General features: G+C 40.1%; 4 protein-coding genes across 5 annotated transcripts in view; 3 read left to right on the top strand and 1 right to left on the bottom strand.

Annotated features, from left to right (window-relative positions):
• LOC136863684 (roundabout homolog 2-like) overlaps nt 1-23940 on the top strand; it is a 231455-nt gene extending 207515 nt beyond the window's left edge. Inside the window, exon 18 of the mRNA XM_068226035.1 lies at nt 23437-23940. Within this exon, the coding sequence (XP_068082136.1) occupies nt 23437-23889 (453 nt within the window). The 3' untranslated portion in view covers nt 23890-23940. The remainder of the gene's footprint in view (nt 1-23436) is intronic.
• Nucleotides 23941-188370: 164430 nt separating this feature from the next.
• Nucleotides 188371-653496, bottom strand: Aps (diphosphoinositol polyphosphate phosphohydrolase 1 Aps). Its single transcript, XM_067141466.2, has 4 exons — nt 653110-653496; nt 371506-371661; nt 234726-234810; nt 188371-188572 (listed from the first exon to the last, which is right to left on the bottom strand). Exons 1-4 carry the CDS (start codon nt 653206-653208, stop codon nt 188454-188456), a joined length of 459 nt encoding a protein of 152 aa, XP_066997567.1. The 5' UTR covers nt 653209-653496; the 3' UTR covers nt 188371-188453.
• Nucleotides 653497-653775: 279 nt separating this feature from the next.
• LOC136864456 (inositol hexakisphosphate kinase 1) lies at nt 653776-835735 on the top strand. Its single transcript, XM_067141467.2, has 5 exons — nt 653776-654061; nt 654166-654413; nt 681436-681635; nt 719535-719710; nt 834866-835735. Exons 1-5 carry the CDS (start codon nt 654029-654031, stop codon nt 835571-835573), a joined length of 1365 nt encoding a protein of 454 aa, XP_066997568.2. The 5' UTR covers nt 653776-654028; the 3' UTR covers nt 835574-835735.
• A 130570-nt stretch (nt 835736-966305) lies between these two features.
• On the top strand, nt 966306-1099653 carry LOC136863106 (transcription factor grauzone). 2 transcript variants are annotated; one of them, XM_067139444.2, is made up of 4 exons: nt 966306-966505; nt 1060435-1060578; nt 1060690-1060943; nt 1098928-1099653. In XM_067139444.2, exons 1-4 carry the CDS (start codon nt 966359-966361, stop codon nt 1099505-1099507), a joined length of 1125 nt encoding a protein of 374 aa, XP_066995545.2. In that variant the 5' UTR covers nt 966306-966358; the 3' UTR covers nt 1099508-1099653. The 2 variants fall into 2 exon arrangements, with proteins under 2 accessions (XP_066995545.2, XP_066995546.2); XM_067139445.2 differs by lacking the exon at nt 966306-966505 and adding an exon at nt 1010479-1010583.
• The last annotated feature ends 53780 nt before the right edge of the window (nt 1099654-1153433 follow it).

Below are 1153433 nucleotides of genomic sequence, written 5' to 3'. Positions count from 1 at the left end.
TGAATTTTTGACAGGAAGTAACATGCTGAATATCCATTGGGAGTGTATAACAGAGTCTTGATGCAGTAACTAAAAAAGAATGACTGTTTTTTGCTATTTGCTTTATGTCGCACTGACACAGATAGGTCTTATGGCGACTATAGGACAGGAAAGGGCTAGGACTGGGAAGGAAATGGCCATGGCCTTAATTGAGGTACAACCCCAGCATTTGCCTGGTGTGAAAATGGGAAACCACGGAAAACCATCTTCAGGGTAGGAATGATTGTAAGAATTAAGTGGAATTTCAAGCAGGGAACCAGAATGGGTACTAATATCATGGAATGAGGAAAGAAAATAAAAATTAAAGATAGGTAAGTAGGAGTGTTCATCAAGAGTACTTGGTAAACAAGTGTCAGTAGGTGAAAATTCCTTTGTTCATTTATGCGTAGCCATTCCAATGTTTTGAAGTATGGTGTAACATGAGCATCATGTCGCAGTTGGAAGGCATATTGCATGAGTTTTGTGTGATCGTTGAAGTCTCAAATTTTGTTCAGCATTTAGATTGACCAGTACCATATCACAGTAGTCTAAAATTGGGAATAGTAGTGCTTGGATTAATTTTAATTTAAGGTTTTGAGAAAAAACATTCTTGTGACATTTCAGGGGATATAGAGCTACATGAACCTTTCTACATACATTACTTACGTGTTCATTCCAGGACAGATTCTCATTGATGGAGATTCCTAGATTAGTTACATTTTTTAGGTACGGTACAGCAATGTCATTGACGATGATTGGAGGAGGATTGATATTGCTTATAACATGTGATAATCTAGAGTTTCCATTGATAATACTTTGTGTTTTATGAGGACTTAGGATTAAGTGGCTGTTTTTAAAATATATGGTAAGCCTTTCAGTATCTGAATTAATATGCTGAATAGTTTCATGTAAATTGTTTATGGTGGTGTGTTTGTATATCTGCAGATCATCAGCATATAAGTGGTAGTTACAATACTGAAGTGTGGAGGATATGTCATTAATATATAAGATGAACAATAGGGGCCCTAGAACAGACCCTTGAGGGACACTGGATGATTTTACAACCCATTGGGATCTTTGATTGTGTACCACTATGCATTGGTGATAATTTGTAAAGTATAACTTTAAAAAATTTAGGGCTATTAGGCCAATATGCGGAGAGCAGAGCTTGGATAATAATATGCCCATATTTACCATATTGAACACCCTACTAAAGTCAAGGAGTGTCAATACTGTCACCTGCCATTTGTCCATTGCTAGTCTTATGTTATCGGTTACCCAAAGAAGGGCAGTCATAGTACTGTGTCCCTTTTTGAAGCCAGATTGCAATGGGTCAAAAAGAGATTGACTGGTTAAGAATTCTATTAGCTGCTCGTGTACAACTCGTTCAAGAACTTTCGAGAAAGGAGGAAGAATCGAAATAGGCTGGTAATCAGCGCATTTGCTGTAGTTTGCTTTAATATTGGGGTTACTAGAGCATCCATCTATGCAGTTGGAAATGTCCCTGTGGTTAGACAGTAGTTTATAATATGGGTAATGATTGGTGGGACAGCGCCAATAATGTTTTTTATAAAACCAATTGGGATGCTATCTGTTCCTTTGGTTTGTGACTTAACTGAATTCAAAAAATGCTTTACATCATTTACACTGACAGGGTGAAAAGAAAAATTATGTTAATTTTCTGTAGGATCACCGATTCTTTTATTTAGGTGGATATGATTTTGAGGTTGAGATTCCTTTATTGGGTTAGTTACGAAGTGAGAGTTTAGTGTATCGAGAGATATAGTTCGCAAATGAGGCTCCTTACATTTTCCAACTCCCATAGCTCAAAGTTGGTTCCAGGTGTCACGTGAATTTCAGTTCCTTGTTACATTTTTAACATACCGTAACGAATTAATTGCTTTGTTCTGTTACGTAAAATACAATACTGTTCAAAATCTATTTCATTAGTTGTTTCCTTGTATTGGCAAAATATTGTGTCATGGCAAGCCATTGTTGCTTGTATATCGCTAGTTAACCAAGGTGCAGGCGAGTGACTCTAACTTGCCTAACTGAAGCTTGCTTGTCATATAGTTCTATGAGCAGAGAGTTAAATCTTGTCACTTTCATGTCTGTGTCGCGTAATTGTTTTATATCTTCCCAAGGTAAACTGTATGCATCACTTTGGAGTTGCTGTAAATCAATATTTTTCAGATCCCTATAACTAATGTATTTAGCTTTGTACTTTGGTACATGTAGAGAGTAGCACAGGAAAATTAAGTCAAGAGTTGAAATGCCAGGTACAGGAAATTGACCGTACTTAAGAACTTTAGGCAGGTTATTTGTAATCAGGAGATCAATTTCAGTATGGCTTGTATATCTAAGTGTATGAACATGATTAGTTACATTTAGTGGTAAGATCATCATGTCAACGAAGTTAAATAGGTTTCTGATTCGCTCTGATTTGCCAGTCAGGGCTAAGATATTTGTGTTAGTCACCAAGAAGTAGTATATGCTCATAGGTTGGTACTAGTTTGAAAAGGTCAGATTCAAGGTCAGAGATGCTAGTAACATTCGGTGGTTTATAGACAACTTCTATCAATACTTTTTGATGGTTAATTTCAGTCTCAACAAACATATATTCCGTATGTGGAGTGATGACAGATGATGATTTACTAATTATTCTACATTTAGTACCATTTCTACAAAATACTGCTACACCACCTCCACGGCTCCCAGTGTGATCATGCCGATAGAGAGTATATCCTTCCAGTTTTACTGGGGTAGAGCTAATGTTGTCAGACATCCAGGTTTCAGTAATGCACATAAGATGCATGTTACAGGTTGACATTATCGAATGAAATTCATCTGTGTGACTGAGGAGAGAGAGCAAATTGATATGGCAACACTGCAGACTTCTCGAGAACTGAGACAGAGTTTGTTTCAACGGCAGTTCAGTAGGCTGAGTGTTGGAGGAAGTTGGTGAAGGTACACAAGGGTTATCATAGTCTTCGAATACACTCGGGTTAATGACATTCAAGAATGCCTCATCTACTATAGTAGTAGTTGCTTCAAGGACACCAGTTCCTGACATGCTTCAAGAGTAGGTGACACATTCCTGGAACAAAAACTGATAACACACACACTGACAGACATATGCAAATAATTACATTCACATAGAATATGATTGAACATTTCAATAAAGACAAATATTTTTAAAAAATAAGGACATTAATAAAATTTTACTAATATATGGTTAAAAAGTTAGCACAGAGTAGGGATTTGCTAAGGAGCTGTATTCTCAGGCTTTAACTGCTCCTGCCAGGGAGCATTTCAGAAGTAAGCAGAAGAGAAAGAGCTTGTAGGTGTGGGTGGGATTTGTGAATACTACAGGACTATTTTATGAATTTGTCACAAATTAAGAAGTCACATTGGAAGAAACAGTTAAGGAACTAGACAGCTATTTCACAGTAGAATCTACAGACACAGGGGGAAATGCTACACTATGGTATTGTTCATCTACTTGAGAGAGTTCAGTTCATCCATTGTTGTTATGTGGGGTCTAATTTCCCCTGTCTTTACAACAACGCATCCCTGTATGGTCCAGATATTTCTCACTCCTAATTTATCTACCGCTGCCTTTAATATTACAGTGTGAGCTGCAGTCAGGTCCTCTGATAATGAAACATTGCCCCTAGAGATCTAAGGACCTACCTTGGGAACCTCTGTGTTAAAGTCAGTACTGTATTCTCAATCCTATTAACCTCCAGAATGCAATGCTTCAAAGTAGTAAGAGATTTCTGAATAACTACATATTGTCTTCATATGCATCTAGAATTTACTAATGCTCTGGTCTAACTCAGAACTCAGGCATACTAATTTAATCTTAATAAATTCAACAAAGTGGGGAACATGTAACTGATGAAATGGAAACATGGCAAGGTGAAAAGTAAATTGAATGAATGAAAATCCACAGCCTATTTCCGGTCATTCGACTGGGTCAGGGATGGAATGAATGGAACCCCATCTAGCGGCGAGAATAGGAAATGTGCCAGCTGCCGAAGCCTGTCGCATTCCTCTGGGGCAATGATATCTGACTGGTAGATGAAATGAAATGTTAATGGAGAGTGTTGCAGGAATTAAAGATGACAGGGAAAACTGGAGTACCTGGAGAAAAACCTGTCCTGCCTCCGCTTTGTCCAGCACAAATCTCACATGGAGTGACCAGGATTTGAACCACGGTATCCAATGGTGAGAGGCCCGCGCGCTGCCACCTGAGCCACGGAGGCTTCAAGGTGAAAAGTAACAGCTACAAATAAACTTGACAAACAGGTTTAATACACACGAAAATCATTGATATAAGGCTGGAACACAAAACGATAAGAGAAAATGTGCAAGTACACCATTCAGATAACTGGTGAATTGGTGTTATAAGTTGAGTATTCTGTCCCTTTGCCATGTAAAACCGTGATGGGATTCTAACCATGCTTGTTTATGCACCTAGGGATTTTGTTACTACTGAGATTGCTGCATAAATGAGTGAGTCAATAATTTACTTTAAAATAGGCACACAAAAACTGGAATCAAATTATTAAATCTGAAATATAATGCTGGTGGATACAAACCACTTACTTTACACTAAAATTTTTAAAAATATATCAGAAAAACACCTTCAAATTTATAAACAAGGACCAATTGCTAGAACATGTAATGAAATATGTACACTTCATGCTGAGAATAAGTAGACATCAGAACAAATTATAGCTGTCTGTCACAATCATATCAAAACAAAAACCAGGATCACAACATCAAGTACCAAAAGATGAATGTACACTAGTGTACAAAAGTTAAGCATAATCACTAAACAATTCCATACAGCCTGATAGGAATGTCAGATGGATTGCTGAACAAATGGAAGGTGACTCACACACCATATTTTACACAACTTGTCCACAAAAACAGTGTCAGAAAGGTTCTGATAGCTAAGGTATAACTTTGACAACACCTAACAAAACTTGGTAATGTCTTCCAAAGGAAAATATGCTGTTAATAGGGTGTATGGTTACCCCTAACAGCCACACATGCTTCGCAGTGACGTGCCATGCCCACTATCAGGTGGTCCAAGAGATCTTGTGGCAGTCGATCCCATTCCTTGGAAAGGACTATATGAAGGTACTGAAAGGTCCTTGGTAGAGGCTGACGGGATGCAATTCACTTCCCCAATGCATCCCAGGTATTTTCTATAGGATTCAGATCCTCAGACCTTGCTGGCCAGTCCATGCGATGAATGTCTTCTCCAGCCAGAAATCCATCCACCATAGCAGCACTGTGCGGTCGGGCATTATTGTTCATTAAGAGGAAGTTTGGACCAACCGCACCTCTGAAGAGTCGAACATGTGGTCTCAGTACCACATCCCTGTATCTCTGAGTGTTAACAGTGTTCCTCGGAGCACCCATGAATACATGCAGGTCCATACGGCCATTCAACATGAAGCCCCCTCACACCAAGATGCCACCACCACAATACTGGTCCCGTTCCACAATGTTCCTGTGGTTGTATCGGCTACCCGGTTCTCTCCAGATTAATGTGCGATGGGAATCGTTCTGCAAACTGAAGCAGGATTCATTTGTGAAGAGCACATGCCTCCATTCATTCATGGTCCAGGTTCGATATTGACGGCTCCACAGTAAATGGGTCCAAATCTGTGCTGGAGTGAGCGGGACACACACACACCACTGGACGTCAGGCAAATAGCCCTGCTGTTCTGAGCCTCCGGTACACAGTTTGCCGGGAAACGGCAACCCCTGAGACGGCGACAAGCTCCGCCAACAATTGTCTTGCAGCTGCACTCCGAGTTTGTTGGGCAGTTAAGGCCACATATCGGTCCTGCTGTGGGGTGGTTAACCTTGGTTGACCTGGTACTGGCCTATAACAAACATCTCCTGTCTCTCAATATCGTCTCCAAAGTCTGGAAATGACACTTTGTGGCACATTCAAGGATATGGTGACTTTGGTCTGTGTCTGGCCTGCTTCCAGGTGGCCAAGTATTCTACCCTGCAAAACGGGGTCCAAATGGTGGTGTTGTGCCATTATGTTGTCACGTTTACCACAATGCTACACTCTGCGCACTATAACAGGGCAAACATGACTGAGGAAATATGGGGCGCAGGCACTGGCTATGTTTACCTTGCGGTTACGCTGCTAGTCAAAGCAGGGAGCACTCTTTACCTATACAGAATGAACACGTAAGGTTGGTAGGTGCATATGTCGTGCGACTTGCGGTCTATTTCCTCTTGCCCTGCTTACTCATAACTTATGCTTAACTTTTGGACACTAGTGTAGGTCATCTGGACATTAACAAACACTTCTTCTTCTTCTGTTTCATCCATTCCCTTTTCCAGATTCTCTCTGGGTAGGGTAGTGTACCAAAGCCCACCACCTTACTCGATCTTTCCACCATTCCTCTTCTAATACTTTATTGCTATCGACTCCTCTATTTGTAATACAGTCCACACAGAGCTCCTCCTCCACCTCCTCATTCTAGGCTATCCCCTAGGCCTCTTTGCAGTCTCTGTATCCATGAATGTTCTCTTTGGTATTCTTTCTCCTGGCATTCTCATCATGTGTCCAAACCATATTAACTTCGCTATATCAATCTCTTCTTGAAGTTTACATACTCCACGTTTCTCCTTATTTCCTCATTTACTGGGCGAGTTGGCCATTCAGTTAAAGGCGTGCGGCTGTGATCTTGCATCCGGGAGATAGTGGGTTTGAATTCCACTGTCGGCAGCCCTGAAGATGGTTTTCCATGATTTCCCATCTTCACACCAGACAAATGCTGGGGATGTACCTTAATTACGGCCATGGCTGCTTCCTTCCAACTACTAGGCCTTTCCTATCCCATCATCGCTGTATGGCCTATCTGTGTTGGTGTGACGTAAAACCACTAGCAAGAAAGAATTCCTCATTTCGTATTTTACCTTGTCTTTTCTTTCCCTGTATGCTCCTCAAGTACCTCATTCCAGCTGCTTGTTTCTTATTCTGGTTCCGCTTAGTCAACGTCCAGGCTGCTGAAGAAGAGGTCAGTATAGGTTTACAATAGGACGAGTATAAAACGTTCTTGCACTTCATTGGCACATCTTTGTTCTATACAATGTTTCTCACAAACCAATAGAAACTTGCAGACTGCTCTATTCTTAAATCAATTTATCCATTCAAATTTCCATCTTGTCATATGATGCTGCCCAAATATTTAAAAATTTTCACTACATCAAGAGGTTCATTTCCTAGTTTTATCACTCTCCTGAATTTTCTGTTACCTCTTGTCCTGATCAAAGTCTTGCTTTTCACAGTACTAATCTTCATTCCAAAATTTCTTATCTCTTCATTCCATCCATCAACTTGTGCCTGTACTTGCTCTCCATACCTCCCCAAACTATGATGTCATCAGCAAAGAGCATAGACTGTACTTGTTCTCCCATCATCTTCTCCTTGATATTATGTAGAATTCTCTCCATGATGACAATGAAGATTAATGGAGACAATACAATGTCTCAACTCTGAACCATTCAGTTTGACCCACTTTTGTTCTAACACAGCTTTCACAATTTTGATACAATGCTATTATCATCTACATTGTTTCATTCCCAATCTGTGCCTCTCTCAATGTTTTCCATACCAAATTCCTTTTTCCATATCTAGAAAAGTTACTACCATGCCCTTTCCATATTCCCAATACCTTTCCATCATTTGATGCAATGTAAATATTGGGTCAAATGTGGACCTGCCTCTTCTGAATCAATATTGGTGTTCTGAAAATTTTTGCTCTACTCTGTCTCTTATTCATTTATCCAAGATTCTTTCAAGGATCTTAGCTGTATGAGGTATCAGTGTCACTCCTCTGTAATTTTCACATTGCTTCCTGTCTCCTTTCTTGAAAATTGGTATAATGACCCCTTTCGTCCACTCTTTTGGAACAGTCTTTTCTCTCCATATCACTCTGAGAGTCTATACAACCACTGTAGACTAACTGCTCCTGCTGCTCTTATCATTTCTATGGTGACCTTGTCAAGTCCAGCTGCCTTGCCTCATTTCATTCTCTTAGTGGCCTACTCAATCTCTGCCATGGACACCTCATTTTCCTTATCTTCCATCTGCACTAAATCTGGTTCTTCGATTTCTCCTTGTACCGAGGTATTTCGCACATTGTAAAGCTGTATAAAGTTTTTTCCCCACCTCTGCAATATATCCTGCTTCTCTGTCATTACTTCCTCTCATTCATTTTTAATGAAGTTAGCACCTTTACTGGGGTTTTTCTTCTTTTTTTACCCCTGGAATAAGATCTTTTTGCTTCTGGTTGTATCTTCTTGCAGATATTCTGTGAATTTTTGCCATCTTTTCTTTTTCTCTTCTTGAACCACCTTGGAGCACACCTTCTTGCAGTGCTTGTATTCTATTTTGCATTCTGTTGTTCTGTTTCTCAGCAATCTTTTCCAAGCTTGTTTCTTCCGTTTAACTATATCTTTTACCCTGACATTCCACCAGGGCATTTATTGATATTTGTTCCTTCCTGATACTCTTCCACAGGTCTTTTCTGCAGACTCCACCATGACTGTTTTAAAGTACGCCCGTTCCTCTTTGACCCTTCCGATGTCAGTTATACTTGTTTTAATGTGTGTTTGGAACTCTTCATTTATTTCCTTCTCCTGCAATTTCCATACCCTTAGCTTTCTCTTCTTAATCTCAGTCATCTTTTGCATCTTTCCCATCTTTAACTTAGCTATCACAACTCTGTGATCTCCTTCAAAAGATTCACTTGGGAGGGCTGTTACATCTACCAACATTGTCCTGTTACCTTTCTCGACCAAAATGTAATCTATCAGGGTTTTGATTTTGTTATCCCAACTATATCTTGTTATCTTCTGGCTGTTTTTCTTTCAAAACCATGTGTTAACAATGATCAGCTCATTTCTTCTAAACATGTCTACCAAAATATCTCCAGCCTTGTTTCTCTTCCCATATCCAAATGGTCCTATAATCTCTTCATCTCCTTTTCTTTCCTGACCTACTTGGGCATTCACTATTCACAAACACTACTGTCAAGAAAAGTGCTTATAACTTAACAATGACACAAATTAACACAAATGCTTCAGTTCATTTACAAAAAAAGCAAGTTCACAATTGACTGCACTAACTAAATAATACATTAGCCAGCATGATCTTGAACACAACCAGAGATTATACAAACAAGATGAAGAGTAGTGTGTCCCATGTAATGTCCATAGATACACCAGTAAGATATGGCTTGGCAGTCTATGGAATAATTGAGGTTTTGGAACATCCTCCCGCTTTGCAATTGTATTTTAATTGCTAAACACTCAATAGAGCAGCTGAAACACAAACACATAATACATTAAATAATCCCCTGCAATGGCACAAGAGTCCCGAAGGGCCATGGTCTACCATGCAACCGAAGGCCTGCAGATTACGCGATGTCCTGTGGAAAGCTGATGGAGTTTTTTTTTCGGTCTTTCTAGACTGGGGCCGCCCTCTCACCATCACATAGCTCCTCAATTGTAATCAAATAGGCTGAGTGGACCTCGAACCAGCCCTCAGATGCAGGTAAAAATCCCTGACTTGGCCGGGAATCGAACTGGGATCTCCGGATGAGAGGCAGACATGCTACCCCCATACTGCGGGGCTGGCAACACATTAAATAAGTGAACAGAAAGGCAATGCCACATCAAGAGTATTCACAAATAAATTCTCAATGGCGCTTTAATTCTCTGCCCAAAATTCTTGATGATGATGATGTTGATGATGTTTAAAGGGGCCTAACATCTAGATCATTGGCCCCTAATGGTATGAAATGAGATGAAATGTAATGACAATTTAAAAGTCCAAAATCATCCACTGACAAGAATTCAAAACATGATGACAAAGAATGAATGGATTAATATAAATTTAAACAACCAGTGGATCCGACCCGCAATGCCCTTCCCAGAAACTAGCGTAAAAAAAATAGTACCACTGACCAAGGGACTGCTTCTAAAGCGCAATCCTGAATCGACGGTGCTTGTTGTCTAAAGGGGTCCAAAATCCAGGTCATCACCCCCTCATAATGCTAGTAAAATGGAACGATGGTATTTGTCATGATGCGGTACTAATCAAAAGTAGCGTATTCCACACATTATGGTACTACTCACAGGTAATGTAATATACACATGTAACGCAGACCTATGGTATTTCCCACATTGCGGCACCACTTACAGGCAATGCAAACCTATGGTGTTCTTCAGATAAGTGTACTAATCACATTGACTCGTACTATCCTGTGGAGTTCCTTACATAGTGGGTACTAATCATACGTAATGCAGACCCACGGTGTTGCTCATATAGTAGTACTAATCACAGGCAATGCCCAGACCCATGGTGTTTCTCACATAATGGTACTAATTACAGGCAACATAAGCTTGTGATGTTCTGCATGTGGTGGTACTAATCACAGGTACTATAAAACCCATCCTGATTCACACACTGTTGCTACTAATCACAAACCTATTGTTTACCTAACATAGTGGTACTATTCGCAAGTAAAGGCAACCCACGGTGTTCCCCGTGTGATGGTACTAATTACAAGTAGCCTTATGGTCCTAATTCAATCATCCCTTGGTTGCGCCTTTTAGTAGCCTCTTACGACAGGCAGGGAATACCGTAGGTGTATTCTTCGTCTGCATCCCCCACGCACAGGCTGTTGTGTGATTGGTCCACCAGAGCTATTTTATTTTGCTCAAGTCTGCCAGCAAGCCGGTTAGGAATCCGCTACCCGCCACTTGGGATGCGCCACGTGGGAGTGTCATCTCTCCCCCTTCTACGCCAGCGGAGTAAGTTTGTAGCCAAAATCTTGACAACTTGAACTCTTCATGTGAAGGTTTTGTATCAGGCGAAGTGATCGTCTCAGTTTCAGGCTGCTTCCATTCCTCTGGAGTTGTCTGCACCTCTAATGGATAGAGACTCTGGAATGGTCTGATCAACTCTCCCACAAATGTCTTCAGTTTAGCTACTCTTGCTACTTCATCCTCCCCAGGATACACTTCAAAGATGACCGCAAGGAGCCGCTTGATGCGTTTTGTGGAATCTGCTCCTATCAATACTACGAGTACATCTCTCACTTTGATGCTGTTGGTCTTCCTCTGGCCGTGGTGAACTAGGAGTGCCAAATATTCACTCCTGAATCTTTGCCGTAGGTCCTTGCAGAGTTTCTGGAGCTACCTACAACGTTTGCCACAGTTACCCTCATCAACTGCATCCAAATCTGGAGTCTCATTTGTAGGAATTCCCTGCAGAAATGTTGCTGGTGTCAAAGGCTTTAATTCAGCCAAATTATCTGCAATGTATATAAGTGGTCTTGAGTTGTTAGTTACCTCGCAATCACACTACACAGTATATAATTTTTTGTAGTATCAGAGGCACACCCCAAGATTCATCGTAGCAGTTCTTTCACTGTTCTGACTAGTCTCTCCCATCATCCTTCCCACCAGGCTGTTGTAGGTGGGATGAATTTCCAAGCAATCTTCCTGATAGCCGAGTGGGTGACAATCTCATTCCAGTCCAACGTTCTCAGAGCATTATTAAGTCCTACAAAATTGGTCCCACTGTCTGAGTATAGAAATTCTTCCACGCTGTCAAAGACTGCACCAGCGATCCAGCATAACCTACCCCCAAGATCTCAAAAGCTGCTGTTGAACCCACTCTATCCTTGGGCAATGGAGCAAAAGCTGGTGCTTTAGGACTAGCCTTGTACCATTTACATTTCACACATTTTGCTATAACTAGTTTTGTCACTTTCCTAACCCTAATAATCCAGAGTCTTTCCCAGAGTCCAGCTAACAGCATCAGTAGCCCCGCATGCTGTGAGTGATGATGTTCATCCCAAATTAATCTAGTCTTGATGGCATGGTTTGACGGCATCAAGATGGGTTTCATGAATGCTTAACTCTCTTCCCCCAACGTAAGTTTGGTATCAACCTCAGAACTCCCTTCGATGTATCCACAAATATGCACACAAAATGCTGTCAGTTGCATACCGGTACACTAATTTATTTACAAACTGTTATAGATTTGTCACACATCAATAAACCAACATATTGAACAACTGCCTGTCATAATAAGAAGAAGACTGCACCAGAGGCATGTCAACTACCAACTCAACAAAACCAATTCAAATACCTCAAATACTCACTAGCATGACTTCTACACAAGTCACATCAAAACAACTCCTGTTAAACAATAACTCAACTGTACCATCAAGACTGCCTCCTTATAGATTTGTTGCCTGGCCAGGCTTCTAGGAGGATATGTCACAACCTATCTTCTTGTAAATTCTAGAGTGCCTAATAGCCTAGTTATAATGTAAGGAACTTTCTACAACCATCTAGTGTCAAGGATATGCCATTCTGGATATTACAGTATGTTGCACAATATTGTAGTGGATTATACATCATATATACAGGTAATAATAAATTATATACCCCATTAATTATGGTTTCTTACAGTAAATAGACTCATATTAATATGTATACAACACATGTTTCATGACAACCTTTTACAAGTAATAATAATAATCAGCCCCTTGGCAGAAGATATGCTGCGTTCAGAGACCCCGGTAGGTGATGTCAATCATCAGTATTGGTGTACTGTCATATTTCTTGACAACTGTTACCCATGGATATATTCCAGTTGTCTGCCTGCTTTATCCAAGTCAGGGCTACTGACGAGACACTCCAAAAGAATGTTTCACACTGTTGTAGTCCCAACGCCTCTTTCACCTGTTTAGAAATTCTGGTACGAAGGACTGCTGCCAACATTTCCAAACATGGTATTGTGACATGTTTGACAGAAGCAATCATCGCCTTAGCCTCAAGAATACACAAGCTGCATAAGCAAGTTTACTCACATCACAAAATACATGAAGACATCTTCCACTCCCCAGTCCACTTGTATCATTCTCCTTGAAAGGTGACATCTAGTTAACCACTGCATCTGCTCCCTCCAGGTCTTGAATTTGCTTGTAATGCTATCATGAAGCTCTTAATCCAATCAAAATTTGTGTTTCCATGTTTCTTGCTGCATTAGCTTCGGTAATAAAGTAGACAGACATGTGAAGCCAATTGGGTAGAAAACTCACTGAGCCACAGACAACAGATTCCTCTTGGTAACTGGACAAGTGGTCATTGTAATGGTTTTGACATCACAGAGAAGCTCCTCTATAATGATATCCCATAAGAGACCTCGGACCAGAACAACTCCATCTTGCTTTATAGCTCTGTCTTCTTGATGAATGGGGCTGCTGATCCATCTGCAAAGTTCAAATTGTGCTGTAGACATCAGTGTGGTAGCTTATATCACAAATTTCTGTAGTTGTTCTTCGTTGGCCACACTGGTAACACAGTTGTCCACTTAGAAAGAGTCTCTAAGTTGCACTGTGGTACTATTCAGTTTCTCAGGTGCATGTCTCAGATGATGTGTTATAGTCACACCCAGTAGGAATGGACTAGACGACACTCCAAATACAATCCCTGCAGTGCCTGAGGATTACCACCTCTTTGTTGTGGCAGTCCTTCCACCAAAGAAATCTTAAAAAATCCTTGTCACCTTGGGCTAGCTTGATTTGCAGAAATGCCTTTCTGATGTCAGCTATCACTCCAAGAGCATGTTTTCTGAACTGTAGCAACAGCTTGGGTATTAAATCCACCAAATTGGGCCCTTTTTCCAGACAGCTGTTACATGAGTTGCCTCTTTTATCTTGGGCTGAGGCATCAAATACAGGCGTAATTTTTGTGGTCATACTGGACTCCTTTATTACTGGCTGGTAAGCGAGGTATGGCCATCATTCTTGCTGGCAGAGAGTATCATTTCCACTATGCCCCTCCACAGCCATTCATGAAAGACTTTATCATACTCTTCCAACTTGCCGATGGTCTCTAGTCTTTTGCTTACACTCAACAATCTCTTCTCAGCTAGATCTTACTTGTCCCTCAGCTGTTGATGCCCCTCCTTCCAGGGTAGGCATACCTCATATCTTCTTTCTTGGTCAACTTTCACCATCTTCTCGAACAATTCAAGTGTCTCTGCTTCCAGAATTTCTTTGGTTTTCAAATCTGCTGGGTCGCTAATGCTTATGGCTTCCAGACACCACAAATCAGCTGCATTAAAATCTGCCATACAAAAGAGGTTATTTACAGCATTGCAGTTGCTGAATATTCTATGCTGCCCTATCACCATCAGCTCAGTTTAGATTCGAGAGCCACCATCGCGTCCTCAAAACCGCTCTCCAGCCTGTTAATAGTTGCCCAATTATGTCTGCCCCAAGTAATATCTTTATCTCAGGAACATCATAGCCTACATCTGATAAGGTTATGTTGTGGTTTCAAAGCACTGCTGGATCTCAATCCAGGGTACAAAATCACAAATTTTCTATTGATCCAACATAGGGATATTGCACTCAAATTTTTTATCTAAACTTCTAAGAGTAACCTCACAAATACCATGCACTTTTTGCCCCTGTCTCTACTCCACCAAACAGATTATGTATTAATGTCTTTTCCCCTACCTTCTTCAGCCCAAGCTTGTGAACACTGTCCTTCGTGAAGTATCATCTTTAAGATCCCGAGTCGAGTAGTACTCTAGCCAACTTAACAACCTTGTTTACCGACACTTTAACTACCAAAGTTTGCAGCAATGTATGTCCCTTTTGTTGAGACAATAAGTTTTCTGTTCTACCTGGTTCATTTCCTTTCTTGACTGAACTTTTCTTGCTGCTATCAACTGGAATTATTTCCATTAAACCCTTGCACATAATGGTGTGATGCCCTTTACAACAAATCAAGCATTTGAGTACAGATTTGCACATTTTTTGCACAATGGCCCACCTTGAGACAGTGGAAACATGCTATTTTTTTTTCAAAACTTGTCTTTTCTTTGTAGTGAGGCCCCTAGCTTTAAAACTGTCCATGTACATGCCCTATCGCTCCTTTTCTCTTCACTCAAGAAAATGACTGCTGCTGTGGGCAGTTTAATCTGTTATTTTGAGATGTATCCCCACAGTAAACCTAGGAAATTGGTATGAGCCAGAAGGAGATGTTCTTTACTTTCTACCTCTTGTCTTATGAATCTCAAAAGTGTCTCCTGATACTTAGATTGGTCACGCTTCTTACATGCCCGCAACGTACAAGATCGTTCTCATGCTTTCAAATTGTCATCTGGTAGTGGTGATTCTACAAGCGGGTAAAGCATTGCCACATATTTATCACTAGTAACCCCTAGTGACTCTAGTGCCCTTAACTGGGTCTACAGTTTATCAAAAAGGCTATGTAGACTGATATCATTTAGCATGTTACTCTTTTGAAGTACTAATTGCAAGAGTTCTATCTCGCGAACCTCGATTTTAACTGCTCTGTGGCTTTCTGATAATTTGATGCTGAGGGTGGGAAACATTCCACGAGTTCTCTAGCTGATGTCCCAGGTGCAGTAGCTTGGCAGAGGTATAGGAATTTATCCTCTTCCTCGATTTTTTCATCCTCATGTACCTTTTTGAACTGTCCCCAGAAGGCTACCCAGTTATGTACATCTCCTTCAAACTGTGTAAGTTCTAGTTTAGGCAATCATAAATTCCTTTTACACCTGAATTTACTGGAACCAGTACTAGCAGTACTATTTACCCCATTGCCACTGAGTGTATCATCATGCAAAATATTCTCATACCTGGTCTTTAAGTTTAACCACCTTTCGCGGTATCCCCCTTCCCATGATTTCGTATTCACCTGTGATGTCTTCTTCTTCCTCTTCATGCTCATCGGCGTACCAAACCACACAAATTCTTTCATCGCATCTGAATAATCATTCAGTTTTGTCCTCGAAGATCTCGAATCCTGAGAAGACCTCTTCTCTTGTGGGTTGTTTTGCATTTATCTTCTGTTCAAAGTCATTGCCAGCATGTGTAAACAGTCGGAGCAATTGTGTTCATTCACTTTTCAACTTCGTACTTTCTGCCAATACACAAATTAACACAAATGCTCCAGTTTATTTACATAAAACTAGTTTACAATTCACTGCACTAACCAAACAATACATTAGCCAGCATGATCTTGACCATAACTAGAGATTATACAAACAAGATAAACAGTAGTGTGTCTCTTGTAACGTCCATACGTACACCAGTAAGATATGGCATGAAAGTCCATGGAATAATTGAGGTTTCAGAATGACTATGATGACATTTAAAAACCAAATATTACAAGTATTTCAAATGTGAACTTCCACAAATTCTATCAATGTTACAAAATCCAAAATTACACTATTTTACCTCTCCTGTGGAAAAGATCACACATGACTTCATGCAAATGTCACATCAGAACTAGATCACACCACTGCAGCAGGAATTCTTTCATTATGACCATAGGGCATACACAGATAATAATTATGGACATGGATGATAATAAATACGGTAACACAGGTCTATACTTTACAACGTAAGACACTCCTTGGCAGCAATACACAATATCTGACATGTAGGGAAATACCTCAACAGTGAAACTCGATAAAGGGAGATCTCTTGCTCCTCCATAAATTTGTACACACACCTAGGGGATTTCTTACTACCAAGATTCCTATATAAAACTGGAATCAAATAATTAGATCTGAAATATAATGCTGGTAGATTCAAACCACTTACTTTACGCTAAAATTTTTTTAAAATATATCTGAAAAACACCTTTAAATTTATAAACAAAGACCAATTGCTACAACATGTAACCAAATATGTACACTTTAATACAATAGTACATTAGTGACCTGCTCATTCCTAAATCAACTACCAAGGCTTGTCAACAACTCATACAGTTCGTAAAACAATATTCACTGGCCTTTATCTGATGACTCAAGTATTCTTAATACAATAGTGCGAACATCCACACACCCCATACTCACGTATTTATGACATCATCTACCCAGAATTATTAATACTGAATTGACATTACCTCAGCAGTATGATCTCAAGAAAACTTCAATTTATCACAACAAGGAAAACATACATAGAAACGATCAGATCTTACATTTGATATGATATCAAGAAAAATTTTAACTTACCAACTTACCAACTTAGACATAAATTCCCTGAACAATTCCACAATGGAATATAATTAATACCTTTCAATGATCCTGAATATGCCACCGAGGGGTTACACTAAGTCTGAAATACCTCGACATCCCTATCATGGTAAATTTATACTTGTTAAATTATCTCCCAAGAATTTATAAACATTACAACATGTTAAAATTTACAATACTATATCATTTATTACCGTCTGGTGTCAAAATGATAACCTGTCTGTTAGCTGTGTGCCAGTGATCACTATCAAATTGCATGAAGAAAGAAATACAATAAAACCCTTACTACATGACCAACATTCATTAACAATGTTGCTCCTTCTGAAATATAACATTGAACTGAGGACTCTCAAACATTTCCACATAGAAATCATCATCCAAAACAAACCATCACCTACTGTATCAGCACCAGACACAAATTATCTAAACACTAATATTTCCACCTGGGTTTCTGAGACTCCTCATCAAGCATCAAAGCGAGTACAATCGGTCACTCTACACCTGCTCTCTTTAGATCACACGTTCGAGCAATCCCTAATTTGAACATTATTTACTGGTATATCAAAAGTGACTTTAGTGCTTATATTCTTTACACTATATTATAATATATTATAATACATATTATATAAAGATTATATATTATTACAGTATATTATAATTTAAAACTAAATAGCATTGACATAAAATTAAGAAAGGAAAGATCCCACTTGCCCTATATCATTATAAGAAAATATTGCCAGCTTCAAATCTGTGGCTGTATCTAGATAGTTATATGGTTGCATATATTTACAACATTATTACTGGTTTTCTTTTTTTATTGTTTGGGTCATCAGTCCGTAGACTGGTTCAGTGCAGCTTGCATCCCACCCTATCCTGTGCTAACCTTTTCATTTCTATTTCATTTCATTTCTACTTAACTACTACATCCTACATCACTAATCCAATCTGTTTGTCATATTCATACCTTGGTCTACCCCTGCCGTTTTTATCACCTACACTTCCCCCCAAAACCAACTGAACAAGTCCTGGGTGTCTTAATATGTGTCTTATCATTCTATCTCTTCTTATTGTCAAGTTTTGCCAAGTCGTTCTCCTCTCACCAATTTGATTCAGTACCTTTTCATTCGAGCCTCCGTGGCTCAGACGGCAGCGCATCGGCCTCTCACTGCTGGATACCATGGTTCAAATTCCGGTCATTCCATGTGAGATCTGTGCTGGACAAAGTGGAGCCGGGACAGGTTTTTCTCCGGGTACTCTGGTTTTCCCTGTCATCTTCCCATCTTTCATTCCAGCAACACTCTCCATTCTCATTTCATAGCATCTATCAGTCATTACTAAAATCACTTTGGGAGTGGCGACCCCATCATACTAATAGCTTATATATGATTCATTCATTTCATCCCTGACCCGGTCAATGACTGGAAAACAGGTTGTAGGTTTTTATTTTTCACCTCTTCATTCGTAATTTGATCCATCCATCTCACCTTCAGCATTCTTCTGCAACACCATGTTTCTAAACCTTGTTTTCTCTTTCTTTCTTAGCTAGTTATTGTCCTTATTTCAATTCCTTACAATGCTATGCCCCAAACGAAAGTCATAAAAATTTCTTTTTAATTCCTACATGAATGTTCGAAGTGAGAATATTCTTTTTCTTAAGAAAGGCCATCCTTGCTTGTGCTAGTCTGCATTTTATAATTACCTTACTTCTGCCATCATTAGTTGTTCTACTACCAAAGTATCAATATTCATCTACTTCCTTTAAGACTTAATTTCCTAATCTAATATTTTGTACATCACATGACTTTGTTTGACCATATTCCATTACTTTTCTTTTGGACTTGCTTATTTTTATCTTGTACTCCTTCATGAAGACTGTGTCCATATCATACAGCAATTTCTCCAGATCTTCTGCAGACTCGGATAAAATAATAACATCATTGGCAGATTTTGGAATTTTTATTTCCTCTCCTTGGATTGCAATTCCTTTTCCAAATTTCTCTTTGATTTCCCTTACTGCCTGTTTGATATAAACAATGAAAAGGAGAGGGGACAAACTGCAGCCTTGTCTCACTCCTTTCTGGTTTGCTGCTTCTTTTTTCATTGCCTTTACTTATCACTGCAGACTGAATTTTGTACAGACTGTAGATAATTCTTCTTCCTTGGTATCTTATACCAATCACCTTCAGTATCTCAAATAACTTGGTCCAATCAACATTATCAAATGCCTTTCCTACATCTAAGAATGCTATTTAAGAGGGCTTTTTTTTTCTTAATTCAATCCTCCAAGATGAGAAGTAAACTCAGGATTGCATCACATGCTCTTACATTTCTTCTGAAGCCAAACTGATCTTCTCCCTACTCAGCTTCAGCTTGTCTTTCCATTCTTCTGTCAATAATACATGTTCAAATTTTACAAGTCTGAGATACTAAACTAATGGTGCAGTCGTTTTCACACTTGTCAGCACCTGCTTTCGTGGAAATAGGTATAAAAATACTGTGTCTAAAATCGGAAGGCACTTCTCCTGAATCATATATCTTACACACTAAATGCAATAACCTCACCATGCTGGTTTCTCCTAAGGCAGTTGGTAATTCTGAGCATATGATATCAATTCCAGGTGCCTTGTTCCTATTTAGGACTGTCAAAGCTCTTTCAAATTCTAGCCTCAAAATTGGGTCTGCCATTTCATGAGCATCTACAGCCTCTTCTTGCTCCAGAACCTTATCATCTACTTGTCTGGCTCCATGGCTAAATGGTTAGTGTGCTGGCCTTCGGTCACAGGGGTCCCGGGTTCGATTCCTGGCAGGGTAGGGAATTTGAACCATAAATGGTTAATTTTGCCGGCATGGGAGACTGGGTGTATGTGTCATGTTCATCATCATTTCATCTTCGTCATGATGCACAGGTCACATACGGGAGTCGAATCAAAGGACCTGCATCTGGCGAGCCGAACTTGTCTTCGGACACTCCTGGCACTAAAAGCCATACGCCATTTCATGTCATCATCTACTTCTTTCCCTTGATACATTAAGTTGTACAATTGTAGGATATATTTCTGCCATCTTTCTGATTTGTCTTCCTTCCTAATAAGTGGTCTTCCATCTGACCTCTTAATATTCATATGCCTAGTTTTCCTTTCTCCAAAGGTATGCAGCATCTACTTTTCCTACAAACATACACCCTTCAACATCCTTGCACTTCTCTTTCAGCCATTCTTCCTTAGCTGTCCTGCATCTCCTATCTACTTTATTCTTTAATTGCCTGTATTCTTTTCTACCTTCTGCCTTCATTTGCAATCATGTATTTTTGCTGTTCAATCTGGTATAATATCTCCTGAGTTACCCACTGATTCCTTCTTGGTGTTACCTTCCTTCCTAATTTATTATTATTATTATTATTATTATTATTATTATTATTATTATTATTATTATTATTAATTTTCCCGTAGGTGATTAAACATGCTTTACATTCCTAAAATAAATGGAGTACTCATCTTAGAGCATATGGACTCAAGTCTGGATCAGATGGCCCCATCCTTTTACTCCTTCATAGTGTCAATATCATGCAAAAACGTCATGAATGGTTCTTGGGTCATCCTGCTTGGGTTACAGCCTCCAAGCATGGCTACTGAGCACATTCTGTCTGGAACATACAATTCGTTCTTTCTTCCGTGTATGAACAGGTAGCATCACAAATACCAGCAAACATAAAATGCTCAATTTTAATTATTGCTGTTTTTACTATCTGTTAACACATTTTTAACTTGCTCAGTACTATGATCTGAATATCTAGCAGTATAATGTCTACTTATTACACATTTTCCTCGCTGACTAAACAGTTTGTAATTCCATTACGGTACTTGTCCACATCTGGTAAGCTCTCAACTTGAAACATTTATCGATGCAGCTGGTATGACAGTGGACATATTTAAACAGTTATAGTATATAGTCTCATTCACCAATAAATTAATTACAGTCACTTGATTTAAAATACTGGCATCACTAACTTATGATTTCACTTAATATTATATTCTTCAGCTCTGTTCCATTCTATCCTGGTGTCTTTTATTTGTTTTATTTTATTTTATTAGTTTCTATTTCTTCTACCACTTTCATCCCTGATTCATCTGATGTCCTCTCTGATACTTCTCAAGCATGCATGGTGTGATAGAACATTTGATTTGGGGTTAATGTTGCCGTCAGCTCCCACTTGGAGCCCTGTGCCTACATACAGTGAGCCACCTGGTGATGAACCAGCACACCACTACATTTCTCCAACAGTAAAATATTCTTAAATTCAAACCCTCATTATTGTAGAAGACTTCCTCAGGAACAATCGAGATTTTCTTCTGAAGACGTGGAGCAAAGTTCTCCGTGGAACATAAGAGTTTCACCTTGTTTTCTTGGCACAGCATAAGCCCAGAAGCCCATATCATGTCTACAAGTATGGGCCGTGAAAGCATCAATGTTAGCATTTGAAGAAATCTGCTCAAAAGCAAAGAATCTTTGTATGGGAAATGCAAAACCTGCCACAAACAATGGTTATTATCATTTTAAAAAAACTTAGACTTTGAGTATGCCAAAGAAGCATGGGACAGCAACTGACAGCAGCTTCTCAGATAAGAACCACAAGAGCCAAGATACAGTAGGAGAAACATTCAAATGGCAGTCACCACCAAAATTCTCTTCATGGATGAGAAAAAAAATTTTTTGGAAGAAATATTGAACAACCAGAATGACTGAGTGTGTATTTACAGCTCTCAGGAAGTCCCAGCCAACTTCCCAAAAATGGAAAATGGTCACACTCCAGTGTCAGTGATTGTTTGGTAGATAGTATCATGTGAGGGTGTGACATCACTGCATTTTACCAAACATTCTAGATGAGGTTGTGAAGCCCTTAAACACCACTTTGTCTGCACATGAGCACTAGGTATTTCAGCAGGGCTCAGGACCTGCCAACAAGACCATATCAGCACAATGCTAGCTGGAGTACAATGTGCTGGAGTTCAACACTGCTTGTCAAAGCTCAGACCTTAATCCACTGGACTATCACTTTTCAATACAGTATTTTAGAGGAAAAAGTCTGATCTAAATTACCTCAAAGTATTGATTTCTTAAAAGCAGATTTGGTGAATGCAGCTGCCTCAGTTCCACTAGAAGTAATATGTGCAGCAATATTCAAGTAACTGGTTTGTTTGAAGAAGTGTGTCATGGCAAAGGGTAGATATATTTTGTGATATATGTATGGTATATTGTGTGTAGTCAGTAATGAATAAATAATATACAAACACTTCTCTATACATTAGCTGCTCTTGTACAAGGGACAAAACTAGTCTAGACTAAGAATTCAAACATCCTTCAATGTCAACCAACTGCACTGGAATTTAATCCTGGAACCTTGAGCAAAGATAATGAATGGCTATGCAACTGAGATGTGCAGCCATTTAAATATGAATCACATTCAAATTATGGTCTATGAACATATTTTAATTTCTTTTTCTATGTTTTAATACCAAATGGTCAGCAAGGCAAACACACAATTAGATATAAGTAGAAATCAAAAGCTTCTACAGAATTGAAGGTTTACATATCAATGGCTTACTTCTAATACCACATACTGTATGTCCCAATGCTCTTCCTAGCCATTATATTCCTGAAAACTAGTCACACCTCCCAGCCACATATGAATATGCAGCCCATCAGAACAATTTTCATTGTATACATTTTCCTATGCTTATGTGTAAAGGAAAATTAACCTTAAAAACATTATACTGTAGGAGTATGTAAATACATCATTCAAACAACATCCTTGCAATTCAGTATGATAAGGTTCATTTCCCTTTAAATGTTAGCATAGGTAAATTAACACAACAAAAATTATTCCGATGGACTGCATATAAATATGTTGCTGGAAGGCGTGACCAATCTTAAGGAATATAATGGGTAGGAAGAGCATTCAGACATACGTGGTATTAGAAGTAAGTCATTGATATAGGTATATAGGTTTCTTGAGGCATGGCCACATGATTTAAATTGTTGAGCTTTTCTAGATTTCTATTGTAGCAACTGGTGAGACAATCTGTGTTTATATGCTACTGGTACCAAACTTGGAAAACTCTCACTCACTCTCACTTACTAGGCTAATTGAAACATGTATTTCATTTAATACAATAGATTTTAGTGCATGTTTGTTAAAAGGAGGGTTATATTGCAGTTTTATATGTCAAACAAGTTATTAACTGTGATTATTGACATAGTCAATATGTTTACAGATGCAGAAGACTGGACCTGTTGGAAACTTCCATGGATCTCAAATGGGGCAGCCTCCTGCTCAGTTAAATAACTCTGGTTACCCAGGCCCAAGAGAATGTCAACGATTCTCTGACCCTCCGCCAGATGTTATTACACCTTCCAATGAAAATGCAATTATTAATAATCGATTATCTCCTCAGTCATCCCAGCCATGGAAAGGACACGGTAATTCAAGTGGAGTTAAACCTATGCTGCTATTGACTTCAGTTCTTGGGGGAGATCCTTCAAAATCCTTTCAGGTTTCTAAAGACTTAACTAATACTGGGAATTCATATAATGCTCACAGTCTGTCCAGCTTTGCAATACCGTATCCAACATATGCTCCAGTAACAAGGCATGGACAGTATCAACCAGTTTACCATCAGTCATCACGAAGTGAACCTGGGGGTCACCATAGCCATGCTAATACTTAAATTTTAAGATTGTAAGTAAGAAATTTTTCATAATATTTTCAGTGGTAGCTGTAAAGTAAACATGTGATATAATTTAAAATTTGCAAGGCACAATGTTTTAAACTGATAATATATGAATAAATATAAATATTTGTTCACATATAGGCAAAGTATATTACTGCAGGTACAGTACACAAATTTAAAAACTCATGAAAATTCTGAGTTCACAGTATGGGAGATTCCCAAAAACCTTTGCTAATAAATTAAACGCAGTGTCTTGGAAACTGAAACAAATTCACTCTGTTGTGCTAATGTTCTATAATAGAATATAACACTATTATAAATCATTCAGGGGCTGATAATCCTGTAATTTTGCCACTTAAAACAACAATCACCAGCACCCAAATCCATTCATCATACTCAGGTGTGCTTGCCTGGTCTGAAAGTGGGAGATGACTATTACATATACTGTATGGTATCTCACTGAAGCTCAAAGATATCAAATTTAATCTTCAGCTGGAATAAAGAATTGCTTTCTTGAAATTTGTATTACTTTCAATTTAATTTCTAATTCTACCACCCTGGAAGATTATATAAGAAATAGCCCACAGCTACCAATACAGTTCCTAAAGGGCAATTTTCAGTATTATTACAGATAACATGTCAGAAATGCATTTGTTTGCATTATGGAAGTTTACATAAGAGATGCATCACTCATTACTAAGTTACTCCCAGGTACAATTAATAAAGTTTAATTACAGTATGTAACATACCTAAGGGTGCTCAGGTCTAGGGAAGCCACTGGCCATAACATTAGGTAACCAGTCTTTCTTACCATTCTCTCATCTTGCTTATCTGCCCCCTCTCAATACATCACAACAAAGTCTACATTTCAACAAATACCACCATCATTCTCATTCCATCCTCCACTGATAAGACTGCAGCCCAAAATGTTGACCCATTTTTTCCTCTTACATATACTCTATCCACATGAGTTTATACACAGGAATTCGCTGGTCTACATCTGTTTCCTATACGTATGACGGCTGTAATATGAAGTAATGGCAACATGTGCATATATACTAAACCTTTTATCGTAGAACCACCATACCTCTACAGGCCTTCTATGTAAACCCCTGCAACATATTGCACCCAATGTCACATGTGTGGAAGCAGGATACCAGTAGCAGTGCTGCCTTTCTTGGTGTCCACGACAGAATGCCCTCCCACTAGAAATATGGCAGCTCGTATATGGAAATTCTTCCCTTGGAGTGGTTCCTTTAGTTTGTGGATCAGATCAAAGTTACAGGGACGTATGTCTCATGAATAAGATGGATGCTAGAGGATTTCCCACATCCATGATGCCATTGGGCATTGTAATGTGGGTGTCAGTAGTTTCATATGATCAACCCAATCAAAAGCCTTGGAGAGGTCAATAACGATACAGTAAATTTTACTTCCTGAACCTAAAATATTGGCTATATCTTGCTGAAATCCTGCAGGTTGAGTCTCAGTGAAATAACCATTGCTGAACCTAAACTGCCATCTATCAAATCACGTTGTAATTTTTTTTTATGTGTCCAATGTTATCAGAAAAAAATTCTTTCCCAGAGCTTACATGCAAAACAACTCAAGCTGACTGGCCTGTAATTATCTTTTCTATATATACTGGAGTTACTATAGCAACTCTCTGTTAATTTGGTATAGCTCCTTAATGCAAACAGTAATCAAACAAGTAATTCAGGTATGGTACTATGTCCCCAGAAATCTTATCAATTCCAGCTGGTTTTCTAATTGTTAACTTTTGTATCTTATTATAAATATATTTGTTATCATAGGCATTTCACTGCAATTAGTCACCTCCTTTACCTGGATATTATTCTTATGTCCAACTGTCTTAACATACTGCTGACTTCTGCCTTCTGTAAATCCTCACATATATACAACCCTTGGTCATTTATGATTCCTGGAATGTCCTTCATGGAACCTGTTTCTACCTTAAGATACCTATACACACCTTTCCATTTTTCACAAAAAATATTATGACTACCAATTGACAAGTAACAAATATTTAACAATTCATTCAGACATAATTCATTCAGTACAGGAAATGAATTTTTCAGTTTGCAAAGTTGTAACATCATGTAGGATGAGTACAACAGTACTCAGAATAAGAGACCAAGAAACTTGTGAAGCTGTTCAGACTTATCTTGCAAACAGACAAGAAGACTTCTTTAGCAGAAGTTGTTCAGCACTGACCGTCTTTCCAATGTGCATCTTTATTCTCATGTATCTGGCGTATCATATCATAGCCAGATTAGACCAGTATATATGATAGCCAATCAGATAAGGTTACCACTTTGCTTCCCTCAATTCAATAATCTGGCTCTTCTCTGTTCTAATAGGCTGTTCAAGGTGTCATGTATCACATGTTCATTTCCAGTGAAAATAGAAACACTCTGCATCACTACCTTCAGCATAATTTGTGAACATTCCTTTCCTTTTTAATTTTTTAGATATTTTTTTTTTTTTTTTTTTTTTTTTTTTAGGATTCCCAGCTAAACTACTGGAAGGCAAGTCAATTGTACAAAAAGGGACAAAAATTGCATTAGTGATTGTCAATAATAGAGTAGGTATTATCAGTTGGCTGAAAGTGAAATTGTGCTAAGAACATGATTAGGAAAGGAAAGGAAATGATTTTTTTTTTTTTTTTTTTGCTATTTGCTTTACATTGCATTGACACAGATAGGTCTCATGGCGACGATGGTACAGGAAAGGCCTAGGAGTGGGAAGGAAGCAGCCATGGCCTTAATTAAGCTACACTCCGAAAACCGTAAAAGAGCAGTTAGTTGGATGTAAAGCAAATAGCATTATTATTATTATTATTATTATTATTATTATTATTATTATTATTATTATTATTATTATTAATTAAGCTACAGCCCCAGCATTTGCCTGGTGTGAAAATGGGAAACGACAGAAAACCATCTTCAGTGCTGCTGACAGTGGGGTTCGAGCCCACTATCTCCCGGACGCAAGCTCACAGCTGTGCAACACTAACCACACAGCCAACTCACCCAGTAAAAGAAGGATCAGGGAGACTGATAATGTAAAAGAAAACCACCAGTAAATCCAAAATATATATTATGAAAACTGGACACTGGTATCAAAATTTCAAAGGGGAAAATGAAAAGAATTTAATAAACTGTAAAATAAGATAAGTTTTTTATCACATGTAGATGTGAGGCTTGTGGAAACAGGAATTTCAAGAAAGTGGCCCATTCCTCAAAGATATTTCAAAAGTAGAATTCATTGTAAAATAGATTCAACAGATGAAAGAAAGGGCAAAGGTATACAATGAAAGAATAGCTAAAGGTTGAGAATACACAAATCTGTTCCAGGTAAAAAATCAAGAAAGTACGGAGCTATAACCTGTACATCTCCCATTGGACACTGGGGTTAATACCTTCTGAAGAGGTATAAAGATTGCATTAATGAAAAATGTCCACCTGTGAATATGCCTTTTATCTTAAATAGCCCATATCTAAGCCCCCTTTCAAATAACATCACCAGAAGCTTCTTTTCAAATTGTCATCTTTCTTGCAAATTCATCCTCTTATCACTAACATCAAACATAATAGTTTTCCAGTACATATACATAATACCCAGACAAAAAACTTCCACTAGCTATAAATATTCATGGACCTCAATGGCAACCTAATCCTGTAACACACGTACAGAAATCTCTATGCAGAGAGCTACTTAACTCTCTTAATTCTTTGTTGCCAGCGATTCTGAAGAAACGCTCAAGGATCACTAAATTATATGCTATATCACAGATTAAATCAAGTGTATGCTGCATTTTAAGCTCATGTCCCTTTTACACCTCTGTTGGTGCCCCCTCCCTTCATTTAAATCAACACCTCTCATTAGTAGAACCATCACTAAAATATTTGATATCTACTTACCAGCTCGTCTTCCATACTTATATTGTGCTTACACATAGTAAGTCACTGTTTTCCTTCTTACAAGTGAATACTTACATGTGTCAATTCATCAATGTAGCATAAGTTTATTCATTGACCTAGTGATTGCTGGCTGATGGTAAATGCATACTAAATATTTTACAAGTTCGGTTTCACTGGAGACCTGTAACAGGAGAAGGTACACAGAGTGGCAAATATCCCTAGGGTTCATCACGATGTATTTTACAGTTACCATCATGATAATATTGTGGAGAGACCACTGCAGTTGTTACATCAGTGTTCATGATATGTCTATACCTCTTTTTCTTTCCTTATGTTATTACCAAAATTCAGCATTTTATGACCCTAAAGGCTTATCTGTGAATAAGAAAGCCTTGAGAGTGATAAATTTTATGCTGAATAACTTGAGGTATCTAGCTACCGAAATGAGTAAGCTATAACGGTAATATTTGTATGTTATATTATATCAGATGAAATTCAACACTTATATGCTTGTATTGTGACTTATATTTCGAGTATGGTATTTCAGTTTACTGCTCAACAGATGTAATTTGGTGAGGTTTTGAACCCATATATACTTCAAAAGTAATACTGAGCTCTTACATCTCATTTTTAATTAAATAAAGAAATTCATTAATTTCCTTCTTTGTATAATTTACATACATTATTATAAGTATTCTCTCCAAATGGTATAACATATAAAAACATTGGTGTATATGTAAAAAAATTTACTTACATTGCTAAAACGTCCAACTGAGCTCTAACGCTGTAGGTATTATTAATTTTACAAACTGAGGGAGGAAGAATAATGATATTTTATTTATTTATTTAATGCTAAAATAATATGAATTTTCATGAATATGTCCATAATACTTGTTCAGGAAAGAAGAATACACATCCATATTAAAACTTTATGTACAATTAATTGAAGTGTTTGATGGGCTGTATGTATTTAGTGTTCACCGTGAATGTGTTGATGTAAACGTCAAAGAACATACCTGAATTTCGTATGTCACATTTAAGAGACCATATTTGAGGAAAACTAATTTTTGCACCCGAATGCACATTGTCGAAAATTTGGTATTTCTAGGATTATGTTAAGAAATTAAAGTGCTCAGGTTTGGAGTCATATTACTCAGTTAACAAACAAATCAGTTTGACATTTGCAGGATTGGAATTTCTTCATATAAACTCTACGTAAAAGCAAGTATAGAGTTAAAAATACTAGAGCTGTGCAAAATAACATGTAGACTCACTCAAATTCATTTATAAGATCCTGGTCTCGCTCAGTATAGACTCGTTTAAAGCTTCCCACTTGAAAAGATGCCCAACTTCTCTGAACAAATTAGTCTACTGAACTGTCTATACTGTCAGATCACAATGACCAGAAATGAGTCTGGGCACAAATGAGCAGCTTGGAAACTCAAAAGCTCAAAAGCCTCACTCGCTGGTACACTGTTGACACATGCATTGGCTTTCAGTGCATCTTTATTGTACAGTCTTCTTCATTTTTTCCATCACAGCACAACCAAGCAGCAGCAGCAGCAGCAGCTATGTGGAAACAGAAGGACCTTGTCTCTGCTAGCTGCCTAGTGCTTGTTTATATATCAGTTATTACTGCTATAGTTGTACTGTGACAGGATAATTGGAGGTGATGGTATATGATTACTGGTACTTTATGGTCGCTTTATACTTTATAAGGTTATTAAAATACAAATCATGATTGTTGCTTAGTAAAAAGAAAATAATTACTCCTTACTCAGTGGACATACATTGATAAATATGAAAACATAAATGTATGTTATTACTTCAAGACTATTATGAAAATAAATATATAGACCATTTCAGGTGGAATGGAAGTCAATTGCCATGCCTTTTCTGGCGAGACCTAGTTTCTACAGTGCACTTTGTCTTCTGGTATGGGTTATCACAAATTTGTTACTTCCATTAACCGGCAATATGAAAGTGAATGAGGTATGAGCTTTGCTAGTAATGCCATTCCTGATGCATTTAGTCCCTGTTATGAATGGTGTGAAATAGTCACTCATAGGGTCAGTTAGTTTGTGCCAATGGGCTCGACAGACTGATATTGTAATAGCAGCTTCTTACTTGGTGAGGAAGGAATGAAAAATCACCTCACTCAACTTATTCCTCTAGTACACCTCTTCAGTGATGCGTAAGCTTTAAACATATAATGCCTTGATTCTGTATCCAAAGCAGTAGCGGCGATTGGGAGTTAGAAGTGGGGGGGCAAAAAAAATGTACAGACAACAAAAAGTACCCGGGTTTTTGGGGTATAGCATTCGGAGGGGTGTAAACATCAAAACTGAAAACAAAAAGCTACAAAATGATAAGTTTTTTTATGCTCTCTGCATGAATTTTGACATGGAGGTAAAGGTTGACAGTTTACCAACTTAAATGCAGTAATAATAGTTTTTTGAGATTTTGATTCAATACTATACAATAAAACTTTCACCAAAGGAACAATATTACACATGCATTACAATTAAAGAAAAGTATGTTATGAATATACAGTTAAAAATCATTTAGTCTTTGACTACCCACTAAAAAACTAACAGACACTAAAGAGACTGCCAGACTGACAAATGTGTGCAGCAAGTGGGTGTATCGTACCTCAGTGCCCATGACCCTGGCAAAAATATATACCCCTGCTGCCCTTCCTCACAGCACCTGCAAAGTCTCCATTACATGCTGTGCCGTTATAAAATTTGCTTAGGCACGATCAACAAAATTTTGTGCATGTTTCTGCATTTAGTTAAATTTGTTAATAATTAAAGAGAATAAAAGAAAGATTTAGCTGATAAGACAACAGGGTTTGCTTTATTTAATAATTTCTATAATTCCTAGATTCAGCCAGATAAAATGCAATAAAAATGTATTGTTTTCCCCATAAACCCTCAACCTCACTAATTGCCACTACTGATCCACAGTACATAATTATTGGCATAATAGGATCATTACTTAAAGCCAAGATATCAAATACTGTTTAAAAGCCAAATCCTGTACTATGAAGCAGTAAGAAACAAATTAATTAACCTACTAATGCAAACCAGTATCTATTTTGAAATGAGAGTAACAACTACTTTCAAAACAGAAACATGTTGTGAATTTACTTAAAAATAATAACTTACAAATGAAATAATATTCTTCAGCATTAATATATATATAGCTGATATATAAGAAAATGTGTGAATCATCCTCTCAGGGGCATATTCTGACTTATTGCTCATGGTTAAGAAGTTACCATATGTAAATTGCCAGGAATAAGTAGATGATCGTCTATCTATAAATAAGCATGTACAAGAAACCATGTGCCCAGCTGCACTGAAGTTCTGCTAGCAGACAGCACTAGTAACTGGTAGGCAAAGCGCCTGACTTGCTAAAAATGACAGATGTGGAAATGTAGTTTCTCTTTCTTGCCATGCTTTTGCTGGTGAGACGTAGTGTTTACAGAGGACTTTGTCTTCTGGTATGGGCTAGAAAAAATTTGTTACTTTCACTGACCGGCAATATGAAAGTGACTGAGGTATGTGCTATGCTAGTAATGCCATTCCTGATGCATCCAGTCCCTGTGATGAATGGTGTGAAATAATCGCTCATAAGGTCAGTTGGCTTGTGCCACTGGGCTTGGCAGACTGATATTGTAGTAGCAGCTTCTGGCTCGGTGAGGAAGGAATGAGAAGCCACCTCACTCTCCTTATTCCCCTAGTACCCCTCTTTAGTGATGCGTAAGTCATCTGTGAGAGCTAATGGCGGAGCTATTGAGGATCAAACAAGCCTTTCCACTGAATGCTCAACATCCATACTTTCCTGCCACCCTTTCATAATATTCTCATCATTACCAACATTATTAAGGGCTAAATATGTATATGTGTTCCACTCTTCACAGAAATATCATTGTTTAGGGGGAGAAGACAGCCCACTGGCAGCAGTAGAAACCTCCCAAGCATGCCAGGCTGAGTAGCTCAGGCAGTAGAGCACTGGCCTCCTGAGGCCCAGGTTCGATTCTGGCTCTCTCTGGTGGTATTTGAAAGTGCTCAAATACGTCACCCATGTGTCTTTAGATTTACTGGCATGTAAAAGAACTTCTGCAGGACAAAATTTTAGTACCTTGGCATCTCCTAAACCATAAAAATTTAGTTAGTGGGGCATAAAATCAGTAAGATTATTATTGTTATTATTAAACCATCAGCAAATCATCTGGAATAGGAATATTCAAATGCATATTCTGAATAGCTGTATAAGTTTTGTCTCTGTCTTAATCAGAAGGCTCTGGAGGAGGGCCACAACCTTTGTAAATGGATTTGCTAGTTGAGCCAAATGCATCAAATGTTAATAAAAGTATATACATAATGATAGAGCAAGCAAAGCAGTCATTCATCCATAGAGAAACAGTCTTTAGAAAATTTAATCATAACACTAACCATTTCACTCTTTCTGTTTCTAGGACACAATGAGTCAAAATTGTATTAAGCTTTTTTTTTTTTTTTTGGGTGAGTTGGCCTTGTGGTTAGTGGCACATGGCTGTGAGCTTGCATTCAGGAGATGGTGGGTTTGAGTGCCACTTTTGGCAGCCCTGAAGATGGTTTTCCGTGGTTTCCCATTTTCACACCAGGCAAATGCTGGGGCTGTACCTTAATTAAGGCCATGGCCGATTCCTCCCCACTCCTGGACCTTTCCTATCCCATCATCACCATAAGACCTATCTGTGTCGGTGTGATATAAAGCAAGTTGTAAAAAAAAAGGTATTTTTTTTTTAGGGAAAGTTTCCCTTTTTATCAACAGTTATGTACATTCTGGTTGATTTTCTAGTATAAGGACAACATTCCTATTTTTTTGAGTACCAGACTGCATATAAGGTTCCTCACAAGTAATATAAACATCTACAATGTCCTCAGACACTTAGTAAGTTCTAATCATACAATCTCATGAAGTAATTTGTTATTTTACAGCCTAAATAGGAGCAGGAACTTACACAAACCAATATAATGATCTGTTAACTAAATATCCTTAATACCTTCTCTCCAAGGCAGAAACTGCTTGAATCCTGACCAATGCATAGAGGAATTCTAAAATGAAAAGTCAAGTCCATGCAATATGAATTCCATGTAATACTGGAGGTTCTATGGCTATGAACACAATTTCAATAGTCAAATAGAACTAGGAAGTTGATAAATTAAAACACAAGTTTGACTGATTTGATTAGTCAAGAAGAGGGTTTGTGATTACCATGTAGAAAAGAAATTAAAGAACTATTGACAAAGACAATCCCTGGATAGAATATTACATAGCCTGATTCCTCATCCAGAAGCTAAGTATAAAGATTGCCTTGTGTGTGCAGACAAGGGATGAAAAATGAGTTAGGGTTTATATGAAGCGTCAAGGGGGGGGAAAAAAAAGAAAAAAAAACAGGTAAGTCAACTTTTTGTTGTAATTTACTTACAGGTGATATACTGGGCATTGGACCAAGCTTAATTCAGTTTACTACATTTTGAACTTAAATTATTCAAAGCATATGATTTTATAACCTTGAATTCCTTTATCTAGTTAGTAATGTCTTGAAATTAAAATGTTGATTCTTCTGAGTTCTGAAGGGAGTTGACATACCTGTGTTCTTTTTCTCCTGGCCCTTCATATATAATATGTAAGCTATTCCTGGCTTAGATATTGACAAGTGCTACAAGAAATGGTGAAGCCGTAGGAGTATAGAACTCTATATAAATAATGATGTTAAGGTCATGATTACTGTCTGTTAAGATGGAAAACTAACAAACTTCATATTTCATATCAGCAAGTTAAAGAATGGGCTTTACAGTACATACTGTTTCAGATTTATAAAATTAACTCAGAGTGTAAAAGAAGATCTTACAGCCTAATCATGATGCCACAATGTAAAGCAATTTAAAAAAGTTGGAAGGAAGTGAGTTAACACATAACATTTCATTTTATTTGCACTCACATTTTATTTTAAATACTGCACTCTACTTTGGAACCAACATAAGAGTTTTGAGTTCTACATCACTCACCAGACAAATTGTTCTTTGATAAGATAGTTAGAACATTATTTTATAACTCTACATGGGTAGATTACATCTGCCGGCTTAAAATGTAACACTTTTGATTATAATATGTCTTTGCTATTTCATAAAAGATCCTTTAAAGAAGGTTGAAAATATTCTTATTAATTTTTAAAAAGAAAGACAAAGGATCTTTGCTAGTTACAATTTGTGACCCGGTTTACCTCTTGAGTAAAGTACAAAATATTGAAAATGGTTAGTGAGAAAAAAGATATAACAGCCTGTACAGTATAAAAGAAAGTAAATTCCAGTTTCCTGAATTGGGACCATAATATTTTATAGTGACTTGAGTGAGTCCACATCTCTTTATTCCACCGTATGTTCTTTGTTTACACTTAAATAAGCCAGTGTTTCCCTGCTTGACAAGCTTATAGGTTTCTCTTTTTTTTTTTTTTATCTGATTACAATACATACTGGATCATTATCCACGTCATTTCAAATTATACCTATTTATCCAATAATGTGACTCCAAAGGACAATCTTTGCATTTACTGGCATGTTTTGGAATCGCTAGCTGCTAAATTATGGAAGCCATTTAATAGTACATTATGCAAAAAGCCTATAATGGCAATAATTAAAACACGAGTGTTTATAAAATGAGCGAAGCAAGTTTTATAATTTCCATATGAGTGTCTTAATTACCATTATAGGCGAGTTGCATATGACTGTTTATGCTCGACGATAATTATAACTCCATTTCTTAAATATTCATAAATTTCTGTCGAGATGTCGCTTGACAGTTGAGTTTACTAAACAGAGAGCAGAGCGCAAGTGCTGGGTTATTGATTTTCCGTGAGTGCATCAGAGATCTTGACAATGTCATATGTTTTCAAAGCTTTGATAAAAGGTTGAGCGCAGGTACGATGCTATCCTTACCTAATTGCTCAAACGGTTATATCATAATGAAAATCTGAACTCTGATTGATGGATAACCTGTATCATAATGAAACTTGAACTATAATGAGCCTCATTAAGATCCAGTTTTCTGGCATATAATATTTATATTTTGGCATAGTCGAGCATAAATTATTAGTCCCAGGCTACCAGCAGAAGTACTGCAAAACATTCTTTGAATTTATGTTAATAACAAATGATCTGCAATGTGTATTAAAACGAAGTTATATTCATGTAAACTGTTCCAAGGCTGTGAAATGAATGTTTCCCATGGTCTCAACCTTTGAAGTTAGTATTTGATCATCTACATGCAAAAAATTATCATTATCCCCCAGAAGATATCCTCTAATATTTTGAAAGCCCAGTGAATCTAGGAGTCATCTGGAAGATTAGAGCAAGGCAGTACTGCTGATCATGCTTGTACTTGACATTCGGATCTCATAAGCCAAAGAAAAGGCTATTTATTCAATAATTAATTCATTAACTGAGGCATTGACATGGAAAAGCATGTACGGTAAGTCACAAAAATGAAAGTTTATAGGACAAGCAAAAAACGTTTGTGCATCTGTTACAAATGACGTTTATTAGCATAAACTGGCAGCAAACCATATAAAATACATGTCAAACTATAGAACACACATAATATGAGTCAGACATGTGTTTCATATGAACAATACAAATTGGAATGAAAACAAAAAGTACGAACAACATGTAAGCACATGTTCTAAGTTCAAGAGCAAAGTTCTCTGTAAAATATTTGATATTTGCAATCCAAAAAATCAAGCATGGCCAATAAATCATTCTTTCTGTGTTTATTAATTGATGATGTAGCTTCAAGAGGTGAAAGAGGTCCCATGTAAACAATGGTGTCCAACAAACTTCCTCTCTTGGTAATCTTGATCTCCTTCCATGTTTTCAGCTGAATAAATGAAAGGTGTGCCTTCATGAGGGGCAAATCTGCTTCTGATACCCTGATCCAAAGGATTTTCAGAGTGGTTGTCCTCAGGTATTGGTCACTTGCCTTGCCACATCTTGAAAATCTTCAGGCTCCATGGAGATAACCTAGAATGGTTGCAATTCTTTGCAGGCTTTGCAACCTCTTCCAGCACCATTGTTTTACATAAACATCTTCCTTTTCTTGGTACCTATGCCAAGGTCTCTGCCAGAAGACGTAAAAGAGTGACCAGGCAGTAGGAATTTTAAGTCAACTGTATCGAAGTAGTTATAAGCTACAACCAAGATAAGTGTCAACCAGGCAAGTTGGCCGTGTGGTCAGGGATGCACAGCCATGAGCTTGCATCCAGGAGAGAGTGGGGTCAAACCCCCCTGTTGGCAGCCCTGAAGATGGTTTTCCATGGTTTCCCATTTTCACACCAGGCAAATGCTGGGGCTGTACCTTAATTAAGGCCACAGCTACTTCCTACCTATTCCTAGGCCTTTCCTATCCCACCATTGCCATAAGACCTATCTGTGTTGGTGCGTCATAAAAACAAATAGGAAAAAAAAAAAAAGATAAGTGACATAAGAACCATGCAGTTCTTGTTTTGTCCCGCACAGTAATCACACCAAATCTGCAGGGATTTTTTAAGAGTAAATCCTGGTGATGTGATAACTTTTAGTAGACAGGATCCGACCTCGTTCCCGCTCCGTCCTACTATGACCTCATGCCAAACACACATGTAATTTTGCCCATTATCACTAATGTGCAAGCATAGATTATATGCCAACTTTGAGGGGCTGCTGTAACTGAATGCTTGCTGCTAGCCACATACTCCTTTTACCATGTCTTGGGCATTAGTTCTTACCATCGTGTCTGTCAAAAAAAAATTGATTTTTTGTAACTTACGTGCTTTTCCATGTCAGCGCTTCAATTTAATCACTCATTAATTAATTGAGATCATTGTTTCTGCATTGGTAGAATATTTGAAGAAGGGATGTCTCTGTTGAAAAGGTTCTTCTCAGCCAGTAACTTTCTGTTGTTCCTGTTCTCAGCTCTTCTTTTGATGTTAAAGTATGTGATTACTGATTATGAATATTTCCATGTGCTTCTGAGATGTTACATATGTTATATTGTGATAAGTAGAATAACTGTGCATCAACTCTTCTTACCTAAATTTGTATTACGGTCTGTGTTTTGTCGTCAAGCTGTACTGAAATTCCTACACTCATAATATTTTGGACATTGATATTAAAGTATACTTTGTATAGGCTATATGACTATTACAAGAAGTCTCTCCTGTTTGTTTATGAAAATGTGTGAAACAAAAATGTAATCCTCCCTCAGTAATGAATGTTATATCCTGTGAGTTGAAATTATACCATTGCTCATAAATACTGCATTCAGTTGACTCGACTGGAAATTTTGTAAAAAGGGTATGTTTGAAAATGTGAGATAAAATGTGAACTGTTGCTTTGCAGGGCCAGCTTTGTGTATATAGATGGAAAGAGTTGCCGGTAAAAAAATTGAGCATTTCATACAATACATGTTATAACGAAATACAAGATGAGCAACTTAAAACCAGCTCACTGCACTCTGCTACTCAGCACAGACCAGCTGAGCATGCGTCAGTTGAGCCAGTGCTAAGTTACTCACCTAGTATAGCGCATTTCATTCAGGCACCATGATTACTCCATTTTCATTTATTTACATTAGTTTAAATTTTAACTCCTATCAGTGACTGAGACAGTAAACCAAATACAATTAAAGTTGTTCAGTGGTGGTTCATAAAGTGAAAAAGAGTAGGAAAAGGAAAAAGAAAACTCACTGTTCCAGCTTAAACTAAAATATTTAATATTCACTTTCTTTAGAATAACGAGAACTTCATTAAAGCGAAAATTGAAATCAAAAGTTATATCCTTAACATTTTCTTGTATGCTTTGGACTGTTAGGGTGGTGCTTTTCTATACTTGATATAAAAATATGCTTTTATATAATTATGAAATGGCGTATGGCTTTTAGTGCCGGGAGTGTCCGAGAACAAGTTTGACTCGCCAGATGCAGGTCATTTGATTTCATGCCCATAGGCGACCTGCGTGTCGTGATGAGGATGAAATGATGATGAAGACAACACATACACCCATCCCCCGTGCCAGCAAAATTAACCAATTATTGTTAAAATTCCCAACCCTGCTGGGAATCAAACCCAGGGACCCCTGTGACCAAAGGCCAGCACGCTAACCATTTAGCCATGGAGCTGGACTTTTATATAATTAGAATAATATGACAATTCCTTGTATTTAATATCTCTTTAACTCCTGGTGGTCCTAAGGGATGGTAGAGAAATGTAATTTTGACGTGAAGGAGGTTCTTTAAGGTGCCAGCATATCTACTGTGGCAAGTCTCCCATGTTTAAATATTTTTAACCGTGAGTTCAATTGATGAATGCTAAACCAACTCTACTGTATATGTTTCATAGACAAAAAGGTATGACTCCATTGTCACAGATGTATTGGGTAAATATAGCAGCGGGGCATCATTGGTTCAATATGCCATCAGATTTTCCTAGGTCTAAAGATAATTTCCCCTGCCAGTAACGAAGACTGATAGATCCTTTCCACTCTTTCTTAATTATTACATTTAATTGTCTTAATCAGCTCTTTCTTGTGTACCCTGGTTGGTGGGTTGATCATCACTATAAAGATAACCAAATGACTAAAGTCATTTTACATATATTCCAATTTTTATAACAAACTAATTTTTACTTCCTCATGAAGTTTAAACTTACCAGTTTGAAAAAGAATATGTTCCATTTCTTCATTTTCTGACTGACATCATTCCCATTTATTTCAGTTTTCAAGTGATAATGGTAGAATGGTAGTTTTTCCATATGTGGTATGTAATTTAGGTGATAGGGCCGATGACCTAGATGTTAGGCCCCTTTAAACAACCATCATCATCTTTATATGTTCAATTATTTTCTTCTCATGCACTGCACTCAGTGTCTTCCAATAAACTATCTATAGCCAAGATTATTATGTAATCAAAGTTAGTCACAAAGGCAGGAACAATCATTTTGATTTAGAGACTCTGTATCATGTGATGAACAGTTCTGTGTACCAGTACTTAATGCATGCAAAGCCTGTGTACTGTGATATCTGTACTGATGTGGGTATTTCTAATTAAGTAGAGGTAAGCAGCTTATATGTTAGATATTATCCTGGCATTTATGTAGAGCTGAAGATGAGGAATACTTCTAGGATGGCTAAGTGTGGAACCTGAGAGCACATCTCAAAGCAGTTGGTTGTTCTCACAGCAATGAATGTACCCTGTACCAAACCTTTCTTTGGATTTAAATTCTCCATGGCAGAGCAAGGAATTAAACCTGAGTCAACCCAAAGGCAAGGTAATGTGTTAACTTGCAAGATCATTATAGTGTCTAACAGGTGAAATACTATCAGTGAACAATAGTCTAATATTAGAAGAAAATACAAATTGACAATGGCACAACACTATATATGGTATTATTTTAAAATGTAACTCAGAATACCTAACTATTGTTATGCCATTAATTGTATTAGAAAGATTGTGATCTGAAACTGTTGAAAATGTTCATGAATGGTGAAGACACATTTCTATATTAAATGTACTATAAAGTGCAGGACATCAAGAAAGCCAAGATGATCAATCTTTTTATCTATTCATCTTTCAGCAGATTTCAATTACGGTACATTTATTTTGCTTTCTACACAGATTTGATTGAGTTAAACCTTCTAAATCCAGATTTAGGCTGAAATGTCCCATGTCCCATTCTTAGCTAGAAGGTCATTAAAGTACAGCTGAACCTTCAAAAACTTTACTCCTCTTTCTTCTCCTGCTCTAGCAGTAAAATTTTACAAAGACTCCATTTCAAAGTTGTACGAAACTATCTTTTAGTGTTAAATGAATTACCTCACTGGAGGTAAGACATTAGAGCACTCAAACACTTACTAGATGCAGGACAGCATAAAACATAGTTATTCTCCTCATTGTCCCAGAAGAAAACATTATTGATACTCAAAAACAATATCCAATGTAAACACATACACTATATCTTAACGACAAATGGCCTAGAGTTTAGGTCCTGTAAAACAATAATTATCAAGTTATCACTACTGGTATATTTGAAAATAACAATATTCTCAATGAACTGACATGTTTTAAAATAGGGTAACTTTGGTCCTTTTTTTATTTTTAAATTTAAACATGAAAATTCCTTCTAATTTTCAGAAAAAAAAATTTTAATTCTGCTGTGTTTGTTCTTCATTTTTATGTATGTACATAATTGTACTTGCTTTTCAGTAATGAATTATGATTATGGCAAAAAGTGGCTGGAGTTACCCTATGCTTTGGGGTAACTTCAGACACCATATAAATAACTCAAGAAAAAATCTTTCTGTGACTTAAAGTTACTTCGGCCACTGTGAATATTTTAAAAATCTGCAGGATAACCAATATCAATAATTGGCAAGTAAATTAAAACAATTCATGGTGAAACAGATTTATAGTTATCAAATTTACAGGATATTTCCAAACAATTCACATTTTCCACGATGAAGGAACAATTTTATTTATCCTAAGCAAACAAGCATTAAAAATACATATTATTATATTGCATAAATATTTTTAATGGAATGAACAATAATAAACTTAATATAAGATACCAACATCATACTCTCTTGAAGTTCAATTTACGGAGAGTAGAAAGGTTGAAAAAGAAATAAAAGCTAATACATATAAGCATCTAAAGAAACCATAGCTGAAAGAATGCATGAATGTCCTATTTTTCTCATATACTTCCCATTTAGCTTGACTTGCATGGTTGATCACGGAACAGCACACTTGTCAGAGGCTTGTCAAACAGTTATACCTCTGTTCTTAATTCCTTCTAAAGAGTTCTTGAAGTAAATGGGATTGTAATTACAATACACACGACCACATAGATTTTGCTCTATGTTCTTGGCATGGCTGAAGTTATCCTGGAAGAGGAAAACTTTATCACAAAACCATCATAACAAATGATAGGAGCATTCCTGTGGCACCCTTGCTCTGTGCAGCTTAGCATTATACTGTTACAAAATGCCTCTTGGAAGCTCTGCCATGAAAAGCAATACATGCAGCTGTAGTATATCCTGCACATATTGCTGTGTTGTCAAAGTTCCTTATATCATTACTAGGAGTGAACGACTATCATATGAGATACCCCCCCCTTCGACCCCCTCCCCCCGCCGGTTCCAGTCTGTACCAGTCCAGATTTGTCGTTCATGACACACCAATGCAAATGGAGATGACGGTGGATTAGTGTCAATAGCAGGAGAAATAATGGGTACAATGAGACTAAATTTCCTCCAACCAAACACCTTGAAATGGTTCCGGCAGGGACAGGCGCCTATAATGATGATGCTGGCCTGTTGGAGGATCTGATGATCCTCTTCCCTGGTGGCAGTCATTTGAGGGCATCCTGAGTCCGCTGCTGTGCGTGCGCGCGCGCATGTGTGTGTGTGTGTGTGTGCGCGCGCGCGCAAGACAGAGAGAGAGAGAGAAAGAGAGACCATTGTAACCATTCAGGCTCACCAGCAGGGATAAAGGTACTTGCCCAGCCCCTAAATCCCATGAGTCCTACGACAATAATCCAAGGAAGACCTTTACTGCTGGAGATTAGTCCACCTAGCTGGTTCACCATCAGATTATCTGGGCTATTAATACAGCTTAACCGAGCAAGTGGCTATGCAGTTTGGCTCACGCAGCTAACAGCTTGCATTCAGGTGATATAGGGTTCAAACCCCACTGTCGGCAGACTTGAATATGGTTTTCCGTGGTTTCCCATTTTCACATCAGTTAATGGTCACTTCCTCCCCACTACTAGCCGTTTCCAATCCCATCATTGCCATAAGACCTTTTCTGTGTTGGTGCAACTAAAGCAAAGTGTAAAAAAAAAAAAAGAGGAAAAAAACAGCTCTAGGCTTCCCAAGCAACCTAATCTAGTTTCCTTCATAATTACATATCATACCACTCGCCCTGGTCTAGAAAGCCAAGAATAACACCCAAGAGGATTTGTCATGCCGACCACACGACACCTCCCAATCTGCAGGCTTGCAGGCTGAGCAGCGGTCACGTGGTAGGCCATGGCCTTTCGGGGCTGTTGCACCATGGGGTTTGATTTGTTTTTTTTCATCGCCTGCGGAGACAAGTTCAAGACTCTTTGTTGTCCTTCAGTGTTTCTGCAGTAAGTGTGGTTTCTGCAAAGTGCCAAAAATGAACATTTGGCATTAGCGCTAGACACTGGGATAGTTAAAATCTATGCATATAAATTGAACAATTCAGAAAAGGCAGAAGATGATGCTAAGATGCCTTAAGCAAATTATTCACACCATCAAATCCATTACAATAGAGTTTTGATGTTCTTTGATAACACATAACCAAAATGCAAAGTCTAAGTTCCCGATGAGGAAATTAGATTTTTCACACCAATAGAGCATATTGAAAATAAGATGTAAGAATTTTCAGGCATTCGCTCTATAACTGGCATTTCATCTTAGGTCTGGCCCTAGACTCATTAAAATGCGATGTGTGAGGCCCTCCCAACTGATGCTGGGGTGTATGCAGGTGAATTAACTACTGCTACTACTGCTGCTGCTACTACTACAAGTTTTCATTTTATCACTGAAGGTGATGGCAGGCCTTCTACATGGTAACACCACCTCTCAAGCCAGGTAGATTTGATTCAGAAAAGGAATTGTTCAAAGAAGGTGAGGGGCTTGACTGTCATAGCCTATACTATGAACTGTCCTGGCATATGCCTTAGTCCTTAGTGCAGGAGAATGGAAAACCACAAAAAACCATTCTTAGGACAGCCAACAGTGGGGACCAGCCCCTCCCCATCTCCCAAATGGAGAGCCATGGTAGTGCCATGGCCACCAGTAAGCCAAAGTTCGCACAGTTCCTTGGTCGCAATGCAGGACTTTAGAGCTACAGTCCAGCCATGGTCACCAGTACAGCCAAAGCTGACTCTGCATCCGCCGGCCATACGTGAATTAACTAACTACATAAGTTTTCATTCCATCCCTGAAGGGGATGGGCACAGAGATTTACTATGGTGAAGATGATCTTCGGAGAAGGTGAGAGGGTTGGCAGCAATGGCCTATACTGGGAAATATTCCAGCATTCACCTTAGTGCAGGAGAATGGAAAACCATGGAAAAGCATTCTCAGGACAGCCAAAGGTGGGGACCAGTCCCTCTCTATCTCCCAAATGCAGAGGTGTAGAGCTGTGGCAACTTATAGGCTGAACCCTGCTCTGCAACTGCCAACGTAGGTGAATTTATCAGAAGCCCATTGGTATAGGCAAAATCTAATAGCTGCATACAGATGAAAAATCTCCCACAATTGAATTATTGCCTGCCAGGCAATTCCTAATGGAAAGTCTAAGTTCCCAATGAGGGAATTAAATTTTTCAAACCAATAGGGCATATAAAAATTTAGATGCAAGACTTTTCAGGCACAAGTGTCAAGCCTAAGATCCCTTCTGTGTGAGCAATGACAACTGTTCAAAAAATAATTCACCTGCACATACCCTAACATCAGTGGGTATGGTATGGTATGACACATCTCACTCTGATGAGTTTAGTGTCAGGCCTAAGACGAAACACTTGTTTATAGAGTAAATGCCTCAAAAGCCTTACATCTACCCACATAACTAGCCTATTTTCCAATACTAAACTGCATTGAAATGGCAAAAACATCATTTTGTTTTAGTTTTTATAGTGGATAAATCAAGCATTGGTCTGCCACCAGCAATTATACCATGCTTCTCCTGCAAAGTCCTCAAACTCATGCCCTAGACTATGAGAGCTTCCAGCACTATCCATACACCCCTCTACTCTCCTCACTTGTGCAGGCAGTTGCCATGCATAATGACTCAAACACAGTCAATGCATTCCCTACTCAGCTAGCAGAATTGCAGTATTGCTATAATTGATATGTATACTTTTTCAGCACATAAATTTGGTACATTCTTAACAAGTAACACAAATGAAATATACTAATACTACTCACTACACTAATTTAACGTTGTTTAAAGACACAAGTGCATTAAAACCTTTATTTTGCGACTTTTAGCATTGTATAAATACTCACGAATGGAATGAAGTAGTCAGGCACATTCCACTTGCTGATGAATCATGGGCCCAAATAAAGAATTATGGAGGAAGCAGAGTTGGAGATCGTTGCTCCTGGAACTCTAGCTGGGCCTGTCATACCACCTGCCCAACAAATGGCTTTGATAGCACATGACTGCACAGCTCTTGGAAACTGATGTATGTTTGCAACTCTCAACTGCCTATGCATCACGGTCACATTAAATCAACTTTATAATTATATGTTATATAAAATGCCACAAACTTTAAAATAAATATTGGTTACAATAACATGCTTAAATATATTGGCTTTTGTAATAATTTTTAAGGGGTTCCCTTCAGTCCATAGAATAACCTCCCCTGCTGAAAATTCTGGATTCATGTTATGTTTCCCTTTGTGTGTGGTTGTCTGGTAAGTTGATGCATGCCTAATGTTCAGCATTATAGCCAAGATTCAACTCCTAAAGTGTGATATGAGGTTTCTCCATTAAACTATTCCTGGAATATGACTTTTTGGATATGTTACCATCATCATAATTATTCTTTTACATTCCTGACAGTTTAAGTTTCAGAAGCAAGATTTTATGTAAAACTTCTCACATGACTATTTCACAACATGGATCCATCCATGGATGTGTTAGTTTTTTTTGTAAAAGTTAAAATTAAAGTGTGTAATAAGGTCAAAAGTTATACACACTGAATGAAAACATATTAAGTATGCAACATTATAGGAAAGGTACTGTATGGTAATAAAACGAAGGACAAACTCAAATGCATAGCATTTTTAATGATAACTAATTTGTACATAGAAAGCATCAGTAATTATTAACACAAAGTCAAGCATTTACCATTATCTGTGGTCATATTTAATATTTACTTTTGTTTGAATTACATCTCTAATATTATATGGATGTAAATAGTTCAGAATTAATTCTTGTACATAAAACACTTCACCTGATCTCATTATATTCTTCTGGTTTTCACTCATTTCCTGCTGATACAGTTGCGCTTGTTGATTAATGTTATGTAGCCTACTCTGTAGTATGGGCTTCACACAGAAATTATGAGAAGTGACACTTGGAGCAGTAAGAAGGAAATATCATCTTGTACTATTTTTTCTCTCATAATGAACTTGAAGTACATTTCTTTGATTGCTTTTATTATGTTTCAATAAAATTATTCACCATTATTTATTGATAACTCTATTTTGGCACTGTCCCTTCTTCAGGAATGCACTTTTAAGGGAAATACTTTTCAACATAAAATGAACATTCTATTGGGATATTTCATCAGATTTTTTCTTTCAATTACTACAGGGTAGAAGAGTTCATCACCAAACATATTAAATTCACTGCATAATCATTGTTTGTAGCCTCATATAAAGGAGACTGGATTAACACCATGAAGGTATCCTAATAAACTGAAGAAAGTATTTTTTGTTTGCTCGCCTATCTTGTCTGGTTTATCATCACACTAACAGATCAAAGGTTTTGGGTGATGCAAGGATGGGAGAGGCTAGGATTGGAAAGGTAGTGGCCATAGCCTTAATTAACGTACAGCCCCAACATTTGTCTGGTGTGAAAATGAAAAACTATGCAAAAGAAGGTGTTCTTGGATGGTTCAAACTTACTTAAGCCCATTTCCTGATACATGGTCGGGGATGAGGTGAGAAGAAATGAAATTTGTATAGCATATTTTTATGGCCAGATGCCCTTTCTGATGCCAAACTCAGATGAGGAGCTAATGAAGATTAAATGAATGATGGTAAATGAAAACTGGGTGAGAAGGAGGAGGAAGGGATAACCCATGACCTATAAATAGGAACTGTCCCAACATTTACCTGGAAGTGGAAATGGGAAATCACAGAAAACAATTCTCAGGATAGCTAAGGTTCAAACCCACTCATCTCCCAAATGCAGAGCTTGGCTCCATAGTCATAGTGCATTAACAGACGTGGCCACTCTGCTCAGTAAGGTTCAAACTTACATTAACTCAGTCATAATAATAATATGGCTTAAAATATGTAAAATAAATTGTATGATGGTATGACCTAAGAATGCTATATACGTCCACAACTGTTAGGGATTATCAACTGTTCTCAGGTATCATATCTTAAATCCACTTGAATACATAGCCTTTTAAAGGTTCCAGTACTCTGAAACATCTATCTAAAGCTGGCCCTGCATGTCTTAGGGATAGAGTTACATATCAGTGTGATAAAGAATTTGTATATATGGAATGTGTTATAAAACTCCCAATCATTATATTTCTCTCTCTCTCTCTATCTCCGATGTATGCTGTTTCAGTCATAGAAGGACACATTTTTAACCTCATCCCGATGTATGCTGTTTCAGTCATAGAAGGACACATCATTTTTAGCCTCATCCTTGTACTACATTTACTTCATCAAAAGGGAATAAATGTAATGACAATGACTGTTATGTTGAAAATGTCTGTAAAAAATTCTGTAATATGATTTATATGTGTGTACATACTATATTAATGACATGTATGCATGTGAATACTGTGGATGAATGAATGTAGTTTGATACAGCAATCAGCTGATAGCTACCCCCATTGAACTGTACAGCTGTTATTACCTAAATCCAATAGATACATGGCCTATATGTAAGCCATTATTGTAGTCAAATTCTTTTAAAAAAATAATATAGGTTATCATTATTTCACTCTATGTCAGTTTATGTTTACTTGTGAACTGCTATAAGTGTTAAAAGTGAACCAAAAGTCATGTGCCATAAAAGCAAAAAATGAATATATGTTTCCTAAGATGTTGCAGCTCAAAAGGATGTGTTATTCATCACATGTGCATGTACCTTGTTTGCATATTGTTCAGAAAAATGTTGATTTTTTATGTGCATTGTTTGACAGTATGCTGTTGGAGCTAATCATGTATACAGTTGAACAATTATATACAGATTTTATGAAATCTGATATGAGACATCAATACACTAGAAAGGTAATCAGCTCAGTTGTCCATACATATTTCAGAAATTAGCAGCGTTTCTTGAATATGTAACTATTAATGTGCAAATATGAGAATATTGTGAATATGTTCGGAGCCTATGCTTTACACAAATTGTCACTAGGCTACAGGTTTATTATTTGATTTTAATGTTCTAAGTATCTTTCCATCACATGATGTGTTGACAAATGTTTTAGGGAAATTGTTAACATTTGTTGATGAGTAGAACTGGTTGTCAAATATGGTGTTACTGAGAAAGGCTCAAAAATATGATGTCTTCATGTCTTCTTCACAGCTGAGATAACTGTTGTATTAGCAAAGAACCCATGCAAGGATATTGACATTGTAGTTTAATAACTTTTAGAAACCTCCTCTCCTCTAAAAACAAAAGTATTTCAACTTCAGGCCACAATGAAAACCATTGCTCATAAACGCAGTAAGAAATCTGTTTATTGAAAACATCAGTGCCCTTTCTATAAGTGATTACTTAAGAAAAGAGTTGTTTGGATTACCTAAGTTACTTCATGTATCTATGGTATACATTAACTGGAAAAGTACTCAGAACTTGAAATACTACACACACTCTCTCTCTCTCTCTCTCTCTCTCTCTCTCTCTATATATATATATATATATATATATATATATATACGCGAACCTTTCCTTGAGCCCTGAGCTCCCTAGTGCTGAATCGGTAGACCTCGGTTATCTTTGACATCCATATTGGCAACCTTTGAAACACAAACTATGCATCGCTGTGCGACATCTGGCGTACACTTTACGAACTAGTACTGATGTTGTTTTCACAGCAAAGCCAAACTATATAATTCATGCTAGGAACAAGATTCGCATTGAGAAATGTTATATAATGTTAAATAATGTGTGTGTGATAGAGTTGTTGGCATAAGATAATAAATGTTTAGAAAATTCGTATTGATCGATCATATTATCGATTCAATTCAGATTTCATTTCCATCCAGTTGGCAGTGTAACCGGAACTGTCAGCGCTCCCTCCTTACTCCTCACCCCGTAAAAATTGGGCTCAAGAAAAGGTTTGCATATAGTACATACATAAAGTAAAATATGAGCTGTTACGCCTTTCAGTATTGTGTGCAGGTCTCTATGACTAAACTAAGCATCTCCATACTTCTTACATTTAAATTGTTAAATAAAGGGTCTAATTGTCATCTTCTAGGTCTCCTTCTGTTTACCTTACGCTTTACAGCCAACTTTATTCACTCCCTAGATAACTTGGAGCACTATATTTACCAAGTTTAAGGACACCTTCCAGTCTCTTGCTTCTTCAGCTGAAAGTTGAAGGTCTGGTCCTATATCAGAAAAAAGAGCCTTGCTTCCTGTCTAAGGCTGAATACACTATCTATTACTTCAGCAAATGTGTTTCTTTGTATCTTAGCCATTATCTCTTCATTATAAATACCCACCTGCTTTCTTTCCACTTTTTAATATCAGCAATCATTATTGCTACTTTTATGCCTCTTACCACAAATTTAAGATTAACATAAATGTCCATTCTGCTTTTGTTCTCAAATAGCAACATCAACCTGAAAATAGATTATGTAAGGCTAATTAAAACTGTCAACTCACTCTCTTTCTAAAATGCATTGATCCCCCAGGTTTGGGAACTAGCAAGGTAGCTCCCATTAGTTTGGCCTGGATTCATTTCCTGTCTCTGCCACAAATTTAGGTTTTATTTGAGGATCCAGAATGGGCTGCACTTAGCTTCAGGGGAGCCCTTAAGAAGGTAATTGAATTTGGCCATTCTGTAAGTGCTCCTTTCTTATTTTTCCATCTATCTATTCACTCACTTACTCACTCAGACAACCATCACTGATCTGCATTTAAGACAGTCGCCCAGATGGCAGATTTCTCATCTCCCCCTCTCTCTAACACCCCCCACTCATGAACTAAGTACACATCGATGTTGACTTCACTTTTCACAAAGTAATAACTCATTTCTGCCAACATATTCAATGCAGACTGTAATATTAAATGTGCCTAACTTCCTGTAATATCATATCTTTGATAATGTATGCTAATCTCTCAACTCAGGCAATATGTTTTCCCACAGAACTCTGTAATTAATATCTTTTTTTTTTTCTAGATATGTTACATAAGCACAGCTCTCATATTATTTCTCAGTCACTTGGTTCAATCTAAAGACCTGAACCTCAAGACTTTATGATATAAAACTAAATTAGCTTTCATAGTACTGTCTTTCCTCAGTGCCATGAATATTTTGACTGAAATCCTTTTCTAATACATCAACAGTAGTTGTAATGCTTCATGTTCTCTTTTGTGGTATATTACTGGTTTCATGGCCCAAATTTGATGCTATGAAGTCATTTAATTCTTGCCTTGCACACAATTTGACCAAATGCAAGTGAGGATGTAGTAATATCCTCCTGCAATTTAACACTGTCATTTTACTTCAGATCCTTTGACAATTCAATAACTAATATGATATCACTCCAGAACATGACTCTGAAACATCAGATTAGTATATTTTCTCATACTTTTATTTGTTCTCTAAAATGATGAGCTTCATAGCTACAATAAAAGGCAAAGCTAAGTAAAAGAAACTGAGAGGTAATTTCAACTTTGTTATTCCAACATATTCTTTGATTGTACGGTACTAAGAATTTTCATTTGTTGAAGTAATCTGTAAGCGAATACTTGCCTGACATCAGAGAACTAACAAGTTCATCTATGATATTGCCTGCCAGTTAACTTAAATGTATTTCATTATAGTTTGCAAGACCTTCGTTAATATTGCAGCAGCAAATCTAATGTCTCTTGCATATACCTGGAAAATTATTTCAGTGATTCTCACCGTAACATGATTTGTAAATTTGCAAAGGATACCATTCCTGTTTTAATGAGGTTCAATATGGTGAACCATTATTAAACCATCATCATCATTTATCCAAAGAACTGTTTTCTACTTGCATAATTTTCAAAATTTTTGCGTGATTACATTATTGGCAGTACATATATCAGTTAACTAGATATTTAGCTTGTCTAAGTTCCTGTGTCAAACCTTCAGTTTTACTATAAGATTAACCACTCCAAATCTACAATAAAATACAGTATATTTCAAACCTTGTTATTTAAAGAATCACAGAAAGAAAGCTCCAATAAATGATTCTACCTCTGTGTAATTAAGTGCAGTATTTTTTAAATTTGATAACTGTTAGGTTATTCAGTCAGCCAAAACTAATTTTGAGTAATACATTTATAAACTACCTCCAAGAAGACATATGGCAACGGTATTATACCTGAAAAAGAAACAACTGAAGTACTCAAAACTAGTTTTGGCAAAACTGAAGAACCTATCAGTTATAAAATAACTAAGTGAAAACTGAAAAGAAATTATTTCAGATATTACAAATTAAGTGAAGTTATAACCATAAATGTATTTCCTTTAATTTTAAAATGTGAAAAACATATTAGATGGAGTTACTGGAATTTTACTTTCTAAGATTTCTCAAATTTCTGCATAAATAATTATATGAACTATTGTTGTATGGCAAAATATTTTAAAACATTATATTGGTTTATAAGAGAAAGTTAATATGTTACACTAGCTTCAGTGAAATATCAGTTTCAATCCACCAGCAAGTTCACTGATGTGAAATTATTAACATTTTATCCTCCATTATAAAACTCCAGTAGGTAATAAATTACTGGCTTAGTCATGTGGATAATAGCAACAAAGTGAGCAAGCAACATAATTTGCAATTAAATTAATATGCACATGCATATGGTACTGAAATATACTGAAGCATCGAAAATCAAATGACCTAACAAAAGTACACTGATACTAGATGATACTGAAGAAGACTAACCATGTAAGTAACTGGCTACTAATAATTCTAGTACTCCATAAACTTATCAAATGTTCCAATGAAAGTTAATTCTATACATCCCAAGTAGTTGTAAAATGTAGCTTTGATTTCATCACATGACAAACATTTGGAGACAACTAGTCATTTTCTAATTTGGATTTGTCTTCCTTGACTGCAACTTACATCTAAAAAATGCATAGCTTTAGTAAAACAAGGTGCATAATAGCACAAAGTGAAGTAAGAAACATTAAAGGTGTTTATATTTTTATAAGATGATGTTTTCTGTAAAGCTGTTTTATGTAATGTAGTGCAAAGTAATAAAGGTTCTAAAAAAACATTGTTTTCTTTGAAAATTAATGTTAGTGCCTACAAAGCTGAAGATAATGGGAGTATAGATGTGCATTAAAAGTGTACCTATGTGTGACATTCTCCCACTAACATTTTCTTTTAAACTCAAATTCATTTTGTAGCCATTTCTGTAGACTGCAAAAGTAAGCTGTAATCATATGAAATCAGAGGCATCTTAACAGGAAGAGTTCAGCAATATTAAAAGCTGTTAGTTTACTCTTTGCTGGTGTGAGTGGCTCAGACAGTTGAGGCGCTGGCCTTCTGATCTCAACTTGGCAGTTTCGATCCTGGCTCAGTCAGGTGGTATTTGAAAGTGCTCAAATACACCAACCTCATGTCGTACATTTACTGACATGTAAAAGAATTCCTGCAAGACAAAATTCCAGCATTTTGGCATCTCCAAAAACTGTCAAAAGTAGTTAGTGGGACATAAAAACAATGAAAATGAAATGAAATGGTGTATGGCTTTTAGTGCCGGGAGTGTCTGAGGACATGTTCGGCTTGCCAGGTGCAGGTCTTTTGATTTGACTCCCGTAGGCGACCTGCGCATCGTGATGAGGATGAAATTATAACGAAGACAACACATACACCTAGCCCCCGTGTCAGCGAAATTAACCAATTATGGTTAAAATTCCCGACCCTGCCGGGAATTGAACCCAGAACCCCTGTGACCAAAGGCCAGCACGCTAAACATTTAGCCATGGAGTCGGACATAAAAACAATGACATTATATTATTATTAATTTTAATCTTACTACTCTGCACGCTCTGAGAAAACCTTGGTCAGCTAACATGATGGTTCTTTTACCAGAAGTAGCATTGTCTAAGCAAGGATCATCACATATTTCAGCCTGCTCTGCACTTAGACTTCATTTAGTGAGAGTAATGTCTACAAAAGGTACATGAGGTACCATCAGGTCAATCCCAACTTACTAGTTCTCACTGCTATCTGAATAATGCCATTGAATCTTTGCAGATCTAATGCTTTTATTAGAGAGTAATAATCTCAACTACAGTACCTGTGTCTTGTGGACTATGATACAAGACTGAAGACTGAAATTACATCTTCCACTTTTACATGATGCTGCTAACATGATGCTAAATACCTTGAGTGGTCAGAAAAAACAGAATGGCCAATATCTTTCCTAAAAAGCAAATTGCTAGGGAATTCCAACTTCTGCACAAGATATCAGCCACACTGAGTAGTATTAAGGTATGTCATGGCAAGTACACGGACACTCTCCTTAACATCTCCAGAATGCGAATATTCAGCTTCACAATACACCATTCTTAATATCGTGACAGAATGTCAGTTGTGGGCTTACCCAGGTAAGTGGATAGATTTTCCATCAGTAACAGTACTTCAGTGGACAGAGCAACTGGATGTTCAATTTTAATGACATCCTAGTGCTGACATAACTCAATGTTCTTTGCTACGGTACTGTAATCTATGCAATTGACATACTGTACTTGGTATTCCAGTAAGAATATGCAAAAATTAAACAGGAAATAGGCGGTACTCTACTGAACATTTTGAGGTAGGGAACCTACAGTCTGAAAAGCCAGCTTAAGGAAATGCAATCTTAAACATGTCTATCACTATTACTGTCTACAACAATTACTGTTTTCTGCATTATTTACAGCTAATTTTTTACACCTATTTGTTTACATTTTAAATGGTGCAGCAGAATCTAGTGCACTGATGTCATACTTACATTGAAGTTGGTAGCCATCATTTTGAGCAAGTGTTGTGAGGTACAAAATGGTAGGTCAACTCGGATTTTTCGATGATATGGTACTATATGATAATAAATGGAAATAATGTAAAATCTACACGTAAAAATTAACTGCAAATAATCCAGAAAAGAGTAATTGTGATATACATATTTAAGCCCATACTTCCTTGTATACCGAGCTCGATAGCTTCAATCGCGTAAGTGCGGCCAGTGTCCAGTATTCGGGAGATAGTGGGTTCGAACCCCACTGTCGGCGGCCCTGAAGATAGTTTTCCGTGGTTTTCCATTTTCACACCAGGCAAATGCTGGGGCTGTACCTTAATTAAGGCAACGGCCGCTTCCTTCCCGTTCGTAGGCCTTTCCTATCCCATCGCCGCCATAATACATATCTGTGTCGGTGCGACGTAAAGCAAATAGTTAAAAAAAAAAAAAACTCCTTGTATTGGTTTCTGAGATCATAAGTTCCTTACCTTTAAATGTTCAGCAGATCAACCCCAATTTCGTGTTTAATTTTTGCATGCTTTTACTGAAACACACTGTATAACTTATACAGTGTGAACCGAAATTCACGCACTCGGGCGTCGCAGCGCAATTCCTCACATGCCAGCATTTAAAAAGTGTCTCTCACAAAAGTTCGTCCTGCCAGTATATCCGGCAGAAAAAGGATGTTGAAGAGTGGCAATCTGGCAGCACTGTAACCACATGTAGGGTAACTGCCTCTGTCAGCACATTTTAGTCGCGCTGTACAGTTCGTGCAGTGGATAGAGTTTTGGGCAAATACGTAGAGATAATACGCGACACTGAGCGAGATATCGAGGGACAGCTACTGGAGCTCACTCTAGCGGATAGACCTGAACAGTACTGATTCTCTCATAAGAGCACGTGTATTTTTGTGTGAAGTTTTTGGTGTTATTTATGCGTTTTCAGTGAGTTGACATAAATAAATAGTAGTGTGTGTCATTCCTTGATATCTCCTCTCAACATGAGGGGAAAGGTATGTGCTGTGTTTGGCTGCAGTAATTACGAAGTAGAGAAAAATGCGCGGTCGTTCTTTAGGTTCCCTCGTGACAAGAACATATAAGTAATATTGTGTTTACGTGTATATTCTTCCAGTGACAGAGATGTTTATAGTACTTCATAATCTTCTGACCTGCTCGACCCATATTTTAACTGGCATAAAATGTAATAGGCCCTACGCATATTTTATTCTATAGTGCAGCAGTTAACCTTCAATACCGATGCGTTGTTGTAGGTGTGATGTGTGGATTTTGAAATGTCACAGAAGCGATTTGGATAAGGTGTACAAGAAAGAAGGGACGTTACGCTTATGTAAGAATTATAAGATCTGTTCAGATCATTTCCAGGCCAGCGACTTTAGAAATCCTCGACAATACAGCCAAGAGTATGTTACATTTTTGCTCTAGTTGTACGTAAATATTCCTTAAATCATCACTATCGACAACATTTTCATACTTTTCTTTCTTTATCCCCCTTCTCAGATTAAAGCCGGGATTTTACAGATTATCTTTCTGTTAGTAGGCTTCATGTTAGGAGGAAAATTGTCCAGCTATTAAATGTTAATTCGCCAGGCTGAGTGGCTCAGACGGTTAAGGCGCTGGCCTTCTGACCCCAACTTGGCAAGTTCGATCCTGGCTCAGTCCGGTGGTATTTGAAGGTGTTCAAATACGTCAGCCTCGTGTCGGTAGATTTATTGGCACGTAAAAGAACTCCTGAGGGACGAAATTCCGGCACCTTGGAGTCTCCGAAAACCGTAAAACAGTAGTTAGTGGGACGTAAAACAAAAAACATTATTATTATTATTATTAAATGTTAATTCATTGCATCATATGTGTAAGGAATATCTTTCTGTTAGTAGGCTTCATGTTAAGAGGAAAATTGTCCAGCTATTAAATGTTAATTCATTGCATCATATGTGTAAGGAATGTGCCGATATTTTTATTGACAAGTGTCTTAATGTGATGATACAATGTTTTTAAATGAGAAAAAAGACAAATCCAACCGTAAGAGTTCAGGCAGGAATGCATAAATGAAAGATCAAGCCATTTCACACCAGTCCATTTCACTTCTTGTTTATATGTCTAATTTCAGTCTTTGAATAATTCTTCGGCCGGGCTGAGTGGCTCAGACGGTGAAGGCGCTGGCCTTCTGACCCCAACTTGGCAGGTTCGATCCTGGCTCAGTCCGGTGGTATTTGAAGGTGCTCAAATACGTCAGCCTCGTGTCGGTAGATTTACTGGCACCTAAAAGAACTCCTGCGGGACTAAATTCCGGCACCTCGGCGTCTCCGAAAACCGTAAAAGAGTAGTTAGTGGGACGTAAAACAAATAACATTATTATTGAATAATTCTTCATTCATTTATCCAGAATTTCTTTAGCAACTTCGAAGTTAATATCTCAATAACACTTTCTTTCTATACGTAATTTATTTATCCATTTCCGTATATACATTTCCATTGATATTTGAATTTAGCGCGATTTGTTCAGGTCAAGTCACTAGGAGCGCCACCGTCGAATTGTCTCCCATTTTAGCAAGGCGAAATCCGGAAGTGTCGCGTATTATCTCTACTATATTTGTTTTGGGTTAGTATGCAAGATGTCAAGGGGTCAATGCTGGGTTGAGGCGTATGTTTTTTATTTCATTAATGTAGTTAGGTGGTATGGTATCTGGCATCTTAATCGTCAACAGCGATTGCAGCGAGTCCTCTCGAAACCATTTGCACTTACATACTATGATCCCAGAAATGTACAAACGATCATTTTCATTGGTCAGCTTTGAAAGACGCCCTTTCCACGCCGTGAAGAATCCCATCGTCGCCATAAGACCTGTCTGTGTCGGTGCGGCATAAAGCCAATAGCAAAAAAAAGAATTAATAAATAAATAAACAGGAATGAATTTCCTCAAGCTATAATAAAACATTAAATTCACCATTCCGGTAATACAAGTCCAATTTCAGCTGATACCTTCCACAATCTTCAGTCTAATAGAAACCTGTCCTACTTTTTTACACGGTGGGAACGTACATTATTGTTGATATTGTTGAAAAGCACACATAAGGTATACTGGCATGTGCAATATCAGATTTATTAGTTTTACGTCCCACCAACTATATTTATGATTTTCAGAGATGCTAATGTGTTAGAATTTTTTCTTCAGGAGTTCTTTCATTTGTAGGTAGATCTACTTACACCATGCTGGCATATTTGAGAACCACCAAATGCCACTGGACTGACCAGGTAGGTTCAACAGAACTTGGGTAAATGATGAATTAACAGGTAATGGAAATTATAATTTGCCATAAAATCAATGGTAGTTCTATAACACACTTCTGAAAAATAGCCATGCATCTTGGAGCAATTAGCTGATGATGACGTACAATGACATTTCATGTGCGCTGTAGAAAGATACCAACAGTTCTATTTCAAAGTAGATAACATAAAACACTTGATGTGGAAAGGGTGATTTTGAAAAAAGCAAACAGAATTTCATGCTCTACAAAACTTATTTTACTAACAGATGCAGTATGTGAATATATAAAAATATTAGGGTTTTAATATTCCTGTGATGTTTACAGTAGAAGCTAAAGCATTATGTAGCATGAAATGTTGGTCATCTACATTCACTGCCTGACAAAAAAATTGAAGCACCCAAAAGGGGAGGAGGAAACAAAATGAAACTTCACGTGTTGAGAGGGTATGTGATGTTATTTCAGTGATTACAAAATCAAGTCAAGATTAAAAAGAACTTGGAAGTTTTTTTTTTTTTGCTAGGGGCTTTACGTCGCACCGACACAGATAGGTCTTATGGCGACGATGGTATAGGAAAGGCTTAGGAGTTGGAAGGAAGCGGCCGTGGCCTTAATTAAGGTACAGCCCCAGCATTTGCCTGGTATGAAAATGGGAAACCACGGAAAACCATTTTCAGGGCTGCCGATAGTGGGATTCGAACCTACTATCTCCCGGATGCAAGCTGAACTTGGAAGTACGAGCCCACTTATTAGTATGATGTTGCACCCCCTCTGCTTTGGATACATGCACTGTTTCGGTTGTGAAGGGTGTCATAAAGGAGCTGTGTCCTCTCCTGAGGTCAGCTGACCCACAACTGTTGTAACTGGTCCGTGATATCCTGGATACTGGCACTGGGACAGAGTTGACGTCAAGCTGGTCCCACACATGTTCCGTCAGGGACAGATATGGGGATCTTGCTGGCCACGGGAGTACCTCAACATCATGCAGACAGTTCACAGGGACATGTACCATGTGTGGACAAGCATTGTAAAATTACCCTTAGAATTTCATATTGATTGAGCATAGCAACAATTACATTACATTCAGATCAGTTACACACATTTGAAGTTCATCCAAATTAACCCAGATTATGTTACCTTTTGCCAACGGCCGTAGTCGTGTTGAAACACCGGATCCCGTGAGATCTCCGAAGTTAAGCAACATTGGGCGTGGTCAGGAGTTGGATAGGTTGCCACGCGCTGTTGGTGGAGGATAAGGGAATGGAGGAGCGGAAAGGAACTGGCCACCCTACCGCACGTAAACTCCGGCTCAGGAACACATCTGCGGAGGTTCGGACCTGCCTTCGGGCAGAATAACCCTTACCTACCTATATTACCTTTAATAAAATCACAAATTTCTTGTCCTGTTTCTTTCCTTCATAAATTAACGGAACAAATGTTTGCAAAGAGTAGACACATATGGTGTAGTCTGTTTTATATGTGATTCTAAGAACGCACATAATTTAGGACGTTCTATTTTATATAACGGAATCAAAATTTCACATAGTTCTTTAATAAATGTTGACAACTGGAACCCCGAAGTTCAACAAGCTGTTTCGTTTGGGGTAATTGCCTTTAGCAAACACTGTTTAGCACTTTTTTAGAGGAATATTTTTTAAAAAATATTTTGCTGTTTTCAAATGCTGCGTTACATGTCGGATCCATCCCCTTCGCGAATTCCCCGGCCTCATCTAACCTTTATTTTAATTTGTTTGTAATCTTTTTTCTGTTAATATTTTACAAAGGTACTGGTACCGGTACCGGTAATTAATTATGTTTAAAACATTTCCCTGTGAAATTCGAAAAAATGTGTATAATTGTAAGGATATCTCTACATATTACGCAGTATACGAAAAGTCCATAATATGCAAAAACATGCACAATAAACTTCATATATTCAGACTGGGGAAACTCTGTTTCGTGCATATCGGTACCGTATTTTGCCATATGCATATGTTCCAATAAAATAGAAAAAAGTTGTTATAACATGGTTTTTTCGGCAGTGTATTTGAAAATCGCAAGTTAAGGCATATATTGATTTTTTTATATGTCGTGAAAGGAATATTGCATACTTGTGGAAAAATATATTCTCTACCAATCTCATAATAGGCCCTATAGGGTCATCCAATGAACGCAGAATCGAAGCTGAGACGAGTCTGAGGCTGAGGCCGGCAAACTGTCGCGTTCCGCCGAACGGCAATACGAGTGCATGCTAGAATGACTGCCTGGTAAATTATAATTGGAAGTCCATTGTTGGATGCGCTTGTGAATGGTCGGCTCTTGAGAATGTTCTTGCATTATCGTAGTGATAAAGTAGTTAAAGTCGCCATAAGACCTATCTGTGTCGGTGCGAAGTAAAGCCCCTAGCAAAAAAAAAGTAATTAAAACCTATTGAAATTGTTTGATTTTGTGTATGTGTGATCCATTTAGTGCTATTTATGTATTGGTGTTTAGTGCTTGTCGGTAGAAGTTGGGAGTAATATTTACTTGAATTTTATAACAAATAGTTAAGTTGGTGTTCAGTAGAATACGTTTTTTAGGTTAAGTAGACTAGCTAGGTGTACTATGTTTCGAATTTAGATTTAGGAAATACTTTAGGCAATAATATTAACTTAAAAATAGTTTTAAATATCAGCGTTGGTATAATACTTACAAAAGCAGATAATCATAAAGTGTTGTAACTTCTGAAGCTTTTCCGGTAATTCGTATAGGTATCCGTTCAAACTGTCACGAAGGTAATAATTTATTCAATTAAATAACACGATACGCCTGTAAACTTCGATTTTAAAGGAAGGTAAAGAGATTAGACGGTATTTCACTGGATAATTACTCAACAGTCTTTGGATTGTTGACGATTGTTGCTGCATTCCGACGAGATCAAAGAGTATATGCACATGGTAGTTGTGTAAACAAATACAAAAATCAGCTGATTACTGCATTCGGATAATTTGTGGTCTAAGTTCCCGGCATACTTTGTACTTTGCACCGTCGTTTATTCATCAAGAAAAAGTTAATAATAAAATTCCTATATCCCAATAATATTGCACTTCAAGCCCCCGCCGTAGTTTTGACAGAAATGATTGTAAACAACCTCTTATTTTTCAGCATTTAAGGACACTTTTATTCTCCGTCCCACGTAGTAGGGAAAATAATAGTATCCACCTGCTGTAAAAATCATATAACCACATTTCATTTGAGAACTGTAGCGTAGATACGGTAGGCCCTATATTTAGATAGTACCTATCTTGCCTGTTATATTCGTGTGTATCTTTGTGTGTGTATCAGGTAGAACATAGTAAGATAAAAGAGTACTAATAATAATCTGTCTACGCGTTTAGCTTTGTTGGTTATTTTTGAGTAGTTCGTGCACATTTCAAACTCGCAATTTTCATTTCTGTTTGAACTTAGTAGTAACATATTGTAATTAGGATTCGTCTGAACGTAGTTTTTTCTAGTGGCTTTACGTCGCAACCGACACAGATAGGTCTTATCGGGACGATGGGATAGGAAAGGCCTAGGAATTGGAAGGAAGCGACCGTGGTCTTCATTAAGGTACAGCCCCATCATTTGCCTGGTGTAAAAATAGGAAACCACGGAAACCATCTTCAGGACTGCCAATAGTGGGAATAGAACAAACTATTTCCCGGATGCAAGCTCACAGCCGCGCGCCCCTGACCGCACTGCCAACTCGCCCGGTAAACGTACTTTAAAAGTATCGTGGTGTACTGTAGTATACGAGTAATATCTTATTAGAATTTAGCGTGCTTATTCTATTATTGCAAAATATTTGTGTAGTAAAGTAAATGTATCCGTGGAAACTCTCTTACTAGAATTCTGTTGTTATTACTAGGATATACCGGGCGAGTTGGCCGTGCGCGTAGAGGCGCGCGGCTGTGAGCTTGCAACCGGGAGATAGTAGGTTCGAATCCCACTATCGGCAGCCCTGAAGATGGTTTTTCCGTGGTTTCCCATTTTCACACCAGGCAAATGCTGGGGCTGTACCTTAATTAAGGCCACGGCCGCTTCCTTCCAACTCCTAGGCCTTTCCTATCCCATCGTCGCCATAAGACCTATCTGCGTCGGTGCGACGTAAAAGCCCCTAGCAAAAAAAAAAAAAAAAAATTACTAGGATAGGCTTAACTGCAGTTCAGAATTGTGTAATTCTTGTATATTCCTTTCGCTATTCAGTAATTAACGGCAGTTTTTTATCCCGTAAGGTTGTTATAGGATAAAAATAGAGTAGGACTAAGTAGTGTTGTATTGTAGTAGTATATTAATTACCTTATTGTGATGTGATCTTTGTGTACTATCCTAAACATTATTTCTTTCCTTTCGTTTTTTGCATATAATAAGTTATTTTATTTTTCCTTCCTTTCCTTTTCATTTTTCCTTAAAGGATGACTAAGGAGTGCAAGTGTAGGAACTGTGGGTGTGGCCAGACATTAAGGAGTACGGGGGAGGAGTTGGATAGCTTGAGGGAGATAATTAGGATTCTCTAAGAAGACAGGAAGGAAGGTAGGCCCCCCTCGAACAATGTTCAGGATACAGTAGGTGTAAAAGAGGGATGAGAAGGTAGGGAGGAATTGTAGAAGACAGGTGGTCTAATGCTCTAAGGGGAAGGAGATTGCAGGGTAAGGGCTCTATTCAGGATCAGAATTCAGGACAGGTGTCTGTGAGAAATCGGTACAAGTCACAGCAGGAAGAGCAACAGAAGGAAGATGAGGAACACGGGGGAACTGTTGCTGAGAAGTGTGGACGGAGGAGAAGGGGAAAAGGTAGGAAAGGGAAATGTACAGTAGAGGCTAGGAAAAAAACAGGTGGAACAGATTAATGGAAGAGAAAAAAGGGTGGACGAAGTAGCTTCTGCAGCTGTCAGGAAAGATAGGGCTGACCAGGAGGAGAGGAGATCAAATGAAGTGAGTAGGGTTGAGGCTCTGGTCATAGGGGATTCCATTGTCAGACACGTGGGGAAAGTGTCTGGAGAAAACGGAACCAGAGTAGAGTGTTATCCGGGAATTAGGTTGAGGCAGATGTTGAGGAAAGTAGAAGAGACGGAGGAGGGGAAGGAGAAGGTGGCAGTGTTTCACGTTGGTACCAACAACGTAAGGCTAGCAGGTATAAGTACCAACATAGTTGGGGATGTGTGAGATCTGATAAATGCAGCACTGGTAAAGTTTAAGGAAACGGAGAATGTTATCAGTGGTATACTGTGTAGGAGGGATACTGACTGGACGGTGATTGGGGACTTAAATGAGACTATGGAGTGGGTATATGGGAAACTGGGAGTGAGATTTCTAGATCCTAATGGGTGGGTAAGAGGTAGGGATCTCCTCTCAGATGGCTTTCACTTAAACCACAGTGGTACGTATAAGTCAGGAAATGTGCTTGAAAGGGTTATAAGGAGGTACATTCAGGGAAATGGGGTGGTCTAGGGGGTAGTGATAAAGGTACAGGGATCTGAAAGTCAAGTAGGGATGACATAAAATTGTTAGTGTTGAACTGTAGAGGTATTGTAAGAAAAGAATAGAATTAAGTCATTTAAAAGTTATATACTTGCCAGATATTGTAATAGGAGTTGAATCATGGCTGAGAAATGATGTAATGGATGCAGAAATTTTCTTACGGAACTGGAGTGTGTATCGTAAAGATAGGAAAGGAATGGTGCGGGGGAGGGAGTATTCATTCTGGTGAAGGAAGAATTTGTAAGCTACGAAAAAGTTAAAGATGAGAAACATGAAATTCCAGGTGTAAGGCTCATTTCTAAATATAATAGGGAACTTGATGTATTTGGAGTGTACAGACTGGGAATGGGTAGCGCTGACATTGATTCAGAATATTTGGTAAGTTAATCAGCTATGTGGGAAACGACATGGAAAGGAATATGATTGTAGCGGGAGGTCGTAATTTACCAAATGTCAATTGGGAAGGTAATGTGAACGACAGGAATCATGACCAACAAATGGCAAATAAGTTAATGGGGGAAGGACAGATGATTCAGGAAGTGATGGAACCAACTACAGGGAAGAATATCCTGGATGTAGTGCTGGTAAAACAAGATGTGCTCTATGGAAAATCAAAGTAATCGATGGTATTAGTGATCATGAAGCTGTTTTTGTCATAATTAAAAATAAATGCAATAGAAAGGAAGGTCTCAAAAGTAGGACTATTAGGCAGTACAATATGGCCGATAAAGCAGGCATGAGGGAGTTTTTAGAATGTAAATATGATCAGTGGAAAACGATAAAAAAAGTAAACAAACTGTGGGATGGGTTTAAAGCAATTGTTGAGGAATGTAAAAACAGGTTTGTACCCTTAAAGGTGGTAAGGAATGGTGAAAACCCACCTTATTATAATAAAGAGGCTAAGAAGGAGGTGAAGGTTAGAAAGAAATAATTCTTGAGGAATGTGAAAACAGGTATGTACCTTTAAAAGTGGTAAGAAATGGTAAGGACCCACTATATTATAACAAAGTAGTAAAGAGAATAAGGAGGAGGTGAAGGTTGGAAAGAAAGAGAGTTAGAAATGGCTGTGGAAGTAAGGAGAAATTTAAGGAACTAGGAAATTGAATCCAGCAAAAAAGGCAGCCAAAGATAACACGATGGTAAGCATAATTGGCAGTCACACGAAGTGAAAAATGGAAGGGTATGAGTAGGTACCTTAAAGCAGAAAACGGTTTCAAGAAGGACATTTCAGGAATCATTAATGAACAAGGGGAGTGTGTATGTAAGGATTTTCAAAACGCAGACGAATTCAGTCAGCAGTATGTTACAAGGATAATGTCCAGATAGAGAAGGTGACTAATGCTATGGAAGTATTAAAATTTACATATGATAACAATGACATGTGCAATAAGGTACAAAAGTTGAAAACTAGAAAAAGCAGCTCGAATTGATAAGATTTCTAGGGATATACTAAAGACAATGGGTTGGGATATTTGATTATTGATTGCATAAAGGATCTATACCAAGGAATGGAGAGTTGCTATAGTAGCCCCTGTATATAAAGGAAAGGGTGATAGACATAAAGCTGAAAATTACAGGCCAGTAACTTTGACATTCATTGCATGTAGGTTTTGGGAAGGCATTCTTTTTCATTATATTAGACATGTCTGCAAATGAATAACTGGTTTGCTAGAAGGCAGTTCGGGGTTAGGAAAGGTTATTCCACTGAAGCTCGACTTGTAGGATACCAGCAACATATAGCAGATATCTTGTATTCCGGAGGTCAAATAGACTGTATAACGATTGACCTGTCTAAAGCATTTGATAGGGTGGATCATGGGAGACTTCTGGCAAAAATGAGTGCTATTGGACTAGACAAAAGAGTAACTGAATGGGTGGTTATATATTTAGAAAATAGATCTCACAGAATTGGAGTAGGCAAAGCTTTATCCGACCCTGTAATAACTAAGAGGGGAATTCCTCGAGGCAGTATTATTGGACCTTTATGTTTTTATACGTATAAATGGTATGAGTAAAGAAGTGGAATCAGAGATAAGGCGTTTTGCAGATGCTCATATTCTGTATAGAATAATAAATAAGTTACAAGACTGTGAGCAACTGCAAAATGACCTCCATAATGTGAGATAGACATCAGGCAATGGTGTGATGATAAACGGGGTTAGAAGTCAGGTGTGAGTTTCACAAAGAGGAAAAATCCTCTCAGTTTTAATTAGGTACTGCATTGATGGGTGAAAGTTCCTTATGGGTATCACTGTAAGTACCTAGGTGTTAATATAAGGAAAGATCTTCATTGGGGTAATCACATACTGGGATTGTAAATAAAAGGTACAGATCTCTGCACATGATTGTGAGGGTATTTATGGGTTATAGTTCGGATGTAAAGGAGAGGGCATGTAAGTCTCTGGTAAGACCCCAACTAGAGTATGGTTCCAGTGTATGGGACCCTCACCAGGATTACTTGATTCAAGAACTGGAAAAATCAAAAGAAAACAGCTCTGTTTATTCTGGGTGATATCCGACAAAAATGTTGCGATGTTTAGGCTGGGAAGACTAGGGAGAAAGAAGACGAGCTGCTCGACGAAGTGGTGTGTTCGAGCTTTCAGTGGAGAGATGGTGTGGAATGGCATTAGTAGATGAATAAGTTTGAGTGGTGTCTTTACGATAGATCACAATATGAAGATAATGTTGGAATTCAAGAGGACAAGTTCGGGCAAATATTCGTTTATAGGAAGGGGATTTAGGGATTGGAATAACTTACCATTGGATATGTTCAATAAATTTCTAATTTCTTTGAAATCATTTAAGAAAATGCTAGGAAAACAACAGATAGAGAATCTGCCACCTGGGCGACTGCCCTAAATGCAGATCAGTATTGATTGATTGATTGATTGATTGATTGATTGATTGATTGATTGATTGATTGATTGATTGATTGATTGATTGATTGATTGATTGATTGATTGATTGATTGATAATGCACTTTACAAGTACTCACCCGTGGGTTTTAACTTAAGTAACTTCCTAGCCCGTTGTACGAAACCGTCAGAAATTCCCGTTTGCTGAGAAAGACGGCTAAGTGAGAGCAGAATTTTTCAGAAGTTATCATATGTCTTCAATATTGCCTCTTTCGAAATTAACATCATTTTTTTCCGTTTCGTAAATTTATTAACTAATCTATCAAATGTCAAACGACTCAGAACTGGAACATCTGTGAATTTCCCTTGAAGTAATCTCCTAACAGCACGGGTGGATTGCGTACGGACATGCGAACCGTAAGTAATTACTCGATGTGGAATGGAATAATTACGCCTGTTATTATTTTCCATTTTGTAGAGCCTCCGCGGCAGCACGTCGGTCTCTCACCACTGGGTTCCGTGGTTCAAATCCCGGGCAGTCAATATGAGATTTGTGCTTGACAAAGGGGAGGCGGGACAGGTTTTTCACAGGGTACTTCGGTTTTTCCTGTCACCTTAAATTCCAGCAACACTCTCCAATATCATTCCATTTCAGTCAGTCATTAATCATTGCCCCGAGGAGTACGATAGCTTTTGGCAGCCGGCACAAATCCTATCCTCGCCGCTGTATGAGATCTATATTTATTCATTCATTCCATTCCTGACGCGGTTGAATTATTGGACACAGACTGATGATATTCATTTTTCATTATTTACGATTTATTCTCACTTCACTTTGCACACAGATGTTTCTCGCAATGAAATGCGAAACAAACTGTGTTGCGAGACAAAGCCAGAACCGGTAATCCCCGCAGGCTCCACTCCCTTCCGCGTAGCTGTCGGCCTGGCTACTCCCAACCGCCACTCCGGTTCCAAGATAATTGGATGACCCAGTATAGAGCCCATGCATGCTTGAAAGTAATGAATTAGCTCCCTCTGTGGATCAGTGGTGGAGTGTCAGCCACCGGAGCCCTAGACCACGGGTTCAAACCCGGCAGAGGTAGTCTTACTTTTGAAGGGCGAAATATGCCCATTCAACCTTCCATATCGCGTGATGTCCGAATGTAAAAGGTGTCTGTTTACCCGACAAAGTTTATTAAAACAGTCATAGATCGTCTAAGAAAGATCCCGTTTATTCTACCATCTGGTAGAGTAAAACGGTACGTTGAAACTGACGCATAGGCAGCCTAGGTAGCGTCAAAATATGCTTGCACACGGTAAATTAGGCCATAGATCATGATGATGATCATCATCATCATCATCATCAATAGGCCTATTATTATTACAGTAGTAGTAGTAGTAGTAGTAGTAGTAGTAGTAGTAGTAGTAGTAGTAGTAGTAGTAGTAGTAGTATGGGCTAGGCCGTTTCAGAGCCATGGTTTCAGCATTTTTCTTCTGAATAAGCACCCGAGGTCATTGACCACGGCCAAATCACTGACCCTATTACGTCATGACCACGTGACCGTCACGTCACATTGTTTGTAAACAAAGCCACGTGCTTTTGGACAGCTGTCATCTTGACAAACCCTAACCTCACTTTTTCGGACAAGAGAACATTGCTAACCACACTGCTGCCATCTTAACAGACTCTAACCTCACTGCTGCCACCTTAAGCGCGTAGGGGCGCGGAATTTAAAATCCACGTGCTTTTCACAGCTGTCAAGATGACAGCTTCTAACCACGTGGGCGCGGAATATAAGCACGTGAACGTGGCTAACCTCAGTGCTGCCATCTTGACAGGGCCTAACCTCATTGTTGTATCCGCGTGCTTTTGATAGCTGTCAAGATAACAGGTCCTAACCACGTGGGCGCGGAATTTAAACAAGAGAACGTGGCTAACCTCAGTGCTGCCATCTTGACAAGGCCTAACCTCATTGTTGTCACCTTAAGCACGTGGGGGTGCGGAATTTAAAATCCACGTGCATTTGACAGCTGTCAAGATGACAGGTCCTTACCACGTGGGCGCGGAATTTGAAGAAGTGAACGTGGCTAACCTCACTGCTGCCATTTTGACAGGGCCTAACCTCATTGTTGCCACCTTAAGCACGTGGGGGCGCGGAATTTAAAATCCACGTGCTTTTGACAGCTATCAAGATTACAGCTGCCATCTTGACAGGTCCTTTGAGCACGTGGTGCGCGGAATTTTACCAAGTGAACGTGGCTAACCTCACTGCTAGCATCTTAACAGTGCCTAACCTCACTGCTGCCACCATAAGCACGTAGGGGCGCGCGGAATTTAAAATCCACGTGCTTTTAACAGCTGTCAAGATGACAGGTCGTAACCACGTGCACTTGTTGAACAAGTGATCGCGGCTAACCTGACTGCTGCTATCTTGACAGATCCTAACCTCACTGCTGTCATCTTAACAATGTGGGGCCGCGGAATTTGAACAGCTTCCAAGATGAAAGCTGCTGCCTATAACCACGCGCACTTATTGCAGCTAACCCTACTGCGTGACCGATCTCTGTAACCTCACTGGTATTATCTTGACTTCACTATGCGCAGACGCGGAATTTTTGAAAAAGGGACCATTCTAATGGAACATAACCAGGGGGGGCCTAACCTCATAGGATTAAGGCTAGCTGCCCTTCTCTACACTATCTTGCTACAATTCATAATTTTGTTATTAATACAATTAAAGAGCTAACTGATGACGATCTCCTAGTCTAGTTTGGAAAGAATACCGGATAAGAGGATTAGTCAAATATTTATCGTAAATATTACCTTTTTCTGATGCAGATATACTTACGTTATTAAACTAGAAAGCATGCTGTAGCGTTGTCCTCTTGTTCTTTTTACCTCCTAATATGATGCGTCGCATAAGTGTTTACTTACCCTTTTTACTCTTTTCGTTTGATAAAAGAAGTGGGGAGATCTTTTTGTTCTAAAAATCATAAATAGGTGGAAAAAGAAGAAGAGATATGTGTGATGATAATCTAATTTAATAAAAAATATACCATTTTTCCTCTTCGACTGATAAAAGAAGAGGAGGGAGCGGTAGGAGGAAGATGCGGTAAGGAGAAGGTATTACTTTTTTACATATTCATAACAGGTTTTTTGTTCTAAAAATCCTAAATAGATGGACGAAGGAAGAGGAATAGATATGTGATGCTAATCTATTTTAGTAAAATAAAACAATATGTCATTTTTGTATTATTTGTCATCATCATTATTGACATTATTATTAGTGATTTCTGAATAGTTCAAGTGATTTTGATCCATTCTGCAAATGCTTTACATATTTATTATTTTTTGAAAATAAACATAATGTTACATTTGGAATATGTGATTGATATTTTACATCTTGAATAACTTTTATAGAAAAATATAATTTTTAAATAAATGATGATGTAATAATATTTTGTAGATAAATTTTACCCTTTTTACAGATAGTTATAATATTTACAATAATAAAAGTTTTATGAATATTATTTACACATGAAATCATGGCATAACAAACAGCTATTGCAACGCCATGGTACACTCGTAAGAGAATCACTATTCTACACACGTTTATTATCAAATGGAATTAATGTACATTTATTCTGCTCAATTGTAAAAATATGATGTCTGCGTGACTGTATTCCTTTCTGCGCACGAAAAGCAGAATTTTTAGATGTTAGTACATTACAATAGTGTTGAACATGTTAAAGGTTAACTACACTTGAACATACGCATTTTGCCTTTTTCACAGATTGTGAATTTTCTGTCCCATATGCATACATTTTTGGTGTTAAACCAATAAACTCTGTCATAATACTCATACCATATTCATCTTTCATAAGACCTATGACTTTTTCATTATGTGGCTTAATGTTAAATTGATTATTAGATGATAAAAAGGAAGAAGTGTCGAAGTATTCAGAATGGTTTCGCATTACATCGTAGACGTTTGTATTTCGAATATGATAAATAAAACTATCTGTATCCATATACAAAAGTGAATGATCTGAAAACTGCTGCTCTGCAAATCCATAATGAAAATCATACATTTTTAGTTTTGAAAAATCTATTATGACCATTCGTAAATAAATTGGCTTCGCATAAACTATCACAGTTTTTTCATTTCAACAGAAATAAGGTCGCGATCAATGACATGATAGGATTTAAAATTCGGCTTCGAGATGTACTTGCGTGCCCCATACCGTCCGTCCCATTTATTAATTAAATGAATGTCGCGATGTTTGCGTACCTTTTCCATACTTTTTCGATAGATGGAGTTATTCATAAGTTTGAAAAACGTATTCTCAAATGTTAATGTAGCACACTGACGATGCTCTGTATTTAAATCCATGTACGGTTTAAGCCTTGCTTCCTGTTTAAACGCAATAATACGGTGAATACACTCTGACTGTAAGCCTTATTCTAGACATTGAACAAGACATTGTATGTGAATAACATACCGCCTTTTCGGAAAAAAAGAAGCTAGCAGTTTAACATGCTTTGATGTATTATCAGGCGGAATCATTTTTTCAACACAAAACGGAAGGTCAGAATGTGAATTATGCAGATTAGAAGGGTATGCAAGTGTAACCTCTAACACGAAACCGCGATTAGGATCTTTAGCAGCTAGTAAACATCAAACTGTTCAATATCAGTTTCTGTTAGCCATACAAAATCTTTATATGGTAATGCCTGTGACATTGCATACCCATACAGGTCATTAACATCCAAATACATTAGATAAGAATCTTCTTTCTCTGAATCATAATTCTTGAGGTATGGATTATTTGCAATGGCATGCCTGTTAACAAGCGAAACAAGTCCACCGCGAATTCCGCGTTCAAAAAACAAAAGCATGTCAACATCAGTAACAAGATCAAGTTTAACTCCTGTATACTTCAACATAGCATCCCACGAAAGACCGGGAGACGTGTAGTAGTAGCAAGGGCCTAATCCATAAATAGTTAAATACATTTTACGGAACTTTTCAAACAAATCACAGAGTAAAAGTTTGTCTACCTTTAAATACACAAGTCTGCATATTCAGCTAATGACTTTGTATTAAATGTTGACCACACATTACATGCATGCAAAGAGTCTTCATCTGAAATCCTAATACAAAGTTTAAATTTCTCAGGATCTGGAAAATACTCATGAATGTATTTTAAGTCCTCGCTTGTAAGTCCATTTACAAGTGTATCAAGAGAAAAGTTCATAAATTTATAGGAATCTAGAAAGGGAATGCTATTATATTATATTATATTATATTATATTATATTATATTATATTATATTATATTATATTATATTATATTATGAGAGAGCCTCCGTGGCTCAGGCGGCAGCGCGCCGGCCCTTCACCACTGGAAACCGCGGTTCAATTCCCGGTCACTCCTTGTGAGGTTTGTGCTGGACAAAGCGGAGGCAGGACAGGTTTTTCTCCAGGTGCTCCGGTTTTCCCTGTCATATTTAATTCCGGCAACACTCTCCAATATCATTTCATCTGTCATTCATTTATCATTGCCCCAGAGAAGTGCGACGGGCCTCGGCAGCCGGCACAATTCCTATCCTCGCCGCTGGATGGGGCTTCATTCATTCCATTCCTGACCCGGTCGAATGACTGGGGACCGGCTGCGGATTTTCATTTCATATTAAATTAAGTTCACCGTGGTTCCTTGTTGCAAATTTACTCATTATATCTAGAGTTGGTATGTAAGGGTTGGTTTCTTGCTTCCCTTACAACCGACAAGATAGACAAAATAATAATAGTAGTATGGGCTAGGCCGGTTCAGAGCCATGGCGTCAGTATTTTTCTGCTGAGTCAGCAACAGAGGTCATTGACCCCGGCCAAGGTCATCGATCCCGGTCACGTAACCGTGACGTCACGACCACGTGGTCTTGTTTACATCATTGCTGCCATCTTGACAGGTCCTAACCTCACTGCTGCCACCTTAACGACGTAGGGCAGCGGAATTTAAAAATCCACGTGCTTTTAACAGCCATTATTCATGTTGCTGCCTACTGGTTACCCTGTCTACGTCGTATCATATGAATAAACAAAGGAGTATTGCAGTACGTCAGCACAGTACAGATACTGTTTAGGTACTTGGTCTGTTCAGACGTGTTTTTACCTGCGCATTTTATATTATCGTAAAACTGAATACTTATTATTGTGTATTCGTGTACAAGTAATTGTGTGCGTGTGTGTGAAAACGTGGAAACACATGCCAGCCATGAAGATAGTTTTCCTTGAAGGTGTAGGTCACAAATCAATATATACTTATCTCAAAATAGTTTTCCGTGGTTTTTCATTTTCATACCAGACAAATGCTAGTCTTCCGTCCTGAAGATAATTTTACGCATAGACACTTGCTCAGTTTATCAATGCATGTTTTATCGTAAAATTATTATTGGTTAACAGCAGTGAACAAAATATATATATATTACCTGTGCGTGTGTAAAACGTGGCGGCAGACCGCAATCCAATGTGCTCATCGTAAAAAATGCTGTCAGATATTGAACTTTGATCGATACGTGGATATATAAGCAGACAAGCACTTCTGCCCTCTTCTCTTACTTTCCTCGAAGCCAGCTTTAAAATCTTGCGGCTTGATTTTCAACATTAATCTGAAAAAGTAAGTTTGATTTTTATTATTATATATATATAACTCGCTGGGGCCATCAATGACCACGTTAAGTCTTGTTGCATTTGACACTGAACTTGGCCTTCTTTAAAGCCCAATTTACCTCATTCTTTGTGAGTGGGCCTGCTTACGCTCCTCTGTCCAAGGGGCACCGTGTCTTCTCTTCGGTTGCTCGTCTCGGTTTAGCCCGTTCGTCAATATTTTCTTACGGTAGAGATCTCTGTTAAGGGTGTCTTCAGCTGAGATATGTAGCATTAGCAGGTCTTCTTTGGTATTTCTAAACCAGGGAATTGTGGTTTTGGGGTTTGAATCAAAAAAGTGAAAGTTTTCTTTAGTTAACTTTCTTCCGTCCATTCTTTTCAGATGACCGTAAAATCGTGCCCGTCTTTTTCTGATTGTGTCGGTAATTTTCTCTATTTTGCTGTAGACTTCCTCGTTGGATCTCTTTTGATGGATTCCATTTCTGTACTTTGATCCCAAGATTCCTCTCACAATTTTGCATTCTTTTTTCTCCAGTTCTTCAAGGAGTCCTTTTCTGGCATTTAGAGACAGGGTTTCGGCTGCATATAGAACTACTGGCTTCAGAACTGTTTCATAGTGACGTATCTTGGTGTTTTGGGAAAGGCATTTTTTGTTGTAGATTGTGCGGGATGTTTGGTAGGCTATTTCCAGATTGCGTACTCGCTCCTGAAGTGCTTCTTTGTCCAGTCCATTTTTTATGATGATCTCACCCAGGTATTTGAATTTGTCTACTCGGGTGATGCCCCGTATTTTGTATGGAGTTTTGGTGGAGGCTCTTTGATGTTAGTCATTACTTCTGTTTTCTCAAACGATATCTGCAAACCAGTTTGTTCGGCAATTTCCTTTAAAATTTCAATTTGAGCCCTAGCGGTTTCTATGTCGTTTGAGAGAACAGCAATATCATCGGCAAATGCTAAGCAGTCTGTTGCGGTCCCTTGGATTTAGTTCCTATTCTCAATGGACTGTAGTTGGTTTCCTGTAATCTCACCCGCCAGGTTCTGATGATCTTTTCAAGAACACAGTTGAAGAGTATCGGAGATAGCCCATCACCTTGTCGGACTCCTGTTTTGATGTCAAAGTAATGCGAGAGACATCCGTGGAACTTCAGCTTGGATTTTGTATCGGTCAGGGTGGCTCTAATTCATGCCAGCAGTTTCAAATCAACTCCAAATTCATTAAAGACGTTTAGCAGGACGTCCCGGTCAATGGAGTCGTACGCTTTCTTAAAGTCCACAAAGACAGACACATACTGCTTGGACCCTAGAGTATTTTTTTGGCTTTTTTTTTCTATTGGCTTTACGTCGCACCGACACACATAGGTCTTATGGCGACGATGGGATAGGAAAGGGCTAGGAGAGGGAAGGAAGCGGCCGTGGCCTTAATTAAGGTACAGCCCCAGCATATGCCTGGTGTGAAAATGGGAAACCACAGAAAACTATCTTCAGGGCTGCCGACAGTGGGGTTCGAACCCACTATCTCCCGAATACTGGATACTGGTCGCACTTAAGCGACTGCAGCTATCGAGCTCGGTAGGACCTTAGAGTACAATATCTGATGATCGTTTTGAGATTTTGGATTTGTTCGGCTGTTGAGCGACCTTTTCTGAACCCTCCTTGGTATTCACCTATTTGATGTTCAACTTGTGCTTCCAAACGCTCCAGGATGACAAGTGACAGAATTTTGTAAGTCACGGGTAGCAAAGATATTCCTCTGTAGTTGTTGACGTTCTTCATGCTGCCTTTTTTGTGTAATGGATGGATCAAAGAAGCTATTTTCCAGTCTTCGGGCAGGGTCTCCTTGTTCTTCTATTTGCTTTTGCAAGATATCAAGTGATTCCTCTGGGGCATATTTCCATAGTTCTGCTACTACTGTGCCTTCACCCGGCGCTTTGTTATTTTTGAGACGGGCAATGTGGCGCTTGATTTCATCCCTGTCGGGTGATCTGGAATCTGGGTACCTGAGTAAGGGTTCCTTGGTCTCAATGGGGCTTTGCGGTTTAGAGCAATTAAGTAAATTCTTGAAGTAGTCTGCCAGAATGCTGCAATTTTCTTCATTTGACGTCGCCAGTGTGCCGTCCTTTCGCTCAAAGCATAGAGACGCTGGTTTATGGCCAGTGAGTTTGCGTTTCAAGGTTCTTTTTTTTTTTTTTTTTTTTGCTAGGGGCTTTACGTCGCGCCGACTCAGATAGGTCTTATGGCGACGATGGGATAGGAAAGGCCTAGGAGTTGGAAGGAAGCGGCCGTGGCCTTGATTCGCAGGTACCATTCCACCAGGCATGCTTTTTGCTTCTCTTGATTTCTGCAACGTCCTTGGCGGCCTCAACAAGGAGACTTTTGGAGTTGTTAAAGTCACAGTAATTTAGTCTAGCCTTCTCCTGGAACTCCTCGACCCTTTGCCGAAGTTTATCATTGTCGAAGCATGTGATCTATTTGGTTGTCTTCCTTGAGTTTGCGGGAATTGGTTTGAATTTGATCAGAGACATACAGTGATCTGAGGCCACATTGATGCCTTTCTTTACCTTGACATTCATAATCTCAGGGCTGTTTCTCCTGGAGATTGCAACATGATCAATTTGAAACTCTCCGAGAGTTTGGACGGGAGAACGCCAAGTCATTTGCTTTCTGGGTAGATGGCGAAAGTGGGTCGACATGACCTGCAGGTTGTGAGTTTCGCAAATGGACACCAGACTTTTGCCATTGGGATTGATTCTTTTGTGAGCAGGGTAATTCCCTATAACTTTCTTGTACTTCTGTTCACAAACTAGTTGGGCATTGAAGTCACCCAAAAGAAGCTTGACATGGTGTTATTGAATTTTGTTTAATTTTTCATCCAGTAGCTCCCAGAAATTATCAACTTCGTCTGGATCAGACTTGTTCTTATCGTTTGTAGGAGCATGTGCGTTAACTAGGGCGTAGGTTTTGTTCGCGCATTTAATTGTGAGCATAGACAATCTGTCATTCACAGGTTCGAAATTTGCAACCGATTTAAGGATCTTGGTTCTAACAGCAAACGCGGTTCCAAGCATCACAGCTCCATTGAGGATTCCTCATTGCGCTTTGCTCTTGAAAAATCGGTAGCCTTCGGATTCAAAAATCTCTTCATCTGGGTACCTTGTTTCCTGTAGGGCCATTATGGATATCTGATTTTCGTGAAGAGCTTTGTTGAGGGTTTTCAGCTTGCCCGTTTGTGTAAGTGAATTTATGTTGAATGTTGCTAGAAAGGTTTTAGATTTTGGCCTGAGTTTTTGACTCTTCGGGATACACCGAGACGCTCCGACTCGTCTCTTGCATGATGTCGAGTCTCCCCCAGAATCGGAACGAGACTCGTGCGCCGTGGCGTTCACGACGAGGGATTTATCCGAAGATTTACCCCCTGAGGTATGTTTCTTGAAATGTTGTGCCATCATGCTTTTTGACTTGACTTTGCTTTGGACGGGTACCCATCCTTTTACAACTAGGGTTGTTAGTCCTAGAGGTTGTCTCAAGATGTTTTCTGGCTTCTGGTCATTTACCAGTCTTCGCCGTAACCCTGCCAAGGGACCAGTTTTTTTCACAGTGGTATTTTATTTCCCTACTACCCTCTGACTCTGCTGGCGGCAGAGCCAGCGAGCTTCCCCAATTCCAATGGGACGCGCCCGATGGAGGTAACTGGTAAATTATTATTATTATTATTATTATTATTATTATTATTATTATTATTTGATTCTTATCTTTCTTTTTTAGATATTGTCTTCATTTGTACAGAGCGACCATCGTTTACTGATTGGAGTATTTTTGCCGTATCCACATTGCAGAAAATGAAAAAATTAGAATTGTTTTTCTCAAATTTCGAAATGTTTGTTAAGTCCATTGGAAAAGTAACACAGTCAAAATTTTTTGCTAGGGGCTTTACGTCGCACCGACACAGATAGGTCTTATAGCGACGATGGGATAGGAAAGGCCTAGGAGTTGGAAGGAATCGGCCGTGGCCTTAATTAAGGTACAGCCCCAGCATTTGCCTGGTGTGAAAATGGGAAACCACGGAAAACCATCTTCAGGGCTGCCGACAGTGGGATTCGAACCTACTGTCTCCCGGATGCAAGCTCACAGCCGCGCGCCTCTACGCGCACGGCCAACTCGCCCGGTCAGTCAAAATTTAACGTCTGTTGCAACTCAATAAACATATCTTTATACTGTGGAGTTCTTGAAGGATGATGTGTTGCTGGCATTAATGCCATTGCGATACACCATACAAAGCACTAGTCATCTTTATTCTGAATATTGATACCAGCTTTTTATCTGCAATGGCTTGCGGAAGTTCAATATATTGTCTACCTCAATTTAATGGATCAAATTTTCAGACATTAATCTGAAGAAGAGAAATACTTTGTAGAGCTTTATTGCTCGCGCCCTCTTCAAAATTTTGAAATTTAGCAAACAATTCGTCTACAATGTGTAAACGAAACCATTTTGAAGTATTATCAGAACATAACAGTTTTGTCATTTTCGAAGATATATAAAATGTTTCAAGAATTTCATCATTATCTTGAAAAAGAATAAATGAACATGCAAGTGAGGCAGTTTGCGCAGTATGCGTAGTTAGCAAAGAAGATAATTTTTCTTCAGATACATTATAGGATGATATTAAAAACGAATTTGGATCTAAAATATTCAATGAATTTCTTATAACACCACTTAGTATACGTGATGAAAAGTATAAATGAATAGTTTCCCAATTAGATGCCATGACATTAAATCAAATATCAACGAAACAAGAATACATATATTGTTTTCTATTCCATGGTATATTAAGGCAAATGTTCGTTGGTTTATATTACCTTATTCTGAATCGCAGAAAGGGCTTTCTGTGTACGGTGTAAACGGAGAGAGTATTGTAGGACCCCTTTATACATACAGTTTCTTCTCCAAAACAACACCACATTCATCCTTTGTATGTTTGCGATGAAGATACACGCCACTACTTTATAAAAACCTTTCACGTTTGTTAAACTCTCAGCTGTGTATTAGTCAGTAGCGGTGCCTCGTAACTTAGTAGCGAAATAAAATATGGGCTAACAGCAATTCATATTTGAATAGTTTACATACTATTCAGAGATCAGAAATTATATTCTACAAAATTAAGCATATTTATGTCGGGCACAAACACCGCCTCCAAAATTCTTCAACCACTGAATCTGATAACGCATTAAATCTATTAGGTAGAAAGACTTCAAAGTCTTCGCAGTTACATAATATTCTAACACCAAATCTTGTTGTTATTGTCTGAAGTAAAATAGCTTTAAATTGTTGATTAACAGGAAGATCACTTAGCCGTCTTGTAGATGTCCCTGTAAATCGTCCTAGAATGTTAATCCTTTCCATTTTTCTAAAGAAGTACTATTTTTAAATGTTTTAATTTACATAATTGAAAAAATAAAAACATACCTTTAAATGATCCACGAGTTGAAAGAAGATATAGCAAAGCACTCCCTAGTCCCAGCTGCGTCTCGTGTATAAGACCCCAGGAGCGAATGAACACCCACGTTATTTCGGTGATATTACATTTGATAATTATTTTGCAAAAGCAGCAGTTATGTATCGTTTTGGTGATCCAGCTGTTAGTTTTAAAGGTCCGTTTTCGCTACGCAAGCATTCAAATCTAAAGCTGCGTTTACACTAAGCGCTTAGTGTAGAAGCTCCCCCACCCCTGAGTAATTGCGGAGTGAGGGCCCTCGCTGCGAGCCGGAGCTCAGTCGGTTTTTGTCCGCGCATCAAACCGTTTCGCTCATCGAATTTCGCTCAGTGTAAACGTGGTCCCCATAGTTGCGCGAAGGATGTATCAAGAACAGTGCTTGCAGCTCATCGAACTCTTCAAAAATCGAGATTTCATGTGGAATCCGAAAAACAAAAACTATTTCAATCGCAATAAAAGAGAATATGCGTGGAAGGAAATTAGTTCTCACCTAAACTTTCCTATTCCTACAGTGAAAGGGAAGATGAAAGAGCTACTGAGATCATATCGAAGCGAAAGATCGAAAGAAAATAAGAGCAGCGTCACTGGATCAGGTAAGCAATGACTATTGGTTTATAATGCAAAATTATGTCATTTCATTACTATTTTGAACCTACCGTTACCTATTTTGAAGCATTCTTGGGTCATTGTGAAGAACTTACACTGTCCGGCACGAAAAACGCAACACTTCAATTCCTTACAAAAACTAAAATTTCTTTTAACTTTGACACTTTTATGTCACTAATCTACTATATGATGATGAAATATTGTAGCGGCTGGAGGGACAAAACAAGTTTCCATGTTGGCTGCAAAACCAGAACTGCAGCTTTCAGGGTTGTCGAAGGCGGCTCACCCCACTCGCGCTATTTTTCGCTCTGAATTGCGCTCTGTTTTGGGTAGAGCGAAATTTCACTCGAAGCGAGTAAGTTTCGCCCGAGCGACTTTCGCGAGGGAGTTTCGCTAGTGTCAACGCAGCTTAACGCTCCTGCCGGACGATCACAAGCGAGTAGACGAGAAAGTTTGGCAGCGTGCATAACTGGGGTGTGTAGGGGCCAATGCTGTTCGAGTTTGTGTTGGCTACTGAATGTATGATTCAAGCAGTATATCGGTTTATTAATCTGACCGAGTGAATCGATTAAAGCAATCACGCTCAGAGGCGTACCCAAGGGGGAGTTACTGGGGTTAGAAGCCTCCCCTCCACCAATGGAAGTTTTGCAAAAGAAAATAAACGGAAACTGACAATAAAGAAGTGAAAGTCGACTCAATGGTTTGGCTCTTTTGAACATTCACAGTGACATAATATTGTAAAACCAATAGATCTCTCGAATCAATTTTCTAAGAAGCCTTGAAAGTTGGATTTTAGATTATAATCTGAACATACCATTCGCCGTAAAACTGTTAACTTTGCTCATATTGTTCCCGTTCTGTATTTTTTTTTTTTTTTGCTATTTGCTTTACGCCGCACCGACACAGATATGTCTTACGGCGACGATGCGAGAGGAAAGGCCTAAGAATTGGAAGGAAGCGGCCGTGGACTTAATTAAGGCACAGCCCCGGCATTTGCCTGGTGTGAAAATGAGAAACCACGGAAAACCATCTTCAGGGCTCGAACCCACTATCTCCCGATTACTGGACACTGGCCGCACTTAAGCGACTGCAGCTATCGAGCTCGGTGCCAACATCTAAGGTCATCGGCCCATTAGTGAAATAAAATCATAGAATTACAATAGTGTCGGATAACGGAAGTCGTTTATACATCACTAAGTAGTGTCGTCAGCACGAAAAATTACGGGATGAAAAAAACATAAAACATAGAGGAACTCAAAAAATGTAATGGAGTAGTCTACGAGCGAAGCAATATATCCGTGTTGGTATCAATGAACATGGAAATGACTACAATGGTTCTAAAGAACAATGGCAAGTCCCAATATGTTCTAGTGCGCACGCGTGAGCATGTGATTGCTTGCAACCAGTCAGTAACCAGAACCAAATTTTGGATTTGTTGATAAATGTAGGGCCAAGGGTGGGCTAATGAATGGGAACACGTCGAAGGCAGATGTCGGCTGACCCCAGAGGGGAAACCGGAGCCATTACCCCAGCTGTCTAAAATACAGGGAGGTCTCTATGTCGGTTTGTTTAAAAGTAGGCCGTTGACCCCCTGATGTGCGGGTTACCTACCTCACAGGCGCTACCCCCCCACCCTTAATACAACCCTCGAACAATTTCCCTTCCTCATATCGTACTTCTGAAACATTTCCTGGACATTGTCGTTTTTCAGAATTCTTTAGTTCATATTTTCACATCCGCCATATTTTACATATTTGCTTCTAAGTTCCTGAAGCCATCAATGTCTCCGCCATGACACCTACGCAGATGTTGCATCCAGCTGGTATATTGGCTGCTCTGCACCTCTCACTTCCCTGGTACTCGATTATTCAAAGTTATATTCTTTTACTATTCAATAAAAATTGTCAGCCCGACCACGAGTCGATCTCCAAGTGTTTTGCATTCCCACTCCAGTGGTCCCGAGACCATACTTCACTGTCGAGCATGGGTAATGAAGTGTAATAAATAAAAGGCTTAATAAAATGCATTTCTAGAAGTAAAATTATAGTGGTCCGCCTCTGTGATGTAGTAGTTAGTGTGAATAGCTGCCACCCGCGGAGGCCATGGTTCGATTCCTGGCTCTGCCACGATATTCGAAAAGTCCTACGAGGGCTGGAACTGGGTCCACTCAGCCTCTGGAGGTCAACTGAGTAGAGGGGGGTCCGGTTCCCACTTCAGCCATTCTCGAAGCGGTTTTCCGGGGTTTCCCACTTCTCCTCCAGGCAAATGCCGGGATGCTCCCTAACTTAAGGCCGCGGTCGCTTTCTTCCCTCTTCCTTGTATATCCATTCCAAACTACCCATCCCCTCACAAGGCCCCCGTTCATCATAGAAGGTGAGGCTGCTTTTGCGTGGTACTGGTCCTCTTGCCCAGTTGTCCACTTTGTACTCTATGTGTTAAAAGGAAAATTGTATTTTAACCTTGAAATTTCTTTCCAGATATCCCAGTTCAAGCCTGGCATATTTATTTTCACGTATCCATGTGCAAGTTTTATTCAGTATAAATAAAACTGAACATGTTTTTCTGCCCTTTGGCACTTAGCCTATATGCAGGGGTTTGTTCGAAGATAGTCAAACTAATTTTTGTGATTTTCCAAAGCAAATTACAAAAATTCAACACGTAAACAGTTTAACACACATTAAAATAAAATAAATCACACTAATACAGGAAACTATGAGCATTTCAGAAATGAATATACCTAGGGCGTATTGTTATTGGTAAAGCCCAAAGAGTTATTAAATTTCGAAAATAAATTTTAAAAATAAATTATGGTTTCCAATGACAGAAAAAACAGACATTATTGCGTCGTCCTTCTTTACTCTTAGACGTGAAAGAAAGAACATTTAATTCTGAATAATTTGATATCAATATGATGTGTGTGCTGCAATTCACTCCTGAAGCATGGCACAAAGTTATTCACTGTACATGTAACGGTCATCGATGTCAGGTCCTCGCGGTCCGATGCACGGTGAGCAGCTGTGACTGTGTCATTTCCCACATAATGGGAATCACTTTCGGCAAAAGAAGGTCATTATTACTGTCTAAACCATCTGAAAATTCAAGGATATCGGCCTCATTCGGCCTTGAATATGGCCTAGCCATTACGATAAAAAGATGACGCAAGCACGTGCAACAACGGAGTTATGAAAAGGAGTAAAATTTTTGTTTACGAAGTACATACATCGAACACACGATATACCAAAGAAACGAAATAAACTCTAAACAAAACTCATAGCAAGATCAAATTGTTGTATTCATAAGCCAACCAAAACATATCCACGCAATAAGAACTTCAAATAACAACAACATAAACATTCACGGTCAGCAGATTTCATTTGTCGAAAATTAAGATATTTTGTAGGGCTGGTGGATATACCTGTTGATTAAAACGCAAATTCAACGCTTTAAGGTACCGTCACGATCAGGTGTTACGATTTAACAGCCACGCAAATGACCAAAATCCGTAAATAGGACAGAGCCGATGTATCGGCGCCGTGAGCTTTCTCGCCATAACCTCTCGCGCCGATAGATCATGGAACTAAAATGAAATGACAAGGTTGGCCTATCAGAAAAACATTTCAGTTTTATTTATACCGAATAAAACTTGCACATGGATACGTGAAGATAAATATGCCAGGCTTGAACTGGGATATCCAGAAAGAAATTTCAAGGTTAAAAGACCATTTTCCTTTTAACTCATAGAGTACAAAGTGGACTTATATGAGAGTTAGTTCCATGATTTCCACTATTGTTCAAAAGTCTGCCAAGTTCTTTTCAGGTATTTGTGTTTCTTCTTTATTAGAATATAACAGAATAACAGAACGCAGTTCACAAGCGGACACACTTTCAAGTAGTAGCTCCATGGCAGCTGGCGCTGTACTGGCGAACGCGGAGCAAGCACGTGCTCTTGAAGGTTAAGCACAGTCATTATACACCAACGAAATTTCCTACAGTATCAACTTAATATTAAAACACGTGGTTTGTAGAGAAAAACATAGGGAAACTTAATTATTGCATGGCCTTCGTCATAATATTTCGTTATGGTCTTTTTGTCTGTCTATGTCCCATCAATACCAGTGTGAGTAAACCACACTTTGTGGCGTGTCCTATCCTTCAGTTGTGATATAAGATCTATTCTCTCACTTTATGTTCCTATGTGCTCCGGGATGGACTAAAATGAACAAATGCCTTATAGAAGCTATTTCTTCTAATGTAAATAATTATTTCAACTTTAATATACCACGACCCGTATTTTCTTAAGTAAATATATAGTGTTCATGACACTAAATCCTGGTATTTTGATCTACTGCTAAACTTAGGTAAGTATGCAAAGAAGCAGCACAGATTATAACATTTAAATAGAATGATTTGAATCCGAACGTAGCGTATAAACTGCGAACTTTTACCTAGGGTTAGGATTGAGAATTATTAGGAGAGAGAAATTAAAGCATTGCACCATACCAGACAAATAAATGAATATCTCCTAGTTATTAATGAAGAAGAACTTCTACATTATCATGCTCGTATATCCACGGGCGAGTAAGCAGGATAAAAATAAAATAATTAAGTAAATAACTCTTTGAATACAACGATAACAATACAGATCACATGAGCTAGAGATTTAAATTACTCCCCAATGAATGACGCAAAGTGTAAGTGAACAATAGTGCACATGCGTGAGCATATGATCGCTTACAGCCAATTAGTAACCAGAACCAAATGTCGGATTTCTTGTCTGCTGTTCGGGTTGCCTGTCTCACAGGCGCTAACCCGATTTTCAATTCAACCCTTGAACAAATTTCCTTATTCATATTGTATTTCTTCTGAACCATTCCCTTGACATTGTCGTTTTTCAGAATTCCTTAGTTCATATTTTATCATCTGCCATACTTCGGATATTATCTGCTTCAAAGTTTCTGAAGCCATCCATGGCGCCGCCACGACACCTTCTACGCAGCGGTTCCTACTGGGTGCTCTGCACCTTTCACTTCCTTGGTAATCTATTTCTGAAAGTTGTATTCATTTACTATTCAGTAAAAATTCTCCGCCCTACTGGGATTCGAACTCCAGCGTTCGTAATGCATTGCGTTACCTCGAAACGACACATCACCGACGAACGTTGGTTTTGAGATGCTGGGTAATAACGTTCAAAAGAGAAGGGCGCTAAAAAATCCATTCGCGCTGATAAGCGGAAGTATAGGGGCGGGCAAGTTATTGAGAAAACGTCAAAAGCAACTGTCGTCAGACACCAGCTGTCTTAAATACAGAGAGGACTCTACGCCGGTTTATCCAAAATATGTCGTTGACCCCCATTGTGGGGGTTGCCTACCTCACAGGCGCATGTTTCACTTTCAGCCCAACCCTTGAAAACAGTCTTTTACTCAAATCCTATTTCTTTCTAACCACTTCCAGGACTACCTTTCTTCAGGCTTGTTTCTTCGTTTTCTCACATCCGTCATATTTCAGACAAGCTTTTCCAAGATTCTCAAGCCCTGCATATTGAAGGTATGACATCATCTATTCAGCCCTGGCGTCTAGCTTCCTATTGGTTGCTCTGTTCCACTACTCCCTTGACACTCTCTTACTAAAGGGTACCGTGCACTAAAAATAGAACACTTAAAAGTAAAATACAACGTGTCATTAACCTATCCCAGACGTGGGGCGTGTTGCTCTATATAATACACAGTTGTTTTAAAAAAAATATTTTACTATTTTATGAAGATTAGGGGCTATGAATGTTATGCATTTGTTACATCTATGCTGAGTCAACTATAGGTGTGTGTCATATCAGAAATATTCAGTTGGTGCGGAAGCATAGTTTTTAAATATTCGTTTTCAATGTTATCATTGAGTATGTGTTAAGGATCTATTGATTGATGCCAGTAGTATAAGTGGGGGATTCGGGCGCTACCCTCCGCAGAGGCCTCCTCCTCCTCCTCCTCCCACGCTCTCAGGAGATGCCTCATCTTCACGCTGGCTAAGAGCGCGAGCCTAACCTCACATCCGCCATCTTGGAGGGGCTTAACCTAACTTTTTATGCGTAAGAGAGTTAGCCTAACCTCATGGAAGGGCTTAACCTCAGTTTTACAGCCGGATGCCCTTCCTGGTGCCTAAGAGCGCGGACCTAACCTCACATTCGCCATCTTGCAGGGGCTTAACCTAACTTTTTATGCGTAAGAGAGCTAGCCTAACCTCACGGAAGGGCCTAACCTCAGTTTTACGGCCGGATGCCCTTCCTGACGCCTAAGAGAGTGAGCTTAACATCACATCCGCCATCTTAGAGGAGCTTAATCTAACTTTTGACGCACGAGACAGCAAGCCTAACCTCATGGAAGGGCCTAACTTAGTTTCACGACCGGATGCCCTTCCCGACGCCAATTACACAAGACGGCGGCTATACATGGCTCCTCATGAGACGTCCTAGGGATGCTTGCGCAAGATGGCTGCTATAATTAGACTTTTATGAGACGCCGTAGGGATGCTTGCGCAATATGGTGGTCGCAAAATGGCTGCTATACACAGCTCCTTATGATACTCCCTAGGGATGCTTGCGCAAGATGGATGTTACAAGATGGCGGCTATACACAGCTCCTTATGAGACGCCTTAAGAGTGCTTGCGCAAGATGGCGGCTATACATAGCTTCTTATGAGACGGCTTAAGGGCGCTTGCACAAGATGGCGGCTGCAAGATGGCTGCTATACATAGGCTCTTATGAGACGTCCTAGGGATGCTTGCGCATGATGGCGGCTACAAGATGGTGACTATACATAGGCTCTTATGAGACGCCTTAAGGGTACTTGCGCAAGATGGTTGCCGCAAGATGGCTGCTATACATAGACTCTTATGAGAGTCCATGCTTGCGCAAGATGGCGGCTACAAGATGGCGGCTATACATAGCTTCTTATGAGACTGCTTAAGGGCGCTTGCATAAGATGGCTGCTATACATAGATTCTTACGAGACTCCCTTGGGATGCTTGCGCAAGATGGCGGCTACAACATGGCGGCTATACATAGCTCCTTATGAGACGGCTTAAGGGCGCTTGCACAATATGGCTGCTATACATAGGCTCTTAAGAGACTCCTTAAGGGTGCTTACGCAAGATGGCTGCCATACATAGGCTCTTATGAGACTCCCTAGGGATGCTTGCGCAAGATGGCGGCTACAAGATGGCGGCTATACATAGCTCCTTATGAGACGTCTTAAGGGTGCTTGCTTAAGATGGTGGCCGTAAAATGGCTGCTATACATAGACTCTTATGAGACTTCCCAGGGATGCTTGCGCAAGATGGCGGCTACAAGATGGCGGCTATACATAGCTTCTTATGAGACTGCTTAAGAGGGCTTGCACAAGATGACTGCTATACATAGGCTCTTTTGAGACACCCTAGGGATGCTTGAGCAAGATGGCAGCGACAAGATGGCGGCTATACACAGCTCCTTATGAGACGGCCTAGGGGTGCTCGCACAAGATGGCGGCTGCTCTTATGAAGAAAGTTAGCTTAGAGGCTACTGCGCAAGATGGTGGCTGCTGTTATGCATGCGGTGGAGGGCAATTTCTACGTGCTCTTCAAAGCTACTTTCTTTTTGACATCGGCCATCTTTAATCAACAGAGCATCGTGCTGCAATCTTTACAGCACTAAACCTCATACCTTTGAAATGTGGTGGCGGGTAATTAAAAAAATTCCGTTAGCTATTATCTTTAAACAGTAAAATCTTAGCGCATTCGCGAACCTAACCTCTCATCTACCAGCTTGAAGGAGACTATCCTTAGTTTACGACAAGATGACCTTCCCGACGCTAATTACACAAGATAGCACTTAGAGGTTACTACACAAGATGATGGCTGCTGTTATGACCTCCTCTATTAAGGTACAAGTTTAAACATGCATCGCGGAGGCTAGAGTGAGCATGTGCTACAGTGATGACGTGATTGTGCATGTTTAGACTTGATCGTTTTCTGAAGAGTAAGGAGGCAAAGGAATGCAATAAGTGTGCATCATGAAAGCAAGAGTGTGCATGTGCTGCAGCGATGACGTTATCAAACTTGTGCATGTTTAGATTTGCAGATTAAAAAAGAAGTGAATGAAACATAACAAAACTAGAATCGAACACTGTACTCGATGTCGTTAACTTCAACATGTGTTCAGAACATTGTTTGATGTGTTCAGATCACTAAATAAGTAATAACAAGACTAGCACCGAACACTGTACTCGACACAACATGTGTTTAGAACACGTCAGGGGTACGTTTGTTCAAAGAAGATCAGATTACCGCACATTCCTTGTAGGGCTAAAGGGCTAACAGGCTAATAGGCTAAAGGGATAATGGGCAAAAGGACTAAAGGGCTAAAGGGCTAATGGGCTAAAGGGATAAAGGGCTAATGGACTAAAGGCCTAATCGATTAGGGTGCCTCTCCTCTCTTTATCCGGGTTGAGTCCGGCTCTACATCTAGAGGCGGAGTTAACACCATAAGGAAGGGAGAATGTTGGAAAATAATCTATACGAATATAGCCACTTGATCGACTACATAATACAGGATGACTCAGGAGAGGGAAAGCTCTGGGATTGCAGGAAGGTGTTTAAGCTGTTGTACTGTCGAGAGAGAGCATTCACGGTACTTAATAATATCTACACGACGTAATTCTTGCTCTATTTCAAAAATATCTGCTTTGAACTCTGTGTAACCAGCATCATGAGAGGCTCTTAGCAGTTGCAAACGTATTGCGAGTACGTTGGGGTCTTTACAGTATCTTATGTCTACATAGGGTAACAGAGGATTGTTGTGAACTTTGAGCCTATATGCAGACAGTTGATGTGTAGGGACTTGTTTTGTTGTAATACGTGCTTCAGCAGTAGCGTTTCTAGGTAAAAACTTAACTTGTTTTGATAGCAATGAAGCATTGAAATTTTCTTCTTTTTCACCTTGCATCTCTTCTCGAGATGTTTGCACTGCGACAGAACGTGTAGTAGGCTTGGAAAATAAAGTAAAATCATCAAGCTCTAATGGCAATGAAATATTGAGATCTTCTTTTTATTCTTCTTCTACTTTCCCTTTACTACTGTTTTGATCAACATCATTATCCTTACTATCATAATCATGAACTAGCCTCTCTTTATCTTGAAGTTTGTGCTTAGTAACAGAACTTGTATCAGGCCTAGACAACAAGGGAGAATTAAAAATCTCTTGCAGAGGCGTACTTTTTAAAAATAAATCAGTGTTCGCTTGACTACGGTTGAGCTCTTTGTATTTTCTTCTTGATGAAGCTACATTACACGTGGATTCATGACGTTGAGAGTTGTATGCGTGCTTCAACTCTCTTCTACACATTATTATTATTATTATTATTATTATTATTATTATTATTATTATTATTATTATTATTATTATACTTTAACTTGCGGACTCACAAAGCATTATTCTTATTATTATTTCTCCTGACCATCCATACGCAAACACATAAATTAAACACCCTGGCATTTTCGTGTATTTGGAAGTCTGGTAACAAATATGCCTAACTAAGATACCAATAATCACCGCAATATTGATAAATCAAAATAAACTGGGTTAGCATAAAAGGAAAACCTGACACTTGAAATGAACTTCAATGAAACTATTTACAAACAGCATGCATTAATTGAAAGGTATATCTCATATTTACATTATATACAACAAACAAATAATCAATTAATTAGTCTACGTTAATGTAAATTAGTTCGCCCGTCTATCTTAAATAAATCATGGATTCGGGAAGCGAGCCATGCGTTACGTTAAGCAACCATGATTAATTTACACTTATCCTCGTCTTATCGCGATAACATCCCCAAATATATCAAATTTGTGCACTCATTCCTGTGTAGAATTCCATTGTCTCGTGGCGGTTTAGAAGCCTCATGGCCCCATATTGGTTTACTCGTTCATCTTGCGGAACTTTACAATACTAACAAAAAATCTCTCCTGGGCGATTACCCATTATTGATACCTTAATTATGAATTTATAATGATTTATACAATAAAACACTTATAGGTGCCTAAAGACCCATGACACTTTCACAATTCTTTTCTTCACTTGCGACAGGAACCACAAGCTGTGACACTTTACGACGATGTGTCGTTTTATTCGACCCGGCGCGTATCGCGGTAGTCAACCGGCACTTCCTGACGTATTTCTAAGCCGTCTAGTGATCGCCACGCTCCTACAGTTCCCTGCTACAGATAATTGTTTCACCGTCATCTTTAAATTATTAGTTCAGGCTCCGCACACTGCCTTCAAAAAGCACTATCGGCGTTACGTTAATTATTTATTTTCAGTCACATGAAACCTTTATAAATGTATTAACTTCAATATACAGTTATACTGATTATTAACACTTGGTACTATGAATAATCACACTGTTCGTCTTCACTCTCATAACGACTCACGTACTTTCAGCTCTAACTGACTTAGAATGCGTCCCGAGGTACTGACTTGCAGAGTCAACGTGTCAGAGTATCAAACTATTTCAAACGACTGATGATGTGAGGTTCCACTCCCTGGTTTTCATGGACGATATGGTTTCCCGCCTGGGTTATCCGCGGTCATACCAGAGGGAGGGGGGTTGTTTATCCTAAATCGGCACTTGCATGTGGATTTGGATATCTTAATTTATCCCACTTAATAAACTGGCGATACACATTCACGTGTCGTATTCTGATTTCATATCGTTCGGCGATCATGAAGATATTACTTGATTTCCGTCTTCCACTTTTCCGCGCGCTAAGTCGGCGTCTATGCTGGTGTGATCTTCCTAACCAATAACAATACAGCGTGGGTCTTTTCCTAGAATTCTTTATTTTATTTCCTCAAACTTACAATTAATCAACATGCGGATGGTATCAATAAAATCCCATCTGTTCAATTCGGTGGTTGGAATATTTTTATTATTATTATCTGGGAAGAAAACTGGAGTTCATATTGTATTCTGTCATGTTGGTGCATCTGTGAGACCTTTAGAAATTTTATTATTGGATTACACTTCGGCAGTTAGATTAAATATCTCCCCCTAACAACTTAACAATATGCCTGGAGGTACGGGAAACTTTACTGCGACATTTTTTCCGTATTCGTGACGCACGGGCTGCACCCTTGTTCAGGAATAAATGCTCCCTCACTTCCTTGTAGCAATCAGCACTGTTGTTCTGAGTGCTCGATTTAATCATTTTAGCTTTCGACAAGGAAATATATCACCCATTATGACAGGCTTAATTCATGGCGACAGATTGTTACGAGCACGCCTGACAATGCTGAAATCTTTCCGTCCACACCACACTGACAATGTGTATATTTCAATATTCTCATATGCCTGAATTTATTTTATAATATCAAATCATGATACCTATGGGCCATCTCATCCGGGTACAGTATGCTACAGAAAACGGTGTATGCTTCTTTACATAATCAGTATATGGTTGAGTCAAGTCTGATTAGCAACGAAGAAAAGGTGCTATAAAACATTCGAAATCTGCATAAACAGTAAACGGAACAGGTTCCTGACTATAATAATTCTCAAATATCATTTCGTCATTTTTTCTATTTGGAAGTACAATTTTTACGGCTGGGTGTGTTGTACAATCATCTAAGTATGTAGCTAACATGCATTCTGGTGAAAGGTATTGCAAGCATGTGTCACATATAAACTTCTAGTGATTTCTTGATGAAAGTTACGAGCTCAAAAACATGAAAGGTTTGATACAAGTCAGTAGTGGCTTGTGTTTTCATTGCAAACACACAAAAGATGAACATGATGTTGTTTTCGAGAAGAAGCTGAATAAAGTGGTCCTAAAAAACTCTCTCCGTTTACACCGTACACAGAAAATGAAATATTACGATTGCCTTTCTCAAAGTAGGAAATGATTTTTAAGTCCATTGGAAAAGTAACATCGTCAAAATTTAATGTCCGTTGCAACTCAATAAGCATATGTTTATACTGTGAAGTTTTTGAGGGATGATGTGTTGCTGGTTTTAATGTCATTGCGATACACCATAGAAACAATAGTCATCTTTATTCTGAATATTGATAACAGCTTTTGTATCTACCATGGCTTTTGGAGGTGGGATATGAATCGTCTACTTGAATTTAACGGATCAAATTTACAGACATTAATCTGAGGATGACAAATACTTTGTAGAGCTTTATTGCTCGCACCCTCTTAAAACATTTGAAATTTGGCAAGAATTCGTCTACAATGTGTTCAAGAAACCATTCTGAAATATTATCTGAACTTAACAGTTTTGTCATTTTCGATGATATATAAAAAGTTGCATGAATTTCATCATTATCTTTAAAAAGAATAAATGAACCTGCAAGTGAGCATTTAACTTAAGCCCAGTATGCGTAGATAACGACGAAGTCACTTTTTCTTCAAATACATTATACCAAGATATTAAACACGAATTGGTATCTAAAATATTCAATGAATGTCTTTCAATACCACTTAGTATCCGTGATGAAAAGCATGTATGAATAGTCTCCCAAATACATGCCATGACATTAAAAATATTAAAATTAATATCAACAAAACTAAGATTACATGTACTTTTCCTATTCCATGGTACATCAAGGCAATGGTTCGTTGATTTTATTATCTCATTCTGAATCGGAAAACGCATTAAATCTACTACGTAGAAATAATTGAAATTCTTCGCAGATACACAATATTCTAACACCAAATCTTGTAGTTATTCTCCGAAGTGAAATAACTTTAAATTGTTCATTAAGAGAAAGATCACTTAGTCGTCTTGTTGTGGTTCATGTAAACCATCCTAGATTGTTAATCCTTTCAATTTAAGAAAATAAAACTGCTATTTTTACAGTTTTTTAACATTTACATAACAAAAATAAAAAGATAATAACATACCTTTAAATGATATACGTGTTGAAAGAAGATACGGTAAAGAACTCCCTAGTTCTTTTGCGATCCTTGAAAGCACCTCCCTACCCCTTTCTGCGATGGGGATACGGCAAAAATTACTCCAGTCAGTAAACGTTCGTCGCTCTGATGTTATGCGCCTTCTTTTACAAAAGAAGATAATGTCTAAAAAAGAAAGATAAAAATCAAATAATAATACTAATAGTATTTACATTTTAAAAATCAAGCTTACTTTTTCAGTTTAGTGTAGAAAATCAGGTAGCTAGAATTTTGTAGAGAGTAGATAACAATTATTGATAATGATGGAGTAGACAGAAGATAACAGCTCCCTAGTCCTTTCTGCGATGTGGATAAGACAAAAAATATCCCAATCAGTAAACGTTGGTCGCTCTGATAATATGCGGCTTCTTTCACAAAGATAATATCTAAGAAAGAAAGACAAAAATAAAAAATTATAATAATTTATACAAGTAAAAATGTACAAATTCAAGCCGCAAGATTTTTGTAGACAGCAGATAACAATCACCGATACTGATGGAGTATACAGCAGATAACAAGCGAAAGAGAGGGGAGAAAATAGATTGTTCGCTTATATACCGACGTATCGATCAAAGTTCATAAACTGTCGGCATTTTTTATGATGAGCACATTGGACTGCGGTCTGCCTACACCTATGTCTGCCTGCACATCGCTAGAGGCTAGACCGGATGTAATGACACAGCATCATCAAGCAAGTACACAGCACTTTAACTTACATACAGTACCGATTCCATAATGTGACATCTCGAATAATAATACTATGTATCCCTCTGAGCAGCAGTCGCTTCAGGCCTAGCGACAGTAGGATTCGAACCCACTATCTCCTGGATGAGGACTACTCAAAATACTATGTACCTTCTGAACAGCGCTCGCTTCAGGACTAGCGAGATTGGTATTCGAACACATTATCTATTCAGGACTACACGGCCTACGTAATTACAATTAAAGAACGGTAAGATATCGACTTCGGTCTAGTGAATACTGTCGTAAGGATTTATTATGCTGACCTCACATTACCTCGTAATCTGCAGGTCTCCGGGGCTAGGCACCAGTCGCTTGGTAGGCAAAGTCCTCCGTGGTTTAATATTTTCACCCAATGCAAAAAGATGCTACGAATGATCTATCCGCAGCACACACAATGGCTTTCTGCGGTTTCACATTCTTAAAACAATAATCACCAACATTACTACTATTCAAAATATCTTGATTACTATTTAAATGAAAGTGTTATTCGACATTGTGGAAATAAACTGTATGTCAAATGGCTTGGTCAGAGGGCTGTGTGGTCAGGGCTAGCGACAGTCGTATTCGAACCCACTATCTATTCAGGACTACACAGCCTATGTAATTACAATTAAAGAACGCAACGATAGCTTGGTAGGCAAAGTCCTCCGTGGTTTTACATTTTCAGTCTACGCGAACAGAAGCTACGAATGATCTATCCGCAGCACACACAATGGCTTTATGCGCTTCCACATTCTTAAAACAATAATCACCACCACCACCACTACTATTCAAAATATCCCGATTACCATTTAAACAAACGTGGTATTCAACGTTGTGGAAATAAACTGTATATCAAATGGCTTGGTTGGAGAGCTGTGTGGTCAGGGCTAGCGACATCCAGATAATAATATTTAAAATGCGAAACCACTGAAAACTATCTTCAGGGCTAGCGACAGTGGGATTCGAACCTACTAACTCGTGCGTGAGCTGCACAATGGAAAACTATGTACACACACGCATTGATCTATATAACATCAATCTTTATACCATAGGTAAGCCGCCCTCCCTTGCACACGTAGCTCAGGTGGCAGGGCCTCTGACCGCTGGGTTCCGTGGTTCATATCCCGGTCACTCTATGTGAGATTTGTGCTGAACAAAGCGGAAGCAGTTTTTTCTTCGGATACTAAAAACTATAATCACCACCATTGATGAGTTAGTACGTCGTAGACCTCGGAGCTTACACACACAGCCCTACTGTGAATGATTACAGCGTTGTGGTTGCACTACTAAGTAAGATAGTATTTACGTGTTCGATTTCCAGTCAGAACAGAGATTGTCTTGTAACAAATTTCGTTAGAAGATGGTGTCATTACACAAGTAGGCTGTTTTGTGTGCCGGAATATTTTGTGATGTTGTAAATTCTAAACGAATATCGACAAAAGATACAGTCGCAGCATTTGCTTGGTATTTACTATGGGCTAGTTCATAAGGCCAGCAGAAGAAGGTATATTTTATTTATTTTCTTGCGTTAGAAGATGGAAGGTATCATCAAGAAGGGCAGCGCCATCCAAGTCACTCAGTGTAAGTATAGTCCATTCTGTGTAAAAAATCCTCTCTGCAGCGAGAGGACGGTATTCATAGTTATTTGCCTGTTGGATGGGGACATAAAGCCATATGCTACCCTCACAATGCTATTCGTCTGACGATAAACAGGGTTCGAATCCATGATTTCTACAGGGTTCGAAATCCATGTTTTAGAGTGTTTCATTCTAATGATAAAGAAAGAGAGACCAGAGTTCGAATCCATGATTTTTATTCTTATTACGGTGACTATGGGAGAGAGAGATAGTTTTATTCCATGCAATTATCATATGCTTGCGTGTTAATTTATCTTGTTTCAAGATACCGTGCGCCCTCCTTCTATCATATAATCAAAGTAAGTTTGTTCTGTTCAGAACACGATAGGGAATGTATGCTGACTATTCAAATCTTTACTGTAAGATAACAACAGTACCTATATGTTCTATGTCCTCTGTAACAGGATTGCCAACATGTTCTGTCTTGTTCAGGTTACGCGTCGGATGGAGACGTAAAGCCTTAGCGTTGGTGTAGATAGTAGACGGGGAGGACCATCTAGCGCAGGAGGACATCTGTCCGTAAAACTGTACGGAGGAGGAGGAACGCGGCTAAGCCCCGTCGGAGGAGCAGGACGCGGAAGAGGAACGCGGCTATGTCCCGTCGGAGGAGGAGGAGAGGGAGAAGGAACGCGGCTATGTCCTGTTGGGCGAGGAGGGATTCAACTAACCTCCGTGTCGTTAGGCTGTCGAGAAAGGCAGATAGCCTTAAAACTATAATCCTCTGTGGTTAGGCCCCCTGGCTATGTCCTCTAGCAGCAGTGAGGTTAGCTGCGTTCATTTGTTCCGCATCGAAAACACGTGCACGTACTGTCAAGACAGCATCTGTCATATTAACAGCTGTTCAAATTCCGCGCACCTACGTCGATAAGATGGTAGCAGTGAGGTTAGGGCCTGTTAAGATGGCAGCAGTGAGGTTAGCGACATTCACTTGTTTAACAAGTGCACGTGGTTAGGTCCTGTCAAGATAGCAGCTGTCATCTTGGCAGCTGTTTAAATTCCGCGCCCACGTAGTATGTTGCCAGCAGGGAGGTTAGGATGTGTTAAGCTGGCAGCAGTGAAGTTAGTCACGTTCACTTGTTCAACAAGAGCACGCGGTTACGTCCTGTGAAGATAGCAGCTGTCATCTTGACAGCTATCAAAAGCATGTGGATTTTATATTCCGCACCCTCTACGTCGTTAAGATGGCAGCAGTGTTGTCAGGCCTTCTCAAGATGGCAGCAGTGAGGTTAACGACGTTCACTTGTTCTACAAGTGCACGTGGTTACGTCCCGTCAAGAGAGCAGCACGTAGATTTTAAAATCCGCGCCTTCTACGTTGTTAAGGTGGCATCAGTGAGGTTAGGCCGTCTCAGGATGGCAGCAGAGAGGTTAGTGACGTTCACTTGCTCAACAAGTGCACGTAGTTAGAACCCGTCAAGATGGCAGCTGTCATATTGACAGCTGTCAAAAGCACGTGGATTTTAAATTCCGCGCCCTTTGCGTCGTTAAAATGGCAGCAGTGAGGTTAACGACGTTCACTTTTTTGTCAAAAGCACGTGGCTTTGTTTACAAATAAGCTCACGTGATCATGATGTAACGGTCACGTGGCCGGGGTCAATGATCTTGGACGGGGTCAATGATCTCGGGTGCTGACTCAGCAGAAAAATGCTGACGAAGTGGTTCTGAACCGGCCTAGCCCTACTACTGCTATATCTCGTTTGTGAAACTAAAAGGTTACATCACCAAATTAGGTTTGTGATAACTACAGCTGATGCCAATTCAAAGGAATACGTCGTAATAACACTCAATATGTTCAAGGTACAATTCAGTGAACCAATGAGGGATAAATTTCTTGTACAACTTTTTATGTTCTGTCAAGAGGATTTCACATTTTATGCCTAGAGTTTTCTTCAGTTATAATGCCAGAATTCTTTCGAATATTGTAATGGTCATAGCGTCCACCATGTCAACTGGCATTGGGCCCGGCCCGGCACCGTACAGACCCACACCTTACGCTTCAACTGCGCCAATCACTAGCAGCGCTTAAGTGCTAGGCCAGCCCCACTCGCTTCCGCTCGCGGTTCCGTAGCAGAGGTGTATGGAAATGACTCCACGATTAATCTGGAGTGTTCCATCTCGCGATTTTCTGGATCAATCCAGCATCCGGACGATTCTAGAAGAGCCAGCGCAGGTATATAAGAGAGGAACGACCTGCCTGGAGTTAGTGAGAGTTAGACTGAGTTAGAAGTTGGTGTGGTTCAGTCGTGAGCGACTGCCAGTGTAGTGAAGTATGTGAACTGCCGTGATTATCGGACTAGTGTGCTACAGTGCGGACTGTCGGCGAAGGAGAGAACGTGTAGCCGTGCGACGCGGGACCTTGTGTGTGAGTGTAAAACTGTGTAGTGTGAGAACAAGTGAGAAACGAAGGGAGAGAGAGCGCGCAAACTGCGTAAGTGTGTGTTATGAGCAAACGTTTTGTGTAGTCTTGTGTAGTTTAGTGCCTAGCTAATACATCTTAGTATTGAAGCTACCAGTCTAGTGTTAATTGATCCTAATCTCTCGAAAGAAAATTAAAGAGTGACATTATGCAGGACGTACAGAAACTGGTTGAAAAACAGATCGAAGAAAATACCGCAAGTTGTGGAGTGAGGGGTTCGAGACCTGAAGGAAGAAGTAAGTGCCCTGCGTACGAAAGTGACAGCTATGGAGACTCGTGCTAGGGCCACCCGCAGCAACAGCGGCTCCAACGCCGGGAAAATAAAACCCCCGCGCTTCGACGGGACAACATCTTGGCGGACCTTCCGGGCCCAATTCGAGACCGTGTGCGGGCACAACGGTAGGACATCGGAGGAAAGGGCCGTGTACCTAATCGCCTCACTGCAAGGACCAGCAGCGGAAGTACTACACAGCCTTCAGCCGGTTGCCACTTACGACGAGATCGCTAGAGCAGTCGACAACCGGTAGGGTGACCACCAGCTGGTAGACGCCTACCGAGTCCAGCTAAAGAAGAGGACCCAGCGCGCTAATGAGACGCTGCAAGAATTCGCGCAAGATGTGGAGCAGCTAGCCCACAAGGGTCTGGACGGGCTGCCTCTGGACCACATTCAGCGGGAGGCAGCCTATACATTCATTGATGGGCTCCGCGACGCTGAGATCCGTCAAAAGCTGATGCTCAGCGGGGAACATGACCTCAGAGGGGCCCTGACGTTAGCCCTGAGGGTGGAGGCAGTGAAGGGAACAGTGGCACCGTCACCAAGAGTACGAGCCGTCAGAAGCGAGGACGCACCGGAGACCCGCGCCGTTACGGGAGAACGACGCACGCCGCCGCCGAGACGCCGACGCACCAACGAGATCACCTGTTGAAATTGCGGCGAGCGTGGCCACCTGCGGAGGAACTGCCGTATGGAGGCGGCCTCTGATCAGGGAAACGAGTAAGGGCCGACAAGGAGAGGGCCAAGTCGGCACCGTCACTACCGTCCCCTCGTTTCACGCTAAATGTGGTCACCGAGCGGAGCGACGACAGCTTGATCGCCGACGGGTAGCTCGAAGACAGGCCGTGCCGAGTCACGATAGACACGGGGGCGGCATTGACCATCGCCAGGCCGGACATCGCTGAGGGACAGCCAGAGAGAGAACCCCACCGCCCTTATCTGCTGCGGATGACCTCAGGAGACACCATCCCTGTCTTGAAGGATGCGTTACTTCAACTATCGCTGGGACAACGACGCCTACGAGTCTGGGCCTTCGTCGCCGCCATCACGGATGAGGTCATCCTGGGCCTAGACGCGCTACGGAAAAACGAGTTGACTGTCGACGTGGGACGACGTGTATTGTGGCTCGGCAAACAAGAGGTAATTCTGCGAAGCCCGCGGACGCAACCTCGAGTAGCGCGGTTAACGTTGGCCAGCGACGAAGTGATACCAGCCAACAGCGAGGTGATGGTTACGGCACGGTTAGGGAAACCCATTCAAGGGAACCCGGTTCGCCGACCACCGATCAAGGACACTACCTGGCCAGGATGCTCGTTCCGGCACGAAGCTGCGTGCAGGTACGAATATTGAATTCGACGTCGCGTGAGCAGAGGGTACCCAGTGGGACCAAACTTGGGACTTGTGAACCAGTCACGTGCGTCGTGCCAGTGGACGACGAAGACGCACAGACCCTGGAAGAAGACGAAGGATTGGATAAGCTCTGGACGATTATATCCGACGCCCGGAAACATTTAGAGGCGAGACACCTCAGGGAGGTTAAGGAACTAATCCATGCGTTTCAGGATATTTTCACTGCTACCGGACGTGACTACGGAAAGACGGACAGAGTGTACCATCGCATTAACACCGGCGACGCCGCTCCAATCCGACAACCACCTCGTAGAGTGCCCCTGGTGAAGAAGGTGGAAATCGACCAGATGCTAGATGACATGAGGCTGCGGGGAGTCATCGAGGAGTCGAACAGCCCGTGGACATCGCCAGTCGTCCTGGTGAAGAAAACGAACGGTGAACTCCGTTTCTGCGTCGATTACCGGTAGTTGAACGACGTCACAAAGAAGGACTGTTTCCCGTTACCTCGGATAGATGACACCCTGGACACGTTATCTGGAGCCCAGTGGTTTTCGACTCTGGACTTGAAGTCTGGATACTGGCAAGTAGCGCTCCATCCGGAAGACAAGGAGAAGACGGCGTTCTCAACCGGCCAAGGGCTCTACCAGTTCACCGTGATGCCCTTTGGCATCTGCAACGCGCCAGCGACTTTCGAGCGACTGATGGAGGCCGTGCTGAGGGGGCTAACTCACGACGCTTGCCTCGTGTACCTGAATGACATAATTATTGTGGGACGCACGTTCAAACAGCACGTGGAGAACCTGCGGAAAGTGGCCGTGAGGCTACGTGGGGCTCACCTAAAGTTAAATCCCGGAAAATGCCAGCTGTTCCAGAAGGAGGTCCGCCACCTGGGCCACGTCGTGTCATCGGAGGGAGTAGCCACGGATCCGGATAAGTTAGAAGCTGTCAGGGACTGGCCAGTGCCGAAGGACAAGCGAGAACTAAGGCGTTTTCTCGGCCTTTGCACTAATACCGCAGATTTATAGCTGGCTACGCAGACATCTGGAAGCCTCTTACACGGCTCACCGAGGAGAGGAGATCTTTCCAATGGTCAAGCGAGGCGGAGGCTGCCTTCCGGAAGCTGAAGGAGTCGCTGTGTACTGCACCCATCCTCGGATATCCCAAGCCTGGGGAGAAGTTCATCGTCGATACCGACGCCAGCGACGTGGGAATTGGTGTGGTACTGTCACAAGCGCAAGACGGCCAGGAGAAGGTGATCGCCTATTTCAGCAAGACGTTGTCAAAAGCTGAGAGAAATTACTGCGTGACGCGTCTGGAATTGCTGGCCATCGTGAAGACCTTGGAGCACTTCCACAAGTATCTGTATGGGCAGCATTTCCGCCTGCGCACCTACCACTCCGCATTGACTTCGCTCCTAAGCTTTAGAAATCTGGAAGGTCAGACAGCTCGCTGGGTGCAACGCCTTCAGGAGTACGACTTTACTACCGAGCACCGATAAGGAAAGAAGCACTGAGACGCCGACGCTCTATGGAGAAGACCATACACTGCGAACTGTACACACTGCCAGAAAGTGGAGAGACAGGCAGGCATCGTGGACGTCCGGGCCGTGAGAGCCAGCGCCGCTGAAGGATGGGATCGAGACGCCCTCAAGAGGGAGCAGCTGAAGGACGACGACATCGGGCTGATCTTACGAGAAGTAGAGGTAGGGCAGAGGCCGGAATGGAAAGACATCGCCGAACGCAGTCCAACCTATAAGGCGTACTGGGCCCAGTGGTCGTCTCTCATGGTTAGTGACGGGGTACTTACCCGCAAGTGGGAATCAACCGACGGAAAGAAGCACATTGCACAGCTGATAATCCCCAGGAGCATGAGAAAAGATGTGCTTACCGAGTTGCATGCGGGCGCTACTGCCGGCCACTTGGGAATGTATAAGACACTAGATCGTGCCCGACAGCGTTACTACTGGGTGAACTTGAGGTACGATGTTGAGAGGATGTGCCAGCTGTGTGACACCTGCACGGCGAGCCGGGGTCCACGTACCAGGAGTAGGGGCCAAATGATGCAGTACAACGTTGGAGCACAATTCGAGAGGATCGCATTTCATGTCGCTGGACCATTCCCCGAATCTGACGCCGGGAACCATTACCTACTCCTGGCTATGGACTACTTCACAAAGTGGCCGGGGGTCTACGCCATCCCGAACCAAGAGGCATAGACAGTGGCCGACGTCTTGGTTAAGAACTTCTTCTGTCGATTCGGTGTCCCGAGGGAACTTCATAGCGACCAAGGCCGAAACTTTGAGTCCAGGTTGATGCAAGAGGTTCTGCAACGCTTAGGAGTGCGGAAGACACGTACGACGCCTCTCCATCCTCAGTCAGATGGTATGGTGGAGCGTTTTGTGAAAATCGTCGAAGAGTAACTCAGGAAGGTGGTTTCGGCTCACCAGAAGGACTGGGACGAGAGGGACCCCTTCTTCTTGATGGCCAATCGAGCGTCCACCCGTGAGACAACGGGAATGACACCTGCCAACATGGTCGTCGGAAGGTAGCACCGCCTGCCATGCGATCTAATGTTCGGGTCTGCACCAGACCAGCAGCAACCAGCGACAGACTATGCATGCGAGTTGGTGGATTGTCTCAACGACATCCACGATTATGCCCATCGTCTAATTGTAGCCAGCGACAGGATGAAAACCCGCTACGACATGCTCGCGAACTCTGTGGGTTTCCAAGAAGGTGACAGAGTGTGGCTGTACCGTCCGGTCCGGACGAAAGGGAAGTCACCGAAACTGCAGCCACAATGGGAAGGCCCATATACAATCGTCACCAGGATCAACGACGTCGTCTACCGGATCCGGCGGCCTCCCCGAGGGAAGATGATGGTTGTTCACCTCGATCGCTTGGCACCGTATCGTGGAGCAGCTCGGGACGAGCAGCCTTGAGGAGGGGGCAGTGTAATGGTCGTAGCGTCCGCCATGTCAACTGGCAATGGGCCCGGCCCGGCACCGTACAGACCCACTCCTTACGCTTCAACTGCGCCAATCACTAGCAGCGCTTAAGTGCTAGGCCAGCCAAACTCGCTTCCGCTCGCGGTCCCGTAGCAGAGGAGTATGGAAATGACTCCACGATTAATCTGGAGTGTTCCATCTCGCGATTTTCCTGGATCCATCCAGCATCCGGACGATTCTAGAAGAGCCAGCGCAGGTATATAAGAGAGGAACGACCTGCCTGGAGTTAGTGAGAGTTAGACTGAGTTAGAAGTTGGTGTGGTTCAGTCGTGAGCGACTGCCAGTGTAGTGAAGTATGTGAACTGCCGTGATTATTGGACTAGTGTGCTACAGTGCGGACTGTCGGCGAAGGAGAGAACGTGTAGCCGTGCGACGCGGGATCTTGTGTGTGAGTGTAAAACTGTGTAGAGTGCGAACAAGTGAGAAACGAAGGGAGAGAGAACGCGCGAACTGCGTAAGTGTGTGTTATGAGCAAACGTTGTGTGTAGTCTTGTGTAGTTTAGTGCCTAGCTTAGTATTGAAGCTACCAGTCTAGTGTTAATTGATCCTACTACCCCGCCAAATCGTTACAATATATTTCGTTTAATATCAAATAAATTAATTGTTTCATTGCAATAGTAGATCATTTAAGCTCACATTTTGATGGGGGAACCGAACGCCAGTCTCTTTTTCCCAGAGCTTATATGTAATACTGTCAAAATAAGCTTATTAACACCCTAGAGATATTCAAGACTCTCATTGAATTACCGTTACATCTATTTGTAGCTGGCGCCCATCAACAATTGTATGTGTAAGTAATCAGGTAAGTACTAAGTGTGAGTACATAGTCCGATGATTGAGTATTTTATTTAATGAATATTTTAATATTGTTTCATTTTAATTCAGTTTCATATTGTAAAATAGTGAGAGAATAACGAGTAATCACACTACTAACGTGAGGAGCGTGCAATGAAGCCAAAGCATGGGCACATACGGGTAGTTGCAGTAATTTTAGGGAGATTTTAAATAATTCATCGTAGGATCTGCTAATTTATTTCTTCCTGTCCCGCTCCTTTAGCAATTGCGTTTATTTTACTACACTTGGATATAAGGTTTGATCTCCGTCGGTTAAGTTTATAAGAGATGTTCCTAACCGTTTCAGTTCTCCATGAAATATCACATTGGCACTATTGTTAGTGAATTATATTATTTAAAATGAAAGTATGCTACCTGATTTCATGAAATAACCTATTGGGCGACATGAATATAAATGATTTACAATACTTGTAAATTGTTAGGTTAATATTTGGACAATTCTTTTCAGTGGCTTGGTCTTAATTTGGTTCGTACAGACAGCATGAACACGCTCCAAACATTTATTGTGTAGTACTCTACCGCTTGTGTTTACTATTGGAGCTCGCATGTGCCAACCTGTGTTCCGTGATTTGAAAGTTGCGTTAAGAAAAGGTGTTCACACGATCTGGAAACAGGCATAAAAGTAAACAATTGAGGAACTTGCCTTATTTATGAAAAAGGGGTTGTTCACACCAGCTGAAAACAGACAGAAAGGTAAACAATTCTGGAAATTATCTTACTTGTTACAAAAGCTCACCGATACCACAGAGCCTGAGTTAGTGAGAGTTAGACTGAGTTAGAAGTTGGTGTGGTTCAGTCGTGAGCGACTGCCAGTGTAGTGAAGTATGTGAACTGCCGTGATTATTGGACTAGTGTGCTACAGGACAGCTTTTACAAAAACGCGTGAAAACTGCATTCAATGCACCTAGTAGCAGTGGACTGACAGCATTGTTTTGACTGCAGTCTACTATGGGTTGCGATAGTAATTAAAGTGGCCTTTATCAGAAATGTTTTGAAGCTTCAGTATAATATAAAATTTCCACAGCATGGTTGGCCATACGTGTGCAATGTATACAAGTTTAGTGGTGTGAAAAATCGATGCAATTCTTATTTTTATTTTCTAAGGGACTTGAACGGGTGCTTATGCACATGATTTCTTTATCCTGACGGACTGATATTCGGCTGCATTTACTTATGCTCTATGCACTTATTTGTTTCTTCTGCTGATCCCGCGGTCTAGGAGTACCAGGCCTGCCTCTCACCCATAGAACCCGTGTCTGATTCCTGTCCATTTCATGGATTTCTACTTGGACCTGAGGGTTGGTTTGAATTCCAACCAGCCTACGTGATTTAGTAGCCATGTAGCCATTCTACTTTCAGATCCTTGTTTTACTCTACCGTACAGGATAGCAATGAATATAATATATGTCTACTCTGAGATTTCTGAAGCCTCCGTGGCTCAGGCGGCAGCGCGTTGGCCTCTCAGCGCTGGGTTCCGTGGTTAAGATCCCGCTCACTCAATGTGAGATTTGTGCTGGACAAAGCGGAGGATGGACAGGTTTTTCTCCGGGCACTCCGGATTTTCCTGTTACCTTTCATTCCAGCAACAGTCTCCACTATCATTTCATTTGTCAGTCATTAATCACTGCCCGAGAGGAGTGCGGCAGGCCTCGGTAGCCGGCACTATTCCCATCCTCGCCGCAAGATGGGGCTTTATTCATTCCATCCTTGACCCGGTCAATAACTGGAAAACAAGTTGTAGGTTTTCATTTTCACTCTAAGTTTCCTGATGTCACATATGATATACACTCATGTTCATAAAAACCAGTACACCTTGAAAGATTAGAGATAGGAAGTTCATATTCACAGGACATGTGCATTCGTATGTTCTGAAGAAATGATTAGCATTTGAACCAGGTCGGCCCTCAGGTTCAAGGTCAACATCGATACCTCGGCACACAACCACCGACTGATAAAAAGTGCCTGCTGCTCTCGTTGTCACTATAAACCGAAGGTAATTGATCAGTGTGACTTGAGCAAACGTGCAGGATGCCTTGCAGACGTATGCAAGAACCGTTTGAAAGAGGGCGCGTTATTGGCATGAGAGAAAGTTATGCATCCATCCGGGAAATTGCTGCTCGCGTGGGACGAAATGTGTCGGCAGTGCAACGGGTGTGTACAGAATGGTTCACAGAAGGCCCTAGAACACGACGAGAGGGGTCTGGTCGCACCACACAGACCACCCCCCGAGAATATCGATGCCTCATCCGAATGGCATTGCAGGACAAATCTGAGTCCTCCTCGGCTCTGGCGGAACAGTGTAACACATCATACACTATTAGGAGTGACAGTCCGTCGCCGTTTATTACGGTCTGGGTTACAGGCGCTTCGTCCACTTCTCCGCCTACCTTTGACTAACGTGCATAAACACGCTAGATTGCAATGGTGTATGGAACGACGTCACTGGGAACAGGAATGGCAAGAGACAGCGTTTTCGGACGAATCCAGGTTGTGTTTGTTTGAAAATGTGGGTCGCATTTTGATTCGCCGCAGACAGGGGGAGAGGCATCACATTAACTGCATTCGCACAAGACACACAGTGCCAACTCTAACACTTATGTTGTGGGGTGCTACTGGGTACAACCACAAATCACAGTTGTGCGTGTCCAGGGCACAGTAACCAGTTTGACCTATGTGAATGACATCCTGCGACCCGTAGCCATACCCTTTCTGCACGATACACCAGACGCCATTGTTCAGAAGGGCAATGCGCGACCACACGTTGCTGCACGAACACGGGCCTTCTTGTTGTCAAAGGATGCCAGACTGTTGCCCTAGCCCGCCCGATCACCGGACTTGTCGCCAATCGAAAATGTGTGATATATGGTGAAACGACAGGTGCGGCACTGTGACCCAATACCAACCATCAAAGATGAACTGTGGAACTAGGTGAATGCAGCATGGATGGCTATACCCTAGGACGTAATTAGTGCCTTATACGCGTCGATGCCATCACGCATGGAACATGTTATCAGTGCCCATGGTGGACCCAGTGGCTACTAGTCAACAGGACACATGCTGAACCTAGGTGACTGAAATGATAATCGTTTCTGCAGAACATACTAAAGAACATGTCCTGTGAATATGAAATTATTTCTAGTCTTTCAAGATGTTCTGTTTTTTATGAACACTAGTGTATATACAAATTCAATGAATCGTATTTATAAATCCTTGCGGCAAATATGTCCACTAACGCTGTAGTCTAATTAAATAATGATAATATTTGTTAGCCATTTCCCCACTTTTGGGTGCCAAGGGAAATATGATTAAAATAATGAAATATGAATAAAATAAAAATACTCAATCGCCTCACGCTTGGACGTCATTTGCAATATATATTAATAAATAAGACATCTGAATAAGTGAAATAATTGAAATAACTTAATAACATAATTGAAATACAATATATTAATAAAGATAATCAATCGCAACGTCCGTTGTATGGGCGCCAGAGCTCAACAGAATGGATGCCTCAAATTTTAATAAAGCAAGATAGGTAATTCTCTCTCCCAGAGCGTGTACATTAAGCTGTGCACTGGTACATCTGCTTCAGGCCTTACCAAACCTTCTGAAAACGACTATATACGTAGGAACTGCACCTAGGTTCATCAATAACTCCATTTATTCTAAAATAACTAACTTTATTTTAATAATATCCGTGCATGAGCACCCCATCAATACACCAAAATATACATAGAATACACTCACAAAACACTGCCAGAATACTCTATATTTACACAATTTTCGAACAACAAAAACAGTGGGAAACCAAGAGCGAAGACCAACCTACCATTTGTAGTCAGCCCGATGAACATTAGTTACAAAGCATATACAGTACATGTAGATAAATACACTTCACTGTCTCTGTGTATCAACACAACTTGTATATTCCCATTATTGGCACTTGTTATATCACATAGATACCGTGTCTTTATAATTCTGTGTTCATTGATTCTAACACTTGGTTTAAAGATACTTTCACTCGAGCAACACACGCTTGTTGTTCCAGAACATAAATTGTGGAAAGTCTGCGATACTGTAGACCTACCCCATAGCTTTCACCAACATATAAGACACCAAGCTGCCACAAGTGATATATCAATTGCCTAACCACTCCACAGTTTGCAGGTCAGTACTACACATCACATTCCACAAAATCTCACGTCAACCACGTTCAACAAAGGTTTAAAGGCAAGTTTACTCCATCGTTTTCTCACATACCTAAATAGACCTCAACTTCCCCTACTCTCACATAGTACGTCTAGATTGATCCTGGCCATCCAATCACGAGTGGAAGATCCTCTTGCCATACCAAGACCACGCCCCGAGCCTCTTCCGAGTACCAAGGCAATAACAACCTGGCTGCGTTAAAACATTGAGAATAAATATGCAATTGAAATAATAATAATAATAATAATAATAATAATAATAATAATAATAATAATAATAATAATAATAATAATAATAATAATAATAATATCTCTTACTTTTGAATACAGTGCGAGGGTGTGATATAAATGTACTATCAAAATATATGTATATTATTGCTCTAACTTACATCCTATAGTTATCCAATATACACATAGGCCTATACAATTCACATAACATGGTCTGCTTATTATTTCAGTATATATTGCAATTAATTAATTAATTAATTAATTGTATAATATTTGTAAACATAGCTGTAAGCTCTTTTAACCTGATCCAATCTTTGTACACGCAAATTTTATTATATGATTCTGTACTTGTAAAAAAATCATAATTAAATGTCATGTGTATATTTCCATGAGCACATTACGTATAATCAATACTTCATTGTAAATCATACAATTAGTATGTAACTTCAAATAACTTTGAAAAACTCAGCAAAAAGGTCGAATGACCCCAACACCTCCTTCTTCCTCACTTTAATTTTACCCTCTGCTTAACACCATTGCTCCTTCCTAAACCCGCCACATCTCTTGGCCAGAGAGAAGGTGTAACCCTCTAAGTGGCCCGCCCCTCCCCTTCAGGGAGGAGAAAGAAAACTGTTGAAAAACTAAAACCTGCCATTTCGGCCTCAGAGGCTGAAGTGCACAAAAATGAGGCCGGCAATTTTTTTAGATTCCACTGTTTTAGAACGTACATATTGCTTAATATCCAAAGGAGTCCATTGTATTACGTGCTATATTATATGGTATTTCAAAAAGTAAAGGATAAGTACAGCGGTGTGCACATAATTTAAATAAAATGTTTATACTGTAGTAGTATAAGTGGTCAGTTCTGCGGCCGCCGCTACCACAGGCCCTCCGCAGAGGCCTCCTCCACATTGACTGCTTGGGGGGTTCGACCGCCTCCACCTCCACAGGCCCTTCGCAGAGGCCTCCTCCTCATTGCTATGCTGGCTAAGACTGCATGCTTAACCTCACATCCGCCATCTTGGAGGGGCCTAAACTTACTTTTTACGCGTAGGAGAGCAAGTCTAACCTCAGGGAGGGTCCAAACCTCAGTTTTACGACGAGATGCCCTTCCCGACGCTTAAAACAGCGAGCATAACCTCACAGGCGCTATCTTGGAGGGTCTTAACTTGCTTTTTACGCGCAAGACAACAAGCATAACCTCATGGAGGGGCCGAACCTCAGTTGTACGGCCGGATGCCCTTCCCGACGCCATATTGAGTAGTAGGGCATTGGGTATTCTCGGGACGTTATTTTGAGTAGTAAGATAATGGATATTATTTTAAGAGATCACACCTAAAGGCATGGAGGAGCCTAACCTCAGTTTTACGGCTGGATGCTCTTCCCGACGCCAATTGCACAAGATGGCGGCTATACACAGCTCCTTATGAGACCCCTAAAGGGCGCTTGCGCAAGATGGTTGCTGATCTTACGAGACTACCTAGGGGCGATTGCGCAAGATGGCGGCTATACACAGCTCCTTATGAGACGGCCTAGGGACGCTGGCGCAAGATGGTGGCTATACATAGGCTCTCATGAGACGGCCTACGGGTGCTTGCACAAGAAGGCGACTACACATAGCTTCTTATGAGACGGCCTAGGGGTGCTTGCGAAAGGTAGCTGCTATACCTAGGGTCTTATGAGATACCCTAGGGACGCTTGCACAAGATGGCGGCTATCTAATTCTACAAGATGGGGGCTATACACAGCTCCACATGAGACGGCTTAAGGGCGCTTGCGCGAGATGGCGGCTATCTAATTGCACAAGATGGCTGCTATACATAGGCTCTTATGAGACACCCTAGGGACGCTTGCGCAAGATGGCGGGTATCTAATTCTACAAGATGTTGACTATACATAGCTTCTTATGAGACGGTCTAGGGGTGCTTGCACAAGATGGCTGCTATACATAGGCTCTTATGAGGTGACCTAGGGACGCTTGCGCAAGATAGCGGCTATACACAGGCTCTTATGAGACGGCTATGGGTGATTGCACAAGATGGCGGCTATACACAGGCTTATATGGAGAAAGCTAGCTTAAAGGCTACTACACAAGATGGCGGCTATCTAATTCTACAAGATGGCGGCTATACATAGGCTCTTATGAGAAGGTCATAGGCGATTGCACAAGATGGCGACTATACATGGGCTCTTATGGAGAAAGATGACGGCTATGGACGCTTGTGTAAGAAAGCTAGCTTAGAGGCTACTGCGTAAGATGCCGGCTATACACAGGCTCTTATGAGGCTAACTCCTAGAACTTGGGTTAGAGCAAGATCGCGGCTATACATAGGCTCTTATGGAGAAACCTGGCACAGGGGTGATATAGCAATTAAGGTGTCGGCCTAAGGCTGATTGCGCAAGATGGCGGCCGCGTACAACTTCCTAGTGCTAGGGACCCCGAAGCAAGATTGTCGCTATACATTGGTTATATGAGACTAACTTTGGGCTAGGAGCTAATGGCGATACATTGTTCTTATAGGCCTAACTCTACAGAGCTGCCTCAAGGGCTCACAACTTGTAACTTATGACTTAATAGTTTGATCAGCTTAACATTCGAGATATGAGACAAGGGCTACTATGCAAGATGACTGCTATACTGTATTCGTATAGGCCTTAACTAGAGGGCTGCCTCAGGGGCTCATAACTTGTATCTTATGACCTGTTAGTTTTACCAGCCTAACTTTCGAGGGACTGAGGTAAGGGTAACATAACTGCTATACTCTATTAGTATAGACCTTAACTAGAGGGTCACCTCTGGGGATCACAACTTGTAACTTATAACCTATTAGTTTGATCAGCCTGAAATTCGAGAAATGAGGCAAGGGTTATTATGCAAGGTAACTGCTATACTCTATTCGTATAGACCAGATGGCGACTGGTCTTATGGAGAAAGCTGGCTGAGGAGGCCTACTGCACAAGATGGCAGCTATACACAGGCTCTTATGAAGAAAGCTAGCTTAGAGGCTACTCCACAAGATGGCTGCTATACATAGGCTGTTATGACTTCCTCCTCCTCCTCTTCCTCCTCTGCCAAGGCATAGCTTTATGTCTCTATCAAACAAGTTTAAACATGCATTCTACTGTGCAAGATGGCGGTTATACACAGGCTCTTATGAAGAAACCTAGCTTAGAGGCTACAGCACAAGATGGCCGCTATACATAGGCTGTTATGACCTGATGCTCCTCCTCCTCCTCCTCCTCCTCCTCCTCCTCCTCCTCCTCCTCCTTTGTCAAGGCACACCTCAATCGAAGAAGTTTAAACATGCATCGCGAAGGCAAGAGTGAGGACGTGTTTTAAACCTGCAGCGATGACATCATCATAGTTTTAGATTTTTAGACTTGATCGTTTTCTCAAGAATGAGTAGGTGTAAGGAGGCAAAGGAATGCAATAAGTACAACATTTTGAATGTAGTAAAATATTTATTTACAATGTACTACAACAGTTTTCGTTTTGCTGCTGACAACGTTGCTATGCTTCTTCACAGCTTTCTGCGAAGAGGTAGCATGCTTCCGAAATTGTAATGCCTCCTGCAACATTGAAATTAAACAAAAACATTTAGAAATATACTATACTAAGTATGTTATGCTTTACAAAGAAGATAATTCATTTATTACCTTATTGTTATTCATGAGGTTTGTTCCTTTTCGGAATCATCGTCATCATGCACTAGGAAAAGTTCATCCATACACTGTGTGCAGTGTTCAATCCTCGAGTTTGGTCCATCCCAATCATCATCACCACTTTGTCTTCGATGCTTGTAATGACGTTGACAGGTTCTGCATAAAGCTACATCGATTGACATCTTACTATGGAGAGGAAGGATGTCTCGAAAATTATTTACGAAACGAGCGGCGTACGTAGATAAAAACCCTGGTGGTAAACATTGGATCAGATGTTTCGGCATCTGAGATAAAGTTCCATGTTAATAGAACATCTTAATAGCCTTACTTACTCGTGTGAGATAAATAAGATGTTGCGTATGACCATGCGAAAAGCATGCGCATTGACAGTTACCGCACCTTCCTCGTAGGGCTAAAGGGTTAATTGGCTAGGGTGCAACCTAAGCAATACTGTACATATATAAGGATGTCTTAAGTGATTTGATAGAATCTGAGGCTGTTCTTGTAGAATGAAACATGTCATTCTTTGTATAATAGTGTGTATTTTATATGTATGTTTATAGTGTTATAATTTATATTGTAATTGCAGTGTGTTTGACTGGCTGGAAAGTTTTGTAACATTCAGACACGTCGATACTGAAAGGCATGGCTTCATTCTTAACAAATCAATAGATTGTAGCGAGTTCAAGGAGTCTGTACACAGCAGAAAGTGCCGGCGCTCATCAGACAACGTGTGCCGCAGTGTTTCACAGACAGCATAGAGCTCTGCTGTGTACACACTACAGGCTTCCGGGAGAAGAAAAATTTACCTGTTATTGTCGGCAACGAACGCACAAGCTACTCCCGTTTCTGCCCTCAAACCATCCGTGTAAACGACTGAATTGGGATATCGGCCAATAACAGACAGGGCGAGTCTCCGATAAATGGACGGGTACGTGTTCCTCCTCGGGCCGGTGTGTAAATCTAGAATTATTTCAGGTCGTCGTATTATCCACGGAGGTACCCTACCTGGTCGTCTAACAAGACAAGGAACCGAAGGTACATCAAACAATCTGTGAATGCTATCCAGACGTATTCCAACCGGCTGCGTTGCTCGGGGATAAGCAGTGTACTGTCAAAGTTTTCCATTGTGGAATACGCAGGGGTAGCTTGGGTGAAATAACATCTGCCCCAAATTTGCAGCATAGGACAGAAGCATTTGATGGCGCCTCAGGTGTAAAGGCAGCACATCAGATTCAGCGAGCAGGCTAGCAACAGGGCTTGTACGAAAAGCTCCCGTTGCCAACCTAAATCCGCCGTGGTGGTTACTATTCAGTTTCGCAAGGACGTTTTGCCTTGCTGATCCATATGGTGCACTGCCGTAGTATAACCTGGATTAAATATGAGCCCTATAGTTGTTCGGCTATGAGATTTCCAGACCAAATCGGCTTCAGATGGTCAGTTTAAGACGGGAAGGCTTGTGATTGGCTGTTGAGCGTATGGCGGGAATTTGAAGTGTAGCGCACGGGTAATTTGAATGTTTGGCGGGCTCTAGGTGGTGTTTGACGTCTGTCAAGATACGTGGAGTACAGTTACTCTATATATGTACTGTGGGGCCACTCAGTGCTTCATTCTGATTGGTTCCGCCAAGTTTTAGCCAAATCTCCCGTCAGCTGATTTAAACGTATGTATTCCGAACAGAGTAAGATCACAGTTTATGTAATTTCAGCGAACAACAGGCTACCTGTTTTAACTTTAATACTATCGAATATATGTTTTTATTAAATAAGGGAGATTATTTAGTATTAATAGTTTCGAAATGTGTGAGAATTTACGTATTTCTGAGGTCTGAGTTTTGAAGAAAATTACGCCATGCTGTTGTACTTATGGATGCAGGAATTGATCGGAAAGGGATTTAAAATGAAATTGGACAATTGCTTGGTTTTAGCTCTGAAAGTAGCAGGTTATAAGACGCTCCCAGCAACGAGTAGAGTTATCTCATGCATTATAATGGTAACAATAATAACAAAATGGGATTGTAATTTTATGGCGGCCAAGGCAGTAAATGTCAGATTTCTCCGTTAATATTTGTCGTATCGAAAACCTGTACATAACGAAGGGTGTTTGGAATATCATTTCCGATCTTTTGCGTTTCGTGCGATTTACCGTGTAAGGAAAAATAACACATTTTCACGATTATGTTTTTTCATAAATTTCTGAATATCCCCGAAAATATCTCTTTTATCTAACACCTGTACATAACAGATTTTAGAGGAAAGGTCGCTCCCGATCATTAATGTCTTATTCATTTTCACCGAATGAGATATCATGATTGATATATCCTCGAATTCAAGCTTTTATGGCTATTCACTTCTTAAACGACGTGATTATAATGCCGCTTAACGTCAAGTTGAGTTTTCCCGTACGTTATAATGATAACAATAATAGTCCGACTCTGTGGTTGAATGGTCAGCATACTGCCCTTCAGTTCAGAGGGTCCCGGGTCGATTCCCTGCCGGATGGGGTATTTTAATAGCTTGGCTTGGGGACTGGCTGCTTGTGTTTGTCCCAACAATCTCCTCCTCATATTCAGACAACACACAACACTAGAAACCACCACAGAAACACGCAATAGTGATTATATCCCTCCATATAGTATTAGCGTCAGGAGGGGCATCCGGCCGTTAAACAGGTCCAAATCCACATGTGTGACGCAGTCCGCACCCACAACCCCACAGTTGTGGGAAAAGCGGTTGAAAAAGAAGAATGTAGACATAACATAGGCTTTTGGGCTTATGCCGTGTCAAGAAAATTAGGTGAAATTATTTACCTTTCGAAGCCCAAAAGCCTATATCATGTCTATAAGCACGGGCCGTGAAATCGTCAATGGCAACAAGAAGAATGTAATGATAACGGTAATCACGATGTATTAGCGAAACCGATAGAAGCAAATAGAATGCTTAAAATCCAGCTGATATCTACTAGTACAAATTGAACCGGGGCACAGAACTAGTCTCACATCACGGGGATCCAACCGCGGGTGGTCGGTAACCGAGTCCTGAATAGAAGTACTCCGAGACCAGGATAACTGCTGGTTTTTTATCCAGAAAAAAGTAGTATTTACTCAAACTACACTAGTGTCCAAAAGTTAAGCATAATCACTAAACGAGGCCATACCGCCTGATAGAAATGTCAGACGGATTGCTGAACAAACGGAAGCTGAATCACACACCATATGTCACACAACTTGTCCAAGAAAACAGTGTCAGAAAGGTTCTGATAGCTAAGGTACACCTTTGACAAGTAACAAAACTTGGCAATGTCTTCACAAGATATGCTGTTAATAGGGTGTATGGTTACTCCTAACGGGCACACATGCTCCGCAGCGACGTGGCATATTCTCTATCAGATGGTCAAAGAGCTCTTGTGGCAGTCGAACCCATTCCTCCGAAAGGACATGCGAAGTTCTTGGAGGGTCCTTGGTGGAGGCTGACGGGATACAATTCGCATCCCCAATGCATCCCAGGCATGTTCTATAGGAGTCAAATCCGCAGACCCCGCTGGCCACTCCATGCGATGAATGTCTTCCCCAGCCAGAAATTCATCCACCAGAGCAGCACGGTGCGGTCGGGCATTATCGCCCATTAAGAGGAAGTCTGGACCAACCGCACCTCTGAAGAGTCGAACATGTGGTCTCAGTACCTCATCCCTGTATCTCCGAGCGTTAACAGTATTTATCGGACCACCTATGAAGATGTGCAGGTCCGTACGGCCATTCAACATGATGCCACCCCACACCATGACGCAACCACCACATTGCTGGTCCCGTTCCACTATGTTCCTGTGATTGTATCGGTTACCCGGTACTCTCCAGATTAATGTGCGACGGGAATCGTTCTGCAAACTGAAGCGGGATTCATTTGTGAAGAGCACATGCCTCTATTCATTCAAGGTCCAGTTTCGATATTGACGGCTCCACAGTATACGAGCCCGCCTCTGTGCTGGAGTGAGCGGGACGCACACCGCTGGACGTCGGGCAAACAGCCCAGCTGTTCTGAGCCTCCGGTACACAGTTCGCCGGGAAACAGCAACCCCTGAGACGGCTGCAAGCTACGCCGGCATTGTCCTGCAGGTGCACTCCGATTTCGTCGGGCGGTTAAAGGCCACATATCGGTCCTGCTGTGGGGTGGTTACTCTTGGTCGGCCTGGTACTCGCCTACGACTAACATCTCCTGTGTCTCGAAATCGTCACCAAAGCCTGGAAATGACACTTTGTGGCATATTCAAGGATACGACGACTTCGGCCGAGTGTTCTACCCTACAAAACGAGGCCCAAATGGCGTCGTTGTGCCATTATGTTGTCACGTTCACCACGAGGCTACACTCCGCATACTATAACAGGGAAAACAAGACTGAGGGAATATGGGGCGCAGGCACTGGCTGTGTTTACCTTGCGGTTACGCCGCTAGTCAAAGCTGGGAACACTCCTTTCCTATACAGAGCGAACACGTAAGGTTGATAGGTGGACGGCATGATTTGATAATTAAAATTTTAAAATGTGTCCACTGGTTAGATTTTTTTAAAATGGTGAAGAAAAACGATTACGAGATTAAAACAATCAGTGGATCTAACTCGCAATGCCTTATCTTCTAATAAAAGTATAGAAAATACAGGTGATAATGGAATAAGACATTGCCTAGAAGTACAGATATATATAATTCATGTTAGAAGTTAAAATAACACATTAAAATACGCAAACACGAAGAAAAACGGAGTCAATGGGATAAAAGCGCAGGTCAAACAAATACACTAAGACACAGGACAATATTACAGACGATAAAAAAGACCACTATCCCTCATAAAACGGATGACGAAGTCTGCTGACTGTTCGTCATCTCGCAGGATGAGGGAGTTGGTACTCGGGAATATTAGCCTACGGCGCAGATCGACCAGCTCCACGCACTCCGTAAGGATGTGTATCACGGTAAGATGATCACCGCAAGTACACACCGGAGAGTGTTCTCCGTTCAATAAACAGAAGTGCGTTAGTATGCCGTAGCCGATCCGAAGACTACATAATACCACTGCTTCCCTACGAGAAGGGAATTCCTCATACCTTCGTTGTACATTTATCGCTCTCAGCTTATTTGCAAGTGGAGTGGCCTGCCACTCCATCTCCCAATGGGACATAACCAAACGTCTCAGCTGAGAGCGAATATCACTTGCTGGAACCTTGTAAGGCAACGGGAGCAGTGTAACTGCCTCCTTGGCAGCCTTATCTGCTAAACCGTTTCCCTGTGCACCATGTGGCTTGGGAGCCACATAAACGTGATTCTGGTGCCGGCATCCGAACATTCGGCCACCAGGTCCCGGATCCGCTGCACCAAAGGGTGCCGAGGGAAACAGGTATAAATAACTGTAGCGGGCTCAAGGAGTTAGTACACACCAGAAAGCGTCGGCGCTCATCGTACAGTGCGTACCGCAGAGCTTCTGGCATAGAGCTCTGCTGTGTACACACTACAGGTTTCCTGAAGAGCAAAAAGGAACCTATCTGTGTCGACAACGAACGCACAGCCCACCTTCGTGTCTGTTCTCGAACCATCCGTGTAAACGGCGACTGAACATGCGTACCGGCCAACACCGGACAGAAAGAGCCTCGATAGATCGAAGGGTCCGTGTTTTCCTTCAGGCCGGTGTGCAGATTCAGGATTATTTTAGGTCGTCGTATTATCTACGGAGGTACCCCACCTGGTTGTCAGACAAGGCAAGAAACCGAAGGTACACCAAACAATCTCTGACAGCTATCCAAGTGTATACCAACCGGCCGCGACGCGCGAGGACAAGCAGCGTAGAGCCGACGGTGTCCATAGTTGAATACGCAAGGATAGCTTGGGTGAAGTGGCATCTGTCGCAAATTTGCAGCATACGACAGAAGGATTTGCTGGCGCCTCAGGTGTAAAGGTGGCACACCAGATTCTGCGAGAAGGTAGCTATGGGGCTTGTTCGAAAAGCTCCCGTCGCCAACCTATCCCCGCTGTGATGGATGCTGTTCTGTTTCGAAAGGACGCTTGGTCTTGCTGAACCATATGCTGCACTACCGTAGTCTAACCTGAATAAAATATGTGCCCTAGGGAATCGTAGGAGCACCGTGTGGTCAGCTCCCCAATTAATGCTGCTAAGAAACTTCAAGAGATTTAGCTTCTTGGTGCATAGCAATTTTAGCTGCCGCACGTGTGGCTCCCACGATAATTTGCTATCGAAAAGGAGCCCAAGAAATCGGTGTCAACTACGGGAACAGCGACATTTCCTAAATAAAGCTCAGGATGAGGGTAAAGTGTACGTTGCCGACAAAAGTGGACAACAGATGCCTTTGCGGTGGAAAACTGAAAGCCATGTTCTAAGGTCCACTGTTCGACTCTCCTAGTAGCTTGCTGTACATGTCGCTCGGCGACTGCCATATTACGCGAGCTATAGTGCAAAGCAAAACCGTCAACATATAGCGACGGTATTAATGCTGAACCAGCAGCAGGACAATGCCGTTTATGACAATCGCGAACAGAGTGACACTAAGAACCGATCCCTTTGGGACTCCATTTTCTTGAACGTGGTACTGTGAATATGCCGTCTCTCCTCGGACACGAAATAGACGGAGGGACAAAAAATTCGCAATAAATACCGGCAAATGACCACGGAATCTCCATTGATGCAGGACTGAAAGGATACCATATCGCCATATGGTATCATAGGCCTTTACTAAGTCAAATAAAACAGCTACCAAATGCTGTTTACGGAGAAACGCATCCTGGATAGAGCTCTCCAGGCGTACCAAGTGGCCAGTGGTCGAGCGAGCGGCTCGGAAACCACACTGGTACTCGGACAAGAGTCCTTGATTCTCCAGACACCACACAAGTCGGCGATTTACCATCCTCTCAAGTAGCTTACACAGGCAGTTGGTAAGACAAATAGGTCTGTAATTTCCTGCTTACTTAGGTTTTTTTGTCAGGCTTGAGGACAGGAATGACTATGCCCTCTCGCCAGAGACGGAAATTCACCCTCTATCCAGATTCGGTTGAACACACGAAGGAGATATACTATCCTCATTAAGGTGTTTCAATATCTGATTATGGATATTGTCTGGTCCAGAAGACGAGTCCTTGCAAAGCGCTAAGGCGCTGCGGAGTTCTCACTCCGTAAAGGGCACGTTATAGTCCTCTGAAGCTTGAGTGGCAAAACTAAGGTGATGACGTTCTGCCTCCCGCTTCAGAGCGAGAAAATCACGGTGGTAATTCCCGGAGCCAGATACATTCGCGAAATGACTAGCTAGGTGGTTCAGTGACGATACTACCTGCAATGGAAATTCCCGGTACAGAAGATGATCCTTGGATATCGAAATACGTCGAACTTTAGTCCACACTTGAGATGATGGAGTATGTGACGTCATAGACGACGCATATCTCTCCCACGAAGCTTTCTTTTTTCTTTCTTTCTTTAGCGCAGAAAAACTGTCCCCTTAGCGTGGATTTTTTAAATGTTACCATGTTGACCACAGTAGGCTGCCTACGATAACGTTTATGAGCGCGACGGCGTTCTTTGATAGTTGCTGCAATTTCTGTGTTCCACCAAGGAACGAGTTTTCGGCGAGGAGTCCCTGAAAAGGACGGAATGGACTCCTCAGCAGCAGCAAGAATAACTTGTGTGATGTAAGTTATTTCCTCGCCGACGGTCCGCCTGGTATCGACGTTAAAGACAGCTGGTGATGTGTACTTTGGCCAATCAGCATGTTTAAGAAACCATCGAGGAGCAGCCACGACGGATTTTTGTTTCAACAAAGTAAAGATGATGGGAAAATTGTCACTGTCACAGAGATGATCATGTGTATTCCACCGAAACCGCGGAACCAACGTTCGGCTTAATAGGCTGCGGTTAGTGCACTTGTACGGAGTTGTGCACTCCTCCGCTCCGTGAGCTACTCTTCCATATCTCCCACACACAGACTGATTCGAACAACGAGATATCATTTGTCCGAAACTCTGGCACTGACAGCATCGCATAGGAGGCGCGATATACGGCCTCACATTGCAAAGATAAGTTGTTACCTTGACTTTGTCTGGCAACACCAACAAGTTGAAAAAGACAATGAAGGCACCAGTGGCAACGTCTTCACCGTTGACCTTGCGCGTAATGCGCCGGACGTGTGTCACGCCACGGTGCTTCATGTCTTCCATCAATTCTTCGTCAGTGTTCAAAATGAGGTCGCGGTGAATGTTGACTCCGCGAACCAGATTCAAGGATTTGTGCTCCTCCACTTTGACGCGGATTTCGCCAAAGTGGTCGCACTTAAGCAACTGATCGGCTTGCAGTGCTGTACGAATCGTCAAAAGCAAACCACCGTTGCACATTTTCTTGAGATCCTCAAGTTCGCCGTAAACGCCTTCAATGTGTGTAGATACTAGAAAGGATAGCTTTTACCAGATTAAAATCGTGCCCATCGGTTCTGGTAGCAACGAAAAACCTAGGGAAGCTGGATCCCATTCCTTCACGCTTCGGTGGGGGACCACCTTGGGCTGGGCGATGACGTTTCGAAGCCATGCTCGAAATCATCTTCCCCGAATGCCACCCACTCCGATCAGTGGTCTCTGTAGCCGAAACAAGCTGCCAAGGCAATACCCTCCTGGTCATAGCCGGTACTGCCCAGGGTACGATGTTGGACGATGCCTAAAACGGGATGACTGAGGCAGTGAGGACTAAGACTCCCTTCCTCCAGTCACTCGCAATAGCACGTACCTCATAGCGTGTACAGAGCACTAAATACAGAGAAAAAATGAAAAACAAAACAATAATAATATATCCTTCTGGCATTCGGCTGTGCGCGGACCTGTGTTGTCAGGCGGATACTACTGCAAAGGTACATGACGCTCCCATCCGCAAGATACCTGGGTGTTCACAAGCGGGCTTTCGGGCGTAATCGCACACGTAAGAAGCCCATCTCCGAGCAGCACGCACGTCAAAAATTTTGAATCGGTCTACAACTAACCCTCTAAAAACAATAAAAAGGAGGGGACCATGGCCACATGACTCTTTTAGTCGCCTTCTACGACAGGCAGGGATTACCTGTGAATGTATTCATCCCCTCCCATCCACGGAAGGTCCAACACGTGATATCCAACAGCAATCCATGTCCGCGCCTAGGTCGCCCCTTTTACTCATCTCTTACGATAAGCAGGGGATACCGCGGGTGTACTGTACTTGTGCGTCCCCCGCCCGCAGGGGGTTACAATAAATGAAACCTCGCTTGTCATGGTCAGGCACACGTCTCACGCTGACAAAGACAGAGACCACCGGGCGAGTTGGCCGTGCGCGTAGAGGCGCGCGGCTGTGAGCTTGCATCCAGGAGATAGTAGGTTCGAATCCCACTATCGGCAGCCCTGAAGATGGTTTTCCGTGGTTTCCCATTTTCACACCAGGCAAATGCTGGGGCTGTACCTTAATTAAGGCCACGGCCGCTTCCTTCCACCTCCTAGGCCTTTCCCATCCCATCGTCGCCATAAGACCTATCTGTGTCGGTGCGACGTAAAGCCCCTAGCAAAAAAAAAAAAAGACAGAGACCAGGTGATGCACACTCGAATAAACCAATGCATTGCCTTCTCATAAGAAGTATACTGTCACAATGGTAACCATTATAAATGCTTGTGTGACTTATTTGAAAAACCAAAATTTCGTGTACAGTTTTCTTCACCCATATATAATTTTTCAGCCAGATTATCAGCTTAAGAGTGTTTAAATCTATCTTCCACAGTAGTACTGCTACTAAGTCCTACAAATCAGTACACACCACGGAGAGTGCACTTCTCAAAAGTGATAGCAGACAAGGAGCACTAGGTTAGCATTGTTATTAGATGCGTTACGTCTATTGTAACTGTTCCGAGGTATCTGTGGAACAGCAGAGGTGAAAGAAGGTGCGGGGGTGAACGGGTCTCAAACTACGAAATTAAAGTTAATTTAAAATTTAACAAGGTTATATTTTCTTTTCAAAATTCAAAATAACAAGAATGGCAGGTACAGAGTAGCAAGGCAACAAAAGTACAATTACAGTATTTACAGGATTTGGGCTTCGAGCCCCGAACTCACAATTCTTGAGCAACTAGCCCAACTTTACCCCAAAACAAGATTTAACAGAGGGGCAGAAAACCCCATTCATGCCCAGGAGCACTTGCTCTAAATTACACAGAAAAGCCTCCTCGAGGCATACATACTCAATTTTCAAGAAAGAGCCACTCGCTCTCAAAATTTAAGCCTGTCAAAGGCCACACCAAATTCCACCTTCAAGCTGTCCTCTAAGGACATAAACACAGGGGTAAAATACCCAACCTACTGAGGCCTATTAAGTGAGAAAAAGGTTAATTACATGACCTCCAAAATAACAATTTGAGAGGAGGCGATCTGCACTCCTAATACCTTTTATTTAAAACCTAATCTGGCTCTAGGCCGCTAATGCAAGGGCTAATCCCATACTAAAGAGGTGACTTTAGAAGGAAACAATTTACAATACGTTAAGGAAGAATCGGTTATGAAAAATAAGTTCACCTCAAAACAATATGAGTGGGAGCTCGAGAGGGTTAAGCACTCTCTATCCCAATATGTAGCTTTAAAAGAGAATCGATACTAAGAGTCTTTACATTTTAGGGAAAGTTACATGGTGGAAACGCTTCGGACTCGCCCCGAGAGTTAAACTGCTGAGCTAGCAAGAAAAGAAGTTATTAAACGGCCATTACCTTGTTGTTGAACTGCTGCCCGAAGAAAGAGGCGCTTCCCGCCCCCTGCTACGTACTTTACACTTTGAAAGTTGGTACTGAAGTGGCGCAGAGACCCGAAAATCAGCAGTTTATATACTCTCGTGGAAGGTTCGAGGCGTTTCGGAAATGAGAACACCCGCCCACAAAAACTTTATTGGCTAGGGTTAAGCAAGATATTCAAGTTGGAGAAGATACATCGGATTGGTCAGAAATTAATTAAAGAAATTCGGGATTGGCTAAATTCAAAACAAGGGGAAGGAAAGGGTTATATAGCCAACTTAAACAATAACAGAAAGAAATTTAACAAGGAACAAACTTTTGAAATAAAAATTTCTCCAAAAAACAGTTCTTTCACTTCGCACTAGGGTGCACCATTGTAGTTCTTCAGTAGTGTCCTCTAGAAGAGAAAGTTCACACTTCTTACTACAGGTAAAACAAAAATACATCGAAAACGACCCAGTTCAGAAACTCCAAAATTTCCAAGTAGTGACATCTTCTGAGAAACTTGAAAATTAACACAGTAGATAAAGTTCAGACTTCCTCCAGCAGAGGAGTTTCAACTGGCGCAAAGTTTGAATTAGCGGCGTGGAGGTGTACCGCCCGGTACAGACCTCCCCCCCAAAAGTCCCTCCAGGGGTGACACATGAAATTTGTTTGAAAACCAGGTTCAAGTTATGATGTTGATATGGAGATTAATTGCAGAAGCATTTACAAAAATTTACTAAATTTGGTTTGATCCAGTTTCAAAATTCTTTATAGATATTGCTGATGTAATGTCTTTATGTTTGTAGAAGTTGAATTCAGAAGGAAAAAGTTTAAATTCTTGAAAGAGAAGAAAATTTTCTAAGTCCACCAGATATTGCAGTAAAATCCAAAAAAGTAATAATTGTTGATGTGAAACTTCCATGTAACTGACTAAATATATCAGTTGCCGATGACTTTGACGGCCAGGCCAGCCGCCGGTGCTTGAGTCCAGGGGAGGCCGCTCGGACCCCTCAAGTACCCTGAGATACCGCTCGCCCGCACTATGAGAGGAGTAGAGGTGTTGAAGCACGCCGCGCCCGCGGCGAACATATACAGGCTGCGGGCAAGTAGCAGGTTGTGCGCCGCACATCAGCCTTGGCCGGGAGGAGGGCTCTGGCTCGCCGTGCACAGGTCGACCTCGCTGGAGTAGAGGGGGCCCTTCCTCTATCCCAGTCGCGGCACGGCGCCGCGCGGCTGCGGGGGCACTGAAACATTAAAGCTCGACGGCAGAATTTTTGTTGAACCAGAATGATAGGAGGGTACATTCATTGTGGTGAGGTTGAGGGGCCAGCGGCGTGGAGAAATTCTTTTCATAAGCAAGCCACAGTGTGTTGTGGAGCAGGAGACGGGAGCGTGGTAATGGCCGTGGCAAGGACAGGATGGCAGTTTAACTGTGCGGGGAGGGTTTACAATAAATGCTTAAATATAAAAAAATATTATAGAAAGGGCAGAAGGCCTTAAAAGTGAAACCCCTCAAAAATATAACCTTCATATTTCTTTCAAAATCATATGAAACAAACTAGTACAGAAATTATACCGGTTTCACCTGCGACAGGTGAACCCTAAATATCCTCTCGGTGGCTGGATTACTTAATAACAACGTAACCGGCGTAAGGAAATCGAGAATGATACACGGCCCATGAAATCTGGGGGCAAGCTTGCCCGCGGGAACAAAATTATTGACCATCACCTGGTCTCCTACCTTCAAATGGGTGGGTCTCCGTCCACGATCATATCTTTCCCTAACCTTTTCGTGAGACACTTTAAGATTGGCTTTAGCCTTCTTCCAAAGATCTTTAATGTTGTCCGGGTCAATTGTCTCAGGTAGAATGTCACTCAGAGACCAGAGGTTAGAGAGCGGCGAGTTGGGAACAAACTTGAACATCAAAGAAGTTGGAGTAAACTTGTGAGATTCATGAACCGCCGAATTCAAAGCAAAAGCTAACCAATGCAGGGACGTGTCCCACCTGGAATGATCTTCATAATGATAGGCAATAAGCGCGGACCTGAGATTACGATTAACCCGTTCAGCCAAGGATGGTTGAGGGTAATAAGCAGAAGTCGTCACATGAGAGATGGACAGGTCAAAGCAGAATTTACGAAATAGATTAGATGTAAAAGCCTTAGCATTATCAGATACAATATATTGACACGGACCAAAAGAAGCAAAGATAGAATTTAGACAAGTAATGGTGGACTGAGCGGTAGCCAGCATAGTCGGAAATAACCAGGAAAATCTTGCAAAACCATCTACACATACAAAGATGAACTTGTTGGCATTTCCCTTTGACTGGGGGAAGGGTCCTACATAATCAATATACAGGCGTTCCATGGGGCGCGACGCTTGATGAGAAGACAACAGGCCTACCTTAGTGGACATGGTTGGTTTACTAAGCAAACAGGATTTACAAGCCTTAACTAGTTCACGGATTTCACCGTCCATACCCTTCCAGATGAACCTTTCACGAATCTTTTGACGAGTTTTAAAGATTCCAAGATGCCCCCTAATGGGGTCTCATGATAGTACTTGAAGATCATAGGTACAAGAACAGCTGGAACGACCACTTTCATCATCTTATCATGCCTCGATGGGCAACATAAAACACCATTCCTCAGAACATAAGGGACGACATGTTCCCCAGAAGAAAGGGTTTCCACTATCGGAGCCAGCGTCGGATCTTCACGTTGGTATTTCTCAATATCCCTAAAGAGCATGGGAGCATCTGTTAAGATGGCATTAACATCAAATAATATGGACTCGGGAGGTGATGAACTGTCGACCGGTTTATGGGTCTCAACGTCGTTGGAAAACATACGGCTGAGTCCATCAGCAACAACATTTTCGGTACCTCTGATATGCCTGACATCGAATTGGAAGGCAGAAATACGGATGGCCCAACGGGCTATACGACCAGTACGACGCGGCCTACCTAAGACCCAGCTTAAGGCTTGATTATCTGTCTCCAGGTCGAATTTGACATGTTCCAGATAGAGACGGAACTTTTCTAAGGCAAATAAGACTGCCAAACCTTCGAGCTCATAGATAGAATACTTGGTTTCTTGAGCCGACAGAGTCCTAGATGCATAGGCGATGGGTCGCCTCCCTAGTTCAGTCTCTTGAAGAAGGACTGCAGCTACCGCCGACGACGACGCGTCGGTTTGGACGATGAATTTCTTTGAGAAATCAGGCATAGCAAGGACAGCGGCATTACAGAGAGCTAATTTAAGATCTTCAAAAGCGGCTTGTTGAGAAGGTCCCCACTCAAATTTGATGCCTTTCCTACGAAGAAGGTTTAAGGGCGCCGCTCTATTAGCAAAGTTAGGAATAAACTTCCTGAAGAAATTCACCATACCAATGAACCTGGCGATACCTTTGATGTCCTTGGGAGGTTTAAAATCACGGATGGCCTGTGTTCTAGAATGATCGACTGCAACACCATCAGGTGAGACAATATACCCTAGGAATGACATGGAGGGCTTAGCAAAGGCAACCTTGGACAACTTCACAGTTAACCCAGCCTTACGAAGGCGATTGAGAACTTCTCGCAGATGATCTAGATGTTCTTCAAAGGTTTCCGAAAATACGACGACATCATCCAGGTAGTGATACAAGTACTCAAATTTGATGTCGGAGAAGACCCTATCTAGCAATCTAGTGAGTACAGCTGCTCCCGTGGGGAGCCCGAAAGGCACGCGGTTGTATTCATACAAATTCCAATCCGTGGCAAACGCTGTAAGATGTTTAGACTCTTCGGCAAGGGGAATTTGATTATAGGCCTGATTCAAGTCCAAGATAGTAAAGAACTTGGCCTTACGAAACCATGAAAAACAAGAATGAAGGTCAGAAAGGGGCACAGATTGCAACACCACCTTCCGATTGAGAGCGCTATAATCAATGACAGGCCTGAAGCCACCTTGGGGTTTCGGGACTAGAAAAATAGGCGAAGAATACGCCGACTTAGAGGGCCTAATAATACCATCCTTCAACATCTGATCGATGATTTCTTTCAGAGCCTTCATTTTAGGTGGAGATAGCCTATATGGTGGAAAACGGACAGGAATCGAATCCGTGACCTCAATTTTGTATTCAATAAGGTCAGTAACACCAAGAGTATCAGAGAACACCTCTGGAAACGACTGACACAGCTTACGAATACTATCAGCCTGCTCCTCAGGTAGATGTCTAAGGTCTAACAACATCTCATCCTGGGTAGGCGAAATAGATGAACATGATGCAGAATTACATTTCAATAATGGAATCTTACAATTAGACGCAAATTTGAAAGTGCACGACCTACTCTGAAGATCGAGCACAAGACCAGTGTGAGAAATGAAGTCAGCTCCCAATATAATGGGGCAAGACAAGTGCTTGGCCACAAACAGTTTAATTTTCCATGTAAATTTAAAAATGCGGATTTTGACATTTACAGAACCTAGAATTTCTAATGGAGATGAATTAGCCGAAACATATTGAACAGGAGATGAGTCATAGTCAGGTAGTTTACAAACAGATTTCAATTTTGAATACCATTCAGCCGAAATAATAGAACAAACGCTGCCTGAATCTAATAGAGCAGTTACAGGTTCATTATTTAGTTCAATTTTAAGAAAAGGAACAGGTGCGGGGGTATCCGCCGCAATCCTAAGACATTCTTTGGGGCATTCAAAAGATGAATTTGAAGGCTGAACTTTCCCTGAATTTTCGACCTGTTTACCAGGGGCTGAGACTCGGAAAGATGGATTAGTCGACTCAGCCGAAGCCACTAGTCACTTTTTGTTATTGGAATTGGTGGAATTTGCACCAGAAGTTGAGCAGGAGGGGGTGCTATTTGAATTTGGGCAATTCTTGGCGATATGTGAGAAAGCCCCACATTTAAAACAGTCTTGTGATGAACCAGCTCCATTATTTGCCCTACTAGATTTGATCAATGGACACTTACTGCGATGATGGTCAGGTGACCCGCAAGCATAGCATTTACGAGGTGTGACAGGTCGGCGGGGTGGAGGCCGAGGATTACCAAAAGAAGGAGGAGGTTCTTTCGCGACACGCAAGGAATCGGCGTATCTAACTCCTTCCGCTGAGACAGCCAATGCTTCAAATTCAGAGAAAGTTTGCGGGCACGCCGCGAAACACAAATATGACCTATAGGATGGTGAAATGCCTTCCACAAAAGCCTGTACAATCTGATCTTCAGGGAAATGAAGAGCAAACACCCTAGTATAGAATTTAATATCTTGGATGAAGTCTGCCAAGTTTTCATCCAAGCGCTGTACACGATAATAGTACTTCTGAATAAGGGAGGACCTTGCCCTAGCCGGGATGAAGTTAGCTAGCAAGTGGGCGTGGAAGTCTTCAATAGATGATTGCTCGGCAATGGCTCTTACTATTTTGTCTGAGAGAATACCAATTGCATAGGGATAAATGATTTGCAAAATCTGACACGGAGAAAGAGAAAAAACAAGAGCATGGTCCTGGAACTCAACTAAAAACCTTAAAAAGGAAATAACTTCACTGGTAGTGTTAACCGAAAATTTCGAGATACCTCTGAGCAACATTGCCAATGGATGAGGCAAGCTGCTGAACCCAGGTGACATAGTAGGTAAAGGTTTAAGTGGCAAAGACGTTAATTCAGAACGTACATTATTCAACGAGGTTCGGCGTTCAGACTCGTTGTCCAATGGGGCAGAGGTTGTTTGAGCTGCAACGGTTTTCCTATTGACATCTCCCTTAGGAGGCTCTTCCTCGCTATCTACATTCACCGTGGTGGGTTGATCGATTTTGGGAGGAACTTCCCCAGTTAACAATTGGGTAACCTTACTAGATAATTCAGAAAGATTTTCAAGAACCATACTAACTTCCTTCCTCTGAACGTCATTCAACTTTAGAGACAACAGATCGTTAACTCTATTTGAAAAATGAAATAGCCTGGCTTGCACACGCTTAATTTGATTAGGCGAAGGATCATTTTCTTCAAAAAAACTAACTACAGATGCTAGCTCAGTAGTATTATCAGTGATCGTGGAAAGAGAGTCGTCAATTTCTTTCTCTCCCGAAGTGGGGATGGAAATGGGCAAATCAAGGGACTCTCTAAGCTTATTTGTGTCTACCGGAACCGTGCCTCCAGATTGCACATTTCTGATAGTTAACTCATAGATCAACTCCTCCTTGCGCAAATAGTTAAGATGGAGAACATCGCGAGGGCCGGGCATGATGACAGAACAATTTTGAAAAAGGAAAAAGTAAAAATTCCAGCGAGTGAGAAAATAGTTAGAGTTGTAATCAAAGCAATGTTTAGCCGTCAAAATGGGCTAAATTGAGACCCATTCAACCACGCTCTGCTACCACTTGTTCCGAGGTATCTGTGGAACAGCAGAGGTGAAAGAAGGTTCGGGGGTGAACGGGTCTCAAACTACGAAATTAAAGTTAATTTAAAATTTAACAAGGTTATATTTTCTTTTCAAAATTCAGAAATAACAAGAATGGCAGGTACAGAGTAGCAAGGCAACAAAAGTACAATTACAGTATTTACAGGATTTGGGCTTCGAGCCCCGAACTCACAATTCTTGAGCAACTAGCCCAACTTTACCCCAAAACAAGATTTAACAGAGGGGCAGAAATCCCCATTCATGCTCAGGAGCACTTGCTCTAAATTACACAGAAAAGCCTCCTCGAGGCATACATACTCAATTTTCAAGAAAGAGCCACTCGCTTTCAAAATTTAAGCCTGTCAAAGGCCACACCAAATTCCACCTTCAAGCTGTCCTCTAAGGACATAAACACAGGGGTAAAATACCCAACCTACTGAGGCCTATTAAGTGAGAAAAAGGTTAATTACATGACCTCCAAAATAACAATTTGAGAGGAGGCGATCTGCACTCCTAATACCTTTTATTTAAAACCTAATCTGGCTCTAGGCCGCTAATGCAAGGGCTAATCCCATACTAAAGAGGTGACTTTAGGAGGAAACAATTTACAATACGTTAAGGAAGAATCGGTTATGAAAAATAAGTTCACCTCAAAACAATATGAGTGGGAGCTCGAGAGGGTTAAGCACTCTCTATCCCAATATGTAGCTTTAAAAGAGAATCGATACTAAGAGTCTTTACATTTTAGGGAATGTTACATGGTGGAAACGCTTCGGACCCGCCCCGAGAGTTAAACTGCTGAGCTAGCAAGAAAAGAAGTTATTAAACGGCCATTACCTTGTTGTTGAACTGCTGCCCGAAGAAAGAGGCGCTTCCCGCCCCCTGCTACGTACTTTACACTTTGAAAGTTGGTACTGAAGTGGCGCAGAGACCCGAAAATCAGCAGTTTATATACTCTCGTGGAAGGTTCGAGGCGTTTCGGAAATGAGAACACCCGCCCACAAAAACTTTATTGGCTAGGGTTAAGCAAGATATTCAAGTTGGAGAAGATACATCGGATTGGTCAGAAATTAATTAAAGAAATTCGGGATTGGCTAAATTCAAAACAAGGGGAAGGAAAGGGTTATACAGCCAACTTAAACAATAACAGAAAGAAATTTAACAAGGAACAAACTTTTGAAATAAAAATTTCTCCAAAAAAACAGTTCTTTCACTTCGCACTAGGGTGCACCATTGTAGTTCTTCAGTAGTGTCCTCTAGAAGAGAAAGTTCACACTTCTTACTACAGGTAAAACAAAAATACATCGAAAACGACCCAGTTCAGAAACTCCAAAATTTCCAAGTAGTGACATCTTCTGAGAAACTTGAAAATTAACACAGTAGATAAAGTTCAGACTTCCTCCAGCAGAGGAGTTTCAACTGGCGCAAAGTTTGAATTAGCGGCGTGGAGGTGTACCGCCCGGTACAGTAACAATGACTAGGATGTTAACAAATGTGTGCTTTTCTTTCCAGATTGTATGCTATGGACATTACCACTACGTGGGACGTTCATACTAGCGTGGCACTGCTGCTGTGCGAAGGCGGTTACAATTACCTGCAGGCACTTCGGTAGTAGTCCACAGTTACCGTACAGTCAACACATTGTACGGACGATGCATAGTCGCTGATGTGTGCCTATCTGGAACAGATATACCGTCTTCTTGTCATCCATCTTGAAGACGCTAACCGGCGGTAATGTTAGTGAGATGAATCAACAGGATTTGCAGCTGGTTTTTCAAAGGCATTGTGAGCAATCGCAACCATGTGAGGTTTAAATCTGCCCAACAGTGACATTCTGTTCAACACATGCATTGGAAGCATATTCAGTGTGGGCTCAAAAGCCACATAAGTATTGCCCCTGCATCTACTGACTGCTCTTTACACGATGAAGGAGTCGAATATTGGTGCACGCCTTCAGGCAACACAAACTGGCTTCGTATCTACACATCGCATTCTTCATGTTTTTTTTAACATCTGAGCAACGTAGAAATGTAGATTTACAGGTAAGTATTTTAACTTTATCATCACCGAGCGAGTTGGCCATGCGGATACGGTCGCGCAGCTGTGAGCTTGCATTCGGAAGTTTGTGGGTCGAAAACCACCACCGGTAGCACTGAAGATTGTTTTCCGTGGCTTCCTATTTTCGCACCAGGATGTACCTTAATTAAGGCCACGGCTACCACCTTCCCAATTCTCGCCCTTTCTGATCCTTCCGTCACCGAAAACCATGTATGCGTTAGTGCAACGTTAAATAAGTATCACAGTGATACTTTAAGACTTCGTGGTAAAAAGTGCATTATTTATTCATTTGACTTTTCAATGATAAATATTATAGGTTCGGGTCGTATATAGCTGTATTTTCTGATGACTAACTATGCGTTACAGCTACACCAAAAACTGTTAACTCACATTCAAACAACGTGTGATACAGAACATATCAACTGTACGTTAGAGACTACTCTGCTTTCTGAGTTTTGGGTTCAGTGTAAATTAGTAGATTGTTATTCTAATATCAAAGTATTCTAAATTAATTGTTACCACTGTTTATATACACGCAACCATGGATAAACGTATTCGATAAGATGATAATATCTCAGACGAGAGTATAACACAGGACTTCTTAGCTCGTTCTAAACAGCGTCTAGTTAGACAGCTTTGTCAATGTTGTGGTTGTTTCGGAATAAATTTGTGGGCAGATGGTCTTACAACTATACAGGCACAAACGCTCATTGACAATATGCAAGACTTAATGCTTACTGGGTTGTGTTAATAAACATAGTAGGTGATTACTGGATATCTAATATCTAAATACAAACCGAACCATGTAGCTTAAAGAGTGTTAGGTAATTCTTGCTTGAAACAATGCATATACGGTACACATGTATTATTCACAAAACCAATGCATATTCAAAGACCAAACATTTTTCTCCAATCTAATCTCACAAGTTTTAGAAACTATGTGCAACAAGTTTTACGAAAACCAGCTCTCAAAGTGAACACGTCCCTTGGGACAGAATTTTTTAACCCCTCGATGAAAGAGGTCAAGCAAATTTAACACCAAGAACGAGATCCTTACAGCAACAATCAATCTCCGCGAATGGAACACTGATAGTGACTAGTAAATAAAACCACTCTTCACGAAACAGTATGAATTTCAAGAGACTCCGGGTGAGCATTGCGTGAACTCTTAAACTTGTCTATAAACATCGACCATTATTCTGGACTTCATGTATGTGGCGCTGTCAAAGTACAGAACGTTATTAACAACCGACATGCGGTGGTAAATTTTCAAAGTTACGATGAAACCCGCTTTTCATGGTCTCCAGTATACGCTTTGCATCCAGCAATAAAAAAAAATAAAGTGAGCTCCTGCCCACACTAGAGCGCTTTACTTACTTTACAAGGAATACCGATGCCGGTGGAGCTGTAAAATTTGACACAGTTCGAACGTCAAAATAATTTGTCTCTTAATGTTTATGGAGCTCAGTATGAAAATGGGGACTGGCTTGTTTGTGGGTATACGGAGAGAAACCCCTTTAACACTAGCACCAATCTCTATAAAAACACATCATCATCATCCAATACGTCGCATTAACTTGCTCTTGCTTTAGGCGTTCGAAAATAGCTCGAGTGACTACCAATATGCGTGGATTAACGACATGTCTTGTATTATTTTTTCGGAATTGTTTACGAGAGAAAGTGCTATACACGTGTGTGAAGGGTGTTTGTCCTATTTCCAATCTCAAACCAAACTTGAGCTACAAATGTTGTCTTGTGATTAGTTTAAACCGGCTACTTTAATTCTCCAGACAGAGACAGTTAACATCACACAGTCTGATGCATTCACACGGAAAGAATTTTTTTTCACTATTTACGCTGATTTAGAGAGCTATCTTAAACCAATATATGTCGCAGAACTTTCTAACGCTAAACTATGATCATACGAGAATCAGCATGATGCACACAGCATTACCTACTATCTACGATCTCCATTGTCGTTTTAACCTGGAGTATTGTCGTTTGATCTTTACGATTGTGGCGAATGTTTCCGCAATCGACTATGCTATATCATCAAAACCATCACCGATTACTGCACTTCACCTTCTCCAGTGGAGATGCTGACCACCACTACGATTAATTTAATGGCGTATGGCCTCCGGAGAGGCCTGGTGCGCGTCTTTTTCTCGTAGACGGCCTGTTAGGCGACCTGCATCTCTGTGAAGAAGAGGGCCCTAACAAGTATGATTTATAATGCTGAATACGCCACACACACCCAGTCCCGAGTCATTGGAATTAACCAATTAAGCTTAAAATCCCCGACCCGGCCGGGAATCGAGCCCGAGACCCTCTGAACCGAAGGTCAGTACGCTGGCCATTCAATCAACGAGTCGGACACCACTACGATGATGCGACTGCATTGTATATTTGCGAGCAGCAGCCTTTCGACCATAGTGCAGATTATAAAGTGCGTGATATATCATCTGGCGGGAAAGTTTACAGTATAGGCGCGTAATTCGTGCAACCTTCTGTGCAGGCTTCCACTTTTGTGCCCGTTATCTTCCACAAGCTCTCCGCTTATGATAGTCAATTTATCATACGGGCTATCTGCGAAAGACGTATCTGTAGAGGGGTTTACCACCATGCTGAATCCCGGCAATGAAACACACATTCCTACCAAAATGGAACGGTATAAGTCCTTCCCAAACCGCAAAAAGAACTCTCAGCAGCTGCGTTTTATTTACACTTTAATTGTATCCAATGTTCTTTTGAAGTGTACGTCTCGTATTTAAACCGAGAAGACATGCGCATCACGCAATATTACTTCCCCGAACAATCCGAATTCAGTCTCGTGCATCAAAAAGGCCTGTTACCTTCCGAATACATATCTGACATGAGTGTTCTCGACGAGATACAGCTGCCTCCTCGGCAGTATGAGTGACCGAAATGTGTTGGGAAACGTTCCGCAGTGGCACCCTTGGTGACTATTCCGATATCTAGCGAAGAGAAACATATTACTACTCACAGACATGTTTGAGAAATTTCGGATTCTGTGCAAATAGTGAAGTATAATGGGAAGCCAGGGATGAATTGGCTTCACAGAGTAATAAGATTAGTATGAAGTGTTGACTGGACAAATGCAGTACTTGCAGGAAGGATTGCAACAACCATCGAACTATCTCATTGATCAGTATATCAGGCATGGCGTTCACTGGCATATTGAAAGGGAGGATGCGATTAGTGGTTGACAGGATGTTGGATGAAAACCAGTGTGATTTCAGACCACACAGTGGCGGCCAGAATCAAATTTTCAGTATGCGTCAGGTAATTGAAAAATGATACGAGAAGAATAGACAGTTTTGTTTATGTTCTGTCGATGTACAGAAGGCATAGGACAGAGAACCGAGGGAAAGTAGGTTCGCTGTATTGTGTTAGATTACTCCAATCAATCAAAGGCATTTATGTTAACAATTGGGCTGCCGTGAGAATTGATGGTGGAATGAGTTCTTGTTTCAGGGTATTTGCAGGTCTTAATGGCAGATTGTGCCGAAAGCCTGCAGTCTAATATCTTGGAACTTGAAAATAGGCGCAATGAGTATTGTAGGAAAATTAGCCTCTCGAAGGCTAAAATGATGTCAGCACGTAAGAAATCCAAGAGAAATGAAAGCCAGATTGGGGATACAAAGCTGGAACAGGTATATAATTTCAAGTATTTAGAATGTGTAATCTCCCAGGATGGTAGTTTAGTAAGTGGGATTGAATTAAGGTGCAGCTAGCTAATAAAGTGAGTTCGCTGTTGCAATCAACTCTATTTTGTAAGAAGGAAGTCAGCTCCTGGACGAAATTATCTTTATACCGGCCCGTCTTCATACCAACTTTGCTTTAGGGGAGTGAAATCTGGGTGGACTCAGGATATCTTTTTCATAAGTTAGAAGTAACAGACGTGACAGTAGTGAGACTGATTCCTGGTACAAACAGGTGAGAACAATGGAAGGAGGTATTCGGAATGAGGATAGAGAATATGTTAGGAATTAACTCGATGAATGAAGCGGTACGCGTAAACCGGCTTCGTTGGTGGGATCATGTGAGGCGAATGGAAGAGGATAGGTTACTTAGGAAATGCCGACCAGTCCAAAATGAATATGTATGTATGTATGTATGTATGTATGTATGTATGTATGTATGTATGTATGTATGTATGTATGTATGTATGTATGTATGTATGTATGTATGTATGTGCAAATAAACTTACGGTCTAGGTCCAGCTCATTACATTAAGGGACCTATACTGTCTTGGGTTGCCTTGCTCAAGGAAACAAACGTACAATTGAAGCTCCACACCGCTATAGACATGGATCATTTTACTCAACAAAGCATTCGCGGAGGTTGTGTTTTCTGCTCTAATAGTTACGCTCGAGCTGCAAACAAATATATGAGCATTTACGATGCTAGCCAAACAGATTCATACCTTTTGTATCTCGATATCAATAACTTGTATTGGTGGGTTATGATGCAATCTCTTCCTATCAGTAACTTTTCGTGACATTTTTTATATGATGCAAGTCGACGATCAAGTCAAAGTCAGTTTTCTTTTAGAGTTTGACCTTCTTTATCCAGAACAAATTCACGATGCGCACAAAGACTTTGACCAATTACAATCATTACTGATCTGCATTTACGGCAGTCACTCAGGCGGCAGATTCCCTACCTGTTGTTTTCCTAGTATTTTCTTAAGTGATTGCAAAGAAATTGTAAATTACAGAACATCTCCATTGGTATGTTATTCCATTCCCTAAAACACCCTCTCACAAATTAATATTTGTCCCAATTTGTCCTCTTGAATTCCAAATTTATATTCATACTGCGATATTTCCTACTTCTAAAGACACCACACAAATTTATTCGTCTACTAACGCCATTCCACGCTATTTCTCCAGTGAGAGTTCGGAACATACAGTTAGTCGAGCAGCTCGTCTCCTTTTTCCCAAGTCTCCCAGCCCAAACGTAGAAACATTTTTGTAACACTACTGATTTGTCGGAAATCACCCAGAACTAATCGAGCTGCTTTTCTTTGGATTTTTTCCATTTCTTGAATGAAGTAATCCTGGTAAGGGTCCAATATACTGGAAGCATATTCTATTTGGGGTCTTAACAGAGACTTACATGCCCTCTCCTTCACATCCTTACTACAACCCTTAAAAACGCTCATAATCATGTGTAGAGATATGTACCCTTTATTTACAATCCCATTTATGTGAATAACCCAATGGTGATCTTTCCTTATATTAACACATAGGTACTTACAATGATCCCCAAAAGGAACTTCCACCCCATCAACGCAGTAATTAAAACTGAGAGGACTTTTCCTATTTGTGAAAGTCACAGCCTGACTGCTAACCCCCGTCTATCATCATACCATTACCTATTGTCCATCTCACAACATTATCGAGGTCATTTTGCAGTTGCTTACAATCTTGTAACTTATTTATTACCCTATTCAGAATAACATCATCCGCAAAAATCCTTATCTCTGATTCCACTTCTTTATCCGTATCACTTAGATATATATATATATATATATATATATTGAAACGGGAACGCCCTACGAGCATTCACGTTTCATTCATTTATTAAGAGGAACTCGCTAACACCCGGCCGTAAGCATTTAAAACTTGCGCCGAGCGCACAGGCATAGTGGGAACTGCAAGCAAGCTCGCGCTGTTCCAGAACACCGGCCAAGGTCAAGCGACGTCACGCAGAAGGTTCTTTCGTGTTCCATAGCATTGCAGCATGAACGAAATGTGATATCAATATTTCAATAACGTCACCTTGCAGGCAGGAATAATGAACGCTGCTAGCCGAAATTTCATGTCAATCGGTGTAAAGATGGCCAAGATATAAAATTTTCTTGGGGCCCACATGTGTAGCCACGCCCACCGACCTTCGGTAATATAAGCGAATCGCCAGCCTGGGGTAAAACAGAGAGTGTGCAGTGTGGGCAGTGTGCAGCTGAAGTGTGCCGTAGGCAGAGAGAGTGAGGGGAGTCGGCAGTAAGCCGTGAGTTCAGTGTGTGTGTGCAAGTAAGCACGTCGCGATATAATTCGTCACTCGGTCCGGCTGTATACTTGAGTTCAGAAACGTTAGTGTTAGAAGCTTTCACCGTGGGCTTGAACTTCGTGCATGAACAAAAACGTAATTTCGTTTTTATCAGTCTGTACGACTGGGCGATTATATTTCGTTTGTGGACTATGAGTGTTTCTAGCATAAACTGTGCCAGCCTTGATTTCATTTAAAGACTGTGTGAAAACAGCGATAGTGTTTCTAGCATAGACTGTGCCAGCCTTGATTTCATTTAAAGACTGTGTGAAAACAGCGATAGTGTTTCTAGCATAGACTGTGCCAGCCTGCATTTCATTTAAAGACTGTGTCTATCCATTGAACTGTGTTCGTAATAAAACTGTGCCAGCCTTGATTTCGTTTAAATACTGTGTCTATCCATTGAACTGTGTTCGTAATAAAACTGTGCCGACCTTCATTTCATTTAAATACTGTGTTTATCCATTTTTCGGAACTGTGTTCGTAATAAAACTGTGCCGACCTTCATTTCATTTAAAGACTGTGTCTATCCGTTGAACTGTGTTCATAATAAACTGTGCCAACATTCCCTCTTAAAGACAGTATTAACTTGTGGAATACGGTATCGTGATTTCTTTCCGAGGGACCATGCCAATTCCCATCATAACCTGTTCAGAATCACGTATGATCTTAAGTGCCAGTGATAATCTTCTGAAAATTACGACGTAACAGAACTTGGACTGTCGTTTATTTCAACAAGTGTGTGAATATTGTGCTCATGGTGTACAGTGCAGAGACTGTACCCGGTGAATTTAATTTTCTTTGTGAAGTGCTTAATCACTGCACCTCGGAAGGTCCTAGATTGTTTTCGTTTGTTTATTATTCCAAATACGATAATTCCTTCCATCTTATTCTCGTGGAACTGTGACTCTGGCTTCATCCTTGCTGCTAAAGTGCGTTCAACATCATTGACTGTGGGAACTATTTCGGTGTGCTTCGCCTTAGAGAGGTGTCACACCAGAGTCCCATGACGTCCGATGTGGAAGCTCCACATTTCCCCGTTCCCGCCTCAGGTTCGAGTCGCCATCAACACTAATACAGAGAAAACACCAACGACGGAAGACAACGCCGACGCCGACCGCAAGACGACGCAGCCGCCGCAGGACGACGTCCCCTCCACGCCTTCAAGGGCAACTCCACGATTCAGCTGTAAAAGGTGACATAATTCTTTGCATATCTATTGAATAAACTGAAGGATCCACTTAATCATTAAAAAAAAATTTCACTACCCTTCTCTCTCTCACTCTCTTAGCATGGGCCGTACACGCCTTGTCGTTTCTCATGCTCTCCGATAAACGGAAGTACGGGCGTTCCTGTTTCAATATATATATATATATAAGAAAATATAAAAGTCCAATAATACTGCCTTGAGGAATCCCCCTCTTAATTATTACAGGGTCAGTTAAAGCTTCACCTACTCTAAATCTTTGACATCTATTTTCTAGAAACACAATCACCCGTTCAGTCACTCTTTAGTCTAGTCCAGTTGCAGACATTTTTTTTTGTAGTCTCGCATGATCTACCCTATCAAATGCCTTAGATAGATGACTTACGACACATCCCATTTGACCTTCTGAATCCAAGATATCTTGCTGGGATCCTACATGTTGAGCTTCAGTGGAATAACCTTTCCTAAACCCGAAATGCCTTCTATTGAACCAGTTATTAATTTCGCAAACATGTCTAATATAATCAGAAAGAATGCTTTCCCAAAGCTTACATGCAATGCATGACAAACTGATTGGCCTGCAATTTTCAGCTTTATGTATATCACCCTTTCCTTTATACACAGGGGATACTATAGCCCCAAACCTTACATGCAATGCATGACAAACTGATTGGCCTGTAATTTTCATCTTTATGTATATCACCCTTTCCTTTATACATAGAGGATACTATAGCAACCCTCCATTCATTTGGTATAGCTCCTTCATGCAAACAACAATCAAATAAGTACTTCAGATATGGTACTATATCCCAATCCATTGTCTTTAGTAAATCCCGCGAAATCTTATCAATTCCAGCTGCTTTTCTAGTTTCCAACTTTCGTATCTAATTGTAAATGTCGCTGTTATCATAGGAAATTCTAATACTTCTTTAGTATTAGTCACCTCCTATATCTGATTATCCTTGTAACCAACAATCTTTGCATACTGCCGACGGAATGCTTCTGCCTTTTGAAGATCCTCGCAAACACACTCCCCTTGTTCATTAATGATTGCTGGAATGTCCTTCTTCGAAAAAATTTCTGCCTTAAAGTACCTGTACATACTCTTCCATTTTTAACTAAAATTTGTATGACAGCCAATTGTGCTTGCCATTATGTTATCCGTATCTGACTTCCGTGCTAGATTAAATTTCCTAGTACATTCCTTCAATTTCTCGTTATTTCCTCAGCCATTCCTAACTCTAATTATTTCCAGTCTGCAGCTCCTTAGTCTCTGTATTCTCTGTTAGAATATAGTGGATCTTTACCATTCGTTACCACCTTGAAAGGTACAAACCTGTTTTCACATTCGTCAACAATTGCTTTAATCCCACCCCAGAGTCTGTTTACATTTTTATTTACCGTTTTCCACCGATTAAAGTTACTTTGTAAAAGAACTCCCTCATGCTTGTTTTATCAGCCATATGGTACTGAGTAATAGTCCTACTTTTAAGACCTTCCTTTCTATCACATTTATTTTTAACTACGAAAAAAATAGCTTCGTGATCACTAATACCATCTGTTACTTCGGTTTCTCTATAGAGCTTATCTGGTTTTACCAGCACCACGTCCAGAATATTCTTCCCCCTTGTCGGTTCCGTCACTTTCTGAATCAGCTGTCCTCCCATACTAATTTATTTGCCATTTGTTGGGCATGCTTCCTATCGTTGGCTTTTCCTTCCCAATTGACATTTGGTAAATTATGATCACCCGCTGAAATCACATTCCTTTCCATATCGTTTCACACATAGCTGATTATCTTATCAAATAATTCCGAATCCGTGTCAGCGCTACCCTTTCGCGGTCTGTACACTCCAAAGACATCAAGTTGCCTATTATCTCTAGAGATGAGCCTTACACCTAGAAGTTCATGTTTGGCATCTTTAACTTTTTCGTAGCTTACAAATTCTTCCTTCGCCTGAATGAATACTCCCCCTCCTACCATTCCTATCCTATCTCTACGATACACACTCCAGTTCCGTGAGAAAATTTCTGCAACCATTATATCATTTCTCTGCCATGATTCAACTCCTATTACAATATCTGGTAAGTATATATATTAAATGACTTAATTCTATTCCTTTCTTTATAGTACTTCTACAGTTCAGCAATAACATTTTTATGTCATCCCTACTTGACTTCCAGATCCCTGTACCCTTATCACCTCTCGCTAGACCACCTCGTTTCCCTGAATATACCTCCCTATAGCCCTTCTAAGCAAATTTTCTAACTTATGCATACCACTGCAGTTTAAGTGAAGGCCATCCGAGCGCAGGTCCCCATCTCCTACCCACCCATTAGGATCTGGAAATCTTACACCCAATCCATAGTCTTATTTAAATACCCAATCACCTTATAGTCAGTATCCCTCCTACATATTATTCCACTAATAACAATCCCCGCTTCCTTAAACTTCACTCAGTCCTACTCAGAAGACATCAGCCACGGGGTTTCCTCCGAAGCTCTTCAGTACGCCGTACAAAAAAGAGCGCTACATACTACAACACTGAGCGTTGAAACAGAGTCTTCAATACGTACTGCAATATACTCGCATTTATGGAATACTGCAGTTTAAACCGTATGGATGGTTCCCTGTATTGAATTGAACACAGAAAAATGAAATTAAAGCACGTCTAAGTTCTAAACAATTTTTTTAAATTAACGAACAACTCAGTTTTCGTTTCCACGTTAATCATACGAATATTTCATGACGTAAAACTTGTTTCACAATGAGGCGGTAAGTACGGAGCAGCGCGTCTTTTTGCTCAACCCAATTTCAAGAAGCGGGTCTTTTCGATCACCATTGTGATGCCACTGAAATTGACAATCTCAGGCTTACAAGGACAACCTCATGTTAGTATTATCGAATTGGCAATACCTAAATTAGCCTCTGTCCACTACCATTACACGAAATCGAAGTACCCGCGTGATGGACAACTCTTTCTTTGCTACACAGACACAGTTTGCTTTATCTTTATTTCATTCACACCGATGATGTGTACCGAGACATTAAGCCAGACGTTCCTCAATAACTTATAACTATACCGTTTGTATATGTGAACAGTATTACATACGTATATGTTCGCGATTATATCATGTGTACGCTGTATGCTAAGAAAAAGGTCGTGCTCTCTTCTGATGACGACAAACGGTGTATACCTGATGATCAGTTTACACCTTACCGTGGGAGCACTATCAATTGCAAGAACAGTACCATCAGGAAGACATATAATACTGTATATTTAAGAATATATTTCAATTAGGAGCATGTACAACATCAGGCCACATGTTGGAATAAGTTATACGGTAATTCATTTGAGAAATGTTATTGTATATTAATTATCAGGAAAATGGACTAAAGTTTATTTAACAATTTTATGTACATTTTAAACAGTCCTTTTAAAGATATAAACCTGGAGTAAGGTGAGTTTCTTTGCTTTGAAATAAATATATTTTAAGAAATCAAGGGGGCGAATTGCAGCATGTATCGTGTTAGGTATGTGTTACACAACTGTATTGGGTATTGAAGTAGACCAAAACAACTTGATGTAACTACTAATAAATTCTGCAAAATAATAATGGGCCTTCCAGAATGTACAGCTAATAGCGGAGTTAGAGAAAACTATGTGAAGGTATAAGCATACAGGGAGATAAGGTTAACGAGGGGAGATAGGAGGGATTATTGAATTTGGCATACCAAAACCAGATGAAACACTTAAATGACTACTATTGTCTTGTTGTTATTGTTTGAGTTATCAGTCCATACACTGGTTCGATCCAGCCCTCCGTGTCACCATATCATGTGCTAACCGTTTCATTTCTACATAAATGCTGCATTTTACATCTGCTCAAATCTGCTCGTCATATTCATACCTTAGTCTATCCCTACAATTTTTACACCCTACACTTCCTTCAAAATCAACTGAACAATTCCTGGGTGCCTTAGGAAGTGTCGTAGAATTCTATACCTTCTTGTCAAATTTATCCAAATCGATCTCCTCTCACCCATTCGATTCCGTACCTCTTCATTCGTGATTCGCTCTATCCATCTCACCTTCAGCATTCTTCTGTAACACCACATTTAAAAAGCTTCTATTATCTTGATGAAAGTTAAAAGGATTCTGAGAGAATAGGAATGGAAGACTACTGGGGTAAAGGGATTCAGAATAAAGACAAGAAATTCATCAAGAAAGTAAAGATTAGATTGAAATATATTGAGAAGCAGATGATAATGGCACAATGTAAAACTAGAAGAAAATTATCGGAATTCTGCTAAATTATCCAAAAAAGCCATTAAGGAAAGAAAGGCTTCCAAGCAGACAAATAAGAGGTATGGTGTAATGGCTAATGGGAATATATAAAGTTAAGGGCCCGAAGGAGAAACATAGCGAATGCCGTTATTTATTTTGTGGAGAAGTAATGGAAGAGGCACATGTGTCGAAAGTATGTAGGGAGATTGATGCACATAGAGTTATAGAGGATGTTGGGTGTAGGAGTGTAAATATACCTTGCAGCAATCGAGAACGATGTGACGAACCAATATACAGTATATATAAATTTTAGTAACCGTCAGAAGTTACTTTCGTGAGCAAAGGGATACAATGTTTTTATCGTTGTGAATTAATAGCTTTGCTTCAATAACAGCCGAATTAAACCCCATTCTTGCCAAGCTAGTTTCGTTTATCTTTAAAAGCATCTGAACTACAACAGCTGAAGGCTGTGGCTGCAGTGCCACGAGTAGTTACGTAACATTCTGGCATAACTGGTTTTATTTATGTTCAGGGCAGCCGAGCTACGATAACATGATGAAGGTTACCGCTTCCATGGAACGTTAAGTACGTAACATTCTCGCCAGACAGGTCGTTTGTTTGTTAGTATTTCGTTTCCGTTTTAGAGGCGTCAGGCACAACTGGACATCGGTTACGGGTACTGTGGACGTATCGAATAGCCGGTGTTAATGCGGGTTCTTCTGCTATAAAGTTATTCAGTGGATTGGGATATCTGTTATCATTAGCCCCATCCTATAGTGAGTGTGGAACTGACAATCTAGGTCGGTACGGGGTCTGCACGAGTGTGTGTTATTATAGGTATTCGAGTATAGTTTTGAGATAGGCACTCCAGGAAGTGAAATATGCCACCATCCTCGTTTGGCATTGCATAAAGGGTAAACGACCAAGGCAAAATCGTGTTGACGTGTACGTATTAAAAGTTCCTTACGTCAAAGGAAGAATGTATGGGTTAGAATGTCCAAATAAGTAGTATAGGAAGTGAATTGTCCAAGCATTTCCAACGGACATTTTAGCAAACTAAATAAACCAAACGTACCTACAATTCGTACTTCCAAAGGAGAAGAACATGAGTGATGATAAAATACAGCATTATAACCCTCTCTCGCTTTTGCAGGGCGTGTTAAAGTGTAAAAATCAAAGTTGATGGGCTGAGTGTCTCATACGATTACAGCACTTGCTTCCTGGCCTCAACTTGGCAGGCTTAATTCTGGCTCAGTCCAGTGGTATTTAAAAGTGCTCAAATACGTCAGATTCCTAGGCATATATTTACTGGTACGTTAATGAACAACTGCGGGGGACATTCTAGCACCCCGCAGTCTCTGAAAACCGTATAAAATAGTGTGACAATAAAAATAACATTTTGTTATTATCATTAAAATAGATTTAACTGTAACACTCAAAATTTGTAGCACTTAATATGTCAGAATAAACGAAAAAGAAAATAATGAAGTCTCAACAAGTACGAATTATTAATCTTATAATCGTGGACATGTCTCCGGAATGACTGGAACATACACTCGAACATCGAAAGTCACTGATCTGCTCCTCCATACGAAATGCTCGAAATATCGTCCGTTATCTCGACGGCAAGCTTTCATGCGGTGATACTCCTCACCCGCTTTCACACCTTCACGCCAGCTCCCACATTTGCGACGAGATTCCACATACGCTGCCGTAGAGTTGCTTCACCAGTAATTTCCACATCGTACACCAAGCCTTTTGCTCCCAGACATAAAAGTCTAATGGATTTAAATCGGGGAACGTCGATGGCCTGCTAACGCAACCATACCTACAAACCCAGGGATTCGGGAAACTGCGATCTAGAAATCGACGAACGCCAATACTGAATTGAGGAGTTGCCTCATCGTGCAAGAACTATAGCTGCTGACGTATTAGTTGTGGAACGTCGCCCAGGTCTGGCAGAGAAGACTGCAGAAAATGGAGATAGTTAGAGACAGTCTTTCAGGCAGCTCCAATGGTCCAAGAAGACCTGTGCTAAAATTACCTTTGTGAATGGCATGAGTTTTTCCCTCCGCCCGTGTATGGACATTGTGTAAATTAATGACAATCTCCTGGGTAAAGAATGCCTCATCTATATCCATCAAGTCATACGGAAAGTCTGCATTACGTCTACATAGTTGTAAGAACCATGAACAGAATTCAACTCTTGGTAGGTAATACGCTTATTGGAGATACTGACAACTCTGGTACTTTTATGGGTACAATAGTTGTTTAAGCAATGTACGGTGATCAGTCCAGTTAGATGAACCTATTTGCCTTGCCAAGATCCTCGTGCTTATAGCAGTCTCTATTCGACAAGCCGTAAAATATATTCTTCCCGCGGGAGCACCACAGGATCACGGTGCGGTCCACGAACCTCAGTCCGAGGATGAAGCGAGCCTGTGTTACGGGGCCTTTGGTGCACAGCGATAAACGCTCGGCTAATGGGAATACGGCGGTATGGAACTAGCTTTCTATACAACTCGCTCACCGCATGCGCCGATTCACCAGCAGCTCGGTAAACGAGGTGAATATCAACTAATTCGACACAAGTTAACGCTTACTTTATGTAATCAATTGGCTACAGTGACGATAACTCTACAACTGCCCCATGATTGCGAGACAGACAGCGAAAGCCTGTAAGCAGTGACAGTGGGGCAGGTAGTGGTGTCTACATCGAGCGCCGTTTTCACATGTTCACGCGGCACCATTGAGTTTAATGCCACTTGAATTGCTTGCGTAATAGCTGCGTGAGAACGTTTCCTCGCCTGACTGGTATACTTTGACTTAACAGGAATCAATAAATCAACCAATCAAACAAAAAACAAACAAGCAATCACCACTGATCTGATTTAGAGCAGTCGCCCGGGTGGCATATTCTCTATCTGTTGTTTACCTAGACTTTTGTTAAATAATTGCGAAGTATTTGGAAATTTATTGAACATCTCCCATCGTAACTTATTCCAATCATTAACACCTCTTCCTATAAACTAATATTTGCCCATATTTGTCCTCTTGAAATCCAATTTTATCTTCATATTCCGATCTTTCCCACTCTTAAAAACATTCAAATTTATTCACCTTCTAATGTCATTCCACGCCATCTCTCCGAAGACAGGTCGGAACATACCAGTTAGCTGAACAGCTCGGAAGAACGCTATCTGCGGTTTCTTCAAGGTGAACTACCACCGTTCTTGGAACGTGTGTCACTCCATGACCGCTGAAAGATGTCGTTTGAACATCATGAAACTCCACTGTCCGGAAACATCTCCATGCTACGTATCCTGATAAATGGCTACAAAGGGGAGAACCTGTCCCCTGGCCCGTCATACAGCCCCAGGATTTCTGTAGGAACATCTAAGACAACTGATGTAAGCATAGGAGCCGAGCAATCCTAGTCACCTTAGAGAGCTCACCACCAAGGCATGCCGTTCCATTACGCCGGTGATGTTGCAACATACCAGAGGGTCTTTATAACACCGCGCGCAGCTCTGTATCGACCACGGAGGTCAATTCAAACAGGTGCTGCTTAAAAAAGACGCAGAGAACTGAAATCCTCCCACAAACTAGCCTCTTTCAACCCCTCTCCATACCATATGCTACCATAACAATGGCCCTTTTGAGGGCCAAATATACAAATTAGTCTGTGGAAACTATTAAGTATCCAACCTTGCCGCACCTCAGTCAAAAGGCTGCAAAAGATTCTTCCGAGGGATTTGAACCTTCAAGCATCTTCCACTATCACAATTCATACCGCTCTCCTGCCAAGTGATCTATTGCGTGGCTTGACATGCAACTTAAAGTTTTCAGCCAATATAATAGTTGTTCCTGGTCTGTGTGTGCACCTCCTTTTGTAAGATACATCATATTTGTATCTGGGCTCGTTTACGGGTAATCCCAATAAATTAATAGTGGTGCTCATGATGACTGCTGGCTTTTAGCCCATAAACACACATTTCGTTACATTATCACGGCCGGGCTGAGTGGCTCAGACGGTTGAGGCGCTGGCCTTCTGACCCCAACTTGGCAGGTTCGATCCTGGCACAGTCCGGTGGTATTTGAAGGTGCTCAAATACTACATCCTCGTGTCGGTAGATTTACTGGCACGTAAAAATAACTCCCGCGAGACTAAATTCCGGCACCTCGGCGTCTCCGAAAACCGTAGTAGTTAGTGGGACGTAAACCAAATAACATTATTATTAACATTATCACGATTTACGGAGAGGAAGCGATGTATTACAGCATTGTAATAAACGCGGCCGGATGTATAAAACTAAATCGCAAGGGGCTGGTGATATCGCAGGGTATATGCACGTATACCCCTCACACCCTGTTATATTTGGGTAGTGAATATAAAACAAAAATAGAAAGAGAGAAAGACTTCTATACAACTGTTCAATTATTAAACAGGGTGCATAGCACCGGGAAGATTTACAAGTATTTTGTCATTTAAAAATACGTGGTAAAAGGAAGTAAGAAAACATAAAATAAGCTCTAAAATAATGATGTCCGTGCTACATCATGTATAAAAATGAAGTGAAAAGAAAATAATAAGGGAAGCTAATTTGTAGAATGAATATAAAATTATTTAAATGTTACCGCAATCATTTCACTATAATAGTCACTGCTACTGTTATGTTTGGCGCTCAACACTATTTTGCTTTGAGAAATGAATCCAGAAACAGCGCAACCAGCGTGACACATTATTAAACGACTACCCTAAGAAATTGGAACTGCCAGACCATCTAGCCAACATTCGACTCCCAAGTACTTCTGCTATGGTTCTGATTTACCCGAGTTTCATATAAGTAAGAAGAGGTGGGAATATGGAACCCTGCTGGTAATATGGAACCCCTAATTATCTGGAGAACAATAAGATGCTCCCTAGCGGTGACAGCCGGAACCAGTTGTTTACGTGCCCAATGGTTAGTGGAACTGCTGGCGGCGCCAGTTGAGTAATAGATTTTTAGTGAGCATGACATGTATTTTTCGGCTCCTCATAAAACTTTAAAACGTATGTAAAGTTTTGTTTATTCCTTTGTCTTAGCCTTTTTCAACTATCTTTTAAATGTGAAGACTTGTTACACAGGCTTTATTTAACCTCATTATGTAGTTCCAAATGGTATAGTTGTATTTGTTGAGGTCATATATAGTGTTCATTTCAGCATGCCGATGTCGATAATATGTAACCCTTCAATGCTGGTAATATGGAACCGGGTTCCATATTACAGGCATACTACAGTACATTTCTATAACTCCATCCGAATGGTGTTCTTTACACTTTTTTAGATGCCACGAACATCGCTTCAGACGAAATCGTGTAAAAAAGGAAGTTATGGGATAAGGAAGAGATAAAAGGGGCTGTTATGGCTGTACGGTATAAGAAAATGGGACTGAAGAGAGCGGCGAAGCAGTTTCGTGTTCCAAAAACAACATTAAGAAGACTGGCCCTCGATACTGTGCTTTCCCCTGAGAATGTGGTAGTGAAAAAACTAGGAAGGAAACCTATTATTCCAGAGTGTATAGAAAATGAACTTATGGATTACCTCCTTCTAATGGAAGCCAAATATTATGGATTCACGCGCATGGACGATCGTCAAATGGCATTCCAGCTAGCAGTGAGTAATGGTGTGAAGAATCCGTTTGGAGGCATTTAATTATCGTCTAATTAGATTCATTGTCGTCAAGAATGTGGCACTTCAAGCAGCGATATCGGAACGTTCCATAAGGAACAGTCTTCCGTCACTACACTTCATATATCTGAAAACCGTACCACCGGGCGAGTTGGCCGTGCGGTTAGGAGCGCGCAGCTGTGAGCTCCTAGGCCTTTCCTGTCCCAACGTCGCCATAAGACCTATCTGTGTTGGTACGACGTAACGCAACTAGTACAAAAATCTTCTTCAGACAGCAGCTTTCTTCCCACAGTTCAGAAGTGTTATGTTTTCGTTTTGTAGTTTAATGATATTTTTCTAAATATGTTTAGGTTCTGCCGGTAGTCCTAATTTACACTTTGACTACATATGATTAAAGTTAATATGATGTCTGAGAGTATCATATCTGCTAAATAAGTCTGTGGAATAACAGCAAACAACAGTTTTTGAATTTTCTATCCTTTTTTGATGCTGAAGGTTACCGAACTTAAAAACCCATTAGCATATGCAACAAATATTAACATAATGGTTGTTTCAGAAATGGTATCTTCAATTCAGTAGTTCACTGCAAACTGATGATTACATTCACGAAAAAATCTGTGCATTCCCTTATGCTATTGACACGTAACAGGCGTGCATGCAGCTGAATAAATCTCAATAGATTTTAGTCTAAATTAATAACAGATTATAAAATAATTAGTTTTTCTAAGATACGCTATATTAGTTATGCTCTTTTTGCAATATTTGACAGTGCATGATCATGGTGTAAAATACAGAAATAAAGGAATCAGCCGAGGCGAACCTAAAAAAATAGGTTTAAGTTGTACCATGCATCGACGGTGTGTCTAAAGCAGCTCATCTCATTCCCTGATGATGACAAGAATGTAATCGAAAAACACAGACTACTCATGCTTATGGCCATTATGCTATTATTAGCTCTACAAAATATTGCAAGCAAGTAATCAGTAATGTTAGCAAAAATGAGGTAACAGTATCGTATGCATTCTTTCATGACTCGTGGTATCAGTTCCTAAAACCGATCGTACTCTGTATTTTTCAGAAATATAGATAAAATAAAGATAAAATAAGTCTACCTTTCACTTTTAGACCACTCGTGGCAGGTTCTACTTTCATGGCAGCAGCAACAAATAACGCAGTTCCTCTTTCTGTTATCGGTGGCCCAGATGAGATTGAGATATGCGTTGAGAATTTTAAGTAGAACTCGGTCGGCTATACGACTTAATTCGGGGGTTTAATTTTGTTTTCTTGCTCTATATGCACGATCATGTTCTTTACAATCTCCGCCAAGATCATTCACACCCAAATCACCAAGCATCAGTCGTACGTTCACTTAGGTTCCGGGGCCACAACAATGGTAGTCTGGAAAATGGACTTCACCACCATGGCTAAGTCGTACCCGGGGCTTAGGGGTTCACTCCCCCGAAATAAAACGGAACTGCACAAATTTAAGTTGTACATATGGGATTTAGAAATTTATATTAACCAATATTATTAAGATATCAGGCATTTGGTAAATAAAACAATTGATATTAACCAAAAAACTCTGCGATGTTTAAATACCTCTCTAAGAATATATATCACATTTTTAATGAAAAAAGGTTTTTAAAATTAAGTGAAAAATGTGTACTGTTTAGCTTTCCTTGCAAGCTTATTTTCATGCTTCTGAGTCAGGGCCTGGCCTTATGAAAACGGCCTGAATCAGACAAGGGCTTCACGAATGAAGTTCCTCAAACGAGAAATGAAAATTATAAAATAATTTGTTTTAATGACCAAAAAATACATACATTTTGAGCGCGGCAGCTATTCCAGACGAAGTCTAGTAGGGTACTAAAACTGGAGAGGCCAACTGCATATGATGTTCTGAATGCAAATCTGTTTAATTCGTTACCATAGACTACGGAAAATACCTCTAATTTCCTCTTTTAAGATTCTTAAATTTATCTGAAAGAATCCGCATGAACATTTAACACGTGTGACAAAATAGAAAACTAAGAACTTTTACAACTTATTATAACGTATACAAATAGCAATAAAATGTTTTAAATATTTTCTTGAATTAAGTGTTATAGATTGAGTGTCGTGATAAACAGACACTTAAAGTACGCAGCATAATGCTTATGCAGTGGCGGCTCGTGGATATCAGCAGTGGGAGGCGCGCCTTAGTTTGATCATTCCACAAATATCTCAAGTTCTTCAAACCATGTTGTCAAGATACACACTTCGAATATTATACGGTGCAATGCATATGCAATCATTATTATTATTATTATTATTATTATTATTATTATTATTATTATTATTATTATTTGCCTGTTCTAGTCCACGATCGAATTATGTTTACGAATAGTTTCACTGTAGTGATCACTTAAACAAGACACGACATTGACTTTACCAAGCATTTCAAAGTCCATGGTACTATTGATATCACCCCTGTGGTGATCAATTTATATCCTTTCCTAGAACAGGAGAATAGCAGGCGAGAAAAGCAGTAAAAGGTTTCTGAGATATCACTTAGAAATGTCCGCGGGTTTTTGTTATATACGTCAGGAGAATTAATTTGTCTTTGGAAAGCCCTATTTTCATTTTTCTTGGTCTCCGGTTTTTTCAACGAGAAATCTGGTGTCGGCCTACCACACTCCTTCAGTTCGACTTTCTTCTCGATAGAAAGAGAAGAAAACGTTAGTTCTTTAATATGTTCGACGGTAATCATACTGTACGAAGTGCAAACATAACACTACGCCTACATATAAATCACAACCTTTCTCCTAATTTCACCTTGTCACAGTCACCTCACGAGATCATTCATCAACACAAATCTAAACATCGCGCTCCCCAGTGAGTATGGCCAACATGAGTCAAGTGCGAGGAGACAGTAGTTACAGTCGTTATTCGTCTCGTTAGTTAATAGTCCTAAAAATTACAAGACTATTTTAAATATATACCGGCATGTTTATCTCAGTGCCTCAGTAAAATAGTCCCTAGTTTTAGGAGAGAAATGGCACAAACTGACCCCTGTTAAATAGAAATCAAATCACCAATGTTTCGGGTAGGTTGGCTGCAACGATAGGCCGCGGCAGAAACGCGCCGGAATCTCCGTTCGAACAGCACATTTCTACTGTGCCTCCGATTGGCTCCCTCAAGGCCAGTAGCGCATCGGGCCGCAGTACAGTACAACTCGCGCCCTTGATAAAAATCTTATAGTAAGATATTCCCCTTGTTAACATTTAAGATTAAAATTCCCGGATTTAATGGAACCCTGTGGGGGGCACGCGCCTTAGCGCCTCCCAAACGAGCCGCCACTGTGCTTATGTATATTCATATTAAAGATTTGGTGACGACGCTAATCAATTTGCCATCAGCAAAGAGACGAACTTGCAGACTTACCAGCAAGACTGAAAATGTGAGCACAGTGTATGAGCTCAACATTAACCTTAGTAAGTCCACAGTAATGAGTACAGATCCAGATCATAGGTAATTTAAGGGGACTGAAGGTAGTACATGATTTTGCCTATTCTTCATCAACTATCAGTAAAATGGTAAATTGGGAAGCATAAACTAGACGACGGTTCAACATGGGCATAGTTCTTGTGAAAAAACCTTCCAGAATCTGAAAACACCAAACAACACAATATCCGACTTGTTGAAGCTCTTGCTTTCTGCGTATTTCTATACAATTGTGAAACATAGACCCTAAGACCAGAGACAAACAACTCATCGACGCCTTCCAGATGTGGTGTTGGAGAAGAATACTGCGTGTATAGGGGATTAAAAGAAGAATGGATATGTCCATCATTGAGTATCTCAGCTTCTCCAGACATCTTCCTTCCCGTGCTAGAAGATCATTCCGTTCATCGGGCACATCACAAGAAGAGACGGAGAAAGTCCTAAGAAACGAATCATATAAGGGAAAGTGAGCGATTCTAGTGCCGATGTCGGTAGCGTTCAAAACGGCCAGGTGGGAAAACGGCGAATTTTTCACATTGATAGAGAATGTGTGTGCCGTATACCGTTTCTATTCTCCGCATCTAAATAAAATTGAAATGGCAGGTTTAAAAGGAAGTCAATAAATCGTCTTGTATCGGAAACTGGGGTTTGGGCCGTCATTTTAAGCATGTTTACGGCGTCCATCTCGTTAATGAACCATAAACTAGAAATATAACTAACAAGAGCCTTGAAGTATGGCAAGAAAACTAATTGTTTGGACTGTGGATGATAGTACTCTTACGCCTCGTGCATGTGACAATAAGTCGCCCCGTTTCATGAAATATTTTCCATCGTTTCAATCTCTAGCCGAATATCGTCAGCGTTTCCTTCATTGCCTCGTCCAGATGCGAACAGTCGAGCAACACCAGAGGCTTATTGGCCATACAGTCCACCGGCGTAAGCAATGGGCATGGCTCTTTATAATAAAACGATGTTTAGAATTTTGAAAACATGTATAATGCTCCAAACATTGATAGGGAAACGCAACGCCCTTCATGGAGAGGCGTACGTTTCCAAGCGTGATGTGATTGAATTACGAGGCATCTATCGCCTATTCATACTTGAAATCGGTTTGAAAACCAATACTGACGCGGAGTAGGCCACCTCTCTATCGCAAGATCTTTACAGACAATTTATGCTTATCGGAAAGTTGTAAAACCGGATAACGTTTTTTGCAAAATTTTGCACCGACACAGATAGATCTTATTGCGACGATGGGATAGGAATGGGCTAGGAGTGGGGAGGAAGGGGCCGTGGCCCTAATTAAGGTACAGCCCTAGCATTTACCTGGAGTGAAAATCGGAAACCACAGAAAATCATATTCAGGGCTGTCGACAGTAGGGTTCGAACCCACTATCTCCCGGATGCAAGCTCACAGCTGCGCGGCCCTTACTGCACGGCCAACTCGCCCGATAAACCGGATAACTAGTAAAGCTTCCCCTTGTACACTGAATGGGTAAAGTCATATCCGTCTCCAGAATCTTGAGCAGGCCTAATATTTCCTGATCGGAAAGGGTTACATTAGACATCTTTCATTATAGTCGCTGCAGGTGAAACTTTCAGTCTATTATTTTGGCAGCTCCATTGAGCACATTTTAATCACTCCTGCTTCGAACAAGGATGAGCTCTGGTCTCGCATAGTCCTATACGAAGCCTAGTACTACTTTCCGTGCTAGAGGGCTCATAAATGTCCCATCCAGTCGTTGGTAGACTCGGGACACCAACCTGCTATGTGAAGTGCTTTACTTTCGTCATTCCCGTATGAGGAGTGAAGTTTCATGAAACTTGTTATACCAACCTTTATGGTGCTGTCCATTTCAACACCATTGAGCTCGTAGCGCACCTCAGAAAACAGGAACGATAGCTCATTGTTAGCTAAATTCGATGTCAGCGGTGTGATCCGGTCCACATTTTAGAAATGGCCCTCGATGTGGAAATAACTCTCATGCGGCAGGTTGCAAATACCTTGCTGATTGATGATGGTACGAATGTCATCGTTTCCTACAAGGTGTTTTACGTCGCACCGACACAGAAAGATATTAATGGCAACAATTGGAGAGCAAAAGCTGGAAGTGAAAAGGAAGCGGCCGTGGCCTTATTTAAGGTACAGACCCAGCATTTGCATGGTGAGAAAATGGGAAACCACAGAAAACCATCTTCAGGACTGGCGACAGTCGCGTTCGAACCCACTATTTCCCGAATACTCGATACTGGGCTCAGTTAAGCGACTGCAGCTATCGGGCTCGGTATCGTCATCTTTAAGATCGTGTGTAAAATGATGGTAGGAATGATGTTCAATTCTTACGATACCTTTCGGCAACTCGATCGGGTGTGTCACATCTAGAACCGAATTCATGGTTTAAAGCAGAGGTTCCCAAAGTTTCTGTGCCTGAGGCCCCTCAGTATATCGCATGCATATTTAACGGCCCTTAGCCGCAGAATATAATACAGAATTCATTAAAACAGAATGTGTGATCTTGCCATGCTCGACTTTATTCGCATAACTTAGGGCTAATATGTACTTTCCTTTCAGGTTAAATTAATTTACATGAAGACACTTTATGAATGCACAGAAATTATAAAACAATCTGATACTTGGTTGTTAATTACAACAGTCTAGATCTGGAAACTTACTTGAGAAAATGTACTTGATGCAGTTGTTGTATCAATGGGACGGATATAGTGCAGTTTTCCAAAGACCAAGCGTTTTACAAGCATATTCATTCGAACCGAAGGTCAGCCTTCCTATTAGCTCTGTTTCTGTACTTCATTTTAGATTGTGCGATATCAGAAAAGGCACACTCACAAAGGTATGTTGTCATGAAAGGCATTAAACACAGTATTTCCTTTCCATAAATTGTAGGATATAAGGAATGCCATGGATCCAAAAGTCGATCAGAAACCCATAGTTGTGATACAGGGTCTTCAAAGAAGATTCACAAGATACTTCGGCCACTTGATCTTCCTCCAGGAAACGCAGTTAATGTTCATTTTCCGAGAAGGCATTTTTGGATCAACGAAATTTTCTCAAGCAGGGGCGGAAAATATTGTCCAATTTTGGATACTAGTAATTCCAAGTGTCTCACCATCACATCACCTACACTGCCTTGTAGTATTTCTTCATTTTCAAACAGGAGATAATGGAGTGTTGGGAAAGAATCGTATTTGGATTTGCTGATTAATTATTGTTCCATCTCTTATGTTTTGTACTGAGAAGTAGATGATTTGCGTTCCTTGCAGACTTCAATTCATTCAAGTGACTGAATAAGTCTGCTAAATAACAGAATATCGCAAGCCACGAGAATTATTGAAAAAGCCCTTGAAATTGTATATCTCATCGAGAACAAATAGCCTAAATTCGTCATTAAGTTCAAACAAGCGGGTCAGAACGTTTTCTCTCGACAACCACCCAACTGTTTTCTGAGCTTATCTGAACAAATCATTCATTTCTGGGGGCATTTTGCGAGTTGATAGTGTTTCAAAGTGACACAACAATGCGTCCACGTTACACGAGTAGCGACAGATTTCAGATGCGCAGTTACGCCATTACATTTTGCAAATTAGGCCTCCAGTGCCGACGGTAATTAATCCAACCTATTGCTGCCAGTTAAGTCTGTTTTAAGTCATGAATTTGTTGAGAATCGCAAAGATACTTTTGGCAGTCACATGGGGGGGGGGCATGATTCTCCAAAACAGCAAATCCTCGTGGGTGATGTTTTCAAATTCATATAGAATTGAATTCAATAATTTTGAATTGTTATATTCGTCGAAATGCAACGCGCAGCATTCTCTTGTCTTCACACGTTGCTGCCATTTCTTCTATTATTCGCTTGACGGTGTTATCAGACAACGATATAGGACCAAATTGTTTCGAGTATTTTTCACCAACTACCATCAGTTTTGCTGCAGGTCTTACTAGCTTCCTTACACTGGTATGTGGTTGGCCATGTTTCGCAATTAATATGGAAACTTGATATGATGCTAAAGCAACACTATTTTCACCTCACGTAACACTGTATGAGAGTACTTTTTTACGTTTCATAAAGCTCAGCGAGATTTTTGTGAATGTTGACGATTGGATTGTCACCTGCACAGGCATGCATGATTTGGAGATGTTTGAATTTCGATGATTTCTTACTTTCCTTAGATAAAAAGTCACCACACAACACACACTGGGGCCTTCGATCACATTCAATATTCCCCATAGTAAATCCCACTAGAGGTACTCATCGTCATATTTACAACGTTCTTTGCATATGTTTAATAGTTTTCCGGCTGGGGGATTTGGTTTCCAAAACTCACTCAGTCGTATCATTGTTTCGAGTAAAACGTATACTACTTTACTCAAAATTTTCATGAAACTTTCTTCAAACAGAAATCCATGTTATCTTCTGCGAGTACAGAATTATTACACTTACGCGACATTACTTTCGCTTCTCGATGCAGACTGAATATATAGAAGAACGAAGATAGAATCTTTTTAATAATAGAAAATGATGGCATCAGGTGTGACACTTGACTGCGCTGGCGCAAATGGCTGTGTACCAAACCAGACTACCAATGAAAACAGTCCATGGAATCTATCGGCCACGTTCAGATTTACTGACAGCCCGCTGCTAACTTGTATCATCTATCAGCCAAATGAAGAGTAATATACATGACAGTGAAGACATAGTTCCTAAATGTAGAATGTTTATATATGAATTGTGCATGTACAATAAAATTTCACTCTTTAATAACAACTTATATTATTATTGCCGACCACTTGTCGCTGACTGCTAGGGGTCCGCGGACCACAGATTGGGAATGTCTTGCGTAGGATACACACAAATTGTTGAAGATTTTTATTTTTTACTGACGCGTGATAGCTTGCGTTGTTGGAAACTGACGGCGACCTTCACAAAGGGTTTTCCTCTATACAATAACTGAAGAAATGTAACCGGACACCCCTATTTAATGTGGAATTGAACCCTAGATGTCACGATAGGCGGACCCGCTAGTATAAAAGGAGGCAGAGAGTATTGTGTTGTCAGAAGAGAAACAGTAACAGCAGAAAGGGTCGGTCAAGTGAGCTCAGGGACTTCGAACGAGGACTACACATTGGATGTCACCTGAGTAACAAATCCATCAGGGACATTTCAACCCTTTATAGCTGCCCAAGTCGACTGTTGGTGAGGTGATTGTTGAGTGGAAATTCGAAGGAACAACTGCAGCTTAGCCAAGAACAAGCAGACCTCATTTAATGACAGGCAGGAGACGTTGAGCTTTCCGGAGGGTGGTTGTAAAAAATCGCAAGAAATCAGCGGAAGGAATCACACGTGAGTTTCAAAGAACTACCATTTGTCCAGACAGGACAATGACAGAGCGTCGGGAGTTAAAAAGAATGGGTTACAATGGCCGAGCTGCTGCGCATAAGCCGAACATTTCTGTAGTCAATGTTAAGTGACGCTTGCTGTAGTGTAAAGAGTGACGCACTGGACAGTGTATGACTGGAAACTAGTGATGTGGAGTGATGAATAACACCATATCCTGTGGCTACCCGGTGGAAGTGTTTGGGTCTGGCGAATGCCTGGAGAACGTTACCTGCAATCATGGGTAATGTCATAAGTTAAGTACGAAGGAGGTGGTGCCATGCTATAGGGGTGTTTTTCGTGGTTATGGTGTGGTCCCCTTATTGCGCTTACGGAAACTCTAAATGCGGCAGGTTATGAAGATATTCTAAACTAAACCATTGTTTACTGCGTACAGTAGAGGACCAGTTCCGAGACGATGATTGTTTATATCAGCATGACAATTCACCTTCCATGTAACTGCGTCTGTGAGGCAATGTTAGCAATACAATTCCTGAAATGGACTGGCCCACTCAGTGTTCCGATCTCGAACTAATGGAATACCTTTGGGGTGAGTTAGAACATCAGCTTCACTCTAGAGTCCAGGGTCAAACATCACCTCATTCTCTGCGGAACTTCAAGTATGCTATACCGGCTAGGCGAAATAGTGATGCAATCGTGGAGCGAACTATGATACGCCAGTTATGATTTTACACGTGATGGTCTTCCAGCAATTTTGTTGGCTGGTCACAATGATGTGACACGTTCGGTGCAAGTTCCCGTGCCGAGAAACCGAACAGTGGGCCGGCAGAATCTGGTTCTGATTTAAAATCGATTTTAAACGTCGATAGAATAATACAGAGGTCTTTCATGTTGTCTACAAAACGTTCAAACTTACGGTTTCCCATAAGGAAACCTTTTTCACATAATCGTCTAACGGGGACCTCGTAGATATTGTTATATACATCGTCTCTGGAATAGCTACCGGGCGTGTAGTGGACGTTGTAGTTTATGCTACGTACGTTATAGATTCTATTACAACTTTCAAATGAGACAAGTCCCAGCACAAAGGGACGACGTCCCACTTAAATAATGGTTTAAAGTAGACTATTAGTTAGGGTCTTTCTCCGTGCACCGTGAGCGTTCTACTTTCAGTTAACATACTATCTTTATTAAGAAGGTTTTGTATACGAAGGTGAGTTATAGGCGTCTGCAACTCTGACTTTAAAATCTGCTTGCGTTTAACATTGTAATGCGTCGTCGCACTGCTTCCGAAATAACTCACGAGCTCTGCCGGAGGAGAAAAGTTTCCGAAACTGTCAAATTAGCACACGGTGGAACCGTGTTTTACGTAAGCCAGAAAATGAGATCCCGGTCCATGACAATTGTCTAGATCCAGATTAATGACAGCGGTTTCATAGTGCCATGGATATAACGGCAATCACCCACGCGTAAAAACGGGTAATTTGCGATTTGTTTGCATATTTCATTACTTGGCGTCATGTAAATACCAAGTCTCTTTTTGTAGGCAGCCGTTTACATGTTTACATATTTTGAGCGCAAAGCAATAGCCTCAACGGTTTGAATATGACGTATACTTTACTTTTCTCCAGATGTTGTTCTGCTTTTTCGGGGGCCTTCACTGCCTTTGTGACTGCACCCGCACCGCCCAGCAGCGAGACCCGCAAATATAATCTGTAAGAATCCTCCTCATTAGGCAAGGGTATAACTCACGTGTGCTCCTTCTGCATGCAGCGGGTTTTGAAGTGCCAAACGCCGATCTTTTCTCCTCGGTGTGCTTTGCTGCCGTTTGTAAAACAGGTTGAAGACCTCCTTTCGCCTTCCTTATCCCGTAACTAAGGGAAGGTAGCTTCACCATGATTTAACACACTTTTATGTACTCTGTAATATCATACAATAGCTCACCTGCTATCAGAGGTGGATCAAGGATTCCCTAAAGGGAGGGGCTAAAAAATTACCATTACCACGAAACAAAAAACGAGTAATTGGGATATTCTCCTTCCGTAGTGATGAAATTTCCCAAGTTTATTTTAAGGAAATTGTTACAGTATTGTAAACGCCAGTTAAGGTAATATATTGATATTTATTTCATCACAACATTCCATTAAATAATGTTTAAATTACTAAATCAGCTTTACTATGTACAATTACGTATTAGCAGCTGAAATCAATCAACATTTGACCCGTTAGAAACATCCAGCCTTCGTGGTTTTGAATTAAGAGTTCTTCAACATTTACTGGCCCTTTCCTTGTGGTTATTACATAATGCTAGGCCATTAAGCCGGATCTCTCCCATTGTACTTGTAGGTTTTTAGCTTACCTAGGGCCGAGAAAAATCTCTCTGTAGAGGCTGTCAGGACTGGCTGGGTGGCAATTACGTATAGCAATAGTCTAATACTGGGGAAGAAGTCTTCGTTACATAGAGCTAAATAATGCTCATTTTGGGCCTTCTATTTCCTTCTAGATGAGACGTCCCATTATATCTGCATAGTGATGTTTCTGCTCTTAATGCAGCACTTGTTGCTGTGCAATCTGCTTCATACATCTCTGCTGCTTTAATAATTTCGTCTACTGAAAACTTACAAAAATTGCTGGAAATAACCCCTTCTTTGTTAACATTTCCACAAAGTCTTACTAAGGGGTCGATAAAAGGCAAGAACAGCCAACTACCTTTCTGAAGTATTCCTTAGGATCCTTACTTGGCATATTCGTTCTCTGAGTTGGGCTGCCACAAATACGTGAGAGACGGATTTCTTCACTCACTGAAGCAGCAATATCACTTGCTGCAATAAGAATGCCTTTACACTTTTCATCGGCATTTTTCTCATTATCTTCAACCTGCCAATGCAAGACATGCAGATGTTAAATAGTGTTTAGGATTTTGCAAAAAATTGCTTAGTTTCACAGTGTGGGTCAAAGAGTGAAAAGCTGTTTCCAAACCAATGATAAATTCACTTCTTCTCAAAGCCGCGCCTAAGGCTTTACCTTATGTCTCACAATCTGGATCTTTTTAAATTTCTTCAAGAAGCCTTACAACATGTAATATTAGCTCCTGAAATACAGTAAAGCTAGCTTATCCAGAGCCGTATTAAGGCTTAGGCCTGGCACCAGGGTGGTAGAAATGAAAAGCTCTAATAGTTGGAAAACGAGTTTTTAGAATGCGCGCACTTCCGTAAAATTTGAAGCCGAAACTTCCCGACATGAATAACGGAATTTTCGTTCCGCTTATGTGAAAGCTGTCGGTAATAATATTATAAATACCTCCACAATGTTGAAACACAGCCCCCTTGGTTCTTCGTACGGGTATCAAGATGACTTCGGGCTGCAACTATTCAAGCGGGCGGCGAATCAACGCCACCAGGAGACAACTGCGTGGTGTTGAATGAATCGGAACGGCTGCTAATTTCACGTAATACCAAGAGTTCCGGAGAATTCCATGAAAGTGAAAGCCATTTTATTCATTTTGCGAGAGTTTTATTAAGTGGTTTTCGTGTTATGTACACAACACGGATGATCGAAAACGATTACGGTAAGTGGCGCATACTGTCGCAGATTAGCAGAAGAAAGGAAGATGAGGTAAAGTGAATTGTTTCTCAGACACCAAAATTAACTTGTTTTTCCACAGGATCTCAACTATAGCTCAACTTCCTCTCATGCAATGACTTAGAAAAAGAATGATGGTACAGGCACAGAAAACTTAGACGAGTGTACGCCAAGTTTTAGTTGCGTTTCCATTGGTCTGCTATTGGAACGGTAAGTGAAAGTCGGAAGGCAGTCTGGTACCAAGAGAAGATATTTTAAAACCAAACGATTACCCTTATTTTTGGCTTATGAATAGTGTTACTAGAGACTACTATGCTAAAAGTGGAGTGACACAGTATAAAGACAATATGTGTAATTCTATGCGGATTTATCCAGACAATTAGCGGTTCTGACGAAAGTGCTGTTTGAAAGAAAGCTTTTAAATGGAGACATTATGAAACGTGTGTAGCTCTGGTTTATTCTTGATTACATGTTATGTTACGACTAGTATTATTCCTGATCACGGAAATCAGCGGTTAACGGAATATGAGAATTTCCACTTTCATCGTGATTACGTGTTAGTGTTTAAAAGACGGGGTAGCTAATAGTGTACAGTTGATAGCCGTCTGCTCTCCCAGTTGAATTATTATTTAATGGTATTAATGTTGTATATTTAACTTGGAGGAAATTTTGGTTAGGGAAGGGCAGCTAGTGAGGAGTGAAGAGGCGCCAGAACTGTCACGAATACACTACTCCACTTGACCGAGTGACGCATTGGGATGCAAGTTCTGCAATATTCCATTAGTTACCCCTCATACTGGTCCTCTGATTGACTAAAACCTGCACAATTCGCACCAAAGTACTATACCTGAAAGTTAAGAATGAATAGCCCTTGATGAAAAACAATAATTAATATTTTGCATTCGTTCTTTTGGCCTGTACGGTATCACTTTTGAGGTAGAAACCAATCGAGGTCCGATAATCACATATTTCGCATTTAAACAGTTATCACCATCACTTAAAACAGATTTTAAAACACTAGATAAATGTTGAGTATCTGCAACCCTATGGAACATACAGTCCATGAATGGGATTGGCCTGTCAAGACTACCCTGTCCAACTAGATGACATGTATATATTGGAGTTAAGGTTACCTGCGTAACTATTCCCTCAAATAAGGAGTGACCGTTCAAATTGTGTCATTTCCACTTCCAAAAAAATAAATCAGTATTTTGTCCACATATAGTACAGTAATTGAATATTATCGACTGCCATGAGCAATCCAGGCAAGGAAGATTTAATTCATTAAAGTTTGTGACAAGCACGATCAGGGTACGTTTCAGGTGTTTTCCCTGCAACTTTCTTGAGGAGGAAATGGCACCTTTTGAACAAACACTTCTCAAATATATTGTTTGGTTCTCACGAGTGGGTTCGCTGCCTATTACAGTATATTAGAGAGCTCCTACTTCATGTAGGTGAATGAGCCAGTTCGTACTCTCAGTCCATGATTCAAATCCTTGGACGAGAAGGGAATAGCACCCAATGCTTCCGGGTAAGAAGCAGACATGCTACCCCTACATCAGCAGCCTGAATCTAAAATATTTTCATTATTCTATTTAATGTGGACAGTGAAGCATTGAAATGGCTTGAATGAATAGAGTTACAATGTAGCCTAAGTTTAATTGATGCTGTAGTTGCCAAACGCACCGATGTTAGTGTTCTGCAATTTTTACCAAACCATAGCTCTACAAATTAGACACCTCATACACAAAAAGCCGTGGTAAAAACTGCCAGACTCGACAGGTTGCGACTTACCTTCATTCCTGAGAGGTAACAATCCTCAGATGGGGCAAGATATTAACATTTTCCGGCTCGGTGGCAGATCCGCTTTTATGTAACTCCAAACTTCTTATACTATTGATAAGTTACACGATTTTTAACATGTCACATCAAAACTCTTGAATAAGTTATCTTGACTCACCTGGTATTTCACATTTATATGTCAGCTTCTATCAAAGTTTGTCCATCCCAGAATTCATCACTTACCTTTTACTTTTTCATAGATTTGTCATCATACTGTCGTAGACTAAATCATACAAAGATCAGTTCTCTGAATACAGAAGTACCTTAATTGATACAAGGAAAGAGGTCTTGTATTTATTCATCCACAGTAATTCTTAACTAGGTTTGTGACGTTTTAAATAAAACACTAAAGAATTTCACCAAATATGCAAAAGAGAACACAAGTAGTAACTGGTAGGGTAAAACGTAATGCAGACGCATAATAAACCAGCTAGCGAGTTTGCGATATATCATATACTGTTTTCATTCTTTACCTTTCATAGTTTTCACAGATCGACTAAAAATCAATAGTGTCGAGAATGTAAGTTTCGGAGGTGAAAACCTCCGGTCGGAGATTTCTGTACAATAAAATTTAAGGACACGTGCATGAAGAGTAAAGTATTCGAATAGGATGACTGGGGAATACTCACCCAAGTGCTGACTGGCTGTTGAACGCGAAACGTCACAGCGCGTGAGATTTGAAAATTGTGCGGCGCTATGTGGATGTGATATCACCTGGCCGGCGATTTCAAAAGTGGGCGACCAGCAACGTGTGCAAGCTTAACCTTACAGGCTTGGATTCTAACCCAGGCTTAACCTAACTGTCCTACTAGGCAAGATGGCTGCTATACCTTATTCTTATGAGGCCTAACACTGGAGGGCTCTCTCAAGGTCTCACGAGATAACGCAGGCCTATGGAACTCTTTTGGATTCTATGGGAATGCTTTTGGGTGTAACAGGACCTCCTCTGAATGATATAGGGACTCTTATGGGCGCTCCTTTTGAGCAATTTGGCACTGTGGGAACCTCTTTTGGGTGCTACGGTTTCCTTAAGGGCGCTAATGGACTTCTTTTGGGTGCTATGGAGCTTCTTTTGGGCATTGTGCGACCTATTTTGAGTACTATAGGCCTCTTCTTGACGCAAAGGGGCTTCTTTTGGGCGCTACGTCACTCTCACGGGTGTAATACGACCTCTTTTGAGTGCTATTGGGGCTCATATGGGCTAAATGGCTCTAATGGGCTAGGAGAGTTCATATGTGTTCTAAGGAGCTCATTTTGGGCTCCTCCTCCTCACCATGAGGGTCTCAATTCTCCTCCTCTTCCACCTCCTTCTACTCGATCTCCACCACCTCACAAGGGACTCTTTTCACCACCTTCAGCTACATCTCGTTCGCATCCTCTTTCACCTACTACTTACAAAGGGTTATATCCTCCTCACAAGCACGAAGTTTTTGATACTTTAAGAAATATTGGATATAGAAGAAATACATGTGTGTGGCGGTGTGAGTGACAGGGTAACTTGTCTGAGCACGTGTTTCTTAACGCTCACAGCAAACTCATGCGGTAATCGCGTGGCCTGCTGTTCTACCCTCCCATTTACCGTTACGCGTGACCCTACTTTCTTGGTAACGAATACTCGATTTCTGATTTTAACTTTCGTGCTTATAAGATTTGAAACCTGGGGACTTCTAATAGCCTACAGCAGCTTTTATATCACTCAGAGATCGAAATATTGTTTTCAGAACACACTAAGAACTTCCATCTACTGAGACAGCTATGTCTAAGGCGTGAGACAAGATGGCCGAGCAGAGCTCTACAGATAGCTTTTTTCTAGATATCAGTAAACGAATCATAACGGCAATATTTTGAAGACATAGTTTGTAAGCCAATCAGGACGTCAGAAGGTAGAAGCTGCGATTAACACCACGGCGAGGGTTCTAGCCTCGTCTTAGCGAAGTGCATCGAAGTACTCTCTAAAATTACATCCCTTACACAATTTACGTTGAAGACAAGCTCAGCTAAATTAACCACAATGCCGTACGTCAGCTCTCATTATTGACATACCAACGAGGTTTACAGGCTCCGATTATGAGTGTGATTCCGAGATCTACTCTCATCGTAAAGGATACAGCGCTATATAGTTAAGTTTAAAAGAGCAAACAATCTCATAATAAATCATGTGTGGGGATAACATTATACTCAGCTTATCGGAGCACAACCAACTCCTAATTTCTAAAAGAACTAGGTAGACTAAGGCCTAAAGGGTAGATAACGATGTAAGATCGGCTATGCAATGTACCTTAAAACATCGTTACAGATCTTACAATTCAGCAAGAGTAGGAACTGGAGTCATTGAAAAATACATGTCTTCAACTGTTCAGCACTGCTCCGAATGGAAGAGTTGACAAGCGACGCCTATCAGCTGTTGTTCAAGCATACGGATAACCAATTATGAACGTGTTTTAAATACACCCATCCATGAACTGAGTAACAATAAGCAGTGGGGTACAAGACTCGGATACTTACTCACTTGATCTTAAGTTATCATTCCCACATTTTGATACTATGACTTTACAGAAATATGAGCCAAAGACTTACGAGGGTCTACTTTGTTTTGCTGAGCTCAGATGCGTTTAATACACTGACTGACAGAGCAAATGCAACACCAAGAAGGAGTGGTCAGAACTTTATGCCAATTGCAGGGTAGACTGACGTCACTGAGGTATGCTCATGATGTGAAATGCGCCGCTGTGCTGCGCACGTAGCGAACGATAAATGGGACACGGCGTTGGCGAATGGCCCACTTCGTACCGTGATTTCTCAGCCGACAGTCATTGTAGAACGTGTTGTCGTGTGCCACAGGACACGTGTATAGCTAAGAATGCCAGGCCGCCGTCAACAGAGGCATTTCCAGCAGACAGACGACTTTACGAGGGGTATGGTGATCGGGCTGAGAAGGGCAGGTTGGTCGCTTCGTCAAATCGCAGCCGATACCCATAGGGATGTGTCCACGGTGCAGCGCCTGTGGCGAAGATGGTTGGCGCAGGGACATGTGGCACGTGCGAGGGGTCCAGGCGCAGCCCGAGTGACGTCAGCACGCGAGGATCGGCGCATCCGCCGCCAAGCGGTGGCAGCCCCGCACGCCACGTCAACCGCCATTCTTCAGCATGTGCAAGACACCCTGGCTGTTCCAATATCGACCAGAACAATTTCCCGTCGATTGGTTGAAGGTGGCCTGCACTCCCGGCGTCCGCTCAGAAGACTACCATTGACTCCACAGCATAGACGTGCACGCCTGGCATGGTGCCGGGCTAGAGCGACTTGGATGAGGGAATGGCGGAACGTCGTGTTCTCCGATGAGTCACGTTCTGTTCTGTCAGTGATAGTCACCGCAGACGAGTGTGGCGTCGGCGTGGAGAAAGGTCAAATCCGGCAGTAACTGTGGAGCGCCCTACCACTAGACAACGCGGCATCATGGTTTGGGGCGCTATTGCGTATGATTCCACGTCACCTCTAGTGCGTATTCAAGGCACGTTAAATGCCCACCGCTACGTGCAGCATGTGCTGCAGCTGGTGGCACTCCCGTACCTTCAGGGGCTGCCCAATGCTCTGTTTCAGCAGGATAATGCCCGCCCACACACTGCTCGCATCTCCCAACAGGCTCTACGAGGTGTACAGATGCTTCCGTGGCCAGCGTACTCTCCGGATCTCTCACCAATCGAACACGTGTGGGATCTCATTGGACGCCGTTTGCAAACTCTGCCCAGCCTCGTACGGACGACCAACTGTGGCAAATGGTTGACAGAGAATGGAGAACCATCCCTCAGGACACCATCCGCACTCTTATTGACTCTGTACCTCGACGTGTTTCTGCGAGCATCGCCGCTCGCGGTGGTCCTACATCCTACTGAGTCGATGCCGTGCGCATTGTGTAACCTGCATATCGGTTTGAAATAAACATCAATTATTCGTCCGTGCCGTCTCTGTTTTTTCCCCAACTTTCATCCCTTTCGAACCACTTCTTCTTGGTGTTGCATTTGCTCTGTCAGTCAGTGTACTTGGTTCTACGAGACGTGTGGTTTATTTTGTCAACGGACGCAAGTTAAGTTTTGAACCTGTGTTCTGGAGAAATTATTTATTCCTTGGTCGTGCACAGATAATAATGCTATCTGTCAGTTTCAGTGCATGAAGAGGATATTCTCACCACGAGGGGTTAATAAACCTCCAATGGTACTGGCCAGCGTCGAAATGCTGTTCAATTCGATGAAGACGACTTTGAAGGGGATCTCCAGCACGCTTGACGCAGCCAACATGAATTTTTAAATGGTAGGAGCTTTCCCATCACCTAGAATGGAGCTACCGGAGCCATAAGGACAACTGACGGCGGTTCGAGCCTCGTCACCAGTTAATTTAAATACCTGTACAAATTATATTTTCTTTCAAAATATTACAACGTAAAATGATCCTTCTAGATAGTAATTTTGTTTCTATTAGTGAGTTACATACTGTAGTATTCTTTCCTACTTTCCACTATCTTGGTTGAGGAAGAATTGGTAGTATTTGGGGGCATATGGTGTGCGCGATCTTCAGTCATCAGAATTAATGCAAACCGTTGTGTTAATGACCACGACTTAAACAGATTACTCAGTTACGTAAACTAAATTCAAATAAATCATTTATGTATTTCCACTATGTCGATGGAGGGGAGTTTTATTTCATGGGATAGTTCTAGACTTTCCTCGAAACATTTCTACTAGGTAAAGTGAAATATTCATCTGTGTATTTATTTCAGCTACGGTAGATATGTGGTACGATTAATAAACAGTGATTAATAATACATGAGCCTACCGAGTTAACGTGATTATGTAAATGATGATGGGTGTTTAACTGACATTTACCAGAGTTTTAAAATGGGAAATGAGCTCTAGATATTGTTATATTAGCCGGCTGAATATACAGCATACGCCTTCAATGGATGAATATTTGGGCACTTCGCACTTGAGTATTGGGTACTTGATCAGTTATACGACCTGTTGGTGGTGATGATTACCACGTCGCACTGTCCAGTAAATTAAATGTAGGCCTAACATTAATCACACTCAACTATTAATCTGTTACGTTACAATTTTGCCCACAGGATGTGAATGCTTATTTAATAGGAGGTTTAGCCTAATGGTGTTCGAAATAAAGTTCACGAAACGTGGTTGGGATTTTGATGATGATGATGATGCTTATTTTTTAAAGGGGCCTAACATCGAAGGTCATCGGCCCCTTGGAATTTTGAGAGGATGACTTATTTAATTCGGTCACCACTCCACAGGTAAGTGTTGATACATGACACAAGCCGGCGATCTTCCCTAATAGACTACATTGCGCAGTATTAATTAAAAATCACGACCTAAATGTAGATAAATTCGCGGTCGCGTAATGTTGAATGCAAAAGCATGTGCCTCTTGGTGTTGTGTGTTATATTTTGTGCCGATTAAAATTGTGCTACTTTGATTTATTTTGTGATATTTCGGAATTTGATGCTTCCCGTGTTCTGTCACAATGATGAACATTTCGTCATTGGTTAGGATTTGTTTGATTGGAAAGAGTGTTGCAGTTATTTTTAAATAATAAGCCATGTATAGAAGGCTAATGAATTTAATTCCATCTTATACCGTTTCTTACCAGTTAGAAATTATTTAGATAGCAGAATCAGTCAACAATCTAATTGGCAAGGCAACTCAATACGATTCAATAAGATTCAACAAGATTCAATAGGATTCCGTAGGGTTCTATGAAACTTGATACGATGTAAGTTACTCATTACGATTCATTGCGAGGATGTGAACTAATTTACAGCGTGTATTGTAACTCAATTAGATGGTCTGAATTATTGTAAATTAACGCAATGAGCCTGATTAATTGCCAAGTGATACAATTAAATTCCAGAGTAATTGAAACTCAATAAGAACTGGTGTGACTATTAGTTGAAATAAACGATTTTATGAATTTTCAACTTGAAGTTCCACTGAAAAGAGATTGGCTCAGTGAGGAATTACACTTAGTTGATAAAACTGTAAATAAATTATACAGTCGATGTGAACATCAAGGGAATTACCGGTAGTTGATTTGTTATTAATTAACTGAGGGATTAAATATGTAAATAAGTTACTACGAAAGGTTAAATTCAATTCAATCTTGGAAATATTTAATTTACTGCAAGGATGAGCACTCTTCATTACGGAATTAATTAATTTAGGGGACTATTAGGATGACTTCTTCTGAATATCAGATGTGTGGATGTTATTTCCAGCAGATGTGGAAGTGAATTAATTTATATTGTCTGCATTTGACTTTCCACGTCATCAATTAATTGAAGTCTGTTTATTCGTAGATTGTATGGGAATGAGCGTTAATCCAAGGAAGGATCCTGCCAGTCATTCGAGCCAGACACTAATACCGAAGATTTATTTTGTAAAACCATTTTCCTCCCACAACATGTTTGTAAATACATTTGTAAATATATTTGATTGGTGAGTATCATTTATGTCTTGTTCATCCTGTCACTTCGTTATGTCGTCAGGTTGGGTTGGCCAACACGAATGGTCCACTCCTAGGGATCCACGTGTTCGCCGGCTAAGTTTTACCGGGTGAACGGGGACAGAGAGAGAGAGAGAGAGAGAGAGAGAGAGAGAGAGAGAGAGAGAGTGTGTGTGTGTGTGTGTGTGTGTGTGTGTGTGTGTGTGTGTGTGTGTGTCGCAGGACGAAATTCTGTCACTTCGGCGTCCATAAAAATTATAAAAGTTATTAGTAGTACGTAAAACCAATGCAAATGTTTGCACGTTTCTTTACGTCGCAGCGATATTATTATTTCTGCTTCCTTTCTTCTCACATCATGTGTCTGGTCATTCTATTCTGTTCAGCCGTGATGAGCGTTAGTTAGAAAGACCTGTACCAGACTTTTCCTTTATTAATAATATTATTATTATTATTATTTCTGCTTCCTTTCTTCTCACATCCAGTGTCTGCTTATTATATTCTATTCCGCCATGATGAGCGTTAGTTAGAAACACCTGTAACAGACTTCGGCATTTTTATTATTATATTATTATTCCTGCTGTATGTGTATTCGTGTGCCGACATCAAAAAGTTAGGAATCAGGCTAAGAACAACAACAGCAATAATAATAATAATAATAATAATAATAATAATAATAATAAACACACATGGTTTAATATTCAATTGCTTGCTTTTCTAAACTTAACTACACTGCGGTGTACCCTTTGCGAAAGAAGAGTTGACTTCAGAGTCAATCGGAGCTTGCAAACCTCGTTGGTATGTACATAATGAGAGTTGACATACGGCACTGTGGTTAATTTAGTTGAACTTGTCTTCAACATGTATTGTGTAAGGTATATAAGCTTTGATCGGTTGATATTGGAGCCCTCACCGCGGATAGTAGAGTAGTTTGCTACACTTCGCTAAGGCGAGGCTACAACCCTCGCAGTGGTGTTAATCGCAATTTCTACTTTCTAACCTCCTGATTGGCTTACAAACATATATCTTCAAAATGTTGCCGTTACGATTCATTTACCAATATCTAGGTAGGAAAAAAAGCTATCCTGTAGAGCTCTGCCCGGCCATCTTGTCTCACGCCTTAGACATAACTGACTCAGTATATTTAAGTTCCGAGTGTGTTCTGAAAAAAAATTGGTCTTTGAGTGATGCAAACACCGCTGTAGGCTACCAGAAGTGTCTTGAGTTCAAATCTATAAGCTCAGATGTTAAAATAAGAAAATGAGTGTTCCAGTCACCAAAACCATAGCGTCAAGCGTAACGGTCAACTCGGAGGCTAGCACAGCAGGCTGCGTCATCACCGCAAGAGTTTGCTCTGAGCGTTAAGAAACACGTGCACAGATAAGTTACCCTGTCACTCCGAAACACACACACACGTTTTTCAATAATACTAGTATTAAGAGGATTGAGCCCACTGTGGGAAGGAGGAGGCAGAGGAGGAGTGTAGACGGAGGTGGAAGATAGAGTCCCTTGTGAGGTGGTGGAGGTAGGGGCGGAAATAGAGTTGATGGAAGAGGACAGAGCCCCTTGTGAGCAGAAGTCTAAAAGAAGCTCCGTAGCAGCCATATGAGCCCTTTAACCCATGAGAGTCCTTTAGCCCTTCAGCCCATCAGCGCCAGAGTGCCCTTTAGGCCATATCAGCCCCAATTGCGCTCAAAAGTGGTCCTATAGCCCTCATGAGAGGCATATAGAGTCCGAAAGGCCAAAATGATTCGTATATTACCCAAAATAGGTTCTATAGCACTTAAAAGAAGCCACGTTTCATCCAAGACAGGCTCCATACACCCAAAAGTTGTCCCATAATAACCCAAAAGAAACCTCGTACAGCTATGAAAGCCCTGTATCATCCAAAAGTGGTCTCGTAGCACCAAACGAAATTCCTATAGCTCTGCGCCAGTTCTGAGACCTTGAGGCAGCCCTCCAGATTTAGCCCATTTTGCTGAGTAGGACAGTTAGGTTAAGACTGGCATCGAGTCCAAGCTACAAGTTGTCAGCGCCTGAAGTAATTCTCCAGAGTTAGCTCCATACGACCCTTGTTTAGCAGCCATTTGCCTAATAGGGCAGTTGGGTTAAGAGTAGGATTGAATAGAGGCCTGAACGCTTAAGCTTGCTCTCTTATGCAGATAGCCTGGACATCGAACTTAGGTCTATCATGTTGCGTCCCTGTGAAGTTAAGACTGGAGACGAATCCAACCCTTCTAGGTTAAGCTTGCACACGTAGCCAGCTGCCTCCTTTTCAAATCGCCCACCGGGTGATGTCATACCCACATGGCACCGCACACGTTTCAAATCTCTCTACTGTGACGTCACGCCCAACAGCCAATCAGCGCTTGATCCACAGTCGGCACTGTCATCCTACTTATTCGGATACTGCCTATCATCCACAGAAGAAACAGTACTTTAACAAGCACGCAAATACCGAGTGCCAAATATTTGCATAGTGCCAACCATGGTTATTACCTACGTCAATAGTTTATTTACAACACTTCGTACAATTTCCTACAAGAGAGTATCTAATATCTTCAACATGTATAGTTGGTGATATCATCTATATCTTACCACAGCGTTTCATCCCGAATCCGACAAGGCTACTTATAGCTCGCAAATATTCTGAACCATTGAAGATGTTTTATTTTCACTCAAAGGGAATAAAGTTACTATAAAGCAATGATCTACATTCTTCTTTGGCGTTGTTCCTCACCTAGATATCACCACTAGTTTATGTAAATCTAGCAGTAGAGTTAATTTCTAAGTCTGACAAGAACAAGAAAAGGAGTATTCGAAATTGTATTTTCTTCGGCGTGCCTATTAGCAGTGGTTGGTACAGGAATAGTAGAGGCAGCCAGATCTCTAGGTGAGAGTGAAAACTTTAAAGAACGGTTGAGGTTGGTATTGGTAAAATAAAACAAATACTTGTCATTCGAATGTGGTTGCACCTACGCAGTTTCGTTTTGACTCGCCGTGGTTGGAAGGCTGTGCAAGAATTATTGCAAATTTAGGAACTCTCTTAATGTACAAGTATTTGGAAAATAACGGTGCTACTAATTTGATTATTAAATCAATATTGGTTATATATATATATCATAATTTTGGTGATAATGCTATGAACAAATGTTGCACCGAGCAAGTTGGCCACACGGTTCGGGTCATATGAGCTGTGAGCGTGCATTCGGGAGATGGGCTCGAACCTCACTATCGGCAGCTGTGAAGATGATCTTCCTTTGTTCACAATTTCCACAGCAGACACATCTGGGGCTGTATCTTAATTAAACCACGGTCGCTTTCTTCCCACTCCTAACTTCTTACTGCTATCTATCATTGCCATAAAACTTATCTACGTCAGTGCGACGTACAATAAATAGAAGAGAAAAAGAAATGTTGCACCTTATTACAATTCATCCTGTTGAAAACAATAATGAAAGTGCTTTCGACGTGTAGGAATATATTCAAGCCGAGCAGCTTAGATAAATTATCGGGTGCATTAGCCCGTTTTATCGCTAGGAAGCGTGTTGTCAAGGAAGGAAAGAGAACGTTCGTTGATAAAGAAATCGACACAAATATTTTCTTAGACTTTACTTTAAAAATAAAAGCACTGTAATGAATTACACACAGCATAGTTTCATTTATTCCACATTCGTAAATTAACATAGTAAAATTATATTCACAACAACAGCCATAATTTTCTAAACTAATACAACATAATGAAAACCTATTTACTCCGCCTCAGGTAATGAATTAAGTAAGCGTTACATAGGAAACAATGGCTTCATTTTAAAACAAATCATATTTAAAACAGTATAATTTCACTTTTCTACGCTTTAGAAGGCAGTAGTTAAAAGAAAATGGCATTGTATCTTTTGCAAACGTTTGATGTGTCCAGGAAAATAGGAAAATGGAAGCTCTGTTATGTTCTCAAAAGTAGACAATTAACAGATCAGAGTCCCATTTGCAACATGCTAGACACAAATTAACTCAGTGCTCTTACGGAACATGAGTAAGATGAGATGGGATTTCTCACATGAGTAGACCAATCCATTTCCACACTGCCACATTTTAATGTAAGAGAATAACAGAAAATACCACCTAAATAAGTTTCTACAATCTGACTGCCACGGTAAACATGTCCATGCAACCAAAAATTTGGCTTCCGATTGAGATAGCTAAATAAAATTCAGGAAACTCAATCGCTAAAAATTACCAGTGTGTCGCCCCAGTGCGCCACAGGCTAATCAATTGGATACCGCACCTTCCCAAGACACTGACCGGCTAAGCACGCCGGTCTTAATCGGAAGCCATATTTTTGGCCATGCTAGCCCGGGAGGGAATATATAGCAAGTGGAGATACAATTCTCCCCTAGTACGTCGGCACTGCGCTGTGCTTATCACATGCACAGCTTGCAGTGGTGTCGCTATTGGCGTGCCAGTCGGCCAGTGTCCTGGTGCGGTATCCAACTGACGAGCCCATGCCGCACTGGGGCGAAACACTGGTAATTTTTGACGATTGAGTTTCCTGAATTTTATTATGTCCGTAGAAGTTTAACACGTACTGTCTGTATGAAGTACTTCAAGGAAATTAAAATATACTAAATTATGTATCATTTTATATTAAGATACATACTTCATTTCCAACACACTTTACAGCCCCTGGTGCCAAAATGAACTTTATGTAAACCTCAGTACACTGCATTTTATTACTTGTATGTTAATTGTCTCTACGTTAAAATCCATCCAGTTAATATGCGTAAAGAGATGGTCACATGAACAGGTTAACTTCATTTAATAAGACCGGAACAAAATTACTCTCTTCAAATGGACTTCAGTCCGTTCTGAACACAAAATTTTCACTGCTTCACATGATGTTGAATTAAGTAAATTTTGATATTTTTTAAATATTTCTATGATGATGGCATTTATATAATAAAAAGGGACCTGAGCAAGAATTGCATGAAAAAATGCGAGTAATACAGAGTTAGCAGCATAGAAATAATCGCTCAGGTCCTAGACTACTTATGAAATTGTGAAATTTACATTAACAAAGAACTATTTACAGAAACTATTGCATTGCGTTCTAAGCAGAAATGCGAAGCCTACACGCCTAAATGAATATTATCGAAATGAAAGCGAGCATTATTCTTGCCTGACAGAACTGATGTATCTTGTCTATTCTTGGTAAATTAGAGGCATAACATTCACGATTTGTGGGAGCTGAACGACCATTGTTACACATATCGTAGAGCAAAACGTTCCTGATAAATCGGTTATAAGGTTTTCACATAGTGCACCCTACATAGCTTTCACTTAACTATTACCTCAATAATTGGAGTGTATGCCAATTTTGACTAAACTGTAACTCATGTTAGTGACCTCAGGGAAACCGTTTGTTTGCTTCTTTGGCTACCATCTTGATTACCTGACTTTAAAGAAACTTAAGATTTTTATTCTAAAACAATCTCAAGATCCTCATTTAATATATAAATGTTCGATTGTGTGAGTCTCACACAACATTCCCTGATCATAAGTTACATTACTTTTATTTCTTCATTTGAAGGACGACTAGGGTTCGATTATAATAATAATAATAATAATAATAATAATAATAATAATAATAATAATAATAATAATAATAATTACTACCCATTACTACTTTTACGGTTTTCGGAAACGTCGAGGTGGCGGAATTTAGTCCCGCAGGAGTTCTTTTATGTGCCAGTAAATCTGTCGACACGAGGCTGAGCACATTCAAATACCACCGTACTGAGCCAAGATCGAACCTGCCAAACTGGTGTCAGAAGGCCAGCGCCTTAACCGTCTGGGCCAATCAGCCCGGCATAAGAAAAACAAAGTACCCCATATTGCTCAATAAGTTACAGGTGGGTCATGATGACTGTTTAGTTACTCTGAAAACCAATAGTAGTTTATATTTCCTAATCATGTTTCACAACATCGGGCTGGTTATTATTTAAGGGTTAGCCTATTTCTGAGGTCATACTTTCAACTGTATGACTTTCCGTCAAGACAAGGCTAAACAAAACGCTAACAATCCGGTTGAAAATATCATCAGCGCACTTAAGTATAGGATATCTAGCAAGTCTTCCAAAATCCAAAATCTAGGACAGCAACTCTACGAGACACATTTGGTACACAATGAATAGAGCAAGAGAAATGTAGAAATATGATCTGATCAATTCTTACAATACCATACTTTAAAACAAAGTTAATGAACAGTCCAATCAATAAAACTTGCCATCTTTGTATCAGTAAAGCTTAGACATTTCCGCCTTAAATAAAAGTTGTAGAAAACATTTGCTAAAGTTGTCTGAGGAAACAATGGGACGTTCAAGCTACCACAGTCTCTCACATATACCATTAGAAAAACATCCTCAAAGCAGAAACACCCTCATCCTATATAAAATCATATGCACGCAGCATATTTACAAATGAAGGTGGACTTCAACACATTACGATACGAAGGTTCCTTGATGAAACTCAGGACAAAGAAAGGAGCAATGAAAAGCATTTGGTGACAAATTTGAATGCAGAAAGAAAGTTGGCGATACCACCCTGCCTGCTCGTGACATATCTGCGAAAGTCTACTGTATATCCTGTTTTATTTCCAGTTTTCACTCGCAAAATCAGGATTAGGCATTCAGGGAGTTATAAGTACACTACTGAAAAAAGTCAAAGTAATTGTAAGAGAGGTTTTTCTACGATTAGGAGTAAACAATTCATGACATGGAAAGATCCTGATAATGATGAACAATAGGTTCTCTACAAGTTGATATCAAATTTTTAAGGTGGTCTCACCGATAGAATGCAGAATTACTTTTTCTTCCTGACTACAATTTATAGGGAATAGTGGGATGAAATATATTCTTACATACAACGAAATATTATATATTATAAATCCTCAGTCTGTTTCCAGTCATTTGACCGGGTCAGAAATGGAATGAATGAAGCCCCATCTGGCAGCAAGATTAGGAATTTTGCCGGCTGCCGAAGCCTGTCGCACTCTTCTGGAGCAATGATTAATGAGTCACAGATGAAATGAAATTATATTGGAGACTGTTGCTGGAATGAAAGATGACAGGGAAAACCGGAGTGTCCAGAGAAAAACCTGTCCCGCCTCCACCACAAATCTCACATGGAGTGACCGGAATTTGAACCACGGAACCCAGAGGTAAGAGGCCGGCACACTGACACATGAGGCAAGGAGGCTCCTACAACGAAATATTGTTATAAAATTTATCATTATTTTACACCAGATTTAGGAAAATACAACAAGAATAGCTTCTGACCAGTACTTAAATCTTTGACAAAACATTAAGCTGAGAATGATTTAAAGGTAAGAAGTAGCCTATGGATATAAACGAGACCAAAAAGTTAGTTACAAATAGAGAATGCAAATGGAGGCGTTCTGTAAATTCGCAGAGCCTTTCAGACTGAAACCGGGGAGACACTATAGTTTATAACGAAGATGGATGTATGTATGTTTCAAAAATCCCATATGTGTTGACCGGTACCCGAAACGCGGCCACTTGTTCGGAAGGTAGTTGACGAGTAACTCCCATTTCCTCCTCCATGAACACTTGATTAGTGATATTAGGAGAAGGAATACTGTAAATATTCTTCAATTATTACTTGAGAGAAATGTATGTCTACCCCTTAGTCCTGTTTCCTAATACGGGTTCGGGGATGATGTAAGATGAAATTATGTGGCATATTTTTACGGACGGATGCCCTTCCTGACGCCAACCTCAGTTGAGGAGCTAATGAAGATGAAAATGATTTGTAATGAAACTCGGTAAGGAGGTGGAAGGAATCGGCTGTGGCCTATGAATAGGAACTTTCCCAACATTTTCCTGGAAAAAATGGGCAACCATTCTCAGGACAGCCGATGGTGAGGATCTGAAATAAATGTAATACTTTTGCCATATTGAAAAATGTATTGTTTACGATAATTGACGAATTTGTACCTCCAGCTTTACGCTTCAAAAATAAAGGGAAAGGAAAAGAAGTAAACAAGTATCCGTCGTTTTGTTTATTAAAATGCTGGGCGAATGACTTTTCACAGAAACTCGTTAACTCGCCAAATATGAATACAGGAATTCTACATAAATAACCCTTAAAAAGAAAGACATAAATATACAAATGATTATTGTTTATTCAGCTATTAAATCGCTGTATATATTTGTCTGAAGAATGGGAGTGATATGGTCAAACAGCTGAAGAAATTCAAACTTTTCATAACGGTTGATAAGAAAATGCTACTAGTGAAAATAACATCGAAGAGACTTTGTTTTGACAAATACCGGCTTCCTGAACGTTATACATACTGTTAAAGAAAGTTCCGTTAAAATGACCATTATGGAATAGATCTGACGGCGTCGTCGTTACTGGCAAGCTGGAGTGGTACGACTCCAGTATTCTAAGCGCCTTGTTTTAAATGTAGTTTTAGTATTAGTACAGAATATTTACGGTAGACAAGCTATAATCACTGTCTCTTCACGAGAGCAAATACTACAAAAATAACTGATCATGAAGACATCCCAACGGGAAAAAGAAATTCCGACATTTCTTCTGTCCATTTGAAATTCTGCTTAGATTTCCACGCAATTTCTGGTTTTCGAACAACATTAGCTATCATAAAATATACTTCTTTCCACGGAAATAATATCATATCAGAGGGTAACCAAGCAAATATAATATTAATGCTGTAGATCACTCTGAATCAATTAATGACGAGAGATTCGCTACGTAAACTCAGCAGATTAAACAACAGGGTTTAATTCATTAAATTCAAAATGGAGGCATTTTAGAGATAAGAGCACCGGGCGAGCTGGCCGTGCTGTTAGGGTCGCGCAGCTGTGCGCTTGCATCCAGGAGATAGTGGGTTCGAACTCCACTGTCGGCAGCCCTGAAGATGGTTTTCCGTGGTCTCCCATTGTCACACCAGGTAAATGCTGTGGCTGTACCTTAATTAAGGCCACGGTCGCTTCCTTCCCATTCCTAGGCCTTTCCTATCCCATCGTTGCCATAAGACCTGTCTGTGTCGGTGCGACGTAAAGCAAAGAAAAAAGTTAAGATTGAGGTTTCCTAAAGCTCTTGTTTAAGGTTTCAAAAACTGTAACATAAATAATGCCCATTTATTTACACATTGAATTTTCTCCTGCATACAAACGCAACGCTGAAAATAGAGGGCTTGAATAAAGAAACACAACCGTGTTTTCCACATGAGTATCCAATCACGCGTTTCGGAGAAAAATGTATCTATGTCTCGAAAGTCACTTCTCCCATTCCCCAGTTCAGAATCAAGCAGCAGCATGCACATAACTTGATTACTGCAGCTCTTAAATAAATCAGTGATTGTATGGTGTTGGGTATGTGGCTACAATTCTAATCCTGAAAAAAAAAACCTTTTTCATCGGTTTCCTAGTCGTGAAAAGTTACCAACACGATTTAAATACTTCTAGAAAGAACCTGAAACCTTCGAAAAAAAGTATAGTCTATTCAAAACACTTCATAAATCGATCGTCTTCGAGACTTCAACAAAGCAAATTGCAATGAAAGGCTGTAAAATTAACGCTGCACTGAAAAGAACAGCGGTGCAGACTCTTCAACTGAAAGGCAGATCTTCCGATTTTCTGCAGAAACTATCTCCGAACGTATGGAAAATAAAAAATTTATTCAATGGGAGATGAGTGGGGAGATTTTTCATAACATTGAGGAATCAGGCCAAGAAAAGCCATCGGTCTTTGTTTCATGTTCCCGAACTGAAGACGAAGAATCGGAAGAGGAAATAACTGAAGAAATGGCAGTCATAAGTAGGAGATAAAGATGAAAAGTTTAATAATAATAATATTTTTGACCTTTTCCCAATTATCTGGAAACGGCATTTTGTATAGATTTAGCCAATTTTTACAGTCTTTCCTGACGCCAAACCCACATGGAGGGATATATTCTCTGTTGCGTGTTTCTGTGGTGGTACGTAGTGTGGTGTGTTCTATGAAAATGAAGATGTGTATTAAGACAAACAAACACAAACACCCAGCCCCCCGAGCTAGAGAAATGTAAATATCCGCCACCCGGCCTAGAATCGGACCCTGGACCCTCTGAACTGAAGGCCAGTACGTTGACCATTCAGCCAAGGATTCGGACAAAAATGAGAGGTGTAATGTGTTTATTACTTATGGTACTTCATTTTCTTTACTTAAGAGCGCCTGCTGCAAGCTCATATTAATACGTTTATTGTTTTATTACTTCAGACTAGGCTCCGTGTAGCCAAATGTGAAAGAATCTTCTCACTTCTAAAATACCATAACGTTTCGAAACTAACAATAACTCTGCACAGTGAAATAGCGACGAAGAACTGCTCCTCCGTAGAGAAATTGTTGTATCAGGCAGAAGAAATAGTATTTCATGGTGTATTCCCATGTCAACTGATATCGAAAGCCTGTGTTGTCAGAGTTCCAAAATACAATGAACGAAATAAAAGGTGTGTAACTGTTGTTCCTTCATCCTATAACCTTATTCTTGACATACAGGTGTTCAATATAACACAACTCGGCCGTAAAAACGAACAACTCTACACACAAACAAAAAGCGTGACAACCCAGGAAGACGTGGAGATTCGTAGCATATGAACAGTTCGTAAGCTGGACTAATTCATGGACTGCAGCTGGTCTTAAAAATCGTGTTGTTATACCACCACGTACAGTGAATCGGGTTAGAAACAAGTTGCCAGAACCTGGTCGAATTTATCAAAGGTTAAGAGCTGCTGAAGATATTCTGCTGGCCTAAGTTGCTGTTTATTTAAAAGATGAGTAAGTAATAATGAGTGATATGAATAAAAATGAGATGTATCTTGTGAGACAGATCTCAAAGGAGGATTGAGATTGAAGTCAACTGCGAGAGCGATATCGCCATGAAGATGAATAAAGTTTGTTTCCCGCCCACGAGATGGATCTCGCACGCTGATCTTTATATCCGTCAGCTGACACCACAGATGTATAAACAAATACCACCTAATAGAGGAAGGATTTTAGACATCTCGTGATGCGCCTCGGTCATTTACAATTCTCCTGATTTAGTTACTTGAGAACAATGGCGATGAAGGCAGAAATTGCGGAGATTCAGGCTCATTTGATGAAGATTATACAAAAAAAGCACGGTGAAGGGATTTTCAGTCCCATCTTCCCGAAATGTGCTGCAGGAGAATCGCCGCAATGGGTAGATATACGATAAATGCCGTGATGTTCTTAATACTGAGCTGACGGCGGCTTAAATCTAAAACAAAGAAAGTAATAAGTACGAAAATCATGTGAATAAAGCGGTAATTTTCTGCCTTGAAATATATCCTTGCATATACAAAGTGAGACCATTGAAACAAATCAAAAGCAAACTCCATGGTTCTACAGCCTACCAAATGACCGCTAATTAGCCCGAAACCTTCGGGTTACGAGGAGAGGCGTCTTCAGCGCGATGGATCCACTCGAACGTTTTTCTTGGTTTTACGAGACCAAGGCGCTATTTCAACTTTTAGAGAGCTCCTCGGTCGTTCTCGTGTAGGCTAAATTGACCTCGAACCAGCTCTTATATTCAGGTAAAAATCCCTGTCCTGACCGGTAATCGAATCCGAGTTTCCAAGGTAAGCGGCAGACTCGCCACTCCTAAAGCGCCACCTTAGAAAAAAGATGCTGTCTCATTTTGTGATGGGGAAACTGATGGCGTCAAATTAAAATATCTGCAAACGGTAGCTGAATTATTATTATTATTATTATTATTATTATTATTATTATTATTATTATTATTATTATTATTATTGCCATCCTGCCTGGCGTTGTAGGATTTTAAAGGGGATGCCAGGGGCTATCAACTTGGAGTTGGCGACCACGAGGTCCTTAGCTGAGTCTGGAGTTGCTTCCACTTACATGTGCCATGCTAGTCATTTAAAACTTTACTATCCGCCCTGCCTTGGTTAACTGTTGTTCTTTTCAGACCCCAACGATATTGGTTTTGCGAGTCCTTCACGTTCAAGTTCCTAACGGTCCTTCTTTTTCTTTCGCTGATACCTTGACTCTTCTTAAGGTTGATTAGAGTTATTAAGAGAGGACGGTTGCCCAGTTGTATTTCCTCTTAAAATAAGAATCACTACCACCACCAGAACGATGGTACCGGCAAAAGAAAAGTAAGGATCACAAAAGGCGCAAAAGTGAGAGTTCCTACGCCTCGCAAACCTAACACTTTCAGGACAGATGAACCACCAGTACCAGACTCAACTAGGGCCTCGTGGTCACCAATCATCGCTTCTAACTTTAGAGCTGCTGGGGCTCCCTTATAGTCAATTCTTACGACAAGCACTGGATACCATGGATGTATTACATCACTCCACCCAGATGAGGAGTACAATCGACTGTTCATATGGCATTTTGAAATACATAATTTCCTTGCAACTCGATCTTTACATTTCCTAATGCTTGTGTAGCTGTTGGAAATTGCATCCAGGCTCCTGCTTGTGACCTAATTGCTCAAACTACCTGCCAAAGCGTTCTGGCCTAAACCTATATCTTAGGCTAGGTCACACCAATTTGAAACCCTGGGTCACCTACGTTACGCCAACAAAAAGCTCCACTTCTTTTTACGTTACGCGAACAAAAAGCTCAACTTCTTTTCTCGTGTACTGGATGCGGAATGCTAGGATAATTCACATTTTATTTGCGAAACACATAGAGAATTTTATAATTATGTTCAAGATAATCTTTGTGTGTGGGGGGGGGGATAAAGAAAAAGCTACCCGCTTGCATTCAAGAGAAAATGTATTCGAATTCCAGCCCTGAAAATGGTTTTCCGTGGTTTCCCATTTTCACAGCAGGTAAAGCAGATTGTAATATTCTTTTTTACATTACCCCAACACAGACAGGTTTTATGGCGATGATGGGGGGCAGAAACAGGCCAGGAGTGGGAGGGAATCCACCGTGGCCTTTATTAAAGTACAGATGTGAAAAGGGGCAAGAGAATCTCTTCGTGCTTTATACATTTTTCTCCTCTGTTGTAAAACGATCATGAAGCCTGCCATCACGTTTTCAGCCTGATGTCTCTCACTCTGAGTCACCTACTGGGCAGTCTCAATAAATTCTGAGATCCATCTCCATTCAGTGAGACTAAGCTCCAGTTTATTCACCTACATTTGAAGATGTATCTCCGAGGGGATCCACTATCGAGATGTATTTCAAGGGGCAAAGGTCAATGCTGAAACGAAGCGTTTTCATTAAGTGTGATTTCTTACGCTTCGTGACGAGGGTGCTAAAGGTCAGCAGTTCCCAGGCGAAGGCGCAGGGCTATATATCACTCATTAGGCCAGTCCTGGAATAATGAACAGCCGTATGGGACCCATACAAACAGGACTCATTACGGAACTTGAGACTATACAGTGAAAGGCTGCATGATTCATGCTTAACGATTTCAATCCTTGAAGCAGTGTGACAAGTAAGAGAGAAAAACTTGGTTGGGAGACACTGGGGACTAGAAGGAAACGAACACGGTTATGTGCCATGTACACGAATAAGCCAGCTTGGGGAGAACTGAGCAGTCGACTAGAAAAGCCCTGTTACCCAAGTAGAACAGACCATCTGCATAAAGTAAAAGGTAGATCGTAGAAAACTAAGGTAAATATTTATTTGCATATCGGGGAACTGATGATTGGAATACATTACCTGCCTTTTCCCAAAAATGAAAGATGCTTCAAGAATAGACTCCAGCATTTCGTAAATTATGTGTAAATTTCTATGACATGTTTTAACGCAACGCAACGCTCATCCCACTGTAAATTGTAGTATTAACGCATCTGAATTCTTTAAGGTATATGTGAATTTGTATATGACGGTGTTGTAATTCTAAGCCAGTAGTAGTAGTAGTAGTAGTAGTAGTAGTAGTAGTAGTAAGCTCAACCTATAGTACTGTAAGCCATAGTGTTAAGCACTGGAAATACTTAAGTTGTGCATTAATTTGTATATGATGATCGTGGATTTAGAACGTTGAACTAGTAGTATTTCTTGTAATATTTTCTTTCTATGGAATTATCTGTTGTACTCTAGTAGTAGTAGTAGTAGTAGTAGTAGTAGTAGTAGTAGTAGTAGTAGTAGTAGTAGTAGCAGCAGCAGCAGCAGCAGCAGTAGTTCTTGTTGTTGGGTAATTATGTTTTAACTTTACTTTAAAAAATAATTAATACTTATTATTATTATTATTTGAGATGTATCTTAATATTTAGGAGGCAAGAGATAGATCTCAACTGTATTCATATCACCCAATATCATGCACATGTTCTAAGAATCTCATACGCCTATTAACACTTACTTGATTGTACTATTAAATGCCTCTACTACGTATTCGACTGACAGAAAGCGGAGTAAGTGACATCACGCGTATTATTTTATCAAGCTCCGTATTTCCGCTTCTCTTAATTGCATCGCGTTGGGACAAAAATGATATTCTTGTCATTTTTCTTCTACTTCTTTAGGTAAGGTAATCATACTGGCAAGTGATCTTAAACCGACTGCTCCTTTAAGAAGGCAATGGAATGGAGGAGATTAATCCCATTTCATCTGTATGCACCATATAGCATTCCACAACGTTATTGAGGATTAACCAAACATTAATTGAAGTAATTCATTTTTGTGAATACATTGCTTACATAAAAGGAAAGATACAAGTATGAGACATTCAGTGTGGGAATCACTTGATTCTTTAATACAAATTATAAAACAACACCGCTACTGTATTTAATCGCATAACTCATGAAATTCACAGACTTCATTACTTTACACTTAAGGAAAAAAAGGAGGAAGAGGAGGAGGAGGGTATTTTTCAAGTTTGTTGATTTTAATTAACCCCATGAATGCCAAATTGCAGTAATTCTTAAGTTAAACGAAGGGCTTTTCTTGATATGAAACAGGAATTTCATTCTTAAATTATAATGAGATGCGGGAGATCGCAAGGGCAGATCCCAGCAGGGCTAAACAGACCGTGCCATGTGCGAACAGGTAATTTTCGAGATCTTAGCAACCGAACGGAATTTTTGCGTGCAGTGGGGATCAGGTCAAGTGCAATAAATGCTAATATAAGTTACATCAGAATTTGCTTTCTATGTTATATGTATCGCTCGTATTTAACCGAGGACCACATTGTTTTTAATCTTCTTTTGTAGGTTTACGCAGCCAGTGCGGACAGCATCAACTTATTAACAGTATTTACGGTATCAGAAGTTACGCTGGATCGCGTCTTTGTCGTTTGAGAAGCTGAAAGAGAGAGTATCGCAACGGTTTAAGTTAGCGATAAATTAAAGTGAATAAAAATTGAAAACGGAATTCAAGTTTTAGGTACTGACACGCGTTTTCAAAACAAAAAAACATGGTTTTATACAAGAAAAGCAGAATTAAAGTGAGCCGGCCATCTCGTTAAATGACGTGAAAACTCGTGTGAATAATAAAATAAATCTTGCCGTCCAGCTCGACACCTAGTTGCACGGCGAAGCACAGCGACTCCGGAGCTATTTTAATTCTAATAGTGTGTGTGTTTAATATCGGTTCGCATCACGACGAAGGCTCCAAATAAGGAACAGTGTAGTGTAATTTTTGACCACCGAAAGTGCATGCCGCGCTCAAATTCAATATTTAATTTAACATTTTAAATAAAAAGGTTAAAATATCTGCCCATAAAAATTCATCATTTTATATACTATGCAGTATCTATAGCAGTGTACCGCAGAAAAATAACTTTTTGACTTCATTACAAATATGACAACGTTTTTATAAGAATTGACGGCACTGGCAGATAACAATTATGATACACCACTGTATGTACAATGACTTGTAAGCCCAAGCCCATTATACCAGGATAGATCCGATTGGATTAATTATATTAGTTTAGATTAGATCTAATTACGTTAGGCTAGGCACAGTAATATTAAGTAATGAATATTTATAATTTTACTTTGTATCAAAAATAATGGTACTGCAATTAGGATGAAAATCCCCTAGAATGCAATAAAATAAATTATTTAAAAAAATATTCAGGGAGACTACGAAACGATGGTGCCAATGCTTCCAGGAAGGACCTACCAGCTTCAGAGAGGATCCTAGTCTTGGACAAAACAATCGTGCCAGTACATCAGACCCAGAGTATTCAGTGCAATAGAGAAGAAACTAGAGTTACTCCGTTTCAGGTAACAAAGTCCAGACGGATTATTTGGAAATAATGTGTGACTCCTGGCCGAAGAGTCAGCGGTTTAGTCTTCGGACTGCGGGGTCCCGGGTACATTTCTAGGCCGAGTCATTGGATTTTAACCTCCCCCTTTCCTGGTACTTTTTGCCAATTATCTATGGTCGGTAATATTATGGATTAAGCCCAGTTTTACTGCCAGATATCCCTCTTGACGCGTGTTTCTGAAGTGGTTGGTAGTAGAGATGGGCGAAGTGACACTGCGAATTGCTTCGAGAGAGAGAGAGAGAGAGAGAGAGAGAGAGAGAGAGAGAGAGAGAGAGATTATATATATATATGCCCAGCCAAATCTATGACACGCAGAGATCTCTGAAGTTTGTAACATAAGTAGATGGAACGGGGTCCAAATGCACCTCAATTCCTGAAATGCTTTTTATTTTTATTTAAAATAAATTGTTTTAAAACATCTAAGGCTTGAATTAATAAAGGCGAAGGCGCGGGTACATTCTAGTCCTTATTTATAAAGTTCCTTCTTTTAACTATATGAATGGAAGTAAGCCCCAGTACTACCAATACTACTAATTGACGATTTCTCTTAACTAGCAGTAGGCAATATATCTACTTTAATTTTATGTTGAAGGAAAAAAGTAAATTACACTAGCTTTAAGGTCACAGTAAAGTATAATAATAATAATAATAATAATAATAATAATAATAATAATAATAATAATAATACAGCTCTGTTTCTTTCATTCACCAACCATTATTTTCCCCTATGGGTTGGGGCGGTAGAATAACAGCTACGGTATCCCATGCCTGTCATAAAAGGCAACTAAAGGGGCCCCAGGGGCTCTTAAATTATTTAAGAAAAGACTAGATAAACAACTGATAGGAAATATGCCACCTGGACGACTGCCCTAAATGCATATAAGTGGTGACTGATTGAGCGACAGTGGGTTGGCGACCACGGAACACTTAGCTGAGTCCAGACATTGCTTTCACTCACTTATGCTGTGCTCCTTATTTTCATCTATTCTAACCGATCTTCCTTAGCCAACTCTTGTTTTTTCCGTCCCCGAAGGTATTAGGTTTCCGAGGCCTAGGGGGTCTTTCAATTTCTCGCCCTTTGTGGCCGTTGTCTTTCTTTGGCCGATACCTTCATTTTCCGAAGTATTGGACACCTTCCATTTTTTCACTCTGATTAGTATTAACAGAGGATGGTTGCCCAGTACTACTTCCTCTTAAAAATGAATCACCACCAGAACTACCACCACCACCTTCATTGTTTAACCGTTGAGCATTTACACATTTTCTTGGCCGGGGAAAGATCCACCATCACAAATCATCATCGTCATCATCATCATCATCATCATCATCATCATGTGTTGCCAACTCCAGCGATCTATTATCTTTCTGAAGCCATTTAGCGACAGAATTTCAAAGATCTGATAAGTATTAACAGAGGATGGTTGCCCAGTACTACTTCCTCTTAAAAATGAATCACCACCACCACCACCACCACCTTCATTGTTTAACCGTTGACCATTTACATATTTTCTTGGCCGGGGAAAGATCCACCATCACAAATCATCATCGTCATCATCATCACGTGTTGCCAACTCTAGCGATCTGTTGTCTTTCTGAAGCCATTTATCGACAGAATTTCGAAAATAGCAACTAGCGACTTCACCATTTAGAGAAAATTCTAGCGAATTTTAATTTATGACTTGAAATATTTGGTGAGCCAAGCAGTCAACACTAGTATTGCGCTTCGCGTAATAGCGTAGGCGCGTGAGCAGTATATTAATCTATATATTTTAAGTAAGTGCATGACTCATTCACACGTGTGGAGTACGAGTTCGTATTATTTTCGGAAGGCGTATCAGAGACCGATCGTCCCACCCACACACTTCTTGCAAGGAAATGGAGGTGAGTAATTTTAATCTCCCTATGATGAGATTGATGAGTTGATAACATTCGGATCAATTTTCATTTGATAAATCAAAAGCATTCACTATTCGATTGACTCATTCATTGGAATTGAGTTTCGAAAGAATAATTACAAAAATCGAATGAAAAAACAATCGAATAAAATGAAATAATCGAATGTGTCGGTGCGACGTAAAACAAATAGCAAAAAAAAAGTTCTTATCACCTCATCCCCGACCTCGTATAAGGAGCAGACATACTTAGGATGGATTCAAGACTCTCTGTCAAGGCCCTGAAATCTGATGAGCCTTGTATAATTCACATGATTAAGCTTCCTTCAAATAGCGATAATAATAATAATAATAATAATAATAATAATAATAATAATAATAATAATAATATGGGGCAGTAATTGGGCTGCTGGCTTCCCATACCAAGGTTACCGACCAAGGTTGGAATACTGGGTTGTAATCATCGCCTGAAAAATCCTGCGGGGTCAGGAATGGTATCCGGCCTTTAAATCTCCGCCCGAAACCAAAAATGAAGCAGGATGCTTCCAGCGATCCCAGAAATAACTGAAAGAAACTGAAGAAAGTTTAGTTTATTCTGGTGATAACTGTAGTGTCCGAATGTAACTAAGTGCCGCGCCCACAGAGACTAACAACAAAACAAACCCGTGGAGCAATATTTCATTAGGGCCTTGACCTACAAAGGTGACTGGTGCTCAGCTCGATGGTCTGCAAATTCTGGATTGCAATGTGGACAGCGTGACGCTTTCCTCAATCTGTTGCTTGGCTTTGTTGACCGGGTCCGCTATATCTCTTATCAGAATGCTGCTCAGTTGATCGCACGTGGTTGAATGAACCCCATACCAGTTCTCAGCCCAGAATTACATTTCTAGACTGAGTAGGAATCGAACCTTGGGCAGGCATTCTACCCCTATATTTAGGGACTGGCTACGAGGATGTAACACACACTAAAGAACTTCCTTCGTCTGAACCTAAAATTTGACCACGAATTTCAATTGAAAATGATCTAGAGAGGCGGCTGCTAGAGCGGAGGCTCACCGCAGATACACCAATAGAGCTAAATAGTGATAAATAAAATTTCATGATAATCCAGGCTCTGAGACATAATTTGAATTTTAGGAGTACTAAGTTCTCAGAGGCTCAATAGACATGAAGCAAGCTTCCAAATCGGAAAACTGAGGTTCGATTCTCTTTTGTGACATGGTTTTAAGAACTGTCCTCTACTTGCCAGGCGACTGCTGATCGACTCCATTAATTGTTCAAATAAATATTGGAGGGTTTTCCCTCGTAGACGGATGTATTCTGAGAGGAAGACGGCTAACAGGGGTGTAATTCTGAACACACTGCCCTCACTTCCAGTAGTGGAATTAATAAAAATGCAGTCTTACCGTCCACATCTCTGGCCACAAGACTAGAACGAATAATTGGGCTTTTATACATATTACAATTTGCTTTACGTCGCACCGACACAGACAGGTCTTCTGGCGACGACGCGATAACAAAACGCTATGAGTGGGAAGGAAAAGGCCGTGGCCTTAATTAAGGTAGAGCCCTAGCATTCGCCTGGTGTGAAAATGGGAAACTATGGAAAACCATTTTAGGGCTGCTGACCAAATGTATTTAATAATTAATTAATGTTACATTTTACGGTTTTTGGAGACGCCGAGGTGCCGAAATTTAGTCCCTCAGGAGTTCTTTTACGTGCCAGAATATCTGCCGACACGAGGTTGTCGTATTTGAGCACCTTCAAATACCACCGGACTGAGCCAGGATCGAACCTGCGAAGTTGGGGTCAGAAGGCCAGCGCCTCAACCGTCCGAGCCAGTCAGTCCGACTCAAATGTATTTATTTAACAACGTCTGTAAAGGCAAACTCGTGTCCTGTTCCCGAGAGTCTGTGCGATTACATCCCTTTGACTACTAATGCTCTTACAAGACATCTGTTTGAGTCGTAATCACAAACGAAATCCGTACAGACCAACAAATGAACGTGTGCGGTCGCAGCAAATCTACAGGAGATATTTATCTCGCCGTAGTCATAATATTAGCTGGAAAAAATATTTTAACTTCAATAGTTTGGAAACTGTACACGCCACACTCAGCAAGTCTATTCAGTCTTTCAATTGCCTTCAACCTGCAAACAATAGAATAATTTCAGTACTTTCTCTCCACATTTAAAAGTGTTTTGCATTTCACGGCTACCAAATACGTTATTTCGGTGGGTGTTCGCCAGTTGCGCCTGAAAATATTTAAAATATTTGCCCTTGAAGAAAGCTCCAGTTGCAGATAGACAGCTCGATTTTAAAGGCATCAGCTTAGTTTTAAACTATGAAGGGAAGTAAGATGTGACCAACACAATGATTCAATAGTTCAATGGTCAAAAGTGTCTGATTTTTGTATCACTGATCCTCGTGAATAATGAAAACAATATGGATCATAAAGTTGAATAACAACAGGCAAAGGAGAAGATGGAAAGCATATATATGAATAAGCGGTTACAAAGTCCATAAAAAATTACACTGTGCTGTGTAGTGGCGGTTAAATAATGTAAGAAAAAGATACCTCAATGAAAATACGACTTTGCCTTGTTCAGTAATGAAGGTTCATTGTACATGCTCGGTAACTGGTTTGCCCGAAAGGGCGATGAAGTTTCAAAAGCAAAGAACTGAAATTATAACCGAAGTTGTTTTGAAAATTCAACGAAGTTTTCACTACACAAAGAGATTTATAGTACTGCTTTCGCGAAAATATATTTATGAAAAGTACACAGATTTTGCAACAAATTAGAGTTTCAAGTGACCAGGGAAAACTCGGTGGGTTTTAATGATGTAATTTAGATCTAGTATGTTTGTCACAAACTCTTCTACGATGCCTTTTGAATATGATAAATTGTATATTAACCGAACACTTGAATTTTGTTGTAACTGTTCATGTTCCAACTGTGTTCCACAAGTAAACCATCTGTCGCCTAGCCAAACGACACGCGCCCGTGAGAACGTATTCTATGAATTAGTTGAAATTTGTAACACCACCACCAGGTTTCAAACGACGTTCATTCTCACAGATTTCGGAGAGGCCATTCATGAATGAATTGTGGTTATCCTTATGAATGGTAGGAGGTGGGTTTCGCGTAGCTCGGGTTTGGTGCAGAAGAATCAGAAGTTAGAACTTGCCTATGTGTATAAAACAATGAGGTTCGAAAATGGACCTGTAGGGAGTTCTGAACATTTCTCAGTCCTGAAGGTCCGAATATGCTGTTGCAAAAGATACAGATAGCATGAAACAGTCATCAAATATCGCAACAGACATCACTGATTATTTGGTGATAAACTTCATAATATACCTGGCGTTATTCCTCCCGAGATTGGTAATTCACATCAGTTAACTTCTGTTAACAAAATGTTATGTTTCTGACAAACATCATGTAAAACATTTTTGAATTACTGAGAAGTACAGATGTCTTAGTACGTGCATTTATTCATTTTGACAGTTACCAAATTACTTATATGAGCTTTCTGATTCCTTCAGAAGTAATGTTATAGTGCGAGAATGCTGTGCTCCGCTGATAGTGAATACCAAGCAACAGCAGTCTGCTGACTATCTACTAAGGCTGCCATAAAATGGGAAGTGACATCTTGCATATACAACTGATGTATACTGATATCCGTCCGCAAGTGACAAATTCCGATCAGTGATGAGCGGATATTTCAATAAGGTCTTGTTCAAAGAATATTAAGCTACTTATGAAAAAGCCGTTTATATGACTTCACAAGGAAGTGTAATCATCCCTAAATATTTGGCACATTCTACTCACTACATGGCAACATACTGAAGTTTAAGTTGATAGCCTCGACTTCGTGCCCCACTGAACAAGGAACGGGAATATGTGTAGGAAGATAAATTGGACTTATTCTGACAAGAATACGAAAGAATGATATTTCTAACAGTACTAATGGAGGAGTTTCAAGTCTCCCAATTACAATAATCTTATGTTTATCAAAATTATCCACACTTCGTCTACTTCGCTCCCTTAAAACACCCGTATCTGCAAACTAAGACGTTATATACAAACGATATTCGGTTGCATGCGATTAAATACAGTATTTACATATGTGGGGTAATTCCGACACTTTTTTTGCGCTTCCTATGAAAAGAGAGGAAAAATTTTAAAGCACAACCTTATCTGCACCACACATAGACATGCATTCATTGATTGATTCATTCATTCATTCCCTATCTCATCCATTCATTCCGTACAAATAGTATTTCACTGAAAAAAATATTACTTCACTGAAAACTTACCAATCCAAATATTTCACCTTTACATTCATTTTATTCCATACACACACATAATCACATTAAGGATATTTAACACTTTCTATGCTGTATCTCCATTTCAAGGCACCTTATCATTTGGATTGGATAACAGTGACTGTAGATATGATAACTGAACTGGTTTGTGCTGCGACAGCTGAGCAAGAGCATCTTCAACTGTGAACCATTTCCGTTTACGTCCTGAAAAGATACAAATTGAATTTTATATCACACAAGTTCTACAAATTTGCACTTGGAAGTTAAAAGCAATAGTAGACCAAAGAAATATTCAGGGCACAACTGAATATTTTGTTTCCACGACCGCATTTTATCTGAAACAAGCTTATAGCTTATTACGTCGTTTTGAGAACAAAGTACTTACTGAAGGGATGTTACGTATAGAATAAGAATCTGTGCTGGCAGTAGTGGCACAACTGTAGCTCAGAGCGTTGCTAACGTAATACATATGACCTAGGCCACCATCACGCAATCGGAAGAGATTTCGACGCGAAAGCGGGAGGTTGTGGGTTCGGTTCCAGCTGGTATCCGGATGACCATATTTATTCTATACTGAACATCTCTTCGGCATGAACTATATGTACTCAACATGACTGAAAATGTATTTCAAATATCCAGGTACATTTATAAACTTCCGCATAACTGGTCTCACTATTCAAAAGAATGCAGCACAGCGGTAATTTTAAAAGAGCAGCTATAAAAAAAGCCAGAATTCACAATTTTGAGAATAAGAAAGGCATTTTTTTCACTAGAAGAGGGAGTTTGTTTATAAAGTAAGTATATCCATTCAAAATATATAAAAGAATACATCAGTGACATGAGGCAATGGCCTAGTACGAGTAATACCTTGCATATAAATAGGGTCCATTATTTAATCAGTTCTAAATGCCCGACTCGATGGGTGAATGGTAAGCGTATTTGCCTTCGGTTCAGAAGGTCCCGGGTTCGATTTCCGGCCGGGTCGGGGAATTTAACCTTCACTGGTTAATTTTTTTGCTACTTGCTTTACGTCGCACCGACACAGATATGTCTTATGGCGACGATGGGACAGGAAAGGGCTAGGAGTGGGAAGGAAGCGGCCGTGGCCTTAATTAAGGTACAGCCCCAGCATTTGCCTGGTGTGAAAATATTGGTTAATTCCAATGGCTCGGGGGCTGGGTGTTTGTGCTGTCCCCAACATCCCTGCAACTCACACACTACACATAACACTATCCTCCACCACAATAACACGCAGTTACCTACACATGGCAGATGCCGCCCACCCTCATCGGAGGGTCTGCCTTACAAGGGCTGCACCCGGCTAGAAATAGCCACACGAAATTATTATTAGTTCTATATGCCGCATTATGTGACATTCACTCTCATGACTCTCATTTCACTGAAAAATAACACAGAAATCAGAAGATAAGTCACAATAATAATGGCGCACAACTGGAAATGCAACGTCCGTCGAGATAAAACCGGCTAACACAGACACGCGTTCCATACACTTATTCTTTATAACATTCGATACATACAATCGACATACAGTTGTGACTTCCCCGCTCGGAGAACCATCATCAAATGATAAATGCAACCAAGCAAGCAAAGGGCGCCAATCTTTAAGTTGAGGACTTAAAGATAAAATTTATAATCAAGCTTGGACAGACTCTTATCACAGGGGTGAGGTGATAGTACACTAATCATTAAGTAGGAGAATTAGAAATCAAAAGGCTAATTAAGGCAAATTGATTAAAATAAACTAGAAAAATACTATTTATTATATTTAATATGAATGACGACGGTTTAACGAGAACTGAATTTAACATAGAAAATGAATTTAACAAAAAATTGAATGACTCTACTTCGCGAAAACTTGCAATATCTTTAACTCGCTTGCTCACCATGTCGTCTTGTTCTGCTGGTCCTTGGAAAGCTTCCCTCCTTGCAGCTGGAACATCACCGGTCGTCTTTGATATCTCTTCATCTGCAGCTCAGTACCATTCCTGCCTTGCAAATTGCACCCACCACTAATTGGAAGATGACTTCAAAACTAACACTCCCTATTATGCTTTATCCCATAGATTGGAGATAAGCCCTATGTCACAGTTAGAAGAACCACCTTGGGTTATATGGAGAGGATACTCAATTAAGAATCCTTCCAACTTTACTGATAATGTTCTCTGAAGTTTCATTTCTATCTAGATTAAAACTATCTATTGACTTAGACTGGTTCACACCGGTCTTGTAGCCGTGCTGTACGTACTTCCTCATGAGAGTGGCTATACACCCCTCATTCAGAATTTCTAAGTATCGAGACGCAGAATCAAGTAGAAAATCAAGTAGAAGCCTCGTAGAAGATCGTAGAATAATGTAGAGAGACTCGCAGAAGCGAATAAGACGTTGTAGAGAGACCCTCCAGGAGCTCCAACACGCCCTTTTATAACTTTCTCTCGCGCTAATTACAGGTCGCTTACACGTGGTCCAATCAGATGACACTTCTCTCCCCACTCTAGATTTTAGAGTAGATGGGTCCCACACAAGATATCAACTGTTCTTCTATTCGTCCTTTCAATCAGTATCCATGGCAACATGACGCTCCTTTGAAAATATAGGCGTTGATCAGTTCGAATAATTCTGGTCGAAATACGGTAGCTTACGTTAGGACGCGTGAACACGTGCTCGCTTTTCTCAGAACTTGATGTCTAAATTTGTCCTCCCTTCCTCCTCGGTGATGTGGCAAGATAACTGAAATCTACTGCAAGTTAATTTTAACCAACTGTCGCAAGAATCTAAGTGAATATTAGGATATTCAGCCCTCGTTTACAGGTCGTAGTTACAAAGTAATGAAATGATAGTGAGCAAATGATTAAACATGAATTATAATACAATTACATACCAAAATAAATATCATGACGTTAACTTCCTGAATTAATTACACATAATAAAATTAACATAATCACACTGTAACGTCTGGAACGTTACACAGTGAATCACAATGAAATACATCAGGATTTTTTTTTGAGAATTTACCAACAAATACATATTTTTATTTCAAGGTGGTTTTAACTCTGTTCTAACCAATACATAATTTTCTACCACAGTATTCAAAATTAACATACATATATTACATCTACAAAGGGAATTAAAAAAGCTTTCCTCAAGCATACACAAAAATAGATCACGGTGAAACTCATACACCCTATACGGTACGAGAGCCGCGTCAACATTTTTATTTTTATTTTTATTTTCTATAGCTTGGCCATCTGGAGTTCCCACTTTGGGTACTTTCATTTCTAGCTAAGCCCTACATGTTCGATAAATTTGAGCGAAATCGGTGGTGACGACTAGGGAATGCCCCCTTGTTAGCTATGAAGCGTGGTTCATGTTTCACAAAACCATCGCGAAACACTGCTTCTCCTGCAGTCCGAGACGGAAGTGCACCGTGTGTAGACACAGTGCTTCACCACGCAATCGCGAAACACTGTACAGGTACTGCGTATCGGAACACTGTTTCCGTTACAGTCCGAGACGGATGTGCATCGTGTGTCGACACACTGCTTCGAAGCAATTCGCTGTGCCGTATCGAATGTTTCAAAACAGCAGTGTCGCTTCGCCCATCTCTAGTCTAATATAATAAGAACGAATGCTTTCCCACAAACGATAATCAACACATGTTAAGCTGACTGGCCTGTAGTCATCGGCTTTATCATTATTACAGTTTCCTTTTATTTGGTGCAGTATGTCTTGCTGTGGCATTCTGGAAGTTAATTTTTGCAAGAATGATATCAAATCATCAGCTTATGTGTGCCAAAAGCAAAGTGATATGAGAAGTAGAGCAGGGAGGATTCAAAATCACAGCGTCAGCATTTTTGCCGAGTCAGCACCCGAGGTCTAGGTTCTGACTCGAGGTCATTGACCCCTAGTTGAGTAGTAGGGCAATGTACGTTCACGGATGTTGCATAAGAGAGCAAGCCCAACCTCACAGTCGGTATCTTGAGGGGCCTAACTACACTTGAACGAACAGTTGCACTTCCCGACGCCTAAGAGAGCAAGCCCAACCTCACGGAGGTGCCTAACTTTAGTTTTACTGCTAGATGCCCTTCTGGACGTGGACAGTCGTTATCCTGGAGGGGCTTAACCTTACAGGACGTAGTTTTACGGCGTGATGCTCTTCCCGACGCCATCTTGAGTAGTAGGACAACGAAGATTCTCGCGACGCTATTTATGTAGTAGGGCAATGGGGATTTGCAACAGAGAACACACGTAACTACATGGAGGAGTCTAAATACACAGGGGGCCTAGTTTTACGGCCAGATGCCCTTCCCGACGTGAACTGCACAAGATGACGGCTATACACAGGCTCTTATGAGAGTAACTCCTGGAACCTGGGTTAGAGGTTACTGCTCAGGACGGCGGCTATGCACAGGCTCTTATGAGACGTCCATGGGCGATTGCACAAGATAGCGGTTACACACGGCTTCTTATGGGGAAAGATGCCGGCTATGGGCGATTGCAAAAGATGGCGGCTATGCATAGGCTCTTATGGAGAAAGATGACGGCCATGGGCGACTGCACAAGATGGCGGCTCTACACGTTCTCTTATAGAGAAAGTAGACGGCCGGCTATGGGAGATTGCACAAGATGGTCGCTATACATAGGCTCTTATGGAGAAAGGTGACGGCTGTGGGCGATTGCACAAGATGGCGGCTTTACAGAGGCTCTTATGAGATGGCCTAGGGGCGCTTGCGCAAGATGGCGGCTATACACATGCTCTTAGGAAGAAAGCTGGCCTAGGGGCTACTGCGCAAGAAGGCGGCTATACATAGACTCGTATCGAGAAAGCTGCACAGGAGACATAGGATTTAAGTAGAGGGCCTAAGGGCGCTAGCGCAAGATAGCGGCTATACACAGGCTCTTATGGAGAAAGCTAGCCTAATGGCTACTGCGCAAGATGGCAGCGATACATAGGCTCTTATGGCCTCCACCTATGACGGGACACAGCCGCCCTCCTCCTCCTTATCCGTATAGCAAAGGGGCACGGGACACGGCTGCTCTTCTCCTCCTTATAAGTATAGCAAAAGGGAAAACGGGCACGGGACACAGCCGCCCTCTTCCTCATCCATATCGGTATACCAAAAGGGCAAAGGGCTTCTCCTCTTGGCTACACATAGGCTCTTATGGCCTCCTCCTCCGAAGTGGCGTAAGAGGCCAAGAGAAAACATGTTGACTATTGAACAGAAAAACTTATAACAATATAGTTACTGTGCTCTATGTTTTAATTCGACAAGAGAAGTTCAATTCTGTTACAATTAGCACACACTAGAATTGAATGTAAAACAAGATAAAACATGTTGACTATTAGTGTTTAGAACAGAAAGAACTTACAACGCAAACACAATAGTTACTGTGCTGTATGTGTCTATTCGAATGGACAAGTACAATCCTGTTACAATTAGCACACACTAGAATTGATTGTAGAACAAGCTAATGTTGTATGTCTTTATCCGACATAACAAAACATGTTGACAATTAGTGTTGAGAACAGAAAAAACTTTTAACGCTATTGTGCTCCATGTTTCTATACGACAAGACAAGTTACAATTAGCACACACTAGAATTTATTGTAGAACAAGAAGAAACATGTTTACAATTAGTGTTTAGAACAGAAAAACTGATAACGCAAAACATCATGAGATTTAAAATCTGCATTATAAGATTAATCCCTCTGTTGATACAAACGCACTTCTATGCAATCAGCGCGCACACATGGAATTGCAAGTGTTGTATACCTCTATCCGACGTACAGTTGTACTTCTTAATTACTGTAGATAAAATGATTACTACAGAGAAAAATCTGTATAGTGATTTCGTTACCGTAACAGAATAAAAAAATCATACTACTGTGCAGATAAAATGATTTTACTACTTAGCACGGGATACCTTTGTCCTATATCATATTGTGTTGAGGAGAAAAATCATGGATCAAACCCTGTCCTAACACTATAAAACATTTATGGGATTGAAAATTTGTTTACACAGGGGAGATGAATAGAAGTGTACTTCCTCTTAAGTCAATAATCACCGAGCTCGATAGCTAGAGTCGCTTAAGTGCGGCCTGCATCCAGTAATCGGGAGATAGTGGGTTCGAACCCCACTGCCGGCAGCCCTGAAGATGGTTTTCCGTGGTTTCCCACTTTCACACCTGGCAAATGTCTGGGATGTACCTTAATTAAGGACACGGCCACCTCCTTCCACTTCCTAGGCCTTTCCTATCCCATCGTCGCCATAAGACCTACCTGTGTCGGCGCGACGTAAAGCAAGTAGCAAGAAAGGTCAATAATCACTAGGTACCATTATCCAGATAAAATGAGCTATGAGAGGGATCGAAAATTTATATTGTTACCTTACCTTCATCTTAGGGACGTCTTAGTGTTTAGAACAGAAAAACTTATAACGCAAAACATTATGAGATCCGAACTCTGCAGTATGAGATTAATCTCTCTGTTGTTACAAACGCACTTCTATGTAATCAGCGCGCACACACATGGAATTGCGAATGCTGTATATCTCCATCCGACGTACTACTTCTCAATCACTGCAGATAAAATTATTTTACTACTTAACACGGGATACTACGAAAAATCGTTGGCCTTAGGAGATGGATTTTTGGGGAATTCGAACACATGCAACAGAAAAAAGTCTGTGTTGATTTCGAACTCTGGTTTAGTTACAATAGAAAAACATGGATATGACCCCTATTCTCTTATCGCAAACATCATAGAGAAAGAAAAAAATTATAGCATTCGAACTTAGATCCCATGGAGAGAGGAACTGATGTACTTCCTCTTAAATCAAAAACCACCACTACTATGCAGATAAAATAACGCAAAGCAATACGATTTTCTGCAACTATATCTTCGGTCGATATTCTTATTAGAATTTTAAAACATCTCAACAGCCTATATTTACCATCTTCGTGTAATCGCGGAAATCGAACACGTGATTACTTAATTGGGCAACGATAACCCTGTAATCATTGACAGAAGGGCAACTCCATGTCAGCGGAACGATACAAATAGAGGATAGATGTACTTACTCATAAAACAATAATTACTACTACTACTACTACTACTATCGATGTGATTAGCGCGCACAAGCTATAAGCTTCTAGGAATCGAACCTCCAGCCACATAGTAGGACGGTATCAACACAACAGATCTTTAGAACACACAATGTATAAAATCGATCTACGAAATACAGAATTAAATGTTGCATTTCCCTTAAACAGTAATCACCACTACTACGATTAACATTACAGTTTGAGCCGACTGTCTTACGATCCGGAGGCTAACACGTCGCCAACCCCTCAGTCTCAAGTTGATTACAGCTAAGCTACAACTTCTATTATTTGCCTGGTGCGAAAATGAGAAACTACGGAAACGCATCTTCAGAGTGCGTTTCGAACCTGCCCGCTCCAAGCTGACAGCTACACGCACTAGCATGTGGATTAACGGTAAAACAATAATCACTGCCTAGTATTACTATGCATCGTAAAACTATGCACGCATACACATGATGCATCCGGTTTTCGAAGGCGTTGACGTGTAAGTTATTAGCACTGCACAATAGAAAGGCACACACTTACTTGAGGTTAACAATACTTACATACTGAAAGGGAAAAGAACAGATCTGCATTTAAAACACAGTGCACTCAAATTAAATATTTGCAAGCAGCGAGCTGGCTGGCTCGCGACCGGAAATAAACGTTAAATTACTAATGACGCAGCAGTGTGCGTCGATTGCATGTTGTGGCTCACAGAGGAATATTGTACCGAGTTAAGATTACGTGTATTTTAAATTTGCCGCCTCCACATGCATAAGGTGGCAACAGTGAGGAGGAGGAGGAGGAGGAGGAGGAGGAGGAGGAGGAGGAGGAGGAGGGCGGCTGTATCCCGTGCCCTTTTGCCGTTTTGCTATACGGATGAGGATGAGAAGGAGGAGGAAGATGAGGAGGAGGAGGGCGGCTGTGTCCCGTCAGAGGTGGAGGCCATAAGAGCCTATGATTAGCTGCCATCTTGTGCAGTAGCCACCACTGGGCCAGCTTTCTTCATAAGAGTATGTGTATAGCCGGTATCTTGCACAAGCGCCCCTAGGCCGTCTCATAAGAGCTTATGTATAGCCGCCAGGTTCCAGGATTTAGTCTCACAAGAGCCTGATTACAGCCGCCATCTTGCACAGTTTACCTTTGACCCAGGTTCCAGGATTTAGTCCCATAAGAGCCTGAATATAGCCGCCATCTTACGCAATCGCCCATAGCCGTCATCTTTCACCATAAGCGCCCGTGCAAAGCCACCATCTTGTGCAATCGCCCATGGCCGTCATCTTTCTCAAGAAGAGCCTATGTAGAGCCACTATCTTGTGCAATCGCCCATAGCTGCCATATATCTCCATAAGAGCCCATGCATAGCCACCATCTTGTGCAATTCACGTCGGGAAGGGCATCTGGCCGTAAAACAAGGGCCCTGTGTAGTTAGACTCCGCCATGTAGTTACGTGTGGTGCTTTTTGCGAATCCCCATTGACCTACTACTTAAGATAGCGTTGCGAGAATCATCATTGTCCTACTACTCAAGATGGCGTCGGGAGGGGCATCATGCCGTAAAACTACGTCCTGTAAGGTTAAGCCCCTCCAAGATAACGACTGTCCATGTCCAGAAGGGCATCTAGCCGTAGAACTAAGGTCGAGCCCCTCCATGAGGTTAGGAGGGCTTTCTTAGGCGTCGGGAAAGGCAACTAGCCGTTAAAGTGTAGTTAAGCCCCTCAAGATAGCGACTGTGAGGTTGGGCTAGCTCTCTTATGCAAAATCCACGAACGTACGTTGCCCTACTACTCAATTAAGGGTCAATGACCTCGAGTCAGAACCTGCATTGCCCCTCCACTAGACCTCGGGTGCTGACTCAGCAAAAAAAATGCTGACGCTGTGATTTCGAATCCCCACTGCTCTACTACTGATGTGTTCTCTTGTAAAGTCTTTAAATCAAACTTTGTTTATCCGGCAGAACTGGAGTTTTCAACGGGGCACTCCTCCAGCACACAAAAGCCTAAATCACTCAGGAATGGTTGCAAGCAAGCGTTTCTGACTATCTCCGGTGCTAACTAGCCATCTGGCAGTTCAGATCTCAAGCCTGTGGATTACAAATCGTAGTCAGTGCTTCAGGAAATGATCTTCAATTAGAGACATCCAAATATTGACAGCCTAAAAAGAGCCCTGAAGACGCAGCAGCCTATTTTCCCCCATTAACATACAGCATGATGCAACCGATGCGTGCCAAGGAGAAATAACGTCAGAGGTTCGAGTCCTGCTGGTGATAAGTAATAATGGCATTGGCTTTCCGACCTATTAACAATGGTTGCGGTTTTCGGAAACGCCAAGGTGTCCCACAGGAGTTGTTTTACATGTAGACAAATCTATCGACACGAGGTTTGGATATCTGAGCATCTTCCTACACCATCGGACTAAGCCGGGATCGAAGTCATCATTTTGGTCTGTCTGAGCTACTCAGCCGAGCAGTCCAACCGGTGTAAAATACATTTCACAAGATATGTTATTGTTACGTTGACAGCTTAACGGGCGACTAGTGCCGAAGTGAGCCCAACATCATCAATTTGGTGGACACTTTAATGTTATGAGACAATACTTTTCGTATCCTGGTACGATGTTTCATTCATCGCAGACATTATCCAGGTGGCTCTTGGAACCAATTTACTGCTAGCTTCGAGTAGTAGGGTAGCAATATCTTCAGAATGCGCTGGTAGTCATAAAATATTTCGAAATAGTTGTATAGAATAGAACAGAATAGAATAAAATATTTCCCTCCCCCAGTTCCGGATCGCCAGATACTGAGGAGAGAGTATTCAGTTTACTGGCAATTGGGCATATAAGTATTACAGCCAAAACAAACCAGCAAACATAAAAGTATAATTTGAAAGAAATACACTACGAAGTACATACTAACGAACAGAAATACTACTAGCTAGAAAATAGACAATATTAAAAAGAGGACTACGGAAACTGTACAAATAAAATAGAAGGTAAGGTAAGGGTTATTCTGCCCGAAGGCAGTTCCGAACCTCCGCAGAGGTGTTCCTGAGCCGGAGTTTACGTGCGGTAGGGTGGCCAGTTCCTTTCCGCTCCTCCATTCCCTTACCCCCACCAACAGCGCGTGGCAACCCATCCAACTCCTGACCACGCCCAATGTTGCTATACTTCGGAGATAATACCAATATAAATGGTCCGTTATTGGACATTATAAATTTTCCAGCTAGCTCACTCTTGGTTGCCAGCGTTTCGCCCTCGTGTGCTAGGGTGGGCTCATCAGCTGGTACCTAGCACACCTACCAATACGCTGGCTAGTGCATACCGTGGAGGCCACTGTGTAGGCTAACTGGAGCCACCGGCAGTGCCAATGCACTAAGAGACTTTGTCTCATCACTAAAAATTGATGCCTGCTTGGCCATCAGATGATATAGATGTTGATTCCCATAGGGAATCTGAAATATTTGTCCTGAATGAGCAAATTTATAATACCAATATAAATGGTCCGTTATTGGACATTATAAATTTTCCAGCTAGCTCATTCTTGGTTGCCAGCGTTTCGCCCTCGTGTGCTAGGATGGGCTCATCAGTTGGTACCTAGCACACCTACCAATACGCTGGCTAGTGCATACCGTGGAGGCCACTGTGTAGGCTAACTGGAGCCACCGGCAGTGCCAATGCACTAAGAGACTTTGTCTCATCACTAAAAATTGATGCCTGCTTGGCCATCAGATGATATAGATGATGATTCCCATAGGGAATCTGAAATATTTGTCCTGAATGAGCAAATTTATAATACCAATATAAATGGTCCGTTATTGGACATTATAAATTTTCCAGCTAGCTCATTCTTGGTTGCCAGCGTTTCGCCCTCGTGTGCTAGGGTGGGCTCATCAGTTGGTACCTAGCACACCTACCAATACGCTGGCTAGTGCATACCGTGGAGGCCACTGTGTAGGCTAACTGGAGCCACCGGCAGTGCCAATGCACTAAGAGACTTCGTCTCATCACTAAAAATTGATGCCTGCTTGGCCATCAGATGATATAGATGTTGATTCCCATAGGGAATCTGAAATATTTGTCCTGAATGAGCAAATTTATAATACCAATATAAATGGTCCGTTATTGGACATTATAAATTTTCCAGCTAGCTCATTCTTGGTTGCCAGCGTTTCGCCCTCGTGTGCTAGGGTGGGCTCATCAGTTGGTACCTAGCACACCTACCAATACGCTGGCTAGTGCATACCGTGGAGGCCACTGTGTAGGCTAACTGGAGCCACCGGCAGTGCCAATGCACTAAGAGACTTTGTCTCATCACTAAAAATTGATGCCTGCTTGGCCATCAGATGATATAGATGTTGATTGCCATAGGGAATCTGAAATATTTGTCCTGAATGAGCAAATTTATAATACCAATATAAATGGTCCGTTATTGGACATTATATTATAATATATTATAAATAGAAGGTATTGTATTATAAATTTGCTCATTCGGGACAAATATTTCAGATTCCCTATGGGAATCAACATCTATATCATCTGATGGCCAAGCAGGCATCAATTTTTAGTGATGAGACAAAGTCTCTTAGTGCATTGGCACTGCCGGTGGCTCCAGTTAGCCTACACAGTGGCCTCCACGGTATGCACTAGCCAGCGTATTGGTAGGTGTGCTAGGTACCAACTGATGAGCCCACCCTAGCACACGAGGGCGAAACGCTGGCAACCAAGAATGAGCTAGCTGGAAAATTTATAATGTCCAATAACGGACCATTTATATTGGTATTATAAATTTGCTCATTCAGGACAAATATTTCAGATTCCCTATGGGAATCAACATCTATATCATACTTCGGAGATCTCACGGGATCCGGTGTTTCAACACGGCTACGGCCGTTGGCTGTATAATAGAACAAGATACTCAAATTAGAGTTATTATCGACAATTTTTATTGTCCTAGACTCTACTTTTGAGTCAATTTTCTGCTGTGTACTGCACCCATTTCCGGCACTGATACGAAATTTATAATCATTCTAATCAATATCTAGTCGTAAATATAGTCAGCGCAGCGAAATTCACTCAAGTGCGCCATGGTACTTCCAATAAAAATTTGGGACGGAAGCCTTAATCCCAGTAGGCAACGTTAAATCACGTAGCAGGAAGCTTTTAACCGACAGCACTTGTTGAGATCCCCCAAATAAAACTGTGATGCCGACAGGCTACCTGTTCTGTTTTATGTTTTCACGGGAACCGGATGTCGAGAGCAATAAATACACTCCCAGTCGCTGAACAAGGGCAGAGCCATAGACAAGGAAAGGAAATTTGCATTAAGGGATAGAGCGATACCAGACACCCCTTGTTCACCGGTGGTTTCGCCCATACGGAAGCACGTCAGAAACCCCCAGGCGAAGTCAAGCCAATCACTACGCTCAAAATTACTCGTTTGAAACCAACGCCTCAGATAATTCAGCGAATCTTAAATGTGTGGAAAATGTTAAAGGATAAATAGTTTGATCCTAACAGGAGGATAAAATCTCATCTTTTCTGTACAGTTTATGTTAATTATACGTGTTACAATTACATTTGAGAAAGTGCGTGGCTGTAACGCACATGCCGCGCTCTTAATCACGTGTTGCCATAATACACCAACCTACAGTGCGTTCCCAAGGGAAGATACTGCTACCCAAGCCGATAAATTAATTAAGCATTCTGCGATCGATTTCCGAGGTAAAGTTCATCAGGAGTAAGCACATATATTGTAAGTGCAGAAATACCTGAGGTGAAAATACACGACGCGTGAAATGAAAGTGAATTCTGCTAAGGAAATCCATCCCCACAGGGGAGGAATACCAAGTGCACGAAACCCCTGCGGTTAGGAAGGAAAGCCCTATATTACTCACGCGACTAGAAAGGAGACCCGATCACCGCGCTCATCCTCAGTGTGCAGTATACTTTCAGTCTATTCTCAGGGTGTATCCTCAGTGTGCAGTATATTCTCAGTCTACTCTCCCCAGTGTGCAGTACATTCTCTGTCCACTCTCAGTCTGTATTCAGTTCTCAATGTCCGTTCGTGTTACGTGTCACCTGTAATCGTCTTGAGTGAGTAAGTTACTTCAAAACTTTGAGTTTTTCTGTGTCAAGCTATACGCAATGATTAGCAACATTAACTTTGAATCAGTCATGCTGACAACTAACTTCAGACCATCAGAGTTTCAGTGCTCATTGAGTTAAAGTATTCATTCAGAATAATAGTTTCCAGTGAGAAAATAAACAATCTAAGCCTAACTTTAACAATTAGTAATTCCACGCCTTGCCGCATAAACTATGTCATTAGCAAACGCAATAGCAACTTATTTTCCAGTACGCCTGATGTAAATATAAGACAGGTAGATTGCAACGAAAGCAGACGGGCAGTGGTTAAAGATACAGACACTTGGTCATAGTTATTTGGTCGAGGGACAGGTAGGTGCCAGGAGAAGAATGTGTGCAATTACCGTGCAGCTGGCTCAGTTTAATTCAAATTCCGAGAATAGCAGGGTGACCGACCGACAAACGTAAACAAATGTTAAGCGACCTTGTGGGAAGGCAGCGGAACTTATACGATATGACTGACCACTACTTTGGGGAGAATATCTCAATGTCCAGCTGATCAGGATGTTATGAAGGCGTGTTCCAACAGTAGTTTCACCATAGGAGCAATATTATACTCGTGTGTAGAGGCAGTTATTCATAATCAAAAGTGTTAGTATAAGATAAATTGTGTAACTAGTAAGTAAGTTCGTCAAGTTTCGTGTGTGTGACGAAGTGTACTTGCAGATGCCAATCATGTCTGGAAACGGCGGTTTTACAACGATGTCCCGTGTCTCAGTCGCCATGGGCTAAACGAAGCATGACAGCCGGACAGACTTCAGATGACACGCCCAGCAATCTTCAAATGAGTAAGTGAACTGAAATCTAAGATGTTTGTTCTAATAATGTAAATAATACTGTGTTTAATAAGCGAGTTTATCAAAGATAAATCTCAGCAAAATTTGCACTCAATGTTAGTCATGTAGTGATAATATCGCAGTCGTCACGTTGTGAATAGTTTTTACCATTTACGCACTGGGATACTAATTATGTTATTTATTTTGAGATCGGTAAGTTGCCAACGAAGACTAGAATTTCAGGATGTACAGAATTAAAAGTATATTTCAGGGAGAAAAAATTATTTTTACATAATATCTTCAATTACAGTAAGATCAGTAAATTTTCATTCCGAAAGAATGATACTGATAATAATATTTCGCAGAGGCAGATATTTATGACGTTTTGACAGTCTTCATGTTAAGCTGGTTGATGGTTACATATTTTTCGTGATCGTTAATAATCGCGTAAGTTCTGGAAACCAGTTGAGATTGTTTTTGTTCTCTCGAAAGAAGTAAAGGAGCCATTGTTGCTGTATTGAAAGCGATGAGTTAGTTGTGGAAGGTTGTTGAACATTGATTGGTATGTTATGATGGAGAATGACGAACATTTCTCGTAAATTTATCCTGAGAGTAAAGGAAGAGACAATTTCTATGCCAGCGGATAATCTGAGAGACAAATGATATACATATTACAAGTATGAGAAGTGCGCGAAGCTCTGTCTACGAAAGAAAAGGGCAATAATTTGCATAATAAGGAACATGAATGTCATTTGAGGTCTACGATAGTATAAATAAAGATAATAATGGAGAAATAAGGAAGTAAGAAAGTGCTCACTTCTTTTCTTTCTTCTTCTTTTCCTACTGCATTTCCCCACACTTGTGGGGTCGCAGGTGCGAACTGCGTCGCACATGTGGACTTGGCGCTGTTTTATGGACGGATGCCCTTCCTGACGACGGCCATACATGGAGGGTTGTAAGCACTATTGCGTGACTGTGGTGGTTGGTAGTGTGGTACGTTGTCTAAATATGATGCGGAGAGTGTTGGAACGGACGCATACATCCAGTCCCCGAGCCAGAAGATTTAATCAGAAGCGATTAAAATCCCCAAACAGGCCGGGAATCGAACCCGGGACCCTCTGAACCGAACGCCAGTGCGCTGACAATTCAGCCAACGAGCCGGACAAGAAAGTGCTCACAGCAGTGATAAAAATGACCTAGATAAGGAAAGAGAACCCATGCAACCAATCATCGGACATCTACTTAGGTAACGGTTATAGAAGGCTCGTTGACCCTTGCGGGTAGGCTAAGATCATTTTTAACGAAAATAATATCAAATGGTTTTCATCTGAAAATTTTGTAAAGCATAGGTTGTAGCAGGTTTAACTATATATTGGACTAGCTGATTTACCCGTGCTTCGCTACGGGATTCTCAGAAAGACTGACTTTGTGGTTTTCCTAACTGAAGTCAACATCAGAGAGAGAGTCATCTTCGTACAGGCAATGGAAGGCCCTTGGAGGGGTGGAAGGTAAAGGCTTCCACTATCCGTAACCTCGGCACTTAGTGGGGTAGAGTGGTTAGCTCTACGCCCGGCCTTCTTTGCCCCCACTCCCCAGAAATTAACCTGGTACTCATTTTTTATGTAGGCTAAGTGAACTTCAGGACCATGTGCACCTTCGGAAGTGAAAACGAAGTTTCTTAAATTTTACGACTTCCTGACGGGGATTCGAACCCACGTCCTTCCGGGCGAACCGAGTACGCCTTTACCGCCTCGGCCAGGCAACATACGTCATTAAAAAAAACGCCAGTAGGAATGTAGCGACTAAATGCAATGTTATCATATAAAATACTCGATCGAATAAAAAACTGAACATTTTCTCAATTTTAACGAACAGTACTACGGTGCCGATCTAACAGTCCAAAGTTCCAGAGCTGGAATGACCAGGCCGCAGACAGCAGTGAATACTCCTCTGCCATTATTCCGTGAAACATGCACACTGATCATTCCAATCAAGCCTCAGATTAGGGATTGAACAGCTGGAAAACTATGATGAATCAATGTGTTACATACCAGTAGTATCAGAAAATTTATGAACCAGAGATTTATTTAATAATAAATAAATATGAACCAGAGGAATGGCATCCTAAAGAAGAAAGTTATCTAACTCCCCAGCTACTTCCCGCAAATATTCAGGTAGGCTGTTACACTCAGTACGACCAGGCGATTTGGCCGTGTGGTTAGGGGCGCACAGCTGTGAGCTTGCATCCGGAAAATAGTGGATTCGAACCCCACTGTGGGCAGCCCTGAAGATGGTATTCCGTGGTTTCCCATTTTCACACCAGAAAAATGTTGGGGCTGATCCTTAATTAAGGCCAAGGTCGCTTCCTTCACAGTCCTAGCCCTTTCCTATCCTATCGTCGCCATAAGACCAATCTGTTTCGGTGCGACGTAAAGCAAATTTAAAAAAAAAACTCGGTACGCAGCAGTAATCCTATCTATCGGTGAATTGTCAACAGAAGACACAAAGCACATCACAACAAACAATGGTCGATGAAATGTTATTGTTGATCAGTTTTATGAGCTTTCTTTATTGTAGCCCTTCACATTTAGTTTTCTTTCGAGTCTGCGATATTAGGGCGTTTTATAAAATTATTTTTTAGCGTAGACTGTAGTTCCTCATTCTCCGACTTTACATACCGATTTTTATTAAGTTCGGTTTACCTATTTTCTCGTGACTCGGCGTTGATACGGACTTAGTAACAAAAATCCAAATTCATGAATATTTCTGTGATCATAGCCTGGACGGTAACAATATATAAGAGATATATGATCGAAAATTTAATTCTATATAACTTTAGTTATGTAGTATTTATCGATACGACCATTAGTAACAAATATTTGAGAATAAAATTGGAGGCTTTCCCCTAAACTACCATTTCAATTAGCGTGAATAAAATTATTTATGGGCTAGATTATAGCGAACTATTCCCCGACTTTGTATACCGATTTTCATTAAGATAGGACCGCTAATAACACAAATATTTCAGACTTAAATTTTAGGCCTTCCCCTAAACTACCGTTTTTCTCAGCGTCAATACAATTATTTACATGCTAGATTATAGAGACTTGTTCCCTGACTTTTCCTACTGATTTTAATTAAGATAGACCACTAATAACATTAATATTTGAAAATTACATTTTAGGCCTTACCCCTAAACTACCATTTCACTCAGCGCGAATAAAATTATTTATGGCCTAGATTGTAGCGACTAATTCCCCGACTTTACATACCGATTTTCATGAAATTCTCTTCAGCCGTTTTCTCGTGATGCGTGTACATACATGCATACATAGAGAGAGAGAGACAGACAGACATACAGAAATTACGGAAAAGAAAAAAGTGCATTTCCTTGTTACTGTGGACATGACCGATACAGAAATACAATTTTGTTCTAATTCTGAGCAATGTACAGACAAAACTCTTATTTTATATATATAGATTTTATGTTGACATCACCCGAGAGGTTTCTTTGCGCCAGGTTTTGAACTGATAATTATACTCCATGCTGTTATGAGAGATCATTAAGTTGTATGCCAGGAAACAGCCACGAATAATCCACATCAAGGTCATGGTCGACGCTGATTTCAATGATAACATCCATAGACACTGAAATCAACACGCGTCGTAGAAATCAGAAAATTAACTGTTTAGTATTTTTGTATTGTGTATGTGTAACCATGTAGGGTCCAAAATTAAAGTCATCGACCCCTCAAAATGGTACTTACCGCTAGGAAAGTAGAACCATTTTATTTGAGTAGTATAAGTGGGGGATTCGGCGGCCACCTCCACCTCTCGGGGAGGCCTAAACCTCACTGACTCTAGCAAGGTTTTTGACTGCGCTGGCTAAGACTGCATGCTTAACCTCACATCCGCCATCTTGCAAGGGCTTAACCTAACTTTTGACGCGTGAGAGAGCAAGCCTAACCTCATGGAGCAGCCTAACCTCAATTTTATGGCTAGATGCCCTTCCTGACACATAAAAGAGCCTAACCTCAGTTTTACGGCCAGATGCCCTTCCCGACGTCATCATGAGTAGTAGAGCGATGGCTATTATCGAGACGTTATTTCGAGTAGTAGGGCAATGGAGATTAGCATAAGAGAACACACCTAACTGCATAGACGAGCCTAACCTCAGTTTTACGGCTGGATGCCCTTCTCGACGCCAATTGCACAAGCTGGAGGCTATCTAATTGCACAAGATGGCGACTATACATAGCTTCTTATGAGGCGACCTAGAGGCGCTTACACAAGATGGCTGCTATACATAAGCTCTTATGAGACCCCTAGGGACGCTTGCGAAAGATGGCGGCTATCTAATTCTACAAGATGGCGGTTATACGTAGGCTTTATGAGACGTCTTTTGTTTTGCTATTTGCTTTACGTCGCACTGACACAGATAGGTTTATGGCGACGATGGGATAGGAAAGGCCTAGGAGTTGGAAGGAAGCGGCCGTGGCCTTAATTATGGTACAGCCCCGGCATTTGCCTGGTGTGTAAATGGGAAACCACGGAAAACCATCTTCAAGGCTGCCGACAGTGGGACTCGAACCCACTATCTCCCGAGTACTGGATACTGGCAGCACTTAAGCGACTGCAGCTATCGAGCTCGGTATGAGACGTCTTAAGGGCGCTTGCGCAAGATGGCTGCTATACATAGGCTCTCATGAGACACCCTAGGAATGCTTGCGCAGGATGGCGGCTATCTAATTGCACAAGATGGCGACTGTTCTTATGAGAAGGCTTAAAGGCGCTTGAAGATGGCGGCTATACATAGGCTCTTATGAGACAGCTTAAGGGCGCTTGCGCAATATGGCTGCTATACATAGGCCCTTATGAGACGCCCAAGGGCGCTCGCGCAAGATGGCGGCTATCTAATTTTACGAGATGGCGGCTATGCATAGGCTTTTATGAGACGGCTTAAGAGCGCTTGCGCGAGATGGCTGCTATACATAGGTTCTCATGAGACTCCCTAGGGCGCTTGCGCAAGATGGCGGCTATCTAATTGCACAAGATGGCGGCTATACACATGCTTATATGGAGAAAGCTAGCTTAAAGGCGACTGCACAAGATGGCGGCTGCTCTTATGAGACGGCCATAGGTGATTGCACAACATGGCGACTATACACGGGCTCTTATGGAGAAAGATGATGGCCATGGACGCTTGCGCAAAATGGCGGCTATACACAGGTTTATATGGAGAAAGGCAGCTTAGAGGCTATTGTGCAAGATGGCGGCTATTCACAGGCTCTTATGAAGAAACCTAGCCCAGGGTCTACTGCACAAGATGGCGGTTATACATAGGCTCTTATGGCCTCTTCCTCCTCCACCTTCTCATCTGTATAGCAAAAGGGCAAAAGGGTACCTCCTCCTAGCAAAAGGACAAATGGGCAAAAATAACACTTCTTCCTCATCTGTAGGCCAAAACGGCTACTCTTTCTGTTAAAAGGGCAAAAGGGCTAATCTTCCTGTTAAAAGGGCAAAAGGGCTCCTTGGCAAAAGGGAACCTCCTCCTAGCAAAAGGGCACTCATCCTAGCAAAAGGGCAAAAAGGACACTTCTTTCTCATCTGTAGGGCTAAAGGGCTACTCTTCCTAGCAAAAGGGCTCTTCCTTATCTGTATAGCCAAAGAGCGCTTCCTCTTGCAAAAGGGCGAAAGGATTCTAGCTTACAGTTACTGAGGTTAGCTCCATTCCCCCTCTTACAGACAGATGATTTCCTCAATTAAACGTACATTACAAACAAATATACTCACGTTACGTAGCGTTGTCCTCGTCGCATAAGTTTTCCGATTGAGGAGAAAGCGGTAGGAGGATGAGGCGCTAAGGAGAAGGTAATACTTTTTCAGCATGCAAAATTATTGTAGGATAAGCAAATGCTGTATTCGACAAGAAAAACCAGGTTCAATCTAGTTACAGAATGCATTTGTAAAAATATAGAATCGACATGCTGTATGTATGACAAAACATGTTGACTATTAAACAGAAAACTTTTATGGCTGCTGTGCTATATTTCTATTCGTCAAGACAAGTTACAATTAGCACACACAAGAATTGATTGTAGAACAAGACGAAACATGTTGGCTATTAGTGTTAAAACATTATAAGGAGAAAATACAAAGAGCTCAACCGTAGTCAAGCGAACACTGATTTATTTTTTTAAAAGTACACCTCCGCGAGAGATTTTTAATTCTCCCTTGTTGTCTAGGCCTGATACAAGTTCTGTTACTCAGCACACACTTCAAGATAAAGAGAAGCAAGATCATGATTATCATAGTAAGGATAACGAAGTTGATCAAAACAGTAGTAAAGTAGAAGAAGAAAAAGAAGATCTCAATGTTTCATTGCCATTAGAGCTTGATGACTTTACTTCATTTTCTAAGCCTATTACACGTTCTGTCGCCGTGCAAACATCTCAAGAAGAGATACAACATGCAGAAGAAGAAGAAAATTCCAACGCTTCACTGCTATCGAAACAAGTTATGCTTGTACATGGAAATGCTACTGCTGAAGCACGTATTACATCACAACAAGTCCCTACACATCAACTGTCTGCTTATAGGCTCAAAGTTCACAACAAGCCTCTGTTACCCTATGTAGACATAAGATACTGTAAAGACCCCAACGTACTCGTAAAACGTTTGCAACTGCTAAGAGCCTATCAAGATGCTGGTTACACAGAGTATAAAGCAGATATTTTTAAAATAGAGCAAGAATTACGTCGTGTAGGTATTATTGAGTAATAGCTCTCTCTCGACAGTTCCCGCAGAATCCATCTCCTTAGGACAAAAGTATCCTCTGATATGTATTTTATCTGCAGTCATTAAGAAGAAGTATGTCGGATGGAGATATACAACATTTGTAATTCTATGTGTGCGTGCTGATTGCATAAGAGTGTGATTGTATCAACAGAGAGATTAATCTTATGTTTTAACACTAATAGCCAACGTCTTTCGTCTTGTTCTACAATCAATTCTTGTGTGTGCTAATTGTAACTTGCCTTGACGAATAGAAACATATAGCACAGTAGCAATAAAAGTTTTCTGTTTAATAGTCAACATGTTTTGTCATACATACAGCATGTCGATTCTGTATTTTTACAATTGCATTCTGTAACTAGATTGAAACTGTTTCGTCTTGTTGAATACAGCATTTGCTTATCCTACAATATTTTTGCATGGTGAAAAAAGTATTACCTTCCCCTTACCGCCTCATCCTCCTACCACTTTTTCCTCAATCGAAAAACTTATGCGACGAAGACAACGCTACATAACGTTTTTTTGCTAGTTGTTTTACGTCGCACCGACACAGATAGGTCTTACGGCGACGATGGGAGAGGAAAGGGCTAGGAGTGGGAAGGAAGCGGCCGTGGCGTTAATTAAGGTACAGCCCCAGCATTTGCCTGTTGTGAAAATGGGAAACCACGGAAACCATTTTCAGGGCTGACGACAGCGTGGTTCGAACCTACTATCTCTCGAATACTGGATACTGGCCGCAGCTACATAACGTAAGTATATTTGTTTGTTATGTAATGTTTAATTGAAGAAAGCATCTGTCTGTACGAGGAGGGACGGAGCTAACCTCAGTAACTGTAAGAAAGAGTCCTTTCGACTTTTTCCCAGGAAGAAGAGCCCTTTTGCGAAGAAGAGGAGCCCTTTAGCCCTTTTGCCAGGAAGAAGACCTCTTTGGCTGTAGAGATAAGGAAGAGCCCTTTTCCTAGGAAGAGTAGCCCTTTAGACTTACAGATGAGGAAGAACTGTCCTTTTTGCCCTTTTGCCCAACAAATGAAGAGGAAGTGTTCTCTTTGCAAATTTGCCCTTTTGCTAGGAGGAGGTACCCTTTTGCCTTCTTGCTATACATTTGAGGAGGAGGAGGAAGAAGATGGCTGTGTCCCTACGGAGGAGGAAGAGTCCATAAGAGCCTGTGCATAGCCGCCATCTTGTGCAGTAGCCCCTGGGCTAGCTTTCTCCATAAGAGCCTGTGTATAGCCGCCATCTTGCGCAAGCGCCCCTAAGACGTCTCATAAGAAGGTATGTATGGTCGCCATCTTGTGCAATTAGATAGCCGCCATCTTGTGCAATTGCGTCAGGAAGGGCATCCAGCCATAAAACTGAGGTTAGGCTCCTCCATGCGGTTAGGTGTGCTATCTTATGCTGATCACCGTTGCCCTGCTACTCAAAATAATGTCTCGAGAATAGCCATTGCTCTACTTCTCAAGATGGCGTCGGGAAGGTCATCCGGCCGTAAAAATGAGGTTAGGCCCCTCCAAAAGGATTAGGCTCGGTCTTGCGTGTAAAAAGTAAGGTTAAGCCCCTCCAAGATAGCGGATGTAAGATTAAAATCGCTCTCTTAGGCGGTAGGAAGTGCATCTAGCCGTAAAAGAGGTTAGGCCCCTCCGTGAGGTTAGGCTTGCTCTCTTACGCGTCAAAAGTTAGGTTAAGCCTCTCCACGATGGCGGATGTGAAGTTAGGCATGCAGTCTTTGCCAGCGCAGTCAATAACCTTGCTAGAGGTCAATGAGGTGGAGGCCTCTCCCGAGAGCCGGAGGTAGAGGTGACCGCCGAATCCCGCACTTATACTTCTTATTTGATATGTTGCGGTACTAATCAAAAGTAGCGTAGACTCGCGGTATTCCACACACTGTGGTAAGACTCACAAGTAATGTAATGCGCACATATAACACAGACCTATGGTGTTTCCCACATTGCACAGCCATTTACAGGCAACGCAAACCTATGGTTTTAATCACATAAGTTTACTAACCACTGGGTCTCGTACTATCCCGAGGTGTTCCTCACATAGTGGATATCATAGGCTAGGCAGAACCATAATGTCGCTCATATAGTGGTACTAATCACAGGTACTCTAAAAGCCGAAAGCACACACTGTCACTACTATTATGTGCCTAAGTGGTACTACGCGGAAGTAAAAGCGACCAATAGTGTTCCCCGCGTGGTGGTACTAATTACAAGTACTCTCATGGTTCTAATTCGATCATCCCTTGGTCGCCCCTTACGACAGGCAAGGGATACCATGAGTGTTATTCTTCGTCTGCGTCCTCCACCCACAGGGGTTTTTGTGTTCGGTCCTCGACAGCAATTTATTTCCCTCAAGTCCGCCGACAAGCCGGTTAGGAACCGCTATGCGCCACCTGCTACGCGCCGCGTGGGAGTATCACATCTCCCACTGCTACGCCAGCGTAGTAGGTTCGTAGAATAATATTTCGCGCAGAGAGATGTTTATGACGTTTTGACAGTCTTCATATTAAGCTATCCCACTAGTTGTGATTTTTATGTTGATGGTTACATATTTTAGGGGATCGTCAATAATAGCGTAAGTCCTGGCAACCAGATTAAATTGTTTTTGTTCCTTTAAATAAAATTAAAGGAGCCATTGTTGCTGTATTGAAAGCAATGAGTCAGTTGTGGAAGGTTGTTGAACATTGATTGGTCCGTTCTGATGGAAAATGACGAATGTTTTGTAAATTTATCCTGAGAGTAAAGGAAGAGATGATTTTTAATAATAATAATAATAATAATAATAATAATAATAATAATAATGTTATTTGTTTTACGTCCCACTGACTACTTTTTAAGGTCTTCGGAGACGCCGAGAGATGATTTTTATGGCAGCGGATAAGCTGAGAGATAAATGATATAAATATTAAAATATTAAAAGTATAAGAAATGATCTCAGCTCTGTCTACGAAAGAAAAGGGCAATGACTTGTAGACTCAGGGACATGAATGTCATTTGAGGTCTACGATAATATAAATAGAGGTAAATGGAGAAATAAGGAAGTAAGAAAGTGCTCACTTCAGTGATAAAAATAACCTAGTTAAGAAAAGAGAACCCATGCAACCAATCATCGGATGTCTACTTATGTAACGGTTACAGAAGGCTTACTGACCCTTGCAGGTGGTCTAAGATCATTTTTAACGACAGTAATATCAAATGGTTTTCCTGTGGAAATTTTGTAAGGATCAGAGTCCTTCAGAGATGCCCACCACGCAGCACTTCAAACCCACGGGCTCCGGCAGCCCAGCCCGTGCAGTGTCGTTGCCTTCTGACGCGGCCGCTTACTGGCCCATAGCACTGGTCTCATACAGCCCACCGCAGTCCACCGCACTGGACGGGCTCAGTACAATAACCTTGACTACTTCCCAGCAATAACGCGTGTGCCGCGCACAACGAAATGTACACTTCTATTCGGATCCCTCACTATACGAATTCCTGTTCGCTAATAATGTATTCCAAAGTAGGCTAATGACATTTTGAATAATAATAATACTAATAATTAAAAAAACACAATCACGAACTTTATTATAAACTAATATTCACCTGCGTTTAACTCAAAATAAAATACAAACTGAAATGACGTGCAATATGCCAACAACAATACAAACCTTAACATGGTTTTTACTTACTGTGCCTAGTTTATTGGTCATTGATAATGGTGTTGGAATGAAATTACTGAGAATGAGAAGAGCGTTAACATTGCCTGAGTATAAAAGAGGCCGTCGTACGTTGAGAATGGAACCCGCTGAACTGAAATTTCTCTCTGAAGCTGAACTTGATGCTTGCATACATAATACTTTCTTAGCGATCTGGTGAAGATTTGGACAGTTTTGTCTATTTCTTCTCCCGTAAGACGCTCTATCTTCTTCCATTTCACAATTTTGGTTTAAACATCTTTCAAGCTTATCTGTTGAAATAGGACCATCATCAACGTCAGCCCACGAAGCAAACTTCATTACTTTGGCAGGTTGTGGCATAGTCGTGGGGTCCGATTACTCGGAAACATTAGAATGCTCGTCATTCCTGCACCCCTGGTTCATCATAAGTTCCTTTTTCATCTAATCAGAAAAGGACAAAATCAGACCAACTCCTTTAATGTGTATATAAAGTTCACCGCAGATCGTACAGCACAAAAATTAACGTCTTTCCCATCATCTTCAACTTCAGACTTGAATACCGACAAAACACTACTTTTAAGTTTAGGATCCGGTTCAGAAGTCTTGTATTGTGAAGTTTCTAGTTCGTTTGTTTCTTTTTGCTTCACCTTTTTTGCACGGTTTCTTTTCGTTTGGAACTACAGTCTAAATTCGTTTCCGTAACAGGATAAACAGGGAAGTCAAATTGAAAACCACAGCAAACGTGATCGTCTCCACTCGACCATAATGCAACGCACTCCGCTGACAAGCAGTACACTGTACACATTGAAGCAGTCAGCCCATAGAACTACCACAGCGCGGTCCTTGGCTCACCGCGTAGGAATGACATAGCGCTGCCCAGACCGGCCCGTGCGATGACGCCACGGTCTTCTTATGTTCGAGCCTTCCGAAACCCATTGCGGTCTATTGCCGAAGCAGCTCATGGGCTGGGCCGCTGTGCAGGACTCTGGTAAGGAATAGGATGTAGGAGTTATAACTATATTTTGGATTTTATGTTAACGTCATCCGAGGTTTTCTTGTGCCATGTTTTGAATCGATAATTATACTTCATGCTATTATGAGAGATCATTAAGTTGTTGCTGTATGCCAGGAGACAGCCATGAATAATCCACATCAAGGTCATGGTCGACGCTGATTTCAATGATAAGATCCATAGACATTGAAATTAACACGCGTCGTAGAAATCAGTAAATTAACTGTTGCCATTGATGCTTTCACGGCCCGTACTTATAGACATTAGACATGATACTGTATAGGCCTTTGGGCTTATGCCGTGTCAAGAAAATAAGATGAAATTCTTTACGTTTCGCAGAGAACTGTGCTCTGCCTCATCAGAAGAAAATCTCGACTGTCCGCGAGAAAGGCTTCTCTGCGAAACGTAAAGAATTTCACCTTACTTTCTTGTCACGCCATATCAGTATATAGACAGTATCATGTCTATAGTAAATTAACTGTTTAGCATGTTTGTATTGTTAATAACGATGTGCGTGTATCAGCGTGTATATGAAATAGTGTAGGATATTAGCATAGTTGTCCTTTTATTTCAAGTGTTTTCGCTTTGATTATTTTATTTAGCATATGTGGTGACTGACTGTGGTTATAAATGTAAATAGATTTTCTTTTACTATGAAGGGTTTTTTCCACTGTGTATTGTACAATGTTAGGTTCATGATAGCTCACGTCAATTTAACTAGATAGCAATTAAATTCACTTCTTGTTTAAATAATAACAGCAAACATAATTATAAACGTGACTGAACACCGTTCCCCATCATTATAAATTTTCTCATGTGTAAATGCAGACAAGGTTGATCGAGAAATTATAAATGAGTGTCATGTATTTTTGATCTGTTCAGGTAGTTTGGATCCCTGTGAGACCAAATATGATCAACAATGTCATATAAATAGAAACAATAGCCGTTCAGATGACTAGAAACTCAATTAAATTTGAGGTGATTGACCTATCATGGAGACATTCAGACATTTATCTAAGTAAAAATCACTGCAATTTAATTTAGATGAAATGTGTAAAGGGGAGCAATGAATCCCAAAGACTATTGAATGTTGTGAGTTATATAATTGAGTGTGTGAACACCACTAATTGGCAATTCGTAATGAATAATGCTAATTTTTAGTTACCCAGTTTCGGTCATTAATTCATATTCAAGGTTCATGTAAGTGAATAATAATTCATATTATAGAGGGTCATGACTGTCTAGAAACGACGTAGTTAACTAGTGTAAAATTTGTTTAATTAACATTTGGTGAATTAATTAGTAATGACACCTAATTTTGAGCCTCCATTTTTAAATCAGTTCGTTGATTTGGAGGATGAACAGTTGTATTTTTGTATGTTTACTTTGCGCTGACGACGGTTACACTTGTTACATGCTTGAATCAGATTTATATATTATTTTAATTCAATTGTTTATGGTTATTCGTTTGTATTAGTAATTTTCTTTCATAAATAAACACATTTAAACCTAACCCTGTGCAAGTATTTCTTTTATTTCGGTAGAATAGATTAGCCTATAGCCTAACAGTCTCTTACCCTCCTATCGCATCGCACACTGACAGTCTAATGAACGTGACCACCCCTGCAGAAAAGAAACGTCTGCAGTGACTACATTTTATTACAGGGCAGCTGTGGCGAATCCAGAAAGAAGAAATTACCGCAGAGGAAGAATTGCGAAGAGTGCAGTATATGCACGGTTACAAAACCTCGTTTTTCCTTCCCCATACAGGCATGATACTGCACTTAAAAAATTAGAATTTTCTCTATATTTATTTTCAACTCAAATATGGCCAATCTTTAACTGTTTACTTACTGTACAGGTAAATAATGAATTTTGGCGTTCCTCTTCCAACTTCGGTTGATCGAGGCAGAAGATACGAGAATTGGTTCATCCTGAAACGTTAGTATACACAACTATCTTCTATTACATTTAACCACGTGTATTCTTGCTGATTCAACCACGTGTATTCTTGCTGATTCCACTATTTTCAGACTGTTACTTGACAATATTAAGTCCCTAATTATTCGCATCTTCGACTGCATGTACCATCATCACTCAGTTTTTCTCCCATGAGCTTTTTACAATTACCAATAATTTCGATAGTTTCCCTGGCCTTCTCCATTCCCTGTTCAACATTTCAACTATACTATAATATTCTCTTTCTAATTTAGTTCCCTCTTCTGTTTATAAATATTTAACCCGTAAATCCCTTATACTTTCGCACTGTCTCTACAAAGGTGCATTTCCTAACTCCTTCACGCAAAATAAACATGTATTCCCAGCTTCTTTTAATGCCTTACTTTTATAAATCCTCATCAGCCACCATATCATTAACCTGTATTCTCTTTTTGTTAATGTATTATTTGTAGTTCTCATGCCTGGATATGTATTCATGAATTCCTCTAGAGTTCTCTTATTTTTACCCTCAGCTCTTTGCATCTGTATTTCTATATCTGCTACTCTCTGTACCCCTTTCCTACAGTCCTTCCTTTCTTCTAGATTTCCGTCCTAATAGTTCCCCTTCCAATTTCTTTATCTGCTTTCAGTATCTGCTTTAAGTTACTCTCCCAGTAATCGCCCTGGTACCTCATTTGGTTTCGGTGAGCTATATCTAAAGTTTCTCCTCATCCTCTACTTTTTAGCACGAGCCAGTATTCTATTAATCTCGTAATTATATCCACCTCTATATTAACATCCGCACATAGTAATCTTACACCACTATTTGCTACACATCTTGGTAAACCTGTAATTATCTTAATGAATTTACTTGGGATCAGTGGCGGCTCGTGAAAAATTCGTCCTAAGTGCTACCAAAAAAAAGCTAAATACGCTGTTTTAAATCTGCATATTGCCATGATGAACAACTCATAGTTCAAACTTGTTAACAACAACAACAACAACAACAACAATAATAATAATAATAATAATAATAATAATAATAATAATAAAGCTTTTCTCACCGAGCTCGATAGCTGCAGTCGCTTAAGTGCGGCCAGTGTCCAGTATTCGGGAGATAGTAGGTTCGAACCCCACTGTCGGCAGCCCTAAAAATGGTTTTCCGTGGTTTCCCATTTTCACACCAGGCAAATGCTGGGGCTGTACCTTAATTAAGGCCACGGCCGCTTCCTTCCCACTCCTAGCCCTTTCCTGTCCCATCGTCTCCATAAGACCTATCTGTGTCGGTGCGACATAAAGCAACTAGCAACAAAGCTTTTCTCACAATTTATAACTCAGAACAAACAAAAACAACATTAATTTGGAAGCAGATGAATACTTCGACAACTGTCTACGAGATAAATAATTCATTCGAGAAATATTGCTTTTACTCCCCTAATGGCGCAATATGAAGTCCATACAGCGATCTTCTTTTCTGCAAAACTTGTCAATCACCTTTTAGTTGAAGTTAATTATTTCCGAGATAAGCATTTTCTCGATTGATAGCATCGCTAACGCATTCAACCGTTCCTGACACATACTATTTGAAGGAACTTTTTAATCCTTTTAAGACTAGAAAGGCATCTTTCCGGTTCTGAAGTGGTCATTGGAATAGTTATCAAAATCCTGAGTGATTCTGTTATTTGGGCGAAGGTATCTTGCAGGATGAGTTGAAGCAAGGGAACTGCACCGTCAGTTTCTCTGAAATCAGTTCCTTCATACAGAACGCTAAGCTCAGTCATTAGTCTATTCTTGTCTGGGAGTCTGTATACGTCACGCACGGTGTTAACTCCTTTTACATGGAACTGTTTTGAATATTCGCTAAAATTAATCGAATCGAATAAATTTGCAACCTCTAAATAAGAAACATACTCAAATCTAAGACTTGCTCTTCAGTGATTCGATCACAAACATCCTTAACATCAGCCGTCCTGTAGGATTCAGTTCTGCGTCTTTTGCTTTGTGGCATTTTTTAAGAAACTTCATTTGCAATTTTATCGACAGAATCCCTGACTGAAGCAACAGCCTTCGTAAAAATGCCAACAGCATTCCCTATTTTGATTGCATCTGTCGATCTTGGGAGTACAAAATATCCACATGAGGCATTATTCTGTGAAAGAAGGACAGGCAAAATAAAAACTCTTCATCCTCCAAATTGTGTCTGAGTCCACGTGCTTCTTGAACTGCCCTTACAGATTTCGACTTTTCCAGGTCAACAAAGCATCTTTGTTTTCAAACACGACATCGACGGTTCTAGTATTGAAGTTCCATCTTGTTGATGAACATCCTGGAATTCGTTGTACTATCACTTTTTCCAAAGCTGCCAGACGTTGAGGAGATTTCGAAAAAATGCAGGAAATGCAGATAGGCTGCAGAAAATACGCGCGCAGCTTGATTTTGAGAGACTGCGTGTTCAAATACGACGTTGAGCTGGTGGGCGTAGCAGTGAACGTAATTGGCTAGCTTTGATTATCCTTTGAACTCCACCTCTTTCACCACTCATCACAGATGTTCTATTGTAAGTTTAGGCGATAATTTTCTCTGGATTAACCCGAAAATTACTATTGACCTGCTGCAGTATGCACTCAGATATTGCATCTGCGGTTTGTCCGCCTGGATTTAAAAATCCCCCAAATCTTTCAAGTGGTTGGCCAGTTAATATGTATCTGAACACAATTGCCAACTGTGGCTCTTCAGAGACGTCAGTAGTTTAATCTGCCGTGATAGTAGTGTATTTAGTGTTAAGTACTTCCTCCAGTATGTTTTCTCGGCATACTTCCAGCATACAGTCTAGCAATTCATTCTGGATGGTTTTTGATGTGCCCTTAAATACCGGTACCTTATTGGCTTCCATGTGTTCCTTAATGGCACTGTATAAATTGCTCATGAAATCAACTAATCCCAAGAACACTCCTTTATTTTCAGATCTATCACACCATTCGTACTCCAGATATCATTATCTTCCAAATAAGACGCAAGGAAAACAAAACGAAGCATTTCTTACATCACAACCACATATCCAACTGTTATCATCGTAGACTTTACAGTTGAAATGCCTGATATAACTGGAATTTTTCCCGCTCGAAGTCTTCTGAGTTGAATTTCAGACTGAAAAGGGACGACCTATAATTTTTATGTTCACATTTTCTTCTACCGTTCTCCTAGAAAATGGGCCTTTCATTAAACTGACCATAGTATTCGTGTTGTATACTCACTTCCCAACTTACATCGGTGCAAATGGAATATAGTGTAGATCCTCACTAGGAACACAAATTTAATTTCATTTTATATACATTGCAGTGGATAAATAATTTGATAAATCTCCGTATGAACTTTAGCACTAACACAATGATAGAAAAACACGCACCAGCAATATAACCGCGAGATCTGAAACAGCACAAAGCAACTGAAAGAGCTGCCAACTGATTCATTGAGACCTCCCCTATTACGAGCATAAATTACATCGTAATGCGGGATAACATTTAGGGTCAGTCAAAGATTCTTTGACTCACCTACGAATTCCTTATTTTTGACACAAAAGGAAGATGGATATTTTAATAAGCATTGTTTGGTTACCTTAATAACAACATTATGTGTGCGATGGATTGCCTCCACTTACGCTTCACTTTCGAGCCCAGACGATGTTACTCTCTAGTGGCAGAATCGCGTATCACGTTCAACATCAGTACCGCCATTTCGATCCTCCTATCAGGGTAGCAGGAGACATCGAACAGTTCTACCCCCTTGCGGGAGGGGAAGTAACTATAGACGGGATCAGTGAAAGTTGATCCCGGTTTACGGTATACTCCACCGGCTACGGGGTGTGTGGCAAGCTCGGCTGCGCCTGCGTATTGCTTCCTTCAGGCTACAGGCAAGGGCTCACTTCACATGAGCACGAGCCTCGTTCCCCGGGAGAACAGAACTAGGTGTTCGACAGATCTCGTCTTGATTTTCACAAAACACAAATTCATATCGTACTCAAAACAAAGAAAGGGCACCAGGATAATTGTACTGTACATAAATATTATTCCTTACAGTTCCAAGCTACGTGCTGTAGCCCGGTAGCACGAATTGACCGGCCGCCACTGCTTGGGATTAAATCAAACATTGCGGTGTCTTTTTTCCGTGCCCCATATTTCTGAGCCGTATAATATGTTAGATTTGATCACATCAATGAATACAATTCTTTGCATCCTAAAACCAATATTAGGCATTCGGTTTTCTAATATTCGTATACCTGTAGACTATCAGCTAGAGCTATTGCGCTCATCATTTTTGCCCTCTTGGCGTGTTCAGCCCATTTCCCATTTCCTGATATTATCATTCGTAAATATTCTATCTTATTAACTATACTGGATTTACTCCTCCTAGCAACCATTTTTTCCTTTATTTCCTAATTTGCTCCCTTTTCAGCACACCATTACTCTGGTTATCTGTGCGTTAATTTTCATATTCTAAACCTTCCACATACTCATACTATGACTTATACTGCTCCCCCCTGCACCCAAGCTTTTCTTGGTTATCTGATGTATTTTGTCGCATACTTTCTTGCTAATTTTGTCCATACAATTTTCATTTATGTCGGTAGCCATCTTTTAATGCCATTTCAACTTAGTCTTTATTAACAATTCTCTGTATGCTTTAATTTTTTCGCAAAATTCGTTTCTAGCTACTTGCCCTTCAACAGCCCACTATCCCTTAAGTGCCTTCATAACTACTGTCTTTTTCTTTGCACATTCTATATTATACTACCGACTTTTTGTCTGCGCTTGATAGTTACTGGCATGTGATTTGCCTCCGCTCAATCCCTAATTATTATCTCTTCGATAACTAGCAGACTATCCCGACAACATACAACTACGTCCATTGTACTGCTGCCCCCGTATTATACTGTATAGGTTAACACGTTACGATCTTCCATGGGAATAATGTCCACCTGTTCAAACGTACTTCTCGTTCGTCTAATTTCAGCTGCCAAATTCCACAAAAAAATCACTCTCTTCAAATACTGTATATACAAGCTCATAGGTGGATTATATACCGAAATTCCACCCGACGTTCCTCTATTAGTTATCCGTGATCCACTTTGAATCCATACTATATGTTCATCTATCTTTAGGACTTTCTACTAATCCAAGAATGTCCATTTCTTCAAGTAGTAATTTAAAAGCCCTCATTGCCTGTATTATTCAACATTCTGTCAATATTTACACATTCTACTTTTAACTCTACTTATTTTTACCTCTGTCTTCCACTGAAACCCCAGCCTTACTCCCAGTCATCCTAGATCTGTCAACTTCCATTATGCTCCCTTCAGGAGAGCAAATAACTTCCTTCTCAGAGAGCTCTTCTGTGATTTTTATTCTACTACCTGAACCCATGCACTTCTGAAAAAAGACTCAACCTCACGCCTTAGGCGCCTTTGACAGGATCCACTGCTTTCCACGCCACTCCACTCCATCAGGTGTAGAAAGGGGCCCAGAGCATCCGCACAAGACACTTCGCGTGGCGCAACCTCCCTGTACTCCCGTCAACAGAAGCCTGCTGTCAACCGGCATAAAGTGTATTCCACTCTTTGCGATCGGAAGCTCACTAAATCAGATTGGTAGGCCTACATCATGATTATCAATGTGCTTCTACACCGACCAGAAAGAAGAAAAATACTGCACGTTTACAGAGAATCGTCTTGGTAACAAACAAAAGAGTGGATGTGCAACCTGTTTGTCTAGCAGCGAAACTAATACGCTACATCTTATTTAACTCTCTCAAGTAAGTGAGGCTATTATGATGTTCTATAAACACAGAACCTTGTATCAGATGCCAAATCAGCTGATTCAGTGTTTACCACCAGCCTTTTTATCTACATTCGGTGCTCCTTATGAAGATATTTTTTGGGACACGCTACCTATCCACAGTAAGGTGTCAATCGATGTAGCTACATGCAGACTCTGTCGACTAAATTACAAGCACCGAAGTGAAAATCGTATTGATTGGGATGGATCTAATCCGACGATTGTAAACTATGTACAGAGTATGCGTGAACTTTCACCCTTCTTTACAGTAGATGATGACGATTCTGAAAGAAACTAACAAAAGGATGACATCAACGTAAGAACAGCAACAACTTCTTTGCAAAGCATAACATGCATCGTATAATATATTTTGAAAACTTAATTACGTAAACAAGAAATAGTTCGTTTCATTTGAATGTTGCAGGGGCTTCACAATTTCTCGAGCATGCTACCTCTGCACAGTAAGATGTTAAGGAGTATAGCAAATTTGTCGACATTACAAGGATTGTAGTAAAACCGGTAATATTTAACATAGTTTTGCAAATAATTACACAATAACTAATTCGTTAAATTTAAAAAGTACTTATTTCATTCCCTTCGCCTCTTCGCACCTACCGCATGTTTTCTTAGATGTCGGCATTTTATATTAAAGAAAATGTAGGCTGAAAACTTTCTAGTCCTCTCTTCATTACCTATCCGTTGTTCGCCTTATGGGCTCAAGCGGATACGAAGCAGTAATTAGTTGCATCATGCACGCTGCATAAGATTCGAATCCCAAACCCAGAAAGCGAATATTTTATTTCTTAAAACACAATAGAAAAAACCTGCACAAGATAGTCTAATGGGCTAATATAGAGAGAGAGTGCCTATTAGTGAACAATTCTAAACATGCATAACCACGTCCACGTGATCACTGCATGTCAAACCAGCGTGACCATAGTAAGACACATGATCAGTCCCGCTACTTTGTTACACGCGTTAGACATAGTTGCAAAAATAAATTATAGTTTCTAATGTGTTCTATAACACAAGGGTTTGGTCTCTAAGTGACGTAAAGAATACGCTAGGCACTATATAAGTCTCCACAGTTCAAATCTATAAGCTCTAAAGTTAAAATCTAAAATTGAGTGTTCCAGACACTAAAAGACATAGCGATACGCATCAGCTCAAACGCTAGCGTATTTGACTCCACAGCAGCTCGGATCCGAGACCCTGAAATATCTCATATATAGCCGCTAAATTGTCTGGTTAGTTTGAGCTTCACACATGGACATCAAACATGAAGTTTGTAAGGTTAACGGTCTTGTACAGGGATTGAAACCAGGGCCTGTAAGGTGTAACGGTTCAAATCCCGTTACAAGTATTCATCTGTATTATTATTATTATTATTATTATTATTATTATTATTATCTTATCTGTAACATTATTATTGTATCTGTATTATTATTATTATCATTACTATTATTGTAACTATTATTGTTCGATTCGATTCTATAACCTGACTGCGCTATGTATTAATTTATTATCGCTTGCTTTATTGTATTTAATTTATTGCGTATATATATATATATGTGTGCGTGTGCGTGTGCGCGTGTGTGTTTGTGGGTTACTGTAGTCACGTCCTAGTTCGTGAACCATGGGCAACGGCTGAGTGGCCTAGTAAGTGGTCCTGAGTGTCGGGATACCAGTTGCTATGGAATGGGAGTGGGCATCTCGGACATATTCTTAGTCATGGCCCACCTTGTGCTCAGGCGGCTAGGACTATACAATCCACCGGTGGTCCATAACCCGTTAGAAGAGAGATCCCCACTTGGACTATGTGCAAGTAGGGTAGCATCCTGCTTCATGAATTTACCGAGCTCCAGAACATTTTAAGCAAGCCTCGGACCTATGGGAGTATCGGAGTCCCACTCCCATTTGACAGGCGAGGGACTTCTTGGAAACAACTTGGCGAACGAAATGGAATTCGATGGGGAGCTATGAATATTAATAGGGCTTATGGAAGAAAGAAGGTAGAACTGGCTGAGTCAGCGAAGAGGATGCATATGGATGTTCTAGGAGTAAGTGATATTCTGGTAAGGGGAGATAATGAGGAAGAGATAGGAGATTATAAAGTGTACTTGACGGGTGTTAGAAAGGGAAGGGCAGAGTCTGGGGTAGAGCTCTTTATCAGGAATACCATTGCACGCAACATAGTTTCTGTTAGGCACGTAAATGAGCGAATGATGTGGGTAGATTTGTCAGTTGGAGGAATTAGGACAAGAATTGCGTCCGTGTATTCACCATGTGAGGGTGCAGATGAGGATGAAGTTGACAAATTTTGTGAAGCATTGAGTGACATCGTGGTCAGGGTCAACAGCAAGGATAGAATAGTGCTAATGGGCGATATGAATGCGAGAGTTGGGAATAGAACTAAAGGATACGAAAGGGTGATTGGTAAATGTGGGGAAGATATGGAAGCTAATGGGAATGGGAAGCGTTTGCTGGATTTCTGTGCTAGTATGGGTTTAGCTGTTACGAATACATTCTTCAAGAATAAGGCTATTCACCGCTACACATGGGAGGCTATGGGTACCAGATCCATAATAGACTATATCTTAACAGACTTTGAATTCAGGAAATCTGTTAGGAATATACGAGATTTTCGCGGATTTTTCGTCGATACAGACCACTATCTGATCTGTAGTGAACTAAGTATCTCTAGGCCTAGGGTAGAGAAAGTGAAATCTGTCTGCAAACGAATACGGGTAGAAAATCTCCAGGACGAGGAAATTAGACAGAAGTACGTGGATATGATTAGTGAGAAGTTTCAAACAGTAGACAGTAAGCAGGTTCAGGATATAGAAAGCGAATGGGAGGCATACAGGGATGCTGTAGTAGAAACAGCAAGGGAATGTCTAGGAACAACTGTGTGTAAAGATGGGAAAAGACGAACATCTTGGTGGAATGATGAAGCGAGAGCAGCCTGTAAACATAAAAAGAAGGCTTATCAGAAATGGCTCCAAACAAGGGCCGAGGCAGACAGGGATTTGTACGTAGATCAAAGAAACAGAGCGAAACAAATAGTTGTTAAACCAAAAAGAAGTCATGGGAAGATTTTGGTAATAACCTGGAAAGGCTAGGTCAAGCAGCAGGGAAACCTTTCTGGACAGTAATAAAGATTCTTAGGAAGGGAGGGAAAAAGGTAATGAACAGTGTTTTGAGTAATTCAGGTGAACACATAATAGATCCCAGGGAATCACTGGAGAGGTGGACGGAATATTTTGAACATCTTCTCAATGTAAAAGGAAATCATCCTGGTGGTGTTGCGAACAGCCAAGCTCATGGGGAGGAGGGTAATTATGTTGGTGAAATTATGCTTGAGGAAGTGAAAAGGATGGTAAATAAACTCCATTGTCATAAGGCAGCAGCAATAGATGAAATCAGACCTGAAATGGTGAAGTATAGTGGGAAGGCAGAGATGAAATGGCTTCATAGAGTAGTAAAATTAGCGTGGAGTGTTGGTAAGATACCTTCAGATTGGACAAAATCAGTAATTGCACCTATCTATAAGCAAGGGAACAGGAAGGATTGCAACAACTATCGAGGTATCTCATTGATTAGTGTACCAGGCAAAGTATTCACTGGCATTCTGGAAGGGAGAGTGCGATCAGTCGTTGAGAGGAAGTTGGATGAAAACCAGTGTGGTTTCAGACCACAGAGAGGCTGTCAGGATCAGATTTTCAGTATGCGCCAGGTAATTGAGAAATGCTACGAGAGGAATAGGCAATTGTGTTTATGTTTCGTAGATCTAGAGAAAGCATATGACAGGGTACCGAGGGAAAATATGTTCGCCATGTTGGAGGATTATGGAATGAATAGTAGATTATTCAAATCAATGAAAGGCATTTATGTTGACAATTGGGCTTCAGTGAGAATTGATGGTAGAATGAGTTCTTGGTTCAGGGTACTTACAGGGGTTAGACTAGGCTGTAGTCTTTCACCTTTGCTGTTCGTAGTTTACATCGATCATCTGCTGAAAGGTATAAAATGGCAGGGAGTGATTCAGTTAGGTAGAAATGTAGTAAGCAGTTTGGCCTAAGCTGACGACTTGGTCTTAATGGCAGACTGTGCCGAAAGCCTGCAGTCTAATATCTTGGAACTTGAAAATAGGTGCAATTAGTATGGTATGAAAATTAGCCTCTCGAAGACTAAATTGATGTCAGTAGGTAAGAAATTCAACAGAACTGAATGTCGGATTGGTGATACAAAGCTAGAACAGGTCGATAATTTGAAGTATTGAGGTTGTGTGTTCTCCCAGGATGGTAATATAGTAAGTGAGATTGAATCAAGGTGTCGTAAAGCTAATACAGTGAGCTCGCAGTTGCGATCAGCAGTATTCTGTAAGAAGGAAGTCAGCTCCCAGATGAAACAATCTTTACAGCGGTCGGTGCTTTACGGGAGCGAAAGTTAGGTGGACTCAGAATATCTTATTCATAAGTTAGAAGTAACAGACATGAAAGTAGCAAGAATGATTGCTGGTACAAACGGGTGGGAACAATGGCAGGAGGGTACTCGGAATGAGGAGATAAAGGCTAATTTAGGAATGAACTCGATGGAAGAAGCTGTACGCATAAACCGGCTTCGGTAGTGGGGTCATGTGAGGCGAATGGGGGAGGATAGGTTACCTAGGAGAATAATGGACTCTGCTATGGAGGGTAAGAGAAGTAGAGGGAGACCAAGACGACGATGGTTAGACTCGGTTTCTAACGATTTAAAAATAAGAGGTTTAGAACTAAATGAGTCCACAACACTAGTTGCAAATCGAGGATTGTGGCGACGTTTAGTAAATTCTCAGAGGCTTGCAGACTGAACGCTGAAAGGCATAACAGTCTATAATGATAATGTATGTATGTATGTATTTTTTAAACATTGCAACACATGTTGCAATACTGCTAGCATAACTGTTGAGGTATCGCCCTGTTATTGTATGCATTAAGCGATGAGCTCATATTCAGGAAAGCACCTAGTCGCCTTAGGCTATTTCACTACAACCTGTAACACTTTGACTTGGGTGGGCGTGACATCATTGCTATTTTTAGAGATTACGTGTGGGTGTCACCTAGTGGATATATATATAATAAGCTGTATATTACAGCGGCAGTCATTTGGATGGAGAGGTCTCAGTCGGTCAGTCAGATGGAGAGTTCAGTTAGTTGGAAGAAGTTGATTGGAAGGAGATGAATGGAGAGACTTGCCATGAAGTTAGATGGATGCAGAGCCTTGCCATACAAAGTACTACTGAGATGGTAGTAGTCAGTCAATGAGATGGAGAAGGAGGAGTCACATGGTCCGGCTCCATGGCTAAATGGTTAGCGTGCTGGCCTTTGGTCACAGGGGTCCCCGGTTCGATTCCCGGCAGGGTCAGGAATTTTAACCATCATTGGTTAATTTCACTGGCACGGGGCTGGGTGTATGTGTCGTCTTCATCGTCATTTCATACTCACCACGACGCGCAGGTCGCCTACGGGAGTCACATCAAAAAGACCTGTACCTGGCGAGCCGAAAATGTCCTCGGACACTCCCGGCACTAAAAGCCATTCGCCATTTCATTTCAGCAGTCACGTGGATACTTAGTCGTCAGTCACCATATGGATTAAATGTTCGGAGTGTGTTCCGTATATATCTGTTCGGTCGAGTTTTTGTGTCTGCGGTGACAGCCGAATATTGAGTCGTCGTAATTCAGACTAACATTTATCAGTGAATTACTTGTAAAGTTGATTGCCAAGTGTGAATCTAATTTCAAGCCATGCTATAACTCGTCAGTGAAACAAAAAGGATACATCACCAAATTAGGCTTGTGATACCTACAGATGACACCAAGGAATACGTCGTAATTACACCCAAAGTGTTGAAGGTACTGTTATGTGAACCAGTGAGGGATAAATTTCTTATATAACTTTATATTCTCATCTCATATTCCCATCTGTTTTATCGCAGCAAATCTTACTATTTTAAAACAAAATTTAAATAATATACTTTGTTGAATATTATACTGATTTATCGTTTTATTTCAATAGTACAATTAGATAACCTAAAATTTAACGGGGAAACAAAACGGCAATCTCCTTTTCCTAGAACCTATATCTTATGCTGTTTAAGTAAGCTTATTACCTCACATCCTAGAGATAATCAATTCTATTACTGCTGCATTGAGTGGTAGCTGGCGTCCATCAGTAATTGTATGTGTAAGTAATCAGATAAGAACCAAGTGTGAGTTCATAGTCCGACGATTGAGCATTTCATTTCATGAATATTTTAATATTTTTTCATTTTACTTCAATTTAATATCTTATATCAGTGAGTAATAGTCACAAAGGTTACACCTACACACGTTAGGTTGTAACGTCATGCACTCTTAGCCAACAGTCTGCATTTTAAATCGCCCGCGCTGTGGCTACATAGCTCCACCACTCCTCCAAGGGGAGACTGCAAAGAGCCTGCGTGAGGTCAGGTTACCTTTCGTGGCCAAGGATAGGTTAACACACGACTTGACCACACCTACAAGTCACCTCATCAGTTCGGCTCCTCCAAGGGAAGCCCGTAAAGAGCCTGTCCGACGTTACGTTACCGTTCCTCGTAACGAGGTTAGGTTAACACATCATCATGGCATCATTACCTCAACTACAAGATATCTAACCGATTGGACTCCTCCAAGTGGAGCCGATAAAGAGCGTGTGTGAGATTGAAAGAAAATTTCAAGCAGCGCTATTCTGTAAGTATTAATGTTTTAATTTTGAAATGCTTGTTTACAAACGGGAATGAAGAAATGATTTAATTATCTAAAGAACACTAAAATTGTGACTTGCCGTATTTTTGTCCAACAGGAGATAGAGGAGAATGAGGTCGGTGGACCCATTTTACGAGCAAGCTACAAATGTTCAATGCGAATTGCCAAAGGTGGGAAGCCTTCGTGAAACGGAATTTAATCCAGGAGTGTCTAATGGACGCGGCGGTATGTATTTGTCCTATGGAGCTAGTTGAGAAATTTGACAGTATCTCTCCTCAAACTGTGGCTCGCAGAATAGACGATATGGCCGTTGATTTAGAACAGTAATTAATGGAGAAGGCAGCAAATTTAGTATCATTTTCCATCGCCCTCGACGAATCAACTGACATTGCGGGCACAGCTCAGCTCGTTATTATTATTATTCGAGGGGTGGATGACGATCTTCGGGTCACCGAGGATTTCCTAGACTTGGTAGCTCTCAAAGATATCACTACCGGTTTCGATATTTTCCAAGCTGTGGAGGGTGTTTTTGAGTCAACGGTATTCAAATGGGGCGGTTGACGAGTGCAGCGACGGATGGAGCTCCTGCTTTCGGTGGTCTACGCACGGGGTTCCTCAGCTATATAAAATTAAAAGTGGCTGAGAGCGGTAATATCCTAATGGGGGCGATCCATTGCTTGATACACCAGGAGGCAATCTGTGCAAAAGTCGCAAAGCTTAAAGACGTAATGGGAACAGTTGTGCGAATGGGAAATTACCTTCGCTTTCATGGACTCACGCACCGTCAATTCAAAGAGTTCTTGGATGACATCGAAGCGGAGTATCCGGATACCCCGTACCATGCAGAAGTAAGATGGCTGAGTAGGGCGAAGGTGTTTCCTCGTGTTTTTTGCCTGCAGAAGGAAATATATACCTTTTGTGACATGAAAGGGAGGGCCGAAATTCTTTTGCGTAATCCCAAGTGGGTGGAGGACTTGGCATTTTTAAGTAACATTACTGCCCATGTTAATACATTGAACACTTCGCTTTAGGGCAAAAAGCACAATATCTGCGATTTGGTGGAAAAATTCAAGAGTTCAAAATAAAATAGATTTTTTGGGAAAACCAGTTGCGTGCAAGGAACACAGGACATTTTCCATTGCCTGAAACAGTGAAAGAGGGTGTCGACTTTGATAAGTACTTGCAGGTAATTCGCCAATTGCAAGAAGAGCTCAAAAAGAGAGTTTCAGAATAACCAGAACTCCGAGCGCTGTTAGATATATTTGATCGACCATTTTCTCTTACTGCGGACAGTGTTCCACAGCTATTTCAATTAGAGTTGATTGAACAGCAGTTGCAATGTTCGTCTCGAATTTTACACCGGCTTTCCGCAAGATGAATACCCCCTTTTGTATAAACATGCATGTAAAGTACTGTCAATGTTCGGCTCAACGAACATTTGTGAGCGTTTCTTTTCGGTTCTTAAGCTTACCAAAAGTAAACATCGTGCAAATATGAGCAATAGAGACTTTTAAGAATTTCTGTGTCCAGAAATATAGTACCCAATTTGGAGAAGATTGTTTGCTCTAAAACTAAACGCTGGTAAAAACGACTGAGCAAAAGTCACTCAAAGTCTGTACTGTCTGTTCATGTTTGTAAAATTTTGTTGAATATTCCTCTCAAATATGTTAACATTTCAGTTTTGAATAAATCACATTATTCTTTACTTAATACTTGAGTTCGTTTCCTGCACAATCCATACATCGGAGTATCATTCAATTTGTATATGCGGTATATATGTTATGGCAAAACAGCCCTATCCCACAAAAGCCGTCGGCAGCACGACTGTACGTACGTATTTAGTCAGCGCGATCCGAACACCGTCCGTCTCAGGTCTCCTCGCTGCCACAGTGTAATGGTGATAGGGGAAGGAGAGCTAGTCTGACTGCCCAGTGCTCCCCGAGCGCGGCGGCGCTCTCCGAACGCAATCACTGGATGGCCCTGATCTAGACCGACAGTTGCAAACAGTGGAGCAGTTTTAGGACGATCCTATTTTAAGTTTGGTTCAGAGCTTTTAAATACTACTTCGACTCATAACAAGAGTTCACTAAGGCATTTTTTCAGAGGTACTGGGGACTCGAAACTCACCAGAACCTTCGTTAATTATTATATTGTAAGAGATAAGCTGCTACCACACCATCTCGGTACGCAGAATATTTCACTTCGCAGCGTCTCAAATTAAGGGAGTTTGGACAGCCTTCCGTCGTAAGCGGAGCTTATAGCCGCTATTCAAAAGCAACTTCATACCGACGTTCAAAGAATGATGGTTGCGGCGAACGTTAAAGCAGCCGTAGAAGCCAAATTGGCAATGAGGCATTTGTATCAGACCTCAAATTCTGGTCACTCGAGAAGTCAACGAAGCGAAGCCGTACATGTAGATGGCTCGACTTCAGATGTTAGTCCACCCAGACACCGAAATCAAGCAACTAATACAGGGCAGAGGGACCAGACACGGAACCCGAGCGATGTGTATCCAAGGGATATGACCCGGAAGAAAGTGGAACGGACCTAGACCACAGCATGCAGACGGAACGAACTATACACCATATCGACAGGATAAAATATTTTAAAGTTTTGTGTATCGTCCGAGAGTACGGTAGTTCGGAGTGCAGCGTACGTCATATCCACGTTGGGAAAGTAGACCACAAGACAACCGGAATGTAGGATCAAAGAGCTTTTATGAAGAAATGAATGAAAGGAACGAGGAAACACGAAGTTATATCCAAGAATTGGAGAGAAATAATCGGTCCCATGGTCAGGAATAACGGAAGGGTCCTATACGGCAAGATGCAGGTGCAGGGAGTGTGAAAGGACGGAGAGCATGGAACTGCTGGCCCATAAGGAAGAACGATTGGGCAGAAGTTTAAACTCGTACGCACCAAATTTTGACGCGAATGGCGAAGCGTCCGAAAAACGTAATTATTAGTTATCTAGCGGGGCTACCATTCTTTTTATTCCAGTTGGATGGTTGTAGATACAGATGCATGGGTAGTACAACCAGATGACTGACTCGAAGATCCAATTAAACTTAACAAGAAAATTATTAAAGAAATATCAGTTTTAGAGTTGGGTGTCTACTGTACATAGGTGCTAGTGTATGTGTTGTCTCCCAGGCTCTAATATCTGAGTTACAGTCTCGAATCCACATACAATCGTCCCAATTTCAAGTTTTAAAGTAAAAGGTATATGTATGTTCAGTCTTCAGTCCTAAGGCTGGTTGGATCCTCAACAGCTCCGCCATCAGCTGTCATAGATGGCCTAGGCATTACTGAAGAGGCGTACTAGGGAAATGAGGAGCGAGGTAGTTTCCCGTTGCTTTCCTCACCGAGCCAAAAGTTGGAATTACATATCAGTCTGTCAAGCCCACTGAAATGCATGCATCAACCGATGCTATGAGCAACATTTTCACACCATTCATAGCAGGGACTGGCTGCAGAAGGAACTGCATTACTAGCATCGCTCATACCTCAGTCACTTTCATATTGTCAAAGCCAAGGATAAGACAGAGACAGATCAATGAAAGTAACAAAAATTGCTACCGAGCTCAATAGCTGCAGTCGCTTAGGTGCGGCCAGTATCCGGTATTCGGGAGATAGTAGGTTCGAACCCCACTGTCGGCAGCCCTGAAAATGGTTTTCCGTGGTTTCCCATTTTCACACCAGGCAAATGCTGGGGCTGTACCTTAATTAAGGCCACGGCCGCTTCCTTCCCACTCCTAGCCCTTTCCTCTCCCATCGTCGCCATAAGACATATCTGTGTCGGTGCGACGTAAAGCCAATAGAAAAAAATGCTCTAGCCCATACCAGATGACATAGTGCACCGTAAGTAAAGGGTATCATCGCAGAGAATCTACAATTTTCAGAAGTCAGACATATTTGGACATTAATATTGGAAATCCGGATGTCTCCTCCTTGCATAATTCTCAAGAAGATGGAATATAACCTCATTTTAAGAGCCGACTTTCCACGAGAACACGAAGCCATTATTGACTTAGGATGTAACGTCATTCGGTTTAGGGACCAGAACAATCTAGAAGATCTTTACGTAAACGGACCAGCAGCTGTTAATAGAGAAGAGTTTGGCTCGCAGAAATGCATCCGGAAGACGAAGAAGTAGAATAATCAATGGTAAGAACAAAGCGATGGAATTGGTTCGAAACTGAGGCTATAGTCGCTGCCTTGGAAATAAAAAACGAGGAGAGATTTGAGGAAAATGTTACGGAGAAAGCGGATGAGGCCATGATTGGGGACGATGACAAGAAAAATGTTCAAGGAATCATCAGCCATCATAATACAGTATTTGGGCCAACGCCAGAGAAGATTCCTAATTTCAAGTATGACATTGTGGTTAACAGCTGGGGACACCTTTCAAACAAAGGCCATATCCAACACCGAACAAGTACTATCCAAAGGTTGAGAAGTCATCCGTGAAATAGAGGGAAAAGATATAATTTCTAAAATACTGACACCATTTTCAAATCCACTGGTATACGTTGGAAAAAGCTAACGGTTCAATGAGACTGAGCTTGAATGCTCGAGCCGTTAATTCTCGTATTATTATGAATTATGATAGATCTCCTACAATCAAAGATATTTTAGTGAAATTTCACAACAAAAGGTATTTTTCTTCTGTCGACTTACCCGTTTCGTACAATCATATAGAATATGTTTATCTGGTCACGAGTTTGAACTCTGCAGAGTGTTTGTTAAAAACGTACATAGGTATATAAATTGCTTAGCCATCGCAGAACGTTCATTCTATGGCAGTATGAATGAAATACAAATAAGCTGGGGACAGATACGGAGCTGGGCGATTCGAGTGTCTTAAGCTGAGTCGACACAGAACGAGACGATATGTTCGCTACGCACGAGATGAATACCACACAGAAAGCTATGCTTTTACGGGACTGCTTAGTCTTGGCCGAGATGTTGGCTGACAGTGTGCCATGGGTGAGCAATGATGACTCCGACGATGAGCTATTGTTGTTACCTTCCGTACAGCGTAAAAGGAAGTGGGTGCCTGGCGTGAACATACAGAGAACAAAGTTTTGTAAATTTAATCACTTGATAAAGCAGTTACGTAATGATGAAGTTAAACTTAAAAATCAATTAAAGGGTCAGTTTTAAATAAGCGAATACTGCGCTGAATGAGAGGTAATAACACGGGTTGTAAGTAGAGTGGAAAATGACCGACGAGGATCAGACGCGCAATACACTTTGCAGCTATGTAGTCCAGTGCGCAGGACCATCCAGCGCGACGTTGTCCAAATGTAGCCGAGAATCATACACTCCCCGACTCTGCTAACGTATCGAAAAAACGAAGGTAGCGTATGGAACTTGTGTGGCCAGGCACATTGTGAAGAAAGGTAGGTATGTTTCTGTCCGCATAGCGACCATCGTGTACGTAGCGTGCATCGCGTTCGTAGCGCTCTGTGTAGCAACACCTTTAACCAGTCGATATAGCGCATGACGTAGAATATGTTTACGTTTGTAAAGACACAAACTCAATTGACATTTCCATTCTACTTGTAAAAGTTTAAAAGTTTTCGATTTGACTAGGGCTGCACCTGAGAGACCTATCTGGTAATCTGACTACTAACAAAACTAAATGATGTATGCTCAGCACTGAAAGAATAACGTTCATATACAGTGAGTGGCTGGTACAAATGGGGCAGGGGGACTACACCACCGAAGACACACAATGGCCTTTTCTTACAATTAATTATTCAATTAAGGAACCAAAGTCGATGCAGTTTACTTCGAGAGTAGTACGTTACCTAGACACGCAGCTTTTCCAGTCTGAAAAAAGCAATCGCTACTTTTCATGCCCTAAGTGTAAAGAAACACTCCACTCGAGATCACAGTTCAGAAGTAACTTAGGTTACTTTTCACTGCAATTTCTTATTCTTGCTTTCAAGAGCTTAGCATGAACGTTTATTAAATTAGAATCTGACGAGGTTCGATCACGAAGTTCCCTTGGAAGGTAGAAGGATCCAAGAAGAAATCAATATTTTTTAATATTTGTTTTATGGCCTATTAAGTACTTTACCGTTTTCAGAGACGCCGAGAGAGCGGAATGTTGTCCCGCAGGAGTTATGTTACATGCTGGTAAACCAACCGACAAAAGGCTGGCGTATTTGAATACCTTCAAACACCACCGGACTGAGCCAGTGTCGAACCTACCAACTTGGAACTAGTCACCCCGTAAATAAATTAGTTGTTCAGTTTTAGAGACAAATTTTTCATAATTACGTACTGGTCTTTCGCGAATTAAACCACTGATTCTTAAAAGTCTTACCCATAACTTTGGAATCCTCCCACTCTGGAAGTTCTTCGGTGACGAGAAGAACATACACCTCAGTACGATGCTTCCTCTCGGCGTTCTGAAAGAAATAGAATAACTGGATGAATTGCAGAAACGGCAGAAAGTTTTGTTTTAAAAGAGATTGAACTGAAAAAAAGAAAACGCACACCTCACGGTAAACTACATCATGATAGATCTGTTCTCAATTTTTCCATTTAATGGAAGAGAGGCTAGTAAAGGATCGAAGAATGAGAAAAAAGATGTACTAAGTATTGACCACCACATTACTGACGAGTATTGAGTAATGAAGCAAATAAACTGTCTCTCAGGCGAGTTATTTATCACTTTAACTTTAATCTTGGAAACGCTCATTTCCATTTCCACTCCATACTCTCTCAAGCTCGAAGATTACGAACTGCAAGCTGTCAGCACAGTCTGCCATTAAGATTTAGTATTGTTTACTACAGATCCATCCAACTGAATTTCTCCGTGCCATTTTATAACTTTCATTGAATGATTCATATAAACTATGATTGAAAGTTGTTTAAGATACAGTCTCATCGAAACCGAGCGGAGTGGACGCTATGAATGTGGAACCAAGCTCTGCATTCGGGAAAATTCGACAGAGCATTACAGGCCGAATTAGGAACAAGGCACCTGGATTGATGACATACCTTCAGAATTACCTTAGAGGAGGTTATTCCATTTAGTGTGTAAGACGTATATTACAGGAGAAATGCCATCCGATTTTAGACAGAATATTTTTATACCTATTCCCAAGAAAGCAGGCGCTGACAAGTGTGAAAAGTACAGCACCATTAGTTTAGTATCTCACGCTTGCAAAATTTTAACTCTCATTATATAAAGAAGAATGGAAAGACGAGTTGAAGCTGAGTTGGAAGAAGATCCGTTCGGGTTCAGAGGAAATGTGGAAACACGTGAAGCAATCCAGACTTTTCGTGTGATTTAGAGGACCGAATTTTTTTTAAAAAGCCCACGTACGTGACACTCCTAGATCTTTTTTATTTGCTAGTGGCTTTACATCGCACCGACACAGATAGGTCCTACAGCGATGATGGGAGAGGAAAGGCCTAGGAGTTGGAAGGAAGCGTCCGTGGCCTTAATTAAGGTACAGCCCCAGCATTTGCCTGGTGTGAAAATGGGAAAACACGAAAAACCATCTTCAGGGCTGCCGACAGTGGGGTTCGAACCCACTATCTCCCGGATGCAAGCTCACAGCCGCGCGCTCCTAACCGCATGGCCAACTCGCCCGGTGTTTGTAGATCTAGGAAAGGTATTCGATCATGTTGACTGGACCAAGCTTTTTGAGATGAATAAGCTGACAGGGATCAGATACAGAAAAAGAACAATTATCTACAATCTGTACAAAAGTTAGAATCGAAGGCTGTGGAAAAGAAGCAGCATTCCAAAAAGGAGTAAGGCAAGGCTGCAATTTATCCACTCCTTTTCAATGTTTATATAGAACAAGCGGTAAAGGAAGTCAAAGAGGAATTTGGAAAAGGAATCACAATCCAGGGAGAGGATATTAGAATGAAATTTTCCGGTGATATTGTATCTGAGTCTGCAGATGATCTGGAGAAATTGTTGTATGGTATGGACACAGTCTTGGAGAAGAAGTACAATATGAAAATAAACAAATTCAAAACAAAATTAATGAAATGTAGTCTGATGAAGTCAGGCGACGCAGGAAATATTATATTAGAAAATGATGTCTTAAAGGAAGTAGATGAATATTGTTACTTGGGTAACGGACGAGTTGGCCGTGCGGTTAGGGGCGCGCAGATGTGAGCTTGCAACCGGGAGACAGTGGGTTCAAACCCCACTGTCGGCAGCCCTGAAGATGGTTTACCGAGGTTTCCCATTTTCATACCAGGCAAACGCTGGGGATGTACCTTAAGACCACGGCCGCTTTCTTCCCAGTCTTAGCCTTTTCCTATCCCATCGTCGCCGTAAGACCTATCTCTGTCCGTGCGACGTAAAGCAAATAGCAAAAATATATATATATATATATATATATATATATATATTACTTGGGTAGTAGCATAACTTCTTGTTGTTGTTTGTGCTTGTTGTTTAAAGGGCCTAACATCGAGGTCATCGGCCATGAGAACAACTAATGATGGCTGAAGTAAGGACGATATAAAATGCAGACTAGCACAAGCAAGGAAGGTCTTTGTTAACAATATAAATTTGCTCACCTTGAACATTGATATAGGAATTAGAAATATGTTTTTGAAGACTTTCGTCTGGAGCGTGGCATTGTATGGACGTGAAATATGGACGGTAACTATCAGAAAGAAAATATATAGTTTTGAAATGTGGTGTTACAGAAGAATGCTGAAGGCAAGATAGGCAGATCGAATTGCGAATGAAGACGCACTAAATCGAATTGGTGAGAGGAGAATGATTTGGCGAATGTTGACCAGAAGAAGTGATAGAATGATACGACATATTTTAAGACACCCAGTTATTGTATAGTTAGTTTTTGATGGAAGTGTAGGTGGTAAAACGGTAGGGGCAGAGGTATGAATACGACAGATTAGAGTAGATGTAGGATGTAGCAGTTACCGGAACGTAAAAATCAAAAGGTTAGCACACGATAGGGTGGGATGGAAAGCTACATCACAAACCAATCTATGGACAGATGATCCAAGTAACAACATGCATTAGTTAGTCGCAAAATCACAACCTGCATAAATGAAAGAAAAGTTAAAGGAAATATCGAACATGATCAACTGATCCAGGCATTTAAAAATGACGGCAATATATTTACGAAGAATTTTAATGCGGCTCAGATATACAACGCGGATGAGCGTGGCTTCAGTAAAGGAATGGCAATGGGAAGAACTATGGAAGTTAAAGGCACGTCTGAAGTAATTTTTTTTTTTGCTAGGGGCTTTACGTCGCACCGACACAGATAGGTTCTTATGGCGACGATGGGATAGGAAAGGTCTAGGAGTTGGAAGGAAGCGGCCGTGGCCTTAATTAAGGTACAGCCCCAGTATTTGCCTGGTGTGAAAATGGGAAACCACGGAAAACCATCTTCAGGGCTGCCGATAGTGGGAATCGAACCTACTATCTCCCGGATGCAAGCTCACAGCCGCGCGCCTCTACGCGCACGGCCAACTCGCCCGGTCGTCTGAAGTAAGAGGTGCTGAGCAGCCAAAGAACGCAACCACATACCGATACACCATCATGCCTATAGTATCAACATCGAGAAAACCGATACCTAAATTATTTGCTGTTTTATGTGAGCACTCTGATATAAGTAAAAAAGGTTGTAGAAAATATGTTCAAGGCTGAAAATTGAATTCTGAAGTGGAATGCATCTAAGAAAATGACAAAAGCGTAGTTCAGGTCATTTATGAAAGAAGTATTCCTTCCTTATTTAAGTGCAAGAAACTTATTTCTTCGGGACTCTTACAATGTCCATAACGACTCAGAAAATGTATGAAAAATTCTCGAGGAAGAACATCACGACCCCGGAAGACTATAACAATTAATTAAGAAAATACCGTACCTCCCAAAACTACGCATGAATTTCAACCTCTAAACAGATAATTTTCCGTATGTACAAGCACATGTTACGAGAACTATCACATAACATTGATTTTAATCAGGCAGCAGGGAAAACAACCTGAAGCTATAGCACAACACTTAGTATTCCCTCAGTTCCTCTCTCCGCGATATAATCACGCACACCAGTACAGTTGCGTTCTGGTTGGACCTTCAGAAAAGAACCCATAAACATTTCCAAAACAGAACGGACTACTGCTGTAAGAGTTTGAAAGGACTACGTGATAAATGAGAAAAAGCGGCAGTTATTAAGTACGACTGGTGTACAATGAAATTATGTTTTACATATCCTTTGTGGGATATCATTAAGGATAATAATAATAATAATAATAATAATAATAATAATAATAATAATAATAATAATATTATTTTTTTACGTCCCACTAAATACTTTTACAGTTTTCGGAGACCCGAAATGTCGGAATTTCGTCCCGCAGGAGTTCTTTCACGTGCCAGTAAATCTGCCGACACGAGGCTAACTTATTTGAGCACCTTTAAATATCACCGAACTGAGCCAGGATCGAACCTGCCACGTAGGCCAGCGCCTCAACTGTCTGAGCCACTCAGCCGTGCGGGATATCATTACTGAGGGTTGGCGGGTTGCATGTTCAGGACTAACTGCATTTGGAGATGTGATGATGATGATGATGATGCTACCGGGCGAGTTGGCCGTGCGGTTAGGAGCGCGCAGGTGTGAGCTCGCATCCGGGAGATAGTGGGTTCGAATCCCACTGTCGGCAGCCTTGAAGATGGTTTTCCGTGGTTTTCTATTTTCACACCAGGCAAATGCTGGGGCTGTACCTTAATTAAGGCCACGGCCGCTTCCTTCCCATTCCTAGGCCTTTCCCGTCCCATCGTCGCCATAAGACCTATCTGTGTCGGTGCGACGTAAAGCAAAATAGCAAGATGATGATGATGATGATGATGATGATGATGATGATGATGATGATGAAGAAGCTTGTTGTTTAAAGGTGCCTAGTTTTACGAGATGAATCGAAATGGAATAATAATTACAATTTAAAATTTACCCCTCACTAGAATTTAAACGAAGATGATGAATATGGTTATGAATTTAATCAGTGGATCTAATTCGCAATGCATTACTTTCTTACAAAATGGTTTAAAATTAGATCGGAGAATGACGGAGATGGTACTCAAAGCACATCGGTAAGGATGTGTACAACAGTCAGATGACAGCCGCAAGCACACACTACTGCTTCTCTCCAAGAAACCCGAAGGGAAGTCTTCCATACCTTCGTAGCTCCTTTAATCGTTTTCAGCTTATTTGAAAGAGGAGTGGCCTGCCATTCCAGCTCCCAATGGGACATAACCAAATGTCTCAGCAGAGAAATATCACTGGCTGGAACCTTGTAAGGCAACGGGGACAGCGTGACCGCCTCCTCGGCAGCCCTATCAGCTAACTCTTTTCCCGCTACATCCATGTTGCTTGGGAGCCACAAAAATGTGATTCTGGTGCTAGCACACCAACACTCGACCAGCCGGTCCTGGATTCGCTGCATCAGAGGGTGCCGCGGGAAAGATGCATCAATAGATAGTAACGAGTTCAGGGCGTCGGCACACAGCAGAAAGTGCCAACAATCATTGGACACCGTGTACCGCAGGCTTTAAGGATAGCACAGAGCTCTGCTGTGTACACGCTACAGGTTTCCGGAAGAGGAAAAAGAAACCGCTCATTATCAACAAAAAACGAACAGCCTACTTTAGCTTCTGCCCTAGAATCATCCGTGTAAATGAGTATTGAACTTGGATACGGGCTAACAACGGACAAGAAGAGTCTTCGATAAATCGAGGAGTCCGTGTTCACCTTAGAACCGATATGCAGATCCAGGATGATTTCAGGTCATTGAATTAACCACGGAGGTACCTTACTTGGTCGTATAATAAGACAAAGGAGGTGAAGGTTCATTAAACGATCCGTAAATGCTATCCAAGTTTATGCAAACCAGCTGCGTTGCTCATGGATACGCAGCATACACCCGATGGTTTACATTGTCGAATACGCAGGGATAGTTTGAGTGAAGTGGCATCTATCGCAAATTTGCAGCACAGGACAACAGTATTTGTTGGCGCCTCGGGTATAAAAGCGGCATTTGGAGATGTGTAGTATTCCCGAAAAGCTTAAAATCACATTAAAATTCCAAATTAAAATTGTTTATTCACACTCAAAACTATACGGCATCCCCTCTTATTATTATACAATTAAGGAGCGAAGTGATCACCCTCGCTTTGCAAAAATTTCTGTAACTACTTATTTTGCCATTACACATATGATGGAAGAGAAATTTCACTTTTTTATCTGCCCCAATTATAGGGTTTGCTTGTCAACTAATTGTAGTCTAACCACTAACAGCACAGCTCTCTCACAGGGATGTCCAGCCGCGCTACATTGCTTGTGTGACACCAAGGACTCCAACTTCGATTTTGAGATGTTGCAGAGGAAAAGAGCAGCTCATTTTGCTTCATGTGGTCTTCTCATACCATGCGCAATCAACTATCAAAATGAGAGGTGGTTTGCCACGTAAGTTGTGATACTTCCCTTGTTAGAAGAAACTTGCCTAGCAGAGTATCGTAGTAATTTAGGCGCTCGTCTAAAGGTTCATCCACACTTGTATCAGATCAGCATCCCTGCATCAAGAAGTGATACGCGGTCATGATACAGCCGTCTTTTGACAAGAATGCCCAATCTATATCACATATCTGTATCTCTATTCGTATCTGTCAGTTTTCCACCCATCGGGCTTGTATCATCACTTGAGTGTTGGTTCCAATATAGTGACAATGAATCTCCAGAAACAGTTGGCTGGTGCCAGCTATTCAAAAGAGCCACGAGCAGATGCTCCATTTTCGTTTTGCACTATTCGATAGGGATCCCAACGTCATTCGCGGTTTCTTCCCATGCGTCATTCTTTTTCATCCGATTACAATGGTGCGGATCCTTTGGGCCCCTCAAAACGGTCTGTTGTTGATAATAATCGACTGATTAACATTTTCCCTGGACCAAATCAAACCCCATGGTGCATCAGCCCCGAAGAACCAGTGCCTACCAAACGACCACTGCTCAGCCCGAAGGCTTACAGATTACGAGTTGCCGTGTGGTCAGCACGACGGATCCTCTCGGCCGTTATTCTTGGCCTTCTAGACTGGGGCCGCTATCTCACCGTCAGATAGCTCTTCAATAGTAATTTCGTAGGCTGAGTGGATCTCGAACCAGCCCTCAGATGCAGGTAAAATCCCTGACATGGCCAAGAATCGAACCCGGGACCTCCAAGTAAGAGGCAGGCACGCCCTCCCTACACCGCGGGGACGGCTTTCCCTGGACAACCCCGCATCAATTTTTCTTCAAATCGGACGATTCCCAAACTAAGACTGATGCAAAACTAAACGTAGTCGGAGGGACGGTGAACAAGGTAGGGGCGAAGGGAAGAATGGCAGAGGCTCTGAGCAAGCGCAGCACACGAGGCAATGCTAAGGAGTGCTGATCGGGGAAATGCTCCTTCCAAAATGACCGTATCTGTATCACGTATCTTCGCTTTGATAGTAGATGGGCTGCGTATGTTCTAAAATAATGGGTGCTCTGTCAGCATTTTCCTACCCTTTGGCGGGGAAATTTGATTTTTCTGAGTCAGCATTTTTCTGGTGCAGACAAGGTCATTGACCCTTAGTCAATGACATCACCATGACGTCAAACCTTACTTACGTGGGCTGACCTAACCTCACGTAGGTGAGGTTTATGACGTCTCGATGATGTCCCAGTGAGGGAGGAGAGGATGCTCTGTACCCTCCCAAAAAACCTCGGTCCTTAACCTAACCCAATGAGGTCAGATTAGCGTCCGTGGTTGCAGGTTAGGTTAAGATGTCATCGTGACGTCATAACCCCACCTATGTCAGATTAGGCGAGGCCACGTAGGCAAGGTTTGATGTCATGGTAACGTCAGTGACTAGGGATCAATGACCAGTTGTGCGGACATTTGCAGTCACGGACATTTGCGGTCATGACAAAATCACGGGCATTTGCGGTTACTGAGATAAACTTGTGCCCACTCACAGAAATTCCCCACTTGTCACAGGACATTTGCGTTCACTGCAGCAGGGAGTGGGCCTCATTAACTAAATCTTGGGGTATCCCCTCTAACTTGCCTGAGCTTTTGCTCGCTCCTTGCAGATCAATATTTTCCTCTCGCGGGCATTGTTTAGAGACTGATACCTTCAGACAAACACAATTCTATAATCGAAACTTCCTGGTGTATTTACTGTTGTGTGATGTAATGGATTTGACAGCAGCTAATAAGGCAAACTGTTAAATGTTCAGAAAGTATAGGGAAAATCAGCATGAAATTGTCACCTGGGTGTATCTGAAGGGGAAGAACAAGTCATGTCATGTTTTTGTTAACATACAATTCTGTAGATGATAAATATATTGCACCCGCTCAAAGCCTGAGTCACAACCAGCATTTCTCTTAGGGGTGTTACGGTTCGAATCTAACGCAACTAATAAACAACAAAAAAGATGAAGATACGGAATCTCCAATTAAATATCTGCGCGCCATCTAATCAGTACTACAGGGTTGAACGGGACACTCAAATTATTAACATTAAGGCTCTTTATAAAAACAAATAAAAATGCATTACAACAGATCAAAGGAAAAAAATTGGAGGTTCCGTCCTACTACAGGGGACAGATATTTTTAACGGTCACAAAGGGTTTACTATTCTATAAGAACAAGAACTTGGAACTGTTTCCTTGCAAATGCTTAAGGAGCATTTTATATAAATTATCTTCTGGAACATACACAAAAATTCGTTGACCCTTATTTTTCCCATAATTTGGCAAATCATTCCTGAAATTGTACATAGTAAATTTGACACTGCAGACCACCCATCCACTTGGGTGGTGAACCGCTGATTGCCGAGGGTTGAAACACAACCCTCGTGACAAAACCACGACCACTTACGGTCGACACAATTTACCTGTTGGCAAGGTGGGTGCGACGACATGAATTATGTCATCGCTTCCACCTTTATTGAGATGAGACCAACCCGGGATAGTACAATACCGTCCCAAGGTTCTTAACCAAGATATGCTATCGTTAACTGAAGGAAACGACAAAGGGACTCTAACCTAATGGTCCAGATGTAGGGATTTGACATCACATTTAACATCACAAACTTAGCTTATTATTTACAACAACTCGAAATTATTACGTCATTTCGCCCGCTGACTTCCCTAGTCTCCGCCCACATCATTATCCTAAATAATTCATAAAAATATATTTTATTATTATTTTTATTTTCATCAGTGGAGATAATCATTATTGCAACACTTAATCATCATTGATTTAATAGTTTCATTTCATTTTTCACCATTATTATTATGCTAAATTAATTTCACCTGTTACACGGCAGTTAACTATTATTTTTTAATGCATAACCCTTTACGGTTCCGGTCTTGTTTGGCAATAAGCAATAAGTTAAGACATGATTTACATGGAATATTATTCTTATTATTTTTTATTTTAATTTCCAATCTTTATAATTTAGTCACAAATGTTATATTCCCATATGAACAACCAAGATCAGATTTCACATCGGTCGGGACACAATAACGGTATTCGAACCACAACCTTACTTCCTTTCGTACTGTCATTAATGTATAGGGACACCATGTCCTCCCAAGACAAATCTCAAATTCATGGCACCTCGCGGCTGGGAATCTCCATCCAGTCCCTGCGAGTGCCAAATTGTTCTTTCCTTCTCATTTGAAGTCCATTTATTACACCGGAATTTTTTAAAACATTTCATTTATTAATCCTCGGTGCGTGGACCCTTCTGCCACTCATAACACCGGAATCGGCATATAACATCGACGTAGGCCTCGGAATTCATCTATTTTATCATCAATATCAGTATGACTCAATTTTATCTCATGCTGGATTTTTGTCCCGCTCGACTTCCAAAATCAACAATGGGTTTAACCCACTCTGGACTTTCAACATAGCGTCACTATCATATACAAGTGCCTCTATTGCTTCCAAACAAATTATTATGATTATTATTGAGTCCAAAACCATTAAATTAACAATATAGAAATCAAATTTACTAGTCGAATTAAAGTCTTCCACGTGCCACAGGTTATCTCCACATTTAAAATACTTTCCCTTGCAATCAGTCTATAAAATCAGGCCCGTGCCTTACTCACAAAGTATTATTAAACACTAATTTAGACATCACACATCCATTTATAACTCCAATACTTCTAACGATTATCACTATTGCTGTTCACTGGCGAAACTTCGCGGTACACATAATCATTGATATTTACAGACAAACAATCGGACTTAATCCAGTCCCAAAAATATTTAAAATCACTGGCACCTCTGGATAATCTTACAACATGCCTTAACATCTACAAAATTTACAAGAAACTGACCCAAGTCAGACAAACATCACTGGAGCAATTCTAAAATGAATCCCAGTTTAGCTTTAAGTGAAACATCCTCCTATACAATCATGAACACTTCAAGCACCTGAGCAAAACAAAATCAACCCTAATTTATTCTACTAAATTATACAAGAATATTATGAGTGCTTGATATAATTATTTACATATTAATTTGTCCCTTTGTCTATCTATATCTGAACTGGACGGGCCGGGAAGCGGTTCGTTTAACGTTCAAGTCACCATAATTAATGAATATAATTCTCCCGTTAACGTTAGCAATCTACATAATTACATTGATACGGTACTCATCCCTGCCTGTAGTTTGCTGATCCGGACGAGGACCACATGGCCCGTCCAGTTTACCATGCCATCTTACTAGTCTCCATGCCAGCATGTAGAGGTAATCCTTTACACTTCTGAATTTGACACATTTTAAATTGTAGAAAATAAAATAAAAATCAACACTTGGAAGATTTAATACTCAAATTTTAACATAGGATTTTTTTTTAAATTTTGATAGTTGCTTTACGTCGCACCGACACAGAGAGGTCTTATGGAGACGATGGGACAGGAAAGGCCTAGGACTGGGAAGGAAGCGGCCGTGGCCTTAATTAAGGTACAGACCCAGCATTTGCCTGGTGTGAAAATGGGAAACCACGGAAAACCATCTTCAGAGCTGCCGACAGTGGGGTTCGAGCCCACTATCTCCAGGATGCGAGCCCACAGCGGTGCGCTCCTAACCGCACGGCCAATTCGCCCGGTAAAGGAATTTTTACACTGCTGACCTTTTATCTAGCCCACATAATGAAAACATACATTCTTCCTTCCTTCCCGGCACAAAGGAAAGCGTGATACACTGGTATCGCCTTCAACGGCTCGACACGCACTCACGTTTCGAACCCGGCACTTCCGTGTATATTCACGTTTCGGCCGGCTGACGTTCGCTTGGCTGCCCAGGTATCAGTTCGTAATCGACTGTTCACTGGCGTCTAATTATGCCGAACAACCACGAGCGTTCTCGTGTAATATACACTGTTTCGTCGACATATTATATCACTCCTACCCGTATATTTATATTTAATTAGTTCCGTAAATGATTATACATTTCTATTGATTTGACCGTAGGCAACTACTTGTAACTTTCTCCGGTGTTCGATCTCATGATACTGCTGAATGTTCAATAACGTAACGCGTACTACTTCACTGTGCTAACGAGCGTAGTAACGGCTAGAACAAACTTTTTCAAGTCTGTCTACATGCACTGATGTAGTGATGGTTCTGATAACTTTGAAAGAGTGTCTACACGCACTGACGTAGTAACTGCTCGACGTACTTTTACCAAGTGTGTCCTCAGTCGCCCTGACTTAGTATTTAAGTGAATGTTCATCCCCTCTCCGACATTACGAGAGGTCACGTTAGAGTGAGCAGTTCCAATTTCCCCATTTGACTATATGCAGACCTGCCGAAGGCTTTAACTTGGGATCCGCCGATGTGATTATATGATTCTTGCCTCAATGTCAAATCTCGACTAATTTCGATCGCTGGTAATTAATATAATTGCGAATTTAACTCCTGTATTCTTGGTGGGTAAATACGCGCCATTTGTGGCGTCCCTTCCCTTTAACCAATCAGCGAACAGCGTCACTAATTTCTAAGAATTATGACAGTAAATCTTTATTAATTAATAACTTAATATTTGGTTATGTTTCTAAAATTTTTCTGATTACGAATCTGTATTCAGTTTTCCTTTATAAATTTAATCGGCGCAGTTACTTTTTATAGCGCCTCCTATAACATGGTGTTGGCATGACTGCTTTTCCCCGACGACTTTTTCCATTGGTCCATAGCTAAGCGGAAGTTTGAAATCTCATGTTTTCTTTAAATACCAACGGCCAGCTGCACACCCGTCTCCAGCCCTGGACTTTCCCTGACGTCATTTTCAAGAATCCTGCGCGCCGTAATTTCCATCGTTCTAAATATCACTTGGCCCTCATGCTCGGGATTTTCCGCTGACTCGGAAATAACCATCCCCTTCTCTTTCCAACTTAGCAAAATTTCTGAGAATACTAATTTTGCTGGCCATTGTTTTTCATAATCTCTAGTGGAGACAAGTTTGTGTAGGTTTCAAAATACCCTCCGAACTGGCCAGTAGGCCTACAATTAATAATGTAAGATATTCTCGCTTAGCGAATATGAAATATATTCCTTAATAAATCATTCTAATTGAATGACACAGCTGACGCCCCACCAGGGTACAATATTCTATTTTCTCTCCTCTTGTTCTCTTCCGACCCCCAAGGTACGATGTTTACCAAGCTCAGGCAGTCTTACATTTTCACGTCCTTCGTGAACTTCCGCTTCCTTTTCCGTAAAAGAGAGTCGCACCTACTCGACTTTTCTTCTGGTTAGTTTTAACTTGGCAGGTTCGATCCTTCCAACCCACGCTCCCAAGTTGTAAGCCCCCGGAGCCCCATTTCGTCGCCTCTTACGACAGGCAGGGGATACCGTGAATGTATTCTTCACCTGCGTCCCCCCTCCGACAGGGGGTCACAACCTCCAAACTCGAGTACATACAATAATTTGGTCGACAGTAAAGTCTTGTTTTAAAATGCTGATTCCCATCACACTTTATCCACGCTTTGGACTGGCATAATGATTGTAATAAAATCATTTTGGCGTGTTTAAAATCAGCTGTAACTAAGCTTCGTCAATTATTTTTATCGGCTTAAGGTAAGCGTCGTTATAATTTTGTTGCTTTGTGTATACCTATTTACATTAGGAATACCTGAAGCAGAAAGAAGATTACGTTATTTTTCTATGTAAGAAATTGCCTTTAACCAGGACCTGATGTCGCTGGTTTCTTCATATTTCTTAAGGGTTCATTCAATCCGCCATCTTTCTTTGCATATTTCGACTTCTTCCTCTTACCTTCAAGATTGAGCTCCAGATTCAGGTACATGCAGTTCGTCGCTTCTGATTCCTTCTTTACACAAACCACCAAATCGTCGAATTGAGGATGTAGATTTTCAACAAAAGTGTTGATCTTGTGGTGGCATCCCTCTACAGCATTTGTTGTTCGATGTCGCTTCTTGTAACAGCTCCACATAGTGATTGGTATGTCGCTGTTTTCAAGCCATAAGCCAACAAAATAGTGGAAGAAGCCAGTAAGTTTTTCTGTAGGAGCCTAAGAATGTATCACCAGCCATTCCTCACTGACGTCAACCACCTTCAAAAATGCCAGAGCAGCGCACATTCGGATGTGGAGACGTATATCTTCGTTCTCCTTGTAGTCGCTCGTAAGGCCAAGTACCTGTCCTTTTCTCCTCAGACATTGCTTCATGTGAAAAAAAACAGCTACTTAAATCTGCTGACGGAAATGCTTCTCGTAGAGCTGATATAATAATAATAATGCTATTTGTTTTACGTCCCATTAACTACTTTTTAAGGTCTTCGGAGACGCCGAGGTGCCGGAATTTAGTCCCGCAGGAGTTCTTTTACGTGCCAGTAAATCTACCGACACGGGGCTGTCGTATTTGAGCACCTTCAAGTTGGGGTTAGAAGGCCAGCGCCTTCACCGTCTGAGCCACTCAGCCCGGCAGAGCTGATATCGTAGCTGATTCGAAGTCAATACTGATTTTCTTAGGATTCCATTGGGGAACAGCTCCCAAGATAAGGTGAAAGAAACGAATATAAGTGTATTTCTTTTTGTTAGGCAGGAACGCAAAGACGACTGGATAAACGTTGATTTCATCACTCCGGCCTCCAAGGTCTGCGTGAATGTGTATATCTGGGCGAACTGTTTGCTGCAACTCTTGAACGTGCCATTCATAAGAAATTGCGCACAATGCCTAAAACTTTGTCTATCCTTTTCGGCACTAAAACTATAATTCTTTCTCCCATGCCGTCGTCAGCTAAAGGAAACTGGCTGCCATTATTCATCCTTAACGCCTCTTCATTAAGAATTATCTGAGCACTTGTTTTTCGCTCTACTTGAAGTCCGTGAGCATGATTTCGTTGCCGACGCATTATTATTTTTAAAGTTTCTTGACCGGGTCAGTTGGCCGTGCGGTTAGGGGCGCGCAGCTGTGAGCTTGCATCCGGGAGATAATGGGTTCGAATCCCGCTGTCGGCAGCCCTGAAGATGGCCTTCCGTGGTTTCCCATTTTCACACCAGGCAAATGCTGGGACTGTACCTTAATTAATGTCACGGCCGCTTCCTTCCCATTTCTAGGCCTTTCCTGTCCCATCGTCGCCATAAGACCTATCTGTGTCGGTGCGACGTAAAGCAAATGGCGCTTTTTCTCTTGCTCTCTTCTTTGCCGCTTCAACCTGCTTTTCCACTGTGAAGACCGCTTCCTCAGGTGGTCCACACTGATGAACGACGGTATGAAGTACTTCTTCGCCTCTTGACCTCAGCCGTCCTTTACACTTGTTCTTCTCCTTCAGACACACTCAGGTGACGATACCAGGTTGACTCTCCCTTTTCTGTACATATAACCTCTGTAAAGTGCACAACGATTTTCCTGATTAGAAACTGTCAACTCCATTGCAGCACACAATAGTAAATACAATACTCACACCAGGAAGTTTCGGTATAGAATGGTGTTTGTGGCTGAAGGTATCAATCTCTAAATCATGCCCGCGAGAGAAAAATGTTTATTTGCAAGGAGCGAGCAGCTGCTCAGGCAGGTTAGCGGGGATAACCCGAGATTAAGCTAATGAGGCCCACCCCCTGCTGCAGTGACCGCATATGTCCTGTGACAAGTGGGGAATTTCTGTGAGTGGGCACAAGTTTATCTCAGTGACCGCACATGTCCGTGACCGCAAATGTCCGGCAACCGAGTGACCTTGTCTGCAGCAGAGAAAAATGCTGACTCAGAAAAATTTCAAATTTTCCCGCCAACAGCGTGGGAAAATGCTGACGCAGCACCCATTGTTTTAGAACATACTTTGCTATACTACTTTTGAAGCGACGGCAAAAGACCGACTCTCAGTGGGACCTTTTCCGATCCGATCATTGTATCATATTTGATACACGATCTGATAAAGAACTCTGTGTTCACAAGGCCGATCATGATACAGATACGGTTATCTGATACAACTGTGGACGCACCTTAATATGCTGAAAGTTGCGGTGTCGAATTGCAGCTCAGTCGGTTGGTATAAACGGGTGTTAAGTGCAGAGAATCGTGGGCAGATTTACGCGTATCCGGATGCCTTTTCTGGGTGAAATTCAGATATTCTGGTGTCCCTTAAAGTAAACAAGCATGTTAAGCATGTAACGTAATTATTTAAAGAAACTTGTTCTTCGTATCACTGAAAGTATTTGTTTGTTAACCGCAAATATTACAATTTACAAACTGCACTGCATGCCATACTTTATAGAAATATCATAAAAATTTTAACATATGAAGAATTTTCACAATAAGTGATGGACAATTTTATGAAAAATAGTGTTTACTGTCTTTAGTGTATTCTCAAACAGTTCGTAAAGGACATGGGTTCTTCCATTTTTTAAATTATTAGACAGCAAAAATGATTTATCGTAATCTATTACGAGACGCTATGGCTGAAAAAGTCTTAAATTAGACGAAACATGTACCAAAGAATAATATATTTTAATACTGGCAAGATACCTGTGCTTCGCTACGGCTTTAAACTGAAAATTATTATTCGAAGTTTTACATTTTGGAGAGTCCACTGTCAGCTAAGCTTATACAATACGCCCTCAGTTCGTACGTCAAAGGTTTTTGGGGAAATGATTATTTATTTTCTGATCTAACACTCATTTGAACCTCATATGGAAGAATCTGAATGTTTAAACCCTATCTTATTTAAAATCTGGGATGTAAAAGCGACCAACCTGTGAAATTTTGATTTTGTACGTCGAAGAGTAATGGATGAATGAATACCTTTTAAGGGGGAAATGTTTTTAAATATTTATTAACATCTACAGTATAGAAGACCAACATTCATAAAAAAATGTTAGTGCCCGAAAGAGTTTCGGAAGAATGGGTATTGTGTTTTTGAGGATCACCCACCATCTAAACCCTTTAGAGTAGAAATATATTGAAGTATACGTTTTTTTACACCTAGGACATAAAAGGACACCTTTCTCGTAAAATTACAAATTTGTTCGTCAAACATTTTTGGAGCGATGAATAATTTCATTTAACACTTTAGAGTTGGAACGTTAAAAATATTTCCTATTTCACACCTAGGATTTGGAATTGGAATTTTGTGTTCCTACATTAAACCGTTTCGGAGGAACGAATTAATGTATTTGTTTTCGGATCTTAACCCCCATTTAACTCTCTGAGCGGTTAAATTTGCTTCAAACCTTCTGTTATCTAACGCCTAGGATACCATTAGAAATTTTAACTTCATAATTCAAACGGTTTCATATAAATGCATATTTTTGTCATCATTCCTCACCGTCAGACAAAACCCCCTTAGGGATGTCAGCGTTTTCCGGGCTTCCGGAATCCTTGACAATGCCGAACGCAGTCTTCGGTGAAACGTCGGGGCATTCACTCGCTCCTGGACCACGGCCTACAAGCCCGGAAAACGCTGGCATGATTTGTATCGCCGGCCGTGAAAGCCTCAATTGCTACCCCTTAGGGATGTCCACCCCCTTAAGGATGTGTTTTAAGTCCACTTCTCATTTGTATCCCCATAAAAATAATTCAACTCCTTTTACACCCCCTTAAGTTGATTCCAACCCCCTTACCCCGCCACAAAATACGTGTGTCTTTATTTTTAAAAGGAGATTCCAAATACAAATTTTCATGTCAGTGTCATCTTCAGTAAGTGAGATGCAAGTATCGTCATAGATATAATTCATCCCCTTTTACAATCCTTTTTACAACCCCCACAACTTAAGTGTTATTTCCAAACAAAAAATACGTGTTACTTTATTTTTACAAGTAAGAGAGATTAAACATTCCAATTTTCATGTCTGCAATATAAGTTTTTTGATATAATGTAGATATGCTCATTTTAAAACTTAACCCACTTTAACACTTCCCCTTAAGTGGATTTTCAGAAAATAAATTATGCGTGTTCCTTTACTTCTACAGGAGATCAAAATACCAATTTTCATGTCTGTAATATGTGGTAAGATTTTTGATGTAGTGTACACTACCGCTCACTAATTTCAATACACCCAATAATTGACATCTAGTTTTCTGTAGATAAGGTCTAATACCGTGGGTACGTTTGAGGAAGCAAAGGAATGGTACAACAGTTGTACACAGGTCATGATTTTTGTTTGTGGTCATCAAGATACAATAGTATCCAACAAAGAATTTTGTGTACATAAACGTTATGTACCTATCGGATATGTTTGTTTACCTATTTGCCGACGGACGCCACATTTGGTGCATCTGTGTTGTTCCCTGCAGTGATGTGATATCTGCAGCGAACGGCAAGCATTGCTACGATACATAACATGTGGTTCCTGCATGTCAGTTCCTTCGTGACAGTTGAAGTGCGCACATCGCTAGTATGGCTCCACGAGTTGAGATATCCATAGAAAAACGTGCTGCAATTGTAGCACTTAGCCAAGCAGGTTTATCTATTCGCCAATTTGCGAAACAGTGTAGTGTAGACAACATGTAGCAATAAGGACATATCACGACCAGGACGACCTCGTAAAACAACTAAAAGTGATGATAAATATGTCAGAATTACCAGTAAGAGAAATAGATTTTAAACAGCGCCCCAAATTCGTGCAGAATTGGTAGAAATGAACACAACAAAATCTGTTGCAACAGTAAAAAGGAGACTGATTGAAGCTGGCTTGAAATGATGGGTCACAGCAAGAAAAACCCTTCTAAGGCCCATAAATAAACAGAAGAGACTTGAATGGGCTAGAAAACATCGTAATTGGACATCGGAAGAGTGGACGAAGGAGTTATTCACCGATGAATCGAAGTTCGAAATTTTTGGAACCAGAAGGAGAATATTTGTTCACCGATTTGTAGGGGAGAGGGTAGCTCAGTAGTGTGTTCTACCTACAGTTAAACACAGTGGAGGTTATATTATGGTTTGGGGAAGTTTTGCCGGAGATAGTGTTGGCGACATTGTGAAAATAGAAGAATGTATGGATCAGAAGCAGTACCACCGCATACTTCAGTATCATGCAATACCAAGAGGACTGCGCTTAATAGGGAAAGGGTTCACCTTACAACAGGATAATGACCCAAAACATCGGTCGGCATACTGTACGAACTACATTGCATCAAAGGAAAAACAGAAAGTACTGAAAGATATTGTAAGGCCGTCCCAAAGCCCCGATTGTAATCCCATTGAACTGTTCTGGGATGACGCTGACAGATGTTTCAGGGAAGTTAATATATCCACCAAGGAACATATCTGGATTATTGTTAAGGATGTGTGGAATCATATAGATTCACGATACCTACAAAACTGATTGACCGCATGCCTCGAGTTTGTGAGGCAGTCATTAAATCCAAAGGAGAATACTTTGATGAAAGTAAACTATAATGATTTGTCATTGTATTATATATGTTTAAGTTAATATACGTATCTTTTGTGAGAAATAACGTTTGATTTGTGTTGTAAATCTGAAATATCAGGGTGTATTGAAATTAATGAGCGGTAGTGTAGATATGCTCATTTTAAAATTCACCCACTTTAAGACTTCCCCTTCAGTGAATTTTCAGAAAAAAATTATCCGTGCTCCTTTACTTTTACACGAGATCCAAATACCAATTTTCATGTCTGTAACATTTTCAGTATTTGATATATAAGTATCCTCATAAAAAAATAATTCAACACTTTCTTCAGTTCTTCACACCCACCCCCTAAATAGATTTTCCGAAAACAAAAGAATACGTGTTTCTTTATTTTTAAAGAAGATTCCAAGTACCAATTTTCACGACTGTAAGATCTTCAGTTTTGGAGATACCAGTATCCTAAAAAAATAATTATCCCATTTTCAGTGATATTAACCCCTCCCCCTTAATAGTTTTTTTCCGAAAACAAAAAGCACGTGTTTCCTTATTTTTAAAGGAGATTCAAAATACCAATTTTCACGTATGTAATATTTTCAGTTTTGGAGCTACCAGCATTCTAATAAAAAGAATTCAACCATTCTTCAGTCATTTACCACCCCCACTTAAGTGTTTTTTCCGAAAACAAAAATTCGTGTTACTTTATTTTTAAAAGAAATTAAAAATACTAATTTTCACTTCTGTAATATGTTAAGTTTGAGATATACTGCAGATTGCTCATTGTAAAAATTCACCCCCTTTAACACTTCCCCTTAAGTGGATTTTCAGAAAACAAATTATACGTATGCATGTTCCTTTACATTTACAGGAGATCAAATACCAATTTTCACGTCTGTAACATGTTACGTTTTTGAGATATATCGTAGATATACTCATTTTAAAAATTTACCCCCTGTCTGACTCCTGATGTTTAATATTTTCCAAAAGCAAAAAACACGTGTTTATTTATTTTTAAAGAAGATTTCAAATACGAATTTTCAAGACTGTAACATCTTCAGTTTTTTTATGTATAAATGTCTTCCTAAAAGGAACTCAACCCCTTTCTCAACTTTTTACACCCCTTAAGAGGATTTTCCGAAAACAAGAAATACGTGTTTCCTTATTTTAAAGAAGACTTTAAATACAAATTTTCACGTCTTTAAACTGTTAAGTTTTTGAGATATAAATACACTCATTTTAAAAATTAACCCCCCCACGTTTCACCCCTCTAGCGACGGAATATCCGAAAATACTCCTTTAGCGAACACCTACAGTGTAATACAAATGTATCCTCAAAATTTCGTTTCTTTATGTCCAGTAGTTTTGGCTCAGCGATGGTGAATCAGTCAGTCAGTCAGTCAGTCAGTCAGTCAGTCAGGACATAGAGATTGAATGCGTTTTCATTTGTAAAGTGAAGTGTATTGATTAAACCTAACACTAATTCTTAATTTCAACCGCAAATATACCAAAATATTTAAACCCATCGATAGGCCTAGAGCTGGTACAGTATAGTGAATAGATTTTAGAAGTTCCGGTTTCTTCTAAAGGTCCCAATACTCACAAAAAAGCGGATATCCTAATTTTACTCTCCTCTCCGCACTCTCAAGAAAATGCTGCTTCAGTTTTCGACTTCAAAAATGAATCAGCAGCGAGAAAATAAACATGTTTAGCTGTGTGCATGCATTTAAGAAAGTGGGTGGTACGCACAAGTTCTCATGAATGGTAAAGGAAAGACTATACAGGCTGTGCCTTGGACGTCTCTCCACGTTAACAGACAAAAATACATACACGTAAATCGAAGGGCACGAGTAGCTTCTAAACACGCGAAGTAAGGAACATTGCGGCCGATGAAATATCACAGGTCAAGTTGGAGTCGGCACGTAAGAACAAAGTTATGGGGCCTACTGCCTACATTGAAGAAATAATGAACTGCAGGATATGCACTAGTAGGGAACAAATTAATCAACCTTAAATATAAGCCTACTTACCGAGTTACATTTCAGTTCGTTAACAGCTACCTGAATTAACGTTCGTCACATGAGTAGGACCACGGTTTACACACTTTGCTCTTACGCAGGCTCAATCAATTTCAATTTTCGAATGACAATGCAAAATGCATCTCTACGAAACTCCAGTAAGGAGTTTGAGGAAACAATATTTGGCTAACGCCCCTTCAATTGCTACAGATTTTGGATGACGCGACGGTCTCAATTTTGTAACCTGGAAGTTATTTCAAGTGAAGAAAGTCAACGACACGGAGTTGTTGCATTTAAACACATTGAAATATCACAGACTTGAGCCGGGATCCAACACAATATCCTCGTAACAAAAGGACGGCGGACGACAAACCGATTGAACTACTGAGGTCGGTAGTCTGATGAAACGTTGAAATATAATTCACCGTGTAAATGGTTGCGCGGTTTGGATCACGTAGCTAACAGCTTGCATTCGGGAGATAGTGGGTACGAACCTCACTTTTGGCAGCCCTGAATATGGTTTTCCGTGATTTCCCATTTTCACACCAGGCAGAGTCTGGGGCTGTACCTTCATTAATCCCAAGGTCGCTGACTTCCCACTCCTAGCCTTTTCCTCTCCCATCGTCGCCTTAAGATCGGTGCGACGTAAAACAACATATAAAACGTACACAAATTTAGAAAGGTGTCTGCTAGGCCTAATAATTATGATCAGTTTTCCTTTTACTGTCTAGAACGACTGAAATTATCTAAAGAGGATCAATGTTTTCGAAATCAATAATTTGGTTTAAAATTATCACCCTCGCGTGTAGAAAGTAAGCAATAACAAAAGGATTGAACATTCCTTCACCTGTGAATGCAGAGAAGAAGCTGAGGAGTGTATCCATTAATGAGTTAAGGATTTGATTAGATATTACAGTCTAAATTTGAATTCGGCTAGTTGGATACTTTCAAAAGAAGAGCTTCATCTCATCCATCTGGTTGCCTAACGAGGAGCTTGAATCTTTCATTACAACCAATTCTTTAGCGGAACTCGACACTAGGATCGATAACCTACAGAAATGACAGTTGTATAATACGAAGGCCGAGGAAATCAGCAACATTCGTAAGGAAATACAACTGGTTATTAATAGGCATTTCCCCCGTGTAATCCATGCAGCTAATAAATAATAACGGGCAATATTTTATCCGTGTGATTTGTTTAGTTACGTATTCGTCTGAAAGTAACCATTAAACGCGAACGATGCTTGAACATTTTCCTCTATCGCACACGTTCTGAGCTGTTAATAGGCCGACTAACACGAATGCATGCAGTGCTGCCGCCTCTTGTTGTACTTTCTCTTAAAACAATTACCACCACTACCACCACTTGACTGTTCCGTAATACTGGTATTTTATTATTGAAATCGGTGCCAAACTTAATCCGGAAGTACACGATACACCGAATTCTACAAATTACACTGCGTAGATTTACAATTTTCATAGTGGTCAGCATGTTTATGACAGCGATACCCTTTTAGTTTGAAACTGTTACCAACACAGGACAAATAGAATATGAAAAACTTGGCAGGATAGAAAGATACAAAGGGCACTAGGAAAGTTTTGCAATACGCTAAATCGGTAGGCTGGACACCTCTGTATGGTGAGGGATGAAAAGAGGGGTGAAAACCGGTCTAGAAGCAAGGCGCGACCTTCACACCAGTTGTTACCAAGCAGTGGGATTGAAAGCAAGTTAAGATGTTAGTGTGGTCTAAAGGTGAATATCGCGCAATTATCCGCTTCAATTTTGCTCGTGGATTACCTGTTGACCAGTGCCTGGAGGAAATGACTCCTGTGTGTAGGTAAAAGACTGTCCACGTCCGACAACAATTTTCCGCTGGTACAAAGAGTTCTAGAGGAAAAATTTAGGGGTTGAAGACGATCCTCGTTCTGGGCCACAGTCTGAATCAATGACTGAGGAAAACATTGAAGCTGTGTGGAACATGTTGCAGCAAGAGAGGCGGTTGACATATCGGCAGGTAGAAGAGACCCTCCACATCCCTGCACCAGCTATTCATTCAGTTGTACACGACCATCTCCATGTTAGAAAGGTTTGCTCCCTTTGGTGCCCCATTCACTTTCAGAGGAACAAACGGCACATCGAGTGAAATGGTGCCGAGAAATGCTAAAACCGTTTGAAAATGGGACTTCGAGTAACTTCAATAGCATCGTTACAGGTGACGAAACTTGGTTTTATTATTACGATGTCCCAACAAAATCCCAGAACAAGGTGTGGCTGTTTGAAGATGAGGGTACTCCTATGACTGTGCGAAAGTCAAGGTCAGTGAAGAAAAGGATGATTGCAGTATTCTTCACAAAACCGGGCATCCTAACTCGGGTTGTGCTAGAAACACAAAGGACCGTTACTGCGAAGTGGTACAGTGAGACGTGTCTGCCTCAGGTCATCCAGGCTCTCAAGCAGCTCCGTCCAAGGTCACGGCTCAACACTTGACTCTTGCATCACGACAATGCTCCAGCTCATCGTGCTAATGTAACAATGGCTTTTCTTGCCAGATCAGGGTTGACTGTGCTTGATCACCCTCCATACTGTCCTGATCTTGCCCCATGTGACTTCGCACTCTTCCCAGAAGTGAAGATGAAGCTGAACGGGCGGCGTTTTGCATCCGTCGAGGAGCTTCTGGCAGCATGGGGTCAAGAATGTGAAAATGTAACCGAAGAAAAGTGGCAGAGTTGGTTCAGTAACTGGTTTCGACGTATGGAGAAGTGTATTGAGTGTGGTGGAAATTATTTTGAAAAGTCTAAACCGTTCACTCACATTGCAAAACTTTCCTAGTGTCCTTTGTATAACACGACCTAACTTTTTTCAATTTGCTTTCCGTCGCACCAACACATACAGGTCTTATAGCGAGGAGGGTGCAGGAAAAGGCTACGGGTAGGAAGGAAGCGACCGTGGTCTCAATTAAGGTACAGCACCAGCATTTCCCTAGTGTGACAATGGGAAACCACGGAAAACCATTTTCAGGGCTGCCGACAGTGGGATTCGAACCCACTGTCTCCCGGATGCAAGCTCACAGACGCGGGCCTCTAAACGCACGGTCAACTCGCCTGGTCGTACAGAAGAATTGGAATGGTTTAAATCCTATCTCATTTAATATCTAGAACGTAAAAGGGACCAAACTGTGAAATTTTTATTTTCTACGTCGAACAGTACTAGAGGACTGAATGCTATTTTGGGCGTGAATGGTTTAAAATATTTATTAACATCTAGGATATAGAAGACCACTCTTCAATAAAATTTTAAGTTCGTGCCTGAAACGGTTTCGGAAATGGATATTGTGTTTTTGAGAGTCAACCACTATCGAAACCCCTTAGGGGAGAAATATTTTGAAGTATACAATAATTTACACCTAGGACATAAAAGTAGAACCTCCTCGTAAAATTACAACTTTGTACGTCAAGCGGTTTTGGAGGCATGAATAATTTCGTTCCCGAAGCTAACCCCTTTTTAAGTCATTAGGGGTGGAACGTTTAAAAATATTTCTTATTTCACACCTAGGATTTAAAATATAGGCTATACCGTTATTTGGAACTTTGTCTTCGTAAATTAAACCGTTTCGAAGGAAGGAAGGAATATACAGTATGTTTGCAGATCTTAACCTCCACTTAACTCGCTGAGGGGTTAAAATGTTTGAAACCTTCTGTTATTTAACACCTAGAATATCATAGGAAATTTGAACTTCGCAATTCAAATAGTTTCATATAAATGCATATTTTGTCATCATTCCTCACCCCGCAGTAAAAACCCCTCAGGGGTGTATTGTATTGTTATTGTTTATTTAAAATCTAAGAGAGAATTTCATGTTTATAGAGGGCAGCACCGATCTCGAATAAAAATCGAGATAAAACCTCCATTATTACTTAGGCCTGGTAGCCTATATGTATTAAGCGCGTGGAATTTGATTAGTAATTTGAGAGGTTTAAATCTTTAAAAATTAGACATTCAACGTGCGTAAGAATACGTAGGTACCATTAATGGTACACTGTCTCAAAAAATGTTCCCACAGTTGTGTACTAATATATAAGATTATTTCAGTTCAACCGCTAAGTTTTATAAATTAATATTTTTGGCAATAAAGATGCGAAATCGGAAATTCGGTTGAGTACGTTAGCTGTTGTGAAGACTTAGTTTTATAACTTCAACTTCTACATGGTCCCAATAATTATATACTTTAAGTATTTTGAATTATATCACAATTGACACCTATCACATCCATGAGTCTTCAGCCTCCCTCCCCCCCCCCCCCAGCCTAAATCCCTCACGGTTGCGTTGTTTTAAGACCTGTATTATTTAAAATCTAAAACGTATAGGAGAAACCATCACGTGGAAGTTTAACCTCCTATGTCAAACGATTTGAGAGAAATGAATATTTATGGCAACAGGACTACCCCCCCCCCCACGCCAGTTAAACCCGAGTAAGGGAGTGTTGTTTTAAGGCCACCCCTTAGTTCAAATGAAAGGCATACAGGAGCAATTATCATGTGAAGTTTCAACCTCGTACGTCAAGCGGCTTCAGATAAATTAGTATTTTACCATAAGGTCCCAAACCCCGGTCAAAATACCCCTTAGGAATATATATGGTTTCGAGACCACTTCTTAATTTAAGATATAAAGGAGCAACAATCATGTGAAATTTTAACCTCTTATGTCAAACGGTTTCAGATAAATAAATATATTTGTCAGCGGACATAACCCCTCCCCAGTCAAAACCCCTTAGGGGTGTATTGTTCTGTGTTTCTTTATTTCTAAAGGAGAATGAAACTACCAATTTTCACGTCTGTAACATTTCAGTTTTTGAGATACAAGTATCCTCATAAAAAGAATGTTAATTAATTTTTCACTACTTTTTACCCAACCCTTACGTGGATATTCCGAAAATAAAAGAATGTGAGTTTATTTTTAAAGGAGATTCAAAATACCAATTTTCACGTCTGTAACCTTCCGTTTTTGAGATATAAGTATCCTCATAAAAAATTCAAACTTTTCCACTTTCTTTCAACCCCCCGCCCCTTTTGATTTTTCGAAAACAAAAATGTAGGTGTTTATTTACAAAGGAGATTCCAAATACCCATTTTCACCTTTGTAACATCTTCAGCTATCCTGACGAAAATAATTCAACTCATTCTTCCCCCCCTCCCACTACCGCACTTAAGTGGCCTTTCTGAAAACAAAAACACGTGTTTCTTTATTTATAAAGGAGATTTCAAATACCAATTTTTCATGACTGTAATATTTTCAGTTTTTGAGATATAAGTATCCTCAAAAAAAAAGGATTCAACTCCTTTTTCAGTCCTTCGTACGAACCCCCGTAAGTGGATTTTCCGAAAACAAAAACTAAGTGTTTCTTTATTTTTAAAGGAGATTCAAAATATCAATTTTCACGTCTGTAATATATTCAATTTTTGAGATATCAGTATCCTAATAAAAACACGTTCAACCCCTATTTTTATCCTTTTTATCCCCCTTTAAGAAGTTTGTCCGAAAACAGAAAATTACTTCATTCTTTATTTTTAAAGGAGATTCCAAATACAAATTTTCACGTCTATAACATGTTAAGTTTTTGAGATATAATGTAGATATGCTCATTTTAAAAATTCACCCCCCTTTTCTCTTCCCCGTAAGTGTATTTTCCTTAAACAAATTATGCGTGTTTCTTTACTTTTATAGGAGATTCTAAATACAAATTGTCATGTCTGAAATAGTTTACGTTTATTAGGTATACTGCAGATATACTCATTTTTTTATAATTCACCCCCCTTTTCTCACACCCGTTCACACTCCCCTTAAGCGAATTTCACAAAAACAAAAACAAAAAAACAAAAAAATACGTGCTTCTTTACTTTTAAACGAGATTCCAAATGCCAATTTTCATGTCTGTAACATCTTCAGTTTTAGAAATATAAGTATCGTTATGAAAGGTTTTCAACACCTCTTTCACATTTTTTCAACCCCTTAAGGAGATTTTCCGAGAAAAAGGAATATGTGTTTCTTTATTTTTAAAGGAGCTTCCAAACACCAATGTTTACGTCTGTAAACCGTTAAATTTTCGAGATATAGATATGATAATTTTTAAAATTCACCCCCACTTTTTACCCTCTTAGCGAAGGAATATCCAAAATTCCTTCCTTTATGAGCACCTACACTGTAATATAAATGTATCCCCAAAATATAATTTCTTTATGTCCAGTAGTTTCGGCTAGGCGATGACAGTCAGTCAGTCAGTCAGTGAGTCAGCCAGGACATGTTACTTTATATATAGAGATTTATAGCCCATTTTGGCCAATGAAAATCAGAAGCAGTATTTTGCACTACACGTAAGGGATTGAAATAGCCTATTCGCTTTCAAATTATTTTCTAGAAAACCGCTGGGAATATCATTTAAGGAAGATATACTTAAATGATTAATTCTTAATCCTCTCCTGTGAACCATGTGACCCTGCTGCGTTGAGGAGGCTTGTGCGTCCCAATGAAGCAGATAGCTGAGCCGTAAGTGCTTTTATTTTTTGCTAGTTGCTTTACGTCGCACTGACACAGATAGGTCTTATGGCGACGATGGGACGGGAAAGGGCTAGGAGTGGGAAGGAAGCGGTCTTGGCCTTAATTTAGGTACAGCCCCAGCATTTGCCTGGTGTGAAAATGGGGAAACCACGGAAAACCATTTTCAGGGCTGCCGACAGTGGGGTTCGAACCTACTATCTCCCGAATACTGGATACTGGCCGCACTTAAGCGACTGCAGCTATCGAGCTCGGTAGCCGTAAGTGCAACCATATCGGATGGGTACCAGTCGAGAGACCAGGCTAACAAATCATTCATCGAAAGGGTGCAGCAGCTTTTCGGAAGTTGCAACGGCGGCAGTTTGGTTGAATGACTGACATTGCCTAGTAATAATTTTAACATGGCTTAGATGTGTTGAGCCGGCCCCGTGGTGTAGGGGTAGCGTGCCTGCCTCTTACCCGGAGGCCCCGGGTTCGATTCCCGGCCAGGTCAGGGATTTTTACCTGGACCTGAGGGCTGGTTCGAGGTCCACTCAGCCTACGTGATTAGAATTGAGGAGCTATCTGACGATGAGATAGCGGCCCCGGTCTAGAAAGCCAAGAATAACGGCCGAGAGGATTCGTCGTGCTGACCACACGACACCTCGTAATCTGCAGGCCTTTGGGCTGAGCAGCGGTCGCTTGGTAGGCCAAGGCCCTTCAAGGGCTGTAGTGCCATGGGGTTTGGTTTGGTTTTTTAGATGTGTTGATACTGCGACACAGCTGAAAGCAACGGAAAACTACTGCCGAACCTAACTCCCGAGGACGTGCAGTTCTCAGTATGAATGATGTACTGATGATGGCTTCCTTCCCGGTAAAATATTCCGGAGGTAAAATAGTCGCCCGTTCGGATCTCAGGTGTTGACTGCACGGGAAAGGGCAATCACCGGGAAGATGAATACCGGCATTCTGAGAGTCGGAGAGTGGAAAGTTAGAAGTTTGAATCGCTATGGTAAGTTAGGGAATCTGTACAGGGAAATAGACTAAAGTTAGATGTAGTTTGTAAAGTACGTTGGCAGGAAAGCAGGCGACTGTAGAATTTTCAACACAAAATCATACATGGGAAATGCAGAAGTTGGTTTAATAACGAATAAGCGGGCAGCGGGTAAGTTACAACGACCAGCATCGTGAACTAATTAGTGATGTCAAGATAGACACCAAGCCAATGTTCACCACAATAGTGCAAGTCTATGTCTGCTAGTTCAGCAGATGAGGAAGAAATTGAAAAAATATATGAGGAAATAGATTTAATACAATACGTAAAAGAAGAAGAGAATGTAATTGTGATGGGAGACTGGAATGCAGTAATAGGCCAAGGAAGAGAGTGTAATGCCATAGGAAAATTCGGACTGAGACAAAATAATGATAGAGGAAGTCGGCTGGTTGAATTCTGCACCGACCATAATTTAGTCCTTGCTAATACTTGGTTCAAACACCACAAACGACGGCTGTATACGTGGATGAGACCTAGAGACACTGGAAGGTATCAAATAGACTTCATTATGGTTAGGAAGAGATTCAGAAACCAGGTGTTGGAGTGCAAGTCCTTCCGAGGAGCAGGCGTGGACTCTGACCACAACTTGGTGGTCATGATATGCCAATAAAGTTGAAGAAATTGAAGAAAGGAATGCAAGAAGTTGGGATCCAGATAAGTTGAAGGAAAAGTGTGTTTGAATTCTTTCACTGAACATGTTGCACAAGGACTAAATGAGAAGGCTGAAAGAAACACAATAGGTGGAAAGTGGACAGTGGACAGCTGATGAAGACAAGTTAGGAAGAACGATAAGACTAAGTAAGAGTCGATGGATAACTCGTGAGATATTAGGCCTGATTGATGAACGGCGAAAATCCAAGAACAAAGAATTATGAGAGCAGAAAAGAATACAGGCGATTAAAAATGAAGTAGACAGGACGTGCAAGACAGCTAAGGAAGAATGGGTGAATGAAAAGTGCAAGAATGTTGAAGGTTGCATGGTTGTAGGAAGATAATGCGGAAAGATTGCGGAAACAAATACAACTGTATCAAGGGAAAGAAGTAGATGATAAGATTCCCCAAGAAGAAGAGGCTGTTGATGCTGATAAAAATGGGAGACCCAACTTTGAGGCCAGAATTCGATAGAGGTTTGACAGAGCTAAATAGGAACAAGGCACCTGGAATTATTTATGACATACCCTCAGAAATACTGTCTACCTTAGGAGAAGCTAGCATGGCGAGGTTATTTATTTAGTGTGTAAGATGAATGATACAGGAGATATGCCGTCTTGATTTTAGAATGTTGTTATACCTATTCCCAAGAAAGCAAGCGCTGAGAAGTATGAATAGCGCACCATTAGCTTAGTATCTCATACTTGCAAAATTTTATCTCGTATTATTTACAGAGTGCCTCCGTGGCTCAGGCGACGGCGAGCCGGCCTCTCTCCGCTGAGTTCCGTGGTTCAAATCCCGGTCACTCCATATGAGAATTGTGCTACACAAAGCGGAGGCTGGACGGGTTTTTCTCCCGGTACTCCGGTTCATTCATTCCAGCAACACTCTCCACTATCTTTTAATTCGTCATTATTCATTGCTCCAGAGTAGTGCGACAGCCTTCGGCTGCCGACATAATTCCAATCCTCGCCGCTAGATGGGGCTTCAATCATTCCATTTCCTGACCCGGTCGTATTGCTGGAAACAGACTGTGGATTTTCATTATTTACGGAAGACTAGAAAGACACGTTGAAGCTGAGCTGGGAGATGATCAGTTTGGCTTCAGATGGAATGTAGGAACACGTTAAGCAATCCAGACTTTACGTCTGATTTTGGAGGAACGGATTAAGAAAAACAAGCCCACATCCATGACATTTGTAGATCTAGAAAAGGCATTCGATAACGCTGACTGGACCAAGCTATTTAAGATTATGAAGGTGATCGGGTTCAGATATCGAGAAAGAACAATCATCTGCAATCTGTACAAAAATCGGTCTGCAGTAATAAGAATCGAAGGCTATGAAAGAGAAGAAGCAATCCAGAACGGAGTGAAGCAAGGCTGCAGTTTGTCCCCACTCCTTTTCAATGTTTATCAGTGGCGGCTAGTGGTATCTGAAGTTGGGTGTTGCAAACAATTGTCAGTGTCACATTTTTATAAAAGAAGCTTACAGAAATAACAAGAAACTCTATTATCGTTAAGTAATTAACTACATTCCTACTAAAACTGAAATATATCTGGCAATTACAACACAGAAAATAAGAGGCTAATTATACACTTTAACTACAGTACTCTTAATAATAATGTTATTGGCTATACGTCCTGCTAACTACATTTTTACGTTTTTCGGAGACGCCGAGGTACCAGAACTTAGTCCCGCAGGAGTTCTTTTACATGCTAGTGTATCTACTGACACGAGGCTGACGTATTTGAGCACCTTCAAATACCACCTGTAGGCCAGCGCCTCAGCCGTCTGAGCCACTCAGCCCGGCACAGTTACTCTTGCCTCACTTAAATGGAAAATTTGCCCTCCTGTTTTTCATTGAAGCAATATGTTGATAAAGTTGTGGGTGGTCTGGTATGGCGTGGAAAAGAAATTACCGAGCGAGTTGGCCGTGCGGTTAGCGTCACGTAGCGGTGAGCTTGCATTCGGGAGATCGCGGGTTCGAACACCACTGTCGGAAGCCCTGAAAATGGTTTTCCGCGGTTTCTCATTTTTACACAGGCAAATGCTTAATTAAAGCCACGGTCTCTTCCTTCCGACTCCTAGCCCTTTCCTACCCCATCGTCGCCGTAAGACCTATCAGCGTCGGTGCAACGTAAAGCAAACATTGTAAATTTAAAAACAAAAATGGAAATGAAATTACCGTTGCGAGAGGAGAGAAAGTAGGAATTAAGTAATCTCCGCAGAGTGGCGCAATCTAACGGTGACATTTTGAACTGCTTCTCGGTAGGGGACTTGCTAGTCTCGTGCAACATCCTGAGAGCGATACCGGCGAGCATGCTACCTGATGCTATACAGGTTTAGACTCGTCCCTGCTGAGGTACATTGCGCCGCGCTGTCCCCCAGGGAGTTGCCGTAGGAAAGAAAACCCCCTGAGTTTGATTCGAAGCCGGCAGCGCTTATTGGTCCGTTACGTAGCATTAGTACAACGAACGACCAAAGATAGTTGATTTTAATATGTTTTAGAACATATATTAGGTTTATTAAACTAAAACAGAAGAAAAGAAGAGAAATGAAGTGCAAAATTACTGGGAGTTTTGCAACACTGCAACAATACCACGCACCGCCCCTGGTATTTATTTAGAACAAGCGGTAATGGAAATCAAACAGCAATTTGGAAAAGGAATCACAATCCAAGGAGAGGAAATCAAAACTCTGGAGGTTTGCCGATGATATTGTTATCTTACACGAGTCTGCAGATGATCCGGAGAAATTGCTCTATGGTATGGACACTGTCATAGAAGGGAGTACAAGAAGAAGAAATCCAAAACTAAAGTAATGGAGTGCAATCCAACGAGGAAAAGAAATTAGCTCACTTCTAACACTGATATAGGAATTAGAAAGACGTTTTTGAAGATTTTCGTCTGGAGCGTGGCATTATATGGAGCTGAAATATGGACGATAACTAGCTTAGAAAGAACGAACGAACGAACGAACGAACGAACGAACGAACGAACGAACGAACGAACGAACGAACGAACGAACGAACGAGAATAAACGATTTTGAAATATGGTGCAACAGAAGAATGCAGAAGGTGAGATGCATAGATCGAATTACGGATTAAGACGTACTAAATCGAATTCGTGAGAGGAGATCGATTTGGCAAAATTTGACCAGAAGAAGAGAAAGAACACATCTAAGGCACCCAGGACTTGTTCAGTTAGTTTTTGAGGGAAGTGTAGGCGGTAAAATCGGCAGGGGTATACCAAGGTATGAATATGACAAACAGATTACAGGAGATATAGGATGCAGTAGTTACGTACAAATGAAAAGGTTAGCACAAGATAGGGTAGGGTAGAGAGCTACATCGCACCAGTCTACGGACTGATGGCCCAGGCAAGAACAATTCTATTTTTTTTTTGTTTTGCTAGTGGCTTTACGTCGCACCAACACAGACAGGTCTTATGGCGACAATGGAATAGGGAAGGGCTAGAAGTGGGAAGGAATCGGCCATGGCCTTAATTAAGGTACAGCCGCAGCATTTGCCTGGTGTGAAAATGGGAAACCACGGAAGACCACCTTAAGGGCTGCCGGCAGTGGAATTCGAACTCACTATCTCCTGAATGCACGCTCACAGCTGCGCGCCCCTGACCGCACGGCCACCTCACCCGGTATTCTGAATATTGACAAAGGACTCCTGTTATCAAATTGTTATAACTTGATTGTTTAGTTATGTTGTCCTCGTTTGACTGTGAGAACCAAAATTAAGGGTAGGCAGACAATCAACAGAAGCGAACTGCCAGAACCGTACGCGATTTGAAATACGTGCACTCGTTGCTGATTAACTTAATTAATTGCTTATTTTATGTAGGTTATTATTATCATTTCTATTTTACACTTATATAACTTGACGGGGAGTGTTGGCCATGCGGTTAGGGGCGCGCAGCTTTGAGCTTGCATCCGGGAGATAGTGGGCTCGTACCCCACTGTCGGCAGCCCTGAAGATAGTTATCCGTGGTTTCCAATTTTCACACCAGCTGGGGCTGTACAGTACCTTACCTAAGGCCACGGAAGCTTCCTTCCCACTCCTAGGCCTTTTAATATATTTTAGAACATATATTAGGTTTATTAAACTAAAACAGAAGAAAAGAAGAGAAATGAAGTGCAAAATTACTGGGAGTTTTGCAACACTGCAACAATACCACGCACCGCCCCTGGTATTTATTTAGAACAAGCGGTAATGGAAATCAAACTCGCCATAAAACCTGTGTTGGTGCGACGTTAAAGAAATTGTAAAAAAAAAAAACTTATGTAACTTATATGCATATTTGTACAACTCTTAAATTCATAGTCAACCTTAACTCAAGTAGCGTTTTTATTGTTTGTAACTTTTTAGTTAGGTATAAATAATCTAATTATTAATTACAAAATAATTAGTTATTTTATATTATTAATTACTATTTTCTTATGCATAACCATTGTAAATGTTTTCATACGTAAGACACAATTTTCATGTCTATTTATATATATATCCTAATTGGTTTTTAATAATTTCAGTTAATATGTAATTTTAATGTAGGCATGTAGAAACAGTAAACTGGTTAGATGTAACAGAAGGCCACCTGACCTTAATCTTGCCACGATAATTCAAAACAAATTGGTCCGCTGAAACACATCAGTAACTACTAATTCACAGATTCATAATTATGAAACAAGAATTATTCATAATATTCACTACAATCAGATTCATTCCACTAGTTATGGTCAAAATTCTCTTTGGCATTTTTCTATAACTATGTATAACTCGCTTCCAAAAAGTATAAAAATATTACCAACTTTATTTATCTTCAAGAGTAATGTAACTAAATACTTGAAGTAGTATGGTAATTTTGGTTAGGAAGCTTTGTCCTATCTTATCTATTACATCATGTTAAATTATATACTTACTGTATTTTATTTTGTAATTACATTGTGAATATAGCTGCCATTGTAATTTATTTGTATTGCACCAAGAAGAGCCTTGGCTTAGGTGCCTATATTGAAATGAAATAAAAAATTAATTAATAAATCAGCATTATGGAGGTAATAGTGAATGAACGTACAGATCCGTGCTATGGGTACAGAAGGAAAGATCCTTGTTGAACGGAAACTAGGTTGATACAAACTTTATAGCATTAAAAAAACTGCAACATTTTCTCCAACGCCGCGGTGGTTAGCGACCTACGATGTGTTATGTTTTCCGTTGTTGAAACCCGGCACTGGCATAATATGTTCAAGAATTTATTTCAATCCTATGTGAACCGCAATAATGAAGACCAATATTTTTTATTCGATACACTACTATGTCGGAATGTTAGGCAGCCCTTAGAAGGGCTATTTATAGTGGAACGGCAATGCGATGGAGTTGCAGATGACCATCCGATTCCTTCACCTAACAGTGAGCTGATCAATGGAGCCTTCTCCTTCCCTACTGCAAATCTGAGCATGTTGAAGAAGCCATTGAATGAAATGGCGTATGGCTTTTAGTGCCGGGAGTGTCCGAGGACACGTCACCCGTAGGCGACCTGCGAGTCGTGATGAGGATGAAATGATGATGAAGACGACACATACACCCAGCCCCAGTGCCAGAGAAATTGACCAATGATGATTAAAATTCCCGACCCTGCCGGGAATCGAACCCAGGACCCCTGTGACCAAAGGCCAGCACGCTAACCATTAAGCCATGGAGCCGGACTGAAGAAGCTATGTTCGTGTACGTTGCAACATGCTTGGCGTAACTTGCCTGCAGGCTTCAATGATGAGTCAGTCGTCGATGTTTCGGGCTCTCCAGGCTCCTGCGCGCAGACCCTTTTATTTAGTTGAATGGAATGTCGGATGAAATGTCTGCATCAATTTTCTAAGATTGCTGTATCCATAGAGAAAATGCTACTGAGTGGTTGCGGTCATAAACAAGTGTGTGTTATGCAAAATTTCCACTAAGTCATCCTCCTCATTGAGGGAAGGCGAGTTAATATATCTTGTTAGAGAAAAGACTCAGCCTTTAAGACTGGATACCTGCTTCCTTGAAGGGGGCGGAAGCTTAAAGATAGGGCATGGGAGACGGGCTGAGAGTAGGCCAACACAAATTTTGTCACTTGCAGCAGTCATCAAGTTTCAGGAGTGCACGAGTTAACTAATTGCTTAATTATTATAGAAGCAGGGAGGATTCTCCTCATTTTGTAACACATTCTCGTAATTACAAGATATTAATTACCAGCATCGTTTAAAAATTATGATAGGCGTACCCTATTCGTATTTATTATAAAATAAAATGTGCTTTGATTGAAAAATAGTTAAATTAGTTTACCAGGTGTATGCATAAGCCTTTTCTGGTTTCACTAAGAGATGGCGCCAGCGAATGTTTGTGCCTGAAAAAGAACATTTGTGGCACGCTTTGCTTTTCTTAATCAAAAGAAAAAAAAAAGCTGTGGAAAGTCATCGTTTGCTGGTAGAAACACATGGTGAACAAGCTCCATCGGTTAGAACATGGTTTTGACAATTTAAACGTGGTGATTTCAATGTGAAAGACAGTCTGCGCTCTGCATGATGACCCAACTCTATCTCAACAGCCATTGGCACAAGCATTATGTACGTCACAAGAACTAATCATCAGACGTTTACGAGCAATGGGTAAGATCAGTAAACTCGGTAAATGGGTCCCACACGATCTGAATGAACGGCACATGGAAAATCGCAAAGTCACTTGAGAAATGCTGCTTCAATGCCACGAAAGAAAATAATTTTTGTACCGAACTGTGACGGATGACGAAATATGGAATTATTTTGAAAACTCGAAGCGGAGAAAATCGCGGCTGTCACCTGGCGAAGCCGATCCTTCAACATCAAAGCCAAATCGCTTCGACAACAAGACCATGCTTTGTGTTTGGAGGGACCAGAGCGGTATTGTGTATTATGGCAAGGGAGGTCTCAAGACACCACAGGGAGCAGGACAGGGCCATTGCGGTAGCAAGCAAGAGGAATCCATTTCTTCCAGCTGCAGCGATTGCAAGAAATTTCAATTCGCCAGTCTGTCCGATGACAGTCCGTCAACTCTCCATGCTGTTGGTACCTACTGTAACAGGGCTGCAAGAAAGGAAGCCTTTAAGCCGGAGTACAGAGAATCATGCTTGGGCTTCCAAGTGACAGTCTTTCACCCAGTGACCCAGGAATCTGTGAGTCAGTTATCACGAGAAACAGAAAGGTCCTTCGATGACGAGGACGCGCTACTCTTCGGGAACACGTTATTGCCATGACATGGAATGGAATAGCCTTATGTTTGAAGAATGTATTCGTAACTGCTCATAACATGACAGCACAGAAGTCCAGTAAATGCTCCCCATTCCTATTGGCTTCCATACCTTCCCCACATTTACACATCATCTTTTCGTAACATTTAGTTTTATTTCAAACTCTCGCACTGAAATTGCCCATTAGCACAATCCTATCCTTGCTCTTCATCATGACTACGATGTCACTCCGTGCTTCATACAACGTGTCAACTTCATCCTCATCTGCACTCTCACATGGTGAATACACTGAGACGATTCTCACCCTATTTCCTCCAACTTCTAAATCTGCCCACATCATTCGCTCAGAAAATACACTAGTGCCTAAAAGTTAAGCATAATCACTAAACGAGGCCATACGGCCTGATAGGAATGTCAGATGGATTGCTGAACAAACGGAAGCTGAATCACACACCGTATGTCACACAAACTGTCCAAAAACCAGTGTCAAAAAGGTTCTGATAGCTAAGGTAAACCTGTGACAACAAGTAACAAAACTTAGCATGTCTTCCACAACAAAATATGCTGTTGATAGGGTGTATGATTACCCCTAACGGCCACATATGCTTTGCAGCGACGTGGCATGCTCTCTATCACATGGTCCAAGAGCTCTTGTGGCAGTCGAACCCATACCTCCGAAAGAACAATGCGAAGGTCTTGGGGGGTCCTTGGAGGAGGCTAACGGGATTCAATTCGCCTCCCCAATGCATCCCAGGCATGTTCTATAGGATTCAGAACCGCAGACATCGCTGGCCAGTCCATGCGATGAATGTCTTCCCCAGCCAGAAATTCATCCACCAGAGCAGCGCGGTGCGGTCGGGCATTATCGTCCATTAAGAGGAAGTCTGGAACAACCGCACCTCTGAAGAGTCGAACATGTGCTCTCAGTACCTCATCCCTGTATCTCCGAGCGTTAATAGTGTTCCTCGGACTACCCATGAAGATGTGCAGGTCCGTACGGCCATTCAACATGATGTCGCCCCACACCATGACGCCACTACCACCATACTGGTCCCGTTCCACGATATTCCTGCGGTTGTATCGGCTACCCGGTTCTCTCCAGATGAATGTGCCACGGGAATCGTTCTGCAAACTGAAGCGGGATTCATCTGTGCAGAGCACATGTCTCCATTCATTCATGGTCCAGTTTCTATGTTGACGGCTCCACAGTAAACGGGCCCGTCTCTGTGCTGGAGTGAGCGGGACGCACACCGCTGGACGTCGAGCAAACAGTCCTGCTGTTCTGATCCCCAGGTACACAGTTTGCCGGGAAACGGCAAACCCTGAGACGGCTGCACGCTCTGCCGACAATTATTTTGCAGGTGAATTCCGTTCTTGTCGGGTGATTAAGACCAAATATCGGTCCTGCTGTGGGGTGGTTACCCTTGGTCGACCTGGTACTGGCCTAAGACTAACATCTCCTGTGTCTCGAAATCGTCTCCAAAGCCTGGAAATGACACTTTGTGGCACATTCAAGGATACGGCGACTTCGGTCTGTGTCTGGCCTGCTTTCAGGCGGCCGAGTATTCTACCCTGCAAAACGGGGTCCAAATGGCGTCGTTGTGCCATTATGTTGTCACGTTCACCACGATGCTACACTCCGCACACTATAACAGGACAAACACGACTGAGGGAATATGGGGCGCAGGCATTCGCTGTGTTTACCTTGCGGTTACGTCGCTAGTCAAAGCAGGGAACACTCCTTTCCCGTACAGAGCAAACACGTAAGGCTGGTAGGTGCATATGTTGTGCGATTTGCTGTCTATCTCCTGTTGCCCTGCTTACTCGTAACTTATGCTTAACGTTTGGACACTAGTGTATGTTGCGTGCAACCACGACTGATACACAGTCTCGCCCCACGCTTTGCCCTTCCATTCTTAACATCTGTTAAGAATACTTCAATCTCTTCCTCGTTATCTCCCCTTACTCGCATATAGTGTCTTTTTAAATTTTCTTTACGTCACACCGACGCAGACAGGTCTTACGGCGACGACGAGATAGGAAAGGTCTAGAAGTGGGAAGGAAGCGGACGTGGCCTTAATTAAGGTACAGCACCAGCATTTGTCTGGTGTGAAAATGGAAAACCACGGAAAACCATCTTCAGTGCGGCCGACAGTGGGGCTCGAACCCACTATCTCCCGGTTGGAAGCTCACAGCTGCGCGCTCTAACCACACGGCCAACTCGCGCGGTGTTTTACTTTCTTCCATAAGCCCCATTAATATTGATAGTTCCCCATCGAACTACATTTCGCTGGCCAAGTCGTTTCGAAGGAGCCCGCCTGTCAAATGGAAGTGGTATTCCGTTACTCCCATAGGTCCGAGGCTTGCTTAAGAACATTCTCAGCTCGGTAAATTCTGTGAAGAAAGATGCCACCCTACTTACAAATAGTCCCAGTGAGGATCTCTCCTCTAACGTGTTTGGGACTACCGCTCCTAGCCGACTGAGGACATGGGGGGGCCATGACTGAGAAAATGTCTGAGGTGCCCACTCCTATTGTATAGCAACTGGCATCCCGACTATCATGACTACTTACAAGGCCACTCAGTCGTTCTGCATGGTTCACGAACCAGGACGTAACTACAGGAACCCACACCACGAAATACGAGGGAGTGCAAGATGAAACATTAAAAAAAGAGAAGATGCAGAATAATGAAATATGCGATTAGAAAACGAAGACTTAAAGGAAGTAAAATTATAATGATGGTAGAAGCAGAGAGGGCATCAAATGTAGACTACCCCTAGCAAGAACGGCCTAGCATAAAAAATTCCCTCGCCTCAAACATCCTGTAAGCATATTAAAAAGTATTTCTGAAGGACGTTCGTGCGGAGTGTCTACGGTGTTATTATGCGGAAGTGAAATTGTGACATGCACTAGTTAAATGAGAAGAGCGGCATTAGAAATGTGGTGTTTCAGAAGAATGCTGAAGGTGAGATAGGTAGATCGGATCACAACTTAAGAGGAATCAAGGTGGCCAGTGGAGAACGATTAAGTCAAATTTAACTAAAGAAGGAATATATTGATATGATACATCCTGAGACATACAGAAGATTTTTTCGGGGGGGGGGGAGGGGGAGTGTATAGGAATGAGAATTGTGGGGAGAGGCCAAGACGTGATTGTGACTAAGATTAGAGTACATGTAGGATCCAACGAAGAGGACAGGACAGGGTGACATGGAGAAGAGGGTGGAGGGCCGCAAGAAACCAGTCTATGAACTGATAACCCGAAAAACATCAAAAGACTTCAAATACCGTACGTCCCCTTCTGCCCGTTTTGAAATTCCAACCATGCTAGTTTTATTATATTACAATTTACAAGTTGTTTACGTCGCACCGACACAGATAGGTCTTATGGCGACGACGGTACAGGAAGGGGCTATGCGTGGGACGGAAGTGGCCGTGGCCTTAATTAAAGTACAGCCCCAGCATTTGCCTGGTGTGAAAATGGGAAACCACGCAAAACCATTTTCAGGGCTGTCGACAGTAGGGTTCGAACCCACTATCTCCCGAATACAAGCTCACAGCTGCGCGACTCTAACTGCACGGCCAACTTGTTCGGTCAATCATGTTAGCTCGAATGCTGCCATGACATGCGAAATCATTACAAGGGGAAGTCGCAGCTCTGTGCTCCGGTTTTCTCGTGTAATTGGAGATCCTATGCCTTACATCCATAAAACAAGTGTCACCTTGAACTGCAACATTACTTATCACTTTCTATTTAAGGGGACTTTTCAGATAATGTACTACTGGCAAGGGACAATATGGCCATGAGCACCATGTAGTGCGAAAGCTTTTCGGCATTAATTAGTTTTGAAACATCAATTGAATTAATTTGCGGTTCCAGTAGATAAATGAATCGTGAAACACGCTAGTTATAGTTTTCGCATTTCCTTGGCGAACATTAAAAAATCCCGGAAAAAGTACACACACAATGGCCTCTGCCTGAACTGGAATTAGAACCTTGGATCTCCGGTCGATGCAGACCCCGTGTGACGCTGTAACAGTCAATGCGTGCAACCGCTGCAGCTCTCCTTGCAAAGCTTTCGTGTTACCCTCAAGAGACGGAACATCTGAGCACATTAATCGCAATGGAATTAACTGAATTGCAAAAGTAAGCAATTTTAAACCAGTTTGGTGATATAAGTCTTATTTATGAAATCCCATGAAAAATATTCTGTAGCTTTATTGTCTCTAGCGTAGTCTTGACTTTTAAAAGTAAAATCGCAGCCCTGTCTTTCAGAAAAACAAGTAACCTAATACTAATACTATAAACAAACAGCTGGATACACAGTGAACTTTTGTCATTTATGAATCTATAAACACATACACACACGATATAATTAGATTCCACTGAAGCCATCAACACTTCGCGAACGAAACAGACATAGTACTTTGATGCTATATCTGTCTGGAGGCGGCGATGCACCTTTTCGACAAGGGAAAAATTAACTAGAGTGCCAAAACCACACGTCACAGGACATTCACTTCACAAGAATGGACAATAATGAGTAGAAATGTGTTTCAGTCTGACAACACAGGACGAATGAAAGCTAAAGCAGAGTGAGTGGCTGAGCGGTTTGGGTCACGTAACTGTCAGCTAGCATTCGGGAGACAGTGGGCTCGAACCCGACTGTCTGCAGCCCTGAAGATAGTTTTCCATTATCTTTTTCCATTTTCACACCAAGCAAATGCTGGCTGTACTTCAATTAAGGCCACGGTCACTTCCTTCTTACTGCTAACTCTATCCAATCCCATCGTCGCCTTAAGACATACAGTAGGCCTATATGTGTCGGTGCGACGCAAAGCAAATTATATATTTTAAAAATAGCTACAAACTGAGCACCGTAGATTAGTAACACTGCGAGGTATCCATGGACGAGATAAACCAGGAGAGGTCGTCATACTACTCTTGCTGCGCTGAGTTAGTCGGTAGAAAAGCTGGTCTTCTGAGCCCACGATGACGAGTTCGATCCCAGCTCAGTTGGATGGTATTTGAAGGTGTTCAAATATGCCAGCATCAAGTCTGTAGATTTACTGGTACATAAAAGAACTGCTGGAAAAAATATTTTATAACATAGTCTACGCCACACACTAATCTGAATGAGTACTGATTTTGCATTGTGTGGCAAAGGAAAAAGTTATGATTTTTTTTGTTGCTATTTGCTTTACGTCGCACCGACATAGATATGTCTTATGGCGACGATGGGATAGGAAAGGCCTAGGAATGGGAAGGAAGCGGCCGTGGCCTTAATTAAGGTACAGCCCCAGCATTTGCCTGGTGTGAAAATGGGAAACCACGGAAAATTCTCTTCAGGGCTGCTGACAGTGGGGTAATTATGAATTTAACATCGATAAAGCGTACGGCTTTATTAGACATTCTTTTAGAAACAGTTGTTATTTCGTGGTGAATGGGTCATTTTAAGAGAGTCTGATGAATTAATTCGGTCCGATACATGAACACTAGATGTTAGAGAATTGATCAAAGGAATGCTGCCTAGATCCAGTCAAGATTTCGCTGTTAGTCGGAGCAGAATTTATCACTGGACAGGCGTGAATTCTATGCTTTAATATCCAGGCTTAAACATACGAAGGAAAATGAGGTGGAACCGACAATACTTGTATTAGTACCAAATTCTATGAAAAAAAAAAAAATACTAATTTGAATTTACGGACATTTTAGTACATGATCAACAGACGCCCGCGGTCTCGATAAGCTTAATGGTAGAGTTGTAGAGAGCAGCTGCGGATTTAAAACAGACCGCTGAAACTCGCTATCGCCGTTTTCTCGAGTTAATTCTCGCGTTTTATGAACGCAAAACTCAACGACAGAGAAATAGCTGTACACTGGAAAATTATTAGTTTTTCGTTTTACATTAATACCCTATTCTGCCTCGCTTCCATTTTGAAAATGTTTACAGTTAAAACAAATTAAACGATGACCTTTCCCGTTACGTAACGGCTCGCAACCTCGATATTTACAAGGTCAAACAATTTACCAGTTTTGCGTTTCCCATAATATAAGCCTAAACGAGAAACTGGTAAACTTTAAATATAAATTATTTACAACTGAAAAATATAACTTACAGGAACTCATGATGTAGTTCTCTCTACGAGATCTTCATTAGGGGAAGTCTAATTTACTGCCAATGTCACCAACCCTGCTTGACGAATGCTACGAGAATAGGAAAGGACTATAAAAATATTGCTAGGCCAAACTCCCCATTAAATATTCTGTCACCGCAGAAATACCCCTTAATAAATTATGCTATCAGCCAATAATTAACATAAATGTAAAGAAACTATTAGGTGAAACAATGCTTTGAAATTAAGGAGGGAGAGAAAGAGAGTGCAAAGGAGTATTTATTCGCAGCTGAATTGCTAACCTGGAGCGCGAGAAAATGTGGCGAAACGCCAAGACGAAGTTGGAGGAGCTAACTCTCTCTAGTTTAGTAGACTATGAGTGCCGGCAGTGGTGAAAATTTTGAACAAAATAAACCAAACAAAGCAGAATAGGCTATTGCAGCACGTGCATATGCTGCACTTAGCGAGTTGGCCTGCTAATAAAAAGAATGCTCATGTCCTTTTAGTGGCTGAAGCCAAGAACTGACGTGACGATTTGGATCCGTCTCCGCAAGGAACACGCTCCTTTTGCTGCCGTCTAATTGTTGGATCGTAAACAACACCAACAGGACTTTGTAGTGAATATTTGCTATACGAGTGAGAACAGGGCACTTCCACATTTTAGGACATAATGCAACTTAACTGCCAAGAGAATGGTTTCCCTTGCATACCACTACACTGAATTGTTTGTTCCATACTATAGACGCCTATTCGAGTATAGCTGCTGACCAATCCATCCCATTAAGAAGAAGCCACATTAATTTAACAAAACAACATCAAAAATACAGTAAATGATATTTTGCTAGTTGCTTTACGTCGCACCGACACAGATAGGTCTTATGGCGACGATGGGACAGGAAAGGCCTAGGAATGGGAAGGAAGCGGCCGTGGCCTTAATTAAGGTACAGCCCCAGCATTTGCCTGAAGTGAAAATGGGAAACCACGGAAAACAATCTTCAGGGCTGCCGACAGTGGGATTCGAACTCACTATCTCCCGGATGCAAGCTCACAGCCGCGCGCTCCTAACCGTACGGCCAACTCACCCGGTCAGTAAATAATTATAACAAAACAGAACATTACAAGGAACTACCGAACATCCAAAAAAAATTCGCGATAAGGAAAGTACAATTAGAATACTTTAAAATAACAAAAAACATGACAATTAAAATTACTTACGAGAAGTGTAACACAATTCAAAGCAATTGCACAGATTTTCATATGAAATGTACAGAAAATAACTTAAAAATATTATTTGGTTACATGGAGCGTAACATTACAATGGAATCACTAAACATTTTCAAAATGTTTAATACAGAATATTGCATTTCGAGCAGTGTAGCATAGTAATTAAAAGGAAGTCGCATACAAATTCACAGGTAACTCTATACTATGATCTATAGTTGCTTGGGCAGTGCAATGACTTACTAATAGCTTCCAATTGTCAATCACAATCACACGGAAATTTGCACAAAATTCACAGGATATTGGAGTCTTTCCTTGAAGCAGCTTACATTTTATTCATTGCAGTCGATTATATTTAGCACTTATCAAAGAATGAACAGAATACACTTGTCCGACCTTAATTGCGCTTAAAATTCTTACTTCGATTGTGTTTGCCCAAAAACCTTCAGTGCATAAATGCAATGACGTATCACAAGGCCTAGGTATAGATTTCAAATTATCTGATCATGAAACAGATCAATTTAATTTAATTTAATTACCCCTAAATACCGTCTCTGCCGGCCCCGTGGTGTAGGGGTAGCGTGCCTGCCTCTTACCCGGAAGCCCCGGGTTCGATTCCCGGCCAGGTCAGGGATTTTTACCCGGATCTGAGAGCTAGTTCGAGGTCCACTCAGCCTACGTGATTAGAATTTAGGAGCTATCGAACCGTGAGATAGCGGCCCCCTTCTAGAAAGCCAAGAATAACGGCCGAGAGGATTAGACGTGCTGACCACACGACACCTCGTAATCTGCAGGCCTTCGGGCTGAGCATCGGTCGGTTGGTAGGCTAAGGCCCTTCAAGGGCTGTAGTGCCATGGGGTTAGTTTTAAATACCGTATGTGTCAGAATTCGATCAATGTACAGAAAGGTGCAAAATAAATTAAAATAAAGTACCGTCTCGGGATTTAGAACGAGTGTCCGGCTTCATGGCTAAACGGTTAGCGTGCTGGCTTTTGGCCACAGGGGTTCCGCGTTCGATTCCCGGCAGAGGGTTAATTTCGCTGGCATAGGGGCTGGGTGTATGTGTTGTCTTCATCATCATTTCATCCTCATCACGACGCGCAGGTCGCCTACGAGCGTCAAATCGAAAGACCTGCACCTGGCGAGCCGAACTTGTTCTCGGACACTCCCGGCACTAAAAGCCATACGCCATTTCATTTTCATTTAGAACGAGTGAGAGAAAATAAAAGTAGTAATGCACACTTCAGTTAAATAGTAGTTAAATAAGAAGGGAAGATTATTACAGCTGCAACACATGACGGGTTTGTACTTCAGTGTATGTGATTAATACATCCCGACACAAAATTCGTACGGACACTTGCACAGAAGAATCAGCGTCAAACCTTGTACGGTATGCCTTATCTCATGCTATGGTCCTTCTTAATATTCCTTACCTTACCCTCTAATATCCATTTTTTCCAGTACACACTTTGCTAATAAACTTGCGTGGTTCTCTTAGGTTAGGACAATGACTAGCAGCGTTTTGTACCATTAGTAGCGAATGTTATTTAACGACGTTCCAAAATAATAGACTTGCACCATTTAACTAGTGAAGTGTAGATTCATATTTGAGTATTAGCTAGCAGAGAAAGCTCTACCATAGTGTGGTCCTTCATCTCCACAGCTCTTGTACTCTGATACTTAGAAATTTTCAGTTGACCGCATTTTGTGTAGTCAAGTCGGATAACATGTGTCGATGTAGTATGTGAAATTAATTGGAGCTAGGCTTCGGAAGGAAAAGGTAACGGCCGATATGTTACGCATCACCCCGGCATTTTATAGAAACTGATCCGGGCTGAGTGGTTCACACGGCTGAGACGCTGACCTTTTGACCCCAACCTGGCAGGTTCGATCCGGGCTCAGTCCAGGTGGTATTTGAAAGTGTTCAAATACGTCAGTCTCGTGCCGGTAGATTTACTGGCACGTAAAATAACTTCTGTGGGACTGAATTCCGGCACCTCGGCGTCTCCGAAAACCGCAAAATGGTAGTTAGTGGTACGTAAAGGCATTATTATTATTATTATTATTATTATTATTATTATTCTAGAAACTGAAATCCTAGAAGTGACTTTAACCCACTTTTCTAACTGAAATGTGCTCCCTGAGGCTGACTGCATCCTGTTCCTGTCCCTCGAATAAGTCATTTTCTTCGCAAAACCAGGACTTTATTTTTTACTATTTGTTTAACGTCGCACCGACACAGATACGTCATATGGCGACGACGGGATACGAAAAGGCTAAAACCGGACATAGAAATCGAACCAACAAGGCGGGAAGCTACTATGCTCAACTCAAGATCACGACGGCGGACAGTAAATATGGATGTGCTACGGATATGTGATCAGTGGCATGTATCATAAACAGTAACTACAGAGATTATAGACGGAAATATGAACACTATTACAGAACGAACAGAAGTAAGAAATGAAATGGCGTATGGCTTCTAGTGCCGGGAGTGTCCAAGGACACGTTCGGTTCGCCAGATGCAGGTTATAATTTGACTCCCCGTAGGCGACCTGTGCGCCGTGATGAGGATGAAATGATGATGAAGGCGACGCTTACACCCAGCCCCCGTCCCAGCGGAATTAACCAACGATGTTTAAAACTCTCGACCCTGCCGGGAATCGAACCCGGGACCCCTGTGACCAAAGGCCAGCACGGTAACAATTTAGCCATGGAGCCGGACAGAAGTAAGAAACTGTTCTACAAGAGCGTTCGAACTTTAAAACGCAGTACAGCAGTAATGGGATAATTCACCCCTTTCTTTCCGTCCACTAATGTGGCGGGTTTACGAAATGTGCGTAAATTTGAATGTTATGTGTTATAATAGGTGAATATACAGTTATGCACACAACTGAAGTCGCGTCTGATGCCGTTAAATAATATATTCTAATATTAAAAATGAAATGCCGGGCTGAGTGGGTCAGACGGTTGAGGCGCTGGCCTTCTGACCCCAACTTGGCAGGTTCGATCCTGGCTCAGTCCGGTGGTATTTGAAGGTGTTCAAATACGCTATCCTCGTGTCGGTAGATTTACTGACACGTAAAAGAACTCCTGCTGGACTAAATTCCGGCACCTCGGCGTCTCCGAAAACCTTAAAAAGGTAGTGGGACGTAAAGCAAATAACATTAAAAATGAAATAAGCTCTACTGCTTGGCTGATATTTCTCCTCCAGACATTCGGCGAGAAGTTTTTGCAAGGCAAGAGAGGTCGAAGGTGAATCTCACAAGCAACCACCCGTTATTTGGACATCGACCTCCACCCAGAAGACTGAAGTCCAGGAAAAGTTTCCTCAATATCTCCAAGGCTCTGGATAAACCAACAAGAACAGCACGTTGTGATATGTGGCGAGCAAAAATGCATCTTTCTGATTGGATGGTGCCTTCTGTATCTCCATCCCCTGGTCATCATTTGGAATGGACAACCTGGAAGGCACTGCATCGTATGAGGAGTGGAGTAGGTAAATCTAAGGATAACCTAAAAAAATGGGGTTATCTGAAAGATCAGTCAGACTTCTGCGATTGCGGGGAGCAACAAACTACCCAACACCTGTATGACTGTCAGTCCTGCCCTGTTCGTTGTACACTTCAAGACTTGATTCCAAGCCACTGAAAAGGGAATTTCTGTTGCCCATTTCTGGGAAGACATTGTGTGAAACATGTTTTGTGACATAAAATGTACTTTGTTTTGTCTGTATATAATACCTTATTTATATTTTAAGTTTTTTCAACACTCTGACACGAAATAAATAAATAAGCGTGAAAATGTTAATATAATGGAAATTTTCGCCAAATGCAAAATCATTGCGTGGAACTTATCATGCCATTACTATATTTGTAATTTTTCATTTCTGGTAAAGAAATATTTCAGCACAACGTATATATATTTGATTTTAACATCTGAATGATAAGAACATGCAGTATGTGTCTTTCCTTTTAAGTCACGTTCAGGAATGTGTACGTGCGAGCACGAACAGTCAGTCGCTGGCCAACGTCTTTGCTACTGACCTTACATGAGGGAAGGGAGGTGGTGGGTCAAAGTGAGGCCAATGGTCATCGGATACGGAAATTATTTTTAAAACAAACCCAAAATTCTTATCTTGCTTTGTTCTTAATTTATGACAAGAAGAGAGTCTCCTTAGTTGTGGTTTCTCGCGTGGCGCGGTTGGCTGAACTGCCAGTAGAAATCTCACAAACAGCACGCATTTAAATCTTAAGACAGTCGCATGCAATGCTGTGTTAATTTTATCTGTAGTATAATACTGATAAAATAAAAATCGGGGCCGATGGCCTTCGATGTTAGGCCCCTTAAAACAACAAGCATCATCATCATCATCATCATCATCAAAATAAAAATCCGTGATAAATTTACAGTTCATGAGCACAAGTCGACTATGTCTGTGTAGTTTGTGAGTTCGTGCACGTACGTGGGAGTTCTTAGTTCAAAGAACAAATGCAGAAGTGTACAATGGATCCTAAAATTAAGAAGGGCAGTTCTATAAGTAAAATTAGGGGGAAATGATGATGACGCTTGTTGTTTAAAGGGGCCTAACATCTAGGTGAAAATCAGGGGGAAAGAACGCAGTATTACCGGGCGAGCTGGCCGTGCGGTCAGGGGCACGCAGCTGTGAACTTGCATCCGGGAGATAGTGGGTTCGAATCCCACTGTCGGCAGCCCTGAAGATGGTTTGCCGTGGTTTCCCATTTTCACACCAGGCAAACGCTGGGGCTGTACCTTAATTAAGGTCACCGGCCGCTTCCTTCGAACTCCTCGGCCTTTCCTCTCCTATCGTCGCCATAAGACCTATCTGTGTCGGTGCGACGTAAAGCAACTAGCAAAAAAGAACGCAGTATTATTATAACGAGTGGACTGGGTGATATTTTAAAGATAAGTAATGTTAGTAGCGCAGTCAGAGAAACGGCTAGAGCTACAGGTTGTTCCGAAAGAAAAATCTATTGTATAAGGAATGAATGCACTTCATGAACTCCCGACAAGAAAAAGCAAAAAATGGTACGACGGCAGAAAAATGCAAGGGAAATTAAAAATTAAAAATGATGATATTGTGCAAAGTGGAGTGCGTCGGGTTGTATACTCTCTTATTTGCATTTTGCAAGCATACCACCGAAATTGTACGTGAATTTGACTCGGATAAGTGGAAACGATTCTTTGCCACAATTTTCCAAAAGTATGTTGTATTACTTATTACATGATATAGGCTTAATAAAGGGGTAATATAGCAAGCTTTCGTCGAAACCGACGAAATTATTAATTGGAGGCACAGATACCTACGGGACATAACAGGTTTAAGGGCATAAAATAAATACATAATTTACACAGACGAATTCTGGGTAATTGTTGGGCAGACAGTGGCAAAAATGGAAGGATACGACGGTGAAAAGTGCACGGCAGACCGCTATCGAAGGAGTGAAGACCGCAATTCGCGTTAGTTCACGCGGGTAATGAATATGGTTTTGTTCCAAATGCTCAACTAGCACGTTTATGCTATAAAAACCACGGGAGACGCCCACGAGGAAATAACCGGAGAAATTTATGAGAAGTGGTTTGCGGAACAGTTACCAAGCACTTCTAAAGGTCTTTCCCCCTGTGTGTAGGTGCGGCAGAATACAACTATACCGAGCTCGATAGCTGCAGTCGCTTAAGTGCGGCAAGTATCCAGTAATCGGGAGATAGTGGGTTCGAACCCCACTGTCGGCAGCCCTAAGGATGGTTTTCCGTGGTTTCCCATTTTCACACCAAGCAAAATGCTGGGACTGTACCTTAATTAAGGCCACAGCCGCTTCCTTCTCATTCCTAGGCCTTTCCTATCCCATCGTTGCCAAAGACCTATCTGTGTCGGTGCGACGAACAAAATAGAAAAAAAAAGAATACAACTATGGCATTCCTGAGAGTCGAACGAGGCGACTGAAAGGGGGACTAGGGGCTCTGTACTTTGGAGCACGGGTTGGCGACCACGGTTTCCCTAGCTGAGTCTGGCATTGCTTCCACTTACTTGTGTCAGGCTCTTAGCTTTCACCTTCCCTATCCGGCCTCCCTTTGTCAACTCTTGCTTTTTTTCGATCCCAAGGTAGTAGGATTCCGAGACCTAGGGATTCTTTCATTTTCATGGCCTTCGAGACCCTTCCCTTTCATTTACCGATAACTTCATTTTTCAAAGTGTCGGGCCTCTTCGTTTTCCCGTCTGATTAGTATGAATAGAGGATGGCTGCCCAGTTGCACTTCCTCTTAAAACAATATACATTACCATAACCACCACCATTCCTGAAGGTATCATGATCATTACAGATAATGCCACTTATCATTCCCGTAGGCCTAAGTGGGACTCTTTGCCGCCGGCTTCTTGGCAAACAGATGATTTCGTACAATGGCTAGGTAAAAAAAAACCTGTTTTGAGAACGGAATGCTGAAGTGGGAGTTGTTGCACATCAATTCTCACCATAGGGCCCTGTAAGCAGAAGCGGAACCAGGGAGAGGTAAATAGGGGCTTTATCCACCCCCTCCCCCCAGTTACAATTAGAAGTTAAAAGTTTAAAAATTTGATTACATTTTCAAGATTTTCGGGCTCAGGGGTTTGACGTCGGATCAAGTACGTCAGGGAAATTTATTGGAACCCAAGCGCTGATTTTAAATGAGCAACCTCTGGTATTTTATACACACTGCTTCAGACATCAACTTGTGTATTATAAAAAGCTGTGATATTAGGCGAATTAATAATATGTTAGGGATTATCTCATCAGTGACAACGTTTGTCCCTGTTTCTGCGAAAAGCATGTCTGCTCTTCAAAGAGTGTTATTAGTGAACACAGAGTCAAATAAGACCAAATAAAAAGCATTTTGTCTCACTCGTTGGGTAGATTGCCTTACATTACCTTACACTGGCACCGTAATAGTAAGGTTGAACATATTAGAAAGAATATCGATGAGAAGTGTAAAGGCATTTTTATTGCATGGCTGCTTCAATGGGTGAAGAAATCCGAGGCAGGCAAACTCAAACAACGAATGTGTCAACTAAGAATCCTGATTGTGAGGAATACTTCAGGAAGGTAGTAGGTTACTTTTGCCTTTAGTCGACCCCTTAATAAGACTTTGTGGTAAAGTGAACAAAGTGGCCACATAAGAAGAGGTTATTCCCAATAATTGTTCTATGTTTTCAGTAGACGAAAGTGTTTAAGGCAGCAGAGACGTATGAAGCAGATTGCACAGCAACAAGTGCTGAATTAAGAACAGAAATATCACAATGGAGAGATAACGTTTGCAATTTTTCTTTACGTCGCACCGACACAAACCGGTCTTGTGGCGACGATGGGACGGGGGAGGCCTAGGAATGGGAAGGAAGCAGCTGTGGCCTTAATTAAGGTAAAGCCCTAGCATTTGCCTGGTGTGAAAATGGGAAAGCACGGAAAACCATCTTCAGGGCTGCCGACAGTGGGATTCAAACTCACTATCTCCCGGATGCGAGCTCACAGCTGCACGCCCTAACCGCACGGACAGGAGAGATAACTGCACAACGTCTCGTCCAGAAGGAAATAGAAAAATTTGCGTTATTAACTCTATGTAACGAAGACTTCTTTCCCAATTTAGATTATTGCTACAAATATTTGCCACCCTGCCACTACACAGAGAAGTTTCTCGGCCCTAGGTAAGCTACAAACCTACAAGTACAATGGGAGAGAACCGGCTTAATGTGGCCTTGCACTAGCAAACATGTTGATCTTTTGAGTCAAATCAACGAAGGCTGGTTATTTCTAACTGGTCAAATGTTGACTGATGTGAACTGCCAATACGTAATTGTAGCCTACATAGTAAAATTGATGTAGTACTTTAAAGTTTAAACATTATTTTTCGAAAATTCTGTGGTGATATAAATATCAATAAATTACCTTAACTAACGTTTACTATACTCTAACAATTTCCTTAAAATAAACGTGGGCAATTTCATCACTAAGGTACGCAAGTAAAATGTCCCAATTACCTGTTTTCGCTTTGTTGTATAGTATTTATTTTTAAGTTAGCCCCTCCCTTTTGGAATTCGTGGATCCGCCTCTGCCTGTATGATTAGTAGGGAGTACATAGATAAAATGACAAATGCTGCAGGTCGGCAGATCTCCGCCTCCCGCTTTATCACTGCAAGTTAAACCCCCTATGAGACGGTGTGGGCCCAGGTGAAGAACTACATCCGATTTCATAACGTACCCTATCATTCAAGAAAAAAATTATGTAAAATTTAATAACCGCTGCTTGTAAGAATATTACGGCGGACAACTGGGCAAATTACGTGAACCACGTGAAAAGAAAGTTTTGTAAAACACACCAATTGCAGGACCACGACGATGAACAGTTTTTAATAAATAAGACACCATCATCCTCAACTTTATTTCCCAAAGCCAGTTCATCCAAAGCGGGAACAACAGGCCTAGGAGAAATCGTAGAAGGTGTACGTCCGCTATCTGAGAGTAACGGCAGTGATTGCGGTAATTTTTATTTAATTTACCATCTTTTGCATATTCATTTTTGAGTGAACTTTAAATGTTAAACGAAAAATGTGTAACTGTGACATACTGTTGAACTACACTCGAGCGCGATTTAGCAAAGGCGCGCTCCATATATGCTGAACTGCATTTTAAGGTCCAAACGCTCTACATTAGCTGCAAATGTTAAAGAAAACTTTCTTATAATATCTATGTAAAGCGTTTAAATTAACTATGCATCTACAAACACACTATTCCAAGAGCAACTGACCGAGCGAGTTGGCCGTGCGGTTAGTGGGGCGCAGCTGTGAGCTTGCATCCGGGAGATAGTGGGTTCGAACCCCACAGTCGGCAGCCCTGAAGATGGTTTTCGTGGTTTCCCATGTTCACACCAGGCAAATGCTGCGGCTGCACCTTAATTAAGGCCATGGCTGCTTACTTCCCATTCCTAAGCCTTCCTATCCCATCGCCGCCATAAGGCCTATATGTGTCGGTGCGACGTAAAGCAGTTAGCCAAAAAAAAAAAAAAAAAAGAGCAAATGCACCGCCACACATACAAACAACAAGAAATTAAAATTTAGTTTATGCACATATATTTTATTTTATTTGCTAGTGGTTTAACGTTGCATTAACACATCGAAAGTTTTCGGCGGCACAAGGATGAGAAAGGGCTAGGATTGGGAAGGTAGTAGCCGTGGCCGTAATTAAGGTATAGCCAAATGTGAAGATGGGAAACCACGGAAAACAGTCTGCAGGGCTGCCGACGGTGCGTTTCGAACCTACCATCTCCCGAATACAAGCTCAGAGCTACGCGACTCTAACTGCATGGCGAACTCGGTCAGTAATTTATTAGACTTTTTGCTTCAAACTATCAATGACTTTATTTTTCTAAATTATCCGATCATTACAATATAATCTGACTCCTTGGCTGAACGCTCATTGTAACGGCCTTCGGTTCAGAGAGTTCCGGGTTCAGTTTCCGACTTAAGCCACGTTTCGGGCCCGGGGACTGGATGTTTGTTTTGATAGAGTCACATTCTTCTAGCTCCTCCAGCTCTATCTCCTAAACTTTTCCTCAAAATTTTATTTATTTATTTATTTATTTAATTTATTTATTTATTTATTACTATGATGAACACAGCTTGTCAGATGTTAAATAATCGAGAACAACGATTACTACAAATATTATTCTCAGAGAGATAAATCTTCAGGCAGAAGAATTAAACCAACACTAAACATACAGGTTTCTGAAGACTGTAAAATGGTCCTCAAATAGAAATTAAGTAGCGCATAACTTGCTGGTATCCGTCATGAAATCTTAGTTCACGCCCCTACGAAGTATGTCTGTCTGAAGATCTGATCTCGGTCCTAAGCCGATGTTCTATTCCTGCCTGCAGCGGAACTCACCCACAAACAGGACGGTGGGCATTAGAAATATCACACAACTTCAATTCAACTTCAGTACGACTTGTAAAATGATTATACACAGAAAATGTCGTACGAAGTACCAGTATACATTGTTACACAAGAAAATAAAATCTGAGAATGAAGTAAAACCGTCTCTGGGCGGATGATATCTGTTAGAACTGATACTATGCAACAGATACCGAGAGAAAAATAATTTTAAATATACAAAGTATGGTAGAGATCAATAAATAAGAGAACATCATCTAACGAAATACACTTAAGGAGGGGAGTATCGGTAATTTTCAATCTTCATTAACAACTGTCCTTACACGCTGTGTATTATTAAGTATGCAGATTTCATATTATTACTTCGGATAACACATAAGAGTCTACGGAGAAAAGGGAAGTGGGCATCCATCTCTTTCATGTGTCACTTGTAGCGCGGTTAGTTGGTACTTCTCATAATCCTCAGAAGATTTTTAACCATTCGCGTAACTATGAGTACGCCCAACTATCAATGGTTTAACTCTTACCATGTTTATAAACATTTCGAAATTAATTGCTACTCTATTAAACTTCAGAAAAATAAAGAGACTGGAAAATGGATGACGTAAGTAGGCATACTACTAAAAGGGAGCAAAGCAAGCAAATTTGTAGTTTCACGAGATTTTTCACATCAAGATCATAGTCACAGTACCTACGGTTCCACGTGGAATCTGAATCATAGAGACATTAATTTTTCATTTCAAACATCCCCCGTGCATTCATTGTCCGACTCGTTGGCTGAATGGTCAGCGTATTGGCCTTCGGTTCAGAGGGTCCCGGGTTCGATTCCCGGCCGGGTCGGGGATTTTAACCTCCATTGGTTAATTCCAATGGCCCGGGGGCTGGATGTTTGTGCTGTCCCCAACATCCCTGCAACTCACACACCACACATAACACTATCCTTCACCACAATAACACGCAGTTACCTACACATGGCAGATGCCGCCCACCCTCACCGGAGGGTCTGCCTTACAAGGGCTGCACTCGGCTAGAAATAGCCACACGAAATTATTATTATAGTGCATTCATTAAAAGAAACGTGATAATGTTAAGATATTAAAAACGTACGCAGAAAACAAATTTAAAACAAAAGACCACGATGCTTGGAGGTCACACCTGGCTAATGGGAATTACAACTAGCATAACATTTGTGATCACTTGCGGATATGCACAGCCCAAGGACTGATCTGTAATACGACCTAACAGAAATGGTTCAAAAACTTTCAGTCAGCGGTGGAAATATCAGTAACAATGACCTAAGCGAACAGCCAGCTGGGAGCTATTTTTATTTCGCATTTGACAGTTCCAAGCAGTGACGATATAGCCGCTCCTCTACTGGCAACTCTAGGTCAGGGGCACGGTCGAGCAGTCTCTCTCGTTTCTACGTCGTGAGTACACTGCAAAAAATATTCGTACAGCCAGTAAAAAAATGTTTCCGTACATTGTCCTTTAATGTACTTTCACAAAATCTATATATGTAAAATAACTTGTCCTGACTGACTGACTGACTGACTGACTGATTCATCATCGCCGAGCCGAAACTACTGAACATAAAGAAATGAAATTTTGGGGATACATTCATATTAACATGTAGGTGCTCGCTAAGGGAGGATTTTTGGATATACCGTCGCTAAGGGGGTGAAAAGTGGGGTTAATTATAAAAATGAGGATATCTATATCTCAAAAACTTAAAAGTTTACAGATGTAAAATTTGGCGTTTGGAATCTCCTTTAAATATAAAGAAACACGTATTTTTTGTTTTCGGAAAATCTCATTAAGGAGGGTGAATATGGGGGAAAAGTGGTTGAACACCTTTTATGAGGAGACATCTCAAAAACTGAAGATGTTACAGACATAAAAATTGAAATTTGAAATCTCCTTTGAATATAAAGAAACACGTATTTTTGTGTTTTTGGATAATCGGATGAATAGGGGGTGAACAGGAGTGACAAACGGGGTATATTTTTAAAAAGACGGTATCTGCAAATTATCGCAGAAACGTAACATGTTACAGATTTGAAAACTGGTATTTGGAATTTCCTGTAAATGTAAACAAACATAAATATTGTTTTCGGAATATCCGATTAAGGGGAACTGAAAAAGAGGGTGAATTTTTAAAATTAGCGTATCTACAGTACGGTATATCTCAAGAACGTAACATGTTGCAGACGTGAAAATTTGTATTCGGAATCTCCTTTAAAAATGAGGAAAAATCTATTCTTTGGTTTACGGAAAAGACCCTTAACGGGGGTGTGTGAAAGGAGTGAAAAATCAGTTGAATTATTTGTATGAGAATATATACCAAAAAAATCTAAAATCTAAAAAAATTAAAAACGTGAAAACTGGTATTTGGAATATACTTTAAAAATAAGGAAACACGCATTTGCGCGGTGGGGGTGGGATAATCAAATTGGTATAGAGGGGATGAAAATGGAGATGAGTTCCTTTTACGAGGATACATATATCTCAAAAACTGAAGATTTTACAGAAGTGATAATTGGTATTTGGAAGCTCTTTTAAAGAAAGGACCGGGCGAGTTGGCCGTGCGCGTTGAGGCGCGCGGCTGTGAGCTTGCATCCGGGAGATAGTAGGTTCGAATCCCACTATCGGCAGCCCTGAAGATGGTTTTCCGTGGTTTCCCATTTTCACGCCAGGCAAATGCTGGGGCTGTACCTTAATTAAGGCCACGGCCGCTTCCTTCCAACTCCTAGGCCTTTCCTATCCCATCGTCGCCATAAGACCTATCTGTGTCGGAGCGACGTAAAGCCCCTAGCAACAACAACTTTAAAGAAAGGAGTACTGTTTGTTTTTGGAAAATTCACTTGAGTGGGAAGTGTGAAAGAAAGTAAAAAAAATGGAATACCTTTACTGGAGAAACTTATATCTCAAAACTGAAGGTTACGGATGTGGAAATAGAAATTTTGGAATCTCCTTTAAAAATAAACACGAATTTTGGGTGGGGGAAACCAACTTAACGGGCGGGGGTGGAGTGATAAAGGAGTTGAATTCTTTTCATGAGGATACTGTACCAGGAAGGCATTGGCTCTGGCACATATAAATTACAAATTTTATTTTCTAGCATACAATTCAGTTCTGATACGTGAACAGCTGTGTGAGATAATGTTCTCGTACCTACTGCACTCCACGAGCGAGAAAGCAAGTCAAGCAAGGTCAAGTGACGTCACCGCCGCTTGCAGCTTACTTCCACTACCGAAGTTTCTCGATTGTATTTTTACGAACTTTTTAACACTGAATTATAGCTAATGTTCTGGAAGTTAAAACCCTGCAAATTTGAAATCAATAATCCGTCCAGTGGTTTCTGAGATATGACAATTTAAAGCTTGGGAGAAATACTCGCCCCTTATCACCTGATTCTAAGCGCCGCCCGCCTGACGTGTATATATAGGCCACTCGGCCAAGGCCATAGCCAGTGCAGTCCCGTGTACAGAGTCATGTGTGCACAGTGTGTGTAGAAAGTATGCTCCGTCGCGATTCGCGAGGATATAATAGTGGCCGTACTCAAACGCTGTTGTAATAGTAAAAGGACGTCGTACCGTACGTAAAGTTTCTGCCGCGCTGCGACGACTGTAAGATTCTAGACATTTTTCAAGGTGATAGAATACTTACAAATTTTTTATAAAGGTGAAGCTATAATAGGAAGTAAGAATAGAAGTATCTCATATTTCACTGACTAAAATACGACACCGTGAACTGTGCAAGTTCCACATAGTTCTAAACTGTGCTAATATCATAAATCATTGCGTGTGGTAAACTGAAATCTTAATTTAAAACTACTTCTAAGACATATTTCCCTTACAGTGAACTGTGTGAGACTGTCTTTACTCGATATTCGTCCCAGAACAGGGCAAAGATTAACTATTTTAATTGTGCACTTTCTCGATCTTTCGATCACTACGGTGAGAAATCCAGTGAACATTAAGGACATGTTTCAATAATATTTGTTCAGAGACTGTGATAGAAACTGTGATAGATCACGTTTTCAAGTGCTTATGAACTGTGTATATAAAAACTGTGTTTTCTGCAGCATGGACTGTGAATGTTAATTTAACGCCGTAAAATCAGTATAAAAATAGAATTGTGCATTACGACGGTGTGTAATATTAATATCCACAATATTTATGAATTCAATAGTGCCAATTGAACTTTCCGTGTTCCGACATTACTTCCAAGAACAACGGAAATCTTGGCAAAAGTGGTACGAGATCCTGCTACATTAAACCTCACTTCCAACGAGGGATTTACATGGTTTCTTCAGTTATGGTACCCATCGAGGGACGTCGACGAGCGAGATTGACGTGGTATCTTCACTGAACATCGCCGGTGCTGAGTTCGAGTCTTCGTCCGCACTCCGCGGAATGTTCCAGACACCGTACAGCACAACTCCAACATTAGTAAGCAGATCTTCTTGTAATCTGAGTGAGTAATCACAACTGACTGACTTTTTACCAAGCACTTTGTTCAGTACAGTGTTCTTACAAGTGCTGCGTCTCGATATTAATTCATAATTTCATCGTCAGTTAAAAAGTTCATATTTTGCTATAAATTCTTTTCTAATCATTAATTAGTTGAAGTGCTTTATTCATTTCATTCTTTCAATATAAACAAACTGAAAGACATACTGCAAGAGTTCAAATATTTAATTTATCAAACTTTCCATGACAAGTGTGTGTTTATTTTGTGTTTCAAAATTTAGAAAGACTGTAGGTCAGCACCTTAAATGATGAACTGACAATTTCCAAGGTGCTAGGCAATATTTGTGTGTGTTTGCATTTAAAATAGAAAGACTGTAGGCTATTCATGATCTATAGAAGAACAATAATTATTTTTGAAATTCTCAAGCGAACAGACGTCAAGAAAATCATAACATAAATCTTTTCTTCTTCATTTTGGCAAATATTAACTACCAAGTTGAGTTGCAATTGCAGGGTGATATATCTGTGACTATTATTAATAAATTTTATAGAAAAAAATACCATCTATTATTCGCCCTGCGATACTATCCGTCGCTGTACCTGCTCCAAAAAACACCGGACACTACCTGAGATCCTTCGCATGCTCAAACCCCACAATCATTTCCCGGTACAATACTTATAACTCAAAAACTGAAGATGTTACAGACGTGAAAATTAGTATTTGGAATCTCCTTTAAAAATGAAGAAACGCGCATTTGGGAGGGGAAGGGGGGGGAATCAACATGGGAGCATTGGCGGGGCGGGGGCGGTGGAAAAGGAGTTTAATTCCTTTTTATGAGGATACATATATCTTAAAACTGAAGATGTTACAGTCGTGATAATTGGCATCTGGAAGCCCCTTTCTAAACAAAAAAAACCAAGTTTTTTGGTTTACGGAAAATTCACTTAAGGGGGAGGGTGAAAGGAAATGAAAAAATGTAATTCTTTTTATGGTGACATTTATATCTCAAAAAACTTAAGGTCACACACGTGAAAATGTTTACTTGGAATCACCTTAATTTATTAACTAACACGCATTTTTGGAGGAGCGGAGTGGGGGGGGGGGGTAATCAACTTCACGGGCTGGGGTGAAAAAGGAGTTGAATTCTTTTTATGAGGATACTTATATCTCAAAACTGAAGATGTTAGAGGCATGAACATTTGAATATGGAATCTTCCTTCAAAGTAAAAAAAACCACCTGTTCTTTGTCTATGGAAAATTCACTTAAGGGGGTAAATGAATTGAAAAATTAGTTGAAATCTTTGTGTGAGGAGACTCATATCTCAAAATATTAAAATTTTTGTCCGGCTCCATGGCTCAATAGTTAGCGTGCTGGCCGTTGGTCCCGGGTTTGATTCCCGGCAGTGTCGGGTATTTTATCCATCATTGGTTAATTTCTCTGGCACGGGGGCTGGGTGTATGTGTTGTCTTCATCATCATTTCGTCCTCATCACGACGCGCAGGTCGCCTACGGTAGTCAAACCAAAAGACCTGCACCTGGCGAGCCGAACCCGTCCTGGGATCTCCCGGCACTAAAAGCCATACGCCATTTCATTTCAACTAAAAATGTTAAAGACGTGAATATTGGTATTTGGAATCTCATTTTAAAATAAAGAAACACGCATTTGTTTTTTCTTCGGAAAATCAACGTAAGATGTGTGGGTTTGAAAATAAGTAAAGAGTTGAAATACGTTTATGAGGATACATTATCTCAAAATCTGATGGATTCACAGACGTACAGGCACGAAAACTGGTATTTGAATATCCTTTTAAAATAATGAAACACGTATTTCTTTTTCTTTTATTTTGCTTTCGGAAAATCCAATTGAGGGGCTGACAAGAATTGGAAAAGCGGGTGAATTTTTAAAATGAGTACCGGTATATCTACATTATATGTTGTCAGGCTCCATGGCTAAATGGTTAGTATGCTGGCCTTTGATCACAGGGGTCCCGGGTTCGATTCCCAGCAGGATCGGGAATTTTAACCATCATTGGTTAATTTCCCTGGCACGGGGGCTGGGTGTGTGTGTTGTCTTCATCATCATGTCATCCTCATTACGACGCGCAGGTCGCCTACGGGTGCCAAATCAAAAGACCTGCACCTGGCGAACAGAACCCGTCCTGGGATCTCCCGGCACTAAAAGCCATACGCCATTCCATTTTACATTATATGTCAAAAACTTAATATGCTAGAGACAAGAAACTTGGTATTTGGAAGGTCCTTTAAAAATACAGGCACCGAGCTCGATAGCTGCAGTCGCTTAAGTGCGGCCAGTATCCAGTATTCGGGAGATAGTAGGTTCGAACCCCACTGTCGGCAGCCCTGAAGATGGTTTTCCGTGGTTTCCCATTTTCACATCAGGCAAATGCTGGGGCTGTACCTTAATTAAGGCCACGGTCGCTTCCTTCCCACTCCTAGCCCTTCTCTGTCCCATCGTCGCCATAAGACCTATCTGTGTCGGTGCGACGTAAAGCAACTAGAAAAAAAAATTACAGGAACCTGTACCTTTTTTTCTGAGAGGGCACTTAACAGGGGGTGAAAAGTAGTGAAAAATAGTTGAATTATTTTTTTTATGAGGATACTCATATCTCAAAACTAAAAATGTCACAGACGTGAAAAATTGATATTTGGAATCTCCTTTTAGAAAAAGGAAACATGTATTTTTGTTTTCGGAAAACACACTTAGATGGGGATAGGGGGAGGACCGATCAAGGGGTTGAATACTTTCTATGGGGATACTAATGTATATCTCAAAAACTGAATATGTTACAGATGTGGGAATAGATATTTGGAATCTCCTTTAAAATATAGAAACATGTATTTATTTTTTGATTTGAGAGAAGACTGTTTCTCACATGTAGAGTTCTATGTCGCATGATCGTCTAAGCCCCATTTCTCGAGTAAATGAAACTCATTTTTTTGGGTGAGTTTTTATACTTTAGGAATTTTCAGATAGTCTCTTAGTACAATGCCGAGGAGCGATTACTCTGACCAAATTGCGAAATCCACGCGAGTGAAGCCGCGGGTAATTGCTCGTTTCGTATATACAGCACACATCATAACGCATGGTGTATCTATAACAGTTCAATAATTGGTCCACTGAAATTACTTATAACATCTTTAAGTATAACACATATTATGAACGAAAAAAATACAGTATGTGTGTCTGTTATTCGTACAGACTTCATTTTTTTATTAAGTCTCATATATTCACATTAACAATTGAGAAACTAAAATAACGCGTACATTACAGGTAAAAACATGGTTTGACAATGATAATTCGTTAGTCAAAACCATACTTATTTAGATACAGACAGGAAGATTTGATATGAATGTGCCGGCATCGACAAACCGGGTGTACCAGTTGTATCCATACGCATGGGCAGGATGATGCGCACCGTTTGTTTGCGATGCACGGAAAAGTCTCAGTGACAACATACGACTGGTCAAGAGCATTAGTCTTCTTCCCAGTGTATCTGTGGTGGGCATGGGTAGGAGTGTAGAGTTAAGTACGAAGCGTAAGAACGCTATACTTAAACTGGCACTTAAAGGATTTTCATTACGAAAGATTGGGCAGCTGGTCAATAGAACACATTCTGCGATGCAATATGTGGTTGATAAATGTAAATACAATGGCACTATAAAGAACACGCCAAGGAAACCCAGGAGAAAGTGAAATGAAAAGAGAAGAACGTTTTGTTGTTGGGCCGATTAAGTCAGATTCCAAATTAAATGCACCAGTATAGAAGCGATTCACAGAGGAACGAACTGGAAACAAGATTAGCAACTCCACCATCCGTCGGAACCTGTATCGGCATGGTTACTATATGGAAGAATCCCTCGGAAAAGGCCATACGTAAGTAGAAAAAACGGACGGCTTAGACAGACAATCGCTAAGGAGCATATAAGTAAGGAGAACGAATTCTGGAATGATGTTATCTGGTCTGATGAGACAGAAATAAACCTTTTCGGGTCAGATGGCATCCACAGAATATGGAGAAAAATTGATACGGACAGTGATGTGGCAAATACACTTCCAAATGTAAAACAAGGTGGTTGGTCTGTAATGCTTTTGGGCTGTGTGTCAGCCAGAGGTGTGGGTAACACGCATTTCATTAAGAGAATAATGAACAAGGAGGGCTATAATGCAATCCTTGAGGGCAAATGTGAACCAGAGTGCCGAAAAATGGGGATGCCACCTGTTTATATGTTCCAGAATGATAATGACCCAAAACATACTGCTGAAATTAGAAGACATGCTTCATCTGGAACATTCCTAAGCAGCTTAGAACACCTCACCAGTCGCCGGATTTAAATCCCATCGAACATCTTTGGGCTACGTTGAAGAGGGATATCCGTAGGCAACGTGTGCTTATGAAGGAGGAACGGAAGAGTGTGATTATTCAGGAATGGCAGAATATTAGCCCGGACATGTGCAAGAAATTAGTGTATTCAATGCTGTAACGATATCACGCAGTTATAAAGGCTAGGCGACATTCCACTAGATACTAACATGTTCCAGGAACCCTTTACTTTTTGTTTACTTCAAGTGTTCAGTTTGCTTGTACGAATAGGAAAGATACAAGATTATGGGCGCGCTTTTCTTTAATAGAAGCGTATGATTTGTAAACCTTGTTGTAAACAGATATAGTAGATATATGTTTTCTGAAGGATTTGCTGAATATATGTTCAGTGAATAAAATCCTTTTGAGTTTATTATTTTCTGGCAGGGCGTTGAGGTACTAATGCAAACAGCCCGTACGAATAGAATAGGTACATACTGTATATTACAGATTATAAGGCAAAATAAGTTTCCGTACACTGAATTTTGCGTCACTGGCTTCACGTCAGTTCACATTCTTCATGGTTTTAGTGATCCGTCGGGCCTTCTTTAGACTTGATGATGTCCCTCATTCTCTTGTGCATAGCTGTGACATGTTTTCGAGTTGTTTCAGGCTCGAATTTATTCCATTCTTCTAGCAATGCCAACTTTAATTGTTTCTTGTTCCTGATGTCATGTGCCGTCATTCTCCTTTTTAGTTCCCCCCCATAAATGTTCGATGGGGTTCATGTAGGGTGATTGTGGGGTTGTACGAAGTTGTCTTCTGGTGTTGTAAAGCAATCACAGCTTCACATTCAACGCTGTATCCTTAGGATCATTATCCTGCTGAAAGATAAATCTCTCAAACTGAGATTTTGGGCACTTGCGCGAAGATTCTGTTTCAGTATGTCTACATACTGCCGCTAGTCCATGTTTCCTTCCATAAACACCAGGTTTCCCACACGAGTAGCATTCATGCAACCCCAGACACAAACACCACCTCCACCGTGCTTCACTGTTGGCTCTGCAACTATTGATTTGGTATCCGCCACACCATAACTCTGCCACCCGTGCCAAATATCCTAAAGATGTTTTCGTCGCTAAATATCATTGACTCCCAGAAGACCTGTGGTTTGTTGATATGCTCATTTGCGAAGGCTAATCACTTCTGTCTGTTGACCTTACTGACGTAGGGCTTTTTCCGAAAAACCCTACCATTATACCTAGTTTTTTTAAATTGTATTACGGATGGTTTGTGCTACTATATTTATTCCGTAATCCCGTTCAAGCATGGCTGCCAACTGTGGGGCACTCATCTTCGGATTTTACCATATACACCTCAAAACGGCACGTTTGTGGCTACTTTCTAGTTTAACTGGTCATCCCGAAAAACACCTGTTTTCCACAGATGTTGTTTGGCGGTATTTTTCTAGCACATAGGCCTACTGCACAGAAGACTGTGGTTTCTTAACATTTTCGGCCATTTTCCTTATGGACTGTCCTTCTGTTCGTAACTCTCTAATAGTACGTGGTATTTCCATCGTGACGAAGGTTATGCACTGTGCTGCTCTGCATATAGACAACTGAATCTCCTTACTGAGTGCTGTTTGGATTTCAAATAAGTAATGAGCAGGATTATAGGAACAAGCGTTATGTATACGAAGACTTACTTGACGGTCAAACAGTGCTCTGGGAAGTAGTCCCAAGTTTATCTGTACATGCAGTGAGATAACCTCGCCGTTATATGTGAAGATAAATTGCACATGCAGTTAGCTTATTATTAAACAACTTTAAATCCATGTACTACGTATTTCCGCAATACCGTATGCATTCCAAATCATCGGAGGCTAGTGTACGGAGAGTTATTTTACTCATTGTACATTATTTGCGCTATAGGAACAAAAAAATGTGTGTCCGGGTTTGCGCTTTTAACACCAGGCATGACAGGCTATGTCGATACTAACTTGTACGAGACGAAAGGATAAGCAGCAGTCACGATGTTAGGCGCTCGCACTCACTCATTCTCTCCACTGGGTTATTCGGTAAGGTTAAGTGGCAATATGTTTTTTAAATGCACATTTCACTACTTGAGAAGCTAACGACGTACAATTAATGTCCGTATTACCAAACCAAACCCCATGGCACTACAGCCCTTGAAGGGCCTTGGCCTAACAAGCAACTGCTGTTCAGCCCGAAGACCTGCAGATTACGAGATGTCGTGTAGTCAGCACGACGGATCCTCTCGGCCGTTATTCTTCGCTTTCTAGACCGGGGCCGCTATCTCACCGCCAGACAGCTCCTAAATTCTAATCACGTAGGCTGAGTGGACCTCGAACCAGTCCTCAGGTCCAGGTAAACATCCCAGACCTGGCCGGGTATAAAACCCAGGGCCCCCGGGTAAGAGGCAGGCACGCTACCCTTACATCGCGGGGCCGGCAATCTCCGTATTACTGCAGCAAAAAACGAGCGAGCTGGCTACACGGTTTGAGTCACGTAGCTGTGAGCTTGCTTTCGGAAATGGTGGGTTCGAAGCCCACTGTCGGTAGTTCTGAAGATGGTTTTCTATCATTTACCATACAGCAGACAAAGGCTGGGGCTTACCTTAGTTAAGGGTCCGGGCGGTTTGTTCCTATTCCTAGACCTGTGGTATCCCATCGTCGCCGTAAGACCTGCTTGTGTGTGACGCGAAACAAACAGCAAAAATAACTGCAGAAAACTTTTCAAAATGTGCATACCTATTCGTATAGTGTACACTATTTAACATAATTCAGCCATTTGCGTCTGGTGACAAAAAAGTTTGAAACGAAAGAAATTAAAAATATTTACGACTCTTGTCTTTTTCGAAAGAGCGGCAACTAATTAACCAATCCAATTGAACCTGCCAATTTACATACCTAGCGAGAGAGTGAGTGAGAGAGAAGTTCGGAAGGAAGGAAAGAAAGAAAGAAAGAAAGAAAGAAAGTGAGTGAGTGTTTGGACATGAGGTTGTTGTGGTGTCTGTAGCTGCAGGTATTAGGTCTAGCTGTGAGCGTAGATGGCCAGAGAATTGCTAGAGTGCTATACAATCATCCATAAGAGTGGAGTAACTCCCTCTCAGCAAGGCGAAATCCGTGCCGGAATTTTAACTTCTGGTTTTCGAGCGGTGTATTTTTCCCCAGGCCCACCGTCTTTTTAACTATTCAGCAACGAATCTCTATTAGAAATTTCGCAATGGAACGTACCACAACCCAAGAACGTCGCCAGAGCCTAAACACCAAACAGTGCAAATATGTTCATTCAATAAGGAAAATGGAGATGCCCGGCTCCTTGGCTGAATGATCAGTGTGGAGGCCACAGGTTCAGAGGCTCCGGGTTTGATTCCCTGTCGGTCAGAGATTTATAACTACCTCTGATTAATTCCTCTAGCTCGGGGACTAGAAGTTTGTGTTCGTCTTAATATACATCTTCAGGAAACACACACGGGCGTAAAACTGGGCCCAACTCACAAATTCCTACCCCAAGAAATTTGGAAAAGGCCAGACAAAGGAAGAAATGTAGAGATGTTAGGAGCCAGGACTCTGTCAAATAATTTGGCGATAATTTTTCTTTCTTATAATGTTTCCTCACCTTACCTTGCTACTAAATAACGTTCATGGCTTCTAAGTCATATTCACTACTTTGGTTTTCGAAGACGCCACCTACCTTATTATCCAACAGCCCAACGCGATAAATGTTTCTCACTAAAATGAACTCGAGACAGCTAAATTTGAATCTGAAGACAAAGCATGCAAGCTAAGTGTTTTAACTGACACATATGTAAATGAACAGCAGGGTTATGGCTTATTCAAAAATACCGCATACACTGGCCAGAATTCAAAACGCGGCCGCATGGGTGAGAAGCCAGTGTCGATGTAACTTAAATGAGCACTCTGTGTGAACTAGAATAAAAATTATATGCACGTGACGGGTGCTTCACATATCCAACTTATATACAGAGTCTAATAGGACTACTCCCAAGTTACGTAATCCGAAATCAAAACCAGAATACTTCAAACATTTCAAAATTCAGGATGATGATGATGACCTTTTCCACACTGAACATACTTACCTTCACTTTCCTTCTGTAAACTATTAACCGAAGTTCACCGGAACATTGAATTCAATTGGGACATAACAATGAATCAATTATACTACTAGCAATAAACAAATATTAAACTTAGTACATGGAACACAACTTAAAGTAATCCTGCCACTTGATTGTCTATATGTCTGTCAAGTCTTCAGCCCGAATGCTGGTTGGATCCTCAAAGAGTATCATCAAAACCAAGCTCGATAACTGAAGTGGCTTAAGTGCGGCCAGTATCCAGTATTCGGGAGATACTGGCTTCGAACCCCACTGTCGACAGCCCTTAAGATGGTTTTCCGTGGTTTCCCATTTTCACACCAGGCAAATGCTGAGGCTGTACCTTAATTAAGGCTACGGCCACTTCCTTCCCACTCCTAGTCCCTTCCTATCCCATCGTCACCGTAAGACCTATCTGTGTCGGTGCGACGTAAAACAACTTGTAAAAATAAGCACCACCAAAGGTTGTACGATTATAAGAAAATCGCAACAACAGATTATGGTTCCATAATGAGGCGTACTAGGAAAGATGAAGAACGAGGTAGTTTGCCATTGCTTTCCTCACTGGGCTAGAAAGCATTATTGCCGGGCTGAGTGGCTCAGACGGTTAAGGCGCTGGCCTTCTAACCCCAACATGGCAGGTTCGATCCTGGCTCAGTCCGGTGGTATTTGAAGGTGCTCAAATACGACAGCCCCGTGTCGGTAGATTTACTGCACGTAAAAGAACCCCTGCGGGACTAAATTCCGGCAGCTCGGCGTCTCCGAAGACCTTAAAACGTAGTCAGTGAGACGTAAAGCAAATAACATTATTATTATTATTATTATTATTATTATTATTATTATAGAAAGCATTATTGCAGCAGGACTAACCCTAACTGGCCTTTCATAACATCCAGACGCACTAGCCGTGCTACGAATGTCATTACTCAGCAGCTTCCATACAGTACTGTCACATCCATAAATGAGACAGACTTCAGTGAAAGCAACATTTTGTTCTGCCTGTGCCAAGAGACAGGTGCAAACGTACTGTATTCATAAAGAAATAGCAGCAGGCGGTTATATCGTATAGCCTACTTCATTTTCACTCACCTTTAGGGTTTGTATTTAATTATATTTAATTTTTAAGTTAACGAGTCAAGAGTTTACCAGCCACGCTGACTATAAAGGTAATAGGATAACTTAGAACACAACCAGCCATACAAATATGCATTTTCCTGAATTAAATTTCTGGGAGTATCTTCACAGGTTTCTTCTTTGGCACTCATTAAATTTAGTTGCGATAGGTAAAAGGGAGCCTGTACATTTTCTAAATCAGATTTCATTACCACCAGTGTACTGGCATCTAACGAACAAACAATTGTCATCTGAAGGGTGTAATAGCTCATTTGTCATTGCTAACTTTAAAGCAGATCTAAACTGGCGTGAGTCCGGGGTTACATTACAGCTCTATACTTATAAATAACATCAAAAACTTCGCCAACTAACTCACACTTTCTTATTAGAGGGTGGGTTTCTACAGGTCCTACCGCTAGAGAGTGCTCACATCTCAGGCCCTCGATATCATGTAGACTATTCTGTATTATATGCATTCTAACTGGGACTGCCTAGTTCAATCTAGCCAAACAATCGTGTTGAAATATCAGCACATTACCTCAGCATAATGAGTCCTAGTTGCTGTACGGCAACGGGGCTAGGTGGTCGTGAAAGGAAGCCAAAGTGATTTACAGCAGCGAGAGTTTTATTTCTTGCTAGTGGCTTTATGTCGCACCGACATAGATAGGTCTTATGGCGACGATGGGATAGGAAAGGCCTAGGAGTTGGAAGGAAGCGGTTGTGGCCTTAAGGTACAGCCCCAGCATTTGACTGGTATGAAAATGGGAAATCACGGAAAACCATCTTCAGGGCTGCCGAGAGTGGGGTTCGAACCTACTTTCTCCCGAATGCATGTTCACAGCTGCGCGCCCCTAACCGTACGGCCAACTTGCCCGGTAGCAGCGAGAGTAATTAGGGTAGTAATATCAACGTCTGTGATGAGAAGCCCAAAGTAATTCTTACCAAGTGTCAATACTAAAAGTAATAGAGCGAAAGTGTTGCAAAATTAGCCATTTTAAACGCGCGTTTTTAGCCTATTTTGGATTGATTTCGTTTTAATAAGCTTTAAATCAACTTCATTAAACTAATCAAAATTAAGGGGTTGATATAAAAGCACGTCAATAATTAAAGCAAGTAAAACCGTTCTTAAACATACTGTTTGAAGTAATATTAACTTTGCATGACGTAGCAATCTTAGGTTTATCTACGGGTTTGTGTCATTGGCTCTTATCTAACAAGAAAATGGTCCTTTAAATTTAAGAGCCCACGAACAAGTTGGGAATGTGCGTGCGAGTACCCGAAGAAGCATCTCTAGTCTAGTGGTTAGCATCCCCAACTTCCTTGCGGGCATCTCGGGTTCGAGGTGATCCAGAGCCTAATGTTTTCTTTACTTCATCCTTTTCTTTTCACTTTTATAATTGTTGTACAACGTAAAATTTCCAATCTCTCCATCTCTTATCATAACTGCAGCAGTGGTTATAAAATAACAGAAGAAGCGAAGAGCTGACGTAGATCTACATAATAAAGCATAGTTGTGGCCTTCCTTTGTCGGTGGGGTAAAGCATAGTCGTTTCCTCACGCGATGGCTCTGCTCGTCACAATGGATTCGATTATTCGTGACTCCATTCCCATCTGAGATGCCCCCAAGGAAGTTAGGGATGCTAACCACTAGACCAGAGATGCTTCTTCGTGTACTCGCACGCACATTCCCAACATGTTCGTGGGCTCTTAAATTTAAAGGACCATTTTCAAAACGTACCAAATCCCCTCCCCCCCAAAAAATCAAAATTGAGATGATGATGATGATGATGATGATGATGATGGAACATACGTTGGTAGGAAGTTCAATAATATGAAAAAAAATTGACAACCTGGCCAAAACAGACGTCAAACAGGGCGTTCAAAGTTACGTTTGATGCCAGTAAGTACCAAGTCCCACAGGATGAACTTAGCAAAACATAAAGTATCCATGTAGCCAATGAGGAGCCATTTCCAGAGCACCTGACCCGCAGCAACAGGAAACTTAATTTACATTGTTGTGTTCGATGATTTCATGATAAAATCAAATTAATTTGTACGCTCACTGTAAATAACTTAATTTTTATCATTGCATATTTAAATACAGTCAATTTTCTAATGACTGAAGTGAAATTTATGCCTTTCACATGGAAGTAACTTATTTAGAGTTTCAGTGCCAAAAAGTATCAAATCCATCTTTTTCATTAATATTTCTTAAATTGCAAAAGTTATAACTGAAATACTTTGTATAATAATGCATATATTCTATCTGAACATAATAATAGTGCTAAAATGAATTTTCAGTAGAAATGTTACACTCTCATCGTTTTTCCTCTCTCCCGTAACATTTTACTTTTCGATTTGTTACCTTTTGGAAATGATCCTTTCATTGTACACGAGAGTATGTACAAGCATCCCTTGTGTTTATGAGATGTTTTTACGTACTGTACAGCACGAGTTGTGCGGCTCGGATCATAATAAGGAAACAACTTGCGTGAAGAACGTCGTCTCATGTGACAAGGCGAGCAATCGTTCTGAGGCACTAGAACCGCAAGCTGAATTATCACTTATATTTCAAAAAGTGAACGTCAGATACTAATCAACTACATGTCTGAAATCGTAATAGTACAAACGCTTCAGCTAGTGTCAGAAATTACCTTAATTCCACTTAAAAACAAAGTTAGTGACAATATATCCGTTATTAATATTCCCACGGAAGAATGTAACGTGATGTTTCACGACTCCCTTCATATCATTTAAGAATATGAAAACAGAATACCGCTATTTCTAACGGATTAGAAGTTTTTGGTGTAACATCTCAGGTGAATAACACTATGAGCTGTACAACGGTTGTGTTGAAACAGGTTGTGGTTCATAGTATATTAAAGGGCCGTGTTATTACTACTTAATTTATAATGCCTACGGGGAAAATAACTATTCGTGATTTATTGAAAGCATATGTATGCGAGTATGATGACTTCTCAAATTACAGAAATATTTTGTTTTGTAAGTATGTAACATAGCCGTAACGGCAACTAAAACGTATCAAGTATCATCCTCAAACGGCGAAAAACAATAAATGAAAAATGGTAAATTTGAAGCAAAAACACCAGCCCCTTGAAACCACAGCTTTAGTTAAACCTGGACCAACACGAAGTAAAATCAATGAAGTCTTGGGTACAGCAACATAGCATTGGCTAAACCAAATAATAAGAATTTCGTTCACTTTCTGGGAGGAGTATACGAAACACCCCGTCCCAGATGAATCAACAGTTAGGAAGAATTAGGTTACGTTCCTGGGTTAGATCAAGTAAGGGAATAGGCTGATGGGAAATATAGTTGGGTCTCAGAAGATGAAATAACGGACGTTAATCAAAGATCTGTAATTAACTTCGTGTTTGGAATTGTACGAGAGGAAGAAGAGAGAGACAAATCATATCCACTAAGTATGGGTGTGTTACCTAACAATAACGGAATCAATCAACAGTTGCTGCATTTTTCAATGATGCACTTAGTTTTTGTGGCCAACACGCATTCTTTACAATCATGTTCTCATGGTCTGCATTGATGCTGCACCTTACATGTGCAAAGCCATTAGAGGTCTTGGGATATTATATCCTAAGAGTATACACGTCACGTGTGTAACACATGGACTTCATCGAGACTTCACAGAGTCACTGAGGCAGTCCGGGCTTCCTTCTCTGAAGTAAACGTTTCGATCTCTACAGTGAAAAGAGTACTTCTGAAGGCAGCTCGAAGCTGTTGCTTATTATGCCAATTATTTTGCAGTAGTAAAATAGGTAGTTGAAGGCCACGATTCTGAAGCAGCTGCTTCTATTAAAGAAGCTCAAGGAGTTTTCAGCAAATTTGGTGTTCGCGAGCAACTTATATTCATTCGTTCCAATTTGATGTGCATGATTTTAGCCATCAAAAAATTGCTAGACAAATGACTGTCACGTGAAGTTGGTTCAGAAATTGTTGAAGTTGGACGATCCCTAATGAACCTAACAAATCAATTTTTCTCGGAAAAATGCAGACTGTAGTGTTAAAAAACTTCGGTCTCCGCAAAATTAAAAACATTTCTGGTGTTTTTCATGGCAAAGAAAAAATTGACGGTGCATCGATACTACTGGAAGTCTCTGGTTTCGTTCATTGTGGCATGCGATGTAGAAAGTGTATTTTCTGAGTACAAAATCATTTTAAGTGAAAATATGCGCAAGTGTGTAATCAAGACTTGCGAATTTCATTGAGAAACTGGAGCACTTTATTGTGGTACGGTACGTAATGTTCCTTACTTAGGCGATGTTTAAAGTGAAACATACATTTTTATAGTATAAAGTTATTGCTAATTGATATCAGATGTATGTTTTTCAATGCATATTTCAACATTTTTAGGCTATTGCATATTTTGACACTTTCTAGTACATATTTGCAAGCATATTTTGGAATTTTTAAATGCATAACTATCCAAAGTCTGGTCATAACAGTAATGGTTGCTACCTGTGAGTGCTCTAAAGTTTCAGTTCAGATTATCTTGGATAAAACTGTGCGCCTTTCGTGTGGCAAATTTGACTCCACCTAAAGGATTATTCAATGAAAGAAACTTGAGAATATTTAAAGCATCCGTCTGGGTGAAGCAATGGCTTATTTCTATATCAAGTTAAGTTTCAAATTTACCCGTACCTTCATTGTTGGATGTTGAACAGCTTGCATCGGGATTTTGAAAAATCATAAGCAGCTTCAACTGTTTTGCGTATTTTGGGTTAGGGTGGTGCAGATTTAGTCATTTATCTTTGGGGACTCTTGGTACTAGTCACTTTATAACTAGGGTAGTTATGGAACACTGATGGTATAGAACCATTTTTTGTCTCCTACTTTTGTCTACAAATGAATAATCATCTTCTTTGAAATGAAGGCTACAGACGACAGAGGGAGAAGAATTACTGATTAAGAAAAGTTTTCGTGAGAAATCGCTTTGAGACACTCTTTAGATTTGCCCTGGTCTGCAGGAAATTTGTGAAATGATAGTCTTAATTTGCTCCTTTTCCTGCTTGAAGTACCTGAAAAGCACACACTAATATGCCATGATCGAATACCTGCAAGCACAATTCAGGAAAACTAAGTCACTACACTACAAAATTAAAAAAGTATTAGCGCATAAAGGAGAACTATTGTAAAGGATGAAGTTACTGCAGGAAACCGCTTTAAGCCAATCATTAGACATTATTGTAGTTGTCCTCGTTTGAAGGAAATTCGTGAAATGATACAACTCCCTTAGCCTTTTTTCTATTCGAAGTACAACAAGGCACACAACAATGTTACATATTCGAAGAATTGTAAACACAATTTAAAAAAGTAAAATAACTACATTACACAATAAAAAATCGAATTAGTGCATAACTATCAACACTCGACAACAAATAAGCATCTTATTATGAACCCACTAAAAAGCAGTCATCTCCGTACAGGCCATGAAGGCCCTTGGAGGAGTGGAAGGTAAAGGCTTCCACCATTGTTAACCTCGGCACGTGATGGGGTAGAGTGGTTAGCTCTACGCCCGGCCGCCTTTGCAATCAGGAATTAACCTGGTGCTCATTTTTGGTGTAGGCTGAGTGAACTTCAGGGTCAATTGCACCTCCAGAAGTGGAAATCTCGTTTCTTAAATTTTACGACTGCCTGACGTCTTCGAAACTGAATTTGCGCGCAGTGCGCCGGACGTGTGTCATGCCAAGGTGCTTCATGCCTTCCATCAACACATCGTCAGTGTTCAAGATGAGATCACGGTGGAAGGTAACTCCACGAACCAGATTCAAGGTTTTGTGCTCTTCCACTTTGACGAGGATTTCGCCAAAGTGGTCGCATTTGAGCAACTAATCAGCTTGATATGCAGTGCGAGTCTTGAGCAGCAAACTGCCATTGCGCATTTTCTTTAAGTCTTCCACTTCGCTGTAGACAACTTCAATGTGTCTACTGAACAAGACAGACTCCAAAGCTTAAAATCGTGCCCATCGGTTCTGGTATCAACCAGGAACCTAGGGAAGCTGGAAACCTAACTAATACGCTGGGCTTTTTCCCATGGAATTGTCGCCCCTGAGGGAGTCAAATGTTAAAGCCTTGGGTGGCGAACCATCCTGGGTAGGCTGAAGACGTTTCAAAGCCATGTCCGAAATCATCCTCCCCGATTCCCACCCACTCAGGTCAGGGGCATCTGTAGCCGAATCAAGCTGCCAAGGTAATACCCACATGGTCGTAGCAGGTATTGGCCGGGGTCCGATGCCTAATACGGGCTGGCTGAGGCAAAGGGCACTAGGACTCCCTTCCTCAAATAACACGCAAGAGCATGTACCGAATAGCGTGTACACAGTAATAAATGTAGATAAACAAATAAAAATAATAATAATATGTCCTTCTGGCATCCGCCTGTGCGGGGACCTGCGTTGTGGGTTCGAATCCCACTGTGGGCAGCCCTGAAGATGGTTTTCCGTGGTTTGCCATTTTCACACCACGCAAATGCTGTTGCTGTACCTTAATTAAGGCCACGGCCGCCTCCATCCAACTCCTAGGCCTTTCCTATCCCATCGTCGCCATAAGACCTATCTGTGTCGGTGCGACGTAAAGCAATTAGCAAAACAAATAATAATAATTCTTAGTTCCAGGTGGCTAAAGTGAATATGTAATGTTTACTCCACAAAGTGGCGAGGGGCGGGGGCGACTTTCCCTTCACGCCCCACCCCCTAATCGCCGCTACTGTTTGTTAACACGCCAAAGATGCAGAAAAGGAAATTTAATCATTTATTAATTTAGACACGTGTAGACATTCAACTCGATAAAAGAGATGATTGTATGGAACAAAAACGAATACTGTTAGGCGAAATATGTGTGTAGAAGTCGTACGTCTGTTTGGAGCTTCTGCTGCATTCCGACCAGGTTGTCCAGTTTAAAATAATGTCTATGTATTCACCGCTGCTGATCACACTAGCCATTGCCGATATGCAGACAGCAAATATAGTGCGGCTGTACCATACACCAGCCTAGAACTATACGGTTGAAAACGATGTTTACGAATGCAACGGATGCATTCGACCGGCCGCGCTGAGTAACATGCTGCGAGTGTGACTCTGTTTCTTATCTCTACATATTCTGACGTAACCTGCCCGCTGGCAGTAGTTCCCCTGTTAAAATCAGTTGGCATGCGGGACATTTACAAGTAGAAAGTACGGCGTCCGTGAGCCACCTTTTATATCTATATCTATATATATAGGAGAAGACAGCGTATCGTACTGATAAACAGCTGATGGCAAGTTGCTAGCTTAGTCCTTCGACTGTTTGGTCAAATCTCCGTCAGAGCGCAGTACCTTCCATCCACACGCAAACTATAATTCTAACATTTAAGCATTTTGCTTTCTACTGATCCAGTTTAAAAAACCAGCCTCACATTATTACCCGGGCATTTAATAAAAGCACGCCCCATACCCTAGATCTTCCACTATTCGCATAATACGTTCCGATCGAAGTGATGTTATCAAATATACCTACTCGTACATACCGCAGATTGAACCCAAGTCTTTGTTACAAAGAACTACCTTCCATCGTTAAATCATTTCATCAGCGTTGGCCCAAACAGACTATTATTAGGGAAGGCACTGATTGCGTGTAATGGATGGATACGTCGATAATGGAGCTGTAGTAGATGAATAATAAACTTCCTAACAACCCACTATCGCAACCCCGTTACCAATAATCAATGACCATGGAGTGACACTTGTCAACTAGGTTACGTAAAAAGAAGTTAAACATTGAATCTGTCCACTGTTGTTATTACCAACTGATTTCTTCAAATGGAATACTGAAACAATCTTATTTCTCTTTTTAGCCAACAAGGTCTTCATGAAGAAGAGTCAATGACAGAACGAATCGATGCACGTCACCATTTTCAAACTCGAATGACGCAATAAACATAACTAGTATGAAAATGATACAATCATTCCCCAAGTATTTTTAAAAATTCTTACCCAACTTATCAAAACGCATTGTTCATTTTGGATTAGTAGCGGCGATTAGGGGAGGAGGGCTAGGATTTGTATCCCGTTTTAGCCGGCTGAAACTAGGAATCATAGGCATTATTAATAAAAGCAATTTTACAAGCCCTGTTGTCTTATCTGCTAATTTTTCCTTTGTGTATGTATGTTTAGTCCTCAGCCCGAAGGCTGGTTGGATCCTCAACAGCTCTGCCATCAGCTGTCATAGATGGCCTAGGCATCACTGAAGAGGCGTACTAGGGAAATGAGGAGTGAGGTAGTTTCCCGTTGCTTTCCTCACCGAGCCAGAAGTTGCTATTACATATCAGTCTGCCAAGCCCACTGAAGTGCATGACCAACCGACCCTATGAGCAATATTTTCACACCATTCATAGCAGGGACTGGCTGCAGAAGGAATGGCATTACTAGCAACCCTCATACCTCAGTCACTTTCATTTTGTCAAAACCAAGGATAAAGCTGAGACACATCAATGAAAGTAACAAAATTGCTCTAGCCCAGACCAGAAGCACTGTAAGCACTAGGTTCCGCCAGCAATTTTCTTTAAATATTAACAAAATTTTTAGGGGTAACACGCATAAAATGCCGTTGATCGCGGCTAATCAATTCGTATAGCGCCAAAGCAAGTAGTGAAGATTTTGCATTTGCTGTGAAGAAGGGTAGCAGGGGTACCTTTTTTGCCAAGGTAATGAGTCTGAGGTATGATTCACTCACTTGCCGCGTGCATTCGTCAGTCTGGCAATCTCTTTAGTGTCTGTTAGTTTCTTAGTGTGTAGTTAAATACTAAATTACTTTTAACTGTAATACATGTGTAATATTATTCCTTTGGTTTAAGTTTTATTGTAGTCTATACTATTGAATCAAAATCTCAAAAACTATTGTTACCGCATTTAAATTGATAAAGTGTCAACCTTTATTTCTCTATCGAAATTCGCTCAGAGAGTATCGGAGGACTTGCCATTTTTTTCAGTTTTGATGTATGTATTCCGCTCTTCCTCTCTTGCCCGCTATATCCCAAAGACCCGGGTATTTTTTGTTGTCTGTACATCCCCCCTCCCACATCTAATTCCCAATCGCCGCTACTGTTTGGATGTTTAGATTCGCCTGGAAGCTAAAAAAGGGAAGAAAACCCTTGTACCTACGTATGCAAAATCTGTCTAGAACCTTTAATGTCTGTAGCAGTCTGAAAAATGATTGCGCCTGCTACTGTACCCGAGTGTACGCGCTTAAGGAAGAATCCGTTTTCAATAATTTCATAAATCCGGACACATCGGGTGTCATATGCTAAGCTTTGATATTTTTGAAAATCAGCGTTGTGGGTTCGATTCCGGCTGAACTCGATGGTACCAAGGTAATTAAATGAAACTGTCGTGTCAGTGGATTTAACTTTAAGAAACAGAAATCTGGGGAAGATAATTCAGGAAATTCGGGGTCTCAAAACTACTGGCATATTACAAGGCATTAGTGTCTTCTTTTTCTTATGTATTTGCTGTTGCGTGTTTCCATGATAGTTGGTAGTGTGGTGTGTTGGAAGTACTCGTAGATAAAGAGAGGAGTGCTAAGACGAACACACTCAGTGCCCACCAGGAATTGAACGCGAGACCCTCTGAACCGAAGGCCAGTACACTAACCATTCAGCCAAGAAGCCGGGCTAATAATAATAATAATAATAATAATAATAATAATAATAATAATAATAATAATAATAGAGATAAATATAAAATAACGTTAGTGTTGGTGCAGCGTGCAATTCTAGATTGTGTGTTTTCACCTGTGACTTTTGTAAAACGAAATATTCATTGAAGCAATTCCGAATTATTTACACCAAGTATCGCTTAACAAAATGTAACGCTCTCGGCATTAATCATTTTCTGCATTATCATAAATTTTTCAGACACTCGTTCATTTGAATAAAATTGTGCTATTTCTCGAGTTTACCATCTCATAACTGTTTTGTCTCCCAGTAAAACAAATTCAGCAATACATTTCTGCCGACAAGTTACAACCTCACCTTCAAAATACCAACTTGCCACTTGTAATCACAGTCGAGCGCGACATAGGATCACCACTTATAAGTACACCCCGGATTTTAGGCAAAAAAACTTTGTTCCCGAATAGATAACTTAAAATGAAGTTTTATTCACACGTTTCATGTATGTATAAGGTTAAAAATGTTGATTCTATAGTGCTTAAAATGCCTAATGACGTTAGCACCTATATTTGCCTATTTTCCAATAATACCAATTTTTCTCAACCTGCTTTTAATTTATTCCGAAAAACGGAAATATTTGCCGATTCGTTCTCAGTATTTTCTTGAAATGCTTTTCAAACGAAATCTTAAAAGTGGGAAGCTGTAAACCACACTCACCCGAAATCCTTAAAAACCTTCTGCGATACACAACGACCGCAGTCTGTGTCACAAGAGTGTGTCCGTTGACCTGCTGGAAACAAAGTTTTTAAATTTCATTCTGCGAGAACATTTCAGTGTGTGTGTGTATGTGTGTTCGTGCATTATGCTGAAATTGTCAGCTTCCAAGTCATCTTTAATTAAACGCTCGTTACACGAGTTTACCTATTTCACATCGGATGGTTTGCAGCAAAGAGATGACTGAAATTTGTTTTATATTTCCCTCTAAAGTGTTATCATTAATCTAGAAAAAGAAAAATGGCATTATTAGTGATAAATGCTTATTGAAATACGTAAAATTGAAGCTGAATAAAATATATTTTTAGAACCTATTTTTCATATTTGAGAGCCTATTTTAGCCACCTAAAATAAAAAATGTAGTACCTCAAATTCCGAGGTCTACTTATACGGCAATTAAATTGCTACAGAATTTTGAGAAAGTACAAGAGAGAACACGTGCTTCTGTTATTGGTTACTTCATATTAGTGTGTTTGGACACATTGATCAGTAGTCCCATGTACTTAAGAATTCGTGACATGATTCTGATTCCTACATCGCAATAGTACACATATTTTCGAATGATACCATATAGTTAAATCAAACCACGTTAGCCCTGGTACAGCGTATAATGTGTTTTCACCTCTGACTTTGGATAACGATATATTCATCGAAGCTATTCCGAATTCTTTACACCAAGTACCATTTAACAAAACGCAACGCTCTCGGCGTTAACTATATCCAGCTACATAACTCCCGAACTATTAGGCAGAACTATAGTACCGTTGTAGGGAATTTTTTTAAAATGTGCCTCTACCTTAAAAGACAGTACGCTTTAAATGGGGCGCACTGATGCCAGATAGCCTGCACACACGAATTTGTACAATGCCAGGCACGTGTGACAAAACTTCTTTTTTTGCTACTTGCTTTACGTCGCACCGACACAGATAGGTCTTGTGGCGACGATGGGACAGGGGAGGGCTAGGAGTGGGAAGGAAGCGGCCGTGGCCTTAATTAAGGTACAGCCCCAGCATTTGCCTGATGTGAAAATGGGAAACCACGGAAAACCATTTTCAGGGCTGCCGACAGTGGGGTTCGAACCTACTATCTCCCGAATACTGGATACTGGCCGCACTTAAGCGACTGCAGCTATCGAGCTCGGTGTGTGACAAAACTACTATAGGGGCGTGTTTAGTGAAAAAGCTCGATATTTCTGACATATTTGTTCGTTGCATATAACTGCGTCTCATGTCCTACATATCAAACGACGGTACAATTATTCAGGTACGATACGGCGAAGTTCAGACCGCCATTTAAAAACATACATTACAATAAACTAACATTTTAATTTGATTTTAAAATTAAATTAAATGTTAGTATTAATATGTTACAATAACAAAATTTTAACGTTTTTTGTTGTTGTTGTTTGTTAGCAGCATTATGTCGCACCGACACAGATAGGTCTTAAGGTCTAGGATTTGGAAGGATGCGGCCGTGGCCTTACTTAATGTACAGCCCCAGCATTTGCCTGGTGTGAAAATGGGAAACCATGGAAAACCATCTTCAGGGCTGCCGACAGTGGGATTCGAACCCACTATCTCCTGGATGCAAGGTCACAGCTGCGCGCTCCTAACCGCACGGTCAGCTCGCCCGGTAAAATTTTAAGGAATATATATCTATATATATAAAATAACTTGTCCTGACTGACCGACTGACTGACTGACTGATTCATCATCGCCGAGCCAAAACTACTGGACATAAAGAAATAAAATTTTGGGGATACATTCATATTAACATGTAGGTGCTGGCTAAGGGAGGATTTTTTGGATATTCCGTCGCTAAGGGGGTGAAAAGGGGGTTGAATTTTTAAAGTGATGATATCTATATCTCAAAAACTTATAAGTTTACAGACGTAAACATTGGTAGGCCTATGTGGAATTCCCTTTAAAAATAAAGAAACACATATTTTTTTGTTTTCGGAAAATCTCATTAGGGGGGATGAAAAAGGGGGAAAAGTGGTTGAACACCTGTTATGAGGAGACTTCGTTACAGACATGAAAATTGGTATTTGGAATCTCCTTTGAAAATAAAGAAACGCGTATTTTTGTGTTTTTGGAAAATCCGATGAATATGGGGTGAACAGGAGTGACAAACGGGGTTAAATTTTAAAAAGACTATATCTGCAAATTATCTCAGACACGTAACATATTACAGATTTGAAAAACGGTATTAGGAAATTCCTGTATTATTAAAGAAATATAAATTTTTTTCGGAATATTCACAGGGGAGCTGAAAAAGGGGGTGAATTTTGAAAAGTTGCCTATCTACAGTATATCTCAAAAACTTAACATGTTGCAGATGTGAATATTGGTATTTGGAATGTCTTTTAAAATAAGGAAACACGTATTCTTTGGTTTTCGAAAAAGCCCTTAACAGGGGGGGGGGGGAGAGGTGAAAGAATTGAAAAATTAGTTGAAGTATTTGTATGAGAATGTATGTATATATACGAAAAAATCTAAGGATGTTACAAACGTGGAAACTGGTATTTGGAATCTCCTTTAAAAATAAAGGAACACGCATTTGGGAGGAAATCAACTCGGTAGGGGGGGGGGGAGGATGAAAACGGAGATTAATTCCTTTTACGAGTATACATATATCTCAAAAACTGAAGATGTTACAGGCGTGATAATTGGTATTTGGAAGCTCTTTTAAAGAAACTGGTACTGTTTGTTTTCGGAAAATTCACTTGAGTGGGGATTGTGAAAGGAAGTAAAAAATTTGAATTCTTTTTCTGGAGAAAATTATACCTCAACACTGAAGGTTACAGACGTGGAAATTGGTATTTGTAATCTCCTTTAAAATCAAAGAAACACGCATGTTTTGGGTGGGGGAAACCAACTTAACGGCGGAGGTGGAGTGAAAAAGGTGTTGAATTCTTTTCATGAAGATACTTATATCTCAAAAGCTGAAGATGTTACAGACATGAAAATTTGTATTTGGAATTTTCTTTCAAAGTAAAGAAACACGGTATCTTTTTTCTTTGGAAAATCCACTTAAGGGGGATGAATTAATTGAAAAATTAGTTGATTTCTTTGTATGAGGATACTTATATCTCAAAAACTGAAGGTTTTACAGACGTGAAAATTATTGTTTGGAATCTCCTATTAAAAAAACAACACAGATTTGTTTTTTTTTTCTGAAAATTGACGAAGGGGTGTAGGGTTGAAAATAAGTAAGTAAGGAGTTGAAATATGTTTATGAGGATACTTTATCTTAAAAACTGAAGCTGTTAGAGACGTGAAAGTTGGTAGTTTTAATTTCCCTTCAAAATAAAGAAACACGTATTTTTTGTTTTCGGAAAATCTACTTAAGGCGGGAGAAGGGTTGAAACAAGCCAAGAAGAAGTTGAATTATTCTTATGAGTATACATTTATCTCAAAAACTGACGATGTTACAGACGTACAGACATGAAAACTGTTTTTTGGAATTTTCTTTAAAAATAATGAAACACGTATTTTTTTGTATTCGGAAAATCCAGTTAAGGGGCTGAAAAGAATTGGAAAAGTGGGCGATTTTTTAAAATGAGTATCGGTATATCTACATTACATGTCAAAAACTTTATCATTTTGGAATTTGGAAAGTCCTTTAAAAATACAGGAACATGTACCTTTTTGTTTTCGGAGAAGGCACTTAACGGGGGGTGAAAAGAAGTGAAAAATAGTTAAATTATTTTTATGAGGATACTTATATCTGAAAAACTGAAGATGTAACAGACGTGAAAACTGCTATTTGAAATCTCCTTTAAAAATAAAGGCACATGTAATTTTGTTTTCGGAAAACACACTAAGATGGGGGTGGGATTGGAGGAAGCACTGATCAAGGGGTTGAATTCTTTTTATGTTGATACTTACGTATATCTCAAAAACTGAAAATGTTACAGATGTGGGAATAGGTATTTGGAATCCCCTTTAAATATAAAGGAACATGTATTTATTTTTTCGACTTGAGAGAAGACGGTTTCTCACATGTTCTATGTCGCATGGTCGTCTTAGCCCCAAAAGGTAATACCACAAACATGGTTTACAAATAATTTCTGGGGTAAATGAAACTCAATTTTTGGGCGAGTTTTTATACTTTAGGAATTTTCAGATAATGTCTTAGTAAAATGCCGAGGAACGATTACGTTGATCAAATTACGAAATCCACGCGAGCGAAGCCGCGGGTAATTGCTAGTTTTATATAAGGTAGTAGATAAGATATATACACATCAATTTTTTGTGCATAATGACGAACAGTAGGGACAATAAACATACAGCATTGTTTTGAGCCTCCTACACTGCCATTCATGATCTTGCACAGGGTAGGCCTATTGTTTTGGAACATCCGCGTGCTAGCACAATTTTCAGCGATCAATCGCTTTCCCCATTTTCGGCTGTCTACGCAGGAAGAGCAGACAACTAATGTTTGGGTCTGGTCGCATTCGGTGCATGTTGTCAGTCACACCAACATGCCTATACTCCGGGCCACTTTCTAACACTGAAGTAACGCCATTGTCTCGTCACATTCGCCTAATGAACCGGCGCGCGATTGAAAAAGTTGTACTCCAAGACTAATACACAGGACAGTTCACCGGTTGTAACTTGAGCACATTTGAAAGAATCGAAGCATTAAGGCATACGTAGAAGCGGAGTCCCATAACGCCACTGCTGTTTTAAACTTAATATGATAGTAACTGCACCCATGTGATCAAGTCCTCTACTGAATAAGTATGGCAGCTCCGCATTGGGTAAACCGTTGCTGTAACTCGTGCTGTCAGGAGGCCTGAAACGCGCGCCACCCTTGCCTCTATCCTACCATATGACAATACCGCAGGCACAGCCCCTCTCACCCGCGTTTTGCCTTGGCCTGTGAACCTCTCTTCCGCTTCAGTCTGCTCAAAAGTTGGCCCGGGGAATAGGCGATTCACACAGTTTGACCGGGCACAGATCTTTGCACTGATTCAGGAAGACCTAATGCAGACGAAGTTGTGACACTTGCACGGAGTGACACTTGCACGGAGATGGAATGTGTTGACACTTGCACGGAAAGCCAAAAATACCGGGAAATTACTAAGCATGGCTATTTCAAACAGTGACACTTGCACGGAAGCCCAAGGAGGTTTGGAAAACCAGAAACAGGGGAGGGGAAGCCCCACCCGGTAAGTGGAATTCATTGCTACAGTTGATACCTGTGTGACAACTAGTGTTCCGTGTTGAAGTGGTGATAATTGCTCTGCAGCCATGGAGTTCACTGAGACCGCCTTTATTGATTTACCACGGACATCAGTATATTGTGGACTATACCAATAAAGATCAAATGACATATTGGCGGTGCGTATATTTCAAGAAAAGTAAATGTAAAGGAAGAATAACAACGAAAGGTAATACAGTTTTAGGCGAGACAAGTCATTAAAATACGTAGACTTTCACGACCACTAAATGACATTATGATAATTATTTGGGGATATTAGGTGTGTAATAATAAATAAATACCAGCTGACGCTTTTCGATCCTGCGACCAGGATCGTCTTCAGAGCAACAACAAAGCAAAATGGCTACGGTCACTTCATAGTAACCAGACTCAAGATAGAGAGACCCTGTTAGAAATATAGTTCATTCCAGGGCCTCCGGACGACGCGGCGAATGAAGTGAAAAAAGTGTAGTAAATGAAAAAAAAACGTGCAAGGGAAACAGACAGTATGATTTCAACAGTTTACACCGGAGAAGTAGGCCAGCAGTTCAATAGAGGCTATGACCTTGTGACATCGCCGCCATCACATAGAAGTGCCAAACAATCATTACATCGCATCCGACGGAAAAGAATGGGACCTACAAAAGACCCGATCAATTCTGGAGGTGCAATAATACAGGAAAGGCACATAACAATGAACGACGGTGGAAAATTCCTACTTGATGACAGCAACAGGGGGCTTAAAGACAGGATATTACTGTTGTGATAGTACATATATCACACCCCCGAATTATATGTAGAAGGTAGATATATTATGGTCAGTATTCGATTTATTATTATTATTATTATTATTATTATTATCGGTATTTCATTTGTATGTTTTGTCATTTATATTTATAAGCTGGAAGATATCAACATATGTAGGTATGAGTAATTTGTTTTGCACGAGTGGGAAAACATTGCTTTAATAACTCTGGTAATTTCAATGAGTCATATGGCTGCCCCAGTGTTTGTTGTGATGTACTTGAGTCGGGAAATTCATGAGTCATGTATATATCCCAGCCTGATGAGATGAGCTTCTTGTTGTATTAGGAAAGTTTGGTGATTCATGGAATATACCACAGAGTTTGTTATTGTCTTGGGAGGAAGAAGTAGTTCAGGGCTTGGTCTTGACTAGAGATCACTCATGATTGGTGGGCAAGCACCAATCCAGACGTATCATCTGAGAGGAGGGGGATGTTGATGTCTATAAAGGTTGATGATACGGCGGCAACCAAAAACATTGTAAAAACATTGTAAGGGTGATTGTAAAGGAACGAGAAGGAAGATAACTACAACTACAACTGACGCACTGTACGGGAAGGAAGTGGTGCTGATACACGGTACTGGAGTGACACGGCTATAATGGACTGGACTTCAAACGTTCGTGGAGCGTAGTCTTGTTATGTTCGTGGAAAGTGGCTGATTGTGGAGAGTGCTTGCGCATTAAGTATGGTAGCACTTGTGGCGGCCTAGCATTATATGTTGGTGAAAGCTATCTCAGACTTTCCATAAATTTATGTTGAGGATCGACAGACGTGTGTGTATATCTTTACAACAAGTGTTAAAATATGTGAACACAGTAGTACAAGGTACAGTATCTGTGTGATGTGATAACTGCCGATTATGAGAATCGGTAAGTCGAATTGATATAGAGACAGTGAAGGGTATTTATCTTCATACATGTACATTGTTCATCGGACTATCTACAAATGGTAGCTTAGTTCTCGCTTTCGTTTTCCCACGATTTTCATTATTTTGTTGTTGTTGTAAATATGGAGTCTTCCAGCAATATTTTGTGTGTGTATTATATGTATAATGTTGTATGTTGATGAGGTGCTCATGCACGGAATTTGTTCACAATATAGTTAGCTATTTTCGAATCAGTGTTATTGATGAACCTAGGTGCAGTTCCTACCTAATTAGTCGTTTTCAGGAGGTTAGGTAAGGCCTGCAGCAGATGTACCAGTACGCAGCATTATGTACACGCCCTGGGATATAAAGTTTATCATGCTCTTATCTAAATTCGAGGGATCCATTGTGGTGAACTCTGGCGCCCATACTACGGACATTTCGGTTAATTATGCTTATTAATTTTATTAAGTTCATGAGTAATTGTATTTATATATTTTATTCATGATTTTATTTATCAGTGGTCATCAACTTATTACACTGTTTGCCAGCGAGAAAGGAAAATCTGCTTCTTTGTCGACGGGACCTTCAAAAGTTCAAGCAAGCAGTTTAGGCAGTTATTTAACATCCACGCCGATCTTGGAAGTTCTTGGAAAGAAACCAACACGATACCAGGTGTCTACGCGCTGTTACCAAACAAGAAACGGGAAACATTATGCTCGTTTCTTCGAAACTGTTAAAAACAACATACCAGGATAGAACCCTGTGACACCCTGTAAAACGCTGTTTCCTGAAGCTGAGATTTTTGGTTGCAACTATCATTTTTGTCTATGGAGGAAAGTATTAGATTGTGGCCTTGTTACTGCGTACAGGGAAAATGAAGAAATTAGACTTCATATTCGAATGTGTTCGGCAGTAGCGCACATTTCCCTAGAAATGATTGATGATGGTTTGCTTTGTATTCAGGAGAGCTCCCCTGAAAATCAGAATCTACAGGTGTTTTACGACTATGTCGTCGATCAATGGCTGGATAACGAGCACATGCCAAGTAATTTGTGGAAGGCGGCATCGGACCAATAACGTTTCTGAAGGCTGGAACCAAGGAATAAACACTTTAATTTAGAGAGCCCACCCGAATGTATCTTCGCTGATCAAGACTCTTCGAGATGACGCAGAGTACTACGGTCACCAATTTGACAGGATAGTTTTGAATATCGATGGGAAGATAAGAAAAAACAGCAGTGAAGATCGATGAGAGTATTTCAAATGTCTTAAAAATACTTGAAGTTGATGGCAAACTAAGATCATTCCTAGTTTGTGTTGCTTACGCTCAGAAACTGCAGTGAAACTACCCTGGAATATTACAGGATTTGTAAATCTTGTAAATATTGTAAATATACAAATATTCTGATTCTTAATAAAGAGAAAACGTGACAGTGGAATATCACTGCATACCCATGCAAATATCTTGAATCAGCACTTAAAAAATTAAAAAAACTTGAACTTGCACAAAGTGAAAAAAATATATCTATGAGGAACGCGAAGAGACTATCTCCCCGTGGTGTTCCCTGGAAACGGCGCCAAGTCGGCTAAATGTCTCTTGCAATGTATAAAATTAACCAGAAAAACAAACTCCATGGCGCAACAGTCCTTGAAGGGCCTTGGTCTACCAAGTGACCGCTGTTCAGCCCAGAGGCCTGCAGATTACGAGGTGACGTGTGGTCACCACGACGAATCCTCACAGTAGTTATTCTTGGCTCTCTACACCAGCGCCGCTATCTCGCCATCAGATAGCTCCTCAGTTCTAATCTAATCACCTCGAACCAGCCCTCAGATACAGGTAAAAATTCCTGACCTGGCCGGGAATCGAACCCGGGGCTTCCGGGTAAGAGGAAGGCACGCTACTCCTATACCATGGGGCCGGCATGTATAAAATTAACAGTTACTTATAAATTGCATCTAAATTCACTACCGTGATTACCAGAGCTAGGATTTTTGATTACATGTAATCTTTTAATTGGTTCTAAATAGACATTGCTAACTTGTATAAAGATCCTTATCATAGCTCCCACATTGTAGAAATGCTAATTACCGAGCAAGTGTCCGTGCGGTTAGGGTCGTGCAGCTGTGAGCTTGCATTCGGGAGATAGTGGGTTCGAACCCCATTGTCGGCAGCCCTGAAGATGGTTTGCCGTGGTTTCCCATTTTCACATCAGGCAAATGCTGGGGCTCTACCTTAATGAAGGCCACGGCCGCTACCTTCCCAATCTCCCACCCTTCCGTCGCCGAAAACCTTCGATGTGTTAGTGCGACGCTAAACAAATAGCAAAAAGTGGTAATTTATTAGGTCATTTTTGTCATTTTTTGCCATTTTGTATTATTAGATCATTTTATAAAGTTGTAAGTCATTATGCGGTCAGTTTATGGAATTTATTGTCCGATTCCATGGCTAAATGGTGAGCGTGCTGGCCTCTGGTCAGAGGGGTCCGGGGTTCGATTCCCGGCATGGTCGGGAAGTTGAACCATAACGGGTTCTGGGTTCGTTCCGCAGGCACGGGAGCTGGGTGTACGACCCGCAGGTCGCCTACGGTGGTCAAATAAAAAACCTGCACCTGGCGAGCCGAACATATTTTATACTTCTTGAGCCATTTTCTTACATGTTGAAGCATTTACGCGTGTGGTATTGGATTTTCAGGAGAGGCGAGTCTTTATGTGCATCTTCGTCAAAGTACCTGTCAAATTAGATTTGTAATGTGAAAATGGGAACTAATATTTACTGGACATAACTGAATTATTACATCAAAGCATCTAAGAGTATTTATTTATTCATCTGTCGTGTCGACTTGTGTATCCAGCCGTCATCTATATTATCGGCTATTGTTGGAACTGTTTCCTAAATGTGGAAGTTACCAGACCAATTTAATTCAAGTTATCTATCCATTATTGTCAGGCATTTGACTGGACTATGTGATGCGCTGAATTATCATTTGTAACTTCTGCGCACCTTCGCGGTGCACGCGTTGAATTATGGGACTGGCTACTCGCCTAGCTCGGTGTGAGCTCAGTAGTCTGTAGCAGTCTGCTCGCCGCTACACTCCAAGATGGCTGTGTTGTGTGAAGCTCCCAAGTGGACGGTTTGGCAAGAAGTTAAAGCGATTACAATGGAGCCGGACTCCGGCGGTTAAAGAATAATGTTAGGGCTAGGCCCTGTTATCCTTTGAAAGTTATCCAGTGTGCTCTAACATTAATATTTTCTTAATGTAACATGTAAACTTGGTGCTATGAGTTAACCGTTATCGGTATGAAAAGTTTTAAGTGTCTTGTAAGTTGGATATCTTAACTCCAAGTAAGTACTGAAAATTATAATTTATTGAAGGGATCCCGTTCGTTCAGACACTAGTGTGAGTAATTTCATCGTGGACATGACCAGCATTATAAATGCAACATTTGGTATAGTGTAACCTTGTAAGCAAAATTTGATATATATTTGAACTGAATCCGTTGGAAAAAGAAAATTAATGTAATGTAGGGAGCTCGGGATCGCTAGTTATGCACCTATGAGGTGATATTTTGTGTAAGTGATTTTATCTTATGCTTTTGTCAGTGTGCATTATTGCCTACTGTTTTTCTTGATGTTCATTATGATGATGAATCTTATTATTATTATTATTATTATTATTATTATTACTTTTATTCTTTGTAATTCATTTCGGTGCGTGTTTTCTCCCTTAATTTTTCCCTGTTGGTTGTATTTGCTGTCTGATTTTGTCCTATTGCCTTCGTGGCTGATTATTTGTACGTGATTATTGTTGCATTGTTACGGGCGTTAATTAATGACACCTCATATTCGCATCGTAGCGCATTCCACGGCCCCCTCTGTTCTAAAGTAGGTAGACAGCAGGTGAATTGATTAACTAAGGCTAATGTAAACTGGTACTATCACCTCTTGGATAAATAATAATAATAATAATTATTATTATTATTTTAATAACTTAAAATCTTAAAATTGAAATTTGCTGGTCGAAATTAAGTTTAATATGGGGGCTTTCTTTGGTTGTCTTATAACGTGTCTCCCTTTGTTTGGGTTCCTTGCTTTTGTCTTTATTACGTCATGTCACCCCTTCTTATCTAATCTGATGATACGCTATTTTTTTGGGTGGCTTTGATGATTATGGGATCTTGGGTTCGCGTCGGTAACGGGTAGCTTCTGTTGGGTGCTTCAGTGTTCTTTAATTATTTTTATGTGCGCACCGTTAATTGTAAATTTCCTTTAATATACTTCATTTTGTTGGTGTTGCTGTGCGCTATTCTTTTATTGTTTTCATCTAGCTCGTTTCTTTGGTGTAATGTTTATTCGCGGTTGGAGCCACTAATTTTTTGTTCTTTTTCGTGTGTCCTTGTGTGCGTCTTATAATTCAGCATTTTAGTAGTGTAGCAAATTTCAATTTTAAAGTGATTTTATATCGCAGGCCCGCATATCGGTTGCAACCAATTTTTAAATAAATTTTCATTTTCTGCATGTAAGGTAATGAGTTATTAATGAATTTTCAAACCTTAATTTTGGCGGAAGCCTATGTTAATGTGAGCTTCATTTCACCTTAATGTCAACTTTATTTTAAAATATTGTTTCTCTCATTTAGTTTAATTGCATTTTTAAATTTTAGAAAAAGAAATATATATTTTTATTGTTCTTATTTTATACCATTTTCAAATTACATTTACTTAGTAAATTTTCTTCATTTTAAATTTATCTGGTGTGTCATTTAGTAGCTAGCAATATTTACCTGGCAACCTGTCAAAGTTATGCAAGACCCTGGCCTTTTTATTCTCGCTTTTGCCCTCCACGCTTCATATTTTATGCTACTGCCCTTACGGTAAGTATTGTGCTTTTCATTTGGAAGTTTTGTTTACTAATTGGTAAGGTTGCAAGATTAGGTATCCAAAATTTATTTTAGTACGACCATCCTACTTCTGACTCATCAGGTAGAGTGAAAGCTCCGTGCAAGTGTCACCATCCTACTTCTGACTCATCAAGTAGAGTGAAAGGCTCCGTGCAAATGTCACTCCGTGCAAGTGTCACTCCGTGCAAGTGTTCCAACCCCATGCAGACATCAGTGTCGGATCGTCAGAGGCAGGTCGTTCTCGCAACACAACAGTCGCACAAGACCGCTTTGTTATCATAAGCGCCACATGGCACCCACTGCCTAGCGCCAAAGAAATCCAGGCTGACCCGCGACAGGCCTCAGGTTGTGCATGTACCCAGCTGGACCATCATGAATCGTTTGCATGCGAGGGTATTACACTCATAACGAGGCCCCGAGGCCCTCCGTCCTGCCTCCCTCCTTCACCGCCAAAGAGCTGCTCGTCAGAGATGGGTCCAAGCATAACGTGAACGCGGACAAACAGAGTGGCGTTTTGTTCAGTTCATGGAAGAAACCAGGATCACCCACCACCCGAACAGTCGTCGTCCAAGAGTCTGGAGGAGTAAGGGATCTCGTGCCAAGCTGCAGCATGTCCAAGAAGTGCACGCTCTCCAAGGGGGATGAGTCATGTTTTGGTGGTGGGATGATGCTGGGACAGCGAATGCCGCTCGTGCCTTTTGACGGTACGACAGGTGAGCGTTACATTCATGTGGTGCTGCGACAAATTGTGCGTCCATTCCGTGAAGAAATCGGAGATTAATTCATTATTTTGGTCGACAACGCAAGACCATACTACGGGAGGGAGGATGCGAACTTTTCGACTTGCCCGAATGCAAAGGCATGTGATGCCACCGGAGAAGAACTGTATCGGACATGCATAGAATATAGTTATTGTGAAAAGTAGGTCTTGTATTACGTACTTATGACTTCACACATGACATCATAGACGGCAGAAAAATCTGTATAAGACCACGCAATTATTTTACTCTACCACAGTGGATTATTTAGAAATAGGCAAAATCGCGGGGGTAAAATAGGACGAAACTAATTGCAGGACACATGAGTGAGCGTGAGAGGCACACACCGGGTGGGCAAAATAATACTGGCCAGGAAAATATTTATAAGACTGACGCAGAGTTGACATTAATGAACAGGAGAACTGCCCACCACAGGGAACGCTGGATACCGTGATTTTGATGCACCAATAGGTTGCAGTTACATGTCGGCGCGTGCGCATCTCCCGCATGCCCTGGCCCGAATACGTCGCTGTGCCATTACGTGTGAGTGAGTGAGTGAGAGAGAGAGGAGCAGACGTGTTTAGTGACCAGTTGAATGCACCATAAAATGGGGCTCACGATAAAACAGCGCGTGTTCATTGTCGAGTGATACGCGAAACACGATTCGTGGAAAACTTGTGCGAAACTGTTTGCGCAAGAGTTTAAGACCGGAAGTGTTTTGGCAAACAACGTCTGGAAAAAACTTAGTGGCAAAATGGTGCGAAACTGGCTCTGTAGCGAATAAAAACTATCCGAAAGGTGTTCGAATACCATAAAACATTGCTCGAGTGAGGGAAAGCCTGGAACGAAGTTCGACGAAATCTCAACGTCGTTTATCTGTGCAAGTCGGAATTAAGAGATCGTCGGGTCGAAACATTATAAAAAAGACCTGGATCTGTATCCTTACAAATTTACTGGTGTGAATGCGCTATAGCGTCCAGACGAACCTTCGCGTTTTGAGTTCTGCCGGTGGTTTCTGAGTGAAGTGAGTCAGGAATTCTGGATCCTCAGTTTATCATTTCATCGAATGAGGCCTGGTTCAATCTGTCATATATGGGAACTCACATAACACGCGCCATTATGCATCAGAATATCCCCATTAGTACGTCAAAAGCCGTCGCATAATTTCAATATTGGAAAATGGTAGGCACTGTCTGGTGATCGCATCGTAACAGGATTCTTTCACCAAACTGTTAATGCTAACCGGTACGTCCAGACACTGTTTAATCCGTATGTGGATCAACTCACAGAAGATGAATGACTGAATGGATATTTTCAGCAAGACAGAGCTACAACACACACCGCCTTGGCAACCTTGTCACGAGTGCGTGAGGTGTTTGGTGAAGAGTACAATCAGCAGAGGCAGTGTAATCAACTGGCCGCCTCGACCGCCTGATCTCTCTCGGTGTGATAGTTACTATACCTACCTGTGGGGCAAATTGAAGGGTCAGGTGTAATTCAATAATCTTCACACACTGGAAGAGCTACAGCAGAACATTGAAAATGCTATTGTTGCTATCCCTCAGAGAGAGCTGCTACGGCTGTCTCACAGTTTGATGAATCGAGCACAGCACTGCATCGACGTCAATGGTGGCCATTTCCAGCATCCTCTGCAATGTTCATTAACAAGGGTCAATGCCGCATCAGTCGTATCGTAAATATTTTTCGGGAGAGTTTTATTTTGACCACCCTGTACTACACCTAACTCCAAACTCTCTTTTAAAGACAGAGACGCACTTTATAGAGGAAATGACGCCGCCATTTCGTAAGAAGCTCGAACTGACAGCCGTCATGATTTAGCGTCAAAAGTCAGCGGAGAGAGGGCGCGACTAACATGGAGTGGGCCCAGGAGAGGTATCGGTGATGAATCGGTATGAATCACTGCCTGCAGCTAGATCAGCAGAGGGAAGACCGAGATCAGGGAAGTATTACAGATGAAGTGCGAGGCAAGAGGAAAGGGAATGGTAAGAAAGCCAAACGTAGAGTAGAGGGTAGGAAGAGGAAGGTGGAACAGGATAGTGAGAGGGAGAGATGGGGAAAGGAAGTAGGTTCACCAAGGGCCACGGAAGTTAAATGAAACCAGATGAGGAGGGGATCTAATAAGGAGGATGGGGTTGAGGATCTGGTCATGGAAGATTCAACTGTTAGGCACGTGGGAAAAGTGCATGGATGAAAGGGAACAAGGGTCGAGTATAATCGACGAATTAGGTTAACGTAGATGTGGAGAAAAATAGAAGGGAAGGAAGAAGGTTACGGAGAAAGTGGTAATTTTCCATGTTGGAACCAACATCGTAACGCAAACCAACATAGTTGGGGATGTGTGGGAACTGGTTACGGCAGCACGGAAAAAGTTTAAAGAAGCAGAGGTTGTTTTCAGTGGGATAATGTGTAGGAGGGATATTGACTGGAGGGTGATTGGGGAAAGGAAGTAGACTATGGAATTGATATGTAGGAAATTGGAAGTGTGATTTGTAGATCTTAATGGGTGGGTTGCGTATACGGATCTAGGTTCAGATGGCTTTCACTTGAACCGCTTTTTTTTGCAAGTTGTTTTACGTCGCATCGACACAGAGAGGTCTTATGGCGACGATGGGAGAGGAAAAGGCTAGGAGTGGGAGGGAAGCGGCCGTGGCCTTAATTAATGTATAGCCCCAGCCTTTGCCTGGTGTGAAAATGGGAAACCACGGAAAACCATCTTTAGGGCTGCCTACAGTGTGCTTCGAACCCAGTATCTCCCGAATACTGGATACTAGCCGCACTTAAACGACTGCAGTTATCGAGCTCCGTCACTTGAACCGCAATGGTACATAAAGGTTAGGGGGTTTGTTTACATGAGTTATACGGAGGTACTTGCAGGGAGTAGGCAACGGTGACGACAGTATAGAAAGCAGGAAGTCAAGTAAGGATGACATAAAATTGATAGTGTTAAAATGAAGAAATATTATAAAGAAAGGAATAAAATTAGCTTATTTACTATATATATTCACAGGATATAGAAATAGGAATTGAATCATGGCTGACAGGCAATATTATGGATGCGAAAATTTTCCCAGGGAACTGGAGTATTTATCATAGAGACAGGTTAGGAACGATAGGAGGGAGAGTATTCATAATTGTGAAGGAAAAATTTGTAAGCTACGAAAAAGCTGAGGATGAGAAACATGAAATTGTAGTTGTAAAACTTTACTCTTAAAGATAAAATATAAATGTCGTGTGGCTTTTAGTGCCGGGATATCCCAGGACGGGTTCGGCTCGCCAGGTGCAGGTCTTTCTATTTGACTCCCGTATGCGACCTGCGCGTCGTGAGGAGGATGAAATGATAATGAAGACAACACATACATCCAGACCCCGTGCCATTGGAATTAACCAATTAAAGTTAAAATCCCCGACCCGGCCGGGAATCGAACCCGGGACCCTCTGAACCGAAGGCCAGTACGCTGATCGTTCAGCCAACGAGTCGGACACTCTAAAGATAACAGGCAAATAGAAGTTTTTGGGGTGTACAGATTGGCAAGGCTGGTGCTGACGCTGATAATGAATTATTTGATAAGATAATCAGCTCTGTGGGAAAGGACACAGAAATGAACGTTATTGGAGCGAGTAATCTGAACTTACCGAAAGTAAACTCGGAAGATAATGCGAACAACAGAAAGCATGACCATCAAATGGTAAGTTATTACGGGACGAACAACTGAATCATGAAGTGACGGAACCAACTAGAGGGAAAAATATTCTAGATGTGGTGCTGATGAAACCATATAACCACTATAGAGAAACTGACGTGATAGATGGTATAAGTGATCATGAAGCTGACTTTGACGTAGTTAAACATAAATCTAATTGAAAGGAATGTAAAAGTAGGAGTATTAGGCAATACCTATGGTTGATAAGAGAGGCATGGGGTAATTTTTAAAAAGCAATCATGGTCAATGGTAAACGAACGTATAAATAGCCTATGGAATGGCTTTAAAGCAATTGTTCAGGAGTGCGAAAAGAGGTATATTACAACAGGGAATAAAGAAATTATGAAGGAGGCGTATATTAGAAATAAATAGATTTAGGAATGTTTACGGGAGTAAGGAGAAATTCAACGAGCTTACTAGAAAATTGAATTTAGCAAAGAAGTCACTTAAGAATAACAATGGCAAATATTATTGGCAGCCATACGAATTTTAGGAAGTAATTCAAGAATATGTATAGATACTTTAAGGCAGAAACAGGTTGCAGGAAGAATATTCCAGGGATCATTAATGGACAAGCGGAGTGTATAGGTGAGGAATTAGAGAAAGCAGACGTATTCAGTCTGCAGTATGTAAAGGTAGTTGGATATAATAATAATATCCAGATAGAGAATGTGACTGATATCCGCTAAATACTGAAAAATACCTATGATAATAAAGACGTTTACAACAAGGTACAAAAGTTGAAATCCAGAAAAGCAGCTGGAATTGATAATATTTCTGTGAATATACACTGCCTGACAAAAACGTTAAGCACCCAGGAGTGGTTGCAAGTGAATGAAACCACATGTGCTTTACTGAACTGATTACAATATCAGATGAAAGAGACAAGGCCTTTGACAGTTACAGGTGGAATGTTGACGCCGGGTCAGTAGGGTGTCGCAACCCCTGTGGCCGCAATACATGGACCTATGCGGTTCGGAATGGTGTCAAACAGCCTTTGGATTCTCTCCTGAGGCAAGTTTGTCCACAGTTGTTGTAGATGTCCCTCCAGATCCAGCAGGTTGTTACTGGAACGGAATCCCCTTCCAATGTCATCCCACACGTGTTCAATGATGGAGAGGTTCGGGGATTTTGCTGGCCACGGGAGAACCTCAACATGCTCTAGGCAGTCCACAGACACGCGTGCTGTGTGAAGACGTGCATTATCTTGCTGGTACACTGTCCCAGGGTGCTGTGCCATAAGAGATAAGATGTGCGGACGCAGAATGTCTGTGACGTATCGCTGTGCCGTCAAAGTCTGCCGAAGCACTATTAGAGGCGACCTGAACCCATATCTTATCGCAGGCTGTTCCAAATCTAAGAGTTTGAGTATGCATACGCGCGAGTACGCAGCAGTGCTGCTCGAACCACGGCTGGAGGGGGATTGGGGACGGAGGGTGATAGCCAATATGTCACAGGGCGAAGGTCATAGCACAGGTCCATGGGCTTCCTGGCAGTCTTGATGTTGTGTTATTTCCCACCACTACGTAACATAATATTCTGTCACTATGAAAAGCCGGGAAGGCCCGTTGCCTTGGACGTGGTAATTATTATCTGTTTTATTCACCAAGATGCACTTTGCGCCGCAACAGTGGAACTGGATTTTGTTACGAAAGTAGTAGTGACGTGTGTAAATTGTGTCCGGCGTCACAGTGTTAATCACCATCAGTTCAAAGGATTTTTAAAAAATCTCGAAGCGGCTTACGATGATATACCCTACCACAGCACTGTCAGCTTCCTAAGTCGGGGAAAAGTTCTTAACTTGTTTTTTTCCCATTCGCTTTCTAGACCGGATTGAAATAATAGACTTACCGAATTCTACCCTACTAAAATAGAGGTATTTACAACACTCTGGATCTGTCACGATGGTATCGTTCTCTGCACCAAGAAACCATTCCCAGGTTGCACAAGAACGCAGCACAGCTCATTTGTAATGTTTAGGTCCATATACTGTTGCGAGCAACTTTCGTCGTATACGAACCGAATAAAATGCAAAGAACGATCAATGCACGGAGATCCAACACTGAAGAACGCTCTGCGTATTATGTCAGCAAATGCAATGACTCCCGATATATCAGCATTTGTGTATGCAGTGAAACGTGTTCATTTTGATACTCTATATACTGTATTCTGTATCTTGAACTTATCTCACGAATAGTTACTACATTCCCATCTTCACAGTGATACAAACACATTCGACCGTTTTCTCCGTCACAGCTCTCCGCCAGTATCCACCGCACCGTGACGACAGCTTACCCCAGACCAGAGCTGTATTACATGTTGCAGGCTTACTCACGCAAGGCGGCGAGTACGCCGCTACTCACTGGCGAGCAGCTCGGCTGGAACAGCCTGTCCTATGGCTCCCCACACTATGATGCTAGGGATTACGCCTACGTGTCTTTTCACAATATGGGCAGGACCTGGCCTCTGCCGTCGACGCCGCCAAACCCACAAACGATGGTCATCGGAGGTTATGGAGAAGCGGGACTCATCACTGAACATGATGCGACGTCAGTCGTCTTCTGTCCATGCCTCCCGGGCAAGGCACCGCTCCAAACGCAATCATTGGTGTTACGGTGTCAATGGCAACCGACGCATGGGACGGCACGACCCCAATCCGGAGCATGCGAGTCGTCAAGACACTGTGCGGGAACTCACAGGATGTTGTAGTCTCCAGTGCATGTTCGCGGATGGCGGGTGCTGAAGTTATGGGATCCCGCAATACTTGGCACACCATATGACGGTCCTCCCTCGGGGTAGGATTTCTTGGTCGATCCGAACCTGAACGACATGACTGCGTGCCCTCATGTACCCATTGAGTCCAACATAGGGCCACTGTGAGATCCGAATGGTCCACATGCCTGGCAATTGCACCATATGACCAACCAGCTTCATATAATTCTAAAATGCGCCTCTGTCAAATGCTGTCAATTTGTGGATAGGCTGTCTAGCACGTCTGCGAGGCATCGCGGGTGCTTCGTACTGTACGTAGTCCTACCTGCAGGTCTTGCTTAACTGTCTGACTCACAGCAGTTGACTGGTAACTGAACCCATCATTCACACTCATCAATAGGGACCCCTATACTTACTAGCCACCGTAGTCGCAAGATACGTTGTTGGGAAAGGAGCATCCATTTTTGCATCATTACTTCAGGAGCACCCTGTGTCTTCATTTTTCGTATCCACGAGACAAGAGCTTTAAGGTTGGATTGTAATCTCTTTGGGCAGGAAAGGAATCCAGATTTATAAGATCCTACGGGAGAATTTCGGATGAATTCGAGTATACCCGTGGCTAATTTCTAAAATACGATAATTATCCCGATGTAAATTAAAACTTGGATTGGTACAGTGGAACGCCCAGAAAATTGGAAGGAATTATCATGTTATAAATTCCCTTCTGGCCAAAATTGGAAAGATTGTGTTAGGCCGTGGAAAGACGTGTACGTCGTCATAGTGGGGGAAAATTATTTATCCGACCCACGCTTCAGCATTTTAGACCTTTTAGAGGCAAATTAAAATTATGAAATCATGAGATTCATATTCCTCGAATTTTTATGAACATTATGAATATCAACAACAAAGATGAGACCCGTGGGATAACAGAGTTGTCTAATGTGATGCAACCTTTTTATCACTTTACCGCGCCAAAACGCAGGCATATACTATGATCGCCGACTGAGAGCCAAGCATTCTATAATTACCAGTTCGGGAGTTAAGACCTATGTTGGTCTTGGTCATTAATTTATGTGCGGATGGTATTGAATTCTCAAGATTGGTCATGGTAAGAATGAATACCAGCCTAGAAGTAGTATGATAAGAACTGGCGGAGTGCGAAATGAACTAAATACTCATATTCGTGTGAATATAAATTTCGTCTTGTATTTGGCGAGGGAAAACAGCATACAATCAACGGCATATCTCAGCACGCGAATTTCAGTATATTCCTCTTGCCTGTTAAATGTGTCGGAAGAAGAAATGTGTGAAATGTGCATACTGTGTGTCAACATGGTGCGTTAAGCCCTAGTTGAGCGTTCGGCGAACGGCAATGTCTGGCAACATGCCAATGTTCAGCAAAACTCCAGGTGGGTTACATGATTCATATCTTCTCTAAAGTGTGTTTTGCATCGTAATGTTCTGTGTAAATAATGGCCAAAGTTTCAGACCGATAGCTTGTTGTTTCTCTTTGCTTTTGTGTAAATATTATGTGCTGGGTGGCACAGAGATGGTTTTCGTGTGCTCAGTAGTGAGAAGTTTTCGCAGATTTTATGTTAAAATCCCAGACGTTCAGATAATGATTTTAAATCGGATTAAAGAAGGCATCGGATAAAGATAAGTTCTATTCCAGTTTGTCGTTAGATATTGCATATAGATATCGTCATATCTAAATTAAGTCAAAATCAGCGTGATTTTCCTGTCATTTTCAGTTTGATATTTGTTCCAATAGTTTACGTAATTTCAATACGATGACGAATCCGTGAAATAAGACACGATATAAAAATAAAATAAAAATGGGATTATGATAGGCTATACAAAATTGTGTAAGAATAAATCCAATAGCCGTGATGATGAAGGGACGGACCGTTAGGAACAGTGTTAAATAAACTAGTGGAGTTGAACTCCGGGATGATGTGATGCCCCGAAGGAAATAATAGAAGTCAGGATGTGTGATGCTCCTGAAAAAGGTAGTGAATGAGTTCCGGGATGATTCCCCAAGGAAATAATGTGTTAGAATGTCACGGAAGTTATTTACAATGCCCAGGGTTCGAAGACTGTTTGGTTCGAGGAATTATGTGATGTCAAAATGTTAGATGTTATGAGAAATAAATTCACTTGGAATGAGTATATATATAATCTGCTTGTTTCAAAGTGTTTCTTTCCGTGTAAAGTTACCGCAGATATAAAATGGCAGGCATTTAGTCGGCTAGGAGCGAGAACCGGCAACCCGTTAGCCCGAAGGGATGATATATTTAGAACACTGCAAGCCCGTTATCAGACGACTGGAAATATTTAAGAATATCAGAAGTAGTAATAGTATTATGTAAACCTCATAAATGATAGACTCGATGTTTTGTATACCGGATTAATGTTCTTTGAGATGTGAGAGAGATTGTTACAGGGAAATCTTGACATAGTTAGTTTGGTGTGACAGTAAATTATTAGTGTGTGTTGTGGCGAATTTATTGAATGGTAAAGGTAACTCTGACGGTGCTCGTCTGTCACGCACCAACATTTGGGATTTGTGGTTTAGTTATTAGATGGGATCAGTTCTGGCTGCCTGATGGACCATTATATTATTTGAGTTGTACGGCAGTGGTCAGTTAAAACGTAGTGAGTGCGGCTAGACTTACACGTATTTTTTATTAGTTTGTTAGCGGATCACACGGATAGTTATTGTAAATAATGTTAATATTTTAGGGTTAAAAAGACGTAAGGATGCAGAAAAGATTTTGTCATGTCATTATTTCCATACCTTGTAATTGCAAAGAATTAACATCCAGCACTGGACAGATCACTAGTTTAAAAAGTTAGTTTATTTTTGATGATATTTGTTACCAAAATAAGACGATGAACTCAGTCTGCAATGATAGTGCGTTAGCAGTTCAGTCTGCAATGATTAGCGTTCAGTTTATTTTTAATGTTAATCATTTTTCAAGTTAGATAGTCAGTGTAGTCTGCAATGATCGGAGTTCAGTTTACTTTCATAATCATTATCCATTTTCAATGTTAATCATTATTCAAGTCAGATAACCAGCTCAGTCTGGAATGATCAGTGTTCAGTTTATTTTCAGTGTTAATCATTATCCGAGTTAGACATCCAGCTCAGTCTGCAATGATTAGGGTTCAGTTTATTTTCAATGTTAATCATTATCCAAGCCAGATAGGCAACTCAGTCTGTAATGGCCAGTATTTAGTTTGTTTTCATGGACGATTGTTAGTCAAATTAGACATCCAGTTTAGTCTGCAATGATCAATGCTTAGTTGTTTTAGCGATATTCATGAGTTCAATTAGATTGTTAGCTCAGTCTGCAAGGACCAGTGGTTAGTTTATTCCAGTGAGAGTTAACATTTTGTGAATAATCATTACACGATCAGTTAGTCTGTAATGATAGTCCGTTAGCTAATTTTTATTGGTGTTTATCACCGAAGTTTAATGTTTGAGGTAAAATTTAATTCTGTTTATGATAGTATTAATCATAGTTTTTGAGTAGTACACATCTCCAATGGTCATGATGATGGTTGTGATGACTGAAATAAACAACAAATCGTTCTTTTATACGAGTGAGACGCTTCTCCTTTTCTTACCACAGCAGCGGTCATGATTATTGTAATGAACTATGTTTTCCACATTTCAATGAAGACCATTTGTTTAATATAGATTCGCGTTAGTTGCTATTGATAACTTGGTGATGTTTGTTGTGAAACCGTCCATTGGCGTTACTCTTTCCCAGTTTAGATTTTTCTTGGTACCGTTCATACACGGTCGGATGAAATTAATTTAATTATTATTCAGTGAAGCGATAAGATTAATTTTCAGATATCCGTGCTTATTGATTTATTCATCTTAAATTAATCTATTATGAACTAACATGACCTGAAAGTTATTTGTGTGTTGACTGAAATGTAAACTCAAGATTTATTTACATTTTATAAATATTGCAGTTCAGTGGAACAAGATTATATATAATTTACAATAATTAATTATTGTAAATTATAACTATTTCTGGGAGTCTGGTTATGACACATGGTGCGATCATGTATTTTTATAGATATCAGGGGTTGATAACATTGAATTTTTGAGCACCATGCCTTGCCAAGGAGCAAGTCAACCTGTGAAGTAAATGCCTTTTTGTGTATAACTAACCGGTTCAAATACAACCGGAGGTTGTTTCGGTTCGATTAAGGGTCCATTCGGTGGCTGATGATATTCTACGTGGTATTTTATAATCGGTGGATAACCTTAGTTAAGAAAAAATTGGAGTCCGGTTGCGAAAACTGAATCTTCACAGACCAAGTGAATCGACCAATGACGTTACTTATAATCCGATAGCAATTTTCACGTTTTACTCTTTTCATTTTCTTCTGTTATTGAATTATATTCTGGCAATGGCAATTTAAGTTAACTTAACTCAATGACAATAAAACTAATTTTCCTGAGGTCTTCATTTTAACCACATTTAGGTCAACTTTCTGTCAGCTGTTTCATTTGTCAATTTTTTATTCGATGCTTCACACCAATTGAACTTAAATATTATAATACTAGCAAGGTACCCGTGCTTCGCTACGGTATTATACTGAAATTTATAATTGAATGCTTATTGTTTTAGATATATAATCCGCCGAAATTCGCGATCTGACACGTTTTCAGCGAGAATCCACCAAAATTCCCGATCTGACTCGTTTTCTATTAGATTACGGCACGTTTCCTCCCATTTTTCAATCTTCCTTTCCAGCAATCGATTTCGTACTTCCCGGGCTAGCCTCAGGTATTCTTCCCGGTCAGTTGGGTCCGTAAATCTTTGCCATACCGAATTTTCCTATAATCATTTTAAATCTGGATAAAATCCTTCAGGAGATCCGGCGTGGTGTCATATTGGGTGCCTTGGCGGCACTGAACCCGCGGCCGGACTGCATTCTTAGTCATTACCCGTCCAGGAGCCGTTTCCAGCGCGGTCCACACATTTGACGACGGTCCGGAACATTATTATTATTATTATTATTATTATTATTATTATTATTAATGTTGTTCTTATTCTTATTATTACTATTATGTGTTGCTGGGATGAATGATGACAGGGAAAACCGGAGTATCCGGAGAAAAACCTGTCCCGCCTCCGTTTTGTCCAGCACGAATGTCACATGGAGTGACCGGGATTTGAACCACGGAACCCAGCTGTGAGAGGCCGGCGCGCTGCCGCCTGAGCAACGGAGGATCCTTATAAGTACATTAAGAACAGTAAAATCAATTGGTCTCACCTCCTTTTACACCCCACCGCCGTTAGTTTTTACTGCCAACCCCCCCCCCTCCATAAAAAATTGAAAGAAGGCGTGTTTCTTTATGTTTAAGGGAGATTCCAAACACCAATGTTCACGTCTATTACCTTCAGTTTTGAGATATAAGTATCCCCATAAATATAATTTACTTTTGTCACTTCATTTCAAACTACCCCCCCCCCCAAGTGAATTTTCCCGCAAAAAATACTTGTTTCTTTAATAGTGAAGGATCTTCTAAATACCAATTAGCACGACTCTAACTTCTTCACTTTTTGATTTATGTGTCCTCATGAAAGGAATTCAACTCCTTTACACTCCCGCCCCCCAAGATGGTTTCCCCCCAAAACGCGTTTTTCTTTGTTTTTAAAGGAGATCCAAATACGAATTTTCACGTCTGTAACAACTTTAGTTTTTATTAGATGTATATATTCTCATACAATTAAAGTCAATTAATTTTTCAATTCTTTCACCCCCCTCCCCCCCCCCACCGCTTTATTGGATTTTCCGAGAATACGTGTTTCTTTACTTTTAAAGCAGATTGCAAATATCAAATTTCACGTCTGTAACATCTTCATTTTTAAGATATCAGTAGAATAATTAAAAAAATTCAACACAATTTTCAGTCACTTTCACCCCCCTCCACCCAAGTGGTATTTCCGAAAATTAAAAATACACGTTTCTTTATGTTTAATAGAGATAAAAATACCATTTTCACTTCTGTAACATGTTAAGTTTTTTTAGATATACTGTAAAAATTCTCATTTTAAAATTTCACCCCTTTTGGGTTCCCCTTAAGTGGAGTTTCCAAAAACAAATCACCTATGTTTCTTTACATTTACAGGAGATTCCAAACACCCACTTTTTACGTCTGTAACATGTTACGTTTCCAAGATAATCTTACAAAAAATTCACCCCAGTTTGTCACTTCTGTTTAACCGCCATTAATAGGATTTTTCAAAAACTAAAAAAATACGTGTTTCTTTATTTTGAAAGGAGATCCCATATACAAATTTTCAGTTCTGTAACATCTTCCGTTTCTGAGATATATGTATCCTCATTAAAGGCATTCAACCCATTTTTCACCCTTTTACACCCCTCCTATTGGGATTTACAGGAAACAAAAAAATACGTGTTCCTTTATTTTTAGAGGAGATTCTAACTACCAATTTTTACATCTGTAAATTTTAACGTTTTAAGATGTAGACACATTCATTTTAAAAAATTCACCCCCCTTTTCACCCCTCAATATTTGGATTTTCTAAAAACAAAAAAATACGTATTTCTTTACATTTAAAGTAGATCCCAAATACCAATTTTCAGGTCTGTAATATCTTCAGGTTCTGAAATATAAGTAGCCTCATTAAAGGCGTTCAACCCATTATTCATCCTTTTACACCCTTCCTATTGGGTATTTTCCGCAAACAAAAGAATACGTGTTTCTTCATTTTTAAAGGAGTTTCTAAATACCAATTTTTACATCTATAAACTGTAACAGTTTTGAGATATAGATACACTCATTTTAAAAAATCACCCCCTTTTCACCCCCCATTAATTGGATTTTCCAAAAACAAAAAAATACGTGTTTCTTTATTTTTAAAGGAGATACCAAACACCAATTTTCAGGTCTGTAATATCTTCAGTTTCTGAAATATAAGTAGCCTCATCAAAGGCATTCAACCCCTTTTTCACCCCTTTTCACCCCTCCTATTGCGATTTTCCGAAAACAAAAAATACGTGTTTCTTTATGTTTAATGATGATTCTAAATACCAATTTTCACATCTGCAAACTTTAAAACTTTGGAGATATAGATTCACTCATTTTAAAATTTCACCCCCTTTTCACCCTCCCATTAAATGGATTTTCCAAAAACAAGAAAATACGTGTTTCCGTATTTTTAAAAGAGATCAAAAGTACCAATTTTCAGGTCTATAATATCTTCAGTTTCTGAGATATAAGTACTGGTATCCTGATTAAGGGCATTCAACCCATTTTCCCCATCTTCACCCCTTTTCACCCCTCCTATTGGGATTTTCTGAAAACAAAAAAATACGTGTTTCCTTATTTTTAAAGAAGATTCTAAATACAAATTTTTACATCTGTAAACTTTTAAACTTTCGAGATATAGACACACTCATTTTAAAATTTCACCCCTCTTTTCACCCCCTTAGCGAAGGAATATCCAAAAATCCTCTCTTAGCGAGCACCTACATCTTAATATGAATATATCCCCAAAATTTCATTTCTTTACGTCCAATAGCTTTGGCTCTGCGATGATGAATCAGTCAGTCAGTCAGTCAGTCAGTCAGTCAGTCAGTCAGTCAGTCAGTCAGTCAGGACAAGTTATTTTATATATATAGATTTAACCCACGTCTTGAATTTCACTCCAAGTAATAATGAGATTCCCTTATGCCACCCGCCGAATCATGTCAACAAGTGACTGAAGAACCCGGAACCCCTGAGAATAGAAGAATCTACATTTACAAGAGCTAGAGGCAGATGTTGACAATCGGTAAGCAAGGGTGCAGTAACAACTTAACAACAGGACGGTGCCATCATGAATGCAATCTGATGGGCGTTCTACACATTACATATCATTGTAAATCTAATAATTTACTCACCGAAATGGGATAACACTGGATCACTCCTTCTGGGTGCTTAACTTTCTTTGTCGGGCAGTGTATTAAATACAATAGGTTGGGATATAGTGCCATATATGAAATATTTATTTGATTACTGTTTGCATGCAGGAGTGATACCATATGAATTGAAAATTGCAATAGTAGCCCCAGTATACGTGAAAAAGGGTGATAAACACAAAGCCGATAGTTACAGGAGAGTCAGCTGGACATGTGTTGTTTGCAAGCTCTGGAAAAAGCATTGCTTCTGATTATATTAGACACGTTTGTGAAATTACTAACTGGTTTCATAAATGGTAGTTCAGGTTTAGTTACTCCCATGCAAGGGAATTTTCGTTCCGTCAGGTTGGCTGCGAGATAATGTTTTTTGCCGTCAGGTTGGTTTCGCTGCGCCGCCATTTTGGTGGGCTAGACGAGGCTTAGTATGAGTACTCACGGCCAACTCGCTCGGTCTGTAGTCGTCAAAATGTAACGCAGTTTCAAAGTCCCTTACTGGGATACTGTATTAGATGTCATGTCATGTTGCAAGAGACCAATAATGTATTCGGGATGTTATAAAGTCCGTTCATATTTTGGATATCGTACGTTTTGATCAGTTATATAGGACATTACATGTTTTGATGAGTTTACTGTACTTTTATCATCAAGAGTTCATATTAATTTTAATACCTGAAAATTATTACTTCAAAATTAGACTTTAAATCACTTCAAAATTACAGTTCCTACTTACAACAGTATAAAATTTATATTTACCTCAAGAAATTCAATAAAGAATAAAATTATTTTGAAAAACTCGTTCAGTACAGTAATTTGTTATAAACAGAATATTATTGTCCAGAATGTCCAGCTCCACGGCTAAATGGTTAGCGTGCTGGCCTTTGGTCACAGAGGTCCCGGGTTCGATTCGCGGCAGGACCGGGAATTTTAACCATAATTGGTCAATTCCCCTCGCACGGGGACTGGGTGTATGTGCCGTCTTCATCGTCATTTCATCCCCATCACGACGCGCAGGTCGCCTACAGGAGTCAAATCTAAAGACCTGCACCTGGCAAGCCGAAGTCCTCGGACACATCCCGGCACTAAAAGCCATACGCCATTTGATTTTCATTGTCCAGAATAAATTGATTACATGCTATGCAGTCCAGTTTCTTCCTTTAAACAATCAGATTTTGTATGTTCCATAGTGGTGCTGATGCTTGGTACCTCTAAAGCCCTGTAAAATATAATAGAGTTATCGTTCTTTCCAATTTCAGCAAATCTTACAGCGAGAAATGTTTTCACATATTTCCTTTTCTCTTCTTTTATACTTCTCGATAATGACAGAGCATGTCTGTCAGTTGCAGAGAGAATCATCTTAGAATATGTCCCCGTTTTGCTAATGTTGCGAACGATTTAGAAGGCTCATCAAAGTAATAATGAATTTCTGTTTTAAATTTTACATCATGATCACTGCCTCGATTAAATTTTGACTGTTTTCAAAATTATTATTCTTACTTCATTATCATTATTACGTCATTAATTTCACCTCATTAACTCCTCTGGTAAAGTTGACGTCAGAAAGGGCATCCGGTCTGATCCTCGTATCTGGAGATCGCTTTCATTTTATGTAGATTGGGGTATTTCTTTATGTAGATAACATTAAGCAATTCATTGATATCTGAATTAGGAGTGTATTATTATAAATCAGCCTGTGAATCACTGACTGTTTATTTAAATAGCTCATAATTCCTTCAGTGTATCCGTGTTATTTCTGAGGTCGCTATAGCTACTGGTTATTGCTGGAGGTTTAAGGCCTTATGCCCTTCCTGACGCCACGTGAATTTGGAGATGAAAGTCTCAACATAGGATTGACTGTGTTTCAAATCACAGCCCTCCAAGAGGGAAGCCAGTTGCTAAGCTACTGACCTAATCATATAAGATGGTAGGGACATTTCGGCGGCTCTGTACGTACAACTTGTATTTTACATCTGGCAACAATGGTCCTGCATAGGAATCTCGTCTGAACCCCTAAACACTGGAAGATCGGCAATTTAGGCATTAGCAATTCAAAATTTGTATTTTTCCTATTTTTTTACAATTGGCATTACGTCGCACCGACACAGATATATCTTACGGCGACAATGGGACAGGAAAGGGCTAGGAGTGGGAAGGAAGCGGTCCTAATTAAGGTACAGCCCCAGCATTTGCCTGATGTGAAAATGGGAAACCACGGAAAACCATCTTCAGGGCTGCCGACAGTGGGGTTCGAACCCAATATCTCCCCTATTGGTTTCAAGCCGCATCAACGCAGACAGGTATTACGGCAATGAAGGTACAGGGCAGGGAAGGAAGCCACCATGGCTTTAATTAACGTACAGCCTACTGTGAAAATGGGAAACCGCAGAAAAATATATTTAGGGCTGCCGACGGTGGGGTTTGTACCCACAATCCCCTGAATGCAGGCCTATAGCTACAGGGCCTGAACCGCGCATCACTCGCTCGGGTTATCCTATGCAAATATGTCTTTTTTTCTCCGAATGATGATCATGATTACATTATTATTTACACTGGGCGCTCACTCAATTATGAACATCCCTGGGGAGGGGGTGGGGGTAGGGGTGGGTAATATGCGGCCCTTTTAACACATGACTAAGACAGTGCATGGTTCGTCGCTCCACATAACATAGATAACAGATTTGTAGTTCATATTGCAATTACTGTACTGATGAGACCGTCTGGAAAGGAATACACGACGTCTGGACGTGCCATTCACATTAATAGTCACGATGGACGGAGTACTGCACAAAACATAGTTAGGAAAGACAGTTACTGCCATCTTCTTGATTCAAAGTCACATCAGGACATCCCGTAACTACTGTAAGGAGGGAAGAACTTCCAAAGTAATAGACAGGTAGTCATAACTCATTGAGAACTTACTGAATCTCTCAAGGTGGGTAGATTATAATACTACAGATATTCTGCTATTAACTGTTGCGTCATAACAATTTGAGTGGTCGGAAACATTTACCTAACACGACGGTCTAGAGTTGACGTTCTAGAAAGGGTTTTTCTTGAATGTTTATCATATTGTAATGGTTATAGCGTCCGCCATGCCAACTTGCTATGGGCCGGGCTCGTCACCGTATTTGGCCCACCCCCTTACTCTCGACCGCGCCAATCACGAGCAACACTTAAGTGCTAGGCCGGCCCTCTCGCCTCCGTCCGCGGTCCCACAACAAAGGACTATGGAAATAACCCGAAGATTAATCTGGAGTCTTCCATCTCGCGAGGTTCCTCAATACATCTAGCATCCGGACTCTTCTAGAACAGTCGGCGCAGCTATATAAGAGAGCAGTTACTTGCCTGCAGTTAGTGAGAGAGTGAGTGAGTGAGTGAGTGAGTGGGTGAGAGTTAGATTGAGTTAGAAGATGGTGTGGTTCAGTCGTGAGCGACTGCCAGTGTAGTGAAGTGTGAACACCGCCGTGATTATCGGACTAGCGTGCTACAGTGCGGACTGACGGCGAAGGAGAGAACATGTAGCCGTGCGACGTGGAACCTTGTGTGTGAATGTAGAACTGTGTAGCGTGAGAACACGAACCGTGTAAGTGTACTTGTGTAAGTTGTAAGCTCGGAAATAGTATGTGTGCGTGTATAAATGTGTAATTGTAGTGCTTAGTTAATAAATCTTAGAAATAGGACGCTACCAGGTTCTGTACTCATTTATTTACCCCGCCAACACGTTACAATATCATACTACCTTTATGTAATATATTTCTATTAACTAGTAGGGGATTCCCTCAGAATTCTCTAAACAGAAATGGTGGGACGGTTCGCAATTCTGCGATCGTTTTGGACTTGAACTGACATACACGTGAGACCGATGACAATAACACAGTATACAGTATGTGAGATGAATTCGTCACTGTTAGGGCAAAAGGTCATATCTCACAACCTTAGGTGCATTATACTGTAGGGGTGCGTAAATAAGTCATGCCAACATATATTAATAGAGTGCGGTACGCTAAGGTTCATTTTCCTTTACACATAAGCATAGGAAACAAATAAGCATAGAAAAATGAACACAACGAATATTCTCCTGATGGATTAAATATCCATATGTGGCTGGGAGGCGCGACCAATCTTAAGGAAAATAATGGATAGGAAAAACATTGGGAGATATGCCCTTCTGCTCGAACAGGGGCGAATTCTTCCTTTCAGTAGTAGCCGATTTGGTTGCCGCAGAAGTGCGAATAGTTTGAAATCGGCAGTAACCATTCATAATTACAGATGAAAAGCTTGAAGAATCATTCGTCAAAGAAAGAAGTAGGCTATACTCGTAGTTACCTGAGAATAAGGAAGCTCTACTGCTTATTAATTTAAACAATATTGAAAGCTAACTTCGTCAACTCCTGAATTATCTGTGCTGATGGTTTAACGTCGTACAAGCACATGGAAGGTTTTCTTCGACGCAAGGATGGGAAAGGGTAGGACTGGGAAGGTAGCGGCCGTGGCCTTAATTAAAGTAAAGCTCCAGCATTTGACTGGTTTTTATGGCGTGTAGCCTCCAGAGAGACCTGTCCAGATCATTCGAGTGGACACCATTTGCCTGGTGTGAAAATGGGAAACAACGGAAAACCATATTCAGGGCTACTGACGGCATTCGAACCCACCATCTCCCGAATGCAATCTCACAGCTATGCGTCCCTAACAGCGCGGCGAACTCACTCGGTCCCTGAATTATAAGTCGAACACTTAACACATTAAGCCACATACAAATAGAAGGACTGGTATTTTCAACAGATATATTACAGTTTCGAATCATTATATTAGACGAGGGACAATAACTAATTAAACTAGTTTCAGGACAATACTGCAATTTAAAAGCAAGCTGAAAATACTGTATGTAAATTACCTACCAGTTATGAAATACAGAAAGTTTAAGAGAACTGAAGACTAATTGCAGTATCACAGGCTGTCCATTGTGATGCTGGCTGCTAATCATAGTGTTATTCCCACTAAAACAATCAAATGCCAACACAGGATTATAACACTCCATGCGAATCATCAGGAGAAGTTGATAAGCAAAGTATCGAGATGGAAAAGCAGAAACTAAATAACTTAACAACGCTGCACAATGTTCGAACTTAATCCGAATTTCTTCCGCCCAAACTAGTTGTTAATACAAGTTCATATTCAAAACTTCAGCTGCTGATACACACTAAACGATTTTCTGAAGTTAATGAAATCAAGCGTTGTTTCTCCACTTAGCAGTCTGATTGAAGAGCTGGGTATCACTGTAGAACTGCAAGCCGAAACTCAAGCCTGTGGCTCGCGATAACATTGTTAGCGATCTAGGTAATTATCAGAATATACGGTTCTGGATGAAGTTCATTCTAATGAGTGGGCAATAATTACTTTTCCCAGTAAGCCTCTCTCACATCTAGTATTGGATATACGTGAAAGCTTGTAGGACAGTAAAGCAGTAATTTCCTTTATGAAACTTCAACAATTGCAAAAATATATTCAAACAATTTTCATTAAAGGTTTTTCAAGCCTAGGAAGCTAGACGCAATAGACTCGGCTATATGCCTACTAAATGTAACAAACCTGCTTGAAATTACAGACAAGTACAGCAAATTAACGCCAAGAACAAAAAACAGTTCATTTCGTTTGGCTAATATAAAACCAGAAGACGACCATGACTAATATTCTACAAATCAACATAAGGTTTTAGGGCCGGTATTATAATAGAGGTTTAAACTGTTGGTTCAGTTTAAACTTTGGTTTATCTGTTAGTCACGTATTATAATACTTGATCTTAAGTTTAACTAGAGATTAATTTTACTGTCACTTATCTACCGTTTAAAATGAAGTTTAAGAATACATAATCTTACAACATGAAAGAACGAATGGATCTCGAAGATATTTTTGAGGTGTTTGAAGAAATACTAAGCGATGATGAAGTGGTTCAAATTATTGAACGACCACGGGCCCCACGAGTTTTTCGAGCAAGGGACTTTCATATATGTAATGAAAGGCTTACAAAACATACTATCATAGCCCTATTTCAGCAAATAGGTGCTAGATTAAAACATGCGACGAAGAGGTACTAACGTAAAAGTGACTTTTTGAACTGTTTTAATGTCAAAAGTGTAAATTTTAGAAAATAAAGTAATTTCCTTCTATTTCAGAAATCATGCTGTAGAACCCATCAGTCAGCTACTAATAGCATTGTGGTTTTATGCCTCTGGCAGTATGTTCATTACAATGGGACATTTAAGAGGAATTCATAAGGCCACTGTTTCAAGGACTGTATTGCATTTGGCAGATGTTACAGCTTCTCTTGCTCCACAGGAAATAAAATTACCAACAGAGTAAAATGACATGTCAGTAAGTAACAATCAGTTTTTCAAAAGTGCTAAGTTTCCCAGAGTGATTGGTGCCATTGACTGTACCCACATCACAATACAGTCCCCTGGAGGAGATTCTACAGAGCAATACAGAAACAGGACGGGGTTCTTTTCATTGAACGTGCAGGTTGCAGCTGATGCAAATCTGAAAATCAAGAATATTGTAGCAAGATGGCCAGGATCGGCACAAAATGCTACCATATTCAACAATTCACGACTGAGAGCTCAGTTTGAAGCAGGTGTGCATGGCAGTTCTCTATTGCTTGGAGATTCGGGGTATGGCATCAAACCATTTCTAATGACATCACTCGCGGAACTTGCTGCTCCTGCTGAATCGTAGTATAATGAATCTCAAATAAGAAGAAACGTTGTTGAGAGGCTCTTTGGAGTTTGGAAGCGTCGATTCCCTGTTTTGTATCTGGGCATAATATAAAAGCTGAAAACTACTCAGATGGTTACTGTTGCAACTGCGGTTTTGCATAACGTTGCAAGATACATGAATGAACCTGAGCCAGACTTTGTTCATGTGGATGAAGACAGACTAGAAGATATAATGGAAAGAGCGTTAGGGATTGAAGTAAACAGAGGTGGAGACTTTGTTAGGAAAATGCTAATTCAAGATTACTTTTCAAATTTATTGTGAAACTAATGTAACGTGTAACTAAATGGCCAATTCGAGCAAAAAGTAACCGATCGGTGAGTTGAAAAACCACAATTATTATTATTATTATTATTATTATTATTCCTGTATTATCATAGTACGGTAGTTCAATTATTGTCATATAATAATCATGTATCATGCTAGTGGAGTGTTGACTGTTTCATTCAGAAGTGTAATTATACCACAGCATTGTGTAATTACGTCACTACAAGTTGATGCGCACTATGTAATAGCATGCAAAGTACAATGCCCACATAGTGTAATTACGTCACGGCATATTTGATATTTATAATATAATTAATAATTGACTTAAGAGAAATCAAACTGTTACCATTTTTTCGTATCTTATTCCTTTTCTTTCAATAAAAGTTTTATTCCAATATGTACTTCATATTTCCATATATTACGAAAATTAAGCATGAACATGTGTATAAAAGTAATTACACCACACCTGGAATTGGCCCAATGCATAAATATAAACATGTTAATTTTCACTTAATTGTTTTTTCAAAATCATTATTTCTAGGTGTAATTTCTCTTGGTTCATTTCAAATTCCTTCCTCATAAAATCCAGTCCCATCTCATGTCTTTTTCTCTTCATCTGAGCATCCTCTTCTGTTAACCTCAATTCTAAATTAACGCTAGCTTTTTGCAGGTCAATCAGTACATCTCTTGCACCAGACAATTTGCTATATTTCACACGGCATTCCTTTGTCAAATTATTCTTCCTCTTCCTAGATCTTCTGTCAGTTTCTCCAGAAGCCCTGTCTGTAGCATCTGTAGTCTCCGTTTGTTCAACATCTTCGATCACGTCATCAGCAATCAGCGATTGCCTTAACATTATGGGGTTCCAGCTTTTCCAATGCAAATCACTACCTTGAGAAGTGGAAGCTGAGGGCATAGAGTCACTATCATGCTCAAGTTCGATACCAGCACTGCTTTCACCCATCAGTTCTATCACGGCATTACCTACTGATAATTATTTTACAGGATGGAATTGACCCACCTCCAGTCTTGTACACTTCCTGCTTTTCAACCGCGAACTTTTTCTCTGTAGACTTCTTCACATTTTCATACTTCACTCAAATTTTACCTCACCTGGGTATACCGCCACTGCAAGAATTGAATTTCTCAGCAAGTTTCTCCCAGGCCAATTATTTTTATTTCCATGTCGTAGCTTCTGTCTTTCTGTACTCAATGATGCCACTGTATTTCTGTACAAATTGCACAATCAATTCTATTTCCTTACAAGTAAAATTAGGACAACGCTTATTGTTTTTATCAGCTATTTTTCCTACCACAAGTAAACAAAACATTATCGATAGTCATCTTTCCCGCAAGTCACTGCAAAACATTATCGATAGCCATCTTTTCTCGCAAGTCACTGAAAAACATTATCGATAGTCATCTTATCTCGCAAGTCACTGCTGCCAACATCGTATAATTCCTTGTTCACCTCAGTTTAACTTAGGCAGGAGCGATTTTCAACAGTATGAGATATTGTGAGAGTAGTCTCCCAGCCCTAATATTGAAAAATTGTACGTTAATTAATTAACTGAGCTCAGTTTGACACTCTCACTTTACCATATTGTAGATTCATAGGATTCTCAACTTGGTAGCGTGAGAAAAATGGCTCGTAGTTTTCATAAAAGACTCATTCTTGTTTCGATTCGTTGCGGTCCTTATCATACACACCCTGCACTCGTAGTACACGTAATAGCGGTTCACTGTCATCTTAAGAGGCTTTAAAATTCTCACCTAGAAACACAGTCATAGCTAAGGGAGTACGAGGTGAAGATTAGGACCACTGAAACTGGAAAGTGCATATAAATTACAACAAAGACCATTTTATAAGTATAATATAGTATTTGCAGTGAAATAAACTGCATTTAATTACTTAACTTGTACCAGCAGGGTAACTTCTTGATTTATGACATGGTAAGTAAATGCTCACGCCTATCTAACTTCACATAACAATGCTATTGTTTTTATATCCCGCTAACTAACTTTTTACGCTTTTCGGAGATGCCGAAGTGCCGGACGATTTCCCCACAGGCGTTCTTTTATGAGCCAGTAAATCTTGCCAAGGTGCCGGACTTCTGTCCCACAGGCGTTCTTTTATGAGCCAGTGAATCTACCGACATGGGGTTGGCGTACTTGAGCACCGTCAAATACCATCGTACTGAGCTGGGTTCGAACAAGTCACCTTGAGCTCAGAAGGCTAGTACTGTAACGTCTGATTCATGACACTATACCTATCCCAAATAATCACTTTCAATCTGGTATACTGAGCTACTTATTCATACACAGTGTTTAACTGGGAACGTCATTATATAATAGTTGATGTTACTTCTGGATTGGAAAGATTAGCCGGTGTTAACACCTCACCGTTGCCCATGATAGCAAGCTCCCTTCTTCTTTTAACAGTGGTAGATGGAAGCGGGGTTATAATCCAGACTTAATATTTGTGAGCGAAAACATAGCACATCAGTGTGTTAAATCTGTATGTGCTCCTATTCCGAATACACAACATCGCCCAATAATCTGTCAACTGGTAGCTGCCGTTAGACCTCAAGACGTCTACTTTAAAAGGAGATATAATTTTAAGAAAGCTAACTGGGAAAGATTCACCAACTTACTGGACGAGAAGATCAAACCACTCAATCCAATTCCAGAAGCATATGAACAGTTTAATAATATCATCAGGGAGTGTTCTAGAGCTACAATCCCTAGAGGATGTAGAACAAACTACATACAAGGTCTAACTCAAGAAACCTATGCCCTCTTAACAGAGTATCATAAACTCTTCGAAGAAAACCCTTTCAGCAATGACACCATCACAATGGGACAACAAGTAATCTCTTCTATTTCTGAAGTAAAACGGGCACAGTGGTTAAGGTTGATGGAAGAGATTGACATGGGTAGAAGTAGTCAAAAAGCTTGGCGATTACTTAGACGACTCAGTAGTGATTCTAATAAAACTTCAACACATTCCAGTGTCACAGCAAACCAAATAGCACATCAACTTCTACGAAATGGACAACCATCAAATCCATGTCGGCTTCAGAATAAAGGAATTGAGAGGGATTATGAGCAGGAGACAGATACACTCACTAAACCTTTTACTTTATCTGAGCTGAACAGAGCAATCAGTGTAAGAATGGTAAGGCTGCCGGCCTAGATGAAATATGTGTTGAGCAAATTAAGCAATTTGGACCTGTTGCTAAACAATGGTAACTAGAACTGTACAACAATTGTAGAAACACCTGCAAATTACCACGTGTGTGGAGGAAATCCAGAGTAATCGCAATTCTCAAACCAGGAAAAGACCCAAATGATCCAAAAAATTACAGACCTATCTCACTGTTATGTCATCTGTACAAGATCTTAGAACGGATGATCCTGGAAAGACTTACTGTGATCATTGAACCACTTCTTATTCCAGAGCAAGCAGGATTCCGTAAAGGAAAAAGTTGTACTTCACAGGTCCTCTATCTGACACAGTATATCGAAGATGGATATGAAAATCATAAAATCACAGGGGTGGCTTTTATCGACTTATCTGTTGCATATGATACAGTTAATCATCGTATACTGTTGCGCAAATTATACAACATGACAAAAGATTACAAGATGACTCAAGTAATTTGCAATCTTCTCCAAAATCGTAGGTTCTTCGTTGAATTTCAGGATCAGAAAATTCGATGGAGGAAACAAAAGAATGGTCTGCCACAAGGCAGTGTTCTCGCCCCTATGCTCTTTAATATCTATACGAATGACCAACCTCTTCCAGTTGGCACCAGAAGCTTCATATATGCGGATGATCGAGCTATTGCTACTCAAGCAAACTGCTTTGAGGTTGTAGAAGAAAAGTTATCAGAGGCTCTTTCTGAACTATCCTACTACTACAGAGGAAATCAATTGAAGCCTAACCCATCTAAAACTCAGGTATGTGCCTTCCATTTAAAGAACAGACAGGCGTCAAGGAAATTGCAGGTAGTATGGGAAGATACTCAACTAGATCACTGCCCAACACCTAAATATCTAGGTGTAACACTGGATCGTGCTCTCACCTACAAACAACACTGCATGAAAATCAAGCAGAAAGTGTCGGCTAGAAACAACATCCTTCGCAAGTTGTCTGGAACCAATTGGGGTACACATCCAAAGACATTGAGAACTACAGCCCTGGCTCTGTGTTACTTCACTGCAGAGTACGCTTGCCCTGTTTGGTACAGATCAAGTCATGCTAAACAAGTTGACATTTCTCTAAATGAAACATGTCGACTCATTACTGGCTGCTTGAGACCAACTCCACGAGATAGAATCTACTGTTTGGCTGGAATCGCCCCACCAGATATAAGAAGAGAAGTTGCATCCATGAATGAGAGAACTAAAGCACTTACCTCATGTGCACACCCATTGAATGGATATGAACCTGCCCACCGAAGATTGAGGTCTAGGAGGAGTTTCCTGAATACAACCGAAGATTTAAATGAATCTGCTCAATCCACAAGGTTGAGATTATGGAGAACTAGAAATCCTCAACTTGCTGATTGGATGCTACCAATTGAACATCTCCCCCCAGGACACGAGGAACATTGGTCTACGTGGAAATCGTTGAACAGGCTTCGCACTGGGATTGGTAGATCAAGAACCAATATGGTAAAGTGGGGCTTTCCTGGCACATCCAGGCAATGCGAATGTGGTGAAGACCAAACCACAGCCCATTTCATGAACTGCAGTAAGTATCCTTTAAGTTGCACAATAGAGGACTTGATGGGTGCAACACCTAATGCCCGTGATTTGGCAAAATTCTGGGCAGACACTATTTGATATGTATGTCATTAAGTACCATTATGCTATGCAAAATGTATGCTTCTGATACGAATAAATAAATAAACTGGGAACGTCCATACTTTTTGTATTAAACACCGCAGCACATAATTGATTTTCAACTGCAGTTTTTCAAGTCCAAAGGGCTCGCTAATTCATTTTCCGTGGTGGTTGTGTTATTAGATCTCACGACTAAGCTCGTGTAGATGTGACGCATGAAGCGGTGGAGACGAAAGTCTAGTGACGCGACTTCTCCCAAACTGTTTACAAGAAGTTATTTCTCTTCTTTCTTATCTATGTATCGAGCATATTACTCCCATTGTAGATGTACAGTATGTTACCATTTGTACTTGAGCTGCTCAGGGTAGTTCCCGTTAATTCATTCTTCCTCTTTTGCTGGAGCTACCTGAATTAATAGACATTATAATATTTTACAAATAATACTTGTATAGCCCTTTTGGATAAACGTGAGTTTGTTTATTATAGCGGCCCTTAAAAAGACTGAGCATTTGAATCATGATTTAGAGCTGCGCTCCGTCTGAGTCACATATTTCCTTCCAAAAGAAAGAAGTGGTTAACGCCCTATACACTGTTTGTTTGAAACTAATAAATACGACAGTCCACATGGCTATATGCAAAACGGAACATAAAAATAAAATTAAGTAATCATTGACTACAAATTGATGCAGCTTCTGTAGGCTTCCTCAGTCACAACATCTTCGTATATAAATTTAGACCTACACATATTCAGAAATGTCACGTGCATCGCACATATTTTCCACCATGCAGTCACCATGTGGGAAGGGATAACACTCATTTCGTTCAACTGTTGTCAATTAATTTACCTACACAACAAACCTTTTCCAGGAACCATGCTTGTACCTGTATGTTGTTTTTAGTACATTGGTAAGTCCGCCTCCTTGGCTGAATGGTCAGAGTAGTGGTCTCCGGTTCTGATCCGACCAATTTCTCTAGCTCGGGAGCTGGGTGTCTGTGATGTTTCTTAATACATACAACAGCCACCAGTCATTCTTCCGAATAAAAGGGCCGCTAAAATAAGGTTAGGAAATGTTCAGATAGGTAAAGAGGTCTAAACTAACCTAACCTAACTCCATGGCAGTACAGCCCTTGGAAGGGCCTTGGCCTACCAAGCGACCGCTGCTCAGCCCGAAGGCCTGTAGATTACGAGGTATCGTGTGGTCAGCACGACGAATCCTCTCGGCTGTTATTCTTGGCTTTCTAGACCGGAGAAGAGGTCTATTTTAGCATATTATTAGCTAGATCCACGATCGGTAGGTCTAAACAAAATACGTCTAAAGATAGAGGGTCTAATAAAATACGTCTAATGAAGGGAGGTCTAATAAAATAAATCCAATGACAGTAGATCTAATAATAGAGGTCTAAGGTGATTTTGTCTAATTAGTACTTTCGTCCAGATAGAACATACCTCTAATGAAAGTAGGACTAATTAAAGAGGTCCAAAACGTGTTGGTCAGAAAAAAATCAAACTTGTGCTAAGAACGTTTGATTTTTATTAATTCAGATTGCCTTGTGAACTTAAACAATACTTTTTTTTTCTAGTTGCTTTACGTCGCACCGACACAGATAGGTCTTATGGCGACGATCTTAAACAATACTGATCCTAGTTTAGATTTTGTTGCTTCCCTTTGGAATAAGGGCAGCGAGCGCCAAGTATGTGTACTCGTAAGCCTTGAAGGTTTCTCTTTGGAAATAAGTTAAGAAAGAGCCTTGGTTTTGGGATTAGGCCCTTAAGGTCTTAAAGGCTGGGAGCTCGTTTTCCCTGTGGAGTAGGCTATTAAAAAAACAGAGAAAATCAAATTGCGAGTACACTCTCCCTGGTTGTGAAATGTACCAAAGAATTGTATTTACAGGGTAAATGCCAATATGCCAAGAGAAATTGGGAGCTAATTCTCCCCAGTTGTTAGTGAAGCTCTGAGAGTTATAAAACATGTGACAATAAAGTTCGGTGAATAGAGTCAGAACGGCCGACCCAACAACAGAGGCGACACACAACGCTGCACCTGCGTAGCAGCAGGTTTTGACCACCTGCTCCCAACGTTGTTCAGTTGAGCATCGTGTGTGTGCCGTGTAAGACCTGTTAGACACAGTGCGTGTTTAGTGCGTTGGTCCTGAACTGCGAATATGAACGACCAAAAGATGGTGATGCTTGTTGTTTTAAAGGGCCTAACATTTAGGTCATCGGTCCCTGATGGTACGGAATGAGACGCAATGTAATAAAAAAATAAAATCCAAAATCCTCCACTGACCAGAATTCAAAGAGTGAGGACGAAAAATGAACGGATGGATATGAATTTAAAACAAACAGTGGAGCCGACCCGCAATGCCTCAGTCTCAGAAAGTGACGGAAAACAATAGTAATACTGACCAAGGGACTGCTTCTATAGCTCAATACTGAATCGGTGATGCTTGCAAGCTAAAGGGGTCCAAAATATAGGTTATCGGCCTCTCATAATGGTACTTATCGCTTGGAAAGTAGAACCATGGTATTTGTCATGGTGCGGTACTAATCAAAAGTATCGTAGACTCGCGGTATTCCACACATTATGGTACTAGTGACAGGTTATGAAATTCGCACATGTAATACAGACCTATGGTGTTCCGCACAGAGCGGCGCCATTTACAGGCAACGCAAACCTATGGTTTTCGTCACATAAGTGTACTAACCACAGGGACTCGTACTATCCCGTGGTGTTCATTATATAGTGGGTACTAATCATAGGCAAGCCAGAACCCTGGTGTCTCTCATATAGTGCTACTAATCACAGATTCTGTAAAAGTCTGACCGCGCGGTGCTCCTGTGTGCTAACCTGCTAATCACAAACCTATTTGGTACCTAACATAGTGGTACTACGCGCAAGTAATAGCGACCCATCGTGTTCCCCGCGTGGTGGTACTAATCACAAATAGTTTCATGGTTCTAATCCAATCATCCCTTGATTGCCCCTTTTAGTCGCCTCTTACGATTGGCAGAGGATAAAGTGGGTGTATTCTTCGTCTGCGTCCCCCACCCACAGGGGGTTGTGTGTTTGGTCCGCGAGAGGTATTTTATTTCCCTCAAGTCTGCCGGCAAGCCGGTCAGGACCCCCATATCCGCCACCTGGGACGCGCTACGTGGGAGTATCACCTCTCCCCCTGCTCCGCCAGCGTAGTAGGTTCGTGGAACGACCAAAAGATCAATGTACAGATTTGTTTTAAGCTTGGTAAGACACCGAAAGAAACGCATGCGATGCTGGTATGTGTTTATGAAGATCAAGCACTGCCTTTGAAGTGTGTACGAGTGGTTCGCCCGTTTTCGAGGAGGCCGGGAAAGTGTCTCTGACAACCCCTGTAGCGGAAGTCCGGCGATCGTCGTCAGTGACAAGTTATTATTATTTTTATTATTATTATTATTATTATTTCGTTTCACCCTCTTTGGGGTATGTCGAATCAATCCTTTCTCTGTGTGTTGTGCTTTTCTTAGTGTCCAGTATTTCTTCATTATTTGTGATCTTCGTTTCCTCTTATTTTCCGATATAATAGATTTGGCTTTTAATGTAGATTTGTCTTGGAAGCTTACACTTTCGTCTTTAGTTATTACTTTAGCTGTTCGGCCGAACAGTGAATTTTCTGTAATTTTTAATTCTACCAGGTCTTTTTCAGTTTCTTTGAACCAGTTCGGTTTTGTTTTGTGGAGAAATGAAATGTCGTATGGCTTTTAGTGCCGGGATATCCCAGGACGGGTTCGGCTCGCCAGGTGCAGGTCTTTCGATTTGACTCCCGTAGGCGACCTGCGCGTCGTGATGAGGATGAAATGATGAGGACAACACATACACCCAATCCCCGACCCGGCCGGGAATCGAACCCGGGACCCTCTGAACCGAAGGCCAGTACGCTGACCGTTCAGCCAATGAGTCGGACATTTTATCTCTGAGTTACCTTATCAGTTATCCTTTATTTCATGTTTTGTTTCTATCTAACTGTTGTTTCTGTATATTTGTCTATTTCACCACTTACCAAAAGTACAGTAATTTGGAACGTTATTTATTTATTTATTTATTTATTTATTTATTTAGTTGACGGACCCCAACAGGCAAATTATCACATTAAGATGCAGTGTGAACATGGCAATCTTCTTCTTCCTTCCCCTCTTCTCATTTTTAGGTTCGGCGCTTAAAGAAGTTTAAACCCATCTTCACGGCCGACCTGCCCTATGTGGAGGGATATATCAACTAATGCATGTTTCTGTAGTGGTTTGTTTTATGTAAATGAAGGTGTATACCAAGACGAACCCAAACACGCAATTCCCGGGATAAAGAAATTAATCAGGCACGGCAAGATCGGAAATCGACCACGGGGCTTTCTGAACCGAAGGCCACTGCACTGACCATTCATCAAAAGAGCCGGACAATTAATTATATTTCAATGCAGTTCACATTTAACATGGTGATTGCCACATAAACCGCTATATAAATCTAACGTAGACGCTGTATAGTACCTGTATCGGAGGTACACCCGCCCTGCGCATTTAAAACTAGCGCCTTGGAGAAGGCCATCTAGATCAGGAAATCTGAAACTCATTTTGGAAGTAGTTTGAACATTTCTCGACAGATGTCGCTACTATCAAATTCGATTGCGCCTTCTGGGGTGAAGGATGAACTATTAACTTTCAAAGTGTTTTTGTATATCAAGGTTTCCTAAACTGAATTGTTTATAGTTTGTTTTTGGTAATCAAAACTTATCAACACTTCGATCTCTTCGCGCGAAGTTAATTTGTAGGCCAATTAGAAAATGTGTACATTTAAGTAACCAAACGCACATTTTTGACATTTATGAAATTAACCAATAGAAATGGTGGGTGTGTCAGGGTTCCGACCTTGAGATATTCTGGAACCTCCTTCTCCACTATAAAAGCTGTGACATTTCGGGTCATTCTGAGGAGAAGATGACCGTAAAAAATTATCCTCCTGTTTTGAATTTAGCCAGTCGGTAATTTCTGTAATTAATTTTCCTCCAATCATAGCTTTCTTCTTCGAATTTCCATGTGTAACTCTTAGTCAACCAATAAAAATTGAGTGGGTGTGTCTACTCATTCCTGAAAAGTCTCGAATTTTCCACGAGGGTATAAAACTGCTGATTTTCTTGTCTCCGGGCCATTCGTATAACATCTTTCTCAGTGTGTGAACATGTAGCAGGGGGCGGGAAGCGCCTCGTTCTTCAGGCAGCCGTTCTTCAATAAGGTAATGGCCTTTTAACATCTGTATTTCTTGCTAGCTCAGCAGTTTAACACTCGGGGAAGGTTCGAAATCTTTAATATGTAACCTATATCTTTAAATATGTAAGCCTCTTCTACCCTTGTAAAAACTTCACATAACTTGAACTGCAATTCGGGGATAGAGAGTGCTTTACCCTCTCGAGCTCCCCTTCATTTGAAATTGAGGTGACTGCGTTTTCGTGACCGTTTCTTCTCTTCCGTAATGTATTAAAGTTTTCTCATACGAGTCACTTCCCTAGCTTGGGATTAGCCCCTGTGTATCGGCCTAGCGCCATTTAGGTTTTAAAATGTGTACTTAGGAGTGCAAGTTCACGCCCCCAGTCCATTCTGTACTTTGGGCCAGTAACTTAACCTGTTGTTTTTTTTTCTTCATGCGAAGGCCTTGTAGGTTGGGTACAAATACCCCTGTTTCCTTGTAAGTGTGCCTTGAGGGCAGTTAGAAGTAAAGTTTGTTGTGGCCTTTGATAGGCTTGTAAAATTGAGAGCAGGTCAGCTCTTTCTGGTATTTTGGAAGGTGCCTCTAGGAGGCTTGACATTACGAGGTGGGAGCAAATGCTCCATGTAATTAGGGGTTTTCTGCCCTTTGGTAATTGTGGCTGTGAGCTGAGGGCTCAGGAATTGTAACTTGGGGCACGAAGCCCAGAACTTGTTGATACCCGAAACTCTTGTTTTCGTTTGTAAAAGCATTATTGTACCTGAATTGTCATTGTTATTTCACCTAGTGAAAAGTTGTTATATATTGTTGTCTGTTGAATATATAACCTTTTAAATTTTAAATTCATCTTTCGGACTTAGACCCATTCCAGCCCGCACCTTCTTTCACCTCTGCTGTTCCACAGATACCTCGGAACAATTATTATCATCATTATCGACGTATTTGACATGACGTGGCTCAGGTTATGAAGCCTATTGTTATAGCAAACCATATTCTACACTCTGCATCTACATCGTCGTAAAGTTAATTTTACATGAAATTATAATTTAAAATAATGACTACGCAAATTGATATACGAAAACGATTTTCACAGCTACTATAATAAGAGGTTAAATTACGTTATCTACCATCTGTAACACTTGTAAATAAATTCATTTCAGCTAGGTATGTCTGTAATTTACAGCTCGAAGAGAATTCCACTATCTAAAAATCTGCGGAGTGTTACATGTCAGTTATAACAAATATATCGGGTCAACTATACGTCGCCACAACACTAAGCGAGCAGGGGAAGTCAGCGTTCTCGCTCCCGCGGCTCTGCTTTCTCGCTCGCACACTTCCCCTCAACCAATGTCTACCTAGCTGACCCGATCTCGGTATTACTCGCTCCGTTCCCAGCTCTACTTTAACTGCAAGTGGGGTCTAACGCGCTCTATCGGCGCGATCGGCTGGTTATTAGGGTTGGGCACTATGTCCCTGTTTCGGCACACTGTGCCGGTGCACAGTTATGTTCCGCTGTTCCAGAACACCGAGTGTCAATTGTTCCGAAACATTCTCAAGCGAGACGTAGAGACGTAGACACTGACTCGCTCTCCCGTCAGAAGCGCCACTGTGCACTGCCCTTCACCTACTAGCTGAAACGTGCAGTGGGCGCACGGGACACGGGACTGTAACTGCGCAGTGTAGAGAGAACTTCGAGAGGCAACATTACGTGCTCCACGCCAGCGGGAATGTGCATGTACGGAACGTGATGTGTGGTGTGTGCCTGTGTGTAGTTATGGCCATGTTTAGCATAAAGCAGCACGGAACGTGAACGAACAGTCGGAACACTGAAATTCGCGCCCAATAATCACGTTTAAAGGCTGCTTTTAGGTTAAGATTTTTCCGGTCAATATGAAATACACATAACACGGTTACAATGGCAGTGCAGCTGTTTAAAAGTAACTAATTCAAGAATATTTTCACCAGTTGAATGTGTTGGCCTGTATTATGTGTAATTAGGGCCAGGATAAAACTCCACGGCACGTGAGAAAGCAGTCGGAACTCAATGAAATACTCACCCTAAAAATCATGTCTAAATTTTCTTTTTTTTACCGAGCTCGATAGCTGCAGTCGCTTAAGTGTGGCCAGTATCCAGTATTCTGGAGATAGTAGGTTTGAACCCCACTGTCGGCAGCCCTGAAGATGGTTTTCCGTGGTTTCCCATTTTCACACCAGGCGAATGCTGGAGCTGTACCTTAATTAAAGCCACGGCCGCTTCCTTCCCACTCCTAGCCCTTTCCTGCCTCATCGTCGCCGTAAGACCTACCTGTGTCGGTGCGACGTAAAGCAACTAGCAAAAAAAAAATATTTTTAGGATAAAAATACACCTGTCACGATTACACTGGTAGTAAAGGTGCTTACAAATGTCACAATGTTATTTTCACCAATTAAAAAGTATACCCGCACAGTTGAAGAAACATTCGTCAGTGCTCTATTCACGTACACAATATACAAGCGGAACACGAAAATAAAAACGGTGAGATGTTTAAGTTTGAAATGTCATGTCAATGTGCCGGTTGAAGGTCCTTTTGCAGACAAAATAGAACATAAATTGCATTTCACTCTGTCCGGTTTTCTTCTAGTAAAAAGTCCTGAACAGGACTCCGATGCGACATTATGCAAGTTTATCGTCTATCGTACGGTTTAATTACTTTCGTGCTGTTATGCTCTTTGCACTTCGAATTCCTTCCCTCTCAGCTTCCATTTACCTTCTTAAATATTTCGAAAATCTCCCTCAACACTTTCTCGGGGATTGACGTTAAAAATTAATTTGGACTTTAAGGAAACTTTTAAGCCCAAGAAAAATATAGGTCATCGCTTTGGAATTAAAGATCTAACTGGATGAAAAAAAATGTTTACACTCCAGCACAGGGCGGCACACAGTCGGTATCGACAGTCAGACACAGCCAACGCCAACTAATCTATCTAGTGCGGCCTTGACACAGCACGTTCGGTACAGGCACATTGCAGCTGACGCGGAGCGTGTCAAGTTGTCTCTCGAAGTTCTCTCTACGACGCAGTTACAGTCCTGTGTCCCATGTCCCGGCACTCTGTACCGAAACACTCCGCCTCAAGCTTCTAATGTTGCGGAACAACTAAATGTTCCGGTCTGCCCAACCCTACTGGTTATGATTGGCTGTTTACTAATTCCCTTAATCTCCTCCGAAAGGCAGAGCTCAAATGCCAAGTCAAAACTCATAAGACAGAACTATATATCATTATGGGAATCTCGAAGTTAAACTGTTTTTCTCACCAGTGGTGTACTGAGTATGAAAATTTAAAATTTTAAATATCATCGACATGGCAGGTTAATTTTCATGCTTGGATATTACAGAATTTCATGGTAAAACAGGGTAGTGCTGTCTATATTCCTTGAGCTAATTATATTCTATTCGTTTTCTTTCCTGTCGTTCACACCTGATGTATAAAAGGCAGACTGATGCCTAACGGGACATAGGGTGGCGTGCACCAACCAAGAGTAAGTTCTACTTCGGTAGTAAAGTACTCTTGAAGTGAGCATTCAGCGACTTCCATACGAGGGTAAATTACTTCCGAAGTATTTTAGTCCTTTCAGATACCCCTGGACTAAATTACCACAAGAGTAAAATCATGAAGAGCACCATCTTGTAGTATTTTACTGAAGTAAATAACGCACGAATATAGGTTAGAATTTACTCTCACGTCGTGCATGGAGTAAGCTAGGTTTAGACTTATTGACTAATGATAATATCGTGTCGTATATGAAAGGAAGACTTTTCAAACGTGTTTATGGATTACTTAGATTATATTGACGATCTCGACGCAGAAAACGACGGGAAATGTAATAGTGCGTGAAAGGCGAGAGCCGTATGATGTGCACACGGAGAGAGTTTAAGGAACGTTTCGTCTTAGGAAGGAATCCTTTACTTTCCTTCTAAATCTACTTGGAGATCACTTACAGCTGAATTCCTGTCTTAATTTTGTTGTATCTCCCAAATTACAGTTGTCATGTGCCCTACGCGTGTTTCGTACCGGAATATTTCATTTGGTTGTCGGTGATCTAATTAACGTTTAGGCCTACCGCACGACTCTGGCCTAATCATTCATCGCGTAGTTAAAGCACTAGTGAGGTTAAGAGGTAGGTAAGCCTGCAAACGATGATGATTGTTCGGAAAATAAAAGGAAATTCTCCATGTTGACAGGTTCCCACACATCGTGGGTGCAATTGACTGCACGCATATTCCCATTTTTGCCCTCCCTGTGACAACGGTGAATGTTTCAGAAATAGGAAGCAGTTCTTTTATACAATTTGCTTAACGTCGCACCGACACAGATAGGTCTTATGGTGATGATAGCGTAGGAAAGGTCTAGGAGTGGGAAGGAAGCTGCCGTGGCCTTAAGGTACAGACCCAGCATTTGCCTAGTGTGAAAATGGGAAACAATTTCGCTGTGGATGAAGGCGATGCGTATGAAGAAACCACCATCAGTTTTAATTTTTCCCGCGTGTCCATTACTTTCTGCTTTTTCTTTGCCTTCGCTTTTAAGTCCTTCCACAGAATTTTAGCTTGCTCTTCACTGTGTTTTCCATCAACCAAGCAATGAATTGTTCTGTCACGGCTTTCCATGAATTTCTTTTCTTATCCAGCATCTTTATGTCGTGTTTCTTACACACTATATCCTTTGCATAGATCTTCATTATCTCTACTAACAAGCATTTATCTTTTTCGCTTAAGTTTTTCCCCCGTTTCCTATCACACATAACTTTATCTACTTAGATTTCTTTAAAGAAAACACGGAAACGCAACTACACTCCGCGAGTAACGAACGCTACTTCTATAGTAGTACCGGTAACTAAAGTACATTGTACTTCAACTTTCCGACGTTACTTCCGGAGTAAATAACTCCCATACTAATTTACTTCTGTAGTGCGGACTTCTTTAGTAAATGCTAGTTCCGGAGTAATTTAGTCCAAGATGGTGAACGCCACCCATAGTAACCAATGTTGGTGATTGTGCTGAAAACGGTACAAGAGCCAAATCTAAGGAATTTGTAAGACTATCAAAGTTTCAACGCATAAACCTCAGAATAATTATTTCAGATTATTTTTAAAGCTGATAATACTGAGCAAGGGATAGGTATTTAACAATCGTGTATTTGTCCTACGACGTAGTCGACGAACAAAATCAGGAAATTACTGGCTTCAGTCACACTACCGTCCCCCGAATGATGAGGCGTTGTTTTCATCAAAGAATTTATCGTAATATAAACAAAAAAATAGGTTTCTCGGGCAAATGTATGTAATGCAATTGCAGAGCGGGAGTATTTTGTTCTAGACAAATTCACCACGCACCTCACGAGGCGGCAACAGAATCTTTTGTGCAAACACGTGCGTTTTGAGAGGGAAGATTATCAGACCTATCACCGTTATGATTATAGCGGTGATACATTGATAGCCAGATGTGTAATTTACAGTATTTAAATTCAAAATCAGATGTTAAACATAACCAAGTAATTTAAAAATTGGCATGAAATTGGGCAAGTTACAGTGCAGCACGACTTAAATTTCCGGACTATGAGCCACCGTGTCAACAATAGTTTTTCATGGGATTCGATGGACACAAAACTCTTATTTGAACAATTCTATATACGGTATTGCCGTGGAAGCAGTGCCAAAAGTAAGCGACGAAGGCACCACGCTACCAAAGTACACTGACTGACAGAGCAAATGCAACACCAAGAAGGAGTGGTCAGAACTTTATGCCAATTGCAGGGTAGACTGACGTCACTGAGGTATGCTCATGATGTGAAATGCGCCGCTGTGCTGCGCACGTAGCGAACGATAAATGGGACACGGCGTTGGCGAATGGCCCACTTCGTACCGTGATTTCTCAGTCGACAGTCATTGTAGAACGTGTTGTCGTGTGCCACAGGACACGTGTATAGCTAAGAATGCCAGGCCGCCGTCAACGGAGGCATTTCCAGCAGACAGACGACTTTACGAGGGGTATGGTGATCGGGCTGAGAAGGGCAGGTTGGTCGCTTCGTCAAATCGCAGCCGATACCCATAGGGATGTGTCCACGGTGCAGCGCCTGTGGCGAAGATGGTTGGCGCAGGGACATGTGGCACGTGCGAGGGATCCAGGCGCAGCCCGAGTGACGTCAGCACGCGAGGATCGGCGCATCCGCCGCCAAGCGGTGGCAGCCCCGCACGCCACGTCAACCGCCATTCTTCAGCATGTGCAAGACACCCTGGCTGTTCCAATATCGACCAGAACAATTTCCCGTCGATTGGTTGAAGGAGGCCTGCACTCCCGGCGTCCGCTCAGAAGACTACCATTGACTCCACAGCATAGACGTGCACGCCTGGCATGGTGCCGGGCTAGAGCGACTTGGATGAGGGAATGGCGGAACGTCGTGTTCTCCGATGAGTCACGCTTCTGTTCTGTCAGTGATAGTCACCGCAGACGAGTGTGGCGTCGGCGTGGAGAAAGGTCAAATCCGGCAGTAACTGTGGAGCGCCCTACCGCTAGACAACGCGGCATCATGGTTTGGGGCGCTATTGCGTATGATTCCACGTCACCTCTAGTGCGTATTCAGGGCACGTTAAATGCCCACCGCTACGTGCAGCATGTGCTGCGGCCGGTGGCACTCCCGTACCTTCAGGGGCTGCCCAATGCTCTGTTTCAGCAGGATAACGCCCGCCCACACACCGCTCGTATCTCCCAACAGGCTCTACGAGGTGTACAGATGCTTCCGTGGCCAGCGTACTCTCCGGATCTCTCACCAATCGAATACGTGTGGGATCTCATTGGACGCCGTTTGCAAACTCTGCCCCAGCCTCGTACGGACGACCAACTGTGGCAAATGGTTGACAGAGAATGGAGAACCATCCCTCAGGACACCATCCGCACTCTTATTGACTCTGTACCTCGACGTGTTTCTGCCTGCATCGCCGCTCGCGGTGGTCCTACATCCTACTGAGTCGATGCCGTGCGCATTGTGTAACCTGCATATCGGTTTGAAATAAACATCAATTATTCCTCCGTGCCGACTCTGTTTTTTCCCCAACTTTCATCCCTTTCGAACCACTCCTCCTTGGTGTTGCATTTGCTCTGTCAGTCAGTGTAGTAAGATACAGTTACGTTCATCTGGAAATCAAGAATGTTAACGGTTCAGTTACTCTTAATTCCAGGACTTTGCTTCATGAAACTAACAAAGAATATAACCTAATAATATTAGAAGTAATAAAAATAATTATTAGTTAACCAAATTCTGTTTAATACAGATTTACACATGACTAATAAAATGTTTTCACTCATAATATTAGATCATTAGCCAGCTGATCCAATTGGAGGTTAAAATCGGTTTGTTGCATATATACTTGGATTAGGTTAGTTCCTAGCAAGAGGCTGGTGCTGGACTACAACTGGCTATTAATCTATCTGTTCAATAAGCTTACTTAATATTCTCGTTGTTCTGACCCTGATACGTAGGAGAACGGGTAAAAGAATTGAAAGCAAAGTGAATGAAAAAAATTTCTTTGCAGAAAGTTTAGGTTAAAGAGCCAACTATTTGCAGCCTGTACATTCTATAACCCTCCTTGTTTTTCTTTCTTTATGTGCTCTTAGAAATCTCTGTTGAGATGGACTAGCAAAAATATTGGTTTACTGGTGGTATAAGCCAAGCATTTAAAGGTAGATTGAGTCTCTGAGCATTACTGCACCAGGAAAAGGTCTCCAACCATTAGTCATCTTATTGTTCAAGTCACTTAGCCCCAAACACTACCAGGCCAATTTGCACAAACGTAGAATTCTAAATTTGGTCCACATATGAGCATTATGTTCAAGGAATGTTTCCCATATCAATCAATAAATGCTGGTTCATACGCAATTTGTGCATCAATTTTGAGCATTCCATCAAGTACTACACAAACTAAAGGAATACCACCAAGTTCAGTGAATATGGCAAATACTTCACCATAGTAGGAAGGGTGTCATATCGCCTTCACAACAGACTGTCGCTTTAGAAATACCATGTATATGAGAAACACAATAATACTGTGCCCCACTAACTAACAAGTGGCATGCAATCTGAAGCTGCTGTTTTGAGGTTAGTGCTTCATTCCTTGCAGTGGAACGTTATAAGATATTACCCATCATATCAAGCACGTATTAAAATGTTCTGTAATCTAGCCTAAATCTCTCATTGTATTCACAATACCATATCAATACAGGCTGCTCTTGGCCTAAAATTAATTGGACAGTGAGTATACAGTCGCTCCTCATCACTATTCGAATCAGAGTCAACCATTTCACTGATCTTCACAATTTTATGCCAAAATATTAAAGTAACACTCACCTTGGTTTCACTAATAATATAGATTATCAGTCAAAATACACTCATGGAAACAATACCAATAATATGAGTAACTTTTATTAGCCATGTTGTCTATGAAACAATTTACTAATCTACTAATAATTTTGACTCATAAGCTAATAACTAATATTAAAGCTAATGACTCTATGAAACATAATACTCATAATATTGGTTAATATTATTGGTTTCTTACTAATAATATTAGTGAAAATAACTAATAACTAACTAACTAACTAAAATATTACCTAATAATATTAGAACTCATAAAAATAATTATTAGTTAACCGAATTATGTTTCATAAAGATTTACACATGACTAATAATATGTCTTTACTCGCAATATTAGTTCATTAGTCAGCTGATACAAATTGTAACGGTTCAAATCCAGTTACAAGATGATATCTGTATTTTTATTATTGTATGATTTTATCTGTATTTTATTATTATTATTATTATTATTATTATTATTATTATTATTATTATTATTATTATGTCAGTATTATTATTATGTTATCTGTGATATTGTTACTATTATTGTAATTATCAGTCTTATTTAATTCGATTTTGCAATGCCTGTTGCTTGCAAGATTGTACTTAAGTGTATGCATATATAAGTATATGTAGATTAACATTAAATACCTGTACAGTGAAGTTTCGATGTATCAGATGTGGAAGTGACGTTGTTATATTGCTATACCACTGGCGATTCTGCCAAGTCATTGCCAAGTCATGGCTACGTCATCGTGAGCTTTTAGAATATGCGCTCAGAGAGTGGCCGCCCCGGGCTATTTCACCACTGTATGTAATATCTGTCGCGTAGGTGGGAGTATGTCATTGTTATTTCTGGAGATTACGTAGCTGTGTCAACCAACGTCTATAAAAGGTGGGTGCATATTGTAGCGTCAGTCATTAGTTATACGGATGCAGTACAGTGAAGAAGTCTACTAGATCAAGAGGCCTTAGTTGGTCAGTCAACGATTGTGAACGAGAGATGGAGAAGACTCAGTGAGCCATTAATTATTGGTCATTGAGAGAGTGAGGCCAAAAGTTAGTTGGTTGGTCACTTAGGTGAAGACACGGACGCAAGGGCTTACCATGGAGTCAGAGAGGGCAACCCTGGACCTGCCAAGAGGTGATATCATATTGACTTAGAAAGAAGTCAGATGATATGGAGAAGAAGCAGTCACAAGGATGTATCACCAAGTTAGGCGTGACACATCTACAGTAAACACCAGATCAAAGGAATACGTCGTAATTACACTCAAAGTGTTGAAGGTACAGTCAAGTGAATCAGTGAGGGAAATATTTCGTATAAATTGTTAAATGTCCGGTCAAGAAGAATTCAAATTCATGCCTAGTTTCTTTCAGTTGCAATGTCATAATTTCATATTCTCATCTGTTTTATCGCAACAAGACTCACTATTTTTTGATATATTATTTAAAGAATATATATTGTTCTATCAAACGAATTCATAGTTTCATTTCATTGACAGTAAAATATCTTAACCTCAAAATTAATGGGGAAACCGAACGCCAATCTCCTTTTCCCAGAACTTATATGGTATGTTGTCAAAAGTAAGCTTATTACCCCACACCCTAGACATAGTCAAGAGTCTCATTGTATTATTGCTGCACTGAGTGGCAGCTGGCGCCCTTCAAATAACGTATGTGTAAGTAAGCAGGTAACAAGTAAGTGTGAGTACAAGGTTCGACGAGTGTGTATTTTATTTAATGAATATTAATTTTCATAATTTCCATGTTAAATGCAGATATTTAGTATTTTTCCATATTAAATTCTGATTAATTTGTTTCAAAAGCTAGTAAGCAATGTAGGAAAATTCTCAAAATGGAGGTTAGAATCGGTCTGTTGTGTACGTTCTTGGTTTGTGTTTGTTCCCAGCAGTAGGCTAGTGCTCGACTACAACCGGCTATTAATCCATATGTTCGATAGGCTCACTTGATATTTTCGTTGTTGAGACTTTGATACATATGAGAATGGATAAAAGAAGTGAAAATAATGTGAGAGAAGAAAGTTTCTTTGCGAAAAGTTATTGAGTTAAATCGTCAACTATTTTTTGCACTATAACCTCCTTGTTTTTTACTTTATTTTACGTGCTATTAAAAATCTCTGTTGATATGGACTAACAAAATCTTGGTTTACTACCCCCTGTGGGAGGGGTAGAATAACACCCACAGTATCCCCTGTCTGTCGTACGAAGCAACTAAAAGGGGCTCCAGGGGCTCCCAACCTGGGAACGTGGGTTGACGACCACGCAGCCCTGAACTGAGCCCTGGCACGCTTCCACTTACTTGTGCCAGACTCCTCACTTTCATCTATCCTATCCGACCTCCCTTGTTCAACTCTTGTTCTTTTCTGACCCTGACGGTATTAGGTTGCGAGGCCTAGGGAGTCTTTCATTTCACGTCCTTCGTGGCCCTTCTCTTTCTTTGGCCGATACCTTCGTTTTTCGAAGTGACGGATCCCTTCCATTTTTCTATCTGATTAGTGTTATACAGAGTATGGTTGCCTAGTTGTACTTCCTCTTAAAAAAATAATCATCAACATCACCGCCTTGGTTTACTGGTGGTATAAGCCAAGATTTTAAAGGATAGCTGGAATCTCCGAGCAGAACTGCACTAAGGATACACAATCATACTGTGTGTCACTACCAACGAGCTAGAATAACATAGAGGGGCTGTATGCCTGTCATCAGCGCCTGCTTGAAGCAAGTTGATAAGGGGCAGCCATGTTAACGGTTGTCAAAACAAAGTGAATTGGCGCGAGAGCATATGTTGAGGTGAGAGGGAGATCGTGCATGCCAATTTAATTCCCTAAGTTTTAAGAAGTGAAAACACAGATTCTCGCTTTCAAGAATGCCAGCCGTAAGCTCAGCGTATGGTTGTACTAATCGGAGTAATAAAACCAAGGATATATCGTACTTTAAGTAAGTATTACTGAATTATAGCCGAGATTCCTTTTTTGTAATTTCTGTTTGTAATTAAATCCATTTTATTGTTTACTTAGCGAAAGTACGGATAGCCACGGTAATTGTTTATCGAATTTTGTTTCGGATTTCGTTTAAAGAACAAGGAATTAACGGAAAAATGCGTTATGAGGGCGAAAAGAGATAAATGGTATCCCACTCAATTCAGTTGCTTATGCTCTGTACATTTCCAGCCCTATTTAATTTTCATTCACATTTACAAATAAAGGAAATGGAGCACCCACCACCAAGAAAACGTAACCACAAAAAAAAAACACGTATTTCGTTCAAACGTACACCAAGTATGGTAAATACAGTATTTTACTGCTATTTTTGAAATTATACAGCCTTTATTGTAGATGTCTGTTGCCTTGGTTTTTAAAACTATGCCACACTTCATAATGGACAACTTTCAAGCTTACCTTTCAGCTAGTAATCCCAGTATGATATGGTAATGGGAAAAACATCATATCCCCCTATATTATAATAAATAATTACACTAAACGATTATTGTGGTAAAGTATTCATGGGCCGCCTCTGTGGTGTACTGGTTAGTGTGAGCAGCTGCCAAATCTGGAAGCCCGGGTTCGATTGCCGGCTCCGCCACGAAATTTGAAAAGGGGCACGAGGGCTAGAACGGGATTCTATCAGCCTGAGGAGGTCAACTGAGTAGAAGTGGGTTCGACTCCCACCTCAGCCATCCTCGAAGTGGTTTCCGTGGTTTCCCACTTCTCCTCCAGGCAAATGCCGGGATGGTACCTAACTTAAGGCCACGGCCGCTTCCTTCTCCCCCCCCACAAGGCCCCTGTTCAGCATACCAGGTGCACCCCTCCCTCACAGTTGTATCCCCCGACCCAATGTCTCACGCTCCAGAACACTGTCCTTGAGGTGGTAGAGGTGGGATCCGTCGCTGAGTCCGTAGGAAAAACCAAGGATAAACAGGGTAAACAGATTAAGAAAGGAACACAGTACTCATGAGGATGAAATAATTTTTAAAATATTAACAGAATGAGGTTGTAACCTATTGTAGGTCCCTATGATTTTAAGGCTTCCTGTCATAAATATTTATGTCCATCGTTTTTATTCTAATTTACGCTTAACCACAAGAGCCAAGCAGGGTAACACTCTTGTTCCGATTTCGAGGCCTATTCGTATGTCACTGTGCGATGATTTCGAACTACCCTACAATCAACTGATCGTGATGTTGGCCTCGTGCCGCAATATGATGAAGTGGCGGTATTCGCTTTAATGCTTCAAGCTTTCGGCAACGGTCTTTAATTCTAACCCAGTGATTCTAAAATGCGTATTTTCTACACTTTTCGTCATTTAAAGTCCATGCTCCCTTGCTTGTGTGACAACAGGAAACATGGCAGACGTTCGTTCTATTAGCTTCACCCAGCCAGCGCTTCCGCCTCTCTATGTTATTCTAGCTCGTTGGTCACTACCAACCCGTGGAGTGCAATGTGAAGCTGCTGTTTTGAGATTATGTTTCATTCCAAGCAAATACTCAAACGTTCTGTAATTTAAACTAAATCTTTCATTGTATTAATATGTTTATTACGAGGGGGATCAAATAAAAACGGGATTTTATTTTTTGTTTAAATTCATTTATTGAATAACACAAGGCTATTACAATTTATTTTTCCACATAGTTTCGTGCTTTGGAAATGCATTTGTCCCAGCATGTAGGCAGCTTTTCGATGCCCTCATCGTAAAAAGAACAGGGTCGTGTCACCAGCCAGTTGCGCACGAAGTCTTCCACACTCTCGTCATCTTCAAATCGTCGCCCTCCTCGAGCTTCTTTAAGCGGTCCGAACAAATGGAAATTGCAGGGCGATAAGTCCGGGTTGTAAGGAGGATGACCAAGTGTAGTCCAGTGCATTTCCTGTAGCATGGAGACAGAACTGCAGTATGGGGCCGCGCACTGTCGTGGAGGAGGATGACCTGTCGAATCGATGGGTCTCGTCCTTTGCGGCGATATGCAACCCTCCCCTTGTTTAACAGCTCGCAGTGATAAGCAGCATTGATTGTGCGTCGTTCATGCAAAAAAAAATCAATCAGCAAAATGCCTCACCGATCGAAAAAATGGTTGCAGGAACCTTGCCAGCTGACAGTCGAGTCTTGGCTTTCACTGGTGCTGCCTCCCCTTTCCTCCGCCACTCCTTACTGGCTTCTTTGGATTCGGGGGTATAGTGGTGGACCCATGTTTCGTCGCAGGTGACGATCCGACTCAAAAATGCATCACCTTCTTCCGCAAACCTTGCTGTCAGCGTCTGACAGACCTCCAAACATCTCAAATTCAGATTTTCGGTCAATAGGCGAGGGACCCATCTAGAATACACTTTATGGAACTGTAGGTCGTTTGTGATGATGGCTTGACAGCTCCCATAACTGATTCCGACTTGTTCTGCAATTTTTGACACTCTCGCCCGTCGATAGTCGTCAATAATGTCTTTAACCGCACGAGAGTTTTCGCCGGCAATGCTGGTCCGAGAACAGCAATCGTGTTGCTGATTTTCCACAAGTTCTCGTCCTTCCTTGAACTTTTTATGCCAGACAAACACACGCGTCCTTGACAATATTTGATCACCGAACTGTGGCAGTCAATCTCTGGCAAATTTCCGCCGCTGTAACTCCTTCACGAGCAAGAAATGTTATGATTATGCGTTGCACAGTGGAGGGGTGCACCTCTTGCTCCGACATCGTCAGCGTTATTGACGGAACGGCGGAAATATCTAACAGTACGCTCTCCCCACTCATAACGGTCCCGCCTAAGCATAGCAAAAGCGCGGGGCCAGTCCTACCAACTGTTGATGTTCACGAACAAAAATCCTGTTTATAGTTGATCGACCTTCATACATACCAGCACAGTGTGTTTTTGGCTTAACATTTATTGAACGGTGAATACCTACACTCGTTCCCCACCACTATTTGAACCAGAGTCGACCATTTCACTGATCCTCGCGATTTTATGCCAAAATATTAAAATTACACTCACTTTGGTTTCACTAATAATATGGATTCTGAGTTACACTCATGGAAATAATCCCAATAATATGAGTAACTTTTATTAGTCGTGTTGTCTATGAAACAATTTACTAATATTATTACGAATATTTACTAATAATTTTGACTCATAAACTAATTATTAATATTATTAGCTAATAACTCTATGAAATATAATACTAATATTATTAGTTAATATTATTGGTTTCTTACTATTAACATTAGTGAAAGATGTTTAACGAAACAGGGCCCAGGAATAGAAATAGAATAATCAGCACTGTTTGATGGATGAAGGAAGGATTGTTCCTTTCCGTGCTTAGGCCTAACTAGTGCAATTGTTTAAACAGTGCCGATATCTATACACTTTACCAAATAATTCTTGACCTTTGTAATATATCCATGGTACTTCAAAGTTTTATGCTGTCTATACTATTCCACCATAGCAAGGGAAATAAGTTCTTCGAACAGTAACTCTATTTAAATTAAAGCACACCGTAATAACACTTACCTCGAATACACCGAGCCTCCGGCCAAGAACTCCAGACACGCCGGCTTCCTCTAAAACTTCTCGAGCAGCGGTAGTCTTAGGCTCCTCATTTGGTTCTACCCCACCTCCAGGTACAATCCAATGATCAGGGCGTCGAGACGACGTAACCAGAAGTACCTGAAGATACAAAGTGTTTCTATTTATCATAAGGAGAGGAGTGGCGGAATTCTAGCATAAGACAAATTGGTACCAGCAAAACGTGGCCAATAAAGTTTGAATAATTTTTGAGACAATGGTCACAGTCAATTGTTCTCTTCAGTGACACAGATCTTGGAAGTATTCACAAAACGTTCTTAGATTCACAGTTCAGAAAAGTATCTCAAATTTGTTCGCTGTGTTTTTCCTCTCACGAAAAGATGCTAGCTGACCGATTGGTCAGAAAAATATGAGCTACTAAATAAATTCACAATTATGAGGATGAACAGAGTAATCTGTAAAAGTTCTAAAAATATAACACGCATTTTTTATAAAACTCCCCAAGTACCAAGCTGCATTGATGGACAGAGTATATTAAAAACACTGGTACATAAAATAAAATACAGTTTCAAAATTAATTATGCCCTTATTACAATTATGCCTTATTACAAAAAGTCCTTTTTAACATATATATCAAAATGGTTCCATGATCGCTGAATTTTCCAATCCATACAGGCGGTTCTTAAGGCAGGATATGGAACCCTGCAAGGTGCTGATTGCAACGTCATTTATTACGCTCTAAAAGGCTTGGGCGTGGAAGCCAGAACTGTGTGTGCAGAGCTGATCGAAATGATGACTGACTGTTATTCTAGCCGGGGATGGGGAACCTATGAAATGACGGGAATTCACTCAACTAATTAAGGACTTATCCTTCCTTTCAGATTTTCACATACGTAAGACAGCTCAACATTAATTACATCGGACAACGTTTTGACTGTTGCCCATTCAACCAATAAAACTGAAACCCCATACTTCAACAACATAAACACACGGAGAAACTTAAAAACACTAGTCAATTGGGAAGATTTAACGACATTTCAACCGCCCTCATTCAAGCCATTATTTTTACTGTTTTCAACATGGTTCGTTTTGAATCAAATATCAACTGTTGTTTACATGCACTAGGGCGCTCTCTTCATAGAGAGTGTCCAACGGAGGTGATTAGCCCATGGATACTTCGACGAACTATTTTGTTTGAGTCTAATATATAATTAGTCAACATAAACATCCAAGTTGAATTGCGACGTAATGCAACATTTTTACATGAGCTGATCATAAATCACATACAAAATTTCACATCTTGAAGTCATTTCTGATTAGACTGCACCAGGACCGTAATATTGAGGTCCGGAGTAAAAAAGAATTTTTTCCATGGAAATTAATACAAATTTGGAATGTTTTTTCCACATTATTTTACAATGTAAAATACACGTACAGTAAATTGGAATTATATGTATTCTGCATTCATTCTCAACATGTGTACATAAATTTTAAACCGTCTTCGAACATAGGACCAAATAAGACTTTAACTATCATTATTGTCAATACTGTACATAGGATGGCCTTGTTTTGAGTGAAAATTCACCAACGTGTTCACTAGTGTAACATTTAAAATTAATTTTGACATTTTGTTAATGATAAGATCTTGTAAATGTTTTTTAATCTATCCACTCAGGTAACATATTTTTATAATTTCCAACCAGACGTCTGGTAGAATTTTGAAGTATTTGATATGACTGATGATGCCCCACAGAAGGGGCGAAATATGTTTCAACGATTTTTAACGATGTTTAACTAATATGTTAACATCTTGTACTGTATTGAATAGGTTGAGTTAAAATAAATGTCTTATATTATTATAAATTAAGGTTAGGGTTATCGAAGGAGTCGAACTTGAGTCTGCGAGGTTTCCCAAGAAGTCGGAATCGAGTCTGAGAAGTACGCCAATGAGTCGATGAACTCGAAGTTACAAGTTGTGAGCTCCTGAGGTAGCTCTCCGGAGTAGTGATGGGGCATTCGATTCATTTTACTGAATCGATTCATTTGATTCCGTTCACGTTACTAAATCGATACAGTGATCCGATTCACGGCACATTAGAGTCACCGCTCCTACTGTATCTGTGTAGTATGTACTGGCAAGACAGCAGCAACAGCATTCAGTGTTCGCTGCTGCCATCTGGTCTTCATACTATGAACTCCTTTCTTAGAAAAAAATGCTAGTCACTAACACATCGAAGGTTTCCGGCGACGCAGGATGGGAAAGGTCGGGGATTAGGAAGGTAGCAGCCATGACCTTAATTAAGGTACAGTCCCAGCATTTCCTGGTGTGAAAATGGGGAAACTACGGAAAACCATCTTAACGGCTGCCGACGGTGGGATTCGAACCCACCTTCCCCCGAATGCAAGCGCATAGCTACGCGATACCAACCGCACGTCCAACTCTCTCAGTCATTTTTGAAAATATGTATTTTTCTATCAGCATAGGATTTTTTAAAATCGTCATATTTTGTATAGGCTACCCGAGATGTACAGTAGCCCACTGGTTTTCTGATTCAACATACTGTTGGTTAAGTTATTGCATCAGTCGGCTCACTTACTGTCCACATATGATTGAAGTCTTGTACAACGATGAGACATACGAACTGAGAGAATACTGAGCCGTTCTTCCCAAATTAAAACAGGTACTTTTGAGTGGTCATGAGCATGACTTATAGTCATAGGGCAGGCTAGAGTCGAGTTTAATTAATTGTCAAATGTCAACTAAGTTATGATGCTAAGATTCATTAAACTAATAAACAGTATAACCTAATAGCTTACCTACTTACTAGCTACATTATAATTATGTTTTGACTACCTTTTTAACACTGCAAATAAATCCAGCTATTATTTAAACGTCCCTGTAAGAAGAGGACAGTGAATGCAAGTGGGTATTATTTTCAAATGAGCTGAGCTCGAGTCCATTATAGCATACGATTCTTTCAGTGTACCATGGCTCTGTATGTACTGCTTCAGAGGAAGTTTGGCTCCCCGCCAATGTCCAGTGTACCGATAATGAACTGTGTGTGTGTGTTGTGTCTCACTAATCCGTGACTGCGTACGATTCTTTCGGTGTGCCATGGCTCACTGTATGTCTCACCCCAGCGGAAGCTCGGCTCTCCGCCAGTGTCCGGTGTGCCGATAAAGAGCCGTGTGTATCTTGTGTCTCACTGAGCCGTACGATTCTTTCGGCATGCCATGATTCACTGTCACGCTGCAGCGGAAACTCGGCTCCCAGTGTCCCGCTAGTGAGCCGTGAGTGCGCCACTCAGCACTGTCCGCTGGGAGTAAGCTGAATCGTGTGCCGTGAACTCGCCGTTCCTGTGAATCGATTCACTCGGACACTTGAATGAATCGATACACTGCTTCGAATCATGCATTCAGCAGCCAACACTACTCCAGAGTTAGTCCCATACGAGTAATTTAGAGCAACCATCTTGCTTGGCATGGCAGTTATGTGAAGTCTGGGATCGAATCCAAACCTGTAAGGTTATGTTTGCACACTTATGCGGTTAGCCCGGGCATCTAACCGAGGTCTGTAAGGGTAGCGTCCCTGTGAGGTTAAGCCTGAGGTCGAATCCAAGCCTGTAGGATTAAGCTTGCATACGTAGCCAGCCGCCCATTTTTCAAATCACCCGCGGACACATTTTAAAATCTTCCGCCCTGTAACGTCGCGCCCAACAGCCAATCAGATGCCAGCCCGCTCAATAGCGAATCAGAGCGCTTTGGTCTATTACTAACGCGCATAACCTACTAACATCGTTATCTAATGTAAGTTCCTCCCTCCGACAAACCATTCTCTACATTTAAAAATATTATAATTTACTAATTGCGGACATTCATCCTTACCTTCCGTAAGGTCATCTGTACTTACCTCCTAAACACCCTGTACACTAAGACCTCTTTCACACTAGCCTCTTCTTTCTACACCACGCCACGCCACGCCACTCAGCTAGTTTTTACTTGTGTTCTTCTTGGACTCTACGTGTATAAACAAATTAAAACTTCAAAGAAAAAGAGGAAAAGACAACTGTGGGTTCATCCAATGCTTTGTAACAGACAGGAACGTGGTGCATTTAACGTTATGTTTGACGAGTTAGTGCAGTACCCCCAACAAGTTTTTTGGATATTTCAGAATGAGTGTTGAAACGTTCAATGTGTTGTTCAGAGTGCTAGAAAACAGTTTACAGTTTCAAGACACCAGAATGAGGAAGTCCATCTCAGCAAAAGGAAGGCTTGCAGTAATAATAAGGTAGGCTTATGCTAAAATAAGTAAATCATATATGATATAAGTATTTATTATGAATTAGATACAAACAAGATACGAGAAAAGTTGTAGGAGCCATACTATTAATACAAATACGAAAACGTCTGTACACCGATACACACTAATGAAGGAACCTTGAGAGGGAGGAGGAGAAACGATAAGATATATATTAGGTTCAACCTTTTCAATACTAATTAGGTACGTGTTTATGTTACAAATACCTTTTATTCAACTTTGGGACCGGTTTCGACATATATAATGTCATCATCAGAAATAAAAAGATCACAATATATAAGCAAGGACACAATCTGTAACTGACTATTCACACCATGTGTCATAACAGAAGAGTAACGGCTTAATAATTAAATCTGGCGCAGTGACACATTGAAGTAAACATAAAGTCTCTCATTATTCAAGGAATAAAAGAAGGTTCTTCGATATGTAGTCTTTGTGCATCCGTTCATATCTTTAAATAAGGGAGGAGGAGAACAATAACTTTTGCTGCTATCAAAAGAGTTGTAGGTGGTGGTCGGTGATAGCTGTTGCTGTTGAATGACGGCACCATCTGACATTCGAAAATGTACATATGAAGTAGTGGAGGTGGAGGCGAAGTACTGATTATGAAATGCAAGGTTTGGATTAAAATGCTGTGGGTTGATTGCTTAGGAAAACTGTTGTGTGAATCGCTGGTACTTTCCAATAATGGACATTATTTCCATTTTGAAGTCCATCTGTTGCTCCGGGTGTACGTTATTGAACTCTGGCAGTAAAGACATAAAAATGTCCCCGTCACCATCGTCTTCCTTCCCATCCAATTTATTTTGGAGAGTTTTGTGCATGCTCTCCAGCAGTTGCACTTCTGATAACGCATTTTTCTGCTTTTTACTGACAGGGCGTGGGTGACTCGATTTACTTCCCTTCTACCAATACATTTTCTTCGGCATTAATAGATTCTTCTTCCACATTCGTACCGGTACTCTCATTCCTTCAATCATCGGCCTCAAGTTTAGGAGCTGTACTATTGGAAAATAAAGCATAACTAATCTACAAGAATATCTGCTAAATAAGCTAAATGACAAAACCACAGTTAGTCTGTAAAACAGTCCTTCAATATCAAGTTGGTTTCAGATAAAAAATATCTCAACCTGATTGCGCAGCTCGAGGATTCAGGTTAATAATTTCCCTCTTAACAAACATTTTACCTCAGTGTGCAACAAGAAGTGATTGCCATGCTGCCCATTTGATCACACACGATTAAAAACAAACAAGAATCCAAATCACGGGCCTTACTAAAAGTGACAGTAGAAAAAGTAAACTTTAGTCCTCGTACTGAGGTGGTGCAGCTCTTATCAGGTACATCCCCAATAGAGGTGAGCCGCTTGTACCATTTTAACAACATACGAGCCCTCCTGCCATTCTTAAATTTCTGGCAATACCGGGAAACGAACCCGTGCCCCCGACGACGGCAACTAATACTGCTAACTGTCACGCTACAGAGGCGGACATTGAAAGTAGTGACAACCTTATTTAATATAGTTGTAAAGCTTCTTGACATCTCCTCTTGGAAACCAAAGCTTCCCTATTTAGATTGCAGTGTACGTATTTTGCTTGAGGGGCTACCTGCCGTATTTGAGCTACAATTCCGTCATGATGCTCGTCATTGCGCCTGTACCATCCGTGCAGATACCAACGCATTTCATCCAGTCTAGTTCACATTTAATCACAAATTCATTTATTTTCTTGATAATGTTTTCCCTTGATGTATTCGACGGGTTTTTTGTTCATAGAGAAGGATATCTTCATATACCTGGTTATTTTCATTGTTGTGACATATTTGCAATGTCTGTGGTTTCATTAATCTGCATCGAAAAATATTTACTGTTTTTGATATGATCAAATAATCTACTTTTTACGTACAATGCCATGTCATTAATCCTCCTTAACAGACTATTAGCCAAGGAAACAGTATCTAGTTGTTTTGCCCCTTTATCTCCCAAAATACACGAAACTATACAGGGTGTTTCTACATTCCCATTACAGACTTAGAGGGCTTGCAGTGGGGACCAAAACAGTTAAATTTATCATAGGAACTTGTGCCCGGAAACGTACCGTCTTCCCGCCATCCGCACAAAAACCACTACAGCACATGTTCACAGCTCCCCCCCCACTTCCGGCGCTCTGTCCGACTCCTGTTGTTTGTCGTCTGGGACCAATTACAGGTGGGGCTCGATGCGACGACCACCGACGTCAACACAGACACGGTACCTACATGCCATGTTCTCGTACACGTCACCAATCCCACGTCCTCCAATATCCGCCGTAGCCACAACCGGCGCCCGTAGGTCATCCTCGGATTCTACAGTGGTCTCGTAAATCAAGTTTTCATGTGACCCCACAGGTAGTAGTCTAGCGGTGTCAAGTCGGGTGAACGTGCCGGCCAAGCAATCGGACCACCACGACCTATCCACTGTTGCCCAAATCTATGGTGAAGATGAACTGCTGTAAGTACAGCTTACTACTGTGTACGTAGTAAAGAATTACTGCTGTACTGTAGTATGAACGAAGATCACAAACACAACAGCAAGTACAACACGTCTCCGTGCGGATCACACACTCAACTTAATAGCATGGAATGTCAACAAACCTGTAGTGGTATGAGACATTACGTGATCGTTCAATGACGGACGTACTCTAGTTAGTGGCGCAGACAATGCGGGAGATTTGAACGTGTGCTGTGGTGGTTTTTTGCGAGTAGCGGGAAGGCGGTACGTTTTCGGACACAAGTTCCTATGCTAAACGTAACCGTCTTGGTCCCAACTGCAAGCTCTCGGAGTCTGTAATCGGAATATAGAAACACGCTCTACATTCAGCCGCAGGCAAAATCAAATCCTCCCCAATTGCATATTACTTACCTTGCATTTGGGAATTTTTGTACAAACTTTATGAGATGCCTCCACAGCCCTTTTATTTAATCCTGTAAAAGAAGTACTCTGTGTACTTTCTTGTTTCCCTTAACTTAGATCTCTCTCTATTTCTCATATACGCAAAACGCTTGTTATTTGAACTACTATGCTTTTTTATTAAAACGCCTTGCTAATAGGTAAGTCCTCACGCAATGATTCGATAACGTTTGTAAATCATTTATACACTAGTGTACGGATTCATCCTTATTCCCGGTAAAACTAAATCCAACGACTAAGTAAGCTGGATCATACTTGCCTTTTGCTGATGGCGAAAAATTCGGTTGTTGGACATCTGCCGAACTAGTTACTTCAAGTTCACGTTGATTGTTGTTAGAATCAAATGCTGGCAGGTTGAAATGAATTGTCTTGGACCGTTTTCGGCAATTCAGGATCATTTGCAATGGTAGAAGGAAGTGGTATACGATGGTTTAGCCACTTATCCGTATTTATTAAAAGGCTTTGCAAATCTAATGAAGACGTAATAAACACTAGCCGTAAACTGGAAACAAACGGCCGGCAATACTAACTGAAAACAGAAGCCTTAGGTTAACCTGCATAGGTGCTCAATTCAGCCCATTGCGCACGCATGCAGCACTGAGAAATACAATTTCCCTTATTAGACTGTGTCCATGCCCAGTGCAGCCAACTGCGAAAGCAGACAGAACTCAGAATTAACATTTCCGTCCTTCCAAAACTACAGCGATATCGCGTACCATCTGGCAACCTCGTGCATACCACGCTTTAAGAAGCACTGGAGTAAATCATGAACTAGTCCACAACAAACTGGACCGAGCTCAATAGCTGCAGTCGCTTACGAGCGGCCAGCATCCAGTATTCGGGAGATAGTGGTTTCCAACCCCACTAGCGCAGCCCAGAAAATGGTTTTCCGTGGTATCCCATTTTCCCCACCAGACAAATGCTGGGCTGGGGCTGTACCTTAATTAATGGCACGGCTGCTTCCTTCCCACTCCTATCCCTTTCCTGTCCCATCGTCACCATAAGACCTATCTGTGTCGGTGCGACGTAAAGCAACTTGTAAAAACTGGCATAGTTTTCATCGAACATTTCATTAGAGTCTTAAAACATCCAACACCATCTTCCAATTCTATATTTTAAAAACACCTTGTAGACATTTTGTACATATATCTTCGTTCTCCAAGTATATTCCGACCCAAAAGTAGCAAAACATTTACTGCGTTGCATCATAAATATCTGAACAGATAACAGGTTGTCTCTCTCATTTGCGAGCCCACAAATCTCTAGTAATACATTTCAACGAGCATCAAAATATAATCGAAAACGGGTAGTAAAACAGTACATTAATAGGCTGAAAATCATTTATGCTACCAGTTCAAAACCTCTTGTATGGAAGGACAAAGACAAATGAAGAACTTTCTTCCAATATGCAACTCAAAAAAGCCTACTTACAAAATAACTGTTTAATAGTAACGACCTCGCAGGCACAGTCATCGTCTCCTGGAAGGGATCACCAGCAAGCCACGTCTGTATGGAGTGCTGCCCAAACAGTCAGGCGCCATTATAAAGATAGAGATGTGTTACTACACCATTTCACTAAAAGATCATTATTTTAAGTCAACTTCGAAGAGAATACCTTCAGGGTTCAGCACAAATTTGAAGGTAAACTTCATGTGTGGTCACCGAGAAGAAGGAAAGCAATATGGCAGCCGTGATTCGAATAGCATTTCTGATGGGTAAGGCCGAGCTTTCGACGTAAGGCCGTCCTCCATTTAGAATGAACATCACTCGACTCTAGCAGAAACAATCACTTCTAGTGTTCAAGCAGCGACGGACGTTTTAAATCTAAAATACAAAACGGACAAGACTCTCAGAACGTTTTCTCTTTTACTATTTGTTTTACGTCGCAGACAAAGACAGGTCTTCTAGCGACGATGGGAGTAGGACAGGGCTAGAACATGAAATAAACAAAACTGTGGCCTTAATTAAGCTACGGACCTAGTATCCATTGTTGGATGCGCTAGCGAGTGGTTGACTGTTCCAAGAGCTCTGACTGTTCCAAGAGCTCTGTGTTATCTCAGTGATAAAGTAATTAATATAATTGTAGAAATTTACCAAATTTTGTGTGTGTGATACACTTAGCTCCACAAATAACTGTGTTTAGTGTTTGTTTGTAGTAATTTGCGATTAGTGGCATTTATTTACAGTTTTCACACTGAGTAGTTCCGTAGGCGTTCGCTAGACTACAACCTGTAATTTAGGTCTGCGTTGAAGAAGAAATATCTCTTTCTTTTAATAGTATTATTAAAATATCAATAGGTTTGTTGATAAAATACTTACAAAGACGGGATATTAAAAAGAGTCGTAACTTCGGCAGCGCTTATATCTATTAGTGCAGGCATTTGAAAGGGCATTTCAAACAGCAGTTCAACGGTCCCACCTATCACGAAGGTAATAACTTCTTTTAATAACGCGATAATGTTGTAAATTTTGTTTGAAGAAAGGATTTCAACAGAATAGACAGTATTTCACTGGCGAAATAGTTAACAATCGTGATTGTTATTGATTATTGTCGCTCTTCTTATTCAAATATTGGCACAGTTGTGAACAAAGGGTGTAGTGTATCAAGAAAATAAAAATAAAAAATAGCTGAATCTTGTATTCCGATCATTTGTAGTTCTGAGTAGGCAGTTAAAGTATCCGTAATTTAGATTTCACACGCTCGACATTTCAGTATTTATGAGCGGTTAGCTAATAATCAAGTTCCTACATTCCAATAACAGCAATTCAAGTCCCTGGCATAGTTTAGACAGAAATACTTTTAAGAAATTATTGTAAACAATTATTGTAAACCACCTCATATTTTTCAGCATTTAAGGACACACTTATTCTCCGTCCCGCGGAGTAGGGAAAATAATACTAATCCACCATCTGTAAAGATCACATAACCGCATTTCAGTTGAGAATTGTAGTGTAGATATTGTTATATTCGTGTGTATTTTTGTGCAAACGGCAGGTTTCATTTCTATTACAGTACAGTAGGACAGAGAAGTACTAATATTAATCTGTATGTGTGTTTAACTTTGTTGGTAATCTTTGAGTACCTACCGGTAGTTCTTGCGAATATCTAAATTTAGGCCTAATTGGAATTTTCATTTTTATTTGTGCTTAGTAAGAAGCTAGGATACGTCTGAATGTAGTTTTAACATTATTGTAGTGTAGTAGGTACAGACTGGTTAACTTATTAGAAATTAGAGTGTCTATCCTATAATATTGAGTAGTTTTGCGAATTTCGAACTTTAATGGTAATTTTTCTTTTCTGTTTTCGCTTGGTAATAACCTGTTGTAATTAGAATACGTCTGAACGTAGTTTTAAATTATTGTAGTGTATTGTAGTATCTGTACTTAGTCTGAACGTAGTTTAAAATTACTGTAGTGTATTATAGCATCATATTGGAAAGTAGTGTGTTTATTCTATTACTGTGAAATATTTGTGTAGTATAGTGCCGTTTCTGTGGTATCTGTAGTAACTCTCTTACTAAACTTCTGTTGTTGTAATTAGGGTAGACTTAACTGCAGTTAAGAATTGTGTAATTCTTGCGAATTATTCCCTGTTTCCAGTAATTAACAGCAATTTTCATCGTGTTAGCGTGTTGTAGGAATAAAAAATCGTACAATTAAGTAGTATTGTAGTGTAGCAGTAGCCTATATTAATTAACTTAGTAAGTCGTGTGATCATTGTGAACTAACCTAGACAATATTTCTTACCATTCATTTTTATTTTGCACGGAATAAGTTATCTTATTTTTCCCTTTTCTTATTTAGTAAAAATGGCTAAGCAGTGTGAGTGTAGGAACTGTGGGTGTGGCCAGACATTAAGGAGTATGAGGGAGGAGTTGGAGAGCTTGAGGGAGATAATTAGGATTATCTCAGAGAACAGGAAGGAAAGTAGGCCTCCCTCAAGCAATGTACAGGATACAATAGGTGTAACAGAGGGATGGGAAGGAAAGGGGGGAATTGTGGCAGACAGGTGGTCTAATGTTTTAAGGGGAAGGAGATTGCAGGCTAAGGGCTCCATTCAGGAGCAAAATTCAGGACAGGTGTCGGTGAGAAATCGGTACGAGCCATTGCAGGTAGAACAACCGAGGGAAGATGAGGAACAGGGAACTGTTGCCTAGAAGTGTGCAAGTAGGAGAAAGGGAAGAGGTAGGAAAGGGAAATGTGGAGTAGTGGATAGGAAAAGACAGGTGGAACAGGGTCATGGGATGGAGAAAAGGGAGGAGGAAATAGCATCTGCAGCTGTCAGGAAAGATAGGACTGACCAGGGGAGGGGATCAAATGAGGTGGGTAGGGTTGAGGCTCTGGTCATGGAGGATTCTATCGTTAGACATGTTGGGAAAGAGTGTGGAGGAAAGGGTGCCAGGGTAGAGTGTTATCCAGGAATTACGTTAAGGCAGATGTTGAGGAAAGTAGAAGAGAAGGAAGAGGGAAAGGAGAAGGTGGTAGTGTTTCACGTTGGCACTAACAGCGTAAGACAAGCAGGTATAAGTACCAACATAGTTGGGGATGTGTGGGATCTGGTAAATGCAGCACGGGTGAAGTTTAAGGAAGCGGAGATTGTTATTAGTGGAATACTGTGTAGGAGGGATACTGACTGGAAGGTGATTGGGGATTTAAATGAGACTATGGAGTGGGTATGTGGGAAACTGGGAGTGAAATTTCTAGATCCTAATGGGTGGGTAGGAGATAGCGATCTGCGCTCAAGATGGCCTTCACTTAAACCGCAGTGGTACATAAAAGTCCGGAAATGTGTTTAGAAGGGTTATAGGGAGGTACATTCAGGGAAACAGGCTGGCCTAGGGAGCGGTGTTAAGGGAACAGGGAACTGTAAATCAAGTAGGGATGACATTAAACTGTTAGTGTTCAACTGTAGAAGTATTGTAAAAAAGGGATAGAATTAAGTAATTTAATAGATATATACTTACCAGATATTGTAATAGGAGTTGAATCATGGCTGAGAAATGATATAATGGATGCAAAACTTTTCTCACGGAACTGGAGGGTGTATCGTAGAGATAGGATAGGAATGGTAGGAGGGGAGTGTTCATTCTCGTGAAAGAAGAATTTGTAAGCTACGAAAAAGTTAAAGATGACAAACACGAAATTCTAGGGGTAAGGCTCATCTCTAAAGACAATAGGCAACTTGATTTCTTTGGAGTGTACAGACCAGGGAAGGGTAGCGCGGATGCTGATTTAGAATTATCTGATAAGATAATCAGCTATGTGGGAAACGACAAGGAAAGGAACGTGATTGTAGCGGGTGATCTCAATTTACCAAATGTCAATTGGGAAGGTAATGCGAACGACAGGAAGCATGACCAACAAATGGCAAATAAGTTAATATGGGAAGGGCACCTGATTCAGAAAGTGACGGAACCAACTAGACGGAAGAATATTCTGAATGTGGTGCTGGTAAAACCTGATAAGCTCTATAGAGACACCGAAGTAATATATGGTATTAGTGATCACGAAGCTGTTTTTGCGGTAATTAAAAACAAATGTGAAAGAAAGGAAGAGATTAAAATTAGGAATGTTAGGCAGTACCATATGGCTGATAAAACAGACATGAGGGAGTCTTTAATAAGTAAATATGATCGGTGGAAAACGGTAAATAAAAATGTAAACAGACTCTGGGATGGGTTTAAAGCAGTTGTTGAGGAATGTGAAAATAGGTTTGTACCTTTAAAGGTCGTAAGGAATGGTAAATATCCACTATATTATAACAGGGAAGTAAAGAGACAGGTTGGAAAGAAATAGAGTTAGAAATGACTGTGGAAGTAAGGAGAAATTGAAGGAACTTACTAGGAAATTGAATGTAGCAAAGAAGTCAGCTAAGGATAACATGATGGGAAGCATAATTGGTGGCCATACTAATTTCAGTGAAAAATGGAAGAGTATGTATAGGTACTTTAAGGCACAAACAGGTTCCAAGAAGGACATTCCAGGAATCATTAATGAACGAGGGGGAATGTGTATGCGAGGATCTTCAAAAGGCAGAAGTATTCAGCCAGCGGTATGTAAAGATTGTTGGTTACAAGGATAATGTCCAGATAGAGGAGGTGACTAATACTAAAGAAGTATTAAAATTTACCTATTACAGCAATTACATTTACAGTAAGATACAAAAGTTGAAAACTAGAAAAGCAGCTGGAATTGATAAGGTTTCGGGGGATATACTACAGACAATGGGTTGGGATATAGTACCATATCTGAAGTACTTATTTGATTATTGTTTGCATGAAGGAACTTTACCAAATGAATGGAGAGTTGCTATAGTGGCCCCTGTATATAAAGGAAAGGGTGATAGACATAAAGCTGAAAATTACAGGCCAGTCAGTTTGACATGCATTGTATGTAAGCTTTGGGAAGGCATTCTTTTTGATTATATTAGACATGTTTGCAAAATTAATAACTGGTTTTATAGAAGGCAGTTCGGGTTTAGGAAAGGTTATTCCACTGAAGCCCAATTTGTAGGATTCCAGCAAGATATAGCAGATATCCTGGATTCAGGAGGTCAATTGCACTGTATCGCGATTGACCTGTCTAAGGCATATGATAGGGTAGATCATGGGAGACTACTGGCAAAAATGAGTGTAACTGGACTTGACAAAAGAGTGACTGAATGGGTTGCTCTGTTTCTAGAAAACAGAACTCAGAGTAGGTGAAGCTTTATCTGTCCCTGTAAAAATTAAGAGGGGAATTCCTCTAGACAGTATTATTGGACCTTTATGTTTTCTTATATATATCAATGATATGTGTAAAGAAGTTGAATCAGAGATAAGGCTTTTCGCAGATTATGTTGTTCTCTACAGAGTAATAAATAAGTTACAAGATTGTGAGCAACTGCAAAATGACCTCGATAATGTTGTGAGATGGACAGTAGGCAATGGTATGATGATAAACGGGGATAAAAGTCAGGTTGTGAGTTTCACAAATAGGAAAAGTCCTTTCAGTTTTAATTACTGCGATGATGGGGTGAAAGTTCCCTTTGGGGATCACTGTAAATACTTAGGTATTCATATAAGGAAAGATCTTCATTGGGGTAATCACATAAATGGAATTGTAAATAAAGGGTACAGATCTCTGCACATGGTTATGAGAGTATTTAGGGGTTGTAGTAAGGAGGTAAAGGAGAGAGCATATTTGTCTCTGGTGAGACCCCAACTAGAGTATGGTTCCAGTGTATGGGACTCTTATCAGGATTACTTGATTGAAGAACTGAAAAAAATCCTAAGAAAAGCAGCTCGATTTGTTCTGGGCGATTTTCGACAAAAGAGTAGCGTTACAAAAATGTTGCAAAGTTTGGGCTGGGAAGACTTGGGGGAAAGGAGACAAGCTGCTCGATTAAGTGGTATGTTCCGAGCTGTCAGTGGAGAGATGGAGTGGGAGGACATCAGTAGACGAATAAGTTTGGATGGTGTCTTTAAGAGTAGGGAAGATCACAATATGAAGATAAAGTTTGAATTCAAGAGGAGAAATTGGGGCAAATATTCGTTTATAGGAAGGGGAGTTAGGGATTGGAATAACTTACCAAAGGAGATGTTCAATAAATTTCCAATTTCTTTGCAATCATGTAAGAAATGGCTAGGAAAACAACAGATATGGAATCTGCCACCTGGGCGACTGCGCTAAATGCAGATCAGTAGTGGTTATATGATTGATTGATTGATTGATTGATTGATTTCCCTGCTGTGAAAATTGGAGACCACGGAAAACCATCCTCAGAGCTACCGACAGTGCGGTCGAATACACGATCTCCCAAATACAAGCTCACAGTTACGTGACCCAAACAGCGCACTCCATACAGACGTGGCTCGCTGGTGATCCCTTCCAGGAGACGACGACTGTGCCTGCGAGGTTGTGACTATTAAATAGTTATTTTGTAAGTAGTCGCAAAACTAACTTACTAATATTACTCCTCTTTATCACGGCACGATTATACCTCACAATAGATGTGATCTTAGTGGAAGAGTGATAAATGATTTGCCAAATTTTGTCGAGATATTCAGTTCCAACCACGACAAAATAGGATGATTTTCGACACACAGCTTACCATATCATAGAATTCGACATTTGAAAGAACACTGGTGATACGATGATGATAGCCTCACTCCAGAAGGCCATCATCCGAAAGAAAGATCACAGCTTAAAGCAACACAACTGTACACATCTGTCAACACACCGCACTTTTGAAAAAAAAAAAAAAGCCGTAAACAGTTGAGACGTTAAATTCTGAGGTAAGCTTCCGGTATGAAGTATGCCTACAGACTTCGACGGAAATCAACACGACTCCTAGTATAATTCAGACTCATCATCATCATCATCATCATCATAGGTTTGCCCTTCCAGCGAGCCAGGTAGGATATTTGAAAACGAGAGTCTTCCAAAGTTGCCGATTCAAAAATGTTTTATTGACCATGACAGATTTAGAATTCCATACTCTCCTCTCCACGTCTTCCCTCAGTTGGTCCATCCATCTTCTTGGTCTTCCAGCTAGTCTTCTACCTGTTCTCTTTTCCAGATAAACACATGGTAACCGTGTGCTATTCATTCGTTTAACATGCCCAAACTAAGTCTAGATGACCTAAGACTTTCCTCCATCGATTCATTTAGACCTAGGTTAGATCGGATGTTGCATTCTGTGTTATGTCTGCTGATTTTCAATGCTACGGTTTTTGATGGGATAAATTTCATTCCATAATCATCAAACTTCTTACAACATGCATTCAGAATATTTTGCACTCCCTCCTCCGTTTCATCCCATATTGCCATATCTTCTGCAAAATCTTCTAGCAAGGACAAGTTAATATATTGACAACAAAATACTTCTCATTTAACACAGACTGTACAATGAATACTTGCTAATGAGATAAGTAGCATGAAAAAAGGGAACATGTAAGTGCAGTTCCGTAAGTATTAGTTTGTTACAGCTCCCCATGAGGCCATACTCGGTCGTTACTCAAGAAGATGAATTGCATTTTTAAGTTTGTTCTTTCTCCCAGGCCAAACAGCAAGCGAATTTTCTTGAAATCGGTTCATGTGAACATGCAACCCAAGGAATAAAATAAATACATACCTACAGTAATTCAGATATACAGTTTTAATTACGAACTAGGGATATTCTGCCAATCTAACAAAAGTGCTGGTGAAGGCAACCTCGAATGTGGTATTGTGAAGTCTGCAGTAGTTTGTAACATATTTTAGATTATGAGTTTTTTTTTACAATTTGCTTTGCGCCGCACCGACACAGATAGGTTTTATTGCGACTATGGGATAGGAAAAGCCGATGAGTGGGAAGTAAGTGGCCGTGGCCTTTAAAAAAAAGTTCAAAGATGTAGGGCTCGAACCATCAACGATACGTTCCGCAAATCGCTAGGCTAGCATCTAACCCCATGCACTACGGCGGAACAGCGCGTGCGTGCTTGTATTAAGAATAGATTAGAGTGCATTGCTCAATCAATTCACTATTTCATATACTCCTCACATCACTGTACCTAATTTTAAGTATTAATTTTGCGTTTTGCTACACCCGTTCATTAGGCATGACATATTAACATAGTAACTGCTTCGACGAGAGACCTGGCACCATTGCCTTTTCCAGTAGGCATTTCTGAACAAAGGGGGCATCGAGGCTCTGCATTCATGTCCCAAGAATTAAAGACATCCTGTACGACTGTTGGTGTGACGACGAGCAAGAAGACTCCATAAATAATTCAAAAATGATACAAAAGTTTATTGTGTTACAAAAGTATAACACATATATTTCTTTATTCAGGATCCTAATTACTCTAGTCAAAGTGTTACAAAGTGTAACACATATATTTCTTGATGTAACACCTTTATTAGAGTAATCAGGATCCTGATCTTTATCTTTTACGCATGAGGTTATGGCTGATGATGCCCGTACAATGGGCGAAACATGTCCCGTTAAATTAGAATGACAAGATGTAAAACTTAATTTTTAAGAACCCAATGTGTATTGAATAGGTCGATATCAATACACTTTTGTATCAATGTTGAATTGTCCGCTTCTGTGGTGTAGTGGTTAGTGTGATTAACTGCCACCCCCGGAGGTCCGGGTTCGATTCCCGGCTCTGCCACGAAATTTGAAAAGTGGTACGAGGGCTGGAACGGGGTCCACTCAGCCTCGGGATGTCAACTGAGTAGAGGGGGTTCGATTCCCTCCTCAGCCATCCTGGAAGTGGTTTTCCGTGGTTTCCCATTTCTCCTCCAGGCAAATTCCGGGATGGTACCTAACTTAAGGCCACGGCCGCTCCCTTCCCTCTTCCTTGTCTATCCCTTCCAATCTTCCCATTCCCTCGCAAGGCCCCTGTTCAGCATATCAGGTGAGGCCGCCTGGGCGAGGTACTGGTCATCCTCCCTAGTTGTATCCCCCGACCCAGAGTCTGAAGCTCCAGGACACTGCCCTTGAGGCGGTAGGGTGGGACCCCTCGCTGAGTCCGAGGGAAAAACCAACCCTGGAGGGTAAACAGAAGAAGATCATTGTTGAATTAGTGTACATTTTAATACGGACCAGTCATGAGAATTGTAACATGTAATGACTCCATACAATCCAAGAGGCAATGGCAAAGCAGAAGAATACGTTGGAGTTGTGTGGAAAACAGCAGAGCTCGCCTTGAAGTCAAGGGGAATGGATATCCTACAGTGGGAAGAAGTTGTACATGATGGCCTCCATGCAGTCAGATCACTCCTATGTACTATTAACAAGGAAACTCCCCATGAGCGGATATTTAAGCACCAGGGAAAATCCAGTTATGGACACTCAATCCCGTCATGACTTCTGACACCAGGTCGAATACTCCTAAGGAAGCATGTCAGGCAATCGAAGTACAGGCCACTCGTGGATGAAGAGTTCAAAATCTTCAAGTCCACCAAATATTGCCACTGTCATACTATATATTCTGCTTTTTTCTCCACTGGTGTGTGTGTCTAAAGCTATAATACCGATCAGTTTGAATGGAATAACGCCCGGTAGTCACCCAACCAGAAAGCCACAAGCGTCGAATGGTAGTTGACTATTCACGAACAATAAATCAGTATGCCAAGCTAGATGCTTACCAACTCCCGCGTATGAAGGATATAGTTAACAAGGCAGTAAATTATGAAGTTTTCACTTCAGTTGATTTGAAAAACTCCTATGATCAGATCCCAATCTGTGAGGAGGATCGCCCTTACACAGCATTCGAAGCATCCGGTAAACTTTGGTAGTAAAAATGGATTCCATTTGACCCCACAAATGGAGTACCTTGTTTTCAAAGGACAATATATACGATCATCAAAAATGAAAGACTTAGTGGGGTTGCAGCTTACCTAGAAAATAACATTGTGGGTAGCAAGAACAAGGAAGAATACGACTTGATTTTGAAGAAGAACTTGAAAGCCGTTGAAATATATGAACTCACGATGAACGCGAAGAAGAGTTTTTATTCGGTCAAAACAATAAAGCTATTTGGGTTACATCATCTCTAAGCATGAAATTCGCCCAGATCCCGATCGATTGATACCTTTACAAGAGCACCCGTTACCAACTGACACTGCTTCACTTCGAAGAGCGACAGGCATGTTCGCTCATTTTGCCAACTTCATCCCAAAATTCTCCCAGAAAATACATAACCCTTCAAGTGGCAGTTTTCCGTGATATGACAAAGCTATTGAAGCATTGAAAGCCCTGAAAGTAGATGTAAAAATGTACTAGTTTCGCCTATAGATAATAATGCTATTCTCACTGTGGAGACTGATGCTTCAGAACACGCCATTGGAGCAACACTAACACAAAATTGCTTCCTTCTCTCGCACACTTAACCGATCTGAACAACGACATTCATCTGTGGAGAAAGAAGCACAGGCTATCATCGAATCTGTGAAAAATGGCGACGTGACCTGCTAGGAAGAAATTTTCGACTCATCACCGACTAGAACAGACATCTTGGTAGGGTGAAGAATGAGAAGATACTGCGCTGGAGGCCGGAACACTCGTGTTTTGATTATGAAATAGTTCAAAGACCACGACATCATAACGAAGCTGCAGATGCCTTATCCACCGGGCGAGTTGATCGTGCGGTTAGGGCGCGCAACTGTGAGCTTGCATTCGGGAGGAGTGGGTTCGAATCCCAGTGTCGGCAGTCCTGAAGATTTGTTTTCCGTGGTTTCGCAGTTTAATACCAGGCAAATGCTGGGGCTGTACCTTAATTAAGGCCACGGCCACTTCCTTCCCACTCCTAACCTTTTCCTATCCCATCGTCGCCATAAGACCTATCTGTGTCGGAGCGACGTAAAGCAAATTGAAAAATATTGATGCCTTCTCCAGAGTGTTTGGCTACTCAGTGTTGCGGACCTAAACTGAAGATCCTCCATGAAGCTTTACGTCACTCCGGTATAACACGGCTTAAGTAATTTATTAAGTGTTGGCTACGGAGTGATTCAAAGCAGTGCATCGATTCATTCAAGTGTCCGAGTGAATCGATTCACAGGAACGGCGAGCTCACGCCACACGATTCAGCTGACTCGCAGCGGACAGTGCTGAGTGGCTTACTCACGGATCAGTAAAACACAACACACACACGGTTCATTATCTGCACACTGGACACTGGCGGGGAGCCAAACTTTCGCTGCGGGCGAGACATACAGAGCCATGGCACAATGAAAGAATCGTACGCAATCACGGCTCAGTGAGGTACAACACACACACGGTTCATTATCGGCACACTGGACATTGGCGGGGAGCCAAACTTCCGCTGCGGGAGAGACATACAGAGTCATGGCACACAGAAAGAATCGTACGATAAGACGGGCTCTCGCTCTCATCTCGTTTGAAAATAATACCCCTTTCCATTCACTGTCCTCTTCTTACAAGGAGGTTTAAATAATATATGGATTTATTTGCAGTGTTAAAAAGGTAGTGAAAACATAATTCCAAACTAACTAGCTAGTAAATAGGTATCAGTATTATAACTTAGTTGACATTCGACAATTCACCTGAATTCTCTAACCTACCTTATGACTATAAGTCATGCTCGTGACCACTCGAAATCGTCTGTTTTATATTGGGAAGAACCGCTCAGTATTTTCTCAGTTTGTCTGTCACATCATTGCACAAGACTTCAATAATTAAACCACGAGATCACCGGTGTACGTGGAGAGTGAGTAATTGAGCCGACTGACACAATCACTTGAATAAAAAGGTGTTGAATCAGAAAACCACAGAGCTACTCTGCTTCTCGGGTAGCCTATACAAAATATGACGATTTAAAACATCCTCTACTGATAGAGACATATTTTCAAAGAAGACGCCATAAGACCTATCTGTGTCGGAGCGACGTAAAGCAAATTGAAAAATATTGATGCCTTCTCCAGAGTGTTTGGCTACTCAGTGTTGCGGACCTAAACTGAAGATCCTCCATGAAGCTTTACGTCACTCCGGTATAACACGGCTTAAGTAATTTATTAAGTATTGGCCATGCGGTTAGGGTCGCGTAGCTATGAGCTTCCATTCGGGGCATGGTGGGTTCGAATCCAACCGTCGGCAGCCGTTAAGATGGTTTTCCATGGTTTCCTATTTTCACACCAGGCAAATGCTGGTGTTGCACCTTAATTAAGGCCACGGCCGCTTCCTTTCCACTCCAAGCCCATCGTCGCCATAAGGCCTGTCTGTGCTGCTGCGAGGTAAAGCAATTTACTTGATTTATATTTAATATGTAGGCTACTCATTGGGAACACAGGTATTTTACATCTAATTCTGTATATATAATAGAGTTGTGACTTTCAGAGAACTGAGGGACAATTATTAGTTTGTGTATAAAATTTGAGTTATGTCAGTTCTTCTTCTTCTTCTTCTTCTTCTTCTTCTTCTTCTTCTTCTTCATCATCATCATCATCATCATCATCATCATCATCATCATCATCATCATCATCATCATCATCATCATCATCATCATCATCATCATCATCATCATCATCATCATCATCATCATCATCATCATCATCATCATCATCATCATCATCATTATTATTATTATTATTATTATTATTATTATTAACTACGTAAAGTTTTGTACTGTAATATATTTGTTTTGTATTGTGTACTTACCGTGGTGTAGGGGTAGCGTTCCTGCATCGTACCCGCAGGCCCCGGGTTCGATTCCCGGCCAGGTCAGGGATTTTTACCTGGACCTGAGGGCTGGTTCGAGGTCCACTCAGCCTGCGTGATTAGAATTGAGCAGCTATCTGACGGTGAGATGGCGGCCCCGGTCTAGAAAGCCAAAAATAACGGCCGAGAGGATTCGTCGTGCTGACCACACGACACCTCGTAATCTGCAGGCCTTCGGGCTGAGCAGCGGTCGCTTGGTAGGCCCTTCAAAGGCTGTAGTGCCATAGGGTTTGGTTTGGTTTTATTGTGTACTTACCGTGAATACAAATGAAATGTCCATGTTCTCTGAGATCATTTAAGAAAAGACTAGGCAAACAATTGACAGGGAATCTCCCAACTGGACGACAGCTTTAATGCATATCACTGATGATTGTGCGTACATATATTTTTTCATCTAATTCTATATACTTATTTAATGGAGTTGTCACTGTGGGGGAAAGGCTTTGTAACATCAAAATTTGATGCGAAGAGGTGGTTGCCAGGAGAAACCTGAATATGAAAGTTAGATGACGTGTAGGAAAGTAGTTCACAGAATGAAGACCAGATGGCACAGCAAGCTTTGAATGTTGCTGCTGCTGTCTTTTCAGTAGACACTGCACAGATGCAATAGGAACGGTGTCTCTTTATGTGCCGTGAATCGGATCACTGTATCGATTCAGTAACGTGAACGGAATCAAATGAGTCCATTCAGTAAAATGAATCGAATATCCCATCACTACTTGCCTTATTCACCGGAAGATGAAAAGAAGGTCATATCAGCTTGTAAATTTTGTACTGAATTGAAACCAAGAAGGCATGAAGATAATGCCGTCAAACCTACCCGTCGAGCAACATTCACGCCTATCGCAGACTGGGTGAGATGAACTAGAGAAAATATCCTCCTGGACAGTATTGGCAATAATAGATGGACAACATTCCCATGGAAGTCCAGAACATTGCAACGCCCCTGCCTCATCACCCAGATTTTCAGTTTTCCAGCTCCATGCGAGACGGAATCTCTAGAATCATCGAAGTCAGAAGAAAGGGGTCCAACCGTCTCTCCCATTCCTGACCAGCTACCTAGACGGAGCACAAGAACCCGCCGCTGTCCTATCTACCTTAAGGACTATTCCTTAGGTGGGGGTGAATTATATACATTCGACCTCATTTGTATGATCTCTTTGATACCGGTACTTCTTAATCCGGATTTAGAGTTGCCTTGTCTGTATATTTTCCCTGACACTTATTAGTCAGATGTTACTGCTGCCATTAAATTGAATTTGTTCATGTACCACTTGGTCATGCTGTTTAATAAATGGAAGTAAATTAACGTGTAATATCATCTTTTAAAAGGTTTTAATGAGGTCGAATAAGAATATATCACCAAAATAGTAGACTGACGTAGATAAGTGATTTAAATGGTGTGATGTTTTTCGAACGAACTGTCGGCTGTGGTCATTAGAGATGGGAATTATAGGCACGAATAGGTTAGAAAACAAAAAATATTTGAACAAGGCGCAAGTGTAATCTAGCCACTTTACAGTTATGCAGGTGAGTTGCATAAAGTTTAGGGGTCTTGATAGTTCATATCGCTAACATTTAAGAAAATCTCACTGCAGAACCGTCATGCGGGTATATGGCACTTGGACCTTTGTTAAATACGTTTGCATTCTAACCTATTCGTGCCTATAATTCCCATCTCTAGTGGTCATAATCGCTTGCATGCTGGGTTTAGTGTTAGTATTATATATTTACCACAATTTCTGTACAGAAATATGGAAGGTCTATAGAAAAAGAGTGAGCCGCCATGCACATTTAAAATATTCCCTTACGAGGCTTTAATATCACGTAGGATGCCAGTATAGAAATATCGACCTTACGAAGTTTTCACACGTTTCTTGGGCTGCGTAAACCAACATTAGTACGCGCAAGAGAATCGCCCGATTATACAGGGTTATTCACCTAACATGTTACACAGAAATAACTTCTAAACCATTAAAGATATCGGAATTCTGTTTTCATATTCGTAAATGGTACCCAGGGTCTTGTAAAATAATGCACTACTTAGTCTCATGGGATGATTAACAATCGAGATATTGATACTAACTCCATATTTTTAAACGGAACGGCACAAATTCATACAGCTGGCCTAAAAGTTCAACTGAGTACAAGTTCAAACATGTAAGTATTTTCGAAATTGGACAATTACTTTTTGAGATATAAATAAGAACAGCATGCGCGGTTTTGCATGCCGCATCAGACGGCGCGAAGTCGGGCAAGGGCATATTGAGGCGCAAGCTGCTTCCTGGCCTTGATTCCAGCCACAGAACGGATACCAGGCATGTACTGTAAACATGATGTGATGTACCGTAACATATCCTGGGTGTGCAACGTTATTGTATGACAGGCGAACACAAAACGGGGAAGGGAGATTAAAGTTGTGTTGTTTTGTTTTGACATGTAATAGGTTGCGCTCAGTTTAGGATTTGGAAAGGAAGTCGGCCGTGGCCTACCACAAAAGTACCTATCCGCTATTTGCCTGGTGTTGAACATGGGACACAATGAAAATCACTTTCAGGTTGGGCGAGGCAGGACTCGAACCTACGCTCTCCCGAATGCACACTACTACAGTCGTGCTGGAGCTCTGCAGAGATTAATGCGTGTAAAATAAAACATAAATAATAGTGTTGCTGCCATCTCACCACGATCAGCTCTGAACATTTGCTTTTCTAGAAGGAGCTCTTCCGGTGTTTTGTGTTATGTTTATTTCTCAACTCATAGAAGTAGTATGAACTGTACACTAAAACCAGTGGCAATTATAGCTTTCGTTATGTTCCTTACAAGGCAAAGTACTTATTTTATTCCTTTTAAACACATCAACCCTTTCTGTCCTGTCATGTGTTCGCCTGTCATACACACTTTGCAAACCCATGGCATGTGTACGAGGTGCTTACATGCCTGGTATCCTTTCTGTGGCTGAACTCACTCCCAGGAAACTGCTTGCGCCTCAATATGTCCTTGCCCGACTTCACGCTGTCTGATGCGACATGCAAAACCGCGCATGATGTTCTTACTTATATCTCAAAAAGTAATTGTCCGATTTTGAAAATACTTCCATATTTGAACTTGTACGCAGATGAACTTTTACATCAGCCGTATGATTTTGTGCCGTTCCATGTAAAAATATGGAGTTAGTATCAATATCTCTGTTGTTAATCACCCCTTGAGAATAAGTAGCACGTTATTTTACAAGTCCCTGCGTACCATTTACGAATATCAAAACAGAATGCTGATATCTTTAATGGTTTAGAAGTTATTTCCGTGTAACATGTTAGGTGAATAACCCTGTTTATAGGCTATTATAATATGAATCGAAGAATGCCTGAGAAGTGATACTACGGATGCGGAAATGTTCTCATTGAACTGGAATGTTTATCGTAGACAGGTTAGGAACGATATGAGGGGGAGGGTATTCATACTGGTGAAGGAAGAATTTGTAAGCTACGAAAAAGTTAAGGATGAGGAACTTGAAATTCTACGTGTAAGATATATCTCTACAGATAATCGACAACTTGTGTACCCGATCAAAGCCTGAGTCCCAACCAGCATTCATCTTAGGGGGTGTTACGGTCCGAATCTATCGCAACTAATAAACAATAAAAAAAATTATGAAGATATACGATCTCCAAATAAATGTACAGGGTTGAACGGGACACTCTAATCATTAACTAGGGCTCATAATAAAAAAACACAAAATATATTAAATCAGATCAAAGGGAAAAGTATGAAGGCTCCGTCCTAGGAATGGGGACGGATATTTAAACGGTCACCAAGGGTTTACTATGCTACAAGAACAAGAACCTGGAACTGTTTCCTTGCAAATGCTAAAGGAGCATTTTATTTAAGTTGAAAAATTTTACACACAACAAAATTCATTGACCCTTAATTTGCCGGTTATTTGGCAAATCACTCCTGAAAATTTACATAATATTTTACACTTTTGACCACCCATCGATTTGGGTGGTGGAACCGTTGATTTCTGAAGGTGTCAGTTCGACCCTTTTGAACACAATGACCATTGATGGTCATGGACCAAATACCTGTTGGCCAAGTGGGCACGATCACATGAATCATGTCATCGTCTCCACTTTTATTGAGATGAGACCAACCCGGGACGCTACAAAACTCTCCCCGGGTTCCTATGCTAATCGTTAACCGAAGGAAACGACAAAGAGACTCTATCCTAATGGTCCAGATGTAGGGATTTGCCATGACTTTACAAATAACAAACTTAACTTATTATTTACACCAACATGAGAATATTGCGTTATTTCGCCAGCTGACTTCCCTAGTATCATTCAACATCATCATCCGAAATAATAAAAAAATTAATTTAATTTCATTATTATTATTATTATTATTATTATTATTATTATCATCATCAGTAGAGATCATGATTATCGTAACCCGTAATCATCATTGGTTTAATGTTTTTATTTCATTTTTCACCATTATTATTATTATTATTATTATTAATCTCAATAAAATAAATTCTTCTTATTCTTCTTCAAATTATAATAATAATAATAATAATAATAATAATAATAATTAGTTTAAAAATTCTATATTTTAATTTCAATTCTCCCAACTATTATTATTCTCAGAAATAATATAATAAATTCTACTTCTTATTGTTGTTCTTCCAATAATAATCATAATCATAATAATAATAATAATAATAATAATAAATTATAAATTATTATTATTATTATTAATTTGAAAATTCTATATTTTAATTTTAATTGTTACGTGGCAGTTAACTATTATTATGTTTAAGGCATAACCCCTTTTACAATTCCGATCTAGTTTGGCACATAATTTAGACATGATTTACTTGGAATATTATTATTATTATTATTATTATTATCATTATTATTATTATTATTATTATTAGGTATTAAAGGTAGATTATTAAAATCAATCAAAGGCATTTATGTTGACAATTGGGCTTCAGTGAGAATTGATGGTAGAATGAGTTCTTGGTTCAGGGTACTTACAGGGGTTAGACAAGGCTGTAATCTTTCACCTTTGCTGTTCGTAGTTTACATGGATCATCTGCTGAAAGGTATAAAATGGCAGGGAGGGATTCAGTTAGGTGGAAATGTAGTAAGCAGTTTGGCCTATGCTGACGACTTGGTCTTAATGGCAGACTGTGCCGAAAGCCTGCAGTCTAATATCTTGGAACTTGAAAATAGGTGCAATGAGTATGGTATGAAAATTAGCCTCTCGAAGACTAAATTGATGTCAGTAGGTAAGAAATTCAAAAGAATTGGATGTCAGATTGGTGATACAAAGCTAGAACAGGTCGATAATTTCAAGTATTTAGGTTGTGTGTTCTGCCAGGATGGTAATATACTAAGTAGGATTGAATCAAGGTGTAGTAAAGCTAATGCAGTGAGCTCGCAGTTGCGATCAGCAGTATTCTGTAAGAAGGAAGTCAGCTCCCAGACGAAACTATCTTTACATCGGTCTGTTTTCAGACCAACTTTGCTTTACGGGAGCGAAAGCTGGGTGGACTCAGGATATCTTATTCATAAGTTAGAAGTAACAGACATGAAAGTAGCAAGAATGATTGCTGGTACAAACAGGTGGGAACAATGGCAGGATGGTACTCGGAATGAGCAGATAAAGGCTAATTTAGGAATGAACTCGATGGATGAAGCTGTACACATAAACCGGTTTCGGTGGTGGGGTCATGTGAGGCGAATGGAGGAGGATAGATTACCTAGGAGAATAATGGACTCTGTTATGGAGGGTAAGAGAAGTAGAGGGAGACCAAGACGACGATGGTTAGACTCGGTTTTTAACGATTTAAAGATAAGAGGTATAGAACTAAATGAGGCCACAACACTAGTTGCAAATCGAGGATTGTGGCGACGTTTAGTAAATTCTCAGAGGCTTGCAGACTGAACGCTGAAAGGCATAACAGTCTATAATGATAATGTATGTATATATGTTATTATTATTATTATTATTATTATTATTATTATTATTATTATTATTATTATGATTTCGAAATTTTATATTTTAATTTCAATCTTTAGAACTTAGTCACATATGTTAACTCCCAAATATGAACCACCAAGATCCGATTTCATATCGCTCGGGACATAATAACGGTATTCGAACCCGCAACCTTATTTTCGTACTGTCGTTAATTTATGGGAACACCATGTCCTCCCAAGACAAATCCCATGGCACCTCGCAGTTGGGCAAATATATCCAATCTCTGCAAGTGCTAAATTATTCCTTCCATTTCATTTTGAAGTCCATTTATTCCACTGGAACTCTTCAAACATTTAATTCATTCATTAATATTCGGTGCGTGGACTCCTGCCACTCATGATACCGAATCGGCATTTTATATCGACGTAGGCATCGAGATTCATCTTTTTCATCATCAACAACAGCACGGCTCAATTCTCACCTCATGCCGGATTTTCGTCCCGCACGACTTCCGATCTCAGAAATGGGCTCAAACCACTCTGGCCTTTCAACATATCATGATCATCCTATACACGGGCCTCTATCACTTCTAAACAAATATTTATGATTATTATGGAGTCCAAAAACGTTTAATCAACAATTAAGGTTAAAATCACATTTACTGCCTGAATTAAAGTCTTCCACGCCATATGTTATCTCGACAATGAAATTACTTTAACTTGCAATCAATCCATCAACTTAGGCCCGTGCCTCTATTCACAAGGCATTACTATAAACACGCATTTACACATTACACATGTTCATTTATCACTCCGATACTTCTACTGATTATTATATTTCTGTCCACTGGAGAAACTTCGCGGCACAAATAATCATCGATATTTACAGACAATTGAATGGACTTCATTCCGTCCCACAACAATTAAAATCTCTTGGCAACCCTCTACCTCTGGATAATCTTACAACATGCCTTAATATCTATAAAGTTTCCGATAACTGAAATTACATTTGAGCACTTCTAAAATGAATATTAAGCTTATCTTTACGTGAAACATGCTCCATATAATTTCAAACAATTCAAGCACTTGAATAAACAAATCGACCCTACTCTACTCTATTAAATAATCAAAATTATGATGAGTGCTTGATCCAATTATGTACATATTAATTTGTCCCTTTGTGTATCTATCTCTGAATTTATACGAGCCGGAAACGGTTCGTTTCACAATCAAGTTACCATAATGAAAGAATATGATTTCCTTCCGCTAACGATAGCAATCTACAAATATATATTAAGGGGTACTCATCTCTGCCTGTAGTTTGCTAAACCAGACGGGGAGCCTAGCCCCATCCGGTTTTTAGCACTGCATCCTATTGGTATTCATGCCAGCTTGAAGAGGTAATCCTTGACACTTTTTATTATTACACATTTTCAATCTTATAAAAACAAAACAAATAACTTTTGCACTTGTAATAATTTGCACTCTAACATATAAATTTAACACTCTTGGCTTTTTATCTAGCCCACTTAATGTAAATATACATTATTCGTTCCTTTCCCGGACACTAGGAACACGTAATACCTCGGTATCACTTTCTGCGGCCCGGCGCGCACTCGATTTCTCCCGTCTCACGTTCGCGTAGCTGACCAGGTATCAGTTATTAATTGACTGTTTACTTGGTGAAATTCCGTCGAACACCCACGACCGTTCTCACGTAACGTACCTCCTATTCTTGATAGAGAACCTCGCACTCCTATCTGTAGGTGCTGATTTAATGAGTTCTGTATATATTCGAACTCCTCCTGGTATACTGTTCAAGACTGTAATATGGACTACTTCACGTCACGGTTCACTGTGCTACGTAACATTATAATACCTCAAACAATATTCCACGAGTGATTACACACACGTACCTGCGTAGTAACAGCACGAACAATTTATCACAAGTAAGATACTTCCGTCTCCATGACCATGTATTTATATTCGACTCTCCTCTCCTCCAAGTTCACGAGAGGTCATCTTAGGGCACGCAGTTCCAATATCCTCATACCACTATTTGCGGCCCAGCCAGTGGCTTAAACTTGGGATTTTAGCCTCTATGCCAATTCTCAAATAATATCGTTCGCTGGTAATCAATAAAATCGTAAATTTAGCTCCTGTATCACAGGCTGGGGTTTCGCGCTGTTTTGTAGCGTCTCTTGCCTGCAGCCAATCAACGGATAGCGTCCATGAATTCTCAGAATTTTTCGAGTCAATCTCCCTCAATTAATAACTTTTATTATATGGTTAGGCTTCTAAATTTCACCTTACCTCGAATTTATAAATCACTTCCTTCTATAACTTTAATCCATGGAGTTAACGTTGATAGTGTTTCTTACAATACGAAGTTGTACCTGCTTCTGGTCTGCGAATTTTACGATTGGTCCAAGCTCACGCGGGACTGAGAAGTTACATACTTTTCTCTTTAAGTACCAACCTTCCATTCATCCCTCGCTAGTACATTGGAGATCCCCTGACGTCATTTCTAGGAATTCTGCACCCGGCCCCATCCGGTGTGTCACACTATAATTTTGCCCGCGGCTCTGAAACCTTTCCACTGACTTGGAAATAACTCTTGCCTGTCTCTTCCCCCTCGTCACAATTTCTGAGAATTCTAATTCTGCTGGACATTGTATTTCTTAATCTTAGAGGCGACAGCAGTCTGTGGCAGGTTTCACAATACTATCTCGGCCTGGCCTGTACTTACAATATATAAAGTAAGATATTCTTGCTTCTGAAAATCAAATATATATTCCTCAATAATTAATTACAATTGAATGACTCCTATCACACCCCCACCAGGGCGCACTGGATATTTTTGGGGTAAAAGGCCTGGCAAGGCCGGCGCTGACGCTGATGCGGAATTATTTGAGGAGATAATCGGGGAACGGTACAGAACGGAGCGTTATTGAAAAGTGTGATCTGAACTTACCAAATGTTAACCGGAAAAATAATGCGGAGGACAGAATATATGACTAACAAATGGTGAATAGGTTAATATGGGATGAACACCTGAATCAAAACGTGGTGAAACTAACTAGAGAGAAAAATGCTGCAGACGTGGTGCTGATAAAACAACCAAAGACACCAAATAAATGTGATAGAAAGAAATGTCGTAAAAGTAGGACTATTAGGCAATACCATAAACGTGGTTGATAAGAGAGGCATGGCGAAATGTTTAACAAGCAATTATGATCAACGGAAAATGGTAAATAAAAATGTAAAAGACTTTTGGGATGGGTTTAAAGCAACTGTTGAGGAGTGAGAAAGCAGGCATGTACCTTTACAAGTGGTAACGAATTGTAAGAACACATCTATATACACAGTTCAAAATCTTAGGGGAACATGTTTTGTAACGTCTGGTATGTGAACGTTAATTTGGTAGATGGGGTTCCAATGGTCATACAGCATACCTTGAGACCTTAGCTACTCAGGGTATGTAAATTCGAAGTTATACTCAATCTGTAGGCGTAGGCATGCATTACACTGTCAGGTGACCCCTCAAAACAAACTGAATAGTAGTATGTCCGTGCGTCGTTGTGAGGTACAAAGATTACTGCGGTCATTTGAGCATGCTGTACGTAAACAAGCACATCCCATGAAACATCTTAACGAGGTCCAAATCTCAAGGGTCGTCACTGTGATCCAGGAACGATGGACTTTTCGTCCTGTTGCTGTGAATCTCAATGTCTTCCCGTCAGTTATTCAACGCTTTGGGAATAGCTACAATGAGACAAGCCATTTCACAAGGAGCGGTGGACAAGTTCGTGGATGCATGGCAACACCACAGGATGACCGATATCTGACCATCTGTGCGTTGCGGCCTCGTTCAGCAACTGCCAGATAACTGCAACAAGACCTCAGGAGGGTCTCTGGAGTCACAGTGTCTGACCAGACAGTAAGGAACATGTTAAGAGAAGTGCCGTTGCGACCCAGACGTCCTGTTCGAGTTCAACGGGGAACTTCGCCAATGGAGAGCTGTGTTGTTCACAGACGAGTCCAGATTTCCCCTGATACACCGTTATGGACGTCAACGTGTATGGAGACGCCGCGGGGAGCAGTACATGCCAAATGTTTTCCAGGAAGGCGACCGATTCGGACAAGGTTCTATGAGGGTGTGGGATGGCATCAGTATTAATGGCCTTACGGATCTTGTCGTCGTCTGTGGTAATATTAACGCTGCGGGGTACATCGAGCAGATACTGCTACAGCATGTGTTGGTTCCCGCATACGGTGTTGGCCCTGAAATCGTACTCATGCACGACAATGCCACGGCTCATGTAGCGCGCTTCACCAGAGCTGTCTTGCGAGAACTGGACATTCAAGAGATGGAATGGCCAGCAGTGAGTCCTGACCTTAATCCCATCGAGAATATGTGGGATAGGCTTGACAAAAGTGTTCGTGGGCGCCCTGTTCCACCACAGAATCTCCAAAACCTCGAACAGGCTCTCATTGAAGAATGGGACCTGATACCGCAACGTGACCTTCGTCGACTTATACGGAGCATGCCACGTAGGTGCCAAGCTGTGATAAATGCTCGTGGAGGACATACACCATACTGAAGCTCTCCAAGTGTGATAAAAATCCACACTGGAGGACAGTTATCACTTTGTTTTCGCCCCTATTTGGACAGTTCCGTTTGTGTTCTGAAAATGAACGCGAATCCATCCATGTTCATTTGTATACTTCAACGGTAAAGAATAAAGGTTTAGTTGGTAATATACCTGGGTGTGAGGTATTGTTTTGTGGAGTATGGCATACGTTCAATAACATGTTTCCTTAATTTTTTTTGCTAGGAGTTGTTCCTTTGTATTGACCATTGTCTCTTTTCCATTATCGCATCGAATGATAAATTGCTTATTGACTGATCGTCTGATCTTGGCAATGAGATAGAGAGAGATTTTCTCTCTTTCTATGAGGGAAGTGCCTTTCACGTGCTGACGTAGTTGTTCTAGGCTGCTTTTCTTAATACCTAAAATAATTCTCTTAATAAAGTTTAATGGATGAGAGAGATTTTGGCCTGGCTGTTCTTTGTGATGCAGATCAAACATAGCTCTGTCATAAAATTCAATTTTCCTACATGTATCCTGGTTGTCCTCATACGCTATTGTTCTTCCGAGCGATCTAATTGCAGGTATAAGTTTATACCGTATGTTCACCAGTCCATAACGCTACTGTAGCGTTTTTGCGCCAATTTGCATTGGTGATAACACTCCCTGAAACGTTTGACATCCTGAGTATAGTTGAAAACAGACCTATTCATCTTCCATATTTCTTTTGCCATGGTGCATCTGTCACTCCCTGTTGCCTTTATCATTACTAGAACGTTATGGTGATCGCTAAAGGCCACTGGAATCACCTTACAGCTATCGAGGTGCTGTATTTGTGCCGTGGATACGTACATCCTATCTATCCTGGATTTAGACTCTCCACGGTAATATGTAAATTCGACATGTGAGCCGTGTAGCTGCTGCCAAACATGCTTGAGCTGCATAGACTGTATGAGTGTCTGAAGGCCTGGACAAAAGTTGAAAGTGCCTGTTTGGTCTCGTGGGTGAAGCGTACAGTTGAAATCACCTACTAGAATTATTGGACCAGGTGTCACTAAATGGGGCACTATTTCATTTGTAAATAATAGGTTTCGTTCCACATATTCCTTCACGAATCGACTAAGCAGCGCTTGAGTTGTAACACTTCTTCTACATTAATAGTAAGGGTGGCATAAGTTGCAAGAAGACTCACCATAAAAAGACAGAGAGGGAAAGCAAAATGCCAAGAAACTATACTCATGTTTGCGTAGGCGGTTATTTATAGATACGACAGGTAGTGGTTGGTGCAGGATCAGTTAGGTACAGATGATTTCGAATTAGACCCTTTCCGCTCGGCACGCTTCTTTCTTGTACTGTATGTATGCGTGGGCCCCTATGGCTTAAGGAAATGTGTGATGATACTGATGATTGACTGTCCTTCAAGATTTCGGTCGCCATGGATGACGTGCTGTGTGTTTTATTTATGTTTTACATTCTAGGTGAAGACACTTTACTCTGTTTCTCTGTTCCCATACACTCTTCGTTTTCCACATCTTCCTCTGCCATTTCAGTATCTATTAGGTCCTTATCTGACGTATCCGCAATTTCCATAAATTCGTTTTCCGTCCTAGAGGGGGAGGGATGTGTTGTTCGGGATCTGGCTAAGATCCAGGATTAAGGGGATGCTTGGTGTATCTAGCAGGTAATTCACGGACTCCTGGGCAGGCATGGAGCTTACTGTGGCCAAGGATATGGAAGGCACGTCTTTAGTTTCACTAATTTGTCCATAGATTTCTTGAGGTAGGGATTTGGAAATGCCATGTTGCAACTCAGTCTTCATACGCTTATTCTGGCTCTCCCTGACCGAAGGAAATTCATTCCTATCAATAGCCGTGTTGTGTGCTGTGTTTTCCTCATTTTGTATATCCGCCCATGGGGCTTGTTTACCGGCTGTGTTGTGCGGCTAGCTTAGCGAGGTTGAAACTGGTCTAGTGGGGCCTTGCTCACTGACGGTGGAGTTAACAGGTGTGTGTGTGGCAGTGTTTATATTCCTTCTCTCTGCCAAGCGATTCTGGCGTAGCGGACAATCCGGCTTCAAGTGACTGGGCGATTTACAAGTAAGGCATGTCATGGTCTGGCCGTCATAAATAACCTGCGCATGAAAGTCTTCTATATATATGAAGGGAGGTATGGGTCTTCGAACTCCGTTCTAATAGCAAGTATACCGTTGCGTACTTTGAAGGGGTATTACTATGACCACTCCTCTTCCCTGTGTTCTACCACTTTCCCGTATTTACCTAACGCTAATGAAATGGACTCTATAGGCACTTGCAGGGGAACATTCAGTATTCGAACATTCTTTTGTACCCTGTCAGCTGGCTCACAGTAACTTTTCCTACACTACCATCACTTAACATTATCTTCTGAATCCCTGAATAGTTACATATCAAACGTTCGTAAATCACTGTTGAAATGACCTTAATATATGCTGCGGTTTACAGATTGTCCAGCTGAATCATGTCGATTTAGTCTGATGAGCTTTTCAGCAGTGACTGGAACCAATTAAATAAATAAATAAAAATAAATAATGTACATCCCACGCTGAAGACTTATTCTAACGTTCAAATATGCATTTCAGAGTATTCCTCCTTGCACATTTTGTTGCCATGAATTTACTTATCTTTTCACTGTTTCACTGAAAATAATTGCACGAATTCACAAAACTTAACAAGTACATTTGTCGTGACACGAGCGACTAGCTGGAGAATGCAGAGTAGATAACCTTCTCTCACCGCTAAAAGCGGCCAACTATCACCTCTTCGCACAGTGAGGAATTAACACTTAAAAATCAGTAGCATGTGTAAAAACAGAAACAAAATTTGGATTCCCTACGTAGTGCCATATGAACGGATAATATGTCGTGTTTATTCACATCTGAAAGAGTGCGACGGGATGTAAGGTTGCAACGTGGATTTTAAGTATTCTTAAACCATCTATCCTCTACAACTCTCAGTCACTGCATGTCTTCGAATACAAAGGTAGTCAAACTCCTATCCAATTTATTCTTTCTGCACTGTCTCATCCATAAATAGAAATTGAATTGCTTTCACCATGTGTAACTATATCCTGTACCATGCGCCCGTTTTATGCGATTCCATAAATTTGACTCAATCTTGTGTAATAGACTTTATTGCAAATTTTACACGTTGCGGATTTTCTACATGGACTGCAAGTAAAATAATACTGCTATGCTTGGAAGGTCTTTCGTGGCATTATTGCTTCTTTCTTATTACAACCATCGCCGGGCTGAGTGGCTCAGACGGTTGAGGCGCTGGCCTTCTGACCCCAACTTGGCAGGTTCGATCCTGGCTCAGTCCGGTGGTATTTGAAGGTGCTCAAATACGAGAGCCTCGTGTCGGTAGGTTAACTGGCACGTAAAATAACTCCTGAGGGACAAAATTCCGCCACCTCGGCGTCTCCGAAAACCGACAAAGTACTCAGTGGGACGTAAAGCCAATAGCATTAGCATTATTACAAACATCGATAGAAAATACAGCGCAACAACTTTAGACAAATATATATCTATAAGAAAAGAGACAAATAGAACAGCCGTCTCCGCCAGAAGTCGGCACAATAGCACAGTTCTGTTGCGAGTGTAGCCCTGCTGGAAGTAGTGAAACACACGCAGCGTTATTCGGAGTATTCGAGTTGAATTGGTGCTCCGCTGTGACGTCAGGTAACCTCAAGACCCGAGTTACTCTATAGTTCTACTCGCTCCGTCCCCACCACTAGAATATGTGAGAGCTTACAGAAGGCAGAAGTATTAAGTCAGCAGTAGGTACAGGTAGTTGGATATAATGTCCGGATAGAGGAGGCGACTAGTACTGGCGAATTACTGAAATTTACCTATGATAATAAAGACATTTATAAAAAGGTACAAAAGTTGAAACCTAGTGCGCTGGGATTGATAAGATTTCAGGGAATGTATTAAAGTCTATGTGTTGGGATATAGTGCCATATCTGAAATACTTATTTGATTACTGTCCGCAAGAAGGAGCAATTCCAAATAAATGGAGAGTCACAATAGTGTACAAGTGATAGGGTGACAAATATAAGGCGGATGATTACATGCCAGTCAGCTCTACATGTGTTGTTTGTAAGCTCCAGAAAAGCATTCTTTCTGATTATATTATATACATTTGTGAAATTACTAACTGGTTTGATAGAAGACAGTTCGCGTTTAGGAAAGGCTATTGCAGTGATGCTCAACTTGTAAGATATACAGCAGATATCTTAAATTGTATGGACTGTATCGCAACTGACCTATCCAAGACATTTGATATGCTGAATCATGGAAGATTACTGACGAAAATGAGGGATATTGGACTATACTAAAGATTGCTTGAATGGTTGGATACATTTCTAGAAAACAGAACTCAGAATTAGAGTAGTGGAGTGTTATCTGATCATGTAATTATTAAGGCAAGGGTCCCGCAGGACAGTATTATTGGACCTTTATAATTTCTTTTATATATATATATATGAGTAAAGAACTGAAATCACAGATAAGGCTATTTGCGGATGATGGCATGGTGAGCAACTCTACGGGCACTTAGACAATGTTGTGAGATGGACAGCAGACGATGTTATGATGGTAAATGGGATGAAAAGTCAGGTTGTAAGTTTCATGAAGATGAACAGTCCCCTCATACTAATTACTGTCTTGATGGGGTGATAGTACGTCATGGGGAACAGTGTAAGTATCTAAGTGTCAATATAAGGAATGATCTTCACTGGGGTAATCATATTCACGAGGTTGTTAAGAGAGGCTACAGATCTCTTCACATGACCATACGAGTATTTGCGGGTTGTCGTAACGATGTAAAGGAGAGGGCGTATAAGTAACTGGTAAGACCCCAATTAGAGTATGGTTCCTTTGTATGGAACTCACACAAGGAGTACTTGATGCGAGAACTGGAAAAAGATCCAAAGTAGCACAATTTGTTCTGGGTGATTCCCGACAAAATAGAAGTGTTAATTTTATGCAAACTTTGGGCTGCAAGGACTTGGGAGTAAGGAGACGAGATGCTCAACTATGTGGGTATGTTTCGAGCTGTCAGTGGAGAAATGGCGTGTAATGACGTCAGTAGACGGATAAGCTTGAGTGGAACTTTTAAAAGTAGGAAAGATCATAAAATGAAGATAAGGTTGGAATTCTAGAGGACAAATTGGGGAAAATATTCATTTATAGGACAAGGAGTGAGGGATTGGAATAAACTAGCAAGGGAAATGTTCGATAAATTCCCAAGTTCTTTGAAAATGTTTAAGAAAAAACAAGGTAAACAATAGATAGGGAACCTGCCACCTCGGCGACAGCCCTAAATGTAGATCATTGATGACTGATTTGATTTATTTATTTATTTATTTATTTATTTATTTATTTATTTATTTATTTATTTATTTGTTATTGAGCCAACATTTTGACTTTTAATGACCTGCCAGTAAATATATTGGCAAAGGAGCCCTTCACACCCAAGTACTTCTAAACGAATCCACTGTACTGAGATTAAATTCAGCAAACAAGGGCCAAACCAACTGAGCTAGCCAAAGGTCAAATCACGTAGAAAGTTATGACGATGAATTAACTTGGAAATGGAATGGAATGCCGTTTTAACTACAATTAACTCCTGTTTACGAGCCCAGTGATCCGGAAGAAACGACGGCAGTGTCGTATACTTTGGCGGCAAGCCGAAAAGACAATTCGTTAGTAAAGCAGTGTCCAACAAATGTGAACTAAAATAGAGTTGCCAACTTTCCCGAAGTAGTGTCGTCTCTCAAATGTTAAAGATAGATTTGGATTCTTTGGAACAACCTAACAATTAGATCAACCAGAACGGTCATAACGTAAGCAATGCAACGTGACCATACACTAACACATAAGCACAGGAAGATTTTTAAACAGCATGTGTCCAAAACAGGAGAATTGTGCTCGGCTTACCCAAGAGAAGGACGGTGGAAAGTGGGTTCATACAAGTGGAAGACATAGACAAACAGGCAGACGGACAAGGGATTAAAGCACCAAGCATACTCCAATGACACTGGTATCCTATCAGTTCTCCTTGGAAGGTAATTCCGCGGGAATTTGAGGGAACAGTGTCTGGGCTTTCTGCGGACCAAAAACGCGTCCAAACTCGGACTTTCTAAAAATTATACCTTTGTATTTCTAATAATAAATAATAATGCTATCGGTCTTATGTCCCACTAACTACTTTTGCGGTATTCGGAGACGCCGAGGTGCCGGAACTGTGTCCTACAAGACTTCCTTGAAGTGCCTGTAAATCTACCAACATGAGGCTGGCGTACTTGAGCAATAGAGGAGGCCATATCACGGTTTCTAGACCGTTTGGTTTGCTTACGGGAAAAACCCAGACAAACAGAATAGCTTGACTTGTCAATAAGCAAGCTAAGTTGGTTCGCTTAAGGTCGGAGGGTTGCCGAAAACACTTCGTGTTTGGCGGGTTTAAGAATATTCGTCACCGGCACTCTCGCCATCGTGCCACTTCGCCACCGAAAAGAAAATCCAGCTCATCTTCTGTAATGGTGACGTAATATACAACAACCTAAACACCATATTTAACGCTGAACTTCAGCGGGCTTATCATTCATGCGTTCGTTTGTATTAGACATGCACAGGTATGGTCATATATCGCCCTGTCTCGATCAGCTGCCGTGGTTGTATTTGGCAGAGAAGAAGCCTTCACTCGGGCTCGCTTGTCCAAAACATCCTGCGCACAGGCACACTCAAGTTATCAGAGAGGTCAGAAACCTCTGCCCTGCTGATCTTCAAAATTTACCGCACGACAAATTACGGGAATTCATCCATGCCTGCAACCATACACTCCCGGAATTCCCTTTCGTTTTTAATTAGACGTACATAGTAGAAATGTATTTAAAGAGAGATATTGCAAATGCTACATAGACATAAATTAGTATATAACGTTATGTTTTTTATAGTAACCGTGAAACGTATCTTTCGTTTGTGTTGTTTGAGTCATCAGTCCATAGACTGGTTTGATGCAGCCCTCCATGCCACCCTACCCTGTGCTAACCTTTTCATTTCTACGTAACTATTTCATCCTGCATCTGCTCTAATCTGCTTGTCATATTCATACCTTGGTCTACCCCTACCGTTTTTACCACCTACACTTCCTTCAAAAACCAACTGAACAAGTCCTGGGTGTCTTAAGATGTGTTCTATCATTCTATCCCTTCTTCTCGCCAAATTTAGCCAAATCTATCTGCTCTCACCAATTCGATTCAGTATCTCTTCATTCGTGATTAGATCTATCCATTTCACCTTCAGCATTCTTCTGTAACACCACATTTCAAAAGCTTCTATTCTCTTTCTTTCTGAGCTAGTTATCGTCCATGTTTCACTTCCATACAATGCCACGCTCCACACGAAAGTCTTCAAAAACATCTTTCTAATTCCGATATCAATGTTTGAAGTAAGCAAATTTCTTTTCCTAAGAAAGCTCTTCCTTGCTTGTGCTAGTCTGCATTTTATGTCCTCCTTACTTCTGCCATCGTTAATTATTTTACAACCCAAGTAACAATATTCATCTACTTCCTTTAAGACTTCCTTTCCTAATCTAACATTTCCTACATCACCTGCCTTCGTTCGACTGCACTCCATTACTTTTGTTTTGGACTTATTTATTTTCATCTTGTACTCCTTACCCAACGCTTCATCCATACCATTCAGCAATTTCTCGAGATCTTCTGCAGTCTCAGATAAAATAACAATATCACCGGCAAATCTCAAGGTTTTGATTTCCTCTCCTTGGACTGTGATTCCCTTTCCAAATTTCTCTTTGATTTCCTTTACTGCCTGTTCTATGTAAACATTGAAAAGGAGAGGGGACAAACTGCAGCCTTGCCTCACTCCTTTCTGGATTGCTGCTTCTTTTTCAAAGCCCTCGATTCTTATCACTGCAGACTGATTTTTATACAGATTGTAGATAATTCTTCGTTCTCGGTATCTGATCCCAATCATATTCAGAATCATAAATAGCTTGGTCCAATCAACATTATCGAATGCCTTTTCTAGATCTACGAATGCCACGTACATGGGCTTGTCCTTCTTGATTCGATCCTATAAGATCAGACGTAAAGTCAGGATTGCTTCACGTGTTCCTACATTTCTTCTGAAGCCAAATTGATCTTCTCCCAACTCAGTTTCAACTTGTTTTTCCATTCTTCTTTAAATAATACGTGTTAAAATTTTTCAGGCATGAGATACTAAACAAATGGTGCGGTAGTTTTCACACCTGTCAGCACCGGCTTTCTTGGGAATAGGTATAACAACATTCTGCCGAAAATCGGATGGGACTTCTCCTGTCTCATACATCTTGCACACTAAATGAAATAACCTTGCCATGCTGGTTTCTCCTAAGGCAGCCAGTAATTCACAGGGAATGTCATCAATTCCAGGTGCCTTGTTCCTATTTAGGTCACTCACAGCTCTGTCAAACTCTGACCTCAAAATTGGGTCTCCCATTTCATCAGCATCAACAGCCTCTTCACGTTCCAGAACCAAATTATCTACATCTTTACCTAGATACAACTGTTGGATATGCTCCTGCCATCTTTCTGCTTTGTCTTCTTTCCCTAGAAGTGGCTTTCCATCTGAGCTCTTAATATTCATACACCTAGATTTCCGTTCTCCAAAGGTTTCCTTGATTTTCCTGTATGCAGCATCTACCTTTCCCAGGACCATACAGCCTTCGACATCCTTGCACTTCTCCTTCAGCCATTCTTCGTTAGCTACCTTGCACTTTCTATCCACTCCATTCTTTAATCGCCTGTATTCTTTTCTGCCCTCTTCATTTCTAGCATTCTTGTATTTTCGTCGTTCATCAACCAGGCCTAGTATCTCCTGAGTTATCCACTAATTCTTAGTTGATCTTTTCTTCCTTCCTAACATTTCTTCAGCAGCCCTACTGACTTCATTTTTCATGACTCTCCACTCTTCCTCTATAGTGTTTCCTTCAGCCTTTTCATTTAGCCCTTGTGCAACATGTTCCTTAAAACAATCCCTCACACTCTTTTCTTTCAACTTGTCTAGATCCCATCTTTTTGCATTCTTTCCTTTCTTCAATGTCTTCAACTTCAGATGGCATTTCATGACCAACAAGTTGTGGTCAGAGTCCACGTCTGCTCCTGGAAAAGTTTTGCAATCCAACACCTGGTTTCTGAATCTCTGCCTAATCATAATGAAGTCTATTTGATACCTTCCAGTTTTTCCAGGTCTCGTCCAGGTATACAGCCGTCGATTGAGGTGTTTGAACCAAGTATTGGCAAGGACTAAATTATGATCAGTGCAGAATTCAACCAGCCGACTTACTCTTTCGTTCCTTTGTCCCAATCTTAATTCTCCTACTGTACTACCTTCTCTTCCTTCGCCTACCACTGCATTCCAGTCTCCCATCATAATTAGATTCTCGTCACCTTTTACATATTGTATTAAATCTTCTATCTCCTCATATATTCTTTCGATTTCTTCATACTTCACTTATACCAACTACATCTAACTTTAGCCTATCCATCTCCCTTTTCAGATCCTCTAACATACCACAACGATTCGAACTTCTAACATTCCACGCTCCGACTCGCAGAATGTCAGTATCTATCTTCCTGATGATCGCCCCCTCTCGTGTAGTCCCCACCCGGAGATCCGAATGGGGGACTAGTTTACCTCCGGAATATTTTACCCGGGAGGAAGCCATCATCAGTACATCAGTCATACAGAGAGAGCTGCATGTCCTCGGGATGTAGTTACGGCTGTAGTTCCCCGTTGTTTTCAGCCGTGTAGCAGTATCAACACAGCTAAGCCATGTTGAGTATTATTACAAAGCCGTATCAGTCGATCATCTAGACTGCCGCCCCTGTAACTACCGAAAGGCTGCTACCCCCCTTTCGATGAACCGTTCGTTAGTCTGGTCTCTCAACAGATACCCATCCGATATGGTTGCACCTGCGGCTCAGCTATCTGCATCATTGGGACACGCAAGCCTCCCCACCGCGGCAAGGTCACATGGTTCGCAGAGGAGGATCTTTCGTTTATAACTATTATTGAAGTTTATTTTCATAATTAATTACACGTAACTAGGAGACCTAAGACTGTGTAGTTTGTACAATGTAGTACATATAAGATGGTTTGGCATAACAGCAGGCTTTATATCCTGAGCCACGCCACATAAAATAAGTCAATATTGAATACATATTCGTCAACAGTGCTTTGCTCACAAATTACACTTTCGTCACCGGCATCTTGGTAACCGACTAGAATTTTGTTACCTTTCTTAGTTATACACCATGTTATTCAATAACGTTTTGTACTGTAATGTTCCCTAACCTACTCTACGATGTTAGTAGTATTAATAACGTTAGTACATTGTCAGTTTGTATGTGTAGTTACGAACAAACATCCATCATGTTTGGCATATAAATTTTAGTTCGTTCAATTATAAAGCACCACCAAGGGAAATTGCTGTTAACGAGAACGAAAAATGACTTATCAAGAATAATAAAGCGCTCGTGGGTTGCAATAGTGGCACAACTCAAAAAATACGAAATCGGAGTTATTGCTGACTCTAGCATTGCCCGCACACTTATTTCTTCATTATAAAACCGCAAACTCAGAAGACAGTCCAACAATCTATAAAATAAAAAACTGCAACAATTGTAATACATTTCAAAACGTCTTGGACATGGCTTCGGCAAAGGGAATGAAGGAACAGTATTTAAGTAACATGTATGATTTCTTCATTTCAAACTAAGGGAAACTTTGTACTCATTTATCCCAGAAATTGATTTTTTTAGTTGTGCCATTATTACACCGAGCGAGATGGCCGTGCAATTAGGGGCGCGCAGCTGGCGGCTTGCATTCGGGAGATAGAGGGTTCGAACACCGCTACCGGAAGCCCTGAAGATGGTTTTCCGTGGTTTCCCATTTTCACACCGGACAAATTATGGGGCTGTACCTAAATTAAGGCCACGACCGCTTCTTTCCCACTTCTAGTCCTTTCCTATTCCATCGTCACCGTAAGACTTATATATCTCGGTGCGACGTAAAGCAGATTGTAAAAAACGTGCCACTAATGCAGCCCATGAACGATGTGTACACTAGGGTTGGGCAGACCGGAACATACAGTTGTTCCGCAACATTAGGAGTTTGAGGCGGAGTGTTTCGGTACTGAGTGCCGGTACTCGGGACACGGGACACAGGACTGTAACTTAGGGTTGGGCACAACGTCCCTGTTTCGGCACTGTGCCGGTGGACGGTTATGTTCCGCTGTTCCAGAACACCGAGTGTCAATAGTTCCGAAACATTCTCAAGCGAGACCAAGACAGTGACTCGCTGTCCCGTCAGAAGCGCCACTATGCACCGCCCTTCGCCTACTAGCTGACTGTCGATACCGGCTGTGTGCCGCCTCTTGGTGGAGTGTTCCTTGTTCTGTCACATCCTCTTTGTTCTGTGAGTTCCGCTGTACCGGCAACTGGCCTCCGGTACATGCGAATAACGTAATGTGTTCTATATTGTTTTCAACTGTTTAGTAAGAGTGTTTTCATTGAAGCCTAATAATATAACCGTACGAAAGTCCCACAGTTCTTACTTTCGTGTTCTGCTTGTATATTGTGTTTGTTTTATTTTCATGTTCTGCTTGTATAGTTTTACTCTTAATCACCTCCTCCGCTTGTATATATAGTGTTTAATTTTTATTTTCTTATTCTGCTTGTGTCCGCCTCTGTGGTGTAGTGGTTAGTGTGATTAACTGCCACACCCGGAGGCACGGGTTCGATTCCCGGCTCTGCCACGAAATTTGAAAAGTGGTACGAGGGCTGGAACGGGGTCCACTCAGCCTCGGGAGGTCAAATGAGTAGAGGTGGTTTCGATTAACACCTCAGCCATCCTGGAAGTGGTTTTCCGTGGTTTCCCACTTCACCTCCAAGCAAATGCCGCGATGGTACCTAACTTAACGCCACTGCTGCTTCCTTCCCTCTTTCTTGTCTATCCCTCCCAAACTTCCCATCCCCCGCAAGGCCCCTGTTCAGCATAGCAGGTGAGGCCGCCTGGGTGAGGTACTGTTCATCCTCCCCAGTTGTATCCCCCGGCCAAGAGTCTGAAGCTCCAGGCCACTGCCCATGAGGCGGTAGAGGTGGGATCCCTCGCTGAGTCCGAGGGAAAATCCGACTATGGAGGGTACACAGATGAAGAAGTTTTGCTTGTATGTGTTAATTTTTATTTTCGTGTTCCACTTGTATATTATGTAGGCAAATTGAGTACTGACGAATGTTTCTTCAACTGTGCGAGTATATTTTTAATTGGTGAAAATAACATTGTGATATTTGTAAACACATCTGCAGCCAGTGTAATTGTGACAGGTGTATTTAGGAATGAATGAAAACATTCTTATCCTAAAAACATATAGACATGATTTTTTGGTACGTATTTCCCCGTTCCTACTCCTTTTTCACGTACCGTGAAGTTTTATCCTGGCCCTAATTACTCACAAAACAGGCCGATACATTCAACTTGTGAAAATATCCTTGGATTAGTTACTTTTAAACACCTGCACTGCCATTGTGACCTGTTATGTGTTATTCCATATTGACCGAGAAAATCTTAACCTAAAAGCAGCCTTTAGACGTTATTATTTGGCGCGAATATCAGTGTTCCGACTATTCCTGCACGTTCCGTGCAGCTTTACGCTGGCCGTAACTTCACAGAGCAGTCCGGTACTGGAGCACATTCCTGCTGACGCGGAGCATGTCATGTTGCCTCACGAAGTTCTCTCTAGCGCACAGTTACAGTCCCATGTGCCGTGTGCCGGCACACTGCACCGAAACACACCAACTCAAGTTCCTAATGTTCCGGAACTGACTGTTTCGGTCTGCCCAATCCTACTGTAATTGGGTCGTAGAGAGAACTTCGACAGGCAATATGACATGCTCCGCGTCAGCTGGAATGTGCCTGTACCGAACGTGCTGTGTCAATGCCGCACTAGATAGATTACTTGGCCTTGGCTGTGTCTGACAGTCGATACCGGCTGTGTGCCGCCCTGTGCTGGAGTGTAAATATTTTTCATCCACTTAGATCTTAAATTCCAAAGCGATGACCTATATTTTTCTTGGGCTTAAAAGTTTCCTTAAAGTCCAAATTAATTTTTAACATCAATCCCCGAGATAGTGTTGAGGGAAATTTTCGAGATATTAAAGAAAGTAAATGGAAGTTGGGAGGGAAGGAATTCGAAGTGCAGAGAGCATAACAGCACGAAAGTACAACAATGTTTTCATCCAGTTATATTTTTAATTCCAAAGCGATGACCTATATTTTTCTTGGATTAAAAGTTTCCTTAGAGTCCAAATTAATTTTTAACGTCAATCCCCAAGAAAGTGTTGAGGGAAATTTTCGAAATATTAACGAAGGTAAATGGAAGTTAAGAGGGAAAAAATTCGAAGTGCAAAGAGCATAACAGCACGAAAGTAATTAAACCGTACGAAAGACGTTAAACTTTGCATAATGTCGCATCGGAGTCCTGTTCAGGACTTTTTACCAGAAGAAAATCGGACAGAGTGAAATGCAATTTATGTTCTATTTTGTCTGCAAAGGGACCTTCAACCGGCATAATGACAAGCCATTTCAAACTTAAACATCCCACAGTTTTTTTTATTTTCGTATCCCGCTTGTATATTGCGTACGTGAATAGAGCAATGACGAATGTTTCTTCAACTGTGCGAGTATACTTTTAATTGGTGTAAATAACATTGTGACATTTGTAAACATCTGTACTGCCAGTGTAATCATGACAGGTGTATTTCAGAATGAATGAAAACATTCTTATCCTAAAAAGAAAATTTAGACATGATTTTTTGGGTCAGTATTTCATTCAGAGTTCCGACTGCTTTCTCACGTGCCGTGAAGTTTTATTCTGGCCCTAATTACTCACATTACAGGCCAATACATTCAACTGGTGAAAATATTCTTGAATTTGTTACTTTTAAACATCTGCACTGCTATTGTAACCGTGTTATGTGTATTTAATATTGACCGGATAAATCTTAACCTAAAACCAGCCTTTAAACGTGATTATTGGGCGCGAATTTCAGTGTTCCGACTGTTCGTTCAGGTTTCGTGCAGCTTTATGCAGGACATGGCCGAAACTACATACGGGCACACACCACACAGCACGTTCCGTACGGGCACATTCCCGCTGGCGCGGAGCATGTAATGTTGCCTCTCGTAGTTCTCTCTACACTGCGCAGTTACAGTCCTGCGTCCCGTGCGCCCACTGCACAGTTCAGCTAGTAGGCGAAGGGCAGTGCATAGTGGCGCTTCTGACGGGACAGCGAGTCAGTGTCTCCGTCTCGCTTGAGAATGTTTCGGAACAATTGACACTCGGTCTTCTGGAACAGCGGAACTTAACTGTGCACCGGCACAGTGTGCCGAAACAGGGACATAGTGCCCAACCCTAGTGTTCACCAGGGAAAGTCCCTGTATCTGGTACTGTATAGAGATGTGATCAGTGAAGGAGTGGCAACGATGCAATAATTGTATCTGGCAAAAATCATCCGTTATCAATGGGCCTTCTGAACATTCCAGTTATGTGGAAGGGTGGTGAAGACTGGGAAAACGTGCATGCCACTGAATGCGTTGAGTTAACGAAAGAATCTGCACGAACACAGGATTCACTACCTTTAGCCACTGTCAGCCATCACGTTGTAGATTATCCAGTGAAACAAGCATGAAACTGTCCAATGAAGAAACTTTGACGAGGACTATATGGAAAGTACCTAGATAGAATTTACTACTGCAACCCTCGAATATATATATATATTTGCTAGGGGCTTTACGTCGCACCGACACAGATAGGTCTTATGGCGACGATGGGATAGGAAAGGCCTAGGAGTTGGAAGGAAGCGGCCGTGGCCTTAAGTAAGGTACAGCCCCAGCATGTGCCTGGTGTGAAAATGGGAAACCACGGAAAACCATTTTCAGGGCTGCCGATAGTGGGATTCGAACCTACTATCTCCCGGATGCAAGCTCACAGCCGCGCGCCTCTACGCGCACGGCCAACTCGCCCGGTCGAATATATATTAATTAGTGGAAATAGGTTTAAGGCAACTCTAGACGGGGATCGATTGCTTTTAGCCACTTCATGAAAAAAACTGCGATCAATGCAACCGACACTCATATCAAAATGTTAAAATATAGGTTAGGGCAGCCGATTAGGTTAGGTATACGAGTGGTAAGCGAGAGGTTAAGCCTGCACTCTTAACCAGCGTGTAAGGTTTGACCGCGCAAGTAGCTAACAGCACACTGAGAATTGCCTTCATAAACTACAATATTTCCACCCTAACAATTAAATTGTTGAAAATGCAAATCTCTGGTATAGACCATAACAATTCTTCTATAGGACTAACACATGAAAGGATGATGATGGTGATGATAAATTGTGGCTTTAGGTTCATGTTATCCATTAAAAGATCAGCATCTTTGTCTTTATCATCTAAGAATTCATCCTTCCTAACAAAATAATCCAAAAATGTTAGGTTACCTCAGTTCATAAATTGGCGGAGTAGAAAAGTTACTACCAACTCTACTCAGTATGTTCTCACAGAGAAGCGTTATACCAGATGAATTTTGTAAGTATCGATAACAGTGAGGCGATATTAACAGGTACAAGAAACAAGTGCACAAGATATTTCCAAGAGTATCTTAAATTCGATTTGGTACAGTACCATCAAACACTGAATAACTTCTACTGTATCAGCCATGCAAGGTCGTAAAATACTCTACATGTCCTGCATAGCGTTAATTTTCTCATTTATTGAATACGAAAATTCATTACTTTGAATAACATATTCAAGTAGGCCTATAGCAAGTAATTGGTTAGTATCAGTTATACTTACCGGATATTTTGTTATGCTTACCTGATTCATAAGTGAGATCTACCGTGCAGCATCAGGTTTGAGACATTGACTTCGCCACGCAGTTATGCTTTGCTTAGCTTAGCTCAGAGAGAGCTTTCGGATAAGATAGGGAACTTAGCGTGGAGTGAGAGACTTGAAGCCTAGCCTTCTAAGTATATCTTGCTTTCAGATTGCTATAATCTTCACATATTCTGATCTGATACTGAGAGCATTAGTAATCTACCTCCAAAAGTTCAAGCTGGCTAGTTCCTTCACTATTAAGGTTCTCACCCAGTAAGAGTCCATGTATACGACAAGAGCACAAGGAGTCCGAAACCTCGAATACCACCAGACTGAGCCTGAATCGAATCCGCTAAGTACAGCTCAAAACGCCATCGCTTTACCACTTGAGCTACTAAGCCTAGCAGCAGAAGCTAGTAAGATAGTACACAGATTCAAGTCACCGAGTCATAAAAGTTCAAATCTGCAACCCAGACGAATCCCCTGTTTCCCTATCTATAAATAGATAAAATAGCATATCCTGACTGACTGACTGACTGACTGACTGACTGACTGATTCATCATCGCTGAGCCAAAACTACTGGACATAAAGAAATGAAATGTTGGGTATACATTTATATTAGAGTGTAGGTGTTCACTAAGGGAGGATTTTGGGATATTCCGTCGCTAAGGGGCGGGGCTGAAATGGGGGTGAATTATTTAAATGTGTTTATCTATATCTCAAAAGCTCAAAAGTTTAAAGACGTAAAAATTGGTTTCGGGAATCTCCTTTAAATATAAAGAAATATGTATTTTTTGTTTTCGGAAAATCCCATTAAGAGGGGTGAAAAAAGGTGAAAATTTGGTTGAATACCTTTAATGAGGATACTTATATCTCAAAAACTGAACATGTTACAAGCATGAAAATTGGTAATTGGAATCTCCTCTAAATAGAAAAGAAATCCGTATTTTTATTTTTGGAAAATCCAATTAACGGAGGGTGAATAGGAGTGACAAAGCGGGTGATTTTTTAGAAAGACTATATCTACAGTATATCTCAGAAACGTAGTATGTTACAGACGTAAAAACTGGCATTTGGTATTTCCTGTACGAGTAAAGAAAGATAGGCAACTTGTTTTCGGAAAATCCACTTAAGGGGAAATAAAAAGGGGGTGAATTTTTAAAATGAACAGGCATATCTATAGTACATCTCAAAATCTTAATATGTTATAGAAGTGAAAATTGGTATTTGGAATCTTCTTTTAAAATAAAGAAATACTTTTTTTTTCAAAAATCCACCTAAAGGGAGGGGGTGAAAGTACGGAAAAATTAGTTGAATTATTTGTGAGGATACTTATATCTCAAAAACTAAAGATGTTGCAGACAAGAAAGATGGTATTTGCAATCTCCCTTAAAAGTAAAGAAACACGTGTTTCTTTAATTTCGGAAAATCCAGGGGGGGGGGTGAAAGAATTGAAAAATTAATTGAATTATTTGAATGAGGATACTTATATCTAATAAAAATAAAGTTGTTACAGACGTGAAAACTGGTATTTGTAATCTTCTTTGTGGGGGGGGGGGGGTTGAAAAGGAGTTGAATTCCTTTTATGAGGACACATATATCTCAAAAACTGAATTGTTACAGTCGTGATAATTGGCAGTCTGAAGCTCCTTTATAAATAAAGAAGCATTTTTTTGTTTTCGGAAAATTCACTTAGGTGGGGGTGAGAGGAAGTGAAAATGAATTACTTTTATGGGAACCCTTATATCTCAAAAGCCGAAGGTTACAGACGTGAACATTGGGTGATGGGCGATCAACTTAATGGGGTGGGTGAAAAAAGGAGCTGAATTATTTTTTGAGGATACTTATATCTGAAAAACTGAAGATGTTACACACATGAACATTTGTATTGGGAATCTCCTCTCGAAGTAAAGAAACGCGTATTCTTTTGTTTTCGGGAAATCCACTTAATGGAGGAGGGTGAATGAATTAAAAATTAGTTGAATTCTTTGTATGAGGATACTTATATCTCAGAAACCAAAGATGTTACAGACGTGCAAATTGGTACCGGTATTTGGAATCTACTTTCAAAATAAAGAAACCTATCTTCTTTGTTTCCGAAAACTCCACCTAAGAGGCTGGGTGAATTGAAAACTTAATTGAAATATTTGTATGAGGGCACTTATAGATATAAAAGCTGAAGATGTTACAGACGTTAAAATTGGTATTTGGAATATCCTTTAAAAATGAAGGAACGTGTACTTTTTGCTTTTGGAAAATCTACTTAGGTGGGGGTGGGGTAAAACTGATGAAAGGGTTGATTTTTTATTAGAATACTTATATCTCAAAAACTGAAGATGTTGCAGACGTGGAAATAGATATTTAGTATCTCCATTAAAAATAAAGAAACATGCTTTATTTTTTCGACCTGTGAGATGACTGTTTCTCACATGTACAGTTCTATGTTGCATGGTCATCTTAGCTCCAAAAGGCAATACCACAAGCGTTGTTTACAAAGAGTTTCTGGGATAGATGAAACTCTAATTTTCGGTGAGTTTTTTACTTTAGGGATTTTCAGATAATGTCTTAGTACAGTACCGAGGAATGATTACTACTAACTAACCCATGGCACTACAGCCCTGAAGGGCCTTAGCCTACCAAGCGACCGCTGCTCAGCCCGAAGGCCCGCAGATTACGAGGTGTCATGTGGTCAGCACGACGAATCCTCTCGGCCGTTATTCTTGGCTTTCTAGACCGGGGCTGCTATTTCAGCGTCAGATAGCTCCTCAATTCTAATCACGTAGGCTGAGCGGACCTCGAACCAGCTCTGATATCCAGTTAAAAATCCCTGACCTGTCCGGTAATCGAACCCGGGGCTTCCGGGTAACAGGCAGCTACGCTACCCATACACCACGGGGCCGGCTGAGGAATGATTACGTTTATCAAATTACGAAATCCACGCGAGCGAAGCTGCTGGTAACTGCCAGTTAGCTAATAAAAGAACTTTAGCAACCGTGTCCACAAGAGACTTTTAGCCATTTAGCTTGTATGTGCCTTTTAGCCTATTAGAGGTCTTAGATCTTTAACCTATTAACCTATATAAGCGTTTTAGTTCATTAGATCCTTTACCGCTTAAGCTCATACGAGTCCTTTAGCCTATATACGCCCTTTAGCCCATTAGCCCTTTCGTGCCCTCTAGCTCTTAAACCCAAGTAAACCCTTTAGCCCATTAGAGCCCTTTAGCGCATTAATGATATTTTGCTCTTGTGGCCTATACAAGCCATCTAGCACTTTAAATTATGAGTCATTTAGGCACATTCAGCCCATATGAAAGCATTATACATTATTAGAGCCCTTTAGAACATTAGAGCACCGGGCTCGATAGCAGCAGTCGCAGCCAGTATCCAGTATTCGGGAGATAGTAGGTTTGAACCCCGCTGTCGGCAGCCCTGAAGATCGTATTCCGTGGTTTCCCATTTTCACACCAGGGAAATGTCGGGGCTGTTCCTTATTAAGGCCATGGCCGCTTCCTTCCCACTCCTAGCACTTTCCTGTCCTATCGTCGCCATAAGACCTATCTGTGTCAGTGCGACGTAAAACAACTTGTAAAAAACCATTAGAGCCCTTTGGACCGTTAGCCTATACGTGTGACATAGCCTTAGATGCACTATTTCAAGCGAAGATTGATCTAGAGTCCCTTCCAGCAACAGAATTAGATGAAGGATACAAGAATCGAACCCTTGAACTTGAGGTAGTTCTCCAGAGTTGGCCCCGTAAGAGCAATTTGTAGCAGCCATCTTCCCTAGTATGTCAGTCAGGTTAAGCTTGGGATCGAATCAAAGACTGTAAGGTTAAGCTTGCCCCCTTATGCGGTCAGCCAGGACGTCGAACATACGTCGGTCGGGTTAGTGCCCCTGTGAGGTTAACTCTGGTGTCGAATCCAAGCCTGTACAGTTAAGCTTGCATTCTTATACTCTTAGCCCGGGCATCAAACTTAGGTCTGTAAGGTTAGCGTCCTTGTGAGGTTAAGCCTGGAGTCGAATCCAAACCGATAAAGTTGAGCCTGCGTATATTAACAGATGCTCAATTTTCAAATCGCCCACCGGGTAACGTCAAACAAAGTGGCACCACACACTTTTAAAATATCTCGCACTGTAATGTTACAGACCCAACAGCCAATCAGCAGTTGGTCTCGTTCCGGCACCGACCTCCTACTAATATTGTGTTTGATTTTTTCAGTATTGCCATTAATTAAGTTCTAGTATCGAGTTAGCATGCTATACCTTCCGGGTTTTATTCCCAAAATCTTTTAGCTCTTTCTTCTCTGAATTAATCATTTGAATCACACCAGCGCTAAATAGTCTGTACATACTATATTTTTCTCCACTTGCCTATTTGAAAATTTAAACTGAACATATAATTCGCATTTAAAGAAGAGAGAATGAGTCTATTGATACTTTCATTTTGTACTAAGAATCAAATCTTCATTTGTGCCGTTTGTATTTGCCTCTTTTAAGTCGCAAACTAGTTTCCCCGCTTGAGTATAACATGTTATTGCTTGAAACTCCAGCACCAAACTGAGAGAATATTATCTTATAAGCAAGAGGTTTTTCTTTTCCGTTTTTCCTTCTAGTGGTTTAACGTCACATTAACGCATGTCAGGTTTCCGGCAGCGCAAGGATGGGAAAGGGCTAAAATTAGGAAGTTAGCGGCCCCGGCCTTTATTAAAGGGCAGCCTGATGTAAAAATTTGAAACTACAGAAAAGCATCCTCGGCTTGCCGACGGCGGGATTCGAACCCGCCATCTCTCATACGCAAACCCAGAGCAACGCTACGCGAACCACGCAGACAACTAACTCGGTGGAGTGAGAGTATTTCAAGAGGAAAAACAAGGTTGCGACAGTAATAAATAAATAAATAAATAAATAAATAAATAAATAAATAAATAAATAAATAAATAAATAAATAAATAATGTATTCCCAAAGTGTTTGAGTTAACTTTCGCCATTGCGTCCTTGCTGGAGTCCTGCAAGAACTGGTTTAGACTGGTTGACCGGCCAGCGAACGCGACGGTTATACCCGACCAACATTTCACAGTGGACCGATCTTGCCCTGCGTATACCGTACCTTAAGGAACATTGCGTAGCTAACATAATACAGCCAAATGCAGTGGCTCAACAACTCGTAACTAACATGGACAAATAAGTACAGGTTTTTTAAATCTCTTACTTACGTTGTAAAAGACCAATTCCGAAGACTTTTAGATCATTTTTACAATTCTGCATCAGTTTTTTCCCTTCTGGTGTAAAACTTGTATTTCCTTCTTGCGTGGTACTCTTCTAAAGCAACCATATAGATTGTGTCCATATGCATATGTGACTCGTAACTGTGGAAATATTATCACCGAGAAGATCTATTATTCTAAATTTATAATGTACTTTTTGTTTTCTCACGATACCCTCAATGTATTGATCACGAACTAGCAGGGGGAGAGGTGATACTCCCAAGTGGCGCGTCCCAGGTGGCGGATAGTGGGTCCTAATCGGCTTGCCGGCGGACTTCAGCGAAATAAAATAGCTCTCGCGGACCAAATACACATCCCCCCTGTGGCTGTGGGACGGCGAAGAAAACACCCACGGTATCCCCTGCCTGTCGTAAGAGGCGAAAAACGGGGCTAGCAAGGGATGATGGAATTAGAACCATGAGGCTACTTGTAATGAGTACCACCACGCGGGGAACACCATGGGTCGCTTTTACTTGCGCGTAGTACCACTATGTTAGGTAGTACACAATAGGTTTGTAATTAGTAGCGACAGTGTGTGAATCAGGGTGTGTTTTACAGTACCTGCGATTAGTTTCTTTCAATACAATTTGCTTTAAGTTGCACCGACACAGAGAGGTCTTATGGCGACGATGGGGTAGGAAAGAGCTAGGAGTGGGAAGGAAGCGGCCGTGGCCTTAATTAAGGTACAGCCCCAGTATTTGCCTGGCGTGAAAATGGGAAACCACGGAAAACCATCTTCAGGGCTGCCGACAGTGGGTTTCGAACCCACAATCTCCCGGGTGCAAGCTGACAGCTGCGCGCCCCTAACCGCACGGCCAACTCGTCCGGTCTACGCTACTTTTGATTAGTACCGCAACATGACAAATACCATTGTTCTACCTTCCTAGCGATAAGCACCATTATGAGAGGCCGATGACCTGGATTCTGGACCCCTTTACACTACAAGCATCATCGATTCAGTATTGTGCGTTAGAAGCAGTCCCTTGGTCAGAACTACTATTGTTTAACGCTAGTTTCTGAGAATGTGGAGCATTGCGGGTCGGATCCACTGACTGTTTGAAATTCATATCCATCCATTCATTCTTCGTCATCGCGTTTTGAATTCTGGTCAGTGGATGATTTCGGAATTTTAAATTGTCATTATATTTCGTCCCATTTCGTACCATTAGGGGCCGATGACCTAGATGTTAGGCCCCATTAAAAACAAGCATCATCATCATCATCATCATCATGTCAATGTATTAACAAAAATAATTGTAATCTATTAAATAACGACTACTGCATAATAACTGGAAGAAAATTATTTTCTCAGGCATAATATCAATTACACAGAAAATAACACGATGTCGTGTAGTGGTGGTGGTGGTGGTGGTGGTGGTGGTGGTGGTGGTGCGATTCCGGGGCAAATGACGGAATTACTTGGAGGGACACGTTTTCCACAGGCAGAAAGGACCGAACATAAACTCGGGCGAGTATTTCATACTCGGTTGTAGCAATATATAATACAGCTTCACAAACGTCTGTAGGTTTGCCAATATAGCAAGTTGCCAGGCTGATTCATTTAATGTATGGTCTTCTTACTCGTTCATGCAGATGTATTCCGCACCATGGCTGGCCTTCTAATACTATATCGCTTGCTGCCTATGCCCACTGGCCAAGAAATTTACAGAAGTCTACCAACAGAAGACAGCCCACGTTCATCTCTGGTAAGATATAGTGGATACAGTGCACCATGTTTTCTGGTATCAGAAGTTTGTTACTATAATCGACGTGCCTGCCTGGTCCTTGGCTTTAATAAGAACGAAGTGACTGAGTATGAGCAATTATAGTAACACCACTTCTCACGCAGCCAGTACCTAAGCCGAATTCTTTGAAATTGAATCCTATACAGTCTAATGGTGCATGCACGTTAGTAGGCTTGTCAGATCGAATGTAAATGTACCTTCTGGCTCTGTCATTTCCCTAGGAAGCACTTTGAGCGACATCTAGCGGTAGAATTATTGGAGATCAAACCAGCTTAGAGACTGAGAACTCAAAGATAAACAATTACAAACCCAGAATGATAGACTGGTAAAGACGGATTGTTAAAAGCCTCCCATAGATAGGATATCTATACCGTTCATTCCTCACGATAACATCGATTTTTTCTCTAAAAGTAAGAAAAGGAGTGTGTTTAATGTAAATGGCATAGTTAAGATTAGCTGCGTTATTTATCTCCGCGACGATAAATTTCTATGTCCTCCATGACGCTCAAAGACGTATTTATTTTTTCGTCGGGTAGAATATTTAGATCTGCTACGATGTTCGTGAAAATGTGGTCGTTACTCTACAAGTGATCTCAAAGAAACGAAGGCTTACTGTTTTTCATCGCGTTCTTGCAGTCTTATTGCCTTATTCAGAAAAAAGTCCGGCTCCATGGCTAAATGGTTAGCGTGCTGGCCTTTGGTCACAGGGGTCCCGGGTTCGATTCCCGACAGGGTAGGGAATTTTAACCATCATTGTTTAATTACTCTGGCACGGGGGCTGGGTGTATGTGTTGTCTTCATTATCATTTCATCCTCATCACGACGCGCAGCTCACTTAGGGGCGTCAAATCGAAAGAACTGCTCCTGGCGAGCCGAACATGTCCTCGGACACTCCCGGTACTAAAAGCCATACGCCGTTTCATTTCAGAAAACAATTCTACAGATTTGTTCGCGTCGCAGATCTGTAGCTGGCAGCTTGGCATGCATACACCTGATAGAGAATGGGGATATTGTTATGTTAAACTGTTGTTAGGCAGACGTCTGTGTAGTGTATTGGTGGCCTTGAACGTTACTTGATCGTTAATCCCTGTTGTTTGAATGGATTTGTTATGCCGTAACTTTTGTATAATTATTGACAAAATTAAATCGTAAGTACAAGGTAATGACAAAAATATTCGGACACTTAACCGATATGAATTGTAGTTAATATTATGAAACTATCTTCTATAAGAAATAAGAAATTAAACCTTATAACACATTAATACTGAAAGAATATATCTATATTAAATATAAAATGACCTTGTTAATTTAAATATTGATCAAAATGATGAGAAATAGCAGTTCCCTAACGCAAGATAATTATTTGAAAACTGTTTATCATCCCGCTTTGTTCAGCCCTGGATGGCAGTGCCCTTGAAGGTACAGAATTCCAGCAACATGTCTGTGAGCTTAGTATTTACCGCACTCTCATTGAAACCGCAGTATGGGAAGGAAGGAAAAGAGACGAGATTTAATCATAGTACGGCATCACGAGGGCGGCAAAATGATTAGAAACATTGCCGAAATTCTGCAAATGAAGAGAAGTACCCTGGGCGATATCACCCATAGATATAAGAACGAAGACACCCTGGTGATCCTAATGTCCTCACAGACAGAGAAGAATCTATGACTGTTAGACAAATGAAAATAATCCTAGGATAAGTGCTCCTAAGTCGGCTATTGAGGCCGTGGTGAGAGAATTCATGCCCTAACAATTAGGACACTGAAATAAAGCCGGCTACAACGGCAGGGTTGCACGAAAGAAGCCCTATATTTGCGAGAGAAATAGGCGTAAACTATAAAAGTTCGCAAAGAAGTGTGAAGAAATTTGGTGGGAAAAGTTTGTTTGATAATGAGAACTTTATGAAACACAGCGGTGGATATGTGGTGGTATGGAGCTGTATGTCAGCTTCGTGTGTGGGTGAGCTGGTGTTCACTGAAGACATATTTAGAAAGGAAGGCTACTTAAACATTCTTCAGAAAATTTACGAAAACGTGCAGAAAAACTTGGAACTGCTGGGAAGTTCATGTTCTATCAAGACAACGACCCCAAGCATTACTCCCATATTGTTCAGATGTATCTGCTCTACAACTGCCCTAAAGTAATCGAACCTCCATCACAAAGTCCAGATATGAACTCGATCGAACACCTATGGACTGAACTTAACAAGGTTCCATGTACACAACCAAAATCAAAAGAGACTTCTTGAAGAAAAAATCTCCTCACAAAAAGCAAAACACTTTGTCCACACACGTTTGAAGGAGTTTATAAAGTGGAAGGGTGATCCAACCAGCTATTAACTTGGAAGTATTAAAGTGAAATTTATTTGTACTGATGTGTTCGAATAATTTTGTTGTCCGGAAATTATTGTTACTTATTTTCAGATTTCGATCATTACAGGAAATGTTAAATCATTTATTTTATCATGACTCTTAGCGTACAGGAGCACGAAATGGATTACATGTTTAATTAGTTTTCAAAATGTATTCGACAATGACAGTGTTAAATAGTAAGTGCCCGAATAATTTTGTTATTACCTGGACCTGTCTTCGCTCATAGTACTGGAGTCTATTTACGATTCCATCTCTTTTTCCATCACTATTTATTTTCAGTCCTGATTTCCCTTTTCGTAATTGCTTAGTAATCGTTCTGCGCAACAGAGAATTGAGCCCTACTATTTTAGCAAATTTTTGGCGATCTGACCGATTGTCAGTGTCGTGGGAAGTCCGAATCAGTTTGGGATATATTCCGCAATGGTCATAACTGTAGGTGGTTAAATCAAGGTAATTTAGTTTCTGTCCTATTCCCGCTTCTTTAAAATTTCATGGAATGGGTACAGCATCTACTGTTTGTAGAATGGTCTCCCCGGTAATTCGTTCCCTATCATTCATGTAGTAGGGCTACAATTGGAAACATTTTATTATCTTCATTTGAACAATTCTGTCATAAATCAGATCGGGTTCTCTTTAATTAAATGTTCCGGTTTGTCCAAGGGACTTTAAATTATTTCAGAGGTCAATCTGTGTGAAAAATGTGTAATATAGCTACAGGCGAATGAACACGAAACGCAAGGCCTCATTCGTCCAGTCACGAAACGTGGTACAGCAGTACAGTAGTTTGTTTACAGCCTGCTCATCGATGTACGGAAGAACACACCCCACCACACGAGTGACTAATGCCTTAGAACTGACTGTATGTTGATAGAGGTGTATGAATACAGCAAAACTATCGGAATGAATAAAAACTGAGTAGAATAAAGTGTTCAGTGCGTCGGAGAACCACAAATGGCCTCCGAAGTGAGCCTAAGAACCCAGAAAAGTATGCAACAGACAGGTGAAGAATAATTCCAATGGTGTGAAAGACAGCCCATGCTACTGCGTTTCCCAATAGTAAATATGTGAGAAGACAGTGCGTGTCGGTGATGGTGTGGAGGTCTGCTGCGCCAAGGATAGCGCCCGACCGTGACAGCTTTCCAATGGTCAGACGTTCTAGACTAAGCACTATTCTCCCGGACAATCCCTCCGATGTACATTTCTACTTCCTCACAGTAGTGGTAACAAAGAGATAAATATATCGTAAGTCATTAATATTATCCTAATGCCGCTTTAAAAGGAAACGTATAAATCCACGTCACAAAGCTAATATTAACAGACGACACAAACTACCAAAGAAAATGCGTTCCATTTAAAATTTCTACAAAAAAAGAACTTCCAGAATTTCTTCAGAAGATTTGAAGAAAATACGCACCTTAAATTTACAGTGATTCAGTTTCCTTACCGCACACAAAGATGGACCACCGGAGCAGTATAGGGTAGAAAGAGAAATGTGAAGATTAGAACCCTTTCAAATCTAATAGCAGTCATTCATCTTTACTGGGACTCTTAGGACCAAATGCATCAAATGGGCCTCCCAGGTATGCGTCATGCCCATAGACATGCTCACATACGAAGAAATCTAAAGGTACTAATGTGCTTCAAAAAACTAAACCTAATTAGCAGTACAGTGAATATCACGCCATGATACATGCACGTAAATACTCGTATCTCCCAAGCACTGAATCAACATTTTTACCAACAATTTGTCATGTACCGAGTTTATTGGAGAAAAATCAATAGCCAAGCTAATGCATATTATAATGGAGGGCTAATTTGGGCCAACTAAATCAAAAGACTTCTGAATAGAGTTCACACGAAACCTCAATGAGGTCATTCACAAGTTTACAGAGAGTCTATATGTATAAAACTCTCACCCGAACGGTTCTATACTGCAAGTTTAGTCGGTCTGCAACGTAATCAGTCGAACAACTGGTTGCTTACACGCAGAACTGATCTACTTATGAGCTCCTCCGACCTTCGTAGATAGGATGATACAACACTAAAGGTGACAGGATACAGCAATACAAATGACTACAAGAAGCACTGAGGACTTGCATTCGTTCAACTGTAAAACTCTAAAATAACGTCAATTTCATATAGTCGAAAATATTATTTTTATGTATTTACTCAAGTTGACTTATTTATTTCTGTATTTATTTATTTAATACCATTCTTATAAGGTGAAGCTCAGAATATGAAGCCTGCTTGTATACCAAACTATATTATGTAACGCCGTCATAAAATGAAAATCCACAGCCAGGTTTCCAGTCATTCGACCGGGTCAGGAATGCAATGAATGAAGCCCCCATTTACCAGCGAAGATAGGAATTGTGCCGGCTGTCGAAGCCTGTCGCACTCCTTTGGAACGCCACCATACAATTTACAAAATATTGTACATAGCATACATATATCTATTATCTGAATATCCAGAATAACGACGAATCGAACATTTAGGTGAAAAAGAACTACTAATTTGCGTAAAGAAGGCTGTATTCCGTTACAAAGACTGTATTCTGATATTTTCGAAGTCGCTGAATCAATTTCAAGCATCGTCCAAAATATGAGCGACATAAATAATTTTCATTTGCCTACAAGCCTGAAAACAACGTACGTTGGATAAGGTTAACAGAACAGTAACGTCAAACAGAAAAAAAATACCTTATTCGAAATAGAATATAAAAAATAATAACCATTTAGTCCCTTTAATCAAATTTTCTATCAAGCGTCGATTTTCCATTACTTACATAGTAATATGGGACGCAAAGTAAATGACAAAATGTTTACCAGTTTTACTTATTTAGCAGGACAAAGGGCTCATCAAGGTTCATTCATTGATATAGAAACTTGGCAGGACATCTAGCAACTCGAGTGCTTATGGAATGAAACACGTGGGCATTTCTCGTAGTTAAGTTCCTGTATTTATTTATCAGCGTATCGGACAACACTGCAATCAAGTCTTTGTTCATGGAACCTCTGTAACAATGAAGAGAATTTACTCCTCTTCTTCCAGCTTTCTGTAACCTTTTGCTATTTGTTTTACGTCGCACCGACAAAGAAAGGTGTTATGGCGACGATGGGATAGGAAAGGCCTAGGAATGGGAAGGAACCGGCCGTGGCCTTAATTAAGGTACAGCCCCAGTATTTGCCTGGTGTGAAAATGGGAAATCACGGAAAACCATCTTCAGGGCTGACGACAGTGGGGTTCGAACCCACTATCTCCCAGACGCGAGCTCACAGCTGCGCGCTCCTAACCGCACGGTCAACTCGCCCGGTCTCTGTAACCTTCCATACATTTTCAGGGGTGTCAGTCTTTGTTGTTGTTGCTGGTGGTGTTTGGGTCCCAGTCCCAGTCGAACTACACACTCGAAACTTGAAGACAACTCCTCGTTCGCAGGGCCTTGTATTTATATCTCGGGTGATGACGTTCTGGAATCTTCGCGATGCGGATAGAGAGGGAAGTTTCTCGTTTCCCGTTCCATGAGAACGATGGGAAATCCGACGAAAGCACAATACAAGGAGAGGCCTTCCATGCTTTCCAGGCCAGCTGAGAGGTCCGCGGTCTTCTTAATCCTCTTCAGGAAATACCAAAATGGGCTACGACATGGCTGAGTGTCGTTTGGGCATATAATAGTAATTTAAGATTAATCATAATTTAAATAAGTGGCATCTGCTGATAGCAACAGCATAAAAAATAACGAAAAAATGGCGTATGGCTTTCAGTGCCGAATGTGTCCGAGGACAAGTTCGGCTCGCCAGATGCAGGTCTTCAGATCTGACAACCATAGGCAACCTACACGTCGTGATGAGGATGAAATGATAATTAAGACAACACATACACCCAGCCCCCGTGCCAGCTAAATTAAACAATTATGGTTAGAATTCTCGACCATGTCGGGAATCGAACCATGGACCCATGTGACCAAAGGCCATCACGCTAACTATTCAGCCACGGAGCCGGACGAAATAACGAAAGACACGCATTTCTAATCTGATCAAATGTCTTATTCTTTCCTTTGCGTAGTTTGTAGTGAAGGCGTTGGCTGCATAACCCAGACTCACGTTGACTGTTCGAATCAGTTCTGTGCATAGACGTACATTCCTAAATTTAAAATAAATAAATAGAAAAATAGATAATTATTTTATACCATATTATTGACATATAACCAATAAGCTAGGTTGCTGAATGGTTGTTAAGATCGAATTAATTTGCCATTGCCATTTTATTTCATTTTAAGAGATGGAGACATCGTAGTTAATACACGAGCATACTAATTTCATGACAACTTGAAATACATTTTTTATTAAATACAGTCCAACTTCGATATCTCGAAATGATTGTGGAGGCTGAAAACACTTCCAGTTACCGAATATTCGAGGTATAGGAATACATGCATAATACTTTGGCTCCACCAATACCATTATATTTTCTCTAAATTTACAAGTTGACGTTTTAAAACAATATTATTTGTTTTACGTTCCATTAGCTAGTTCAACGGTTTTCGAAGACACCGAGATGCCAGAATTTAGTGTAGCAGGAGTTCTTTCCCGCGCCAGATTTTTTTTTGTTTTTTTTGTTTTTTTTGTTTTTGCTATTTGCTTTACGTCGCACCGACACAGATAGGTCTTATCGCGACGATGGGATAGGAAAGGCCAAGGAAGTGGAAGGAAGCGGCCGTGGCCTTAATTAAGGTACAGCCCCGGCATTTTGCCTGGTGTGAAAATGGGAAACCACGGAAAACCATCTTCAGGGCTGCCGACAGCGGGGCTCGAACCCACTATCTCCCGATTACTGGATACTGGCCGCACTCCGCACTTAAGCGACTGCAGCTATCGAGCTCGGTGCCAGTAAATCTACTGACGTACCGGCCGCACTTAAGCGACTGCAGCTATCGAGCTCGGTACCAGTAAATCTACTGACGTATTTGAGCACCTTCAAATACCACCAGACTGAGAAAGGATCGAACCTGCCAAGTTCGGGTCAGAAGGCCAGCGCCTCAACCGTCTGAGACACTCAGCCCGTAAACAATACACTCTGACTAAAATATAGAGAATGCTTATATTTGTATAAGAAGATGACATATTCAGGTTCCTTCTAGAGAAACTTGGGATTTTTGTGAGGATGTGTTCGCATAAGCGTAATGTTACGCATTAATTCGAGTTACAGAAACACATTTTACATCTAGGCTTGAAATCTCCTTCGAGGAAACGAAAAATTTCAGTAACAGAACATCGAGTTATAGAAAATCTGTAACACGTAGGCCTAAAACACACAAGATTCCGTCGGGAAATAAAAATCCCTTCGTGATATCGAAAATTCGAGTTATAGATGTTCGAGATTCAGAAGTTTGATTGTAGTTGAACACAGATTCTTTGTAGTGGTTTAAGGTCGAGCGCATGGATGGTTTTCGACGGCTTGAAGATGGGGAAGGGATAGGACTGGGAAGGAAGCGGCCTTGGCCTTAAGTACAGCCCCAGTATTTGGTACGAAAATGGGAAACCACGGAAAACCATCATGAGTGCTACCGGCGAAGGGATTTGGGCTCGCATTCTATTGAATTCAAGCTCACAGCTATGCGACCCGAACCGCATGTCCAACTCTCTCACTAGATAATTTCTATTATAAAGGAGAAGGTAAGGCCAAAAATGAGCTAAATATATAACGTTTCTACTAGGAGAGAGAGGTAGAGGTTGCAAGAAAACGACTTGTAATTCAATACATTTATTTTGACAGTGATAGATACTTAAAGGAATTATTTTTTATATACAATTTGCTTTACGTCGCACCGACACATATAGGTTTTACGGCGACGATGGGATAGGAAAGGACTAAGAGTGGGAAGGAAGCGACCGTGGCCTTAATTAAGGTACAGCCCCAGCATTTCCCTGCTGTAAGAATGGGAAACCACCGAAAATCATCTTCAGGGCTGCCGACAGTGGGGTTCGAACTCACTATCTCCCGAAAGTAAGCTCACAGCTGCGGGCCCCTAACCGCACGGCCAACTCTCCCGGTAAAGGAATTATCAACAGATATTTTCCAATTGTCACATGGTAAACATGGTGACAGGTGTTTCAACGGTTCTCCTAGTAGCATGTTCACAACAGGAAAATAGTAGGAAAAAGTATGTTTTCACAATTTTCCTGTCTGAAAAGTTTTATCAATAAACTTCCATCAGCCCAGTGTATTTGAAAGTAATTTTAAACTTACTTAAAGTGTCACAGCCAGTCGTGGAGCAGGAAACTCACCTGAAAAGAAGAGAGGAGAAATTAAACCAGTTTTCACAAAGTATTTCATTTGGCTGTGCGGTATTTTTAAATAAAATGTTACAAGAAGTCATAATAACAGCTTTGGTGAATAAAATCTGTAAATACAAGAAATATTCCAAATATAATTCTGTCCGGGCAAGCGTAGCTCAATGATCATTATATAACAACCTGGTTCTAACTCTAATTTACGTTCCAGGCTGGCTAAGAGGATATCGGGTAATATATACTGAGTGGCCAAAAGTTACGGGAAGGGCTGTCCCATTAGAAAATGTGCCGTGTATGACCTCTGAGCGTTGCGGCTAACTGCGACGTAGCTGAGCAGTCTGTCACAGACACCAGTATAGTGAAGATGGGAACACGTCGCGTGTTAACCCACTTAGAATGTGGGATGATCATCGGCGCACGGCGCACGGCGCACGGCGCACGGCGCATGGATCATAGCACTGCAGAGATTACACTCGAATTCGGGTTCCCAAGGTCAACAGTGTCGAGGGTGGATCGTCAATATCACGTAAACTGCCGCAAGGGAAGACCACATGTGTTTAACCAACGGGCATCACGTAGGATGGGCAGAAACATACTGGGCGTCCGACGGGCTACTGTCAGTCAGATCACCACCCAATTGAATGTTGGGAGTTAGGAAACCATTTCTACCAGGATTGTACAGAGGCAACTGTACCGCATAGGCTTCATCAGCCGACGACCAATTCGTGCCCATCGCTGACACCTCGACACAGAGCTCGCGAACATCGGCAATGGACCACGGAACAGTGGCGGCATGTGGTATGGTCCGACGAATTCCGCTTCCAGTTGTATCGAGCTGATGGGAACGTAAGAGTGCGGCATATGCTCCATGAAGCTATGGATCCTGCGTGCCAACGGGGTTGTGTCCAGGCGGGAGGTGGCTCAGTTCTGGTGTGGGCGGCGTTCTCATGGTCGCAATTAGGGCTCCTTGTCCGGCTGCAGGGAGCGCTGACAGGTGAACGTTATGTGGACATTCTTTCAGACCATCTGAATCCCTTTTTGGCCCTAGAGTACCCTGATTGAGATGCCATGTTTCAACAGTACAATGCGCCATGTCACCACTCTGTGGCAGCACGCAGGTGTTTGTAGGAGCACTCCAGTGAAGTTACGACCATGGATTGGCCCTCCAGATTCCCCGATCTTACACCAATCGAGCATTTATGGGATGCTGTCGATGCTGGTGTACGCTCCATGAACCCCACACCAACTATACAAGGCCAATTGTGGGTAGCAGTGCAAGATGTATGGGTCCAGATCCCTGCAGAACTATTCCAACACCTTGTAGAGTCAATGACTCGCCGTATTGCTGCCGTTCTGAGGGCTCGCGGAGGAGCAACTCGTTATTAACATCACATTCAGTATCTTCCCACGACGTTTGGCCACTCTGTGTACATAAAAAGGGAAGAGCTTATTTGTAGTTCCTGCTCGCTAGTAGAAGAGGGAAAACACAAACTCACAAGTGATAACTGTATGCATAACATCTTGCTGCGTTACCCTAGTCTTTACATCATGTTCTGAGCGACAACTCACGCTCGCCGAAAGATAGCTTCCTGGAATTACGTCTAAAGTGTTAAATCTCCTACACAAGACCCAATCTGCTGGGTCCGATCTACAGGATCCCTGTAGATCGGGTGGTGTGTAGGTTTGTCGGGACCGGTCGGGCCGACATAACTCATGTCGGGTGGTTGGTCGGGGCGACCGCACAATCTCCTAACTCACTATTGCGGCACTCTGCACGTTTGGTCGTGTGTATGGCTGTTGTACAATCGCGATCACGAGAATTCCGGGTGGAAAAGGAAACGTTTGGGCGAAGTTTTGGCCAACCCTGAGGATGAAGGAGAAGTAACCAAGGCAATGTCACATGTGTTCGTCGTCCAGGTGGTGTGGCCTGTCCCGTTACGCACTCAGAGGTCACTCCCAACACCATTTTCTCTTGAACTCATTAAGATGTTTCTATGGTTAAATATCTGTTATACTGGCTCTCCTAATCAAGGAAAACAATTAACTGTAATTTAATCGTGTACAAATGTGCACGATGTAATTCCGCCCCAATATGTGTGGCATTTAATTGTTTGATCAGCGCTGACAATAACTCAACAGGGACGGTTTTCCGAACTCTCTTGCTATCAACAAAGTAACGAAGAACCATTCTTTCCATTTTTTCCTAATTACCTTAATCCAAACATTTGAATTGCTAGAAAATCATTATTTTTATGGAAAACTAATGCACTGTTTAAGATTATACAAATACTGTACAATTGTTTTCGTGAGCAGGAAGCGTTCATTTTATTTTACATTTTTCTTGCAAAATGCACCCTTTTGGTTTTTTAAAGACATTTTACTCTGATATTCTTATTTTTATTATTACCTACCAGTTTTTATTGTGAATAATATTCCTCATTTACATGTCTGTTAAATGTAAACACTGTTTCTGTTCTTGTATTTTTATACGTTATTTTATCCCATTTAATTTCCATCCCATTTCTCACAATGATATTATGAAAAAAGAATGGTATAATATTTCAGTAAAATGGTAGGCCCTACATCTTTATATGAACCAGTTAGCTTCTTTCATCCTAATTTCTTGCGTTCAAATTTAATATCCGTTATATTTTAGTGCAAAGTATATTAATTCTTCTTTTGACAGTGTCTGCATGAGTGTTAAAGTAGTTTAATTTAATAGGGCCAATATTGACGAAAATATGGATCATTCTTCCTTACAGTGGTTGAGCGCGATGATAATAAAGTCATGATCGAGACAGCCTTCGCACACGAGAATTATAAAGAAACTGGAGAATCTGACCCTCAATTAGTTGATATACACAGTACGTCTGTTGCCTTTTAGGACTCCCCTCATTCCCCTCTCTCATCGTTGTCAAGCCAGGGGGACGTGTGGGCAAGCGGGGAGCAAGTACCTTCCCCTCCGCGTGTTTCGTTCATGCTAGATATCCAGTACTTCGCTCTCTCCACCTCCCCTTCACTCTTCAGATTTGTGAATGTGTTAAGTGTCTAAAGGATGTGGCCAATGAGAGAGAATGTATAAGCAGGTACTGGGCGGTTCTGAGGGCTGTACTGATTTCTTGCCAGAAATGAATATATGAATAGTTCTCTAGTGTACAACTCGGGCCGATTTCTCATCAACTATCCCGCAGCCAGCTAGCAAGTGTTGGGTATTAAGTGTGTGCAGTGAATAGATTATTTCAATTAGATTAGTATATTATCACAATGGCTGATGACGGAAAAGGAGAAAGAGGTTTGGAAGGAGCCTTTGGAACTATACAAAGATATGCTCTATCTATGGGATGTTTCAAGTTCCTATTATCTCAATGTAGATATACGCAATTAAGCGTCAACATTTTTTCTAGATAAATATAAACTGGTCGATGAGGACCTGACAACCTCTATTTTAAAAAGGAAAATGGAATATATGCGAACGTCATACAAAAGTGAAATGAAAAATTTAAGTTGTTAAAACCAAATTGTTATTATGCCATTTTAAAACTGTGTTAATTTAAGTAGGTGCATGCATAAGGGTGAAGATATTGTAATATGAAACTTGTCCATACTAATAATAATACGGTCAAATTATTCATAACTATTATGAATTAAAATCGTGATAACATTTTTCATTTTCGATAACGGGTATATAATTACTTCAAGTACCGTATTTACTTGTGACTGAGGGCTTTCGAACTTCTGTATACTGTCTGTAATTTTAGGTCAAAGTTTCACAGAAAACTGATGCTGATACCGAAAACATTTACGCCCTACACTCTGGTACTATGATTCATTAACTTTCCTCGACGAAAAAATGAACAGAGCCGTAAGGACATACACACTTTGGACAGTGATATGCATAAAGACAAGTAAGTACTTTCCACTCGCGTATTTGGAGTTTCAACTCTTAGTCCCTTGCATAAGAAACGAGTGGCAAGTCCACTCACTGTGGGTGACCTAATCCAAAGGAGCGGGGGAAAGCAGACACTCACAAGGGAGAGGCGCGTACCGGGGAATCGCTGATCTCATGTAAATTTTGCACACACGTTAAATGAGCCAAGAATAACACAATGGCCAAAATACCATTTCTGGAAATCAACTCGTGCGACCTACAGAAAGCGTTAAAATTCGTATGTTGAATTACCGAGAGTGGTATGCACAAAGATCGAGTGGCGATAGTGTATACTCAGAAATCAGCGATTTACCTGTGCGGCTGACTCATTTTTGTAAATCAGTAAAAACCGCTAAATAAATAAATTTTGCTTAAAAAGCTCACGAGGAATTATAAGGGCTATGCGCTCAATAATGCAGTATTTCATGAATGTACCAGGAAGAAGGAGACCTATAAACCTTGCCGAGACTGATATATTTAATTATAAAGAACTTTATAGGTTTGAAAAAAAATATGCGTTGGATGGCGCAGTATTTTCCGGACGAAAATGATGAAACATGAGGCGGTGTTCTTATCAATGAAGGAAATATGACGGTTTTCTGCGCTACGTTGGCGATCCTGGCTTTCAGAGTGGCGTGGCTGAAAATGTAGGTGTTAAAGTACAGTACAATTTTTCCTAAGTTTCTATTGCGATTGAAGTGAAATTTAATTACCATCATGCTATAGGGGCTGTTGACTGTACACATGTTCTAATACAAATGCCGTATCGGCATGGTGATGAATACATTAATAGGAAAGGGGTGCCCAGCATTAATGTGCAAGCCACTTGCAACGCGAATGAAGAGTTTACAAGTGTGGACGTCACTTGACCTGGTTCAATACACGATTCCAGAATCTGGCGAAACACTGACGTTTGCAAAAATATCAGGCAATCGTGCAAATGCTCTTCTTCTTGGGGCAGCAGGTTATGGTATTGCACCACGGCTTGCGACCCCGTATCGAAATCCTGAAATCCCAGAACAAACATCCTACAATAAGTACATAACAAAAAGGAGGGTGATAACAGAGAGATGTTTTGGGCAGGCAAAACAACTATTTCCAATACTTCAGGATAAAACACGACTAGCTACAGAGAGAGCACCGTTAGTTATTTTAGACCGTTTCCTTTTGCAAAATGTAGCAAAATATCTCAGGGACCAAGATCACGAAATTCTTGAAATTGTGAATGCAGATAAAGAGGTCGTGCCAGTCAATGGCGGGCGGATTCGTGAGAGAGGGCAACAAGGACGAGATGAAATAGCAAGGATTGTAATCCTACGTAAGTACTTGCAGAATGTGTTCCTTTTATTAACAATAATTTATTAACTATAATACGTCGATCAGTCATCTCATTTTTAACCCTGTATTAGTCTTGCGCATGTGGTGATGAAGTAATTTGTTATGCACTTAATTATGGCCTTCAAACCGTGCTCTCAACAAGTGATATTTCGTACCAGGGCTTAAGAGTACGTCATTCTGTATCTGGATTCGGATAGTACAAATCATTCTCTTATTTTAATTGAGCAAAGGAAACTATTACCGAAAAATCGATTTCCTGATACACACTGACTGACAGAGCAAATGCAACACCAAGAAGGAGTGGTTCGAAAGGGATGAAAGTTGGGGAAAAAACAGAGACGGCACGGACGAATAATTGATGTTTATTTCAAACCGATATGCAGGTTACACAATGCGCACGGCATCGACTCAGTAGGATGTAGGACCACCGCGAGCGGCGATGCACGCAGAAACACGTCGAGGTACAGAGTCAATAAGAGTGCGGATGGTGTCCTGAGGGATGGTTCTCCATTCTCTGTCAACCATTTGCCACAGTTGGTCGTCCGTACGAGGCTGGGGCAGAGTTTGCAAACGGCGTCCAATGAGATCCCACACGTATTCGATTGGTGAGAGATCCGGAGAGTACGCTGGCCACGGAAGCATCTGTACACCTCGTAGAGCCTGTTGGGAGATGCGAGCAGTGTGTGGGCGGGCATTTTCCTGCTGAAACAGAGCATTGGGCAGCCCCTGAAGGTACGGGAGTGCCACCGGCCGCAGCACATGCTGCACGTAGCGGTGGGCATTTAACGTGCCTTGAATACGCACTAGAGGTGACGTGGAATCATACGCAATAGCGCCCCAAACCATGATGCCGCGTTGTCTAGCGGCAGGGCGCTCCACAGTTACTGCCGGATTTGACCTTTCTCCACGCCGACGCCACACTCGTCTGCGGTGACTATCACTGACAGAACAGAAGCGTGACTCATCGGAGAACACGACGTTCCGCCATTCCCTCATCCAAGTCGCTCTAGCCCGGCACCATGCCAGGCGTACACGTCTATGCTGTGGAGTCAATGGTAGTCTTCTGAGCGGACGACGGGAGTGCAGGCCTCCTTCAACCAATCGACGGGAAATTGTTCTGGTCGATATTGGAACAGCCAGGGTGTCTTGCACATGCTGAAGAATGGCGGTTGACGTGGCGTGCGGGGCTGCCACCGCTTGGCGGCGGATGCGCCGATCCTCGCGTGCTGACGTCACTCGAGCTGCGCCTGGACCGCTCGCACGTGCCACATGTCCCTGCGCCAACCATCTTCACCACAGGCGCTGCACCGTGGACACATCCCTATGGGTATCGGCTGCGATTTGACGAAGCGACCAACCTGCCCTTCTCAGCCCGATCACCATACCCCTCGTAAAGTCGTCTGTCTGCTGGAAATGCCTCCGTTGACGGCGGCCTGGCATTCTTAGCTATACACGTGTCCTGTGGCACACGACAACACGTTCTACAATGACTGTCGGCTGAGAAATCACGGTACGAAGTGGGCCATTCGCCAACGCCGTGTCCCATTTATCGTTCGCTACGTGCGCAGCACAGCGGCGCATTTCACATCATGAGCATACCTCAGTGACGTCAGTCTACCCTGCAATTGGCATAAAGTTCTGACCACTCCTTCTTGGTGTTGCATTTGCTCTCTCAGTCAGTGTATGTTGATATTTTTGTCGTTTCAAACTCTCTACAATTAATGCTGTCACAGTCTTTAACCCTGGAACCGGCAAGCGGTTTACCTTCAAGCGGCAAGCATTTAGGCGAGTTTTGCAAGCAACTTTTTAAAAATTCATAGAAATGTTGTTTTTCAATTTATTTTCATGTATAACATGTCATTTTATTCAGAAAAGGACGAAGATTACTGTAGTAGGAAATTTAACTTACTAATTTAGTATCCTGAAGCAATATGGGCGAAGTATTCAACGCATGCTAAGTATTCGAAAATAATCCGAAAGTTCTGCGCAGCGTGTACGTAAAAAGTAACATTATATGAAGATTTTACTATATACAAACTTTTCACAACTTTGTGCTGATTAAAAGTATGTAGAAAGGTTTCACTACATTGAATTATTGTAAAGTCAAATAGAACTGAAATAACACAAGCACATCGCACCAAAATGTGAATCTACTTAGTCAGATTCATCCTCGCTACCTTCGGGGTGGCTCCTCTTTCTTCCTGCTTTCATAGGCCTCCAAAAATGTTTTAATTTATGGTAGTACTGTTTATGTATACCACAATTACATCCTAGGCACCAGAAGTGGGTACGTGACTTTTCTCTGCAGTCGAACACAAAGGGCACAACCGCAGTTTCTTCCCTAGGGGGCGTACCAGCTAATGTCCCATTTCTCCTGAAGGTCCAGGTGGAATGTTTCGAAGAGTTTCTTCATCTACAAGACCTTCGACAATACTAATCATAAATTTCTCATGTTCAAGGGATTTGTCGGTGTTCAAACTATATAGTATGTAGGCATCAAAAATTACCATTACCAACAGGTTATAGAATATTTCTTTCCATTCAAAACGTTTTAGTGACACGACATTAGAAAAATATGGAAATATTTGCGATTTTGAGTGCACCACTATTTTTCAATATTGTTATTAGGGTTCAGACCCATATTTATAAATAGAAAAATGATTTTTTTAAATTTTTGAGTGTGTAACGTCAACCCATCTTTGCGGACGAGAATACGGACCCATATTTCCGAAATTAGTTTTATTTCGAATAGTTTCCTGTGCGTATTTATTAGTTTCAGTCACTAAATGATTCCAGACAGCATTAGAGAAAAACAAATAGAAATATGTTAGAGGAGGACTGTTTCCCGGAGGGCAATTTCGTACACCCGCGTTTCGAACTTTGAACTTCTCTTCCACTTTTATTTTTGGCTCTGGAGGATAAACTCTTGTCCACTTCGGTTCTGTTTGGTCAACTGCATTACGGTCATTATTATCATCAGTGGCTTGTTCATGGTGTTCCACATCATCGTCGATATCACTTGGCCCAGGCTCATATAACTCGCCACTACCTGACGAATTATTGTCAAAATCATCGTCAATTCCTTCTAAAAATACGTCACTATCACCTTCGACGTCCAGATCAAACAAACATTTACGAATTTAACTACTTCCTGACAATTCAATAATTTTGCGCCACGAAAGCTAATGCACATCGTACAACCATAGCAAGCACAACAGAATGATAGTCTGCAAAGCGTTCTCGTTTTTCCACGTGTGTACCGCACACACTGTCACACTAAACTACTTCAGAATTGTGCTGTAATATAGAGTAGAGTTTCCTCTTCAACATGATGCAAGATATGTCACAAAGGTGTTGAATATTAAGGCGCTATCTCGAAATTAGTCAGCTTTGCGTAATGCATCTCGATAGCGACTCTGCCGGTTGAGTAACAGGGAAATGAGTCGCGATCGCGACGATTACCGGTTCTAGGGTTAAAACTACGAACCTCTGTCCAGAAAACTACCAGTTTTTGACATACTCATTTTAAGCCCTGACACGGAAGATTATCCCTGGCAAATTCACAGTGTACGTAACAATAGAAATGTAAAAGGTGTTTATACAAGGAGGGTAGCAAATCCGATCACAAACCAAGGAAATACACAGCAAAGTAGAGGAGTACGGAACAGAATTCTACGCGTTTAAAATACTGCTAAAAATAAAAGCTGTCAGGGTAGATCTTATTTAAGACCTTCAAACGGAAAGCGAAACAAGAAATACATTAACTTGAGAAATAACACAAGTACAGATTTGAACGTTGTGTGAACACATTTAATATCTTGTCACTACATTTCTCCATGACCTCTTTTCGCCTTTTCTCCACAATAACTTCTCTTCTTTCAATGCCAACACTCGCAACTGTTTAATCAGCATTCGTTTTCGCAACTATGCAAATGACATTTCCGCAACGGCTTTTCTTTTCTCTCCTTTCTGTACAACTTTCTTTCCTGGGTGCGTTGGTGGACCCTGGCATTGCTCCAGATTCTCGGCGTGGTGGTTGTGGTGGTGTAAAATTTAATGATGTACCTGGTTCATGTGTTTATGAAGAAGCGACTTATGCTCATCTTCCCCCTGCAATAATATTAGAAATATTTACTAATGCAATTATAATTCATGTTGTACGGTAATTATAAATATTTTAAATTTAGTAGAATTTCTCTGCCTGACAAAAAAGTTAAGCACACAGAAGGATTGGTCCAATATCATCCCATTTCGGTATAAATGCATACCACTGATGTGTGCGTAAATGACTAGATTGACAAGGATCTGTAAAGTGTAGAACGTCCACCAGAGTGCATTCGTGATGGTACCGTCCTGTTGTTGAGTTGTTACCAGTCAACTGCTGTGAGTCAGTTAAGCAAGGCGTTCAGAAAGGACTATGTACAGTACGAAGCACCCGCGATGCCTCTCAGACGCGTTAGACAGCCTATCCACCAACTGACAGCATTTGACAGAGACCGCATTGTGGGACTGCATAAGGCTGGTTGGTTGTATCGTGCAATTGCCAAGCAGTGGGCCATTCAGACGTCACAGTGGCCCGATGTTTGACTCCTTGGTTACATGAAGGCACCCAATCACGTCGAGCAGATTCGGGTCGACCAAAAAGCACTACCCCGAGGGAGGACCGTCATATGGTGCACAAAGCATTGCGGGATCCCATTACTTCGGCACCCGCCATCCGCGAAAATGTACTGGAGACTACAACATCCTGTGAGTTCCTGCACGGTGTCTCGACGACTCGCATCCGCCGAATTGGGGTCCTATCGTCCCATGCGTCGGTTGGCTTTGACATCAGAACACCAACGCCTGTGTTCGGAGTGGTGCCTTACCCGGGAGCCATGGGCAGAGGATGAATGGCGTTGCATCATGTTCAGTGATAAGTTCCGCTTCTCCATAACCTCCGATGACCATCGTGTGCGGGTTTGGCGGCGTCGAGGGCAGAGGGCAGTTCCTGCCCATATTACAGAAAGACACTCAGGCGCAATCCCTGGCATCATAGTGTGCGGAGCAACAGGATACGCGTTCAGGTCACCTCTAAAGGTGCGTTTTCCAAGGTGCGATTGTAGCCGCACGGCGACAGCAGTCTTCCATCTCCGCGCATGCGCAGTTTGAATTTGGTCTGCGACTCGCTGCGATTGCGGCTTGAGCCGCCACACTGGTGCAGTGAGCAGTGCTGGCGGCCGCAGTCGCTGCGACGGAAGTGACAATTGCTCAACACCACCTCCGCAAGCACTCTCCTCTGTCAACCAAGGGCTGATAAAAGCCCGAGCCGTGCTCAGATGTAAACAGTCTTCATATCTTGTCAAGATTACTGGGTCATAATTTATAGGAATGAATATACAGTGTAATATGTACTTTTAAATAAAATTCAAATCCCACACTGCATTATCATTTTTATGCGTTTTTATTGATTCCTTCATTCCCTAGATTACACCCACGGAATGGCATGCAAATAATTCACATATTGGCGCAATTAATGTTGTGTCACTCAATTAAGTTGCGGGTTTGTTAAACTTGAACTTTAGCGGGCCAGTTGACTGTGCTGTTAGGGGCGCGCAGCTGTGAGCTTGCATCCGGGAGATAGTGGGACCGAATCCCACTATCGGCAGTCCTGAAGATGGTTTTCCGTGATTTTCCATTTTTACACCGGGCAAATGCTGGGGCTGTACCTTAATGAAGCCACGGCCGCTTCCTTCTAGCTCCTAGGCCTTTCCTATGCTATCGTCGCCATAGGACCTATGTGTGTCGGTGCGACATAAAGCCACTAGCAAAAAAATCTTGAAGTCTATTACGACCACAGATTTACTGATCATTATGTCTTACTGTAAAAACACTTATTCAGCTGAGCTAAACACTGTTAAAATAAGATTAAATATCCGTACCTGAGAGTGAGTGCAAGTTTCTCAGCTGGGCCGATAGGCTTCTTGTACCGATTGCACGGGGTTTTCAAAATTTCACTTTTTAAAAGTTACAGAATATAACTAAACACTCAGTCTGAAATACTTTGTCCCATCACTTAACAAATGCCTGTTAATTAACTTGTTATAGCGTCCTTCCTCATAGTGGATTCAAATATACTGTTGACTTTCCTTCTTTTCGGGCCGAGATACCACATTGACAGTTCTTCTCCTTCTTCTTCTTCTTCTTCTTCTTCCATTAAAATGTCAAGGAAATCCCTGCCACTAACGAAATCGCCCGTGCTCTCGTCCATTTCTGACGGACTGGACTGGAGTCGTGTCTAGGAAAACACCCCACGTGCCCGTCGCTTGCGGCTGCTGTGGCCAACGTATATGGCGACCCCAGTCGTTGCGGCTCTGGCCGCCGTGGCGGCTATAGTCGCACCTTGGAAAACGCACCTTAATAGTGCTTCGGCAGAATTTGGCGGCGATTCATCACAGACATTCTGCGTCCGCATGTCCGTCCTACCCCGAACTGCACATCACCCTGGGACAGTGTTCCAACAAGATAATGCACGTCCACACACACCGTGTGTCTATGGACTGCCTAGGGCATGTTGAGGTCCCCCCGTGGCCAGCAAGATCCCCGGACCTCTCCGTCATTGAACACGTGTGGGATGGCATTGGAAGGGGCTCCGTCCCGGTAACAACCTGCGGGATCAGGAGGTACAGCTACAACTGTGGACGAACTTGCCTCAGGAGAGGATCCAAAGGCTGTTTGCGACAACCTACTGACCTGGCGACAACATTCCACCTGTAACTGTCAACGGCCTTGTCTCTTTCATCCAATATTGTAATCAGTTCAATAAAGAAACATGGTCTTTCAGAGTGTCTTTCATTCACTTTCAACCACTCCTGCGTGCTTAACCTTTTTGTCAGGCAGTGTATTTATTGTTTCATGCCTTTTCTTACCTTGCAGTCTGCTTATTGACGGATTTGAGTCACTCTCCATTATATCGAGTAATTTCTTTTCTCACGGTTTTAGGTGGATTGGTTCGTTTCCCGTTCCTTACAAGTCTGTTTTGCTGTAATTCTGCTTTTCATATTTTGAATTATTTTAGACACTTGACCTTCAGATAATACGATCCCAATTTTATTTCTTGTTTCCTGGATGATCACCTGAATTGTGGCTGTTTATTTTTTCAATGAACATCTGGTAGCTGAGATTTCGAAATTATGATTGGTTGTGACTTCAATCTACGAAACCTGCCTGAAATTTAGCACCGTCCTGCTCCATGGTGACACTTAAAATATTCTGGAAATGGTAACTCACTGTTGTAACCTACCTCACTGTGCCTCAATTCCCGGAAGCTGTGTGTTAGCGAGCGTCATTTGACACTCGGAATATTAAGCAGCGAGATGTTATGATTACCGTTTATCACTTGTTTCCCACTACTTATGCTTATCATTCATTAAATTATTAATGGCACCACACGCATCATATCCTCCTGGAATGAAATTCTTTCTTGTCCATTGAAATAATTAGTAAAAATATTTCGTATAATATTTCCTTCTTCGTTTCGTTGCCTTACATTTAATTGTTCAAACTGTATTAAACCATCTATTTGACGACAGTCACCTTGTCGAAATGTTAAATTGCCAATGTCTCCACAATCAACAGAACTATATGTTATATTCGTATATGATTCTTTCCGTAAAAGTTATGTACCGCACAGCAAGCCAACACGATAGGATCAACATTATCGAAACCGTGCTGCTAATATGCCTAAAGCATTTTCGACGACTCGTCTTGCACGTGATTGTCTAAAATTAAATATTATTTTCTCATGAGATATATGTTTAAATGAGTATTGTTTTAATGAAGTTCTTGTTTATTGAAAAGGCACTGCCTCCTAAAGGAAGGAATGGTACTGAAATACAGTAGCGGCTCGCTCTAAAGGGCAGAGGGGCACGTGCCCCTCCAGCTAAGTAACTGTTAATGCATGGTTTTATAAATACTGACAATTTGAATGGTGATGCATTCAGTTTTGATATTAGGCGCCGCATGCAGCTAGAGCGTCAATGTTTTCATCATACACGTACTTTGCTTCCTCCGGCGGGCTCTACGCTGGGCCCTGTGCCCTTAGCTGCTGACTTTCTCTTAGGTAATTTTCGGTCACGCATGCGTGCAACTAACTAATTTTTAACATGAACTGAATGGGAGATTGGGTCATTGCCGAAGCCAGCCCGCTACGATTCCGAAAATACACGAAGGCTTATCGCGCAGAGCAGAACATCGTGTTCCAAGTCTGTCATCTGCGGTCTGATAAACATGCTGTACTGGCTAATGAAATTAGTCAGAATCCTATCTCGTAATATTTAGTGTGGTGTCGTTAAAAGTAAATCTGTCGTGTTTTGTGTGCGGACATATAGAATCCCTATGAAGAGTCGCTTAAGGTATATCACACAGGTATGATTAACCTGTAGGCTACGTAAAATGAAATCTGTAAGTAAATAATTTAAATAGACCTTTTTCTCAGCTGTCCCTAATGGAAAAGACTGAGATAAAGACACTCGGTCGACCAACGCCTCATTTACAACTAGAGCAAGTCGGACAATATAAAGGGCGAGAATATCGACGTAGATTCCAGCCAGGGGTGTATACAGAATACGAGTGGTTGTGTGGCTGTGATTCACGGAATTCGTTTTTCTGTTTTCCGTGCATGTTATTCGGACATGACCTCACGAGGACGAAAACCGGAGTAACAGATTTCAAACATTTGAAAGAAAAAATTAAAAAACACGAAAGTTTCTCCCAACATATCAATTCATGCATAGAATTAGCTGTGCTAGGGGAAGTTAATATAGTGACTCAACTGGATTCTGCTTATCGCCAATCCATTAACAAACACAATGATCAGGTTAGGAAAAATAGGCACATATTACGCAGAATTATTCAGTGCATAAAATTCTGTGGCGTATTTGAAGTGGCACTCCGTGGCCATGATGAGACAGAAAATTCTTTAAATCCTGAAATTTTCAAAGGTCTCGTTAATTTTACGGCTGAAATAGACGTTGGTATGAAAGAACACCTGGCCAAAGCTTCTGTATTTAAAGGTACTTCAAAGACCATTCAGAAGGAGCTTCTTGACTGTATGTTGAATGTGTGCAGGGAACAAATTTCTTCAGAAATTGGGGAATATCAATTCGTTGCAATAGAAGCAGATGAAACAACGGATGTTTCAAACAAATGCCAATTGGTACTTGTTTTTTGATATGCATTAGAGGGTCACGTCCATGAAAGATTCTGGGGGTTCATGAATCCAACCGACAGGACAGCGGATGGATTGAGTCAATGTCTGTTAGAGCAAATTAATCCCATATTAAGGGACAAACCGCATAAACTTATTTGTCAGAGTTATGACGGAGCCAACGTAATGAGCGGAAGGACAGGGGGTGTGCAGGCGAAATTGAAAGTACATTACCCTAACGCACATAACATTCATTGTTATGGCCACCAGCTAAATTTGACATTGCAGAAGGCTTGTTCGTACAATCCCCAAGTCAAATTATTTTTCTGTAACCTGTCCGCAATTCCTACTTTTTTCCAACTCATCTCACAGAAGTGACCTCTTGAATGAAATAATGAAGACTAGACTCCCTCGGACAATCACCACTCGCTGGAACTACAACATTCGTACGGTGAATATAGTTTACGAGAATAGAGATAAACTGATTGAGTGCTTTCGTAGAATAGAAGAAGAAGGTAAAACATCTGTTAGCGTAAATGAAGACAGTGGACTGCGACGTGCTCTTGAGGATACCATATTCATGTTCTGGTTGTCTATTTTTCACAAATTAATGCCGCATGTTGACATTTTGTACAATCAGCTACAAAAATGCGAAACAGATTCAGTCCAAATAAAAAAGGCTATTTCTGACTTCGCAAAGTGTGTAACACAACAACGTGAAGAAATACATACAATTTCATGTGATCTCACGGACTACAATAATTTCGATAAAAGACGTAGAGTAAGTGACACTAGGACCATTGCAGCGAAAGAAGTATGTGGCGTTGTAATGAATCAGGTGCATGATAGGTTTGCATTTACTGGGTATACTGAAGCTGCAACACAACTGTACTCCGATTCATTTGACAAGTTCTCTATAAACTTTCCACAAAATGTATTAAATTCTACTGTGTTACATTATCCAATGTTGCAGAATGAAAGGCTAAAGACGAAATTAGAAGTGATTTATAAACGGACAGATTTCAGGCAAGTCAAAGGAGCTCTACCACCCCTCACTTTTATTTTAGAAAATAATCTGAAATCAACGTTCAAAGAAACGCTAAAGCTTCTCAGGATAATTGTAACAACACCCATGTCCATAGCCGAAGCAGAGCGCTGTTTTTCGACACTGGATCGTATTAAGACATTTCTACGCAACACAATGACCGAAGAACGACTATCTGCTCTGGCAACGATTTCTATTGCGAAAGACCTTATTTACGATATGCCTGACTGACGATAAAGTCATTTCTAAGTTTGTGAATTTAAGGCATAGAAGAATGGAATTCGTGTTTAAATAAAGGGATAACACTGCGGTCGTTGAACAAGGCCCTACCGTATTCTTCACTTGTATGGCCAGGGCGAGTAGACTGTGCTTCATTCGTCCTGTAGACTCAGTAGTAGGCCTATCAGTCGGTACAGTAATTTTAATGGACTTCTGGATTACAAGGCCATCCAACGGTAGTTCCATAATGTATATAGCGCTGTGAACGTATTTCAGATAGACCTCAGTGGCAGTAAGTACACTGAAATAGTTCAAGATACATTAGTGACAGTAGGTACTGTACATTTAAATAGTTCAAGATACTTACGGTGATGAAGAGTCTGGATCGCTGCCTTCTTCGAATGGACACCAACATTTCATTCCACAGTTTCTCTTAAAATGAAGAATATGACAGTGAAGTAGGTGAGTAATGATCAAGTATTTAACATTGTATGATATGTATTCGGGTATGCATTTCTTTACTCATGTGTGCTTAGTAAGAACGTAAATTTGTGAAAGTATTGTGCCCCTCCGCTAGTTCCCCACAGCAGCCGCTGCTGCTGATATATCGTTGGCAAGAGATAAGGAAATACTTTTTATAATCGGATCTTAAAGGGGTGAAAAGGTGGATGAAAAAGGGGTTAAACCCCGTTTCAAAAAGCACCCGTATCTTAGATCCATTAAAAAATTAAACATGTATTTGAACGTTTTTTGAAATTCAACCGTAAAAGGAGTGAAAACGGGGCGGTTTTTTAAATTAAAGTTATCTATATACCACGATTCGTTTAAGCTAAAGAGGTGAAATTCCGCGTATGAACTCATCGTTAAAAATAAACAAATACACGTTTCATCCCTGATAGAGACGAAAAGAGAGGGAAGTTATTTCCTTAAGATATCCGTGTTACACTAGTCGCTCAATTTGAAGACTACAAAATAAACCATTACGTGTTGGGCAGTTCTCAAAATTGCGCTCTCATAGCTGTGAAATAGTCTATGTTTACTGCTCAAACACAATCAGATGGACATGATTTTGGTCGACTAGAGCATTCAGCCAGTTAGTAAGCTAATTTGATTTGTCTTATTCAGGCATACTTTACAAATGTAAGCTACCTATGAAATGATTCGTCATGATTATTCCTTTTCGAAACAGTGAAATGCATTATGTTATGTCGAAAACTAAAGTGGGTGATCAACGATGCACGTAGTCCCTACGTGACAAGCTCTTGTGTACCAGCTTGTTTACAAGCTATTCGTCAAAATGAGGGGTACCAATGATGAAGATGATTTTTGTTGTTTAAAGGGGCCTAACATCTAGCTAACCGGCACCTAATGGTACGAGGTTGAAGGACATGGAATGTAAATGAGGTACCTACGTAACGGAGGCAAAATGTGCTCGTGCAGTCATATTGTTGCAGGAAGGCAGGTTTATTCTTGCAGTAGCTGCAATGCTTCATGTGGCTATAGATGTTGTACACGGGGCCTAGAAATGATTCAGAGAAACGGAATTGTACTCTAGTAGACCAGGGTAGGATAGAAGGCAAAAAGTACGGTCCGAGAGGATCGATATGTGGTCAATTATCACTTCGACAGCGCACTGGTGCGGCTCGGGAGCATCAAAATTATGGTGTCGTGCTAGATGCGACCGTGTTGCGTGGGACGCTAAGAATTAGAGGGAAATGGACAATCAGGTAATTCTATACTGGATACTAGAATAACTAGTTCAGTTATATTTTAACAAATATTATACGTTTTACAATTACCTGATGTAAAAGTATAGTTCTTGGGGATAATCAGGATTAGTCCCTGGATTTTCGGGAAACAGATATGACACAGCAGCATCTTCGTTAAGTTCCTTTTGAAGAACTGTACCTTGAAGTATCGGGCACTAAGTTCAATGTCACCTGAACAACTCCTGTAAGCAGCTACTGCCCCTACTTTGCGTAAAGCTCTTGAGGAAACTGGTAGTGTTTACAACACGAAATATGGTGATGCGTTTACGTCTTATCCTACAACATGTCCATATATGGAGCTGCGTTTCCATGTCTGGGAGAAGGTACAAAACTGATTATCTCACTGCGTTATGGCAGGCCAGTTACGGCTAATTCGCAAGACGGCTGGGTTCGAATCCAGCGACGCCCATCCTCGAAAATGGTTTCTCCTGGTATCTCATTTTTATCTTCAGTCAAATGCCGGGATAGTACCTTTTTCAAGTTCATGCGCACTTCCTTCCCATTCCTAGCTCGTACAATTACACCTGCATCCACAGATAACACCTTCACACAGCGACTCGTGTGGTTCACTCCCACTGGGTGCACCGTAAAAAGCAGCTACAGAACCGACGAGCCGAACATGTCCTCTGACACTCCCAGCACTAAAATCCATTAGCTAAAAAATCAAATAAAACGTTCAAGGTAATCATAAGAAGTGGTAGCATTTTTCAGATACTTCGAAGTTTCGTGAGATCATGTTACATAATCAAAGTACATTCCAGTATATATAGGAAGGAAGATAATTGATACACAAAATTAACTCAAGTAATAGATCTTGTGCAGAGGACCACAGTGCCGCAATTTTCACTTCTGTAGCTTGCAACGTTACGCTAAAACATGGGAGAAAGGAGACGAGTTGCTCGACTAGGCGGTATGTTACGAGCTGTCACTGGAGAGATGGTATGAAATGACGTTAGTAGACGAATAAGTTTGAGTGGTGTTTTTAAAAGTAGGAAGGATCACAATATGAATTTGGAATTCAGGAGGACAAATTGGGACAAATATTTGTTTATAGGAAGAGGAGTTAGGGACTGGAATACATATTTTTTTACAACTTGTTTTACGTCGCGCCGACACAGATAGGTCTTGTGGCAACAATAGGACTGGAATAACTTACCAAGGGAAATGTTCGATAAAGTTTCAAATTCTCTGAAATTATTTAAGAAAAGACTACGTAAACAACTGTTAGGCAATATGCTACTTCGTCAACTGCTCTAAAAGCAGGTCAGTGGTGATTGATTGATTGATTGATTGATTGATTGATTGGTCGCATGCGACATGAACATTAATCAACTCGGTCACTAGCAGCACGATTTTGGCGTGGTCACATCCAGCAAGGTCGTTTCTGGCACGTAACCAAAATTATCTGCGGGCAGCAACTGATGCAACTATGAGTGACCACACCGTTCACAACAGACTGCGAGACGAAGGCGTAAGGTCACGAAAGCCGTTAGAAGGTCTGCGATTAACGAGTCGTCACAGGAGAGAGAGATGTCCGGCTCCATGGCTAAATGGTTATTTGTTGGCCTTTGGTCACAGGGGTCCCGGGTTCGATTCCCGGCAGTGTCGGGAATTTTAACCTTAATTGGTTAATTTCGCTGGCACGGGGGCTGGGTGTATGTGTCGTCTTCATCATCATTTCATCCTCATCACGACGTGTAGGTCGCCTACGGGAGTCAAATCAAAAGACCTGCATCTGGCGAACCGAACTTGTCCTCGGGCGCTCCCGGCACTAAAAGCCATACGCCATTTCATTTTTTTTTACAGGAGAGATCGACTGAGATTTGTGCATGTGCATGCAGACGGGCAGCTCCGACACTGGCGCACTGTGATGTTCACTGATGAATCGCGCTTTCGCCCAACGCAGTGTGATGGATGTCTGCGGGTGTATCGCCGCCGTGAAAAGCTGTATACAGGACATATCAGCAGTCCAGGAAGTGCTGAAGTTCTGTGCTGGGTCTGTCATGGCTTGGGGCGACATCACTTTTGACGGTCGAACGGACCTTGTGGTGATGAGATACAAACTTGCGGCTGCCAGGTACATAGAGGACATTGTGCTCGATCATGTTGTGCTCATTGCAACTGTTATGGGCCCCCAGTTTGTGCTGCGACAAGACAATGCAAAGGCACATACACCAGCCGCCACCGGAGCTACCCTCGAGGAACTAGAGATTCAAATCTTGGAATGGCTCGCTACGAGTCCCGATCTCAGTCCCATTGAGTACTTATGCGACAAGCTAGATCGACAAGTCAAACAGCGTCCAAGAGCCCTCAGATACTTAAAAAAAATTGCAGATGCTCTGGTCGAAGAATAAGAGAACATATCCAGGCGCAAATGCGCCGACTGATCAGAAGTACGCCTTGTAAACGTGCGGTAGTCATCCAGTCAAATGGAGGCCATACCACTTACTGAAAAATCTCCTTTCTTTATGTGACAGTCGTGGATGGTGATTTCACTTTGGTTTATGACCGTACTAATTTCTGTTTGCTGCATCTGAGTGCACAGTGCGACATACAGGGTGGTCGAATATCTACAGAAATCTTCGTTCCACCTAAAACCTGTGCATAACAAATGTAACAGAAACTACAATTTCCTATCATTTATGCCTCATACATTTTTTGCTAGTGGCTTTACGTCGCACCAACACAGATAGGTCTTATGGCGACGATGGGATAGGAAAGGCCTAGGAGTGGGAAAGAAGCGGCCGTGGCCTTAATTAAGGTATACTGTACCATTATATTTAACCGCGAGAATGGATATTTAACGCAGTAAAAATTTTGCAGTAGGACGCCGCTTGTGAGGGCGTGATGCTATATAGAGCGCGGGAATCGAGAAGGTGATTTCCCGAGGCAAGGCGTGGTCATGTGTGACGAAGAAAGAATATGTGAGGAAGAGAGAAAGAGAGATGGGATTCTGTCTGGGGGAGAGACCTGCCATCTTAACAGAGATTTTTAGCGGGAGCGACAGGTCCACCACATTACGGAAATTGAGTTGTAATGCCCGTAATTGAAGGTTTCTCAGGAAAATAAAAAGATGGAAATGATGGCCAGAATTTTACGAAGCTATAGATACCTCTTGGTTTATTAACATAGAATTAGATCAATAAATAGGTACCAAGCAGAATCACCGTGGGAAGCTCTGTAGTGGCCACATTCCAGACTGAAGTTGTTTCTCGGGACTTTCCCTGGCGTCGTTTGGTGTGTTGCCTCATATAAAAGCTGAGTGATATGGGGGGAGATCATCCAGTCGACGATCATATTGCTGCCAGTACGCGTCGCACGTCTGCCTAGATTGTGCCAGAAACCTTTTGTTCAGAACGAAGACAGTGTGTAATTATTGCTGTGCGATAACTTTGGTCCAGTGGATCGGTGACTTACAGAGTTACAGGTGGTGGATTTATAGGTGGAGCGATGTTCAGATACCTATCAATGAGATCGCGTGTGGTTAATTGTATCAGCAACAAAAGAACGCCGTACTTGTAGACTCTGATAAATAGCGGTAGGGGCGAAGCTCCCGAGGTGCCGAGGAAGTGTGGACAATAGGCTAAGGGGGTCTATATTTATCCTCTGATAGACTGTTGAATCCAAATTAAGCGGGCATAAAAACACAATAACCGAGTGGATAGTCTCTAGAGCAGAAAATAGTTTGTGGCATAGTGCACAAGTTAGCGAGTATTCAGTTATATTTTCCTGAGAAACCTTCAATTACGGGCATTACAACTCAATTTCCGTAATGTGGTGGACCTGTCTGCTCCCGCTAAAAATCTCTGTTAAGATGGCAGGTCTCTCCCCCAGACAGAATCCCATCTCTCTTTCTCTCTTCCTCACATATTCTTTCTTCGTCACACATGACCACGCCTTGCCTCGGGAAATCACCTTCTCGATTCCCGCGCTCTATATAACATCACGCCCTCACAAGCGGCGTCCTACTGCAAAATTTTTACTGCGTTAAATATCCATTCTCGCGGTTAAATATAATGGTACAGTATACCTTAATTAAGGCCACGGCCGCTTCTTTCCCACTCCTAGGCCTTTCCTATCCCATCGTCGCCATAAGACCTATCTGTGTTGGTGCGACGTAAAGCCACTAGCAAAAAATGTATGAGGCATAAATGATAGGAAATTGTAGTTTCTGTTACATTTGTTATGCACAGGTTTTAGGTGGAACGAAGATTTCTGTAGATATTCGACCACCCTGTATGTCGCACTGTGCACTCAGATGCAGCAAACAGAAATTAGTACGGTCATAAACCAAAGTGAAATCACCATCCACGACTGTCACATAAAGAAAGGAGATGTTTCAGTAAGTGGAATGGAGGACGAGGAATGTATATTGCAAAGTGTTAGCGCTGTATGTTAGCTCAACCTACATGAAGTCCAGAATGTTGCGTTGTGTTTAAAGCGAATATTTCATTGTAGTAAGAAGTCGAGATATTCCGAGGGAAGTGAGGTGCAAGAACTTCAGAACGTGGCTTCGAAGACGCTACCTTGAACGAGGCATCCCTCAAGAAGACAGCACCATGGACCAGCGGGGCGGGAAGACCGGACTCCAAGAATCGACCCTGGCTGAGACCTCTACCGTGATGGGCTAAATCACGATAGCCTACCCGGAGGGAGAGAGGAGGAGATCACCATAATGAGATAAGTGGACCATGAGATACTAGACATGTGGTAGAGTTAAGGTGTCACGCAGAGATAGTAGAATTAAACTTGTAAATATTAATATAGGATTTGATTGTGGCCCATCAGGCTGCATATTAAGATTGTTTTGATATATCTAAGGGTAAGAGTAGTTAGATTTTTTTTTCATCTTTATGTAAAGCAGACAATGATGTAATCTTGATAACACGGCAAGATGTTGTGTGCCATGCGGATATATGTTGCTTGAGAGTGGTAGACGGGATATGTCTTTGTGTCGGTCGTTGGATACGTTTTCTTTTCTCTTGTATGATTAGGGTACTTGTATAATCATCCTTTCGTCTTATGGGGAAGGGCAGACATATCTGCGTGATGTTAGGAGTGCATGCTAATCGTATTTCGATCGTAGGCATGGCTCTATTTATGCAACTTAAATGAACGTGATCTGTAACGCTGGTGGAGACATTAGTATTATTGGACTCTGTGCGACTCTGCCAGACAGGGCTTGAACCACAGACCTTAGGTGACTGTGACCTCGTCGTAAATTTGACGATATCTGATTTATCGGTGTGTAGTACGATCGTAGACTTTTTATGTTAAATTGGGGCCCGTGGTTGTTTGTCAGTGAAATCGGATACATAGTATAAGATGCATTTCCTCACTTATTTTGTGGCTATTTTGCTTTGTCAAGCGTAGATAAATAAAAGCCCCTTTGTGAAGTTAGCTCTGGGAGCACGAGAACCAGGATACTGGGTCACAGCCGGTCGGTGTGTTTACAAATTTTTTGCTTAGGGCGAGTCCCTCATGGCTAGACGAAGCAGGTCAATGCACGGCCCGCACTCTGGGGGTGGCACAGCCATCTTGGTGTAGCCCGCGGGAAGGTCATCTTTCCTTTGAAACAGAGATGTTTTCTGGGGACACTGTTACCTCATTCATTCGAACGTTTATCTCCTTTCCTTTATTTTTTTGTTGTTTCTGCATTTCTTATGGTTGCATATTTACCCTTAAGTTATCTTGCACGATATAATTATTGTGAGAGTCCATCTGTTGACACGAAATTTTGCCTGGGGGACGTGGGTTCACGTCCGTGTAAATATGAAATTGAGGGCGCTAGAGTAGGTTATCTGAGATTATTTTTATTACTTATTGTGCTGCTATTTTTGTGTATATAAATATCCCGGTATGGGAGGAAACTTTCATAATAGCGGTAATCTCTGCGGGTATCCTTAATTCTACCATCATATCATTTTATGTCGCAGGCATAGGGATGCGGTTTCCATGTGGGGGACACATCCGGTTTTTCTTGGTTCACAGATCGACAAACTTCAGCATAACGTCATCATCCACATTGTATTTTCTTTGTTTTCCTTTTAAACTGTAGATGTGAGCCTTTGGGGCATTTATTTGGGCACTCCAGGTGCAATCATTGTAAATAATTTGAGTTATGAATACAAACTTATGCTCAAAAATTCTGATCGCTGCGCAAGTGTTCCTCATTTCGTAGTTTAATGTAATTGTATGAGTTCCCCATGATCCTCTCGTCATAAGAACCCAACTATCGACCATTTCTGCCGACTGCAGCTGAGCTGGTGCCCGTATGCAAGAACAGATGAGCAGGTAGGTATGATCCTGCAGCGTTGATGTGCCCTGTAGGGTATAATACCTCCAGCATTTGCCTGGTGTTAAAATGGGAAACCAGGGAAAACCATCTTCAGGGCTGCCGACAGTGGGATACGAACAGACTATCTCCCGGATGCAAGCTCACAGCTCACACATTTTTCCCCACACGGGCTATGATAAGAGAGATTCATGAACTTAAAATTTTAGTGCTAAGTCTATCAATGCCGAACATAGCTGACGTGGAAAATATTGTTCAATTATCATGGTAACAAGTTAAATGGTGATGGCAGGCGTCGTTATCGTCATCGTGTGGCTCCTTAGCTGAATGGTCAGAGTGCTGGCTTTCGGTTCAGTGGGTCCAAAGTTTGATTCCCGGCCGAGAAGAGGATATTAACTGCGTATGTTAACTACCCTGGCTCTGAGACTGGCTATTTGTGTTCGTCTTAATTAGCAGTTGTTTTATTATACTTCCCTTCATATACACCCAACACACCACACTACTAACCACTACAGAAATAAGCCATGGTGAATATATCCCTTCACAAAGGATTGGTGTCAGATCATCCAGCCGCAAAATCCACACATAGTGCCGACCCTATTAAATTAAACTAGGAAAACAGGCTAGGAAGGAGGTCACAGTAGTGATGGATTTTATAAGGTAAGGAATCGTGTTATCATAAAGCCGTATTGATCCAGAAATACGAAGGGTGTTCAATACATAATGCAACACATCTTTTTCTTGTAGAAGGTTGGTTTTACTGAGGATTCAAATACACCATATTACTCCCCAATCCTTTGCTACAATACTGTATTTTTCAACGTAATCTCCGTTCAATGCTACGGCCTTACGCCACCGTAATGTGAGGTCCCGTATGCCTGCATCGTACCATTCCACCGGTCGATGTCGGAACCAAAGTCCTGCTGCATCGATAACATCCCCATCATCCCCGTAGTGTTTCCCGCGTAGTGTATTCTCACAGTCCTTTTGTCCACTGCCAGATCTCCGTAGGTATTCTGCAAGCGCTAACGGATACCTGTGATGCCCTCGTTTTCCGCCGAAAGAAACTCAGTAACTGCTCTCCGCTTGATACGCACATCCGTTACAGACGCCACTTTGAAGGCTAGTTATAGCGCTGCCACCCATCGGGAATTAATGAAACTCTACGAGACGAAGTGGGAATATTCAAGGATGTCCCAAACAAAATTCCAATTTTTTAAAACCAGATCGGCCAAGAAATAAAGTGCGCTGCATTATATACTGAACGCCCCTCGTAATTAAGATAATCATCGAAATGAGACGGAAAACGCGACTAAATATGATGCGAGAAAAGAGAGTGTTAATAAGGGAGGCAGAAATGAAATATTCCCTTAATCTTGGATGCCCTAATATCACCGAGTAGGAAGAATACTAAATGCAATGGCCTACAATGTCCTAAGCCCAAAACACTGATCAACACAGGGCGAGTTGGCCGTGCGGTTAGGGGCGTGCAGCTGTGAGCTTGCATCTGGGAGATGGTGGGTTCCAATCTCACTGTCGACAGTCGAAGTATGATTTTCCGTGGTTTTCCATTGTCACACCAGGCAAATGCTGCGGATGTACCTTCATTAAGGCCACGGCCGCTTCCTTCTCACTCCTACGCCTTTCCTATTCCATCGTCGCCATATTTTTACAATTTGCTTTATGTCGCACCAACACAGATAGGTGATCCGGCGATGCTGGAATAGGAACGGCCTAGGAGTGCCTGGTGTGAAAATGGGAAACCACCGAAAACCATCTTCAGGGCTGCCGACAATGGGGTTCGAACCCACTATCTCCCGGATGCAAGCTCACAGCTGCGCACTCTTCCGCACGGCCAACTCCCCCGGTTGTTGTAAAAAACTAATCAACAATAGCATTACACTAACTTGTTCATTGAGATGTGTTTCTCTCTCTCGCTCGCACTCCGCGGCTGCCACTCACTTCCAGAAGATGGCACTACCGCTGTAATTATAAAAGATAAATCGTCAACCACTGGCGGCTGGTAATTATTCTATTGGTAGGGCCAGCAAATTCAAAATTTGTAAACAAATATTTCGAAATTGCAAGTATAGACAGTTCATATTTACCTATGCTATACTTACTTAATTACTTACTTACTCCATGGCTCTACGGTCCTTTAAGGACCTTGGCCTCCTTGACCACAGCTCTCCAGTCGTCCCGGTCTTCAGCACGCCTACGCCACCTCCTGACTCCAACGGTCCTCAGATCAGTCTCCACATCCTCCAGCCATCTCATCCGGGGCCGACCTCCCCTTCTCCTGCCCCCAGGGTGTCCGGTCAGTGCTTTCCTTGGAAGTCTTTCCTCCTCCATCCGTTGTACATGCCCCAGCCATCCAATTCGTCTCATTTTGACTGTTGTCAGTACTTTCCTTTCCCATACATTTAATCTCCTTTCTGTGGCCTCAGTCAATACCCATGCCTCACTCCCATACATAAGCACTGGTTTAATTATTGTTTTGTAGAGAGCCAGTTTTAATTTCCTGCTGAAGTTTTTACTTCTCAGAAGAGGATACAGTGCCCTGTAGGATCTGTTGGCAGCCTTAATTCGATTTACAATATCTGTCTCAACTTTATTTTCTGATGTTATTACTGAGCCAAGATATGTGAAGCTATCTACTGCTTCAAAGGTGTAACCATCCACTTGGAGTTTTTCAGTGTCCCTTCGATTTCTCTCAGTTACCATATATTTAGACTTAGCGTCACTTATCTCCAAGCCCAAGGACCCAGCCGCATCTTTCAGCTCCCTCAAGGCAGTTGTAAGTGCCTCGTTACTTCTAGCAGATATCACCACATCATCTGCATAAGCCAAAATTTGGATCAGTTTATTGTAAATATTATCACCCGGATTAGTAGTTACTGATATTACAGCTTTCTCCAACACTAGATTAAATAACACTGGTGATAAGGGGTCTCCCTTCCTTAGGCCTTCTTCGGTTCTGAAAGATCTTGACAGGCTTCCCTGCACTTTTACCTGACTTCTGCTGTTCTCCAGGGTCATCTTAGTCAATTTTATTAACTTCTGTGGGAATTTAAACTCCTTCATTGTTTCCCACAATGTCGATCTCTTAACTTTGTCATAGGCTTATTTAAAATCTATAAAAACATGTCCTAGTCGAACGTTGTATTCATATGTCTTTTCCAGAGTCATTCTCATGGTGAAAATATGGTCCATCGTCGATCTTCCAGGTCTGAAACCAGTTTGGTACACCCCTATAATTCTTTCTGCTCTACTACTAACTCTTTGTTATGGCTGTAGAGAGGATTTTGTATACTATACTCAGTAAGGATATACCTCGATAATTCTTGCATTGCACGCCTGACCCTTTCTTATGTATAGGACATATATTTGCTGGTGTCCAGTCCTCCGGCACTGTCCCTGTTTCCCATACCTTTTTAATTATCTCATGTATCCATTCACCTCATACCTCTCTTCCCCCTCACACTCATCTCCATATTCACCCTCCTCATCTCTCTCTGAAGTTTCCATACGGTTTGATCCTTCTCTTTCTTCATTTATTGGTCTGACAGAAAGTAATGTTTCAAAATGTTTTGCCTATTTTTCCAGAATCCGTTCTTTCCCAACAATGAGTCTATCAGTCTCATCCTTAAGCATATTCACTCTAGGTTGATATCCCTTCTTTACTTGTCCAACCCCATGGAAGAATTTTCTACCTTGTTTGTTTCCAAAATTCTTCTGCATTTCATCCACTCTCTCCCTTTCTTCTATACTTTTCTTGTTCCTTATCAATGTCTTTGCTATTCTCCGTTTCACTTTAAAGACTGACATATTATTTCGGGTGGGTCTCTGTAGCATTCTTTGTCGGGCAAGATTTCTCTCTTCCAGAACCTTAACCACTTCTTCGTCATACCATTTATTTCTATTCTGTTTCCTTCTCTCTCCAAGTACTTCTTGCGCCGTTGTATTTATTGCTAGCTTGGTTTCTTCCCACATTGTATTGATGTCCACATCTCCGTTTCTGCCTATTTGTAGCTTTCTTTGCAGCCGGTCCCCATACTCTTCCTCCTCCTCATCCCTTAACAGTTCTACATTATAGATCTTGCTCTGCTCAGCTCTGTCCCTGGGTTTAATTTCCAGTCTTCCTCGGAACTCGATCCTCACCAGTATGTGATCTGAATCACTGTCTGCGCAACGCATGCTTCTCACATCCATTATACTGGAGGCATGTCGCGCATCTATCAGCACATGGTCTATCTGGTTCTTTGTCAGACCATCCGGTGATATCCATGTTTCTTTATGGATCTCCTTATGAGGAAAACATGTGCTCTTAATCACCAGCTCCTTGCTAAAGGCAAAGTAAACCAATTTACACCCGTTTTCATTGGATTCTTGGTGTTTAATGTGATATCATGCCACTGGGTGGTTTTCTTTCTCTTTGCCTACTTTGGCATTATAATCCCCTAGGACAACTTTAACATCATACTTGGGCAACTTGTCATATACTTGCTCCATTTTTTCATAGAACTGTTCTTTCTCTTCATCTTCGGCATCCTCTGTTGGGGCATGGACACTAATTAGTGATATGTTGGCAAATCTCCCTCTCAATCTTAACCGGCATAGCCTGGGGCTTATTGCTTCATATTCAATCACATTTTGACTGACCGATTTCTTGACCATAAACCCTGTTCCTATTCTATTTCCTTCCTACCCACTATTGAACAAAATATAGTGCTGTAGATCTGTCACCTCGATTGTCTTCCATCTTATCTCCTGTAATGCTGCCACATCTATGTGATATTTTAATCATTCCTCCTCCAATTTGCTACTAGCCCCGGCCTGAAAGATACTTCTCACATTCCATGTTCCAATATATCCGTATCGTTGCCATTTAGCATGCTTTAGTCGTCGTAAGTTTGGGACCGTCCGGTTATCTTGATTTGGTTTCTGAACAATATGTAGTTTTGTGGTAGTGGAGTTGTTAGCCCCACGTACCAACCCCCACCCTGGAGGACCAGGATATCACTCTTAGTCTGGATCATCACCTTAGACCTCTCCGGCTTGGGTGGCCCTACCAGGAGCATGTGCTCCCGCCGGCATAGCTCTAAGGATCATTTGAACACGCAAGCCTCCAAAACACCCGGAAAAATGTATTTTGCCTTCGTCAAGGTGGTGATACCATCGGGAGGACCTATGCTTTAAGTTACACGAAATCGCATTATCTGTGCTTTTGTAGAAAACCGTTCTTTTACTGAAGTACCAATTGAAACGAATTTATAAACTGAGAAACTTGTATACATATTTACTTTAATCTACATGCACTTCTTGAAATTCCAGTCTTAAGAAAATTATTGAACAAAATAACAATCTCTCAGAAAAAGAAATATTATGAAGAAAACATATGTAGACGTACTCCCCAAAAGTATTTTTCCCAAAATATCGAACGACACCTTCAAGTGAACCAATCAGAACGGTATTGAAAGTAGCATGCGCTTGTCCACATACGCATAAACAACCGTAGCTATATCCAATATACGCGTGCGCACAAACACTTGGTAACAATGTCAGCTGCCGCGAAACTGGCTTTAGTTCAACTTCAAGGCCTGAAAGGAATATCCGCTGTACCTATATCATTACACATTAAAATAGTTTGACGATGCTATTTGTAAACGCACAAATTAAATAGCAGGAAAGTTAGCAATAGCAATTTTGATAGTTTGTGCTTGCGTTGTGGGAGATAAAGATACCTGTGTCACCAACATGCATTAATGAAACAGAGCAAGATTTGTTTCCGTCGGAAAGACAAGTTAAAAAAAAAGTCGCTACGTGTCTATTTTAACACGAGAGAACGAAGAATATCTTGCGTTAAAATATATGAGAGTTATCAGATAAAGTGCCGAAATCACTATATTGGTAACGCTGGGTGTTGTCAACATTGTGCTATATGCTTGCCATATGCTGTACTCCTCTAGTGGTTGAAATATAAAGCAGTTTTGACTTGTGTTTAGATTGGCCATGTTTGTGCTTGTTACATGCTACCCAGAGTGGGTTAAGCTCTCTTTGATTTTGGAAGTCGAGCGGGACAAAAATCCGGCATGAGATTAAAATTGAGTCGTACTGATGATGATAAAGGAGATGAATCCCGAGGCCTATGACGATGTTATATGCTGATTCCGGTGTTATGAATGGCAGAAGAGTCCACGCACCGAGGATTAATTAATGAATAAGAAATTTTGAAGAGTTCCAGTGGAATAAATGGACTTCAAATGAGAAGGAAGGAATAATTTAGCAGTCGCAGGGACTGGATGGAGATTCCCAGCCGCAAAGTGCCATGGAATTTGAGAATTGTCTTGGGAGAACATGATGTCCCCATAAATTAAGGACAGTACGAAATGAAGTAAGGTGGCGGTTCGAATATCGTTATTATGTCCCGACCGATGTGAAATCGGCTCTTGGTTGTTCATGAAGGATTTAACGTATGTGACTAAATTCTAAATATTGGAAATTAAAATTTCAAATTAATAATAATAATAATAATAATAAATAATAATAATAATAAAAATAATAATCCAAGTAAATCGTGCCTTAACTGGTTGTTTAGTGCCAAACACGATCGGAACCGTACAGGGTTATGCATTAAAAATAATAATAGTTAACTGCCGTATAACAAGTGAAATTAATTTATCATAATAATAATTTGAAGGGGCATGAGAAGAATAATTTACTAATTTACTAATTTAATTTACTAATTTATTTCTGAGAATAATAATAATGGTGAAATATGGAATTAAAATATTAAATCAATGATGATTAAGTGTTACGATAATGATGATCTCCAATAATAATAATAATAAAATAATTTTATGAATTATTTCGGAAGAAATTGTTGACGGATACTACGGAAGTCAGCTGGCGAAATAACGTAATAATGTCAAGTTAATGTAAATAATAAGCTAAGTTCGTGATGTTAAATACACTGACTGACTGACAGAGCAAATGCAACACCAAGGAGGAGTGGTTCGAAAGGGATGAAAGTTGGGGAAAAAACAGAGTCGGCACGGACGAATAATTGATGTTTATTTCAAACCGATATGCAGGTTACACAATGCGCACGGCATCGACTCAGTAGGATGTAGGACCACCGCGAGCGGCGATCCACGCAGAAAAACGTCGAGGTACAGAGTCAATAAAAGTGCGGATGGTGTCCTGAGGGATGGTTCTCCATTCTCTGTCAACCATTTGCCACAGTTGGTCGTCCGTACGAGGCTGGGGCAGAGTTTGCAAACGTCGCCCAATGAAATCCCACACGTGTTCGATTGGTGAGAGATCCGGAGAGTACGCTGGCCACGGAAGCATCTGTACACCTCGTAGAGCCTGTTGGGAGATGCGAGCAGTGTGTGGGCGGGCATTATCCTGCTGAAACAGAGCATTGGGCAGCTCCTGAAGGTACGGGAGTGCCACCGGCCGCAGCACATGCTGCACGTAGCGGTGGGCATTTAACGTGCCTTGAATACGCACTAGAGGTGACGTGGAATCATACGCAATAGCGCCCCAAACCATGATGCCACGTTGTCTAGCGGTAGGGCGCTCCACAGTTACTGCCGGATTTGACCTTTCTCCACGCCGACGCCACACTCGTCTGCGGTGACTATCACTGACAGAACAGAAGCGTGACTCATCGGAGAACACGACGTTCCGCCATTCCCTCATCCAAGTCGCTCTAGCCCGGCACCATGCCAGGCGTGCACGTCTATGCTGTGGAGTCAGTGGTAGTCTTCTGAGCGGACGCCGGGAGTGCAGGCCTCCTTCAACCAATCGACGGGAAATTGTTCTGGTCGATATTGGAACAGCCAGGGTGTCTTGCACATGCTGAAGAATGGCGATTGACGTGGCGTGCGGGGCTGCCACCGCTTGGCGGCGGATGCGCCGATCCTCGCGTGCTGACGTCACTCGGGCTGCGCCTGGACCCCTCGCACGTGCCACATGTCCCTGCGCCAACCATCTTCGCCACAGGCGCTGCACCGTGGACACATCCCTATGGGTATCGGCTGCGATTTGACGAAGCGACCAACCTGCCCTTCTCAGCCCGATCACCATACCCCTCGTAAAGTCGTCTGTCTGCTGGAAATGCCTCCGTTGACGGCGGCCTGGCATTCTTAGCTATACACGTGTCCTGTGGCACACGACAACACGTTCTACAATGACTGTCGGCTGAGAAATCACGGTACGAAGTGGGCCCTTCGCCAACGCCGTGTCCCATTTATCGTTCGCTACGTGCGCAGCACAGCGGCGCATTTCACATCATGAGCATACCTCAGTGACGTCAGTCTACCCTGCAATTGGCATAAAGTTCTGACCACTCCTTCTTGGTGTTGCATTTGCTCTGTCAGTCAGTGTATGATGGCAAATCCCTACATCTGGACCATTAGGTTAGAGTCCCTTTGTCATTTCCTTCAGCTAATGATAGCATATCTTGGTTAGGAACCAGAGAACGGTATTGTACTATCCCGGGTTGGTCTCATCTCAATAAAGGTGGAGCTGATGACATAATTCATGTGATCGCGCTCACCTTGCCAACAGGTAAATGGTCTCGACCAGAAGTGGTCGTGTTGTTGTCACGAGGGTCGTGTTTCAACCCTCGGCAATCAACGGTTCTACCACCCAAGTAGATGGGGGGGTCTACAGTGCCAAATTTATTATGTAAATTTTCAGGAATGATTTGCCAAATTATGGGCAAAATAAGGGTCAACAAATTTTTGTGTGTGTTCCAGTTTATCTTTAAATAAAATGCACCTTCAGCATTTGCAAGAAAACAGTTCGAAGTTCTTGTAGAATAGTAAACCCTTGGTGACCGTTTAAAATATCCGTTCCCTTTCCTAGGACGGAGCCTCCAAATTTTTCCCTTTGATCTGTTTTAATGTATTTTCGTTTGTTTTTATGATCAGCCTTAATAATTTGAGTGCCCCGTTCAACCCTGTAGTACTGATTAGATGGCGCCCAGGTATTTAACTGGAGATCCCGTATCTTCATATTTTGTTGTTGTTTATTAGTTGCGTTAGATTCGGACCGTAACACCCCTGAGATAATTGCTGGTTGGGACTCAGGCTTTGAGCGGGTGGAATATATAGACAAGTGTTGAAATTAACCATTATATCTTGCTAACAAAACGACTTCATGTGCTGTTATTGGAATCGAACAAATTTGTTTATTTCACTACAGATTTTTTCAACAATTAGTTCTCTAGCTGTAGCACCTGTGTTGCTGTTAGTTCATTTCGAACGTTTTTGATATCCGAAAGCAAGTGACTTATTAATGACAACAGAAATATTCAATATTCACCATTTAAATGTGGATTTGAAAAGTGTTACATTTAAACTCTTCCAAAAAAGATTAAAAGAGAAGATTAGAAATGTATACAGTTCAGAATTTTTAGTGTGATGGGCGAGCTTGAATTTGTGATGAAAGCAGATCCACTCTCGGCTGGATATTTCTTGATAAATTGGGATATTCATTACGAATCTGCATTCAAAAATTTTCAAGAGACTTCGATTTACATTCAATTCGAAGTGTTTTGTACCTTGAGAGTTCTGTTAGCTCCTCCTGTTCTACTGCTGACAAGTGGGCTGTTACGTCCGTATCGAACGGACTGCGAATCCAGTCATACTCAGCTGAAGGTTCTGGAAATTTATCCTCAAATTTTTGACTAAAGTTTTCGAAATGTGCTACGGCAATTTCACTAATTTTACCAAAATCGTACTCATTTTCCTCCTGGAATTCATACGGATAAGAAAGCCTTTGTCCATTGGGTTTCCAAAGTTCATGTTTTCTTATACATGCAGGCAATTTCTCACTTAGAAGGATAATATTACTATTTCGTCCTTGATGTGATACGTTAAGATCATTCAGTTCCTCGAACACGTCAGCCAAGTAGCACAGTGTTACAAGCCATTTTGAATCCAAGCTGCGAGTGTAGGACTGCTGTCCAAAAGGAAAAGCGAAGTTAATTCTTAAGCTCCACAACGCGTCGAAGGACTCGGCCGCGAGACAACCAATGTACCTCCGTGAACAATAGAAGCGGATCGTGTGTAGATCCCATCTCATCATAAAATATGGAAAACTGCCTACTGTATACAGCTCTTGCTTTCATAAAATTTACAATACTGACGTCATCGTTCATCACTTCATTGAAGCCAATGCCTTCCTTTCTATCGTGCAATAATGAGTTTTACGAAAGGAGTAACAGCACTCACTCCTCCTATTAACACATTTACTTGTCCATAACAATTGTTGTCAACAAAAAAGGAATTCACAAGGGAGAAGGTATCTTCGTCAGTAGTCTTCCCTACCAGAGCTTTACAAAATAGCAAGTCTTCGTGCATTTACTTTCCAAGACAGTAGCGTGCAAAAAAATGAAGCTGGACACTATTTACGATATCAATAAAGTTGCATGGCGAAGTTTGGGCTATCTGGAAGACGTGGTAGCAATTGATTTTTTTTTAATGTCAGAGGTTACTGTATCAGTATGACGAGTTATTGTATCATCTGAGAGCTGCATCGACTTCAGGCACTCGCCGAAGTTTTTTTTAATGAATGATCGCGTATATTTTCACGGCTTCGGGAAGAAGTAATTGCACTTAAATAGGATACCTCTTAGCGCTTTCTTAGGATCTCTTACCTGATTTTCAAGGAATCAGGCATTTCCTTTTAGTAGATGTTCATGACGCTTAAAGAATTCTATGGGTTTACTTATATGGTTTGGATGCTTCGTCTACTAATGTCTCCTGATTTTCACAGGCTTGACGCTATCGTTGCCTGAAATCTCCAAGCGCACTGAGATCGTTAGTGATTATTCAAAAGAATGATGGTAAAGGCTAATGTCAGATAATCGTCTTGATATTCATGCACTTTGGTTTTTTTGGTGTAGAATTAACTTTGCGGATGGGAGCAGAAGCAGACGCGGAAGAAGAATGTACTTTGATTACATTAGAATATTGTTCCTTATTGGGACTGAATATTTTCGAAGAAAGACAAGCACTCCCCATAAATCACCCCCATGGAATCTCTTTTTTACCACTGCCAAATAGCCACTTATCCACGAGTATGGCGATACTTCCATCAGTTTATTGTAAATCGGGCTAACTACTTCCAATGAACACGCAGCAGAATTCACCTGTTCATTCAATGTCTTCGAACTGACTGCAAAGGCCTGGCTGAAATCCAGTCGACAATGGCGGAAAAAGAAGAGTCTATCCTTAATGTTGCACGGATGTGGCGGTCACATTATCATTAGTGGTTGGTAAGGAGTTACCGCTGCGGGTAGCTGTGTGGGAAAAGTTACTCGCACCTTTTCTCAGAATTCCTACTGGCAGGATCTACTGGTCAGTTCTTGTGAAATAAGACAGCAAAAGTAACTTATCAGTCCTAAATGGTGGCGGGAGAGCTTCCTGCCTAGGTCCATTGACATGATAAACTGAGGAGAGAAATATGATTTGTTCGACAAGTTTGTTATAGAATATAGAAATATTTACATAACAGCCCCCCCCCCCCTGCACCCATCCACTTTGAGAACCACAGCTCTAGTGGACGAAACTGAAGCGTTGCGTCACGCAGCCACTGACACTTCCTTAGCCCTACAAAACCAAGCCAAGCAGTCTATTGTACAGTGTCTTATGCTCGGAAGTTGTGCCCGTGAGATTTCAGACAAGCGCCGCCAGAGCGCGAATCGGTTTGCGCGCTCGTTCAAGTAAAGTCAGAATAAGATACGCATACATCATCTTGATATTTTAATTTAATACCAACTATTAATGAAAGAAAGATATTCTCATATTCCTTCTTCGTTACATTGGTGGTGCTATGGCACAAGGACACTACCGTTATTTCACGAACCACCGCTGAGGTCAAGCCGTCAGTGATGGGTTCAATAGCCAGTAATTCCAAACAATTAAAAACGCGAATGTTGTACATTTATATCAAGTGAAATAAAAATTATCTAATGCAGTACGGTCCGGTCGTTTTCACTTTGGTGGCCATACTGCAGTTCTGAATTACGTTCTCAGGCCGAGGAGAATATATCGTAGTCCGAAACTTATATTGATACTGTGATGGTATCACACCCCCGCACTATATTTATTACAACGTATTATATTATTATTATTATTATTATTATTATTATTATTATTATTATTATTATTAGAGCCCGAAAGTTAGGCAAAATGCCCTTTTTGTCTGGGTGGATATATCGAAGTGTCACATAAACACAAACATGTTTTCGTACGTTTGGGAACGGTAGGACCGTTTTTATTTTGCCTTTTCTTGCTTATTTTAGCTTCCGTAGCCTATTTGATATTTTAATGCCTTTTTTAAGTTGCTGTGGATACTTTCTTCTGTTATTCATGTATTAAAATTAATCAATGAAAAGCCAAAATATATAATTACAACGTACTGAATTAATAATAAAGAAAACACATTTAACGTAATAGATAAAAAACATTTACACGATGTAAAAATTGCATTTCTATGGTTTGACTTCTTCCGCTACCCATGGGTATTCTCAACAAACTAAATTACGCAGCACTTTGAGTATTCGCCACTCGATGTCAGAAAAACATTGTACAACTGGTAAGAAAATTAGTGAAAACTGTAACTGGATTTTTCTAAAAATACAGTTTTCTTAATAGCAACAGTCGATAATGAATGTTTTCTGAAGTATTGCACCTATAAGCATGCACTATTTTTCTAAATACTCAGTATCTTATGCCAATTTTAGAACTACACAAATCTCAAAGATGAAAATGAAAAATCCAATTTTAGGTCCCTTTCTGCTTAAAGGCTCACACGCATGTGAAGGACGCGGTACTGCGGGTAAAAGAACGAGGTATGATTAAATTTAAAGTGTACTAGGATTTTTGCTCTTCTCTGCCTCATGGCAACTTTCAGTAATCTATGGCCTGGTTTCAAGGCATAGGACAACACCGTGTGTTTGTGCAAGAGAATGTATCTCTAAACCAACTGCTAGTGTCAGCGCATAAAGAGATACAGCATCAGAGTGTTATACCATGTGTTGATGTTGAGAGCCGGCAATATGTGTTGATACACAAAAACAGTGAAGGGGAAAACATATATATTTCATCAGGAAATTATTTTATAGATCATGTCCGGCCAGTTCATTTCGGTAAAGTTATGATTATTATCGTAGGGTGTACTGGGTGATGATCTGGAGCAAGGTACAGAGAGAGGTTCTGTCTACAATGAATTTAAAGTATTCTTTTGAACTTAACTTTATTCAATCGTGATGGTTTCAGTGGTGTTGTCTCCTAAAGTGATCGTGCAGACAGCTCCCAGACCATGGCACCACGATCCCCCGTGGGCAGGAGTAAGGCCGCTATTAGCCGTGGGCGACAAGTGGCGCAACTAGTTGCTCTGGCGAGTCACGGACCATTGGATCAAATGGAGCCTATTAGCCGCGAGCGACTAGTGGCGCAACTGAGCAACTAGTTGCCGGCCGTCATCTGAGCCGGCAACTGCTCTGGCGACTTTTAGTTGCTCAACTACGTGACGGGGCATTGCAGTAAATGTAGCCTATTAGCCGTGGGCGACTAGTGGCGCAACTAGTCGCCCAATGTACCTCCCCGCGCATACGGAAACGTCACTCAAGTTCGTGTTCTCACACCAGCTTGACGTAATGCGGACGATGGAACGCAATTGAGTCAGCGATCTACCTAACCATTATCATTCCTCATTATCTTCTTTGGTCTCGTGCTGTGGTAGAGTGAATATTTTACTTATTGTGATAGTTTATTTATTGAACATGGAGACATCAAATAAAGAACACCAGCAAATGAAGGATATGGCAAAATTATTTGAAAGTCAGAACCATTTTTGAGGTAGAATGAAAACCGCTCACTTGGGATTCCAGAACTGAAGCTTACACTGCCAAAATGAAAACACTGAATTCTTGGAACAGCATTTTAAAGAACTTTATTCCAGAATTCGAAGCAAAACCCGTAGGCGAGAAGAATACTCTAGGTGAGTATTAACATTTTTTTGCTAGTGGCTTTACGTCGCACCGACACAGATAGGTCTTATGGAGACGAGGGGATAGGAAAGGGTCAAGAGTTGGAAGGAAGCGGCCGTGGTCTTTATTAAGGTACAGCCCCAGAATTTGCCTGGTGTGAAAATGGGAAACCACGGAAAACTATCTTCAGGGCTGCCGACAGTGTTATTCGAACCCACTATCTCCCGGATGCAAGCTCGCAGCTGCGCGCTCCTAACCGCACAGCCAACTCGCCCGGTGTGTGAGTGTTATTAAACGTTTACTACTCTTATATGGAAATACAGTATGTAATGCCCATATAAATTATATAATCGTTTACATTTACAAGTATCATTGATCCATTATATGGTTATATTAGTGAATTACAGCTCAACTGGGAAACACTTGTTTAGTCCTATGTCGTTTTCCGTTATTTCTTCTTTTATGTGGCCAAGCAGTTCGCAAAATGACGACTTTGACATGCGCATGTAATTGAAAAATTTACTGTCGTCCTCATTTAGATCGTCAAACGATGTATAATATAATCCTCTAGTCAGCCGAGAAACAAATATAGGATGTTTCCGCACTTTCCTAACCCTTCGGTTTTTCCTTTTTAATAGAAGACCAAGAAGAAGAAGTTCTTCGTAAGGACGCCATTCTCTCAACTGACTATTCCCCGGTATGAACCGAGCAAGTATTCACACGTTGCGCCACTGATCGCCCGGTACTTAAATCCACTAGTCGCCCACGGCTAATAGCGGCCTAAACCATGGTACCACGTTCCAACGTTGACAGCAACCGATCGTCGTACCATGCTCCTACACGTAGACTCTTGAAGATTCTGTAGAGGGATTATCACTAACTAACAGTCCACTTCAAGAGTCCCCCGAACATCAGAGTTATCTGGTGTACATTTATTGGAAAGTACGTACTAGATCAGTACAATAACACAAGAGTTGTATAAGTAACACCATTGCACTTGTGAATCGTAACACAATTGTTTTATCGCCGGTTTGATTCTTAGAACCAGAAGGTTAGTTCGGAAAATAAAGTTGCACTTGTGGTTGTACTCCACGCGAAAAAAACCTAACCGAATACCTTCGAATGTGTGATGGATTTCCACAGAATTCAAATAAATCACTAAGGAGTAACACTGTTTCTTTGCTCTGTCTAATGCACTGTTCGTTTCTACTCACAACAGCACTAAAATGTTTTTTTTGTTAGTTTCTTTACGTCGCACCGACACAGACAGGTCTTATGACGACGATGGGACAGGGAAGGCCCAGGAATGGGAAGGAAGCGGTCGTGGCCTTAATTAAGGTACAGCCCTGCATTTGCCTGGTGTGAAAATGGGAAACCAGGGAAAACCATCTTCAGGGCTGCCGACAGTGGGGTTCGAACCCACTATCTCCCGGATGCAAGCTCACAGCTGTGCGCTCCTAACCGCACGGCCAACTCGCCCGGTAGCACTAAAATGGAGAGAGTGATGGAACAACTTCACGTTAAAGTGTGTTTCATAATATTTCATTACTCACGATGAAATCGAACTGAATGTCTGAAGCGACCTACTAAAGCACTCGTGATTATAAAGTGTCTATTAGCAAAATATCATTCACTTTGGTGTATCACTTGAAATTACTGCGTTCTAAAAGTGAATCTTTTCTTTGGAATGTCAATCACGTTAAGAAAGAATTTCAATGTTACTGCATTCGAATGTTCTATCCTTCATAACGATAGAGTTTTAAGTTAAATTTACTTTGGAAACAGTATCGACATATATTTAACACATGAGGGTAGTATACTATGATACACTGAAATACACAAGTCCGGAGTCGAACTCCTTAAAATTTACAAGTCCCTCAACAAGGTATTAAGCGGGAAAAAAAGCAAAGTCACATCCGTACAGGCCATGAAGGCCCCTAGAGGAATGGAAGGTAAAGGCTTCCACCATTGTTAACCTCGGCACCAGTGGCGGCCGGTCAGTACGTGCTACCGGGCTCCAGCACGTAGCTTGGAACTGTAAGGAATATTATTTATGTACAGTACAATTATCCTGGTGCCTTTTCGTTGTTTTGAGTACGATATGAATTTGTGTTTTCTGAAAATCAGGACGAGATCTGTCGAACACCTAGCGCCGTTCTCCCGGGGAACAAGGCTCGTGCTCATGTGAAGTGAGCCCTTGCCTGTAGCCTGAAGGAAGCAATACGCAGGCGCAGCCAAGCTTGCAACACTCCCCCTAGCCGGCGGAGTATACCGTAAACCGGGATCAACTTTCACTGATCCCGTTTATAGTTACTTCCTCTCCCGCAAGGGGGTAGAATTACTCGATGTCTCCCGCTACCCGGAGCGCAGCGAGGGATCCAGTCGGCCGTGCTTATGTTGAACGTGGTACGCGAATCTGCCACTAGAGAGTAGCATCGTCTGGGTTCGAAAGTAAAGCGTAAGTGGAGGCAATCTATCTCACACATGCTTATTAAAATATCCATCTTCCTTTTGTGTCAAAAATAAGGAATTGGTAGGTGAGTCAAAGAATCTTTGACTGACCCTAAATGTTATCCGCATTACAATGTAATTTACTCTGGTGAAATGAAATAGCGTATGGCTTTTAGTGCCGGAAGTATCCGAGGACATGTTCGACTCGCCAGATGCAGATCTTTTGATTTGACTCCCGTAGGCCACCTGCGAGTCGTGATGAGGATGAAATGATGATGACGACAATACGTACACCCAATGATGGTTAAAATTCCAGACCCTGCCGGGAATCGAACCCGGGATCCCTGTGACCAAAGACCAGCGCGCTAACCATTTAGCCATGGAGCCGGACATTTACTCTGGTAATAGGGGAGGTCTCAATGAATCGGTTGGCAGCTCTTTCAGTTGCTTTGTGCGGTTTTTAATCTCGCGGTTATATTACTGGTGCGTGTTTTTTCTGTCATTGTGTTAGTGCTAAAGTTTATACGAAGATTTATCAAATTATTTATCCACTGCAGTGTATATAAAGTGAAATTAAATTAGTGTTCTTAGTGGGGATCTATATTCCCACGATTCTATTTGCACTGATGTAAGTTGCGCCATTAAGTTAGTAAAAACAATATTTCTCCAATGAATTATTTATCTCGTAGACAGTTGTCGAAGAATTCATCTGCTTCCAAATTAATGTTGTTTTTGTTTGTTCTGAGTTATAAATTGTGAGAAAAGTTGTATTGTTATTATTATTATTATTAGTAGTAGTAGTAGATTACCAAGTTTGAAGTATGCGTTGTTCATCATGGTAATATGCAGATTTAAAACAGCGTATTTAGCTTGTTTTTTTGTAGCACGTAGGACGATTTTTTCACCAGCCGCCACTGCTCGGCACGTGATGGGGTAGAGTGGTTAGCTCTACGCCCGGCCGCCTTTGCCCCCAGGAATTAAACTGGTACTCATTTTTGGTGTAGGCTAAGTGAACCTCAGGGCCATATGCACCTACGGAAGTGGAAATCTCGTTTCTTAAAGTTTACGACTTCCTGACGGGGATTCGAACCCACGTCCTTCCGGGCGAACCGAGCGCGCCTTTACCACCTCGGCCAGGCAGCCCCTTCAACAAGGTATTACTTACTGAAAATTTATAAGTCCCGAAACACTGGAATTCATCCATGTCCAACTTGGAGATAAAAGTTCGTACTGCACTTGGACAGAGTTTCGACTTATAGGCACGACTTCGACGTTTCACTCGGCGAGCCAACACAGCTGAACTCCCGGTGTAGACTGAAGTAGAGAGAGCTGCATCAGCTGCATTTTTATAGTTACAGGCTCTACGTCATATTTTACCATCACGTTGAATATCTCTGGTTTCCTTGGATGTATTTCAATAAAATTAATGAGTGTAGACGTTTAAGAAACGCTCTACAGAATACAGTTACCCCCGTGCTGATATTTTAATTGGTTCAAAAGTTAGCAAAATTTCCTATACGGAAATTTCCAAAGGATGTGACGCAATTAGCGCTTGACCACACGCTGGCTTTGAGGCTACATGCTGGATTGCGGCGGGTTGTCTACTCACTGATACTTACAAAATATCCGCGATGTAAATTAATTAAGCAATACTTTTATGTCCGGCCATTTCCGGTACAATATATACAGTATATGCACTGTAACTACTTGGTCATCGGGCTCACTACAAATGGTAGCGCAGTCCTCCCTGTCGTTTCCACTGCTTTTGTTCTTGGATTAATTACTATACATAGGGAGTCTTTCAGCAGTGGTGAATATTTTGATTGTGCATTGTATATTTTTGTGTATTGGTGAAATGCTCAAGCACTGATTCAAGTCAGAATATACAGTAGGTAGTTATTTTAGAATCAATGAAGTTACTTGAGAAGCTAGGTGGAATTCCTGAAATATCATGCTTTATCAGAATTTCAGGGATTCATTTAGGTGAACTCTGGCGCCCAAATTACGGACAAATTAGTTATTAATGTTATTCCTTTCATGCTTGTTATATTTGATTATATTAAGAATTCAATTAACGCCCAAGCGCCAGGCGAGTATTTTATTTATCTCACAATAATGAAAGAAAATTGTTTTTCTCATTTTAACTCCGTCTAACATAATATAAAGCCGAGGCCTACCAAAAGTTATCCTCATGAAATATTGAACTACGAAACTGTAAGCAGTTCTTTAGAATAAAATGTTATATTACAGTATAGCACTTAATTACATTATTTTGAAAATACCAAATAGGCCTACTGTAGTTGAGTCCGGCACGCAGGCTGAATGGCCAGCATACAAGTCTTCAGTCCGATGGCCCTGAGTTCGATATCCGGGCTCGGGGAATATGTTTGTGTTCGTATGAATACACATTCATTTACACGCATCACACTACCAACCACTACGGAAACACGTAAGAGTGAATACATCCCTTCACACAGGGTAGCGATAGGAAAGAAACACGGCCGTAAAACAGGGCTTAATCCACACATAGTGACGACCCCAAGTTAATGGTTTTGCTAATTGCTTTACGTCGCACCGACACAGATAGTTCTTATGGCGATGATGGGACCGGAATGGCCTAGGAATAGGAAGGAAGCGGCCGTGGTCTTAATTAAGGTACAGCCCCAGCATTTTCCTGGTGTGAAAATGGGAAAACACAGAAAACCATCTTCAGGGCTGCTGACCGCGTGGTTAGAACCCACTATCTCCCGGATGCGAGCTCACAGCTGCACGGGCAACTCGCCCGGTCAAGTTATTGGTATGAGGTCAGTAAGAAAAATAAGAAGAGATACTATGTTTCACATTAACCCTACACAGCATTGCCATTCTCAAAGAAGGCAACGTTAAGAAATTCATTTCAAATTTGTTCACCGGACTCAAACGGTTCAGGCGCTGGCCTTCTGACCCCAACTTGACAGGTTGGATCCTGGCTCAGTCAGGTGCTATATGAAGGTGCCCAAATACTTCAGCCTCATGTCGGCAGATTTACTGGAACATAAAATAACTCCTGCGGGACAAAATTCCGGCACCTCGGCGTCTCCGAAAACCGTCAAAAAGTAGGTTTTTTTTGCTAGGGGCTTTACGTCGCACCGACACAGATAGGTCTTATGGCGACGATGGGATAGGAAAGGCTTAGGAGTTGGAAGGAGGCGGCCGTGGCCTTAATTAAGGTACAGCCCCAGCATTTGCCTGGTGTGAAAATGGGAAACCACGGAAAACCATTTTCAGGGCTGCCGATAGTGGGATTCGAACCTACTATCTCCCGGATGCAAGCTCACAGCCGCGCGCCTCTACGCGCACGGCCAACTCGCCCGGTCAAAAAGTAGTTAGTGGGACCCAAAAAAGAATATTATCATTCAAATTTGTTCGAGGACCGATTAGAATGCACATGCAGACCTCAAATTTGACAAGAGTAATCAAAAGGGTTGTTGCTTTTCTTACAGTAATTGTTTTAACAGGAATGAGCATACTTTTGATATAAATTTTGAAGAGTAATCACTTACGTTAGAGGACATGGCAATATATGAAACATTTCACTTCCAATGACCACCCGGAAGCATGACTCAGTTGCCACCCGCGGAGGCCCGGGTTCTATTCCCGGCTCTGCCACGAAATTTGAAATGTGGTACGAGAGCTGGAACGGGGTCCACTCAGCCTCAGGAGGTCAAATGAGTAGAGGGGGGGGGGGGTTCGATTCCCCCCTCCGCCATTCTCGAAGTGGTTTTCCGTGATTTCCCACTTCTCCTCCAGGCAAATGCCGGGGTGGTACTTAAGGCCAGGGCCGCTTCCTTCCTTGTCTATCCCTTCCAATATTCCCATCCCCGACAAGGCCCCTGTTCAGCATAGTAGGTGAGGCCGCCTGAGCGAGGTACTGGTCATTCTTCCTAGTTGTATCCCCCGCCCCAAAGTCTCACGCTCCAGGACACTGCCCTTGAGGCGGTAGAGATGGGATCCCTTGCTGAGTCCGAGGGAAAAACCAACCTTGGAGGGTAAGCATATTAAGAAAGAAAGAAAGAAAGAAAGAAAGAAAGAAGGAAAGAAAATATCAAAACGTTGAGTAACCGTGCTTTTATATTTATTTATAATAGCTCCACTGTTTTTCCACATTGCTAGATAGAGCAGTAAACGTAAGGCCTCACAAAATACAGGAGAGAAAAGGAAATCTGGTATTTACACCACTGTCATCCATTGCCCCGTACAACTATTCTTACACCAAAACTCCTATCTCCTTAATCACGGAGAACCCATCCCAATACGAAATCAGGAAAGCACAATTTTAATATGGTCCAAGTCGCCACACAGGTGTCGCACTATAGAGATCAAGTGATGTCACATACAGCTCAAACATGCACAGTCGCACTGATAAGAAACTTCGTCTAAACAGCGAATGCCTTATAGCCTACACATAATCACGTACGTCATAGATATAGGCTACATATTCATGTTCCATTAAAGTAAAACTTAAGATGTTCAATATTACCTGCTAACGAAAACTGTCCAAAGGAGAAAGGTAGAAATTTACCTTTGAGTGCTGCGAACAGCATCTGCCTCTGAATAGGAATATGATCTATACGCGGTGGGGGTTATATTTCACGAAGTAGTCATCGCAAGAATTCGCAAGAAGGTCAAATCAGCAACACAAACACCGAATACAGAACGAATAGCTACAATGATCACAAAAGTTACTCTAAATCAAAGGCTAACACCTCAGCTTTGTACGCCATTGACGACAGCCAGATGTGTAAACAACTCAAGGACGCATATTCAGTCTTCACGCACTAGTAAAATATATACATATATAGTATAGATTGTTCAGAACACCTATATACTTCCAGAGACTTGACCACCGGAGACTTGCTTCAGACAATACGCAGTCATATTTACGTATAAAAGATCAATTAATGTTATTGTTTTCTACATCACACTATTATTTTCGGTTTTCGGACACACCGAGGTTCCGGAATTACGTCCCGCAGGAGTTAACGTGTCAATAAATCTACCGACACGAGGCCGACGTATTTGAACAGCTTCAAAAACCACCTGACTGAGCCAGGATTGAACCTGCCAAGTTGGGTTCAGAAGCTCAACGCTCTGTTGTCTGAGCTACTCAGCCCGCAACGGGTAAAATAATGAGGTATGATTAAATTTAAAGTGTACTAGGATATTTGCTCTTCATTGGCCGTTTACTTTCTTTCATTTGTCTACTGAATAAGATCGTACGTTATCAGTTACTGGGATCCACTGCCGTAACTAATATGGGCGGTACACATTACGTAAGTGTATCTTTCCATTATGTGGAAGATCACGAAGGGTTATCACTGAGAACGAGTTTATGGATTAAGGAGCATTATTGTCGACGTCATCAGCACCAATGCATTAACAAAGACGGGTTTCAACCACACACACACACACACACATATATATATATATATATATATTATATATATATATATATATATATATAAAATAATAATATGTCGCCAATACAGACTGTTAAACCTTTCAGTGTTCGGTCTCAAAAGCCCCAGTGAATTTAGTATGACCTCGTTTAGATCCCTACCTCTTAACTTGAAATAATTAGAAACCGGGTCAAACTACCGCCGTGTAGGACTCCATGACCGCGTCCATTATTCTACTAAGCAAGCTACCCTCCACCATTCGCCGCACATGACCCCACCACCGAAGACGATTTATGCCAACCTGTTCATCCACTGAATTCAATCATACTTTAGCCCTTATCTCGTCACACAGGCTATCCTCCTGCCATTGTTCCCAACTATTCGTACCAGAGATAATTCACGTTAATTTCATTTTTGTTACTTATAAATTATGAATAAGATATCCTGAAACCAGTCAGCCTTCACTCACGTACGACGAAGTTGGTCTGAACACAAAGATGTAAAGCTAGTTTCGTACGAGAGTTAAATTCTTTATTACAGAATACTGCTGATAGCAAATGCGACCTCACTGCATTAGGTTTGCAGCACCTAGATTCAATGTTTCTTACAATACTACCATCCTGGAAAAATACACGTCCTAAAAACTTGAAATGATCTACCTATTTCAGCTTTGCATTCCCAAACTGGCATTCACTCTCTTTTCTTCCTTACTGACATCCCTTCAATCTCAAAAATGCTAAATTTCATATCACACTCCCCGCACCCAATTTCAAGTTCCAAAATATTAGATTGCAGGCTTTCTGCAGAGTCCGTCATTAAGCCAACACAACGACATAGGCCAAACTGCTTACTATATCTCCACCTTACTGATTGCCTCCCTACCACTTTATAGACCACCTTTCAGTAGGTAATCCATGTAAACTATCAAAAACAAAGGTAAAAAATTAGAACCTTGTCTAACATCTAAAGTACCTTGAACCAAGAACTCATTCTACAATGAATTCTCAATGTAACTAAAATGTCTTCATAGATGCCTTTAATTGTTTTAATAACCTACCCTTTATCCCATAAACCCGCGGTACGGCTAACACATTTTCCCTCGGTACTCTATTATATAGGGGCTGCCTGGCCGAGGCGGTAAAGGCGTGCTCGGTTCGCCCGAAAGGACATGGGTTCGAATCCTCGTCAGGGAGTCGCAAAATTTAAGAAACGAGATTTCCACTTCAGGATGTGCATATGGCCCTGAGGTTCACTCGTCCTACACCAAAAATGAGTACCAGGTTAATTCCTGGGGGCAAAGGCGGCCGGGCGTAGAGCTAACCACTCGACCCCATCACGTGCTGAGGTTAACAATGGTGGAAGCCTTTACCTTCCACTCCTCCAAGGGCTGTACGGAGGTGACTTTGCTTTACTCTATTATATGCCTTCCCTAAATCTACGAAACAAACATAACTGTATATCCCTCTCCTTTCATACGTAGATATGATTTTCAAAATATTCCTTCCTGATTCCCAGGGATCTACTATGAGATTAGCTGATTTACCCAAAAGGCCATTCATTTCTTCACTCCTTCAATTTCTAACCTCATTATTAAGGCTCAGAAAAGATTCCCGGTCGCTTAAACAAGACTCTCCTGCCTATTACAGAAATCTAGCTAAGAATTTTTCTAGGATTCAACAATTATTTGTTTCATTCCCGTTCGTTCATAAACGTACAATTTCCTGTGAGAATCAGTCATTGTTTGAAGCCATTTCTGATGCGCCATCTTTCTACGTTTACAGGCTGCCCTGACTCCATCATTTCACAAAGACGTTCACGTTTTCTAGTCTTTACACAGTTTCCTAGAAATTCCCTTCTTTCTAAAACAGCATCTCCGTAAGCCACCCCTTCTCTTCCTATATTTTGAACCTACTTACTATCAACTGTTTGGAATTTTCAGAAATCATATCCATGTACTTCTGTCTAATATCCGCGTTCTGGATTTTCTCTACACTTATTTGTCTGCAGATTTGACGTTCCCTATCCTAGGCCTAAAGATACTGAGATCACTACAGATCAGCTAGTGGTCTGTATCAACGAGAAATTCCGGGAATACCCACACATTCCTAACAACATACCTGAATTCAAAGTCGATTATGACAGTCTATTATGGATCTGGAGCCCTTACCCTCCCATGTGAATAATGTATTCGCAACTGATAATCCCATACTAGCACAGGAGTCCAGTAAACGCTTCACAGTTCTACCGGCTTCAACATCTTCCTCACATTTACCGACTTCTCATATTCATAAGTTCTATTTCCAACTCTCGCACTGCAATCGACCGTTAGCACTATCGCATCCTTGCTGTTGACTCTGAATGCAATACCACTGAGTGCTTCATAAAACTTGTCAACTTCATCCTTATCTGCATCCTCACATGGTGAACTGACTGAGAAAATTCTCGTCCTAATTTCTCCAACTGCTAAATCTACCCACATCATTCGCTCATTTATGTGCCGAACAGAAACTATGTTTCGTGCAATGTTATTCCTGATGAACAACCTTACCGCCCACACTGCCCTTCCATTGTAACACGTGTCAAGAACACACTATAAACTCCTATAGCTTCCTCGTTATTTCCCCTTAATGTATACACCAACAGCACCACCACCACCACATCCAGACACGCTAACGTAGCCAGTTCTATTCTCTCTTTCCTTCTTTTTTCCAGAAGCCTCATTGATATTGATAGCTCCCATCGAATTCCATTTTTTCGCCAAGTTATTTCCAAGGATTCCCTCGCTTGTCAAACGGAAGTGGCACTCCGTAACTCCCATTGGTCCGAGGCTCTGCAATTCTGTGAAGCAGAATGCTATCCCAACATCTCTCCCCTAACGGATTCTTTATCATCATTATCATTATTATTATTATTATTATTATTATTATTATTATTATTATTATTATAGGTTGCCCCGACACAGACAGGTCTTACAGCGACAATGGGATAAGAAAGGCTATTATATGCTTGTTGTTTAAAGGGGCCTAACATCTAGGTCATCGGTCCCTAATGGTACAAAATGTAATGACAATTTAAAAGTCCAAAATTCATCCACTGACCAGAAATCAAAACGCGATGATGAAGAATGAATGGATGAATATGAATTTAAAATAATCAGCCTGCTCATTTTCAATAAAATCTTGTTTAGATTTAGTGTTTTGTCTTTCATATCACAGAATCCCCTTTCCGAACTATTCATTCTAAAATGTTTGTCGGTTTTTATCTCCCATTGGCTAGATATGTAAAAATGCTTACTTATGCTTCACTGCTCTTTTTAAATTTGATTGTTCCTAAATCCACTCACTCGCTTCAATTTGTTTCAGTAGCAATGCTACACTACAATAGTAATTGTGGCATTAATAATTATACTACCGGGCGAGTTAGCCGTGCGCGTAGAGGCGCGCGGCTGTGAGCTTGCATCCGGGAGATAGTAGGTTCGAATCCCACTATCGGCAGCCCTGAAAATGGTTTTCCGTGGTTTCCCATTTTCACACCAGGCAAATGCTGGGGCTGTACCTTAATTAAGGCCACGGCCGCTTCCTTCCAACTCCTAGGCTTTTCCTATCCCATCGTCGCCATAAGACCTATCTGTGTCGGTGCGACGTAAAGCCCCTAGCAAAAAAAAAATTATACTCTTGTATATATCGTTGCTAGTCAATGAAAACCTCTAACTTCACTCACGAGAAAAGCACTTTTCTCCATCTATGCCTTGTGAAGGCTCGCCGCGTTGCCTGAGAAGAGAACAGACTACTCCAATGATCGAAAAATCGGGCCATCATTAAGCAATCAAAATGCCAGGATCAGTTCTCTGGCCATTGCTGACCTTTCAGCTTTGAGCTTCTTTCGTAAACTTTACTACGAAGGAGTTACGAAATATCCTTTGCCCAGCGACGGTATATACACAATACATTATCGTTATCATTGGGAAACGGGGTGGTGTAGTGGCTTAGCTGCTTGACTGTCATCACGCCGACCGTGCTTTGATTCCTCATAGTGTTGTTTTCAGTTGAAAATCCCCGTGATGTCAGGAAGGGGCATGCGACCTAAATCCCCTGCCACAACTCTTTCCTGACTCAGTATGTGCAGGGACTCTGAGCAAGCGGGATGAGCTGTGGATGATAATGATGATGATCGTTAATATCATTTGGCATCCAGCAACAATCATTCGTTATTTCTGTTATAATCGCAATATACTCATACTTCGGGCGTTCGAAGGTAAAATAATTGGATCTTTGGGGTACGCCAACCAAAAAAGTCTGCCCTAGGGCACTGTATGATTGTAGGCTGCATTAGCAGTTAACATAATGGAGCTTATTGCGGAAGATTTGAAGCGGAGGCTCTCGACTTAGTTGTCGCTTCGAAGCGAGTGGGAGGTATTATACTTATTTATGAAAATACGCAAGCCCGTCAACAGGAGTAGACTATAAGATCTGAAACTTAAACATGTTCTACGAATAAATTCAGCTCAAAACGTAACACCAAATATAGAAAAACGTATTCATACAAAATTTAGTCAGTTAAAAATGTATCCCTCTGTTGACTCAAACAGTTTAGTTACTTTCATATTATTAAAGATGGTTTCTTAACAGTTCTTGCAGCCCTAGAAGGAACTTTTATTGTGAAAAACCACCTACACAAAATGTAATTAATATATATCATATAAAAATTTTCTTTTGCCAAGTTTTTCCTTACGTTTTGTGTATATTATCTGGTTTAAAATACTTGTAATTTGTATAAATGGCTGCCCGTTATTAGGAAAAGTTATAAAATTTAAACCGTAAGTTATATATCTTCTAGTATAAGAATAAACAGATAATAATATTACATCAGATAACAATTCTTTAGGGTAGTGATGGAACAGCAGATTGAAAAACAGCACGTGAAAGGGAAATCTTCTGTGACCGTACAGGTTGTTATTGCTTGTACGCAAGATACGTAGCTTACTCTAACTACCTTAGCTTGTACGAAGTTCATCGCTAGCGTACTAGCGATGGCTGCTCGTGGACCGTTCTATAGAACATTCCATATCAAGAAAACAGTACTGCTATTATAGATCTACAAGAGGCGAACACTCCCCCCCCACCCATCTTAGACACCCATAATTCCTCGTGTTTAAGGAATATTATAATGTGCTTTACATTGTATTATGAAAGAAAGAAAATTGATGAGGCTTTTTTGTCCGTTAATTATTAAAATAACTACTTATCGTTCTCTATATCATAAATATGTTTGCAGGGAGGAAGCATAACGGCGGGAGAAACCATCGCTTTGCCTTCTTTCAGTTTCCTTCTGGTATATGTTACGCGTAATTCGATGCGCTGTGAATCGCCGGCATCATATCACTGTTGTAGGGAAGTCATCTATTTGTTTTCCGACTCGTTGGCTGAACGGTCAGCGTACTGGCCTTCGGTTCAAAGGGTCCCGGGTTTGATTTCCGGCCGGGTCGGGGATTTTAACCTTCATTGGTTGATTTCTACGGCACGGGGGCTGGGTGTATGTGTTGTCTTCGTCATCATTTCATCCTCATCACGACGCGCAGGTCGCCTACGGGATTCAAATAGAAAGACCTGCACCTGGCGAGCCGAACATGTCCTAGGACACTCCCGGCAGTAAAAGCCATTTCATTTCGTAGTAAGCAGTTTGGCGTATGCCGACGACTTTATGGCAGTGTGCAGAAAGCTTGCCAGCTATCTAGGAAGCTGAAAATACTGTAGCTGTTATTCAGTTGCTGCTTCTAAAGGGTGTTTTATTTTCGCCAGTTTAACCATTTTTCTTCAAAACACATTTAATTTTTACCATTATTTTCGTGGGACGATAAGAAGACACAGTAGTACACGGCATTGCCTGGGCAAATGTATTACATGCAATTACCTGCATCCCCCACCCCCGAGTCTATAAAGATTATATGTTGTCTATCCCCCCTCCCATTTCGCTTGAATTTCAATAATGAATATTATTTTGTAAGTGCAGTAGTTAATCTTTGTTGCTGTAAAAATCTAAGTAAGTCCCCTTTAAAACCCTTGTACCCTAGATTTCATAAAAATAATTTCCAGCTTAGTTTCTTCTCCCTTTCAGCTTGAACATAAATACAGTTTTCAAAAATGTATGCCCCGCCCTTTTCCCTTTAAGTCCTAGAAACCAAAATGAGCTCCCCCTAAACCACATGTCCCTTTGAGTTCCTAAAAGTAATTTTCAGCTTAGTATCTCCCCCCACCCCCTATTATCTTTTAATTAAATAGTGAGTTTCACCAACGTATGTGCTACCGTTTTCCCGTGATGTTGTTAAGCTGAGCCGTTAGATATGGCAACCCTGTTGTCGTGAGAGCAATACCGTTTTCTTAACATGGAATGATCTATAGAGAGCCAAGCCTACACATGCCTGTTTTAGGCTTCTAGCACACTGAAGAGATCCTGCACAAACAATCCCAACCTGTTTCTGTTAAAACAGAAGTTAGAATGGACGTTCCACGTGGTTATTGTTGCACAGTAATCCATTTTCACTAGACTGTTATTACTTTCAGCGTTCAGTCTGAAAGCCTTTATGAATTAACTAAGCGCCTCCACAATCTCTATTTGTAACTAGCTCTGTGGCTTCGTTTAGATCTATACCGGTACCACTTACTTTTGAATCACTAGGATCTGAGGTTAACCATCGCCACCATTTTCTCCTCCTACTTTTCTTACTTTCCACGACCAAGTTCATTATTTTCTTAGGTAACCTATCTTCCTCTATTCGCCTCACTTGACCCCCCCCCCCCCCACCTGAAGCCTGTTTATGTGAACAGCTTCATCCCCGTAGTTCATCCCTAACATAAACTTTATCATCTCACATCGACTACCCTCCTGCCATTGTTCTCACACGTTTATACCACTCGCGCAACATTCATGTCTATTACTTCTAAATTCTGAATGACATATCTAAGTCAATCCAGCCTTCATTTCCTTGAAACCGGTCTCAAAACAGACCAGTGTAAAGATAGTTTCCTCCCGGAGCTGAATTTTTTTCTTACAGAATATTATTGATCGCACCTGCGAGCAGACTGCATTAGCATTGTTGGCCCTTAATTCAATTTCACTTGCTAAATCACCATCCTGAAACGATACGCATCCAGTTAGTGCTGGAAGTGCTAATTTTCGTATCATACACACTGCACCTACAGTATTTTCAGCTTCCAAGATAGCTGGCAAGCTTTCTGCACACACTGCCATAAAGTCGTCGGTATACCCCAAACTGCTTACTACGAAATGAAATGGCTTTTATTGCCGGGAGTGTCCCAGGACATGTTCGGCTCGCCAGGTGCAGGTCTTTTGAGTTGACTCCCGTAGGTGACCTGTGCGTCGTGATGAAGATGAAATGATGATGAAGACGACACATACACTCAGCCCTCGTGCCAGCGAATTTAACCAATGATGGTTAAAAATTCCCGACCCTACCGGGAATCGAACCCGGGACCCCTGTGGCCAAAGGCCAGCACGCTAACCATTTACCCATGGAGCCGAACACTGCTTACTACATTTTCCACCTAACTGAATTACTCCTGCCACATCATACTTTTCACCGGGCGAGTTGGCCGTGCGCGTAGAGGCGCACGGCTGTGAGCTTGCATCCGGGAGATAGTAGGTTCGAATCCCATTATCGGCAGCCCTGAAAATGGTTTTCCGTGGTTTCCCATTTTCACACCAGGCAAATGCTGGGGCTGTACCTTAATTAAGGCCACGGCCGCTTCCTTCCAACTCCTAGGCCTTTCCTATCCCATCGTCGCCATAAAACCTATCTGTGTCGGTGCGACGTAAAGCCCATAGCAAAAAAACATCATACTTTTCAGTAAATGTTCCACGCAAACTATTAACAACAAGGCGAAATACTGCAGACTAGTCCGACCCCTGAAAGTACCATGAACAACGAACTCGTTTTACTATCAATTCTCATTGCAGCCCAATTGCCAACATATATGCCTTTGATCGCTCGTAATGATCTACCCTTAATCTCACAATCACTCAGTACGGCTAACATATGTTCCATCGGTATTTTTTCATACGCCTTCTCTAGATGCACGAAACATAATTAAATTTAACTATTACTCTGGTTATAATTTGCAATTATTTCACGCATACTAAAAACTGGTCCTGACAGCCTCTCTGGAACAACATTGGTTTTCATCCACCTCGTCTCCACCACAGATCGCACCCTCCCTTCCAAAATGCCAGTCAACACCTTGCCTGATATACCGACCCTGTTCCCTTGGTTATAGATGGGTGCAATTACTACTTTCTTCATATTAGAAAGTACATTGCTAATATTCGCAAGTCAATCTTCTTACTTTATGAAGCCACTTCATCCCTTCCTTCCATTATATTTTGCCATTTTGGGTCTAATTCAATCTATTCCTGCTGCTTTATGGCAATGCAGTTTATTTCCACGTCCTCAAGCGTAGATTCACCATCATCATTGCCCTACCACCCCTTAAGTTCGGTTCTTCGCATGTCAACAGAGAATTCTTGTTACGGTGAGAAGACTTTCAAAATATCCCTTCCGTCTGTCCAATGATTCCCTGAGATCTACTACGAGTTCAACTGATTTACCAAAAACACTATTCATTTCTTTTCTCCTTCAGTTTCTATGATCCTTATTACAGTCCAGAAAGGTTTCCCTGCCGCTTGACTTAGCCTTTCCAAGTTAGTACCGAAATCTCATGACTTTTTCTTGGATTTCCCTCTGTTTCTTTCATCTACGTACAATTACCTGCCTGCGTAAGTCCTTGTTTGGAGCCATTTCTGACACACCTTCTGTAATGTTTACAAGCTGCCCTCACTTCATCATTCCACCAAGATGCTCCCGTTTTCCCATCTTGAAACAGTTGTTCCTAGACATTCCCTTGCTCTTTCTACTACATCATCCTTGTATGCCACCCATTATCATTCCATATCCTAAACCTACTTACTATCTATTGTTTGTAACTTTTCACTGATCACATCCATATTGTACTTCTGTCGTCTAAATTCCGCGTCCTCTAGATTCTTTATACTTATGTGTTTGCAGACAGATTTCACTTTCTCTATCCTAGGCCTAGAGTCACTTAATTGACTACAGGCCAGATATTGAACTGTACCATCGAAAACTCCCCGGATAACCCTCACATTCCTAACGGATTTCTTGAATTCAAAATTGGTTATGATATAGTCTATTACGGGTCTGGTGCCCTTGCCCTACCATGTGTAGCGGTGAATAGCGTTATGCTTAAATAATGCATTCCTAACCGCTAATCCCATACTAAGACATAAGTCCACTAAACGCTTCAGGATCCTATTGGCTCCCATATCCTCCCCACATTCACTGATCACCTTCTCATATCGTTCAGTTCTACGTATTTCCACCTCTCGCACTGAAACTGCCCATTTCATTACCCTATCCTTGCTGTTGACCCTGACTACGATGCGATTCAGTGCTTCATACAACGTGTCAACTCCATCCGTATCTGCATTTTTACACTGTGAATAGACTTGAAACCGGGCTGAGTGGCTCAGGCGGCTGAGGCGCTGGCCTTTTGACTGCAACTTGGCAGGTTCAATCCTGGCTCAGTCCGGTGGTATTTGAAGGTGTCGGTAGATTTACAAGCACGTAAAAGAACTCCTGCGGGACTGAATTCCGGCCCTTCGGCGTCTCCAAAAACCGTAAAAGTAATGGAGACGTAAAGCAAAGTAACATTAGTATTAATAAACTTGAGAACATTCTCGCCCCTATTCCGCCAACTGCTAAATCTATCCACATCATTCGCACTTTTAAGCACCGAACAGAAACTGCGTTGCGTGTACTAGGATTATTGATGAACAGTCCTACCCCACGCTCTGCCCTTTCGTTTTTGACTATAATTGTCAAGAACTCACTATAATATTCTCTCTCTTCCTTGTTATCTCCCCTTACTCTTAAAACAATAACCACCACAACCACATCGAGACGCGCTAGCTCAGCCAGTTTTATTTCTTTCCTTCTTTCTTTCTTTCTTTCTTTCTTTCTTTCTTTCTTTCTTTCTTTCGGAAGCCCCATTCGTGACAAAGCTTGGAATCAAACGTACGTTAACGAGGCGGGCAGGTATGTTCATAAAACCTTCACCGTGGCAGCGACCTATTGAATAATCTAGTACCTTAAGACGAGCAAATCATATCGTTCTGATTTGGATATCTGGAAAGTCAATGAGATCAGTGCTAAACGAGGAATTAAATAAATATAGGAGGGACCAGGATACGAAATGAAGAGAGAAAATAGAATAGATAGTAGGAAGAGGGTGGCAAAACAGGCTTAAGTTAAGAGTACTGAAAAGGGATACCCAACAATTCGCTCATAAATACTTCATCTAGGATGAGATGAGACTTACTAAATGTTGCTGATATGCATCAATAGGTTTGGTAAATTGTAATTTGCATGGAATGGAGGTTTGTACAGTAGAGAAAATACCTGTACTTTGCAAATACGTTTTGAACATTTTGCTTTCAGTGACTGATATGAGTTCCACGACCTTCATATGCGAAACTGCCTTAATGTGTACTATCATATCCCAGAAAATGCGCCCAATGCGGAACAGAATAGGGAAAAAATAGCCCACCACTCAAGTACACCAGGTTCGTCGAAACTGTGGTTCAAGGCAGGTCGACAACACAGTCTTAGTGTTACGGTTTATTTGGTCACAGTTTAATACTGGTGAGTAAATATCGCCGGAGACGAGGAATGCTCTCTTATCTATGGGACTGCGTTGCAGCCTGTAGATGCGTGGACCTTTGAACTAATCCTCGTCGTTTGTACACTCTGGCACTATTCAGATGGAAAGATCACGAGACAGAACCTACAGAGTCTTTAGCCAAGTGTATATAGGCCTAGCGCTGAAAGTGGTCATATTTGAAAGTGTATTTCTCCCCAAATACTGTATATTAGAACTCACCGTACGAAATTGCTGGAATAGTATATAACTTCCAGTTGTGCAACACCTTTCCAAATTTATTCACCAAAAATACTTAAATTAGCTCGATTGACACAAGAACACTGAATTGATCATGCGGTATTATTTTTATCTGTGCTTCAAAAGCGTAGAAATGGCAGCTGTTCTATTAACTTCTTTTTTGTTACCTTGACAGAGAGTTTTAAATCAACCTATAATTTTGGATTCAGTGATACGGCAATTAACAGCAATGAACGTCACACACACTCACTGACTAGTGAAACAAACAAGAGAAGATAACTGCATGAGTACAAAGGAATCTGGAAATTACTACGGGTACAGCATATCACTGGTGGAGGGAGGCATGTTGTGTAACTTCTCCCGATACCAGTTCAACCAACTTGGGGGGGGGGGGTTCAATCAACAGATTTCAATTAAAACTTAATGACACTCTTATGCCGTATGTCCAGTAAGAATAAATAACTATCTTTTCTAGGAAGCAGCCCAGAAAGTCATTCGTCACGAGGGATGATGAGGTGTGAGAAAATGATAGCTAAGGAAATGAATCTGACCGAAGAGGAAATATCATTTCATAAGTTCTCTCGTAAATATTGTGTATTGACACTTCTATTTTACAACATTGGATTCTCTAACTGCTTTCCATGCTGGGATTTATAAAATATCGATGAGTTCCGCGTAAGAAAATTCACACTGCGAGAAGCCTGGTTCTAGTAAATAGCAAACAATCCAATTTACACTCCACACGTGAACTGTGAAGTTGTTCAAATGATCGTTATGATTTAAGTATTAATAAGCATTACTAATCATAGCTTTATAAATTGTGTACAGTGTTTGCGGTAGTGTAGTATACTCAGGTATGGCATCTAAGGTCAGAAAAGAATATTATCAAAATATTCAAAGACTTGAGTGACAGATCCGCTGTTGAAAGGTAAGTTACAATCTTGAAAACTTTTCACAGGTATCTGGTATATGGCAGTGCAAAAATAATTTAAAAGTTGCCGGTATTTAATTTCTTGTATAATAAGCGAAGATTTTTAATTGTTAAAATAAGTTGTTCGTTAAATTACTTATTGCAACTAGGGACATAAATCATTTCCTTAAAACTGCCTCAAGTAAAAGAAGTTAAAAATAATCTACAACAATCCCATTTTGTTACTAATTGGCTATACTATTTTAAATTAGCTCTAGATTACAATTTCTCATGATGTGTCCCATTACAGACTGGTTGGCTCCTGATCCATCAGGACAAGATAGTGTTGCATAATTCAAATACTGCCACAGGACACTAAAATACATAAAATGATTTGTTGAACTACGCGAAAAACGAAAAACTAAAGTGGACAAAGTTGCACAGTCGTGTCAAAAAATCAACCAAGTAGTGATATGAGTGATAGTGTTAAAACAGCAGAGCTCAAAATTGCTGTTGATATTGCTAAGCATTCTTCTGTTAGGAGTGTCGATTATTTGGAAGAACTTGTTCCAACATAAAATACTGATTCCAATTCTTTGAAAACATTCACAAAATTTACAATGTTGATTAAAAATTTAATAGCTTCCAGTTCGCAGGAGGATTTTTTTTGCAGATAGAGGACATTCTTCTTGTTCCTTAATAACTGACTAGAGTACTGTCGCAACGACTCAGAAACTTCTTTGTATTATGACAAAGTACTACGTACTCCTCCGCCAAAACTGACACTGTAACATTTTATTGCATACTACAATTAACTGACGGTGACGCCCAGCATATATATCTCAGCATTTATATAAAGTCATAAAAAGAAAACTCGAAAGTGATGGTCTGAGGATTGAAAATCTAGCAAGTATTGGGGCGGATGGTCCTAATGTAATGGTAGAATCTCGTAATTCTCTATCATCTCATTTGAAGAATGATGTTCCTGATTTAATTGTTAAGATAGGTGTTTGCCCCTCCATCTTTGCGTAGAAGAAGCCGCTGAAGTGTTTCCACGCCGGTTAAGAGTTTCTAGAGAGGGAAATATATAAGTGGTTTCCTTGCAGCCCGAAGAGAGTCGAGCAGTGTAAATATCTGTTCAAAAGCATAAATGAATCCGTTTTTTAAGGGATTAAGGCCTCAGCGGTACACGCTGGCTGACTGGCTGGCCTGGCTAGATATTCAGCAACTGAAACAATATTGGAACAGTGGGATGAATTAAAACTACTGTTTTCTCTTTCTACAAGTGAAGATACAGCTTTCATGACTGAACAACTGTACAATATTATGGACTGTCCTGCTTATAAAGCTCTGCTTACATTCCTCAAATCGGAGTTAAAAACCATTTGCAGAGCAGACATGTTATTTCAAAGTGAAATTGCTCGAGGGTATTTTTCTTCTTTTCAAATCTCTCCTGAGAAAGACTGTTGCACCCAGTCAATTTTAAAAGCAAAGAGATACAGATCTTCCATGTTTCAGATCTGAGAACCACTTAAGCCATATTTCAGGGAAGTAGGCCTACTTTGGTTATGGTTTTGAATGCCTGGCTGAAATGCATAAAACAGAAAATTGTTGTGTTATACGTGAACGCTGCAAAACATTTGCAATTGTGTTGTGTCATGAACTTTAAAAGTGTTTGCCTGAAAAAAGTGGAATTTTGAAAATGATTTCGATGCTGCATCCATGTACAGCAACATCCCAGAATAAAGAAAACACTGTACAGCTGACATCGAATTTCAATAGATCGAGCGTGCGAGAAGTGAACATCTGAGTGGAATAACATACATAGCAGGAAGCGGGAAAAAATCTCGCTTAATTTTGGGCTGAAGTATTAGAAAATACCAACGCAGCTGGGAATGCACGTTTTAGCAAATATTGCCAAGTTTGTAACGCGTCCATTGACAATACCAATTTACAAGCGAGTGCTGAGCGTGCATTTTCTATGCTGAGTGCCGTGAAAAACAAATTGAGAAATAAATTATCCCTACAGTTAATAAATAGGCATCATAATTACGTAATAATCACCATATCCATAACCACTGGCCGTGAAAGTTTCAAACTAAAGTTAATAAATAGTTTATTGAGAGAAAGAGAGGCCTACTACCTAATGATGGAGAACATTTGTTGCAACCAATTCTAGCCATCTTTATACATTTTGCAAAAGTTTAATGTTTCAATGTATGATCATATATAGTCAAAAGAACTTTCCAATACTGAACATTAATTTTTCAACAATCATTCTTCACGCCAATAAAATAGAAGATTAAAATGTGAGTAGGCAACTGTAGCATCCCATTCTACTGTACTGTATGCCTATGTGCATGGCGTGTGAATGCATTTTTTTTTTTTGTTAAGTTGTATACGTATAGTATGTTAATTAACCACAATTTGATTTTATGGAGTACTTTTCAAAGTAGAATCAACTTCAAAATTTAAGTGTTTTGCATCAATTCTAGGAGGATTATTAACATGATATAGACTCTAGCTGGCTACACTGTCCGACACTGGGTCATTCCAGTAGGAGTGTTTAAAATGTGTCAAAATGTGAACACACTATTCCTTGTATGAGTGTACAAATCACTTCCCCAAGCTTTATCAGTACATCTCATACTACTGAAGACTTAGGGTGGTCATTTCATATACTGAGCGTTGCTTACTGCAGATTCCAAAGAGATCGATTACTATACCCTACCACTCCTCCACAGTCGGAAGACGAAATATGTTTGATAATAACCTGGGATGAGCGCGGGCGAACGCTCAGAGAGAAGCAGTTACCCCAGAGCTAGCATCAGCAGCCCAAACCAGTAATAATCTCCGATAGACTGGGTGAGCCAATGAAACATACAAGAGTACTATTCTGATGTACTATATGGTGAGTGCAGATGCAAGCTCCTAACTACTACAAATGGGAATTATTACGTACGGACCTGTACAGAGAAGACCAAATTATCTATGGCGAGTACCAACGCTAGGTAAGTTGCGACTGGTGGACCCCACACGGGTGCTGATACTACCACTGTACCACAAACTGAACTATTCGGAACAATTATTCATATCTCCATATGACAACATCCTCCAAGTACCGCAAGACTTCCATAATTGAAAGAACAAAGTTTTTTTGGTACTTACACGAAGAAAGTGGAATTATATGAGACAGTAGAGATGAACTACAGTAAAATGAATATTAAGGACTGGCTCTAAATTAGTATCCTTAATTATCAACTTCGTAACCAAACATTTCTTGGAGGATTTTCGGAAGAAGTTGATGTTTCCCTCAGCCAGAATAGTTCTGTACCCAGGGCAGTACACAAGGTCGTTCGGGATCTCTGGTGACGAGTCCGCTGGCGGCGCTGTTATCAACGTGGGTACGTGAAAACGGGGAGTTGCAACGATGCCACAGCGGATTGACCCTTCCTACATAAAAGCCCTTTCCGATGCTAAATATACCTATTCTGCAATCCAAGGAATCTGCAAGAAACATAATTTGATATCAAAGAACGTGATCAGTGCTGTATTGAATAAAAAAATGCAAAATCCGATTGGGCTTAATTCCAGAGGGGGGAAGAAAGAGGCAAATCCACGACCAACCACCAGCCGCACACCAGAAGTGGTGAGGAAAGTGAAAGCCCTTGTCTCAGGTGGTAGCCCTGCCCACCAAAGGACTATCGCACAAGTTGGGGACGTGTGTTTCAACAATTAATACAAAAATCAACAAGGACCTGCAATTATAAAAGCGACATAAGCACCGAGTCCACAAGCTGTTACCTCGTCACATTTCGGAATGTCGCACTAACGCAAGAAAGCTGTATAAGAGCTATCTGGCCGGAGACAGATGGAAAACATGTCGTGACATTAGACGAAGCATATGTGTACCTCAATGACTGTAATAAACATCGCTCGATTTACTACAGCCCTAGAGACATTTAAAAAACATTGTATAAAGAATGCCAAGATAGTTTTCCAAGGGGTTTCATGATCATCGCTCGATACTGCCACAATGGCAAGTTAAACATTCGCCGTGTCGCTAATAATCTGAAGGTGAACTCTAAATACTAGCAACAAGAGGCTTTAACACCCATTTACAACACAGATATCCCAGCACTGTATGCGAGGGCGAGAAGATCAGGTATGGGTACTTCATGATAAAGCATCCAGCCACACCTCTCGTTCTACTCGTCTGTTCTTACACAGAATGGAGATGGAAACTCGAATCCGAGCAATTACGTTTACTGACATTGCGGTGAAGGCACCCGACGGGTCACCCATGCACTTCTGTGTATTTGGACTCCTAAAAAGGGCCTTAGGAAATACACGTCCACGCACTATCATTGACCTCTGGAAAGCCTGTCAGGAGGAGTGGGATAAGACATGCTAAGCTCTGCTGCAATGGAAATTACGTCGTCGGGCTATAGCTAGAAATACTGGCTTTCCAATTGAGCATGATCGTTGGTGGACACATGGCTTTTCATAAGCTAATTATCCTTCAAACATCGTCCCCATAGATCCCAAACAAACTTGTGTATACCGTAAACATACGAGACAATTCATAGGTTGATTAATGGTACATACCTATAATGCACTTCTAGGTCGTTTGAGTCAATTTTAGAACTACTGTATATCTAATTTAATTCTTTATTGATCATCTGTTACGTAAAGAACAAGAAAAACTTACGTAATTAGTTTTATGTCCCACTAACAATGTTTATGGTTTTCGGAGACACCGAGGTGCCGGAACTTTTCCCCGCAGTTCTTTTACGTGACGATAGATCTACAGGCATGAAGCTGGTGTATTTGAGCACCTTCAAATACCATTGGACTGAGCCGGGATCGAACTCGCCAACTTGGGCTCAGAAGGCCTGCGCATCTACCGTCTATGTCATTCAGCCTGGCAAAACAAGAATAAAATGCATTGATTCTAAATATTGTAAATGAGCAAAATTCAGTATACCTATGCCCTAGTCAAAACAGCAAAGTCCACAAAGAATAAACATTTCCAACAATTGTTAAATATCAAGTCTGAAGTAACATTGACATCACAGAAACATTATATAGCAATTGCAATACTATACAAAACCCATGCATATTAAGTACATGGTGGTGAGAACGTCTATGTGCAGCTGTGGGAAGAGATTTTGATCAGCGGACGAAGTAAACAGATTATGGAGAGCAGAAGGCAAAAAAGGGCACCCCGAAGCACGACAGGGATGTTAAAAATGGACCTCTTCAATGCCTCCAACGTTTGATGGTGACTACAGCACCAACAATGGAAAGTGGTCCATTTGTGTGTATGCCTGTTCCATAATATAAGCAAAGGAAATACTAAAAAAGTAATAACGACAAATTCTACGTGAAAAACGTTAAGGAATTTGTAGAGAACTCTTATTCAGTGCTCATGCTGATTACCACGGCAAAATTAGATGATAAATTACCAATACATTAAAATAATAGCACTCAATTTTATATTTCGTTATTTGGCAAATGGTGTAAGTTGACAGAAAGTGAACGGCGCAAACAGTCCAGCGAAAGGATTAGGCGAGAGTATATCTGTCACAACAGAAAGGCCCTTGAGAATCGTTAGGCTATGTACGGAGCGAGAAGAGAAGCCTGGGATGACAATGGAACAAATGCATCACCTGTTAACAGCCGCCTAGGGTGAGGCTAAATGTGGGCGGAACTTGGGATGATTGGGGCCGACGGAATTTCGAAGAGACTGGAGAGACGCGCTAAATCAAAATCAATGGAGAAAACGTCATTCAAATACACTGCCTGACAAAAAAAGCACCCAGAAGGAGGAGGAAACTAAATGAAACTTCACGTGTTAAGAGGGTCTGTGATTACGAAGTCGAGTCAAATTTACTAAGAACTTGGCAGTACAAACCACTTATCAGTATGACGTTGCACCCCTTCTGGCCTGGATGCTTGCACTGATACCGTTGTGAAGGGTGTTAAAGCCGTAGTACACTCCCCAGAGGCAAGCTGGTCCACAACTGTTGTAACTGGTCCTTGATATCCTGGATAATGGCACTGGGACGGAGTTGAAGTCCGAGCTGGTCCCACACATGTTCTATCGGAGACAGATCTGGTATCTTCCTGACCACAGGAGTTCATCAACATCACGCAGACAGTTCATGGAGACAGGTGCCGTGTGTGTATACAAAGATCGTTATGTTGAAAAATGGCATCAAGATACTGTCAAACTAGAGGTAACGCATAAAGACGCAGGATGTCCGTGACGTACCGTTGTGCCGTCAAGAGTTCCCTCAATTACTACCAGCCGTGACTTAAGTCACATCCGATGGCACCCCACACCATGAACCCCGGAGTAACACCGCTTTGTCTCTCCAAAACATTTCAAGAATGGGACCTCTCCCCATGTCGCCACCATACATGCAGACGATGGTCATCCGGGGTAATGCAGAACCGCGATTTATCGCTGAACACAATGCGAAGCCATTCATTAGCAGTCCATCCTTCCCGGTCACAGCACCACTCCAAACGCAGCAGTTTGTGTTATGGTGTTAAGGGCAGCCTACGCATCGGACGGTAATTCCCTAGTTCGGCTCCGACTAACGGTGCGGGATGACACAGAATGTTGCAGGGAGTCCGTTACTTGATCTCAGACAGCAGGTACAAATATGAAGGGCATTGGCGATCCGTGACATTTTACTCTGGTATGGCTGTGCCGCCACTTGTTCGTCTTCCCAAATAGGCCCAGTGTCTACTGATCAGTACAGCGATATTTTAGCTAATAATAATAATATACCTATGCCCTAGTCAAAAATGCAAAGTCCACAAAGAATAAACATTATTATTATTATTATTATTATTATTATTATATATAATCAACTAAATATTACGCTCTTAGTTCAAGAAGGCGAGGATGCATTCTGTAAGCAGCATTTTAAGTAGTAGCGGAAATTTAAATTTCTGAACACAGGTTAGAATTAAGGAGAACCTAACGTCATTCTTATCATCAAGAGACAGTATTCTCTGATCCTGAGAGCGCGTTATGTCTCATGCTGTGAAGAATGTCTTTGACTTATACTTTCAGTGCGAAAGTGAAGAGGAGTCTTTGACTTGGTTTGTATGATTGTAATATTCAGCGTTAGTAGAACGCAAGTATTTTACCACGTGAGAACTCTATTTTATGGGAATGATTGAACATTTGACATTTGAACTGTAGATTTTTGTGAGAGACACAACTGTGGCTTTGTTTTCGAACTGCAGTAAAGTTAATGTAAAAATTCAGGCTAGCCTAAGGAAGCAACGGGTGCGGAGGTGCTAGGTTCAGTGTGCCGGTAGAGCGAGAGGGGAGTGCAAGAGAAAAGCGAAGAGTGACGGGGAAGATGATTGGTGTGGAACAATATCGGGTAGTTATCGGAAGATGGTAGGGAAGAAAGAAGCTAAAATTGAAGGAAGTAAAATGGAATTGGGAATGAAGGGGGAGATGATGTTGGTGGCAACGGTTATTATGGTATTGCTAGTTACTGGGGGAGGGGAAGTAACCCCCGGGCCGACCTCCAGTGGAAGCATGAATTGGGAAGACGTGGAAGTAATTAGAAAGGTGGTAAAAGAGGTGGTAGAAGAAGTCTGCCCGTTTGAGCAAATTAAAAATATCATAAGGAGCAAGCGAGTTGATAAAGATTAGCAACAATTTTGAAATTACCTGAAATTTAAAAACTTTTGAATTCGATAATGTGAAGAAATGGTTCCAAAAAGAAAACGGACGAGACAACAACCAAAGTGGGAAACAGCGAGAGAGAAATTGTGTCAGTAAGAGAAAAAAATAAGAAATTTGGAAGAGGAAGTGTCGAAGCTCAAAACAGAAGTAGAGGCCAGTAGTCAACATCGAAGGAAGAAATGCTTATTTATATATGGAGTTCCGGAGGAAAAGAGAGAGGACAAAGTGGATACAATTTATAAAGTGGTGGAGCTCATCCAGAGCAAGATGAAAATTAATTTCAGCGGAAGTCGATATAAACGATGCGGAAAGGATAGGTGAAGTGAAGAGTCACAGGCCTATAGAAGTGAATGGCAGATGCCGCCCACCCTCATCGGAGGGTCTGCCTTACAAGGGCTGCACTCGGCTAGAAATAGCCACACGAAATTAACAGAAGTGAAATAGTGACCAAAATGCGTGTAACATTCAGGGCGAAAAAATTTGGATTAAGAGAGACATGGGAAGAGGGGATTAACAATTTAAAAATTCTTAAGAAACATTTAGTGAAGGCCAAACACCAACGATTAAAAGCTCACATTGGGGGTCAGCAACTAGTAGTGACTAATGGCAGGTGGATAAGATTCTGGACTGTGACAAACCTACTGGAAATAGAAGAAAGTAGGAAGCAGGATGAAGTGACGGGGGCGAGAGTGGATGAAAGGCAGGCAGTGGGAAACCGTGCCGGAGAGGGACATGGTAAAAGGGGAAGACCAGGAACCAGTGAGGTCATAGAAGTTGTTTTCGAGGCGTCGAGTCCGGAGGAAAGGCAGAGAGGTGAACACAGTGATGGAGTGGACATACATAGTGATAAAGGAAAGTCAGTGGTTAATAGGGAGAGAATGGAATCGTCTAGGGAAGCAGACATGAACGGAGTCAGCGAAATAAGAAAAGAAATTGATTGGGAGGACTGTTTAAGACAAATGCAGAAGCACAACGAAGATCTGAGAGGTTTGAAGGAGGAACTTATTAAAGGGCAGGCTTTGAAGAAAGGGAGAAGCATGAGTCTAAAAGATCTGTGGGGAAAGAAAGAAAAAAATGAGGAGGGTATAGTAACGAGAAGTAGAAAGTTAAGTATAGTCAGTAGATGATAGAGTAAAGTAATGTAATATTAGTAAGTGAGCCTGGTAATAATTAGTTTGGTAGGTATAGTGTGATTAAAGTGTGACTGTGAATTGTGCAGATTAGAGAGATGGTGAATAAGAGGTTGAGCTGATGGTTTATGGTAGAGGGTGTTTGTTAACTGTATTTGAAATGAATAGTGTAGACTGAAGGTAACAGAGATTATGAATAAGAGATTGAGCCGGTATGTAAGTAACAGGCAAGGAGTATTAGTAAATAAGCTAGTTATCGTGTCATGTAAGAGCAAGCAAGTTAATGGTGGAATTATTTGAAAGAGGTAGTGGATTTATTGTGGAGTTTGTATAATGAAAAATGGCTGCTTTACTGTATGCATATTGTGGAAAGTGGCTGGTGGATGTAATTGGAGTGGTGGGAGGAAATAATACGTATTCATGATGAAAAATTATGGTTAGCAAGATGTGGAATAAGAGGTGAAGTTGATGGTATATAGTAAGTGTACTGAAGGGTCGAAATCAATATGAGATTATGGTTGGTATACGTATGAATGGTAAGATGATTATTGCTGCTTTATTGTATTGAGAGCAATTACGGTAATCTTGAGTGATGGTTGCTATGAGTGATTGAGTGAAGGTTACCATGCGTGATTAAAGAGTGAAGAAAAAGGAAGGCAGTGAAGTATGGTTGGATAATGTCAATTATATTTGAAATTATCAGTGAACTGAGTGTAACTAAGGCAATGTGGAAGAGTGATTATTTGATGAGATGGATGAGAATTTGAAATGAGGTGTGAATTTTATGTGGAGTTTGTTTGGGTTTGTCATTTTATGTTATTTGCACTTAAGGGAGAAGGGAGGCAGTATGATTAAGAGGTTGATTGACGTGGAAGGAAAGTGTGAAGGTAATTTTGAGTGTGGGCTGCTGTGAGGAATTATATGTTGGAACGAGAAGAGTTTATTTTTGAGATGTAGCTAGGTAATGACGTTTAGTAACTAGGAAGTAGTCCATGTGTAAAATGCAGCGTGAGGAGAGTGTGGCACACCAACACGACAGATGATGTAATGTTACGGCTGGGATAGCAACCTGAGTAGGTCATCAGAAGAAGACAGTGTACGGCGTGGAATGTGCTAGGTTGCGAGTCCAGCCGGAAGAGATATGAAGCTTTTTGTAAACGTCATGTGCCGTCTGCCGATGTTTATATTTTACCCTATTTTATTGTTTGTTGTTTATCCTGTTGCCGTATTGCCATGGCCATCGGATCCCCGATACGGAGTGATCGTGGGCCATATGACAGTGTCTGTCATTTATTTTATGTTAATTTATTCTGGCTTATAGGTTGGACATTGTTATTTTTCTCATGTAACAGATCAATTGGGTAATTTACTGTAGATCTGGAATAAAATAATAAAGATGCTGATTACTGATTAATGTAAAAATTAATAAGAGGCAGATATTTAGCAATGAATAAGTTGTCAGAACTTTATTCCGCAAGTCTTAAGGAGTGGAGAGATATCCATCAGTCGAGAACTTCTGCGAGGAAATTTGAACTTCGTAAATATCAAGGTGACGAGGCACGTCAGTTAAAATTGCTACACAAATTAGTCGTGGACTTGGGAGATAGGAACTCAACAGCCAAACTTATATTATGTAAACGAGAAACTTGATTAGGGAGATAAAAAGGAACTTGGTCACTAGGTAAAGAGATAACGGATAGCAGCCATTCAACCAGGTTATGTCACACAGGTTGTGGAGTGCGGATTATTAAGTATCTGTGACACGTAGTCTAGACAGCTCCAGGAAATAACTGTGTGTATTTACGAGTGGGCACGAGACGCAAGAAAGAAGCCATCAGGACGAGTGTTGCAGACTGGACTTGCAGACACGGAGCCGTGTCAGAGAATTATCAACTTCTTTGCTGACGCTACGGTAGTGATGTGCGGTCAATAAAACCATTAGGTAGCTTAGCAGGAGGTGAAGCTATCAATCTAGAATGAGTACTCAGTTTCATATTATTTTGTAATGTACATTTACATAATCGCCCAGGAAATAGGATAATTTCCTAAATTTTCATTAAGATGTAGAATCATTTTCTGATTAAATGTAAATATTGGAAAGTAAATAATGACCAGTGCAAGAGGTCATATTGTTTGTATTTTTCTTCTAAACCACGTGGGTTAACTTGATTTTCATTTAATTATTCGGGCTTGTTTCTTTGCTATTTTATCTTGTTTTGTTGTGGGGATGCTATGTACCTCTCAGAGATTAAAGTAAAATTCATGAGAATAATTAAAGTAAAATCATCTTTTTTAAACTCAGTACAGTAATGATGGAAATTCATAAGGGCAAACATGCAGTCAGATTTCTCCATGCATGCGTATGAGTGTGGTAGATCCGGACGGATCTCATGTTCGATGCCATGACGGTGTCAGCAAGAGTTATGGAAATAGTTTGTATGGATGAGCATGTCCAATTTCGTGGAGATTTAAGATCTCCAAACTGACAGTGCCATCGTCCGATTTCCAATGTGTAATAATAATAATAATGTTATTTGTTTTACGTCCCACTAACTACTCTTTTACGGTTTTCGGAGACGCCGAGGTGCCGGAATTTAGTCCCACAAGAGTTCTTTTTACGTGCCAGTAAATCTACCGACACGAGGCTGACGTATTTGAGCACCTTCAAATACCACCGGACTGAGCCAGGATCGAACCTGCCAAGTTGGGGTCAGAAGGCCAGCGCCTTAACCGTCTGAGCCACTCAGCCCGGCATTTCCAATGTGTAAATATGTGTCTTGTAGTGCTGAATTGTTAGTGTTGTTATAATTTCGATTGAAGGAATATTTTATAAATTAGCATGATCTCTACTTCAAAGCAGCTGATTATCAATGTGTTAACTGGATTTCAAGTCATAATTTGAACATCTATTATTTGGAAATGCTCAGTAATGTAGTTCAGTAACATTCCTGATTTATTATGTCAGGTTGAGTCAACAGCAGCTAAGTTTCAGTCATCAACGTTTAATTTAAATCTACGAACATTTAATTTACACGACGATATAACTCTAGTAGACTGATTATGATCTTTGTGAAACAGTCAAAGATATTATTGGGAGAATCGGATGTTGTGATCTGTCACCAATTGGTTAATAAACGAAATTTAGGACGTGAGGGTTGTTTAATTCCGTGAAATAGAGGAAATGTTCTTCGGTTAAATGCTACCGTAATGCGCGCGTATGCGTGTGATAGACTTGCCTTGGGTAGTGTTTAAATTTGAAGCATCATCGATTAAGACTGGACCAGTTGGAGGCCAGTGAGTCATTTATCTGGAAATTGGAATAGGAGTATTACTTAGCTGCGTTAGGAGCGTTGATCTTCGTGTTGCTTTGCTCCGCCGAGGGATAAGCCGGCGAGGGTATATTGACTACCGAGGATAATTTTTGTTATTGAGGCCTATTGTTATATATCACCTAAGTTCCTAGAAGTTGTTTGATATGATGATGAAAAAATGCGTACATTACGATTTTTAATCGTCCCAATTCGGTTAGGATTCAAGTGTAGAATTGAGTATAGTAGTTAGTTTACATAATAGCTCTTGCCTCAGTTCTCGAATGTTAGTCTGATAAATCTAATAGGTCATAAGTTACAAGTTGTAAGCCCCTGAGGCAGCTCTGTAGAGTTAGACCTATAAGAACAATGTACCGCCATTAGGTCCTGGTCCATCTCCTTAAAGTTAGTCTCATATAACCAATGTATAACAACCATCTTGCCTCGGGGGCCCTAGCACTAGGAAGTTGTACGCGGCCGCCATCTTGCGCAATCGCCCCTAGGAAGTCATCTCAAGTCCTAAGTCTCTCCTGGGTCAGCTTTCTCCATAAGAGCCTATGTGTAGCCACCATCTTGCGCAGTAGCCCCTGGCCACCTTTCTCCATAAGAGCCCGTGTATAGCCGCCATCTTGCGCAATCGCCCCTAGGCTGTCATCTCAAGTCCTAAGTCTCTCCTGGGTCAGCTTTCTCCATAAGAGCGTGTATAGCCGACATCTTGTTCCAAGTTCAACTCCAAGTCTTGAGAGGTTAAGGCGTGGTCAGTGTAACGTTAGAACTGCAGTTAGCCCGGGTATCAAAGGCGAGGTTAGGCATGCTCTCTTATGAAAAATCCGCGTCGTGAAGGGCATCTGGTGATGGTGATGATGATGATGCTGCTTGTTTAAAAGGGACCTAACATCGAGGTCATCGGCCCCTAATGGTACGAAATGAAATAACAAAAAGTTCAAATTCATCCACTGACCAAAATAAAATAAATGTCATGAAGAATGAATGGATGGACATGAACCCAACAAAAAACAAAAAACAAACAAACAAAAAACAGTGGATCAGACTCAAAAAGAAGGTAGTTAATTAGAGTATTACTGACCAAGGGACCACTTATAAAGCACAATGATGCTTGATGTCTGAAGGGGTGCTAAATCCACGTCTAAGGCCCCACAGAATGGTACATGTCGCGAGTAAAGTAGAACCATGGTATTTGTCATTTTGGGGTACTAATCAAAAGTAGCGATGACTCACGGTGTTCCACACAAGATGGTACTACTCGCACAATGGCGCCACTCACAGCCAACGCAAACCGACGAGGCTCCTCACCTAGGTGTACTAAGCACGGGCGCCGGTATTCCCATGGTGTTCCTCACATAGTGCGCACCAATCACAGGCAACGCAGACCGACGGTGTCGCTCATATAGCGGTACAACACACAGGCTATGCCCAGACCCGCGGTGTTGCTCACATGGGTACGACGCACGGGTACTGGAAACCACCAGGCCAGGCTTTTTACTGCAACTAATCACAAACCTATTTCGTACCTAATTTAGTGGTACTACTCGCAAGTACAGGCAACCCATGGTGTTCCCCGCATGATGGTACGAATCAAAAGAAGTTTCACGGTCCTAATTCAATTATCCTTTGGTCGCCCTTTTAGTCGCCTCTTGCGACATGCAGGGGATACTGCGGGTATATTCTACATGTGCGTCCCCCACCCGCAGGGGTTAGTGTGTTTGGTCCGCGAGAGGTATTTTATTTCCCTCAAGTCCGCCTGCAAGCCGGTTAGGACCCCCTAACCGCCACCTGGGACGCGCCACGTGGGAGTATCACCTCTCCCCCTGCTACGCCAGCGTAGTAGGTTCGTGGAAGGGCATCTGGCAAGATGGCGCCGGAAAGGGCATCCCACCGTAAAAGTGAGGTTAGGCCCCTCCATGATGGCGGCTCTGAGGTTAGGTTTGCTTTCTTGCGCGTAAAAAATAAGGTTAAGCCCCTCCAATATGGCGTCTGTGAGGTTAAGCATGCAGTCTTAGCATAGTCAATGAGGGTCAGGCCTCGTCCAGGAGGATGCCGTAGAACCATCCAAAAACATCTACTTATTTATTTGGTGAAAGGGTTATTTAAAGGCAATTTTACGATTAGCGACATGATGCCACAACCTGTTTTCACGTATCAGCGTTTAAAATAAACACCTTCCATCAATCATTTACTTCCGTTTCTATTTATTCATTAACATTTTGTAGCCCCTTTGTGTATATCTCCTTTCCCCCTTGTGTTTTATAGCCATGTCATAATTTACGGTCCTGGATAAAAAGAAAACAATACGTGAATTTAAGCAGTGATATTTCTCGTGAAAATTCGTGTATTTAGGATATAATTTCTGAGGAAGATATACTCTGATCTGAATTTTTGGAAACTAGTGTCCAAATCTCATGATGCACGCTGTTCGCTGTAGGTTAAAGATAACTGCTTAATGTATGTTCCAAGTTTCACAGTTACCCGAAACTATTTTAGAAAATATCCACCAAAAATTACCCTTCCTACGGAGACATTTTCGCCCGGATCTCGCCAGTAAGCACAGTTAGCAATTGATTTTCCTCTTTATTTTACGTCATGCCGATACAGACGGGTCTTTTGGCGAACATGAGATAGACAAAGGCTAGAATCTGCGTAGCTAACTCAATCTGTTGGTTAGTAATTGTATGCACTAATACTCTACCTTGTGAAAAATGTAAACACGTAAATGAAGTTAATTGTAGGATACAATATCTCAATATGCCAACGACCGTAGCCGGATCACGTGAGATGTCCACCACCTGTTTCTCACGTGCCGTCTCTGGTCAGAGATAATAATGCCACAAGTTTCTTCGACCTCATCGTAAATAACGAATAAATAACAATTTATTTTGACTCGACTCCTCATTTAGCAGATAGTTTAATTTACTGAAACCCGCCTCTTACCTAAGCAAGCGACGAAGAACCCGTAGACGACCCAAGAGAAAGACCTCATGCCGATTTGCTAATAGGTAAGGAAGGTAGGTATCCTACGAAGGAACTTAAAGAGTTAAATATGCGCCCATTAAAACGTTGTTCATGTTTTATGTTCAAAGAACTAGACTAGATACTGGATGCCAACAGCGTCATGTATTTGTAGCGACATTTGAAGTAAGTTACCGTAACACCTCACATGAAGTGAGTAACGGTCAACTCTTCGATGGAAATTACCGCTACAAGTAAGACACTGTTGATATCCAGTGAGGAGTCAGGTACCTGGAACAAAGCAATGAATAACGTGTTAAGCACTGGAAATACTTAAGTTGTGTGTGAATTTGTTATAGGATGATGCTGATTTAGAATGTTAAACTAGTATTTCATGTAATGTTTTATTTCCATAGAATTGCATGTTGTACTTTTTTGTTGTTGTTGTTGTAGTAGTTGTTGTTGTTCGGTAATTGTGTTTCAACTTTATTATCACACTACTGTATACAACCATTGCCCACGGAATATTTCCAAGCTGCGATGTATTTTTTAATAAAACAGGACTGTCTGTTATAACGATTGCAAATGACTACGTACGTCACATCTCGGAAGAGGTTCGTTTCTCGGACCTACGTTTATTAGGAATTTCTTCCTTGTTTCACTGTCCACTACTCCTGTAGGTTGTATCTATAATTTTGAAACATCCTGTACATTCTTTCCGAGAGAGCGATTTCTCGAGTAGATTACAGGTGTTTCTCCAAACGACTATCGTACAGACAAGTCAAGAAAGACGACCAACCAACGTTGATATTCAATACGCGTATTTTTTCTCCTGAGGCATGGAATCAGTCAAGTTCCAAAACTATGTCTCACTCTCCATGAGACTATCCGACATTAGATAAGGCTCCGATTCTTCAGCTTGGCGTATGCAGCTTCAGTGGGATTCAAATCGAGAACTCCAGCAAGCCAGTCACTCAGTTCGGCATCTGCCTGTTAGGACAGATCAATGAAAGATGATCTGTTCGTATCGAATTGGTGAGAGTTGAAGGATCCTTGTCCAATTCGCATACATCCACCAGCGTACGACATGGAGGTGTACAGTTTTTACAAGGCTCCCCGTGGTCTGTAGAAGTATCACCAGCACGTCGAGTGTTGTGCCAAATTTAGAATAGTTTTATTAATTATATTCATTTAAAAATGACGAGATCTCAATTACAGTCGTCATATAATTTGCTCCGTGTAAGTTGGCAAAGCTTGCGGAGTCCTTCGAGTAATGAAAGATGTTGTGGACTATCCTCTAGGATCCTTCATCAGGACTGCGTCTATGAGCAGACAAGCACACGATGCCCTACTAAGGAGTAAACTCCATTTATATGCCCGTCTTTTATTCTGGTAACTATTTCATAACTTGTCACAGTATGACCTGACCTGCGCGCTGCGAGTTTTAGCATCACATTTGGCAGGTGCATTACGAGCACTAACTTCCCACACGTTGACGAGAGGTAGAAAAGGATCTCTCTGAGGTTGTAAATTATAGTACAACTAGCAATTCATGTCATATCGTAAGGTGAAGCCATGTATCGGGAACGTTCGGATCGTGCAATCAACGTAAACATTAACAGTGGTGTCAAAATGTTCGCAGTAGTTACGACTCGTATACCTGAACGCCAATTCTTGGCGATCTACGCCTCAAACATTTTCACGACAACAATGTCGGTCTATCTAACTTACACTTTTACATGGTTTTTCCAAGACTGGAAACGATTACACCTAATTCGAAAGTGCTGAAGCTTCGAAAGTCCTCTAGTTTCAGGAGGTCCAAAGGCATGCTTCTGAAGACCGAAGATCACTGCAGTTCTGTATACAAGCGAATGTTTATGATTCCCCGTCTGAAAAGTCTTTTCAATTGAAAATAATTCATGATAATATTTCTAGTGTGCTAGGATTGATGTAACAACAACATGTGGGAACAATGGCAGGAGGGCATTCGAAATGAGCAGAAATGGACTAAATAAGGATTTAAATCGAAGGCGTATGAACCAGCTTCCGTGCAGTAACTATATGCGGTGACTGGAGAATAGGTTACCCAAGATAATAATGGCCTTGGCCATGGAAGGTAAGAGAAACACAAAATCAAAGCCAACTCAGATTTTAATGATTTCTAGGTAAGAAGAGAACAACTAGAAGAGGCCGGTCACAGAGGTAATAGTAAGTACAGGATTAGGGAGGCGCGTAGTTCATTCACTGGGGGTTGAACGCCGAAAGGCAAAACAGATTAAAATAAAGATTTATACAAACTCATTTCTAATGTTAAGAAATGAAATTATTTAAAAAGTAACTCGTTTATAGCTAATCAAATTATACATACATACATACATAGATACATACATACATACATACATACATACATACATACATTATAGACTGTTATGCCTTTCAGCGTTCAGCCTGCAAGGCTCTGTGAATTTACTAAACGTCGCCACAATCCTCGATTTGCAACTAGTGTTGTGGCATCATTTAGTTCTATACCTCTTATCTTTAAATCGTTAGAAACTGAGTCTAACCATCGTTGTCCTGGTCTACCTCTACTTCTCTTACCCTCCATAACAGAGTCCATTACCGAGCTCGATAGCTGCAGTCGCTTAAGTGCGGCCAGTATCCAGTATTCGGGAGATAGTAGGTTCGAACCCCGCTGTCGGCAGCCTTGAAAATGGTTTTCCGTGGTTTCCCATTTTCACACCAGGCAAATGCTGGGGCTGTACCTTAATTAAGACCACGGCCGCTTCCTTCCCACTCCTAGCCTTTTCCTGTCCCATCGTCGCCATAAGACCTATCTGTGTCGGTGCGACGTAAAGCAACTAGCAAAAAACAGAGTCCATTATCCTCCTAGGTAACCTATCCTCCTCCATTCGCCTCACATGACCCCACCACCGAAGCCAGTTTATGCGTACAGCTTCACCTATCGAGTTAATTCTTAAATTAGCCTTTATCTCCGCATTCCGAGTACCCTCCTGCCATTGTTCCTACCTGTTTGTACCAGCAATCATTCTTGCTACTTTCATGTCTGTTACTTCTAACTTATGAATAAGATATCCTGAGTCCACCCAGCTTTCGCTCCCGTAAAGCAAATTTGATCTGAAAACAGACCGATGTAAAGATAGTTTCGTCTGGGAGCTGACTTCCTTCTTACAGAATACTGTACGAGCTCGATAGTAGCAGTCGCTTAAGTGCGGCCAGTATCCAGTAATCGGGAGATAGTGGGTTCGAGCCCCACTGTCGGCAGCCCTGAAGATGGTTTTCCGTGGTTTCCCATGTTCACACCAGGCAAATGCTGGGGCTGTACTTTAAGGCCACGGCCGCTTCCTTCCAATTCCTAGGCCTTTCCTCTCCCATCGTCGCCATAAGACTCATCTGTGTCGGTGCCATGTAAATCAAATAACAAAAAAATAACAGAATACTGTTGATCGCAACTGCGAGCTCACTGCATTAGCTTTACGACACCTTGATTCAATCTCACTTACTATATTACCATCCTGGGAGAACACACAACCTAAATACTTGAAATTATCGACTTGTTCTAGCTTTGTATACCAATCTGACATTCAATTCTGTTGAATTTCTTACCTACTGACATCAATTTAGTCTTCGAGAGGCTAATTTTCATACCATACTCATTACACCTATTTTCAAGTTCCAAGATATTAGACTGCAGGCTTTCGGCACAATCTGCCATTAAGACCAAGTCGTCAGCATGGGCCAGACTGCTTACTACATTTCCAGCTAACTGAATCCCTCCCTGCCATTTTATACCTTTCAGCAGATGATCCATGTAAACTACGAACAGCAAAGGTGAAATATTTCAGCCTTGTCTAACCCCTGTAAGTACCCTGAATCAGGAACTCATTCTACCATCAATTCTTATTGAAGCCCAATTGTCAACATAAGTGCCTTTGATTTACTTTAATAATCTACCGTTAATTCAATGGCCCCCAAATATAGCGAACATCTTTTCCCTCGATACCCTGTCATATGCTTTCTCTAGATCTACGAAACAAACACAACTGCCTATTCCTCTCGTAGCATTTTTCAATTACCTGGCGCATACTGAAAATCTGATCCTGACAGCCTCTCTGTGGTCTGAAACCACACTGGTTTTCATATCAATGAGATACCTCGATAGTTGTTGCAATCCTTCCTGTTCCCTTGCTTATAGATAGGTGCAATTACTGCTTTTGTCCAATCTGAAGGTACATTACCAACACTCCATGCTAATCTCACTATTCTATGAAGCCATTTCATCCCTGCCTTCCCACTATACTTCACGATTTCAGGTCTAATTTCATCTATTCCTGCTGCTTTATGACAATAGAGTTTATTTATCATCATTTCCACTTCCTCAAGCGTAACTTCACCAACATCATTTTCCTCCTCCCCATGAGCTTGGCTGTTCGCAACACCACCAGGATGATTTCCTTTTACATTGAGAATATGTTCAAAATATTCCCTTTACCTCTCCAGTGATTCCCTGAGATCTATTATGAGTTCACCTGAATTACTCAAAACACTGTTCATTTCCTTTTTTCCTCCCTTCTTAAGATTCTTTATTACAGTCCAGAAGGGTTTCCCTGCTGCTTGAGCTAGCCTTTCCAGATTATTACCAAAATCTTCCCATGACTTCTTTTTGGATTCAAGAACTATTTGTTTCACTCTGTTTCCTTCATCTACGTACAAATCCCTGTCTGCCTCGGCCCTTGTTTGTAGCCATTTCTGATAAGCCTTCTTTTTACGTTTACAAGCTGCTCTCACTTCATCATTCCACCAAGATGTTCGCCTTTTCCCATCTTTACACACAGTTGTTCCTAGGCATTCCCTTGCTGTTTCTACTACATCATCCCTGTATGCCACCCATTCACTTTCGATATCCTGAACCTGCTTACTGTCTACTGTTCGAAACTTCTCACTAATCATATCCATGTACTTCTGTGTAATTTCCTCGTCCTGGAGATTTTCTACCCTTATTCGTTTGCAGACAGATTTCACTTTCTCTACCCTAGGCCTAGAGATACTTAGTTCACTACAGATCAGATAGTGGTCTGTATCATCGAAAAATCCCCGGAAAACTCGTACATTCCTAACAGATTTCCTGAATTCGAAGTCGGTTAGGATATAGTCTATTATGGATCTGGTACCCCAAGCCTCCCATGTGTAGCGGTGACTAGCCTTATGCTTGAAGAATGTATTCGTAACTGCTAAACCCATACTAGCACAGAAGTCCAGCAAAAGCTTCCCATTCCCATTAGCTTCCATATCTTCCCCACATTTACCAATCACCCTTTCGTATCCTTCAGTTCTATTCCCAACTCTCGCAATGAAATCGCCCATTAGCACTATTCCATCCTTGCTGTTGACCCTGACCACGATGTCACTCAATGCTTCATAAAACTTGTCAACTTCATCCTCATCTGCACCCTCACATGGTGAATACACGGATACAATTCTAGTCCCGATTCCTCCAACTGACAAATCTACCCACATCATTCGCTCATTTACGCGCCTAACAGAAACGATGTTGCGTGCAATAGCATTCCTGATAAGGAGTCCCACCCCAGACTCTACCCTTCCCTTTCTAACACCCGTCAAGTACACTTTATAATCTCCTATCTCTCCCTCGTTAATTCCCCTTACCCGAATATCACTTACTCCTAGCACATCCAGATGCATCCTCTTTGCTGACTCAGCAAGACTACTTTCTTTCTTCCATAAGCCCCTTTAATATTGATAGCTCCCCATCGAATTCCATTTCGTTCGCCAAGCTGTTTCCAAGGAGTCCCTCGCCTGTCAAATGGGAGTGGGACTCCGTTACTGCCATAGGTCCGAGGCTTGCTTAAAATGTTCTGAGCTCGGTAAATTCATGAAGCAGGATGCTACCCTACTTGCACATAGTCCAAGTGAGGATCTCTCCTTTAACGGGTTATGGACCACCGGTGAATTGTATAGTCCTAGCCGCCTGAGCACAAGGAGGGCCATGACTCAGAATATGTCCGAGATGCCCACTCCCATTCCATAGCAACTGGTACCCCGACTCTCAGGACCACTTACCAGGCCACTCAGCCGTTGCCCATGGTTCACGAAATAGGACGTGACCGCAGTAACCCACACCATGAACCATTAATCAAATTATTTATAATTTTATTTCTGTTGTTCATTTTATTCGCTGTGCCTCATGAAAAGTACCGTGTCTACCGCGATGCAGTATGTTTATGTGCCTATTTCATTCATGACTCTCCTTCCACAGCCTTCCAGTGAGGTCTCTCGCAGCGAACTTTGTGTAAGATGCTTTGGCATATCAAACCATCAATCCACAGTAGGCAAGAAAGTATCCGTATATTTAGTATTAAAAACGAAAATGGCAATAATTTCTTCAACGATTCATTTTACCATTACTTCTACACCATTGTTTGGCGGACTGAATTGAGAATATATCTGTTATAGCTGTGAGAAGAAATGTCACTATAAGGCCATAGAAAGCGAACAAAGGACTTTCATGGAGAGTAAATAAATAGTTCCATTAAATGGCTTCGTAGAAGTCAGAAAACGTGTGCAGAGTGCATCACTGGGTAAAAAAGCCAAGCGATAGTGTGAAACAACGGAACGTAGAAATAGTTTCCTGAAAAGCAATTTTAAAGACAGTTTTTTTTTTTACTGTGGCAAGAACGCAAAGTTACTTCTAAACTGTCACCAAACTGAACCAAATTCACGAGACTATCCAGTGTGTAGTTAAGCTCAGAAGATCCTCACGGCCTAAAACGCTAAGGAACAGATAATCTTCGCGTATAGTACGCATACTACATAAAACGATACATTAGCCTCAGTAGCAAACTGCGATCAATAAATTTAATTCTAGAACTCGTGTGACTGCCTCAAAACCCTTCACTGAAAGCAGAGAAAACCATATGAAATTACAAAGGCAGAGCAGCAAGAAATACTTCGTCAATTATTGAGCGCAGTAGGGAGAAAATATTAGAATTTGCTCGCTCATATCTGAGTAAAGAGAATTTTGGAAGAGGATCATGTTCTCGAAAGAGAACATACTTAACCTATCTGGACCGAGATATCGTAGGTTTTTATGGCGTGAGTCAAGTGAAGAATTCAGCTGTAAGAACATCGAGTCCTCCGTCAAACAAAGAAGAGGACATTCAGTATAAGATTATGTAAGCCAGTGGTACTAAACCACCGGACCGCGACCCAGTACCAGGCCTTGTATCTTCTATCACTTATACTTTTTGTTTACTTTTCTAGACATTTCTCATTAGCGTACCTGCCTCTTCCCCGGAGGCCCCGGGTTCGATTCTGGCCAGATCAGGGATTTTTACCTGACCTGAGGGCTGGTTCGAGGTCCATTCAGCCTACGTGATTAAAATGGAGGCGCTACCTGACGGTGAGATAGCGGCCCCGGTCTAGAAAGCCAAGAATAACGGCCGAGAGTATTCGTCGTGCTGACCACATGACACCTCGTAATCTGCAGGTCTTCGGGCTGAGCAGCGGTCGCTTGGTAGGCCAAGGCCCTTCAAGCGCTGTAGTGCCATGGGAAGCAGAAACAGAAGAAGAAGACATTTCTCATGAATAAATACTGCAGTTTATAATGGAAATATTTTTAGGGGACTACTTTTCGTGATTGTGTCGAAAAGTGCAAACCCAGATCATCTCTATACTCAAAATTGGAATAACATCTGTGTAACAAATGTCAGTGAACAAGCCACATACTTTTGAATGATTCCGAATTTTCAGACACAGAAATTTTTCAACATTCCAAAAAGGGAATCTTCCGGTTATCACCCAATCCTACACCTTTCCCATGCTTCCATCGCCGAAAATCTTCGATGTGTTCATGCGACGTTAAACAAATAGAAAAGAACCTGCGAGTCGCTTTTCCCCTTTACTATTTTGCTCAACCCGACATAATTAAAATCGATTTCATTAGTGATTAATGTTGTAAACTGCATACGTGTTTGGTGCCGAAATAGCATAATAGGTCAAAGAATAAAGCATACATTAATTAATGATGCTGGCTTGAGGAAACCACAGCATGCTACAAAATTTCATTAATCCAATGTTTATGTATTTATTTACTTATTTATTTATTTATTTATTTATTTATTTATTTATCAATGTATCTCACCATTTTCATAGCGTATTACTACGCCTTAAGATTCGCCGTATTCAATTAATAATACTCATTATTTAAACGTACGCGCTTGAAAATAATGGAGACATATTTACGAGTTAATTTGTTGCGACCGAGCCCTCGCCTTAGAGAAAAAAATAATTTGCCCAGCCGCAGTGTTTCAAAGGTTGGGGACCACTGGTGTAAGTTACCTTGGTGCGGGAGAACTGGTAATTACTAAAGCTGTGGAGAAAATAGATGTATATCATCATGTACAGGATATACTCCTAATTACAAATAACAGATGCCACAGGATATAAACATGCTTATAAACATTCTTCCCGCCAATTTGCAGATAATTTAATGAAAGTCAGCAAGTGAAGACTCATGTTTTTCAACAGAGGAACAATCTAAAGAATAGAGCCTGCATGGCTGCAGTGCACTAGTCGTAAGCAACTACAACCCCTCCACAATCATTAGATACCAACCTGAAAAGAAATCTTTGGGCGTCATTGGAGAAGGGAGTATGAAATGAGAAATGATAAATAAAAATACCTCCTTATTAATCCGAACATAAAATGGTAGAAAACTGCAGCAAAGCGGCTTCAAGTTATACTAGATGCATGCAAAATACTTGATGCCTAATTTATTTGTTCTTGAAGAAATACTTTTAAAATGAATGAATACTTCCTTTGCACAAGCAGAGATATGTGTATAGGTTTAATTTCATAGGTGTTTTCCAACAGAGTAATTCATTAAGATTAATTATTTGTTCATCGAGAAAAAGCAGGCTTTCTTGTACACTTACGTGACTTGATACCGTGTTCATATTCACAGAACCTCCTGTTTTATGTTAAATCCTTACCATAAAGACGTGGCATTTCACTTCAAAATCTCATGTTTTGACCAGGATTCCAACCTCGTCCGCCTTGGTGAGAAGCCAGCGACGATGCCACTTAACTACTACGACACACATCATTAAAGACTTATTACATATGAAGCAGAGTTTATACGAAAATGCCTATTTTATCCCATTATAAGTTTACACTAACATACACGCTATCACAGTTCAAAATCGCTTCCGAAAAGTCTATACCCACCTGAAGGAGTTGTTCATCTGTGAACATTGTAAGAAACAAACCTATATATTACCAATATGCAATTTATTATTAAATTGACTGCCGACATTCGTATGATGTTCACCTTCATCTGGAAGTTCTTACATTGCAATCAAATGTGCCGGCATAAGGCCACTGGACGGAGCTAGAATTGAACCCGGCGTCGGACGACCCGCACTCAACCGGCTAAACCATGTAAGACCGAATGTACGATACTGTATGGTTTTACGTCAACGAGACTTAATAACGTAAGCAATAGCCAGCTCTCCGTCACCTTATTTGCTGCTCAATTAATTGATTTAGAGAAAATCGATGAAGAGTAAAATAAACACTGCGAAGACTACAGAGTTAATCAAGCGGCAAAGCCTGTCTGTACACAAGACTGCTCCTCCGTCTAAGGTATGCTTATCTGTACGTGCTGCTTCCAAACTTCTTCAGCTCTAGCCGGTGTAGAATTTCACTCAATCAAGTTTGAGGCTAAATGTCACGAAATGACTACCCTTTTCTCCGTTACTTAATCAACAAATAGAGCTCTCCTTTAATATTGGTGATGCTGTTGTTAATAATAATAATAATAATAATAATAATAATAATAATAATAATAATAATAATAATAATAATAATAATTGTACCGGGGGTACACCTCCGTCCAGTCAAAGTGGGCGCCATCTATAAGGCCATCTATGCAACTGAACTTGAACTAATGTTATGCAAGATACTTGGATTCAACTATTAGATGTCTCTACCATCAGCCTCAGTGCCCCCTCTGGCGGTATTGAGGACAATTAATCCTTAAGGGAAAGTTAATTTTCAAAGGTGGCTAACCTTAGTTTTGAAGATTGTTTTGTTCTTGTGTCAAGGTTGTAAACACTTATGGCCCCCTCAAATTCCTGCATCTATCGACCAATCAGAAATTTTGTGATTTTTTTTTTTTTGGCCAATTAAAATTGGGGGTGTGTACAGGCACCCAGCCTATCTGTAAAGAGTTCTGGAAATTTCCTCTCGAGATGCTATAAAAGCTGCGCGGTTTAAGGTCGTATTGTCATCTTCATCGCTCCGGTTTATTGTGTGTGGCGTGTACTAAGTGGGCAGGGGACGCAGGTCAGCGTTCGGAAAGCACAGCAACTCAAGATAATGACAGAATTTTCTTAACATGTGATAGCTCCGGCAGACAGCTTGAGGGTAAGGTTTCAAAACGCTTTTATTTCATGTAAATTTCTTAACCTGGTGGATTAAATGTAAAATTTTCGGACAGTCTAAGGACTCTGTTTTATTCCCTACAGAGAAGTAGGCAATGTAAGGGAACAAAGAGTGATTTCCCTCTATTGATTCCCATTTAACTTGGTATGGTGTGACTAAAGTTTCCTATCCTCAAAAATTCAAAACACTCTTTTTGGTGTTTAATGATTCTCACTTAGTCACCCCGGCGTAGAATATGCTTAGCCTCTGTATCTTTGGGCCAAAAGCCCACTTAGGATTTTTAAAAGTTGTATACAAGCAGTACATGTTTTTTTCGCCATCCAGCATTTTTGTTATTGGCCGATCATTATCAACCATTTTCTTTTTACATTATAGCCATTTAGTATGGGCACGCATTGCCCTGTTTATGTTTCCGGAAAAGAAAATGAAAAACTGTTGTCGTCGCCATAAGACCTATCTGTGTCGGTGCGACGTAAAGCCCCTAGCAAAAAAAAAAAACTGTTGAGCAGAAGTGACTAAATACCTGATTTGAATCAATGGAATCAATCAATCAATTGAAGATTGTCATTGTATAATCTCCAGTGCTGTAAAAAATGTATGCCTCTGAGAGGCTGAACTGTATTAATTTTGGAGCTCAGACTCCTATGCTAGGGAAGTTAGTGGAGCCAAACATGCTGTTATAAAATAGTGTACCTGATCCAGAGCTATGATGCTCATATCTCGTATATTACCATGTTGATATTTCTCTCTAGTTTTGTACCTGATTGGTAGACTAAGATATTGTTGTTGGAGCTGACGAGCTCATTATTGTATTGTTATTGTTTATCCATATCTTCTATTTACCAAATTTTAAATATTTAAAAAAGGAAGGAAAGAAATAAAATTTCAAAATTTAGTGCATGAACTTTTGCTCTGGTCAGTTCCTCGTCCGTTCATTCACTCCAGCACCTTCTTACACCTCTGTGATCCACAATATTACCGGAACAATACATACATACATACATACATACATACATACATACATACATACATACATACATACATAATAACACATTTTTGGAAGTTGCTTTACGTCGCACCGACACAGACAGGTCTTATGGAGACTATGGGACAGGAAAGGGCCAGGAATGGGAACGAAGCGTCCATCTTCAAGGCTGCCGGCAGCGGAATAATACTAATCCACACACGTATATATTGCTCAATTGATTTTGGAACAAGAAGAGACTGATGATGCTGATGAAATGGAAGACCAAATTATGAGGTCAAAGATTGACAGAGCTGTGAGAGACCTAAATAGGAACAAGGCACCTGGAATTGATGACATACCCTCTGAATTACTGACTGCCTCAGGAGGAACAAGCATGGCAAGATTATTCGAACTAGTGTGTAAGATGTATGCGACAGCAGAAGTGCTATCCGATTTTCGGCAGAATGTTGTTACATCTATTCCCAAGAAAGCCGGTGCTGACAAGTGTGAAAACTACCGCACCATTAGTTTAGCATCTCATGCCTGCAAAATTTTAACACGTATTGTTTACAGAAGAAAGGAGAGACAAGTTGAAGCTGAGTTGGGAAAAGATCAATTTGGCTTCAGAAGAAATGTAGGGACACGTGAAGCAATCCTGACTTTACGTCTGACCTTAGAGGATCGAATTAAGGACAACGACAAGTTCACGTACATGGCGTTCGTAGATCTAGAAAAGGCGTTCGATAGTGTTGATTGAACCAAGCTGTTTGAGATTCTGAAGGTGATTGGGATCAGATACCGAGAACGAAGAATTATCTTCAATCCGTATACAAATCAGTTTGCAGTGATAAGAATCGAGGGATTTGAAAAAGAATCAGCAATCCAGAAAGGAAAGAGGCAAGGTTGCAATTTGTCACCCGTCCTTTTCAATATTTAATAGAATAGGCACTAACGGAAATCGAAGAGGAATTTGGAAAGTGAATCACAATCCAAGGAGAGGAAATCAAAACCTTGAGATTTGCCGATAATTGATATCGATTATTGTCGCTCTTCATATTCAAATATTGCATTGCTGGCAGCAGTCGTGAACAAAGGCTGTAGTGTAGTAAAGGAAACATAAATAAAAATCAGCTGTTTCTTGTATTCCGATCATTTGTAGTTCTGAGTAGGTAGTTAAAGTATCCGTAATTTATATTTCGCACCCTCGATATTTCAGTATTTATGAGCGGTTAGCTGATAATAATAAAGCCTATATCCCAATAATTGCAATTCAAGTCCCTGGCATAGTTTTGACAGAAGTATTTTTGAGAAATTATTGTAGACAACCTGGTATTTCTCAGCATTTAAGGACACATTTCTTCTCCGTCCCGTAAAATAGGGAAAATAATACTAATCCACCAGCCGTAATAATCACACCACCACATTTCAGTTGAGAATTGTAGTGTGGATACGGTATATTAGATAGTATCTTGCCTGTTATATTCATGTGTAATGTAACCCTTTCAATACTTAAGCATTTAACCAAACGGCAGGTTTCATTTCTATTAGAGCATAGTAGGATGAAGTAGTACTAAATTAATAATAATCTGTCTAGGCGTTTAAAATTGTTGGGAATCCTTGAATACCGGTAGTTCATGCGAATTTCAAACTTCCGGCCTAACTGCAATTTTCATTTCTATTTGTGCTTAGTAATAACCTATTGTGATTGGGATCGTCTGAACGTAGTTTATACATTATTGTAGTGTATTGTAGCCACTTATTAGAAATTAGAGTGCTTACTCTACTATATTTTTTTTTTTTTTTTGCTAGTTGCTTTTTTTTTTTTTTTTCTATGGGCTTTACGTCGCACCGACACAGATAGGTCTTATGGCGACGATGGGAGAGGAAAGGCCTAGGAGTTGGAAGGAAGCGGCCGTGGCCTTAATTAAGGTACAGCCCCAGCATTTGCCTGGTGTGAAAATGGGAAACCACGGAAAACCATTTTCAGGGCTGCCGATAGTGGGGTCTCAGAACCCACTATCTCCCGGATGCAAACTCACAGCTGCGCGCCCCTAACCGCACGGCCAACTCACCCGGTACCCGGAATCCAATCCCCTAAACTTGAGAATCGGTAAGTGCCTAACCAACTGGATTATATCGCTGTCGAATTTCGAATCTGAACGGAGCACCTATCCATACCAACCGTTGGCAAAGAATAGGTCGTATCAAAGAGTAAGTAAGGACATGTACATAACCGTTGTCTTCAAGAAATGATAACAGCGAAACTTGGAAGGCTGTGCAGTGAACGAGGTGCACACCTATACACACACACACACATTTATTGATAATTCTTCTTTAGATTGATGCCTTCGCAGCCTATATTAATAGGTGTTATGTCTTAAGTTTTTGCCATGTGAAAGAGAAACCTCAAAAGAGAAAAACTCCACCGATCACGACAGTTCACGTCTAGCTCTATTCTTATTCGAAAGCAAAATATTCAACTCCTGCATGGAAACTGTAAGTGGAAGAAACTCCACATGTAACTAGACAAGATCGGGTTTACTTCTAGTTATAAGAACACTTCCCATCATGAGTTGATACATAAAAGAAAGAAAGAAAGACAGAAAGAAAGAAAGAAAGAAAGAAATGGCTTTGATCACAATACAAAAGCATTTAATAAAATGAAAAGTTTCCTACGTTAGCAGCTATATTCATACAAGCTTGCTCCTTTAGCTTCACTTTCTTACAATAATTTTCACGATCCTAGAAAATTAGCGCTTATGTCGTAAAGACAGAAGTAATCATGTTCTTCTGGCGCCATGTGACTGAAACAGGCGAAGGAGTCTACGAAACGAGAAATCAAGTCTCAACGTACCACAGCACATCACCCGACTTCTCTTAGGTCTAATTTAGTCTATTTCTTCTTTCACAAGATATATGGCTCTCTATCCCCAAACGCTGCCATCCTCACAGATTGCAGTGGATGACTTCTCGACCGTTGGGGAGGATATTAATCAAGTGATCAACATTTATTATGGACTCATAGGATTGATGAACACGAATCGCTTGCCAATGGCAAAATGGGCAACCAATTCGGAACAAATTAAATGCATCTGAACGTCCAACGGTCGGGAAGTAGAGACAGATAAACAGCTATTAGGAGTGAAATGTAACACAGACCTGATACCTCCTTCATGGATGACCATGCCATAACGGAGTAACTACTACAGGAACCTGCTACTAAGGGAGAACTATTTCAAATTATTTCACAGTTGTATGGCCTACCAGGGCATTTTAATATCGATATTTATATCTGAGAAAACACCGCTTTAAGCAACCTGGTGCAGAGGCACTGGATGGGACCAGCTCTTGCCACAAGGTACATCTGGACTTCCAAGTCTCTAGCAGACATCACATATACATTTCTCGATAGACCGGTACTTCTGAAACAAGCTACAATCAAATTCATATCTTCTGCGATGCAAGTGAAAAGAAAAGAAGGTAAAGTCTGTTAAGTCATTGCCACTGAGGGAGATATTCTTGCCGCCCGTTTAGCTGGCAGCAAGAATCGGCTCGCTCCCGTGAAGATCACCCTTCCGAAATTGGAACTGCTAGCGATTGAGAGCACGACTTCTAAATTACTTCTGTAAGGCTACAGTCTTAGCTCATCGCAGAAAATTTTATGGACAAATGCAAAAGTGACACGCTGGAATAAATTTGTGTCAAATCGAGGAATGAGATCCAATCGTGCACCACCAGGATCAAATAGAACCAGTACCCAAGGTAGAAAACCCCGCAAGTCCATATGTCAAGAGCAGTTAAAGTAGAAAACGTGAAGTCACTTGATGCAGGTTGGCTCAGACCTTCATGATTAGTAAAAGAAGAACGTAATTGGGTCAACCAGCCATCCTCTGCCGTGCACCACAAGAGCAAAAGAAGACCATCTATCATGTCCTTCCAAGTTGAGAAAATGTAATCTCCTTTGAACTCTTCAAGCTACAGCTCTTACTGGAGACTGCTTCGTATCACTGTATGGATACTACGATTCACGTACAATATTCGAAGAATGATGTTGTTATTATTATTATTATTATTATTATTATTATTAATAAAAGCTTAATATTATTTGTAGGCCTACGTCTCGCTAGTTACTATTTACGGTTTTCGGAGACGCCGAGGTGCCGGAAATTATTCCCACAGGAGTTCTATTTTTTCATGCCAGTAAATCTATCCACACGAGGACGACGTATTTGAACACCTTCAAATACCATCGGACTGAGACAGGATCGAATCAGCCAAGTCGGGGTCAGAAGGCCAGTACCTCAACCGTCTGAGCCACTCAGCCCGGCTATTTGAAGAAGAGAAGGATTATCAGGAGACTTAAGAGCACCTGAACTTGTGAACTCGCACATCTACTGGATCGACATGATATACAAGCAGCGTTTCCCTGTAGCTCTGCAAGCTCTAAAAGACGGCATTATACTATCTAAGGAATCCAAAATAGCTCGTTTCAACCAATTTATGCAGGATGGGCTCATTCTTCTGGGCGGGTGCCTATAATATGCAGAGCTCTTTTCAGATCTTCGACACCCGCTACTTTTGGATGACTTCCATTACTTTGTTCAGCACACATTAAACTTCACCACCTGGGGGCGGGAATTGTGCTGACAGAGCGCCGTACGGAATTTTGGGTGCTTCGAGCCGATAGGCCGTCAAGGAAGTGATGTAGGAGCCTTCCATGCAAACTGTCCCAAAAATCACCTCCGTCAAACAATCTAAACCGAATTACGGTTGATAACAATGGAACCTTTTGAAGACAAAGGAATAGATTCCACGGGATCTCTTTGCGTTAAGTTATGGAGTAGGAACAAAAACGCTTCATAGCAATCTTTACCTGCGTTACAACTCGCATGCTACACTGGGAATTGTGCTCAGACATAACTAGTGACACGTTTCTTCTGGCTTTTCATAGGTTCGTTGGTAGACGAGGAATCCCTCAGACGTTCGACACTGGCAATGCCCAAGAATTTAACGCAGCTAATAGAGAGCTGGCCTCAGTTTGGGCGTCACTCACAGCCCCTCCTACCCATCAATATTAGGTTCATCAGAACATCAACAGGAAATGCACTTTTCCAAGGGCGGCTTAGTGGGAAGGATGATAAACACAACCAAGCAACGTCAGTGAAAGATTATGGGAAAACACATCAGCGAGGAAGCTTTTAACACCCCGTTAATAAACTTGCTGCTATTAATTCAAGGTCTATCGCACAAAGTGAGTAAGTAGACTCAGAGAACGCAATAACATTACCCGACTTTCTTTTTGTTTTATTTGCTTTACGTCGCGCCGACACAGAGAGGTATCATGGCGACGATGGGATAGGAAAGGACTAGGAGTGGGGAGGAAGCGGCCGTGACCGTAATCAAGGTAGAACCCAGCATTTGCCTGGTGTGAAAATGGGAAACCACGGAAAACCATATTCAGGACTGCCGACAGTGTGATTCGAACCCACTATCTCCCCGATGCAAGCTCACAGCTGCGCGCCGCTAACCGCAAAGCCAACTCACCCGGTATAGTTGGGGACAAAACATGACGGCCTCAGTTCCTAGAAGCGAGCTGGAAGCCAATAGTCAATCACACCCTGCACCCTGCTGCGTTAACGAGTTCTAAGTGATCCTTGTTTGTTTTGGAGAGAATCCCAAACCACTTTCTTCCTCACTCTCTGTAGTTTTTACCCTTTCTTCATGTAGAGTGCAGTAGCCGATTTGGTAACTCTGGCTGCAGTAGAGGTAGTAAATCCTGTAAGTCGCTAATAGACACCGAGCTGCTGCTGGAAAGTAGTGGTGTGAGGCGAGGTCGTCAAGATTTGTCCCCAACTATACCAGACTTTCTAACCGGACAGCGCCTCACCACTATTTTCCGCCTGGATCGAAACCTTCGAGAAACAGATCTGACCACGGAGCTGACTGCGTGATAGAAGCTAACCAATGACTTCTGATAACGCTGGAAGAAAGAGCATCAGCTGGAGCTGATCATATCCACGAGGTTCGTCGCCCACGATGAAAAGAACCGGGAATGAGGGTCAGTGATACAGCCCTTCTTCAGGAAGATCGCAGACCTAGACACTTGTCGAAAAAAATCCCGTGTAGGCCCTACAGGTGCTCCATGGTGGAATACATGGGAGTTTTCACGACGGCAGTATTTCACCCCCCCCCCCCCCGGCCACTGGAGCCACGATAAAATTAACTTCGCCATACTCTGAATAAAAAATGGAGAAAAATAGTATAGTAGCAGTAATGAAATGGCGTATGGCTTTTAGTGCCGGGAGTGTCCGAGGACATCTTCGGCTCGCCAGGTGCAAGTCTTGATTTGACGGCCGTAGGCGACCTGCGCGTCGTGATGAAGATGAAATGATGATGAAGACAACACACACACCCAGCCCCCGTACCAATGAAATGAACTAACGATGGTTAAAATTCCCGGCCCTGCCAGGAATCGAACCCAGGACCCCCGTGACCTAAGGCCAGCGCGCTAACCATACAGCCATGGAGCCGGACATAGCAGCAGTAAAAGTAAAGAAATCCACAACTACTTTGTTCCTCAAAAATGCTTAGTCGGAGCTGGAAGAATTTATTAATAAGGTGTTCCTAACAGGTCTTAAGAGGGGAAAGGCGAATTGTGGAGTGAGATCGTTCATTAGAAAATGGTAGCACACAATGCAATTTATGACAGGCACAAAAATATCGAATGATGCAGGTAGATATGATGGCAGCAGGATTTAGGACTAGGGTCGGCTCAGTTTATTCACCGCATAAAAGAGCAGAGAAGGCTGAGTTAGGTTAAGTTTCTAGAAGCAGTACATTTTATAGTAAAGGTCAACAGCAACGTTAGTGTCGTGATAATAGGCGACTTATGTGAAAGAATCGGAATTAAAATTGAAAGGTAAGAGGAGGTAATGAGTTAAGTAATAGCACGACAGGGAAGTTAACAAGAATTGATATATTTTCTGGATTTCCATGCTATAACTAGCAGTTGTTCAATCATTCTTTAGCAATAAGGCTGTTCACTGCCACGGAAGGTAAGAATACCAAATCCATTATATATGGACTTCAAATTCAGGAAATCTGTAAAGAGTGCATATTTCCAGACACAAAAACTGAGTGGACTTTTTGAAGAATCAGCATCAAATTTTGTTTACCTTATCCCATGATATGGTCCATCGTAACAAAAGTATTTCTCATCTTACTCAATATAAATTTGCCCAATCACACTTTCAATAAACTTCCGTAATTATATGGCAGCGGTGTTTAGAATCATGTATTGCGAATGTCACCATTTAAAATATCTCCAAGTCCGGCTCCATGGCTAAATGGTTAGCGTGTTGGCCTTCGGCCACACGGGTCCCAGGTTCAATTTCCGGGCGGGTAGGAGATTTTAACCTTAACTGATTAATTCCCTTGGTTCGGGGACTGGGTATTTGTGCTGTCCCCAACATCCCTGCAACTCGCATAGCACAAATAACACTATCCTCCACCACAATAACACGCAGTTACCTACACATGGCAGAAGCCGCCCACTCTCATCGGAGGGTCTGCCTTACAAGGGCTGTAACCAGCTAGAAATAGCCACACGTAATTATTTTTATTATCTCTCTAAAAGCAGAGAAGTGAACACGTATTGGTAGAATGAAAGTAAACCTCCGCGTATTAATTAGCCAAGAAAGCTATGTGTTTAATGTGTTCCTTCCTTTTTTAACTAATTTACTGACAATGTCATACAACTATTTCAAAATAAGCAATCTCTACGTACATTTATACCTAAACAAGTTTAGGATAATTCCGCAAACATAACGTTTATCAGTTTGCATCTAAACAAATTAAAATTTAACACAAGTTTAACACAAATTTAACACAACTTGTTCACAGCAGAATAATTAAAAAAGAGAATAACTTTTTCCTTTTGCGCACTAGGAGCAAACAAAGTTATTCCTGTCATCATCATTATCATTATACTACCACGAAATGATCTTGATATTAACATAAAATTGACAGATGTTACACCAAACACATAACAGGAAGGCACTCAGAATTCAGAAAGTTGTGTTCCAGAAGCTTCTTGAAGACACTTCTGTGTGGCCATCTCCCAACGTTCTTTCCTGAGATGATCCAGAAATCCAGGTAAAGTCACACTTGCATGCTGAGGGTACGCCTTGATATTGTAGTGAATGGCTCCAGCTGTTATCCATATGCAAGCGTTTCCACTCTCGTTCTGTGCGCGATTTAGTTCCAGATTCAGTATCTCCCCCACTCTGGTTGTTGTTGTTGTCCCTGATATCCTGTAGATAGCGTACAGTGTCCATCTCCAAACTAGTGCCGCATTGCCGCATGTGGTAACTCGATGCGCGAGACTGTCCATCTGATGACATACCAGGCATTTGTCATCAGATACTTGTCCATGCCTTTTCAATTTCTCACCCGTCAGGATGATTTCATTTGTGTATATGTAGAGCGATACTTGCCATTCAATCGGGATCCATTTGTTCCAAATATTTTTCCAAATGTGCTTCCAGTCACGATGTGGGTATTTCTGTTGTACTATTGAAATACATTTATATTGCTTCAATCTGAAGTTGTATACATTCTTAGCTGTATCCAACTTTCCAGCTGTAATTTCTGTTTCTGGAAGTTGTTGTTGAATGGAGAGAGCGTTTCGGAAGCAGCTTCGAAATGGGCGTTTCGGAAGCAGCTTCGAAATGGATCTTTTTGTTTCAGGTTTGTTGTTACACACAATTTTAGCACTGAACTATCAAATATATCTCCTCTTGAGTACAATGCTTTAATGATATGTGACAGAAAGAGCGCTGTGCATTTCTTTTCGACTGCAATTAGGCGCAAGCCACCATCCTGTTCAGTCAGATGAAGTTAGTCTCTTCTTATTCTGTATCTGTAGCCTTTCCATACATAAAATCCTATTGCCATTTCAACACGCTGGCAAATGACATGTGAGGCTGGAAGAATTTCGGCAAGGTACCAGAGTTTCGACAGCACAAAAATATTGATATGCCAACTTTTTGGAAAATGTTGAGTTGCCTTGAAAGTTCCTCTTTTAGCTGAAACCGCAGGGTGTTTAGAGCGGATGTCCAATTAGTTTCTATCGTCTCTGAAATATCATTACTGAAGGTAATGCCCAGTATCTTGCAGTGGTTTACAATTGGAATCCGGGAGCTGGCAAATATTTGTCGATTTTCATTTGAACCTAACAGCAATAATGAGGATTTGCTATAATTCACTTGTGAATCTGACACCTTAGAGAAGGCCTCGAGAGTCTCTTGCGCATTATTAACATCTTCGTCACTGGTCAACAGTAGAGTAATGTCATCCGCGTATGCGCGTACTGTGAAGCATTCGTTTTGTTTTTTTTTTTGTTTTTTTTTTTTTTGCTATTGGCTTTACGTCGCTCCGACACAGATAGGTCTTATGGCGACGATGGGACAGGGAAGGGCTAGGAGTGGGAAGGAAGCGGCCGTGGCCTTAATTAAGGTACAGCCCCAGCATTTGCCTGGTGTGAAAATGGGAAACCACGGAAAACCATTTTCAGGGCTGCCGACAGTGGGGTTCGAACCTACTATCTCCCGAATACTGGCTACTAGCCGCACTTAAGCGACTACAGCATTCGTTGTTAATAGTTAGTCCGGTTAAAGAATTTTTCAAACTTTGAATCAGGGGTTCTATTGTTAAAACAAAAAGTGTCATTGATAATGTGCATACTTGTCTAATTGATCTGTTTATTGAAAATGTTGCTGAGAGAAATCCATTAATCATCACTCGTGAAGATGCCTTGTGGTATATGCGCTGTATTGTTTCTATGATACTGTTTGGAAATCGAAACTTTTTAAAAACTTTCCAAAGATAAGAGTGTGCTATCCAATCGAATGCTTTGTTGAGGTCAATGCTAGCCAGTGCTCCATACTCCAGACGCATTGTCACACACTGAATGACATATGATTACATCTCGAATTGAAAGTAGATTATGTAATATGCTTTTCCCAAGTGTAGTGCAAACCTGTCCATTAGTAATTAATGAAGGGTGGATAGTTCTGATTCTGTTCGCTAAAATCTTGGCCAGCAGTTTACAGTCGGTGTTTAATATTGTAATAGGTCTATAGTCACTCATATACGTGCAAGTGGAGAGTTTGGGAATTAGAATGATAATTCCCTCTGCAAATGCATCACTTATAGTGTGACTGAAGGCATAATTCATAACTTGTGTCAGGTCTTTACCGATAATGTTCCAGAATCTCCTAAACCATTCATACGGGATCCCATCATACCCTGGTCTTATTTGGTGCAGCATGGTCTAACGTTCGCTTCACTTCTTCGGAAATATTATTAGTAAGATGTGCGATATCATCTCCTCCTAAACGCTCGCTTCACTTCTTCTTCGGAAATATTATTAGTAAGATGTGCGATATCATCTCCTTCTAGATGACTCTGGAGATGAGGAAGGTGTTTGTCAATATCGAACTCCGAGATGCTGTCTTCTGCAAACATTTCACGGAAATATCACTTTCTGCAAGGAGTTGCTCCTTTGTAGTGAACATTGTCCCTCCTCCATTATCCCATCGATTAATAAATTGCTTATTGGCTGATCGTCTAATCTTAGCAATGTGATAGAGAGAGATTTTCTCTCTTTCTATGAGGGAAGTGCCTTTCACGTGCTGATGTAGTTGTTCTAGGCTGCTTTCCTTAATACCTAAAATAATTATCTTAATGGAATTTAATGCAGAAGATATATGTTGGCCTTGCTGTTCCTTGTGATGCAGATCAAACATAACTCTGTCATGGAATTCAATTTTCCTACTTGTATCCTGTTTGTGCTCATACGCTATTGTTCGTCCGAGAAATCTAATGGCAGGTTTAAGTTTATATGTCCACCAGTCCACCACGCTACTCTAGCGAATTTGCGCTAATTTGCATTGGTGATAACACTCCGTGAAACGTTGAACATCCTCAGTATTATTGAAAACAGACCTATTCATATTCCTTTCCCCATGATGCACCTGTCACTCCTTGTATTCTTCATCATTACTAGAACGCTATGGTGATCGCTAAAGGCGACTGGAATCACCTTATAGCTATCGAGGTGCTGTACTTTTGCCGTGGATAGGTACATCCTATCTATCCTGGATTACGACTCCCCACGGCAATATGCAAATTCGACATGTGAGCCGTGTAGCTGCTGCCACACGTCCTTGAGCTGCATAGACTGTATGAGTGTCTGAAGGCCTGGACAAAAGTTGAAAGTACCTGCTTGGTCTCGTGGGTGAAGAGCGCTGTTGAAATCACCTACTAGAATTATTGGACCAGGTGTCACTAAATGGGGCACTATTTCATTTGTAAACAATAGGTTTCGTTCTTGTTTATACTGTGACCCGGATGGGTTATATACGTTTATCAGCCTGGTGTTATTATAGGTGGCAGACAGAAACTTTCCGTAGTGTCCGTAATGACATCAGTGAGCTGAATTCCTTTCCTGTATACTACTGCAGTTCCTCGGAAGTTATCACCTACATTCGTTATATAGTCATGGTTATATAAGAAGTGGAAGTTTGTCTCATTAACTTCCTGGAGGAATAAGATATCAATATCATATTCCTTCACGAACCGAATAAGCAGCGTTTGTGTTGTAACACTTCTTGCTACATTAATATTAAGGGTGGCGTAATTTGTAAAAAGACTCGCCATAAAAACAGAAAGGGAAAGAAAATGCCAAGAAACTATATTCATGTTTGCGTAGGCGGTTATTTATAGATACGATAGGTAGTGGTTGGTGCAGGGTCAGTTAGGTACAGACGATTTAGAATTAGACCCTTTCCGCTCGGCACTCTTCTTTCTTGTATGTATACGTGGGTCCCTATGGCTTAAGGAAGTGTGTGATGGTTGACTGTCCTCCAAGCTTTTGGCCGCCGTGGATGACGTACCGTACTGTGTGTTTTATTAATGTTTCGCATTCTAGATGATGACACCTTACTCTGTTTCTCTTTTCCAATACACTCTTCGGTTTCTACACCTTCCTCTTCCATTTCGGTATCTATTAAGTCCCTATCGGGCGTATCTGTACTTCCCATAAATTCGTTTTCCGTCCTAGAGGGGAGGGATGCGTTGTTCGCGGTCTGGCTAAGATCCAGGATTAGGGGGTCCTTGGAGTATCTAACAGGTAATTCACGGACTCCTGGGCAGGCGTGGAGCTTACTGTGGCCAAGGATATGGAAGGCATGTCCTTAGTTTCACTAATTTGTCCATGGATTCCATGAGGTAGGGATTTGGAAATGCTATGTTCCACCTCAGTGTTCATACTTTTATTCTGCCTCTGCGTGACCGAAGGAAATCCATGCATATCAATAGCCGGGTTGTGTGCTATGTTCTCCTTATTGTATATAACTGCCCACGGGGCTTGTTTACTGGCGTTGTTGTGCGGCTCGCTTAGCGAGGTTGAAACTGGTCTAGCGGGGTCTAGCTCACTGACGGAGGAGTCAATAGGTGTGTGTGCGGCAGTGTTTATATTATTTTCTTCTCTCTGCCAAGCGATTCTGGCGTAGCGGACAGTTCGGTTTCAAGTGACTGGGCGAATTACAAGCAAGGGATGTCCTAGTTTGGCCGTCATAAATAACTTGTGCAAGAAGCCTTCAATATATAAGAAGGAAGGTGTTGGGTCTTTTAACTCCATTCTAATAGCACGTATACCGTTGCGTACCTTGAAGGGGTATTGCTGTGTCCACTCCTCTTCCCTGTGTTCTATCACTTTCCTGTATTTACTTAACGCTAATGAAATGGACTCTAGGCACTTCCGGTGGAACATTCAGTGTTCGAACATTCTTTTGTACCCTGTCAGCTGGCATCACAGTAACTTTTCCTATACGACCGTCACTTAACATTAATTTTCTGAATCCCTTAATAGTGACATATCAAAATTCGTAAATCACTGTTGAAATTACCTTAATATATGCTTCGGTTTCCAGATTGTCCAGCTGAATCATGTCGATTTGGTCTGATGAGAGTTTCAGCAGAGACTGGATCCAATTATGAACATCCCACGCCGAAGGCTTATTCTCACGTTCAAATACACATTTCAGAGTATTCCTCCTTGCAATTATCGTTGTCATGATATTACTTATCTTTTCACTGTTTCAGTGAAAACAATTAAACGAATTCACACAAGTACAACTCGAAACAAACTCACAGTTTTCTTAACAAGTACACTGTCGTGACCCGAGCGACTAACAGGAGAATGCACAGCAAACAACATTTTCTCACCGCTAACAGCGGCCAAGTCTAACCTTTCGATCTTGTTTGTGCTCGGGGAAACTAAAAGTGATCAGCTAAAAATTTGTCAGCAAGCGTACCTCTGTTGAAATGTCTTTTACAGATATTCGTGTAGGTTTTTGAGAAGTTCAGTGGGATGCATCGTATTTCAGAGCTTCTACTTTAAAGAAAGGTGTACAACTCTGTGACAGTCACCACATACTACAGACAAAATAAATTTTGGTAGAAGAAAGAACCTGCTTGTGTTTGAGAGGAACAAACATTCATTACCCGTCTTGTGCTGTTAATATTAAAGTAAGAATACCATATTTTCCTTCCTGTATAACAGCATGGCATCAAATTTGTATCAATGGCAGTTTTAAATTGTGATTTAAATTTACACTGGATTAATATTTTTATAGATCGAGTGAAGTAGAAATATTACATCTGTTGAGTGCGAAGCAGAACCGAACTTTCACAATGCTGTCAACATATTGCTGGGATGTGTATGAGGGGCGTTCAATATATAATGAAACATTTTATTTCTCGGCCAAGTTCAGTTTAAAAATAGAATTTTGTTTGGGACATCTTTGAATATTCCAGCTTCGTCTCGTAGAGTTTTACTGATTTCCGATACATGCCAGTACGTACCAGGGCTATAACTATAAAACTTGTTGAATGTACAACTTACAGAACACAAGACAGCCAAAACATCTATATATATAAAATAAAATGTCCTGACTCATCATCGCCGAGCCGAAACTATTAGACATAAAGAAATGAAATTTTGGGGATACAATTATGTTACTTTTTTTTTTTTTTTTTTTTGCTATTTGCTTTACGTCGCGCCGATACAGATAGGTCTTATGGCGACGATGGGATAGGATAGGCCTAGGAATTGGAAGGAAGCGGCCGTGGCCTTAATTAAGGTACAGCCCCGGCATTTGGCTGGTGTGAAAATGGGAAACCACGGAAAACCATCTTCAGGGCTGCCGACAGTGGGTTTCGAACCCACGATCTCCCGATTACTGGATACTGCCCGCACTTAAGCGACTGCAGCTATCGAGCTCGGTAATTATGTTACAGTGTAGGTGCTCACTAAAGGATATTTCTTGGTTATCCCGTCGCTAAGGGGATGAATAAGGGGGTGAAATTTAAAATGAGTTTATCTATATCTCAAAAACTAAACCATTAAAAATAAAGAAACACGTAGTTTTTGTTTTCGAAAAATCGACTAAGGGTATGATAAGAGAAGTGAAAAAGGGTGTGCATTTTTAAAATGAGTATGTCTAAGAAACTTAACATGTTACAGACGTAAAAATATTAGGAAATTTTGAAAAATAAAAAAACACGTATTTTTGGTTTTGGAAAATCTACTTGGGAGTGGAAGGTGAAAGAAATGAAGAAAGAAATGAATTATTTTTATGAGGAGACATATCTCAAAAACTGAAGATGCTATAGACGTCAAAATGGGAATTTGGAATCCCCTTTAAAAATAAAGAAATACGTATATTAGTTTTCGGAAAGTCCACACAAGGGGTGGGGTTGGGTGGTGGAAAGAAGCGAGGTCGAATTCTTTTTACGAGGATACGTATATCGCAAATTGGTATTTGGATCTCATCGAAAAATAAAGAAACACGCATTTTTTGTTTTCGGGAAATCGAATAACGGGGGTGAAAAGAATTGAAAAAGCGTACGCACAGGGAGCGGGGTTATTGGGTTCAAACCCAGCCCACGTCCCACTCTTTTAACATTTTAACTTACCGAGTAAGAGGCTGTGCGGTTTGGGCCACGTAGCTATCAGCTTGCATTCGGGATATAGTGGGTTCGAGCCACACTTAGTCAACCCCTGAATATGGTTTTCCGTGGATTCCCCATTCACACGTGGCCAATGCTGGGGTTGTACCTTCCATAAGGCCACGGTCGCTCCCTTCCCATTCCTAGCCCTTTCATATCCCATTGTCGCCGCAAGACCTATATGTCGGTGCGACGTAAAGCAATTGTAGAAAGAAGTATATTCTTTTTCAATGAAAAATAAAACAATATGAAATAAATGTTATTCATTGAATATCTTCGTTAACTGCTCACACTCAAAGTAACATCGCAGCTGGAAATATTTTATTAAATTATATGATGATGATGTCGAAACCGACCATCGGCGATTCTATGAATTAACGCTCTCTAAGTTGTCTGTTCGACACTAAATCCTTTAGTTGTTCCAGGGTGAGTCCACCGAGTCCACCGGCGACCTGGTCTTCTTGTACCGCCGATCTTTCCTAGCACGATTGCTTTCTACAATGCATTTGATTGTATAACGTGGCCAAAGTATGCAAGTCTCAGCATCATATAAATACCAACCAATGACATACGAGGCTTGATGCGCTCTAAAACTGCCTTAATGGTGATTTTTGCAGTCCATGGTATTCCTAAGAGTCTTCGCCAACACCAGAGCTCAAAAGCGTCGGTCAACCTCTTGTCTGTCTGTTTCAGCGCCCAGCTCTCACATCCTTACATGAACAGTGTCCGGCTCGTTGACTGAATTTTCAGCGTACTGGATTTCGGTTCAGAGGGACGCGGGTTCGATTCCCGGCAGGGTCGGGGATTTTAACCGTAATTGGTTAATTCCAATGGCTCGGGGGCTGGGTATGTGTGCCGTCTTCAGCATTAGATTTCATCATAGTTAGCGCTCCATTCTCACAGACGTGCAGGTCGCCTATACAGCGTCAAATTGAACGACCTGCACCAGGCCACTTCGGAGGCCACACGCCATTATTATTATACCTTCATTAGCTAATTCCAATGGCTCGAGGGCTGAGTATTTGTGCTGTTTCCAACATTCCTGCAACTCACACACTACACATAACACTATCCTCCACCACAGTAACACACCTACACATGGCAGATGCCGCCCACCCTCATCGGAGGGTCTGCCTTACAAAGGCTGCATCCGGCTAGAAATAGCCATACGAAATTATTACACACGAACAGTGGCATTATACACTAATGTTCATAAAAAACAGAATACCTTGAAGACTAGAGATAGGAAGTTCATATTCATTGGGCATATTTATTAGTATTTTCTGCAGAAACGATCAGCATTTCAGTCACCTAGGTTCAGCAGGTGTCCTGTTGCCTAGGCACTGGGTCCTCAATGGTCACTGATAACATGTTCCATGCGTGATGGCATCGACGCGTATAAGGCGCAAATGGCGTCCTGGGGTATAAACATCCATGCTGCATTCACCTGGTTCCACAGTTCATCTTTGGTGGTTGGCACAGGGTCACACCGCCGCACCCGTCGTTTCACCATATCCCATACATTTTCGACTGGCGACAAGTTCGGTGATCCGGCGGGCCAGAGCAACAGTCTGACATCCTGTGACAACAAGGCGGTACGTAATCGTGCAGCAACATGTGGTCGCGCATTGTCCTGCTGAAATATGTCTGGGGTGTTATGGCTACGGGTCGCGAGATGTCATCCACGTAGGTCAAACACGTCAAAGTGCCCTGGACACGCACCAGCTGTGATTTGTGCTTGTACCCAATAGCACCCCACACCATAAGGCCATGAGTTGGCGCTGTATGTCTTATCCTAATGCAGTCAATGTGATGCTTCTCCCCCTATCTGAGGCGAACCAAAATGCGGCCATCATTTTCAAACAAACAGAATTTGGATTCGTCCGAAAAGACTTATCTGCTGCCATTCCTGTTCCCAGTGACGTCGTTCCATACACCATTGCAGTCTAGCATGTTTATGCACATTAGTCACAGGTAGACGGAGAAGTGGACGATGCGCCGGTAAACCAGTCCGTAATAAACGGCGATGGACTCTCACTCCTGATAGTTTACGATGCGTTACACTGTTCCGACAGAGCCGAGGAGGACGCAGATCTGTCCTGCAGTGCCATTCGGATGAGGTGTCGATCTTCTCGGTGGGGGGAGGGGGTCAGAGTGGTGCGACCAGATGCATCTCGTCGTGTTCTACGGCCTTCTGTGAACCATTGTGTGCACACCCATTGCACTGCCGACACACTTCGTCCCACACGGGCAGCAATTTCCTGAATGGATGCATCACGTTTTCTTATGCCAATAATGCGCCCTCTTTCAAACTCATTTGACGGTACGGTTCTCACATACGTCTACGAGACATCCTGCACGTCTGCTCGAGTCACACTGATCTATTGCCTTCGGTTTATAGCGACAACGAGAGCCGTAGGCACATTTTACCAGTCGGTGGTGGTGCGCCGAGATATCGATGTGGACCTTGAACCTGAGGGCCGACATGGTTCAAATGATAATTTCTTCAGAATATACTAATGCACATGTCTTGTAATTATGAATTTCCTGTCTCTAGTCTATCAAGGTGTTCTGGTTTTTATGAACATGAGTGTAATCGCATTGACTAATGCGTAAGTGGAAGCCAAGCTGATATCTCTACTCTTCCAGATCGGAGACATAGTCATCGTAGCCAATCGTCCAAGTGAAATACGTCTTATGATTTCAGGACCGCAATCTCCACTTTAACTGATTTTGACTCCCAAGAAGATGAAATCCTACACACTCTATATCCTCCCCATTTAGCTTCAGGCAGACTGTACCACACTCATCAGTAGGCAAAACTTTGGTCTTTTTAATATTGAGATAGAGGCCCTTTCTTCACTTTCATATTTGAAGCGGGTAAATGAAAGCTTTAGATCTTCTTTTGTTTCTGCCAGCAGGGTTGTATCATCAGCATATCTCAAATTGTTTATAGTTCCTCCTCCAATATTCACACCAATGTCAAGTTCCTCTAAATTTAATTTCCGCGTAACTTGAAAAGGAATGGTGAAAGTATCCAGCCTTGACCGACAATAAGCAACCTAAAGGTATTCAAAAGAATGTGTTGGAACTTTTATCTACAATCAGAATAATTTACTCCAAGAAGTACCCTTAAATGTTAGATTAAGTCAAATGAATAAAATGTAAATGTAAGATTAGTGACATTGACAATTTTCGAGGTATAGTTTTAATAATAGTAAATACTATAAATTCATTTTAAAATGTTAAAAACAAATTATTAAATTACATTTCACGTTAATTTTAAATTATATTAAACTTATTTTTAATTTTAAGTAGTTATAATGTTCTGTTTACACAGGTGTACAATTTTATGGTTTGGCATAATAGCAGGCTTCATAGCCTGAGCCCCGCCATGTACAGAAAGACATAAATAAATAAATAAATAAATAAATAAATAAATAAATAAATAAATAAATAAATAAATAAATAAATAAATAAATAAAATAATCTTTTCAATTTTAAAAAATTCAGTGTCACCACATGGTGTGCGAACTGCCGCCTCTTGTTTTGTATAAAGCGAACGTATCAACTGAGTCAGATGTAAGGCTACCCTCAAGTCCAGCATGGCTTCCCATAGTCTGCCATGCTCAACACAGTTAAAGGCTTTTCTGTAATCAATAAAACACACGTAGACTGTTTTCTGGTATTCACGTGCTTCCTCCATGATCCACCGCAGATTAGCAATATGATCGCGGGTGCCAAGACCTCGATGGATACCAACTTGAACATCAGGTAACTGAGCTTCAAGGATGGGTGCAAGAAGTTTCTGTATGATTTTTAGAAGAACTTTGCTAGCGTGTGGAATCAAAACTATAGTACGATAATTTGAGCAGTCAATGACATCCCCCTTTTTAGGCAAAGAGATAAAGATTGATCTTTTCCATCCCCTTGACCAGGTGGTAGTTTGCCATATCTTCTGGCACAAAGCAGTGATAGCTGCCAGAGGGACAGGCTTTAGCAGTTTTAGTTGCGATACAGTCGAAAGCAGCTTTATTATCCGGTAATTGTTTCAGTGCTCATTCCACTTCTTCCTGCAGGATATCTGGTTCTAATTCATATGGTTCAACGCTACATGATGGAATAGTTTTACCATTGCGGGAATATAGCTGTTCAGTATACTCACGCCATCTGTTCTAAGTACTTCGTTGTGGAGTCAGGATCTTCCCATCCTGCATCTTATTGCTCCTTTACGAGCACTGAAAGGAGTTCGAACTTTATTTACCTGCATGGAAATGTTCCGGGTGTGACCCTTCTTGGAGTCCTCTTCAAATTGGTGGCAGTGCTGACGCTAGTGTATTTCCTTGTCCTCCCTTGTATCTCGTTGAAAATCGTTATTCAGCTGTCTAACGAGATCTCTATTACCATTAGCCTTGGCTGATCTCCTTTGATCTGCGATCTGTATATGTGCAGAGAGAATTTTGTGACGCTTCTCTGGTTTCTTGTACGGTACGTGTTCTTGTGCTATTGAAGATTTTTTTTCTAGGGGCTTTACGTCGCACCGACACAGATAGGTCTTATGGCGACGATGGGATAGGAAAGGCCTAGGAGTTGGAAGGAAGCGGCCGTGGCCTTAATTAAGGTACAGCCCCAGCATCTGCCTGGTGTGAAAATGGGAAACCACGGAAAACCATCTTCAGGGCTGCCGATAGTGGGATTCGAACCTACTATCTCCCGGATGCAAGCTCACAGCCGCGTGCCTGTACGCGCACGGCCAACTCGCCCGGTGCTATTGAAGAAATGTTGGACTTTTTCTTACAACGGCTCATCAGGATGCTTTCCATCAGTCTCCAGCAATTCAAATCGGTTCTTAAGCTCAACTTGAGTGTGAAGTTTGGACCTTAGAGTAATCATACTTTCTTGGAAGAGCAAGCTTCTTAATTTTGCAAAATGTTACTCTAATTTTGGCTGCAAGTAGCCACAATTAGAGCCAGAGTGTGTACCAGGAAAGGTTTTCGCAGAATGGATGGAGCTACTCGAGCGATGGCTACATAAAATGTCATCTATCTGGTTGCGATATACACCATCAGGGGATGTCGAGGTATACAGCCGATGTTTAGGTTGTTTGAACCAGGTGTTCATGATTCTAAATTGACTTTGCATGCAGAACTTTGAACCGTCTGTCACCAGAATCATTACGCTCCCCTAGACGAAACCACCACTGATGCTAAGGTCTCTTTGTGCCCCTATTTTCGCATTGAGGTCACCCATGATATGATATCCTTTTTAGGCATCTGATGTAGATTTTCTTCTAATATAGAATAAAAGGATTCAATTTCGTCCTCTGATGCCACTGACGTTGGAGCTTGGACTTTTAAAATAGTGATACTGAGCGATATCCGTCGTAAACGGATGACTAAAATGCGGTCACTGATTACTGTGTAACTTTCCAGACTTGCTGCAATTTCCTTGTCCGCAATGAAAGCTAAACCATTCTGCTTTCTTTTGTCATTTCCAGAATAATAAACTGTAAAATCATCCGACTTAAAGAAGCCATTTCCTGTCCAATGAAGCTCGCTAATACCAAGCAGATCAATGTCTAATCTTATCATTTCTTTCTTAACAATGTCAAGTTTCCCTTGAATCATTCCTCGAACATTCCATATTGCGATATGATGGGTTGTCATACAGCGCAGATCCTTCCTTTCATCGGAGGCAACATCGGCAAGTGGGCCTCTAGAAGGATTTACCCCATTCACATCATTCAAAACCGAGATTACTTTTAAGTGACCGTTGCTCTTCCCCAGTAGCATATTCGGTACTTACTGGTCTGGGAGTCCTATCAATGGGTACCATACTTGAAACAACTGAGATACTTTCCACATAACTTTCTTGGTAATAATACAGGAATGCCTTCTGCTGCGCAGTCGTAATGTCCTTGTCGCTGAAACCTAGGTGTTCATCCACCTTAGACATTCACCTACACTACTGTTGTCCAGCTATAGGAGGTAGCCGCTCCTAACATAGAGAACAGACACTTAATGGGTTCAGGTGGCATTTCCTCTACCCTAGGGACCATCTCCCCACCTAAAGGGAATCATCCGTCCGAAGCCGTTGGTCCCCTTAGGGAGTCGAGTAATTTACTGATGCTCAACACTCGGCGTTGAGAAGTTTTATTGAATCATCTATAATTGGGCAAATAACCTGCTGATGATAAATTTATCTATAAAAACTTTCTAAAACGTTCTTCTCCGACGGTAATTTGGCTCGGCAATCTATTTTCTAACGATCTCTGGTGGACAAAATACAAATACATTTCTGAAGATACATTTTTTGTAGTTGGTAAACCTTTTATTCCGGTTATTGTTTTTATGTGCCGAAGTTGTCAACACTTCACCTGGTTCCTCCTCTACAGTAATCATCTGCCTACCACATGCCTGTAACCAAGTTCTCTAGCCAATCAAACCCGGGGGAGTGTATGGAAATTTAGCCTGGCAGTGATCTGTGGGTATTTTAATTTAATCTGGAACTCTCCACTAAGGAGCTATTTAAGGTGAGCATTTTAGATCCGTCTTGTCTGATTTGCTCCGGTCATTTGGAGGTTAGAGAGGGCAGGAGGCAAGGCGCGACCGACTTGAAGAAGATCCAGCGCTAAATGGTAATGGCAGAATATATCTAAACCTGTGATTGTGCCGGTGTGTATTTCAAGGGGAAGATTTCAGCAGTTTTATTAATATGTAATCCTTCGTTTTGGGAAGAAATGTAGGAACTTCTGCGCGACTCTATTTATATTCCATACTGGGAAAATATTTAATGTAAGGGAGCACGAGTGGTGACCCTCGGAACTCTCCCCTTCTACTTTTGAGCAGAGTGATTAGAGTTTTCAACCTGTAAATTTTGGAAATACTGTCTCTGCTTTTAAATTCACCGATTTTAGCCACCCTTTTTAGTATGGGATTAGCCTCTATATCATTGGGCCTTAATCCCACTTAGATTCTCGTCTCTTCCCGAATATTCGTTACGGAGTGCTGGTGTTTCGCCTCCTTGCCTTTTGTTAATAGCCTGTTTTCTGTAACGTTTTCCTTTTATTCTTAAGGCCTTGTAGAATAGGTAATTATGCCCCCGTATATTACGTATGGTTGTCCGACTCATTACCTGAATGGTCAGCGTTGAGGCCTTCGGTTCAGAGGGTCCCGGGTCAAATTCCCGGCCAGGTCGGGAATTTTAATCGTGTTTGATTAATTCTTCTACCTCGGGGACTGCTTGTTTGTGTTTGTGTTCCAACACTTTCCTCTTCATATTCGGACAACAAACTACACTACCAAACACTGAACCATGCTAATATAGCATGTTCATTGTGATGTTGTTTCCCGTATTACAAAGAACTTGTATTGGCCTCGCCTCAATTCACTTAAGTGTTTCCATGTTTGTATCAGAGAGGGCAGCTCCCTCAGTCGTGAGCACGGGAGATCATTCTTTCGGCGAGAGAGTAGTTTTATCTCTTTGAAGCCCTTCCTTGCATTGTTACGTGTGTGAAATGTAAAACATGGACCCCATGCATATTGGAGTGGCGTTTTTGTGCCACAAATGGATCTTTAACAGATTTAAACTTGATCCGTACTACTTTTCTTCTTGATGTCTTGAGTATTGATATGGCAGGCACGGTAAATCTTGTATTTATATTATTACTATGCATAAATTGTGCCCTTCGCCTTTTAGTAATGATGGCCGGTTGATATGCGTCCTTGTGGTCTACTGCATGAATGGGCCGTCTGTCTGTGGTTGATGTGATTGCGATGTATTAATAACAGGGTCTCTGATTATTTTCGTGCACTTCATGGTATTGTGTCTAGCCGTCAATGAGGTCCATTCGTGTTGTACGCAGCGCGTGAGATGGTTTTTTGTGTGACTACTGAGTCTGTATTATCCTGCTGGTAATTGTGCGCACTATGGACGCTGCTCTGTCATACGCGAGACCCTAGTTTGTGACCGTGTGAGTCATACTACTTGTGATTGACTTCGACTTATTTATGAGAGCTAATGCTCAGATTTTTGCCGTTCCGGCGATGTCTGAATATTTGGGAGTGTGCTTGTGAAGGAATGGGGAAAAGGGATGACATATCGATCTGCTTATTTTATATTTTAACCTTGTTTCTGTGCCTCATGTTTGTTTCTGGCACGATAATATTTGTTTTGCCTTGGTTTTTATCGCGGCCGTCGTTTGCCTAGGAGGCCGCCATTTTCTTTTCTTATTCAGGCCATGCGCATGCCTGTGATGCACCTTGAGTTTACATTTTACTTCCGTGGACCAGAGATATTTCTCTATTGTTATGTCGCGATCTCTCGCATCTTTTTTCTCTGTACCTTTGCCCTCCATGCTGCGTGGAAGCTTTGATCTGTATTGTAATTGCTGTGGATGTGGAAGTTAAATAGACGGGTTCATAATGAATTTTATCAATCTCGCGGAAAGAATGACCGAAAGAACTCGTACATATTGTGTTTGCATTACCAGATTATGCCGTGAGTTTGAGAATATAACGGCGAGTCCTTGTTATGAATAATTTGAGGTTGGTATTTGATAAGTTTGTGCTCACGCATTAGCGCCATGACTTCAATTGAATGGGCTGTGTACATGTACGTATCATTTATTTATTTTATTTTATTGCTGGCTTCATTTCTTGTTTCCTCTTGATATTATTATTATCATCATCATAAAACCTCATTTAAATTTTCTTGGCATTTTATTGCTAGTAGCTTTGTGTTTTTCCTGTTATGATTTTGATATGAGCACTATTTCCAGTTCAGGGCTGTGTTTGGCCTTTCCTAGTCGAGGTCCACGCCTCGAATCTCCGACGTGTGCGTTTCATGCGTAGGTGTGTTGTTGATAAGGGTGGGGGTGTGGCTCACCACCACAAAAACACGCAATAGTGATTACATCCTCTAATATACGACTGCATCAGAAAGGGCATCCGGCCGTAAAACACGGCCAAATCCACATGTGCGACACAGTTCGCACCAGCGTCCCCACAGGTGTGCGAAAAGCGGTAGAAGAAGATATTCCTTACGGTTCTTCGCGTAACCGTGTCAACGTTTAGGCTCCTATGAGGAACAATACTTAACCTGATTGTGATACTTCGTAACAGATAAGATCACCATAGGGAAAACTGCGTATGAACGCTATGAAGTGGAATCACCCTAGGGGTTATCGAGTGTAATTTAGATTGTAAATAGAAACTGGTTGCTTGATTATGGCTAGCCTCTATTGTATCCTGGAGCTGAGACTCTTATAATTTAGTACCTGTTCGGAGCAACTATGCTCTTTCATAACATTGTACCTGTCAGGAGCAAGTATGCTCTTTCATATGTAAGTTAACGACTGGAAGTTTCTCCCAATTAATCTTGTACCAGATTAAGGACTTGTAAGTCCAATGCATTGTTGGAGCTGACAAGTTCGTTGTTAATCCGGATATCCCTCAGTGATATTTCAACTGTGTCTTGTTATGTCTTTAAATTACTCTCTCTGAATTTTAAGAAAGCAAACAAAATTTCCATTCTGAGATACTTTCCACATAACTTTCTTGGTAATAATACAGGAATGCCTTCTGCTGCGCAGTCGTAATGTCCTTGTCGCTGAAACCTAGGTGTTCATCCACCTTAGACATTCACCTACACTACACTTGTCCAGCTATAGGAGGTAGCCGCTCCTAACATAGAGAACAGACGCTTAATGGGTTCAGGTGGCATTTCCTCCACCCTAGGGACCATCTCCCCACCTAAAGGGAATCATCCGTCCGAAGCCGTTGGTCCCCTTAGGGAGTCGAGTAATTTACTGACGCTCAACACTCGGCACTATCATTCAATTATCTGCACTCCAGACCAAGTCGTTACTGTATAAAATGTTTTCCTTGCGCCTTTTATTAGATTCTTATGAATAAAGAAGGCGGGAAACATGAAGTATATTGTCTAATTATTGCAATGGTTGAAATACCTATATATTCGAATTGTTATATGTCTAAACTTACGATAGTTTTCACTTTTGACACATTTGTTATCAGTTCATGTGGATCATTTTTCAGATATAGCTAGGTAAGACATTATTTTACTTTTATGGCTTTTCCCTTGTATCTGCGATCAGCACTTAGTTCGATTAAGCCCTGTTTTACGGATGCCAGATGCCCTTCCTGAAGTCAACCATATGTAGGGGAATTTATTTACTGTTGCATATTTATGTGGTGGTTAATACGAGGGCGAATCTAAAAGTAAATTACATTTCCAAGTTATGGCCATTTCTGAAATCACCTACACATACGCAACACGGTTATGGAAACATACGATGTAAGTTCACTTTTCCACATAGTCCTCAAAGGAACTGTAAACATTTCTCGGAACGGTCAACCAACTTTTCAATTCCGGATGCGTAGAAATTATCTCCAGCGTTTTGGAACCACATGGAGATAGCTGCTTTTGCCTCCACATCGTTTCAGAATCGTCGCCCACCTAGATCCTTTTTCAGCTTACCGAACACACGTTAATCGCATGGCGCTAAGTCTCGCCGCTAGATGGGGGCTTCATTCATTCAACTCCTGACCCGGTCGAATGACTGGAAACATGCTCTGGATTTTAATTATTTCCAACAATTCAAAGTATAACAGCCAGTAAAGCTCCAACGTGGAAGAGCTGATGTACTATCCGCGAAACGTTTATTGACACTTCCTTTTACGGGGGTGAGGAGTAAGGAGGGAGCAACAGCGGTCCCGTTAATACTGCCAACTGAATGGAAATTAAATCTGAATTGAATCGAAAGTATGATCGATTGATATGAATTTTCTAAACCGTCGTTTTCGTGTAGGAGTTCTCGGTTGTTCCTGTGATGTACTTTGATTTTCCTCACTCATGTTCAAGCTTAACCTATATTCTGACTTGGCTGTGTAAATAGCTTGTTTCTTGTTGTTCAAAGGGGCCTAACATCTAGGTCATCGACCCGCTGTGTAAATAACAACAGTATTTAAAGTGTTGCAATCATACCACCAGATGTCTCAAGGCGATGCATGTCAAAGGTTGCCAATACGAATCTCGAAGATAACCGAGGTCTATCGATTCAGCACTAGAGAGCCGAAGTAAAAGTTTCGCGGATAGTACTTCATACCACTTCCGGCTTACGTCGGGTTCCACGTCACTCAAAGCTAACACATTGATTATTTCAATAGGCCTACGTCCTTAAAACATCGCAATGGAATAAAATTTATGATGGCAACAAGTAGCAATTCAATAATAAGTGTATTATGGCTTGTAATTGTTTAAAAGTAACGGCTGATGCAATACGAACACACGACGGCCTAAATCATACGTTGCCTCAGCTTACAATCAGCCAAGTTATATTATAAAATTTGCGGACTCCGAACTTCATCGAAAATACAACATTCATAAGTGTTTGAACAATTTATACAGCCGTATATAAAAACTTTTGATTTTATTTCTCCTGCGCCAAGTGATATACCTTTGCCGGCGATCGTATTTAAAGACTTGTATTTTTGAATCGTGCCTAGTGGTAGAATTCTACCAGCAGTTGCATTTCAATACATGTGTTTTCTTCTTTGCTAAATGATAGAATAAATTCGGCGTCAACATTGAAAGACATGTGGTTTCGTTTTCATCAAAGACGTATGTATCAGCAGAACTGTGTCAAGTGTTCAAACAATTCCGTAGACAGTGTTTAAACTTCTACGCACTATTAACTTGAACTGTATACATTGATAAGGGTAAAATAATTTTCATTAAGTATCAGAGATCAGTGCGACTTACATAAACGGACTCATCCAAGTGAGACGAGTAATTAGTTGCTCAAGTATAAATTCCGCAGTAAACCATAGACTGCACACAGTAGCTTGGTGCTAAGTTCAAATAAAGCTAGTGCGACGAGCGGATCATTAATTTCTGACCGTCCAGAGAGGGATCACGGCCTAAGACACACCGTGACCTCTAAGACTTTGGAGTAGACCTTCTGTAACTTCACGGTGCCTATGATGGATGGAGAATGGTAACGTGGTGAACGTATACTGAAGAGTTCGTATCTCACCGCTGCAGGAGCCACATGAAGATATAGTGTAATAGATAATATTCGTATTTAACTTCATTTGAAGAAAACAGGTATTTAAACTGGGTCACTCTTAAGCTCTAGGAAAAAAAACTCTCTGCACCAGACTGCAATTCGTGTACCGCACATGTTCCTATGGAGGATTAGTTGACAGTCTTCAAGCTAGTCATTGGTGCGGGTATTTCCTGGTATTGTATGTATGTATGTATGTATGTATGTAATGCTGGGGCTGTACCTTAATTAAGGCCACGGCCGCTTCCTTCCCACTCCTAGCCCTTTCCTGTCCCACCGTCGCCATAAGACCTATCTGTGTCGGTGCGACGTAAAGCAACTAGCAAAAAAATAAAATGTATGTACGTATGTATGTATGTATGTATGTATGTATGTATGTATGTATGTATGTATGTATGTGGTAATGCGCCTATTAACTCCCTCGAAGCCCCGTTTGGTAGTTCATGGAAAGGATGCGTGGGTCAGACTGGGGAGTTACCGGCCAGTCTGCGGGCTTGTGACAATCTCTGCTTGTGCTGTTTCCTTCGTCTGGGATCTCTGTGAATTTTCTGGAAGGCAAAACTAGAACATTCGTATTCTGACCGCACCTCAAAGGTACTAGAATTTCATCCCCAGGTATATAAAAGCGGGATCACTGCGAACAGAGTTGTTGAATGTTCGGTTACGAGTCGTGAGATGAAAGTTCAGTGCGGGGTGCGGTCACGTGAACTGATTGTGCGAATTATCGCTCCTGTGGCAGTCAAGTCAAGTGTACGTTTGTCGTGCGTCGTGATAGCCAACGGACGTGGGTTCAACTACATGGAACTGCTGCGTGAAGTGAAAGATGAGACCTGCCAGACAAGATTACGAAGAATCGCCCGTTCCAGGTAGAGACTGCCAACAAAACGTCCGCTGTGACGACAGGATACTTTTGTAAACAACAAGTCATAATGTTACTGTTTTTATGTCCCACTAACTACTCTTTTGGCTTTTAGAGAAGCCAAAGTACCGGAATTTCGTCCCACAGTAGTTCTTTACGTATCAGTAAATTTACCGACAAGAGGTTGACGTATCTCAGCACCTTCAAATACCACCGCACTGAGCCAGGATCGAACCTGCTAAGTTGGATTCAGAAGCCCAGCGCTCTACAATCCGAGCTACTCAGCACGAAAAAACAGCCATTAATTAGTTAAGTGTTGTCACTCACTGTCGAATATAAGTAAGTGTGTGAGTGTGCATGCTGACTGGGTCATCCTCGATTAAATTAGCTCAGTAAAACAGTCAATGTTTTGTTCGTAACAGTATATACAGGTTGTTTCCGTAAGAGCGTGTAAAAATTTAACAGGACATAGAGGATGCTCCACTGAATAATTTGCAGTAGGGAACCTGGGGTCGGAGAAGCCAGCTTAAGGAGATAACAGGTATACAATCACATTACTGGGTACCTTATTTACATCAGTTACAGTTAACTGCAAATATCATTATTGATACAATGAACGTACCATTTCCACTGTATCTTACAAAATGTGCTGAAACTGACGGCCATCAACCTCAATGCATGCGTGATTCATAGCACGTTCCGTCAAGGGACAATGTAAAATACGATACTACAGAGCAACCTTATGGACAGGTAAAGTAAACAAAATCTGCATCATGACGTCCTCCTTGTTTCCTTGCAGGAAATAATCAATGTTCATGTAAATAAACAGCACAGTACGTGTAAACTTGTACGCATGTTAGTTGTAAATAAACTGGGAAACAGTAATGCGAGACTAAGTGGTGAACAAGCTTACTTCCATATCTCCGTACGCCGACTTCTCCGACCACAGGTTCCCTACCTCAAATTGTCCAGTGGAGCATTCTCTATGCCCTGTTAAATGTTTGCACGCTCTTACGGAAACACCCTGTATATGTACTGTATGTAAAGCATAAAGCTTCTGAACGGACGTCACTTAGCTGGTATCTCAAAACGACAAAAAGGGATTCATGTTAAATACAGTTTCAACATGTAAATTTTCAAAATTTGCCAGGAAACCTGATATTTTTCCAAGTTGCTTTACGTCACACCGACAGAGATACGTCTTACAGCGACGATGGGATAGGAAAGGGTTAGGAGTTGGAAGGAAGCGGCCGTGGCCTCAATTAAGGTACAGCCCCAGCATTTGCCACGTATGAAAATGGGAAACCACGGGAAAACATATTCAGGGCTACCAACAGTGAGGTTCGAACCTACTATCTCCCGGATGCAAGCTCTCAACTGCGCGCCCCTAACCGCATGACCAACTCGCCCGGTAAATAACCTGATTTTAATATCTCATCATGATGGGCCCTGTGGTATTCCTCAGGAATATGTCTTCCAAATATACTGCTTCCCATTTTTATACAAAGATCAAGTTGTGCTTTGCTATGCTGATCCCCTTCAGCAGTTCCGGTGTCGATGTGGGCTTGCGTTCGGGAGATGGTGGGTCGAACCCCACCTTCGGCAGCCGTGAATATCGTTTTCCGTCGTTTCCCATTTTAAACAAGGCAAATACTATGACTGTACCTTTATTGAGGCCACAGCCTCCACCTTCCCAATCCTAGGCCTTTCCCTCCCCTGCGTGACTGAAAATGTCGATGTGTTATTGTGACATTAAACCAGCAGCAAAAAAAGACGTTGCGGTGTCACGGTCATGTTTGTGATGTAGGCCAACACCTAAAGGCAGAGAATTCTTTGGAGTTAATCCTATCTTCTCAAGTGCACAGTAGGCCGTTTGATAAGCATTACAGAGCTGATAAATAAGAGAGCTACTCGCTGATGATACGAGGACACATGAAGAGTGATTACTAATTATGACCCATGTCAAAGAACATCTTTAATATGAAGGCTCAGAGGCACCACGCACTAGGACAGTATTGCCATCTTCTTGGATACGAAAGAAGACAGCTCAGTTGTTATCGAACTGCATAACCTTTCTGATGCGAATACAACAACAGCTATAAGTTTACAGTTGTCTCTACTTAGTCGACTATGATCACAATACCTCAACGGAGTTCGTATCACAAAATTATGATTATTAGCAGTGAGCCAAAGAATATTTCTGTACGTGGTCTGAATGTGTAGCAAAATCTAAACGCGTGGATTTAATGAATACTCTTTCAATATTCCTTTCAAATACAGATAAGCCTACATAAGAAAGGAACATTCCTGGAGTAATCTCTGACATTCACTCCCCACAAAGTACGGGAAAGCCAGTGTAAAGCTTAATACTTAAAGAAGAGCCTGTTCGTTAAATTTTTTTTTTTTTGCTAGGGGCTTTACGTCGCACCGACACACATAGGTCTTATGGCGACGATGGAATAGGAAAGGCCTAGGAGTTGGAAGGAAGCGGCCGTGGCCTTAAGGTACAGCCCCAGCATTTGCCTGGTGTGAAAATGGGAAACCACGGAAAACCATCTTCAGGGCTGCCGATAGTGGGATTCGAACCTACTATCTCCCGGATGCAAGCTCACAGCCGCGCGCCTCTACGCGCACGGCCAACTCGCCCGGTTTGTTAAATATTACCCATGTATGAAGAAGAAGACAGTTTTCCCATCTGTGGAGTTTCTTATACAATGAATGTAGAGTGTGGCAATGTTTCCATTTGGTCAATATAGACAACGCCTGCTCCGAAATATGTTTTATAATGGGGAATGTGTAGCGGAATACTAAATCGATCAAAATGTTTAACGTAGGAGATAGAAGGCTTCATGTTGATCTCCATAATTTCATTTGAGATGGTAAAGGGGAAACCAATATGTGCTTAGTATTTTATGCGATTCTTCATTTAGGGCTGTGTATTAATGGGCACTGTTCATAGCAAGTGAAGAAATATTAAATTAGGCATCTAACCTCTTTCATTTTGTGGTTTTATTTTTTGCGTAGAAACTTTCATTTTCATATCTCAGGTATAAAGGGACTCATCAAAACTATACTACGTTTTCCAGTAGAATGATCTATAACATGGATATCGATACAACTTCATGTTTTAAATCGAACTATCGTATTAATTACTAGTTCGCATTGTTGCAAGTTGAAAGATGCAAGGTTTGTTTTTCTGCCAGTGGTTTAACATCACACCGACAGAGATAGATCTTTGTATGATGATGCAATAGGACAGGGCTAGGACAGGGAAGGAAGCGGCAATGTTCTTAATTAAGGTACAGTTATCTTCAGGGCCTCCTGGTAGTGGGGTTAGAACCCACTATCTCCCGAATACAAGCTCACCGCCACGTGACAAACAGCGTGGCCAACTCGCTTGGTAAAGGTGTATTTCAAAAATGGACAATTACTTCTTAAATTAGTGGTTATGTCTTAACATGAGATATGAGGGCCTGAACCCGAGCAGATCACACTGAGATCGACAGAGCAAGGCAATGCAAGGCAAGGCAAGGACAGGACAGGATAGGGCAATGCCTCCTGGACATGATGACATATACACTTGTTACCACGGCAAAACGGCGTCGATGTAGAGAGTTAAACATTCCTCATAAATGGAATTTGGTGTATCTCTTTATATCAAAATGTCCGTACAACGAACTAGTTAAATAAATGTGGAAAAGGAAGGATGAAGTATGCGAAAGAAAGACAGTAAGAGTTTGTGTTACGAAAGAACGTAACGAAAGCCTTATTTTTGCTTTCAGTTTTAAAAACACAATAAAATAAATAAATAAAGCACTCGGGAAATTCCACGCACAGTACAAGGAAAAACTAGCGCAGGACTCCTTTCGGAATTGTAGATGCATAATATTGGATTTACAATTCACTGATATTGACTCGAGGGCCTGCATACGTATGGTGACGTAATGCCACTACACCCTTACGAAGGGTTGGACTAAGAGAGAGAGAGAGACACACATGGCAACTGCTATATACATAGCCATTTGCAGCGCTTATAAGGCGAGAGAAGGCTGCATTTGCCGTACTTGAGTAACTAAACGTTATTGTGGTCGAGGATATAATTTTGCGTGGCGTGAGAGTTGCAGGAATGTTGGAGATAGGACAAACGCTTAATCCAATAGTCATGAAATAAACTGCTTAAGATTACGTCAAATCCCTCGATCCAGCCCGCAATCGAACACGGTACCCCCGAAGACCGAAGGACAAGGCGCTAACCACTCAACCTTGGAACCAGACAATATTTTCATTCAAATGTAATGTTAAAAGGAGTTTAAAGCTGACGTACGCGGTGTGTAAAATAACACTCGCAATCATTAAACATGCAATTATCCAGCCGCTACGTTGTTTATCAACGTGCAGGTCCTTAGAAGTTGCCTGTAGATGGAAAAAATCAATAAAATGGAGTTAGGAGTTCGCTGTAGGTGAAAAGACCATCGATACGAATGAGTTAGGTTTAGAAAGCAGCTCCTTCATTAAACTTAAATACTATAAAGTGTATATTTTAACACATGATCCGAATGTTCCCTTTCAACGGTAATGCACATATGTAGCCTTTTCTCGAAGGATAATTCTGGACATCGAAGAGTTCCCCGCAATAGTACAGCATATGCGGCAATGATGAGACTTTTAAAAGGTTTTACGGGGTTGGTGGAATGTTCATATACGCCATGTCCTTGAACATACAGAAATGTGTCCTGCGCTGTCAAATCAGGCGAACCTGCAGGCCACCTGATAACGTCTCCACGTCCAACCCACCGACAAGGGAACATGTCGGTCAAGACTTGCCGAGCCACTAGCGAACATTCAGCAGGACATCCGGTGTGCTGGAACGCCACATCCCCCAACGCATTTGAAGCAACAGGTCTTCTAGAACTGTTAAAACTTGTGGTAAAATATCGGCATACTTATTATTTCCTTGTTAAAGTACTTTCAATAAAACACGAATCTACTACATAACCGGCGAGGAAATGAAATGGCATGTGGCTTTTTGTACTGGGAGTGTCTGAGGACATGTTCGGCTCGCCAGGTGCAGGTCGAGTCTCGACTGAGTAAGCAGTGTGAACGGATGTGCTGAACGAGTGCTGAGGAATGGGGACTACGCTGGAGCTGTATCGAGTGAGAGCTGGAAATTGGCAGTGTAGGAGGAGGAAAACAACGAAATTATGCAAGAGGATTACGGGAGAAGAAATAGGGAAGATGACAGGGATGTTTGTGGCGGTGGTGATGGTAGCGTTGTTGATAATAGGAGGTGTGGAAATTAACCCAGGGCCTGGTCCAGTGGGCGCCCTTTGGTGGGAGGAAATTGAGGCGATAAAGGACGTGGTGAGAGACAGGTTCCAGATAGACTAATTAAAGGAAATTAACAGGGACCATTCAAAGGAGCTACAGGACTTAAGATAATGCATTACGAAGGAAGTGGAAGAGATAAAAGAAAAAGTTGAGAGTAATGGGGAGGAGATGGAAAGAATCCGCAAGAAAGTGCAGTTGCTGTTGGAAAAAGTGATGAATCTGAAGAGAGAAGTAGAGGATGGAAACCAGGAACGAAGAAAGAGTATTTTTATATGTGGAGTAGAAGAAAATGCGAAATAAGAGAAAGTGACACTGGTTTATAAGGTGGTGGAGATGATACAAAATAGAACGAAGATAAACTTTAGTGAGGCGGATATTGATGGTGTTCAGAGAGTGGAAAGAGTGGAACGAAGAGGGGGTAGGCGAATTAAACTGACGTTTATATCTACCCTGATGGTAGAGATTGTTTTAAGAAACACAGGGAACCAGAAAGAAGAGAAAATCTGGATGAAACGGGATTTAGGCAAGAAAGCTAGTAGAGATTTTAAAGTATTGACAAGGCACTTGGGAAGAGCGAGGCAGCAAGGGCTGAGAGCGTTCATTAGAGACCAACAGTTGGTGGTGGGAAACGGCAGATGGTTAAGAGAATGGTCGGTTGAGATGTTACAAGAAATGGGCGGAAACTATACACAGAACTGTTATGCAAACGGTAGCGGAAGGTGTAAGAAGAGACGCAGAGGGTCCGGCGAGTGATGACGGGGCAAAGGATGAAGGTGACGAGAGGAGCGAAGTCCAGGGCGAAGAAAGGTCAGCATGGAAAAGCGCAAGGACGAGGAAGCGACTGATCAACGAGCAGTAGGAGGAGGGGGCAGCGGAGCGACACCGGCAAGTGCCGAGGTGGTGGGAGAAAAGACGGAGAGAGGTAATGAGCTGGGGTAGAAGCTTAAGTCTTAAAAAACTGTGGAGGAAGAAAAGTAAAGGGCAGGAAGAGAGAGGGGGTTTAAGAAGTGGCTATGACGTCAAAAAAGAGTGAGAGCAGTGAGGAAAGAGAAGGAATGCGAAGAACTCGTAGCAGAACGACAAATACAGGGGAATGTAATTAGAAATAAGGGAGAAAAAGAGGGGGGAAAAAGAGGGTAGCAGATGGCTGGGGTGGAAGATAGGATTTGTAAAAACTGAAGGGGTAATATGCAAGGTGGATAATTTAGAAGTAGGTAAGATGGTGGAGAGTTTCGATGTAGTGGCCCTCCTGGAGACATGGCTCGTAGAAGGAAACATTTAACATGGAAGGGATTTGGAGACATGGCTCATGGAAGGAAAACATTTAACATGGGAGGGATTCGTGGTAAGGAATGCAACGGGAAAGAAGCAGTGTAAGAAGGGAAGGTATCCTGGTGGCTTATCGATACTAGTAAAGGAAGAAATAAGTTATTTAATTGTAGAAATAGAGAACGAGATGGAAGAGGGTTTATGATGGAGGGTGGAGAGAGGAAGACGGTGTGCTTAGGTTTTATATACAATCATCCAAGAGGCTCGATATATGCGAATAAATATTTTTTGAAGGATTGATGGAGGAAATAAGTATGATTAGTGGTAAGTACGAAGAGGATGGATTTATATTTTTAAGGGGTTGGAACGCGAGAATATGGTGCTCTAGCCCAGTGTATATTAAAGAGGGAATGGGATTGAAGATGGGAAACAGAAGAAGTGAAGCTAAGGGAGAAACGGCCACGGTCAGAAGTTGCTAGAAGTATGTGGGGTGAGCAACTTGTACATTCTGAATGTGTTGTGGAAGGGGATAGGGAAGGGAATATGACATATATTACGAAGGAGGGAGGAAGTTTTATTGATTGGTGATTAGCTCAGCGGATATGTTAGATAGAGTAAGCAAGACTGAGGTTGTCGACTGGGTGCAATCACACCATTCCCCAGTGTATGTAATCGTAAACAGAAGAGAGACAGTAGAAGGGAGGGGATTAGGAAAAGGGGGAAGGTGATAGGGCTTAAAATTCGAAAGTATGCATGGACAGAGAAGAGTAAATCGAAGTTAAATAAATACCTGGAAGATACTGAATTTCAGATTATTAGGGCAGAGATCGATGTAGCATTAGAGGGTAATATTATTGGTAGATCGTTAGAGCTACTGGAATAGCCTAGCAGGAGAGTGGCTGTGGAAAAAAGCAGGGAGAAAAACGTGTAAAAAGGGATAAGGATGGTACAATAAAGTGTGTAAAGAGAAGAGGAAACTAGTGATGAGAGCACTAGGAAAGTACAGGAAATATGGAGGGAGGGGTTTTAGTGAACAGTTTTGCAGAGTGAGAAAATAATTTAAGAAAATGCTAGCAGAGAATAAAAAAAGCTTGGCAAAAGGTCCAAACGGAAGCGATAAATAGAGAGTGTAAAGACAGGGAAGGAGACAAGGTGTGGGAGAGAGTAAATAAAATAAACAGGGGTGTAAGTAGAACTTCAAAGTAAAAAATTGAGTATGGAACTTGGGTGAGGTATTTTCAGAAGCTATTAGGAGAAAAGGAGGGGTGGGTAAGGGCGAAAGTAGGATATGCAGTTGAGAGGGGGTCAGAGGTGTGTAGTCCTGAGTTAAAGGAACAACAGGCGATAAGTTGCTGGAAGTGATAAGCAAATTAAAGAACAGGACAGCGGGAGGGGGAAATGGGATAACTAATGCGTATACGAAGGAAGTAATAAAGAAGAGTCAGATGAGGGAGAGGTTGGTTACATTCCTATACACGGTATTTGATGGGGCAAATTTCCCGAGAGAACAGCAGAAAGGAATCATTCGTCCTACCTATAAAAACAAAGGGGAGAGAGCCAACCCCAGTAACTATAGAGGTATAACCTTGCTGAACTCCCTGAGTAAGGCATACACGGGGATATTGGCATATAGGATGAGGAAGTGGACGGAAGACTAGATTTTATCGATATTTCAGAGTGGATTTAGAAAAGGGAGGAGGACGACGGATAACTTAACGGTTGTTTGAACAATATTAAACAAATACGTGAGGAAAGTAGGTACCAAAGTGTTTATATCAGCTATAGACTTTCAGAAGGCCTTCGATACAGTGAGCAGAAGGCCCTGTTTGAAAGACTGGACAGAGTAAGGGTGGGGGAGAGGATGAGAAGATCGATTAAAAGCATTTATGAACATGTCTATTGCAGCATTGGGATAGAAGACGGGGTGGTTAGTGAATTGTTTGAATCGAATGTTGGGTTAAAGCAGGGGTGAAAATTGCCGCCAATTCTTTTCTTGATGTTTATAAACGATGTATTGGGTGGTCACGGGGAGATAAAATGGGCCTGTCTACTTGTAGGGACACAATAAATCCCAGGGTTGATTTTTGCTGATGACGTATTATTGCTGACGTTGACTGCTGGGAGCTTGCGGAGGAGTTTAAATGAGGTTTGTAACTTTGCGAAGAAACGGTCACTGAAGATCAACAGTAGCAAGACAATGGTGATGGTATGTAGGAAAAGTAACAAACCCGGGAGGAAGTTGATAATAAATAGGGAAGAAATAGATGCTATTTGTTTTTGCTTAACGTCGCACCGAAACAGATATGTCTTATGGCGACGATAGGATAGGAATGGTCTAGGGAGTGGAAGGAAGCGGTCGTGGCCTTAATTAAGGTACAGCCCCGGCATTTGCCTGGTGTGAAAATGGGAAACAACGGAAAACCATCTTCCGGGCTGCCGACAGTGGGGCTCGAACCCACTATCTCCCGATTACTGGATACTGGCCGCACTTAAGCGACTGCAGCTATCGAGCTCGGTAAGAAATAGATGTGGTGGAGAAGCTGGAGTATCTGGTGCTGATGATAAGTAGAAATGGTAGTTGGGCCGATCAAATTAGGCGAGCCAAATGGAAAGGACAAGCAGCACTCTCAATAATTAGGCTATAGCTGCAGTCGCTTAAGTGCGGCCAGTATCCAGTAATCGGGAGATAGTGGGTTCGAGCCCCACTGTCGGCAGCCCTGAAGATGGTTTTCCGTGGTTTCCAATTTTCACACCAGGCAAATGCTGGGGCTGTACCTTAATTAAGGCCACGGCCGCTTCCTTCTAATTCCTAAGCCTTTTCTATCCCATCGTCGCCGTAAGACATATCTGTGTCGGTGCGACGTAAAGCAAATAGCAAAAAAATATATATATATAATTAGGATATTGGAAAATAGATTTCGGAGTGTAGATTATGGCATACAAAGAATGGTATTTAACGCAGTGTGAAGAGTAGAATGCTGTATGGAGTAGAGATCCGGGGGGTTGAGAAATAACGCGGTAGGTTAGAACAAATAGGGAGTAGGTATAGTAAGATTTTTATGGGGTTGCCACTTTGCGCATCGAGCGCAGAAGCAAGTGTGATGTGTAATGTGTATATAAAGGTTGACATTTTAAAAAGGGTGCATGGCTACTGGTGTAGATTGAGAAAAGGTGAAGGGGGCCAAATTCTGCAGTCGTCTTATCAGTATAAAGAAAAGAGTAATTGGGGTTTAATATTGGGCAGACAAGGTAAAAAATGTTTAAGATAGAATGGGTTTAGGGGATTATTACGATATAGACTGGGAGAGAAGGAGAGTAGTATACTGGAAATATGTGATAGAGGGGGCAAGGGACATTGCAGAACAAGAGCTGATGGCCGAATGCGGAATTACAACCAACCGTAAAGATGTTTGCCTGGTTAAATCTGCTATCGAATTTGAAAGTGGCTAATGTGACCAGGATGAAGATAAGAAGTTTAATATGGTGGGTTTTAGGAATGTATATGAATAGAGGCTGGACTAAGTTAAAAGGAAATATGCTGGGTATACTATGTGGCGACGAGAGAGAGGATTTCCACTTATTGACAGTGTGTAAGGAAACGGTTGAAGAGAGCTTGAGATTTATGACTGAACAGCAGTTGAAATTGTTAGCTCAACCATATAATGGAGACAAGATTTTAAAGTGGATAGCGGCAGAATGGAGGTGTGCGGGTAATCTATGTAAGTTCTTGAGTAGAATTAGGAATAGATGTACAGCCACTTTAAAAGTTAAATCTCCGGTGTGTCAAGTGGAGAGTCGCAATGAATGAGGTAGTGAAATAATCCTATCTTAGGTAGGTGAAGCCGCCGCAATCGTATCAGTATAAAATAAGGAGGCCTTCCCCTCCACTGGATAGTAGTGGGAGGGGAAGAGAAAGGGTGTCCGCATGTGTTCCCGTAGAGGTCGTCCTAGCACACCCGTGAGGGGAGTGGTGGGGACGCAGCGGTAAGGAGCGGAGCAGTTGTGACGTCATCAGCCGGTTGTACAGTGTGAACTACCGAGTGAATGTACTGTAGCGATTAGGTTTAAACACGTTATTGGTATGACAACATAAAGGTATTCCACCCGTCTATTCAATGCCCTTTTCTCACAACATAACTGTTTTTCTTAATACAGCAATGCTGTTTTCTGCTGCAGAAGCCGACCTGCTCATTTCATCCTTGTGATGCCTCTTGATATGATCCCATAAATTTCATACAACACAACCAGTCGCGTAAATGCGGCCGCAAAATTTGCATTTTGCTGATTTTTATAGTCAGTAATTTCAAAGAAATGTCATGCAACAGACGGTTTTCGTGGCATTTATGGTACAAATTCCTGTAACAATTTATTACATTTCTTTAAATATTGTAAAACATTAATACCATGAACATCATCATACACAGCACATATAGTATACAATTGCTCCCTGACTCTAGGCGCTAAGCGACCTGCCCTCAATTATTCAATCACTCGCTGCTCTTGCAATTCACGGCTCTCGCTGTTTACTCGGGTGATCTTATTCTCTCTTCATTCAAGGATCGTTTGGGAGTTCTTTTCAAACTCTTCATCCTCACAAAATAAAAGGATTTTGCATTCAATTTCAGTATCCCTAGTAATTAAAATGCTCACTACATTTGGATGCTATCATTAGACAATTTGTAACGTATGCGTATACCCCGGACAAATCTCTTTGTATTCATTCACACCTTCTACCATTCACTTTTAGTTCTCACTTCAACGATCGTCTTTGCCCTCGGTCCAAAAAGTATCATATGGCCGTTAGCAATCCTCTCTGTCATGGGGTAACGTTTTCAAGCAGTATAAGCATAACCCTTTCCGAATAATATGCCATCCTTTAGTATATCTCTCCCAATTAGTCCATCGTGGGTTAACTTTAAGTTAATGCCCATTATATGGAAATCAGGGATTCTTGCCAGAATTGAGAGACTTACCCTGCCTTGAGTGTTCGTCCTTTCCTCACCCATTCCTCTCAATTGTAGAATAGGTTGCATGTTAATCCACGCCTCTCGTGGCACACACTTTGCTTTTAGAAGTGACACTTCACTCCTTGTGTCCGATAGGAATCCAAGTGTGTTCCTATGTAGCGACACTTAGACCGTTATCGTGCCTTCGTTCCCACCTGGGCAATCTCTATTGCTTACGTTTATTTGTCCTCTTTCTTGTATGCCCAGTCCCATGGGATATCTTCCTTTGAAACTCGTCCCTTACAACATGAAATTCGGGGAAATAACTTCCTACATGTACAGTGACAACCTCCAGTGTCAGTTGGACGTCCCATCACACCCAATAATTCTATTACTGGATTGAGGTAACGGATTTCTTTCCTGGGCAGGCTTTCCTTCCGTATCAAGCTAATATCAGCCATAGCATCAATCAAAAATTTGAAAGGCTTACTTCGTTCTTCGGTCTGCGCTAGGATGGAGCCCGTTTGGTCATATTCTCTTGTTAAATGTGTTCGTACACCTTCCAACTGTATATTATTAACGTTTCGCAAGACTTATCTTACCTTTCCCGTTATATTTTCCTCCCGGGGTTAAATCTTCCCATATGCCCTTTACTTTCTAGGACTCGCCCATTCGGTTCTCCCCAATTGTCCCTCTCCCGCTTAGCTGTTGGGCATAAGACTTCGTCTTGTTTCGTTCTGTTCTATCACTTACCTTCTTTTTCACACTCTTATGGATTTGTTGAACTACCGTATTACTATCTCGGTAGGTACCTTGCGTTCGAGATTTCCATGCTTCCTGGTTATTGGATCAGCAAGTTCTTTACATATGAACCATACTGGACGGATTCTAACTACAAACTCAACTACTTCTGAGGAGAGAACTGCTCACCTGTATGTCTTAGCATACTAGCACTCTAACTTCTCAAATGTCATACTGGTTGGAAGAACGAACGTACTCTTTTTTGCTATTTGTTTTGCGTTGCACTAACACATCAAAGGATTTCGGCGACGGGGAAATGGTTAGGATAGGGAAGGTAGCAGTCATGGCCTTATTTAAGGTACCAGCTCCAGCATTTGCCTGGTTTGAAATTGGGAAACCACGGAAAACATCTTCAGAGCTGCCGACGGTGGGATTCGAATCCACTACCTCCCGAATGCAAGCTCACAACTGTGCGACCCTAACCGCACAACCAACTCGCTCAGTGATAAGAAATGTTCTAATTTCCCTTAAGTCTCTTAATATACGCATGTACACACAATCCCTTTCACCAATAAAACTGACAAGTTCTCTCAAAGTACTGCTTTCAGTTACTTCACTGCAATAAGCTTGTTTCTAACTTTCATTACCGAGACAGTCTATGAATGTCTTCTGACTCCCAGAGTATATCATTCTACTTACAATGATAAGTCCTATTTTTACTTCAGTAAACCATTCGGCGAAAGTTCTCTTAAAACACTCGTTTTTTGCCCCTGTTATTGTGCACACTAAACTTCTGATTTACACAGTGAACTACAGGCCTAGTCTTTCTCAAAGTACATGAGGAACTACTGCGATCTACCTCCTAATCTGTACATCTTCACGGTACGTACTCTCGATCTTGCTTCTTTCAAACTGCATGGCGAACACCCTGTTGCGCCGTAACTCAAACCCTTTTACAGATATTTTTTCTGAAGCTTTCTAGAATGTTAATCTGGTTACAACACATTAAGCTGGCAACTAGCCTCACTCATTTTCGGGTTACTCACTGGTCGGTTTAACACCCATTAGACTCACGCCGTTCTGATTGTATCTAGAAAGATTCTCGTTTTCAACTACATCTGCGTTTTAAGTTTGAAAGCTATGTAATATATCGGCCTTGCCCTGGGCCTGGCGCCGACAAATCGCGTGTTACAATCTTGCACCATATTACACTCTCTTTGGCTTACTAGCTTCGTACATATAATTTAATTGACAAAGTTTTAATCCACCTACTCAATACTATAAAATAATTGTAATGCCTATGTATACCTTACAGTGTATTAGGGGACTAGTTTCGACCCTGTGTGGGTCATCATCAGCCTAAAGGTACACTTTTTATATGTTGATATCCAGGAACATTATTTTGTCGTAAATTGATAAAATGAATCAAATGAGCAAAACGTGTAATGTGATAACATTTATATAAAATGGTGAAATGCATGAAATGTTATGCGAGATAATATTATGTCGTGGTACTGATCAATAGATAGTGAAATGTTCAAGTTTGCACATTGCAGTGAGACTATAAACTATTATTTACAATAATGGTCGAAATATTGCACTTTATATATGCATTAAAATTTCCTAGTGATAAGGTATAAAATGCCGGTCTGAATATAAAGTCCAGATGCTTCTAGTGAATTCTATCGTTCTATTACGCTTCTGTCAAATACTGAATATATTCTACCAGGAAATGATAATGGGGCCGGAGCATGGGAAGGATCTCAGGTAGTGTTCGTTACTTATTGGAGCAGGTACAGGGATGGATAGTTTCGCAGGGCGAATAATAGATGGTAAAATCTTTTTTTCAACATTTATTAAAATCATTCATGTAAAATCACCCTGCAGTTGAATCGTCAAAATTAAATTTTCAGTCAAAATTTTCAACATTGCAACATAAAATATCGGTGCTGTTGTATTCAGAGACATCCACTTGATTAAAAATGTCCAAAATAAATATCACCTTTTTAGAGATCCTAAACACCCTACAGTTCATCTAAGATCTCATAAATGGATTTAAATACCACCATAACACTTTGCACATAGAATTTCGTTAAGTCCATCACTTGTGATGCAGAACTACAGTCTTTCTAATACTTTTAAACATAATATTAACACACACTTGAAATAAAAGTTTTCAAACACTTGCTGTTCATCTAAGTTGATTTTATAATAAAATAATGCACTTGCAAACCCTAGAGTTCATCTACGTGAAATTACTTCAACTTATAAAAGATTTTAAAGAAGAATTTACAGTTCAAAAGTAAGACATGAAGCCTTCTTGAATTATTATGAATAGCAAGCTGAAATTCACACTAAGCACTTTTCTGTTGTTGGAGCACTATGATAACTGAGTGCTTTGTTAAAGGTCAGTTAGTGTCTAAGTGGAATTACTCACTCAAAATATAAGAAATTCACCTGGAATCTGCTTGTAAGTGTTGGTGAAGTTCTGTCCTGCGCCTTGGTGACTGGGACTTTCTGCAGCGTGCAGCCAAGACTCGAACTCAGCACCAGCAGCGTTCAATGAAGATACCACGTTATTATCCCTCGTCGACGTCCCTCGATGGGTACCATGATCGAAGAAACCACGTTAATCCCACGCTGGAAATGACGTTCGACGCAGCAGAATCTCGTGACACTTTGCCAAGATTTCCGATGTTCTTTGAAAGATAATGTCGGAACACGGAAAGTTCAATTGGCACAAAATAATGGACTATAGAGCTCTCAATTATCATTAAGATTAGTATTATACACTGACAAGTCTCAATGCACAGTTCGTATTCTCACTTTTGTTTTACGGCGTTGAATACGTGACTTAGAATATCACAGTCTATGGTACAGTATGATTTGTAAGTCAGGTTAATGAAGTAATGACTTACAATCGCTTTCAAAACGGAAGACACAGTTTTTCACACACACACAGTTTGTAAAATAAGGATTGAACACTGTCACAGTTCATAATAGTCAATGATTACGTCTTAGCTTCAACCGTAGAATAATCATCACAGTCCATAAAACACTTGAAAAAATGTCATTAAAACCAGTCTCTACAACAGTCTCTGGAATAATACTGTTCATAGATTAAGATTTTATGGCTGAATTTGCATAATACGAGTCCGTACGACTTAATATTGCCATAAAAAGTTTTTAACATTCAGTTAGTTTCTCGTAGTAGTGATCGAAAGTTCGGGAAAATGCACGAAGAAATAGTCACATTTAGCCCTGATATTGGTTGAATGTTTACTGGAATGGTATCTCACACAGTTCACAATTGTATTAGTACAGGAGAAATGCGTCTCAGAATAATTTAAATGGTCATAAATTAGAAGTTTAGTTTATCACACATAATGTCTTAGAATACTGTCACAGTCAATGACAAAGTACCAAATTACGAGAAAATGACAAAGTTCACAATACTGTCAACTGGTAAATTAAATATTTGAATCTCCAATTACACTTCAATTCACAATTTCTATTGTAACTTCACTCGGTTAACACACTCGTAAATATTATACAATGACGATTTAGTCTGAGAAAATTTTTATTACATTTCATTCGTCACGACGCGGTAGTAACTTTACTTGCGACGTCTTCGCACAATTTCAAAGTGTTTGAGTGTGACTTCTACGTCTTCGCGGATCACGACGGAGCATACTGTCGTTCTGTCATAATCGTAGAACACACTGGCTATAACCTCGGTTCGTCGACCTATTTACATCCGGCTGCGAGCAGCACTCTGAGTCAGGTGATGAAGGGGTGTTAACACTTCCCAAACTTTAACTTGTTATATCTTGGAAACCACTGGACGGATTAATCTCAAATTTGCTGGGTTATACTTTTAAAATATGGACTACAATTTAGTGTTGTCTCAAATTTATTGATCCAGTCGTTGAGAAGCTTAAAAATGCTTTCGAGAGAATTCTAAGGGGAGGGAAGCTACAGGCAGAGCTGACGTCACTTGACCTTGCTCCACTCATGCGGTCTCCCTCACGCAGTGCAGTGAGAACAAGAACCTTCTCTCGCACAGCTGTTCGTGCATATAAACTTAGAGGTGAAATTCCCAATCCAAGATGGAACCAATGGAACCTTACGCGGCAATGTGATCGACCTGACCGGTAGTGTGCAACGGGTCGTATCAATTTACGACAAAATATTGTTCCCGGATATAAAAAGTATACCTTAATTAGGCTGATGATGACCCACACAGGGTCGAAACTAGTCCCCTAATACACTGTAATGTACACATAGGCATTACAATTATTGTATAGTATTGAGTAGGTGGATTAAAACTTAGTCAAATTATATATACTCTTAATTCAATACGGAACCAATAATGAAATTCATAACCTTGGATTACTAGTTTCGTCTCAACTTTCAAGAGATGATATGAATTTATACATGCCTTTATACACCCAATAAAACTATTACAGGCTTATTCCTGCACTAACTCTTGGTTCAAAACTCTTTACTGTCTTAATTTACAAGCTTATTAATTTTATATTAGCTCTATACTCGGGAGGTTGCGGATTTCAATCAAATATAGTCCGTTCGCTCCGCATTAGTGTGTGGCAGGACATGGCGCGATTTCGCGGTCACGATACAGTTATTACTTGCAGATATGAATGTGCTTTAAATATTATACTTATTAGCATAGCTTATGTTGCAACATTGTTATTTGTATTAACATTACATAGTTTGAAACCTGCTACTCTTAAGAGGTGAAAACAAGTCGTCGCAGTCTCTTATTCATTCTCGGCATCATGTATCATACAGTAGTAATGTTTTTCCATACCACAAAAAATTCACTTGCACATTAAAAAACTGAATTAAGGTAGTGATAGTAGTGCGAATTCAAAATCAATCCAGTCGTACAATTAGGTTTCCTGCGATATTCGCGACGACCTCTACGTCCTAGGACCTAGGAAATCCAAGCTATAACTTTATCCGAGTACATGCCCTATTTGCTATTTAAATATGGCCCATGAATATTTAGTTTTAGTGAGCTCCAGTTACGGGCTTCTGGGCGTTACAATTACTGCGCTTATTTCCCTTTCTACCTTCCCCGAAAGCACGAAATTCATATTTTACTCTGGGACCAGGGACATCGATATTGGGAGAATGCATCTTCAAAGTGGTTCGTTACAGCCAAGTCTACTATACAAGAGTTTAAAGATGGGCTCGATACTGTTGGGCAATGTTTATTCACTCGAGCGTGGCTGGCTTTACCTTTAACATGTGACCTGCCACTTTTGGTGTAGGTAATATTGAATATCTTACTTCAATGCTTTCCTTTGTTAATAGAAAGTATAAAAATTACACATTTGTAGGGTAATTAAAAATCCAAGAAGAGAAATGATTTTAATGAGAAAAAACCAGTATGCATTTACGACGTTGTATGTTAACTTGCGAAGAAAACACAGTCCGCCATATTCCGAGTAAACTTTGATACGCAATCGGCAGTTGACAATGGAACAGTGGCGGCGTGTGGTATGGTCCGATGAATCCCGGTTCCAGTTGTTTCAAGCTGATGGGCGCGTGAGAGTGTAGCGTATGCCCATGAAGCTATGGATCCTGCGTTTCAACAAGGTTGTGTCCAGGCGGGAGGTGGCTCAGTTCTGGTCTGGTCGGTGTTCTCATGGTCGCAATTAGGGCCAGTGTCAGGCTGCAGGGAGCGATGACCGGTGCATGTTATGTGGACATTCTTTCAGACCCTTTCTGGCCCTAGAGATGCCATGTTTCAACAGGACAATGCGCCATGTCACCAGTCTGTGGTGGCACGCAGGTGGAAGCGCACTCCAGTGAAGTTACGACCAAGGAATGGCCCTCCAGATCCCCCGATCATAATCCAATCGAGCATTTATGGGATGCTGTCGACGCTGGCGTACGCTCCATGAACCCCGCACCATCTAAACACGATCAATATTGTGGGTAGCAGTGCAAGAGGCGTGGGTCCAGATCCCTCTAGAACGATTCCAACACCTTGTAAAGTCGATGCCTAGCCGTAATGTTGCCGTGTTGCGGGCTCGCGCAGGAGATACTCGTTAACATCACATTCAGTATCTTCCCATGAGTTTTGGCCACTCATTATATAAAAGAAACCATTAACACAAACAAAAATTCAACAATTACTACAAAAAATGTAAAAAAAAAAAGTACAATTTAATACGTACCTGAGCCTCAGTGAAAAAATGGGAAATTGATAAATGAAGGCTACCCACTAACTGAAGTAAATCTATATCGGAAAAATTTTATTTCAATATATGTAACTACACCGCCCAGAAGATAAATTTAGTCAATTCCGTATAGGTTTTGTTATAGGGGAAACCATTTCTTTTCAGTTACGACTTAATTAATCTATAACTGTGAAATGTTTTAGTCTGGCGAAAGTAATGCAGGACTGATGAAATTAAAAAGTACCTGAAAAAAAGAAATATGTAATAACAGACCGCAACTGAATTATATATTTTGTTTTCATGTACAGTATAATCTGTTTCTTAATGTTCCTTGTTTCAGGCATTTTCTAATTTCATTAATCCTGCATTAATTTCGACAGGCTGGGCAATCTTCAGAGTTATATATTTTCTTGTATGTTCATAAAACGCACGCACATTGAAATGAAAACATACCATCTTCCTCGAAATGATTATAAACTTTGGACACTCAATACACGTCAATGGACAATGTGACAAAAACAAAGTGGCCCCTGGCCATACATGCAAATGGATACGGAGTAATAAAAGACCTTAATAATGAGTTCTGCCCCCCCCCCCCCGCATGAATAAGAGATTCACGTTTCTGACAAGGAACCGCAGGTTCAGTTGAGGCAGACGCCCCACTCTTCCAAATGGACTTCAAGGGCTTGTAGTGTTTAGTGTGGTGGTTTTTTTGCTCCGGAGCGTTACTTCAGTTGGTCTCAGACTTGTCTGAACGGATTCAAGTCGAGACTTTTGGGTGGCAGTCCATTCGTTGCACGTGTTGCTCTTGCAGGAATCTCCAAACTATATTGGCGCCATGCGATCTAGCAATATCATGCATGAATACTGCGTTTTCTTCAAGTCGCATTGCGGGACGATTCGCTTGTGGCACTAGGATTTCGACAATGTACCGTCGAACAGTAAAGGATCCATTGCGAATGATCAGGAGAATCGGATTTCGTGTCAAGACTTACGACTGCCCACGCCGTAACAGATCTATCTCTGTTAGGAACGGTAGATTGTACAGCTGTCCGATGAAATCGCTCCCTACGCCTTCTCCAGACTCGCAGTCGACCAAACGATAAAACGTCAAACGGGATTCATCGGAGAACAGCACAAGAAGCCAGTGTCTTAGCTGCCAGTGAAGATGATCTCTAGCAAAATGCAGTCCCCTGGCTCGATGTCGTCTGTCCGGTGCAGGTACTTAAGCGAGTCGTCAGGATCTTAAATCGGCCTCCTGAAGGCTGTCTCTTGACTGTATGGTCCCTAACTGGCACTCCAGAAGCCTGCTGTAAGTCCATCTGTAGTGTTCGTGCTGTAACGTAGCGGTTTCGGATAGCTTGTAGACTCAAAAAACGATCCTGCCATGGGTTTGTTTTCATTTGGTGGCCCATATCAGGGCTTCTCCTAATATTCCAGTCTCCTGGCAACGTTTTCGTAGATAAAGAAATAGCATTCTGATAAACATCTAGCATTTGGGCACCGTATCTTTGCCTGTAGGTTTCTTGAAGCAGTGCAAATGCAAGAGTGACTTCTTTCGATGACAACGGATTTCCTCGTTTCCTTCCACCGGCCACATGATCAGCCATGATTTGTAAACACTACACGCTACACAGACCAACCTTCACACACATTGAATTGAGGCACACTTACTTCTCAAATGATGCTGAGGCTGACGCCTCCGAAACACCCGAATGGCAGTGGAGCCTTCTATTACATAAAGCAGGACATGTTATTGCCGTAACAATCCAATCCCCATCCCACTATGCATTCATGCAATATAGTTAAGGGCAAGTAAAAACGTGATTTTTTTTAGCAGCGCTTTCAACGGCGTTCACGGCTGGGTCGTCTTAATTGTGCATGTGAATTAATTCTGTGAACTTATAGGCCTACTGCCGTACCATGTATTCTGAAGTGTGTATTAGAGATCAGCTGAGGTAGTTAAGATGAAATAGTGTTTTTCAGCTTTTCCCTGGAACTTCCTGATGAAGCAGAAAATCACTTAATATATTCTACTAAGTTTTGCAGCCACCTGTCCCGGAAATGTATGGCAAAGCCAGCTGTATAGAATATTTTATTGTGCGTACGCCTCCGGTGCTGTATGTCAGGCATGGTAAACTCAAATACCATCAGAACGTATAGAGTGCAAGCATAAAGGTTCAGCTACAGTAGTAGAAGAAAGCAGAGCAGGGTAACCACACGACTAAGTCCAAATGTAAGACCTTACTCTCTTAGAAATGTTTATATTCAGTAAATGCAACCACAGAACGAGGTAAAGGACGACAGCTAGGCATTTGATATATTGTATTTAAGCCAATCATGCTTTATTTAAACAACAAGGAAAACAACAACATTCTGTCTAGTGTGTGAAACCGAAATAATGATCAATTCTGTTTCAGAACTATTTAAATAATAATAATAATAATAATAATAATAATAATAATAATAATAATAATAATAAATATAAACATATCACCTTCAGCACGGAAAAACGAAACACAAAATCAAATCAAATACTGATCATTTCTGTTTCATAAAACAATAATAAAAAGCAAATATTCTCTTTAGAGTGTGAAGCACGCAACAAATATTCGACCAGTGTCAACCTCCACTCCCTGCCTTCTTACAACTGGAGTGACAGACTGACCTTCGGGCATTGGGTATTGCATTGCAAGCAACTGCTGAAGACTATAGCCTAGTGACAGCATCGTACTATGAGCCAAACACGAAACGCGCATGCGCGCTTCCATGCTCTACCTGTAACTGAACGAGACCGCGCTAATGTAACTGCTCGAGTTAACAATTGCCATTATCGCAAGGTGGCTATCGTTATTGGGTGGTTTTATTTCGTTTTGATCGTTTCTTTTCTTTCTTTCGTTGTTGTTCTGATTCATTTTGTGTGATTTTTGTGAATAAGAAGATAGGCAATATGCCTAATCTATGAGTTCAGTATAAAATGCAGATTAGCACAAGCAAGGATGAGCTGTCTTAAGAAAGGAAATGTGCTCACTTCAAACATTGATATCGGAATTAGAAAGATGTTTTTGAAGACTTTCGTGTGGAGTGTGGCATTGTATGGAAGTGAAACATGGACGATAACTAGCTCAGAAAGAAAGAGAATAGAAGCTTTTGAAATGTGGTGTTACAGAAGAATGCTGAAGGTGAGATGGATAGATCGAATCACAAATGGAGAGATACTAAATTGAATTGGCGAGAGGAGATCGATTTGGCTAAATTTGACGAGAAGAAGTGATAGAATGATAGGACACATCTTAAGACACCCAGGACTTGTTCAGTTGGTTTTTGAAGGAAGTGTAGGTGGTAAGAACTGTAGGGGTAGACCAAGGTATGAATATGACAAGCAGATTAGAGCAGACGTAGGATGCAGTAGTTACGTAGAAATGAAAAGGTTAGCACAGGATAGGGTGGCATGGAGCGCTGCATCAAACCAGTCTATAGACTGATGACTTAAACAACATGAGTTCAGTATGTTTACTTGCTCTGAGTGTGGTAGTGTGTATGAAGCAAGAACTCTTTTGCGGAGGTATGTAAAACAGAAATATCTTCTGAAACTGGAAGATAGAGCGCGAAACTCACAGAAACCTCAGGGTAGTGGGATTCATACGTTTATTTATAATAAAACTTGTGTTCAGCAATCGTTTCTGAAGCGGCAGCAGCGCTCTGATACTGTGTAGATAAATGTGCGCGTAAAATATCATGTTCACTTTCTTTCAGAAATTGTGAGTGTTCGTTTTCAAAGTTCACGATTGCTTCTGTTGCTTGCTGTCTTGTGAATAAACTCCCCGTCGACTATAACTGCGTGCTAAACTTGTGCTCATTCGCCAGCTTGAAAACACTATCTGTATTACACGGCATATTACCGACGTCAGTAATTGCGCAGACCCTATTGGTTTTTACTCGTTTTCTTTCTGCTGTCGAAATGCGCGCCTGTAGCTTGCTGTTCCTCGCTACTTGCCTGCTGTCTTACGCATGCGCACATTGGAAGTGGTTCATAGTACGGGACTGTCTTTAGGCGCTTGTCTGCTTAAGGCGCGTTCAGTGCACTTCGCTGTAGTACGAGACACACAGCGGATGAGCCTTCATTTACCTCAGAGGTGCTCACGCTGGTCCCGAGAGGACAGAGCATATAGCGAACGGGCAAGCGATCATTGCGTGCACTAAGCGACAGCGACGTTGTGGTTACGTCACAAGCTGTGAAGGTCAATGAACAAAATGCTCAAATGCCCGGGCAAAGTTTCTATCCCGTGATTGGATCGTGGCAACGAAAACAGACAGGAGCATAACTAGCCCGGGTTGGACCAAATTTACGAAGGTGTTCACGAAACACACTAACAAATACAAGGGGTTTTATCCCGCTGTTATTATTCAAATATACTTGCCCCACAGTTCAATTTAAATTTACTTTATAAAAATGTAGACAAAATTATAATAAGCAGCCAAAAATTCTGGTAATTGGGTGCCATGAGATCTCCAAATACATCCTTAAAAAATTTAATAACAGCAATATACAAAAATGGTAGAAAGATGAGATTACTCTTCCCAGGTCGCGTACAAATGCTGCAAATCTGATATTCTACTAAGTAGGCCGTACCGACAACCTCTTGAAAACGATCGAAACTGGATAGCAGCATACACTCAGGCTAATGTAAAAGAATATATACGAGTATAACAGTTTAGTAAAGAGCACTTTATATGAAAATTTATAAAACAAATATTTTCTTCGAAAATAACATTTTGGGACAAAAAGTTTAACAATCCGTAACACAATATTTTTGTACTCGCACCGAAATCTCTGCAAGACCAGAAAGTTGCGTCTTTTATACTTTCTTCTGATAATCTCATCCTGTTGTCCTTGGTTTATCTCTTATTAGATGCAGTCTCCAATCACGTTCTCATTCGTAATTCTTGTCCAGATGCTGGCTGAGATATTCAATTTCCTTATAGCGATAACAATGTTCTTACTGGAAAGCGTTAACTCTCGTCTTAATCTAGCAACGCAGACAAGTCGATACATATATCTAACCTCATATCTGAACCGATGAAGGACTCAGAATGGTTTTAAATAAATAGTGTTATCGGACGATGTCAAAATCTGCACTCATATAACATACTAACTACGACAGTATACTGAGAGCTGTGCTCTGCAAGACAATCGGTAACAGTGTTCGAACTCGTGACACTCAAGCCACGCATGACACGACCAGAACATCACCCGCAGCACAGAATATTTTGGCACTCAGAATCAAAAGAGAATAATGAATATCCACTTTCTGAACACACGCCTTATATCCATTCAGAGTTCAGGAGTGACCGTTCGAAAGGTGCCCACTTAAAAAAAAAGTATTTCGTCCACATGCATTGCAGTAATTTAATACTATCGAATCCCATGTGTAGTCCAAATCAAAAAGGTGTAATTTCTTGCGCCAACAAACCCCTCACAGCGTGATCAGAGTCAAAAGGGACTATATGTAATGTGTACATCGGCGTGCGTTGGGATTCACCTAATGACCGTCGGGAACGAACGAGACTATTTCCTTCGCATTATGGTTGGTGGCAAAAATATACGACAGCAATACCGGACAAGGAGGCGTATGTGTGGAGACACCTGTTAGCAAGTACAGTGACAGTCAGAATTTTTCGGACAGAATAATCTATACATGTAATACCCCTGTTATTAAAGAAAGAACAGGTAATAAAATTCGAAATTACTAAACTCTGAATTTAATGCACTTCGTAGGTACTGTAATTATCCAATTGCGATTTGTAGATGAGTTTACAAAGTAATAATACCTTTTACTTATTTGAGATACGAAAATCTGCTGGTCAATATTTTTCGGACAAGAGACGTTTAGCTACTTGAGGCATGCTGTGCAGGCAGGTCCCAGTCAGTGCCTTCCTCATGCACAAAGCAGACGCAACGATTCATGAGTGAAATGGGACGCAGAGGAAAGAACAGTGCATTTGATCAAAGACAATTAGTAATATTCCATCATGAAAAAGGGAAAACATGTCGACAAATCGCAGATTTGCTGAACATTAAGAAAAGTACTGTTAACGATATTATCTGCCGATACAAATTTCAAGACAATTGAAAATTTGCCACAGACAGGTCGCCCGAGGGTCCTTACTAGGAGAGAATAGAGGGCAGTAGTAAGAAAAGTGAAAAGAAATCCACATCTTACTACAACCACTATTGCTGCTGCAGATGAGAGCGAGTTTGGAAAGATCGGTGCAAGTACAATCCCGAGGATGTTATATAGAGGTGATTATCACGGGCGAACTGCAAGAAGGAAGTCCTACATCAACAAAATAAATAGGATCAAGCGACAAAGATTTGCTAAGGAGCATCTTAGCAAAGATATGAACTGGTGGAAGACTGTAATTTTCTGCGATGAATCGAAATTCAACGTTTCTGGCACAGATGGGCGTGTTATAGTTTGGAGACCGCCCAAAAAAGTTTGAAGAAAGAAATATGAAGGCAACGGCAAAACATCGACGGGGACATGTTATGGTGTGGGGCTGCATGTCGGCTCAAGGAGTATGTGAGTTGATTCTTATAGACGGAAACATGGACCAGCGCCAGTATCTTCAGATTTTTTTTAAAAACCTGAAGAAAAGTGCAGAAAATATGGGAGTTGGGGACTGTTTTAAATCGTATCAGGACAACGACCCGAAACATACGGCCTATAATGTACGGCTATGGTGGTTGTTCAACTGTCCTAAAGTTGTGCATCCTCCCCTACAAAATCCTGACATTAACCCCATAGAAAATTTATGGGATATACTGGAAAACAACATCCGGAAACTTCCCAAAGCTGATGTGAAGAGACGACTGCAAGAGGAGTGGGAAAAATTATCCCATTCTACTACAAGAAAACTCGTGGAGAGCATGACGACCGACTGAAGTGCTTCGCAGGAAGGGAAGAATCACGAAGTATTAATGTTCCTACATGGACTCCATCTTTCATTTTTTGTTGTATTTGCGCATTTTTGTCCGAATATTTATGAACAGGTAATTTTGTATTATTGTAATTATATTCATAAGTTCCAAATTTTTGTGTGTCGTGAAATGAAGTGCATGTTTATTTTTGGTATCTCTATGTGTAACTGTTCATTCTGAAGTAAGCAATAAACGATATATGTTTGTTATTAATCTCATTTTCTTAAATTTTAAAGGAACTCTGCCTGTCCGAAAAATTATGACGCTCACTGTAGGTGTAACTTCGGTCGCAAAAACAACCCAACTGAGCACGGTATGACACAATGCACTCATGGTTTGAATGCGCCTTGCTTTGATCACAACAAGTTTATACCTGTGTGACGCCAAAGTAATACAATTCAGTGTGCAGTGAAATGAATATTGGAACAATCAAGGTCCGGGCACGAGGAACGCACTTTGTCGCGGTGGTAAGCAATACAGCATCCCAACGGGATGGCCGTAAAGCTGTGTTTCACAATTTTGCATCATATCCGTCGCATAGAAGGCAATCTGTCGTGACGGTACAGTCTTAACCGAGGCGACAAGCGACAGACTACAACAGAATTACACAATTATCGCACTGACAGGGCGGTATGGCTGAAGAAGTACAATCATGTCCAAAAGTTACGGGATCTTCGAGATCGACGAGAAATCATCACGTCATGGCAATGATGTGCTGACTAAACTGTGACTGGACAAAACGAAAACACGCGACAAATCTGGCAACTCAGTACGATACTGATGAATGTGCCTGAAACAGTCCGTGTGGTCAGAGTTGGGTGCAGCGGTTCTGAATGTGTGTTGTGTGCGCTTGGCACACAGTATTCGAGTAGTAGCAAAGGAGGATGGTAATCTGGATAACATTACGCGTGATCGGGTCATCGGAAGACTAGAAGCCGGCCAAAGTCAGCGCCAGGTGAGCCAGGAGATGAATGTTGCCCGCAACGTCATTTAACGGCTGAGGAGAAGAATCCAGGAGGGAGGAAACATTCAACAGCAATATGGGAAAGGTCAAAAACGTGTTGCAACCCAGCGTCAAGATCGTTTCGTTACAACCCCGCCAATAGTGTGGAAAGGGACAGATATGGCGGCGCCAGTGTTTTTTTCTACGACGGCATCATGCTGAGAGCTCGTGTTTCCTAGGGGTACTTTGGCAGGTGCGGTCTATAGGAATGGCATATTGTAACAGTGTGCGCTGCCTTTTCGTGGTACATATTGAAACGGGAATGCCCTGCGAGCATTCACGTTCATGTATTTGAGAGGAACTCGCTAACACCCGGCTGTATGCATTCAAAACAAGCGCCGAGCGCGCAGGCATTGTGGGAGACAGCATTCAAGCAAGCGCTGCTCCAGAGTGCCAGCCAAGGCCAAGTGACGTCACACCGAAAGTTCTCTTTTGTTCTATGACATTTCATCACGAACGGAAGGTTAAATCCTAATTTCGAGAACGTCACCTTGTAGGCCTGGACAATAAATGCTACTAACCAAAATTTCATCAAAATCGGCGGAAGGATGGCCGAGATATGAATTTTTTAAGATGCCCACATTTACAGTCACGCCGTCCGACCTTTGGCAATAAAAGGAAGTCGCCAGCCTTGACTGAGGGAAGAGGACTCACAATTCTCTTTTTGTCGGCCGGGTGACGCCTCACCTATAATTTCGCACCCTGCTGACCATAATAAAGCACAGCGGCTGGCACCGAGATAGAGGTCCGCCTTCCCTCTACCTACACTTGCCTCGTTTGTGATGTCCACCTCGACATTCTGGAAGAGGATATTCTCATTGCCCTTCGACCATCTGGAGTCCACTGCGCTTCCCGGTTCCTCGCCGCCCCAGGACCTTCAGAGGTAGTACTGCTCTATTTGGCCTCTTCAGCGGACCGGGACCATATCATTCATCATGGAACACTGATCAACAATCGTCTTCATCGTGTGGTGGCTACGCCCTCAAACATCATGGCACAGCTCCCCGACAGCGACCAAGAAACTCCTGCATCAGTCACTTCGTTTCCAGCAACACCACCTCCTTCATACCGCTCACCACCTCTACCATCGCCTCCTCACTACACCTCCCCTGTCACCAACAACACCACCACCACCACCACCACCACCACCACCACCACTTCTGCCCACACCTCCCCTAACTTTCCTCTCACAACTTCCGTAATGTTCCATCCTTTTCCCCTTAGGACGTTTCCTCTCCCCGCTTCTCTCTCCCCTGCTCAAAATCCCCCTCAGCTCCAGCCGCCGGCCAAGGAAACTACAGCACGTCGCCTATCATCGCCACCACCACCGCCAGAACAACAGCCAGCTTCCAGCTGCGTCGTCTGTGGGGTATACCCTGGTCTTCCTTCTGACCTCATCGCCCATACCCTTCGCCAATCAGGATTCCCGGTACAACGCGCCTCCCGAATCTTCAACGCCGATGGACCTACATACCTGCTGCGGCTCCATCTACCGACGCCCGAAGATGTTCACCGCCTCGTCCATCATGGCTTATACCTCCACGGCCGTCACCACCGCGTTGAACATTCCTGCTCTCCTCCCCAATCCTTGAATCGACCACCCTCACCTCGTCGACGTCCCCGGCCTACCTGTCCTCCCCAATCTTCTACTTCCAATCACCATTCCCCCCCCACCTCCATCAAGTTCCTTTTTCTCACATCTGCTGCCCTCCGACAACCTTCGCCTTCTCCTCACGTCACTTGCGCACTTCTTCTCCTTTTATCACCTCTTCGCTCTCCACTTTCTCCCTAGCACAACTCTTTAAATCTAGTTTATCTGTATAGCTGTATGATTCACTTGTACTGTACTTAATTCATAATATACTAATAAAGGCATATATATCATTACACCTCACATAGCCAAGAGCCCTCTCCTTCCCATATTTTTTCACATCACCTTCTCCCAACTCCCACTTTCCATACATCTCCTCCTCCCCGCCCAAGCTCTCGGCCAGAGAGAGGGCGTAACCCTTCAGATGGCCCGCCCCACCACTTCAGGGTGGGGAATGAAAACTTTCTCGCACGTACGCTTGAGTGAGTCAGTGTGTCACTAGATGTCTCAGTGTGTGTGTGTGTGTGTGTGTGTGTGTGTGTGTGTGTGAGCAAGCACATCGTCGTGAACCAGTTGCCTCGCTATGTGATACGGTTCGTTACTCTGTCCGGCTGAGGACCGGGGTTCGAAAGTACGGGATACTAGTGTTGAAAGCCTTCTCTGTGGACTAACTTCGCGTGTAAGCGAAAGCTTATTCTTGTTAATATCAGTCTGTCGAGCCGTGTAACTTCGTTTCGTTTTGTGAATTCTGTAATTGAAGAGACTGTACATTTTGAAACTGTGCTTAAAGGACTTAGGGCATAAAGACTGTGCTTTAGTTGTTCCCTCTACAAGAGACTGTGTTAGGCTATTTCGTAAAATTGTGCCATAGTGACAAGACATTTCTTCCATGGACAGTGTCACTTTATTTCGTAAAGACAGTGCCTACTTTTCTTTCAAAGACTGTGTCAATCACTCCGTGAGTAAAACAGTGTCAACATTTTCTTTGCATAAAACTGTGCCAATCTTCATTTCTAAAAGACTGTGTCAATCCATTTCACAGAACTGTACTAATATTTACTTTCATAAAACTGTGCCGACATTTCCTTTCAAGGACAGTGCTGATTCGTGGAATACGGTACCTTTATTTCTTTTCGAGGGACTATGTCAATGTCTAAATTTACGTGTAATGTTGTGCCTCAGTGATAACTTTACCTCTGAGAAGTTACGAGATTTTTTTTTTAAGACTGAGTCGTAACAGAACTTGGTTCGCTTTCACAAGACTGCCATAAACTGTTTCTTTATGTTTTCGCAGATACTTTAATTTATTTGTACGAGTGTGTGTGCTAGGACATTGCATGTACTCATTGCAAACAGTGCAGAGACTGTGTCCAAAGGACTTAATTTAGTTTCTTTTGAGATTGAGTGAAGCGCTAAACTATCGCATCTCGGAAAGTTCCAGATGATTTTCATTGCTTATTATTTCAAGTTCGATAGCGCCTATTGCATTATTCTCACAGAACTGTGACTTTGAATTCATATTTTTTCAAAAGTGCGTCCAACACCATTTACTGTGGAACCTATTCGACCAGTTAAGTGTCTCGCCTTAATTCGCAGTGCAGTGCGGTAGAGAAGTGTCGTATCAGATTCCATTGACATTCTGTGCGAAAGTTCTACATTTCTCTGCTTCTTTCATAGGACTTTGTGGAATACCAAACTTAACAACTATTCCACACTGCACTATCATCAGACGACCGCCCCGGTTCGAGTCTCCGTCAACACCAAGGGCTGACAACAGCCGCGGGTCAACTTCGACGACGTGGGACGACGCCAGCGCCGACGACGGGAGACGACGCCGACGCCGCAGAACGACGCCTCCTCCACATCTTCAAGGGCATTCTAACTATTAGTCTGTAAAAGGTGATATAATTTCTATGCATTTCCTTTGAATAAACTGCAAGTTCCACTTTAAATATGAACTTATTTCACTACCCTTCTCTCATACTCTCTAAAGTATGAACCGTACACGCCTTGGCGTTATCCATGCTCTCCGCAAAACTGAAGTACGGGCGTTCCTGTTTCAATATGGACCTGAATTCCATGTGATGGACGATATTGCCCGTCCACAAAGGGATGGCCTGCTGGACGAGTGCCTGACATACAAGGACATCACACGTCTAGACTGGCGAGCTCTCTCCTAGGACATAAATACGATTGAACATGCATGGGACGTTCCAGGTCGAAGGATTGCAGCCCCTCGCCCCGACACCATGGACCATTGTTGACCTTCAAATGGCGCTTGTCCAGCAATGAGATGCGTTGCAGCAAGCCATGTTGGACGGCATGATCCGGAACATGGGGAGCCCTTATACATCATGTACTGCCGTGCGAGGTCAATACACCCTGTAATGACATTCTGTATGGCACCGGCGGTGGGACACAACGCACGGTCAGTACCACCCACTGTCCGTGTCTGATTTTCTTGTATACCTGGTGTAACACTGTATCACGAGGCAAATTGTTACCACGGCACCGTTTATTGCACACGTTATCACCGTGCCCTATGTTTTACCGTGAAGCTCGAAGATCCCTTAACTTATGGACATGACTGTAATAGAAAAACTAATAAAATTCCGCGAGCACGGTTTTTTGTACGACACAAGTCACAATGACTTGGTCTCCTACAAATTACGTGAGGTCGGTAGTGGTTTTCGAGGAATAATAATTGTTCCTTCAATGTGCTGTTTGCAGCAACTTGAGTTTTCAAAACTAGCACGGTCACTGTATCGTCTATGTCAACTACGATATATATATATAATACCTCTGCTATTTGTTTACGTCGTACCGACACAGATAGGTCTTATGGCGAATATGGAGGAGTGCGAAAGAAGCGACCGTGGCAGTAATCAAGGTACAGCCTCGGCATTTGCCTAGTGTGAAAGTGGGAAGACATAGAAAAGCATCTTCAGGAATGTTGACAGGGTCGTTCGAACCCACTACCCTCCCGAATGCAAGCTCACAGCTGCGTGAACCGCATGACCAACTCGCTCAGCCAATAAACTTGTAATATGGGTCTACTATTCAAATTTCTTAACAGATTTCTTTCACAATTTTGGCGATAGTTGACCGTCTCAAACGGAACGAAAAACCTTTATTATGACTGCCACCAGTAGTCAAATATCGAAAATAAAGAGGAAAAGTAACTAAAAATTGCACCCGTTTCTTTTCTTAAAATTAATGCATAATAATAAATTATTAAGCTGAAGGAACTTACCTCATACAAATGGCTAATCTTTGCCTTGAACCAACTGGTTTACTCCAGTTCGTAGTGCCCTTCGCTATAGTTGATTTTAGGTGGTCATAGAATTCCTGGAAGCATTCTTGAGACATACGAAAATATATTTTAACAAAATCATGTGACTTCAGTTCTCGGCAAAACCGGAGGTAATATCCATGGCGTTCTCACTTCTTTATGTCGTGGACTCAGAGCAGTTCTTTCTTTCTGCTTAATTCAAAGAGAAGCAGCATCTCATCACTCCCCTCATGTCTATAGACATGCTGAATACAAATTTGTAAAGTCAAAAGAACTTAGTGTTTCGAGTAGGTGGAATGGGACAATACATCTTCGCGAGAGAAGAACATACTATACTGGCATTACCGCTAGAGAGTTGTATCCTATGCGTTATAGACATCGTTTACCGCCACCAGAAATGCGTTCTGTACGCCCACACCTTTAACACGACAGTAGCTGCAATAAACATTATAGTGCAGAGCAGTCGACACATCACAAAGCTGTATACCGTGGAAATAAGGAGCTGCTTTTCTCTCCTGTATTATCCCAAATAAGCCCTCCGAAAATACTCTAGCATTTAGCATGTACAGTAATGAGGGCAGTGATGAGATGCTCCTTCTGTTTGTATTTAGCAAGTTTAAACGTGCTGTCATTTCGATAGATGCTATTGAAAGCAGAAAACGAATGTACAACGCAACAGAAAAAGTTCAACAAGATACGTATTTGAGAAGATTAGCCTACTAAGTCCAATTATACAGCTAAGAATAGGCCGTCCTAATCCGAGATCCACTACACGAAACATAAGGTAAGTGCAACATATTACAGTATGAGTACGAAAAGAAAGCGGATGGTCAGAATTACCAAAAACTTGCTCACGAACACATTCAGCATTTTGCCAATACAATAGACGTAAAAGTATGCAGATCTATTTATCGTCCGAAATGAACTGTAAGAAGTTCCTCTATATTACAATGACTCTAAACCAAGCTACTTAAAAGTTACACACTAGATGTGTTATGACATTCCTAACGGAATACAAGATTAGATTCAAAACGCCTCCATCGGATGTACGCAGTACGTGCTTGTTGTAGAAGAATGTGATAAGGAATGAGGCAAATTCAGTCACAAGTTAGAAGTTAATGTTAGAAAGAAGGAATCTACGAACTGGCACATCAAGACAAGGATAACAGCATGTGATTTTACTTTGATATGCATAAAGTGCAACCTTTATCAGAGAGACCTATCCAGGATGCATACTACCCACGGCAGTAAGTTTGTATAATCTATGTATTGGACAAATGGCTGTAAGGGATCCAACATTTTTCACATGGTTGGAAACAATTATGGAGTGGAGTAGTAGAAGTTGGGTCTACTCTTTTACAATACCAAACAAAATTGACGATGCATTCAAATATCCATACCATAAGGCTATTCTGTGATGGATGTGGAGCACAGATTACTTATTTATTTACCACGAATCATATAGATTTTATAGATGGTCTAGTGAAAAGTGCAAACCCCCTGTATATTAGAGCTGATTCACAGACCTACTAAGCTAATATTTACTATAATTATATTATTCACACATTTATACTCTTACAGTAATTAATTCGCTCGGCAACACTTACACCCCCTTTCACTTCTGTTCACACACACACACACACACACACACACACACACACACACACACACACACACACAGAGAGAGAGAGAGAGAGAGAGAGAGAGAGAGAGAGAGAGAGAGAGAGAGAGAGCGAGAGAGCGAGAGATTTTTACATGTTTTGTAAACTGCGTTAGGTGGTAGCTCATTCAAAAGACGTGTGGAGCGGCCGTAGTAACCGGACTGGTAGGAGGTGGTGCGGCCTAATGGAGGAAGTTCTGAGACAAAATCTGGAGATAACGGAAATTCCCTTCAGGCACAAATTCATTGTAACAGCTGTTGGTAGTAAGTCACAGGGCGTGAAGAAACAGCGGTACCAATTACAATTGGAGGAGCATGCAACTTTCAGCCGTGTCTGGTACTAAATCTTGCGTATTTGGTAATTTTACGAACTGATCAGCTTACGAGTCATAGGACTAGATAACATTTTAGTTTATGTAGTGTTTATTTGTTCTGGGCGAAAGCTATGCAAGGAGTATGCTTAATATACGACGTCATGTTTGATTTAGGAGCTGATAAAGTGTGTTCTAACAAGATCCGGGGGATAATCTGTATGAGGCAGCGACGAGAAGTAACTTAAGTGAGGATTAAGGGGATCAATTGTGTTCGATGTTAGTTGAGCACAGATATTATTTTAGTTATAAACCAGCGAGAACACACTTATACGAACACAAATTTGTAGCACTTGACCACTCATAATTTATAGGACCCAAGTACCCCATTCTAATTAAATATGCTAATGCCGTCGAAGAACAGATAAATATGATTTTAGAATAAGAAATGGTCGAACCACCCTGTAGCCATAGTAATAATCCTTTAATTGTAGCTGCCACGAAGGATGGAGCAGTTATGTTATGTACTGATGCTAGACTGTGAATCAAAGGATTGAGGCTGGCCAACAGAGGCCAGAAACAGTGGAAGAGCTCATTCAGAGTTTTGAATAGAGACAGTGGTTTTCTACAATCGACTTGTCTTCGTCATTTTGGCAAATTCCCTTTAGAGAAGCGGATAGGCCACTCACAACCTTCGCATAAAAGAAGCAACATTGATTCGTGTTTATGATTAATCTTATGGTATGGGACACAGGGGATTTTGTGACTATGTATATAGATGACACTGTGATAGCATCTTAGACTTTTGTGGGACACATGGAACATTTGGAAATAGTTTTACGCAAAATCAGAGAAGGGGCTTCACATTAAAACTGGATATAACAACATTACGCTCACAACAGATCACATTTTTGGGACACACTATCTGCACAAGAGGTAAACCCAGACAAAAGGACGTTAGAGAAGATCAACAACACGAGTATTCCACGTAATGTAAAACAGTTAATGCAAACCCCCCAAAAATGTTTTATTTCAAACGTTTTGTAATGAAAATATTCAGCGTTGCCCGAGTCATTCCGAGAATTGTTGAAAGGTGGGGCTAAATAGAAGTGATGAAGCATTTTAGAGGATGGAGAAAGGTTTCAATGATGCGGTAATGTTAAGATACCCTATGCCAGATCGGGAGTTCATACTCATGACCTATGAATCTGAAAAGGGATTATCAGGATGTTTGTGCCAGAGGGATGATGAAGGCAATTTAGGTATTGTATCATTGACGAGTCGGGGATTCACCTTAGCGAAGGAAAGGTACACCTTTCTGAAATTGCGTTCTTAGCCATTGTGTATTCAGTAAGTATGTATGGGATGTATAAATTATTGAGAAATGAGTTTGAGATATGGACAGCCCACCAGTCATTAGTATTTTTCAAGACATGTACGCTAACAAGCAATAGGATGACAAGGTGGATTCTGGATATCCAGTGACCTTTACTTTACGATTTGCAACGTTAAAGGGACAGATAATGTCTTGGCACATTTCCTCAGTAGGAATCTGTCGGGCTATACAGAGTCCGTGTCTGTAGAGATAAGAGATGGTGTTTTAGTATATGTATTGTGAGTGACAGTACTATGGAACGGAATCGCTTACATCATCTCATGTCGGAGTAAGAGTGAGATATGTTTGCAACCATGACCTTGCTTATAGATAAGGGGCCAGGTAGCATAATAAACGATGGAAAACATGAATACAAGCAACGGTATCCTATCAAGGAAATGCCATTCCTTCCAATTTACAGTGTGTGTACCAAAGCCACTGCATGAGGATAATGATGATGTTTGTTTAAAGGGGCCTAACAGCTAGGTCATCGGCCCCTAAAGGTACGAGATGTAACGAAACGATACGATAACTAAAATGTTAACATATATATACACTGACTAGAATTTAAAATAAATGATGATGAAAAATAATCAGTGGAACTAATTCAGTCATATTCGTACAGGCCATGAAGGCCCTTGGAGGAAGGAAGGTAAAGGCTTCCGCCATTGTTAACCTCGGCACGTGATGGGGTAGAGTGGTTAGCTCTCCGCCCGGCCGCCTTTTCCCCCAGGAATTAACCTGGTACTCAGTCTTTTGTAGGCTGAGTGAACCTCAGGGCGAAGTGCACCTCCGGAAGTGGAAATCTCGTTTCTTAATTTTTACGACTTCCTGACGGGGATTCGAACCCACGTCCTTCCGGGTGAACCGAGCACGCCTTTACCACCTCGGTCAGGCAGCCCCTAGAACTAATTCGCAATGCCTTATTTTCTAATAAAGTTAAAGAAAATATAGATTATAATGGAATAAGGCATTGCCTTGAAGTACAGATATATATATCATTCAAATTAGTTAAAATAACACATTAAAATGCGCAAACACGAGCTAAAATAGAGTCAATGCGATAAAAGCGTTGTTAACAAAAGATACACTAATACAAAATAAAATATTACACACGATAAAAAGGCCACTATCCTTCATAAAACCCGATGACGAGGTCTGCTGACTGCTCGTCATCCCGTAGGATGAGGGAAATGGCATTCGGGAGTTGTAGACTACGGCGCAGATCGGCCAGGTCCACGCACTCCGTAAGGATGTGTACCACGATTAGATGACCGCCGCAAGTACACACCGGGGGGCGTTCACCCTTCAGTAGGTAGGAGTGCGTTACCACGCCATGGCGAATCCGAAGACGACATAATACCACTGCTTCTCCCCGAGAAGCCTGAAGCGAGGTCTTTCATACCTTCGTAGTTTCTTTTACCGCTCTCAGCTTATTTGGGAGAGTGGTGGCCTGCCACTCCATCTCCCAGTGGGACATAAACAGATGTCTTTGCTGAGAGCGAATGTCACTGGCAGGAACCCAGTAAGGCCTACGAGGGCAAGGTAACAGCCTCCTTGGCAGCCTTGTCAGCTAAACACGTTTCCCTCTACACCCACGTGGCTGGGGAGCAACATAAACGTAATTCCGGTGCTGGCATCCGATCACCCAGCCAGCAGGTCCTGGATCCGCTGCACTAGAGGATACCGCGGGAAACCTGTATCTATAGATTGTAGCGCGCTCAAGGAGTAGGTACACACAGCAGAAATTGCCAGCACTCATCGGACAGTGTGTACCGCAGAGCTTCACAGATGGCATAGAGCTCTGCTGTGTACACGCTACAGATATTCGGTAGAGGAAAAACAAACCTGTTAATATCAACAACAAACGCACAGCCTAGTCCCGTTTCTGTACTCGAACCATCCGTGAAAACAACGACCGAATCAGGGTACCGGCCAACAACGGACAGGAAGTGTCTCCGGTAAATGAAGGGGTCCGTGTTTCCTTCGGCCCGGTGTGCAATTCTAGAATGATTTCAGGTTGTTGTACTACCCAATGAGGTACCCTACTTGGTCGGCTGGTAAGACAAGGAACCGAAAGTACATCAAATAATCTGTGACTGCTATCCAAGCGTATTCCCACTGGGTGCGTTGCGAGGGTAAGCAGAGTACAACAGAAGGTTTCTATTGTGGAATATGCAAGGACAGCTCTGTCGAAAATTTGCAGCATAGGACAGAAGCATTTGCTGGCGCCTCGGGTATAAAGCCGGCACACCAGATTCAGCGAGCAGGCTAGCAATGGGGCTTGTACGAAAAGCTCCCGTTGTCAACCTAATTCCGCTGTGGTGAATGCTATTCAATTGGGCTAGAACGCTTTGCCTTGCTGATTCATACGCTGCACTGCCATAGTCTAACCTTGATAAAATGTATGCCCTGTAAAATCGTAGGACCACCGTGCGGTCTGCGCCCCAAGAAGTGCCGCTAAGAAACTTCAAGATAATTTTCTTAGCGCATTTCGCTTTTAACTGCCACATGTGTGGCTCCCATGACATTTGCTACCAAAAAAGCCCAAGAAAACTGTGTCAACTACCAGAAGAGCGAAAATCCCTAAATAAAGCTCAGGGTGGGAGTGAAGAGCGCGCTTCCGGCAGAAGTATACAACAGAGGTCTTTGCAGTTGAAAATCGAAAGCCATGTTCTAAGGCCCACTGTTCCGCTCTCCTAATTGCTTGCTGTAATTGTGAACTATAACGCAGAGCAAACTCGTCTACATATAGCGACGATATTACTGCTGAACCAGCAGCAGCGACAATACCATTAATGGCAATCGCGAACAGAGTGACACTAAGAACCGATCCCTGTGGGACTCCATTTTCCTGAACGTGGTATTGCGAGTATACCCTTTCTACTCGGACACGGAATAGGCGGAGGAACAAAAAGTTCGCAAGAAATACCTTCCAGTTACCTAGGAAATTTCTGATTCAGGACTGAAAGGATGCCGTATCGCATTGTGGTGTCAGTCCTTTTCTAAGTCAAAGAATAGAGCCACCAAATGCTGCTTTCGGAGAAAAGCGTTCTAGATAGGACTCTCCAGGCGTACCAAGTGGTCACTGGTTGAGTGAGCGGCTCGAAAACCACACTGGTAATAGTACAAAAGTCTTCCTTTCTCCAGGCACCACACAATTCGGCGATTCACAATCCGCTCAAAAAGCTTACACAAGCAGTTAGTAAGACAAATAGGTCTGTAACTTCCTGCATGTTTCGGATTTTTGTCAGGTTTGAGGACAGGAATTACTATGCACTCTCGCTACTGTGATGGCATCTCACCCTCTAACCAGATTCGGTTGAACACACGAAGGAGATATGAAAGACTATCCTCACTAAGGTGTTTCAACATCTGGTTGTGGACAATATCTGGTCCAGGAGCCGAGTCATTGCAAAGCGCCAAGGCGCTGCGGAGTTCGCACTCCGTAAAGGGCACGTTACAGTCCTCTTAAACTCAAGTGGCACAACTGAGTTGATGACGTTCTGCCTCCCGCTTCAGAGCCGAGAAATCAGATGGTAATTCCCGAAACCAGACACATCCGCGAAATGACTGGTTATATGATTAGCAATAGAACGTGAATCTGTGACGATATTGTCTGAATGGAAATTCCCGGTACTAAACATGGTCCTTGTATACCCAAAATACGTCGAAGTTTAGTCCACACACGAGATGACGGCGTATGTGACGTCACTGAGGACACATCTCTCCCACGAAGCTTTCTTACTCTGTCGAATAAGAACTCGCACCTTGGCGCGGAGTTTTTAAAATGTTATCAAGCTGACCACAGTAGGCTGCCTACGATAGCGTTCATGAGCGCGACGCGTTCTTTTATAGCTGCTGCAATTTCTTCGATCCACCAAGGAACGAGTTTTCGGCGAAGAGGCTCTGAAAAGGATGGAATGGACTCCTCAGCAGCAGCAAGAATAACTTTTCTTATATAAGTTACATCGCCGTCTACGCTCCGGCCAGTTGCGTCGGTAAAGGTAGAGAGTGCTGTGAACTTTGGCCAATCAGCACATTTAAGAATCCATCGAGGAGCAGCCTCGATAGATTTTTGTTTCAACAAAGTAAGAATAATAGGAAAATAGTCACTGTCACAGAGATCAGCGTGTACATTCCACCGAAGTAGAGGAACCACCCCTCGGCTGCATACACTAAGGACTATGCGAGAGTATGTGCCGTAAAGTACGCTGAAATGAGTTGGTTCACCTGTGTTCAAGATACATAAATCCAGCTCTGTTATTGATGTGTCCAACTCCCTTCCCGTGGGGCAAGGCATATCAGAGCCCCATATAGGGTGATGGGCGTTAAATTATCCCAATAAGAGAAATGGAGGTGGAGGCCTGATCTTATACATCAGTTACATCATTAATACGAGTATTAGGAAGCTGGCTTGGTGGAAAATAAACATTACACACTGTTCCTATAAGAGACAGCGGTACCCGCACCGCAACTGCTTCCAGTGGGGTTCTTAGAGGAACATCTTCGCTATAGGTATCGGAACGAACAAAAATACCAACGCCACCGGACGCCCGGTAAGCATAATATCGTTCTGTCGAGTATACATTAGTCTGAAATTTCAGTCGTTAGCCAGCTTCAGCCGAAGCAAGTCAAGCAGCGCTATTACCTCTCACTTGTGTTTATAGTGCAGCTTAACGTGCACTGTGTGTGCGTTCTTCAGTGTATTTGTGTAATTTAACTTCGTGTGCTTTCACGCTACGAAATTACACTTCTCTCCACATGGCTAACGGAATAAACCCCGATACGGGGACTATATTAAAACAAAGTGTATTACCATATTAATCGCCGTGAGAGGAGGTAGAGTGTACGCAACCAATTCAACTCGGTCAACAAGTCAACACAAACGAGCCTTCAGTGACTGTTTCCTCACATCTAAAGCAACAAGCAACTAAACAGGAGCAGCAGTTACAAAGACGGGAACAACATAATGTAAGTCCAGAACTTATTAACCTTCTGTGCCTTCAACCCCACCACGACCTATTTTCCAACCAAGCAAACTTGCAGAACTTAAACGTGCGCACGAATCTCTTGCTTCTCACGATCCCCAATTACAACAAGACGATGGTTTTCAGACTCCCAGTAAAAAGTTAACTCTATTAACTGTCAGATTAAACAATGAGTATATATATCAGATCTTACAGCCGTTCATAATAAGTATGCTCCTCTTGAACACATGGATGATAACACTGCAGGCGACGATATTGCCCCATTAACACAAAGTTATCGTGCCATCAATCTTTCTCCACGAAGTAAATGATTACTTATCAGCAAATTATTAGACTTGAATGCTGTAACCAGCAGTGATTATACTACACAACAGCGCGGCAAAGTTATCAAACTAAATACTACCACTATCAGTGATTATCGTTCCGTAACCAAATTTCTAGAAGAATAAGAACTTCAATTTCATATCTTCCAAGACCCTACAAACAAAAAACGTGAAGTAATAATGTCCCGATCTCTGTTACCGACTCGGAACTTCACTCCGAGTTAAAAGACATTAACTTACCTGTACGTAAAGTTACTCGGCTTCTTTTCAAAGACAAGCAGCCCATGCCCCTCTGCGCCGTTGAATTGGACAACACGGAAAACGAAAAACGAATTTTTGACATAACACACATTCAACGTGCCACTATTTCTGTCGAACTTCGTCACAAACCACAAGAAATCTCACAGTGTGCCCGATGTCAAAGGTTCGGGCACACTAAAAACTTCTGCACGTTAAGTCCACGCTGCGTCAAATGCCCTAATAATCATCACTATTTAGCAAGCAGTAAACCAAGACAAGTACCTCCAACGTGTGTCAACTGTGGCCAAGAACATGCTGCAAATTACATAGGCTACCCATAATATCTAAATATGAAGAACAAGATCCGGCGTGAAAGTGCTTCTTTTTCAACACCGATGTTCACCAGCACCCAGCCCAGCTGTATCGTCCCTCCTCCACCAGTTAATAATGCTACAAACATTCCTCCGCTACCATCTCGACCTTCGCTGGTTCAAACCCCTAAACCATCAGTATGGCAACGCCCTATTTCCCAACATTCACCGCAAACTCCAGTACATCCAGCTCAGAATCAACCGCATAATTCTTCTCAACCTGAATCGCCTTCCAGCCTTGTCCAGCAAGTTATAGCCGTTCTTACGCCATTCAACCCCTAAATTAAATCATTTATCATGAAATTAGTGTCAGAACTCCTTAATAATAGTGGTTAGTTCCAATCTTATGTTTTCTCATCTCACATTTATAAACTGGAATGCTGACGGTTTGAAGGTCAAACTTGCCTCCTTATTGGAGTTCATGTTTCGCCATAATATAGATGTAGCATGCATTTCTGAAACTCACCTAGTTGATCATGAACACTTTACAGTACCTGGTTACAACGTCTACAGCAATGGTCACCCAGCTCCTGTTGCCTCTGGTGCAGTGGATGTCTTCATAAAGAAAAAACTTAAACATTGTCCAATATTCCTACCACAGCTATCCACTGTAGAAGCTGGTGCTGTTAAAATCGAATTAAGCAATCGAACTCCTTTGGCAGTCATAGCAGCCATTAAACTCCTATCAGCTCGACTCCACGTAGAAGATATAAGATTATTGTTTCGAGACCAGTTACCAACCATACTAATGGGGGATCTTAACAGCAAGAACGATATCTGGGGCTGTCGTGTAACAACTCCCAAAAATAGACAGCTGCTAGCAGCAACTGAACTTAATGCCATCCACGCCGCTGCTCCAGAAGAACCGACTCATTACCCATCCAACTTAAATCAACTGCCAGATATTTTCGACAAAGCCCTAATCAAAAATTTTGCATTCCCGCTTTACATGATACCAGTGGCTGAAATGGGCTCGAATCACTGCCCAGTAATTACATCATTTTTTGCTGAAACTTTCGTTCAAGAACCTCGCACATTTACTCATGGTTATGTTAAATGGGATATTTATCAACTTCAGCTTGACTCCTCTCTTCAACCAAATATGCCCCTAAAAACTAAAGGAGATACTGACAATGCCATTCACCACTATCATATTTACATCACTTAAAGGAGCTACTGTATCCTAAAGGAGACAGCAAAAGACACCTCTTCACCCAACATTTCCTCTCAGAATTGTACAACTCATCAAGGCCAAACAAAAAATGCGACATCTGTGGCAGGCTCAGCGTTTACCTTGGCAACATCACAGATTAAAACAACTTATCAGATTAGTACGCACAAATTTAGGTAATCACCGTTATGCATCGTACCAGCATCACTCTCTGGTCTATCGCTCGATGATTGTACACTCTGGAAGGAAACCAAACGAATACTGCATGGACCAAGCATCATTCCTCATCTGAAAGCATCTGATACCCATTATTTGAGTGATTCTGAAAAATGCGATGTACCTGCAGACGTTTTTGAAGCTTCCTTCACTCCAAACCCACCAATCAACCACGAGTATAACAGTGAAATAGAAGGAATTCCAACGTTCTACCCTACACTTCCGGAAATAATCAAATTTACCTCAGCAGGAGAAATACAAAATCTGATCCAGAACCTAACCGTCAATAAAGCTGCTGGACATGTCTCATCCCTAACATAGCCTTGAAGCACTTCACTCGAAAAGCACCATCATTCCTTGCATGTATATTCAGTGCACTTCTTCGTCTTGGGTACTTTCACGACCCGTGGAAATATGCAGATATAATTGCAATTCTTAAACCTGGAAAATCTTCGATACTACCAACGAGTTACCATCCAAAAAGTTTATTACAAACATTATCTAAATTAGTTGAGAAAGTAATCCACAAACGTATAAATAATTTCTTAGAGGACACATTTCTCCTTTCACATCATCAGTTTGGCTTCCGTCAACGGCATTCGACTACTCATCAGCTACTACGTATTACAGAACACAATGCGCAAGATTTCGAGCTCAAACATCACACTATTGCAGCATTCTTGAATTTTACAAAGGCATTTAATAAAGTTTGGCATAAAGGCCTATTATACAAGTTGCACACAATCGGAATCCCACATTATATACAATCATCTACAGCTTCTTGAGAACCAGCGTACCTTTAGCGTACGTATTAATTCCACGCATTCAACACCTCGGCTCATCAAAGCCGAAGTTCCTCAAGGTTCTATTCGTTGTCCAATATTCAACATTTATATATACGACATTCCATCGCCTCCATTCGTCAACATCGCAATGTATGCAGATGATACTGCTGTCTTCACATCACACCATGACATCTTAACTGCTACTTACCGCCTGCTAGCTTCTCCACAAACCATATCAACGTGGTTAGATGACTGGAGAATTTCACTGAATATACCGAAATGTGAAACCATGATATTTACTCTTCGACGTCCACCAACCCAACCACCAATCATTCTAATGGAAAAACCATACCATGGACGCCTAAAGACAAGGCCGTGACGTACCTGGGAGTATTCCTTGACCGTCGCTTATCATGGAAGTACCACATAAATCAGAAACTAAATCTAAGTTATGCAAGACTAACAAGACTACACCCCCTACTAAACAGGAAATCTTCCCTCAAATTTGAATGTGGATTACTTCTCTACAAATCACTGCTACGTCCTTTATTCGCCTACGCCAGCCCAGACTGGGGACGGGAGGTTCGAACCACTATCCGACGACTGCAATCATTCCAAAACAAAGTTCTCCGTATCATCACCAACGCTCCTTGGTACGTTCGAAACAAACAGTTACATCGTGAACTTCAGTTAGACACTTTCGAACACGTGATTACAACGCACGCCAAGACGTTCTTCAAGAAACTACAACATGTGCCACGTACTGTGTTCTTCGACCTTGGACTTCCACGCCGGATTAAAAGTAGACTTCCTCAAGATACTTGACTTTCGACAAGAGAAGAATCTGAAGATGATCAGCGAGTGTACGTGTATTTTAAAAAAGTGTACACATTTACACTCGTGTGCTATTGCTCTGTGCTTCTTTTAATCAACTGCCAAATTACTTCTCAATGAGGTATCCAGTATAACTAGTATTACAAAAAGTTAACTAGAAACGAAAAACTGGAAAATAAATTTGTATTTGTGAACAATTGCTTTTTAAGTGTGTGTGTGCGTTTTCCAGCATATTTATTACAAAACTTTTCTCACTTGTTTAGTTACAGAAGGGCCTACAGGAGATCGACTTCAAATCACGTCATTAGTGATTATTTTTGCCTCGTATTAATATGTACTAAGGTTTTTGTTTGTTATTTGCTTGGTTGTTTTTATCTCTTGTCAACAATAATCTGATATAGCATGTACTTATGCTGCACGATGAAATACTACATTAAAAAGTCTGACATTTCTCAAGACCGTATGATGACCCGGTCTGAAATTGGTTTCCTCAATACAGACTATACTTGCCGCGTACTCACTAATGAGCTGGCGCAGCTCAGCAAGATGCCTGTCATAACCGTTACGATTCCACTGTAACAGTGCCATAGTGTGGACTGAAAGAGAGTGTGTTAGGTTATGAGCGACAAGATGCTCTTAAACCTAAACAGTATCAACGACGTCCATCCCGTCATCAACAGACGGTGGGACTGACGCCCAGAACTACGACTTAGTTTGGGGGTGGGATTTCGCCCTACGAGGGGAGCGCACAGGTTTAGGAGCAGGCGTACCTGCTTGTGCTGATTCATACCGTCCAGAAGAAGGCATAATTTCCCCTTCGCAGGAGAAGTGCAGGAGCGCCTGGTAAGGGCTTCTCCGCCTTCTTTTCTTGTTTAGACGCGCTGGGAGATATTTTCCCAGCCTTGGTCGACGATGCCGCTTCCGCCGGCGTGGGAACGGCTTTCGCCGACCTCTTTGTGGGGGGAGACTTCGCCTTACCCCACTGCTGCGCCAGCTTAGGAGTCCAAACCGGCACAGAGTTCTTTGTGTTCGAATGTCGGTTGGTCCCCCCCCATTCGAGCATTTACTCTTTGCGGCTTTGCTCGCAGGAGCAACAACTGCCTTGGGCGCAGCGATCGCAGCAGGTTTAGAAGATGTAAACGACGAACCTGGAAGACTGCGCTATCTTCGCGTAGTCTTTCGTCTTGGCGGGTGCATTCATAGAATTGAACTTACGGCGCGCTTCCTGGTACGAAAGACCATCCAGGGTCTTGATTGCTGAGTCTACTTCTCACCGAGATATACCAGACAGTTCCGATCTCGGGACGAAAGAACACCAGGGCAGTTAGTGCACCTGTAAGGAGTTGTGCATTCTTCCGCGCCGTGAGCTCCGCTGTCACATGTACCACATACAGACTGATTCGAGCAACGAGATAGCGTGTGCCCGAAACTCTGGCATGGATAGCAGGACATGGGAGGCGGAATGTACGGCCTCACATCGCAGTAATAGGTTGTTACCTTAATTTTTTCTGGTAACACTGACACTTTGAAGGAGACAATGAACGTACCCGTGGCAACGTCCTCCCCGTTGACTTTTCACGTAATGTGCCTGACGTTTGTCACGCCAAGGTGCTTCAAATCTTCCATCAACTCATCGTCAGTGTTCAAGATGAGATCGCGGTGAAAGATAACTCCACGAACCAGAATCAAGCTTCTCCACTTTGACGGGAATATCGCCAAAGTGGTCGCACTTGAGCAACCGATCAGCTTGCAGGCAGTGCACGTCTTTAGTAACAAATTACCTTTTCCCATTTTCTTCAGATCTTCCACTTCGCCGTAGACACCTATGTGCGTACTAAACAAAACAGACTTTACCTGCTTGAAGCCACTCCCATCAGTTCTGGTAGCAACCAGAAACTTAGAGAAGCCGGATCCCATTCCTTCGCGCTGCGCTAGTTCCCAGGGAGTTGAACCCCTGACGGAATCAAAAGTTAAGGACTTCGCTGGGGGACCACCTTGGGCAGGCTGAAGACGATTCGAAGCCATGCCCGAAATCATCCTCCCCGAATGCCACCGACTCCGATCGCGGGCGTCTGCAGCCGAACCAAACGGCCAAGGCAATACCCACCTGGTCGTAGCAGGCATTCCACGGGGTCCGATGTTGAACGATGCCTAATACGGAATGACTGAGGCAATTAACACTAGGACTCCCTTCCTCCAATCACCCGCAACAGCATGTACCCCACAGCGTGTAAAAATATAGAAAAATACAAAACAATAATAGTATGTCCTTCTGGCATTTGGCTTGCGGGGACCTGTGTTGTCAGGCGGATACTACTGCAAGGGTACATGGAGCTCCCACCCGCAGGCTTCCTTGGCGGGCATGAGCGTGCTTTCGGGCGTAGTCGCACACGTAAAAGACCCATCTCCGAACAGCATGCACATCAAAAATGTTGTATCAGTCAACAACTAAACCTCAAAAATATAAAAATTAAAGGAGGAACCGATGGCCACATGACCCTTTTAGTCGCCTCTTACGACAGTCAGGGGATACCGGGGGTGTATTCTACACCTGCGTCCCCAATCTGCATGGGGTGTTACCCTTTTAGTCGCCTATTACGACAGGTAGGGGATACCGTGGGTGTATTCTTCGTCTGCGTCCCCCATCCACAAGGGGTGCAACTGACAGTTTGAGCGAGGGCGTATAGTGGGCCTGCGGGAGACCGGGTGGTCGTGCCGCAGAATTGCGTAACACGTGGGGCGAAATGTCTCCATAGTGCATCGATGTTGTCGCTAGTGGTCAGCAGAAGGTGCACATGCCCGTCGGCCTGGGTCCGGACAGCGGCGATGCACAGATGTACGTCAAGACCCTCGCATCTTACGAAGTGCAGTACTGGACCGTTCCCCGACTTCACAACAAATTTGGGACACTTGCTCCAGGGGTATCAACGAGTAACATTTGAAACAGTCTCCGTGAAGCAGGGCTACGATCCTGCGTGCCATTAGGGCATCTTCCGCTCACGCCTCAACATCGTGCAGACCGCCTCCAGTGGTGTCGCGATAGGCGCTTATGGAAGGACGAATGGAGACGTGTTGTCTTTAGTGATGAGAGTCACTTCTGCCTTGGTGCCAATGATTGTCGTACGCGTGTGCGGCGTCGTGCAGATGAGCACCAACATCTGCAGTGTATAAGACAGAGGCACACAGGGCCAAAACCGGGCATCATGGTGCGGGGACCCATATCGTACACTGGTCGTTCTTATCTGGTGATCGTGGAGCGAACATTAAACAGTGCACGGCACATCCGAACCATCATTGAAACCGTCGTGCTACCGTTCATGCACCAACAAGGTGATGTGCTTTTCCAACAGGACAATGCGCGTCCACATGTATCCCGTGCCACGCAACGTGCTCTCCAAGGTCTACATCAACTACCCTGGCCATCACAATCCCCAAATCTGTCCCCAATTGAGCATGTTTGGGACCGGACAAAATGTCTTGCGTGGTCTGCACTATCGGCAGAAAATCTGGCCCAACTGAGGCACCAGATGGAAATTGCGTTGTGGGCCATTCCACAACACTACAATCGTCACCTCTACGATCGTCTCCATGGGAGAATTGCACCCTGTATTGCTACAAAAGGAGGGTATGCACGGTACAGCGCTGACACTGCGCACGCCCTGTCGACTGTACTCAGATGCGTATCGCTCTGTTGGTGTGATCGTGTGTTGTATACGTCCTCAAGAGTGTGTCAATAAAATTTTCCCTCTGCTGGGTTGAAGAATTCGTAGTGCTTTTTTTTTTCATTTCCAAGAGTGTAGATGCAATTTAAAGTGTAAAACACGTTAAGCCCATTCCAGTATTTATCCATAATCTCAGTAAATATGATGCTCATTTTACTGTAAAACAGTTGGGATATAACTCAGAGAGAGTAGAGGTTATACTTAACTCTGAAGAAAATTATATTTCTATCACCAAACACGTTGGTAATGTAAAGATTCGAGTTGTAGATACGTGTCGGTTCTTACGTTCAGCCTAGAAACAATGGTAATATTAATCTACCATCGTTTCCCGAAACACCTAATCACTTTGGAGTAAAAAAATCGGTACTCTTGTCAAGAAAAAGTCCTTATGATCACCTCCACTCTTGGGGAAACTAAACGACAAGTGTTTACCTCTTAAAGAAGCATTCTTCAACAAACTAAATAAGCTAGATGTTGGTGATCAAGACTACCAACACGCTAGAAATGTGTGGAATCACTTTAACATTAAAACTCTGGGAGACTATAGCGATCTATATTTGCTGTCAGACACCATTCTTTTAGCTAGACATCCTCGAAACTTTTAGAAACAAAACTATGGAACACCGGACTGTGTAAGTGAATCAAAGAGTGTTCTGATCGATTAAATAATGGCCAAGTCTTTGACAGAATTGACGAACGGAACTCGGAGTGTTAACGATGCGCGCTATGCCGCTAGACATGTTGGGAATGCCAAGTCCTTGTATCACCTTGCACAGCCACGTGCCACAAATCTCTCCCTCTCGAACTACATTGGTCAGCCAGTATCTTCGATCTACATTCCACGTGATGACGCTTTGTTCAGAATCTTCCCACTTCTTCTTAGCGTCAATACGCTACCATAACTGTTAGCCTTGTTGTGCTTGCACGCTATCTTGTCCTCGGGCCATGGATACTGCCTATAAATAACTACCTTACGCTACTACGTCAGCCTCTGAAATACTTGATTACCGTTTAAAAACTTAAGTTATTCGACAAATTTCACCGTATATACAAAACATTATCCTTAATTCTAATTGAGCCATGAGCTAAGCCTCCCAGTCCCTTTAAACTGCCGCCGCAAACCAATGTGGTGTTATCTGTCCTCAACTCACTGAACTATCATATACTGCTGAAGTTTTAACTTTTAGAACCAGATGTCCCTAGCATAAATTTTCTAGTGCTACCTGGTGTTCTGAAACTAAGTACCACTGAGAGGGTTTGTATTTGAAAGTTGGGTAACGTAATCAATGTTGAATTGTTTATTTGGTTTTTCGGAGTTTTCATCACTGTGATTCATTGATCCGCCAATGATATGACTTGATAACAAAATCTTATCAGCCTATCAAGTGTCATTTCAATTTATTCTCGAAAACTCTGTCAGCCCCTATACTTGATATGAGCTTTTTGAGGAACGTATCTTGTAGCAGTATATTATTGTGAGGTCTACGCGAGCGAGATCTTCGGGAGATTGATGGAGCGGGGGATGGCATGAATAGGCGGCAATAAACAAAGGTACGGCAGACGCGTTGACTATGTGATCCTTGCTGCGTGTGAAGATAGGGAAGATTCCAGCCTTCCCCTTCAGCAGATATTTCTTAGGCCCTCCGGCTTATCTTTAATTTGAATGTAGGGTTCTCTCTTTCAACTTAAATTTATTGTAGGATTTTCTGGCTAGTCTTCGGACTTTAAACTGACTCCTCTAATGTGAATTTGGTAAAATGTAGGGACACACGAGTAATTATCCTCGTTTCGATTTCTCTAATTTCATTTTTGGCGACTAAGTTTTTGCATTTTCTAAATTTATTGTCCTCCTTTTGGCCTTAACATTTTTCTTCCCTTGGTCACCTCTGTTTCGGTGGGTCTCATACCCACTTAGGTGTTTACTATTGAACTTTTATCATTGTAGTGCTGTGTGTTTCAGCCTCCGTTTTAATCATGTTCTCGGCCTTTTGAGTGTAACCTGCCTCTTTCGTGGCCGTGTAGTGTGGGCCTTATGCCTCTGATTATTTATGAATCTTTCGATTCTTCTTCGTATTAGATAAGGGTAGAGAAGGAGATGTTTGATTACCTAATGAAAGCACTGGGAATTTTCTGTTTCAAGTGTGTGTGTGTGTGTGTGTGTGTGTGTGTGTGTGTGTGTGTGTGTGTGTGTGCCAGACAACTGCTATTAATGTGGACTACTGGCCCGATGAAGGGCATTTGTAAAATTTACAGTAAACTGGACTCCTGAATTCAGGACCTGTCTGATGTGAAGTTATAATAGAAGCTACTGCTTCCTTCTCTGTTCTGTATTGTCTCCACTTTCAAATTATGTACCGGCTTGCTTTTTTTGCAAGTATACATTTATGAGACCTGCGGGTCGAAACGTATGGCTGTTATGAAAATGGAGATCTCCTCCCTAAATAGTAATAAGATCTGAACATATGAGATTCTCTGTATACATTTTCGAGTTTAAGCGCTTAGGGTGAAACTTCACTTCGTTATACGGTTGTTGCTGTTGAAAATACTCTATAGGAAAAGAAATAAATAAAAATTCATAGATTTTGTTCGCAATAATTAAACTTTGATTTATGCTTTGTCCAGCCATTCACCCCTCACGCTTCTTTCCCTTTCGGTAAATTCCACAAGTATGTAAAACAGAAGATGGGAAGAAACACAGCATAGGTCCTACTGTTTGCAGATAACACAGCAATATGGGGAGAAAATGTTATGGAAGTACAAGAAAAGTTAATGTATAGAAATGGACAATAGAAGAGCTTGTTATGAGAATAAGCGCAGAAGGGTAAAACAGCAGTGATGACAAGGATAAGGAAGGAAGGAAGGAAGGAAGGAAGGAAGGAAGGAAGGAAGGAAGGAAGGAGAAAGATAGGAGTAAATCGAAAACAAAGATAAACTGAAAAGTTTCAGATACTTTTCAAATATAACCACATAAGTAGGGAATATAACTAAGGAGATTGGAAAGAGAATACAACAAGCAAATGGCTTTTACCACAGTGCAAGGAATATACTGAGGAAGGAAGTTCCGAGGATATGAAGACAACCTTTGTATTCGACCTATTATGTACCGGTATGACAAATGCAGCAGGTACATGGACAATAGTCTAGACCAGGGCCATCCAAACAGCGCTCCCAGAGCGCTAGCGCTCTGGCCGCGCTCCAAGCCAGTGCTCCGAGCGCTTTGGGGTAGGTAGTGGTGGGAGAAGCTTGGCTGGCTGAGCGAGCGGTCTGCCCGCCGCGCCGAAGAGAGCAGTCGATCTATCAGTCGTAGTCTAGTCTACAATGACTCTATACATATAGTGTAGTGTCACTGTAGTCTAGTCCAATGCGCTTTGTTAACAGCGTGTAACTAATTAACTAAATCAGTTTCGCAGTTGTGATGGCTGAACACCATACAAAAAAAAAAAAAAAGGAGTGGTGAAGCAGCAGCCTTCAAAGCAGAATGGGAAATTTCATTTTTCTGTACAGCTTATAAAGGGCATGCCAAATTTTTAGTGTGCCACCGAGATTTAATGTGTTTTTTAAAAGCACAATTTGGAACGGCACTACAGTGCCAACCACAGGGATGATTACGGTGATTTGACAGACGCCAGTCGCCAATCGAAGTTGGAAGAATTGAAAGAAAATTTCAAGCAGCACTGTTCTGTAAATATTATTTTAATTTTTAAATGCTTGTTTACAAATGGGAATGAAGAAATGATTGAATTATCTGAAAAATACTAAAATTGTTACTTGCCGTATTTTTGTCTGACAGATGATTGAGGAGAGCGAGGTTGGTGGACCCATTTTACGAACAAGCTACAAATGTTCGCCGCGAATTGCCAAAGCTGGGAAACCCTTCACGGAAGGGAATGTAATAAAGGAGTGCCTAATTGATGCGGCGGCATGTATTTGTCCTATGGAGCTAGTTGAGAAATTTGATAAAATCTCTCTTTCTCCACAAATTGTGGCTCGCAGAATAGACGACATGTCCGTTGATATGGAACAGCAATTAATGGAGAAGGCAGCAAATTTTGTATCATTTTCCATCGCCCTCGACGAATCAGCCGACATTGCGGACAAAGCTCAGCTCGTTATTTTCATTTGAGGGGTGGATGACGATCTTGGGGTTACCGAGGATTTCCTAGACTTGGTGGCTCTCAAAGACACCGCTATCGGTTTCGATATTTTCCAAGCAGTGGAGGGTGTTTTTGAGTCAATGGGATTACAATAGGAGCGGTTGACGACTGTAACGACGGATGGAGCTCCTGCTTTACGTGGTCTACGCACGGGGTTCCTCAGCTATGTAAAATTAAACATGGCTGAGAGCGGTATTACCCTAATGGCGGCGATCCAGTGCTTTATACACCAGGAAGCTATCTGTGCAAAAGTCGCCAAGCTTAAAGACATAATGGGAACAGTTGTGCGAATGGTAAATTTTATTCGCTCCCATGAACTCAAGCACCGTCAATTCAAAGAGTACTGGGCGAGTTGGCCGTGCGGTTAGGGGCGCGCAGCTGTGAGCTCGCAATCGCGAGACAATGGGTTCGAACCCCACTGTCGGCAGCCCTGAAGATGGTTTTTTGTGGTTTCCCCTTTTCACACCAGGCAAATGCTGGGTTGTACCTTAATTATACCTTAATTAAGGCCACGGCCGCTTCCATCCCATTCCTGGGCCTTTCTCGTCCCATCGTCGCCATAAGACCTATCTCTGTCGGTGCGACGTAAAGCAAGTAACAAAAGAAAAAATCAGAGTTCTTGGACGACATCGAAGCGGAGTATCCGGATATCCCGTACCATGCAGTAGTAAGATGTCTGAGCCACGCGAAGTGCTTCATCGAGCTTTTTGCTTGCGGAATGCAATAGATACCTTTTATGACATGAAAGGGTGGCCCGAAGTTCTTTTGCGTGATCCTAAGTGGGTGGCGGACTTGGCCTCCTTAAGCGACTTTACTGCTCATCTGAATACTTTGAACACTTCGCTTCAGAGCGACAAGAACATTATCTCCGATTTGGTGGGAAAAAATCAAGCGTTCGAAAGAAAATTGATTTTGTGGGAAAACCAGTTGCGTGCAAGGAACACAGGACATTTTCCATTGCTTGAAACAGTGAAATACGGTGTCGACTTTGATGAGTATTTGCAGGTAATTCGCCAATTACAAAAAGAGTTTGAAAAGAGATTTTCAGAATACAGAACTCCAAGCGGTGTTAGATGTATTTGTTCGACCATTTTCTCTTAGTGCAGACAGCGCTCCACAGCTATTTCAATTAGAGTTGCTTAAACTGCAGTGCAATGTTCGTGACATTACAAAGCGGTCTTTAATACGAAGTATAGAAGAATTTTGCAGCGGCTTTCCGCAAGAAGAATACCCCCTTTTGTATAAACATGCATGTAAAGTTCTGTCAATGTTCGGCTCAACGTGCATTTTTGAGTGTTCCTTTCGGTTCTTAAGTTTACCAAAAGTAAACATCGTGCAACGATAAGCGATAGAAACTTGCGCAATTGTTTAAGAATAGCTGTGTCCAGAAATATTGTAGGCCTACTCAATTTGGAGATGATTATTTGCTCCAAAAGTAAAAGCTCGTGAAAACGACTGACCAAAAGTCACTCAATGTCTGTACTATCTGTTCATATCGGTAAAACGTTGTTGAATTTTCCTCTCAGATATGTTCAAATTTCAGTTTTGAATAAATCACATTGCTGTATTCTTTACTTAGCACTTGATTTCGTTTCCTGCATATTCCTTGCATCGGAGTACCTTTCGATTTGTAGATGCGGTATATTTTTACGGCAAAATAGCCCTATCAACATGATGTCAACAAACCCACAAAAGCCGTCGGACGCAAGACTGTACGTACGTATCTGGTCAGCGCGGTTCGAACATCGTCTTTCTCAGGTCTCCTCGCTGCCACACTGTAGTGGTGGTAGGGGAAGGAGCGCTAGTCTGACTGCCCAGTGCTCCCCGAGCGCGGGCGCGCTCTCGGAGCGCAATGGCTGGATGGCCCTGGTCTAGACTAAGCAAGCAGTGGACGCGGACGTGCTGAGTGGCGAGTGCCCAGTAATGATTGGAGTAGAGCAATATCGGGTCGCGATTGGAAGATGGCAGTGGAGATGGAAAAGGAAAACAACTAAAAGAATGGAGTGTAAGGAAGACCTGGGAAGGATGAGAGAGGTGGTTTTGGTGACAGATGTGATAACTGTGATACTAATTATTGATGACAAGGATAAGGAAGGAAGGAAGGAAGATAGGAGTAAATCGAAAACAAGTACAAGTACAAGTACGAGTACAAGTGGCAATGTTAGTTGGGATGACATCGAAGGAGGTGGTGAAAGAAGTCTGCCTATTCGACCAGATCAAGGAGATGATCCAGGACCAATCTAGGGAGTTTGACAATATGAGGAGATGGATTCAAGAAAAAATGGGGGAGTCAATGGTCTAGTCGGGAAGCAATGAGGACGAAACTGTGATATTGAGAGAGAAGGTAAAAATTTGGAGGAAGAGGTTGCGAAACTGAAGAAAGAAGAAGCAGTCAGCAGACAAAAACATATGCGGAAATGTATATTTATATATGGTATGGAGGAAGGAGTGAATGAAAACAAAGTGGATATAATATATAAGGTGGTGGAAGTCATTCAGAACAAAATGAAAATTAACTTCAGAGAAGTGGACATCGATGATGCAGCAAGGGTAGGCAAAGTGAGAGGACACAGGCCAATTAAAGTGAAGCTGTTATCTACCTTGATGGCTGATACTGTTGTGAGAAACGCGGGAAATTTACAAGGTGAGAAGATATGGGTTAAAAGAGACATGAGAAGCGAAAGTAGTAAGTGTGTAAAAATTTTAAGGAGGCATTTAATGAAAGCCAGGCACCAAGGCCTGAGGGCGCATATCAGGGGCCAACAGCTGGTGGTATTCAACGGCAGATGGGTGAGATATTGGCGTGCGACGAAGCAGCAATAAATGGATGAGAAACTCCAACAGGAAAAAACCATGATGGCAAGGCAAGATGACACGTAGGTCGCAGAGCGAGCGGAGGAACGCGGCGAGGGTAAGAGACGACTGCTTTGCAGGGGTCAGTGTCCAGTGTTGTTCAGTAACAGAAACGAGGATTCCGCAGGTGTTGGTGGAGGGAGAAACTCAAGAATCGGCAAGTCCAGCCTTCAATGGACATGCGCATAGCAAAGGTGAAGCTTCTCGGGATGAAATAAAAGAAAGAGAAGCCCTGATCAAAGGGATGTCTAAGTTTAAGGGATCTGTGGGAAAAGAAAACAAAAGGTACTGAGGACAAGGAGGGCAAAGGGCGCCCCAAAATGTCCAAAAAAGAGGGCATAGGAGTAGTAGGAGACAGGGTCATTATAACGAAAAGTAAAAATAAGGGAGGAAATGGAGATGCAAGGGAGGGTAATTTATAACTAGACTGGAAGATAGGGTTTGTAAATATTGAAGGATTGTTAAGTAAGATAGGCAATGAGGAGGTTATAAAAGCAGTGGTAAGCTTTGACACTCTGGAACTGACAGACGTGGATACAATAGGAAAGGAGATAACGTGGAGGGGGTTTGTGGTCAAGTACAAATTCAAGAGAAAAGAGCGCAACAAGAGAAGAACGCTGGGATAGTGGTTTTAATAAAGGAAGAGATCAGTGAGCTAACAGAGGACATCGAGAATGAGATGGAAAAGGTGGTCTGGTTCAGGTTCAATATGGGGAAGGAGAAAGGGAGAAAAAAAAGAAGGTATATTTGGCTTTTTTATACTGTCACCTTAACAGCCCCCCCCCCACGCTAATGAACAATATTTTAGGATTTATTAAAGGAAGTATTACAGGTGGGAAATTTGATGAAGATGGAATGTTGCTATTTGGTTACTGGGATGCTATGATAGGTTAGCTGTGCCCAGCAAACAGAATGAGATGATGAGGGGAGGAAGATAAAAAAAGAAATATTTATGGTTTAAAACTCTTTGAATTACGTGCCACAGGCAATTTTTTTATTCTGAATGGCTGGTGGGAAGGGGAGAAGCGTCATTTATTTAGTAATTAGCTCGGAAGATATGCTATAGAGCATAAGGAGGATTGAAATAGAAGACTGGGTTGAATCCCATTAGGCACCAGTCTGGGTGAAGATAGAAAGAAATGAGAGAGAAGTAAAAGATGGAGAGAAAAAGAGGAGTGTTGAGAAGGGTAGAAGTTACATTAAATATAAATGGTCAAATAATGTGAAACAGGAATTAGATGCCCTTATAGAAAATGAACTGAAAGTTAGGTGTGGATGGGAGGAAGCGCTGGGGGAAGACAATATTGACAGAGCGTTGGAATTAATTGAATACCCAATTAAAAGGGTAGCACAGATTGACAGAAGTACGAGAATAAAGACGAGAGGGGAAGAAGGGTGGGAAAACAAGGAGTGCAAGGAATTAAGGAAAATAGTCATGAAGTCGCTAAAAGAATATACAAAAACGGAGGGAGTGCAGAAAGTTCTCTGTAAGCTAGGAAAAGAATACAAACTTAAAATTACTGAGAGGAAGAAATTTTGGATGAGGGAACATAGTCAATAAATAGGGAATGCAGGACGAATCAACCCGAGAGTATGGGACGGAATAAATAGAATTAATAAGGGGATAGAGGTTTAATAAACCGAGTATTGATTATGACCAATGGATGGACTACTTCCGAGAATTATTAGGAGGAAAGGATAAATGGAAAGATATAGGGGGGGGGGGGGTTGTGGAGAGATATCGAGGTGCAGATATATGAGCTTGATAAAGAAATTTCTAAACAGGAAGTACTAGGGGTGATAGGTAAACTTAATGGTACGCCAGCGGGGGGAAGCAATGGTATCAACAACTTGTTTTAGAAAGAAATAGGTAAACACAGACAGATGATAGAGGGCATAGTAAAACTACTCAACAGGATCTTTGATGGTAGTAGGTTTCCAAAAGAGTGGAAAATAGGGATTATATGCCGAATATATACGAGGAAAGGTGAGAAGAATCCCCGAGTAACTATAGAGGTATAACCTTACTAGACTCCCTGAGTAACATTTACACAGGAGTACTAGCGAATAAACTGAGAGACTGGGCGGAAGAGCAGTCGATACTGTCAATTTTTCAGGATGGTTTTAGAAAGAGTAGATGGACGACAGATAATATAAAGACAGTGAAGATGATCCTGAAAAGATATCCGAATAGGGAAGGAGTGATATAGTGAGTAGAAGAGCGTTAATAGAAAAATTAGGAAGGCTGGGGATGTCAAGGAAGATTATCCGAGCGATTGAGGCGATTTATTAAACCGGAAGAAAAGTTAGTTCGCAGTCTGATAGATTGTAAGATAGGATTAAAACAGGGCTGCAAGTTATCGCCAATATTCATTTCACTATTCATAAAATGACATACTGCAAGTCACGGAGAAAATAACTGGGCGGTGCCGGTAGTGAACGATTTAGAGGTCCCAGGATTGATTTTCGGTGTTGATGTGATTTTACTGACCTTAACGGGGGGGGGGGGTCTAAAGGGAAGATTGGATGCGGTTTCGGAATAGGCCAGGAAGTGGTCCCTGAAAATTAACGGTAATAAATCGAAGGTGATGGTAGTGCGTAAGAATAGGGGAAGAAAGAAGGAAAGGAAATGGGTGGTCCAGGGAGAGAGGACTGAAGAAGTAGAAAAGTTAGAATAATTAGGAGTGCTTATAAATGGAAGAGGTGGAAGGGAGGATAAAATTAGAAGAGCTAAATGAACGGGGGCGGCGGCTCTCTCAGTGGTCAAAATTCTAGAGACAAAGTTCCCGGGTATAAATTATAGAACTCTAAGGTTGGTGTTAAAGACAATACTGTAGTATTAAGCAGAGTACTGTATGGGCTGAATTACGGGGTCTAGAGGATAAAAGAGATACGCTAAATCAAATTATTTGTAAATTTAGTAAGACGGTAATGCGACTCCCGCAGTGTACAGCAAATGCCGGAGCGATAGTCATGTGTGGGGAGTACATAGAAGTGGAATGTGTAAAGAGGGTAATTAACTATTGGATTCGTTTATAGGGAGGTGAGGGTGGTATAGTGCTGCAAGCGGCTTACCAGTAACAACTGAGAAGTATATATATGCTGGGAGCTGGCTGTCGAAGATTAAAATGTATGTGGAAAGGGTGGGTATGGGTTACATATGGAAGAGGTCTGGAGGAGTAGTAAGGGCAGCAGAAGTCAGAGATCGTTTATAATGAGGGTTATGGACATACAAAGGCAACAACAATTGGAGGAATGCAGAGAGAGAGCATCCCTTAGTTTATTTAACAAAGTAATTCAAGCTTCAAGGATAAATATTAGAAACGTGGATAGAACGGTGAGAGGAGATTTTTGGTGTTTTTTGGGCTTGCATAAAAATAAGGGGTGGATCAAAAATAAAGATAACTCATTGTGTATATTATGTGGAAAAGTGAACGATGACCTGCACTTGGTAGGCCAATGTAAAGAAACAAAAAATGTGAGTGTGAAGCTTCTAAGTGTAAGTCAGCAGGAGTTATTAAAACAGGGTGATAAGCAAAAAATTATTGGGCGGGTGATTAAAGAATGGAATAAGGGAGGGACTTTGAATCGGTATTTAACTGCTGTTAAAAATTATGTGCAAAAAATTGAAAGATGTCGTCGTATAAAATCATTTGGGATGTATTAACAGGAAAAGAAATGTGTGTGTGTGTGTGTGTGTGTGTGTGTGTGTGTGTAGATTTAGGTGCTGTTGAATAAGAGAGAGACAATTGGACATGAAGTTTCAAATCTTAAGTTGGCAGTCAGTTGAAACTCGAGAGGAATGCTAGGGGCTTTACGTCGCACCGACACAGATAGGTCTAATGGCGACGATGGGATAGGAAAGGCCTAGGAGTTGGAAGGAAGCGGCCGTGGCCTTAATTAAGGTACAGCACCAGCATTTGTCTGGTGTGAAAATGGGAAACCACGGAAAACCACTTTCAGGGCTGCCGATAATGGGATTCGAACCTACTATCTCCCGGATGCAAGCTCACAGCCGCGCGCCTCTACGCGTACGGCCACCTCGCCCGGTCGAGAGGAATGAAAGTACGAACTCAGCAGACTGAAGAAATGATAAGATTGATTCAGCAAGTCTTGGTATAGTGAGATAGGTCATGAGCGAGTATGGAAATATGTAATTAAAGTCTTGCTGAATCAATCAGGAAAGGAAAGGCAGGCTGTTAGCCTCTCCTTCGGGTTGGTGTGTTGCCATTTTCTCTTTGTGAGCAACCTCGCGATCCTCTGGCTAACGCCGGGCTTCTGGTTAACACCAGGCTTCATCTCGCAGTTAACACTGCTTGGAGTAACTACTAATCTTGAGTTCTGTATTGTTCTGTTCTGTGTTGCCGAGTTGCCGTTGTTTCTCTTTTCTTTGTAGCTGTTGTTTATTGTTAGTTTTCCTAGTCTTACTTGGTTTTGTGTATTCACTTACTCATATCATAGGGTCTATCAAATGGAGAAAACTCTGTATAGACTTACGGTAAAGTAAATGCATGGATAACACGACATGAGATCAGATTTCAGACGGCGAGATGAAATTCCTTACATGTATCGTAGATAAGATGGAAAAAGGATACAATCAGAAATTAAAAGATTAGAAAGAGGAATGGCATTTCAAAACTACAGGACAGAAACAAGCAAGCAGAAATAATATGGACACATGAAGCGAATGGGAGAAGACCGAGTTCCAAATTAAGAATTCACAGAGAAACTACGAGGAAAGAAACCACGAGGAAGGTCTCAGGAAAGGTGGACGAGATGGTGGAGGAGGAGAAAAGAAAAGAAATATTGGATGAAGGAAAGGAGTAGTGGAGAAACAGGCAACGACGGAGGTCCTCGATTCGTAATCCGAGCCAGGAGATAACTGGGAACTGGAACTTACAAAAAAGCAGAAGCCAGTGTTCTCAACCACCCTTAATGGCGTACTCCGAATACTAATAAAGTACTAGGAAAATAAAAGCACCAGTTAGCCTGATCGAAGAATACAAATTTCAGGTGAGTCATCATTAGGTAATTCATTCGTAACATGTGCAAGATGAAGTGACAAGTCAAAGTGGAAGCCAATATTCAGAATAAGCTACCGTCAGTATACAGCATATGATCAATCCAACTTAAGACGGGTGAAGCAGCCGAGTACACAGAAATAAACGTAATTTAATTATTGAACTGAATTTCACAGAAATACGAATACAAATTTCTTCAGCTTCTCGCGGATATTTCTGGGGCCGTTGGAGCTACCCAGGCTCATTTCTAGTTTTGGCCGGGGGTTTATGACCGGATATACTTTCGGACGCCACGTGGTTTTTGATATGAAAAATCTTAACTTAGGATCGACCGGGAAGCGAACCTCAACCTTCTGGGTGGGAAGCCAACAGCTAAGCCACTGAGATAATCACGCCCTCCCTCCAGAAATACGAATACATTAAGTAAACTAATTATTCCAGCCGTATATACTTTTTTCCACAGGAGTCCCCAAATTAAATAGGGGTTGAATTAGAAATTACACAAGATATCTATAGTGCGAGGAAAAAGTACTCATTTTAGTCTTGGCCAAACTAATAATAATAATAATAATAATAATAATAATAATAATAATAATAATAATAATACAGCGAAACAGCTGTAATTTGGGCACCTACGGTTCGTTAAAATTGTGTCCAATGTAGTGGTTTTTCCAATCTACAGTATAGTATTTTAAAAGAACACTAATAGAGCAGGGAAGGAAAAACTCTGAGCTGGTGTGAACTGTTCACTATACATACGTGTCCGCCTCAATTGCTAAATGGTTAGCGTGCTAACCTTCGGTCCAGGGGACCCCGGGTTCGATTCCCGGCCGAGTTGGAGATTTCAGCCTTAAATGGTTAATTCCCTTAGCTCAGGGACTGGGTATTTGTGCTGTCCCCAACATCCCTGCAACTCACACACCACAACACTAACCTCCACCACAATAACACGCTGTTTCCTACACATGGCTGAAGCCCACCCTCATCGTAGGGTCTGCCTTACAAGGGCTGCACCCGGCTAGAAATAGCCACACGAAATTATTATACTATATATACATAATATAGACAGTGGTTCTTTGAATTTATATGCAGTAGCCTACAGTACAATGAATTTCATGCATACTAAAACTGTAAAAACGCACTACATGTTTGATTTTGCATACTGCACAGTATTCTAGAGTACTCATCATTTAATGCTTAGCGAAGAATCATCCACAATATTTTGATTTGATTTTTTGATTTTTGAAAGTGCGATTCTGATTCAAATTTCCGACATAATCCAAATAGGGTTTCAGGTAATTCTGGTTGGTTATGCACAAACACATAATGTTCCAACTCATTATTACACTGCACAGCTCTTTGATGAGTAGGTGGCTACTTGGGAACAGCAACTGTTTCTTGTTCTTATTATTATTCCTCCGAAGAAACCACTTTTTCTAACACTCCATCGATTGTTTCAGGAACATCATCACGGATTTTTAACATATTATGGAAATCACTAAAAACATCAACTTCTGACAATTCACTGCGATGAACTTTAGGGAGACACCTCATTTCCTCAGTTAATGAGATCTTATCTATATGAGATGGTTCTTCAGTTGATTGAAAAATACAGGACGACTCTCTGTCGTAACATATTGCTTGTAAATGCTGTTGGACAGGCAGCATTTGCAATGGAAATGTTAAAATTGCTTGCACTAAACGATTAAAAAACAGCAAAACAAAATAAAGTTTTGAACCTGTCCAAACTGTCATTTAAGGTCTGTAAAATGTCTATAGTTGAGGGATGTCCAATGTACAGAGACTGTTAACATGTAAAAGTAGAGGGCATTAAACGGTGCATTCAGTATATGTCCAACCAAAAGGGGTGTCCAAAGTGAGGGGTTTCACTGTAATAATAATAATAATAATAATAATAATAATAATAATAATAATAATAATAATAATAATAATAATAATAATAATAATAATAATAATAATGTTTACGTTCCACTACTTTTATGTCTTTTGGAGTCTCCGAGGTGCTGGAAATACTGTCCAGCAAGAGATATTGTACGTGGAGGTAAACATACCAACACAAGGCTTCCGTATTTGAGTATCTTCAAACACCACGAGACTGAGTCGGAATCGAACCCTTTAACTTAAGCTCAGAATGTCCGAGCTTAACCCTCCGATTCACTCAGCCCGGTACGTCCAGGATCTAACAACTAAATTTTACCCCTGAATTCGTTCAGTTGCCACGGACTGCTATGGAGGTAAGAAGGATGATAGCTCTGTGAATAAGGTCGAAACCGTCTAAAGATATGAGGGGCGTGATAACTGAGTGGCATTGTCACTGACTTCTCACCAAGATGGCCGTGTCTGGCATCTATGCCAATACATGTGGGTTTTTTTAAAAAATTCATGTAGATTCCACGTAACACTAGCGTCTCGTGGCTATAATCACAACATCAATAGCCACATAAAAGACGTAGGTTTCAGAACGATTGTTCCCTCTATACTGTGCGTTCTTCATTTGGGTTCAAGAGTGTATTTTGTAACGTGTGTTGTGACAGTGCGTCCAACTAGAGAAGATCAATCAGCAAGTGCAATGCCAGGTCACATGAATGCAGCATGCCACTCGTTCCGTGACAGCAGCCACACGAGATCAAGCCACGTGAAATACGAATCAATGCGCAAATTTATCGGTCTAGTAAACTACTGTGTAACTGCTTATTGTGTAGAAATGTCAGCTCCGTTCATTTAGTTAGGTTATTCACGAAGGGATGACAGCTTCATTCTTTTTTATTGGCCAGAGAAAAGTATCGTGTTTATTGTCGAGAGAACAATTCGTAGGAATTCTGCAGATGACAGCTCTGAAGCAGCTTCCGACCACAACATGTTGAAGCACATGTTTGCTAGACTCTACCATACAGAACTCCAGCTAGACTAGACAGGCAGTCCTCATTAGAACTAATCAATACAAACCAGTCGCGACTTTCAGCTGCCTCCACACCGAGTCCACCATCTCTCCGCCACTCTCACGTACTGAAAACCAAACATATGCCTCCTTAGTCTGTCTTGTGTGGATATTTTAGCGTATAGTACAAAAAGATAATGGAGCCGATATTTAGATACAGAACAATCCTAGAACTTTCCAGGAACTTATGTGTGGGAGAGGGTAAACAGAAACACTTATTCAAGGTAACTGGCATTAACGCCATGATCATAACGATATAGCTACTCAGTCCTGTTGCGAGTTAACGCAGAGTTCCGAAGATGAGAACCAGATAAAAGGTTCTACAAAATGGACACCTGCGGCGCAAACGTTCCATACCTCGAAATTACTAAAAATCTACCGAGAGCTCACAAACAAGTTTTTGCGAAATGCTTACTGCAGTATACTGCTACAGGGTATGAATGTCTTTTTTGTACTTTCGTTAAACGTTTGTTTCATAGTACGAATCAAGTATGTTATCCACAACATAACACATGCAAAATGGCGTCACAATAATTAAAAATGAAGCAATAACGCTGGCTGCATAGCTTTAGAAAAAAGAAGAAATGTAAACGTGTACAATAGAAATGGCAGTCAGAGAAACAGTTGCATTATTAAATACGTAAAGGGAATAATCATTCTGCCCGGCTGGGTAGCTCAGGTGGTTGAGCGCTGGCATTCTGAGCTCAAGTTGCCGAATTCGAACCCGGGCTCAGTCCGGTGGTATTTTAAGGTACTCAAAAACGTCAGTCTCGTGTTCTCGTGTCGGTAGATTTACTGGCACGTTAAAGAACTCCTGCGAAACAAAACTTCGGCACCTCTGAGCCTCCGAAAACCGTCGAAGTAGTTAGTGGGACGTACAACCAGTAAAATAATAATAAAATTATTATTATTATTATTATTATTATTATTATTATTATTATTATTATTATTATTATTATGTGGGAGTTTAAATTGAGCAATACCGATGCGCTATAGGTAGATGGCAGTTAGGATTGCCACTTTTTGCTATAAGAAATAAGGGACATTTACCTAAAAATACGGGATTTATCACAAAAATAAGGGGCAGTCCATAAATACAAGAAAAATCAAACGTTAGGTACCAATTTCAATTAGATTATAATCTTATTAGTTTCATTAACAGAATATTTATTTATTGAAATTCGTAAAATAAACTAACTTCCACACTTTTAACAGTACATACAGTACAATGCATCTGACATCTTAACACTGATGTGTTCAATGAGCTTTGATAACTTCACATTTTACGTAGATTTAGTCTCAAGCAGCATGAACAATCACGTTAGAAACTGGAATGGAAGACCTACGGAAACCGCGGCAGAAGATGATGTAAATAACACATCATGTTCAGCTTTACCAGCAAACAGCGAGACATAACGAGATTTCCTTCTTTTGAGGTTCCAAAAAGAAAATGTAATGGAACTACTTTGAACTTCAATGGCTCTCAAATCAAATACGGATTGTAAAAATGTTTAGAGACAAAAAGATAAATGCTCGTTTTCACAGGACAACAGTTCATAATACGAGACACAAAATTTTCACCTCAAATACGGGATGTCCCGTACAATACGGGACAGGTGGCAACCCTAGTGGCAGTGCAGATTGAAAGTGAAATACATACAAACGGTCGCAGTCCCTATAATATTATGCAAGTGGTGTTAACATCGCCAGACCCGCGGTGTAGGGATAGCGTGCCTGCGTCTTATGGTTAGTCCACACCAAAGTTAATAAACAATGTTAACGAAACAAAGTTAATAAACAATGTTAACGAAAACATTTCTCAAGATGTTAATAAACTTTTGTTAACAAACCTCTTTAACATTGTGTCCACATCAAATAAACTTTTGTTAACAAACTTCTTTAACATTGTGTCCACACCAAAATATATGTTTGTGAGGTTACAATGGATAGGGTCAGGAAGAAGAAAATACAGCTGCAGCTTTCATTATTTTAATGAGTGCAATTAGAGAAAAATGCAGACGCAAAGTGTGGCAAAGAAGAATATTGAAAAAGCGTTTAGAATTAAGTTTGGAGAGGACACTTAGGCCTATGTCAGAACTTTCAATTCATGATGCACCAGGCTTTGAAAACTTTCTGAGAATGTCCCCACAAGACTAAGTTCTTGTTGACAGTAAATGAGTCTGAAATTGGAAGAAATGATACAAATTTATCGGAATGTCATCTGCATTAATGTTAGACTAAGTATAACTTGAAGATTCCTAGCGACTGGTGACTCCTACCAATGATCATGTAAGAGTGTAAGAGAAATACTCCTACACTTCATTTATGTATTTGTATGGTGTATATGAGTTGCTTGCGATTCGACAGTCGATTTCGAAAAATAAATAAAAGTATTGTATTCCGCGCTACGAATTTGCGTGTACTAATTGTGTCTTTGCGCATGTGCGAACCGAAATGTTAACGAAAACACGAAATGTTAATGAAAAGTTTCATTCACAAAAGTTAAAGAAATTTTCTTTATTAACACGCTATTTTGTTTATTAACAGACAGAAATGTTCATGAACATTGTTCATTAACAATGTTCATTAACAAAGTTAACGAAAATATCTTGGTGTGGACGCACCTTTACCCGGAGCTCCCCCCCCTCCCTCCCCCTTCGATTCCTAGCCAAGTCAGGGACATTTGCTTGGTTCGAGGTCCACTGAGCCTATGTGAAAACAAATTAGGAGCTATCTGACGGCGAGACGGCGGCCCCGATCTAGAAAGCCACAATAACAGCAAACGGAATTCGTCGTGTCGACCACACGACACCTCATAATCTGCATGCTTTCGGGCTGAGCAGCGGTCGCTAGGTACACCATGGCCCTTAGGCGCTATTGCGCCATGTGGTTTGGTTTGGTTTCTTTGGTGCTCAAATCAGTTGTGGCGATCTGGGGTGTTGAATTAAGCCCGTGTCCTGGACTTTCTTGGGAGGATATTGAGAAGCTTAGTGAGATTAAGAAGGAAGCATGTCAAATTAATAACACTAGGGAAGTATTAATGGATCACAATAAGGAATTCATAATAATAATAAATAATAATAATAATAATAATAATAATGTTATTTGTTTTACGTCCCACTAACTACTTTTACGGTCTTCGGAGACGCCGAGGTGCCGGAAGTTAGTCCCGCAGGAGTTCTTTTACGTGCCAGTAAATCTACCGACACGAGGCTGTCGTATTTGAGCACCTTCAAATACCACCGGACTGAGCCAGGATCGAACCTGCCAAGTTGGGGTTAGAAGGCCAGCGCCTTAACCGTCTGAGCCACTCAGCCCGGCAATAAGGAATTCAAGGACTTGAAGACTTGTTAAAGAAAATGAACTAAGTGACACCAAGGAGAGCTTGTATCAGAATAAGCTCGAGGTGGACGAAATGAAGAATAACGTTCTGGATTTAGAAGAAAGGGAACTTTGAACTGAAAAACTGACAAGAGAGAGGGAAGATAGGGGGAGAAATATAATCATCTATAGACTGGCAGATTCGGATAAGGAGGATTTTAATGTGTTGGGCAAAGCAACTTCTTTAATCAGGAAGAAAGTGAAAGTTAAATGTAGTGAGAGTGGCATTGATAGTGCTTTTAGAATAGGGAAAATACGGGAAGAAGACCAGTTAAAGTATTTATGGTATCAAACAGTAAGACCCGAAAATTTTTGGATAACGTAAAGATACTGACACGATCTAAAATACCGATTAAGAAAGAACCTGATACAGAAGAAATGAAACACATGAAAAGAGTACGTTTTCGTTTAGACAAGGCATGAAATTCAGGATTAAAAGCATTTATCCGTGTAAAAAGGGCTTGTAGTGGTCGGTGATACTTGGAGTAGGCAGTCGACTGGGAAAATGCTGCGGAAAATGGAGGAACGACCAGCGGATCCAGCAATGCGAAAGGTCAGTGTCACGGCGGCTGACCACGGGAGCACTGATTCAGCAGCAGCAGCAGGTGTTATTGAGCAAGGCTGAACTACCGGAATTGACGCCTCGGCGACGAACTCGAGACTCCAAGCATGCCGCATATGAAGAAGTGGTTTCCACGAGGGCAGACATTTCAGGAAAGAAGGAAAAACGTATACGGTGCCATTACATTTGAAGGACGTTTGGGTTTGAAAGGGGATGAAGTGTAGGACGAAGACAGGGGTTTAGAGGAGGAAATAAATTGTTCCACAAGTGGATCCGTCATACAATTAGAGAAATCACGTATTACCCGGAGTAGAGCTGTAAGTATTGCAGATATACCCATGAGCAAATAACTAGAAAGGACCAAAGGATTAATAAATACCGAGGGCATATTGAATGAACTGGGAAATTAAGATGATGATGATGATGCTTGTTGTTTAAAGGGTCATCGGCCCCTAATGGTACGAAATGAGACGAAAAGTAATGACAATTTAGAAGTTCAAAATCATCCACTGACCAGAATAAAAAACGTCATGATGAAGAATGAATGGATGGATATGAATTTAAAACAATCAGTAGATCCGACTCGCAATGCCCCACTTTTTCAGAAACTATCATAAGCAATGGTATTACTGCTTCTAAAGCAGAAACCTGAATCGAGGATGCTTGTTGTCTAACGGGATCCAAAATCCAGTCGACGCGACGGCCCCTCATAATAGTACTTATCGCTAGTAAAGAAGAACCATGGTATTTGTCATGTTGCGGTACTAATCAAAAGTAGCGTAGACTCAGTGTTCCACACATTATGGTACTATTCACAAGTATTGGTACGCGAACCTTTTCTTGAGCCCTAGTTCCCATTCAACACTATGGAGCTCATGGCTCAAGAAAAGGTTCGCGTACTATACGTCGCAAAGGTAACGCAGACCTATGGTCTTTCTCACATAATAGCGCCACTCATAGGCAACGCAAACCCATTTTGCTCCCCACCTAGGTGTACTAATAACGGGCGCCGGTATTTCTGTGGTGTTCCTCACATAGTGGATACTAATCAGAGGCAACGCAGACGCATGGTGTCGCTCATATAGCGGTACTAATCGCCGGCAATGCCCAGACCCGTGATGTTTCTCACAATGGTACTCAACCTATACTAATTAACCCTCTGTTGCTACTTAATTACAAACCTATTGTGTACCTAACATAGTGGTACTACTCGCAAGTAAAGGAGACCCATGGTGTTCCCCGCGTGATGGTACTAATCACAAGTAGTTTCCTGGTTCTAATACAATAATCCTTTGGTCGCCCCTTTCAGTCGCCTCTTACGAAGGGCGGGGGATACAGTGGGCGTATTCTTCGCCTGCGTCCCCCACCCACAAATGATACTGGGAAATGATGAGGTGAGAGAATTAATGCTGAGTAATGAAATTACGGGTATGACTGAAATATGACTACAGGTAGGAAGTTCCTAAAGGGCACTCCCCGAAAGAGAGATCGGTGTTCGTAAAGGATAAAATATGTAATCAGATAGAGGGGGCGGAATCAGGCCTTGATGGACTGATTCGGCTGAAAATAACTGAAAGTACTGAGGGAGAGAGAGAATTTTTCATAGGGTTCTGCTACAATCATAAAAAGGGGTCTCATATAGAGAAGAAGTATCTGATGACCGTACTGGATAAGTAAACCAGATTACATTAAAGAATGAAGAAGCGGGAATAATTGTAAGGGGAGATTTTAATGTAAAGACGGATGAAAAATCCAATGTATAGTAGAGAAATAGATGAAATATTATGAGAAGTAAACAAATAATGCAACAAAAATGTAGAGAAATTATTAGAAATGTATGCAGTAGGGGAATAGTGAATGGTGGGTGGCTGGCTATGTAACAGGGAATATAACGAATATGGTCGATTCAGGTGGGAGTACTAAAGATCAAGCTATTGCATTTAGAGAGGCACTGACTTATATTAAAGACAGAGTAAAAGTAAATACTGGACAGCTTCTCATCATTTCCTACTTATTATTTGATTACTGAGAAGTGAAGGAAATACAAAAGGAAAACGACACATTACTAATGTATAGAAACAGTTGATAAGGTGTAGATGGAGAAGGGAAACAGAGACAAATTTAGATATTATGGGGGGGGGGGGCTTACAAATTTTTAAGTTAGGTATTGTATATATGATAGACAATAACATAGATGAAGCAAAATAAGAATGGTTGAAAGATAAATAGCAACAGCTGGGAGAAAAATGGCGGTACGAAACAGAAGGGAAAATAAACGAAACTTATGGTATAACTAATAAGTATAATAAAAAAGAAAAATGAAGTTATAAGGGAAATAAAAGCGTACAGAAATAGGGTTTTCAGGAGCTAAGTATTGATTTCTGTAGAAAGAAGAAAGAGTAAAAGATTTAATGAGCAAAAATACGAAAGAACTGGCAGGCCAAAGACGTACAGTTGTTAAAAAGGTATTGTAAAGAAATGAAACTAAGTATGGAACAGAACAAACAATCTGTAAATAGTAATAGTAACATCTGTAATAGTAGTAATAGTAACATTACATCTGTAATAGTAACCACGCAAATATAAGCGAGGAATGAATATTGTATTTCGAGGGGTTACTACGGGGTAAAGATTAATCGAAAATTAATCAAACGTAAGACTGGTATGCTCAGACATGCTGAGAATACTTTGCCTGTACTAGACGATCCAATAACTACGGATGAAGTATTAGACACATTGAAGAAAGGAAAAGGGAGGGGGGGGGGGGCGAAATCACGTTATATTAGTAGAATTACTGGAAAGAGGTTATAACTTAACAGGCAGCTGTTGAGAATAATTAAAATATATAACAATTACTTTTATAGCGGGAAAATCCCAAGATTTTGGCAAGAAGGAATGTTATATACAGAAAAGGAAGGGTGAAGGATCTAATTCAAATAATTAGAGGGGCAATGCTCTGTAGGATACATTTGCTGAAATCTATACAGGGATATTGGCAAAGAAAATCATAAAATGGTTGGAGGATTACTCTATACACTCGGTGTAGCAGTCAGGATTCAGGCAAGGAATGAGAATCATAGATAATTATAATAAAAATGGATACATACATGAAGAGGAGGTAGATTACATATTATAGTTAGAGATCTACAGAAAACTTCCAATTTGGTCAGCAGACAAGCTGTTGCTGAGAAGCTGGCCAGAATAGGGATATCCAAATAATTATGGCCATAGAAGAATTGTATGCAGCAGTGATATCCGCGATTAAAGTAAAGGAAGACTTAACGGTAGGAGAGAGACATTCAAACCGTGGACCTAAGCAGGGATGTAAATTATCACCAACATTGTTCATATGGTTACGGAAGTCACGCCCTAGATCGTGAAACATGGGCATCGGCTGAGTGGCCCAGTAAGTGATCCTGAGAGTCGGGATACAAGTTCTTATGGAATAGGACTGGGCATCCGAAACACATTGTGCTCAGGCGGTTAGGACTACACAATCCACCGGTGGTCCCTAACCGGTTAGAGGAGAGATTCTCACTGGAATTATTTGTAAGTAGGGTAGAATCCTGCTTCATATAATTCACCTACACCAGAACATTTTAAACAAGCGTCGGACGTATGGGAGTAACGGAGTCCCACTCCCATTTGACAGGTAAGGGAATCCTTGGAAACAACTTAGAGAACTAAATGGAATTCGACGGGGAGCTATCATCATTAATGGGGATTATGGAAGGAACGAAGCATAACTGGCTGCGTCAGCAAAGAGGATGTGTTAGGAGTTGATGATATTCGGGAAAAGGGAGATGGCGAGAAAGAGACAGGAGATTATAACGTATTTTTAACAGGTTTTCAAAAAGTGAAGGGCAGAGTGTGGGGTAGGACAATGTCAGCAATAGCATCGAACGCAACACAGTCTCTGTTACCCAAGTAAATGAGCGAATGATGATTAAGCAGTTGCAGGAATTAGGACGAGAATTGTCTCCGTCTATTCACCATGTGAGGGTGCAGATGCGGATGAAGATGGCAAGTTTTATGAGGCACTGAGCGATATCGTAGTGAGGGTCAACAACAAGGACAGAATAGTGCTAATGGGCGATTACAATGCGAGAGTTGGAAATCGAACTGAAGGATACGGAAAGGTGATTGGTAAATGTGGGGAAGATATAGAAACGAATAGGAATGGGAAGCGTTTACTCGACTTCTGTGCTAGTATGGGATTAGCGGTTACGAATACATTCTTCAAACATAAGGCTACACATGGGAGGGCAAGGGCACCAAATCCATAATAGGCTACATCAAAACCGAGTTTGAATTCAGGAAATCTGCTAGGAAAGTACGGGTATTCCGGAGATGTTTTGATCTGTAGTGAACTGTGTACCTCTAGGCCTAGGATAGCGAAATTGAAATCTGTCTGCCGATGAATAAGGATAAAAAAATCGCCAACACGAGGAAATTACACGTAAGTACATCGACATGATTAGTCAAACGTTCCAAACAACATAAGCAGGTCCAGGATATAGAAAGAGAATGAGTGGCATACAGAATGTAGTAGAAACAGTAAGGGAGGGCCTAGGAACAACGGTGTGTAAAGATGGGAACAAGCAAACATCTTGGTAGAATGATGAATTGAGAGAAGACTGCAAACGTAAAAGGAAGGCGGATCAGAAATGGCTCCAAACAAGGACTGATGCAGACAGGGCCCTGTACGTTCATGAAAGAAACAGAGCAAAACTACGTAATAATTGTTGAATCCAAGAACAAGTCATGGAAGATGGCAGTAATAACCTGGAAAGGCTTGGATAAGTGGCAGGGAAACCTTTCTGGACAGTGATAAAGGATCTTAGAAAGGGACGGAGAAAGGAAAGTAATAGTTTTTTATTAGATCAGGCGAACTCTCAATATATCCCAGGGAATCACTATATAGGCGGAAGGTATATTTTGAAAATCTACTCAACGTATACGGAACTCTTTCTGGTAACATCGCAAAAAAACCGAGCTCATAGGGAGGACTACGATGTTGGTGAAAGTACGCAAAAGTGGAAAGGACGGAAAATAAACCCCACTGTCATAAAGCAGTGGGAATAGAAAAAATGGATCTGAAATAGTGAAACATAGTAAGAAGGCAGGAATTAAATGGATTCATAGAGTAATAAGATGATTTTTTTTGCTAGGGGGCTTTACGTCGCACCGACACAGATATGTCTTATGGCGACGATGGGATAGGAAAGGCCTAGGAGTTGGAAGGAAGCGGCCGTGGCCTTAATTAAGGTACAGCCCCAGCATTTGCCTGGTGTGAAAATGGGAAACCACGGAAAACCATTTTCAGGGTTGCCGATAGTGGGATTCGAACCTACTATCTCCCGGATGCAAGCTCACAGCCGCGCGCCTCTACGCGCACGGCCAACTCGCCCGGTAATAAGATGAAAATGACTTAGTAAGATACCTTCTGAGTGGAAGAAAGAAGTAATTGCACCTATCCATAAGCAAGGGCAGAGGAAGGATTGCAAAAAATATAGAGGTATTTCACTGATCAGTATACCAGGCAAGGGGTTCACTGGCATTTTGGAATGGAAGGTGCGATCAGTATTTGAGAACAAGTTGGATGAAAACCAGTGTGGGCTCCGACCACAGGGAGGCTATCGGGATAAGGTTTTCAGTATGCACCAGGTAATCTAAATGTGCTGCGAGATGAATAGAGAGTTATGCTTCGTAGATGTAGAGAAGGCATATGACTAAGTGCCGTGGGAAGAGATGTTAGTCGTATTTGGGGGATTAAGGGTAGATTATTAAAAGCAATCAGAGGTGTTTATGTTGACGATTGGGCTACAGTGAGAAATGATGGCAGAATTAATTCTTACTTCAAAGCACTTACAGGGGTTAGACAAGCCTGTAATGTTGTTCATGGTTTACACGGACCGTCTACTGAAAGATATAAACTGGCAGGGAGGTATTCAGTTTTGAGGATATGTAGTAAGCAGTCGGACCTATGCCGACGACTTGGTCTTAACTGCAGATTGTGCTGAAAGCCTGCAGTCTACTCTTACATCGTACCAACACAGATAGGAAATTAGTGACCGTTGCCTTAATTAAGGTACAGCCCCAGCATTTGTCTGGTGTGAAAATGGAATACCACAAAAAACCATCTTCAGAGCTGCCGATAATGGGGTTCGAACCCATTATCTCCCGAATGCAAGCAGGCCTGCAGTCTAATATCTTGGATCATGAAAAGAGGTGCAATGATTATATGAAAGGCTTTCAAAGACTAAAGTGATGTCAGTAGGTACGAAACCAAAGAGAACTGAATGTCGGGTTGGAAGTACAAATCTGGAACAGGCTTCAAGTATTTAGGATGTGTATTCTCCCAGGAAGGTAATATAGTAAGTAATACTGAAACAAAGTGCACCAATACTAATGCAGTGAGCTCGCAGTTGCTATCAACAGTATTCAGTAAGAAAGAAGTCAACACCCGGACGAAACTATACCGGTCTGTTTTCACACCAACTTTGCTTTGGGGGAGGAAAGCTCGGTGGACCAGGATATATTATTCGTAAGATATATGTAACAGCATGAACGTAGCGAGGATGATCGCTGGTACAAACAGATGGGAACAATGGCAGGAGGGTATACGGAATTAGGCGATAAAGACTAAGTTACGAACTCTATTTATGAAGCTGTACGCATCAACCGGCTTCGGTGGTGGGGTCATGTGAGTGAGTGGAACAGGATAGGTTACCTGAGAGAATAATGGACACTGTTATGGAGGGTGACAGAAGCAAAGTGAAACAAAGACGACAATGGTTCGATTCAGTTTCTAATGAGTTAGAGATAGGAGGTACGGAGCTAAACGAGGCTATAAATAGAGGATTGTGGCTGCATTTAGTAAATTCCCGGGGGCTTGCAGACTGAAGGCTCGCTCCCACCTAATGGAATGGAATCGAATCGAACATAATTTGTTTTTAACATGTGTTTAAATGGGAGATGGAGATGGCGATCGCCACGAGTCGAGTCGAATCGAACCGAACCGAACGGAACAGGATTCTCTGCCAAGAATATTTTTCGACTGGCGGAGCGGAATCTAACAGAATTATCAAGATTCGTGAAACTTTGTAAACGCTCGGGTCGAGATCTTTCGGACGACCATTTGGCGGCAAATGTGTGTCAGCTTCAGCTGTTTGTTGGATACGGTCGGGAACGTTCTGTTTTGTGATAGTTTATTTAACTTATTAATACTAGACACGAAAAAACTTACCACTTTAGTTCAAAAATATAATTTCCTCTACTACAAGACCCACGAGCATTACTGCAACAACGTAACAAATAATGTTTGTACCTCCACACACAGTATATCAGTACGATAACTGACATCACATCTCAGATGGGATGTATCTTTAAGTGGTTATTATAATTACAGTGAACGATTTCGTATGTGCCATTCCCTAGGTTTCAAACTGTCGAATATGTGTTCCTAACAAATAATATTTTACTATATAAGAACTGCAATTGTTCAAGTAGTTTGGGACTATCTATTTTATTGTTTACAAGTTTATATAAAGACGAGTATCAGAGGGGGAAGGAGAAAAGGAAACAAGAGAAAGAATAAGGGGTACAAGACAAGGGGAAAGAAAGTTGAAGGCAGTACAGGGAGACGTGTGGCTATATCTGGGAAATTTGACCCCGGAAACCACGGAAGAAGACATAGAAGAATACCTAAGGGAAAATAGGGTGTCTGGAATAATAAATTGTCGAATGGTTAGTGACACCAATACCAGGAGAGCGTTCAAAACAGGCATCCCAATGAAAGAACATGACAGTATATGAGGGGGAATTTTGGCCAAAGGACGTCATATGCCGGCCCTTTCGAGATCCCTGGAGGTACAGGAATAGATCATTACATGGAACAGGATCAAGCGAAAGTTCTCAACTGGAAGGTAGAAGGACTATAAGGCGCATTAAGACAGATGCCGAGAGACATTTTCAGTGAGTTCGACATCTGTATACTGACAGAGACATTTATTACCACGGAATCAAAGTGTGAAGTGAAAGGATTCTATAACATTCATGCATTTGCGAGGAAAGGCGATAGAGGAAGGCCGTCAGGTGGAATAACATGCCTAATCAACTCGAAATTTACCCCCTTTGAAACAATTCTCAAGGAGGAGAATCAATTTGTGATTAAAACAAAAATAGGAACATTAGTAGGCCTATACTACAGACCAGAGTACAGCGCAATAGACATAGTAGACGGTATACAGAGAGCATTAGACAATATGAAAGTGATTACTGCAGGCGACCTGAACTGCCCAATAAATAAAGCAAATAACAAAGCGGAAATAGTACTGGACTATCTGCTAGGGGAAGGGCTCACATTAATGAACGAAAAAAGGCACTCACATACATATGCCACAACGGAGGAAGCGCCAGAGACCTCACACTCATTAGAGGTTTCGATGCATTGGAACATAACGTCCTAATAAGAAATGAGGCAGCGTTAATCAGGAAACATATACCAGTAAGAACGACACTCAAGACAAACACACACATGAATAAACAAATAAAAACACAAAGGATACAGAGAAGCTTGGACCCACATATGCTCCAGGAGAACACTGGTAAGATACCACGCATACTACAAGATTTCAGCGAGGGAAATCTGGACGAGGCCATAGCAGGAATAACGAAATTCATCGAAGAAGGAAATGCAGCAAGGGAGGACACCAGGAAAGTGCAAAAATGGTTCGACAAGGAGTGTTACATTGAAAGGCGAATTACACTAGAAAAATTGCACATAGCTAGGAGAACCAAAGACAAAAGAGACCTGGAATGCTACCAGACAGCAAGGAAGAAATTCAAGGCGCTACTAAAGCTGAAAAAGCTGGAATTTAGAGCAAAAGAAGACTAAAAGCTTATAAAGGATGCTGAGAAGAACCCTTATAATGCACTTAGACCACGGCAGCCGCGATTTCCAGCAGGCATACCCATGGAGACCTGGGAGAATCATATGAGAGGTGTGCTAGCCCATAAGGAAACCAGACCGAAGTTAGAGGAAAGTGATAGAAAGAACTACAATCTTCACAGGTGAGGAAGTGAGAAAGGTCATCTCAGCAAGCAAAGTAAACAAGGCACCGGGAATAGACGGACTTTGCGCAGAACATCTAAAAGCTACATTACCCTAGAACCAGTGTGGATAATGCTAATGAACAAGTGCGTGGAATCCGGTAACATACCTAATGCATGGCGGAAGGCAGTCATAAAGATGCTATATAAAGGACAAGGAGACACGAGCAAACCAGAATCTTGCACAGAGGTGTAGCCTTGGAGTCAGTGGCATTTAAAATACTCACCAAACTGTTAGCACAGAAAATAAGTAACCTGATGGAACCACTGTTACCCGATGAACAATTTGGATTCCGGAAAGCGAGATCCACCCTGATAGCGGCGAGCTGTCTGCTAAAGGACATACAAGAAAGAACACAAGCCCACGGGAAGAAGTATGTAATCTTCATTGATTACACCAAACCCTTTGACACCGTCAATAGAAGGAAATTAATCGAGAAACTGGAAAGCCTCGTCGGACGATCGGATATAACGAATTTAATAGGCAACATACTAGCGGCAAACCAAGTGCAAATCAGTGACGGGGTATTCCAATCAGACTGGATAGATCAAACCATCGGACTGTTACAACGGGACCTCTTAAGCCCTTTATTGTTCAATGCGCTGACCCAGGATCTCCCTACAAAAATCAAAGAGGGAGCACAAAATGTAAGCATATACATATATGCGGATAATATAGCACTAGCCGCTGGTAACATAAAAGATTTGCAAAACGGAATGGAGCTTATCACACAATGGGCGGATGACAACGAGCTAAGGATGAATCTAAAGAAGACAGAATTAATGGTATTCAGGAGAGGAGGACGCTTATCGAAAAGGGACTATATTGTATGAGGAGAACATACATTAACACCGAAAAACCAGTTCACATATCTAGAGATCACACTACAAGTCTCCGAGACGACCTTCTCACCACACATAAAGAAGAGATTAGCTGCTGCACTTAGAAGCATAGGTGAAATCAAACATCTGCAAAGAATGTCACTGGAGACGGCCATGAAATTTTTCCAAGTCAAAGTGCTACCAACGCTCACATACGGATTAGAAGTAAGATGGGAGTACCTATCATGTAAACAGCTACGAGAACTGGAAAGCATGAAACCGAGATACCTTAAGAGGGTCCTAGGGGTATCTAAATTCACCCGATCCCGGTACGTTTATGTTTTAGCACGGGAAACCTTCTTGATAGAGGATTTAAGACTACAAAAGGCTCTACAGCAAACTCCGGAATACGAGGAACTGTTACGAGAACTACGAGATAAAAGGGACTCGATCGAAGAAAGCTTTTACAGTACAGACGCACTGATAAATAAGGATTGGATGAAAGAGGAATATGAGTTGAGACATTTAATAACACGCTTTGCAATACACGGCTTACATCACCGTATCTGTGCCAAGAAATCCTATCACCAGGCCAGCCAGGAGTGTGTATGTGTATTGTGCAATGAACAGTGTGATACATTTCACGTAATTAATTGCAAGAAGAGAACAGTCTCTCTGAAACACTTTTGCTCTGAACAAAGTGCTGCTTGAGTGAATTGTAATTTACTTCATGTAATATGCAAATTTTGCACATTGTGCGCAATAAAATTTATTATTATAAAGATATTTGTTGTGATATTTTCCTCCTGTTGGTTAATGGCATGTAATCAAATTCTTTCGTAAGGTCTACATAATGTACGTACAAGGCCAAATGGTAAAAACTTGCAGTGCATTTTGTAGTAAAGATACCGCAGGGACATTTTCTAAACTTTTTCAACTTGATTCTGATACGATTTGTAATAGGAAGACCATACTTCTGATGCATATTCCAATTTTGCTCTAACAAGACAGTTAAACAATAGTGATAATGTTTTATTGTTGTGGGTCTGATTAAGAAAACTAGTTTTTTACATGCTTCATTAACCATACACGTAATATGAAATATGCAAATGGCTTAACGTCGCACCGACACATATAGGTCTTGCGGCGATGGTGGGATAGGAAAGACCTAGAAGTTTGAAGGAAGCGGCCGTGGCCTTAATTAAGGTACAGCCCCTGGTGTGAAAATGGGAAACCACGGAAAACCATCTTCAGGGCTGCCGAGAGTGGGGCTCGAACCCATTATCTCCCGAATACTGGATACTGGCTGCACTTCAGCGACTGCAGCTATCGAGCTCGGTCATACACAGGCTACAGCATAAGATCAAGTTGTCGGTTTACCATATCCTCACGTAACGTGATTTCCCTGAACAGTTTGATATCATATGCGTAGAGAAGACAATGTCAATTACTAAATTTCGCCTGGAAGATCATTAATGTAGAGTAAAAGAGAAGGGTGGAGTAAGATTTGAACACTGAGGTACACCAGAAATATGCATTATACCCATACTAGTCGCAATGATGATATAACACATACTGTTTCCTGTCAGAGAGATATGAAGCAATTAACTTTAGTACACCAAAAGGCAAGCCGTAATTTGAGAGCGTCCTTACCAATATACTGTGATCGATTTTATCACATGCCTTCGAAAAATCTGTATATAATATAACAAGAGTACCTTGTTTATGCAAAACATCAAAAGCATACTGAGTAAAAATTATCAAATAACTTCAGGGCTGCCGACAGTAGGGTTCGAACCCACTATCTCCCGGATGCAAGCTCACAGCTGCACGCCCCTAACCGCAAGGCCAACTCGCCCCGTGATCTCCAAGGTATGAAACAACGTTGGTTTTCATTAATAACATTTTGGACACGACCGAGCATACGCAAGTATAGAATTCTGATATTTTACTGGGTGCGCACACAGTCGAAACAGTTCTACAATGTTAAATATCAAGGGTCTCTCCAGCTTTCAAAACGGGACATACTCTAGCTGTTTTCCAAATACTGTAGAAAGTTTATTTTTCCACTATAAGATCGCACAGTATCAGGTGAGGTACTTTCAATAATTCTGAACATGCTTCCGTCAGGACCACAAGATTGTTTTGGTTTAAAATTTCGTGTTGCTTCTTTGTATTCGTTTACGTGAATATCATATAATGTAAGGTGATCATTTACTAGCAAATCTGACGATTCTGATTTTCATATGAAGAGGGAGACGGAGAAACCAATCATCCAATATACTCAGAGCATTATCCAACGTATACTTAAATTTCATCACATGAGAAGAGCTACTTTTGCCATTTCTTTTACTGTTGATGTATCTCCAAAATGATTTGACATACATTAAAATATTTTCCCCAATCCGAGACATAGGCGTATATGCTTTATACTCCTGATTTTGGGGGTAAATTTTCTTAGTTACATTGCAAGTCACTGTGTTCACAGTGAGCCCTGCGCTTTCTGTAAGGATCTCACAACTTCAGCTTTCAGTTATTTCTTTTGTGAACCAAAGTGGATACTCTGCTTTATGTCATACATCTTTTTGGGTATTCTATCAAATGTTAAATGAATTTCCTTATAGCAATACTCAGTGGCCTCTTCTACATTTGTGATGCCTTGATTCCATCCAGTCCAGCACCTGTATAGATTTAGAAGTCAACATTACAAAAAATATAGGTTTCAAAAGAAAACTGGTAATAAATCTACATTGAGCCTTCACACTTAGGGTGAGCTGAAAATCTGGATGATGCAAGTCTTCTGCTACCGGATAATAACCTCGACTGACGCTACAGCTGTTGACAGTAGTTCGAACTAGATATAGCGTTCGACCGTTATCGTTCGCTACATCATTACACGAAAGTAAATGGTACAGTGACGTAAAGTACACTAAAAACCTGTAAGATGGTCCAGTACCTAGGAGATCAGTGCAATACCAGTTACCAGTGGCAAGTTAGAGTCACCAAAAGTAATAATATCTCCATTTTGTAGGTCTTTATTCATTTCAAACAATCGGTATACGTGTAAATAAGTGCCCATAGTAGTTAAAAGGTGGGAAGTATACTGAAATGATACAATAGAAATGGCCATACAACGTTACCTTTACACCAGAGGTGCTCAGCTGGGCGCCGGTTGGGGCCTGCCCAGTGCGGCCGGGCTGATCTGACGTAAATGTGGGCAGCTTACGTAACAAGCATACGTCACGGTGAAGCGAGAGAGAGAGGACACACTTTGCAGGGAAGCAAAGGGGCACGAACGTTCGATTGTGATTACGAAGGTCTCCTCCACTACTCAGTGAAGTGCTGATTGGGGTACAGTATTTAAAATAAAACTCTATAATCGCAACAAAAAAAAAAAAAAACAGATCTTTTCAAGATATTCAGGTTTGATTTATACTGCTCTCTATATAAACAGTCAGATTTAACCATATACAATAACATGTCCTGACTGACTGAGTGATTGACTCATCATCGCCGAGTCAAAACTACTAGACATAAAGAAATGAAATTTTGGGGATACATTTACATTACAGTGTAGGTGCTCACTAAGGAAGTATTTTTGATATTCAATCACTAAGGAGGGTGAAAAAGGGTTTCAACTTATAAAATGAGTATATCTGTATCTCAGAAACTGAACAGTTTTAAGACGTGAAAATTGGTATTTGGAATCTCCTTTAAAAATAAATAAATAAACACATATCTTTGTATTCGGAAGATTCATTTAAAGGGGATAAAAATAAGTGAAAAGAAAGTTGAATCATTTTAATAAGAATGCTTATATTTCAAAAACTGAAGATGCAACAGACGTGAAAATTGGCACATGGAATCTCCTTTAAAAATAAAGAAATACGTATTTTTTCGGAAAATCCACTTAAGGGGGATAAAAAGTGAAAATGGGTTGAATTTTACTTGAGTTTTTGAAAAGGATCGAAAAAGGGGTTGAATTCTTTTTGTAACGATACATTAATCTCAAAACCTGCAGCTTTTATGGATGTGAACATTGCATTTTGAATCTCATTTAAAAATAAAGAAACGGGTATATTTTTTCGGAAAATCCTCCGAAGGGGGTGGTGGAAGGAATGTAAAAAGTGGGTGAATTTTTAAAATGAGTATAACTACAATATATCACAAAAGCAGCGAGACGCCATGCCAATGACTATGCCCAAAAGGTCAAGGTCGGAGGAAAGCACGCCATCAAGTTCGGCTACAAGACCAACCTCCAAGAAACAGAAGGAAGAAAAAGTCATGTCCTTTTCAGAAAGACTGTCCTCAGTTAAGGTCGCAATAATAACCAAGACCTTTCCAGATGGAAAACTCATGGAGGGAGACGTGACTGAATTGTCATCTACTCTGATAGCACAAATGAAGCCACTGTCCTGCCAGGCTTCCTTGAGTCACCAAGGACTGATCTGTGCAAATACAGAAACAAAAAGTTGGCTGGAACAGACAGTATCAAATTGTAACCCATGGAAAGGGGAGACCCTAGAGGTGGCAGACGCAAAAAAGGTGCTGAACACTACCAAGGTCATCACCACGTTCCCACCTCTTTTTGACAAGATGAAAGTGGAGGATGTTCTTGTCAGAATCAATCAGCACGATACCAAACTTTTAATGCAAGAGTGGAGAGTGCTGAATGCCACTTCAATCGACAAGACAGAAAGGACAGTTGTTTTAGCCCTTGGTGAAAGAGACTTTGAAAAGCTCAGAAAGAGAAGCCTTAAGGCTAAGCTCGGACTTGGGCAGATCAAGTTTCAGGTCATCAGGGGAAAAACGAAACAATGTTGATAAAGATGGTGCTGAAGGTACTTCAGGACCATCTTCAGCATAAAAAAGCAGCTGTGGCCAATTTCACCAGGAAGTTCAAGTCTGGGGCTATTGACGTGGCCCTTATTCAAGAGCCTTGGGTAGTCAAGGGCAGGGTAGCAAGACTGGCGGAATCTGGAGGTTGGGCTGATGTACGATACAACATCGAAAATACCCAGAACATGTCTTCTTGTGAACAGAAAACTAAAATGTCTTATGTTGCAGGAACACTGTTCACGGAACTTAAACGTGGCCAAGATAAAACCTGGAAATTGGGAGGGACCCAGAGGAATAACCATAGGCTCTGCTTACCTCCCATATGACTCAACTAATCTGCCCACATCAGAAGTAGTTGAGAACCTAATTCGCAATGCAATGAAGAAAGGCGAACACCTTGGAGAAGATGCAAATTCACACCACACGGCATGGGGCAGCACGAACTGCAATGCAAGAGGTGAGTCTTTACTAGAGTTTATTATTGGAACCGAGTTCACGATACTAAACCTAGGAAACAAGCCTACATTTATAAATAAAATTCGTACGGAGGTAATAGGCATTACACCAAGCACTATGCATATTGCAAACTTTATTAAAGACTGGAAGGTGCTGGAGGAACCATCATTGGCAGACCACCAGCACATCCAATTTGCAATAGATGCGAGACTATGTGGGATTGAGATGTACAGAGACCCAAAAAGAACTAACTGGGATAGATACAGAGAAGTTCTAGGGAAGGCTGTACAAAAAATTCCAACTAACAAGAGAGGACAGAAAGAATTGGATGAGGCAGTGGAACTATTAGAAGAGGCCATTATAGACTCATTCCATGACAAATGACAAAAAAGTAAGGTGGTGGAACAACAAACTAGCCAAAATGAAAAAAGAGGTTAGGATATTGTATAGAATATCATCTAGAAATGGCATGTGGGACGTATATCACAGGAAACTCACCGAGTATAACCTAGAGATACGGAAAGCAAAAATAAAATCTTGGAGACTGTTCTGTGAGAAAGTGGAATCACACACTGAAACAGCAAGGTTCCAGAAGGTTCTGAAAGCAACCCATATACATTAAGTGGGGACACTGGAGAAACAAGAAAGCCTAGAATATAAATAAATTGCACTGGCGGCATTTCTAGATATAGAAGGAGCCTTCAGCAATACAACCTATGACTATGATCAAAGCATTGGAAAAGAGCAAGGTGAGTAAAACCATCATCAAATGGATTAAATCCATTTACTCTCACGTGGGGAGGGACACGCTGGAGATACTAATGGCGTGTCACTTTCCTGAGGTTGAGAAGATGACAGAAGAAGAAACGGTTGGAACAGAGACCGGAGCTCGAAGAACAGACTGGCACTGTGCCAACAGAATAATAAAAAACAACCATGTAAAATGGGCAACACGTTACATCCTATAACGGCTCCAGAGCCAGATGAGATACTTCCGATACTCCTACAGGAAGGACAGGAGATACTCTTCAATGCCCTGATGGACCTTTTCAAAGCTAGTCTAGCTTTTGGGTTCATGCCAAAATCATGGTTTGAAGCTAGAGCAGTATTCACACCTAAGCCTGGAAGGGCAAATTGTGCCCAAGCCAAAGCATACAGACCATTATATTTAACCTCCTTCATGCTGAAAGCAATAGAGAAAATTCTGGATAAATATATCAGAAGAACGGTGCAAATGAACTCAACATTACATGAAAATCAGTTTGCATATAGACCTGGCAGATCCACTAAAGTAGTACTCCACCAGTTGCTTTGTAAACTAGAGGAAAGCCTAGAATATAAATAAATTGCACTGGTGGCATTTCTAGATATAGAAGGAGCCTTCAGCAATACAACCTATGACTATGATCAAAGCATTGGAAAAGAGCAAGGTGAGTAAAACCGTCGTCAAATGGATTAAATCCATGTTAGACGGAAGGAAGATAAAAGCAACCATGTTTGAAGAAACGCTGACGGTTAGGGCCACCCAACAATCGTCAATAACTTTTAGCTCATAACACAACAAGTTACCCTCACCACCGTCAAATGATTTTACTTCTGATCCAACATTCAACACGTTAGCTACATTCTACTGTCACATTGCCTTTTCGACCAGCTTGTCAACAAACCCATATTCTCAACAACATTATAATTATAATATCAAATGAGATGGTCCATAGAGGTCCAATATAAACATTGTATATTAACCTTCGACAACAACCTCGTACTTCTGCATCAAAGTGAACCACAACATCACCATATGCTCTTGACTTTTGACTTTTAACTTACGTAAACAAATTATCACAGGTCACTTGACCATCTCTCAACTTTATTTTATTCAACATTATGTTGTTGTTTTTTTTTTAATACGATTCCGATCGTCATTCTCATTATTATCTAGTTCCAACTGCTAGTTGATCAACATAATTTTACAGCAATTTTACTACTAGTCCATAACAAACTACTGTTTTATTCATTTTACTCATATTAATAGTCTTTCAATGTTACTATTGTAAATACTTTCCCCAATTACAAACTTCTCACTCATAGCATCGTCTTTAAAACCAATATTTTACTAGTCTACTACTATATGTTAATTTTCTTTCAAGTCTCTTCAAGGCTTTTTATAAATCAGTTCTATCTTATTTATATGTAAATCAGGTGCCTGATTTTATTTCAAGGTTGAATCCATGGCTGATGATGCCTGTATGTAAGGCAAAACATGTACCATTTTAATTAGCATGTCAATGTAATTTAAACAAAGACAAGATTTATTGTATTGATTAGGTGGACAAATTAATAAATTAACTTATTGTATTATTTCAATCAAATATCATCAATACGGATCAAGAATGATATTTATCAATTGTAAAATCAAATTAAGATCCAGAATATGTTACGAAGTACTGTAACGACGAAGAATGGAGTTAGGCAAGGAGATTCATTATCATGCCTTTTGTTCAATATATAGGAGAAAGTTGTTAGAGATACGAGTTTCAACACAAAGGGGAACCATCTAATATAAATCAGTTAAAATGGTGGCATGTGCAGATGATATTGATTTAATCGCAAGAACACCAAGAGCACTGAGAGGAGCTTTAAAAAGCCTCGAAAAAGCAGCAAGAAAGATGAATTTACAGATCAATGAAAAAAAACTAAGTACATGCCCATAACCAAGAAAGATTACCCTAGTGGATCTACATTCATAAAAATTGGCTTGTATAAGTTTGATGATGTGCGTAGCTTTACCTACCTTGGATCAGAAGTTAATTCCAAGAACAATGTTCATTCTGAAATCTGAAAACGTCTACTGTCTGCTAACAAATGCTATCATGGCCTCAGAAAACATCTGAAGTCTAAGCTGCTGTTCAGGAAAACTGAAGTCCTAACATATAAAGTTTTAATAAACCCTGTATTAACACATGGTGCTGAGACCTGGACACACTCAAAGTCTCATGAAAGAGAGCTCTGTATATTTGAAAGGATTTTGAGGCAAATTTTTTGGCCAGTAGAAGAAAATGGTGTCTGGAGAAGATGATGAGATGCTGTCCAATTTTTTACCTGAATTTCTTTAACATAAGTTAGGGCCTCCCGAGATGCTAACAATAGGTCTATAGCACTCTCTCCTGACTCTACTATGTACGTTATAGTCCTATTAAGTTAAGGTGGGAATAAGGGGTGAGAGAGGATGTGAAGATAATTGGAATCAAGAATTGGGGGAGCTCAGCATTTAACAAGAGAGAATGAGGAAAACTTCTTCAGAAGGACAAGGCTCACAAAGGGCTGTCACGCCAGTGATGATGATAGTTAAAATGACAATGGGTTGGGATATAGTATCATATCTGAAGTACTTATTTGATTATTGTTTGGTTGAAGAACCTATACCAGATGAATGGAAAGTTGCTATAGTAGCCCCTGTGTATAAAGGAAAGGGTGATAGACATAAAGCTGAAAATTACAGGCCAGTAAGTTTGACATGCATTGTATGTAAGCTTTGGGAAGGCATTCTTTCTGATTATATTAGATATGATAGACTGAACGCTGAAAGGCATAACAGTCTATAATGATTATGTATGTATGTATGTATGTATGTATGTTTGTATGCAAAATTAATAACTGGTTCGAAAGAAGGCAGTTCGGTTTTAGGAAAGGTTATTCCACTGAAGCTTAACTTGTAGGATTCCAGCAAGATATAGCGGATATCTTGGATTCAGGAGGTCAAATGGACTGTATCGCGATTGACCTGTCTAAAGCATTTGATAGGGTGGATCATGGGAGACTACTGGCAAAAATTCGTGCAATTGGACTAGACAAAAGAGTGACCGAATGGGTTGCTATATTTCTAGAAAGTAGATCTCAGAGAATTAGAGTAGGTGAAGCTTTATCTGACCCTGTAATAATTAAGAGGGGAATTCCTCAAGGCAGTATTATCGGACCTTTATATTTTCTTATATATATAAATGATATGAGTAAAGGAGTGGAATCGGAGGTAAGGCTTTTTGCGGATGATGTTATTCTCTATAGAGTGATAAATAAGTTACAAGATTGTGAGCAACTGCAACGTGACCTCGAAAATGTTGTGAGATTGACAGCAGGCAATGGTATGTTGATAAACGAGGTTAAAAGTCAGGTTGTGAGTTTCACAAATAGGAAAAGCCTTCTCAGTTTTAATTACTGCATTGATGGGGTGAAAGTTCCTTTTGGGGATCATTTTAAGTACCTACGTGTTAATATAAGGAAAGATCTTCATTGGGGTAATCACATAAATGGGATTGTAAATAAAGGGTACAGATCTCTGCACATGGTTATGAGGGTGTTTAGGGGTTGTAGTAAGGATGTAAAGGAGAAGGCATATAAATCTGTGGTAAGACCCCAACTAGAGTATGGTTCCAGTGTACGGGACCCTCACCAGGATTACCTGATTCAAGAACAGGAAAAATCCAAAGAAAAGCAGCTCGATTTGTTCTGGGTGATTTCCGACAATAGAGTAGCGTAAGAATTGGGAGAAAGAAGACGAGCTGCTCAACTAAGTGGTATGTTCCAAGCTGTCACTATTTTATTTTACTATTTGTTTTTACGTCGCACCGACACAGATATGTCTTATGGCAACGAGGGGACAGGAAAGGCCTAGGAATGGGAAGGAAGCGTCCGTGGCCTTAGTTAAGGTACAGCCCCAGCATTTGCCTGGTGCGAAAATGGGAAACCACAGAAAACCATCTTCAGGGCTGCCGACAGTTGGGTTCGAACCCACTATTTCCTGAATACTGGATACTGGCCGCACTTACGCGACTGCTCCGAGCTGTCAGCGGAGAGATGGCGTGGAATCAAATTAGTAGACAAATAAGTTTGAGTGGCATTTATAAAAGTAGGAAAGATCACAATATGAAGATAAAGTTGGAATTCAAGAGGAAAAACTGGGGCAAATATTCATTTATAGGAAGGGGAGTTATGGATTGGAATAACTTACCAAGGGAGATGTTCAATTAATTTCCAATTTCTTTGAAATCATTTAGGAAAAGGCTAGGACGACTGCCCTAAATGCAGATCAGTATTGATTGATTGATTGATATAATCATGAATTGTATAATTAATATAACGAACCAAACATTGTTAACTGCATGAAAATAAGAAGGTTGGAGTGGACAGGACATGTGCTGCGTGCTAATGGCAGAATGATAAAGAAGAAATTTAATGCAGTGCCAGAAGAAATCAGGAAAGTTGGAAGACCAAAGTTAAGGTGGAAAGAAGGGGTGAGAGAGGATGTAAAGATAATTGGAATCAAGAATTGGAGGAGATCTGCACTTAACAAGAAAGAATGAGGAAAACTTCTTCAGAAGGCCAAGGCTCACAAAGAGCTGTCGCGCCAGTGATGATGATAGTTAAAATGTTTTTTTCTTTTGGTTTTCCTTCGTCTCTCTGTAGTCTAATAGCAACTGGGAAATGATGAGATGCCGTCCAATTTTTCACCTGAGTGTCTTTAACATAAGTTAGAGCCTCCTGAGATGCTAACACTAGGTCTATAGCACTCTCTCCTGACTCTACTATGTACGTTATAGTTCTATTAAAACAACGTGCGTGTTCTGACAGATCGCAGCACCGAGCAAAGGAGCAGGAGCGCTGTGTTGCCACATGATCCGGCTGGAGTTACTACAACTACAATGAAAGACCCTCGCCCTGTGCTAGAAGCTGCGAGAAATAATATCGATGTACGGGGATCATGAAAGCGTTAGAATAACATTATATATTGTTGACATTATTCCAAGGTGGCTCAGCAGTAATTTTATCAGCTCAACTGTCGTAAGACATACTCATATTTCCCCTCCCTCACAGGCTTTTATCAATCTATCTCCGTACGATTGATTTCATTTTAAGGTACATTTCAGCTGCAGAATGGCACTTTGACTGGCCTGCTGAACATTCTCGGTTCAAATCTAGGCGAGGATGGGAGAAATATCTAAGAGATTTTTTGTATACATAAAGAAGGGAAATCACTCGGACCTGCCATAGGCATCAGCACAATTTAAAATTCCAGCTATAACTGAAACGTGAGTTGTGATCCATCATTCAACTTGTCGTTTCGTGAGCCTTTAAGCTTACGATCATTACTTATGGGACCTATATATATTTATTGAACGAATCAACGACTTCCCGCAATTATGGGTTGCCACAATGGACAAAGTAAAGCATATCAGGATACAGAATGTTTTATCATATACAGATATAGCGGTAATACAGATTTTTTAAATTATGGAGGTCTGAAAAAATGAGATTTCAGGATGTTTACAGATCCACGCATGGTGGTGGTAACTATTCTTTCAATTCTGTTCATAGGCAGGTCGAACTTCTTCCAGGATTCTATGAACAACGCAGGTATTGTGGCACAAGCACCAACCATTAGGCCGATAACCTCTACTTCATTCAGCTGGTATTTATTTTTGTAGAATGGGATGGTGGGTGCATAAATGTTCTGCTTTTCAAAGTGAAATTCAGTACACTGGCTGACATGGTGCTCGAATCGGATGGTCGGATCGATAACAAAGCCTTTCTTGCCGTTATCTTTAAAGGCAATTATGTCATATTAGTCTTGTAGGCTACTCCCTGTCATAGACAAACCATGGACTTCTTCGTGTACACGGAACATTTTACTACAGAGTTCTTCTGCGATCAGTGATCTTATCTTGTAGTGATGCAGGTTTCTCAGTACTTCCCCATAGGGGAAAGAACCCAGAACGTAAGCCAGTGTTTCTTTCTCTCTGACGCATCTGCGACAGACGTTTCCGTCCCGAGGTCTGCCTGGTCGTGATTCCTAATTTCTAAAATCTCACATGCTTTGTCCAAAATTCCAAAAATAGAAACCTGTCCACTTAATAAGAAGAAAGCAAAGCAGAAGAAAAATAACAACAAGAAGAAGAAGAATGTATAATTATTATTTTAAGAAACACAAAATAATAAACATTGTCATAATTTTGAAGGGTGCTGGTAACACCTGTTGTACTTCACTTCAACTATTACCTTTTCAAGGCATTTTCCAATTTTGCTGACTTAATGCTAAAACTGGAAAAATTGCACTACCAATTTTCGAGAAAAATCTGAATTTACATTTTATGAATATTATATTATGTAACATTTACACTGCACTAAAATGCCAGTTTTGATAATGATACATTTATTATTAGCACTTATTAACACGTACACAATAGCACTATAAATATTTAGCTGATACCAAAAACACACTATAATACAGATAATGATATCACTTAAAAGCACACACTGTTATATAGTCCGGCCACACTGGCTACGATATACCAATTGGCAACGTGGAACTTGGACCGGCCTCCTCACGGAGCTTTAAGACAAGAGAGGGTAGGAAAAGGGAGAAAGCTTATTTAGCCGGGATTGGCTTAAACGGGAGGCGTGAACTGGTTGCCATAGTAACTGCCATACCTTACTACCACGCTGGGAGCTGTCAGAACACGCACATTGTTTTAATGGTACTATAAGTTGCCTGATTCATCCCCCCAAAATGTACAATTCCTCTATCGCACACATTTCCAGTAGTTTCTCTCCATTTTTATTACACTCTTTGTCATTACTTCCCCTTCCTTTTACACTAGTGTCCAAAAGTTCAGCATAATCACCAAACGAGCCCATACCACCTGATAGGAATGTCAGACGGATTGCTGAACAAACGGAAGCTGAATCACACACCATGTCACACAACTTGTCCAAAAAAACAGTGTCAGAAAGGTTCTGATAGCTAAGCTACACCTTTGACAACAACTAATAAAACTTGGCAATGTCTTCCACAACAAAATATGCTGTTAATAGGGCGTATGGTTACCCCTAACGGCCACACATGCTTCGCAGCAACGTGGCATGCTCTCTATCAGATGGTCCAAGAGCTCTCGTGGCAGTCGATCCCATTCCTCCGAAAGGGCAATGCGAAGGTCTTTGAGGGTCCTTGGTGGAGAATGACGGGATGCAATTCGCCTCCCCAATGCATCCCAGGCATGTTCTATAGGATTCAGATTTGCAGACCTCACTGGTCAGTCCATGCAATGAATGTCTTCCCCAGCCAGAAATTCAGCCACCAGAGCAGCGCGGTGCAGTCGGGCATTATCATCCATTAAGAGGAAGTCTGGACGAACCGCACCTCTGAAGAGTCGAACATGTGGTCTCAGTACCTCATCCCTGTATCTCTGAGTGTTAACAGTGTTCCTCGGACCACCCATGAAGATGTGCAGGTCCATACGGGCATTCAATATGCTGTCGCCCCCCACCATGATGCCACCACTACCATACTGGTCCCGTTCCACGATGTTCTTGTGGTTGTATCGGCTACCCGGTTCTCTCCAGATTAATGTGTGACGGGAATCTTTCTGCAAACTGAAGCAGGATTCATCTGTGAAGAGCACACGCCTCTATTCATTCATGGTCCAGTTTTGATGTTGAGGGCTCCACAGTAAACGGGCCCGTCTCTGTGCTGGAGTGAGTGGGACGCATACCGCTGGACATTGGGCAAACAGCCCTGCTGTTCTGAGCCTCAGGTACACAGTTTGCCGGGAAACGGCAACCCCTGAGACGGCTGCAAGCTCCGCCGACAATTGTCTTGCAGGTGCACTCCGATTTCGTCGGGCGGTTAAGGCCAGATATCGGTCCTACTGTGGGGTGGTTACCCTTGGTCGACTTGGTACTGGCCTATGACTAACATCTCCTGTGTCTCGAAATCGTCTCCAAAGCCTGGAAATGACACTTTGTGGCACATTCAAGGATACGGCGACTTCGGTCTGTGTCTGGCCTGCTTCCAGGGGGCCGAGTATTCTACCCTGCAAAACGGGGTCCAAACGGAGTCGTTGTGCCATTACGTTGCCACGTTCACTATGAGGCTACACTCCGCACACTATAACAGGGCAAACACGACTGAGGGCACAGGCACTGGCTGTGTTTACCTTGCGGTTACGCCACAAGTCAAGGCAGGGAACACTCCTTTCCTATACAGAGCGAACATGTAAGGTTAGTAGGTGCATATGTCGTGCAATTTGCAGTCTATTTCCTGTTGTCCTGCTTACACTACTGTATTAATATTTCATCAATTTCTCTATTGTATAATGGATTCTTTTCACCCACATTTGGATTGAAATCTGCCATTACAATAATTCCTGCTTCTTCATTCCTTAATTTAATCTGGTTTGCTACTTCAATGAGATTTTCAAAGAAGTTTTTCTTTTCTCAAATGGAGATGCCGATGGGTGGTTACAGCCAAAATCTATGAAAATCTCTCTCCCACTCTGATATCCTTCATTTATTTTTACCTGAATCACTTACTCACATCCTGATTCCCAAAGCTCTACCCGATTACATATTTCATCTTTTAGAATCACTGATATCCCTCCCGGGTAATGCCCTTTCAGGCTCCTTTTATGTTTTGTTCTATTCCAAACCTTAAAACCCGGTATTTGTACATTGTACCCCCCACCCCAACAACCAAGTCTCAACTATTCCTGTAATCTCATGACTTTGCTATAGATCTCGTAACTTCATTTCCCAGTTTACTCAATATATCCTCGATATTTATTAATCCCATGACCCAGTCTAGTTATTTATTCGTGGGTACATATGCTGAGACCAAAGTCTTACTTCTCGTCATTTGTGCTTTTTCTAACTGTATAACAGATCCACTTGGGGAACTAACCATTTCCTTTTCCAACCCCCAGGCTCCCTCCGAACTCAACAACCCTGTTTTTCTTAGCCCAAATGTCTTTCAAATTTAGCACTGGCTTACGTTTCTTTTCTTCTTTTCTCCCTGGGTTGTCTTGCCTTCTAGAGACACCCCTCTTATTCTTGAGTTGTTTTCCTGGATTGAGAATGTCTGGTTTCGAACACTGAGTCACCCAGTTCACTGTCTCTGCTTTGTTGATTTACACATACTGCCGCTGACTCAGATCTGCTGTAGTCACTCGCTAGGCCGCTGGCCTTCTGTACAGCTGACACATCAGGGCAATGTTTCAGCTCGCATAGCTGATTACCAGTCCATTTCCTGCTCCAAGAATCACCTGCTACTATAGGTCTGTTTCCACGGATGCTTTCAGACCCGAATGCCGCTCCTTTCCTTGATGAAAACGTAATCTTCTCATATTTTTCATGTCTTCCTGATCTAATCCTTTTTAATCCATATTTTTGTTTCCTTCAAAATCTTCACACTATCCAAAAATTTCCGGGCCCTCAAACTTGATACCATACATATTTCTTCCTAATTTAAAAGCACTATCAATATCACTCTCATTACACTCGACCTTCAAATTCTCCCTGTCTAACATATCATTAAAGTTCTCTTTGTCTAGCTCTACCAGTCCATAGATTACTATATTTCTCTTCCAATCTTCCTTCACTTATGTCTTAGCTTTTCTTCTAAATCCAGGACTTCATTCCTCATTTCATCTAATTCATTCTTATTCTGCAGTACGCTCCTTATGGTGCTCCTTAAGTTCTGTTTGTATCAATGTCTTCAAATCCTTAACTTCCTATTTTTTGGTCCATTAACATTTCCTTGTCTTCTCCAATCGACATTCTTGCATGACCTTGAGCTTCTCTGTATCTTCCCAGGACAGCCAGGGCCTGGGTTTAACTCCACCGCGCCTGTCACTAGTAGCACTATCACCACTGATGATAATACCATTTGCGAGATGTTGAAGCTATTGTTCACCACTTGACTAGATTTCACTTTCCACCTGCCTATAGCACATCTATATTGATCAATTGAAACTCCCATGTTAGTGCACTCGTACACTTATTACCGGCTAATGGGCGATTTCAGTGCAAGAGTTGGAAATAGAACTGAAGGCTATGGAAAGGTGATGGGTAAATGTGGGGAAGCCGTGGAAGCAAATAAGAATGGGAAGCGTTTACTGGACTTCTATGCTAGTATGGTATTAGCAGTTAAGAATAAAATCTTCAAGTATAAGGCTATTCACTGCTACAAATGGAAGGGTAGGGGCACCAGATCCATATCAGTACATATCATAACCAACTTTGAATTCAGGAAATCTGTTGGGAATGTGCAGGTGTTCTGGGGATTTCTTGACAGAGACCACTAACTGATCTGTAGTGAACCAAGTATCTCTAGGCCTACGACAGAATAAGTAAAACCTGTCTGCGGACAAGTAACGGTAGAAAATCTCCAGGACAAGGAAATTAGACAGAAGTAACTTGCAAGGATATGATTAGTGAAAAGTTCCAGACAATAGACAGTAAGCAGTTTCAGGATACAGGAAGAGAATGGGTGGCATACAGGGATGTTGTTGTAGAAACAGCAATGGAATGCCTGGGAACAATTGAGTGCAAAGATGGGAAAAAGGAACATTGGTGGAATGATGAAGTGAGAACAGCTTGTAAACATAAAAGGCAGGCAGATCAGAAATGGCTTCAAACAAGGACTGAAGCAGACGGAATATTATGATAATCATTTCAAATTAAAAGAAAATATTTTTGGTGACGTCGTGAACAACCGTGCTCATGGGGAAGACAATGATATTGATGAAATTATGCTTGAGGAAGTGGAAAGCATGGTACATAAGCTACATTATCATAAAGCAGTAGAAATAGATCAAATTAGACCTGAAATGGTCAAAGATAATGGGAAGGCTGGGATGATATATCTCCAGAGTAATAAGATTAGCATGCTATATTAGTCAGGTACCTTGTGATTGGACGAAAGCAGTAACAGCACCTATCTACAAACAAGGCAACAGGAAGGACAGCAAAAACATTGAGGTATTTCATTGATCAGTATACCAGGTAAGATGTTCGCTGGCTTTTTGAAAAGGAGGATGTGATCAGTGGTCGAGAGTAAAGATGGAAGAAAACCAGTGTTTTTTCAGACCACGGAAGAGCTGTCAGGATCAGATTTTCAGTATACGCCAGGTACCTGAAAAATGCTGTGAGAGGGATAGACAGTTATGTTAATGTTTTGTAGATCTAGAGAATGCATATGACAAGAGTGCCATGGGAAGAGATGTTTGCCGTAGTGGAGGATTGTGAATTTAAGGGTAGATGATCAAAAGCAATCAAAAGCATTTTTGTTGACAATTGGGCTTGCAGTGAGAACTGATGGTAGGAGTTCTTGGTACAAGGTACTTACAGGGGTTAGACAAGGCTGTAATCTTTCACCTTTGCTGTTCATACTTTACATGAATCGTCTACTGAAAGGTGTCAAGTGGCAGGGAGGGATTCAGTTATGTGGAAATGGAGTGAGCAGCATGGGCTATGCTGACAACTTTGTCTTAATGGCAGGCTGTGCTGATGCCCTGCAGTCTAATATCTTGGAACTTTAAGATAGAAGCGATGAGTATGATACGAAAATTAGCCTTTCCAAGACTAATTTGATATCAGTAGGTAAGAGACCTAGGAATACTGAATGTCAGACTGGGAGTACAAAGCTGGAATAGGTACAACATTTCAAGTATTTAGGATGTGTATTCTCTCAGGAGGGTAGTATTGTAGCAGTAAGCGAGATTGAATCAGGGTGCAGCAAGGTTAATGCTGTGAGTTTTCAGTTGCAATCAACAGTGTTCTGTAAGAAAGAAGTCAGCTCCCAGACAAAACTATCTTTACATCAGTCTATTTTCACACCAAGTTTGCTTTAGTGGAGTGAAAGCTGGGTGAACTCAGGATATCTTATTCATAATTTAGAAGCAACAGACAAAGTAGCGAGATCTAACGCTGGTACAAACAGGTGGTAACAATCGAAGAAGGGTACTCTAAATGAGGAGATAAAGGCTACGTTAGGAATGAACTTGATTGGTGAGGTGTCACGTGACACAAATGGAGGAGGACAGGTTACCTAAGAGAATAATGGATTCAGTCATGGGTGGTAAGAGAAGTAGAGGGAGACCAAGACAAGAATGGTTAGACTCAGTTTCCAATAGTTCTGAGATAAGAGGTATGGAACTAAATGAGATCACAGAGCTTGTTTAGTACATTCACAGAGGTTTGCGGACTGAACACTGAAAGGCAAACAGTCTGTAATGAAGATATATCTGTATGTATATAAAACAATTGAATTTAACCCATAAAACTATTTTGGATTTAAATGTTTCTCTATGAATATAGTTAAAAAATTTACTGAAAAATATATAAAAGTAATTTTGGTGAGATTTTTCTGTTCTTAATATTTTAATAAGTTTTTCACTACATTCAATTATTTACACTCGACACCTAGTTCTCTTCAGAAATGTTTTGCTCTGGCCATTTATTAGCATCCTATAAATACAGAAAATGGAAAACGAAGTATATTGTTTTACTATTGCAAGTGTAATACTTTTATAGGCTATTTGAATGGTTAAAAACCTAGGAACTTAAGACACTTTTTATCTTCAGTTTTTGACTGATTTGTTACCAGTTCGTGTGCAAAATGTTTCAAATATACTTAGAGATTCTGCTACCTTCCTAGCCCTTTTCCCAGTGATCTGGGATCGGCACTAATGTAAATTGAGCCCTGTTTTACAGATGGATGTCCTACCTGACGCCAACCCTATGTGGAGGGATGTATTCACTATCGTATGTTTCTGTAATGATTGGGAATGTGATAAGTTGTTCGTAGGAGAAAACTTATATTAAGAGGATTCCGAACACCCAGTCTCCGAGTTAGAAGAATTAACCAAACGTTGTTAATATCCCCATCCCGTCTTTGAAACTTAACCCGGGGCTCTATGTCACTTCACTGACCACTCATCCTCAGAGCTGGACTCTAAGATATAGGCCTACTTGAGAGTCTGAAATAAATAGTCTTAAGAGGATTTTATATATTTTAGAGCAATGAATTCAAATTACCATAACCGATTCATTTTTGCAAACAAAATATTCAGTTTTTAGTTTGAAATTTTCAGTGTCCTACTAGACTCCATCTGAATAGTTTTTGTCCATTCATGCTTATAAATAAGAATGACTTATTTTTAAACAGTTCGTGGTAGTCACTAATAACTAATCATTTTGAATTTTCCTTAGAATAATAGCATTTGTAAAACTCTTACCTGAGTCAACAGATTAACAAAAGGTCAATTACCTGACTCAGAATCACAAATATAAATACTCGCAAAGGGAACCTCTACCCTGATGAAAAACCAACAGATATAATACAGACTGATACAGACAGAGCCTCATAAATTGGAGGAACAACCCAATAGACGTGGGGTGGCACCTTTTTCCTAGCATACACATTTTAGTTATTTTTATTCTCCCCCACCTAATGGTTCACCTCAGAGTCAATAAATGGAGTGTGAAGTTAATTTTTTTTTTTTTTTTTTTTTTTTTTTTGCAAGTTGCTTTATGTCGCACTGACACAGATAGGTCTTTTGGCGACGATGGGACAGGATAGGGCTAGGAGTGGGAAGGAAGCGGCTGTGGCCTTAATTAAGGTACAGCCCCAGCATTTGCCTGGTGTGAAAATGGGAAACCATGGAAAACCATCTTCTGGGATGCCATCAGTGGGGTTCGAACCCACTATGTCCCGAATACCGGATACTGACCGCACTTAAGCGACTGCAGCTGTCAAGCTCGGTAGTAGTCTAAAATCATATTCAGACACCACAAGTCTCACCATAGCATCATTCTCTGACTCCCAAATAAATTGTTAATATTTATAGTTTGATTTGATCTCACCAACACACGCACACGTTTTATGGAAACTTAACTATGAACTATATAAATTTCTAAACCGTACTGGACATTATTATAACTTTATTTATTTATTCGCCTGAAGTGTTATAGTTTATTGGAGTGTGGGGATGAGTTGATTCTAAACCGATTTTATGCAACTACATATAGTAGATTTAATGAAATAGTTAAATCTGCTGCATTATAATATTTAGGGCCTATACATTTATTTGTATAGGCCTATATGACAACGAAATATTAAACTTTTCTTACCAAACTTTCTTCCTTTACGAATAAGAAAGTACAATTCTTTCTCATTTAAGAACGTATGTATCAGTATGTATATCTATACTAAAATATCAAAACTGGTATGAACAAATTACTTTGGAACTTACGACAAGGAAACAAAAATTGTTCTCATCTACACATTTTATGAAAAATTAAGTTAATTCATAACAGACAAACTTAAAGAACAAAGTGAAAAAAGTCAAAAGTCAAAATATGTTAAGTGGCCCCCCTATTTCACCAACATTACTCCAAAGCAAAAATTATATGCTTTAATGGCAGTAAATAAAATATATTTTGGCTAAAGAAAACTTTGCAACTACAAAATATTATAACACTTATAAATAAATGAGTCCGTCTCTGTTGTTTAGTGGTTAGTGTCATTAGCTGCAACCCCCAGAGGCTCGAGTTCGATTCTTGGCTCTGCCACTAAATTTGAAAAGTGGTACTCAGCCTCGGGAAGACAACTGAGTAGAGGGGGATTCAATTCCCACCTCAGCCATCCTCAAAGTGGTTTTCCGTCGTTTCCCACTTCTCCTCCAGGCAAATGCCGGGATGCTCCTAACTTAAGGCCACAGCCGCTTCCTTCCCTCTTCCTTGTCTATCCCTTCAAATCTCCCCCCCACAAGGCCCCTGTTCAGCATAGCAGGTGAGGCTGCCTGGGTGCAGTACTGGTCCTCCTCTCCAATTATATCCTCCCGACATGAAGTCTCACGTTCCAGGACACTGCCCTTGAGGCGGTAGAGGTGGGATCCCTCGCTGAGTCCAAAGGACAAACCAAGCCTGGACAGTAAACGGATTAAGAAAGAAAGAAGAATAAATAAATTAATGTTTATGCAGAGTTAAGAAAAATCATTAACTTAAGTGAAAGTTGTAAATGAATGAAATTCACATATAATATATAAACAAAACCAAATGATTAAATATGGTACACATATGGGATAATTTTAAATTTAAATAATCACTTTCAATGAACATACAAATGCTATCGAGCCGCTATAAATATTTCAAACATTTATTAAACCCGTAAACATATTTTACATTATAGTGAAAAAAAAAAATGGTTTTCCTTCATTTTTAAACAAATCAAATAACTCTGTCTCATGCTGCACACACGTGGTATCCAATGCACTGCCCACTGGACTGCCATGACATTACATTTCAACTTGCTTGCTGTTTAAAGGGGCCTAACATCTAAGGTCATCGGCCCCACATTTCAACTTAACCCGTTGAGTTGCTCAAGGTACTGTTCTAAATATGTCTGAACATTTTCTATTTGATTAAATCTATTTGATAACCGGTTTTATTTGCTGATGGTGGTGGTTATTTTTAAAAAAGTTCTAAGCAACATTCACCTCCATAGTGTACTGTTGTTGCCATTAGTTGAAGTCGTCGGACGTCCTTGTTTGATTTCCTGTACTGCCGGTTAAAATGCCACATGCAGCTCACCGAGAGAGAGTGTGTGTGTTTTCCTTTTTAACAACCCAGGACAAGGACACGAGTTTTGTCCGTCTCCATGGCTGAATGGTTAGCATGCTGGCCACTGATCCAAGGAGTCCCGGATTCGATTCATGGCCGAGTTCAGGATTTTAACCTTAATTTGTCAATTCTCCTCAGAAGATGTGTACCAGAGCTCGCTGGAGGCTACTCTTTTTAGTTTTTTACAATTTGCTTTACGTCACACCAACACAGACAGGTCTTATGGCGATGATGGGTTAGAAGAGGGCTAGGAGTGGGAAGGAAGCAGCAGTGGCCTTTATTAAGGAACAGCACCAGCATTTGCCTGGTATGAAGATGGGAAACCATGGAAAACCATGGGGTTTGAATCCACTAACTCCCGAATGCAAGCTCACAGCTGCCACCCCAAACCGCACAGCCAACTAGCTCGGTTTATTATTATTATTATTATTATTATTATTATTATTGATGATAATGCTTGTTTAAAGGGGTCTAACATCTAGGTCATCGGCCCCTAATGGTATGAAATGAGACAAAATGTAACGACAATTTAAAAGTTCAAAATAATCCACTGACCAGAATAAAAAGGTGATGATAAAGAAAGAATGGATGGATTTGAATTTAAAACAATCAGTGGATCTGACCCAGAAACTATCATATAAACAATAGTATTACTGACCAAGGGACTGCTTCTAAAGCACAATCCTGAATCGAGGATGCTTGTTGTCTAAAGGGGTCCAAAATCCAGGTCATCAGCCCTTCATAATGGTACTTATCGTGAGTAAAGTAGAACCATGTTATTTGTCATGTTGCGGTACTAATCAAAAGTAGTCGCCGTAAGACCTATCTGTGTCGGTGCGACATAAAGCAAATAGCAAAAAAAAATTCAAATTCAAATTCCACACATTATGGTTCTACTCACAAGTGTTGTACTTCGCACAGGTAACGCAGATCTATGGTGTTTCTCACATAATGGCACCACTCATAGGCAACGCAAACCCATGGTGTTCCTCACCTAGCTGTACTAATCACGGGCGTCAATATTCCCGTGGTGTACCTCATATAGTGGGTATTAAGCACAGGCAACACAGACCCACGGTGTCGCTGATGTGGTAGTACTAATCACAGGCAATGGCCAGACCCGTGATGTTTCTTACAATGGTACTAATCACAGGTACTGAAAAACCCATACATACTCACCTTCTGTTGCTACTAATCATAAACCTATTGTATACCTAACATAGTGGTACTACTCACAAGTAAAGGCGACCCATGGTGTTCCCTGTGTAATGGTACTAATTACAAGTAGTTTTATGGTTCTAATACAATCATCCCTTGATCACCCCTTTTAGTCGCCTCTTACGACAGGCAGGGGATACCCTGGGTGTACTCTTCGTCTGCTTCCCCCACCCACAGGGGGTATCGGTATCATCATCATCATCATCATCATCATCATCATCATCATCATCATCGGGTAACCAGTCTCTATTTACACTACTTCAGAAGGAATGTAGAAGATGCCCACCTTCAAAGAATGAAGGCATCGGCTAAAGGGACGGAAGGGTGTGAAAATGAAAGACTCTGTAGGCCTCGCAAACCTAATAACGTTGGGGTTGGAAAAGAAGAAGAACTGGCCGGGGGGGGGGGGGGGGTCACATAGGAAAGATAAAAGTGAGGAGACCGATACAAGTGGTAGCAATGCCAGACTCAGCTATGAGAACTGTGGTTGCCAACCCATGCCATTACACAAGAGAATACCGTGGTTGTATTTATAGTTTGTTTTAAGTTCCTCTACTCCCCCCATCCCACGAAAAAATCCTACGTACAGTCTTGAGGCAAAGGATGGTTTAAAATGTACCGTTGCTTCACTTTTGGCCGTGAACCAGACTGCCAAAGGAGGCTACAATGTGTTTCTGAAACTCCAAGAAAAATCAGGAAAAGAGGTGCTTTTAGACTTAAAACTCGTTTTAGCCAAACAATCTCTACTTGGTTATCATTGCAACCAACTGTAAAACTGCAGCTATCCATCGTGGTATTGGAAGGAGCTTCAGCCTACAGGCCAAAGGCTAGCGGGGAGTTCCAACCTAACAGCAGATCCCATTACATCCCCTTTATATTAGTACTGCCACCAGTCTTGGTGGCTCCGACACAGATATATAAACAGTGTAATAAGTTTACCTGTAGCTACAGGTGTTCATTAATAGATGTCTGCGTCGCATAACAAATGTGAGGTGGCCGGACATAATCTTGAATGAAGATCTTTGGACCATGACCAATCAGCAGCCAACTGACATCCAGATCAAGGAGAGGAAAAGGCGCTGGATTGGACACACATTAAGGAAGCCGGATGGAGCTGGTGAGAGGGCGGCACTGGACTGGAACCCTCAAGGCTCCAGAAAGCGAGGTCGGCCCAAGAAGACCTGGAAGAGGATGATTGAAAAGGAAATCGGAGAGGTTGACAAGACCTGGAGCGAAGTAAAGACAATGGCCAGGAACCGTACTGTGTGGATAAATTTTGCCAAGGCCCTATGCTCCAGAGGGAGCAACAGGAAATAAGTCAAGTCAATAAGTTTAAACATTATGTGGAACGAAGTTTTGTATGTAAATATTTATAAATAGGTGAACTGGCAGTTCATTAGCCACCACTGTTATAGACATTAGTATACAGCTGCCAATTAAAAAGTGGGCTTTCTATATTCCTAACCCCAATGAGATAATTATTAGAATGAGAATGAAACTTTCTGTTTATTTCACTTATCATTTATTAGATACATCCCGAGGAGACCATTTTACACTAATAGTACAACACATTTAACTGGTAACAATACAGTATAGCAATGAATAAAAATAAACTATAACAAAATCACAAAAAATTAACGAAGACAATGATGACAGCGGCAAGCATGAATTGTACCTCAGGAAAAGTAGGTAAGGAAGTAGGTTTGAAACTTATTGAGCTTATTGAAGATAGGGTAGTACTGAACCCTTAAGTCTAGAAGTGCAACAGAGCTCGTTGTGTGTGGACTAGAGCTTTTTCCCCCTTTTTTACAATTAGCTTTAGGTCACAGATAGGTCTTATGGCGAGGATAGGATAGGAAAGGGCTAGGAGCGGGAAGGAAGCGGCCATAACCTTAAGGTACAGCCCTAGTATTTGCCTGCTGTGAAAATGGGAACCACGGAAAACCATCTTCAGGGCTGCTGACAGGGAGATCTGTACCCACTATCCCCCGGATGCAAGCTCACAGCTACCGCATGGCCAACTCGCCCGGTGGGCTATTTTGTAACAAACTCCCTATCATTTAAGTCATCGGCCGATGGCGGCCTGCAGACCCCGCGTGGCGGGTGCACCCACGGCTAGTGAGGGGCTCATTACTGTTTTTTAATTCAGTAGCTGAAGAGTGATTTCACATACTGATAAAACTACAGCACACAACACAGTATTACTTGTATTACAGAGGGTTACTCCAAACTTAGGCTGCCGTAGTGCAGAGCTTCTTTCATCAATAGTACTAGGGTAGTTATTTCTGAAAGAATATGGGTTTCCCAACCTGTTCCAATAATAACCATCCCTTGCTGCCACTCACAACAATCAACAAAGCTTTTGAAGTAATTAGCCAGTTCTGAGAACCCAGTAGTCAGCGAAAATGCGATGACAAGGATAGCCTCCTTATCTAAACTCTAAATACTGAAGTTTCAAGCCTGTTTATAACTCTCGGCAGTCAGTATAGCTAAGTACACCTACAATGGACAGCTGAGTTGTAAATAGTAGTAAATTATTTGGTTCTAGGAACAAGATTATTTCATAATATTGTGACGGTCAACGTGTTTCGGTTACTATAATTGTAATATGCATTTCTTGTGTATGTAGCTTGTTCACACCATATATGTGTATTATACCATATTTACTCCTTCGGATTTGAAAACAAAATTGTGTAAGATTATTATTATTATTATTATTATTATCATCATCGTCGTTGTTGCTGTTCAGTGTAATAATATTCCACCTTGTACTAAGAAATAAAGGAAACAAGGAAACGAGGGGCCCATTTTCAATAATTTCAGGAGGGGAGGGGGGTCGAGCAAGCTTCTTAGCACCGCTACTTCATCTGGCAATGAGCAAAATCACTCTGTAGGCCGACAACATTGAAATAATGTTTATGGGTGTTTCGGATATAGGCGCGGCTATATCCTCTACATACAATTCTGTCAAATGACTTTTTGCTATTCTCCGGACCACCTTTTGAGCAGACTAAAGCGGAAGTGAGTGTATGGACCAGGGGATGGTACGGTGTTCTCACATGGTAGGTGAGGGGGTGCTCTGCTCAGCGCAGGTTTTGGCAATGGTGCCGTCAATGCGGAGCTGCCATACTTACTTACTTAGTGGATGTCTTGAACACATGGGTGCAGTTCCAATCATAGTCTATTTAAAACAGCAGTGAGAGAATTTTATCAGTGTGCTTCGCTTTTACAAAAAAAAGTGTATGTGCGTATTGTGAGCTAATTCATAATTCTTGTAGTCTCTTGTATTTTTGTAAGTTTCTTTTTACTCATTATTGGATATTATTGTGCAATGGATCCGAACAAATGTTCGCCAGACTTATCAGTTGAAGAAGAAACACAAGATTTTTACATCCGGCGAGAGAAACATGATTCTGTCTGTTTATAAGCATTTCTGAGCAAAAACTATTGACGGTGGGATTACTACTGTTAATGAAGCAGCGAGACAGACAACAAAGGCAGTGGGAGCTTCATATACAACCATCCTCAACGTAAAAGCCAATTATAAAACCGGAAAAGGGTTTTAGACACCTCAAAAGCATAGAGGAACAGAATGGAAAGTAACTACTCTTCAGAAGTATGCTTCTTTTACTCGAGCGGCAACAAGGAGAAAAATCCATGTCTTTTACAGGGAGAACGATCTACCAACATTAAATAAAGTGGTATCAATTGTTAATGAGGGCAAGGAACTTCCAAAGTTCTCTAAACCTACCATGCAGAGGCTACTTTTAGATATGGGGTTTAAGTATATAAAGCGAAGGAGAGAGTTAATTGACAGGGAAGACATTGTTGCTTGGCGTCATAGGTATTTACGCAGTATTCGCGAAGTAAGGGCCAAGTGAAAAGCCGTAGTGTACACAGATGAGACATGGGCAAACACTGGCCACACTAAGTCCAGTGTTTGAGTTGATACATCTATTAAGACAGCCACGCAGGCATGGAGGGAGGGCCTCACTCTACAGTGATACAGATTAATTACTGCGGCACAAGGTAAGCTGGCGCTCAAACCACCTGCATGATGATAATAATAATAATAATAATAATAATAATAATGTGTAATAGTATTTTTTTCATGAAAATATATTTGTAATAATTAATTTATTGAAATTGTGCTGGACAAAGCGGACGTGGGACAGGTTTTCGCCTGAATCCCCAACTTCCCGTCAGTTTCAAGTTAATTCCAGTAAGTTACGAGTACATAAACATCATTTCTCTTGCTTATTCATCAACCGCTTGTAAGTAGCATGACAGACCTCTCCGGCAGGCTCATTTCAAATAGTTGGAATGGATTACTTCGAATAGAATCAGGCCATATATTTAGATAATAATAGTGAATGATAAATGATACAATAATGTTTTATATATATATTGATAATAATAATAATAATAATAATAACAACATTAATTTAATGAATATAATGCTTACTGTGTATGTCAAAATAATCAGTTTGCAATGCTTTAAGCGTGAAGTTGTAGTTAGTACATTAAAAATGTAATTCAGTACATTCAATATTTAAAGATGTAAGCCGTTAAAAGAATGTATGGGATTCTAACACGCATACGTTAATATATTAATTCTTTCAAATGCACTCGAGGTACAATCCGTGAACTGTGCTGTATTATAGTGCTGGAGTACAACTTTGAATTGCGCGCCGGTTCATTTGGCAACAACGGCGAGTGTGACGAGGTAATGACGTTCCTTCCGCTTTAGTCTGTTCAAAAGGTGGTCCGCAGATTAGTGGTTTAACGTCGCACTAATGCAATGAAGGATTTCGAAATGACGGGAAAGGGCTAGGATTGGGAAGGAAGCGGCCGTGGCCTTAACTGAAGTACAGCCCCAGCATTTTCCTGGCGTGAAAATGGGAAACCACGATCTTCAAGGTTGCCGACGGTGGGATTCGAACACACCATCTCCCGCATGCAAGTTCACAGCTACGCGACCCTAACCGCACGGCCAACTCAGTAGGTACTGTCGAATGAAACCCGTTTTTTCTTACTTAAGTTATTTTTCCACATCCCAATGGTAGACTCCCAACAGACAATACCTTAATCAGTGCTAATTAAAACAAAACAAACATCATTCCATGTACCATCAACAGTACAGCTCAGCATGAAATTCGAATGTAGGCTATCCCTAGACCTCACAGTAGGAATGTACGGTACGAAGTTTTATAATAGACGCAACGTCCGCAGTTCATTTCCAGAGCAAGCCATGATATCCATTTTTTTAAAATAAGATTTACGTCAATATATAAGCCTAGACCTACGTCAGCCACGATAACAAACAGTACAAAAACACCCAACTTAACATTGTATCCGTAAAATTGTTTACTTATAGAGTTTCATAATTTTGTAAACTTCTTTCTTTCTCAATCCGTTTAGCCTCCGGACTCAGCGAGGGATCCCACCTCTATCGCCTCTAGGGCAGTGTCGTGGAAGGCTTTGCCAAGATCCATCAACTCCATGATTTTAATCGTTAAACGAACCAGTACATTCCTTAACTGCCAATATTTCACCTATAACGAAATGTCTGATGTGTGGTGCGTACGATATCAATCCAAGACAGTTCAAATAGCTTTATGTAAAATGTTCGACTAGCCTGAAAGAGTGTCTCACTTAACACATAGGATATTTTCAATACGAAATAACCTCTTTCTTTCTTAATCCGTTTACCCTCCGGACTTACCGAGGGATGCCACCTCAACCGCCTCAAGGGTAGTGTCCTGGAGTCTGAGACACCTGGGAGGAAGACCAGCACCTCGCCCAGGCGGCCTCACCTGCTACGCTAACAGGGACCTTGTAGGGGGGATGGGAAGATTGGAAGGGATAGACATGAAGAGGAAAGGAAGCAGCCGTGGCCTTAAGGTACGTACCATCCCGGCATTTGACTGGAGTAGAAGTTGAAAACCACTTCGAGGATGGCTGAGGTGGGAATCGAACCCTCCTCTACTCAGTTGGCCTCCCGAGGCTGAGTGGACCACTTTCAAGCCCGGGAATCGAACCCGGGTCTCCGGGGGTGGCAGCTAATCACACTAACCACTATATCACAGAGGCGGACTTCAATACGAAATAACCACAAGAGTATTGCCCTAGTTCATTTAAAGCTCAAGATACTCTCACCCTGTGCAATGCCTCAAGGGAAATGACCTTCCTTATCCCTCCCATGTTATTTTTCAAATCAATTTACAATCACGACCTCTAAATGACCCATGTGGAGAAGGAAGATTCCTAAGATCTTTTGTACCTCTGCAACGAACCAGTATTAAGCCAAGAACGACCCAAAACATTTGGGCATGTGTCACGCATGTTTCCCATCGTACCGTAGGACTATGATCGATGTCCGGTTGTAGCACAATCGCCCACTTCAGGACTAACAATGAATCAAAACACTATAAAGTACTTTAGTTTATATTTCTGAATAAATCTGAAGGATATAATAACCAATACTTGATTTGCATTATTATAACCCTAATTAAAATTAGGCTTACCTCATTCTCTTCTTCATTCTTGACGCAAATGCAAGCAGCCCTCCTCCGGAATCCTTCGGCGTCGTATTGCCGAGTAGAGTTTGGTTTCTCCTTCACCATTGCGCGAAGAATATCCAATAAAATGTTTTTAATAATTCCAGAGATAGTTCCGTGAATAGTCAGTCTGCTTTCCCGGTCAAACAATAACGTCGACGCCCGCCATAACACACGAATTTAATGATTTTTGGCAAGTGAACAAAATTCACTTAAAAACAACAGAAAGGTGATAAGGTTGAAGGAAAAGCCGCATGCATGGAGATGATCGTGCACCGTATTCACAGCAAATGCAATAACAGTTGCACTTAACACACTTCACTACCGCTCGCTGCCACAGCTCATTGTGAATGAATAGGAGCATTCGATCAGCTGTCTGCATTAGTGGAGCAGACAGTAGACAAACTACATACTAACTTCACTTAAAGCGATAGCTATTTCTTCCCACATAGAGATTAAATATGTAACATAGTGCTTATATTTTATACACATGGTGTTATTTATGACCAATACAATACGATTTTATGAGCAATTGTACATTGTATTTCTTCGCTATACTTGAACATGACTCCCTACGTACACTGAGCAACTGGGACGTTTTACGGCAGATATTATGATTAACTAGCGATGATGTTTATTGAGGGAAATATCCTGTGGTGTGTGTGATGCGTAGCATTCCGAATGCGTGCTTCTGTCCCTCAGTTTGTATTTTCAAGGTTAATACGATTTAGTTTACCAACTGATTTTCTTTCAGATTTCGTATAACTGACCATCTCTATGGTGATAATTTTCGATAGACGGCTTTCAACCGGAGGCATTTAAACCTATCACTAGACGAGGGTGTGATTTCACATTTCTTTCCATGACATTATTGACATTGTAGCCGATGGAAAAGCCCTTCAAAAATAACTATGTACACGTAAGTAACACTATTAATATTGCTATTTCTATTTTTTCACTCAAATCGAGAGAACAACCAGCTGTATTTTAAGATATAAACAGCAGAATTCACCTTTCTTACAGTTGGAGCCCTTCATACACCAAGTTGGTGGTCACTCATCAATGCTTTGTCTGGATGAAGCTACGGTCTGTAAACCTTTAGTTCCAAGAGAGTTAAAGTTTTATCAAACACTGCCAGAGCCGGTACAGAAATTTACTCCCAAGTTTTATGGTGTTATTGAAGTTCAGGTTTTGCAAGAGGATGGTGGATATGTTACCCTCATTGCAACGCCCCCGGAGTGCTATAAACCCAAAGTATCAAACAATAAGGGGTATGTTGTTCATTTCCAGTTAATTTTGTTTTAATTGTTTGAAATCATTATGCTAATTGAGATCTGTCCACTTCCTCGGTTTAATACTTTATTCGTATGGTAAACACTTACCAGGAATGTTTCCTCACAGGTATTTAACACAAGATAGATTTGTTGCTGAGCTTCCAGCATCCTGTATTTCAACAACAATGGGCGTGACATACTTTCTTTTATGAAACCTGTAAGGCAGCATTCATGGTAAGTGCCTCCTGTAGTAACATTTTTATTAGAATATATTGGAATAGATCATGAATTCATTTAGTTCAGAGCTGGATTTTCAGTTAGAACTGCATAATTATTATCCATCCAGCAGAACATAGTACATGAATGAACTTGATATTAGCTACAATGTATCTTACATACATAGCCAAGTGTACCGTATACATTTTCCAACTAACTCAAGGGAATCTATATATCCTTAAACTAGATTTGCACTGACTGTGTTGGCTGTTATACACAAACATGGGGATGCGTGGAAGCTTTTCTGACTACTGAGTCTTTTTCTAAGATGTCCATTTTCAAAACAAAGGATAATTTGAGGATTATGCCTTTCTAATAGACCCTGACTGATCCCTTCCAATCTCCTATTTCTCCATTTCTTTAAAGCTCCCATTTCATTGTGAGGGGTGCTTGGATGAAACTCTAGGTCCCAGTTTATAGGCAATCTTGGATCAAATGCATTGGGTTATAACATATTAAAGAACAAGTTTGTATATTCCAAGAGAGAAATAAAAGTTTGCAATTTTAAAGAAATTTATTGAGAGGAATTAACTTTATTTTTAGCCTCATAATTTTATAAATATGTTAATACCAGTATGTAAATCTACTGCAGAATATATGCCAATTTTTAAAGATATTAGCAAAGTTCAGTGGGTATGATGTTCAGTAGTTCGCCGGGCTGAGTAGCTCAGACGGTTGAGACGCTGGCCTTCTGACCCCAGCTTGGCACTTCGATCCTGGCTCAGTCCGGTGGTATTTGAAACAAACCAACAAACCCCATGGCACTACAGCCCTTAGCCCCAGCATTTGTCTGGTGTGAAAATGGTAAACCACAAAAAACCATCTTCAGGGCGGCCGACAGTGGGATTCGAACCCACTAACTCCTGGATGCAAGCTCATAGCCGCATGCCCCTAATCGCACGGCCAACTTGCCCGGTAGTTATGATAATAACCCTGTTAAACTGGGGGTAAGCCAGGCTGAGTGGCTAGGACGGTCGAGGCCCTGGCTTCCTGGCCCCAACTTGGCAGGTTCGTTCCTGGCTCAGTCCGGTAGTATTTGAAGGTGCTCAAATATGTCAGCCTCGTGTTGGTATACTAATATTCATAAAAAACAGAACACTTTCAAAGACTAGAGATAGGAAGTTCATATTCACAGGACAGGTTCTTTAGTATGTTCTGCAGAAACGATTAGAATTTCAGTCACCTAGGTTCCAGCATGTGTACCTGCACTGGGTCCTCCATGGGCACTGATAACTTGTTCCATGCGTGATGGCATCGACGTGTATAAGGCACGAAGGGCGTCCTGGGTTATAGCCTTCCATGCTGCATTCACCTAGTTCCACAGTTCATCTTTGGTGGTTGGCATTGGGTCACAGCGCCGCACCCGACAAGTTTGGTGATCGGACGGGCCAGGGCAACAGTCTAACATCCTGTGACAACAAGAAGGAACGTGTTCGTGCAGCAACATGTGGTTGCGCATTGTCCTGCTGAAATATGGCATCTGGGGAGTTGTGCAGAAAGTATATGGCTACGGGTCGGGGATGTCATTCATGTAGGTCAGACTGGTCCCAGTGCCCTGGACACACACCAGCTGTGATTTGTGGTTGTACCCATTAGAACCCCACAACATAAGGCCTTGAATTGGCACTGTATGTCTTGTGCGAATGCAGTCAATATTATGCCTCTCCCCCTGTCTGCGGCAAACCAAAATGCGGCCATCATTTTCAAACAATCAGAACCTAGATTTGTCTGAAAACACTATCTGCTACCATTCCTGTCCCCAGTGATGTCGTTCCATACACCATTGCAATTAACCTGTTTATGCACATTAGTCAAAGGTAGGCGGAGAAGTGGACGATGCACTGGAACCCAGATCGTAATAAACGGCGACAGACTGTCGCTCCTGATAGTGTACGATGTGTTACACTGTTCCACTGTTGCGCCAGAGCCGAGGAGGGCACAGATCTGTCCTGCAATGCAATTCGGATGAGGCGTTTATCTTTTCAGGGGGGGGGGTCTGAATGGTGCGACCAGACCCATCTTCAAATCTCTATACAACACTTTCCCACCTTGTCAATACTTTACATATTTTATTTTATTTTATTACCGTACATGTTTCGAGAGCCAACTACTCTCATCTTCAGCGGTGCCAAACATTAATTAATCTTTGGACTTGGTGCATTGGTACAAATAGAACAATTATATATGCACACATGTGTACATATCGACGAAGTCCCACACTAAACACCAGACAACTACCTGATTTCAACATAAGTGTTCATATTACTTCAAGAAACTCATGCCATTATACCACCAGTAGACGAACACGGCTGTTCATATAATATAGCCGCATATACAACACGCCGCAAGAATTAATTCGACCGGGGGAGTTGGCCGTGCGCATAGAGGCGCACGGCTGTGAGCTTGCATCCGGGAGATAGTGGGTTCGAATCCCACTGTCGGCAGCCCTGAAGATGGTTTTCCATGGTTTCCCATTTTCACACCAAGCAAATGCTGGGGCTGTACCTTAATTAAGGCCACGGCCGCTTCCTTCCAACTCCTAGGCCCTTCTTATCCCATCGTCGCCATAAGACCTATCTGTGTCAGTGCAACGTAAAGCCCCTAGCAAGAAGAATAAGAAGAAGAAGAATTAATTCGTACTTCAAAATGTTTTATTCACCTAGCCATAAGTTTTAATGTGGAACAGTGGACATTTCACAATTCAAGAACATTGTACATTCAACATATATCACCTGTGCACATAATAGTATTGCAAAGTTTTAACTCTCATACCGATTAACGTAGACGTAGATGAGACAAAAAACATTTGCAAATTGATGACGTTTTTATGCATACTATGTGACACCTTTATAATTTAAAAAAAACGTATTTTTAACATACATTATTCATGTACATATAATAATGTCAAGTTTTTAATTACTATATCAGTTATTGTGACGATTATTTAAGCTAGAACAATTGTAATGACTTTGTTTTCACCCATATCATGTGACATTCTAATTGTGATGTTTTAATTGTATGTTATGATTGTCAGCTGAAGATGACCTTCACGAGGTCGAAACCGGTACCGGTACTGTAGAACAATAATATATAAAGATATGTATTGATTAGGTGGAAGCTTCAAAACTTCATATTTGTGAATATAATCAATACGGAAATGAAACGTATAGATTATGATCTCGCATACATCTGCGAAGCATCCTGCACATCTGCTCAAGTCACACTGATCCATTACCTTTGGTTTTTAGCAACAACAAGAGCTGCTGGAACATTTTCTCAGTCGGTGGTGGTGCGCCGAGGTATCGATGTGGACCTTAAACCTGAGGGCCGACGTGGATAAATGCTAATCATTTCCTCAGAACATACTAATACACATGTCCTATGAATATGAACTTCCTCTCTCTAGTCTTTCAAGGTGTTCTGGTTTTTATGAACATGAGTGTAGATTTACTAGCACGAAAAAGAACTCACTAAATTCCGGCACCTCATCTCCGAAAACCATGAAAGTAGTTAGTGGGATGTAAAGCCAATAACATTATTATTAAACAGGGGGTACAAATTGCAGCAAGATCATTAAATTTTTCTTTTTCAACTCGGTAATAGTGTATCCATTGGGATATAGTAAGTCCAAAGTCTCAAGTATTTTCAACCCAGGAAACTGAACATCTGGCTCATTGGAATGCTAATAATACATTATGTGGGGACATGAAGATATATAGAGAAGCCACTGTATACTTATCCATTGAACCCTGGAATTTTATGTAGACACTTTTCGGTTACTTGTGTTTTCCTCTAAACATAATGTGGACATGAAGTCATTCCTCATCATAGGTATGACGGTGAATGGGTTCTTTTTTCATGCAGTGGTAATGTCATTCATCCAGTCAGAGGGTGTGAATATGTTAGTGTGAGTTTTCATGATTATACCGAAGTCCTGGCCGCAAACTAGGTATGACTGCCCACTGACTAAGAATTTATGTTAGATTTTTCCCGGTGTGAAATCTGAATGAAGAACCATGAATTGACAAAATAAGGCCATTTTTATATTAAGATATTGGCTGTCACAATGATGCAAGTACATTGTCAGCCTCTCTGTTTTGATGTTATTTTTGGTGTAATGTAGGAGGCACAATCCAATCTCTTGCTGACCTCAGGATGCTTTGGATTCACTTCATATGTACATGGTAGCTTTGTTGGTGCATAAGTCATGTATTTCAGGGCACTACGTCCATAATTGGTTCTTGTAGTAATAGATACCTGTCGTAAGTACCGGTGTCAGTAAAGTCTTCATCCAGTCAAACTCAGTAACAGCCAGATCACTGTCAGGATGCGTCCTTTCTTCTGACCTCCGATGCACTCCTGTCCACAAGCTCTCCACTTTTCGTTGGTGTAACTCTCTTTCACATCCCCATTTAGACTTCTCCACGGTGTTGGCTGGATCAAGTTTGATTTTATAAAAGTCAAAATTCAACAGGAATTACTTACAGGGGGAAGAAATTGACAGATTAAATTGTGTAATAAAGATGTGACAAAAAATGTAGTACGAAACTGGGTCACTATGCTTGGCTCGGTATAAATTATATAATTTCCCCAGACTAAGGTCTGGTGACAAATACTTCTGACCCACACTTTAATTAATTCGTGCATACTGGCACTGAAATGCTGGAAAACATTTGATGAAGTTCTATACTTCAACTGTCTTTTCCATTCATTTTTTGCTTTAGCAGGGCATATGCCTCTTTTATCCATGGGTGGGGTCTGCTGCAAAACTTTTATGAAAGAACCCTTGTAATACTGCTGTCTGATATTTGCAAAATATTCTTAAAGAACTCTTTACACACCTTACTCCATTATGAAAATGGTATATTTGAATTGTTCCTCGTCGCGACTAAGTTGTAACAGATGCATATGCATGAGCCTTAGGGAGCACCTAGCAAAAATATCTGCCAACTGCTGGTCGAAACTACTTACAGCATAGAAAGAGTCGAATAGATGTTGCTGGTGCTCAAGTGAAAAGTAATGGAAAGACTTAAGTTCCCTGTGAGGGACTTAGAACTTTTTCCACCGATAGAGCATTTCAGAAATCAGATGCAAGGATTTTCAGGTGTGAAAAGTGTTCACGTTCATTCTTACATGGGCATGCTCCGAATGTGGTACATTTCTTTAGAACTAAATTTCCTTTTAATGCTTGTGTATTCTTCCTCTTTCAATCGCTATGTAAGAAATCAAGTAAGTGATATTACATCAATCTATTATTTAGTAGGAAATGTCGACTAGCCCGCTCTAACGTAATGTAGTGGCAGTAACATAAATTCTAGGAGGTTCTAATGGGCCGAACCCCTAATGATTATGCAAATCTCATAGCATTACTATCATGTGGGTAGACTCTACTTGTTACTCGCTTCAGTAAGTTTGCATTCTAACCTATTACTGCATAAACATCTAGGCCCTAGTGATGACATTCATTAACATTGAAAAGGCATATGACAGTGTCCCCTGGACTAAATTTGGGACAGTCTGGTGCAAAAATTAATTAGACAGGGATTAATAAAAATGATCATGGTAATGTACAAGGAATGGTGTATTTGCGTGCAAACACAAGTTGGCAGGGCAAGTTGGTTCAAAATCACTAGTGGGCTGAGACAGGGAAGTGTTCTATCACCAATCCTCTTTACAGTAGTGATGGATGACATGAGAACAGCAAAAGCAACATATGAAGGAAGAGAAATGAACATAAAGTTATTTGCAGATGATATTGGGATTTGGGGAGAAGAGGACATGAAGGTTCAAGAACAGTTGGATGTGGTGAACAGGAAGATCGAAGAATGCGGATTGAAAATAAGTGTAGAAAAGAGTAAAACTCTTGTTATGACTAGAGGGAAGAAAGAAGGATAAGGTCAGATTAGACTTGCAGGCAAGCCCCTGGAAGTAGTGGGGATGTTCAAATACCTGGGGAGTGAATTAATGGAGAATGCTCGACTGGATGCTGAGATTAGTAAGAGGATTTAAGCTGGAAGCTGTTTCTATCATAGTGTAAGAAATATGTTATGGGACAAAGATGTGCCAATGGAAGCAAAGAAAACTATGTACAAGATGTATTATGTACCCAAAACAACTTACGGAGCAAAAATTTGAACAGTGACAAAGAAGGATTAGAGTTGAATACAGGCATCCAAAATGAAGTTCTTGAGGAGTATGATACAGAAGAGTAGATGAAACAAAATAAGGAGTGAGAAAATCCAGGAAGAAATTGGAGTGGAAAAAAGGAATGATAGAATAGAGAAGAGCCGACTAAGATGGTTTGTGCACATAAAGCAAATGAGTGATGAAAGAATGCCAAAAAAGGTGATGGAAATGCAAATGCAAGGAAGGAGAGGCTGTGGACGACAACGTCCGATGTAATACACGTACGCTGTCTGGGTGGCCAAGGTTGTACACCCGAGTCATCGGTATTAATTTCAGATCCAAATATCTCTGAAATGGAAATGTTTTAGACAGGTACTTATCCGCAAAATTATTCACATCGCGTAGTATTAAAGAGCTGTTAGTCTGACTAGGGAACATAACACCATCCTTACCTTGCAATTCAGGTTCAACATTATCACTGGAGTTCTGCACATTTCGTTGTGTAGTACACGAATGAGCATTCCATGGTGTATCGACCACAGTACTGTTAGCATGTACTGCAGTTGTCTCTTCCACCAGCTCTCGTGTGCTGTGCGACACATGGTACAATGTACTACCAGCTTACTCCCTGTGCATAAACAAAGCAATAGTGGCTTATATGTCATAGTCCAGTAGTACTCTTTCGTGCACGACGTGCTCCCGAGTAGCACATACCAAGAGTCAACAACAGCAGTACTAAATATGTCCAACAACACAAAATGAAGAAGGAGCTTTCTCGCTAATCGTATAACATATGATATAATACCAATATAATGGTCCGTTATTGGACATTATAAATTTTCCAGCTAACTCATTCTTGGTTGCCTGCGTTTCGCCCTCGTGTGCCAAGTTAGGCTCATCAGTTGGGACTTAGCACACCACCCAAGACGCAAGGCTAGTGCATGTCAAAAGCAAGCAACATGTAATTACACTTTAACAAAAATAGATAACATAAAGCCCAAGGGAAGCACGTTGTAAGACTAACGATCTATCCATAATATTTTATACAAATTCTACTAAGTTTTATGTAAAAAAATTTAACATGGACTGCAAGCATTCAAATATAGATCGACGAAGTTCCACATCATCAAATACCAGACAACAACTTTGACCTCAACATAAGTGTTTACATTACTTCAAAAAACTTACACCATTATACCATTAATAGACAAATACGGCTGATCACGTGGTATAACATAGTTACATAAATACAATACGCCGTATGAACTCATTTGTGCCTCAAAATGTTTTATTCAATCTAGCTATAAGTATTAATGTAGAATAATGAACGTTCATAACTTAAGAACATTGTAATTTAAACATACATCATCCATGTACATAATAGTAATGTTAGGTTTTAATTCTCATATCATTTAACGTAGACGGTTGATTAAGCTAGGTCGAATAATATTTGCAAATTTACAATGTTTTTACCTATACTATGTGACATTCTTATTGTATCAGTGATGTTTTAATTACATGTTAGTCAGCTGAAGATGACCTTTACAAGGTCGAAACCGATACTGTAAAATAACAATACATAAATGAAGTATTGATTAGGTGGAAGCTTCAAAACTTCATATCTGTGAATATCAAAAATCAGTACGGGCATGAAACTTATAGATTATGAATACACACTCAACCCAACAAAGTTTTTCCGCTAGCTAAAATCAAAGAATCCGCCACATTAGAAATCTACCAATCAGGATAAACCTGTACAGAACTGGCCATGAAATGAAAGAATACACAGTATCTGGTTTGTAGACATCACTGAGATCTGATTTCTAGATCAACGCGTAACACATAAACAACAAATAATACAGGAAATTGTTTCTAGAAGGTAATGGAGCAGATGTCTTTCTGATATACCCATTAATAACATACCTCATCACTAAGTGGATGTTACACAACCTCTCCAAATAGTGGTGTGTAGTAGCTGAGCTGGTAGGGCACTGTATATTGGCAATATTGCAGTGGTTTGAATCCACCCAGTGCTCGTTACCTTTTTTTTTTTTTTATTAAATCACTGGCTAGAACAACTTTTGAGCAGATGCTTTTTGGACTACACTAACAATTTTAATGAGGAACAGTTATCTGTTGGAGGTGGTGGCTAAGTGACCTCTAATGGAACAAGAATATCTCACTGTAGTGAGTTAATGACTACTGGACGCTATTTTTTACAGCAGCCTGAAGATATATTTTTACGTGGAATCCAAACCACTCCACGAGTTCATCTAACAACTCATATGAAGTGCCTTCACTTTTGATTACCGCTTGAAATCTGTGAACCGAGCTCGATAGCTGCAGTTGCTTAAGTGCGGCCAGTATCCAGTAATCAGATCAAAAATTAGATGTATGGCTTTTCAGGCGTTTATCAATACTTATTTACTGCATATATTAAGCTACAGGACCGGTTTCGACCTCATATACAAGGTCATCTTCAGCTGAACCATAAATACATATTTACACTGACTGACAGAGCAAATGCAACACCAAGAAGGAGTGGTCAGAACTTTATGCCAATTGCAGGGTAGACTGACGTCACTGAGGTATGCTCATGATGTGAAATGCGCCGCTGTGCTGCGCACGTAGCGAACGATAAATGGGACACGGCGTTGGCGAATGGCCCACTTCGTACCGTGATTTCTCAGCCGACAGTCATTGTAGAACGTGTTGTCGTGTGCCACAGGACACGTGTATAGCTAAGAATGCCAGGCCGCCGTCAACGGAGGCATTTCCAGCAGACAGACGACTTTACGAGGGGTATGGTGATCGGGCTGAGAAGGGCAGGTTGGTCGCTTCGTCAAATCGCAGCCGATACCCATAGGGATGTGTCCACGGTGCAGCGCCTGTGGCGAAGATGGTTGGCGCAGGGACATGTGGCACGTGCGAGGGGTCCAGGCACAGCCCGAGTGACGTCAGCACGCGACGATCGGCGCATCCGCCGCCAAGCGGTGGCAGCCCCGCACGCCACATCAACCGCCATTCTTCAGCATGTGCAAGACACCCTGGCTGTTCCAATATCGACCAGAACAATTTCCCGTCGATTGGTTGAAGGAGGCCTGCACTCCCGGCGTCCGCTCAGAAAACTACCATTGACTCCACAGCATAGACGTGCACGCCTGGCATGGTGCCGGGCTAGAGCGACTTGGATGAGGGAATGGCGGAACGTCGTGTTCTCCGATGAGTCACGCTTCTGTTCTGTCAGTGATAGTCACCGCAGACGAGTGTGGCATCGGCGTGGAGAAAGGTCAAATCCAGCAGTAACTGTGGAGCGCCCTACCGCTAGACAACGCGGCATCATGGTTTGGGGCGCTATTGCGTATGATTCCACGTCACCTCTAGTGCGTATTCAAGGCACGTTAAATGCCCACCGCTACGTGCAGCATGTGCTGCGGCCGGTGGCACTCCTGTACCTTCAGGGGCTGCCCAATGCTCTGTTTCAGCAGGATAATGCCCGCCCACACACTGCTCGCATCTCCCAACAGGCTCTACGAGGTGTACAGATGCTTTCGTGGCCAGCGTACTCTCCGGATCTCTCACCAATCGAACACGTGTGGGATCTCATTGGACGCCGTTTGCAAACTCTGCCCCAGCCTCGTACGGACGACCAACTGTGGCAAATGGTTGACAGAGAATGGAGAACCATCCCTCAGGACACCATCCGCACTCTTATTGACTCTGTACCTCGACGTGTTTCTGCATGCATCGCCGCTTGCGGTGGTCCTACATCCTACTGAGTCGATGCCGTGCGCATTGTGTAACCTGCATATCGGTTTGAAATAAACATCAATTATTCGACCGTGCCGTCTCTGCTTTTTCCCCAACTTTCATCCCTTTCGAACCACTCCTTCTTGGTGTTGCATTTGCTCTGTCAGTCAGTGTATATAATGAAGCTTTGATTAAGATTGTGTTGTTAAAGGAATGCTATATGATGATGATGTACATTTAGTCACATACAAATGGGGCAAGTCTTAGCGTGAACTGGCGTATATGTCATTCTGTACAATATTGCAACTGTATGTCTAAAATATTATGTTGAAGGTCTTAAAATTAGTGTATAAAACATATCTTTACTTAAACTAACTTATATATATTAGTGTATAAAACATATCTTTACTTAAACTAACTTTTATATATATATATAAGACCTTCAACATAATATTTTAGACATACAGTTGCAATATTGTACAGAATGACATATACGCCAGTTCACTCTAAGACATGCCCCATTTGTATGTGATTAAATGTACATCATCATCATATAGCATTCCTTTAACAACACTATCTTAATCAAAACTTCATTATATAAATATGTATTTATGGTTCAGCTGAAGATGACCTTGTATATGAGGTCGAAACCGGTCCTGTAGCTTAATATATGCAGTAAATAAGTATTGATTGGTGGAAATCCTCTCCTATTTTTAATTGTGCAATTCGTCAATACGGAAATGAAGATTATAGATTACAAGACCTATCTGCGTCGGTGCTACGTTAAACAACTTGCAAAAAAATGAAGTCTGTGAGAAATAGAAATCATGAAATGAGCAATATACTGCTCGCTCTGGGCAACCTACTCCCAAGCATCGAGGGCTGGATCCCAAAGGTCATCTTGGGGTTTATTCAGGCCAGTTCACCTTTATGACTCACTTTTTGTCAGCCCACATGTTTTCGATTGGGCTGAGATCCAGGCTGCAACGGGGCCAGTCTATAAGATTGATTTTGTCCTATTTGGCGGACCATCTTTGGATCATCGCGGACATGTGTATGGGAGATGGGTGCTGCTGAAAGTGAATTACCCCTTCAGGTTAGATACCACACTGATGGGACCGTAATATCACTCATCATATGAAGGTATTCGGTTGCATCTAGCCGACCTTGTATCTTGTGAAGCCTTTGAAAGGAAATGGTTCCATTTCCACTTTATTCAACGCCAAGATTTATAAACTGCAGTCATGTGATGCATTCAAAGTCCGTGCCATGAACCTACGCTGGCATTAGCAGGGAGAGAGGTGATACTCTCACGTGGCATGTCCCAGGAGGAGGACAGGGGACTTCAGCGAAATAAAATAGCACTTGCGGACCAAATACACAACCTCCTGTGGGTGAGAGATGAAGATGAAGAATACACCCACGGTATCTGCTGCATGTTGTAAGAGGCAACTGAAAGGGGCGACCAAGGGATGATAGAACTAGAACCATGGTCTGACTGTCTGTTAGGTCATCAGCCCAGATGCTGGTTGGATCCTCAAATAGCACCACCAAAGGTTATGCGGTTATAAGGAAACCGCAAAAACCAATGGCAGGACCAAAATGAAGCGTACTAAGCAAGACGAGGAGTGAGGTAGTTTGCCATTGCTTTCCTCACTGGGTCAGAAAGTGCTATTGCAGCACGACTGACCCTATGAGCAACACCTTTCATAACACTCAGATGCACTAGTTGTGCTCTGAATGTCATTACTCAGCACTACCCATACCCCAGCAGCTTCCATATTGTCACAGCCATAGATGAGACTGGGACTTCGGTGAAAGCTACACTGGCCTGTGCCAAGAGATGGATACAAAAGTAATGTATCCATCAAGAAATGGCAGCAAAAACCATGGTACTACTTGTAATTAATACCATCACACCGGGCGAGTTGGCCGTGCGGTTAGTAGGAGCGCGCAGCTGTGACTCGTATCCGGGAGATAGTGGGTTCGAACCCCACTGTCAGCAGCCCTGGAGATGGTTTTCCGTGGTTTCCCAATTTCACACCAGGCAAATGCTGGGGCTGTACCTTAATTAAGGCCACGGGCGCTTCCTTCCCTTTCCTAGGCCTTTCCTGACCCATCGTCGCCATAAGACCTATCTGTGTCGGTGCGACGTAAAGCAGTTAGCAAAAAAGTAATACCATCACGCAAGGAACACCATGGGTCGCCCTTACTTGTGAGTAGTTCTACTACTTTAGGTACACAATAGGTTTGTGATTGGTAGCAACAGCGGGTGAATCAGTATGGGTTTTCACAGTACCCGTGATTTGTACCACTATATGCGGAACACCACGAGCTTACATTGCCTGCGATTAGATACCAGTGTGAGAAACACCATGGATCTGGGTGTTGCCTATGATTAGTACCCACTGTGTGGCTTCAGAAGAAATGTAGGAACACGTGAAACAATACTGACTTTACGTCTGATCTTAGAGGATCGAATCAAGAAGGACAAGCCCACATACATGGCATTCGTAGAACTAGAAAAGGCATTCGATAATGTTGATTGGACCAAGCTATTTATGATTCTGAAGATTATAGGGATCAGATACCGAGAACGAAGAATTATCTACAATCTGTATAAAAATCAGTCTGCAGTGATAAGAATCGAGGGCTTTGAAAAAGAAGCAGCAATCCAGAAAGAAGTGAGGTAAGGCTGCAGTTTGTCCCCTCTCCTTTTCAATGTTTACATAGAACAGACAGTAAAGGAAATCAAAGAGAAATTTGGAAAGGGAATCACAGTCCAAGAAGAGGAAATCAAAACCTTGAGATTTGCCGGTGATATTGTTATTTTATCTGAGACTGCAGAAGATCTCGAGAAGTTTCTGAATGGTATGGATGAAGTCTTGGATAAGGAGTACAAGATGAAGATAAATAAGTCCAAAACTAAAGTAATGGAGTGCAGTCGAACGAAGGCAGGTGATGTAGGAAATATTAGATTAGGAAATGAAGTCTTAAAGGAAGTAGACGATTGTTGTTACTTGGGTAGTAAAATAACCAATGATGGCAGAAGTAAGGAGGACATAAAATGCAAATTAGCACAAGCGAGGAAGAGCTTTCTTAAGAAAAGAAATTTGCTCACTTCAAACATTGATATTGGAATTAGAAAGATGTTTTTGAAGCCTTTTGTGTGGAGCGTGGCATTGTATGGAAGTGAAACGTGGACGATAACTAGCTCAGAAAGAAAGAGAATAGAAGCTTTTGAAATGTGGTGTTACAGAAGAATGCTGAAAGTGAGATGGATAGATCGAATCACGAATGAAGAGATACTGAATCGAATTGGTGAGAGGAGATCGATTTGGCTAAATTTGACGAGAAGAAGAGATAGAATGATAGGACACATCTTAAGACACCCAGGATTTGTTCAGTTGGTTTTTGAAGGAAGTGTAGGTGGTAAGAACCGTAGGGGTAGACCAAGGTATGAATATAACAAGCAGATTAGAGCAGATGTAGGATGCAATAGTTACGTAGAAATGAAAAGGTTAGCACATGGTAGGGTGGCATGGAGGGCTGCATCAAACCAGTCTATGCACTGATGACTCAAACAACAACATGTGAGGAACACTACTGGATAGTACGAGTCCTGTGTTTAGTACACCTATGTGAGGAACACCATGGTATACTATGAGTCCTATGATTAGTACATCTGTGTGTGGAACACCATGGGTTTGCATTGCCTATGAGTGGTGCCGTAATGTGAGAAACACCATAGGTCTGTTTTACCCGTGCGTATCAAATTACCCGTGAGTAGTAACACAATGTGTGGAACACCGTAATTATACGTCACTCATAATTAGGTCCGCTACATGAGAAATACCATGGTTCTTACTTTCCTAGCGATAAGTACCATTATGACGGGCCGTTGTCCTGGATTTTTGACCCCTCTTAGACAACAAGCATCATCGATTTAGGATTGTGCTTTGGAAGCAGACCTTTGGTCGGTATATAGGCTACTATTGTTTTAAGATAGTTTCTAGGAAGGTGGGGCATTGTGGATTGAATCCACTGATTGTTTTAAGTTCACAATCATTGTTTATTGCCTCTTTTTTTTTTTTAAATTCTTGTCAGTGGATTAATTTAGGAATTATTTTTGGCTTTCAGTATTGCGATTTGGATTCCCTGATTGTTTTAAAATTCATATTCATCCATTCATTCTTCATCATCACATTTAGAATTCTGGTCAGTGGATGGGTTTTGGAATTTTAAATTATCATTACATTTCGTCTCATTTCATGCCATTAGGGACTGATGACCTAGATGTTAGGCCACTTTAAACAACCAGCATAATCATCATCATCATCATAATCCATGGAAGAAAATCCATCTCCATACTGGTAAAGACACTTGACCACTACTGGAAGACTCCTTAACATACAGGAGCTTGAATCGAACTCCTGATACTCTCTATACTCGTACTAGGCCATTGTTACTGAGGAAAAGTAAGATTTGTCCGAGAAAGTAACATTTTCCCAGTCATGAGTGATATTTTCTTTGGCAAATGGTAGGTGGTAGAGCTGATGTTCATCAGAGAACTTCTGTTTAGTGGTCATGGTTCTTTTCTATGAGCCAGAAGTATAATGAAATAATCATCGAGCAGCTAGGAAACCCAGTATTGTCTGTTATTGCACCACATTCAGAAATGGATTTTGGTGTGATCGGTTCATGAGCTCATTGTCCTGGGCTGGTATTGAAACATGCAACAATCCACTACCAACGCATCTACTGGAAGTTCCTGTTTCACGATACTGATCAATACATCTTTTAGCTGTCCTGACAGGAACCCCATAGCCAGGGGTTGAAAAATACCAGGCACCCAGTTGTCATAGCGTTTGAAAATGTTTATCTGGCACCAGCATTTTCAAATTCAGTTTCGAAAATTTGGTTACTTGAAAACTGGAATTCTCTTACATGTAAGTTTATAAAGTAACAAGTCATATGGTGTTTTGCATGCTTTCTGTAGCTCATATATTCTAATATCTGCCATAAACATTTTCACTGTTTTTGGCAGTCTTGAATTCTGTAATTGGCACTTCATACCTTGGAACTTGAGGTTTCCTTTCTGCATGAGAGCTGCCTAGCGGTCGTGACAGACATCGTAATCCATTGAACAAGTAGCCTTTCATGTGGACATATTGTAACAAATCGAGTTCCATTACACATGATTAGTTATTGGTGGAGGTGGGGACGGAGCGTAGCAATTGTTGTGACGTCATCACCTCACCTGGTTGTACTGAGTGAATATACTGTAGCAGCATGTTTAACACGTTGAGTGCCAAGCCGATTATAGCACACTATTCCACTGGTGCCAGGCATGTTTCTGAATTGCATTCCGCTGGTGCCAAAGCAATTTTACGTGTTGTAGTCTGTTTATATAATCTTGGGATGTATTTATATGATGTACTAAGTAAATTTTATCTCACCATACCATGGTCATGTGTGATGCCATATGGTGTCACAGAATTTTTTGTCATGGAATGTGCAATACGAATTTCAAATACGGGATATTTATTTGCTAATTCAAATTAACGCAATATTTATGAAAAACTAGTAAAATGCAAAACAAGTACTTATATTACATTACATATTGTTGTGAACAGTTTTCTGATAACTCCAAACAATGAAAATATGCATCTCGGCACGCCCGAGTTCTTGTTACTCGTTGTAATTTTTCAAACCTTATTGGCATCGTTGTTCAAACATCATCCTTTGTACACTTGTTTCATGTGCTATTTTCATATTTACGTTTTGCACATCTGATCGGGAAGTTAAGGGGAACAAGCTAACTATACGCTACCTGGCTGCTAGCTCAGCTCGACGCAGCCCGGTTGGTTCACGTCCGCTGCTTCGCTCCTCCCTACCTCTCCGCCACACCCCAATACTCCCGCGGCACTTCTAATTTTATGACTATTTATTTGTTCAATTTTGCCGTTTAAACTTGCGCTGGGTACATGCAGTTTTCACCTTAGCATTCTACTGCCTCCCACGAATATTCCTACCAAATTTCAACCGAATCCGAGTGTAACACGTGTGTGTTCCCTCGTAAGATTATTACCAATATCTTCCATTTTTTATATTTTGCACAACTATATAAACTGAGTGATAATACGTACATAAACGAGGAATAAACAATGCCTGGCGCGCTTTCACCTGTGACAATGACCACTGGCCAGTCAGTGGCTTCGGAAGAATGCTGTGGCGCCACATGGAGGCATAGAGTAAAAATACATAGCTGGAATAGACCCTGAAGGTCGCCCTTCACGTAGTACCAATTTTACGCGCATAGATGTCACAGCTGATTATCTATTGTGCATCGCCTGAAACTCAACTGTGCCACCATATGGCGTCACGCCAACTCTGATTTCAAGAACGGTGTGCCGCCATCTCTAATTTGAAGACCACCGTGACGCCATATGGCGGCACGTGGCACCCAACGTGTTAAACACGTCATTGGTATGACAATGTAAAGGTATTTCATCCGTCTATTCATTGGCCTTTTCTCACAACATAACTGTTTTGCTGAATACAGCAATATTGTTTTCTGCTGGAGAAGCCGACCTGCTCATTTCATCCTTGTGATGCCTCTTGATATGATCCCACAAATTTTATACACCACTACCCGTCGCGTAAATTCAACCGCAACTGCAAAATTTGCATTTTGCTGATTCTTATTATCAGTAATTTCAAAGAAATGCTATGCATCAGACAGTTTTCATGGCATTTGTGGTATAAATTTCTGTAAATATGTATTTAAATTCCTTTAAATATACTAAAAACACAAATGCCATCTAAAAATGGGATTAAATATCAAACTAATACCACAATTACTATCTAATATAGGCTTTACAAGCGGAGGAAATATAGACTCAAATTTGATAAGCACAGATTAAACACAGATGCAGTACCCTTACAAGGGGAGGCCACGATGTTTGGATCACGGATTGTCTTCAAACTTTGTACACTTTTAGCAGTCTATTAGGATAACATAATGTACAAGTAGTAAGGCGTCCTACTTAGGTGTTCTCGAGAAAATTGCAAGAGAGTTTTTCGTGTCAAATATGTACTGGTGCATTGCGATCATGAGCACGAGATGGCGGCGGTCAGTGGACAGTGTTCCAGCTCCGTAATTGCTGGATCAAGTCCCACTCATAGTTTTTTCAACACCCGTCATATTATTTCATACATATTACAAAAATGTATTATTTATAATTATCAACAAGTAAACAGCCAAATGCATAAAGTTTTCCTGAAAATGGTTGCCTGTCATGCGAAATCCCTCATACCTAACAGTGAAATTGGGTAAGGTACCTGTAACGGCTTTGCATCTGGACGCTTTGACCTGCAATAAATATGAAAGAATATGACCATTATTGAAAAAAACGAAGGGCAGGACTCGATTCAGCGATTGCGGAGTTGGAATGCTAACCACTCGGCCGCCGCCCATCTCATGCTTGTGATCGCAACACACCGGTCATATTCGATGCGGAAACTTCTCTTGCGATTTTCTCGTGAATGCCTACATCAGGGCTGTCTAACGTTTGTTTCTACGCGAGCACATTCACAAGATAACTAAGGGTATGTGGGCGCCAGTTACGATTCCACTAATTCGACTACTGTTATCGGTACTACAACGACTATATAATAATAACAATAATAATAATAATAAATCTAGAATTAAAAATTATATGAAAATATATTTACTCTCATAATTAATGTGAAATCTGGCACTGCATGCTCGCTGCAAGTTGAGGAAAGTCTGGTGTGTAACTGGAACAGGCTGCTCTTAACGCGTCTTCCAGGTGTGAGTTTGTCAGGCAGGATCGGTATTTGTTTTTTATTATGTTCATAGTAAAAAACGCGACTTCACAAAGATAGCAGTAAATACGGATCCAATCCCGACCATCATGGTCAAGATTATTCACAAAGATAGGTTGAACCAAAAGAAGATTGCATCTTCAGAACAACACTGCAGGTAATGGGATATTTTTTACCGTCCACTAGAGTCCAGAAATTGCCACATGTTGCGTAGGAGGATTTCAAAGAAAGGTCTGACTGAAGGCTTAAAATTTCCATTTCTAATTCTTCACGATTATAATTTTCAAATATTTCACACACCCTCCCTCCAAGCTCACAAACGTCAATAGAAGCGAAGGGATTATTGACAAACATGATCACTGGTTCAAACATTGAAAACTGGCTAAATCTGCTACCAAATTTGGACCCAAGAGTTTCAAGATGTTTAGCAAGAGATGAAAAATCACGCTTGCCACCATTTACTGTATCTGCCATAGATTTCAAATTTGGAAAATGTGAAAGGGATTTCTATTTAAATGGACAATCCATACCTTAAGTCTCTTTTCAAATGCATTGACAATACTTATCATGCCTGAAATATTATGATCTTTTCCTTGCAATTCGAGATTTAACTCACTTAATTTTGAGGTGATGTCTGCCAAGAATGCTAATTCGATTAGCCAAGATATATCATAAAGTTCGTGATAATATTTACCAGGAGATGATTTCATAAAGTCTCTTATCTCATCCAACAGGCAGCAAAACCATTCGAGTGTTTTCCTCCCTACTAAGCCACCTTACGTCTGCATGAAGGATGACGTCACCATACTCCGAATCTGACATACTTAAAATATTTCTGAACAATCGATGATGAGTAGATGACAATCTTATATAATTCATGACATGAGTTACAATTTTCATGACATGAACGAACTTTAAAACCTTTGTGCATAAAGCTTCTTGGTGAATAATATAACGATAAGAAAGAAATTTTGGAAATGGTTCATCCTTAGTGCAAAGAGAAAGAAATCCATTATTTCTACCAGTCATAGACAGTGCCCCATCTGTTGTTATAGCGACAAGATTTGACAGTGGTAAGTTACTCTCTTTGGTGAATTTAACAAAAGCATTAAATATGTCTTCTCCCCTAGTACATCCATGAAGTGGCAATAGCTTGACAAATTCTTCCTTTACTGTAAAATCATTAAAAACCATTCTAGCAAATACACACAACTCAGCAGTGTCAGACATATCAGCACTTTCATCAAACTGGAGTGAAAAATGTTCACACGATTTCAAATCCTTATGTAACTGAGATACCATATTATTAGAAATTTGTTCAACCCGCCTAGCAACAGTTTGGTGAAACAACTGAAGTCCTTTGATTAAAGATATCAATTCAGATTTATCTTTGTGAGATTCGAACAGAGATTCAGCGGCATTTAGCATAGCTTCTTTCACTACTTCCCCATCACTGAAAGCTTTTTTCCTTTTAGCTAGGATGTAACAAACTTTGTAAGAAGCTATTGTCACGTTACGCGTTTGCTGAACTGGCTTCTTAAATGCACATTGTTGCAATGCTAATTTAGATTTTAGGTCTTTCACTTTGTGTTTTCTTAGTTCAGAATTAACAGGAAATTCACTGTCAAATTTTTTGTGATTAGTCAAAAAATGTCGCTGTACATTACTTCTTTTAGGAACAGACATGCTAGCATTACACAGAAACACACAGACTTTTCTTTGTTTTCAATGAAGCAATACTGGTCCTCCCATTTACTGTTAAAGTTATAATTTCTTTGCCTTTTAGCCATCTTAAGAAGAGTTATGTTTAATGAAATATAACGGACTATAAACTGAATAATTTAAAGTTTAAATAGTAATGAAAAAAAGGACACGAAACATGTTGTACAATCAACTTATCACAACACAAGGCACTCAAAACGAATTCCATAAGCCCTGCATAAGCTCACAAGTAATACTGAATGTTCGCCTGAAAGCTAGGAACTGGGAACATTCCAATTGCAAGACTTTCATAATTGTTTGTTCATTGTTTACGGCACAGCTGTGTTGGGATTAAAGTTACTTTGTGGGCAAATTGGGTGTCCCATTGTCGTCCTGGTGAAACTCTGTCATGGTAGGTAGTTTATGGCATTGCAATCAAGTGAATCATAAGGAAGCGGTTCTGTTTGGCAGAATAAATTTGCAGCTATATTTGGCTCCGTGAGTAGAGAGGGCCTTATACCTGGCGCTAGCCACCCCCCCCACAGTGAGAGTTTTGTGGAGGATTTCCCTTTGTTGCAGCTACTTACATGTCGAATAGCTCTCTTTCTGAACCTTTCTTCTATCTCTTCACTGATTGCGGACACGAGTCAGTTAGGCCTAGATTACATTTATGGCTTACTCAAAGCTCTTTGTGTATTTGGAGGTACGGATATAACAAATTTCCTGACTTTGAGGACAGTATTTTTAAGAGAAAAGTAAGAATATTTATTGAAATTCAAAAGTATTGTTTTCAAATATTAAATAAAATTTAATTTGGAAATTAATTGCGAAGGGCGCCATAAAAGGGCACTTTGGGCGCTGCCTTGGACAGGGCTGGCCTACATAGTATGCCTTACTACTTGCGTATTATGTTGTCCTAATGGACTACTAAAAGTGTACATAGTTTTTGAACATAATCTGTGATCCGAATGTCGTGGCCTCCCCTTGTTAAACATGTGTCGTGTGCTACACTGTGCTCTGGTCCTCCGCAGTACTTTCATTTGTAAGCGGAGGGGTTCGGTGGTGCACTCTACCGCTACAACGGGATTACTCAGCAGTATTACTCACTTCGCTCCCAGGTCTAGTTATCGGTAGCCGGATACGAGGATCAGACCAGAGTTATGGAGAAATGCAGAGAACTACTACGTTAAATAATTCCGCAAACACTACATTACCACCTTCCTTCCCATGACTAGCTGTTCCTCAACCATTGCCGCCAAAGCAGTGCTGATAAATTCTCGTGGAATTCATTCTTTGCATATAAAACATACGGAATGATTTGTTTATCAATTCTTGTATTTTCACTGAACATTATTTATACTTCTAATTTAATTACAGTATCTTGGTATTGAATGGTTCGCGCATTACAAACGCAGTTGTTTTCATTCCTGTGCGGTTAGGGAAAATTAACAACGTTGCATCAGACATAGGGATGGGTCCAGTTAGTTCATTTGCTTGAACTAGTTCATTCGATACCATTCGTCGCCTTGAGTCGTTCAAATCAACTAGTTCAAATGAACAAGGTAGTTTATGAGGTGATGTCATGGAAACAGTCCGTGTACTCAGAAAATCCAAATAAGCCCAAATAGACATCTATGCGGATGATATGGTGTTAAGGTCAACGTCACAGGAAACGCTTCAAACATCCTTCAATCAACTGATAGACTGGGCCGAAAGAAATAAACTCTTCCTAAACGAGGGAAAGACCTTGTCGATGTCCTTTAGAAGAGATAGAAAGCAAGCAGTCTTTCTCTACAAGTCATGTCAGGTATCTACTGTGATGAAGATTAAATATCTAGGCATAACATTCCACAGCCTGGGCAATGAATTTACCCTACACGTGAAAGAAAAGGTAAATGCAGCAATATAATCAATGAATGACATAAAGCAGCTCAGCAAATTATCCCTTGAAGCAGCTATTTACCCTAGATGGACCAAGCTTTTCATAACACGCTGGACCAAGGGAGGGCTAAATAATGTCCACCGTTATATTTTACCCATATGGTTGTATTTACAATTTTTGCATAAATATTAGTTCTTTATTAAGTGAATTAAGTAAGAAATATAGTATAATAATAAACAAATACATAATTTAAATACATAGTTTAAATTAATTTATGAAGGTTAATACTTGAACAAATTCTTACACATCATTCACATCTTCATTCAGCTTCATCCACCTCACTCACACACTCATAGCATATGTTCGTCTTTTGACTGTGTTTTTCACAAACATACAAGTTGCATTTTCCACAAACAATGGTGGTTTGTCGATTTGTTTAGTTTTTCACTCTTTCTGCGACACTGTGCTACATGTATGACATCTCCCTTTCCCTGATGGCTGCTGCTGATTCTACGTTGTTTTGGAGATTTTCTTCTCAAGGATGGCTTCTATTGACATGATGATATTGTTCTGCAATCCAATTATGTTTGCAGCACGATGTTCCACATTTGGTTATACATAAGTTTATAACTTAAAAAAAAAAAAAAAAAATACAAGTTGGACCCAGGTAGGGCTATTTTGTGACCACTTCGAAATTTAGTCCATATAATTAGGTTTTCAACAAACAAACAAACAAACAAACAAACAAAACATCATTGTCTTTATTGTATCGTTAACTTTATTCTATTTCTGACACAAAATGAGAACACTATGGTCTGAACATGTTCTATACTATAATAATAACAATAGTTTTTTTTTTTTTTTTTTTTTTTCTTTTTGCTAGTTCCTTCACGTCGCACCGACACAGATAGATCTTATGGCGACGATGGGTCAGGAAAGGCCTAGGAGTGGGAAGGAAACGGTTGTGGCCTTAATTAAGGTACAGCCCCAGCATTTGCCTGGTGTGAAAATGGGAAACCACGGAAAACCATTTTCAGGGCTGCCGACAGTGGGGTTCGAACCTACTATATCCCGAATACTGGATACTAGCCGCACTTAAGCGACTGCAGCTATCGAGCTCGGTAATAATAGTTCTAAAGTGTGGACATAAATTGACCCTCCCTTGGCCCACGTAGGGTTAAGCTGTTCAATGTGAAGGTATCACCAATCGTTACATATGCTCTAGAAAACATTTGGACATATCTCACAAAGAAACAATTATTAGATATCAAAAGTGTAAAATCAACTTTTCTCAAAAAGGCCCTTTGCTTGTCAAAATTCATGCCATCCCATCTTGTATACATGCTAGCCAGGGAATTATGCTACATAGAGGAACTAGAGTTCAAGCTGTTTCTTCCAGCTACACTAATGCCCTACAAGATTTATCGGCAAAGAGAGCGGAAATCTGGGACGACTTCTTCACCACTGATGCAAAGTTCTTGCAAGACTGGAAACGAGCAAATTACGAGCTGCGTCACACTGTGATTAGGTTCGCAGTGCATGGTTTCCACCGTAAGTTATGCAGAAGATCAACGTTTCATCATCCTGACTCAGACTGTGTATGCTCTCGTTGCGGGGAGCCGTGTGGTACCATGTACCATGCCATTTACTGTAGACAGAGACATGAATCACTGACAAAATTCTGTTTAAACAGAATTGTAAGACTTCATATGTATTTATATGGCCATAAAACTTTCATTCATAGAAAGAGCTCTCGGGGCACTTTGTTCAAATGAACGAGTTACTTTATTATGAACACGAGTAGAAAACAGCTACCCAATGATGTTGCCAGACTGCATAAGTGAAGAAATGGTATCTACGAGAGGCAGATAAGCTTTCTAATTTTGTATAACCCCTTCTCCCCCAGTTGAGAAGTGTGAGAGGAGATGTGCTGTCATGTGACCATTAACACTGTACACCATTGGCCATTCGCGAGCAAGCTTACCTTGTCATTCAAATGAAGGAGGTAGTTTATTATGAGCTATCTTAGCAACAGCACTAGCGGCATGAGCTGGTATGTACATTTTACAATAGATGGTGCTTGCTTAGGTTTTCGTCCTCTAACATGCTGTATGCTCGCATGAACAACCCGTTCAAAATATTTGAATGAATTTTTTAGTTCATGAACAACCCAACTGTAATCAGACATCAAAGCCCACGAACTCTGAAGCCATTTACCATTTAACACTGGTGATTTGTTGTAGTCCATTACGTGTTTTGGGTTTCCGTGTTATACTTGAGAAAAGTGGCAAAATGAAACGAACAAAGCCACACAAATTGACCGATGTTTCAGATTCCTTCATAAGTAGGCCTGTAAATGTAACACAAAGAGATACAGAAGCGAGTGAACGTGAGAAAACACTTGATGGAAATGCCGATTGTAGTATTCAGGACGACAGTGACAAGTGTGAAATTTATGGTGTTCAAGTTGAGGTAAGTCAAACATAAAAAATACGTTGAAATTTCAATTATCAGGCAAACAAAAATTTCAGCAATCATGGCTTGCATTACTACCGTGTTTGCGCTATGAAGAAGGAATTGCAAAGTGTGAATTGTGCAGTAACTTTCCTAGTATTGTCGACCAAAATTCGACCATTTAAACTGGAAACTTTCCTGTCCCATCATCGCCATAAGACCTGTCTGTGTCGGTGCAATGTAAAGCAACCTGTAAAAAAAAGTTGTGGGGAAAGTGCAAGAAACGTACAATAAAAGGCTCATGGAATGCAACTATGATTGGGATTGGTACAACTTTTAAGGAATTACATCTTTCTGGTCTGGATTACTCATGGCAATTGATAATATTAAACTACTAATGCATGTGGACGAAATGCTGATTTATTTTTTGGAATAGCACCTTTTGAACTGACAATCCTCATTTTTGGTTGAATTTTCTTGAAAATTTAGCATAAATACTCTCCAACACAAATAATGGAACACATATTTCAACATGTTCTGAAAATGGTACACCCCTAAGGGGTTAAAGTTTCACGTGTTTTCCTCCTGTATATCTTGGATTTTAAATGAAATTGGTGTTAAACAATACACCCCTAAGAGGTTTTGACTGCGGGTTGAGACGTGATGACAAAAACATTCATTTTTCTGAAATTACTAGGCACACGAAGTTGAAAATTCACATGATTATTGCTCCTCTGTGCCTTAAATTTTAAATAAGAAGTGGTCTTTATACAATATAATCTTAGGGCTTTTATCTGGGGCTGAGTAGTGATGACCAAATTATTCATTTCATTGAAACCATTTGATTAAGAAGGTAAAATTCCACATGAGGGTTGCTCCTATATGTCTTAGATTTTAAATAATAAGGGGTCTTAAAACCATACACCTCTCAGGGGTTTTGACTGGGGGTTTAGACCTGATGACAAAATTAGTCATTTCTCTGAAACTACTAGACACACAAGGGTGTCATTGCACATGATGGTTCATCCTCTGTGTCATAGATTTTAAATATTAAGTGATCTTTAAACAATGTAACCCTAGGGGTTTTGTCTGGGAAGGATGAGTGCTGATGACAAAAATATTGCTTTCTGTGAAACCGTTTGACTTACAAAGTTAAGATTTCAAATGATATTGTAGATGTTAAATAGTAGAAGATTTGGAAAAGAAGTTAACACATTAGGGAGTTAAATAGGGATTAATAATAATAATTATTATGGTGTATGGCCTCCAGTGAGGCCTGGTGCAGGTCTTTTTCTAGTAGACGGCCTATTAGGCGACCTGAATATCTGTGAAGGTGAGGGCCCTACCTAGGATGATTTCTAATGTTGAATATGCCACACACACCCAGCCCCCGAGCCATTGGAATTAACCAATTAAGGTTAAAATATCCGACCCGGCCAGGAATCAAACCCGGGACCCTCTGAACCGAAGGCCAGTACGCTGACAATTCAGCCAATGAGTCGGACAATGGGGATTAAGGTGCTGAAACAAAAATATTACGAAGGTAATCCCAAAAATAGGTCTCCTATTTTTGTAAAAATACATAGACCTGTTTATTTTTACTATGGTTTACATCATTTTACAGCTTGAACATTTAGCTATTTTTCTACATAATCACCATTTCGGTCGATGCATTTTTGTAGACACTGTGACAGTTTTTGTATGCCCATGTCATACCAGCTTGCCGCCATGCTGTTCAAGAAGTTGTGAACCTCATATCAGGAACCAAAGTGCAGAGATCATCCAGGGTGATCCGCCGATCTTCACCCATGATTTGCTCAACCTTCAAGACTGTCCCGACGGAAATTGACGGTCTTCCGCTCCTTTGTTCATCCGTCCATCGTGAATTTCAGTCCGACCGGCTGCAAACTCTCTACACCACTTACAAACTTTTTTGACATCCATGCATGACTCACCATACACTTCCGTCAATTGGCAATAGATTTCAATTGGTTCAGTACCTTTTACGTTCAAAAGCCAAATAACTGCGCGCACTTTGCACTTGGCGGTAACATCCAATGGGAGCTCCATTCTCAACGGCTGCCAAGCCCAGACTGAGTGCCTCGGCGCAGCGTGCGCATGTTTATATGCGACGCGGGAAACACTCTTCACAATATTGTGACCAACAGCCACATGAACAGAGTTCTGTATTTATAGAAAAATAGGAGACCTATTTTTGGGATTACCCTCGTAATTCCTTTGAAACCGTTTAATATACAAAAACAATATTCTATATTTCATATTATATCCTAGGTGTAAAATATGAATTATTTTAAGATATTCTACCTCCAAGGGGTTAAATGAGGTAAACTCCAGGAATGAAATTATTCAACCCTCCTAAACTATTGACATACGAAGTTGTTATTTTACGAGAAGGCTATGTTCGTTTTTATGTCTTAAGTGTCAAATATACTTCAAAATATTTCTCCACTAAGGGCTTTAGATGGGGACTGACTCTGAAAACCCCAATATTCATTCTTCCCAAACCATTAGAAGTAGAGAATTAAAATCAAAATATCCTAGGTGTCAAGTAAGAAATATTTTAAAAACATTCTACCCCTAAAACAAGATATTCCTTCCTCTGTTACTGTTTGATGTATGAAGTAAAAATTTCACATGTTTTTTGCTTCTACGTCCTAAATGTTAAATAAGATGGGTTTTAAAACATTTCAATTTTGTGGGGTTCAAATGATTGTTAAATCTGAAAATATGTAATCATTCCTCCAAAACAGTTTGACATACAAACTGAGGGTGTATTTACAGGTTCAATAGACAGCAAACTACCCAAAATTTAAAATTTTGAAATATAACTTCCAGTTTAAAACCGTAGCAAAGCACTGGTATCCTGCAAGTCTGAAAGTTATATGAAGTTATATGAAGTGACTTGAAATTTTATAAAAATGAACTGTTAGTAATAAGTTAACTCTTCTCATTTTACAGGCACATACGTATCAGACGTTCTGGGAGCATTGAAATTGATGGTGAACCTCAAGGACTCTTTGAAGTTGATCAGATGACATCTGAAACTGCTGACGTAAACCGTTCAGGAAGCAAACCAATGAATCCATGGGTATTCAAGTGCCATCGAACACACCTGAGGAATCTTATTTCAGATATCCACCATGAGGGAAATTCTCCCAGTATCCTTTTTCTTCATCTTCAGAAAATACATTTTGTTTCATTACATATTCACATAAATAAAATAAGAATGTTGTCTTTACTTCAGTCAGAATTTTTAAAAGTTTGTATTTGTGTGGTAGTTATGTTCAGAATAAGAAGAAATGTAATTTTTAAATTTGTCATATTTGTGTGTGTGTGGGGGGGGGGGGGGGGGGAGGTGCATGCATGTGTGCTTCATGAGAAAATGGCTGAACAGAATTTCATGAAGATTGGTAATTATCAAATGGTAGAGAAGGGGCCACGTATTCAATACCATAAACTTGTATATTGTCTTATAAAACTGGGACTAGTTTCGACCCCATATATATTGGGTCATCTTCAGCCACACTACAATTGGAAGACATATGCACACATATAACCAATAATAAACACTCTGGTATGCTACAATTTACAATCTTAATTTAAAACATTGATGAAGTCCAAACAGCAGTCCAAACTTGAAACTATCCCCTGCGGGTGGGGGATGCACATGTAGAATACACTCGCGGTATCCCCTGTCTGTCGTAAGAGGTGACCTAAAGGGGCGACCTAGGCGCGGACAGGGATTGCGGTTTGGTATAATGTGTTGGACCTCCTGTGGATGGGAGAGGCTGAATACATAAACAGGTAATCCCTGCCTGTCATAGAAGGCAACTAAAAGGGTCATGTGGCCATGGTCCCCTCTTTATTTTTTATTGTATTTTCGAGGGTCAGTTGTAGACCATTTCAAAAGTTTTCATGTGCATGCTGCTCGGAGATGGACCTCCTACATGTGCGACTATGCTCGAAAGCCCGTGTCAGTAACCACCCAGGAAGCAGCGGGTGGGAGTGTCACGTACCCGGGCAGTAGTATCCGCCTGACAACACAGGTCCCCGCACAGCTGAATGCCAGAAGGACATATTCTTATTAATAATTTTTATTTATTTTTATCTATATTTAGTGCTCTGTATACACTATGGGGTACATGCTGTTGTGGGTAACTGGAGGAAGGAAGTCCTCGTGCTCATTGCTTTTTAATTTTTATTTAGCTAATATATTTACAACCCGTGTTTCACCTACAGGTATATCACGGGATATTTACAGTTATGATAACAACATATGGATAAATTATTGAAGTGAATGGAAGATTTTCTTGAGGAATTCTGTTACTTCGACAGTGTTCCAGTGGTATTTCAGAATCGTTGGCAGGGGAGTTGATCGTAGCACAGCTGGTCATTCTCTTGAGTACGTGGTGCATTCAGTCAACAGGTGTCGAGCAGTCTGTGAAGATTTTTCTGGGCAGCTGCAGAGTTGTGAATCCATTATGTTCATTTTATGGAGGTAGGATTTAAAGCAACCATGATTTGTAATAAACTGGGTGGTTATGAAGTTGGGCCAGATAGATGAGGACAGTCTGTGTGGTTTATTAGGAATGAATAATTTTGTATGGAAGGACTGTTCGGAGCTGGTATATATATGAAGTTCCAAATTGTTTTATAGTATTCAGTTAATACTTGTTTGGCATAATTTAGAGGTGGTGATTTGTAGTCTATTGTAGATTTATAGCTGACAGCAATCCCGGCAGGATAGTCAGCTCTCTTGTTCCCCTGAAGTCCTGTGTGTCCTTTAATCCAGTGAAGAGTAATCTTGTTCGTTTTGTTGAGGGTAATAAGCTTGTCTCTGATTTGAGTGGCGAGAGGATGGGTAGTTTTCTTATTAGCTACGGCAAAAATTGCAGCTTTTGAGTCAACATGAATAGCATAAGTTGAAGTATAGTTTTTATGTAGTTCTATCCATTCCACAGCCATGATGATGCCCAATAGTTCGGCTTGGAATACCGTGCAATTGATATCTAACCTTTTTATTTCAATGAAGATTTCCTTCAAGTTTTTCTCGACTACCATTCCTGCTCCGACATGGTTTTGCATTTTCGATCAGTCTGTGAAGATGAGGACGTCTGGTTTATCTACAGCTCCTGAAGTATTTATGTTTATATGATTATCTCTAGGATGGTTTCTTCTTGGATTTCAGTTTCTTTCAGTGAAGGAACTACTGCGTTTGTGGGTTGACCTCTGGAGATGGCTTTGATGTCGTTATGTAAAAGAATGGCTGCATCTATAGGCATTGTGCAGGCTATAGCTTGCAAAGCATTGTTGGAGACTGTTCTGTATGCCTTTGTTGCAAATATCAGAAAATATTTTTCTATTTGTTGCAATTTCAACTTCTGTGGCATACAATATGACGGGTAGAATAGCATTTTCTTATCGTCATCAAATGATAAGACATGCCCCAAGTCGCTTTGGAACATCTGACTAAGTTGTTCCGGATTTGCATTATTTTAATGTCCTGGTGTTGCATGTGCGGGTACCAGTCTATTTTGTTGTCCAGCATTACTCCCAAATACTTCATTCTTGACACAACATTGAGATCCCAAGCTGTAACTGAAGGATGACTGATATATTCTTCCTTCTTCCTGATATGCATTGGCATTAGTGCTGACTTTTCCTTAGATATTTCAAGTTTGTGTTTCTTGCACCAATCCCGCACAATTTCGAGGGCTGTCTGAAGCGTGGAAAGGATATGAGAATGAGAAGGACCTCTGAACATGAGCATAACATCATCAGCATGAACAACTATATACAGATCGGGCTCATTTGATAGCTGTACGATTTAAGCCGCTAATGATGACGTTCCATAGAGTGGGACCAGCGACCGAACCTTGGGGGCATCCTTTGGTGATAGCTTTTGAGGTTGAAGTCTTTCCCAGGATGAAGTTGGCTGTGCGATCTTGTAAGAAGTCCTTAATGATGTTAAAAATGTTTGAAGGGCAGTTTTGTTCCTGTAAGCGAGCTAGAATACTAGGGTGCCATGCATTGTCGAAAGCACGTACAAAATCTAGAGCAAGAAGACAGCTTTTCACTCCAAGTCTTTTACACTGGTGAACAAAATCTGACACTGCTTTTATTGCATCTGTAGTGGATCTTCCTGCTATGAATTCGTATTGTTGTGGTGGTACCTGCCCGTTGGCTTGAAGAAAGTAGTTTAACCTCTCCATAGTTAGTTTTTCCAGACATTTACTAGGGATTGATGGTAAGCTGATTCCTCAGTATCCTGCTACTGACTGCAGTTTTCTTCTGTCTGGTTTAGGAATTGTTATTACATTGGCGTTTTTCCATATTTTAGGGAAGCATCCGAAATGCAAGCAATTATTGAAAATAGTTTTCCAAAAATTTGGTAGGGTATTGTGTATACTTTTAACTATTGCTCCATCAATTCCATCAGGTCCTGGGCACTTTTTATCGTTAATTTTGGTTATAATATCCTCTACTTCTTGGTCTGCAAATTCGAGTTTCAGTTGTGTGTTAGGGGCCCTAAAGTTCGAGTTTATCAATCTGATGTTCTGTTGTTCATCATTATCAGAATCTGAGACATCATCCGGGAAGAATTTTTCGAGCAGTGCCTTTGCTGTGTGTATCTCTGACGAGGTTGAGGATCCATCTCTTAGGGTTAAAATAGTTGAAGACATACGTTTGGTAAAGCCTGTTTTACTACCCTTGTAAATTTTCCAAGGAGATTCTTTGATGTTCTTTGTACAGAATTGTTTCCAGGATTCACATTTCGCTTTAATTAACTCCAATTTGTATAGGTTTCTGAGGGTTTTAAATTTATTTTCATAGATAATTTTAAGTGTTGGGTTTCTACTTTTCTTCAGTCTTCTTTAAGCTGCATTAACTTGTTTCCTGAGGGCATTTAACTGGGGAGACCACAAACACTTGAAATTATTTGTTGGTAAGAAAGGTGGGAAACAGATTTTATTTATTTCATTAAGTTGTTGCCATATGGATGCTAGAGTGTCTTCCAGGTGTGTTCTTGTGTTAACATTAATTAATTGCATCATCCATAGATTGCCAATTTTACTGATTTATGTTGGAATAATTTCCAGTTTCCTGCTTGCGTGGCGAATTGTCTAGTAGAGTTGCTGTCTTGACAAATTAAGTTTCTAGAGGAAGTGTGAGTAGATAATTCGAAGGAAAAAAGGTTATGATCTGATGGAGTGTCTTCTTCACTGACGTGCCAGTTCAGAATTCTCTGGGCTAAGTTGGTAGATGTGACAGTTATATCAATCCAGCTATCCCCCTGAGTACCAGAGAATGTGGGACCATCCTTTTCATTTACTGTGATCAGACTGTTCGCAGAAAGAAATTCCACAAGTATTCTGCCCCTAGTGTCTGTGATTGGGCTGAACAGTTGGAGTCTAGACCCCAGATGAAGTTAGTTGGGCGCATGGAATTCAGGAACACTTGTATGGGTGAAAGATCTTGCTGTATTGTATCATACGGAGGTAGATATAAACTGGCTATGTAAATATCTTGATTGCCTGACAAAGCAATGATAACATTATCAGCAGTGGAGAAACTGTGAAGTAGAATAAAATTATGTGAGATGTTGCTTTTGACGAGAATGCAGGCTCTAGGGTCGTTACCAGACGTGATGTAGTAGGATGTGTAATTTGAAGGAATAAAGCAGGGTATTCCATTATAACAATAGGGTTCTTGGTTGAATAATATGTCAACATTGTTGTGATTTAAAAATAATGATAAAGGCGCCATAGCAGCTTTGCAGTGATGAGTATTTAATTGTGCACATACAAGAGTATCCATGTTAGAAGTTGGGTCTTGCTGCTAATTATTGACTTTATTCTTTGAATTCTGGGGCATTCTTGGTTAAAGGCGCTGTGGTTTATGTCGAGCTTCTTGCTGTTGTTTTGTACGAATGAATTGGCTCTGGCGCAGTTAGCACAGCGTTGAATTCGTGGGTTATCACAATCTTTCCAGTGATGGTCACGACCACATTTTGAACACTTTTGCTGGTTGGAGCAGAATTTAGAAGTGTGTCCAAATCCTAAGCATTTAAAGCATCTAGTGACCATTATGAAGTCTTCAACTCTGCACATGGTCCAGATTAGTTTGATTCCTTGGAGTGCAATCAATTCTCTCCTTAAATCCGGGCTCACTTCAGCAAAGATATGCCTGGAGTCGTCAAATTTTGCTTTCGTAAATCTTGTTTTCAGTGTTGGTTCTTTAAGGTGAGTCAAGTTGTTCTGTTGAATGATGATGTCTTTTATTTCGGAGTCGTCTATATTATTGGGGACGAATTTTAGGAGTATGTTGGAAGTTTCTTCTTCGGGTGTTCTACAGAGACTGTACTTAATTTTTTAAAATTCCATTTCTAAAACTTCACAATCCGAATTATTGTTGCACCCGAGTAGCAGCTTATTGTTTGCTAAATTTTTCATCCTGTGAATACCAATTTTCAGTGCCTTGGGGTCTACGGATTCCGTAATCAGCTGTTTTATTTCATGTCCATTCATGCTTGGGTCGACCGGTTTTATGATGAGGGAAGCAGATGCTTGCTGGATGGGGCCGCTATGTGTCGCAGAGGGGCTGAGTAGTGGGTTTGCCTGGGCGTGATAGCTCCTCTGTCCACCGAGGAATGCGCTGTTTGTTCACTATACAAGCGTGGAGTGCTTCTGTCTTCCGTTGTTATAACTTTCTTTATTGTGAGTTCCAAGCCCGAAAACCTGCCACTAATTCTATTTAATAGATCGTTCATCTCACCGATTTTATTGCCTCTTCCTTTAATGTTCTATCCATGTTGCTTCTTGAGTTTAACGCTTGTTTCACTTTTTCTAAATGATTTCGTACAACAGTCACTAACTCACTTCCAGCTTCTTCCGCCATCTTGCTAATAGTTGTGCTCATTGCTTCAGTCCTCCCATATTAGGCATCGTCCAACATCGGACCCCGGGCAGTACCGGCTATGACCAGGCGGGTATTGCCTTGGCTGCTTGGTTCGGCTACAGAGACCCCTGTTCGGAGTGGGTGGCATTCAGGGAGGATGATTTCGGGCATGGCGTCAAAACCACTTCCACCTGCCACCTCGGGTAGTTCGCTACCCAAGTCTTCAATTTTTTATTCCCTAAGGAGGGCAACCCCTTGGGAAAAAGTGCAGTGTATTAGTCTGGGTTCCAGCTTCCCTAGGTTCCTGGTTGCTACCAGAACCGATGGGCATGACTTCAACCTGGTTAAATCCATTATTTTCAGTCGACACATCAAAGGTGTATACGGTGAACTTGAGGACCTTAAGAAAATGCGCAATAGTGGTTTGCTTCTAAAGACAAGCACTGCACTCCAAGTAGATCGGTTGCTTAAGTGCCACCACTTTGGCGACATCCCCGTCAAAGTGGAAGAGCACGAAACCTTGAATATGGTTCGTGGAGTTATTTTCCACTGTGATCTCGTTCTGAACACTGGCGATGAATTGATGGAAGACATGAAACACCGTGGCGTTACCCACGTCCGGCGTATCACACGCAAAGTTAACGGTGAAGACGTTGCCATGGGTGCGTTCATGGTCTTCTTCAAATTTTCATTGTTGCCAGAGAAAGTCAAGATAACAACCTATCGTTGCAATGTGAGACTGTACATCCGCCTCGTATACGATGCTATCAATGCCAGAGATTCGGACACATGGTATTTCGTAGTTCAAATCAGTCTGTGTGTGGTACATGTGGAAGAGTAGCTCACGGTGCGGAGGAGTGCACAACTCCGTACAAGTGCACTAACTGCTCTGGTCTTCATTCTCCTCGAGATCGGACCTGTCCGTCCTATCTGAGTGAGAAGAATGTAGCCGTGAATGACAAATGTAGCCGTGATTGATAAATGTGGCCAAAAAGATGCATAAAATGTGAACGTCGAAGTAATAATAACAATAATAAAGATAAACATCACAATCATTCCAATACCAGCAATACGGTATTAACGGTATCACGCAAGTTATCAAAACACAACGGAAGCAAGGATAAGGTTGGCTACATACAGTAAAAATAAAATCGTAAATAAAATAAAAGATGCGGGTAGGCTACTCAAAGCTTAAAGGTCAAAATCACAACTACAGACAGGAATAGTGTGGAAAGCGGACTTGGACACTATGAGGCAGTAAGATCATAGGATGTTGTAAGGAAAAGAACGTACTCGCCCATACCCTTCGTATAAAATATAATTAGAAAAACAAAGAAAAGGAAAGAACAGAAACCTATAGAAAACAGTTCGTGAAAAAGGAACAGAAATACAACTGCAACTTGAATCTTGAACAATAAACCAGATAGGATATAACAAACAATCTTCTGGATGGTCCATCATAGGACGACTACAAACTTTTCTCGTAATTTCTTTATACAGAGCTACTGGAGGCAACCTGACGGAAAATTAACACATTGCAACAAAAAGATAAAAGAAATTTTAAAACAAGGAAACCTCCAAACAAAAGGTGGCCTCGTGTAACACAGAGGCATAAATGAAATAGCCCAAACTAAGATCTGAGGTGATTTCCTGGCAGGATAAAAACATTTACATTTCGCGAAATTTAAGAAGAAAGGCCGAAACACACAAAAGGTAAATTTAGAAAGAAAAAAAAAAAACAAAATCGCATATTACATAATTTTAAGATAATTAAACGTGCTTACCTTAGGGTAGGTTGGCCCAGTAGGCCCGGACCGCACACACCGCGCGTCCGACCTCTTCAAAGATCGAAAACGAAAGACCTCAAGAAAACGGTAGCACACGTGTACCTCACATCATACCGGAAATCGTTCGATATCAAACCGCCAATCGGAAAACACCTCCATGTTAAACCAATTAGAACACTTCTAATTACAACCAATTACAGTCCGACTCGTTGGCTGAACGGTCAGCGTACTGGCCTTCGGTTCAGAGGGTCCCGGGTTCGATTCCCGGCCGGGTCGGGGATTTTAACTTTAATTGGTTAATTCCAATGGCACGGGGGCTGGGTGTATGTGTTGTCTTCATCATCATTTCATCCTCATCATGACGCGCAGGTCGCCTACGGCAGTCAACTCGAAAGACCTGCACCTGGCGAGCCGAACATGTCTTCGGACACTCCCGGCACTAAAAGCCATACGCCATTTCATTTTCATTACAACCAATTACAAAAACCCTAACCTTATATGGGCATCAAACAAACGACAAGCCATGAAGAAATTGCTGACGCAACAATTGAACCATCAATTTCTTACACGTGTTGGTATAGGGAGTTCATTTTTAAACTGGACCAAAATTTTAAAACATAAAATCAGCAAGACCAAATTATACAATCTTCAAGTTTTCTAGTTATCACTGGAATAATTGAAACAATCAAATAAATGTCTTAAATATCTTGAGGCATTTTTAAACTAAAAGTTCTTTAACAGTCTTATCCAATAATCTTTTGGCCTAGAAAAAAAAGAACATAACTTTCTTGGGATACACAAAACATAACAACACATTTTTCCTTCAAATGTCCAAACAGTTTGTTTCTAAACAATTTTCTTTCAAAATAATTTTTGAATAGTCTTTGCCAAGAGAGAAAAACAGTTTCTCGAAATACACAAAACATTTTCACCGAGAAAACAAAATAAAATTACAATTTCTTGATGTATAGAAAACACTCTTGAGATCGCTATCCAATAGTTCTATTCCTCCAGAATAAAAACTTAAATGTTTTCTTGCAGCTCAGGTACCATGTCACCCACTACGGGTTACAAGGAAGATCCAGGAGATCAAGACCCTGGATGGTCATTCCTACCAGGAAGCGCGCCGTAAGTTTAATTTTCTGAATGCACCGGCCAAGACACTAGACTTGATAGCACAGTCTCTCCCAGGTTCCTCATTTTCAATCGGAACACCTTTGCAGAAGATCGCTGTGCCCAAGGCGGCAGTTGCTCCTGTGAGCAACGCCACAAAGAGAACGAGCTTGAAGGCGGGTCCATCCCAGCCTTCGACCACCAATAAGTCTGTGCCGGCTAAGAAACCTACGTTTGTTGCCATAAGACATATCTGTGTCGGTGCGGCGTAAAGCAAATAGCAAAAAAGAAACCTACGCCAGCACAACAGGGGAAGAAGACAACGTCTCCTTCCCTCCCAAGGTCGGCAAAAACCGCGCCTAAGCTGGCGGAGTCAGCGTCGTCGACCAGGGCTTGGAAATCACCTCCCAGCCCGTCTTAACAAGAATCGATGGCGGGGAAGAAGAGCGCCCTTACCAGGCGTTCTTCCACTTCTCCTACAATTGGGGCCTCGCGCCCTCCATCCGGAGGGTCTGATTCTGCGCCAGCAGGTTTTCCTTTTCCTCCTGGAAAACCTGCCCACTCCCCTCGTAGGAAGAAACCCTGCCCCCGGACTACGTTGAAGAAATTCAAGGCATGCATCATCTTGTCTGGTGACGAGGTGATGCACATGGAGCATTTATCTCCATCTTCGGATGGGGATGTGAGTGTAGGTTAGGTAGCATTACGCTGCTTCTAACCTAAACCTCAGAAGTCCACACCCACACTATGGCACTGTTACAGTGGAATTGTAACGGTTATGACCGGCATCTTGCTGAACTACGTCTGCTCATTAGTGAGTATGCAGCGAGTATAGTCTGTATTCAGGAGACAAGCTTCAGACCAGGTCATCATATGGTCTTGAAAAATTTCAGACTATACTCGACAGAACGATATTATGCCCACTGGGTGGCTGGTGGCATGGGTATTTTTGTCCATTCTGATACTTATAGTGAAGACGTTCCTCCTAGGACCCCACCGGAAGCAATTGTGGTGCGGGTACCGCTGCCTGTCATAGCAACAGTTTGTAACGTTTATTTTCCACCAGGCCAGCCTCTTAACATAAATGATGTCACTGATCTTATAGAACAGCTTCCACCTCCCTTCCTCTTATTGGTCAATTTTAATGCCCATCACCCCATTTGGGGCTCTGAGACACTTTGCCCCCGGGTACGAGAGCTGGAAAGATGGGTAACAGAGTTGGATTTAAGTATTTTGAACACAGGGGAACCAACTCACTTCAGTGTACGTTACTTCACATATTCTCGTATAAACGTAAGTCTATGCAGCCAAATGTTTGTTCCGCTGTTTCGGTGGAATACACATGATGATCTCTGTGACAGTGACCATTTTCCCAACATCCTTACTTTGTTCAAACAAAACTCTGTCGAGGCTCCCCCTCGGTGGATTCTTAAACATGTTGATTGGCCAAAGTACACATCACTAGCTGTCTTTAACCCCTGAGCGTTGCAGCCATTTAAGGAGCTTCCTACCCCGCGGCCGGATGAGATTTCAACTACGCGCGACTGAAATACATTGATTCACTACAAGCGTTACTACAAGCATAAGAGTAGCCCGATATTCACGAAATTTGGAATTCCTTATGACAGAACTAAGTACATGCAGGCAATTACATAATTGTTTCACATTTCCTTAGTAATTTAGTTCCACATGATAGAGTTCGGAGCACTCTTCGAGACAGACACCCAAGTCACACTCCTGGCAGCAGTACACGGACGTCTAATCTTCGCCGTGTTTTGAACATACGATACAACGTCTCTGAGGTTTGTATTTCTTACTCTTGGGTGCTAATTTCCTGATAAAACGTATTTCCTGCAACCTTGGAACTGTATTATCTGATGCGCGCCGGCCTTGAATATTTCGTTTCCTGCCCGAGAAGCATATTTTGTACTATGTAAACAAACCTTCCATCAGCTGAAACTGATAAGATAACTGCTCAATGTTTGTCCCTGTGACTTGTCTAAATATTATTGGAGAATCTAGGAATCATAATTCACTGTTGAAAACTTCCCTTTGACCTGTATGCGTATCAATAGTCTCCTACACAAAATTTCCAAGTACTGGTTCCTCCTCATCATCACTCTCATCATTTACCACTGCATCGTCCACAGCCACATCATCTATTTCATTATCACTACTGCTAATACTGCCACTACTACTTCCGACTAAACTTTCATTTGAATTATACAATATTTCAAGCACGTTACTCTCAGCAGGAGCTAGCCATTGAGCGCGGTGCGTCACACAAGCTGATGAAGCTGCAGCGGGACCAAAAGCGGCAGGACGAAACTGAATGAGGGGAATAACATTTATGACGAATCAAACCAACTCAATACATATTTCAGATTAAAGGGTCGATACATCGTCTTTCAAACGAGATATATACCATGCACAACTGCTTCTCGTGTCGCATGACAGAAAGCAGCATTAACTGATGCCTACACAGAGCACTCGTGGAGAGTTACGAAAAGACTACAAGCTGAGAAATAAAGACAAATATAATAAATAAACCGCACTCTTAATACAAAATTAGAGCAAAGAACATCACACGAAAAGACTAACTTCTCAGATCATCATTTCTTTATTTTATTCTGTGGGAAAGAATGAAGCAAACGGACTATTAAAAAAGCAGGGATTGGTGCTCAGACATAATTGACAAATAGTTATCCTTGCAAAAGCAACTACACTTTAACGACTTTCAATTCTTATTTAGAACACTGATAAACCCGAAAATGTCTTCTTGGAAACAAAACAATTTGCATATCCTTAACACCAAAACTCTTTGCGCTATAGCCGTAAATGCGAAACCCTGTATGGGTCTATACCACGTATAGAGGTCGGCGGCTACGGAAGAAAAGGGGGTGTATACCACGTATAGAGGTCGGCGCTGAGGGGTTAACGACGATATCAGGCAGACCGTCGGTGAGGAAATAACTTACATTACCCAAGTTATTCTTGCTGCTGCTGAGGAGTCCATTCCGTCCTTCTCAGGGACTCCTCGCTGAAAACTCTTCCTTGGTGGAACGAAGAAATAGCAGCTATCAAAGAACGCCGTCGCACTCATAAACGTTACCGCAGACAGCCTACTGGGCGAACTTGGTAATATTTAAGAAACTCCGCACTAAGGCGCGAGTTCTTATTCGCCAAAGAAAGCAAGCTTTGTGGGAGAGATATGTGTCATCTATGATGTCACATACTCCATCATCTCAAGTGTGGACTAAACTTCGACGTATTTCGGGTATCCAAGGATCTCTTCTGTACCAGCAGGCAGTGTCGTCACTGAACTACTCTCGATTCCAAACCATGTAGCTAGTCATTTCGCGGGTGCATCTTGCTCCGGGAATTACCATCGTGATATCCTCGCTCTGAAGCAGGAGGCAGAACGTCATCAACTTAGTTTTGCCACTCAAGCTTCAGAGGACTACAACGTGCCTTTTACGGAGTGGGAAATCCGCAGCGCCTTAGCGCTTTGCAAGGACACGTCTCCTGGACCAGACAATATCCATAACCAGATGTTGAAACACCTTAGTGAGGATAGTCTACTATATCTCCTTCGTGTGTTCAACCGAATCTGGACAGAGGGTGAGTTTCTGTCTCAGTGGCGAGAGGGCATAGTCATTCCTGTCCTCAAGCCTGACAAAGATCCTAAGTATGCAGGAAGTTACAGACCGATTTGTCTTGCAAACTGCCTGTGTAAGCAATTTGAGCGCCGACTTGTGTGGTGTCTGGAGAAATGAGGACACTTGTCCGAGTACCAATGTGGTTTTCGATCCGCTCGCTCGACCACTGACCACTTGGTACGCCTGGAGAGCTCTATCCAGGATGGATTTCTCCGCAAACAGCATTTGGTAGCTGTTTTCTTTGACTTAGAAAAGGCCTATGACACTACATGGCGATATGGTATCCTTTCAATCCTGTATCAGTGGTGATTCTGAGGTTACTTGCCGGTATTTATTGCAAATTTTTTGTCCCTCCATCTATTCCGTGTCTGAGTAGGGAGGACATATTCGCAATACCACGTTCAGGAATATGGGGTTCTACAGGGATCTGTCCTTAGTGTCACTCTGTTTGCGATTGCCATAAACGGTATTTTTGCTGCTGCTGGTTCAGCAGTAATACCGTCGTTATATGTAGACTATTTTGCTCTGCACTATAGCTCACGTAATATGGCAGTCGCAGAGCGACAGTTACAGCAAGCTATTCGGAGAGTGGAATAGTGGACCTTAGAATATGGCTTTCGGTTTTCCACCGCAAAGTCCTCTGTTGTCCACTTTTGTCGGCTCCGTACTCTTCACCCACAACCTGAGCTATACTTAGGATATGTCGTTCTTCCCGTTTTTGACACCGATTTCTTGGGCTCCTTTTCGATGGCAAATTATTGTGGGAGCCACATGTGCGGCAGTTAAAAGTGCAATGCACTAAGAAGCTGAATATCATGAAGTTTCTTAGCAGTACTAATTGGGGTGCTGACCACACGGTGCTCCTACGATTCTATAGGGCACATATTTTATCCCGCCTAGACTACGGCAGTGAAGCGTATGGCTGAGCAAGACCAAGTGTGCTTGCGAAGCTGAACAGCATCCACTACAGCGGGGTTAAGTTGGCGACGGGAGCTTTTCGTACAAGCCCCATAGCTAGCCTGCTCGCTGAGTCTGGTGTACCGCCTTTACACCTGAGGCACCAGCAGATGCTTCTTTCGTATGCTGCTATTTTGCGACAGATGCCACTTTATCCAAGCTATCCTTACGTATTCAACAATGGCAACCGTTTGCTGTACGCTGCTTGTCCTTGAGCAACACGGCCGTTTGGAATACGCTTGGATAGCAGTCACAGATTGTTTCACGTACCTTCGGTTCCTTGCCTTGTCAGACAACCAAGTGGGGTACCTCCGTGGGTAGTACGACGTCCTGAAATAATCCTGGATCTGCACACTGGCCCGAAGGAAAACACGGACCCTTCGATTTATCGGAGGCTCTTTCTGTCCGTTGTTGGAATAGTCCAGGCTCAGTTGTCGTTTACACGGATGGCTCGAGAACAGACACTAAAGTGGGCTGTGCATTCGTTGTCGACACTGATAGGTTTCGTTTTGTTTTCCCGGAAACCTGTAGTGTGTACACAGCAGAGCTCTATGCTATCTGTGAAGCTCTGCGGTACGCACTGTCCGATGAGCGCCGACACTTTCTTGTGTGTACTGACTCCTTGAGTTCTCTACAGTCTATTGATACCTGTTTCCCTCGGCAGCCTCTGATGCAGCGGATCCAGGACCTGCTGGCCGGGTGTTCGGATGCCGGTACCAGAATCACGTTTCTTTGGCTCCCAAGCCACATGGGTGTGGAGGGAAACTAGTTAGCAGATCAGGCTGCCAAGGAGGCAGTAACGCTGCCCCCATTGCCGTACAAGGTTCCAGCAAGTGATATCCGCTCTCAGCTGAGACATCTGGTTATGTCCCATCGGGAGATGGAGTGACAGGCCACTCCTCTTCCAAATAAGCTGAGAGCGATAAAAGGTACAACGAAGGTATGGAGGACTTCCCTTTGGGCTTCTCGGAGAGAAGCAGTGATATTATGTCATCTTTGGATCGGCCACAGTATCCTGACGCACTCCCATTTATTGAAAGGAGAACCCCCTCCAGGGTGTACTTACGGTGATCATCTTACCGTGGTACACATCCTTATGGAGTGCATGGACCTGGTCGATCTGCGCTGTAGTCTAAAACTCCCGCGTACCATCTCCCTCATCCTCCGCGATGATGAGCAGTCCGCAAACCTTGTCATCCGTTTTATGAGGGACAGTGGTCTTTTTTCTCGTGTGTAATATTGTTCTTGTCTCAGTGCATTTTTTGTCAACTGCGCTTTTATCCCATTGACTCTATTTTAGTTCATGTTGTGTATTTGAATGTGTTATTTTAACTCATCCCATGAATTATATGTATATATATCTGACTGTCCAGGCAATGCCTTATTCCATTATCACCTCTATTTTCTATCCTTTTGTTAGAAATAAGGCATTGCGAATTAGATCCACTGATTGTTTTAATCTCATCATGTTTTCATCACCATTTCTTTTAAACTGTAGTCAGTGGATGCATTTTAATCTTTTAACTTTTAATTTTATTTATCGTCTCATGTCATCCGTCTCGTACCATTAGGGGCTGATGACCTTCGATGTCAGGCCCCTTTAAACAACAAGCATCATCATCATCAAACTTGAAAATAAATGACACATCAAAACTGCTGTGGTTGATGCCGAACTATGTCATCACTCCTATAGCAGCCAAATGTTCCCGAATTGATTTGGGAGTTGGCATCCCTATCTGTATAGACGAGCAACTTGATTTATAATTTATGTTTGTTCAATATAATGTGGGTAATGACTTTTATGTAGCTTGAAGGGGAACATTTGTAATTTGAATAGTTATTCCTTTTCGTCAGGTGTAGTGATCTATTGTTTAATTTGGTTTGAAGTGAATGTCTCAAATGGAAATAATTTTGAAGTAAATTATTGACAAAAGAAGGGAAGCTAGAAGATGGAGATAAATATATATATATCTATATGAGACACACCCCTATGTTCTTCGTAAGTTGCTTGCATCTGATAAGGACACAAGCACCAGACTGATTGTTGAAAGGGAACATCATAAGCTATACTCCTGGTCTATACTGACTGACTGACTGACTGACGGACCGACGGACCGACCGACCGACCGACTGACATTTTGAGGATACATTTATATTAGGGTGTAGGTGCTCACTAAGGAAGGATTTGCGAGTATTCCTTCGCTAAGGGGATGAAAAGGGGAGTGGAATTCCCACAAACTTAAAAGTTTACAGACGAAAAACTTGGTATTCGGAATCTCCTTTAAAAATGAAGAAACACGCATTTTTTCCTCTCTCGCAAAATCCTGTTGGGGGGGGGGGGGGGGGACGAGGGGGAAAACAAGTTGAATACCTTTTATGAGGATACTTATATCTCAAAAAATGAAGATGTTACAGACATGAAACTTGGTATTTGGAATCTCCTTTAAATGTAAACACATATATTTTTGTTTTTGAAAAATCCAATGATTAGGGGGTGAACGGGAGTGACAAACAGTGCAGAATTTTTAAAAAATATATCTAGGCCTACAATATATTTCAGACACTTAACATGTTGCAGACTTGATAACTGGTACTTGGGATCTCCTGTAAAAGTAAAGAGACATAGATAATTTTTTTTCAGAAAATCCACTTATGGGGAACTAAAAGGGGGTGAATTTTTAGAATGAGCATATCTACAGTATATCTCAAAAACTTAACATGTTACAGAAGTGAAAATTGGTATTTTTAATCCCTTTCAAAAATAAGAAACGCGCATTTTAGGGGGAAAATAAACTTGGTGGGCAGGGGGTGAAAGGGAATTGAATTCCCTTTATGAGGACACATAACTTAAAAACTGAAGAACCGGGCGAGTTGGCTGTGCGCGAAGAGGCTGTGAGCTTGCATCCGGGAGATAGTAGGTTCGAATCCCACTATCGGCAGCCCTGAAAATGGTTTTCTGTGGTTTCCCATTTTCACACCAGGCAAATGCTGGGGCTGTACCTTAATTAAGGCCACGGTCACTTCCTTTCAACTCCTAGGCCTCTCCTATCCCATCGTCGCCATGAGACCTATCTGTGTCGGTGCGACGTAAAGCCCGTAGCAAAAAAAAAAAAAAAAAAAAAAAACTGAAGATGTTACAGTTGTGATAATTGGTATTTAGAAGCTCCTTTATAAATAAAACCATACTTTTTGTTTTTGGAAAATTCACTTAAGGAGGGGGGGTGAAAGGAAGTGAAAAAATTGAATTATTTTTATGTGGACACTTATATCTCAAAAACTGACGGTTACAGACGTGAAAATTGGTGTTTGGAATCTCCTTTAAAAATAAAGAAGCACGGCTCGGGGGGGGGGGGGGGCGGGCGTCAACTTAACACGTTCTCTTTTGTTCGGAAATCCTCTTACGGGGGGGGAAAGAATTGAAATATTCGTTGAATTATTTGTATGAGGATACTTATATCTGTAAAAGCTAAATATGTTACGGAAATGAAACTTAGTATTTGGAATCTCCTTTAAAAATAAACACGTATATTTTTTGTTTCCAGAAAATCGACTTGGGGAGGAGTGAAAATAAATAAAGGAGTTGCATTCTGTTTAAGAGGATACTTATATCTCAGAAACTAAAGTTGTTACAGATGTGAAAGTTGGTATTTTGAATCTCCTTTAACCCTTTGGCACTCAGCCTATATGCAGATGTTTGCTCTAAGACACTCAGACTAATTTTTATGATTTTCCAAAGCAAATTACAAAAATTCAACACGTAAAGATTTTAACACACATTAAAATAAAATTAATCACACTAAACAGGAAACTATGAGCATTTCAGAAATGAATATACTTTGGACGTATTGTTATTGGTTAAGCCCAAAAAAATTATTAAATTTCGAAAATAAATTTTTAAAAATAAATTGTTTTCAATTTCAGAAAAATTAGACATCGTTGCGTCTTCCTCCTTTACTCTTAGACTTGAATGAAAGAACATTTAATTCTGAATAATTTGATATCAATATGATGTGTGTGCTGCAATTCACTCATGAAGCATTGCACAAAGTTATTCAGTGTACATGTAACGGTCATCAATGTCAGGTCCTCGCGGTCCGATGCACGGTGAGCAGTTACGACCGTGTCACTTCCCACATGACGGGAATCACTTTCGGCAAAAGGAGGTCATTACTACTGTCTAAATCATCTGAAAATTCAAGGATATCGGCCTCATTCGTCCTTGAATATGGCCTAGCCATTACGATAAAAAGATGACGCAAGCACGTGCAACAACGGAGTTATGAAAAGGAATAAAATTGTAGTTTACGAAGTACATCGAACACACGATATACCAAAGAAACGAAATAAACTATAAACAAAACTCATAGCAAGATCAACTTGTTGTATTCATAAGCCAATCAAAACAGATCCACGCAATAACAACTTCATATAAGCACAACATAAACATTCACGGTCAACAGATTTCATTTGTCGAAAATAAAAATATTTTGTAGGGCTGGTGGATATATCTGTTGAGTTAAACGCAAATTCAACACTTTAAGGTACCGTCACAATCAATTGTTACGATTTAACAGCTACGCAAATGACCAAAATCCGTAAATAAGACAGAGCCGATGTATCGGCGCCGTGAGAGTTTTCGCCATAACCTCGCGCCGATAGATCGGCGTGCTGAGTGCGAAAGGGTTAAAAATTAAGAAACACATATTTTTTTGTTATCAGAAAGTCCACTTAAAGGGAGAAGGGTAGAAAAAAAGGAAAAAGAAGTTGAACTCATTTTATGAGGATACATATATCTCAAAAACTGAAGATGTTACAGACGTGAAAGTTGGTACTCTATTTTGAATCTCCTTTAAAAATAAAGAAATACACAATAATTTTCTTTTCAGAAAATCCATGTAAGGGGTTGAAAAGAATTGAAAAACTGGGTGAATTTTGAAAATGAGTACCGGTATATCTACAGTTTATGTCAAAAACTTAACATGTTACAGACATGAAACTTGGTATTTGGAAAGTCCTTTAAAAATACAGGAACACTTACTTTTTGTTTTCGGAAAAGGCACTTAACGGGGGATATAATGAAATGGCGTATGGCTTTTACTGCCAGGTTTGTCCAAGGACATGTTCGGTTCGCCAGGTGCAGGTCTTTTGATTTGACTCCCGTAGGCGACCTGCGTGTCGTGATGAGGATGACATGATGATGACAACACATACACCCAGCCCCCGTGCCCACGAAATTAACCAATGATGGTTAAAATTTCTGACCCTACCGGGAATCGAACCCGGGACTCCTGGGACCAAAGGTCAGCACGCTAACCATTTAGCCATCATCATTTCATCCTCATCACGACGCGTAGGTCGCCTACGGGTGTCAAATCAAAAAGACATGCATCTGGCGAACCAAACTTGTCCTCGGACACTCCCGGCACTAAAAGCCATACGCCATTTCATTTTATACTTTAGGGATTTTCAGATAATGCCTGAGTACAGTACCGAAAAATGATTACTTTTATTATTTTATGAAATCCACGCCAGCAAAGCTGCGCATAACTGCTAGTAGCTATATACGAGGCATGTTTTTTAAGTAAGGTCCATTTGAAAATAAATACACAACGAAAGGTTATTTTAATAAAGTAAATTTATTTTCAGAAAGTACATACTTCACTCTATTTTTCGACATAGTTGCCAAGTTTGTTCAAACACTTATCATACCTCGTAACCAATTTTAAAATACCCTCTTCATAGAAACTTGCCGCCTGCTCCGATAACTAAGAGTTCACTGCCGTTTTCACGTCGTCGTCATCATTGTAATGGTTGCCACTGAGGTGATGTTTGAGGTGGAGGAACAGATGGTAATCACTCGGCGCAAGATCAGGACTGTAGGGTGGGTGGTCTAAAACTTCCCAGCCAAAACTGTCCAATAAGTCGCAGGTCTGACCTGCAGTGTGAGGTCTTGCATTGTCATGGAGAAGGACAATTCCCTTTGTCAGCATGCCGCATCTTTTGTTTTGAATCGCTCTGCGTAGCTTTCTCAGGGTTTGGCAGTAAAAAAAATGAAATGGCGTATGGCTTTTAGTGCCGGTAGTGTCAGAGGAGAAGTTCGGCTCGCCAGATGCAGGTCTTTCGATTTGACACCCGTAGGTGACCTACGCGTCATGATGAGGATGAAATGATGATGAAGACAACACATACACCCAGCCCCCGTGCCAGCGAAATTAACCAATTAAGGTTAAAATTATCTGCCGGGAATCGAACCAGGGACTCCTGTGACCAAAGTCCAGCACTCTAACCATTTAGCCATGTAGCCAGACTGTTTGGCAGTATGCTTCTGCATTGGTAGTGGTTCTTCGTTGCATGAAGTCGACCAACAAAACACCATGCCTATCCCAAAACACCGACGCCATGATTTAGCGCTGGGACAGAGTCTGTTTGGCCTTCACCTTTACAGGCGAGTGTGTGTGTCTCCATTCCATGCTCTGTTGCTTCGATTCAGGCGTGATATGCGAAACCCATGTTTTGTCTCCAGTTACGATCTGACTCAAGAAGCCGTCACCTTCTTCGTCATAATGAGTCAAGAACTTCATCGCACACTCAAATCTTTAGTTTTTGTGGTCCTCTGTTAGGAGTTTCGGGACCCAACGGGAGCACAGTTTCCTAAACTTTCAGTGTTCAGAAACAATGTTGTAAAGCACTGATCTCGACACGTCAGGAAATTCATTTGAGAGACCTGTTATTGTGAAGCGCCTGTTCTCACGAATCTTTGCTTCAACTGAAGCCACCAAATTGTCTGTAATCAAAGAAGGGCGACCGGCGCAGTCCTCATCATGGACGTTGTCACGGCCATCTTTGAATTGTCGTACCCACTTACGCACTTTGCTTTCACTCATAACAGTATCACCGTACACTTTGCAAATCTGTCGATGAATTTCTGCAGCAGACAGGTTCCTTGCTGACAAAAACCGTATCACTGACCGAACCTCACACGCGGCGGGCGAGTTGATAGTCTTAAATATTTTGAAAGCACAGAACAGAACCGTACAGGTTAGCTACAGAGCTGAAACTGAGCATAGTTGTTCCCGAGGCATGCCGATACACGACGCACACGCTCATTGCGATATGCATGCGAATTACTAGTGTCTATAACAAAACGGACCTTACTTAAAAAACCACGCTTCGTATAAATGGTTATTCACCCAAGATGTTACATGGAAATAACGTCTAAACCATTAAAGATATTGGTATTCTGTTTTCATATTCGTAAATGGTACCCAGAAGCTTGTAAAATACTGTACTACTAATTCTCCCAGAACCGAGATATTGACACTAACTCCATATATTTAAATGAAATGGCATGAATACATACAGCTGTCCTAAAAGTTCAACTGTGTACCAGTTCAAATATGTAATTATTTTCAAAATAGGACAGTTACTTTTCGAGATATCAATAAGAACCACATTTGGGCTTTTGAGTGCCACATCAGACAGCGTGAGGTCGGCCAAGGGCGTATTAGCATCGTTATGCTCCTTTCAAGTCATAGTAATTATTTTATTCCTTTTAAAAACACCAACCCTCCCTGTCCTGTCATAAGTTTGCCAGTCATACACACTTTGGAAACCCATCACATGCGTATGATATGTTTTACATGCCTGTGGCTGGAAACACACCCAGGAAACTGCTTACACGTCAATATGTCTGTGCCCAACTGCATGCTGTCTGATGCGGCATGCAAAACCGTGCATGCTGTCTTTATTGAGATCTCATAACGTAACTGTCAGTTCCATTTAAAAATGTGGAGTTAGTATCAATATCTCAGTTATTAATCACCCCATGAGAATACGTAGCACATTATTTTACAAGCCCCTGGGTATCATTTAAGAATATGAAAATAGAATACAGATATCTTTAATGGTTTAGATGTTATCCGTGTAACAACTTAGGCGAATAACCCTGTATAGTTATCTCGATCTTCTAGCTTCCCTTCTTTTCTCAATAATTTACTTCAAATTATTTTCTTTTCATTCACTTCAAACCAAATTAAACAATAGATCACTACATCTGACGAAAAGGAATACTATTCAAATTACTAATGTTCCCCTTCAAGCTACATAAGTCATTACCCATATGACATTGAACAAACATAAATTATAAATCAAGTTGCTCGTCTATACAAATAGGGATGCCAACTCCCAGATCAACTCAGGAACATTCGGCTGCTGTAGGAGCGACGACATAGTTCGGCATCAACCACAGCAGTTTTGATGTGTCATTTAGTTTCAAGTTTGGATGTGTTGTTCAGACTTCATCAATGTTTTAAATTAAGATTGTAAATTGTAGCATACCAAAGTGTTTTATGTATTATTGGTTGTATGTGTGTATATGTCTTCCAATTGTAGCGTGGCTGAAGATGACCCAATATATATGGGGTTGAGACTAGTCCCAGTTTTATAAGACAATATACATACAGTACAAGCTTATGGTATTGATTAGGTGGACCCTTCTCTTTGAAAGTGATCAGTTTTCAATACCGACCATAATGAAACTCATAACTTATGAAGATTGGTATTTAAGTTCAGGAAAAGGGCACAAAAATGTGCCCTATAAATAATTTCATTCACAATGGGGAAATAGTAGTTTAGGGGAAGGTCTAAAAATGAATTCTCAAATATCTCCATTAATATTGGTCCTATCAGTTAATGCTACATAACAGAAGTTATAGAAAATAACATTTCAAACTTATAACACAGTACAGATTTGATCCGACAATGAATAACGAAAATATTTATGATTCCCCTACTATGGAGGATGTGGTGGGAATTATCAGTTTACATACTGAATGGAATGTGGCAGAACAGTCTCCACTGCTGTCTGTGATCAGGACATTCCAGCACTAGAACTTGGCATTGGTAGATCACTACTTTCATATGTTAACACAGTGCTGTCCGGCCCATCTGATGTGTAACTGGCCCCTGCGGCCGAAAGGTTTTGGCAGAGACATGGAGTTATTGCAGGGTATCATAATTTAGTCATTTTGGGTCCATTAACACTTATATTTGTCCACTTTATAGTTGTGGTAAGATTTTATATTACGGTGCATTCTGGTTAATTATATCTGTTTGATTCCTCCATCATATCCTCCAACAAGTCATCACAAATGAACAACATGACATCATAACCTATATTTTCAGGTTCAATCTGCGAAATTTTAACGCCAGGCGTGTCTGAGAAAGACTCCAAAAACAGTATAATATCCTGCTTAGACTACTCACTGCCAGAAATAGGGAGAATTTTATCAACAGTAATTACATCTAGACCATTTTTGCTATCTGAAGCAACAGGTCATTGCTCGCATGGTGCAATAAACGTGTCATTCACCGCATCACTTCGACATAAATACATGACACTAGCACTAGAATTATCATTAGACAATTCATTTTCACTCTCATCACAATTACTGGATACATATGACATATTATCAGCATATAATTCACGTATATTATCATTAGGAGTCAATCCAATGTTTACCGGCGCTGCCATTTTTGTTTGCTAGCATTGATGGATACACAGGAGATATTGGAAGGCAAAAACAATTGCCATTTGCGCACGAAAACGGGCAAAACCAGTACTAAAAGATGCTTAGATTTTCTACAATTTAGGAACATCAACGATAATCTCCAAGTAGTTCCTCAATAACCGTTAGATGGCATCAGAAGACAGAGCTGTACCAACACGTATTCATACGTGATCGGCTGCAGTGCACCGTGCTTGGAAACACGTATTGATACATTAGCGGACAGCATTGTGTTAATGTCAAGGTGAACAGTTGCTTTTCGCTGGTGAACTGCAGAAATGCGATCAGGTTGTAATGGGCTAGGAATGTGCATAATTTCATTTCTAGATGGTAACCAGATGTACAATCTTAATTTCAAAGTTATCATTTGTGTGTTCCCCTATTGGGGTGGCATATGGATATTAGGTTGGCAGTGGGGATATTCTTCTGTGATGATGTCGTGGCACATTGTTGCCTGTGTTGAGCAGTTTGTTTGCATGCCATTCAAAGTTGTCCTTGGAGTTTACAGTTGTGTGATAAGAATTGAATTCAAGTTATATGTATTTCTGTGCTGAATGAGCCATGGACAATGGAGCACCATAAGTCTATTATAATACTTTCTGAAGTGATGTAACAATAGCATGTAGCGATAAAAGAATAATAGACTCCAGTTCAAATTATTTTCCTTGCCACTAGTAACTGAATTCTGATGTTTGCATGAATGGGGGTGAAAAATATCAGTGAAATTTCATTGTCTGTTGTTCAAAGAAGGGAGTGGGCACTGCATTGAACTCTATGAACACCTTACGAGAACACACAATACAGTGCAAGAGCAGATCTTAGTGGTAGTTTCATGCGACTGGGCAAGTTGGCCGTGCGGTTAGGAACACGCAGCTGTGAGCTTGCATCCGGTAGATAGTGGGTTCGAATCCCACTGTCGGCAGCCGTGAAGATGGTTTTCCATGGTTTCCCATTTTCACGCCAGCCAAATGCTGGGGCTGTACCTTAATTAAGGCCACGGCCACTTCCTTCCAACTCCCAGGCCTTTCCTATCCCATCGTCGCCATAAGACCTATCGGTGTCGGTGCAACGTAAAGCCACTAGCAAAAAAAAAAAAGTTTCACGTGATAACTTGAAGTGGAGAAGCCTGAACACAGTACCTTGTCACCCCTTGAGGGGTGACGTTGTCTTCAACATGTTAAGGTGCTCATTAGCACCCACAGCATATTTCACACCTTCTACACTACTCTCGCTTTTAAGTTAATAATTTACTTACTAAGGAACCTTTCATTTTATAGACAGACCACCATATTCATACTTTCACCTTAGCTGCGAATCAAACTGCTTTTATCTGTTGACCTGGCTGAACCACCTACATGCCTGACTTGTTGAAGACAGGTACGATAGCTACGAGGGTAATCCCAAAAGTAATAAACTAAATAAATAAGTAAAGTAAACTAAATGATAAAATTAACATGTGCACGCCGCGCTGATTCACCAGTCTTGGTTATGCAGCTGTTGAGAATGGAGTTTCCGTTGAAAGTTACCGCCAAGTGCGAAGTGCACGCAGCTATTCTCTTTCTGAGCGCAATAGGTACTGAACCAATTGAAATCCATCGCCAATTGATGGAAGTGTATGGTGAGTCGTGTATAGATGTCAAAAATGTTCATAAGTGGTGTAGAGAGTTTGCAGCCGGTCGGACTGAAATTCACGTCGAACGAACAAAGGAGCGGGAGACCGTCAATTTCCACCAAGACAGTCGTGAAGGTTGAGCAAATCATGCGTGAAGATCGGTCAATCACCCCGGATGATCTCTGCACTTTGGTTCCAGAGGTTTCCCAAAGCGCCGCTCACAACTTCCTAAACAGCATGGCGGTGAGCTGGTATGACATGTAATACAAAAACTGTCACAGCGTCTACAAAAATGCATCTACCAAAATGGTGATTATGTAGAAAAATAGGTAAATGTTCAAGCTGTAAAATGATGTAAACCATTGTAGAAATAAACAGGTCTGTATATTTATTAAAAAATAGGATACCTTATTTTTGGGATTACCTTCGTAATAGGTAGATACAGTTGTAGGGAACCTCTAAAGTCTTTCAACATGTACGAGGGTGGATCAAATATAAATGGGAATGGGAATGTACTGCTGCTGTTAGTAATAATTCTAAGGTGGGGCTTTGTCAGGATGTTGGTGGGGGTGTCTGCAGAAGGGGTGTGCGCGTGCAAACGACGATGGTGAGCTGGGCTGCTTCAGTACGCCATAAATGAGAAAGAGGTGCATACGTCTGTTGTGCAATGCATAATTATCAAATTTCTCGCAAAAGAGGGCACCAAATCTTAATTTTGAGATGGCTCCGCGCACAGTTTGGGGAAGAAGCACTTTCGCAGACTCAAGTATTTGAGTGGCGTAAACAATTTCTGGCAGGAAGAGAAGCTGTGAAAAATGAGCTTCGTGAAAGGAGGCCGCGGACAAGCATCACTGCAGACAACACTGTTGCCATCATGACATTATTGGTGAAGATCGGCAAATAAAAAGTTTGAAAATAGTTTTAGCCATAGGAATAAATTTTGGAAGTATTCAAACCATAATCTGAGATGAACTCCATTTCAGAAAATTGTTCTTCTAGGTGGGTTCCTCGTCTCCTCAACCAGGAACTTAAAAAACTTTACCCCAGGAAGTTTGTCAGAGACTCCTGCGTCGCTACAAGGAGGAAGGAGGGGATTTCTTGCATCGTGTTATGACTTGTGATGAAAGATGCTTGTTTTTTAAAGGGGCCTAACATCTAAGGTCATCGGCCTGTGATGAAACTTGGGTGCATCATTACACCCCAGAGTCAAGGCAAGCAAGCATAGAGTGGCGGCGAAGAGATGAAGCAGGTCCGATCAACGCCTAAACACGCCTCTTTGCTGGAAAGGTGCTTGCAACCGTTTTCTGGAACTCTGCGGGCATTTTGCTGGTGGATTTTCTTCACGAACAGAGGACAATTAATGCAGCCTGTTACTGTCGCCTTTTGGATGAAGCAAAAGCTGTGTATCACAAGTGACACCAGCAACTGATCTGAACCGTCATTCTTCTCCATGACAGTGCAAGGCCTGCATACTGCCACTTTAACACAGGAAAAACTGGAGAAAATTCACTGGACACCTCTGGAACACCCTCTGTACAGTCCAAATTTATCACCCTGCGACTACTATTTGTTTGACCACTCAAACAAGACCTAGGAGGACACCAGTTCGATGATGATGCAAGTGTAGACGAGTTCATGCACAACTGGCTCCGCACACGTCCCTCTTCTTTCTACCAGGACGGCATCAAAAACTTACCAATCCGATGAAGAAAATACCGTATCATCTCAAATAACACTCGCACTGTTTTTTTTCGAAAACATCGCTTCCAAAATTGGGTGCGAGTCTTATTTAAAATTCTGGGAAATTTATCTTTCCGAATGCGCACAAATCGGGCATCACCGCTGGCGCGGCTTGGCAACAATCCTCTCTTCGCTCTCAGTATACGTTACTTCCATGCTTGGCGTCAGTCTCACACACACACCATGAACCTACTACGCTGGGGTAGCAGGGGGAGAGTTGATACTCCCATGTGGCGCATCCCAGGCGGCGGATAGGGGGGTCCTAACCAGCTTGCCGGCGGACTTGAGGGAAGTAAAATACCTCTCGCGGACCAAACACACTACCCCCTGTGGGTGGGGGACGTACATGTAGAACACACCCGCGGTATCCCCTGCCTGTCGTAAGAGGCGACTAAAAGGGGCGACCAAGGGATGATTGAATTAGAACCATGAAACTACTTTTGATTCGTACCATCATGCGGGGAACACCATGGGTTGCCTGTACTTGCGAGTAGTACCACTAAATTAGGTACGAAGTAGGTTTGTGATTCGTAGAAGTAAAGAGGCCAGCCTGGGGGTTTCCAGTACCCATGCGTTGTACCCATGTGAGCAACACCGCAGGTCTGGGCATAGCCTGTGTGTTGTACCGCTCTATGAGCGACACCATCGGTCTGCGTTACCTGTGATTGGTGCGCACTATGTGAGGAACACCATGGGAATACCGGCGCTCGTGATTAGTACACCTAGGTGAGGAGCCTCATTGGTTTGCGTTGGCTGTGAGTGGCGCCATTGTGCGAGTAGTACCATCTTGTGTGGAACACCATGAGTCTTCGCTACTTTTGATTAGTATCCCAACATGACAAATACCATGGTTCTTCTTTACTCGTGACATGTACCATTCTGTGGGGCATTAGACATGGATTTTGCACCCCTTTAGACATCAAGCATCATTGTGCTTTATAAGTGGTCCCTTGGTCAGTAATAATTTTATTTACGATCTTTTCTTGAGTCTGATCCACTGTTTTTGTTCGTTTGTTTGTTTTTTGTTGGGTTCATGTCCATCCATTCATTCTTCATGACATTTTTTATTTTATTTTGGCAAGTGGATGAATTTGTACTTTTTGTTATTTCATTTCGTACCATTAGGGGCCGATGACCTCGATGTTAGGCCCCTTTAAACAACAAACATCATCATCTGTCTCACACACGTTACCAGAGTATCAACACGAATTCCCAAAGCGTTTGCGATCTTTTACTGCGAGTGAGAAACTGAAAGTAGTTCGGGAAGCCGAAATTATTGGAAATCGTGCTGCCGGTAGGAAATACGATATTGACGAGTCATGTATTCTCGATTGGAGAAAGAAGAAAAATGTGCTATTAACATGTAGTGGTGATCGTAGAGCTCTTCGTGGACTGAGTGTACAGTTTCCAGAAATTGAAAAAAATCTTTATAAATATGTGACAGAAAGACAGGAATTGGGATATGGTGTGTCAACCGAAATGTCAGCTAAAGGGATTAGAGATCACAAAGGAACTTTCATCGGAAGGATTTAAGCAAGCCGAGGGTGGGTTTGTAATTTTTATAAAAGAAATGCGTTGAGCGTACGAAAGCGTACCTTAATTTCACAGCGTCTTCCTGGTGCCAACGATGAGAAGTTATTGTCGTTTCAGTGTCACATAATTCGGTTGCGGAAGGAAAATGCATATTTGCTTTTCCAAACTGGCAATGCAGATCAGACGCCATTCAGCTTTGAAATGCCAGTGGACAGGACTGAATGTTAAGGCTGCGAAAAGTGTTACCATTAGAACAGGTGGTAATGAAAAACAATGGTGTACGGTAATGTTGTGTATTCTCGCCAGCGGATCTAAATTGCCGCCGTACATTGTTCTCAAGCGAAAGACAGTTCCTAAAAATCTACCCGCTGGTGTTATCGTCAGATCTCAGAACTCCGGATGGATGGACAGTTCACTTGTGGAAGATTGGGTAAAGTGTGTCTGGCAACGTCGCCCTGGTGCATTATTCTAACAAAAGAGCTTGCTTATTCTCGACAGTTACCGCGGCCACACAACAGACGCTGTGAAGAAACGTATCAAGGATGGGAAAACCGACCTGGCAGTCATTTCGAGGGGAGGGGGGGTGACGTCTATGCTACAGCCGCTGGATGTCTGCGTGAACCGTCCATTTAAAGCACCCTTGAAACAGCTCTATACAGAATGCTTGGCGGCTGATAATCACACACTGACGCCAACTGGTCGCATTCAACGCCCAGAAATTCAGCTGCTGTGTTCGTGGATTTTGATGGCATGGAATCTTATTTCTGGAGACCTCATATGGAAGAGCTTCAGGAAATGTGGCATTTCTAATGCTATGTATGGCAGCGATGACGACATTTTGTGGGAAGGTGATGGTAATGAAAGTTCCGAAGTTGGTACTGATGATTATGATGATGATGATGAATGAATTTGCTGGATATTGTTCTGGAAATGTTTGTTTACTTTTATTCATATTTTCTAATAATTTGATATGTGTTACTAAAGATTGTAAATAATTTTGACCTCAGTTTTTTTATTATATTATTTTGTTCTTTCAAAATAAGGGTGTGGGTCTTATTCGGTGGCAGGTGGTATTCGAGATTATATGGTATGTATTGTAAACTATGTAAAAAAGTGATCTCTGAATGGGTATCTTTTTTTTTTACTGATGCAATAAATTTAAAACAATACCCGGTGTATGCATAAGTCTTTTCCAGTTTCATTAAGCGAACAGTACGCAGCATGTGAATTGGACACATTCGGCAGTTTCTTCGTCTGACATTAACCTACCAACACACACAAGTTGAGTTTGCCAAACACTAGCATCTGTGTTGTATCGTTCAGTGATCATGTCGACGTTTGTGCCTGAAAAAGAACATTTGCGGCATGCATTGCTTTTCTTATTTAATTAAAAGAAAAAGTATATGGAAAGTCATCGTTTGCTGTTAGAAACATATGGTGAACAAGCTCCATTGATTAGAACATGTGAAACATGGTTTTGGCAATTTAAACGTGGCGACTTGAATGTGAAAGACAGTGTGCTCTGGTAGACCACAAAAGTGCGAAGACAAGCAATTGCAGGCGTTACTGGATGATGACCCAATTCAAACTCAACAGAAATTGGCACAAGCATTAAATGTGTCACAAGAAACAATCAACAGACGTTTACGAGCAATGGATAAGATCAATAACTTCGGTAAATGGATCCCACACAATTTGAATGAACGGCGAATGGAAAATCGCAAAGTCACTTGTGAAATGCTGCTTCAACATTCTGTACCAAATTGTGATGGGTGACAAATAATGGATTCATTTTGAAAACCCGAAGCAGGTCCTTCAACACCAAGGCCAAATCGCTTCAGCAAGAAGACCCTGCTTTGTGTCTGGTGGGACCAGAGTAGTAATGTGTATTAATGCATAACACTATCGCCAACAAATTATTCATTTAAATCGCGCATGGATCGAAAGACAACCGGAATGGGCCAGAAGACATGGCAGAGTGATTTTGTTACACGATAATGTGCCGTCACACACAGCAAAACCACTGAAAGACACCTTGAAATCGCTTGGATGGGACATCCTGCCGCACCCTCCGTACTGCCCTGACGTGGCGCCCTCTATCACTTCTTCGCATCAATGGGGCATGCACTCGCAGAGCAGCACTTCAGTAATTTCAAGGAAGTTGGAAAATGGCTCGACAAATTGTTTGCCGCTAAAGACAAGCTGTTTTTCTGGCATAGTACTCATAACTTACCTGAAAGATGGGCGAAGTGTGTAGAAGCCGATGGCCAATATTTTGAATAAACAGAAAATGAATTTCCCTTGAAAATTACATGTTTGCTTTACCGCAAAAACTGGCAAAAACGTACGCATACACCTGGTAATTCTCATTTAATTTGATCCGCCCTCTTCTAATCAAAAAGCTTCATGGCACGGTATTAATGACACCACTTAAGCATGTAATATATCCTGATTCATCAGTGCATACATAACAAAAAAGATTTTTTTTACCTGAAAGAAATTGCTGATATAAGCCCCTCTGAAAGGGCCCTGCTTTTTATCAGTGGATATTCAAATGGCCAGTAATATGCCTGGGAAATCTCATTGCAAATTAGATGTGTTACACTTGGTCGATGCGAAGGGATGGATTGCCACATAAATTGCATGAAATGGGTGTATATTTAGAGCATCAAGGTTGGTATTGTAGCAGGGGATTCTGCAGGTCATTCCACACCGAAATATCAAGACATCATAATAAATTAACTACAAACATTTCAGGTTGACCTATTAGGAAATTGCATATTCAGAATCTATGTCATGCCTGATAATCTCATGATAAAAAGTTACTTGCAGCTCCTTCAGGACAAATCCATCCTTTGCTGGAAGAGGTATCATAGATCATACTCTCTTCTTGTTAATTCATCCATGACAGAGTTGCAGTTTACTCTAGTCATCTGGTGCATGTGTAGTTATGTAGTTAGACTATTGCGTTCCACAATGAACATGGTAGGCTAATTTTCTAACTGCCTAGTTTATCAGTTTGCAATCTATTGCACTTAATGCTATAGGGACACTGGAAAGGTCAAGTTTATCTTATATCAATAGATATGTGAGAAGTCCCCTTGCAAGTGGTTTTGTGGAGCACATATGGAGTGGACCAGATTTGCTGCAGCATGTACAGACATCTCCCCTACATCGTGCAGGTAAGTGTACGAGCTGAGGGGGGGCATGCAGATCTTTTGAAACGGGCATTGTGTTTGGGATAAGCATATTGGTTCGGTACTGCAGTAGGTGAATAACAGGACGTATATAGCAATAAACATTGGTCAGATTATTAAAGAAATAAAATCTTGATGGAAATGTATTGAAATTAGATCTTCCCATGTTATGACTATCTGTTTCTATGATGATGATGATGATGATGTAACTTAAAAGCTTTCCAGTTTGTCGAACACACAAGTTTACACAATAACAATGGTAAAAAACGCATTATTAAACAAGGAATAAAAATGCACAGTATTAAACAAAGAAGGACATGTTTTGTTCTTAAAAGCTTCTACTAAGTCACATTCAGTATTTGGAAATGTGTGTTTGAGTCATCAGTCCATAGACTGGATTGATGCAGCTCTCCATGACACCCTATCCTGTGCTAACCTTTTCATTTCTACGTAACTATTGCATCCTACATCTGCTCTAATCTCTTTGTCATATTCATACCTTGGTCTACCCCTACCGTTCTTACCACCTACACTTCCTTCAAAAACCAACTGAACAAGTCCTGGGTGGCTTAACCCTCTTGGAGCCAAGAGCCGATCTAGTCGGCCGCTCCCCATCAGCTGGAAGAGGCCAGAGCTCCGCCTCCACTCTACTACTGTAAAGTGCCAGGCCGTTTTCAGTGGAAATACATGTATTTTAAAATTCGCGTATATCTACCGGTGTATAGCAAATACCGGCATGAAATTTTCTACATATCGGCTACGCAGAATAAGAAACTGGTTTGGAGTGATATAAAGAGTCAAGAACATTTTATTGTTGATTTATAGTTGTCGAAAACGTTTATTTTTAGGAAGAGAAAAATATTTTCGCACTTTCTCTCTCAATATCTACTTTGAAAAAATAATTTACGATACAAAAGAGTATACGTAATTATGTATAATGTATTTCTAAATACAATTCTATACAATAACTAATTTGAACGAGAAAAATAAAAACGTAAAAAATAAAAATTCAAACATATGTCACTAATAAAAACAAGACGATTTTACTCACCGATAAAATTCGCGTGTATATATCGATGTTTGGCAAATACTGACAACAAATTTTCTACGTGTGGACAACACAGTATTAAAATAATTCTGAATTATTAAATAAGTAAAAAATAGTAGTTGATATTATAGTTTTTTGTTTTCAGAAAAAGTAGTTTCTCGTTTTCGGTTGTAGTATATATTAGAAAAATAATTTTACAATACAACTGAATTTACGAAATTAAGAAATGTATGGCACTAAAGCCGTGATTTGCTTTGAACTACTAAGCGACCGCTGCTCAGTTCGGTACCTGCACTTTACGTGGTGAATCATGGTCAGTGAGACAGATCCTCTCAGTAATTATTCTTGGTTTTCCAGACCGGGGTCCCCTACCCTCAGATATCTCCTCAATTGCAATCACCTAGGGTCACTTAGATTGAGTGAACCTCGAACCAACCCTCAGGACCAGGCGAAAATTCTTGACCTGGGCGGGAATCGAACCCATGACCTCCGGGTGAGAGGCAGGCACAGTATACTTCGCCCGCGGAGTCCGGCATTTAGGTAATGATAGAGGACTATATGTGACTATAAGGTATAGCAGAGAGTAAGTGAAAAGTAAATAGAAGTGTGATACGGGCGGAGAATCAGACGGTAGGGCATGTTTAGGTCCAAGAACTTTCTTGAAGGAGACAGGAGGTTGAAGAATGTTGTCGGGTTCATTGGGACAAATTTCCACAAAATGTTCTCCAGAGACATCATCATCATCATATTCGTTATCACTAGTTTCATCTACCACCATATTCAGAGCAGCTTTAGTGCTGTTAGACATAATTAAACGTCTCTCCTTTAGCTGCGGTGATTCCGCGGACGTGCCCGGTATAATTTCGCCGCTACTCTCTGAACTAAATTCCCTATCGCTATCCGATAAATCATCAGCGTTAACTTCACACTGTTCTAAATACTGCATTAATTTATTGTCATCAATACCTGCTGAAAAATTATCACGTGAATAACATGCCATTTTCCTGACACAAAACCACTCACTGCAAGGAGCAATCTCTTACTGACCGGTTAGCGGTATTTGTAAACACAGGAAACGACTCTTGTGAAAGGTATAACACCCTCTTAGAACTGCCAAAGCAAGGCCAGGCACACAATGACCTGTAGCCCCTTTACTACAGGTTGTAACAAAAGTATGCACTTCACTATAGGTTGCCTCAAAATTACGTATATCACAGAATTTTAAGCCGGCCGATGTAATCGGCTCTGGCAACTTCTGACTGGATTGTTAACGGCCGACCAGATCGGGTCTGGCAATTTTAAGGGTGGATGCTCGCACTACCGCCTGGCACCAAGAGAGTTAAGATGTGTCCTATCATTCTATCTCTTCTTCTCGTCAAATTTAGCCAAATCGATCTCCTCTCACCAACTCGATTCAGTATCTCTTCATTCGTGATTCGATCTATCCATCTCACCTTCAGCATTCTTCTGTAACACCACATTTCAAAAGCTTCTATTCTCTTTCTTTCCGAGCTAGTTATCGTCCATGTTTCACTTCCATACAATGCCACGCTCCACACGAAAGTCTTCAAAAACATCTTTCTAATTCCGATATCAATGTTTGAATTGAGCAAATTTCTTTTCTTAAGAAAGCTCTTCCTTGCTTGTGCTAGTCTGCATTTTATGTCCTCCTTACTTCTGCCATCGTTAGTTACCTTACTATCCAAGTAACAATATTCATCTACTTCCTTTAAGACTTCGTTTCCTAATCTAATATTTCCTACATCACCTGCCTTCGTTCGACTGCACTCCATTACTTTTGTTTTGGACTTATTTATTTTCATCTTGTACTCCTTACCCAAGACTTCATCCATACCATTCAGCAACTTCTCGAGATCTTCTGCAGTCTCAGATAAAATAACAATATCATCGGCAAATCTCAAGGTTTTGATTTCCTCTCCTTGGACTGTGATTCCCTTTCCAAATTTCTCTTTGATTTCTTTTACTGCCTGTTCTTTGTAAACATTGAAAAGGAGAGGGGACAAACTGCAGCCTTGCCTCACTCCTTTCTGGATTGCTGCTTCTTTTTCAAAGCCCTCGATTCTTATTACTGCAGACTGATTTTTATACAGGTTGTATATAATTCGTTCTCGGTATCTGATCCCTATCATCCTCAGAATCATAAATAGATTGTTCCAATCAACATTATCGAATGCCTTTTCTAGATCTACGAATGCCATGTACGTGGGCTTGTCCTTCTTGATTCGATCCTATAAGATCAGACGTAAAGTCAGGATTGCTTCACGTGTTCCTACATTTCTCCTGAAGCCAAATTGATCTTCTCCCAACTCAGCTTCAACTTGTTTTTCCATTCTTCTGTAAATAATACGTGTTAAAATTTTGCAGGCATGAGATACTAAACAAATGGTGCGGTAGTTTTCACACCTATCAGCACCGGCTTTCTTGGGAATAGGTATAACAACATTCTGCCGAAAATCGGATGGGACTTCTCCTGTCTCATACATCCTGCACACTAAATGAAATAACCTTACCATAATGGTTTCTCCTAAGGCAGTCAGTAGTTCAGAGGGAATATCATCAATTCCAGGTGCCTTGTTCCTATTTAGGTCACTCACAGCTCTGTCAAACTCTGACCTCAAAACTGGGTCTCCCATTTCATCAGCATCAACAGCCTCTTCATGTTCCAGAACCAAATTATCTACATTGTTACCTTGATACAAATGTTGGATATGCTCCTGCCATCTTTCTGCTTTGTCTTCTTTCCCTAGAAGTGGCTTTCCATTTGAGCTCTTAATATTCATGCACCTAGATTTCCTTTCTCCAAAGGTTTCCTTGATTTTCCTGTATGCAGCATCTACCTTTCCCAAGACCATAGAGTCTTCGACATCCTTGCACTTCTCCTTCAGCCATTCTTCCTTAGCTACCTTGCACTTTCTATCCACTTGATTCTTTAATCGCCTGTATTCTTTTCTGCCCTCTTCATTTCTAGCATTCTTGTATTTTCGTCGTTCATCAATCAGGTCTAGTATCTCCTGAGTTATCCACTGATTCTTAGTTGATCTTTTCTTCCTTCCTAACATTTCTTCAGCCTCCCTACTGACTTCATTTTTCATGACTCTCCACTCTTCCTCTATTGTGTTTCCTTCAGCCTTTTCATTTAGTCCTTGTGCAACATGTTCCTTGAAACAATCTCTCACACTCTTTTCTTTCAACTTGTCTAGATCCCATCTTTTTGCATTCTTTCCTTTCTTCAATTTCTTCGACTTCAGATGGCATTTCATGACCAACAAGTTGTGGTCAGAGTCCACGTCTGCTCCTGGGAAAGTTTTGCAATCCAACACCTGGTTTCTGAATCTCTGCCTAATCATAATGAAGTCTATTTGATACCTTCCAGTGTCTCTAGGTCTCGTCCACGTATACAGCCATCGTTTGTGGTGTTTGAACCAAGTATTGGCAAGGACTAAATTATGATCAGTGCAGAATTCAACCAGCCGACTTCGTCTTTCGTTCCTTTGTCCCAATACGAATTCTCCTACTGTACTACCTTCTCTTCCTTGGCCTACCACTGCATTCCAGTCTCCCATCACAATTAGATTCTCGTCACCTTTTACATATTGAATTAAATATTCTATCTCCTCATATATTCTTTCGATTTCTTCATCATCCGCTGAACTAGTAGGCATATAGACCTGCACTATTGTGGTGGGCATTGGTTTGGTGTCTATCTTACAACAATAATTCTTTCACTATGCTGGTCGTAGTAGCTTATCCACTGCCCTATTTTCTTATTCAACCAACTCCTGCATTTCCCCTGTTTGATTTCGTGTTGATAATTCGGTAGTCGCCTGACCAAAAATCCTGTTCTTCCTGCCAACGTACTTCACTTATACCAACTATATCTAACTTTAGTCTATCCATCCCCCTTTTCAGATTCTCTAACCTACCACAACGTTTCAAACTTCTAACATTCCATGCTCCGGCTCGCAGAATGTCAGTATCCTTCTTCCTGATGATCGCCCCCTCTCGTGTAGTCCCCACCCGGAGATCCGAATGGGGGACTAGTTTACCTCCGGAATATTTTACCCGGGAGGAAGCCATCATCAGTACATCATTCATACAGAGAGAGCTGCATGTCCTCGGGAGGTAGTTACGGCTGTAGTTTCCCGTTGCTTTCAGCCGTGTAGCAGTATCAACACAGCTAAGCCATGTTGAGTATTATTACAAGGCCGTATCAGTCAATCATCTAGACTGCCGCCCTTGCAACTACCGAAAGGCTGCTACCCCCCTTTCGATGAACCATTCGTTAGTCTGGTCTCTCAACAGATACCCATCCGATATGGTTGCACCTGCGGCTCGGCTGTCTGCATCATTAGGACACGCAAGCCTCCCCACCGCGGCAAGGTCACGTGGTTCGCAGAGGAGGTATTTGGAAATATTTATGTATATTTTTGTCCAAACACATATGAATTTGAAATTTGGAACTTATCTTAATGAATCCCTGTCCTGTTTCAACTCCAGCATACAGCATAATCTTCATTTTGGGATGAACATGTATTATTTATTTACTTACCAAGTACATTGTTATGTGAATGAGGTTAGAACAGAACGTAATTTTGTCATTACTGGTTGTTTTAATAACAGACCCTTTAAGGTATTGTTAGAATTGAACTGTGCCTTTGAAGTCTTGTTGGCCTTGAGTGATAAGGTTTAGTAAATCTGAACCCAACTCGTGCAGTGGAAGTAACACCTTTGTTATCATGAATTGTAATTTAAGTTGTGTAATTTGCATAGTACAGTGGTTGAAGTAATCAGTCTGTCTTTGCAGTATTACTTTCTGTATTTCTGAATGTTTGGTAAACATTGCCCCTACAACCCAGAATTTTGTCATCCTCACCATTCTAGTCTTCACTTTATCACTATGTAGGCAATGTATATCTACAAATTAGGTATATACAACCATACAGAAATGAAGAAATAAGCTTGGCTGAGTAGCTCAGATGGAGCCCAACTTGGCAGGTTCAATCCTCGCTCCCCAGTGGTATTTGAAGGTGCTCAAATACACCAGCCTCATGTCAGTAGATTTACAGGCACATGAAAAAACTCTTATGGGACAAAATTCTGGCATCTCTGCTTCTCTGAAAACCATAAAATTGTAATTAGTGGGACATAAAACAAATAACATTTTAAAAAATATGTTTCCACTCATAACATCCCAACCACAGAGTTTTCCTAACATAGAGGCTTGCATCTGATATTCCTTCCTTACTAGCAGTCACAGCTAAACAATTGCAAAAACAAGCTGTAGCTACAACTCAGTAAACATGTGTAGTTGTAATTTGAGACCATGTATTTTGAACATAGATTTTTTTTGTTTCCAGAATGCACCCTTACGTAGTGGCATGTCAAGTCGTCATCTATTTATTGGCTTGTACTCGTGTAATGATACCATGAGTTATCAGAGAAATTTATTCTCTCTCACTACCTCTAGTAGGCAATGCTGATGAAGTCTTGTCAAAAACATCTTAACAAAGCAACAATAACATATTCTTGTCAGTGAAGATTCTGCGCAGTTTCAACTTCTCTGATACAATGGTCTCCTTACATTGTATTCTACCAAACAAGTTGGCCATGTGGTTAGGGGCGTGCAGCTGTGAGGTTGCATTCGAGAGATTGTGAGTTCGAATCCCACTGTCAGCAGTCCTGAAGATAGTCTTCCATGGTTTCCCATTTTCACACCAGGGAAATGCTGAGGTTGTACCAAGTAAGGCTACAGTCGCTTCCTTCCAACTCCTAGTAATTTCCTATCCCATCGTCCCCATAAGACCTATTTGTGCCTCTGCGACGTAAAAAATGTTTTAAAAAAGTATATTTTGCATTTAATAATTTTTGCCTAGATTAGAACTAGGATCTCAAAGTATTTTAAATATTTATCCTTAAATAGGAACAGATTTTATATTGCTGGAGAATTTAACTTGGAAATTTACATTTCCTTGTATTCTGGATCTGAAAATGGGGACTCGTCAATATGGAGACACAGCAAGCCTTCCCAAGAAGCAAAGCAAGATGTACAAGGTGGTGAGCACCACGTCGGGCAAACTAGGTGCACGCATTGGAGGAATGCAGGTGGATCAAGCTTTTATGTAGCAGAGTGCACCATTCTTAGGGATGATCTCCTCAATAGTTTCTGCTTGTTATGATTGCATCACCAGCTCTTTTATAATATTGAATGTTCAGTGATACATTTCAGCCAAGACTTGAGGGTGTACTGGTATTGATTTGAGGCATGCCTTTTTTAGCATGGCTTTTTTATTCCTAGTATCTGATGTTCAACTATCCCTTTAGTAGTTCTTGCCAGATGTTATATCCTTTGTTGTATTAATTTAATGGTATTCAATTATTTTCAATTATAAGTCTGAAGTTTTGATCTTTTTATGTTCATTTGTGCATCAGTGCTTTGTAGCATATAAGTATCTTCAATTTTGTAATTGAGAATTGGATTCATTAGCTATTAAACAAATCATTAGATGATGCATTGTCTGGATGTTGTGTTCTTTTTTTGTCAAAATTTTATTGTTCATTTGAGGGTTTCAAATATTTGATAAGCCATTATTGTTTGATGGACTTAGGATTGTTTAATTATTACAGGAGACAGACATTTTGAATTTATATGTGTTCCGAGGTATCTGTGGAACAGCAGAGGTGAAAGAAGGTGCGGGGGTGAGCAGGTCTCAGGCTACGAAATTAAAGTTAATTAAAATTTTAACAAGGTTATATTTTCTTTGCAAAATCAAGAAATAACAAGAATGGCAGGTACAGAGTAGCAAAGCCACTATTCGAGAATGTACAATTACAGAGTTACAGGATTTGGGCTCCGAGAGCCAAACACACAATTCTTGAGCAATTAGCCCAATTTTACGATATACAGAATTCAACAAAGGGGCAGAAGACCCCAATCATGCCCAGGAGCACTTGCTCCCAATTACACAGTAAAGCCTCCTCGAGGCACGCAGAAAACACATTTTTATTTGGGAAGAGCAACCAGCTCTCAACGTTCTAGCCTATCAAAGGCCACACCAAATTCCACCTTCAAGCTGTCCTCTAAGGACATAAACACAGGGGTAAAATACCCAACCTACTGAGGCCTATTAAGTGAGAAAAGGTTAATTACATGGCCTCTAAAATACCAATTTGAGAGGAGGCGATCTGCACTCCTAATCCATATGTTTAAAACCTATTTGGCACTAGGCCGTTAATGCAAGGGCTAATCCCATACTAAAGAGGTGACTTTAGAAAGAAACAATTTACATTACGTTAAGGAAGAAACGGTTGTGAAAAATAAGTTCACCTCAATGCAATATGAGTGGGAGCTCGAGAGGGTTAAGCACTCTCTATCCCAATATGTAGCTTAAAAGAGAATAGATACTAAGTGTCTTTACATTTTAGGGAAAAGTTACATGGTGGAAAAGCTTCGGACCTGCCCCGAGAGTTAAACTGCTGAGCTAACAAGAAAATAAGATATTAAACGGCCATTACCTTGTGGATGAGCTGCTGCCCAAAGAAAGAGGCGCTTCCCGCCCCCTGCTATGTACTTTACACACTGAAAGATGTTACTGAAGTGGCCCGGAGACCCGAAAATCAGCAGTTTATATACCCTCGCGGAAAGTTCGAGGCGTTTCAGGAATGAGAACACCCTCCCACAAAAACTTTATTGGCTAGGGTTAAGCAATATATCCCCTTTGGAGACGATACACCTGATTGGTCATAAATTAATTAAAGAAATTCGGGATTGGCTAAATTCAAAACAAGGGGAAAGAAAGGGTTATACAGCCAACTTAAACAATAACAGAAAGAAATTTAACAAGGAACAAACTTTTGAAATAAAAATTTCTCCAAAAAACAGTTCTTTCACTTCCCACTAGGGTGCACCATTGTAGTTCTTCAGTAGTGTCCTCTAGAAGAGAAAGTTCACACTTCTTACTACAGGTAAAACAAAAATACATCGAAAACGACCCAGTTCAGAAACTTCAAAATTTCCAAGTAGTGACATCTTCTGAGAAACTTTAAAATTAACCCATTAGATAAAGTTCAGACTTCCTCCAGTAGGGGAGTTTCAACAGGCGCAAAGTTTGAATTAGCGACGTGGAGGTGTACCACCCGGTACAATATGGTTCATCAATTAATATTAATTCTTGCTTATTGAACTTTTTTTGCTTATGAGAAATTTGAAACCCTCAATATATATGAAAGTTTGGCTTCATCTATTAATTTTCCCTGCCTGCTTAAGTAGTCTAAGGAGATTGATACATTTCAAGTATGGGACCAGCCTTGTACCATCCTAATTGTTTTTATTTTGTGGAATATTGCTTAATAACATTGCCTTTGTACAAGTTCATTCATTATCAATCTGTTACCTATCTATTCTTATTCCAAATTTTAGAAAAGTGGATACAGGTTAAATTCCTTTTATACAGTAAATGAGCATAGAGATTATTATTATTATTATTATTATTATTATTATTATTATAGATTAAAAGTGCTTGTGCAGTGTAGTTTTGGATGGGGACTTTAGCAGAAGTATGTTTTAAAATAGAATGAAGGCTAGGTATGCTGAGAATGTGCCCTGCATGTATGAAATCAGCGCACTGTTCAAGGGATTCTTCATCCACTTAAGGCAAGTTGAAATTTTTAGCCTGTTTTGTGTGTACTTCAAGATTATCTTCTTTAGAAGTGTACCATTTGACTTAAACAAAATTTGCATGCATGAATTTACAATCTGTGGGTGGAAGATAGAAATAGCAAAGGACATGAATGTTGTTCTTATGCTTTGTATACTTTAATTCTTTTTTATTTTTTATTTTCATGTAAGTTGAATATAGTTCTACACTGTGGCCACTTGGAAATTACAACTTTGTAACTGCATGACCATCATAATTAGTCTCTTGTGGAAAAAGATAATCACTATAATTCCACTTCCTGCATGTCAGAAGAAATATCGAAGATAATCAGTGAGGAGCGGAAATTGTAGTTTTCTAGTCAGTCCTATCCTGTTTGGGATGTACGCAATTGAGTCATGTTATTATGACCCCCAGCTAATATCCAGAGTGACTGCCATATGCAAGAAGGACAGTAGATGTATGGACTGAAAATAACTTAGTAAAGTGCTAATAGGTTGGCACAGGTAGGCCTATCTGGAGCCAAATTGCCTGGTGTACAGGCTATGGGTTTATTAGGTGTGCGATCGGCTGTCTGCACACATATTACTCACAGCTGCCATAGGTAAAAAGGGTGATTTATCCAAGATGTACAGCTGCTAGGGGGTGCATAATGAAGGATTCATAGAGCGAACATGTGGTCTCACAGATGTTCAAGATTTTCAAGGGTTCATTTCACATGGAGGATTGGTCTCGGAGAATGCTATGAAAACATACCCTTGACCATAGTGCTGCAGTCACCGGCTTGTATTCTTCTAGCAGTGATTGCAGGATGTATGTTCTCCACAGTTTCTCGCCTTAGACACCCACTCGGAGCCCCATATGCACCAAGGTATCCAGAACTGTCATTTTAGGCACGTTCATAGCCGACAATCACTTCTTGTCTTAAAAGCATGGTGCTCCGCATTTTGCACATTGGTTATTCGAAGTGTTGCCATTTGTCCACTCACAGGTACACTTTTACCACAGCAGCAAGCAAACAGTTCACAAACTCTCTTGTTTCAGAAATATGACCATCCTTGGCACAAAAGCTAATAATTACCCTTTTTTGAATCTTAGATAAATCGCCCCTTTTACCTACAATAGCAATGAGTAATATGTGTGCAGACAGCCTATCGCATACCTAATATACCCTGTACACCAGCTCATGATATGTGACATACAGTGAAACTCGGTTAAGAAGTTCCCGCATAAGAAGTTTTCCCGCCTAAGAAGTGTGATATTCTTGGTCCCTTGATCAGTTGCATTAAGACATATGCATATTTTTCCCGTTTAAAGTGTTCTGTTGTAAATATATTTCCCGCTTAAACAGTTCAGATTTTAGAGCCCCTTGAGATAGAAAACGTCCGCTCAAAGCAGCCCGTGGTTAGAGCCCTCCAGTCTCCGCGCAAGTTGCACCCTGTGTTAGACCGTACGCGCGCTCGCGGTGTGTGTCTGGTGTCACGGAACATGTGCGGGCCTGCCACGGCCATATGACGTCACGCTATGACAACACGGACAGCAGATGCTCACTCTCGACTTGTGGAATCGAATCGAACCCATCAGTCAAAATTTCCACTCCACCGTTCCATCTACTATAGTGGAATAAAATCGAACGGGATTCTACGTAAGAAACAAAGTACGCAATGAATGATTTGATAAAACTTTAATGCAGTAATTTGCGGGCCGCGACAGGGTGAAGTCATTAATCGAGGTGGCCTAAACATTAATTAAAAACCGTAAAGTGCATTTGCCCACAACATTACTGTAAACCTACCACAAAACTGAATATTCTAACCTGTCTGATTTTTCATTCCCTTGCTTATTTCCTTCCAGGCATTCTGTCTTACGTTGTTGCAATAATACTTGTGGGCCTTGCCGTAGAGGAAATTACGTTTTTGAACTAAACTGATAAGATTTTCCGTGTCTATTATTAGTGAGGTGAATAAAAACAACTTCGCGACTCTATGCAGGAAACAGCCGATTTGCCAGCAGCCAGCTGATACACATGCCGCCAAACAGCCGACCGAAAGATCCCGATCGTTTACGAAGTTGAACGAATGTTGATAGCCAACTGGGTGTTGAGGGAGGCACACATAGGCATTGCAATACCACGTGTTGGCATAAAATTGAAAGTTATTTTTAAGTTTACCTTTATACGAGCTAAACATTGTATTATCGTGTCACTCGTAATTATTGCATCGCATTATTAGAACGTAGCACAAGGATGAGGAGACATCAAATAAAATTCTCGCGGGGAAAGAAACTGTTTACGTTTAGATGTGCTAGCGTTGCTACTGCACCTTTATCTCTCCCACGTAATACCCCGGATACATTTCCATGCACTAATTTCTACCAACTTCGAACATGTGTTTCTTTTCTTCATTACCTATAGCATGAAGAGGATTGAAGCGGGAAAATAAACTCAATACTGGCTTGGCCAATCGGTACTTGTGAAACAGCCAGAAACTACGCCCGTTGCCGTGACAACCAGTAGGAATGCAGGGGCGATTTAGGCCTAGGTTCTAAGAATCTCTTAAGAGTAAGTTGCTAGATTTCCCATTTGCTGCCGTTATCCTTGAAGCAGGTGTCAGGGGTGTGAGGAAGATAGAAAGCACATGCTAACAAACTAGTACACGTCTTGTCTTTGCTTCTTGTAAGCCTAAGCTACGGATTGCCAAGCATAGTGTAGCGTCGTAATTAGTATGAATAGGAGTAGGTGAAGTTAGTTGTACTTGTAATATCAACGTACAAGCCTTTTTTTAAAAGTGAAAATGAGCGCAACTCAGACGAAAGAGATCAAGCGAAAGGCACTAACAATAAAAGACAAAGTGGAGATTATAAGGAAAGTGGAGTCATCTACACTTTCTCGTGTTGCTTTGGCAAAGGAGCTGGGGATGCCGCCGTCTACTTTGAACGATATTATAGCGAAGAAAGAAGAGATCTCTGCTTCTGCAGGGAATACTTCAGCAAATTGTAAGGAAGTTAAATCTGAAAAGTACGATGAAATAGAACAAGTTCTGCTAATATGGTTTAAACAGCAGCGAAGTTTAAACATACCTTTCAGTGGGACTATTGTGCAGGAGAAAGCCTCATGCAAATTAAGGGTACCTTTTACCGCGTCGAGCGGGTGGCTGGAACGCTTTAAAAATCGAGCCGGCATCGTTTACAAAGCCGGCCCCGTGGTGTAGGGGTAGCGTGCCTGCCTCTTGCACGGAGGCCCCGCGTTCGATTCCCGGCCAGGACTGGGATTTTAACCTGGACCTGGTTCGAGGTCCACTCAGCCTACGTGATTAGAATTGAGAAACTATCTGACGGTGAGATATCGGCCCCGGTCTAGAAAGCCAAGAATAACGGCCGAGAGGATTCGTCGTGCTGACCACACGGCACCTCGTAATCTGCAGGCCTTCGGGCTGAGCAGCGGTCGCTTGGTAGGCCAAGGCCCTTCAAGGGCTGTAGTGCCATGGGGTTTTTGGTTTTCGCTTACAAAACAATTTGTTGCGAAGCAGAGAGTGTAAGTTCGCAGGGAAGGGAAGTGTGGAAGGACATGGTTCTGCCTGCTAAAATAATCAAACCTTGCAACGTTTTTATATAACTTAATATGTTCCCTTCTCTTATCAAATATATTTATAATATGGTATGTTCAATTATTTTACTTTATCTCTAAAAATATTGTCATGACAATCAAATTTTTATATTGTGGCTTTCTGTAAGCAGCTCTTATATATCAGCCTATTTCGGTATTGTTCACAAACAAGGAAATCTGTTGGCTGTGTGTTTCACATGTATTTCAAAGTACAGAATAAGTTTTTGGGCATTACCCCTTTTAAGAAGTTTCCTGCTTAAGAAGTTTTTTTTTTGCAGTCCCTTGAAAAACTTCTTAACAGAGTTTCACTGTACTTTATGGACAATGTACTGCTGACATCAGGTGTAGGTGGTGGTCATAATAATGCAACTCAACATTGCCTAGTTTGGAAAATGTAGAGTTTCTCTACCTTTGACTTCTCTATAATCTTTAATGGAACTGTAGTTGTTCTTTCTTCTTAAAGAGAGAAAACTGGCAGCTTTAATTTCTTCCTTTTACTAATGGTGATGCAATTTTGTGATATTTTGACATTTGTTTGTGTATTTTATCCATATTTATGAATTAGTTTTTTGTTTCAAACCTTTATAATGCATCCTTTCTAATTCTTGATAATTTCAATGGACGTTCTGATTCATTTACATAGAAGCATTGACAAGGACTTGACTACTTCTTTTATCACGATCTTCCTGCAAACCATCCCTAATATCTACTGTGTGTTAACTTACTGACTATTGTCACTATTGTCCTGTACAATAATTGTAATTCATAAGAAAGCTTTCGACACTGTTCCTCATGCTGTTACTATCCACTTGGACAAAATTCTCATTAATGTCTGTTGTATCCATGATGTGAAGATGATGGTGTGTCAGTAAGAGAGACGAAAATGGGTTTCTTCCGCGCAGGTGATATCACGCGAGGAGCATTGCGAGAAACTGGCCCTTGTGGCCACATGGCTTGCCGCTGTTGTATTGTTAGTATGATAAACATGTGACACGTATTGAAACACGTGCCATATACATTTTTAATCTCTGTTATTATTCTCATTAATGTACACGGGTCACATTTTTTAGAATGCCTGTCTGTGCAGTAGCAGGCTGTTTAAGCTACTACAGAAAAACCAAAGGATCAGACAAAGCATTTTTCATTCCCAAAAAATGGAGACTTTGCCAGACTGTGGGAAAGCACATGTCGGTGCAATGACAAGTATAGTTTGAAACATGATACTTATTTATAAAATTTGCTGTATTAAGTTAATACGAAAGTTTCTTATTGCTTTAATTCAAGTTTGCTCGCTTCAGTTTGCTAAGACGCGCTTTGAAATCCCTTTAAGAAAACTACTAAATTATTGGAACAGAAATAGCCATAATTTAAAACCGGATGCAGTTCCCTAACAATGACTGGAGGGTTGAGAGGGCAAAACAGAGAAATTGATTATGACAACGATGACTGTGATTATTGCTTTACACAAACCATGCTGGCTCAGCTAAGCAGAAGCTTGAATGATGTTAGCGGGCGGAATTATTACGAAGAAGAGGAAGAAGAAGAAATCAGTGTTACATTTTCGCTCTGAAAATCAGACTGTAAATGAGGTGGACATGACATATTTTAATATGACTCCAGAACACGTAGCTTGCGAAGTTTTACTACCAAAAGAAACAATTAATCAGGAAGGCTTGAAATGCATTGCAGGCTGTATGGCTCACAAGTTTCATAACAAATATTCCTATTTAGATACAATTGTTCAGCAGCCAGAAGAAACAAACAAACAACCAGACTGGCTCCAGTATGTCTCAAGAGGAAATTTAATGAGTCCCAGTGACGAGTTACTGAAACTTAAAAATATACTGGAGAAAGAATTTAATGACATTCATGGTAACTACCTTTGTGGGAACCCTATGTATTTGACAAACTAACAGAGAGAACCATGATGCAATTACCACCAACAGTGAAAGTTCTTCAAGAATTTATTTTAACTTTAGGGCGTACATCATCTTATATTTGCTTAAAACAGTTAAACAGGAAGAACATTATCTTATATTCTTAGAGAAAAATGTCCAAGAAAATGTCAAAAATTACAAACTGCTAGAGCTATAACTCTTATGTACAAGGCATTCATTACGTAGATAATGTAAAAGTAAAATACTTAGAATATAAATGACATTATAATAGACTAACTGTAGTAATATTAATATATTAGTGGTCTCTCAATTGTAAAAAAGTAAATTTTGAACGATGCTCTTTCTTCACAGCACGAGAAATATTACCGCTTTCCTTGCTTTCCTACCAGCATGACGTCACTGCGGTAGACTGGACGCACACTGATACACCATTATACTCACCTCATGGTTGTATCTATTTTGTTGTCATATGCGTTAACATCCCTTCAGATGCTGTTAATCCCAGAAAGGAGTTATCACATGGCTCATCATTTTCCAGTTTCATGTATAGTTTTCTGACACGTAAAAGGATTGTTCAAACATGTTCAAAAGTTGCAACACCAAGAACTTCCCACTTTGTGCCATTTAATGAGTGACAAAAAAATTGTCGCATACAGGTAAGCAGTGATAAAAGACAAAGCATTGCACAGTGTCATTAACCCAGAACCATGATTAGGCCTACTAAATTTCTTCTGTTATTTTTGTTCTGAGTTGATCCTCTTCATCAAATTTTAACATTAACAAGCCTTTCTCATGAGCCTTTTATAAAGGTATAAATTTCCACAAACTTTTCATCAAAATAGTATCCTCTTCATACAGCAGTAGATCCTACCTTTGTTTCTTTTCATTTCTACATAATTATTACATCATACATCTACTCTTTATCTGTCTTCTCATATTCATGGGTTGGTCTATCCTCACCGTTCTTACCACCTGCATTTCCCTCAAAAGCTAACTGAATAAGTCCTGGGTATATATTAAGATAGGGCCTGTCATTCTCTCTTTCTTATTCTGGTTAAATTTTGCCAAATTCTCCTGTCACCAAGTTGACTCGGTATCTGTTTATTTATTTATGTATCTCATTATTGTAATTCAGTCTACCCATCTTACCTCAGCATTCATCTGTAACATCACATTTCAGAAGTTCATATTCTCTTTCTTTCTGTCCATGTTCCACTTCTATGCAGTGCTGTGCTTCAGATGAAAGTCTTCGAAAAAAGTCTTTTAATTATCGTCGCCATAAGACCTATCTGTGTCGGTGCCACTAGCTGCTAGCCACTAGCAACAAAAAAAAAATCTTTTAATTTGTATATCAGTTTTTGAAGTGAGCAAATTTCTTTTGGTAAGAAACTCCTTTGTTGCGTGTGCTAGTCTGCATTTTGCATCCTCCTTACTTTAGTCATCATAAGTTATTCTACTACCCAAGTAACAATCTATCTATATATTTAAAACACTAGGTTGATGGTTGTGTCTGCAAATTTCAGAGAAGGGCTGAATCAATTGACATTGTAAAGCATTCTAACGGAAGCTCTTTGCCTGTAGATTTGCAGTGTGTCTTTAAAAGCATAAAAATCTCTTGCCATATATTTTTAACTTGTTTAAAAAATGTAGCATTCTGATTGGCTAGAGCGTTCGCTGGTACATCAAGGCCGCCTGAACAGTGAGAATGCAGAACAGGTGGCACGATAGGGGAGGTGGAGGCGGCTAGGCACGCATGCGCAGGCAGACGTCTTCCTGGTCAGCTGCACTTCGTGGACAGGAATAGCAGCTGCTTTGCTGGCAGTGGTTGAAGAGCGCACATTACATTCAAAATTCCTCTAAATTTAAATGAGAGTTCGGTGTCTGAATTAAAATTAAATTCCAAAGCAGCTGACGATATTCAGGTAGCACGGCTCAATACGGGATAAAGCCCCAGTGGCAAATGTTCATTCATTAATGTGTGTGAATCGTCCTCTAAAATATATAATGGGTAACGACATTCCATTCCTTCCGGTGGGAAAATTATAGTTCTTGGGGGTGATTTCATAAATGTTTTGCCATATGCTTATTGCCAAACAATTATTTATAATTGTATTAAATACTCTACTCTTTGACCCTTCTTCAAAATATGCTTCTTACATAAAAATATGCGTATAAAGCCACAAAAATATGGAATTCGCTGATTGTTTGCAAGAAATCATAATAGTGACTACCCCTCTGTAGATAATATGGATCAAATGTTACTGAACTACCAGCCAGAATTTTAGCACATGATGATATCGTGATTGAAATTTACAGCAAAATGTTCACTTCTGCAAAAGATGTCGTCATTGTCTCGAAAGTTGCCATTCTTAATTAATTTGAATGTTGTTGGGCTTACACCTGGAAGTTCAAAACCATACACTACCGTTTACAGATTAACACTGAAGATGGAAGCTAGCTACTTCAGTATCCTACATAATTCTTGTTCCTTGGAATTAATGATTTGCCTTCAGTTATTTTTATTCTAAAAATTGGAGCCATAGTTATGCTGCTTAAAAATCAGAATATTTCCTAACGGTTCCTCCTAAGGGCCTAATTCTAAGAACTATGTACGAGAATTGTTTAGATTTGGAAATAATAAGTGGAGATAAAGCTGGGCAGAGAAGTCTAATCCCTCGAATTGACGTAACAACACCTGAAACATCTGAAATAACACTGGTTTTTCTTCAAGAGGCATCAATTTCCAATTTACTTGCCATTTTGTATCATGAATAATGAACCTCAAGGGACGTGAAGGTCTCTGATCTCAGCCAATTTTCAGCCATGGCCAGTTAAACGTTGCAATGTCAAGAGAGTGATATTTTAAAGTTGCAATAGTGCCAAAAGGTAATAGTTCAAGGAATGCTCCGAGCAAGTGCCTGCATGGTTTGGGTCCTGTAGCTATCACTTGCATTCGGGAGATAGTGGGTTTGAACCCCACCATCGGCAGCCCTGAAGATGGTTTTCTGTAGTTCCCATTTTCACAGCAGGCAAATGCTGGGGCTGTACCTTAATTAAAGCCACAGTCGCTTCCTTTCCACTTCTAGCCATTTCCTATCCTGTTGTCACTGCAAGAGCTACCTGTGTCGGTGCAACATAAAGAAAATTGTGAAAAATAAATAACAAGGAATGTCATATACAAGGAAATCTTTCAATAAATATTTACCCCATTGACCGTCCTGTCTTGACAGGTTTCAGCTGGTATTTATTTACTTCTTTAAGACTTCATTTCCTAATCTAACTTTTTCTGCATCACCTGACTTCATTTGACTGCACTCTATTACTTTTGTATTGAATTTATTTATTTTCATCTTGTACTCCTCCAAGAATCTACCCATACCATTCAGCAATTTCTCCAGATTTTATGGATATTCAGATAAAATATTATTGGCAAATCTGAGTTTTGATTTCCTCTTATTCGATTGTGATTCCTTTTCCAATTTCCTTTTTCATTTCCTTTATGCCTGTTCTGTAAAAACATTGAAAAGGAAAGGGGACATACTGCTGCCTTGCCTTACTCCTTTCTGAATTGCTGCTTCTTTTCCATAGCCCTCGATTCTTAGCACTGCAGACTGACTTTGGTATACATTGTAGATAACACTAGCCTGTAAAAAGAACCCACTTTTAAAATTAATTTCATAACACTGAATTCAAAAATGAATTTTGTTTGGCCGTATCACGCACGTCTGGTTAAATGGCAATGGTACAAAATGTTATTTTGTAGTTATGTAAAATTTTTGATACTTAGTCTTGATTGAATTATTACATATGCAGAGTAGAGAGATGAAACATACAAATTAAGCAAGTTAGCAAGCAAAGTAAATAATACATCATTTGAAAGCTTACTCACATTTACTAGGTCGAATTTTTCAGTTTCCCGTAGAATTTACATGTTTTTGAAGTTCGTGAGTGCTCTCTGGAAGGGTCGTCCCGTGCAATCGATCAACAGTAAACGGCCATCATATTTACAACCCAACGTCCCTGGAAGTACCATTCTGCATCTTTGAGATCCTGGTGAAACCTTTCAAGTTACTCTTCACTTACGGCTCCTAAATTTGGAAGGAAGTAGTCCAGATGTGACACTAAGAAATGAAGCTTTAGGCTCATATTACAACCAAGTTGGTTAAACTTTTCCAACATGTTTCTTACAATTTCTTTGTATAGAGGGTCCTCGAAGTTGCTAAGAAATTTTGTCATTACATTTTTGAATGCGTTCCATGCATCTTCCTCAATTTTAGTCATCGTTTCTGTGAAATGTTTGTCTATCATCATTTTACGAATATGTGGTCCATCAAATACTCCTTTGATTTTTACATCTGATAATGTGGAAAATTTTGCCCAAATATATTTGAAGTATGGACTATTTTTGTCTAATGCCTTAACATACTTTTTCATGATTCCCAATTTGATTTGGAAGGGTGGATGTAAAGTCTTTTCACGGTCAACAAGATTTACATTCAAGACATTTTTGGATCGTGGTTGAAGTTGCTTCCTTTCAGGTCAGTGTACAGTATCCCAATGTTTTTTCCATGCCCTGCTATCCCATTCGCATAGGAAACCAAAATTTTGTGTAGCCTTTTTGTTGTCCCTGCAGTAATCCAATGACCTTCAAGGCACCGCAAATTTACCACTCATGCTCGTGATATTTAATTCTTTCAAGCATCAACTTTAATGTCTCGTATGTTTCAGATAGCTTTGTGAAATGTGCCAGTAGTATCGAAGCTAGAATGCTGCTGTTATGAAGCAAAACAGCCTTAAGATGTCTTTTGGAAGAGTAAAAGAAAAAGGCGCCAATTGCTAGGGTCATATTTTTTCTCTCCCAATTGATGCAGAAGATTTCAAACATCCATACAAAATACAAGTTGATCTTCTTTTGTATAATATTTTCAAAATTCTTTGTCACAATTTCTGTACCAGGAAAATATAACCCCAGATGCAAACATATTGTTCTTATGTATTCTAGAGCCAAGTAATTCACTCTTTTCTTTGGTTAACTCTAAATCCCTTGTCAAATCATTCACTTCGGATTGTGTAAATTTGTTTTTTGGTGTGTCATATTTATGTGGGTCGAAATCCATTCCTTCTGCGTCCGATTGCACAGAACTGCTTTCAGTTTCATCATTCAAGTTACCAGGTGGAGTAGGTACTGCTAAGTTAGGTCCATGAGGAATGGGCCGAATAGCTGACAAGAGGTTTGGAAATTTAATTTTGTTTTTGTTTCTCTTATTGTAACTGAAAACGTTAGTCATACAAAATAAGTCATCATAATGATTGTTCTGCTTTTACCATTGCATGGGTGTGGCAAATGGCATTGTTTCGTTTGCCGTCATACCGGTAACGGAGTCCCTTGACGTAGGTATTGCGTGCAATATGAGGTGCGAAAGATTTATCTTGATCTCCAACTTTTAGTTGGAAGTAAGGAAAAAATCTTTATTCACAAATGAGTCTATTTGACACACCTTGGAATCAAACATAAACTCCACAAATGTAGCAAAAATTTTGAGGACTTTGTTTACACTGCTTTCTGTGCACCCCTGATACACTAGCTTTGATGGTCTTACAGTACTAATATAAAAGTGTCGTGAAAAACGATTGATTGAAACACTGTTTTTATATTCACATTAATACACACATGCACAGGTACAAATGAATATAAAAGACGCACTAAACGCGTACTTGCTGGGATGTGTCCCAAGTAAAACTGACTATATCTAGCTAATTCATTTTGAAAAGGAATGACAGCTGAACATAAACATTGGATAAGGATTGGGGTTTAAATTAATTCTGTTTATACAAGTGGTTTAAGATAGCAACTCTGCTCTGTCTTATCTGCAATCCAACTTCCCTCACATTCTTACTATTGCGTATCTAAATTTCTAGAAAAAGAACTCAGCACTTCGGCACTCGCTTATGTCTTGAGCTGCTATCACACACGTGTTTCCTTCCCTGGAAGCATAATATATACCATTATTCCAGAGCGAGTTGCGTGAGAACATCTCCCATCGTTATCTTACAAATGCAGTTACTACAAAACAGAATTGCTTCAAAACTAGACGTGATACAAAAAACTGACATCATTTTCAGATTCAAGGCATAGATTTCCATTTAAAAAAACATATTTTCTATTTTACTTCAGAATCATGTTGGCTAGTGTAATCCTTCATTTTCAGTATCCGATCCTATCACCTTCAGAATCTCAAATAGTTTTGTCCCTTTAACATTATGGAATGCTTTTTCTAGATCTACAAATGGCATGTACATGGGCTTGAAAAAAAATGAAAAACAGCCCCGAAGGCCCATGGAGTAAGTTCTTCTTAATTCAATACTCGTAAGATCAGATGTAAAGCCAAGATTGCTTTGCATTTTCGTACATTTCTGAACCAAACTGATCTCCCAACTCAACTTCAGCTTGCCTTTCCATTCTTCTGTAAATTATATGTCTGGGATACTAAACTAAATGGTGCAGTAGTTTTCATACTTGTCAGCACCTGTTTTTTTGGAAACAGGTTTAACAACTATCTTTTTAAAATCGAGCGGCTCTTCTTCTGTATTGTACATCTTGTTCACTAAATGGAATACCATCACCATGCTGACTTCTCCTAAGGCAGTCGGTATTTCTGAGGATATAGCATGAATTCCAGGTGCTGTGTTCCTATTTAGGTCTCTCAAAGTTCTGCCAAATTCTGATCTCAAAGTTGGGTCTTCTCTTTCATCAGCTTCAACACACACTTCTTGTTCCACAACCATCTCTACTTCTTTCCTGTCATTATTGTTGAATATGTTCCTGCCATCTTTCTGCTTGTCATCTTTCCCTGGAAGTTTTTCATCAGCTCTTATTATTCATACACTAAGTTTTCCTTTCTTCAAAGGATCCTTGATTCTTGTTTTGCAGCTTCCTCCTTTCCTACAACCTCTCTTAGCGAGCACCTACATCTTAATATGAATGTATCCCCAAAATTTCATTTCTTTATGTCCAGTAGTTTTGGCTCGGCGATGATGAATCAGTCAGTCAGTCAGTCAGTCAGTCAGTCAGTCAGTCAGTCAGGACAAGTTATTTTATATATATAGATGAAAGGATACCTGAAGATTGGCAACAAGGAAGCATTGTACCATTGTTCAAAAAACGAAATAGGAATTGTGATAATTATAGAAGTATAACCCCATTATCACATGGTCTAAAAATAATGGAGAAAATATGCCTTTAGACCGAATAGATCAACAATAGACTTGATATTTACAGTGCGAACGATAATGGAAAAACATCTGGAAAGGAACAAGGAAATCATCTTCGTATTTTTGGATTTGGAAAAAGCTTATGATACAGTTAAGAGAAAACATGTATGGGAATGCCTACTGAAAAGTAATGTACCAAAATCATTAATTACGGTAACAAGATAAAAATGTTGTATCTTGAGAGTAAAAGCAGTGTACAAGTGGGGAGTGGTGACTCAAACATTTTATACAAAAAAAGGTCTCAAGCAAGGAAGTTCACTGTCGCCATTATTGTTTATTATATTAATGGATGAAATCATAAAACTTGTAAAACAGAGTATCTGTTGTGATGAAGTGAATGCTTTGGTGCTTGCAGATGATGTGGTGATTTGGGGAAAGGGGGAAAAGGAAGTACAAAGGAGACTGGAAGTTTGGAATGAAAATCTGAAGGAGTTTGGAATGGTAATTAGTAAAAAAGAAAACTGTATGCACTGTGGCAAGGAGAAAAAGAGAAGCCAAGTGAACATAGACGGAGAACGGTTAAAGAATGTAGAACAGTTTACATATTTGGGTAGCATTATTAATGGAAGTAATGAAATCAACCCTGAAATTAATAACAGACTAAGTAAAGGTACAACATTTTACCATCAAGTCAGAGAGCTTTTATGGGATGACAAAGTACCCAAGAGAACGAAATTAACATTATATAAACAGTATTTCATATCAATTGTAACATATGGACTAGAAACGCTGGTAACTAATAAGAGGCATGATAGTACGATCCAAGCAGTAGAAATGAAATTTTTAAGAATATCGGTTATAAAGACAAGAAGAGATGGAATAGAGCTAAATACAGAACCATTAGTACAGAACATACAGAAAGCAAGACAAATGGTTCAGACATGTAGAAAGAATGGGAAAGGAATGGGTAGCAAGAAGGGAATTGGAAAGAGAAGTTAAGGGAAAGAGACCAGTTGGAAGACCAAAAAGAAGGTGGATGGATCGGATTTGGAAGGACATTAGAGAAGCTGGATTGGATGTGGTGGAAGTAATGGGGCAGGAAAAGTGGAAGGACAAAAAGTAGTGGAGGAGGCTTGTTAACCACACCCGGACGACTAGAGCGGGACATTGATGATGATGATGACTCCTCTTCATTTCTTTTTTCCCTCCCATACTAAGATTCTTTATTACTGTCCAGAAAGGTTTCCCTGCTGCTTGACCTAGCCTTTCCAGGTTATTACCAAAATCTTCCCATGACTTCTTTTTGGATTCAACAACTATTTGTTTTGCTCTGTTTCTTTCATCAATATACAATCCTGTCTGCATCAGCCCTCCTTTGTTTGGAGCCATTTCTGTTAAGCCTTTTTACGTTTACAAGCTGCTCTCACTTCATCATTCCACCATATTTACACACAGTTGTTCCTAGGCATTCCCTTGCTGTTGCTACTACAGCATCTCTGTATGCCACCCATTCTCTTTCTATATCCCGAACCTGCTTACTTTCCACTGTTCACACTAATTATATCCATGTACTTCTGTCTAATTTCCTTGTCCTGGAGATTTTCTACCCTTATTCGTATGCAGACAGATTTAATTTTCCCTATTCTAGGCCTAGAGATACTCAGTTCGCTACAGATCAGATAGAGGTCTGTTTCATCGGAAAATCCCCGAAAAACCTGTACATTCCTAACAGATTTCCTGAATTCGAAGTCGGTTAAGATATAGTTTATTATGGATCTGGTACCCGTACCCTCCCAAGTGTAGCGATGAATAGCCTTATGCTTGAAGAATGTATTCGTAACTGCCAAACCCACACTAGCACAGACGCTTCCCATTCCTATTAACTTCCATATCTTCCCCACATTTACCAATCACCCTTTCGTTTCCTTCAGTTTTATTTCCAACTCTCACATTGAAATCACCCATTAGCACTATCCTATCCTTGCTTTGGACCCTGACTACGATACATGACTTCATAACTTTATAAATGAAGTAAATTTTTTGGCTTAAGTTTCTTGGAAGGTAAATAACTGTTTTAGCAACATTCCTCGCAATTTAGTGGATAAAATGATGTACTATTTTTTGAAAGTATAACTTGTCGATGATTTTTTGGCAGTTTTATACTAATAGTGGGTAACGCCAGTAAAACAGCTTTGGGACTACAGGACAAATGGTCCCCAGCTCGAGGGTTAAAACTTGTACACAGTGTAAAGACAAAGTTCAGCATTTAACTGTGATGATTTATAATTAATAATATGCATTGCTAAAAATAACATATCTTAGATAACTTTCTGCTGTTTACATTAAAATTATAGTGAATAAAAATGTTAAATTTTATTTGACATTCACGAAATTCCTGAAGGCCACCGATGGGCCCCGAGGCATCGAAGGATCCCAGGTTAAAAACCCCTGCTTCGGAGAATGATTGACCAACAGGAAAAAAAAAAAAAAAAAGAACGATTCAGTCAACAAATTTCCAACTGAAAGCAACAGAGTATGTTATAAAGCACTATAATAGGACTGCTGGTTATTATTTTACTGTTTCAGAATACACTACTAGTAGATAGAGACCGGGTTTTTCAGACATCAAGCTATTTTAAATAAGCATTTCAAAGTTTAAAATAATCTTAATATTTCCAGAAGTAGAGGAATTATTTATGTGCAGAGTTATATAACAACAAATTCAGTATTTAATTGAAAAGTCACATCGCAAACTTTGAGAAATTATGACATGAAAAAAAGAAAATTATCAACTGAAAATCCATTTAATGGGAGGGTGAAAAGGGGAATGAATTTTTAAAATGAGTGTATCTATATCTCAAAACTTTGAAAGTTTACAGATGTAAAAATTGGTGTTTAGAATTGTCATAAAAAATAAAGAAACACGTATTTTTTTGTTTTCAGAAATTCCCAATAGGAGGGCTGAAAAGGGGTGAAAAGAAACACGTATCCTCGGAAAATCCAATGAAGGGGGAGAGGGGTGAAAGAATTGAAAAATGAATTGACTTAATTGCACGAGAATACATCTAATAAAAACTAAAGTTGTTACAGATGTGAAAATTGGTATTTTGATCTCCTTTAAAACAAAGAAAACTGCATTTTGGGAGGGAAAACATCTTGGGGGGCAGGAGCGAAAAGGAGTTGAATTCCTTTCATGAGGACATATAAATCAAAAACTGAAGAAGTTAGAGTCGTGATAATTGGTATTTAGAAGATCCTTTACTATTAAAGAAACAGGTATTTTTTACCGGAAAATTCACTTGGGGGGGGGGGGGGAGTGTGAAAGGAAGTGGAAAAAACAGTGAATTATTTTTATGGGGATACTTATATCTCAAAACTGAAGGTAATAGACGTGAACATTGGTGTTTGGAATCTCCTTTAAACATATAAGAACACGCCTTCTTTTAATTTTTTTTTTTCTGGGGGGTAAATAAACTTAACGGCGGTGGGGTGTAAAAGGATGTGAGACCAATTGAATTTACTGTTCATAATGTACTTATAAGGAACCTCCGTAGCTCAGGCGGCAGCGCGCCACAGCTGGGTCCCATGGTTCAAATCCCGGTCACACCATGTGACGTTCGTGCTGGACAAAACTGAGGCGGGACAGGTTTTTCTCCGGATACTCCGGTTTTCCCTGTCATCATTCATTCCAGCAACACTGTCCAATATCATTTAATTTCATTTGTCATTCATTAATCATTGCCCCAGAGGAATGCGACAGGCTTCAGCAGCCGGCACAGTTCCTATTGTCGCCGTGAGATGGGGGCTTTATTCATTCCATTCCTGACCCTGTCGAATGACTGGAAACAGGCTGTAGATTTTTTATGTACTTATTCTGATCATAAACCGATCATTTTTAATCTTTCCTGGGTTCGTTTTCAACAGCCATCTTTTCTTTCGGAGGACGTTCTTAGATTACAGTATTCTCCTGGCATACAAATAAAAATTTAAACACATTTGAAATAAACGATAGGAATGAGATTGACCGTCAAATTGTTCACCTCTATAATAAGGTCAATAATGTACGGAAGTATGTCATTTGTATTGCCAGAAATCCCGCACACTTGCCTACGCACGACAATGGTGCTGGTCACATTGTCAATAATGACAATGGCAGCAGATGTAATTTACCGCCAAGTAGCGGTCTTGCATCTTGCTGTGGGGTCCAGAATATCTATAATAATAATAATAATAATAATAATAATAATAACAATGTTCTGAACCGTCGTCAAATGTGCGGACCGTGCTGGAAACGGGTCCTGGACGGGTATTGACTAAGAATGCAGTCTGGCCGCGGGTTCAGTACCACCAAGGCAACTAAGACAACACCACGCCGGATCTCCTGAAGAATTTGATCCATATTAAAAATGCTTATAGGAAAAGATGGCAAAGATTTAGGGACCCAACTGACCGGTTGGAATACCTGGACCTAGCCCGGGTAGTACGAAAATGATTGCTGGAAAGAAAGATTGTAAAATGGGAGGAAACTTGCCGTAATCTATTAGAAAACGAGTCGGATCGCGAATTTCGTCGGACTATATATCTAAAACAATAAGCATCCAATTATAAATTTCAGTATAATATCGTAGCGAAGCACGGGTATCTTGCTAGTCCTTCTATATTAAGACATTGAGGGCTCGGTATAGCCACTGTAGTCCAATGCTTCCTGCTGCCTTAATCATATCAGCATTGAATTCATCTTTTACACTTGCTTTACCTTTAGTCATTGCTTTCACTGCCCTTTCAAGTTCCAACCATGTTATCGGGTTCTCTTCTTTTTCTCCATCTATTATGTCCATTTTCTTATCTCCTTCTTCCTCCGAGCAGTCATCCTCATTATGAAGTTTTTCAAAATCTTTTGTCGTCACCTTCTGAAGACCCTTTTTGTCATGTACTATGGATCCATCTTCTCTCTCTAATGCCTTGATTTTGCCTTGATTTATTCTTTTCGATTTTATTACTCTGTATAACAGTTTCTAATTTCCTCGACTATCTTGCTCAATTTTATTGGTAAACTCTCACCAACAATTCTCCTTTTCTTCCTTGATACTCCTCTTTATTACTTTACAAAATAAAATATTTATAAAATCCTCCTATCAATACAAGTCAAGTCATCTGTTAGATGAAGCAAAGTCTAAATATTATAAATATATAAATATTTTATTTTATTTTATTTTGTAAAGTGATAACCGTCAATACGGAATGAGATTCATAACTTGCAACTCCTCTTTATTTGTAGTTTCAATCTTTTGTATTCAACGTGTAACCTTTCTGTCTTATTCTCATCCCTCTGATACGTTTATGCTTTTCCTTATCCATTTCTTTCTTTCTTCACCTTGTTCCTTTCTTTTATTTCCTTTTTTATTTTGTCTGTCTACCATCGCGTCTCCTTTCACTTAACCTTTGCTTTAGTTTTTCCACATACCTCATTTGCTGTTTCCACAAATGCCTGTCTTAAATTGTCCCATTCTTCTTCTCCACTTCGTATTTCCGTGTTAGGCAGCTTCCTTTTTATACAGTCTTGGAATGCCATTCTTTCATCCTCCTCCTCCGATTCCCAAATCTTGATCTTTGGTTTCTTCTTCAATACAATTTTAGGGATTTTTACTTGTTTTAATTTCACAATTAATAACCTATGATCACCCTCTATACTTTCACTGGGGGTTATCTTCGTATTCATGACGTATCTTCCCCATTCTCAGTCTGTTGTTATAAAATCGATGAGTGTTCCATACTGTCTATCCCAACTATATTGGCTGATCTTATGGCTATTCCTCTTTATAAACGATGTGTTCTTTGTTATCAGGTTATTTCCGATACAAAAGTCAAACAGTTTCTCTCCTTCATTTCTAGCGTCATACCCATGTGGGCCCAGAACATTCTCATATCGCATTCTATCAGTTCCCACATGACCATTCAGATCTCCCATTATCATGATCCCATCTCCAATAATATGTGTTTCCAATTCATTGAGGAACTCTTCTTTTTCTTCCACGCTACATCCTGCCTGTGGAGCATACATTCAGGTGAACTCATAATAGATCCCAGGGAATAACTGGACAGGTGGAGGGAATATTTAGAAAATCTTCTCAACGTAAAAGGGAATCTAATGGTGGTGTCGCGAACAACGGAGCTTATGGGGAGGAGGAAAATTATGTTGGTGAAATTACGCTTGAGGAAGTGAAAAGGATGGTAAATAAGCTCTATTGTCATAAACCAGCAGGAATAGAAGAAATTAGACCTGAAATGGTGAAGTGTAGTAGGAAGGCAAGCATGAAATGGCTTAATAGAATAATACGATTACCATGGAGTGTTGGTAAGGTACCTTCAGATTGCACCTATCTATAAGCAAGGGAAGAGGAAGGATTTTAACAACTATTGAGTTATCTCATTGGTTAGTATACCAGGCAAAGTATTCACTGGCATCTTGGAAGCAAGGATGCGATCAGTGGTTGAGAGGAAGTTTGATGAATACCAGTGTGGTTTCAGACCACAGAGGGGCTGTCAGGGTCAGATTTTCAGTATGCGCCTGGTAATTGAATTGAGGAATAGACAGTTGTGTTTGTTTCGTAGATCTAGAGAAAGCATACGAAAGGGTACCAAGGGAAAAGATGTTCACCATACTGGGGGACTATAGGATTAAGGGTAGATTTTTAAAATCTATCAAAGGCATTTATGTTGACAATTGGGCTGCAATGAGAATTTATGGTAGAATGAGTTCTTGGTTCAGGGTACTTACAGGTGTTTGACAAGGCAGTAATGTCTCAGCTTTGTTGTTCGTAGTTGACATGGATCACCTGCTGAAATGTATAAAGTGGCAGGGAGGGATTCAGTTAGGTGGAAATGTAAGCAGTCTGGCCTATGCTGACGACTTGGTTTTAATGGCAGATTATGCTGTAAGCTTGCAGTCTAATATCCTGGAACTTGAAAATAGTTGCCATGAGTATGGTGTGAAAATTAGCCTTTTGAAGACTAAATTAATGTCAGTAGGTAAGAAATTCAACAGAATTGAATGTCAGATTGGTGATACAAAGCTGGAACAGGTAGATAATTTCAAGTATTTAGGATGTGTGTTCTCCCAGGATGGTAATATTGTAACTGAGATTGAATCAAGGTCCAGAAATGCTAATGCAGTGAGCTCGCAGTTGTGATCAACAGTATTCTTTAAGAAGGAAGTCAGCTCCAGGACGAAACTGTCTTTTCATTGGTCTGTTCTCAGACCAACTTTGCTTTACTTGAGCGAAAGCTCGGTGGACTCAGGATATCTTATTCATAAGTTAGAAGTAACAGACATGAAGGTAGCGAGAATGATTGCTGGTACAAACAGGTGGGAACAATGGCAGGAGGGTATTCAGAATGAGAAGATAACGGCTAGGTTAGGAATGAACTTGATGGATGAAGCTGAACGCATAAACCAGCTTTGGTGGTGGTGTCATGTGAGGCGAATGGAGGAGGATAGGTTACCTAGAAGAATAATGGACTCTGTTATGGAGGGTAAGAGAAGTAGAGGGAGACCAAGACAACGATGGTTAGACTCGGTTTCTAACGATTTAAAGGTAGGATGTATAGAACTACACGAGGCTACAGCACTAGTTACAAATAGAGGATTGTGGCAACATTTAGTAGATTCATAGAGGCTTGCAGACTGAACGCTGAAAGGCATAACGGTCTATAATAATGATGTATGTATGTATGTATGTATGTATGTATGTATAAAGTCATTTTTATATATCACATGTTTATTTTTAGGAAAAATAATGGAATATACAAAAGGAGAACCATTTTATAGTCAAAAATTATGTGTAATACCTAGGTAGTTTATAGTAATGTTCTGGTCTGAATTGAGAAGGAATAAACAGCAATGTATACAACTGTACACCACAACTTGTACACTTCCGAGTCACTTTTTTATACTCCACAATTGTCAGGCCTCTAGAAATGTACTACTTTATGATAACATGCCTAGTGAATCCCCAATGGGTTAATTTACCAATGCTCTAATTGTACCGGTACTGACCATGAAGTCTTATCAGTGTTCTTCATGTGCAGGATGTATGCATCAAATGATGTCACATATAGAAGATTTGAAAAGAAAAGAAAATTCTAGTACCTTCTGGTAGGTCTGGAACAGGTGGCTTTGTAAACGCAATTATCTTTATTATACTTATCTCCCATAAAGATACTGTACTTATGGATAAATACTGGTTTCAATCCTTCATTTTCCTTTCAGCTCTTTACAACAATTTCAGGAATTTATACAAAGTAACGTGTCTCTATTCACATGTTTAATGCAACATGTTAAAATGATATTTTCATACGAAAGTGTGTGGCGGTGTCCTTAGAGTGACACCCAGTCATGAGGCAGTAAACTGATTTTCGTGTTTTATTCTCTTTATTAGAAACCATCAGAATGTCACCTTGCCTACAGTAAACACTTTGCTTAGGTTCATGCTTTCCCCCCAAACAATCCCTTTAAAGTTTTATTTATTGTTCCATTGAGGTATGTACAATATCTCTTTAAAGTAGTGTGTTAGCCAAGGGGTCTCCGAATATTGTGAACCTTAATTTAGGTATTTACTCAAAACTCGGCATAAACCTGTTACATCAATATTTATAGAGGCACAGACACAGCACAAGATGATCAACAAGATTTCTCGCTAGTCATCAACACCACATTTTTCTTGCTAGCCAACAAATTCAGTCTACCAGAAGACCAGGAAATGTTTCATTATTGCCGATATGAGTGCATATCAACACTTTGGGTTCATATCAGAGGGAAAACTAGTGATTAAATGTAGCTGACTCAGCTGAGATGTAAGTGTGGCCAGCCAGCAAGTACGTAAGACGGAGAGATTATGAAGCTACTTTCACAACATTTTACATGCTATTACTACAACATGGAATTATAAAAATATTTTCCAATTATAACCATACATTTCTCTTTTGATTAAGTCATAATTAGCACCTTTCGATAAATAATTGTTTGATTATTGTGATAAAACTAATATTTTTACCCGTTCTTTGCATGGGAATTTGCAGTGGATTACATGTTATCTTCAGGAATTTATGTCGAGTAACATGGCTTTATTCACACATTTAATGCAACATGTTAAAATGATATTTTCCTACGAAAGCGCATGGCAGTAACGTGAAATATGATGAATCTGAACAAAGTCGAGAGAGAATGATGACGATTTCCGAATTTATTTTACAGTAGAGTTCCTGGTCTGAAGTTGTGCGAAATTCTCCAGTGTTCTTAGGTTGCATATTGTATCTGACACTAGCGTGGCGCTCTGATGTTGATGATACCTCCCTTAATATTTTCCCAATCGAAAAGAGTAAAATGGCTCTTCAGTTTTTCCCGTTATCCACCTTGAAGGGACATGCACGACATGCCCCACGGACTTGGACTAAAAATCCAATTTTTCATAATCATCTGCATTATTAACCTTCGTACGATAAATACGCACATGGCATAAAGGAACGGAAATAAAATATTCTTAAATATTTGTTGTATACAGTCTTTTGATAGACCTAATGTTAAACGAAAATATTAGAGAATAATCCTCCTGTAAATACCAATTCTGTGTGATTACCACGACAGCATATGCACCTGCTAACACAATCCTGAGTGAGTAGAATCCAAATAATAGTTTGGTTGAATTAAGTCCATCATTTTTCCACTTCTCTTCAAGAAACTCGAAGGGATGTCTTCCATACCTTTGTAGTTCATTTTATTGTCCTCAGCTTATTTGGCCTTGTGACTATAAATGATCACAAATACTTGTAACTATATATGGATGAAAATCTTGAATATCTCTAGCATGTGAGGTAATAAGCTTACTTTTTACAACGTAACATATAGGTTCTGGGAAAAGGAGATTGGCATTCAGTTTCCCCATTAAAATTTGATGTTATTTGAGCTACTATAGAAATGAAACAATCAGTTATATTTGGTAATGAACGAAATATATTCTTTAAAAATTGACTTTAACGAGTGAGATTTACTGCAATAATACCCCCCAAAAAATATTAAACTCTGACATTGTAACTGAAGGAAACTGTAAGCATTAAATTTGAAATCTTCTTGACCGGACATTTAAAAGTTGTACAAGAAAATTATCCCTCAGTGGTTCACGTAACAGTACCTTCAACACTTTGAGTGTTATTATGACATATTCCTTTTACTTAGTGTCAGCTGTAGGTATCTCAAGCCTAATTTGGTGATGTATCCGTTTTGTTTCACTGATGAGATATAGCATGGCTTGAAATTAGATTCACACTTGACAATCAACTTTGCAAGTAATTCACTGATAACTGTTAGTCTGAATTACGACGACTCAATATTCGGCTATCACTGCACTGACACAAAAACTCGACTGAACAGATATATGAAGCACACTCCGAATATTTAATCCATATGGTGACTGACGACTAAGTATCCATGTGACTGCTGCTTCTCTATTTTACTGACTGGCCAGCTGTGGCCTTACTCTCCATACGACTATCCATCGATCAAGGCTCCATCCATCTGACTCTCTAGAAGATACGACCAGCTTATATAGCCATTAGTTGACACACCTACATAATCTCCAAAAATAACAATGATGTCACTCCCACTCAGTTTAAAGTGTTACAGGTTGTGGTGAAATAGCCTGAAGCAAACTAGGAACTTACTAAATATGATCTCATCGCTAAATGCATACATTGACAAGCGATGACTCGACAGTTACGGTAGCAGTATTGCAACATTTGTTGCAATGTTATAAAAGGTAGTATCACAAATAATCTATCCATATCTGATATTCGGCAGTAAGTCAGTAAATTTCACTTAATATGGTTTTAATGCTAATATTAACACACACATATATACACAATAAATTAAATACAATAAAGCAAGTGATAATTAATTAATACATAGAAAAATCAGATTATAGAATTGAATCAAACAAGAGTAATAGTTACAGTAATAATAATAATAATAATAATAATAATAATAATAATAATAATAATAATAATAATAATACAGATACAATAATAACAATAATACTAATACAGATATAATAATAATATCACATATAAAATAATAATACAAATAACGATAATAACAATAATAATACAGATGAATACTTGTAACAGGATTTGTACTGTTACAGCCTGCCACTCCATCTCCCAATGGGACATAACCAAAATTCTCAGCTGAGAATGAATATCACTGGCTGGAACCTTGTAAAGCAACAGGGGCAATGTGACCGCCACCTTGGCAGCCCTATCAGCTAACTCATTTCCTGCTACACCCATGTGGCTTGGGAGCCACAAGAACACGATTTCGGTGCTAGCACTCCAACACCCAGCCAGCAAGTCCTGGATCCGCTGCACCAGAGGATGCCGAGGGAAGCGTGTATCAACAGATACTAACGAGATCGAGGAGTAGATACACAGCAGAAAGTGCCGGCGTTCATTGGACAGTGCATACCAAAGAGCTTCAAGGTCAGCGTAGAGTTCTGCTATGTACTCACTACAGGTTTCTGGTAGAGAAAAAAGAAACCTGTTATTATCGAAAACTAACGCACAGCCTACTTTGACTCAAACAGTGGTATTGTGTCGTCTTCAGATTGGTCACAGTATAGTAACGCACTCCTACTTACTTAAGGGAGAAGCCCCCGATGGTGTGTACTTGCGGCGGTCATCTTACCATGGTACATATCCGTACGGCGTGCGCGGACCTGGCTGAGCTGTGCCGTAATCTAAAACATCTGGGTACCATCTCTCTCATCCCATGAGATGAAAAGCAGTCAGCATACCTCATCATCCATTATGTGAGGGATAGTGACCTTTTTTTATCATATATAAAAGTATATATTCTATTTGTTTTTAATTCTTATTTTATTGTTAACTGCGTTAATTTGAATCATATATAAGATATCACTTCAAAGGATTCCTTTTCCTATTTCAGTGTATTTTTTATATCATTTTATAAGGCATTGTGAATGAGATCCACTGATTATTTTAAATTCATATTCATTCTTCACCATAATTTCTTAAATTCTAGTCAGTGGAAATTTTAATTATCATTACATTTTGTTTCATCTCGTACCATTAGGGGCTTATGACCTAGAAGTTAGGCCCCTTTAAACAACAAGAATCATGATCATCAAACTTTGTAATTTTTGGAAAGAAATGAAATAGAACATAATCCAATTTTGGAACTCTTCGAAAACATACAAAGTATTATTTGCAATTGAGTTAAAATTGAACGGAATTCAAAGGAATTATGCTTTCTTTAGCTTTGTTTTATATATAGAAGTCTTTTTCATTGTAAAATTATAACTACTTATTTCTAAAAAGATATTGAAGAAGAACAGAACATAGTTGAAGCTACAAAAGCAGCTTGCAAAGTAGACCAGCTACAACCAGCTGACATTTGACTGCCTTAAAATGTCATGAGTTATGGCTCTTCACATGGTGAATCGTACCAGATTTTTTTCTGATTTCAGAACTAATATCCCAGGAACAAATATTACATTGCACTTTTATTTTCTAGAAATTCAGTGAAATATTCCCAGGGCCATGAATTTCTTTTGATACCCATAAATGCATGCTAAAAATATATAATAATATTACATTCACTAAATGAGTCGTGTAGTTTCAAAAACCCCTATCTCCAAGAAAATCAGTTTTTCAGGAAGGGCAAAAAACTGCCATGACTGCATTTTACACTCCTTTTTAACATTTTCTTTACTTTTACTTTAATTAGCTCATATTGAACAGAATACACAAAATGTATGCAGTTTCATCTCTACATTTTTGTACTAGGGCAATATTTATCTTGAACATAGGGGGTTTTGAAAGTCACAGGTGGACATGGCGGGGTTTGAAAGTAAACATGGATATTGCAAACATACTCTTACTGTCTAATGCTCAAAGAAACTATGTTTACTTCACTTGCTAACATCTATGTAGCACACTGAGATGGAAAACGAATTGCAAACATGAAATACAGTATAAAATGTTTAAAAGTTCATTGAGAATATGGAATGCTTTTGTCTCTGAAGAATAAAAACATAATCATATTATTGCAATCTAATACAACAAGGATACGGAATCATCTCTTAGTTCACAGTAATCTTCTTCCTCTTGCTCTTTTGTCGTACTGCAACGATGTTCAGCCTGTCGTGTTTCCAGCGAAACATAAAACTGGAGATCTGCAAACTCCCTCCATTTAGCCCCATAATGTTTCTCAACCAATCTGCACACATCCTTCACTTTTGCATTGTTTAATGGAACATTGCCTTTTTCGATTGACTTTGGAACCAGTCCAGAAAAGGTTTTGCCTCTCTTTAACACACTCTTTGGCTGGCCAAATATGCAACGGTAACCAGTATCCCCTTGTACCAATATACTGCTTTTCTTTCTTTTTAGAAAAATTCTTTTCGCAGGACTGAACTGAAAATGCCACGAGCCGACAGGTTTCAAAACATCTCGAACAGCAGTCTTTCTGTCAAATATTGGTACTTCACAACCAGGCTGGAAAAGCTTCCCATGTCCACTGAAAATATTGTTGTATACCTCTGGCTTAAGGATAACTTCTCTTTTTCAAACAACTTTCTCTATACGTGCAAACACCCTGTCGGGTGGTAAAAAGGAATGACCAACTATAGGAAAGTAAATTTCAACTTCATTCACATTCACTGGTGCATATAGAAGCCACTTACTAACCATACCCACAAGAACACTGTTTTTATTTTGTCCACTGCATCCGTCTGCAAATAGGCGTACAATTTTTTTGGTGCCAGATCAATGCTGTTAAGAGAATGTAACAAGCAACTTGCAATTTAATTTGCACCTCTACGAAAGTCAGCTTCATTCCATGAATAGATCATCACATTTTCGTGCGTCAGTGACGTCTTAGAGCTTCCAAACACTACAGTGAATTTGTACACATTTATTTGCCTGCTGAAGTAAGCACTTTGGTCATTTAGCTTGGGCAATACCATGTTCTTCTGACAATCAAAGGAAACAGACTGAATAGACTCATCTTCTTATCTTAAATATTCATAGAATTCACTGTGTTTAACTTGTGGACTCGTTTCTTGGTCTGCAGGGCAACTTTTGCAAGTTCTGATGTGCAATTTTTTAGTTCCTCGTCTAGTTGTGAGCAAGTTGAGCAAACATCAGTCTTCGGACTTCCGAAACCAATATTATAGTTACGATTCAAGATCTTCCTGAAGAAGGCGTGCTTTGCCTGCAATTCAGGTTCAACAGTAGTATTGTATTGTCTCCACATTTCTTCATGGCAGGTACATACGTGTCGCTGACTTGGTACGGCAATAGTACGGCTCTTTAGCACGAAACGATTCAATAAATTTACAGATGGCCTCACGTTTTGGTTTATTGGCATAGCTTCTTCTGTCTCCCCCTCTTCTCTCCACAGGCATTCCCCCAGATTCAAAATGATGCTTTAGTACCCCTTGAATTCTGCCCTTCTTCAATAGGAGAGCTCCCATAAATGCTTCTCAGCAAACTGATACCATCGTTCCATTCCGTATGAGCTTTTCCGGATCTGATACTGTTACCCGGCCTGCGTCTCGCCACTGGTATACAAGAAACATTCTTGATAATGAAACTATCCTGCTGCAGTTTTGATGCTGTAGAGTAGAATACCGAATGAAACTTCTTCACATCCAACAAAGAAATATCTCCGCACTGGTAGGCCTTGGATTTATGGCCGCACATTGGTGTGACAAGAGGTCTAGCCGACGAGTACCTGTGTAATAAACACCCTTTTCACTTACGAGAATGTGTATATTTACTAAAATATCAAAGGTATTTATGAATGGCCTGCGTCGAAAGAGAAAGGGAAGTTCGCTTCTCAACGTAACCATAGAAGGTAATATCAGAAGCTGCACAAAGCCACAATGGTACGGGCTTTCGGGAATCGAACGTGCACTGGCCGAGATTCGAACTGTGGCCATTTTTGTGAGAGGAGAACGACCGATCCGGCACAATACCGCGCGCCGACTTCATGCAGCAATACATGTTTTCCAAAGCTTATTCTAAAAGTGCAGTTTCTGATACAGTTCTACAATTATGCTCACAAGAGAGGAACGTAATAACATAATGTTACTATAAGAAAACATACCTTGATATTTTTGCTTCCTTGCATTTCCACTGCTGTTTGTTACGTAATTTCTTCCTACCCTTGCCAGGGCTACACTTCTCAATACATTTATGAGGTGAATCCATTCGTAATAGACAATACAAGACACTGTGTCAACTCAAATGCTTCCTCTCGCTGTCGCACCAAGTGCTCCTCACGCGCCTGACACATGGCCACGTATTGCATTCCTATTGGCCGGCGGAGATGGCGGGTTATGTTATCTATGGCCGAGCGCAAGGCGTTGGAGATGGCGGAATATGAAAATAACCCCGTACTTTGACATTTAATTTCGAACGGTTAGAGCGGGTTTTGATGCGTACTAATAGTATACAGCGGTGGACATGCCCACAGCAAAATCAAATCAATCTTAATCTCCATTTTCGTGAAAATTGGAGATAGGGGTTTTTGAAACTACACGATTCAAATTACAAGCAGAAGAAGTCTGCAAATCTTTCCCTGCAGAAATAAATCAAGGGCTTGTATTCTTGCCTGGTGGGTTAACTGGGGTAATTCAGATTTGCTCATTCACTTGAATGCATGGCCAAACCCCTTCAGATTCTTCCAGTTGCAACGTTGCAGCTTGTTATGACTCTCAAGTGTTCTGTGTAATATCATAAACGTGCTTTCTATTCTCAAGACAAACACTCTCATTTCCCATCCCCAGTTAGAGCTATCCCTGGAAGGTCTCAAACTGGTACGTAGTGCAGACATGGCTACCTGAAGAGAGAAACCCTTGGACATATCTAGGGACAATGTGACCCTGTAATGCTCCTGTGAAATGCCCACCATCATATTGTACAATCTAAGATTGTTGCATCTCTATAAGTAAAGGTTGGGAAGTTATTGAGGAATGCTCCTGTGTTACTGAGAATGATCAACATGACGTGTTGACATCCAGCCTACAGTATAGGCAGGGGTTTATTATTGATCCAACAATTTGCTTCAAATTAGGTGTTGATCAGCCTTTTGGTGTGGACAGTGAAAGGGAGATAACAGGTAGCCCAGAGCAAGTTGATGCTCGCCAGTACAGCAGCTGACACTGAGAAGAGATGGCTGAGAGAACTATACTTTCAAAGAATAAAAAAGGAGTCATCCCTGTAAAGGCCACAAAGGCACTTGGAGGGGTGGAAAGTAAAGGGGATTGAAGCATCTGAGCACAAAATCTTCTTTTTCATTTTTATAACTGTTAGGCTCTTCAGTCTGCCAAAACTAAATTTGAGTAAATACATTTATAAACTACCTGAAAGAGAAAACATATGGTAACAATATTGCACCTACAAAAGAAACAACTTAATTAAAGTAAAATGACATGTTTCGTTCTTGAAAGAACATCAGATTTATCAAATCACACTCAGATAGTTAGAAATAAATATTTATGTTTATTTCTGTTTAATACTTATGAACTTGAAATCTGGAACTCACCTTAATGATGTCCTCCTTTGTCTCTACTCCAGCAATTTTCTGTGAGGTGTTTGAAAAGCCAAGCTCTGTTGCTGGCGTGGGTCCAAATGGCTGCAGTCTGTTCACTTACTTTCCCCAAGTCATGCCCCTCTTCTTGGCTAGGTCAGTAACATGCTCTGTTTTTTAATATTTGTAGCGCTTCCTTTAGTAGTACCATTGTTGGTGTTAATACTATTATCATTGTTATTTTACTCATATAATGATCTTTTTGTAAACTATTCAAGGCTTCTTAATGAGCATCTAATGGGTTGCAGGTGTAATACTGTTACCATATGTTTTCTCTTTTAGGTAATTTATAAATTTATATACTCAAAATTAGTTTTGACAGTCTGAAGAGCCTAACAGCTAAAAATTAACTGAGTTGAAACTGAAAAGAGATGACGTCAGATATTGCTAAAAAAGAAAACCAAAAATACTGCTCTCACAAATTAACTGTACTATCACTGTAAATGTATTAGTTATGTTATCTAGAATATTCCTAAACATGCTTATGAGTGAACACTAAGTCTTACTGGCCACCTTCATTGGAGGTAGTATTTCAAAATTTAAAGAGAAGTAATTTGCATTTTATTTTATTAGCAGATATCTACTTCCAAATATTGAAGTGATTGCAGTCATATTTAGACTGCAATTCTGCAAATCATATATTTTATTTCCACTAGCAAATTTACAAGTGAAATTTAAAGCCCGCTTGGTGACCATGACCATTAAGGCGTGAAGTCTGTGTGGTTTGAGTTTGACGCTGTGGTTAGCCAGTCTAGTCCTGTTGGTCGAAAAATCAGAATGTTGGTTGGCAGGGTAGTAGAAGGGGTGGTATGCAATTTCTAATCACTAAATTGCATGCCAAAAGCCTGTATTCAATTACAAACCTCTCTGCAGTGTTTATATGGAGTGAGGGCACAATGCTGTTGATGATTATAGATTATATTAGACATGTTTGCAAAATTAATAACTGGTTTGACAAAGGCAGTTTGGGTTTAGGAAAGGTTATTCCACTGAAGCTCATCTTGTAGGATTTCAGCAAGATATAGCAGATATCCTGGATTCAGGAGGCCAAACGGACTGTATTGCAATTGACCTATCAAAGGCATTTGATAGGGTAGATCATGGAAGACTACTGGCAAAAATGAGTGCTATTGGACTAGAAAAAAGAGTGACTGAATGGGTGGCTATATTTCTAGAAAATAGAACTCAGAGAATAAGAGTAGGCGAAGCTTTATCTGATCCTGTAATAATTAAGAGGGGAATTCCTCGAGGCAGTATTATTGGACCTTTGTTTTCTTATATATATCAATGATATGTGTAAAGAAGTGGAATCAGAGATAAGGTTTTTTGCAGATGATGTTATTCTGTACAGAGTAATAAATAAGTTACAAAATTGTGAGCAACTGCGAAATGACCTCGATAATGTTGTGAGATGAACAGTAGGCAATGGTATAATGATAAATGGGGTTAAAAGTCAGGTTGTGAGGTTCACAAATAGGAAAAGTCCTCCCAGTTTTAATTACTGCGTTGATGGGGTGAAAGTTTCCTTTGGGGATCATTGTAAATACCTAGATCTTAATATAAGGAAAGATCTTCATTGGGGTAATCACATAAATATGATTGTAAATAAAGGGTACAGATCTCTGCACATGGTTATGAGGGTATTTAGGGGTTGTAGTAAGGTTGTAAAGGAGAGGGCATATAAGTCTCTGGTAAGACCCCAACTAGAGTATGGTTGCAGTGTATGGGACGCTCACCAGGATAACTTGATTCAAGAACGGGAAAAAATCCAAAGAAAAACAGCTCAATTTGTTCTGGGCAATTTCCGACAAAAGAGTAGCGTTACAAAAATGTTGCAAAGTTTGGGCTGGGAAGACTTGGGAGAATGGAGACGAGCTGCTCGACTAAGAGGTATGTTACATGTTACAAATCTCTTATAAATTCTACCTGTTCAATATGTAAGTGGTATGTTCCAAGCTGTCAGTGGAGAGATGGTATGGGAGGACATCAGTAGACGAATAAGTCTGACTGGTGTCTTTAAAAGTAGGAAAATCACAATATGAAGATAAAGTTGGAATTCAAGAGGACAAATTTCGGCAAATATTCGTTTATAAGAAGGGGAGTTAGGGATTGGAATAACCAAGGGAGATGTTCAATAAATTTCCATCAGTCATTTAAGAAGAGGCTAGGAAAACAACAGATAGGGAATCTGCCACCTGGGCGACTGCCCTAAATGGAGATCAGTAGTGATGGATTGATTATCGACGGGTGACCCCTGCACCGCATAGGAGAATTTGGCAGACCACTGTCTTCTCACAAACGGGAAAAGTTAATTGTTAAGACCCTGTCATCTGTCTAATTAAACCCCTATACTAACGGGTTATGCCTGAGATGACTGAATTATGAAGTTAAACGTAAAATGGACCAGGAACACCCCAAGACTCAAGCAATAAATTACTCTTGGGTCTCATTCCCTTTAACTCTGTGGGCAAGTGTGCAACAGAAAAAAAACTACTAAACATCCCCTGTAGCTGGCAGCGGTCAGCTGAGGGGACACCCACAATTCTGGGGCGAGTAGGATCAAGCCAATCTCGGCCTTCCTTTTCTTCTGCAAAGTTTTCTCTATGCTCTCTAAGTTACACACATACTAGCTCATCCTCAAGAGTATAATTAAAGCATCTAAGAGCTCTCTCCATCTTTAACTCTTTGTAACGTACAGTTTCCATGGCTGTTAACACAATTAACTCTTAATTTAAAACACTTCTGGACTGTTCTCATACCCCTCAATCTTTATGGTCCTGGTTTCGAATCTCATGGCGACCCTGTCCCGATTTACGTTCAACCTGGAGATTTTACGATCTGTGAACTTAATTCAAGACTCTTCCTCTGCTCTCTGTCTCATCGCCTTGTTCCCTCAAAGGACCAACGTTCACAGCCCCAATGGAGCAGGTGCCCAAAGATTTGTTGACTCTTCACACAATGCTGAAAAACATGCAACACTCATACGTCAAATCAGTTAACTGGGTGCTGCTAATCTCCCAGACCTTATACAAATATGCTTGGCTTTCCAGATTTAACACACTTGTGACGACCCTATCATGTTGATCTATCCTAGCTAGTGGCCCAGGCAACTCATAAACAAAAACAAAATCCATAATACATGTAGTAAACTATAACATTCGGACCCAGTCATCTACTATCTAACCTATGAAACCTGTTAAATCATAGCACTAACTCTGTACATTTATTTACATAAAAGCCTGACTGCTACCCTCAGTTCATGCACCCAAATAATTCAGATAACTAGTACTTATCCATCTCCTCTTCGATAAGATGTTCAGAAACCCAGGGCCGGCTCCAGTGAAATGCTGCTGGTTGGAAGTCCATGATTCGTAGACTGTTTTTTTTTTTCTCTCTCTTGAACTCTCGTTACTAATCCCTGGAATGCACATGTACTGTATTATTCACTGGTTCATTCATCGCAAAATCTTGCAGTTCTCTGGGGATAACTGCTTCACATCTCACCAACAATATTATACTAATCTATATATATATATATAAAATAACTTGTCCTGACTGACTGATTCATCGTCGCCGAGCCAAAACTACTGGACATAAAGAAATGAAATTTTGGGGATATATTCATATTAACATGTAGGTGCTCGCTAAGAGAGGATTTTTGGATACTCTGTCGCTAAGGGGTGAAAAGGGGGGTTATTTTTAAAATGAGGATATCTATATCTCAAAAACCTAAAAGTTTATAGACCTAAATTTGGAATCTCCTTTAAAAATAAAGAAACACGTATTTTTTTATTTTCGGAAAATCCCATTAAGGGAGTGAGAAAAGGGGAAAAACTGGTTGAACACCTTTTATGAGGAGACTTATACCTCAAAAACTGAAGATGTTACAGTCATGAAAATTGAAGTTTAGAATCTCTTTTGAAAATGGTTCCAAAATGGGTAAAATATAAATATGTAAATAAATACAATGTTAATTTTAATCTTATACCAGTTGTATAGTATTATTAGAAGTAATTTCACATACTGTATTTGAGTTGACTATGTTTGTAAGTACAGGAGATATTATAAGTAGAATTTTTTAAACAATATAAATTTATTAAGGATGATGTGTGTGTGTTTAATAGAAAAAATTATTAGCATAAATTGTACAATATTGTATTCTAGGAAAATTTTCTTCATCTCTGGTTAATTTAAAAATTAGTGCTTGACAATAATGTATTTTAGTGTACCATTTGCCACCAAGGTAGACACCTCATTTGCAAATAAAGAGATTTGATTTGATTTGATTTGATTTGATTTGAAAATAAAGAAACACGTACTTTTTTGTTTTTGGATAATCCGATGAATAGGAGGTGAACAGGAGTGACAAACGGGATGAATTTAAAAAAAGACTATATCTGCAAATTATCACAGACACGTAACATATTACAGATTTGAAAACTGGTATTTGGAATTTCCTGTAAAAATGAACATTTTTTTTTTTTTCAGAAAACCCAGGGGGAACTGAAAAAAGGGGGTGAATTTTTAAAATTAGCATATCTACACAGTATATCTCAGAAATTTAACACGTTGCATTGATACTTGGAATCTCCTTTAAAAATAAGGAAACACTTATTATTTGGTTTTCGGGAAATACACTTAACGGGGGGGGGGATTGAAAAATTAGTTGAATTATTTGTATGAGATTGTATTTATAGGCCTACACCAAAAAATCTAAAGGTGTTACAAATGTGAAAACTGGTATTTGGAATCTACTTTAAAAATAGAAATTCACCATAAGACCTATCTGTGTCGGTGCGATGTAAAGCCCCTAGCAAAAAAAAAAAAATAGAAATAAAAACACATTTGGTTCGGGAATCAAATTGTTGGAGGGATGAAAACGGAGATGAATTCCTTTTACGAGGATACATATATCTCAAAACGTGAAGATGCTACATTCGTGATAATTGGTATTTGGAAGCTCTTTTAAAGAAACGGTTACTGGGTCTTTTTTTTTTTGGAAAATTCCCTTGAGTGGGGAGTGTGAAAGGAAGTAAAAAAAATTGAATTCTTTTTCTGGAGAAACTTATATCTTCAAAAATGAAGGTTACGGACATGGAAATTGGTATTTTGAATCTACTTTATAAATAAAGAAACGTGCATATTTTGGATGGGGCGAAACCAACTTAACGGGCAGGGGTGGAGTGAAAAAGGAGTTGAATTCTATTCATGAGGGTACTTCTATCTAAAAATCTGAAGATGTTACCGACATGGAAATTTGTATTTGTAATTTCCTTTCAAAGTAAAGAAACAGGTAATATTTTGTCTTTGGAAAATCCACTTAAGGGGGAATGAATTAATTGAAAAATTAGTTGAATTCTTTGTATGAGGATACTTATATCTCAAAAACTAAAGATGTTACCGACATGAAAATTAGTATTAGGAATCTTCTTTAAAAATAAAGAAACACGCATTTACCGGGCAAGTTGGCCCTGCGGTTAGGGGCGTGTGGCTGTGAGCTTGCATCCGGGAGATAGTGGGTTCGAATCCCACTGTCGGCAGCCCTGAAGATGGTTTTCCGTTTTTTCCCATTTTCACACCAGGCAAATGCTGGGGCTGTACCTTAATTAAGGCCACGGCTGCTTCCTTCCAACTCCTAGGCCTTTCCTATCCCAATGTCGCCATAAGACCTATCTGTGTCGGTGCGACGTAATGGCACTAGCAAAAAAAAAAGAACAACACGCATTTTGAGGGGGTGGGAAATCAACTTGGAGCAGGGGCAGTGAAAAAGGAGTTTAATTCCTTTTTTATGAGGATACATATATCTCAAAACTGAAGATGTTACGTTCGTGATAATTGGCATTAGGAAGATCCTTTATAAGTAAAGAAACAAGTTTTTTGGTTTTCGGAAAATTCACTAACGGGGGAGGGTGAAAGGAAGTAAAAAATGTAATTATTTTTATGAAGAAAATTGTATCTCAAAATCTTTAGGTTACACATGGGAAAAATTGTATTTGGAATCACCTTAAAAAAAAAAATTAAGAAACACGCATTTTTGGAGGGGGTGGGGGAAATAAACTTAAAGGGCTTGGGTGAAAAAGGAGTTGAATTCTTTTTGTGAGGATACTTATATCTCAAAAACTGAAGATGTTAGAGGCTTGAACATTTGTATTTGGAATCTTCTTTCAAAGTAAAGAAACACGTGTTCTTTTGTCTTCGGAAAATTCACTTCAGGGGGTGAATGAATTGAAAAGTTAGTTGAATTCTTTGTGTGAGGATACTTATATCTCAAAAACTAAAAATGTTAAAGTTGTGAAAATTGGTATTTGGAATCTCTTTTAAAATGAAGAAACGCGTACTTTTGGGGAGGGGTGAATCAACTTAACGGGTAGGAAGGGGGTGAAGGTGGAGTTGAATTACTTTTATGAGTATACCTACATATCAAAAACTGACGATGTTACAGACGTGGAAATTAGTATTTGGAATCTCCTTTAAAAATGAAGAAAAACACATTTGTTTTCTCGGAAAATCAACATAAGAGGTGTGGAGTTGAAAATAAGTACGTAAGTAAGGAGTAGAAATATGTTTATGAGGATACTTTATCTTAAAAACTGAAGCTGTTACAGGCGCGAAAGTTGGTATTTTGAATTTCCTTTCAAAATAAAGGAACACATATTATTTGTTTTCGGAAAGTCCAGTTAAGGTGGGAGAGGGGTGGAAAGAAGTGAAGAAGAAGAAGAAGAAGAAGAACAAGTTGAATTATTCTTATGGCTATAAATTTATCTCAAAACTGAAGGTGTTACAGACTTATAGACATGAAAACTGGTATTTGGAATCTCCTTTAAAAATAATGAAACACGTTTGTTTTTTTTTCTTCAGAAAATACAGTTCCGGGGCTTAAAAGAATTAGAAAAACGGGTGAATTTTTGAAATGAGTACCGGTATATCTACATCATATGTCAAAAACTTCACATGATAAAGACAAGAAACTTGGTATTTGGAATGTCCTTTAAAAATACAGGACTGGGCGAGTTGGCCGTGCGTTTAGGAGCGCGCAGCTGTGAGCTGATATCCGGGAGATAGTGGGTTCGATCCCCACTGTCGGCAGACCTGAAGATGGTTTTCGGTGGTTTCCCATTTTCACACCAGGCAAATGCTGGGGCTGTACCTTAACGCCACGACCGCTTCCTTCCCATACCTAGGCCTTTCCTGTCCCATCGTCTCCATAAGGCCTATCTGTGTCAGTGCGACGTGAAGCAAATAGCAAAAAAAAATTAAAAAAATGATATACAGGAGCCTGTACGTTTTTGTTTTCAGAGAAGGCACTTAACAGGGAGTGAAAAGAAGTGCAAAATATTAGAATTGTTTTTTATGAGGATACTTATATCTTAAAAACTGAAGATGTTACAGACGAGAAAATTGGTATTTGGAATCTCCTTTAAAAATAAAGAAACACGCATTTTTGTTTTCAGAAAATACACTTTGATCAGGTGGGGGAAGAACTGATCAAGGGGTTGAATTCCTTTTATGGGGATACTTATGTATGTCTCTAAAACTGAAGATGGATGTGGGAATGGGTATTTGGAATCTCCTATAAAAATAAAGAAACATGTATTTATTTTTTTGACTTGAGAGAAGACTGTTTCTCACATGTACAGTTCTATGTCACATGGTCGTCTTAGCCTCAAAAGGTAATACCACAAACATGGTTTAAAAATAATTTCTGGGGTAAATGTAACTCAATTTTTGGATGAGTTTTTATACTTTAGGAATTTTCAGATAATGTCTTAATACAACGCCGAGGAACGATTACTTTGATCAAATTACGAAAGCCGCGGGTAATTGCTAGTTATTTCAAAAATTGTTCAAACATTTGGAACCAAGTTAATCGCACTGTTCTTATTGTGTCGAGACAGATCCCCGATCGAACTTAGCTTTGCATACAAGTTTGCGACACGACTGTCTGTAGCCCAGTTTGGGGTAGGGGTTTATATTATCTAACCAAGTGTCACGTGATCACAACGAAAGTCAAGGATCGAGCTCTGGTTGTGTGTATCCTAGAAACACTGTACGTGTCTCTTGTTGTAGCTCCTCTTTTCCTGCTTACATTGATATCTCTGTGAGTTAAAACCGATCGTAGGTTTACCTGCAATTAATTGGGAAAGTTTTGAGTGTCCTAACCCGTTCAAAAAATTTTAGCAGGCCTGGCGCCACCCTCACACAACTGGTGTCTGCAACGCTTAAGTGGAAGTTTCCATCTCATTTAAGATGTTATTATGCCATTTGACTTTAGTTATTGTCAGTATTGTCATTAAAATTTATTATTAAATCACCCAGTGCTGTCTCTGAAATTTAGACACTGGGGAATGTCTCGAACCAGTAAATAAATGTCAGTTTCAATCTCGAAACCCTGTTTGGCAAACCTGTTATTCACATATGGGATATGGGTTCCAGAGTTTTCCTTTACCCACGTGATCACTGTCTAGATGGCTTGGCTCTCTTTGTTTCTTCTTCCCCTCGCAAGCTGTCATACCTCTTTCTCCCTTTCGTTCATGGTTGAAGAGAGACCTCAAATTGTGACCCAGTGGCATCAGACTGTCCCAACTATAGCGTATTCAGCCTTTAATTATTATGGACGTGCTGCCTAAGGGTGCAAGGGTTCATTACTTCACCATTTGTTGAACACACTGATGATAAAACTTTTCCTCTGGTCTCCTCGCGACAAAATGGCTGGTTTCTTCAGTGACTTTTAATGCAGACTCATCACTGAAGCACACCTAGAACTGATTTTTATTTTTATGGTTAACTCTTGATATTATTACGAGGTACATGAAAGCAATTAATTGTAAACAGCTACAATTAATTTTTCAGTTTGCATTAAACATAAGCCAGCCTGTAACATATCTGGTTATTTATGTTGCATTGCAATAATGAATTTATTTTGAAGCTGCATACTTTTCTTCCTGTCCATAAAGAACCACTCTGGCAGTCCCTTGGCCCATTCTGATCTCCTTTCTGCTATTGCTGATGTATTGTGTTTTTTCTTTGAGGTCAACTAACGTTCAATCCCTCACTGTACAGCAGTTATCTCACAGGTCTTTCTTATATGTCTATACCATTATCCTTCAAAACATCTCAGTGCTAGTAGCTGTACAGCATTTAAATGCTATTCCACTAATTTGCTTATGCCTCTAGGGCTCAGCTTACTCTTTCAGCTGCATTTTCTTTTCGCTGTGAATGACAGACCCCATCATTTGCAGCATTCTCTTTAATTTTGCTCCCTGATTATTGTGAAATTTTGAGTGATATAGCTATTTCTTGTTGTATATAGTGTCTATCTTAAAAAATGTCCTTGCAATGCCAATTTTTCTTGGTGGCAAATCAACTTTCCTCCCATAATATCTACATTGCTTTGAAAGGGAAAGTCTGCACCCTGTCTTTTATTTCACTTGTGAAATACACTGACTGACAGAGCAAATGCAACACCAAGACGGAGTGGTCAGAACTTTATGCCAATTACAGGGTAGACTGACGTCACTGAGGTATGCTCATGATGTGAAATGCGCCGCTGTGCTGCGCACGTAGCGAACGATAAATGGGACACGGCGTTGGCGAATGGCCCACTTCGTACCGTGATTTCTCAGCCGACAGTCATTGTAGAACGTGTTGTCGTGTGCCACAGGACACGTGTATAGCTAAGAATGCCAGGCCGCCGCCAACGGAGGCATTTCCAGCAGACAGACGACTTTACGAGGGGTATGGTGATCGGGCTGAGAAGGGCAGGTTGGTCGCTTCGTCAAATCGCAGCCGATACCCATAGGGATGTGTCCACGGTGCAGCGCCTGTGGCGAAGATGGTTGGCGCAGGGACATGTGGCACGTGCGAGGGGTCCAGGCGCAGCCCGAGTGACGTCAGCACGCGAGGATCGGCGCATCCGCCGCCAAGCGGTGGCACCCCCGCACGCCACGTCAACCGCCATTCTTCAGCATGTGCAAGACACCCTGGCTGTTCCAATATCGACCAGAACAATTTCCCGTCGATTGGTTGAAGGAGGCCTGCACTCCCGGCGTCCGCTCAGAAGACTACCATTGACTCCACAGCATAGACGTGCACGCCTGGCATGGTGCCGGGCTAGAGCGACTTGGATGAGGGAATGGCGGAACGTCGTGTTCTCCGATGAGTCACGCTTCTGTTCTGTCAGTGATAGTCACCGCAGACGAGTGTGGCGTCGGCGTGGAGAAAGGTCAAATCCGGCAGTAACTGTGGAGCGCCGTACCGCTAGACAACGCGGCATCATGGTTTGGGGCGCTATTGCGTATGATTCCACGTCACCTCTAGTGCGTATTCAAGGCACGTTAAATGCCCACCGCTACGTGCAGCATGTGCTGCGGCCGGTGGCACTCCCGTACCTTCAGGGGCTGCCCAATGCTCTGTTTCAGCAGGATAATGCCCGCCCACACACTGCTCGCATCTCCCAACAGGCTCTACGAGGTGTACAGATGCTTCCGTGGCCAGCGTACTCTCCGGATCTCTCACCAATCGAACACGTGTGGGATCTCATTGGACGCCGTTTGCAAACTCTGCCCCAGCCTCGTATGGACGACCAACTGTGGCAAATGGTTGACAGAGAATGGAGAACCATCCCTCAGGACACCATCCGCACTCTTATTGACTCTGTACCTCGACGTGTTTCTGCGTGCATCGCCGCTCGCGGTGGTCCTACATCCTACTGAGTCGATGCCGTGCGCATTGTGTAACCTGCATATCGGTTTGAAATAAACATCAATTATTCGTCCGTGCCGTCTCTGTTTTTTCCCCAACTTTCATCCCTTTCGAACCACTCCTTCTTGGTGTTGCATTTGCTCGGTCAGTCAGTGTATGTCTTCAATCACTTAAGTATTATGTACTAAAAGTCTGCTCATGAAATACAAATTACTTAATATACAGAGGTCATTCCATAAGTCATGGCGACTATGGTATATTGTGTGAACGTGTGGCATCTCCGTAATTGCAGTTACATTTGAAAGCTGGCGGCAAGCGGTACCAAAAACAACCACAGATTACAACCGCATGTGAGGATGGCTTGGTACCAATGCCTGAAACATTCAGTTTGAGCTTGGCCATGCTACAAGATGGATGTAAGCAGATTGAAACAGTGAGCATACATGAAACTTGCCTTTCTCACTGGTAGAAGTACTACTCAGTGTCATGCGGAAGTATGAGCAGCTGTGGGTTATCGGATTTTGCTGAATTGAAGAGTTGCCTGTTGGGTGGAGGCTTTCTGATATGGACACGCAGCAACAACAGACTTCCCGTGAAGTGGGCGGTCCATGTCTACCCATATTGACCTGTCCGTGGCTGTAATTGAACAGTGTTTAACAGAGGATTGACGATGGACTGTGCAGGAATTAATGACACGGGCGGGTATATGGAGGGCAACAGTTTTCTGTATTTTATGGCAGAACTTGAAGGTGCGCAAGAAGTGTTAAAAATGGATACCACATCAGTTAACAGAGGTGCAGAAGCAGAAGCGATATGAGACCAGCCATATCAACCTGGATCAATTTGAGCAGGAAGGGAATGACATGCTCAGTCGCATTTTTGCAATTGATGAAACCTGAGCATGAGCGTACGAACCAGAATTGAAGACACAATCAACAGAATGTTGACACAAGGTGCAACAGAATCCATCACCCACAAAGATCATGCTCATTATGGCATATGTCAGCCACGGTATTCTGGAGTGTCACCCGGTTAGGGCGCACCTCAACATCAGTTTCGAATACTACCGCAACTTTTTGCTGTACCATCTGCGATGTACACTTCTGTGCAAACTTCCGGCACTGCTGGATAATGCAGTCATACTCCATAATAACTCTACAGCCCACACTGCAGATGTCATCAAGAATTGTGTACTGTGGTGGGGGGTGGGAAATCCTACCCCACCCACCCTACGTACCAGACCTCAGTCCATGTGACTTTGACCTCATTCCACAACTGGAGATACAAAGCGTGGGAGGTACTTTGCAAACAGGGTGGGTGTCATCATGGCATATTGGCGACAAGTGGCACACACTGATGGCAATATCAATTGTATTCAATGCCTTCCCCATCATTGACAATGCTGTGTACGTGCACTGGGGGACTATTTTGAAGGCCATCACTTGAGTTGATTTTCATTTTGATTCATTTTTGTTCCATTTGTACTTGTGCATAATAAATTTACACAGAGTTCCAATGCATGTGATTCATTTCAACCTTTGTTGTGACCTCCTGTACTGGAACCCTATTTTATGTTGGCATTCAAGTACACACTAACTTACTGGTTCAATGTACATCATAGAATTCCCATGTTGTTGCATTATTCATTATTGCAAGATTTACCATAGTTGCCATGACTAATGGAATGATCCTCATACATAAACCAAACACATAGCGAATTACAAGTAAGACTTTATATGCTGCTTAAAACAAAAGGATTCATTAGAACAGACAAACAATTCAACAATATGATCAATCTGTGACATACAAATTGCTAACAAGCAAGCCAAAATAACCTCTGGCCATGTTCCCTTTTATATAAATGATTCTTTCATTATTACAGTCTTTGAAATTTTTACCTAAAAAAATATGCAACACCTGTGACTCCATCAGGGTGGGAGATAGGTGGCAGATAAGAAGAAAGCTCAGATTATGAATGTAAGGTACATTTAAGCCTCATTGAGGTGATTGATGTAGGAATAATGTATATAGTGTTTACTAGAGAAAGCAAACTTCTTTCAAGTGTCTGTTCTGTCATTTCAAAATTAATGATACTGTGTTTAATATGACATTCTGTTTCTAATATATTTTAACAATATAAAAATAATCTGTTAAGGTATTTGTGATCAAAATGTCAAAACCTACAATAAAAATATTTGTTATCCCATTGTTAATGATGTCCAAAATATTATAATCTCTCTTACTGACAACAATGCTCATTGAACAAAAATGTCAGTAAAGATATAAAAGACTGTCAAAATTACCATTAATGAAAACCGTTTTGTTCTGGTCAGTTTGGCAAACGGGTACTCCATTAGTTTCAGCTGAATAACAAAAAATTACACAAACTTACAGTAAAATATGAATATTTATGCAAATGAATTTGCATATAGATACAATTATTCCCTCTCTCTACTATACTGTTAATGCATTGCTAAATCACAATTTGGTACCACTTTCAAATAAAATACAATGTAAATGTAATAAAAGGTTTGGAACAATTATGAACTGATCTTCCTCATGTACTTTTGTGAGAATTTTATGAATGTGCTGTGAATATATGGTTTGACTCCTCAATTTATTTTCAAGCCTCAATATTCACCTTATATTCAGCTTAAATAATGCTTATTTATTTTGATACTTCAAAAAATGTATTATTTTATCCTGATATTTATTCAAAGTTCGAAAAGGGTCTTACTAATTAAATGCTTTATGTCATTTTTGGTAAAGCCTGGGTAAATGGTACAATACTTTAGGGATATGATAAATATTGCTTTGTTAGATGATTTAATATTGGCATGAACAACCTAGACCTCAGTATTAACTGTGTCTTGAGTATGTTAATACGATTTCCAAACCTAGGGTTATAGCAAATTTTCTGCTAGTATGTTATATTGTTTATTATGAAAAAATAATATTGATCATAGTGTGTTTTTTTTTTTTTTTCAAATAGATTCAGTCAAATGTATGGGCTGTTTGCTGGGAAAACCAATGCACCAACTGATCTATGAGTGGCATTTCACTGTGAAAAGGTTATAGCAGGTCTTACCAAGCAGTAAGATAAATGGCCAGAGCAAGCTTTAACAGTAGTTTTCTATGCTTAATTTATTTTTCATTTCAAGCCTATCAAATATGTATTAGTAATATAAAACCAGTCTTCTTCATTGTCATTATAGTAATACAATTTTCTGGTTATGAATACTCATTATACAAAATTAAAAATAATAGTATGATTGCACAAAATCAACTTAAAAACTCATCACAGTATAAGACAGTAATGAGGACTTAACTAATACCGAGGAGTTACAGCGGAAGAGACTAAATGCTGATGTTGCTTTACTTAGATGATACAACTAGCTGAAACCCATAAAAACATGATGGTCAGTGGGGATTAATATTTTGTGAAGGATTTTGTTATATAAAGCTTTTTTTGTACAATTACTTTTTGTCACTAATGCAACTTAAAGGGGATCAAAATAGTGCACTCTTAACAGTGCAACATATAACTGGCCATGGCTGAAAACTAGCTGATCTACATGTTCCATTGTCCCCTTGAGCTTTATTGATTGTGATACAAAAAGCCCAGCAAATTGGAAATTGACACCTGTACCTTAAAACAGGTATATTTTTAAAATTGAAATGTGAAATATTCCTTCTAATTTACTGAAAAATATAATATACGTTCTACCATGTTTGTTCTTCATTTTTAAATATGAACGTAATTCTAATTGTTATTCAGTAATGAATTATGATTATCGAAAGAGTGGCCGGAATTACCCCAAGCTTTGGGGTAACTTTGGCCGCCATAAGAATAACTCAAGAAATGAAATTTTCTTCGATGTAGTGTTACTTCGGCCACTGCAAATGTTTATAAAAACCTGCAGAATGCCCAGTATCAACAATCACAAACAAATTAAAATGATTTGTAGTGAAACAGATGTATAGTGGTCAAATTCACATTTTCCCCAAAAAGTAACTATTTTATTTAGCCTAAGCATACAAGCATTGTATGATATTACAAATTAAATGTTGCATTGCATAAATATTTGTAATGATACAATAGATAATAAATAAAAGGTAAGAAAATCATAAAGCCCGATTGTATGGACAGAAAAGGAGGTCGAAAAAGAAGCAATCTTGTAGACTGTCCTCATAATACACTCTCTTCTAAGTTAGAAAATATCTGGGTTGTCAATCAAGTTCTTAAATGTGTATCGTCCGTGTCAACTGATATCAGTCTATTCATCATTGAAAACGGGAACCGTCTTTCCCATCCCATTCGGGATAAACTTCCCTGTTTATCGTTATTGTCCTTTTATTATCTCTTCTAAAGTGTTCTTGAAGTAAACAGGATTGTAATTACAATACCCATGGCCGCGTAATGTTTTCCTGTATGTTCTTGGCATGGCCGAACTTACCCTGGAAGAGGACAAATTTTATCACAAAACTATTCCCTGAAAAACCTATTTGAATAAACTGCATCAAACTGTATTGATCAGTTACCAGACATACTTACATTTTGACCCCATAAACCACTAGAATGAAGAATAGAATGCTGAGGCTAGAGAACAGTTTGTTTTCTGCTATTACCAGACAAGACAATAGTCGGGGCTGCAAAAAAAATCGTTTCACTGAACAATGAGCCCGCCACTGTTCTTTGGACTACCGAGTGTTGATAGAGCATTCTATTGTATGTGCATTTTAGTTGTTGCAAGTGGTTCATCTTTTCAGTATAGGAGGCAGGAGAAAATAAGTGTTACTATTCGTCAGTGGCCGAAGTTACCCAATTTACGGTAACATGCAAGTGAGGTTATGTGCTTCATCTTACCTGCATTGGCACTCCTGTTTGGCTACATCATTGCCACCCATACCTTTGCCCGTTCAAAAACTCCCTACACTGCTGCTTTGCCCCCCTCCAATATGCTGTGACGTTACACCCTTTGTTCATAATTGGCCTCATGGTGTGCTCTCCAGAACTTCCTCGTTACCCCTTCTTTTCTGTATAAATACCAGACCTCTCTGGCTACTTGTCGGGACTTACATGAGTGTACAGTCCCGTGCGAATGAATCAGAACAATGGAATTTTTTTATTATTTTTCCAATGGTTAGCGACTTATTTTTAGTTAATACCAATATAAATGGTCCGTTATTGGACATTATAAATTTTCCAGCTAGCTCATTCTTGGTTGCCAGCGTTTCGCCCTCATGTGCTAGGGTGGGCTCATCAGTTGGTACCTAGCACACTTACCAATACGCTGGCTAGTGCATACCGTGGAGGCCACTACGTAGGCTAACTGGAGCCACCGGCAGTGCCAATGCACTAAGAGACTTTGTCTCATCACTAAAAATTGATGCCTGCTTGGCCATCAGATGATATAGATGTTGATTCCCATAGGGAATCTGAAATATTTGTCCTGAATGAGCAAATTTATAATACCAATATAAATGGTCCGTTATTGGACATTATAAATTTTCCAGCTAGCTCATTCTTGGTTGCCAGCGTTTCGCCCTCATGTGCTAGGGTGGGCTCATCAGTTGGTACCTAGCACACTTACCAATACGCTGGCTAGTGCATACCGTGGAGGCCACTACGTAGGCTAACTGGAGCCACCGGCAGTGCCAATGCACTAAGAGACTTTGTCTCATCACTAAAAATTGATGCCTGCTTGGCCATCAGATGATATAGATGTTGATTCCCATAGGGAATCTGAAATATTTGTCCTGAATGAGCAAATTTATAATACCAATATAAATGGTCAACATTATAAATTTTCCAGCTAGCTCATTCTTGGTTGCCAGCGTTTCGCCCTCATGTGCATTGGTATTATAAATTTGCTCATTCAGGACAAATATTTCAGATTCCCTATGGGAATCAACATCTATATCATCTGATGGCCAAGCAGGCATCAATTTTTAGTGATGAGACAAAGTCTCTTAGTGCATTGGCACTGCCGGTGGCTCCAGTTAGCCTACGTAGTGGCCTCCACGGTATGCACTAGCCAGCGTATTGGTAAGTGTGCTAGGTACCAACTGATGAGCCCACCCTAGCACATGAGGGCGAAACGCTGGCAACCAAGAATGAGCTAGCTGGAAAATTTATAATGTCCAATAACGGACCATTTATATTGGTATTATAAATTTGCTCATTCAGGACAAATATTTCAGATTCCCTATGGGAATCAACATCTATATTATTTTTAGTTCCCGTGCCCTGTACACATTATTTGCACCATTATTCAGTGTTGTTTTATTTGTGTGGCAATTATTGTGGATAAACGCAGTATTTATTTCGAAGTGAGTCACTTTGGAGATTTTCGAGGTGGTAGAAGTACCTATTTCTTCAATCAATCAATCAATCAATCAATCAATCAATCAGTCAATCAATCAATACTGATCTGCACTTAGGGCAGCCGCGCAGGTGGGAGATTTCCTATCTGTTGTTTTCCTAGCCTTTTCTTAAATGATTCCAAAGAAATTGGAAATTCCCTCGGTAAGTTATTCCAATCACTAACTCCCCTTCCTATAAACTAATATTTGCTCCAATTTGTCCTCTTGAATTCCAACTTTACCTTCATATTGTGATCTTTCCTACCCAGACACCACTCAAACATTCATCTACTGATGTCATTCCACACCATCCCTCCACTGACAGCTCTGGAACACACCACTTAGTCGAGCAGCTTGTCTCCTTTCTCCCAAGTCTTCCCAGCCCAAACTTTGCAACATTTTTGTAACGCTACCCTTTTGTCGGAAATCACCCAGAACAAATCGAGCTGCTTTTCTTTAGATTTTTCCAGTTCTTGAATCAAGTAATCCTGGTGAGGGTCCCATACACTGGAACCATACTCTAGTTGGGGTCTTCCCAGAGACTTACATGCCCTCTCCTTTACATCCTTGCTACAACCCCTAAATACCCTCATAACCATGTGCAGAGATCTGTACCCTTTATTTATAGTCATATTTCTGTGATTACCCCAGTGAAGATCTTTCGTTATATTAACACTTAGGTACTTAGAATGATACCCAAAAGGAACTTTCACCCCATCAACAGTCCGACTCGTTGGCTGAATGGTCAGCATACTGGCCTTCGGTTCAGAGGGTCCCGGGTTCGATTCCCGGCCGGGTCGGGGATTTTAACCTTAATTGGTTAATTCCAATGTCCCGGGAGTTGGGTGTTTGCGCTGTCCCCAACATCCCTGCAACTCACACACCACACAAAACACTATCCTCCACCACAATAACACGCAGTTACCTACAAATGGCAGATGCCGCCCATCCTCATCAGAGGGTCTGCCTTACAAGGGCTGCACTCGGCTAGAAATAGCCACACGAAATTACAGTAATTATTCTACCCCATCAACACAGTAATTAAATCTGAGAGGACTTTTCCTCTTTGTGAAACTCACAACCTAACATTTAACTCCATTTATCAGCATACCTTTGCCTACTGTCCATCTCACAACATTATCAAGGTCTTATTGCAGTTGCTCACAATCTTGTAACTTATTTATTACTCTGTACAGAATAATATCATCTGCAAAAAGCCTTATCTCTGATTCCACTTCTTTACACATATCAATGATATATATATATAAGAAAACATAAAGGTCCAAAAATACTGCCTTGAGGAATTCCCCTCCTAATTATTACAGGGACAGATAAAGCTTTGCCTACTCTAATTCTCTGAGTTCTATTTTCTAGAAAAATTGCCACCACTCAGTCATTCTTTTGTCAAGTCCAATTACAGATTGCACTCATTTTTGCCAGTAGTCTCCTATGATCTACCCTATCAATGAGCTTCAGTGGAATAACCTTTCCTAAACCCAATTTGCCTTCTATCAAACCAGTTTTTAATTGAATCGATTATTTCAGAAACCAGTCAAGCGCCAAGTCTGTCATTTTGGGGAAAATTAAAAAAAAAAAACTGTCTAGCAACAGACAAAATGTTATGGTAGGGGATTTAATATTTTAGCTTGAAAGTATTATACCATTTAATACTTTCTATCTAAGGAAAACTATTTTGTGCTTATTCACTTTTCTGTAAAAAAAATCCAAAACATTTTCCACTTAAATGGTTTCTGAAATAAACGAGTGTTGCAAACATATTTTTGTGGGATAATTCTTGAATTTCGAAAGGATTTTGTCATAAACTCCATATTTGTGGAAACAGAAAATATTTGAATAGGTTTAGACTACAAATATAATTATTAAAAAGATGAAATCAGCAATGGTGCTTATTATGACAGGAGGTAATTAATCATCATTAACAAACTCCACACCATATTCTGTCCCTGTAGTAGGCCATTGTAAAATGTTGTCCTAAAACTGTTCATATCCTATCATGTAAGGTTTTAAGGCATTTAGATCACGTATCTTCTTGTAATTGACGGGCACATAAAACAAACAATAACAAAGAATAATGCAGGGCTCAGACCAAGTATTTCCTTTCCTGAGTAAGATACCCTTCTCCTTTTATCCTGGCATTTTGAATAATATTACACGTGTGAGTTTGTGTGTCTACCACTCCTCGTTTCCTTTTTGATACAGGTTCGTCTTCTGAACATTCAGACATAAGCTATCACTAATTATAAAAACACTGCACTAAACAAAAGAAACACTTTTTCAATCAGTTGTTCAGAAAACACAACAATGACAATATAAACAGCTGAACAGCTGGCTGTTCTGGATTCAGAACAGCAGAGCCAACCGGCAAGGTGCGGCACATCACAAAACGTACCAGCAGTTTACTGCAGAAACCAGCCAAGTGATGTCACTTAACTGGTTTCTGAACTAAATACAAAATTCAACGTAATACGTGACCATTATAGGAGGATGTTTCTTGACTGGTTTCAGCACCAAAATGTGCGAATACCCTCCTAGTAACATATTCTGCAATTAACTCATTTTTTCTTTTTTTTGGCACTTGACTGCTTTCTGAAATAATCGATTCAATTTTGGAAACATGTCTAATATAATCAGAAAGAATGCTTTCCCATAGCTTAAATGTAATGCATGTCAAACTGACTGGCCTGTAATTTTGAGCTTTATGTTTATCACCCTTTCCTTTATACACAGGAGCTAGTATAGCAACTCTCCATTCATTTGGTATAGCTCTTTCATGCAAACAATAATCAAATAAGTACTTCAGATATGGTACTGTATCCCAACCCATTGTCTTTAGTATATCCTCCAAAGCCTTATCAATTCCATCTGTTTTTCTGGTTTTCAACTTTTGTCTCTTACTGTAAATGTCATTGTTGTCATAGGTAGATCTTAGTACTTCTTTAGTATTAGTGACCTCCTCTATCTGGACATTATCCTTGTAACCAACAACCTTTACTTATTGCTGACTGAATACTTCTGCCTTTTGAAGATCCTCACATACACACTCCCCTTTTTTATTAGTGATTCCTGGAATGTATCTATACATCCTCAACCATTTTTCACTAAAATTTGTATGACCACCAATTATGCTTACCATCATGTTATCCTTAATAATAATAATGTTATTTGTTTTACGTCCCACTAACTACTCTTTTACGGTTTTCGGAGACGCCGAGGTGCCAGAATTTAGTCCCGCAGGAGTTCTTTTACGTGCCAGTAAATTTACCGACACGAGGCTGACGTATTTGAGCACCTTCAAATACCACCGGACTGAGCCAGGATCGAACCTGCCAAGTTGGGGTCAGAAGGCCAGCGCCTTAATCGTCTGAGCCACTCAGCCCGGCCATGTTATCCTTAGCTGACTTCTTTGCTAGATTAAATTTCCTAGTAAGTTCCTTCAATTTCTCCTTACTTCCACAGCCATTTCTAACTCTATTTCTTTCCAACCTGCACCTCCTTCTTAGTCTCTTTATTACTCTGTTATAATATAGTGAATCTTTACCATTCCTTACCACCTTTAAAGTTACAAACCTATTTTCACATTCCACTACAAATGCTTTAAACCCATTTACATTTTTATTTACCGTTTTCCACCGATCATAGTTATTTTTTAAAAACTCCTTCATGCCTGTTTTATCAGCCATATGGTACTGCCTAATAGTCCTAATTTTAATACACCGAGCTAGATAGCTGCAGTCGCTTAAGTGCGGCCAGTATCCAGTATTCGGGAGATAGTAGGTTCGAACCCCACTGTCGGCAGCCCTGAAAATGGTTTTCCGTGGTTTCCCATTTTCACACCAGGCAAATGCTGGGGCTGTACCTTAATTAAGGCCACAGCCGCGTCCTTCCCACTCCTAGCCCTTCCCTGTCCCATCGTCGCCAAAAGACCTATATGTGTCGGTGCGACGTAAAGCAACTAGCAAAAAAAAATTAATTTTAATACCGTCCTTTCTCTCACATTAATTTTTAACTACAACAAGAACAGTTTTGTGGTCACTAATACCATCTATTACTTCGGTTTCTCTATAGAACTTACTAGTTTTACCAACACCACATCCAGAATATTCTTCCCTCTGGTTGGTTCCATCACTTTCTGAATCAGATACCTTTATCATATCAACTTATTTGCCATTTGTTGGTCATGCTTCCTGTCATTCGCATTACTTTCCCAATTGACATTTGGTAAATTGAGATCACCCGCTACAATCACGTTCCTTTCCTGATCGTTTCCCACATAGCTGATTATCTTATCAAATAATTCTGAATCAGCATCTGCGCTACCCTTTCACCGTCTGTACATTCTAAAGACATCAAGTTGCCTACCATCTTTAGAGATGAGTCTTACACCTAGAATTATATGTTTGTCTTCTTTCACTGTTTCATAGCTTACAAATTCTTCTTTCACCAGAATGAATACTCCCCCTCCTGCCATTCCTATCCTCTCTCTACGATACACACTCCAATTCCATGAGAAAATATTTGCATCCATTATATCATTTCTCAGCCATGACTCAACTCCTATTACAATATCTGGTGAGTTTATATCTGTTAAATTACTTAATTATATTCCTTTCTTTACAATATTTCTACAGTTCAGCACTAAGATTTTTTATCATCCCTACTTGAATTTCAGTTCCCTGTTCCCTTATCACCGCTCCCTAGGCCACCCCGTTTCCCTGAATGTACTTCCCTATAACCCTTCTAAACAAATTTCCTAGCTTATATGTACCACTGCGGATTAAGTGAAGGCCATCCGAGTTCAGATCCCTATCTCCTACCCACCCGTTAGGATCTAGAAATTTCACTCCCAGTTTCCCACATACCCACTCCATAGTCTCATTTAAATCCCCAATTACCCTCCAGTCAGTATCCCTCCTACACAGTATTCCACTGATAACAATCTCTGCTTCCTTGAACTTCACCCGTGCTGCATTTACCAGATCCCACACATCCCCAACTATGTTGGTACTTATACCTACTTGTCTTACATTGTTAGTACCAACGTGAAACACTACCACCTTCTCCTTTCCCTCCTCTTTCTCTTCTACTTTCCTCAACATTTGCCTTAAAATAATTCCTGGATATCACTCTACCCTGGTTCCCTTCCATCCACACACTTTTCCCACATATCTAACTGTGGAAACCCCCATGACCCTCAATCCTACCACCTCATTTGATACCCTCCCCTCCTAGTCAGTCCTTTCTTTCCTGACAGCTGCAGAAGCTACTTTGTCCTCCCTTTTCTCCATCCCATGACCCTGTTCCACCTGTCTTTTCCTATCCACTACTCCACATTTCCCTTTCCTACCTTTTCCCTCTACCGTTCCTCCTACTTTCACACTTCTCAGTACAGTTCCTTGTTCCTCATCTTCCCTCGGTTGTTCTACCTGCAGTGACTTGTACCGATTTCTCACAGACGCCTGTCCTGAATTCTGATCCTGAATGGAGCCTTTAGTCTGCAATCTCCTTCCCCTTAAATCATTAGACCACCTGTCTTCTACAATTCCCCCCTTTCCTTCCCATCCCTCTTTTATACCTACTGTATCCTGTACATTGTTTGAGAGAGGCCTACTTTCCTTCCTGTCCTCTGAGAGAATCCTAATTATCTCCCTCAAACTCTCCAACTCCTCCCTCATACTCCTTAATGCCTGGCCACACCCACAGTACCTACACTTGCAGTCCTTAGCCATTCTTTACAGAATAATGAAAGGAAAAGGAAAAATAACTTATTCTGTGCAAAATAAAAATGAAAGGAAAGAAATATTGTCTAGGATAGTTCACAAAGATCACACGACAATATGGTAATTAATATAGGCTGCTACTACACTACAATACTACTTATACAATTTTTTTCCTACAACACCATAACAGGATGAAAATTGCTGTTAATTACTAAAAACAGAAAATAATACACAAGAATTACACAATTCTGAACTACAGTTAAGTCTACCGTAATTACTACAACAGAATTCTAGTAAGAGAGTTACTACAGATACCACTGATACTAGATACTCTACTACACAAATATTTTGCAGTAATAGAATAAACACACTAATTTCTAATAAATGAAATGGCGTATGGTTTTTAGTGCCGGGAGTGTCTGAGGACAAGTTTGGCTTGCCAGATGCAGGTCTCAACAAATTATTAAACTAATTAATTTAAAACACCACCTAATCGATACTTTATTTCTTGCCTTTTGGCAGAATTATAAAAACATCTATATATATAAAATAACTTGTCCTGACTGACTGACTGACTGATTCATCATCGCCGAGCCAAAACTACTGGACATAAAGAAATGAAATTTTGGGAATACATTCATATTAAGATGTAGGTGCTCGCTAAGAAAGGATTTTTGGATATTCCTTCGCTAAGGGGGTGAAAAGGGGGTTGGAATTTTAAAATGAGTGTATCTATATCTCAAAACTTTGAAAGTTTACACATGTAAAAATTGGTATTTAGAATCTTCTTTAAAAATAAGGAAATACGTATTTTTTTGTTTTCAGAAAATCCCAATAGGAGGGGTGAAAACGGTAAAAAAGGGGGTTGAATGCCTTTAATCAGAATACCGGTACTTATATCTCAGAAACTGAAGATATTACAGACCTGAAAATTGGTACCTTTGATCTCTTTTAAAAATAAAGGAACACGTATTTTTTTGTTTTTGAAAAATCCAAATAATGGGGGTGAAAAGGGGGGTGAATTTTTAAAATGAGTGTATCTATATCTCAAAACTTTTAAAGTTTATAGATGTAAAATATGGTATTTAGAATCTCCTTCAAAAATAAAGAAACACGTTTCTTTTTCGGAAAATCCCGATAGGAAGGGTGGAAAAGGGTGAAAAAGAGGCTGAATGCCTTTAACGAGGCTACTTATATTTCAGAACCTGAAGATATTACAGACCTGAAAATTGGTATTGGGGATCCACTTTAAAAATAAGGAAACACGTATATTTTCGTTTTTGAAAAATCCGGATAATGGGGGTGAAAAGGGGGTGAATTTTTAAAATGAATGTGTCTATATCTTAAAACTTTAAAAGTTTACAGATGTAAAAATTGGTATTTAGAATCTCCTTTAATAGTAAAGGAATAAGTATTTTTTCGTTTTCTGTAAATCCCAATAGGAGGGGTGTAAAAGGGTGAAGAGTGGGTTGAATGCCTTTAATGAGGATACATATATCTCAGAAAGTGAATATATTACAGAACTAAAAATTTGTATATGGGATCTCCTTTAAAAATAAAGAAACGTGTATTCTCCGAAAATCCAATGAAGGGGGGGGGGGAAAGAATTCTAAAATTAATTGACTTAATTCTATGAGAATACATACATCTAATAAAAACTAAAGTTGTTACGGACGTGAAAATTGGTATTTTTATCTCCTTTAAAAACAAAGAAATACGCGTTTTGTGGGGGAAACCATCTTGGGGGGCGGGAGTGGAAAGGAGTTGAATTCCTTTCATGAGGACACATAAATCAAAAACTGAAGAAGTTAGAGTCGTGATAATTGCTATTTAGAAGATCCTTTACTATTAAAGAAACAAGTATTTTTTGCCGGAAAATTCACTTAAGGGGGGGGGGGGAGAAGTGTGAAAGGAAGTAAAAAAAGCGAATTATTTTTATGGGGATATTTATATCTCAAAACTCAAGGTAATAGACGTGAACATTGGGGTTTGGAATCTCCTTTAAACATAAAGAAACACTAATGCTTTTAAATTTTTTTTTGGGGGGGGGGAATAAACTTAACGGCGGTGGGGTGTAAGAGGAGGTGAGACCAATTGATTTTGCTGTTCATAATGTACTTATAAGGAGCCTCCGTTGCTCAGGCGGCAGCGCGCCGGCCTCTCACAGCTGGGTTCCGTGGTTCAAATCCCGGTCACTCCATGTGACATTCGTGCTGGACAAAACGGAGGCGGGACAGGTTTTTCTCCGGATACTTCGCTTTTCCCTGTCATCATTCATTCCAGAAACACTGTCCAATATTTCATTTCATTTGTCATTCATCGATCATTGCCCCAGAGGAGTGCTTCGGCAGCCGGCACAATTCCTACTGTCGCCGCTAGAGGGGGATTTATTCATTCCATTCCTGACCCTGTCGAATGACTGGAAACAGGCTGTATATTTTCGATGTACTTATTCTGATCATAAACCGATCTTTTTAATCTTTCCTGGGTTCGCTTTCAACAGCCAACTTTTCCTTCGGAGAACGTTCTTATATTACAGTAGATTCTCCTGGCATATGAATAAAAATTTAAGCACATTTGAAATAAACGATAGGAATGAGATTGACCGTCCAATTGTTCACCTCTATAATAAGGTCAATAATGCACGGAAGTATGTCATTCGTATCGCCAGAAATCCCGCACACTTGCCTACGCGCGACATTGGTGCTGGTCACATTCTCAACAATAACAATGGCAGCAGATGTAATTTACCGCCAAGTAGCGGTCTTGCATCTTGCTGTGGGGTCCAGAACATCTATAATAATAATAATAATAATAATAATAATAATAATAATAATAATAATAATAATAATAATAATGTTCTGGTCCGTCGTCAAATGTGCGGACCGCGGTGGAAACGGGTCATGGACGGGTAATGACTAAGAATGCAGTCTGGCCGCGGGTTCAGTACCGCCAACGCACCCAAGACGACACCACGCCGGATCTCCTGAAGGATTTGTTCCATATTAAAAATGCTTATAAGAAAAGATGGCAAAGATTTAGGGACCCAACTGACAGGGTGGAATACCTGGACCTAGCCTGGGAAGTACGAAATCGATTGCTGGAAATAAAGATTGAAAAATGGGAGGAAACTTGCCATAATCTATTAGAAAACGAGTCAGATCGCGAAATTTGGCGGATTCTCGCAGTAAACGATTCAGATCGCGAATTTCGGCTGATTAAATATCTAAAACAACATTCAATTATAAATTTCAGTATAATACCGTAGCGAAGCACGGGTATCTTGCTAGTTATCATATACAGGACATGTTTCGACCACTTAGTGGTCATCTTCAGCTGTCTTTAAATAGCTTAGATGAAACAATTTGATTAGTAAGTACATTAAAATCTTAAATTACTTTCCCATGGGAACTTATAACTATTGCTTAAAGCGCTTGAAATTGGGGGGAGGGGGGTATAAGAGGGGGATTTTACTGATGTGGTGTGTAAAGAGGTACTTAAATTACAATTCGCATCTATGGTAATATTAGAAACTTATTTTCTAATTGAACATATTTAAAAAATCTTAAAACGTTTGTAATTAGGCACTTTTCGTAAAAACACTAGGTGGCTTGATCTTGCTTATGTTAAAATCGATGTGTATAACAGTCTTCAAATTTCTTATTGATTGTGTGTTGTGTTGATTATCTTCCTCGATAGTTGCTTTTTATTTTAGTAACAGGTTGTGTTGAACTGTTAATTTATAATGGTCCTATGGTGATTTCTCTATTATTAAGTTGCATGAACTGGTGGTCTTCAGATTTGGGCAGCTTGCCTCACGATCTGCAACCAGCAGAAAGATCGTAAAATATTAAAATGTGTCATTAAACGAAATTGATACCAGAAAGGTGAGTCAAAGCAATATACCCCTTATCCCCACCTTCTTTCCGAGGTCAAACTAAATTAGAACAATTTCATTTAATGACACATTTTAATATTTCACGATCTTTCTTCTGGTTGCAGATTGTGAAGCAAGCTGCCCAAATATGAGGACCGCCATTTCACGTAACTTAATAGGGAAATCACCATAGGACCATTGTAAATTAACAGTTCAACACATCCTGGTACTAAAATAAAAAGCAACTGTCAAGGAAGATAATCAACACAACAGACAATCAATAAGAAATTTGAAGACTGTTATACACATCGAATTGAATATAAGGAACATCAAGCTATCTAGTGTTTTTACAAAAAGTGCCTAATTACAGACGTTTTAAGATTTTTTAAATATGTTCAATTAGAAATAAGTTTTAATATTACCATAGACGCAAATTTTAATTTAAGTACCTTTTTACACACCACATCACTAAAATCCCCCTCTTATCCCCCCCCCCCCAATTTCAAGCGCTTTAAGCAATAGTAATAAGTTCCCATGGGAAAGTAATTTAAGATTTTAATGTACTTACTAATCAAATTGTTTCATCTAAGCTGTTTAAAGACAGCTGAAGATGACCACTAAGTGGTCGAAACATGTCCTGTATATGATAATGTTTTTATAATTCTGCCAAAAGGCAAGAAATAAAGTATCGATTAGGTGGTGTTTTAAATTAATTTGTTTAATAATTTATTGATTGAATTCATCAATACGGTCACGAAATGGACAGCTTGCAAGATGCAGGTCTTTTGATATGACGCCCGTAGGCGCATCTTGATGTGGATGAAATTATAATGAAGGCGACGCATACATCCAGCCCCAAAGCCAGTGGAATTAACCAATTATGGTTAAAATTCCTGACCCTGCCGGGAATCAAACCCGGGACCCCTGTGACCAAAGGCCAGCATGCTAACCATTTAGCCATGGAGCCGGACACTAATTTCTAATAAGATACTATAATACACTGCAATAATTTTAACCTATGTTCAGACAACGTTCAGATACTATAATACACTACAATAATTTTAAACTACATTCACACGTATTCTAATTACATGTTATTACTAAGCACAAACAGAAATGGTAATTACAATTAAAGTTTGAAATTTGCAAGACTACTCAAAATAATAGAATAATCACTCTAATTTCTAATAAGTTACTACAATACACTACAATAATTTTTAAACTACGTTCAGACGTATCCTAATTACAATAGGTTATTACTAAGCACAAATATAAATTCTAATTAGGCCTAAAGTTAGAAATTCTCAAGAACTACTCAAAGATTACCAACAAAGTTAAACGTTTAGACAGATTAATATTAGTACTACTTTATCCTACTATGCTGTAATAGAAATGAAACCTGCCGTATTTGGTTAAATGCTTAAGTATCAAAAGGGTTACCATACACAAAGATACACACGAATATAGCAGGCAAGATACTGTCTAATATACCGTATCTGCACTAAAATTTTCAACTGAAATGTGGTTACGTGATTATTACAAATGGTGAATTACTATTATTTTCCCTATTCTGCAGGACGGAGAATAAAAGTGTCCTTAAATGCTGAAAAATACAAGGTGGTTTACAATAATTTCTCAAAAATACTTCTGTCATAACTATGCCAGGGACTTGAATTGCAATTATTGGGATATAGGAACTTGATTATTATTAGCTAACTGCTCATAAATACTGAAAGATCGAGGGTGGATACGACGCCCAGGAAGCGTAGTGCGATTATAGCATTATCTCAAAGTACTTCTATGACACAAAGAGAGTTAGCTACTAAATTTGATGTCGGTGTAGGCACTATAAATATAATTATTCACCAGTACAAACAAACTGGATCAATTTCACCAAAGGAAACGGGGAACTATGGCAGGAAAAAAAAATGACAACAACGGATGACCATTTTCTCCTCCGGAGAAGTAAATTAAACCCCTGGCTAACTGCTGTGGACATGGCACATGAACTGGGGGAAAGAGGAGTGAATCTGCACATTTCTAATGTTCACCATAGACTTCTGTTTGCTCGAAGGAAAGCCTGCAAACCTGTAAAGAAACAACTTCTAACAGGAGAAATGCATAAGAAACGTCTTTTGTGGGTGGGTAGTTATCAGGACTGGACAGGGGGTGGTGGTGATCATTGTTTTCTTTTGCTGTTTGCTTTATGTCGCTCCGACACAGATAGGTCTTATGGCGATGATGGGATAGGAAAGGCCTAGGAGCGGGAAGGAAATGGCCTTGGCCTTAATTAAGGTACAGCCCCAGCATTTGCCTGGCGTGAAAATGGGAAACCACAGAAAACCATCTTCAGGGCTGCCGACAGTGGGATTTGAACCCACTATCTCCCGGATGCAAGCTCACGACTGCACACCCCTAACCGCACGGCCAACTCGCCCAGTGATTATTGTTTTAAGAGGAAGTACAAAGACTGGATGAGTTGGCTGTGTGGTTAGGGGCACGCAGCTGTGAGCTTGCATCTGGTAGATAGTGGGTTCGAACCCCACTGTCGGCAGCCCTGAAGATGGTTTTCTGTAGTTTCCCATTTTCACACCAGGCAAATGCTGGGGCTGTACCTTAATTAAGGCCACTGCCACTTCCTTCCCACTCCTAGCCCTTTCCCATCCCATTGTCACCATTAGACCTATCTGTATCGGTGCGACGTAAAGCAAGTAGCAAAGAAAAAATGGAAGTACAACAGAAGACAATTCTCTTCTCTGATGAGAGTTATTTTCAGGTTCAGGGGTAGAGGGCTCAATATGTGCACCGAGTGAATAATGAGGCAACAACTTCACATCATTTGCAACAGACCGTAAAACACCCCTTGCAGAAGATGTTTTGGGGATGCTTCACACATGAATGATTGGGACCCTTAGTAGTAGTTAACGGGGTGATGAAATCTGGCAAGTACACCCATATACTGCAAAGAAGAACTTTTCCTAGGCTGCAGAAGAGGTTTTCAGACAGTGACAGAAGTTTTCAGCTAGATCTGGCTTCTTGCCGTACTTCAAAGATATGAAAGAAAAACATTCAGTGAGAACAATATTCGTGTTTTAGAGTGGCCAGGAAACTCTCTTGACATAAATCTCATAGAAAACTTGTGGGCTATTTGCAAAAGGAGACTCTCAAAACTTGACTGTTCCACCAAAGTATGCATGATAGAGTCTCCAATTAAAGTGTAATTTTGTGATGATGAACTGAAAAATATGTGTTCAATGCTTGTGGATTCAATGCCAAATCATGTGAAAGAACTTATAAAACACAAAGGAGGATGTATTAGTTATTAGAAGGTATTCAAGGTATGTATTATGTAAACAAATGAAAAGAATGAAAAATGTGTACTTTATTGCCGCATTCCGATTAATTTGCACGGGACTATAACGGAAGATCATGCACTGTGGACTTAACTAAAGAAGAGAGTTGGTTCCCTCTTTCATGAACTTCGCCTCATTATCATCAAGTCAAGGTGCGAGATCGAGAGACCTTTTTCTTCTATGTGTCTTTCTAATTCATGGAATCAATGTTGACATTTCGGGCACGGAAAGTGAGGGAACAGGGGATGGTATTCCGTAGCCAGTGTCCTGTCTCTGACCAGCTCTTATTATTATCTTTCTTGTGGCAGTTAGCTATGGGTTTGCTTTCCAGGTTACGAACTTTATGCATTTCATGGACTGTGAATTCTGCTAGAGACTTTTCCCAGAGAAACTTGGATGTGTTTGTTCTAGGGAAACCTTTCTCTCCTCCTCCCCTCTCCCAACTACTACCCTAGGCTTACTTGAAGAGTTTGGATAAGCCCATGCACTTTGGACTGCTAGCTTCTAAGACCCTTTTGAGTCTTGTGACTAATCTGAAATGTAAACCTTATTGTTATCAGTCTGGGGCTGTAACTTAATTAAGGCCATGGTTGCTTCCTTCCCACTCCTAGCCCTTTCTTATCCCATCATCACCATAAGATCTATCTGTGCTGGTACGACGTAAAGCCACTTGTAAAGGAAAGGTTATCAGTCTGGTCAGTGTAATTGTTCGTCATATTTTATCTACGGTATGTAATTTGCATTCTTCTATAGTAAAAATAGTTTGGAACCAAGGTGTATCTGTTGTGTTTTGCTAGAATCAATTGCTAGGAGTTTACCTAAATGGAAACCATTACTTTGCTTATTTGTGATACTCTAGTTATTAAGTTTTTTCAAGTTGTTTTACATCACACTGACACAAATAGGTCTTATGGCGATGATGGGATAGGAATGGGAAGGAAGGGGCCATGGCCCTAATTAGGGTACACATCCAGCATTTGCGTGGTGTGAAATGGTGAAGCACAGAAAACCATCTTGAGGACAGCCAACAGCAGGGTTCGAACCCACTATCTCCTAAATGCAAGCTCACAGGTGTGCGCCCCTAACTGCACAGCCAACTTGCTCGGTACTTAAGTATTATGGTAAGGCTATGTAATGCTCAATTCCAAGGCTCCTCTTGCAACATTTTGAGTTTTAAGCATTAACTATTCCCATGTAAAATTCTGTTGTTTTCTTCGTCATAACCTTGTATGTTTGGGGACTCGTTTCCCTCAGAATTCCTATTTTTGGCTAAGTTGATATGGTAACAAATCAGTGTAGTACTGTCATTTAAGGGAAGATGATTGCCCAGTTGTACTTCCTCTTAAAATAGTAATCACCACCACAATCACCTGTCTTTTCAGGTTAGAGTATTTCATACTTAGTTTCTTTAATTATGTTTCAAAGCTTTAAATTTGTACCTGATGTCCGACTCGTTACCTGAATAGTCAGCGTACTGGCCTTCGGTTCAGAGGGTCCCGGGTTCGATTCCCGGCCGGGTCGGGGATTTTAACCTTAATTGGTTAATTCCAATGGCCCGGGGGCTGGGTGTTTGTGCTGTCCCCAACATCCCTGCAACTCACACACCACACATAACACTATCCTCCACCACAAAGAACACGCAGTTACCTACAAATGGCAGATGCCGCCCACCCTCATCGGAGGGTCTGCCTTACAAGGGCTGCACTCGGCTAGAAATAGCCACACGAAATTATTATTATTATTTGTACCTAATAGTCTTTCCTCGTTACCAATATTATCATCATTACTGTTGCCAACCTTGGCATGATTTTCTAAGAACTTTCTTACCTGTCTCAAGTTCTCATTGTATCCTCTGGATGGACTTTGTACGTATTTAATGAATGTTGAATATACAGATAGACATCAGAAATTATGCAAGGTAGTACGTTTCTACCCTCTGTGCATCTACTTTCCTTGGCCATTAACCTCAAGGTACCTTGGCCCAGTCCTATTCATTTTTGCTTATGATCTATTTTAGTTCCACTACACAGATTCTTTGTATTTGGACTTCTTGTGCCTTTTGACAATACCCATGGCTTCTACATTGTACCTTAGCCCATGATATTCATGATAAGCTCCGAACTTGGTTTAACTCTGCTCAGTGACTCGTGCCTAAGTTTGATGTTATTTTGGTGTTTAATGCTGGCAGCTTATGAGCCTTTACAGCTTTAGTCCTAAGTCTTTGTAACCTTGCTCTGTACTCACCAGATGCAGTGGTGTATAAACACCAAGCGTAACAATGTATTCATAACTGATAATCCCATACTAGCACAGAAGACAAGTAAACACTCCCCATTCTTATAAGCTTCCGTATCTTTCCCACATTTACCCATCACCTTTTCATATCCTTCAGTCCTTTTTCCAAATCTCACATTGAAATTGCCCAGTAGCACTGTCCTATCCTTGCTGTTGACTCTGACTATGGTGTCGCTACGTGCTTCGTAAAACTTGTCAACTTCCTCCTCATCTGCACCCTCACGTGGTGAAAAGACCAAAACAGTTCTTGTCCTAATTCCTCCAAGTGCCAAAGCTACCCACATCATTCACTCAGTTACATGCCTAACAGAAACTGTGCTGTGTGCAAGATTATTCCTGATGAACAGTCTTTCTCCACACCCCGCTCTTCCCTATTAAACACCTGTTAGAACACTTTATAATCTATCTCTTCCTCATTATCTCGCTTTACCTGAATATCACTAACTCCTAATGCATCCAGACCCATCCTCTTTGCTGACTCAGCCAGCTCTATTTTCTTTCTTCCATAAGCCCCATTAATATTGATAGCTCTCCATCAAATTCCATTTCATTCACCAAGATGTTTCCATGGAGTCCCTAGCCTGTCAAATGGAAGTGGGAGTCTGTTACTCCCATATGTCTGAGGTTTATTAAAATGTTCTGAGCATGCTTGGTAAAAATTCTGTGAAGCATAATGCTATCCTACTTACATATAGTCCCAGTGAGAATCTCTCCTATAGCTAGTTAGGGACCATGGTGGATTGTATAGTTCTTGCCACCTGAGTGCAAAGAGGGCCATGATTCAGAATATGTCCAAGATGCCCTTTCATATTCCATAGCAATTGGTATCCTGCTGCTCAGGACCACTTATCAGGCCACTCAGCCATTGGCCAGGGTTCACAAACTACAGCATGACTGTGGTAACTCATGCCATGAACCACATTTTTGTATTGTCACAGGAAAATTTAGTATTTCACTAGTAATTCTCACCTCCTCTACCTCGTTTGAACTATCTTTACTTAGTACCAACTAAATACTTCTGCTTTATGTAAATCCTCATATATACACTCCCCTTGTTCATTAATGATCACTGAAATGTCCTTTCTGGAACCTGTTTCTGCCATAAGAACCTATATATACCCTTCCATCTCAATATCATTGCATTTGTTTGCAGTGGCATCAGCAGAGAACAGCATGGACTGCTATGGATTGGCGACGAATCACGCTTTTCTCTGGGAGCAGTTGGCTTTCAGATATGATCATCATCCATCGCTGGTAGTGATATGAAGATCATTGACAGCGATGCGTTAAAGAATTCCTGTGGCCCAATGTACTACCTTTCCTTGCCGAGTGTCCAAGAATAATTTTGCCGGTAAGATAATACTCGTCCGCACATTGCTTGGATTTCTCAGGAGGTTTGACATCATGTTCCGAAATTTCCTTGCCTGTCTGGACACCTGACTTGTCATCTATTGAGCATTTATGAATAGGGATGGGAACGAGAATGCGTGTCTTGAAAAGTTCTCAAACTTCTTGATGTGCTGCTAATGAGATAGTTCTCATGAGACTCTTTAGAATAGTAAGAATGCTTCTAATTTCATGCGGTATGCTGAGGGCTTTAAAATGCTGTGACGTCACAGTCAACCAGATGAGTCAGGAGGCAGTTCTCCCTTCTGTTCATAGCAAAAATTTACATGCAAGTGAGAAAAAAGAAAGGTGGTGCAAGGTCTGATTTACCCTGGTCAACCCACAAGGCAGTAAACATAATCTGCCACTTCATTTGAGCCTGAGCCTTCGATTTATGGTTAATGGGTAAGATCTGTGCCCTTCTGCTCATAATTTATCGAATGTAATATTTTTAGTGCACACCCAGGAAATAAAGTGAATTTTAATTTTTTGTTTCCAGTTTATTAGTTTCGACAACAAAAATACATCGAACATGATTCGCCATTTTGAAGATTTGTGAGACATTTCAAGGCAGTGAGTATCGGCTAATAGCTGCTCAACTTTAAAAGGTGCATTTGTTGCTTAAACTAAATTCTGTTCTTCATTCCTTTGTTGCAAATAAGTAGTTATAATTTTACAATTTAAAGCAAAGTTTCGAATAAAGGAAGCATAATTCAAAAGAATAATACAAACAACACTCAAGTTTATTTAATTGCGAATAATATTTTGCCATGTTTTGAAGAATTGCTAAACTGAGTTTTGTTCTACTGTAGAGTACTGGTATTTTGAGTCTTCATAGCATAATATTCCCATAAATCTGAGCTGAAAAATTTGAAATAACAAAAATATTTAATTGTCAGTTTTCACTTGGGCGAGTGCTTCATATGAGGTGAAAGCTGAACACAACACTCAGGGTACTGACTTTGAATGCAGTCTGGCAGTTCTCCACCACTCCCTCCTCACCTGCATTGCATCTTGTTCTAAAAGTAAATTAGTTATGTCTTTCTTTGTGCATATGGTTGTAGTGTGGTTCATTACATTTATTTGAGCAACTAATGTTTTGCTTTTATTCAGAATGAGTGCTGACAAAAGTACAAAACACAAAAGGAAATTTGTTACCCTAAAAGTGAATTTCGAGAAGATTTGACAAGGGTGAGACAGTTAAAAAATCTATGGTGTTGGTGAGGTTACAGTCAGCAATTGATGATGAAATACAAATAAACTTGAAACATTTTCATCTAATAAGTGCTCTGATCAATCTGTCGACCACACATCATTGAAAAAGTCCCAGTACAGAAAAACTAGTGAGAAACTGTACATGTGGTCTATCCAGCAAAGGCAAAAGATAAGCCCACTTTCAGGACCAATCCTTCAGGAAAAGGCTTTGATGTTTAGAAACCAGTTGAATGAAGGAGATGTTGATTTCACTGTGAGTATAGGCTGGTTGGACAAGTGGAAAGAAAGTATGGTGTACGGCAACTACAGGTGTGTGGTGAGAAGCTCTCATCTGATTCTGAGACCATTGTGCAATTTTGTACAAAATTTCAAGAAGAGGTCAGGCTGTGTCTGGTGTTTTGTGAAATCATCATCATCATCATCATCATCATCATCATCATCAATGTCCCACTCCAGTCGCCCAAGTGTGGTTAAAAAGCCTCCTTCTCTCCTTTCTGTCCTTCCACTTTTCCTGCTCCATTACTTCCGCCACATCCAATCCAGCTTCTCTAATGTCCTTCCAGATCTGATCCATCCACCTTCTTCTCGGTCTTCCAACTGGTCTCTTTCCCTTAACTTCGCTTTCCAATTCCCTTCTTGCTACCCATTCCTTTCCCATTATTTTTACATGTCTGAACCATCTCAGTCTTGCTTTCTGTATCTTCCGTTCTAACGGTTCTATATTTAGCTCTTCTCTGATTTTAATATTTTGAATTCTATCTCTTCTCGTCTTTTTAACCGATGTTCTTAAAAAATTCATTTCTACTGCTTGGATCTTACTATTTTGTCTCTTATTAGTTACCAGCGTTTCTAGTCCGTGTGTTACAAATGGTATGAAATACTGTTTATATATTTTTTTTTAAAATGCTATTTATTAGGGGCGTCGACCTAAGGAGATTTTTTGCCCCTACTGTGCACCATATTGCCCCCATTATTCCCGAGCTAAGCCCAGCCAGCGAGCGAGAGATCCCGAGGTGGACCGTTCGATCGTTGGCTATCACTTTCTAGAGGCATTTAAGGGAAGTCAAGGGTTGATGACCAAGCAGGATAAAAAGAAATGTTAAAACAACATTTTGACATTTATTCACATAAGCAAACAATAAATGAAAATATTCTTACTGATATTCTTTGTTTTTACATAGAACTTCCGTAATAATGTATTTCTTCCTCGATTTAGAGTGACACGTGTTCTTAATCTCCAGCCTTACTGTGCTGTAATGAAAACCAAAGAAAAATTAGGCCTCTTGCCTTTCCAAATCAAAATATTTGATTGAAAGAATAAAAAAAATTAACATAGAGGTTCATAAAATAATTAAACAACTGTCTTGCTAACGAGGGTTTTACAATAAATGTGTCCAAAGCCTTACCAATTCAGAGTAGTCTCAACACGTGGTTTTAAGATGTACTCAACTAAATTTATCATTTACAGTATTTAATATTAGTCAATGACACCAACATGAACTTCAGTAGAAAATGAAAATTGATTTCAAAATTCTCAAAATTAATTAATTATTATTCTGATTATTATTATTATTATTATTATTATTATTATTATTATTATTATTATTATTATTATTATTATTAATCTCTCATCATTTAATTAACCTATGCTTCACTGTCACACGATCATGTTCTCATTAATTTTCCACTGCATTATTTACCTAACGATCGTCATTAGCATTCCAGAATAATTATTTTCCAATTAATTATTAATGACTTGGTTTCACCATAACTCAAAGTAATCATGCGGCTAACGAACTTCTACTTCTGATCTTGTATTGCATTTCCATTCAAATTAATCTTAAAATATTTCAAAGTTCAACTATAAATGTGTCAGAAATTTACGTTATCCACGTGTGAGCTAGTTAAATAAATTTTATTTACAAATCGAGTGCCTTCGTAAGATAACGAGATGATCTTTCCTTTTAAATCTCGCTAATGAAGAAAATAAATCCATTTCTAGTCTTCCTCGACTTAAGTTGATCAAATTTTCCCTTAAGGGCATGAAAATTACTTCTTAAGGCAACACACAACGATGAGTGTAATCTGCGTCGCAGCAAGTGCGCGACCAGATCAAATTAAATGGGGCCAACATGATACAAGAGAAATATACATATTTACATATACACACACATTCACACTAGGAAACACGTATTTTATGTACATTATTTACATCGAATCCTCTTTTGGCAAGTTTATTCATGATTTTTACGAGTAGTCAGGTCACGTAATATCTAGCAGAAATAATCTATGTACTGAAATTATTCTTCATTAATGGTGACTAGTGATCGAAGTCATGGGTATCACTTGGTAGAAACACATTTCAAATATCGATGTGAGTTCATCTAACTCTTGAAATTATAATGGAAGATTTTAGTAAAATCCATAAGCACTACCATCGCTTGGGCTACAGGTTGAAACTATCGCGAGCGTGAGCCTTAATCGTATTATTTTTATTCCCTACCTGTGAAATACATTCGCAACACGTGCTCCAATAATTATAATCTATCTTGCGCTCCCAATACACAAGAATAAGTCAAATATCATCATTAAATCATCAATTGCTCAATTATACAACAAATATCCCTCAGGATTGGTCATATTCCAGACCCTTCATGAACAGAGCAAATTCAATCTCACATATAGGGACTCTACTGTAAATTTATGGCTCACGAGCGTTTAATTCTGTTTTACCCGATCTTTAGTCAATATTATTATTATTTAAGTGATTATCACATCTACTGATCCTCGTGGAATATCATAAAATTAGGTGACTTCATCATAAATACAACAAGTGATCTTGAAAGACACTAGGTTCGACCCTATTCACTCAAAATGTACACGCAAATTTCAGTCCAATAACTTTCAACATTACGAGGGAAGTAGATTTATCGTGTGGTCAGTGATTTTTAAATATTAAGCTCCTAAGCATGGGAAATCATTCAAAGACAACCTACATATCTACTCTAACAGATTCAAAATTTCATTCACACGTACCTAGTCTACCACGACACCTTAAGAAGTGGAAAAATGAAATATTTCTAACTACAACAAACTAATAGATCTACGACTTAAAGAAGAAAGACCTCTAGTTGTACAAAAGGTGAGACAGATAAAGTAAATTAAAAGGTACTCAAGTTTTAGATGGAGTTCGATCCCCGTCGACAGTCAATTATTCCAGCATTTTCCTCCGGTCAGTCTCCTTCCAATTACCAGATATGCCTCACATTTTACAGCTCCATAGAGGCTTTGTAGCAGGTGTCCCTCGATGAAGTTGTGTTATAGGTGGTTGTGGAATTGTCCATCTTGAGGTGTTCAGCTTCTATGACGACTTCTGTAGAATTCCGGTCACAAGCTGTAACTGAGATGACAAGATTAAGTATTTGCACAAGCACACGTCGAATATTAATAGCTCGTCTACACAGTCACACTTAACTTGGTTCTTAAGGCGTGTTTTACTCCATAGGAATTTGCTAATTATCTTGCTAAATTCTGGCAGAACGGGCGTCGACTTGAACTGGAAATCATTTCTCCACGTGGTCGGATAACGTAGCGTCGCACATAGCAGCACAGCGAAGAATATTCAGGGTGAGAGAGCAATATAGCGAAGGATATTCAGAGAGAGCGATTTACTCGTAACAAGGCCTTTTTATCTTATCGGCCTGGGAGGTGTGATCTTCCACGAGAACGATAATTGGCTGATGGTCTCATTTAATTGGCTCAGACTATTCCAGATTCAGAATGTGAGTTGCGCGCGTGCGGCGGTAGTCACGTGATTTGCTTCGACCTTGGCACGGTCCGGGCCATGTATCACCCCTCTGAATGATGAAAAAAACTCGTTCTTAGCTCGCCACTACTTCCCCCATGACACATTGCAGTTCCAAGCAGACAATAAAACTTTTACTTTCCACTTGTTGAAAATATACACAATATCGCCAATTTTAACGGGGACAATATGTTGTGAACCTACGTGTATTTTGGGAATGGTGGAAGTGTAAGTGTTGAAAGTGAGGAAAAGAACATTAAGGACGACACAAACACCCAGTCCCCTGGCCAGGGATATTAATCATTTACAATTATAAACCCCTGACCCAGCCGGGAATCAAACCTGGGGCTGCTGGGTGACAGGCAGACGCGTTGCCCCTTACACCGCGGGGCCGGACTTATGTAATGTTAATTTTGTTCTCTAGGGTACTTTGTCATCGCATAATAGCTCCCTGACTTGATGATAAAATGTTGTACCTTTACTTAGTCTGTTATAAATTTCAGGGTTGATTTCATTACTTTTATTAATAATACTACCCAGATATGTAAACTGATCTACATTCTCGAACCGTTCTCCGTCTATGTTCACTTGGCTTCTCTTTTCCACATTGCATGACTACAGTTTTCTTTTTACTAATTACCATTCCAAACTCCTTCAGATTTTCATTCCAAACATCCAGTTTCCTTTGTACTTCCTTTTCTCTCTTTCCCCAAATCACCACATCATTTGCAAATACCAAAGCATTCACTTTATCACTACTGATACTCTGTTTTACACGTTTTATGATTTCATCCATCAATCTAATAAATAATAATGACGACAGTGCACTTCCTTGCTTGAGACCTTTTTTTTTTGTTTGTATAAAATGTTTGAGTCACCACTCCCCACTTGTACACTGCTTTTACTCTCATGATACAACATTTTTATCTTGTTAATTAATGATTTTGGTACATTCCATTCTAATGCCTTGATGTTTTCTCTTAACTGTATCAAAAGCTTTTTCCAAATCCAAAAATACAAATATGATTTCCTTGTTCCTTTCCACATGTTTTTCCATTACCGTTCGCACTATAAATATCAAGTCTATTGTTGATCTCTTTGGTCTAAAGCCATATTGTTCTTCCTCTAACTGTAGCCCATGTGATAATAGGGTTATACCTCTGTAATTTTCACTTTTCTTCCTATTTCCTTTTTTTGAACAGTGGTAGAATGCTTCCATGTTGCCAATCTTCAGGTATCCTTTCATCATTCCATATGGCACTGAGGGTTCTGTATAGCCACTGCAGTCCAATGCTTCCTGCTGCCTTAATCATATCAGCACTGAATTTGTCTTTTCCACTTGCTTTAACTTTGGTCATTGCTTTCACTGCCCTTTCAAGTTCCAACCATGTTATCGGGTTCTCTTCTTTTTCTCCATCTATTATTTCCATTTTCTTATCTCCTTCTTCCTCCGAGCAGTTATTCTCATTATAAAGTTTTTCAAAATCCTTTGCCATCATCTTCTGAAGACCCTTTTCATCATGTACTATGGATCCATCTTCCCTCTCTAATGCCTTAATTTTTTCTTGATTTATTCTTTTTGATTTTATTACTCTGTATAATAGTTTCTGATTTCCTCAACTATCTTGCTCAATTTTGTTGGTAAACTCTCCCCATCATTTCTTCTTTTCTTCCTTGATACTCCTCTTTACTTGTATTTTCAATCTTTTCTATTCCACATGTAACCTTTCTATCTTATTCTCATCCCTCTTATATGTTTTTCCTTTTCTTTATCCATTTCTTCCTTCACCTTTTTCCTTTCCTTTATTTCTTTTTTTTAAAATTTTTGTCTGTCCACCACCGTGTCTCCATTCCCTTAACCTTTGCTTTTGTTTTCCTGCATACCTCAGTAAATTGCTGTTTCCACAAATGTCTGTCTTAAATTGTCCCATTCTTCTTTTCCACTTTGTATTTCCATGTTAGGCAACTTCCTTTTTATACAATCTTGGAATGCCATTCTTTTATCCTCCTCTTCCAATTCCCAAATCCTGATCTTTGGTTTCTTCTTCAGTACAGTTTTTTGGGATTTTTACTTGTTTTAATTCCACAATCAATAATCTATGATCACCTTGCATACTTTCACTGGGGATTATCTTTGTATTCATGACGTATCTTCCCCATTCTCGGTCTGTTATTATAAAATCGATGAGTGTCCCATACTGTCCATCTCAACTATATTGGCTGATCTTAATGGCTATTCCTCTTCATAAACCATGTGTTCTTTATTATCAGGTTGTTTCTGATACAAAAGTCCAATAGTTTCTCTCCATCTTCATTTCTATCGTACCGGGCGAGTTGGCCGTGCGGTTAGGGGCGCGTAGCTGAGAGTTCGCATCCTTGAGATAGTGGGTTCGAATCCTACTGTCGGCAGTCCTGAAGATGGTTTACCATGGTTTCCCATTTTCATACGAGGCAAATGATGGGGCTGTACCTTAATTAAGGCCACGGCCGCTTCCTTCCCATTCCCAGGCCTTTCCTGTCCCATCGTCGCCATAAGACCTACCTGTGTCAGTGCGACCTAAAGCAAATAGCATTTCTGTCGTCATACCCATGTGGGCCCACAACATTCTCATATCCCATTCTATCAGTTCCCGCATGAACATTCAGATCTCCCATTATCATGATCCCATCTCCAACAATTTGTGTTTCCAGTTCATTGAGGAACTATTCTTTTTCTTCCACGCTACATCCTGTCTGTGGAGCATACACCTGTATTATCTTCAGTAGTTCCTTGTTTACATGTATATGCATTATTATAACCCTTTCATTTAAATACTTAATTCAGCTACTGGTTCAATATTTTGATTCACTACAAATCCCACTCCATTTCTTTTCTCTACTGTTACCCATCCAGTACAAGGTGTACCCCTTTCCTAGTTTCTTCATTCCTTTCCCTTTCCATTTTACATCACTTAATCCCAGGATGTCGAGTTTTCATCTCTCCATTAGGTCAGTCAATTCATTTTCCTTCCCATTCATTATTAAAATATTTATTGTTACAAATCTGGTTTTGTTCTCTGATCTGACACTTGCATGAACATAAGCATTACCATCATACTGTGCAACTGTAGTCAGAAACTCGTCAACTCCATTTTCATTTTTAAACTTCCATCCGAGGCTTGTATTGTAGTTGAAAGCAAGTACAAATTTACTCATCTGCTGACCTGCTAAGCCTAATGCGCCTGAAGATTTTTCTCTCGGGGTTTACTCCCTTAGCCTTTGAAGATCCCTCTTCTCCACAAGATAATGGTTTCCTCTTCTAATTTTCCCCAGAAAGGATAGGTTGCCTCATCCACCATCTTTGCCATTCCGAAGGTCTCCTTCTCTGCCTAAGATGTTGTTAAGGTCTTCACCCGTAACCCTGGGCATGGATTCCACGTTATACACTGTGAGACTGGGTCCATGCCTGAACTTAGCTCTCCTTCACACCGGCCTACTGATGTGGAGGATACCCACCCCCGCAACGTGGATGCGCCAGACAAGAATTACTCAGGATTAGGAAGGTGACCCTATCTCCCTTGAGCTGGGTTAATGGTTTTGTATGATGCCACAACCATTGGCATCATAAGCTTAAAGTTATTATTGGAGTATTTACTAAGCCTCGAGCATTTCAAGATGTTTCCATGGCAGTGCTACTTGTTATCTACACATATCAAAAAGGTGTGTGGATGGGCCAGGAAATATTCAAGAATTGTTTTTTCAATGATTTTGTACCACAGGTGGAAAAGTTTCTGAATTAGAGAGGTTTGCCATGCAGAGCCTATTCAACACTGGACAATGAGGGCTCACACCGAAGACAAGATGAACTGCAGAGTGATGGTATCCGTGTCTTACTTTTTACCGCCTTGTTATATTCAGCCTATGGATCAGGGAGTTCTGGAATGCCTCAAGGAAAGTATTGTTGCCAGTTGCTACAATTTCTTCTACAAGCAACATAAGGTGAGGATAGCATTATTGAAGCTTTATAAAAACAACAGTGAAGTACATTGTGTACTGGGTGGCAGAGTCATTGAGTGAAATAAAGTCAGAAACAGTCACAAAGTCATGGAATAAAATTTTGGAGAAAGAGAGTGCAAAAAGTGAAGAGCAGAACAATGATAAAGACAACCAGCCATTGTCTAACTTTCTTAAAAGACTTCCGGATTTTGAAACCATTGATAGGACGGACATTGTGGAATGGTCAAAAGGTGTTGAATAGTTGGAAATTACAGATGTCTCTATCATAGAATGATGAGTGCACCAACAGTGCGAAAGTGATGAGGATGTGGCAGATACTGTACTGCTGATAAGCCATAGAGAGGGGCATGCTGCACTAGAGACAGTTATGTGTTATGTCGGATAACAGCCCAAGGTAACCCTGATGGACAATCTGCTGTTTAGACAGTCATGTGACATTGCTGCTTGGAAATGGTGCAGATCGTTAAAACAGTAGACACTTGACAACTTTTAAAAAATGTAATATAATGTGTGTTTTTTGTTTTCATCACTACTGAAATAGCCACTACAGTGTTTAACATAAGTACAGTAGTTTTTTATTTTCAAAAGACACTTGACAGTTTCTTTTAGTATAAGGCAGCCTGTGTGTTTTTATTTTCTAAACTACTGTGCTGTAATGTTTAACATAAGTAATTTTCTTGTGTACACAGGCTTTTTCATGTAATTTCATAAGTTTGAGTTTTTCTGTAGTACAAGGCAGTCTCAGTTCCATCCATCTCAAATTGCAGAGGCTCTACTGAATTTCATTTCTTTTTGCATATAATCAGTTATGTCAGTATGAAAAAAAAAAATATAGAGTAATATCGAGGCAAGAAATTCTAAAAGTGTTGTGCATGTGTTACGCATATTCAATGAAAATGTGATTCTTCTTCTTTTCTTGGGCTTAACACTTATGCATTATTCATAACACATGAGCAACATTTTTTTGGAATTTTTTGCCCTCAGAGTACTTCATAATGGATCTTCTGTGTTAATATTACCATAGCTGCTTATTTTTTTAAAAAAAGAAAGAGGGCAAAACCCAGTTAAGGAAACCTTCAAAAGTAAACAAAATTATTTGCACTTATCTAAAGATTGAGTGTTGTTATTGTCATTCTTTTGAATTATGCTTTAACTTGGGTTTTTTTTTCTACAAAAGCCTTCTATTTAACTGTAAAATTATAATTATGTTTTTGTAACAAAAGAAAGAAAAGGAGAATTGGACTTTTATGATATTAGTAAAGAACTGGAATCACAGATAAGGCTCCTGCCATTGTTACCACCAGTTTGTATCAGCAATCATTCTCGCTACTTTCATGTCACTTTCTTCTAACTTATAATAACGTATCCTTAGTCTACCCAGTTATCACTCTTGTACAGCAGATTTGGTCTGAAAACAGACTGCTGTAAAGACATTTCTGTCTGGGAACTGATTTGTTTCATACAGAATACTGTTGATTGCAACTGGAAGCCCACTACATTAGCTTTGCAGATCCTTGATTCATCTCCACCACCAAACCAAACCCCATGGCACTATAGCCCTTAAAGGGCCTTGGCCTACCAAGTGACCGCTGCTCAGCCCGAAGGCCTGCAGATTATGAGGTGTCGTGTGGTCAGCACGACAAATACTCTCGGCCGTTATTCTTGGCTTTCTAGACCAAGGCCGTCATTTCACCATCAGATAGCTCCTCAATTCTAATCACGTAGGCTGAGCGGACCTTGAACCAGCCCTCAGGTCCAGGTAAAAATTCCTGACCTGGCTGGGAATTGAACCCGGGGCCTCCGGCTAAGAGGCAGACACGCTACCCCTACACCATGGGGCCGGCCATCTGTACTACCATCCTGGGGAAATACATCATAAATTGTTTCCAACCTGACATTCAGTTCTCGTAGGTTTCTTATCTATTGACATCAATTTAGTCTTAGAAATGCTAATTTTGATATCATACCCACTGCACGTATTTTCAGGTTCCAAGATATTGGACTGCAAGCTTTCAGCACAATCTGCCATTAAGAACAAATAGTTGGTGTAGGCCAAACTGTTTACTATATTTCCACCTAACTGAACTCCTCCCTGCAACTTTTTCAGTAGATGATCCTTGTAAACCAGGATCAAGTGCCAGTGAATACCTTGTACTAGTAGAGACAAAAAGTAACTGAACATGTGTAGAGAGAAACATTTATTTCTATACAACACCACCTTCAAAATAAGCCCGTTGGACAGTGCCACACTTCCATCAGTATCCATATCAATTTTTGAAACAGTCCTGTATTCAATCTTTAATCACTTTTAGCAGAGCATGTGTTACTGTTCAAGGGCATTACATTGAAGTTGGTATTGCATAGAAGGTTCTATCTTTTCAGTAATAAATGTTTCTATACGTATTCGGTTACTTTTTGGCTCTACATCTCTGGCAGACAAGAAGCTCCGTTTCTTGCGCAGGGAACAGGTAGCAATCCACTGGAGCATGATCTGGAAATAACGCAGGATGAGGAAGTACACGTATGCTATGGTGTGTTGCAGTGTTGTTATGATGGAGAACCAGTTACCTTTTTGGCCCCAAAATAAGGCCTATTTTTGTCACGTGTACCATAAAGATGCCAAAGAATGGCAACATACTTCCCCGTAGTGACAGTTCGACTTTTAGGAGTTAATTTAAAATGTACCAGTTCCTAGATATCGAACATTGATTTGTACATAACTTTCTCCTTTGAATGGTTTCCTCAAAATCATTTTTATCATGGCGAAATGGGTGATATCCACATTGATGATTGCCATGTGGACTGTGCGAAGTAGAGAAAACACCATGTCGTATCATCTGTAATCACCCTGTGCATAAAATTCAGACCCTGGTCAACCCTGTCAATTAGTTCTCCACTAACCAGTTGTCACAATTTCCATTTCTCATCAGATGGGTTTACCAGAACAAGATGCTCACACATGTTACATCTTCAAATTGTAGTGGATGATAGACCGTACAGAACCATGTGAAATGCCTAACACACTTGCCACATCATTTATAGGCTGTCTGATATCTCGTCTGAATTTCTGGCCAACTCTAACAATCACTCCTTCTCTTCTTGATGGTCTGGTTCTTCTTGCACCGGGCGAGTTGGCTGTGCGCGTAGAGGCGCGCGGCTGTGAGCTTGCATCTGGGAGATAGTAGGTTCGAATCCCACTATCGGCAGCCCTGAAGATGGTTTTCCGTGGTTTCCCATTTTCACACCAGGCAAATGCTGGGGCTGTACCTTAATTAAGGCCACGGCCGCTTCCTTCCAACTCCTAGGCCTTTCCTATCCCATCGTCGCCATAAGACCTATCTGTGTCGGTGCGCCGTAAAGCCCTTAGCAAAAAAAAAAAAAAAGGTTCTTCTTGCATGATTCACATGAATCCATATGAATGCAGCAATCTGTGAAAAGCTTGTGCCACTGATGAACTTGGGTCAGTGACATTGTGTCCTCTCCATACACTTGATGTATCAGAGTCAATATCTCACTAAATGTCTTACCCAGTTACACACAAAATTTGCGGTTTACGTCTTTCAGAGTCATTTTACCAGGTAAGCTTTAACGTGTATTGGTACGTTTTCACTGTATCAAGCTATTAGCTGCATTAACTGGCTATTGGCTATGTTATCACATCCCTACTCCAACGTGGTCACAGTCTGTTATGTATGGGTGGGACCACTGGCAAGGCAGAGAAGTTGCTTACATAGCTAGGTGGAAGCAGTCAGAGTTTTGGTACTTTTCTTGAATCTACTGGTACATTAATGAAAATAAAAAGGCTGTAGTTGAGTAAGTGAAAATTGCCCTTGAATTGAATCGGACAAGTAATATACCAGTTGTTAGCTCTTCCTTAGAGAAACGTTTTGTGCCAGTTTGAAAATTGCTGCTGGTACCCAGAGATGAGACCTCAACTTCACTGTGTGGATAGGATTTAAGTGAATCCTTGTGAGGTAAAAAAATTCTGCAAAGTATCTGGGACATGTGGGACATCAATAAATATATCCTATAATGTTTGCAAAGTTTAAGATTAAAGTTGGTAATGCTCATGGCATTCATATTCTTTATAATGTAATAATCTTGGTAAGAACAAATAAAAATAACTGAATGTCTAACATCCTCTGTATATAGTAGGATTCTGGATACAGTAGGAGTTAATGATATTCAGGTAAGGGAAGATAACGAGGAAGAAATAGGAGAGTATAAGGTCAACTTAACAGATGATGAAAAGGTACGGACAGAGTGTGGGGTAGGACTGTTCATTAGGAATACCATAGCATGCAACATAGTTTCTGTTAGGCATATAAATGAATGAATGATGAGGGTAGATTTAGCTGTCGTAGGAATTAAGATGAGAACTGTCTTCATGTATTCACCATGTGAGGTTGCAGATGAGGATCAAGTTGACTAGTTTTATAAAGCACTGAGTGACATAAAAGTCAGGGTCAACAGCAAGGATAGGATAGTGCTAATGGGTGATTTCAATCCCAGAGTTGGAAATAGAATTGAATGATATGAAAAGGTGATGGAAAAATGTGGGGAAGCCATGATAGCCAGTAGGAATGGGAAGCATTTACTGAACTTCTGTGCCACTATTGGATTAGCAGTTATGAATACATTCTTTGAATATAAGGCTATTCACTGCTACACTTGGGAGGGGGGCACCAAGTACACAGTAGACAATATCATAACCGACTTTGAATTCAGAAGATATGTTGGGAATATGCAGGTATTCTAGGGATTTTTCTATGATACAGACCACGATCTGATCTGTAGTGAACTAAGTATCTATAGGCCTAGGATGGAGAAAGCGAAATCTGTCTGCAGACGATTAAGGGTAGAAAATCTCCAAGACAAGGAAATTAGACAGAAGTACATGGATATGATTAGTAAAAATTTCCAAACAACATACAGTAAGAAGTTTCAGGATATAGAAAGGAAATGGGGACACACAGGGATACTATATTAAAAACAGCAAGGGAATGCTTAGGAACAACTGTGTGTAAAGATGGGGAAAAAGCAAACATCCTGGTGGAATGATGAAGTGAGGGCAGCTTGTAATCGTGAAAGGAAGGCATATCAGAAATTGTTCCAAACAAGGGCTGATGTAGACAGATAATTATCATCATCATCATTTCCCCTTATCCAGCTCCTGCCGGGGGTATTTATGGCACTTCTCCATCTTCCTCTTTCCTTCCACCATTCCTCTTCCATGCTTGTCCCAGTCTAAATTCCGTCTTCTTATGCCACTCGTCACTAATTCAATCTACCTTGTTCTAGGTCTTCCTCTTGCTCTCTTGCCCTCCATTTTTGCCTCCAGCATCTGTCTTGGAATTCTACTCTCCTCCATTCTCTTTGCATGTCTAAACCACCTTAGTTTATTCTTTTCAGTTCTCTCATTTAGCTTTCCTATCCCAACTTCCTTCCTAACATCTTCATTTCTCACTCTGTCTTTCCTTGTCTTTCCTATCAAACGTCTTAGAAATTTCATCTCACTGGCTTGAATTCTACTCTCTTGTCTGCTGCTCAAAGTCCAAGTCTCAGCTGCATAAGTCGGTATGGGTACATAGTACATTTTGTACATTGTGTCTCTTGGTACTTCTTTGCTCTAAACAAGTTTTCTTACTCTTTGGTAGAATGTATTGCCCTGATGTACCCTCGTGCTAATCTCCATGTCCATCCTAGCATTTTGCATTAATTCACTTCCTAGGTTTTTTTTGTTGCTAGTGGCTTTACGTCACACTGACACAGATAGGGATAGGAAAGGCCTAGGAGTTGGAAGGAAGCGGCCATGGCCTTAATTAAGGTACAGCCCTAGCATTTGCCTGGTGTGAAAATGGGAAACTATGGAAAATCATCTTCAGGGCTGCCGACAGTGGGATTCGAACCCACTATCTCCCGGATGCAAGCTCACAGCCGCATGCTCCTAGGTATTTAAAGCTCTGACTTCCAATTTTCACAGTGCCTTTCTTGCCTTTCCCCTCTCGACATCACCATAGTCTTGCTTTTATCTGTACTGATTTTCATGCCAAACTTCTCGATTATTTTTTTTTGTTCAGTACATTATTTGTTGTTGCACTTCTTTGCTGTTCTTTCCCCAGATCATATCATCATCTGCTAATAGCAGTATCTTCATCTCTTTATCTCCATAGGCTTCCTTTGTTTTCTTTACAATTTTGTCCATGACCATAATAAACAAAAGAGGTGACAGCACACTCCCCTGTCTTAGTTCAGTCTTATTCCTAAACCATTGTCTTCCCAACTGGGGTCAGTACCCTGCTAACACAGTTGTTGTATATTGCTAGCACCATTTCTACCATTTCTCTTCCAGGTCTCTTTTTAACCATGGACATTATCATACACTGTTTCTATATCTATGAAAGTCATGAACAGATCCTTTCCATATTCCCAGTTCTTTTTGATCAGCTGTCTCATGCTAAAGATTGGGGCTACTGTGGATCTTCCACTCCTGAAGCCATATTGTTCCTCTTGTAACTCTCCTTCAATCTTTCTTCTTATTCTTCTTTCTAATATCCTTTCCAGTATTTTAACTATCTACGATACAAGTGTGATTCCTCTATAATTACCACAAACTTTCTTGTCCCCTTTGTACAGTCTTCTGGTACACATATGTGTTTCCACATACAATTTAGTAGTTGGTACAACCATTGCATACCAACAGGTCCAGCAGCCTGTAGCATTTCCACACTGATTTCATCCATCCCTGTTGCTTTCCCCATCTTCATCTTTTGCACTGCTAACTCCACCTGCAACTTTGTTATATCATCCTCTGTTGTTGAGTCCTCACACTGTATTGCTTCAATCTCCCCTATACAGTTGTTCACATTCAATAGTTTATCAAAATACTCCTTCCATCTTCTCTTCATCTCTTCTTGGTTTGTTAACAATTCCCCATCTTCCTTTTTCACTAGCTTTGTGATAACTCTTTCTTTCCTCTTACTTCTTATAAGTTCATACAGCATCCTTTTCTGCCACTTACATCCACTTCCATTTTTGTGTAAATTCTTCCCCAACTTCTCTTCTTCTCCTACCACCTTTCTACATCTCCATTTGCTGTTGAGATACTTCCTTTTGCTTTCTTCTGTTTGATCTTGGTTCCATCCTCACTAGGCAGTCTTCTTTTTTTACCACTTTCCTCAATTCCTCATTCCACCAGGGTGTCTCCTTTTCTTTCACTCTTGTAGATGTCCTGCCACAAGCACTCTCTGCTGCACTAACAAATGCCTTTTTAAAATTGGCCCACTCCTCTTCTATATTTTCCACTTCAGTAACTGGGATTTGTTGCTTCAATCTCTCCTGAAAATCTTCCTGTGCATTTTTTCTTTCAATTTCCATACTTGTATTTTACTTTCTCTTATCTCTTTTAGTTTTTCCATTTTTCCCAACCGTAATTTTGCCACGACAACTCTATGGTCTCCATCAATTGCTTCTCCTGGCAAAGCTGTGACACCTATCAACTTCCTGCAATTTTTCCTTTCCACCATAAAGTAGTCAATTACTGATTTTGTTCTTCTGTCACCTCACCCATATCTCATAATTTTCCTGCTGTTTTCCTTTCAAAACTATATATTCCCCACTATCAGTCCATTCCTTTCACAGAAGTCCACTAGTTCCTCTCCTTCACGATTAATTTTTCCCATATCCATATGGTCCAGTGACTTCTTCCTTTCCTTGTCTCTTGTTTCCAACCCGTGCGTTCAGATCTCCCATAATAACCACTTCCACACCTGAAATTTTTCTTTCTACTTTCTCCAAGAATCCTTCAATATCTTTTTCCCTGTTTCCCGTCTGTGGTGCATACACTTGTACGAAGTCCATCACTTCATTCTTCATCTTTAGTCTAATCTTTATTATTCTGGCACTCATACATTCTACCACTTCAACATACTCCTCCAATTGCTTCGAAATGATTAGTCCCACTTCATTTATTTCCTCTTAGCCACCATTCCAGTATAATGTGTATCCTTTCCTCAGTTTCTTCCTTCCATTACCTTTCCATTTAACTTCACCCAGCCCTGTCATTTTCACCTTATCCTTCACGATGAAGTCTACTACTCCCTCTGGCTTGCCTGTCAGGGTCATAAGATTTACTATTCCTATCTTAATGTTGGGGAATTGTATGTAGACAAAAGAAACAGAGCAAAACAAATAACTGTTGAATCCAAGGAAAAGTTGGAAGATTTTGGTAATAACCTCAAAACTCTAGGTCAGTGGCAGGGAGACCTTTCTGGTCAGTAATAAAGAATATTGGAAAGGGAGGGAAAAAGGAAATGAAAAGTGTTTTGAGTAAATCAGGTGAACTCATAATAGATCCCAGGGAATCACTGGACAGGTGGAAGGAATATTTTGAAAACCTTCTCAATGTAAAGGAAAATCTTTCTGGTGATGTTATGGTAAATTAGGTACACAGCATTTTACAAGGCATGGTATGCATATGAATAACTGGGGTAAATATTTCTTTTCTAGGGAACTGTTTGCAAGTATTAAAGAATTTACAATACCACAAAACATAATTGCACTTCCGTACTCTTTAAACTAATTGAAGGCACTGAAAGGAGTAAAGAAGAACAGTGCCATGAAATTCAGGAAACAAACCAGGAAAGTAAGGAATTTCACATTAGCCAATTGCAACAGTCAAGTTTTGGGAGGAAGGGAGTCTGGGATTGCTCTTGGTAAACTGGTGGATGAAAAGTAAAAGAATCTGATCACTCAGTTGATGAGCTATGTTTTACAGTAGTAGTATTATGTTGTGCAGTTTGTCATTTGATAGCTGCTGGATATTGTCCCACTGGGACCTCAAGATGTGGAAAGCAGCTTGTAAAATTAATTGTGTATATACACTGACTGACAGAGCAAATGCAACACCAAGGAGGAGTGGTTCGAAAGGGATGAAAGTTGGGGAAAAAACAGAGTCGGCACGGAAGAATAATTGCTGTTTATTTCAAACCGATATGCAGGTTACACAATGCGCACGGCATCGACTCAGTAGGATGTAGGACCACCGCGAGCGGCGATGCACGCAGAAACACGTCGAGGTACAGAGTCAATAAGAGTGCGGATGGTGTCCTGAGGGATGGTTCTCCATTCTCTGTCAACCATTTGCCACAGTTGGTCGTCCGTACGAGGCTGGGGCAGAGTTTGCAAACGGCGTCCAATGAGATCCCACAGGTGTTCGATTGGTGAGAGATCCGGAGAGTACGCTGGCCACGGAAGCATCTGTACACCTCGTAGAGCCTGTTGGGAGATGCGAGCAGTGTGTGGGCGGGCATTATCCTGCTGAAACAGAGCATTGGGCAGCCCCTGAAGGTACGGGAGTGCCACCGACCGCAGCACATGCTGCACGTAGCGGTGGGCATTTAACGTGCCTTGAATACGCACTAGAGGTGACGTGGAATCATACGCAATAGCGCCCCAAACCATGATGCCGCGTTGTCTAGCGGTAGGGCGCTCCACACGCTCCACAGTTACTGCCGGATTTGACCTTTCTCCACGCCGACGCCACACTCGTCTGCGGTGACTATCACTGACAGAACAGAAGCGTGACTCATCGGAGAACACGACGTTCCGCCATTCCCTCATCCAAGTCGCTCTAGCCCGGCACCATGCCAGGCGTGCACGTCTATGCTGTGGAGTCAATGGTAGTCTTCTGAGCGGGCGCCGGGAGTGCAGGCCTCCTTCAACCAATCGATGGGAAATTGTTCTGGTCGATATTGGAACAGCCAGGGTGTCTTGCACATGCTGAAGAATGGCGGTTGACGTGGCGTGCGGGGCTGCCACCCCTTGGCGGCGGATGCGCCGATCCTCGCGTGCTGACGTCACTCGGGCTGCGCCTGGACCCCTCGCACGTGCCACATGTCCCTGCGCCAACCATCTTCGCCACAGGTGCTGCACCGTGGACACATCCCGATGGGTATCGGCTGCGATTTGACGAAGCGACCAACCTGCCCTTCTCAGCCCGATCACCATACCCCTCGTAAAGTCGTCTGTCTGCTGGAAATGCCTCCGTTGACGGCGGCCTGGCATTCTTAGCTATACACGTGTCCTGTGGCACACGACAACACGTTCTACAATGACTGTCGGCTGAGAAATCACAGTACGAAGTGGGCCATTCGCCAACGCCGTGTCCCATTTATCGTTCGCTACGTGCGCAGCACAGCGGCGCATTTCACATCATGAGCATACCTCAGTGACGTCAGTCTACCCTGCAATTGGCATAAAGTTCTGACCACTCCTTCTTGGTGTTGCATTTGCTCTGTCAGTCAGTGTATGTGTGTCTTTGCGACCATGTTTGTGGTCATAGCTTTTTAAGATTCAGTTCTATTTGATGTTTGTATTATGACATTGTTTTAATGACACTATGTCCTCCTTTAAACTGTCTTGCTAGGAATAGCTGAAGATGGCCATTTTCATTGGCCAAAACTAGTCCTAATAATAATAATTTTTTTTTTTTTTTTTGCTAGTTGCTTTACGTCACACCGACACAGATAGGTCTTATGGTGACGATGGGACAGGAAAGGGCTAGGAGTCGGAAGGAAGCAGCCGTGGCCTTAATTAAGGTACAGCACCACAGCATTTGCCTGGTGTGAAAATGGGAAACCACGGAAAACCATTTTCAGGGCTGCCGACAGTGGGGTTCGAACCTACTATCTCTGGAATACTGGATACTGGCCGAACTTAAGCGATTGCAGCTATCGAGCTTGGTAAAAATATTGTATTGATTAGTTAGTCAATAAAACTTTCATTAAGAAAGTGAGACATATCCATCAATATGAGCCTAATGATGAAATTCAATTCTTATATTTATAGAGTAGGCCTATATTGCTAAAAATTCATAGTTCTTAAAATTATCTACATAATTCTATCTATGTGTAAGCTCCATATGGCATATTACTGTAGTAAATGTGTAAGGATAAAAACAATGTTGTGAGTTACAGTCTCTTGTCTGTATGTAAAATGACATCTTAATAAATCTTATAATGACCGTCTTGGCCACAGAAGAAGTTGAAGACGGACATTAAAACATATATTAATATGTCATTTTACATATGGACAACTCACAACATTGTTTTTATTCTTACACTTTTACTAATATGCCATATGGAGCTCACACATAGATAGAATTATGTAACTTAGATAATTTTTTAAGAATGATGAATTTTTAGCGATATACTGTATAAACATAGTAATGTTATAATGTTTTAATTCTAGAATAATCCACTGAGAATGACTCAAGTAGAGTCAAAACATGTTTGGGTAGAATAAAAACTTCATCTCAGCAAATGAAAAATGTATTGAATAGCAGAATATAATAAATGTTTATATTATTGTAAAAGTTTGCGTTCACACACACTATTCACAAAGCTTGGGACATGTCAGAAACAAATTTTCAATAATAATTAAAAAGCACTGATCTGAAAGCAAATTTAATTTAATTTTGTGTGGCTATTTCTAGCCGAGTGCAGCCCTTGTAAGGCAGACCCTCCGATGAGGGTGAGCGGCATCTCCCATGTGTAGGTAAGTGCGTGTTATTGTGGTGGAGGATAGTGTTATGTGTGGTGTGTGAGTTGCAGGTATGTTGGGGACAGCACAAACACCCAGCCCCCGGGCCATTAGAATTAACCAATGAAGGTTAAAATCCCCAACCCGGCTGGGAATCGAACCCGGGACCCTCTGAACCGAAGGCCAGTACGCTGACCATTCAGCCAACGAGTCGGACTGAAAGCAAATAAAGGTGGCAAACAATCTGCCTTTGTCCATGGGTGACCCTTTTCCTTCCAGTTACAATGAGTAATTCAGAATAGTCAAGAAGGAGCTACTGGTACCTTACTGACTACAGTATTGATGACCTTCTGGCTCATAGCATTGGCATTCGCAAGCGGTTGATTCACCATCTCGATAATTCTAGGAACTCAGAGCCAATATTTCATACACAAGATATATGCCAGACTATTTTATTTGCATTAGAGGAAAACATAGGTAGGGAGACAAATGCAAGGGCTAGCTGGTTAAATATGTTGTTGTTGTTGTTGTTGTTGTTGTTGTTGTTGTTGTTGTTGTTGTTGTTGTTGTTGTTGTTGTTGTTGTTGTTGTTGTTGTTGTTGTTGTTGTTGTTGTTGTTGTTGTTGTTGTTGTTGTTGTTGTTGTTGTTGTTGTTGTTGTTGTTGTTGTTGTTGTTGTTGTTGTTGTTGTTGTTGTTGTTGTTGTTGTTGTTGTTGTTGTTGTTGTTGTTGTTGTTGTTGTTGTTGTTGTTGTTGTTGTTGTTGTTGTTGTTGTTGTTGTTGTTGTTGTTGTTGTTGTTGTTGTTGTTGTTGTTGTTGTTGTTGTTGTTGTTGTTGTTGTTGTTGTTGTTGTTGTTGTTTGGGTCATCAGTCTGTGGTTTGATACATCTTTCCATGTCACCTTATCCTGTGGTAAACTTTTCATTGTCTCCATAAGACCTATCTGTGTCAGTGTGACGTAAAGCAACTACCCAAAAAAAAAAAACCTTTTCATTTCTATGTAAAAAAATTCTATTTGTTTGGGACGTCGACCCATGTGGATCTTTTGCCCCTCATTTCTATGTAACTACAGTACTTCGACCTAAATCTACTCTAATCCCTTTGTCATAATCTTGCCTTGGTCTACTTCTACTCTTCTTACCTTCTACATTTCCCTCAAAACTCACTGAAAAATTCCTGAGTATCTGAAGATGTGTCCTATCAGTCTATTTCTTCTTCTGGTTGAATTTAACCTCATCACTCTCCTCTCACAAACTCTATTCAGTATCTCTTCATTTGTGATCTAATCTATCCATCTCACCCTCAGCATTTGGTAACACGACATTCTCTATTCTTGTTTTATTGTTGATGTTTCACTTCTTCACAATGCCATACTTAAGTCTTTAAAAAAAATCTTTTTAATATGTACATTTATGTTTGAAGTTTGCAAATTTCCTTTTTTTTTAATTTTTTTTTTTAAAGAAAGGCCTTCCTTGCTTGTACCAATCTGTTTGATGACCTCCATACTTCTACCATCATTGGTTATTCCACAACCAAAGTAACAAAATTCATCTCCTTCTTTTAAGACTTTGTTACCTAATCTAGTCTAGTATTTCCTGCATGAACTGACTTTATTCAAATGCACTCCATTACTCTTCTTTTGGATTTATTTATTTTCATATTCCACTCTTTCTTGCATAGTGTCCATACCATTCAGAAATGTCTTCTGATCTTCTGCAGACTCAGATAAAATAACAATATAATCAGCAAATCTCTGAGTTTCGATATCCTTTCCTTGAACTGCAGTTCCTATTCAAACACTCAGATTTGTTTCAAAAGGAGGGGTGGACAAACTGCAGCCCTGTCTCACCATTTCCTGGGTACATGCTTCTTTACCAAAGCCCTCAGTTTTAACACAACAGTTGATCTTTTAACAGATAGTAGATAAACATTCTTTTTTGGTATTAGGTCTCTATCATCTCCAGAATCTCATGTAGCTTGTCTAATCAACCTTTTCAAATTCCTTTCCTATATCTACAGTAAAAATGCCTATATGTGGGCTTGCTCTTAATCCACTTCTTTAAAGTCAGTCGTAGAATCACTATTACTTCACGTATACCAAACTGCCAAACTGACCTACAAACTCAGCTTCAACTTGTCTCTCCATTCTTCTATAAATATTATAGTTAAAATTTTGCAAGCATGGGATAATGATGTGGTCATTTTCACACTTGTGAGCACCTGTTTTCTTAGGAATAGGGATGACAAATTTTTTTTCAAAAACTGAATTGGGTGGCACTACTCTGGTATCATACATCTTACGAACTACAGTAAATGAAAAGTAGTTTCACCATGCCGATTTCTGCCAAGAGTCAGTAAATATTAAGGTGTATCATTGATTCCAGATGCCTTGTTCCCATTTAGGTTTCTCAATGCTCTGTCAATCTGACCTCAAAATTGGGTCTCATTTCATCAGCATTGACAGGTTCCTCTTTTTCTTCCAGTCTCACTTGATAGAATTGTTAAATTCCTGCCATCCTTCTGCCTTGTTTTCGTGAAAGTGGATTCCTGTCTGATTTCCTAATATTTATGCAACTACTTTTTCTTTCTCTAAAGGTTTCTTTGGTTTTCCTAGCAGCACCTACCTTTTCTATGATCACACAACCTTCAACATTTTTAAGTCATTCATACTTAGCTGGCCTTATACTTTCTATCAGTTTCATTATTTAGTCATCTGCATTCCCTTTCATCCTTCTCTTTTTCTTTCTTTTTTTTTTTTTTTTTTCATTTTTCAAATTTCATTGGTCATCAGGTTTATTATCTCATGAGTTATCCACTGATTACTACCTTGATGTTGCCTTTCTTCAGATGAATGGAGAGTTGCTATCGTAGCCCCTGTGTAAAAAGGAAAGAGTGATAGACAAAAAGCTGAAAATTACAGGCCAGTAAGTTTGACATGCATTGTATGTAAGCTTTGGGAAGGCATTCTTTCTGATTATATTAGACATGTTTGCAAAATGAATAACTGGTTCGATAGAAGGCAGTTCGGTTTTAGGAAAGGTTATTCCACTGAAGCTCTACTTGTAGGATTCCAGCAAGATATAGCAGATATCTTGGATTCAGGAGGTCGAATGGACTGTATCGCGATTGACCTGTCTAAAGCATTTGATAGGGTGGATCATGGGAGACTACTGGCAAAAATGAGTGCAATTGGTCTAGACAAAAGAGTGACTGAATGGGTTGCTGTATTTCTAGAAAATAGATCTCAGAGAATTAGAGTAGGTGAAGCTTTATCTGACCCTGTAATAATTAAGAAGGGAATTCCTCAAGGCAGTATTATCAGACCTTTATGTGTTCTTATATGTATATTTATAAATGATATGAGTAAAGAAGTGGAATCAGAGGTAAGGCTTTTTGCAGATGATGTTATTCTCTGTAGAGTAATAAATAAGTTACAAGATTGTGAGCAACTGCAACGTGACCTCGATAATGTTGTGAGATGGACAGCAGGCAATGGTATGTTGATAAACGGGGTTAAAAGTCAGGTTGTGAGTTTCACAAATAGGAAATTTCCTCTCAGTTTTAATTACTGTATTGATGGGGTGAAAGTTCCTTTTGAGGATCATTGTAAGTACCTAGGTGTTAATATAAGGAAAGATCTTCATTGGGGTAATCACATAAATGGGATTGTAAATAAAGGGTACAGATCTCTGCACATGGTTATGAGGGTATTTAGGGGTTGTAGTAAGGATGTAAAGGAGAGGGCATATAAGACTCTGGTAAGACCCCAACTAGAGTATGGCTCCAGTGTATGGGACCCTCACCAGGATTACCTGATTCAAGAACTGGAAAAAATCCAAAGAAAAGCAGCTCGATTTGTTCTGGGTGATTTTCGACAAAAGAGTAGCATTACAAAAATGTTGCAAAGTTTGGGCTGGGAAGAATTGGGAGAAAGAAGAAGAGCTGCTCGACTAAGTGGTATGTTCCGAGTTGTCAGCGGAGAGATGGCGTGGAATGACATTAGGAGATGAATAAGTTTGAGTGGCATTTATAAAAGTAGGAAAGATCACAATATGAAGATAAAGTTGGAATTCAAGAGGACAAACTGGGGCAAATATTCATTTATAGGAAGGGGAGTTAGGGATTGGAATAACTTACCAAGGGAGATGTTCAATAAATTTCCAATTTCTTTGAAATCATTTAGGAAAATGCTAGGAAAGCAACAGATAGGGAATCTGCCACCTGGGCAACTGCCCTAAATGCAGATCAGTATTGAATGATTGATTGCTTATGATAGTATGATGGTGATAGCAGCCTTACTAATCTCCTCAGGACTGCCCACATCTTAGCTATTGAATTTCTTTGTGGTCATCTTTGGAAACAGATAAAAATCTGACTGACCTTTAGAGTGGGTGTGGAAATACTTCTCAATGAAGTAAGTTATGTGCCTTTCTAGCAGTATGCAGTCCAGATTTGTCAACAACAGATTTTCAACGAATTAATACTGGAACTGGTCTCAAGGTACAACATGTGCCTGAATTACTATACTGATAAATAGGTTAATCTATGAGGAAACACTTATATGTTAAGTTTCTTTAAGAAGTAGTTTGACTGTAAATTAAGTTACTTGAAGAATATAACAAAAATGTAGATACAACAGAAGAGTATGAAAACTTACGTAAGGTAATAGAAATGGGAAATGTTCTGTATTAGTATGCAATTAGCCATTGTCAAATCATTCTTCAAGGATAAAGCTGTTCACTGCTACATTTCAAAGGGATGGTTTGAGGATCCATAATAAGCTGTATTAAGATTATGAATTCAGAAAATCTGTTACAAATATAGAGAATTCAGAGGATTCTTTAATTAGTCTAGCAACTATTGGATCAGTTTGAGATGCAGTTAAATAGGAGTGAGAAAGCTCCTAGATAAGGAAATTAGAAGTGGAAAAATTTGAAAGAACAGACTGCACGAATGTTCAGAGTACCTATTGAAATGGAATGGTCAGCATACTGGGATGGAGTACTAGAAAGAAGAAGTGAATATTTTAGAAGAACTGTCTCTAATAATGGCAAAAAGAGCACATTCACTTAAAATGACAGTGAAAGCCTTATGTGATAGTAATGATGATTTTATGAAACATTTACGGCTTCAACAAGAAATGCTACAGATGGGGAACAAACATTTTGAGGAAAGTAATTGTGCCAAACAGTCATTGAATCCAAGAGAGACTTTGTTGAAATATAATAACTTGAACATTTTGGATGAGGCAGCAGAAAAGCCTTCCTGGAATACTATAAAGAATCTTAGAAGTGTCAAGGAAAGGGAAATAGGGTAATTTGGCTGAACTCCTTGTGAATTGGTAGGAAGAACTAGACAGATGGAAGGGTTATTTTACAAAATCTACTTTCTTGTAATATTTCAGATCACAAAATTCAGGAGAATGAGAGTGGTGGAAGAAAATAAAATCATTGTTTAGAATGTGTGAGAAATGTGAAATGGAGCAAGAGTAATAATAGAATTAATGTGAGTTGTGAGTAAAACATATTCTGATTGCATGAAAGCAGTCATTGTCCCAGAGAACAGGAAGGTTTTCAGTAACTGTTACAGCATTCTTTTGATCAATATTAGAGGTGAACTGTTAAAGAATATATATAAAACAGGATACAATCAAATGGTTAGAAACAAAGCTGTACCTGCAGGGGCATTGACAAATTTAAACAGCATATGCAGGTTTTTGAAAATGCATCCCGTTAAATGAAAACTACACTGCCTGACAAAAAAATTGAAACACCCAGAAGAAATGGTCAGATGTCAATGTAATTTTGCATACGTACATACCATCGGTAGGTATGTAAATGATTAGAGTTGCAATTCTCTGTGACAGATAAAATGACCACCAGAGTGCATTAGTGTTCATGTTTAGTGTTGTTACCAGGCGTGGTAGTGTAATTAAGAGGTGTGAACAGTGACAGATGTTGAGTGATCATTGTGGAGGACATGGAGATGCCGTGTACTTATGCGAGTGTTATCTGCACCTGACAGAATTTGAAAGCGGCCTCATTCTGGGTCTCCATTTGGCCGGCTGGTCGAATCACGTAATCCAGATTTGTGAGGCTTTCGGATGTGACAATGGCCTGATGGACTGCATGGGAATATGAGGGCAGGCATAGTCAGCGTCAAGGTTACAGTCGACATGTTTGACCACCACAAGGGAGGATCACCACATTGTGCACCAAGCACATCATAACTCCTTCACATCTGCGCCTGCCATACAAGAACAAGAAATGGACTCCCTGCAACATTCTGTGTCATTCTGCAACATTAGTCAGAGACTAGCAACAGCCAGGCTAGGGAATTACCTTCCCATGCATAGGCTGCCATTAACACCATAACTTAAACGTCTGTGTTTGGAGTGATGCTGTGACTGGGAAGTATGGACTGCTGATGAATGGCATTGCATTGTGTTCATTCATGTATCACATTTCTGCACTATCCCGGATAACCATCGTCTGCGAGTATGGTGGCGACCTGGGGTGAGGTCGCATTCTTCCAATGTTTTGGAGAGCCACAGCAGTGTTACTCCTGGTGTTAAGGTATGGGGAGCCATCCGGTCATGGCTGGTGGCTGGTAGTAGTGATGGGCAGTCTGAGACTAGGTCTCGAGACTTCTCGGGATTTCTCGAGACTAGCGCAGGCACTATTTCTCGCGAGAAATTTCGAGAGATCTCGAGAGCGTTGACCCTGCATTGTGCGGCGAGGAGCGTGTCGTAGGCCTACATGTAGTCGGAGCTGAATGTTGTTTGTGCCGAGTATGCGAATAGCCTTCTCCATTTCGTAAATATATGTCAACAAGCGACTAGGGCGTTCATTTCTACTGAGGTCAATTTTGACGCAGTATAACACCATTGTAAAGGATACACATTCTGGCATTGCATGTACTGGTAGGTACAGTACAGAACGTGACGGCTATTGTAGCAGGGGCGTATTCTCCTTGAATGCAAGGCATTCATTGCATGCGTTATGACAACACAAAGAACTGTCTGATGTACGATTTTAGGTTGTTTCAAGTCGAATATTAACGACTTCATCTCTCAGAAGTTCAAAAGGTCCGCGCAACTGTACTGGTTCCGTTGCTTGACTACGTGTGGTGCTGGTGTAGTCTCGCCGTCTACACCACTCTAGGAAGAAAGAGACAGCGAATGGACGAGTTCAGGAAGAAAGGCATTCAATCTTAAAATTGCATTCGGTGGCAGACGTAGTTCTGAAACCCTCCGAACGATGTCGCTGCAATTGAAACTTGGTCAGAATTTGTCACCCTATATCCGTGCTACCCTCTGCCATCTGTTAGCAACTTGGAGAAAGTCGGCATCTTTACAGCGAACGGGACCCACAGAATACCCCCCAGCGAGAACCCAACGTGACGAAACTGACCAATGCAACTGGGGTGACTTACCTCCAGTGCTTGAGTTGTGGCTAACTAGTGAGTTAATTCATTGTATTTTCGGTGTTTTATTATATCTTGCGCAGATGTGGTATTAACGATGGATGAGTCTAAAACGGATATAATTGTAAATCAGTTTGAAAAGCCATTTTAGTTCGTTTGATGAAAAGATTCAAATAGTTAAAGCCGGGAGACCTCAACCTTCCCTCGTAAATTTCTTCCTCTTCTTCTTCTTAATCTGCTTACCCTCCAGGGTTGGCTTTTCCCTCGGACTCAGTGAGGGATCCCTCCTCTACCTCCTCAAGGCCAGTGTACTGGAGCTTCAGACTCTGGGTCGGGGGATACAACTGGGGAGGATTACCAGTAGCTATGTTGAACAGGGGCCTTGCGGGGATGGGAAGATTGGAAGGGATAGACAAGGAAGAGGGAAGGAAGCCATGGCCTGAAGTTAGGTACCATCCCGGCATTTGCCTGGAGGAGAAGTGGGAAACCACGGAAAACCACTTCGAGGATGGCTGAGGTGGGAATCGAACCCACCTCTACTCAGTTGACCTCCCGAGGCTGAGTGGTCTCCGTTCCAGCCCTCGTACCACTTTTCAAATTTCGTGGCAGAGCCGGGAATCGAACCCGGGCCTCCGGGGGTGGCAGCTAATTACACTAACCACTACACCACAGAGGCGGACCCTCGTAAATTTAAAAACAGAAAACAAGAATTGTGTACGCACGTTCAATCCAGAAACTTACAGTAAAAGTGTTTGGCTCGAGTTCACCTACATGTAATTAGGGTGAGTAGAATTGAAATTTACTTAATACGTTGTGTTAACTGCATGGTTACTAGTTGCATGCCTCAGTGGAGATTCCAGGATACGCCACTGTATTGTAGGTACATGTACCTGGATACCAGAGGCGAGCATTATTCAAACTCGAGACGAGGCAAGATGCGCCTTGCTGTGTATGCAATCACCGGAATGTATAATCTAAAATGCTTCAGTTTGCTCCAATTCTTTTCGCTAGTTGCTTTACGTCGCACCGACACAGATAGGTCTTATGGCGACGATGGGATAGGAAAGGCCTAGGAGTCGGAAGGAAGCGGCCGTGGCCTTAATTAAGGTACAGCTCCAGCATTTGCCTGGTATGAAAATGGGAAACCACGGAAAACCATCTTCAGGGTTGCCGACAGTGGGATTCGAACCCACTATCTCCGGATGCAAGCTCACAGCCGCGCGCTCCTAATCGCACGGCCAACTCGCCCGGTCCAACTCTTTCGACAGATAGGTGCACATCGTTATCAGACCCCACATTCAATAACATATGACCACTGCTTGTGTTTACCGATATTTTGATGAGGAAGGAAATAATTCCTTACAATGTTATAAGAGTATTCCCGTCATAATTAGGTACTTGGATATATGACGGAACAATGTGAAATTGTACTAGTTGTACGCGACAACTTGAAGACGATGTCCGAAACGCAACGTAAGTCGTGGATGTCGGTTATTTTGAAGAGATGTCGGCAGAAATACTTCTGGGATGATCCGGCACTTACAAACGCATAATATCAATGAAGAGGAATCGTCACAGAACACTTCCGGCCCGGTTTGCATCACAAGAAGCTACCCTGTCGACTAGTGACGGGCAGTCCAGGACGAGATTTCGAGATTTCCCGAGACTAGCGCATACACTATTTCTCGCGAGAAATTTCGAGAGATCTCGAGAGCGTTGTTTTCGCCGAGCATGCGAATAGCAAACCACGCACCTTCTCCATTCCGTAAATACATGACAACAAGCGACTAGGGCGTCCATTTCTCTCATTTCTAGCGAGGTCTATTTTGACGCAGTAAAACATACTGATAAAGGTTACGCATTCTGGCCTTGTATGCAGTCGTAAGTGCACGAATGAATAGGCTAAGTACAGAAACCGACGGCTACTGTCGGTACACCTACCTGGATACACTACTAGAGGCGTGCATTATTCAAACTCGAGACGAGGCAAGATGCGCCCTGCTGCATATGCAACCACCATTACGCAAGGGTGGAATGTGTAATCTAAAATGCTTGAGTTTGCTCCAATTCTTTCGATAGGTAGGTGTAGATCGTGATCAAACCCCACATTCAATATCATATTATGACCACTGCTGGTGTTAACCGATATTTTGGTGATGAAGGAAATAATTCCTTACAATGTTATAGAATATTCGCGTCATAAGTAAAGTTAGCACTATTAACCAACAACAACAAGCAATTCCATGGAAAGAAAATATTACAAGAAGTACTACTAAGTTAACATTCTAAATCCAGCATCATCATAAACAAATTCAGTATTTCCAGTAGGGGAAGGAGGGGAGGGTTGAGACAAAATTTACATTTTTTTTTTAAAAACAATTTTTCTGAATTTATTTTAATGATCAACTGGTGCAGTCAGTTCCCTATACCTTCCTCTTGAGTGTGTTATTTTCTTAAACTGTTAGATAATCAACAAAAGCCAAAAAATATTCATAAATAGACACACTACATTATGTCTCAAACCACCCTTAGTAAGGGAGGTTTGAGACACATGTATGGGAGGCTTGAGACACGTGTGGAAATTTACAGAACTGCAGTAAGTAATAGTACAAAATTATAAAAATCATTAGAACTGAAACTGTGGACATAAAAAGATATTTCTTGTGCACAAAATGCATATACAGTATATATTTTTCCAATGGAGACCTGAAATACAAATCTACCGCACACAGTATGATGAAAAAATCAACATCGAATATGAGTTGCTTATGAGCACGCTGTGTTCCTCCAACAGTTATTGGCTTTTCCAGTTTCATAACTATATCCTCAGCTATAACATAACTCACATCTTCAGTTTCGGGATAGATGAATGTCTTACCACCTGTGCAACGTTTCAGAAATGTAATTTTGTATTCATTGTCTCTGCGGTTCATAACTACTACTGATCCAACATAATAAACAATGTTCTTCTTGCTTGCAAATTTAACGAGAACATAGTCCCCAGTTTCAATGTTTTCAGGTGTGCGATCAAAGTCATCGGTTGCCAATACCTCCTCGCTGAAGGTAGTAAAATCTAACGAGTCTTCTGAGGCTATATTAAAATCCTCATAACTGGATGATCCATTTTCTTTTGAAAATGCAAGCTTAGATTTCTTCACATTTTTATCATGAAGTGGATTGAAATTCAGCCTCCTTTTCTTTGTATTACGAGCTTCAAACTCCTGGTGTATTTCATGTTTTACTGGAGTGGCTGTCAAAATTCTAGATTTTTTAGGTTTCCTTCCCATAGTTTTCTTCCTAGGACCTGCCTTCGGAAAAGGCCGTATCTGTTCTGATGTCACAATTCTTCCGTTGTCTACACTTCCTGAAGGCTGAGGACTTGATTCACTTGCAATAACCCTCTAACAACTTCTCTTCTTCATCCGAAAACATTTGGTTTGCTGTTATCATCTGTTGCTTTTTATTTCTTAACATAAGGGCTCAAAGTCTGTTTATCTATGGAGAAACGTCTTGCTGATTCACGTAAGGCTCCACCTTCTATTACCGGTACTGCTTTAACTGCACTTTGAAGTCTATCGGGTGAAATACTGGTCCTCGTCTTCCCAGACTTACTTTTCCAAAAGAATGGCATACTGTAAAGAAGTACAGCAAGTGTAAACCAAGGATAATAGGTAACTGAATAGATAAGCTGGCAAACTATCAAAGTACCATTTACAGTGGTAAACTATATATTCAGTTCTGACTGCATGTGACGGGGAGGCTTGAGACAGTGTCTCAAGGCACCCTTAGACATTCTGTCTCAAGGCTCCCAGCACCTCATGTATATGTAAATTCGCGCGAATAAACATAACCTCAAAAGCTAAAGAGTTCATTGTTTGTATAATTATAGCTTACCTCTTAAGTTCACTGATGAAATTATAACAGCTGTTAAGAATGTGTTCACTTAAACAAAAACTCAAAATATATCACGTCACCAAAAAATACTTCTCATATCTCAAAATACATTTATCACTATAACTTCCACTCTTCAACAGAAATCACCATGAAACTCCGTCAGCTCACTCTGGTGGCACATTGCTACAACTGTCATGCAGAAGTGTTGCCAACATATAACATGTCGAGGAGATATCACTGGTGTCTCAAGCCTCCCTGCGTCTCAACCCTCCCCTCCTTCCCCTACTTAACACTCCCGCTTAGAATACTAGGCCTATAGGTTGAGCTTTCTACTAGCTTAACATTACAAGTGATAATAAAGTGAAGTTAAACCATCATTACCTAATAACTATAATAACAACGAAAGAAAATATGACAAAAAATACTACTAGTTTAACTTTTTAAATCCGGCATCATTATACACAAATTCACACACAACTTAAGTATTTCCATTACTTAACACTATGGCTTACAATACTATAGGTTGAACTTACTAGTAGCTTAACACTATAAGTAATATTAAAGTTAAAACAGTGGTTTCCCATTTTCACACCAGGCAAATGCTGGGGCTGTACCTTAATTAAGGCCACGGCCGCTTCCTTCCAACTCCTAGGCCTTTCCTATCCCATCGTCGCCATAAGACCTATCTGTGTAAGCAACTAACAAAAAAAAAGTTAAAACATAACTACCCAACAACTACAACAACAAGAGTAAAACAAGCAATTCCACAGAGAGAAAATATTGGAAGAAATACTACTAATATAACATTCTAAATCCAGCAGAAAATCACAAATTAATTGTCCTTCTTTTACACCTTTTACTTTGCACTAGCACTAATCATCATCTTAAACGATTTGATACCGGAAAAGAACCTATCAAAGACTGTTGCAGGTAATTTATTCCAATCCCTTATTGTCCTGTTGACGAAGGAAAACTTGCCCAAATCAGTATGCTGGTTATTATTACACTACTTTAAGTGACCGTTGCCACCGGGATATTTCCCATTTGCTATGTATTTATTAATAATAATAATAATTAGGTACTTCGGTATATGACAGTGCAACGTGTAATTGTGTTTAGTTGTTCGCGACAACTTGAAGACGATGTCCGAAATGCAACGTAAGTCGTGGATGTCGGCTATTTTGAAGAGATGTCACATAGCACAGCCCGCTGTGTTGTTTAGTCAAAAGAAGTAAAATATGTCGGCAGAAATACTTCTGGGATGATCCGACACCAAAACACATAATATAAATGAAGAGGAATAGTCACAGAACATCTCCGGCCCGGTCTGAATCATAAGAAGCTACCCTGCCGACAACTATTGTGAGGCATCCAGGTAGGTTTACATCCTAATAACAGTTATTAACAAGTTATATGGGTTATTCGCCGGCCCCGTGATGTAGGGGTAGCGTGCCTGCCTCTTACCCGGAGGCCCGGGTTCGATTCCCGGCCAGGTCAGGGATTTTTACCTGGACCTAAGAGCTGGTTCGAGGTCCACTCAGCCTACGTGATTAGAACTGAGGAGCTATCTGACGGTGAGATAGCGGCCCCGGTCTCAAAAGCCAAGAATAACGGCCGTGAGGATTCGGCGTGTTGACCACACGACACCTCGTAATCTGCAGGCCTTCGGGCTGAGCAGCGGTCGCTTGGTAGGCCAAGGCCCTTCAAGGGCTGTAGTGCCATGGGGTTTGGGTTTTGGGTTATTCAGCTAAGAAGTCCACCTGAAATAACTCGTGAACATATTAGGATACTGGCATTGTCTTCACTTTCGTTAATGGTATTAAGGTCTAGAAAGCCAAGAATAACGGCCGAGAGGATTCATCGTGCTCACCACACGACACCTCGTAATCTGCAGGCCTTCGGGCTGAGCAGCGGTCGCTTGGTAGGCCAAGGCCCTTCAAGGGCTGTAGTGCCGTTTGGTTTGGTTTGGTTTTAATGGTATTAAGGAGCTCATAGTTCAACTTGCAGTGCTTTCATAGGCTTTAGACAAAATTTATAGCCACGCACGTTTCCATATGAGAACTGCTGATGTTAACTATCAAGCTTACACTCGTAGATACTGGAACGTGGCGTCGCGCAGTTCGCAGCACAAGAGAATCGGTCTCGAGAGCGTTGCCCATCACCCCTGCTGAAAGAATTGGAGCAAAGTCGGGCATTTTAGATTACACGTTCCACTCATGTGTAATGAGGGTTGCATATGTAGTAAAGCACATCTTCCCCGTCTCAAGTTCGAATAATGCACGCCTCTGGTATCCAAGTAGGTGTACATCCTATCTACAGTTATTCACAAATTATGCAGGGTAATTCAGCTAAGATGTTCACCTCAAATGAGCCGTGGATAGTTTAAGATAACTGACATTCAGTTTTCACTTTCGTTAATGGTATTAAGGGGTTCATATTTGAACATGCAGTAGGCCTACTTTTCCAGGCTTTTGACAAAATGTATTAGCTTACACGTTTTCATATGAGAACGTTATTTCACGCAATAACTGCCAATGATATACTATCAAGTTTACAGTCGTAGTTACTGGTATGTCGCACAGCTTGCACTACAGGAGGATCGGTCTCAAGATCTGCGACATCAGTCTCGAGAGTCTCGAGCGAGAGCGTTGCCCATCACTAGCTGGTAGTGATTGATGAGACTCTGACGGTACAATGGTAAGTCACGGACGTCCTGTATCTTCGTGTTACCTCTCAAGCGACAGACTCATTGTGCCATTTTACAACAGGACAATGCTCATCCACACACGGCATGTATCTCTATGAACTGTCTGCATGATTTTGAGGTACTCGTATGTCTAGCAAGATCCACAGATCTGTCCTCAATAGAACATGTGGGATCAGCTCAGATGTCAACTCCATCCCAGTGCCAGTATCCAGGATATCAGGGACCAGTTACAACAGTTGTGCACCAGTTTGCCTCAGGAGAGGATACAACGGCATTATGACACCCTTCCCAACCGAATCAGTGCATTCATCCAGGCCAGACAGGGTGCAACGTCAGCACCATACTGATAAGTGGGCTCGTACTGCCAAGTTCTTTGTAAATTTGACTTGATTTTGTAATCAATGAAATAATGTCACATACCCTCTCAACACGTGAAGTTTCTTTTCGTTTCCTCCTCCCCTTCTGGTTGCTTCAAATTTTTTTGTCAGGCAGTGTATTGTGAAGTCAAGCATTTGCAAATGAAATAAATTTAATTAAACCTATAAAACTGTGCCGCCTTAAGAGTTTCTCTGTGAATGCATTTAACAAATTAACTTAAAGAACAAATGAAAATTTTGTTGAGAAATATGGACTGTTTGTGTTTAATGAATTATGTTACATCATTCAGTTATTTACACTTCAGACCAAGTTAACATTTTTTGCATGTGCCTTTTATTAGCATTGTATAAATACAAAAAAATTAAGTATTGTCTTAGTATTATAAGTGTTGAAATACATACCGTATATATTTGAATGGTTATAAGCCTAAAAATTTATGACAATTTTTGTCCTCAGTTTTCACACATATGTTATCAGTTTATGTGGATCATGTTTCAGATATACTGGAGAGTATAAAGAGAAATTAGAACATTTTCCTTTGTCTATAGGAAATAATCCAATTAGCCAATTCATTATTTTGACAAAATATCCAGATTTTGATCTGCTGTTTTTTCAGTGTCCTGCCAAATTTTGTTCCGAATAGATGTTACACTATTGTAAAATACTTTACTGAGTCAGCTGATTAACAAAAGGCTGACTCAGAAGCATGAAAATAAAGGCTTCTTCTATCATACTCGGTTTAGTTCTTTGTGTTTCCTTTACCTAAAGGGACATCTTTGCAATAAATAAATGGGGAAATAAAGAAAAATTGGCTAGTCTGAAATTATCTTAAGTCATAGTTTCACCACTGCATCATTCCAACTACCCAATTAACTTGTTAACTGTTAATAGTGATAGTTTGATTGTGATCTCATGAATGACTTATTCTAACATCACAACAGATCCTGAAGCTTTATGAAATTGTATTGTGAATAAATAACAATACTGTAACAAATGTCATTGTAATATTTCTTTGAGTTGTTATAGTTTATTGGAATGTGGGGATGAAAAGATTTTATGCAGCAATATACTTATGTAAGTAGATATAATCAGATAGTTAAATATGCTGAGTACTAGTATTTTTTTAAAATTTATTTGTGTACACAAATTATGAACTGTTAACCCTTACTTACCAAAGTTTGTTTCTATATGAGTAAAATGTTTAATCATTTCTCATTTAAAAGGTACGTATTAGTGAGTCGCTGGCTTAGTGGTAACAATGACAAAGTAAATTTAAAAGAAAAATGCATTTATTGATGCAAGCAGTCCCCAGTGAGATTCCAAGTTCTATGCCGTATCTTGCACTTTAATTTGGAACAGCCTTGAAACGACTTAGTCCAGATGATTTATTAATTAAGAGGTAAAACTGACTCCATTAACTCAGTCTGTTCTACTTCGATATGACACCACAAGATATAGAAGTATAATATGGACTAAGTCCTATTTAGCCAGTTTTACAACTAGATGGTGCTTATGTATCTGCCTGAAACAAGCCATCTTGGGCATTGTTTTATTTGCAGTTGCCAGCTGTTTATAATAGGACTCTACTCAACATCGTGGTGATCATTCAAGACTCTCATTCCAGTTGTGTGTATTATACCTCTTTGTATACCGGTAACATACTAATGATACTTGATGTGTTTTATATTTAAATGAAATGCTAAACCGTGGGAGGTAGGTATCTTGGAAGTCTCATTACTAAACATAAGAGGTATTGAACATCATTACACGACGAGAATGAAGATAATTATGAAAATGGACACTAATCTAATAGGGTAAGCACTATCATATAATAAGAAGTAACATTAGTTTTTAATTGTGCATTAGATACACAAACATTGGTTTGCCAACAGATATCAAGAAATAATTTATCAACCAGAAATTGTGCCTTTTGATACAGAAGACTTAAAGAAAGTAGTTCTGAAATCCTAGAATTGTTCCTTATGTGTGACAATGATATGAACAGTCATCCAGATGAAAGTGGACACTCTTCTTTGATGGTAATAATCATATATCTCTGTGTATATTTCATATATTTATTTTAATTATACCCTTGCTTTCAAATGTTGGTGTAATAGTAACACATCTCTAATTTACTCTTATACTTTTACAGGAATCAAACAGTGATTTGGCTTTGCCCGGTACTAGTTCAGGATGCAAAAAAGTCATGCGTTTACATATATCAAAAGAAAACTAGGTGAAACTATGGAATTGCTTCCAACAGGAGGCTGTTATCCTATTCAATATGTTAATTTAGTGGAAAAAGAGCAATTCTCATACAGAGTAAGTTTACTTCACAGTGGTATTATTTTCAATTAGGCTATGGTTTGTTTTGTAGTTTTACAGTATTGCATGCTTGTTCCCCTATTTTCCTAGCAAGATTAGGAGGTATGTTAGTAATAATGCAAATAATATTTCTGTTTGCTTGCGAAGTGAGTGCTGGTCACAATTGAAGCTGCAATTAAGTGTTCTGTTAAAATAATTGAGGCTATCAGCACAATAGTGGCCTAACCAACCAATATTTTTGGATGAAGTGTGATATCAGACTATAATAGCCCTGTATGGCCTAAACTCAGTGTCTCCAATGGCCAAAGATATCTGCCACCACTATTCATGATGTGTTAGTACAACAACCTGTTTGTGCACTGGATTCCAGTGCCTTAAAGGGCTATTATATGCTGATATCGTACTTCATCTAAAAGTGTTGGTTGCACCACTAATGTGCTGATGGCCTCAGTTATTCTTCTACTGCTCAGGAATGAAGACATGACTGGAAGTTACCTGGAGAGACATCAGAAGCTGAAATGGGGTTGGAAAAAAAAAATCCAGAATCACATGCAATCGATGTCAGTGATGCTGATCCAGATTCTCATCTAGGCACTTTGAGTAGTGATGAATCAGGAAGTGAAGAATATAAGAAGAGGAATCTATCAGTCCAGTTTAACATGAACAGTCCCGATAAAGATTAACCAAGAAGAAGTAGGTAGAACAAACGAAATACTTTGGAGTGGAAAATAAACAAAAATAAAGGACTGTACCAGGCTGGACTCCCATATGTAAGTCTAAAAGTGGGTATATGCAGCTAGCAAAATTACCTAAACCAGTTGATTGCAGAAATGTGAGTGCAAATATACAACCCAATTTAATGAGAAATGTAGAGTAAACATTTGTCACACATACAAATGTTTGAGTTTATACTAGATACAATTGAGTTTTTCTAGCACTAAAATCCTTAACTTGCTTAGATAAATAGTAAATTTTTCTCAGAGAAATGTTAAGAATTTTATGAATTTAGAATGTAGTGCTCAATATGACAAATTATGAATGAGTAATTTTGTTAGAAATAATGTACTGTTTATCTTTATTGTAGTATTGTAATATATTTGGAAAAAAGTATGTAGAAAACAACAGACTCTTCTGCAACAGACATATTTAAAGTTCCAGAAATAGAGTCTAATATACCATTAGCAACTTCAGGTACTAGTACAGAGGCACGGCTGTACATCAGTGCCCCACCTGAGAAAATATGAACACAAGTACAGGAGCAGTCATGTGAATTTCATAGCCTTGACACTGGCAACTACGTTGGAAAGCAAAATATCCCCCACAGCATAAAGTTCGAGCTCCTAACAAACTGTTGGAAACCTACCAAGGTATACCAAAACTTCTCTGATATACATTCAAGTATACGTTCATATAGTAGTCACCTCTCAAGTTCACAAAGTGTTGTGAAAGATGAATTTGAGAGATGGTGGTGGTGATTATTGTTTTAAGAGGAAGAACAACAAGGCGACCATCCTCTGTTAACATTAATCACAGGAAAAAATTAAAGGGATCCGACACTTAGAAAATGAATTTATCGGCCAAAGAAAGAGAAGGGCCATGAAGGGTATGAAAATGAAAGACACCCATGAATGCTCTAATACCGCCGAGGTTGGAACAGAAAAAGCGTTGACCAAGGAAGGTTGAATAGGATAGCAAAAGTAAGTGGAAGCAATGCTAGGAACTCAGCTACGGACCCTGTGGTTGTCAACCAATGCTCCCAAGTTGAATGTCCCTGAGGTCCCTGTTAGTCCCCTCTTACAACAGGCCGGGGATAACCGTTGGTGTTATTCTACCAACCCACCCATGTTGGAAATTCAAGAGATTGAAGAAAAAAATGGAAAAACATTGACCTGAGTGACAGACCAAAGAACACAGTTGAAATGTCAGAGAAATGCTCTAAGAGCTTCTTCCCAAACATTCCAAACACTTTTTCAAATATTTGCTGTCCTTCCTGTAATAACTTGCAGTTATGAGCAAAGTTTTATATGTCTGCATTGACTGGAAGCTTACTAGCGCTTAACAGTGAAAGAAGAGAGAGTGAATGTACAGGCACATCTAGCTATTAACCGACATGTTAATGTGAACCGAGACACCATAATTGACATTTTTGCATAATGCCCTAGACAACTTGACTTCGTTTTGTAACCTTCTGTTCGTATCCTTACATTCATTTCATATTTGCTTTTCTGTTGAGTCAATGTGAGTGTAATAAATTAAACAATACATGTTATCTGTCTGATATTTTGCAGAAATTTGAGCTGTTTACATGTTTCAGATTAATTTAAAGTAAATGACAGCAGCAAATCAATTAGTATATGTCTATTTTTTCATCATTTTGTTTCAAAATTTAAATACTACTTTGTAAAAATTCATAAAACATATAATTAAAAATATCTGCTTTGATATGAGGTTTTTCAGTTAAAATTCAATGTACAACTTCTGTTCCATTCAAAATTTTGATAAGATGAATGTTCTTAAATTTCTCAAAAACGAGCAGAGCAGCGACTGAACCTCGCCAGACAGGGGAGTGTCCTGCTGTTGCTTGGAAACAAAAGATATGTATACTCCATATGTATATTTTCTGGCAAAAGTTGTATGACTATATTTTTAATAAATGCATCTTTTGTTTTGTGTGTGTGAGTACTGTCAGGTACATGTAGCTAATTGTAAATAAAAACATGCCAATATAATTTTGTCTTTGTATATTAAAAACATCCTAAATGTTATTGCAATCCGACAGGAATCTCATTTATGTTATAATATCAAATGTCACAATAGATAAAATTAGCATTCTGATTTGCCCACCCCACACCAAAAAAAAAAAGAATCCTGTGTGCAGGCCTGAATGAAAAAGTAACTAACTAACGTTAACTTCAGGGTATGAAAAAATTTCTTCTTAAGAACTTTAATCATTAGTCACGGGTCTGCAGCTGTGCAGTATTGGCATTGCAGATACAGGAAATTTCTTGGTAGAAGACAAAAGGGGAGGGAAACAACCACAAAACAAAATCTAAATAGATATCATTAAGAAAATTAAGGACTCACATAGAAATTGTTTCTAAAGCAAGAAAGGAAGGAATCAAAAGGAAGTACCTTGCTGCAAAATTATCCATATACAAAATGTTCAAGTTGTTGAAAAATGAGTTTGTGGAACATAACTTCTATGTATGTATATCATTTGGCAAAAACTGTAACTTCACTAAATCAATCAATCAATCAATCAATCAATCAATCAATCAATCATGATCTGCATTTAGGGCAGTCATCCAGGTGGCAGGTACCCTATCTGTTGTTTACCTAGTCTTTTCCTAAATAATTGCAAAGAATTTGGAAATTTATTGAACATCTCCCTAGATAAATTATTCCAGTTTCCAACTCCTCTTCCAATGAAATAATATTTGCCCCAATTTGTCCTCTTAAATTCCAACTGTATCTTCATATAGTGATCTTTCCTACTTTCATAAACACTACTCAAAATTATTTGTCTACTAATGTCATACTATCTCTCCACTGACAACTCAGAACATACTACTTAGTCAAGCAGCCCAAACTTTGCAACATTTTTGTAATGCTACTCTTTTGTCGAAAATCACCCAGAACAAATCAAGCTGCTTTTCTTTGGATTTTCCAATTCTTGAATCAAGTAATTGTAGTGAGGGTCTCACACTGGAACAATACTCTAGTCAGGGTCTTACCAGAGACTTATATGCCCTCTTCCTTACTACAACCCCTAAATACCCTCCTAACCATGTACAAAAATCTGTACTTTTTATTTAGAATCCCATTTATATAATCACCCCAATGAAGATCTTTTCTTCTGTTAACACCTAGGTACTTACAGTGATCCCCATAAGGAACTTTCACCCCATCAAAATAGTAATTAAAACTGAGAGGACTTTTCCTATTTGTGAAACTCACAACCTGACTTTCAACCCCGTTTATCATCATAACATTGCCTGCTGTCCATCTCACAACATTATCAAGGTCATTTTGGAGTTTCTCACAAAATTGTTACTTATTTATTACTCTATGCAGAATAACATCATCCGCAAAAAGCCTTATCTCTGATTCCACTTCTTTACTCATATCATTTATATATACATACTAGCAAGATTCCCGTGCTTTGCTATGGGTTTAAAATGAAAGTTATAATTCAAAGTTTTACATTTTGGAGTGTACACCGTCAGCTGAGCCTGTAAAATACATCCTCAGTTGGTACGTCAAACGGTTTCGGGGGAATGATTATTTATTTTATAATCTACCACTCACTTGAATCTCGTTCAGAAGAATTTGAATGTTTTAAACCATACCTGATTTAACATCTAGGATGTAAAAGCGACCAACCTGTGGAATTTTGATTTTCCACGTCGAACACTAATGGAGGAATGAATCCTTTTTTAAGGGGTGAATGTTTTGAAATATTAATTAACATCTAGGATATAGAAGAACACCCATCATAAAGAAAGTTATGTTCGTGCCTGAAACGGTTTTAGAAGAATGAATGTTGTATATTTTAGAGTAAACTACAATCTAAACTTCTTAGGGGAGAAATGTTTTGAAGTATACGTTATTTTACACCTAGGACATAAAAGAAGACCCTTCTCTTAAAATTACAACTTTGTACGCCAAACGGTTTTGGAGGGATGAATAATTTGGTTTATGGAGCTAACCTCGTTTGACACTTCAGCGGTGGAACGTTTAAAAATATTTCCTATTTCACACCTAGGATTTAAAAAAATATACCGCTATCTGGAATTTTATCCTCGTACGTTAAACCGTTTTCGAGGAAGGAATTAATATATTTGTTTTAATATCTTAACCCCCATTTAACTCTCTGAGGGGTTAAATTTGTTTCAAACCTTCTGTTATTTAACATTTGACATTTTAACTTCGTAATTCAAACGGTTATATATGAACATGTTTTTTTGGTCATCATTCCTCATCCCCAGTCAAAACCCCCTTAGCACTGTATTGTTTGAAGTTCACTTCTTATTTGTATCCTCATTAAAAAAATTCAACTCCTTTTACACCCCCCTTAAGTTGATTCCCTCCCCCCAACAAAAAATGCATGTTTCTTTATTTTCAAAGAAGATTCTGAATACAAATGAACATGTCTGTAACATCTTCAGTTTTGAGATATTAGTATCCTCATAAAAAGAATTCAACCCCTTTTCAGTCCTTTTTACGCCCCCTTTAATTGGATTTTACGGAAACAAAAATATACATGTTCCTTAATTTTTAAGGGAGACTCCAAATACCAATTTTCACGTCTGTGATATCGATACCAGTATCCTGGTAACCCCTCTTTCTGTCCTTTCTATTTCCCCCCCCCCCCAAGGGATTTTTACAGAAACAAAGAAGTATGTGTTACTTTATTTTTAAAAGAGGCTAAAAATACCAATTTTTTTGTCTGTAACATGTATCGTTTTTGAGATATACTCGCCGGGCTGAGTGGCTCCGACTGTTGAGGCTCTGGCCTTATGACCCCAATTTGGCAGGTTCGAGCCCGGCTCAGTTCAGTGGTATTTGAATGTGCTCAAATACGTCAGCCCCATGTTGGTAGATTTGCTGGCACGTAAAAGACCTCCTGTGGGACTAAATTCCGGCACCTCGGCGTCTCCGAAAACTATAAAAGTAGTTAGTGGGATGTTAAGCCAATAACGTTATTATTGAGATATATTCATTTTAAAAATTCACCCCCTTTGTCAGCCCTGTTCAGCCCCCCTCCCACCCACTCCCCCCTTAAGTAGGTTTTCCAAAAACAAAAAAAATATGTGTTTCCTTATTTTTAAAGCAGATTCCAAATACCATTTTGCATGTCTGTAACATTGTGAGTATTTGATGTATAAGTATCCCCATAAAAAGAATTCAACTAAGTTCATTTCTCTTCATCCACCCCACCCCCTTAAGTGGATCCTCCAAAAGCAAAATATACATCCTTCTTTATTTTTAAAGGAGATTCCAAATACCAATTTTCATGTCTGTAACATCTTCAGTTTTTGAGATATAAGTATCCACATAAAAATAATTCAACCCCTTTTTCAGTCCCCTCTCACTGAAATGTCTTTTTCCAAAAACAAACAAATACGTGTTACTTTTATTTTAAAAGAGAATATAAATACCAATTTTCACGTCTGTAACGTGTTAAGTATTTGATATATACTGTATATATGCTCCTTTTAAAAATTTATCCCCTTTAACACTTCCTCTTAAGTGGATATTCAGAAAACAAATTATGCGTGTTCCTTTACTTTTACAATGGATTCCAAATACCAGTTTTAACATATGTAACATGTTATGTTTTTTGAGATTTACTCATTTTAAGAATTCACCCCCTTTGTCACTCCTGTTCACCACTCCTCAAGTAGATTTTCCAAAAACAAAAAAAAAATGCTTTACAGCAGTATGAAGATTCTGGTTGGAAATCCATGGCCTTGTACTCTATAAAGCTCACCAGTGCACAGAGGAATTATAGTGCATATGATAAGAATTTGCTTTTAATTTTGTACAAAATTGTACAAAAACTATTTTAATTCTCCTAGTCAATATTATATACTTTTTATGTCCAATTAAGACAAAAGTTCACACGCAAATAGACATGTTTCGACCCGGCATTGGGTCATCCTCAGTAAGACATGTATGATACATTAAAAAACATAGGAGACACACAAAATGATATGTTAGGTAAAACGTTTTTTTTAGAAAGCATGATGAAAGTTTCAGAAAAATTGAAATGTCGATCGTTAAAACAATCTAGAGCTGGAAGTCTTTCTGTTTCAATGCTTTTGTTGTCCTTTGGTGTGGATCAACTGGTATCTGTTATAGTGTTGGCTTAGTTTTTGTGTTCTGACATGGGCTGATGTACATAAGCATTATTGAAGTTGAACTGTCTGATTTTAGTCTGTAAAATGGATAATACAAATCGAAGTAAGGTTGGAAAGTGGTGACTAACAGGAACAAAGATTTGGATTAAGTTATGAAGAACGAAAATTAACTTACATTACGTGGCCTGCTTGTATCACCCATGTTCTCTGATTATAGCGTCCAGCACTCGACTGACTTGCTCCCGCAGTTGAGACGCAAGACATGTTGCTGCAAGGAAGTGGAGTGGGGAAATGGGGTGGGGCTTTCAGGAGAATGGGATATATAAAGTGGAATGCCAGGAATGCGGGTCAAGTTACGTTGGAAAAACTGCCACAAGTAACCATCACAAAGACTATAATCACAATTATACTACAGTAGACCAAGATCAAAAAATTCTACAACATGAACGAAAAGGTCCACTACTCAACATTTTAGAGAATTTTTACATCAGTATGGATCAGTATAAGAACCCAGCCCTCAACTTAAATGAGACAAATGAAAAAAGGAACGTAATATGGGAAACTCTTATTCCGATCACTTGTAGTAAAAAACAGGAACATAAGAACTCACAATTATTACACTCAGTTTCAGTCACTTCCCCACTCCACTTCCTTGCAGCAATACATCTTGCGTCTCGACTGCAGGAGCAAGTCAGTTGAGAGCTGGACTCCATAATCAGAGAACACGGGTAATACAAGTGGGCCACGTAATGAAAGTTAATTTTCATTCTTCATAACTTAATCTAAATGTTTGTTCCTGTTAGTCACCACTTTTCAACCTAAATTCGATTTGTATTATCCATTTTACAGACTAACATTGGATGGTTCAACTTCAATAATTCTTATGTACATCAGCCCATGTCGGAACACAAAAACTAAGCCAACACTATACAGATACGAGTTGATCCACACCAAAGGACAACAAAAGCATTGAAACAGAAAGACTTCCAGCTCAAGTCTGTTTTAATGATCAACATTTCACAGTTTTTTAACTTTCATCATGCTTTCTAAAAAACTTTTTACCTAACATATCATTTTGTGTGTCTCCTATGTTTTTTAATACATCATACACGTCTTACTGAGGATGACCCAATGCCGGGTCGAAACATGTCTATTTATGTGTGAACTTTCGTCTTAATTGGACGTAAAAAATATATAGTGTTGACTAGGAGGATTAAAATAGTTTTTGTATAATTTTGTAAGAAGTTCAACCGTCAGTATGGATTCAACAATGAGATTCATAGTCTAATTGTTTATAATTTACCTGGCCCAGAAACAGATCATACTTGACGGCAGAGAATTTACCATTTTTACAGATCACAAACCAGTCACCTATGCATTTAAACAAAGAAATGAGAAGGCTTCACCTTGGCAATCACAGCAACTGCAGTCCATCTTGCAGTTCATGACTGATACCTGACATATGAATGGTAGAGATAGTGTGACACACTATCAAGGCTTAATGAGATCTCAGTAATTGAAGAAGAGGATGAAGAGTTGAAGCAGTTACGACAAGAAAATAAATAATTGAAATTTAAACAATATCAGTGGTCATGATATTGTGTTTCTTTATGACACTTGCCCTCTCTAACTCCAGTAGTCTCCGTCGTCTGTCTTTTTCCAGGAGCTGCTTGATGGCACGTCCCACATCAGTCTGCACATTGACAGGTCGTCCCGAGCGTTGCTGATCACTGATTGCCACACGTCCTTGTTGAAACTTTCCTTCTCACCATGCCACTATGCGGTAATGGGGGGGCATTATTCTGAAGGGCTTCAATGAATTCACTGTGACATTCTCTCCCATTTCTCCCCTGGAGAATGGCTATTTTGATGTATGCGAGCTGCTCAACATGTGTTACTTTCATTTCGCATGAAGCTCACCACACAACTGATTTCACAGTGCTCTCTGTGCCACTATCAGCAATCACAGATCCATCTGTTGTTGTGAATACAAATTATGCCTGTATAGCTTCCATGCGACAAATAGCTGTTTGTGTTCCGCTCACATATCTGCAAGAATAGTTGAAATGACTTTGCCCCAACCCTCGTATTTAAACAGATTCGTAATATGGCACAACTGGATACGAAAGCAACAGTTAAGAGCACTGTTGTTCCTTAGATCATACAAAATGGAAAAGTCTCCTAAACTCGCTGGGCTGAGTGGCTCATACATTGAGGCGTTGGCCTTCTGACCCGAACTTGGGAGGTTCGATTCTCACTATAAATTTATAGTGTAAATCTAGATTCAATACGGACCTAAATGAAGTTCTTAACTTTAAAAAGGTTTGATTCTGGCGTACTCTGGTGGTATGTCATCAGCCGATACTCGTATCGGAGTTTCTGTTTCTCACCTGCAGTTCCATAATCCTTAGTTCACATGATGGAGGTGGCGCTGATGGCTTATCAGACCAATTCTTGCATAAAACATGCGGCCACACATGTTGCATCCAATGGAAGGTAGGGGACATGGCAGTGTTTGACGTAGCTTCTTTCTCTGGCGAGTTTTTCTCTTCCTGTCTTCGAAGTTCCTGCTCAAACTATGCAACTGCAGCTGAGATGGTAGCATGTCAGCAAGGATGATCCAATGGGAGAATATGCCATGTATATAGGTTTATATCTACTATTCTCATGGTCTGCTTAAGTTGGTCTGTATATCACTTCAGAGGAGCACCACGAGTCCTCTTGGCAGTGCTGAGTTCACCATACAAGATTTGCCAAGGGAGTCTGCTGTCACTCATACGATGGATATGGCCTGCCCATCTAAGCTGATGACCAACGATGGTGGCTTCGATACTGTTTAGCTTTGCTTTCTCAAGAACTGCTATATTAGTTATATAGTCATCCCATTTGATGTTCATGATGGATCTAAGTTTTTGTTGATGAAAGCATTCCAGTTTCTTGGTGTCCTGGTGATATAGAGTCTAGGTGTCACACACGTAGAGTAACATAGAAATAACAAGAGCTTGGTACACCATTATTTTAGTGCGTAAACTTAGATCTTTGTTCTGGAATACACGATGTGAGAGACGTCCAAAGGCCACATGGGCAGCCTGTATTCTGTTTTCCATGTCCTTCTCAGAGTTACAGTGCATTGAGAGAATACTTCCAAGGTATGAGAAGTGCTCCACCCTTTCCATAGCTGTGCCAGATATGGTGATATCAAAATCCGGGGCAGGGGGTGGGGGGGTTTGGTTCCAGGAGCAGGCTGAGTAAGCACTTTGGTCTTCTGAATGTTGACAGTCAGGCCAAAACGTTCGTAAGCTCTGCTGAAGTAGATGACAGATCGTTGAAGCTCTTCTGGTGTGTGGGCTGGAGAAGCATTGTCATCTGCATATTGCAATTCTGTGACCTGGGTGGAATAGGTTAATCTTTTGGAGTGAAATCTGACCTGGTTGAAAAGCCCCCCACCGAGCGAGTTGGCCGTGCGTTTAGGGGCGTGCAGCTCTGAGCTTGCATTCAGGAAATAGTGGGTTCGAGCCCCACTGTCGGCAGCCCTGAAGATGGTTTTCCGTGGTTTCCCATTTTCACACAAGGCAAATGCTCGGGCTGTTCCTTAATTATGGCCACGACCACTTCCTTCCCATTCCTAGGCCTCTCCTATCCCATCATCGCCATAAGACCTATGGTACCCTGTGTCGGTGCAATGTAAAACAAATTGTAAAAACATAAGAAAAGCTCCCCCCATCAAACTGATATTTAATTTCCACACCTCTGTTGTTTGCAGGCGTTGTCTCATAAAGCATAGCTGCGAGGTACAGGGTAAAAAAGTGAAGGTGCAAATACATATCCTTGCTTGAGTCCATTTTTTTTTTTTTTTTTTTGGAAATTCTTCGGAGATATCATTCTGATACGGTGGTAAAATGCTTCCTTGTTGCCAATCTTCAGGTATCCTTCCATATGGTATTGAGGGCTCAGTATAGCCACTGTAGTCCAATGCTTCCTGCTGCCTTAATCATATCAGCATTGAATTCATCTTTTCCACTTGCTTTACCTTTGGACATTGCTTTCACTGCCCTTTCAAGTTCCAACCATGTTATCGGTTCTCTTCTTTTTTTCTCTATCTGTTATTTCAATTTTTTTATCTCCTTCCTCCGAACAGTCATCTTCATTATAAAGTTTTTCAAAATCCTTTGCCATCACCTTCTGAAGACCCTTTTCGTCATTTACTATGGACCCATCTTCTCTCTGTAATGCCTTGATTTTTTCTTGATTTATTCTTTTCGATTTTATTACTCTGTATAATAGTTTCTGATTTTCTCAACTATCTTGCTCAATTTTGTTGGTAAACTCTCCCCAACATTTCTCCTTTTCTTCCTTGATGCTCCTCTTTACTTGTAGTTTCAATCTTTTGTATTCCACATGTAACCTGTCTATCTTATTCTCATCTCTTTGATACATTTTTTTGGTTTTGCTTATCCATTTATTTTTTCTTGTGTTAATATAGAAAATAAACAAACATTCTATTTGCTAAGTATTAACAAAGCAGATTCAAAGAAAAGGCACATTGTTTATAACAGTCAATATGGACCAATAGTGAACAATATGGTCAAAATTATAGATTCAAGTTAAGAGCAAATGTTGCCTAAGATCATGCAAAATGGTGTGCTATGTCCAAGACAGCAGACCCTGCTCTGGTGGGAAAATACTAGGAAGAAGTAGAAGATAATGGTGATGATGAGATAGTACAAGGTTAGGAGTGAGAAGGAAGCAACTATGACCTTATGAAAGTACAGTCCCAACATTTGCCTGGTGTAAAAATGGGAAACCATGCAAAACCATCTTCAGGATCGCCAACAGTAGGGTTTGACCCCATATCTACTAAATGCAAGCTCACAGCTATGCAACCCTAACTGGACGACCATTTCACTTGGTCGAACAAATATGTACAGGTTCACATCTTTTCTCCAATCATCATCATTCATCCTTATTATCATCCACTTCAGTTACATGCAATTTTTTACACTCTTGATGTCTTGATCACCTACTACTTCAAAATAATAAACTTCTTACTATATTATTTTTCAGACACTGTAAACATCCTAAAAGATGTTAAGACTCCTTTCAGATACAGCTTGCAGAGGAGGAGGGTCTCTTCATTCAATTGAATGTTGAAATGAATTGTAAACATAAGTGAGAGCTTTACTGACCATTAATCTGAAAAAAAAAAAAAAGAAGAGGAAATCTACATTGAATTAATTTGATTCCTGTTTCCTCCCTTTTTTCTTTCTGCTGTAAAATTAAATTCATTTTTGCATCTCTTTTATTCTAAGTATTATATAAAATATATGTAAAAATCATATACTTATTGTGAAACTTCTTTCAGGTGTATCAAGTAACAACACAACGCTTCCTGTGTCGCAACAAATTTTATGGTCGGAGTCTGTCTATAGCAGGCTTCCAGCAAGCTCTTTGTCAGTTTCTCCACAATGGTGCCCGGCTACGTTCTGATGTTCTACCACCTTTGATTCGACGTCTTGAAGAGTTGGTGGTTGTATTGGCTCACCAAGATTCTGTGCGCTTCTATACCACTTCATTACTACTTCTGTATGAAGGCAATGAAGTACATAGTCCTGAGCCTTGCCATTTTGACTTCAAGAATACTTCAGCAGTATGTGAATTTGATTCAGCATCACGGACAGATGAGGATCATCGTGGCTGCATGGGACGCCGTAGTTCGAGTGCTGAAACGCTTTCACCTGTACCAGATGGTTCATTTGAAAGGCTCATAACTGACGACTTACCTCATCACCATCGTCGTAGTAGCAGTACTTTAATATATGAAGAATCTCATGGAGGTTCTTCTAGTTCTCCTCATGATTCATCACTGTCAACTCCTATTTCACCATTACCCAACACACTGCCAGAATCAACTTCAGAACCTGTAGTAGATGTGCGTATGATCGATTTTGCACACTCAACTCACAAAGAACTAGATGATCCTGTGGTATACTCTGGACCAGATCGGGGTTTTCTGTTTGGACTAGAGAATATGATTGCTTTGCTGAAAGGCATCGAGAGAGATCATGGCTGATACTAGAGCTTTGTGAACTAAATTTTTTTGAACTGTTTCTATAAAGAGTTTTGAGGTAAAAGTCTAGCCAGCAGTCTTTGGATTGCTTCCCTTAAACATTCAATGCTTTTTTAAGCATTTCAAGTACTTCATACTTATTTCAGTTCTTGCCAACGATTAAAGGAAAGTTGTTGAATGAGAGATGTTGTTAATCATTTAAGTATAATAATAATAATAATAATAATAATAATAATAATAATAATAATATGTGATTGAGCTGTTGTTAATTATGCATGAATGACTGGAATAGTGTTGTTATAATTGTATATTGTAGTTGGCATGAATGAAAATATTTTCTAAGCTTTTTAGCAGTAAAATTACCTATCTGAATTTATATAATGAACAAAAAGAATTGTTCTTAATGATGCCTTTTAAAAGTGAGATGCTTTTTGCATACAGGTGTGTAGTGCCGAAACAAAGTGTTTTTGACCTTACTATAGGGTGACCAGATTTTCAAAACCAAAAAAAAGGGACGCTTCGAATATATCAACACTTCAAAAAAGGGACAGAAATAGGACACTTCTGGTATGATCTACTTAAAAGTTGAGTTTTGAACATAAATTAAATACAGGACTAACGTGTTTATGATTACAGTTACACAGTATCAGGATTATCATTATATTTATGTGAAGTCACTATATCCTCCTAAAAGCATTTCTTCTTTCAGTATTTTCTCATAAAAGTCAGTACACAAAATATCAGAGTGTATCTTGATCACAATCATTGCTTTCACAGTCTTGAAGTTTAAACTGTTCTTTTCATCTGACTATAAAGAACTCATTATAGAAAAATTCTCTCCACAACTGCATTTGTTCCTGGGTCTGCATAACAAATTCAACTACTGACAGTAAGTTTTGGCAGTTGATTTCTTTTTCTTGGAGACCTTAAACACATCACACCATTTCTTGTCCACTTCAGTGTTTGTGTCCTTCCATTCTTCTATCTTGGATTACATAACATTATGTACATGATTGACTTCATCAAACTCATCTTCATCAATGATATTGATACATTGCTATCAACATCACTGATTGTTTTTAGGCTGCTTTGAACTTCACACCAAGCTGGTGAAGTTTGCAACTTAATCCAATGAAATACTTTTAGTGGTTGGAAATAGTGAGTCCATTTACTTATATTCAAGGAAAATATAGGATAAATTTGTAGTTGTTAAAAGGTTCTTCTTCATCAAAGATGACCTCATCTCTTGTTTCAACATGACCTAGAGCATGCTAGTATTCAATTTCTACAAATTCACAGATTTTTTCAGTTCTTTTACTCTTATGGTGTAAATATGAAAATACTAAAATATTTTTTTAATTTCAATATCGAAGGGCAAAATGTCAGCACATGTAAAGGTCACCATTATGAAAAACATGAGCAGCATACCTACTACCAAGAATGTTCGTTTTTGTCTCTTTTCTCAGTCTTGAAAAAACATTGTTGGTACCACCTCATTTGTGTCCACTGAAATTGGCGTTGCAGTTATCTGCAGAAAATGCGATAATTTTCTTACTCAGCTGATGCTTTCATAAAATATGTGTAATATGATTTGCAAGCAATTCTGCTGTTTCTCTGTTATGTTCTGGAACTCAATAACTTTGACTTGAATAACTTCAGTCAGTATGAAGAACCAAATAAGAACAGGCACAAACTTCAGATCTCTATGGTTTGATGTGTCCTCCATATTTGAAATATATTTGGCTTCTTTCAGTTCAGCCTGCATTGCATTGCATAAGATGCCAGGATATTTACTAAAATTGATTTGCCTTTTGTTCTTCCACATACAAATTTTTTTAAACCAATTTCTCACTATTGCAGAAGTGCAGTCCATCGATCCCACGGAGAGAGGCTATGTTTCTCTGCATGGGACACAAACAATCCTTGTTACAATGCAAGACACTTACTTTCATCAGTTAACTTCCCCGTTTTATTTTTTGTGAAAAATTATTTAAGATTTTGACTTGAATGGGAAGCAGCAGCTGCCATTTTATGCTTTTGCTTGTGCAAATGTTGTTTTATATCAGAATGGCCTCCATGTTCAATCAAGAAAAGTGAATGACACAGTGTACATAACAACTTGTGTTGTTGCTTCTTCTCTCAGGAAGGATGTTCTTCTTTTCATTCTCAAGTAAACTACACTTCCTTTCCATCATGATTAAAAACCATTATAAAATATCACCACTCACAACATATATATATTTAATTAATTTATTTATTAATACATCCATAACAGGGTATATCCCTAATTACAATGGATGGTACAAAATACATTCAATATATAAATGGTACCTATATGTAAAAAATAATATATAACAATTAAAAAACCAAGAACCAAGATTGCCTTGACTAAATTAAAAATAATTTAAACACATTTTCAATAAAACATACAAATAAAGTATTAAAGTTAAGGAAGATAAAACAAATAAGCAGAGAAAAAGAAAAGAAAAAATTCATAAGAACATCAAATACACGAACGCATATACATTTGAAAAATAATAGTGGCATTACATACATCATATTTCAGTGCTGAATTTTCTCCATTTACTAAAATTGATTTGCCTTTTGTTCTTCCACATACAAATTTTTTGAAACCAATTTCTCACTATTGCAGAAGTGCAGTCCATTGATCCCACGGATCCCACTTCACTATTCTTCTTCTTCTTCTTCTTCTTCTCATTATTGGTTTTCTTCTTTTCCTTCTTCTTACTATTATTGTTACTATTATTATTTTGCCGGGCTGAGTGGCTCAGACAATTGAGGCGCTGGCCTTCTCACCTCATCTGGGCAGGTTCGATCCTGGCTCAGTCCGGTGGTATTTGAAGTTGCTCAAATACGTCAACCTCATGTCGGTAGATTCACTGGCACGTGAAAAACTCCTGCAGGACAAAATTCTGGCATCTCGGTGTCTCCGGAAACCGCAGAAATGTAGTTGGTGGGATGTAAAGCAAATAACATTATTATTATTATTATTATTATTATTATTATTATTATTATTATTATTATTATTATTATTATTATTATTATTATTATTTAACTATTATTTTTGTTTTGTTGTATTTAAAGTACAAATCCCATATGTCATGAAGCGTCCCATTAAGGTTTTGTCGGGACAGTGGGACCAGAAGCTAAAAAGGGACATCTGGTCATCCTACCTTACTAGAAAATAGAGTACTTTTTAGAAAATTATTTAGAGATTAAATTAAAAAAGAAGGCTCATGATATGTGAGGAAACTGTAATTAAGAGGCTGTAAAAAGATCAAAGGTTGCAGTTTACTTCACTAAAATTATTCAGAAACAAAATAGCAATACATACTCTAATTTTGTTTTAGACTTCTTTATCAGTGGCAATATAAATAAACTGTGAGATGTAAATAATTACAACATCATCACACTATATGCAGAAAAGCAGTATGGTACTATGTCCTTTTCTATAGTCTCAGAATGTTGTAATAAAGAGTGGATTCTCAAAAGTTCAATGGACAAGTTAAGTTCTGCAGAAGTGACCCTGGTGATATGACACTTTCTTCCTCTGACGGAAGATGCAATGCTTGAAAATAGCTTTAGTGATGTACCTCACTGTAATGGATATCTTCCCTATCACTTTTGAACTTTCTTAGCTGTTGTATCACGGACTAACAAGCACCATTTTAAAATTATTCCCACTTTCCATCACATATTATCCCCAATTTTACCAGTCCAGCTTCAGAATTTTCTGGTTGAATTTTTACATACAGTCTTGGTATTTATTTCTTGATTACTGGCACTTAATGATTTTTATACATCATGGTATGAAATTCTTAATTTGGAAATGATGTAATCTGCAATAATAATAATAATAATAATAATAATAATAATAATAATAATAATAATAATAATAATAATAATAATAATAATAATAATAAATTATTACATTTCATATAAAAGTACATGTGTAGAAAGTTATGCCTGGAAAATGGAATTTGAATACCATGTGGGATTATAAGGTCAGAAATTGGAACTTAATAGGAGAGGGTGACCACACATTCAATTTTCATTTTTTCATATTTTGATATGTTTTAATGTCTCCACTAAAGTATAATTAAGAGTCATAGCATGCAAATATTCAGCAATATTTACTAGAAGAAATATGCATGTTACACAAAAGACTGGAATTTTTACTGTAGGAAATACTTGTGAAACCTGGAGGACTAGGATTATATTATCATTTAGATTCTTTGAGACCTGCATAAAAATTGTTCTCAGTAAATGAATATATCGTCAGTTTTTGGGACATGTTTTACTGTTTTTGGGGTCTTTTCTGATTATTTTTAGGTCATCATAGGTAATTTTTGGGTGTTTAGCATCAAAATTTAGGTCTTAGTCATATTAAAAATATAAATCTATGTTGTTTCAAAATATAAAATAAAAGTTCAGTCTTCTTCCTCCTTTCTCCACCAGAAAGTTAATTTCTTCCTCTGAATGAACAGAAATTTCTCTATGGTTATTTTCCTTTTCAAGACTATCCAGCCCGTTTCTTCCCTTTGTATTTCTCAGTCAAGTCTTCACTCTTCTCAGAGTTGAAATGTTTGTATGAACATGTTTTTCAAATCCTGTTATCACAAATGTTCAAGGTGTCAGTAGCATCTTTTGTCAATAAAGTCTTTCCCAGTGGGTGTTATAGCGATCATTTTTACTGCAAGGCTACTGTAGAATCTGGAATATTACTTTCAGACAGTTCATTTTAGTGTCATTCAAACCAAATGAGTGGCATTCAACTAGATTTTCTAAATTTTCTGTAACCTCTTTAGACACACTACTTATACCAGTAGGTGAATAAAATCCTAAACTGCTGAGGATAGTGTTGGGTTTAGTGAATCTTTCCCAGAGGTTAATGATAAGGCAGTCTATCCATTGGAGGAAACCTGAATGTCAGAAGTAAGTACTCTTCAGCATTATCGGCTGACACATTTGAAGACCCCACGGAAAGAATGGGGTAAGTCCATTTTTCTCGAAAATGAGTTTATGGCGCATTCTGGTGGCCAGCCATCATGACTACAGATCTGTTGAAATTAATTTCAAATAACGCGGCAAGTCTCCGAGATACAGAGGTTTATAATTTTAGTGGAAACGGGAAGAACATCCCAAGTCCTCCTCCTCACGGAAAGAACGGGGCAAGTCCAAGCGCGTTTTGTTCCACAGCTGCTTACAGCAGTTTGGTCAGTTGAGTTCTGAGCGCGCACGTGAAAGGTGTGGTTAAAGTTATTCTGTGTTCTTCTTTCTTATGATAGTGTTTACAGTTAAATTTGAGAGTAGTGTGGTTTGTGTGGGATCTCTAAAATGAGTGGATCTTCGGAAGATGAAAGTGAGAAGCCATCTGTTCAGCAAGCAGCTAAAAAGAGAAAAAGTTATGGTAGAATGAGTACAGTTTGTAGGGACCTGAGGGCAATGTCTCATGTGTTAGGCAGTGACTGCAAATGTTCTTTGTTTGAGTGTTTTAAAATAATCAAACCCCACGAAAGAGCCGAACTTATCAGGAACTTTAATTTGCTATGTAACTGGAACGATCAATCTTCTTACTTAACCAGCTTAATTTCTGTGACATTAATTGCTCGTAGAAGGCCTAGGCATGATGATTCCAATGCAAGAGATTGCTCTTTCTGTTACATAGTAAGAATCAAACGAAATGGCTCCATGAAGGAAATTCCTGTTTGTCAAAAGGCCTTCATTGCTTTGCATGGATTAACAAAGCGCAGATTGACGACAATACAGTCGAGTATGAAGGAAACAGGAAAATCTCCTAAGGATAAAAGAGGCACGCATGGTAATCGGCCATGGAAAATATCCAAAGAAAAGGAGGAAGCTGTTATAAACCACATAGGTTCATTTAAGGGAAGGAAGAGCCACTATGGCAAGGGAAAGACAGAAAAAATCTACCTTCCAGAAGAACTATCAATTAAAAAATGCTATGAATTATATAAAGAAGCATACCCTGAACATTTAGTTTCATATGAGACCTACAGAAAGGTATTTAACTGCAAATTTAACTTGTCATTTGGGTACCCACGTACTGATACCTGTTCAACATGTGATAAATTTCAAGCAGAATTGAAGACTTTGAATGCAAAACTTTCACAAAATGTCCCTGAACAAGAAAAACAAGAGATTACAGATACAATTAAATTACTTACAACGGAAAAGTGGAATGCCGTGAACAAAACAATGTGAACATATTAAATGTTTACGTTCGAAAGTTGATTTAATACATTATTGTTTATTATTATTATTATTATTATTATTATTATTATTATTATTATTATTATTATTATTATTATTTATTATTATTATTTGTAATCCTGATTTGTTGTGAATACCTTATTTTTAGTACTCATTGCTCAAGGCTTATTGTATTAAGATACATTAATAGTCGGACATTGATGGACTTAACACGTTCTTTCAGTGGCAGAGGTGTACTTCCTTTGAATTTTTACTTTTTTTCATAATTAAACTTTGGTAGTTATTTTTTTTTAGATGTACTTCCTTTATAAGAAATAAATTTGGCAAAATAACTATATTGCTTAAACTTAATTGGGGTGTTGTAAGTATTTGTTTTTAATGTTGAAAGTTTAAATTTGCTCTCCTGAAAAATTTACAAAATGTGACTTACCCCGTTCTTTCCGTGGGGTCTTCATTTGTTTTATGATCCTACCAACCACTCATTATCGATGTTGGTAAGACTGTTTGTTAACCTATATGTATAGCTATTTCCTGTACTTTTCAAATACAGTGGTACTGTTTAGTACTGTTTTGAATTCAAGGCCTGTATTTTCCCTCAAGCTGGCTGGAATGAGATGATATCCGTTGCATAGAAGACAGCAGCTACAAGGTCAGCATCTGTTGACTGAATTTTTTATTCAAAGTTAGTAAATTTTCAACTGATAGCAGGGCTACTACTGTTTAAGAGCTTTGAGTATAAGAAATGGATATGAAAAGACATCTCTGATCTTTGTCTTCTGACAGTACAATGGGTTTCAATGCTACAGCTCCAGAATTCTATCACTGAAACATAACCATGACTGTCTCATGCCTTTGAAATTATATTGTAGGTCAAAAATATTTAAACATGGATTTCTAGGATTGAGGAACAATCTTAGGCAACCTTTTATTACAGAATGACTTGTTGCATGGATGTGTGAACAAGTTATGCAGTTCTCATAGATCAACATTCAAGAAGTTATTGATTTTATCAGTATTCTTACGAATTGTATTTTATCGATTGTACCAAATCTGTTCACATTAATGGGGAAAAACTTAGGTTAAAATAGGCTGTGCTTATTCTTTTGACATATCTTCAGATGTGCTTAGTTTAATGTTATGTTTCTGAAAGTATATTTTCTTGCATTTGTTGTGACTAAATGTGAGAGGAATACTAACACTGAGTTACAAAATGGAATATATAACTTAGAACAGTGGAACTACATAATTTGTTGATAATCGATGTCACAGATATCAAGTCTGTAATTTTGGTAACACTTACCCATACTTCATAAGAATGTATGGCGGTATAAGTGGAACAAATGTTCTGTTTTCACTTCACCAATACAGAGTTGTGTAATCAGGTATCCTGATGACTATTAAATAGGATACCACAACTTCTACTACTCTCCTCGTCAGCTTTACTGAACAGAATTTTGAGAATTTCCTTCTTTAATGCCATCTAATTTTAGTAAATATACTTATGAGTAAATACCAGAAAAGATAAACATGTACAGATAGTAAACAGTTGTCATACTCTCATGATTCCTATAAATAACAAACATGCACTTATGGCCACTAAGATCAGGAAAAATAGACCGTAAAAACACTGATTAGAATTCTTAAAAAACAGAAAGACAGTATAGTTCTTGCTATACTTAAAAAAAAAATATACACTTTTTAAAAATCTTTGTAAAATTGGTCTTGTTTTGAATCCATTGTTCATTATAATCTTGCAGGAATTTAAATTGTATAGAACAGGGGACTCCTCAAGTTTGAAATGAAGGTTGCATTAAATAATACGGATCTTGTAAACCACTGTGGAAAATGTTGCAGAATGCGGTATTCTATTTGGGAGTCTGAAATGAGAAGAAGAAGGAAAAACGAGAAAATAAAGTAAAAATATGACGAGAACCCAAAGTGTAAACAGGAAGAAATAGAAAACACACTCACCCCCTTTTTATTTCTCACAGCTGATGTCCCTCAAGTTGCATGACTGGTCTTGCTACTTGGTTACTTGAGTTTTACCTAGATATTTTTGTATCTGGTTTATGTTTGTTTTATGACAGCATCTTGAGTATATTACATCAGGAGACTCCTTTTCATCACTAGACAGATGAAAAATATTTTAAATAGTGGTACCGGTATGATATTTCTGAAATGTTATTGTTTTAGAAATTTAATGTGAATTTTGGTCATTTGTGAGAATCTGGACACATTTTTAACATATCAAATTTGAGAGAGAGTATGCCATGCTCTCTCTCCAGATGGACAAGTTAAGAAATGAGGAGGTGAGGAAAGAAGCCAGAATAAAGACATCCCTATTAGACCAAATCAGCGCATTCTGACTATGGTGGTGCGGGCATATGATGAGGATGGAGCCACAAGAACAGCCAGAATGAATTTGGTAAGACAGGTGGAGGGAAAGAGACCAGCAGGAAGACCTAAAATCTGATGGATGGAAATGATCAAGGTTGATCTAGTTACCAGAGGATGGACAGTAGATGATGTTCTCCATGACAAGTTGTATATGGAAGTACCTGGGAGACTGGAACTTTACAATGATGATGATGATGATGATGATGATGATATGCCATACTTATCACTATTGTGTAAACTTGGCGAAAAGAATCTTTCCATCTGTCGAGTAATATGGAAATTCATTAAACCCCTGATGAACTAATGAATTTTGATCATTTTCTTTCTGGCAATATGCAGTTCAAGTTATCTACACAACTGATTCTGAATACTTGTAAGTCAAAAGATGAGCAGGTTTTTGGTTGAAAAGGAGATTTGCTATTGATATTTTGGTGGAAACTGGAGTTTTAGGATTGAGTGAGAAGGGGTGGGATTCAGGTACTTCCCTATTGTATTGCTTGTTGCTGGACTTCTGATAGAAAGGAAAAGGGAGGGTTATTATCAATGTTTGAATATAAGCAGTTCAGACTTTAAAATTGTTTGTGGACTGATGCATAAATATAAAGTGAAAAATTGAAGGACAAAAAAAAATATATAATAATAAAAGAAACATAAAAATAAGCTCTAATGACAGAATAGGCATTTTTGGGCACTATAGTAAACCCTTGTTCGGACATAACTGTCCATGACAAGCCTTTATACTTAATCTAATGCATGTATGTGTTACAAAAAAAGTTTGATTAAATTCTGCTGTCTAATTATAACACACATTAGCCAAGCAATGTTTTTCACATAACAGTGGGCATGTGATGAGACTCAACTAGAAGTGTTAATACTACCTTTGTTGGTACTGACATTTTTTTGCTAGTGGCTTTACATCACACTGACACAGATAGGTTTTATGGCGACGATGGGATAGGAAAGGCCTAGAAGTTGGAAGGTAGCGGCCATGGCCTTAATTTAGGTACAACCCCAGTATTTGCCTGGTGTGAAAATGGGAAACCATGGAAAACCATCTTCAGGGCTGCTGACAGTGGGATTCAAACCCACTATATCTGGATGCAAGCTCACAGCCACGCACCCTTAACCGCACGGCCAACTCGCCCAGTTTGACGTATTACGAAAGCTCACCGAACAGTCGTAAGCACTGTACATCATCTGCATTTTGATAGTCAAAAACTATGTGGCCTGTCCTAACAACAGTCGGTGAACATCATACACATTGATATGGAAATTAAAGGTGTGAAGCCAGGAAAGGCGATTGATCAAACAAAGTGACATTCATTGATCCAAACAGTGGACCCTGTAGCAACAGGATAATGCTCGGAAGAAGAACAGATATGAACAGTTCTTGCATAATGTAAATTAGATTATATCACTTGTCTGACAGTTAGAGTATGATGATATAGTGCTTAGCCTTGAATTCATTATGTGGCTCAACCATGAATTAGAGAATGGTTTTAAGATCAGGAACAAGGTTTACTCATCTCCATCTTCAAAGAGATAGGCTCTCTCTTTCTCTCTCTGACTTATTCCAAGTACATAAAGTACGTTACTAACTGGCCTAAATTTACTGCTGAACTCTATCAACTTGGAGTTAGTGTTATATTCAGAATTCATTTTCCATGTACTGCTACGAACTACTCCTCATATATGGAATTATAATTACCCAGAGCTATAATATTTAATTTGTCAAATTAAATGATAAAATGCATTAATTGCACTTTAAAAATAAATGTGAAAGAAAGGAAGGTATTAAAATTAGGACTATTAGGCAGTATCATATGGCTGATAAAACAGGCATGAGGGAGTATTTAAAAAGTAACTATGATCGCTGGAAAATGGTAAATAAAAATGTAAACGGACTCTGAGATGGGTTTAAAGCAATTGTTGAGGAATGTGAAAATAGGTTTGTTCCTTTAAAGGTGGTAAGGAATAGTAAGGATCCACTATATTATAACAGAGAAGTAAAGAGATTAAGAAGGAGGTGCAGGCTGGAAAGAAATAGAGTTAGAAATGGTTATGGAAGTAAGGAGAAATTGAAGGAACTTACTAGGAAATTGAATCTGGCAAAGAAGTCAGCTAAGGATAACATGATGGCAAGCATAATTGGTGGTCATACAAATTTTAGTAAAAAATGGAAGAGTATGTACAGGTACTTTAAGGCAGAAACAGGTTCCAAGAAGGACATTCCAGGAATCATTAATGAACAAGGGGAGTGTGTATGCGAGGATCTTTAAAAGGCAGAAGTATTCAGTCAGCAGTATGTAAAGATTGTTGGTTACAAGGATAATGTCCAGATAGGGGATGTGAGTAACACCAAAGAAGTATTAAAATTTACTTATGATAACAATGACACTTACAGTAAGATACAAAAGTTGAAAACTAGAAAAGCAGCTGGAATTGATAAGATTTCTGGGGATATATTAAAGGCAATGGGTTGAGATGTAGTACCATATCTGAAATACTTATTTCATTATTGTTTGGTTGAAGGAGCTATACCAAATGAATGGAGAGTTGCTATAGTACCCCCTGTGTATAAAGGAACAGGTGATAGACATAAAGCTGAAAATTACAGGCCAGTCAGTTTGACATGCATTGTATGTAAGCTTTGGGAAGGCATTCTTTCTGATTATATTAGACATGTTTGCAAAATTAATAACTGGTTTGACAGAAGGCAGTTTGGGTTTAGGAAAGGGTATTCGACTGAAGCTCGGCTTGTAGGATTTCAGCAAGATATAGCAGATATCCTGGATTCAGGAGGCCAAATGGACTGTATTGCGATTGGCCTATCTAGAGGCATTTGATAGGGTAGATCATGGAAGACTACTGGCAAAAATGAGTGCAATTGGACTAGAAAAAAGAGTGACTGAATCAGTGGCTATATTTCTAGAAAATAGAACTCAGAGAATTAGAGTAGGCGAAGCTTTATCTGACCCTGTAATAATTAAGAGGGGAATTCTTCAAGGCAGTATTATTGGACCTTTATGTTTTCTTATATATATCAATGATATGTGTAAAGAAGTGGAATCAGAGATAAGGCTGTTTGCAGATGATGTTATTCTGTACAGAGTAATAAATAAGTTACAAGATTGTGAGCGGCTGCAGGGTGACCTTGATAGTGTTGTGAGATGGGCAGTGGACAATGGTATGTTGATAAACGGGGTTAAAAGTCAGGTTATGAGTTTCACAAATAGAAAAAGTCCTCTCAGTTTTAATTACTGTGTTGATGGGGTGAAAGTTCCTTTTGGGGATCATTGTAAGTACCTAGGTGTTAATATAAGAAAAGACCTTCATTGGGGTAATCACATAAATATGATTGTTAATAAAGGGTACAGATCTCTGCACATGGTTATGAGGGTATTTAGGGGTTGTTGTAAGGATGTAAAGGAGAGGGCATATAAGTTTCTGGTAAGACCCCAACTAGAGTATGGGACCCTCACCAGTATTACTTGATTCAAGAACTTGAAAAAATCCAAAGAAAAGCAGCTCGATTTGTTCTGGGTGATTTCTGACAAAAGAGTAGCCTTACAAAAATGTTGCAAAGTTTGGGCTGGGAAGATTTGGGAGAAAGGAGACAAGCTGCTTGATTAAATGGTATGTTCCGAGCTGTCAGAGGAGAGATGGCGTGGGAGGACATCAGTAGATGAATAAGTTTGAGTGGTGTCTTTAAAAGTAGGAAAGATCACAATATGAAGATAAAGTTGGAATTCAAGAGGACAAATTGGGGCAAATATTCGTTTATAGGAAGGGGAGTTAGGGATTGGAATAACTTACCAAGGGAAATGTTCAATAATTTTCCAATTTCTTTGTGATCATTTAAAAAAAGGCTAGGAAAACAACAGATAGGGAATCTTCAGAAAGCAATGTTTGAACCATCAGCAGTTCAAAGAAATTTTAAAAGATCTCGAGGCAGAATGTAGCGACATTCCCTTTTATTGTATTGTGCGCTGGTTAAGTTGTGCGAAGTGCTAGCAACCTTGTTTGTAATAATTGAAGCAATTGCTCTGTTCATGGAGATGAAAGGTTCTCCTTACCAACTTTGCGGAATAAACAATGGGTAGCTGACCTCGCTTTCTTGGCAGACATAACGTCTTATTTGAATGATTTACATATTTCATTGCAAGGGAGAAACAAATTGATTAGCACCATGTGTGATAAAATTAAGGCTTTCAAAATGCAGAGTTTGTTATTGAAAAGGCAGCTTGAAGCCGGAAATTTTGTCATTTTCCTCCATAAAAATCATTACATAAGCCTACTTATGAACATCTTGGAGACTATCAGATGTTGTTACAGACTTTGCACTCTGAATTCAGTGCACGATTCAAAGACATGAATGATATATCACCTCAATTTGAAATATTTATGACCCCATTTTCAGCGCGTTTTGAAAAATCGCCATCATATTACCAAGCAGAGGTGATAAAACTACAGTGTGTCGCAATTCTAAAGTACAGGTACTGTGACTAAAGCGGTGATTTAATTTCCTTTTACAAAGCTGTTCATCCACAAGAATTTACTAGACTTCAAGCACTTGCCTTAAAATTTACGTCAATGTTCGGTATAACGTATGCATGCGAACAGGAGGTTTTCAGTTCTGAATTTAAATAAATGAAGAACTAGGACTTCTCTGTCTGATGCTGAGGTAGAGGCTGTAATTAGAATTTCTACTACCAAATCGATTGTACCCAATATTGGTAAATTAGTTGCGGTAAAACGATGTCAACAATCGACTTAAACGCTAAATGTACATTAAGGCAAAGACCAATGTATGTACAGAATAAATTGTGTGTTTATGTGTTCACAGAACTGTCATAAATTATATTGTTTTCATAAGCTGCGCGCTGACTTGACGACCTGTGGTTCTGCCTCTGCCACTTCCCCTCCTTCCCTCACCACATCAACGGTGCTAGAGCATTGCGCTGGGGCTGCTGCCGGGGCCGTGTGAACACCTCAGTTGGAATCGCTTGGATTAGATAGTACCATGAGTAAATAAAATAATATAAAATAATATCTGAGATTTGTTTGATTATTATTGCTATATAATCAACTTCAGACATCTGTTTTGTTGACTGGGTGAAAGAGTAACTCTGAAAGTTTATATTGTGTTCAGCAAATTTTCATTTCCTTATCCTGTTGCTTGACTGCACTGTGTGTAGTATTCTGGTTGCAGATGGCAGTTCCTGAACGCTTTTTGTGTGCTGCAGTTTGCGAAGTGTAATTCAGTAGTTACAGTTCAGCGTGAAGTTGTTAATAATGTGGATGTGATTCTCCATCTGATAACAACATTTGGTGGTGGTATAAACAGTTCCAAATCACAAGGTACCTATGTAAAGGGAAGAGTCAAGAGTGACTTCAAGCATCAGATGAAACATCAAATATTTCAGGGTGACTTTCATGCGCAGTTCTAACAAATCTGTGACAAAGGGCCAATTGTGAACTAACAGTGCCGAAGACAACAGTATGGAAAGTGTAAGGAAAGCAAATAGAAGTTTGACTGTACCATCTTCAACCATTACAGGCTGTGTGTTCAGGTCTGCATGGAAATGTAGCAGCTAATGGAAGGTGATAAAGGTTTCCTTAGCTGTGTAAACTTCAGTCATGAATAAACCTTTTTACCTCAGTGTTAAGGTGAACACACACAATGCTCATATGTGGGAACTGGAGAACCTACACACAACAGTAGAATTCAGTAGGGATTTTCTGAAAGTTAATATTTTCTGTGCATTATCTGATCAACAATTTTATAAGTTGTTTTTTTTTCCTCCGTGAAATGATGGTTGCAGGAACTATATACAGTACCTGGATAAGCTTTGGAATTGCCTCTTCCCTCAGATACAGGATGAACTTTCAGAATTCATTAGAAGCAAGATGGTGCACCCCGTCATTTTTCTCACCATGTGCAGGAATGTTCTTGATTATTGGATCGATCGTCATGGTCCGGACGACAAGACTTTCCTTTGATGGTTTACAAGGAATCCCAACCTCTCTTTTGTAGGGGTATTTTAAGGATCACATGTATGTTCCATCGCTACCTGCCAGCCTACCTGAATTGAAATGTAGCATCACTGCTGTTGTTGGGTCCATTAGAACAGATGTGCTAATGAGAGTGTGGGAAGAGGTGGAGTATTGGTTGGCCATGTACCATGCAACTAAAGGACTTGTAGAGTGTTTTCTGGAAACATGTAGAGTTACTCTTTCAGCCAATGTATGGTTTATTATTGTGAGCCATAAGTAAGAGAACTTACTCACCTTTAAAACTCTGATATTCTTTTGAGTACATCCTGTGTATGTAATGTTCATTATGCCAGCTGGAGTAAATGAACTGTTAGAATGAACAACTTGGACTTGAACTTTCTGATCAAATGTTCTTTGACTCACCCAGAATCCAAATAAAATTTTCCTCATTGTCATATTTATTTGATGGGTTGGTATATGATGCCTCTCAACCAGTTCCAATTATTTTATGTTCTTTTCAGCTTAAGCAGTGTCCTTAATTTGTCCTCACTGCCCTCTATCACATTTCACCATATCGCTGCATCTCATTATGGGTAGCATGCCTGGACTCCTATCCACAAGTTGTAGGGCATACATTTTCCTTGGTTTTCCATTTACATTTTATCCTCCGTGTTTGTCCATAGCACTTAAATGTGAACGATGCTACATTATCCTGTACTCTACCAGCTGGTGGTAGCTGTGATGATTGTAGTTTTAACTCTCTTGGTGCCAGGCGGTAGTGCGAGCATCCGCCCTTTAAATTGCCAGAGCCGATCTGGTCGGCCGTTAACAATCCAGTCGGAAGTTGCCAGAGCTGATTACATCGGCCGGCTTAAAATTCTGTGATATATGTAATTTTGAGGCAACCTATAGTGAAGTGCATACTTTTGTTACAACCTGTAGTAAAGGGGCTACACGTTATTGTGTGCCTGGCCTTGCTTTGGCAGTTCTAAGAGGGTGTTGTACCTTTCACAAGAGTCGTTTCCTGTGTTTACAAATACCGCTAACCGGTCAGTAAGAGATTGCTCCTTGCAGTGAGTGGATTTGTGACAGGAAAATGGCATGTTATTCACATGATAATTTTTCAGCAGGTATAGATGTCAATAAATTAATGCAGTATTTAGAACAGTGCGAAGTTAATGCTGATGATTTATCGGATAGTGATAGGGAGTTTAGTTCAGAGAGTAGCGACGAAATTATACCAGACACGTCTGCGGAATCACCGCAGCTAAAGAAGAGACGTTTAATTGTGTCTAACAGCACTAAAGCTACTCTGAATATGGTGGTAGATGAAACTAGAGATAACGAATATGATGATGATGATGATGATGATGATGATGATGATGATGATGTCTCTGGTGAACATTTTGTGGAAATTTGTCCCAATGAACCCGACAACATTCCTCAACCTCCTGTCTCCTTCAAGGAAGTTCTTGGACCTAAACATGCCCTACCGTCTGATTCTCCGACCATATCACACTTCAATTTACTTTTCACTTACTCTCTGCTAAACCTTATAGTCACATATAGTCCTCTATCATTACCTAAATGCCGGTCTCCACGGGCCAAGTGTAGCGTGCCTGCCTCTCACCCGGAGGTCATGGGTTCGATTCCCGCCCAGGTCAAGAATTTTCGCCTGGTCCTGAGGGTTGGTTCGAGGTTCACTCAATCTACGTGACCCTAAGTGATTGCAATTGAGGAGATATCTGAGGGTGAGAGGACCCCGGTCTGGAAAACCAAGAATAATTACTGAGAGGATCTGTCTCACTGACCATGATTCACCTCGTAAACTACAGGTACCGAACTGAGCAGCGGTCGCTTAGTAGGTCAAAGCAAATCATGGATTTAGTGCCATACATTTCTTAATTTCTTAAATTCTGTTGTATTGTAAAATTATTTTTCTAATATATACAACAACCGAAAACGAGAAACTATTTTTTCTGAAAACAAAAACTATAATATCAACTACTATTTTTTACTTATTTAATAATTCAGAATTATTTTAATACTGTGTTGTCCGCCCGTAGAAATTTTGTTGTTAGTATTTGCCAAACATCGATACATACACGCAAATTTTACCGGTGAGAAAATGGTCTTGTTTTTATTAGTGACTAGCTAATGTACCCGTGCTTCGCTACGGGATTCTCAGAAAGACTGACTTGGTGGTTTTCCTAACTGAATTCAACATAGGTCATTACAAAAATGTCAGTAGGAATGTAGCGATTGAAAGCAATGTTATCATATAAAATACTCGATCAAATGAAAAACCGCACACTTTCTTACTTTCAACGAACAGTACTACGGTGCCGATCTAAGAGTCCAAAGTTCCAGAGCTGGAATAACCAGGTCGCAGACTGCCGTGAACACTCCTCTGTCATTATTTCGTTAAATATGCACACTACTCATTCCAATCAGTGCCTCATAGTAGGGATTGAATAGCTCGAATACTATGATGAACCAGTGTGTTACGTACCAGATATATCAGAAAATGTATGAACCAGAGGAATGGCATGCTAAAGAAGAAAGTTATCTTACTCCCCAGCTACTTCCCGCCAATATACAGGCAGGCTGTTACAGTCGGTACGACCAGGCGTGTTGCCCGTGTGGTTAGGGGCGCGCAGCTGTGAGCTTGCATCCGGGAGATAGTGGATTCGAACCCCACTGCCGGCAACCCTGAAGATGGTATTCCGTGGTTTCCCATTTTCCCACCAGTCACACCAGGCTGTACCTTAAAGCCAAGGCCGCTTCCTTCACACCACTGTTTATTTCCTATCCCATCGTCGCCATAAGACCTACCTGTGTCGGTGCGACGTCAAGCAAATTAAAAAAACCTTGGTACGCTGCAGTAATCCTATCTATCGGGGATGAGAGGAAACAGAAGACAAAAAGCACATCACAACAAACAATGGTCAATGTAATGTTATTGTTGATAAAGTTTATGAGCTTTCTATATTGCAGGCCTTCACATTAGTTTTCTTTCGACTCTGTGATATTAGGGTGTCTTACAAAATTATTGATATCATAGACTGTAGTTCCTTATTCTCAAACTTTACATACCTATTTTCACTAAATTCTGTTTACCCCCTTTCTCGTGACTCGGCGCTGATATGGACCTAGTAACAAAAATCCAAATTCATGAATATCTCTGATTATATGAGGTACGGTAACAATGTATAAGGCATAAGTGATTGGAAATTTATTAACTTCTTACATAACTACTACGAACTTACGACATAACTAAAGTTAGGTTAGTTATGTAGTATTTATCGTTACGAACACTAATAACATAAATAACTTATTTATTGAGAATTACATTTCAAGCCTTCCCCTAAACTACCATTTCACTCAACGTGAATAAAATAATTTGTAGCCTAGATTGCAGTGGTTCATCACCCGACATTACCTACCGATTTTTATTAAATTCTCTTCAGTCCTTTTCTATTGATGCGTGTACAGACAGACAGACAGACAGACAGGACAGACAGACAGACAGACAGACAGACAGACAGACAGACAGACATTACGGAAAAGTAAAAATTGCATTTCCTTCTTACTGTGGACATGACAGATACAGAAATATCATTCATTTCAAATGCTGAGCAATGCACAGGCAAGACACTTATTTTATATATAGATTACATTTCAGGCCTTCCCCTAAACTACCATTTCACACTGTGTGAATAACATTATTGACAGCCTAGATTATAGCGACCTATTCCCCGACTTCTCATACCAATTTTCGTGAAGATACGACCACTAATAAATTAAATATCAGACAATTAAATTTTAGGCCTTCCCCTAAACTACCATTTTTCTCAGCGTGTATAGATTATATTGTAGCGACTTATTTCCCATCTTTGTCTAGCGATTTTCGTTAAGACACGGCCACTAATAACATAAATATTTGAGAATTAAATTTCTATCCTTCCCCTAAACTACCATTTCACTCAGCGTGATTAAAATAATTTGTAGCCTAGATTGTAACGGTTCATCACCCGACTTTACATTCCGATTTTTATTAAATTCTCTTCAGCCGTTTTCTCGTGATGTGTGTACATACATACATACATACAGACAGACAGACAGACAGACAGACAGACAGACAGACAGAAATTACGGAAAAGTAAAAAATGCATTTTCTTGTTACTGTGGACATGACTGATACAGAAATACCATTCTTTTCAAATTCTGAGCAATGTACAGACAAAACTCTTATTTTATATATATAGACATATGTTTGAATTTTTATTTTTTACGTTTTTATTTTTCTCATTCAAATTAGTTATTCTATAGAATTGTATTTAGAAATACGTTATACATAATTACGTATATTCTTTTGTATCATAAATTATTTTTTCAAAGTAGATATTGAGAGAGAAAGTGCGAAAATATTTTTCTCTTCCTAAAAATAAACGTTTTCGACAACTATGAATCAACAGTAAAACGTCTTTGACTCTTTATATCACTCCAAACCAGTTTCTTATTCTACGTAGTCGATATGTAGAAAATTTCATGCCGGTATTTGCTATACACCGGTAGATATACGCGAATTTTAAAATACATGTATTTCCGCGGAAAACGGCCTGGCACTTTACAGTAGTACAGTGGAGGCGGAGCTCTGGCCTCTTCCAGCTGATGGGGAGCGGCCGATTAGATCGGCTCTTGGCTCCAAGAGGGTTAAGGGGCACAGATCTGAGATTATCAATCCAATCCACCAACTTCCAACCATGCTTCTCATCTCTGTGTTCTGTCCTCTTCTGTTCTGTCATGTGTTTTTTTTTCCCTTTTGTACTGTGAATTCCCATCCCTCAATGGGCACCTTCTTATTCTATATTAGATCTGAAATGGGCTTGATGAAAGTTGCTTTAACTTGAATCTGATTACTGAGTTTATTGTTTACTGAACTTGTGTTCGACATGGCATTGTTTAGATACTTCATTCTTTCTTGTCTTATGCTGTATTCCCAGAAGTTCACGTTGTTTTACTATTTATCCACATCTTTGCATTATCACTTTGTTACTTTACTGAACATGAAGCCATACTCATTTTCAGTATGTCTAGGCTTTACCTAGCTCGGAACTTAATGTTCTGACACTCACCCATACACAATTTGTTTGTCCGACACTTGTCCTGTTTCTCTATGGGTTCAGGTGTGAGGTGAGATTAATCTGTCGTGGCGGGTTTTTATGACTGGATACCTTTCCTGACATCATCCTCATCAGAGGAGTTAATGAGATGAAATGAATGACGTGATATATGATACTAGGAAGGTAGAGCATGAAACCCGGTGCTGGCACATAGCCTACTCCTGTCGAATAGCACCAAGGGGTCTGCTCAAGGCTTAATGTCCACAACTGATAGACGATTCACCATCAACAGTGTCATATGCCCCCACTCCATATGAGCACTGCTGAGTGGTTTGGAATTTAATCCAGGCTTTTGGCATGCAATCTAGTGATTAGAAATTACACAATTATAATCTGAAAATGTAGAATAATACTTCATTATTTGCTTCATAGATGAGAAAGCCAACTCTCTTCTGGATTTTGTTCATTATTGTAATGAATAATAATAATAATAATAATAATAATAATAATAATAATAATAATAATAATAATAATAATAATAATAATAATAATAATAATGGCCTTTGTAAGGCTGACCCACAGATTAGGGTGGGTGGCGTGTGCCATGTATAGGAAATTGCATTCTAGTGTGATGGAGGATACTGTTATGATGGTGTATGAGTTGCAAGATTGTTGAGCACTCTCAAATACCCAGTCCCTGAGCCAAGAGAATTAACTGTGCAAGTTTAAAATATCTTAACTTGACTGAGAATCAAACCTGGAGCCCTGAATATTAAAGGCTAAGGCACTGACCACTCAGCTATGGAACCAGACACTGTAATGAAAAGAAATAGAGACAGGAGTCCTCCTTGCCTTAGTCTTGATGTTATTCAGATGGTCATGTCTCAAGTTATTTTGACATGGCAATGTATATTTTATGGAGGTGTTCTTAATACTTTCCACCATGTTATCTTTTTTTTTTTTTAACCAATGTTCCTTAGTGCCACCCAGACTGTTTCTGGTTATAGCATTGATTGCCTTTGGATATAAAGAAAGATATTCATAGCTATTTATTATGTTCATAATATTTCTGGACTGTTAGCCCCGTTATAACAACAATCATCAAACAATCAACAATATTTTCCTTCATTAACTGATGAACTTCAAATATTAGATCCACTGTTGATATACCATTGCTGGAGCCATATTATTTTTCAGGCAGACTTGTTTCAATCAGAGACCTTCCAAAGATTCCCTCATATAGTTTGTTCATATGTAATGTTAAAGAGATACCTTTGTAATTGGATCATTTTTTTCATGCCCCCCATCTTGTAAAGGTACTATCATGAATGCCTTCTCCCAATCTCCTGGTAATTCTTTATCTAGCTAGATTAAATGAAACAGCCATGTTTAAATGTTACTAGCATCTCCCGTAGCCTTGATAATCACATCACCAAGCTCGATAGCTTCAGTCGCTTAAGTGCGGCCACTGTCCAGTATTCGGGAGATAGTAGGTTCGAACCCCACTGTCGGCAGCCCTGAAAATGGTTTTCTGTGTTTTCCCATTTTCACACCAGGCAAATGCTGGGGCTGTACCTTAATTAAGGCCACAGCTGCTTCCTTCTCACTCCTAGCTCTTTCCTTGTCCCATCGTCGCCATAAGACCTATCTGTATCGGTGCGACGTAAAGCAAATAGCAAAAAAATAATAATAATCACATCACATATTTCATTATACTGGAGATTTACAGTATGCATGATTGGTAGAAAAATATTATATAATCTGCTATATGTACAAAAATGATATTTGTGTGTTTTTCTTTGTTGCTTCAAAATTCACACCAACATTATTATATATATCGCTGGGGCCATCAAGGACCACGTTAAGTCTTGTTGCATTTGACACTGAACTTGGCCTTCTTTAGAGCCCAAATTTCCCTCATTCTTTGTGAGTGGGCCTGCTTACGCTCCTCTGTCCAAGGGGCACCGTGTCTTCTCTTCGGTTGCTCGTCTTGGTTTAGCCCGTTCGTCAATATTTTCTTGTGGAAGAGATCTCTGTTAAAGGCATCTTCAGCTGAGATATGTAGCATTTGCAGGTTTTCTTTGGTATTTCTAAACCAGGGAATTGTGGTTTTGGGGTTTGAATCAAAAAAGTGAAAGATTTCTTTAGTTAACTTTCTTCTGTCCATTCTTTTCAGATGACCATAAAATCGTGCCCGTCTTTTTCTGATTGTGTCGGTAATTTTCTCTATTTTGCTGTAGACTTCCTTGTTGGATCTCTTTTGATGGATTCCATTTCTGTACTTTGATCCCAAGATTCCTCTCACAATTTTGCGTTCTCTTTTCTCCAGTTCTTCAAGGAGTCCTTTGTTGGCATTTAGAGACAGGGTTTCGGCTGCATATAGAACTACTGGCTTCAGAACTGTTTCATAGTGACGTATCTTGGTGTTTTGGGAAAGGCATTTTTTGTTGTAGATTGTGCGGGATGTTTGGTAGGCTATTTCCAGTTTGCGTACTCACACCTGAAGTGCTTCTTTGTCCAGTCCATTTTTCATGATGATCTCACCCAGGTATTTGAATTTGTCTACTCGGGTGATGTCCCCGTATTTTGTATGGAGTTTTGGTGGAGCCTCTTTGATGTTAGTCATTACTTCTGTTTTCTCAAACGATATCTGCAAACCAGTTTGTTCGGCAATTTCCTTTAAAATTTCAACTTGAGGTCTAGCGGTTTCTATGTCGGTTGAGAGAACAGCAATATCATTGGCAAATGCTAAGCAGTCTGTTGTGATCCCCTTGGATTTGGTTCCTATTCTCAATGGACTGTAGTTGGTTTCCTGTAATCTCACCCGCCAGGTTCTGATGATCTTTTCAAGAACACAGTTAAAGAGTATCGGGGATAGCCCATCACCTTGTCAGACTCCTGTTTTTATGTCAAAGGAATGCGAGAGACATCCGTGGAACTTCACCTTGGATTTTGTATCGGTCAGGGTGGCTCTAATTAATGCCAACAGTTTCAAATCAACTCCAAATTCATTTAAGATGTTTAGCAGGACTTCCCGGTCAATGGAGTCGTACGCTTTCTTAAAGTCCACAAAGACAGACACATACTGCTTGGACCTTAGTGTACAATATCTGATGATCGTTTTCAGATTTTGGATCTGTTCAGCTGTTGAGCGACCTTTTCTGAACCCTCCTTGGTATTCACCTATTTGATGTTCGACTTGTGCTTCCAAACGCTCCAGGATGGCAAGTGATAGAATTTTGTAAGTCACGGGTAGCAAAGATATTCCTCTGTAGTTGTTGATGTTCTTCATGCTGCCTTTTTTTGTGTAATGGATGGATCAAAGCTATTTTCCAATCTTCGGGTAGGGTCTCCTTGTTCCAAATTTCTTCTATTTGCTTTTGAAAGATATCAAGTGATTCTTCTGGGGCATATTTCCATAGTTCTGCTACTACTGCGTCTTCCCCCGGCACTTTGTTATTTTTGAGACGGGCAATGTGGCACTTGATTTCATCTCTGTCGGGTCGTCTGGAATCTGGGTACCTGAGTAAGGGTTCCTTGGTCTCAATGGTGCTTTGCAGTTTAGAGCAATTAAGTAAATTCTTGAAGTAATCTGCCAGAATGCTGCAATTTTCTTCATTTGACGTCGCCAGTGTGCTGTCTGTTCGCTCAAAGCATTAAGATGGTGGTTTATAGCCAGCGAGTTTGCGTTTGAAGGCTCTATAGTACTCTCTGCTTTCATTCTTCCTAAAGTTTTGTTCTATCTTTTCAATGAGAGATTTTTTGTATTTACGTTTCTCAGTTCTGAACACCCTAGCTGCTTGGGCACGTTGGGTTTTGTAGGTTTCCCAATCATTTTCTGATTTCGTAGAGTTGTACTGTTTCCACGCATTGAGTCTTTCTTGGAGGACTGATTCGCAGGTACTATTCCACCAGGCATGCTTTTTGCTTCTCTTGATTTCTGCAACATCTTTGGCGGCCTCAACAAGGAGACTTTTGACGTTGTTAAAGTCACAGTCGTTTGGTCTAGCCTTCTCCTGGAACTCCTCGACCCTTTGCCGAAGTTTATCATTGTCGAAGCGTGTGATCTGTTTGGTTGTCTTCCTTGTGTTTGCGGGAATTGGTTTGAATTTGATAAGAGACATATAATGATATGAGGCCACATTGATGCCTTCCTGTACCTTGACATTCATAATCTCAGGGCTGTTTCTCCTGGAGATCGCAACATGATCAATTTGGAACTCTCCGAGAGCTTGGACGGGAGAACGCCAAGTCATTTGCTTTCTGGGTAGATGGCGAAAGTGGGTCGACATGACCTGCAGGTTGTGATTTTCGCAAATGGTCACCAATCTTTTGCCGTTGGGATTGGTTCTTTTGTGAGCAGGGTAATTTCCTATAACTTTCTTGTACTTCTGCTCACGACCTAGTTGGGCATTGAAGTCACCCAAAAGAAGCTTGACATGGTGTTTGGGGATTTTTTTCAATTTTTCATCCAGTAGGTCCCAGAAATTATCAACTTCGTCTGGATCAGACTTGTTCTTATCGTTTGTAGGAGCATGTGCATTAACTAGGGCGTAGGTTTTGTTCGCGCATTTAATTGTGAGTATAGACAATCTGTCATTCACAGGTTCGAAATTTGCAACCGATTTAAGGATCTTGGTTCTAACAGCAAACACGGTTCCAAGCATCACAGCTCCATTGAGGATTCCTCTTTGCGCTTTGCTCTTGAAAAATCGGTAGCCTTCAGATTCAAAAATCTCTTCATCTGGGTACCTTGTTTCCTGTAGGGCCACTATGGATATCTGATTTTCGTGAAGAGCTTTGGTGAGGGTTTTCAGCTTGCCAGTTTGTGTAAGTGAATTTATGTTGAAAGTTGCTAGAAAGGTTTTAGATTTTGGCCTGAGTTTTTGACTCTTCGGGGTACACCGAGATGCTCCGACTCGTCTCTTGCATGATGTCGAGTCTCCCCCAGAATCCGAACGAGACTCGTGCGCCGTGGCGTTCACGACGAGGGATTTATCCGAAGATTTACCCCCTGGGGTATGTTTCTTGAAATGTTGTGCCATCATGCTTTTTGACTTGACTTTGCTTTGGACGGGTACCCATCCTTTTACAACTAGGGTTGCTAGCCCTAGAGGTTGCCTCAAGATGTTTTCTGGCTTCTGGTCATTTACCAGTCTTCGCCGTAACCCTGGCAAGGAACCAGTTTTTTTTTTTTCACGGTGGTATTTTATTTCCCTACTTGTAGTCAAAGAAAGAGCTTTATGGGTTTCATTGCTGAGTTTTCCAGGTGATGTGCAGGATTTCTAGGCATCTAACCATGACAACATCTCATTCAAAAGTTCTGTGTGTGATGATTTGAATGTTATGAGTTCCTGAAGAGGATTTCTGAAACGGTTCCCTTTCCACAGAGTTTATACATTCATTACATCCCACCACCTGCAAATCAAATCTATTAAATGTGCTGAGCTCTCCCAGTTGGTTAAATTCTTCTTTGGTTCTATGTCCTTCACTGCAGTAGCTAAAGGGCTGTTGAATATTTGTAAAGCCAACTGAACATTCTGGCATTCTATGTTTGTTGGATACAATGACTTCAAAGTTAGGGTAAATCCATACTTTAGCAAATTATTCTTCTCTAGAGCATGAAGTTCCTTTAATGAATCAAATGAAGCTATTTCTATCTTGTTGTGATCTGTAAAATTAGGAAAGTGTAGTTCCTGGTTTTTGGCATTTAACCAGTTATTCCTAATGTATTTTAAGATGTGGACAGAATCAATGGCAAAGAACAACTTACGGCAAGGATCTTTAGGATGAGCATATACAAATTTCAATTCAGGAGGGTCACTCAAGAAAGATACAACTTTCCTGTTTAGAGCACTGTTATCAGCAACCAAACAGAGAAACTCAAACCCTATCTCTTCCAAACCAAGAATAACGTCCTTTAAAAATTTAAGCAGCCCCTCTCCTCTGATGTTAGTTACAGGCACAATGTGAGCTACATCCTCGTATGGTGAATGTAAACTATTCACCATTAAAACATAAGCACTAGTGGCACATTCACTACTGTTCACTGCACTACACACAATTCTGCCCTGCTTGAAGTCTAACTGAGGTTTTATATGGACTTCATCCATTAAAAGTGAAACCAACTGATCTTCTTAGATAAGACAGAAAATTTGTTCTTCATGTAAAGAAAAAAATTGCCACTTTGCTCATTTAGTGGGTTGGTTAACAGCTTTGAACAAACTATTTTCAAATTCCGTGGTGCAGGAAGAATCATATTACCAGATAACCGAGTAAATTTGTAGCAATGAGGGGAAATAGAATAAGTTAAAGATGAAAAAATACAAGGCTTGTGAAGCAAATTAATTTGATCCCGTAAAAATGATACCACATGCTTCCTTAGAGGAAACTTTTTCTCAAAATTATCTAATATAGTGTTAAAAGTAACCATAGAGTCTTCAACACTGTCAGTTCCAAATTGATCACACCCAGCATATACAGAATGCACACTGTCAATGACATTTTCAATATGCATCAGTGAGCCAACAGGTATAGGAAGATTTAAGTTTCTACATCTTCTTACTTCAATATTCTTCACAAACAAAGAGGCATGTAAGTCACTTCCTACCTTAAGACAGCAATGAAGATGTGGGATAGACTCTTCCTTGATTAAAATGAAGTAAACACACTGTTATTTTTCAATGCAGTTCCAGTCTTGTTTTACAGATATTGAACTTAATTTTTCTTGAAATTCCTGGAAGTTCTTGAAAGAAACAGTACTGACCTGAGCTCGATAGGTCTCTAAACTTTGAGCAAGAGCCTTGTCCAAACTTTCATTGTCTTCTCGACAACCCCTATCGTCTGGAGCTTCTCGGTGGGCAGATGTGGTATCAGACAAGACTCTCGGCAGTTTGGAAACTGAGAAGGAACAGCTCCTGAAATGCTTAGACCAAATTAGAATGCATTCACCTAGATATAAATGCACTCATCTATTAATTCATGGCACCACATACTTCACAGGACCATGTCATGTCTTAGACATATGTGGTTGATTTTAATATAAAATGAATAGTACACAAGGTAACAGAGAAAATCATTGAGAAAATGTAATTTACAATAATTATACAGAACTTAACATAATTGCAATAAACACAATTACATTGCTGTCTAGCCTGAACTAAAAATATTAACCCACATTCCCTCATGCGATATAATAAATAGATCTGCCTCACTTGCAGTTAAGGGTCCATCGCAGAAGGAATACTTGAAAGCCAATACCTTACATGCCTTCATGATTTAGGCCCTATAAGTTTCCCAGGATATCACTATACCCACAAGAGTAGTCCTATAAAGTAATGTGAATACTCAGCACATCCCAAACTAAATGTAATAAATGGTAAATTCAATACAGCAAATGCTTAAATCAGTAAGATATAAATCACCCCGAAAAAATCTACTATTTCATTTTTAAATAGCAAAGATATAACAGACCTATCCACAAACCTTTCACAAGCCTTGGATGAGATAAAGGTGCAGTCAATAATTTCCCATTTCTCTCATCATACATGCTGGTCGTATATTCAACCTCATGAGTTTTGAAATGGAGCTCGCACACCTACAACACAGGGCTCCATTTCAAGAACCATTCCACAACTTAAGTCATTGAATGATTGAAATCAGATATAATACACTAATAACTAAGAGTTACCTTTGCATTTTTGGACGGAATGAAATCATCTCAGCGAATAGCTCTCAACCACTTAGCACTCTCTGAGTTGTCAGCTGGAAACGAGAAAACACTCACTTTAGGGCCAGTGCATTAATTGCCCTTACAGTTTGGAACGCTGCATTTCTGAGGCATCGTTATTCGTAATTTGAAAAATAGTGATCGCAATTCACAACATCACACCATTAAAAATAAATTCAGTTCTAACCTTACGTGGCGGCCATGCCGGCACTTTAAACACAGTTTATTAATATTAACAATTTATAAGTACTAACACGTTTAACTGAACTTACACTAATGGGAATATTAAGCGAGTGTTAACACACACACAAGATAATACAGATGTTGATTCCCAAAGGGAATATAAAATATTTGTCCCGAATGAGTAAATTTATAATACCAATATAATGGTCCGTTATTGGACATTATAAATTTTCCAGCTAACTCATTCTTGGTTGCCTGCGTTTCGCCCTCGTGTGCTAAGTTAGGCTCATCAGTTGGGACTTAGCACACCACCCAAGACGCAAGGCTAGTGCATAATACCAATATAATGGTCCGTTATTGGACATTATAAATTTTCCAGCTAACTCATTCCTGGTTGCCTGCGTTTCGCCCTCGTGTGCTAAGTTAGGCTCGTCAGTTGGGACTTAGCACACCACCCAAGACGCAAGGCTAGTGCATACCGTGGAGGCCACTGCATAGGCTATTTGAAGCCACCAGCAGTGCCAATGCACTATAAGAGCTATGTCTCATTTCCAAAGTAGATGCCTGCCTGGCCATCAAATGATGTAGATGTCGATTCCCATAGGGAACCTAAAATATTTGTCCTGAATGAGTAAATTTATAATACCAATATAATGGTCCGTTATTGGACATTATAAATTTTCCAGCTAACTCATTCCTGGTTGCCTGCGTTTCGCACTGTGTTTAAAGTGCCAGCATGGCCGCCACGTAAGGTTAGAACTGAGTTTATTTTTAATGGTGTGATGTTGTGAATTGCGATCACTATTTTTCAAATGCAGCTTGATGGCCAGGCAGGCATCTACTTTGGAAATGAGACATAGCTCTTATAGTGCATTGGCACTGCTGGTGGCTTCACCCAACCACCGCCTCCTTCCAGCCTCCCGCCTCTCTCTATCCTGGAAATTCTCCGTCTCCTTGCCACTTCCATCACTAACATCACCACCAACCTCTATTATCTCCTTCTCCAATCCTACCTCCCCGTCCCTCCACACTCAATGTAAATACTATTGTACATATTCACTGTAACAATCTCTTTCTGTAATGCGTGCCCGAGATACGTTACTCTTAATAAAATTCTCCCCTCCTTTCCCTCTTGTGTTCGCGGGGGTTTGCCTGTGCGGGGTCCTTTGGGGGGCTTCGCCCTGGGTCCCGGCTTGTTGTGATGGTGCCCTTACGCCAGATTCCATAACTTTTTCCTATTCCGGTGTGTACGACACACACCTACGTTTTAAGTTTCTACCTCTTCTATTTTTCCCGCTCTACGGCCTAAGAGCTCCTAAGTAGAGCTGATGGCCCGCCCCTCCTCGCTTGAGGAGAGGAATGAAATAGCTTGCTTATCTATCTATCTATCCTCGATGAAAAACACACATAACAGGGAAACATGTCCTAATACACCAAGCGGCAACCAGTTAACTGAGTTACTAGCATGGGCCCATTTGGACATACGTCATCAGCTACTCTCATTCATATTGCCAGGCCTTGTTCTCTAGGAGGTGCTGGGTAGCCATGGTGATGGTCGCCACGGACCAACTATTGAAGTTTTGCCCAACAATGAAGCGGGTGGTTGTAGAACCACACCTCGGCCCTTGTCACAAATGATGGTGCTCAGGTTTCCTGTTATGAAGGTGGCTCTGGACCAGAGCAGGGTGGGCCCTTACCCCATGCCAGCATCACTCGCCAGTTGTTGTGACATGACCTCAGATGACAATAAGGGCCCTGAAACAATAATTTCTGGACAACAGTGACTGCTTTTTTGGAGAGAGTTTGTTTTATATTTTGTGTTGGTGGTGCAGATAAGGCGGGCAGCATCGAGGATGAGTGTGTGGAATGCAGGCTTGGTTTTGGAGACAGGGGCAAGGTAATGGCAGATGGGAAACAGAAGAAAAAGTAAAATCTTCCTAGAGGGGAAGGTTTGTACAAAGGTTGCTACATGAAAAACGAATATCATAGATGTAGGCCTATACTTTAACAGGGCAGAAGGCCTCAACATTCAACTTATATATGAAAGTTTAAGATTCTGAGCTGTTAAGGAAAGAAATATAATTACATTTGCAATGCCATGACTGGTGGCCTACATTGAACAAACAATATGTCATACAGGTTTTACTTGTGACAAATGAACCCTTAAAGTTATTTTGGTGGCTGGATTGCTCACTAAGAGGGTGACCGGCATTACGAAATCCAAAATAATACACAGTCCATGAAGTTTCGGGGCAAGCTTGCCTGCAGCAATGAAATTTTTCACCATGACTTGATCTCCCACCTTTAAATTGGTGTGTCTACATCCACGATCATATCTCTCTTTAACTTTCTGATGAGAAGCCTTAAGGTTACTTTTGGCCTTCTTCTACAGTTCTCTGATATTATTGGGATCTATTGTCTGTGACAATATCTCGTTGATGGACGATAGATTAGACAACGGTGTATTAAGAACGAATTTCAACATGAGAGATGCCAGTGTAAACTTTTGTGACTCGTGAACAGCTGAATTTAATGCAATAGATAACCAATGCAGAGAAGTATCCCACCTAGAATGGTCTTCATGATGAAAAGCTATCAAAGCAGATTGAAGATTACGGTTAACCCACTCAGCAAGAGATGGTTGTGGGTAATAAGCAGATGTTTCGACATGTGAAATTTGTGAAACAAATTAGAGGTGAATGCCTTGGCATTATCGGAGACTATATATTGACAAGGACCAAAAGAAGCAAAAATAGTGTTAAGGCAAGAAATTGCAGACTGAGCAGTAGCCAGCTTAGTCGCAAATAGTCATGAAAACCTGGTGAAACCACCTACACACACGAGGATGAATTTGTTCTAATTTGACGATTGTCCCCAGTCATGAACCATTTGACATGTTGTCACTATATGACATCCCTTGTTGGATTTAGTAATGTTTGTATTGCATGATATACACTGACTGACAGAGCAAATGCAACACCAAGAAGGAGTGGTTTGAAAGGGATGAAAGTTGGGAAAAAAACAGAGACGGCACGGATGAATAATTGATGTTTATTTCAAACCGATATGCAGGTTACACAATGCACACGGCATCAACTCAGTAGGATGTAGGACCACCGCAAGCGGCGATGCACACAGAAACACGTCGAGGTACAGAGTCAATAAGAGTGCGGATGGTGTCCTGAGGGATGGTTCTCCATTCTCTGTCAACCATTTGCCACAGTTGGTCGTCCGTACGAGGCTGGGGCAGAGTTTGCAAACGGCGTCCAATGAGATCCCACACGTGTTCGATTGGTGAGAGATCCGGAGAGTACACTGGCCACGGAAGCATCTGTACACCTCGTAGAGACTGTTGGGAGATGCGAGCAGTGTGTGGGCGGGCATTATCCTGCTGAAACAGAGCATTGGGCAGCCCCTGAAGGTACGGGAGTGCCACCGGCCGCAGCACATGCTGCACGTAGCGGTGGGCATTTAACGTGCCTTGAATACGCACTAGAGGTGACGTGGAATCATATGCAATAGCGCCCCAAACCATGATGCCGCGTTGTCTAGCGGTAGGGCGCTCCACAGTTACTGCCGGATTTGACCTTTCTCCACGCAGACGCCACACTCGTCTGCGGTGACTATCACTGACAGAACAGAAGCGTGACTCATCGGAGAACACGACGTTCCGCCATTCCCTCATCCAAGTCGCTCTAGCCCAGCACCATGCCAGGCGTGCACGTCTATGCTGTGGAGTCAATGGTAGTCTTCTGAGCGGACGCCGGGAGTGCAGGCCTCCTTCAACCAATCGACGGGAAGTTGTTCTGGTCAATATTGGAACAGCCAGGGTGTCTTGCACATGCTGAAGAATGGCGGTTGACGTGGCGTGCGGGGCTGCCACCGCTTGGCGGCGGATGCGCCGATCCTCGCGTGCTGACGTCACTCGGGCTGCGCCTGGACCCCTCGCACGTGCCACATGTCCCTGCGCCAACCATCTTCGCCACAGGCGCTGCACCGTGGACACATCCCTATGGGTATCGGCTGCGATTTGACGAAGCGACCAACCTGCCCTTCTCAGCCCGATCACCATACCCCTCGTAAAGTCGTCTGTCTGCTGGGAATGCCTCCGTTGACGGCGGCCTGGCATTCTTAGCTATACACGTGTCCTGTGGCACACGACAACACGTTCTACAATGACTGTCGGCTGAGAAATCACGGTACGAAGTGGGCCATTCGCCAACGCCGTGTCCCATTTATCGTTCGCTACGTGCGCAGCACAGCGGCGCATTTCACATCATGAGCATACCTCAGTGACGTCAGTCTACCCTGCAATTGGCATAAAGTTCTGACCACTCCTTCTTGGTGTTGCATTTGCTCTGTCAGTCAGTGTATTATATGTGATTGTGTGACCAGCTGATGATGATGTAGAAAGGTCGAAACCGGTCCTAATTTTAATTTAATAATAATAAGTTTTGATTAGGTGGAAGCCTTCTTCTCATTGCATTTGTGTACATTATCCATACGGAATTAAACTTATAGATTACGATTCCAGTGTTGCTCAAAAGTGTTTTTCCGATCACTAGGCAAATGTGCGACAGTGTCATTTCCTATGCGATGACAGTACATTGACACTCTGGAGCAGTAACGTAGCCAGAATTTCAGTTTGTGGGGGAGGGGTGGCATTACGGTAGGTCTTCATCCAGAATTTTATTTTGATGGGTGTCCAAACTTCAGGAGAGTTTAGGTGGTATGGAATATCTTACAAGGAAATGAGTGTCCTTGGTTCCTAGTAAGAGTGGTGGATTCATACGGATTGCGGAAACTAATAATAATATACATGCTTAGTAAACATACATTTGTTAAAACTCCTTTTTTTTGCTATTTGTTTTACGTCGCACCGATACAGTTAGGTCTTATGGCGACGATGGGATACGGAAGGCCTAGGAGTGGGAAGGAAGTAGCCATTGCCTTAAGTTACAGCCCCAGTATTTGTCTGGTGTGAAAATGGGAAACCACGGAAAACCAACTTCAGGGCTGCCGACAGTGGAATTCAAACCCACTATCTCCCGGATGCAAGCTCACAGCTGTGCGACTTTAACCGCACAGCCAACTTGTCTGGTATTTAAAACTCCTGGGGTGTCTGGACTCTTTGGACACTCACCCCCCTCCCCACCTCTGGATACACCCTTGTTTTCATTTATTATTTCCTTTCCAACCTAACTGCAGCATTTCATATAGGCCTACTCCAAATGCAAGTGAAATTAATGCAAAAATAAATTGTCTGAGTAAAGATGCAATATTCTGGTCTAGAATAAATACGAGAGGCTAATTTTATTGTAATAATGGTCATGTGATGAGCTATAAAGAAGTAATATTTTATACAAAGAATGGGGTGAAGAGACACACACATACACTATATATATATAGAATATAAGGGGTATGGGTACAGATATTTTGTTATTTGGTAAAGAAAAATATATATGTCACAACGTATGCTAGGTAGGGTTTACCTCATCCTATTACATTCCCTTGCAAGCCTGGGATACAGAATATAGTAGTATAAAGTCACAGTTTTGTGGCGCTAATATACGTATGTGCAGTTTTTATGTTTTGTCCTCTAATAATTTACGTAGGCATGATCAATGGCTAACAGTCTTGATATTGCAGCTTCCAGGTACTCATTTATCAGGTACATAATTTCAAGTTTATGATTATCTGCCCCAACCCCGCCTGATGACTTTCCCACTTGGGCACTGTGTCTATTCATCTTTTTGTCTTCAAATTACATGTTACACAACAGAAGGGGAGCACAGGTAGTGAGGGGGCACTGAAACTGTTTGCTATCGCAGTCAAACTATTGCCTACTTCCAAAACTGTATTCCTTTGCTCCCGAAAATGAGTTTTGCAGGTTACAAAAATATGATTGTATATTGGTTTGTAACATCGTTCTTGGCTGCTACAAGAAATATTTATACTCATACACTTACACCCTGTATATCAGTACATTGTTTAAGAACAAACAATTTGCCTCTAAGAAAGAAGTAGTCTCGGCAGGACCGGCTTTCTTTTTATATCCCCTCTCAAGGTAAAGTCGTATCCATGCTACTGGCCTGGATTTATATCCCACCTGCTGAGTACGCTACTGAATCCACTCACAATTTAAGGTACAAGGTAAGCGTGAAGACTAGTTGGATACTCAAAATACACCACCATAAATGATGTAATGATTATAAAGTACTAAAAAGAAAGTAAGCAAGGTTAGGGTTCATGGGATTTTAAATCTTATAATCATTAGCGACGGGATCTACGGTTTTAATTAGACTCCAGATGAACAGAACGTGTCTTGAATTTCAAAAATTTTGCATGCATCGACTGCGATTCAAACCTCGGCTGTCTTGATGAGAACATAGAACTATTGGAACTGAGCTATCACACCCACTGATTCCAAAATAGTTACCCGCACTTTTGATGGCGCTATTTGAAGTTTTAATCAGTCCCTGGGCATCTGACAAAACAGACTGGCCTACCTATAGAACTTACGCATACACCCGTGATCATGTCTTGCTACTACATGATAGTGCTACTTTTAGAATACAATACTTTTCATCCCACTCATACACATCCCACTCTGATGAGTCTAGTGTCAGACCTAAGACAAAACGCTGGTTAATAGAGCAAACGCCTGAAAAGCCTTACATCTGATATGTTTTTGACATTTTTGACATGCTCTATTGGAGAAAAATATCTAATTCCCTCCATAGGAATTTAGAATTTTCCATGCTAAGTGGGCAATATTTCCATTGTGGAGATTTATCTCCCGTATGCAGTTATCAGACTGTGCCTCTTATAAGGGATTCTGATAAGTTCACCTGCATTCACCCCAGCATCAGTGGGTAGGGTCTGACACATCCTACTCTGATGAGTCTAGTGTCAGACCTAAGACGAAACGCTGGTTAATAGAGCAAACGCCTGAAAAGCCTTACATCTGATATGTTTTTGACCTCTGACATATACAGCTGATAATTAAAATGAAATAAGAGCAATAATGCTTGCCAAGTTTCTTTAGGATATTTGTGAATCTGTTGTGCTTTAGATTGTTGTCATTGAGTCCTCCATTTTGAACAGGAGGTTCAAGTACAGATTAACACTGAAGGAGAATTTGGGAAAGAGGTTGCGCAGTGAGTATTTGGGTCAACTGCAACAGCAAATGTATGTGAAGCAAGTGAAAAATATTCAGGTTGATGATCTTGTCCTCATTGAAAATGACAAATCAAAGAGACTGGATTGGCCTTTAGGAAAGGTCCTAGAACTTCTGCCTAGATGGAATGGAGTCACCCATCTTGTTTCCTTGAAGGCTGCCTCTGGAGAAGTTCTTTGCCCAGTTCAAAGACTCTACCTTTTCCTAGAAGTCATAGGTAGTGGACCTTCATCCAAGAATAAACCTTTTAATTCAGACAGTAAAAGGATGTCTGAGCACACTGTGAAAGAAAATAATGATGTGTCAAGGAGTAGTGTGAGTGGCATAGGACAAGTAAAGAAGGCACAAAGTGGAAAGACTGTTAAAATGCCAAAATAGTATTTAGATTAACATGAACTAGTGTGTTGTTGTGTCAGTTTGTTTGTTTCAGGTGTGAGCAGAATTGTTCTACATCTGTTAACTTGATGGGAGTGATGTTGGGAACACTGAGTGAGATGTTTTTGTTTATTTTTGCAACTTGGCAGTCTCAAAGATCTAAGAGGCAGTGTGTTGTTTGTTAAGTGAAATTGGTGACGTATGCGCTATTTGAGAAATAAAGTTATTCAAGGTTATAAATTTCATTATTGGTTCCATATTGAATTAAGATTACATATAATTTACAAAGTTTATTCCACCTACTCAATACTGTACAATAATTGCATTGTCTATAAATACATTACAATATGTTATCAGAGGACTAGTTTCGACCCTATGTGGGTCATCATCAGCCTAACTAAGATACACTTATGGATTTGCCGAAGTCCTAAGACAAAATTACATTATGGAAATATATATTTTTTTAAAGAATGAAATGTGTATGTGATGCAATAATGTACATATAAAATGGTGGAGTGATGAAATGTTATAGATAAAATAATGTTGTACTGATCAAAGACAAATAAAATTTTCAGGTTTTGCATCAATTACAATTAAACTGTAAGAATAGTATCACACAACTTTTTACAATGATGATTGAAATATGCCCTTGTTAGTGAATACTGTAAAATTGCACTTCAAAAGTGTAAAATGCTGGTTGAATGCAAAGTCCAGGTACCTCTATTGACTTCTAAATTTCGAGTGCATCTTCAGATAGAGAATTGAAAGTTGAACATTGGCACAGAGGGTGTCTGTCTTGCTTGAGGTCCAATATTTTTGATACAGAAATGAAGTGCAGATAAAACCATACAACATTCTTATAATATAATGGATTCTTGCTGTGGTGTGAGGAAAATTCCCAATCCAAGTTGGAACCAATAGAACCTGATGATAAAATATCTCACATTAATTCTAACTCTTTCATCATCAGGTTCTATTGGTTCCAACTTGGATTGGGAATATTCTTCACACCACAGCAAGAATCCATTATATTATAAGAATGTTGTACGGTTTTATCTGCACTTAATTTCTGTATCAGATATATTGGACCTCAAACAAGACAGACTCCTTCTGCGCCAATGTTCAACTTTCAATTCTCTATCTGAAGATGCACTCGAAATTTAGAACTCAATAGAAATATCTGGACTTTGCATTCAACCAGCATTTTACACTTTTGAAGTGCAATTTTACAGTATTCACTAACAAGGGCATATGTTAATCACCATTGTAAAAAATTGTGTGATACTATTCTTACAGTTTAATTGTAATTGATGCAAAACCTGAAAATTTTATTTGTCTTTGATCAGTACATTATTTTATCTATAACATTTCATCACTCCACCATTTAAAATGTACATTATCGCATCACATACACAGTTCATTCTTTAAAGAAAAATTATTTCCACAATGTAATTTTGTCGTAGGACTTCGGCAAATCCATAAATGTATCTTAGTTAGGCTGATGATGACCTACATAGGGTCGAAACTAGTCCCCTGATAACATATTGCAATGTATTTATAGACATTGCAATTATTGTGCAGTATTGAGTAGGTGGAATAACCTTTGTAAATTATATGTAAATAAAGTTATGTGATTTTATATTTATTAAATCTTTCCTTTTGGTGGAGGGCTGAACATTTGACACCCTTACTGTAATTATATTACCTTACAATTCAACAGTGGCGTATACTGAGGGCTACCAAGGCTATCGGTGAAGCCCAAACCTCAAATGCAAACAATGGAAATCTAAATCACATTTTAATGTAAGCATCTGACACATTGTTCCATTTACAAACCTTGAAAGCAATGAGAAAAAACATCGCACGTATTTCTGAGAGCAAGGCTTCGGAGACGGATATTGCAGCCCAGACTCTCGTCCCTCCCCCCCTCGGCTCACCTCAGGCGGCTTGCTGCTGTGTGTCTGATAGGTGCGGGGACTGCGAGGGATAGGTGTGCTAGGCTTTGGTCCGTCAGATTGCCACTGCTAACTATCGACCATGCATTACTCATCATATATACTTCCTCACCTCATCCTTCTGACTTAATTATATAGATGATAGAGCGCTTGTATTTCACTCCCGTTTACTTCTACGTCCTTGTAGGAAGACACTGCAGCGCTGCTGTTATAGGAGCAATATAGTTTCATTTTTATAGGTATATCTGCTGAAATGAAATGCAGTCTTTCAGGTTTAGTGTTCTGTTTTTTAAGTTGGAATCTTGGAATCGAGCCCATGATCATCGGTCGGACACCACCACTGATCTCCTGAGGAAGCTAATTAAGCAGTGAATGCTGGCTACGAGCGCTGTAAAATTCAATATTTTTATTTAATGATGATGATGATGATGATGATAATAATAATAATAATAATAATAATAATAATAATAATAATAATAATAATAATAGTGCATGGCATCTGTATAGGCTTGGCGGTGACCTAGTGAGGATAAAATGACTGGCAAAGACATCATAAACATGCAGTCCCCAAGCCAGGGGAATTAACAGTATGAGGGAGTTGATTCTGAAAATTGAGCCTGGGCCATTGGACCAAAGGCAAGCATTCTATCCATTTAGCCACAAAGCTGGACCTCAATTTGCTAAACCTTAGGCTACCATCTTGAATGATTAGGTGTTAAGTATTGGCAGTGGTGGAGACCAGGGCAGTAGTTTGTGAAGCAGCATTGACAACACAGCAGGCTTCTCTGTTGGCTACTGGCTGTAGTTCAAAATGCTTAAGGCTTGACATTCATTAAACCATCTATAGAAAAGCGGTAACCTAAGCCCAGTGGTAGCGCACGTCTTGATCCCAACATACACCTCTGCAGTTCAAATATAGGAGGGTGCATAATATTAGCTGAAATATTCCATTGGATATCTTAACACATAAAGAAAACAGACACTCAACAAAGGCATTATGATGAAGTCAAACATTTCTTCAATACATACAATAATCATGAGCATTGAAATAATCAAGCAGTAATAGGTATATGATGGCAATAAACAGTCATAGATATTAGCCTATTTCTAAACCCAGTCTGGTCTGAAAACAAGCTGTGAAATTCAGAGAGCCCCTGTCAAATATAAATATTGAAGTAATGGCCACACTAAGCAGCATACATATACAGTAGCCTACACAACATGTAGGCTACATAGGTAACACCCACAAAAGCTCAGTGCCTTTCAACAAGTAGAACAAACTTTTACTCACAGTGTGGACTGCTTTTTTTAATCAGTAGGTATGTGTTTGATCCCCTCAAAGTCATTTTCCATCCCATCACATGCACCATTGCTCTCCTCCTCATTGTCATCACATTAGAAGGTTGAATGAGAATTTGAACTCCTAAGACAAATTATTCGAACACACGTGAACAACACATACAGAAGTAATACAGCATGGAATTTGAAATAAAAAACCTAATACTAAAGCTAACCATCTCAAACACTAAACCTTATAACCTAAATATTAAAATGAAGTGATTAAAATTATAAGATAAATTGTTATAAAGATTTATACTAACACATGAATCAACAGGAATAACAACAATACTTAAATACAATACTGTACAAAATAATAGTAAACAAGGGGCGCAGGTAACACTCCAACACAGTATACACTCCTCTTGCAACCAGAAAAACATCCGAATTAAGTGGAAAGGCACGGATAAATAACAGCTTGTGGGGCAATCGCAGCACTCAAATGTCAAAACCCTTCCTTTATTGGACAACCTTTAGTGTATGAAGTTTTTATTGTAATCACAGTTCACTGACAACAACAACAAATAATAATAATAATAATAATAATAATAATAATAATAATAATAATAATAATAATAATAATAATAATAATAATAATAATAATAATAATAATAATAATAATAATAATAATAATTTTTTTTCCCCCCCACGATGTGAGTCATCACCCCGGAACCGCTCTCGCATTATTTCAGGGTGATATCGTGCTTTGTCTTTCAGATGTCTTCTTTCTTCATTTCTCCTTTACGAACGTTCGTATGCTTCTAAATCCTTCTTCTTCTGACGAAGGATGTCCTCCACATGTACTGCCACGTGATCCCAGGATTCCTGGTTTCACAGCATCACCAAAATAACATTATCTGTTGTCAATTCTCCTAGTTCAGTTTCCACACATCTTCTCTGAATTGTCCAATGGCCGCATACAAAAAAGGTGTGATATACGTCGTCAATATCATCGCAGTATATGCATGCTGCGTCACTCGCTCTGCCCACTTTATGCAGGAATTTCCGGAAATATCCATGTCCTGTTAGAAGCTGTGTGAGCTAGTAATTTACTTCACCATGGGCCCTTTCAACCCAGGTATCCAAGCGTGGTATCAGTCGCTTGGTCCATTTGCCTCGAGGATCACTTTCCCATCTGAGTTGCCATCGCCTCATCAGTTGACTGAAGGCGTGCTCCCTGGCACATTTCTTTCCCAGCTCTCCTTTGGTACGCCAGATTTCATGCCGCTCCAATGCGAGTAGATCTATTGGGGCTATTGCTGCCACCGTGAGAATTGCCGGTTCGGAAACAGTGTGGTATGCACATGCAATATGTAAAGCCGCTCTCCGTTGTACGGCAGCTATCCTTCTCCGATACCAAGCAAATCTCAAGGATTCAGCCCAGAGTTCAGAACCATATAGAAGCACTGACTGAACCGTCGACATGAGAAGACGTCGTTTACTTGATTTCGGACCTTTAATATTTCCCATTAGTCTGCTAAGTGCAGTCATGTATTTTACTGCCTTGTCTGTCACTCTCTGAATATGAGTCCAGAATGTGAGCTTGGAGTCAAGTGTCACTCCTAGATATTTTGTGCTCGCAGATGTTTCTATCACTAACTCTCCAACAGTCATTGGTACAAGAGTTTCGATCCTTTTCCTCGTCAGAGGAACTATCTCCATTTTGTGTTCGGCTAATGTTAGACTGTGGCTCATCATCCATTCTTTTATGCGCTGCATCACCTGATTCAGTTTAATTTGAGCCATTTCAACATTACGAGCTACTATCAAGGCGGCCACATCATCAGCGTAGCCCACAAGCTTCGTGCCTCTGGCATCTCCACACGTAACAAGCCATCATACATTATGTTCCAAAGATCTGGACCAAGGATCGATCCCTGTGCTGCACCAGCCGTCAGACGCTTTGTCTTTTCTCCATCTTCCGTATCATACAACAGAGTGCGATCTTTGAAGTAATCTCTCATTATGCGCATAAGATATTGTGGTAGCTTGAAAGTTTCTTCAAGAGCTACCAACATGTCGCTCCATCTTGCCGAATTGAAGGCATTCTTCACATCCAGGGTCACAAGAAATGTCAATTTACGGGAATGATGGTTGCCCGTTTGTGCCCTTTCTGCTGTATTCACCACCTCCCACACTGCATCTAGCGTCGAGTGTCCTCTCCGAAATTCATGTTGGCAAACAGATAGATCCCCTGCTAGTTGAACTGCTGAGAGGATTCTGGGCTGCAGAAGTTTCTCCAGGCCTTTTCCAGGTGTGTCCAGCATACATAAAGGTCTATAACCACCAAGTTTTCCTTTGCTGATTAGAACCAAATGAGCCATTTTCCATCGGGGACTAAAAACACCCGTTTGCAGGCAATGATTGTACATATTCAGCAACAGTTCTGGGCATAGTTCTGCTATTATCTTTAGCACTTCTGCAGGTATACCATCTGGTCCTGGAGTTTTCTTGTTTCTAAGAGAGCTAATAGCTCTATTCAGCTCTTCTACAGTAAAGAGGGGTATATCATCCACTTCTTTCTCGTCGTCACAGTCAGTCCTCTCTGGATGGTCTGGGAATAGTGTATCCACAATTTGTTTAATTGTTAGCGGATCCGCACTCGGGGTTTAAAATGTCCCGAGTTTCTTCATGACAATCTTATAACCTTGTCCCCATGGATCATCTTCTACTTCTTTAGCCAGTGCCCACCATTTATCGGAATAATAATAATAATAATAATAATAATAATAATAATAATAATAATAATAATAATAGCTATGTGCAGTTCTGAATTTTGTGATTATTGTAAACATTGTTTACTGAGTGAATAGCAAAAGAGAGTCACAGTGCAATAATAAAAATAACCACAAAGGGTACATGTTGGCCTTTGCTGGCAGGACCTAGTGTTTACAGTGCATGAAGTTTTTTGGTATAGGCTAGAGCAATTTTGTTACTTTCACTGATCTGCCTCTGTCTGATCCTTGGCTTTGACAGTATGAAAGTGCAGGTATGAGTGATGCTAGTAATGCCATTCCTTATGCAGCCAGTCCCTGTTATGATTGGTATGAAAATTTTGCTCATAGGGTCACTTGTTGGATGCATTTAGTGAGCTTGGCAGACTGATATGTAATAGCAACTTCTGGCTCAGTGAGGAAAGTAAGAGGAAACTTCTTCACTCCTCATTTCCCTAGTACGCCTCTTCCGTGATGCCTAGGCCATCTATGACAGCTGATGGCAGAGCTCTTGAGGATCCAACCAGCCTTCAGGCTGAGGACTGAACATACATACAAGGATACCTGTATGTACAGTGCATGGTGCACCCAAATAGTAGAGAGTTGTAATGATTTGCTTCTGAATTTAGCCAAAATTCAAATGAAGGTACTTAAAAAGACAGTCTGCAAACACATTTCCTAAAAATTATGTTATGTGTGATACATTTTGAAGCAGTCATTCGGATAATGGGGTGGTTTTGACACACAAGTTTCACAAAAATATATAGCCTTTTCTTCTGCATTTTTGCCCCACATACTATACATGTTTTTTTTGCAAAGGTCCTTCATCTGTTCTTCCCACGAAGTGGGATAACCCGTTTAGCCGTTGCACTGTTGGTCCTTCAGAAACATGACCCCTCCTTAATTTGTCCGGGTTCTTGTGTGAGTATGTGTGTGCAGCGTTACAAGACACAGTGTCTTTCTGTACTCCTTGTGTGAGTATGTGTGTGCGCAGCATTACAAGACACAGTGTCTTTCTGTACTCCTTGTGTGAGTATGTGTGTGCGCAGCATTACAAGACACAGTGTCTTTCTGTACTCCTTGTGTGAGTATGTGTGTGCGCAGCATTACAAGACACAGTGTCTTTCTGTACTCCTTGTGTGAGTATGTGTGTGCGCAGCATTACAAGACACAGTGTCTTTCTGTACTCCTTGTGTGAGTATGTGTGTGCGCAGCATTACAAGACACAGTGTCTTTCTGTACTCCTTGTGTGAGTATGTGTGTGTGCAGCATTACAAGACACAGTGTCTTTCTGTACTCCTTGTGTGAGTATGTGTGTGCGCAGCATTACAAGACACAGTGTCTTTCTGTACTCCTTGTGTGACAGGGGGTTCTTTTGCTTTACCTGGCTAGGTTCATTGTATACAACAAATATGAATTGACAATGCAGACCTCCAACAACCAAAAGATCATTTTCCTGTACCACTTCCGAGTTCTTCAACAATTCTGGTACTGTGCTACATAGTGATCTATCTGTCCTGTCAATTCCGCTCATGTGTATTGTGTAATCCAGGAGCATATTTGGCTTCACTGTTGCTGGCTGTTATCACCTTTATGGTATGTGCTAAGAAGTGTAATGGTCCTCTTATCTTTCCATGAGAGTGCCAGTTTTTCTTACTTCCAGTAACTTATCTTCAACTCCTTTATTTCATTCGGCTTTAGGGATTCCGGCATGTTCTTTTCTACTGCTCTAGACCGTGCCTTTTGTGACTATGTCCATTTTCCATCATTCATCTCCCAGTTCAGGAGATGTGTACTGCAGTGTAAATTGGAAACCTTGGGGTGGGTCTGTAGAATTGTTGAGAATGGAGGAGTTCAGTTCTTTAACAACAAGAGTGGTCTTGAGGAGATTAGAATTGGATTGCTTTTCCCCATATAGAAATGAAAATTGTATAGGTATCCATTGGAATTGTTGGAAAAAGCAAAAACTTTGAGGCCAAATTTTGTGGGTTTATATGGGTTATGTACTTCGAATTTAACCTTCGCTTTAAATCTGATTGTGCTCTAATCTACTGATATAGACAAGTGTGGTGAATAGGAAAGTAAAACAGGGACATTTATGCCTTACTCTGTCCATTACATTGAGTACAAATACCTCATTGCATAATTTTCTATTCAGTTCAGCATGGGCAAATTGCAAATTCCAGAATAAAAGGATAAATTCATCTCATGGAAACACATTACAGAAGAAGGGAAATTTATCTATCCAACTAGTAGAAAAATAATCTTTGATGTCAGAGGTGGGGTTATAATGAGATCTTCTACCATACTGTCTTGATTTCAGGGTTTTTTGTACTATAAGGGGTCATTTGAGCTCTATGGTGCTATAAGGACTCAAGAAGGTAAGTTTATCATACTTCCATGGCGAATACTGTACTCTTTGGGTACGGTTGCCCCAAAATAAATAAATAAATAAATAAATAAATAAATAAATAAATAAATAAATAAATAAATAAATAAATAACTGCTCCAAGATAAACAAATAACATAAATTCGGTACAGTGAAAAAAGAAAGGAAACATAGGAATAAGTGGGCCCAAGAAAGGTATGTGAATTCAAGAGTGATAATAATAATAATAATGCAATATGGATATGAAGGCATGTAGACACCGATTTAAGTAAAGTGGCAGAAAATCTCCACAGTCTACAAAAGAGGGTAAAATAGCCCAGGTGTAATAGATGTTCAGGGATAAGGAACATGAGCCAAACCCCCTGCTCAATGAAATACCTTCACAGTGGTATATTTTCCATCATTCACACATTACAAATGATGAATTCCATACTGGTTCCATATTGACTTGACAATTCTTGATTATTTCTTTTAAAAGAGTTTATATTTATGGGTCTACCTTTTCAATACACAAAAGACTATAACACTACATTCAAGAATTATTCATGCAGTAAATAATAACATGATATTTCCATAAACATAAAGTTTAATAACAATTATGATATAAAATATAACAAGACTGGAGGCAACAAGAAGAATTACATAATCAGCGGTGTCTAATTAAAAGAAAACCTAATTAATAAACAAATTCCACAAAAGGTGAATTATATTACAATATCCAACAGGGAGGATAGTGTAAACTGTAACAAAATTCAAGCAAAGCTGATTACAGAGACACTTAGCAGTAGAGTCAAGAACTGGAGGGGAACTGTGGCATCTCCCACTTTCAATGAAAGAACACAAATCAGGTTTGATTTTCTCCATCTAAAATTGAGGCAAGGCATGAATAACAAGTAAAACAGTACTTATAAGACTAAAAGGGGAATAAGTAGCTTTAATAACAAATTATTGAGAATATCATCAATGACTAGAGAAAAATATGATACAATAATTAACCTTTTCCATCCCATGCCCGAGTTAACTCGGATGTCAATATTTCTCCCGCTGTCCCAGACACGAGTTAATTCGGATTTAAAGCAATGCGCTCTTGTTCACTTCCGAGTTCAGTCCAGCGTTGTTGACATGCTTTGTTCAGACGACGGACGATTCATAAATCGCCTTACCGTTTTTTGATGATAATTATGTGCCTTGTGTTTTTCTTTCACAGCTGTCTTCTGAGATGGATGCACGCGAGTGTAAAGAAAGCATAACGAAATATTATATTTTAGAAATTGTAGGCAATGATGATGAGTCTGATTTTTTATGAATATAGTGGAGATAAGTTTCAGTGAAACAAGCTGTCGACATTTATCACGCCAAGTTCTTTCAAGTTTTGGGAAAAGTGTTAGGAGAAAACTATTGCTAATATTGTCGTTCCATGACTTTTCAGTAGCTGTGTAAGTACAAAGTATTTATGGCCTATTACAACCACTGTCAAAACGTCCAAAAAATCTGGTATGGGTCATGCATAAGGCTGAAAGGAACTTGGGAGTGAAAAGGTTAAGTGGCAAAAGGACAGTAAATCCAAAACTACATTAAAGCTTACTCATATCAAACTTCAGGAGAAATAAGTCATATGACTTACACCAAATACAGTAGAGACAATACACGACACTTACGGATTTCGCCTTGCTAAAATGGGAGACAATTCGACGGTGGCGCTCCTAGTGACTTGACCTGAACAAATCGCGCTAAATTCAAATATCAATGGAAATGTATATACGGAAATGGATAAATAAATTACGTCTAGAAAGACAGTGGTATTGAGATATTAATTTCAAAGTTGCTAAAGCAATTCTGGATAAATGAATGAAGAATTATTTAAAAGGTTATTATTCAAAGACTGAAATTAGACATATAAACAAGGTGTGAAATGGACTGCTGTGACATGGCTTGATCTTTCATTTATGCATTACTTTTTCAGCTTTAGCATACCGGTACCTGCCTGAAATCTTACGGTTGGATTTGTCTTTTTTCCTCATTTAAAAACAATGTATCATCACATTAAGACATTTGTCAATAAAAATATCGGCACATTCCTTACACATATGATGCAATGAATTAACATTTTATAGCTGGACAATTTTTCCTCTTAACATAAAGCCTACTAACAGAAAGAAAATCTATAAAATCCCGGCTTTAATCTGTGAAGAGCGATAAAAGAAAGAAAAGTTTGAAAATGTTGTCGATAGTGATGCTTTGAGGAATATTTACGTACAATTAGAGTAAAAATGTAACATACCCTTGGCTGTATAGTCGAGGATTTTTAAAGTCGCTGGCCTGGAAATGATCTGAACAGATCTTATAATTCTTATACAAGCGTAACGTCCCTTCTTTCTTGTACACTTTATCCAAATCGCTTCTGTGACATTTCAAAACCCACAGATCACACCTACAACAACACTTCGGTATTGAAGGTTAACTGCTGCACTATACAATAAAATATGCGTATTATATTTTAAGCCCGTTAAAACATGGGTCGAGCAGGTCAGAAGATTATGAAGTACTATAAAAATCTCTATCACTGGAAGAATATATATGCAAACACAATATTACTTACATGTTCTTGTCACGAGGGAACCTGAAGAACGACCGCGCATTTTTCTCTACTTCGTAATTACTGCAGCCAAACACAGCTCATACCTTTCCCCTCATGTTGAGAGGAGATATCAAGGAATGACACATGCTACTATTTAATTATGTCAACTCACTGAAAACGCATAAATAACACCAAAAACTTCACACAAAAATACACGTGCTCTTATGACAGGATCAGTACCGTTCAGGTCTATCCGCTAGAGTGAGCTCCAATAGCTGTCCCTCGATATCTCGCTCAGTGTCGTGTATTGTCTCTACTGTATTTGCTTACACATACAAAAAAGTTAAAGAGTCCGACTCGTTGGCTGAATGGTCAGCATACTGGCCTTTGGTTCAGAGGGTCCTGGGTTCTATTCCCGGCTGAGTCGGGGATTTTAATTGCTTCTGATTAATTCTTCTAGCTTGGGGACTGTGTGTTTCTGTCCTTCTCAACACTCTCCTCTTCATATTCACACAACACACTACACTACCAACCACCACAGAAACACGCAATAGTGATTACATCCCTCTATATAGGGTTGGCACCAGGAAGGGCATCCAGCCGTAAAACAGGGCCAAATCCCCATGTGCGATGCAGTTCACACCCGCGACCCCACAGGTGTGGGAAAAGCAGTAGGAGAAGAAGAGAACATGAAGGTTAAGAAATCACCAAAATGTGAGGTAAACATAATTACCAAGTATGCCTACTAGGAAGAATTTACAATTTAGTAAACACACTCCAAAGAAAAGGAGCAAATGTTTTCAAGAGAGTCAAATGCAAAGAGAAAATAACACAGTAGGAAATGCCATTCAGTATTTTTAAGAAGCTAGACAGGACTGAAGGTCAAACTTCAATTTCTAGGAAAACAAACGAATTTGAACACTGGAAATACATATGTAATTAGATGTTTGCACTAACATAAGATTTACAATGTTCAGAATATAAATAGAATCACAATATAGTAGTCAAACAGAGACTTAGAACGGTTCAATAGTCTAAGGCGCTATGAACACAAATGAGATCAGTATCAGTGATTGGGAATTAAAAGTGCGGAGAAAAAAAAAAAAAAAGACAACAAACAGTACCCGTGTTTGTGGGAATTAGCAGCTGGGGGAGAGGGGGGATATACATCAAAACTCAGAAAAGAAAAGCTACAAAAAGGTAAGGTTTTTCATGCTCTCTGAGCGAATTTCAACAGAGGTAAAGGTTGACAGTTTACCAATTTAAGTGCTGTAATAATAGTTTTTTTTTTTAAGATTTTGATTCAATGCCATAAATAAAACTTTCATCAAAGGAACAATATTACACATTTATTACAATTATAAAAAGTACAGTGCAGTGGGAACTCCTGACTTCTGGTTTAGGGGATGTAACCAAAAAAATTGCAAACATGAACGCAAACAAGGCCAACAAAAGTTTATTTAAGATTATTTATTTAAGATCTCACATCCAGTAATCCAATGGTCTGTTTCATAAATATTTCTGTTGAAATGATGAACACATGACTTAACTTGTGTAGTTACATTCAAGGTTGGATGCAGTTGTCCTTCATTTATAATTCTGCTTTTCTCTGTGAAAGAAAGTATATTAAATGGTTCTCTTAATAATCATTCAATTACACAATGGTTAGAATTCAACTCGGATTGTGTGCCGGTGTGACCCTGCGCTCCTACATCCGTGCCTGCTGAACTACTCTCTGATCAGTGTGATGTTATTTCAAAATCACACCATTTCCGCATCTTCCTTCTTTGATATTTACACTACAAGCACACGAAACCGAATCATTTATATGACAACACTCATTTGTCATGTATCATCATTTATAGCACAAGAAAAGAACCACTCACAAGCAAGAATTCCAGTACTTCACGAAACAGCAAATAAATCCCGGGCGCACACCACCTTGCACCGCCCTCTTGACGAATGTGGCTGTTCGTTCCACTTTCCAGCCCCAAGAAGGAGATCAACAAACAACAAGGGTCCAACGTTCTTGCTGCCATCTCTGGATTAGTTTCACAATTAGTAGCAGTCACCAGCCAGCGACACTCGTTTCATCCATCTCTGAGTGCATTTGAATTGTATATAAATAACTTCCATTAAAATATGAACAATTAATATTTATTTTTCATTGAAAATACAAGGGATGTAACACATCAATCCCATGCATGGGAAATTCGCCACTGGTACGGTGTGATTATACAATTAAAATCATTTAGTATTTGACTACACACTAAGAAACTAACAGACACTAAAGAGACTACCAGACTGATAAATGCACACGGCAAGCGGGTGAACATACCATAGTGTCCATGACCTTGACAAAATATATATACCCCTGATACCCTTCATCACAGCACATGCAAAGTCTCCACTACTTGCTGTGGCGCTATACAAATCAGTTAGCCGGGACAAATGATATTTTGTGCGTATTTCCGCTAATAATTGTGTTAATAATTAAAGGAAAGAATTAGCTGATAAGACAACAGGGCTTGTACAAATTGCCGTTTAATAATTCCTACTTTCAGTTGGCCAAAATGTAATGAAAATGTAATATTTTCTCCGGAAAGTGGGGGGGGGGGCGACTGCCCTCGCATGCCCCCCCTTAATCGCCGCTACTGGATGAGATCCAAATCAATTCAACATGTTCATGCATAAAGCAAGGAGGTGAGCCTCTCATTACACCCTTTCTTGCCATGATACCTCGGATATGTAAAGTTAAAGAATCCCACAGTTGAAACTTTATGACAATATATATAGTTTCATATGGTTTGCTGGCTTCCAGACCTGTCCATTCAATGAGTTATCCCAATTCCCATTAAAGGGGGCGCTCGTCTTCAGAATCCGAACCAAAGTGAGAATAACTCATATGAAATTTTCAAACTAAATGAAATAAGTTTGAGAAGAGAAGAAATTTTGGCGATCCTTCACCATCGAATGGATTTTCTACACTGTAACTCAAGCATGTAGGGCATTCCCTATTAGACAAGTATTCTGACTAGGTGGACAGAAGAAAATCCAAGAGGTATCACCTCAGGGCAAGTCCACCGTCAGCAATACCGTATCTCTTCAGCCTCCAGTAAAATCAATCTCTGTCATATATCACTTTTCACCTTATTGTCCGGTTACCACTACAGCTACAACCACCACAGTCATCGCCGCCACTGACTTCAGTCAAACAGCAGCAGCAACTTGCCACTCGGCCATAATATCTAGTTTTGCAGCTCCTGACTACCTGGCCAGATTTCTTTCCATGACACCAGCTCCGTTGGGAGACACACTAGAGTTCAATTCCAGTTTAAGAGGTTTTCTCCACAGTCTGCTCCAGAGGAAGAGGAAGCTCGACGACGCCTTACTTTTGACGCAGAATATGCTCCATCGACAGATATTACAAATGTGCCGCTGCCATCCACAGACAACATCAGTCAGCACATTTCTCTGAATTATACCCCCACCACGACCACCTCCTTTCTGCTCAGACTTTCATCAGTGTCCGGCCCAAGACGCCACATCAAACATTTCTGTTTGCTCCAACCTACCCCATCGGGAACGCATTAATTTCTACTCTCCAACCCTCCCCCTTGTTCCAAACTCCCCACGCCATTTTCTCCACCCTGCTCAGATTTAATATGCACCGAGAGGATATAGTGGACATTCGACAAAGGACAACTGAAGTCATCATTCAAGTTAATGGGGACACCGCAGCCACTCGACTCACCTCTGCAATAAGAGCTCACCAACTTGAATCAAGTACCCCTTTTCAACTACTCCCACATCCACACATCAAAACTCCGCCCTCCCCACCACGTTACTGCCTTCTCAGCTGTGCAATACAATGTGTTGACCCTTCTATTACAGAAGAAACAAAAATCTTCCACGCAGAAGGCATCCCAGTCAAGAAGGCATTTAGAATCAAGAACTCCACAAGTCCCACCTATATGGTGAGAATTCTTCTGCCATCACCCAAAATTGGCTAGCATAGTCTCCATACATAGACATCACCATAAAGTGAAACCTCCACAAGCCATCCAGTGTGAGTGCTGTCTCATATACAATGATCATACCACCATTCAGTGTACCGCCAAGACTCCTAAATGTGGACATTGCAATCAAGATCACTCTACACCTAGGTGTCCCAACGCGCATCAACCCACAAATGCCATACATGTGGAGGTAATCACGCAGTATATTCTCACCACTGCCGCCCTGTACTGCCTCAATATCAACCAGCACTCATAGTCCCTATCAGAAACATCGATCCGCCTACATCACCTAGCCATTCCCTTTTTCAATCACCTACAGTCGTGGATCTAATTTGCTTTGTCAACATTTCATTACTAAATATCTGCTCCTACAACAGACACTTAGTTTTCACACACTTACAAGCCACAGCAAATCAAACATTCAATCTTCACATTCTAACCATTCATTCCGTTCTAAATTTGCACTTCAACTTTACGCCATTGGAAACCCTGGTCTGAACACATTCCCAGCTCCCTCAGCTCAAGCAACTGCATCATAGTATCGCATCCTCTCCAGTCTTTGTAATTGCCAAATGGTCTTACATCCTGTTAAACATAGGCTTGTGAGTGCACCAGGGATATTATATGTCACTAATCACCTGTTTGCCACCCTGTTTTCAGAAGAGACCACCTTGGTGAAGGAACCAATGGAAAAATTTCTAACCAGTACTATGTCGAACTTTAGACCTTCATACATGAATGTAAAATAAAAATCTTTAATTGATGTTAAAATCACAAGTACTCTTAAACTTTAGAACTTAAATACATATAAATTTGACATAAAATAAAGTTGCACACCCGTTAGCCAAGAAGCCAAACCCCCTCCAATCTCCTCCTTCTTCACATCCCTTACCCACCTCCTTCTTCCATCACATCCCCAATCCGCCTGCTTCTCTTGGCCAGAGAGAGGGCGTAACCCCCTACGTGGCCCACCCCACCCCTTCAGGTTGGGGGAATGAAAACCTTTGTCAGTCAGTAAATTTTGGCATCTCAGTCATCAGATCAGTGTATTGCCAGTGACAAATCAACTGATGATTGGCAATCTATCTCTGTATCTCATTCTTCTAGAAGTTACAAGATCTCTTTGTGTTCTTCTGAAATCTATAGGAACATGAGTAATTCACCTCCAACTTCACCATCAGCATCAGTAGATCGATCGCCCGGTGGACAGGAAAAATCGGCAATGGAATACAAATTGGGGATGCAAACTAGACCTGGCACTGATTCCAAGTCCTCCAGTCTCGACAGGTGATGCAAGAAGATGTACCAAGACAACAATCTGAGGCAACTACAGGCTCCACTTATACTTCACCTGGTAATATTCAAGAGCAGCCAAGATCATGTGGTATTTCTACACAAGGACTTGGAATAACCCCAATTGGTGCATATGCAAGGAGGTGAACCTCTCATTACACCTTTTTCTTCCATGACACCTCAGATATGTGAAGTTAAAGAGTCCTACACTTCAAAGATGCAAGATTAACAAAATCACCATTAAGGCTACCACCTTCAAAGAGAAGTACAAGACTTCATTTCAACTACCAGTGAACTTACTTTTTAAGAAATCTTTAGTTTATTATCCACCGAATGAATACAGTTTACTCTCAAACAGTACTAGTTGACTGTAGAAAACAGTCATCCTCAGCTATTAATCATAAAATTAGTATGAAAGCAGATCAAATATAAATGGGAATTTGAATGTTCTGCTGCTGTTAGTAATAATTCAAGGTGGGGCTTTGCCAGGTTGTTAGTGGGGTTGTCTGGAGAAGGGGTTTGCACGCGCGAATGACAGTGTAGAGCTGGGCTGCTTCAGTACGCCATGAGTGAGTAAGAGGGTGCACACGTCTGTTGTGCAATGTATCATTATAAAATTTCTCGCAAAAGAGGGCACCGCCGGGCTGAGTGGCTCAGACAGTTAAGGCGCTGGCCTTCTAACCCCAACTTGGCAGGTTCGATCCTGGCTCAGTCCAGTGGTATTTGAAGGTGCTCAAATACGACAGCCCCATGTCGGTAGATTTACTGGCACGTAAAAGAACTCCTGCGGGACTAAATTCCAGAACCTCAGCGTCTCCGAAGACCTTAAAAAGTAGTTAGTGGGACGTAAAACAAATAACATTATTATTATTAAAAGAGGGCACCAAACCTTCTGAAATTCTGAGATGGCTCTGTGCACAGTTTGGAACAGGAACACTTTCGCTGACTCGAGTGTATTAGTGGGCTAAAAAATTTATGGCAGGAGGAGACACAGTGGAAAATGAAAGGAGACTGCAGACAAGCATCACTGCAGAAAACATTGTTGCCATTCGTGATATTATTTGTGAGGATTGGCGAATAAAAATTTTGCAATTTGTTTTAGCCATCGGAATAAGTTATGGAAGTGTTGAAACCATCATCCGATATGAACTCCATTTCAGAAAATTGTCTGCCAGGTAGGTTCCATGTCTCCTCAACCAGGAATAAAAAAACTTTACGCAGGAAGTTTGTCAGAGACTCCTGTGTCACTGCGAAGAGGAAGGAGAGGATTTCTTGTGTCTTATTGTGACCTGTGATGAAACCTGGCTGCATCATTACACCTCAGAGTCAAAGCAAGCAAGCATGGAGTGGCAGTGAAGAGATGAAGCAGGTCTGGTCAAGGCCAAAACATGCCCATCTGCTGAAAATGTGCTTGTAACCGTTTTCTGGGACTCTGTGGGCATTTTGCTGGGGGAGTTTCTTCACGAACAAGGGATAATTAATGCAGCCTATTAATGTTGCCTTTTGAATGAAGCAAAAGCTGCATATCGCAACAAGCGTCGCCAGCAACAGATCCGAAACGTCATTCTTCTTCATGACAATGCAAGGCCACATACTGTCACTTTAATGCGGAAAAAACTGGAGGAAATTCACTGGACGTCTATGGAACACACTCCATAGACTCCAGATTTATCACCCTGTGAGTACCATTCGTTTGGACCACTCAAACAAGACCTAGGAGGACAGTAGTTCAATGGTGATGCAAGTGTAGAAGAGTTTGTGCGCAACTAGCTCCACACACGTCCCTCTTCTCTCTATCAGGACGGCATCAAAAACTTACCAATCTGATGGAGAAATTGAAGGCAGATACTATGTAGAAAAGTTATCTCTATATGTGAAGTTTTTTTGGTTGATACTATAATTTTTTTTTAAATTCCCATTTATATTTCATTTGCCCTCATATTGGGACATAGTGATGTCATAAACGAAAAGGGGGGTGTGGTTAAATCTCCTGAGTTAAGGTTACAAATACAAACAGATAAAATACACTGGTGTACACATTAAGAGTCCACACATTAAGCATTTGATAAACGATCAAGTGGATTTGAATAAAAAACCAGTAGGTCACAAGATTAATGACGCTTAAACTATTTCAAAACTGCACTTATGTTGAAGAAACAATAACATAAAAAAGCCATTTTCTATTAGTAGTCCCATCATGGTTCATAGTAAAACATGCATTACAAGAAAATATCACAGTATTGATGAAAATAAAATTGATTAATTGTTGCTGTGCTTGTCAATGCTGTATCACTGAAGGAACAATCTTCTTTTGTTACAAGAAATTAAGGATATCCAAGCGTTATGAAAGTAAGTCTATCCGTCCATAAGGGCGTTAATAGGGGAATACCCTTCGAGATTCCAGTGGTGCACCCAGCAACCTGTAGTCAATACTGACAGCTACCTGGATGTGGATAGGGCCTTCAACACTGTCTGGCATCCCAGCATTTTTAAATCATCATTTTCTGCTTCCCATCATTATAATCCGTACAATTTTTAACTATCTTAAACATCACACTGCCCAAATAGTAATCCATGGAACCCATTCCTACCAATTTCCTCTTCCAGTTACCTCAGGACTCTCCTCTCTCCACTTTTCTATATTTTATACACCCATGATATTCCCCACCTGACCCCCCCTCCACTTCGGCTATAGGCCTACCAATATGCTGATGACCTAGCCATCCTTGTCTTAGCTCCTACCACTAAAACATAACCAGAAACGTTAAGAAATATCTCTCCACCTTAGAAACTTGGCTAAATTCCTGGCATATTCTTAGTCTTTTGTAGGAAATCCCATCTCTTTGCAAGTGACTAATCTCTTCCCCTCAACTCCTACCACCTCACTCATACAACACAAGGAGTAGATGCGGAACAGCAAACAGTCGCCAACAACCTTAGTTAACACCAAACCGTCAAACGACCATTGGAGGGGTAAGTAAAGTTCGAGAAGTACACAATTAACTAGCAACACAACTTCTGATTACTTACAAGATTCCTTTTCTTGTTACAGAATTACAACAAGATAAACTACTTAACAACTTTTAACCATGATCGTCGATTTACATCCCTTTCAATCATACCTTTTTAAATCTGCAATTTCAATGTATGGTCACCGACATCAACAAGAGCTATTTATTCAACAGCACTCGTCGTGGTCAAATGACAACAAGTGTTTAAATTTCATGAAGATCAATATTATCCTCTTACATGTACAATTATCAAATCGACGAGATTTTAGAATCTTTATAGACTCTTATCCTTAAGGGATATAAAACTTTCACCAGACCTCATTGCAAAGAAATTTTCAAATTTTAGTTCTTAAAATTAAATTTCAAGTCTTTCTAATATATTAGACATGGTACTTGTTTTAAGTATTTTAGAACAACTCATTCTAACACAATTTTAATGTGTCTCTCCTACTAAACCCAAGTGATTAAGACATGTCACCAAAGATTCTGGATTTTATGACACTCTAGTAAATTAAGTTTGAGTTTATGAAATAATAGTTTAATCAGTTTTGAGTCAGTCAAACGTAACCATTCTTCGAGATTCAGATTTGGTTGATCCTGTCACAAGTTCAATTATCAAATTGACGAGATCTTTGAATCATTATAGACTCTTATCCTTAAAGGATATAAAACTTTTTTTACCAAATCTCATTACAAAGAAACTTTCAAATTTAGTTCTTAAGATTGAATTTCACCTGTTTCAAAGATGTTAAACATGCTACTTGTTTTAGGTATTTTAGAATAACTCATTCTACCACAATTTAATGTATATCTCCTACTAAGCCCATGTTATTAAGGCATGATCAAAGTTTATGTATTTTATGATATTCTAATAGAGTAGATTTAAGTTTGTAAGAAAATGTTTCAATAGTTCTGGAATCATTGTTTATGAACATAACCGTTCTTCAAGATTCAGACCTGGCTGATGATGCTCTGTAAGGGAGCAAAACATGTCCCACAAATAACTTGTCAATTAATGAAGATATTTTAAATGTGACAACATTATAATGTATTGAACAGGTGGATTAGAATAAAAACTTTGTTATTACAAATCCCATCTCTGTAAACCCAAAAACCGTGTTCCTCTAACAATGTATAACACCTCAATAATAGAAACTAACCTTTTCAATAACCTTCAAATTCAATTCCAAAATAACTTACAGTGGAACCATCACCTTACTCTAGTCTATAAAAAAGCCTTACAAAGTTTTCAAGCCATGTGCATGCTTACTGGTAATAAGTGAGGTCTCAAACCTCCTCAAGTCCTTCATCATCATCATCATCATCATCATCGTCATCATCATCATCATCATCATCATCATCATCATCATCATCATCATCATTTTACAGTTCTAGTTTCCTGGGTACTGCTGGCAAGCCTCTTCCATTCTGTTTCATTGCAATACATTCTGTCGTTAATGATGTCCTCCAGTGTCCTTCCCCAACCTGCAATGTCCATCTTTACGATGTCCATCCATTGGGTTCTTGGTCTTCCCACCATCCGTTTCCCTGCCACATGTCGCTCCAAGTTAACATATGCTGTCCTTGTTGGCTCCATCCTCATTACATGCCCAAACCACCTCAGTCTGGACAGGCTGATCCGATCGAACAATGATGTTACAATCCCAGCTTCCTTCCTAACCACATCATTCTTCAACTTCTCCAGTTTGGTTTTTTAAATTGTGGACCTAAGAAACTTCATCTCAGATGCCTGCAACCTTAATGAGTCTTTCTTAGTGAGGGTGCAGGTTTCAATACCATAGGTTAAGATAGGTATGAAGTACTGATTGAACATTACCAGCTTTGATTTTGTTAGTACTTTGGAATACCAAAGGAGTGTTTGTACTTGCTGGTAAAAGTGAGAGCTCTTCTGCACTCTATTTGCCACCTCTTTTGTGGCTAGTGTGTCTCAAGATATTACACTGCCGTGGTATATAAAGCTTTCCACACTTTCTAGTGGATGGTTTCCTAGCATGATGTTCACTGGTTGTCCCTCTCTGTTTATTGCCATCACTACTGTTTTGAGTTCGCTTATCTTGAGATTGAACTCCTGGTACTTAACCTTCCATTCATTGAGTCTTGACTGTACTTGTTCCTCAGTTTCTCCCCAGATCATAACATCATCAGCAAAGGCCATTGCATTTAATTCACCAGAGGTTTTCTTGGTGTTCTTCATTATGTCATCCATGATGGTGATAAAAAATAATGGGGATAGTGCACTGCCTTGCTGGACTCAACTTTCAGTCTTGAACCAGGATGAATGTCCGTCACCCAATCGCACACAGCTCGTACAGTTCTCATACAGCATCTGAACTTTCCTCTCCAGTCCCTCTGGCACATTCCTTTTTCTCACGCATTCCCATATCTTCTCTCTTGCAATGCTGTCATATGCCTTCTCAATGTCAAGGAAAATCATCCGTCCGATCATAACCTACAGTTCAATGACCTGGTTTACACCTGACAGTCGACTGTACGCACAACTGCTCAAACTGGACAGACATGCTATGTGCATTGCATGTCACCTTCCCCTTGACACACAATCTGCTAACTTTCAACCTTTTTATTCCTTTTCTAGTATCCTAACAAACATTCACAATATTTGCTTAAAATACCTTAAAACCGGTAAAGATAACAACAATCACTCCATTTCTGAAGCCCTCACCCTCCTCCACTTGCTATAGCCATCCTTAGTTACAATCATACCCCAGGAACCTTTCACCTGTTTCCCCCACCAATTACGTAGCTTCCCTTTCATCCTACCACTGCTTCCATATAATTTGCCTAATTAAGTAATTTTGTAATACCATGATGTTCCTGGCTGCAGTGGTATGGGCCTCCATACACTGTATGTCTGAGTGTACAGGGCGTGACTATGCCATCACCATTCATTTTCAGTCCATATAAATCTCACCTCATTCTCATTCATCTGTTATTGTAATCATTATATTGTGTTATTTCATATCAAGAAACATATTTTTTAAGCCAAATTCACGTAAACAAAGATAACTGAAGCAATGATGTATCGGAACAAAATTATTATTATTATTATTATTATTATTATTATTATTATTATTATTATTATTATTATTATTATTATTATTATTATTATTATTATTATTATTATTATTAATATAAACATTTGGTTCAATAGCCTGTTAATCTCAGAAGCTTAATGAATAATGACATGACTATTTTGATTAATATCATACTGTATTTTTTATTATTGTTACAATTTATTATTCATATTGTTATTATATTATCATCAATCTAAGTACCCTGCTATATACTCAATTGTCATCAACATTATAAGGGCTTGGATCATATGCTAAATTCAGAACCTTCTTAAATATTTAATACCACCTTTTACCATATTCAATATTATAATGTGATTTTAACATGTACATATCTTAAACCGCAAGTGGTCGCTAGCAATGTAATGTGTGTGGTCGCGTGTGAGACATTCACATTAAAATAAATATGGCATTTTTCACAGTTTTGTGGGGTGTAAGGCTGAAATTTACTACTGAAATGAAATGCAAGTTCTACCTTATATATTTTAGATAAAAAAAGGAAATGATTAGCAGTGAGAGGGAGAGAGAGAGACAGCATATGGCTTTTAGAGCCAGGAGTGTTCGAGGTCAAGTTCGGCTCGCCAGATGCAGGTCTTTTGATTTGACACCCGTAGGCGACCTGCGTGTCATGATGAGGATGAAATGATAATGAAGACGACACATGTACCCAGGCCCAGTGTCAGCAAAATTAACCAATTAAGGTTAAAATTACCGACCCCGCCGCGAATCGAACCCGGGACTTCTGTGACCAAAGGCCAGCACGCTAACCATTTAGCCATGGAGCTGGACATGATTAGCTGTTTATTAAAGACACAAATTTCTACTTAAAATAACATATGCAATGTACATAAAAATAGCTTCCATCCTAAAGTTGTAAAAAATAAAATCTCACACATGTATTATATCTAGTAATATTTACGTTCAAAGCAAGGTTTCTGAACACAATAACATTTTCAAAAACAAGAAGTGCTCATAATACAAATACTAACACGTACAACAGGAGTAAGTTTCCCGCTCCACTTCAAAATAACACCAACGTCATTAGTCGCGCGATGAGAGAAACTCTCTCGCAGCATGCATGGACACATAGAAACCTTTGTTCTGACTAGGGGAGAGGGAGCTTACCCTTAAAATGTGAATTGCTCTATTACAACAGTTATAAACTCAGCTAGAAAAGGGAACATCACCTCTCTTTCATTACTATGAAGTAATATCACAAATAAAATAATGTGGGAGAAAATGTCATATAGCGACAACTCACGGGTTAAGTGTCAACGTCCGACACTAAGTAAATGTTTGTTTACAACTTATTCATACCAGTGAAATATACTGTTTTTACTGCTTTATCTTTTGGTATTGTCTGTATCAACAATAAAATTTTAACATAATGCTGTAGCATCAATAGCACAACAAAGTACTTATTTAAACATGATTTCATTCCTCACAAGAGTTTATATTGAGTGTTAATGCCTTTATTTTGCTATCCTTATGTATTATTATTATTTGAATTATTAATTAATCCATGTGAGTGCCTATTATTAAAGAAAATATTAAAAAATAAGGTACAGAAATTGCATACAAAATGGGTGATAATAATAATAGTTTTTAAATTTATTGTGCATAAGATTAACAATGCACTGTAAATAAATTTCACAAATTGGGGTATATTGTATCACATACCAAGAGTGCAATAGACATTACTTTGGACAATCAGGCAGAACCCCAGAAATTGGATACAAGGAACACGTAAATGCAGTTAAACACAGGTGATACTCAGCAATGGGTGAACATCTGCAGGAATAGAGGGTGTATCAGAACTATACTGACAAAAAATCAGGGATGCTCTTCATGTTATGTTAAGAAAGATGGTGCAATCATATTGGCAGAGAAAATTTTTCATTGTTATTTTGTTGCTTCAGGGGACATGATTCAAATTGATGAACTCGCCATATTTGCTATGCCAGAATACAAGCCTCTGCCATGCTTCAGGGAAGAGAAGGGGATGTGGGGTGTATGATGGAGGCAGAGATAATGCTCTGCTCATACGCACAGGTTTCCTCATTCGACTCACACACGATTGTCCTTGTCTCCTACAGTCAATATCCACAGTTCGTTATTACAAAGCCGTAACTGGATACACTGTACAAGAACACACTGTAATTAAGACACACTTATCAGTCAAGGAATGCACCAGATCATTTCTCCTCTTGTTTGTTAGACGCAGTAATATTCTTCATCATTTAAAATGTTCAAAGATGCCACGTTGCTGCCCCACGATTGTGTATTTCTTCACTCACAACATTGTAAATGGAATAAAATACTGAACAAAGGGAACAATATGCCCATTCGTTTGATTACAGTACATGTTCAATATGCCCCCCTCCTACTTCAATGCACAGTTCACAATGGTGTAGTAGTGACCTTTGAACAGTTCAGGATATGTGGTGTGTCATGAGCAACTGGGAAAGCTGCCTGTATTCTTGGTAAAGTTCATCTTGTCATTCTACAGGGTTGGCATAGTAGTCAATTTATGCAGAAGAAACTGTACACAGCTTACTGGGGCTGGGAAGTGACTATGCAAAACGAACTAGAAGCTTGTGCCTTCACACCGAGCATTACCTCTATCTTCCACTTCCCCTCCCTTCCCTTCCCTCCTATGACACACAGCAACAGGCAGCAGCTGGATCTCTCTCATAGCAAATACGGTAAGTTCATCAACTTGAATAATGTGCCCTGAAGTAACAAAGTAACCTCATTTTCTAGGAAAGAAAAGTTTCTCCGCCAACCTAATTGCACAGTTGTTTTTAACATAACATGAAGAGCATCCCTGATTTTTTTGTCAGTATAGTTCTGATACACCCTGCAAGAAATAGACAATAGGTACACATCTACTCTCACAGATCACCAGAACACATCAAACTCTCATCTCATCAAAGAAAACCCACTTTGCTGTAAGTACACTTTTAATTATTCTTGGCATTCTCAGAACAAGTTTTTCTAACACTGATTCATGTATAATTTGCCAGGCATTCTGCAAGAGACCCACAGCTTTTCCGATGAAGTGAAACACTCGTTTTGGCCTTGTCGATCCAATTCCTCCCACAGCAGCTCAAATGGATAAGTCTGGGGATTGGTGGGGAACCATTCCATTAAAAACAGTTCCCCATAGTTTTCTTTGTTCGGCAGATAATTCATGAAATTGGGAGACGTGTGTCTGGGGTCATTGTTTCGTTGGAGGACAAACCTACATTGCTGTCCATACAGAAGAGCATAACGAGATAAAATGGAATGGTAGCCATTTTTGTCCCGTGTTCCTTGAATTCGGTTCAGTCTACCAACTCCACTGAATGTGAAACAACCCCAAACCAACATAGAGCCCCTCCATGTTTCACTGTAGGTGTTATACAGTAGGATGTATTTTTTCCAATGCTGAATGTTGAACATAAACTCATCTCCGTTGCCTGAAAACCTTCAAAAATTGGTTACATTAATATATTCTGTCATTAAACAATCACTAAATATATTTGTGTGGGTGCATATGTTTTCTCCAGAAATGTTTGGTTGGAAGTGTACCTTCATATTGAGTTTTAGTTATCTAGAATCAAGTAATAATAGTGTTATTCCCTTTGTCTTATAGAGTCGAGAAAGTTTGGAATGTTCAACAGGAGGAGTTGCAGATATAAACACTTACAGACACACCTATTAGAGGGGATGCCTCAATTTTATGAGACCATTTGTTTTTAGACAAATTGTTTGTAGTAAGTAGATAATTGATAAGTTTGTTATTTTATTGAGATTGAAAACTGAAACATTAGGCCATTAATAACTTCCAATAATATTTTTAAATTTGACATATAGTAATTTATATATGTCAACTTAAATAATGGTCAGGTCAGGTATATCCTGCTACCATATGCAACAGTAGACGGTACTACTGCGACTGTCTGGTCGAGGGTTGGGTGGCTGTTACCAAACCTGACAAACAAAGGGAGAAACAATGGCTATGGGTAGAGGAGTTCACCCTTAGGTGGCTTGTTGAAGCCATTGTGTAGGAAATGACACATAAATTCAACTGGAAGCTGCTGCCTTGCAGATGTGGCAGGGGACTGCTAAAGGCTAAGGGAGATAACCCTGATGGAAAATCTTCTCTAACGTTAGGCCTAGCAAGTCAGTTGGAGAGTAACTGCAATCACTTTCAACACTTATACGAGCCTCGGATGCAAACAAAGAATTCGGAGTAGACAACAGCACCCGCAGACCCATGCCAGATATGATGGCTTACAGCCTGATGTTAGGCCATGCCTTGCGATTGTGCAAAAAACCTTGGTGAAGACAACACACTCAAATAGGAACAATCAATGTACTGAGTTTGACTGGGAAATGTGAAGAATTAGTGGATATCATGGAAAGAAGGAAAATATCAATCCTAGGACTGAGAGAAACCAAATGGAAAGGTAAAGGGAGGAAAGAGTTGAGGAAAAACTATACCCTCTACTGGAATGGTAACAACAGAGAGATGAGAAATAGAGTAGGATTGATATTGTCTAAGGTGTTAAATGGTATTACAGAGATCCAGTACATTAATGAGAGGATAGGCAACAGTTCATGTTGGAAAAGAGAAGCTGACACTGGTGCAAGTGTATGCCCCATTCCTGGTTGCCAGCGTTTTGCCCCCATGAGCTAAGTTGGGCTAATCAATTGGTACATAGCACACCCACTAAGACGCATGGCTAGTGCATACCGTGGAGGCCACTGCGTAGGCTACTTGGAGCCACCGGCCGTGCCAATGCACTATGAGAGACTTTGTCTCATTACCAAAAATTGATGCCTGCTTGGCCATCATGGGGCATCGGTGGATGCAGAGTGGGCTTTGGCCTACAGATGGCTACGGCTGGTCCATGGTTCAACGGCTCTGCACTCCTACCAACCAGCCGAGCAGAGGTTGGGTGGCCGCGGTTCTGTCGTGGCTCTACAGGGGAGGGGCTGAACCTCACCGTTGGCTGTCCTGTGAATGGTTTTCCATGGTTTTCCATTCTCCTTCACTAAGGCAAATACCAGGACATTTCCTAATATAGGCCAGGCCACCAAACCCCTTGCCTTCTCCGAACATCTCCTTCACATTATCACATCTCCCTGGCCTGAGATACGGTGTTAATGTCATGGAGGCCTGACGTCCCCGTCAGGGATAAAATGAAAACGTTTTAGGAAAAGGAGAACATTTTGGGTTCAGCAGTTGCAGAGTAGACCGTGGCCTCCAAAGTGGCCACGGCTGGTCCATGGTCAAACAGCTCGGCATTCTCTCTGACCAACTGACCAGAGGAGGGGTGGCCATGGCTCTACACCTCTGTATTTGTGTGATGAAGAGGGGTTGGTCTCCACCAACGGCTATCTTGAGAATGGACTTCCGTGGTTTTGCATTCTCCTGCACTAAGGTGAATGCCGGGACAGTTCCCAGCGTAGACCACAGCTGCCAACCCCCTCACCTTCTCCGAGCATCTTCTTCACCATTATAAATCTCCTGGCCTAATAGACAACATTACCATCTAGGTGGCCTGCCACCCCCTTCAGGGATGGAATGAAAACTTCTGTTGATAGCCAGAAATTTTGGTCATCCGGGACTTTTTACTGACCACCACCTCTTCCATCTACTCCAACTTATTACTAACAATTTCACGTTTGACCGACCTATACTGTTGATAACCTTCGGTTTTCACTTTGCTTTTGACTCCATCTGCCACATCGCCCTTATCTTCAAACTTCAAGTGACAAGGCATGCAGCCACTTGCTTGGTAGTCACAACCTTTCAACTGCAGTATAATAGCACTTGTAGTCTTTGATTTAATACTAAAAAAAAGCACCACCCAAACAACTGTCATACAGTATAAGGCCACAAGTAGAGTGAAATAATGGGGTAGTGTTGTCTAATAGTACAGTATGTGTCTAAGACAGGTTAGTTTCAGGTATTGGATGAGGAATAGGAGTGTGTCCATAAAATTAGTATTATGACTCTAGCGATCAAGGTAAGTATTTGTAGAAAAAGAAAAAGACGAAAAAGGAAAAGGCAAATCTAAAATGAAAACATTCATGTAATTGTCCAAGTTTGTAGTGCTAATGAGTGTATCACTCAAATTAAGGGTCATAGGAAAAAACAACAACGTATATATAGATGTAAAATACGCATCCTTCATGTAAATTGCCTGTCATCAACAACAACTGTTAATTTGGGAGGGAGGATTTACACAAGTAGTACAAGAACAGACTCGTCTCAGTAACTTGCTAGATGTATTCTTGGTTAAACCACGGGAAATTGTTGATAAAACTGAGGTAATTGAAGGAATAGGTGACCGTAAGGCTGTAATAATGGATGTAGGACTCGTACCGAAAATGCTTAATAAGAAGGTCATACAAGACAAGAAATTATACAGAAAAACTAAAGTTGATGAATTTGGGACTTACCTTAAATCACAATTCAGTTGTTGGATAAGTAAAGGGAATAATGTGGATACACTTTGGGCTAAATTTAAAGGAATCATTTGGGAAGGAGAGAAGAGATTTGTACCTGTTAAGAAGGGTAAAATGACCTCAGACCCTGTTTATTATACAAGGGAAATGAGAAAATTAAAAAGAAAATGTAGAATAGTAAACAGAAAAATCAAAGAGGGTAGGGAGAATAGAGAAACTAGAAAACAGCTAATGAGGGAACTGAATAGAGTGAAAAAGGAAGCAAAAGAGAATTATATGAATGGCATACTTCAAGAGGGTAATGACCACAAATGGAAATGGAAAAAGCTGTATTCATATATTAGGAATCAAAAAGGAAATGGAATCCAAATACCTACAATGTGGGAGAAGGGGGTGAACACTATTTAACAGATACTGAGAAAGCAAATCTATTTAGTAGGGAATTCAGAGATTCAGTAGGAGATTGTCAGGAGTTGGAAACCGTAACAGAAGGTAGAGAGGGAGATACACTTAGGGAAACAAGAAGCTTCTCATTCACAAATGAAGATATTTTCAGAGAAATCCAACTGCTTCAGCAAGGAAAAGCAGCAGGAAGTGATCATTACTGGGGAGGTATTAAAGACAATGGGGTGGTACATAGTGCCTTATTTAAAATTTCTCTTTGACTATGTCATAAATAATAGTGTAATACCAAAGGAATGGAAGGAATCTATAATAATACCAATTTATAAAGGAAAGAGTGATAAAAGGAAACTAGAGAACTATAGACCAATCAGCCTGACCAGTATAGTTTGTAAAATACTGGAGAGTTTAATAGCAAAGTACATCAGAGGGATATGTGATGATAAAAATTGGTTCATGAGGAGCCAGTATGGATTTAGAAAGAAATTTTCTTGTGAGGCACAACTGGTGGGATTTCAGCAGGACATATCAGATCAGTTGGATTCAGGAGGCCAGTTAGATTACATAGCCATAGATATTTCCAAAGCCTTTGATAGAGTGGAACATGGAATATTATTAAAGAAATTGGAGGGAATAGGATTGGATGTAAGGGTTATACATTGGATAAGAACATTTCTAAATTCAAGGGTTCAGAATGTCAAAGTAGGAAATAATATATCACAGGAAGAGAAAGTTTGGAAGGGAATTGCACAGGATAGTATAATCGGTCCGTTACTTTTCTTAATATACGCAAATGATTTAGGGAACAATATAACATTGAAAATAAGATTGTATGCAGATGACATAATTGTTTATAGGAAGATAAATACTGGTAACATTGAGGATTGTTCAGAATTAAAAAGGGACCTTGAGAGTATCCAACAATGGGTTGAAGAAAATAATATGAACGTTAATGGAGGCAAATCAACTGTTACAACATTTACAAACAGGAGCTTTAAAACTGAATTTGAGTATACTTTGGATGAAGTAGTTATCCCAAAAGATGGCAAGTGCAAATACTTAGGTGTGAGGTTTGAAAGTAATTTGCACTGGAAGGGTCATGTTGATGACATTGTTGGGAAAGCATACAGATCATTGCATGTCATAATGAGGCTACTTAAAGGATGCAACGAAGAATTAAAAGAAAAAAGTTACTTAAGTATAGTTCATCCATTATTGGAATATGCACACAGTGTTTGGGATCCTCACCAAGAATACCTAATAAAAGAACTAGATGGTGTGCAGAGGAAAGCAGCAAGATTTGTAACAGGGGATTTCAGGAGAAAGAGTAGTGTATCAGAAATGTTAAAGGAACTTGGGTGGGAAACTTTAAGTAAGAGAAGGGAGAAAACTAGACTTATAGGATTATATAGAGCCTATACTGCAGGAGAAGCATGGAGAGAAATCCGTGAGAGGCTTCAGTTGGAAAATAATTATATTGGCAGAACTGACCACAAGTACAAAATTAGAAGGAATTTTAGCCAAAGCGATTGGGGTAAATTTTCATTCATTGGGAAGGGCATGAAGGAGTGGAACAGTTTATCAGGGGTAGTGTTTGATTCTTTTCCAACATCTGTACAGATATTCCAGAAGAGAATAAACAGCAACAGAGAAAATAAATGAAATGATAGAGGGCATTCGACCAGTGCAGGATATTGTAAATAGAAAATGTGTGTGATTAAATTAATTCCATCCCCTGGTCTATGGAGTTTGGACAGCCCAAGTAGGGGACTGCCTGTAGGGGTGAAGTACAGTGGGGACTTTGAGGGCCCTGGGACCACTACGGTAGCTGTGAAGGCCCTTCAGGAACTCTGAAAAGTGGTGGCAAAAGGGGCTCTGGTTAAGAAGCAGCAAGTCATTATGCTACTTAGGTTCCAAAATGGGTAAAATATAAATATGTAAATAAATACAATGTTAATTTTAATCTTATACCAGTTGTATAGTATTATTAGAAATAATTTCACATACTGTATATGAGTTGACTATTTTTGTAAGTACAGGAGATATTATAAGTAGAATTATTAAAATAATATAAATTTATTAAGGATGATGTGTGTGTTTAATAGAAAAAATTGTTAGCATAAATTGTATAATATTGTATTCTAGGAAAATTTTCTTTGTCTCTTGTTAATTTAAAATTTAGTGCTTGACAATAATGTATTCTAGTGTACCATTTGCCACTGAGGTAGACACCTCATTTGCAAATAAAGAGATTTTGATTTGATTTGATTTGAACTGTAATGATCCAACTTCGTTGTAATAGTGAATATGCCCATGAACAGTAGTTACAAACCTTAAAGCATTATTGTTATTATTGTGATTGTCCAAGTAGACCTTGTATATCTGTCTAAGAAAACAGCACTTACAAATGTTTACAGCCAATGTAAATAATGATCATAGAAATATGTAATTGTAAACAGCCAACAGTAACAGTGATTTCAAATGTAGGTATACAAATTTACAGTCATAGGAAACCTACAAAATAAGTGTCATTCATCAAAATTAACTGCAATTGCTGAAGTTATAGTATTAATGAGTATATACATGGCTGATTTATTTTTAAATGTACTTATAAAGGAAGTTAACAGTAGCTTTTATATAAGAATGTCATAATCTCATGAGCATATTCTACAGACCAATGAATATCGAAATCAATGTAAATGATCTCAATCAAAATCCAAGTTGAAGTCCCCTATCACTACATTTTTAATCTAAAAAACAAAATCGCTTTATAAAACAATATTAGAGTAAACCCCTGGCACAAACTCAAGATCAGTTAAATGTATTATTACATGGATAAATCAATGATAAATCTCCTCCCCAAGTCCAGATCAACAGTTTGTAACTTACAGATCAATGAAATAAATCACTCCAAGCCAGGAGGCCGAATCCATTCCTCTCCTCTTCCCAAACTCCACACACCTCACCTTAATCACTTCCCTAAAATTTCTCACTCCTCCATAAATCTGCATCTCCTTGCCAGGAAGAGGGTATTTCCCTGTAGGTGGCCTGACTCCACCTCTTCCAGGAAAGGATAGGGGAATGAATTTTTCTTTAAAGTCATCAGAGTCCATGATGGCTTGTGGCATCTGACTCGATGGCTGAATGGTCAGCATACTGGCCTTTGGTTCAGAGGGTCCCGGGTTTGGTTTCCGGCTGGGTCGGGGATTTTAACCTTAATTGGTTAATTCCTATGGCACGGGGGTTGGGTGTATGTGTTGTCTTCATCATCATTTCATCCTCATCATGATGTGCAGGTCGCCTACAGGCGTCAAATAGAAAGACCTGCACCTAGTGAGCCGAACCCGTCCTGGGATATCCCGGCACTAAAACCCTTACGACACTTCATTTCATTTTTCATGGCTTGTGGCTTGGCAGGACAGAATTAACTATATCCTGAAAGAAAGTAATTAATTTTGAGGAAGAAGTACTATCTGATGCTCCTGCCGACAGTGATGCGGTCTCTCAATCCATGAAGCACAAGGTGGTGAACCAGGTATGAGGTATGAACACCACATTATATACCTTATCCGCGTAACCAAAGTGTAGAGTGTGACACTTCAGGAAACCTGTCAGAACAGGCTATACCACCAGAAATGGCAAAAGGGAATAGTACGTGACCTGACACAATGAAAAACGTTTCCAGATTCTTCTGAAGGAGAAAAGTTACCTTGCCCAAGATGCATGGAACAGTTGCGATGTGAGATAGCACACAATGGGAAGGTTGTAGTTTGGGTGTACACAATAAGTAGGACGGTGAACGTAAATAATACCCATGTTGAAACTGGAACAGTGTCCCATATACATGGAGATGGCGGGCATGAAGGTGAGTACCTATTATAGGGTGAAGGCCCATATTGATCACTATAACAGTAAATACTTCCATGTCTGAAACTCTTAGAGGAGACCATGATGCGATTCTCACCCTTTTCGCTGAGCATATTGCTTTGTCGTTATTTTTGTTTCCCTGAATATGGATTTCATTTGTAATTATGTCAAGAATAACATTGTCAAAGAAAGATAAAAATACTCTAGTGGATCAGTATCTTCATCAAAGTGAGATAATAATATAGGTTCCTGCTGAATATTAAATACTGGAATCATAGATGATGGACCAGGATCAAAATTACTCACGTGTGTGCTGACAGACCCAGGTGCATATCCACTATCATCTATATGGTCACTTGTGCTGCTGTCACTTTCACAACCACTGCCAGAAAAAAACTTAGGAGATTGACTTTCACTCTCACTAAATGACAGTCCTGAGTCTTTACTCCCACCTTCTTTCAATATTGCATCTATCTCATCACTTATGATTTATTTTCTTTTAGCCATTTTGCCAAAAATGCAGGAAAAAATTCAAGAAATAAACCAAAATATATTCTACTGTCATACACACAGTAAATGAATTCAACTGGTAACTCACAAGGAAAGCTGTCTAACTAAGTTGAAATGGCTAAATCCCAGTTTAAATGTATGGAAGAACATTTTCTACCATATGTTAATTTTTCATGTAACTGCTTGAACTCAGACAACCGGTACAATTTTGAAGTTTTGTGCAAGTCCATATGTGGGTTTCTGTGTGTGAGGATACAAACAAGTAAACCATATATGTGTTTCAGCCCAGGTAAGATTATGTTATTTTCTTTGAAGCCAGCATAGGCCTGTACTTATGAGAGTTTGACTACAAATTCCAATGGTAAGTTCAATCCCAAAGCCACACTGAAATTTTGGATAACTGGCAGGTCTTCATGAAACACAATATTAGTGGATACTAGGAAAAAACTGAAAGTTATGATCACTCTGTTGGTTAATGTGTTCCATAGTGAAAAATCAATGGAAGGGTATGTATAAGTATTTTAAGGCAGAAACAGGTTCCAAGGACATTCCAGGAATAATTAATGAACAAGGGGAGTGTGTATGGGAGGATCTTCAAAAGGCAGGAGTATTCAGTCAGCAGTACGTAAAGATTGTTGGTTACAAGGATAATGTTCAGATACCGTAGAGGAGGAGATTAATGCTAAAGAAGTATTAAAATTTACATATGATAACAATGACATTTACAATAAGATACAAAAGTTGAAAACTAGAAAAGCAGCTGGAATTGATAAGATTTCTCGGGATATACTAAAGACAATGGGTTGGGATATAGTACCATATCTAAAGTACTTATTTGATTATTGTTTGCCTGAAGGAGCTATACCAAATGAATGGCGAGTTGCTATAGCAGCCCCTGTGTATAAAGGAAAGGGTGATAGACATAAAGCTGAAAATTACAGGCCAGTAAGTTTGACATGCATTGCATGTAAGCTTTGGGAAGGCATTCTTTCTGGTTATATTAGACATGTTTGTGAAATTAATAACTGGTTCGATAGAAGGCAGTTCGGTTTTAGGAAAGGTTATTCCACTGAAGCTCAACTTTTAGGATTCCAGCAAGATATAGCAGATATCTTGGATTCAGGAGTTCAAATGGACTGTATTGCGATTGACCTGTCTAAAGCATTTGATACGGTGGATCATGGGAGACTACTGGCAAAAATGAGTGCAATTGGACTACACAAAAGAGTGACTGAATGGGTGGCTATATTTCTAGAAAATAGAACTCAGAGAGAATTCGAGTAGGTGAAGCTTTATCTCACCCTGTAATAATTAAGAAGGGAATTCCTCAGGGCAGTATTATTGGACCTTTATGTTTTCTTATATGTATATAAATGATATGAGTAAAGAAGTGGAATCAGAGGTAAGGCTTTTTGCAGATGATGTTATTCTGTATAGAGTATTAATAAGTTACAAGATTGTGAGCAACTGCAACGTGACCTCGATAATGTTGTGAGATGGACAGCAGGCAATGGTATGTTGATAAACGAGGTTAAAAGCCAGGTTGTGAGTTTCACAAATAGAAAAAGTCCTCTCAGTTTTAATTACTGCGTTGATGGGGTGAAAGTTCCTTTTGGGGATCATTGTAAGTATCTATGTGTCAATATAAGGAAAGATCTTCATTGGGGTAATCACATAAATGGGATTGTAAATAAATAAATAAAGGGTACAGATCTCTGCACATGGTTTTGAGGGGGTTTACGGGGTTGATGTAAAGGAGAGGGCATATAAGTCTCTGGTAAGACTCCAACTAGAGTATGGTTCCAGTGTATGGGATCCTCACCAGGATTACCTGATTCAAGAATTAGAAAAAATCCAACGAAATGCAGCTCGGTTTGTTCTGGGTGATTTCCGACAAAAGAGTAGCATTACAAAAATGTTGAAAAGTTTGGGCTGGGAAGAATTGGGAGAAAGAAGACGAGCTGCTTGACTAAGTGGTATGTTCCGAGCTGTCAGCGGAGAGATGGCGTGGAATGACATTAGTAGACGAATAAGTTTGAGTGGCGTCTTTAAAAGTAGAAAAGATCACTATATGAAGATAAAGTTGGAATTCAAGAGGACAAATTGGGGCAAATATTCATTTATAGGAAGGGCAGTTAGGGATTGGAATAACTTACCAAGAGAGATGTACAATAAATTTCCAATTTCTTTGAAATCATTTAAGAAAAGGCTAGGAAAACAAAGAGAGGGAATCTGCCACCTGGGCAACTTCCCTAAATGCAGATCAGTATTGATTGATTGATTGATTGATTGATTGATTGATTGATTGATTGATTGATTGATTGATTGATTGATTGATTGATTGATTGATTTGAATCTTATCCCTCAAGCATTCCATAAAGATTATTTTCGTGGATGGAGCTCACGATGTGAGGAGTTGTTTTAAGAATACAAAATCTGCAATGATACCAAAGTTAAGAATTACTATTAAGTCTAGACTCTGCAAAGTAAGATAAATGGAACAAACTTGTAACAAACGTGAATTTCCAACGCTCTATCAGGAAATTATGGCCACTTTTAAGGAAACTGGGCAATAGCTCTTCAGTCTGTTGTGATGAGAGTTCAGGGTTGAACAAAGAGCAAATATAATTGTTAGCCTAACTAGATAGACGGGCAAAGCTAAAAGTAGAGAATTTCAGAAGGAACTGACAATGTAATTCCCCAGGCTGAAACAAATTCACATTTCTCACAACCAATCATAGCTGGAGAATTCTCAACCACTCTAAAGGGAACAAAGTTTGGGAAAGCATTAGTGTTAGATGGAATTTACCCAAAATTTAAAAAAAAAAAAATTGTTCCTCAAATAGTGAAATAGCTGTAAGATCTATTTGCGTTGGTGCGATGTAAAAGAAAGACTCTTAAAGAGGTACATCTGGTGGTAAAACTTTTCACATTTCATATCATGAAATGAAAAATATAGGTGATACAGAGGTAGGACATTTATTCGGGAAACATGTCTGTTTACAATTTATAATTTCTTTTTTTGGCTAGTTGCTTTATGTCGCACCAACACAGATAGGTCTTATGGCGATGATGGGACAGGGAAGGGCTAGGAGTGTAAAGGAAGTGGCCGAGGCCTTAATTAAGGTACAGCCCCAGAATTTGCCTGGTGTGAAAATGGGAAACCACGGAAAATCATCTTCAGGGCTGCCGACAGTGGGGTTCGAACCTACTATCTCCCAAATACTGGATACTGGCCGCACTTAAGCGACTGCAGCTATTGAGCTTGGTTACTATTTGATGATGATGATGCTTGTTCTTTAAAGGGGCCTAACATCGAAGGTCATCAGCCCCTACGGTTACTGTTTATTAATTTTGATAGCTACATACATAAGGTGTTCCTCAAAAGTATGCTTTTTGAGAATCAAGTTCTATTTTTCTGTTTACTTGAGAATATTATTGTAAACTCTGTGCATAAGATTTGTTCCGAAAATATATTTGTGAAGCAAGTTCTATTACTGTTTGTTGGTGAAATTTGTTAATAAACAGGAACATTTACTGGTACATTAATAGTTATTAATTGTTCGACATGCCTCTGTTCATGTTAATCATGCCACCGCACTAATTACCCGACATCAGCGCGCCTGCTTCCAAGGCCCATAAGGTGTTTTTCAGTTAGGCTATACTCAGTGATAAACAATTGAGCAAAGTTTAATTTTCACATATGCTATGGGCACTTTGTTGTGGGCTCCTTACAATCTGGGTGGTAGTTCGAACCGTGGCGGATATCATAAACAGTCTCCAGTGGCGTATGCTGGGATTAAGACATGGGCTACCACTAGACTTAAGTTACCTCTTTTTGTTGGTTGGTTTAGTGAACGTTAAGCCTTCAACGTTTTGAGCTGCAGCCAGTAGCCATCGGAGAAGCCAGCTGTCTTGTCAAGGCTGCTCTACAGGCTACTGCCCCGGCCTCTGCTACTGCCAATGCTCAACCCCTGATCAGTGGAGATGGTAGTCTAAGGTTTAGACAATGAAAGTCCGGCTTTGTGGCTGAACGTTTGTCTTTGGTCCGATGGCCTGCGGTTCAGTTTCCAGAATCAACCCCCTCATACTGTTAATTCCCCTGGCTTGGAGAATGGGTGTTTATGATGTCATCGCCATTCATTTTATCCCCATTAGGTAAACACCAAGCCTATATAGATGTCATGCCCCATTATTATTATTATTATTATTATTATTATTATTATTATTATTATTATTATTATTATTAGTATTTTACAGCGATCGTACGTATCGTCCACTGGTTAATTAGGTTCCTCATGAGATCAGTGGTGGTGTCCGACCCATGATCACATGTTCGATTCAAACCAACAAAAGGAAACACTAAACCTGAAAGATGGCATTTCATTTTAGCAGATCTACCAATTAAAATAAAACTATATTGCTCAATCAATCAATAAATCAATCAATCAATCAATCAATCAATCAATCAATCAATCAATCAATCAATACTGATCTGCATTTAGGGCAGTCGCCCAGGTGGCAGATTCCCTCTCTGTTGTTTTCCTAGCCTTTTCCTAAATGATCTCAAAGAAACTGGAAATTTATTGAGCATCTCCCTTGGTAAGTTATTCAAATCCCTAACTCCCCTTCCTATAAATGAATATTTGCCCCAATTTGTCCTCTTGAATTCCAACTTTATCTTCATATTGTGATCTTTCCTACTTTTATAAACACCACTCAAACTTATTCGTCTACTAATGTCATTCCACACCATCTCTCCGCTGACAACTCGGAACATACCACTTATGATATAGATGTTGATTCCCATAGGGAATCTGAAATATTTGTCCTGAATGAGCAAATTTATAATACCAATATAAATGGTCCGTTATTGGACATTATAAATTTTCCAGCTAGCTCATTCTTGGTTGCCAGCGTTTCGCCCTCATGTGCTAGGGTGGGCTCATCAGTTGGTACCTAGCACACTTACCAATACGCTGGCCAGTGCATACCGTGGAGGCCACTACGTAGGCTAACTGGAGCCACCGGCAGTGCCAATGCACTAAGAGACTTTGTCTCATCACTAAAAATTGATGCCTGCTTGGCCATCAGATGATATAGATGTTGATTCCCATAGGGAATCTGAAATATTTGTCCTGAATGAGCAAATTTATAATACCAATATAAATGGTCCGTTATTGGACATTATAAATTTTCCAGCTAGTTCATTCTTGGTTGCCAGCGTTTCGCCCTCATGTGCTAGGGTGGGCTCATCAGTTGGTACCTAGCACACTTACCAATACGCTGGCCAGTGCATACCGTGGAGGCCACTACGTAGGCTAACTGGAGCCACCGGCAGTGCCAATGCACTAAGAGACTTTGTCTCATCACTAAAAATTGATGCCTGCTTGGCCATCAGATGATATAGATGTTGATTCCCATAGGGAATCTGAAATATTTGTCCTGAATGAGCAAATTTATAATACCAATATAAATGGTCCGTTATTGGACATTATAAATTTTCCAGCTAGCTCATTCTTGGTTGCCAGCGTTTCGCCCTCATGTGCTAGGGTGGGCTCATCAGTTGGTACCTAGCACACTTACCAATACGCTGGCCAGTGCATACCGTGGAGGCCACTACGTAGGCTAACTGGAGCCACCGGCAGTGCCAATGCACTAAGAGACTTTGTCTCATCACTAAAAATTGATGCCTGCTTGGCCATCAGATGATATAGATGTTGATTCCCATAGGGAATCTGAAATATTTGTCCTGAAAAATTTATAATGGAAAATTTATAATGTCCAATAACGGACCATTTATATTGGTATTACATACCACTTAGTCGAGCAGTTCTTCTTCTTTCTCTCAATTCCTCCCAACCCAAACTTTGCAACATTTTTGTTACGCTAATCTTTTGCAGGACGTCACCCAGAACAAATTGAATTGCTTTCCTTTGGATTTTTGCCAGTTCTTGAATCAGGTAATCCTGGTGAGGGTCCCATATACTGGAACCATACTCTAGTTGGGGTCTTACCAGAGACTTACATGCTCTCTCCTTTACATCAACCCCGTAAACCCCCTCAAAACCATGTGCAGAGATCTGTACCCTTTATTTATTTATTTACAATCCCATTTATGTGATTACCTCAATGAAGATCTTTCCTTATATTAACACCTAGATACTTACAATGTTCCCCAAAAGGAACTTTCACCCCATCAACACAGTAATTAAAACTGAGAGGACTTTTCCTATTTGTGAAACTCACAACCTGACTTTCAACCCCGTTTGTCAACATACCATTACCTGCTATCCATCTGACAACATTTTCGAGCTCAGGCTGCAGTCGCTCACAACCTTGTAACTTATTTATTACTCTATAGAGAATAACATCATCTGCAAAAAGCCTTACCTCTGATTCCACTCCTTTACTCATATCATTTATATATATAAGAAAACATAAAGGTCCGATAATACTGACTTGAGGAATTCCCCTCTTAATTATTACAGGGTCAGATAAAGCTTCACCTACTCTAATTCTCTGAGATCTATTTTCTAGAAATATAGCAACCAATTCAGTTACTCTTTTGTCTAGTCCAATTGCACTCATTTTTGCCAGTAGTCTCCCATGATCCACCCTATTAAATGCTTTAGACAGGTCAGTCACAATGCAGTCCATTTGACCTCCAGAATCCAAGATATCTGCTATATCTTGCTGGAATCCTAAAAGTTGAGCTTCAGTGGAATAACCTTTCTTAAAACCGAACTGCCTTCTGTCGAACCAGTTATTAATTTCACAAACATGTCTAATATAATCAGAAAGAATGCCTTCCCAAAGCTTACATACAATGCATGTCAAACTTACTGGCCTGTAATTTTCAGCTTTATGTCTATCACCCTTTCCTCTATACACAGGGCTTACTATAGCAACTCTCCATTCATCTGGTATAGCTCCTCTGACCAAACAATAATCAAATAAGTACTTCAGATATGGTACTATATCCCAACCCATTGTCTTTAGTATATCCCCAGAAATCTGATCAATTCCAGCTGCTTTTCTAGTTTTCAACTTTTGTTTCTTATTGTAAATGTCATTGTTATCATATGTAAATTTTAATACTTCTTTGGCCTTAGTCTCCTCCTCTATCTGGGCATTATCCTTGTAATCAACAATCTTTACATACTGCTGACTGAATACTTCTGCCTTTTGAAGATCCTCACATACACACTCTCCTTGTTCATGGGGCCGATGACCTTTGATGTTAGGCCCCTTTAAACAACAAGCATCATCATCATCATCCTTGTTCATTAATTATTCCTGGAATGTCCTTCTTGGAACCTGTTTCTGCCTTATATATACCCTTCCATTTTTTACTAAAATTTGTATGACTGCCAATTATGCTTGCCATCATGTTATCCTTAGCTGACTTCTTTGCTAGATTCAATTTTCTAGTAAGTTCCTTCAATTCTCCTTACTTCCACAGCTATTTTTAACTCTATTTCTTTCCAGTCTGCACCTCCTTCTTAGTCTCTTTATTTTTCTATTATAATAATAATACCATTCCATCACTTTCTGAATCAGCTGTCCTTCGCATATTAACTTATTTGCCATTTGTTGGTCATGCTTCCTGTCATTATTATATTACCATTCCTTACCACCCTTAATGGTACAAACCTGTTTTCGCATTCCTCAACAATTTCTTTAAACCCATCTCAGAGTCTGTTTACATTTTTATTTACCGTTTTCCACCGATCATAGTTACTTTTTAGAAACTGCCTCATGCCTGCTTTAGCAGCCATATGGTACTGCTTAATAGTCCTACTTTTAAGACCTTCCTTTCTATCACATTTATTTTTAACTATGACAAAAACAGCTTCATGATTACTAATACCATCTATTACTTCAGTTTCCCTATAGAGCTCATCTGGTTTTATCAGCACCACATCCAGGATATTTTTCCCTCTAGTTGGTTCCATCACTTTCTGAATCAGCTGTCCTTCGCATATTAACTTATTTGCCATTTGTTGGTCATGCTTCCTGTCATTCGCATTTCCTTCCCAAGTGACATCTGGCAAATTCAGATCTCCTGCTACAATCACATTTCTTTCCATGTCGTTTCCCACATAGCTGACTATCCTATCAAATAATTCCGAAACTGCGTCAGTGCTACCCTTTCCCGGTCTGTACACTCCAAATATATCAAGTTGCCTATTATCTTTAGAAATGAGCCTTACACCTAGAATTTCGTGTGTCTCATCTTTAACTTTTTCATAGCTTACAAATTCTTCTTTCACCAGAATGAATACTCCCCCTCCCACCATTCCTATCCTATCTCTACGATACACACTCCAGTGCCATGAGAAAATTTCTGCATCCATTATATCATTTCTCAGCCATGATTCAACTCCTATTACAATATCTGGTAAATATATAGCTATTAAATTACGTAATTCTATTCCTTTCTTTACAATACTTCTACAGTTGAGCACTAACAGTTTAATGCCATCCCTACTTGATTTACAGTTCCCTGTTCCCTTATCACCGCTCCCTAGGCCACCCCGTTTCCCTGAATGTACCTCCCTATTACCTTTCCAAACAAATTTCCTAACTTATACGTACCACTGCGGTTTAAGTGAAGGCCATCTGAGCGCAGATCCCTATCTCCTACCCACCCATTAGGATCTAGAAATTTCACTCCCAATTTCCCACATACCCACTCCATAGTCTCATTTAAATCCCCAATCACCCTCCAGTCAGTATCCCTTCTACACAGTATTCCACTAATAACAATCTCCGCTTTATTAAACTTCATCCGTGCTGCATTTACCAGATCCCACACATCTCCACCTATGTTGGTACTTATATCAGCTTGCCCTACGTTGTTGGTACCAACGTGAAACGCTACCACCTTCTTCTTCCCCTCCTTCCTCTCTTCTACTTTCCTCAACATCTGCCTAAACCCAATTCTTGGATAACATTCTACCCTGGTTCCCTTTCCTCCACACACTTTCCCCACGTGTCTAACGATGGAATCCCCCATGACCAGAGCCTCAACCCTACCCACCTCGTTTGATCCCCTCCCCTCCTGGTCAGCCCTATCTTTCCTGATAGCTGCAGAAGCTACTTCCTCCTCCCTTTTCTCTGTCCCATGACCCTGTTCCACCTGTCTTTTCCTATCCTCTACTCTACATTTCCCTTTCCTACCTTTTCCTTCCTCCTACTTCCACACATCTCAGCAACAGTTCCCTGTTCCTCATCTTCCCTCTGTTGTTTTACCTGGAGTGACTCATACCGATTTCGCACAGACACCTGTCGTGAATTCTGATCCTGAATAGAGCCCTTAGCCTGCAATCTCCTTCCCCCGTAGAACATTAGACCACCTGTCTTCTACAACTCCCCCCTTTCCTTCCCCTCCCTCTTGTACACCTACTGTAACCTGTACATTGTTTGAGGGAGTCCTATCTTCCTTCCTGTCTTCTGTGAGAATCCTAATTATCTCCCTCACACTCTCCAACTCCTCCCTCATACCCCTCAATGCCTCGCCACACCCACAGTTCGTACACTCGCGCTCCTTAGCCATTCTTTACGGAAAAAATGAAAATAAAAATAAAATAACTTATTTGCAAAAAATAAATGAACGGAGGGATATATTGTCTGGGATGATACTCAAAGATCACACTAAAATAAGGTACCGTAATTAATATACGACTACACTACAATACTAGTTAGTCGTACTCTATTTTTTATCCTACAACCCCTAAAAGGATAAAAACTGCTGTTAATTACTGAATATCGAAAGTAATACACAAGAACTACACAATTCCAAACTGCAGTTAAGCCTATCCTAATTACAACAACAGAATTTTAGTAAGAGTTTCTACGGATACCTCTTACTACACCAGTACTATATAAATATTTTACAATAATAAAATAAGCACACTAAATTCTAATAGGATATTACTCGTATACTACTGTACAGTACACTACAGTAATTTTTAAACAACTTTCAGACGTATCCTGATTACGATACCGGTACCTTATGTCACTACTAACCACAAACAGAAATGAAATTTGGAAGAACTACTGTACTCAAAGATTACCAACAAAGCTAAATGCTTAGACAAATTATTGTTAATACTACGCTCTAATAGATACACATGTAAAATAACACACGAATATAGCAGGCAAGATACGCCACTATCTAAATATACTACAATGTACCGTATCTACACTACAATTTTCAGCTGAAGTATGGTTATATGAACTTTTAGCGCTGGTGGGTTAGTATTACTTTCCCTACTACGCGGGACGGAGAATAAAAGTGTCCTTAAATGCTGAGAATAAGAGGTTGTCTACTATAATTTCTGTCAAAACCACGCCGGGGGTTCGAAGTGCAATATTATTGCGATATGGGAATTTGATTAGCCTATTAACTTTTACTCGATGAAAAAACGAAGGTGGAAAGTACAAAGTATGCAGGAACTAAGACTACAAATTATCGGAATAATGAATCAGCTGACTTTGTATTTATTTACACTAGGGCCTACTATCATGTGCATGTAGCAACAATTGTCAACAATCCGAAAAACTGTTAAGTACTGTAATTATCCAGTGAAATTACCGTGAATTCTCTTTAACTTCTCTTTAAATCGATGTTTACAGGCTTATGTGTTATTTAATGTAATAAATTATTACCTTCGTGATAGTTTGAACGGATATCTGTACGAAATATCGGAAAAGTACCGGTAGCGGCGGAAATTACAATGAGTTACAACTCCTTATGATAATCTGCCTTTGTAAGTATAATACCAACGAACCTACAGATATTTAAAAATATTGTTTTAAAAGTTAATAGGCCTATTATTACCTAAAGTATTTCCTAAACCTAAATTTGAAACAAAGTACACCTAGCTAGCCTACTTAACCTAGAAAACGTAATCTACTGAACACCAAATGAATTACTTGTTATAAATTCAAATAAAAAACACTACTCCCAATTTCTAACAACAAGCACTAAACACCAATATACAAATAGCACTAAATGGAACGCACACACACAAAATTTAAATTATTTCAATAGGTTTTAACTACTTTTTCACTACAATAATGCAAAAGCTCTCTCAACAGCCAACCGTTCACAAGCGCATCCAACAATCAACCTCCTTCTCCTTCTCCTCTAACAGCAGCCCTGCAGTCTCTTCATACAAGGATGTAGAAGTAAATGGGACTGAGGAATACCCGCACTCCCTTATCTATATCATTAAGTCAGAAGTATGAGGTGAGGAAGTATATACGATGAGTACGGTAACGCATGGTTGATAGACAAGGACGAGCTGACTGCCGTAGTGAAAGGACATACGTGCCTCTCGCTGCGCTCTCTCTCTCCTTGCCAGGCGCTCTGTACTTTTCAAGTATCAGCCAGGCACTTGTACTTATTAGTACATTTTCGAAGGAGCATTGTCTGAGCTGTAGCACTTTTCAGTGCTCGCTCTTTCTTCTGTTTCAGGTTATCTTACAGGAGGACCAAGATGGAGAAGCCGACCCTACCAGTGAGGCTGGTCGACTACGACTACCAGGGAGCCGTCGAGAAGCTGCTGGACGCGCTCGACACGGCGGATGTCCCCAGCTATGAACGGCCGGGACTGGTGGTGTTCAACCGGCCGGGGGAAAGCGACTACCAGGGGACGCTGCGCGCCTTCGACCACCTGAATGCGACTGGGGAGTTCATCGGAGAGCCACTCCTGCCGATCATCGGCATTATGGTTGCTTCCTGGGCGATCATCATCCGCCCTAACGACGCAGCCAGCTTCAGGGTCTACGAGGAGCGCGCGTCCCAGCAATTCCAGGTTGCCCGGCTACCAGGACTCAGGGAGCACCTGGACGTCTCGGGCTACCAGGAGGCAGCCTCGCAGACGGAGCCAACGACCGAGGACGACGGAGGCGCTCCCGAGCGCCGCGACGGCGCGACTCCAGTTGGAAAGCTGTACTCCACGAAGTACACGCAGACCAACAAGGCGACAACCAGGGCGAAGTGATCGCAGACGCAGGCCTACCAGGAAGGGCCTGTTACCCGGGCGCAAACCAGGAACGCGCCCTTGTTGGTGGAGAGCAGCACAGCGGTGGAGAAGGACGCCCCCTGGCGTACTGATACTGCTGCCCAGGTCCAGCCTGCCTGCACGTCTGTCGAGTTGCAGACCTCGATGTGCGCCCCCCAGGATAGGGAACGCAGTCGAGTGTTAGCACCGACCGACGCCACCGCCGCCGCCAGCCAGGAGAAAGAAGAAGATGGCGACGCAGAGGAGCCGGCAGCTACCCCGGGGTCACCAGGCCGGGAGGAGGGCCACCAGGGCGAGGCCTCTTCCCCCGCCGAGAAGTAAACCTCGGGAACGACCGACGCCGCCGCCAGCCAGGGGAAAGAAGAAGATGGCGACGCAGCGGAGCCACCAACTACCCCGGGGTCACCAGGCCGGGAAGAGGGCCACCAGGACGAGGCCTCTTCCCCTGCCGAGAAGCAACCCCCGGGAGGAAGAAGAAGAAGACGACGCCGCACCAGGAAGCAGAAGGCGACGCTGGCTCACCAGGAGAGGACCGCCAAGCCGCAACCCAGGACTGCTCCCAGGACAGCAGTCAACCGAGGAGCCAATCAGGAGAGGACCTCAGCGGGTAGCGGCAGTCAGGTGAGAGTGAAACGTCCCCCTCAGCAGCTCTTGCAGTGTTTCCGCTGTCTGAGGTGGGGCCACCGTCAGGTCAGCTGTGGGCTCGAGGTGAAGTGCAACCGCTGTGGTGGTGATCACTACTACACGGCCTGCGCAACACTTAGAGACGCGCCGGTGTGCGCCAACTGCTCGGGGGGCCACCCGGCCTCCCATCGCAGTTGCCCTGTCTACCGGGCCATGGCGCGGGCAGAGAGGAGGGAGGCCCGGCGCCATGACCCACCCCTTTCCAGGAGGCCCCCGCCTCGGCGGGCTTGGCCTCATTCTCCGGGATCGGAGACTGGGTACGAGGTACCCCAAGGAGGTGGAGTCGTGCGACAGGCCCTAGTGGTACTCGACGCATGGCTCCGCAGCCGGCAAGGACCGTGCTAGTCACAGCAGTGCCCAGACGGACTGATCCCCAGGCGATGGAACGGCAAGGAATTGGTTTATGTTTTGTGCATGTTACCTGTTCCTAACTAACACAACCTCTGGTCTTTTTTCCAGCCCACATCCTTGCATGTGCTATCACAAGATGTCAGGTTTTACATGTAGGCTCTTTCTTCTTTCTGCCTATGTGGTTTTTCCCTGACCCTTCAATACCATACTTCAACACCATATACCTAATACAATATCGCCTGGTAGCGTGTTTGACATGGAAACAGGCAGATACTCCTTGTATCACTTCCCACTCTTCCCTGCTATCTCTTTCTTCTTCTTAGAAATAATAGCATGTCGGAGGCCATGTAGATTGAGTCGTTGGTCACGCGGGGGGAGCGGGCTTCGGGGGCCCCCCGAAAAAAAAAAAAAAAAAAAAAAGCATGGTTGATAGCAGGTTGATAGTTAGCAGTGGCAATCTGACGGACCGAGGCCTAGCACACCTCTCCTCCTCCGGTCCCGCTCCTATCCGATATCCAGCAGCAAGCCGGGTGTGGCGAGTCGAAGGGAGAGGGGCGAGAGTCTGGGCTACAATATGTCTCCGAAGCCTTGCTCTCAGAAATATGTGCGACGTTTTTTCTCACTGCTTTCAAGGAACAATGTTTCAGATGCTTACATTATAATCTGCTTTAGACTTCCATCATTCTCAATTGAGATTTGGGATTCACTGATAGCCTTGGTAGCCCTCAGTATACGCCACTGACAGTCTCCTAAAACAAAGATTGCACTTTCTTTCAAACAGTGCTCTGATTGGTGCTAGGCACTGCATTTTACGGAACTCCTGTGAAATCATTAACTCACGCGCGTACTGGTACTGATACGAAATTCATGGGAGGTTGCGAACCAAACAGCTGTCCTTGGCGAACAGGGATGATTCTTTCCTAAATGATCATGCAAAACAACAAGCCTCAAAATTGACACAACGGGAACTACACGAATTGAGGTACAGAAATTTACCGCAGCTACCATTCTGTCCTCGTCCCACACGCAACGATTAACTTTCATACATTTATATGAGTGACTTCCTGATTCCTAAATTAAAAACATTGTCAGAAACAAAGACACATATTGCATTCCCGGTAAATGAATCATTTGCCAATCACGGTTCTCGTCGAACCTACAGTATTTAATGAAATTATACGTTGTACTATACGCCCATTGTGTTTATCATCTCTTTTCAAACTCTAAACAACTATTCTTGTCTTAATTACCTATAATAGTTACCGGTACCTACACGTTTCCAAAATGTTGCGAGGAAAGGAGAACAGCTTATGAATGGTAAACAGAGGTAATACATTACTGAAGAGTGGACAGACGTCTTAAAGCTTAAAGCACACGCAACTTGGCCTGACGAAAAAACCTTCACTATCCTTTGTCATGACTATAATTCTGGTCATATTCTTGGACTGACATCTCGTAATGGCTTTTGAAACATAAAGCTTCCTTTCGATATTTTTCAAGATTCTGGATAAATAATCCAGTCAATTCGAAGAATAACTAAAATTTAATTGTTTGTTTTGAAATCTTAGAAAATTAATTCATCCTCAGTCCTTTGCTTTATAGTCGCGTCCCTGAGCAAGTCTAACTTGCCCCTCCCTTTAGCATAGTTGGAATGGTCTCATTAGTCTTCTCGACTAATCTTTCCTCGTACTTTCTCATCATTTGTACCAACTATCTAATTCAAAGGCTATGTTCATTCCTAACTTTGTATTTACTCCGCCATTTCGGCTAGGCCTACCTTCCTGAGATTGTTACCAGCTGTTTTTATTAACAACCATTCTCAACACTTTAAAGCCTCTTGTTTCAAGTTTATGAATACAGTATTTATCTTGTCTGCTATAATAGTGTGTTATCCTTGTGGACGATAACCATTCCGATAATTCAGCATTTAACTAAACGTCAGTTTTCATTTCTATTGTAAAATACGGTAGTAATAATTAACAGAGAAGTAAACTTAAAAGGTCCACCTTTTCAATATGTACAACCGGGCGAGTTGGCCGTGCGCGTAGAGGCGCGCGGCTGTGAGCTTGCATCCGGGAGATAGTAGGTTCGAATCCCACTATCGGCAGTCCTGAAGATGGTTTTCCGTGGTTTCCCATTTTCACACCATGCAAATGCTGGGGCTGTACCTTAATTAAGGCCACGGCCGCTTCCTTCCAACTCCTAGGCCTTTCCTATCCCATCGTCGCCATAAGACCTATCTGTGTCGGTGCGACGTAAAGCCCCTAGCAAAAAAAAAAATCAATATGTACAAAATATGTTATGCTGATTACAACATTTTACTTGGTACTAGTTTCGACGCTGATATGCGTCATCTTCAGCCAGTCTTGGGAAAAGGCATTTATACATACGCATATACATATGAAAATGAAGTGGCCTATGGCTTTTAGTGCCGGGATGTGTCCGAGGACTTCAGCTCGCCAGGTGCAGGTCTTTTGATTAGACGTCCGTAGGCGACCTACGCGTCGTGATGAGGATGAAATGATGATGAAGACGATACATACACCCAACCAATTATGGTCAAAATTCCCTACCCTGCCGGGAATCGAACCCGGGACCCTGTGACCAAAGGCCAGCACGCTAACCATTTAGCCATGGAGCCGGACCATATACATATAAAAATACACAACTCATTATAACATTACACTTGGAAAGATAGTTAAAATAATACAAGTTACAGCTAAAATGAAACATCAAATATCTTGTAATCACGAGTTAAAATCCTGATAGTCACTACTCAAGCTACACTCTGAACACTTTAAAAAGATCATGTTATGCTTTGCGTTCAAGTGAAAATTTTGAGAGTCCTGGGTTCGACCTTGGGTAACACATTTTTTCATTAGATAAAAAATTATGTCGTTTTTGACTAGTATGGGCGGTCGAATTACGTAAGAAATTCCTCTGTAAAGGATCAAAATCAATCTTGAAAAACTTGTGAACAGTCACTTGCACACAGATAATCGAGATTGTCAAGTCTGATGAGGGCGAAACCATGTTAAAACAAAATTCACAAGGAAATTTCATAGTTCAGTGTGGACCTCATAGGCCCTGTTATGTGACGTGCATGCTGAGAAGAAAGAACTGGCGTAGGCTAATCTTACGTAATTAATATTACGCCAAACTGTGACAAGTGAGAAAAGTCATGATCTTTCGTTTCACTTAAAATGGGAAAATGTACAACCTGAGAGTAAGAAAATCTATGGCATTGAAGATGAAAGTTTTAACCAGGCAATGTGTGAGTGGTGTAGATCAAGGCACGTGTGATCATGGCGCGTAATTTGAATGATGGACAGACTTGTTCCTATTTCCGGACGCTCGATTTTCCCAATTTCAGACACCAATTCATACCAAGGACATATTCAAAGAAGGTTAAATGCCAAAGTTAAATAGACCACCGACATATATAAAGACATAATTATTCAATAAAATTGCTCTTTTACGTTTGATAACTTTGGTTCTCAAACTATCAGTTCGACTTAGAAAGTGCCCAAGATAAAGGAATCTGACTTTTTCTTCACATATCAGTACAGGAGCGTTGTAGATACATTCTGAGGCGATGCAATTACACAGTCAACGCAAGATACTATCTGCGTCTGATGGGAAGTCGCGGCAGCTTGTAGGTACAGCAGGAGTAACATACTGTACTCATTACAAACATTCGTTGTGACAGGAAAATCGGATTCACGTTCATTATTAAGCTGTTCATTATGCAGTAGGCTACGTATAATTATAGTAAATGTGTAACTAACGCACAATTGTACTACCACTTTAAAACTTCAAAACACCACCTCAATTCGCAAGAGTCGCCACGGATGGAACAGGTGTTTTATTGCCAGGCCTTGAGTTCGGGAAATGGCACACTATGTTTCAGTGATGTCCGGATTTAAGAACATCTGTTCCTATTATCGGACGCATTCAATTAATTTTTAAAATATTTTTATATAAGTGTACCCGTTCTTCGCACGGGAATTTGCAGTGGATTACATATTACCTTCAGGAATTTGAGTTACGCACATGCGTGGCAGCAATGCTTACCTCTCGCACCCCTTACCCCGCAACCACATGACTTTTCTCACTTGTTTCTTATTCGAATGCCAGGTGGAATGAGGAATATACAGTTACAGGGAAAACGCACCCTCAAAAGTTATTTCTCTAAGCCCATTGTGTATTGCGTTCATGACTACTGAACTCTTATCAAGTACCCTTACCCGGCAATGTAGCACTTTTAACAGGACAGACTTAATATGACCCTAAGGGCTGACCAGCTTCAGTTATAGAGGAGTGTCCAAGGTAGAGGGGAAATGAGGCTCTACCATCCTGAAAAATTAAAAAAAAAATGATAAGGACAAAACATGTTTATGTACTTTTGTGATATTGAATATTTCAGTGACATTTCTGCAGGAATGGGATCATGGATTCAGTGTGGTCTGTGCCAGATATGGTTTCACAAGTATGTGTGGGAACAGAATGAAAGCGTGATTTTGTGTGTGTGGCAAATGTGTTGTAAAATAATATGAACTGTAGATACAGTAGAGTCTCGTTAATCCGAACTAATTAGGACCGGAGTCTGTTCGGATTACGAAATTTTCGGATTAACCGGAAAATATTTTCTAATAACAATGTCATTGATTTTACGACCCGCTTACTACTTTTACGGTTTCCGGAGACGTCTAGGTGCCGGGATTTTCTTCTGCAGGAGTTCTTTTACGTGCCAATCTCCTTGAAATCGTTCAACAAGTTCCTGGGTGTGAGGAAGCCAATGAAAATGACATTAGCAAGTGAATGGAAGCTGACTGTCAACAATTACAAACAGACCAAGAAATTGTAGCTATGGTGGAGAAAGAATCTGGAGTTGATGAGGAATAGAGTGACGACGAAGAAGACCACACTGAACAACTAGTGTCACATTCAGATTCCGCGGCCTCCTTAGAACTTGCGGTACTCTACATCGAGCAACACTCCGCTGCTACGCCCACTGATGTGATGTTTATGAGACGCTGGTTTAACACTGCACCTTCGCGTAGGTTCCAATCACTACGGCGAAAGTCCGGCTCCATGGCTAAATGGTTAGCGTGCTGGCCTTTGGTCACAGGGGTCCCGGGTTCGATTCCCGGCAGGGTTGGGAATTTTAACCTTAATTGGTTAATTTCGTTGGCATGGGGGCTGGGTGTATGTGTCGTCTTCATCACCATTTCATCCTCATCACGACGCGTAGGTCGCCTACGGGTGTCAAATCAAAAGACCTACATCTGGCGAGCCGAACTTGTCCTCGGACACTCCCGGCACTAAAAGCCATATGCCTTTTTTTTTTTTTTTTTTTTTTTTTTTTTTTTTTTTTTTACTACAGCAAAAGAAACTAACAGACTTTGTAAAGATAAATGACCAGTGATTGATGGTTTATGATGTGTAATTATGTTTACATTTATTCTAGTAAAATATGACTAATAAAATTCAAGTAAATCTTCATCATATAATATGTTCTTTCATTTCAATAAGGAGAATTTTTTTTTAAAAAAAATTGAATATTTCAGTTCGGATTAACCGGACATTCGGATTAACGGGGTTCGGATTAACGGGACTCTAGTGCAGTAATGTATCGTGCATGTGTTAAGTTGAATAGTGGGGAACGAAACCATCGTAACTGGCAAAAATATGATGTACGGGAAATGGCACACTATGTTTGAGTGATGTACGGATGTAAGAGTATCTGTTCCTATTATCGGACGCATTCAGTTGATTTTTAAAGTATTGTTTTTGTGTAAGTGTGTAATATTATCTAAATGTTATTACACCCACTACTATCATTAAGCATATGATATGAAACTGTACACCGAGCTCGATAGCTGCAGTCGCTTAAGTGCGGCCAGTATCCAGTATTCGGGAGATAGTAGGTTCGAACCCCACTGTCGGCAGCCCTGAAGATGGTTTTCCGTGGTTTCCCATTTTCACACTAGGCAAATGCTGGGGCTGTACCTTAATTAAGGCCACGGCCGCTTCCTTCCAACTCCTAGCTCTTCCCTGTCCCATAGTCGCCATAAGACCTATCTGTGTCGGTGCGACGTAAAGCAACTAGCAAAAAAAAAAAAAAATAATAAAAAAAAAAATTTAAAAAAATGAAACTGTACATATTTCAGTGGCAGAAATATTCACTGTTATGTGCTATATCCAAAAACATCTGAATCGTCCGGATATAAGGCTCGCTACCCTAATAATAATAATAATAATAATAATTATTATTATTATTATTATTATAATAACTAGCATTTCTACCCGTTCTTCGAACGGAATTTGCAGTGGACATGTTACCTTCAGGAATTTATGCGAAGTAACATGGATCTATTCACACGTTTAATGTGACGTGTTAAAATGATATTTTCGTACGAAAGCGCGTGAAATGTGATACGGCTGAAGCTGAATAAAGTCGAGAGAGAATGATAACGATTTTCGAATTTATTGTACGGTACAGTTCCTGGTCCGAAGTTGTGCGAAATTCTCTATGGTTCTCAGGTGGCATATTGTATTTTTGACCACTGGCGTGGCGCTCTGACATGAGTAAAATGGCTCTTTAGATTTTCCCGCTGCCCACCTCGAACTGACATACACGACATGTCCCACGGGACTTGGACTAAAAATTCAGATTTCGTAACCATCTGCGTTATTATTCGTCGTACGGTAAATACGTACATGGCATAAAGGAGCGGAAATAAACGTATGTTGTATGCATTCTTTTGATACACCTAACGTTAACGAAAATATTTGATAATAATCTTCCTATAAACAGCAACACCATTTAATTAGCATGGCATCATATCCACCTGATAACACAATCCTGAGTGAGTAGAATCCAAACACGTAGTTTGGTTGAAGTAAGTCCAGCAGTTTTCCACTTTTAGGAATAGACAGACAGACACCGAAGGGAAAAGTTCTACCTCATGTTACCTCGGTGTCCAGATACGTTATATGGGGGTAATTTTAAAGTCGAGAGAAATATAGTGCATCCTCTGATTTTCTCCTGTTATGGATCCTTCAAATAACTGTAGGTCTGCGAAGATGACAGTCACTGACTACAGGGCACGAAGCCTGTAGAAAACAGTAATTTTCAACGTTATTTGAAGAGTAAGTGGAATTACGTATAACAAACGTTATTTATAATGAAGGGGAGTTTTACATAGACTACAGATTTTACATATAATCAATAGTGTAAAAGAAAATTATTCTGTCCTTCCTTTAAACCCCCCCCCCCAGTCTATTTAGTGATTTTTAATGATATGCATATTGAATCCTGCTCCTGGATAAGTCGACTTTAAATATGATGTTTGGTCGAGATATAATCAATAGTGTAAGAGAAAATGAAAAAAAAAAAAAAAAGGGTACTTACAGGGGTTAGACAAGGCTGTAATCTTTCACCTTTGCTGTTCGTAGTTTACATGGATCATCTGCTGAAAGGCATAAAATGGCAGGGTGGGATTCAGTTAGGTGGAAATGTAGTAAGCAGTTTGGCCTATACTGACGACTTCGTCTTAATGGCAGACTGTGCCGAAAGCCTGCAGTCTAATATCTTGGAACTTGAAAATAGGTGCAATGAGTATGGTACCGGTATGAAAATTAGCCTCTCGAAGACTAAATTGATGTCAGTAGGTAAGAAATTCAACAGAATTGAATGTCAGATTGGTGATACAAAGCTAGAACATGTCGATAATTTCAAGTATTTAGGTTGTGTGTTCTCCGAGGATGGTAATATACTAAGTGAGATTGAATCAAGGTGTAGTAAAGCTAATGCAGTGAGCTCGCAGTTGCGATCAGCAGTATTCTGTAAGAAGGAAGTCAGCTCCCAGACGAAACTATCTTTACATCGGTCTGTTTTCAGACCAACTTTGCTTTACGGGAGCGAAAGCTGGGTGGACTCAGGATATCTTATTCATAAGTTAGAAGTAACAGACATGAAAGTAGCAAGAATGATTCCGGTACAAACAGGTGGGAACAATGGCAGGAGGGTACTCGGAATGAGGAGATAAAGGCTAATTTAGGAATGAACTCGATGGATGAAGCTGTACGCATAAACCGGCTTCGGTGGTAGGGTCATGTGAGGCGAATGAAGGAGGATAGGTTACCTAGGAAAATAATGGACTCTGCTATGGAGGGTAAGAGAAGTAGAGGGAGACCTAGACGACGATGGTTAGACTCGGTTTCTAACGATTTAAAGATAAGAGGTATAGAAATAAATAAGGCCACAACACTAGTTGCAAATCGAGGATTGTGGCGACGTTTAGTAAATTCTCAGAGGCTTGCAGACTGAACGCTGAAAGGCATAACAGTCTGTAATGATAATGTATGTATGTATGTATGTATGTATGTATGTATGTATGTATGTATGTATGTATGTATGTATGTATGTATGTATGTATGTTCTGGTCTTCATATAACCCCCAGTCTATTCTCTGATTTTTAAATGATATGCATATCGAAACTCGTTCCTGGACGAGTAGACTTTAAATATGAAGTTTGGTCGAGATATATGTAATAGTGTAAGAGAAAATGTAAAAAAAGGAATTCTTCTAGTCTTCCTACAAACCCCCAGTATATACAGTGATTTTTAAATAATATGAATATCGAAACTCGCTCCTGAATGAGTAGGCTCCAAATATGAATTTTGGTAGAGATATAGGCCTAATCAATAGTGTAAGAGAAATAAAAAAAACTCTTGTAGTCCTCCTTTAAACCCCCGGTCTATTCGGCGATTTTGGAATGATGTGCATATTGAAACCTTCTCCTGGATGAGTAGACTCTAAATATGAAGATTGGTCGAGATATATTCAATAGTGTAAGAACCAAACCAAACCAAACCCATGGCACTACAGACCTTGAAGGGCCTTGGCCTACGAAGCGACCGCTGCTCAGCCCGAAGGCCTGCTGATTACGAGGTGTCGTGTGGTCAGCACGACGAATCCTCTCGATCGTTATTCTTGGCTTTCTAGACCGGAGCTATCTCACCGTCTGATAGCTCCTCAATTCTAATCACGTAGGCTGAGTAGACCTCGAACCAGCCCTCAGGACCAGGTAAAAATCCCTGACCTGGCCGGGAATCGAACCCGGGGCCTCTGGGTAAGAGGCATGCACGCTACCCCCACACCATAGGGCCGGCTTTTCAATAGTGTAAGATAAAATTGAAAATAACTCTTCTAGTCTTCCTATAAACCCCCAGTCTATTCAGTGATTTTTAAATGATACAGGTATACATATCAAAACCCGCTCCTGGATGAGTAGACTCGATATATGAAGTGTGATCGAGATCTATTCAGCCTTTTACCTGTGATCGTGGAACAAACAGACAAGCATATAGACGGACAAACAGACATGAAGGCTACAAACTACCAATACGATCTTGAACTGACCTGAAACGGATAACTATATCAAAAACTTGGTGTTCGTTTGTTCGTTTGTTTGTTTGTTTGTTTGTTTGTCTGGGGGTTTATGGGAAGACCGGAAGAGGTTTTTCAATTCTCTTTTACCCTATTGATTATAATTCGACCAAACTTCATATTTAGAGTCCACTCAATCAGGAACATGTTTCAATATGCATATGTTTTAAAATATCACATAACACACTGGAGATTTATAGTAAGACAAGAAGAGGTATTTTTTTTTTTTCATTTTCTCTTGCACTATCGGCCAACGGCCGTAGCCGTGGTGAAACACCGGATCCCGTTTTTTAGTTATACTCATCTTAATAATGCACCCCCCTTTGTCAGTCCTGTTGAAATCCCCCTTAAGTAGGTTTTCAACAAACAAAAGACAAAAACATACGTGTTTCTTTATTTTTAAAGGTGATCCCAAATAGAACTTTTCATGACTGCAACATCTTCAAATTTTGAGATATAAGTATCCTCAAAAAGGTATTCAACCCTCTTCTCACCTTTTTCCTCCCCTTTAAGTGTTTTTCCGGAAACAAAAAAAGTACGTGTTTCTTTACTTGTAATGGAGATTCCAAATACCAATATTCACGTCTGTAACATCTTCAGTATTTGATGTGTGTATATTCCCATAAAATCAATTCAACTACGTTCACTTCTCTTCACCCACCCCGCCCCTTAAGCGGATTTTCCTAAAACAGAAATTACGTGTATATTTGTAAAGAAGATTCCAAATTCCAATGTTCATGTCTGTAACATCTTCAGTTTTTGAGAGGTAAGTATCCACATAAAAAGAATTCAACCCCTTTCTGAGTCTTTTTCACACCCCCTCCCCCCACTGAAGTTTTTTCTCCAAAAACAAACAAAACGTGTTAATTTTATTTTTAAAAGGGATTAAAAATAACATTGTTCACATCTGTAACGTTTTTGAATTATACTGTATATATGCTCATTATAAAAATTTATCCCGTTTAACACTTCCCCTTAAGTGGATATTCAGGAGACAAATTATGCGTGTTCCTTTATGTTTACAGGAGATTCCAAACACCAGTTTTCACGTCTGTAACATGCTACGTTTTTGAGACATACTAATTTCAAAAATTCACCCCTTTGCCATTCCTGTTCACCACCCCTTAAGTAGATTTTCGAAAAACAAAAAATACTTGTTTATTTATTTTTTTGAAATAGATTCCAACTTCCAGTTTTCATGTCCGTGACACCTTCAGTTTTTGAGGTATAAGTATCCACATAAAAATAATTCAACCACTTTTTCAGTCTTTTCTACGCCGCCCCCCCTCTCACTGCAGTATATTCTTCCGAAAACATACAAATTCGTGTTACTTTTAATTTTAAAGGAGATTGAAAATACTATTTTCACGTCCGTAACGTGTTAAGTATTTTATATATACTGTATATATGCTCATTTTAAAATTTTACCCCCCTTTAACACTTCCCCTTAAGTGAATTTTCAGAAAGCAAATTATGCGTGTACCTTACTTTTACGTGAGATTCCAAATACCAGTTTTCAAGTCTGGAGCTTGTTACAATTTTGAGATATACTCATTTTAAAAATCCACCCCCTCTGCCACTCAGGTTCACCATCCGTTAAGGAGATTTTTTTAAAAAAAATACACGTTTCTTTATTTTTATAGGAGATTCCAAATACCAATTATCATGACTGTAACATCTTTAATTTTCAGAGATATAAGTATCCACATTAAAGGTTTTCAACCCTTTTCACCTTTTTTCACCCCCCTTAACAGGATTTTCCGAAAATAAGAAAATACGTGTTTCTTTACTGTCCAAATACCAATTTTCATGTCTTTAAACTGGTCAATTTTCTAGATAGGGCCTATAGATACACTCATTTTAAAAATTCACCGACCTTTTCACCCCCTTAGCAACGGAATATCCAAAAATTCTCCCTTAGTGAGCACCTGCATCATAATATGAATGTATCCACAGAATTTCATTTTTTTAAAGTCCAATAGTTTTGGCTCGGCGATGATAAATCAGTCAGTCAGGACAAGTTATTTTATACCTGTTTTTAAAGGAGATACAAATACCAATTTTCACGTCTGTAACAACTTTAGTTTTTATTAGATGAAAGTATTCTCATACAAATAAGTCAATTAATTTTTCAATTCTTTCACCTCCCCCCCCCCACTTCATTGGATTTTCCGAGAATACGTGTTTCTTTACTTTTAAAGCAGATTCCAAATACTAAATTTCACGTCTGTAACATCTTCATTCTTGAGATATCAGTAGCCTAATTAAAATAATTCAACACCATTTTCAGACACTTTAACCCCCCCCCCCTTTCCACCCAAGTGGTATTTTGGAAAACTAAAAATACACGTTTCTTGATTTTTAATAGAGATAAAAAATACCATTTTTCACTTCTGTAACATGTTAAGTTTTTTGAGATATACTGTACAAATTCTCATTTTAAAATTTAACCCCCGTTTTAGTTCCCCTTAAGTGGAGTTTCCAAAAACAAATCACCTATGTTTCTTTACATTTACAGGAGATTCCAAATACCACTTTTTACGTCTGTAACACACTACGTTTCTCAGGTATTCTGTAGATATAATCTTTCAAAAAATTCACCCCAATTTGTCACTCCTGATTAACCGCCATTAATTGGATTTTCCAAAAACAAAAAACACGTGTTTCTTTATTTTTAAAGATGATCCCATATACAAATTTTCAGTTCTGTAATATCTTCAGTTTCTGAGATATATGTATCCTCATTAAAGGCATTCAACTCATTATTCACCCTTTTACACCCCTTCTATTGGGATTTACAGAACACAAAAAATACGTGTTCCTTTATTTTTAAAGGAGATTCTAAATATCAATCTTTACATGTGCAGACTTTTAAAGTTTTGAGATATAGATACAGACATTTTAAAAATTCACCCCCTTTTCACCCCTATTAATTGGATTTTCCAAAAACAAAAAATACGTATTTCTTTATTTTTAAAGTAGATCCCAAATACCAATTTTCAGGTCTGTAATATCTTCAGTTTCTGAGATATATGTATCCTCATTAAAGGCATTCAACTCATTATTCACCCTTTTACACCCCTTCTATTGGGATTTACAGAACACAAAAAATACGTATTCCTTTATTTTTAAAGGAGATTCTAAATACCAATTTTTACATCTGTAAACTTTCAAAATTTTGAGATATAGATACACTCATTTTAAAAATTCACCCCCCTTTTCACCCTCTCATTAATTGGATTTTCCGAAAACAAAAAAATACGTGTTTCTTTATTTTTAAAAGAGATCAAAAGTACAAATTTTCAGGTCTGTAATATGTTCAGTTTCTGAGATATGAGTACCGGTATCCTGATTAAAGGCATTCGACCCCTTTTTCACCCCTCCTATTGGGATTTTCTGAAAACAAAAAATACGTATTTCCTTATTTTTAAAGAAGATTCTAAATGCCAGTTTTTACATCTGTAAACTTTTAAAGTTTGAGATATAGATACACTCATTTTAAAATTTCACCCCCCCTTTCACCCCCTTAGCGACGAAATATCCAAAAATCCTCTCTTAGCGAGCACCTACATGTTAATATGAATGTATCCCCAAAATTTCATTTCTGTATGTCCAGTAGTTTTGGCTCGGCGATGATGAATCAGTCAGGACAAGTTACTTTATATATATAGACTAGCAAGATACCCGTGCTTCGCTACGGTATTATACTGAAATTTATAATTGAATGCTTATTGTTTTAGATATATAATCCGCCGAAATTCGCGGTCTGACTCGTTTTCTGCGAGAACCCACCAAAATTCCCGATCTGACTCGTTTTCTATTAGATTACGGCATGTTTCCTCCCATTTTTCAATCTTCTTTTCCAGCAATCGATTTCGTTCTTCCCGGGCTAGGTTCAGGTATTCCTCCCGGTCAGTTGGGTCCGTAAATCTTTGCCATCTTTTCCTATAATCATTTTTAATATGGATAAAATCCTTCAGGAGATCCGGCGTGGTGTCATATTGGGTGCCTAGAAGGCACTGAACCCGCGGCCGGACTGCATTCTTAGTCATTACCCGTCCAGGAGCCGTTTCCAGCGTGGTCCGCACATTTGACGACGGTCCGGAACATTATTATTATTATTATTATTATTATTATTATTATTATTATTATTATTATTATTATTATTATTATTATTATTATTATTATTATTATTATTATTATTATTATTATTATTATTATTATTATTATTATTATGTGTTGCTGGAATGGATGATGACAGGAAAACCGGAGTATCCGGAGAAAAACCTGACCCGCCTCTGTTTTGTCCAGCACGAATGTCACATGGAGTGAACGGGATTTGAACCACGGAACCCAGCTGTGAGAGGCCGGCGCGCTGCCGAGGATCCTTATAAGTACATTAATAACAGTAAAATCAATTGGTCTCACCTCCTTCTACACCCCACCGCCGTTAAGTTTATTTACCGGCACCCCCCCCCCAAAAAAAAAATTAAAAGAAGGCTTGTTTCTTATGTTTAAAGAAGATTTCAAACACCAATGTTCACGTCTATTACCTTCAGTTTTGAGATATAAGTATCCCCATAAAAATAATTTACTTTTTTCACTTCATTTCACACTACTCCCCTCCCCCCTAAGTGAATTTTCCCGCAAAAAATACTTGTTTCTTTAATAGTAAAGGATCTTCTAAATACCAATTATCACGACTCTAACTTCTTCAGTTTTTGATTTATGTGTCCTCATGAAAGGAATTCAACTCCTTTACACTCCCGCCCTCCAAGATGGTTTCCCCCAAAAACGCGTTTTTCTTTGTTTTTAAAGGAGATCCAAATACGAATTTTCACGTCTGTAACAACTTTAGTTTTTATTAGATGTATGTATTCTCATTCAATTAATTTAATTTATTTTTCAATTCTTTCACCCCCCCCCCCCCTCATTGGATTTTCCGAGAATACGTGTTTCTTTATTTTTAAAGCAGATTGCAAATATCAAATTTCACGTCTGTAACATCTTCATTTTTGAGATATCAGTAGCCTGATTAAAAGAATTCAACACCATTTTCAGTCACTTTTACCCCCCCCCCTCCACCCAGGTGGTATTTCCGAAAGCTAAAAATACACGTTTCTTTATGTTTAATAGAGATAAAAAAATACCATTTTTCACTTCTGTAACATGTTAAGTTTTTTGAGATAAACTGTAAAAATTCTCATTTAAAAATTTCACCCCTTTTGAGTTCCCCTTAAGTGGAGTTTCCAAACACAAATCACCTATGTTTCTTTAGATTTACAGGAGATACAAACACCCACTTTTTACGTCTGTAACATTTTACGTTTCCAAGATATTCTGTAGATATAGTCTTTCAAAAATTCACCCAATTTGTCACTCCTGTTTAACCGCCATTAATTGGATTTTCCAAAACTAAAAAATACGTGTTTCTTTATTTTTAAAGGAGATCCCATATACAAATTTTCAGTTCTGTAATATCTTTCGTTTCTGAGATATATGTATCCTCATTCAAGGCATTGAACCCATTTTTCACCCTTTTACTCCCCTCCTATTGGGATTTACAGGAAACAAAAAATACGTTTTCCTTTATTTTTAGAGGAGATTCTAACTACCAATTTTTACATCTGTAAATTTTAACGTTTTAAGATGTATACACACTCATTTTAAAAAAAATTAACCTCCCCCCATTTTACCCCCCAATATTTGGATTTTCCAAAAACGAAAAAATACGTGTGTTTATTTATTTTTAAAGGACATTCTATATACCAATTTTGACATATATAACCTTTAAACATTTTGAGATAGATACACTCATTTTAAAATATTACTCCCTTTTCACACCCCCCCTAAATTGGACTTTCCAGAAAAAAAAAATACGTGTTTCTTTATTTTTAACGGAGATCCCAAACCCCAATTTTCAGGTCTGTAATATCTTCAGTTTCTGATATATAAGTAGCCTCATTAAAGGCATTCAACCACTTTTTAGCCCCTTTTCACTCCTCCTATTGCGATTTTCCGAAAACAAAAAAATACGTGTTCCTTTATTTTTGATGAAGGTTCTAAATACCAATTTTTACATCTGCAAACTTTAAAAGTTTGGAGATATAGATTCCTTCATTTTAAAAATTCACCCCCTTTTCACCCTCCCATTAATTGGATTTTCCAAAAACAAAAAATTACGTGTTTCTTTATTTTTAAAAGAGATCAAAAGTACCAATTTTCAGGTCTGTAATATCTTCAGTTTCTGAGATATAGGTACCGGTATCCTGATTAAAGGCATTCAACCCATTTTTTTTCCATTTTCACCCTTTTTCACCCCTCCTATTGGGATTTTCTGAAAACAAAAAATACGTGTTTCCTTATTTTTAAAGAAGATTCTAAATACCAGTTTTTACATCTGTAAACTTTTAAAATTTTGAGATATAGAGCAACTCATTTTAAAATTTCAACCCCGTTTTCACCCCCTTAGCGAAGGAATAACCAAAAATCCTCTCTTAGCGAGCACCTACGTTTTAATATGAATATATCCCCAAAATTTCATCTCTTTATGTCCAGTAGTTTTGGCTCGGCGATGATGAATCAGTCAGTCAGTCAGTCAGTCAGTCAGGACAAGTTATTTTATATATATAGACTAGCAAGATACCCGTGCTTCGCTACGGTATTATACTGAAATTTATAATTGAATGTTTATTGTTTTAGATATATAATCCGACGAAATTCGCGATCTGACTCGTTTTCTATTAGATTACGGCACGTTTCCTCCCGTTTTTCAATCTTCCTTTCCAGCAATCGATTTCGTACTTCCCGGGCTAGGCTCAGGTATTCCTCCCGGTCAGCTGGGTCCGTAAATCTTTGCAATCTTTTCCTATAATCATTTTTAATATGGATAAAATCCTTCAGGAGATCCGGCGTGGTGTCATATTGGGTGCCTTGGCGGCACTGAACCCGCGGTCGGACTGCATTCTTAGTCATTACCCGTCCAGGAGCCGTTTCCAGCGCAGTCCGCACATTTGACGACGGTCCGGAACATTATTATTATTATTATTATTATTATTATTACTATTATTATTATGTGTTGCTGGAGTGGATGATGACAGGGAAAACCGGAGTATCCGGAGAAAAATCTGTCCCGCCTCCGTTTTGTCCAGCACGAATGTCACATGGAGTGACCGGGATTTGAACCACGGAACCCAGCTGTGAGAGGCCTGCGCGCTACCGCCTGAGCAACAGAGGATCCTTATAAGTACATTAAAAACAGTAAAATCAATTGGTCTCACCTCCTTCTACACCCCACCGCCGTTAAGTTTACGTACCGCCACCCCCCCTCCCAAAAAAATTAAAAGAAGGCTTGTTTCTTTATGTTTAAAGGAGATTCCAAACACCAATGTTCACGTCTGTTACCTTCAGGTTTGAGATATAAGTATCCCCATAAAAATAATTTACTTTTTTCACTTCATTTCACACTGCTCCCCTCCGCTAAGTGAATTTTCCCGCAAAAATACTTGTTTCCTTAATAATAAAGGATCTTCTAAATACCAATTATCACGACTCTAACTTCTTCAGTTTTTTATTTATGTGTCCTCATGAAAGGAATTCAACTCCTTTACAATCCCGAACTCCAAGATGGTACCCCCCCCAAAAACGCGTTTTTCATTGTTTTTAAAGGAGATCCAAATACGAATTTTCACGTCTGTAACAACTTTAGTTTTTATTAGATGTATGTATTCTCATACAATTAAGTCAATTAATTTTTCAATTCTTTCATCCCCCCCCCCTTCATTGGATTTTCCGAGAATACGTGTTTTACTTTTAAAGCAGATTGCAAATATCAAATTTCACGTCTGTAACATCTTCATTTTTGAGATATCAGTAGCTTAACTAAAAGAATTCAACACCATTTTCAGTCACTTTTACCCCCCCCCCCTCCACCCAAGTGGTATTTCCGAAAACTAAAAATACACGTTTCTTTATGTTTAATAGAGAAAAAAATCCATTTTTCACTTCTGTAATATGTTAAGTTTTTTAGATATACTGTAAAAATTCTCATTTTAAAATTTCACCACTTTTGAGTTCCCCTTAAGTGGAATTTCCAAAAACAAATCACCTTTGTTTCTTTACATTTACAGGAGATTCCAGACACCCACTTTTTACGTCTGTAACATTTTACGTTTCCAAGATATTCTGTAGATATAGTCTTTCAAAAAATTCACCCCAATTTGTTACTCCTGTTTAACCGCCATTAATTGGATTTTCCAAAATCTAAAAAATACGTGGTTCTTTGTTTTTAAAGGAGATCCCATATACAAATTTTCAGTTCTGTAATATCTTTCGTTTCTGAGATATATGTATTCTCATTAAAGGCATTTAACCCATTTTTCACTCTTTTACACCCCTCCTATTGGGATTTACAGGAAACAAAAATATACGTGTTCCATTATTTTTAGAGGAGTTCCTACTAACCAATTTTTACATCTGTAAATTTTAAAGTTTTAAGATGTAAACACACTCATTTTAAAAAATTCACCCCCCTGTTCACCCCCCAATATTTGGATTTTCCAAAAACGAAAAAATACGTGTTTCTTTACTTTTAAAGTAGATCCCAAATACCAATTTTCAGGTCTGTAATATCTTCAGGTTCTGAAATATAAGTATCCTCATTAAAGGCATTTAACCCATTTTTCACTCTTTTACACCCCTCCTATTGGGATTTGCAGGAAACAAAAATATACGTGTTCCTTTATTTTTAGAGGAGATGCTAACTACCAATTTTTACATCTGTAAATTTTAAAGTTTTGAGATATAGATACACATTTTTAAAAATCACCTCCTTTTCACCCCCCCGCCCATTAATTGGATTTTCCAAAAACAAAAAATACGTTTTTCTTTATTTTTAAAGGAGATCGCAAACACCAATTTTCAGGTCTGTAATATCTTCAGGTTCTGAAATATAAGTAGACTCATGAAAGACATTGGACCCCTTTTTCAAACTTTTCCACCCTTCCTATTAGGATTTTCCGAAAACAAAATATACGATATACGTGTTTCTTGATTTTTAAAGGAGATTCTAAATACCAATTTTCACATCTATAACCTTTAAAAGTTTTGAGATATAGATACACTCATTTTAAAATATTACCCCCTTTTCACCCCCCTTAATTGGATTTTCCAGAAACAAAAAAATACGTGTTTCTTTATTTTTAAAGGAGATCCCAAACACCAATTTTCAGGTCTGTAATATCTTCATTTTCTGAGATATAAGTAGCCTCATTAAAGGTATTCAACCCCTTTTTCACCCCTGTACACTCCTCCTATTGCGATTTTCCGAAAACAAAAAATACGTGTTTCTTTATTTTTAATGAAGATTCTAAATACCAATTTTTACATCTGCAAACTTCAAAAGTTTGGAGATATAGATTCACTCATTTTAAAAATTCACCCCCTTTTAACCCTCCCATTAATTGGATTTTCCAAAAACAAAAAAATACGTGTTTCTTTATTTTTAAAAGAGATCAAAAGTACCAATTTTCAGGTCTGTAATACCTTCAGTTTCTGAGATATAAGTACCGGTATCGTGATTAAAGGCATTCAACCCATTTTTCCCCATTTTCACCCTTTTCACCCCTCCTATTGGGATTTTCTGAAAACAAAAAATACGTGTTTCCTTGTTTTTAAAGAAGATTCTAAAATACCAATTTTTACATGTGTAAACTTTTAAAGTTTTGAGATATAGATACACTCATTTTAAAATTTCACCCCCCTTTTCACCCCCTTAGCGAAGGAATATCCTAAAATCCTCTCTTAGCGAGCACCTACACCTTAATATGAATATATCCCCAAAATTTCATTTCTTTATGTCCAGTAGTTTTGGCTCGGCGATGATGAATCAGTCAGTCAGTCAGTCAGGACAAGTTATTTTATATATATAGATTACAGACGTGAAAACTGGTATTTGGAATCCCCTTTAAAAATAAAGAAGCACGTATTTGTTTCGCAAAATCCACTTATATGGGGTGTAAAAAGGACTGAACATGGATTGAATTATTTTTATGAGGATGCTTACATCTCAAAAACTGAAGATGTTACGGACATGAAAACTTATATCTTTTTTAAAATAAAGAAACACGCATTTCTTGTTTTCGGAGAATCCAATTAAAGGTGGGTAAAATGAATTGAAAAATGAGTTTAATTCTATGTCTGAGGATACTTACATCACAAAAACGAAGGATGTTACGAACGTGAAAACTGGTATTTGGAATCTCATTTAAAGTAAAGAAACACGCATTTTTGTTGTGGAGGTGGGGAGGTAATCAACTTAAGAGGGGTGTAAGAAGAGTTGAATTCTTTTTATGGGTATACAAATAAGAAGTGGACTTGAAACAACACAGCCCTGCGGGGTTTTGACTGGGCGATTAGGAATGATGACAAAAATATACGTTTATATGAAACCGTTTTAATTACGAAATTAAAATATCAAATGATATCCTAGGTGTTAAATAACAGAAGGTTTTAAACAAATTTAGCCCCTCAGAGAGTTAAATGGGGGTTAAGATATGAAAATATATATATATATTAATACCTTCCTCCGATACGGTTTAACGCACGAAGACAAAATTCCAATTAGCGGTATATATTTTAAATCCTAGGTGTGAAATAGGAAATATTTTAAAACTTTCCACCGCTGAAGTGTCAAATGACGTTAGCTCCGTAAACATAATTATTCATCTCTCCAAAATCGTTTGGCGTACAAAGTTGTAGTTTTACGAGAAGGGTCTTCTTTTATGTCCTAGGTGTAAAACACGGTATACTTCAAAACATATCTCCCCTAAGAAATTTTTATGGTGGTTGACTCTCAAAAACACAATATCCATTTTTCCGAAACCGTTTCAGGCACGAACATAACTTTTTTAAATGAAGGATTGACTTCTATACATTATCCTAGATGTTAATAAATACCGTATTTCGAAACATTCACGCCTCAAAAAAGTATTCATTCCTCCATTTTTGTTCGACGTACAAAATCAGAATTTCACAGGTTGGTCGCTTTTACGTCCTAGATGTTAAATCAGATATGGTTTAAAACATTCAAAAGCTTCCGTACGAGGATCAAGTGAGTGGTAGATTATAAAATAAATAATCATTCCCCAAAACCGTTTGACGTTCGAACTGAGGACGCATTTTACAGGCTCAGCTGACAGCGTACTCTCCAAAATGTCAAACTTTGAATAACTTAATAACTTTCATTTTAAAGCCGTAGCGAAGAACGGGTACCTTGCTAGTTTTATATATATATAAAACCAAACCCCATGGTACTACAGCCCTTGAATGGCCTTGGCCTACCAAGCGACCGCTGCTCAGCCCGAATGCCTGTAGATTACGAGGTGTCGTGTGGTCAGCACGACGGAACCTCTCGGCCGTTATTCTTGGCTTTGTAGACCGGGGCCTCTATCTCACCGTCAGATAGCTCCTCAATTCTAATCACGTAGGCTGAGTGGACCTCGAACCAGCCCTCAGGTCCAGGTAAAATTCCCTGGCCTGGCCGGGAATCGAACCCGGGGCCTCCGGGTAAGAGGCAGGCACGCTACCCCTACACCACGGGGCCGGCTTATATATATAGAGATAGATAATTCTCAAATATTTTCGTTGACATTAGGTCTGTCACGAGACAGTAGCCTATATAACAAACATGTAAGAATACGTTATTTCCCGTCCTTCATGTCATTTACGTATTTACCGTACGACGGATAATGACGCAGATAATTAAGAAAAATAGGATTTTTTTGTCCAAGTCCCGTGGGGCATGTCGCGCCTGTCACTTCACTGTGGATAACGGGAAAAACTCTTTTACACTTTTCGGTAGGACAGATATTAAGGGAGGTATCACCAACGTCAGAGCGCCACGCAAATGGTCAGAGATACAATATGCAACCTAAGAACCCTGGAGGATTTCGCACAACTTCGGACCAGGACCTCTACCGTGCAATTAATTCGGAAATCGTTCCCATTCTCTCGCGAATTTGTTCAGCTTCATTATATTTTCGTTACTGCCCCGCGCGGTCGTAGGAAAATATCATTTTAACATTTCGCATTGAACGTGTGAATAGAGAGGGCCATGTTACCTTGCATAAATTCCTGAAGGGAACATGTAATCCACTGCAAATTCCCGTGCGAAGAACGAGTACAAATGCTAGTCATAAAAAAATTCTAGGGCGTCTGTTGTCTGCAATGTCATTTATTTCGCCAAATTTTGATATATTTTTTTTTGGTTCAGGCCAATTCAAGATCGTATCAGTAGTTTTTTTAGCTTTCGTGTTGTCTGTCTGTTTGTTCCACCATTACGTGTAAACGGCTGAATAGATCTCCACCAAACTTTATACTTATAGTCTACTTATCCAGCAGCAGATTTTTATATGCATAGCATTTATAAATCACTGAATACACTGGGGTTTATAAGAAGACCAGAAAAGTATTTTTTTAATTTTCTCTTACACTACAGTATTGAATATATCTCGACCAAACTTCATATTTAGAGTCTACTCATTCAGGAACAGGTTTTGATCTGCATATAATTGAAAAACCAGTGAATAGATTGATGGTTTATACGAAGACTAGAACAGTTTTTTTTTCTTTCAATTTCCGCTTACACTAAATATATCCAGATAAAACTTCACATTTAGAGTATACTTATCCAAGCAGAGATTTAGACATGCATATCATTTAAAAATCACTGAACAGACTGGTGGTTTATACGAAGACCAGAAGAGACTTTTTTTCCATTTTCTCTTACATTATTGATTATATCTCCAACAAACTTCATATTTTGAGTCTATTCATCCAGGGGAAGGTCTTGATATGCATATCATTTAAAAATCATGAATATACTGGGGGTTTATACGAAGACCAGAGAGTTTTTCTCTTACATTATTGATTATATCTCGAACAAACTTCATATTTAGAGTCTACTCATCCAGGAGCATGTTTCAATATGCATATCATTTAAAAATCACTTAATAGACCGGGGGTTTGCATGAAGACCAGAAGAGTTTTTTAATTTTCCCTTGCAATATTTGTTATACCTCAGCCAAACTTCACACTTAGTCCACTCATCCAGGAATAGGCTGCGATATGCATGTCAATGAAAAATTACTGAATAGACTGGGAGTTTATGGGAAGACGAGAAGAGTTTTTTTTAATGTTCTTGCACTATTGATTATATGTAAAAATCTGTACACTATATGTGGAACGCCTCTTAATTTTAAATAGACGGAGGAAATTACTATTTTCTACGGGCTTCATGCTCTGCAGCCAACGACGGACACCCTCGCAGACGTACAGTTAAAAAGGATCCACAACAGGAGAAAATCAGAGGATGCATCATATTTCTCTCGACTTTAAAATATATCTGAACACCGAGGTAACATGAGGCGGAACTTTTACCTTTGGTGTCTGTCTGTCTGGTTATCTATCTGATTGTATATTCTTAAAAGTGGAAAACTGCTGATCTTATTTGAACAAAACTGCGTACGGTATTTGGATTTTACTCATTCAGGACTGTGTTATCAGATGCATATGATGTCATAGTGACCAGAAATCACTTGGAGTTTGCATTTATAGGATGAATATTCTCAGACATTTACCTTAACATTAGGTCAATCAAAAGACTCTATACAACAAACGTTTAAGAATGCCATTTACGTATTTATCGTTCGACGGATAATAACGTAGATGATTACGAAAAATGGAATTTTTAGTCCAAGTCCCGTGGAAAATGTCGTGCATAACACTTCAAGGTGGGAAACTGGAAAAAATAAGGAGCAATTTTACTCTTTTCGATAGGACAGATATTAAGAGAGTGTCAGAACTCCACGACACACAGTGGGTAATTTCTAGCATCCAGCCGGCCAAAAATGATATTTTCAACCCTTGTCTTTGGTGCGCATTTTTTGTTAGTCGTGTTTATAAGACTCTTGGGTACAGTAATTAAGTATTGAAAAGTCGCGCTGTCTGATTATCTAATCTCACCGAAGGCCTAAAGTGGCTCTCCTCCGTTTTAGGGCATCATAATCTGGCGAGGAGAGCGCGCAGTTATTATTAAGTGAGGGCTCAGTAAAGACGTCAGAACTAAACATTTCTTTAGCTTGCAATGTGATTATATTAGACAAAGGTATGCATTTTATATAGCATGTAGCATTTTCTGAAAATGGCTATATTGTTGTCCGGAATATGCACTTAAAATTCAGGTACAGGGTGTCCAAGCGCTATCTAATTATACAAATTTGAGCTGATTTTCAAAAAGGATTGCCTTTGATTTCCGCAATTAAAGCCTTTTGGATGAGTTATCTATACCTTAATGAATAGAAAACTGTGACTTTTGGCTGCGACCAGGCGCGACCAAGAGAGTAATTAATTTTTTTCAGAAGCCATGTACTCTGTAACCCGGAGGTCGGTTTTCGAGCTGTTGAGGAACAGCAGGGAATATAAACGGAACGATGATATTGCGAATGTTGTAACTGAACATTTAGGCTTTTAGGATTGTTCCGGGGATATATCCAAGTCAATAAGGAAATCTGTCAGTATTTTGTGTGCTAAAATTCGATCACGCTGGACAAAATATAGTATAAAAAAGGACAAATTGTTGAAGTACAATAAAAGTTGGTTCGAGCAGAGAATGAGCCTTGCAGAAGGACGTGTATCACAACAATGTCAAGATGATCCTGTCAGTACTATAGGTCATTCCATGTCAAGAAAACAGTATTGCTCATATGACAACAGCTTTGCCATATCGAACAGCTCCGCTCAACGCCATCACGGGAAAACGGTGGCACATAAATTTGTGAAATTCAGTATGTAAGTTCAAGACAAAAGGCTGAAGAAACTAAACTACAAGTTACTTTTATGAATTAAAGGGGGCGTGGGGTTTACAGGGGCCACTTTTGGTTTGTACAGAATCAGAGGTAAACTACGGCACATAAGAAACCTTAGCACTGAAATATAAGGCAAATTGCGAGAGAAAATAGACAAATAATTTTATGGACTCGAGGGGCGGGGGATGTATTTAATTGCATTTAATAAATTTATCCAGACAAAAGCTAGAAAACAGACGCAATAAATAAATACTGCAGATGACTACAAAAGATCACATTATTAATGTTAAAGAAATAAATCACACGCGTAGGCTTTTCGCATAACTCTCATTCAACACAATACATTTACGCACTGATTTAAAGCCTAAAATACACATGCAATAAATACTGTAGATGACTTCACTACAGATGTTCAGGGAGGAAATGCGTCTATTGGTTGATATCCGAAGCAAAGTGCTGGCAATACCAATGATAGAAACCGCTAGAAGATTCTTCAGAGAGGCTTCCACTTTGGCGGATATTACTGGAGTAGATATAAATTTAATAAACCATCTACGTGCCAACGTAGAAACTCGTTCGTGTGGGTATGCCATTGATAAAGTGACATTTGGCATGTACGCAAAGGAAATTATACAGTTGTGCTTATAAAAATACAATTACCTTATTGTTGTGTACTATCCCAGACAATATATCCCTCCGTTCATTTATTTTTTGCAAATAAGTTATTTTATTTTTAATTTCATTTCCCCCCCGTTAAGAATGGCTAAGGAGCGCGAGTGTACTTACTGTGGTTGTGGCGATGCATTGAGGGGTATGAGGGAGGAGTTGGAAAGTTTGAGGGAGATAATTAGGATTCTCACAGAAGACAGGAAGGAAGATAGGACTCCCTCAAACAATGTACAGGTTACAGTAGGTGTACAAGAGGGAGGGGAAGGAAAGGGAGGAGTTGTAGAAGACAGGTGGTCTAATGTTCTAAGGGGAAGGAGATTGCAGGCTAAGGGCTCTATTCAGGATCAGAATTCAGGACAGGTGTCTGTGCGAAATCGGTACGAGTCACTCCAGGTAGAACAACAGAGTGAAGATGAGGGACAGGGCACTGTTGCTGAGATGTGTGGAAGTAGGAGGAAGGGAAAAGGTAGGAAAGGAAAATGTAGAGTTGAGGATAGGAAAAGACAGGTGGAACAGGGTCATGGGAAGGATAAAAGGGAGGAGGAAGTAGCTTCTGTAGCTATCAGGAAAGATAGGGCTGACCAGGAGGGGAGGGGATCAAACGATGTGGGTAGGGTTGAGGCTATGGTCATGGGAGATTCCATCGTTAGACACGTGGGGAAAGTGTGTGGAGGAAAGGGTACCAGGGTAGAGTGTTATCCAGGAATTTGGTTGAGGCAGATGTTGAGGAAAGTAGAAGAGAGGGAGGAGGGGAAGGAGAAGGTAGTAGTGTTTCACGTTGGTACCAACAACGTAAGGCAAGCTGATATAAGTACCAACATAGTTGGAGATGTGTGGGATCTGGTAAATGCAGCACGGGTGAAGTTTAAGAAAGCGGAGATTGTTATTAGTGGAATACTGTGTAGAAGGGATACTGACTGGAGGGTGATTGGGGATTTAAATATGGAGTGGGTATGTGGGAAACTGGGAGTGAAATTTCTAGATCCTAATGGGTGGGTAGGAGATAGCGATCTGCGCTCAGATGGCCTTCATTTAAACCGCAGTGGTACGTATAAGTTAGGAAATTTGTTTGGAAGGGTAATAGGGAGGTACATTCAGGGAAACGGGATGGCCTAGGGAGCGGTGATAAGGGAACAGGGAACTGGAAATCAAGTAGGGATGACATAAAATTGTTAGTGTTGAACTGTAGAAGTATTGTAAGGAAAGGAATAGAATTAAGTAATTTAATTTAATTTAATTTAATTTAATTTAATTTAATTTAATTTAATTTACCAGATATTGTAATAGGAGTTGAATCATGGCTGAGAAATGATATAATGGATGCAGAAATTTTCTCACGGCACTGGAGTGTGTATTGTAGAGACAGGATAGGAAGGGTGGGAGGGGGAGTGTTCATTCTGGTGAAAGAAGAATTTGTAAGCTACGAAAAAGTTAAAGATGAGACACACGAAATTCTAGGTGTAAGGCTCATTTCTAAAGATAATAGGAAACTTGATATATTTGGAGTGTACAGATCGGAAAAGGGTAGCACTGATGTGGATTCGGAATAATTTGATAGGATAGTCAGCTATGTGGAAAACGACATGGAAAGAAATGTGATTGTAGCGGGAGTTCTGAATTTGCCAGATGTCAATTGGGAAGGAAATGCGAACGACAGGAAGCATGACCAACAAATGGCAAATAAGTTAATATGGGGAGGACAGCTGATTCAGAAAGTGATGGAACCAACCAGAGGGAAAAATATCCTGGATGTCGTGCTGATAAAACCAGATGAGCTCTATAGGGAAACTGAAGTAATAGATGGTATTAGTGATCATGAAGCTGTTTTTGTGGTAGTTAAAAATAAATGTGATAGAAAGGAAGGTCTTAAAAGTAGGACTGTTAGGCAGTACCATATGGCTGACAAAGCAGGCATGAGGCAGTTTCTAAGAAGTAACTATGATCGGTGGAAAACGGTAAATAAAAATGTAAACAGACTCTGGGATGGGTTTAAAGAAATTGTTGAGAAATGCGAAAACAGGTTTGTACCATTAAGGGTGGTAAGGAATGGTAAAGACCCACCTTATTATAATAGAGAAATAAAGAGACTAAGAAGGAGGTGCAGACTGGAAAGAAATAGAGTTAGAAATGGGTGTGGAAGTAAGGAGAAATTGAAGGAACTTACTAGAAAATTGAATCTAGCAAAGAAGGCAGCTAAGGATAACATGATGGCAAGCATAATTGGCAGTCATACAAATTTTAGTGAAAAATGGAAGGGTATGTATAGGTATTTTAAGGCAGAAACAGGTTCCAAGGAGGACATTCCAGGAATCATTAATGAACAAGGGGAGTGTGTATGTGAGGATCTTCAAAAGGCAGAAGTATTCAGTCAGCAGTATGTAAAGGTTGTTCATTACAAGGATAATGTCCAGATAGAGGAGGAGACTAAGGCCAAAGAAGTAATAAAATTTACATATGATAACAATGACATTTACAATAAGATACAAAATTTGAAAACTAGAAAAGCGGCTGGAATTGATAAGATTTCTGGGGATATACTAAAGACAATGGGTTAGGATATAGTACCATATCTGAAGTACTTATTTGGTTATTGTTTGGTCGGAGGAGCTATACCAGATGAATGGAGCGTTGCTATAGTAGCCCCTGTGTATAAAGGAAAGGGTGATAGACATAAAGCTGAAAATTACAGGCCAGTAAGTTTGACATGTATTGTACGTAAGCTTTGGGAAGGCATTCTTTCTGATTATATTAGACATGTTTGTGAAATTAATAACTGGTTCGATAGAAGGCAATTCGGTTTTAGGAAAGGTTATTCCACTGAAGCTCAACTTGTAGGATTCCAGCAAGATATAGCAGATATCTTGGATTCTGGAGGTCAAATGGACTGTATCGCGATTGACCTGTCTAAAGCATTTAATAGGGTGGATCATGGGAGACTACTGACAAAAATGAGTGCAATTGGACTAGACAAAAGAGTGACTGAATGGGTTGCTATATTTCTAGAAAATAGATCTCAGAGAATTAGAGTAGGTGAAGCTTTATCTGACCCTGTAATAATTAAGAGGGGAATTCCTCAAGGCAGTATTATCGGACCTTTATGTTTTCTTATATATATAAATGATATGAGTAAAGGAGTGGAATCGGAGGTAAGGCTTTTTGCGGATGATGTTATTCTCTATAGAGTGATAAATAAGTTACAAGATTGTGAGCAACTGCAACGTGACCTCGAAAATGTTGTGAGATGGTCAGCAGGCAATGGTATGTTGATAAACGGGGTTAAAAGTTAGGTTGTGAGTTTCACAAATAGGAAATGTCCTCTCAGTTTTAATTACTGCGTTGATGGGGTGAAAGTTCCTTTTGGGGATCATTGTAAGTATCTAGGTGTTTTATAAGGAAAGATCTTCATTGGAGTAATCACATAAATGGGATTGTAATTGTACAGATCTCTGCACATGGTTATGAGGGTGTTTAGGGGTTGTAGTAAGGATGTAAAGGAGAGGGCATATAAGTCTCTGGTAAGACCCCAACTAGAGTATGGTTCCAGTGTATGGGACCCTCACCATTATTACCTGATTCAAGAACTGGAAAAAATCCAAAGAAAAGCAGCTCGATTTGTTCTGGGTGATTTCTGACAAAAGAGTAGCGTTAAAAAATGTTGCAATGTTTGGGTTGGGAAGAATTGAGAGAAAGAAGGAGAGCTGCTCGACTCAGTGGTATGTTCCGAGCTGTCAGCGGAGAGATGGCGTGGAATGACATTAGTACACGAATAAGTTTGAATGGCGTTTATAAAAGTAGGAAAGATCACAATATGAAGATAAAGTTGGAATTCAAGAGGACAAACATGGGCAAATATTCATTTATAGGAAGGGGAGTTAGGGACTGGAATAACTTACCAAGGGAGATGTTCAATAAATTTCCAATTTCTTTGAAATTGTTTAGGAAAAGGCTAGGAAAGCAACAGATAGGGAATCTGCCACCTGGGTGACTGCCCTAAATGCAGATCAGTATTGATTGTATTGTATTGTAAATCGTACTACATGCCTGTAACTTTGCACAAACTCTTGGGTCGTGGAGAGGTCATTAGGCACTGTATTATACCTATTGGACAACTCTCCGAGGAAGCCCATGAGACCAGGAATAAAGATAATAGGAAACTTTCCAGAAGGACACAAATACTCGGACCCTTATATTACCAGCTTAGGGAAATCAAGGAGGAGGAAGTTGATTCCGCTTTCGTGAGAAGTGCTCAACTTACTGTCTGAGCCTCCTGTATCTGGTTCTGCCGAAGGAGATAATGAAAATGACGATAGCGGTTCTGTTGTAACTGCATCTAATGAATAAATTGTTTGGCAAGTGCATGTATTCCTGTATCTGTTTTTAAACATTCTAAACAGCATGTCCCACTATTAACATCTATTTGATTTCTTAAAGCTATAACGAAAAGTGATTAAAATTACAAAGATTACTAATTCTATTCCTGACGTAGTAATTTGTTCTTTGTACTTGATTGACCACACACTTAATTATCTCCAATAATAGCAGTTACATATTAAGTTTTATGTAAATTGGTCCATTAGTTTCCGAGATACGATTTTTGGCCAGCTAGATTCCTGAAATTACGCACTGTGCGACAGTGGTCAGAGATACAATATGCAACCTGTGAAGCACGGAGAATTTCGCATAACTTCAAACCAAGAAATGTATTGTACAATAAATTCGGAAATCGTCATAATTTTCTCTTGACATATCGCATTGAACGTGCGAATAGAGCCATGTTACCTAGCATACATTTCTGAAGGTAATATGTAAGCCACTGCAAAATCCCGTGCGAAGAACGGGTATAAATGCTTGTAATCCTTATTTAACTGTACGTATTTAGTGTAGCTATACATTTCTACAGTTAGTCTCTTATCCATAGATTTCATAAACTTGATATGTTTAACTAGAATAGTTGTAGTGTAGTTATTCTATCAGTTGGTTTCCTGATTGCATGGAATATTTGTGCAGTATACATTATTTCCTCTAAATACTTGATTTCATAGAATATGCTATTTTAATACTGTTGATATTACCATATTATTTTACATTTCTTTGAAGAGATAAATGAATGGCTGAGAAAGGCAGGTGTAAGGTCTGTGGGTATGAGAGGGAAGTAAGGAAGATGAGGGAAGGTATAGACAGTTTGAAGGAGATAATTAGACTTGTAACAGAGGACAGAAATGAAGTTAGGTCTCCCTCAGTCAGTGTGCAAGATACGGTAGGTAGACCAGAGGGAGGGAAAGGAATGGGAGAAGTTGTGTAAGACAGATAAGCTTATGTTTTAAGGACAAGGAAAACAAGGGGGCTAAGAGTTTTTTCAGGGAGTGGGCCCAGGAATGTTATCAGTGAGTAATCGGTATGAGTCATCGTAGGTAGATAAGCAAAGTGAAGATGGACATCAGGGATGTGTTACAGAGCAGAGGGACCTGTAGGAAAGGGAAATGTAGAGTAGAGGATAGGAAGAGGGGGATGGAACAGGGAAGTGAGAGGGAGAAAAGGGAGGAGGAAGTGGCTTCTGCGGGCATCAGGGATGTTAAGAGAGACCAGGAGAGGTGTGTATCAAACCACAAGTCTGGGCTTGAGGCTCTGGTCATGGATGACATAATTGTCAAGCAATTTGGGAAGGTGTGTGGAGAAAAGGAAACTAGGGTAGAGTGTTATCCAGGAATTAGGTTAAGGCAATGTTGAGGAAAATGGCTATAGGATTTTAGACTGTGCTGAAGCCCATGACCTAATTATAGCCAATACATACTTTAACAGAAGACCTACCCTCCTCATAACCTATACCAATAGAGAACAGTCTACTCAGATTGACTATTGTCTGATACATAGGCATGACCTGAAGACAGTAACATATTCCAAGGTTATTCCATCTGATAACATAGCCCCACAACATCGTCTGCTTTTTCTTGATGTGAAAATTATGGGGCAACTACGTTCAACAAGGGTCCATATGAGTGGTCAAGAGAAGATAAAATTGTGGAAACTAACACAGCAGAGAGAGCAACTGATATCAAAGCTAAGTACATTTGGCATAAATACAGACCAGCCAGCTGAGACCATTTGGAAAGAAATCACTGATCGTATACACAAGGCAGCAGCTGAACCACTTGGCAAGACCAAACCATGGAAACGGTTTATTTATATAGTAGACTTGGTGGTGGAATGAGGACGTTCAGCTAGCCACCACTTTTAAGACTTGGTGACAAACAAGACTTAGATAAGATCTTAACAGTATAAAATGCTCAGATCAGCTGCTAAACATGCAGTCGCTACTGCAAAGAACTACTATTACCAAGACATTGGATACATCAGATGGAACAAACAAGATTTTTTGCCTTGCCAAATGCCATCATAGAGCAACCCAAGATGTAGGTCATGTCATGCAAATCAAATACGACAACCATCAAAACCTATGTGAGCAGACTGCCATCCTTCACAGGTGGAGGGATTATTTCAAAGGTTTGAGTAATGAGGAATTTCCCCATCCACCCATAGTTTGCAGATGTCCAGGTTTTGGACACATTCCTGTCATTACCATTCAAGAAATCTTAGGGACTATGCAAAACATGAAAAATAACAACAGACCAGGACGAGACGATGTACCATCTGAGGACTGGAAGATCCTTGGACAGTGTGGAGCTGAAATTCTCATGAAGCTGTTTAACAGAATTCTCCACAATGGTAGCATACCTGCAATTTGATTGACCATCACTACAGTCCCTGTCTGGAAAGGCAAAGGTGATGTTAGTTAATGCATCAATTACCGACCTATCAGTGGCGTATGCTGAGGTCTACCAAGGCTATCAGTGAAGCCCAAACCTCAAATGCAAATGATGGAAATCTAAAGCACATTATAATGTAAGCATCTGACACACTGTTCTATTTACAAACCTTGAAAGCAATGAGAAAAAACGTCGCACGTATTTCTGAGAACGAGACTTTGGAGACTGATACTGCACCCCAGACTCACGCCCCTCTCTCCTCGACTCACCTCACGCGGGTTGCTGCTGTATGCCTAGTAGGCGCAGGAACCAGTGGGGATAGGTGTGTTAGACTTCGGTCCATCAGATCGCCACTGCTAACTATCAACCATGCGTTACCCATCGTATATACTTCCTCAACTCATCCTTCTGACTTAATTATATAGATAACAGAGTGCTGGTATTTCATTCCCGTTTACTTTTACATCCTTTTAGGAAAACACTGCAGGGTTGCTGTTATAGGTGCAATATAGTTCTACAGTATTTTTATAGGTAGATCTGCAAAAATGAAATGCAATCTTTCAGGTTTAGTGTTTTCTTTTGTTTGTTAGAATCGAACCAGTGATCATGGGTCGGACACCACCACTGATCTCCCGAGGAAGCTAATTAACCAGTGAGTGATGGGTATGACCATTGTAAAATTCAACATTTTTATTTAATGATGATGATGATGATGATGATGATAGTAATAATAATATTAATAATAATAATAATGATGCATGGTACCTGTATAGGCTTCGAGGTGACCTAATCAGGATAAAATGAATGGTGAAGGTGTCATAAACAACCAGTCCCCAAGGCAGGGGAATTAACAGTATGAGGGGGTTGATTCTGAAAATTGAACCAGGGCCATTGGACCAAAGGCAAGCATTCTATCCATTTAGCCACAAAGCCAGACTTCAATTTGCTAAACCTTAGGCTACCATCTTGACTGATCAGGTGTTGAGTATTGGCGGTGGCAAAGGCCAGGGCAGTAGCTTGTGAAGCAGCCTTGAAAATACAGCAGGTTTCTCCATTGGCTATTGGCTGCAGTTCAAAATGCTTAAGGCTTGGCATTCACTAAACCAACTGTCGAAAAGGGGTAACCTAAGTCTAGTGGTAGCCCATGTCTTGATCCCAACATACGCCACTGCCACCAATACATTTATTATAGCAGATGATGAAGATATTTTGAACGTATTCTTGATCATTGCCTGTGAAACATCGTACACATTTCTACAAACCATTGCGTCTTTTTTCAAAGAGATCAGTACAGCTGACACTATTCATACAGCCCGTCTCCTGGTGGAGAAACATAGAGAGAGAAACAAACCTCTACACCTAGCCTTTTTGGACTTAGGAAAGTCTTTTGACTGGATATCACGTAAGTTATTTGGAAAACCCTACGCTCCTATAATGTTTCAGAAGCCTATGTCCAATGGATCCAACTTTTCTATGACAAAGTCACTAGTGTGGTTTGCTGTCCCAGTAGAGATCTCACCCTCATTTCCTATCAATGTTGGGGTTCATCAGGGTTCAGCACTGTCACCTCTGTTACTTATCCTATGTGTGGATAAAATCACAGCTGACATCCAGACGACGTACCTATGGACCATCTTATATGCTGATGATGTGTTTCTTGCAGATTAGTCCCAAAGGAATCTCAAAAATTTCTTACAAGTTTGGAAAGATAATTTAGGAGAATATGGCTTGCGCCCTAACACCACTAAAACTGAGTTTGTGCAATATGGCTTGCAGACTGCTGATAATATTCACATCGACGGGCAAGACCTAGTTAAAGCCAACTAATTTAAATACCTTGGATCACTCATCACCTCAGATGGAAAACATTACCAGACAGCTGAGGATGAGTAAATGCTACACGGATGCACTCTATGGGTCAGAATGCTGGCCTACAACTGAAAAGTATGAGCAGGTTCTACGTGGTATGGAGATGAAAATGTTACGGTGGTCACAGGGTCTTACAAGACTGGACCATATCAGAAATGAAGATGGCTGAAGGCAATTGGGAGTGGCTTCTATCCCAGAGAAGATGCAAGAAACACAACTGAGATGTACGGTCATGTCGTCTGAAGCCCTGCAGACTCAATGATATGTACAGCCCACCAAACTGATCCTGGAAGTTCTCGATCCCCAGGCCATCCCAAGAAGCGATGATTTGTCTGCATCAGGAAATACATGCATCTTTCTAAGAATAACTGAAGCTGATGACCTTGACAGCAGGAAGTGGAGGTTGGCATGTTTAAATTGGAGACTGAACCAATAGGGGACTAAAAGGTAGGAAAGAAGAAAAGGTAGAGGAAAATAGAAGGGAGGGAGGAGGGTAAGGAGAAGTGGTCATTTTCTGTATTGGTACCAATAACGTAAGGCGAGCAGAAATAGGTACCCACATAGCTGGGGTTTTGTGGGATCTGGTTATGGCAGCATTGAAAAAGTTTAAGGAAGCAGAGATTGTTGTCAGTGTGATACTATGTAGGAGGTATACTGACTGGAGGGTAATTGGGGATTTAAATGAAAGTATGGAATGGATATCCGGGAAACTGGGAGTGAGACTTGTACTGTAGATCGTAATGGAGTGAATAGGAGATAGGAATCTATGCTCAGATGGCCTTCCACTTGAACCACAAATGAGTTATACAGAGGTACATTCAGGCAAATGGGGTGCACGAGGGAGTTGTGATGACAGTATAGGAAGCAGGAAGTCGGGTAAAAAAAAAAAAAAAAAAAACTGGTGCAACAGCCCCAAAGGGCCGTGGCCTATCAAGAGATTGCTGTTGCTCAGCAAGAAAGCCTGCAGATTATGAGGTGTCATGGGGTCAGGACGAAGAATCCTCTCAACCGGTATTCTTGGGTTTCTAAACTGGGGCTGATATCTCACCATCAGATAGCTCCTCAATTGTAATCACGTAGACTGAGTGGACATTGAACCAGCCCTCAGGTCCAGGTAAAATTCCCTGACCTGGCTGGGAATCAAGCCCAGGGCCTTCGGGTAAGATTCAGGCATGCTACCTCTGCACTGCAGGACTGGCGGAAGTTAGGTAAGGTTGACTAAAATTGTTAGTGTTAAACTGTGAAAGTATTGTAAAGAAAGGAATAGAATTGAGTGATTTGATAGATATATATTTACCAGATATTGTAATAAGAATTGAATCATGGCTGAGAAGTGATATTATGGACATGAAATTTTCTTATGGCACTGGAGTGCCAGGATAGAAATGACGGGAGAGGTATCCATACTGGTAAAAGTAGAATTTGTAAGGTTCAAAAAAGAAAAGTTAAGGATTGGGAACATGAAATTCTAATTGTAAGACTTATCGGTAAAGCTAACAGGCAACCTGATATTTTTGGGGTGTACAGACCTGGCAAGACTGGTGTTGGGGCTGATGCAGAATTACTTGATAATATAATCGGCTATGTGGGGAATGACATAGGAAGGAACGTTATTGTAGTGGGTGATCTGAGCTTACCAAATGTTAACTTGGCAGGGAATGTGATAGTGAACATGTTAATATGGGAAGGACAGCTAAATCAGAAAGTGATGGAGCCAACTAGAGAGAAAAAGATTCCAGACACGGTTATGATAAAACCAGATGAGCTCTGTAGAGAAACTGAAGTGATAGATGGTTGTCGGCTGTAACTCGATTCAAGTATATGTAACTTTTTCCTGCTTACATTGACCAGTTCAACTCAGTTTATGGATGTGTTTTGATGACTAAATAGACCAATCCTGGCATGAAACATACGCCCAAACAAATCACACTGAATGGATGGAGGAGGGCGGGGTTGTAATGGATGGAGTTTTCTTGCTTGTCACTTGGCCTCTTAATGTCTGCAGCATTCTCTTTCAAACAAGCTGACAGCAGTGGATGTAGTGTTCCGCCACAGTGAGCGGTCCACAGCACATTCTTCCCATGTCTGTATATCTATACCAGTTGTCTTCATGATGTGTTTCAGCTGGTCCTTAAAACGCTTAAGAAGGGTTCCATGAGTTCTACTGCCAGAGCAAAGTTCACCATAAAGAATTTGGCAGGAGAGCCTGATATCACACTTACGGTGGACATGGCCTAACCATCTCAGTTGATGGGCGATGATTGTTGCCCCAATGCTATTTAGCTGCGCTTGTCGAGAACTGCCGTGTTGGTCACATAGTCCTGCCACTTAATATTCAAGATGAATCTCATTTTCTGTTGGTGGAAGCGCTCAAGTTTCTTAATATCATGGCGATAAAGCGTCCGAGTTTCACAGCCATTCAGCAGCGTGGAAATGACAACAGCTTTGTACACCATGAGTTTGGTATGCAGTTTTAGGTTGTTATTCATGAAGACTCTGTGCATTAACTATCTGAATGCTACATGAGCAGCCCCAATTGTTTTATCAACGTCTTGTTCACAGGTACACCGTTTAGACAAGATGTTTCCAAGATATGAAAAGTGATCAACCTGTTCCTGTGTTGTGTCTAAGGTGGAAATATTGAACTCAGGAAGTGTTAATCCTGGGGCAGGTTGTGCAAGTACCTTCACTTTTTTCACATTAATATCAAGATCAAAGCGATCACAAGCAGTTTTAAAGCAGTTGACTGACTGTTGTAGTTCTGAAGGTTTTGTGAGCGAAGTCTTGCCAAACTGAAAAGGCCTCCATCAAAATAAAATTTAATCTCCATGCCCAAGTTGTTTGCAGATGATTCATACAGCATGGCAGCCATGTACAGTGCAAAGTGTGTAGGAGCAGGCACCCAGCCTTGTTTCAATCCATGAGTGATTGGGAATGAATCTGATACTGAGTTACCCTGAAGAACCTGTCCGAACATGACATCATGAAGAGCTTGAGCCAATTCCACATGATGTACAGGATATCCAAAATTTCTCAATACTTTCCACATAGCAGATCTCGGTACTGAATCAAAGGCTTTTTCCAGATCATATAAAACTAAATACAGAGACTGCTGTTGTTCTCTGCATTTTTCCTGGAGTTGTCTAGCACAGAAGATCATATCTGTTGTGCCTCTGGAGGTTTGGAAACCACATTGAGACTCAGGCAAAATCCTCTCTGAGATAACTTGGAGCTGGTTTAATAGAATTCTTGCGAGAATTTTACCTGCAATTGACAAAAGCGATATACCATGGTAACTTAGTTCCCATACACACTATGATCGCCTTTCTTGAAGATAGTGATGATGGTAGCATTCTTCAAGTCATCAGGTACTTCTCAAGTTACCCAAATCTAGAGGATGAGTGTGAAAAGTCTAGTCTTCAAGGGTATACCTCCACTTTGTATTAGTTCCAGAGGGATGTTATCAGGACCAGGAGCCTTTCTTGGTCTTAGTGGATTGAGTGCTTTGATGAAGTCTCTGTATGTATGTAGAACTGCCATCCATGGTTGTTGGGTCTGCTGAGGGACATTATGAAGAAAGTCCTCAGCAACATTGGAGACATGATTTAGAAGTGAAGAGAAATGTTCCTTCCAATGCTCAAAAATTTCTCCATTATCATTAAGCTGTTTTTGACATACGGTACCATAGTTAAAAATAAATGTGATAGAATGGAATGTTGTAAATGTAGCACTCTTAGGCAATACCATATTGTTGATAAGAGAGGCATGGAGAAATTCTTAAAAAGCAATCATGATCAATGGAAAATGTTAAATTAAAATTTAAACAGAATATGGAATGAGTTTAAAGCAACTGCTGAGGAGTGTGAGAACTGATATGTACCTTTGGATGTGGTATGGAATGGTAAATACCCAGTAATATCAATCAATCACTACTGATCTGCATTTAGGGCAGTCACCCATGTGGCAGATTCCCTATCTGTTGTTCTCCTAGCCTTTTCTTGAATGATTTCAAAGACGTTGGAAATTTGTTGAACATCTCGCTTAGTAAGTTATTCCAATCCCTAACTCCCCTTCCTATAAACAAATATTTGCCCCAATTTGTCCTCTTGAATTCAAACTTTATCTTCATATTGTGATTTTCCTATTTTTAAAGACACCAGTCAGACTTATTCATCTACTAATGTCATTCATGCCTTCTCTCCACTGATAGCTCAGAACAGACCACTTAAAATGTTAAAATACAATTGTTTATTCGTGTTTTCACCTATTCAATATTTTGTAAGACTATTTGTAGAAAATGTTATAATGTATAGAGTAGTAAATAAATTAGAGGATTGTAAGCAAATACAAAAGACCTAGACAAATATTCTCACATATGAGAATATTTGCTTGTAACAGACCACTTAGTCGAGCAGCTTGTCTTCTTTCTCCCCAGCCCAAATTTTGCAACATTTTTGTAACGCTACTCTTTTGTCAGATATCACCCAGAACAAATCAGGCTGTTTTTCTTTGGATCTTTCCAGTTCTTGAATTAAGTAGTCATGGCGAGGGTGCCATATGTTGGAACCATACTCTATTTGGGGTCTTACCTTTCCTTTACATCCTTACTACAACCCCTAAACACTCTCATAACCATGTGCAGAGATCTGTACGCAGTATTTACAATCCCATTTATGTGATTGTAAAATGAAGATCATTCCTTATATTAACACCTAGGTACTTACAATGATCCCCATAGGGACCTTTCACCTCATCAATGCAGTAATTAAAACTGAGAGGACTTTTCCTATTTGTGAAACACACAACCTGACTTTAAACCCTGTTTATCACCATACCATTGCCTGCTGTCCAGCTCAAAACATTATCAAAGTCATTTTGCTGTTGCTCACAATCTTGTAACTTATTTATTATACAGAATAACATCATCTGTAAAATGCCTTATCTCTGATTCCACTTCTTTACTCATATCATTTATATACATAAGAAAACATAAAGTTCCAATAATATTGCCTTGAGAATTTCCCCTCATAATTATTACAGGGTCAGATACAGCTTCGTCTGCTCTAATTGTCTGAGATCTATTTTCTAGAAATATAAAAAGCCATTCAATCACTCTTTTGTCTAGTCCAATTGCACTCATTTTTGCCAGTAGTCTTCCATGATCCACCCTATCAAAAGCCTTAGACATGTCAATCATGATACAGTCCATTTCACCTCCTGAATCGAAGATATCTGCTATACCTTGCTGGAATCCTACAAGTTAAGCTTCATTGGAATAACCTTTCCTAAACCCAGACTGCTTTCTATCAAACCAGATATTAATTTTGCAAATATGTCTAATATAATCAGAAAGAATGCTTTCCTAAAGCTTTCATGCAATGCATGTCAAACTGACTGGCCTGTAATTTTCAGCTTTATGTCTATCACCCTTTCCTTTGTACACAGGAGCTACTATAGCAACTTGCCATTCTTTTGGTATAGCTCCTTCATGCAAACAATAATCAAACAAGTACCGGTACTTCAGATATGGTACTATATCCCAACCCATTGTCTTTAGTATATCCTCAGAAATCTTATCAATTCCAAACACTTTTCTAGTTTTCAACTTTTGTATACTAATGTCATTGTTAGGTAAATTTTAATTCTTCTTTAGCATTAGTTGCCTCCTCTATCTGGACATTATCCTTGTACCCAAAAATCTTTACATACTGCTGACTGAATATTTCTGCCTTTTGAAGATCCTCACATACACACTCCCCTTCTTCATTCATGATTCCTGGAATGTCATTCTTGGAACCTGTTTCTGCCTTAAAGTACCTATACATATACTTCCATTTTTCACAAAAATTTGTGTGACTGCCAATTATGCTTGCCATCATGTTATCTTTAGCTGACTTCTTTGCTAGATTCAGTTTTCTAGTAAGTTCCTTCAATTTATCCTTACTTCCACAGGCATTTCTTACTCTATTTCTTTCCAATCTGCACCTCCTTCTTAGTCTATTTCTCTGTTATAATAAAGTGGGTCTTTACCATTCCTTACCACCTTTAAAGGTACTGTTTTCACATTCCTCAAAAATTGCTTTAAACCCATCTCAGAGTCTGTTTACATTGATATTGATCATTTTCCATCGATCATAGTTACTTTCTAAAAATTCCCTCATGCCTGCTTTATCAGCCATATGGTGCTGCCTAATATTCCTACTTTTAAGACCTTCCTTGCTATCACATTTATTTTTAACTACGACAATTACCACCTATTAGTTTGGTTTCTCTATAGAGCTCATCTGATTTTATGAGCACCACGTCCAGTATATTCTTCCCTCTAGTTAGTGCCATTTATTGGTCATGCTTCCTCTCATTCACATTATCTTCCCTATTGACATTTGGTAAATTGAGATCTCTCGCTACAATCACATTCCTTTCCATGTTGTTTCCCACATAGCTGATTACCTTATAATTAGTGTCAGCACTACTCTTTCCCAGTCTGTACACTCCACAGACGTCAAGTTGCCTATTATCTTTAGAGATGAGTCTATCACCTAGAATTTCATATTTGTCATCTTTAACTCTTTCATAGGTTACAAATTCTTCTTTCACCAGAATGAACACTCCTCCTCCTACCATTCATATCCTATCTCTATGATGCACACTCCAGTTCTATGAGAATATTTCTGCATCCATTATATCATTTCTCAGCCATGATTTAACTCCTATTACAATATCTGATAAGTATATACCATATATCTATTAAATTACTTAATTCTAGTCTTTTCTTTACAATACATCTACAGTTCAACACTAACATTTTTACGTCATCCCTACTTGGCTTCCATATCCCTGTACCCTTATCACTGCTCCCTAGACCACCATGGACAGCGGACAAGGGTATGTTGGAAAATGGAATTAAAAGTCAAGTTGTAAGTTTCATCCAGAGGAGAAGTCCTGTCATTTTTAATGACTCTCTTGATGGGATGATAAATACCTCATGGGGAACACTGTAAGTATCTAGGTGGCAATATAAAGAATGATCTTCACTGTGTAATCATATATGCAAAGTTGTTTAGAAAGGTTACAGGTCTCTTCACATGGTAATTAGAGTATATTTTGAGGGAGATAATTAGACTTGTAATGGAAGACCGGAATGAAGACAGGTCTCCCTCAATGAATGTACAGGAAATGGTAGGTAGGGAAGAGGGAGGGGAAGGAAGGGGAGAAGTTGTGGAAGGCAGGTGGACAAAGGTTTTGAGGGCACAGGAAACGAGGGCTAAGGGTCTTCCTAAAGCAGTGGGCTCAAGAGAGTTGTCAGTGCGGAATCAGTATGAGTCACTGCAGGTAGATCAGCAGGGGGGAAGATGGACATCATGGAAGTGTTTCAGAGGAGGGGCAGGGCTAAAGGAAAGGGACAAGTAGGAAAGGGAAATGTAGAGTAGGGTATAGGAAGAGGGAGGGGAAATAGGTTGGAGAGAGGGAGAAAAGAGAGGAGGAACTGGAAATTTAAGGGAGGCCAGGAGAGGAAGTAAATGAACGAGGAGGGTTGGGTTGAGGCTCTGTTCTTGGGTGACTCAATTGTCAGGCATATGGGGAAAGTGTGTTGATGAAAGAGAACGAGGGTAGAATGTTATCCAGGAATTAAGTTATGCAAATTTTGATGAAAATAGAAGGGAAGAGAGAGGGTAAGGAGGAGATGGTAATTTTCCACATTGGTACCAATAACAGAATGCAAGCAGGAATAGGTACTAACATATTTGGGGATGTCTGGGATCTGGTTTTGGCAGCTTGGAAGATGTTTAAGGAAGCAGAGATCATTATCAGTGTGATACTGTGTAGGAAGGATACTGACTGGAGGGTAACTGGGGATTCAAATGAGAATATGGAATGGGTATGTAGGAAACTGGGATTGGGATTTGTAGATCGTAATGGGTGGTTACAAGATAGGGATCTATGCTCAAATGGCCTTTACTTCAACTGCAATGGTACATATGAGTTAGGCAGTTTGTTTATAAAAGTTATAGGGAGGTACATTCAGGGAATCAGGGTGGACTAGGAAACAATTTTGACAGATAAGAAGTATGAAGTCAAGTAGGGATGACATAAAATTGTTGGTGTTAAACTGTAGAAGTATTGTGAAGAAAGGAATATAATTAATGTTTTTTTTTTTTTTTTTTTTGCAAGTTGCTTTACGTCGCACCAACACAGATAGGTCTTATGGCGATGTATATAATTAAGTAATTTGATAGACATATATTTACCAGATATATGAAGAGGAATTGGATCATTGTTGATAAGTGATATTTTGGATGCAGAAATTTCTCACAGAACTGGAGTGTTTATTATAGTGGCTGGTTAGGAGCGAAAGGAGGGGGAGCACTCATACTTGTGCATGAAGAATTTGTATGCTACAAAAAATGTTAAGAATTAGGACCCTCAAATTCTAGGTGTAACATTTATCTGTAAAAATAGGCAAATGCTGTTTTAGGGGTGTACTGACCTGTGTAAAGCTGGCACTGATGTTGATGCAGAAATATTTTATAAAATAATTGGCTGTATGTGTAATGATACAGAAAGGAATGATATTGTGGTGGGTGATCTGAACTTACCATATGTTAAGTGGAAAGGAAATGTGAATGACAGAAAGCATGAACAGAGCCTCAACCCAACCCACCTCGTTCATTCACTTCCTCTCCTGGCCTCCCTTAAATTTCCAGTTCCAGTTCCTCCTCTACGGCGTGGGTTTAAAGTAATTGAGTCGCCAGGATGCAAGGAGCCTTAAGTCCATTACAACTTTTTTTCCACAAACAAAGAAAAACATGCAATTTTTTATCTGCAAGAGGTAGGATCACAATTCTTACAGTATAAAATTAGAAAAAGAAATTAAATTGATGTGCGAGAGAAATGACATTTCTGTGATTCTCTAGATATTTAAATGTTTAGTTTGGACATGAGGCATTTTGCTGCATTATATTATACATAAGGGTATTTGCAACAGTAAACAGCATAATGTAATTAATGGCATATGCTTTGAGGAAGGAAGAAAAACTAAAAAATCTTTTAATTACATATATTATTTCCATTTGTTTTACTCTGCTTACATTTCCTTTATTTTGTGACAGAAAAGCAAAATAATATTTCACAAAATATTAACTTTAAACTAGGTCAGAAAGGGTAGCAGGTTCTTTACATTAATTTAAACTGTCAAGTTTCAGCTGACCTAGTCGTCATTCTTCAGGCTGTATAAAATTATGGCTCAAACATTGTCTTTAATAAAGAACAACAGAAGATGAGAAATATATAAATTATATCACTTCAATAAGCAATGAAAAATTATAGGTACATTAAAAGTACTACAGTAATAATCCAGTTGCTTTTAATAGCCAATACTTTATCTCTTTGAGGAATGTCTAATAAGTCATCATCTACATCTTCTTCTAGATATGGAACTGTGTCATTATCACCAAACTGTTCATCCTGTTTAGTCAATGTATCCTTTAAAATTTCAGGTCTTCTAAATATTTCCAGTTTTCTGTGAAGTGTTTCTCAAGCAAGGCATTTCATATTCTTCACTTATTTTTTAATTTAAATACCTCAAGAACAATCTGAGGTTGAAATACATCCCAGTTCTTTCCTCTTTTCAAAATTAACTTAGCTACAGAATAATCTGTATTGTAAAGAACTTCTCCATGCACAATAATATTTCCCATACGTGATCATCCAATTATTATCTGTTTGCTAGGCTTTAGTTAAAAATGCCACATTACAGCTGGTAATCAGTGTAGCAAAGCTGACAGTATTACCAAATTTGGTTGTATTATTTTTCTTCAATGTTCTACAGAAGCAAAAATAACTTTCATGGAACGTAATGGTGTTTGCTGCATTTCCACTAGTATATAGAGGCTTATGGATGTGGACATAATGGTACTTGCAGCTCCCTTTAGTGATTGGACATAAGGGCCTATGCAGCATGCTTGGCAGTGGACATACGGGTCTCTGCAGCAGTCCATGATTTATAACCTACAAAACAAGCAAAATAGAAGGTATCTTTAAGCTGTACACTGGTGTTAATCAATGCCGAATGATGTGAAGAAGGAAATGTTGGTTTTATCTCAATTTTCATTTTTTGTAGACTTAAGGCTCTTTGCATCTTGGCAACTCAATTATTGAGGAGTTTGAAAACTGATATGTACGGTACCTTAAATGTGGTAAGGAATGTTATAATGTTATTAAGGAATGTGACATTATAAATTGGAAAAAAAAGATTAAGGTGGAGCTGCAGATTAAAAAGAAATAGAGTTAGGAATGGTTGTGGGAGTAAGGAGAGATTGAAGGAGCTTTCTGTGAAAATGAACTTAGTGAGGAAAAAAACAGGTAAGGATTACATGGTGGCAAACATAATTGGTATCCATATGTACTTCAGGGAGCAATGAAAGGATATGTGTAGGTACTTTAAGGCAGAAGCAGATTTCAGGAAGGACATTCCAGGGATCATTAATGAACAAGGAGAGTGTATATGTGAGGATTTGTAGAAGTCAGAAGTATTCAGTTAGCAGTAGGCCTATGTATAGGTAGTTAGATATGAAGATAATGTCCAGATAGAGGAAGTGACTAATACTGGCAAATTACTAAAGTTTACCTATGTTAATAAAGACATTACAAAAAGATACAAAATTTGAAAGCTAGAAAAAACAGCTGGGATTGATAAGATTTCAGGGGATATATTAAAGGCTATGGGTTGGAATACAGTGCCATATCTGAAATACTTATTTGACTGCTGTTTGCATGAAGGAGAAATACCCAATGAATTGAGAGTTGCAATATTAGCCCCAGTACAAATGAAGGGTGACAAACATAAAGCGGATAATTACAGGTCAGTCAGCTTGACATGTATTGTTTGTAAGCTCTGGTAAAGCATTCCTTCTGATTATATTAGACACATTTGCAAAATTACTAACTGGTTTGATAGAAGGCAATTCAGATTTAGGAATGATTATTCCAGTGAATCTCAACTTGTCGAATTCCAGCAAGATACAGCAGCTATTTTATACTCAGGAGGTCAACAGGACTGTTCGCTATTGACCTATCTAAGGCCTGTGATAGGCTAGATCATGGCAGATTACTGATGAAAATGAGGGCTATTGGACTAGATAGAAGAGTGTATGAATGGGTGGCTTAATTTCTAGAAAATAGGACTTGGAGAATTCAGGTGAAATATTATCCGATCCTGTAATGATTAAGAGGGGTGTCCTGCAGGCCAGTATTATTGGACCATTTTCTTATATATAATAATATGAGTAGAAAACTGGAATCACAGATAAGGTTATTTTTAGATGATGTTATACTGTATAGATTAAATGAAATGCAGTGTTGTGAGCAACTGCAGGTGGCCCTGGACAATGTTGTGAGACTGACAGCAGATAATGGTATGATGGTAAATGGGATGAAAAGTCAAGTTTTATGTTTCACCAAGAGGAAATGTCCTTTCAGTTTGAATTATTGTGTTGATGGGGTGATAGTACCTCATGCGGAACACTGCATATGCCTAGATCTTAATATAAGGAATGATCTTCATTGGGGTGATCATATTAACAAGGTTGTTAAGAAAGGCTATTGATCACTTCTTACAGTTATGAGAGTATTAAGGGGTTGTAGTAAGGATGTAAAGGAGAGGGCTATAAGTCTCTGGTAAGACCCCAATTACAGTATGGTTCCCATACATGGGACCTCCACCAGAACTACTTGATACGAGAAGTGGAAAAAGATCCAAAGAAGAGCAGCATGATTTTTTCTGGGTGATTTCCTAGAAAGGAGTATTGTTACAAAAATGTTGGAGTCTTTGTGCTGGGAAGACTCAGGAGTATTGAGATGGGATGCTTGATTATGTGGTATGTTTTGATTTGTCATTGAAGAGATGGCATGGAATGATTTAGTAGACAAATAAGCTTGAGCAGAGCTTTTAAATGCGAAAGTAAAGTTGGAATTCAAGAGGACAAATTGGGGCAAATATTCCAATATTCATTTGTAGGATGAGGAGTAAGGAAATGGAATACTTTATCAAGGGGTATGCTCAATACATTTCTAAGTTCTTTAAAAAAATTAAGTAAACAATGGAAAACCTGCCACCTGTGCAAAAGACCTAAATGCAGATTATTTTTATTGAGGATTGATTGATTGATTGATTGATTGATTGATTGATTGATTGATTGATTGATTGATTGATTGATTGATTGATTGATTGATTGATTGATTGATTGATTGATTGATTGATTGATTGATTGATTAAGGATGTAAAGGAGATGGCATATAAATCTCTGGTATGGTTCCAATGTATGGGACCCATACCAGGCCCACTTGTTACGAGAACTGGAAGAGATCCAAAGGAAAGTAGCACGATTGTTCTGGGTATGTTTTGAGCTGTCACTGGTGAGATGGCCTGGAATGGCATTAGAAGACAAATAAGCTTGAGCAGAGCTTTTAAAAATAGAAAAGGTAATTTGGGATTCAAGGGGACAAATTGGGGGAAATATTCTTTTATAGGATGAGGAGTAAGGGATTGGAATAAATGATCAAGGAAAATGTTATACAAATTTCCAAGTTCTTTGAAAACATTTAAGGAAAAGCTAGGCAAACAGTGGATAGGGAATCTGCCATCTGGGCATCAGTCCTAAATGCAGATCATTGATGATTGATTGATGACAAAACTAACCATCTCTCACTTAAACATATTATTTATGAGATTTGGAGTTAACATTAATTGCCTTTATGAGAGTGAAAATCTTATAGATTAATCTGCCTCCAAAATGACTGCCTGTAATATATTTATTTTGGATAGATCTGGACAATTAACATTTCTGTTTTAAGCACAGTCATGTTAGCTCAGACTTTCCAATACCATTCTTTCATCAAGGTGGTTGCGGTAGGATATTTAAAGTGGATTCACATATTTTTGGTTGAGATTCCACGTAGATAGCTGTGGTCTTGTGGTTCGCAATCACAAGATTTCAAATACAGGGTGTTTCTGTAAGAGAGTGCAAAATTTAACAGGACTTAGAGGATGCACCACTGAACAATTTGAGGTAGGGAACCTGGGGTTGGAGAAGCCAGCTTAAGGAGATAATAGGTATACAATTACATTACAATGTACAATGTTCCTGCCTTACATTATTTACTGTTAACTGCAAATACCTTCAATGATACAATGAACGTACCATTTTCACTGTATCATAAAAAATGTGCTGAAACTGACGGCCATCAACCTCAATGCATGTGTGATTCACAGCACATTCTGTCATGGGACAATGTAAATATGATACAACAGAGCCACCTTATGGACTGGTACAGTAAACAAAACCTGCATCATGACGTCCTCTTTGTTTCCTTGCAGGAAATAATGAATGTACATGTAAATAAACAGCACAGTACCATGTAAACTTGCACGCATGTTAGTTGTAAATAAGCTGGAAAACAGTAATGCGAGACAAAGTGGTAGACAAGTTTACTTCCATATCTCCTTAAGACAACTTCTCCAACCACAGGTTCCCTACCTCAGATTGTTCAGTGGAGCATTCTCTGTTAAATTTTTGCATGCTCTTAAGGAAACAGGTATCAAGGGTTCCCATGCCCGGGGGCAAGGGGCTGCCGCGGCCCCCTTCTAGCTCTCAGGAAAAGGAAAATTGTAATGTAGTCAGGTGTTTTTCTTTCAAGAAAATTATTTAAAAGTCTGTATTACATAGAAGTGGTAATAACCCCCCCCCCAACAAGCAGGGGATACCGTGGGTGTTATTCTACCGCAGAACACAAGTCGCCATTCATCTTCCAAATATTAAAAAGACTACATACCACCAGGTCTAGCCCTCCCCCTGCACACTGTCATATAGGCACCTATGCCCTGTATAGTACTGTTTAGAGTGTTCCTGCCTTAATGGTTCATTTGGTCCTGAGTTTGATTGCCGGCTGGGGCAGGGATTTTAGCAGTGTATGGTTAATTCTTCTGGTTTGGAGACTGGGTGTTATGTTCATCCTAATACATATAACACATCACACAATCAACCAATGCAGAGACATGCAACACAGTCCCCGATTCTATTTCCTGCTGGGGCCAGGGATTAACTATGTCTGTTTAATTCCTCTGGTGTGTCTTAATACACATATTTTCATAAACATACTATACATCATACTACCAACCACACCGGAGACATGTAATTTCGCTTATGTTTGACTTTCTGGTAAACATTACATCACACTACCAACTACAACCTAAAATCGTAATAGTAATACATTCCCCTGCTTAAGATAGGTATTCTGATAAATCAATGCATCAGACAACCAACCATCACAGAGACACATAATAGTGAATACATTTCTCTGCTTAAGATGGATATCAGGAAGTGCATCCGGATATAAAACTAGGCCATATCCTCATGTAAAGCTGAATTCAAATAAAAGGCAAAGGTCAGGAAGAAGAAGAAACATAGTGCACAAAACTTAAGTTGGCCTGCCACTACAAACCATGCTTAATACAATATTTAAAATGAAGTAAACATTCAGAACAATTTAATATCTCGAATTAGATGAGTCTTTTAAGTCCACCGAGCGACTTGGCTGTGCGGATAACGTCGTGTAGCTGGGAGCTTACATTCGAGAGATGGTGGGTTCGAATCCCACCGTCGGCAGCTCTGACGATGGTTTGCTGTGGTTTCCCATTTTCACACCAGGCAAATGCTGGGATTTGACCTTAATTAAGGCCGCGGTAGCTATCTTCCCAATCTTCCGTCGGCGGAAACCTTCGATGTGTTAGTGCGACGTTAAACCACTAGGAAGAAATAAATAACTTATGTTAAGTCCGTTGACAGTTAAAGGTTTGACGTTAAACTAATAACATTATTATTATGGTATTGTTATTGTTATTATTATTATTATTATTTAATGTTTGAAAAGGACTTCCTCTTAATTAGGTACCGGTGCGGTATTTGAAGCGTGTTCTTTGGACATAGTTCGGTCACGTTATATACCGGTACATAAAACATATATGTCTGTGACATAAAAGGATTGAGCAGTTCTGTATTTAATATTACCTTGAAGCTGGTGACTTACTTCCGGTAAGAGATACCAACTTCCGGAATTTGTACAAAGACATCGTAACATGGTGGAATGGACGTCGCGTTGTTGAAAGTTTAGACTACTGGGCTAGGTACCGGTATTCTAATAAATATGAAGACCAGTCGGCCTACACGATTATTCCCAAAGAATGTATGTAGACTTTGTTTATGGCCAGCCGAACCATCGATCGCTATATTTGGTTCAGAAGGTGCAAGGTTGAATATTTCGGAGAAAATAAATGAGATGTTTCCTTTCGAGGTAAGTTACTCCTTAGTTATAGGGGGTTTACAACAGGTAAGAGAAATACATATATATTTAGGCGTACTGTTACATTGCAAAGAGTTATATAAACCTACTGTTAAAGTGTTTTGTTCTCCATTCAAAAGAGATAACTTTTTTGTCAACCATAACCTTGAAATCGTTCCGGATCTTGTACATGCGTACAGCGTAGGCTCTTCGAGTGGCTGCTTTGGAGTCTTTAACGCCGAACCATTTTTGTTGTATGAAGCTTTATTTTGCGGCGAAACTTTTTGTAATATACCGATATGATACTTCATTAAATTATTTGCTTATTCTTATTTATCATTGTGTAAAAATCATTATGGAATTTCAGTCATTTGATGGTCACTAGTTGGTAGTAACGTCTCCTTTTAATTGTTCATTGGTGATGCTGTAGTTTGGGAAGGAAAACGGGATTTGTTTCTTTACAGCTGAAGAAAGAACATTTTTAGCACAATAGGGCCTACTATACCACATATTGTCACTAAAATGGTACCAGTAGCCTATATGGTACAGGAAAGCAAGTGTAACATTATGGTACTGTTGTGTTACCAACTCAAATATAGTGCAGTCCATCAGTCTACTAAATGCAAGGTAAGTAGGCTATTGAAATCAATTCTAGTTTTATGAAATAATTTATAATTAATTTGAAATATATTTCAGAGGAGTAGATACCCCTTTCATTTATTGATTCAGATGCTTTGCAAGATATGAACAATATTTTTCTGCTAAATTGGGTACTTTAAATTCTGTTTAAAAAATGGAAGCGTGAAAATTACAGTAGTTTCAGTATAGTTTATCATTCTAAATGAGTGAATTATGAAATTGATCTCACACATTGTAGTTTTGATCTGATTATCGATTGATATAAGCGATATTGGTACTGTGCAAATTTATATTAAAAATGATTTTGTGTGATCTTTGGTTAGGCTAAAACTTCCCAGACAAAAGATATTCATCCTAGTGTGCACGCACAGATGGATTGTTAAGCCTGTATAAATGGCACAGGGAATGAGTCCCGTGCCTAACCGCATGCACACAGCCTCTACGTGAGCATAAGGCAGTAGTGATCAATAAGATATTGATGTTTCAAGCGGACAGTGTACGTCAACATGGGTAGATGTAAGGATGTGACAGAGTGGCAAAAAGGGACAAACATGTTTGGCCATGGCTTGGTCATATGGTACGTGAAGTTGCTGGATTTGTTGGTGTTTTGCAGCAGACTGTTCAACAAGTCTACAAGCAGTGGTGTACTACATGTGGCCATGAAACACGATGTCAGAATTGGGGTCGGAAAAAGATCTTGACTGAGAGGGACCAGAGGTGTGTTCATCCTTGATGAGTGCAAGGTCATTTTCAAGCCAGCATGGGTCTGTGATGTTTTGGGGTGTTTTTCTTGTCATGGATTGTGCCCGCTCACTGAGGTGACCATTAACATGAACCAGCATGTTCATTCAAACATTTTGGATGATCAGTTGTTGCCTTTCAGTAAACATCTGCATGATGAGTATCCCATTCATCGGACTGGACGCATATGTGACTGGTTTTATGAACACTCCCCCACCCTATTACATCTCGCTTGGCCTGAAAAATCACCTGACCTGAACCCCATTGAAAATCTGTGGGACGTGTTGGAACAGGGGTAAAATCCGATACCAGCATTCCCGCAATTTGGTGGAATTGCGTGATCAAATCCTCAGCGGGTGGCTTAACCTGGATGCAACGTATCTGCACAGTCTTGTGGACTCACTTCCTAACCGAATCTAGGCAGTTATCAAGTCTAGAGTCGTAGTTACATGGTATTAATTGATGCTCGTAATGATTTCTCCTGAAGTGACTAATTTTTTTGTCCGGTGAGCTTAGTAGAGTACCTATTCAGTTCATATGAATTTGAGATATATATAAGTCCTGTGAATGATAAAGTAGATCCTTAGATCTATAACACTGTTATGACAAATTACTTAGTTCATTAAGAAAATCAGTTTTCCTATTATATGCTAATGGCAAATGTATTAATCGTTATTGACACACACAAATTTAATAACTGCTAGAGAACCAAGTTTTTCAATGCTTTTTTGTCCATCACACCTTGGTGTTTGGAGCATGAATATGATTTCTATTAAAATGTTATGAAATGAAGAAAATTGTACAATAACATCTTTGACAAAATTCTAAAACAAAGTCATGATGTTTTTCATACCTATTCAATTTATATGAATTTGAGAAAATATATAAAGTTTGCAATCAATCCTGTGAGTGATAAAGCACATCCTTAGATCTATAGCACTGTTATGACAAATTAGTTCATTAAAAAAATTATTTTTCCCTTTGTATGCTAACATATGCTAATGATGTACTAATAGCTATTGACACACTCACTACTTTGTTACTCTTTGTTAGTCTTTTCAGCAGTTACTGTTATTGAACTTCATCAAGTCTAAGTACAACAAGTAGAATTAAAATTTTTCTAATGCAGTAGTTGCCTCAAATAATATTTTTACAATTAATTGCTTAGGCATTGTTAATATGAATGAATATAAATAAAGTTCTCATTTGTTTCTAGGAAACTGTTGGAGAATACTACTTATGATGGATGCTGGGGACTTCCGTTAAAACTACTGGCTTCTTGGATAGAAGATGATTTCTAAGGGCATGATTAGATGATAAAAGAATATATTAGTTGTCGGGTGCAAGTTCAATATTTAAAAAGGTAGATTGTGTAAATGGCATAAAATAGGTTTTGTAAGAGGCAAAGTTATGGATGGAACAATTATCATTAACAAATTGTATGAGAAGGAAATTCATATGAATTATGTTTGATGTGATGTTAACATATTGCAGCAAATGACAAATGAATATGCATAACAAAAGTCCAAGCCAAACCAAACCAAAATAAAATTTGAATGGAACAAGAATAAGAACAATAACTCATAATTTTATTTAATATCCCTTCATTTGCTGTTGAATTTAAAATGATGCCAAGGTGTTAGAATTTTGTCCAGCTTGAGTTCTTTAACATGCCAGAAGCCAGTGACATGGAATTGTTGCATTTAAATACCCTCAAAAGCTACTGACCTCACACAGAATTAATCGACTACCTTGGAATCAGAAGGACAAAGACTAACCGGCTGAGCCACGGACATTGTCAATAATGATACTAGGTGGCAAGCTGTGAACAAGGATACCTTAAGAGATATATCCAAATTATTGAGCAGATTCCTGAGGCTAGTTCCATCAAAAGTATCCTTGGTTTTAACAAAACATCATTTGAGGAATGTTTTATGTCATAAATACTGATAAACATATGGTATCTAATAATATATTCAGTGTACACAAAATACACTTTTGTAATATCTGTCTTGGTTTATTGTCCATAAAGATGACGAGCATACAAGAACTCTTAAAAGTTTGATCATAGACAAAACATAATAGTACCGGTATGCAACCTTATGACTTTTATGTTAATATTTGATCACTTAAGCTAAAAGAGCATTAACTGGTATGATACATGGATCACATGAATCACTGAGAAATGTTTCCAAAGTGTCAAAGCTGGAATGGAAAACTGATGAATTGTTTCTGACCAGGCTATCCTTTAATTTATTACTTCTCACAGATGATCCATATAAAACACAGCACTATAATAGCTATGGTACAAGTTTTACAGAGAATTTTAAGTTATGGTTGCTTCATACATTTCCACCACTGATTACTGAGTCCAACCACTTGATCTTACCCACTATTGTCCATAAAATTCCGTTTGCACCTGTGGATATGCAGTATTTTTTAAACATTTTAGTCATTTTTGGAAAGGACTAAAAGGACCACAAGAGTTTCAAGAATATATTCTCAAATATTCCCTCCTACCAGATGTTGAAGTTATGCCTGAGCTTGCAAATCAAGAATATACTTACTGAAGGGCTGATTTCAAAAACTGACCTTTTGAATTACAGTGGCTGCATGTACTCCTGAACTAGGGCTACTTGTTGGTCATTCTCACCTCTCGAAGTAGCATGCCAGTCCCAAGATATACAGCAGTGAAAGTTGATGGCATCTACATAACATAAAAATTCCTGTGCTCATTCCTGAAGAGCCAAACTAGAGAAACCTCTTTGACTACAGCCTGTTAAAGAAATAAGACTTACTAAACCTTATACAGTAACTTGAAAATCTGGTACGTTGCTGGTATTACAAGTTATTACTGGAGAGGAACCTGGCCATTTCTCAAAATCTATTTGAAGAGGAAAATTGAGACAGAGAGTTATGACACTTCTGATAGTTGTGCTGATGATTAGAGGGAGGCCTGAAACATTCACACTATATTTTCATGGTAAGCAATAGGAGTTTTCAGGGTTAAGCATATTTTAACACATTCACTGCCAAGCATTGTGGGGCAATTTAAATGCCCTGTGCCAGACATTTCTAAGGGAGGTGAACTGGTTTGACATAGTTACATATATAAATGCATATAAAGAAAAGTAGCATACATAATAGCACAAAAATTTCAAGTTAATTTCAGTAATGTTTAAAATGAGCTGCAAGCAATTTCTAGGCATAACTTCATTTTATATGGGAGTAGCAAACATGTTTGTTGTCCAATATATTTCTACCTTGGGCTTGTTAAAATTATATCAGTCATCATCCAGAGTTCTCAAATATTTCTCATCTCATCCAGAGTAACAGGCCTCCAATGTTCATACCTGCAGTATTTAGTAATTGGTCTTGCACCTGTGCTCAAAAGTTGTTCCGCATATCAGTTAGTTTCTGTTACAAGAAATTACAGAAATGCTGGCGTGGAAAAAAACATGAAGTATGCCATACAAGATTCATCACTAGGTAATTTACTCATACCTGCATTCTTCGAATAATTGGACATCTGTCCAGGTTAATCGGTGGCTGTCCAGTCATCTGAATCAACACCAGATGTATCCTCCGAAAATAAATTGTTAACAATTGCTGGGACCTACCTCATCAAGTTCAGCACTAGCGACTTCATCAGATGAATCGCTATAACTTTCCTCCATAGAGGTACTGAATGATTTTCCGACTCACAGTGAGCGCACATTTCTTCTAACATACCCCGTATTTTGCTTTCCTGCAAGTAATCTGCACTTTTATACGATTTACAGGCCATTTTACAAGAGTACAAAGACACTAACTGAGAACAAACATGCGGTTACTCAACAAGTGACGATAGCATGTGTTCGGATGTCAACAGGAAGTTACTTTACTAAGGAATAAGGTTCACATATTTATCGATTGATATACTGATCCTTCATTTTGAATCTGTGAGAGTTAGATTGCATTTGGGTGATATCTGTGGGAGCTACAATCAACTATTTGAACGTATGCACTTAAACGTCAATCAACGTGTTTGTCACTGACAGCATGCTAGATTTAAAACATCTGTCGGCTGCTTGGCGCTGACTGAAGTAATTTTAAATTTTTTACAGAAACTAGATGAGTCAAAACATTCCTCACTTGTTTATTGAAATATACTCTTTTAAATCATATGTTTGTACCACATATCGAGAGACATACCTGAATCAGAATTACCATTAAATAAGTATATAAAGTATTTCTAATATGTCAGCCTCGAGTCGGTAGATTTACTGGCACGTAAAAGAACTCCTGCGGGACTAAATTCCGGCACCTCGGCGTCTCCGAAAACCGTAAAATAGTAGTTAGTGGGACGTAAAACAAATAACATTATTATTAAAGTATTTCTATGCCTCCTAAGAAAAGCTGCAGTCTAGTTATTTCCACCTTACATGAAAATCAATCTAATTCAAATAAATAAATATTTCACATACAATACGCGTAACATATTGAAGAATGATGATATCCAAATCTTAAGACAATGCTGTCAACAACACCTAGAAAATCAATTCTGAAGGAAGTAGACAAAAAGAAATAAAGAATGGACACAAGCATTTGATGAAAAATGGATGAAATAAAATTAGACAAAAGTAATAGGAGAGCACGGAAATTGTGATGTTTTATGAATTAAAGTTTATCCAATGAAAGAGAGGAATGGAAATGAAGTTCATTTATTGATGACAAATTGAACAAGCTGAGCTTAAGTATCATTTAAGGAGAAAACATCAACACTAAGTTCTTGAACATTGGATATTGTGTTAGAATGGGCTAGTTTTGTGTTTATTATATAAGATTGCCTGGGTTGTAATTATAAGACTGGATTGTTTGCAATATTAATTGTAATTAATTTCATCAAAATAAATGTTCAACCTTATAATCCTAATCTTACTGACCTGTTGCCTAGCTGAAATCAAACATTACTCTAATAACTACACTTTACATGGTCTTAAATTGTTTTTGATGACCTCTAGTTTATTGTAAATTTATGCTGTCCTTGTTATTTTCTCTTTATATATTACCAATAAACTTCAAGAAAATGTTAACATTAAAACAGCTTTGCTTTAAACATTACTTCACAGAACAAAATCTTCAGATCTGGACGGCTCTGTCAATTGCTTTATGTCAACTCCTCCTTTCCTGAAACACTTGATTCCGAGGGAGAATCTTGGTCATTTGATTAGGACGAAGGGTGCAGGAATTTAATGTGCAGACTTTGAAATTGCTAGGATTTTGGTATCTTGAACCTATCACATACTTTCCCAGCTGGATTTTGGATGTGGTATGGACCTATAAAGTTTTAAGTCAAATTTCCATCAGCAACTCATAGTCATTTGTACAGTATAAGGACTCCCAATTAAAATTTATTGTTCATTTTTCTGAGGTAAAAACACTGTCTATTTTTGTTGTGCTCTTCCTTCAACTTGTCAAATGCTTTTCGTGCTTTTGTGTGGAGTGTCAATTAAAGTTGATCATTCCTTGTTCCAAAAGTAATTTGCTTGGGTAGGGTTTGAGGCTGGTTCCCAGGTAACAGATAAAGTGGTGATAAATCAGTTGTCTTTTCTTGAGACATTTAGGAGGAGCTGATCCTAAGTTGAAGACTTATCCATAATCATCTGCATGAGTACAGATATCAGTGTAAAATTGACATGCTCATCTAGGCCATTGATTCAGATGTACACTGCCTGACAAAAAATTTGAAGCACCCAGAAGAAATGGTCAGATGTCAATGTAATTTTGTACATGTACACACCATCAGTGGATATGTAAATGTTTAGAGTTGCAGTTCTCTGTGGCTGATAGAATGGCCACCAGAGTGCATTAGGTTTTCTATTGTTTAGTGTTGTTAACAGACCTGGTAGGGTATATAAGGTGTGTGAAAACAGTCAGATGTTGAGTGATTACTATGAAGGATATGGAGATGTCACATACTCATGCAAGAGAGCGTTATCATCACCTGACAGAGTTTGAAAGGGGCCTCGTTGTAGACCTCCATTTGGCCATCTGGGCAAATCATGCAACATCCAGATTTGTGGGGCATTTGAAATGATAGTGAGCCGAGGTTGGACTGCATGGTAACGTGAGGGCAGGCATACTCGTCAAGATTCCGGACCAAGCACATCGTAACCCCTTAACATCTGTGCCTGCCATCCGAGAACAAATAAAGAACTCCCTGCAATATTGTGTGTCACCCTGCATCATTAGTTGAAGACTAGCAGCAGCTGGAATAGGTAATTACTGTCCCATGTGTATGCTGCAGTTAATACCACACCACGACACAAACAGCTGCATTTGGAGTGGTGCCGTGACCTGAAAGCATGGACTGCTGATGAATGGCGTCACATTGAGTTCAATGATGAATTGCGGTTCCACACTACCTTGGATGACCATTGCCTGCGAGTATGGTGGTGGCCTGGGGAGAGTTCCCATTCTTCCAATGTTTTGGAAAGGAACAGCGGTGTTACTCCTGGCTTCATGAGGTGGGGAGCCATCAGATATGACTTCAGAACATGGCTGGTAGCAATTGAGGGAACTCTGACGGTGCGTCACGGTCATCCTGCATCCTCGTGTGTTACCTCTCATGTGGCAGTATAGTGGTGCAATTTTTCAACAGGAGAATACTCGTCCACACATGGCACGTGTCACTGTGAACTGTCTGCATAAGGATGAGGTACCTCTGTGGCCAGCAAGAACCCTAGAACTGTTCTGGATAGAACATGTATGGGACCAGCTCAGACGTCAACTCCGTCCCATTGCCAGTATCCAGGATATCAAGGGCCAGTTACAGGAGTTGTGGGCCAGCTTGCCTCAGGAGAGTATAGAACGGCATTATGACACCCTTCCCAACCAAATTTTTGCATGCATCCAGACTATAGGTGGTGAAACATTATAGTGACCATTGGGCTCATATTGCCAAGTTCTTTGTAAATTTGACTCAATTTTGTAATAATTGAAATAACATCACATACCCTCTCAACACGTGAAATTTAATTTTGTTTCCTCTTCCTCTCTGGGTGCTTCAATTTTTTGTTAGGCAGTGTATATGGAGTAGCAGGCAAGACCATAGTTAGCAAACATCAGTTGAGTTTTTTTACTTCTAAAATATTTTCCCGTATCTGAAATACATGTTGTAGATCACTCAAACCAACCTTGTGTGATGGTTTGTGTAATGTTTTCTGTAGCTTGTGAACAAATTAAAATTGTTGACAAATACCTAGTACTTAGTTATATGTTTAACATGTACCAACATGTAAGTGTCTCTGTCAGCAGTTTTGGGTAATACAAGAATGTGATTGACTGACACAAATTTCCATGGTGATGTAAGAATTAGGTACTCTATCTCCTAATAACCCATTTGCTAATAGTGCTGGTTTTTGCACAAACTAAAAGTGACTTTACATACATTTTCCCACAAATATCTTGCTCTAATTCTCTCAAGCATTGTTTCAAAAGTAAGGTTTCAAAACATAAAAGTGTTCTACAAACACTGAAACAAGTGGAAATTGGATGGCATTATGTCTAGTTCACTATGGTTGGTGTAACTGCCAATAGATATCAACTTCTTTGATGATGAAAGGCATGTGAGGTCCTGTTTTCTTGGTGGAATGTAGCATAGCACTCTTCCTACTGATTCTGTTAGAAAATCAGTTGGTAAACAGATTTCAAAGACAAGATCTTGAAAACCTAAATGGAAATAAAAAATAAGATTATGCTATAATGTATTAGGAATATTAAATGTATAGTGTTCTTCAGAGCAAAAGAGGCGGCCACCACAATAACATTTCACATTGTAAGTAAATTTATGACTAAGCCTCTAAACCATTAAGGCTCCTTTGATAAGGTAAATATATTTATCAAAGAACAATATTTTACACAAAAGAGTCAAATGTGCAAAACTAACGTTAGCTGTCATAATTGAACTTGTTTATAATTAATCTATCATGAATTTGATATAATATACCCTAAAGTGCTGAAAAATTAGTTCATTCTTACAGGAAATGAGGGGGAGGGGGGCAGGAATTACAGCATGAGATCTACTGAGCTTAATAGCTGCAGTCGCTTAAGTGTGGCCAGTATCCAGTATTCGGGAGATAGTGGGTTCGAACCCCATTGTTCGCAGCCCTGAAAATGGTTTTCTGTGGTTTCCCATTCTCACACCTGGCAAATGCCAGGACTGTACCTTAATTAAATCCACGGCCACTTCCTTCCCATTCCTAGCCTTTTCCTGTCCCTTCATCGCCATAAGACCTGTCTGTGTTGGTGCGACAAAAAGCGACTTGTACAAAAAACAAAACAAAAAAAACAGCATGAGGTCTCTTGAAGTATTGTTGTTCATTCATGGTAGTGGCTAGAAAAATCTATGGTCGTCAATCCTGGCACCTGAAGTGGCTAAAGTGAATTTTAGTAACAGTGGTCATTACAGAGAGTTACATTGCCTCATCTAATGTCTCATAATAATTGTAGAACAGAGGTGCTCAGCTGGGTGCCCGTTGAGGCTTGCCCAGTGCAGCCGGACTAGCATGACGTAAATGCAGGCAGCTTATGTAACAAGCATAAGTCACAGTGAAGCGAGAGAGCGAACACACTTTGCAGGGAAGGGAGGGAGCATTGACATGCACTTGTGATTATGAAGCTCTCCACCACTACTCAACGAAATGCTGATTGGGGTCCAATATTTAAAACAAGCGCTATAATCGCAAAAAAACCTGACCTTTCCAAGATATACCAGATTGATTTATACTGCACTTGATATAAAGAGTCAGTTTTATTTTCCTATATTTATTCATTCAAAGAAACTGACACGTTATTTTTTTTTCTTACAATCTACAAATTTATATGGTTTTAGCATACAGGCTACGATTTACAATTCCTTGGATGAACATGACAGTATTTCCATTTTAAAAAAATAATTCCTGTTATTTGTTAAGCAAAAGTTATATAATTACATAATTCAACAAGTTTATTGCTTGATTTTGCACAGTGTTTTAGTGTTATGAGACTTTCTCTGTTTACTGAATTTCTGAAAATAGTATTTAAAATTTAACAGGTGTCCGATGATAATAGCTGCCTCTAAATGGCAAGAGGGAATTTCATCATGAGTGAGGACATAGATATTTACTATCCAAGATTAAAGTACAACAAAAATGTACATTAGTGTCCAGAAGTTAAGCATAAGTTATGAGTAAGCAGGGCAACAGGAAATAGACCACAAATCACAAGACATATGCACCTACCAACCTTACGTGTTCGCTCTGTATAGGAAAGGAGTGTTCCCTGCTTTGACTAGCAGCGTAACCGCAAGGTAAACACAGCCAATGCCTGCGCCCCATATTCCCTCAGTCGTGTTTGTCCTGTTATAGTGTGCGAAGTGTAGCCTCATGGTGAACGTGACAACGACGCCATTTGGACGCCGTTTTGCAAGGTAGAATACTTGGCCGCCTGGAAGCAGGCCAGACACAGACCAAAGTCGCTGTATCCTTGAATGTGCCACAAAGTGTCATTTCCAGGCTTTGGAGATGACTTTGAGACACAGGAGATGTTAGTCGTAGGCCAGTACCAGGTCGACCAAGGGTAACTACCCCACAGCAGGACTGATACCTGGTCTTAACTACCCGACGAAATCGGAGTGCACCTGCAAGACAATTGTTGGCGGAGCTTGAAGCCATCTCAGGGGTTGCCCTTTCCCGGCAAACTGTGTACCTGAGGCTCAGAACAGCAGGGCTGTTTGCCCAACATCCAGCGGTGTGCGTCCTACTCACGCCAGCACAGAGGCGGGCCCGTTTACTGTGGAGCAAAAACATCGAAACTGGACCATGAATGAATGGAGGCATGTGCTTTTCACAGACGAATCCCGCTTCAGTTTGCAGAATGATTCCCATCGCACATTAATCTGGAGAGAACCAGGTAGCCGATACAACCACAGAAACATCGTGGAACGGGATCAGTATGGTGGTGGTGGCGTCATGGTGTGGGGCGGCATCATGTTGAATGGCCGTACGGACCTGCACATCTTCATGAGTAGTCCAAGGAACATTGTTAACGCTCCTCGGAGATACAGGGTTGAGGTACTGAGACCACATGTTCGACTCTTCAGAGGTGTAATACCACAGAGGTGTGGTTGGTCCAGACTTCCTCTTAATGGACGATAATGCCCGACTGCACCGTACTGCTCTGGTGGATGAATTTCTGTCTGGGAAAGACATTCATTGCATGGACTGGCCAGCGAGGTCTGCAGATCTGAATCCTATAGAACATGCCTGGGATGCATTGGGGAGGCGAATTTCATCCTGTCAGCCTCCATCAAGGACCCTCCAAGTCCTTAGCATTGCCCTTTCGGAGGAATGGGATCGACTGCCACAAGAGCTCTTGGGCCATCTGATAGAGAGCATGCCACAATGCTGCGAAGTATGTGTGGCCATTAGGGGTAACAATACACCCTATTAACAGCATATTTTGTTGTGGAAGACATTGCCAAATTTTGTTAGTTGGTGTCAAAGATATACCTTAGCTATCAGAACCTTTCCGACATTGTTTTTTTGGACAAGTTGTGTGACATATGTTGTGTGATTCAGCTTCCGTTTGTTCACCAATCCGTCTGACATTCCTATCAAGCCGTATGCCGTACTTTAGTGATTATGCTTAACTTTTGGACATTAGTGTAAATATGTCTACCAGATAGATGTACAGTATGCCTTCAAATAAATAACCTACCGGGTGAGTTGGCCATGCGTGTAGAGGCGCCCGGCTGTGAGCTTGCATCCGGGAGATAGTAGGTTCGAATCCCACTATCGGCAGCCCTGAAAATGGTTTTCCGTGGTTTCCCATTTTCACACCAGGCAAATGCTGGGGCTGTACCTTAATTAAGGCCACGGCTGCTTCCTTCCAACTCCTAGGTCTTTCCTATCCCATCGTCGCCATAAGACCTATCTGTGTCGGTGCGACGTAAAGACCCTAGCAAATAAATAACCTAACAGATATTATTCCCGATAAGCATGATTGGATTGTTAGTGAGTTTATCAGATAATTTAAACCCAAACAACCACAAGCCACAGCTTATCCTCCTTAACTCCGTAGTATATTAAAAATGTTCCTAAGGGCCGGTATTATAATGAGGGTTTAAATGGAAGATTGAGTTAAACTGTAACTTGAGTTTAAACCGATGTTGAGTCTTAAAATGGCCGGCCTAAGTTAAACTGAGGTGAAGAAGGAAATATACGATCTTGGTAGCAGCGACTTGCGAGAAAATATGATAGTCGATAATGTTTTGCAGTGAATTGCAAGAAAAGATGACTACCGATAATATTTTGTTTACTTCTTGTAGGTAAAACGGCGAACAGAAGCAATACATGCTGTCCTAATTTTATTTGTAAGGAAACAGAATTGCTTGTGTAATTAGTACAGAAAGATTTATTTAGTCCGTGAAACAGTGGCCCTATGAATTCCTCCGAAATCTCCCATTGTAATAAACATATTACGGGAGGCATAAAACCGTAATGCTATTAGTAGCTGACTGAGGGGTTCTACAGGATGATTTCTGAAAGAGAAGGAAGTTACTTTATTTTCTAAAACTTACACTTATGACATTCAAACTGTTCAAAAAGTCATTTTTACATTCTTACCTTTCTGTTGCATGTTTTTTTTTTTTTTTTTTGCTAGTTGTTTTACGTCGCACTGACACAGATAGGTCTTACGGCGACGATGGGACAGGAAAGGGCTAGGAGTGGGAAGGAAGCGGCCGTAGCCTTAATTAAGGTACAGCCCCAGCATTTGCCTGGTGTGAAAATGGAAAACCATTTTCAGGGCTGCGGACAGTGGGGTTCGAACCTACTATCTCCTGAATACTGGATACTGGCCACACTTAAGCGACTGCAGCTATCGAGCTCGGTGTGTTGCATGTTTTATTCTAGCACCGATTTGCTGAAATAGGGTTATGACAGTCTGTTTTGAAAGCCTAAACCTATTTAAAAAATATTTTTCATCCCATATATGAAAGTGACGTGACATTGCAAGAAAAACTTGTGGTGCCCATGGTCGTTCAATAATTTGAACCACTTCTTAGTCATCGCTTAGCATTTCTTCAAACACCTCAAAAATATCTTCGAGATCCATTTGTTCTGCCATGTTGTAAGGTTATGTATTCTTAAACTTCAGTTCAAATGGTAGATGAGTGGCAGTAAAATTAATCTCTAGTTAAACTTAAGATTAAGTTTTATAATACACGACTAACAAATAAACTGATGTTTAAACTGAACCAACAGTTTAAACCTCTATTATAATACCGGCCCTAAAGCACATCTTAAAAATGTGTTCGTGAAAAATGTAATTCACTACATACATTATAAAAATATTGGAGGTTTTAGGCAAAACTCTTTATTATATCTGGTCAAAATACATAAACTGCAATGAACATAAATAACTTATTTCTTACAACGTAAATTGAAAATGACGTGGATTTCTGCCCTCTTTCTTTCATTATTTTCTGCCTCTATTTTAAACTCCGGTATCACTGCTGTGACCGAGAGTGACTGGGAGAAATTCGCCCAACCTTCACGGCCTGTGACATAACCACAATCGAACTGTGGTTGAATAGCATACGCTGTGCTCATCGCCTGCCAGCCCACCCACTTACAGTGCTGGGTGCCCGTGGGATGGAACGCCCAGCGTGAGCACCTCTGTTGTAGACAAATGATCTCACTTGAACAGTTTCAACCTCTTTTGTGAGGGAATCCTTAGCATTTGTTTTTGTTGCTTCATGTAAAGGGTTTGAGCCAGCTTAGTCATGAGCCTCATGTACTTAATGTGTTTCTGTGAAGTTTGTCTGAAAACCACCACTGTTATGATGTATATTGGAAACATATTTAACAAGATTAATCAGTCATGGGTGATCTGCATTTGGGGCTGTTGCCCATGTGGTAGATTCCCTGCAGTTGCTTACATAGTCATTTCTTAAATGTTTTTGAAGAACTTGGAAATTTATCAAACTATTCCGTTGATGAATTATTCCAATCCGTTACTCACCTTCCTATAAATGAATATTTACCCCAATTTGTCCTCTTGAACTGTAACTTTATCTTCATATTGTTATCTTTCCTACTTTTGAAAGTTCCACTGAAGCTTATTTGTCTACTAATGTCATTCCATGCCATCTCTCCCTTGACAGTTTAGAAAATACCAGCTGTTCAAGCACCTTGTCTCCTAACTCCAAGTTTTCCCAGCCCAAAGTTTTCAACATTCTCGTAGCACCATTCCTTTGTCAGAAATCACCAAGAACAAATTGCATTCCTTTGGATCTTTTCCTGTTCTCGTATCAAGTAGTCCTGGTATGGGTCCGATACACTGCAACCATACTCTTATTGGGGTCTTACCAGAGACTTATATGCCCTCTCCTTTACATCATCAATTTCCACTGATCTGCATTTAAGGCAATCGTCCAGGTGGCAGATTTTCTATCTGTTGTTTCCCTAGTCTTTTCTTAAATAATTGCAATGAATTTGGAAATTTATTGAAAATATCCCTTGGTAAATTATTCCAATCCCTAATTCCTCTTCCTATAAATGAATATTTGCCCTAATTTTTCTTCTTGAAGTCCAATCTTCATATTGTGGTCTTTTTAAATTTTAAAGATGTCGTTCAAAATTATTCGTCTACTAATGTCAATTCCACGCATATCTCCAGTGACAGCTCGGAACACACCACTTAGTCGGGCAGCTCATCTCTTCTTTCCCATGACTACCCAGCCCAAATTTTGCAATATTTTTGTAACACTGCTCTTGTTCTTGTAGGGGGAATGCGTCCGCCTGTTACCTGGTGGCCCCAGGTTCAATTCCCGGCCGGTTCAGGTGTTTTTAATTGTAGATGATTAATATTCCTGGCCTGGGGACTGGGTGTTTGTGCCACCCTTAATGTTCCTTTCATCACATTCAACACTACACTTCCGCAGTTCCAATTACATGCAGGTTCATATCATATGGTGCAAGTAAGGGCAAAAGATCTTTATAGGTCGACGCCCCGCATTTTAAAAAAACACTGCTCTTTCGTCACAAATCACCCAGAACAAATTGAGCTGCTTTTCTTTTGATATTTTCCAGTTCTTGAATCAAGTAATTCTGGTGAGGGTCCCGTACACTGGAACCATACTCTAGTTAAGGTCTTACCTGAGACTTATATGGCCTCTCCTTTACATCCAACCCCTAAATACCCTCATAACCATGTGGAGAGATCTGCACCATTTATTTACAATCCCATTTATGTAATTACACCAATGAGGTCTTTCCTTGTATTAACACCTAGGTACGTACATCCTTACTACAACCCCTAAATACCCTCATAACCACATGAAATGATCTGTAACGTTGTTAATGTGATTTCCCCTATGAAGATCATGCCTCATTAACACCTCGGTATTTACAAGTACTATCGCCCCATCAACACAGTAATTAGAAACTGAGAGGACTTTACCTCTTGGTTAAACTTACAACCTGACTTTTCATTCCGTTTACCATCATACCATTTTCTGCTGTCCATCTCACAACATTGTTTGGGTCTTTTGTAGTTGCTTACAATCCTGTGTTGTATATACTACTCTATACAGTATAACATCATATGCAAATAGCCTTATCTGTGATTCCACTTCTTTATCATTGATATATATACACTGAGTTGCCAAAAGTCAGTGGAAGGGGTGTCCCACTAGAAAATGTGCAGTGTATGACCGCTGAGTGTTGCAGCTAGCTGCAGCATAGCTGAGCAGTCTGTCACAGACACCAGTGTCGTGTAGATGGCAACATATCACAAGTTAACCAACTTTCAACGTGGGATGATCATTGTTAGACAGCGCATGGGTCTGAGTATTGGGGAGAATACACGTGAATTCGGGTTTCCGGGGTCAACAGTGTTGAGGGTGGATCTTCAATATCACTGAGAGAATGTTACCACCCGCATAAACCGCCGCACCACAGATGTTTAATGACCGGACATCAGGTTGCCTCCGCAGAACCATACTGGTCGCTCAGTGGGCTACTGTGAGTCAGATCTACACCCAGTTGAATGATGGGAGTCAGGAACCTATTTCTACCAGGACTGTAAGGAGGCAACTGCACCAGATAGGCTTCACCAACCAACAACCAACTCATGTCCCTTTGCTGACACCTCGACACAGAGCTCAACGACATGCATGGGCCTGCGAACATTGGTAATGGACCATGGAACAGTGGCAGCATGTGGTATGGTCTGATGAATCCCGGTTCCAGGTGTATCGAGCTGATGGGCGCGTGAGTGTGTGGCGTATGCCCCATGAAACTATGGGTCCTGTGTATCAACAAGGTTGTGTCAAGGCGGGAGGTGGCTTGGTTCTCCAGTCCTCCAGATCCCTCCAGAACGATTCCAACACCTTGTAGAGTTGATGCCTCACAGTATTGCTGCCGTTTTTGGGGCTCGCAGAGGAGCAACTTGTTATTAACATCACATTCAGTGTCTTCCTATAACTTTTGTCCATTCAGTGTACATAACCTATATATATAAAATAACATGTCCTGACTAACATACTGACTGACTGATTCATCATCGCCCAGCCAAAACTACTGGACGTAAAGAAATGAAATTTTGGGGATCATTTATATTAGGGTGTAGGTGCTCAGTAACAGAGGTTTTTTGGATATTCCATCGCTAAGGAGGCGAATTCCTTAAATGAGGGTATCTATATCTCAAACACTTAAAAGTTTACACATGTAAAAATTGGTATTTGGAATCTCCTTTTAAAATAAAGAAAAGCATATTTGTTCGTTTTTGGAAAATCATATTAAGTGTGGTGAAAAAGGGGAAAAAGTGTTGAATATCTTTTACAAGGATACTTATCTCTCAAAAACTGAAGATGTTACAGACATGAAAATCAGTATTTGGAATCTGCTTTGAAAATAAAGAAACACGTATTTTTGTGTTTTTGGAAAATCCAATGAAAAATGGGGTGAACCGGAGTGAAAAACTGTGTGAATTAAAAAAAAAGACTGTATCTGTAAATTACTTCTGACAAAAAAAAAATATTACAGACTTGAAAACGGGTATTTGGAATCTCATGTAAAAGTAAAGAAAAGTAAATATTTTGTTTTTGGAAAATCCACTTAAGGGGAACTAAAAAAAAGGGGTGAATTTTTAAAATGAGCATACCTGCAGTATATCTCAAGAACGTAATGTGTTTCAGACGTGAAAATTGGTATTTTTGAATCTATAATAAAATAAAGAAATGTGTATTTTTTGTTTTCAGAAAATCCACTTAAGGAGCAGAGGGGTGAAGGAATTGAAAAATTAGTTGAATTATTAGTATGAGTATACTTATATCTAAGAAACTAAAGATGTTACAAATGTGAAAATAGGTATTTAGGATCTCCTATAAAAATAAAAGAACACGCATTTTTTGTGAGGAAATCAACTTTGTGGGGGGCGGGGGAGGGAGTGGCGGAGGAAAACGGAGTTGAATTATTTTTACAAGAATACATATATCTCATAAACTGAAGTTGTTACAGACATGAACATTTGTATTTGGTACCGTATTTCAAAGTAAAGAAACACTTATTCTTTTGTCTTCAGAAAATCCACTTAAGGGTGTGAATGAATTGAAAAATTATTTGAATTCTTTGTATGAGGATATTTATATCTCAAAAATTAAAGATGTTAATGATGTGAAAATTGGTGATTGGAATCTCCTTGAAAACCAAAGAAACATACATTTTGAGGGGGGGGGGTGAATCAACTTGGGGAAGGGGGGCAGTGTAAAAGGAGTTAAATTCTTAGTGTGAGGATACATATATCTCAAAAACTGAACATGTCACTGCCATGATAATTGGTATTTGGAAGCTCCTTTATAACATACATACATACATACATACATACATACATACATACATACATTATAATTATAGACTGTTATGCCTTTCAGCGTTCAGTCTGCAAGCCTCTGTGAATTTACTAAACGTCGCCACAATCCTCGATTTTCAACTAGTGTTGTGGCCTCATTTAGTTCTATACTTCTTATCTTTAAATCGTTAGAAACCGAGTCTAACCATCGTCGTCTTGGTCTACCTCTACTTCTCTTACCCTCCATATCAGAGTCCATTATTCTCCTAGGTAACCTATCCTCTCCATTTGCCTCACATGACCCCACCACCGAAGCCGGTTTATACGTACAGCTTCATCCATCGAGTTCATTCCTAAATTAGCCTTTATCTCCTCTTTCCGAGTACCATCCTGCCATTGTTCCCACCTGTTTGTGCCAGCAATCATTCTTGCTACTTTCATGTCTGTTACTTCTAACTTATGAATAGGATATTCTGAGTCCACCCAGCTTTCGCTCCTGTAAAGCAAAGTTGGTTTGAAAACAGACCGATGTAACGATAGTTTCGTCTCAGAGCTGACTTCCTTCTTACAGAATACTGTTGATCGCAACTGCGAGCTCACTGCATTAGCTTTACGACACCTTGATTCAATCTCACTTACTATATTACCATCCTGGGAGAATACACAACCCAAATACTTGAAATTATCGACCTGTTCTATGTTTGTATCACCAATCTAAGATTCAATTCTGTTGAATTTCTTACCTACGGAATCAATTTAGTCTTCGAGAGGCTAATTTTCATACCATACTCATTGCACCTATTTTCAAGTTCCAAGATATTACACTGCAGGCTTTCGGCACAATCTGCCATTAAGACCAAGTCGTCAGCAAAGGCCAGACTGCTTATTACATTTCCACCTAACTGAATCCCTCCCTGCCATTTTATACCTTTCAGCAGGTGATCCATGTAAACTACGAACAGCAAAGGTGAAAGATTACAGCCTTGTCTAACCCCTGTAAGTACCCTGTACCAAGAACTCATTCTACCATCAATTCTTACTGAAGCCCAATTGTCAACATAAATACCTTTGATTGATTTTAATAATCTACCTTTAATTCCATAGTCCCCCAGTATAGCGAACAACTTCTCCCTAGGTACCCTGTCGTATGCTTTCTCTAGATCTACGAAACATAAACACAACTGCCTATTCCTCTCATAGCATTTTTCAATTACCTGGCGCATACTGAAAATCTGATCCTGCCAGCCTCTCTGTGGTCTGAAACCACCACTGGGTTTCATCCAACTTCCTCTCAACGACTGATCGCACACTCCCTTCCATGATGCCAGTGAATACTTTGCCTGGTATACTAATCAATGAGATACCTCGATAGTTGTTGCAATCCTTCCTTTTACCTTGCTTATAGATAGGTGCAATTACTGCTTTTGTCCAATCTGAAGGTACCTTACCAACACTCCATGCTAATTTTACGACTCTATGAAGCCATTTCATCCCTGCCTTCCCACTATACTTCACCATTTCAGGTCTAATTTCATCTATTCCTGCAGCTTTATGACAATGGGGTTTATTGACCATCCTTTCCACTTCCTCTAACATAATTTCACCAACATCATTTTCCTTCTCCTCATGAGCTTGGCTGTTTGCAACACCACAAGGATGATTTCCTTTTACATTGAGAAGATGTTCAAAATATTCACTCCACCTGTCCAGTGATTCCCTGGGATCTATTATGAGTTCACCTGAATTACTCAAAACACTGTTCATTTCCTTTTTCCCTCCCTTCCTAAGATTCTTTATTACTGTCCAGACAGGTTTCCCTGCTGCTTGACCTAGCCTTTCCAGGTTATTACCAAAATCTTCCCATGACTTCTTTTTGGATTCAACAACTATTTGTTTCGCTCTGTTTCTTTCATCTACGTACAAATCCCTGTCTGCCCCGGCCCTTGTTTGGAGCCATTTCTGATAAGCCTTCTTTTTACGTTTACAAGCTGCTCTCACTTCATCATTCCACCAAGATGTTCGCCTTTTCCCATCTTTACACACAGTTGTTCCTAGGCATTCCCTTGCTGTTTCTACTACAGCATCCCTGTATGCCACCCATTCGCTTTCTATATCCTGAACCTCCTTACTGTCTACTTTTTGAAACTTCTCACAAATCATATCCATGTACTTCTGTCTAATTTCCTCGTCCTGGAGATTTTCTACCCTTATTCGTTTGCAGACAGATTTCACTTTCTCTACCCTAGGCCTAGAGATACTTAGTTGATAGTGGTCTGCATCATCGAAAAATCCATGGAAAACTCGTACATTCCTAACAGATTTCCTGAATTCAAAGTCTGTTAAGATATAGTCTATTATGGATCTGGTACCCCTAGCCTCCCATGTGTAGCGGTGAATAGCCTTATGCTTGAAGAATGTATTCATAACAGCTAAACCCATACTAGCACAGAAGTCCAGCAAACGCTTCCCGTTCCCATTAGCTTCCATATCTTCCCCACATTTACCAATCACCCTTTTGTATCCTTCCGTTCTATTCCCAACTCTCGCATTGAAATCGCCCATTAGCACTATTCTATCCTTGCTGTTGACTCTGACCACGATGTCACTCAATGCTTCATAAAACTTGTCCACTTCATCCTCATCTGCACCCTCACATGGTGAATACACGGACACAGTTCTAGTCCTAATTCCTGCAACTGACAAATCTACCCACATCATTCGCTCATTTACGTGCCTAACAGAAACTATGTTGCGTGCAATGGTATTCCTGATAAAGAGCCCTACCCCAGACTCCGCCCTTCCCTTTCTAACACCCGTCAAGTACACTTTATAATCTCCTATCTCTTCCTCGTTATCTCCCCTTACCCGAATATCACTTACTCCTAGCACATCCAAATGCATCCTCTTTGCTGACTCAGCCAGTTCTACTTTCTTTCTTCCATAAGCCCCATTGATATTGATAGCTCCCCATCGAATTCCATTTTGTTCGCCAAGTTGTTTCCAAGGAGTCCCTCGCCTGTCGAATGGGAGTGGGACTCCGATACTCCCATAGGTCCGAGGCTTGCTTAAAGTGTTCTGAGCTCGGTAAATTCATGAAGCAGGATGCGACCCTACTTGCACATAGTCCAAGTGAGGATCTCTCCTCTAACGGGTTATGGACCACCGGTGAATTGTATAGTCCTAGCCGCCTGAGCATAAGGAGGGCCACAACTCAGAATATGTCCGAGATGCCCACTCCCATTCCATAGCAACTGGTATCCCGAATCTCAGGACCACTTACTAGGCCACTCAGCCGTTGCCCATGGTTCACGAACTAGGACATGACTACAGTAATCCACAAACATGAACCATGCTCCTTTATAAATAAAGGAAAACGTATTTTTTGTTTTTGGAAATTTCACTTAAGGGGGAGTGTGAAAGAAAGTGAAAAAATTTAACTTTTTACGGAGAAACTTACATCTCAAAAACTGAAGTTTTCAGACGTGAATATTGGTATATGGTACCTCCTTTGAAAATAAAGACACACTTTTTGCGGGGAGGAGGGGGGGGGGGGGTAGAGGGGATCAACTTAATGGGTGGATGGGGGTGAGAAAGGAGTTGAATTATTTTTTTGAGTATACTTATATCCCAAAAACTGAAGATGTTACAGACGTGAAAATTGGTGTTTGGAATCTCTTTTAAAAATAAAGAAATGCAATATTTTATTTTTGGAAAATCGACTTAGATGGGGTTGCGGTGGGGGAAGGACTGATAATGGACTTGAATTATTTTTAAGGAGATATTTATATCTTAAAAACTGAAGATGTTACAGATGTGAAAATAGGTATTTGGGATCTCCTCTAAAAGTAAAGAAACATGTATTTATTTTTTTCAACTCGAGAGAAGACTGTTTATCACATGTACGGTTCTATGTCGCATGGTCATCTTAGCCCCAAAAGGTAATACCACAAACATGGTTACAAAGAGTTTCTAGGGTAAATGAATGTCAATTTTTCGGTAAGATTTTATACTTTAGGGATTTTCAGATAATGTCTCAGTACAATGCTGAGGAATGATTACTTTTATAAAACTACAAAATCCACGTGAGCGAAGCCATGGGTAACTGCTAGTAAAATCTAAAGGTCTAATAATACTGCCCTGTGAGACTCCCCTCTTAATCATTGAAACTTAAGATAACACTTCATCTCCGTCATCATTTTACAACCCCATTTTCCATTGTGTGTGGTGTACAAGTGCTCGCCATATCTTCCTGTCTGCATACCATCAATCAGTCACTACTGATCTGCATTTAGGGCATCGCCCAGGTGGCAGATTCCCTATCTGTTGTTTTCCTAGCCTTTTCTTAAATGATTGCAAAGAAATTGGAAAATTATTGAACATTTCCCTTGGTAAGTTATTCCAATCCCTAACTCCCCTTCCTATAAACAAATATTTGCACCAATTTGTCCTCTTGAATTCCAACTTTATCTTCATATTGTGATCTTTCCTACTTTTAAAGACACCACTCAAACTTATTAATCTACTGATGTCCTCCCATGACATCTCTCCACTGACAGCTTGGAACATACCACTTAATCAAGCAGCTCATCTTCTTTCTCCCAGTTCTTCCCAGCCCAAACTTTGCAACATTTTTGAAACACTACTCTTTTGTTGGAAATCACCCAGAACAAATCAAGCTGCTTTTCTTTGGATTTTTTCCAGTGCTTGAATCAAGTAATCCTGGTGAGTGTCCCATACACTGGAACCATACTCTAGTTGGGGTTTTACCAGAGACTTATATGCCCTCTCCTTTACATCCTTACTACAACCCCTAAATACCCTCATAACCATGTGCAGAGATCTGTACCCTTTATTAACAATCATATTTATGTGATTACCCCAATGAAGGTCTTTTCTTATATTAACACCTAGGTACTTACAATGATCCCCAAAAGGAACTTTCAGCCCATCTACGCAGTAATTAAAACTGAGAGGACTTTTCCTATTTGTGAAACTCACGACCTGACTTCTAACCCTGTTTATCATCATACCATTGCCCACCGTCCATCTTACAACACTATGGAGGTCACCCTGCAGCTGCTCACAATTTTGTAACTTATTTGTTACTCTGTACAGAATAACATCATCTGCAAACAGCCTTATCTCTGATTCCACTTCTTTACACATATCATTGATATATATAAGAAAACATAAAGGTTCAATAATACTTACTTGAGGAATTCCCCTCTTAATTATTACAGGGTCAGATAAAGCTTCACCTACTCTAATTCTCTGAGTTCTATTTTCTAGAAATATAGCCACCCATTCAGTCACTCTTTTTTCTAGTCCAATAGTACTCATTTTTGCCAGTAGTCTTCCATGATCTACCTTATCAAATGCCTTAGATAGGTCAATCGCAATACAGTCCATTTGGCCTCCTTAATCCAGGATATCTGCTATATCTTGCTGAAATCCTACAAGCTGAGATTCAGTGGAATAACCTTTCCTAAACCCAAACTGCATTCTGTCAAACCAGTTATTAATTAATTAATTAATCAATCAGAAAGAATGCTTTCCCAAAGCTTACATGCAATACATGTCAAACTGACTGGCCTGTAATTTTCAGCTTTATGTTTATCACCCTTTCCTTTATACACAGGGGGTACTATAGCAACTCTCCATTCATTTGGTATAGCTCCTTCAACCAAACAATAATCAAATAAGTATTTCAGATATGGTACTATATCCCAACCCATTGTCTTTAGTATATCCCCAGAAATCTTATCAATTCCAGCTGCTTTTCTAGTTTTCAACTTTTGTATCTTACTGTAAATGTCCTTGTCATCATAGGTAAATTTTAATACTTCTTTAGTATTACTCATCTCCCCTGTCTGGACATTATCCTTGCAGCCAACAATCTTTAGATACTGCTGACTGAATACTTCTGCCTTTTGAAGATCCTCACATACACACTCCCCTTGTTCATTAATGATTCCTGGAGTGTCCTTCTTTGAACCTGTTTCTGCCTTAAAATACCTATACATACCCTTCCATTTTTCACTAAAATTTGCATGACCACCAATTATGCTTGCCATCATGTTATCCTTAGCTGACTTCTTTGTTAGATTCAATTTCCTTGTAAGTTCCTTCAATTTCTCCTTACTTCCACAACCATTTCTAACTCTATTTCATTCCAACCTGCACCTCCTTCTTACTCTCTTTACTTCTCTGTTATAATATAGTGGATCTTTACCATTCCTTACCACCTTTAAAGGTACAAACCTATTTTCACATTCCTCAACAATTGCTTTAAACCCATCCCAGAGTCTGTTTACATTTTTATTTACCATTTTCCAGCAATCATAGTTACTTTTTAAAAACTCCCTCATGCCTGTTTTGTCAGCCATATGGTACTGCCATACATTTTCTGTTCCAGGACATCTTCCCATTTGAGTCCTCTCTCTTCCACATCTGATTTCATTGTGTCTGTCCAGCATTTGTTTCAAAGAAATCAAATCAATCAATTTACCTCATAATTACATTTATTTATAATTGTTTACCTAGCTTATTCTTAAATATTTTCAATGAATTTGGAAATTTATTGAACATTTCAATTGGTACTGTTTTTTTTCTCTTTTCGTGTGGCTATTTCTAGCCGAGTGCAGCCCTTGTAAGGCAGACCCTCCGATGAGGGTGGGCAACATCTGCCATGTGTAGGTAACTGCGTGTTGTTGTGGTGGAGGATAGTGTTATGTGTGGTTTGTGAGTTGCAGGGATGTTGGGGACAGCACAAACACCCAACCCCCGGGCCATTGGAATTAACCAATGAAGGTTAAAATCCCCGACCCGGCTGGGAATCGAACCCGGGACCCTCTGAACCGAAGGCCAGTAAGCTAACCATTCAGCCAACGAGTTGGTACTGTATTCCACTTACTCAACTGAAACTGCAGTGGTACATGTAAGTTAGGGAATTTGTTTAAAAGGGTTATAGGGAGGTACATTGAGGAAAATTGGGTGGTATAGGGAGAGGTGATAAGTGTACAGGTATCTGGAAGTCAAGTAGGGATGACATAAAAGTGTTAGTGTTGAACTGTAGAAGTATTGTAAAGAAAGGAATAGAATGAAGTAATTTAATAAATATACACTTAACCAGATATTGTAACAGGAGTTGAATCATGGCTGAGAAATGATATGAGGTGCCTAATATCAAACATGGACATGCGCCACCTATATCAAAATTGAGTTAAGGATTGATCCTTACAGCATTTTTAATGCTCTCTCTGAATTAGTGGTCCGTGTCTTTCATAAACGAATATTTGTACATAATTTTTAACATAGAAATATGCAGTTTCTTTCATAATCGGACACCTCCAAACGTAATTTATATCAAAAACAGACATGACCGTTTCAGCCAATCATATTGCTACAAGTGACATCAAACTGTCATGGCGACCAGAGAATTTTTATCGACATCTTAAGGAAAAAAGAGGAGGACTGTTTTTTAATGTCCTATGATTGCCGAAAGAACCTCGTTTTGCCAAAATTAAGTGATCAGTCGGCTTATTATTCCAGACAACTATACTGTTAAATCTGTCTGTTGTAATAGGCACATCTCAAAGCAAACTGCGCCCTGACAGTGTGTCTGTTTATACGTGGTTGGAGAATGAGGGAAAGAAATCATCAAACGAAATAGCATCAGCGGTGTCAATGAGTTACGATCTAATGATTTACAAAGTTTCACATCAGTCAAGTTGATTGCTGATGGCTGTGCCGGCCAAAATAAAAACATTAATATGTTGGCGATGTGTGCAAAGTGGCTTACAACGTATGCACCATCCTCTGTTGACAAATTAAAACTGGTATTTCCAGTTACTCCAGACAGGATCTTTGGATTCTTTGAGAAAGACCTTAAGAAGATGACGACCATAGTAAGTCCTGATGAATATCTTGAGGTGTTCAAAATGTACGGCACAGTGAAAGTGATTGGACAAACCCTGGAACCACTGAATTGGAAAGAACAAGCACATATTTATCTGAAATCTGCTAGTCAAATTCATTTCAAGATTGCACAGTGTAAAAGAATTGTACTCAGGAGCATGAAAAGTGGCAATGTTATAGTTAAAGGTGAGGTAGGCTACAATTTGGAAACATTTTTTTTCAAGTTGCTTTACATCGCACCGACTCAGATAAGTCTTATAGCGACGACGGGACAGGAAAGGACTAGGACTGGGGAGGAAGCGGCCGTGGCCTTAATTAAGGTACAGACACAGCATTTGCCTGGTGTGAAAATGGGAAACCACGGAAAACCATCTTCAGGGCTGACGACACTGGGGTTCGAACCCGCTATCTCCCGAATACTGGATACTGGCCGCACTTAAGCGACTTCAGCTATCGAGCTCGGTATTTGGAAACAGATATTGAGCGTAAGATCATGAAACATGACAGGCAAGTCTAAGGTTAATGAATCCTTTACCTACTGATATTGGCAAGCATGTAAACCCACAGAAACCAGAGAAATTACTAGGAAAGCACTTCGGAAAAGATTGGAAATTAATGCCTCTCTTCAGTGGTATGTCGAAGTCATCAATAAGAACATTTGTAGCGAAAATGAACAAGCTCTTAATGATTATTTATGAATGTGATTGTTTTGAAGACCCTTGTGATGAACCAGAGGTTATTTGCCCAGAAATACAGTGAAGCAAGAACTGAAATATATGTTAAAAATATTAACAAAGTATAAGAATAGCCTTATTTCTTTCATATTTTAATTATATTTCTTTTGAAATGGAAGTTTACTTCCGTGTCATCCTGCAACTTTTTTTCCAAATATTGGGATAGTCGTTTCAAAAGTGGACAATTACATGGATGTTTGTATCAAAAATGGACAAAAGCCAATCTCAGTTTCAGAAATGGACATCGTCATATTTAAATGTGTTTTACATTGACTTAGACTGAAATTCCTAAGTGTCGACCATGATTTTCTTGTTCATAGGGCTGGAAATATGATACAAACAATTTTTCACACATATAACAGGGGTTTAACATAGAGAAACGAAAATGTGGCTCTACTGAAAAATTAACAAAATGGCTTTTGTCCAGGTTTGACACTAGACACCTCATATAATTGTTGCAGAAATTTTCTCACGGAACTGGCGTGTGTATCATAGAGATAGGATAGGAATGGTATGAGAAGGAGCATTCATTCTGGTGAAAGAAGAATTTGTAAGCAACAAAAAAGTTAAAGATCACATATATGAAATTCTAGGTGTAAGGCTCATTTCTAAAGATACTAGACAACTTGATGACTTGGAGTTTACAGACCGGGATTTGGAATTATTTGGTAAGATAATCAGCTATATGGGAAACTATATGGAAAGGAATGTGATTGTAGTGGGACATCTCAATTTACCCACCCAAGTTAGGGTCCATTTTTTTTGAAAGTGTAATTGATATGTGTGTTTAAATGGAACAATACATTCTGAGTAATGTAAATTACTGCGACTGTAATTTGAAGGTACGAGGGCTGTATAAATTAACAAATGGAAAATGTTGTTATAGTTTTGGGTTGAATAAAGTGTAGTTATTCAAATGAAAACAGCTAGCAATTTATCTCGTTAACCCATCTCTTCCATAGTCACATTAATTTTGATGCAGTCTCAGTGACCTCATGTCCATGTTGATGTCATTGAAAATGTACGTCCATAGTTAAAGGTTACATTTTTCCATTGGATTGCTATCTGTCGACAGACCAGACTAATGAATGGTTCTTGAACGGAGGGTAGCAGCCTCTTGGAAGTCACAAGGGCAACAGTCTGAGTGACTAACTTATATGGCCTTGTAATAATATTTAAATTGGTTTAGCTATGTTGATACTGCTGCATGGCTCAAAGTTACAGGAAACTACAGCCATAACTAACTCCTGAGGACATTCAGTTCTCTCTCTGTGATTGAACGATGTACTGATAATGGCTTACCTCTGGGTAAAATATTCCCGTGTTAGAAGTTCCCCAATTTGGATCTTTTTACTGGGTGAGTTGGCCATGCGGTTAGGAGCGCGCAGCTGTGAGCTCGCATCCGGGAGATAGTGGGTTCGAACCCCACTGTCGGCAGCCCTGAAGATGGTTTTCCGTGGTTTCCCATTTTCACACCAGGCAAATGCTGGAGCTGTATCTTAATTAAGGCCACGACCGCTTCCTGCCCATTCCTAGGCCTCTCCTGTCCCACGTCGCCATAAGACCTATCTGTGTCATTGCGACGTAAAGCGAATAGCAAAAAAAAAAAAAAAAAAAAAAAAGTAAGATTTGGATCTTCGAGAGCTGACTATACAAAAGGGGGCTCTCATCAGGAAGATGAATGCTGACATTCTGTGAGTTGGGGTATGAAATGTTAGAATCTTGAATCCTGGTAGTTTAGGGGATCCAAAAAGAGAAATGAATAGACTAAAGTTCAATGTAGTTGGTATATATAAAGTACATTGGCAGGGGGAGCAGGATTTTTGGCCAGGTGACAACAGAATTTTCAACACAAAATCAGACAGAGAAAATGCAGGAGCTGATTCAATAATAAATAAGAAAATACTGCATTGGATAAGCTGCTATGACCAGCATTGTGAATGGATTATTGTTTTCGAATAAAAACCAAGCCAATGCCCAACACAATAGTGTATGTCTACATTTCTGGTAGTTCAGCAGATGATGATGAAATCAGAAAAATATGAAAAGATGGAAGATTTAATACAATATGCAAAAGAAGATGAGAATCTAATTGCGATGGGAGACTGGAATGCAGTGGTAGGCCAAGAAAGAGAAGTTAATATAGTAGGAGGATTTGGATTGGGACAAAGAAATGAAAGAGGAAGTCAACTGGTTGAATTCTGCATGGATCATAATTTAATCCTTGCTAATACTAGTTTCAAACATCACAAACGATGACTGTGTACATGGAAAAGACCTGGAGGCACTGGATGGTATAAAATAGATTTCATTATTATTAGACAGAGATTCAGAAACTGAGAGTTGGATTGCAAGACCTTCCCAGGAGCATACATGGACTCTGCCCTCAACCAGGTGGTCATGAAATGCTGTCTGAAGTTGAAGAAATTGAAGAAGGAAAAGAATGCAAGGAGATGGGATCTAGACAAGTTGAAGGAAATGAGAGTGAGGGATTATTTCAAGGAACATGTTACACAAGCAAGAGTGGACAATCATGAAGAATAAAATCAGCAGGGCTGCTGAGGAAAGGATAGGAAGAAAGGTAAGCTCAAGTAAGAATCAATGCATAATTCAGGAGATACTAGATCTGAATGATGTTCGGTGAAAGTACAAGAGTGCAAGTAATGATGAGGGTGGAAAATAATACAGGAGATTAAAAAATGAAGTAAACAGAAAGTGCAGGGCAGCTAAAGAAGAATGGCTGAAAGATGGCAAAGATGTTGAAGATGTTGAAAGTTGTATAGTTGTAGGAAAGATAGATGCTGCATACAGGAAATTCAAGGAAATCTTTGGAGAAAGGAAACTAGGTGAATGAATATTAAGATGTCATATGGTAAACCACTTCTAGGGAAAGAAGGTAAGGCAAACAGATGGCAGGATTATATTCAACAATATTCCCTCAAGGGAAAGAAGTAGAAGATAACATTCTGGAACAGGAAGAGGCTATTGGTGCTGATGAAATGAGAGACCCAATTTTGAGGTCAGAATTTGACAGAGCTTTGAGAGACCTAAATAGGAATAAGGCACCTGGAAATGCTGACACACCCTCAGAATTACTGACTATGTAGGAGTGTGTAAGATGTATGATACGTAGGTACTTTGAAAAGTTCTTGGAATGTACTAGATTTACATATCTTACCTCAGTGGAACTGCTTTTATTTTTCAACATAGTCTCCCTGTAGACTAACGCATATGGTCCAGGGATGTTCCAATGCCTTGATCCCATCTCGAAAATGAGATTCCTCCAGGCCTGCAAAATACCTCTCAAATTCGGCTGTCAGTTCTTCCCTTGTAGAAAATCTCCATCCACCGAGGAAAATTTTCTGCTTGGGGAATAGATGAAAGTCTGGTGGTGCCAAATCAGGTGAATAAGGTGGATGTGGCAACAGTTTGTACCCTAGTTCATGAAGTTTTGCCATGGCAATAACACTTGTGTGTGGCGGAGCATTGTCCTGATGAAAGATGACCATTTTCCTTGCCAAACCAGGCCTTGTTTCGCGTATCTTTTCCAGTAGTTGGTCTAGGAGGTTTGCATAGTATTTCCCCATAATTGTTTGGCCAGTAGGAAGATAATCTATCAGCAGAATGCCTTTTGCATCCCAAAAAACTGAGGCCATGACCTTTCTGGCCGAACGCACTGCCTTTGCTTTCTTTGGTGGTGGTGAATCAGCATGTTTCCACTACTTTGACTGCTGTTTTGTCTCTGGGGTATAGTAGTGGACCTAAGTTTCATATGTAGTCACAAACCAGCGCAAAAAATTTTGTTGGTTGCACTGAAAACGGGCCAGACTTTGTTCGGACATTTCCAGTCTGGTGCGTTTATTGACCAATGTCAAGAGCCGCAGCACCCATCTTGCGGAAAAATTTTTCATACCCAATTCGTCAGTTAAAATATAATATACCCATTCAGAAGACATCCCTACAGCTTCAGCAATCTCCCGCACTTTCAGTCGACGATCCTCCACGACCACTTTATGCACTTTTGCGATAAATTCTGGGGTCGTAACACTTTTTGGCCGTCCACTACGTGGATCATCATCCAAGCTCTCCCGATCAAATTTAAACTCGCTGGTCCACTTGGCAACAGTTGAAAATGAAGGAGCAGAGTCCCCCAGTGTGTTCTGAAAGTCGGCATGAATTTCCTTTGCTTTCATACCTTTCTTTACAAAGTATTTAATTACTGCTTGAATCTTATTTTCCATTGTCACAAATCACTACGCGAGAACAACAACAATGAGTCGTTACTACCACACTCCTGCAGCTAGAGCACTGACGCACCACGTGTTTACTCACAAAGGATGTGTGATTATTGCGCGGGAACCTCGTTGCTCTAGCACTGACATCTAGCAGTGATTCTGAGAACTTTTCAAACTGTCCTCGTACAGGAGAAGTGCCATCTGATTTTTTTTTTTTTTATTTGCTTTACGTCGCTCCGACACAGATAGGTCTTATGGCGACGATGGGACAGGGAAGGGCTAGGAGTGGGAAGGAAGCGGCCGTGGCCTTAATTAAGGTACAGCCCCAGCATTTGCCTGGTGTGAAAATGGGAAACCACGGAAAACCATTTTCAGGGCTGCCGACAGTGGGGTTCGAACCTACTATCTCCCAAATACTGGATACACGCCGCACTTAAGCGACTACAGCTATCGAGCTCGGTACCATCTGATTTAAGACAAAATGATGTTGTACCTGTTCCCAAAAGAGCAGGTGCTGACAAGTATGAAAACTACTGCACTATTAGTTTAGTATCTCATACTTGCAAAATTTTAACATGTATTATTTACAGAAGAATGCAAAGACAAGTTGAAGCTGAGTTGAAAGAAGATCAGTTTAACTTCAGAAGAAATGTAGGAACATGTATATCAATTCTGATTTTTATACCTGATCTTAGAGGGTGGAATTAAGAAGGACAAAATATATTGATACCGAGAAAGAAGTAGTACAGTATCTACAATCTGTGGAAAATCAGTCTGGAGTGATGAGAATCAACAACTATGAAAAAGAAGTAGCAATCCTGAAAGGAGTGAGGCAAGGCTGCAGTTTGTCCACTCTCCTTTTCATTGTTTGTGTAGAACAGGCAGTAAAGGAGGAATTTTGAAAGGAACTCAAAATCCAGGGGGAAGAAATCAAAATTCTGAGATTTGCTGTTGATGTTGCCATTGATGGTTTCATGGCCCATATTTATAGACATGATATAGACCTCTGGGCTTATGCTGTGTCAAGAAAATAAGGTGAAATTCTTTATGTTTCACAGAGAACTTTGCTCTGCATCATCAGAAGAAAATCTCGAATGTTAACAAGAAAGGCTTCTCAGGGAATGAAGTTTGAATTCAGACGTTATAACAGAAGTGGAAGTGATACGTTCATTTGTCACCAGATGACTCACTGGACGCGATATAGTGCTAGTGTTCAAATCAGAAGCTGATGGAACCATCAGAATCACTTTGAAAGGGAGTCAAATAACAACAGGAGTACACACATACAAAAGTAAGACACAGATACAAGACTGGAATGAAACATCTGGCAATGAGGAACATATGAATTTGGAAAACACCGAAACGAAATAATAATAGTGAATAACAGGGGAGGAGAACTACCTGTGTAAATCCTTAATGGCTGGCAACCACATATTACTTAATTGATAGTCAATGTCCCTGTTGAAATTGTTACGTTTTCTATCTATTTCCACAGTTTCCTGTATAAACCTGGACCTGTAGTGTCTAGTGTGGGTAAGGCTAGAGCGATGAGAATCAACAACTATGAAAAAGAAGTAGCAATCCTGAAAGGATTGAGACAAGGCTGCAGTTATCCACTCTCCTTTTCATTATTTATGTAGAACAGGCAGTAAAAGAGGAATTTTGAAATGGACTCAAAATCCAAAGGGAAGAAATCAAAATTCTGAGATTTTCTGTTGATGTTGCCATTGATGCTTACATGGCTCATACTTATAGACATGATATAGGCTTCTGGGCTTATGCCGTGTCAAGAAAATAAGTTGAAATTTTTTACGTTTTGCAGAGAACTTTGCTCTGCATCATCAGAAAGAAATCTCCACTGTTCACGAGAAATGGAATTCGACATCATGACATGACGGTAGAGCATGCTCAGCTATTGCTGATTTGTCTGACTGGTTGAGATGAATATTTTGTTTATGTTCCTTGATGTGGGAGTAACGGAGTCCCATTCCCATCTGACAGGCAAGGGACTCCTTGGAAACAGCTTGGCGAATGGAATGGAATTGGATGGGGAGCTATCAATATTAATCGGGTTTACGGAAGAAAGAAAGTAGAACTGGCTGAGTCAGCAAAGAGGATGCATCTGGATGTGCTAGGAGTAAGTGATATTCGGGTAAGGGGAGATAAAGAGGAAGAGCTAGGAGATTATAAAGTGTACTTGGCGGGTGTCAAAAAGGGAAGGGCAGAGTCTGCGGTAGAGCTGTTGATCAGGAATACTATTGCACACAACATAGTTTCTGTTAGGCACGTAAATGAGTGAATGATGCGGGTAGATTTGGCAGTTGGAGAAATTAGGACGAGAATTGGGTGCAGATGAGGATGAAATTGACAAGTATTATGAAGCATTGAGTGACATCGTAGTTAGGGTCAACAGCAGTATAGGATAGTGCTAATGGGTGATTCCAATGCGAGAGTTGGAAATAGACCTGAAGGATATGAAACGGTGATTGGTAAATGTGAGGAAGATATGGAAGCTAATGGGAACGGGAAGCGTTTGCTGGACTTCTGTGCTAGTATGGGTTTAGCTGTTACGAATACATTCTTCAAGCATAAGGCTATTCACCGCTACACATGGGAGGCTAGGGGTACCAGATCCATAATAGACTATATCTTAACAGACTTTGAATTCAGGAAATCTGTTAGGAATGTACGAGTTTTCCATGGATTTTTCGATGATGCAGACCACTATCAACTAAGTATCTCTAGGCCTAGGGTAGAGAAAGTGAAATCTGTCTGCAAACGAATAAGGGTAGAAAATCTCCAGGACGAGGAAATTAGACAGAAGTACATGGATATGATTTGTGAGAAGTTTCAAAAAGTAGACAGTAAGGAGGTTCAGGATATAGAAAGCGAATGGGTGGCATACAGGGATGCTGTAGTAGAAACAGCAAGGGAATGCCTAGGAACAACTGTGTGTAAAGATGGGAAAAGGCGAACATCTTGGTGGAATGATGAAGTGAGAGCAGCTTGTAAACGTAAAAAGAAGGCTTATCAGAAATGGCTCCAAACAAGGGCCGGGGCAGACAGGGATTTGTACGTAGATGAAAGAAACAGAGCGAAACAAATAGTTGTTGAATCCAAAAAGAAGTCATGGGAAGATTTTGGTAATAACCTGGAAAGGCTAGGTCAAGCAGCAGGGAAACCTTTCTGGACACTAATAAAGAATCTTAGGAAGGGAGGGAAAAAAGGAAATGAACCATGTTTTGGGTCATTCAGGTGAACTCAAAATATATCCTAGGGAATCACTGGACAGGTGGAGGGAATATTTTGAAAATCTTCTGAATGTTAAAGGAAATCTTCATGGTGGTGTCGAGAACAATAGAGCTCATGGGGAGGAGGAAAATGATGTTGGTGAATTTACGCTTGAGGAAGTGGAAAGGATGGTAAATAAACTCCATTGTTATAAAGCAGCAGGAATAGATGAAATTAGAGATGAAATGGTGAAGTATAGTGGGACGGCAGGGATGAAATGGCTTCACAGAGTAGTAAGATTAGCATGGAGTGTTGGTAAGGTACCTTCAGATTGGATAAAAGCAGTAATTGATCTTATCTATAAGCAAGAGAGCAGGAAGGATTGCAACAACTATTGAGGTATCTCATTGATTAATATACCGGCTAAAGTATTCACTGGCATCTTGGAAGGGAGGGTGCGATCAGTAGTTGAGAGGAAGTTGGATGAAAACCAGTGTGGTTTCAGATCACAGTGGGACTGTCAGGATCAGATTTTCAGTATGCGCCAGGTAATTGAGAAATACTATGAGAGGAATAGGCAGTTGTGTTTATGTTTTGTAGATCTAGAGAAAGCATATGACGGGGTACTGAGGGAAAAGATGTTCGCCATACTGGGGGACTATGGAATTAAAGGTAGATTATTAAAATCAATCAAAGGCATTTATGTTGACAATTGGGCTTCAGTGAGAATTGATGGTAGAATGAGTTCTCGGTTCAGGTTACTTACAGGGGTTAGATGAGGCTGTAATCTTTCACCTTTGCTGTTCGTAGTTTACATGGAACACCTGCTGAAAGGTATAGAGTGGCAGGGAGGGATTCAGTTAGGTGGAAATGTAGTAAGCAGTCTGGCCTATGCTGACAACTTGGTCTTAATGGCAGATTGTGCTGAAATCCTGCGGTTTAATATCTAGGACCTGAAAATAGGTGCAATGAGTATGGTATGAAAATTACCCTTTCAAAGACTAAATTGATGTCAGTAGGTAGGAATCTGAGAGAACTGAATGTCAGATTGGTGGTACAAAGCTGCAACAGATAGATAATTTCAAGTATTTAGGATGTGTGTTTTTCCAGGATGGTAATATAGTAAGTGAGATTGAATCAAGGTGTCGTAAAGCTAATGCAGTGAGCTCGTAGTTGCGATCAACAGTATTATGTAAGAAAGGAAGTCAGCTCCTGGACCAAATTATCTTTACATCGGTCTGTTTTCAGACCAACTTTGCTTTACAGGAGCAAAAGCTGGGTGGACTCAGGATATCTTATTCATAAGTTGGAAGTAACAGACATGATAGTAGCGAGAATGATTGCTGGTACAAACATGTGGGAACAATGGCAGGAGGGTACTTGGAATGAAGAGATGAAGGCTAAGTTAGGAATGAACTCGATGGATGAAGCTGTACGCATAAACCAGCTTTGGTGGTGGGATCGTGTGAGACAAATGGAGGAGGATAGGTTCCCTAGGAGAATAATGGACTCTGTTATGGAGGGTAAGAGAAGTAGAGGGAGACCAAGATGACGATGGTTAGACTCAGTTTCTCTCGATTTAAATATAAGAGGTATAGAACTAAATGAGGCCACAGCACTAGGTGCAAATAGAGGATTGTGGTGACATTTAGTAAATTGACAGAGGCTTACAGACTGAATGCTGAAAGGCATAACAATCTATAATGATGATGTATGTATGATGTCCTTGACATGAGTACCATAGAACGGCATTTTTGGCCAATGTATACCTCGCCACAAGTACAGGGAATTTTGTATACCTCAGGATGTAAAAGTGGGGACAATTTGTCCTTGGTTTTACCCAGACTTTGAGCAATTTTAGTGACGGTGCCAAACACGATTTTTATACTGTGTTTGCCAGCCAGGATTTGTTCAGTTAGATTTTGAGAAAAGTGTAGGTGGTAAGAATGGTAGGGGTAGACAAATGCATGAATATGACAAAGAAATTAGAGTAAATGTAGGTTTTAGTAGTTATATAGAAATGAAATGGTTAGCACAGGATTGGGTGGCATGAAGAGCTGCACATCAAGCCAGTGTATGGAATGATGACCCAAATGTTGACAGACATAAAATAGTGATCCTCTGGTTGGAATTGTGATTTTGGGTATTCTCCTTGTAATATGTGTTATTTACTAGTGTTTTTAGTGAACATTGCATTATTTGATTCAATTACATGATTTGTTTATGACATAGGCCTAACCTATGGTTGCTAGATTGTAGAAATTACTGACTTTTAACAAGTTAAACCTTCTCAATTGAGCTGAGTAATTTCATCAACTATTTCATAACATAGACTTCGTATTCATAGTTTCTGTACTACATTTACTGTATGTGTTGTTTACTAGTGTTTTGGAGTGAATGTTGCATTATTTGATACAATTGCATAATTTGTTAATGGCATAACTTATGGTTGCTATAGCATAGATGTTATTGTCATTCAATAAGTTAAACTTTCCAAATTGCCAATGTGATAGTTGGTAAGAGTAGCATTAGTGTGATAAAGACAGGTCGTTTAGAATTTCTGTGAGCTATAACAGAAATTAAAGGAGAATTTTTGTTCATAGTATGAAGATGCCACACTCTATTAAAAACATAACATGAGTTAAAATTCTAATGTACATACCGTACTATGCCAATTGATATGGAGAATCGTACTCATAATGACCAAGCTAATAAAATGCAATGCATGTAGTGCAGAAGACATATTCTTGGTGACAGAATCATAAGCAGTATTAAAATTCCAACTTTCTAACACATGTACCAACAACAAGGAAGCACATGATTGACCATTGGCTCTGCTAATTTCTCATGACATTGACCAACATATAGAAATCTGACATGGAAAACTGGAAAAATCAATTCCACAATAATACTGACAATTTCACCTTTCCTGGCATAGTAAATGACTTCTCTGAATATCTAGTGAAACTGATTAACCCCTTCCTGAGACCTCAGCATTCTACGAGAATATTCTTTGAATTGAGGAAAAATAAGAATAACTTCAACATCCAGCCCTAGAAAATCACCATTCCCTGAAAGACAACCTAAAAGTGATTAGCAAAGAGACAAGCTAAGCACACCTGTCAGCTAACACACTTTCAAGAGAAGGAAAGGAAAGCAGTACGGAGAGTTCTTGAAAAAAAAAAAATGAAACATCGCAAAATTCTGATTGGTGACACTGAAAACCATTTCTGCTACCTCTACTCAACTAGCAATGACTGCTTGTGAAACAATTATCCAAGCTCATTACTGGAATCAGAACAAGCAACTTAGGATGGGATCTACTAGCTCAAAAAACTCAAAGAAGAAAGTCATTGTTGCTATGAAAGTTTTTGTTGTGGACACATCACCAGGTCAAGGCAACAAACTAAGGAGCATTATGTGGATGATTATATTTATGACATCATAGGTATAACAGCAACAAGGATGTTAAGAATATTGTGCATCCCTCTGTGCTTCCAGAAAGCAATGACAGTGTTTGTACATAAGACGGGAAATAAGAAAATTGTGTCGAACTGGGGGCCTATTACCATTTCCTCTGTTTTGCAGAGTATTACCAAGAGAGTGCTAGATCATAGACTGAGAATATTCATGTTATTCAATGAACATCAGAGAGTGTTCATAGCCTCTCTTGGCACAGTTACCAGTACCTCATTGTTACAGATGGTTTTTACCAAGGCAAAGAAGGAAAAAACTGATACATTATAGTCTTTCTTTCCATAAAAAAAGTTTGATAATGTTGGTCACAAGCACCTGAGAAAAGCTGAAGAAAGTTCTAATGCTCTGTCAAAATTTGTAAAGCTAATCTTTCCAAAAAGGTAATGAAACTGAAATTGAAGTTAATCAGTTGAGAATGAGGAGGAAACAATTAAGAAGCATTTAGCAGGGTTCAGCACTCTGACCTATCGTTTACAATCTAGCAACAGACTTTCAGAGGAGGCAGTAGCTAGGGAAGATTGATTTTCTCCTGTATCAGGTTTAAAACCGCTCACAGTGCTAGGCTTCACTGCCAATTTGACTATTGCCAGTAAAGATAAAGCTTCAGCACTGAAGCTGACTAAAATAGCAGCCTGGGTGTGTCAGAGAGATCAGTCTACGCATTAACATGTCTAAATCAGTAGCCATCATTGTATCTAAAGGTCCATTTCATGAAGGGGTGATCTAGCTATGACGAAGAAATATATACAATATTAAACAAGGAGTCCATCAGATACCTTGGAGTGAAGTCTCAGAATGTGATTATGTTCAATGCAAACAGCACAATGCAGAAATTACATCTCAGACTGGAGCCACTGCCATCTTCTCTTTTTCAGCAGACCAGAAGTTCACTGTATTCCTTGGTATGTCCTTCTTTAGTATATCCTTTTCATACTGTGGCTCTCAGTATTTTCCCTCTCAAATTTCTTTAAGACAGTGGTGAAATAAGCAAATGCATCCTAAAGAAATTCTCCAGCTTCCCATCGATACATCTGACGGTATGATATATACTCACCAGAAGTTAAAAGGTTTCAGACTCTTCTAATTACAGAGGGAAGCAGTCCTACAATAGTTTAGTGCACTTAGGGTTCTTCAATTGAAAAAAATTCCATACATTTTGGCAAGTAGGCACCTGTCTGAAGAAAGTGACAGTTTCCTGCAAAAGCTTTGCATACTGTTGGACAACACTTTATTAAATGCCAAAGATGTTTTCCTGATTTGAGGAGAATAAGGCAAACACTCTGAGATCACAAATACCAAAAATGGAGTCAGCTCCCTCAGAATGCAAAAGGCATTGATTTATTTGAGGATTATCCTGCAACTAACAGTTGGGCAACGTGGTGAATGGTGAGACACATAAAAAATGAGAGCCGATGTTGCAGCAGTTCGATCCGTGCCAGGCAAGTCCCAGGACAATAACTGTTGTCGGCATTGACACAATGAGATTGAAACCCTTTCTGATGTCCTGGGGTATTTCTCCCATGGTGAAACCTGGTGCCTAACTTGACACCACACAATATGGTGCATCATTACTCAGGGATGGTGAGAAAATTGCTATACTGTGCATGAAGAAGTCCATGGCTTGTGGATGAGGAAAATAAGAGAATATACAATTCGAGCCTTGCAGCTAGCATCAGACAGCCTCCTTAACCCGGTCCATGAGATATCAGAGATGATCTGTGTGTACATGGAGAAATCCTGTCAGGCGCATCCATGCCGCGGCGGTGGGGAATGGTACTGTAATAGAAGCTACGGTAGCCGCCAAGTTCTGGTGGGGGATCCAGTCCCATAATGTATAATATGGGCCTGGGCCCATGCACAGGGATACGTGCGAAGACCTCAGTGGCAGTAAAGGCATAAAATGAAAGTTTTCAATATGGCTAAACTGGTGGAGGAAGCAACCCTTCCATCTGGGGATAGTACAGAAGGAACCCACTCCCTTGTATGAAGAGTAGGGATCCTCGAAGGCTAAGGGAGCAAACCCTGAAAGAAAATTCTCTGATGTGTTAGGCTTAGCAAGTCAGAAGAAGAATGTTGTTATGTGTTGCTTTCAATGTAAGAACGAGTGTCAGATAGAAGAATAAAATAAATTTGGGCCAAACTCCTTGTACCATCGGAATGAATGATGACTCTCCAGAGTTTGAAGATAATGCAAGGAATACAGGAAATTATAGCAATGGAAGACAAAATCCTTGGATTGGGCTGAAATACAAACTGAGAGTAGGAACTCTAAATGTGATAACTCTGACAGGCAAGTGTGGAGAGATTGTAGTCATGCTGGAAAGAAGGAAGATTCATATACTGGGATTGAGTGAGAAAAAAAGAAAAGGGACAAAGTCAAAACTGTTAAGAGGAGGTTACAAACTGGCATGGAATAGGTTTGATACTCCACAAAGATATCACACCTGTCACAGATGTTACCTCTAATAGAATAATGAAAGCCAGAGTAAACTTAAGGAAGAATAGTTTTACAGTAGTGCAACTGTATGCCCCTCAGCAAGGATGCAGTGATGATGAGGTAACAGAGTTCCAGGGTGATTTGGAAGACCAAATATGAGAAGACAATATAATGATAATTGGAGATCTGAATGCTCAAGCTGGGGCCAATAGATCTTTATACGAGTTGGTGATGGGCCCTTTTGAATATAGAACAAGAAACGTAGAGGGGGAACATATTCTAAATTTGTGTGTAAGAAACAATACATTCTTCAAACACGAGATAGCCATAAGATTACCATATATGGCTGGGATGGAAAATCAAAGAGAGTTATTGATTACGTGATAACTGATAAATTAATAGGATAAAAAGTGAGGGATATGAAAGTTATCCCAAGTGAAAGCTTGGATAGCAACCACAGACTTCTAGTAGTGGATCTAAATTGCATCTAGATTGCCAAAAATTAAAGAATGGAAACTGAGAAATGAAGAAATCAGGAAGGATTTTCAAAATTTGATAGCGACTAAATTGCCAAGAAATGAGACAGTAGTGTTGATGAAGAGTGGAATGCATTTAGAACAACAGTAGTTAATTGAGCTATAGGGGTATGTGGTAAAACAAAAGGTAAAGTCAAGGAGAAAGAAACAAGTTGGTGGAATGACAGAGTAAAGCATACAATTAAAGAAAAGAAAAACAAAGATGTTGATAAATATAATCAGGCTTAAGGAATTGTACCAAAGGATGATGAAAAAATAGGAAGACTGTAACAGGATACAGGAATAAGCAACTCCAGGTAAGAAACTCCAGGTATAAAGAGTAGTGAAAGAAGGAAAGGAGAAGACCTGGGGACTGTTCTCCCAAAGAATTGAGGAAAATATTAAAGGAAATCAGAAAGTGTTATATGAGTGAATGAAAAGTAAAAAAATCACATAGGAAAGAAATTTAAGCTATTGAAACAGAGGACCGGATCATTATAGAGACATTGTAGGAAACAGAGAAGAGATGAGGAGTTATTTTGAAAAATTATTCAATGGGGAGTGTGAACAAGAATAGATTACCAAAGTCACTGATGAATGACAGAAGGAACAACCTCCAATTACTTGGAAAGAGACAGAAAATATCCTGAAGAAAATGAAAAGTAGAAAGTCAGCAGGAGCAGATGACTTAACAGCAGACATGATTAAGGCAGCTGGAATCCCTGGAATACAGTGGCTACATCGAACACTGGGACTTATATGGAAAGAGAACAAGTTGCTGGATGACTGGAAGAAAGAAATTATAATACCATTGTTTAAAAAAAGGAAGTAGAGGGATGTGCACCAATTATAGAGGCATCACCCTTTTTTCACATTGCCTTAAGATAATGGAGAAGATTATAGAACAGAGACTGAAAGAAATAATGGAAGACCAATTTGAAGAGGAACAACATGGATTTAGAAGAAACAGAGGAACCACAGACCTATTTTTTCACTGAGGCAGTTAATGCAAAGCTTTGGGAAAAAGGGAAGGACTTGATTGTAGTCTTTTTGGATTTGGAAAAAGCACATGACAGGGTAGAGAGAGGAAAAAATATGGGAATGCTTAGAAAAAACATAACATCCCAGAAGCACTAATTAAAAAAAGTTCAGATGTTGTATGATGGTTGTGAAAGTAGTGTGCAACAGTGGCATATACTGAGGGTTACCAAGGCTGTTTACTGAAGCCCAAACCTCAAATGAGAACAATGGAAATCAAAATCACATTATAATGTAAGCATCTGACACATTGTTCCATTTACAAAACTTGAAAGCAGTGAGAAAGAACGTTGCTCATATTTCTGAGAGCAAGGCATCGGAGACCAACATCGCAGCCCAGGCCTTCATCCCTCTCTCCTCAAATCACCTTGTGTGGCTTTTTGGTGAGTGTCAGATAGGTGCAGGGAACGAGGGGATAGGTGTACTAGGCTTCGGTCCGTCAAATTGCCACCACTAACAAGAGAGACAGCAGTAGAAAGAGAAGGCCCAAAGACTTTAAGTTCTCCGGAAGTGTCCGAATTGATGGGAGTCACCCATGTGCTAGTATCACAAGTTTGTATTTGCATCTCAGGGCATGTTACGGATTGAATATTGTTGAAAATTATTGGTATATTTCTGTAGTATTATTGATGTCAGAACAATTTTAGTTTATAGTGTATAACGTGACAGACTATGTGATGTTACTTGTGTGAAATGGCTGAACCGTGTGTAATGAAACTGTTGCTGGATAAACCATTCTGGCAATTGAAATATGAAGATAAACTACTGATAGTTAAAAATGGTAAGTCTATCCCACCTCTTCCTCAGTTACAATGTGATCAGAATGAGAAAAACAAGAGTCCATACAAAAGGTATTTTAAAGTAAATACCGTAATTATGAAAAGTATTTATGGTTATATGGCTTATGCAAACTTAACAAACTTTATTTTTGACCCCTGGAATATGACATGTTTCACAAGTTTAGCCTCTTTTATTACTGCTTTAGGCGAACATCAAAGATCGATTAGCCATATAAGGTCTTTTACAGTTTTGAAAACATTTGGATCTCAATTTACAGAAAAATATTTATGATAATGTACATAATGAGAAGATTAGGGAAAACAGAAATGTGCTTAAAAGACTTATCGATGCTGTGGTATTCCTTGGTAAACAAGAATCTTCATTTGGGGATCATGATGAAAGTGATGAGTCATTTAATAAAGGGAATTACATAGAGTTACTACAGTTTTTGGCTAATTACGATCAGGTTTTACTTCAACATTTGAAGACAGCTACGGTTCTGTTATACAGAAAGATCTAATTGATGCTCTGGCTAGTGTTATAAGTGACCAAATTAAATCAGCTATCAACAAAAGCAATATTTATTGGAATTAAGTTTTATGAAACTACTGATGTAACAAACAGAATTCAATTGTCAACCGTTGTACGTTATGTCATTATGGCTTTGGGCTTTCTGTGATTTCTTTCTAAAATTCAAAACATCTTTTTCCTGAATATATTCAGTAAAGTTTTACATTTTCTGATGTACTCTTTGATATTTTACAGAATAAGAGCATGGACATATCTTATTACACAGAAAAATTAAATGAATTTGTAGACACACTGCAAAGGATCAGAGACACAGGATTTGAAGAAATGTGGTCACAAAATGTAAGTGATCATGAGAAAGAGAGAGAAGAAACTGTAATGAAGAGGAAGTGTATTCAAGGACCTTTTGTTAAATTCTCGACACTGTTATGTTTCAAACTAAATTAAGATTTGAATCACAAAAGCAATTGAAATTTGTGGCTTTACTGGATTGTAAACATTTTGGCAATTTATGGTATGATCTTCCATATCAACATATTTTGTGACCTCAAGGAATCCTATAGTCCGTGTTTTGTTTTAGTGGCCTTAAATAACAAACTGAAAGTGTTATTTTTCCTTGAAGAATTTTCTCAAAAATCAGTGCAAGCCATTGGAAATTACGTGAAAGTGAATGATCTCCATGCTGTGTATGTGGAATTTCACAAGTTGGCTACATTAATTTTAACTTTCCCTTCCACTACCGCAACTGTTGAAAGAAGTTTTTCAGCTCTGAAGAGGATAAAATCATACCTTCAAGCAACATAAGAACAAATTTGTCTCAGCAACTTGGCTCTATTGTCGATAGAAAAGGAGTTTCTTGTTTCCCTGAGGAGAATCAATGAGTGTCATCACAAAGTTTACCAAAAACAAAGATGGCTGGATTCACGTACACATAAAACAGGTAAATGCAAATGATTTATTTATATATTTATTTATTAGATTTAAAAAGTGTTTTAATTTTGTCTGATTTACATTTAAAACTGTCTATAGTAGACATCAAACCTTAAGCGTTTTATTTTTGACACTACTCCCATTGCTGACCAATAATAATAATAATAATAATAATAATAATAATAATAATAATAATAATAATAATAATAATAATAATAATAATAATAATGCATGGCCTCTGGAAAGGCTTGGTGGTGACTTGATGAAATGAATTATGAAGATGCCATAAACACCCAGTCCCCAAGTAAGAGCACAAGGAGGTTAATTCTTTAGCTAACATCTCCACTGATTAGGTATTGAGTATTGGCAGTAGCAGAGGCCAGAGCAGTAGCTTGGGAGCCAGCCTTAAAAACACAACAGGCTATTCTGATGGATATAAGCTGCAGCTCAAAACGCTTAAGGCTTGATGTTTACTAAACCATCTATCGGAAAAAGGTAACCTAAGTCTAGTGGTAGCCCATGTCTTGATCCCAGCAAAAGAGGTGTCCAACAGGGTAGTTCTCTTTCCCCTTTGCTCTTCATTTCACTGATGGATACTATTATAATGGAACTGAAAGAAATGGATAAGGAAGATCATAATGCACTTGTTCTTGCTGATGATGTTGCCATTTGGAGAGAAATTGAGAGAGATGTTCAGAGGAGACTGGATCTTTGGAACACCAAGTTTAAAGAATATATGTTAAATGTGAGCAAGAGCAAAACAGTGGTAATGAAAGTTAGCAAGACAAATACATCTTGCACCTTCACCCTCGAGGGAGAGAAGATTGAATATGTGAATACCTCGAAATATTTGGGGAGTAGATATTTATTTCAATAATTAATTCCAATGCGCCAAAGGCTCATACAGAGGAAATATACAATTAATAATATATTCACTGGCAGACCTGCATTAGTATGACAAAATCATGTGACTTAAACAGTAAAAGTAAAGAATTCAATACAGAAAGTGTAAAAAATAAAATACCATTTATAGTTCCCTTAATTATACTAAGATACTTAAACTATTTAGTGCTAAAAGTGAGTAACAATGCAACAGGATTATTGACCTATGATGTATCTATTCGATAGATTTTCCTTTGCCCTTTGTTTGATAGTTATTAAAGTAGGGGCAATTTTTATGTCAGCAGGAAGTTTGTTGTACGCTTGAATTGCTGAGAATTTACAACTATTCTTCCCATATTTGAAGAGTGGATGTGATACAAGGCCAAATCATCTGCATGTCTAGTTTGATACCTGTGGTTGTCTGAATTGGTTATTAAAGTAGTGTTGTGAAATATTATGTTTTTTATTTTTATTTTATAAATGAGTATGACAGAATTAGGCTCTTCTAATTATGCTGAGAGGTAGAAATTTGGTCTGCATGTATAGGTCTTTTACTGGGGTGTATAATGGTAAGTTAAATATGTTCCTTTGAAAAGATTGTTCTGGGATGAAGACCAATTGGACACCCTAGGAAAAGTGGTTAGACCAGATAAGAGAAGACCTAGAGAAGAGAGGAGAAACATGGGATGCCCCTAGAGAGAAAAGAAGCATACAAAGAACGTAATAAATGAAGGCAGATCGTTCTTAAACATCCTACCCAGCACGCTGGAAGGAATTCATGATGATGATGATGATTAAATGAAATGTCATATGGGTTTTAGTGCCGGGATGTCCCAGGAAGGGTTTGGCTCACCAGGTGCAGGTCTTTCTATTTGACTCCCTTAGGCGACCTGCGCGTTGTGATGAGGATGAAATGATGATGAAGACAACACATACACCCAGCCCCCGTGCCATTGGAATTAACCAATTAATGTTAAAATCCCTGACCCGTCCGGGAATCGAACCTGGGACCCTCTGAACCGAAGGCCAGTATGCTGACTGTTCAGCCAACGAGTTGGACATGATGATATGAACTGACTATCACCTTCTACCAACATGAATACTGACTTCCGAATATCACTGTAATAGGCCTGATGATTGAGGCAAGGGGAAAAATTCACAAGGTGTTGAAGAAATTCCATGGAAGGTTTGGAGGGAAAGAGAGAAAGAAAATCATCCTGTCAACCTTGAAAGGCTCTGTTTTATTTATAAGTCACCACCTGCACATCTAAGGACAGCTTTTGAAATGGATGGGTACGTCCTTCTATGAAATGACCACGAGGGAAAAGGTGGTGGAGGGGTGACTGCTTATGTTGTCAGAGACCTCAACCCTCAAGTAATTAGCCATTCACCTTCACAATATGAACATAAGCTGGCGTTTTTGTTTGTAGAGATAACACTGTCTGGAATGAAATGCTTGCTAGGAGTGGTTTACAAGCCTCCGAATATAGGTTATTTGACTGACCTTGAGACTGAAATACTAAACCTTCTGCCACACTATGAACACATTATTATAATGGGGGACTTCAACACAAATTTGTTAGACAGTACTGCAACTTCTACTTGACAGTTTTGTAATACTTTTGAAGCATGTAACATGGCAATTTTACCCCTGGACCAACACACCACACTAATTGCAGTCACACTCTTCTTGGTCTAATAATAACAAACAATTCAGTGAAAATTCTGCAACATGGACAAACTTCAGCCCCAGGACTATCTGGACATGGCATAATCTACCTGTCCTACCAATTACAAAGTCTGAAACCAAGGACAAAAATATTATCATTCAGGGACCTCAGGTGAATTGATGCAGACAAATTAGAAGAAGATGTGTTTTCCATGCTGTGGATGGAGATAAATTGTGAGAGTAATGTAGAGGAAATGATTTCAACATTTAATGACCTAGTAATGCAACTCTACGATCGGCACGCCCAAGTGCATACGGGTAAGGGTTCCAGAGCTCCTAAACCATGGATAGATGATGAAATTTGTCACCTAATGGCAAAATGAGACAATGCTCATAGATGATACAAACACTACCCAACGGTAGTGAACCACCAGACTTATCAAACATTGTGTAATAAAACAACCTCTAAAATTCGAAGCGCTACACTAAGTTGCAACCATAACTTGATTAGACCTAACGTACGCCCTGCGACGATGTGGAAATCTATGAAATATTTTGTCATCAGTAACCAGAAATCTAATGAAGAACTAAATGTTAGCGTAGATGAATTAAATGACAATTTCATCTCAACAACAGGACTTAATCATGTCATAAAAGAGAAAAAAATTAATTCATATGATAATATTCCATCTCCACACAGGGATAAATTTTACTTCAGTCACGTCTCACCGCAAGAAAACTCAATAAAACGCATCAAGACCAAGGCTAGGGGCATAGATGTTATAGGCCACGAAATGTTTATGAAAATTCTCCATCACATCATTTATCAATTGGTAAATATCTTTAATTATTCACTGCAACAGGGGACTTATCCATAAATGTGGAAAATGGCCATAGTTCGCCTGCTTCCGAAAAGAAGACTGGCAAAGGACGTCAGTGACTATTGGCCGATTAGCATCTTATGTATATTGCCAAAAGCTTTAGAATTCATAGTTCACAGATTACTAACTATCTTACTCAACACAATCTCCTTTTGATATCCACCAGTCTGGCTTTAGACGAAGACATAGCACTTGCAGTGCAGTAACACATGTGACTGATGCCATAAGGCAAGCTATGGACAACAAACAACTGACAGTTCTAGCATTATTGGATTTTAGTTAAACTTTTGACACTGTTGAGAGAGACATACTTGTATCCAAATTAACTACTTAGTTTAAATTTCTACATGAGTACACTCCCTTTGATCAGTTCCTGTCTCACCGGCTGCTGGCAGTGTGTACTTAATAACAACAATGAATATTCAAATTTGTGTATGGTTGACATCAGAATACAACAAGGATCTGTAATGGGGCCGCTATCTTGCTCATTGTATATAAATGGCATAGCTTCAAGATTAAAACACTGTAAATAACACTTATACGCAGATGACTTACAGATATATATATATATATATATACATACATGCAGTAAACCTGGAAGAATACACTCAGAAACACTTCACCTGAATGAAGACTTGATGACAATTGATATATGGGCCAAAATCATGGATTAAAATTAAGCCCATCAAAATTCCAGGCAATAAATATTGGTTACTGTAAATTATTTTGCAAACTCAATTGAACAGCATTACCACTGTTGTCCATAAGTGGTACCCCAATACAGTATAGCCAAAATGTAAGGAATCTTGTTATAATATTTGATGAACATCTCTCCTCGTCTGCCCAAACTATATCTGTTTATAGAAAAATATACAGAATGCTACACTGTCTCAGTAAATTCAAATTCACTTACCCTTTAAAACTAGAGAAATTTATTGTTGAATCCCTCGCATTACCTCATTTTGATTATTGTGATATAGTTTAAAACAACATAGGAGTATGATGCGAAATGAAATTACAGTGTGCTCAGAATGCTTGTGTAAACTTTATGTGTGGGCTTCATGACTCTGACCATGTCACACCATCATACATGCGGTTCGAGTGTCTTCGCCTTTAAGAACGTCACACACTTCATATTCATTGCTTTTTGCATAGTATTCTTAAAACTTCTCAACCAGCCTATATCCATGATCACATCAAACTCTCCACAGACCATAACAAAAATACCCGATCCTGCAGCACCAAGTGTTTATCCCTTCCTGTACACGGAACAACAATCTACAAAAAATCATTCACCGTTACCGCAGCCGGACAATGGAATCTCTTACCAGTGGATGTCAGCAGCATGTCCAGCAGCTCAGCTTTTAAACATGCCTGTGTTGAAATGCTAGGTAAACATGCATGAATCATCAAGTTTTGACCTGAAAACACATCCTCCTACTTCCTCTTCATCATTATTTCCCTCTTTCTTTCACAGATCATCATATTCTTCTTCTTAATAATCCTTTCCTTCATCTCTCAATTGAAGGAGATATATCAGTATCTTCTTGAAATTTGTGTATTTTTGAAACATTTTTTTAAGTAGTACAGTGTATTTGCTTACAGGTGGGGCCAGGAGAAACCTTGCTAGCCAGGGGCAGGCTTGAGAAGCGCCAATCAAGTTTGAGAAGGTGGCAGTTATAAGCCAGCCAGCTATGCAGCACATGTGTGATGCAGTCGTTAGAAATGCAACAGGCTAAATTCCCACTTGAACAGAGAGTTTTTATGTATGGTGCTGTGTATGTGAAAACAGAGTCATATAGAGAGGTGCACAGACAATTTGCAGTGAAATATCTATGTGCTCCAATTCTTGAAAACGAAGAGTATTGACGGATGACAAAATTGGTGAAATCAGTGCATCATTCACATGCTCTCCGAATGTATCTCTAGGGCGTGTTTCACAGAAAGTTAGTGTTTCAAAAACATCTGTTTTTACTGCCACTAGACTTCTGAAATTAAAACCATATAGAGAGCATATCATGCATGAATAACAGCCTAGAGATGATGAAAAATGAGTTCAGGATTGTAGTTGGATGTTACAAAGTATTATGGATGGTAGTGTGGGTCCTCATTTAATAATTTTTTCTGATGAAGCATCGTTTCATCTTTGAGGACATGTTGCCCTGCAGAAAAATTGGTATTGGAGTACACATAATTCCCATTTAATTCGTGAGTTTCCACTGCATGACGAAAAAATTGGTGTTTGGTGCACCATTACAGCAAAGCGAATTATTGACCCACTTTTTTTTCAGAGTACAATGAACACACAAAGATATCACACTCTAATACTCATGCCATTTTTCCAACTGTTATCAGATGAGGAGAAATTTTATGGGTATTTCCAACAAGATTCAGCAACAGCACATACAGCTCGTGAATCCATGAACGAATTAACTGATGTGTTTGGATAAAGGATTATTTCTCAGGGTTTACGGCCACCACGTTCCTCCAGCCTTACAGTGTGTGATTTCTATTTGTGGGGAACACTAAAAAATAATGGTTATAGGAATAATCCGCACAAGATAGACAAATTGAAACAGAATATAACAACAAAAATAGGAAAAATGACTAACAAGAACTTACTCGCGTGAACTGTAGTTTTATTAAACGATGTCAGAACTGATTGGCAGTAGACAGATATCACTTCCAACATTGTCTGTAACAAGGTAAGTACTGCGTAGGCTAATGAATTAATTACTTAATGTGTCTTGGTAGCTCTATAATGTAGACAGTGGAAGCATAAAGATAGCTGATTCCCTCCTAACAGTGTAGCTAGTACCCGGCAAGCGATGCTTCGACCTAGACTGGTGCGTCTCAAGCCTGCAAGTGGCTAGTGCCAGGCAAGCAAGGTTTCTACCGACCCCACCTATAAGCAAACGCACAGTATATCTAGTACTCATTTTTCATATATTTTTAATGTACTCTGTGTATAATGTGTATTATATAGAAGATATGATTTGTTTTTTATATATGATATGATTCTTCCTTAATATCACTATGTATGATTATTTTATTAATGCAGTTATTACTGTTATTATTGTTAATATTGTTTTCATGTTATTGTCATTAGTAGTTATTATTAGTAGTGTTCTAGGTTAAAGCTGGTTAAGTGTTGTGAGAATAAATAAACATTGTATTATTATTATTATTATTGTTATTGTTATTGTTATTATTATTATTAGTATGACTATTATTATTATTATTATTATTATTATTATTATTATTATTATTATTATTATTATTATTATTGTGCATGTAGTATACTTTGTCCTCATGGAATGGGCAGCTTCCTCATGTGGGAAGATGAACGGGACCACTAAATTGAGACTGATGCTATTCTAAAATTTTAAATTCATTGGCGTTTTTCCATCACTTATCACATACATTTCACCTGGCACGTTGTCTCCTCTCAAACATGGTTTCTGAAGCTTTTTTGCTCCCCTCCTAGCCATTTGTGGGATGGTGTTTCTACAAAGACAGACTGTCAGCCTGAATTTTCAACACAGTGATTTTGTCCTGTTTTTGAATTGTTATCAAACTAAAATTTTTAGTCTAGGAGGTTCGCAACCTCACTATTAGCACTTATTGTTTTGTTTCCATCTGTTATCTTTTATTTTATTTTATTTTATTAGGTTTAGCACATTTTTTGGATTCAATTATGTTTTATATTAACCCTTTGTTCACTGAAATTATTGTCTCATGAGTTGTTTATTGCTCTATCTAGTGATGTTAATATTGTATATTATTGTTTTTATTTCTGTCTGTCTTTTTTGTTTTTCATTTGTTCCTTCATTGTGTTTTTAGTACAATTTTAGCTTATATATTGTGTAGATTACTTTAACCCCCCTCCTTTATTTCACTGAAGATGGCTCAAACGAGTCGAAACATGTTTGAATTTTATTGCTCCAGCTAATGATGGAATTATCTTTTGTATTGAATTAGGAGGATACATTTAATTTTTTCCTTTGTTAAGTATGCTCTGTTCAGTCAAGGTCCGCTGTAAAAACATTATTACGCTCAGTTCAGGGTCACTATCCATGAAATAATCAATAACATTTAAGATTATTTTGCCCAGTTCACAGTTGACACACCCACATAACACAGTGTACATCTGGTAGGTATCTAAGTAACTGTTTTACATGCACTGAAAAAGATGTCTGATGGTTTGTTTTTGGTAGAAGTTGAGTGCAGTAAGTAACTACAGTATCATTAATTTCCCCTGTCTAAATTATTGTGAAGAATGTAAAATATACTAAATTCGACATTGTATGAAATTAAAAAATTTACACTTCCCTTTAACATTTTATTACTACGCATGTACCGCATGTGTCATATGGCCTATGAATATTCTGGTAAATTTGGGACAACGATCGTATCTCCAGGTGGCAGCTTATGATCCCAAAACTTCGCCCGCCCTAGTGTTAATCAGGGTTGTCAGTTGGTTTCTTTCCTCTGGACAAAAGGGGCAGGTGTTGTTTAAAAGGCAAGTCAGCGCTGTCAAAAGCATGGTTGTCATAGTTTGCATCGATTATTTAAACATGTTAGCATGTAATTTATTCTTAAGACAAAATATAAATATAAAAACCTGATCAACCACAGCACAAACCAATATCGCAGAATATTTTGTTTCATTCATAACCCGTGCGGTGCTCGCAGATGTTAGAAGGAATGAAGGAAGGAAGGAATTGGGAAATAAACCGTACCAAGAACTTTCAAGTAGCTGTAAATGATCTCCAGGAGCTATTTATATATACAAATAGCAGGTCTCCCAAAATACTAAACTTAAATTCATATAAAAGTAAGCCTATTAAAATGTTACTTGTATGCTGCTAATATCAGTGTCTTGCTTTCAGGAAAGAAAGTAAAAGTAAAATCATGAACTAGGGACTGGGATAATAATAATAATAATAATAATAATAATAATAATAATAATAATAATAATAATAATAATAATAATAATAATAATAATAATAATAATAATGAAGGAATGAAGGAAGGAAGGAATTGGGAAATAAACCGTACCAAGAACTTTCAAGTAGCTGTAAATGATCTCCAGGAGCTATTTATATATACAAATAGCAGGTCTCCCAAAATACTAAACTTAAATTCATATAAAAGTAAGCCTATTAAAATGTTACTTGTATGCTGCTAATATCAGTGTCTTGCTTTCAGGAAAGAAAGTAAAAGTAAAATCATGAACTAGGGACTGGGATAATAATAATAATAATAATAATAATAATAATAATAATAATAATAATAATAATAATAAATCAGAGTTTATAATTTTCGTGTTCCATATTGATGGCAATATGATTATTGTAGACAAATGAGGTAATCCACCTAATCAATAGAATATAAAGTTAGTACTTCAGTGTATTTTAATTTTTAATCATATGATTCTCACCATTGCATAATCCATTTTTCATTCTTACCGACATCCTGCATTTTAATAACTTACAATATAATTCAGATATTCTAATTTTTTATGATATTGTTATGCAACCTATTTACTTTTATTTCATAACATAATCATGTAAGATCTAATTTAATATCAATCTCTTCTATCTTAATTTTTCACCAATTTCTTTTAACCTTATATAAGTGTTCAACAAATTATTTATATATCTTCAAGACAGTGATTTATATTTTTCAAAGTATACCAATAGATCATAAAAATGTTCAAGTGTGGTTATATCCTCAAGACAGTGACTTATTTTAGTAGATACTGAATATTGGATCAGAACAGTTTTCAAGTATTATGCTATCTGTTTTTGTTATATGTATGGCCAATTAGTTTTTTAAGTGCTTTAAGATCTTATGGCTGATGATGGCCTAAAGTCAATAGGTCAAAACTAGTACCAAGATTAAAATAATTTGAAATACTAATTTTATATTGTATTGATTAGGTGGATTACCTCATTTGTCTACAATAATTATAGTAATGAATGTCAAAATGTGTAGTTCGCACATAAAATAGTCAACTAACTGGGATATTTTTAAAAATAAAATGCAGTCTTTCCCTTACCTCTATTCATTGTCCTCACCATTGTCTGCTAAGTGAATCACAAATCTATCTTGTTTGCTATCCATGTCGTGTTTCATGTGCATCTCTTTTATCTAAGAGGTGCATTGGCAACAGAGTTGTGGAGATTTCTGTTGGGGAATGAGAACTTCTGTTTTAAAGCTCACAACTGTTATAAATCACCCCGTGCTGGGCAAGTGAAGGGCCAGGAGATTAAATGTATTCCGTTTCTTTGCTGCCGGCTGAGGAACGATTGGCTGACCCATCTTTACATTTTGTGATTTTTGCTTCAGGTACTATGCTGTAATCCCTTCTACATTACTGCATCTGGTGACATCTCTCTCTCTACTTTTGAATTATGCCCCAACTTTATCTTATTATTCGATACAAACTGAACAGTGTGTTTGTATCTCTATGACTGTATCTGTAAAAATTCTCAAATACTGTGTTTTGTAAACAATAATGACAGGGTCAAGTAGTTTGTTGAATGAAGAAGAAATATTGTGAGTTATTGTTAGTCCTGAGTCAGATATGAAAATGACAGCTGTATATTAAAGAACGACTCTGTGTCAGCAAACAGTAGTGAAATTCTGGGCGGTGAGACCGGGAAATCTAATTTTATGTCTTTTGCAGAATACATATTTGTGTAGCCAAATGTATTGCAAGATGTTTAGACATACAAAAATGAGATTCTCGAATGTGAAAAATATCTCAGGCGAGGGGCCAATTCCAGATGATTGAAAACTAGTCCTTAATGGGTTAAAACAAAGTCATTTTCACCTTTTCTGAAAAACTGTCTTAAAAACATATCCAGCCCTTTTTGCCAACAAAACCAATTGGGGACTTTGTATAGAAACGTTTTTGAAGAATTACAATAATTCCCTATTATTGATATTCTCCATACAGTATTATTAATTCAGATGTGTGAAAATAGCACTTAATGCAGCCAGTTTAAAGCAACAAATTTCAAATAAAATATTTGCAGGTTCATTTGATGAGTAGTGAAAAATATTTTGAGAAATATTTGTTGTAAAGTGAATTGAAAACAAGCTTTTCCATTGTATACAGCAGCTCTCTTGAAGGGTAAATATCTCTTTTGTCAAATCATGAGGCATTGTGCATTACTTTTTTGGATTCTGTTATATTCCTGGAGATTAAGAAGGTACATTTTTTTTTAAAGTAGTATATATGGGATGAAATCATTCCCTAAAGTAGTATATGTTATTATTTTGGGGTTTCCTTATGTATATACTTTCCATTTGTTTTACTTACATATTATTATTCAGCATAATTAGAACAGGAAAAGGAAAGAAATATGTAACTTGATTTCCTTTACAACAAACATTTCTTTATGTAAGCAAAAGCCAGAGTAACAGTCGCTCTATACAGTATCATGCAAATTAATTGAAACAAAATGGAGTTTTTCCCCCATAATTTTTCCAATGGCTGACAACAGTTTGCTACTCATTGCTTATTCAAAGATTCTGCAATATGTATGCGTGTTATTCATTTGTAGTTAAACTATGTGATGATTGTTTCAGGTTAAAAGTATTTTTATTTCTATCTGTGTCACATGAGGAATTCTGAGGTTTCCATGTGTAATTAACAATACCGGTACCTATGTCTTCAATGAATATGACTCCCAGAAAGTGTAGTGTGACTGTATCATTATCTTAAAATACTTCCATGACACAAAGAGCTACTAAGTTTGGTGTCAGTGTAGGCAGTGTAAATAAAATGATTCAGCAGCACAAAGAGATTGGCTCAATTTCACAGAAGTAAAAGGGAAACTGTGGCTGGAGAAAGAAACAACACAAATTGATGAATGTTTTCTCCTCAGAAGAAGCAAATTAAACCTCAGGCTCACTGCTGTGGACTTGGCATATGAACTGGGGGAAAAGGAAGTGAATCTCCATGTTTCTAATGTTTGTCATAGACTTCTGGCAGCTGGAATGAAAGCCCCCAAACCTGTAAAGAAACACCTTCTAACAGGAAAAATGTGCAGGAAACATATTTTGCTGGCACATAGTCATCAGGATTGGACAATGGAACACTGAAATTTTTTTCTCTGATGAGGGTCACTTTGAAGTGCAGGGGCAGAGGGTTGAATGTGTGCATTGAGTGAAGAATGAGCTAACAACTTCAGCACATTTGCCACAGGCCATAAAACAACCCATGAAGATTATGTTTTGGGTACTTTTCATGCATGATGTATCAGGATCCTTTGTACCGGTCAATCGGATGATGAAACCTGACCAGTACATCCAAATACTGGAAAGGAGAATCGTTGGTGAGTTGCAGACGAGTTTTCAAATGGTGACAGATTTTTTCAGCAAGATTTGGCTCCTTGCCATACTTCATAGAAAGTAAAGAAATTCTTCAGTGAGAGCTAGAGAGTGGCTAGGAAACTCCCCTGACATTAATCCAGTAGAAAATATGTGGGCTATGTGCAAAATGAGACTCACGACATTAGACTGTTCCACAAAAATATGCATTATAGGTTCTCTAGTTACAGTGTGGTTTTATGATGAGGAACTTAAAAATATGTACTCAATATTGTGGGTATGCCAAATTGTGCAAAGCAACTTATAAAACAGAAAGGAGGATATATTACCTATTAACAAATATTAAATATATGTATTTTGTGAATAAGTGCAAAAAAGTATAAAATATGTATGTTGTTGTTGTGTTTTGATTACCACATTTTTCAAATCATAAGACATTGTAGACCATAAGACCCAAACTGATATATTAATGAAAATATAAGGGAAAAACATAATTTCACTGTATTTTCAAACAGGATTTTTACAGAAATAATTTAATTTGTATACAAATACAAATTACCAGTAAGCAGTGCAGTACAGTCACTGTTACAAATCGCAAGTAGGTAGGTACTCACAGTTCTCACCCTCATTCATCACTCATAACACTGTTTTCCAAAATTTCACTCTTACTTTCATTTTCTGATTCTTTGAATAGTATACGTCTTCATTACCAAAAAGGGCAGTATTTATACTGCATTTCTTAAATGAATTGATGACAGTTTCCTTTTTCACAGACTCCCATGACATCTTCACCCATTCACAGACTAGTCCAGCTGATGATCTCTTAATTCGTTTTGCTGGCATTAGATCGTGATGAGGTGCAGCCATCCATTTTGTCCACTCTTCATGCATAGAAATCTTGAAGTGTTTGTTTACTGAGACATCCAGTGGCTGCAACTGGCTCGTGAAGCCCCTGGAATAAGTGCATATCGAGAGTTCAAGTTCTTCATTTTCTGCTTTATTGTATCCATTGTGTGGAATTTGAATTTGTCCAACACAAGGTGGAAATTCTTTTTCAGGAGACCACTGGTATGTTTAGCCCACATTTTCTCCAACCACACCTTCATTCCAGTTTTGTCCATCCATCCCTTCCCTTGAACATGAAGGATAATATCTTGTGGAATTTTATCTTTGAGAATAGTTTTTCTCTCGGAGCCAATTTTGTACCATCTCCACAGCAAGACAATACGGCAGTGTAATATGACTTTCCATGGCTTCATGTTTTTATTGTTATAGTTTTAGCTCCTTTACTGTCAAGAGTTCTGTTTGATGGATCATCAAAGTTTAGAGGAACTTCATCCATATTATCAACTTGATCGAATTCGAACCGAGTTAATTTCCGTTCATCGACCGCAAATTTCTTAAATTATTCCACTATTTTGGATTCATATTCTGTTGTCATCTTTTATGAAATCCTAGTGCGAATGTGCATCGATAGCCTACGTCTCTTCATAAACTGGTTACACCAAGCAGCTATTCTAACGAAATCTACAATGTTGTGTGTGGCCGCCCGTCTCCTTGCTTCACAGATGACCATTTTGGTGGACACAGAAGTGCCATTTTTTCTTTAGTTTGTTACCCATTCCTTCATTTTTTACTTTAGAAGAGGTAATTTTTCAGCATGCGTCCTAAAAGTGTTTATTTGTTTCCAGGTTCAAGAAATATTTTCTTGTTTTTGCCATTCGCATATCATTTTCTGAGTTTGTGGAGATCCGAAGCTGCCCTATTACCATGTAATTTTGTGTATTCCTCAACTTTTAATTTAAATGCTATGTTGTAAGAAAACCTCTTCTGTACAACTGACATTGTGTATGGTAAATTATCACTACTGGAACTTGCTACTGGTTATAAAGTGAAAGATTTTCTTTGTACCCTTCTTTGAAGGTTGCCTGTAATGGTAGTCAAGGTCACAGCTCTTTGTGCTTGCCTGGTATGATAAAAGCAGGCAGAGAAGGGGTTGCAAGCCATCTTGTTAGGAATTCGCTAGTAACTCGCATCCCTCTCAGACAAATGCAGGTATACCATTGCTGCTGTTTCTTAATTGCAGTAATGAAAGGTGTCAACTGCTGAGAATGTTCTGAGCATTGGCATAGCAAATCACGTTTACTCAGTTTCTAAATATGATAGACCTTCGGACGATAAGGATGCAGCAGTAGTTTTGTAACAAAAAGTGTGTCTTATGGTGGAAAAAAACATGGTAATTCACATGGGACTGTAACATCATTGGGTTGCTTCAGCCAAAAAATTCATCAGAAAAATGTTAACTATATTTTTCAATTATATTTTTCCTTACTCAACATCGAAGTATTTTTTTGTTTATTTTACAAAACTCACATGTATATTTTAGGTAGCAGGTAGGGACCCTCTTTGGAGGTAGCCCTGCCCAGGGTTTGGCGCCCCTGCCTATGTGAGTCCCAGAGCACACTGACCCGGTGTGTAGCATCTGGTAAGGGTCCCAGCTCAGGGTTACGAGTGAAGCCCTCAACGGAATCTACAGCAGAGAAGATGGACTTCTGAATGGTGGAGATTGCGGAAGAGGCAGCCCAGTGCTTAGGGAATAATATAAGTAGGCTTGGCATCAGCAGCGCCTGTTTCCCATGTCAGGGGCGGCTGCAAGGGCGTCTGTTCCCCATGTAAGGGGCGGCCTAAATAATTGCTGGCAGTAGCTCTAAAATGCCTTTGGGAGTGGCGACCCCATTGTAATCAACGCTCCTGAATAAGATTTGGAGTGGCCAACCCTGAAGGCGTTTAGCCTTCACCCCTAGTAAATTTCTTTACTAGTTCGCATACGATGATAAACAACGAAGCAGATGTCACTACCCCAGGGAGTATCCAATCTCCCATCACCAATGGTGGCGCATTCAGGCCTTTGGATTCTGGGGAGCCTGACCTCATCGTGCGGGAAAAGTCGGAGTTCCCTAACATCACCAACCTATTGAGACCCAAAACTGTCACACACTTAGGAACCATCAATATTCAAGCCCTCTGTAAGACCGGAAAACTCAAGCAATTGACCGACATCCTGCATAAGCGCAAAATTGCAATAACAGCAGTCCAAGAAACCCGATTTACTGATGATGTGGCTTTTGTGTCAGAAGGTTATAGAGTAATCAAGGGGAAACCAGTGTCTAAGAACACAAACGGCTCCAGCGTTTTTGGTACAGCTTTTTTAGTACGACGTGATATAATGGATTCTGTCATTGGATTTACATCAGCTGGCGAACGGATCTCTGTGTTATCTCTAAGATGTGGCAACAAGGGATACTCTATTGTAAATGCACATGCTCCAGTTAATGATGACAATAAGAAGAACCCTGAAAAGGTCCAAAGTTTCTGGCAGATGCTAGAAGACGAGATCGGTAAGATCCCCGGACACCATGTCAAAATACTCGTAGGTGACTTCAATGCTCAACTGGGAAAAGAACGACAGTACCAAGATATACTGGGGCCTTACACAGCACATAGACGAACAAACACCAATGGCAAGCGCTTAATTGAACTGTGTAGATTATATCAGTTGAAGAACATGTCCACAGTTTTCCCCAGAAAGCCAAAATACCAGACCACCTGGCAATCACCGAATGCAGCTATAGGATCATTTCAAATCAATCAAGTTGCAATCATTGTAAAATGCAGGAAAGTGATCATGAATGTCAGAGTTCATAAAGGTTGGAATGTTGATTCTGACCATTTCTTCACACAAATAAAGACCAGATTACTACCCAAACGAAATATACCTTCTACCACAGTTCCACCAAGGATTGATCCCCAATTCCTGTCGGAGAATAAAGAACGTTTTGCAACTGACATCTTGCAAAAAGATATGAAAGACTGGAACCAACTGAAGTCCACCATATGCGAAACGACCAATAATCTCGGACAACCTCGAAGGAAGAGACGACATAGATGGTGGAATACTGAATGCGATCATGCAGTTGATGAGCGCACCACAGCGTGGACGAAGTGGTACTCGACTAAACGAAAGGAAGACTGGGAAAATTTCAGAATGATACGGAAACTGTCGAGTAAGACCATCAGACGTGTGAAAAGATCTTACGATCGGTCAAGATTGGAGAAGTTAGATGAAGAATTCAAAATGTACAACACCAGAAACTTTTATTGGGCCTTCAAAGAGGAACTCTCGGGTTATAAACCACAATGTCTTCACTTTAAGAATACAGATGGGGAGTTGGTCACCTGTAACCGCCGGAACATGGAACTTTTGGCAAACTACTTTGAGCAGCTGCTCAATTACGAAGAGTCCACGGAAAGATTACCTGTTGAAGATCCTCCAGAGACCCACCAACAGTGCAGCAAGTTGCTAATGTCATCGGACATCTTAAGAACTGCAAGGCACCCGAGGAAGATGGCATCATTGCGGAAGCTCTAAAAGCAGCTACCCTTTACATAAAAAAAGGTGACCGCAGTGATGTCAACAACTACCGAGGGATATCTCTGCTGTCAGTAGCATACAAAGTGCTGTCAAGGATTTTACTGGACAATGTAGAAAGCCAATGTGATCGAACGATTGGTGAATATCAAGGAGGAGGGACGGTCCTGTACCGAGCAGATCTTCAACCTAAAAACCATTCTCCAACTAAAACAAGTAAGGAGTATGAACATCGCTGTGGTTTTCGTCGACTTTAAAAAAACTTATGATTCCATTGACCGCCAGACACTCTTCTCCGTACTGCAAGAACGAGGTGTTGATTACAACACACGCACCCTCATCCAACAGACTCTTACGGATACAACATCTAAGGTGAAGTTCAGAGGAGAACTATCTCAGAGTTTCAAGATAAAAACTGGAGTATGACAGGGTGATGGCCTCTCACCCATTCTGCTTGATAAAGTAATCAAGAACTGGGAATGTACACTGACGAATCTAGAAATCAAACCAGTTGCCATTGGAGCCGGGACCCGAAAGATTGAGATCAGGTGCCTAGCATTCGCAGATGACATTGCAATCCTAACGAACGACTCTAAGGATGCTGTCATTGCTATCGAAGCCCTGCATGAGATCCATCCTAGTCATCAGCGCTCCTTAGTGGGCTTAAATCAATAATAATCACATGTATATTTTTTTCAGAATTTGACATTTTAAATTAGTCTCATTAAGCATTATTTTCAAATATTTGAATTAATAATTGACTTACCTCTGTGATATCCACTGGATGGACATCGTAAAGATGGACATTGAAGGACGCTGGAGGACGTCATTAACAACAGAATGTATCTCAATAAGACAGAATAGAAAAGGCTCGCCAACAGTACCTGAGAAACTGGAACTGTAAAATGATGATGATTACCCCTGTGATATCATATGGTGGAAATTACTAGCAGAGAATTGTTGTAATTCTTCAAGCAAGTTCCTACACAAACATTACAATGGGTTTTGTTGGTAAAAGTGGACAGATAATTTTCGGTGCAGCTCTCCCATAAAAGATATTTTGGAAAAATATGAAAAACTGGTCATTTTTTTTTTCTTTTTACAATTTGCTTTACATCACACAGGCACAGAGAGGCTTTATGGTGATGACAGTAATGTTGGCTACTGAATGCATGATTCGAAGCAGGGTATTGATTCATTCAAGTGTCAGAGTGAATCGATTCACAGGAACGGCGAGCTCACGGCACTCGATTCAACTTACTCCCAGCGGACAGTGCTGAGTGGTGCACTCACTGGACGTTGACGGGGAGCCGAGCTTCCGCTGCAGCGAGACAGTGAATCATGGCACATCGAAAGAATCGTGAACGAGCACGGCTCAGTGAGACACAAGATACACACGGCTCCTTATCGGCGCACTGGACACTGGCGGAGAGCTGAGCTTCCGCTGCAGCGAGACATACAGTGAGCCGTGGCACACCGAAAGAATCATGAACGAGCACGGCTCAGTGAGACACAAGATACACACGGGTCCTTATCGGCACACTGGACACTGGTGGAGAGCCCTGTTTCCGCCGTAGCGAGACGTACAGTGAGCCATGTTACACAGAAAGAATCATATGCTATAATGAACTCTCGAGCTCAGCTCATTTGAAAATAATACCCACTTGCATTCACTGTCCTCTTCTTACAGAGAGGTTTAAATAATAGATGGATTTATTTGCAGTGTTAAAAAGGTAGTCAAAACATAATTCTAAAGTAGCTAGTAAGTAGGTAGGCTATTAGGTTATACTATTTATTAATTTAATGAATATTATTATAACTTATTTGACAATTAATTAAACTCGATTCTAGCCTGCCCTATAACTATGAGTCATGCTCATGACCACTCAAAAATACCTGTTTTTTATTGGGAAGAATATCTCAGTATTCTCTCAGTTCATATGTCACATCGTTGCACAAGACTTCAATCATATGTGGTATCACAGATATTTTCATATGTTGTTGTCAGTGAATAAAAGACGGATGGATTTACAGATGGAAAGCTCCCTAACCTCGGTCCACCTAGCTTCCTCTCTGGGCATGTTCCTATTTTCCTAGGCCCTAATGCTAGCACCTTCTCAGTGGACAGTAAGTGAGCCGACTGACGCAATAACTTAACCAACAGTATGTTGAATCAGAAAACCAGCGGGCTACTGTACATCTCGGGTAGCCTATACAAAATATGAAGATTTTAAAAATTCCTCAGCTGATGGAAAAATACATATTTTCAAAAATGCCTGAGCGAGTTGGACATGCGGTTAGTATTGCATAGCTATGCACTTGCATTCATCGGCAGCCGTTAAGATGGTTTTCCGTAGTTTCCCCATTTTCACACCAGGACATGCTGGGACTGTACCTTAATTAAGGCCATGGCTGTTACCTTCCTAATCCTAGACTTTTCCCATCCTGCGTCACTGGAAACATTCGATGTATTAGAGTGACTAGCATTTTTTCTAAGAAGGGAGTTCATAGTACGAAGACCAGGTGGTAGCTGCGAGCACTGAATGCTGTTGCTGCTGTCTTACCAGTACATACTACACAGATGCAGTAAGAGCAGTGACTAATGTACCGTGAATCGGATCACTGTATCGATTCAGTAACGTGAACGGAATCAAATGAATCGATTCAGTAAAATGAATTGAATGTCCCATCACTAGATGACAGGATAGGAAGGGGCTAGAAGTGGGAAGGAATTGGCCCTGGCCTATATTAAGGTACAGCCCTGGCATTTACCTGATGTGAAAATGGGAAACCATGGAAAACCATCTTCAGGGTTGCTACAGTGGGGTTCGAACCCACTATCTCCTGAAAGCAAGCTGCAGCCATTTTTGCTTTAAAAGAAACACAATTTTTTCATTTCATTTGGTCGTATTTGGCAGTATTATTCTACATTTATATAACTATTTTGGATAGTTTATCACTGTTATATAGGATGATGGATGTTCCTAATAGGGTATTGATGTAATTCTTCATACAACATTGTTGCCTTCATCTTCTTCTTCTTCTTCTTCTGCTTATTCTGCTTCATTTCCCATTTCCAGTCTTCTGGGTCAGGTTGTGAATCAAGAACCTCCACAGTTGTCTGTCTCTCAACCACTTCCTCCCATTGTCCAATATTTCTTCAATTTTTACTCCTCTCTTCTGTATATTCCCCTTCACCATATTAATCCGCCTCTTTCTAGGCCTTCCCCATTGTCTTCTTCACATTATTTTCTCTGTAAATTCTCTCTTTGAAACTCTGTCATCTTCCATTCTCATCATGTGTCCATGCCATTTCAGTTTACTGATCTCTATCATGTCTTGCAGTTTTGGGAATGCAGTTATCTCTCTAAATTCTACATCTCTGATCTTGTCTCTTCATCTCTTACCCAATTATTCATCTTGGCTGCTTGAATCCTCCTTACATCACATTTTGTTGTTGTCTATGTGCCCAGTGCATATAACAAAAACTGTGTGTAATACATGGAGTACACGATATTCTTGCATTTCTCAGGGACTTCCTGGTTCCACACTCTCCCTCTCACACACTAGTAAAATTCATTGGCTGGCTGGATTCTCTTTCCAATTTCTTTGTGTTTTTTCCATCTTGTATGAATATACTCCCCAAGTATTTGAAGCTTTTCATTACCTCTAAGGGTCTTTCATTTAATTCAATATTTCCTCTTCCTTCTCTGTTACCTCTCATCATCACTACTGTCTTACTCTTCTCCACACATACTTTAATTCCATATTCCTCTGTCTCCTGATTCCATACAGTAACTTGTCCTTGTACATTCGTTTCATCTTTCTCCCCATCTTACTATGCCATCTGCAAAGAGTGAGTAAGGCCTTTGTCTCTTTCTTCTCATTGTTTATTTTACATTCTTGCAAATTTCATCCATGACTGTTATGAAGAGTAGAGGAGATAATACACTTCCTTGTCAAAGTCCTGTTTCTACATAGAACCATTTTGATTGTCCTACTTTGATCTTCATACTAATTTCACACTTTACACACTTTCACCCTTTCCATACATGGCTTTAATCATTTGTATTTCTGGTTTGCCTACCTCTTTTTGTTTTCAATGTATCCCAAACCAGTTGCCATGGTACACTGTTCATATGCTTTCTCATTATCCATAAATGTCATCACTAAATCTTTCTCTTAACTCCCATCTGTTCTCCTTCAAGTTCCTTAATGCAAAAATTAGGTCAAAAGTTGATCTGTCTTTCCTACATCCATCTTGCTCTTCCTCATTTCCTTTTCTACTTTCATCCTCACTCTTCCCTCGAAGATCCTCTCAAAAATCTTTGCTACATGCAATATGAGGGCGTTACCCTATAGTTGTTACATTCCTTCCTATCACCCTTTTTGAGTACTCGAATTATCAGACCCTTTCTCCAGTCTTCCGGTACTTCTTGAAATAATCTATATATCCAATGTAGCCTTATTAGTCTTGCTGCCATTGTCATCTCTGCAGTCACCTCATCCATACATGATGCTATGCCTCTCTTTGTCTTCTTTATAGCTCCTTCAATTTCCAACATTGTTATATCTTCAAGTTGGATTTCTTCCACCATTTCTTCTTCATGTTCCTCCTCCACCATCAGTTATTTGAATGTGATATTTAGTAATTTAGCAAAATACTCTTCCCATTGCTGGAGGATACCCTTCTTTGTGCCAAAATTTGTCCTGTATCTGTATTTACAAATTGTGTATCTTCTCTCCTTTTTATTTTACTTCTAAGAAATCCATACAACACTTTCTTACTTCCTTTGACATCCTCTCTCAGAGTTTCTGTGAAGTTTTCCTAGTACTTCTGTTTTTTTTCCTGTACAATCTTTTGGCATGCTTTCTTTGCTTTGTGGTACTTTTGCCTACTCTCTGTATTTTTGTCTCTTATCCAGCTCCTCAAAACTTTTTGCTTTTCTTTCACTGCCTCCTTTGTGTTGTTATTTCACCAAGATGACCCCCTTTCCTTCTTTGTTCCCTACACTCTACCACATAGATCTTCTGCTCATTTTACCATTTCTAGTTTGAACTTCGTTAATTTCCACATCTTTACTTCCTTCTGTAGTTTCTTTTAACTTCACTATTTTACCAAGTCTCAATTTAGCTACTACTGTTTTTTGGTCTGCTTCAAAATCTCTTCATGTCATAGCTGACACCTTCCAACTGTCTGCATTTTTCTCTCCCAGCTAAAATCAAATCAAGCTTTGTTTCTCTTTCATCCCCATCCATGTGTAGTTATCTTTTAGCTAGTCTTGTTTCTGAACCATGTATTCCTTACTATTAATTCATTCCTCTCACAGAAATCTAGTAGTAGCTCTTCCTGCATTTTTACTTCTGTAAGTGAAAGAACCAATTTTCTCTTCTTTACTTTGTCTGTCTGTTCCTATGTGAGCATTCATGTCTCCCATTTTAACCAATCCTTTATCTTCGATGCTCCTCTCCAGTTCCTCCAAGAATTCCTCTACTGGTATTAAATACATTGTACATTGAGTCCTCAGCCCAAAGACTAACTGAATCCCCAACAGTTTCATCATCAGCTGCCATAGACAACCTACATACTGAAGAGGCATACAGGGAAAATGAGGAGTAAGGTAGCCTCTTGTTACTATATTTTCTGAGCCAGAAGGTGCTATTACATATTAGTCTGCCAAGAACACTGAAATGTACTCACTAATTAACCCTATGAACAGGGACTGGCTGCATAAAATATGGCATTACTCATATCTCAGTCACTTTTATATTGTCAAAGCCAAGGATCATATTCAACAGTATTATTCTATATATGTATGACTTTTTTGGATGGTTTATCACCATTGTCCCAGATGATGGATGATCCTAATAGGGTATTGATGTAATTCTTCATGCAGGTGCTGAAGTGTAAAGAAATGATGTATAAGATGTATTACTGCCCAATGCTGACATGCAGCAGAGACCTGGACTGACAAAGAGATGGGAGAATAAAGTCCAGTTCAATGAAATGAAATTTTTAGGAAGTATGATAGTAAAGACAGGAAAGGGTAGAGTAAAAAATAGGGATGTTAAGAAGGAAACTGAAGTGTGAAAATCTTTTTATTTTTATTTTGACAGAATAGAGGAAAAAACTTAGATGGTTCAGGCATGTTAAGAGAATGAAAGAAGGAAGGATACTGAAGTGGACCAAGAAGATCCACATACGAGGAAAGAGGGCAAGAGTAAGAGCCAGACTAAGGTGCTTGAAAATGATCAAGAAAATTATAATAAGAAGAAACCTGGAATGGAACACAGTTAAGGAGGAGCAAAGATGATTGGATGGAGAAAGATGGAAAGATGCCATAATACCCCATCCCAGTGGGAACTAGGCAAGAGAAATTGTTAATGGTGATAAATAGATAAACTCATGTCCTCGTCCCAAGTGATACAGCTCTTTTCAGGCACACCCCCAGTGGAGGTACCATGTACAATTTTGACCATCCTGCCCTCCTGCCATTCATATGGCAGTGCCGGGAGTCAAACCTGGGCCTTTGATGATAGCAGGTAATAATGCTAACTGTTACGGTACGGGGGCAGACGATAATGATGATGAAAGCCAAGGATGAAAGTAAAAAATTTGTTCTAACATGTACTGGAAGACACTGCATTGTAAACATGATGTCTCACCAGCAATATATCTGGGGTTAGTGTTTAATACAAGATTTTTTGCCAAAATACCACGGAAAATTCTTTATTTTTTTTGGAAAGATTGGAAAATGTGGAATGAGAATATATGTGGAGAAAAGCAAGACATTGCTGATGACAATGGGATAGAAAACAAAAAACAAGGGAGCAATATAAATTGAAGACAATTGAAGGAGCTTCCCTCAAACTTCATCTCCATCATTTGTTTTGGTATTCTCAATCAATCAATCAATCAATCAATCAATCAATCAATCAATCAATCAATCAATCAATCAATAAATAAATTACCAGTGATCTGCATTTAGTGCAGTCGCCTGGGTGGTCCCAATCTGTTGTTTTCCTAGTCTTTTCTTACATTATTGAAAAGAATTTGGAAATTTATTGAACATCTCCCTTGGTAAATTATTCCAATCCCTAACTCCCCTTTCTATAAACAACTATTTGTCCCAATTTGTCCTCTTGAATTCCAACTTATCTTCTTTCCTACTTTTTAAAACGTCATTTAAATTTATACGTCTACTAATGTTATTCCACACCATCTCTCCACTGACAGCTCGGAACATACCACTTATAATACCAATATAAATGGTCCGTTATTGGACATTATAAATTTTCCAGCTAACTCATTCTTGTTTGCCAGCGTTTCGCCCTCATGTGCTAGGGTGGGCTCATCAGTTGGTACCTAGCACACCTACCAATACGCTGGCTAGTGCATACCGTGGAGGCCACTGCGTAGGCTAACTGGAGCCACCGGCAGTGCCAATGCACTAAGAGACTTTGTCTCATTATCAAAAATTGATGCCTGCTTGGCCATCAGATGATATAGATGTTGATTCCCATAGGGAATCTGAAATATTTGTCCTGAATGAGTAAATTTATAATACCAATATAAATGGTCCGTTATTGGACATTATAAATTTTCCAGCTAACTCATTCTTGGTTGCCAGCGTTTCGCCCTCGTGTGCTAGGGTGGGCTCATCAGTTGGTACCTAGCACACCTACCAATACGCTGGCTAGTGCATACCGTGGAGGCCACTGCGTAGGCTAACTGGAGCCACCGGCAGTGCCAATGCACTAAGAGACTTTGTCTCATTATCAAAAATTGATGCCTGCTTGGCCATCAGATGATATAGATGTTGATTCCCATAGGGAATCTGAAATATTTGTCCTGAATGAGTAAATTTATAATACAAATATAAATGGTCCGTTGTTGGACATTATAAATTTTCCAGCTAACTCATTCTTGGTTGCCAGCATTTCGCCCTCGTGTGCTAGGGTGGGCTCATCAGTTGGTACCTAGCACACCTACCAATACGCTGGCTAGTGCATACCGTGGAGGCCACTGCGTAGGCTAACTGGAGCCACCGGCAGTGCCAATGCACTAAGAGACTTTGTCTCATTATCAAAAATTGATGCCTGCTTGGCCATCAGATGATATAGATGTTGATTCCCATAGGGAATCTGAAATATTTGTCCTGAATGAGTAAATTTATAATACCAATATAAATGGTCCGTTATTGGACATTATAAATTTTCCAGCCGGTGGCTCCAGTTAGCCTACGCAGTGGCCTCCACGGTATGCACTAGCCAGCGTATTGGTAGGTGTGCTAGGTACCAACTGATGAGCCCACCCTAGCACACGAGGGCGAAACGCTGGCAACCAAGAATGAGTTAGCTGGAAAATTTATAATGTCCAATAACGGACCATTTATATTGGTATTATAAATTTACTCATTCAGGACAAATATTTCAGATTCCCTATGGGAATCAACATCTATATCATCTGATGGCCAAGCAGGCATCAATTTTTGATAATGAGACAAAGTCTCTTAGTGCATTGGCACTGCCGGTGGCTCCAGTTAGCCTACGCAGTGGCCTCCACGGTATGCACTAGCCAGCGTATTGGTAGGTGTGCTAGGTACCAACTGATGAGCCCACCCTAGCACACGAGGGCAAAACGCTGGCAACCAAGAATGAGTTAGCTGGAAAATTTATAATGTCCAATAACGGACCATTTATATTGGTATTATAAATTTACTCATTCAGGACAAATATTTCAGATTCCCTATGGGAATCAACATCTATAACATACCACTTAGTCGAGCAGCTTGTCTCCTTTCTCCCAAGTCTTCCCAGCCCAGATTTTTGCAGCTTTTTCATAACACTACTAGTTTGTTGGAAATCATCCAGAACAATTCAAACTGCTTTTCTTTGGATTTTTTCCAGTTCTCGAATCAAGTAACCCTGGTGAGGTCTCATACACTGGAACCATACACTAGTTGGGTGTCTCACCTGACACTTATATGCCCTGTCTTTTACATCCTTACTACAACCCCTAAATACCCTCATAACTATGTACAGAAATCTCTACCCTTATATTAACACCTAGGTACTTACAGTGATCCTCATAAGGAACTTACAACCCATCAATGCAGTAATTAAAACTGAGGGGACTTTTCCTATTAATAAAACTCACAACCTGACTTTTAATCCCATTTATCATTATGCCATTGACTGCTGTCCACCTAACAACATTGTTGAGGTAATTTTGCAGTTGCTCACAATCTCGTAACTTATTTATAACTTTATACAGAAAAAAATATCCACAAAAAGCCTTATCTCTGATTCCAGTTCTTTACTCATATCATCTATATATATATGTATATAAAATAAGACTGACTGACAGATTTTATTCAAGATTCTTCATCACCGAGCCAAAATTACTGAACATAAAGAAATGAAATTTTGAGGATACGTTTATATTACAGTGTACAGTAGTTGTCACTAAAGAAGGATTTTTGGATATTCCTTCACTAACGGGGTGAAAAGGCGGGTGAATTTTTAAAATGAGTATATCTAATCCTAAAAGCTGAACAGTTCAAAGACATGAAAATTGGTACTTGGAATCTTCTTTAAAAATAAAGAAACCTGTATTTTCTTGTTTTGGGGAAATCCACTTAAGGGGGGTATAAATAAGAGAATGATGTGTTGAATCCCTTTTATGAGGATACTAATATCTCAAGAAATAAAGATGTTACAGGTATGAAATTAGGTACATCTCTGTTAAAAATAAAGAAGCATGTACTTCTTTTGTTTTTGGAAAATCCACTTGAGGGAGGGTGAAAAGAAATGAAAAAGGGGTGAATTTTTAAAATGGGTACATCTCATGCACTTAACATGTTACAGAAGTAAAAATTGGTACTTGGAATCTCCTTTAAAAATTAAGAAGCACATATTTTTGGGTTTTGGAAAATTCTCTTAGCGGGTTTGGGGGGCAGGGGGTGTAAGGGGTAGAAAATGGGGTTGAATCCTTTAATTTGGATACATATATATCCAAAACTGAATAGGTTACAGACATGAAAATTAGTATTTGGTGTCTCCTTTAAAACTAAACAAACACATATTTTTTATTTTCAGAAAATCCATTTATGTGGGGTAAAAGGGATCAAAAGGTGGATTGAATTCTTTTTATGAGGATACAACAGCCGAAGATGTTACAGACATGAAAGTTGTTATTTGGAATCTCCTTTAAAAATAAAGAATTACATTTGTTTTGATTTCAGAAAATCTACTTGGGGGAGATGTGTGTGAAATGAAGTGAAAGAGTTTAATTCTTTTCATGAGGATACATACATCTCAAAAACTGAAAATATTACATACGTGAAAATTGGTACTTGGGATCTTCTTTAAAAACAAACATGTATCTTTTTGGTTTTTGAAAATTCCACTTAAGGGGGTGATAGAAATTGAAAAAGTGGGTGAATTTTCAAAACGAGTTCATCTCATAAACTTAACATGTTACAGACGTGAAAATGGTGTTTCGAATCTCCTTTAAAAATAAAGAAACATGTATTTTTTTGGAAAATCGACTTTGAAAATAAATGAAAGAGTAGTTGAATTCTGTTTATGAGGATACTTATATTTCAAAAATTGATGATGTTACAGATGACGTGAAAATTGCATCTTCTTTAACAATAAAGAAATACTTATTTTTTATTTTTGGAAAGTCCACTTAAGGGGTGGGGGTGTTGGAAAGAACTGAAGAATGAGTTCTATTCCTTTTATGAGGATACTTATATCTCCAAAACGGAAGATGTCACAGACATTAAAATTGGCTTTTGGAATCACCTTTAAAAATAAAGAAATATGGTTTTTTTACTTGAAAGAGGACTGTTTCTCACATGCAAAGTTCCATGTCGTATGCTCCTGAGTTAACTCTGCCAGTAAGTAGCCTGGCCATCTTAGCCCCAAAAGGCAATACCAGAAACGTGGTTTACATGGAGGTTCTGGTATAAATGAAACTCAATTTTTTGGTGAGTTTTTATACTTTAGGGATTTTCAGATAATGTTTTAGTGCAGTACCATGGAATGATTACTTTTATCAAATTATGAAATTTACGCGTACAAAGCTGCATGTAACAGCTAGTTTATTTATATAAGAAAACATAAATGTCCAGTAATACTCCCTTGAGGAATTCCCCTCTTAATGATTACAGGATCAGATAAAGCTTCACTTGCTCTAATTCTCTGAGTTCTGTTTTCTAGAAATAAGTGTTGTCTAGTCCAATTGTACTCATTTTTGCCAGTAGTCTCCCATGATCTACCCTATCAAATGCCTTAGATAGGTCAACTGCGATACAGTCCATTTGACCTCCTGAATTCAAGATATCTGCTATACCTTCTGAAATTCTACAAATTGAGCTTCAGTTGAATAACCTTTCCTAAACCCAAACTACCTTCTATTGAACCAGTTATTACTTTTGCAAACATATTTAATATAATCAGGAAAAATGCTTTTTCAAAACTCACACACAACACATGTCAATCTGATGGCCTGTAATTTTCAGCTTTATGTCTATTTGCCTTTTCCTCTATCCAGTGTGGGTACTATAGCAACTCTCCATTCATTTGGTATAGCACTTTCATCCAAACAGTAATCAAATTAGTAGTTCGGATATGGGACTACATCCCAACCCATTGTCTTCAAAATCAAATCAAAATCACTTTATTTGCAAATGAGATGTCTACCTCAGTGGCAAATGGTACACTAAAATCCATTCTCAAGCACTAAATTTTAAATTAACAAGAGAAGATGATATTTTCCTAGAATACAGTATTATACAATTTACACTAACGATTTTTTCTATTAAACACACAGCTCATCCTTAATAAGTTTATATTGTTTACAAAATCTTACTTATAATATCCTGTACTTACAAACATAGTCAACTCATATACAGTACAGTATGTGGAATTGCTTCAAATAATACTATACAACAGCTATGTGATTAAAATTTACATTGCATTTTTTTATTACCCATTTTTGATCCTAAGTAGCAAAACGACGTGCTGCATCTTAACTAGAGGTCCATTTGCGACTGAATTTCAGAGTTCCTTAAGAGCCTTCACAGCTACCATAGTATATCCTCAGAAATCTTATCAATTCCAGCTGCTTTTCTAGTTTTCAACTTTTGTATCTTGTCTTTTTTATCATACTATGTCAGTATTAGACACCTCCTCTCTCTGGACATTTTCCTTATATCCAACAAATCTTTACATACTGTTGACTGAATACTTCTGCCTTCTGTAGATCCTCATCTCCCTTTGTTCATCAACGATTCTTGGAATGTCCTTTAAATAATACTATACAACAGCTATAAGATTAAAATTTACGTTGCATTTATTTTTTTAATTACCCATTTTGGATCCTAAGTAGCAAAACGACCTGCTGCGTCTTAACTGAAGCCCCTTTTGCCACCACTTTTCAGAGTTCCTGAAGGGCCTTCGCAGCTACCGTAGTATATCCTCAGAAATCTTATCAATTCCAGCTGCTTTTCTAGTTTTCAACTTGTAAATGTATTTATTTTTTACCATACTTCGTTAGTATTAGCCACCTCCTATATCTGAACAATTTCCTTGTATCCATCAAATCTTTACATACTGATCCTCATCTCCCTTTGTTCATTAATGATTCCTGGAATGTCCTTCTTGGAACTTGTTTCTTCCTTAAAGTACCTATATACTGTATACCCTTCCTTTTTTCACTAAAATTTGTATAACTGCCAAGGATGCTTGCCATCATGTTATCCTTAGCTGATTTCTTTGCTAGTTTCAATTTCCTAGTGAGTTCCTTCAATTTCTCCTTATTTCCACAACCATTTCTAACTCTCTCCCTACACCTCCTCCTTAGTCTCTTTACCTCTCTGTTATAATATAATATAGTGGGTCTTTACCATTCCTTACTACCTTTAAATTTACATACCTGTTTTCACATTCCTCAACAATTTCTTTAAACCCATCCCACAGTCTGTTTACATTTTTATTTACCGTTTTCATCCGATTATAATTACCTTTTAAAAACTTCCTTATACCTGTCTTATCAGCCTTATGGTACTGTCTAACAGTCCAATTTCTTTGACCTTCCTTTCTATCACATTAAATTTTAACTACGACAAAAACAACTTAGTGATCGCTAATACCATCTATTACTTCAGTGTCTCTATAGAGCTCATCTGGTTTTACCAGCACCGTGTCCAGAATATTCTTCCCTCTTCTTCACTTTCTAATTCAGCTCTCCTTCCCAGATTGACTTATTTGCCATTTGTTGGTCATCCTTTCTGTTGTTTGCATTACCTTCCCAATTGATATTCAGTAAATTGAGATCGACCACAACAATCATGTTCCTTTCCTTATCGTTTCCCACATAGCTGATTATATTATCAAATAATTCCAAATCAGCATCTGCACCACCCTTTCCAGGTCTGTACACTCCAAATGGAGGAGCGGAAAGGAACTGGCCACCCTACCGCACGTAAACTCCGGCTCAGGAACACCTCCGCGGAGGTTCGGACCTGCCTTCGGGCAGAATAACCCTTACCTACCTACACTCCAAAAACATCAAGTTTCCTATTATCTTTAGAGATGGGCCTTACACCTAGAATTTCATGTTTGTATCTGTAAATTTCTCTTCTTTCACCGGAATGAATACTCCTTCTCATACCATTCTTATCCTATCTCTAGGATATACACTTCAGTTCCGTGAGAAAATTTCAGCATCCATTGTACAATTTCCCAGCCATGATTCAACTCCTATTACATTATCTCTAAGTGTAGATCTAATTCTTTTCTTCTGTATTATCTTTACTTGACCAAATCATCTTAGTTTACTCCTATCAGTTCTCTCATTTAGGTTTTCTATTCCGACCTCCTTTCTCACATCTTTGTTTCTCAGTCTGTCTTTCCTTGACTTTCCTATCATACTTCTTAGGTATTTCTTTTTTCTGACTTGAATTCTACTTTTCTCCCTACTTGTCATTGCCCAGGTCTCAGCTGCATAAGTCAATATGAGTGCATAATACATTTTGTATATTATCTCTTTGCACCTCCTTGGTAATTCCTTATTCCAGACAAGGTATCTTACACTCTGGTCACATGCATTGTCTTGTTACACACTCTTGCTAATCTCGATGCCCAGTCTTGTATTCTGCATTAATTCATTCCCTAAGTATTTGAAACTGTCAACAGTTTCAAGGCTTTGACCACCAATTTTCACAATGCCTTTTCTTTGTCTTTCTCCTCATGATATCACCATGGTCTTGCTTTCATCTACACTGGCTTTTATACTACACATTTCAATTTTCTCATTCAAATATTAATAACTTAATCTCCTTATTCCCATATGCTTCCTTTGTCTCCTTTATAGTTTTTTCCATACCTTATGTGCTGAAGTGCTGCAGCACATTGCCTATTTGAAAAATAAATTACTTTAAAAATATTATCTACAATCATATACAGTGCATTGAAAAAGATGTCAGCCAAAGAATAGGGTATTATTCAACTCCCCTCACAACCAGGTAATTACTCGTGCGCTCCACACTGGGTGGCTGTGCTGGGCTGTGCGATCGCAGCTCAGCGAGAATTTCTAAGCTTTTAGCCAGAAACCAGGAACTCTGCCTTTTGCGCATGCATGCTCAACTTTTCTGATAGGCTGTGGAAACAACAGCCAAGACATCACTTCACAGCGATTCTTCATTCAACCACAGAGAGGCAGCACTTGCATTACGACCGGTGTGAGAATGTGGCTCGGCGGTAGTATTTAAGAGGGGATCGCTCAAAGCAAATGGGAAAACAAATTACTCTAGAGCTGTTCCCACCAGGTCTCTTAATACCAAAGAGGATAGAATACTACCAACTTTCCTATTCCATAGCCACATTTGTAAATTGATGAACTATAAAATTTGTGCTTTTTATGTTGTCAAAATAAGGACATGATATTGTGATTTTCCTTAATTAAAAATGTCTAGTATATAAATATCGCTATATAAACATAACATGCAATTTTGCATTACAACGTTGCTGGTTTGCGTGTTTGTTCAGTGTGGAAAACTCAGTGGAGAGACTCTTGAAAACCGCATACCGGTATGTTTCTAAATATTTTTTCTTTTTGGAGGGGGGATGGGTTACAGCACACAACTGATTTTCTGCACCGGCTGCCACTGGTTTTGCCCATAACCATTAGAAACAAAAGACATGGCAGCACACTCCCGTGTCTAATCCAGTTTCGTTTCTTAACTATTCTGTCCTTCCAACTGGGGTCTATATGCTGCTAATGCAGTTGTTGTACATTGTTTGCACCATATCTACAGTATGTGTATCCGGTCTCTTTTTGACCATGGTTTTCCAAACCTTTTCCCTGGGAACACTATTGTATGTCTTTGTTAGATATTTGTATGTCATTACCAGATACTTTCCATATTCCCAGTTCTTTTCCATTAATTGCCTCATGCTGAAGATTGGGTCCACTGTAGATCTTTCACTTCTAAAGCCATATTGTTCCTCCTGCAACTCTCCTTCTACCTTCTTCTGATTCTCTTCTCTAATATTTTTCCAGTAGTTTTGCCACTTGTCACAAGAGTATGATTCCTATATAGTTATCACACACTTTTTTGTCTCCCTTTTTAAAGACTGGTATTAATATTCCCCCTATCCCCAGTATTCTGGCACACTTTTCTGTTTCCATACGTGCTTTAACAATCTGTACACCCGTTGTAGTCCAACAGGTCTGGCAGCATTTATCATTTCCACACGAATTTCATCCATCCGTTGTGCCTTCCTCATTTTCATTTTATGGACTGCTAATTCCACCACTAAAATAGTTGTATTATCTTTTACTGTTGAGTCATACCATATTACTAAGGTCTCCTCTGCACCAGTTTCTCACATTCAGCAGTTTGTCAAAATACTCCTTCCACCTTCTCTTTATTTCTTCGGATGTGTTATCAACTCTCCACCTTCTGCTTTCATCAGTTTTGTACAAACTCTTTCTTTCCCATTACTTTGTATAATTACATACAGCATTATTTTACTGCCAGCTCAATCCATTTCATTTTTTGTGTAAATTCTTCCCAACATTTCTTCTCTTACCAGTTTCTTACATTTCCTTTTATTAACAAGATACATTCTTTTGTTTCTTCTTTTCTATCTCTGATCTATTCTTTCCAATATTTCTTCTTTTCTTTCACTGCTTCTCTCACTTTCTCATTCTACCATGGTGTCTCCTTTTCTTTCACTTTTGTCAATGTTCTACCACAGGCACTCTCTGCCCCACTTTCAAATGCCCTCTTGAAGTATGACCATTCATCTTTCATATTTTGTACTTCAGTAACTGGAATTTGTTGTTTCAGTCCCTCCAGAAATTCTTCCCATTATTCTTCTCTTTTAATTTTCATACCTTTGTTTTACTATCTCTTATCTCCTTTAATTTTTCCATTTCCTCCACTGTCATTTTTGCTATCATAACTCTATGATCTCCATCGATTGCTTTTCCTGGTAAAGCTGTTACATCAACTAACTGTCTGGACCCAATCTTCAGCATGAGGCATTAATGGAAGAGAATTGGGAATATGGAAAGGATCTGGTCATGACATTCATAGATCTAACAAAGGCATACAATGGTGTTCCCAGGTAGAAGGTTTGGGAAACCATGTTCAAAAAGAGACCGGGTACACAGATCCAGCAGCATTTATCATTTATCCTTGCTACCAGAAAATAATCAATTATTGATTTTACTCTTCTGTCACCCCAGCCATATCTTATAATTTTATTGCTGTTTTTCTTCCTAAACCATGTGTTGCCCAAAATCATTGTATTCCTCTCGCAAAACTCAACTAGTCTCACTTCTTCATTCCATTTCCTATAACCATATGGTCCTATCACCTTCTCCTTTCCTTATCTTTCATATCCCTCCTGTGCATGTAAGTCTCCCATTATAATCACTTTCACATACCAAGCGAGTTGGCAATGTGGTTAGGGTTGCACAGATGTGAGCTTGCATTTGGAAAATAGTGGGTTCGGACCCCACTTTCAGCAGCTCTGAAGATGGTTTTCCATGGTTTCCAATTTTTACATTAGGAAAATGCTGGGGCTGTACCTTAATTAAGGCCATGGCTGCTTCCTTCCCACTCCTAGCCCTTTCCTATTGCATAGTTGACATAAGACCTATCTGTGTCAGTGCAATGCAAAGCAACTTGTAAAAATAAAATTAAGATCACTTTCACATCAATTATCTCCTTTTCTGGCTTCTCCAGGAATTCCTCAATATCCTCCTCTTTGTTCCCTGTCTGTGATGCATACACTTGTATGAAGTCCTTCACTTTATTCCTCATTCTCAGTCTAATTTTTATTATCCTGTCACTGATATACTCCACCATATCCATATACTTCTCCAGATGCTTTGACATTATCAGGCCCATTCCAGTTTTAACATCTTGGCCACCACTCCAGTATAGTGTATACCCTTCCCTCATTCTCTTCTTTCCTTTTCCCTGCTATTTAACTTTGCTCAACCCCATCATTTCTATACTTTCTTTCTCCATAAAATCCACCATTTCTGCCTTTTCTGTCAGAGTCATAAGGTTGATTATCTCCACCTTCATGATGTTGGCTACTTGTTGTCCATTATTCACAGTTCCACCAGCACCCAAGAAATTGCATGTCGCTTGCAGAGTCTGCCCTAGCCTTTTTCGAGGCAAGTTTAATAGTACTATATTCATATTCTGGCTATTGTTATGGTGGGATTGCCTCTCTGAGAGACATTTTATACCTACTGCAAGATGTAATATTTGTCTGCTCCTGAGGAGTACAGATGCTTGCTTTAACCACTTCACCGACGTACAGACGTTGCTGACAGGAGAAATTTCTTTAGTTTTATCTGCCATTGTGCCTGGGGTCCTCTTCCACCACCTAAACCATTGACCATGTCCTCCTTTCTGGTGAATTTATGTGTCATTTCCTACACAAAGTCTTTACCTGGATTCCAAAGGGAAGAATTTTCTGCTCATAGAAGTTGGTCCCCCCCACTTTGGGGGTCAAGTATGCTAATGGCTGCTTTACCCTTGGCCAGACAGTCACAGGTAGTACTCTCTACTGTCACATATGGTAGTAGGATGATCCTGACCTGACCCTACTACAGTACTTCAACCCTGTACTCAGACTAAATTAGCTGAGTGGATGTAAGAATGATAAAGCAGCTGGTTTGGCTGATATTAAATCTATGTGTGAAACAAATAAAGAATTTCAGAGCAGAAACCAAGTGCTGGTTTCACTGGCTAATAAAGAATTGTATTCAGACATGTAAGATAGTAAAGATTGGGAGGAAGGCTAGAGTTGCAGCTGTCTGTATGTTGGGGAAGGATCAAAATGATCCTAAAAGCTATCAACCTTTTTCCTTGCTTTGTCACTTTTAGAGACATTTCCTTACTGACTGGCAAGTAGGTTAGAACCTCTCCTTGCACCACGGCAGGCTGGACTGAGGTCAGGGAAAAGCTGCACATCTCAAGTGTTGAAACTGATTTAACACATTGAAATGGTTTTGAAACAAGCCAAATATCAGGAGCTGCTCTTGTTGGCAGATTATGAGTCTGTTAATCATGGACTTCTCCTGCAAAAACTCTAAAGCTTCTTGGAGGACTGTCAGTTTCCTCAATGATTAGAAATCTGCTAAATACCAGAAGATTTGTAGTTGAATTCCAGGTGAAAGGAAGTAGATAGAGAACACAGAAGAATGGTCTACCATAAGGAAGTGTGCTCACACTTTCATTGTTCAACATCTATATTTGCCACTATACAAAGAGGTGCAGGGTTTCATCTACACAGTTGACTATGCTATCACTGTTCAATCAATCAATCAATCAATCAATCAATCAATCAATCAATCAATCAATCAATCAATCAATCAATCAATCAATCAATCAATCAATCAATCAATCAATCAATCAATCAAGCAATCAAGCAATCCCTACTGATCTGCATTTAGGGCAGTCACCCAGGTGGCAGATTCCCTATCTGTTGTTTTCCTAGCCTTTTCTTAAATGATTGCAAAGGAATTGGAAATTTATTGAACATCTCCCTTGGTAAGTTATTCCAATCCCTAACTCCCCTTCCTATAAATGAATATTTGCCCCAATTTCTCCTCTTGAATTCCAACTTTATCTTCATATTGTGATCTTTCCTACTTTTTAAAAACACCATCCAAACGTATTCGTCTACTGATGTCCTCCCACGCCATCTCTCCACTGACAGCTCGGAACATACCACTTAGTCAAGCAGCTCGTCTCCTTTCTACCAAGTCTTCCCAGCCCAAACTTTGCAACATTTTTGTAACGCTACTCTTTTGTCGGAAATCACCCAGAACAAATCGAGCTGCTTTTCTTTGGATTTTTTCCAGTTCCTGAATCAAGTAATCCTGGTAAGGGTCCCATACACTGGAACCATACTCAAGTTGAGGTCTCACCAGAGACAAATATGCTCTCTCCTTTACATCCTTACTACAACCCCTAAATACTCTCATAACCATGTGCAGAGATCTGTACCCTTCATTTACAATCAAGCCAGCTGCTTTAAAACCATTGAACAGGTAAGCTGATGGAAGACTTGAAAGAACTCACTGCTTACTATAGGAAGAACCAGTTCAAACCAAATACAGACCTGTGTTCTTCATCTGAGTAACAGGTAAGCAGTTAGGCTCTCCAGACCACAGGAGTAAAGGAACACCCCTTCTTCTCCTTCCTCTTAGATTGTCAATCCGTTACCAGATGTTGGCAGTCCTCATGGCAATTTTGCTTTTGTTGAATTCAGTTTAAAGTAGTTATGTCAATGAACTATTGAACCAAATCTCCAGATAGCCATGTCATCCAAGATCTTCCATGCCAATGACTGCTATTTACTTTCCCTTTAAGTGAGTGAGTCCAAAACTCTCAGGATGTCTTATTATGTTTCCCAGGTATTCAATTTATCTTTTTGTAATAGTTTTAAAAATTTCTATATACTTCATGATTTGTTATGTGGTCTCTCCAGGAAATTCTTAACATGCATCAGTAGACCCACATCTCAAACACAAAGATTCTTGTAGTGGTTGGTCCATGTTTCTACACCATATAGCAAGACTGTGAATCTAAAATGGACCGTGTGTAAGTTCATACCTTTCCCTCCAATAAGGCAACATTGTTAAACTGAACTCATTATAGCCAGCAACAATGATTGACAATTAATAATTAAAGAATGTCAGCTGTCATTTTAAAAGGATAGTAAGCATATCTGGTTGAACTCTGCAGTGCACTTACTTCTGGTATCTTATCCATCAGTTGTAGTAGACCTTCCAAGGAATCAGCAAATACAACTTTATCATACATGTACCTGATAATACTGAGACGCTCACCATTACAGTAGTATGAGTTCTCGGCTCCATCTAACAGGGCCTTCCTGAAGATGAATTCTGAATGTAAGTTGAAGAGTACTGGAGACAAAATGAACCCATCTCAGACACCAGGCTGGATGTCAAATTTTGCTGAGTTGACTCCTTCAACTTTTATTTCAGATCTTTGATTCCAGTATATGTTCCTAATATTATGTATATCCTGATTAGGCCTATCATTTATGGTGTCCGCCTTCATATTTAGTGTAATGGTTGGCACTATTAGCTGCTACCCTTGCGGGGGGGCACTGTTTTCAGTACTGCCAGAAATTTAAGGTGGATAGGAGGGCTGGTATATAGTTTAATAGCTACAGGCAACTCATCTCTATTGGGGGTCCTGAAATGAGTTGCACCACCTTGGGAAAAAGACACAAATTTACATTTTATCATTCCCAATTTCTTTGAAGATGCATGTAAATTTAGAATGTTGTACAGTGTCAAAGGCCTTCACATAATCTATGAAGTAAGCAAATATATCCAGTGATGAGAAAAGTATGAAATAAAAGTATTTGAGCTGATTTACAGTTAGCAATTACAAATTGCTCTTTCAACAAGTAATCAGCGAAATTATAAGTACGTCACATAACACCAGTCTTAAGGAAATCACTGCCTTTTTCTTTGCAAGAGGCTGGAATGATACCGAAGTTTGCAAGGAAAATTATGTTACTTCACTTTATGTGTTTTTAGGTTAGGGACATCAAGTGGCTCTCAGCACTAAGCGAGACTAAACCTGATACCTTAGAACTTCCAAAATTACATTTTTTTCATAATTTTTATTTTAATGACTTTTAGCATTTCAAATAATTTGTCATATACTTTACAAAATAATTGGTTCTTAAAATTCTCATTGCTAAGCCTTGACCACTTGGGGAATTTAAATCTTTGCATCTGCTAAGATGCTCAACAATGGCATTTGAAGGAATAATAATCTAACTGTGTTTAATATTAAGAATATATTCAGTAGTGATCTATATTGTAGGACAATTCTTCTTTGGAAGCACTGGACAGCTAAGAAAGTACCTCCTCTGGCACTGGTGAATTTACTGGTTCTGTTGTAGCAGAACTGAAAAAGTTATCACTTAATTTCTGTTCCCTTTCTCCTTCTAGGCTTGTTGCTCAATTAGCCCTAGACGTCTTATAAAATAGCTCTAATTTTCTGCTTGTATTTTTAAAAGTTCATGTCATTTACTCCATGTAACATAGCTAATTGTCTCCAGGAATTTATGTGTTTACTTGTGAAAGCACATGTTGCAGTGATGGTGTCCATTAATATGAGGGTAATTACTGCACTTGCTGCTGTTTTACGCACAACAAAATGATAGATAAATGGCTAGTCCTATCATAATATGAAATGTATTCTTTGTCATTCTTAGGTTTCTGCATGTCAGTATTTTTATGGAAAAGCACATGCTCTAGAGCAACCACTGGCCGTGCGCTGTTCAGCTGTTTTCTTGCCCTGAGGGGATTGATCAGTAACATAATGTGCAAAGATGCCTTTCAAAACTAATTCATAGAGTTCTCAACTAAACTCATTTCCCAACCACTGACTTAACAATTACAGCTTACACATTAATGTGGTTTAAGAAACAGAAGTTAGTGATTTTGCCATCTGTCAGCCCATCAATGATGGGTACATTCTGCTGGTTTATTTACATTTTTATTGTCTGTTAGTAAGCCACTGCTCGTGATGTTTACATAAAGCATTTATGTATAATAATAGTGGTTTGTTCTATTGATTGTTAATTTGTTACTGTTATTTCATTTTCTCCAGTATTGAATGATACTACTGATATCTATATTTGGTTCCGATATCATCAGATTATTGATATCTTTTGTAACTTGAGTATTGATACAAAATCATCATATCGAATGTGGTTTCACGAAAAAGTCTCTGCATATCCTTGGCTTTATAGTTTATACTCTTGGCATGACAACTTGTGAGTGCTTCAACATGCTAAATTCTTGGTGTTGTCTATATTGATTATTAGAAAGTAATGATTGCAATTTTTATTTCAAGAAGTAAATTCATTTGGTAAAATGTAATGATTACAAGTAAAAATTGTTTAAAATTTTTTTGTTACAAGTAATTTAATTACTTTTACTCAGTTACTTTCCATCTACGAATATGTCACAATATACATCTCGACATCTTTGAAATTAAATGTTTGTACAAAAAAACACTTCTCGGTACCAGACTGGGTAACAGACATTTGTTCCTTACAACAAGCAGGTGACTCATTAGGTTTACTTTGTATAATCTCCACATTCCTTGGCAGCAAGCTTCTTAGGAATAGGGGAACCACAGTTTGTGAAATGTTGAACTTGGTGAACTCCAGCTCCACAAAAATCAGTGCCAAAGGCATTACACAGTTGATGACACAGGTGAATGAACGTGATAAGACAGTTGACTTGAGTGAACTTTTGCATGTGCCAGATTTTTGAACCAATCTTCTGTCATATAGATGTTGATTCCCATAGGGAACCTGAAATTATTTGTTACGAATGAGTAAATTTATAATATCAATATAGTTGGTGTGTTATTGGACATTATAAATTTTCCAGCTAACTCATTCCTACGCAGTGGCCTCCACGGTATGCACTAGCCATGCATCTTGGTAAATGTGCTATTTACCAACTAATGAACCCAACTTAGCACACTGGGGTAAAACGTTGGCAGCGAGGAGTGAGTTTGCTGAAAATTTATAATGTCCAATAATGGACCAACTATATTGGTATTATAATCTTCTGTTAGTTGGGAAGATTGTTGACAAGGGTTATCATGTGGCATTCGATGAACACAAGGCTGAAGTTATCAACAAAACGGACGGCACTGTAGTTTTGCCTGCGGATCGGGTTGGCGGACTATACTTTGTGTGTGATTCACATGTGATCGAGCTGCAGAAAGCTGCTCTGGCAAGCTGTGAAGACAGGAAATCCTTGGTGGACTGGCACAAGATGATGGGGCATCTGAATATCAAAGATCTTTGAGAAGCAGCGAGAAATCACACAGTGCAAGGATTTGAAATTAGTGACATTAACCTGTCATCAGATGTGAGGTTTGCTTTCAGGAGAAAAAGACACGTCAGCCATTTTTTAAATCGTCCTGAAGGAAATTTCCTCGTGATGAACTAATACACACGGATGTGTGTGGGCCCACAAAAGTCAAATCAAATATTCGTACCAGATAATTTGTTTAAGTTTGTTTTCTACAAAAGAAGAGCAAAGTACTTGATGAATTCCAGGCCTTCAAAACCATGATTGAGATACAGTTCAACAAGAAGATAAAGTTGCTGCAGTCCGATAATGGAACGGAGTACATCAGCAAGCAGTTTGATGACTTATTAAAGAGCTTCAGCATTAAACGTCGATTGACGGTCCCAAACAGCCCTGACCAGAACAGGATAGCCGAGTGGAAAAAACGCACCCTAGTTGAAATGGCTCAGTGTCTACTGATCCACTCTGGCCTCCCACATTCGTTGTGGGCAGAATCAGGGTCAGCTGCGAATTATATCAGGAATCGCTGCCCAACAGCTGCATTGGATGGAAATAACCCCTTCAAAACATGGACGGGAGAAAAACCAGATGTGGGAAACTTTCAGGAATTTGGTTCACTAGTCTACTGTTTAAATCGAACCAAGTGCACAGGCAAGTCTGATCCACATGCGTGAATGGGCATGTTTCTGGGCTTTGCTGCGGGTTCCAAGGCCTTCAGAAATATAGATCCCTGAGGAATGTCAAGTGGAGATTTTGCATGATGTCCAGTTCCTGAAAGAACTTCCAAAGGTGGATGGTCACCATTATGAAGATTTCCACACAGAACGGATGAGAGATATCATCAAGACTGTTGACGAGAGAGCAGAAGAACATGTGTCGAGAGTAGAAACATTTGACGTCATAGAGAACAGGAATGACTCTATCAACATTCAAGTTCTACAAGGTGATATACAACAGAACTTAACAGATTCAGAGGATGAACCAGATTTATTGGGCTTCAATGTGGATCCACTTCTAGTTGAAGTTGCAATGTCAATGAAATGCAGACCAGGTAGGCCTAAGAAGGTTCTCATGGGAAAACCAGGCCGACCAGGGAAGGACCAGGTTACTGAAGAGGAAGTTAGAGATCATCCAGATTGCAGGTAATTAGTAATATTGTAAATCCATATTGAAATTCACTGTACTTATTAAATTATTAATTGTTTATTAATCAACCACCTATTCAATTTATAAAAGTCTTAAAATTAGGATTTTATCCTTGTTACATTACTTGGAATGGAACATGTTTCGCCTTTTTGCAGGCATCTTCAGCCATCGTATCACCTCAGAATTAAATAAGGATTCTGATTTATTGTTTTTTAAAAAATGATATTTGTTCATGGCTTCGACCTCTGTAGATCTTTTGCCACTACTTTCACCATATGATATGAACCTGCGTGTAAGTGGAATTGCAGAAGTGTAGAGTGTTGAAGGTGAGGAAAGGAACATTAAGGACGACACAAATACCGAGTCCCCAGGCCAGGGATATTAAAAATTTACAATTAAAAACCCCTGAGCTGGCCGGCAATCAAACCTGAGGCCGCTGGGTGACAGGCGGACACATTTCCCCCTACACCGTGGGACCGGACTTGATTTATTGTTAAAATGTGTATTAGAATGTAATATTTATATACTTAAAATCTGCCTCTGTGGTTTAGTGGTTAGTGTGATTAGCTGACACCCCCAGAGGCTGGGGTTTGAAAAGTGAAATATGGTACAAGGGCTGGAACAGGCCCCACTCAGCCTCGGCAGGTCAGCTGAGTAGGGGGGGTGTTCGATTCCCTCCTCAGCCATCCTGGAAGTGGTTTTCTGTGGTTTCCCACTTCTCCTCCAGGCAAATGCCGGGATGGTAACTAACTTAAGGCCATGGCCGCTTCCTTCCCTCTTCCTTGTCTATCCCTTCCAAACTTCCCATCCCCCTCACAAGGCCCCTGTTCAGCATAGCAGGTGCGGCCGCCTGGGTGAGGTACGGGTCATCCTCCCCAGTTGTATCCCCGACCCAGAGTCCGAAGCTCCAGGACACTGCCCTTGAGGTGGTAGAGGTGGGATCCTTTGCTGAATCCGAGGGGAAAACTGACCCTGGAGGGTAAACAGTTGAAGAAGAAGATGATTTACTTAAAACTTGTTAAACAATGTTAAACTTAAATTAACAACAAATCTTTCTCCAATTAAATCTAATAAACTGAAATATGCATTGTTCACTTTCACAAATCTGACTATTCATCAAGTTAATAATCCCCTGAAAAAATAAGAGATCAATATTGACTTCAAACTCAGAATACTAACCAAAATATAGACTATTTTTTAATCACAACACATTTAATCTAACTAATAACCGCTATTCAGGTTCCTGTATTTATGGACTCACTTGTTCGAAATGCAATTTTTCATACATTGGTCAAACAGGCCGCATTCCGACTAGATATTTAGAACGTTATAACACACAAAAACACAATAAATTTTCTGCGATGACTATCCACATGAAGGATACTGGACATCAGTTCACCACAATGGAACAGGATCTAAAGATCATAAAAAGAATCGAGAAGGGCAGATTAATGAATGAATTTGAAAACATATATATCTATCTAGATCAACATTTCAACAGAAACCAGAACTTAAATGACGTAATAGAAATAAAAAAAGCCCTCTTTATGAACAAATTCCGAATCTACTACAGAAACTAAATTTTCAAGATAATAACTTATTTAAAATCTTTAATGCTAAATCAATAAATACTCCCACCAGTTCAGCAGGCACACTCCTCCCCTCCCCTCCCCCTCCCCTGTTCCTGTCAACTCCCCTCCGCACACAACAAATACTCCTATAGCTCCACTTTCCCAAGCATGCCCCTCTCCTCCACCACTGCCTCACAGCTACAACACGAGAAGAACTCGGCGACTGCCAGTAATTCTAAAACACTCAACACAGCTAGATAACATCACAGCGGTCTAAGGGGTAAGTGCCAATACTAAATTCATTTAGTTAATTTACTCCCTATAAAGAATAAATTTTAAATAAAATATATTTTAAATGCAGACTTTCAACACTCACTTGGCAATTTGCCCATTTATAACATCTAACTCAAGTTTTGATTGTTCTCTTTTGACCAGCTCGCTTGTAACAACACGTTTCCAGCCTCTTCAAATTGCGCTGTTTGCTCCTTTAACATCTCTTCCCACATTACAACGACGGATGTTGACCTATTATGTGTTCACGATAATTGAACTTCATATATTGTTGTTTTGAAGTTTTAATACTTTGAACTCTTTTTCTATGTTTGTGAATTACAACATACGTTTATAAATTTTTGTGAAGAAATTAAAGTTAATCTTTTGAATTCAGGACTTCAATCAGATGTCTTTATAATTTTAATGTTGACATTTTATAGTATTTTTAACATTTTAATTAATGGGTACTTCCTGTTGGAATGTGTTTTTCTATAGTTCAAACAATGAAATTATAATAGTTTTATAGATTACATAATGTTGTCACCATACGCTAATATATTGTGTATCCTAGATATAGTTAATCATTGATTACAGCTTAGGCTGTTGTTCTAATACTTTAACACATTATCACAACCATGTTTCAACTATTTCATGAGGACTTGCATAACAAGTTTCAAGTATATAATATCAAATTCTAATACACATTTTAACAATAAATCAGGATGCTGATTTCATCTTGAGGTGATATGATGGCTGATGATGTCTGCAAAAAGGTGAAACATAACTCCCATTCCAACTAATGTAACAAGGATAAAATTGTAATTTTAAGACTTTTATGTATTGAATAGGTGGTTGATTAATAAACGATTAATAATTTAATAAGATCAGCCAGATGTTGCATGCATAGTGGAGGTTCCCATTAAGTCCGCTACGTCTGGTCCCGATGAAGGAAAGTGGGTGCAGGCGATGGCCGATGCGTTTTCCTCAATACTGAAGAATGATACGTGGGACTTCGTGGAGCATCCAAAGAATTGTTCAATTGTCGGGAGTTGGATAGTATTGAGAAACAAATACAGCACTGATGGCTCTGTAAGTAAACGTAAAGCTAGGGTTGTCATGAGGGGATTTTCTCAACGCCCTGGGATGGATTACAGCAAGACCTATGGTCCCATGGTGCGACTCAGTTCCATTCACCAAGGTATGGCTCACGCAGTACAGCATGGGATGCATGTGCAACAGTTTGACATCTCCACTGCCTTCCTTAATGGCATTGTTGATGAAGAGATTCTGGTTGTTCCAGAGTATCCTGAAAGAGTTTTAAAGTAGAATATTGAAAGGAAGTATGGCACTGCAGATGTAATCGGCGAGGCCAAGGACGTGAGTGTCTACGTAACAACTACGGGGGATGAGCTACTGATAATTATCATCTATGTTGACGATATTATTGTTCTATGTCGGAATCCCAGAAGAATTGATGACCTCTACGAATTCTTGAACAAGTCATTCAAGATTAATGATTTGAGTGACATATCATACTGTTTGGGAATGAACTTCAATTGCACTGATTCAAAAATCACCATGAGTCAATGAGGGCACATCTTGGACATACTTGATCGCTTTGGAATATCATCATGTCACCCATTCTCTATGCCACTTGATCCTGGGATGAAGCTGTCGAAGACAGACACTTGGACCATTGAGGACGGAGAGAAACTGCCATACCACGAGCACATCCGTGCACTCATGTACCTGTCTGTTGGGACACGTCCTGACGTATCTCATGCAACCAGGGTTTTAAGTCAATTCAATGACTATTTGGGTGCCAGCCATTAGCAGGCTGCAAAACGTGTTTTATATTACCTCAAGGGGACATAGGCATCACCTTCCCACTGAAAGTAGGCAGTCTAGCTGGTTATGTTGACACTGACTGGGCTGTCTGCATTGACGACACTGGATATGACTTCACAATGAGTAGAGGTCCTGTTTTGTGGGAGTCAAGTAAACAGCGCACAGTTGTGCTTTCATCTACAGAATCTGAGTAAATGGCTCTCAGTGGCACCTCCAAAGTCGCAATACACGTACAATGGCTGTCTGAGGAGATTAGCAAGAGTGTACTGCCAGCTGTCAACCTGTATATTGACAATCAAGGAGCACAGAAATTGGCCGAGAACCCTGTGTTCCACTCGTGCACAAAGCATTTTCATGTGCGTCATCAATTTGTGAGGGAAGCTTTGTTTGCAGAGGAAATCAACTTTAAGTACCTTGCGATGGAAGAGATTCTGGCTGATGTGCTCACGAAAGGACTACCCAGTGTCAAGCATTGGAAGTGTTTGAACAACCTCGGTCTCAAGAAGTGAACTATTCAGGTGATCATCAGTTTGAAAGGTGGTGTTATATTTGATTCAAATTGAGCCTCTAGTGTTGCCTCCTGGTGTTATTCGGTGTTTGTCCTTGACTGTGCAGTCGTATTTGTACAGTTCTATTAACGCTGCTCACTTGACCTATTGAGATGTATTGTTTGTATAAATCTTGTTCTATTCTTGTGTACAATAAACCCACACTCTAGATTAACGGGCATTGTGTTTCACCTCACAACTCACAACCTTGTTAATAAGAAAAATTTGTACTTTCTTGTTGATGTCAGTAGATTTTATCAATTTTAATAACTTTGTTTTAACTATAGAAACAACTGGCACATGATCAGATCTGTTATCAGCAGTAGGATATGTTTTAACAGACAAGAAACTGTTGTAGAACCTTTTATTACCCTGGAAGTATTGATTTGGTTCCTCATAACACTACCCTAATTTCATTAGCCTAAATTGTATGGGAGTTACAGGAAACCAATGGATGAATCGTAATTTGTGACACAGTAGTTATTTGAATAAAAAGCTTGGATATGCTTCCAAATATGATAATGTAGTTTAATTTTCCAAGATCCAGGATAAAGCCAAGAAGTTTGCAGTTTGGCATGACACTTTATCTTGGGATGGTTAGCCATGGCATGTTTAGTTATACATGGAATCCATACAACAAAGACATAAGCTTTCATTCAAAAATTCCAAATGTTTTGGCCAAAATAGGAATTTTGGCTGTGCTGGTGAAAAGCCAGTGATGATGTCACTCAGGTGTAATGTCCCCAGTCCTAGATCAAATTGCAAAATTTATACTTCCCAGTCTTATTATAGTGGGCATCTCAGAAGCAATAAAGACAGACTGAGAATACATTTACCTGCTACTCGTGTGCTCATTCTGAGGTGTTGCAGATCTTTTCAGGTAAATGTAACTAAGAAGCTCTTCAGTCTGTCCAACACACAGGTTAAGTAAATATTATAAAACAACATATCTGTAAAAAAAAAAAATCATTAAACAAAGGATAGAAATTACACACTATCCAGGCATATCCCCCAATGGAGGTGAGCTACATGTACCATTTTAACCACATACCAGCCCTCCTGCCATTCTTAAAATTCTGGCAGTACTTGGAATTGAACCCAGGTCACTGAGGATTGCACCTAATAGTGCTAATCGTTATGCAATGGACGCAGACATTTACCTGCAGGGTGTAAAAGATGCAGTGTAGAGAGAAGGGATTAATGGCAGAGCTTTATGATATCACGCTTAGAATAAGTTTTATGGTCAACTATATGGATTTATGTGTAAAGTGCTTCTTTTTTCTGTCCATATTTACTTGACATCTGCGGCTAGCACGTTAACGCACTCCTATTATGACCAATCACCTGCATTTGTGTGTAGTTAAAATGATATTATATGCATAACTTCATTCCTGTTGCTTTTTAGTGTTTGATTCCATGTGTCATATTTTGAGACACTTACTCATTTCTCCAAAAACAAATATTATTTAATATTATCTGACAATAACATAATAACATGAGCTATGTTTTGCACACATATGGTAAGCCTCACCTTTCTTCAGCAATTTTTCCCTTTCCTACATTGAACTTGAAATTATCGGGCTGTTAATTTAAAATTACTGTGATTACATGTGGTTGTAAACAAAATTATGAGGAATGTTTCTCATAAAAAATCTGTATACAGGGTCTCTCATATAAGTTAAGACCAATCGCACCGGTGTTTGTACCCTGCACTACGGCAGCTGCCTCAAGCACACTTATGTCGTGCGCGACCGCCCTGCTTTAAGTGTGTATACAATCTTATATGAAATCTTACCTTTTAAAAGATTCTGGAAGTGTCGTCCTTCCTGAGTTATACAGACATTGTATCTGGTAACCAAATTCTAGCTGACGCAAGTGAGTTCTGCCACTGTAATGTTTCTGATTTCATTTGTAATTTTTTTTTTTTTCAGTTCTTACAATGTGTGAGGATTTGTTCAATTCAGTTTACTCCACAGGTAAAACTGACACACTGTTAGATCTGGAAAACAAGGGAAAAATAGACCAGCACTGATCACTCTGTCTGCAAACACTTCCGAGATTGTAAGATTGTAAGAAGGGAATCTTCTGCTGTACGAGCAGGGGCTGAATCTTGTTGAAACCACCCACACGATTCTTCTTCTTCTTCTTCTTCTTCTTCTTCTTCTTCTTCTTCTTCCGTTAACTGATGGAGGAACAGTGTAAAAATGTCATCTTGGTACCTCACAGTATTTACTATAGTCTTGAAAAAAATTAGGCCCAATTATTTGTTTTGCACTAACAGCACACCAAACACCAATTTTCCTATCACAATGAGGGACTTCATAACACCATTAGGATTTTCTGCACACCAATAGAGAGAGAGTTATAACAGTTCCCACAACCATTAAGATGAAACCAGAACTTTTACGTTTGAAAATATGTTATTGCAATGATAACTGTCTCACCATGTTAACAGCTGAGATTCAGACTGGCAACTGATGCTTGCCAGGTCGAACACATGCAGGCTGCTTGCAAAGTCAAGATTAACATGCGTGCCTCCAATACTCCAGCTTACAGATCAGAGAGTAAAAACGCTGCTTCGACGGTCTTAGTTTATATGAGAGACCCCATATATAAAATAACTTGTCCTAACTGACTGACTGACTGACTGACTGACTGACTGACTGACTGACTGACTGACTGACTGACTGACTGAGCCAAAACCACTGAAGCTATGAAATTTGGTCAGTGGCTTCATTTCATAATGTGTAGACTCACTAAGGAAGGATTTCCCAAATTTCAACCCGTAGAGGTAATAAAGAGGTTCAAAAATTTATATGGAGAAACATTATTTAACACATAAAAGTACCCCAAAATATAAATAATTATACATCTATTTTGTGATTTTTTGCAAACCAACCCCTACAGGGATGAAAAAGGGGTATAAAAGTTTGTATTGGAAAAAAGATTAATTGGTCAGATTTTCTTGAAACTTAGCATAAATACTTTACAACACAAATAATGAAACATGTATTTCAGTATGTTCTTAAAACAATATATTGCTAAGGGGTTTTTACTGGGAGGGGGAGACTGATGCCAAAAATATTCATTTCTCTGTAACCATTTGTTATACGAGGTAGAAATGTCACACAATGGCTTCTCCTACATACCTCAGATTTTAAATAAGAAGTGGTGTTAAAATAATAGATCCCTAAGGGGTTTTGACTGGTAGGGGGGGGGGGGGAGGAGGTGATGCCTGATGACAAAAATGTTAATTTCTCTGAAACTGTTTGATTGGGAAGATAAAATTTTCTTAGATGTTAAATAATAAGTAATCTTTAAACAATGCACCCCTAGGGGTTTTATCTGGAAAGGGTGAGTCTTGATGACAAACATATTAATTTCTCAGAAATCATTTGAAGTGGTCTAAAAACAATACAACCTGTAGGGATTGTGAAGAGGGGGTGAGGCCTGATGACAAAAATATTCATTTCTCTGTGAAACTGTTTGACTTACAAAGTTAACATTTCAAATGATATCCTAGGTGTTAAACAACACAAGTTTTGAAAAAAGAAATTTAACCCCTCAAGGTGTTAAACAGGAGTTAAAATGTGAAAACAAAAGTTATAATTCCTCCAAAACTGTTTAACATAGGAAAAGAATAATCCAAGTGGTGGTATACATTTTATATCCTAACTGTGAAATATGAATTAATTTAAACCACTGAGGGGTTAAATCCAATAAGCTTCAGTAAAAAAATTATTCATCTCTCCAAAACTGTTGATGTATGAAGTTACAATTTTACAAAAAGATTGCTCTCTTACATCCTAGGTGCCAAATATCATATACTTCAAAATATTTCTCCACCAAGGTCTTTAGATGGGAGTTAACTGTGGAAATCACAATATTAATTCTTCCAAAACCATTTCAGGTATTAAATTAAGATTTTACATGAAGGTTGGGTCTCTATGTCCTCAATGTTAAGTAAGAAATATTTTAAAAATACCCCTAAAACATTCATTCATTTATTTACCTTCCATAGACTGTAAAATTACATATTTTGAAACATGCCAACAATATAGGAGAATCTAATCTAGAATCTAGAATCTAATTCCCTCCATGGGAACTTAGAATTTCCAATATAGGAGTTGTCGAGTGATTTCTTAATACTAACATATGCACAATAATGAACATTTTGAAAAGAAAAAAAACAACATCAAATACCTCAATGTTAGGATAGCACATCCTAATTTTTTTAAATATTATACAATATTAATAATCAATATTTACAAGATAAAATAAAAATCTGTGAGTGTGGTTTTAACAATACATACATAATCAATGTGATATCAACAAAACATTTGTTCCTCCATTACTGTTTGATGTACAAAGTCAAAATCTCACAAGTTGGTCTCGTCTACATTCAGGTTTTAAAAACATTCCAATTCTGTGGGATTTGAATGACTGTTAGATCCAAAAATATTCATTCCTTTAAAACAGTTTGCCATACAAAATGAGCTCATCTGATAGCAAACTACCCAAAATGTAAAACTTTGAAAGGTAACTTTCAGTTTAAAACTGTAGCTAAACAGCAGTATCTAGCTAGTCTCTAATAAATACTTTCCATTGAATGGGAATTATTTTGTATTGTCTTTATGATCACTGAGAGTAAGAACTTTAAAACAAATTCAAAATCTTATAATGAATCCTCACAGCAGTAAGATAGCAAGAAAGAATGTTGGTGTTTGAAAGGTCCTGCCAATAAGTCTTTCATTTAACAGTAAATAATTAGTATTATTTCATATACACGATTTTGTGTATTTTATTTGATAATTAATCATAGAATTTTGTGTCCCCTTAGGTTAAGATGGGAGATTGTCTCCCAGATGTTATATGTCCACTGTGCTGCTACAAGTTGGATATTTTCCATGATTTTTACAAGAGTGCTGGAAGAACACATGACAAATTGAGGAAATACTTTATATATCCTGAAATTGAACTTGAGGTGAGGACAGTCATAGGAAATATAATTATAATAACTAAATACTCATGGATTATATGACCAGTTCAACAGTTCATTTGTTCATTCATATATTTACTTTCTGTTTCTTTTCAGCACCAAAACAAAGTCATAAGCAGTCTTCCTGAAATTAATTTAAATATTAAAATTAATGAAAAAGCAATACACCAGCCCTCTTCATCAGCATACAGTGATGTAAGAGGCAATTTTTCTAATAGTAGTGATCAAGTGAAAATTAGAAAAAGAAGAAGAAGCCCACAGTGCCATGTGATACAAGAAGTTAATGTTATGTTACATGAAGAAATTGCAAAGAACAGCTCTGAACCATTAGCTTTGCCTAGGAATTCACAGTGAGTACCTGCAAAACATAGCCTTGATGCCTATAGATATAATAGTTTGAGCTTAGACCGGTAGCTAATCCAATACCGTACCACAAACAATTTTGTTGATGTAAGATTCAGCATGAAACTAAATTTGATTTGTTTCACCTTTACCTTATGATTGTAAGTTAAAGATAATCATAAATATGAATATAAATTAGTACAAGTATTAGCTAAAATGTTACATTCTCTACATGGTCTGTTTCTTACACGATGTACACAAAAATATTAATTTTGTCAGTATGGAACCATTCTTTTCATTGCTAATGAAACTTCTCTCTCCTTTCAGTTTTAAGCTGGAATGGACAAGTTTTAACCCAATATCTTAATATATAAATAATGAACTTAACTGAAATGAGCTGTAACCAATATTCCAATAAAAATTGATTAGTTTTTTATATGAAAGGCCTCATACTAAGTACAGTACAAAAATAACTAATGGTACCCTCATTCCAACAAAATTATCATTTGTACCTCCTGTTTTGGATAAATACTAATAAATATTGGCCAATGAACTCTCAATAGCTCATCTTATTATTACACTACAATGCTTTCAAAGAATTGATCTGTAAAGATGAAAGAGCTGGGAATTTATTTTATCTGCTTTTTGACTTACAGTCATTATATCAACTCACTCTTTGGAAAAATGAATTAATAGGTTTAAATTAAATTTGATGGTCCCTGACCTCCCACCACTTTAACTGTTTTTTCTTTTTCATATTTCCTTACTTAGGCCTATCATTAAGATCTAAAGGAGTTAATTTTCTGAGGTCCTCCATCAGCCTACCCAGCTATAACATTGTGGTCATACTCAAAGTTATACCTATAGATATAATACTTCGAGCTTAGACCGGTAGCTAATCCAATACCGTACCACAAACAATTTTGTTGATGTAAGATTCAGCATGAAACTAAATTTGATTTGTTTCACCTTTACCTTATGATTGTAAGTTAAAGATAATCATAAATATGAAGACATTCTTTATAATGAAATTTTAGTCCATACTACCATTTACATTTTCTCTGTGACCAGGACATGCTTACTTTTCTCACCCGATCTGTTCATGTATATCCAATAACAATATATTCACTTCCATTGCATGGAATGCCTATTCATACTTCATTGTTACAGGCTAACATTCAGTTACATCAAGGACCAACAGACAGATCACCACTCTAAATGCTAGAGAGCTGGAGTTTTAGGAGTAACAGAAGTTTGTTGTTGCATAGCACTGATACCAGTTCATCCAGACAGCACTCATTCATATCTTCACACCAGCAATAGTACTGTAATCTGAGGTGATACTTGAACCAAGATATTTGAACTAGGCCTCTTTGCTAAATTACACATTACTCACTTGTCTTTTTGAGATTCCAAATTGGTCAAGTCACATCTTTTACTCTAGCAATAAATGTTTGAGTTCATTACAAGTGTAACGGTTCAAATCCCGTTACAAGGTGATATCTGTATTATTATTATTATTATTATTATTATTATTATTATTATTATTATTATTATTATTATTATTATTATTATTATTATTATTATTATGTCCGTATTATTATTATTTTATCTGTGAGATTACTATTATTATATTATTATTCTTATTCAGTTCGATTCTGCAATGCTTGTCGCTTACGTGATTGTAGTTAATAGGTATATATGCATATATACGTGTGTGTAAATTAACACTAAAGACATGTACAGTAAAGAATTGCTGAATATCAGATGTTGGATGTGACATTGCTACAATGTGCAATGCTGCTGGCATTACTGTCAAGTCATCGCAACGTGATGGCTATGTCATCGTGAGCATTTAGCACTGAGCTCACTTTCTTTGAGAAACCCAGGCCGCTCTGGGCTATTTCACCATTGTATGTAATATCTGTCGCGAGGTGGGAGTAGATTATTGTTATTTCTGGAGGTTACGTAGGTGCGTCAACCTAACGCCTATATAAGGTGGGTGTATCTTGTAGCGTCAGTCATTATTCAATTGGAAGGAGAGGTGACAGTTGGTTGGAGTGTGAACGAGATGCAGAGGCCTCAGTCAGTCAATAAGTCAACGGGAGTCTACGGGAAGGAGAGGACTCAGTGATTCATTACTCATTGGTCATTGAGAGAATGAGGTTGCAGTTGGTCGGTCTCTTAGTTGAAGTTACGGATGGAAAGGCTTACCACAAAGTCAAAGAAGGATAGACTTACCAAGTAGTCATCAGGATGCAGAAGAAGCAGTCACATGGATACATCACCAAATTAGGCTTGACACATCTACAGTAAACACCAGATCTAAGGAATACATCATAATTACACTCAAAGTGTTGAAGGTACAGTCAAGTGAAACAGTGAGGGATATATTTCGTATAAATTGTTAAATGTCCGGTCAAGAAGAATTCAAATTCATGCCTAGTTTCATTCAGTTGCAATGTCACAATTTCATATTCTCATCTGTTTTATCACAACAAGACTTACTATTTTTTATATATAATTTCAAGAATATATTTTGTTCAATCAAATTAATCTTTCGTTTCATTTATACAGTAAAATTTCTTAACCTCAAATTTAATGGGGAAACCGAACGCCAATCTCCTTTTCCCAGAACTTATATGGTATGTTGTCAAAAGTAAGCTTATTACCCCACACCCTTTTAGTATTAAATAATTTACACAAGAAGTATGGTATTTACTAGCATAACATCATTTGCACACAACAACATTCATGGATGGCTAGTTTCATTGTCATTTGTTAAAATATTCATATAAAGAAGGGAAGTTAGAGGGGACAAGGCCAATGCTTGATGGATACCAGTATTGATTTTGAAGGCATTAAGTGGGCTTTGGGCATAGGACTTAAATGTAGTTGACACCAGCTTTTAGTATTTTGTTGTGTCAGTGCCAGCTAATTGGGATCATGTGATGAATTCATTCTCTAAATCAAAAAAGATCATGTGAAATATTTTCCTTTTCTCATGCTGTCTTTCCATTTTTAGGAGGACAATATGAATAGTAGATATTGTACAGCAGTGTTTTAGAAAGTTATTTTGATTTGTGAATATGCTACTGAATTTTTGTTCTTTAACTCACATACATTCAAATTTTCTTTGTGTGGTGCAAACTGTTGCTTGATGTACAATTGTGTCACATGTGTATATTAGCATTGCCTTTTGTGCATTTTCTCACCAGATGCTCCAAAGTCGATATTTATTTATTTATTTATTTATTTATTTATTTATTTATTTATTTATTTATTTATTTATTTATTTATTTATTCAAGATCAGCAACAGCAAAATGCCGAATTACAACAATCCGAGCTATGTACAATAGATATGAATCTAAAATTAAAGATAAATAAATATTTACAAAGGACACAAATATACACAATGAAAACTGTACCTACGAAGACTTGGTAGTAAGGAGATGAGATACTCAGCTATGTGGTATGTTTCGAGCTGTTGGTGGTGAGTTGGCGTGGAATGATCTAAGAAGAAGAATAAGCTTCAGTGGAGCTTTTAAAACTAGGAAATATTATAATATGAAGATATAGTTGGAATTCAAGAGGGCAGATATGGGCAAATATTCATTTGTACGATGAGGAGTAATAGATTGGAATACATTATCAAGGGAAATGATTGATAAATTTCCAAGTTGAGAATATTTAAGAAAAAGCTAGGTAAACAATTATAAATAAATGTAAATATGAGGTAAACAATTGATTGGAAATCTGCCACCTGGGCAACTGCCCTAAGTGCAGATGATTGATTGATTGATTGATTGATTGATTGATTGATTGATTGATTGATTGATTGATTGATTGATTGATTGATTGATTGATTGATTGATTGATTGATTGATTGATTGATTGATTGATTGATTGATTGATTGATTGAAAAACATAGACAGTTGGATAGTACTGATAGCAAGGATGAACATGGGAAAGATGGAAAGAATAGTGGAGACAAGAGAGAGAGGAAAATAAAAGTATGGAAATTAAAAGATAAAAAAGTACATGAACATTTCCAGGAGATTCTGAAACATGACATTGCGGTCAAAGAACAGGAAAGTGTGGAAGAGGAATGGTGGAAGATTAAAATGGCATTTGTAAGTTGTGCAGAGAAGATCTGTGGAAGAACACCCACAAAAGTGAAAGAAAGGAAACATTATGGTGAAATGAGAATGTGAAGGAAGTGGAAATTGAAAGATTAGGGAAGGATGAAGTAAGTGGACCTAAGGGATATGGAAGAAGAAATGTTGAAGAAAAATTGGTAGTTTCTTGTGAAAGAAATGGCTTGAGAGGAGACAATAGAGAGAGAGAGAGAGGGGGAGAGGGAAAGCAAGAATGAAAATAGGAAAAGTGGCTGGGATGGATGACATAAGCTTGGAGATGATACAGGCAGCTGGACCTGGCAGAACAACGGTGGACCCCATCTTTAGTATGAGAAAGTTGATGGAATGAAATTGGGATTATGGCAAAGATCTAGTGATGATATTTCTTGTTATAAGAAAGACATATGATAGTGTATAGTGGATAGTGGTATCTGAAGAAAAGTTGGGAGGGACTGATGCAAGATATGGAGGAGGATGTTAATGGCAGAAAAAGAATGATGTATGGACTTATAAGATGAAGGAAAGGGTATAAGCCAATTTGGTGAAAGAGGAGGGTGGAAAGTTATTAACACTTGCAGAAGAGGTAGAAGATGGAAAGAGTATTTTGACAAACTATTAAATGTAGAAAATGTGGACTTGGAATTGCAGTGAGAGGTGGAACTAGCAGTCAGAAGAATGAAAATGGGAAAAGTGGCTGGGATGGATGAAATAAGCACAGAGATGATAAAGACAGCTGACCTGTTGGTCTGCAATGGCTGAATAGATTGGTAAAATGTATATGAATACAGAAGTCTGAAAGAAGAATGTGGAATGAGAATAATAATACCAGTATTGAAGAGGGGGGAACAAGGAATCACACTCCTATTACAAGTTGCAAAAATAATGGAAAGGGTCAGAGAAAGGTGACTGAGAGGTAAGGACAGTTACAAGAGGAGCAATATGGCTTTAGAAATGGCAGATCAATGATGGACTCCATCTTTAGTATCAGAAAGTTAATGGAAAGAAATTGGGATTATGGCAAAAATCTAGTGATAACATTTCTTGGCATAATAAATATATGTGTTAGTATGGAAAAGGTATGAGAAATAATGATAAGAAAAAGTGTTGGCAAACAAGCAATGGAAATTTACATTCAGTATGCCAAATTAAATTTTTTATCAGTGTCCACATCACAGTTAGAAGGAGGGAATTGTTTAAGAATGATACCGACCAGGACAGGGAAGTGTTCCCACATCACTATTATTTGTAATGGCAGTGAATGAAATTGAGAAGGAGTCAATGGAAGCATTTGGTGAAAGAGAGATGAAGACGGATGATGTTGATAATATTGTGATGTGGGGAATGGACTCTAATAAATTACAAGAACAACTGGACACATTGTAAAAACCGGGGGATCTGTTAGGGTCACATGGCTGTGAACTTACATTCGGAAGATAGTATGTTCGAACACCACTGTCAGCAGCCCTGGCCGCTTCAACCCCATTCCAAGCCATTTCCTGCCCCACCATTGCCATGAATCCTATCTGTGTCAATGCAACGTAAAGCAAATTGTAAAAGTGATTGAAAAATACAGTAGGAAATTCAGTGTGGAGAAGAGCAAGACGATATTGATAACAAGTGGTGACAGAGTAGGGAAAGGAATCATAAATATTGGCAGTCAGAACTTTGAAATAGTGGACAGCTTCAAATACCTAGGAATCAAACTAATGCAAAATGCAAAGCTGCATGTAGAGATAAGCAAACAAGTGCATCATGTGAAAGCATTCCACCAGAATATATGGAATCTAGTTTGGAGGAAGCAGTTACCAAGAAGTGTCTCTGAAATATTCTCGTATTCAAGTCTTCAAATACTAGGGCAAGATTATGTTTTTTAAAAAGTGAATGCTTACACTTTTTTGTAGTCATTTTTGAGCTCTAGTTCTTGTTAAAATATCTTTAAATCCAATTAACTTCGAAAGCCACTAAATAAAATAAATTTAAGTCCACAATTTTTGTTTTTAAAAATTTTATTTAGATAAAAATGTTCCATACTAAAATGGTAGATTGTATTTATTGGTGATGGTAGTAGTCTATTTCCAAGGTTGAAAAAATTAAATATGAAAAAATGTTAAATACGTTTCCATCTACTAATATTTATTTTTAATAACATATTTAAAATTTCTATGCGATGGTAACATGTTGTTAAACTGATTTTTTTAAAACTTAACTTGCTTTACAATTTATTCTTTATATTATAAGCAATTTTCTTTATTTTTTAGATATCAGTAAATACTGAGATTTGACATACAATAGCTTGAAAATCCTTTGAGATTTAGTTACATAGACATTTTTGTTTGGATGCAGAATTGATAGGCAGAGTTTCTTATTCCTATTTTGGGACACCTTGTGTGGTATTCCAAGACATTTTATATCTCCCTTCATTTAATGTACTTTAAATATTTATTTATAGCCAAAATTAGAATGCAGTTCCTAGCTATAACTAAAATGGATGACAGCCAGTCAGCAACTGCAAATAGTGGTCGTGAAAATCACCGTTGCGATGTAAAGTTGTTTCTAAGCAAGAATATTGAAAATATCTCTTGCACATATAAATTCATCTGGTTGGCTCCGGAGAAATATTTCCTGCTTATGGAGGAGGAAATCTTTGATTCCAGGCACACTGGCTGAAATGTTTCATCTGGCTGAGTTACTCTTAGAATTAGGGATGCCAATTTCTGTGAATCATGTATTTTTTTATCTAAAGAAAAATGTTAGTGTTAGTTCTCATCAACTCAAGGGATTGGTAACTGAGCCATTCAGTAACTAAAACAAAATCCCTTATCTATTTTGAGAAGTACAAATTGTTTATGTACCACAAGAATAGTATATTAAAATTAGAGAATTTAAACAAGAGTAGTAAAGGCAAAGTACCTAGTAGCTATTAATGCATAGTTAAATATGAGAAAAGGAGAAAGGAATATTATCAGACAAAACAAGAAAAAACCCACACCTATTACAGAAATGATAAAACTTTGTGGACAACAGGGTTTAGCTTTGAGAGGCTCAAAAAAAGGTGTTAGTTAAAATCTGATGAGCGATCAGTGAATGATGGTAATTTCTGAGCTCTGCTCTGGTAAAATGCTATAACAGATGATCTGTTAAGATAACATTTGGAGATCTCATCAGTGCCCTGTGTACAAGCAATAAAATCCTAAATGAAATGATTTCTTTATTTCAGGAAAATAACTTGGAAAACTTCATACAAAATATCAATAATTCCAAGGCTTTCTCATTAATAGCTGATGAAAGAGCAGACAAAAGTTATTTAGAACAATTTTCCATATATGTACATTATATTATTTTAAAGAAATAGATGACGTGACTATAATTGAAGAAATTTAGCCTTAACTGCTCCAAATTTTTGAAACAAAAGAGAATTAACACTAGAACAGCTGAGAATCTTACACTCCTAGAACAGCGGTAAAGGGTCATTTTGACCCATCATAAGAAATGCTTGGAAATGTTTAAATTAGAACTCAATAAGAGATGTACAGTATTTTCTTCTACTGTGTTTCCACAAATTTATTTTACACACAAAGACCTGACTTTAGTATATGGACCTTTCATATTACTGATGGACGCATGAATAATCACAAACAGCTGCATTGTGTTTCTGTTTCTCTAAGGAGTTTTCACAAAATTAACCAACTGAATTCCTTTTGTTAGTTTTCCATATTGTAACAATTGCACATTTTCATAAGTACTTTAAGGAAATTAAAAACAACCTAAACACATTTTGTGCACACAAATTCTGCTTTTCGTGCAGATTTTCTGAACATAGCTTTGAGGCACTTGATGCAGGCATTGCTAGACTTGTTGCAGCTTGGCACTTCTTCTGCTTTTTATATGGACACAGTCTTACAAACTCCTCTTGTTGTTGTTGTTGTTGTTCCTGCTGATTTTTCCCTTGCTCGTGACTTGTTAGTTCACTTGCCAGATCTTCCTACCCGTTACTTGCTTGTAAATGACCCAAGCATTGATAGCTGTTAGGTCTAGGATATTTTAAAATACAAGGCTGGGCCACCTTCTGCATGCACCCTTGGTGGTATATTTACGAGACATTTTGGACCACCACATCTACCCCGTGATTCGTACCGCTGTAGACAGTTACAGTTTATGGCTTCTTCTATCAGTCCGTGCTCATTATTACTTGAGCGTGCTGTGTGCTAAGAAGAAGGATGTTCTTCTTCCCTTGGTACAATATCAAGATGCACTGTATGATCCCAGTCTTTCACAAGATGGTTGTAAAGTATAATGTACTTCTTCATCTCAATAGGTATTTCATGACAATGAGGGTTGATTGTTCCCACCAACAATGTTTTTGTGTGGGAGCTTCTTAGCAAATTGGAGGGTTATGAAGAAGCTGTCTGTCATTATATTTCTCCCTTGGTTTAGAAACTGTTCCAAACGCTGGTATGAACAGCGTTCAGCCCGTTTCAGTCTGCATAGCACTTTCTTCGTGGGGCCTACTCTATTTTCCTTCAGTAGCTCGGAAAACATGTTCTTGGTCTTGTCAATTACATCCTCTGTGCCATACTTCCTTTCAATGATGAACTTCAAAACTCTTTCAGTGTACTCCAGAACTTCCATCCAAATCTCTTCGTCAACAGTGCCATTAAGGCAGTGGAGACGTCCAACTGTCTCACACGCATCCCACATCGCGCTGCATGAGCCATATCAAGGCGAACTGAGTCGCACCATGGGAGGATAGGTCTCCCTGTAATTCATCGCAGGACATTGAGAAAATCACTTTTCAACAATCCTATCTTTCCATTTAGTTATAGAGCCATCAGTGCAATATTTGTTGTTGTTGTTGTTGATCCTGCTGTTTTTTCCCTTGCTCGTGACTTGTTAGTTCACTTGCCAGATCTTCCTACCCGTTACTTGCTTGTAAATGACCCAAGCAATTCTGTGGACGCTCCACCAAGTCCCAGGTATCATTTTTCAGTAATGAGGAAAACTCGTCAGCTGTTGCCTCTGTCAACTTTTCTTCAATGGGGCCAAAGATTGTGAACTTAATGCACACAGCATCTAGATGATCTCCAACTTCTAACCTGATGCTTCCTTGGTCTGCCAGGTTTTCCTGTGAGAACCTTCTTAAGCCCACCCGGCCTCTGCTTCATTGATGTTGTAACTTGAACTGGAACTGGATCCACACTGAAGCTCAAGAAGTTTGGTTCATCTTCCAAATCTGTCAAATTCAGTTGTATATCATCTTGCTGAACTTGAACGTTGATGGAGTCATCCCTGTTCACTACGACATCAAATGTTTCCATTGTTGACATGTTTTTCTGCACTCTTGTCAGCGCTCAGATTGTCAACAGTCTCGACGATAGCGGTCATCTGTTCTGGGTGGAAATCCGCATAACGACGACCATCCACATTTGGAAGCTGCTTCAGGAACTGGACGTCGCGCGAAATTCCACTCAATGTTCTTCAGTGATCCAAATTCTGAGGACCTTAGAAGCCACAGCAAAGCCCAGGAACACGCCCTTTAGTGCACGTGGCTAAACGTTGCCTGTGCTCTTGGTTCAGTTTAAACAGTAGATCAATGAACCAAATTCCTGAAAGTTCCCCAAATCTGGATTTTCTCTCATCCATGCTTCATGGGGTGTATTTCCATCCAATGCAGCAGTTGGTCAGTGATTCTTATGTGATTCGCAGTTGACACTGATTCTGCCCAGAACAACGGTGGAAGGCCAGACTCGATCGGTAGACACCGAATTATTTCAACTAAGTAGCAGTTTTTTCCGATCGGCTGCCCCGTTTTGCTCAGGGTTGTTCGGTGCCGTCAATCGCCGTTTAATGCCGGAGCTCTTCAACAAGTCGTCAAACAGCCCGTTGACGTATTCCGTTCAGTTATCAGATTGCAGAAACTTTATATTCTTGTCGAACTGCGTCTCAATCACTGTTTTGAAGGCCTGGAATTCATTAAGTACTATGTTCTTTTTTTCTTAGAAAACAAACTTCACTCCAACATGTAGAGTCGTCGATGAATGTATCGGAAGTATCTGGCACAACTATTTTGTTCGACCTTCTTGGGCCCATACACATCCGTGTGTATGGGTTCACCAGGGGCAGATTTCCTTTGAGACGATTTTGGAAGCAGCTGGCGTGTCATTTTCCCCTGAAAACAAACCACACATTCGATGATCGAGTTAATGTCACTAATTTCAAATCGATGCGCTGTGTGGTTTCTCGCTGCTTCTCAAAGATCTTTTACATTCAAATGTCTCATCTTCCTGTGCCAGTCCATCAGAGATTTCCTTTCTTCACAGCTTGCCAGAGCAGCTTTCTTCAGCTCGATCACACATGAATCAGTCACAAAATATACTCCGCCGACCCGATCCGTATGCACAACTACACTGTTGTCCTTTTTGTTGATAACTTCAGCCTTGTGTTCATCAGATGTCACACATTAACCCTTGTCAATAATCCTCCCGACCGACCGACGGAATACTGGTTCGTGAATCCGGAATTTCGTTCAAGTCAACTCTCTTATCGCGTTTGATCACTCATGTCACCAACTAATGCAATACCATTGGCACTGTGTTTTGTGGAGCTGGAGTTCGCCAATTTCAGCGTTTCCTAAATGTTCGATTTAATACACTTACAACTGTCAATGACGTTGGTCATGTGTGCGGTACACCCATTATTCAAACACCAACGTTTCTTGTCTGTCGAATGAGCCAGCGACTCGTTTGCTTCGTGATGCACACTCGAAATTGGCGCAGCGTACAACAGCGTGTTTTCTGTCTTTTTAAATCTTAATAACTTTTAATTTTCGATCAACATTTCACTGCCTTGTGACCAGGCTTTTTGCACTTGAAACAGCTGAATATGTTACGTCATGCTTATTCGATTTGCCATAGTCCCAGCTGTTATTGTTCTGTTTCTGCACCAACATCGCGTTCTGCAAGTGAGTCTGTGGATTACACGATCGCACGTTACTTCAACTGCTTTTATACGCAATGTTGCGGAATTCGGGGGTTCGTCACTTGAATCAATCGCGATACGCGAACTATCAAAATTCTCCTGTAAACTGTTGAGTAACAATTTCGACGGACTGTTGTTGCTTATCCCTGAGTCGGTCAACAACATTGAAGAATCTTCGCAGATGATCATAAGCGTCGTCGCCCATGTTCATGCGTTGAAGCACTGTTTGTTTCAACAGGTTAGCTTTTCTTGCAGGGCCTTTGGACGGTACACATTTTCCAAATTTGCCTAAGTTGTTTCGACGTCGCACATCTCTTTGCCTGTTTCAACTCGGTTGAAGAGATTCCCAGAAGTATATCTGACATGACCCTACGATCTTCTGATTCCCATGCCTTCACTGAGGCCGCATTATCTGCATTTGCTTCGGGCTGTACTTTTGCACCACTTGCATAGCTCTCCGCATCACTTTTTATGAGTAATGCTTTCATATGGATTTTCCACTCATCAAAATTGTCTTTTGAAAGCATTTCGATGCTCGTCATTGCAGACGACGCCATTTCTTGTTCTTTCTCGACACGTTATTGAATGTTCCAGAACAACGTAACCACACTTTCGCGTATTTCTTTCTTAATTCCACTTCCTCACTCATGACTCTGGGCCCATAACGTATTAAATAGGACTGTGGATTACGAAATTAAATATGAAGCCCGTTACTTAAGAGTGCAGGTTTATTAAACACAGACAGGAACAAGTATAGGCCTAATGCAATGAATCCCTCTTAACAAGTCAGGTGACCGGCGTGAACTAAACAAAAGATGGCTGCTCGTAACCAAAGAGAAAACAGCAAAGACTACTAGGTGGCGGCACTAGACGGTCTATATGCACAGGTCAGAACACGAACGTTACTTATGGAGCCGCCATTTTGGGACTCAGTGGGGGCGACCCCTACAGCATATAGGCGAGTTTCGGATTGAAAATATGTATTTAAAAACACAAAAGCTGTTGAGGAAAGTCTTATTAGCCTCGGCATACATTTAATAAATAAATTTCATATAAGCTGCGAATTGTGATATAATTATAAGATATTTATTTTACCATCTGTAAGAACTCGGATTTCATAAATTGTGAACAGCTGCAATGGAATTAAAACTAGACCATATGACAAAATGATCACAATGTTATTGAGCTAATAGACCTAATTTAGGGTACCAGCATGAACAAAGTAATATAATGATAAAAAAAAAGTGTGGACGGTTAAAATTAAATAATAACATATAGGTACGCGGGAGGAACCGAAATAAAGGGGTATGGAATCTGGCCGTAAACTGCTGATAGAAAATTACGTCAGTTGATAGCCCACTTGGTGGCCTAGACCAACTTTATTACAATAAATATTGCAGCCAGCAATTTAGGATATATTAATAGTAAAAGGAAAACATGCAAATATTAGAAAACTGCCATACATTACACCACTGAATCCGCCTCCGAAGCGTGACGGTTAGATTCGTCCTCGGGACCAGAGTTCGATCCTCGGAACCGCCTGAAATTTAAGAATGGGCTGGTACCGTATGTGATTGAAATGGTATATACAGCTCACCTCCATTAGGAGTCTGCTTGAAAAAGGTGCTGCACTACCTCGGGATGAGGATGTGAGATTATTATTATTATTATTATTATTATTATTATTATTATTATTATTATTATTATTATTATTATTATTATTATTATTATTATTATTATTATTATTATTATTATTGTTACCGTGTTTTTGTGGTAGTTATGCATGAAAGAAGGTGCTGGGTGGTGAATAGGTCTCAAGCTACTAAAGTGAAATTAATTTTAAAATTTAACAAGGTTATATTTTCTTTTCAAAATTAGGTAACAACAAATAGAACAGGTACTTAGTAGCCGAAACACGATTGAAAAATACATTTACATAGGTATCCCATTTGGGGCTTCAAAAGTCAGAAACCTAATTCTTGAGCAATGAGCCCAACCTTACAATGAACACCATACAACAAAGGGGCCGAAAACCCCCAAACATGCCAGAAACATTTGCTTCCAATTACACCCAAAAGCCTCCTTGAGGCAGAAACACAATTTTCAAGAAAGGGCAACTTCCCCCTAAAATACAAGCCTATCATAGGCCACTCCGAACTCCACCTTTAAGCTGTCCTCAAAGGACATATACACAGGGGTAAAATACCCAACCTACTGAGGTCTGTTAAATGACAAGAAGGTTAATACATGACCTCTAAAATACAATTTGAGAGGAGGCGAACTTGCACTCCTAATACACTTTGCTTAAGACCTACTTGGCACTAGGCCGTTAATACAAGGGCTAATCCCATACTACAGAGGTGACTTAATAGCAATTTACATTACATTACGGAAGAATTGGTTGAGAAAAATAAGTTCACCTCAAGACGATGTGAGTGGGAGCTCGAGAGGGTTAAGCACTCTCTATCCCGATATGTCGTTTTAAAAGAGAATATATGAAAAGAGTAGTTACATTTTAGGAAAAGGTTACATGGTTGAACGCTTAGAACCCGCCCCGAAAGTTAAACTGCTGAGCTAGCAAAGAAAGAAGTTATTAATCGGCCATTACCTTGTTGTTGACCGCTGCCGAAGAAAGAGGCGCTTCCCGCCCCCTGCTATGTACTTAACACACTGAAAGATGGAACAGAAGTGGCCCGGAGACCCTAAAATCAGCAGTTTATATACCCTCGCGGAAGGTTCTAGTCGTTAGGGGAAAGAAAACACCCTCCCACAAATTCTTTATTGGGTAGGACCCCGCAACCGATACAAGTTGGGGGAAGATACACCAGATTGGTCAGAAATTAATAGCAGAATTTCGGGATTGGATACATTCATAACAAAGGGAAAAAGAGGGGTATACAGCCAACTTAAACAATAACAGAAAGAAATTTAACAAGAAACAAACATTTGAAATAAAAATTTCTCCAACAAAATAGTTCTTTGACTCCGCACTAGGGTGCACTATTGTTGATCTTCAGTAGTGTCCTCTAGGAGAGAAAGTTTACACTTCTTACTTCAGGCGAAACAAAAACACATCAAAAATGACACAGTTCAAAAACTCAAAATTTTCCACGTGGTGACATCTTCTGAGAAGGTAAAGAATTAACAGCGTAGATAAAGTTCAGCCCTCCTCCAGCAGAGGAGTTTCAACAGGCGCACATTTTAAATTAGCGGCGTGGAGGTGTACCGCCCGGTACAGACCTCCCCCCCCCAAAAAGTTCCTCCAGGGGTGACACATGAAATTGTTTGAAACAAGGTCCAAGTTATGCTGTGGATATGAAGATTGATTGCAGAAGCATTTATAAGATTTCTTAATTTGGTTTGATTCAGTTTCAACATTTGTTGTTGCAGGTGAAGTACAGTCTTTATGTTTGTAGAAGTTGAGTTCTGAAGATAAACTTTTAATACTTAAAAGAGATGAAAAATTTTGCATAGTCCACCAAATATTGCATTTAAATTCCCAAGTGTAGTCATTACTTATAGTAACCGTTCATGTAGTTGATGGTGATGAAGTGGGATGGCCAGACCGGCCGTTGCGGCTTGCGTCCAAAGGAGGCCGCTCGGACCTCTCAAGTACCCTGAGATACCGCTCGCCCGCACTATGAGGGGAGCAGAGGTGTTGAAGCACGCCGCGCCCGCGGTGAACATATACAGGCTGCGGGCAAGTAGCAGGTCGTGCGCCGCACATCAGCCTTGGCCGGGAGGAGAGCTCCGGCTCGCCGTGCACACGTCGTCCTCGCTGGGGCCGAGGGGGCCCGTCCTCGGACCCAGTTGCTGCACGGCGCCGCGCGGCTGCGGGGGCACTGAAACATTAAAGCTAGGCGGCAGAATATTGTTGGACCATCATCATTTTTTTGAGGGCACAGGCTTGGTGAGGAGGTTGAGGGGTCAGCGGCGTGCAGATATCCATGGCGTTTACTCAAATCAAGCCACAGTGTGTATTGAAGCAGGAGACGGGAGCGTGGTAATGGCCGAGGCAAGGACAGAATGGCAGTTTAACGGATCGGGGAAGGTTTTACACGAGGCTTACATATAAGACCAAAATATTATAGAAGGGGCAGAAAGCCTTAAAAGTTGAACTCAAAAAAAAATATAACCTTCATATTCCTTTCAAATTATATGAAGCAAGTTGACACAAAATTTACACTGGTTTCACCTGTGACAGGTGAACCCTAAATATCCTCTCGGTGGCTGGATTGCTTACTAACAACGTAACTGGCGTAAGAAAATCGAGAATGATACAAGGCCCATGAAATCTGGGGGCAAGCTTGCCCGCGGGAACAAAATTCTTGACCATCACCTGGTCACCTACCTTCAAAGTGGTGGGTCTCCGTCCACGATCATACTTTTCTCTAACCTTTTCATGAGATACCTTAAGATTGGCTTTAGCCTTCTTCCAAAGATCTTTAATATTATCCGGATCTATTGTCTCGGGTAGAATGTCACTCAGAGACCAAAGGTTAGAGAGCGGCGTGTTGGGAATAAACTTGAACATCAAGGAAGCTGGAGTGAACTTATGAGATTCATGAACCGCCGAATTCAAAGCAAAAGCTAACCAATGCAGGGACGTGTCCCACCTGGAATGATCTTCATGATGATAGGCAATAAGTGCGGACCTGAGATTACGATTAACCCGTTCAGCCAGAGATGGTTGAGGGTAATAAGCAGAAGTAGTTACATGAGAGATGGATAAGTCAAAACAGAATTTACGAAATAAGTTAGATGTAAAAGCCTTAGCATTATCAGATACAATATATTGGCACGGACCAAAAGAAGCAAAAATAGAATTTAAGCAAGTAATGGTAGACTGAGCGGTAGCCAGCTTAGTCGGAAATAACCAAGAAAATCTGGTAAAACCATCTACACACACAAGGATGAACTTGTTGGCATTACCCTTTGACTGGGGGAATGGTCCTACGTAATCAATATACAGGCGTTCCATGGGGCGCGACGCTTGCTGAGAAGACAAGAGGCCTACCTTGGTGGACATGGTTGGTTTACTAATCAAACAGGATTTACAAGCCTTTACTAGTTCACGGATTTCACCGTCCATACCTTTCCAGATGAACATTTCACGAATCTTTTCACGAGTTTTAAAGATTCCAAGATGCCCCCCTAATGGGGTCTCATGATAGTACTTGAAGATCATAGGCACAAGAACAGCTGGAACGACAACCTTCATCATCTTGTCATGCCTCGAAGGGCAACATAAAACACCATTCCTCAGAACATAAGGGACAACATGTTCCCCAGAAGAAAGGGTTTCCATTATCGGAGCCAGCGTCGGATCTTCATGTTGGTATTTCTCGATATCCCTAAAGAGCATGGGGGCATCAGTTAAAATGGCATTAACATCAAATAGTGTGGACTCGGGAGGTGATGAACGGTCGACCGGTTCATGGTTCTCAACGTCGTTTGAAAACATACGGCTGAGTCCATCAGCAACAACATTTTCAGTACCTCTGATATGCCTGACATCGAATTGGAAGGCAGAAATACGGATGGCCCAACGGGCTATACGACCAGTACGACGCGGCCTACCTAAGACCCAGCTTAAGGCTTGATTATCTGTCTCCAGGTCGAATTTAACATGTTCCAGATAGAGACGGAACTTCTCTAAGGCGAATAAGACTGCCAAACCTTCGAGCTCATAGATGGAATACTTGGCTTCTTGAGCCGACAAAGTCCTAGATGCATAGGCGATGGGTCGCCTCCCTAGTTCAGTCCCTTGAAGAAGGACTGCAGCTACTGCTGACGACGATGCGTCGGTTTGGACAATGAATTTCTTCGAGAAATCAGGCATAGCAAGTACAGGGGCATTACAAAGAGCTAATTTAAGGTCTTCAAAAGCGGCTTGTTGAGAAGGTCCCCACTCGAATTTGATGCCTTTCCTACGAAGAAGGTTTAAGGGCGCCGCTCTATTAGCGAAGTTAGGAATAAACTTCCTGAAGAAATTCACCATACCAATGAACCTGGCGATACCTTTAATGTCCTTGGGAGGTTTAAAATCACGAATGGCCTGTGTTCTAGAATGATCGACTGCTACACCATCAGGTGACACAATATGCCCTAGGAAGGACATAGAGGGCTTAGCGAAGGCAACCTTGGACAACTTAACAGTTAACCCAGCCTTACGAAGGCGATCGAGAACTTCTCGCAGATGATCTAGATGTTCTTCAAAAGTCTCTGAAAATACGACGACATCATCCAAGTAGTGATATAAGTACTCAAATTTGATGTCGGAGAAGACCCTATCTAGTAGCCTAGTGAGTACAGCTGCTCCGGTGGGGAGCCCGAAAGGCACGCGGTTGTATTCGTATAAATTCCAGTCCGTGGCAAACGCTGTAAGATGTTTAGACTCTTCGGCAAGGGGAATTTGATTATAGGCCTGATTCAAGTCCAAGATAGTAAAGAACTTGGCCTTACGAAACCATGAAAAACAAGAATGAAGGTCGGGAAGGGGCACAGATTGTAACACCACCTTCCGATTGAGAGCCCTGTAATCAATGACAGGCCTGAAGCCTCCTTGGGGTTTCGGGACCAAAAAAATAGGCGAAGAATACGCTGACTTAGAGGGCCTAATAATACCGTCCTTCAACATCTGATCGATGATTTCTTTTAGAGCCTTCATTTTAGGTGGAGATAACCTATAAGGTGGAAAACGGACAGGAATCGAATCCGTGACCTCAATTTTGTATTCAATAAGGTCAGTAACACCAAGAGTATCAGAGAACACCTCGGGAAACGACTGACACAGTTTGCGAATACTATCAGCCTGCTCCTCAGGTAGATGTCTAAGGTCTAACAACATCTCATCCTGGGTAGGCGAAATAGAAGAACATGACACAGAATTACACTTTAATAGTGGGATTTTACAATTAGAAGCAAATTTGAATGTGCACGACCTAGACTGGAGATCGAGCACAAGACCAGTGTGAGAAATAAAGTCAGCTCCCAATATAATGGGGCAAGACAATTGCTTGGCCACAAACAATTTAACTTTCCATGTAAACTTAAAAATACGAATTTTGACCAGTAAGGAACCTAGAATTTCTAATGGAGATGAATTAGCCGATACGTATTGAACAGGAGAAGAGACAGTCAGGAAGTTTACAAACCGTTTTCAATTTAGAATACCATTCAGCCGAAATAATCGAACAAACACTTCCTGAATCTAAGAGAGCTGTTATAGGCTCGTTATTTAACTCAATCTTAAGAAAAGGAACAGGTGCGGGGGTATCCGCCGCAATCCTAAGACATTCTTTAGGGCATTCAAAAGATGAATTTGAAGGCTGATCGTCCTCTGAATTTACAACCTGTTTACCAGGGGCTGAGTCTCGGGAAGATGGATTAGTCGACTCAGCCGAAGCCATTAGTCACTTTTTATTATTGGCATAGGTAGAATTTGCACCAGAAGTTGAGCAGGAGGGGGTGCTATTCGAGTTTGGGCAATTCTTGGCGATATGTGAGAAGGCCCCACAAAACAGCCTTGTGCTGAACCAGCTCCATTATTTGCCCTACTACTTTTGACCAATGGACATTTATTGCGAAGATGGTCAGGCGACCCGCAAGCATAACATTTACGGGGTGTGACTGGTCGGCGAGGTGGAGGCCGAGTATTACTAAACGAAGGAGGGGGTTCTTTTGCCACACGCAAGGAATCGGCGTACCTAACTCCTTCCGCTGAGACGGCCAACGCTTCAAGTTCAGAGAAAGTTTGCGGGCACGCCGCGAAACACAAGTATGACCTATAAGATGGTGAAATGCCTTCTACAATAGCCTGTACAATCTGATCTTCAGGAAAATGAAGGGCAAACACCCTAGTGTAAAACTTAATGTCCTGTATGAAATCAGCCAAGTTTTCATCCAAGCGCTGTACACGATAATAGTACTTCTGAATAAGGGAGGACCTGGCCCTAGCCGGGATGAAATTAGCTAGCAAATGGGCATGGAAATCCTCAATAGATGATTGCTCGGCAATGGCTCTTACGATTTTATCTGAGAGAATACCAATAGCATACGGATAAATAATTTGCAAAATTTGACATGGAGAAAGAGAAAACACAAGGGCATGATCCTGAAATTCAACTAGAAATCTTAAAAATGAAATTACATCACTGGTGGTATTAACAGAAAACTTAGAAATACCTCTGAGCAACATTGCCAATGGATGAGGCAAGCTGCTAAACCCAGGTGACATAGTAGGTAAAGGTTTCAATGGCAAGGAAGTTAATTCAGAACGGATGTTACTCAATGATGCACGACGTTCAGATTCGTTGTCCAATGGGGCAGGGATAGTTTGAGCAGCAACGGTTATCCTATTAACTTCTCCCTTGGGAGGCGCTTCCTCACTACCTGCATTCACTATGGTGGGTTGATCAGATTTGGGAGGAACTTCCCCAGTCAACAATAGAGTGACCTTACTAGATAATTCGGAAATATTTTCCAGGAGCGTACTAGCTTCCTTCCTCTGAACGTCATTCAGTTTTAGAGACAACAGATCGTTAACCCTATTCGAAAAATGATATAGCCTGCCTTGCACACGCTTAATTTGATTAGGAGACGGATCATTTTCATCAAAAAAACTAACTACAGAAGCTAGCCCAGTAATATTCTCGACGATCGTGGAAAGAGAGTCATCAATTTCTTTCTCTCCCAAATTGGGGATGGAAATGGGCAAATCTAGGGACTCTCTAAGCTTGTTAGTGTCTACTGCAACCGTGCCTCCAGATTGCACATTTCTGATAGTTAATTCATAGATCAACTCCTCTTTGCGCAAATAATTAAGATGGAGAACATCGCGAGGGCCGGGCATGGTGACAGAACAATTTTGAAAAACTCAAAAAATTCCAGCAACTGGGAAAATAGTTAGAGTTCGGAACAAACAATATTTAGCCGTCAAAAGGGGCTAAATTGAGACCCATTCAACCACGCTCTGCTACCACTTGTTACCGTGTTTTTGTGGTAGTTATGCATGAAAGAAGGTGCTGGGTGGTGAATAGGTCTCAAGCTACTAAAGTGAAATTAATTTTAAAATTTAACAAGGTTATATTTTCTTTTCAAAATTAGGTAACAACAAATAGAACAGGTACTTAGTAGCCGAAACACGATTGAAAAATACATTTACATAGGTATCCCATTTGGGGCTTCAAAAGTCAGAAACATAATTCTTGAGCAATGAGCCCAACCTTACAATGAACACCATACAACAAAGGGGCCGAAAACCCCCAAACATGCCAGAAACATTTGCTTCCAATTACACCCAAAAGCCTCCTTGAGGCAGAAACACAATTTTCAAGAAAGGGCAACTTCCCCCTAAAATACAAGCCTATCATAGGCCACTCCGAACTCCACCTTTAAGCTGTCCTCAAAGGACATATACACAGGGGTAAAATACCCAACCTACTGAGGTCTGTTAAATGACAAGAAGGTTAATACATGACCTCTAAAATACAATTTGAGAGGAGGCGAACTTGCACTCCTAATACACTTTGCTTAAGACCTACTTGGCACTAGGCCGTTAATACAAGGGCTAATCCCATACTACAGAGGTGACTTAATAGCAATTTACATTACATTACGGAAGAATTGGTTGAGAAAAATAAGTTCACCTCAAGACGATGTGAGTGGGAGCTCGAGAGGGTTAAGCACTCTCTATCCCGATATGTCGTTTTAAAAGAGAATATATGAAAAGAGTAGTTACATTTTAGGAAAAGGTTACATGGTTGAACGCTTAGAACCCGCCCCGAAAGTTAAACTGCTGAGCTAGCAAAGAAAGAAGTTATTAATCGGCCATTACCTTGTTGTTGACCGCTGCCGAAGAAAGAGGCGCTTCCCGCCCCCTGCTATGTACTTAACACACTGAAAGATGGAACAGAAGTGGCCCGGAGACCCTAAAATCAGCAGTTTATATACCCTCGCGGAAGGTTCTAGTCGTTAGGGGAAAGAAAACACCCTCCCACAAATTCTTTATTGGGTAGGACCCCGCAACCGATACAAGTTGGGGGAAGATACACCAGATTGGTCAGAAATTAATAGCAGAATTTCGGGATTGGATACATTCATAACAAAGGGAAAAAGAGGGGTATACAGCCAACTTAAACAATAACAGAAAGAAATTTAACAAGAAACAAACATTTGAAATAAAAATTTCTCCAACAAAATAGTTCTTTGACTCCGCACTAGGGTGCACTATTGTTGATCTTCAGTAGTGTCCTCTAGGAGAGAAAGTTTACACTTCTTACTTCAGGCGAAACAAAAACACATCAAAAATGACACAGTTCAAAAACTCAAAATTTTCCACGTGGTGACATCTTCTGAGAAGGTAAAGAATTAACAGCGTAGATAAAGTTCAGCCCTCCTCCAGCAGAGGAGTTTCAACAGGCGCACATTTTAAATTAGCGGCGTGGAGGTGTACCGCCCGGTACAATTATTATTATTATTATTATTATTATTATTATTATTATTATTATTATTATTATTATTATTATCCGGTCTCGAAAGCCAAGAATAACGGCCGAGAGGATTCGTCGTGCTGACCACACGACACCTCGTAATCTGCAGGCCTTTAGGCTGAGAAGCGGTCGCTTGGTAGGCTGAGGCCTTTCAAGGGCTGTAGTGCCATGGGGTTTGGTTTGATTTGGTTTTATTATTATTATTATTATTATTATTATTATTATTATTATTATTATTATTATTATTATTATTATTATTATTATTATTATTATTATTATTATTATTATTATTGAAAAAATGAAAACCTACAACCTGTTTTCCAGTCATTGACCGGGTCAGGGATGGAATGAATGAGGCAGATAAAGGCTATTAGTACGATGGGGTCGCCACTCCCAAAGTGATTTATTAATGACTGCTATATGCTATGAAATGAGAATGTAGAGTGTTGCTGGAATGAAACATGACAGGGAAAACCGGAGTACCCGGAGAAAAACCTGTCTCGCCTCCGTTTTGTCCAGCACAAATCTCACATGGAGTGACCGGGATTTGAACCACGGTATCCAGCGGTGAGAGCCCGACGCGCTGCCGTCTGAGCCACGGAGGCTTCTATTATTATTATTATTATTATTATTATTATTATTATTATTATTATTATTATTATTATTATTATTATTATTATTATTATCAGTTACCCGCGGCTTCGCTCGCATGGATTTCGTCATCTGATAAAAGTAATCGTTCCTCAGTACTGTACTAAGGCATTATCTGAAAATCCCTAAAGTATAAAAACTCACCAAAGAATTGAGTTTCATTTACCCCAGAAAGTCTTTGTAAACCACGTTTGTTCTATTGCCTTTTGGGCTCTAAGAGATGCGACTTAGAACTGTAGGTGTGAGAAATAGTCTTCTCTCAAGTCGAAAAAAATGTTTATTTTTAAAGGAGATTCGAGATACCTATTTCCTCGTCAGTAACATCTTCAGTTTCTGACATATAAGTATCCCCATAAAAATAATTGAACCCCTTTATCCGCTCTACCCCCATCCCCAATCCACCCAAGTAGATTTTACGAAAACAAAAAAAAATACATATTTCTTTATTTTTAAAGGAGATTCCAAATACCAATTTTCACATTCATAACTCTTCAGTTTTGAGATGCAAGTATCCTCGTAAAAAATAATTCAACTAATATCTCAGTTATTCCCCCTATGTGGATTTTCGGAAAACAAAAGAATCGTGTTTCTTTATTTCTAAAGGAGATTCCAAGTACCAATTTTCACGTCTGCAACACCTTAATTTTTTAAAATATAAGTATCCTCATACAAAGAATTCAACTAATTTTTCAATTCTTTCATCCCCTTATGTGGATTCTCCGAAAAACAAAAACTACGTATTTTTTAGTTTTAAAGGAGACTCCAAATACCAATTTTTCACGTCTGTAAAATCTTCAATTTTTGAGAGAATTCCACTCCCTTTTCAGTCCTTTTTACCCCCGCCCCCTCTAATAAGTGTCTTTTTCCGGAAACAAAAAAATATGTGGTTCTTTATTTTTAAAAGAGATTAAAAATACCAATTTTCACGTCTGTAACATGTTAAGTGTTGATATGTGCTATGGATACCAAACCAAACCAAACCCCATGGCACTACAGCCCTTGAAGGGTCTTGGCCTACCAAGCGACCACTGCTCACCCTAAAGGCCTGCAGATTACGAGGTGTCGTGTGGTCAGCACGACGAATCCTCTCGGCCGTTATTCTTGGCTTTCAAGACCGGGGCCGCTATCTCACCGTCAGATAGCTCCTCAATTCTAATCACGTAGGCTGGGTAGACCTCGAACCAGCCCTCAGGTCCAGGTAAAAATCCCTGACCTGGCCGGGAATCGAACTCGGGGCCTCCGGGTAAGAGGCAGGCACGCTATCCCTACACCACGAGTCCGGCATGCTATGGATACGCTCATTTTAAAAATTGATTTCCTTTTTCAGTTCCCCTTAAGAGGATTTTCCGAAAACAAATTACCCGTGTTTCTTTACTTTCACAGGACATTCCAAGTACCAATTTTCACGTGCATAGAATTTTACCTTTCTTAGAAATACTGTAGATATATATAGTCTTTTAAAAACTCACCCCCTTTGTCAATGACGTTCACCTCTATTAAACTGGAATTTCCAAAAATAAAAAATGTGTTTATTTTGAAAGAAGATTCCAAATACCAATTTTAACGCCTGTAACATCTTCAGTTGTACGATTCCGCCCGTATGTGTGCCTTACCCTACAGTTTTCTTTCCCAAACAATAAGTCGTAATATGTTTACCATACCGACTGGGAATGAACTTTGACTTAAACGGCATTCAGAGTGTCACAGTTCGTCTCAGCTACCCCAAACACTATGAATTCGTCACTAATGTCATTTTCGGATTTTTAAGTTTCACCCCCTTCCTTTAGGAGTACTAGGGGTTTCTTGCCCCTACAGCAATTTTTCCAGACAGTAAGTTATATGAGTATCAAATTTGGTTGAAAGCTATGCTGGAACATACACATATTCACCCGTAATCTCTGTAATTTGCGACATTTTCTCACCTTCTCACCCCCTGTGCCATTGGGAGAGAACTTGGACTTTTCATTTTTATATAATTATATAGAAGATAAAAGCAGAAATAAGTTTTAAGGAACACATCGTAATCTTCACATAGTGTTGGGTAGGCAACCCGCTGATCGGACTTGTCTTGCGGTTTGCTTATCTTCCCCTATTTTATTTTTCACCCCTTAGTGCCGAACTACCAATCAGATTTCGTTCAAACCACTTCATAATCCCTCCCAGGTGTAATAAGAACAAACTGTGAACATTCCAACGAAATCGGTCCAGACGTCTTTAAGTCTATTAGCTTCAAACATACCAACATCCAATTATATATATAGCATTACTCGTATATACAATTTATATCACTCTATAATAAATACGAAATAATAAATCACGAAATGAAATACGAAGCCCGTTGCTTAAGAGTGCAGGTTTATTAAATACAGAAAGGAACAAGTTTAATGCAATCAAGTAAGGTGACCGGCGTGAACTGAACTGAACAAAAGATGGCCACTCGTAACCAAAGAGAAAACACCGAAGACTACTAGGTGGCGGCACTACACGGTGGCTCGATTCAAGGTCTATATACACAGGTCAGGACACGAATGTTAATAATAATAATAATAATAATAATAATAATAATAATAATAATAATAATAATAATAATAATAATAATAATAATAATAATAATAATAATAATAATAATAATAATAATAATAATTTTACCGGGAGGTACACCTCAACGCCGCGCATTCAAAATTAGCGCCTAAATGAACTCCTTTATTGGTCAGACAGTGAAACTGATAACACAACAAGTTGGAACTTTAATCAGAAGATGTCGCCACTGAAAAATTAAGTAATTGTTTTGTTGTGAAGTTTCCTAAACTGACTGAATTTCTCCTTGTTTTGTTTTGATATACATCAAGAAGTTCGGACATTTTCCTACAGATGAGGCTACTAAAAGCTATGATCATGCACTCTGGTTCAAGGTGGAAGAACTTATAATTTAAAGAAGTTTGGTATTTCTAGGTTTTTGTAACTGATCTATGTTCATTTATTTTTGGGTTGGCAATACTTCCTTTTTCTTTCCGCCAGTTTTGAATCTGGCCAATGAAAAATTTGTGTAATTAATTTTCAACCTATCACAGGCTTCTTGTTCGATTTTGAGTGTTACTTTTGAACTTAACCAATAAAATTAAGAGGGTGTGTCCTGATTAATCTTGAATGATCTCGAACCTTCCCTGAGGGTTTATAAACTGCGGCTCTTCACGTTTCTTGGTCAATTGATCGTTGTCTATCTGAGTGCGTGTGCTTAAGCAGGAGGCGAGCGGCCTCTTTCGTCGGCAGCAGAACATCTATAAGATAATGGCCACATAAATTACATCTTTCTTGTTGTAGCTACCTCCGCAGCTTAATCCGAGGGGAAAGGTCCGAATCTTTAACTATGTAACCGACTTTTCTAAAACGTAAATTTGCTTTTGGCTAATGCAAAACATAAAATATTTAACTGTAGACCGGGGATAGAGAGTGAAGTACCCTCTCGAGCTCCCCTTCATCTTGGTTTGACGTGACTACGTTTTGTAACTGTTTTTCTTCCTTTCTTTAATGCCATAATTGAACCTTTATTCGTGTCACCTCAGTAGCTTGGAATTAGCCCCTGTATCTCTGGGCCAAGAGCCCCGTTAGGATTTTATTCTTTATTATCTAGGAGTGCAAGTGTACGCCTCCATTCATTTTGTGTTTGGGCCAATTATCTAACCTGTTCTTTTCCATGAAGGCCCAGTAGGTTGCGTTATGAATACCCTTGTAAAAGCTATGTCAATTGTAAATTGTCCCTAGAGAGGCCAGAGAGTGTAGGAGTTGTGTGTAACATTGCCTTGAGTGGGCAGTAAGAAACTGAGAGCCTGTTAGCTCTTTTTCAAGTTTTGTAATAGCAACGAGTGCCTCTGGAAGGCTAGATATTGTATTTTGGGAGCAAGTGCTCTTGAACTAGGGAATTTCTGCCCTTAACTAAATAATACCTCTTCCATTTGTAAAATTGTAAAACTAGGGGCTTGAAGCCCAGAATCTGTAAAGTTCACTGTTTTTGAATTTTCCTAGTCTTGCTTTATGATTGCTTTTGTACCTGATATATTGTTATATTTACTCAGTAAAAAATATTGTTAAGTATGTTTTTGGAAAAAAAAATATAACCTTTTAAGGTTTTAACCACTTTCAAATTGTAGATAGACCCATTCACCCCGGCACCTTCTTTAACCTCTTTCTGCTCCACGGGTATCCCCCGTAATAATAATAATAATAATAATAATAATAATAATAATAATAATAATAATAATAATTGAATAAGTTATACAAATTTTATACTACTGTTATCAAGAAAACCGTGTCTAAATCTTAAATAATCTGAGAGGTCATTGATTTTCACAAATTTATAAAATAGTCCGCATCTCTGGTGTAATGTTTAGAGTGATTAGCTGCCACCCCCGGGTTCGATTCGGGCTCTGCCACGAAATCTGAAAAGTTTTACGAGGGCTGGAACGGGGTCCACTCAGCCTCGAGAGGTCAACTGAGTGGAAGGGGGCTCGATTCCCACCTCAACCATCTTTAAAGTGGTTTTCCCACTTCTCCTCCAGGTGAATGCCAGGATGGTAACTAACTTAAGGTCACGACTGCTTCCTTCCCTCTTCCTTGTCCATCCATTCCAATCTTCCCATCCCCCATAAAACCTCTGTTCAGCATAGCAGGTGAGGTACTGGTCCTCCTTCCCAGTTATCTCCCCATATCCAAAGTCTCACGCGCCAGGATACTGCCCTTGAGGCGGTAGAGGTGGGATCCCTCGCTGAGTCCCAGGGAAAAAAACAACCCTGGACGGTAAACAGATTAAGAAAGAAATAAAAATTACGGTATTACAAAAAATTGCCATCGCAATAAATTGACAAACATAATTTTATATACAGGCATTGAAGGCAGCCCTCCTTCGTTCGGGGTCTTCCTGACACACGAGAAAGATTTCGGAGGATTAAGAAAGTCGAAGTGTGTAGGAATGGAATTCCATTTTAGCAGCTTCCTTCCATCTGCTCTCTCTACTTCGAATTGACAATCCTCGAAACGAAGCTGCAGGAAAGGGTTATAATCAAAATATGATGAGTAAACAAATACTTTGATAGACAAGCTTTACGAAACTGCAGGAAAACATTATAATCAAAATATGATGAGTAAACGAATACTTTCACAGTCAAGCTTTTTAGAAAAGCAAATAGATTCTTACTTCATTTTTCTCTAGCAAAATTTATACTAATCTCACACAGCTGTGAATGGTCTGTTGTTTGCCATTTATGACGTCGGCAATTCCGCGCACACTTTCCTACCTGTTCGTATATTTCGGGGATCTAAATATTCTAGTCCCTTTCGATGAGTGACTTTTACAATCTGGAGCGATACAATAATCCATTATAACTTTATTTTGATTGCATGGGATAAGACGCAGACGACAGCTAGTACCGGTACAGAGCTTTGGACCCAAAATGGCCGCTGCCACAAAGAATTCTGGGAGCGTGACCACACCTGTGTATATAGACCTTGGCTCGATTTGAATTATATTTAACACTGGCTTTATTAAACATCAACAGAATTATCAATATCTTTGTTGAAGGTGTGGTTAATGAATTTGCTAATTTAAATAGCGAAATGTTGCTATGATAAAAAAGTATAAGTTTATTGGCGATCCACTGTGTGTAACCTTAATCACGGTATATTATTTTTGAGAGAGAAAACGTATATTGTAAAATGTTGCTTCTTGTTTTGTTACAAGATGCCAGAGACACAGCTTACAAAATTCATAGTATATAATGACTAATGACCAGCAGTAAACCGCGGCCCCTCGCTACCGGTACCGTACTGAAAATCCCTAAAGTATAAAAACTCACCGAAAAATTGAGTTTCAGTGGCCCCAGAAACTCTTTGGACGTTTGTGGTATTGCCTTTTGGGGCTATGACGACCAAGCGATATAGAACTGTACATGTGAGAACAAGTCTTCTCTCAATTCGGAAAAGGCAAACAAACATGTTTATTTATTTTTAAATGAAATTCCAAATATATATTTCCACGTCTGTAACATGTTCTGTTTTTCAGACATAAGTATCCCCGTAAAAGTAATTCGACCCCTTTATCAGTCCTTCCCCCACCACCAACCCCAACTAAGTGGATTTTCCGAAAAGAACAAAATACGTCTTACTTTGTTTTTAAAGGAGGTTCAAAATACCAAATTTCACGTCTGTAACATCTTGAGTACTTGAGATATAAGTAACCTCATAAAAAATTGAATATTATCTTCACTTCTTTCCACACTCTCCCCCTCCCCTTTAAGCGGACTTTCCGTAAACAAAAATACGTGTTTATTTTTAAAGGAGATTCCAAATAACAACTTTCACGTCTGCAACATCTTCCGTTTTTGAGATATAAATATCCCCTTAAACAGAATTTAACTCCAGGTTTACTCATTTTCAACCCCCTTCCCTATTAAGTAGATTTTCCGAAAACAAATCAGTACGTGTTTATCTTTAAAGGAGATACCAATTTTCACGTCTGTGACATCTTCCGTTTATGAGATATAAGTATCCTCTTAAACAGCATTCAACTCCTTTACTTATTTTCACCCCCCCCCCCCCTTAAGTCGATTTTCCGAAAACAAATTAATATGTGTTTTTATAAAGGAGATTCCAAATACCAATTTTCACGTCTGTAACATATTTAGCTTTTATAAGTATCCTCATACAAAGAATTCAACTAATTCTTCAATTCATTCACCCCCCCCCCCCGCTCCCATGTGGATCTTCCGAAAACAAAAGAACACGTGTTTCTTTACTTTGAAAAAAGATTCAAAATGCAACTTTTCATGTCTGTAGCATCTGAAGTTTTTGTGATATAAGTATCCTCATCAAAAGAATTCAACTCCTTTTTCACCCCTCCCATATTTTGTTTCCCTCCCGCACCCCCACAAAAAAGACGTGGTTCTTTATGTTTAAAGGAGACTCCAAATATCAATTATCACGACTGAAACATCTTCAGTTTTTGAGATATATGTGTTCTCATAAAAGGAATTCAACTCCTTCTCACCCCCTGGCCCCAAGTTGATTTTCCCGCAAAAATGCGTGTTTCTTTGTTTTCAAAGGAGATTCCAAATACCAATTTTCATGTCTGTAACAGCTTTAGTATTTATTAGATATAAGTATCATCATACAAATCATTAAATTAATTTTTCAGTTCTCTCAACCCCCTTAATTGGATTTTCCGAAATCAAAGGAATACGTGTTCCTTTACTTTTAAAGGAGATTCCATATACCAATTTTCACGTCTGCAACAACTTTAGTTTTTGAGATATAAGTATCTTCACACAAATAATTCAACTAATGTTTCGATTCTTTCAATTACCCCCCCCCCCCCCATTAAGTGGATTTTCCGGAAACAAGAAATAATATTTCTTTATTTTAAAGGAGATTTCAAATTCCAATTTTCACGTCTAAAACACCAGTATTTGAGATATCAGTATCCTAATAAAAAGAATTCAACCCCCTTTTCAGTCCCTTTTACCCCCAGAACCAAGTGTTTTTTCCAGAAAAAAATAATACATGTGTCTATATTTTTAATAGAGATTAGAATTACCAATTTTCACTTCTGTAACATTTATGTTTTTGAGATATGTTGCAGATATGCTCATTTTAAAATTTCACCCCCTTTTTAGTTCCCCTCAAGTGGATTTTCCAAAAACAAATCACCTACATTTCTTTATTTTTACAGGAGATTCCAGATACCAATTTTTACGTCGGTAACATGTTACAATTCTGAGACATACCGGTACTGTAGATAAAGTCTTTTTAAAAATTCACCCCATTCATCACTACTGTTTACCCCCCATTAATTTGATTTTCAAAGAACAAAACTTTGTGTTTATTTTTAATGGAGATTCCAAATACCAATTTTCATGTCTGTAATATCTTCAGTTTTTGGGATATAAGTATCCGCATAAATAGCATTCAACCCCTTTTTCACCCTTTTTACCCCTTCTGATGCAGTTTTCTGAACACAAAAAAATACATGTTTCTTTATTTTGAAGGAGATTCTAAATACCAATTTTTACATCTGTAAACTTTTAAAGTTTTGAGATATAGATACACCCATTTTAAAAAGTTCACCCCCATTTTCACCCCTTTATGGACAGAATATCCAAAAATCCTCCCTTAGTGAGCACCTACATTGTAATATAAATGTATCCCCAAAATTTCATTTCTTTATGTCCAGTAGTTTTGGCTTGGTGATGATGATTCAGTCAGTCAGTCAGGACTTGTTATTTTATGTATATAGTATAGATAATATTTGCTACTTGTTTATATAAATGAGATGTTGAATAATTGCTCCAGAGTTAGCAACAATAATTTCCACTAAGAGGGAAATGTTTGTCTATTTTATCTCTAAACTAAACTGTAGGCCTTTATTCATAACCAATCAATAAATCGTTCTCCTCACACTGAACAGACCACCTTGAATGATGAAGTCTCTGTTGCCGTAACTTTCATGAGACATACCGGTACTGTAGATAAAGTCTTTTTAAAAATTCACCCCATTCATCACTACTGTTTACCCCCCATTCTAAGAAGGAATACAACTTTCATAGATGTTCTTTTATTTTCCTTATCAACATATTCAACTTGTTATATTTTGCTTGTTTCATAGCATGTTGTTGGGTCAAGAATATATACAGTGTTAGAATGTCTGTGACAGATTGATGTTATTTATTACAATCGCCAAATTTTTGTTGGGATTTACTTCGAGACCAATCGATGGCAAGACATTTTTTGTTGCATCAGTTATCTGAACAGCTGATTAATGCTACCAGCAGTAATAGCTTGATCATCAGCAAATCATATGGACAGACAGGTTCAGCATCGTCACACAGAAAATAGCCATACTGACTAGCAAAACTTGGATAACAAATCTCACCGTGAACAAAATTAATGGCGAGATTGAATAATATAAGTGAATTTTGTCCACCTTGGTGGATGCCACCTTGAACAGCTATTTTTCAGGTGTGCAGATTGCCACTTTCCAACTTTATATGGTTTTGTTTAAGCACAGAGAGAATTAGATTTGTAAAGTTAGATGAAACTTCTTGGACAGTGAGACAGCTCTTTAATATGTGCATAACCAACATCATCAAAGGCGCAGGACATATTAAGAAAGGCCATGATACAATCCCTGTTTGTAAATATAGCATTTGTTAGGCAGCCAGAAATGTACTGGGAATTTGTATGGCATCCTGCTAAATTTGATATAAATCTGCACTGATTTCTGTTCACATTTATTTGATACCATACTTCAGTTTGTGATCTAGGACTCATTCAAGATGGTAATACTTCTAATTGCCTTCCTTTACATATTATTATGTGCAGGGATAGAACATGGTCAAATCTAACCACACAGCAACTATACATTAACCTTTAAACATTTGTCACAAAATTTTGTAAAACTGCACCACTAAAATCCTCTTAAACACCAAAAACAAAATTAAGCTTCTTAAGAAGAATTCTTAAATTTCTGTAAAACTACAAAATGAACAGTACCAGTATATGTTTTCAAGATCTTAGAGATAGGGTTAAATAGGCAGGATCTCAAATTTCATCCACTGTTACAGCAGCCTCATCAATTGTCTTTTATAATTTGATTTAATGTCAGAATAAATAAACTTTTATACTGTGTAGAAATAGATATTGGAATGTTAATCATTTTTATACATTATACATTGTTTTTACCTTATAAACAGTATGTTGTTACATTTAATACAAAAAGTTGTTAAAACAATACGGTATATAAGATTGTTTTCAATAAAATATTAATCAAGGAGCGATCCAGTGACTGTGACCTTGTCAAGTGTTCAGGTATTACTTCTTTTGATATATTGGTTGTTTTGGTTACTTTGGATTGGGCTCATGAAATGTGAACCAAAGATGGAATCTTGTAGCATGTTAGTATGTCTTTTGTATAATACTGAGTCCAAAGATTTATATTTACTCATTAGTATTGTTCTTAAATGAGATGCTCAGTTTAGACTATTTTTCATGAACTCTTCCTGGGTATAACAAGTAAGTTTGTATACTACGGAACCATTCACTATATTTTGAACACACAAAAAACGTTGTGCTATGGCATTTTTTTCACAAAATTTGTTTAACTAGCAATACTGAACAACGTGTCTTGTGCCACCTAGTACTTTATGATAGTAAGTTCAATTACTTGGTTTAGCAATTTGATCCTGAGCTATAACAAAAAGAGAAAAAATACAAACAGGATATTTTATATAAATCAAATAGGATATTGTAGCCTATATATTTTTTGTCAAAGGTGGCCTAATGGTTGGGCCAGGAACTGTATAATCATTCCAATATGGACTTAGAAATCTGTATCATTTTGGTCTGAGGTTTTTTAGGTTCTTCTAACATATGTTTCTCTGCAAGCTTTGCAGTTATCTGTAAGCTTTGTTTTTGCATTAGATTGGGTTGAGTTTCTACATTAATTAGGTATATGAAAGTTAAACACAGCCTGCACAGGCAAATTTCCTGTTTTACAAATACTCACCATGTTTTCATGAAAACAAAAAAGTCAGTCAGTGAGGTTTTACATATTTTTGTTGCAAAAAGAAACAAGACATGACAGGTTAAATGTGGCAGAACTGGTAATTTTTAGTGACAAACACTATGAATAAAGAACACAGTAAATATTTACTAGACTGGACGGACATTTGTGAGTACTATATCCAATATACTCAGGTCTAGCACATCTCTATGTTGAGCAGCCATGTCTAGAAAACATCATTGATCATCTTCTAGAATGGAAACACTTGGAAAACATCAAACATCACTGACTTGGGCCCTTATGTAATGCTAGCAGCTGGACCTAGCAAGGGTCCCTTTCAAGGGTTACAGCGAAGTCCTTAACAACAACTTCGGCAGTGAAAGAGATGTTTGAAATGGTGTACTTGCAAGATGATGCTTTCCACTACTCAGTCTGCTGCCTTGCAGATAAGTAGGGGACAACTAAATTCTAAAGGAGCTCACGCTGACAGGAAACACTTGACTGTGTTAGGCTTAGCAAGTCAGCAGAAGAGGAGAAAGAGGTATTGCTTTTAACAACAATAGAACAAGCCTTAGATGATGAAGAGGCTTGTTCATTCCCACACACAGCCTCTTGGAATGGAGAATCAGTGATTATGATGAGTAAGTGGTAGGGATATGCTGCTCACTTGCTTGTGTAGGCTTGAGTTCTGATGTCACAAACCAGAGTGTCGAGTTTGGATGAATGAGTTTGAGTAGATCAGAATTCTCTCGTGATGTAAAAATGATCTCTAAGCATTCATGCAAGGTTACCTTGCCAATATGTTCTCACTGATTTGATCCATTTTCAATGTACTTGCAGATTATGGTGAGAACTTTCAATGGTTCAAATCACAAGGCCCAACTCCCAACCATTTCTGAGAAAATGGAATTTGAATCCTGTACTTTGAGAGTGTTACAAAACCAGCAGCATGTGGTATATTTAAACAATGAGCATGTAATGCAATGAACAAACTTTTCACTTCACAACCATGGGATCGATGGATCAAATCTTGCCTCTGTAGTACTTTTGTGGGTTTGTTTTAATGTTCAGTGTTTATGTTACTTTCATTACAAGCATATTAAAGATATGTCCAGTAATGTGTGCTTAACAGTATAGAATGATTGATGTGCATTATTGTCACCTGCTTCTCTCTGGGCGATCAGATTGTACTGAAAATACAAATACCGTATTGTTAGACATGAGTGGTTTCAAGAAATACGTAGGTACAGCTATAACTGAAGAATAGGAGTTTATTTTATATTCGGATAAAGTATTTTGATCAAAATATGCACAAAATCATTTTCACGTGTATTTGGCAATATATGTGTTGTCTTTCACTTATAGCAGGAGTATAGCATACCATGGGCCTGCAAAAAAAAAATCCTATTGAGAGATTCGATCTGTGAGGTTTTGAATGTGACAGCTTGCTCATTGTACTATGTGATTGTCATGGGAACATATTGGATGCTGGAGTGGTTTTGTGAAACATTCTCAAACTATTCAAATTCCAGTTTTTCACAAATGGATGAGAGTTGTGCCTTACAGTATGAAGTGGTGAAGGTTCTCCCCCTGGCCTGCATGTATATTAAGAATGGGTCAAAGCTGTTGGGACACATTTGCAATGTCTCCTTTTGAGTAACAGAAGAAAAAACTTTATAACATCTCAAATACAGGTTCTCATGGAATATATATATTGGGATTAAATAAAAAGGGTATCATCTATACCACATATTTCAAAGCATAGCCAGCATAGAAACTATTTCTCACTAGATACATGGCAATTCACAATAAAAACGTAATGTTGAGAAACAGGATTATCATAATAGGAAAAGCGATATTTGACTCATCACATACAACAAAGTTTTATTTGAATGTTTGAAATAAAAAGCTCAGTAATCAATCAAAAGGTGCAATATGGTATTTCCATAATAAATATGTGAACCTCTTGGAGAGAGAATTTGCAATCAGATTAGAAAAAGAACAGAGGTCCCTAATTATTTTCTTTGCCTAGCATGATTTGCAACAAATGAATGTTCCTCAGTGGAATACTTTCCATCCACACTTTTCCAAAACACTATAAACAAAATCAAATTGCAGTCAGAAATAGACAGATATTATGATACTTGTAGAAACATTTATAGAAAGCTCTTTCAGGTCTTTGGTGATGTGTATTTATTTACAATGGCATTGAAGTCTTTAGCTGTGATATATCTCTCATTTCTTTCATTATTGATCTTGTGTCCTGTACACACAATGGTTTCAATAGAAGATTGCCTCACATTACTTTAGGTCTAGGAAATTACTCATTGCACTGAAACATTGGCATTAACACCATCATGCCACAATATAGTGAAACTGTAGTTTATGTGCTTAATATCTATGTTGCAATAATGGCACAATGAGGAATTTACATTTTTTACATTCTGTACACCAGGCCTAATAGCCTTTAAAGATATATATATAAAGTTCAACACACTTATTGTAACTGTTGGCAGATGAGTTATTACCTTTGTTGGGCTCTTATGTGTAATGTATTCAATTTGTCGTTATTGATGCCTAGACTATCTATGACAGCTGTTGACAGAACTGTGGAGGATTAAACCAGCCTTCTTGCTGAATATCCAATCTACATGTTAATAATATTAAGATGCAGTAATTATAATTAGTCTCTCCATGGTTCAAAATGTAACAACAAAGGAGGATATATCTCATTCACTTATGTTCCTGTACACACAATGGTTTCAGTACTATTGCCATAGAAGATTATAACACATTGATATTGTACTATAGATTAAAGAAACTACTCGTTGGTGACTGGCTTTTCTCTTACCTGAGTATTGCAATGGGTGATCACTTACGTATATCTGCCAAGGCAGGTTGACCTACATCGGGCTCCTTAATGCTTCAATCATTGGCCGAAGAACAGAATCAGCAACCACCCCTGTAGCATGGTGGACCAATAGGTGAGCAGCGCATCATAGCCTGCACTATATAATAAAGTGGAATTGCAACACCACTCCATTCCACTGTGAGTTTCACAGCCATCGAAGTCAGTTGTAACCCTTCAAAATGCCTACCGCACTCTTCTGTGAAATGTCGGGAACATCATTATGCTCCTGGACCGTGATCTACAAGCCCAGAAAGTACAGACGTGATTTATAATGCAGTCTGTAGAAGCCTCAACTGATATATGAATTGAAATGTTATCTATTCACCATTCTTTGGTGATGTATGTGCTCATTTCAGTAAGATAAAGAGAGTCATGTGACATTCAAATGTGACTTACGCAGTAGAGTTTATCTTTCTTACTGGCTGTAAAGCTGTTTATATACACATGACAAAATGTGAAAACTTCTTAGTTTAACTTTTAAGGGGTGTAGCAGTGGTGGCACACTAGTTGCACAATTTTATTCATACATATTCAAACACTATGAAACAGTTGTGATAGTCATAGGCTATGTTTACATATATGTATATCTGGTAAGTTTCTTAGATTGCAGTGTAAGCAACAAGGTGTATACATCTTTCATGTAAGGGCTTAAGAGTACAAGTCAAAATAGCTGTATTTCAGGAAAGAGGTTTTAAGTTATGAAATCAGAAGCAGCATTAATTATAGAGGATTTGAAGTGAATAACACATCATCATATTTCAGAAAATTGATTTATTTTCATTTTTAATAATAGTTTTGTTGTATTGACCATTCAAAATTAAATCATTGACTTGCAGTATGAGGACCCAATATATAATGACTTATACTTAAGCCCTGGCACGAAAGATATATACCATAGTCCATAAATAAAGTATTGTTATGATGCAGTTCTGAAGAAATTATTTAATTTCAGTAGCATGAAATATGCAGAGAATAAATCAGTAAGTGCTGTACCTCCCTCTGGTTTCTATACTTTGCCATAAGTCTGGGCATCAAATGAAACAACATTTTAGTGGTGTCCTGAGAAATAACCATCCACACACCATTTAAAGTATTCAAAGTTCATCACTATTTGCTGACAGACAGTTATAATCCTGCAGCTTTACTTTGAACATGTACAACACATTGTCAGTGGCTGTCAAATCTAGTGATAGGAGAAGTGGAGTTATCTTCCTTTGAGAAGGCACATGTGATGGCAACTACATGTGACCTGACATTTCCTTGCTAAAACATAATCAGGAGGTTGGCCTGCAAGAACGGAGTTCCTACTGGTCCATACAATTATTGACATAAGTGGATACAAACTAGTGGTGATTTACTGTCATACCTAATAGCACTTTAGATTGAACTACCAAAATTTAGTCTGGTTGTTGGATGTTGACAAATTTCCCTCCATATGATACAACCTTCTTTAGATCACATTGACATACTCTCTGTATATGAAACAGAGACAGTGCTCCCTTATACACTGACCTCTCTCGAACTTACTAAGTGGACTGTGTGACTGTCTACAGCCTTCTATGACATTTTTAATAGCTTCAACAGACCACTGGCAAAAATTCATTGATAGACTGACACAATATTGTGGCATATTTGACCAATTGTTGCTCATTTTACATCATGTGTTATTATATTGTATAGCAGACCAAAATTCACAACACCTGGACAAATGCGACCACAATGGTAGACTGCATTGCAAACCAGTCTCACAGCTCCTTCAAGGGGTTTGTATATCCATGACTAGCAGGATATTTCAAAAAATTATAGGAAGAACATCAAAGCCTCTCACATAGAAAATTCAATATTTGGATTCAGTAATGAGGAATTGGGGCAGATTTGGCAAAATTAAATAAAAAGTAGCAGTTTTTTTAGATACTCATTTAATAGCCTCTGAATACACTTTTATAGAACTTTTCAGTTTACAAGCTGATGCTTTGTCTCTTCTGATAATTTCTTAATTTAGCTGATTAATATATTGGCACCATTTTGTCTTAAAAACATATTTTATTCTTCTTTTTGAAAGTTAAATTAGCCGGGAAATGTGGATGAACATAATTTCAGTAAAAGATAATTTTATGCACTGGTATTTACATCTATGTATTTATAGTTGATTAGTGCTCAGATTTTGAGAATTACTATCAACTCTTCCTTTCTGTCTTTGCCTAGTATATGCCTTTGTAATAATTGTTAGCTTAGTTATAGTGAAATAATTTTATAACCTAATTTTGTTTCAGGTGCAATGTTTCTACTAGGAGAAAGTTCTCATCAGTTCCAGTGCTTTGTACTTCAAATACCAACAGTGATATAACTGAAAATACAGAGCAAAATAAGACCAGAAGAGAAAAGGAGGAATATATTTATGAACAATTCTGTGAAAAATATGAAGCAAATATCCAGTGTTTGATATGTTACTGCAGGACTCCAGCTTCACTTCAAGAGAAAAGGCCATTTTGCAAAGAAACGTTCAGTGACAGTTCCATCTCTGCCCTTCAGGCTCATAAGAAGAGACACCTTACTTCATCAACACTACATTGCATAAAATGCAGTGATATATTTCTGTCATTCAAAGCATTGAGAAATCATTCAAAGTCTGAATGTCTTGTTAAGAAACCATCTCCGGGGTCATCCCCACATTTTCTGCAAACCCACTTTTATGCATGCTCTATATGCAACCAAGAAGTTTCTTCATTATCTGGGATGATTACACACAGATCAACCAAGGAGCACCAAGCCAACATGACAAAGCACTTTCTAAATTTAGAAGAATATTATGCTTCACAGCTTCCAAGAACGAAGACATCATTGTTAATGTGAGTTCATGAAGGACAAATATCTTAATGAATGGTGATATGTTGAATATTGGTAAAAGTGAAAATAAGGTATTATATACTGGTACAATGTATTACAGTGCACAGCAAAGAACATGTATCATTAAGGAATTAGTGGTTTTCAGCATTAAGGAAAAATTGACAAATGAAGCAAAATCTTGTGTTAATTTTATTAATGTCATGGTATGCATCATCATCATCATCATCATCATAAATTTCCCACATCCAGCTTCCATGGGTTGGGATGTTTCTGGCACCTTTCCATCTTCCTCTATCCAATCACCATTGTTCCCCCTTAACTGTGTTCCAATCTAAGTTTCTTCTAATTACTCTGTTCCTGATAATTTACAACCACCTTAGTCTAGGTTGCCTTCTTGCCCTTCTTCCTCCTGTCTCAGTCTCCATTGTCCTCTTCAGTATCCTTCCTTCTTCCATCCTGAGTTTATTTTTCTCCATTCTGTCATAAAGTTTTTCCACTCCGATTTCCTTCCTGACGTCCTTACATTTTACTATGTCCTTTCTTGTCTTCCGTATCATACATCTTGCCGGGCTGAGTGACTTAGACGGTTGAGGCGCTGGCCTTCTGACCCCAACTTGGGAGGTTCGATTCTGGCTCAGTCTGGTAGTATTTGAAGGTGCTCAAATACGTCAGCCTCGTGTCGGTAGATTTACTGGCACGTAAAAGAACTCCTGCTAGACTACATTCCGGCACCTCGGCGTCTCCAAAATCCGTGAAAGTAGTTAGTGGGACGTAAAGCAAATAAATAACATTATTATTATTATTATTATTATTATTATTATTATTATTATTATTATTATTATTATTATTATTATTATTAAGCGAGAGGTCGGTACACTCCGGCTCACTCCCAGGTGGGGAGCAATTTCCCTGATTGAAGTGAATATTTAATTACTTGCTTGAAAAAATCTTAGACTAAAATGAACTATAGAAGGGCCCTAAGAGAAATAGGCCCTATTTACTTGAATATAGCGTATTGTATTGTTGAAAATCGTTTTAATTTAATTTGTAAATGCTTTGTGTAAGAACGCACTAAGTGCTTTTGCACTGTAATACCGAGCTTGTTTCTAGCTTTTCCTTAAATATTTTCAACGAACTTGGAAATTTGGCGATCATTTCCCGTGATCATTTATTCCAATCCCTTACTCTTCGTCCTATAAATGAATATTTGCCCCAATCTCTCCTCTTGAATTCCAACTTTATATTCATATTTTTATCTTTCCTAGTGTTAAAAGCTCCACTCAAGATTATTTTTCTACTTACATCATTCCACGCCAACTCACCACTGACAGCTCAAAACACACCGCAAAGTCGAGCATCTCGTCTCCTTACTCCCAAATCTTCCCAGCCAAAGTTTACAACATTTTAGTAACACTATTCCTTTGTTGGAAATCACTCAGAACAAATCGTGCCGCTTTCTTTTGAATTCTTTCCAGTTCTCGTATCAAGTAGCCCTGGTGAGGGTCCCATACACTAGGGCCTTACTCTAACTGCGGTATTACCAGAGACTTATACGCCCTCTCCTTTACATCCTTACTACAACAACATAAATACTCTCATGACCATGTGAAGAGATCTGTAAACTTTCTTATCTACCTCGTCAATATGATTACCTACCCCAATGAAGATCATTCCTTATCTTAACACCTAGCTACTTACATTGTTCCCCATGAGGTACAGTGGTCTGCCAAATTAATATACTCTCAGGTAGGGATTCCATTTTTAAGGACGTCTGTATATTGTTCAAGGAACAGTGAAGAAAAACCAACACGAGTTAGTTTTAAGTAACTAACTTCTATCCCAAACAAATATTTATAATACTTGATGCTGCACCATGGTACTAGGTAAACCTGATGCAGCTATCGCATAGAATCTGGAAATTAATACTAAAAACTGACCAGCAAGTTCTCTTGACTTGAACCCCATAGAAAACATTTCGATGGCACAGAAGAAAGAAACTAAGAAAGAAGGAGTTATTAGCAACTAAAATATGCTCATATAAAGAGCAAATGAGGACTGGAAAATCCAAGAAACTGACAGGAAAATGCATTTCAAGAGACTGAAACTGTGGCTGACGTAAGTGTGAAAGAAATTGATGATTATCAAATTGTTTTTCTAGAAAATGTATTATAAACCACGTAAAATGTGCATCGAATAAATGAAGCATAATTTTTAACCATTCCGTACATACTATATACAGTACTCCAAAAATCATAAAATACACCATTATCCTTGTGAGTGTAATAATTTTGCAGACAACTGTACTATCACCCCATCAACACAATAATTAATACTGAGAGGACGTTTCCTCTTGGTGAAACAACTTGACTTCACATCCCATTTACATTCATACTATTGTCTGCTGTCCATCTCATTACATTGTATAAGTCCCCCTGCAGTCGCTCACAAACCTGCATCACATTTACTACTCGATACAGTATAGTTTAACATCATCCGCAAATATCCTTATCTTTGAGTCCAGATCTTTACTCATGCTGTTCTTGTTGTTTGAGTCATCAGTCCATAGACTGGTTTGATATAGCTCTCCATGCCACCCTATCCGGTGCTAACCTTTTCATTTCTACCAGTGGCGGCCGGTGGACTGTTAAATCGGAGGGGCGGCACAGTACTTTTTCACACACCTTTTTCTTGACTACTTTGACAGGAAAGAGAAGAGCAAATTGAGATCTTAAGGCTGCTCTTATCAGATGCTTTTGCCATTTGTATATACAGTGATGATTTCATGGAAATGATACCATCACCGAGAATCTGATATGAAAATTACGTGTATACGGAATTAATCAAGCTTTATTAGCTGGACTAGATTAACTGGAGGTAAATAAGTCCCTTGGAAAAGTAATAGCTCAGAGCTATGATGGTTCGAATATGATAAGCGGGCAACACACAGGTGTACAGGCCGTGTACAAAAATGCGCAGTTTGTTCATCAATTGAACTTGGTTATCGAGCGCTGTGCAACACAGCAAATAAGTGAAAGCTTTTAAAAATAGCACTTCAGAAGGATTTTGCACGTTTTCTCCAATCTTCCAAACGGAATGCCGTACTAGATGAGATCGTTTAAAAACGAGTCCCGAAAATTTCCGCAACGGAATTTTAGGGCAGGATGCGTCAGAACTGTTTTCGTCTCCAAAAATGAATTGAGTAAAGATTTTGTATGACTGTAATGGTTATTCTGGTTGTCTCAGACAAATCTCGTCACATATCAGTTGAAAGAGCTCGGGATAGAATGAGTCTAAAAGCTCGTCTATATTCCCCAACCCGCGAAAAATTCCAGGATTATCGGATGAATTGGTTCCATTGTGTACTCGCGGTGCGAACTCAGATTTTCCACAAAACTTAATGCAGTCAATCAGTTTACTGAGTATGTAACGTTTTTTCGATACGTCCTCAATGAACTGTTATTTTTTTAACATATACGCACTATCTAACTGGCATCTGATATCTACCTACCTTACCAAGCATCGCGAACTGAATACTATTGTTTATATGCTTTCCACTAGATTTATGTGGGTTTCTTTAACTCATTCAAGAGTTCTAGGTCCGTAACACCAGTTAATGTCCACGGGAGATCACGAGAATTCATAGCCAAACCCATGTAGCAAACGAACACATTTCTTATCTCACAACCAGTCTGCATGCTTGTACAATGTGCGATTTACTTTAGCAAGGATTCTGAACCTGTGTAATATATTAAAATTGGGTTTTTCAGTTCTAGTCTACTGTCAAAAGAAAGTCGTCCGCTCTTGAAAATAGCGTACACAGAATTCATTTGCAAAAGCGGACACCTTAGGATGTAAGCATTGTTAGAATAAGTATGAAAATAAAAAAAGGAAAGCACTGTGAGGACAACTCAGCAGTTTCAACTCTAGAGCACAGCAACAATATTATTATTATTATTACGATTATTATCATCATAATCAATAGACACAGATAAAGAAATCGCGAGGATATCACTATTACCACAAGCGGTTTCAAATCACAATCGCACCGGCAAATTAACACACACTACTTTCAAAGCTTAATAACGTACAGAATAAACACCACGGAGCACGAACATAAAGGGAGATTACAAACGAAGAATACAACTACGGACCAGTATCACCGCACTCATTGAAGTCTTCTACGCGAAAACGAACTCGCTCACTGCTGCCAGCCCTTACGAAACGCGAGATGGAAGCCAGAGGCCTGTGTTATTTCACCTTTGCATTTTGAATCGACATTCCTGGTCTCAAACATTACATTTCATTCATGATTATTGTTTGTCTTCAGATATAATTAAAATAGGGCAAACAAGGTCATGGATTACTATTTAATGTCATTATATGCAGCCATGGCTGGCGCATGCTCGTAGAGGGGTTTGTGAAGATGCCTTTACTCCTACGGACTCTGCCGAGCTTAAAGCCCCTTCTCGCGCCCTTCGTCCCACCGAAGCCGTCCACCAGCGTCCTTCCCCCTTATATCTCTCACCCCTCACCCTCACTATATCCCGCTATATCGGACGGAAACTCGAGAGTCCGTGCCTTACCTTCAACCTGAAAACATTTGCCAGCGAACTGCGCGCTGAAAGTCACTCGCCTAAGTTTGATATTACCTAGCAGACTTTTTTTCTTCTAGTTTTTTACTTCAAACATCGAAAGAAAAGAAAAAACCTTTTGGTTCTCTAGGGAGGATACCGTCTTGGAGTCCTTACGGGCCGGCCGCTACTGATTTCTACATAACTACTACATCCTACATCTGCTCTAATGTGCTTGTCATATTCGTATCTTATAGACATTCATTATATATTCTCCTGTATTCTTTTCTTCCCTCCTCATGTTTTGCATTCTTGTACTTTCGTCGTTCGTCAATCAGGTCTAGTATCTCTTGAGGTATCTATTGTTAATTGATCTTTCCTTTCCTTTCTTCCTAACTTTTCTTTAGCAGCCTTGCTGATCTCATTCTTCGTGACTGTCCATTCTTCCTCTACTGTGTTACCTTCAGCCTTTTCATTTAGTCCTTGTCCTACATGTTCCTTGAAACAATCCCTCACACTCTTTTCTTTCAACTTGTCTAAATCTCATCTCCTTGCATTCCTTCCTTTCTTCAATTTGTTCGATTTCAAATGGCATTTCATGACCAATAGATTGTAGCCAGAGTCCACATCTGCTCCTGAGAATGTCTTGCAATCCAACACCTGGTTTCTGAACCTCTGCCTAATCATAATGAAGTCTGTTTGATACTTTCCAGTGTCTGCAGGTCTTTTCTATGTATACAACATTCGTTTGTGGTGTTTGAACCACGTGTTAGCAAAGACTAAATTATTATGATCGGTGCAGAATTCAACCAGTCGACTTCCTCTTTCATTCCTTTGTCCCAATCCGAATTCTCCTACTATGTTACCTTCTCTTCCTCGGCCTACCACTGCATTCCAGTCCCCCATCACAATTAGATTCTCGTCACCTTTTGCATATTGTATTAAATCTTCTATCTCTTCATATATTCTGTTATTTCTGCATCATCTGATGAACTAGTAGGCATATAGACCTGCACTATTGTGGTGGGCATTGGCTTGGTGTCCATCTTGAAAACAACAATCCTTTCATTGTGCTGGTCGTAGTAGCTTACTCGCTGCCCTATTTTCTTATTCATTATTAAACCAACTCCTGCATTTCCCCTGTTTTATTTTGTGTTGATAATTCTGTAGTCGCCTGACCAAAAGTCCTGCTTCCTGCTAACGTACTTCACTTATACCAACTACTTCTAACTGTAGTCTATCCATCTCCCTTTTCAGATTCTCTAACCTACCACAACGATTCAAACTTCTAACATTCCAAGCTCCGACTCGCAGAATATCAGTATCCATCTTCCTGACGATTGCCCCCTCTCGTGTAGTCCCGACCTGGAGATCCGAATAGGGGACTATTTTACCTCCGGAATATTTTACCCGGGAGGAAGCCATCATCAGTACGTTATTCATACAGAGAGAGCTGCATGTCCTCGGTAGTCAGTTACGGCTGTAGTTTCTCGTTGCTTTCAGCCGTGTAGCAGTATCAACATAGCTAAGCCATGTTAAATGATATTTCAAGACCATATCAATCATCTAGACTGCCGCCCTTGCAACTTCTGAAAGGCTACTACCCCCCTTTCGAAGAACCATTCGTCAGTCTGGTCTCTCGACAGATATGGTTACACCTACGGCTCGGCTAGCTGATTCATTGGGGCGCGCAAGCCTCCCCACCGTGGCAGGGTCACATGGTTCACAGAGGAGGCTTTAGTCATATCATTTGTAAATACAAGAAAACGTAAAGGTCCATTAATACTGCCCTGCGGGACCCACCTCATAATCATTATAGGATCAGATAACGCTTCATCTTCTCTAGTTCTAGAAATGCAGCCACCCATTCAACCACTTTTTGTCTAGTCCAATTGCCCTCAATTTTGTCAGTAATCTTCCATCACCTACCCTATCAAAAGCCTTGGATAGGTCAATATCAGTACAGTCCATTTGACCTCCTGAATCTAAAATATCTGCTGTATCTTGCTATAATCCTAGTTGAGCTTCACTGGAATAACCTTTCCTAAACCCGAACTGCCTTCTAACGAACCAGTTAGTAAATTCGCAAACGTGTCTAACATAATCAGAAAGAATGTTTTAAACAGTGTTTGCAAACAACAGATATCAGGCTGACTGGCCTGTAATTTTCCGCTTTATGTTTGTCACCCCTTCTCTTGTACACTGGGGCTACTATTGCAACTCTCCATTCATTTAGTATAGCTCCTTCATGCCAACAGTGATCAAATAAGTATTTCAGGTAAGGCACAATTTTGCTACCGGGCTTTATCTCGTATATTTTTGGAAGAATTTGTCCATTACACGCCTCATTGTCAGAGAAATGTAAAAGGCTGTGGAGGAAAAATCTCTTTTCTGTCATCAGCTCATAGAAAATAGGCGTGGTCAACAAGCGATTGCGAGAAATATAATGCCCTAATTTAGATTTCTGTGCAATCCGCTGAGGCAGCAGTGTGCCAATAAGAAGCTTTATTTCGTCCTTATTTGTCAGAACCCAGTCTTGATCTCGACTCCTTCGTTTCATCTTACCAAACTGGGTTTTATATGCGATTTTCTGCTGGGCATAAACATTTGTCTGATCAGCTATTTGTAGCATATCTCATCATCAAAAAACATGTCAAATATTTCGCTCGGATTTGTTTTTCCTAAAAAGTCTCTCTTTGCACCATGATGGAATTTTGGATCAAAGCGGGACCTTCTTTGTCCATGTTCAGTCTAAGTTGACGAAGAAGTCGCACTGATTAACCCTGCACATTCGAGCCTGCAGTACTTGTTGCAGGTAAATTTCCGTCACTTACGAATTCCCCGTCGGCAGAACTTCACTAAGATCGCTATCCTCCCCTCTAAATTCCAACATTTACTGTAGTTTATCATGGCCCGTAAATGAACCTCTTCCAACAGTGGGGCCGGAAATTCCTTTCAGATATTTTAGCGGAAAAATGTAAGAAAAAGAATTGAATGGAACCCTGGTTTCTTCAGTTTGGAAGGAAAACATGAATTTTGCCTGTATTACGGAACACATCTCCAGTCGTGAAGGAAGAACTCAAGACTGGGTATAATAAATAGGTCACAATTTTAATGTCATCAGAGAGGTCTGTTTAGTACCATAATCTCCACAAATTCCGTCTACAGCAATATTATTGCATCCAGGGGACGATTAGGCGATGAGCTACAGCTTCAGCGCGAGGCTGTTAGGCTTTGGGTCGTTCTTGCCCAAGTGTAAGTTGCGTTCTTTATGATGCAACTCTAGGATGGCATGTTGGTATTATGAGAACATAGTTGAAAAATTCACATCAGAAGGCAGACTCAACCAGAACACGCTGCAGACAGGCAACTGAAAAAGAAATAATAAACATTACAATAGGCTGATATATCCGCGTTCCCCGCCGAGGAAGCGACTGGTAGTCACCGATCTCATCGCATCGCCCATATAACGGGTTAATGAAGGTACGGCCGCAGCATTTGTCTGGTGTGAAAATGGGAAACCATAGAAAATATCTTCAGAGCTGACGACACGGGGTTCAACCCACTAACTTCCGAACGGAGGCTGACTGCTACATGACCCAAAACACACAGCTACTCTCTCAGTCATATCTGAATCAAAGTCAATCTTTGAAATCCAGAATTAAAAATGGATAACAATAACATTTATGTATCTGTATTTGAGCTGATATTCAACCTCTCAATTGTTAAAACAACGGAAGGTTGTCCCTTCAAACGTTATAAAAAGTTATGCTCTTCGAATACAAGTATACAAGCAAAATAAAACAATACTGGTCACCATAGTAAGTGCAACATTCGATATTAAAGCGGTGTCTTCGTCTTCTGTAACGGAGTCGGTACAGTCTCCGTTTGCCTCGCCTAAGGTAGGTACACTTCCGTGCTTCATAGTACCACATGTCATTACGTAGTACCTACTGCTCCGCCAATGTCATCGTATCTTTTAGTTTCGCGGGTTTTAATGGCAGGTTTCCTTGGTATGCATGTAGAGAGTGAGGGTAATATTTTGAAATTGCTTCAGCAGCCAGAACTTGCAGAATTTAGACATGCTTGCGGATAACTTACGTTATACATCATCACCAATATGAATGTAACGAAACACTCGAAAAGTAGACACTAGAAATCTATCTTGGGCATCACTTTTGAAGGTTTTCTGGAAGTAATGTTTTAGATGACCCACAAAGTCTCGTATCATAGTACTATTCGTAGTGATTATATGGAAATTCGATGGTGAAGTCATTTTCACCATTTTCTCATATTCCTGTGGCGGAAAAATCCTCTCTGTTCTCCGCGTGTTCTTCTCGATTAGAACAAAATAACTGTCGCAGGGCATAAAACTATGACCTGGTTCAGGAAATCGGCGGGTAATTGTTTCCAGTCAGACAACATAAACATACGTAAATAGGAAATTAACTAGTGCCGTATTCATATTTTGGGTGCAACAGTTCTCTGAGAATATTTATTTATTTATTTATTTATTTATTTATTTATTTATTTAGTTATTTATTTATTTATTTATTTATTTATTGTGCTTCAGACAAGTATAAACTTAATTATGCGAAACACACATACGTACATATACTATTACATTAGATAAAAACAAAAATCAAATTAATATTATTTTATCTTCTATGAAAGTCATAAATGAAATAAAAATACACTTTTCTTCAGTAGCATAATATTACAAATATTCAGTTACATATGTACATAGTGTAACAAGGTATTTAAAATAATACAATTAAAATGATTTACTAACGGCTTTAAACACTTATTAGTACTGTAATTATACATTATGGTAGCGATGTTATCGAAGATAATGATGATGTAGTAAATGGTATTACTAGAAACAGTGGCGTGTACTGAACCCCATCTACCCAGCGCTGCTTTGTATTTATACTTTCTTATTATTCCTTAGAACGCTCTTTATAAAGTATAAAAAATTGCTAATATCTAACTCAAGTACAGCTGTCTCGGCTGTCTCCGCTCGCACTACCGCAGTTCAGCTTCTCCAACGAGCTGGGTTTCCTTGCCGGCGCGAAACAGAGCTACCCAAGCGAAATTTAAGCCGCTTGCTTGACACATGCAGTTGTCCTGGGTGCCGGGCGGGGTTATTTCCACTCCCCCGACAGCAATTTACGGTGACCGGCCAGCTAGCTTAGGTAGGGCCTGTTAGTTTGAATACACGACACTCGAAGTGTTCAGCGCCACACACTGGAGGTAAATGTTCCGTAACCCGGTTCGCGACAGATCCAACATTGCGCGGCTCGGACGATGTCACAGCTGTTACACAAACAATGGTTGGCAGAATGGCAAAATATCATCTCGGAGGAATTCTTCAAGGTGCACCAAACTCTCTTTCACATTAAAAATCTCGACTGGATTTGAATCCCCCTTCCCGACTGCAGAGTACCAGCTATTGTGCAAATGCGCAGCTGAGTTCACCTCCAAAAATCATTCATGTGAGTTATAATTTCAATAGTTCTTTAATACCTAAAATTTATTTATTTATTTATTTATTTATTTATTTATTTATTTATTTATTTATTTATTTATTTATTTATTTATTTATTTATTTATTTATTTATTTATTTATTATTTGGTCTGTTTGCTTGTTATATTTCCAATTAGTTATCAAGTGAGTTCATAAAATGATAATGTTGACTTTAGAGAGTGTAGTGGACTACGATTGCTTATATTTAAAAAAACATTTTTCAGCTGGGGTAACGAATATGCTCACCGCACGCCACTGATTAGAAACTAGAAAGAGAACTAAAGTTATGAGCTTAACAATAAGAATCAGCAAAGTGGGATTTTAACTTAGAACAGAAAACAATTAAGTTATGTGTTTACATTGTTTGACTATGGAAGTGTATGTAGTTGCAAATATATCTAGTCTGTACTCATTGCTATATTTATTCAATATTTTCATTGAGTTTAACACTGGTGAATTACTATGTTGTTGGGTTCTTGATCTAGAGCAGTAGAAGGTAATATGTTTTGGGCGTGTAGATGGATTAGGGACAAACAAGCGGAAGAGAGAGAGAGCAAGTTAGGGCTACCAATAAGATTGTTAAATAATTTGTAGACAAATAGAAGAACTGCAATTACTCGCCCTTTTGCTAAGAACTTATAGCCAAGTTGTTTCATTAAGTCATCGTAAGAATTAAATGTAGGGTAATCATTAGTTATTTTGTACGTAAGGTATCTAAGAAATTTGTTTTGCACCATTTCATAGTTTAAAGCTGGGATTCCGAATGATCGATGCATATTCTAGCTGAGTTCTCACAAATGAATTGTATAATAGCTTTATTGCCTCGGGATTTGTGAAGTCACATGTGCATCTCTTAATAAATCCTAACACTCTATGAGTATCTGCAACAACTTCATTTATGTGTAGAGAGAACATCAATTTAGCCTCAAAATGCACACCAAGGCCCTTGATAGAATTCACGGATGACAGATTAGTATTCAAAATATTATGCGAGTGACTAATTTGATTTTTATTCTTGGAAAATACAATTACATGACGCCTGTTAATGTTAAAATCTAACTTGTTAATAACGCTCCAATGTGATATGCTATTGAGGTCTTTCTGAAGAAATCTACAGTCCTCCTGTAACCGAATAGTTTTGAAAATTTTTACATCGTCTGCGAATAGCAATATATTTGAATACTGTATGCATTTAGGAAGATGATTAATGAGCATTAAGAAGAGTAATGGTCCACGATTTGAACCCTGTGGGACACCAGGTCGAGTATTGTAATACGCAGAGTCAAATCCTTTATAAGACACAAGTTGTTGTCTATCAAAGAGATATGGTGTAAATAATTTGATTAAGCTTTGAGAGAGTCCATAATAAGCTAATTTATTTAAAAGTACATCGTGATCAACTTTATCGAATGCTTTTCTAAACTCTGTGAAAACTACATCAACTTGGCCTCCTACGTGGTTGCCGATACTTCATGAGTGAACTCCAACGGATTTGTCGTTGTCGGTTTCCCCGGCCTGAAGCCATGTTGGTGTCACTGATGATAACTTCTACGTGTTCGAATATATGCCGATAGAGGGTTTGTCCGTAAACTTTTGCTAATGCGGAAGAAATTGCAACGGGTCTGTAGTTATTAATTACTGACCTATCCCCGGATTTGTGAAGCGGGCTAACTCGCGTTATCTTCCACTTTGTAGGAAAGGTTCCAGTTTTTGGCAAAATGTTAAAAATAATTGAGAGAGTGTATAATAAAATATCTCTGCAGCCTTTAATTATATACGGAGGGATTAGATCTGAGCCTGCGGCTTATTTAGGTTTCATATTGCGTTCTGAATTTCGGTAGTACTAATTTCATTAACATTTAGTACATTCATCAATGGATCCATTTCCGTATTCCCATATTTCGGCAAATCATACCGCGCCAGTTTATCTGAGTATACAAATGAGAAATAGCCTGCAAAACTGTCAGCAACAGATTTGTCGCTTAATAGTTCTTTTCCACTGTATTTCATTACACTGACATAAGGGTTCCATTGTTTACTTTTAACGAATGCTCAAATGTTCTTCGTATCTACGACTATTTCATGCTCTACCTCTATAGGCTTTATACGCTATGCTTATACCTTTCTTAACACTTCTTCTCAGTTCTTTGAAATTCAAGGGATGGAAAGCCTGATTTCTCTGCCCTTCACGTATCTTCCTGTGATGGTAGGCTTTCGGCCTAATATTTCTTATTATCTCTTGCGTAAACGAACAGGGGTATTGTTTCTCTTTCCTGACGGTTTCCGGAACACAGGAATTTATAACAGAATAAAATTTAGAATAAAATACATCTAATGCCCGGTTAACATCAGTATAATTTTTCAGAAAACTCCAATCTATGTACCAAAGTCCTATGTATAACAATTCAAAATCTGCCTTGTTACAATTGTATACAATTATTTGCCGCATCATTACATTTCGCTCCCTTTTGTTGGTAACAGAAAGTAATGTTTAAGGTCGGGTGATGACTGTCTTCTGGTATGAGAGGATGAAGTTTTTGTGGGTAGTAATGGGAGTGATATTTGACAATACTAGGTCAAGCATTCTGCCATTGTTATTAACAACGCCGTTAACATTTCTTAATCCCGTGGATCGTAAGAAATTATTTAAGTGTATGGATGCACACGTTATATATCGTTTTCTGCAGTAATTTGTGGTAAATTAAAGTCTCCTGATATTATTAACTGGTTACTATTTAAAATAGGACTGACTTCAATACCTTCGTGAAATTCATTATATGCAGCCAGTTTAGTACTAGGCGGAAAGTATACCACGCAAATAAAGATACTATCAACATTTTCCCTCAGAAGTTCCCTCATTTCACTTTGCAGCTCTATTAACAACTTTACCACGTCCTCAATAGAATAGCACTGCTTTTGATTCGTACTTTCCCCACAACACATGCCATTGTTCATTTCACTACCTACATTTACCGTAAGTATATTTTTCACATATTCCACGCTGTACTTTCTTCTTCTTGCCCAGCTCCTCGTTACACACAGCGCAGGTTGCCATGTTCCTGTGTTTAGATGTATAGATGTCTAATATCTCCACTCAGTATATTCTCAAAGTAATGATTTAGAAAGCTGATTACTGAACGAGTTGGCCGAGCGCTTAGGGGCGTGCAGCTGTGAACTTACATTCGGGAGATGTGGTTTCGAACCACACTAACGACAGCATTGAAAATTGTTTTCCGTGATTTCCCAATTTAACATCAGGGAAATGCTAGGGCTGTACCTTAATTAAGGCTACGGTCTCTTCCTTCCCACTCCTAGCCTTTTCCTATCCCATCATCACCATAAGACCTATCTGTGTTGGCGCGACTTAAAGCAACTAGGAAAAAAAAAAGAAAGCCGATTACCTCTTTTAGAATTTTCATTTCATTCGATTCATCATACATATAAAAGTGTGCTGTCCTCTTTTTGACTCCATAGATACAGAAATTATACACCCTACCGAACAATTGCGGAACCGTAGAAAGGGAGAGATGCATCCTATTGGTGCCTCTCTCTTGCCCCAAATGCAAGAGGGAGTAAAGTTTTAATCACACACCATCAATTTCCAGCGGATCTATCTCATTATTTCACCAAGGATGCAACTAATTTTAACGCGCACATAGGTGCAATAAAGTGTTTTCGTAAATTTTGGAGTTATTCCCCTCTTGCACCAAACCATTCAAATTTTGATGCGACACCTGGTGTCTGCCATCAACCCCTGTGGGTGGGGGCGGCAGAATAACACTTACGGTAAACCCTACCTGTCGTAAGAGTTGACTAAAAATGCCTCAGGGCTTTTAACTTGAGAGCATGCAGTGGCGTATGCTGAGTCCAAGACGTGGGCTACCACTAGACTTAGGTTACTCCTTTTCGATGGTTGGTTTAGTGAATGTCAAGCCTTTTAGGAGTTTTGAGCTGCACCCATTAGCCAACGGAGTAGCCTACTGTGTTGTCTAGGCTGCTTCACAAGCTACTGCCCCTGGCCACTTTTACTGTCAATGCTCAACACCTGATCAGAGGAGATGGTAGCCTAAGGCTTAGCAAATTAAAGTCCGGCTTTATGGTTAAATTGATAGAATGCTTGCCTTTGGTCCGATGGCCCCGTTCTGTTCTCAGAATCAAACCCCTCGTACTGTTAATTCCCCTGGCTTGGGGACTGGGTGTTTATGACGTCTTTGCCATTCATTTCGTCCTCATTAGGTCACCACCAATCATATACAGATGCCATGTATTATTATTATTGTTATTAATATTATTATTATTATTATTATTATTATTATTATTATTATTATTATTATTATTATTATTATTATTATCATCATCAAATACAAATGTTGAATTTTATAGCATTACCAGAGATCGTACGCATCGTTCACTGGTTTATTACGTTTCTCGGGAGATCAGTGGCGGTGTCCGACCCATGATCACGAGTTCGATTCCAACCAACAAAAGAGAACACTAAACCTGAAAGATTGCATTTCATTTTAGCAGATCTACCTACCTATAAAAAGAAAACTATATTACTCTTATACTAGCAGCCCTGCAGTGTCTTCTTACAAAGATGTTGAAGTAACGGGAGTAAAATATCAGCACACTATGTTATCTACTAGGTGAGGAAGTATATACGATGAGGAACGCATGGTTGATAGCTAGCCGTGGCGATCTGATGAAGCGAAGCCCAGCACACATATCCCCCTGGTCCCTGCACCTATCCGGCATACATCAGCGTGCCGTGCGAGGTGGGTCGAGGGGAGAGGGAAGCATAGTCTGAGCTGCAAGATATGTCTCCGATGCCTTGCTCTCAGGAATACGTGCGATATTTTCTTTTTCTAATCGCTTTGAAGTTTTGTAAATGGAACAACGTGTCAGATGCTTACATTATAATGTGCTTTAGATTTCCGTTTTTCTCATTTGAGGTTTGGGCTTCACCAATAGCCTTGGTAGCTCTCAGTATATGCCAATGAGAGTGTGCGTTGGCGACCACGGGGCTCTTAGCTGAGCTCTGGCATTGCTCCCACTTACTTGTGCCAGGCTCCTCACTTACATATATCCTATCCGACCTCCCTTGGTCAGTCTTTTTTCTTTTCCGATCCCGACGATATTACGTTGCGAATGCTAGAGTGCTTTCCATTTTTACGCCCTTCGTGGTCCTTGTCTTTTTTGGCCAATACATTCCTTTTTCGGTGTGTTGGACACCTTCCACTTTTTCCTCGGAATACCCTTTCCCTTTTTATTTTGCCAATACATTCATTTTTCGAAGTGTTGGACACCTCCCATTTTTTCCTCGGAACCACCAACACCTCCACCTGCCACCAAGCACAGAATGTTCTCATTCTGCGTTGTTTTTTAAAATAAGGAAAACAACTTTTGAAATTAGTGAGTGGTTTATTGAATTTAATAACTTTAGCAGGAAACCAGGCGACCCAAAAACTGATAAAATACTGTCCGGCTTGGAAATACTTCAAGTAGCGCTTTCAGCTTGTCGTGCACAGGATTCCGATAACGGCTCGAAGATACAAACACACATTAGTTAATTTCAATCAAGAATACAGTACTTTAAGAAACGAATTTGCAGAGCACACTCCTTGAACTGAGTTGGTTTCGACGCTGCTAAACTGAGTCATGATGTGCTGACATTTTTTGGAAACATTGGAAGTTTATACTCTTTGTTTTCTAGCAGCCCTGGTCGCTGGGAATTGTTGAAACAACACGTCCCATTATCTCAGCAAAGCTTTTTTGAGATCCCTTAGAGTGAAAGACTGTCAATCAATCAATCAATCAATCAATCAATCAATCAATCAATCAATCAATCAATCAATCAATCAATCAATCAATCAATCAATCAATCAATCAATCAATCAATCAATCAATCAATCAATCATCTGCATTTAGGGCTGTCTCCTAGGTGGCAGATTCACTATCAGTTGTTTACTTAACATTTTCTTAAACATTTTCAAAGAACTTCAAAATTTATCAATTATTTCCCTTCATAAATTATTCAAACCCCTTACTTCTCGTCCTATAAATTAATATCTTCCCCAATTTGTCCTCTTATGTCCTCTTATGGCCAACTCTCCACTGAGAGATCGAAATATACCATTTGAATTTGTTCTAGTTCTCGTATCAAGTACTCCTGTTGAGAGCCCAATACACTGGAGCCATACTCTAACTCCGGTCTTACCGAGCTCGATAGCTGCAGTCGCTTAAGTGCGGCCAGTATCCAGTATTCGGGAGATAGTAGGTTCGAACCCCACTGTCCGCAGCCCTGAAAATGGTTTTCCGTGGTTTCCCATTTTCACACCAGGCAAATGCTGGGGCTGTACCTTAATTAAAGCCACGGCCGCTTCCTTCCCATTCCTAGCCTTTCCCTGTCCCATCGTCGCCATAAGACATGTCTGTGTCAGTGCGACGTACAGCAACTAGCAAGAAAAAAAAAAAACAACTCCGGTCTTACCAGAGTCTTTTGCGCCCTCTCCTTTACGTCCTTACTACAACCCTGAACACTCCCATAACCATGTAACATTTCTTTAAAACCTTATTAATATGATTACCCCAATTAAGATAATCCCTTATATTAAAACCTATGTACTTACAATGTTCCCAAAGAGGTACTACCACCCCATCAACACAATAAGTAAAACTGAGAGGACTTTTAGTCTTGGTAAAACTTACAACTTGACTTTTCATCACATTTACAATCATACCATTGCCTGCTGTCCATCTCACAGCATTATTTAATCCCCCCTGGAATCCCTCACAATCCTGCAACTCATTTACTACCCTATACCCTATAACATCATCCGCAAATATCCTTATCTCTGTTTCCAGTTCTTCACTCGTATCATTTATATAGACCATACAGATCCAATAATACTGTCCTGCGGGACCCCTCACTTAATCATTACCGGATCAGATAATGCCCCATCTTCTCTAATTCTCGGACTTCTATTTTCTAGAAATACCGAGCTCGATAGCTGCAGTCGCTTAAGTGCGGCCAGTATCCAGTAAACGGGAGATAGTGGGTTCGAGCCCCACTGTCGGCAGCCCTGAAGATGGTTTTCCGTGGTTTTCCATTTTCACACCAGGCAAATGCTGGGGCTGTACCTTAATTAAGGCCACGGCCGCTTCCTTCCACTTCCTAGGCATCTCCTATCCCATCGTCGCCATAAGACCTATCTGTGTCAGTGCGACGTAAAGCAAATAGCAAATATTTTCTAGAAATGTATCCACCTTTTCAACCACTCTTTCGCCCATTTCAATAGCCCTCATTTCCGTCAGTAATCTCCCATGATCTACTCTTTCAAAAGCCTTCGATAAGTCAATAGCTGTACAGTCCATTCGACCTCCTGGGCCTAAAATATCTGCTATAACTTGCTGGAATATTACTAGTTGAGCTTCACTGGAATCGCCTTTCCTAAACTTTTTTTTGCTTTACGTCGCACCGACATAGATATGTCTTACGGCGACGATGGGCTAGGAAAGGCCTAGGAATGGGCAGGAAGCAGCCGTGGCCTTACTTAAGGTACAGCCGCAGCATTTGCCTGGTGTGAAAGTGGAAAACCACGGAAAACCATTTTCAGGGCTGCCGACAGTGGGGTTCGAACCCACTATCTCCCGATTACTGGATACTGGCCGCACTTACGCGATTTTCCTAAACCCGAACTGCCTTCTATCAAACCAGTTAGTCAATTCCCAAACGTGTCTAACATAACCAGAAATAATGTTTTAACTTTTTTTTTTGCTACTTGTTTTACGTCGCACCGACACAGATAGGTCTTACGGCGACGATGAGACAGGAAAGGGCTAGGAGTGGGAAGGAAGCGGCCGTGGCCTTAATTAAGGTACAGTCCCAGCATTTGCCTGGTGTGAAAATGGGAAACCACGGTAAACCATTTTCAGGGCTGCCGACAGTGGGGTTCGAACCTACTATCTCCCGAATACTGGATACTGGTCGCACTTAAGCGACTGCAGCTATCGCGCTCGGTAATGTTTAAACAGTGCTTGCAAACAGCAGATGACAGGCTGACTGGCCTGTAATTATCCACTTTATGTTTGTCACCTCCTATCTTGTAAAATGGGGCTACTAGTGCAACTCTCCATTCATTTAGTATCGTTCCTTCATGGAAATGGTAATCAAATAAGTAGTTCAGATATGGCACTATATCGCAACCCATAGCCAACTACAGATTAATTTATATTTTACCTGCAATTTCTAAAGCACTGGGGCGTCTGGTTCATGAGCAGGTTTTGATATACTTAAACGACCATATTCTCCTAGACCCTTTGCAATTTGGTTTCAAGAAGGGACACAGCACAGCAACAACCCTGCTCAAAATGACTGAAGACATACGACACGCAATGGACCCAAGACTGGTGACAGTACTTAATCTGCTCTATTTCAGTAGCGCATTTGACACTATAAACATCCAGGCTCTATTAAACAAGATGAAATCTTACTACTTCGATCACGAATTATTAATTTATTTTAATCGTACCTCAAAAATCGCGCGCAGTGGATTATAACCTTGATAAAACCTCTCACTGTCTAACCAGGAAGGCAAGTACGCCGCAGGGCAGTGTTTTAGGCCCTTTGCTCTTTATTTTGTACGTAAACGACATTTCATCTCATTTAAAGAATTGTACCTACCATCTTTATGCGGGCGACTTACAAAGATATTGTCACTGTAAGATTTCTGATTTGCCTCAAGTCATGATAGGCACCAACGCTGACCTTCAGCGACTTTAATGCTTATTCCTTGAAAAATTCCCTCTTCCTTAACCCCTCCAAGACTCAAGCAATCATTATTGGCTCTCAGAAACTGTTGACCACACTACGATACGAAACTATTCTCCAGTTACACGGAATGGCAGAGTTATTCCATTCAGCCAAACTGTGAGAAATCTTGGAGTGACCATGAACGAAACTTTAAATTGGTCTGAATATATAAAAGTGTTCGAAAATAAAATATTTTCGGTAGGCTTACTCCATTCTCTCAAAAGAAACAGCAATATTTTGCCTTGTAATTTGAGGGTCAAACTCACACAATCACCAGTGCTTCCCATCCTTCACTACTGTGACGTCATTATTTCAGACACAACAAAAAAGGAAACGTTGAAACTTCAGCTAGCGCTTATTTGTTGCCTTAGATTTATTTACAGTCTGAGTTATGATACACATATCACCCCGTACTATCACACTATTTCATGGCCGAAACCTGATAAACGACGAACGTATCACATACTGACATAGATATACCAACTGCTCACTGAAGGCTGACCACTATACATTTCATCCCAGCTTAAGTACTGGTCCTCCTTTCACAGCAGTAATACCCGCCCTGGTTAGTCTCTTTTTCCTGTTCACCGACCCTCTATGTATAACAATTATTTTGTTGCGACGGGTTTCAGACTTCGGAATTCCCTGCCTTTCAGTGTTAGAAATACCACCTCATTACTTAAATTTAAGATCGCTTGCCGAGACTACCTGCTGAATGCAGCTGACTAATTTGTATGACTTAGGGTCGTATTCATGAACGAGACTTTGACTTCGACTTACGTAAGTTCACTTAATGATTGAATGACTGTGAGATAGAAACTTTTAATATACTATTGTGTAGATTATTATTTACTATATGTTATTATGTACTCTTAAGCTCTGCTCCCAATGATATGTAACTGCAGTGGTTAAGTGCAAGAGAGACCAAGAGCCCTAACTTCGCTACCTTCAAAGGCTTAATAAAGAAACCAAATAAAATACACGTGTGCAATAAAATCCCAAGAAACCTTTTCATCTCTGCAATTGTAGGCTTAAGAGTGCTCCACTGCCTAAATCGTGAATTGGGGCTTAACTTATTTTAAAACCATAGTTTATTTAGTCGTTGACGTGCATATAAATTTGTCTGTTCTTTCATTGTGTTCGTCATGTCCGTATCGATGAAATGCGTGAAGGAATAGATTGGCTCACAGGACTGGTTTAAGCGGATGTTTTGTTCCACACCACGAGATCCAGTGTAAACGATCATATCTGGAATCTTGTCAACCTCTGTCCATTCACTATAACCTGCACTTGCTACACCTGTTGCCCGCGCTCTTTTTCTGGAAAGAGCGGGCATGCCGGCAGAAGTAGAAGGGAGGACTGTCTCTTCGGTTGCGTCAGGTTCAGAATATGTAAAGCGAATTATAACCCCAAATATACAAGTCATAGACTAATTTCACCGTTTTTGCGAGAGAAGTATCTGTCCACAAAGAAAAGAAACAAAGGAAAGGAAAGCAGGTTTGATTTACCTGAATCAAATACACAAAAGAGAATACGTGCCACTCTGCGAGATATCCGAGGATATGGATTGCCAGCGCACCTAGTGGGACAGCCTTGAAACTGAGAGAAATAGTACACTATACACTACGAACTATGCCGAAGGTGTCAGGTTCCAAGCTGCATTTTATTTAAAAGTGGTTACAGGAGTCCCCATTTCACATCGGATGATAAAATTACATTCTGTGGCGTTTGCAGCAAAGAGGTGAGTGAAACTTGTTTTATATTTCCACCTGACGAATTATTATCAATTTAGCAAAGTAAGCATAGTATTTTAATTGATACCTATTGAAATACGTACAATTGAAGCTGCCTAAGAATATTTTAGAATCTATTTGAGAGTCTATTTTAGGCAGATAAATAACATTTAAGCCCCTAAAAACCCGAGGTCTAGTAATCACTATTGCATGTTTCTGATGTGGTTTTAAGTGTAGTATGTTGTCTGAATATGAAAAGAAAACTGTTGGAAGAAACATAAACACAGTTCCCGAGCCAGAAGAATTAATTAGAAGCGATTAAAATCCCCTATCTGGCCGGTAATCGAATCCGGGACCTTCTGAACCGAAGGCCACAACGCTGACTATTCAGTCAAGGATTTGGAGATAACGAAATCAATATTGCGTTTCATTATTTCTGTAAGCATAAGCATACAAATTTCGTAATAGAACAAAAAAAGATGTATTTATTTTCATTATTTCTATCAATTTTAACATGCAATTCTTGCTGTTACAATCTTGCCGCCTGATGTTTAAGGTCGGGGCGCCTGGTGCACCATTGTCAACATGTCTCGCAGTTAGTACGGGAGAATACAGAAGTGTCCAGTATTGTCTGTAGTCTATTTGCCTGGACTTGCATCGTTTGCTGAAAAAGCGAAATCACTGTCACTGTCGCCAGATTCATTTAAAACTTCCTCTGAGAACTGTTCTAGCTGTTACTGAGCCATGTCGGTCCAAATGAAGCTGAGCACAAGCCACACGCAGAAAAAGCAATAACAAACAACTTTACGAGAGAAGCTCCATTTAAAGAGTTCTCAAGCCTTCGTACAGATCGATATTCCTCCGCTGAAGAGATCGGTATTCTCCCGCTAAACAGTGGCGTGGTGCTATCTAGCAATAGTATGTGCAAATTCATGCTTACTGGCATCTACACAGGAGTGATTGAACTGTAATATTATGTCCGTCTCCAACACAGAGCGCGAGAAATCGAACAACATAATATTAGGCTCGCCACACTTTTAGAAACTTACCTTGCAACGTAAGAGTAGGTTGGTGGGTAAGAATATCCCTTAACTTACAATGCTATATCTACTCAAATGATCGTCTTAGAAAATTGATTTTCAGTTTAAAATTTATCAAAAATTACTCCCTAACAGGTGATATATATCAAAATACCTCTAACTGCTTTTTAAAAATAATTTTAGGGTAGAAATAACTTCGAACGTTAAAAGTTCTCGGGTGATACTTTAAATGACTTTTAGAGTCAAAAAAATACGTTGTGAGTTAAAACATACCTTAACTTAAAAATTATTCACCGCTTCAACAGTAGTCGTAGAAAGCTGTTCTTGAACTTAAAATGTTTCGTTTCACTTGCTCTACATCTTCATATAACGTTACTACCTCTCATCCGCATATTTTTAAAGTATTGGGTAGGGGTGCGTAGAAAATAAATCATTTGACATCTGTTCTCAGTTTATGTTATTTGTCGCATGCTCTTATATTTATTTTGTCTTAATATGTTTTTCTGTACAGGCTGTAATGACAAAGATAATCGTGAATTTAGACTTTTAAAGAATCGTGAGAAAATGATTGAACAGTATGTAATGTAACACAACTTGTAATGTAAAGGTGAAGAATAAAATGCTAACACGCAGATAAAAAATCATTTTATGCATGCTAGCTGCAATGGTAGGTTAGGGGAAAGTCTTAAAATTTTATCTTCAACAGTCAAGTTATCCGCGGTTCTATTGGAAAACACGACATAACCAAAGATATAGAAAATAAAATTTCTAGGGTTTTTTGTCTTTTCATGTTTTACTCTGCAGGTCATAATAGCAAAGATAATCGTGTATTTACACTTTTGCTGAGTTGTGAGAAAATGATTCAACAGAATGCAATAAAACTCGGAATGTAAAGGTTAAGAATGAAGCGTTAATATGTAGACTACAAATAATTTTATTCATGCTAGCTGAAACTGTAGTTTAGGGGAAATACTAAAATATTTTTCCCGTGTTATTGCATTAGTAGCACTTCTATCGAAAATTACTACATTAAAAAAATTGTAGACAAAATTGTAGCCTAATCATTTTGTCTTATCACGTTTAATAATGAATTTAGACTTTTGCTGAGTTGCGGGAAAATGATTGAACAAATTGTAATACAACTTGGAATATAAGGGTTAGGAATAAAGTGTTACCACATGGGAAATAAATAAATTTATTCATGCCAGCTGGAATGGGAGTTTAGAGGAAAGTCTTAATTTTATCTTCGTATAATCATGTTATCAGCGGTTCTATCGATACATACTACATAACCAAAGTTAGAAAATAAAATTTTTAATCATTTTTGTCTTAACATAATTTTTATAGACTATAATAACAGAGGTAATCGTGAATTTAGACTTAAGCTGAGTTGCGAGAAAATTGTTGAACAAAATGTAAAGGTTGGGAATAAAGTGCAATAGTGTAGGCTATAAATAATTTTATTTATGCTATAAACCAACCTTGGAGTGCACATCCGTGACAGTGAATATATACTTAATACTCTTTATTTCTAGATGCATTAGGAATCATTTCTACTAAGTGAGCTTGCTTTAAATCATCCTTTCTAAGTGTGATGACCAGTGGCGTTTCGCGACATTTTTCTCTGGTAGGGCTGTACCGCCATATCTTCCCCTCCCAAATCGGTCCAGTTTTCACCGGCCAGTACCACGATATATTTAGTTCAAATATAATAATAATAATAATAATAATAATAATAATAATAATAATAATAATAATAATAATAATAATAATAATAATAATAATAATAATAATAATAATAATAATAATAATAATTGTACCGGGCGGTACACCTCCACGCCGCGAATTCAAATATTGCGCCAGTTGAAACCTCTCTACAGGAGAAATCCTGAACTTTAACAAACTGTATTAACTCAACGGTTTCTCGGAAGATGTCACTACTGTAAATTTGGTAATCTTGAAGTGTTCTGAACTGTGTCTATTTTGATTTGTGTTTGTTTGCTCCGTATCAAAAAGTTTGAACATTCTCTAACAGATGTCGCTACCCAAAACTATGGTAACACACTCTGGTGCAATGGAATGAACTTTCTTGAAGAAATATTGTATTCCTAAGTTTTATTTTTACTAAATTTTGTTCTGTGGTTTGTGGGTTGGCAATATAATCCTTTCCTTCCGCCAGTTTTGAAATTAGCCATTCATAAATTTCTGTAATTAATTTTCCAACAATAAGGTGTTTCTTCATCGTCTTGTGTATTAGTTTTTGCTGTCGGCCAATAAAAGTTTGTGGGCGGGTTGTTATCATTCATTAAAGGTTTCGAATGTTCCACGAGGGTATATGAACTGCTGATTTTCTTGTCTCGGGGCCACTTCAGTAACATCTCTCTTAGTGTGTGATTATGTAGCAGGGGGCGGGAAGCGCCTCTTTCTTCGGGCAGCAGTTCATCAACAAGGTAATGGCCTGTTAACATCTTCATTTCTTGCTAGCTCAGAAGTTTTAACCCGCGGGGGAAGGTACGAATCCTTTTTAATGTAAACCTTACTATATTCATGTAAATTAACCGCAATTTGGGATAGAGAGTGCTTAACCCTCTCGAGCTCCCACTCATGTTGTTTTGAGGTGACTACGTTTTCATACCCGATTTCCTTCTCTTCTTAGTGTAATAAATTATTCTTCTACGAGTCACCTCCCTAGTATGGGATTAGCCCCTGTATAACTGGCCGAGTGTCACCTAGGTTTTAAGAAGTTTCATGTAGGAGTGCAAGCTACGCCTCCAGTCAATTTGGTTTTTTGGGCCACTTAATTAACCCAGAGTTTGTTTTCTTCATGGGAAGGCCCTGTAGGTTGGGTACAAGATACCCCTGTTTCACTGTATGTGTGCCTTAAGGGCAGTTAGGAATGAAGTTTGTTGTAGCCTTTGATAGGCTTGTAAAATTGAGAGCGGGTCTGCTCTTTTCCTCTTAACATTGTAATTATGAGCAAGTGCTCCTGGTACTTAGGGGTTTTCTGCCCTTTAGCTATTGTGGTGGTGAGCTGAGAGCTCAGAAATTAATCTTGGGGCTCGAAGCCCAAATCTTGTAACAATTGTAATTTCTTAACTTGTTTTCCTGCTACTTGGTACCTGTTACTCTGTTGGTGTTATCTGTTGATTTTGAAAAGAAAATATAACCTTTGTTAAAGTTTTAAATTAACTTTAATTTTGTAAGTTGAGACCTATTCCCGTCCGCACCTTCTTTCACCTCTAACTACCACGGATAACTCCGTAACAATAATAATAATAATAATAATAATAATAATAATAATAATAATAATAATAATAATAATAATAATAATATAGCCTCCGTGGCTCAGACGGCAGCGCGTCGGCCTCTCACCGCTGGATACCGTGGTTCAAATCCCGGTCACTCCATGTGAGATTTGTGCTGGATAAAGCGGAGGCGGGACAGGTTTTTCTCCGGGTACTCCGGCTTTCCCTGTCATCTTTCATTCCAGCAACACTCTCCATTCTCATTTCATAGCCTATATCAGTAATTAATAAAATCACTTTAGGAGTGGCGACCCCATCGTACTAATAGCCTATATATGATTCATTCATTTCATTCCTGACCCGGTCAATGACTAGAAAACAGGTTGTAGGTTTTCATTTTCAATAATAATAATAATAATAATAATAATAATAATAATAATAATAATAATAATAATAATAATAATTGTACCGAAGGTACAACTTTTCTGCTCATTTGAACTGCACGCCTGCTAGAAGACCATTTGGGTTATGAATCTCAAACTGTGTACCGGTATTTGAAGAAGTTTGGACCTTTAATCTTCAAATGTCTCTACTATCGACTATTGCTTGGTTGTTGGCCTTAGCAGTCTTACGATCTGTCATAATCATTTTCTTGATTTCTCGTCCCTTGTCCACTATATCTTCAGTTACCTCCTGCCTTATCTGGCCTTTCATTTCTTTCATCTTCTACTCCGCTTCAACTTGTATTTCCCGCATCTCACTTTCTATTCTCTTTTCCGTCTTCTGTTGAGTGCTGGCTATGCGGTCGCTTACATCGCTCGACATGGCATTAAATTGCAATTCAGTGTCCTGGGCAAGTTTCTCAGTCGCACTACGACTTTTCCCAATTTCGGTTCTCGCATCGTCGAGACTGGGAGTTATCTCACCTAATCGTTTCTACGTGTACTGCCACCTGGCTTTTTAATTCCTCAACAGATCCTCAGAGCGTTTCTGCGCTTGTGCCCTATTCTCTACCTCACCTAATTTCTTCTCTAGCCTATCCATTCCGTCCTTACAACACTGTTGTACGGTATCAATTTTCACTTCTAATTCCCCAAGTTTTTTCCGTGAACCTATTGTCTTGTGTTAACTGAGCTAATGTCTCAATATTTTGGTTTAGCTGTTCATTCACCTTGGATAATTCCTCACTGTGTTCCTCTGCGGCCTTATTTACACGTTCACTCAACTCATCAGTTTTCTCCACGGCCTGCTTAAATTGTGCATTCATCCCGCTTAATAGTTTATCTATACGCTCCTGCTCACGCTGTGCAGCCTCTTCCACGGCCTTGCCCATCCTCGCCATCAGGTCCTCCAACGTTACGGTCATACTTCTTCGTTAAAATGCGATGACGCGTCTGATAAACGCTACCGATGGATTAATTTTATGTAAATTCCATATTTCATGTCTCTTATAATTTACGTTAATTTCCCAGATTCTATCATTCAGCGTTAATAAATTCAAAGAAATGTGGCTCAAAACTCGCCATTTAGAAGCTGCCTAACAATTTCATTCTATGTTTTTATGCAAGCACGATAATATTATGTATAACCAATCGTATCCGATAATTTGGAAAAAAATTAAGTATAGACTATTCCTCACGGTTTTCCTCTGCGGCCTTATTTACACGTTCACTCAACTCATCAGTTTTCTCCGCGGCCTGCTTTAATTATGTTATCGAAATTTGGTAGGATTGCTAATTATTTGTTTACAAGTTGCTTTACGTCGCACCGACACAGATAGGTCTTACGGCGACGATGGCAGGAAAGGGCTAGGAGTGCGAAGGAAGCAGCCGTGGCTTTAATTAAGGTACAGCCCAAGCATTTTCCTGGTGTGAAAATGGGAAACCATGGAAAACCATCTTCAGGGCACGACAGTGGGGTTCGAACGCACTATCTCCCGAATACTGGATTGCTAATGATGGGCTCAACACTATGTGTTGACACCAACACGTAATCACATTTATATCTATATTGTACGTGAAATGGTTACATGTACGAATCCATCCCGATGTTTCCCGGGCGCATGTGTGGCGCCTTCACGATATGTTCTCTGGACCACGCGGTAATACTGGGAAGTGATACATCTTTCCGCTCGACGTCTTTGGACAACATGGAGGAGAATAAAACGGACGCAGAGAAGAACTTTATTCTCTTCACATTACGGAACACCGTCTTTACAACAGCGAAATGTCTGTACGTTGTCAGTTGTTCAAACCTCGAGAAGATTGTCGTAATGAAGTTAGATAAAATTTAAGCGTGTGTTCATTAAATTTACTTTGTTCGAGATAGTAGTTTCTACCGCGTCGAATTGTGCGCTTGGATTTTGAACACTTACCCACACTAATGCGAGCATGCAAGCACTATAGTGTGTAAATGTGTTGGAGCATTTGTTAAATTGTTAAATTGAACAGTAATCTTGAAGTATGACAGTAGAAGCCCACACACATCTGGATAAAACCTCTTGGAACATTAATGCGAATTACTTTGGAATGAACTGCCAAACGCAGAGAAGTACCGGTAACACAAAATTAGTGTAAATATGCAATGATTTTGTTAACAAAACAATGTTCATATGTTTTACAAACTGTGACATGTGCACGTCAATCCTTGACATATGGTCAAGCTACATTTTCCGTTATGTGCATTCATTCTACAAATTGTCACATGTGCACGTACAATCCTTGACATATAGTCAAGTTACGTTTTATTTTATGTGGTACATCATGTTGAACTTGAGTATGTTTAAACATGAATAGTTTATAATGCAGAGTCGAAAGCATATATTAATATATACATAATTATTTCAACGAAGAGGTTATCTTGTGTAAAAATACAAAGTTACACTCACCTTATGCTACTCGTGGTGCTAGATATCGAACAAGTTCAAGGCGATCGTTTCGCAAAAGTGAAGTGCAAATCTGTAAGTTCATTTCTTCGCGGCACGAGTTCATCAGGGATAGGGCATCATATTATGACTGAAGACTTCTCAACGACGTCCTCATCCCTTTTCACGCGGATTCGGCATGCATAGGAGTTTGATGACGACCAACCAACCAGCAACCCTTTTCAATCCCAAGATGGAAGCCTAAACCTTGGAGGGGAGCTGAAGAGTAACACATGTCGTAAAGGATTTCCAAAAGGGACAGCAATGAGGTACGAATCGTGGAGACCGCCTTGACCACATGGCGGAGGCATAAGATTTAATGTGGATTTTTCATCCTACTTATTGTTTCCTTTAAGTGAAAGCACGTCGTAATAAATTGCCACAATTATTTGTTTACATGATGACAGGGATTTTTTGTATGAGTATTTTGGATTCAAATGGTGATGTTGATCAAATGTATATTTTCGAGTTCAAGTGATAACCAAACCATATTTCAACCTGTATCATGTGTGTGAAGTTTAGATTCAGAATATTTTTAATTATTATGCAAAGTTCTCAATGGGTGTACTTTGGTGACAGTACGTGTAAATTAAGGGAAGTTTATTTTGGACTGGTTGATTAACATTTAAATATTTACGAATTACCTGAAGGTGTGTGATATCTGTAATTTGAGCATATTTGACCTAATTTTCATGAGAAGGCTATGAAGTTCTAAAATAGATGCTTTGAAGATATTTAAATCAAACAATAAAGGACAGTCAAGTGACTATGAGTGTTAATAAAGTGAAGAATTTAATAATTAAATTATAATAGAAGAGGAAGTGAAGCCACAGTTGAATATAAAGCTTACGTTCTGTTGTTCAGTGAAATATAAGGACAAGGTCAATTCTTAGTCTCTAATGTTTATGTCATAGCACAATTTTGGTTTATCAGTAGTGTAACTTGCCAATAAAAGAGGGAAAAGCACAATGTGAGAGATGTCATTCTGTTTCAAATGTCTTAGTTTTCTTTTTCTTTTTGATTAATTATTGTCTAAAACTGTCAGCACAATTATGACAGGCTGATATCTTTTATATTTGGTATCACGCTGGATTTGTGATGTAATGTTACTTTCCTACTTTTGTCTATTGTTGTATTCTTGGATGTTTTTTTCTCATTTAACTATAACCTTCTCTTTGTGAGCCTAGCCATCCCTCTGCACTCATTGTTCCATACTGACCAATATCGACCCGATATTTCATGCTCACCGATATCCCTAATTCCTTTTAGGACACAATATCTCCGACTTGAGGCTAATATATTCCAAACAGTGATTTATAAGCCCCTAGCCTTCAATATCGATGCAACTCTCGCTACTCAATTTCACTTGAGACTGAGGTGATCTCGCATGTCTAATTTACTATAAACAGCCATAAATTCAAACCAACTGGCTATGCAGATTTGCCGTGCAAAACAAATCCTAGGCTGTGTCCATGGCGATTTTTATCTGACGGAAATAGACATCGTCCTCTTTTACCTCATACATGAGAAGTAATTTCCTTATCCTCGATCTCAAATTGAGTTACTCAATTTTAATTTGACACGACTAACTAATCGATTCAATGGTTTTCATTCACTTCCTATCTTACACTATAATTTACGTAAGTTAATTGCCGATTTACAGCAAACGTGACTCCATATATTTGGGTTTTACTGATCTATCCCAAACACTCGATTTCAATGGAAACCTTGCCCTTTCACATTCGCATACGTGGTATCGAATTTAGGACTACTAGACATACAACTTTGTCTAACACGTTAGGTTGCCGTTTTTGACTCTGTCTGGGCATCGAACAAGGGACAAGACTTCGCTATTTCCAATGCGCCAGGTTCGAAGTCACCTATCCGGTTTCGAAAATCGAAAATGCCTGACATATTGCCAACAAAGAACTGTAAATGCCTGACACACTGTGTACTATATTTATGGTCACTCCCCGGCTTCGAACCAAAGACCCTAATATTCAAAATGCCTCCAGCTTTATATGTACCGTATCCTGACCTGGCCAAGCTCAGGGGTAGACGTGCGTAGTGCGTCCGAATTGGGTCAATAGCAAATAAAAAGGTATCGAACCTATAAAATACACTAGAATATATGGACAGGTAATACGTACATAAATCTAGTGAATAAGAACTCGAGATATCGGATAAAATGGATTTATTGTACTAAAAACATAAAAAGAAACCATGCTAAACGCAAAAAGTCAAATAAAACAACCTAGCACTGGTTGTGTCAATCAAAGAAAATCACATTAATTTTTACATAAATTACAATTATAAAACAAATCGTTTACAAATGATGCGGGTAACAAACCCGATTTAAGACAGTTTCATATGGAATGTAACATGGAAACATTCACATATTGTGGTTGCGCGCTTTGTTAAGGGGACTTGGGACACATTTTTTTCGGTAAATGGATGAAATTGTCGGAATTTGAATTCTGGCATAAATAAATTATATTAACCTTGCTTTACATAATAAAAGTGATTTTGTGCCGCTGTGACTATTTTTGACGTAGTTACGGCCGTTTTTAAGTGGCTCTGCACGGTCATTTGATTTTCCACCACACCCCCTTTTCTCTGTATGCTCGGCTATCCGTGTCCCTTCTGTTACCATAAATTCCCTCTTTTCAGTAGCATTTAGATGACACAATTTTTGAATATTGGAATATATACTGCCATCTGTTGGCTATGTTATGAACTACTTCAACCTATAATTAGTCAACATAAAACTTTATATTTTAGAACATGTTTATAATTATATCCATTCTAGTGACATGTTTGACTTAAAAAATTCTATGTGTTTATAGAAGTAGTATTTTAATATGTTTGAGAGTTGTAACCAAATGCATATATTTAATAAGTTAGTGGACAGCCTGACATCAGCCTATACACTTCCTTGTTTACTATTGGGTTTGTTTTGGTCAGTTTTGTGAATTGCAAGCAAGGTTGCAGGAAATTGTTAGTGAATATTATATCAAATCATGAGGAAGTATATCCATCCAATGTAGGTAAACAAGTGCTTGACATTGCTGCATCATTTGACGGAACATGGCACAAGCGTGGCCATACATCTCTCTATGGCACTGGCATAGTGATTGACATTCTGAGTGGATTAGTTATAGATTACCATGTGTTATCTAAATTTTGTCACATGTGTGTTGTAACTGCTCATGAACTGGTTGATGATTCTCCAGAACATAATGTATGGCTGGAAGGTCATAAAGCATGTGGGAAAATGCTCCAGGAATTATGAGGGATCATCTGTAGCAGTGAAAGTATTTGCAGCTGATAATTTATGGATAAGATCAGTGGAAGAATGTGGCATGCGCTACACAACTGTGCTTTTTGATGGGGATGCCAAAACATTTCTCCACCTGTCAAATGAAGCAGTATATTGACCAGATGTACAATTGAAAAAAGAAGAGTGCATTAACCATGTTGCAAAAAGGATGGGGACTTATTTGAGGAATTTGGTGAAAGAGTGGAAAGTAAAAGGAACTACACTTGGTGTAAGGGGGCCTGGAAGTTTGAAAGAAGCAACTATTGTGAAGCTCACAAATTATTATAGGCAGGCAATATGTCCAAATATTCTCTCAGTAGATAATATGAAATCTGCAATATATGCCTCACTATACCATTACTCCTCCACAGATGAAGATCCTAAGCATAAGAAATGCCTCTTAGGACCTGAATCATGGTGCTTCTACAACAAGAGTATCGCAACAGGACAAACCCCTCAAAACCCACAAAAAATGTCAGTTTAATTCACAACTGCAATGCTGCTGAAAATTGTGCCTGTATACCAAAGGCTGGCATCAACAGAACTTCTGTCTAGATGTTGTAGAGGGGCTACTCAAAATTCCAATGAAAGTCTTCATGCATGTATATGGAAAAAGTGCCCAAAAGAGACCTTTGTGTCCTCAAAAAGACTTGGAATAGCTGTTTCTAATGCAGTTTCAGAATACAACATATGATGCAGTGCAACACAAGAAATAAAAATGGCTGTAAGGAATTATAAACTTTCACCAGTATCCATCAAACTTGCCACACAGAGATGAAAGAAGAAAATTTGACAGTCAGCGGTCAGTCACCCAACAAAAGAAAACAGCCAGGAAAAGACTGAAAATCCTCAAGGTGTACAGGGAGGAAGCCAAGAAGAAGAAGGAGGGTAGGAGGTATAATGCTAGTGAATTTTAAAAGATTTGGAAAGGCCATTATGAAAATTTGTAATGGTTTTAGAACTAAAATTCATTTAACTCAAAACACCATTTTTTGTAACCTGCAGTGTTCCATGCGGGTCAAATCTAAACCTATATTTACCAAAGTTGGTGTGTAGCTTCTATGTGACCTAACAAAGAAATTGTAGGATGGATTTTGCATTCTTTTTCAATATACTCATTTTATGAGGCAAAATGTACAGAAAATTAGTGGAAAATTACATGAAATAAAATTAAAAATTTGAAACAGGAGTTAATTGATCAACATAGGGTGAATCAAAAATTCCATCCTAGAGTTTTTTTATGTTATAAGGAAGAATCATTTCACAAGTTTTCAAACTCTCAGGTAAAAATCCATCCCGCAGGGAACTTTTTGAATGTTGCCTGTTTTGCGAGTGTCATAAAAACAAAGTACACCATATCTCATAAACTAATAAGGATATTCAGCTGAAATTAAGATATATTCTTTCCATAGTAGTCCTACATATTCCATAAAAATTTCATTTTGATTGCTCAAAAATTGTGGAAAATAAGAAAATGTGTCCCAAGTTCCCTTAAGTCCCTAGTTCTTTGGCCATGGGCTCGATTTCCTACACCGTTCATGATATGTGACAGTAATACCCGATCCATTAGTAATGGCCTAAATTGCATACATATTCCGAGCACTAGGACACAAACATATAAAATACTTGTTCAGAAATGCATCTGCATCACCCTTCCATAATTGTCACAGATTCTACTATATGGGTCCGAACCCCTTGATCACAGATGAGGTCGGAACCTCTCTTCCCAAAAATGGGCATCGGGCTATGTATTATCGAACAAATGACCACATTACGACAAAGAAATGACACACTGGACACAAAATGCAAAATCACAATATGAAAGTAAACAAAACCTGGAGAATAAACAACACACAAATTATATACGGTACACTAAAGTTGATAGGGCTGTCGGGTCAAGAACCAAACCTATCCGGGCACTGGACGTCGCATATCTCACGTAGATACAGCATAGTGGTAGCATGTAACACGGCAGGGAAATCAGCTGGTAGGTGACAGAAATAAACAACCAACTAGGTCTTTGTGGCTAGACGATTCACAATCGTAACGGGACTACTTATAAAACTACACTACCACCTCTCCGACCAGCGTACAGCTAGTCGAGGGTCGTCAGCTACCTGGGGCAAGAATGAATGGCACATCCGGCCTTTACATCATTCTCAGTGCTACAAATAAGCACACAAATCTGGCCAAAACACAGCTGACAGCCTTACATAATTTCACAATTAACAGGCCGGTTCATTATCTCATCATCATCACGGCTCAAAATGTAACATCACGGTTTTCATAGCCTATATCGTAGTATCTCAGCTCCGGTAAATATCCACAGGCAACTATTTAGCCTCACATATAAATAAACCTTGGTTCGACGACCGGTACGTATCCATTAATTTGCCTGCCACCACACTAAAAACCCTACTCTGCTCTCGACGTTGAAAAGTCTCACCTTGCGCCTTCTCACAGCTGAAATTCATGCATCAGGCAACATGAGATCCTAGCCTACACTGGCTATAGTCTAATCCGCTCTCTCGGATCGTTACTGGTGGCGAACAGTCCATTAGATTTTTCACGAAGAATCTATTCATAAAACTCTATCTGAACTCAACATAAACTGGAATAAAATACAAATAACAGTTTCACACACCTATATGTAACCTATTCTTTCTCTTATTTCTCACCTAATTATTTACAATAGCTCGGGGACTTAGGATGCATGCAGTCCTACACGTATTTAAATTTACTCAAATGAGCAATAAAAATGCCACTCTGGCTAACATTTAAGAGTTAATTTACATACTTAAAATGACATTTCCTAGCGAATCTAACTATCACTTCACATGCTTAAAGAACGAAAGGACTTAACTTAGCGGCAACCTCTCGATCAGCGGTGAATCACATGCCGTTTTGTCATGAGGACTTAGCCCATGCTTACGACACACAGCATAAGCATGAAAGTCCTCTTGTCGACCCCTGTGTAGTTCATGGCTGCTGTCTTCTTGACGTTCGGCTGCATCTGGAACTGTTGAATTAAATTAGCACCATCTACTTCTCCGCTTAGCGTGCTCGAATGCACGGTCGCAACCTTAATATTGGCTAACAATTAACTATAGCCGCCGCATAGATATTAGTCCGATCTACGTGGCACTAAATTAAGGGAATTGGGCCCGGTTGCTATCTATCCTCGTCAGCGGTTATTTATTAACGAATCGCCCACGTTAATCTCACACTTCGCGTACGCGCCGTATGTTCTTTATATATACGGACCGTAGCTAGCTCTTGTGAGCTAAATCACAACAATTTTAGTTTAAGTCTAACATAAACTTCACAAAGTTATTGTCTCATCTGCTCGCGGTCACGACACATTACTATCGCCGTTCAAAATACCATAGGAGAACGGTTCCCTTGTCTATTGAGCTTTTATTGTTTCACAAGGTCTCGGGCTCCAAGGGGAAGTATTGCCAAACAAACCATCTTCCTTTGTGAGAGCTCACAGATGCTAACGACTGCTCACGTTAGTCCGCATATACACTGACTGAGCAAATGCCATGGGATAGCGGAGCACTGATGCGCAGGTGTGTTGTCTGCACACCACACGCCCCCTGTGCCAGCGGCAGTTGTATAGGAGACCTTCTGAGCAGTGACTGTGCATGTGACAGGTGTAACATGGAACGTCATCGTGAGCTGACACCGTTCGAATGGGGTATGGTGATCGGTGCCCGACGGATGGGAAGTGCGATTTCGGAAGTGGTGTGGGAATTCGGCTCCACACGATCAACCGTGTCCAGGATGTATTGTGAATGGTTGAATGCGGGTGTCACCGTCCACAACAGACAAACGACCGGCCGTCCAGCCACCCTCGATGACTGTGACCGGCGACATCTGAGACGGATTGCCAGTAGTGACAGACGGGCAACCGTGCAACAAATCACGGCTCAATTAAACACAGGCCGTGCTAGACACGTCTCCCAGTGGACAATCCGTAGGAAGATGGGTTCTATGGGGTATGGGAGCCGGCGCCGCACACGGGTGCCACTGTTAACCCAACGTCATCGGGCACAACGACGCGCATTTGTCGCCAGTCACCAAGGATGGACACTGGAACAATGGCGTAACGTGATATGGTCGGACGAATCACGATTTTAACTGCACCATGCCGATGGGAGGCACCGTGTATGGCGCAGACTACATGAAGCGATGGATCCCACCTGACTCGAAGGTGTGGTCCAGGGCGCTGGTGTCTCTGTTATGGTCTGGGGTGCATTGTCCTGGTATGGAATGGGCCCCATAGTTGTTCTGGAAGGGGCTTTGAATGGTACGCGGTATGTTGAGCTGCTCGGAGACCATCTCCACCCACTTTTGACCTTCCAGCGCCCAGACGACTCTGCGGTGTTTCAAGATGATAACGCGCCGCCACATCGCTCCCACGTCGCCCGGGAATGGTTCCAGGAACATGCAGCGGAGGTCCAACGACTGCCATGGCCACCCAGGAGCCCCGATATGAACCCTATCGAGCATAACTGGGATGTCCTGGTGTGCAGGCTCCGTGCCATGGATCCTGCACCCACGAACGGACCAGCATAAGCGGCCGCTCTGCAAACGATTTGGTGTCAACTGCGTCCAGAGGACTACCAGGGACTTGTCAACTCACTTCCACGGCGTCTCACTGCAGTTAGCAGGGCCAGAGGAGGCCCCACATGCTATTAGGTGACTAACCCATGACATCTGCTAAGTTACTGCATATCTGCATGGCAAAAGTAAATGGTTTTATCAGCTCCTGTTACCCTATAATTGTCATCTTAACTACGTGTGGTGTCATATGTGTAGAGTTCATCTTAGTGGCGGATTAATTGATAAGAATTTAGGTGATTTCACCCCTGGAAAAGAGAAGTTTGTCAACCTGTGACAAATGTTCGGTGCATCCCCTCGTTCAAATCTCGCCTCCACCAAAGATTGCTGTTCGCGTGGGGACGCGGCTATGGGGTCTTCATGATCGAAAGCACGGTTTGCGGTTCAGGTCTAACTAGAGGAATTCGTTCCTACCGGAGCGCTGCGGGGTTCTCACAGCCTATGGCACGGCCATCCAACGTTCCTGCCTTCCTTCCCCGTGACTATATTGAGGCTTGAATAAAATTATGGCACTGTTGCAATAAATAAATTGAAGCATATATGATTTGTTTCAATATGACATTCACCAAAACAAATAAACAGTGCACGCTCGAATTTCTCTTGTCTTTCTCAAAGCATGAAAACGTATTTAACAATTTGACCAACTTACAAACGGTGCTGTCCTCCTCATGGTTACATTTTAAATCTGTATTTTGGCTTCTTAGTAGAACTGAATACTTTCAATTGATAGTCTAATGGAATTCACTGTATTGTAAAACGTTTTGGAATTAATAATATATATAATGGCGTGTGGCCTACGGAAAGGCTTGGTACAGGTCTTTTGATTTGACTCCCGTAGGCGACCTGCGCATCGTGATGAGGATGAAATGATGATGAAGACGTCACATACACCCAGTCGCCATACTAGGGGAATTAACCAATTATGGTTAAATTTCCCGACCCTACCGGGAATCGAACCCGGGACTCCTGTGACCGAAGGCCAGCACGCTAACCATTTAGCCTTGGAGCCAGACGTTTTGGAATTAATCTTTAACAAGAGTTAATATAAGACGTGGCCTGGAAAGCCTAGGTACATTTCAATGTGGTTGGCGATGTTGCCGCGGACTTCGCCGGACAGACCATACACTCGCCTGCACTCTTCCTTCCCCTGATAAGCCGATATCGTCCTTTCAGGCTTCTCCATCACCCCACACATTTACTAACTCTAGGAACCTACTGAGGACTATCTTGCTACAGCCCGAGCACCTCAAGACCAAAGAGAAAGCATAGTGCGTACTGGACAGTAGCCACGGTCTGAATATCCTTGCCGTACCTTTGAAAATATAAAAGCGAAATGTTTACAGCCGAAATAATAAACATAACATTGTATAACTGAATAGCACACTACCTAAAGTTGGACTTCTCTACATTTGTCCATCTCTTTATGTAATCAATCAACGAGTGAAATTATGTTAAATGTTTTTGAAAAGGCGGCAGAGCGGCGCCCAAAAGCCCTGCATGCACCAACCCCCACTGGTGATGACACGTCTGCAATGGTACGTACAACGATATGGTTTATGTGACTCGTGCGCAATACTTATCTTTAAAAGTAAGAATTTGCTTTGAGAGGCTATTACTCAATAATACCTGCATGACGTATTTTTTTCTAATTCTAAAATGTCTGATTCATGACCTGTGTGACCAGCATCTTGATAGGCTCTTAGCAGTTTCGGACATTCTACGAGAAGTTTGGGGTCCTTCCAGTACCGTAGGTCTACATAGGGTAATATAGGCTTGTTGATGAGATTAAGACCACGTGCGGACAGTTGATTTTAAGGAAACAGCTTAGAATAAATTCTCAGTACTTGCGTCTCCTATTTGCGTTTACTCTTCTGTCCTCTTGTAATTACGTCCAGTAGCGTTAGTAGTAAAAAATCGAACTACATTTCTTACGATGATCTGGCGAAATTATATTCTTTTTGGGTATCAGAAAGAAGAGGAGTTCTGCGAGACATTTAGTAGGTTTATAGGTGACGCCTGTACGATGAGACTGTTACGGTATATCTGAACATCAGAGTTATCTTCATACTGATTACCGCAGATTGTGTCGGAGTGACCTGTACAGAGTTCTTCCTATGTAAGGAGCAAAGAGTGAACCATAGGTCTATTGAATGAAAGTTTTTAACTGACCACGATACTGTGGTGTAATTATAACCTCAGACAAGGAAAGTAAATCTTGTTCCGATGCAGTAGGTGTTTCCACAATAGTGTTTGTGGGTACAAACTTCACTTGCTTTGATTGTAAAGAGACGTTGACAACTTCTTCTTCATGTCTTCGTGTTGAGTTCTGTTCGCAAAAAGAAATCAATATCGGCTTGAATACCTTTGTGATCATAATTTACGCTAAATATTGTTGTATGGAAGAATAGTCTCTTTGCTTGGTGTTAATGAAGCTACTGAGGCAAAACCTTTATCACGAAATAGTTTCAGCATATTTAGAATATAACACTTTTCGTTTATATTACGCATCTTTTTATATTACGCTGCCGACATTCAGGGTATGTTTTTATGCTCTTTAATGGTAGATTACTCTTACTGGCTGGTTTCGATATGTTACACATTCCTTCTTCTTAGTGCACATCTGCCATATGAGACCGGTACTGTTCTAAATAAGGGCAATAGGTACTGCAGACTTCACAACAAATAGTGTTAAGCAACCATGTTTAGAACTCACATGACGTGCAAAATTATTCCACCCTATAACTGTAGCAGTACAATGACCGCATGCGAACGTTCTGAAGTTATGCTTGGCGGATTTACGTCGCTGAAGACTGTCTTGCCTTGAAAAATCCTTTGCCCACAATCGCACTTAAACATAATAGATATTTTAACATCAAAGCATTTACTTTAGGTTGTTAACTGCTAACTGATGTGTGGCTGTCAGACTGCAACCTGTAATGTCAAAAGCAGAATCCCTGTAACCCTATCCTTCGATTCTCAAATTTCTAGACCTGCTCTTGGAAGAAACTGTTACAACGTCAACTCCAATAAAACGAAACTCCGTTTTGGAACATAAGAAGTACTTTCTGTTGCAACGCGACCCCAATTTAACCAATAATGACGTTAGGCAAGCAAACGCCATAGGGCGACGTAGCACTTCAGGGGAAAAAGACAAACAACAAAGCAACACAGGAAAATGACTTACCAGAACATGCGTCAAAGTACGAATATTGTGGTAAAAGGCCCCAACCCAAGAAAAGGTCTAAGATCTACAGGGATTACCGAACTAGCTACCTAAAAGGATATAACACTATTTTCAAAAAACTATTATTGTGTGAATAATCTTCACATTACATACCATTTTAAAACCATTAGTATTAGTTAAAAGTGTAATAGAGAAGGTTTCTCAAATTTGAACCAGGTAAAAGAAAATTAAGATATAAATAAACAAATCCGAATTGATATAAATAAAATATTTTTCAACAGAAAATGCAACAATGAAGCTAAAATAAATATAGCATTTTAAAAATGAACCATTTCAATTTACTTAACAACTAGATAAGGAGCTTCTTAAACAAAATTTTCTTTTCTTTACCCATACCAAACAACGAGTTGACTTTGAGTGTCTTAGGACAATTCCCGGTGGAGGAATCTTACACCAGAACACGATCGGAAAACATAGTTCACCAACACATCACACGAAATTAAAGTTGTACCGGGAGGTACACCTCAACTCCGCTCATTCGAAAGTAGCGCCTTAACGAACTCTATCTATCAAACAAAACGTGAAATTGTTACTGCATGAAGTTGGGACATTAATCAGAAGATGTCACTACTGAATAATTGAGAAGTTTGTCATTTCTAAGTTTTCTAAACTGATAGGATTTATTTTGTTTTGTTTTGGTGTACATCAAGATGTTTGAACTTTCCTCCGTACACGTCTCTACAAAAAACTGTTTTCATGCACTCTGCTGCAAGACGGAAGAATTAGTGATTAAAAGTTTTGTGTTCTTATGATTCCCAACTAAATTATTGCCAAGCCAAAATAATGACCACCAGATTTATTTTTCTGTAGCTACCTCTGCAGACTTACACGAGGGGAAGGTCCTAATTTCTAACTATGTAACCTGTTTTCTAAAATGTGAATTTCCTTTCGGCTAATGTAAAATTTCACAAAGTCTTTAACTGCAATTCGGGGATAGAGAGTGCGTCACCCTCTCGAGTTCCCCTTTAACTTAGTTTCAGCTGGCTACGATTTTGTTACTGTTTTTCCCTTCCTGTAATGCATTAAATTAACTTTCATTCGAGTTACCTCAGTAGCTTGTGATTAGCCTCTGCATCATAGGGCCGAGTGTCTAATTAGGGTTTTATATGTAATGTTCTAGGAGTGCCAGTGTACGCCTCCATTCATTTTGTGTTCGGGCCATTAATTTAACCCGTTCTTCTTTCTGCGAAGGCCCAGTAGTTTGGGTAAATTATACCCCTGTGTAAATATTGAAAAGTGTAAGACGGACCTAGAGAGGGCAATTTATAAGATTTTCGATGTATTGTCGCCTTGAATAGGCTGTAAGGAATTGATTAAAGTGGGAGAGCATGTAAGCTCTTCTCTGTGTTTTCTTAATTCTATTGTAATAGTGAGGGGTGGCTCTGGAAGGCTAGAGATTGTAACTTTTGGAGCAAAGTGCTCTTGAATTTGGGAGATTTTTATCTTTGCCTAAATAATACCACTTTTGACATTGTGAATGTGTAAACTAGGGGCTTGAAGCCCAAAGTTGTTAAATTCCCTATTCTGGGGTTCCCTATTTTAATCCCCAAATTTGTCATTGTTATTTCACAATGTGAAAAGTTGTTAAATTTGTTTTTTGAAAAGAAATATAACATTTATTTAAAGTTTTAAATTAATTTTTGAAATTGTAGTTAGACCCATTCAAGTCCACACCTTCTTTCACCTCTCTGCGTTCCACAGATACCCCGGAAAAAATGGTAGCAGAGCGTGGTTGATTGGTCTAGATTAAGCCCTTTTTGACGGCTAAACGTAGGATCCGCGCCGAACTCCAAGACTTTTCTCGGTTGCTGGGAATTTTTCCAAATTAGTAACTTCCCTGTCAACATGTCTGGTCCTCGCGAAGTCCTCGCTCCGGGGTACTTGCGCAAGGAGCAATTGATTTATGTGTTACTCATTAGAAAGGTCCAATTTGGAGGCACGGTTGTGGCAGATATTGCCAAACTTAAAGAATCCTTAGAATTACCTATTTGTATCCCAATCTCTGATGAAAAAGAAATTGATGAGGCTCTATCCACTATCACGGCAATACCACTGAGCTAGCATCCGTAGTGAGTGTTTTTGAAGTAAGCGATCCATCTGCTAACCAACTTAAGAGTACTGGCTAGACTTTTCCATTTTTACAACAGGGGTAGGAACCTATTTTGTCTAAAGTTGAAAGAGGTCCATGCTAAGGAGGCTAGCAGTTTGGTCGAACATCTATCTGAAATGTCAAATAGAGTTAGTCAATTACTGACTGGGGCAGCTGCTCCCAAAACGGACCAAGTCCCTTTAGTAAACTGGCCTACTGAGGAGGATTCTTGTAAAGCTGTAGAAAGTAGGAAATCTGTGGCAACTCAACAAACATCGGCCCCATCGGAAACTGAGTCTGGTCATCCGAGACAACTTCCCCCTTTCGTTTTGAATAATGCTGTGTTAGACACCTCTCAACCTTCTATGCCGTCACCAATTATGTCATCCGGTTTCAGTAGTTTGCCTCATCCACTGGCTATGTTGCTTAAGAAATTTCTAAACTTTCAGTAAACTCCACTAATGAAGTAATCTCTTTTCTAAGGTTTTTGGTAGAATTTCAAGACCATGCGTTAGTGTTCTCCCTATCACATTCTCAGATACTACAACTCATGTACCCATATTCCGTAGGTGTCCTCTCGGACAAAATAGTTAAGACCATAGCTGATCGATCACCCATAGAAGACTTCCCTGCCCACTTCCTGGCAAATTTAATTCCGGCTGGAGCAATGTCATCATTGATCCATAAGTTCCATTTTAGGGTACAACGTCTGGATGAAAATCTTGCGGACTTGATCCAAGATATCAAGTTTTACATCCGGGTGTTCGTTTTGCATTTTTCCGAAGATCAAATAGTGCAAACTATTGTTGAAAGTACATCTCCGCCCTGTTGTTCTTACTTATGTTTTGCGTCTCGTCCCCAAACCTTTTCAGAGTTAGAGGCTATTGCTGTATCAGCCTAAGGAGTAAGGTAGGTATGCCGACACCTTACGAGTCGCTAAGGAGCCCCCTCCGTCTCCTAAGAGCTCTCGGCCTCCACTTCGCCGAACTTTCCCCACCCGCATATGCTATGCTTGTGGTTCGACGGAACATCTGCGCAAATAAATGCCCATTGATAAAATCGAGTGGGACAAAGAATGGAGCAGGGTCATCTCAAGGTTGGTTCAAATGTGGCTCGTTTACTCATCTGGGCAAGAATTGCCCTAATGTCAAGAGCACCTCCTCCTGCTCAACATCTGGTGCAACCCCCGCTAACCCAGATAATAGAAAGTGAATAGTGTCATCGGTTGGGTCGGCGTGTTCAACTTCCCTAGGCTCAGCCCCTGTCGAACACAGTAAAAGCTCTGGTAAGGGTAAAGATTCTTCTAATTTATCGTTTGAAGGCCCCAACGAATGCCTCAGAATTGCGGCAGAGATCCCCGCAGTTGTGCCATTCCATAAAATTGAAGTGAACTGTGAACCTGTCAGTGCTCTATTAGATTCAGGGAGTGTTATTTCCATTACTTCGGCTGAATGGTATTCTAAATTTAAAACTGTTTGTAAGTTTTCTGACCATTGTTCGTCTTCTGTCAAATGGGCTTCGGCTAACTCTTCTCCATTAGACATTTTAGGTTTCACATTTGCTAAAATTCGAATTTCTATCTTTACTTGGAGAATAAAATAGTTTGTTGCTAAACACTTGTCTTGCCCTGTAATATTGATGGCTGATTTCATGTCTCATACTGGTCTGGTGCTCGACATTCAGAGCAAGTCGAGCGCCTTCAAATTTGCTCGTAACAATAACATTCCTCTTTTAAAATGTAATTCTGTGTCGTGTTCATCTGTTTCGCCTACCCAGGATGATATGTTGTTAGATCTTTGGCATCTACCTGAGGAGCAGGCTGAAAGTATTCGTAAGCTGTGTCAGTCCTTCCCTGACGTATTTTCTAATACTCTTGGTGTTACTGACCTTATCGAATACAATATTGAGGTTACGGATTCGATTCCAGTCAGGTTTGCGCCTTATAGACTGTCCCCAGCTAAAATGAAGGCTCTTAAGGAAATCATCGATCAAATGTTGAAGGATGGTATAATTCGACCTCCTAAGTCGGCGTATTCATCGCCCATTTTTCTTGTGCCGAAACCCCAAGGTGGCTTCAGGCCTGTGATTGATTTTAAGGCTTTAAATCGTAAGGTGGTGTTACAATCTGTGCCCCTTCCTGATCTTCACTCTTGTTTTTCGTGGTTTCGGAAAGTCAAGTTCTTTACCATTCTTGACCTTAATCAGGCGTACAACCAGATCGCTCTAGCTGAAGAATCGAAACATCTAACTGCTTTTGCCACGGATTGGAACTTGTATGAGTACAACCGCGTGCCTTTCGTGCTCCCCACAGGGGCAGCTGTTCTTACTAGATTGCTAGATAGGGTCTTCTCGGACATCAAATTTGAATACTTGTATCACTATCTTGATTATGTCATTGTATTTTCTGAGACCTTTGAAGAACACCTAGATTATCTAAAGGAAGTACATAATCGCCTTCGTAAGGCTGGGTAGACTGTGAATTTATCCAAGGTAGCTTTTGCTAAGCCTTCCGTGTCGTTCTTAGGGCATATTGTGTCGCTCGATTGTGTTTCCATTGATCATTCTAGAACACAGGCCATCCGTGATTTCCAACCTCCCAAGGACATCAAAGGTATTGCCAGGTTTATAGACATGGTGAATTTCTTCTGGAAAGTTATTCCTAACTTCGCTAACAGAGCGGCGCCCTTGAACCTACTGCGTAGGAAAGGTGTCAAATTTGAATGGGGGCCGTCTGAACGAGCCGCTTTTGAAGATCTGAACTTAGCTCTTTGTAACGCCCCTGTATTAACAATGCCAGATTTTTCGAGGAAATTCATTGCCCAAACTGACGCCTCGTCATCGGCGGTTGCTGCTGTCCATCTGCAGGAAACGGAACTCGGAAGGTGACCCATCGCCTATACTTCTAGGACCTTATCGGCTCAAGAGGCCAAATATTCCATCTATGAACTTGCGGTTTTGGCAGTTTTGTTTGCATTAGAGAAGTTTCGCCTTTATCTGGAGCATGTCAAATTTGACTTAGAAACGGATAACCAAGCCTTAAATTGGGTATTAGCTAGGCCTCGTCGTACTGGCCGTATAGCCCGCTGGGCCATCAGGATTTCTGCTTTCCAGTTTGATGTGAGGCATATCAGAGGATCTGAAAATGTTGTTGCGGATGGACTAAGCCGCATGTCTTCTCATGAAATGGAAACCACCGAACTGAAAGATAGTTCTTCTCTTCTCACGCCCATACCTTCGGGCATTAATGCAATTCTAACTGATGCCCCGATGTTATTTCGGGATACTGAAAAATACCAACGTGAAAATCCCGTGCTGGCTCCCATTATGGAAACCCTTTCTTCTGGGGAACATGTCGTCCCCTATGTGTTGAGAAAAGGGGTTTTGTGTTGCCCTTCGAGGCACGATCAAAAGATGAAAGTAGTAGTTCCAGCTGTGCTTGTGCCGATGTTCTTCAAATACTATCATGAGACACCACTATGGGGGCACTTAGGCATCTTCAAAACTCGGAGAAAGACCAGAGAGATATGTATATGGAAAGGTATGGACGATGAAATTAGAGAAATGGTAAAAGCTTGTAAATCCTGCTTGCTTAGTAAGCCCACCTCTTGTTCACTAAGCTAGGTCTATTGTCATCTCATCAAGCGTCTCGCCCCATGGAACGTCTATATATAGACTACGGCATTCCTTTCCCAAAATCAAAGGGGAACGCTAATAAATTTATTCTGGTGTGTGCAGATGGTTTCACTAGATTTTCCTGGTTATTTCCGACTAAGCTGGCAACTGCTCAGTCTACTATTTCTTGTTTGAATACCGTATTTGCTTCTTTTCCTCCTTGTCAGTATATAGTTTCTGATCATGCTAAGGCATTCACGTCTAACTTATTCCGTAAATTCTGCTTTGATATGTCTATATCACATTTAATCACTTCAGCTTATTACCCTCAACACTCTTTGGCTGAGCGGGTCAATCGTAATCTTAGATCTGCTTTAATTGCATTTCATCATGAAGATCATTCCAGGTGGGATACTTCCCTGCATTGGTTGGCTTTTGCTTTAAATTTGGCGGTTTATGAGTCCCACAAGTTCACTCCAGCATCTCTCATGTTTAAATTTGTTGCTAATACGCCACTCTCTAATCTTTGGTCACTTAATGATATCTTACCCGAGACAATAGATCCCGATAATATTAGAGATCCATGGAAGAAGGCTAAAGTCAATCTTAAAGCTTCCCATGAAAAGGTTACAGAAAGATACGATCGTGGACGGAGGCCCATCAATTTAAAAGTCGGAGATCAAGTCATGGTTAAAAATTTTGTTCCTGCGGGTAAGCTTGCCCCCAGATTCCATGGGCCGTGCTTTATTTTAGATTTTCTAACACCGGTTACATTATTCGTCAGTAACCCAGCCACGGAGAGGATATTTAGGGGTCACCTCTCTCAGGTGAAACCTGTGTAAATTCAGGGTTCACCACTAAACATTGGCGATAGTCGAAGGTTATCTTTAATTTTAAAAATTGTCGTTCTGCTTAAAAATGATGTAATTAAAAGGGAGGCCTTCTGCCCCTATTATTAGAAGGAATTTTGTGTTCACTATTGTAAATCCTTCCCCTCCGAGAATTTTCCTATTAGCCTGTACCTGGTGTCCATTACCAAACTCCGTCTCCAAAATCCTCGCATTGCTGACACACACTATCCATCAACGCCGCCCACCCTTCTGCCTCCAACAAATAAAAATTGTACTCCCATGCTCCAGCAAAACATCTCTGTCGCCCAGATATTACTGTTTCAGTATCCCCTCAGCTGTCGGCGGCCGTATCTCAACATTTGGCGAGCGATACCGGAAGGGAGAATGGGCCCACTCCACTCTAGTGAAGACTCCTTCTGAACGGCGTGCTGGAGCTCCATCTATCCGGCACGGGCTGAGGTGCGGTAACTCTACCGTCAACCCATCTGGGGACTGCATATGTACATCTAATCTGCGGCGACCATCACCGTGACTACCCCTCTCATAGTAGCGGGAGAGGTGTATCTGAGGGTACTTGGAGGATCCGGATGACCTCACCTGGGCATCGGCAGCGACGGCAGGCCTTGCCGTAAAACTCAATCGGCATATCCAAGATTTCTACGATGGCCAAAAGACTTCAAAGTTGGTTTTCCAAATTTTCTAAAAATGGTCTTTCAAAAAAATTCTTCTCACCTTAAAAATTTTCAGTGAAAAATAAATTTCTTCTGTCAAATTTCTCCTGTGTCACCCCAAGGAAGGATCTTTGGGGGGGGGGAGGTCTGTACCGCTCATTTAAATGTAGCACCTTAATGAACTCTATCTATCAAACAAAACGTGAAATTGTTACTGCATGAACTTGGGACATTAATCAGAAGATGTCACTACTGAATAATTGAGAAGTTTTCTAAACTGATTGGATTTATTTTGTTTTGGTGTGCATCAAGATGTTCGAACTTTCCTCCATAGATGTCTACAGAAAACTGTGATCATGCACTCTGGTGCAAGACGGAAGAATTAGTGATTTAAAGACGTTTTGCGTTCGTATGTTTCCCAAATAATTATTGCTCATTTGTTTTTTATATATTTCAAGGTTTGCAACATTTCTTTCTCATTCCGCCAGTTTTGAATCTGGCAGGTAGGAATTTTCTGTTATTATTTTTCAGCCTATCACAGGCCTCTTGTTGGTTTTTGGGTGTGATTTTTGAATCTGCCAATAAAATCGAGAGGGTGTATCCGGCTTAGTCAAGAACACTCTAGAACCGTCCCCTCGTGTATATAAGCTGCGGCCTTACCGGCTACCTTGTCTCTTGATCGCCGTATTTCTGAGAGTGTGTATGTTAAGACAGGGGGTGGGGCCCCTCGTTCTTTGCCAGGCACACCATCAGCCATGGTAATGATCATCGGATTTATTTTTCTGTAGCTACCTCTGCAGACTTACACGAGGGGAAGGGCCTAATTTCTAACTATGTAAACTGTTTTCTAAAATATAAATTTACTTTCGGCTAATGTAAATTTTCATAATGTCTTCAACTGCAATTCGGGGATAGAGAGTGCGTTACCCTCTCGTGTCCCCCTTTAACTTAGTTTGAGCTGACTACGATTCTGTAACTGTTTTTTTCCTTCCTGTAATGCAATAAATTAACTTTCATTCGAGTCACCTCAGTAGCTTGGGATTAGCCTCTACTTCATCGGGCCGAGAGCAAATTAGGGTTTTATATGTAATGTTCTAGGAGTGCAAGTGTACGCCTCCATTCATTTTGTGTTCGGGCCATTAATTTAACCCGTTCTTCTTTCCGCGAAGGCCCAGTAGTTTGGGTAAATTATATCGCTGTGTAAATATTGTAAAAGTGTAAGACGGACCTAGAGAGGGCAGGAATTATAATATTTTTGATGTAATGTCGCCTTGAATAGGCTGTAAGAAATTGTTTAAAGTGGGAGAGCATGTAAGCTCTTTTCTATGTATTCTTAATTCTACTGTAATAGTGAGAGGTGCCTCTGGATGGCTGGAGATTGTAACTTTTGGAGCAAAGTCTCTTGAATTTGGGAGATTACTATCTTTGTCTAAAAAATACCACTTTTGACATTGTAAATGTGTAAACTAGGGGCTTGAAGCCCAAAATTGTTAAATTCCCTATTCTGGGGTTCTCTATTTTAATCCCCAAATTTGTCATTGTTATTTCACAATGTGAAAAGTTGTTAAGTTTGTTTTTTTGAAAAGACATATAACATTTATTTAAAGTTTTAAATTAATTTTTGAAATTGCAGTTAGACCCAATGAGGTCCACACCTTCTTTCAACTCTATGAGCTGCAGAGATGCCCCGGAACAAAACTAATAGAAGTTTGTTTTTTGAAAAGAAATATAACATTCATTTAAAGTTTTAAATTAATTTTTGAAATTGTAGTTAGACCCATTCAAGTCCACACCTTCTTTCATCTCTCTGCGTTCCACAGATACCCCGGAACTAAAATAATAGAACATCCCGACGAAAAATATCTAACACATAAACTGGCCTCAAATTGGAGCAATATTAACACAAATGAATGAACTCAAATCCCCCTTAAAATTCAACAGACAAGAAAACCAGGAAAATTAATATTCATACTTTGTATAATCAAACCAAGTCAGGCCAGGTTACCCAATGCGTCAGTTTATACACACGAAAAGATCTCTCGCGAGAAGCAAAACAATAATCATCATCAGCGATGCCCTGCAGGAACAGAAGCAATTCCCAGATAAGTCAATAATGCACCAGTTATGTAAAGCCCGGGAGAGATAAGATAAAGCAACAATGACAGTACGTAACGCCCAGGGAGAGATAAGTTAATACAACAATATGCCGAAGAGATAACGATACCGGACGTTAGGAAACCCTCCATGAAGGAATTGCTTAAAACCCCACCTAACAATGTATGTTAAATGAATAATTTCTTGAGATAATTACATTTTGAGATTCCAAACCTGAAAAGAAGTCAACTTAAAATTTTGTACGTCCACTGGCGTAGCCAAGGGGGGGGGGGCAGTGGGGCCGGGCCCCCCTCCCCCAAATAGGTCGTAGATATTTCGATTACGGGAGACTCAAGGCCAACTCTACTGCACCCACAAACAAGATTGTGTCTTCCCCACCCCATGCCTTTCTTAACTCTGTCAGTGCCGGGAATCGAATGCAGGTTGCCTTAAGTCAAATTCTAAAATAAGCAGACCTAGAAGTAATCAGCCGGTCCCGCGGTGTAGGAGTAGCGTGCCTGCATCTTACCGGAGGCCCCGGGTTCGATTCCTGGGCAGGCTAGGTATTTTTACCTGATCTGAGGGCTGGTTCCAGGTACACTCAGCCCACGTGTTTGTAATTGAGGAGCTATCTGACGGTGAGATGGCGGCCCCGGTCTAGAAAGCCAAGAATAACGGAGGAGAGGATTCGTCGTGCTGACCACACGACAACTCGTAATCTGCAGGACTACGGGCTGAACAGCGGTCGCTTGGTAAGCGATGACCCTTCGGGGCTGTTACGCCATAGAGTTTGAGCCCCTGCAAGGCTCTTTAGCTTCCAGGTAGTTCTTCTCTCCGGCCTCGTGCATTTAGGACAGTTGGAAAACGTACGCCGTTATAAATGCTCCTCATAAAACCTTTGTAAAAATACTAACGGCATCTATTTATAACAATAATCACAAACGCCTCCTTTTCATGTGGCTCGGTTGGTTGAGTCGCTGTCCTTCTGAGTCCGAGTTCGCAGGTTCAAATCACGGCTTGGGTCGGTGGCCCTTAAAACGGTGTCGAAATGGCAACAGCTCCGTGTCGTTGGTTATAGCGCGTTAATAAAAATTATACATACGAATATTAGCGTCACAAAACTTTACTACTATATTCTGTATCCCAGGCTTGCGAGGGAAACTGATTAACAATTTGCTGTACGTCGCACCGACACAGATAGGTGTTATGGTGACGGAGGGGTAGGAAAGGCCTAGGAGTGGGAACAAAGCGGCCGTAGAGTTAATTAAGGTACAGCCCCAGCATTTGCTTGGTGTGAAAATGGGGAAACAACGGGGAGCCTTTTTCAGAACTACCGACAGTGGGGTTCGAATCCACTATCTCCCGTATGCAAGTTCACAGCTGCGCGGGCCTAACCACAAGGGAAACTAATAGGACAAGGTAAACTCTACCTAGCATATGTTGTGACGTGAAATTTTTCCTTAACAACTGACAAAATATATATACCCATACGCTTTACATTCTATATTTATTTATTTATTTATTTATTTATTTATTTATTTATTTATTTATTTATTTATTTATTTATTTATTTATTTATTAGTGCCTGAACGCTGAAAGGCATAACAGTCTATAATGATAATGTATGTATGTATGTATGTATGTATGTATGTATGTATGTATGTATGTATGTATGTATGTATGTATGTATGTATGTATGTATGTATGTATGTATGTATTAGTGCCTTCTGTACAGTGGCGAAGTTAGGGCTCCAGGCCCTCTCGTATACTTAACCACATACTAATCAGAATATTAAATAAAATAGTGAGATACTTAAAATAGTTAAAACTACATAAATTAATAGAACTGAGAGTAAATAGAATTGAAAGTAAATTTAAATATATTACTAACTCAATTAATATTAAAACTAATTCATATTAAAAGCTCTTAACAATGACTACCTCAGGCATGCACACATTCATATTCAACCATTAAGTCAGCTGTCCTCAGCAGGTAGTCTCGGCAGTTGACCTTAAATCGTGATTTAAAAAAAGCTAGTTTCTCTGACCTGAGCTGGCAGGGAATTCCATAATCTGGCGACAGCCGCCACAAATGATCTATTAACTTTATTTGTGAGATGCAATGGAATAGAAAGAATGAATCTAGAACATGTATTTAAGTTGTGAAATGATGATAAAACGATGAATTTAGAATAAATATACAGTGGCTGACTTTCAGTTACCATCTAAACACCATCGTTGAAGTGTGTAGCTGCCGACGTTTATCAGACATCAACCATGAGACAGCCTGAAAGTACGGAGTGATATGAACATCGTACCCGATATTGTAAATAAATCGCAGGCAGGAATTCAGTGCTCGTTGAAGTTTAAGTGTTTCTTCTCTCGTCATGTCAACTAAAACAACGTCACAATAATCAAGAATAGGGAGAATGAGTGTCTATATGAGTTTGGCCTTTAGCTCAAATGGAAATACATCCCTCTGCCGTTTAAGAGGTAAGCACTCCAAAACTCCTTCTACGTATTTCTTTCGTGTAATCGGACAAATCAACTGTTTCATTCATCATTACGCCGAGATTTTTAATCGTTTTACTATAGATAATAATGTTACCATTCAGTAGGATAGGCGGGATTACGACATTGTTTGAGCAGCTCAGTAATTTTCGTGAACCAATTATGTTTGCCTGAGATTTTGTGCAGTTTAGTATATTGAGTCGTCGGAGGTCATTATTAATATCTTGTCTTGCAATGTCGATATATTTGAAGATCGTCAGCATAGAGGTGGTGTGTGTGTGTGTGTTATTTCCTGACACAGATGGTATGTCATTGATATAAACACAGAAAATTAGAGGCCCTGCAATACTGCCCTGTGGGGCAACACTAAGTTTCATTTTCCATTTAGAAGCCTTGTCGTTTACTGCTACACGCTGTTGACGGTTACTCAAGAAAGAACTAAAAACCTTAAGCGCAGCCATGTCGAAATTTATCAGTTTCATTTTCTTTATCGTAGTCGTAATGACTATAGTGTCAAAGGCGCTACTGAAGTCAAGACGGATAAGTATAGTAAGCAGTCGTTTGTCCATAGCGTTTCTAATGTCTTCAGTAACCTTCAAAAATGCTGTCGCGGTACTGTGACCCTTCTTAAATCCAGATTGCAGAGGGACCAAAAGAGAATTTTGATTTAGGTATTCCATAACTTGCTCGTATACTAAACGTTCAAAGGCTTTAGAAAGCGTAGGGAGTATAGACATAGGACGATAGTCAGAGGGTGATTGTGGGTTTAAACGTTCAGGTACCGGTATATTGGCTGTTTTCCAGACAGTAGGGAAATTTCCGTTTCGTAAACAGTAATTCAGTATGTGCGTCAGTAGTATAGGCAGGGCAGCACCCATAATGTTATGTATAAACGTAATAGGAATATCATCTACACCTGTAGCCTTTGATTTAATGGAATGCAAAGCCTTTTCAACCTGATTTTCTTTGACACTGTGAAATGTGAATGGTGGATTGGCTGGAAGGGAGGGCGGTGATTCGGTGCAGTTAATTGGGGTAGGTTGAATATTTATTCTACTAAAGTAATCGTTCAGTTCGTCAAGTGGAATGTCAGAAGTCGTCTGTCTCTGTTGATGTTTTCCTATTCCCAAAGCTCTAAGTTGGTCCCATGCGCTATTAGAATTTAAGTTGTTAGCTAAGTTCCGGAAATATATATATTTCTTATTTCTGATTAACTGCTTTGTGCGATGTTTTAAGATGCGGTAAGATTCGAAGTCTGTGTCATCCAGGGTTTGTTTATAATGTCGAAATAACGAGTCACAGCGGGTCATCATTCTCTTGGCTGCATCATCTAGCCATGAACAAGAAGGGCGAGAAACCTGTATTCGATGTGTGTGTGTGCGTGTATTTCTTTGCCGCATTATTTGTATAAAATGTCACTTCTTTATTGTTTATCACGTGACCATTATTATAATAGCATTACCGTATTTATTCTAAACCAGAATATTGCATATTTACTCACAGTGTTTACTCTTGCATTCATTCAGTTGTACTCGGAATATATGAAATGCTGCAGTTATGTTAGGAAGGGAGTAACATAGGTAGCCGGGGGGCGGGGGGGAGAGGTTTAACGAATCTACTTTTATTAAGCATTTTATATATAACGTATATTAATACTAGCTTCCGGAGTCCGACTCATTGGCTGAATGAACAGTGTTGAGGCCTTCGGTTCAGAGCGTCCCGGGTTCGATTCCTGGCCGGGTCGGGGATTTTAATCACGTCTGATTAATTCTTCTGGCTCGGAGACTAGACGTTTGTCGCAACACTTTCCACTTCATATTCAGAGAACATACTACACTACAAACTACCAAAGAAACACACAACAGTGATTACATCCCTCCATATATAGTTGACGTCGGAAAGGACATCCGGCCGTAAAACAGGGCCAAATCCACATGTGCGGCACAGTTCGCACCCGCGACCCCACAGATATGGGAAAAGCGGTGGAAGGGTGGAAGATTATTATTATTATTATTATTATTATTATTATTATTATTATTATTATTATTATTATTATTATTATTATTATTATTATTAAGATTATTATTATTATTATTATTATTATTATTATTATTATTATTATTATTATTATTATTATTATTATTATTATTATTATTAAAATTAGCTTCCGGAATCTGCACGAATCCGCCACATTTAATTGGATCCAAGGACACTACTTTCCTTTTTAGGTATTCTACACCACCTAAACTCTGGAAGTTTGGACACCTATGAAAATAAAATTCTGGATGAATGCCCCCCCCCCCAAACTGAAATCCTGGCTACGCTACTGTGTACGTCCCAGAATTTACTTCAATATGTATAGGGACAGAAATCAGGTGCTTGATATGAAGTTCTGATTAACTGTAAGCCATAAATATAAAAGGGGGATATAACTTTACTAGGCTAAAATGTCTTAATAATAATAATAATAATAATAATAATAATAATAATAATAATAATAATAATAAGTAAGAAAACTGTGAAAAATAGTGATTATGCAGCCCATAGGTCAACACACGGCACAATGTGGTCGAAACATTCGGAAAGAAAATCAATTAAACCTGAACGGAATGACAAAATAAAATTTAACAACAACAACACGGGCAAGTGTAGCATAGAAACGACCGGAAATAAATTAGATATAGCAACAACACACGCCTGAAAGAAATAATACCATGAAACACACGCCAAACGAACAGAATAAACATATATCCAGAGGGGCACATTAAAATCAAAAAGGTCAAAGCAAAATTTAAAACTAACGGCGAAAACAAAGGGGAATAAAGCCTTAAAATTACCAACACGGAGTAAGAACCGAAGCATGAGTAGGACACAAACCAAATCTTACCATAATTCCCACGGCATTAATCACAAAGACACATAAATGAGGTATAATATGATTCCACAAGGAAAATAAAATTAAAATAAGGTACTTACAGTCATGAAGAGATATACGATAACATCTTACCCAAATGCTGACCCATGCGCTGGCAATTACCGTCACCAAACAAGTACAGTATTTACA

Source organism: Anabrus simplex, chromosome 2 (assembly GCF_040414725.1).
Source record: "Anabrus simplex isolate iqAnaSimp1 chromosome 2, ASM4041472v1, whole genome shotgun sequence".
Lineage (NCBI taxonomy): Eukaryota > Metazoa > Arthropoda > Insecta > Orthoptera > Tettigoniidae > Anabrus > Anabrus simplex.
Note: the sequence above shows the minus strand (reverse complement) of the source record. Positions and strands in the feature narration are given on the sequence as shown.

Bases quoted from the DNA above. Each gene is read 5' to 3' on its own strand.
- LOC136863106 (XM_067139444.2), top strand. From the start codon at position 966,359: ATGAAGACCAGTCGGCCTACACGATTATTCCCAAAGAATGTATGTAGA. The intron at 1,060,579-1,060,689 runs GTGAGGACAGTC...GTTTCTTTTCAG, and splicing joins ATCCTGAAATTGAACTTGAG to CACCAAAACAAAGTCATAAG. The intron at 1,060,944-1,098,927 runs GTGAGTACCTGC...ATTTTGTTTCAG, and splicing joins GCTTTGCCTAGGAATTCACA to GTGCAATGTTTCTACTAGGA.
- Aps (XM_067141466.2), bottom strand. From the start codon at position 653,208: ATGGTGAAGGAGAAACCAAACTCTACTCGGCAATACGACGCCGAAGGA. The intron at 371,662-653,109 runs GTAAGCCTAATT...TTGTATCTTCAG, and splicing joins AGAATGAAGAAGAGAATGAG to GTACTTCTGGTTACGTCGTC. The intron at 234,811-371,505 runs GTAAGTGTTATT...TATTTCTTTCAG, and splicing joins GGAGGCTCGGTGTATTCGAG to AACGCCGAGAGGAAGCATCG.
- LOC136864456 (XM_067141467.2), top strand. From the start codon at position 654,029: ATGGAAAAGCCCTTCAAAAATAACTATGTACAC. The intron at 681,636-719,534 runs GTATCCTTTTTC...AAATAGGAACAG, and splicing joins CCATGAGGGAAATTCTCCCA to ATTTTATATTGCTGGAGAAT. The intron at 719,711-834,865 runs GTGGATCAAGCT...AACTTCTTTCAG, and splicing joins CACGCATTGGAGGAATGCAG to GTGTATCAAGTAACAACACA.